General features: G+C 37.2%; 1 protein-coding gene, 1 long non-coding RNA gene, 1 other non-coding gene and 1 pseudogene across 5 annotated transcripts; 3 read left to right on the top strand and 1 right to left on the bottom strand.

Annotated features, from left to right (window-relative positions):
• The first annotated feature begins 58,783 nt into the window (after positions 1-58,783).
• Positions 58,784-58,890, top strand: LOC122234440. The gene has a single exon (XR_006212228.1). It is a non-coding gene; the product is annotated as a U6 spliceosomal RNA (small nuclear RNA).
• Positions 58,891-577,637: 518,747 nt separating this feature from the next.
• LOC122234133 lies at positions 577,638-580,875 on the bottom strand. The gene is made up of 3 exons (XR_006211886.1): positions 580,823-580,875; positions 580,218-580,256; positions 577,638-577,809 (listed from the first exon to the last, which is right to left on the bottom strand). It is a non-coding gene; the product is annotated as an uncharacterized LOC122234133 (long non-coding RNA).
• A 1,922-nt stretch (positions 580,876-582,797) lies between these two features.
• LOC122234000 lies at positions 582,798-583,025 on the top strand (annotated as a pseudogene).
• A 45,723-nt stretch (positions 583,026-628,748) lies between these two features.
• On the top strand, positions 628,749-1,147,174 carry CDH8 (cadherin 8). Of its 3 annotated transcripts, XM_042970108.1 has the most exons (14): positions 628,749-629,007; positions 682,942-682,992; positions 730,937-731,018; positions 802,028-802,475; positions 899,600-899,894; positions 943,950-944,069; positions 977,773-977,940; positions 982,214-982,401; positions 985,633-985,886; positions 1,007,597-1,007,733; positions 1,079,451-1,079,572; positions 1,093,339-1,093,456; positions 1,144,509-1,144,760; positions 1,146,169-1,147,174. In XM_042970108.1, the coding sequence occupies exons 4-14, from the start codon at positions 802,227-802,229 to the stop codon at positions 1,146,660-1,146,662; spliced, it is 2,397 nt and encodes a 798-aa protein (XP_042826042.1). In that variant the 5' UTR covers positions 628,749-629,007; positions 682,942-682,992; positions 730,937-731,018; positions 802,028-802,226; the 3' UTR covers positions 1,146,663-1,147,174. The 3 variants fall into 3 exon arrangements, with proteins under 3 accessions (XP_042826042.1, XP_042826043.1, XP_015396673.2); XM_042970109.1 differs by lacking the exons at positions 628,749-629,007; positions 682,942-682,992; positions 730,937-731,018 and adding an exon at positions 788,046-788,124; XM_015541187.2 differs by lacking the exons at positions 628,749-629,007; positions 682,942-682,992; positions 730,937-731,018 and adding an exon at positions 796,412-796,483.
• Positions 1,147,175-1,153,433: the final 6,259 nt, after the last annotated feature.

Raw genomic sequence — 1,153,433 nt, 5'->3', positions numbered from 1 at the left:
TGAAACTCTCAAAATGGAATGCTTTGAATGTCACCAAATCAGTATCGATTACCTACTGTATGTGCCAAAAGCAAATTAATCTCCTATAGCTTACTGTAAGTGTCTATGCAAATCCCAGATCAACTTAAAATATGCTCCCATAGGACGTGAGTTACTGTTTATTACAACATAATGTCTTAAGAGAGGCAATCACCATCAAATTTGCTCTCAGAACCTTGTCATGATTTGATACGTAGTCTCTACAAGAGCAAACACAAAAGCTATTTATCCTGTCTTACAATGGAGAGATCTGAGTCTCAGGAAAGATATTTGACTTTGAGTCACAAGCATTGTTGTTATTCCACGTCCATTTGCCTTCACTCCAAGAAATCCAACTTGGTGACTTGTCATAGGAAGAAAAATAATAATATTTTCAATATTCTTGAGCAAAGAATACTGCAAATCTGTATCCTTATTTAGGATACTCTGTCCAACTTTTTACCTTAAATCTGTGCTGTTATTTCCCACCCTGAATATCTCAATCTTTAAAGGTGGATGAGGACTTCTATTTCCAGGCAGGATGTATTAGCTTGTGGCAGAGTAGAACTTCCTTTGCGCTACTAGAAAATTCTGGGCATATTGCCAAAAAAAAAAAAAAAATCCATACTTTGAAGGCATCAAAAACTGGAAACTATAAGGATACCATAAACATAAATTCTGGTAAGGCAAGAGCCTCTACAAGTCCAAGTTCATCAGCTCTGCCCCTCCTGACTCTGAGGGCATGTGCCTATCCCCTCCTTTTTCCAGGCCCAGCCCGCTGGGAGAAACCAGCAGTCCTTCTACTAGTTCTGGAGACTAGAACACACACCTAGAAATTCAGGGATTGAGGCACAGGGCCAGCACTCCCCACAGGACATTTACTGCATCCTGGGATAACACAGGAGTCTTGGGAAGTAGCCTGAATGCATCTAAAAGGCAGAGTAAACCCATGAGCAGTCTTATAATGCTTAGGACATAAAGACCTATCTGGGAAGAAGACCTTCCCTCAAGCATGCTATATCTCCCCCTCAAGACAGTTGCTGAAAACCGAGGCTGGATGAAGCATGAAGCCAGAGAGCTCTCTGGGAAGCTTTGAAGGGGAGAGCTGGATCTTTGGCTATTTTGAGGAGACAGGCACTCACTCAATCAGAAGCCAGGAGGCTATAACAAGGGTAGTAGGCAGATGCCTACTAAAACTTGAAGCAGTTCACAAAACTCTTGAGAGGTGCCCTTTCTCTACCCAGGGGAATAGAACATCCTTATCTTGAAGACAAAGGTACACAGAGAGGAATCTGAATGAGCAGGCCTTACTAAGTTTCCTCTAGTTTATTTATTCCACTTACCCCATACATTTGGTCCTATCATATCTTTCTATGACTTTCCACTCTTCATAAAAACTAGCATACAGACACTTTTTCTTTTAACCGTTTCAACTTCCATGTCATGGACAACTTATATTAAATAAATCTGTATGTCTTTCTTTTTTCTTTTGTGAATCCGTCTTTTTTTATACAGATCCCAGCAGAGAGCTTAAAAGGGTAGAGGAAAAGATATTTTTCCTCCCTTACAATATAAAATAGTATTTCACTTTTGTTTTCTATCACCTTAAATAACATCTTTGGGGCACCTGGGTGTCTTAGTTGGTTAAGCGTCTGATCTTGATTTTGGCTCAGTTCATGATCTTGTGGTTCCTGAGTTTGAGCCCCATGTTGGGCTCTGCGCTGACAGCGTGGAGCCTGCATGGCATTCTCTCTCCCCCTCTCTCTCTCTGCCCCTCCCCTGCTTGTGCTCTCTCTCTCTCTTTCTTTCAAAATAACTAAATACACTTAAAAAATAGTATCTTCAACTCTGAGATAGCACTTTAAAAATTGATCCCCTCACTGAGTCTTTTCAGACACCCTTGTCCTGTGTCAGGCAATTTAGTTCTGTGTTCCTCTGGCCTACACCTTCTCAATTATTGCACTTTCTTTGTATGTTATACTTTAGTGTATACTTTAGTTTACAGTACAATGTGGAGTCATTTTATTCAAGCTGGAAACATGCAGGGTTGAAATAGAACAATATAAGATCACAACAGAGATACTCCTGTAAAGAACATTTGAAAGAATACAAATTACATGGTTTTATTTAGAATTGATTAAGAATCTCAGGTTATAATTACAAGCCCCCCCCAAAAAAAAAGACTGTAAACTGTGCCATTTCCCACACTGTGGTCCTTCTTCAGGTGCTAACTTGATAAATTTACCAAACTTGTTCAGTATTGTTTGACTTTTGTTAAGTACACACTTCTTACAGTGATTATGGTGCTTCTCCAAATCTTAATTTTATTCTCAATAACATTTTATTCTCTATAATGTTTTCACCAAGTGGAGGAGCCATTTTAAGTGTTGAAAAGTGGACTGAAATAGTAGTAAGTTAAGAAAGGAAATTATATATGATGCTATGAAATACCAAACAAATTATATAATGTACCTCACTGTTAGGTGAATCCACATTGGAAATCATTTAACAAAATCCAAGAAAATAAAAAATATTAATGCAAAAATAGATTATAGTTATTACAAAATTACTTCTTAAACCAGGCAAGATTTAAATTATATTTACAACTTCATGAATGCAACCTTTGCATGAAATCTTTGTAATAGCTATTATTTATACATGTATACTTTAAAATGGGTTATTATATTTGATGATAGTAATCACACATGTTTATTGGGCGGTTGGCACCTGCAATGCTATATGGCACATAGTAGGCTTTCCCCAATATTTTTGGGTAAATGAATTAAATTCAATATTTTTTTTTCCCAACTGTGATTCAGCCATGTTTATTCCACATTTACACATGCTTTGTGTTTTTTGCCCATTCCCGTTTTTTATCCTATTGGCAACTTAGGGATTCTCTTTTTTTGTTTTGTTTCTTTTAGAAACATTTTTATAATCCTAAATGCATTTCCTTTCAATTTGTTACAAATCTCTGTTTTCATCCATGTCGCTGTAGAGGAAGACCCGCTTGTCTTTGTGATTGTGTCAGTTAGCACAGATGATAGAACCACAGCCCTCCTTTCTGCCAGTATGGGGCTCCCCATATCCCTCTGGGACATTCAAACACAAGAAGAAAAATGATACCGGGTCATAGGAAGGATCTGGGGAACGGGAGAAATTAAAACAAACTAACTCACAAACTAAAGCATCTACTAAGGTTGGTCATTTAAATGCAATAATAACACTACCACAACAGATTTTTGTATTGTAACCCCCATCTTATTAATGAAGAAACTGAGGCTCAGAAAGTTTATTTCCCAAGGCCAAACAGTTAATAAGCAGCATAGCAACTATTCAGATTCACATCTGTCTGAATTCCCATTATTCCATGATAACTTTGAAATGGATTTTCACTCCGAGAAGCACAGCACATATTTAAAGATTAAAAAAAAATCTCAGCTCCTACGGGTCCCACTAAGTAGCTTCAAAATTATTAGAATAAAATGGTTCAGAGAGAGTCCTTTGTCTACATTCCATTTATCCTTAATGAAAGCCCAATATTGGACTCTGAAAGAGCTCTTGTTAAGTCTTTTAATTTATATGGCTGTGTTATCTAGAGAAAACCCATGTGGAGCTGACCACAATATGCCTCGTCTCTAGACTTCAACAACCCTGAAGTATGTTTAATCAATAAATGAAACTTTTATACATTTTCACATGGAAAAACTTGCTGAACTTTGGATAGAAAATTCTTGAGGAGAATGAGTTTATAGGGATCTTTATAATTTTAAATATATAATTAATGTATTGCTGGGATATATATTGAGAGAATTTTATATATATTGCAACCAGGATTTATTTAAAACCTAAATCTTGCAAGGTATTTTATTTTAGCTTGCTATTATACATGGAAAACAAAACAAGCCCTGCTTTGTTTAACAAACATAAGCTATTCTCTTTATCATTTTCTAACAACCATTCAACTATAAATAATGGAAATTATTATTGATTTCACGAAACTGCCTGTCAAAGGCTGTAATTGTTGTTATAATTTAGATGGTAAGTATATGTTATTCTGCAACCACAGATACTAATTCGTATCAACATCTGGAACCTTAGACTCATTTACATACAGTCACCATTCTAAATGAAAATTCAGGAGGTCTGAGCAACTTCTGTGTACACACACACACACACACACACGGAACAGAAGTTTATTGAGGACCTATTTTTTTTCCAAGTAATATACTTGTTGGTTTCCATAATGTTTTATTCTTAACATTAATATTATGAGGCAAGACTTTGTATCATCCATGTTGAAATGCAAGAATGGACAATTGTGTATGCAACCACAGTCTGAGCTCCAACACCATACTTTTAGGCTGGAAATTTTTAAACACATTAACATACTCCAGACACCCTCAGTTGCCCATGAGATTAGAAGCAAATACCAGATGAGTGGAAATACTTCCATTTCACAGTACTGAGACCTTCTCACTTAGGATTTTGGGAAAAGAAACAAGTATCTCCAAAGCATGTTGTGATTATGTCCTACTCATTTATCTCACCTAAGGTCACCCTTGAAAATTGTCATTACCTGAAACTACTGTCCTTTTAAAACTACTGCTAATTCAAGCCTTGTGTTTTCTAGTGATAACTTCCTTCCTTCAAGCTTATGCTTTCTTTGCAGAGTGTTACAGAGTATCAGTTCCCACCCAGAGTTCATGAAATAGAATCTTTATTTTAAAAAGATTCTCAGGTAATTTGTGTGCATATTACATTTGAGAAGCACTGTTTAGTGTTTCTATGTGGCCAGCTTTACTCACTGAGACCTTCATGAGACTGTTATTTAATGAATGATTCAGTATCTATTTTCTTCTATTCCAGTACCATTCTATCTGTCTTGTCTGTCTCTTTCTCATCCCGTTTGGAGGCTAGTGCCCATTTTTATTAAAAAGTGAACAAACAAAACAACAACAATAAACGTGATTCAACCCTAGACTAAGTAAATCAAAATATCGGGATGCAGGACTTAGGAACCAGCATTTAAAAAAAATCTGAGCAAATAATTTTAGTGTATACACATATTTGAGAACCAAAATTCACTTTCTCCTCTTTTTGATTGTACAGTTCTATCCAGCAAATCTAATTTTATGTCAATCCAGTTAGCCTTTCTCCGTCTTTAATATTTACATAATAACAAAGCTGAGCTGATACATAGGACATGAGGTAACTTTATTCTTATCATTAACTTTTTTTCTTTACATCCTGAATTCTCTGTAGTTAACATGTATGATTTTATAATTTGACAAATTAAATAATTTACTATTTATCATAGGCCATCTTACTATTTTCTTGTCTCCTAAGATGAATGGATATTACTTTATCATAAGGAAACTAAGCCTCTAAAATCATACTTCAGAAGACATTGACGTTCTTTTCAGAGACACTTTTGTTAATTTTAAAGAATGCATAATCATATATTTGGTGACCTCAGTCATTTAAAAAAAGATCCCAAAGTGAATTTCAGAACTGAGGAAATACTCTAAGTGCTAAATAATGATATTAATGATTTATAGGTAATAGTCTTTTTAAACTATATTAGTTTTCTATTGATGTGTAACTAGTTGCCACAAACCTATAAACTTAAAACAATGCTCGTTAATTATGTCAATTTCTATAGGTCTAAAGTCTCATCAACCTTGAGGGTCTCCCAAGGCTGCAGTCAAGCTGGTTCTGATTGGATGGACTCATTTTTTTATTTCTGGAGTTTGGGGTCTTTGCCCAAGCTCATGGGTTATTAGCAGAAATCAGTTTCGTTGTAGGTTATAGGTCCCCATTTGCTTGCTGGCTATGATCCAGGACCACTCTCAGCTGCTAGAAACCTCTCCAGGTTCCATGCCATACAACTCTTTTCTAGGCTCACAGGAAGTTTCCTGCTCTTTTCTGTGAGCCAAGAAGCTTTGCAGAAAAGTCCCAGTCCTGCTGTTATGGGCTTTCACCTAATTAAGTTAGGTTCACACAGGATAATCTGCCTTTCTGTGAACTCAAAATCAACTGATTTGGGATCTTAATTTTATCTGTGAAATCCCTTCACCTTGGGATGGGTGTGAAAGTAATCATAAGGTTGACATCCCATCAGATGCATAGATCCTGACTGTACTCAATGGATGGGAATTATACACAGTATATATACAAGGACACATGAATCTTTGGGTCATGTTAGAATTCTGATGACTCCAGTAACTTTTCATGTTTCTACATTTCTACCATTAACTCTATAAAATTTCAAAAATTAATAAAACTCAATTTTTAACAGTCTCTTTACAAATATGATACTTTTGGTGACATATCTTTACATATATATATAAATCTAGATCAGTAGATGTACATCTGTACATATATACAGATGTATAGATACAGATACACTTGTCAATTATATTTTTAAAAATAGAGTATGTGTTTAATCAATATTAAATAAAAGTGTGGTCAAAGCCACAGCTCATTTGTGTAAAACTCTTTATGTAGGTATGTATGTAAGAATGCATCTTGCATGCGTTTACTTAAAGTATTAGTGCAAGTTCTGCTGCAGGGCCACATAGGTACCACATATGCTTCCGTTGCCAAAGCAACAGCCCTGCAGAGCTATTACCTCCTCTTCGCAGGTGCTGGAGGTGTTACGACATCAATGAAGTGGCTCATATACTTCCATAGACATCATAACAGCCCCACAGAAGTCATTACCCTGTCAGTGCAGGTGCTTCTGTTGTTATGGTGTCAATGGAAATGCTATTTTAATGTCAGCGGAATGGCCCCACACACATTCTATTGCCTTCATAAAAATAAAGGAAATAAAACACACACAAAAAGCAGGTTGTTATCTGATAAGGGATCTAAATTAAACCCTGCAAAGCTGAGCAAGGCTTACCGGTGACTCACAGCTTGTGATTTGCTATTTTTCACTCAGTTCTTTCAGAACATGGGAAACGCAGCAGTTTCCAGTCAGAAAGTCCCAAGTGTGGCTACTTTAAAACAATTGCAAGGCTTAAGAGGCAGTCCTAGAAATTTAAAAAAAGTCCCGCTCTGACCAACTAACACATTAGTTGTTGTCACAGCCACACCCATGAAGAAGATTTACAGTTGTCTTCTCAAACTGACACGCTGCTCATCTGTGTAGTGTAAGGCTTGAAATTAAGATCCAGTACAATGTGCTGCTTTGATAGTTGCTAAAATAGGACAGCCTCACATGGCTGACCCACAAGCCCCCCTACCCACTGTGGTCCTGTGAATAAGGTCACATCGCCAAACAGTCCTCCTTATCATGGGGACCAGACACAGTGTCTGCTTATCTCTGAGTAGTGGGCCTTAGTTCCCTGCTAGCCTGCAGATTTATTCAAACAAGTCAACTCTCCTTTCTCAAGAACCAGGATTCACCTCCTCACTTGTAACTACAAAGCCTGCCACTCAAAGGCTCTAGCTTTTCATTCTGTTGCTCACCACAGCCTCTGTGGGGCCTGACATGGTGCAGCGAATCCTTCCCTCTGGGTTTTGAGTGTATGTGACTAAGAAGGTGCCCTTGATTTCATCTGCCCAGTGTCATGTGCCATACGATCAGCCAACTCCCTGCCATTCGTGGGCATCTGTCCCTTCACAATAGGCTGGAGGGGAGGTGACCAAAACAATCTGTCACCCAGGGAGTTTTTGAGTATAGCTGCTGCCACTTCTTCAGTTAGTTTCGTTTTAGATGTTTGCCAGCTTTTCATAGTTCAAAGAGATCCCCCTAACAGCCCTTATCATCTTAGTATTTTCCTCCTTAATAATAGGTCAGCATATGGACTGGAATATATTACCAACTATGCCATTTTTTTTTGTTTAATCATAGAGGATATTTCTAAAAAGGTGCTATGATTCTACAGGCATATTTCATAGAGTCCTGCTCCCCGTTACCTTTGTCCCTTTCCATCCTCACTACTGCTAGTGAAGATGTGTTTTAGCCCAGCAGTGCAACAAGGTCATGCTATGAGATGCAGTGGAGAGATCTGTGGCTCTTGTGGTATATTATGCAGAATATAGGAGGCACTGCATTCAAATACAACTAGACACCTGTCTCACTGGCTGGCAGAAAGAGGAAGCAGAGATCCTATGTGAAAGTGGGCACAAAAGTAAGGAATTAGGAAACCCAGTGAAGGAATATTGTCTGGCAGTCTTGTAAGGCAGACTTGGCATGGTCTGGAAGGCAACCTGAAGGGAAGTAAACTTCTTTTTAGACTCAAAGCATATTCATAATCATTCCTCTTTAGAAATCCAGAGAGCAATGTTGTTATTGCTACCCAAAGAGTTTTAAGTTTGGGTTGTTGGATGGGGTAGGTGTGAGGAACTAAAGAACTACTTAATTAATATGTGACAAAAGATTGTGAGGACAGAGGCTGACATTCTTCTAGGTGAGTGAAAATGATCAATTTCAAGGTCTCATGTAGATGCTAAATCAGAAAATGTTTTCATCATCATCATCATCTCTCTCTCTCTCTCTCTCTCTCTCTCTCTATATATATATATATATATATATATATGTGTGTGTATATATATATATGTATATATATATATCACCCAATTAATAAAGTTTATGAAATGGGTCATCTGTTTACAAAGTTCTCTCTATATTAATGTAGATCATTTCTCCTGAGGTTTTCTTTAAATTTTCTTCAGCAACATTTACTCTTTGAAATCTCTTTGAATGTAATGGCATTTCTTGCCTGACTTAATTTGGGACCTTAATTAATTGTTGTATCAGGTCTCTAATTGCTAAAATACTTAGTGTGCTGTGCATCAAACATTAACAAATTGTTGAGTAACCAGCTGGGTTGAACCTGCAATTATTCATTTGCAGAAACAACTAATTGCCAAAATGTCACCCATAGAGAAGCCAACATTTGGTTTTCTGCCTCCAGTGAGGTAGGGTTCTGGTGGCCAACCAGTCACAAAGACACAGAAACTAAGCTACCATTGGTAGGATATTAACCTTCCTTATATTCAAATTTCTATTTAATTGCTTGATAAATAGTAATACATTGTTGTTGTTTTGTGAAAATCGTATGTTTGTATTAATATACGTATTCTTCCTGGGCACAAATCTCTTCAGTGTGTAACTAGATTCCAGTGGTCAAAGAACAACTTACTTGCCTCATGCTTTTAGAAATCATGAAGATAAAATAAAACAGCAGGGCAGGGAAGTTTAAGTCTTCAAACTTGCTGAAAAGTGCCTAGCAGCAATATCTCAACTCTCAAACCGCTGAAACCATATAAAGAAGAAATTGACAAGTGGGGCAAAAATGTCACATAGAGGCCATTTTTAGAACATTTAAGACCTACCTACCAAGAACTTAACTTTGGGGACATATTTAGGTTTATACAGCTTTTATTATAAATTACTATTTTTCACGTTAAAAAAGAAAGAGAAAAGTGCATTTAACAGAACATTGTCTGCATTTCAACATGCTCAGCATTTTTGCTTGCCTTTACAGATACTTTTTTCTCAAAGATGACCATTTCTTCTTTTAGATTGAATCAAAAATTGAGAAGTTTATATAAAAGTTTTTAAAAAGTATGCACATAGACCTGCATACATGTTAAATCATATTGATTTTCCTTTAAAATTAAAAAAAAAAAAACCTTAAAAATGTCCATAAACCACAATCTCTGAAATTTTTAATCCAGCTTGTGGCCAAACCCTTGAAACTTGAAAATTAACTATTGTTCTCATCATTTGCCATTATTTTCTAAGTACTGCTTCAGTAGAAACAAATGGATTTTACTTGGGTGACTGAGAATTTACCAAGCATGTCTTTGTTTCCTGGAATTCCAATCAAATGGAAAAAAATAAAAATTATCTAACAATGGTAAGAATGAGGGTATCAGAAGAGATTTGCCCACGTGCAGCCCAACTATGAGTTAATGGAAATCTAGAGGTAGAATTAGACCAAAATCTGTATGGATTTATTTAGGTATATTCATTTTGAAATGAGGGCTGTAATGTCAAGAAAAAAAATGAAGTAACAGCAAGAGTGAAAAGGAACAAATGCCACTGAGCAGTCACTGTGTTTCAGGTACTGTGCTAAGCAATTTATCCGTATTTCCTCATATGATTAACCTATCAACCCTATAAATAAGACTCCATAATCCCAATTTAATATAGGATGAACTGGGGCTCTAAGATAATACAAGTAATATACACATAAGTTTAAGGCCACACATTTAATACATGTCAGAACCAGGGGTTTTCATAGTGACACAATAAACTAATTGGATTCCATAACGAATGGTAATCTAGTTTATTGATTCATTGATTTACATCCCTGAACCTGTTTTTTTTTTGTACTCTTTATTACTATAATTAGATATAGATGAACATATAAATGGACATGATACCTAGCCTATATACATTTTAGAGTTATTAAAAATAGTAAAGGAAACCATATATATTAGTATATATGAATAGTTATGTCCATATCTATATCCCATTCATATCTGTAGAACTATATCTTTATTTGTATTTCTCCAATTTGCATATTCACAGAGAATAAGTAATTTTCCCAGACTAAAGATCCAATGACTGTTCTACTGGGGAGCAAACACAGATATTTTCCTTTTGGGACATATGCTACAACATTCTAGAATAAAGAAGAGTTCTTGGCAATCACACATAAAAGTTAAAATCCCAGTTTCATTTGGTATCTCACTTTATAACATGGAGGCAATTATCTAAACTTTATTATCCTCAGCTTCTTTGTCTTGCAAGGTAGATCTACTTGAATCATGCAACAAACTTTTATTGAACATCTATTATGTTGCATGATAGTGTGGTAGGTGAATGGGGTACTTTGTTGTTTAAAACCCAGCAAAATAACTTCCCTTGTGGAGTTTGCATACACAAGTGAGAGAAACAGTCAATAAATATCAAATCCAGTAGATTAGTAAATAATTTACTCTGCTAGAAGGTTATAAGGAAAAAAAAATCACACCAATTCAACACATCATCAGAGTGAAAGATTAATTATGCAGCCTACCTAGAATAGAGTTAAGCACCTGATGATTATTCACTTGTGTGGTAGGATTATTTTCATCCTACTCAGTACACCCTGAGTCTCTTTCCATTTGCTAGACTCTTTTCCTGATGGCAAAATATGAGGTAAATACCGTCAGAAACACTCAGCTCTTTCACAACTGAAGTCACTCTTCCTCAAGAACCACTTTTGTTTTTCTTTTTTGAAACTGTAGTGTTGTAAGAAATAAGTGAACCAAGTACTTCAACTTTAGTTCTTCTTGTGAATAGTTTAGTTCTTACATGTGAATAATAAATAAAGAAGCAGAACAACAGAAGTCTAACAAGAAATCCCTGCTGAAGCCTCCTTTGTGCCAAAAAACAAAACTTTTAGAGAAGCAAAGATCAACACAAGGAAATTCATAATTGCTCTGATGTGGGATAATATACCATATGCCCTTCTATAACCGGGCACAACAGGACATTGCCTAAATGACTATCTTACTGCACCCTATTGGGTCTAGGTACAGAATTCAAAGCCATATGGTGCAATTCAGCCCTCCACATGAACTTCCGGGTTTTTATTGTGTGTTGTCACATTATTTCACTATCATTTTTGATTTGCATGTGCAGTCTGCTTTTGCAGTAACAATCAAAACCTCACTGAGAATGCTGCAGAGAGAGGTAACTTCTCTTTGCCTTGACAGAAGGTTTCACGGTCTCCTTCAGCCAGGCTTTTGATTTAGAAGGTCCACACATCTAGAGAGTGATTTGCAGACTGCTGTGTGGCCAGTAGGCCTTGAATGCATTGCAAAGGCTCCTTCTAAAAAGCAAATCAAAACAAATGCTATTTCAGGTTCTGGTTGAGAGACCCATTTGCACTCTGGTTGTGGAGACTCCCTCAAGCCCCTTTGTGATTCAGATTGGCTTTATCATGTCCTCACCCATCTATGCATTCATTCAAACCACCTTAGCTGGATAGACTCCAGGGTTTCACAAAGATGCAAAACCCTCTTCAGAGCCTCATGTGCTTAAAGTATAGTGGAAAGCATGTATGTGTTAAGAAGTGATTAAAGTTTGTGGAATGCTGATAGAATTGTTGGGGCAAGGGGACACACAAAAACCTAATGACCACTCGGATCTGAATGGAATTAAATAAATTGCTTCAAATCAGGGATACTGAGAGAACATAAGATACCACTAAATAGATGTTACCAACATAAAGAATAACTAGAATGGAATTTGGGGTTGACGAACATAACTGTAAAGATATGAGAGTGTGTACTGTGTTCAGTCTTTGGTTAATTATTGCTGAGAAGTTATTTAATGGCTGTAGTGTAAGTTAGGTCTGGAGATGGTTATAAAGGCATGACTAGTAGGGGTGCCTGGGTGGCTCAGTTGGGTAGGTGTCTGACTTTGGGTCAGGTCATGATCTCACAGTTTGTGAGCTCGAGCCCAGCATCGGGCTCTGTGCTGACAGCTCAGAGCCTGGAGCCTACTTCAGATTCTGTGTCTCCCTCTCTGTGTGCCCCTCCCTGGTTCATGCTCACTCGCTCACTCTCTCAAAAATAAATAATTTTTTTTAAAAAGGCATGCTTAGTAGATTGGGCAAGATTAAGAATACTGTGAGTGCCCGATATCAGAGCTTAAAACTCAGAGGTGATGTGGAGCTCCTAAATAAACAGGGAAAGGACTTGATGAAGGCCAAGTTTCTCTACTGGGATAGATACAGTTGTTGTTGAAGAAATGTCCACCCTGTTTATTGGAAATGAAAACGTCAGCACACCATCACCTCATTTACTTATTGAATGTAGTGTCCTCATTTCCTTACTGAAGCAGAAACATACATTTATAATCAATGCCTAGGAATTCAGAATGGCTAGTTTTAGAGATGCTGAAAGTTGATACCATTAGCTAATAAGAAAAGTTAGATGAAAGGGGAGGTGTGGGGCAGGGACTGCCAAGACAAGTCTGCTCAAGGATTGTATTAAATGGTATTGAAATGGCACTAGTCTCCACTGTGTCTCCAGAAATGTGCGAGTGGTGATTATAGATTTGGAGAAAAACTGAAAAATCCATTTAAGGTATAGATATTAGGGTTCAGACTTTCAGGACAGGATATGGAAAGAACAAGGCTGCATATAATAGAGTCTCTGTAGCCCCAATGAGATTATCCATTCTTAGGCTCTGCTGATTTAGTCTGTAGGAGGGACAGTCACTTGTGCTCAGTAATCCTCAGATACATAGTTTTGTTCCTGATGCTATGCCTTCACTAGGAATGTTCCTCTCCTATATATATATGAATGTATTTATTTTTAAGACACAGTTTCGAATGCCCTGATTGAGACTTAAAAGAAATTTGACCTTAAGAAACTTGACCTTAAAAAAATAAATAAAAGGAAAGGAAAGAAAGAAAAGAAATTTGACTTCCCATAACCTTTCCTTTGCTTTTCTGGATTCTTCTCATTTCACTCATCTTACTCTTTCCAAATCTTGAAAACCTTGTTGTTAGAAATAAAGTGTCTTCACTGTCTGTATCAGACTCAGGACTAACCCAGCCTACAAACTATTTTCAGAGCAGCCATGATCCATGTGACATCTCTAGTTTATTTTCAGGCTAGATTTGCTTCATGCCAGATTCTGGCCTGAGTTGGATAATTATGAGAACCAGGAGGAAAGGACAGGAGGAATATGGCCCTGCAGAGATCAGCCCCAAGTAGTTAAGAAGAGCTCATAGTTATTGAAATCACAGTGTAAGTCAGACAACAGCTTTTGCAGGGTCTGTGTGGAATCAGGAAGAGAAAGAACAGTGAGTAAGTTCCTTGAAAAGCGAAGGCTGATGTCATTGACAAGGGTAGTTTTGTAGAAGTGAATCATCATAGTGTGAGGAAATTGTTATATTCCAATCTGAGATCTCCCCCACTGATAAAGTAAAGAAATATTTGTACAAATGGCCAGAGAAGACAAGAGGACTTTCTGAGAGCTTTTTTATTTATTTCTCACTTCTAACTACTTCTCTTTACTCACAGTTCTGAAAAATAAAATAATGTGGCTTCTGAATGACTGCTCCCACGCGTTAACTTTTTATGAGCCAAACAGCCTGAACATTTTCATCACTTCTGCATATCCAAGAAGACATGTTTTGGAAGAAATGCTGCATCACCCAATGTGAGACCCAAATGTGGTTATCATCCCTGCCAGTGTCCACCAGATAAGTCAACTCCCAAATCATTCTCCTGCTATCATCCTCAATAGTTTCACCTTGGAATAGTTACAAATGTTTTCTTTGTCTTGCTCCTATGGAATTAAGAAGAAGAAAGGGGAATTCAGTAACCTCTCATGATAGGGACAGAGTAAGGCATTCTAGAGATGCACACAAATATTTTCATCACTAATTCTCTCAACAACCTGGCTAGATAAGAATTACTGCCTTCCTTTTATAGAAAAATAAATTTAGACTTTGAAAGATGAAGCATTTTGCACAGTAATAACCAACTAGCAGTAATGGAATGGGAATGAGAATAAGTTTATGAGACCGGAACCGATATTTTTCCCATATTGTCCTTCAATATATTAAGCAGATGTAAAAACAAAATCTGAATCTGATTCAAGATCTCAATGCAGATGTTTCAATTTTATGACCTGATTTCCAGCTAACTAAAAAGGAGGTGTGGCAGGGATGCTGGGGTAGACATCTAGCACAGCTGTTACACTGCCATTGATGTCGCTTCTGTTGGAGTAATTTTACCTATGAAATTCTGTCTTTCATCTTTGAATGCCCAAGCACTTCCCCTCAAGCACTAAAGGAATTTGAATTATGCAAGGGAATGTAAGAAGTTCAAAGAAGGACTGTTATTTTCATCCAGGTAAGGTTTTTTTTTTTTTTTTTTAAGTTCATTTGAATACAAATGTACATTTTTCTAGGGGACATGTAGTCCAGATTCACAGATCTTCCTCTTTGGGCACCATCATCATCACCACTCTGTCTTCCTGATGTTTATACATCATTGTTTATCTCCATACCTGCATCTAGAATGTTGATGTAGTACATCCTCAAGTTGCTGACTGGAATCATCTGGCAAGCTCCTACAATGCAGATTCTATGGGCCTAACTCAGGCAAGAATAAAGACAAGAATAATAACAAGAGCCTGGAAAGTGAATTTTAATACCTACAAAGGAATCTAGTGACATTTGGAAGTTAGAAAGCATGTTCACATGCATTGCCTTACCTTATCTTTCCTTTATGGGAAGGCCCATAGCCAGAATTTTAGAAAGTTGAGGTGAATTCTGGAAGGGAAATCATGTAGGAATAAATCTGCAGATCATCTACCCACAGGCTCAATACTCTCCATTCTTTTTCCACGGCATGGACTTGCAGAAAGGACACTTGATGGAAAATCATGATCCTCAACAAGATTTATCTAGAGGCATAGTTGTTGTTGCTTGGTTGTGAGCCCTGGAAGGCTATGTTGATAAAGATTGTGAAGCTACATTTGGGCTGAGATTGAGTGTGATGTTTTGCATCTGACATGCACGTGGAAACATTGCATAATGGCTTTCATGCTTGGTGTTTACAAACTGTAATATGCACATATACACTCCCAGTTTCTCTTTGGTAAGCATCTTCCGTTTTCTGCTTTCTTATATATCTTATCACAGTCTATTCTTTCAGACCAGTTCTCCGCCAAATACTTAGTTACCTCAAGCTGGTGTCCTTTTATAGTATTTTCAGAGCTCAAACTTAATATCAGTTTACTCTGTATCTACATCTGGCATTGTAAAGAAAATCGGACTACCATGCCGTATGGCTTCACTAGACAGTTATAGTATGGATCTTAAAGAGTAAAACAATCTTCCTTTCTTGTACAAATAAATCAAGCAGAAGAACTGCAAATAACTTTTGTATGAAAGTGTAGACAGGGCGCCTGGGTGGCTCAGTCGGTTAAGCGTCCGACTTCAGCCCAGGTCACGATCTCGCGGTCCGTGAGTTCGAGCCCCGCGTCGGGCTCTGGGCTGATGGCTCAGAGCCTGGAGCCTGCTTCCGATTCTGTGTCTCCCTCTCTCTCTGCCCCTCCCCCGTTCATGCTCTGTCTCTCTCTGTCTCAAAAATAAATAAACATTAAAAAAATTAAAAAAAAAAAAGAAAGTGTAGACATTAATTCTAGATATTTTCTTTTCTCCCTACATTTATAGAATTGTAATATTCCTTCAAATATTCTTTTGTTCAGAATACAGTTTCTATAACTGAACCAACTTCAACATGATCTTTTGTATTTTTATTTAAGAATCCAGAGGTGAATGCATCCATGTGACATTGGCACAGAGGGATGGACACATGCACGCAAACACAGACCTATGCACATATAAACACATATCCTAAAGACTAAAAAACAAAAACAGCAATAGCACTTGTCCTCTGAGCTCAATTTGTACCTTTGTGAGGCAGGAAGATGCTGTGTGGGACATAAATATTTTAAATATGTGGGTATCTTATTTCACACAGAGGCTCTGAGCCTAACTCACCTTTGTCTTTGTGGAAATCATAAATATGTACATATGTACATGCACACACTCAAATCCCTATCATTCTGTTGTGTGAATTTATTATCTACATGTCCTAAATAACAAAAAAAAAATGCCCAAGGGGGATTAAGTAATATGTTCAAGTTTATATATCTAGCAAGTGATAGATATGATTGGAATTCAAGCTGAAGATTTTTGTGCCCAAAGTGTACGCTTCTCTCACTATACAATGATGCAGAACTGCAAAAGATATATTTAAAGTCAAAGAGAGCTTGAAAAAGGCAAAGGAGTTCTTTATGATAAGGTGATTTTGCAGTTGTGTGAGTCCCAATTTTAGCAACACTAGCATCCCAACCACTTTGTATATGCTGATCTCCTCAGGGAAGTGATGGGATTTTCTGGGCATCCTAACAGAAGCATGTGCTATTTTGTGTATGGAAAAGCATATACAAAAGAAGAAGCATATATCAAAAAGAAAGAATAAAACCATATTCTGTTGTATGAGTAAAACTAAGGACAATCTTTATAATGAGAACTAACTGATCAGAGTACCTAGCATATATATTTGAGATTTTTTATGACATTTTATCCTCCATGCATTTGCTCACTGTATTTTGCATGTTAGGTGTTATCACTGTAGAATGTCATTTAGTCCCATTAATAATTTCAAGAAAGCAGGAAAAAGGAGAAATAAGGGAAGAGGAGAAAGAAGGATGGGGAGAAGCAAGACAACACATGAGTTTTCTTATATTATGATACCTTGAGGCAGAGAAATAAAGAACCCAAAATTTGATTTCAAATAGATGCCTTAGCTAAGAAAACAGACTAAGATTCAGCCACCCTCCCTTGGATTTGCAAAAGGATACTTAGCAGCCTCTGTTAGGTAACCTCAGAGACACTTGCTTTCCAGGTAGCTATAATTGGTCTGTGCTTAAAAGCAACTAAAAACAGTAAATACATGAGAAACAAGATATACCTGCTGAGTGACCTTGGAGAAAGTTGCCTTCAGCACCAGGCTGGGGACAGTCACATCATTATAAGGGACTAGGAGCACTAGCCTATTGGAATAATCAGACTTTGGAGGACATTTTCGCGGGTGGCAGCTCCTGGGTGCCAGTCTCTCACGCGCCCATCACGGCACCAGGTGCTTTTGATTATGTGAGAACAAGTGAGATCTACCTTGAGGTATATCAGCATTCCAGTTGGAGGTATTAAAATTCTGCATGAGGTAAAGCGGTGTATTAAGAGCTTTGCCACTTAGAAGCCTCTAAGCAGCTAAGATCCCACCACTGTTCCCAGCCCCTCTTGTTTCATTGGAAACATTAAATGACACTGCTCTTACCAGTTTGGCTGCAAAGTCATTAATTTTATGTTTGAAATAGAGAGCAAAAAAAAAATGCACATTTTCTTAGTTTTTGAGATGTCAAGTGGGTTTCACAGAACCCTGAAAGAAAAGTTCCTATTTTTTTTTTTTCTTTCAAGATTTAAGATGCTCTGAGAAGGATGACTGCCTGGCATTGTTCCATGAGTGTATCAATTATAGGAACTCTTCTATGTGTCATGGTCTAGAATCAGTGTAATCAAGGCATTTGTCAAAAAGTTCCCACTGCCGTAAAAGTCAAAAAGTAACGCTCCATAATACCATGGACAAAAGAAAGTATAATTCAGTCAAAAGGAACTCAATCAAGATTGATAAAATCCCATTCTTATGCAATTCTACCTAAATATGTGTGCCTTTAACAACAACAAGGGCAATGATAATATTTATAAGGGATCATGTTGTTAAGACATTATGCTAAATGCTTTGCCTGTGTTAGCTTATTTAATCCTTACAACCCTCTTCAAGTGGCTGTTATAATCATACCTATCACTTAAAATGATGTATTTGGGGCCTATGGAGATTGAGTAGTTTTCCTTGTGATCACATAGTTAAAAGGAAAGTTTAAGAATAGAACCAAGCTTCATTTGGCAGATTACAGAACCCATTTTTTTTTATTTTAATGATTGTTTATTTTTAAGAGAGAGAGAGAGCAGGGGAGGGGAAGAGAGAGAGACACAGAATAGGAGGAGGCAGGCTCCAGGCTCTGAGCTGTCAGTACAGACCCCGACCTGGGGCTCAAACCCACAAACCGTGAGGTCATGACCTGAGCTGAAGTTGGACCCTTAACCAAGTGAGCCACCCAGGTGCCCCATGTTTTATTTAAGTATTAGTTAGGTATTATTTATTATTTAATAACTTTTTGTGAGGACATAAACATATTTTCCTGAAACATAATGTTAAATCTGTTCTCTCTAGTGTCTTTGGTCATCTGCAACACCATCAGTGCTTTTCACTATGGGATCCTTTCTTTATAACATATATAATTTTAAATAACTGGAGTTTAAGAATTCCTGTGGTGTACATAAGCAGTACTTTCATCTGGCTCCTATTATGGATTTGGAATTCAAAGTCAGAAATTGAAGGAGCAGATAGAAACTATAACCACATTTGTTTTTTAAATATACTAGTTACATTTTTCCATGTGAGTTTAGTTATCCCAGTTACAGATGAAACAGACCAGATATTTCCCCCATCACCATTCCGTACTTAAAAAGCAAGAGTTAGAGCTGGAGATTACATGTTGGTTGTAAATAATTGATTGAAATTATAATTTAGTAGCTGGAAAAAATAAGGCAGGTGTCTTCTACAATAGGTTTTAAATCCCAAACTACTACTCTATATCTTTCAGTTAATTTGGGTGTGAGGCTGGAGCTATATTAAATACTCATCATCTCGTAAGTGATTTGTATATGCTAAACCACAAGGGAAACTCAAGAATTGTTGGATAGAATGAGAAGTGTGTTTCCTAGGAAAACTATGGTAGAAAAGTAGTGTAAAATACTGTAGGAAAACCTTAAAGAGATACGTACCAGAATCAAAACCAATACAAAACAAAACAAACAAACAAAAAGCAAGCTCAGCTCCCCCGGGCCAAATAGCGCTTCAGTCAGCGGACTTTTCTGGGAATTCCGAGTTCTGATGGAGAATGCAATGGAATGGCTTTGCTGAGTGATTGCCCCTGCACGCAGACACTGTTAGACTGCTATCCAGGGTCCAGATGTCAAAAAACGGCTGATCACGGGAGAAATTCATTGTTTGTTTTACTCTAACTTCTGCCTCCTGTTAGTGAGAAGGAAAACATTCTCTTCTTTTGTGCTAAAGATCAGGGGATTTCAAAAGTAAATGAGGTTGTAACAAATATCACCATTTTTTTTTTCTTTTGGATAGCAGTAGCAATTGTCAGGGAGGAAAAGCAAGCCAGACATATCATAGAGCTAATTAAAATTATGTCAGGAGATAAACTAATTAGGACACCAGCGTACAGAGATATGTCATTGTGTCAGTCTACAAAAAAAAGAAGAAAGCATTGAAATTCTCAAAAAAAAAAAAAGTTAAATGAAATAGAGAATTCCATACAATAGCAGGAAAGCAAATTAATTACTGCTTCACTCAACACTGACAGAGAGCATAATAGAAATAGGAACCTCTCGAGATGTGTTTAAAGATAAAAACTTGTTTTTTTTAGCTAGCAGCTGTTTGTCTCATCCTGACATCCTTTCACTTTGTCAAAGTGAGTCGTCCTTCTCTCTGAGCACCTGAAGGAAGTCACTTAAATTCTCAGGACTATGTAAGCGGGGGAAGCCACACCATGCAAGTGAAATCCTGACAGTGGGTATACCTCTAAAGGTCTGAGTCTGTAAAATTATGAGATGCATTTGCATGAGGTGCTGACAAGCTTCACTGTGAGAGGAGAAAACACAAGAAACATTACAGCTCTTCAATTTCTGAAATCCATTTTTGTACACGAGCTACTGGTCATGTCTTTGCAAATTTCTCGAGCTGCATCCCATAAAACAACAAAATTGGGCACTGTCAGCAGAAAAAGAGCATTTTGAATACATCAGTCAGAAAACAAGCACATTTGAAAAACAGACTTAAGAAAAGGTCAAACGGGAGGTTCTGGAAACCCACTAAAAGCTCTCACGTGAATGCCTCCATCTATCTATTTGGAAACTAATATACTGCTGACTACCACAAACTTTCATTTCACATGATTCATGCTCATTTCATCTCCCATAGCAAAACTTAATTAAATATTTCTACATCTGGCTTCTTGATATGCTTTTGAAACTTTTGAAATAATTCCCTTAAGCCTCGAGAACTCCTTGAAAAAATATATTTATGAGTACAAAGAACTCTGCTAGAAGTCACCATGGTTAATTACAATAAAACAATCTTTGTGATTGGTATCATGTATAAAGTTAATTGTCTCATTAACCTTAGCCATTATAATCTAATCCCATTATAGATGAGAATCAAAAGAAGGGCCAGAGATGAAATATAAATAATGACATCAAAATAGTGTATATTCCTCCATTGTGATCTTTAAGGTTTAAACGCATGTCTCCTTAGGCTAATAACTGATAAGTGTTGTAATGTCAAGATGATAGATTGATAGAAAACTGGCCATGCTGTGTCAGTGACATCTTAGGGTATCTTAGCACATTTCAGATTTACTGTTTTTACTTCTCTTTGACATTTTTATCTCCAGACAGCAGAAAATTAAATGATTACTTGAATGAATCATTTAATGAAATAAAATGAAATAAAACCAAGTCTGTTCAATGTTCAATAGATCTCTTGAGATAGATGATGAAAGAACATTTGCAAACTTCTAGTTGGTCCTTGTGTCCATGGGGTTAGAGCAAGGAAGAATCGAAGATTCTAGCTTGGTACCTGAAACACTGGATGAAGTGACAGGCTTTGACCAGCATTGAGGAAGCAGCATCAACTGTGAGCAATGGATCTTTCATTGTTCTAACAGAAGCTGAAAATCTGAAGTCTAGGGGCTGAAAGATAATTTAAGAATGCCAATGATTAGCCAGATATCAAAGTCACCTGGAAGAAGTAGATTATGACTTAGTCCTAGTTTGACTCAGATATTGCTAGCTAAATGTATTCCTGAATTGCTATCTGCGTTGCATTCAACTGACCCAGATATTATGTATCAAAATAAAAACAGTAAACTACAAAATAGGCAAGATCCACCACTAACTGAATACTTACCATAATAGTAAGGATTAAATCAGGTTTTACCTATACGTGTAAGCACTTAATTTGCTTTTTTATTCCCATTTAACCTTCATAGTACCCTTTTGGGTAACTAATTGTCTAATTAATTGTGCCCAGTTTATAGAAAAAGTCCAGACTGAAGTGCCTATTATGGCTTGGTGTCTTGTCATGTAAGGAATCGTACTGGCCATCGGTATCTCTCTGACTGCCTAGGGGGTGTGTGAAAGAGACTGTAATTTGATACTCGTGTGAAATCTCTGAGCCCTACAAACTAGAAATGTATGACTTGGCACACTAGGAAACATGGACAATTAATTTACTGGTCTTTGCCCAATAAAACATACACAGTTCCTTTAGGGGATGAATAAGGATACGTGTACAGAGAGAATGTAGGAGATGTGATAAGAAACAAGAAGCAACACTGGGGCGCCTGGGGGGCTCTGTTCAGTTGAGCATCATGACCTCATGGTTCCTGGGATTCAGCCCCGCCCCATCCTGTCTTGCTTCTCTCTGAAAGCACTGAGCCTGTTTGGGATGCTCTCTCTCTCCCTCTCTCTGCCCTCTCCACTAGCAGGCCACAAAACTTTCTCTCTCTCTCTCTCTCAAAATAACTAAACTTTAAAAGTTAAAAAAAAAAACAAAACAAGAACCAGAGAGATTGTCTTTTCTTTAGAGATTAGGCCATTGGATGTTAGTTGTACTTAGTTTTAGTTTCTTTGTATTTATTTTGTGGATTTTTGGTCATATGCTTTACCCAAAGAGAATAGTATGGAAGAGTATGGAAAAGTTCAATGTAAGAAGCTTTTGTTAATGCTCATAATCTTACGGTATCTTTTCATAAAAGGCAATTCCATATACTTTACACAGGCAATATAAAAAGAATATGTTTGAAAATCTTAATGGAAAATAAACTATAATCATTTCATAGTTAAAATAGAGTTATTTTTTATATTATTTCTTAGTAACCAGCTCTCTATTGTTTTCCTAAGGAAGAGAGAAAAAATATATAAGGAATCTGTGCTGGTTAAAAAGATAAAATGATGAAAACTTCAGTAACAGAATAAAGCCTTCACGGAAGGTTCAGGGGCAGATCTAAAGGGCTACTTTTTCTTTTAGTAGAGTTCATCCAATGGGGGTGGGCACAGAACCTTTTTGAATAAAGGTACTTGATAGAGTGCCTGGGTGGCTCACTAGGTTAAGCATCCAACTTTGGCTCAGGTCATGATCTCACAGCTCATGGGTTCATGGGTTCGAGTCCCACATAGTGCTCTATGCTTACAGTGTGGAACCTGGAGCACGCTTGGAGTTCTGTGTCTCCCTCTTTCTCTGCCCCTTCCCTACTCAGGCTCTGTCTCTCTCAGAAAATAAATAAATAAACAAATTAATTAATTAAAGAAAATACACGTTAAAGAAAATTTTAAAAAGAATAAAGGTACTTGAGGAATAAGGGCCCAACTGCTATGGAGATTGATTCTAAAATATGTCCATTACTCTTTGGGTTGCAAAAGAAGCAGGTGGCAAAAAACTCTGCAGCTGTTCTCCCGTTACCCTCTGATATTCTGCCCTGCTCCTTCTCTCAGGTCTTGGTCACTCTTGATCCCTATTGCCTTCTCTCACACCGATTGCTCTCTTTTTTTTGGGTCCTGATAATTTTCTTACTGTATTTAATTAGCTTATGCAATTTGCCACGTATCTTAGCTGAACTTGTGAGTACTGAACAGGAAATTTAATCCAGAAAGTACATCAATGAAGAAAGAACGACTTGTCTTCACGATGTGAAATGTTGGGGTCTGGGAGTAAAGACCAGTCAAGAAAGAAATCTTGAGACATCTTCAGTGCAAAAAAAAGGTGGTTGTAGGGACACCTGGGTGGCTCAGTTGGTTAAGCGTCGACTTTGACTCAGGTCATGATGTCCCAGTTGGGGAGTTTGAGCCCTGTATCAGGGGCTCTGTGCTCACAGCTCAGAGACTGGAGCCTGCTTAGGTTTCTGTGTCTCCCTCTCTCTCTGTACCTCCACACTCATGCTCTGTCTCTGTCTCTGTCTCTCTCTCAAAACTAAACATTGAAAACAAAGCAAAAAATTTTTTAAAGATGGTTTATTCAAGCATGAGGACAGGACCTGAGGGCAGAAAGAGCTGCATTGGGGTTGTGAGGAGTGGCTGATTGTATACTTTCAAGTTGGGAGGGGGTCAGGGATACCTTAAGTTTCTAAGGAATTTGGAAGTAAGGTTTCCAGGACCTTGAGGGTCATTTTACTGTCTTATGAAACTTTAGTCATGAGACGCTTCAGATACATATCATTGGACCATATGCTTGGAGGATGATTACTAACATGTATCTTGGTGGGGGGTAGAGATAAAGTTTACAAAGGCATTTTTATATGTTAAAGGAGACTTACAGAAGTCTGGAGGTCAGGCTAATGTCAAGCTAATGTTGCCTTTTGCCCTTAGCAAAGTATTAACATTGAGGCAGTTAAGCCCCTGGAATAAGGTCACTCTGCCTGTCCCAAGTATTTGTCAATGGGCTGCAAAGGAAATTTATTTATTTTTTTCTATATTTCTTTTGCCTTTGTTCTCCACATCATAAAGGGCTAGCCTACATGTCATCAGATATGCTAAAGGAGGGTGACCAGTAGTGAATCCTTGTGTGGAGAATTCTGGAAAGCTTTCAGGGAATAGGACCACAGGCTTGTAGAACATAATGCGTTTTTCAGGGAAATCGGCGTCTGTACTTTCCAGCCATGGGCTTTTGGCTGGTGGTTCTTTGAAGCTTATCATTTAAAATTTCAACATAATAGAAAGCAATCTTAGAAAGAATTCTGTAGTTTTGTCTTTTCTTTCTTCCTTTTCTTTCTTTCTCTTTCTTTCTTTCTTTCTTTCTTTCTTTCTTTCTTTCGTCCATCCTCTTCCCTGTGTCAGGGCTTGTGATTACAATGTAAAGAAAACTATGAAAAGTAGCATACAATAAGAGGGTAGTGATTGAGAACACAAAATTCAATTCCTTAGATATTCTTTAGCAAACAAACAAAAGGAAAAAAAAAAACATACCTCCTGGAGGCTGAAACTTGAATATAAAATTCAAAAACTCAAGTGGCTTCCTGGTTCTCTCCTAAGGATTTCATGGTCTAATTTTTCTTTGTGTATGTATGTATGTATGTGTGTGTGTGTGTGTTCATTTCTTGTGTGTGTATGTCTTCTTCCTGAATACTAAGTTCAGTATGCTTACAAATAGTTTCTCCTGCACCACCCTGTTGGTCAGCATGTTCTTTGGGCATTGTGGCCCTGACTCTTACCCGGTTCCAAAGATAATTCAGCTCAGAGATAATAATGCCTAAATGCAGACCCTATTTGTCTTATTTTCATTATTAAATAGTGAAATCAACTAACTCACTAGCTCAGTAGGTGGACCCTGCCCATTTTTGAGCCAATGTTTGTCAATATAAAAATATTATAACTTAGGCCTACCCTTTTAGCAGTTCCAGTGGGTATGGTGTATCTCAGAGCAGCTAGTGACAAATGGGTAAAGCAAGCATTAAATTATATGTCTATGGTATATTTTTGTATTTCTCTCATACATGCATGTGATCAATAATATTAGGATATCAAAGATCCTATAGAATTGTCTGGAGGTTTAGAATGATCTATTGTACATAGGTTTAAATATATTTTATGTTAATTTCCCCATTGTGAAGAGATTTTCGTATAGCTCTGTTGTGAAAGAGTATTAAATAAATCAGTAACTAGCCAAAATATCTCATTATTAACTGCAAATCATCTCCAATTCTCCATATGAGTAGTTGAAAAGAGGAAATATCTTTAAAATAAAACTAAGGGGGGGCACGTTGGTGGCTCAGTTGGTTGAGCATTCGACTCCGGGTCAGATCATGATCTCAGGTTTCTTGAGTTCCAGCCCCGCATTGGGTTCACTGCTGTCTGTGCAGAGCCCACTTCGGATCCTCTGTCTCCCTCTCTCTCTGCTTGGCACCTGCTTGCACCTGCCCTCTCTCTTTCTCAAACAAATAAGACTGATGAGCAAACAAACATAGTGGCTATCAAGCAGATTGTAAATATATAATGTGTAATTAAATTCTGCAGTGACATTCAGGTGTCTTGGGGTATTAACATTGTTATGTTCATCAAAAAGGGAAAGAAAATAACTAAGTGACAAACATAAATATTACTCAAATTACCAAACAAGTAGCACACGGTTTTAAAAAATGATTTTAATAAAAATTTGGCATTAGTAATTATTTACGACATATAACTAATTTATGTCTAATATTGATACATGCTTGGTTACATATTGTTTTCATATTTTATGGTTTGATGAAAGTATTCATAGGAAAACACCCATTGAGGTGTACTTTATAAACTGTATTTGATAGAAATACTAAAATCTAGTCATTTGGTATGTTTCAAAGCATATTGATTTTAATTTGGAAGATATCATGAGTAAAATGCTTAAAGTCTACAAAATGTCTTCAACATTTAGTAAAAAATAGCAGTAAATAGACAATTGTCAACGTAACTAAACTGCTCACCTACAGCGTATATACACACATACACATACGCACGTGCACACAAATACACAATAGTACCACAAAGCTTCCCACAAACTCTCTATTGTATTAAATGAGATGGAATAGCAAATGTGATATTTTATACCAGAGCCCTATTAAAAATTCTTTAATCTGAAATGTATTTGAAGTCTGCCCTTCTAAGTAATCAACATGGTAATTATTTCAGGAATCCAGCTTTTTTTTTTTTTGATGATTATCTTTAGAAAGATTGACACTTAAAATAAATGGATAGTATCAGCTATATAAATGCTTACAGTATATTATTATACTTTAAAATTTTATTCATGGCAGTTTTGTACAACCCAGTTGCTTATAATTTGCTGTAATTGCTCCTCAAATAGAGCATTAAGTTTTATGGCTTCATATTTTCCTTGACTAAAAGGCTTTATTACCATAACAATGCACAGAAAATGGAAATATTGATACCCATAACCTCTAAGTAATGTTTGCTTATTATTTAATGTACGGATATGCAGCTTAGTTCTAAATGAATCAGAAAGTACCAAGGAGTTTTGTTTTGTTTTGTTTTCTCCCCCTAACATATTATTTCTGTCCTAATGGTCTTAGAAGTCTTCGAGAGTAGCGACATTGTATTTTATTATGCATTTTCGTGTATAACAAGGAAGAGGTCTCTGCTAATACCTGAAATAAAAAGAACAGTGTTCTAATTTAAACCTTGGTTTCTTATTTTTCCACAGACCGATGCCCTTTGTGGGAGCATCGAAATTTATAGCCAAGCTCAGATCTATTAGGATCAAGACATAAAAGGAAAAAAAAAATGGTCTTTAGTGCAGAGGGAAATAACCTTTTACAATATTAATAAAGGCTCTCTATACTTACTATATTTCTTTGACCTATAATGTCAGAAATATAGATTGCACCCTTAAATCATGCACTTCTAGCTTCATACCAAATTTGCACAATTCGACTTTATCACAAATGTATCCAGATTTTTACAACATCTGGCACATTTATAGCAATTAGTTCTGGGCAGGCTGTAGTGCCGCCAGTCTAAATTGCACAGTCCAAGAACATACACAAATTATGATTAGTAATGATTTATTCAATGATGAAGTAATTCATCTTAGTCAGTTAAAGCCTACAACTATAAGAGTTGACAGTTGTGATTTGTGCTATGGTTTTCTTTGATATCATCAAGTTCTTTCTCAACGTTGAACCAAATGGATACAAAAAGTGAAAAGCAGTTGAAATAAATACTATGCCATGGTAAAACATTCTTTATACTCATGGGGTAAAATGATAAAATCTCACCAATTATACCAATTTCTTTTCAAAATAGATGAGTAAAGCACAGTGTTTGCAATACTCTGAGAGATCTTGTAAATCTTAATTAATTCAGTTTTATCACCAATTGGCTAAAAGCCTTCTGCCATTTATAAAGAGTTTCATATATAAAAACCTAATAAAATATTTGAATTATGATTAACAGTGTTGATTTTTTGAAACACTGAACTATAATTTGTGGGTTTTCTGTATCCCTTAAGTTGGAATTTCTTTCCCCTTTTTCTGTGCTTATCTGTACTCTGTTTATGTTCAAGTTCTGCAAGGTGCTTCCCTAGCAACGTTTTTTTGGTGAATTTTTTCCCAGATCACAGAATTTGGAATTAATTGCATTTATCTTGGTATACCTATTGCTATTTCATTTATTGATGATAATGCAACATTGTTAAGTATCCGATCCTGTATATTCTGTATTCCTCATAATGTTGACATAGTATGAGGTACACAGTAGGTATTTTTAAATTTTTGCTGCTCTGTTTTGGAAAAGACATGAGCATTATGGCTCATTTGAGTGCATCTTCAGGAGAGTAAGTTTTTTTTCTTTTTTATGACAAAATGTTAATAAAATTTGCAGTGTGATCTCAATCTTAAAAAAAAATTTAGACCTGTGCCCCTCCTCCATCCTGTATGTGAACAGGGACACGAGATTGATTATCACCAATGGAGGGAGATAATGTCTTCTCAATTCTCTCTTTCCATTTGCAGAGGACCTATCATTGGATCATGGCCCTGGGAGATGGCTGAACTACAGGGTACTAGGTAGTCATTTATCTCTAATTCTGTATTGGAAGAGAACACTCACTGATCATTAACACCCATTTTGAATTTATGTGGATAAGAATTCATTTTCCATTGTGTTAAGCTACTGAATTTGGGAGTTTTTGTGTTTGAAAAGCTGTTATTAATGTGTCTAAATAGGGATCGTCATTCTTATTTTTATCTTTAAATTGGATTGATTGTATTATTTCTATTACCCTAAATGGGCTTCTCTTATTTTTTCATGATTATGTATTACTGTGTTATTGTAAAATAAAACAAAACATACCTAGTGGCAGTCCCCTTCCATGTGCCAGTAGGAAGGCACATTTTTCATGTCAGTACACTTCTCGCTATGCATATATTTTGATAATCAACCTGATCTTAATGAAATTACACTGATTTCTTGGACCTTGGGCTAAGTCTGAACTATTGTTGGATGCCTCCAGATAATCTTCATTTCTCTAGCACTGACCCACAAACTCTCACTGAACCTATTCCATTCTCAGGGATAATAAACTCATTATTTTTTCTCTAGCTTCACTGAGGTAATAATAGACAAACTAAAATGAAATATATATGTATATTACATTAAAGATATATATCATATTAATATATAACATATATATGATAAATATATATGTGATATATATGATATATATGATAAATATATATATTATATATATGATAAATATATCATATATATTATATATATATTAAGGTATACATCGTGATGATTTAAGATATACATACCCATTGTGAAGTTATTACCACATTCAGGAATATTAAATTCATTACCTCACCTAGTTAGTATTTTTGTATGCGTGGGTGTTGAGAACACTTCAGATGTACTCTCCTAGCAAATTTCTGGTATACCATACTGTGTCCTTAAATATAATCACCATGTTGTATATTAGATCCTCAGAATTCATTCACCTTGTGCCTGAAACTTTGTACTTGAAAACCACCATTATATTCTGTTTCTATGTTTTTGGCTTTTTTAGTGTCTACATATGAATGAGGTCATATTGGATTTATCTTTGGGTGTTTGTTTTATTTCAGTTAGCATAATGCCCCCCCCCAGCTTAATCTACATTATTTCAAATGACAGAAGTTTCTGTCATAAAAGAATGGCTGAATAATACTCCATTGTATCACATATACCACATTTTCTTTTTCTATTCACCCATTGGTGGACACTGAGGTTGTTTTCATATCTTGACTGTTATGGATAGTGCTACAATGGTTGTAAGAGTGCAGACGTCTTTTAAAATACCAACTTCAATTCCTTTGGATATATGCCCGTAAGTGGGGCTGCTAGACCATATGGTAACTCTGTTTTGAATTTTTTAAAAATTTTTAAATGTTTTTATTTATTTTTGAGAGCGAGAGAGACAGAGAGAGACAGAGCACGAGCTGAGGAGGGGCAGAGAGGGAGGGAGACACGGGATGAGAAGCAGGCACCAGGCTCTCAGATGTCAGCAAAAAGCCCTACGTGGGGCTTAAAACTCACAAACCACGAGATCATGACCTGGACCAAAGTTGGACGCTCAACCAACTGAGCCACCAGGTGTGCCTCTATTTTTAATTTCTTGAGGAAATTGCATGCTGCCTTCCTTAAGAGCTGTACCAACTTACCTACCTGCCAGCAATGTACAAGGATTCCCTTTTCTTTACACCCTTGCTAATGCTTGTTTTGATAATAGCCATTCTAACAAATGTGAAGTGATATCTCATTGTAGTATTGATTTGCATTTTTCTCATTACTAGTGATGTTAAACATCGTTTTATGTGTGTGTGTGTGTGTGTGTGTGTGTGTGTGTGTATATATATATATTTGCCTTTTGTATATCTTTCTCAGAAGAAATACCTATTCAAGTCTTTTGTCCATTTTTAAAATTTAGACCATTTTTAGAGCAATTTTATGTTCACATCAAATGTGAAAGGTTCACATATTTCATTTATGTCCTTAGTCCCCATAAATTCCTTCATTATCAACATCTTCCAGCAGACCGATGCATTGTTGCAATTGACAAACCACATTGATACATCATAATCACCCAAAGTATAGTTTGCATAATGCTTCACTCTTTGGCTTGTGTATTCATCATTAAAGTATCATACACACCATCTTCACTGCTTTGCCTAAATGTGTCCCACCCCCCAGCCCGGGCAAACACTAATCTTTTCTTTTTTACTGTCTACATGGTTTTGCCTTTCACAGAATGTCATATGATTTGGATCATACAGTGTATAGCATTTTCAGATTGACTTCTATCCGTTAGTATTATGCATTTCAGTTTTTCCTCCATGTCTTTCAGAGCTTGATCACTCTTTTCTTTTTAGCACTGAATAATATTCCATTATGTGGAAGTACCACGATGTATTTATCCATTCACCTACTGAAGGACATCTTGGTTGCTTCCAGGTTTTGGAAATTACAATTAAAGAAGCTATAGACATCCATGTGCAGGTTTTTGTGAGGACATGGTTTTCAAGTCCTTTGGGTAAATAGTAAGGAGCATGATTTCTGGGTCACAAGAGTCTTTTTAGATTTGTAAGAAATTGACAAACTGTCTTCCAGAGTGGCTGTACCATTTTGCATTTCTGCCAGCAGGGAATGAGAATTCCTTTTGTCCACATCCTCACCAGCATTTAGCATTCTCATTGTTCTGGCTTTTAGCCATTTTAACAGCTGTGCAATAGCAACTCATTCTTTTAACTTGATGTTCCCCAGTGACATATGGTGTGGATCACCTGTTCATAAGCTTAATGTCATCTATATATTTTCTTCGGTAAGGTTTCTGTTCACATCTTTGGCCCGTTTTTTAATAAGGATGTTTATTTTTGTTTAATTTTATGACCTCTTTGTATATTTTGAATAACAGTTTTTATCAGATCTGCTCTTTACAAATATATTCTCCCAGTCTGTGGCTTGTCTTCTAATTCTCTTGACATTATCCTTTGTGGAGCAAATATTCTTAATGTAAATAAAGCCAAGCTTATCAATTATTTCTTTCATGCATTGTACCTTTGATGTTGTATTTTAAAAGTCATTGTCATCCTCAAGGTTATCTGGTCTTAGTCCTATGTTGTCTTCTAGGTATATTATAAATTTGTGTGTACATTTAGATGTACATTCTAGATGTGTGATCCATTTTGAGTTAATTTTTGTGACAGGTATAAGGTCTGTGTCTATATTCACTTTTTTTTTTTTTTTTTTTGCATGTGAATGTCCAAATGTTCTAGCACCATCTGTTGAAAAGTCATTTATCCATTGTATTGCCTTCACTTCCTTGTCAAAGGTCAGGTGACTGTTTATGTGTGTTCATTTCTGGGGTCTCTTATCTATTCCATTAATCTGTTTGTCCATTCTTTAACCAATAAAACACTGTTTTGACTACTATGGCTGTATAGTAAGTCTTCAAGTCAGATAGTGTCAGTCTTGCTACTTTGTTCTTTTCCTTCAATATTATGCTGGCTATTCTGAGTCTTTTGCCTCTCCATATAAAGAGTTTGTTGATGTCCACAAAATTACTTGTTTGGATTTTCATTTGAATTGCATCAAATCTGTACATCAAGTTGGAAAGAACTTGACCATAGTGTGTCTTGTTATCTGTGAATATGGAATCTGTCGCCATTTATGTAGTTCTTCTTTCATTTAATTTGTCGCATTTTGTAGTTCTCTTCATACAGATCTTTTATATATTTTGTTAGGTTTATTCCTAAGCATTTCATTTTGTTTTTGATGCTAATGTAACTGAATTGTGTTTTTAATTTGAAATTCCACCTAATCATTATAGGAAAACAATTGACTACTATACATTACCTTTGTATCTTACAACTTGCTACAGTTGCTTATTATAGGAGGGTTATTTTGTCACTTCTTGGGATTTTCTACATATATGATCAGATCATATCACCTACAAATGAAGAGTTTTATTTCTCTCCTTTCCAGTGTGCATACTTTTTCTTTTCTTTTCTTTTCTTTTTTTTTTTTTTTTTTTTTTTTTTTTTTTTTGTCTTCTTGCATTAGCTCTAACTTTCAGTGTCATCTTGAAAAGGAATGGTATGAGGGGACATCCTTGCATTGTGTTTAATCTTAATGAGAAAGCTTTACGTTTCTCACTTTTAAGTATGATGCTAGCTATAAGTTTTTCATAGATATTCTTTATCACAGTCAGGAATTTCCCTATCTATTCCTAGATTTACTTACAGTTTTTATCATAAACGGGTGTTGGATTTTGTTATATCCTTTATTTTCTATTTATTGATATGATCATGTGATCTTTCTGTTTTAGCCTATTAGTGTGGTGGATTACATAATTGATTTTGGAATGTTGAATCAGCTTTGCCTACCTCAGATAAATCCTACTGGGCTATATTTTATAATCCTTTTCATGCATTGTTGGAATTGAGTTACTAATTGTATTGTTGAGGATTCTTGTGTCTGTGTTCAGGAGAGATACTGGTCTGTAGTTTTTTTGTAATGTCTTTGTCTGGTTTTGGTGTTAGAGTAATGCTGGCCTCAAAGAATGAATTAAGAAGTATTCATCTCTTTCTATACCCCGAAAGTGATTGTAGAGAATTAATATAATTTCTTCCTTAAATGTTGTCTAGAATTCATCAGTGAACCCATCTGGGCCTGGTCATTCTTTTGGGGAAGTTATCAGTGATTTCTTTATTTCTTTAATAAATATTTTATTTATTTAATAAATATAGGCCTATTCAGATAATCTATTTCTTCTTATGTGAGTTTTGGCAGATTGTAATTTTCAAGGATTTGACCCATTTAATAATATTTGTGGGCATAGTTATTCATTGTATCCTTTGCCCTTTTTAAATTAGATTATTGATTCATTGATTTTTTTTATTGAGCTATACAAGTGCATCGTGTATTTTGGGTATTAAGTCCTTATTAAATACATGGTTTGCAAATATTTTCTTACATGGTGTAGGTTGATTTTTCATTTTGTTATTTTCTTTGATGTGCAGAAGCTTTTTAGTTTGATGTATTTCCACTTCTTTTTCTTTTCTTTCTTTCTTTCTTTCTTTCTTTCTTTCTTTCTTTCTTTTTTTTTTAATTTTTGCTTTGCTCAGTAAGTGTGATCCCTCTAGCTTTGTTCTTCCTTCTGATATTGCTTTGGTTATTTTGGGGTCTTTTTGGCTCCATACAAAATTTAGGATTTTTTTTTCTATTTCTGTACAAGATGGCATTGCAATTTTGACAGAGATTATATTGACTCTGTAGATCGCTTTGGTAGTATAGATATTTTAGCAATATTAATTCTTCCTGGACAAGATATCTTTCCATTTGTTTGTGTCTTCTTGAATTTCCTTCATCCATGTATTTTACTTTTCAGTATACAGATCTTTCACCTCTTCTAGTTAAATTTATTCCTGGGTATTTTATTGCTATTATAAATGGAATTATTTTCTTTATTTTTGTATAATTTGTTGTTAATGTATAGAAATGAAGATACTTTGTGTGAGTTCATTTTGTATCCTACAGCTTTACTTTATTTATTAGTTCTAACAGTTTTTTGGTGGTGTCTTTTGGGTTTTCTATATTTAAGATCATGTTATGTGCAGAGACAATTTTACTTATTCCTTTCCTATTTATTTTACTTATCCCTTTCCTATGTATTTTACTTTTATTTTATTTATTGTATTTTATTCATTTTTGTTCTAATTGCTCTGCCTAAAACTTCCTGTATTATATGGAATAGATACGGTGAGGGAGGGCACTGTTGACTTGTTTCTGATGTTAGAGGAAAAGCTTTCAGTTTTTCACCACTGAGTGTGAGCCCAACTGTGGGCTTCTTGTATAAGACCTTAATTATGTTGAGGTACATTCCTTCTAATTTGCTGAGATTTTTATCTTGAAATGATGTTGAAATTTATAAAATGTTTTTTTTCTGTATCTCTTGAGATAGTCATGTGATTTTATCCTTTATTCTGTGAATGTGGTATATCCTATTATTTGTGTATGTTGAACCATCCTTGCATCCCAAGGACAAATGATAATGGAAAATGGTGTATGATCCTTTGAATGTGCTGTTAAATTCAGTTTCCAAAACTTTGTTCAGTTTTTGCATGTGTGTTCACCAGGGATATTGGACTCTAGTTTTCATTCTTGTAGTGTTCTTATATGGCTTTAGCATGAAGACAGTGCTGGCTTTGCAAAATCAGATTGAAAGTGTCCCCTTCTCTTTAATTTTCCGGATGAGTTTGAGAAGGATTGGGGTTAATTCCTTAAATGTTTGGCAGCATTCATCCATGATGCCATCTGGTCTTGGGCTTTTTGGGGCGAGGGGGTAGTTTTTGATTACTGCTTCAATCTTCTTACTAGTAATTAATTGGTTTTGATTTTCTGTTTCTTCATGATTCACTCAGTAGGTTTTAAGGAATTGATCTATTTTTTTCCAGATTATCCACTTTGTTGGCTTATCACTGTTTATAGTAGTTTCTTATGATTCTTTGTATTTCTGTGGTACAAGTTGTAATATCCCTCCTTTTATTTATAATTTTATTATTTAAACCCTCTTATCTTTGGTCGGTATAGCTAAAGATTTGTCAATTTTGTTTATCTTTTCAAAAAGCCAGCTCTTATTTTCACTGGTCTTACTGTCTTTTGATTCTCTATTCCATTTACTTTCCTCTATTCTTCATTCTTTCCTTCATTCTGCTAACTTTGGGCATATTTTGTTCTTTTGCTAGTGCCTTGAGGTGTGAAGTTGGTTATTTATTTGAGGGTTTTTTTTTTTTTTAATGTATGCATTTGCCACAGCAAACTTCTCTCTTAGAACTGCTTTTGCTGTTTCCCATAAATTTTGGTATATTATGACTCCATTTTCATTTGTCTCAAGAAACTTTATGATTTCTTCTTTGACTCACTGCTTGTTCAAAAATGTGTTGTTTAGGTTCCACGTGTTTGTGAACTTTGTAGTGTTCCTTCTGTTATTGATTTTTAGTTACAGACCACCATGGTCGGAAAAGACACTTGGTATGATTTCACTCTTCCTGAATTTGTTAAGACTTCTTCTGTGACCTAACATATGATCTATTCCAGAGAATGTTCTATAAGCACTTGAAAAGAATGTATTATTGTTGGATGGAATGTTCTATAAATGTCCATTAAGTCTGTAATTGGTTATAGTGACTTTCAAGTTCACAGTTTCCATATTGGTATTCTTTATTGGATTATCTAATTGTTCTTGAAAGTGGGGTATTAAGGCCCTCTATTATTATTATATTCCTGACTATTAGTTCCTCCTGTTATGTTAATATCTGATTTATATACAAAAGTGCCCTAATACTGGGTGCACATGCAGTTATGATTTCTATCTACTGTAATTAAATGACTTTGTGTTTATGTAGTGACCTTAATTGTTTCTCATGGCAGATTTTAACTGAAAATTTGTTTGGTCTAGGTATAGCCACCCCTGCTCTCCTTTGGTTACTGTTTGCATAGAATAATTTTTTTCTGTCCATTCGCCTTCAGCCTACAGGTATCCTTAAAGCTAAAGTGAGTCTCTTGTAAGCAGCATAGTGTTATATCCTGTTTTTTTATCCATTTGGCCACTCTATGTCTTTTAATTGAATAATTTAATCTATTTATATTTAATTTCACTATTAGTAGGTAAGGACTTACTATTGCCATTTATTGTTTTTTTCATTGTTTTGTAGTTTCTTCCTGTCTTTCTGTCTCCCTTTTGATTTGTGTTGTTGTTATTATGTTATACTTTGATTCCTTTCTCTTCATCTTTTGTTTCTACTAGAATATTTTTTGTGACTATCCTGAGGCTTCCATAAAACATCTGATAGTTATAAAATACTATTTTAAGCTGAGAACAATTCAGTTCCATACAAAAACTCTACCCTGTTACTTCTCCCCAATTCCTCATATTATGCTATTGATGTCACACTTTAATATTTTCATATTGTGTATCTTTTAATGATTTATTATAGCTTTGGTTATTTTTAATACTCTTTTCCTATAACTTTTATAGTAGAGTTAAAGTGATTTACACATCACCATTGCAACACAGAGTATTCTGATTTGACTACATATTTTTTTATAGTTTGTTTATTTTGAGAAAGAGAGAAAGGGTGAGAGAGAGTGAGCACAAGTGGGGGAGAGGCAGAGAGAGGGAGAGAGAGAATCCCAAGCAGGCTCCACACTTAGTGCGGAGCCTGATGTGAGACCTGACCCCACCACCAGGAGACCAGGACTTCCTGAGCTGATATCAAGAGTTGGATGCTTAAACAACTGAGTCACACAGGTTCCCTACTACATATTTATGTTTTCCTATGTGTTTTATTCTTTTGTATGTTTTCATGTTATTATTTAGTGTCCTTTCATTTCAAATTGAATATTTTCTTTAGTATTTCTTACAGGTCAGGTCTAGTGGTGAGGGACTATTCGAGCTTTTGTCTGAGGGTGTCTTTGTCACTCCCTCATTTCTGAAGAGCAGCTTCACTGGGTATGGTATTCTTGTTTGGCAGGTTTTTCAAAGTATTGAAAAAAATTATTCCCACAAAGACACTTTTGTCCATGGATTGCTGCCAAATTTTTGTTTCTATGGAGAGATATGAATGGAAGACCTCTTACTTTGCCATCTTGCTGAAATATTCTTTTGGATTACATTTATCTGAATAATTGTGGTATTTATTTTATTGGCACAGATGTGATCACAAACTACTCTTGTGCTGATGAGAAAAATAACCTCACTCTGCAAGCACTGATTTTTTTTTTTAAATCATGATGAGATGATTCTGCCTATAGAAGAAAAACTTACTATATTTTCTTCCTTGGTTGGTAATTTTTTGAGATCATTCTTAGTAAGGCCAACAAAGGAGAATTCATCGATAATCTTAACTAAAGGCAAACAAGTGGGGAAATGTTTTTCAGCTGGTTTGTTCTACTAAGCATAAGGACCAAACATGATTGATATGTCCATCTTTCTCACAATTATGGAACAACAGGTAACTGAGTCTTCACAGACTTCAGTGGCCCAGAACTGCTCCCCTCCCATCTCTTCGTTTGCCCCTTGTTTCTGGTAATATTTTCAGCCATTTTTAGTTACCCAAAAATGTGATATAACTCTTTGTCCCTCCCTCTTGTGAGTTTACACCCTTAATGGTTTTCAAATCAGTGTCTCTCTCAATCTCTCTCTGTCCCTCCCCCTCCAACCCACAAACACATCTGACATCCTTAATTCTGCCTTCTCCACTCAAATGTATCACAAATCCATCCCATATAATTTCTGAGTGTTCCCAAGTGAAAAACAGGATTACATAAATCTCTTGCTAATAATAAGTTCTTTCCCATGAGACTCTTAACTCCTACATTGTACGTTTTTTTTTTTTTTCATAACTGATGATTCTATGTCCAGAACAGTGCTAGTACTCAGCACTTGTGAATAAAGAATCTCATTATAGGGAAATCTGAAAGCCTTATCTGAACTTGACTTTAGCTTTAGGGCCATTTTGGCTTATGTAATATCATTAATGAACTTACCACCTCCATTATAGAGTTTAACTGTGTCCACCTGCAAATTCTGCCATTGGCTGTAGCCAACTAGCATCTATATAAGAGTGTGTGGGCAAAGGGACAACTTGACTGTTTTTAAGGTCGTATTGCTGTCAGTGCTTTTCTGTTTATCTTTTTTTTTGTAGTTCACTTGGCTTTTGACAAACTACATTGATTTCTAATCTAACAGCTTCTACGATTTACTGTTTTGTTTTTATTTTCTCAACTCATCTTCAGCTATTTCTAGAGTTTCTGTTTTCTGATTCTTCCTTATTTCTGTGGGAATTTTATGTCTCTAGCTTTACTTCTTAGTTTCTCTCAATCCTCTGTTGCTGTAATGACCCTATTATTACCTGCTCTTAGTGATGCTGTCTAGATTTTTATGTAATGCTGTAGGACTTGTAAAAAGACCACACACTTGTCACCTGGCACTGTGATGTAGTAATAATGGCTAGTTCCTATTTTGGGAGTATCTGGTAAAGTTTTAAAAGTTAACAACAGCCAGAAATTCCAGAAGTTGCCACTGATAAGCATGCTTACAATAATGCTTGGGCATGGGATTTGTGAGGCAATGCTACTGAATTGAAAATGGGACAATTGAAATTGGAGTCACTGAATTCACGTTTATTACTAAGGTTGGGAAAGCTCAAGATCATAAACCAATTTAAAAGAAAGTCAGGCTTGTGTTCAAGAGCCATATTTAAAACAGGGCCAAATAAATAAATAAATAAATAGCAAGCAAACAGGGCCAAATTCAAGGTCATAGGTCAGGAAGAGTCATGAAGGATTCCTTGAGTTAACTTAGTATGAAAGAATCAGAGATTCTGTGACATAGAAAGAAGCTGAACCATGATTAACTTTACCCTCTCTTGCCTTTCATAGGAGCCTGTAAGTGATTACCGAGCCTTGAAAGGAAATTCTTAATCAGGGAGATAAGTAGTCCAAAAACAAGAGAAATTCCAGTATACTAATTGGAACTGCAACAAAAATGTGATCAGTTGGAGCCACATGTATCCTTAAAGGAGCATTGTCTTCTCTAGGAATATTTTCTTTTACCTTTTTTTTTTACCTTGATATTCCCGATGTTAATACATTACCACCATCTATAGCATCTTAGAGCCACCTTCAGCTACTTGCTACGTATGTTTTGCTCTCAGATACAAGGACAATGAGGAAAAGGAAGACGTTTCATCATGACAATGAAGCAGCATGGCATGTTTCTGTCATATAAGGGCCATTCTCCCCTTATGTGAAGTTCCCTAGAGAGTATTTCTTTTCCCAGGAAGGAAATTTTATGTACATCTTTGGATAATCAGTGTCAAGAAGAGCACAATGGTGCCAACATATTCTTTCTTTTCATGATTGTTCACAGTTCTCAGTCCCAGTTGAAAAGACCTTTCTTCCTGATTTTGTACAGCACTGAATATACTGTCAATAAGTCATAAAAATTTCTGCAACTTCCTTTGCTTTCTCCTCTTCTGCCAGGCATTACATGTCAACATAGTCAGTGAATGAGACAAGTTAGACATATTACATCAGGAGACTAAATCTCTAGGGTTGATGATATCCTTAGGGCAAGGTGCTCGATATTCTGACAGGTGCCTTTCTTAAATTAGACTTTTCCTGTGTGCCACATTCTCTGTAGCCACTCAAGAGCAGAGGCAGTGGTATCAGATTGATTTGGGGGCTGCTGTCAAATATAAATAACAATTAACTCTCATGTCACCTTCTAGCAGGCAATCACAGTTGCAGGATGCCTGCACTTCAAGAAAGAATAAAGACATCCTCCTTTGGGCTGAATGATATGAGAGCCATATGTCATGATCAGAAGAATATTTCTGCAACCTAACTGAAATCCTCCACCATTATACCAGACAGAACTCTAATTCTAATTGCCGGTTAGACTCTATTTATGACAGAGAGTTCTCTTTCAGGTCTAAACTCCTTAGCATGGATTGAAAGGAACTTACGGACCCAAAGATACCTTTGTAACCTCGTCCCCAGCTAGGCTCCACAATGCCATAAATTGTAGAAAAATGAATCATTGTTTTCTGATATGACTACATAGTTCCCACCCATAAGTCTTTCCTTATACTTGTTTTTATTCATTTATTTTTGGGGGGAATACTCTGGTCTCTATTTCACAATTAACTAGTCTATTAGATTTAGATTCAGCTTTAAGTTTAAAAAAGATAAAATATTAAAGTTTATTACCTTATTTAAAAAATTTTTGGTTTGAAATGCAGAAGGAACTTAAAGAATCTAGGACCAGTATGATGCAGTCATTAAGGGGCACCTGGGTGGCTCAGTAAAGTAAGTGTTTGACTCCAGATTTCGACTTAAGTCATGATCTCACAGTTTATGGGTTCAAGCCCCATGTCCAGCTCCACCCTGTCAGTGCTTGGGATTCTCTCTCTCTCTCTCTCTCTCTCTCTCTCTTTCTGCCCCTCCCCTGCTCATGAGCTGATGCACACTCTCTCTATACTTAAAAAAACAAGATGTATTCATTAATGTCAAAGTCCTAGATTTCTTCTTACTTGCAGTCATGCTATCTTCACCATATGCCTTCCTACCCTTTGCTTTAATACAGCCCTTCAGGCGTCAGCTACCAGAATTGGAAAGAGGAGAAGAATGGACACTCACTAAAGACACTTTCTGTAGCTCACACATTCCTCTTATATTCCGTCTGTCATTACTTATTTACATCACCACATATAAGCTATAACAAAAATATAACCTTCGTTTTGGGTGTTCATGTGACCGGCTAACATGGTGGTTTTATTTTGAGAAAATAGCAAAGAATGAGAATCAAGAAACAACTAGAATATTCTGCCCCAACTGGTTGGTGAACTTTTCTAGCTATTCCTGGCCCCTGGAGCAAAGCAGATTAATCTCTTACCCATTTTCAAATAGAAACTTGTTAAAACATTATTTTACCATAATAACAACTCATATTCACTTAAATCTTAATGACTCATAAAAAGAGAAGCTGGAACTATATATGAAGGAAATGAAGATTTTGTTTGTCAGCTTTGTGACCTTCTAATTTAGGAAGAAATATCTGTGTGTGTGTGTGTGTGTGTGTGTGTGTGTGTGTGTGTGTGTGTGTGTATCTGTCTGTCTGTCTGTCTCTCTCTCTCTCTCTCACACACACACACACACACACACACACACATATACAAGTATTTTGAAGTTCTAAAGTTCAGTTTCCTCATTAAAAAAAAAAATAGTAGTAGTTGCTTCTTGGTGTTTTAGAGAGTTTTAAAATGAGGTTCTGTATGAGAAAATGTTTTCTAAATTATAGGTTGTATTAACTTTTTTAAATGATGGCCAGGTAAAAAATTGACCCTAGCATACTCTAGCATTATGATTCTTTTAGGATATAAATGGAAAAAATGATCAAATTCTATTAATTCAACTATAGATCAAGAAGACTAGTATATATGAATTTAAGTTCCCCTTGTTTAGGCAGCAGATACTTTTTGAGTATCTTTTATGGTCTGAACACTAATTTGGGCCCTGGACTATAAGAGATAAGAGGACAGAATTTTCACTCACGGAGCTTATAATTGAAAGGAGAATATATATTCGAATAATGATGTAATATGACATAATTATACGTTGAAGGAGATGTATTATATGAATGTATAAAAATGGAACATGGGAATTTGTAGGGGTATTTAGGAAATGATGGCTTTCTGAGGCTGTGATGTTTAAATATTAATCTGAAGTCTAAGAAGAGTAACTATGCAAAGAGAAACATTTGTAGGAGAACAGAGAAAAGGCAAATTGCAGGTAGAGGAAAGAGTATGTGTTAGGACCTTGAAATCAGAAGGGTCATAGGAACATTTAAGGATATTGACATGTTCACTTAACTGTTGGGAGCCCTAGTTTCCTAGTTTATAAAATAGAAATAATTATGAGTCCAAATTTCTTCACAGAGAATAAAACATAAGGTTATTTATAAACAGTCAAATACTAAAAAAAAAGCGATTCTGTTTATCTATTATAAATGATAAAGCTATAGGTGTTACATGCTTACTATGTGGTTTTCAACGCCCCTGCTTTTTGCAGTTAGGACTTTACTTTGTGATGAATGGTCTAATTTATTTGGGTTTAATCAGAAGGAGAAACTAAAAGTTTAGATTTGGGAGGAAAAGTAGTAAAAACTACCAATCCTAGAAAGATACATGGATGCCCCGTTATTGGTGTCATCTGAGGGGAACCAGGGACTGGTTGGGGAACCAGTCCCTAAGCTTTATATAATCCTGGTTATTTATTTATCTGTAATTGTTAGTGGAAGAAGGAGAGTATGGAAGAGATGGCCCAGCAAATACATCTCTAAACACGACATCCTGATCTCACACCTAGATCCAATATTCCCAGCTAGTCTCCTGACGTTTATGTTTGAACTAACACAGTCAGATATTGCCAAGGCCTCTGCTCAAGAACCACATTCCACTGAAATCCACTCAGCATGACAGTCTTCATTCCACTGTAAGAAATACATTTGGTTGCCACTGTGTATTACAGTTGCTTGTAGACCACACAAAGGCAATGTGGTATGCCCCAAAGACCTTTAGCCTTCTTACTATAATTAACTGCTCCTAAATTTAACAAAAATCAGACAGAAAATTCCAATGTGTTACAGCATTCATTGCAAGGCAAAACTCAGTCTTTCTAACTAATTTTAAAATTCAGCATGTTATTTAGAAGCAATGATTATAGTGAGTGCCTACTATGCAGAAGGTGAACTTTTTGCTCCTTTCACCCAGCTTGCCTGATTTAAATATCCTTAACAAGCCATGTGATTTATCAGATAAAGCATTATTCTTTCATGTTGGCACTAAGGAAACATATTTTGACAAATAGTAAATTGCATAATCATATAGCTTAAAAGTAGGTGAGCTGGATTTTCAAATAAAGTCTACCTTACTCGACATCCAGTGTTTGTTCTCTTATAATTACCCCTCCCTTTGCAACTTTCCCCTCATGCCTCCACCCCCGCATACATTCTATAGCAAGTTATATAAAGATTGTTGAGAAGATGTAATGTACTTGACTGCTTTTGCTAAAACTGTCCTCATTAAAGCTATGACACCTTAGGTCAATACAGAGAAGAGAGAACCTGTTTGACTTGCAGAATCATAGATTCTGTTTAATTGACTTTCTGATACTTAAACTATATCTTCTACCTTAATTTCAAAATAAGATATGTACCTACTATCTTTAGTCCCCTCCTAATTCAGTCCCACTGATAAACCTTAATAATTCACAAACTGTATTAAACCATGAGAGCCTTGAGCAGTAGAACCAAACAGGGAGGTTTTTGATACCTGCTTCTTGGGAGTTATGATTCAAGAATACATTTTCTCAGACATTCTTGATTTTTAAAGATTTACAACATCACCAATTAAGTTATCCAAATAGCAAACAGCTCTGGCTATTTTAGTGTTCAAGGAACTCGTTTTAATTCTCTGCCTCCTTCTGTGGTATATAACATTGTACATCAAATGTCTAAAGTAAAACAGACTTTATGGATCTGATAGGGGAGATACCATTCCTCTTAATGCAGACTATTATAAAAGTAAACATAAGAGAGGTAAGAGATGTGATCTTAACAATTCCCACGATGCATAGTTCACATAATTCAAGATATATCCTAAAAACTATGGCTGACATTTTCTTTTTCCAACTAATATAGTAGTAACACAATATGCAATTCCTATGTCTTCCTGCTTGGATTTCTTTTCATTTATTTTTATTTGAGTGGTTATGTTCATGATTTTATATTATTTCCCTAAGTAAATAATTTATTGACAGCTCTTTCTCCCCCTTTAAAGTCACATAATACAAATTTATATGTAATGCTGTCATATTCTAGCTATATTTCTTGATAGGGAATAAATGGTATTATGGAGGAGCCCACTACATACATTGCATAAGATTTAACATCTCTGAACTTGCCCTTCAAATGTCAGTGGCATTCTCCATGCCAATCATTGTGGCAAATTAAACCCTTCTCACATACACTCTTTTGTTTTTTTAATTTTATTTGTTATTTTTTAAAATTTACATCCAAATTAGTTAGCATGTAGTGAAACAATGATTTCAGTAGTAGATTGCTTAATGCCCCTTACCCATTGAGCCAATCCCCCCTCCCATAAACCCTCCAGTAACCCTCAGTTCGTTCTCCATATTTATGAGTCTCTTCTGTTTTGTCCCCCTCCCTGTTTTTTATTATTTTTGCTTCCCTTCCCTTATGTTCATCTGTTTTGTCTCTTAAAGTCCTCATATGAGTGAAGTCATATGATTTTTGTCCTTCTTTGACTAATTTCACTTAGCATAATACCCTCCAGTTCCATCCACGTAGTTGCAAATGGCAAGATTTCATTCTTTTTGATTGCTGAGTAATACTCCATTGTATATATATACACCACATCTTCTTTATCCTTTCATCCATCGATGGACATTTGGGCTCTTTCCATACTTTGGCTATTGTTGATAGTGCTGCTATAAACATGGGGGTGCATGTGTCTCTTCGAAACAGCACACCTGTATCCCTTGGATAAATGCCTAGTAGTGCAATTTCTGGGTCGTAGGGTAGTTCTATTTTTACTTTTTTGAGGAACCTCTGTACTGTTTTCCAGAGTGGCTGCACCAGCTTCCATTCTCACTAGCAATGCAAAAGAGATCCTCTTTCTCTGCATCCTCACCAACATCTGTTGTTGCCTGAGTTGTTAATGTTAGCCATTCTGACAGGTGTAAGGTGATATCTCATTGTGGTTTTGATTTGTATTTCCCTGATGATGAGTGCTGTTGCACCTTTTTTCATATCAGTTGGCCATCTGGATGTCTTCCTTGGAGAAGTGTCTATTCATGTGTTTTGCCCATTTCTTCACTGGATTATTTGTTTTTTTTGGGTATTGAGTTTGATAAGTTCTTTATAGGTTTTGGATACTAACCCTTTATCTGACACGTTATTTGCAAATATCTTCTCCCATTCTGTCGGTTGCCTTTTAGTCTTGCTGATTGTTTCCTTCGCTGTGAAGAAGCTTTTTATGTTGATGAGGTCCCAGTAGTTCATTTTTGCCTTTGTTTCCCTTGCCTCTGGAGATGTGTTGACTAAGAAGTTGCTGCGGCCAAGATCAAAGAGGTTTTTGCCTGCTTTCTCCTCGAGGATTTTGATGACTTCCTGTCTTACATTGAGGTCTTTCATCCATTTTGAGTTGTTTTTGTGTATGATGTAAGAAAGTGGTCCAGGTTCATTCTTCTGCATGTCCCTGTCCAGTTTTCCCAGCACCACTTGCTAAAGAAACTATCTTTATTCCATTGGATATTCTTTCCTGCTTTGTCAAAGATGAGTTGGCCATATGTTTGTGGGTCTATTTCTGGGTTCTCTATTCTGTTCCATTGATCTGAGTGTCTGTTCTTGTGGCAGTACCATACCGTCTTGATGATTACAGCTTTGTAGCATAGCTTGAAGTCTGGGATCGTGATGCCTCCTGCTTTGGTTTTCTTTTCCAAGATTGCTTTGGCTATTCGGTGTCTTTTCTGGTTCCATACAAATTTTAGGATTATTTGTTCTAGCTCTGTGACAAATGCTGGTGTTACTTTGGTAGGGATTGCATTGAATATGTAGATTGCTTTGGGTAGAGTTGACATTTTAACAATATTTGTTCTTCCTATCCAGGAGCATGGAATCTTTTTCCATTTTTTAGGGTGAAATCTGGACACAGATTCCATTGTGTCTTCTTCAATTTCTTTCATAAGCTTTGTATACTTTTCAGGGTATAGATTTTTCACCTCTTTGGTTAGATTTATTCCTAGGTATTTTATGGTTTTTTGTGCAACTGTAAATGGAACTGATTCCCTGATTTCTCTTTCTGTCACTTCATTGTTGGTATATAGGAATGCAACCGATTTCTGTGCATTGATTTTATATCCTGCAACTTTACTGAATTCATGAATCAATTCTAGCAGTGTTTTTGTGGAATCTTTTGGGTTTTCCATATAGAGTATCATGTCATCTGCGAAGAGTGAAAGTTTGAACTCCTCCTGGCCAATTTGGATGCTTTTATTTCTTTGTGTTGTCTGATTGCAGAGGCTCAGACTTCTAATACTATGTTGCATAACAGTGGCGAGAGTGGACATCCCTGTCTTGTTCCTGACCTTAAGGGGATAGCTCTAAGTTTTTCCCCATTGAGTATTGTATTAGCGTTGGGACGTTCATATATGGCTTTTATGTTCTCGAGGTATGCTCCTTTTATCCCTACTTTCTTGAGGGTGTTTTTTCAAGATAGGATGCTGTATTTTGTCACATGCTTTCTCTGCATCTTTTGAGAGAATCATATGGCTCTTGTCCTTGCTTTTATTGATGTGATGAATCATGTTAATTGTTTTGCGGATATTGAACCAGCCCTGCATCCCAGGAATAAATCCTACTTGGTCGTGGTGAATATTTTTTTTAATGTATTGTTGGATCTGATTGGCTAATATCTTGTTGAGGATTTTTGCATCCATATTCATCAGGGAAATTGTCTATAGTTCTCCTTTTTAGTGGGGTCTCTGTCTGGTTTTGGAATCAAGGTAATGCTGGCTTCATAGAAAGAGTTTGAAAGTTTTCCTTCCATTTGCATTTTTTGAAACAGTTTCAAGAAAATAGGTGTTAACTCTTCCTTAAATGTTTGGTAGAATTCCCCTTGGAAAGCCATCTGGCCCTGGACTCTTGTTTTTTGGCACATTTTTTATTGCTAATTCAATTTCCTTACTGGTTATGGGTCTGTTCAAATTTTCTATATCTTCCTGTTTCAGTTTTGGTAGTGTATATATCTTTCTAGGAATTTGTCTATTTCTTCCAGATTACCCATTTTATTGGCATATAATTGCTCATAATATTCTCTTATTATTGTTTTTATTTCTGTTGTGTTGGTTGTGATCTCTCTTCTTTCATTCTCAATTTTATTTACTTGTGTCCTTTCCTTTTTCTTCTTGATCAAACTGGCTAGTGGTTTATCAATGTTGTTAATTCGTTCAAAGAACCAGTTTCTGGTTTCATTGATCTATTCTACTGTTTTTGTTTTTTGTTTTTTGTTTTTTTTTTCATTTCGATAGCATTAATTTCTGCTCTAATCTTTATTATTCCCTGTCTTCTGCTGGTTTGGGGTTTTATTTGCTGTTCTTTTTCCAGCTCCTTAAGGCGTAAGGTTAGGTTGTGTATCTGAGATCTTCCTTCTTTAGAAAGGCCTGGATTACTATATACTTTCCTCTTATGACTGCCTTTACTGCGTCCCAGAGGTTTTGGGTTGTGGTGTTATCATTTTCATTGACTTCCATATACTTTTTAATTTCCTCTTAACTGCTTGGTTAGCCCATTCGTTCTTTAGTAGGATGCTCTTCAGTCTCCAAGTATTTGTTAACTTTCCACATTTCTTCTTGTGGTTGATTTCAAGTTTCATAGTGTTGTGGTCTGAAAATATGCACGGTATGATCTTGATTTTTTTGTACTTACTTAGAGCTGATTTGTGTCCCAGTATATGGTCTATTCTGGAGAACGTTCCATGTGCACTGGAGAGGAATGTATATTCTGCTGCTTTAGGGTGAAATGTTCTGAATATATCTGTTAAATCCATCTGGTCCAGTGTGTCATTCAAAGCCATTGTTTCCTTGTTGATTTTTTGGTTAGATGATCTGTCCATTGCTGTGAGTGGGGTGTTAAAGTCTCGTACTATTAAGGTGCTACTTTCGATGAGTTTCTTTATGTTTGTGATTAATTGATTTATATATTTGGGTAATTTCCACATTTGGTATATAAATGTTTACAATTGTTAGGTCTTCTTGGTCTGTAGACCCCTTGATTATGATATAATGTCCTTCTGCATCCCTTGACACAGTCTTTATTTTAAAGTCTAGATTGTCTGATATAAGTATGGCTACTCAGACTTTCTTTTGTTAATCATTATCATAATAGACGGTTCTCCATCCCCTTATTTTCAATCCGAAGGTGTCCTTAGGTCTAAAGTGGGTCTCTTGTAAACAGCATATCAATGGATCTTGTTTTCTTATCCATTCTCTTACCCTGTGTCTTTTGATTGGAGCATTGAGTCCATTGATGGTTAGAGTGAGTGCTGAAAGATATGAATTTATTGCCATTATGATGCTTGCAGAGTTGGAGTTTCTGGTAATGTTCTCTGGTCCTTTCTAATCTTTCTAAACTCCTTTAATTTTTGTTTGTCTGGGAAACTTTTTATTTCTCCTTCTATTTTGAATGACCGCCTTGCTGGATAAAGAATTCTTGGCTGCATATTTTTCTGATTCAGCGCACTGAATATATCCTGCCACTCCTTTCTGGCCTGCCAAGTTTCTGTGGATAGGTCTGCTGCAAACCTGATCTGTCTTCCCTTGTATGTTATGGACTTTTTTTCACTTGCTGCTTTCATGATTCTCTCCTTGCCTGAGTATTTGTGAATTTGACTATGATATGCCTTGTTGATGGTCAGTTTTTGTTGAATCTAATGGGGGTCCTCTGTGCTTCCTGGATTTTGATGTCTGTGTCTTTCCCAGGTTAGGAAAGTTTTCCACTATGATTTGCTCACATCACCCTTCTATACCTGTTTCTCTCTCTTCCTCTTCTGGGACCCCTATGATTGTGATCTTATTCCTTTTTAATGAGTCATTGGTTTCTCTAATTCTTAAATCATGCTCTTTTGCCTTATTCTCCCTATTTTTTTCTGCTTCGTTTTTCTCTATAAGTTTGTCCTCTATGTCGCTGATGCTCTGTTCCGCTTCGTCCATCCTTGCTGCTGCTGCATCCTTCCGTGATTGCAGCTCAGTTATAGCATTTTTAATTTCATTCTGGATATTTTTTACTTCTTTTATCTCTGTAGAAAGGGATTCTAATCTATTTTCGACTCCAGCTAGTATTCTTATTATCGTGATTCTAAATCCTGGTTCAGACACCTTACTTGTATCTGTGTTGGTTAAATCCCTGGCTGTCGTTTCTTCGTGCTCTTTCTTTTGGGGTGAATTTCTTCGTTTTGTCATTTTGAAGGGAGAAGAGGAATTAATGAGGTAGAAAAATTGAAATTAAAAAAATTAAAAAAATATTAAAATTAAAAATTAAACACACACACGCAAATCGAATAGATGATGCTAGATCCTAGGTGTATTGGTCTGGGTACTGAAAGTGGTTTGACAGATTAAAGGGAAAAAAAAGAAGGGGGAAATCATTTGAGATTTTGAAAAAATGAATACACTGAAGTAGACTAAAATGAGATGATGGGGGTAAAATAGAATTTGAAAAAATATACACAAAACTAAAGAATATAGTAGGAAAAAAATTAAAAATATTTTTAATAAAAATTAAAAATAAATATGATTTTTTTTGTTTTCTGTATTTAATAAAAAAGAAAATAAATGAAAAAGAAAAAAAAAGATTAAAAAAGAAAAAAGATAACAAATCATTTGAAAATTTGAAAAAGTGAATATAGTGTAGTAGACTAAAATGATGGAAGTAAAATAGAATTTGAAAAAAATTACATAACAGCAAAAAATATAGTAATAAAAATTAAATAAAAATATTTTAATAGAAATTGAAAGTAAAAATTAAGTTCTTTTTCTGTATTCAAAAAAAAAAAGAAACAAAAAAGAAAAAAGAAAAAAAAAGAAAAAAAAAGGAAATTGTTTGAAAATTTGAAAAGGTGAGTACATTGAAGTAGACTAAAATAAAACGATGGAAGTAAAGTAGAATTTGAAAAAATTTACACAGAGCTAAAAAATATAGTAATAAAAATTAAAGAAAGATATTTTTAATAAAAATGAATATTTTTCTTTCTGTATTCAAGAAAAAGAAAAGAATTGTAAAAGAGAAAAAGGAAAAAGAATAAAACAAAAGAAAGAAAATTGAATAGATGAACCTGCTAGCAAATTGAAGTAGGACTGAAATTGCTTCATTTTCCCCTAGAAGTCAGTCTGTGTAGCTCTTTATAGTCCATAAATTAAGCCGGTGGTGAGACTTGTGTTCTTGAAGAGCGAAGTTGGCCCAGTTGGGCGGCACTCATTGTAACGGTTCTGCTCTCCACTAGATGGTGTTGCTAGCCTATGGGGGTGGATTGTTGTGGGGCTAGTAGGTCGTATGTGCATGCGCAGGAGCCGTGAAAATGGCGCCACCCAGCCACCCAGTCTGTTCTTCCAGATCAGCAATCATGCACCTGTCCTCTGTCTTCAGCTCTCATCCACTCCCTGCTTCTTCACTCTCTGTGACCAGGCCCCAGGCAGTACCTGTCTCCCAAGTTTTGTCTCAGATGCGGCTGTTTTCCCCGGCCCCTTACTTCCAAAGGACTGCAGCTTTGACCCGTTCCACCCCTCTGGAGGAGAGTCTCACTAAGCAATGGCCAAATGAGCAATGGCCTAATATTGGCTGCACCCAGGTACACCCGCTGGACCCTGTTGTTTCTGGTGCCCCAAGACTGCAGCCAGGTGCCAGCCCATTGCAGAAAATGTTTACAAGATAATGTTGCAGCAGCGTCTCAGGGATTATGGAAAATCACAACACACATCTGGCACCAGGCTTCACCCTTAATGACCTTGCCCCAGCACCAGGGAATGTGGCCGCCTTCTGGGGTCTCCTGGGACCAGGTGGCTTCAATAGTCTCTGCTAAATGTTCTTCCCACAGTGGACCCGCTTTTCCCTGTGTGACCCGAGAACCTCCTGGACCCCACTCTGTTCCTGGGGATTTGCCCTTCCCACCAGAGCACTGCCAGGTATCAAGCTGTGGAGTTGCAGCCTTTGTGCTCCCCTTGTTTACATTCTTAATGGAATTTAAACCCTCTTTTCTCCTTTCTCCCTTTTTAGTTTAGTCCCTGTGGCTATTTCCAATTTTCCACTTTCTTTCCAGCTGTTTTTTTTTTGGGGGGGGGGGTGATTTTCCCATATTCTACCCGCCTCCCCAGTCTCCATCCTCTCTCTGCCCGCAAAAGCAGTTCCCTACACCTTTCGTGGCTTCTTGCTCCCCAAGTTCAGCTCTCTGCACTGTGTACCTGCTGATTTCTGTGGTTCAGGTTGTGCAGATTGTTGTGTTAATGCTCCAATCAGTTTTCTAGGTGTGTAGGATGGTTTAGTGTTGGTCTGGCTTTATTTCATGGACGTGAGACACACAAAAACCTTCCATGCTGTTCTGCCATCTTGCCTCCTCCCTATTCTCATATACACTCTTAAACATTCCCTGGGTAAGATATACTACTCACATTTGAGAACCACTGCACCAAATTTTGAGGAACGTACCATGATATTCTTAAATACAGAAGAGAGGAACCCAAAGCCGGGGATTATATTAAGATGAGACTGGAAAAAGCTCATATTTTTTTCTCTTCAGGAGAAATGAATCTCATTGTACATGTCCCTATTTAATGAATATAGCAAAAGAGAGAAGGGAGAGATGTGAAAGTCTGTTCCCTTTTATTAATGGTTTGATTCTATAAGCTTCCTTTGACTCCGCTTCTTGAAAGCATTATGAGCATAGGATTTTATGACCTGAGTTTTCTAGCAAATTAGGCAGATATATTTTAATTACTCTTAAATGGGAGAAATTGTACACATTAAACATTTCCTCTATGAACAAGGAGAGGCAGAGGAAGTTGAAGTAAAAGCCAATGTGTAAAGTAGTGGGAAATCTACTGAACCCAGTTTATACCAACACACTAATATAGAAAGAGTAGGAAAGCCTGAGAATTTAAATAAAAGACCATAAGTAGTGGCAAGTCCTCCAAACTGAGAAAGGATAGAAAGGACCCAAACTGGCATAAATAAAAAAGAGCAGTAGTTGATGTCACTGAATCATCAGAGGTCGGTAGGGTTAGGACACGGTTACCGGGATAAAAGTGATTGGAATATTGGCAGCACAATTAAGAGACATGTGCTGTTGAAAAGGTATGAGTGAAAAAGGGCTAGCAAAGTGATTGGGAGCTGTTTTATGGGAGAGTAAACCTATTAGGTTGTTGCTGCAAGGAAACAAAATTAAGAGGCATGGAGGCTTTTGGCAAATGCTCAAGCTAGAACTGGGTTAGAATCTTACCGACAGAGTCTTTAGCTCATACCTGTTCTCTTCAGTTTGGTTTACTGTTCTACCCCGTGTGCTGAGTACCAGCAGTAGCATCTCTTATCCCTGGGCGCTTATTTGAAGTGCAGGCCCTCGTCTACATTTTAATAAGATCCTCAGGTGGTTTATATACACATTAAAGTTTAAGAAAAAAACTAAAATATTATATATTAATTTGGACAACGCTGTATCTCCTTCAAACATGTCCTTCCTCATTTATTCACAGCCTACTTATTCAAATGAAACCTAGGAATCCCTCCTATTCCTTTCTCCTCACCTTTTACAAGTATGCAGTCACTAAATTTGATATAATCAAAACTAGTTTTGTATGACCTTTTTCTATATGCCCAGTCTCGGCTTTGTTATCATTATTTTCATTTGGACCCTCATTGTCTCTCTACTGAACTCTTGCAAGAGTATCCCAACTGGTCTCCCCTCCCGTGTCTGCTCAGAGTGATTCTTGTCAAGCGCAAATTATATCATGCTCTCATCTGCATAAAAATATATATGATTGTTCCTTAAATGAAAGCAGAGTGAAAACTCCCTCATGCAGTAGATATACACCTTCATAACCCTGCCTCTCATTACCTTCTTTCTTTTGCCTCTGCTGTATCCACACCTAACTGCTTTAGTCCCTCAAAATTTTCACTTTCACAACTAAGGGTCTTTGCACAGGCCACTCTTTTGCCTACTTGCTCCTCTGTCTTTACTTGGAGTGCCCTAAAGCAGACTGTGAGTATGCAGATGGACCTTTGGATGTAGGTGGTTTATTTTGGAAGTGGTCCTGGTAACTCATGTAAGGGAGATGACAGTGGGAGATGGGGAAGGAAAAAGAAATAAGAAAAATAAAAACAATGGATGGTGTATCGATGAGTTTGTTAGCTCTGGTTGTCTTTTCAGAAGATAGACATTTAGACATGTATCCACTGACTCACAATTCCTGTTGTTGGAAAGCATTAGTTGCCTTACCTATGGTTTACTTCTAGGCATGGCCGACAGCCTTGCACAATTATAAGAAAGTAAAGCAAAAAGTTGAGACCATATAGCAGATGCTTTATGTGGAGATTGGGCAACACTGCATGGACTATGCATCTCAGCTGTCTTGAGACTAGATGGCCCAAAATAGTACTGTGAAGTGGATCGCAAAGAGCTGTTTTATCCTCCCAAAACATTGAGCAATTCTGTTATTCTCTTCTCCGAGGAAGTATACTTACTTAAAAATATAGCGCTAAAGTCATGGTATTGCAGTATGATCACCGAATATATCCCCCTACCCAATACAATGCAGTAGAGACTAAGACTGTGTACAAAGAATTACATGGTTTTGTTTTGCAGTTTATAACCAGATTATAGCTTAAAATAAAGAGACACAATATGATTTGGATTTCACAAAAGGAAATTTCTATGGGTTGAATTGTGTACCTCTAAAAGTATGTTGAAGTCTTCCTCAAAATTGCCTTATGTGGAATAGAGTTGTTTTAGATACAATTTGCTATGATGGAATAGGGTGGGCCATTATGGTTGATGTCCTTATAAGAAGAGGGGCACACAGAGACACAAAGGAAAGAGGGCCATGCAAAGACAAGTAGAGACTGAACTTATATTACCACAACCAAGGAAAGTGTTGCGCTCCCAGGAGCTAAAAGAGGCAAGGATGCATCATCCTTTAGAGGCTTCCAAAGGATCACTGCTCTGACAGCATCTTAGTTTTAGCCTTCTTATCTCCACAAGTATGAGAGAAAAATTTCCATGGTTTTTAGCTACCCAGTTTGTAGTACTTTTTAATCAGCCCTGGGACATTAATGCAGAAATTATATGCTATAAAGTGTGTAAAAATATATAGTGCTTATTACATCATAAAGATCTCATAGAATTGGAAAAGTCAAGGTTGAATTCCAGAACATCTGGTTCCATATTCAACCTTCTCATTTTACATGTGAGGAGTCTGCAGCTCAAAGTAAGCTCAAAGTAAGGAACACATAGCTAGTCAATAACAGAACCTCGACTAGCCTGAGACTTGATTCTTAGTCCATTAGACTTTCTACTTGGCTATAAGATTCCTTTATACCTGAGTAGTGCCCACTATTCTTGATCTAACTTTAGTTACATATCCCTACCCTCTTCTGGAAGGCTGGCAGAGGTTGACCTAAACACCCATAGTTTGTAATTGTCACAGAATAAGAATACCCTTTTCCCTACCAAAATGCTAAGGCACAGAGTCTAAGCATATTTAATGCAGTGGTTACCATGGCAGCCATGTAATTTAATTACCACTCTTTTGTGAATATTTTAAAATGAAATTGTTAAAAGATCAAACAGCACATTCAACATTGTATGGCTGTAGAAATGATAAGTAGCTTTTTAACTGAAAATGCTCTGTTCCTGTGGGGAGTTGATTATTTTTTATGAGTTAAAATTTAATTATGGCATTGGATATAGAAGTGTGTTACTTTAATATATTACTGTACTTCAAAAGTTAAATATGTCAGAAACATTTTACCTTTTAATTTACGGCTCTGACCAGTCACCTTACAAAGCTGAGCTACAATTTCACCACCGTATTTTATATATTTCTAATTATAGGAAGCCCCATGTACATACAGTATTCAAGGAAGTCTTGCAGAGAAAATAAAGACATCCAAGGAGTTTTGCAATTTGGTATTGGAGTTATATGAAAGGATAACAGCATGTGAATCAAACCATTTATACATAAACACTGATGTACCTATAAAGTGCCAAATTCCATGCCAGGAAGTTACAATCCAAACAGAATAAGTAACATTTAAAGCTTCACTATTCAAAGTATGGTTCAGGCATGAGAAGTATCAGACATTAAGGTCACCTGGCAGCTTGTTAGAAATTTAGAGTCACAGACCCCACCCACTGAAGTAGAATCTGTATTATAACACGTTTCTCTTGTAATTCTAAATTACACGTTAAACTTTGAGATGTCCTGATCTAGAGAATTCACAGTCCAGGGGCGCCTGGGTGGCTCAGTTGGTTAAGCGTCCGACTTCAGCTCAGGTCACGATCTCGCAATCTCACGGTCCATGAGTTCGAGCCCCGCGTCGGGCTCTGGGCTGATGGCTCAGAGCCTGGAGCCTGCTTCCGATTCTGTGTCTCCCTCTCTTTCTGCTCCTCCCCCATTCATGGTCTGTCTCTCTCTCTGTCTCAAAAATAAATAAACGTTAAAATAAATAAATAAATAAATAAATAAATAAAATAAAATAAATTAAATTAAATTAAATTAAAAAAAAGAATTCATAGTCCAATAATGAACAAAAGCTTATACTTGAGCTTTGGTGGCTCACTTGGTTAAGTGTCCAACTCTTGATCCCAAAGTCGTGAGACGGGGACCCATGTTGGGCTCTGTGCTGGGTGGGGAGCCTGCTTAAGATTCTCTGTCTTCCTCTCCCTCTTCCTTTGCCCTTTCCCCCCACTCACATGTGCTTTCTGTCTCAAAAAAAAAAAAAAAGCGTATACATAACTGCAAATGACCATTGCATATGCAGTGCTTAGATATGCCCTGAGCAATGTCATCAGAATTAGGGATGTGAAGGTGCTCAGAGGGCCTAGAGAATAGAACTATATATATGGGCAGTAATCGAGTAAGTAATTTTTGTTTGGGGTCTTGACAATTGAACAGTAATTTTCCAGGAAGACAGTAGTTGAAGGGAAGTCATTTAAACAGAAGGAATGGTAATTGTGAAGTACAGAGGCATAAAAGAGAAATTGTTCTAGGGCCTGGAATTGGTTCTTATTAGCTAGGGTATAGAGCTTAAGGGGATCATGTTCTTTGACAGGAGTTAGGTCATGACTGTATAACCTAATAAGGCATTTGATATTCAGTTAAGCTTAAAATTATATTAATTTAAACCAAATAATTTATATGTACCTTATTTATCAAAAGGATTGACAATAAAAAGACCTAGAGGATGTTTTATTTATCTTGAATACTGGTCATTTCATGCATTTTTAAAAAATCTTTTGTCTTAACTAGCTATAATAGTAAGTATCTGATAATGTTTATACCACTGAAATATAAGCTCTATCAATTGAGGGGCCTTGTCCACTTTCGTTGCTATCCCTCTCATGCACAAGTAGTGACTGACACATAGTAAATGCTCAATAAATACTTGATATAAGTAGTTGGAAACTATTTCAGATAGGGTTTAACCATGAAATGAGAAATTTTAAATAAATATAAGGAGGGGAACTTCAGATAGATCGATAGTTACTCCTCTACATAATTTTGATATAGGCATTATTATCAGAGGAATGATCAAAGGAATAAAGAGATGTTTATTACCAATAACTGGTTGAGTTCTTCTAGAATTTGGAGCCAGGAAAGTGCATGGAAGGACTTTCATGAGAGCCAGGCTTGTCCTATGTACATATCAAGAATGTCCAGTCCCAATCCACAGAGTGCTTATAATAGTGAGAAGGTCCTAATTCTATTATCCTTCCCGTTCTTCATCATGCATACAGAGGTACATGAACTCCCTTCAGGTGTCTTCAGATAGATCAAGCTACCATGTCCTCTTGGTGTGATGAATATGAGCTTACATGTGATGTTTGGCAAGTCTAGTGTTAAAAGCAAAAGCTAGGAAAAATCTTTCAATTCCATGACATTAAAAAATGTTAGATTAGTGTCTTCCCAGGTAGAAGCCTCTCCACTAGGTGGGCTTCCTACCCTCTTACTATCTGCCTTAAGCCAATGTGGTCTGGTCTGTCTCACTAGACTAACATTGTTTTAAAAGTTTAAGTTCCAGTTCATAGCAGTGGGTTGAACCCCCTGCTTTAGCCTCTGGAACCTTTCTTGCCAGTGTCCTGCAAAGAATGTTTACACTTGTTTTCCAAGCAATTTGATTTCCCCATTCTAAGTCCAATCAATAGGACTTCATTCCCTGACACGTCTGGGCCGTATATATGTATGGACATCATTACTTACCAGCCACTGCTCTATCAGGGTATTAATACAAAGCCATTTCTGAGGGTCCATTCTGGACCTCAGTAACAAGGACTCCTCCTTCATACAACCTAGAATTACCAGTGCTCCCTGTTTTTCCCTGGTGATTAAGAACCCACAAGCTTTAAAAATGATTATGAAGCATTTTAACCTCTGTTTTAGTTTAGATTGCCTCAGAAAGAGACCCTACAACAACAACAACAAAAAAGGACCTGAATGCAATTAGCATATTTAAAAGTAATTCCAAGAAACGTTGGTAGGAATGTAGGAAAATGAAAGAGAAAATGGAGGAAGCTAAAACCTGATTTACCAAGCATGCCACCCTCTAGATAACTAAAGTTTAATTCTATTATAGAACTCTCATAATGAGTATTGTCTTGCTTCAGAGTTTTCTAATTTAAGAACCAAAGGAGCCATGTGTCTACCAATTCTGGTCAGCCACAGGTTAAGGTTTTCCTGGGTAATGATTCATTCTCCCATGCATATGGTAGAACAGGCTCCCAGAGCCACCCAGGAAAGGAATTTCAGGTGCTGGTAGTTATAAGTTGGTTGCATGACCTGAAATGAGAATGTGACTACAGTATATGGACCCACAAACTGCCTGCTATTCCCATCAAATAATTCTTTCCTAACACCTGGGTTTGTTTTCTCTTTGTGAGACAAATGAAGCTATTATTCAATGTATTCTTTGCAGAAAAGGGGATATTTCTTTCAACCAGTTTTACATATATTCTGGGAATATTAGGCTTGCTAACATTATAGTTACACAACTACAATAAAAGACCATTTACATATTTCTTGAAAGAACAAGAAAGATATTTTTTAAAGGTCATATTCTGTCCCTGCCTTTGACTTGATACTGCTGATAATCTGTCTTGCTAAAAACAGTAAAGAAAAATGCAAATTAATTTCTGGTAGAATGCTCACGTTAGGGTACTTCTGCACATATTTCAACAATTGTTTGATTTTATTTGTGAAGTCATCATAAGGATGATACCTTGAATAGGAGTCTAAACTATTTACCCTTTCTCATTCAAATTGTCACCAATGGAAGGCAGATGGCAGATGCCATGTGAAGATTTATAAGTGTCAAAGATTGTAAAGTATCAATGTATAAGTTATTATTGGAAAATACGTAATAGAGGATATTAGTTGCATATGAAGCAAAAAGGTATTCTTTACTTTGTCTTCTTTGCTCTTTGTCTACTCAGTCTTCTCTAAAGAAAACCAGCTTCCCCTGATAAGTCAAGGCTAGTGTATAGTTAATTTTAGGGAAGAAAATTATCCATGAGAGAGAAGAGAAACTACAGACCTAGCTTGACTGCATGCAGCATGGAACCTGTAAGCCTAAGAACCCATGGCATCTGTGTGCAAATGGCCCCAAAGAATAAGTTAGGGGAGCTTCATTTGAGTAGAGATTTTTAACCAGTTCTCAAACTGGCACAGAAAATATGACCAATGAATGTTTTGTTGTCACCTTCTGTGTCTTTTGCCTTAGAGAGAGACATGATATAAAGGAGAATTAGGCGAATGCTTTCTTGCAGGGATAACTTATTTAGAATGGAAATGAAGGACGAAAAGGCTTGCTCAATGAAAGTACACAGCTCTCTAGGGTAGCAAATATGGAAGGAGGAGGAGAAAGTGATTTCACAGATTTACTGTAGAGATGAATGACTTTGTAGTGGATGGGTCAGTAGACTCTAAAAATATTCATATCCGACTTTGGTGAACTAGGAATGATATGAAAGTTAGTGTCTGAATATGTGGGTTTATCCTATGTCCATTATATACATATCCTCTGACCTTGAGAAATTTGTTTAATCTCTCTTAGTGTTATATTCAATGCATCAGATCTTTAAAGGCTTGTTACATTGCTCAATTCGACAGCACATAAACTAAAATTGGAACGATACAGAGAAGATTAGCATGGCCCCTGCCCAAGGATGACACTCAAATTCGTGAAGCATTCCATATTTTAATTAATAAATAAATAAATAAATAAATAAATAAATAAAGCCTTGTTACGTAGTTAATGCCATTTAAACTGGGTTCCACAGAGTGCTAGGGTTTACTGGAAGCATCTCAGAATTCACTGAAGGGGGTAGGAGCAAGGCCAAGTGATTGGGACTTCAGGATCTCCTGTCTTTTTCTGTCCATAATAACACCATTTTGACTCTGTTTTATTGTTGGAATCACAGAACAGACTCAAGAACAATAACATAATTTCATGAGGGAACATTTCTTTCTCCTAAAAATTATTTGAAAATCAATGAATAGTGTATGAGAAAACTGTTCTATAATCTCTGTATTATTATAGAAATGCTATTTATAATTCTTGGCATTTGAAGATAGGGTGTCACGCACATAAAACAACCCATTGTTCAAAATTAATGGCAAATTTTTTAAGTGCAGTAATGTCGTAGAGTTATTTGGAATTTCTGCCTCCTAGCATTTCCTATTCAATCATAAATACTTCTTTAAAAATAGGCTCTCTAATGTTCATGTATAACTACCAGGGTTTTAAATGTTAATACAGTAAATGTAAAAGGGAAACAGAGGGCTTTCAATGTCATTTTTTTTATCACAGTAAAGTAATTTTAGCCTTTGAAAGTATATTTTAAAAATTACTTAGAGAATATTGGAACACCAAATTTAAAGTTGGTGGTATATTTAGAAATTATCTGGTCTTTTCTTTAAATTTTTGATGATAAACAGAAACAAATACTAAGAGAAGGAAAATTCATTCATTTATTTTTCTACTTATTCGCAAAGATTTACTCAGCCCTTATAATGTTTTACTCCCAGTGTTATATGCACAGAAAGCAGATTATTACCAAACAGTTCCACTTTGAGAGTTCAGTCTAGAAAGGAAACACACACAGAAAAGTAATGTATTATAAGGCTTTTGAAGAGTTATAAAACAGATATGGCTGTCTAAGAAGTCATAAGGAAGGAACAACAAGTCTGGAGGACTCCTGGATGAAACTGTAAATTGTCTGCTTACCTAGTGATCTCATGATAACAATGAGGCTTTCTTATGTGGGGCATGAGAGCTGCGGAGACTTAAAGGCTCCCATGTTTAATTTCAGGGATTTTTTTTTTTTTTTCTGTAGTCCAGATTGTTTGAAGCTTTTTTCCTATGCTAAAGGCTTCCAAGATTCCAGCTCTTACTTGACCTCTGGAGAACTGACCTCCACCCCCACTACTCCCTGTGGATTATGAAACAATTTGCATAACAATGTTTCCTTCTTCAAAGGAACTCCTCACACCTCTGTGTAAAGACTGTTTCTGGTTTTGTTTTAGAATATACATACCATGAAAACATGGACTTTAGACACTTTTCCTTGATTCACTTTCTTAGATCGAACCCCCTTTGGAGCCTCTTCATTTATTCAGTCTAAGAAAAAGCTCCTAAAATGCATCCCATCTCTCTTCAACACTTTCTAGGTCTTATAAGATTTTTCCACTGTATATTCTTAACAGATATTTTTAGGTAGGAACACCTGTGCCTTTGAATGCCATAAAACTTCAGGTGGGAAATGCAGTTGAATCCATTGGGATCATCAGAATGGAGATATTCAGTTAATCCTTAATAATTTTTATTTGACAGGATCTGGAATTATGTGCTTTTCATTTCAATGTCCTCTCATGGATCATGCAAGACTGCTCCTAAGTCTTTCCTGTTCTGAGATATAGTTCTGTAAGAAATCAAAGGATCATATAGTATCAAATATTTATAATATATCAAGAGTTTTGGAGTTACAAGGACTAGAAACCCACTCAAATTAGCTTAAACACAAACTACTTAAGATTATACCTTTTATTGTATGAACTAGATTATAACTCTTGTTCCAGCATCCCATCTTAAAATGTCCTTTTTATTCTCATTAGTATCCTAATTTGGATGATAAATTATACATCATCCTACCAATCACAGTGGGATGGGAGATTTAGTACAAGGATATGGGGGTCATTCGTTCATTCATTCGTTCATTCATTTATTCATTATTTACTTGAATATATGGGATTAATTTAACAAGACTATGAGACATTAAAATTTCAGTCTCTTTCTTTCATTATATCTTTGTCTATCCTGCCATTATCTGTGTGTGCCTCCCTCTGCTTTATCTTCTTTCCATATAGACAGAGAGCTTTTCCAAGGTAGAGAGTTATGAACCTGATAGTAATTCGTTGCACAAAAACTTTATCATACCAAATATTTTGTAAGACACAGAATATGCCACCTAAAATAACACATCATCATTACCTGTAGGATACTTACAATTTGGTGGAGGACGCAGGTAAATAAACACAAATTTATAATACAAAATGCCACGCCTCTCAATAAACACAAGTCCAAAATAACAAGGAACAGAAAGGAGGAGGATCCAAATCAAACTTAAGGACATAGGAGGTCTGAAATTTTATTTGAGAAACTATTAGGTACAGTTTCAATTAGGATCAAAATTGGAACACTCCAAAAAGAAATGTATTGATGGTATTGGGTAAAGCATATTTTGAAGATTTTATTACACTGTGAAGTCGTTTTGTTTTTGTTTTAATTTTTTAAGTACAAAGTATGTAGTGTTGATTGAGTTTGTAATAATTGGGGGTGTTCAAAAGTAGTCAAGACTTTTACTTCTTTGGAAGCTATATTTAATTCATTCATGCATCTATGCCTGCATGCAAATAAAATCTACAGTGAGATGTCACTCACCCTCTACATAGTGGATAAAGTTGAAAAGACTGTCCGTAAGAAATGTTAGTGAGTATGTGAAAAAATTAGCACTCCCATACATCAGTTTTGAAAATAGAAATTGGTAATGATCATATGTATGTATTGGTATATAAAATCTGAACCAGTAATTTCACATTTAGGTATATACTCAGCAGAAATTAATACTTATGATCACATTGTGTACTTGTAAAGTACTATTTTAACAATGTTATACATAATAACAAAAAATTAGAAAAACAATGGAATAGATACATACATATTATAGTATATTTATAAAATAGAATCTTCACAGTTATATGCAAAAGGAAGGACTACTGTCACATATGACATTATAGATGACTCTCTCAGACATAATATTGAGGCAAGAAGCTAGACATACCATTTCATTTATATGAACTCAAACTTCTATGTTTAAAATGATTCTGTGGTGATAGTGGTAAGATTTTAGAGGCTGGTTTAGAGGTTGGTTGACTGAGTATGGATAAGAAAACTGTTACAATGATGGAAATCTTTTAGATCTTGTTCTGGGTGGTGGCTACCTGAGTACAAACATACATGAATATTTATAAAGCTGTACAATTAAAGTTTTGTGCAATTCACTATAAATAATACCTAATTAAAAAAGAATAGTCCAGAGGGGACCGGGTGGCTCAGTCAGTTGTCTGACTCTTGATTTTGGCTCAGGTCATGATCTCACGGTTCATGGGTTCAAGCCTTGTGTTGGGTTCCTTGCTGACAGTGCAGAGCCTGCTTTGGATTCTCTCTCTCTCTCTCTCTCTCTCTCTCTCTCTCTCTCTCTCTCTCCCTCTCTCTCTCTCTCTCCCCCTCAGTCTCAGCCCCTCCCCTGCTTACTCTCTCTCTCTCTCAAAAATAATTAAACATAAAAAAAAGAATAGTCTTCCATGTTGTTAGAATAATTTGTTCACCTAAGCATTCAAAAATGCTGAGAACAATTCTGATCTGTAGACGTAGGCATAAAAGAAGTAATTGATGTTTTCATGGAGAAATTTATGGAGGTCGGAAAATGTTACAGTTAAAGACAATTCAGTGTTGAAATGCTATGTTTCTACATGGGATGCCAAACCTACTTTCCATTTAAAATATAAATACATACTTATGGAGTACCTCATCAGTGCCAGGCACCGTATTTGGAATTTAGAGGTCAAAAATGGACAAGAATGGTCTGTTTTCTTATTTCAGGCAACCCCCAGTTCACTTACACCTGATGCTCCTGTCAAAACATCCACTTTGATTGAATTTGTATCCCCATTGATTGAAGAATGATAGTAATGGTCTTACCTGCCATGTTTAAGTACCTGTAGAAACAAAGATATATTCCCAACTCAATATTTCTCCTGTCTATTTTATTATGTTATCAATACCTCTTTTCTTACCCTGAGCATGAATGTTTAGGGGGAAAAATGCATCTTCAAAGCCAAAGATAAGTCCAGTGAACTAAAAGTGGCTTGATGAATAAATCTAGAAAAATAATACTGAATCTCTAATTAGCATGTCTTTGTTCTAAGTTAAAAATAATTTACACTGCTTAAGAACATACATTAATGGAACCAAATTCATAATTAAAATCGAAGAAATACTTCAGTAAAAATTTGATAGTTCTAACATTTTTCTCTAAAGTATGGATTTCAGTTTTACATTTGTAGTGATTAGTCTCTATCTGTGAGAAGAAATCTTTCCAAATAGTTTTAACATGCCCTTAAAAGATCTATGTAAAAGGAAAGAGACTTTCTATAAGTGCTTCTCCATACTGCACTGCCAGTATGGCACCTAGAATACCCTGTAAGCTGTCAAGAATTGCTAAATGATAAAAGGGAAAATGATGAAAAGAAGTGGAACCTTGGAGCTGACCGCCTAAAAGCCAAAATTTCTCCCGAGATTTCTGGATACAAAAGAGAGGTTTCTGTACTTCTAGAGAACACCGGATCACATTAACTTATTCAAATATGAGGTCAGATCTCAGTGTTTAGATTTAAAGCTGTCCTGTATGTGCCTTGATAAGGGGGGAAAAAAATGACAAATCACACCTTTGAATAAATTCATTTTAATCCCTTTCTTCCTTTTGATGTAATAAAAATAGTCTTGTCATGTAGCTGCGATTGCATTTAATGGTTGTCATTTACAGAAATGGAAAAATGATATCTGAGTATAATGCCTTCAAATATGGCTAATAGCATTTTTTACATACGGAGAAAAATGCTTTTATTTTACATGAGTAAGACCATTGCCTCATGATGATGATTATTGAAAATTCAGCAGCTTCTCTTATTATAGGGCAATGATAAGAACAGCTGCATATCTTCTCTGTCATTTATGCTAAAAAATGGTAATCCAAGCAAATCCATATTCCTCATGTTTGCTGCAACCCCATTAGTTCGCAAATTCTTATCAAAAGTCTCGCCTAATTATTACCACTTTACCTGATTTTAATCTCATATTTTAAATAATAAAGATGTCTCAATCTGTTATATTTTAAGATGACCTAGTAAATGCTGTTTTTCCCCCATTAAGCATTTCTTAAGCACATAACTTGTCACTTCTGTACTAATTTGCTGTAACACTCGTTGATAAGTGGACATTAATTAATGCTAAATTACAATGGAATTTTTATGGAATTACAGGTGACATCCGCATCAGCACCAAATGAGTTCATCATGATTAAACTTATTACCATTTCTAATTAACCTTGAGTGCCCCTGGATGTTAACTGCACACAAGGCAAGTGTATATGCAGGCTGCAGCTCCTACTGAAAACAAACCCCGCACATCACACAGCCATTAAGAGTTTAAGAAAGAACGGCTCCGACCACATGTGTACTCATTGTGTATGCAAAGGATCAGAAAATGAAAATATGAAAAATAATCGGAAGATTTTGAGCAGCAAAATTGTTGTTCTCAAAACAAAAATTAGAAAGAAGCCTTCCACAAATTGAATTCATGGACAGGCATATGAAGAATGTTTATTTTATTCCCTATAATCAAATTAAAGCCTGTTTCTTACTTACCCCTTGCCCACTCCTAGTAGCAAAATTTTTCTCTGATGAATGTTGCTAAACTGCAATATAAGCCTGACACCTAGAATCTGTTTATCACCTCCCCTGTGACCTGAAGGAAGTCAGGGACACTGAGCACTGGTGTGCATACCTGTTTCAGATTGGGCTCCTGGAGCAGGACAGCCCCATTGCCAGTGCGTAGTGGGAAGTGAAAGAAGGCAGTCACATATGGCTCCTGATTCCGGAAGCACCTTTTACTAAGCTGTCAATGTGCTACTCAGAGTGCCCACTGCAGGGGACATAGTGACTGACTGTCTCGGCCACCATCTCACTGGATCTGCCACTACATTTGCTCCAAAATCCAGCTGATGACTGAGGATGATCCAGCTGATGACTCAAGGCAGGATCATGCCAGCAAAATGTGGGATTCCTCCAAAGGGCAACTTCTACCTGAAGACTCCTCAGTGTTTCAGTGGAAACTTGGATAGAACTTTTTTTTTTTTTAAGTTTATTTATTTTGAGAGAGACAGTGACAGGGTGAGTGGGGGAGGGACAGAAAGAGAGGGGGAGAGAGAATCCCAAGCAAGCCCCACATTGCAGCTCAGAGCCCAACATGGCACTTGAACCCATGACGCCATGAGATGATGACCTGAGCCAAAATCAAGGGGCTGGCACTTAACCATCTGAACCACCCACAGGCACCCCTGTTGGAACTTCTGATGGCACTGCACTTTAAGACTTTTTCTACAGCCTACTCCTTCGTCTCTCTTCTCTTTCACAAGGGGTTGAGACATTATCCCAATTTAAAGGCTCCTTCTGCTTTTCTCTAGCATGTATCTTCTCACCTTGGTAACTGTTTCTCAGGAGATCCAAGCTAATCCATATAATCATTAGTAAACAGGACACAGAAAACATCTTAAGTTATGATAAATGAATGCAACAATGCCTGTTTCCAGAGTAAGCAGCTAGTAATGGTGAAATAGGAAATGAGTTGGGAATATGGTGGAAAAGAAGGCAAAAGTTCCTCAAAATACACTTAGTGGTTTGAAAGGAAATATGACCAACCTGGCAAGTAACAATTTGATCTTACTGGCAACTATTAAAATGCCTTAAACTATATTGCTCAGCATAACATGGGACGAGCCAATATGAAAAAAAAAAATAGCTCTTTACAAGTTGTCAAATCAGTTTAGGAGCAAATATTTGACTTTCTTCATCATATCAGAGTTATATCAATGTGCCAATGAAAAAGCAGATTTTACATATTTCTCCTATGTACCCAATATGAAAACTCAGTTACTCCATAAACTGAGTGATACCAATATTTAGAAGAATGGACATTTTTATTAAAATGTTAAAACACTTCATATAGTATTAAATAAAAATTTTATTGCTGGCATTTACATTTGCATATTGTGATTTTCAATTGCTTGTAGGCAGGAGTAAGTGCTACCTAGAAGGTTCCTTTTTTTTTTTTTTTTTTTGGAGGGATATGTTCTCTTGAGGGATATGTTGAAATCGGATCTTGAGTTCAGGTGACTCCATCCTCTACTTCGTGGTTGTTGTTGTTGCAAACTCCTCAGTCGAATCATTTTTCATGTGCTTTAGTGTATTGGATGTCAGAAACCATTCCTTGTTTCATGAAGATGGCTAAGATCCAATTTCGAGATATCTGATCTCAGTCATTACATTTTGATATACCCACACTCTCATCTAACACACTTACCTGGTGTGCCGATTCTCAACCTTTTCTGACCCATTATCCTTTTACTTTTTAAGTTTATTTATTTATTCTGAGGACATGTGTGCATGTGTCTACATACAAACACACACACATGAAGTCAGGGAGGGGCAGAAAGAGACGGAGAGAATGCCAAGCAGACTTTGTGCCATCAGTGTGGAGCCCGTTGTGGGGCTCGATCTCATGAACCGTGATATCATGACCTGACCTGAAATCAAGAGTTGGATACTTGACTGAGCCACCCAGGTGCCCTTTTTCTTTTAAATATAGATTTTATTTAGCTATCTAATTCCCTCTGCTCTCCTGAAATAATATTTATGTGTAATAAATCCTACCACACTAGTTAGCAAAGGAAGAAATGGAATGCCCTAAGTGTAATTTAAAGGAAAAATAAACAAAAATAGTATGAAATATTTGTGTATTTATATTCATTTATTTTGAGAGAGAGAGAGACAGACAGAGTGGGTGCACACACGAGCAGAGGGGGGCAGAGAGAGAGAGGGAGAGAGAGAATCCCAAGCAGGCTCCATGCTGTCAGCACAGAGACCCATGCAGGGCTCAAACCCAGGAACTGTGAGTTCATGACCTGAGCAGAAATCAAGAGTCAGATGCGTAACCAATTGAGGCCCCCGGTTTCCCCTAAAATATTTTTTTAGATAAAGAAATTACTGAGCCTGAGTATACTAGTAAGAATAAAGTAGCCGAATGCTTCCCTCTAACCACAGAAATATTATGAATGTTTCAGCTACAAAGCCAGACTGATACAGTTGTGTTATATTAATGACTGTAATATGACAGGCAACATTGCTATTAAAAAAAAAAAGAATTTTCTAAACTAGTTAATAACTCTTGCTAAATTTAAAGTCCAAACAGTGGGGCTCCTGGGTGGCTCAGTCACTTAAGCATCCGACTTTGGCTCAGATGATGATCTCGAGGTTCTTGAGTTCAATCCTCGCATCAGGCTCTATGCTGACAGTTCAGAGCCTGTAGCCTGCTTCAGATTCCACGTCTCCCTCTCTTTCTCTGCCCCTCCCAGGCTTGTGCTCTGTCTCTCTCTCAAAAATAAATAAACATTAACAACTTTTAAAAAATTAAAAAATAAAAAATAAAATCCAAACATAGTAAACATGTTCTTGATGTATATAGTAGTGTTCATCTAGAATTTCATGCATATTTAACTGCTACAAAAACTTTGTTTATATATAAAACAGAATTGCATTCTAGATCCAAATGGTTGTAAATTACATAGATATATATGATTTATAGATATATATGAATTATTTTTTCCTCAAATGAATGACAAGGGGATAATCACAAGGTGTTTTGAATTTGGAAAAAAAATTTTTTTTGATCTTTTCGAATTTATTTTTGAAAGAGAGCAAGTGGGGGGGCAGAGAGAGAGGGAGAGAATCCCAAACAGGTTCTGCACTGTCAGTGCAGAGCCAGATGTGGGGCTCTAACTCACAAATCATGAGATCATGACCTGAGCCAAAATCAAGAGTTAGGCACTCAACCAACTGAGACACCCAGGCACCCCAAAGCTGTAGTCATGTGATGATGAAAAATGCCTTCATGTATCTCTAAACAACTATCTCAGAATATGTTCCTTGTCCTATTAAGAATTCTTAACCTAGATTATATTTAGCCTTGGTTTCTTTTCTTTCCTTCTTTATTTAAATCCAAGTTAATTAACATATGGTGTAATAATGGTTTCAGGAGTACAATTTAATGGTTTCATCACTTACATATAACATCCAGTGCTCATCCCAACAAGGGCCTTCCTTAATATCCATTACGGTTGTATCCCATCCCCATCCCAGTACCCCTCAAGCACCCCTCAGTTTGTTTTCTGTATTGAAGAGTCTCTTACGGTTTGCCTTCCTCCTGGTTTCTAAAGCCTGAGTTAAATCCCCAGTATTCTTTAAGAAAACATGAGGCTGATAAAGTAGGATGCATATTTAGATGGATGGATGGCTTATGCTTGAATACTTGTATCATTTTAAAATAAATCAAAATCATAAGGTGTCTAAAGGAAACCAATATGGAGTTGTACAGACCTTATAATTTTCTAGCTAGCCAAATGTTACTTACACACACCTCATCGACTAAGCTTTTGGCAACATCTCACGCCCCACCCCTTCCATCCTTCACCTCTTCTTTCTTTACTTCATCTTACTTCATTGCTCTGAGTGGGAGACCAGAGACTTCCCACCTGGTTTTTTGCACTAATCTTATCCCAGCAGAATCTCTAGATAGGTATTGCAGAAAACCAATGGTATGTTATCCGGATACTCTAGCTATTGCAAAAAATACAGATGAAATTTCATCTGAAATTCTTCATGGAGAACATGACCAATGATCCCTTTCTCTTGGACATTGTCTTTCCTCTCAGAATCATTTATGTAGAGACTTATTTTTAAGTAATTCTTCTGATTGGATTATCATCAATTTCACACCACCGGGTCATGAGGGCACAAGAAACCTTCAGCCACAGTCTCATATTGTAATAGAGTCTGTACCTTTTCAGACTGCTGAAATAGGATAAAAGGATTTGCTTTTCATCATAGGACAAATTAAATTTTAATTGCCTGTTAAAACACAAATGTCAAAAGCAAATCTTAAAGGCAGGGTTGCAGTCCTCTTGTATATTATGTTTTAGTCCCATTTGCATGCAAATTAATTCTTTTCTTCATTTTAAATACGTATTTTCACAGAATGCATTAAAGATTTATTTCAAAACATTATATAGTGATATACCCTTGTATGTATATCTGAGTGTCTGTGCAGCAAAGACCTATAATCAACTTTTTACTTTAAAAAAATAAGACTTTTTCATATATGTATTGAGTTTAACAGCAAATAATCATCTCAGATAATTTTTTTAACGAAGAGTGTGTAAAATCATACACTATGTATTAATCAGATTTCATAATCACTTGGTCTTGAGTTATTGCCTTGTTTTACAATACATTAGTATGCTTCTGATATACTTTACTTCCCTTGCAGTTCCTATTTTTTGTCCCTATTTTGGAAATGACAGTAAGGTTTTGTTGGGAGCAAGATGTGTTCTGCTAGGACCTGTTTGGAAGGACATGAGGTAAAAAGTAAAGGATACATTCTTATACCTCAGCAATGCTGATGTGAACATAATTATTTAGTTTCATTCAATTATCATTCAAATATGGCATGTAATTGTGAAACTTATGGAACTATGAAAGTGGAAATTTATAATGATGCAGGCTTAATTTCATTAATTTAATGCATAAAGCACATATTACACAGAGACAGACGTCAAATTAAAAACTCTCAGACTCTAATTAGCTTTAGAAATCTCTTATGTCTAATTGATATGGCTGTCATAATTAATTTAAATAGTGATTTCACCCTAACTATGATGCAGAAAAATGCCTCATTCATTAATAATTTTTAAAGAGAAATAACATCAGATATGGACATATATATATATGTGTGTGTGTGTGTGTGTGTGTGTGTGTCTAGAGAGAAATAGATATAGATATAAATAGATATAGATACTTTTATTTAGTGTAGCCAATGGATCGCATAAAAAATATAATTCCAAAACCTTGATTTTTATGAGTAAATTATCATTGTATATTAAAAACTTCTATGATTAACCCAACTTCTTAAAATTCATAGAATATTCAGAACATTTATTTATTTTAATCACTACCTATGAATCCCTTCTACCAAAATTATGCAAGTGAAATATTTGACTGATTAGAGAATTTTTCATAAAAGTCTAGCTTTAGCAGATATGTTAGCAAAAATGATAGATGATGGATGAATGGATAAGATGTTAGTAAAAGATTAACAGGTTGATGAAGGAAAGATATAAATTCTAGAAGCAGTGATGATGAAGAATAATTAGTTATCAAAAGAAATAGTGTTAGTTTTCATTTTAAAAGATTGCAACACATGTTTGGTCAGTGGATCACATGGAAAATCTCAGTGTTCATGAAAATGCCCTTTGACTGCAGGGTGAATACCTTTCCATGAGTGTGCTTATGCTTATCCATCTACAAAGTGGCCCCAAATTGCATGGATGTTGATTAAAAGTATGTGTCCACATTGTGTCTACATTAGACATTAACTAAGAGTATCCATTTAGATTCAAAATTGCTGTTTAATAAAAAGGAATGGACAATAGGTAGCTTATTGCTTCCATAATAAAGAAATTTAGGAAAATCTTAAAGTTCCACCATATAGCTTTCTTGGACTATGGCTATATACCATAGGAGAAATGGCGATCTTTAAATGGAAGACAGCATCGTATAACTCAGAAAATTTACAAAAACATAGATGAAGCATTTTCTAACATGATGAAAATACCTAAGAACCTGCCAGTCTTTCATTTCTTCCTTTGGGTGCTAGCATCGGACCCGAACCTTCCAGAAAAGAGTGGGAGGAATCCGTGTCAACTTGAAAGAGGCATTATGTTTGCCTCTAGTGTCAGTCTTGGGCCAGTTTGTGCAGGTACACTCCACGTGTCCCACCTCCTCACTGTATCCACCAGAGTCTTCACTGTCCTGTTTCCTAATTGGTTCACAGTCACGAGTGCTGTGTCACTGAGCACTCAAGCCCAACCCTAAGCCAGATTTTGTCATAAGACTTTTAGAGTCGCACAACTCATTCCCTGTCATTTTTAATAAATTATCTGAATGAAATGACCTATGTTTTCTAATAATTTCTTGTAGTGTTTTTTTTTAGTCCTATTTATGTAACTTCGATTTCCATCATTATTTTTCCCTGGAAGGAATATATTTTCTGTTTGAATGCACATGGACCAAATACTGAAGAGTAATTCTGAGCTTTCTAAGCAGGTTTTGAGGGTTCTTCACTACATGTGTGTACTAGACTAAAAACTGGCCTTCCAAAGTTATATCTACTTTGTAATCCACGGAACCTGTGAATATTACCGGATGTGGCAAAAGAGTAAATATTAATTTATGTGGAAAAAATGAGATCAAGAATTTTGAGATACAACACTTATCCTGGATTATCTGGGTGGTACCTCTGTGCAATCGTACATATCCTCATAAGAGAGAGACAGAGGGATTTCTCATTTAGTCACACATGGTTGATGTGAAGACAAAGGTAGGGATGGGGATGGTATGGCCATATGCTAGGGAATACCCGCAGCCACCAGAAGGTCAAAGATGCAAGGAACAGATTGTTCTCTTGAGCCTCTGGAGGGCATGCTATCTTGCCAACACCTTGATTTCAGACTTCTTTTCTTTGCAACAGTGAGATATTAGTTTTGTTCTTTTGCTTTAAGCCACTGAATTTGTGGTAATTGGGGGGCGGGGCAGCCACGAGAAACTAATACAATGTGGTAAAGTATGAACTTTTGGTTCATCTGTACTTGTTAACAGCATGTAACTTTGAGTAATTTCTTACTGTCTTGGTTTCTCCATCCACAAAATCAGTGTTGAATAGTTCCTACCTCATGAAATAGTTGCAAAGTTTTCAAAAACTAAAGTACCACATAAAGACTATAAGCATGGTGACTGGCAATAAAATAAGGATGATCACCCAACATTAGCTACTGTGATTTTTATTATGGAACTTAAACCATAATAATGGAAGTCCCATACAGTTTAGTCTCCATCAATGCTCTAGCAGAATAAAACACTGACTCAAACATAATCCTTTACAGACATTTATTTAGCTGTTTAAACTAGCTACTACATGAGGTAATTTGCTTTACCCAGTGTTTGCATGTCAGTTAACAGAAATGTGTGTTGATATTTCTCTCAAAAGGTCTGCAAAGCTGAAGAAAGACCTGGCCTGAAATATTACCATTCCAATGACATTCTAAGATCTCTAACTTTAGGAGGAGATCTCATTTCAAGAAAAAATATTATGAGACACATTCATGCAGTGTCCCCTCAGACTACTGAAAACACTACAGTTATCATTACGGAAGATAACTATGTTAATTGTATTAAAGGACACAAGCAAACCTCTCATCCATGCCTCTATGCATCTTATGCTCTGTCTGTCTCTCTCTCTCACACACACAGGCACATGCAGGCAGACAGGCAGACAGACACATGCACACGCACACACACACCCCCTTGTCCTCTCTCCCTCAGGCCTTGAACAATGGACCAACTGACAGATAAATGTGTACCTTGAAAGGAAGACAGTAGGTGTCCCCCTTGTGGAACTGCTAGATATGAAATAACTTCCCAATGGAATTGTGTTCTGTTCATACTAAAAAAGATGCCTCTTGAAAATTTTGAGACACTAGAAATGGATCTTGAAGATCCAAGTAAAATTATGATTTTCCACTGAGTTTTGGTTCACAAATCCCATTTCCCATCACTCTTTCTGTTAGCTGCATTCACTTCAGAAGATGGAAAGGCTAAATATTCACTCTGGCCCTGTGATATAATTTTATCAATACTGGTATCAGATTCCTGCACTGACATTGCTTTCGGTCCCTGCTTTCTGTTCCAAATGTGGGATTGTGCATCCATCTTATAAATGATAAGTGGAAAACATGAAGCAAAGGTGCACACAATATATGAAATACAAAAATATTTCAGCAGAATATTACATCATGGACTGTCACACCACCAGCCTTGGCCACCTGGAATATTCAACACCTGTATATTAGTTTTACCCTTATTGGCTGTGAATGCATTCCCAACAGGTATGTCAGAGGAAGAAGGGACCTGAGAGAGTGTCCATCATTTACAAAGCACGTACTCAAAGTATATGCACATACGACGGGCATGCTTCCGACCTCAAGGATCTCATAGTTAAGGTGGGGTCAAAACATGCCTATGTGGAAATAGTAAAGTTTGATGATCTCTCTATTAGTAGTATCTAGAAGGCACAATAGCAATGTATAGGCATGAGGAGCTCAACTACTAAAGAATTCAAAGAAGGTTTCACATATAAGCAGTGTTCGTTCACACAGGACACCAAGTACAATCACAAGAATGTCATGTTCTGTTTAAGTACATGTGGTTCACTATTGCTTAAGAATGGAGCTCTTGGAAGGGCAGAAGAAGTATCAACAGTTAAACTGGATAGCCTGGCAAGTGTCAAATCAAGAAAGAGTATCAACAATATGCAAAATTGTTGAAAATTTATCCCACTGAAAACTTCAAAGTAGGAACTGAAATGCTCTTGTTTTACTGTTTTAAGTAAAAGTGCCAAAAACTCAGTTAAAATTATACCACAGAGGTTTAGGCAAGTCAAGCTTCAATACAGTTTCAGTGGAGTGCCCAAATATTCCTAATTATAGTGAATATTCTGATTTTAATTTCCTGGGTTCATATCCTGTCTCTGACATTTGTGAGCTCTGTGACAAAGTAAATAAACTCTCTTTGCTTTAGCTATTCATGTGTGAAGTTAGAGTAATGGTTACATTCCATGCAATTGTCATGAGGATTACATGAATCTATATTGGTTAGAGTTTATAACCTTATTTGACAAAGCATTGTATAAGCTTGATAAATAAGTAGGAAATCAAGGATGTAAATGAAACAGCATTATGAAGAATAAGAGTCAAAAATTATTTCAGATTTCCTGATATGCAGCTTACTTGTTCTTTACCTAATTCTTTAGTAATTAATTCTTTTCATTTAAGAAGGAAATTCTTTTTTAAAAAACTGACTATTTCTTTTCTGAAAATTAATAATTGTTCTAATGCACAATAGAAAATCATTTTAAAAATTCTCTATTTTCTACTATAGGAAATCATCATGGCATTCTTGTGTGAATTTTGAAGCAATGTTACAAGTTCATAGCACATACGTCACAAAGCTGGGTACACACACACACACACACACACACACACACACACACAGTGAGGAAATCAAAGCAGAAAATCATTTTCACAATTTTTCTTCATATTCAGAAAAGAAACTTTTAATTTTATTTTCTAGAAAGTTTGTAGTAACCAAGGAAATCAATTTTAACAAAAAGAAACAAAAGGAAAGAAACTCATGTGTGTCAGTGTATGTGTTTGTGTGTCCTTTTAGTCCTGACATTTGACCCAACCTATTGAAATTTTTCCTGTGTTCTTTTTCAAGGAAATAGCAATTGCATGTAAATTTCCATTTTGAAAGTAGCCTTCCAATGGTGAATTTGATAATTGTATGAAAATGAAGAGTTTTAATAAGCTGTGGCAACATAATAAACTGTCATAGAGGACTAATTATCACTTAAGGAACTTACAATAGCTGTCATCTTTTCATACTGAGAATGCAAACCCTAAACAACCATAGAAAAAGGAAAAACAATTAATTTCTACAGAAGCATGCAAAAGAGCTATTTTCTGCCTTGTAAGAGTAATAAAAGAAATAAATGTGAATAGTCATTCATCATGCAAATGAATGGAGTCATTTGTTAGATTTATATTTTATAGAATGAAAAGACACTCAAAAATCTCTTTATTAAATTTTAAAACAAAGGGTTTTTTTTTTGCTTTTCTTATTTTTAAAAAATTCTTTGCAAAGTGAAGTATGTTACAGTTGACCCTCGAACAATGTAGGGATCAGGTGCACTGACCTTGTGCACAGTCAGAAAAGCCATGTATAACTTTTACTTCCAAAACCTTAACCACTAATTGTCTCCTGTCACTGGAAGCCTTACTGATAACATAAGCAGTCGATTAACACACATTTTCTATATTATATGTATTATATACTGTGTTCTTACAATAAAATAAGCCAGGGAAAAGAAAACATTAAGAAAATCATAAGGAAAACATATTTAAGGTACTATACTGTAGTTATTGAAAAAAAATCCATATATAAGTGGACCCAACCAGTTCAAATCCACGTTGTCCCAGGGTCAATTGTACTTTGTAGAATATCATCCCAGGCATTTAGGTTCCCTTGGAAACATCATGATTTCTGTCACTTTTTGAAAATTTATTTCTTAAAACACCAGTAGCTTCTGTTTATTAGATAATCTGTCATTAAGAAATATCAGACTGTTTGTAAATGTGTAATAAGATTATATATTATAAGACACAGAGAACTGACAGTTTAAGTCTATCTGCCAGCAATGGCAGAATACTATTCCTGAATATTTAGGCTTCACCAGAAAACTTAGTAGTAAAAATTTGTACTCATCTCACATATTCTCAAATTAAACATATATTCCTTTCTAACTTCAGAGATTTGTATCTGTGAAAATTCCCCACAAGTTGGCCAGCCCAGTTCCTGGGTCCCAGTCCAGCTCTGATTATGTTCTTGCTCCAAGAAGCCTAGAAGCTAGAATCCTGCTGACGACAGACTGTAAAAACATTAGCTCTTCAGTAACACACACACACACACACACACACACACACACACACACACACACAAATCCAGAAAATATAAATATCAAACATATCTAATAGACAAAGAATACAGATAAACTAATTTCCAGAGACGTGAAATGATTTGTCTGCTTGTTGACAGGTAGAGAAGGTTTGTTCAACAAGATACTTTACTGGATAACAGCAAGAGGACAGAGAATTATTGCTGCTGATAGGACTGGCCAAATTATTGGAGTCTGAAAGAGTCTACATATTACAACAATAATTTTCTCAACATACTCATTCTCCTCCAAACCCTTCTTCCAACATTATTGGATAGCGAAGACTTGAATAGAAAAGCAGAAACAATTCATACACTCACGTCCATTTTCAAAAATTGTTGGCATCAAAGTCTTTGCTGAGACTAAATGGAATGATGAAACCCCTGTCTAATACCTTCCTGGCTGAAAGCTCAATCATGGATAAAATAAAAGGGAGAAATCCTGGGAGCACCAGCGCTGGACTTTGGAAATTGGGCTCATTCAAGTTTAGCTCAGTTTTAGTAAAAGTGTTTAACTCAACGCTTGGAGATATGTGGATATTTTCCTTCTAATTTCAGCCTCCAAACATAGAAAACAGATGGTGGGGAGGGGCAATTTCAACTGAGAATTTTATACCCCAAAAATATCTTTTAACCATTGACATGAAATAAAGATATTTTCAGATTTAAAAAATTCAGGTGTAGATGTGATACTATAAATGCAATAGGTGCATTTGGAAATAATGAAACAGAGGTGAGATCAGTGTTAAAAATCATTTCAAATATAAGTATAGTTTCTGGAATTCATCTGTGAGGAGAAATGGTCAGGAGTCATGACTATAAGAGACAGGTAATAAATAACAGGGAGCATAAAATGAGAATTTCGTGAGTTAAAAGGATTAAATAAAATAGTGTAAGTCAATCACATGGCATGGGATGTGGCGTATAATATCTCATAAATAATTTATAGTTATATTTTAGCTACTTTTCTTTCCTTCTTTCTTCCCCTCTTGTTTCCATACCCTTTATTCTTCCCTCTCAACCAGTATTGTTCCCTTTTTCTCCTTTTCTTTCTGGTTTGTCTTTTTTCACCATTCTACTCTCTGCATGTTTATTCTCTCCATTCTGTCTTCTCTCTCTACCATTTCCCCTCTTCATCTCCTCCTTGGTTACTGCCTCATCTTTTCTTTCTTTCCTCTCCCTTTCTTACCATTTCTGTTCACATTGAAGATGAATATTAGTTCAGTTAATATCTGTATCATTTTCTTTTATCTAGTCAGCATCTGGAGAGTAAAAGTAGAAAACATGAAGCACCGTATGTCTACAAGTTTAATTAGACTTTATTTAAAAGAATATCTACATGAGGAGCATGTAGGTGGTTCAGACAGTTAAACGACCAACTCTTGATTTTGGCACAGGTCATAACTCACTGTTCTTAAGTCCAAGCCCTACATTGGACTCTGTGCTGACAGCACAGAGCCTGGTTGGGATTCTCTCCCTGTCCCCACCCCCCCCCTTTCAAAATAAATTTTTTAGAAAAAGGAAAGAATATCTACTTGCATAGGAACTTTCCCATATCACAAGACAGGTGATATTAAATTTATATAACTGAAATACAAGCGTTGTACAATAGTTTCCCTAAAGAAATCTATAAACTATATAATAATGTTACATAATAACATTGGAGGAAACATGCTATAGGGTATATTGGAACTTTGTAATACTTTAACAATTTTTCTCTAACTTCAAAATTATTTAGGTTAGAAATATATAAAATACATATGCATATAGATGTATATATGCATATGTCACTATGAGACATACATTTGAGACATACATTGTCATATGACACATATAGAGAGATAGGCTAGAAAAATAAGCATATTTTAACAATGATTTGTTAGGTATACTGGAGATCTATGGTAATACCACTTACCACAAAGGACCTACAAATTAATGCAATAAAAGCATTATATGCTTAGACCATCTTTGTATTGAGTGCAGCCTGAGAGAGAAGAATTAAAGCGTAAGAATTAAGGTCTCCAACACCACAGCCAGAATTGGCTTAACTTTCTGACTTCGCTAGTTACTAGTCATGTGATTTGGGGCAAAAACCTTTGTTGTTATTGTTGTTATTGTATTGCCTGTTTCTCTTTTTTTATTCAGTTATAATTCCAATAAAACTTTGTTAGTTTCAGAAGTGTACAGCATAATGATTCAATATTTTGTATATATTGTGAAGTTATCACCACCTTAAGTCTAGCTAACATTCATCACCATACACAGTTACAAATTTTTAATGTTTATTTATTTATTTTGAGAGAGAGAGAAAGAGGGGCAGTGTACGTGTGCATAAGCAGGGAAGGCAGAGACTGAGGGAGAGAGAGAATCCCAAGCAGGCTGTGTACTGTCAGCACAAAACCCCACACAGCAATTGATCTCATGAACCATGAGGTCATGACCTGAGCTGAAATCAGGAGTTGAATGCTCAACCAACTGAGCCACCCAAGTGCCCCAATAGTTACGATTTTTTTTGTATGTGATAAGAACTGTTAAGGTTTACTCTTAGGAACTTTCAAATATACATTAGAGTATTATTAACTGTAGTCACCAGGCTCTACATTACATCCCCATGAGTTAGTTATTTTATAGCCAGAAGATTTTACTTTTTAATCTCCCTTTATCAATCCCCCCCCCCACACACACACACACACAAACTCTGGCAACCACCAATCTGTTGTTTGTATCCATGAACTCAGTCTTTGTTTTTGTTGTCTTAAATTCCACATATGAGTGAGATCAGTGTTTACCTTTCCTGTCTGACTTATTTCAGTTAGCATAATGCCCTCACGTTACCTCTCTGTTGTCAAATGGCAAGATCTTCTTTGTTATGATTGTATAGTATTTCATATATACATACATACCACATTCTCTTTACCCATTCATCCACTGATGAACACTGAAGTTGCTTCCATATCTTGGCTACTGCAAATAATGCTGCAGTGAACATGGGGTGCAGATTTTGTTTTGAGTTAGTGTTTTCCTTTTCTTCTGATAAATACCCAGAAGTGGAATTACTGGATCATATGGTAATTCTTTTTTTTTAATTTTTTTTCAATCTTTCATACTATTTTCCATAGTGGTTGCACCCAATTACATTCCCACCAACACTGCACAAGGGTTCTTTTTTTTCTCCATATCTTCTCCAAAACTTGCTATTTTTGTCTTTTGGATAATCGACATTTGAACAAGTATGAGGTGTGAAGTGATATCTCTATGTGGTTTTGATTTGTATTTTCCTAATGATTAGTCATGTTTAGCACCTTTTCATATACCTACTGGCCAGCTATATGTCTTTTTTTGGAAAAATGTTTACTCAGATATTCTGCTTGCTTTTTTATTGGATGATTTGCTTGTTTGGTTGGTTGCTTTTGCCATTGGGTTGTATGAGTTCTTTATATATTTTGGATATTAATTCCTTATCACATACATGATTTGCAAATATTTTCTCCCATTCAGTAGGTCTTCTTTTCATTTTGTTGATGGTTTCCTTTGCTGTGAAGACGCTTTTTAGTTAAATGTAGTCCCACTTTTAAATGTTTTGCTTCTCTGTTGCTTTTACTTTTGGTGTCAAATCCAAAAAAATCATCATCCAGACAAATGTCAAAGGGTTTATGCCCTACATTTTCTTCTAGGCGTTGTATGGTTTCAGGTCTTATATTCAAATCTTTTATGCATTATGAGTTAATTTTTGTACATGAAGTAAAATGGTGGTTCACTTTCTTTTTTTCTTTTTCTTTTTTTCTCTCTCTCTCTTTTTTTTTTTTTGCATTTGTCCAGTTTTCCCAGAACCATTTATTGCAGAGACGGTCCTTTTTCTTTTGTATAATCTTGGTACCTTTTTCATATATCTTTTTAACCATATATGTGTGGGTTTGTTTCTTGGATATCTATTCTGTTCCATTGGTTTATATTTCTGTTTTTATGTCAGTAACATGTAGTTTTGATTATTATAGCTTTCTAACGTGGCTTGAAATTAGGAAGTGTAATACCTCAGCTTTTTTCTTCTTTCCCAAGATTGCTTTGACTATGTGGGGCTTTTGTGGTTCCATGAACTTTAGGATTGTTTTTTTTCTATTTCTATGAAAAATGGCATTGGAACTTTAATACTGGTTGCATTGAATCTGTAGATTGCTTTAGGTTGTATAAGCATCTTAATGATAATTCTTACAATCCATGAACATGGGATATCTTTTCATTCATTTGTCTTTTTCAATTTGTTTCATCAATGTTTTATAGTTTTCATTATACAGATATTTTGCCTCCTTAGTTAAATTTATCCCTAAGTGTTTTATTACTTTTGATGCTATTATAAATGAAATTGTTTTCTTAATTTCTTAATTGTTTTGGATAGTTCACTTTTAGTATACAGAAACACAATAGGTTTTTGGGTATTGTTTTTGTATCCTGCAACTTTATTTGACTCAATGTGTCAATTCCAACAGGTTTTTGAGGGAATCTTTAGGGTTTCCTACATATAAAATCATGTCATCTGAAAACAGAGACAATTTTACTTCTTTCCCAATTTGGATGCTTTTTATTTCTTTTTCTTGCCTAATTTCTCTGCCTAGGAAATTTCACTATTACAGTGAACATAAGTGGCAAGAGTAGGCGTTCTCATGTTGTTTTTTTCCCTCATCTTAGATGAAAAGCTTCAGGTTTTCATTATTGAATATGATGCTATACATATTCTTTATTATGTTGTTTTATTACATTCCTTTTCTACCTAATTTATTGAGAGAGTTTTTAATCATGAAAAGATGTTCAAGTTTGCCAAATGCTTCTTCTTCAAATATCGACATGATAATATGATTTTTATTCTTAATTTTGTTAATGTGGTATATCACAATGATTAATTTGCATAATTTGAACTATCCTTGTATCCCAGGAATCAGTCTCATTCAGTCATGGTGGACAATCCTCTTAATGTGTTGTTGAATTCTGTTTGCCAGTATTTTGTTAAGGTTATTTGCATCTGTGTTCATCAGGGATATCAGACCATAGTTTGCTTTTATTGTAGTGTCCTTATTTGCCTTTGTTACCAGAGTAATGGTGGTCTTGTGAAATGAGTTTGGGGTATTTTCTCCTCTTCAGTTTTGGAAAAGTTTGAGAAGAACTGGTATTCTTTCTTTTCTTTTCTATTTTTTTTTTTTTTTTTTTAGAACTGGTATTCTTTCAATGTCTGGTAGAATTCATCAGTGAAACGTTCTCATCCTGGTCTTTTCTGAGCTATTAAGATATTGTGTTTTTTCATGATTAAAGTTTATGTTTCTAGGAAATTTTCCATTTCTTCTTATTATTTAATTTGTTGGTGTATAAATGTTCTTAGTAGTCTCTTATGATCCTTTCTATTTCTGTAATGTCAGTTGTAATTTTTCCTTTCATTTCTGATTTTACTTATTTTAGGTTTCTTTTTTTATTATAGTCTAGCTAAAGTTTGCCAATTTTGTTTAAATTTTATGTATTTTTTTCTGAAAACAACTGTCACTTCTTTGGTTTAAGTACAAAATTTTTTGATGTATTTTTGGTGCTAAAAGCTGAGAATGGTAATAATTAAACATCTTTTTAAGTGTAACTACTTCTATGAGAAGCTCAGCACTAACATTATTATTCAGCTCTGGTCTTAATCAGATATAAAATATTGGGGGGGGCATTGCTTTCTTTTCTTTGATATGTTTCATATTTTTCAAATTGACAGTTGATGTGAAGTTTGAATAGAGAATACTTTAGCTAACACATCCACATTCCAAAATGCTAGGATTATATGCCTCAAATAAGAAGATGAAATTAAGAAAGACGACTAGGATTTTCATGAATCTGAGTCTAGAGTGCAGTGACAAAATCACAAAGTAAGATTTGATGAATATTTTTTGACTTACCGTTATGCATTAAAATTGATCATCCAAATATATGTTAAAATGTTACTGGGTACAATAACTCTGAGTTCTTGTATAAAGTTCTGAGATGGAATGATTTGGTTCTGGGGTCACTCATAAATTTAATAAACATAGTAGAGTCTAAAACTGAATGGTCTAGCCCACTGAGCACCTAAATGACTTCAGTATATTGGGGGGAAAAGTTGGAATGAATTTATTTATGGGAGAAATTCAGCAATGTGAAATAGATAAGAAACTGGTGAAATATCTAAGTATACAAGTGTGTCAGAATTCCCTACATACTTTTATACAGTTTCCCAGACAGTTAGACACACAATGCATATGCATGTATACCTGCACATACACATGCTCCATTTATCTTTCATATTAAAAGAGAGATTTTTGGGTAGAGAATTGTAGCTGTATTCTTACTTGCTTCAAAATTTCAACCAAAAAGAAGTGCAGTCATGAAGTGTATGCCATATGTATGGAGCATGTATCAAGATTCCTGGGATCCTATCTGGTGACTTTCTGACTGGGATGAGTTTGACAGACTGCATTGTTACACTTGTCATGATATACACCAGAAATACTCTATGTGGGATCATCAGAGGTCATGGCATTTGTAATCTTCAGAAGAGGCAAGAAGAAAGAAATCTCACATTTAGAAAATTGTCAAAGAAAGGTGGCATTGAGAATAATACTTAGGGGAGTATAGGACTTTTGGAGAATTTTGAGGACAATTTGGAAAATGCAATTCAGAAGCAACACTAGCAGATGCATATATTTACTCTTGACTCTAATTTCATTTTATAAGGCAATGTTTACTTGTTTTAGATTGTAATTTTATATTGATGGAGAGACATGAAAATTTCACATATTCATGAGGATGAAGAATTTGATGAAGCTTTGGATAGACTTATCTGTAAAGATACAATCTAGGCTGAACTGATAGGAACACCTTGTTTCTTTGTCCTATGGGGCTAATAATGAGACAAAATAAGAAGAAAATGCCCAATTCCAAATTATATCCCAAAGATTGTATTTTGAAGGCAAGGAATGAGTATTATTTTTCCACCTCAAGCTCTCCTTCACAGAACTATCCAAGTTAGCTCCTAACATAACCATTGCAATTATGTTACTTTTCTTTGGTTCCCAGCTGTCTTTGAGATTAAGTCTAACTTTCTGTTTGTAGCCATCTGGCTTTTCTCATTGTGACCTAAGTTGCCTCCACGTGTCCTTCTTGGATCCATCTCCATTAGGTCATGCTGAACTTCTTCTTCTTGAGCTCTTTGATTTTAGGTATGTTGTTTCTTTGGAGAACAGTGGTTCTCAACTGGGGACAGTTGTGGCCCCTACCCAAGAGACATTTAGCAACGTCTAGAGACATTTTTGATTGTCACGACTAGGTAGCTGTTTTTGGCATCTAGTGGGCGAAGCCAGAGATGCTGCTAAATATACTACAGTGCAGAGAGGAGTCTCCCCCCACCAACACTTATTCATCCAAAATATCAATAGCACTGAGATTCGGAAACACTGATGTGGAATGAATACATCCTTCTTCTCTACCTGGTGAAGTTCTCCTCACCCTCCCAGATCAGCTTTCATGTTACATCCTCCATGAAGTCTCCCTGAATTTAATTGATCTCATATATGTGCCTCAAAAATTATTTGTTTTTATCTTTTGTATCATAATATGGTGTTGTGTTGTACTGAAATTGCTTACACATATAGCTATTTCTTACTAGACCGAACTGTTTAAAGATAAGACTCATGCCTTATTCTAGTGCTCAGTACATATCTGACACATGGTAGGAACTCAAACATTGTGGGTTATAGAATTAAAAAAAAAAAAACACCTGAGGCTGGTAGTGCTTTATCTCATAGTAGGTGCTCACCTTTTTGCCTGCTTTTGTTGAATTGTTTTACATTTTAGGATGATTTCCCTTATGTCTAAAATGAGAAGATAAAAGAACCTATGTAATGATTGAATTTGGTGAGTTATTACATGTAAATCATTTGAGCAATGCCTGCCATGGAGGAAACACTGCATAAACATCCATCTTACTATTTTATAATATGGATTTTACTAAGGATTTTTTTCTGTAAAATATAAAATCAAAAAATCATATCCCCATCTCGGACTTAATTCTTTAGTCATTCCTAAAATTTCACACTCAATATTTACATAACCTTCTCAGGAAAATATCTATTTATAAGTAGAAGCAGTGTTTTGTTATTGTCAGCCACATGTATCCTATTTAGATATAGTATAAATCCATTTTTATTAAAAACAAAATCTACCACAATATTCCTTATATTCAGATCTGAACTCTTAGGCTGTCAATATGCATGGGTAGTATATTTTTAATCTAATGGTAAATATTTCATTTGTCTGCTTTATGGTATTGGGAATGGGTTTGAGGCTGTTGAACAGCTTGGAATTATCTATCATTGCATAAATGTAAATACAAACTCATATTCATTTCTCTCTCTGGATTTTTGGGTAAATATTGAAAGAAATATAATTTGGATTTACTCCCACCTCAACCCAGATAAAACCATTAAAATTATCCATTTAGTAGCAAGCAGGGAGCTGCTGCATGCTGTGTGGAAACAAGGTCATGCACATCATTCTGCCCATAAACATTTAAGGCCACATGGTTAGGTGTGATTATAATAATGGGCTCTAGATGGTTAGGTAAATATTCCAGATCTGACATTAGTTTATTGAACTAATGGCTTATGACATGAGGATAGGGACTCCTTAAATGAGTTCATTTCTAGCAATCCTTTCAACCTCTCAAAAGCCCCCAACCTTATCAGAAATGTGAATTACTTGAGTCTAAAAATATTAGGCAAAAATGTAATAACCACTCTCTAGAGATGACTGCTTTTTCCTGGTTCAGTTATGAGAAAAGAAAATAAAACAGGTGAATCAAGTGAATAAGAGAGATAATCAAATTCAGTGTGTCAGTAAACTCTCAAATCCATTCTTATGTTATCATAATTGCATTATCCAGACTGTGTGAGTAACTGAGCAGAAATTCTCTATCCTTCAATCTTGTTGTCTAACACAAGAAAATAAAACAATGAGAAACAAAGTGAAAAGTAAATAGAAAATAATTAGTTAGATTTATTTCCAAGGTTGTAGCAGATAGGTTATGGGGTAGAAGAATGTGGACAGATGACTGAAATGGGGGTGTCATGGAACCCTCTTTCTTTTTACCTGTTCTCTCTCTCTCTCTCATACAAATATACACTGATGTGGCAAGACTAATATCCATTGAGAACCAGCCAGTGTAAGTGCATGATTCATAGAGGAACAGGAGATAGTTTATGATCTCCCAAAATTCAGATAAATACAGCTAATGCACATCAGTTGATTTGTCTTCTAGCACCCATTCTTACAGTAAATATAGCCTGATTTTGTTTTGAGGAAAAAATTCCTTTTGTATCTACAACAACCCATATATGCCATTCTTTAATAAAAGTGATTTGAGTGATGGACATGTGAGTGTAGTCAGTCCAAAGATTTGTGCTAAAGTGATCGAAAAAAAGGAGTTCACTTTCTGTAGAGTTTTTACTTATTAAGATATAAACCTAGAACCTCCAAAAGCCATTTTGCCAAACCCAAGGTTAACATCCCAACTGTGAATAAATAGAACATATAACAAATCAGAGATGGTATACATAGATAAATATATATCAGTGTATATCTGTACATTTCTGTTTGTAATTTGAGCATCAAAATTAGACACAATTAAAATTAGTTGACTACAGAACATTTATATATATCATCTTGAACAGTTAATTCCTGCTTTCTATTTTTCTTTATTTTGAGTTAGCCTATTAATCGGGATGATGCCTGACGACAAGTAACAAAAAAAGAGAAGATTCTGTTTTCTCATGTAACAGGAAGTGTGGGGACAAATAGCTCAGGAGTGGTGCTATAGGGACTGTTCTCTTTCTGACCCATTGCTCCTAACATAGACCTCTCAACCTAATGGTCACAAGATAGCTCCTATCTGTGAGGAATAAGTTTAGGAATTCCCTGAGCTTGCACCAATGGGTTGACAAGGCTTAGAGTGGAAAGCAGCCACAGGGCAAAAGCACACAACAATAGGTAAACAGGGTGAAATCTCCTCGAGTATAGAATAAAAGCATAGAGTGGAAAGCTGCTTCCACATGAGGAAAGCATCCCAGAATAGGAAAACAGATAAACAAGGCAATAGAACACTGTAGCAGGGTGAAATTGCCCAGAGCTAATTATTAGCAAAAAAAAAAAAAAAAAAAAAAAAAAAAAAAAGTGCCTTGTTGACCCTGAGGTAACATGCTCTATTTTTCTTTTCCCCTAGGCAAGTTAAGTTAAACAGACCCAGTGCCTAGTGCCTGCTATAAACAGCCATCTGTTCAGTGCTGGTATTTTGTTTTGTATTGACCAAAACCCCTAACACCGCGTATCTTCAAAACCCCTTTCTCTCACACACTTGAGTTAATGATCATTGTTTCATTATCTCTTTCTGCACGTCCATCGTCCATCACGTTTGTAAGCCTTCTGATCCTAATAAATATGGAACAAGGACCCTTACTTGGAGCTCTTCTCTCCTCCCAGAAGTATGCCTCTCTTGTATTCAATTCTGCATCCATTCTCTTCCTGGACAAGAGAGAACTCCAGACTCAAAGTCTGCAACACCTATCCATATTTATCTACCAACCCTCTAAAGTATCTTGATCATATTCCAGGTAGGAAGAATCAGGGAAAGATGAGGCAAAAGATTTGTTCATACTCATCAAATTAACTCTATGCACAAAATCTGGGTCCTGTTAGTAAGGAGGGAGAGGAGTATATTCCGTAAGCAACTGTGATCCGTATCTACCAGAGTCAGGTCACTGGTAAAAAAATAAATAAATAAAACAAAACAACAACAACAAAAAATCTTTACTAAAAAAGAATCCTTACCAAAAAAAAATCTTTACTAATTTATGGTATCAGAAACATTTGTATTCAAATATGACATATGTTTTAAAATAGATATTACTAAAGGGTTATAGACATATCGCGGAGAGGGAATATAATAGGAATATTTCAAATAGCACATGAACTGAATATGCCAAATGTTAAAGAACAGGAAGGTGTTAGCTTTGAGAATAAGAAAGATACTATATTGTAAACAAAACAAGCATCATCTGAAAAAATATTGTGGCAAGAAAAAACATGACATATTGAAAGGTGCACAATTTCCTTTGGAAGAGGTTGCAATAAATAAATGCTTTGGTATTACCTTGAAGTGTGAAGACAGCTGTGTGAATGGAATAGAGGAACAGAAAATATGTCTCTGATACATGTCTGTGGATGGCCTCAACAGTACACCACTGACTCTGTCAGGAGTCCAAGAAGGGCAGAAAAAGGAGTAAGGGAAATGGAACCCGCTTATGCATAGTAATGAGGAATGGACCCTGAAAATGTGAAAAAATCAGAGGATAAATTTGTGAATCCAGAAGAATGTGGTCACTTTAAATAGCATGCTGCTTTAAAAAAGGACATTAGGCGCCTGATCCCTTGGCAGTGAGAGAAAGAACACATTTGTACGTACTCACACATGTAGATATACAAATGATTGCTTTTTATAAAAGTCTGGATCTACTGTATCGTATATGTTATCATATAATCTATCATATGTGCCTTCAACAGTCACATTTGGGATTTCATCCAGCAGAGTTACAAATTGTACCACAACATGGAACACAAATGATTTACAGATCCTTTGTATAAAATATTTTCTTCTTGTTATTCCTAATTAGATAGAATACCTCTGCTTACCTAGCAAAATGGGTTAGGACTTGAATGTTTGAATTAGGTTTTAATAAATGGTGTATTAGAATATAGGAGCATAAGAAGTCCTAAGTGCCTAAATTTTAGTATTGTTCACCATCTCATTATTAGAACTGTTCTATTCCCATCCAAACATATTCTTTGTACATTCCTAAAGAAAGCTCTCCAATTCTCTCATTTGTGACTTACCTACACTGGCTTTCAAAGAGGAAGAAAACTCTCTTACTATTCTTACTTGATTTATTCATTGTTAATTTTTATGAAATCCTATTTTTCAGGAATAATGCCAAGCACTTACATACAGTGCAGTTAGATGCCAACTAGCACTCTACCTCCTTTATATAAGTCATCTTGCAATCTTCATAAGATTCTATGAAGTATTAAAGTATTCTGAAGTGCACTTATTTGACCCTAGATGACCAAAACCCTCAGAGGGTCAAAATTTGTAAAAATTCTCCTTTGTGTTGGAACTAATTTCATATCTTAATCTCAGCTGGGATACCATCTCTAACATTTCTAGAAGAGAGAGAGTGTGTGTGTGTGAGAGAGAGAGAGAGACAGAGTGAGAGATGTGTAAGATATAGGAAGATGCATATATAATTTTCTGAGATAGGTAATTTGGCTTTCTTCTTTAATTCCAAATTGAGAAAATTGAGAATCATCTGGACACTGAAAAATCTTAAGAAAATCTTCCTCTTATTTTTCCTCACACTTCTGCTCCAAGAGACTAGTGAATCATCTGCTTTCCTCCATGTCCTTCATAATTCTTTACTGGAAACATTTTCTCCAAATGCCAGTGGAAGGAAGAATTAACCACTCATACCATAATATTTCATTTCTTTCCATCTATGCTCCTCCTTGAATTGTGTAGATTAAATGAGTAAAGTTCATACTTCTATGAATACACATATAGTTATGCTAACTCCTAACTATTTAAGTGTCACATTTGTCAGAAGGGAATTCATTGTGTTACATGTATTCCATATGTATTGTGTACATGTGTGCGTGTGTGCGTATAACTATACATGCACACACATATATATTGCTATCAACAAACCAAAATAAATTGCTACTACAAAATCTATACCTAGTTTCTAAATTGAAATCTTCTGACTTCACCTTATAAAGATCACATGTGAAAATTTTATCTATTTAATAAGAACTTTCTTCATTAGTGGAAGAAAATATTAATAGTGTGTAATGTTTTATTTTATGTGTCAACTTGACTGGGCCATGGTTCCCAGATATTCAGTCACACATTATTCTGGATGTTTTTTAGATGAGATTAACATTTAAATCAGTGGACTTTAAGTAAAGCAGGTTGCCCTCCACAATGTGGGTTGATCTCATCCAATCAATTAAAAGGGTAAGGATGTAGGTTCTTTGGGCAAGCACAAATTCTGCCAGCTGACTTCCCTAAACACAAACTCTTCTCTCAGTCTCCTGGTAGCCCTGCTGACCTACTTTGCAGATTTGGGATTTACCAAGTCTCTGCAATAGTGTGAGCCAATTCCTTAAAAATTAATTTAATTTATGAGTGACTGGATGGTTAAATCAGTTAAGCATCCAGCTCTTGATTTCAGCTGAAGTCATGATGTTACAGTGTGTGGGTTCAAGCCCCACACTGGGCTCCATGCTGGCAACGCGTGGATTCTCTTTTACACTCTCTCTGCCCCTCCTCTCTTAAAGTAAATAAATAAAGTTTAAAAAATATAGAAATAATATATAGATATATATATTATATATATATAATATATATATAGATAAGACTAATTTCATTTAAAAATATACAAATAAGTATAGATTTGTATTTTATACAATATTTTAAATATTATACACACACACACACATACACACATGCTGTTGGTTTTGTCTGTTATGTTTCTCTGGAGAACCCTAATATGGATTTTGGTACCATGAAGTGCAATGCTATGTAACATACATCTAAAAATATGGAAGTAGCTTTGAAACTGGGTAATAAGTAGAAAGTGAAAGAGTTTGAGGTGCATGTTAGAAAAAGTGTAGATTGCCTCCAAGAGACTGTTTTGTAGGAATATGGACAGAAATGGAAAACATGTTATTGGAAACTGGAGGAAAACAAGCAAATATTTGTTATCAAGTGGCAAAGAAGTTGGTTGAATTGTGTGTTCCTGTGTTTGTGGAAAATTGAAATTGTAAGTGACAAACTTGGAAATTTACTTAAGATTTCTAAGCAAAATGTGGAAGGTACATCCTGGTTTCTCCTTGCTGCTTATGGGAATTGAAAAAGGGATTATTCGTTAGGAAGGAACCAGGACTTGACTTTTAGAAAATTCTCAGCCTATCCATGTTGCAAAAAGAAAAAAAAAAAAGTGTTTTGTGGGGAGAACACCAAGAATTTGGCTGGACATTCACCCCATAAAGAGATTACAGGCATGACTCATGAATCAAATCAACCACGTCAGCAGAAACCAGGAACGGACATGGGGTTACATCAGCAGAAATACTAGCAGCTTGGCCCCAGGGGGTTAGAGACAGGACACAATGAAGAAAAGATGTAAGGCTTCTGGGAGTCTAGAAAACAGAACACTAGAGCTGCAAACATTCATTATCTTTCAAGAAAAGGAAAAAAATGACCCCAACGATGATTCAGAAATCAGATACGCCACTCCCACCTTCACTCTGGCTTGGGGGTCACAGCTGTGTTCTCTTTAGTCTCAGAAGGCAGGTCCACATCTTGTTTCTGAGGGCCAGCCTGGTGCTGCCCAGTACCTCACAGGCAGGGCCGCCATGCCTGGCTTCAAGAATGGGTCTGCTGCGCAGGGCCAAGGTGGGTGAGGCTAACACCCTAGTGGAATTGGAAGGCGTGGCCACCACCCTGGTGAACCCAAAACACAGAGCATCAAGCCAAAGAGGATTATTCTCAAGCCCTAAAACCTAATGGAATGTGCCCTTGTCGGTTTGGAACTAATAGAGTCTGAAGCAGGCCTCTTCACCACCAGTACCATTGTGTTTGTAGGAGAGGAAATCATATTTGAGTTCACTCAGGGGTGCATCATAGACTTTAGAGAAACTGAGTCACCAAGACACTCCCAGAACTAACAATTGCACTCAACAACCAGGGATCTGAAAACACTATAGAAGATATGGCAGCTATCCCATGCAAATCAAGTGATGAAGATTAGTTACTTAAAGATTACATTCAAGTGAGCACATTCTGTGAGGTTCAATTCCCTCATCTCTTAGAACCTCACCCTTTTCCACACGGGTGGAAGGATATTGCCATTACTTGAGGAAAAGGAACTAGAGATGAGTATCGGGAACCACTGATGAGCCTTTATACTCCTCCGTGTCAATAAACAGTACAGTGAAGTATGCGGGTTTCTTTTTACAAAACATGGACTATTCATTCAAACTTTAAAAAAAAATTGTAAGATTTTGAATAAAAAAATACAATTCTGTTTTTATGCTGCCTTGTTTTATTTCAAATAAATTAATTGTTCCTGATAGATACTTCTACATTATTATGGTCAACTTCTGATTTCAAAGATGGTGGAACTGCATAATTCAATATCCTCAGTGCAGATCATTTTTTTATTAAATATGTTTCATGTTACAGAGCCAGTCATGGGACAATCCATTTACTTACACGGTAATCTACTTAACCTCCTTTCATAGCCGACAGGGTCTAGTTTTAAGTATGCTTTTAGCAAGTATCATTTTGTGAATTTCCACTACAAATATAAAGCAACACATTTCAAAGAGGAACATAGGTTAATACTTTGATAATTCACATTTTCACAAACACACAGGAATTCAATACATATCTGTTTAAAACTCAACCTAACTTTAAAATGATGAGGTTTGATAAACAAGTGATAAGATACTTATAAACTTAAGAGACAAGCTATAAATCAGTTTGCTTATCATAATGCCAAACAATACATATCTCTTGGCAATGAGTATGCATGGCCAAGTGTTCACCAATTATCTTTGGTGGGTTTAGAGGTATTAATTTTCCTTTACCTGTATTTTTGGATTTATGTGATTATTACATACATAATCATTATTACTTATTTAGGAAAAATAAAACCACCCTTTTCAGTTTTGTTATTTAAAAAACGCTTCATTTGTTGATGAAATCACTTTCTAGAGACGTATTTTTCTTCTTCAGTTCCAAATATGAATTTATGTTAATACCATTACCTATTTGCAGAACTAGACTATGTCCAAAAGTACTGAACTCCTCAGAAAACACTTTCTACTCTACAAGGTGGAAAATTATTTCTGAAAGTTCAGTTTGTCAAGCTCAGTTTGCTTCTCCATGGGTAATAGTATAAAGAGACGATTTCTAGCCACACATGTGCCAGAAGTAGACATGGCTTTATATAATCACTAGAAATATGCGCTTTCGAACTGAATAACAGAAGAAGAAAAAGAAATATTAGGTCACTAGATGGTGCCATAATGTTATTTTTTACTTTATTGTCAGGGATTCTGGAAAGATCTTACAATTACTTTTAAGAGGCATCATTTCAGGTACCATTCAGGACAAAAAGTAAACTTAATGTTTACATGTAATTTGGACATTTTAGGGAGGAAATGTTTAACCCCCCAAATTACATTAGATATTATTGAATTAAATTGGCTTAAGGTACACCAGTAAGCACTTTTGACAAATTTTCACAGTATCAAGTTAGAGTAATTTAATGTGAAGAAATAGTATTTTATGCTGGGTTTTTAGATTGAATTTAGTGGTTTTGTTTTTAAATCACTTGTGATAGCTCATATACATATGTGCATATGTAGAAAATAGAACTGTTTCGTAGTGTACTCAAAAAAGTTACAACTCATATATTTTTAAATAAGCAAATGTATTTTCCATATGAAATATATTTAATGGCTTCTGTTCAGTCACAGGTTGCTTTGATAAGTGGACCTGGGTCCCGTGCCTTTTGTTATTATTAAGCAAAGATGACAATGAATAATACACACCGATGTGACACTTCTCCACGTGGTTGATATTAGCCAGAAACTGCCACCAGTGGTAGTTTTTCAAACAAAAATATTTCACCGCACCTGAAACACATCGGGAGTAACGTTCTTGTCTTTGGAAATGTCAGAACTTGTTGCCAGGTTTATGGGTAAAATCACTGTGCATAGAGAAACAGCCAGTTAGAAGACTGAGAGAGGCTTATTTGCATTTCTAAACTTCCCCACTGGCATAATGACTCGGCAGAGAAAAAAGGACTTAATCTTTCTCCAATCCTCAACCACCATTCACAGGCACAATGTTCAAGAGATCTAACAATTTTAGGTACTTTGGAGATTTAATGGCGGAGGTGAGGGGAAAGACTTAGAAGTCCCAAAATACGTCTTTATTTCTCTCATTATTGGAAGCAGCTTAACAGTGTACTTTGAGGTCTCCCTTTCAACAGAGTTTGCTCTTTTCCACATTATTATTCAACATGAAAATGGATTTTTCAACCCAGATAGAACAACAAGGAACCTTTCAAAAAACGTGCAAACTTTAGTGTCGGATGTATTTAGATATATCTTTGATAATACATTTCATTGTTCCCCAAACACTGATCTGCGATGTTTCTGAGGCTAAGCCCATTCCTTCCAGGATCATTTGTATGTTGTTATCAAGATCACCATTTCTGACCACCACAATGCAAATTTCTGATGGATTTTGGATTGAAAGCAGGGAACAAAGAAGGAGGGGTAAGACTGTTTCTAAGGAATATTTCTTCATTTTAATTAGACAAGGTGACTGCTTTACTCATATTTAAATTATTACTTCACCCCGCACTTGACAAATTAATATCTAAAAATATATTAGTACATGGGAAGAGTTTATAGCTTTACTGTAACCTCATTCTGGGGAAGGGCTTTTTTGATGAAATTTACAGTAAGATTAGGCTTGTCTCTGATTTAGGTGACAATGGAGCTAACAGATTATTTAAAAAGCTGCCTGATACTCTTTTACAGTGTGTTTCTTAGGGGAAGTTAGTTTGTAACAACCTTTTTCTTCCTTGATGGCTATTAATGATATTTGGCACCGCTTTTCTTTAACAGGCCATGTACAATTAAACACAGACTGACATTTTGACTGTGCCTTGGCTAAAATGGTATGTGTAAGTGCTGATAGTCTTATCCAAATTCAGCAGAGTTTTATTTGATAGGCACAGGAGCCAGAAGAAATAAAATATTCTGAGTTTTTCCTTAAAACATTGATTCTCTGACCAAATCATTGCTTAATTTGGATCACTTTATTGATCCAAGGTTTCCCCAAGAATGAGTGCCTTGCTTTCTTTCTTCCAATTCAAAGAGTTTTACAAATAGCAGTGGGACATTATGGAACAGGCACGATGCCAAGTGCTTTACATACATTGTCTCCTCTGCCCACTACCACTATTATTGAGTAAAAAGGGCTATTATGGACCTCATTTTATGGAGGAGGGAATGGGGGGGCTTGGAGGTGGTTAAATGGTCTGCTCAAAGCACAGATTTAGCACACAATATAGTGAAGAGCAGTAACCCCATCGGAGATCCCTTGCAGCACAACAGACTGTGTTGGTCTTACAATGACAAAGTGAACAAACTGTTAAAACTTTTCTGCGGTTGGAAAAAGAATAGTTTTGATGACATAAAGGAGGCAACAACCTTACAGTTTATCCACTGCATCCGAAAGTTGCACCGAGTTTCATCTTAGATAAATGAACAGCTGTCCAGAGGGTCCCCGTTTGGGCTGTCAGCTTTACTTCCCCAGCAGGTGTTTCTCCTTGTGCTTTTCTTTTCCCCCCATTTGTTAACCGCCTATGGCTGTCCGTGAAGGTAGTGTAACCTACCTTGCCCAATGGTGGCAGGTGGCTCTAGTTAGTCATCAAAATATCTGAAGAATTTACACCCTTCCCAAGTGTGACCCAAAGATTCAAATCAAGTGGGAAGGGAGTTAATTATATTGCCGATGGTACCGCAAGGAAACGGCCATGAATTGACAGCTTGAGATGCCTCTGGGTCTCCCTGGTTCTGAGTCTATCTGCAGCCTCATGTTCTCCTTGAGGCCATGAATACTTCATATTCTTTATGAATCTAAACTCTCTTGTCAACAAGATGGTAATGGTAACAATAAAAACCTCTGATATTTCTAAGAATTAATGTAAATAATACAAATAAAGTGCTGGGCTCAATGTCTGACATATAATAGTGACTGTTAATAGAATCCCCCGCTGCAAATCTAACAAAAACTATTTATATCTTTCTGTCATAACTGTTTTTTTTTTTAATTCATTTAAGAGTATTCTGTTTAAATACTTAGGCTCTAAACACCATTTGGTTCTGTTGCATTATCTCCATGTTGCCCTGAAAGTTTCATCCCATAATGAGTCACTGTTTCAACTGCATAGAATTTTCCCTGGTTTTTCTGATTTGATTTTGCACAAAAAGATTATCAGATCTTTGAAAGTCAGAGAATTATCATGAGTCAAACAATAATGAAAATTGAGCGGGGGTAGAGGAGCAGAGAGGTATGGAGAAGTGGCTGGGTGTGTGAGGGATAAGGAGGTATTTAAACTTCATGGAAATTTAAATTGAAATGTTTCTGGAAAAGGTGTCGTTTCTGTTTATACAAGGCTCTTTAGAGAAGGATTTAAAGTTACAACATACAGATTAGCTGCAGACATTCTTTCTACCCAGCTCTGCACATGCTGATCAATGAGGCATAAAGATATAATTTGGTTTATAGACACATTTGTTGGAATTTATTTACCAGGCTGTTGAATATCATACTTATGTTTTGAGCCTAAATCATCAGCAAATGAATTTCAGCATTAAAAGGGGGAGTTTCTTTGAGATATTAATTAATTCATTTTTCTACTGACATTAAAAGTTGCCACCACCCCATTCTAAAGAATTCATTTAAAGAAATGCCAAGAAGGAATTAATTAAAATGCAATTTGGCAGTGAAATGTCTTTATGGAAATGCCCAGAGCCTCTCCTACAGAAATCATCAGATAGATATAGATACAGATATAGATGATATAGATATATAGATATAGAATTTTTTAAGTTATCTGTTTATGTTTCTGGTTCTAGTGAAAGTTGTAACTGCCCATTGGAAGTTGGACAGAGATTGAAATTTGGCAGTGGGTTGAGACCTCATTTTGTAGATGCCTCAGACTTACTCTTAACACGTTTCAAATCCTCTGGAGAGGTATACACAGAAAACAATGAATCAAATATAAGTTTTTCTCCTTGTGATAAGTCTTTGGACACAAATCATACCAGGCATTTATGACTTCCATTTGTATTGGCAGCCCTCCCATCATTTGTCATCTAAGAGCAACAAATAGAGACTCCTCATATAGCCATGTAAGGTTTAGTGACTCACAACAGTTTATTCACATGTGACCTCAGAGTCCTTAGAAACACAGCATTCCCAGGGAACTACTACCCATAGATTGGTTTTTGGCACATGGAATGAAATTTATCTGTCATTCTTACTGTAGAGCATTAGGGTAGGAAAATAACTCTAGATGTGAGATCACTGGACACAAAGCATTTAGACATTTTATGAAGACCAAAAGGGATATACTTCTCAGAAAAATAACAGCATAATAGAAATATAAAATACATTTCAAAAATCAAAATATATTTGCATTGAAGAAGTAGTTATTAGTACAACTTTTTTGATGGGGTTTACCAAGAATTTCCATTGCTATGATGTCATCTCATTTAAACCTCATAGCTACTCTTTTATGAAGATATGGTTACTATCTCATTTGCAGACCACAAAAATGAACCACAGATGGGATATATTTCTTGAGAGCACACAGTTGATAATGCAGTCAAAATTAGACCCCAAATCTTATGATGTTATGATACTTTTTAGATACACACTCAAATCTAAGAGTAAACAACAATGATGACATAAATACATCATTAAATTGACAACATGAATTCACTTTTCTAAGAATTATATATGGGAATGCTCTCAGTCCATTTATGTCATATTATGATGCATAAAATGTGTTCCAGAGGATTATGACATATTAATAGTAATAATAATATTTAAATCTTAAATTGTATTTTTATTTGCCAAGCACTGTGCCAAACCACTTTAGTGGTTGCCATGAATTCATATATTAAAATTCATAACAGCCCTAAGAGTGAGTGCTATTATTATCTCTGTTTTACAGATGAGGAAATTGAGACATGGACAGGTGACATAATTTTTTAAGCTCGCACACAGATAGTCAAAGGTAGAGTATCTGTGTCTGGATCAATAACTACTATACACACTGCTTCTCAAATATTCTTTATCTGCATATATAGGTAAATATGTATTTAAAAGGATCTGGTGTCAGGCTATTGCCATGCAAATGTTTTTTTCATAAGTAATGGTTGTGCTCCTATGCTAAGAATTCTGCTCATTCAATATTGAAATACAAATAATATTTAGAAATAATAAAATAGTATTCATGTATATAATATATATATATATTACATAAAGAAAACAAAAATAATGTTTACATCATATTATGGGTAAGGTGGCAAGAAATGTCTACCAAACTTTTTGAACATGCTAAAACAATTACATTTATAAGTGATCACATAGTGCATTTCTTAGAATACAAACAAAAAAAATCTTAAATGTAGTGAACCATCAGTGGAATTATAAATGGCTGACAAAAACCTATTATATAATGAGAAGACAACACTGCTTTAATCTGTTCACCTATGCATTTTAAACCATAGAGGTTATGTCAATGAATTCTGGCCATGATTACCCCAAGAAGTTGGTCAGCTGAAGAAATTATTTTTCATACTGTGTTTTTTTTAATTTAATGTTTATTTATTTTTGAGAGAGAGAGACAGAGTGCGAGTGGGGTAGGGACAGAATCTGAAACAGGCTTTAGGTTCTGTCAGCACAGAGCCTGACACAGGGCTTGAACTGGGGAATGGCGAGATCATGACTAGGCTGAAGTCGGATGCTTAACCGACTGAGCCACCAAAGTGCCCCAATTGTGTGTCTTCAGCATGAGTGAGTTTAAGGGTTAGTGTCTGTGTTTGTTACATGAGAAATTCACTCTCAAGCTTTTTGAGAAAAACTGATTTTAGTTTAGGTTAAAACAACTTCTACTAAGATATAAATAATGTAGGAAATACAAATTCTATTGAGATGACTGAAAATAAAATCTCTCATCTCTAGAGTCAAGGTATCTTGGATCCTTTTTTGAAGTGTTTGAAAAATAAATCATAACTAATCTGAAATGGTACAAAAAATAAGTAATATTTTATTGGGTATTGGTAATTGCTAACAGTTCTTAAGTGTTTTCTATGTACTAGGCATTATCTCACTGCTTTACATATGTTAATGCTCACTATCACATCATAAGTCAGATAGCTCCCCATTTTATCATTGAGTAAAAACCATAGTCATAAACATAGTGAGTAGCAGTTCTGACCTCCAGAATCACACAATCTAGGTCACTCCAGAGCTTATGTTCTTAAGAACTGAACTCTATTACCTGGTTAGTAAGAATTTTTTTTTTCAATATATGAAATTTATTGTCAAATTGGTTTCCATACAACATCCAGTGCTCATCCCAAAAGGTGCCCTCCTCAACACCCATCACCCACCCTCCCCTCTCCCATCCCGCATCAACCCTCAGTTTGTTCTCAGGTAAGAATGTTTTTAAGGGGGAAAAAACAATAGGAATTGAAAAGACAGAGGTTTAAGGAATGGCAGAGCAAGAACTATGTTTTTGCAATGAAACCTTACAGAAGAGAAAACACAGAGAAATAAGCAGGGCTATTGGAATTACTAGATGGAGCTGAGAATTTGAGGCAATGGCTCTTTCGTTCCACTGGAATATTTTCATTTAGCATATGAATTCCCTTACAGATTTCTCCAATAGTTATTTAGCAATGGTTACCTTAGAGATGGTGAGTAAGAGTTACTGCTCTCTCAGAGCTAAATGCTAGCAGAAAAAGAAAAGTAATTAAATATACACATAGACAGTGGCATTTGTAGATATGAACATGGATAAAGATATAGATTTAGATGTAGATACAGATAGCTATACATCCATGGGGTAAGGCCAGGTACTGAGAAGTGCCTCGAGAAAGTGAAACAATGATAGAGTAGGGCTTAAGGGAGAGTGTGGTTCTAAAGGAGAGAACGCTCCACGTGCTCCACGTGGTCCTCCCCAGCTTCAGTGCCCTTTTGCTTCTAATGAGCCACACCTGTGACACTTTCCCACACTTGATGTGGGGCTCATGGAACTGCTTTGCCTGCATTGTAACAAAGGAGAACCTGCCTGTAAACTTACTTTGCCTGCTGCCACCCCCAGGAGACCTTTTAGCCATTGATGGACAGGTATGAGATTGTGAAAGCCAAATCTTTTACTTCCATTGGAAAAAACTAAGAACCTAACTTAACACTCTAGGTTTCCATGTCAGATCTGTTTAAGTTATCTCCACTACACTTTGCCCTCCTTGACCTCTCTATTCCTCTCTGCTTCCCCCAAACCCTTAACAGAAACTCTTGGGGAGCAATGCTCTTTTAAATCTATGGTAAGTCACTGTCGCATTTGCCCAGTGCTGTGGGGTTACCTGGGACTGGAATATTATCAGCAGGTAGGAGAATACCTACAAACAAGGAGATAGTCGTGAGCAAACCAAGATGGTTGGTTAACCTATAGATTGGCTTCTGGGAAACCTGACTTAAGACATCAAGGAAAGCGTCTCTGAGAAGGTGGTGTTTATGCTGAAAAAGAGTCAGCCATTGGTAGAGGTGGCAGAAGTGTTTTCTAAGCAAAGAAAACAGCAAGTGCTAATGGCGGAAAAGATCGCATATTCAGAAAAATAGAAAACCAGTGTGGCTGGGACAATCTGAGTAAGAACACATGTGTAAGTAGCTGAAGTTATAAGAGGTAGGAAAATAAACAACTTGTGGGAACTTAGCACCAAAGATAAGAGCAGAAATTCATTACTATATTGAATTATCACATGAGATGTGGGCACACTATGCAGAATATTTAAGTATGGGTCTGTTTGTGTGCATTATTCCTATTTAAATTATTCTCTTCAAAAGGACAACTCATTTTTTGAATGGGTAGTCTTTCAATCTAAATGTAGGCCTAGGTGTTTGGAAGTTCCTAGATACATTTGTGGTTTTGAGAGCATGAACTCACCTGAGAACTGCAGTGACAGGGACATACAGGACCCTCATGCTTGAATTAACAGATACAAAAGAGAGCACAGAATGAATGATTGGTTATAGCTTCTACAATGAAACTGTGAATCTGGGTGTTTACACTTTTTGCTCGTATATTGAGACACCTTTTCATCAAATCCTCATTTTTAGCTTCCAGGGAGACACATCATGATTGAATTCCAAAAGTCTTTGAAAGTTTAATATTTTTTAAAGTTTATTTATTTATTTTGAGGAGGGAGAGGGGCAGAGAGACAGGGAGAGAGAGAACCCCAGGCAGGATCTGCACTGTCAGCTCAGAGCCAGACATGGGGCTCAAACTCACGAACCAGAAGATCATGACCTGAGCTGAAACCAAAGATTGGACACTCAATGGACTGAGCCACCCAAGTGCTCAAAGAGTTTAATAATTTTGGTTAGAATTTTTGTTGTACCATTTCTTTGACCTTTGCTTTTTCTTGAGTGATCTATTTTAAGTCTCTGAACCCCAGTTTCTTCATCTGTCCACGAATAGATACAAGTGTTGGTCTGAGGGATAGACCGTTTTATGCAAAGCACAGAGTATAGCCCCTGGGAAGCAGTCACTGATTGGTAGTTATGATTTTGATAGAGACAGAGCCTCTCTTTAGAGTACCACGCCCTTTCAGGCATAAGGTATTATAAAATGGGTGGCAGGAGGTAAAACCAGAATAGTGTGGAGGGCGAAAACCTAAAGCAGACTGAGTTTCAAGAAAGACAAAAAAATGCCTGAAGGATCCTCTAAGCTTCAGAATATTTTCCCAAGGGTACTTTTTCCAGTATTTGTAAGTTTTAAAAAGAGTTTACCTGAGAAAGTCCCTGGGGCTGAGAAGAGGGGAGGGGAACAGAAATCATTCCCTGTTTTTCAAAGAGCAAGTTAGAGAATCTAATCGGTCTTCTCTGTTTGCCAGGTTTAATGCTTTTGTTATAATCATAATTAACAAAATGGAATCTTGCAATTGAGGAAAGATAGAGTCAAATTATATTATTGATGCGTTCAAGTAGCCTCCATTGTCTTGACTAACAGTGTATTTGTGGAAAATTAACCCCTTGTACGCTAATAAAGAATAATGTTTCCATAATTTTCTAAAAACTTGTAATTATCTTCCTGAGAGGAAATAAACTTAGGTTAGATACTCCTGTGCTAAACAAAAAATATTTTATGTTAAAATATCCAAGTATACATTTATACTATGCGACTATCATACATATATATCTTAAAATTTTAATAGTTGTTATTAAAGAATGTTAACATGATTTGCATTGCAGTTAGTTTAACTGAACTTTTATAAAATTCATTTGTAAAATAGGGAATGATAATATGTAGGCAGATGATTGTATTTTACATAAAGAAATTAGACAGAATACTGAATTTTAAAAATGGTCGGTTGGGGGTGCCCCTGGGTGGCTCAGTCGGTTAAGCGTTCAACTTTGGCTCAGGTCATGATCTCACGGTTCATGAGTTTGAGTACTGCATCGGTCTCTGTGCTAACAGCTAAGAGTCTGGAGCCTGCTTCCAATTCTGTGTCTCCCTCTCTCTCTGCCCCAGCCCTGCTTGCCCTCTGTCTCTCAAAAATGAATAAATGTTAAAAAAAATTTTTTGAATGGTCAGTTGGAAAGGTCAATAACTGCTCCTATTATACAGAGAAAACACCAACAGTGTCATTTTCTAACCTCTATTCACTGGCAAATTTATTTGGGCGTTGATTGCTGGCATAATTAGATAATTTTACTTTCAAAGTAGAGGTTAGTAAGCTAATTAACTTACTTCATAAAGAAGGATTTTGTTAGGGGGAAAAATCATCATATGGAGATGTAGGGAGGGATTTTAAAATCCAGTTTGGTTTACATTTAGTTCTTCCTTTTTGTTTTATATGTCTAACATATGGTTGAATAAATACATAAATGAATGGACAAATACCTGATAGGTGATACCTGGTTAAATTCCTAGAATCAGATATTTAAATTCAAAGAGACATGTAGTTTATTTCTGTGAGTTCAGAATGGGGAACACTTAACTGACAGTGGAAAGTCCAATTTCCCCCAGAAGATAATGAATCTGAGACCTTGACAGACATCACACTGTATTATATGTCATATGGCTTCAGAGTGATGTTGTATTCTTTTCTCTGCTAGGGTAAGGGTTCAGGATTGAGTTAAACAAAGACAATTTTATGGGCTCCTGGGTGGCTCAGTTGGTTAAGCATCTGACTTCCGCTCAGGTCATGATCTCATGGTTCATGGGTTTGAGCCCCACTTTGGGCTCTGTGCTGACAGCTCAGAGCCTGAAGCCTGCTTCAGATTCTGTGTCTCCCTTTCTGTCTGCCCCTCCCCTGCTTATTCTCTGTCTTTGTCTCTCAAAAATAATCATTACAAAAATTTTTTAAAGACAATTTTAGGAAAATTATATCCACATAATATTGACAGAATTAAAGATAATGAGTATGTGGATATTGGCTCTCATTAATATCTTCCATTAATTCCCCTCCTCCCCTTATAACAGAATGCCATTCTGAATTTGTCTCCCACATGGACTTTCTTTTTTCTTTCTTTCTTTCTTTCTTTCTTTCTTTCTTTCTTTCTTTCTTTCTTTCCACAGGAGTTCTTAAAATTGCCTTTGGGGGTTGGGCAGCTGTTCTTAGATACCTTTAGGGGCTTTCTCTTACCCCACAGGATTTTCAATCTCATATGCTGCTCATAGTCCCAAGGCTTGCCAGTTTTCACCTAGATGAGTCATGGATGCCACCATCTCTCTGGTGCCCACTGCCATTGTGTTACCAAAGGGACAAATCCTCTTATTCCCAAAACACCAGGTAAAACTTCTTGGCTCCTCTGGCAATCAGCAGTCTCATGGGTGAACCACTCTAGATTCCACTCACTTTTCACACACTCTATTTTTCTCTTCTACACTTTCACACTTCTGTCTCTATCCTGCCTAAAGGTAGCTACCCCTTTTTTCTATTCCAAACAATGCCTCTCAAACAAATTTTCTTTTTGTATCTTGGTACAGATCTAGATGGTAAGGGGAGGGCTGGGAGCTTTTTGAATTTAATGCTTTGGTATTAGATATTTGAGTTCTTAGTTATAACCTTATGGGAGTCCAACTTACGTCATAAACTCTATCCTAAAAAGAAGACTTCATATGCATGTGGTCTCTTTTCAAGTGTATAATATGAAATTCACATTTGAGGTCAAGTATTTTGATCATGATGAACTGCTAGTAAATCAGCATCCTATCTAAATCTTTTATGGATTTTTGTATGTTTCCCCTCTCAATCCCTACTATGCTGACTCTAAGATAATTATTTTTCTTAGCCATTCATATATCTTATCATATTGGAAGGTGGTACTTAAATTCAGAAGTTTCAGAAAACAATGCAAGATGTACTGGATGCCATATATGTGGGCATCCACTTCTTGGTAATGAGAACATTCATTGTTCAGCAGATTTCTTAGAGAATATGGGACTTGAATTGAGTATAAAGATGTTTGGGAGTTGAACAAAACCTGTAAAGTTTCACTCCTAAGTTTTCATCCCAGGAAAATCACAAATACTTTGACCATGATGAAATTTAATCCTAACTAACTCATTTCCTCATCTGTATTCCCTCTGTTGACAGAATAGCCAGTCATGCTTAGGTCAAATGCCTAATGGATTATAGGTTTTCAGTAAAAATTTGTTGAATAAATACAAGCTTCGATACCTTTATAAGGCATTTGGCCTCATAGAAGATATGTTTGGCCCATGGAGAAGGGTCATACCCTTCATTTTTGAAGGAGTAGAAACTGAGGTCCAGTTTGAGGGTGTCAGTGAGTTAAAAGTTTGTATACCGGTGCTAAAAGACATATGTAAGGAAATGAGGTTAGGCAGTAAGCAGAGTCAGCTTACAAAGGTCTTTAGGTCTGAAATCAGAGGATTATCTTAGAAGGTCATTAAAAGCCACGTACAAAAAATTAAGCATAGGTGTAACAGGGCTCAAGAGAAGGCATATAGATGAAAAGGAACCTGTAAATTAGGAGTTACTCTAGTACTAATCAAACACTAATTTTTTTTCCCCTCCACATTTGCTTTTAAGATTTCCCCGTCAAATAAGCTTTCCGCTTAAGATCTGCTTACAAGCCTCCAGTATATGTATCCTCACTGAATTAACTAGAGAGCAAGGGTCATCTATGTGGTTCTTATTAAACAGGAAATTTAAACATATTGAACTGGCACCAAGTTGTACCAATTATAGGAGCACTGAGAAGACAAATTCTCTTCTACTAAAAACCATATGCTATGCTTTATTCATCCACCTATTAAGGCCTTTCAACTTTTACTACCTGCCTAAACCTCTTTTTTTGGCTCAGGGAATACAATGGGGACAAAACCAGATATAATGCCTCCTTACATGTAAGAACCTAAAGAGGGAGAGAGATGTTAATGAAATGAGCACAATAATAAATGTATAAGACAAACTGAGGTAAGTGCTAGGAATGGAAGGACAGTGACTCTTTAAATATATAAAGAAAAAACACACCTCACAGGTGCATTTTGGTAGTCACAACTAGAAAAGTGATACTGGCACTAAAACCTAAATTATGAGCAGCAACTAATCAGGTGAAAATGTATATGTATCTTGGGTGTAAGTTGTGTGTGTGTGTGTGTGTGTGTGTGTGTGTGTGTGTGTGGTGTGTGTGTGTGTATGTATGTATGCATGGTGTTTAGAATAACATAGAGAATGTATGATTTTCTTGCTTTGTATTCAGGGCAAGAGTGATTTTCTTTTTTCATAAGAAAGAATAGTGGCCATTTACCAGAAGGCATCCAAGTTCACGATCAACTTGCATACTGATTTAATGGAATTATTTGAGATTAATACTCTTTCAACTTCACATATATGTGTTTAGCAAGAGACACTCAAATTTGCTGTCTACTCCAACAAGATACAGTAGTAGCTAAATCTGCAGAAGGAAAGCACTTTTTTAAATGCAAGATAGAAACAAAATGAGATGTATATCACCTCCTAAGATACCATTCTGATTTCTGCAATGATAATTGAAGGCAGTATACCCCTTAATAAAAAGCAACTTCTGGATAACGTGAGCATCCCAAATGTCTGTATTTACACATATGAATTGCCTTACCTTTAAATCATTTGGAAATTTCTTAACCCTTAATGTAAAGGTCAAAACTACTGAACTGCACATTTCAGAGAAAAATGTACTTGCACATACCCTTGCAATCTGCCATGGTGAAAGTCTTTCTTGAAATCAGTATGTATTTCTTAAAATGCCTGCATATTAATCCTAAGAAATCCATAGTCTAGGTGAAGACAAAAGAAATGATTCTAAGTGAAAGCTATTGTTGTAAATTTGTGTTTGAAGGGAAAATTCGTATCTCGAAATGCTTGTCTCCAAAATAGAACCAATCACATAAATGACATCTGAATAGGACACTTATATTTGGTAAGCATAAATTCACACTGAAATACCATTTCCCTAATAACCACTTTAGTTGTTATATTTGTTTGCCCTAGAAATACTAATGATGTTTATAATAAGAAAGCATACTTAAATTTTCCACTAAATTTAGAATTTTAGTAATTAAAACACAGATGCCATGGCTTTGACAGGAAATTAATTTGCTGTTAAGTATCTTGCTAGTGTTAGATATGCATAGTTACTCAGCATGGACATATTACTTGTATCGATGGTAATATAACACAACATGATACACATGCACAGAAACCCAGAAATAAAACTGAAAACCTAAGATGAATGAGGGTTGATGAAAATGGAAATAATTTGAATTATATAAAATATTAACTCATTTTATTACCTGTTAGTATAATATTCTTCAATTTTTCTATATTTTTCAATAATCCTATAATATTTACCATGCTAGCAAATATCAAGTAAACATACTGTATTTTTACCAATATGCCTTTACTGTTTAAATGTTTTCACTGTAGATGAAAGAGGAAGAAAACATGGGTTGCAATCTCAGTTTTTCTTTATTTTACAGAACCTTAAATGTTGCTTTTCTCTTAAATGACTTCCTTCATTCCTTTCTTCTTCCTTCTTTCTTCCTTCCTTCTTCCTCCCTTTCCTTCCTCCTTTCCTTTCCTTTCCTTTCCTTTCCTTTCCTTTCCTTTCCTTTCCTTTCCTTCTTGCATCTTTCTTCAAAAAATACGTATTTGGAATCTGGTATAATCTAGGCATTACACCATGTATTGGAAAGCCAAATAAATGTCTACTGAGATAGATTTGTGCCCTCATAAGAGTTTATAGACTAGCAGTAAAACAAGTGTTAATAAATCACTTCACTGGGGTAACTATTTTCAAGAAAAATGAAAGATGATCCAGAATCAAGAGAAGTCATTGGCATAGTCTGATGGATTCAATATTTCAGAGAAGTCCCTCCTGACGAAGGGCTGAGATCTGAGGGAAAAGCAAATTAGAATATGTATTAATGAGGATAAGCTCTCCAGCAATAGCAAACAACTCCTAAATCTTATTGGCTTAACAATTTTATTTTATTGTTTTTAAAGTTTGTGTGTATGTATTTCATTTTACATATACTATGCAATATAGAGGAGTGAGGTGTTAAGTTCCATTTAGTTTCTGCAGACTTAGGCTAATGAAAGTTCTACCATCTTATAGCTCAGGCCAGTTTCCCCTCTAGAGGATATTTGCAGTGTCAGACTAATTTTTATTGTCATAACTGGAGAGAATGATGTTAGGAGCTAATGAGTATAAGCTAAAGATACTACTGAACATCCTACAATGTACAGGACCGACTCCTGTACCCCACACTGAGAATTACCTGGTCAAAACGTCCACAGTATTAATGCTAAGAACTCTCCTACCCCACACACCTTATATCTGCATTATCAGCACATTCTTGGATCTCACAGCAGAAAAAAAAGACTGCTCTTCAGTGCTTCATCCTGAAAATAATACACATTCCTTTTGTCCACAGAATGATATAAGTATGGTAACAGTAAGATGTCATATGTCCCTGATTAAGGGCTGGGAGGTTGGGCAATGTAGTGAAGCAAATGACAAATTTCCTAAGCACTGGGGGAACTTCCATGGTCTAAAGTGGGATCATGCTGTAAATATCTTGACTCATTGGAGTCACATTGAAGTTACAGTATTAGAACGGTGGGCATTGGGGATGAGTATGGCTGACATCTGATCCGGGTGTGAGAGGTTAAATGTGACTCTGCCACCAAGTTCAGACTGAAATCTGCTTGCATATTGAGGTATTCACTGAAACCCAGCAAAAGGCAACATATTAACTTTCCATTGTAATTTTCTCAGATATGTGTGAAAATGGAATTCATTATACTTGAGAATTGAATATTAAGGATAATTAACGAATTTGGCAGGTCTTTTATTCTCAGCATTAGTTGAGAAATTTCCAGGTATTCAAGAAATGAGGCAACTTTTCTAGTTTCCAAGTCATTTCTTCAAGTGAAAGAAGTGCCTGGGAAATTATCTGCATTTTTTTTTAATTCTAGAAAATTTTTTAACTTCTGAAATACGAGAATAAAATAATTTTGGAACACATCAGAATAGAATAAAATTCAATATTCAAGTATCTTCTTTCTCTAAGTAGATATTTCCTCAAAATTAATATCTTAATGATTACACTGCATGATTTTTTTTTAATATTAGAATAAGTTCTGAAGAGAACAAGTTTTAAAGCCTCTAGCCTAGAGTAGAGTTCTGGCTCTGCATGTCCCTTGGCCTTAGTTTCCTTATCTGTAAAATGACTACTCACTTCAAAAGAGAAATTTGAGGATGATTTATTTCATAATGGATCTTGACATATTCTTCACAGGTAATAAACACTCATTGCAGGTTATTACCATCATTAATACAACTATTGTTATTATTTTAATACAGGTTACACTCATTCATCCCCTGGCTTTTGATTCAGAATTTGAAGGATTGCTTCATTTAGGCCTTACGTATGCTGCTGGGAACGTTGGGGCCAAAGGTAAGAGATTTGAAACCTATTTTTCATTTGTTTTGTTGTTGTTGTTGTTTATTTTATTGAGTTCATGTACCAATCACAGTCCAAAAAGGAGATAAAAACCATGCCTGTAATTCAAATGGTATGATGAATTTAATAGATGACTATTAATGGTTAAAGAAGGCGCTTCAGTGGTCCAGAAATTTCAACTGCAGAAAGCAACAAATATGTCTAGGCTAAAGGAAAGTGAACCAGAGAAAAGCTAAGGATGAGATGTAATTCTTGCTGAAGAGTGTGGCAGCCGCAGAAACACCAACTGTCAGTAATAATGAAATGTCGCATAGTGAACGGGCCAGAGCCGATTCATAGGAAGCACTTACCAAGTGGCTGAGCAACTTTCTATCATGGTTGCTTATCTTTTCTTTAATAATCCATTGCCTCCTTTGCTGAAAGGGAGAATGGTGGAACCACTGAGGGAAGCCTGGTCTTTCTGCTCTGGTCTGCCAGTGCCCTTTTTGCAGAGCCAAGTGATGAAGGAGAAATGTTTGTAGGGTGCAGTTCCAGTCTCATTAAGAGGGAACCGAAAGACAATAAAAAAAAATAACTGGTACAGCCACTGATGTGCTGGAGCCAGCTGCATCAGCTTAAGAGAGCTGATTGTCTGCATCTCTCCACATTCTATGACTTCACATAGAAGTGGAAAGAACACAAAAATCAGCAAATAGTGCAATTCAATGCTTGTTGTTGTCATTATTATTGGAGAGCCATTTTATCAGTATACTACTGGACACAGCCACTTTACAGAGAACATACTATAAAAGACAGAATTCAATTTAAAAAACTCATTGAAATGCATAAATAAACAATATAGTATGCTTTCAAAAGAGATCAACTCTGCAGTCTGGCAACGTCGATTCCATTGTCTACCATTTCTTATCTGTGTGACAAGGAGTATAATCTCTCTAAACTAAGTATCCTCATCTGCAAAAAAGAGAAAATAATGAGACCTCTCTCAGAATTGTTCTGAAAATTGAACAAGATAAACTACATAAAGAGACAGGTACAGAATAAGCCCTAAGTGTGAGTGATGATGAGAATTAACACCACGTAACATCCCAAGGAAATTTGCTCAGTGTTTTAATATTAAAACTCAGCTAAATGTATCATGCATAGACTGACAGAGATACTAATTACAGTCTTCGAAAAGTTTGCATTACAATTCATTAAAATATGTTTAAAATAGTCTTAAAAGGTTATTAGTCATTTGAAAGTTAATTTTCATAGATTAAAAATCTTTTAAAATATTTATATTACTTAAGCCAATAGTTCAATTTCTGAAAAGTATCATAAGGAACCAACAAAAACATGGAGGAAAACATTTTTTGCCCAAAAATATATACTGTCTTATTTATAATGGTGAAAAATCACAAAGTAGAAAGTTGGTTGAGTAAATTATGGAATAGCAGGAAATACTTGGAATGTTGTGCAATGTTTTGAAATACATTTATTAAGTACTGGTATTAATATAGAAAATGCAATTAATAATACAAAGAAAGAGAAATATTATATGTATCATGACTACAACTGTGGGAAATATGACTTTTAAATGCTTAAAGAAATTGCTTTTTGAAATGATGGTGATAAATGCATTTTTGAGCATGAAATAAGAGAAATTATGTTAATTTTGTGCTAATAAAATACTGTTACCAAACGACTAAATAGTAGGTACTAAATAGACCCAGAAGCAAAGATCAGGGAAAATAAGTCCATATATGGATATCCATACTATTTATATCTATATCCACCTCTCTTTATATCTTTATTTTTTCTTTTCTTTTGTTTTCTTTCTTTCTTTCTTTCTTTCTTTCTTTCTTTCTTTCTTTCTTTCTTTCTTTCTTTCTACTTCTCTCTCTCTTTTTTTCTCTCTCTCTCCTTCCTTCCTTTTTTTTCCTTATCCTGTTTTTCTTCCTTTTCTTTCTTTCTTAGATGCAGCATAAGCCTTTATTGATGTCACATGAATTTCTTTGTGCTTCCAGAAATGTCATAGGGAAAATGGAGATAAAATTATCTTGAGATTCTTTCCTATGTATGTGCATTGAGTATTCACATTATAAGAGAAGCACATTGAGGGTTAAGAATTTAGTAATCTTTCAGTCCCATCTTTGAGCCCTGACCCTTTGTAACCTCCCTTCATAAAACAATTACTTATTTAATTTAATATATCCAGTAACATTGACCTTATTACTCACAGAAAGCCTATCCTGTTCAGGGCTTTCTTTTTCATGGAAGCTGTTGGTAGAAGTGTTATTTTCCTGTTCTTTCTAATCTAGACCAGTATCCTCCATTCTTTGTAGAATCCCTCACTCAGCATGGATTTCATATCCATTATATATTTTAATATTTTCTCTTGCTTACACTCCAGGTTGCCAGTGTTTATTGTATAATTTGTTAACAAGCATTAAACTAGAACTGTGGAAGTAAAGTGTAGACATGGTTACATATCCAGTTTTGGCAAGGAGAAACACATTCTAGCTCAGCTGTTTCAATCACATGAATATTCACATCCAATTCCATTCATATTTCTCCCTGTTAGTTCATGCTTTCAAGACATGAGATAAGGTAAGGAAAAATGGATACAGGTAGGAAAATTAGTCTTGGACCTTGTATATTGGGGATAATGTGCTTCCCCAGAACATATTAAGAGACATGGTGATTGATAATTGAAAGAAATAATGGAAAACATCTAGTGACATCTCAAAATGACCCTGGTAAATCTTTAATTCTTTGCTTATGTGTAATGTTCACTGTCATTTTTGAGTCTCTAGGCAGTAAGGTTTATGGTCTAAAGTGTGTGTGTTTTGTTGTTGTTTAGTGTTTAACATTCATACCCATTATGAGCACTGTGCTCTTATGATTTTAGAACTTTTCAAACCCATTACCCAAGTGCAAGGGAAATTTGTACAGTCAAAAAGCATGGATTAAATGCAAGATGAAATAATTCTGGCTCTTTAATATAAGACCACAGAAATAAGGATGTCTATTTGATTTATATATCCTAGTCTCATCTCAACCTTTAGTGCCTCTTTATCATGACTTTTCCATGATCTAAACCCTGGCTACCCTTAGAAATTTTTTTTTCTGTAATTTGTCTTTGTTCATTTTGATTCAGCTGTACCAGCTTTCCCACTGTTCTTTGATAACACCATGCATACCCCTACTTGATTGTCAATGTCACCTTCTCAGTGAGTTCTCTGAACCATTCTCCATAAATTGCATGAGTCATCACTTGTGCTTGCCTTTGTCTCTTCCTTGTCTCATAGTACTCTCACTACCTAATATTTTAGAATGTATTTGTAAGTCTTTCTGCCTCACTGGAATAGTAGGCAAATACACACACACACACACACACACACACACACATATATATATATCACCATATACCACCATGCCTGAAACACAATAGGTACTGAGTAAATATTGAATGAGTGAGTGAGTGAATGAAAGAATGAATATAAAATGCAGAGAGGTAGGTATTAGCACTAGGATTTCAGAATTACAGACTTTAGTTCTAGAGTGGTTAAATATTTTCTAAACATAATAAAACAAGAAAGTGACTGATCTAATTTATTGAGATGATTAGCTGTTCAAGATGTACCATTGTGACCTGTTCTTGATGCCCATTAAAATTTGACTTTTAGGGCAAAATCACAGATTCAAATGTGATTGAATGTATGAAAATTTCTGGTATGAAAACCAGAGTCCAAATTCCTCCTCCTATTAATAATTTGACAATTTTAAAATCTCTCTGTGATTTCTTAAATTAGTCCCCAACCAAATCAGGTAGAAATCTCAATCTCACTAGACAAAGTGATGGTAAAATGTGACATTGCCCTGATATATCTATAGTTTAATGTAGTGACCTTAAGGAGAATGGGTTTGATTTTGCCTGGGTTTCTCTTCTTGTGTTCTACTGATTATTTTACCTCATTCACAAACCTTCAAATACCATTTGAGTTGCATCAGGATTGATCACTTTTTTCAGAATTCTTATTAGTAATTTAAGTTTATTCATAGTTTTTGATAAGTGTAAGTCTCTGTTTTATGTTCCTTTCTAGGCATTTATTTATTTATTTATTTATTTATTTAGGTCAAAGAATTTTTATAAAACATTTTCCCTCTCACATGCTCTGTAAAATTGTTCTTTTATTTATTTATAAAACTTTAGAGTCTATCAACTTCATAATATTCTTTTTTTTTAATTTTTTAAAGTTTATTTACTTTTGAGAGAGAGAGAGAGAGAGATGGACAATGAGTGGGGGAGGGGCAGAGAGAGAGGAAGACACAGAATCCAAAGCTGGCTCCAGGCTCTGAGCTGTCACCACAGAGCCTGGCATGAGGCTCTAACTCACAAACTGTGAGATCATGACCTCAGCTGAAGCCAGACACTTAACTGACTGAACAACTCAAGTGCCTCCAACTTCAGCATTTTCTACACTATAATTCTTTATTGTGGTTTCCTAATGGAAGAAAGAGTTCTCCAGCCTCCCTCTCATCCTTCCTCTCTCTTGCCCAAGATGGGTTTTTTCTTGGTCAAGAAGAAGATGTCGGTAGAGTAGGAGGACCCTAGTCTTGTCTTTTCCCATGATCACAACTAGATAACTGTTAGCATATCTTAAATACCCCATAAATTGACCTAAAGACTGAGAGAACAAACTCCACAACTAAAGGGATATAGGAGGTGACATCAAAGAAAGTAGGAAGAACAGAGACATGGTTTAGGGGTGAAACAGGTAACAGGTGCTTTGGAGGGGAGGGAGCCATGATCATGGAGAAGGGTAAGAAATAGAGAGGGGAGCACACAGGGTAACACAAAGGAGAACATTTCCCCCAAAGCCATTGGCTTATAAAAGTGAGAGGGGCTGAATTTTGTAAGTTCTTAAAACCAGTGAGGCTTAAAGCCTTGAGTTTGAAAGCTCACCAAACTTGGCTGGTATAGAGGCCAGAGGACCCTGTCCTACTCCTGGAGAGAATACAGGCAAAAAACCTGGGGGCAAACTGTGGAAATAGCAATCTTAAGAACACTGGGGGTGGAGGGGGGCACATGGCAGAGAGATTATTCACTGATCTCAGAGCTCATCTCTAAGAGGCAGCATTCATGAAGATTCCTCTCTGGGAACAAAAGAGTTGGCTGTTGCCATTTCCCTCCCTCGCCCCTCAGCATAAACATAGAGCTACCTACAGGAAACAGTGCAGCACCAACACTGGCTGCATAACTTGCTTATACCAAGCCCCACTCCCCTATGCTCTAGTGGGATTACCATCTTACTCAAGCTTCCCTCACATCCGGTGTAGTGGGCCCCTCCCCCAGAAAATCAGCACAGGCCCCAGCCTACAACATGTCTCCTGACCAGAGAGTTCTGCAGGGCCTCAGTTCTGGTGGAAGTGATATCAGGTCTTATTTCACAAGCAAACCAAAGTACATCTTGTTAAAATGTGCCACATTCAGACCATAGATGAAACACTGCCCAGAGCAGTCAAGGAGAACCTCTTCAGATGATTGGTCTTAAGTACAGAGCAGCCAAAACACAACAGCAGAGCACACACAGCACACAATGCAAACACTTCCTGAAGGGTCATGCCCTGGGCACTACATGACCTTTTCTTCATAAGGCCATTACTTTCAGGGGCAGGAGACATAACTGACTTTTCTAACACAGAGAAGAAGGCAGAGACATAGACAAAATACTGAGAGAGGAAATTATCCCAAATGAAAGAACAAAATAAGTACATGGTCAAAGATCTAAGCAAAAGGATTATAAGTAACGTGCCTTATGGAGAATTTAAAGCAAGAATCATAAGGATACTCATTGGGATTGAGAAAAGAATATAAGACATCAGTGAGACCCTTACCACAGAGATAAAAGAGCTAATAAAGTATTCATCAGAGATGAGAATTCATTAAATGAAACTGGAAACAGGCTTGATGCAATGGACAGCAGGCTGGAAGATGCTGAGGAATGAATTAGTGACCTAGAAGATAAAAGAATGAAATATAATGAAGCTGAACAAAAGAGAGAAAAATTATGCAATGTGAGAATCGACTAGGGAACTCAGTGACTCTATCAAGCATAATAATCAAACATTTGTATTATAGGAATTTGAGAAGAAAAGAGAGAGGGTGGTGGGGCAGAACATTATTTGAAGAATTAATAGCTGAAAACTTCCCTAGTCTGGGAAAGGAAAAAGACATCCAGATCCTGGAGGCACAGAGCTCCCATCAAAATCAACAAAAGCAAGGCAAAACCAAGACACCTTGTAATCAAATTTCCAAAATATAGTGATAAAGAAAAAAATCTTCAAAGTAACCAGACAAAAGAAGTCCTTAACTTAAAAGGGAAAACCCATAAGGCTAGATAGAGATTTCTCAACAGGAACTTGGCAAGCCAGAAGGGAGTGGCATGATCTATTCAGAGTGCTGAATGGGAAAAATCTGCAGCCAAGAATCCTCTATCAAGCAAGGCCGTCATTCAGAATAGAAGAAGAGATAAAAAGTTTCCCAGACAAGCAAAATCTAGAATTTGTGACCACTTAACCAGCCCTGCAAGAAATATTAAAGGGAGACCAAAAGTAACAAAGATAAGGAAGGATCAGAGAAAATGTCCAGAAACAATGACAAAACAAGTAATGGCACTAATTCCTTTGAATTTAAATGGACTAAATGCTCTAATCAAAAGATGTAGAGTGTCAGAATGGAAAAAAACCAAAACCCATCTATATTCTGCCTACAAGAGACTCATATTTTAGACCTAAAGACACCTGCAGTTTGAAAGTGAGGGGGTGGAGAAACATTTATCATGCAAATGGATGTCAAAAGAAAGCCAGGATAGCAATGCTTATATTGGACAAACTAGTCTTTAAAACAGACTATCACAACAAAAAAGGGCACTGTATTGTAATAAAAGGAACAATCCACCAAGAAGATATAATAATTTTAAGTATTTATGCACCCAATATAGAAGCACCCAAATATATAAAACAATTTATAACCAACATAAAGGAACTAGTTCATAATAATACAATGATAGTAAGGAACTTTAACTCCCCACTTAAATCAATGGACAGATAATCTAAACAGAAAATACACAAGGAAACAATGTCTTTGAATGACACACTGGACCAGATAGACTTAACATATATTCAGAACATTCCATCCTAAAATATCAGAATACACATTCTTTTCAAGTGCACATGGGACATTGCCCAGAATAGATCACAAATTAGGTCATAAATCACACTTAACAAATAAAAAATATTGAAGTAATACCATGCACATTTTCTGACCACAATGCTATGAAACTGGAAGTCAACCACAAGAAAAAATATAGAAAGACCACAAACACATGGAGGTTAAACAAAATGCTACCAAACAATGAATGGCTCAACCAGGAAATCAAATAAGAAATTAAAAACTACATGTAAGCAAATGAAAATTAAAACACAATGGTCCAAAACCTCTGGGATGCAGCAAAAGCCATTCTAAGAGGGAAGAATATAGCAATACAAGCCCACTGTAAACAGTAAGGAAAATCTCGGAAAAACAACCTAAAGCAGTAGAAAAAGAACAACAAACAAAGCCTAAAGCCAGCAGAAGGAAGGACACAATAAAGATTAGAGCAGAAATAAATGATGTAGAAACTTTAAAAAGACATAGAACAGATCACTGAAACCAGAATATAGTTCTTTGAAAAAATAAATAAAACTGACAAACTACTAGCTAGAAATATCAAAAATAAAAGAGAAAGGAACCAAACAATAAAATCATTAATGGAAGAGGAGAAATAACAACACCACAGAAATAGAAACGATTATAAGAGACTATTATGAAAAACTACATGCCAACAAATTGGACAATGTGGGAGAAATGGGTAAATTGCTAGAAATGTATAAATTACTAACACTGAAACTGGAAGAAATAGTAAACTTGATAAGACTGATAAACAAAGAAAATTCAGCAAAGAAGCTGAATCAATAATTTAAAAAATTCTAGCAAATAAAAGTCCAGCACCAGATGGCTTCACAGGTTAATTCTACCAAATCTTTAAAGAAGAGTTAATACCCATTCATCTCAATCTACTTTAAAAAAATACAAGAGGAAGGGAAACTTCCAAATTTATTCTGAAGCCAGAATTACACTGATACAAAAACTAGATAAAGATTCCACTAAAAAAGATAAATATAGGCCAATATCACTAATGAACATGGATGCAAAAATTCCAATAATATACTAGCAAACCAAATCCAATAATACATTAAAAATTATTCATCATGATCAGTGGGATTAATTCCCGGTTTGCAAATGTTGTTCATTATTCACAATTGTGCAATGTGATACACCACACTAATAAAAGAAAGGTTGAGAACTATCTGATCCTTTCAATAGATGCATAAAAAGCATTTGACAAAGTACAGCATCCATTCTTGATAAAAAACAAAACAAAACAAAACTGGGTTTAGAGAGAACATATCTCTCTAAAATCCATATATATAAAATCCATATACAAAAAATCCACAGCTAATACTATTCTCATTGGAGTGAAACTGAGCACTTTTCCTCCATGGTCAGGAGTAAGACAGGCATTCCACTCTCACCACTGGTATTTAACATAGTACTGGAAGTGCTAGCCTCAGCATTCAAACAAAAAGAAATAAAAGGCATCCAAATCATCAAGGAAGAAGTAAAATATTCACTATTTGCACATGGCATGATACTCTCTCTATAAAACCCAAAAGACTCCACCAAAAATACTACTAGAACTGATACACAAGTTCAGCAATGTCGCAGGATACAAAACCAGTGTACAGAAATCTGTTACCTTTCTATATACCAATAATGAAGCTGCTGAAAGAAATAGTAAGGAATCACTTTCATTTACAGTTGCACCAAAAACAATAACTAGGAATAAACCTAACTAAAGAGGTGAAAAACCTGCGCTCTTTAAAAAATTTTAAAACATTGATGAAAGAAATCAAACATGACCCAAAGAAATGGAAAGACATTCCATGCTCATGGTTTGGAAGAAGAATATTGTGAAAGTGGTATATTACCCAAAGCAATCTACACATTTAATGTAATTCTATCACAATACCGCAGTAGCATTTTTCATAGAGCTAATGCAATTATAAAATTTGTATTTAACCACAAAAGATCTTGAATAGTCAAAGCAACCTTGAAAAAGCAAACCAAAGCTGAAGGCATCATAATTTTGGACTTCAAATTATGTTACAAAGCTGTAGTGATCAAACCAGTATGGTATTGGCACAAAAATAGATGCATAATGAAATGGAATAGAAATCCCAGAAGTGAACCCACAACTGTAGAGTCAATTAATATTTCAAAAAGCTGGAAAGAATATCCAAAGGGAGAAAGACAGTCTCTTTAGCAAATGGTGTTGGGAGAACTGGACAGCCACATCAAAAGAATGAAACTGGATCACTTTCTTATACCATACACAAAAATAAATTTAAAATGAATTGAAGACCTAAATATGAGACCTGAAACCACAAAAATCCTAGAGGAAAACACGGGCAGTAATGTCTTTAACTTCTACCATAGCAACTTCTTTCTAGATAGGTTTCCTGAAACAAAGGAAACAAAAATAACTATTGGGATTATAAAACAGCTTTTGCACAGCAAAGGAAACAATAAATTTAAAAGGCAATCTAGGGAATGGGAGAAGATATTTGCAAATGACATATCCAATAAAGGGTTATATCCAAAATATAGAGAGAACTTATAAAACTCAGCACCCCAAAAATAAATAATTCAATTAAAAATAGGCAGAAGACATGAATAGACATTTTTCCAAAGACATACAGATGGCCAACAGACACATGAAATGATGCTCAACATCACTCATCATCAGGGAACACAGTGAGATATTACATTACATTTGTCATAATGGCTAAAATCAACAACACAAGAAACAACAGGTTTTGGCAAGACTTTGTATAAAGGGTAATACTGTTGCATTGTTGGTGGGAATGCAAACTGATGCAGCCACTTGAAAAAAGTATGGAGGTTTTTCACAAAGTTTAAAATAGAAGTGCACTATGACTTAGCAATTGCACTACTAAGTATTTACCCAAAGAATACAAAAATACTAATTTACAGGTATACAGGCACCTTGATGTTTATAGCAACATTACCTACAATAGCCAGATTGTGGAAACAGCCAAGCATCCATTGACTGATGAATGGATAAAGAAGAAGTCGTGTGTGTGTGTGTGTGTGTGTGCGTGTGCGTGTGTGTGTGTGTGTGTGTGTGTCATGGATATATTTATATGGATATAAATCTTTGGATGTATTTATCCATATCTCTAGGTAGATATATACATACAATGGAATATTTTTCAGCCATAAAAAAGAATGAAATCTTGCCATTTGCAATAGCATGGATAGAGCTGGAGGTATAATGCTAAGCGAAGAGATCAGTCAGAGAAAGACAAATACCATATGATTTCACTCATGTGGAAATTATGAAATGAAACAAAAGAGCAAAGGGGGAAAAAGAGAAAAAGGCAAACCAAGAAACAGACTCTTAACTAAAGAACAAACTAATAGTTTCCAGAGTGAATGGAGGTGGGGGGATGGGTGGAATATGTGATGAGGATTAAAGAGTGCACTTGTGATGAGCGCGGGGTGTTGTATGGAATTGTTGAATCACTATATTGTGTACATCTGAAACTAATATTACACTGTAACGTTACTTGGAATTTAAATAAAATCTTTAAAAAAAGATGAATTTCTTATAGTCAAAAAAAAAGGTATGCTCCATCATTATCAAAATGAGGTAATTTCATTATTTAAAAAAGCATCTTATACACCTGAATATTTTAATTACAAAGCTTCTATTAGAATTTTCCAGATGATCTTGTTAATGCCATACTCCCTTTATAAAAGGTCAATACATGTTATAATAGAATATTTGCTTTGGAAAACTTGAACCATGTGTTTATTCCCATTCTGGGGACAAAATGCTTAAAATTTCTCACCCTCAGGCTCTTTATTCTAAGAACGCAGAAATATTTATCTCAAAGATTCTTACACAGCTTCTGTGAGATGAAGTAAACACCATTGCCTGGCAGAAGTGTTTTATGAACATTACTGAGTTTTTGCTTTAATGTGTCCCTGTTTGGAATTCTGGCTTATTTGTTCCACTTCCAATCTATTGTTTTACTTTTCCTCTTCTTTATAACGTTAGTATTGATCATAATAAAACAGCCTATTTCTTGCATACATTGGAGGAAAAAGATATTACAGGTAGCTATTAAATAATGGATAAATATCACCTTTCAAGCGCAAATGTGTAACAATACCATAGTCTTTTTCATGCAAGTATCAAAATGGTATCAGTAAAGCACAAGTTGACTAAATCAATATTATTAATGAGGCAGAGTGGAAAACACAGAAAATAACAAGGAGTGAATCTATAACTAAAAACATTATGTGTCTATATTTTATTAATAATTCTCATGAAAACTGCATTTTTTCTTATATATTTGAAATTGCCCTAATGGATCCAATTTTTATAGAACATTTTTGCATCAAACAGAAAGATAAAACAAACATCTTAGTTATTTGTTGTCTCTATATAAATTAAAAATTTTGAAATATGATCATCGTTAGGCCACCATTTGTCTTCACTTCCTTTCTGAACCTCCAATTGACTTTTGATTAGAAGGTAAGCCCCTAGAAGTCAGTGGTCATATCTTGTTCACTATTGTATCAAATGCACTTAAACGCACTCTGGCATATTTTAAATGATAAAAAAAATATGGCTAACCAATACTTGGTAGTACTAAAGATCACTTCAAACTCTACTACTAAATCACTATTTTGTGTTATTTATTTACCAACTTTGAAATAAATTGAAAATATATGGTTATGCAGCATTCACAATATTTGATCCAATTTTAGCTACACTAAGTACAAATTAAGTACATGTGATGTTTCTTCTAACGGTTCTGGAATATTTTTCAAACATTAATTAGCCAACAAAGGAGGAAGCGGTTTCATAAGTGGTGCAGGAAAGGGGCAATACATGAATCATATAGAAATGGATCCACTTTCTAATGACAGATTTGTTCAGAGAATGAAAAAGGCCAGAGGACTACATACTTGAATTATTCAGTTACTGCAAATCACGACTGGCTGACTATTTTAGGAATGATAATTTCTTTATTACCTTTTGCAAATTACAAATCTGTTTCACATTCACTGCCTCATTTGGTCCTTACCACTATCCAGAATTGTTGGAGGGACAGATATATTTTACTGATTTTAAAATTGCTCAGAATGGATATTAAATGCTTGCTTGTTCAGTATCTTCAATTAAAGGAAGAACCAATGTGATGTCTTCCTTCACTTCTTTGTGACTTCCTCTGTACCAAGCACCTATTGATAGAGCAGTAAGATAAAATCATGGCATCCTTGGTTTTAGCAGTGGAGAGGATTGGAAATATTTCACAATTAAATTCCCTAATAGTTGGCTTTTTCTTAAAGCCTGCAGCAAATTAGAGTGTTTTAAATGTGATTTCTGGTTTTATCATAAAACTCTAATCAGCAGAATTGGAAAACCATCACAGTAGGAATACATTAAGTGTATGAGGAATATAGCAACGACTGACGTATGACTGTGGATTCAACTAACCAACTTTGTCTATCAGATTCTGCATATTCCTCAAATGTTTATTTTATTTTGTCCTGTACATTAAAAGGGAACTCTGAACCATTTGGAAGAAAATACATATTTATTCATGAAGTATGTACTTCAAATCCAAGGAAGTTTGTCAAATCATTTTACTAGGAGAGCATAGGGTGCATTAGCAACTTTATAGTCCTGCCATATTTAAACCGCCATATTTATGGTGCACCTGCAGTTATGACATGAAGAAAAATAATAAGGAAGGAAATATATATTCCAATAATAATGCCATCACTTTAACAAATATAAGAACTCTACGTTTACATGTGTCCTCTCAGACCGTGTCAATACATGTGCATGATTTGAACACTGGTACACTCTTTGCATGGATGCAATTTTGTATTCTGATTTCTTTCTTTCTTTCTTTCTTTCTTTCTTTCTTTCTTTCTTTCTTTCTGTCTCTTTTTCTTTTTTTCTTTTTCTTTTTCTTTTTCTTTCTTTTTCTTTTGCCTAGCATGACCTAAGACTAAGACACATTTTTCAGTTACTATTTATCCTGCAAAATTCTACTTTTAATAGCTGAAAATTTGTATTTTGTTTTCTTTTCAATGCATTGACAATAAAGCAAGTGTCAAGCCTCAAGACCTAGAGATAAATTTTAGGCCTGAGTGGCTCAAGTCTCTTAAGTATCCAACTCTTGATTTTGGTTCAGGTCATGATCTCACAGTTTGTGAGTTCAAGCCCTGCGTCCACCTCTGTGCTGACAGTACAGTACCTGCTTATGATTCTCTCTCCCCCTTTCTCTGTCCCTCCCCAACCTCTCAAAAAAATAATAAACTTTAAAAAATGAGGCATTTGTCTTTGAAAACAAAACAAAACAAAACAAAACCTTTAAGCTTCTACATCAAATATAAGAAATGGTTATCACAGTCTGTAATGTGATTTCAAATTTTATTCCCCTACTCCCTCAAACTCATTTGTAGTTTTAATTTTTTTTTCTTTTCATATTCCACTTTTGTCACTTTATCCACTTTTTCCCTGTCTTTCAATTTTCCAAGTTGAGATGGTAAAACCAAACTGCAGTAAACTATACTACAGGAACATTTTTTCATGGGGGAGGGGAAGGGAGGAATGAAGAATACAGATCAGCCAAAGAAATCTGTAGAGGTAAAGGGATATCTTTGCAATGGTGCCTTGTCTATCCATCTTCACTGTGTCACAAGGAGCTGCTTTTTTCCTAAGTAGTTCTGTGCATCTTTGGGACAAATAGCAACTTTCTTCTGTTATCCTCCTTGCAGGGAATCAAATATTTGCTATGCTTACCTAAAATGGCTCTTGACAGACTATCCCTGATTGTTTCTGAATTCTTAATTATTTTTGTATCTATTTACTTCATAATTTTCTATCCAAATAACCTCTTGCTTTAGAGTAGTTTCTTATACTTCATTTTAATTTTAAAAAGATAATCCTTTCCTTCCTGTTTCAGGTTTCATTATGTAAAAACCACTAATTCAATTAGATCACAAAATGGCTTTTTCAGTGCCTGGGAAAAACTGGAAGTGATGGAAACTTCAGATAAAATCTTTGTTCGCTGACTAACTAGCAAAGTGGTCTTATCATGTTGATCTACTGTCATGGGTCTTAGCTTCTTGGTAAAATGTCTTCTTAATCACTGTTGATAGGAGTAAACACCTGAAGTGTTTAGCACAGTCTGACACTCATTGAGCATTCAGTAGATGTCATTTTTGTTCAGTTTTGCCTGTATTTATTGAACATCAACTTTGTATCATTTCAGCATGCCCCAGATAACTCATAGTGAATAAAATAATACAACATGCATATCCTAGAGAAGCTTCCATTTTAAGATTATAATTTATGGGTGGAAATTGGACATTAAATTAATGTACTTTTATTTGATTGAATAAGGTCAGGTATTAAAAGTGAGAGGGTAAAAGGACAGTATTCCATTTACAAATTGCACAAAAATAATTTTTGATGTACTTGTGGAGACTATTTTTTGTTTTGTTTTGTTTTCATCTAAAGTGTCTGGATAATCCTGACAAATGTTCATCCATGTGATGCATGCAGACTCAATACTTTCATTGCTGAGAGAGTTTGACCATTGCCAATCCACTCTTCTCCAATTAGACCTCCTTTACCTTCAATAACAGAAAGAACCAGGACTCAGCCACACCTTGGCAGAAACAGGTGCCAGTGCCATCATCAAGTAGCTCAATGTCAGTATATAGGAGAATGAACTCTGTAACACAGGAATGATGCTATTTTCCTTGTGCCATGTTTTGGAATACGTTTTCTATCAATTGTATGCTTTATTTGAAATCAAAATTGCCCATCACAACCTTACTCCTTTGCGTGCACATACTACTCACTCACATTCATTATACACAGTAACTAGAAAGAAAAGCCATTAAAAAAATCACCTCCATTTTGACAATAGCTTAAACCTCTTGTACTACTATCAACCACCTTCTGTAAATCCCTGACCCTTGTATTTGTACCCTGCTTTGAATCCTGTTTCTGTCTTCTTGGACTTATCACCAGATTATAATTTCCTTGAGACCACTCATCTCTTTCAGAGGATTTTGTTCAACTCATCTCCATAGATTCTCTTCTTTGTGGATGCCAAGATTGAAGCCTGTGCAGCCTCTTCAAGCTAACTCCAGCCTTACAAGGCTTATCCTGATTTATTTCCATGGTTGAGTTTCACATGACTGAATTAGTTCCTAGGTACAAGCTGTTACTCTCTGCGGAAGTGAAATGTTAAGCAGATTTAAGCAGTGTTTATATACGCCTTAACATGTGATAAAATGTCATACTCACATACACACAACAATACATATAAAAAATGGCTGAAATCCAAGTAAGTTCTATAGTCTAGTTAATAGTATTATGACAGTGTTAATCTCTTGGTTTTGATAACATATTATAGTTACAAAACACATTAGCCATGGGAAGTGGGGGCACCTGTGTGGCTCATTCAGTTAAGCATCTGACTCTTGATCTTGGCTTAGGTCATAATCTCATGGTTTGTGAATTTGAGCTTCATGTCGGCTCTGCACTGACAGCATGGAGCCTGCTTTGGATTCTGTCTCTCCCTCTCTATGCATCCTCACTCTCTCAAAAACAAATAAATAAATAAACTTAAAAAAAAGACATTAGCCAGGGGAGAATTTGGAAAGTTTAAGCAAACCACCACGTAATCATTAATAAAAAAGGATTATGATCAGATTACAAGCAGGATTCAAACCCAGCTCCACAATTTTAATAGCTATATAAACTTGAATAAGCTCTTGTATGTTCTGAAATCTGAGGTCCTCCCTTCTAAAACTAGGGTAAAAATAATGCCTACCTCTCAGGAAATCTGTGATAATTGGAAGAAATAGTGAATGCAAAGAATATAGAGTATCTCTGGCACAGAGATCGAGCCCAAATAATCTTTTCTCAGATTGTTTTGTATAATGATGATACTGGAAATAAAACTCAACTAACATATTCCCTGCAGATTTATTTGCAAAATTCAGCCAATACACACTATTTCAACTGAATCTCCAGATTATTTTTTAGAAAAAGTTACACAGACTCTGTGCTCTTTGAAATGACTTATGGGTGTTTGGTGTTATGATGTAGTAGTGAGAACATAGTTAAAATTATGGCATAAAGCCATCTGCCTGATTTATAGAGAAAAGTGGTTAGTGTCTCAATGCCTCTAAATAGTTCTTATTGGACTATTCCCATTGTTCTCTTGTACATATGGGCCCTGGTTTCATACTAGTACCCAAAGATAATTTTAATTTGATCTTCTGAGAATGATGAGGGAGGTCAGGTTCAAACTTTAAAACAAAGGCATCCAGTTCTCAAAAAACTTCTTGTACTTTGATTGGCATTCCATTCCTTACAAGGAAAAGTGACCTCGTTTGGTAATGGCCATGTGAAATGTTACAAAGGCTATATGATAAAGCTTCAGCACATTTAATATACTTCACAGGGAATAGGTGGTTGTCACACTATTTCTATTTATAATCTTGCCTCTGTCTCCTGACAGACTTGGAGGAAAACAAATTCAGGTCTCCAGAAAACATGACAAAAGAGTTGCTAAGGCAATTTCCTAGATGATTCTGTTAAAAGTGGGTTTGAGACTCACATGAAACTATGGAGACCTGGTTTAAGAATGCCACTTAGAGAAGCTCAGACATCAATGCCCTTTTAAAAACAATCAAATAATGTTACGAATATCTAGTGAAAAGTAGATTATGTGCTACTTCATGAATATTACATTGTATATGTAGGGAAAAATGTGTGCCTTCAATCTTTGGGATATCCGATTTTCAGTATTCCTTCTTGTTGTTTTTCTAAGTCTCATATGCTTCCAAAGACAAGCTTAACAACTGAGGTAGAAAAATACCAGTAAAACCAAAAGAATAATTAAACACAGTGAGTGAGAAAGTCAAATAACATTTCCAATGGTTGAATTATTATTTAGCAATTTAACTATAATGTTATGGACGTATTTAATTATGGTATAATACCAAAGAAAAATGACAGAAACGTTTAGGGGAAGGGGGGTGTGGTTGAGAATTATTTTAACTTTTTAGAGAAAAAGTAGATAGAAAGGGACATTATAAGTATGTTGAAAATGCTAATATTAGCTCCTAAGTGTTGAAGTTTTGGGAATTTGGGGGCTTTTCATATGTTTCTCAAGTCTTAACAATTTCATAGAAGGAGTACACATTGCATTGAAGATATGCACATACATATACACACATCCATCTACATGACATTTTAAATCAAAAAAGGTAGCTGTGCTATTGAAGAATTGCTGAAGATCAAGGAAAGGGAAATCAGTTCTTCCACATCCTACAAAATCTTTCTACCTGGACCAGCTACATAATTTGTAAAGCCCGGTGAAACATGAAAATGTGAGGTTTCTTGTTCAAAATGTATTAAGAATTTCAGGGTGGTGATGAGAGAACATTAAGCCATGCATGAAGCCCTGGGTGGCTCTCCAAGTCACATGCCCATTAACATTGGTCTCTTCCTACCTGTCATATTCATGTTTACATCTTTCCAGGTGTAGGACCTTTTTTGGCTAAAGATTCCTTTATTTTCAAACCAACCACCAAAACTTTCTAAGCCTTTGACCCTTTTTGTGCCTTTGATTACTCACCACCTTTCACTTGGAAATGACTTTCATATCTTTGGCTTTTAGCAAACTTCTTTTCAAACTCCGCTTTGCCATTTCAGTATGATACAGAGCTCTGTTTTTCTTGTTTTGTTTTGTTTGTGTTGGAGGTGATGTGGGTAGGGCTGGTGTATGGCACAATACACATTTATAGCCTGCCTCCAATATACCAAGTACTGAATCCTATATATCAGGTAGAAAACCATGAATAGATTATGGCCGCTGCCTTGAAGAGCCTATAAAACCAGGAGGAGACAGAGAACAAAACAGAAAATTTCAGTAGTAAGACATTCTCCTTTTCAGGATACAGGGAGGGCTGGAGGAAAAATAGTGGGTCCGGGTAGGGAAGAAAGGAGATCATCCTATACTGTTAGTGAGTACCCACTTTTCATCAAAAGCGGACTGTTGCCTATTAGAAATCTTGCAGTCTATCTCCACTTGCAACACTTCTGCTTCCTGATTACACAGGGCCTTCATGTTTCTCACATACTCGATTACCACCTCTTTCCATAATAGATGGGACACTAGAGTTCTCTGTAAGGCACCCCTAACAAGGAGAGCAGTCAGCAAACAGGGGCATGTCTCACTGAGAATAGCTCATGCCATGAGTATTACCTTGTGGATTTTATATTTTATTGTGCAGTGCTTCTGGCTAAGCAAAACTTGCAAATCACTTCAAATTATTTAGGAATTAATGTTTCTCTTTAGAGTAAACTTGCCATAGGCAATAGGAACAATAAAATTCTTCATAACAGGAGAGTGCAATTAAACACCAAGCCTTTAACTAGAGTCAGCGGAAATAAACTGCCCATCATAAAATAAGTGAGGTATTAGCAGAACTCAAATGTATATACAGCCCAAAGAGAATACCTGAATTTTTTTTTTGTTAGTAAATACCGGGTCTCAATGTACCCCTTCCTTCAAGATGTGCTGAAATATAAGGATATATTGTCTTCCACATACTAATATTATATAACTTTATTAATAGAGTGATTGATGCTTCCATTGTCCTAGATGAATAAGTTTTTCATGTTTGAGTTTTTAATTAATTTCTTCTAAAGGCATTAATATGCTTTGACTTACATGGGCTGTTATACTATTTGACATATAAAGTTTAAATATTGTTGTATTTTATTTTATCGTGAACTGCTTGTCGATATAAAATGGAATAAGGGTGGGAGAGGGTGAGGTTGACTGTAATGGGACGTGATGTTGTCGGGAATGTTCTAAATTTTAGCTTGAGTGGTGGTTATATGGAAGTATTCAATTGCCAAAACTCATCAAATTATACTTAGAATCTATGTACTTTATTGTATACAGATTATGCCTCAATAAAAAAATCATAAAATAGGAACTAAAGTAGATTCTTAGTTTTAAAAAAAAATTATAAATAAATAAATAAATAAATAAATAAATAAATAAATGTTAATAAAGAGCAACCATTTAGAAATTTAAAACATTTTAAAACAATTTCAAAATTCCTTACTGAAGTAGAAAATAATAATCAATGGATGTCTATTGTCAAATATGAAGGATATTTTATACTTAAAGGTTAAAGATATTTTATACTCAAAGTAGCCTTTTCAGGGAACAATGAATTGTTTGCTGTCTTACAGACTAGTTCTAGAAATTCATGTGAATTTCTTTATAACCTGCAGCAAATGAAAATGAATCATTTTAAACAAAAAATATACTGCAATAACTTGGAGGGTTCAGACACTTTTTTCCAAAGTAAGTTTGAGCACTAACTCTGATTCATTTAGGACCAGGTTATTTAATTTGATCCCTGAATTATTAAAGAAACACTTTCCCTGACCTGTCAGTGTCCAAATATGGACTTGTTGTCCACAAAACTATGGCCCGGGAAAGCCATCATGGCTTATACATCATAGAATCGAACCGCATGCCTGAACATTTTAAGTTTGAATATTTTCAAGGGGCCTAGAAATTTGTGGCTCGTCTTTCACATTCAATATGTTATAAAATCTGACTGAACATATTCTATTCCTCCTGGAGCTTCCCAATTTACTCCTTGCCCGTTCCCATGTGCACAGTTGTAATTACCTCCTAACGGCTGCTCTGCCTTCGACCTCGTCGCCTCCTCACAAGTGAGGAATCCATCCTGCTCACAGGTCAGTGACGTTCCTTCTCAAGCATGGATCTGAGTACACTGTTACCCAGTTTCTGACCACACATAGTCATCTTGGATAAAAGTGCAGTGTCTACCTACAGACGGATTTTGCTACCATACATTTTCTGATTCAAAAATCAGATCAGGGGCGCCTGGGTGGCTCAGTCGGTTGAACATCCGACTTCGGCTCAGGTCATGATCTCGCAGTTTGTGAGTTCGAGCCCCGCGTTGGGCTCTGTGCTGACGGCTCAGAGCCTGGAGCTGCTTGGGATTCTGTGTCTCCCTCTCTCTCTGACTCTCCCCCACTCAAACTCTGTCTCTGTCTGCCTCTTTCTCAAGAATAAACAAACATAAAAAAAATTTAAAAAAATTAGATCATATGTAGTTATACACAAATCAAGGGTCAGGCTCTGCTTCCCTTCTTTCTTATTAGATATTTAGGTGGGCAGGTAGGCAGATAGGCATATATAATATGAAACTATGGTTTTGAACTGGAAACCCCTTTTCTCTGATTTTCTAGCTTCAGAACTATATTTTTGACAAGAATTCCCAGAGGAGATGTCTAGTATAGGAACAATTTGTAAATTTTTTTAAATAAAGTATTAGAATATTAGGTGAATTTCTTTTGCACTGAAAAACACAGACTGTCTTAGATCTTTGTGTCTTTGTGTGTGCCTGTGTGTGTGTGTGTGTGTGTGTGTGTACAAATACACAACCTGCTTTTACTTCCTACAATCCATATGTATTTTACATTACAATTCTGTACTTTTGCGTGTGATACCCTTGTTTTAGAATGGCAGTTCCCAACCTTGCCTCTGAATTTGAGTATCCTAGAGACTTTTTAAAACTGATACCTGGATCCCACCTTCATAGAGTTTTATTTAATTGTTTTGGGTTGTGGCTTTGATGCTAGGAATTTTATAGTCTTTTCAGGTGGCATGATTATCTGGCTAAGTTTGGGAACCACTATTTTAGGGTTTCGCTTTTTGAAATACTTGAAATAAAGCGTGTAACTTTCTTGTAGATATTTACGTTGGCCTGCATTTCCTTATTCATTATTCATTAATAGTAAAAGTCATGACCAAGACGCCTCTAGATCCCAAAGTCAACTCTGGTGGATTGCATAAAGCAGATGAAGGTGCTACCCACAGGCTCTCTCCACAGTCTGTTTGCTTAATGGCATGCTCAGTTTTGCAGTGAAACCAACAGAGATTACATAAAGGGGAGGGAATCACTTTGGTGTCCTCAGGCATCTGAGAAGACTAAGTGAGGAAACCTACGTAAAATACCCTACAGAATAAATGCAGAAGAAATGTCAGTTCCTATCTTATCTTGTACCTCTAAAGCAGTGAATTCTACAAATTGTATACATTATACATATGTATTATATATGTATACAAATTGTATACATTAAATATGTGTTATATATATGTGTATATATATATGTATATATACACACACACACACACACACACATATATAAATTATACTTCAATAAAGCTATTTAAAAAGTTAAAAAGCATAGGCAATGTGCTCCTCTAGAAGTGTCCTTTTGGGTCTCACAAATGGATTTTCCTAAAACAGGGATTAGCAAACTAAAGCCCAGGGGCCAAACCTGACACACCACTTGTTTTAGGATAGCCCATGAGCTAAGGATGATTTTTATATTTTTTAAATTTGTGTAAAGAAAAGACGGTTAACTATATGCAAATCAGATTCCAGTGTTCATAAATAAATGTAATTGGAATGAAATCATTCCCACTTATTACCATCTTGTCTATGGCTCCCTGAGTATTACAGTGACAATGTCGAGTTTAGTACTATGACCAGACAATGTGGCCCTTAGAGCCTAAAATATTTCTGATGTGGTCTTCAAAGGAAAACTGGGACAACCCTGATCTAAAAGCAGTCGGGAAATAACAGGTTTATACCTTGGAAGTCACCATCTAAGACATTTAGCCCATTCTGCCCTCCCTGTACCAAGAAGAAATCAAGCAATTAGAGGGTAGCAAATGCCACTCTCAATTTGTAAAAGGTAAAGTTGATGAGCTAATAAGGACATTTCAAAGACAAAAAATCAGTGTAGCCTGACTTTCGAAATGAAACAAAACAAAGCAAGCAAAGAAATTTAAAACCTAGGAGCAGTTACCATCCCTGTTCAGATACAAGCAGCAGACTTCGGGTGTTAAGAGTTTCTGCTAGAAAACATACCGCTGTTTGGTGGTAGAGAGAGAAACTATCTGGAAAAACAAACTACAGTATAAAATAGCTGAGGTAGCAGCGCTTATCTATCATACCAATGAAGAAAACAAGTTTCTTTTAAAAAAAATCTTTATTTGTTATCACTGGACTTAGGTGTGTACTGCTTTATTGCAGAGAAACGTAATGGATTATCTAAATAAAAATCTAATGTCTAGAATTTATTTCACACTTTCCTCTCAGATAAATCTGTGACTAGGAGAGAGGTTTGGATGGTTAAATTCTGTATGTCAATATGGCTAGGCCATGGTGCTTGCTGGTGGGTCCAACATTACTCTAATGATTGCTGTGAAGGTATTTTGTAGATATGATTTGCATCTATATCACTTGACTTAAGTAAGGGAGATTAACCTCCATCTGTGGGTGGGCCTTGCCCAACCAGTTGAAGACTTTTGGAGCAAAAACTGAAATTTTTTGGAGAAGAAAGAATTCTGCCTCAGGACTAATGTAGAGATTGTGCCTGAGATTCCTGCCTGCCAGACTGCTCTACCCATTTCCAGCTCCCACAATCACATGAACCCATTAAAAAACAAATCTAAATAGATAGACTGATCTATAGATTAAATAAATAAATCTAAGTGGATAGATAGATTGAGTCTATTGGTTCTATTTTTCTGGAGAACTCTGGCTAATACAGTATTTTTTTTCCACTGGCTCTGGTTCTTTTGCAGGATCAGTATAAGCACTGGCATGTCTCCTTTGTCTTCTCAGCTTCAGTTACATAGCCTGCTGCACCCTCTTCTCTGTATGTGCTGTTATAATTACCACTTCCCCTCTTTGCCCTTTCTGTGCTGCTGGTGGTAACAGAACCCCTTTTTTCTACACCGGGAATATTGTGCTACATCTTTTGGCTTCCCTCTTTCTTAAGCACACATTTGAAGACAGTGCCTTGATTTATCTCTCCTCAAATTACCCTAATTTAAGCATCCTGAGTATTTTCTCCTTAGACCCTAACTGATAGAATACTTAAAGAACTATCAGAATCAAATAAAATCTTTGCAAAGAGCTGGAAGTGACGCCTGCCCTGTATTAAAGTCTTCGGTAAAATGTTAGCCATCATTAACCTGATTGTTCTAGTTTAATCTTCACAGTAGTGGCTTCTAAACATTCAGTTTCTACACTGATAAATATTTCTCAACATTTAAAAAAATTCTCCTCATCTTTCCAAGGTCCTGCTAAGTCTCTCTCTAGGGGACTTCAGACATGTCTTGACAGTTATTCAAAGGCTGCAGCAGCCTCAAGGTCAAAGATCCCACCTCTCCTGAGGCCAGGGTCACTTCACCTGTTCAAACAGGGCCAGTTCCCTCCAGGCCTTATGGAAAAAAAAAACATCTTTCTAGAAGCAGAAATGAGGAAGAAATCTTCTAATTTAATTGGAATGGGAATGGAGGTGATATATAAGGATCCACTCCTTTTGATTTAACAAACAAAATTGAGTGGCATTATTTTGGAGAAGATGATCAAATCACTTTTTTTAAAAATATGTGCTTATTTTTTACAGAGTGCAAGTGGGGAAGGAACTGAGAGAGGGAGACAGGGTGTGAAGCAGGCTCCACGTTGACAGCAGAGGGCCCAGTGTGGGGCTCGAACCCACAAACCGTAAAATCATGACCTGAGCTGAAGTCAAACACTCAACCGACTGAGCCACCTAGGAGCCTCTCATATCACATTTTTAATTGCCCCCCAAATTATTTTGCACTTAAACATGACAATAAAAATGTAAACACTTTAAAAGTATCTGTAGAAGGAACATCCTTTTATCCTTCCTCCTCATTCCTGATCCTATCACAACTACACCACTGTCCCACCCACCTTCCCAGGCTCTGGTAACCATTTTCCATGGTGAACCTACATCATTTTCCTAAAACAAATATACCGTCACGTTTCTCCCCAGTGTAATGTGCGTTACTTGGTCTCTTGTTCTTTACACAATAAAATAGAAGTTCCTCGGCATGACCTCCAAATACATTTCTAGCCTTATGTTCCATTCATCTCCACCCCTTGGAGTTCCCTAAGCATCCGGATATGCTTTATACTCTTACTCTGTGAGATATTTATTTATTTCTGTTTGCTTCTTCCTTATCTTGGCACACTGTCCCCACATCCATCCCTTGTTTATCTAGGCAGCTTCTGTTCTTTCAAGTTTCAGCTCAGTCAGGAGGTAGTCTTGTCTGTCCCCCATATCTAAGTAGATACCTGTTTCTGTGTGTGTGTGTGTGTGTGTGAGACCATAGCTTTCTGCAAAGACCTATCCCTGGCACTACAATGGCATCCTGAATGTATCTTCTTGCAATGTGCCCATTCATCCCTCATTTTTTTTGGCAGAGAGCAAGCACTGGATAAAGCCTTAGAAAGTTAATGGACAAATAAATGGATGAACACACTGAAGAGCCAAGAAATACAAACCCACATTGGCCCTTGCTATTGTCATTATAATTAGTATTAAGGTTTTTTTCTCAAGAGCTGTTCATGAATGTTTTTCTGGTAGCCTTTGTCAGCCTACTAACTTATCCAGCCCACCTCCCATCTTTCAATAAATATTTTACTCCTGGCCAGAGTACTCGGAATTCAACCAACACTTGCTAAAAGCCCTCATTTTTGTATCTTTGTTCATGATCTTCTTTTACCTAAACCTTTTTAACATTGAACTGTGCCTTTCAAAGTCTGGGTCAAATCAATTGATCATGAGCCTTTACCATATTCTCTGGTCACTCTCAAGTTTCTTATCCTATTATGTGGATATCCTATATTATCATATAATATCCTATTATATGATATGTATGATATATATTATATCATATAATATCATATAGTATCCTATTATTATGTGGTTACTATTTAAGAGAGGGCATATCATCTAAGGATAACTAGATTTGAGTGACGGCTCAAGAACTTTGAAACTTTAACCTGGGAAAGTAGTGTCTCTTCTCTGAACCTTTGTAATTTCATCTGAAATGCGGTTGATTGCAATCTAGTCATTTTGACTATGGGTTATTAGAACTACAAGCAAGTAGTTGTGTGAGAACAACTAGTACAGCCTTGGCATGTTGTGGAGGGTATTTATTGACATATACTCCTTGAAATCAAATGATTCTAGGAATTCATTTGTCAATCTATCATGACTTAAATTTTCAAAAGTATGCTTTTCATTTAAAAGAAAGTTCTTTATTTTATTTTTTAAAGTGCTTTGCATTATAAATAAACTTTACATTCATAATTCTTTTATAATGTGTTTTCTTTATAAGCAATGATGTGTAAATGCATTTTCTTTAAAAACAACTATATAGTAATTGTGTTGGCATCCCTTTATTTTGGAAGTACTAGTCTCTTTGAAATGCAATCACCATCCGCTTGCTGTTCACACTGGATTCCCGCTTGCTGCTTGACCTCTTTTAAATTGGCACATCCATTTTTATCTTCAGATTTATTCAGTTTATTCATTGGCTGCATTAGCAATGTGTCTGACCAGTGGGAAGTGCTCATGACTGAGATAAGCCAAACCAGGAAATAGTGGTTCAGCATCTTCAGGACCCTGATGGTGGGAAAAGGAAACAGAAAGACAGAAAAACAAAGAGTTGCTGGAAATAGGCCCTCAGCCAAGTCCACAAAGAAGAGATTGGACCAATTTGTCATGAAGCTGATCAAGTTGCAAAACCTTTAACTCTGAGAGCATATTCAGGGCAGAGTTTGATGCAAAATGACAAATTACTTTGCAAGCAAAAGCAACAGCTGTTGACAGGTTTTTTGTGGGTATTTCCCAGCCATCTTAATTAATGCAACATAAAATGATTGAACTACCAACTGTAATTTTTCTTTTTTTGACTTAACTTCTTCTTTTTTTTTGGATTCTAGTGAATGTGAACATCAGGAATCAAGTTCCCTTTCCATCTTTTGACTAACTACCTGGAATTTCAATAGGCCCAACAATAAAATCTTGCTTTTGCAGTTTTGGTAACAAAATGAAGGAAGCAGGGCTCTTCCTGGAAAAAAAAAAAACACAAAAACACAAAACAAAACAAAAAACGCAAACAAACAAACAAAAAAAAACCAAAGGAAATCTGGTTGAAAATAAATCTATTCTGTATTTCTATGCATGACAAGCTAAAAATGGTGATTGGGCAATTATCCGCTAAATAGAATTTGTAAAGAAAATTTATTGATTGTCCTCCAAATATTTTATTTTGGTCTAAGGTATTCTGAAAGATGGCCTGCATTAATCAAATTAATAAGGCAATTTCTAAAACCTGTATTTTTTTGAAACTTATATATTCCTGAAATTATCAAAGCTGTTTTGTTTTTGCATTTCAGGTCAATATTGGCATATTATGTTCAATAGCAGGAAACTTTTTTGGAAAAAAAAATCTTCTGTAAAACCTAAAGGTAAAAAAAAAAAAAGAAAAGAAAGAAAACCCTCTTGCAGTCAGAGCTATTTTAAATAAAATGCAACGGGGACCTTGGATTGCATCTATTTTGAAAATGATTGAAATTCTGTTTTCTTTCTTTCTGAGAAGAGAACCTTAACCATGAAATTCTATATGATTCTACACATTTGTTAAGCAATAGAGCAAATGTAGAAGCTTTAAACTTGGGGTTTAACGATCTACCCAAATGTGTTCAAAGGGAAGTTCCTAGAGCACATCCATCAGACTCACCCATAACACATGATAAACATACGCTAGAGTATCTGGAGGCACATCTTAGATTTACCGCTGAATCAAAATCATTTGGAGTAGGGCCCAGGATTTTGTATTTTATTAACTCCCTATATTCTTTTTAATAAACATTAAAAATAGGAAGTCTTGCTCTTTGTACTCCACAGAGTCTTCTTTAACTGTATTTTGTAGACATTGCCTTAAACTTGCTCTTGTCCACTTACTCATTTATTTCACAATTTTTAAAGTGCTTATTGTGTACTGGGTATTATACCAGGTACTGGCCCTATAATGTTAAGCAGAACATTCAAGGTCTCTTCCCTCATGGAGCATAAAATAAAGTGAACATTAATGAAGCTACTCAAACAATTTAACAGACAGCCAATAGGGTTCTTTGCAATATTGCTTCTCTGATAAAGGGACAGTTAGGACCAGTGTGATGAAATGAAGCATTTCCTTGATGGTGGTCCCCCTTCCCTAGATTTTCCCGAGATAATTGGCAGCCTTTTACATGGTGGTTCCTAAAAATGGCTCTGCATTTAAAGTAATTTTCATTGATTATTTTTTCCTTGTTTCTTCCCCTTTTTTGTTTTTGTTTTTTTTCCCCCTTTTTTGCCACCGGGAACTTCTGTCTCTTGGTAGCAGTGGCACTACATGAGTTACCATGGTAACAATGCATTTTGGGGGATAACAAAAGTAAATATGCATGTACTATGTCAGCATATCAGTTGCTAATTCCTGGTGGAGGTCTGAAATTGTGTATGGCAGGCTTTTGCTTTGAAAATGATCCAAGTTTTTGTTTTTAAATCTATTTTGTTAATTGAATAGTTGTAGCTTATTAATTAGAGTCAAGTAAGACAGTTTTTAACATTAATTTAAGAAGGGTCAGATAGAGAAGAAACAAGTATCCTTTAAAGACAAAAAATTGTTTAATGAATTTAATAGAAGGAGCTAAAATATGCATGGTAGAAAGATCAAAATGACATATAATTTTAAGTCATGTACTCAAAAGTCATATACTCAAAGCTTTTGCATTAATCTTTTAGATTCAAGGAGCAAAGAAGAAATACAGTAAATACTTGCCAAACAATAGCATTCTATATCAGAACAGTAGAGAATATGGGAGCAAAAAGGATCAGAGAGAGCCATGTAGGTCCATTTAACACGGTGAGTCAGTGACAAAGCCCTAGCTTGTGCTATTCCTTCTCACTCTAAGTCTATAATTTACCCCATGAGTGTTGGAGTGATAAACTTTAGCCATTAGGGCATGATGATCAGTGGTCTCATTCTTTATCTGTTCCTTATTCTGCTGCCGTGGCCATGACCTCATCACCTATTACCTCTAATGTTTCAATATGCTCTCAATTCTTTGCCCAGCCTTCTTGCTTGACCTCCTCGATCTATTTCCACACTTCCAGAGGAAAATGTTAGCTTCTCAAAACATGTGACACGGTCCAAGCTGCTTGCTTTGGTGTTTAAGGTCTTTCCTGAGGTGGACCCAGCCTTACTTTGTAGAATGATCTCCCACAGTATCTCTGCATAGCCTCTTGCCCCATAGCTACCAAATCACTTGCTGTCCAGTGGATATTCCAGTTCTTTTTCATGTTTCTGTACTTTTGCTTAATCAAGCCATGATTTGATGCATGCCACTTTTGCCTTGCTAGGAACACTAAGTATTATTTAGCACCGTGTCCAGAGAACGCTGTCCTTTTGGTATCTCTCCTGAATTAATCCCAAGTGCCAACATGGATAGCTGTTTTTGTTTTTCAAATGACAGGGCACTTTGTACACATCTCTCTTAAGTTTTCACCATGTTGCATTTATGGGGTTACAACTCTGTGTTCAGGAAGAAGTCCCATGTCTGATGCACTTTTATGTATCCAGAGACAAGGATGTGATGCAGAACAAAAGATGGTGAATGGCTAAATGAATAGTCAAATCTTCTGAGGTGTAAAGTGATTTATTTTTACACCTACCAAGCAGGAATTGTACACAAATACAAACAAAAATTCTTTTATTCTCTCCCTTGCTATAGACCTCCAGAGAGTATGCTGATGAGGAGAAAATAAACATTCCTTCATCTCCTTCCTTATCAACTGCTTGTTTGTAATAGATCTATTCTCTCAAGGTCAAAATTACTCTAGACCTGAATGAAATACATTCATAAAAGGAATGACTGACTGTTCCCTGTATAATTTGCATTACTAGACAACTGCATTGGTAAAGCCCTTTTCATACCTAGGTCTAACATTCTACTCTTTATGACTGTAAGTCCAAATTCTGCCATTTGGAACCATAAAATTTAAATTTCCTGTCTTTTCCACATGAGGGCCTTTACATGTTTGCTTATATTAATTACATGTAATGTCAAGACTACACACTCTTCATCCCATTAGTTTTTTATCTTTGGGCACAACAGCTACTTCCTTCACCATCCAGACTGCATCACCTATAAACAGTACCTTTGACAGAGTCTTCAGTAATCAGTTTTAGCTGAAATGATAAATCCTGGAAATAGTTGGTTTTATGAAAGAGAGATACAAAAGTATTATTATAATTTTTGTTGGCAACATTATTAAATAATGATTTCCACTTACTGATTTTCCCCCATAAACCAAGGACTGTGCTCATCACTTTACATATATTGTCTCATTCAAACTTTAAACAAAATAAACAACAAACTGAAGGAGATATGATAACCCTAATTTAAGAAATGAGAAAACTGAGCGTAATATTGAAATGTCTTGCCCAAGGCTATTACATCCTGATATCTCTAACTCTAAACGTTGTGCTGTCTTCACAAAAAATCAAAATCAACTCCTAGACCTTTCTTATTCTCTTTGTTCTACTTTAAAAAAGCTACAAAAGTGAAGTCAAACCCTATATGAAAATAATTAAATTACTACACTAATTCCATTGCATAGATTTGGACGTCCATTGGAATTCACTAAGGGCATGGACATATAGGAATACAAGGAAGACAAATATTATAAAACACCCAGAAAAATGAGTTCTGTTTCTCAGTAGAATTTTGACTAACAGAAGTTTGCACAATACAGTTTGTATATGGTGTTGTCTTCTGTGGCAAAGTCTGTTTCACAAGGCATATTAAAAAAAATTATCATTTTGATTGTACTGCAAATACATTTTTCATCTACAATGTACTATGTTTCAATGAAGACCAACGTATGAAAACTATTCTTGGAAGTCTGATTATTTTTTCAGATGAAACAGCTGAAAGATAATTTTGCAAACTGTAACTGCCATGGAATTTTAAAAGTTTTGAATCAACTTTGCCTTCCTAAGGTATTTCACACTGAAAGGCAAGAAAATGGTATCTATTAAAAATTTATCCTTCACTCAGACCCCACAACTTCCTTCATCTCATAAAAATAAAGCACATTACAAGTTTTTGTCCACTGAAAATATATCATTTCCTTTTGAAACTCCACCCTTTCACTGGGCAAGAAATGTGACTGAAGACAATAATAATAATAAAAATAATAATAATAATAATAATAACAATAATATAAATAAATAAACCAAAAGTATTAAAAAGCCTAGAAAACAATCACATATGCAGAAACTTCTGTGGTAAGGTAAAATAAGAGAGAGATTTAAGACTGCTGCCTTCCAGTGGAAACCTTTTTAGTAAGAAAGTTGTGGAAAATGGGTAAATTAGTGAAGGAAGGAAAAAAAAAAGCAGAGTACTAAAATAAACTGAGTGTTCTCCATTAGTCTCATTGAAACTAACGCCTAGGGAAAATTTCATAGATGTACTTGAACGCTGGTATACATGCAAAGTTTACATTCCATTTCAGCAGATTCACTGATTTTTCTAAGCTTTCCTATGTATTTTATGGAGTGTTTGCATACCTGCATGTGCTCCAAGCTATTTTTTGCAGTAAAATAGAAGTTTTATCTATTATTTTCCATATAAGGAAATTAAATGTCAGAAATGTTTCTTATACTCAAGGTCATCTAATCAATAGAATTGGAGATTTAAATTCCAGACTGTCTGAGGTGACTGCATGCCCCTCCATATATGATACTTTTATCTTGATTCTTGTAGACCTGGGTATGTTTGTGTGGTGTATTTGTGCACACACATGTGCATACATGTGTGTGTATGAAATGAGAAAAAGACGTGATACGTGGTTGGCAAAGTTTTTGTATTTTACTATTTTCAAAACACAAGTGAAAGGCCATCTTGCCACCAAAAAGATGGTAAGGTGTTAATTTTAAAATAAAAGTAGTTACAAGGGGCGCCTGAGTGGCTCAGTCAGTTTAGCATTGGGCCCTTGGTTTCTGCTCAGGTCATGATCTCACCGTTTGAGTTCAAGCCCTGCATTGGGCACCATGCTGGCAGTGCAGAGCCTGCTTGGCATTCTCTCTCTCTCTCTCTCTCTCATATAAATAATACAAAAAATTCAAATAAAAGTAGTTACTTAAGTTGAATAATGATATGTATTCATTATGACATTATAGTGGACACCTGTTTCATAGCAATTCATATTTCCATGGTGCCATCTCTTGCCCCAGTCACTGCTGTGGCAACCATCATGCACTAGCATCTCCCTGGCGTCTTTGTCTCCATCTCTTGTGTCCTGTTTCAGGGCTTCTCTGACACCACAGCATAGGAAGAAGTACAAACTCACTCGGCACTCAAGTCTGCCCAACCTGGAATCTTGGGGATTTTGAGTAAGGCCTGGAGCAACAAGGAGCTCTCCAGCAGGTCAGGATGGTGGTGCCAGCTGTGCTGCCACATGAGCCAGCACATTCAGTCATATACAGTTATCTAGGCTGGGAAGAGTGGTGTACGAAAAGCGCTAGGAAGGGAATCTCTGTTCAGATTCCTAGGGCCTAGAGAAAGCCATGCCTTCTATGGCAGAAAACTCCTTGGGATCTAAAAGGAAGCTCTTGCCATGCTACTAGGCACTTGTACAGATTGAAAGCCTGCAGTGTCCATGAAAGCCTGCAGTGTCCATATGTCCAGAGCTGCCCTTCAGGACTTCTTAAGAGGTCAGACTGGTGCAACAGAAATCCACCAGGGCAGGCAATGGGAATATTATGTCCAGAATGGGGCTGAGCTGGTTAAGAATATAAATCACGTGTACCTGTAGATTAGTCTTCACATCACCTATCTCTGTCTCATTATTGCCTTTCCCTCAACTCAAACTGCCTTAACAAACACAGTTTTGTTTGACAACCAACTGATGGGGAGGGAAACATGTGGGTCTTGTTCACAAATGAGCCAGTGTGATAAGTTGGTACAAGCCCCAAATGGACTGCTGCCTTACCAAGATCCATCCAGGGTATTTCCAAAGAAGAGTGGTGGAAATACTCCCAGTATGGTATGCCTGGTCATCAAAGTTTTGTGAAGGGGTAAGAAGCCTGAGGTGGTGGATATACAAGGAACCCTGGGAGAATGCCTGGTCTATTAATGGAAGACTCAGAAGGAGCAAGACTGAATGATTAGAACAAGGAGATCTGGGAAGGAGGTGCCTAACAAGACTCAGAGGAGACATGCAACTAATAAATGGATGTCTGATCTTGTTGATATAAGTTAGCATTGTTCTTCAGCCCAACCAGTGTTACATGAATGGAATGGCCATTGTGGCAATTATGAAGTCAAAAATGGGCCAAATAAAATGGGGTACTTTTCAAAAAGTATGACCTTGCCACTGTGAATACTCAATGGCTACCTAACCCACAAGCAACAGAACCCAAGACTGTGTGCTCAAAAAAGATCTATCTCTTAAATGGCCCAGCAGTCACTTGATTGTAGAGCAGATCCATTGGAAATCTTCTATCCTGAAGATGCAGTGATTTTTCACATAAAAGTGCTTTTTTTTTGCTTTCAGTGCCTATGGAACCACTACCATCCAATTCCTTGCAGAATTCCTTAGCTGTTTCCATCATACTCTGTACAATAATTCCTCAGACCGAAGGACTAATTTTTTGGCAGCAAATGTACAATAAACCTGTGACTATGACCTATTGGTCTTGCCATTGCCTTCATGATGTAAAAGTAAACAATCTCAAAGAATAGTGGAGTAGTCCACTAAAGGTTCAGCCACAGCACCAATTCAGAGATGAGTCTCTGCAGGATGTAGATGGTATACTCTCATATGTTAGATATTTGCTGAATTGACCACTCTTATATGGTGCTATGCCTACAGCAGTTACAATACATAAAAGTTCAGGAACTAGATTGTGGAATCAGTAACAATTCTTTTCATAATTATTCTATGTGACTTAATTTTACCTAACTGTATTAATTGTATCTAATTAGGGGAAATATCAAAGTATGCTTTCCATTCCCATGACCATAGGCAAACCTATTTTAATGGCTACTACTTTGGGCTGAGAGAGGGGATCGCTTCCACTAGAGAAAATCACTTCCACCAAAGCTAGTGGTACCAACTTGGAATCCTGCCACTGGCCCAGTAGACAAACAAGAGTTGCTATGCTAGCAGAGGTAATTGCCCCTGGTTAGGATGAAACCCAGTCATATTATTGGGTTGTCTTTTGGTGCTTCCATATCTCATCATATTGTTCAAAAGGGAATTATAGCTTATATCACTTATATCAATAAGGGGACAATCATCAAGGGCTCACATCCTCCTTGGGGATAAAAACTCTAAATCACCCAGCCCTAGACAACCATCCTAAAGCAGTAAAAGTGCTGACCAAAGGTGAGGGAAATATAAAATGAGTGTTGGAGTATAGGAGTCCCTCTTTATCCATGGGTGATACATTTCAAGATCCATCCATGGGGATGGATGCTTGAAACCACAGATAGAACCAAATCCTATACATACTGTTTTCTTCCTATGCATATGCATCTATGATAAAGTTCAATTTTTAAATTAAGCACAATTAGAGATTAGCAATAACTAATGATAAAATATAAAACTTATGCAAATGTGGTTTCTCTTTCAAAATACCTTATTGTACTGTATGCACTCTTCTTCTTGTGATGATGTGAGATGATAAGATGCCTATGTGATGAGGTATGGGGGATGAATGATGGAGGCACTGGAACATGGTCTTAGGCAACTGCTGAACTTCAGATGATCTGGTCTGTCAGAGGGTCATCTACTTCCAAACTGCGGTTCGCTCTGGGTAAGTGAAACTGTAAAAGGCAAAACCACAGATGAGCAATTACTGTATACAAATGATGGATTTCAGTTACTATTTCTGCACTAAGCATAGCAGTGGGTTTTTTCTCTTGTCCTACTAACTCTCTATAGTCAGATTTGCAAAGACTGCCAACTCTGAAGGGTATTCTCTGAGATGCTGAACTTAAATGATGCAAGCCAATCTGAGTGTTGAAATGAGAGCTGTAATGGACACTTCTTACTCTGGCCACTGTTGAGGTAACTGATTCCATGCAAGCTCCATGAGGTTTACCCAGGTACAACATTATTTTAGACCAATGGAAGAAAATTTTTCTTCCTGTCCAGGGCTTTCTTTGGACCACATGAGATGCTCAAGGAAACTCTATCGACATTCATGCAGGTGCAACCAAGAAGTGTATGGGAGGTAAAGCCTTGGAACTCCTTTGAGCAGTGCAGCATAGACATTCATGGATAAATGCCTTTCATTTTGGTGCCAAGTAGTCAGTTTTGTGATTAATTGTACCAGGCTCCTCAGAAGTCAAGACCAAGCAGTAGTGGCACAGATCAACAACCAGTAATGCACTTTATTGGTTTTCCTTCTTTCTTAATTGTATTCTTAGGTTAATCACTCGTGGTCTCTGAAGTGAATTCCCAAATAAATTACCAGTGTTCACAGCTTTTATATCAGGTTGTGGTTTCAGGGAACTTAGGTAAAACAAAAATTCAGGGGTTTCTTTTTTAAATGATATATGCATATATCAAAGTATGCTTTCCATTCCCAAAATAATGTATGTATTATTTTCATTTTCCTGCTGTCAGTGGAAACTCTACCATAGACTCCATTCTCTTGTACTCCTGGGCTAGATCAGGGTATTTCCACCAAGGACATGGCATTTGATATGGTTTGTGAAAATGTTTTGGCTTTCAGTAGGGTTTTGGAATTCTCCCCTCTTAAAGATTACATCATCTTTGAATGATATTCTCTGTCTTGCCTTAGATGGTACACAAAAATTTGTGGCTAATGAAGATTAAGCTTTGGGCAAAAGATGTTAGTTACTGTAGACTCAAGAAGGATAGTGTGGGTATAGTCACTAAAAGAATTGCATCAGAATCTATTTCATTAACTAATACTTGGGATCCTACCATGTACTTTGTGAGTGTGAATTCTGTCTCTCTTCAGCTTTGCAATACTTTGGGTTAGTCGTTATAATTGACATATCCAAGGTATACATTCAATTGCAGAATTGGGATTTGAACCCAGCCCTTTGGACTCCAAAGACTACATTTATCTTAATATAATACACTCTATAACTCTGTAATACTTTCTATTACCAGGGAAGAGTCTAGCTATGAGGTGTATTCAGGGATTTAGAGAAGGTCGCAGTCATGCCTGAAGGGTATAAAAAAGGCTCGTGAATCAGAAAAATTACATCACATTTCATTTGAATACCTTGCAGGTCGATATTTTATAGAGTATATAAAATGACAATAAAAGATAATGGAGAAAATAAAGATAATTCATTTTCTCAGAGGCATTGATCATCAGGAGAGGTCTATTTTCTTTCTCTCTTTTGTACCAAATAGGGAATTTGTTCAATATTCTTAATTTACATAAAATATACAACACAGTTCGACACTTTAAGTGCTCCTCGCATTTAGCTCATGACTATAAAATCGTTTCCAGAAAAAAGAAAGTTTTTGGTGTGTTTTATTTACATTTTTCCAAGTCCAACTTTGAAGCCATTAAATGAATAATTCATCAGGCTTGATGTTTAACGACTTCGTACAGCGCTTTTATTTCAACTTCTCACTTGGTGCACACATTTGCCATAGACTTGTCAACAGTCACTTGAGGATTCACCTCCTTTTCTCCATAAAGCAAAAGTTGAAGCTCAGAAGAGTTTTCCCTCATTACACACAGGCATTAGCCATCTCATGTCGTATTGAACGGACAACTAGTCACATTTGCCACCTTCCTTTAATATTTACCGTGGAAGTCAATTAAGTTTGAGTCACAATGATACTGCACCTGTAATCCACACAGAAGCAGCTCAGTGGAGTGGAACAGCACACGCAGACAGGCAAGAATGCTTAAATAATGGATTTAATAGAGAAGGGACTGAGAAAGTACAAGGATGTTTCAGAAAGGGGTGGCTCTTTGCTGTGTACAAGTGTTTAAACTGGGCGTGGCTCTGAGTTCCCAAATAATAGTCCAGTTGGACTCAACTTCAGATGACATTCAAGTAGACGATACTGTATTTCAGAAATGTAAATGTATACTAGATAGGGTCCCACAGAAAAGTATAATATAAAAATGTCTTTAGGTTTGGACAGAATCACATCCATTTGTAACACGAGGAGGCCACCTGCTATGGTAGGGAAAAGCCTGGACCAACCTCTACTCTACACTTTCTACTCAATAGCTCTGTGACTATAGAAAAGTATGTTGACATCTCTAATTATTTTCCTCATCCACAACACAGAGGCCATGAAGAATAATGTACTGAGTTCCTGTGTAAATACAATGACATATCTATGCAAAACACATAGGTAGTGCTTAAAAATAATAGCTATAAATCTGTAACTGTTATGTATTGTTTTTGTCAATAAGGTTTAAGGTAGGAAACTAACTTGGGAAAGAATTTGAGGAACACTGAATGAGCCCTCCTTTTAATTAGTTCTAGCAACTAGTGAAAATATGTCCACTTGCTGGCCACTTCTCTTTCAGAGCTACTGTGTTATGGAGTTTTAAGGTCATTTTTACAATTCTGGTAGTATCCTAGTTCTACAAAGAAATTGTCTAGAGTACTTTTAAAGATCATAGGTGTCCAAATTCCTTCTGCAGATACAGAGATCAAGTGGATTCCAGGAAAAGGCATAGGCATCTGAATTTGTACAAAAGCATTAAAGTAATTTTGACATGTACCCAGGGTTGAGAAAAGCAGATATAGTCAATAATAATAATTACTAGGGGTGCCTGGGTGGCTCAGGATGTGGTGTGTCAGACTCAGCTCAGGTCATGATCTCCCAGTTCACAAGTTAGGGCCCATGTTGGGCTCTGTGCTGTCAGCTCAGAGCCTGGAGCCTGTTTCAGGTTCTGTGTCACCCTCTCTCTCTGCCCCTCGCCTGCTTGTGTTTGTCTGTCTGTCTCTCTCAAGAATAAATAAACATTAACTTTTTAAAATAAATAAAATTAAAAAAATTATTATTAGCATAGTAATGCATATTATTTATTGACTGTAACATGCTAGAAATCACACAAAGAATTTTAAGTATGTTTTCTCATTGAAACTTTAAATGTTGCTTTCCACTTATAATCATCACTTTGTAAGTGGAGAAACTGAAACTCAGAAAGTTGAATGATTTGTTCCAGCCTTCAGAGCCAGTGAATGATGGTATTCCAACCCAAGTTTACTAAGTCCATAGATGATAGCCATTCCTAGTGAACACATCATGGCCCTGTTCCAAGCTGGGATTTATCCTGACAATAGAGTTATTTTCAAGCTCTCTAGCCTTGAGTACTGGGAATTAACACTATATCTTGTGCTTGAGCTCTGGCAGGTCAAATACACATTTTTATACCTAATGTGTGCTTTTCTCATTCAAAGTCATGGCCTGGGGGGTGCGGAGGAGCTAGAACAAAACTGCAGGAAGTCCTGCCCATCATGTCTTCTTAGTCCTTGAATCTGGAGCTCTTGAGTGAAACTGATTTATAAATAATATTTTTAAAAGCCTTTAAACATGTTAGTATCTCTTTTCTCAAAACAAAAACACAACATTCTATTAGCTCCTGCCTTATTATTTTCTATATTTCAAAACTCAGTTCACTAATTACCTTCTCCAACTAGTCTTTCCTAGGCCCCCAAACAACAGAGGTCTCCCATATTTTCAGTGTATCCTACACACAACTCGGTGTGTGTAGGCAACATAATTGACTATTTCCCATGAGAATTTTGAATAGTTGATTCCTAGATACTTGAACAAGGAAATTTTTGGAAGGAAGGGAGGAAGGAAGGAAGGCTGGTTGTCAGGAAGGAAGGGAGGAAAGGAGTGAGGGAGGGAGCATGGGAGGGTAGGAATAGAATCATGAGATGGTAAAAAAACATACTATTTCAAAGAAAGACCTGTAAGTCTTAAGGATGATAGTTTCTAAGCAACTTTGGAGATCAGGGTTTGAAGATGGAATATATCATATATTAAAATACCAATGGACAATGATGGAGTTTTGGTATCTTTCTAATTTTATTTTGAGGTGATTTCTTGGAAACATTCATCTCCACGCATTCCACATACTTGTGACAATATGCTAGATGCTACTAGAACAAGTTGTGAACGTGTATAAGTCAATCAAATTTCCTTCAGAAGCCAACGGTCTTTGCAGAACAGTCACATAAGCAACTAAGCAGGACCTCTGACAGAATTAAATGGAAGCATTACATACATTACATAGTCCTGTTTAGAAGATCATAGATGCTCAGGCATAGAAGGGAACTGAAGGGGAATACTGCAGTGTTCTCTAGGAGCAGGAAGTAAAAGAGGCCCTCAGAATGGAAAAGGTAATGATTTTGGAATAAGACCCACATCAAGGGGTGCCTGGGTGGCTCAGTTAGTTGAGCGTCCAACTTCGGCTCAGGTCATTGTCTCGTGGTTCGTGAGTTCAAGCCCCAAGCTGGGCTCTGTGCTGACCGCTCGGAGCCTGGAACCTGCTTCAGATTCTGTGTCTCCCTCTCTTTGCCCTTCCGCTGCTTGCTCTCTCTCTCTCAAAATAAATAAATAAACATTAAAAAATTAAAAAAAAAAAAAGAGACCAGCTTGGTCTCAACTTTATAAATCTCAAAAGTCTATAAATCTCAAAAGTTATAAATCTCAACTTTTCTTCTTTATAAGCCATATGACTTCTAGAATGTTCCCTAATTTCTTTTGGCTACAGTTTGTCTTGCTGAAAATTAAGGGCAATAAAACAACCCAAAAAACTTTTGTGAGGACTTTAGATCATATTTGTGAAGTGTCAGCCACTTAGTAGACCATTAGTAAATGATGTCATTCTCTGTTAGTTGCTATATTAAATAATATTATCAGTCGACCTCAGATGGTATCCACTGTTCCCCCCTCCCCAATAATGGGTGTGTGTATATGGAGAGAGAGAGAAAGAATGAGAATGAGTTGGTCTAGTGTGTTTCTAACTGCATTCATATTTAATGATAGTTCCATTTCATTTTCTCTGCCTAACTGCTACATATTTTGAGAAAGAGAGAGAGTGAGTGTGTGTGCCTGTGTGTGTGTTATGTGTAAACTAAATGAGACTGATGGAGAAGATGGATTCCTGAATCATTGCTAATGGTCTAGACATTTCACTGTTTTGTCAACAAAGCTCTATTGTTGAGAGCAATGTTTTCTCACTATGTCAATATTTCTGCCATGTTGTGTTGATATTAATGGAACTGCCAGGAAAGAGATTTAATTAATCACTTCCCAGAATAACTACTGTCAGCATTCATTTCCCAGCTGAAGGCATTTGGGCCAGCAGGGAGGTTCTCCCAGCACACATCCAGGCACCTTAGTTACGTAGTGAAAGCATTTTTGTGTAAGTCTTGCTGATATGCTGAGATGGATGTTTGGTCTCACTTACCAATGAACAGGTTATGGTTTGTTCCCAAACCAGCTATTCAGAGTAATTCATTGTGCTTCTACTTTGCAGGAAAAGTACTTTGTAGCACCAGTTCTGTTCTGTAATGAACCAGAGAATAATTACTTAAATCTAATACAAGTACAGTATTTAATAGAACCCTGTTTCTCTAACTAAAATAAACAAAACAAACAACAGAAACAAAAACAGAAAACAATATGGTGCTTGAATCTTTGGTATATTTTATATTTGGGGGTTTCAAATACGGGGCTTAATGAGAAGTGTGGCATTAAAATCCATCACTTCCCCCATTTATTCTTAAATTTTTCCAAGAGAAACTGACTGACTTCCTTTCTAGAGTCCTGGTTGGTCCACATTTATTACTGAGTCTTGCTCTCCCTTTAGTGAGATAGGCAAATAACTAAAAAAAAAAAAAAAAAGAACAGAGTCTGCTTTGTTTGGGTCAGGGCCCTTTGCATTCCATTTCTGGGCATTCTCTTTGGTCTTTTGTTCCTGGAACAAACCAGAAGCTGTCTGTATCCAAAGTTTTAAAATAGAGCTTAGGGAGACTAGGTTTTCTTTAGGGCTGAGATTACGTAAAGAACCACATGCCCCAGCTCAGTCTACCAGAACTCTGTATGAAGGCTTTGGGCAGAAGAAGCCCACCTAATAACAAAGCAGCATGCCGATTTGATATTTTCCTTCTGTGTTTCTTCCCCAGAATGTCATGTGAAGGGTGACTAGGCTAAGACTAAGTTAGAGTTTCCTAAATCTACTGAATTCCATTGACTAGCATCCCCAAACTTACTTTGCTGCTCAAAAGGAGCCAAAAGAACTAACTCTTTAAGTGATTGCTCCCTCCCCCATGCTAGGAGATATTTCTTTCTGATTAAAGGTTATTTTGTCTTAGTGTACATTTCTTTATAAACTAAGCCCTTCATAAAACCCAAATATATTTCCCAGAAGAAGACTATTTGTTACATGCAAAGAGATTTATTAATTTTTGAGGGAACACTGAGAACTCTACTTTTATTGTTTTTCATTTAAATCATTAAATATGGTCACAGTTTAGTCATCCAGTGACTAGCACTAGGATGTAACAGGAAAATTTCCTATGCCATCGGTGAAAATAAATGCAAACCCAGGTCCCACAATAAATATATGTGTCTTTGACTATAACTAAAATATACCCTATAAAAATAGATAAATGAGAGTAACAATTGTTTCTGTGGTCACTGTTTCACCAAAGCTATGTTAATTTTTCTCTGTTTTCAGATATTCTGAAATAATAATAATAATAACTAATTCTCTGAGGAACCAAATTCCATATGTTCCTGCTAGAGCTAAACTCTTCATGGAGATGATATGAAAGCTTGCCATTATATGTTAGAATTTACTTAGTACGAGGAGGAAAAGAAAGATGAAAACGTCCGTTTAGTGTTGCTAATTATCTGTGGAGCTGAAGTTTGAAGTTTGTAGGAAAAAAATAGGTACCGGGCACAAGAAGGCAAAGACACTGGATGAGAGAAATTTGTAGTAAATCAACTTCATCTTCATTTAAGTCAACTTTAAAGCTAGTATGGAGCTCTCTCTGCAGGAATTGACTTATATGTGATCTCATTGTAGGAAAATTATTGACTACGTTCACTGAAGGAAATAACTTCCTTGAATTGTTGTGGTTCCACACAACGCTTTGGTGGGAAACATGGGACACCACTGATGGGGTAGTACCGGTACACACCAGAGGCCTTTGTCACCAACATATTAGGTAGCCATCCCTATAGTCACACCACAAAAAAAGGAACATCCAGGCAATGATTTGAGCGTACCACCCAAATAAATACTTATTCTTCATGTGTTCGTACGTGGGGAAGAATTTTTTTTAACTTGTATTGTCTATCCATGCGATACTTCTTAAAAACCAAAAGTCATACTCAAATTTAAAACTAAAGTTATGCCTACAAACTTGGGCCACTCAACTTTTGTAGCCACTTTATAACTCTACTTTTGCCGATTCTGCATCCAGTAGTAAGAACCAGCATTAGAGATCATGCTTAATGAGTTTAGTAGGCATTATTCCAGATAATGACTATACCTTGATGAATGAAGCATTGTCCTTGATCTCTCAGAGTTGTTAATCCAATGAAAGAAGCAAACAATGAACAAATAGCCCCCAAATACACATAGAATTACAATTTAGGTTACATGCTAAAAAGGAGATGCATAGGATGCAGTGAAGGAGAAAAATGGTGAGTGGCAAAAGGAGAATATGGTTGCAATGACAGAAAATGATTCTCTGAAGAGGTGTCTTTTAGACTGAAGGTTCATTGGGGAATGACTGAGGGGTCAATAGGTGCCCAGCCTATGAAAGAAGTAAAAGAAAGCCGAGGTAGGGAAGAATGACATGAAGTGAAAATTGACATCAGGATCTGGATCTTGCAGGATATGAGAGACCCTCATAGGTAGTCTGTTTTGTATTGTAAATGCAATGGGAAGTAAATAAAGGAGTGACATGATTAAATAGATATTTTAGTAACAAAGGGAAGGAAGGAAAGAGAAGTGAGGGGAAGGATGGAAGGAGGGAAAGAGGGAGGGAGGGAAGGAGGGAGGGAAGGATGGAAGCTGGGAGAAAGAAGTCACTCCCAACTGTTTTATGGGAAATAGTTTGAACAATGCTAAAACAGATTCGGGGCACAGACAGAATGTATTGAAGACTTTCGTATAAGTTGTGATGCTGGGTTAAACAAGGACAGGGAGAAGGGAATGGGTGCCTTTGAGATGTATTTTGGAGATGAAAATGGATGGACTTGTGATTGGGATAGGCACGGATATAAATGGAGAGTTGCAAGAAAGAATTGACTTGTTCAAAAGCAAGTGATTGGGGCTCTTAAGCATTTCTGATTAACATTTATTAAGTCCCTTATTATGACAAACACTGCCAAAGCAAGTTTACTTACTGGTAGAACCAAAACTCTTCTAGGATTATATATTATCAGTGTATCTAATTTACAAGTTAGAAGGTGGCTGGGCTCATCTAAGACTTCAAAGATAGCATGTGGGAGACACAGATTGGATTCTAGGTTGGTGTTTCAGCAACTTCAGTGATTTTTCTCCTACTAAATTTACTGTGGAACTAAATCTTTATTCCTAAATGTCTCTCTGACCCCTCACTCATTTACCCATCCATTCATTCCTCTAGTTCCATGCCAGGGAATTTCATAAATATTGTTTTCTCAGTATGTGACAATGGGCAAATATGCTATATTTCCATTATGTCTCTTATTATAGCTTGATCACTTGGCTAAGCCAATAGCAAGTACAAATTTATATATGGCTATGATAAACTTATGGTAACATAAGAAACATATGATAAAACACTCTTCTTTGGAATTCAGAGTCCTTATTGGCAAAATGGGTAGGTTGAACTTAGATACATTTCCATGTAACTTGAGACTTTAGGATTATATATGAATATACATATATTTATATATATGTATATTTCCATATTTCCATTGTCAGACTCTTCTGGGAATAACTGAAAAAATTCTAGAATATTATAAATGTACACTGGACCTTGAATCATGGAAATAATTAGAATGGATGAAGCTAAGAAAAAGGAGCATTTCCATCCTAGAAATGTTCCATGTAAAAGGCAGAATTGAAATACTTTTCTGGAGGCACCTGGGTGGCTCAGTTGGTTAAGCGTCTGACTTCAGCTCAGGTCATGACCTCACGGTCTGTAAGTCCAAGCCCTGCTTTGGGTTCTGTGCTGACAGCTCAGAGCCTGGAGCCTGCTTCAGATTCTCTGTCTCCCTCTCTCTCTGACCCTCACCTGCTCACACTCTGTCTCTCAAAAATGAATAAATGTTTAAAAAAATTAAAAAAAATACTTTTCTGAATATGGAATTAAAATGTGTGTTTAAAGTACAACTCTAAAACTTACTTCTTATAGTTATCTTTCATATTTGTATGATTTACCACCTAGAAAGCACTTTGCTGTTGATCTCATTTCATATTTGTTACAGTCTGAGGAAGTGGCTATTAGTTTCCCCATTCTGTAAATGCAGATCATAGAATTAGGTCACTTGCAAAGTATGGCTTGAACATAGCAGAAATATGACCCAGAGCTGAGCCTCTTGATGGCAAATGCAGTGCGCTATTGTTTGCAACATAATGCTTTGTACCTGGAAATATCTTGGGACCTACAATTCTTCTTTCTAAGGTGCTTTTAAAATCAGTCCAATACACATATGTAACACATACTCATTCTACATGAGTAACTTCATGGAAGGAAATATAAAATCTTGGTGCGTAACAGGTGTACCTCACACTATAGCCAACCTTGTATTCCCATAATATATTCTCATCAGGAAAAGCAACACCTGCAATGTTATATTTGCATACATAATTTTATTCTTGCTCACTATGTATCAAATCCATCTACAGAGCTCATCAATATGCCAATTTAAATTATAGACTACTCTAGTCTTTGTTTTTACAGAAGCATTTCCCTGAACATAACCATCAGTCAAAAGTTAATTTAAGGCCCAAATTCATTTTTAAAAGGCACAGCCAGCATATGATTTTACTGAATATCTTTTTATGATGAGTCTGGATATACTATGTAGGAATGATTTATAAATAAAAATAAGGATGAATTACACAGACACACGTCAATATGTAAACCAAATTGCAATGAGCATATATACATTTCTATTATTGGCACTTGAAGAATTTTTCATTTTTCATTTCATTTTAATAGAACTTGTTCTCAGAGCTGGAGGCCAAAAATCACTGGTGTTTTATAAGCAAGATGAATATATTCACTATTTTACAGAAGTTTTATAAAAGAAGGCAATTTATTAACTACGTTTTTTGATGATCAATGCTTCCTTAATTCTTTTAATATTGTAATCATGAGAAACGTTACCTCTGAGTACTAAAATATTTGGTGAGTTTGAAATTAAGTGTGAAGCAAAGTGGAGAACAAAAACTAAAAATGACATATTAGTCTTTACTCATAATACTTATATTCAAAGACCCATGTATGTACACACACTTTTATGCTTTTTTTTCCTTTCTTGTAGTTTGCTATTTCATGAAACTACTATTCTTGTGGATTAAAAAAACAAAAAACAAAAAAACACTGAGGGGCACCTTGTTGGCTCGATTGGTTAAGTGTCTGACTTCAGCTCAGGTCATGATCTCACAGTTCATGAGTTCAGTCCCTGCATTGGGCTCTCTGCTGTCAGCATAGAGCCTGGTTCAGATCCTCTGTCCCCCTTTCTTCCCCTCCCTGCCTCAAAAATAAATAAATACTAAAAAAAAAAAAAAGACAGAAAAGCCTTTCCAAGGTAGCATCTTGTCCTTACCTTATTGTACCTACACTGTAGTATAATTGTCTATTTACCCTACAAGGTTCAGCACAGCACCCCAAAAAAGATTACATACTTATTAAGGATAAAGACCAGACTTATTTGGAGTGTCTGGGTGGCTCAGTACGTCAAGCCTCTGGCTCTTGATTTCGGCTCAAGTCATGATCTCACAGTTTGTGAGTTCAAGTACTGAGTCAGGCTCTGCACTGACACTGCAGAGCCTGTGTGGGATTCTCTCTCTCCCTCTGCCTCTCTTTCTCTCAAAATAAATAAATAAATAAACTTAAATAAAAACTTTATATATAAGAAAACACCAGACCTGTTCATCCATTTATCATCAACACTGTTAGACTGCCTGACACACAATTAACATTTAATCAACAAATTTGTGTTGAGTGAAGAAAAAAACAAACTATGCAAAATGGTATGAGGGTGATTTATGGCATGGACAAAAATATATTAACTTTAGAGTTAGACAGACCTGGATTTTGTACGGAACCCTTATTTAACAGTCTCTGTGTTATCGAAATGTATAAATAAGTAACTTAATGATCAGAGTATGTAGCTTCAAGTACATATCATTGCACAGAAATATTGAAAAACAGTCTCTGTTAGAAGCAAATTTGTCAGAATTCTGAAAAACAGTCAAATGTTTACAACAACCAAGAGGATTCTGGATTTTAAAAAATGCTGGGTGACTAGATGGCCCAGTGGGTTTAGTTACCAACTCTTGATTTTGGCTCAGGTCATGATCTGACGGTGGTGAGATCTGAGATCTAGCCCTGTTTTGTGTTCCCCACTGAGCCTAAAGCCTGCTTGGGATTCTCTGTCTGCCCCTCTCCCACTTGCACTCTGTCTTTCTCAAAATAAATAAACATCTGTTCAAAAAATGCAACTTAAATGTAGTAAAAGCCTTTGGGCATTTTTACTTGCCCTTGCCCCACCCCCTCCTCTTATCAGCTTCAGTCTTAAAGACTATAGCCTCTGTCCCCAGTGTGGGACTCTGGTCCATTTTTTCAGAGAAAGCAGAGCAGACTTACATGCAAATTGTTGTCTGTGTAAATTATAGTCTGTCTAGAGTTTTTCTGAAGGAGTAATGTAAAATGCTGGTCTCTGTTTGCCTTACCCAGAACTCACTCAGAGTGGAAAATAGTAGGCATTGCTCAAAAAACATTGCAAGGCACATGAAATAGCCACAGCTTTCTGGGGTGAAAGATTATGGTTGAGGCATACAGTAGACCTCCTAAAGGCTGGAGGAAAAGTTGGGGAGAGAGTTTCTTTGGGTTTTAGGGAACTCAAAAATGTCTGTATATAATGAGGAATTTAGAAAACCATATACATGCCCAGGACAGGACACATGCTTAGGAATAATCTGAGAAGATATGAAGCTTTCACTTGTGTCTGACTTTTAGGTTTACTACAAGCAGGGAGAGAAGGCTATTGCAGATTTTTAAGTGGTATGGTTAAGTGTTAAAGGGGTATTCCAGCATAATGCCCCCTCTGTAGACCCTGGAAAGGTTGCTTTTGTCATTTGTTGTTTTATTTCACTTTCTTAGACCTTAGCATTCTAGGAGGTCTACATGAAAACACTAGTTGAACGTGAGCTAAAAGAAAAGAGATTTTAACAACCACCCATGACAAAAATACAGCTGTTGCAAAAGTATTGGAAAATCACTAAACACATGAGCAACTATAGCCTTCAGCAATCAAAACAGCAAAACCTAGAGAGGGCAGAGAATCTGATTTCCAGAGTAACCACATTCTAATATTTGAACATCCTGTTTTCAACCCAAACCCACAAATTATACAATGAAATAAGAAAGTAAGGACCCTCTGGAGGAAAGAATGAATTGATGGAAACCATCCCTGAGAAAGTCAAGACATTGGATTTAATAGACAAAGCTGAACCATCTGTCTTAAATATGTCAAAAGAGTCAAAACCATAGACAAAGATATAAATGAAACAAGAACAACTATGTATGAATAAAATGAGAGTATCAAAAATAACAAAATCATAAAAAGGAACCAAAGAGAAATCCTACAGCTGAAAAGGTAAGGGGTAGAATGAAAATTCACTAAAAGGATTCAACAGTAGGTTAGAATAGGCAGAAGAAAGGATTGGTGAACTTTAGGATGTGGCAATTTAAACTGTCCAGTCTAGGAGTCAGAAGTTTGAATGAGAGAGACAGAGAATGAGCAGAAAGGAGGGGCAGAGAAAGAGGGAGAGAGAAAATCCCAATTAGGCTCTGGGCTGACAGCCCGATGCAGGGCTCAATCCTATGAACCATGAGATCATGACCTGAGCTCAAATCAAGAGTCACTCAACCAACTGAGCCACCCATGTGTCCCAAACAGGAGAAAATATTTACAAATCCTATATCTAGTAGGAGTCTACTGTGCAGATTATGTAAAAACGACTCCAGAGTCAGTTAACAAATAGGCAAAGAACTTGAAGAGACGCTTATCCAAAGGAGATAGACAAATGGCTACCAAACACACAAAATATCCTGTTTCATTTATCACTAAGGAAATGTAAATAAAAAGTATAATGATGGCTATGATTGAAAAAAATTGTCAGTTAATGAGGATGTTGTTTGTTTATTGATTTATTTTCTGGCTAGACCATTATAGGAAAGAGATTCATTGTCACTTAACACTTTTATATACAGGATAAAGAGGCCAACGAATGCTGTGTTGCCCTCTTTACTTTCCTATTTATTGCCCAAAATATGAAGTTTAGGAATGAATGACACATCATTTTTATTGCCTTCTTTACTTCAGGAGGCCATGCTGACACTCGATTTCTAGGGCTACACTTCTTTTATATATAGTTTCCTGATTCTTACATACTCTGTAACAGGAAGAAACCATAAAGCTATAATGAAATAATTTCTGGTGGGCATTTTTGCGTTTGCCCAGGCAGAATCAATCATGATACACTTACAAGCGGCAGTCAGTCTAGGGCATATACAGCATTGTTCATTTCTCACTCATATGTCCCAATGTTCACTGTTCATTGAGGGAACCATATTTGCCACCGTACTTGTAATACTGTAGGAGCATCGTGTCTCTAATCCCTGAATTGGCTTTTGGAGACAGCTTTTGTGAAATCTATCAATTGTACTTTTTTCATGAGGTCCTATTTCAATATTTTTGAAACTTTTTATAATGCTCATTTAACATGAACTATGCCAGCAGAACACTTTGCTTTGCATTTTCACATTATAAGAATTTTGTACATCATTTATGCTTTTACTTCAGCTTAAAGAACTTGTATTTACATGTATGTGCATGTTTAATTGTATTAATATATTTATGTATGCAGACCTGCATGTAGTTATATTAGTTAATTAATGTATATGCATGGATACACGTCCTTTTTCAAGTATAGACTATTTTAAGTATCCAGGAATACAAATAATAATGTAACAGATGGCCATTACACAAATGATTTAACAAACAATCCCATTTCATGTATTTATTTCACTTTTTTAAAAAGTTAGTTACATGCTACAAATAGAATTTAATGCCCTTCCATGTACACCTCATTTTCCTTTCTCACTAAATGTAATTAATATCAACAAAATTACTATGTGTACTTCCATCCATATCTTCATGCTTTTAATACATATTCATGATATGTACTATATGTTTCCATAAATAATATGTATTTCAGTGTATGTTTTTATGAATTATATCAGTGGTATCTTACAGAGTTTATCTTGTTAGTACTTTATGTTTCACTCAATGTTATATTTTAAAGACCCAGCAATGTTTAGACATGCATGAAGCTAATTCATGCATCTTTGTTGCTGTATCACATAGTATTGTATGAGTATGCTTCAATTTATTTATTCTCCCTATGTATGAATTATATTTTCGTTATTGCAAGCTACCAATAATACTGTAGAAGCAGACAGGTTTTACCCTAATAACCACTTCATGACTTATTGATTCAATATCCTGGGGATAGAATTTGTCTCCATTGTACATAAATAAGAATATTATCTCATTGTTCTCTAGTTGAAATTCAGATTAATATCTTCTGTATTTTGAATGCTACAAAACCCAACAACTGAAATAATTACTTACCTGGAAAATCATGTGTATGGTTACTCTAAGATAGCAAATCAATCAGCATTTTCTGTATCCAATCAAAGGCCCAGAGGTGTATTAGGAACTTGGGATATGGATTGAAGAGGGAAGAAAAAAAAAACATATCTCCATTTTCTAGGAACTCATTGTCTGCTTGATATGGCTAATACAAGGAACAACGAAAACAGGAGGGAATAAACGTGGGTGTACAAAATTTGCAACCGGTAGAAGTTAGCATGTGATGGAGTAGTTCCAAGAAGGCTTTGTAGAAATAGTTTTTCCTGTGTTTTGTAGGAATCAGGAAACTATCTGATGGCACTCTCTCTGTGAGAGGCACTGAAAATAAAATTGAATGACAAGGGAATGAGAAATAAGAAAATCCTATGGAAAGAATAGATTAATATGTGTATTTTCTTAAAAATCATTTGATTATATGTATTTTCTCCTATATGGTACATATTGAACTCTAAGGATTCAGTTATGACACCTGACACTCAACTTCTTTCACAGCCACAAGTAGAAGGCCTAAAATGTTGTAGGTATTCTCTAAACAGCTGGTGAGTAAATAAAAGATGAAACATCATCGTTTTCATCATCATCATCATCACAAAACTGAAATAAATACGAGGAAAAACAAGTGAGTGGAAAAAAGCCTGGAGGGCACTACTTTTCAAAAGCCATTTTCCAACTTCCCCTATTCAGTTCATATAACAGGAGACATAGCTGTGTTCACAAAATGTTGATTAATCCTGATGAAGGAAAAATAATGCTTTCTTGTGGATATTTAAGATGATCACGCATTCAACAAGAAAAATAGAAGGTGGGGGGAAAAACATCTTAGAAAAAGTTAGTAGTAAAGATGCACTTTTAAAAACCTACAAACTATCAAAAATAAAATAATCCCCAAAAAGAACATCAAAATTATAAGGCCCTTCCAAATTTGGCCTCGGTGCTCTATTTCAAAGTGAGATTGAAAGGAATTGGTGAAAAAATGCTCACCTTGCAGCATGATAATAAAATCAACTGATACACACAATTGTCTCAAAAGAAAAAAACTGACCATAATTGCATTTTAACTGACATATTTTAACAGCATAGAGAATATCTGCAAGTTTCAGCGAATAAAACCAGCATTCATGGATATGTACTTATTACTATAATTTCATCATGTTTTCTACTACCTCAGTAATCTGAAATGACTTCCTTTGCCTGTACTTCAAGTTCCAACCTTTATTCTAGGTTTTTGACATTGTTCATGACTTGATCATGGTCAGCCTTTCTGACTTTCTTTTAGGTGTGATTCCTCCACTGCACTTCATTTCACAGGAATACCCAAATTTTCATGGGTTTGTATTGTATATGCCGATGCTATTTTCAACCTGCCCTCTTTCTCTAGCCAGTGAGAACCTAGCTGCTTTCTACAGACCTCTAAGATCAAAGTCACCTCCTGCATGGGGCCTTCCTTAATCCCATTCCTTTATGCTCATTGCAATCCAAATTAACTCCCCTCTTCCCTGTGTGCTTTTGAAGCATTTGACATAGATCCCTAATGATGAATTGTATGCATCAGTCTCAGATCCAATAGACAAAATAATTTCTTGAATATGGGGAAGCACTGAAATATTATATAAGTCTAAGCCATTATGTTAAAAAAAAAAACAAAAGAAAAATTGCATAAAATGTACACTTAGAAAAAGTTGCAAAAATTGTACAGATAAATCCTATACAACCTTCACCTAAGCTTCCTCTAATATTAACACTTTATATAACCACAGAACAATCGTCAAAATTAAGGAAGTAACTTTGGCATGATACTATTAACTGAAATAATTTGTTTGGATTTCACCTATTTTTTTTACAAAAAAAATTTTTTTTTCTGTTCCAGTATCTGATTTAGGGCCCCATGCTGCTGCATTTGATTGTCAGGTCTCTTTTGTTTCCTCCAATCTGTGATATTTTCTCACTTTTTCCTTGTCTCCTAAGATCTTGACGCTTATGACAAATACTAGTCACTTACCTTATGCATGTCTCTCAGATTGAGTTTGATGTTTTCTTATGATTAGACTGAGTTTATACATTTGTCTCAAAAACACCAAAGAGACAATGATGTATCATCATATGGGGCGCTTGATGTTTATACGGATTGCTGATAATGTTAAACTTGATTATTTGAGTAAGGTAGTCTCTGGCAGGAGACTTTATGTAAAATTACTTTCTACCTCTCTGATTACTAAATATTCTCTTGGAGAAATTTTGAGAATATGAAGATATACCAATTTTGCTTACAACCCTGCCCACTCATTTTAGTATTCATCACTATATCTCACCTGTAGAGTTTATTACAGTGGTATAGTTTTATGAAATTACTTTTTAAATAAAAATTGTTAAGTTTTATTACATGATGCTACTATGATTTTATATTTTCTTCATTTTTTAAAAAAATTATCAGTTATAAATCTTCCACGAGAAGAGTTATTTTTCTTTTCCTCCATTTATTTTACTTAGTTATTTAGTTACTTATGTCAGTATGGATTCATTAGTGTTTATTTTATTCCCTGGCTAATAATGCAATATTAGTATTACTTATTTCCTTGGCCATTCTTGTAATCCCGCCTTGGCCATTGGGAACACCTTCAGTAGACTTCTGTGTTTTTCAGGCATGTCGTGCCCACTCCGTTTTCTGTAGCGCTTATTTGCCATCACCCACCACAAAATGCTCTGGCGTCACTGTGTTTTGAACAATGGCAAGAGCACAATTTGGGAACAGGTACATCAAAGTTAAAATATGGCTTCTTCTAACTCACTGTTCTTCCATATATTATCTTTTTTTTTTTCTGAGCTCCAATTTTCATATTTGTGAAATGGGCCTGAATGCACTGAGAAAAATGACAGTTGTCAGTAAATTGTCCATTGTATGTATTTGATAATTTGCATTTTATTAAATGCTCAATATTGAAAAGCTGACCTCTGAGATCATTGAAAATGAAACACGAAACATAAAAACTCCGCAGACCTGCTGCCCAATGAAACAACATAACTAGTGAAAATTATTTTAAAAAATAAAGGAAGAATCTGGGAATTGTTCTAAGAGCATACAGCACATGAAGAAACTGTTATTCAAGAAATATATTAGTATCTCACTCATCTTTAATTTTTTTAATGTTTATTTCTGAGAGAGAGTGAGACAGAACATGAGCAGGGGAGGGGCAGAGAGAGAGGAAGACACAGAATCCAAAGCAGCTCCAGGCTCTGAGCTGTCAGCACAGAGCCTGACATGCGGTTTGAACCCATGGACCATGAGATCATGACCTGACCTGAAGTGAAATGCTCAACTGACTGAGCCACCCAGGCGCCCCAGCATCTCATTCATCTTGTAAGAGTAGTGAGAATCTGTGTCATTGAGACAAACCCACTCTCCCACTTCACAGCTCAGCTTGACTGTAGCTCCAGTCTGTGTGGATACAGTCAAGAAGACAGGGATCCCTCTTTGCTCAGCCCTTAATCAAGGTTTATCATATCTTACTTGGAGGGGCAATTTCCAGCATTTCTTATTCACCCAATCTGTAAGTTGAAGAGGCTAAGTTACCAGTAGGTACACCCAAGAAGCCAGGAACTCCCTTCCTCTACCTATTCCTACCTATAAGTGAGCAGACTGGCACCCCAATCATCCTTTTCCTATCTTGTTACTATCGTCCAGTTCCCTATATGGTTCTAAACTGGCAGTCCCCAGCCAAAAAAATATAGATGCTGTCATCTTAACCCAGAGCCCACAGTAGTGGCTTAGGGAATTTGCCTCTGGTTAGAGGTAGTTCATAAGAAAAGGGAGCTCTGAGCTCTCCCCAAAAATATGGACATTATTTAAGCAAATTGAAGCAAATTGTGGGTGAATTTCAAGCTAGGAGTGCTCTTAAAAACAGTACCTCCTCTTAATTAAGAGCAACAAGTTAAACTGTAGTCCAATTAATTCACCAAAGAGAACAAGAAAAATAGAGAGCCAGGAAGAACACTACTGGGATCAGAATTAAGCACAAAGATTGACCCCAAAATTTATCCTTGCCTTAATTTAATTGGATCGGAACACTCAGCAATTTATGTCCCAGGTCATTGTAACAAACAGTAGAACAGTCTGTCCATAATTAGTGGAGCCCAACAGGCTGAGTGTACTGTCAAATTATATGGTTTAACAGAGAAATCAGGCCAAGAGAGCAAAACAGAGACTACCATCTTAACTTGACTGTGCATATGTCTAAAATGGTACCTTTGAAACGCGAAATCAGAGGCTTCAGGCCACAAGCTATGGAGGAAATACACATTACTAAAATAGTCTACGCAAGTCACACATACACACATACCAAAACCACTAAGCAAACAATAACACGCTGGAAGGAAGGTAGAAGTGCCAGTATCCAGAGTTGCTAAAATATAATACTTAAAATATCCACCTTTCACCAAAAAAAGAAAAATACAAAACGAGATCTGTAAGAAACTTGAACATGTGAACTATGCACAGGGTAAAAGTAGGCAACAGAAGCTGCTGAGAAAAACCAAATGTCAGATTTAAGAGACTCCAAAGTAGACCCTATAAATATGTTCAAAAAACTACAGCAAATCAAGGCTAAAGATGTAAGGAAAGCATGAAAGCAATATTACATCATATAGAGAATATCAATAAAGAGATAGAAATTATGCAAAAGAACCATGAAATATGTGGGAATGGAATGACCAACAAACAAGATGAAGAGGATCTACATAAAACTTGATCTGGCAGAAGAACAAATTGGTGAGATAGAAGGCAGGTCAATAGACATTGTGCAATCTGGAAAACAGATTTTAAAATAAAGGAAATTCATCAGAGCCTGAGCAATGTTTTACACTTTTAAGCCCACTAACATATGCAGAATGGGAGTAATAGAAGGGGAAGAGGGAAAAAAATAGAAGAAAAAATGATATTTGAAGAAATAATGACTGAAAACTTCCCCAAATTACTAAAAGTGTGAATATTCACATCCAGGTTCAACTAACTTTAAGTTAATGCAAAGAGATCCTTTCTGAGAGAAATAATAGTAAAAATGTTGAAAGATAAAGAAAAGAGAAAATCTTGAAAGCAGCAAGAGAAAAAAGACTAGTCATGTATAAAGGATCCTTTGATAAGATTAACAGTTGACTTCTCTTTAGAAACAATGGAATCTAGAGGTAATGGGATAGAATATTCAAAGGGCTCAGGAGGATGGGGAGACTGTCAACCAAGACTCCTATATCCAACAAAGCTAACTTTAGGAAATGAAGGTGGATTACATACATCCTTAGAATAAAACAAACAAGTAAAATAATTTATTGCAAAGCAACTCCCGTTACAAGAAGTGGTAAAGGAAGTTCTTCATACTTAAATCAAGTAAACCCAGATAGAAATATAAGTCCACATGAAAAACAACAATAAAGGTAATTATGTAATTATAAAAGACAGTATAACTACATATTTTTTCTTAACTTCTTTAAAACTGAATTGTATAAAACAATATGTATATAATTGTATTGTTGGGCTTATATAGAAATGACACAAAGGAGGTGAGGGAGAGCAGAGTTGTATTGGAGTAAAGAAATGACTCCTTAAATTGAACCCAATGAACAAATGAAGAGAATCAGAAATAGTAAGTAAGAATATAAATATAAACTCTATAAATGTATTTCGGTTCTCCTTTCTTTTCTCAGTTGTTTAATAGATATAAACTGTGTAAACACTACTTATAATGGTGCCACATATGTGTGTGTGTGTGTGTGTGTGTGTGTGTGTGTGTGTATAACAACAATAGCCTAAAAAGGGTAGAGAATTCCAGAATTCTCACTGGAATTAATTCATGATAAATTTAAAGCATATTCTGGTAAGTTAGATATATATAAGTTCCAGAGCAACAACTAAGAAAATAAAAACAACAACAGCAACAACAAAAACAACAAAAATAGTGAAAAAAGTAGGTAAAGGAATTTAAATGTTAAACTAGAAAAACATTACTTACTGCAAAGGAAAACATTAAACAGAAAACCAGGAACAAAAAGAGCTTATGTAAATAAGAAACAAAAATTAAAATGACAAAAGTAAACCCAGCTACACCAATAAAAATTAAATATGAATGGATAAAAAAATCAAGTCAAAAAGTGGGGGTCTACAAGATGATGTGGCCACTTTGGAAAATTGTTTGTCAGTTCCTTAAATGGCTAAGCATAGTTACCATATGATTTGGCAGTCTCATATCTACAAATACAACCAAGAGAAATGAAAAAAACTATGTACACACAATAAATTTGTTTATGGGTATTCAGAGCAGCATTATTCATAATAGCCAAAACTGGATGCAAGTCAAATATCCATCAACTGAAAGAGGGACAAATAAAGTTTAATATATCCATACAACGTAATATCATTCTGCAATAAAAAGAAATGACATAGTGATACTTTTTGTAGCATGGATGAGACTTGAAGACATTATGCTGCCTGAAACAAGTCAGTAACAAAGGACCACATATTGTATGATTCCTTTATATGAAATGTTCACACTAAGCAAGTCTAGAGACAGAAAGAAGATTAATGGTTCCTGTGGGCTGGGGAGGGTCAGGGAGGGGGGCTTGGAAAATAATGACTAAATGGTACAGGGTTTCTTTTTAGGGTAATTAAAATATAAAAATTGTGGTTATAGATGCAAGCTCTGTGAATATACTACTGTATTCATTAAGTGTATGAGTTGTACATTATGTGAATTATATCTTAATAAAATTAAAAATTATTTTTAAAATAACTTTGAAATACATAAGTACCTATTTTAATATAAAAGTTGATTATTTATGAAAGTTATTTTTTTCTGACTTGTACTCAGTGCCCATATAAGGCTACAAGATGCTGAAAGACTCAGCTAAGTAACTATTGATAGTATTAATAAGGCTATTTGAAAAATTGAAGGATTGGCTGCAAGAGTGTAAATGTTAATTCCCTGATTATGTTTATAAAATAAAAATAAAAAGGTGCATAACACTGAGAATGGATTCCTGAACAAAAAATGGATTCAGAGTGTTTTTAGAAGAAATTGAAGGTTGTAAGGAAATTTTAGGCCCTCCCTTTTTTCTTTCTTTTCGCAAGTTATTTGATTATTTAAGTGATAATTTTCAGGAAAAAGAATATTTGCACCATTTCTATAAAAGATACCTTGCAAACTAAGGAAAAAATACTCTTACAACAAATACTGAAAAGATAAATGACAACATATGGCATAGGAAACTGAACATAATAGGACTTAACATTAGGTTCCTGAATGATCTTTAAAGACTTTAAAAAGTCTTTCCTTGACCTTGATATTTATATAATTTTTAGGGACAAAGTGTACAGTTGATGCAACTTAAAACATAGCTAAAAATAATTACAAACATTACTGACAAACTTTTATGAATGATCAAACCTATTTAAAGGAATATAAATGATAAGAACATGGATTCTTATACTGATCATAATACTGAGATTTGAATCCGACTTTATACCTGATTATTGGCAATATTGAACTTGTCAGAGCTTCAATTTCCTTACCTGTATAGTGGGAAATAATGGGGAAAACAACCTGCCTCCCTGGAATGCTATGATCTTAAATGAGATAATGCGTATGAGGCATTTAATAGTGTTAATGGCCATTATTCTTTTGATAGATACTATTTGAAGTGTAGACTACTTTCATAGACTCTTTTACATGTTTTGATCCAATTCATTCAGGAGAAACATCTTAATTAATCTTATTTATCCCTTGAAACATACCTATTATTTAATTGAAATAACCTTTAAAAATTGATGTGTATATGTATGTATGATGTGCATGTGTGTGTATTTTTGTGTGTGATGTGTATGTGTGTGCTGTGTGTGATGTTTGGGTGGTTGGATGAGTGTGTGTGTGTAAGTAAATATTATCAGCTAATCATGTATGAGTCAATCAAGAAGTCACAGACCTCTCAGATATCATGGAACCAATGTTGTCATGGTATTATTTTACTGTTCATCATATTGATCTTTCAGGTAGGAAACAATAATAGATGGTTCTGCCATACATATATCTATAGATGTCTATAGATATAGATATAGATATAGATATAGATATAGATATAGACAGATATAGGTATAGAGAAAGACATTCATACCCATTTGAGATCTCTCCTTGAATTCCTACTGTGCTACTTATGAGCTGAATTATATCATAAAAATATAGTCATTGAAACTGTCTGCACTCACCTTCCTCATATTTGATTTTATGGTAATGTAGTGATTTATGCAGTGATTTAGTACAAGAATTGAATGAGGCAATATAAATAAGTATAGTGCTTTGCCCAGTATATAAGTGACATTAAACAAAAGTCCCATTTGCCATTCCCCAATCCCTCTCTTTCTGTGACAAAATACTATCACACCAGGTATACAAGGAAATGAAGCTAGGCTGTCAGAATTTGTTCTTGGTTGAACTAATGCTGTTTCCTAGAAACCATTGATTCCTTTTCTAGGTCATTATATATTATACTCTAAATAGGCACTGTTCAGATTTTTCTCTCGATGATTTGAAGTATGTGGATGTTAAAATTTACCTTCTCTTCAGCCCAAAAGAACCCACTAACATGTCTCTGTGATCCTCAAAACTGGCAGGTAAATTGTCACAGTAGCTTGAGTTGTGTTTTCCAAAACCAAGAAATCTAACTTATATCCCTGATGCCTCCTTATCTATCCACAGTTAATTCTAAGGAAACATGTCAATCCTTTACCATTCTGAGTACCATTTAGGGCAGGAGAAATGAAAATCCAACGAAGTTATGTAGGTATGGTTATTATGCCTTTTTCTTTTCTTAACATTTGAATTTCCAAATCCATTTCAGGGCAATAGCAGCTTCCATTGTGTATAATGGTGTAACGTGTATTGATTTCTAACGTCATGGAGTTCACTTAAGTAGTGAGAAGAAGCAGGTGTAAGCAGTTATAATAGAACATAATGAGAACAATGATTGATAAGCCCTTGGTCCAACTGTGGTATAAAAGCTTGGAGGTTGGGAAACTTTAGAAACACTGCCTTTGAGACATGTATCAAAGAAATGATTTTAAATTTTCCAGATGGACAGAAAGAGGAGGGTACTTCTGGCAGAGCAGTGGCTTGTGCAAGAAAAGACATTGAGGAATATGGTACATTTAAAGAACCACAGATAGTTCAGTATGAATGAGAAGTTAGGACCATTTTGGAAGAAGCCTGCAAATCTTAACAGTCATCCATGTATACAGGCTTGCAATATACATTTAGTTTGGACAACATAACTCAGAATTACTTTGAAACACAGAAAAGGAAGGAAATCACAGAATATAGAGAGACACAAATAGTACGTTCTCCCTTCATCAACCATGATTAGTCAGGGAATAGTCAATCAGTGATATCAAGCAGATGGTCTCTGTAGTCAATACAGTATGTACAATATGTGCTTGGTACCAAAATGCTGTAATTTCTGGCTCCTGTAAATTGAAAGGCTGCCCTAAACATCTGTGATCTGTCACTTGAAAGGTACAGTGTATCCAAAGGTTTGACTCATTTTTTCTCTGATATTCAATGACTTGTTTAGCAACCAGCATAGGATCTACTTGAGCTAAGAAGCTTTCTCTCTTGTTTGACCCCTGATTCAGCAAACCAACAGCTTATACAGAGTGGAGTAAAGATTGCTCTTAAGATACGAAAGGTTTTTTTTTAATGTTTATTTATTTTTTGAGAGACAGAGAGAGAGACTGGGGGAGCGGCAGAGAGAGAGGGAGACACAGAATCTGAAGTAGGCTTCAGGCTCTGAGCTGTCAGCACAGAGCCTGACATGGGGCTCAAACTCGAGAACTGTGAGAACATGACCTGAGCCGAAGTCAGAGGCTTAGCTGACTGAGCCACCCAGGTCCCCAAGATATGAAAATCTTTTAAAAACAATCTATGTAATAAACATATGCTTTCCATGATTATAAACTTGTGGATGGGCTATAATTGATCAATAAAGTTAAAATGTGGTTGGCTTCTGAGAAATAGAAAATTCTTTCTCAGCACAAATGACTCCATCCAAACTTCTACGCTAAGAGATCTGACCACACTCTAGTATGGTTTCTATCAGACCAATACCACGATCCCTAGGATGATCCTATGTTTTTGTTTTTGTTTTTTTTTTAATGCCCGAGAAAGCTCAATGCTGCTGAAAGAATTTACTGTTTTGTTTTGGTTTTGGTTTTGTTTTTTTTCAGCCCAAACCTAACTCTAGGATCCTGACCTCTCTTTTCTTAGGTCGTTTATTTCAGACAGCTTACAATTATGAATACTTTATCTGCCAATTTAAGATATAAATCTCCTACCACTCTGAAATGTCTCCCCTGGGACCTGGGAGCTATCTCTTAGAAATGCAAACAAGCAGGGCTATAGCTCTTGATGAGCCCTTGATCATTTCCCTTCCTATGGGAAGGTAAGAGATTAATTTTGATGGATACCTTGCTTCAATTTGGAAAACTACCTGCTGTCCTAAAGGTAGGAAAATTTGTTTCTCTCCCATATAAGGGCAATTAACAAACTCACATGGCCTAATCTCATTGACTGACAACTCTTAACGCCTTTCAACACTGAGCCTTTGGCACATCCCAGCATTTAAAAAAGTTACAGTGGAGTGGAGTTGAGTTCTGTGGTAGTCTGAATAAAATCTCTCTGGAGGCAGAATAATGCTGGTTTTCTCCAATTATCATCTAGGGTTTAAAGGAACCATCTCTTAAAATAGGGGTTAAGGCTTGTAAGTGCCTCAGAAGTCCTTTATAAAATTATCTATTTTGTTATTCTTTTAATTTTACGTTTATTTATTTTGAGAGAGAGAAACAAAAAGCAAGTAGGGGAGGGACAAATAGAGAGGGAAAGAGAGAATCCCAAGCAGGCTTCACACTGTCAGCACAGAGCCCCAGGTGGGGCTGATCCCACAAACTGGGAGATCAGGACCAGAGCTGAAACCAAGAGTCCAACACTTAACTAACTGAGCCACCCAGGTGCCCTCAGCAGTTCTTTATAGATTTTGGTAGAGAATGTTTCAGATTTCTGGTCACTTGGTGGCAGTGATAGCATTCATGCTTCTCAGGGTTCTGGGACTTCCCTATGTAGCATTGTGTCTCCCTGATGTCTTTGTCTCCAGCAGAGAAAAGCAAAGAAGAGAACTTCAGTTTGGAGTAAGATTGAAATTGACTTTGTTGTGTGACCTTTGGCAAGTCATTCAACCTGGCTAAGCCGTTATTTGTTTCTATGGTAAATAAGAGCAATAATAATACTTTCCTCACAGAATAAAATAATATTGTAAAGTGATTATCCTAGTACCTGCGAAATTGAGGATACACAGTAAATAAATACCACTCCCTCCAAGTGGCCAAAAACTTTTGGTTATGAAAAGCAGGTTTTAAGTGAGGAAGCTTAGAAAAGACAAAAAGAGGGGAAGAGGGATGGTGTCACATTTGGAGCATTAGCTATAAAATGCAAGGGTAAATGAAATGCCCAACAAGCACTTAAAAAATTTTGTTTGCTCAGGAATGCATTCCTCCATGATGCAGATCTTGGAGAGAGGATTAAGTCTGGACTGGGCCAGTGACTAAGAAGCCCAATCACATTCTGTCTTAAATAGAACCGGGTTGACATTACCACAGATGAGAAAGTCAAGTTATAAATAGCAAGGCGGTGAAATAAAAACCTTCAAATTTAACTTCTAGCCATTAAGAGGTGACCTATGATTTGTTTCCCAGCCAAACGAGGACTTGTGAGAAGGATTATGAGATACTCATGGAACAGCAGGATTGAATGCCCTCAGGTCCCATGTGCACTTCTCACATGTTCTTCTTTAACTTGATAGTAAACTGAGAGGAACATAAAAAAAAAAAAAAACAAAAAAAAAACAGCTCTCTCTTCCCATCACTACAGCTGCATAGCTCAGCTACAGAGGCTTTCTAAAAGGAGCTGATGTCCCTAGAACCTGGGCACATTGGTAATCATAATAAGGAGATTGTGAAATGATATCTAGTGGTTCCATAAAATCTTGGTTTCTCGAGACACAGAATGGTGTAATCATTCCTGCCCTACTTCGACAATAACATGCAATACTATTACAGTGTAAGGTGCAATATGACTTATAGAACAGAGGTCTGTATTTTATATATTTTTTTATTAAACCAGCTAAGATGGTCAGCAAAAAGTATTTTCTGTGCACCTGTGTGCTTGTGTATGAAGGGGATCTCCTTCTCCATGCACAGTCATAGAGGTCAAAATAGCCTGATATGATTCACCATTTTTAATGATGATGATATTAAAAAATGGCCAACAAAAGCAGATTACTTTTTTTAAATATATCATTTGTGTATTTCAAAGGAATATTAATCTGAGTTTTGAAATCTCTTGAGGATATTTTAGAATGAAAACCTGGGTACTATTTGCATAATCCAAATTCTTCTGGAACTGATAATAATGGTCCATTGTTGTTAGTCTGTGTATGAGAAAAAAAATAGTTATTTAGTGTAATAGACATGGTTTCCAATGTTTTTTCTACAAGAACCTAATCCTTAGAGATACACTAGGGGGAAAAGATCAATAACTTTGTGATCAAATGTATCATAGTCTATTGCCTATTAATGGGAAGACCATAGTACAAGTTCTAGAAGTTCTAAAATAAAGTACCTCTATAATATTTTTAGCCCAGATTGTCCCTAACACATTAGTTTATAATATTTTTTAATAAGAATAATAAAAGAGACATTCAAAAAATAATTTGAATATTAGTTTTCTGGAAATCCTCCCTCAATATATTTATTATCATTAAACTGTACTGATCACTTTTTACTGCTGAAAGTTTAGTAACTAAGTGATTATGCTCTCATGCACTAAAATAAGTTATAAATGACACTAACGAAATTGGTAATGATGCAAGCATATACACATGCAAGGATCATTACAGAAAGCACTGGCAATTGCTTTTTAAATAAATTTATAGTCAAAATTGAGCATGATATAGAAAACAAAATAAAGGATAGGAAATATTCTATGTATCATTGTAGGGTAATTAATTAGTTACTTATTAAAAATAATTAGTGTTATGTTTATTTCATACCACTATACCAAATACAGGTTCAACTAACTTGGTAATTACATTTAATCACAAATAGAAAAAAAAATGCTTAATTATATCTCTTTTGGGGAAATCGTTGATCATTCTGAATCTATACATATTATTATCTTCTCTGGAACTTTTCTAGTAGTGGAATTATTAGTTGAAAGGTTGCAGCAATATTTTATATTTTAAATGTGATTTATCATTTATATAAGGATGTTCATTTTATACCATCCTTTGGCATCCTTTTTGTCACCAAGATAATGTTCCAAATATTTGCTATCTTGTAAATTCAACTATCATGCATCCATTCTTATATTCACTCATTCATGCACGCATTTTTCCACTTAGGTCAGTATTGCAATAATTATTGTGATGCTGCTGTTTCATGATAGTCATGTACATGGACTTTGGAAACAAATTATCTGGGATCAAGTTTATTCTACCCCATGATTTATCTGTGGGCAAGCCACTTATGCTCTCTAAGCCTCATATTTAAATGGAGGAATGAAGATAGTACCTACATGGAATTTTGGAGGATGTATTATCTTTATCCATTAAAAGGACTAAGGACAAAATGTGTTACACAGTGAGCACTCAGTTAATCCTATGTTCAATAATAATTATAAGGACTGATATCTATTGAGCCCTTGGTACGAGTCAAACTTTATGTTAAAAGGTTTGCATAACTTAACTCATGAACTTCTATATCTAAGCAAAGCTTATTTATGTATTATTTGACAAGTTTTACATATAAATACACACACAAGTTTGATTTTCGCAGTGATTTTACAGATGATAAAATAGGGAATCTGAGGATTTAAGTAAATTATTTAAAGCCATGTATTCAGAAGATGATCAGACCATAATTAAAACCACACAATTTAAATCCAAAGCATGTACTTTCTGTGGTTTCAGTCTACTTCCTGATTTGGATTTGGTAATCAGATTCACCGAATTTAAAAATATTTGTAGGTATGAATATATATCACATTCGTGGGAATCTATTAGAAGAAATTGTTGATAGAAACATTTCTATTCCTTTTACATATTCTTTCCATAAACAGTTCAAAACAAATTAAACATTGAAGTAAAGTGCAAGCATTTATTCAATCCTAACACTCATTTATTGCTGCTTATACTACAAAGCAACAGAGATTATCCCTTTAATATTTAATACACTAATAAATATGCTCCAGAAAATCTATCCCTTTTTGTGTCGGTATTCTTCCCCTATGGTTTACGGCTTTCCAGAAGTTTGTTATGTGAAAGTTCTATAAGAATAAATCATTGTTGAGCAAAAGAAAGAGCAGCCATGTATAATTGCAAAAGAACCAGATATAACATGGTATTGACCTTTGAGGGTCAACCTGAACCATTACTATTAACACATATCTATGGTGGGTCTACATTTCTCTACATTTCTTCAATCATTGTCTAATGCTGGCAAATTTTACCTTCATTGAGCACACAGACTACTGTGGAAGAGACAAACACTTTATACTACAACAGATATATGTGATTGCTAAATCATGTGAGTCAGTGCTTTACTAGAAGGATGCATATGAGACTATAAACTTCATGAGCATACACATTTTGTTGTTGCTTCCCATAATGTGCCTCAGTACTTAGAATGGATGCTTGGCATATTACAGGTGCTCAAAAATTTTTGGCCAATGAATTCATAAGTTAATGGATGAATCAACAAAAATGGTGGAAGGGTGTAGGGGGAATGACCCAGTTTGCTGTACAGGCTCAGGATGGACTTCAGAAAGGCTTGAGGTAGGTTTGGCTCTTACAGATGGAAAAAGAGGAGAAAAAAACAGTGCCACTTATGCCCATTTAATGCTGGTGGAAGCAATATCATTTTGTTAACGAAATCACTGTACCTCATTTTGATGTGTTCCCTGACGTTTTATAGACGGAGACTTGGTGAATGCCATTATAAATCTTGAGTCATGAGTTTACCATGTCCCTTCCCAAGAGGTAGCAAGATGAAGCTGAAACACAGATGGACCTCAGGCATTTGATTTCTGTTTTTTTTAATCATATTTTGGTTCAGACCTCACTTATTTGTCAACCTCCTTATATCAATTGTCTACTAAAAGGAGCTATAAATATGTGTGTGTCTGTGTTTAATAAAACACACTCACTGTCCCCCTACCAAAAATCATTTATTTCCCATTGCTTTCAAGATGAAAGTTAACAGAATTATTGTATTTCTGAATAATTTGGTGTAAGCCCATCTTCCTAATCTCAGTTTGGCCCATCTCTTCTCACTACTGTCTGGCCACATTCACCTGTTCCTAGAACAGGCTGTCTTCAGTCTGGCTCCCTAGAAACAGAGGCTGAGATGGTTTTATTCTAGATTTATTGGGTATATGCTTACCAAAGAAAGATCTGAGGAAAGTAGCCAGGTCACAGGGGAAATGCTAAATAATAAGGTGGTCTCAGAAGAAGACTATCTTCTGAATAATCCTGCATGGAAATTCTGGACACAAATCGCACACCAGAGTTAGACCCCTCTCCGGGTAATGGTGCTAACTTTTGATACTTAGACATACATCTTTGCTCTTGGGTGAGAGAGAGAGAGATTTCCCAGATGACTTTGAGGGCTGTTCTCCAAAGAAAGGAACAATTACGATCTGTTAGCAGTGAACAATCATAGCATCTTGGCTATGGATAGACCAGCCCCATAAAGAGGGTTTGAGTGGCATAACAATGTGTAATGTATAGGTTACTTCTTGTACTGCTCATATCCACTTCTCTTATTAAGTTTATTCCACCCAGTCACAGCTTCTCCGGGCTTCCAGTTAGTTACAATCTGGGGAAATTTCCAAGAGGAGGGTTAGTGAGATGAGCTGCAGCCCTATGCTGCATTACTCTGGATGTCATTACTATGTGTGGCAATCCAGGACTTATCCTAGATCATTGTTCTCCTAGAATAGAATTTATGTAGGTTCGAATCTTCATCCCTAAGGAGTATGAGGTGCTGGTCACCATGTTCAAATCAGGTATGATTGCTGTGTTTGTCCATTTTCCATTAAATGGGAGTATCAAGTGGTGTTCTAGTAGGGTCATTTAAATATCCATTGGGTCTCTTCTTTTGGCAAGGGTAATCATCTGAAGAAGGGGGAAACTGAATCATTAGCAAATATCACAAAAGCTAGGGAATGGGTACACCAGCATGTGAAGGAGATCTGGGCAGGGCACTTAAAACATGCACACTAAACCCTTTACCACCTCAGAACCTTTACACTTCTGATCCTTTCATTTGGGACATTTGTCCTATTATTTGAACGGCCAATCTTATTCACTGAGAACTGCACATGCTTCTTCTTCATAGGTACCGTCACCCACATTGCCACCTAGGTGTCATTGTCCTTATTTTCCATATTCCTTATGGAAAATTTCCAGGTCTGTGTTTTCCTCTTTTCAATACTTAGCTAGATTTATATTAACATTTTTGTTTGACAACTTAGTCTTTTTTTCTATCTTACTGTTAAAATATATGCTTAGTGAGGGGAAAAGTTAATTTGTTTTTTCAATTCTGTATCACTATCCCCTAGGATAGAGACAGAATTAGAGGAACAAAGTAGATGTACACAAAAATATTTGATGTGTGCTTATATTTGAATGCATCAATTGTGTATAAAGGCCCTAATGGGCTACCACACTCACCTTTTGTAGGCACTATAAATATCTCCATTACACTAGTACCCAAGGATCACTTTATATTTACCTGCTTTACCCCCCCCCCCATATGATGTATGCCCTTTGTAACACCTTTCATGCCCTCCACAGAATCATCTACACCCTTAACTCCTCAGCCATGTTTTTTTTTTCTTTTTTTCTCTTTGGTTTGCAACCTCATAAAAGACACATTTAGTTGCAGTAGATTGACCTAGTCCTACCTGTCTTTTTTTCCTGAAAAAGTCAATCCACTTCTGATCATGATCCTGGAGCCCAGTGCATTAGGTCTAACTCTAGACCAAAAGATGGGTCTTAACCCTTGGCTCTCCAAAGATGTATCTGATTCCTTTTATCTATTGTGAGTATTGTATTTGATTTCTGTAGTTTCAGTATGTCTACTTATCTTTATAAATACATTCAAGAGACTTTTTATACTGTTTGTGATTAATTCTCAATTATTAGTTTTGGAAGCTAAATGTAAGATAACGTGAATCCCTTATTTTTAAAGTAGTGAAGTGTAAGAAAGTTTAGAAATGTCATAAATGAGACTTTAAGTATTGTGGTTTATTCTGTGTAATAAGAAACCTACATAATTTATTTGGGGAGAAAAATTAGAGTTTTTTATATGCACGCATGTGTGTTTGTGTATGTGTGTGTACATATATATGTGTATTATTAACTCATAAATAAGATATGGTCTTTATTAGATGATAGAGTGATATACTTGGCTAAGATGTGATGTTGTTAATATCACATTCCCATCGGTGCTACCCTTTAATAATTTTTTCCTCTAATGAAAATACAAAAGTCAGCTCAAACTGTTTGCTTTCATATCCTTAGTGTAATCGATTTTGAACACTCCATATGCTGTTTTTTGTACCTTTGAAGATAAGATGTAATTATTGAAAGAAAATGGATCAATAAAATAAGAGATCTGGGTGCTTATTAGTTTATCTCACTCTGCCTCAAGCTCAATTTTCAAAGAAAACAAGCTGTTTGAATGTACTTTTCTTGGGAAAGAAAATTAACTGGAGTGAGTGTTCTGGGAAAATTCTTGAAATGCATTTTAAGAAATGTATAATCCCCAATGATCAAAATTGCTCTGAGAGTCACCCCTTGCATGAGTGAATCCTGAAGGAAATTTTGAGTAGAGCTGCCATTCTGTAACATCTTAGATGTAAGGGACATTTCCATAGATTCATCTTGGAATCTGTTGTAGGCATACCAATAATAAGATATGTAACAGAACTCATACTTGTCCAAACTTGACTGTGTTCATCTAGGCTTATTCTGTGTGGATATAATTCAGCTCATCAGTTATGTGGCAATCCATTCAATTTTTTCAAGTGACCAAGAGATCAACCTCCTTGTTGGACAGTATGTATAGTCACATTTTATCTGCTCAGCTCTTACAGAAATAACAAAAGTGATGCTTCCTGTCAGACCCAGGCTTTGAGGCTTAAGATGTATTAATTTCAAACACGCATATTCATGAGTTTCCTTTCTTTTAGTTATCTGCCCCTGCCTTTACTTTCCTAAATCTAATTTTAGCGTGTGTATAATACTCCAATATTTTGAGTACACCCTTGGAAAAGACTAATGAATAAATTAACATAAATAATCCTTTAGATACAGTTGTATCCTAAGCCATCTGTCTATCTGAAATATGAAGGCTTCCATTTGATTGGTTAGAAAAATCCCATGATTTTGGATAATTCTAGACATGACCCAAGTGAAAACAAATAACAACTTGTAAGATAGAAAGTTAGAGTAGAAAAATATCCCTTGGGATTTTCTCAATAGCCTAGCATCACACACTCATGAAACTTTGAGAATAAGATCAAACAAAAGCGTACCTAAGGATTTTATGAACACTGACAGACTTCTTATCTATTCCTTGAACTCTTTACATCTCTGTTTTACGTCTTTATTTTATATTCTCTTATTTTCCATACATTCTATCAATGACTCACACCTCTGTACAAGGGAATCTAGGTGGTTTACATATTGCCAACATAAATGGGACCAGGGACACTAATCTTGCCCTATCAAGCACTTAATGCTTGAGTTCTTTTGTAAATGATTCCAACAAACATCTATCCTCTGTTATTTCCTGTATCATTGTGAATGGCAAAATTACTAGGAATAAAAATAATGATAGCTGATTAAAAGAATATTGTCATTTACACTTTATTTAGTGCTATGATGTTCTAGGCATACATATATAACCTCTGATACTTACATGTACTATCCAAAGAAGATGTTGTTGTCATTTTTTCAGATAAAGTAACTTAGATTTAAGGAAACAAAGTGACCTGCACACAGCCATACAAATAAGTTCTGGACTAGGTATCTGAGACCTGTCTGCATCCACTAAAGCACCTTCCTTGAACAACTACACTGATAAAGGCTCACCAAATGTTGAAGCCATCTTTTTCCCACTCTTAGTGGAAAAATATTTTCTTTGGAAAGGTCTTTTGTTTATATGAAGGTGAATTCAAAACTGCATTCTGCTAGGCAATTCATTACTAAGAGTGATCATAATCTGTTACACTTATTTTCATATTTTTAGTGTTCATACATATACATATATACATATATATAATAGATTATTCATTAGCATGATGGTATTCTCAAGAATATTGCCATACATACACAGAATGGTATCATCAAGTTTAGAGGTTAACTGAGTACATTATAATATATACAAGTATTTCTCATTTATTCATTTAGCTTGGTAAAGATATCAGTTCACATAAAAATGAGTACTTGCAGGGCGCCTGGATGGCTCAGTCTGTTAAACGTCATACTTCAGCTCAGGTCATGATCTTGCAGTCCATGGGTTCAAGCCCTGCATCAGGCTTTGTGCTGACAGCTCAGAGCCTGGAGCCTGCTTCGGATTCTATGTCTCCCTCTCTCTCTCTGTCCCTCTCCCACTCACGCTTTGTCACTCTCGGTCTCTCAAAAATGAATAAATGTTTAAAAATTTTTTTAAAAAATGAGTACTTGCTCCAGCAGCTTTTTGTTTTTTAATTTAGTGTATAAAATGCAACCCAGTTCACTCAGCCAATGCCATGCCACAACAGCCAAAGCAGTATCAAGTTTTTATTCTGTTCCTGTGAACACACAGATTAGTACATTAACTACCAGCAAACTCTAAGTAGTCATACCCTCTGAGCTCACATTTGTGAATTGTACAGAACTTATTAAGGCATGAAAAATTAGGAATCACATAAAAAATGCATGGCATAAAGGATAATTATTCTATTTCATTTACTTTAAGTTTTTATTCAGTATATATTATTGACACCTACTCTGATGACAGACTTAGTGCCAGAACCAGCAGGTGCACATGGAAATAATATGTAGTCCTGAGTCAGACAGTTTGTGGTCTAATGGGGAGAGAGATGGATTTGTCATAATGTACCTACCATGTACCAACGTACATGGGCTGGTGGAACCAAGAGGATATCAAAACAAGCTGGGTCTGATTTTGGAGAGGACATGACATTTGCACTTTGGTTTGAATTGAGATCAGGCAATACTGGGAAGAGAAGCAGGCACTGAGCTAGAGGCTGGCAAAGACGTTGTAAGTTTGTTATAAACCTTGCAAAGATGTAATTTTTTTTTCTAGGGAGAATAAGGATAATTCTAAAGAACTATAAGCAAAATGTCAATAATTATAATGATCATAATGTCACTATTAGTTTTTAACTATTCTGGAGATGATGTGGTGACTAGGTGGGAATTGGTTAAATCAGAGAGAACATTAAAAGATTCTATACAAAAAAAATGATATGAACTAATTAAAGTAGTCATAGTAATAGAAGGGATACAATGGCTACTCAAGGGTTGGCATAGGAAAAGGACCCATTAACCAAGTTATTTGGACACTCCCTGTGCACCATTTCAAAATCCTGTTGGTGCAGACGATGCCTCATCTTGGCCTATGCTATAAACCTCTTCTTTCCTGATCTGAAGTTCTTCTGACCCTGTGGCAAGGGATACCCACACAGTGTGTTCTTTATAAATGTTATGTGCAGCTCAGAAGTGTGGGAAGTTAATGACCATAGAGCCTTCAAGAGCCAGGGGACAGTGATGGATAAATGCTCCTTCCCTTCATCCCTAAAACAGTTAGTTCTGACACACATTCCATAAAGCAACTCAGAAGATCCCAGCTGATAGTGCATTCACTCACTCAGAGCAGTAACCAACATCATAGCACATATTTACATTGGCATTTCTTTCTTCTCTGTGTCACTTGCCTTGTCTCACACTCTGACTTTCTGTACGTTATTCCCCAAATAAGCAGTATGCATGTCAGCTGTCGTCTCGGGTTCTGCTATGAGGGTAAAGTAGGACAAGGTAGTGGTTGATCAGGAATATTGAGGGAGACATATCATGTTTAAAGGCTTCTTGTTTATATCCCTAATTCAGGGGAAACTCTACAAAGACCTTATGGCTCTCTGTCTATGGATTCGGCAAGTGAATGGTTTGACATTTCATAGTGAAGATGAGAGCAGCCACTTAATATGCTTACCAACACCCTAAGGTGTATTCTAGCATGCCAGAATTAGCTGGGCAAGTTTCTCTGTGAGATCTTACATGAGAAGAAAAAGCCACTAGAAGCCTGAACAGAAATGGAAGGGGTGGATAGAGAAAAGCCATTAAGCAGATCTGTTTAAGTATGAGTCTGCGAGCCAGTCATGAGGAAGTAGAAACCATGAATAAATAGATGGCATAGAGTAGTAAAAAGATACACAAAATACAACAAAAGTATCAACTGGTAGTGTGAAAAGGGAGCAGGTGGCAGAGCCACAGGTGGTAAAAAAAAAGAACAGAATTTCCTTAGTTCCTAACTTACTTTCCATTTCTTGTTTCAGTTCTTCACCACAAATATTTCTTCCTAATTACAATGAATTTCACTTTTTGAAAGTGTTTTGTGCCATCATCTGAGTCTTAGGACTAGAAGAACAACAGTAAAACTTTGCCCATGCTGCTTTCTTTGGTTAATATACAGCAAAATCTTCCCACAGTCCAGAACAAAAGGAAGTTCTGCCCAGACCTCCCCCATACTTCTTTGAAAACCTCCCCTTTAATTTCAGCACGTTTTCATTAATTCTGGTATCAGGAGCAGAACCAGACTAAATCATCTAAGACTCATGACATTATGCAATAACTTGGAAATACCAAGCACTTTAATGTAATTATCTTGTCTAAAACAGTTTAGCAAACAGAAAGTCAAGCTTCTGATGGTTTATGCTAATAGGTCTCAGAAGCAATCACACTGGTTATTGTATTATTTTTCCTGCCCCTGTGTCTCTCTGTTAGTATATTTCACTTGGTACAAGGCTGAGACAGACAGACAGCATTTTTTCTTTGTTTCTTAAAAGTTGATGTTAAATCAATATTATTATGCAAAAGCACAATTAATAACAGGAATAATTTCAGTGCCTTGGACTTGGAAAAATTGAAGTGTCTGATGTATCATTTTAATTTGAATATAGAACCAGAGACATAAAAACTCATAGTAGAACAAAATAAAACAAAAATATAAGGTTAAACTGAAACCTTCAATCTTTGGATGTATTGGTAAACTCTGGGAAGGGCATCATCTACATCAGGGATTGAACAATTTTTCTGTAAAGGACCAGATAGTAGATATTTTTGGCTTCTGAGCCATATAGCTTCTGCCATAACTAATGTAATCAGCAGAGTAGTAGTGTTTGCCAAAAGAGAAGATAGACACATTTAAATTTAAAGTTGAAAGAAATCAAAGACACTGTGTCGCTAAGAACGTGGCCTATTTTGGGGGTAGTGATTTTGTGCAATAGAGAGGGGACATTGCAGATTGAGTTCCCTAGGAAGCAGAATGCAAAGTACAGATGATCATGCTGGATGTTGATAGGGGAGCACTCTTTGTGTTGACCACCTATGGAAGGAAAAAGAAGATACAAGGATCGGATAGAAGGAGATGCTAGACGGCAATGCAGTCCAAGACCTTAGACAATCCTATGAGGAGCTCTGAAGCTGGAAAGAGTCATCGTCCCAAGTTGAATCATGGGATGAAGCATTACTGTTTCCACATTGGTTAATCCTTAATTAAAGAATGTCTTGGAATGTCACATGTCATTGAAGAAAACTTCCTGCAGCCAAAGTGAACCCACAAATGGGTGAGAGCAGAGGCCTAACAGCATCACTCCCAGATGCTTCTTCATTCCTGAAAGTAGCATATCCCAGTGTTCAGTATAGTCTACCCTTTACCTTGATCTTGTCTACTATAAATTTTATGTATATATATATATATATATATATATATATATATATATATATTACTTTTTTTGAATAAAATTTTAGAAGCAAGTACTCTAGTGTTCCTAGGAAAAGCAACAGGAATTCTAAACCCCTCTGCAACAGCTGGTGTCCAAACTGTGACTGCTATTTTTTTTCTTTCTCCTCCATCCACATCCTAGATTTCTGACCTCAGCTAACTGGTTTAACTGGCTGACCTGGTGGCATGGCCCCGTTCTGTGTCTCTGGGAGATGTGAGCTCATGTTCACCATACCTTTCTCAGGCAGGGGTTACCGAGCTTGTGCAATTATAATAAAAGGTGGGCAAGGGGATCAAAGAGGCACTCAAGTGAATCTGTGTGTGTGCCAAATTCACTTATTCTCCCATTTGCACAATTGCCCTGATAACAACAGCCTCACCTCCTGCTGATGAAGAAGACTCAAGACCCCTGTCAACACGATTGCTCTGCTTGTTGAGTGCTGGTCACTTTTCATGAACCCTGAAGTCCCAAAGGCAAAGTTCTAGCTTATATTTCAGTAGGACTCTAGTGTTCCCTAGTGGAAGTGTTCTCCCTGTGGAAATCAGGATCTTTGAATTCTGAGCCCAAAGTTGCAAGGATGTAAGAATAAATCAGAAATTGTGGTGTTTTGTTGGTTTGTTTGTTTGTTTGTTGTTTTACATTGAGTAGAATAATGCTAATTGGGACTATCCTGAGTTTTTGGACCTACACTTTAAAGTGAACACCATGAGCTAGATGGAAGATGACTGTCCGTCTTCTTATGGTATTTTCCTCAGGCTGGTGCCTTAAATTGGATATTCTACCCCTCTGTCTTTCTGGCATCTTCTGGGCAGTGGGCTATATTATATGATCTGTGTGGAACCCATAACCAAGGACCAATTTCTATCCCATTTTTGCTGTCACATAGGTCCCTTGGATTGAAGTGTTGTCAAGTGGGATTCCATGTTGGTGAATTACATACTCTGTAAGATAGTGATGATGACAGAAGTCCTATTGACACAGAGTGCAAACACATAACTAAAAATATTTTAAAAAAAGATTCTTCCTAATTGTTTTGTGTCTTTTCAGTGGTGGGTACTCTTTAGTGGGTATTAAAATATGATTTGGAGAGCTTTACACTTTATGTATACTCCTTTGTTCCTTTTATTTTCCACATGTCTCTATGCCAAGTTTTCTTGTCCTTGACCTTCTAAACATTATTCATATTCATGCAAATTCTAACTGATGACTACTAATTTTTCCAAACAGTAAATGACACTTAGCCTGTAATCATTGATTTATCAATCACCATGTGTGTTGTCTGTTTCTAAAGCAATCAAGATTATCAATGATTACCCAGTTCTACTGTTCTTGTAGTTACTAGTTCTCACCTTCCTGATATGTGGAAGCAGCTAATACATTTGCTTAAGCCGGTGTAGTAGCTCCATTCATTATTGGTGAAAGGTTTGGAAATTGCACTGATACCTTGTGCCAGGAACAGTCTGTGCTCCACCTATCATCAGTGATTGGTCTCTTCTTGCCATCTGGGTGGCAAGTGATCCAGCTAAAATACCATTCTAGAATCTCCCTCCTCAAACTATTCTGGCACCAAAAAAGTCAGAGTTCTCCAAAAAGCAAACTCTGATATGGAGATTCACGTGCCAGAGATTGATTAAGGAACCTTGGAGTACTATACCTATGAAATGGGAGGGAGGAAAGTAGGATTGACTAGAAGGAGAAGATGGGCTGTGATACAAATGCAAAAGAAGACTGAAATATATTTCTAGTGAAGTCTGAAACAGAGTGGTCCCAAGAACTGGCGGGGGTCCCAAGAACTATTCATATTACCATGTTGACCAGTCATGGATAGAGTCTGCCCAGGGAAACTTGTTACATGAATAGTATTGTTAAACAATTTAAAAAGAAGAATCGGTATATTATTAAGCAATATATATAATTAAGTTTTTTTTATAAAAGATAATTCTCTATCTCTGATTTATATGACCGTAAGTGTATTATAAAAACCATTGACTTCATCATTCTTTTAAAGATATATAACCACAGATATTTAACTACTAGATATGTGGCAGGTACCATGCTAGATGCTAAAGAAACAATATTGTGCAAAATGTATGGGGACTACCCTCCCAGACCTACTGAAAAAGATTAGACAGTTTAGCATGTAACTTTTATTTCCCTAGAAAATTTGAAAACTCCCTTAGATCTTACCCTGTTCACTCTATGACAATATGGTTTCTTTGGATTTTAAGTTATATTGGTGGCTGTTTGGGGATAGCAAACAAACACAACTTTTAAAATATATTAATGAATGATAAAAAATCAGATGAGTTAGAATTTGTAGAGAATTACAAAATTGGCCTACATTAAGTGCTGCAAATAAAACAATTAACTATGGTAAGTAGTAAGGAGTTAAATAGAAAGCTGATAGGAACTGAGTAGAAGTGGCTTCTATTTAAGAGAAGATGGCCAAGGAAATGATTTAGGGGAAAGAGAATGGCATTTAGAAAAACTCTAAGAAAGCCAATGCTACCGCCTTTAAGGAATAACTGAATCTAAGATTCCTGGTTTTCTTTTAAACACTGTTTACACTTTCTGAGAATATTTGGTTCATACTAACATGTTATTCTTTGAAGACAAGCCCACACACAATTCTTTGTAGCTCCCATGGCATTTGGTGGGAGGTTAGTCACACCATTGGAATTCATTGGGCTTTTGATTAAATCACTGTAAAAATTCACTAATTTTAAATACAAGAGAGTGGTTCTCTTTATAGTCGTTGAGAATATTATATAATCAAACTAGCATTATTCTTTTATTCAAATTTAAAATAAAGTAGATTGGGTACTTTTCATGTTGTTGTCTTTAAACAGCATGAACCCTGGCCCAAAGTACTGCAAGGAACTAATCTGAGTGGTTCTCCTCCATTTCCTAGTGAAATTCTAAATTTCAGCATTGATAAAAAAAAAAAAAAAAATGAAACCTCAAGATATTAATTAACCTGCTAAAAGTAACATGTAGGTAAATAGCAGAACTTAGAACCCTCTTAGAAAAATCTGACTTTCTCTAACCATAAAACATCAAAATGAAGGTAACAATAGTTTTCTGAGTCATTTTTTTTCTGAATCTTTAATACCCTATCACTGTTGGCAGGTGATAAATTGTTATTGATAATAATGAGATCATGTAGGGGAAGCCTCAGCTCTTTAAATAAAAAAAAAATTCTTTGGGGATGCCAGGGTGGCTCAGTCAGTTGGGCATCCAACTTCGGCTCAGGTCATGATCTCACAGTCCGTGAATTGGAGCCCCACATCGGGCTCTGCACTGACAAACTCAGAGCCTGGAGCCTGCTTTGGATTCTGTGTGCTCCTCCCCTGCTCATGCTCTGTCTTTCTCTGTCTCAAAAATAAATAAAAACATTTAAAAAATTAAAAAAAATTTCTTTGTATCTCCTTTTAAAAAAGGCTTGGTATCACATTTATTAGAACATATTACTGGTAAATTCTGATTTCTTTAGGTACTCTTACTCTATTTGATCATTATTCCTATGGGGGGAAAGCAGAACTTACCAGGAGGCTTTTGTTATTGTTTTACCATGAGTTATTTCTACCCAAAGCCAAATATCATTCAGAAGTATGCAGTTCTAAGTTTGTTTCTTCCTCTACTGGTAGTGGGTTGTGGTTTTTTTCCCCCCAATCAGAGAATTCAGTTTCCCAACAGTAACGAGAGAGGTAGATAGATTAATCTTTGAGTCCTTTCTACTCTGTCTTCTGTATACACTAAAAGTCAACTGCATCTTCTTACATCTCCTTTCTATTTTAACCTATTGTTCAAAGTCAAATACGCCATATCCTATCAAATCAAGAAAGACAAAGGTAGCAAAGCTTTTTGATAGCCATCAGTGCAATCAAATGCCTCTAGCAGAAAATATTCCCGTTCTTTGATTCTGAGAAGCCAGATAATGCTGGACATGTTGTAGATGACAGAAATATGACTTCATGCTCATTTTATTACTTTCTTTGCACAGAAGATGACTGTACGAGGCATTGGGTATGTAAAGATGTGACACTGGATGGATGAATGAGCAGTTCAGGCCTGTTTGGACTTATGCATCAACAAATCCCCAGCCAGGGACAGACAAAAACATGGCTTGTTTTGCTTCCTAAACCAATAACCTCCCAAGAATTCTCACATTAGAAGGCTTCCTCTTGGACCTCTTTCTCTCATCAAACAAAAATAGGTGCTCTAGGAGACTTATAGTGGTCCCCAAAAATGTCCTGCCCTAATCCCTGGAACTTGTATATAGTTTACTTTGTATGGCAAAAGCCACTTTACAGATATCATTAAAGTAGGGATCTTGATATAGGAAGGTTCTCCTGGATTAAAGAATATAATGTAATCACAAGGGACCTTATAAGAGAGGTATGAGGGTCAGAGTCATAACAGTAGATGGGATGATGGAAGTAGAAATCGCAGAGACAGACAGATTTAAAGCTACCCTGCTGGCTTTGAGATGTCGAATAAACTGTGAGCCAAGGAGAGCATGAGGCCTCTTGAGGCTGGAAAAGTCAAGGAAGTGGATCCATCACCAGAACCTGTAGAGAGAGCACAGTTCTGCAAACCCATTTTTGTCTTCAACAGTTTGTGTTGTTTTAAGCTCCTAAATTTGTGGTATTTTGTTAGAGTGGAAATAGAAGTTTCATGCAGGTCCCAACTTCCATCTCTCAAGAAAGAATATCCCTTCTTAAATTGGTCTAAGAGTGAATACAAGACAAAGATTCAGATTATCAACTCTCCATGGATTATAAAGATTAAATGTTATTAAAATAATACATTGAGGTTTATGTTTTGGTTGTCATAGTGATTATTAGTTCTGCACATAAGGTATTATTTTGAGCAACATAAGCCACTTTGTATAAAACAAAATAATATAATACATTCCTATGGTCCATTACATATATACAGCCATCTGAAATAAGCATTTCATAATCACTTTCAATATATAAATACACACTCACGTGCACACACACGCACACACACACAAAGTCCTGGGTCTGCACGAATAAGTGTGTGTGTGCACGTGTCTGTGCGCATGTGTGTGTGTGTGTGTGTGTGTGTTTCTAATACTATGTAGAAAGCACCATTCCCAAATTTCTCTCCTGTGGAAGTAATTCATATTTATTAATTCATATTGACATTTCTGAATATTTATGGCCTAATTTAACAAGATTCACAACCATAAAATATTTGGAAATGTTACTTGCCTTTCACTAGTAGGTGAGATATGGCTTAGGTTTTTCTAAACCTTTTCAATCTTTACTTCCCTTTATCCTTATTTCATAAAATATCACCCCTGTTATTCTTTATCTGCCTTTTCTCCCCTTCAAATGAACTCTTTCCTTAATACTGAGATGCCAGGAATTGACGGAATTAAAAGTAATGCATTTCTCTGAGAAATTTGCATTATCAAAGGTTTCAGAGTGTTACATTCTAAACATCAAGCTCTGTTGGTAGAATGTCTAATGTCTGTAATCTTTGGCATTTTTAACTTTCATTTATAATAACGTTTACAGTTTGCAAAATACTTTCCTTTGAGAAGAACACAAGGTTCAGAGTTATCAGTTAGGGTTCTGACACCGACTTTGCCACTTACAAGCAGTGTAAACAGAGGCAACCTACTTAATATTTTTAAGTCTCTGTTTTCTTATCCTAAGAAAACAAAAGTGGTATATTTATCTTCTATGTTTATTTTGAAGATCAAATTATATACTGATGCAATACACATAGAAAAAGGTTAAGCTATAAACCACTATGCAAAGAAAGGTAACAATTTCACATTGTTACAATTGTAAGCATCTCTACAATAGTAACAATATTGCTGTTATTGCAGAGACTACATTGATGACTGAAAAATGATTTTTAAAGTTTATTTATTTATCTTGAGAGTGAGAGAGAAGAGAGTGTGTGTGTGTGCACGCATATACAAGTGGGGGAGGGGCAGAGAGCGAAGGAGACAGAGAACCCCAAGCAGGCTCCACACTGTCAGTGCAGAGACTGATGTCAGGCTCGAACTCACCAACCTGAACCATGAGAAAATGACCTGAGCTGCAATCAAGAGTCAGATATTTAAACGACTGAGCCACCTAGGCGCCCCTGAGTGAAAATTTATCTTAAGACATAGTGGCTTAAAATGATAAACATGTATGACCTCACAGTTTCTGGAAACCAGGAATCTGGGTGTGGCTTAGCTGGGTTCTCTGACTTCAAGTGTCTTAGAAGGCTGCCATCTCCACCCTCTGTTCCAGCAGATCCACTTCCCAGCTCATGCACATTGTCTCTGGCAGGATTCAGTTCCTTGAGGGCAGTTGGAATGGGATCAGTGCCTGCTAGCTGTTATCCCCGGGACCATCCTCAGTTCTTTGCCATGTGGATATCTCCATAGGGCAGCTTACAACATGGCAGCCAGCTTCCTTCAGAGCAAGGAAGCAAGTGTGCCAGAGAGGGTATCCAAGATAGAAGCCACAGCCTCTCCGTAACTTGATCTTGGAAATGGCATGCCATCATTTTTCTTGTATTTCATTCATTGGAAGCCTTCATTAAGCATGACCCACACTCCAGTAGAGGATATTGTATAAAGGTTGTGAATCCTGAGAAGTGGACATTGTCAGAGGCCATCTTGGAGACTGCCTCTCATAGTGGTCAATATGCAGTCCTTAAAACTGTCCTTCCCTAAAATCCAGCCCTTGGTCAAAACATTTTCCTTTAAAAGGAGTCTCAGACATTTGGCTGAAGGCAAAATAAACATTCAACTCCAGTTTTAAAGCTCCATTTCCTCATTTATTTGAGTGTGTATTTTCCTGACTGTATTAAAGTATAAGGAATATTTTATAACTTCACTCACATGAAGCTCTTATCTAGCACTGGGCCTGGGTAACGCAGTATGCCAAGTTACAAAGTTCTGCAGAACACTTGGTTGCCGAGGGAAAACAGATTAATGCTCTCTTAACTATGACTGCACTAGTAGGTACAGCATACAATCACAATTTTCAAAACAATTATTTTGAATGTAATAGCTCTCCAATTCCTTTTCTGGTGCTGTGACAAGACTACTGATTTAATGGTGCACCAAGCTGCTAGAAACCAGAGGTTAGAACCCATGGTGAAAAGATTCGGGTGAGTGGTATTGAAAACTATCACCACCACGTGGACAGTTCTCAGGCTCCAGGAAGGGAGGAAGGGGAGGGAGGTCTGGAGAAGGGGATAATGAGGAAAACAGAACAAAACAGGAAAAGCCAACAGGCAGCTGAGGGTTTCAAAGGCACTCAGATACTGCCAATTTTTCTTTTTCCTTTTCTTTTTCTTTCTTTCTTTCTTTCTTTCTTTCTTTCTTTCTTTCTTTCTTTCTTTCTTTCTTTCTTTCTTTTTTTTTCCCCGTCACTCCAAATGTTCAATTGAGGTGATTATAAACCTCTTGTTTGTTTTGTTTTGCTTTCAGTTAAAAAGTGAAAATTAAAAGACTGTGGGAATAAAGTGTGGGGAGAGCTTTTGACAGCTCAAGGATGGAAAGCCCGTTACCCGTAATCATAATAATACAAACCCAGCTGGACAATGCTGAGGGAGGGAACCTCTCACAGGAGAGGAGCTGGAAATGACCCAGGCCTGGCAGGCCCTGGGGCCATCACAGGAATGAGATTGCAAAACCCCAGGGAGAAGCATTGAAGGCTGCCAACATGGCGGGGCCCTGAAAGCTTCACTCTGCCATGACAATGGGAGGCTGGAGAATTGACAGTGTGGTGATTGGCAGTGGGTGGGAAAATGCAGGAATAGGCTGCCTGCCCAGAGGGCTAGAGACCTGTTAGGAGAGCGGTGTGAGGGGCAGACAGAGCTACAAAGGAAACCTGAATGCCAGAGAAAAATATATCTAATCAGAAATCAGCTGATGGGAATGGATTGCAGCTTTAAATCCAGAGCACGAAATACAAAAAATGGGAGAGAGAAACAAAACAAACATTTCTCTATAATAATAAAAATTAAAGAACTCTCTGTAAAGAACTCTCTATAAAGAAACAAAAGAAAACATTTCTCTATAATAATAAAAATTAAACTTCATTTTGCCTAAATGAGGGAGGGGGGACTATTTTATTTTTACAAATTTCCTTGGCCTACAGAGAAGAACAAATCATAATTTCATAGCTCATTGAATTTTCACATAGTAAAAACACCTTTTATTCAGCACCCCAAACTAAAAAAAAAACAAACAAAAGAGAGAGTTTTTACTTGTAGTCAGAAAGCTCTTTATACCCTCTTCGGTTTGCTAGTCACCCCATATCCTCAAGGATAATTACCCTACTGTCATCTAATAACATAGATTAATGTTTATGTTTGAGCTGCTTATGAATGAAGCCTTCTGGTATGCTCTTTTGTCTGGCCTCTTTTGCTCAACATTGTTTCTGAAACTCATCCACATTGTATGTCAAGGATTTTTCATTTTCTTCACTATATAGAATTCCAATATGCGAGTCTATCATAAACTATTTGTTCTGCCTCTGAAAGGTATGTGAGTAGTTTCTACTTGAGGGCTCTTACCAGTCATCTTGTGAACATTCTAGCGTTAGCTTTTGCTGTCATTTCTTTTGGCTTTATAGCTACAGAGGCAATTGAGAGTCATACAGGTTACAGTCATTCCACTCTCCTAGGTATTATCAAATGCTTTCCTAAAGTGATTGTACACTGTGTATTCCCGCCGGCCATGTATAAGAGTTTCTTTTATTCTGTACACTTATCAGCATGTGGTATTGTTTATCCTTATGATAATACTTTAAAATATTAACTAATGTATGTTTCCTCCTCTCCTGAGTCTTTTTTTTTTTTTTTTTTTTTTTTTTAAATTTTTTTTTTTTCAACGTTTTTTATTTATTTTTGGGACAGAGAGAGACAGAGCATGAACGGGGGAGGGGCAGAGAGAGAGGGAGACACAGAATCGGAAACAGGATCCAGGCTCCGAGCCATCAGCCCAGAGCCTGACGCGGGGCTCGAACTCACAGACCGCGAGATCGTGACCTGGCTGAAGTCGGACGCTTAACCGACTGCGCCACCCAGGCGCCCCTCTCCTGAGTCTTAAAGTGCAAACACCATACCTTCACCTGGGCAACTAGCCATGTCCCACAACAACCACATAGTGACCTGAATGTGTTGGTGGAGGTGGGTGGAGTAGAAGAGCCCCTTTGTCCAAGGAAGGACCACATGGGCTAAGTTGAGCTGGGACAATGGCAAGAGTGCCCTACCCCAGGAAAAGATTATCTCCAGTGGCAGCACTCCTTCCTTCCCCTCCCTGGATCCGTGGAGAACTCATCTTTCATTAAATACTAGAAATCAGTAAATAGTAGTATGGTGACAGGGTGGAGACAAATTAAAATACCTTAGAGATAGACTAGGAAACAGAAGTGAAACCCAGCTGTGGTGTAAAGAATTGAATGACATTTAACAATTCACTGGACTTCTCTGAGCCCCAAATTTCTAATCTGTGAATTCCAGAAACTTCTTTATGACGTGTAGCATACTCAACTGTCTCCCTAAAAGATTCCTTCTGTGCTTTTTATTTTTCATCTAGTGAAATATTTCAAAACCTGTTTTCTCTCTGGATGACATAATTCAGCTCAACTTTTATTCTCTAGCTTTCATTGTCAATTGGCCATCAGAGTTGGAATTTGGGTATTAGAGACATACAAATTGGGAAGAGTTAGAGTTTCAGATTTACACTTCTCTAATGAAAAGGAAATTTTAAAGTCTAAATGTTTTACATTCTTTATGTTTTTTAAAGAACATTTCAAGTTTTATGTGCAAAATGTAAAAAGTGATTCTAAAGTGAAAAACTCTTATGTTTCCTAATTATCTTTAAAATATTCTTCAAAATGTCCTTTAAAATGTTGATATACCATTGCATTTGAGGTGAAATATTAGCCAAATGTTCCATTAATTAACCTTCAGTATAATTAGAAAAAAAAGTGGTTAGGATTTTCTTTCAGCATTTCCCTGTTTTCTTCTCCAATTCATTTCAGATACACAGATAGCTGTGCTTAGATCACAACTATACAGTGCAGATATTGTATATTCATATTTGCTGAATTGTGAAAAACGAATGAATTGATTCCTCCTCAAAGAAAACCAGTTTGGTTTCCAAGCCATAGGTCTTATCTGGATCCATAAAACAAACAAACAAACACAAACAAAACCCACCAAAAAAGAGTTAACCAGAAAGAATCTCCAAGGGGAGAAAAAAGAAAACAACAACAAATTTTCTCTAAGCCAGAGTCAGAGAAGAAGCAAAGTTTGGTAATGTTGGTGTAAGAAAATACTCTTTCCAGAGATAGCTTATGAATGTGGTCTCTGCCCAAGCTCCCCTTCAGTAAGTCAGAAAATCAGGAAATGTTTTCATCTTTAGGGGTCAAAAGTTAACGTTGCACTGAGTGGAAGGCTGGTAAAATTCGTAAGTAAAAAATCGAGGTTTAGCAGTAATGGAAGTTACTAATAATTCTATTTTAGGGTCCATAAACAAATGGAAAGAATGAGTCTGATTCTTGAGTCATCGTCAGACTGACTTGTATCTCTGTTAAACACCTAAAGCAGGAATAAACCCAAAGGCAGAAAAGATGCTTATACAGGGGTCCCTGACTAAGGTATATCACAAGGTTTTCTTGGACTTTTTTAGCCTGGAAATAAATGCTAGAAAGTTGACAACTATTTTTTTTTTCACTGTTGTATTTTATATTTGTTTCCACTCAAACCTGTTCCATTTCTTTCGGGTAACTATTAAAAATTAAGCATTTATGTAGAGGAATATGTAGAGATGGAAAAGATGTTCAGATACATTAAGCATATGTGTATTGATAGAAGTATCTATCGATAGGTGTACCTGTCAAAAATGATTTTGAGGAATGGTATCAGCTTATTTTTCTCTAAAGTGCTAACTTGACATAGATGTCATTTTTCATAAGAAGAAATAGTTAAACAATGAATAGCCCAACTTACATGTTTTCAATAAATATTTTAAATTTCATTTAAAAATTATTGCCTTGCTTTCCTGAATTAGCTATATTCCTAGCAGTATGACTCATTCAACTAGTTCATGGTTTAAATGCTCTAAGATTATCATCTAATGTTGAACTCAGCAACCTATGTGAGAGCTCTTAGATTTTACAGATGTATTAACAACAACACATCCGTAATGAACAGTACTTAACAACAACATACGCCAAGTGTTGACCGCATGCAAACATTATACTGAGTGATTTTCATATGATGACACATTTAATTTTCCCCACAACCCTATTAGATGGGCATAATTATTTTCTTCCACTTTGTACATGAGGAAAACTAAGACCAAAGAAGTTAAAGAGTCTTGTTCAAAGTCTTAAGACAAGTGATGAAGTTCAGGACAGTTGGATGCAAATATGCTCTATAAAATGATGCCATTCTTCCTTAGAAAAGAAAACAAAAATAGGTTCTGATTCCGTAACCCAAATAACAAGGCAATGAGGACCACAGATGGTATCCCAGCTGTGTCTAATATACACCTGGGAAAGCAGTGTCACCTGAAACCATTTCACATCACACAAACAGAAACAAACTTTTGCCAATTATCTGGTTAATCCTGTTAATTTCAGTGAAGCAGTAAGGTTTCAAAATAAATTTTATTTGGCCTGAAACTTTGATTTGGTTGTCTGCATCTATTGAAGGAACTGGATAATCACAAATTCTTTACTGAGTCCTGCTTAGCCACATCCAACTATGTATCATTAAATTACCTCTTATTCAACCTGGTGTGCCATTTGGATAGTCTGTCTTACATATTATATTTGCTTGTTATCATGTATCGCTTTGGATCATACATAGACTGATACTCAACCACTTTCAAAGAGCATGTGCTATGTATTTGAGCATATGGTAGAATTAGAACTTCACATATTAGAGTAGCAGGTTAGAGGAAGGGGGAAGTGGGAAGAGGAAGAGGTCAGAGGGCTGGAAAGTAGGTTGCTTCTGCTGTAATTTAGCACCTCTTTTCTCTCAATCTAGAGATATCTTAAATGATGTGTGTGTGTGTGTGTGTGTGTGTGTGTGTGTGTGTGTGTGTGTATTTTAGAGACCTCTTGGGGAGAGGCTGTTAACTGTCATCAAATAAATTTCACATGATCATTCTTACATCCATTTATCTCCCATGCATTCTGAAATAGAAAAGAAAGCTTCATGTTGTCATTCTCTGTACTAGATATTAATTCCTAGATGAGTTTGATTTTTTTTGCAGTTGAATGGTAATAAAATGAAGCTATTTTGAAGCACATTAAATCTGCAAATTTGAACACTTTGATGCCAATGTTCATTTTATTGCAAGGTATCCTATTTTCACCTTCATAAAATTGAATGCTTGCATGTACCATATAATTAAATTTAGCCATACCAAAAGCTCAAGTCTATGCGTTTATTAACTCTTGACTGCATCACTACCTAGGAACTTTGATAAAGTTTACTACAATTTTCTTAATCTCTGCTGTAACTTATCTAGTAGGTAGCACATTTCTGGAGTTCAGGGGATTGCAAAGCATCACTTTCTTACTTCCATGGCCCATATCACAATGACATAGACCTTTTGTTCTGGCAAAGACACTCATGATTGGCGAAGAATTCTTTTCTGCTGGGATACCAGGCTCCCCTCAATGTTGGCTGTCACATCTGTCCTAAGGAGCAGAGCTCCCCTTCTTAGGTAAGTGGAAATTCATTGTTGCTCTTCAGGATTAAGACTTGTAAAATACATTCTGGCTGGTCACCAGAAAATGAAAATTTTTCACGTCTTGGAAAGTTTGAAGCTGCTAAAGGTGGCTTTTGCAATCTGTTCCTTCAGCAGGATTTTATTCAGATCAGTTCTACAGGAAACCTAGAGGATATAATAAGAAAAAGGAGAGAGGAACAAACTCACTGGAATAGAAACTCACAAAGAAACCAATATAGAATTTTTAAAAGATAGATGTGCTTTTCAAGGCAAAGGGCCACAGCTCCATGTAATCTATTAAACTGATTGATGATAGATATGTGTTTGCTTCCCCTAGCATTGCCAAATATATGCTAGTAGTCTTCACTGCTTTATCTCCACTCACTATCCACCACAAGCCGACTCTGATCAAAATAGAGGATTCTCCGATCAAAATCAGAATTTTCCCAAAGGCCCTGCTGGTTTACCCTCCTGCTTCCTTACTCTGTTTTCTCTGTTTAGATTGCCTATTATATGTTCCTGGTTAAATACAGTCCAGAAGTTAAAGCTTAGATGTCATTCATTTTGTGAGTACCCACTGCTGTTGTATTCAATCTTCTCAAAAGTACTTGCATACACGTGTTCTCTCCATTTGTTTCCACCCTTGTCACTCAGGGGTGTCAAACCACTCAGATCTACTTGGGCCATATTCTTCCACTGACACTGCTGTTACTTACAAAGTCACTAAACTCTTCCATACTGCCAAAGGAGTGGCTTTCTCGGGCAATCTCATCATACTAGATTGTTCATTATCTTTCAAAGGGGTAAACCATTACTTTCTTCTTGAAAGTCTTCTATCTTGACTTTTGGAACTCCCCTCTCTACCTTTCCTGTTAACTCTTTGGCTTTTGTCTTTCTCATTTTCCTTTGTTGTCTCTACTCTATCTCAAATCTTTATGTTGAGTTTCCCCAAGGCTTAGTTTTATAACTTCTTCAGACTATATTCTCCCTACTCCCAATAATTCCATTCATTACCAAAGATTCAAATACTGTCACTAACGCTAATCAGTTCTAGATTTATAAATTCAGTCCATACCTCTCTATGATTTTCATATTTTCCTATATAAATTGCTTACTCTATATATTCCCTGGAAACACCACACAAGTATCTTAAACTTAACTATCCAGAATTTATCTCTATTTTTAAAAATATTTTAAAGATTTATTCACTTTGGAGAGAGAGAGAGAGAGACTGTGAGCAATGGAGGGATGGAGGGAGAGGGAGACACAGAATCTGAAACAGGCTCCAGGTTCTGAGCTGTCAGCACAGAGCCCGACGCGGGGCTTGAACCCACAGACCACAAGATCATGACCTGAGCCTGAGTCAGACACTGAACAGACTGAGCCACTCAGGTGCTCCCAGATTTATCTTTCAACTTGCATTCCCACTACCTATCTTGCACTGTCTTATCTAGTTATCCAAGCTGAGTATCAAGGAGACATTCTGTTTACTCTCTTTATTTTACACACTTCATATAATATACTCCAAGTAGGTTAGGAATACTTTGATACAAAAGAGATCTCCTATCCATCTGGTCCTCTTAATCTGCTCTAGTACCATCTTAATTTAGTGTGTGTGTGTGTGTGTATGTGTGTGCATACACACAGATTTATACATACATGGCACAGATTTTAAGTTTTTTATACATATATATAATATATAATAAGTTATATAAGTTATATATTATATATATAAGTTAATATATATTAAATATATATATTATGCATATATAATATATATTATAGTAATTATATATGATATATATATAATTTTAAATCTGTGCAGTTGGCATTATATCCTGAATAGTATACTCACTTCCTATGTTTTATGGAATTGCATACTTACAACATCAAGTGCAATATTTTAAGCTTTAAAAATTATATCATGCCACATTTTGTATTATTCCATTTATTTTAAATCCAAATACAAACAAAAATGGTTATAATATACAAAATCAGAGTTGTGTTGGCCATGATGTTTGTTCATTGGTGAGAAGGAAACTGGTTGGAATGGTGTCACAGGGAACTTTCTGAGAGAGTCATAATTTTCTATATCTTGTTTGGATAGTGGTTACACAGGTTTTTATAACTGTTAAAATTCATGTAACTGACTGTTTAAGGCCACTTTGTACTAATTGTGTATCAATTAAAATGAAGCAAGCCATAATGGCTTCACAATGAACATGGAACAAAATCTTTACCCCTGATGTCTGCAAACAGCCTACCCTCTCCAACCTCATGCTGTACACTATCTTTTGCTAGTATTAGTCAGACTTGCCCGGCTTCTTTTATTTTCTTGCATATATGAGGTCCTGTTCTGCATGTAGATTGCCTCCACCATCATGTATCTGCACTTCATTTTCTAGTCCCTGAGTCTCAACTGTAGTGTTTATTGCTACACTATCGAAAACAGATGATCCTTTTTGTTTTTCAGATGCATCATTTTTCATTTCCTTCTGAATACTACAACCTGCTATCGTTTTATTCTTGTGTGTGTGTGTGTGTGTGTGTGTGTGTGTTATCCATCTCGTCTATTAAAGAATAAGATCATTGGAGCAAACCCTGAATCTGTCTTGATCACTGTTATGCCCTTAGGTAGACCAACACATTGCCTGGAATATAAATTTATATTTATTTATCTATGTATCTGCTTAATTTATGTGTATGTTTTGCTGTTCAATGAATACAGTGAGGCAATATTAGAGTTCTAAAAGGTGAGTGCACCTTCATTTAGTTGACTACCTGGGAAGGGTATTTTACACAATAAGAATGGGTGGGAAAAAGACACAGAAACAAAATAACCACATGTATAGTGTAATTGGCTGTTGATGGAAATGATGCCGTATGAAGGAAGGATGGGGAAAGGGGATAAGGAAAATAAAGGAGAAAAACATATAAACAATAGTTTTTCTTACTAAAATTGATTTTCATAGGTGTTCTCTCCTACCTTTTTTGTTCTAATGAGTTGTAGATGTTGGTGTCTCTATGTGTAGTGCAATACCTAGACAGTTGTTTATCCAAGTTTTGCCTTCTCTATACATAACATCAGTTCTTTATTTCAGTCTCTAAGTACAGAACTTTGCAGGACAGTCTCCCCACAATGTATATAGACTGGCCAGCTAGCATTCTTCTTATAATCACCCATCTTTATTAGTCAGGGTTCTCCAGGAAAAACAAACAAGATACATTCAAAAGAGAGGGGGGGGGCGGGAAATGAACGCCATTATAAGAAATTGGCTCACACAACTATGGAAGCCAGTAAGTCTCACAATCTGCCATCTGTAATTTGGAGACCAAGAAAGTTGTTGGTGTGGTTGGAGCTGCTGGTGGAGATTCCTGTCTGAGTCTGAAGGTCTGAGAACCAGCAGTAGCAGGGACAGGAGATGGGTGCCCCATATCAACAGTGAAGCAGATGAAACATGAATCTTTCCCACCCCTGCGTTGTGTTCTAGTCAAGCCTTCAATAGACTGGAGGCCAATATTAGGGAGGGCAATCCATTTTACTCAGTTTTCCAATTCAAATGTTAATCTCATGCAGAAACACTTTTACAGACACATATGGAAATAATGTTTAACAAGATATCTGGGCATCCCTTGATCTATTCAAGTTTCACATAAAATTTACTATCACATCATGCAAAGGATTAAGAACGTAGCCACGGTTTATCTAACCTTATCCACAGGATTATCAGAGGACATCATGATGCCATGCACTAATATCTTGGTAGACGAATCAGCAGCATTGCACAGCCATAACAGCTATAACACAATAAGAAACATTTATGCCCTGAGATTTAAATAGGAAAAAAATGACCAGATAAAACTTCTCTGAAGCTAACTCAGGGAAAAATTTTTAACAATAGCACAGAGAAGCAAATAGCCAGGTGGTTTTGACCTACCAGGCTAGGAAGAGGACATACAATATTTCAAAATTATCATCATTCTGAAGCCTGACTGTTTCTACCTTATGAAATGTTGTCATCTGAATCTCCAAAGGGTAAAGAGTCATCTTTATGCTTGAGACAAAAAGCTGCTTCAAGACTCCAGAGCCACACAGGTCACACAATCTTCAACATTGTCAGACAAACAGCTGTTACCAGTATCTCTGGAAAAGCAACAGCTGATGTTTCCTGACATGGTGTTATGTTTACATATCATGGAGTAATGAGTTTGTTCCATGTTGAAAATGAAGCCATGTCAAGGGCCACTAGAGTGACACTATTGGTCTTGTCATGGAATCACAGAAATCAGAACTGGAAAGGTTTTTGGACTGTAAAGGACAAGCATTCATCAAATCCTGGAATCAAACTTAAATGTGCAGTTGCAATTTTATTGGGTTCAGAGCATCCCACTTTAAAGGGGATACATATTACAATATGTCCATAACAGAAGAATTCGAATCATGAGAGATTTGGAAAGGAAAGTTCAATAGGATAGGTGAAGTCACTGGGGGGTATGTAGATAGTAGTAGATAATGAGATAGAGTATGGGGTTCATGAAAAATAGACTCAACTAGTATAGTTTAAAAACCTATCATTTGCATTATAGATATAATTTTAATATAGGATTATTCATAATTTTCAGGAAGAATAATTTTTCCAGCATTTTGCAGAAATACTGATTTAGGTCCAATAGAAAGAAAATTGTTCTGAGTCAGGACTGCCTGGAGCTAGAGTGAACTTCTTGGGGATACAATAATTTAACATGCCTCTGGTCACTTGTACCACAAAGGTATTCTCAAGGGGCCTACTATCAGATTGGATATGTATCAATAAGTTTAGGGTCTTGACATTTATAACTTGGCAATTAGAATAGTTGCCTGGAGGGACGCCTGGGTGGCTCAGCTGGTTAAGCATCTGACTTTGGCACAGGTCATGACCTCACAGTCTGTGAGTTCCAGCCCCGCGTCGGGCTCTGTGCTGACAGCTCAGAACCTGGAGCCTGCTTCAGATTCTGTGTCTCCCTTTCTCTGACCCTCCCTCATTCATGCTCTGTCTTTCTTTGTCTCAAAAATAAATAAACATTAAAAAAAATTTAGAATAGTTGCCTTGAATAAACAAGGAAAGGCCATTATGTTTAAAAATATTGTGAACTTGTGACTTAGAAAAAAATATCAAGTTTCATATAGGTGTAGTAAATCCAAATGTAGCTTCTTAGAAGTTAATTTTTATTGTTTCAGTTTGTTATGAAACATACTTTCCCATTACCTATATTTTGACAAGGAAATAAGCCAGTTCAAATTCAAGGAGGAATAACCAAGGTTTATAACCAGCAAGGTGAATATTCATTCCAGTTATTCACATAATCAGCCTAATAACTCACATTGTTTGTATCTAAGTTTTTAGATTAAAAGGCTCAGTGTCAGTATTTTACTTTTCATCTTGTAGGTTTTCAAGACCTGAATGAGCCAGGTCACTGTGCTATTATGAGAGAAGTCAGGCCAAATGGGTACCAGTCATTAGCACCAAGCTAACCTGAGAGATTGAAAACTATTCTGTTGAGGATGAGACTTTGTTTCCATCCCAGCATTTTACATGCTCTGTATTTCTCAGTTTCTAGATTCTCTGTTCCATTTTCCAAGCTCCTACACATGCCATTTCTCTGCCTTGGAATCTTTTCTAAAATCAAGTATTCTTTTACCTGAGTTAGGTGGTGGGTGGCTAAAACCAAGATCTTTAATGAGTTTATTTCTGTTCCTTGTTTGAATCACACTTACTGTTACTTCACACCTGCACTTCTGAGTATATCCTCAAAGAATTTGCCCTCACACATACCAAACAGGTAGGGAACTATGTTTCCCTCTCTGAGCCCCTCTAGTCTCTTCAACTAGGAATGAGCCCTTGACCCAAACCGAGCACACCTGAGTTTCAAAAATTTAGAATTGATACTCAGGAATTATTTTCTTCCCTGTTATATGTTTGTCTTGGAGAATCTCTAAGACTTATGGGATGTTACTCTGCAAAAAGAAGCAAGGGAAAACAATCATGGCAGGGAAACCAATGAAATAGAGAAAGATCAGTTAATATGAGACATCATATGGTGAGAGAGTGGGGGGAAAGGGAAAAAGACAGAAAGAGAGAGAGAGAGAGAGATGGTTTTATTCCCTGATTCAGCCCCTGCTCCTGACCATAGGAAACCTTCCTTTGTATACCAACCATGGCTATGTAGAATTACCCTCTCTCCTTACAAAAGAAAAAAAAAAAAAAGCCACTTCTTGCTGTAGCTTGTTTGAATAGGTTTGAGTTGCTTGAAGCTGAAAAATTCCTGAATAATACAACCCTCTCCAAGCCATTCCTTCTCTTATGGTCATTTAACATTGTCCTTCATCCTTCAAAATCCCCTTTTCATGTAGCCCTCTGTGGCCCTTTTTTGGGTAGAGCTGTCTCTCTTTCATGCTCACATAACAAATCCTTTTTTGTGTTTCCCTACTTTTTTTTGGAATTTATCTCTTGCTAATGGAATCTACATGATCAGTTTTTTTCAGGTAACATTTCATATATATGTGAATATATTGCATATTATTTTTGGTTTCGGAATAAATGCTACATGATTACATTTAGTTCACATGTATTTATATGCACAAATATTAACATGTGTACATACATATGTACATAAATATAAGTAAATCATGTTGGGTTGTTTGTGTCTTCCACATCTTATTTTCTTATTCAATTATTGTTCTGTCTGAACTATTGAATTTTTAGAGAGGTATGTTAAGAAGAAATACACATTTTTAAAATTGTTTCTGATGTGTTGAAGCCATTAAATTTAAATGAAGTCAGTGATATTATATCTTCTTTGTGGATTGAATTTTTATCAATTTAAAATATTCTCCACATTACCATTTAATGCGTTTTACATTTTTTCTGTGTCTGATACTAATATTATCTATAATAGTTATTTTTTAAGATATTTCTAATATTCTTTCTCTAATCCCTCTCTTTTTTTCAAGGATATTCATTGAAAATATCCTTTTATAAGTTATTTGCTGTGTTCTAATAAGTGGTGTCTGTCTTGTGATTGTAGAGTTTTCTGCTTCTTCTTTGTGAAAAGATTCACTGTGCCTTGGAATCATTATTTCTCTGGGACACTTTGCTGGCCGTCTGGACCTGGGGCCGTCACTCACCACCCAAGTTATAGGAAAATGCTCTGGTGACTGTTCTGACTGAGGCCCTCTTTTAATAATGCAGGAGATGTCCCATTACCTCTGTCAAAGAACAAATAAATTAACTGAATAAGTCTCAAAGATCTTATTGGCTTTATTCACTGATTCATGAATCAGGCAACATCTAACCTAGCACATAAAAGGGAGATTCAAAGAACTATGTAAGGCAAGAGATTTTATAGGCAGAAGGGAGCAGAAACAAGGATGTTGTACTAGGCAAAAACAAAAACAAAAAACAAAAACAAACAAACAAAAACCAAAAACAGATTTTATTAATACAAGTTTACTTTCTTTATAACAGATGATAAAAATTTATCAGGCAGATTACCTAACTAATGCTTAACAGGTGATTCCTGATTGACTGGTTTAAGATGCCATTTCTGGAAGAACCAAACATTGTAATTTAACTTAAGTCTCAGTTTGGTGACATGGGACTGAGCACAAATGACTCCATTTTGGACCTATTATCTTTAACAACTCCTAATTTTCAATCTGTCAGTTGTAGGCTCAGACTTACTTCACACAGCTCTCCATTCTGCACCAGGTTTGTCTGGTAAATATTGGAGACTATGATTTCTTCACTTTCATCAGTTCCCGTCTACTCTTTATCATTCAGAGATACTCCCTAAGTTTCTGATCACCTTTCTTTCTGGCCAGTATTCTTCTGTCTCCATCTACATACATCTATTTCAGTACCTACCTCACCAAGTTGTAGCTATGGGTCTACATATCTGTTTCTCAACTACCTGCTGAAAGGAGGAATGGTTTCATATTCTCTGATTTCAATGCCCATTACTGTTCCTGCCACTGGAATGCTTAACAAATATACTTTGAATGAAAAAATGAATAAATGTTTCCTTCAAAAAACTGCAAGACATTTTCTTTCATTCTCATTTGACAATCAACATTTCCCCTAAAGATATTATTCCTCACCTCTCCTGAAGAAAGATAGGTTCATCATGAGACAATCCTCATTAGAATTTAGCCTTAGAAGATTTTACTTGATGAAGAACATAAAACCTAAAAATGTGGTTTTCATAATGGAACACCTTTCATGACCTTAGCAATAGCTTTGTGATTGTGGCATTATAATGAGCATAAACAGGTAGCAAAATAGCATTGTGGCAATAATAAAAATAGCTCTCACTTTCCCAAAGGCCTCAGTAGCTCACCCAGCATCCCAGAACTCATTGGCAGATATTTCCTCCAAGAGTACAAAGACCACAGAAGACTAAATAGAAGATTAAATAGATTTTGTGAAATCAAAATGTAATGAAAGTACATTTCAATTAGGAAGGAATGAGGAGAGGAAGTGACAAGGGAGAAAATGTGTGCACGGCATCAGCCTCTCTAATCTCGGAAAACAGAGCCTCTCCTTGGGGCTGAGCTCATATTGACTAATCACAGAAATCACAGAACAAGGATGAGAGAAACTCCTGAGGAAGCAGGGATCTGACAAACTTTTCTGATAACCTTGACTGCCTGGACACAAGGATTGGGCTGGGCTTTGAAAGGGAAAGGAAACCTGCCTGGCAAACAAGCTGAAACTACAGAAAGTTTAATTAAAGCCAGTGGGGGGATATTAAAAGTAGGGAATAATTAGGACTGAAGGGAAAAAAAAAAAAAAAAAAGAAACCGGAAGATGATTAAAGGAAGGATCTGGAGGCATAGCGTTACCTGGCCAGTATTTCATTGACAACTATGAAAAATGAAATTGATATTTTGCCTATTTCCAATTTGTGTTTTGGTTTGCAGTGTGTGTGTGTGTGTGTGTATGGATGTGCGTATTATCTCCTGTTCTCTGCGTTTTTTTTTTTGTTTTTTTTTTTTTTGGCTACCAGCTGGGTGGGAATGAAAAAGTGCCATGATCCAAACTGGATTTTAATGAGGACAGCTCACTGCCTGCCAAGTCCTTGGGCATGAAGTTGGCGGACTAGACCCACTGGTCCTTGAGGGTCCCTGCTCTGGATCTGAAAGCCCCTCTGTTGCAAACTTGGCAGCCCTTCCACAGTCTCCTCCTGCCTCTGTCAAACAGATGAAGGCAGCGTTGGGCTCTGAACATGCAATGCTGAAAGTTTCCCTGCCTGTCAAAGGCCCAAGGAAGGCACAGTTCCCTTTCTTGACATCAGTCAGCTTCAAAACCAACCCGGGGACCCTCAGCTGTTATCACCTTTCCTGAGAGAAAGCAACTTTTTTATTCTTCATAAACACCAAAGCTGCCACTTTCTGCATTTAGTTTGGTAAGGACCCAAGAAGAAAAATTCAGTTTAAGAAGTCATCCTCGGGAAACGTGGTATTGCTTGCTAGTATGTCTAGAGACAAGCATTTTCATGGAAGAGTATCAGGAAATGAAGCAAAAGTTTTAAGAAAGATTTTTAAATTCTTGTATACAAATTTAAGAAAAGGTTTGAATTTTTTATTGAAATGCTATGGGAAATGAGCAAAGCTCTCTAAGCAAGAGGGCAATGTGAATTATTATCATTATTATTTTGTGTTAGAAAAATGATATTTGCAGAATCTCAGAGAAGATTTAAGATAGATGTATCGGATAGGAAGGTGGTATAGATGCTGTTTCAGTTGTAGATAGAATGAGAATAAAGCCTTGCCTGTAATTTTCCTTACACCCACATCTTTTAACTCAAAAGTCCATACGTTATGAGATGCCTGGCTAATGGTGAAATGGCCGAGGGTGAGAAAAGCAATTAAAATTATGGAAATGATCTTATGATGTCAGTCTTATTCTTCATTAACTCTGGACCTGTTCACTTGGCTCTCTAGTCAGAGGGACTGATGGCCAATGGGTAGCCTTTTCTGTATTGAGATTTTAAAAGATTAAGAAAGAGTAATTGGCATCTTGACGTATATCCTTTTATTTATAGTAAATAACTAAGACTTTCACCTTTAGATAAAGTTTTTCTTGATGTCTGAATACCTTAATGGAAATTTAATTTTTTAACTTCACTTTGGCTTTCTGAAATGGAGACTTCTGATGCCTTACTGCCCTTAGAGCAAATCAACATGTATCTGAATCACACTTAAACCAACGCCATGATTTTCTTTGAAAAGAGGATTGACTTGGGGCGCCTGGGTGGCTCAGTCAGTTAAGTGTCCAACTTCGGCTCAGGTCATGATCTCGCGGTCCGTGAGTTTGAGCCCCGCGTCGGGCTCTGTGCTGACAGCTCAGAGCCTGGAGCCTGTTTCAGATTCTGTGTCTCCCTCTCTCTCTGACCCTCCCCCGTTCATGCTCTGTCTCTCCCTGTCTCAAAAATAAACGTTAAATAAATAAATAAATAAATAAATAAGAAAGAAAAGAGGATTGACTTAACAAGTTGTTCATTCAAGTGAAATTATTCTGTTTTTTAGTTGTTACAGGCCTGTTTTGGTTATTCATATGAAATTACTTTGAGTCATTTATAAAGTGAATGGAAAATACTTCTTACCATGAAAATATTCTAATAAGTAGTTCAGATGAGAGGCTATTTAGCTTAATTGAAGGACCATTGAACAGAGTTAAAATGTGGATTTAATCTTAATGCCACATAATACGTACTATGTAACCAGGGTCAAGTCTCTGCGTCTCTGCAACTTACTTTTCAGATGTGTAAACTGAAAAAGTAAGTCTAAACAGTAGTGGAAACATGCATGGGTGACAATTCATATAAAAATTAAGGTTAGAAGTTATATTACTTTTTCATTCACAATTAAAATGCATGTATGTAGAATAGTAGGAAAAAGGTATATTTGTTGCTAATAGATTACCTACTTTACTTAATACAAGAATGCTACCATCTAAACAAGGTGTCGTGCTAGGCATTGGGTTAAATGTATTTTCCAAAGATGGATGCAACAGACATCGTCCATCCTACACACTCTTCTGCAATGTCAGCTTGACATTCTTCCCACTCAAAGACTGGATATATATGTCATTTTCCCTTTTATCTGTTTGGGCTTGGGTCTGCTTTGGCCCATACAGTATGTTGGAAATGACACTAGGTAACCTCTGTGCTTTGGTTATAAAAGTCAATGCAGCTTCCAGAACACTTTCTTTTAGAGCCAGCTAAGAAGTCCAGCTTTCCTGAGGTTCCATGACACACAGAGAATCCCTTTGTAGGTGCTGTGGTTAATAGGTTTGGCTGAGATCCCAGCCAACAGCCAAACATGTGAATCAAGACACCCCAAACATCGAATCTTACCAGCTGAGGGTCAAGATATCACAAAGCAAAAATAAGACACACCATTGTGCTGAGTTCAGATTCCTGGCCTGCAGAATCCATGATTGTAGTAAAGTGGTTGTTTTCTATCATTAAATACTGAGGTGGGGTGTTAAACAGCAAGAACAAACAAATATAAAATTTTGAACTTGGAAGGAAAGTCCTAGAAAAATACTGTGATTGTCTATAGCATTATACTGTAGCAAACTGTACTATACATAATAAATATGTAAAACATGTGGCATTTGCTTTGGGACCAAGACAGAAGGAGGCAAAACCTTGAGGAAACTGAAGGGAAAAGCTAGAAAGATAGTGATTGGTCAAGACTTTGAAGACTGGGAAGACAATGTTATGAAAAGCTGTAGGAAAGGAGCCACTTTATAAAAATGAGCAAAATTTAGTTTAAAAATCGTCACCTTGAGTAATGTGGAAATTATGAAATGTACTTAATTAACTTGATGCGATAGTGATGGGTATTTCCAGATGGAATATAGAAGGTACCATCTGCCTTCTTCTGTAATAAAATAAGACGAGACAAAGATGGACTAAGGGACAAACTATTTATTTCTCAACTATAATTTGAAGGATTTATAAAGTGCCCAGACCAATCTTTCAGACAGCAGTGGGTTCTCAAATTAAGAAAGGTCTTCTGGACCAAAATCAATTCCAGGTTGGAAATGTGTAAGATCCATGCTTAAGACCTCAGAAAGATCTAAGGTGATGTTTCATAGAACATTTCAGAAAAACAAAGCCCCTTGTAAGGATTTTAAGAGCTTACACTGAATATCCATTTCATTAAATAAACAGGGTTTTTTTTTTTATTTTAAGAGCACAATAATACTTACCTTAAGCTTATACTTTACCTTTATAGCCAGAGACTATAACATTCCCTGTTTCTTAATTCCAAATAGCAAGACATAATGGTTATAAGCTAATGGTTAGTTGAATATGAATTGCATGGCTATTTTTGTAATAATTGGATCAAATAGTATAACATACTCAACAATTACACTCCAGAGTACTCGGGCTGGGGATTGGGCACACCCAATACAATCCTTCTCATCAGGAAAGTACTTTTGTTGAAGAGACTCAAGTGCTTAGTATCTGGAGAAAAGAAATGACCTCAGCTTTCAGACTGGTCAGACCTCACCAAAAGCATGCTTACAAAGCCATCTACAAAAGAATCAGGACAATTGAGAGAATGTTGCATTTTGGAATGAGTTCTGTTTGCACCATCATTTTTTTTTAGTAGCGTATAGTCCTATTTCCCATTGTCACTCAGAGTCTTTACCTAGCATATAGCTCTGCCTAACATCTACAATAGCTTACTTTATCAGGCGGTGTTCTATCTAAATCACTGTAACATTAACAATCTTACAAATATATGCTCGTGTGTTGTAGGGCCACACACTGGGCGACTTCAGCAGGTCTCAGCTGTGAGGAGATCAGTGGAAAATAAATGAGTTTGTTTCCATAAACACAGTAGTGCTTCTTAGTAAATATCGGGAGAGATTATTAAAAAGCATAATGAAGTACCTGCAAGCTGGTAGAAATGCATAAAGGACACTTCAGAAAAGATGCTCCTTAAATATCCAAGATACACAGCCTGACTTTGGTTGTCCCAAAGATAGAGCACCAAACCTCATATTTGAACCAAGTGTTAGGATCCTGTCTACATATAGAAAAATAACATTTACTATTTACTTGGTAGCATTTCACTGAAATAATGCATTTCAAAAAGAAAGTGAGCCTTTCATTTTCAAATGTAATATGAAATTATAAGCTTCTATACATCTTAAACCACTGCCAGAGAATCACAGTTGTCTCTAGTGCAATTTTCCAAGGAAATCTAGCGTCTGTCCCTGAACATAGAAGCAGTGTAAAACTGTCAGACAGGAGACCCTCCCTTGAGGAAAGAGACATTTATGGTATGACCCGGCAGCTGTTGGGGGAGTCTCCCAGCGGTGATATTTACAGCACTTCATTTCAGGTATTGTCAGTGCCAGTCACGCTTCAAATTCAGTGCCGTCACTGTTATTGAAGCTAATGGCTAACTGAATATGAATTAAATTGCTGTTTTTGTCATAATTGGATCAAGTGGCATAACACACTCATCCACTCAGGGAGAGGGCAGCTTCCTCCTCAGGGCAACAGTGCGGAAAGCATTTTGTCTCTTAGGAAGTTCTGTTGTTCCTGTTTTGGGCAACACTAGGGAATGTTGCTTTCCCATGAGATGTGAGACACAGCATCACATTGCCCTGGGAAATGAGGAGCGTCACCCTCGGTATGAGAAGTCCAAATGCCACAGCTGTTAAGTCTTTCAAATGCAGGTGCATTTCCACTTGCATTACAGTGTACAAGTTTGCAAAACTCACACATGCAAGTAAGAGCAAAAGTTCAAGAAAGGAAGGAGGCAAGAAAGGAGGGAGGAAGGAAGAAAAGAAGGAAAGAAGGAAGTAAATAGGAGGGAAGGAAGGAAGGTAGGAAGGAAGGAAGGAAAGAAGGAAGGACAAACAGATGAACCCTTTACCTACTGACCTGTGTTTCTAATCTTGATGGAATGTATGTGTTTAGAGTTTAACATTAGCAAAATACGAGGTAAGTAAGACCCACCTATGCCAGTTTGCAATCGCAAAGCTAGCTCTTAGAAGATTTGTGTTGGAATTCTGACCCATTGAATCTTGATGCTGTGTTGTGCTATGTCCAGCATTTAACATCTTTCTCTCTCCTTCATGTATTTTTCATGGCTTCATCGTCATATTATTTTCTGTAAATGTATGGTCTTTCCTTGATCTTCTGTACTCTTAGCAAGTCATATGCACATTAACAACCCTATTGTGATTTGGTAGAGATCTTTGTGTCCTCCTGGAATCTAGATTCTTTGTGCCTTCACAGTGCTGAGACTAGAGCCATATTGAAAATAACCAACTAAATGAATTGTGTATGTGTATGACTACATGTTTCTATGTGTGTCATGTATGTTACTAAACATTTTTGTCTTGTCTTGTTTAATCTTTTTAACATCCCTCCAAGTAGATGGTATTAAAATTCCCCAGATAAGGAAATTATGGATCCTAGGATTATATAATATTGCTCAGGTCACCCATTAGTGAGGGGAATAGACAAAATGTGTATCTTATAATACAATCCCAGTACCCCTCCCTTAATCCCATCACTATTCTGCCTTTTATAGGTATAATTAATCTTTGACAGTTGGAGTTAACAAAGAGGCATAAAAAAACAGAGAACATGGATAGAATACATGAGAATTTCTGCTAACTTACTTTTAGGATAATTCTGATAGAGTTGGCCCATAGAGAGTTACTTTTGGAATCTTGTCGAACTCTGAATACAGCTTACCTAGGATTCCCTGATTGATAGTGGAGACATAGCTGTATGTGCAGCAAGAGACAATGTGGAAGCTTGTGGCATGTGATCCACTCTTTAATTTCCTGCATTAAGTAGTGCAGTGATTAGACAGAAAAGGCACTTTCCCGTTCGGTACAAGGAAAGCTGCTTGATTTTATTTCCAGAGAAATTAGTCCCTTCTTTCTCCTTTTTTTATCTTTAGAAAATACAAGGGGAGGAAAACACCATATTGATAGGCTTTGTAAGAAGTCAATGGCATAAGAGAACACAAGAACGAAGTTTTAAATCCTGCATAACATTTTCTTGTTCTTGTGCCATTTTTAATGGAAACAACAACTAACATTCAACACATATTTGCGTTATTTGTAAAAAGCCTTACCTGCACCATCTTATTCACTCCTGGCTACCACCTGCTGAGACACCTGTGATTATATGAGGAAATAGGGGCGCCTATGATTAAACAAGCACCCAAAGTCATACCATTATTGTGGAAGGTGAGATGTGTATCCAGACAATTTAATCCCTATTGACCCCTATAATCTACCAACAGAAATGTATGACTGGAATGGGGGGGGGGGTAGAGGGAAGCAGAAAGAGCATTATCATTGCAGGGGTTTGGAAAATTTGGAGATAGGAGTTGGAGCAAAAGAGTGTCATCTGTTCCTTTATAGACCCTCCATGTAGATTAGGAGACTTCAACTGATTTTGGTTTCATATAAGTAAGCCTTTTATAACACAAAGTACTTATTAAATTGTATTACATTAATACAGTCATCTTAGAACTATTCAAAATGGCTTACTTATAAGGTAGTAGGCCCTTTCCTTACACATTTTCTCGGTAGTGCATGACCCTGAATGGTCTGTTCCAAATATCAATCCATTCATAGATAATGTTGTTATTTATTACTCTCTGGCATGCCTATAATCTGTCAGCCATTCAGGTTGCAGTAACAGAACACCATGGCCTATAAACAACAGAAATTTATTTCTCACAATTCTGGAAGCTGGAACTACAAGATCAAGGTTCTGGAAGATCCATGACCAGTGTGAACCTGCTTCCGGGTTCATGGATTGCCATCTTCTTGCTGTGTCCTCACATGGCAGAAGGAGTGAGGGAGTTCTCCGGAACCTCTTTTATAAGGGCACTGGTTCCATTCGTGACATAATCCTCTCCCAAAGGCCCTACCTCCAAATACCATCCCTTGAGAATTAGGTTTCAGCATTCTGTATATAAACAAACACTGTCAATCTCTACTTCTATTCTCTCTATCCAAGAGAAGACTTTCCTAGAGAAACCTAGAGAAAATGCTCTTTGGTAAGAAAATTGGGTTCTTAGAACCAGAAACTTTCCTTTCCTACCCTATCTCTAACCCACACTTTCAAGGCCTGGGTCAAGTCTCACCTCCTTCAGCCTTTCCTCAGCAAGCCTCCTCACTGACCTCTTTGAGCTACACAGGATCCCATGTCACCCTAACGCAACATTTATTGCAGTTTTTAGTATTCTCAGGGGCTTGTTTTTTCCATCCTGATGGGACTACAAACTCATAAAGAAGAGGGGTGGACAGATAAGTGCAGGGGGGTCCAAACTTCTTTTCAAACACAGAAGTCTGCACAGAATTCTGATGTTAAAAATAAGGAAGCGGGAAATGTCAAGGAGAAGCAGAAGCATTGACCTTTAAGGCTGTTTATCCAGTTTTCCTACCCTCTCCTGTTCTTTCTTTCTGTAAGATATCCTACTGTGAGATATGAGCAGGCAAGCTAGCTCCTAATCAGGACTGCATTCAAATTCAAATGGACTGTGTCACCACAGAGGACTTGCCACTTCTCTGGGAAGAGTCCTATCTATGCATTGGCAATACTATGACAACCTCAAGGGTTGTATTAAGGCTTCATGGAGACAGGCTCAGAAATATTGTCCTTCCTTCTTTTAGTTCTTTCCTGTCCTTTCTTCAGCGCTGTTTTTTTTTGTTTGTTTGTTTGTTTTTTGTTTTCCCTTTCTCCTGTTTTTCCCACTCACCCCTTTGGATAATGACTTTCATAATGCAATGTCAATGGTAGGCTCCTAGTGTTCATTTCTTCATTTATTGTTTCATTTCATGAATAGCAAAGATTTATTTTGAATACTTCATAATTACAGGTATATGCAGTATGAGGTATGCTAAGAAAATAATATAATGGCCACCATGTTGGTGTTGCTGGACATATATATTTATAGAGCTATTTTTTTTATGTATGGAAATAGAGTTTACATATTCATGGAGTATGTTTTCCATTCCACAATACCACATTAGGCAATATATTACATCTCCTGGCCTGCTTGATATTCATTGCTAATAAAGTCTCATAGAAATAAAGCTATGTGGTAATAGAATGGCAGCTTTTTATTACAGAGATGTTTCTATTATGCTAATTTATTATTTAGATGATTTACGCTAATAAGTGTAATTTCTTAATATAAACAAAACTATAGTCAAATTTCAAAATGCTTCTACCTCTGGCTGGCAAATTTACATACCTCACAGTTTTATTAAATATATTCTGTGGAGATAAAACACATTTTTACATAACAATCACCTCCAGCTTTTCCATGGAGAATTTGATGCCATAAAACAGCTGCACATCTGTAATTGTTCTGCCACCTGTTCTATAGAAGTGAAGGTTCTGTTCCCTACAGTAGTGGTTGAATGATGCTTTGCTCACATTTCAAGGTCATGAATTACTCTACCTTCATCTTTTGATACTCTTTGAAGTGGGGGGGTGGGGGTGGGAGTGCTTGATATTTGACGGAGTTGATTTTCCAAGGTTTGATTAGAAATTTTCCAGAAGAAAGGAATTAAATAGAGCTCTGTTCAAAATCAGCCAGGTGACTGGATAAGAGGAGACACCCACCATCTGTGATGAGCTTTAATTTTTAATTTCCGAAGGGCAGTTATTTCAGTTTTATTTCAATTCAAAAAATAAATAAATAAACAAAGTGCCTCAGTTAAAAAAATAAAAGAGGCTTTTTATGTAGGGGAAAATTATGAGGATGTGACAATATTGTTTAACTAATGATTGGTGCCCCCCCCCCTCCCCATCCCTCTGCCCCTCTCGCAAACATGCACACACACGCACACACACACATGAACATCCAGAAATCACCCATGTTAATACATGAATTTTAATTGTGTCATATTAAAGCATTTTGACCAATCTATCTCATTTAAGGAAAATCATAAAGGTGATATCTTTTGATCTCATTCTGAGCAATTGCCACCAGCTTAGTCAGATCACTAAAGGACCTATATCTGCCTGTTGTAAGACTAATGCGCTGACCCATGTGTTTTTTAGCAGCAACACTACTTTGAGATATCATGAAGAGATATTAGTGCAGTCACTCACTATGATGAGACATGGTATTGAATTCTGGTGGCAGAGATGACAGAGAAGATAAGGAGAAGAAATTTTTTTTTTAATTCTTATAATTTTCTTATACAACATTTTACTTATGAACAGTCTTTGGAAATATTCTTGGTGCCTCAGGACTTAAAGTATAATTTTTGCTTATTCAATGTGTATGTTCGTAGGACAAACTAAAGGTAATACACGATAAATGTAATCTTCATCCTGTAACTGTTTCTTTACAAAGGAAGGATCAGAGGCAAAAAGGAGGGGATTGATTTAAGACAGGTTTGTTTTTTTGTTTTGTTTTGTTTTTAGTATACATAAAATAAAGTATCAAAAATACAGCCAAGGATGTATTTTAAATTTGTGTCTAGACTGATCCCTGGAGAACTGTGGCAAGAGTAGGAATCAGAAACGAAGGGACTGGAACAGTTTAGAGAGACAGGAAGAAGGTGCATCCAGTTTGAGCTGCACTGGGTTTGAGGTTCTTGCAGGACATCCAAAAGGAGCTTCTTGGCATAGAGCTGGTAAGCTTTGCATCCTGAGCTGCCCTGTGCTAGATCCCTTGTTCTTTCCCAGGAGCAATTTTGCCCCCACCCAGGGAACATTCTGCAAAGTTTGGAAACTTTTTTTTTTTTTTTTTTTTTTGGTTATTCAACTGGGAGAGTGGGGGTGGGGGGGGTGGTTGGGGCTGCTAATATCATCTAAATGAGAGTCCAAGAATGGTGCTAAGGACAGAACCCCCAATGCACAATTCAGCCCCCCACACAGCAACAAAGACTTATCCACCCCCAAATATCAATAGAATCAAGTTTGAGAAATTAGATAATGGAGGAAGGTATTAGATAATACCTTAGAGTTAGATAATGGAGGAAGGTTATGTGGATAAGGTTATGTGGATAAGGATAATAAGCTTATGTGCTTCTACATATAGAACTACTATGCAGTCGAGGGGAAACAAAAGTGTGGGTAATGAAAAGTACGTGGAAAATAAACAGTATAAAACTTCATAGCAGTTCAGAGACTGTGTAAGGATGGCAGAAAAACAAAATACAGCAATGCATTTGCAGTAACCCAGTGGCATAGAATTATTATCCCCATTTTACATGTAAAGTGATAAAGGCTTAAAAAGTCACTTTCCAAGCTTACATAGTTAGTAAGCAGCAGTGGAAAATTTCAAACTTACTTCTTTTGATTTCATAGCCAATTCATTGTCCTGCCTACCATACTAAGAACTTAAAGCTATTACAATTGAGTGATAAATGATCTTTCCAACAATGACTGAGGGCTTCCTGCTGTCCTCGAATGCTTAATGTTGAAAATTTTGCTGGGCTGATCTACAGCCCATATTTAGGGATCAGCAGAGACCTGCTGTAAATATTATAATTGTAACAATGCTTCTAGCCTCCCACATACTTACCACTTAACACTAGCAGCAACAACCTGCGCTGGGTGAGATATTTACACAGTCAAAAGCATGCAGCATCCCTTAAAAAAGAAAACGTTGAGATTTCTTCCAGAAACCTAAATCTGTGTGTCCACTCTCCACACAGATGACTTAGGGGATCAAGACAAGAGTGGTTGGTTAGTGGGCTGGCATCTGAATGAGAAGGTTTCAAAGTGGAACACCACTCTCAAACGTAGGAAGGTGTACTGCTGAGGCCTCCCCCCACCCCCAGATGTGAAGTAAAAGAGATCCACCTCTCTAGATGGGGTAAGGCCTTCTCTATATTCATTTCCAAAAGATTTGCATTGTGCCATTATGGCGAAAAATGCTGGCTTATGTGTCTATCATCATTGCTGAGCATCTAGTTTCGAACTGAACGTTTGGTACAGAGTGGGGGCTTCACTATACTGTTTCACAAATAGTTATAAAGTACTCCATTCAGTACTTCAGTAGAGCTAGGTCCTGGGTATGTTTCAAATAGATGATAAAAAATCTTCATTAACTAGCACAGTTTTATAATATATTTATCTGGTGAAGAGAAGCTTTGGTAGTGAGTGCACATTTACCATGCTTGTATCCACACCTGTTTTTTAAAATCAAGACAAAGAAAAAGCTAATAATTTTTTTAATGTTAATGTTTATTTATCTTGAAAGAGAGAAAGCATGAGCAGGGGAGGGGCAGAGGGAGGAAGACAGAGAGAGAGAGAGAGAGAGATAGAGAGAGAGAGAGAGAGAATCCCAAGCAGGTTCCATGCTGCCAGCGCAGAGCCCAATGAAGGGCTCAGACCCACAAATTGTGAGATCAATACCTAAGCTGAAATCAAGAGCCAGACACTCAACCGACTGAGCCACCCAGGCACCTGAAAGTCCCACAATTTAGATTCTATTAGCATCTGTCACACTGAGATTCCTTTAAGGTTATATGATTTACTGTGATAACTTCTGTGAAACACAAAGGTTTATTCTAAGGCTTAAATTATCTTATAACATGAATTCATGCAAACTGGAAAAACTCCATCAAAATGTGTCTTCCCCATTTTATCTCTAAATTTATTGTGTCCACTGCAACAGTCCTATAGCCTGAGCTGCCTCTCTGAAAAGATTCAGGACATTGCTGGAAAAATACATGACAATGGAACCAGCTCTTAAATGGAGGCCCATAGATCCGTGGGGAAATAGCTGCCTCTAGGGCTGGGACAGGAAATACATAAGTTGAGCCTGGAGCATCTTCTAGTGCCTGAAATAAGGAAGTACTAAAAAAAAATCACAATCTTGAAGATATGCCAGAAGGACATAGGAACCAACTGAAGTGGTTTCTTATGGTCAAAGCTAGAAGAATTTGAGCAAAAATATACAGTGATATTGGATTACTAAGCAAAGTGTAAAATAACTATCCATGAGACCATACTGATATAAATAAATGCTTGAGTGAATATATTGGGAAAGACAGACAAATATCTCATGCAGAAGGATTTAAGTAATTTACCAAGACAATCCACTCTCAATGAGGTGGAATATAATTCCCCACTCCTTAAGTGTGGGCTGCACATAGTAATTTTCTTCCAAGGAGTACGGTGTAGAAAGGGGGACAAAAAGAGTAGCTTTATGCTGGAGAAATTTGTGAAATTCTGCCTCAGGCAGGCAACCAAGATTCACACCAGTAGGGAGGTTCATAGTATATACCCTTTATATGGCCTGATGAAAATAGCATTTCACCTCTGTAGTCTTCCCATGAAAGACCAGACTGCCGTCTAATCATAAGGTAACATCAGACAAATTGCAGTGGAGGCACAGTCTACAAAATACCTGCAATGCTGCTCAAAACTGTCAAGATCATCAAAAACAAGGAAAGTCTGGGAAACTGTCACAGCAAGTGGAGCCATAGGATACATAATGACTAAATGCACTTGGTGCCATGGGTGGGATCCTGGAACAGAGAAGGGACATGAGGTAAAAACTAAAGAAATCTGAGCAAGGTAGGAAATTTAATTAATAATAATGTATGAGTATGGTTCATTATTTGTAATAAACATACATAAACTCAATAATTCCATAAATATTACAAGTATTACTCCCTGATCATAATTTAGGAAGAACAAAAATTATTAGAATAAAGAACAACCCTAAAAATCAAGTCCGTTTTTCATTTTCCAAAAGGTTCTGTCAATTATTTTACATACTATGTACAACTCTTTGCGGTCATATGATTCCTGGCTCAAATTCAGCCTGAGATTTTTGGTCAGATGCTACCTTAAGTGAAAGCCATAGCTCTACTAGATTTCCTTTACAATGCTGTGAGTCTACCTTTAGATGATTCAACCTCTTTTAGTTGGGTTTTGTTAGATCCCTAGCATAGATAGCACACAACAGCCTGGTCATCAGTTTTCCAACCCTACACTGAGATTTAAAAAAAAAATGTTAATAATAAGGAAAGAGGCACAGAGTAAGTATATGGGAACTCTATGCACTATTATCTTTGCAACTCTTCTGTAAATCTCATACTCTTCTTAAATTAAAAGGTCATTTTTTTTTAAACGGAGGCCCATAAACAATTTAAAAAATATTTATTGGAGTCTCCCATCTTCTGCTGACCCAGAGGTCCTTTTCTGTTTCTAACCAACCCATTTGGTTCTACAAGTTCTTGACCTGGACTCACATCCATTTCTTTCTCTCCTACAGTTTTCTTCCTTAACTCTGGGTCTCTGGCCATTGGCCACACTTTACTCTCCACAAGAGATCTGATATTTGACCATGGAATGATGCTCTTTTCCCCTGAGATCTGTCTCACGCTTAATGGCTTCAGCCTACGCAGGCTCCCTTTGACACTGATGTGTTCTTGATCCTCATGGTACTTATTCTGCCTTTTGAAATTATTGATAAGTACCTGAAGTTTCACTGCATTTTTAACTAGGGGCACAGATGAAAATATCAGCCTATCCCTTTATTGCTTCTTTGATGTCATTTTAAGTAGTGGTAAGGAGGAAAATAATGTTCAAAGCATTAACTTCCACAATTTTCATACATAACACTTTTTGTCCAAGGCTTCTTCCTCAAAGATAAAGCCCTTAGCTTGGTGTTTCATTATATTGAAATAAGCAAAGAACAGGCAAAGCAAACAAACAAAAACTTTAAATGCTACATTGAAGTGATCAACTCTGTAATAGTTAAAACAGGACCTCTTTGAAAACAATTAAAGCTATATACATACCTATGCTTCCTCTCCCTCTACATTGATATATTTCTTTTTTTTTTTTCATTTTTTTAATGTTTATTTTTGAGAGAGAGCAAGTCCAAGTGGGGTAGGAACAGAGAGAGAGAGAGAGGGGAACAGAGGATCTGAAGCAGGTTCTGTGCTGGCAGAGAGAGCCTGATGTGGGGCTTGAACTCAAAAACCCATGAGATCATGACCTGAGCTGAAGTTGAGTGCTTAACAAATTAAGCCACCCAGGTGCCCTTCACACTGATATATTTCTTATGAGAAACTTCCCACTGCTTTTCTCCACTGATTGTCATGAATTAGAAATAGGAAATAAGCTTATTGGACAAAGTAATATATGTGCGAGGGTAATTATGATCAGAAGGCACAGAAACCCATCTCAGAGAGGGAAGTTTATTTTCTAAAGAGCCAAAGATAAAAAATGGTTACAGGTCTACCTTCATGCAGAAACTCACATGGTGTCATCTGGACACTTTCCACAGGTGCCTTCTTTTGGTTTTTATTCTAAGCAAGGTCTTAATTTGGGATTTGCATTGATGGTGATCAAGTACTCTTAACATATAGTGATGTTATTGATATCTATCGGTTCAAAAAGAAAGCATACGTTGTTTGATGGGACTAATAAAAGTCCCAGAGAGGACTCTTACTGGCTTGATCTGGATTGTTTGCCTGTGTCAGGAAACAATTATGGTAGACAAGAATGGCCAGGGTGACCAGTCATCCTAGTTTTCTATGGCTATCCCAGTTTTAACACTGAAAGTCTGGTGCCCTGGGCCTTGATTACCTCTGAATGGAGAGTGAATGATAAAACAGCACCCCTGAAACACGTGAAGGAGAGGTGTTCCACGAAAAGAATTGACAGCCCCCAAATTAATACATACAAAGCACTTTGAGTAGTGTTTAGAATGATAAACACTCAATAAGTATTAACGTACACATTGGTTCCCCCAAATTCGTCAAATGTAAGGTTAATATCCATTGTAAAAGCATTGACTTTTTTTTTTTTACTTACCTCTAAGGAGCATATGCTACAAATTTAACTTTGACATACTAGCAATTTTAAAACATTTGGATTTCAGTGATAGTAAAACATGAATAATATATGCATATTAGATTCAAAAGTGTTTAAATATATACCCTTATGTATGTCTCCACCACAAAGAACTAACCCATATATACAGTTCTCCCTCTATAATATGCATTTTTTTCATTCTCAAATAATCATTTATATTGTCCTCATGTATGCCGGATTTAAATGTTTCCAGAAATTATGAGACCTCTATTGAAAACTGAATGAAATCTTTTGAAAACATAAATGATATTATGTCCCTCAACTTCTTAAATCCCTCCCAGGGATTTCTGCTGCACATAAGATTAGATCAGCTGCTTTAAATAGCTCACCAGTGCCTGCATGGTTTGGTCCATGCTTCCTTGACTTCCTCTTTCCAACACAAGACTGTGAATCCTTCCTTAGGGCCTTTGCACTTGTGCTTTCTCTGCTTGGGGTGTTTGTGGTTAGTTACATCTTTCTGCCTTTTAGGTGATGCTCTAACCTCTTAATAAGGCATTTCTTAACCACCCAAAGCACTCTTGGCCCCCCATCCTGATCATCCTCTGTGGACCAAGGCCCCCTTTTTAGTCATTGTTCTCACAATCCTCATCAATGTGTGAAAACTATCTCATATCTCTCTTTGCCTGTTGTCTCCTCTCTTCTAGAAAACACTCTCCATGAGAAGAGGAATAATACCTAGCACACAAAGTTGCTTTATAACCTAATGTTGACTAAATAAATTAGTATGTATATTTTTAATGTGTGGTGATGATTTGCTGAGCCATGTACTAGATGCCCAAAAGGAGAAAAGGTGGATACTGGCAAGTCCTTTTACAATGATGACTTAGGTAGGCTTGTTTCCCCAGACCTGCTACATGTTATACTCATGCCTACTGAGAGTAAAAACAGTGTGTGTATGAGAAAGAATGAGATTTTGTAAAAAGGTTAAGAAGAAGAAGGAAGATACAATATTGTTTCCAACTTTCCCAGTTGACAAAAGAAAGGCCCTGGAAGGTTTTTTAATGTTATTTATTTGGTTTGTATTGTTTCACTGTTGTATTTGGCTGGAGTGTTGCAAACAAAATATAGAACAACACACATCACAAGTGCACTTGGCTGTGAGAAAGTGATAAATTCGCTTACATCTGGAAAGTCTATCTGACTTCCTAAGCAAAATTTAGGAAGCTTTCCAAATTTGCAGTCATTTGGACTTTCTCTTTTGCTGTAAGCATTTGGACACATTTCCATGAAAACTTAGAATTATTCCTGAAGAATTAGTCCCTGTGCTGATAAGCACCAAGACAAGCAAACTAACATAAAACAAATGGAAAAACAAATTGCACACATACATAGGAGGACGAGGTCATGATTTAAAAGCCTGTCTAAAAGAAAGTTATACAGGAAGGAAAGAGGAAATGAAGAAGGAGAAAGAAGAGGAAAAAAAGAAGAAAAGGAGAAAGCAAAAGAAAATGTTAGAATGATCAACATGACTACATTAGTAGAAATAAGAAAGGAAGCCCCTTCCTGGTAGAGTATGGACAGTCCCTGTCCCACTCCCAGAAAGGGATTTATATTGAGATAAGCCTTTATCTAAAATTGAAGACTTCTTCTCTCCAAATGGTATAGGGACCCTCCTAAAAATCTTAGTACCTCTTTCTAACTCAACAACTGTCTGCCTGAGAGTAAAGTAGGAAAAGCGATTTTTTAGGGTAATTAGAACCTGAGAAGAGTTTCTATATCAAATCTTTTTTTTAAGCTTATTTATTTATTTTGAGAGAGAGAGAGAGAGCATGCGAGAGTGGGAGAGTGGCAGAGACAGAGGGAGAAAAAGAATCCTAAGCAGGCTGCACACTGACAGCACAGAGCCTGACATTGGGCTGGATCTTGCAAACTGTGAAATCATGACCTGAGACACAATCAAGAATCACATGCTTAACCGACCAATCCACTCAGATGCCCCCCTATATCAAACTTGAATTGTTCTCATTATTGCTCTATAAGCAAAGTTTGAAATCATCATATTCTGCCCTCTCCTTAAACTTTGGTCATAGCCAGTATCCTGTCTGTCCCCTTTCTGTGTCTCATTGCAGCTTCAAGCTCTTAGCTCTGCCAAATCACTCTTGTTTTTAATCTTACTGTCCTGAATTTGGCATTTGTATTAGTGATCAACAGGGCATTCTTTCAGTTTGTCCTCCACCACAACCCTCAAGACCTTGGGTTGACTGAGTCATTACAGTATGATCTTTATGTCTCATGTCTGATGTTCTTCTTAAGAACACAAGTTTGTTTTGTATACTGCATGTTCCCCATCCTCCCACGTATGCATCCCTTAGCCGGCATGTAGTGTTTTATTATCTGTAAATTGGGTTAGATAAAATCAGCCTTTTCCTAGATGCCTTCCAGAAAACACTGGTCCCATGAAATGCTTCATAAAAAGTAAAAATAGGTGGAAGAAGGAAGAGAGAGAAGAAGGTAAACTTCCGCATCACTGAATACGATGTACTCACTCAAATCTGCACAGGGACCTTGACCATCCTATAAACACTGAGAGATTCTACACTGAAGAAAGAGATTCAACTGTGCTTAAATATCCCTAACTTACTTGGTCACATAGTGTCTTGTGTTTCTTTATGGAACCATCTATTAATAAGCGAAGAAGATAGTCTGTGGTGTGGCAAACACTTTGGCATAATCCTGACTAGATGTGTTCGTAGTCCATTCCAGCCCTGACAAAATCCTGGGATTGTAGAATTTCAATCAGTTGAATTCTGTTTACAATTGGACCTGTGTAATTCGGCATTTATCAATGCCATTCCAATAAAGCCCACAGACCAATAAAGACCCTGCTACTCAAAGTGTAGCAGATGACAGCTACTCGATCACTAGGGGAAATTAAATCTCTCTAGGTCACGGAAGGTGGCATTCCCTTAAACAAACTAACAAAAGAACTACTTAGTTTTTATTAATACCTTACATATGACATATATAGATTGTCATCACTGACATTAATCTTTGTAATATAAACCATGTAATTTTTCATGTTACTTCAATTAGTTTGCATTAACTTGCCAGAAAAGAGCACTTAAGTTCATATTTACAAAGCATCTGTTTCACTACACATTCATTTTAGGGGATTTTTATAGTACTGCTATTCATGAAACAAAATAATATTTATATCTTAAAGAATAAAGTTGTACTTTTGCAACTGTTTATATTACCAAGTTTATAAATCTGGTTAAAGATGCTGAACAGAAGCATTATATTATTTAAGTATATTAAAAAAACAATTTATGAATAAAATAAATATATCCCTCTTAGCAAATATCATTACCAGTGATTAAGAAATAAGGAGTTCATCACATGAGGAGGTCATACAATATCTCATATTTGAAACTATGGCATTAGACAGGAAAAGGAAACACACAGAAACATCTAATTTAGTGATCTAATTATAAAAGACCTGACATGTGTTAACACCAAAATGATCAGTGCCTCATGATTGGATCACAGCCCTGACTACCTGGCCTAAACTTACTTGATAGACTGATTGTCATTATGTATCCTCTCCCCAACCAACCCTAAATTCAGTCCATTACTGAAAACACTGAAGCAATGACAGTTTCCCTAAAACCATTTAATTAACTCTTTCTCATTTCCTCCAGTGGTCCACCACTCAAACCCAAGCTACTTAAACTTATAACAATCAACAGTGAAGATTTCCAGTCTCCTGGCTTCATTACCCATTCATATCTCTCAAATTATGAACATCACATTATGTTTGAGCCCTTCCTTTGTGAACTGATAGATCTGACCATGCAATAACTTTCATTTTTAAATCCTACTTTGGACCTCTTCTCTCTGGCATGTGCTGTTAAAAAAAATAGCATTTCATATATAAGGGAAATCTCACATCTATGTACAGCTGTGATATTTCCTTAAAGCATGACTTCAAAAAAACCATCTTTCCAGGAAGATAGCATCTTAGGAAAGGCCTTCTACCAGAGGAACAAATATTGTGAAGCAATCAAATACTTTTAATTAAAAAAAAATCCCAAACACCTTAAAATATTTTCCCTTCTGACCTCAATTCCTGGGAGGCTTTTATTTTCATCTATTATTTCTGTATTGCTTTGACATAATTAGAGCAAAGTATCACAGATGTTGGGTAGAATTTTTTTTTTTTAATATGGGATGAGGTTTACCAGATGTCTAAATTACCCACTGTGAATTGTTAGGTTTCTTTTTTTTTAATTATTAAGGGAACATATATCTGCCTCATGAATTCTACCAACTAATTGAGTCCCTATTTTTGAGTGTATATGAATCCAAAAATGGTTGAGTTTTGGCTTATAAATACATGCCATGGGTAAACCCCCTATTATTTCAGGAAATCTTAAAAATATATACACCATAAACATTATACACCATTGGCCTAAGATGCACAGTGTGTGGTTTATTGGGAATAATAAATGTCAGAGTAATTTCAACCTACAAGAGTGTAAACTTTCATAAAACTGGCATCCGTCTCTTATGATACCTTGTTGGCTAATTAGTTATGTTTGAGAAATAAATGGTTTTTATGAGGAAAAGCAAAAATGCTTTAATTTTAAATATCCAGATTTGAAAAGAGATTAAGCAGCCTGTTTTGCATCAAACAATGTAGATTAAAAGCTCAATTAATTTAATCAGTTATCCGAGTGTCAAATAATTTGCCAATGAAATTTAATGTACATATAACTTGCCCTGAATATACCATTTTCCAATAGGAGATAAAAAGCCATGCACACCATCTGGAATTCTGGACAGGGACAGGTTTCACTGCCTGCATCAGCAATGTGGTGCCAGTTTTAGAGACAAGCGTTTTGAAGGGAATAGAGGGAAAAAGCAAATTTGTAAGATTTGTGCATATCACCTCATGCTCTTGGTCGTAAGAGCTAAAAATTTGTTTAACGCTATGAAATAACATGGTGAGCATGAGGCCAAGATAAATTGGCATCTGTGCCCTCTTCTACCCTTGGCAAAGACTTATAGAGGAGATGGTTTGAGGATGGGAGTGGTAGAAGGAGAATGGATGGAAGAAAAAAAAAAACACAAGACAAATGAATTAAGTCTAACAGAGCAACACATTGCTCTGAAAGACTCCTGAAATTATACAATGAGTTCACCCACAATCAAATTTGTGATGCTAATCAGATAGACTGTTGTACTCAAGCCCTCTTCATTCCTGGCCTGGTCTCTCTCAACAGCCTCTCACCTATTCTCTGCACCTGCACTCACTCTTTCATTAATTTCTTCTTCAAACTTTTTAAGAATTATTATTTTAAAATTTAATCTGTCTGTATCACCCCAAGTCCTCAGATAAAGAGTAGCCTGAATTTCTCAGATCCTCTAGAACTTCACATGCACACTCCATGCAGGTAGCACTTGTCTCCCTGAAGCCTCACTTCCCAAATGATTATGCAATTGCTCTGTTTATCCCCTTCTTTCAGTCTTTCTAACCCCAGTTCACCCTGCAAGACTCAACACAAATGGTTCTGATTTACTAAAATATTCCCAGACTCAACCAGGCAAAGGCTGTTATTCCTTTCTCTGTAATTTCCAATGGCACCTTTGAGATTGCTTTAATAGTATTTATTAACCTTGCACTTAAACATGGTCAATTGAATACTACATTTAAATTGACATCCTCATCCCTGACATAGATGTGAAACCCAAAAGACAAACAATCAGGGAAGAAAAACAGCAAACAGAAGATGACACCTTTTGAGAAAACGGAAATTAAATGGGAGATTAGTAACTTAGCAAAGCAGAGATAGCTGAGTCTAAGTTGCATGGAGAAGAAGGTAGATACTAAAAAGAAATTTCAACTTTGCTTACATACTTGTCTCTCCTGAAATGGAGTTTCAAATCTTTACGTTTCCCATGCCTAGAACAAAGCCTGTCCTAATATGTGCTCAAGCAATGCTTTTTCTAAAATGAATAAATGCTTGGATAGTTATTATCATTATGGTTAGTAAGTATGGAATTTATAAGATCTACCAATTATTCTGCAAATCACTTTTTTGAAATGTTTCATTTAATTCATATAACAGCTTCCTGAAGCAGGTATCATGTGGTCTCACTTAACAGACAGGAGAACGGATGCTAAGAGGTTATGTAGCATGGACAAGATCATAACTCAGCTCTGAGCGGGGGTACAATTTGAACTCAGGATTCTGAATTCAAAGTCATTGCTTTTCATTCATGTGTTATATGGCGTTCATGTTAAACTATATTAATCTATTTGTTTTGTTTCAGGAAATATTTATTTGAAAAAATAAGTGTTCTGGGAAGGTGAGGAAAGGATGAGTTTCAAAAATATTTTTAGGGAACAATTCAAGTATCAAAAATAAGTGAAAACCTAGTGTGAGAACCAGCTTAGAACCTACATTCATGGAAAGATCCCTCACCCTCTTTCCAGAATCTTGTGTCTGACAACAGAAGCCAGAATTCATATGGTTCCTCTTTGGCAGTAACATTCTGATTCTGACATTATCTAACTTTTAAAACTTGTCAATCTTGTTTATTTGGTTTCCCCATTCAATAGAATCCCAACAAATTAATTGGAAGGAAAATGTAGGGCTTTATGGAAGTGAGAAGTGTCAAATTAACAGCCAAAAAAAAAAAATAGATGCAATGAAAGACTAATAAGTAACTTTATATTTATTTTAACACAGAATAAAAATTATGTCTATGTCCCAGGAGTAGTTGTGCCTATTTTCAAAGTTACATTCCTCTAAATGTAATTTTTATATTTAACAGTCAAATCTCTTTAATTATCCTAGACAGCAGTGGCTCTGAAGACTCTTTGGGGGGCAAGAGGGCTATTTTTTAGATTTTCAATTTTTTAGCCTTCTACCTGCAAACTTTCAAGCACACACAAGACAAGGCCAAGGGCTGACTAATTTGACCAGGAAAGTTACAAGGAACCACTCTTGGTTTATCATTATTTGCATAAACAGTGGAAGGAGAAAACAGCAAATGAGCCAGCTCCTCATGGTCCATGTGCCACATGCCAAAAAAGAACATCAAAGCAAAAAGGACTAGGGGACGGCAAGACAATTAGTAGGACACCAAGTTGTTGAGGAGCTGATAGTAGTCCGCATCTAAGCAGTTTTATATTCTGCAGACTGTTATTAGGGGGGTGGGCAAGACAGAAACCCTCATACTTTGCCAGTGCCCAGGAGACAATGAGAAACTCTTATGAGAGCCTTGTAGGGGAGATATGGAGGCAAAGGGGCAATGACATCATCGCAGCTTCTCACAGACCTCCCATCCTCTAAATGTTCTCAAAGAATCACAAAATGTTATTCTAAGACCTGCATTAGTAGTGGTTCAAGCATTTGTCTGCATGGCCTATGTGGAAATGTTCAAGATCACCAGGGCACCATAGTAGAGCCGTTTCCTTATATTAACAATCGAGAAATGAGGTAGAATTTTGAGTAGAAACTTTTTCTGATAGCATTTTAGAGGTACTTGTTCTGTTGAGAACAGAGGAGCATATATATATATATACACATATATATGTATATGTGTATATATATGTATGTATATACATACACATATACATATATAAATATAAACATATATGTATATATGCATATATATGTGTATATATATATACACACACACACGTGTGTGTGTGTGTGTGTGTGTGTGTATATATATATATATATATGCTCTTGCTTGATCAAATAAAAGAAAATGATCTTTAATGTATCCTGGTTAAGAATAAAGAGAATTACCTGTATTTAAAATCTACTGTGCCCCACGCTCTCTTGCTAGGCAATTTGAATAGGCTGTTTCCTGTACTTTATACCACAACCCCATGAATCAATTCTATACATTTATATATAGATGATAGATCTTAGACTCAGAGTACTTACAACTTTTAACCGAGGCTGCATAGGTTGCCAGCAGTAGGAGAGAACACAATGTAAACCTATGCCTTTCTTAGAACTTAGTTGCTTCCTTTTTCTAAAAAAAAAATGTTTATTTATGTGTATTGAGAGAGAGAGAGAGAGAGAGAGCACGCATGAGTGGGGGAAGGGCAGAGAGAGAGGCAGAGAGAGAATCCCAAGCATGCTCCAGGCCCAGTGGACCCATCACAGGGCTCTATCCCATGACTGTGAGATCACAACCTGAACTCACATCAAAAGTAAAACACCTAACCGACAGCCACTCAGGGTCCCCTTGTTGCCTCTTAAGAAGACACAAATGTCTCTAATTTACTTCAGGAATACTTTGGTATATGTTGTGCTCTTTTACTAGTGTATAATGGTTTTAAAAAAGCAAAATTAGTGTGTTTAGAAAAATTCACTTATTAGGGAAAAATGATTCTAGTGTATCTCTAGATGGCCAAGAGGACCACGGAAGCTGAAGGAAAACTGAAGATGAAATGACTGGATTTCATGTTGATCTGATGGGTTAAAAAGGTCTCTACATTTCACTTCCTGGAAATGCCTATACACACACCCAAGGAACCAAATTATTTTCTTAATATTTTCCAAAATAATTTGATTCTACAATAATAAGAGAGAATGTTCTCAACTGGAGAATATTCAGGGAAGAATGAACATGGTGGTGGATGTTCCCATCAGTGTGATGTTAAATGTTGGCAGATGGAATTAGGGGCACTTAGTTTGAGAGAAGAGGCACAAAAAGAAACAGAAATATTTTTGAAGATCCGAAAGATAATTTTGAGAAAGGTGGATAATATATGTGTTCAGATGCTCTAGTTAGTCATATCAAAGCCAGTGGCTAGAGATTAGAATAGGGCTTATTTCAGTTAATACTAAGGAAGATGTTAATAGTTATATGAACTGCTGGACAATAGAACCAGCTGTCTTGAGAGTGTCCTCTCACTCTCAAACATTTTTATTTATTTAACATAAATCTTTTATTTAGTTAAACATATTTTATTAATATTTATTTAAACATAAATCTTTCATTGATGTTGATGTAATTTAGACATGGATATAGCTAAATCATTGGTAGAGGTCTGCACATTCCAAGGTCAATGTCATAGTTCATTTATTCTTACTCCTTAGTACACTTTTTTAACCTAAGTCTATATGATAAAATACTAGTAATTCTCCAATATTCATCTAAAAGCCACCTGATTGGGGCACCTGGGTGGCTCAGTCAATTAAGCATCTGACTTCGGCTCAGGTCATGATCTCACGGTTAGTGAGTTTGAGTCCCTCATCAGGATCTGTGCTAACAGCTCAGAGCCTGGAGCAGCTTCAGATTCTTTGTCTTCTCCTTTCTCTGCCAACCACCCCCACCCCCCCGCATCCCGCCCATGCTCATGCTCTGTCTCTCTCTGTCTTTCAATAATAAATAAACGTTAAAAAATTTTTTTAAGCCATCCAAGTAATCAAGGACTCCTGATAATCCAAACAGAAACCTCCTTTCCTCTTCCTTGTTACTATTTCCCTAGTAGGAATTGGTTTAGCTACTTTGCACTGGAGATGTGGTATGACCACAGGTCTACTGTCAAACTCTGTATCCCAAATGCTAGTATTGTTTTAACACCTCTGAGGTCTTTAAACCTTGGTGATAGTCAACAAACATTTGCTGAATAAACAGAAAAAATAGGTCTTTGAACTAGAAGGCATTCTTTTAACCTATAAAAGAAGACTTCAAATAAGCAAAAAGTTTTCTTTCACCTCATTTTTAGAAATTTCATGAGATTTGTATATAGTGATACAATCTTATTAATCTCTAGTTTATACTAATACTGATATAAACTAGTACTGTTTCCATTTTATTTTACCACAAATGTATTAGGTTAAATAACATAAATCTGTAATCTTAAATTTCTATGGGTTAGGAGTCTCTTCTGGGTCTCACAGTACTAAACCCAGTATATCAGCTGGCTGGTTACATTCTTTCCCAAAAACTATACAAGAATGTTTTCTACTCATTCAGGTTGTTAGCACAATTCAGATCCTTTTTGTTGTGGGGCTGAAGTCTCCTTTTCTTGCTGGCTATAAATTAAGGGCTGTTTCCAGCCTCTAGAGGTTGTATTTCTTGATGAGTGGCCCTCTTCTTTTGTCTCCAAAGCCAGCAATAACATATCTGATAGGTTGGACCTTTTTCAAGTCACATCTTTCTGATTCAATCTTCTAACTCCCGCTTCCTCTTTAAAGAATTTATATGATTAAATTGAGGCCATTCAGATATTCCAGGATAATGTCCCTGTTCTTAAAGTCAGGTGGTTAGCAACCTTAATTCCATGGGCATCTCTAATTTTCTTTTGACATACAAAGTAGTATAGTCACATGCTCCAGGGTCAGGACATGGACATCTTAGGGAGACCATTATTCCACCTTTCAAAAAAAAAAATACTTTTCTTTCCTCATTTTCAGAAATTTCAAAAGATTATTATTCAGGGGCATCTGGCTGGCTCAGTCAGTAGAGCATGTGACTCTTGATCTTGGGGTTGTAGGCTGAAACTCTATGTTGGGTGTAGGAATTAATTAAAAATAAAGTATCAAAAAAAGATTGTTTTTTGTGATACAATTTTATAAATCTCTGGAGTTTGTACCTTAGGTATCAAACCTACACATTATTCATTAAAATATAAAATTATTACAAGTTTTGTTATCTCCTAAAATATATTTGGAATTATTATAATATTATAAATGATACAAAAGGATTTGGAATTAATGTAATTTTCTAAATATAAGCCAGCTTATTTGAAGGTTTAATGGGAAACCTCAATATGCTAGCTATTTCTTCTAACACAATTCAGTTTTACTTCAAAAAATGTATAATGTTTGCAAAATGAACAGCATTTATTATCAGTTAATATTTAATATTAAGTCAGTAGGCTTTAAACTGTGTTCATGAGAGTGATTCCAATACTTTGCTTTAGAATCAAGTATATGGGATTTGTGTCTACTGTTGTGCTTGATGTTTTGATGTTGTATGTGTTTATTTAGACCATATGTTATTAACTAGATGATTAAATTTGCTGTTTTGTTTGTAGTTACAACATATTTCATTTATCTGTGTATCGTGTACAAAAAGTGAAATGAGCCTAGAGATAATACACATTTTATAGGATGGTCAGAAACTAATCAATTTAAACAAGAAGGCATTAGGAGGGAGGAGAGACAAATAGCTCAACAAAGTATATTAAGTAGTTGCTTTTTTTTTCTTCCAAGTTTTTATCTAAATTCCAGTTAATTAACATATAGTGTAATATTAGTTTCAGGTGATATTAGGTAGTTTCTTAATAATTCTTCAGGTTAGGTGATAGCCTAACTTTAAAGTTGTTATTCTGTTTTGTTTTTCTGTTGTTAATCTTCAGGGGTTTTTGTTTGAACTTATTTCTGTATTTATTATGCACAACTTCTTGCAAAATATCTTTCTAATTTCTATGTTCACAAAGTTGAGAATGACAAATTTGGTGTTGTCAGGGGAGGAAAATTAATAAACTACTATCAGCCAGACGTCCAACGAGGCATTACTATCTCACTAAAATCTTCACATTTTTTAAGCATTTGCTAATCTCCAATGTTCTAGACATATTTTTAAGCATGTTGTCTGCACTAACTACTGAATCCTCATCACAGCCAAAGGAGATAGATTTTAATATACTTCCGTTTTATACATGGGCAACAAGTTACAGAGATTTTCAGAACTTCATCAAAAGTCACACAGCTTTTAAATGTCAGATTGAAGATTTTAACAATGGAGTATGAATCCTAACCTCTATCACCAAAGTCTTTTACCATATAATCTCTGTCTTTTAACTGTTTCATAAATCTTGTCAACGATTAACAATGGCTCAGTAAAGTTAAAAAAAAAAAAAAAGATGACAAAAATTACCAGTATCTTATGACTGGAGGGTGGCAGAACCTGGAATCAAACTGAAGCCTGTTTGTCTCCAAAGACAATGTTTTCTTTCCATTAGGTTGCCATATATCTAGTAGAGTAGAGATAGACAAATACTTCAGCAACAATAAAACAAGGAAAGAGAATTATGTCATGAAAGGAGCCCAAACTACCTCTCAGCTACAGGAATTACTACAGAATCATTGCAGAATGTCTTCAACCAAAAATGTGGGTCATATCGAGCATCGTGGTGTCTAGACGATTCCTTTTGTCATTTTGGATTGCATCCATAAACCATGTAGACAGATGGTATGGATATGTTTGACTGAGTCTGAGCTGATGGATTTTGAAATGTTTGCTGAATGTTTCCCCATCACAACCATACTCACAGCCCATGACTTAAGGTTTGGTTTCTCAAGATATTGTTCCTCCACTGATTGCATATTTAAAATTAGAACAAGATAACGTTCCCAATACAAATTTGAACTATATGTCTATTTTTTTCTGCTTCAATGATCAAATTTGATTGATTTAACAAAGAAGAATTGGATCTGAAAAGCAATTTTGTATCCTAGGAAGAAGGAAACAGGAATATAGCTTACCTTTCTCTGAAAAGTAAAATTAGAATTAATATAAAATGATCTGTGGCTTCATATACTTTGAAAGGATGACAAAGAAATAAACAAGAATGTCTATAATCTAAAAATCTACATAACAGAAGAATCATTCAAAATGAGATCTGGGGGGATAAAGACAATGTTAAAACATAGTCCCACAAATGACATCCCATATCCACTAATATTATTATCATCTTGGTGTGAAACCTCCTTATGTTCAAAATACTAAGACACAATTAAAAGCTTGGACATTAAAGAGATTATATTATAATTGTTTTCTTTGTATACTTAGGTTAACCACATGGATTTTAGTTTAATTAATTAAAATACTATGAAAACCAAACATTTAAAATCCATCTAACTCACTTCCCTAATCTGCATCATAAAAGAATTAGTATGAATAAGAATTCTAAAGTCATTTGTGAAGTCATTTATAACCTTTATGTATTTCCTATTCTCCTGATTAAATTACATGTCTGAGTGATTCTTAATTATATTTTGCCAGATGATTTGAAAGCTTTCTATCTTAAGGTCTGTTAGTAAACAAATGAATGTGAAAAAATAGAATATGTCCAATATAATTCATATAATGTAAAAGCCTTATCATTGTCACAGGCTTCCTAGTGCAAATGGTTGCTACTAATAAAGTCAACTCCAGCAAGAGGTATCTTGGCAAGCGGAGGCTCACAAAAGATATATTGTAGACATCTCCTTGAAATTTATGCTCCATACAGATTATCTTCTATTAACTGGTGAGCTTGAACCTTGAAAGGAGTTTCAAGTTTCAGATAAGTAACACACATCACTGAACATTACGTCTGCCACCTGGTAATGGATAATATAAATACAGCACATTTATTCAGCAGGGAAGGGAAACTGCTTCTATAGCCAATTCTCAATTATTCGGGGTAATGGGGGAAAACCTCCAAGTGGTTATCCATAAATACAGATAATTGGCAGAATATGTAAATTAGGTACCATCTCACAATGTTTATGAACATTTTGGCTGAATAGTGATAAAAGCAGAAATGAAGAATTATTAAAGCACCATAATTATTATGAAGTATTTGACGGATTCACTCTTGCCTGGTTTCCCTCCCATCTCTCTGACTTTGCCTCCCCCATTGCTGCCTTTGTCCACTCTGAAAAAGCATATCTTCCTCTGGGTTCTGCGTTCCGTTTTCTTCTCTTTTTCATATACGAATTATTTCTGGTTCATCTCACCCACTATCATAGCTACAGATAGCAAGAGAGCAGATGCTTAATACATGCTGGTTGAATGAGCAAACTGCTAAGTTACCCTCCTTCATGTTATTTCAATTTAATTACATGCTTAATGTATAGTGGGTGAGGCTGACAAACCTATATGGGTGTCACAGTTATCTGGGGAGTTTTGTTTTAATGCAGATACTGAAGCCATTCCCACATCTCTAAAATCAAAATCTTGAGGATGATTGGGACAGAGAAGCAAAAAGTCTTCATTAAAAAGAAATAACCAACTACATAAACAAACAGAAAAACAGGGAAACTGTTTAAGAGACAATGTAGAATACTATGATTTCTATGCAAGTAGATGATTCTCTGATTGCCTTAAAGTGGCTTATGTGTGAATATATTCAATCTCTGTACTTGAAAGTTCTTACTCAAAATGCAGCTCCAGCTGTGATAGAACCAGCTCCAGCCTTGTCCTCGCACTTGACTGGCTGTAATCAATCACCTAGCCATGGCCTGGATCTCAAGATGGGTGAATTCACTGAACCATAAGGAGTTGGCAAGGTCAATGTGGGTATCATCGGATCTGCATCAGTCAGTATAAGCTTAACAAATATTTTCTCAGTGAAACTCATGCTCTGTCAGGGAATATGATATCAGATTGATTGTTGAGTACTCCTGGTTGGATGATAGAATTTTCCAGAGGACTTTTGACACATGAAAATGACTAAGACAGTTTTCCATACAGCGGTAGTCTTATCCACCCATGGAATTAGTTGTTGGTTTTTGTTTGTTCCTTCACCCAGTGATCTTTCAAAAATCTTTCTTAAGATATCTTTTTTTTTTTTTTTTTTTTTTTTTTTTTTTTTTAGCGTTTATTTTTGAGACAGAGAGAGACAGAGCATGAACGCGGGAGGGTCAGTGAGAGGGAGACACAGAATCTGAAACAGGATCCAGGCTCTGAGCTGTCAGCACAGAGCCCGACGCGGGGCTCAAACTGACGGACCACGAGATCATGACCTGAGCCGAAGTCGGACGCTTAACCGACTGAGCCACCCAGGGGCCCCTCTTAAGATATCTTAATAGAGCTTAGAATAAAGGCTATGCCCTTAAAATCTTTTCATTGGTTCCTCTGGAATCTGGCTGAGGCTTTATCATCCACCCACTATCCCTCCTTTTAAGTTCAGTTCTCCAGCAATAATGGATTCTCTTTGCTTTTCTCAAAATGATCACACTCTCCTGTTTAGCTTGGTTCCTTCCATCCAGGCTGCTTCCACTGCTCTTCATCCAACTTTCCCACTTCTCTTTCCAGCCTAAAGTCTCTTCCCTCAGCCTTCACGTGGATGACTGCCACAGCTAATGGCTGTGCCCTTGTCCTCCACACTTGCAAAGTGGTCTCTGAACTGCAGCCACTGGGACGTGTTTCCAAAAACAGATCCCATCATGCACGTTGGGCCTCAAAACCTCCAAGTATCCTCCATTGTTCTCAGGATAGAACCACAACCTGGACCTGGCCTTCAGGGCCCTTTAGTGCTCTGCTTTCTGCCAGCCCTCTTCATATTATGTTCCCTGCCTTGCTTGCTCTGCTCCAGCTACATCTTTGAAGATTTAGGGCCACCCTTGCTTGCTTCTCCTGCAAGGTGATTGCACACGCTCTTCCCCCTGCTTGAACCACTCTTCACTCTGATCGTGCCTGGAAAGTCCCCTTGCCCCTTGAACACCTAGCTCTGTCATGATTTCTGCAGCAATGCTGTTTTTTCTAACATTTTCCTAGACTGATCTCTCATTGTGTCATTTACTACAGCCTAAAGTTCATCCTTTTTCCCCTCAGGAGTATTCCATTGCCTGGTACAGTGTCTGACACACATTAGGTGCTGAACAAATATTTATGGGAAGAACTAATTAAGATGACTGCATGTTTTCCCTAGGTGTGCTATCTTGGTTCTCTGCCTCTCGGTGTTTTGTCCTTCTTTTTTTCGTTCCTGTAATCACTGGTGCATTGTTTGTTTCGAACCACTACAATGTAAGTTTTTTGAGGCCAGAGTATCCTGCTGTATTCACAGTGCCCTCCATAATAGCCAGTTCATGAGAGACAATTAAAAAACAGGTGTCATGGGAGTAATTACATATAGAGCTAAGATGAATATGTTTCCTCATCTACAGTTTTGAATCAGTCCAACTTTAAATATTCCATTTAATTCCTCTGGTTATTAAGTCAATTGTTCTGACTTTCAAAAAATGTCCCTCATCTTTGTCTGTCCCGAATATCATCAGGGGTCTGCTGAGTACACTGAGTGAGTACACTGGCTGGTTCTCTCCTGCAAATTATTTGTGCAAACCATCCAGTGGGCCAATGGAGGTCTGGGCAACCTCAGAACTAAAACAGTTGTTTCTAGTTGATCATATCAGTCTTGTGACTAAGTTTGGATATACCAGGGCATGCTTAATAACATTAATAATTGCTAACATTACTGAGTACCTACCCAACACCAGGTACAGTGCTAATCATTTTCTATAATTTGCTTTATTTAATTCTCTCCATAATCTATATAAAAGGTGACAACTTCCCCAAGGTTACAGAAAGTAAATGTTGGAGGTGGGATTCAAATCCAAGCAGGCTGATGCCTTACCCCAAATGCTTAACCACTTCTGAATTTCCTGCTGATAGTCAGGTTTGTGTTTGCTGCTTTTTAATAGTCATAATTCATACATACATTTAACTGATTCATTGTGTGCTCACACTATTCCATCTCCTTCCAATGCACTCATGAGAAAACCCTATCTGTGATAATTCTCTTCACTCCCTCTTATTTGTATGAACCTGTTCCTTGATCCCACCAAACTCATGGAAAAATCCAATTTTGTAATTTCCAGTTGCCTCACTGCAAAACAAGCTGTTGGTACACTGCACGTGTTTCCTTGGCGCATGTGTTTGGAATTTGAAATCTAAACAGCCCAGCTTCCTTACCTCACCCTTGGATGAGCTGTGATTCATGTTCTAAACTGCCTCCTAGAGTCCTCTGCTGAGAGTGAACCAAATTCCCCACAGCAGTAACCAGCTCAATAAAAGACTTTTACTGACCCCATGCAAATTTCCCCATTCCTGTCATGGTCCTTCCTAGGATCACCTCTCAAATCCAGTATTTGCATTCAAATCCTTGTTTCAGAGTCTACTTTTGGGGCAACTGCTCCTAAAATCTCCTTGCATTCATGGGGTGCCACTCTTTATTTACCTTCAACTCCAGCAGTCTAATTTGGACCTGGCTTGGATGGAATTTACGATTTCTGTTCAGCAGGTTCCTGTAGTGGGCTCCAGCTTTACTTGCATTTAAAAAAAAAAAAACAAAAACAAAAAAAACTGCTCTTAACTGACTCTCCCCTGGCTTCTATTTTGATTTTGCATCCATGATGCTAGGCAGCCGAGATGGCTAAGAGGTCTGTACCAGACCTCTTGTAGAAGCAGTCCTGACTTTTAAGTTGAATACCCCATTACCCAGCATCACTGACCAGGTAACTGTTAGTCATGCTTTAAGTCCTTTGAGTCATTTGTGATTTCCAGAAAATTGGCCCAAGGGAAAGACTCTCTGTAAGTAAAGATTATACCCATGTGTTCCCAACCACTCATCAGAGGATGAGATTTAATGCTATTTCTGACTCCCATTTCAAATTCGTGTTTCCAGCCTGTCAAAAAAGACATTAAAAAAAAAAAAAATCTGTGGCTCTTGGGAGCTGATCACAGCTAAAAAGAAAAAAAAACATTTTTAACATAGTTTCTAAATCTTTGATCTCCATTTCATATATATACATATATATGTATATGTATATATATGTATATGTGTATATGTATATATATGTGTGTGTGGATAAGTATGTATATATGTGTGTATATGTGTGTGTGTATATATATATATATATATACATATATATATATACGTATATATATATATATATATATATATATATATATATATAAACAGTGCCTCAAACTAAGTCCAATTCATTTAGTTTAATTTGGCATCTAGATAAGATGCCTGAAAATAATGGTTTTTTTTATGGCTTAATATTGCTTCTTCAGTCTTTCATGCTGAATCTTTGTCCTTTTACAAATTAGATTTCTCACTTTCTTTTCATGGGATTCCTGTTGGGCAAATATAATCTTTTCAGTAAGAGATAAACATTTCACATTTTTTTTACAATAACTCTTTATAATAATAATACTCTCATTTTCACATTCTCCAAGACACTTAAACAGTACCCATTTATTAGCCAAGCAATTTATCAATATTTATTCATGATGCCAATGGCAGACTTCTTGTCATAAATAATTATTGAAGTAATAAATAGTTTTATTATTAAAAACTGATGACAAGAGCAGAGTGATTACCCTGATAAAGACTGATGGCAGGTCTTAGTATCTGATGCGACACTCAGAACACTGTGCAGATTGAATCTAAGGCCTCCTGCATGGATAATAAATTGTTATTTCAGAGAATAAAATGATTGATACATTTGCTTGCTGTGGAAAAAGCATTGGGGAGAAGATTCTACTCCCTAACTTATTTAAACAGGCTATGGTGAAATTTTCTTTCCTTGTGACAAATTTAACTTTTCAAGAGAGTGACAGCTCTTTGGCAGAGAGATGAGCAGAGATGCATTCCTTTTTAGAAGCTCCTAAAAGTCAAATTCATTTTAGAAATTCTCTGAATATTTTCTGGCCTCAGTGGTGCCCCCAGCAGGCGGCACCCAAAACAGCAGTTCCAAGGCAATAACATGGTGGGAGCATGGTAGGAAGTCATGACAAGTGATATTGTGAGTAGCTCAACAAGGAGACAAATGAAGTCTGTCAGAATGCTTTGGAGAAACTGCCAGTGACTCTTGCACTGCCTGGCTCAGTGAACAAGCTCATTGTAATTTTTTCTTCTCTTCCTTTTTTTTTTCCCCATTGGTTTGATCTTACCTTTTATGACAAACTAGCCCTGGAGACCATCTATCTTTTGACAACCTAGAAAATGACTGTATTGGGAGGAGGAAAAGGAGGGTGGTAGATGTGGAATTGGAAATGTATGTCCTATGCATTTTTTGCAAATGTTTTATTCTGCTATTACTACAAATTAAAATGCAGTGACAAATATTATGAAAATCCTCTCAAAGGGAATACCTAAAATTTAAAATATATTCTCTTTACTTTGCTCAATCTATTTGTGCTACAAAAGGCAAGGAAAAGAATGACAAATATATAATTTGAAATGTCACCCAGTAATAGCAGGGGTGAACTTAAGTCAGAGAATTATTATATTTTCCAATTTTTATTTTAAGGGAACAATTGAAACATCAAATATGATGTATATTCAGTGATTTCAGATCAATTCTAAATGAACTGCTTGTATGTGAAACACAAGTATCCACCTTTGAGATCTGAATGTATTATACGTCTTCATTCTTCTCTGTGTGTGCTTAACAATGTGAGACTAAAGCAATTTCTGAAAATTATTTCTGTGAAAATGATTTCTTTTCAGCTTTCCTTTGTTGAAACTTTCTTAGGATATGTGAAAACATAAGTTATATTATCTTATATAATCATAAGTGTTTTTTTTTAATTGGTAATTTTATTTTCGGGAATGTGGGCTTGATAAGAAAAATGACAAAACTTCACAACTCAATTCCTTTAAATGTCTGCTTAAAATTATGTTGAACATATTTGTAAAAATCTATCGTATCTATTCCTCTTTTTTCCTCTCAACTTAGTGTGGTGTCTTCTTGCAGATGCTCATTTTAAAAGTAATTTTAAGCATTTCAGTAGTGATAAGACATTTGCATTAGGGGAGGAAAAAAAAGGACCCTGCAACAGTGTGATGCCTTGTAATTGCCAAATCTTACATTTACAGTACAAGGCAGGAACTATGGGATCACAATGCAGAGCTTTAATTTCTTCTGTAGTATATGTTTAATTCCCTAAATTAGAATATACATGATGTTCAAATTCTGACAGTTTATCAAATTAGAGTCAATTAACATTTATAGCAATGCCACAGGATGTGTTATGCCTTTCAGGGTAGAATCATAGCTTAAAATGTATTCTCTGTCTTCCAGAACTATAGAAGTTTATGAAGACGTAACAGATGAACAAACACATATTATAGTCAGCTAGATAAAGAAATGCTTTGCAAATACCTATGCATGTTCTTTCTGTGTAGAAAGGTGAGGATGACTGTCAACTTAAGTAAGCAGAGTTTTCTCCCTTTCAGTCCAGGGCTCAGTCATTAACAGAGCTTAGACACTAAGCACCACACTGGGCACCAGTGACATAGACATTCATAGCCTTGCAGTGGTTCAGCAAGCATTTATTGACTTCCAATTCACCAAACCCTAGGCTAGGTGTTAAGAAAAAAAAAAAAAAAAAAGGTCAGAATGAGTTTCTGCCCTCAGAGAGCTCAGAGATGGAATAGGTATATAAATAAATGGAGTGCAAAGAGGTATTAAAGTTATTGTGACAGATATTTGAATAAGACACAAAGCAAACAAATGTGAGATCTTGATAACTGTATCTGAAAGAGAAGGGAGCTCACAGAAAAGATATAACTAAGCCGTCTTCAGAGATGGTTTGCTCTACAGTAGTAAATGAGAAGGGTAGGGTACATTGGTTTTGGTAGCTTGATTGCAGATAAGCAAAAACAGAAGCCAATTTTGGTTGACTTTAAGTAGGGAAGAAATTTGTTGTAAGGATATGACATGGACCACAGAACTGAAAATAAAACTAAGGAACCACAATAACAGATTGCAAATCTGAAGGAGGTGATATACAGGAACAGGGGACTGTTCATAAATAATTCTGAAAGAGGTAGAAATAGCCTCACGTTTCAGTGGCAGTGGGTTCAGTAACAGCACGCTGGCCCTGGAGGTGATGACGAGGAGTCTACTCCTGAAAACATGATTCTGGCTGTTATCTGATTATCAAGCCCTTTTTGACTCTGGCACAATTTCCCAAGCCTTGCTCACTGGCTTTCTAGATTACATGATCTATCCTGTACCCACCTCTTAAATTTCATTTCCTCCTAGGTTAATCAGAATCAACTATTTCCAAGCAAAACCCTAACTAGCAAAGTGGATTTTATAATTCAAAAAATGTCTCCTTAGTTTTCTTACTCCACAATCAGCTTGTTTTTCTTCTGTGATAAAAATGGTTTCAGGAAACTTGTATACAGGAAATGCCAAGTGTATTGTGTCTTCAAAAACAGTGTTATTACGGCAAAGGAGAGAGAAGCCCTTTTGTTTTCTACTGGTTCATTCAACTTATATGAGCTCAGCGCCTGCCCTGCTAGTGTTACAAGGAATATGGGAATATGACTCACAGACTCTGTGTTTATGAAGCTGTTGACCAAAGGCTCAAAATCCAGTGTTCTAGCCAATACTTATTCCAAGGCTATCATCACACATTTGTCATCTTTTACTTCTTAAAAGCATAGTTGTAAGCTCATCTGTAAAAAGTTCTGTCGTACGAAACATGTGGCTGCATTCAAATACGGTGGTGTTACTGAAAACTTGCTTTTGAAGTGGACTGCTTATCCTGTTTTCATGGCCCTTCCAACACTATGATCTGGAGAAGAATAGGAAAAAGATAGGCATTTAAGTTTTCTTGATGTTTTCAGCAAACCTTCTTCTACAAACATCACCTGTATGTAGATCTTCCTCTTTTATGCAGAACCTTAGATGCATAGTCTCTTTAAATATTCAAAGCTAGGGAAAATGACTCATTCTTGACACACTCCTCACTTCTCTCTCTCTCTCTTTTTTCCAATAAATAAGACAGACATTAGACTGTTTCTTTCTTTGCCCTTGTTACTAGGAAGATGGGAATAAATCATATCCCCTCTTACTTACTTACTAAGTCAGACTTATTACCAATAAGGAAAAATGTAAAGAAATCTAAATGTCTAGAGCAATAGCAAAAAATTATGGTTACTACTTATTTCATTAAATGAAGTTAAGTGACTAAAAACATATTTATGGAGGGAAACCTTGTTTCCCTTAGAATATGCTGTTGTTATGCCCTCAAGCATTTTAAATTTTGTTGACCCAGTCAGAATGTATTTTATCATTATTTTAAGTGCCTCAAAAACAATAACCACATGCAGGTGTTTTATGGTGGTGTGGTTTTGCTTTCTACTTACCATCACCCCTGTAGTCAGAAACCTGTTTCTCTTCTCCAGTTTCTTATCCTCAATGTGTCAGGGTCTTGCTCTCAATAAATATTCGTTGACTGAGTGGAGAAAAATAGACACAAGGTACACTGTCAAAAGAGGAAACAATTGTAACAATTATGGCACCATCATGCCAGAAAAACTATATAGCTATTAAAAAATATGATTAACAACAAAACTAAAAGGCAAACGATGGAATGGGAAAAGATATTTGCAAATGACATATCAAAGGGCTAGTATCCAAAATCTATAAAGAACTCACCAAACTCCACACCGAAAAAACAAATAATCCAGTAAAGAAATGGGCAGAAGACATGATTAGACACTTTTTTAAAGAAGACATCCAGATGGCCAGTAGACACATGAAAAGATGCTCAACGTCACTCCTCATCAGGGAAATACAAATCAAAATCACACTGAGATACCACCTCATGACAATCAGAGTGGCTAAAATGAACAAATCAGGAGACTATAGTTGCTGGAGAGGATGTGGAGAAATGGGAACCCTCTTGCACTCTTGGTGGGAATGCAAACTGGTGCAGTCTTTTTGGAAAACAGTATAGAGGTTCCTCAAAAAATTAAAAATAGATCTACCCTATGACCCAGCAATAGCACTACTAGGAATTTACCCAAGGGATACAGGAGGGCTGATGCATAGGGCACTTGTACCCCAATGTTTATAGCAGCACTTTCAACAATAGCCAAATTATGGAAAGGGCCTCAATGTCCATCAACTGACGAATGGATAAAGAAGATGCGGTTTATATATACAATGGCAATGAGGAAGAATGAAATCTGGCCATTTGTAGCAATGTGGATGGAACTGGAGGGTATTATGCTAAGTGAAATAAGCCAGGCAGAGAAACACAGTTACCATATGTTTTCACTCATATGTTGATCCTGAGAAACTTAACAGAGAACCATGGGGGAGCAGAAAGGGGGAGGGAAAGTTACAGAGAGGGAAGAAGGCAAACCATGAGACTTAAATACTGAGAACAAACTGAGGGTTGACAGGGGGTGGGGGAGAGGGGAAATTGGGTGATGGGCATTGAAGAGAGCACCTGTTGGGATGAGCACTGAGTGTTGTATGGAAACCAATCTGACAATACATTATATTTAATATAAAAAATAAAAAAATAAAAATAAATTTAGGGAAGATCAGAAAAAAAATATGATTGAGACCTATAGTAATATGGAAAAAAATCACAATATATTCTCAAGTTATTTGTAACCAGGTTATAGAATAGTGTGAATAGTATAATGTGACTATTATTAACTTAGATTATATTTTTGTGTTAGAGATTCCTTCATTAATGTTTGCAAAGTGTGGAATATAAATCATATGTTCTCAGCCAACCCGGAGGGCCAAGCTCAGGATCCATCTTGTAATTATAATTGAAATCCAGTATAACCCTATTTATGTCTCCAAACCCTTCTTGTGATTTCAAAGAATTTCTGCTTTGTTGCTCTTGTCTGTGAGGAGGGAAGGAATCCATTTTTCTTACGTGATTACATTTATCAGAGTGTGCAGGCTACGGATATAAGCATCCTGAAGCTAGGATAGGTGCTAAAGAGTCAGATTGTCTCTCTCTCTCTCTCTCTCTCTTTCTCTTTCTTATATTTATATATTTCCATGATGTTAAAGAGTCAGAATAGGTGCTAAAGAGTCAGATTCTTTCTCTCTCTCTCTCTTTCTCTTTCTTCTATTTCTATATTTCCATGGCCCAAGACCACTGTTATGGTCATAATAGATTTTGAAGCTTTGAAGATTTCAAGATTTATGGATGTCCAGCAAAGGAGAGATGGGTCTTAGATTTATGTGCAGAAATCCAAAATAAAAGCAGAGGGAAGAGCGTAGAAATTAGCATGAGCTGTCTACTATTAATAATTGTAGAGTGAGTGGGCCAAGTGCCCCGGTTCCAGGACAAAAAGGTAGCATCTTCTGCCATCTTAGTTTTTTAATAACTTAGTATGTCACTCTGAGTTAAATTTGTGCACTGTCTTTTTTGGTACCTCTTTTATATATAAGCATTACTTCTATTAGAGACCAATCCTTTCATTCTACACACACAGCCACCTCTGAGAGAGCTAGTTGTTAGTAGAAAGAGTACTTTGCCCATATCCTACTCATTGGCTCAGAATAATATAGTCCCTTTATATATCTAATGGCTGGCTCCAGTGCCCTGGTGCCGTCTTTTTCTACCAGGAGAGCAAGAATATCCTGCCCCCAAGGTCCTTCTAGCTGGACTAAGAATCAAATTCATATGGGACAGATAAACAGAATATTAAGTTTAATATCATGCATATGGGGAATCCACACAGACATGGAAATCCCAAAGACAGTCAGGCAAAATGAGGTACATATGCCATTTTGAACTAAGGAGAATGGGATAGGGGGTTGGATCTTCAAAGGGAAAGAATATAATTTTCAGGGGAAGTGAAGAGGAGTAAATGGTTGGGCGATTCAAAAACAAAGGGGCAAAGAGAGGATGTTGATCAAACAGGACTTGCTAGGTTCCCTCCTGTTCACCATACATCCTAGTTCATATCATTATGTAGTTATCTATGGTGATAGCTCTCTTCCTGGAGCAGGTCCTCTATCTAAATTCTTTTAGGCTGGTGTGGGGAAGGTAAGGAACTTTTCCTGAATCATGCCAAAGTGGCCCATGTTGGGGCAGCCTGCCCTTAGCCTATTTGCAAGGCCAAATGTAAAATAAAAAGGTAGAGCTGCTTGTTTAGAAATAATTAAGAATTCCAAGAGGACAACAGCTGAGCATTAAAGTAAGTGTTGGTCCCTTATGGGAGCGGTCCCTGTGTGAATGTTGTGGTCATCGGCCCATGAAGCCAGCCCTGTTCTGTACAACTCATGGTGACCATTTTAGGAGCCTTTTGGCCTTAACCTGCTAACTGGGCCTTGTTTGGGATTATACTTGCCTCCTTGATCTATTATTTCCTTAACTGAGAGAGGGTTGGATATTTACTGTCCACCTCTCTGAAAAAGAAACAAACAAAAACCTCCTTAATTCTTATGCAAATTGTTCTCTCTTCTCAGATTTCAATGATCCACAAAGGGGGAGGCTGGACTTTGATAAGCCAAACAAAGGTTTCCTTTAGACACTTTTTCTAAGGCAGAGGTCTGCCTAGCATAAATCTGCATAAATAAGTAGGACCCTCAAGATATGCTCCGGGGTGAATTTCTAAGCCTATTTCTTCAAAGAAGGGCTGGTGATCTTTGTTGAAAGGTCAAAGGAATAGTGTCAATAAATCTTTTTATCTCTTGTAGAATAAGTTTAAGTTTATTTTTCTCTGTATTTATTTATTTGCATGGGAAAGATCCAAAAAACTAACTACATTTATCTCTGGATAAAATTTTGGAATAATAATAAAAAAGTTTAGTGTTATTTGCTTATCTTTTTTTAAATGTTTATTTATTTTTGAGAGAGAGAGAGGGAGAGAGAGAGACAGGAAGTAAGCTGGGAAGGGCAGAGAGAGAAGGGACAGAGGATTCAAAGCTGGCTCTGTGCTGACAGCAGTGAGCCTGATGTGGGACTGGAACTGAGATCATGACCAAAGCTGAAGTCCAATGCTCAACTAACTAAGCCACTCAGGCACGCTTAGTTATCTTTATTATATTTTTTTTTCTATATGGTCCATACTTGTCATTTTTTTTACCAGAAAAAACAACTTCTAACATTAAATATAAGAAAAACATTTTTATCCCGTTAAACAAAGAATTCTTTGGGTGATAAATTTCTTTGTAAGTTTGGGATATGTAAAAACCCTAATTTTATGATACTGATAAGTTTACCCAATGTTGGGATGGAAATCATTAAATTGTAAGAAATATGGCTCAGTTATTTATAGGTGCCCAGATGTCCTAACATGCAAGACCGGTAGCTATCATTACTTTAGTGGAAATTGTTCCAGATGGCTCAATCAATGGGGACTATTATTTCGTGGTTTATGAATGGTCTAAGTTTTGTTTGGTCATCATCCCAAGATTATGTGAAGTTGTCTATGCAAGACAGTATCTTTCAAAAGCTTCTCTTCTCTAGGCTAAGCATTACTTTTGGTTATAAGAGGGGCTGAATCCCTTATATAATGAGAAATCTAGATGAAGATGAACAGTTGTCAATATCACAAAACAGAGATAAGTATCTATAATGAGTCTTTGGATGGAAGTATATACCACTACTTATAATAATGTAGTCTTGCCTGTCTATCTATCATCTATCTATCTATCTATCTATCTATCTATCTATCTATCTATCTATTTCTATCATCAGGCCTCTCTTTCTAACTACTGGTGTGTTAAATATCAACACAGAAAGAGAATTAGCAAATATTTTAAGGGTAAGACCAAATGTGTGTGTGTGTGTGTGTGTGTGTGTGTGTGTGTGTGTGTAGATCTGTATCTGTATCTGCATCTATATGTATCTATCTGTCTTTCAAAGTAATTAAAGAAAAATGCTTTTAGGCTGAGATGGCTCTAATGCCTTGGCAGCCTATGTAAGCAAACCAAAAATTAGGACAAACTCAAGGCGTGCAAATGCCTCAAGGTTAAGACATCAAAATTTAAGAACAACCAATCACAAATAGTCAACTAGGCATTTCCATGTAAAGCTTAAGCTATACCCAAATGAATTCTTTTGCTTTGCTTCCAGTCTGCTTTCTAGAGCCTTTTGCTTCGCTCCTTCCATTGGAGTTCCCTTAACAATTTTTGATTTAGGTCTGCCTGATTCAAATCAATGTTTGCTCAAATAAACTCTTAAAAATTTTAATATGCTTCAGTATATCGTTTAACACTATCTAGCTATATATATAGCTATAAATAATATCTTTCATCATCTTTATGATCATAAATAATGACTTATCGAGCATTTCCTCTGTGCTGGTCCCTGTAGGAAATATTTTACTGGCATCATCTTATATAGTCCAATCAGCACTCCTACAAGGTTGATGTTAGTTTATGTCCTTCCATATTGTAGATGAGATTTACACAGATAAAGTAACTTCTTATTGCATTGCTAGTAAAGGTTAGACCTGTTTCTACCTAGGAATTTATTAATAAAACACTTGACTTTTCATAAGGTCTTGTGAATAAAAAGCCTGAAGTAGAGAGCTCCTGTCTTTCTGTCCTGGGATTGAATATAAACTCTCTAACCTTCCTTCCCCCCACCCCCGTCTGCCCTTGGGCAATGCTACAGACTATGGATTCTCTATTTTATTTTTATGGGCACAATAATGCCTACCTCATATGTTGCCATCACTGTGTTTCTAATGAAAGGAAATAATGCTTATAACTAGTTTGCTACAGATTGAACCACAGGAGAAGAGGGATATATCCCTTTCCCTTTTTAGCTTTCTTCCTTTTTTCTTATCCTTTCTTCTTTCTTTTTGTTAATTAAGTGGTGAGTTTGTATGTATGTGTGTATGTCTTTTTGGTTCTTGCTAAAAAAAAAAAAAAAAATCAGGGCTTTTGAGAGGACTACTTTCCCTAAGTTACTTTAAAGGCAAGAAGTTGAAATTACAATCCAGGCAATGTGGTAAAATCTTGTTGACAGACAGAATTTCTGCTGACCGATTCTTGCCCTGGAACCCAGGGGGTGAGAGAGCACTTGAGAACAGCAATCAGCAGCCCATTTCCTCACTTCTCAGTGGACTGGAGATACTAATTGCCTGACAGTCCTTCCCACTCTGCCTAGATCGTCTCTCCAAAGGCTCTTTTCATTATACCTGTTGTTTATGACCAAAACGATGTGCCATATTTAGAAATTTTAAAAGAAGAGCCACCCCCCACCCCGATATTTTGAAGCTTTGTCGAGTGGCTAAACAATGAACAAGATAAATTATCACTGTTAAAAATGAAAAAATAAAATCAGTGGCATGGTATTTCAAGACAGCATTTCCATTTGAAGCCATGAATAATGTAGTTATGGTAATATAGCCGCTATTCATAATTATGAACACTTCATTCCTCCACATGTTCTCATGTCACACAGAGCAAGCTGGTGAGATCTGGTCTGCCTCTGATTGTATTTGCTGCCTTTTGCATTATAAATGATACTCTACTCTACCCTGACTACCCCAACTATATGGCAGCCACTGGTGACATTATAGTCAACAGCAGCATGTCTTTTAACCTCCCCTGTGGGACTGAATGTGCCTCTTTAGTTGGAACTTGGAGTTTAGTCCCAATCAAGAGTTAGAACTAGTACACAATGTGTCCCTCCATCAATTGTTTTAAAGACAAAAAGAAATGTTACTGTGAAATTGTGCATCATGGCCCTTTACTTACATGGGCACTTCTAAACCCCCTGAGAGAGATCCTAGCTATTTTGAAGTCAGGATGTTTGCTGAATTTTTATAACATAATAGCAATGATCATGGATCTTGACATTACCACATTTTGCTATTAATCTGCCACTTAGTAGATCTGTCACTTAGTAGAACTTGATATAATATTATTGATATTTTATAATGGCTGTGATAATTAAATGCCACAGTTCTTCAGTGTCCTTAGCATGTACCTAGCACTAAATACTCAATAAGTAATAGTGTTTGTAAAAAAAAACAAAACTAAAAACAAAAACAAAAAACAAAAAACCCACAAAAAACAAAAATAAAAACTAAAAAATATTATGATTAACAATAATAGCTATCTCACAACTCTGTGTGTTTGATCCTAACATTTTCTTAAATCTAAAACTCAGAAGAGTTTACATTTTAATGTGTCTACAATTACTATGTTTTAAGGTCAATATGTACTTTGGACATCATTGTTTCCTTTTGCCCCTGATAATGTCTCAATTGACAACATATCTTTAAAAAATAATAATAATGATAATGCTGTATTTGAATCTCCAGTCTTTCATGAGAATACGGTTTCTACTGATGAGAGTAATGCATGCCTTTGATTCTTGTTTTTTTTAATGTTGATTTATTTATTTTGAGAGAGAGAGCGAGACAGAGAGAGAGAGAGAGTGAGCGAGTGAGCGGGGGAGGGACAGAGAAAGAGAATCCCAAGCAGGTTCTAGGACAGCACAAAGCCTGAAAAGGGCTCAGAGATCTCACAGTTCATGACCTGACCTGAAGTCAAAAATTGGATGCTAACCGACTGAGCCACCCAGGTGCCCCAGTATGCCTTTGTTTCTAAGTGGTTAACTGACATTCATAAATTCATACATCCAGTTGGTCATAGAAATTAGACAGTGGTTGGATAGGTTATTCCACTAAATCAGCAGATCTGGCATTACTTCCAAAAACTTTTGTACTTCTTAGACAGATAGAAATTTGGAAGAAAAAAAAAAGTAAAAAGGGCACGGGATACTGCCATGGGATTTTTCAAAAAGGAAAATAAAGGAAAGAGGGGGAAAGGAAGGGAAGAGGAAGGAAGAAAGAAAAGCAGACAGGCAGACAGGAAGGAAGGAATAGAAAAGATAAGAATGAAGAGCATTACCAATGCCATCAATTAACCCATGATCGCATGAGCTAATGCTAAAATTTAAGAAGTGCATTATATTTGAAAATATATATGCAATTGCATTTTGCTTGTCACAAACTCAGAGTATTTTACTTATTTCCTCTTTTCCCCTGTTACTGCCATAGTAAAACACACTCAAATAAATAAGTTTCATCAAAAACCCTGTCCAATTACTCTCCGGTCATTTCAGTGAAATACCAAATAGGATAATTTAGAATTTGACATTAAGTGATCTAATTATATGTCTGGGTTTAGATGATATTAGGCTAAAATTTCCTAATTTCCCCTCCCTTCTTGGCAGTCCTCACTTCTCCTTTCTCCCCCTCCTCCCTCACTAAGCAAAGTAAGTCTTTTGCCCTCAAGCATATAAACCATTAAAACAGAAACACTAGGTCTCTCAAAGGTACGGAATGAATGATGAAGTAGAATTCTATTCAACCACACTCAGAAACATTACTATAACTCTTGGTTATTGATTGCCTACTGAGTAAAAGACACTATGCTGGGCTTTCTGAGTGAATTAATATTTGAAGAGTTTAAGTCACAATGTAGTAAGCCAAGGCTGGAGAATATGTAAACACTACCCACCCTGTATGCAAAATTGTGCTTTTGCTAAGTTTTCAATGAAAATAAAAAAGAGTTTTGAATCTTAACATGCTGTATGGTTACGAGCTGGGTAACTTGGAAGGAACTTTTTAACCTCTTTGAGCTTCACTTTGATTAAATGTAAAATGGATGCTAATGATGCTTATCTCTTTGCTTTAGTGTGAGAATTAAGTGAGAAAAAAATTGTAAAGTGCTTGGGACTAAATAAATGTTAATTTACTCACCCCTGCTGAACACCCTAGCCGCTGGCCTTATCTTCCTTTCTCAAATTTCTTGCCTAGAGTCCTAAATTCAAACTTCCTTTCACTTTTTCTAAACTCAATACCAGATTCCTTGATGCACACCAAATTGCAAGTGAGTGATACAGACTGTAAGTGTTACCCTGGGGATTAAGATTACATTTCAAATGCACTCTTAACTTTATTTAATGAATGAATAATTAATAGGCACTTTTTTCTAGTCTTTAGTGCAGTATTTTTCAAAAACAAAACTCTCTACACTGACCACAAGAGCATTATGTGGAAAAGCTCACTTGAAGAAAGAAAGAAAGAAAGAAAGAAAGAAAGAAAGAAAGAAAGAAAGAGAAAGAAAATCAAACCAACAAAAGAAAAAAGAAAGAAAAAATTGAGATTATAAATGTGAACTAGTGAATCAAACTAAGCCCAGAGAACAGATTGTTCATAAGAATTATCTTTGTACCCACTTAAATTGGAGACCCATCTTAACATCTACATCTGAAAAGTATCCTCTTTTTTCCTTAAGTTTGTATATTTATTTTGAGAAAGACAGAGATAGCTCAAGTGGGGGAGGGGCAGAGAGAGAAGAGAGAGAGCAAGCTGACTCCACACTGTCAGCACCGAGCCTGACATGGCGCTCAAACTCATGAAACCGTGAGATCATTATGTGAATCGAAACCGTGAGTCAGACACTTAACCCACTGAGCCACTCAGGTGCCTGAGAAGTATCTTCTGAAGATGAAGGACAAGAAAAGCTGAGTTAAATGATAACATCCCTCAAGAATTCCATCAATTTTTCTCTTTACAGAGGCACTGTTTCTAGATATCACCACTAAGGAACTCACCATTGCCAAATCAAAAGGAATTCTCAATCTTTCAAGATGGTACTCATCATATCTTCCTGTGAAAACAATACTAGAAATCGGGATATTTGTGTATAAAAGGGAATCCTTGCTATGTGCCCTTAGTATGTTTGTATTCAATAGGCTTTTTGGAAACAGCATCCTTACAGAAGCTTGGCTTCTCAAGGGACACAGATTCGGAACACCTCTCACCTAAACTCTGGAGACACATGTAGCTTCTCCATTTTATCTGTGGCCAGGTTGTCTGGTTCACTATATTGACATAAGGGAGAACCTAGTTACCTTACCCAAGGAGTAACCTACATGAAGGAAAGCTGTTAAGAGAAAAGTGTAAGCCTCATCATCTACCTGACTGAATGCTCTATTTCAAATGCTTATGATGACTATGTGTTTCAGTAACTTACCTTTTGCTTGTTTTACCGAGAAAGGGAAAATTAGGTTATGAGTGACTTCCTAAAAAGAACAGGCATTGATGAATTGCTGGCCAGATTTTTAGCTAGGAACATTTTTCTTCTTTCCTTTCCTTACCTTTCCTTTCCTTTCCTTTCCTTTCCTTTCCTTTCCTTTCCTTTCCTTTCCTTTCCTTTCCTTTCCTTCCCTTCCCTTCCCTTCCCTTCCCTTCCCTTCCCTTCCCTTCCCTTCCCTTCCCTTCCCTTCCCCTCCCTTCCCTTCCCTTCCCTTTCCTTCCTTCCTTCCTTCCTTCCTTCCTTCCTTCCTTCCTTCCTTTCTTTTCTTTCTTTCATTCTCACAACTTCACTACCATAGTAGATGTTTTTAATCCCACTTTCAAATTAAGAATCTGATATTCAGCAGTCATATTCAGAGAAATAAAGTAACTTGTTTGAGGTCACACAGCTGGAGAGTGATGAGACTTTGAAATCCAGGTCATAAGCCAAAACAGAAGAGGACACATTGGGATCACAGACCCGAATTTGTATCTGATTTTGCACTTGACTAAGTGACCCTCTTTCTCAAGATCCTGTAAAGTCATGATAAAAATCATACCTGCTCCAGGATGTTATGAGATTATAGGAAGCTAAAGTATTCAGCACGCTTCCTGGTACACAGTCAATAAATAGCATCTACAGTTACTATGATAATATTATTGCCACGAGTATTTTCCACCTAAGTATAAGATCCTAGCAGATAAGGAACTTAATTTTCCTCCTTATTGCTCTACTCCTAGTGTCTACTAAGTGGCAAATAATACATGCTAAATAGATACAGCATCTGTGAAATAACAGAGCTAAAGGATCCTGGCCACTCTTGTGCATCATCTTACTATAGTGACTTCTCATACAGTAGACTAAAATCAGAAAGTCATTAAAGCTAACAATTAAGTAATGTTAAATATTCAAACTCCACCTTCTTTTGGTTCAGCAAGAAGAGCAGAATCAAGTGATTTCCCTAGGTAATTGACCAGAGACTCAACAGGGCATCAATAGTCAGTGTAAACCCCAATAGGCCTGGTGCCATTCATGCTCTACCTGGTGGGCTGCTCTTCCCCTTCCTGGGAACTCTCCCAGACAGGTTCTGTTGCATGGCAAAGGGATTCTCTTACTCAAAATGCACTCTTTGGGAAGGCCGCCGTAGGAAGAAACTTGAATTTGAGAGATGGAGCATTAATTTTCTGGTCCTGAAAAAGAATGATACCTACAGGATGGAAAAGGTACTGAGAATCTGGTAGTACATGTCACCAGGATAGCCATTACCTCTTCTTCCTTGTCAGATCATCTTTCCTCTTTTTTTGCCTCTAAGATTTTTGTTGGGATGCACACAGTTGAGGCATGAAATCATCTCATCACCACTGTTAAAAGAGGAACTGATGCATAGTAAAAATTTTGAGTTTGAGCAAAAATCAGTTTGAACTGGGTAGCACCATACCAGGAGTAATTAGGAGTGCTCCACCAACAGCAGCTGGAGGAAAGGGTGAAAGCAAAACAAGGGAATTATTTGATTGGCTATAACTTCAGTGTTTGCCATATTTGGAAAAAACTAGTTGGTTATGATTGGTTACTCTTACGTTTTGATTTCTTAACCTTGAGGCATTTACAGGTTTAGGTTTTTGATTGCTTATGTGGGCTACTAAGGTATTAGAATCACCTTTAATGGCCTCCTTGTCAATTAATTTAACACCACTGTAAAACACTTTTAAGATTCATAGCATGATAGTGATTTTGATGAGTAAAATAATCTAAAAACTGGGAGGACTATCAGTTGTAATCTATTCTGAAAGACGAGCCCTATTAGATTCACTTGGAGAAGCTGTAAAATAAATGAATACTTACCTACCTCCTTACCTATCTACATTCATACACACGTACATATCCTAAGACACATCATTATCTCAGCTATGCTGGAAAGTGGGACCAGGAGACTATTTTTAACAAGTCTCTCTGGTGATTTGATGCCCTGACAGGTTATAGAACTACTGATATAATCAAAGATACTCATTTTACAGATGGGATGAGTGAAACCCAGAATAAGATAACTCCCTAATTATTGGCAAAGACTATATTCTGTGTATTATTCTGGTAATATTTCTATGACACAAAGCAATATCTATATACTTGTGTCAGCCTTCTTTCATTTTTTTTGGCATGGTTAAGTTTTAAAGACCCCAAGTCCCTCATCTTCTCGTGAAACTTTACTTTCCAACAAGTTATGGTATTTAAATTTCTACACAATTCATACAGCAATAATTTTAGGGATATGTATGCTTTATCTAAAACAACATATTTCAAACAAGAAATGATCAGAGGATGGGTAGAAATAGGATTTAGAGACAATCGGGAAGATGGAATGAATATAAATGGTTCTTAGTAGTATAAACCATGACAATATAATTTTTCCTTGAAGTGATGCTATTCAGAAGCAATAAATTACTGCATAGTATTCTTATGGTTCATACAATATTTAAAATTAACAAAGTCCCATTGAACATGGGGGTCATTGCTACTTAAAATTTGTGAAGTACTATGTGCATTTAAGTGAAACAATAGAGAATCCACATAAAACTTTCATTAATAGGTGTTTTTGGTACATTTTGGCAAGAAGCAGATACCATTGGGGGGTTGGTAGCAATAGCTGATGGGTGCCCTGACTATTCTGTGCATCTGGAGAGATGTCCGAGAGTCAAAGTCCAAGGGGAAGTTTTAGATATGTTATATGGAGTTCAGATGTTCCTTCATTTGTAATTTCAGGTTCCTCTTTACTAGTTCAGAGATCTTAAGGAGACTATTGAACACTGATAACCCTACCTTTTCCATTCTGTACTATTTCACATTGGTGTTACAAAGTTTGAGGTGCTACATGCAAAATGTTTTAGCATGATGTTTACCACCCAGTAAATGCTTGTTAATGTCATTACTATTGCTGTTATTGTCATTAGATTAAGTTAAACTGAAAGAGCAAATCCGTCTAGTTGAAGAAACTTGAGCATCTGTTCCTAGTGATTGATTTACAAAGTTGGCAAATTCTCCTGCCATTTTCATCATTGGACTTTAATCTTACCAGCATTTCTCAGCTTGAAGATGTGTGGATGGGTGTCCATCTGATGGATCAGCCTTTTCGATGCTTTCAAATAGAGTCACATGTGTATACATGTGTATATTCCTTCATTTATCTATTTTTCTTAGTTGAGACCAGATTCTACATATTATGCTGACAGGTTTTTATTTAAATTATACATATATAGTTCAGGATCAGCCCCCAATTCATCATTTTCAACCCTCAATAAAACTAAATTTATGTATATATTAATATATGTTAATATATATTATATTATATATTATATGTTATATATAGATAGAGAGAGAGAGAGACTATACTCTTTATAAAATTAGCTCAAAATGGATAACAGACCTAAATGTAATGCATGAAAATATAAGGCTCCTTTAAAATAGCATAGGAGAAAATATAGATGACTTTGAGTTTGACAATGATATTTTAGATGCAACACTGAGACACGATACATGAAAGAAAGAATTAATAAGCTGGACTTCCTTAAAATTAAACATTTTTGTTTCACAAAAATACTCTCTGGGAATGAAAAAACCAAGCCACAAAATAAGAGAAAATATTTGTGAAAGATATCTGAGATAGGACTTTTATCCAAAATATACAAAGAACTCTTAAAACTCAGCAATAAAGGGGCACCTAGGTGGCTCAGTCGGTTGAGTGTCCAACTTTTGCTCAGGTTACAATCTCGTGAGTTTATGCCCCACATAAGGCTCTCTGCTGTCAGTGCAAAGCTTGCTTTGGATCCTCTATCCCCGCCTCTCTCTGCTCCTCCCCTGCTTCCACTCTCTCTCTCTCTCAAAATCAATAAACATAACAACAACAAAAAAACCCTCAACAATAAAAAGTCAACGAACACCTGTGATATTGTGATATAATAAATTAGCAAAGCCTCTGTAATTTCCTAAGCAATAAAGGGGCTAGGAACATTTTCTGTTCTAATATTTGAATTTTGACCCTAGCTCCTGACCCAGAACTCTGTGTCAGGAGCTCTTAAATCCCTTGGAATTTCTTGAGCAATAGGAGCATCTTTTGTTCCAGTAAGGCAGTTCTCTAGTGGCCTTCTAGATAGCTTCATTCAGGATGGGGCTATTTACCAGAAAGACCAATCATGATTAGAGGCTTGAGCTGTTAGCACCACCCTTCATCCTCCAGAGAAAGGAGAGAAGCTGGAGATTGAGTGAGTAACTGACCATGCCTGCATGATGAAACCTCTATAAAAATTTCTGAACCAAGGGATTTGGATCACTTCCAGGTTGGTGAGCACTTGGAGTGCTGGAGAGGGCATGGAAGCTCTGCTGTCTTCTCACATCCTTTGCCTCAGGCATCTCTTTCATCTAGCTGTTCTTTTCATAATAAACCCCTATCTGGTAAGTAAACTGTTTTCCTGAGTTCTGTGAATTATTCTAGCAAGTTATCAAACATAAGAAGTGGGTTGTGGGAATCTAATTTGTAGCCACGTTGGACAGAAGGTTGTAGCTAACCTGGGGACCCACTACTTGTGTTTGATGTCTGAAGTGGGGAGCAGTCTTGTTGGAGTGCACCCTTAGTCTGTGGGGTCTGTCTTAACTCTAGTTACTGTCAGAATTGAATCGAATTGAACTGAACTGAATTGAAGCGAAGTGAAGTGCACTCACTACTGTCAGAGAATTGGTTGGTGTGTGAAAAACATCCACACATCTCATGTCAGCATATTGTGAGTGTGAGTGAAGGAGAAACAAAAGTTTTTGTTTTTGTTTTTGTTTTTCTCTTACACCAACTAAAAATTGGGCCAAAGACTATAACAGACACCTCACCAAATAAGATATACAGATGGCAAATAAACATACGAAAAGATATTACACATCTTAGGTCATCGGGGAAATGCAAATTAAAACAACAATGGGATACCACTACCCCCTGATTGGAATGGCCAAAATGCAGAACACCAATTACTGATGAATATGTATATCAACAAGAATTTACATTCTTTGCTGGTGGGAATGCAAAATGGTACAGCTACTTTGGAATACAGTTTAGCAGTTTCCTACAAAACTAAGTACAGTCTTACTCTATAATCCAGCAACCATGCTGGTATTTACCTAAAGGAGTTATAAACTTATATGCATACAAATAAATGCACACAGATGCTTATAACAGCTTTATTCATAATAACCAAAACTTGGAAGCAGCCAAGATGTCCTTTAGTAAGTGAATGGATAAATAATATATGTTATATCCAGGCAATGGACTACTATTCAGTGCTAAAAAGAAATGAGCTATCAAATCGTGAAAAGACATGGAGGAAACTTAAATGCATATTGCTAAGTGAAAGAAGCCAATCTGGAAAGTCTACATATTGTATGATTCCAACTGCATCACATTCTGGAAAAGGCAAACCTATGGAGACAGGAAAAAGATCAGTGGTTGCCAGGCTTTAGGGGGAAGGGAAATGGAAGGATGAAAAAATAGAGCACACAGACCATTTTCAGGGCAGTGAAACTAATCTGTATAATACTATAATGGTGGATACAGGTCATATCATATATGTCATGTCATATGTCCAAACCCATAGAACATACAACACCAAGACTGAACTCTGATGTGAACTATGGACTTTGGATGAATAATAACATGTTAATATAGGTTCATTAAGTGTAACAAACATACAACTCTGATGAGGCATGTTGATACTGGGGGAATCAATGTGCATGTTGGGGCAGTGGGTATATAGGAAACTCCTGTACACTCTTTTTTAATATTTATTTATTTATTTTGAGAGAGGGAATGCAAACAGGGAGGAGGAGCAGAGAGAGGGAAAGAGAGAAATCCCAAGTAGGCTCCACGCTGTCAGCACAGAGCTGGACACGGGGCTTGAACCCACAAACTGTGAGATAATGACCTGAGCCCAAATCAAGAGTCGGACAATTAACTGACTGAGCCACCTAGGTGCCCCAGAAACTTCTTCTCAGTTTTGTTGTAAATCTAAAATTGCGCTGAAAAATACAGTACATTAAAAAAAAAAAAAGCACTAAATTTCCTCTTGCTGTCAGTCACTGTCTTTTATCTCTTCAGTCATAAGAAGGATCTATCATCTTTTTGTTTTTCTTACTCATCTTTTCTTTGAAGGCAATAACTCCAAGCTTTGGAAGGACAACAGAAACCCAAACTTGAATACCCTAGATAGTTAAAAAACTGCTGTCACAGTTCTCTTGGGAGGAAAGGAGATCACAAGGGGTACAGTGTTTTCTTTCAATATCAGACAATTAAAATTAGACATGATACAACGGTGAAAGCTATAAAATGAGAAAGGTATGCCTTTCAAGAAATAGCCAGAGTCCAAAATGTAGACCACGATGTTCAGAAACTGAATTCTTCATTTCTGTGAAATTTCAAGAAAGCCTAGCATTAACATGATTACTTCTGGGTGATGGAAAGTGAGAGCAGCTATTTCTTTCCTTCCTTTCTCCTTCATTTCTCTCTTCCCCTGTTTCTTTCTTCCTTTCTCCTTTTCTTTCTTTTTCTTTCTTTCTTCTCTCATTCTTTCTTCTCTCTCTTCTCTCTCTCTCTTTTCTTATTTGTTCCAGTTTTTTATAGTCAAAAAAGCTATTTAACATAATTTCTAAAAATCTAAAATGTGCATGAGTTACTGAGGGGAATGATGGAAGACAGTGCCAGCATCTTGAGCTGTTGGAGCAGATGACATCAATGTCCCTGCCAATCCTGTGATTTTAAAGACCTCCTGACTCCCAGCCCCAACTCTCTCCTCTGTATCTCCCTGCTTCTTCAGATGACACAGGGAAGTTAAAATCTATTCTTGGCCCTATTTGGACTTCAATAAAGCAGGTTGGACTAGAAAAAGAGACAACTGTGCAACTATTCAAAAAGTGTGATGTCAGATTCCTTAAATAGGTGGGAAACAGACATAGTATTCAGATAGAAGTGATCAAATATAACCAAAAAAAATCTTTTCATTTTTAAGTTTTGTGGCTGAAAGTCAAGCTGTGTCTCTAAAATGAAATGGCTTCAAATGTAGTGTACAGCACCATTAACCTAACCTCCTAAAATGAAAACCAGGGTCCTCTGATCAAGGGCATTATTCTTTTATTCAGAAAGTCACCATGGGAACAATCAGTAAGCAAAATATAATGCTATCAGAAATTTGGAACTGTGATTTGAGAAGCAGTAAAGTCCTGTCAGCTGTACTGATGAAGGAGATAAGACAGAAAAATCTTCTAAGCTAACTTAAATTATGACAGATGAGACAAGATACATCTTGCATTTGGAAGTGATAAATATATTGGTCAGTGGCATTTGAAGATAGCAATTGATAATCATTTTGATTCTATAACAGTTAAACATAATTCATGTATGCTCAATTTATTCAAATCCTCTTGGCTAAGGAAGATATAATTTGTAATATACTAGACTTTGTATGAAATCTGACTTTTATGGATTATTTTTTATTATCTTAATATGAATTTAGGCCAAGGGTCCCTGTTAGATAACCTTACTTTGGAGACCAAATGACTGGCTTTTAATCTTGTAGTTAGAAATCCAATCCTCTCATTGCTCTAGAGTTGACTGGGTCTGAGGACGTCATGTCAAGGTAACAAAAGTCACTACAGATTGACCTATACAAACAGAAATGCAAATATATCCATTCAATTTTTATTCAAGTAACAGCTACTGAGCACCTATCCTATTCTCTATAATGAAGCATAAGATACTCTTCGTATGCAGTGTGTTTGCCAATCATGTAAGTCTCACCTCAGGGAAAGTATGTGGGAAGCAAATTATCAAAGTTGCTTGGTGAGCATAAAATTTGCATGCAAAAATAGTTATATGATTTTAATGTTTAAAGAGAACAGGTTAGGATAACCTGAAGCTTTCATTCTCTAAACAGTCACAGTTTTACTGGTCAAACCAGCGATTGCAATCGTGGCTCCTTCTGTCTTGTTCATGTGCCATATTCTCAAGGCAATAATACCTCGTATATCTTTTAGTCTCATCATGGTGTGAGCCAGAGATGTGTGAATAATGCCTTCAGGTTGACAATTTTGCCATAACATCCAATGATTAGGTTGTTCTATGTGTTTTTACTGAATTTTTCTAGATGAAAGATGGACTGGAAAATGATGATAGTCTTGAGAAATTCATTTCTGTTCCATTCTCACAGCCTCTGTGTCTGGGCACTTGACTGGGTTCTGCCTCTAACACAAAGAATAGAGGCATTTGTATAACAATGTGGGCCTTTGAAATGCCTATTCCAGCTGCATTTCAGAGAAAGCTTGCCCCAGCTGTAGAATGAATGCCTCAATCAAAGCTACAGCTGGGGTCCTCTAGTGAAGAATGGAGTCTTTCTGGAAAAAGGAAGGCCAGGAGGAAGGTGCTTCATGGGACCAAGAAAGACTCTTGCATTTTGTTAACAGTGAGGACAAATGGCCAAGAATCTACCAAAAGTCACTGAGGAAAACATGTATTAAGGTACAGTTCATTTTCACATGAATTATAGAAGCATTCTGTTAACATCCAAGTAAATAACAGAAATTCCTGCTGGCAATTTGTTTTGAAACAAAGGGGAGTTTTCATTTTCCATAAATTTATGTATTTATAGACAAAAATCAGTAGGTTCATTCATTTTGATGAAATTATGGTCTCTTCTGTAGGTTTAATCCCAGGTGGTGTATATCTCCTTTTGTTTATGAGATAATAGAAACTAGATTCAAGTCAGAACATAAAACAGGAATAACACTTAGGCACATAGGAAGCAAAAGATAAAAAAAGTAATTGATTAAGAAAACATATGACAATATATAGATTCAGAAATATACACCAAGTATACATTTTCATTAAATGAGAGAATGATGGGACTTGGAACACCTTCACCTGAAAACTTGAATTTAAACACTAGCTTGGCACACACAGCTTCTCTTCTGCTGTCCTGTCTGCTGCTCCTGTGTGGTATATTCAATTAACTTCCGTCTCCTTTGAATGAATGAATGAATGAATGAATGAATGAATGAATACTAGCTTAATAAAAATAAAACCTATTTTCATTTGAGATGAGTACTGAGTTCTCTTAACCTGCCAACATTTAGGCATTAATTTCTGAATTGCTATTGAGGGAAGGGTCAGATTCATGATGTCATAGATGACATAGCAAAGACTCTTGAGTTGACTGAACTAATTTTCTATTTTAATTAACTAGAAAAGCACTTCTCAGATTTTAATGTGCAAAGGATTATGTGAGAATCTTGTTAAAACAGATTCTGACTTATCATCAGGCCTGAAGTAAGACCTGAGTTACTGCATTTCTAGCAAGCACCCAAGTAAGGTTGACTGTGCTGACCTACAAACCATACTTTGAATTGCAAGGAACTAGAAGACGCCTCTCTCCTTTAAATTATAATATAAACATAAAATAATTCAACTTTCAGAAATAAATCTATAAAATATTAGAAAAAGATATATGTAAAACTTATCAGCCTCAAATCATATACTTAGAAGAAAAGTTATGTTTGTGGACATAAATTAAGATGTATTGATGTTGAATAAAGTCAAATTCAAAGTTTTTAATTTCCACTTACATTAGAATTTGTAGCTACTAAGGATGTTTTTTTTTTCCTTTCCAAATTTAAAAATGTATCAACTTGTGTGTCAGAATGTAATGAGTGTGCTTAAAATATCAAGCTAATTAAATTAGTGAGGATTTTTATTTATTATTTATGTATCTGAGGCTTTGTACATGCTCTACCCTTGCTTCTCATCATTGTTGCATGCAGCATATCCAAATTTTTCTAAGCTAAAATCAAGTAAACTCTTCCCTTATGTTCCCTGGCAGAGTCATAATCATCTCTACCCTGCTTCTTTAATTCCCTATCATGGCGTAGCTATTTCTCTAGTTATCTGGTATCTCCCTAATTTTTTTTTTTTTTTTTACATATTCCTTTGACACAGATTTCCTCATTGGCCAAACTCTACTCAGGCATTCCTGGACTCTTTCCATTATGCCTGACTTTTTAACTTTGTGTGTGTCTCTGCATTTTTCAATTTTTGCACGGATCCTGCAAAGTCTATTGAACGTGCCTGTCCCACCTCCACCCCCGACTTTGATATCTCATTAGCTTTGGTATCTGATCAGGTACCTTAACCTGCACCACTCCCTGGGTGATGTCTGATCACTCTGGCCTATCTTCAGTGAGAATATTCTTAACAATCTTTGATCCACTGATCCCCAGCCTATTTTTTGACTATAAATCCCCACTTGCTCATTCAGAGTTGAGTCTGATTTCTCTCTCCCACCTCAAGACCCCATTGAAGTGGTCCCTACAGTGTATTGCCATGTCCCCTTTGAATAAAGTCTCCCTTACCATTTTCAAGAAGTGTCGTGAATACACACACACACACACACACACACACACACACACATATATGTATATATACCTATATATTCAATATGTATATATGTATTCATATATAATGTATTCAATATATATATATATGTATGTATATACATGTATGTACATACATATATATATTCCTACATTCTTTCTGACTGGATAGTAAGCTCTGGATGTCAGAATATGTGGAATGGTTAAGAAGTCATCTGTTGTCCTAGGTTTACATTCTGTTTCTATGTTGCCATGATGTCTAGTCTTAAAAATGTATCATCTTGGACAATACTTTGTGATGTGGATTCTGGTACTGTAACTCTATTGGTGAATTCTGCAACTACTGGAAAGGGCAAAGAAGCTCAGACCTTTACCACTCAAAGCCAAATGCTCACTCATCAATAAGAAGATAGAATAGAGGAAAACAGGGGCGCCTGGGTGGCTCAGTCGGTTGAGCGGCCGACTTCGGCTCAGGTCATAATCTCGTGGTCCATGAGTTCGAGCCCCGCGTCGGGCTCTGTGCTGACAGCTCAGAGCCTGGAGCCTGTTTTGGATTCTGTGTCTCCCTCTCTCTGACCCTCCCCTGTTCATGCTCTGTCTCTCCCTGTCTCAAAAAAAAAAAAAAAAAAAAAAAAACACCCAAAAAAAACCATTAAAAAAATTAAAAAAAAAGAATGGAGGAAAACAGCATAAATATTTCTTTGCTGTTCCCCTGTGATGGTTTGCAGTGCCAATTTTACATCCACTGGAGGCCAGAAATCATTCCTGGCATATTTAAATAATTCACATTTAATTTAAACATTGGTATCTTAGGCTTAGGTATGCTTCTTTTTTGGTTTCTGTTTGTTCTCTTGATTTTTTATTTTTTATTTTTTTTGTCCTGCCTTTCTTTAGATGACTTAAACATTTTTACAATGTCTTTTTATTTTTCTATAGTGTTTATGAGTTTATCTCTTTATATAGTCATTTTCTTTATACACACACACATATACTCACACACATGTACACACACATATGTGTGTGTGTATGTGTGTGTATACATAATCTCAAGGCTACTGGAGTCATCCTTTACCACTTCACATCATTTTGCCTTGTTTACATTTCTTAACTCTCCAGCGTTTATAACATAATTATCCTGAATATTTCTTTTACATACATTGTGAACCATATCAGACAGTATTATAACTCTTAAGTTGACCATCAGACATAATGTAGAAACTCAAGAGAAAGATAATTTTGCTGTGTATATAGAATTCTGGGTTAATGGTTCTTTTCTTTCAGCATCAAAAATGTGCTACTCCCTTCTGGCTTCCATTGTTTCTGATAGTACATCTGTTGTCATTCAAATTGTTTTCCCACCATTTTTCTGTTATCATGTTTTTTCTTTGTCTTTGGTTTTCTTCCTTTTTTTTTATTTTTCCTTTTCTTTCTTTCTTTCTTTCTTTCTTTCTTTCTTTCTTTCTTTCTTTCTTTCTTTTATGTTTCTTTATTTTTGAGAGAGACACACACACACACAGAGTGCAAGCAGGGGAGGGGCAGAGAGAGAGGGAGACACAGAATCTGAAGCAGATTCCAGGCTCTGAGCTGTCAGCACAGAGCCCGACGTGAGGCTCAAACTCAGGAACAGTGAGATCATGACCTGAGCTTAAAGTCAGGTGCTTAACTGACTGAGTCACTCAGGCATCTCTATTTATTTATTTATTTTTTTAATTTATATCCATGTTAGTTAACATATAGTGCAATAATGATTTCAGGAGTAGAATTCAATGATTCATCACCTAGATATAACACCCAATTCTCATCCCAACAAATGTCCTCTTTAATGGCCCTTACTCATTTAACCCATCCCCCAACTCAAAACCCCTCCAGTAACCCTCTTTTTGTTCTCTGTATTTAAGAGTCTCTTATGTTTTGTCCCCTTTCCTGTTCTTATATTATTTTTGCTTCCCTTCACTTATGGTCATCTGTTTTGTATCTTAAATTCCACATATGAGTGAAGTCATATTTGTCTTTCTCTGACTAATTTTGCTTAGCTTAATACACTCTAGTTCCATCCATGTTGTTGCAAATGGCAAGATTTCATTCTTTCTGAAACTGCCAAGTAATGTTCCGTTTTATATGTATACCACATCTTTATTTATTCATTAGTCAATGGACATTTGGGTTCTTTCCATATTTTGGCTATTGTTGATAGTGTTGCTATAAACATTGGTGTGCATATGCCCCTTTGAAACAGCACACCTGTATCCCTTGGATAAATACCTAGTAGTGCAATTGCTGGGTCGTAAGGTAATTCTATTTTTAATTTTTTGAGGAACCTCCATCCTGTTTTTCAGAGTAGCTGTACCAGTTTGCGTTCCCACCAGCAGTGTAAAAGGGTTCTCCTTTCTCTGAATCCTCACTAACATCTGTAGTTGCTTGAGTTGTTAATTTCAGCCATTCTTACTGGTGTGAGGTGGTATCTCATTGTGGTTTTGATTTGTATTTCCCTAATGATGAGTGATGTTGAGCATTTTTTCATGGTTCTGTTAGCCATCTGGGTGTCTTCTTTGGAGAAGTGTCTATTCATGTCTCTTGCCCATTTCTTCACTGGATTATTTGTTTTTTGGGTATTGAGTTTGATAAGTTCTTTATAGATTTTGGATACTAACCCTTTATCAGCTATGTCATTTGTAAATATCTTCTCCCATTCTGTCGGTTGCCTTTTGGTGTGCTGATTTTTTCCTTTGCTGTGCAGAAGCTTTTTATCTTGATGATAGTTCATTTTTGCTTTTGTTTCCCTTGCCTCTGGAGATGTGTTGAGTAAGAAGTTGCTGTGGCCAAGGTCAAAAAGGTTTTTGCTTGCTTTCTTCTCTAGGATTTTGATGGCTTCCTGTCTAGTTCTTTCATTCATTTTGAGTTTATTTTTGTGTATTGTGTAAGAAAGTGGTCCAGGTTCATTTTTCTGCATGTCACTGTCCAATTTTCTCAACACTATTTGCTGAAGAGACTGTCTTTGTTCCATTGGATATTCTTTCCTGCTTTGTCAAAAATTAGTTGTCCATATGTTTGTGGGTCCATTTCTGGGTTCTCTCTTCTGTTCCATTGATCAGAGTGTCTCTTTCTGTGCCAGTACTATACTGTCTTAATGATTACAGCTTTGTAATACAGCTTGAAGTCCGGGATTGTGATGCCTCTAGCTTTAGTTTTCTTTTTCTTGATTGCTTTGGCTAATTGGGATCTTCTCTCATTCCACATAAAATTTTGGGTTGTTTATTCCAGTTCTGTGAAGAATCTTGCTGTAATTTTGATAGGGACTGCATTGAATATGTAGATTGCTTTAGGTAGTATTGACATTTTAACAATATTTGTTGTTCCAGTCCATGAGCATGGAATGTTTTTCCATTTTCTTGTGTCTTCTTCAATTTCTTTCATAAGCTTTTTATCATTTTCAGTGTAAAGATTTTTCACTCCTTTAGTTAGGTTTATTCCTAGGTATTTTATGGTTTGGGGTACAATTGTAAATGGGATCGCTTCTTTGATTTCTCTTTCTGCTGCTTCTTTATTAGTATATAGAAATTTAACCAATTTCTGTACATTGATTTTATGTCCTGTGACTGCTGAATTCATGGATGACTCTAACAGTTTCTTGCTGGAATCTTTTGGGTTTTCCACATAGAGTATCATGTTGTCTGCAAATAGTGAAAGTTTGACTTCCTCCTTGCTGATTTGGATGTCTTTTATTTCTTTGTTCTCCTCTGATGCCTGAGGCTGGGGCTTCCAACACTATGTTGAATAATAGTTGTGAGAGCGGACATCTTGTCGTGTTCCTGACCTTAGGGAGAAAGCTGTCAGTTTTCCCCATTGAGTATGATATTAGCATTGGATCTTTCATATATGGCTTTTATGATCTTGAGGTATGAGCCTTCTATCTGTACTCTCTTAAGGGTTTTTGTTTTTTGTTTTTTGTTTTATCAAGAAAGGATGCTGTAGTCAGATGCTCTTTATGTATCTATTGAAAGGATTATGTGGTTCTTATTCTTTCTTTTATCAAGGTGATGCATCACATTTATTGAACCAGCCCTGCATCCCAGGAATAAATTGCATTTGATCATGGTGATAATTCTTTTAATGTATTGTTGGATCCAGTTGGCTAGTATCTTGTTGAGAATTTTTGCATGCATGTTCATCAGCAAAATTGATCTCTAGTTCTACTTTTTAGTGGGATCTTTGTCTGGTTTTGGAACCAAGGTAATGCTGGCCTCATAGAATAAGTTTGGAAGTTTTCCTTCCATTTATATTGTTTGGAACAGCTTCAAAAGAATAGGTGTCAATTCTTCTTTAAATGTTTGGTAGATCACGCCAGTCAGAGTGGCCAAAATGAACAAATCAGGAGACTATAGATGCTGGAGAGGATGCGGAGAAATGGGAACCCTCTTGCACTGTTGGTGGGACTGCAAACTGGTCCAGCCACTCTGGAAAACAGTGTGGAGGTTCCTCAAAAAATTAAAAATAGACCTACCCTATGACCCAGCAATAGCACTGCTAGGAATTTACCCAAGGGATACAGGAGTACTGATGCATAGGCGCACTTGTACCCTAATGTTTATAGCAGCACTCTCAACAATAGCCAAATTATGTAAAGAGCCTAAATGTCCATCAACTGATGAATGGATAAAGAAATTGTGGTTTATATACACAATGGAGTACTATGTGGCAATGAGAAAGAATGAAATATGGCCCTTTGTAGCAACACGGATGGAACTGGAGAGTGTTATGCTAAGTGAAACAAGCCATACAGAGAAAGACAGACACCATATGGTTTCACTCTTATGTGGATCCTGAGAAACTTAACAGAAACCCATGGCGGGGGGTGGGGGGGAGAAAAAAAAAAGGTTAGAGTGGAAGACAGCCAAAGCATAAGAGACTGTTAAAAACTGAGAACAAACTGAGGGTTGATGGGGGGTGGGAGGGAGGGGAGGGTGGGTGATGGGTATTGAGGAGGGCACCTTTTGGGATGAGCACTGGGTGTTGTATGGAAACCAATTTGACAACACTTCATATATTGAAAAAAAAAAAATGGTAGAATTCCCCTGGAAAGCCATCTGACCCTGGACTCTTGTTTTTGAGGAGATTTTTTATTACTGAATCAATTTCTTTGCTGGTTATGGGTCTGTTCAAATTTTCCATTTCTTCCTATTTTATTTTGGTAGTTTATATGTTTCTAGGAATTTGTTCATTTCTTCCAGATTGCCCAATTTATTGACTTATAATTGCTCATAATATTCTCTTACTATGATTTGTATTTCTACAGTGTTGGTTGTGATCTCTCCTCTTTCATTGTGTATTTTATTAATTTGGGTCCTTTCCTTTTTAATTTTGATCAAACTGGCCAAGGGTTTATCAATTTTGTTAATTCCTTCAAAGAACCAGGCCCTGGTTTCATTGATCTGTTCTACTTTTTTTTTTAATGTATTTTGATAGCATTGATTTCTGCTCTAATCTTTATTATTTCCCATCTTCTGCTGGTTTTGCATTATATTTCATGTTCTTTTTCCAGCGCTTTAAGATATGAGGTTAGCTTGTGCATCTGAGACCTTTCTTCCTTCCTTAGGAAGGCCTAGAGTGCTATATATTTCCCTCTTATGACTGCCTTTGCTGCATTCCAGAGTTTTTAACTGTTGTGTTGTTATTTTCATTGGCTTCCATGTACTTTTTAATTTCCTTAATTTCTTGGTTAACCCAATCATTCTTTAGTAGGATGTTCTTTAATCTCCAAGTTTTTGTTATCTTTCCAAATTTTTTCTTGTGTTTGATTTCGTGTTTCATAATGTTGTAGTCTGAAAATATGCACGATATGTTCTCGATCTTTTTGTACTTGTTGAGGACTGATTTGTTTCCTAATATGTGATCTATTCTGGAGAATGTTCCCTGTGCACTCAAGAAGAATGTGCATTCTGCTGCTTTAGGATGAAATGTTCTGAATATATCTGTTAAGTCCATCTGATCTAGTGTGTCATTCAAAGCCACTGCTTCCTTGTCTGCTTAAATGTATGTCTATTTCTGTAAGTGGGGTGTTAAAGTCTCCTACTATTATGGTATTATTATCAGTGATTTTCTGTATGTTTGTGATTAATTGATTTATATATTTGGGTACTTCCACGTTTGGAGAATAAATGTTTACAATTGTTAGATCTTCTTGGTGGATAGACCCCTTAATAATGATATAATGACCTTCTTCATATCTTGTTGCAGTCTTTATATTAAAATCTAGATTGTCTGATATAAGTATGGCTACTCTGTCTTCCTTTTGATGATCATTAGCATGATAGATGGTTTTCCATCCCCTCACTTGCAATCTGAAGGTAACTTGAAGTCTAAAATGGGTCTCTTGTAAAGATCATATAGATGGATTTTGTTTTCTTGTCCATTCTGTTACCCTGTGTCTTTTGATTGGAGAGTTTAGTCCATTGACCTTTAGAATGAGTACTGAAAGATATGAGTTTATTGCCATTGTGTTGCCTATAGAGTTGGTGTTTCTGGTGATGTTCTCTGGTCCTTTCTAGTCTTTGTTGCTTCTGTTTTTGTTTGTTTTGTTTGTTTTTTTGATTGTTTGTTTTGTTTTGTCTTTTCTTCCCTCAGAGAGTCCCCCTTAAAATTTCTTGGAGTGCTGGTTCAGTGGTCACAAACTCCTTTAGTTTCTGTTTGTCTGGGAAACTCTTTATCTTTCCTTCTATTTTGAATGAAAGACTTGCTGGATAAAGAATTCTTGGCTGCATATTTTTACAATTCAGCATATTGAATATATCCTGCCACTCCTTTCTGGCCTGCCAAGTTTCTGTGGATAGGTCTGCTGTGAGCCTGATTTGTCTTCCCTTGTTGGTTAAGGACTTTTTTTCCTTTGCTGCTTTCATAATTCTTTTCTTGTCTGTGTATTTTGTGAGTTTGAATATGATACACCTTGTTGATGGTCGGTTTTTATTGAATCTAATGGAAGTACTCTGTGCTTCTTGGATTTTGATGTCTTTATCTTTCCCCAAATTAGGTAAATTTTCTGCTATAATTTGCTCACATAAACCTTCTGCTCATTTTTCTCTCTCTTCATCTTCTGGGACTCCTATGATTTGGATGTTATTCCTTTTTAATAAGTCACTGAGTTCTCTAATGCTTGTATCATGCTCTTTTGCCTTAGTTTCCCTCTTTCTTCTGCTTCATTTTTCTCCATAATTTTTTCTTCTCTATTGCTGATTCTCTGCTATGCTTCGTCCATCCTTGTCACCTTGGCATCCTTTTGAGATTACATCTCAGTTATAACATTTTTAATTTTGTCCTGACTAGATTTTACTTCTTTTCTTCCCTGCAGAAAGGGATTCTATGCTTTTTTCAACCACAGCTAGTTTTCCTATTATTGTGGTTCTAAATTCTAGTTCAGACATCTTGCTTATAACTGTGTTGATTAAGCCCCTGGCTGTCATTTCTTCTACTTCTATCTTTTGGGGTGAATTCCTTCATTTTTTCATTTTGGAAGAAGAAAGAGAGTTAATAAAATAAAAAATTAAAATTCAAAAATTTAAAACAAAACAAAAAGTCAAATAAAGGAAGTTAGATCCTAGATGTGTTTTGGTCTGGTTGTTGAAAGAAACTTAATACAATAGAGAAAAAAAGGGAAAGAAAAGAAAGAAATGAAGAAAAAGAAAAAATCTAAAAATTAAAAAGTATGTAATAAAATAGAATAAAATCAAATTTAAAAATGAAATAGAATTAAAAAATTACAAAAAATAAAAAACATAGTAAAAAGATTTTAAAATGTTTTTTTTTAAAGCTAATGAAAATAAAGTTTTCTCTTTCTGTATCTACGAAAAAGGGGGAAAAAAGGAGAAAAAAAACCACACAAAATGAATAGATGAACCAACCAGCAGGCAGAATGAAACCTGAATGAAGTTACATGGTTTCCCCTAGAAATCAAACTATGAAGCACTGTATAGTTTTACACTAATTAGGTGGAGTGACTTGTGCTGTTATTCCAGAGGGATGTGCTTGGAGGGAGCAGCTGGGCAGGCCTTGGTGTATGGGCTCTTTTCTCCACTAGGTGGTACTGCTTAAGTCCCTGGGGTGGATGCCTGTGGTGCGGTGTGGTGTGCATGTATGTGCTTGGGAGAAGTGGAAATGGCTTTAACCAGCTTCCTAGTCTCTGGAACAGGAACTTTGCACTCTCACCAACCTTCGATCAAACATCCTTCCTTTGTCTCAGGCTTCTGTCCACTCCCCACTTCTACCCTGTCCTTTTCCAAGCCATCAGGCTTCCAGGCAACACCTCCCTCCCGATTTTATCTTAGATGAGTCATTGTTTCCACACCCCTCACATTAGAGAATCCTGCAGCTTTGACCCAATTTGACCCTCTGGGTGAGGGTCTCACCGAGCAATTGCTGGGTGCCAGCTTGCCCCAGAAAATGTTCATGCAACTGAACAGTGGCAAAGGTTCAGAGATTATGGCAAATAATAACAAAACACATAGCTGGCTTCAGGTTTCACTGCACACTGGTGTCTTTGTCCCACTAGTAGCAAACGTGGCTGCTCTCTAGGGTCTTCTGGGACCTTTGCCTGTGGGGAGGCCGTATGGCCTCTACCAAATATATTCCAAGCAGGGGAACGGCTCTCCCCATGTGGCCCACAGACCCCTCGGTCATGCTGCCTGCTCCTCACCAGAGCAATGCTAGGTATGGAGCTCTGAAATTTCTGACTCTACACTCACTGTTTATAGTATCCTAATGGTATTGAAACCCTCTCCTTTGTCCCCATCACTGGTTTTGGGGAACAGATTTCTTGTTCAATGCCTTGTGAGTATTTCCACTCTTGTTCTTTCTCTCCAGCTACTTTCTGTGTGAGTACTTTTCCTGCATGATCCCAGTGTGTTGCACTCTCCCCCTTTTTCTTTTTCTGTCCTCTCTCTGCAGAAACAGCTTCCTACCCTCCATAGCTTTTTCTCCCCTAGTTCACCTCTCCACATCATGTACCTGCTGAATTCTATGTGTTAAGTATGCAGCTTGTTGTGTTAATCCTCTGATCAATTTCCTAGGTGTGCAAGATGGTTTGGTGCTGATCTAGCTGTGTTTCAGGGACAAGACAAGTTGAGAACTTCTATGCTGTTCCACCATCTTGGAAAAACCTGTCTTTAGTTTTCAAAAGTTTGATTACAATATTCTTGGTCTCAAGCTTTTGAGGTGTATCCAGTTTGGAGTTTATTCACTCTCTTGAATCTATAGATTTATGTCCTTTAGAAAACTTCAGAAGTTTTCAGACATTATTTTTCTGAGTACTTTTTTAGCTTCGTTCTATTTCTTCTTTCTTTCTAGAACGCTGATAACATAAATGTCAGATCTCTTGTTGTGTTGTTATTTGTCTCCAAGTCTGCTATTATTTTCTTTTCTTTTTAATCTTAAATCTCTTTGTTTTTTCAGATTAGTTGTTCTGTCTCCCAATTTGCCAAATCTTTCCTCTGTCCCTTTAATTCTGCTTTTGAGCTCATTCATTGTGTTTTTATATTCTTTTATTAGTTGTTTTTTTTCCTTCAGTTATGGAATTTCCATTTAATTCTTCCATATACTTTGTGGTTTTTTTCCTGAGTTAGTCTATTTCTCTGATGAGACAGTGTATTTTTTTCAATTTTTTAAGTGGCATAATTACCTTTGAAGTACTTTTATTTCTAGATAGTTTTAATATTCTGTTCTCATTTGTGTTGATCTCTAGAGATTATCTTTTTCATTTAGATTGAGACTTTTTTGGTTTTTGGAATAATGAATGGTTTTGTATTGAAATATTCACTGAAATATTCACTTTTGGGGTACTAAGTTATCAGACTGTTGGGGCCCCTCAGTGGCTCAGTTGGTTAAGCATCAAACTCTCGGTTTTGCCTCAGATCGTGATCTCACAGCGCTGTGAGTTTGAGCCACACATCCAGCTCAGCACTGACAGTGCAGAGCCTGCTTGGGATTTTCTGTCTCCTTCTCTCTCTGCCCCTCCCCAACTTGTGTTGTCTCTGTCTCTATCAAAATAAATAAATAAACTTAAAAATGAAAAAATTAAATTATTAGACACTGAAATTTATTAAACCTTTTTAGCTGGTTTTGTCTGATGCCACTATGGCTTCAGAAGAGGGGACACGCCCGGTAGAAGTAAAAGTCCAGATTCCTTCTTCAGCTTCTGTTGATTCCACAGGAAGGATGTGATTCCATATACTTATGTCAAGTTAGACAAAAATTTTGACCACATTTAAGTCATATGCATGTGTGTATGTGTGTCTGTGTGTGTGTGTATGTAAATGTGCACACACATACCTTCATATGCAGGATAAGCATGGGTAAGAGAGTTGATCTGGTAAGCACATATTATGCCAAACCTATTTGAAGTGCTGTGCCTAATTAATGTTCTACATATCTTTTGTGACACATAGTTTAGAATTCATTTGGCTTCTTATGTTTTAAACAAATCTAGCTCTATCCCTCAAATGGCCTATGTAGGCACCTTTCCCAAATCCTTGCCCCCTTCAGAATTTAGAGCAGATTGGATTACCACAATAAATTTTGATGATAAACTAAATATACTTTATAATTTTGTCTACCTGAAAGTTTAACAGCATGCACCTTTTATTTTGGTTATTTAGTAATAGCTTATTCCAATATATTTTACATAACAAGGCTTTATAAGTAGAGCCTCCTATAAGGTCAACTATTGAAGGCTAATTAAGAATAACTCACATTCCAAAAGGGCCTTCCAAGTGTAAGACACTATGCTCAGTGATTTCACATAGGAATACATCATTGTCATGTCTCACAGCATCCTTAAACTACATATATTCCCCTCCTATATAGTTGATTCTTTCCAAACCATCAACAAAAACTGTTGACTCTATTTTGAAAACTTACGTGTATGAAATTTTTCCTTCCCTCACTACAGCTAATGCCATAGTTCACTGCACTCAAATGCATATAAGATCTGGAGAGTTTTGCACTTTGGAGAGAGCTAGCTTTTCAGTTATTTAGTGGAAAGTCACAAAAGACCATCACTGTCTCGATTTCATCAATGGAAAAATAGATAAAGAAACAATCATACTTTTTTTACAAAGCTATCTAAGAAGAGTGGATGCAAAGAACTCTTAATGGAATAAATTCCAGAGAGGGACGGGCCATTCATAGACCTTTGCAACAAGAAATGCTAAAGCAAGAACTTTACTTGAAAGGGAACTGATACCAGATATAAACTCAATTTCCCCAGGAAAAAACGAAGAGTGGACATTTTAAATATGTGGGTAAATATCTAAAAATATGTCTTTTTTCTTATTTTGCTTTAAGGAAAATTACTTGGTTGATGCAAAAATAAATGCAATGTATTTTGGAGTTTATAATGTATATAAAATAGACATATATGAATAATAATAGCATAAAGGAGATAGTGCATATAAGAATACCATCATAAATTTTTTACTTCACACATGAAATAATGTAGTTTAACTCAGATTTTACTGTGTTATCTTAGGGGGGTCATTTTGTAATTCCTGTAGCAAAGCACTAAAAACAATAACTAAACAAATTTTTAAAAAGACTTATAGCTAAAAAGTCAAAAATAGAAAACAGAAAAATTAAAAAAATGTCAAATGCTGGCCATTTTGTCAAGAATTGAGACTCATATTTCTGCTGGGAATTTAGACTAGTACTATGACCCAGAAAACTGGCAATTTCTTGTGAAGTTAAACATACTATTATACTATGGCCTAGCATTCTGAATCCAAGAATTGAATACGTTTGTCCAAAAGACTCATACATGAATGTTCACAAAAGCCTTAGCTCAAAATTAGAACAGCCCTAAATTGTCATTAATAGGGTGATAAACTTTTTAAAAGTTATGATTTTTTTTACTTAATAGACTATTATTCAACAATAAAAATAAATACACCACATGGATAAATCTGGAAACATCACTTTGAGCAAGAGAAGCTAGACACAAATGTATACATATAGTGGAATACTTGTGTATTTTAGCAATAGACAAAGTTCCTCTAGGCTGATTTGTATCCGTAGAAACCAGAAGAGTGTTTGCCTCCTAGTGGGCAAGGAGGAAGGCGTAGGAGTGTTACTTGAAAAGAACCGGATATGAAGGAATATTCTTGGATGATAGAAATGTTTTATATCTTTACATACTAATTTGGGGTTTAATTACATGGGTATAAACATTTCTCAAAACTTATTAAGATTTATATATCTTTGCTATGGATAGATTATAATTCTCCATATAGACTATATATAGATTAATATATACCTATATATTTTTTAATAAGTAGTTAAAAGTAGGAAACCTTTCCTTGACTCTCAGTCTCATCTCAATCCACTCCCCCCTTCAACTCCTGTATTCTAGCCGCTACTCTTTCAGGACTTTTACACATGCTCATGTTTCTTTTGGATACTCTTAGGACAACTGTTCACATGGCTGGCTCTTTTTCATTCTTCAAACTTTAGATTAATTTTCACTATTCCATAGAGTTCTTTTCCAATCAGAAAAAAATAGCATTATGGAATTCTGTATGAATTCTTCAATAAACCTATACATTTTAAAATTGTGTGTGTGTGTGTGTGTGTGTGTGTGTGTGTGTGTATGCGCACACATGTGCACATATTGCTGGATTTTTAATTCAGTTCTGCAGTGATCATGTCTGTTTTGTTCTCCATCATAGAGCACACTCCTTGTTCAATACCTTTCACCTCAGAAAGACTCAAACAAGCTTAAAAGCTAAGAGGACTACATTCATCAACTTTGAATGGTTTACTCTAATCTACAGGCAGTGGAAACATACTCCCTAACATTTTAGATCTCCTGGTAAGAACGTTGGATATAGACTTTTACCAAATTGAGAGCTTTGGATAACAGGTTTTAGTGTGTGTTTCTTTTTACACTGAGGTAGTTGCAAGGTAAATGAAATCATATGTCCACATAAAGACCTGTAAAGGAATGTTCATAACAACTTTATTCACAATAGCTGAAAACTGGGGGTGGGGGGGACAAACAAACAGAAGGTCATGCACAGGTAACTGAATAAACTATGAAATAACCATACAGTAGAAATGCTACTCCAAAATGAAAAGCTAATGAGCATTTTTAAACAAAAATATTTTGTTTTTAAGTAATCTCTATACTCATGTGGGGCTCCAACTCACAACCTGTAAATCAGGGGTTGCATGCTCTACTGACTGAGCCAGCCAGGTTCCCCAAAGCTATTGAGCTTTTAATACAGTCAAGAACATGAATGAATCTCAAAAATATTATGTTAAACAAAATAAGTCAAATACAATAGAAAATGTAGTGCAAGGTACTATTTATATGAAACTTTAGAAAAGACCGATCTAATTTAAAGTGAAAAGAAAAAAAAAAATAGTCGTTGGTTCTTTTGGCCAGGAGTGGGTGGTATTTGGCCAGGAGTGGGGAAGGGACACAAGGAACACTGATGTAGTGATGGTAATATCCTATAGCATGATTTTGATGCTTACACAGTGTATACTTTTGTCAAAATTCATACAACTCTTACCATACTAAAATTGAACGCATGTATATTATATGTAAATTATACCTCAATAGAATTGATTTTTAAAAAATGAAAAGATTGTAGTCTATGAGCTCTAGATAGCTTTCAACTCCATCATTTGGTTCTATTACACAAGGCAATAATGTGTGGGAAAGCACTTAAAGAGCTTAAAATGCTGAATACATATTAAGGATAATTATTAGCAATCATGGTGGTATTCATTCAGTAGTTTTGAAATGAATGTATTTATTAAGAGGAACAACACACTTTCCCAAAGTTCAAACCTCTGTTTAACTTTGGATAGATTAAGGACAAAGATATATTTGTATGTTGGAATACTATGTGAGAATTTGTGCATATTCTTGTTTGTTTTGGCACACACTGGGAATCTGGGGTATTGATAAGATGTACAACATTGGTGGCTTTCTGTAAATATGAATGAATCGGAATCTTCTGCAATTTCTCTTAACATTCAAATCGTTTTCCTAATTAGAGAAGAAAAATGTTTGACAAACTGTATTTGGGGCTTCATGAAATTTGCAATGTTTGAAGAACAGATCAAGATGTTTGATGAAAATAAAAAGCAGCTGGATTTGCCCTTCCCTGCCATACTCATAGAATTTGCTGGGAATAGCTCGTAAATCCTTGCTGCTAACTGGTTCTAAGAACAGATGGCTCTTGGAGGCCACATTGATGGCCAAGAACTCATTGGATCTTCCACTCTTCATTTATGTGAATGGTGTAGTGGAATTTCAATCGAAAAAGGTGCAAATTAAAATGGAAAGTCTTTTTTTTTTTTTTAATTGAATCTTGATGAGAATCAAAGCATCAACCAGACTCTAAGATTTCCAATTCCCCCTTTGGAGACACTTGATTTTTATCTCCAATTTTAAATTCTTAATCTGAAACTAGACATGTTGGCCCCCATCTGTCATCTGACCTTCCAAACATCCATCACCAACCATATCACAGATGCTAGAGAAAAAATGGGAGAGGAACTAGTTCTATTGAGTGCAAGATGATTTATATGCATTATTACATCTTTTTTTACATAAAGATGGAAATGCTTTGGCAATCGTGAGTGTATGCAAGCTTTAAGATGAGTTTCAAACTAATTTAAAACTAGTTCTGAAAATTTACTTTGCTTTAAAAATAACCAAGACAATCTGGCTTAATGGAATATAAATGGACTTTGGAATCCAACTGACCTGGGTTCAATTCATGATTCCACCCTTACTACTTTGTTTTTAACCATGGGAAAAGCCCTTATCTTTTGAAACATCAACTTTTTTATCTTTACAGTGAGGAAAATAATATATTTCTAGTGTTATAAAACTTTAATGAGCAAGCATGTATGTAAATGTGTAACACAAATTTTTCGTACACATAACTGGTGTTTATTGATACTTTGTATCCTTTTGTTTAAGACCTTGTCACTAATCGAATCAACTAGCAAAGTAGCAAGTTATAATATTAACAGGTTGATTTGAAATCCCAGTTATGTTGGCTAATTTCAGCAAGTTCATAAAGGATTGCACGGGGAAAAAGAATATGATTTGAGAAATTCTGTGTGACAAAAGTCTTGGGTTCAAGAGGCACATTACAGGGTAATGATGCTAAAATGATAAATGGAGGTAAGACTGTGAAGAGCTCTGTGTAGCACATTAACACTTAGACTGTATGTATAATGAGATCAGTATTAATAATCTTCATAATTGCCTTATTAATTATATAGAAGGTAGTATTTTATTGGGCAGATGTTATCAAAACCAAACACACAGTCATCATTTTTGTAGATTGAGGACAATAAAGTTATAAACTCTCTTACCATTAATTCCAGGCTTGGCGTAATCCAAACATTTCTCTAAAACTCAGTTGTTAATATCATTAACTTTGAAACTGGATACACAGGTTCAAAATTCAACACTTAAATAGTTTATAAACATGAACAAGTTGCTTATCCCTGATAAGTTTTTTAAGATCATTTTTTTGTATTTGTACAAAATACAAAATGATATATTTACCTACTATCATTGATATAAATTTTAATAGTTCAGTAAAGTATCTAGAATCAAGCAAGCTCTTTTTTTTAAATCACTTTACAAAGTATCATTATATTCCAAATCGGTTCTTGAAAGCAGTATTTGAATGTGATAACTTGAATTCAGATTTTATAACTTAGAGCTTGGTCAGGCTAGCTCATCCAAGCTGTAGCCTCCTTCCACTTAAAAACAGGGAAGATTAACAGTCTCTCTAGAGAATTATGTACTTTTTCTATTATGTAATGTTCTCTTTTATATTATTTAAATTTTATTTAGTTAACATACAGTGCAATATTGGTTTCAGGAGTAGAATTCAGTGATTCATTACTTAGATACAACACCCAGTGCTCATCACAGTGCCTTCTTTAGTACCCATCACCCATCTAGCCCATCTCCATCTGTCAACCAGGAATATATTCTCTATTATTAAGGGTCTCTTGTGGTTTGTTTCTCTCTCTTCTGTTCCCCACCCCTTACCGTGTGTTCATCTTTTTTGTTTCTTAAATTAATTCCACATATGAGTGAAATCATATGGTCTTTGTCTTTCACTGGTTAACTTATTTCACTTAGCATAACATATTCTAACTCCATCCATATCCCTGCACATGGCAAGATTTCCTTCTTTTTGATAGCTGAATAATATACCATTGCATATATATATGTATGTATGTATATATATGTATGTATACATATGTGTGTATATATATATATATATATATATACACACACACACACACACACACACACAGTGGATGGAAATTTGGGCTCTCCATAGTTTGGCTATTGTTGATAATTCTGCTATAGACATTGGGGTGCATGTACCTCTTAGAATCTGTATTTTTGTATTCTTTGACTAAATACCTAATAGTGCAATTGCTGGATCATAGGGTAGTTCTATTTTTAGTGTTTTGAGGAACCTCCATACTGTTCTCCAGAGTGCCGGCACCAATTTGCATCCCCACCAACAGTTCAAGAGAGTGCCCCTTTCTCTGTATCCTCGCCAACAGCTGTTTCTTGTGTTGTTAAGTTTAGCCATTCTGACAGGTATGAAGTGATGTCTCATCATGGTTCTGATTTGTATTTCCAGATGATGTTGAGCATCTTTTCATGTGTCTGGTAGCCATCTGGATGTTTTCTCTGGGATGGTGTCTATTCATATATTTTGCCCATTTCTTAACTGGGTTGTTTTTGGGTGTTGAGTCTGATAAGTTCTTTATAGATTTTGGATACTAACCCTTTATCAAATATGTCATTTGCATATATCTTCTCCCATTCCATAGGCTGCCTTTTAGTTTTGTTGATTGTTTTCTTCACTGTGCAGAAGCTTTTTATCTTGATGAAGTCCCAGTAGTTCAGCTTTCCTGTTGTTTCCCTTGTCTCTGGAGACCCGTCTAGTAAAAAGTTGTTCCAGCAAAGGCCAGAGATTGCTGCCTGTGTTCTCCTCTAGGATTTTGATGATTTCTTATCTCAAATTCAGATATTTCATCTGTTTTGAATTTATTTTTGTGTATGGAAGAAGAAAGTGGTCTAGTTTTATTCTTCTGTATGTCGCCATCCAGTTTCACCAATGCCATTTGTTGAAGAGACTGCATTTTTTTTTCCATCAGAGATTCTTTTATGCTTTGTCAAAGATTAGTTGACCATATAGTTATGTGCCTTGTTTTCTTAAAGGCATTCTGTTAGCACATGTTCTTCAGTCTGGAACACTCTTAATTCCATGCTTTGCTTGTTTAATTCAATTCCCAATTCTTCAAATTTCAGTTTAAAAGCAATTAGGTTCTTAAGAAATATTGTCTGAGAACTTGCAGAATTGATTCAGCACTCATCATGCCGCTGTCTCATGTCTTATCATTGTTTGTAACTTCCAGTGGGACAATTATTATCCTCATTTTTGTCTCCTTGTATCCTATAAACCTAGGACTAGTGTGCCCATGGAAACAAATTGCTGTTTTATTCTTTGGATATATAAATATAAAGAAAGGAATAGTCTAAATCTACACTTTAAATATATGACAATTTATTTGTTAATTGTATCTCCATAAAGCTTAAAAAAGGGAGAAAAGTAGTGAAAAATAAGTATATATTGATAAAACAATTAAGAGTTAAAAATAATAGGCAGACAAAAATGAATGAGAAACAGATGTGAGACTTTGAAATATTTAGTGGTTCTATGTCTTAGAGAAGCTATCAGTTTATCTAATATGTAGTTTAATTATTTTATATGTGTGATATATGATATTAAAATTAAAGGCATCATCATCTTTACCTCCACCAACTGATATTGGTTCATTCATCTATCCACCCATGGATCAATATAACAAATCTTACTTCCTATAAATGTGCCTGGCACTGGGATGAGCTACAGAGCTACAGAGAAAAATGAGATGACTTTTTTTTTGTTGAAAGATGAGATGAAGTTTTAACCTATGTAATAACGATCACAGTATATTAGAACACCCTACATTCTCCCATTGAAATACTTTGAGGGCTAGAGGTAAAGGAAAGAATTCCTCATGCTTATTTGCTATTTTTTAAAAATCCTTGGGTCTTATCTTAAATAAGTGGATGCCCATCTCTGTCATAAAATATCAATATATGTTTTATTATAAAATGTTTCTAATTATCATCAGCAAAGTGTTGTTATCAGATGCCGAAATGTTTTTGGTTTTCTTTTTCCTGTTTATTCAAGTTCTCTGAGGAGACATGACAGACAATGGCCACATTTGGAGAAGTTCTTGTTGTACCGTAACTATCATGCTCTTAGGTCATGATTTTCCGCACTTCTCTATATAGCTGTCTGCTTCAGTAGATTTTAATTTAAATTTAATTTAGTTCAGTTTGCCAAACAGTTATTGTGCCCTGCTTATGAACCAGGCACTATTTGGGGGGGAAATAGTAAAATTAATGGGACACACTTCTTGCCCTAAATGAATGTACAGCAAAATGATGGAGATAAATATAAACATGAATAAATAAATTATCCGAGCTGATTTGTGCTATCTGATAGAAATGTCAAATAAGTCAAACACAGGAACACTAGAACATATGTTCTTTCTTTTTTCTCATGTCTTATAAGCTTCCACAAATATTTAAAATATATAATAAAAAGATGATAACAAACATACTCCTTAACAAAACAAAGCAAAGCATTCACAGATGAGGCGGTTTTCAAGTCCCCAAGTCAATACGTTCCCAAATTATAATTTTCATTAATTCATTTATCTCTTTTTACTTTAAACATGCTGCCTTTATGACTTCCTAGTATCTTATATCACTTAAGAATTGGAAGGATTACTTACTCCTAATTGGTTTTCAAATATAGATGTTTTTGAAAATATAGGTCAGGGAGTTTGTCTTTAATCTATTTCCACATAAGAAAACATCAAAACTAAAAATTCTAATCTCAACAGAATATTTTTAGTCAGAAGCTGACTGCCTAACTGACATGATGATTTTGTAGTGTATCACATGACATAGTAATATTTATGTCAACTACACTTCAATTAAGAAGAAAGTCACGGCGTGCCTGGCTGGCTCTTTGCAATACATCTTTCCTGTTCTATCAGTCAGGAGCTGCTGTGTAACAAGCCTCTCCAAATATTCAGTGGCACGCACCTTTTTTTTCTTCTCATTCATCTTTGAGGTTCAGCTGGAACAGCCATGGGGCACTCAGCATTTCCTAGTCTCACTTAAATTTCTGTGCATCTGTTAAGCTGCACATGCACCTGTGGGCTGACTGATTGCTGTGCTTCACATGTCTCTCATTTTCTTTCTCAGACCAGCAGGTCAGCCTTCGGTATGTTCTTCTTATGGTGGTGGCAGTGTCCTCACAATAAGAGCGAGAGCTAAAGTGGGGCCATTTGAAGCCTTTGCTATGCCACATCTATTAACATCTATTGGCCAAAGTATGTCACATGGCCAGGCCCAGAGCCAGATTGGACTGCAAAGTGATAAGTCAAAGTGACTGCATATAAGAAGTAATGAAAAATTAGAACGTTTTTACAATCTGTCAAACTCTTTCTCCCAGTAAACTCACTGACAGATGATTTCAGGTGGCCACAGTCCTGAAGTAACAATGCAGTATAATTTATAATGTATAAAATTGAATAAAAGACTAATATTGAAACTGAAATAAAATAATAAAGTATTTTAGATTTAGGGGGCCTCACATTATCAACACACCTATCTTCTCATTTTATGGGTGGGTTACCCATTGAGATTGTACTTTCCTGAGTATTGTAGAAGGGTGGGCAAGTCCAAACCACAAGTGCATCTCCAATTAAGGTGTGATGAATCATACATCCACTCATTCATTCTTTCACTCGGCTATAATTAACCACTTCTGCCTCAATACCAGTGTTAGACCTTTCTAATTCCACTTTCATAAAAAAGCAAAATACAAACATAAGCAAAATCAAACATGAACAAAATATCTTTTCAAACATGACTAACCCTGTGTATTATTAAAGAATTATGACTTCTAAAGTACAAAGAAAAATTTCATATCTTCTATATATTGATGTATTGGCCTAAATGCTTTTGGTACTCGTATGGATCTTGAAATTGATCCCATACCTATGCTAACTGGCTTTCTCCCTCTCCTCCTTTGTCTATTCCTCCCACAAAAGAGTTTATTCCTTCCCATGCTTGTTCCAGACACTATGCTAGGCTGCTGGGGAAGAGAGAATGAATATAAAGGACACAGTCCCTGATTTTTGGAGTTTATATTCTATTGGTTAGGAAAGATAAAAACAGTGAATAGTGTAAATTGTGAATAATCTACACAGGAAAAAGGAAAAGCATGGACGTAGAAAAGAAAGAATTCATTTTGAAGGGTACTTTTAGAAGGTGATAATTAATCTCACGAATAGGAGAAAAGGACCAGAATGTGGAGTGGAGTAGAAGGGCCATTCTAGGCAAAAGAAACCTCAAGGACAAGAACCCTGTGTAAAGAAAGACATGATCTATTTAAGTAACAGGAAGAAGACAAACATGGCTAGACTGTAATGGATAAGCAGAAGGTAGAGCATATATGTGATACAAAATGACTTTTTAAAAGTTTGTTTGTTTCTTTCTTTCTCTATATTTAATTAGTCTCTATACCCATTGTGAGGCTTGAACTCACAACCCTGATATCAAAAGTCACATGCTTTTCCAACTGAGACAGCCAGGTACCCTGTGACTTTCTTCTTAATTGAAGTATAGTTGACATAAATATTAAATTAGCTTCACATGTACACCATAGTGATTTGACATTTATATACGCTACAGAATGCTCACCATGAGAAGTGTATTACCATCTGCCATCTACATGCTTACAAAACTATTACAATATTATTGACCAAATCCCTACACTGAATTTTTCATCCCTGTGATTTACTTATTTTATAACTGGAAGTTTGTGTCTCTTAATCCTCTTTACCTATTTTGCCCATTTTTCCACCCCTTCTCCTCTGGAAAACACAGCTTGTTCTGCTTTGTTTCTATTTTTGTTTTGTTTGTCCATTTGTTTGTTTTGTTTTTCAGATTCTATATATAAGTGAAACCATATGGCAGTTGACTTTTTCTGTCTGACTTATTTCACTTAGCATAATACACTGTAGGCCCAACCATATTGTTGCAAATAGCAAGATTTCATTAAAATACTTTTTTTAATGTTTTTATTTTATTTTTGAGAGAAAGAGACAAAGTGTGAGCAGGAAAAGGGAAGAGAGAGAGGGAGACACAGAATCCGAAGCATGCTATAGGCTCTGAGCTGTCAGCATAGAGCCCAAGCCAGGGCTCAAACTCACGAGCTGTGAGATCATGGCCTGAGCTAAAGTCGAAACCTTAACTGACTGAGCTACCCAGGTGCCCCCTCAAGATTTCATTGTTTTAATGGCTGAGTAATATTCCGGTGTGTGTGTGTGTGTGTGTGTGTGTGTGTGTGTGTGTACCACATCTTCATGTGTTCGTCTATTGATGGACACTTAGGTTGCTTCCATTTCTTGGCTGTTGTAAATAATGTTGCAATAAACATAGAGGTACATATATTGTTTTTCATATTAGTGTCTTTGTTTTATTCGGATAAACACCCAGAAGTGGAATTACTAGGTCATGTGGTATTTTCATTTTTAATTTTTGAAGGAAATTCCATACTCTTTTCTATAGTTGCTGCAACAATTTACATTCTTACCAGGAATGCACAAGGGATTCCTTTTCTCCATATCCTCACCAACAGTTGTTATTTCTTGCGTTTTTTATACTAGCCATTCTTCTGACTGGTGGTAGGGGCTGATATCTTCTTGTAGTTTTGATATGCATTTCTCTGATTAGTGGAGTTGGGCATCTTTTCATATGTGTCTTGACAATCTGTATATCTTATCTGGGGAAATGGCTCCTTGGGTCCTCTGTCCATTTTCAATTGGATTATATGGGGTTTTTTTGGTGTTGAGTTGTATGACTTTTTTAAAATATATTTTGCTCATTAATCCCTTAAAAGGGGTTATATCCTTTGCAAATATCATCTCCCATTTGATAGGTTGTCTTTCCATTTTGTTGATGGTTTCCTTTGCTGTGTAAAAGATGACTTTTGACAGAGAATTAAGGACCTATGCAAAACTTACTCACTTATTGTTCTAATTCCAGAGCTTCTGAGCTTGTTTTTTTCTGTTTTTGTTTTGTTTTGTTTTGTTTTGTTTTGTCTTGCTTTTCCAGTTAGGAACCCAAGCTTCCTAGGAGAATAAGAACTTAGTATCTCACTTGCAATCTTTGCTTGGGTCTTTTACTACTTCTCTCTTCCCCCTAAAAGTAGGCTCTTAGCCACACCCTACATTGGCAGTCACTCTTCATACTGAAGAGAAAGCATATTATCTATTGCCATGTAACAAATTATCCTGATGTTTCATGACTTAAGTAACAGTATTTATTTTCTCAGTTTCCATAGTTTAGAGATTCTAAACTCTAGCTCAGTGGGGCAGAGCCAGGGCCACTGATTTAAGGTTCTTATAGGCTATAGTCAAGGTGTTGATGGAAGTGAAGTTATCTCAGTGCTCATCTGGGGAAGGATCTGCTTCCATGATCATTGACATGGTTATTAGGAGGATTCAGGGGCTGCTGAACTGACATCTTGGGGGTTTGTAGGCTATTGGTTTGGATATTAGTTTGTTACATGGGCCTCTCCATAGAGTGGCTCACAGTATAAATGCATGCTCCATCAGTGCTAGCAAGACAGAGTGGGTGAACCAGATGGAAGACAAAATCTTTTATATCTTAATTTTGGAAGTGACAGCCTATCACTTTTCATATATTCTGTTTATTAAAAGCAAGCCACTAGACTTTGCCTAGATACAAAGGGAAAAGATTACATAAGAACATGAATACCAGAAGGTAGGAATAACTGGGAGCCATTTTAGAAGCTGTCTACCATAGAATAGTTTTCAAATGCTTCTAATATTAGATACGTCTCAGTTGCTTTAAAATAAATTAAAACAAGTTACAAAGGCTTTGAAATTACAGAGACCATTAAGAATAACACAAACCAGTGTTGTATTTGTGTTGACCACATATATAGCCACTCTAGAAAGCTAGTGGAAAATGTGTTTGCCCTCTATGGATATTCAGGTTTCAAGCAACTTATGTTATATAAATAATAATCTATGGCACATAACATGCTATGTTTTCCCTAGAGTTCTATATATCATAAAATCACACATTGACAGAACTGAAAAGAAGCAAGATGTAATTTAGAAAAATGCCCATATTCCTTATATGTGAGAAACAAATGGGTATCCTCAGAGAGAATTTTAAAATTTGAGGCAGAACCAGCACTAGAACCCAGGTCTGTGTCGCTTCCAATGGCCTTTTCTTTCTGCCACATTACAGTACTTTATTATGATATAAAGACAAAAATGGGGGCACCTGGGTGGCTCAGTCAGTTAAACGTCCGACTTTGGCTCAGGTCATGATCTTGCAGTTTGTGAGTTTGATCCCTGAATCAGGCTCTGTGCTGACAGCTTAGAGCCTGGAGCCTGTTTCAGATTCTGTGTCTCCCTCTCTCTCTGCCCCTCCCCTGCTCACTCTCTGTCTTTCTCTGTCTCAAAAATAAATTTAAAAAACATTGAAAAATAATAAAGACAAAAATGGACACTGAAATCCCAAGAATTTATTTTTATCAGTGCCTACCTATGAAAGAACAGGCAAATACGTAACTTCAAATTCTATGAATAAACAGACTATTTCATTTGCTAGTGTTGTTATTCTGGTATTTTTGTTAGAAATTACTTTCAGTCAGATTACATTCATATTATCTATTCTAAGAAATGCATTAAAGTGAAATGAAAATTTGTGGACCCTTAAGCTGGAATAATGAACTAATTTGGTCTATGCCTAAGAAAACTATACCATGAATTCTCAAGGTTACTCTCAAGTAGACTTCAGTGTCTTGTCATTTAGACCGAAGATTTCTACACTAAGGAATACTGATAAAACTGTAGGAAAACATGCATATCCACAGACACACAGACCCATGTGATGCACATATGTGTACATGCACCTACACTTTCAGAGCAGCTAAAGTGACCACAATTCTAAATTGCTTTGTCCTAACAAAGATGGCAAACCCAACTGGGTAATCTTCCTCACTTGTAAGTTACTCTTGGCATTTATTTCTTAAATGTTGAAACTGGTGTTTATGTAGGGTGAAGACAAGGCAAGCGAGATTATGTGTGAAGTGCTAAGGAAAGGAGGCAAACAGGGATTTGTGTTAGCCTATCCATTCCAGTCCCTGCTTTCCAAAGCACCTTAACATGACTTTGGGTGAATGATGGTAATGTTATACTTTAAAGCAGGTACAGATCTCCTTATCATCATTGAACAACGGATTTGGAGTGACAACGCAATATATGGTGTTATATTTTATTTATAATTCACAAATGACTTTGAAATTTTTACTTCACCCTCTCTACCAGTTCCTGTCAGTTTGTATTACAGCCGATGTCTGAAGGACCTAGTGGGTTTCTCACTAAAAAAAAAAAAAAATAATAACAGTTTGCTATGACTCGTTTTGATGATGTCACCAGCTGACTGACAAATATGTACTTTTTTGATTATTTTTTTTTTTTTAGTTCTAAAGGTCAAATCACAGAGCTCTGTCCTGTTTGATATTAATGGTGGCTTTATTTGACACCTCTAATTAGCTCTTAATCTATCCTTCTCTTTACCTTTTTACTTTTATTTTTTGAAAATTCTCGGGGCGCCTGGGTGGCGCAGTCGGTTAAGCGTCCGACTTCAACCAGGTCACGATCTCGCGGTCCGTGAGTTCGAGCCCCACATCAGGCTCTGGGCTGATGGCTCGGAGCCTGGAGCCTGTTTCCGATTCTGTGTCTCCCTCTCTCTCTGCCCCTCCCCCGTTCATGCTCTGTCTCTCTCTGTCCCAAAAAAAAAAAAAAAAAAAAAAAAAAAAAGTTGAAAATTCTTCTCAGACCTCCAAAATTTGGACACATTCAGTTCTGGCCAAATTTAATAAATACTACTATGAGTTTTGGGAAGATAGGGGCAGCAGTTTAACGTGATGAGGGTTCTTATAGGAAACAGCACACTTGAGAGAAATAACCAAGAGAGTTGAATGAAAGCAGTATATGCAGAGGCATAGACAGAGTTAATGGAAACCAATAAGATGATGAACACAATGTGTGTAAGCAACAGGAGGTATCTCTTAGCATTTCTAGGCATAAAGGGGCAAGGGGAGGGCTGTGTTATGCACTGAATTGCATCCCTCCAAAAGTGGATATGTTGGAGTCCTAACCTCCATATGTCACAATATGACCTTATTTGGAAATAGGGTCATTGCAGATATAACTAGTTAAGATGAAGTTATACTGGAGTAGGGTAAGCTCCTAATCCACTATGACCGAAGTCCTTAGAATCACATGGCTATGTGAAGGCAGAGACACAGGAAGAACGCCATGTGGTGATGTAGGCGGTTTGCTGTGGTGCATCTGCAAGCCAAAGTCAGTGATTAGACTAATGTATCTACAAGGCAAGGAATAATATTGGGCCACTAGAGCTGGAAGAGGCAAGAAGGATTCTTTCCTTCTGGTTTCAGAGGTAGCATAGCGTTGCTGATGTCTTGATTTCAGATTTCTAGACTCCAGAGCTGTGAGATGATAAATTTCTGTTTTAAGTAGCCCAAATGTTGGTATTTTGTTACGGTAGCCCTAAGGCATGGATACAGTTTGGTTATTGTAACTGAGTTTGTTGTACTTCTGTGAGGTAGGGAGGTTTTTGACAGGAACAGTGGCTTTTCATATTGGAACACATGGCCTACTGGGCAAGAAGAGAGCGGAATAAATACTCTGACTAATCTCTCTATCACTTTCACATTACCAGTCAGTGGCTCCCCTTGGCTGAATCTCACGGGAAGCCAGGGGGAAGAATACTGAGTCAGTATAGTCTAACAAGTTAGCCTCCTCATTGTTCAAAGATGGTTGGAGAAGGACTGAAGAGGGTCTGGAAAAAGTGGGGTTAAGTGTATAAAAAGTAGATGGCTCCTAAATGGGTCAATGGTATCAGTAATACCAAAAACAAACAAAGTCCCTTGAATATTTTAGAAAATTTTTTTCATATACACATTGCTTCTTTTAAACTATGTGAAGATAAACTAAATGTCAGCTATTGCTTTTGGTACTGGAATGCAAACATATACATGGTGGTCCAGGTACTTGTCGTCATGAAACTTACAGGCTAGTGAGAAACAAATTAAAAAAGATATCAATAAATACTTATACTGGCAACTAATTAAAATTATCATGAGTGCCACAAAAGAGGAGTTCAGCAAAGTATGCAGACTTGTGGATAGGCCTGTAGATTTAAGAATCAGTGACATTGCCTACAATAGTTTTCTTGAACATGACTTCACTGGAGACATAAACAAGAACAGAGTAGAAGCATAAACTTTGAGCTGTAGGAGCATAGGATTTAAGTCAGAGAGACATGGATTTGCATCCAGGCTTCACCACTTTGTGACTTTGTGGCTTTTCACTTTGTGAAAGCTTTGTGACTTCCTCCAACCATTTCACCTTATTTATTTTTCTTCAATGGAAGTGGGGGAAAATCTCTACACTAAAATTTAGTTGAAAAGAATATATGAAATAATAAATTTTAAAAGTTCAGCACAATTGTTGTTTTATAGGAAGTGCAGACGAGAAGTAGCCATTTAGTGTATTTCCCAGAAAAGTTGGTTGCTCTGGAGTCTAGAGATGATGGCCATGGCCCAGAGCTAAAGGTAAGTCCCAGAGGAAGGAATCAGATGGAGTACAGGAAATAAAATGAGAGAAAAGAACATAAACACGTTTCAGAGGTTAAAACTCATGAGAAACTCAGCTGAGAATTCTCAAATCATTATCATTTTTCTGATTAATTGTGTGTAGAACAGAAAAGGGATTGGAGTGAGGAAAACTTGATTTTAAAATTGTTTTTAATTTAAGTTAATTTATTTTATTATTTTTTTTAGAGAGCAAGAGAGCATGGGCAGGGGAGAGGGGCAGAGGGAGATACAGAGAGAGAGACAGAGACAGAGAGAGACAGAGACAGAGAGACAGAGAGACAGAGAGAGAAAGAGAATCTTAAGTAGGCTCCAAGCTTAGCATGGAGCCCTATGCCAGGGCTCGGTCCCACAACCCTGGCGTCATGATGTGAGCCAAAACCAAGAGTCAGATGGTCAACCAACTGAACCACCCAGGTGCCCCTATTTTTAATGTTTGTTTATTTTTGAGAGAGAAAGAGACAGAACATGAGCAGGGGAGGGGCAGAAAGAGAGGGAAACACAGGGTCTGAAGTCTCCAAGCTCTGAGCTGTCAGCACAGAGCCCGTCTTGAGGCTTGAATCCACGAGCTGTGAGTTCATGACCTGAGCCAAAGTCGAACACTTAACCGACTGAGACACCCAGGTGCCCCAGGAGCCCCATTTTTAAATCTGAATTCACAGATTATGCCTAAGTGAACTTGGGCTATCATGAACTCTGTGAGCCTCAGTATCCTCAAGTGTAGAACATGGCAGTCTTACTTGGGTGAATTATCCTGCTGGAGCACTGAAACTTTGAGCTGTGGTAGTGAGGGAACGCATGAAGCCTCATCATGTTAAACAGTGAGAGGAAGTGACTCATATTAGCCTTAAGTACAGGGAGCCTGTTTTCCCCTCTCAGCTAAAAAGGAAGTTAGTCTTGGGGCAACAGAAATGCAGCTAAGTGCAATGGTCAGAGAATACCCCATCTGGCTTTCACTGCTCAGCTCACCTGTCTATTCTGTCCTTTTGTTACTGCAGCCCAGAATCTTTCCCCAATTCTCTCAGCACACTGACTCCACTTATCATCATTCCAGATTATTTTTTTTTTTTGCCCCAATCTTGTGCCATGTGGCTGTGCATTGGGTTTGGTCTGACTGGTCTCTTCTTTCTTGGTAGTCCCAAAGGAAAACCTATGTGTTACTTTACTGCTGTTTCCTCCCTTCTTTATGATAGTGGAAAAACTGGAAAGACGAAAACAAACTTGGGAAAGTTCTTTATAAAATCTGAAATGTGACATGTTACAAAGTACATTAATGTTTGGTTCTCAGTACATTTGTACCAAGTCTGTTCTCAGGATGTTCTCTGGTGATACTGTTCTCTCTTTTAATTTTGAAGTTCATACTTATTCAACCTCTCTCATCACTCTGCCCTTACCAAAATGAAAACGACATGGAGCCTAGCTTCATGGGTCCTCTCATCTAGACGAAAGAGGAAGATGAAGACAATTCAGATTACAAATAAAAATTATGTGCTTTTAAGGCCCTCAAGATTGTCTAAGTATTTTATGGGGAGAAGGATTATTTTTGGCATGTTATAAAAGAAAGATTCTATAGATTTTTGAAGTACTTATGAAGAGAAAAATATCATTGGTAATTTCATTGGTAAAATTTTTTTGTTTGTTTTTTGTTTTGTTTGTTTTCGTTTATTGATTGGTTTGTTTTGCCTTTACAATTTGGAGTTGTGGCAATCAGACTGTATTATTTTGTTTTCTCTTTTCTTTTTTTCCCTTTCTCCCTCCCTCCATTCCTTCTTTCTTTCTTTCTTTCTTTCTTTCTTTCTTTCTCTCTCTCTCTCTTTCTTTCTTTCTTTCTTTGTTTCTTTCAATTGTGATATAATTGGTGTATAACATTATATTAGTCTGAGGTGTACAACATAATGATTCAATATTTGTATATGTAAGTTTTTTTAATGAATTTAAATTTGTTTAAATAGCCTGACTATGACATTTCCATAAATAATGACAATAATATGTGCACACACACACACACACACACACACACACACAAATGAAAGAAAAGAGTAGAATCAAAGAGATTAAAGATCAGAAGGAACTAAATACCACAAGAAGTGAATACATATATTAAACACAGAGATATTTCCTTTTCAGCAAGTGTTACTGACAATGTCCATCAATCCTATTGAGGAAATTATAAGTTCATGTCAGCACCTCACAGTAGTATTGGGTAGCTTGCAGTACATGATGATGTTGAGGGTAGAAACCGATCTTCATAGTGTGTGTGAGTGCAGTTACTTTCAACTTACCCTTCATTGGCTCATAACCCTGACCTGGATTTACTATCCTCACAATTGTTCCCTCAAAAATTGTTGATTTCAGGGGCACCTGGATGGCTCAGTTGGGTAAGCATCTGACTTTGGCTCAGGTCATGATCTTGCTGTTGGTGAGTTGGAGCCCCGCATCGGGCTCTGTGCTGACACCTCGGAGCTGGGAGCCTGCTTCAGATTCTATGTCTCCCTCTCTCTCTGCCCCTCCCCTGCTTGCACGCTGTGTGTGTGTCTCTCTCTCTAAAAAATAAACAAAAACATACTAAAAAATTAAAAAAAAAACAACTATTGATTTCAAATTCCTTGTTAGTGGACCAGTTTCAGCAGCTCCTTTATTGAATTTTTGGTTTTGAATTATTTATTTTGAAAGGTGTATTTCTGTCTGAGCATGCCCCTGTTACAAAAGCACAGAGTAGGTTCTCAGCTAATGTTGTGTGACAGTGGGTCTGATAAAAGAAAATACAAGAATCTACATGGAACATAAGAAAAATATATGTTTTTAGCTTTTGTCAACAGCTGTTTCCCTTTTCATCTAGTTTCGAAGAACTAATTTAAGGCCCCTTTGTGCATAATCCGTGATAAAATAATGCCAACAGTCAAGAAAAAAGTTCACAAAAAGAATGTGGTATAATAAAAATAAAGCCAATTACATAACTACAAGAAATGGAATAAATATGTCAATTCGACCAGTAACCAGTGTAAGTAATGCACAGCTTCAATAACCTAATACAAATAAGACAAAATCGATACTGCTGAAATCAACATATATTATAAAAATAATCAGATTTTATTACTAATGCTAATAACTACTATATATTTATTTGGAATTTTAGTGCACTGTGTTTAATAAAATATTGGGCTTCATGAACTTTATGAAGCATTCCATCGTGTTAATATTATACCCCTTTCATATAATTTGAAATAATTACCAAATATATCCAAACTACATTTATGTGAATATATCCATCAGCTTTGTGGGTCTGAAAGCTTTGCCACATTTTCTACCACATTTGAAATGTTAGCTCTCTTATTTAATTTGTTAATTCATTGGAAAAACATCATAGGATATGAAAGGTGAAACAGACAGTTTTTCCTGTTCTTTTGATAACTGTATTTTATCCAGTCCATTTACTTGCAAAACACTCCATGTAGTCATTTTTCTTTTTCTTGACCACCAATCCCACCTTAAGGCAGATTCTTTTTTTCCAGACATCTGAATTACTTCAATAGTCTCCTAACTTCATTTTCTGGGTTCAGGAAATAGCTACTAAAATCGTCTTCATATGGTCACCAGATTTATCTTTGACTATGTCACTCCATTTTCAAACAGTATAAAAAAAATATCTCATTACCTGGAGAATGGAATCAAATCCCATTAGAATGCAGTCAAGAACATAATTTGATACTGATCTCTGTTGTCATTAAGGTTTTTATAATCACTGTACCAAACCCTTAGTTAAGGTGAAACATGTCTGGCAAGATTGTCCAGTGTTGTGTCAAAACCCTAGACTGGACACTTATTTGCTGGTCAGTCTTATCAAATACCATTGTTTCATTCATAAAGTATAGACGACCATTTCCGTTTTCCCTTTTTGTGAATATTAATGGAGATAAACGTGATACATATCCAATAAATCTTACTTCCTTTTCTTATTTTTATCTTCACGCTCCTATTCTTGGTGTTTTATCTAGTTTAGTGTCTTTCAATATTCCTTCTTGCTACAATATTGCCCACTTTTTAAGTCTTACATATGGTTCTTTCTTCTCAAAGAAGAATATCCTGACAAAACTATGAATTCATTATTTGAATTTTTTTTGTAAATTTTGTTCATGCTCTTAGTCCCCAAATATATTTGTATCACAGTAACTCTTAAGGAGGTGATTTACTTTTCTTTAATATACTTTCGTGTTGCTTTATATGTCATAAGGAAACATTACTTGGTAATTTAAGATAAATATGCAAATAAAGTACATATATTAGTAAACATAAATTATATATACATGGAAAATTAACTAATTTCTCTCAGTCTTAGTTTTCTTATATGTGAGAAGGGGATAAAAGACTACATTCTAAGGCTAATTTCAAGGATGATAAAAGGGAATATGCTCTGTGTAGGGGCAATCTCTGTGCTCTGTTTATAGTATGTATTCAGCAAACAGCAGTTCACTCTTTTTCCTCTGTTGGGAACACAACTATCATAAAAAAAAAAATTAAATCTTTATCGATTCACTATTTCTTCAGTTACCTATTGTGTAGCAAATGTTGTCTTAAACAAAGCCAAATATCTGTAAATGATACCACAGAGACACTTAGCCCCTGTTGTTGACAAGACTGCCCATTGAGTTCAGGGTTATAGCTGACACTTCTTTTTTCACTTTATGTTAGATAATTTCTGTCAACATGGGGACATTAGAAAATGATGGAGTTTAGACTCCCCCTCACTGAAACCTGGGTTATGTGCTGCACATTTGTCATTCACAAGCTATTAGTGCTCAGACTCTTCAGTGGTGGAATAAAGTATGTGGGGTCTGCTATTAAATTATTTCTGATAACATGAAAGGCAAAGTGGGGAATGGAAGAAGTGGTCTCTGGATGCAACTAAAAATAAAGAAAGGCATTATCCAGTGACAAATTTTAAAGTAAGACATGGTAGGATGGGCCTATATTCATCATGTTAATTTTAGCTTACAGAAGAATGATCAAAACGATACATAAAAATGCCATCAAATAAAATTGAATGATTTCTGAAGTACTTATTTTATAGAAAAATAAGTGACTGCATTTTAACAAATTGATAAATATATATAACACAGCCTATTTCACCTTGTAAAAATCCTCTGAACTAAAGGTTTCTTCTGAGTGGAGACTCCTGTTAAAATTTGATATTCTTTTTCCAGCAAGATGCATATGTGTGTTTGTGTGTGTGTGTATGTGTGTGTGTGTGTAAAATGATAGTTTACAACAAGATGTCACAAAAACTTGAACTTGTTATCATTCTTATCACTGCATTTTTCTTCTTTTAAAATAAAATTAAGCAAAAAACAATAAAAACAAAATCTTGGCTGGGTCACCATCCATCTTAAACTTTATTTCAACTATGGTTATTACAGCTAATTTTCTTCTACTTGATTCTAGAAATCAATATTCCAAATGCAACTTCCAATAAATTCAAATCCAGATTTCATTTGTGTCTACATGTGTGTACTTGGAGAGGAAGGAAGTGGTTCTTGTTCAGTTATATAGACTACAGGGCTTATCAGATACAAGCTACATCCATTAAGTTCTTTAAAAGATTGGCTGATGCATCAGACCTTTATCATTATATTAGTTCAGCTCACCCGGGAATTAAAAAAAATGTCTCCTTAAATCCACAGCTTGCTGTTTTCATATTCAAGAGTAAGGAACAAAATTGTGATATGATTTCTCAAAAGCCTACTTTCTTCTTATTTCAGAGGATTACAGGGGGAAATAAAGATTAACCCTTATCCATCAGAGATTCTGGCTTAGTACAATTCAGGTGATGTTCTTTACTCAAAGAACCTAATCAAGTATAAGACTGAGGCCAAAAAGAATCAGTGCATATGAAGAAATGATACCAACAAGTCAAAACATATGGCTGCTAAACTTAGAGTTTTTCTACAAAAGCAATGACATGGATAGAGTAGTTATGCTTCCTGGTAGATTAGCTAAACATTCTTTTCCCTATTCTTTCCACTAAATGCAACTAAAAACTCTGGACATTATAGATAAACAGAGTAACACATTGAAAGGTGGAGAGAGGAAGGCAAACCAGTTAGGGGTCTTCAAGACCCAACAATGATGTGGTGATGAATTCCCTGGATTTTGACTTGCTGTTTGGTTAATGTATCCAAGATTTGGAGCTGAAGAAGCCAGGCATCTAAAATGCCAACATATGGAGATGACAAAAACAAGCAAAAATAAACAAAACAAAAATCCAGTTCATTCTAGACAAAGGATCAGGAGGGACGGAGCCTGGAAAGAAAAGAAAACTTAAGGAAAATAATTGCTGTACTGTAACCGCATAGCACAGAAAAATCTGTAGCCCTAATCTCCACCCACTTCAGAAAAGAATAAGTAGAAAGCTAAACTTTCATCCTCTCCAGGGTGTAATGAAGTGCTCTCATCTTTTCACCCACCAAAGTGATGTCAGAAATGGCCAAGGGAGGCATCAGGACTTTTAACCTTGCTGGGTACTAGTGAGGAATTCAAGGAAATGAGGAAAATGAGAATAGATAAAAAAAAAATAGAAAGTTTCTGCCAAGAAAGAGAAGATATAAAGTAAAACCAAATGAAGAACTTGAAGCAAGTGCAATAATCACAACAAAGTAAAACAAAACCCTGAAGATGGGCCCAAAGTCCCTGAGGATGGGACAGAGAATCAGTAAAGTTGAAGGTAAAAAAAAAAAAAAAAAAAAAAAGAAAAGAAATTATCCAATATAAACAGCAGGGAAACTGTGGATTAAAATACAACAGTGTGTGTGTGTGTGTGTGTGTGTGTGTACACATATATATATTGAGTACAGGACATCATCAGTGGCTTGTGAGATGATAGTAAAAAACTAATGTTCTTGTCATTGAAGTCACAGAAGGAGAGGAAAAAAGAATGGGATTAAAAATACTCAAATAAATAGTCTCTGAAACTTTACAAATTTGACAAAAGATATAAGCTTAAAGAATCAAGAGGGTGAGCAGATCCTATGGAGTATAAACACAAAGAAATCCACAGTAAGAAACACCACAGTCAAACTTATGAATAATAAGAAGAAAATGGAAGGGAAAGGGAAGGAAAGGAAATTGTGAAAATAACAAGAAACACCTGACCCTTTACCATAGAGGGGAGAAACCGTTCAAATGATGGAGGATTTTTCATTACAAACGATGGAGGCCAGAAGGAAGAGGCACAATGCTTTTGCAACTATCAACCCAGAAGCCTATGTGTAGCCAAAGTGTCCTCCTAGAATTAAGGCAAGTTGAGACCTTAGCAGCTGTTGGAAAGCTAAAAGTGTTTGTTACTAGCAGACACTAAAAGAATGCATGAAGTTCTCTTAATAAGAGGGAAATAAAGAAGAAACCTCAGAACATCAATAAGGAAGAAGAATTTGATAAGCAGAAATACCTATAAATAGAAGAGATACTTCTTAACATCTTGAATTTTCTAGATTATTTTTGGAAATTGAAGTAAAATTTATAACACATTCTGGTGTGGTTCTAAATGTATGTGAAGAAATATTTAAGAAAATTGCATTACAAACAAGAAGGGTAAAGAGGCATAAAGGAAGGTAAAGTTTGTACACTTCACTTGAATTGATAAAATTGTGACAATAACAGGCTATGATAAAATGTCTGTGTATATGTAAGACCTTCAGCAACCACTTAAAAGACTTTACTAAGTAACTCATAAACACTATAGAAAAATCAAAGTGGATTTCCAAAATTCATCCAAATAACCATAAAAAAAACAGGAAAAAAGAAAACAGAAAAACAGAACAAACAGAACACACAGAATTCAAAAGTAAAATGGCAGACTTAGGCCCTCTAGATCAATAATTAGATTAAATGAAAATCGTCTAAATATGCTAATTAGAAGACAAAGATTGGCACAGTGGATAAAAATACAAGACCCAACTACCTGCCGTGTACAAGAAACTCGCTTCACATGTATCATACTAGGCATCTGAAAGTGAAAGGATGGAAAGAGATATATCATGCAGATATTAATCCAGTGGAAGTTGGAGTAGGTATATTAATGTCTGATAAAATGGACTTAACAGCAAAGATAATTACCAGAGCAGACAGTGATATTACGTAATGACAGTGGGGCAACCTATCAAGAAGACATAGCAATTCTAAATTTGGATGCACCAAACAACAGAGCAGCAAAATAGGTTAAGCAAAGACTGATAGATCTGAAGGGAAAAATAGGCAAATCCATAACTATATTTTGAGATTTCAGTAGCCCTAACTCAGCAACTAATGAAGTAACTAGACAGAGAAGCAACACGGTTGTAAAAAAAAATTCCATATTATCAACTAACAGAATCTGATTGACGTTTACAAAACATACCACTCAATAACAGGAGAACACACATTCTTTTCAAGTTCTCAGAGAGTACATACCAAGCTAAACCATATTCCAAGCCATAAAATAAATCACAGATCTAAAAGAATAGAAATCCTGAAGAGTGTGTTCTTGAATTACAGTGGAATCAGACTAGAAGTCAATAACATAAAAATAACAGGAAAATATCCAAATATTTGGATACTAAATAACAAACTTTTAAACTATTCTTGGGTCAAAGTGGATTAAAGGAAATGCAAACACATACAAATAAATTGTAAAAGTTGGACTGAATTAATAGGAAAACACAACATATTAAAATATGTGGGATACAGCTAAAGCATCGTGGAGAGCGGTATTTATAGGATTAAATTCATACATTATGAAGAGAAAGAATCTTAAATTAATAATCTGGCTCACATCTTAAGATCCAAGAAAAAGAAGAGCAAACAAAACCAAAACCTAGTAGAGGACCATGCTCTCTTGTATTTACCCAAATGAATTGAAAACTTCTGTCCACATAAAGCCTGTACACATATGCTTATAGCTGCTTTATTCATAATTACCCCAAAGTAGGAATACTCAAGATGTTCTTGAATAGGTGACTAGATAAACATACTGTGGTACATCTGGAAAATAGAATATTATTCAATAATAAAAAGAAAGGAGCTCTTAAACCATGAAGACATGAAGGAACCTTAAATAAATATTGTCATACATAAAATAAATCAGTAAAAAATAAACCAGTCTAGAAACACCAGATAATGTATGATCCCAACTATATGAGCCTCTGCAAAGGGCAAAACCATAGACAGTAAAAAGATTGGTGTTTTCTGGGATTTGGTGGAAATGAAGGATGAATAAGTGGAGCACAGGGGATTTTTAGGGGAATGAGGAATCCTGTATTGATGGATACATATCCTTATATAAATAGATGATAGATAGATAGATAGATAGATAGATAGATAGATAGATAACTCAATACAATAGAATGCATAACACAAAGAATGAACCCTGATATAAACTAGGCACTTTAGTTAATAATAATATATTGATATTGGCTTATCAGTTTTAACAAATGTACCACACTAATGTAAGATGTTAGTAATGGTGTAAACTTTATGGAAGGTGAGGTATATGGGAACTATCCACTCAATTGTTTTGTAACATCTTCTAGATGTTAAATATTAAATATTATTTCAATTAATAAAATGCAAGTCACATTAGTTAGCATTGTATTCCTGAGAAGCACTGAATGAAAGGTAGGAGAGTTGCTGGGTAAATCTTCCCCCATAGTAAGAGCTAGGCTGCAGCAAGGAACAGTCAATATTATGTAAGGGAGGGGAGGGGACACGGAGCGGGATTTTGAAGTCAAGATATTGAATACTTGTCAGGGGCACTCTGTTACTTTGCTAATTTGTAAAAAAATATATAGCACAAATGGAAAAAGGCTCCTTGTTTCAGATATTAACTAAAAATTAATTAACTTCTCTGACTAGCTCATAAACAATGACCTGCACATAAGCAATTAATTTAGGAACTTGGGGGAAAAAAAAAGACCATAAATGCTGGAGGTGCAAATTAGCAGATAGAAGACTTGGATGCTAAAAAACTCAAGAGTCTAAAATCAAGTTCACCTATGAGGCCTCTTAAGTCATTTAAAGTTTTGGGATCATAAAATAAAAACTTCATATAGACTTTGCGTTTTGCAAATGTTTCACCCCTAAAGATCTTTTACTACCTTTTTAAACTTATGCTTTATTTTTGTCTCACAAATGCGCTGTATTTTAAATCGATGTCTATTTTTCTCCATTCTTATTTTTTCAAAAGCATGTACATATATCATTCAGAACACTTAATTGCCATGAGATAGATAACCAGAATTTCCATATTGCATTGATTTAATTTCTTCCCCTAAATTTGAAAGATGCTATTTTATTTAACCCAGGTAACTATATTGAGGTTCTCCTCTAGGCTTTTAGAAATACTGACAATTTGTCCTGGGAATTGCATTTCCTTTATTGGATTTTTATGAAGATTAATGAACAGTGAGTAGCCTTGCAAACCGTCTAACACAGTCATTGAAGCCAATGGGAATTTTAGATGTTGGGAATTTTGTTAACATCATCCTCATCATCATCCTCATCATCATTCTCATCATCATTTATTATTTTCCTCTAGTTCTGTTTCATACATACTTAGCCGTAGAACAAGTTTCACACAGCTATACATGCTGCTCTCTCTTTTGGAACCAGATCACCTTTCCTTCTACATGCAGTTACTATTTAGTTAATGCTCAAGACTGAGCTAAGAGTCACCATCGTTGAATAATGTCATGTTATTGTGCGCAAATCACTCCAAGATTGTCATTCTCATATCTTTTAGTGATTGAGTTCAAGGAATATGTGTGAGTACTCTCAAGCTTGTGCTAGGCACTGAGACAACAATGATGCCATTATGGTTGTATACATGCTTTAAAGAGTTCATGGGCCAATATTAATATCTCATGCATGTGAACGTTTTGTCGGTCCCCAAATGATCTGTTTTTGCAACCGGAATTAGAACATTACCTTCTGTCTGTGCCTTGCTGTCTTCCTCCTGTGTTTACCATGTAGTAGACACTCAGACATGCTATGGCCTTTCCTTCATAAACATAGTTCCCTTAATGAAGGTAAAAGAAAGTATTTTCTTATGCTCGGAATGTCGGTACAATCCCTGCCTCTCCCGTATGTAATCTGTTACAGAAAGTAATATCCTGGGGATCATCCTATGTTGAGTGTGTGTCCTCAAGCCCTCACTAAAGAGGGCTCTGCCATTTGTTTCTATTTCCTCTATTTTTGCTATTAAAAGTACAACCTCTGGAGTCACCATGAGATTAGCAGGGGCTCCTTGTCCAACTTTTGATTGTGAAAAGCAGCTTTGTTTCCAGCCTTCCCTCCTCTGATTTCCTCCTGTGTTTTTTCCTCTTGGCTTTTTAAATTAAAGTGCTGATCCCTGGGGTTGTATCTCCTTCCTGAAGCTGTCATCCTGTCCAGAGATAACAACACTGTATTTACCATCACAAAAAATGAGAAAATAACATGAGAATGAGAGTGTTTGACCTATTAGTGATAATGTCTTTTCATTACAAAATAATAAATTGTTTAACTGATAGATTGTGCCACAGATTTTACAGTTTATAAGCCCATCTCAGCTTTCAGTTCATTTTGCTGAAGTTTCAAAAATAAAAGGACATTTTAATCAACATGAAGAGATTAAGTCTTGGTTAAATGGAAGCTCCATACTGACCACAAAAAAGTGTATGTATGGTCGGATCTATATTTTTAGAGAGAAATAGTTTAAAAAAACAGATGACAAAAATGCATGTTATTTTTTTAAACTCTGTTTGCCAAAGCTCTAATATGTTAAATTAAAGGGCATATTTTATGAACTGTGACAATATATAGAAACTATTTGTAATTGTAGACCCTCAGGGGGTAAAAAAACTAAATGAATACCTAATTGTAGGCAATAAAAATTCTACCAGTTACATTTCTTTTCTTTTTTTTAATTGGATGCAAAAGTGTGCTAGGTATATTTAGAATTATTTTAATTGCAAACAAAGTGCCAAAGACATTTTTACATGTAGTCATTTGATATCTGCATGCTTCTTTTGTTTAATTTCACATTCCAAATATTTCTGAATGCATAACAAGCCACATTGCCAACTGCCAGCTTAGAAGATAGAGCTGTAATCTATATTATACATTAGGATAATAATGTCTAAGAATATATATTGCAATGAGATACTAGAAGCATAGAGAGATAGTACTAATAGGGCTTATAATGAAGAAAGAAAAGTTGCAAATAACCTGGCAGATATATTATCTTTCATACATGAGATAAATACTTAGAAAAGAATACCTTTACTAAATGTCTCTGAAACCACTCTTATCTCTGCATTTTGTCTCATCTCTATACTGGGTTAATATTGGGTTACTTAACAAAGGTCCTACTTAACAATATTAAGTAGCACTGTAACAATATAATGGTATACTTAACCATAGTACAGTAAAGAACATTTTGGATATAGGATGAAAAAACCATGACACTTTTGAGAGTGAAAAGCTTTCATACTGATGAACAGGAATAATTATTTAGGGATAAAAAAAAAAAAAACACCTAGAATATTCCAGGCAAGAGTGAATGGTAATGTCTGGCTATGATGATAGCTAACAGGAGTAAAATATTTGTCTAAAATTAGTAATAAGTTAGCATTACCTGGAACCTTGAAGCATTATGTATCTGTGCTTCTTTATTGGGCACAATTTCAGTTATTTGCCCAACATGTAACATTAGGCAAAAACACCTGGGCAATATTATCCTTGGCTAATTGGACTTAACAAAAGAATAAGCAGAAGAAATGACCTTGTCCATGAATGGTGAGAGAGGGGTGTGTGTGTGTGTGTGTGTGTGTGTGTGTGTGTTCCATGACACCTGAGTTGGGGAAAAATGGAAGAACATTATTTCTCCAACCCTATTTCAACAGAAAATTAGAAAATATAGAAACACATAGTCATTTTTTCTTATTGCCACCAAAACAGCACCAGACTTGAAGACATTCAACTTTCTAAGCAGACTAATTTAAACCTGTCAACAGCAACAGCATAGCCGCCATTACCACCATCATCTTCAAAAATAACTATTTGTGCCACAGTTCTATATGTTCACACTGTATTGATGATTGCAGTAGTATGCCACATTGATTGAAATAATTCTGTGTTCCTTAGAATCTTGTCATTTCATAAGACAATTATGGTGCAAGTGCCAAACAAAAGGAGTCCATGAGGTATGACTCAGTGCTGGTATCACATGAAGTTTGGAGAACTGGTTTTAAGTATCAACTTTATTCCATATTAGTTGTGTGAATTTGGAAAATCCACTTAACCTCCTTGGGATACAGTGGTCCCTCTAAAATGGAGATGATAATAACTAGCCTCACCAGACTGTCCAGTGGATGACATGAGATAAGATATGTAGCTTAGAGTATGTTGAATCTGGTGAGTTCCCATACATCTTAGTGTAAATACCATTTTATGAGTGGATTTATGGCCAGGGTAGTAATTAGCCATTCTGTATTCCTCCAGAGTATCCAACAACCTCATGGGTACCCACACAAGAAATACAATGTAACAACATAACTTCAAGAAATCAGTTAACATGGCAATGTGGAGGGACCTGGATTGAAGTCAGCAGCTGTGGATTGGAATCTTTGCTAGGTTTTCCTATGATATATATTCATCTGTCTACTCTCATACCAGCCTTCTCACCTATAGCCAGCAGCTAATCAGAGCAAACTCTAGGCAATACAATCTTATTCATGACCTAATTCTTATATACTCTGGAATACTCTGAAATTGCATTTGTCTTTATACTTTGGTGCTGTGTCACTAGGATTCTGTGACAGCATTCCCCCCTCTTAAATAGTGTAGGTAATAAGCGCAGCAAATTAAGAGCTGACATTATATATGAAAAAAACAGAATACTGTACAGGGTGCTACAGTGTTTTTATCATTTGCTTGTTTTGAATTAGTTGATATGCGTAGAGTTCAAAGCAACATTGTAACACTACCTGTCTGCTAAAAATAAGAATCAAGTTGGAGGTGATGTTTGAAAGACAGATGTTGACAAGATGTTTACTTTCTTGCTTTTTCACTTTGTCATCCCAGTTTCAGTCAGTTGGGAGTCAGTCTCTCTCTCTTCCCTGCCCTACAATGGTCAGTGAAACTGGTAGGATAGGTAAGGTTTTAACAAAAATAGTTTTCTATCTCTTTTAGACTAAATATGGATATTGACTTAGTATGAAGAGCTTATTGGTGACATGATCACAAAGAATTCTAACCTCAGCCAACACCCACTCCCTGCCTGATGGTGCCCCATTGATCATGAGTTTATTACTTGTGTTTCGGTGTAATTTCCCACATTATCATTTTTGCCTTGCCACCATGAAATGCACAACCTTAAAAGTTACATGGACCTATATCTGATTTCCAGGTATGCCACTTTATGCAACAATATTCCCTAGATGCTTGATGTGTCATTCTTTTAAGATAGATACTCGGTTTGTCATATACGATAAGGCATTTTTCCTGCCTTCAATGGATTGGTGTCTAGTGGATTAAATCAGGAAATAAACTATTATTTTTTACAAATTTGAGGATGAGCATGCAAAGTGTTATAGAAATACAGAGGCCATACATCTATGTCATACTGAATGTGGTGGTTATGGATGTCTATCCTAAGAAGTTCTATTTAAATTCCATTTGGAAGGATAAATAAAAAGAACCTATAAGGATAAAGAATTGGAAAAAAACTCATTCTAGGCACAGAGAATGATGCTTTCTACACAGATGACCTTAGGCATGTGCTCTAATTTCCTTTGTTTTTTTTTCACATGGTAAATAGAACATCTAACTCACACTATTTTCTTAGATTTGAGTAGAACATAGAGTTCCCTGGTTCTGTGAATGAAATCTGTGATTGAATCAAAGAATACCAGATGTCTTCCTTCTCTCTCTCTCTCTCTCTCTCTCTCTCTCTGGTAACAAATTATTTTTGCATTATGTCTTACCATTGATCATTACTAACCCTTATAATGTCTACATTAGACTCTTAAATCATATGCCAACATATTTTCCCCAGGACAAGAGAGACACATTTAAAGCTAGATTTAAGAAACTTTATCTGAGAATTAACTAAGAGTGATAGATGTAAAGCAAATGTCTATTACAATTTCATTGCTGAGATTTGGAATTTAATATGCTTGAAAATTTCTCAAAGATGTCAAATAGCCACCATTTTCAGAGACAAATCCATTTTTTACTTCTTTCTACATTCAATGAAAGCTATGGCCTTGTACTTTCCTTAGATCATAATTTAGATGTCAATCTTTACTACTCTAAAATAGTGGCCCTGGAGTTTTAGCTCTACTTAAGACCAGCTTCCAAATATAATAAAAAATAGCTATGAAATCAGAAACCTCTTAGTAATTCTACTGGCTCACGGCAGGACCACTTGAAAAGTCACTCAATATGGGAAAGAAATAAAATGTGCAAGGTTCAGAAGGCAGTGCCAGAAATGAAGTTGAAATGGTTGGAAATATTGTTTTATACCACTTCATCCTTAACCCTTTTGTGACATTTCAAAGAAAAGTTGTATTTTAAGCTCTGGATAATACTACACAGAATATTGCAATTAACTTTCAGAATATTTCTCTTAAATGAGCAACTTTTCTATGGATTTGTAGGCCATGAGCTAGAACAGAGATTTGCCCACACAAGTGTGATTGATTTGATGTAATGGGGCTCTTCCCGTTTTGAATCTTGAGCGTTGAAGAATGAGATAGTTTCATCTCCTCATTTTAATCACAAGAAGCAGTGATACAGTACATCCATCAAGCCAATACTATGTCCAGCACTATCCTGCCACTTTGAAAGTGGAGAGAAGATGGAGACTATGAGTCAGAGCAAGAGAATACTTACCCAACCCCTCCTGCAGTTAAGGGCAGAGTCTAAATAAGAATAAAGTCCAGTACCTTTTCCTTCACAACTTGAAAATTTTAGCATAATTAAACAGACAATGTCAGTTACGGTAACATTAAATGATTAATGTACTGGAAAATAAATACTGTTAATAAAGGTATTTTAAGATATTTCAGTCATAATTATGACAATTAATTGTATGTTATTATATAGTAAGCTCATAGCCTGTGATGGTCATTTTTTTTTTTTTATTTATTTAACGTTTGTTTATTTTTTTGAGACAGAGAGAGACAGAGCATGAACAGGGGAGGGTCAGAGAGAGGGAGACACAGAATCTGAAACAGGCTCCAGGCTCTGAGCGGTCAGCACAGAGCCCGACGCAGGGCTCGAACTCACGGACCGCGAGATCATGACCTGAGCCGAAGTCGGCCGCTCAACCGACTGAGCCACCCAGGTGCCCCTGTGATGGTCAATTTTTACCTAGACCATTTAAGTCCAAATAAAGAAGTAGACATATTGAATTTTCTTGGGATTCTTTTTTTTTTTTTTTTTTTTTTTTTTTTTTTTTTTTTTTTTTTTTCGGGTAGGGAGTCTTTGTTTATTTACTTATTTACTTGGTTTTGTTCTGTCTTCTTTATGGCCAGTTTGCGTCATGTCATGTCTTGATCCTGAGCCCAGTGTTTCTCCTTTTGAAATCTTTCTGGTTTTGAAATCTTTTTTCCTTCTTCTAATAGCCTTCTCATTAAAAATCAATAAATCTTTTTATACATTTCTGAAGTAGGACTAAGTAGCTTCTAAGTAAAATCCTGGATGTGTTTCTTATTAGTAATTGATGAAGTTGGTTGCATTTATAGCTATTTAGGTAAGTCATAGATCTTGATTTTGGATTTTTTATGATCCTTCAACATATAAAAGTGGCCAGTAGAATTGAGTACTAGAAATTATGAAATGAATAATTTGTAGTTTTTATCTTAGGAAGCTCACAATCAACTGAAGGAGAAAGGCAATTGTGTTTAGTTGCTAAGGAATACAATATAGTAAGCATTCAAGACTCTGGGTCCTGAGAGGAGGAATATCTAACACTTAGAGAGGTTACAGGGAATGATTTAGGAGAGGCAATATCTAAGCTGATATGTAATGGAAGAAAAGGGATTGATCAAAAAGCGAAAGAGAAAAGCGCTTCTTAGGTAGACAGAGTAACATAGAAATATGGTCCTTCCTGTACCATGAGCTGCTTGATGGGTGTAGAGGGCTCATTGCAAGAAAGGGCCATTTTTGGTAATGGCCGGAAAGTAAACTGGATAACTTAACTAGGTCCATATCCTGAAGGGCTTTGTAAAATATGGTGAAAAATTTGCTCTTATCCTAAGGATAATCTGCCAGGTCCTTCACCTTCAGGAAAGTGCAGAGTTCTTGGTTTTGTTCTACCTCTTCCCTCCGTCTGGATTGTTGTGTGAGTTCATGTTGATCTATCATTAATAAAATAGTAATTGAGAACATAGATGAGGCTGAAGTGAGTGTGTGTGTGTGTGTGTGTGTGTGTGTGTGTGTGTGTAGTGATAGGAGTGAAAACATATTCCATGGGGACTCAGTAGAAAAACAACATGTTGAGTGTTGCAACAAAGGCTCAAAACATTATATTAATGTAGCAAGAAACTAATCTATCAAGGTTTGGGATATAAAGTGGATGCATTTAGTCTATGAGCTTGAGAATTTTTTAGGCACAGAGTACCTGTCTATTTTTTTTTTCTTTTGGAATAACCCCCCACACACTTTCTTTTGGAGAATAAGAGAATTTACGATCATTCTGTCTTGCATGCCCTCCATATTTGTATCACTGAATGATGTCACTCAGTCACTCTCTTGACAAATTAATATACAGACTCACTATTAAATGTGAAAGTTTGAATTATCAGTAGATTTCTCTGCTCTTTGTTGTTTCCACAAAGGCTCTCAGCCATCCAGAGGGAAGAGATATAAGAGTTCATAGATAAAGGGACAAACGTGGGACAGTATATTCTTAATCAGAGAGCCTTAAGCATAGGCTGTCACTAAAGTAATTATGGAAGGCTATATTGGCAGACACATGTTAGCAATTACTTCAAACATTCATGGTATACACGGATGGCAAACAAAACAAAAATGGAAGAACTTGGCATGGGAAAAAGGAGAATTTACTGTCAAATGTTTTTAAGTTTTCTAGAACAAGCAAAAATAAGCATATATTTTTCTCTTACAATATTGCTTTTGCATACAAGACTTTTCTGAACAAAGTAGTCATGTAGCCCTATATTCAGATTGTAGTTTGGTTGCTAAATTGTGATTGACACTTTTGGCAGGGGGTTGGAGATTACATTTTAAGCTATCCTGGTTTTGAGATATAACAGAGCTAGGATCCTAAGATAATACAGTTTAACCAATGGATTTATCATGTACTGTAGATATACCTTTTAAAGAAAGAAAATAAAATCTGTAGCTATTAATACCAGCCAGATTGAAGTTACTCCAAGATGGGAATCAAATTTGTCTACTATAAGTGGTTCAGATCATTGTTGAAACATTGCTAAAAGTTTATTAAATATGAAGTTTTATGTACATTAGGTGGTGTACAGTTAAATTAAAACATAAAAAAATCAAACACAACAGTATTTAATTTGAAAATTGCTTTTTCTGAGGATACACACACACACACACACACACACACACACACACACGCATGACATAGTACCTCTCCTCAAAGATTCACTCAAGACATAAGGCATAGATATATGGCATGTTAAGTATTAATACTTAAATAATAATGTCACACACACCAACACCATCTCAGCCCGGAAGAGAAATCCAATATAAGTTGCCTCAACATGATATACAGATTTAAACATTTATAGGTCTCACCTAACTGTAAATGTGTCCTCAGAGATTTCCAGAGGATTTTCACATTTTTTGTAATTATGTATTAATCAATTAATCTTTCTACTGGATTTTGGCTCCTGAGGGTAAGGTTTGTGACTTAACTTCTCTTGGTGTTTCAAATTCCTAACCATGTGCTTGACATATAAAAGGCCTTAAGCAGAAGATCTGAGAAGTGAATGAATGACACACAAGCAGAGGGAGGTGGACCATATTATATTAATTACCCATTGCCTTTGTCTAAGACCAGGCAAAATGGGACATCAAGTATTGACAGTGGCCTGGGTAACAGGCTAATCTTGCAGTTCTCTCTCAAAAGGAAATGAGAAGGGCATTTCAGGTAAGGAAAATAGTGTGAAGAAAACATGGCTCTGAAAAAGACTGGCTAAGTATTATGGTGTGAAGAATGGTAGATATCATAGTTCCCCAGAGTATATGGTTAAACATGGAATTACCTGGAGCCCTGGAATATCTCAGATTTTTGTGCACATTGTAAAGAATCCTGATCTTCTTTTTTTTAATGTTTATTTATTTTTGAGAGAGCACAGGCGGGGGAGCGGCAGCACAAGGGGGACAAAGGATCCGAAGCAGGCTCTGTGCTGACATCAGCAAGCCTGATTGATGTGGGGCTTGAGCTCATGAATCACGAGATCATGACCTGAGCCAAGGTCAGATGTTCAAGTGGCTGAGCCACTCAGGTGCCCCAAGAATACTGATCTTCTTAGCACATCAAAGGGTGGCGGGTGGTGTGAGTGTTGGTGATTCCACTGTGGAATCAGTAAACCAGTTTCAAGGTCTCCATCAGGTTCCTGGCAATCCTTAGCTCTGGATATGTCAGAGATGGAGAGCCAAAGGCAGAGCTCATTTCCAGGAAAGCCAGAGGCAGCCTAGTTTGTGAAAAAAGAGCACTCGATGAAGAGTGAGGAGGTTCGATTTCTAGCCTTAATTCTGCCTTTAGCAAACTGTGTTTGTGACTCTGTTTCCTTGTATGTAGAAAGGGAGGTGGTGGGTCCCATTGTCCCTTTTAGATATAGATATATCACAATCCCTCCATGATTCTGGACTGAAGTGATCCCTATGTCCTGGGGAAGGACAGAAATGAAAGTCGCTGAGGTGGACTGGTCAATCTGCTCTGTCCCAGATGCACCGTCATGTCATTAAACTGTAGAAGGAAATAACTGGCAGATGAAATGTGGGGAACTGGTTAATAGCATTGATTTTGGAATAAAAAGAATCTGGGTTCTGGGCACTAATGCTCCATCCACTCTTATTCGCTGCCAAATCCGTAAAACGAAGGTAGAAAAATCTACCTCTCCGGATTGAGTGTTAAAGGGGACCCTAGTGTAAAGTGCCTATCACAGCAGGGGAGACACAGTGAGGGCACTGACATCACTGGTCTCTTTATTCTCCCCTGAGATGACCGCTTTTCTCTCATTCTTCATCTTCCTAACCATCTCCTGGCTGTTTCGGGATGGAAAAATATCTAATTCTGATCCTCTTAAAATATGGAAAGAAAATATTGCAAAGTGTGTGGGTTAGAGACAGAAGAGTTATTTTCTTGCTGGAAACAGTTATATTAAGAACTCAGAAAAGGGACTGATTACTTGGAATGCATGTTTTGGGATTCCCTCTTATGCTTTTTGTCTCTCAAGGAACTATTAGAGGGAATAGATAGGGCAGAAAAAGGTGACTTTCCGATTATGTTGTAAAATAACAACTAAAACCAAATCCCTGAAGATCAGACACAAACTCTTAAGATTATAACCATCTCTTTCTCTGTTATTACTGGGAAGTGTGAATCCACCCCTTAGAGTCTCTTTCTCTTACCTCTGTTCAAAGTTGTTATGATGTCTTCCTCTAAATCAAAACCTGAAACCATTTCTCGTTAAAAACTAGGACAAAATTCAGACACCTACCATAACTGAAAAGGCTTTGCTGTATGTGCCTCCGGATTTTGCTTGGTTCTGTCTTCCCCACTTTCCCCTCTGCTGCCTGACTCCAGCCTCACTAATCTGTGAAGTTCTGTCTGTAATATATTAAGACAGATCTTATTTCAGGTATATTTAGTTGTGTCTCCAGCAAGGAAGATTTCTCTCAGATCTTTGATCGATAGGCTCCTGCGCATCATTAAGGTTGCAGCTTTAATGTTGTTCTGCTAAGGTACCAACTTGATTCTCTTCTCTATAGCAGCCCCACATTCTGGATATTCCCCATGGTCACAAACCTGTTGTATTCCATTCACGGCACTTTCCACTTTCTGAAGGTGATTTGACCGATTGATTCCTCAGTTTGTTTGTTGACTAGTTTACTTTCTGTCTTTCCCACCAGATGGCGAGCTCTCTGAAAACAGGATCCTTGTCTACTCAGTTCACTGCTGTGTTGCCTAGAACAGTACAGGGTACCTGGTATGTATTCGATTAATATTTCCTAAACAAACACATGAGTGGATGGATGGATGGATGGATGGATTTTATTTTAGCACTGTCCTACCTTGTTTCAGAAGTGAAGAACCCATCCCTCTTTAGCATAGCCTTACACCCACTTAGGTACATATGGAAATTAATCCCTTTGCTTAAAAATGTTTGTCTCCACCTGTCTGCAAAATAACATTATTTGTGGAGTTTTTAGATGCCAGTGCTCCATTCGCTAATTAAATCAGAATCTCTGTGGGTGGGGCTTGAGCACTGATGAAAACAAACACAATCAACAAGCACAGTAAATCCCCTGGGTGTTGCTAATGTGCAGATAGATTTTGACACACTGCTGGAATACCTTACTCATCCCAAAGAGAGCTGTCAAGTAATCTGCTTTTCAGATTCTATGAACCGATGTTTGGAAATAAAGTTTTAAAGTTTACAATTTGTATCATATGGGAATCTACAAAGAATAACAGCGTGGAAAAGACACTATCCTTAACCAAAACGAGAGAAGTTTTCAGAAAAGTGAGTCTGAAATCCGACCTCCATTGGATCGGATTGTTGACTATAGAGATTAGTCTTGATATCTTGATTTTGGTACACCATTCAGTAAGCATTCCATATTTTGGTAGCTGGTCCTTGTCCTGTTTGTTCTGGTTCCATCTTCCTCAAAGGATTGCTAGGGATTCCTTTACGAAGCACGGTATGATAATCAGAGCTCCTTGGATGACAGTGGCATGGCACTGATGGCGTTGCCACATATTTCAGGCAGATAAATATTGATACGATTTGAATGTGGTTGTGTGACATCACTGAAAGAGTTGAGATGTTCGGAGCTGCTTCAGCAGAGACTAATGGAGGAGTAAAGTGCAGTTGAATGAAAGAAGCCCATTTATGCAGAGATTGAAAGATACGTGTTTATTATCTCAATATCAGGTTCTCCCTTAAAGTTCCCAAACACATGAATCCTGTTCCACGTGAATGTATGCATGTTGCTTTATATTGACTTTTGAAGACAGGATCAGTTGCATTTACATTTTAATCAATCCAGATGCAATGGGCCCACTGTAATTACCAAACATTGGGAATCCAAATTTTGCTGATTAGAATTCTGAAATGACAATTTATTAGAAGAGCATAACGATTCCAAACGATTTCCTCAGGAGAATCCTCCCATTATTAATTATTAGCAAGAGCTGCTCCCTAAGAGTTCCCCAAAGGAGGTTAGAAAGAAAAAAAAAGTCAAAAACTGCATAAAGAGCCAGAGAAAGATATATTGATGTAATTGTAGCTAATGTGCTATGCATCATGACCAAAGAGTGCTTTTTATATCTCTTATTAAAAACGAAAAGTGCTAATTTAATTTTAAATATCTGTGAGAAAAATTACAGAGCCGAAAACTGCAAACAGACACTGCTAGGCCCGAAACTTTGTATGTTTTGTGACATGAACCTGTTTAGAGGCTGGCTTTCTGCAGGCCCCTGCTATGACTTTTCCCCAATGGTTCCTTGACCATGCTACTTAAAACTAGACAGATAGGATTAATTTGTCTCTTCCCTGCTCTGAAAAGACACACTGCATAGGAGCTTTGATCTGATCACACAGGGAGGTCTCCTTATGGTCCAGCCATACTGGGTTGGAATCAGAGCAAAGGCTCATATGATTATATGTGTCATTGTTAATTGAGCGCTAATGTCAGTGTTCATTAGGAACAAAGGAACATGTGGCATTGCAGCTAGAGCTTAATTTTCTCATTAACTCCGTAACATTAAGTGGTACCTCTGATACCCAAATCACTGTGTAACTTCATGGAAAGGAGCATATTGTGTTTTCATGTGGTTATGTTCTTTCAAAGGGCTGGAAAAATTACTATAAATCCATCTGGTATTATTAGGTAGTCATTTGAATATAATTGGTTTACGATCATGCCTTTTGTAAGAAGGACACCTGCAATAGACACGATTCACATCATACTTAGTGATTTCCTTTTCCTCCCACAGATGATCATGGACTGGTTTTCTTGGCCTTTGTGACTGTCACTCTTACATACATGAGCCTCCCCCACCCCAATTCGCCTCCCAGAGGTTTTGTGACAGATTTCTAAGCCTTTCTCTTCCAACTGTACCTATCCCTGCTACTTACCCTCATCCTTAGTATTAATGGCAGCAATGCACTATCAGCTGCTTTGAAGTGTTGCCCAGCAAGCCTATGATCTGGCAAATTTGAAGGAAGTCCTCTTTCTAATGACAGCAGTGAGTGATATAGGCACCTAAGTACAGGGATATGCCAGAGCTCTCAGGTGAAATCTATCTTCCCTGGAACAACTCGGAGCAGGACTGTGCTGAGCTCCTTGTAAGATGCTTTTATGTTGAATGATCTAGTATGGGTTATAAAAATAAAAACAAATATCACATTCAGTTGTGACCTCAACTTGAAGTCTCAGCAATGAAATGAATAGGTTCTTGGGTGGTAGGAGGAGATGGGACATAAAGATCCATTGCTCTGGAGGGGAAAAATGTCAAGAAATATTTTGTCTATGAAGAGACATGAAGCTAGATGTTTTTAAAATTGTCTTGGAATGCCTGAATATTAAAAACGGAAAAAGAAAGGGTAAAAGAAAGGCTTTCTTGTAAGTCAGATTAAATAATGATTAGAAGTAGATAACCTTTGTACAGTTTTGTCCCTTTGTACAGGGACAAATTAAGATGGCTGAAGCTTGGGGTGAGGTTTGGGAGTGAAAAGGGTGAAGCATGATACATCAAGTAAAGAGATAGGAATGGGTGACTGTGCTGAATATCTAAGCTGACAGAAGTAGTTTTAGGAATGGTTGCCTACCCCCATCCCCAAAAGGAAGGAGAGAAATTAGATGTAGAAAAATAGCAGGTAGTCTATGGATTACTAATTTCTGGTTTGCTTGAAGGAATAGAAGAGAGGGTGGATTCATTGGAATTAGAGAAGAGAATGGAAGGAATAAGAGAGGAAAGGAGAGAAAATTAAAAAAGAGGGGATGGGAGGAGAGGAGAAGGGAGGGGAGTGAGGGGAGGAGAGGGGAGGGGACGAGAGGAGGGGAGGGGAGGAGAAGGGAAGGGAGGAGAGGAGGGAAGGGGAGGAAAAGAGGGGGGAGGGGAGGAGAAGGGAGGGGAGGGGAGGGGAGGAGAAGAGGGGGGAGGGGAGGAGAAGGGAAGGGAGGGGAGGAGAGGAGAGGGGAGGGGAGGGGAGGATAGGCGAGGGGAGGGGAGGAGAGGAGGGGAGGGGAAGAGAGGAGAGGAGAGGAGGGGAGGGGAGGAGTGGAGGGGAGCAGAGGAGAGGGAGAGGAGGAGAGGAGAGGGGAAGGGAGGGGAGGGGAGGAGAGGAGAGGGGAGGGGAGGGAGGGAAGGGGAGGGGAGGAGAGGGGAAGGGAGGGGAGGAGAGGGGAGGGGAGAAGAGAAGAAGGGAGGAGAGGGGAGGGGAAGGGAGGAGAGGAGAGGGGAGGAGAGGACATGAGAGGAGAGGAGAGGAGAGGAGAGGAGAGGAGAGGAGAGGAGAGGGGAGGAGAGGGGAGGAGAGAAGAGATGAGAGGAGATGGGAGGGGAGGAGAGGAGAGGAGAGGAGAGGAGAGGAGAGGAGAGGAGAAGAGAGGGGAGGAGAGAAGAGGGGAGGAGAGGGGAGGAGAGGAGAGGAGAAAACAGTCCAGGTTCTCCAGCTTACCTTGAAGTAGAGTTGCTCACTGTCTTAGTAAATCTTTCTATCTCCAGATCCACACATTTAGGTGGTACTGTTTTGGCTGCCATGCACCCTGCACAATGTGTTCAGTCCACCATATTGAAGGGACAACTGGTCAAGTGTGGCTAGGTATGAATGCAGATCTCAGAGATGAGATATGGGTTAGAATCCTCAGTGGGAGTGTGGAGGCTATTTGATGAGTAAGAGTTTGAAAGAGTGAAATTGAAAGGGTGGGTGTCACACTGAACACTGAGAGATGAGTTGTATGAGGTGTGTGAGGAGATGATCTGGAAGGGAAACAGAGACGGAGAAGGTGGGGATGCAGAAGGAAAACCAGAAGCAAATAGTATACAAAAGGCGGAAAATAGTAGTTACCTATTTGAGAGATTATTGAGAGGTTAACTATATTGAGGTTTGTCAAATACTAACTGTATTTTATAATATGGTGTATCATTGTGGATTTCTTGTTTTTGGACCTTAGTTTACCTCTGTGGAAAAAAAAAAAGAATTGACTGTTTTCAAGATGGTGGAATGGAATAAAAATGTAGGACTTCAGTGAAGTCAACATCAATGTAATTTCATCACTTTGAATAGTTTTTTGGAAACAACATTGAATTAGGATGTTTAAATATGTGCCTGTTTGAAATATAATGATATCAGTGATATCAATAATAACGATATAAGTTACTACTATTTGCCATGTTTTATTTGGCATAAAATGGATGTTGACAGGATTTGCACCTACTCAGAATAGTCCTAGATGCTGGGCTCTGTATTTATGCCACTCAGTATTGGCCTAGAAGCTGTTGGCTAACAGTGAGGGGTCTGGGGAAGAATTGCTATGGTTTGAATGCTGACTCTACCTAGCACTAACTGTGTTACCTTATGGTATTCTCTCAGGAATGACAAAGAGAGGACGATCTGGTAATGTAGACAAAAAGGGAGCAAGTCATACTAAAGTGACTCCCCCATAGAGTTTTTGTGAGGATTAAAGTAGATATTACTCAGAAAATAGTTCTTGACACGCAGTAAGCCCTCAATATATGTTGGCTGTCATTATTAAGACTACTCAGTTATTATAACAATTCTGTGAAACAAACAAACAAATAGAAAACAACTCTCCCTATTCATGTAAAGAAGATAAAGAAGACCTTGGATTTTAGAGAGAAAAAGATACTCATGTAAAGTAAACATGTTTTGGGGGATGGTGGCAGGTCTGCAGTTCTAATCACTTAGACTCTGAAATCCATGCTTCTCCCAACATACTGGACATTTCCACACTCTGCTCCAAGGTGCCTTGTTAGAGCATGCACCCAAGGGGTCCTCCGTGTTTGGATTCAGGAGCAGGGAGGTGAGAGAATTTAAGAGAGCTGAGACAAAGAGCCTCTTGTTTCACTGATGGGAAGCTTCCATTTTCTCTGTTAGGTAAATTAGGTCTCCAGGCAAGACATCCTATGAAAAACACTCTGCTGCTGAGAATAATAACAGTGTGACTTGAGAAACACACTAAACTATAATCCCAAAGCCTTTCCCTGTCTCCCACTATCATAATCCAGAGTTCAAGTTGAACATACTGACAGTGTTTCAAGAAGCTGATGAACAGTGTCAAGGTTCTTAGATTTAAAAACATGTAAGACTTTCTACAATTCCATATTCTCTGGGCCACTTGAGGACTTCTCTTAAGAAAAAAGGCAACTCTCAGCTCTTCAGAGTCTTGTTTTCAAGTATATGCTATGTCCTAGGTTAGACCCTGGAGGTCTAAACAAAGAAACCTTTTTGAAAATTTGGCCAAACAGTAGCATCACCAGTTTATCTCAGATACTAATTAGCCAGTCTGGAAATGATATTGCGTTGTTTTTGCAAAGCTTCTGAGAAAAAACAATCAAGCTAGATATATCGTTTTCATTTCAATCCCTGTCCACAGGAAGTTAGCAACTGTTATACAGATTAGTATGGTGCTCCTTTGTTCTCTTGAGCATAGTAGTCCTTTCATAATAAGCCTCTTTGTGATAACTTTTATTTGCCAGGTCCTCTGCTGCCCAATGAGGTAGGTATTTTAATCCATATTTTGCAAGATCGGAAAATTTAAGTAACTTGCATTAAACATCAAAGGGCTGATATGTGAGAGACGTGGCATTCAAAACCAGATCTTCCCTATCTGAAGGTCATGGCTAATAACCTCTATACTGTTCCAGCACTTCTTTCCAGAGCTCTCTCTGCTTTCCCTCTGTAACATTGCATGTAGTGAAAGTAGGAAAACAGTATGTTTAAGCGCTTCTCAATTTGAACTATTAAGTTTTGAGAGTGTGTAGGTTCATGCAAGTTATCCTACATATTTTTTTAAGTTCATTTTTGAGACAGAGAGAAAGAGAGCATATGCATGTGTGTGGGGGTAGGGGCAGAGAGAGAGAGAGGGAGGCAGAGGATCCCAAGCAGGCTCTGCGCTATCAGTGTGGAGCCCAATTTAGGGCTCAAACTCACGAACCATGGCATCATGACCTGAGTCGAGATCCAGAGTCAGACACTTAAATGACTGAGACACCCAGGCACCCCCAAGGTTTCCTATATTTTAAGCCTCTCTATCAATCCCAAGTGTTTATGTGATGTTTATGCATTGGGTGATACGACTGGCAACATAAGTTATGATGAGAAAGCTACGTATGTGCAGCTCTGTGCTGCCACTTTGCTTGTATTGATTCTGTATCCCTGTTAAAAACAAGCAAACCACAACAAAAGTAGAATCTTAACCTGTATCTGTTGTATCTTCCTCAAATTCTATAGCCCGCCTAAAAGCATTTTAGGAAGACAGATAAGTAAAGAGGCTGTCACAAAATACCATGATGGAGATGATAGAAATATTTACAAAGCTTTTTTGAAATAGGAGAAAAAGGAGTAACTATGTGGGTACTCAGGAAGGCTCTTTGGGAAAAGTGACACTTGAAACAGGTCTTCAACCGTAAACAAGTATTTTCCAGAAAAGAATAAAAAGGAAGGGATTCCAGATGAAGGGAATAGCATATGCAAAACCAAGGAGGTATGCGTTAGCATGTTTTGCTGGGGAGCCCCATGAGCAATTCTGGAAGGAGAGCTTAGTGGGCCTGAAGGGTGGGGGTTATGGCAGGAGACAGCACTGAAAACATAGCTGTGAACCAGACTTTGAAGAGTCTTTAGTGCCAAGCTAAAATGTTTGCTCCATTCTGTAGGAAGTGGACACCCATTCTATGATTTCAAGCATGAGCCTGCCATGGTTGGAATGATTTGAAAAGGTAAATCCAGTTCCATGTAGAGGAAAGCCAGGAATAGAAAGAGACAAGAAGGGAGTGAAAAATGATCAAGTTCTCCTCTTGAGAGCAAAGTGCCATATTTATTGGGTGAAATGTTGATTTATCTCTTTGAGTTCTGTAGCTCTCAACACCCCTCATGTTAGTTTATGGGTGACTGCTGCTTTCAAAATGAAAGGCTTTTAGCTAGCTTGTTATGTGCCTTAATGAAATAAAACCTAATCTATAAGAACAAACAATCTTTAAAATACTTGAAAATGCAAGCACTTTGATGAGCCTGATGGATAAATTCATAAGTAATATACAGGAAACAAAAATTATTAATATCCATAGAGGGATTTTATAAACATGCTCTTTCATCCTTTAAGGAATGATGTGTGCAGGGCCCCAGTTTTACAGCAAGGCCATTACCTATGCAGTATGATGGGTCAGGCTATTCCTAAATTAGTGGCTAAAGACAGGACAAAGAGTATCAGGAACAGAGTTCATATTTCTAAATAAAAGGATCCATTATAAAATAGCTAACCTTGATTCTGAAAAAGAAGGAAACTTTAAGAAATCCACATGCTATGAGGACATATGAACATATTTTTGTTGTGGATCAGGAAGAAAAAAATGATGAATATTACCCCTCTCTAAGGCTGATTATCTGTCTGATCCACGATCTCCTGTCTCTTTCGGCTTTATGAGTATGCGGCTTTATTAGCTTTGCTTTCTTTTCCCTTCTAGTGTTGTTTGTCTCCTGCAGTAGAATTTGTGCTGGCCCCAACCAAAGTGTCAGTAAAATCATCCAATGGCATATTGATAATTTTCAACTCTTCATAATTTTTTTAATGCTTATTTTATTTTTGAGAGTGAGAGATAGAAAGAGAGAGAGAGAGAGAGAGAGAGCTGGGAAGGGGCAGAGAGAGGTAGACACAGAATCTGAAGCAGGCTCCAGGCTCTGAGGTGTCAGCTCAGAGCCCAAGGCGGGGCATGAACCCGTGAACCATGAGATCATTACCTGATCCAAAGTGGGACGCTTAACCAACCAAGCCACCCAGGCACCCCGATAACTTTTACATATCACATTTCATGTATGGCTCGACATATTCCAGTTCCTTGGTGTTGACCCCTTTGGCTGTCTATTCCATCGGCTCTCTCCATCTTAAGCTCTTGACATCTCTGGATCTCTGGCTTGGACTTCTAGATTGCCTCTTAGGTTGATTCTCACCCTCTCCAATGGCTATGCCTTGTCCTGAAGAAAAGTGATCTCTTCAAAATGCAAAGGTAACTTTTGAAATTATTGGATATCTCATCATTATTCATAGAATAAAGATAAAACCTCTTATTTTAGGTAGGCTTCCTTATCCTTCATCTGTATCTCTCAGGTCTCATTTCAGATCACTTTATCCCTTCCCTGTGATTCCAGTTCTAGAGATCTTCCTTTTTTTTTTTTTTTTTTTTTTTTTTTTTTTTTTTTTAACATGCTACCTTCTGTCACAGGGCCTTTGTGCATCTTATTTTGTGTCTTAAATATTCTTTTCTTTCTTATTTGCCTAGATACGTCTTGCTCATCCTTGAGATGTCAGATTGGATGTTATCTTTTTTTCATTAGAAGCCCTGTATAATCTCCTGCAGTTGTTCGAATGTCCCCTGTCCATATGTGCGTCTTAGATACGAGTTGTAATTTCTTGAAATGTTATTATTTACGAAATGTCTGCCTTCCCCAATGGACTGTAAGTTTCACAGAGGTGGCAAGAGGAGTACCTATTTCTGTTCTCATTATTTACCCACCCAAGAGCTAGCACAGTGTCTGGCATAAATTAAACACTCATTAAATCATTTTTGAGGGTTTTGTTTTAATGAATACAATAATGAGTGCTGGGCTACTGGAGGTGAAGTCTTGACTTCATTCTGGCTTTACACCTTATCCGTTGTGTGACTTTGATTAAGTAAGTGGGTTTCTCTGATTTTCACTAGCCCTAAATGTAAAATGGGAATGCAATACCCTCTGTAGTGCAAAAAGACTGCTAGAGAATCAGAGGAAACAAACTAACTGTAGGAGAAAAAAATAGCAACCTAGCACCTGCATCACAGCAGTTACTCAAGATCACAGCTTGGGCTCCCCAGAAGCAGATGATGAGATGCGGCTTGGGGCGCAGGATGTCTCTTAACACATCATTACATGTAAAAAGAAGGCAAAGGACACAGGGTTGGGCAGAGGGACAGGTTGAGTTGTAAAGCAAGCCCACGAGAAACGTCCACCAACCCAGTGCTCTCCTGCAACAAATTTCAATGGTTTGAATTTCATACCCTGGTCCATTCAATCCTTGCCTTGGACAAAAGTCTGCCCATTTACACATCTACACTCATACTCAGTGCTTTTCTTCATGGGGGAAGTTAGTCCATCCTTCAGTCACCTTTTTTTTTCCAGTTTATTTATTTATTTATTTTGAGAAAGAGGGAGAGAGAGGAGGAGAGAGAATCCCAAGCAGGTTGTGTGCCACTGGAGCCCCCAACATGGGGCTCAATCTCACAAACTGTGAGGGCATGACCTGAGCCCAAATCGAGAGTTGGACACTTAACCAACTGAGCCACCCAGGCATCCCCATCAATCACCCTTTTATGAAATGCCCAAATGGGCTCCCACAGTCCCTGCCTTTCATAAGGGTTCAAAACGAGCAGTCAAGAATATTGGTATTAAACCTTTCCTGATCAATGACACAAGCACACAGGAGACACGGAAGGAGATGAGGGGTGCTGAGAAGAGGGAATTAGAGAGAAAAGTGTCAATTAATCGCAGGCTGGTGATCACACAGCATAGTGTGAAGTGAATGGGTCTGTTTTGAAGAGACTGGGAAGTAAACTTGACTTTACCACTTCAAGTGATTATTTACATTTACCAAGTACTTTTTACTTGCCTGTGTTTCAGAAATTTGAATAATGTGTAAATGAACTTGTTTAAAATGAAGGGAAAAAAACATAACCCATGCTGATATACATTAATTTTGCTCTAAGATTATTTATGCAATAAACATAAAACTAGTTAGAAAATCCATGGGTTTATCACTAATAAATAGCCATAAAACCACAAATTTATAATTAAATACAAAAAATATGAACATTAATAAAAATCACATTAAACAAGCATGGATTTTTCTTGACAGGTGATATTGTTTTGCTGAGATTAAGTCCCTGATTGTCATGTGATTGCCATGATGCAGGTTGTTTTGCAATTGAAATGTCAATTCTGTCATACACAATGGGGGAGTCAAACCTGTGATCATTTTTCTCTTTTCAAATCAGTGTAAAACTGTTGTTCCTATTGTGTGGTGTAATGTGACTTGACCTTCATTTGGCATGCGTTTATCATTCATGTAGTAGAATTGCCACAATTCTTTCATTACTTCCCAGCAATTAAAATGGTGCTATTTGTGACTGACATTTTTTAAAGTCCTTAGTTTATTCATCCTCTCTTGAAAAATCTGTACAATCACCACAGATAAAGTCACTGCAGGATCTTTACTCCTTCTGTTATCCAATCTCTAGCTGAATTTTTGCTAGCACTAGTAATGACTTTTGCAGTTCCCTTGACTTTCTTCATTCTGTTCTTATGTTCCTTTCACTGTTTTGTTGAATCCCTTCCTTCTTTCTTAAAAAAATTTCAGTGTTTATTTATTTTTGAGAGAGAGAGATAGAGTGGGGGAGGGGCAGAGAGGGAGACACAGAATCTGAAGCAGACTCCAGGCTCTGAGCTGCCAGCGCAGAGCCCGATGTGGGGTTAGAACCCATAAACCGTGAGATCATGACCTAAGCCAAAGTCAGATGATTAATCAACTGAGCCACCCAGGGGCCCCTCTTGAATCTTTTTTTCCTCATACATGCCATGTCTTGCAAGTCTCTGTTTGGCTTCATTTTTCTTTACATAATCCAAGGAATCATAAATCAGGCCAAAGTCAATTGTCTTGCCACCACCAAAATGGTTCTGAACCCAAATACAAAGATGATATTTGGTGCCGTCTGCTACATTTTGGCTAGTTTTTTCCAAATATCTGCTTAGGTCCTCTTGCCTTTCCAGGGTGAAGAACATCAGTGACCATTTGTTGCCACTGAAGTATTTGGTTGGTTGTGAACTTCCTGGTTGGGATAGTTACTGTGTCATTCATGATGGTGGCTGAGCTTCAAGAAGCCAGTGAGGAAAAGCTGTAACTAACGATTTTTTAAATGGGAATACAACTGTGAGCCCTGAAATTTTTTGGAAATATTTTTTGTACACAAAGTGGTTATCCAGATTATCCCTCATACAGAAACATTAATATTTTCTGTTATTTTTTAAAATGAAAAATTTGGATTATTTTTGGAGGATTTAGATTTTGTGGTATCTATTGCTGAGAGTTTCCAATATCCATTCTCCTTCTCATCTTTAGTTACATAATCATATTTTCCTACTGGGAACATTGCTGCCCACATAATAGGGAATATTCCCCAATGTTTCTTGAAGCTAGATGAGGACACGTGCCACCAAGAAAGACATCACTGGAAGTTTTATGAGGTGCAGCCATCAAAGATATTACAAAAGATGATGTTTCCTTCTTTGCCTTTTGCTCCACCCTGACACCTTAAGTATGGATCTACTGGCTGGAGTGCTCAAATTATGTTGGGTTGTAAGGACAAGAGGACTAAATTAGGGATGTTGGAGTAGAAAGCCAAGATTCTCATGATGTCTTTTGACCATGCAGCCACCATACAAGTCTTGGCTTTGATTTACATGAAAGACAAATGCAATCTTATTTCTGAAGTTCTGTAAGATTAGTTATTCTGATACAAAACTATGATATAGACTTATTCAACTTTGACAATATTATCCATAAAATTTCTCAAAATGTGCATTCTCTTCGCTTATTCACATGAGATATAGACAAGAACCTATGCTACAGAGTCAGGATCAAAAACCAGTCTCCTACATCTATTAGCTGTGTGACTTGAGGAAGCTACTTAATCTCTGTAACCTTCTGACCTGTGTGATAGGGATAGAAACATGGTGGAGCTGTGAAGATTAAATAGCATCATGCACCTAACAGGGTTACCAAGCCAGATGGCATAAATTAAGTAATTCATGACTTGACATTGATGATGATGGTGATGATATCTGCATAAACACGGACAGTAACCTCTCCTCACACTTCCTCCTAACCCAAGGATGGGCAAAATGTGAAAGGAACAAAGTTGATGATCTTTCTGAAGATATCTAAAGAGATGCCTGAAAAACTCTACATGCAGCTCAAGAAGAAGCTGTGTATCTTAAACTACAATCCTTCCAATTGTGTGAGAGAGGATGCGGTTCCCTCTCTCAGACTATGATTTTTCACGTATATTCCCCCTTGAGCGCACATGTGCTATGAAGCCATCCAACACATATGTTGCTGATAGCCTGGCATGTCCTTAACAAGCACGTGAGCCCCTCTCACTGTGCCTTGTGGAATTTAGCATATGGTCATCAGCATCTCTGGATTGTCCAGAGTGCAATTCAACATGAATCTCTGTTAAAATGCCACTGATGAAATGGTACATGGCCTAATATTGCATCCTAATGGAATTAAATTTTTTTTTAATTTTATGGACTTGCATCTGTCCATAGTCACCAGATGAGGTTTTTCTGAAAACAAAACAAACAAATAAAAAACCTGGAAAAAAACAAACAATCAAAAAAAATCTGTCATTCATTCCTGATGATATGGCAGGTTTAGGAAGACAATCAGACTTGCGACAGACCTCATTAGGCTTTCGGTACGCATCTGAAAGGGAAAACACATTGTAAACATTATTGAATTTCAGCATTTTGCTGGTCTTTTAGCAAATGTGTATTATAGCATAAGCTTACTCAAGGTGTTTACAGGTTAACATATAGAGATGAGGTGACTCCGCTTATTACCACAAAATATGCTTGTGACAAACTCATCGTTTTTGTGGTTGTAAAATTTTTTAATTGGAGGTAAAGAGAGCTACCAGTTTTTACATGTGTTAATGTGCCAGATGCAGTGCTAAGTGATTTACAAATAAAACGTTGCTCCTTTTACTATTTAAAATAATTATGAGAAAGGCACTATTTTGCCAGCTTTGGAAGAAAGTTTCTTCAAGGCTTATTGCTATTAATTGACCATGGTCTCACATGCAGTAGATGATGCAGGTAGAATTCTAATATGTGTTTATTTGAATTCAAAGATTTTATTTCATGTGTACCATGCTGTGAGTAGCAACTGAGAGATAACAAGAGATTACACTGAAGTTTTGTATTTGTTACATCGAATGCAAAACTGTTATTAAAGTAATAGAGAGGTAGATGGCTTAGTCTAAGGCATTTCCACAGGTGATTCCCAAAACAGTCCTCCAGTGACATTATTGGTGAAGAAACTGAGATGACATTGGGTGGTACCTAGCACGCCTATTAGCAGATATGTCAGCCTTCTAAAAATTGTGGGACTAAGTATTCCCCGTGCTAGGAAATTTATCTTTTTGTATATTGTCAGACAGCCCATTGCCATCTCTTGTCTTCTTATGCCTCTGCCATCATCATGAAGAGCCTATGCCCCAGGTAGCCCACCGTCCCAGAGACACAAAGCCCAAACTATAGTCAAACTTCATCTTGGGACTGACTCAGGCAAACTTAGTGTAGATATGCGGACCCTCAGCTGGTCAGCTGGCCTCAACTAGGTTAGATTACAACAGAAAAGTGAAAAGTAGGAAAGGATTGTAATGAGTATGCTTACAGTTGGGTGTGTGTATGTGTGTGTGTGTGTATGTGTGTGTTTACATTTCTGGCATTGGGCTAGAATTCCCCACTTCAAAGAAATTTTAGTAATTTAGTGTTTAAAAGTTTGGAAGAAGATACGGTATTTAATATTGCTTCTTTCTAGAGGACATGCCTTTCTGGAGATAGAGAAGGATTTAGTCTTATGAGAGAGAACAAATTGCATCTTGAAACCAAGGCATTGAGTTGTCAAGAGGAGTCTAGAGAAATCTTTCATTGTTTCATTTACTAAGGAGAAAGCCAAAGGCTACAGAGTTCAGGCCACAATGATCAACTTATTGAAAGTAATGTAATCACTTTTTTCTTAGAAAATATATTCAATCCCTTTGTGAACCAAGTAAACTCAAAAATTGTTTTGTTGTTATGTTGCCAAATTACCTGTTCTTTTGCTGCTTGTGTTTTTAAAATACATACTTATACACATAGCTGAAATAATCAATAATAATAAAAAAAAAAAGCCTTATCCTCTGTAGTAGTCAAAAAGACTTGATGAAACACAGCAGTATTTTAAAAGTCTCCTGCCAGCTTTTGTTGTTAAAAAGCTTTAAGAAAATGGTATTTAATTTTTGCCCTCTCAGGAAAGCAGTTACATGCTGAGTGCCTCTTTGGTCGGGTCACTGTTTCTTGTGCTGGCAAAGGTGTAGAGACTATTAGACTTTGTTTTGTAGTTTTGTGTGTGAAGTTATCAACAGTAGTAATCCAAGTTTTGGATTCTAGTACTTCAAAGGACCAGTTGATGTAGTACATGGGGAAAAGGAAATTGGGCACATTATGTGTGCTTGGATCAGTGGAAATGAGTGTCCAGTCATTCTGCATCCCAAGCACAGAGAATGAGACCTCTGTAAATTTCTGGAGATGTGTCAATTGGTTAACTGGTTGGTTTTTATATTTGTTAAGTCATTCTTTCTCAAGCATGGCTTATGTATTACTGGAAGATCTTATTAAAAATGCCAATTTTGGGGTACCTGGGAGGTTCAGGTGGTTAAATGCCTGACTCTTGATTTTGGCTTAGGTCATGATCCCAGGGCCGTGGAATCAAGCCCCAAGTCAGACTCAGCACTAAGTGTGGCATCTGCTTGGGATTCTCTCTCTCCCTCTGCTTCTCTCCCCCACTCATACTCCCTCTGTATTTCTAAAATAGGAAGGGAAAAAAATTTAATATGTGAAAAAAATGCCAATCAATGGGTGTTGGGGGAGGGGCTGAGGTTCTGCATTTCTGACACTTTTTGAGATGATATCACTGTGGCCTGCCCACGGTCCAAACTTTGACAACAGGGCATTAGGCAACCCTGCCAGTGAGAATTCAATAGTTAGTTTACATCTTAGAGTTTCTGCCTCTTGCTCCTGTTATTTGCTATCTTGTTTATCCAACAAATATTTGTTGGGCTGCTAATATAAACCAAGAACAGTCCAGCTGTCCAGAAGGGCAGTCGGGAAACACAATCTGTGTCCTCCCAACACTGAGAAACTTTGGAGGCCAGGAAGAAAGAAAATAAACAAGTATCATAGACAGAATAATGCCCCCCCTCTTTTCAGTTATGCCAACATTCCAACCCTGGAGACTGTGAACACATCAAGTTATATGGCAAAGGGGAATTAAGGTTAAAAATGGAAGTAAGTTGGTTGATCAACTGACCTAAGATTGGGAGACCATCTTGGATTATCACAAGGGTCCTTTAATGTGGAATAAGGAGGCAGAACTTCCAGAGTCAGAACTGTGTGATGTGTGAACATCTCAAGCAGACATTACTGGCTTTGAAAATGATAGCAGGCCACGAGCCAAGGAATACAGGCAGCCTTGAGAAGCTGGAAAAAGTAAGGAAACAGATTTTCCCTTAAAGACTCCAGAAGAAAATTCTAGCCCTGCCAACATCTTGATTTCAGCATAAACCCCATGTCAGATTTCTGACCTACAGAATTGTCAGATAATAAATTTGTGTTTTGAAGCCACTAAGTGCGGTAATTTGTTACAGCAACTGTAGAAAATCAAGACATCAAGCAAACAACCAATTAAATCATATGTTCTTTGATGATAACTGTTATAAGGAAAAAAAAATTTAAGTATCATAGAGGAGAGAGAAGTTTGTGGGTTACAATTTTATATAGGGCTTTCTAGAGAGTCATTGTAAGATATGCTTTGATGGTAAATAGAATGAGGGAAAATAATTAATCAGAGTAAAACAGAACAAAAACCCAGATTTGTGTAGAGGATGGCTATAATTTTATATAGGATTTTTGAGATCCCATCTTTAAGAGGATGACATTTCAGCCAAGACCTCAAGGGTTGGAGAGAGCCATGCAGATATGTGGGAGAAGAGCTATCCAAGCAGAGAGAAAAGTGAATCTCAAGTCCTTGAGGTGGAATCTGGCTTTACATGTTTGAAAGACTAACTAGCAGATTGACCACAGGCAGGGTGGAATTACTTAAGGGGCAATGATAGAAGATGAGGTTGAAGAAGCAGGGAAGGGCCAGAACATGTGGCCTGAGGTCATTTTAAGGCTGTGGGCTGTGGGCTGTGCAATGTGGGGAAACATTAGAGAGGTTTTTTAAAGGAGCAATATATGCTAAACTAAGGTTAACTAGGATTACTTTGAATAGTTTGTTGAAAATAAATAGCAAAGGTGTAAATTTAGACAAATCAGTGAAGAGGTCATTACACTAATCTAGGTGAGAGACATAGTGGTGAACTAAGTGGTGGGAGAGGACTCAGATTTACAACCTAACTCAAAGTTGAAGAATGAGTACTTGGGGTGGAGAGAGAGAGAGAGAGAGAGAGAGAGAGAGAGATTGAGAGAGAGAGAGAGAGAGGAGGGGAGGAGAGGGGGAGGCAGGAGAGGAGAGGACGAGAGGAGAGGAGAGGAGAGAAGAGGTAGTTTCCTGGAACTTTCTAAGATTGGCCCTAAGTCAATGATAGTTGCCATTGACGGAGCTGAAACATGACAGAGGACCAGGTTTGGGGACCGGGCCAATCATTAGTCACATTTCCACAAGCTATGTTTAAAATGGCTACGAGGCAGCTAAGTGAAGATGTTCAAGAGACAGTCTGATGTATCCTTCTGGACTTCAGGGCAGATTCTGGTGCTGGAGAAGGAAACTTGTCCATCATTAATACAGTTTTCTTGTGTTTTGTTTTATTTATAAATACAAGATTGGCAGGACCAGCAGCTAGTTACAGGGAATTGAATACAGCCAGAGAGGGGAAGAGGAGGGGAAAGGGAGGAGAGAGTAGAAGGAAGAAGAGAGAAGAAAGGAGAGACAAGAAAGGGAGAGGAGAAGGAAGAGAAAGTGTCTGAGGACACAGGTTGTATAATGAAAAAAATGCTATTTTTGCTCATACTGTAACAATTTCTTCCACTGCACTTAGGACCACTAAAGTTTTCCAGTCTCCCTTGTAGTTAATATGGACCACTTGACTAAATACGGCTAATGAAATGTGACTGGAAGTGTTTTAGGCTACTTACCCTCTGAGCCATAAAACTCCAGTGTGAACTTCCAGACTTCTGTCCTTCTGGGTTGATCACATTCAGGTTCATTGGACCATGATGTGCACTGCTTTTATTTCATGAAACTTTTATGTTTTGACACACGTGTACTTTTAATCTTCACCTATTCCACCCATCCCCCTGCCCCCTCCTCTCTGGTAATCATCAGTTTCTTTTCTATAGTTAAGAGTCTATTTTTGGATTTGTGTCTTTTTTTTTTCCTTTGTTTGTTCCTTAAATTCTACACATGAGTGAAATCATATCGTAGTTGCCTTTCTCTGACTGATTTATTTCACTTAGCATTATGCCCTCTAGGTTCACCCTAGAGGTGAACATTGCAACATTGTTGTTGCAAATGGCAAAATTTCATTTTTTTTTTTTGTGGATGAGTAGTATTCCATTATGTATATATATTTCATTATATATATATATATTTCATTATATATATATTCCATTATATATATAACCATTTTATATATATATATCCATTATATATATATATCCATTATATATATATATATATCCATTTTATATATATATATACATATATCCATTATATGTATATATATATACATAAAACCTCTTATATATATATAAAACCTCTTCTTTATCCATTCATCTATTGCTGGACACTTGGGTTGCTTCTATAATTAGGCTATTGTAAATAACACTACAATAAACATTGGTGTGTATGTTTCAAATTTGTGTTTTTGTATTCTTGGGGTAATACCCCAATTACTGGGGTAATTACTGGATCACATGGTAATTCTATTTTTATTTTTCTGAGAAACCTCTATACTCTTTCCACTGTGGCTCAACCAGTTTGTATTTCCAACAAAGAGAGCACAAGGGTTCCTTTTCCTGCACATAGCTGTTGAAATTTCTCATTGTACAGTTTATTTCCTTGCAAGGCTATTGTTGATTTTGAATAGTAGTTATGACTCATGTGAACTTCATCATGTCTGAAAAGGCAGAAATGATTATTAAAAATCTCTGTTAAAGCATAATTTTCCTCTGTCTCAGAAATCTACATTCCTATAAGTGAAGTGCCTTTATCAGCTTCATAAACCTTATTTTATTCCTCTGAGGTTTTAACCTTTAAGTTTTGCCTAAAAGGACAGAAAAACAGAGAATCAAAAGAAGATAAGTGAGGGACCTTATTTTTCAAGAGAAAAGGTTTTGTTTGGAAGTTTTTCTCCTTCAGAAAGTAGCGTAACATCAGAAATTAGGATAACGCGGAAGATGGCGGCGTAGGAGGACGCGGGGCTCACAGCGCGTCCTGCCGATCACTTAGATTCCACCTACACCTGCCTAAAGAACCCAGAAAACCGCCAGAGGATTAGCAGAAGGGAGTCTCCGGAGTCAAGCGCAGACCAGAGGCCCACGGAAGAGGGTAGGAAGGGCGGCGAGGCGGTGCGCGCTCCACGGACTGGCGGGAGGGAGCCGGGGCGGAGGGGCGGCTCGCCGGCCAAGCAGAGCCCCCGAGTCTGGCTGGCAAAAGCGGAGGGGCCGGACGGACTGTGTTCCGACAGCAAGCACGACTTAGCGTCTGGGAGGTCGTAAGTTAACAGCTCTGCTCGGAAAGCGGGAAGGCTGGAGGACAAAGGGAGGGAGAGCTGCTGAGCCCCCGGACGGCAGAGCTCAGCTTGGCGGGGAACAAAGGCGCCAGCGCCATCTCCCCCGCCCATCCCCCAGCCAAAATCCCAAAGGGAACCAGTTCCTGCCAGGGAACTTGCTCGCTCCGCGCAAACACCCAACTCTGTGCTTCTGCGGAGCCAAACCTCCGGCAGCGGATCTGACTCCCTCCCGCTGCCACAGGGCCCCTCCTGAAGTGGATCACCTAAGGAGAAGCGAGCTAAGCCTGCCCCTCCAGCCCCCGTGCACCTTGCCTACCCACCCCAGCTAATACGCCAGATCCCCAGCAACACAAGCCTGGCAGTGTGCAAGTAGTCCAGATGGGACACGCCACCCCACAGTGAATCCCGCCCCTAGGAGAGGGGAAGAGAAGGCACACACCAGTCTGACTGTGGCCCCAGCAGTGGGCTGGGGGCAGACATCGGGTCGGACTGCGGCCCCGCCCACTAACTCCAGTTATACACCACAGCACAGGGGAAGTGCACTGCAGGTCCTCACCACGCCAGGGACTCTCCAAAATGACCAAACGGAAGAATTCCCCTCAGAAGAATCTCCAGGAAATAACAACAGCTAATGAACTGATCAAAAAGGATTTAAATAATATAACAGAAAGTGAATTTAGAATAATAGTCATAAAATTAATCGCTGGGCTTGAAAACAGTATACAGGACAGCAGAGAATCTCTTGCCACAAAGATCGAGGGACTAAGGAACAGTCACGAGGAGTTGAAAAACGCTTTAAACGAATTGCAAAACAAAATGGAATCCACGATGGCTCGGCTTGAAGAGGCAGAGGAGAGAATAGGTGAACTAGAAGATAAAGTTATGGAGAAAGAGGAAGCTGAAAGAAAGAGAGATAAAAAAATCCAGGAGTATGAGGGGAAAATTAGAGAACTAAGTGATACACTAAAAAAAAATAATATACGCATAATTGGTATCCCAGAGGAGGAAGAGAGAGGGAAGGGTGCTGAAGGGGTACTTGAACAAATTATAGCTGAGAACTTCCCTGAACTGGGGAAGGAAAAAGGCATTGAAATCCAAGAGGCACAGAGAACTCCCTTCAGACGTAACTTGAATCGATCTTCTGCACGACATATCATAGTGAAACTGGCAAAATACAAGGATAAAGAGAAAATTCTGAAAGCAGCAAGGGATAAACGTGCCCTCACATATAAAGGGAGACCTATAAGACTCGTGACTGATCTCTCCTTTGAAACTTGGCAGGCCAGAAAGGCTTGGCACGATATCTACAGTGTGCTAAACAGAAAAAATATGCAGCCGAGAATCCTTTATCCAGCAAGTCTGTCATTTAGAATAGAAGGAGAGATAAAGGTCTTCCCAAACAAACAAAAACTGAAGGAATTTGTCACCACGAAACCAGCCCTACAAGAGATCCTAAGGGGGATCCTGTGAGACAAAGTACCAGAGACATCACTACAAGCATAAAACATACAGACATCACAATGACTCTAAACCCATATCTTTCTATAATAACACTGAATGTAAATGGATTAAATGCGCCAACCAAAAGACATAGGGTATCAGAATGGATAAAAAAACAAGACCCATCTATTTGCTGTCTACAAGAGACTCATTTTAGATCTGAGGACACCTTTAGATTGAGAGTGAGGGGATGGAGAACTATTTATCATGCTCCTGGAAGCCAAAAGAAAGCTGGAGTAGCCATACTTATATCAGACAAACTAGACTTTAAATTAAAGGCTGTAACAAGAGATGAAGAAGGGCATTATATAATAATCACAGGGTCTATCCACCAGGAAGAGCTAACTATTATAAATGTCTATGCGCCAAATACCCGAACCCCCAGATATATAAAACAATTACTCATAAACATAAGCAACCTTATTGATAAGAATGTGGTCATTGCAGGGGACTTTAACACCCCACTTACAGAAATGGATAGATCATCTAGACACACAGTCAATAAAGAAACAAGGGCCCTGAATGATACATTGGATCAGATGGACTTGACAGATATATTTAGAACTCTGCATCCCAAAGCAACAGAATATACTTTCTTCTCGAGTGCACACGGAACATTCTCCAAGATAGATCATATACTGGGTCACAAAACAGCCCTTCATAAGTTTACAAGAATTGAAATTATACCATGCATACTTTCAGACCACAATGCTATGAAGCTTGAAATCAACCACAGGAAAAAGTCTGGAAAACCTCCAAAAGCATGGAGGTTAAAGAACACCCTACTAACGAATGAGTGGGTCAACCAGGCAATTAGAGAAGAAATTAAAACATATATGGAAACAAACGAAAATGAAAATACAACAATCCAAACGCTGTGGGATGCAGCGAAGGCAGTCCTGAGAGGAAAATACATTGCAATCCAGGCCTATCTCAAGAAACAAGAAAAATCCCAAATACAAAATCTAACAGCACACCTAAAGGAAATAGAAGCAGAACAGCAAAGGCAGCCTAAACCCAGCAGAAGAAGAGAAATAATAAAGATCAGAGCAGAAATAAACAATATAGAATCTAAAAAAACTGTAGAGCAGATCAACGTAACCAAGAGTTGGTTTTTTGAAAAAATAAACAAAATTGACAAACCTCTAGCCAGGCTTCTCAAAAAGAAAAGGGAGATGACCCAAATAGATAAACATGAATGAAAATGGAATGATTACAACCAATCCCTCAGAGATACAAACAATTATCAGGGAATACTATGAAAAATTATATGCCAGCAAATTGGACAACCTGGAAGAAATGGACAAATTTCTAAACACCCACACTCTTCCAAAACTCAATCAGGAGGAAATAGAAAGCTTGAACAGACCCATAACCAGCGAAGAAATTGAATCGGTTATCAAAAATCTCCCAACAAGTAAGAGTCCAGGACCAGATGGCTTCCCAGGGGAGTTCTACCAGACATTTAAAGCAGAGATAATACCTATCCTTCTCAAGCTATTCCAAGAAATAGAAAGGGAAGGAAAACTTCCAGACTCATTCTATGAAGCCAGTATTACTTTGATTCCTAAACCAGACAGAGACCCAGTAAAAAAAGAGAACTACAGGCCAATATCCCTGATGAATATGGATGCAAAAATTCTTAATAAGATACTAGCAAATCGAATTCAACAGCATATAAAAAGAATTATTCACCATGATCAAGTGGGATTCATTCCTGGGATGCAGGGCTGGTTCAACATTCGCAAATCGATCAACGTGATACATCACATTAACAAAAAAAAAGAGAAGAACCATATGATCCTGTCAATCGATGCAGAAAAGGCCTTTGACAAAATCCAGCACCCTTTCTTAATAAAAACCCTTGAGAAAGTCGGGATAGAAGGAACATACTTAAAGATCATAAAGGCCATTTATGAAAAGCCCACAGCTAACATCATCCTCAACGGGGAAAAACTGAGAGCTTTTTCCCTGAGATCAGGAACACGACAGGGATGCCCACTGTCACCGCTGCTGTTTAATATAGTGCTGGAAGTTCTAGCATCAGCAATCAGACAACAAAAGGAAATCAAAGGCATCAAAATTGGCAAAGATGAAGTCAAGCTTTCGCTTTTTGCAGATGACATGATATTATACATGGAAAATCCGATAGACTCCACCAAAAGTCTGCTAGAACTGATACATGAATTCAGCAAAGTTGCAGGATACAAAATCAACGTGCAGAAATCAGTTGCATTCTTATACACTAACAATGAAGCAACAGAAAGACAAATGAAGAAACTGATCCCATTCACAATTGCACCAAGAAGCATAAAATACCTAGGAATAAATCTAACCAAAGATGTAAAAGATCTGTATGCTGAAAACTATAGAAAGCTTATGCAGGTAATTGAAGAAGATATAAAGAAATGGAAAGACATTCCCTGCTCATGGATTGGAAGAATAAATATTGTCAAAATGTCGATACTACCCAAAGCTATCTACACATTCAATGCAATCCCAATCAAAATTGCACCAGCATTCTTCTCGAAACTAGAACAAGCAATCCTAAAATTCATATGGAACCACAAAAGGCCCCGAATAGCCAAAGTAATTTTGAAGAAGAAGACCAAAGCAGGAGGCATCACAATCCCAGACTTTAGCCTCTACTACAAAGCTGTCATCATCAAGACAGCATGGTATTGGCATAAAAACAGACACATAGACCAATGGAATAGAATAGAAACCCCAGAACTAGACCCACAAACGTATGGCCAACTCATCTTTGACAAAGCAGGAAAGAACATCCAATGGAAAAAAGACAGTCTCTTTAACAAATGGTGCTGGGAGAACTGGACAGCAACATGCAGAAGGTTGAAACTAGACCACTTTCTCACACCATTCACAAAAATAAACTCAAAATGGATAAAGGACCTGAGTGTGAGACAGGAAACCATCAAAACCTTAGAGGAGAAAGCAGGAAAAGACCTCTCTGACCTCAGCCGTAGCAATCTCTTACTCAGCACATCCCCAAAGGCAAGGGAATTAAAAGCAAAAGTGAATTACTGGGACCTTATGAAGATAAAAAGCTTCTGCACAGCAAAGGAAACAACCAACAAAACTAAAAGGCAACCAACGGAATGGGAAAAGATATTTGCAAATGACACATCGGACAAAGGGCTAGTATCCAAAATCTATAAAGAGCTCATCAAACTCCACACCCGAAAAACAAATAACCCAGTGAAGAAATGGGCAGAAAACATGAATAGACACTTCTCTAAAGAAGACATCCGGATGGCCAACAGGCACATGAAAAGATGTTCAACGTCGCTCCTTATCAGGGAAATACAAATCAAAACCACACTCAGATACCACCTCACGCCAGTCAGAGTGGCCAAAATGAACAAATCAGGAGACTATAGATGCTGGAGAGGATGTGGAGAAACAGGAACCCTCTTGCACTGTTGGTGGGAATGCAAATTGGTGCAGCCGCTCTGGAAAGCAGTGTGGAGGTTCCTCAGAAAATTAAAAATAGACCTACCCTATGACCCAGCAATAGCACTGCTAGGAATTTATCCAAGGGATACAGGAGTACTGATGCATAGGGGCACCTGTACCCCAATGTTTATAGCGGCACTCTCAACAATAGCCAAATTATGGAAAGAGCCTAAATGTCCATCAACTGATGAATGGATAAAGAAATTGTGGTTTATATACACAATGGAATACTACGTGGCAATGAGAAAAAATGAAATATGGCCTTTTGTAGCAACATGGATGGAACTGGAGAGTGTGATGCTAAGTGAAATAAGCCATACAGAGAAAGACAGATACCATATGGTTTCACTCTTATGTGGATCCTGAGAAACATAACAGAAACCCATGGGGGAGGGGAAGGAAAAAAAAAAAAAAAAAAAGAGGTTAGAGTGGGAGAGAGCCAAAGCATTAGAGACTGTTAAAAACTGAAAACACACTGAGGGTTGTTGGGGGGTGGGAGGGAGGGCAGGGTGGGTGATGGGTATTGAGGAGGGCACCTTTTGGGATGAGCACTGGGTGTTGTATGGAAACCAATTTGACAGTAAATTTCATATATTAAAAAATAAAAAAAATAAAAAATAAATAAAAACAAAATAGACTACAAAAAAAAAATAAAAAAAAAATAAAAAAAAAAAAAAAGAAATTAGGATAACAAAGATTTCGGAAGATGGTCCAGTGTATTTCAAGATCAATATCCTATTTTGAAGACAGGGGTTAGTGTGCCTTTATTTTCAATCCTTAAATAAGGCTATACAGATCATTCATGACAAACCACCCTGTCTTATTTTACATTTCAACACTTTCGTATTGTCTTCCATGATTCTGTCTTCCGATTTTCTTTGAGTTAGGACAGGCTTCCCATGGAACCGTCTTCAAGGCCAAAGATGACAGCTTACTGCATTTCTGTTTCTCTACTGCAATACTGATTGGGCGTCCAGTTCCTCTTAATTAATACACCCCTCTTTCTTCATGGGGTCTTGAAGTCCTCAAGCTTAACCCCAGTTTGCATAGTCAACGGCACACCCTCTGTCACTGGTCATAGACTTAATTTTTTTCTGATTCCATTAATACTCTGTACTTTACTTCCCTAATTACCTTCCCCCACCCCAAGCTTACCATAATTCCTTTTCTTCCTAGGTATGTGTGGCTTTTCATTGATCTTGGTTGGGTTTTGTTCTTTGCACCTGATGCTCTGCCCATGATTTGTTTCTCCTTGTAGTTAGTAGGACTCAGCCCAGTTCCTCCTTCACACCTATCTCACCATAACATCGCTAGGATTGGCATTGCAACTCAACATGCTTTCATGCCGGATGTAACTCCCAGGTACTAGTTGCTGGCAATTAAAAATAAAATACTTATTCATTAATCAATGCATATACTTAGCACTACTTTTTGTCAAGCACCCATACTTTAATAGCAGCAGGTTCCCTACTCATCTTTAATTGCAAATTCTCTTCTCAACTCTCAAAAACCTCATGTCAACTTCAGATCAACTCTAAAGTCCTAAAAACATGCCTTTTCCCTTATGTATTTTAGACATTAATACCTAAGGTGTCAGTGTGCATGAATGCCCCGAGGGCATTAGTGTTTTTCCTGTTGGTCTAAACTTGACACTAAAACTTAGCGATGTCTTGTTTATGATCGTGCCTGGTTTTGACACAAGACTTATTATATGTTCAATACAGTTATGGATGTACAAATTATGGGGGCTTATGAAAAATCAATTTACACAAATTGACTGTACACAGTAGAAAACCCTCTTTTTCACTACATGAGTTATTCTGTAATGCATATGCATGTACAAAGACATCTAAAGTTTTTTTTTTTCCAACCCCACTTTTCAAGGCACTCAACCATTACACTCTGAGACAGCTAAGCTCCTGGCTTCTTGGGTCTACACAGGTATCGTATTTGTAACCATTAATATGCAGACAGGAGATGATTAAATGCAGGCGTGATAAAATGTGACACCCCATAATAAATGAGAATGAAAAAAAGAATTTGTAACCATAAATCATGTATTAAAATTTATGTCACAGGCTTACATTGATGAAGACAATGTAGAAATATGAAAATATGAGATAGACCTATTTAAAAAATTATAATGAAAGACATTTGAATTTTATGATTTTTTTCAGCTCTTTATCTTACGTAGAAAATTTGACTTCTTGCCCCTGACCATAGAATGCTTGAACTTTGCAGTTTAGAATAAGACATTGGACAGTTACCAGTTTCATTATAATGCAAATTTTTAACTTTAGCATTTTAAACACGACTGCTCTTATGCATCCAAGACAATGAGCTACTACCATCTTTGCAGAAAAGAAGGAATAAAAAGTATATTTTAAAAGACACAAAATTATTGAAGTTTAGTCTTACCACATACGTTAAAAAGAATTTGACTATACTATTGTATCCTGTTGTGTAAAGTTTTACAATAGTCATAAAACTTTAATCATAAAACTTTAACTTTCAACTTGAAGAGCAGAACCTCAGAGGGTCACCCGGTTGGCTCAGTCGGTTAAGTGTCTGGCTCTTGGTTTCGGTTCAGGTCATGATCTCACGGTTCTGTAAGTCCAAGCCTTGCATGGGGCTCTGCACTGACAGTGGGGAGCCTGTTTGGGATTCTCTCTCTCCCTCTCTGTCTCTCCATCTCTCCCGTACTCACACACTCTCTCAAGAAATAAATAAACTTAAAAAACAAATCCTTAGAAAAAAGAGCAGAATCTCAGAAATTAAATGGTATAATCTTTGATTAGAAAAACTAAATGCAAAACTGAAAATTCCTAGGAATTTAAAATATAGTCAGAAATCTCATTTAGAAAGGTACTACATCCAGGGCATCATTATAAAATAACAGGACTTATATTTCAGTAAACCAGCCATAATCTGAATTTCGGATGGATGTTGTCTCTTCAAATGTATCCCATTTGGTAGAATGTAAAATGATTTCAGTGCTATTGAAACAGTTTTGGAAGTCAGTACATGCAATACTTGGGCTGTGTTACATTTCAGGAAAAATGATTGCCTTGCAATTTTGGGAAAGTAAAGAAATTACTCCTACCATCCATTAATACCTTGCTACATTGTCATTTTTTTCTCTATATTTCCCACATTCACAGGCTGTCTTGTACAATGGAATTAATTTGTGGTCCTTCCAAGGAGTTTTCTTAATACAGGATGTTTTTCTGAAGTTGTATTTATTATCTCCCGTTATGAGTAGAACTGTGTCCCCTCTTAATTATGTTGGAGTCCTACCACCCAGTAGTACTTCAGGATGTGACCTTATTTGGAGATAAGGTATTTACAGAAGTAACCAAATTAAAATGAGGTCATTAAAATAGGCATATTCCAAGATGACTGATGTCCTTTTTAAGGGGAATTTTGGACACAAAGATACACATAGAAGGAAGATGAGGTGAAAACACAGAGAGAAGAAAGCAATCTTTGCCTCATATACAAGATATCTACACACCAAGCATAGAGGCCTGGAGTAGATTCCTCCATCACAGCTCTCAGAAGGAACCAACACTGCGGACATCTTGATTTTGCACCTCTAGCCTCCACAACTGAGACGATACATTTCTGTTATTTAAGCCATATGTGGTACTTTGCTATGACAGTGCTAGCAAACTAATACTCCCATTATAATGAAATTATAAACTCCGTTGTCCTTATTTTGCTTAAATAGTCACAAGGTTAAATGGTATCTTTGCTTAGTTGAGATCTCTCTGTGTTATGAAAGCTCCTTGAAAGGTCCCCAGATTTGCCCAGTCAGTCTAATGTCACTGTGCTAGGGAAATAGTAGTATTCAAGAAACATCCGTTAAACTCAAATGTCAACTAAGTGCCATGCCTTTAGAAAGTGAAATTAATTCTATGGAACACAGAGTATAAACTGCAAGTCCTCTTACAAACCCCCAAAGATTTAGGGGTTAGGGAAAAGGAGAATGGAACCAATTCTAATTCTCCTTCTATTCCTGAGCTCCTGCTTCTGCTAAGTGGATGCGTAGTTTGCCTTGTTGTCTCCACAGTTAGATCTTATCATGCTTGACATTGCCAACAACATAACCCCTTTCCCTAGAGTATTCCCCATGATATCACTAGATAAGGCAATCTTCAAGTTTGAGGCAAAAGAAAAGAATTATAACACCCACCATAAAAAGTCAGGAGTCTCAAACTCAGGCATCCCATCTTTAATAGACTTCTGTTCATTTCAGCCAAGGGAATTTTCTTAATTTGCCCCTCCCATTTTAAAAAATAGAGGGGCGCCTGGGTGGCTCAGTCATTTAAGTGTCCGACTTCGGCTCAGGTCATGATCTCGCAGTCCCTTAGTTCGAGCCCCATGTTAGGCTCTGTGCTGACAGCTCAGAGCCTGGAGCCTGTTTCAGATTCTGTGTTTCCTTCTCTCTCTGAACCCCCACTCCCGTTCATGCTCTGTCTTTTTCTGTCTCAAAAATAAATAAACATTAAAAAAAATTTTAAATGGATTTGTTTCCCACCATCTTGTTTCTCTCTCTAATTTTCCCTATAATTCTATGATCCCTCTGTATTTTTCCCTTTGGTCCTTCTTGCTGTGGACTGAATTTTGTTCCCCTCACAAATCAATACATTGAAGCCCTAACCCCAATGTGATGGTGTTTGGAGATGGGGCTTTAGTGAGATAATCAGTTTTGGCTGAGTTAATGGAGGTGGGGCCCTCATGATGGGGTTGGTGACCTTAGAAGGAGAGACACCAGACAGTTTGTTCTCTCTCTTTCTTCCTCCTTGCATGCACTCATCTAAGAAAAGCCCCACCCAGAGAGAGATGCCAGCTGTCCACAGCCAGGGAGAGAGCTCTTACCTATACCTAACCATATTGCTGCTGTGATCTGGGATGTTCACCCTCAAGAACTGTGAGCAAAAAAATGCCTATTATTTACATCACCCCGTCTATTGTATTTTGTTAGGGCAGCTCAAGCTGAGACAACTCTCTTCTGGGTTTCCTGGAAATTCCATTCCTTTTACTGCATTTTGCTAAGAAACTTAGTTCTGGACTTGTCATTATACCTGCCTGTGCAAATTCAAAGGCCCAATAAGGAGCTATACTAAACAATGGTCATCTATATATATATTTCTCAGCCAAATAGGGAAAAAAAAAGACTTCCAACTTTCTGTATTCATTTATTTTGTTTTTAAGTTTATTTACTTATTTTTGAGGTGGGGGAAGGGCAGAAAAAGAGGGGGATGGGGGAGAGAGAGAGAGAGAGAGAGAGAGAGAGAGAGAAAGAGAGAGAGAATCCCAAGCAGACTCCTCACCGTCAGCACAGAGCCTGATGTGGGGCTCATACTCACAAATTGTGAGATCATAACTTGAGCCAAAACCAAGCACAGATGCTTAACTGACTGATCCAACCAGGTGCTCCTCACTTCTTCTAATTCTCTGCAGGGAACATAACTTGGGACCATCATTTTTTTAATGTAAATTATGCCACTCTGCTTAGAAGTCATGAGTGACTAGAGTTAATTTGGGTTTTAAATAAAAACACTTCATATGTCTGTTTAACAGATACACAGTGCACTACCTGAATAAATGAATTAGCAAATAAATATAAATAATGATAAAAAATGTAGATAACTGATGCAGACAGACCTGAATTCAAATTTGAAACATGCTATTTATCCATTATGTAACTTGTGAGTAACTTTCATTAACCATTATTCTCGTTTATAAAATTAAGTTAAAAATGTTCCTCTAAAAGTGTTGCTGGGAGTTAAATAAGATGTCATGCTTACTGCTATTGTCTGACTAGTTATAGATGCTCAAAAACAAACACAAAAGAATTGTTACTTGTCATGGAAAGTCTAATTCTTACCTTCCTCATTTAGTTTAACTTTTAGTGCTTATGATTTAAAATAGCATAAATGTGTATATATATACAAATATATAATATAATATACATGTATGTGTATATGTACATATACACTTATATATGCATACAAGTATACATATATATCTATACATCCACACTATTGTCTGTCGCTGTTTTTATTTATGTTGGACAATATTAAGAGAGATGAAAATTTTTATTCTATTTATTTTTTAATGTTTTTATGTATTTTTGAGAGAGAGAGAGAGAGACAGAGACAGAGACAGAGCATGAGTGGGGGAAGGGCAGAGAAAGAGGGAGACACAGAATCCAAAGCAGGCTCCAGGTTCTGAGCTGTCAGCACAGAGCCCAGTGGGGGCTTGAACCCACAAACCATGAGATCAGGACCTGAGCTAAAGTTGGACACTTAACCAACTGAGCCACCCAGGTGCCCTGAGATGAAGAAAAATTTTTAAATAATTCAGAACCATGGGCTCATGCGTCAGACTTGTGTGACGGTGTAGGTGTGCACACATGCGTGGGGTGGGGGTGTAAAATAAAAAAAAAGAAAAAAAGAAAGAGATGGCGTCCTTGGTCTACTGTGTTTACATTTATACTTTCAAAAACATGATGCTAAAGGTGATATTAGTTGAGCAGAACACTGTTATTTCAGCTACTCTGAAAGCTAGTTGACAATAACTAGTCCCTTGAGGCAAGATTCTTCCCAGCAGCATTGTTCACTACAATATTTGTTCAAAACTGAGGAGTGATTTGTAAGATCTGTCCCTTCAGGAAAAAAGTGATATTGATGCCATGTAGCTATCAGAGAATCAAACGCAAACAAACAAAAAAACCCAAACCCTCAAACCAGCAAACTGATGAACATATCACCACTCTCCGTTTTTCCTTTGAGTGAAAGATTTATGTGGCAACATGTGAAGCAATCCCCAGTTGAAATATATAGGAAAAAAAAAAAGTAGATTTTCATAGAAAGAGGTCTAGAGTCTTCATGTGCTTTAATTACCATTTCAGCATTTTGAATGTCAGACAACGAAGGAGTCCTGTCCAACATTGCTTTCTGGGCATCCACTATAAGCCGTTTTCCCTGCTACCCACAAGTAGAGCATTCCCATGAAACCTTTTGTAAGATAAAATAGTGTCGCGTGAAGAAGCAATTACCATTAATTTATATGGAAGATTTTTTTAGCATTCCCAGACCCCCCAAAATAACCCATCTTTGGCTTTACTGATAATATCTTGGGATGCATCTTCCTAAGGGATGCGCTAAAGCAATCGAGATAAAGCTCAGATGCTTACAGACATAGTTCCCAGGTAAGATGCTGAGTGTGATTCCTGGAGGAGCTTGGAGGTGCCCCTCTGGCTCCCAGAGGTGGGTTCTGCCTCTGAAATAGCTCGCTGCGGTACCAACACTGAACACTAGTTTTGCTTTTGCTTTTTTTTTTATAAGGGTGAAAATCCCCTTTGGAATTCTTTTGGTTAGCAAAAAGAGGTCTTTTGTAAAAGTGGAGGGGTGAAACTCCAACTTTTGAAAAGCTGGGAATACCTCTACTATACCTCTCAATCACCTTGTTATTGTTGTCATTGTTCCTACGTTAAAGAGGAGAAACCAAGGGTCAGATAGATAATTGAAATGATGTCCCCATGGTAAAACCTCTCATTAGGTAAAGGCCTGCAGCTTCCTGAGTGACTCTGAAGATCCCAGGGAAATAATTCCACACATGTCCTACCTACCTTTTCTTAACCGTCTAGTAGCACTGATACTCTTTTTCTTTGTTTTTTTTTTTCTACTTAAAGGAGTCAACTATTTAATTGCATAACTTAGGAAACGAAATTGATAGTAATAACCAAGGCAAGCTGTATGATTTGATTATGAGCAGTTTCAAAGTGGCATTAAATTTTTTAAAGTGATTTAAACAAAAAGTGATTTGTGTGTGTGATTTAACAAGAAGTCTGTTGGTAGATAATTGGTGACAGCAGTTGAGTTGTTTATTGATGTACAGGCTGGCAATTCTTATACTCTTGGACTTCCTTTGTGTTTGTACTTCACAGAGTCATAATATGACTGTTAGAGTTGATGTTCGACGCTAAAAACACTGAGGAGATGTGTTAGTGAAAGAAGATGGCCTTCCAGAAACCCTCATGGGCTTCTCTTTACATCTCATTGGCCAGGACTGTGTCCTGTGGCCTCTCTCATTTCTATGAGGGAACCTGGAAACTTAATCTCTCTTCTGGGGCTTCATATATCATTTTTTGAACTAAAGAGATTTCTCTTTTCAAGAAAGAAGGCAGTAGTGGTAGGTGATTAGGCACCTGACTATGTCTATTATGATAGTAGAATTTTGTGTAAGAACTTACATTTGGCATAAGTTTACAGCTCAAGTGGTCAAATTTGCAATAACGACCAAAAACATGATAGAACTTTCAGAAGGAATTCATTTGTGATAACTGAATTGTACAGAAAAAGCTGTAGTTTAAGACTCTTAAAAACTGAGAACAAACTGAGGGTTGATGGGGGGTGGAAGGGAGGGAAAAGTGGGTGATGGGCATTGAGGAGGGCACCTGTTGGGATGAGTACCGGGTATTGTATGGAAACCAATTTGACAATAAATTTCATATTTAAAAAAAAGCTGTACTTTAAAAGTTAAACTTACATGAATCTATACAAGTAATAGAGTTGTATAGAAAATGTATGTGTGTGCATGTACACACACACGCACATACACACACACCCCTTATGTGCCATTACTCATCAATGTTTTCATGTGTATTCTGAGGCTTTCCTTAGACTCAGAGAGAAAGAGTATTGTGATTCATTACTGATGGCAATCATTGGTGAGGGAGTGATGAGGGATAGATGTTGGTATTATATATATGTAACTAGGGGGTTTTACCTCTTGTTCAACTGGGACTCTATTGGCAATGCACTGACACAATACTTAGAGCAATTTGACCTCCAAGGACCGCTATGAAAAATATGAGGCAATGCAATATAACATAATACAATACAATTATTTTGCTCTGGATTCATCTTCTTGATTTTGAAAATACTGAAAATTTTATCTTCAGACACATATTCAAAGAAAACTGCTTTATTCCTGACTGTGGACATGACAGAAAAGGGACTAGTAGCATTAGCAACTAAAATTTGCTATGTGTAGCCTCATAAATGGTTTGGGAAGACACACCCTGGCATTCTAAGAAGAGGAGAGAAAGAAGAAATTAGTGTAGTAACTTGAGTAATTGCAGTTCTCAAATGCTTCTCCTCCGAATTCCACCATCAAATTTGGACAGATGCTAACTAACCAAGTGCTTCTCTCTTTGCTGCAGTGATGCTGCAGCCCCAAAGTCCTGTTGCATAATATTGTTCTTTACCAGATATGTTAGCTGTGGTTGTCACTAGGTCTGTCCATTGCAGTCACACAGGCTTCCTCCAAGGCAGGGACACTGCAGAAACAGCCACAAAACTTGGGTTATGCTGCTGCTATTTTCAGTTTGAGGAAATTTTTATTTAGCATCCAAGAGGTCTTAGTCCATTCAGGCTGCTCTAGCAGAATATCAGAGTCTAGATGCCTTAAAAGCAACAGACATTTATTCTTACAGTTCTGGGGGTTGAGATGTCCAAGATCAAGTCTGTAGCAGAAATGATGTTACCTGAGGGCCCACCTCCTGATTCATAGATGGCCATCTTCTTTCTGTGTCCTCACAGAACAGAGGGGCGAGGTTGCTCTCTGAGATCTCTTTTATATGGGCACGAGAACCCCATTCATAAAGCTTTGTGCTTGTGACAATCATCTCCTGAAGGTCCCACCTCCTAATGTAATCACACTGGGGATTAGGTTTCAACATATGAATTTTAGGGGGATGCATTCAGTCCGTAGCACAAGGTACGCCAAGCTCTGTGCTGCACACTTCCGAAGGTTTCACAGGATGATATACTCAAGTAGCAATTTCAGTCTGGAATTCTCTGAATCCAAAGCATGTTCTCTTTCTATTTGATGTGAGATTTCAAAACTACACTTTACATCACACACACACACACACACACACACACACACACACACACACACATTACTTAACTATTTATATCTAAGTCTTATCTTCATCTCAATTGTAAACTTTTTGATGTCACACAAGAGTTTTGTTCATGTTTTTATGTCTCAAAATGCCTAACAACATGCTCAATAAACGAGCAGTCTCAATAAATAATTCAGTTCTAGTGTGTTCCAATGTGCAGTGTAAAAAATCCACATTCTATCTGGTTACATAAGTATGTTCAATTTGTAAAAATTCATGATACTATGCAACTCATGGGCTGTGTATATAGAGTATGTTTATTAAATGTTGATCAGTAATTTTAAAGGTATTCACTTTCTGAAGTAATTTGCATATTAACAATAAGCGTATAACACACCACACAAAAAGACCAAATTCAGGTTAAGAAACAAACTTCATATCTACAATGACATGTGTGGAGAAAATGACATTAACTGTGGAGTTCTTAAAATAACAAGCTATGAAGCATAACCAAATCTGTAAAGTTAGGGGAAATTTACATTCTATAAAAACTGTTGGAGTTGTTTTTGCCATAAATATCTATGAATATCTTCAGTAAGACTGATATAAATGTGTCAATTTGTCTATTTTGGATTTATATGCCATATACTGCCTTGGAGAACTTGAAACAGTTTACACTATTAACGATGCATCTCTGAGAATCTTCATTGTACTTAGCTTGCGCATTAAATCAGCATATTTCAATTTTTTTTACTATGACCCACAGTAAGAAAATATTCTGTATTTGAACCCAACACACACACATGCATGCGCACACACACGCACACACATACACACCACTCTCAATGGAAACAAATGTTTTACAAAAATAATAACTATTATTATCTCATCTCTTCTATTTGTTTCATGTCTTTTCCCATTTCTCTTTAATTCTTTTCTCCATTTTGTAAGAATGCTGGTCCAACCCCTCAAAATTAATTTCATGGCTCACAGAATCAATAGTTGGCAAACATTATTCTCTAAATGGCCAGTGAGTAAATATTACAGGTTTTGCAAGCCATACTAATTTTTGTCATAACTACTCAACTTTGCTGGAACTATTCAACTCTACTATTGTAATGTGGAAGCAGTCATAAGCAATATGTGAATAGTTGAACATATTTGTGTTCCAATAAAACTTTATTTACAAAAGCAGACTGTTGCTTAGATCTGGCCAGCAAACATTTTTCCCACTGTGGGATGAGAGTGATTAAGGGATCATGGGGCTCAGTTTGAAAAATATTGCTCAAAAAGAAGCTATTCTTAAACATTTGGTCTCAGGACCTCTTTGTGCTCTTAAAATTATTGAAGTGAACAGATTTTTCTGTGGGTTATATCCATTACTATTTATCATATTAGAAATTAAAACTGAGAAATGTAAAAATATATGAATTCATTTAAAAATAATTAAATTTAGTGTTCATGTAGTGACAGATTTGTGAATAAATAATTGTTTCACAAAATGAGAAAATTGCAGATAAGAGCATTTTGCTTTTATGTTTCAACAAAGCTCTTTAATGTCTGTATTAAAAGAATAGAGCTGAATTCTTATTGCTATCTTTGTATTCAATATGGTGAAGCACAGAATATTATTTTGGTTAAATTATGTGAAGAGTTGCAAACCTCACACTGATAGGTACTGAAAAAGGGAAGAATATTTTAATAGACTTATCAGACAATTATTGATATTCTTTTATGATATTATACCAAAACTTGGTAAGTGGTAGTTTCTTAAATGTTAGTTGTAAGATTCTGAAAACTGTATCAATGAACATTCATTAAATTCATTACTGATCTCTCCTGAAAGGTCTCTAAATATTGGGAAACTGTCAAACTCTTGGTAGTAGATCCATATTTTCAAAAGTCTAATGTTTCCTTGAAACTGGTAGTTTTCTTCGGTAACACATGGAGTCAGTTAGTTTCCTTGAAGTGACAGGATGGCTTTATTCATGCTTGAGAAAAGATCTGGCAAATAACCAAGCCAGAAATACCATAGTTTATTTATGTGTATGAGAAATTTTAGCGTTGCCCCAAAAGAGGTTTGACCTGCATCCTTAAGTTCTTGGAGGTAATATCCAATCCCTTGGAATGTCATGTCTATAGGAGTGCCTTTGCTTATCTTTGGGCCTTAAAGACTGCCATATATTAGCAATGTGCTTTAGAGTTGGGGCTTTGGACTACACAAACAATGTGGTTTAGGGGGATTTGAGTCATACCATGTAAGATTGACCTTCAGAGGGCTGGAGGTTGAGTTTATCCATGTGAACAGTCAACCATGTTTGTGTGACCAAGGCCAAATAAAGACTGGATGTTAAGGCTAGGGTGAGTTTCCCTGGTTGGAAATATTCCATTCATGTCACCACAAATTGATTTCAGAAAGGATTGCTGTTCCTGACTTTGCAGAGAGAAGCTTTGTATATGGAATTTTCCTGAACTCTGCTATAAAGCCTCTTCTCTTGGATGATTTTAATCTGTACACCTTAGCTCTAACAAACTTTAACCATGAGCATAACAGCTTTCAGTGAGTTATTTGAGTTTGTCTATAGCAAATTATTGTACCTAAGAGTGGTCTTGGGGACCTTTGAATGTGAAACTTGTCTCAGAAGTTGTGTGGTCTTGGGAACATTGTTCTTTCTAACATGGCAATTTATTAGTCATTCTTTCAAGTGAAAACAATGTTCCATGACAAAAACTACTGCTAGCACAACTCACAGACAATTGCCCAAGAGTTTTTCTTTGGGGCAATCATCATACTTCAGGATGCAGTAGAAGTGCTTTATGTATCACACAATATATTTTAAAAGACCTATGTCTGGTGCTATTCTTAGGTGAAACTAGCTTTTTAAACACTGGGTGACTGGCAATAAAGGATACATTGGCTGCTGGTAAAGCTTGATATCACCGCCTTTGTTTGTGCTAAGGTTCTAGTAGTGCTACCCATTATTGCTTTTGTACCATGAATGCAAGTGTCAAGACAGTAAAAATAGAGACTAATGTCTTAATTTTATTAGGAATAGAAGTGTCAATTCGCAGACCCCTTTTAGTAAGGTCAGCACCCCCCAAAATCTGTGTACCTTACTTTGAAAACTATTTCTATAAAAACAATGCTACATATATCACACATATATCTTAAGAATTCTCTTCTTACTAGCCAGGACTCCACTTAATTACAAATAAGAGAGAAGACTAATTGGAAGCACTTCCATTAATTTCATGTTTCTGAACTTCTGTCGGTCTGGGTCTTTCATTTTCTGAAATTTTCTTAACCTGCCTCAACACTTTGCACCTCTGCCTGCAATGTTCTTCTCTTACCTCCTACAACACTGTATATTCACTCGTGCATGTATGACCTCATGTGTATACACACCCAGTCATTCCCCAACACACTTCACATGACTCCTTTCCATTCATTCTTCACATCTCTTCATCCTTCAAGTCACTTTTTAAATACCTCCTCCTGAAGGAGGACTTCTATGATTATTCTACTCTCTTTGTCTTTGTTTCTTGCTCTGTTCCCCAGTTCTGAGCATGGTGCCTGGTTATAGGCTGCATAACATGTAAGGAGCTGAGAAAAACTAGTGATTGATATGAAGAACACAGTAAATTTGGTCGTCACCTATCATTTTGCAGCCAAGTGAAGTGTTCTAAAATCCAGCATACCACACTCTGATTGAAGCTGTATGTCTTCAGTTATTTATGCGTAGATAGATAGATAGATACAGACAGACAGACATAGAGACATACATACATACATACATATACCTACTCGTGGGCACAAAGTCAACATTTATTACAAAATCGCTAAATGTATTCATAAAGAAATCATGGTCATATATTAAAGCATATTCAACTTTATGCCTCAACAGAGTCATCAAATATACATCTAGAAGATTCTCAGGTGTTTCTTGATCTTCTGCCTTATAGAATTACACTATTCTTAATACATTTTTCCCTTTAAAATAATTAAACAATTAGGTCCCACCTTCTTGGATGGGCTGCAGACTTCTTTGAACTTGAGAATTAATTCTTAGTTAGTCAAATTCTTGCCTCCAGTCTTTCTTTCTTGGAATGGGTCTGAAGGGGAGGAGGTATGGGAAAGCATGGACTATTGGAGTTGAAGGCGCAAGTGGATAGAGTGGTCAAACATCAGACATCATCAAGTCTGTGAAAATGAAAGGCAAAATCAAAAGGGGGAATCACAGAACATATAAAGGTGGGGATACCGTTTCAGATGATCTAATCCAAGTCCATAATTTTATAGCTGAGGATATTGAGGCTGAAGAGAAAGTAAGTCCACCCAGGAAGAGCTAAAGCCAATTTTCTTTCTTTTTTTATTTTTTTCTGTATTTTATTTTTTTATTATATGTAGTTTTTAATTTAAATCCAAGTTAGTTAACATATAGTGTAACAATGATTCCAGGAATAGAATTCAGTGATTCATCACTTACGTATAATACCCAGTGCTTATCCCAACAAGTGTCCTCCTTAATGCCCCTCGCACATCTAACCCATGCTCCCACCCAACATCCCTCTAGCAATCCTCAGTTTGTTCTCTATATTTAAAGTTTCTTATGGTTGGTCTCCCTCTCTGTTTTGATCTTATTTTTGCTTCCCTTCCCCTACATTCATTCGTTGTTTCTTAAATTACACATATGAGTGAAATTGTATGATACTTGTTTTTCTCTGACTGACTTATTTTGCTTTCCATAATACACTCTACCTCCATCCACACCATGGCAAATGTCAAGATTTCATTCTTTTTGATTGCTGAGTAATATTCCATTGTATAAATATTCCAATGTATAAATATTCCATTGTATAAATATTCCATTGTAAAAATATATATATATCTTCTTTATCCATTCATCAGTTGTTGGAAATTTGGGCTCTTTCCATACTTTGGCTATTGTCGATAGTGCTGCTATAAATATTGGGGTGGATGTGCTCCTTCAATTCAGTAATTTTGTATCCTTTGGATAAATACCTAGTAGTGCAATTGCTGGGCCGTAGGGTAGTTCTAGTTTTAGCATTCTGAGGAAATGTCATACTGTTTTCCAGAGTGGCTGCACCAGTTTGCATTCCCACCAACAGTGCAAAATAGATCCTCTTTCTCCGCATCCTTGCCAACATCTGTTGTTGCCTGAGTTGTTAATGTTAGTAAAACCAATTTTCTTTTTTTCTTCAATGTTTTTATTATTTTTGAGAGAGAAAGAGAGAGAGAGAGAGAGAGAGAGAGAGAGAGAGAGGGAGGGAGAGAACAAGTGGGGGAGGGGCAGAGAGAGAGAGGGAGACAGAATCTGAAGCGGGCTCCAGGCCCTGAGCTGTCAGCACAGAGCCAGATGCATGGCTCAAACTCGTGAACCACAAGATCATGACCTGAGCTGATGCTCAACTGACTGAGCCCCCCTGGTGCCGCAGTAAAGCCAATTTTCTTGATGTCTTGTCAGAGCTAGTATTTAGTACTAATGGTCTGTGCTGCATTTGTTATACTAACTGCATTTCTACATTAATTTTGTACCTTTATGTGATTTTTTTTTTCTGATGCTCTGAGTCCTGGATACCTTAGAGGAAGTTACAGTGCAGGAGGTAAAGACATGTGCTATCCATCCTCTAAACTTCCCCTTCAGCTGACTGTAGTGGAGAGAACCATCTCTCAGCATGCCTAGCATGAGATATAAGGTTACCATTGGCCCTTTATTTTTCCATGTGAGGAAGATACCAGGGAGTCAGGTTGGGATGAGACACAAGACACAAAATAATTAAAATGTGAAGGCTAGGTACTTCTGACTCTCGATTTACCCTTGGGATGTCTTGCCATTAAAAGAAAATAGAGATCACCTGTTACAAAGTAGCAGGAAAGAGGGACACCTGGGTGGCTCAATCCATTGAGCCTGTGACTCTGGCTGAGGTCATGATCTCACTGTTCATGAGTTCAAGCCCCTCACTGGGCTTGCTACCCGCAGCACAGAGCCTGCTTTGGATCCTCCTTCCCCCCCACCTCTGCCCCTCCCCCACTCACATTTTCTCAAAAATAAATTAAAAGAAAACATTAAAAAAACCAAAATGGCAGGAAAGAGGGAACGGTGGGAGGAATTTCCAAGAATCTTGTATACAGTTAGAAAGCTTTTTTGTTGTCCAGTTTTTTTTATCTGCTGGCAGATAAGTAACCTAAAGCCCACTATTATACAGCCAAACGAGCACCCAGATTTTTTTTATTCCTAGAAGAGTGCTCTTTTCACATCCCCCAACACACCATTATCTGTCGGTATTTGGTCAAAGACTTGAACTTTCTTCTGCTGAAGAAGGGTATTCCTCAAGTTCTTTTCTTTGTAATCTCTCAATGCTTTTCTTAGCCAGAAAGGCAGAACCCTACATTTTGGATAAGAATATTTTAACTCTCAGTAAAGTTTTTGGGGGCACCTAGGTGGCTCAGTTACCTAAGTGTCCAACTCTTGATTTCAGCTCATGTCACGATCTTATGGTCCTGAGATTGAGCCGTGTATCAGGCTGCATGCTGAGGAGGGAGCCTGCTTAAGGTTCTCTCCCTCTTCCTCTCCCTCTGCCTTTCCCCTACTTGTTCTCTCTCTCTCAAAAAACAAAGTAAAGTTTTGATTCCCATCTCAATTTAAAAATCAAAAAAGTCAAAATGTTTAAATTATAATCTACACACTTTTGCTTTGAAATTTTATTTATTTATTTACTTATTTTGCTTTGAATATTATTATCCTGATTAAATTTGTTATTGTATGTTATGGAACTTAGTTATGGACAAATAAGGAAAATACATGGACATGTTTGCAACATTTTTTTCATATTTTGTATCATGATTTCCTCATCATTTTACTCGTTTGTGACACTTCCCTTTCAATATACTTTCCCAGTAGCACCTACATATCCTGAGTTTCACCCCTCAAAAACAAAAAACCTAGTACAACTTTAAATCCCGCTTCTTGACTGTTCTATAAACTCAAAAGGAGTCTCAAAGTTTATTTGTCTCTTCTAAGAAAGAATAATGCAAATGATCCTCAGGTCTAGGGAAACCAGTGCTACAAGTAGATATTCTGCTTTGATATAGGAAGTCTCCCTCTCATTTTAGTTAGCTCTATTCTTGTAAAATGACCTCTTATGTAATTTCTTCTTGGGTGATAAGCACTCTTTCTATGAATTGTGAGAAGTGGGATTTTTCAGCTTAAATATCTGCAAATACCTTTTTAAGACTAATGTCTGGAAAGATAGTTATTTTATTTATGCCCTCTATTATACAGCTCAGCCAGGTTATCAGATGTGAATGAATCAAATGGTCTTGCTAACATTTAACAGGATTTTATTTTTCCCTCTGTTGGCACATTTGTGAATTATCCTTATAAATTTGCTGTTACAACATATAACTTATTAAGGATTTAAAGAAGGTTGTGATTCCAGCCAAATATATCTATAATTCATTACTGTAAATATTCTTAAGTTTATATTACATGACTATTCATGTCTGGTGGTTATTGCCAAAATTGTGTGGTCAATAGGGGTGCTGTCCGTGGTGCTCTGGTTGAGATGTCCGAGGTCTCAAGACCTGAAGAGAATAATGTAGAGTGTGTGTATATGAGCGTGTGTGTATATCAGTGTGTATGTATGTATGGGTGTGTGTTTGCATGTGTCTGTATGATATATGTGTATATATCCCCAAGAAAGCCTGATGTAGCAGGAAAGCCTAGGTTATAGATAAAGAAGTATAAAGAATATTTGCAAGAAGACATTCTAAACACCATGCTTCCTTTCAATCCAGTTGCAGGATTTACTGAGAAGCAGGAGAGCATGAGGTAGAAGAAATCATATAGGGACAGTGGTTCAGAACTAAATGGAGGGCTGGTGTTTCCCTTTTTATTTACTGCCTGAAAAGAGGCCCAGAGTATTATGTAGGACAACTGAAAACCACCCAATCTGCCTGGACAAGTATATCTGTGAAGCAGTGTTTGTGACAAATTGTCAAGAAAATTTTAAAAGGATCTCTGGTTTCTATGAACTTGCAGTTATCAATACAGAAAAGAATAAAAGTGTATCATCTTGGTACCTCTGTTCCTTGCTGAGTGGCTTCACCTTTATTTATTTTATTTTTCCAACATTGAGCAGCAGTTTCACGTGGGCTCCATTTGGCTTAAGATCATTTCCTTGGCTGTTGGCCCATGGATGGACTATGTCACCGGAACAGCTTCTAAACTCGTCATTTCTAAGTGCTGCCCCACTCTGGTGGGATATAATTCTCATCATTCCTGTTAGGGTACTTCAGGGCCTCCCCAAAGATGTCTACCAATGTGAGCTCTGTGTATCATGGTTTTAGATTGCTGGGAAAGGATAGCTCCTTCAGCAGGCAGACAATAATGTAATATACTGAAATGGAGCTTTGGGGTAGAGAAATTTCCATAACTGTTGAAGTGATCAGACAGGGAACAATAAACTGAGCTGTTTAAGCTGTATGGTGTGCTGTATTGGATGATCTATTCCCTGTTCTCACACCATGCCTGCCCCATTAGCTGCGGCCATGAAAGGGTAGGGAGCCCTCAGGAGTTTTATGGTTTTGCATTTATTGCAGCTTGTCTTTATGAATTGTATTTTGTTTGTTAAAAGTGAAAAGAAACAAAATAGATCCTACATGTAAACAAGGCTTACAGTGATTGATTCTGGCCGGTAGTGTTATCATTATTTTTATATTTATATGTTATCTGCTTTCCAAGGTTTCTAAAATGAAAATGCATTACTCTTGTGCCCAAGAGTAAAATGAATAAAATTAAAAACAAAATTATACAGGACAAAACTTCAAAACAGAATTTTGGTGTTTGAGTAGTTGTCATTGTTGTCTTGTTCCCCACTCCCAAAATGAATATACCCATGCAGAACACTGGTCTGTTAAACTGATTTTCAGTCATTAACTGAAACAGTGTCTGAAACTTTTGTTGGGGGGGGGGGGTAAGTTTTGTTGTGTTGACGTTTATCTATTAGATAAATGCTTCCTTATTTTTGAGAGAGATGACTCCCCTTTTCAATGATGTTTAAAAGAATACTCTACAGCAGTCTAGGGTGCATTAAGATCAGGCTGGTTAGTGGATGGCAAGGCAATGTCTAAAGGGCTGTACATCAGCACACTATCCTTTGTCTTGAACTTCTCTTTCTAGACTCATCCCTTCATTTTACTTGTTAACCCTGTGATTTTTAGAAAGCTTCTTAATATCCATCTCAAATGTATTATTTAAAATGATAAAAAGTATTTGTAATATGTATAGCAAAGCATTAACACATTATCATATGCATGTATGTACATGTGTGTGCATGTGTGAATATATTTGGATACGTAATTATTTTTTTAAATATAACATTCATTACCAGACAAAAGTGCAAAAACTTTGCATAAGCAATTTATAGGAAAAAAAAGCAAAGATCAGTAAAATGAAAGGGTGTTGACTTTCCTGGTATCATAGATTTGCACATCGAAAGAGTCCCCTTTGCTTTGCTGAGATGTTGAGTAGATTGCAAATTTGTGGTAACATTTGGATGATTCATTTCTACGATAGGCGTAAAAGAATACCTAACACAAGAAAGTGTTTTGAGAAATTTCTGCCTTTCACAAGCATTTGGGAAGAGGAGATATATGGTCCAATCAGTATTTATGGGCCAAGAGCTGGGGTCTGACTCCTGCGAAGAAGAGAATTGGTTGTTGGCAAGGGAATGAGGGAGGGGGATGTGACATATTCTGGTTTTCAGTACAAGCCCGGTGGGGGCTACTAATACTCTTAAACCAAGACAGAAGGGTAGTTTATACAATGATTTATCAGAGTATAAGTTCACCTTCTAGTACATTGATAGTCATCTTTTTTTTAATTTTTTTTTTTTTTTTGAGAGAGAGAGGTAGGGGAGGGGCAGAGAGAGTGTGAGACAGAGGATCCGAAGTGGGCTCTGTGCTGACAGCGGCAAGCCTGGTGTGGGACTCGAACTCATGAACCTTGAGATCATGACCTGAGCCAAAGTCAGATGCTTAACTTACTGAGCTGCCCAGGCACCCCAATATTCATCTTTTTCCCCACCTCCTTTCTTTTCCTCCTTTCCTTCGTTCCTCCCTCCTCCCTTCCTCTCATTATCATCAATATATTTTCTTTATAATTACCTTTAATTGTGTACTTTATTCTTTGACTTGTACTGCATTAGATCCTAGTTAGTCTAGCTAGCTAGCTATATCAGCTATCTTGCAAGAAATATAATATCCTAATTTGGGGTGGATAATAACATTACAGTCCAGAGTGGTTAATCAGGCTTGTTGAAGTCACCCAGTAAAAACATAGTAAGGCCGTGATTAAAACCTTAATACTTCTGGTACCAAAACAGTTCATTTTAGGTTGGAGAAAAAATGTGGCTCACCCCAGGGGCCCCACATTGCTATGATATAACAGTGGGACTCATTGCAGAAACCAGCCATAGGTGAGAAGGGACATTTTGATTGCACAGCAAGCTTATTTCGGGAGTACGATACATCAAGGGCAGTCTCGGGGCCAGAGGCAAGGAGTGATGTGGCCTCTTCCGTCACGCTAGAAATCTCAGTCCTCTGCCAGCTGCGGACTCTCTAGACTTCTGGGGGGAAGGTGCTATTTTATTATGTTCTTTCCAGGAATTTACCAAATCTTTGTATTCTTCCTTGGACATGTGTAAACCAGTTCTTCAAACCTGTAAGCGAGCTGGGTAAATACTGACAGAGTAGCAAGCAGAAAGTAAAGAAAAGGGGAAAATGTCAATCCCTTACATATGAAAAATAAATTTTAAAAAAGCTTTTAAGACATTCTAAAATGTTGCCATATTAGCAGCTCTCAAAACTGGAGTTCTGTTAACCTATCTATGCACGCAGTACCAAAAACATATTTCCTGTGGTGCCTCCCTGCTGTTCAATGGCAAGAGGAAAGGGGAGAAAGCATCTCACTTACAAGTTTGCAGTGGGAATTATTTTTAACTTAAAAAAGTATGCTATTGATAAAATTCTAAATTTTCTTTCATTTTTATGCACGTCCCCCACGTACCCTCTGCTCGAGCCACAGACTATTTCTTACCATTCCCCAAACATGCCAGACTCTTTCATATTCCATGATTTTGCACATGTTGTTTTTTTTTTCTAACAGAGATACCCTTAAAGTTCTGCCTACTCCAAATTTAAAAGGCAGATAAAATGTCACTTCCTCTGTCAGACCTTCCCAAATGGCCTCAGGACGTTGGGCATCCTCACTTTACTTTGTTTCCTACCTCTGTGACAGCACATATCTGTTCATCTTCATGCCAGACATAGTTCCATTAAATTGCATTCATTAGTCTGTGTTTCCCAAGCCTAAGGATCTGTCTCCTACAGTATCTGTCTTCTGGGATTGACATTCGTGTAAACTCAGTATATGTGTACACACATACACATACACACAGATATATCCTGACAAATGAATCTCATCTCCCCCCCCACCCACCCCGCCCGGACCTTCCTTGCTTTCTATTCAGGAAACAATCACATTTTATAAGGTTTTCATTGTGACATAAGCTTCTTTATAGAAAGTGGGTGGACCTCAAAGTAAAGAAAGGAAAAAAAAAAGTCCTTCCAGTTTGTCTGAAATCCCAGAAAGAGGGGGCCATTTGACACGCATGAAATATGATGATTCCACGCTGATTCTATACATTATTTTTATTACTCATAGCTGTGAGTTCCAATCCTATCTCTGGTCTTAGAAGCTATAATAACATGGCTGATTTACCTCCATACTCTCACATCTAAGAGCTTCATCTATAAATTGGGAATGATTATACTTATATTGTAGAGGTTTTGTGAGGAGAAGTGAGTGCTTGATACACGGAAGTAGCTGAATACATTGCAGCCAACAGTTGCATATGCAACCCTTGATTTCACCAGTACGTCCTGGAATTGGACATTTGCTGAGGAATTCACTGATTAGTGCTCCTGGAGAAGAGCCGTACTGCCAACCAAGTCGCACAGTGCTATAATCTAAGGAGCCCTGGATTCAAGGTAGGTGCCTCCTCTGACAACAAGTGAGAAAGGGTCTTACACGAAGCTTTGCTCATATGAACATTTAGATTCTGGACCAGCCTCTTCAGAAATTATACTGTGATCTTGTGCAAATGATCTCTTTTTAACGGGCCTATTTCCCCACTTGTTAAATGAGAATCATAATATGTAACTCCCAGCAATTTTTTTTGGTCATTAGATAATATTATAATAGTTCTGTTTACTGATTGTTTTCTGCATGTCAGGCGCTGGGTTAAGCACTGGGCGTGAATCATCGTATTTAATAGTATAAAAATTCTCTGAAGCAGATGCTACTATCTATTTACCATGAGGAAATTAGGCTTTCAAGGGATGTCAGTGACATGTTCAAGGAAACATGGCCAGGGTACCTGCATGCAAAGCTGATGCTTGAAGCTGCTAAGCTGTATTGTTTCCTCTTAAATTTCATTTACTCCAGGCTTACTCAGGGCAGGATTTGGAAGTTAACAGGACAAGCAAAGTCTCTGCTCTCATGAAAGTTGCATTCTAATGGAAAGAAACAGATAAGGGGTGCCTGGGTGGCTCAGTTGGTTGAGTGTCCAACTTTAGCTCAGGTCATGATCTCATGGTTCCTAAGTTCAAGCCCCACATCAGACTCAACAGCTGTCAGCACAGAGCCTGTTTCAGATCCTCTGTCCATCTCTCTCTGTCTCTGTCTCTGCCCCTTCTCTGCTTGTGCTCTCTAAAAAATAAACAAAACATTAAAAAAAGAGAGAAACAAATGAAATAACATTTCAATTAGTGATAATATATTTGGAAAAAAAAAGAAAAACACAGCGGGAGGATATGATGGCCAGATAAGACAGGAGGAGCCCTTTAGATATCCTGGACAAGGAAGTCCTTTCTGGTTAGTAACATTTACTACTGGACCTAAATACTGAGAGGACTGTGTGTGCTAAAGAGACTTGGTAACATCTGGGGCACAGCTCAACAAATGTATGCTCAGTGTAAGCAGAAATCAATCAATGAATCAATACACTCGTCTGCCAATCAGCCGGCCTACACCTAGACTCAGCCACTCTGCTAATTGACGATGAGATCTAGCGGTGATTCATGACTCTCCCTGCATGAGAGAACGTGTAAAAGCAGTGATGTCCCAGGAGTTCTGATTCAGTTGGTCTGGGATGGGGCTTGGATATCTTGAGGTCCAAAAACTCCTCAGGGGATTCTAATCAACAGCCCTGGTTAAGAATCCCTCATCTAAGGAAACATGTTTCCTATATTTGGACCTCATTTTCCTCATCTGAAATATGAGAAGGAAAAAAAAAAAAAGAGCAGTCTCCAGTAGAGTGGAGTCCCTGGCTATTTCTAGAATAAGTAATGTCCACATCATTTGTCAGAAATTCAGACTGTGGGACTCACACCAGACTTTGTGAACCACAGTCTGGATTTTGACTTGAATCCCAAGTGATTTCTCAGCAAAGTGAGGTTTGAGATGTGCTGGACTAGATTATGCCATGAATTAAAGCTGTCAGATCACCAATGAAAGAGGGAAAGTCCACAAATCTCGGCCTTAAACTGAGGATAAGCATGGACCACCTCTTTATTATTAACATGGAGTTCCCCCGTAATAAAGCAAGGATGGTTTCTCCGAGTTGTTCTGAGACTAGAAAAGTCCTTTTTGGGTTTCAGAATTTATTCTAAAATGTCTCCAAGAAAAGCATGGTATAGATTTTATTTTCATGCTTCAAGATACCACTTTGAACTTTAACCAAAACTTTCCTAACTTAAAGAATAAATTATGAATAAGGTCATAAATCTCATTAAAATCTAATATTCAGCAAAGCTGCCTGGTGTGTATACTATGGAAAATTGGATTCTACTGTAACTGGAGCCCTATGTATAATATTGCAAGTTAATTACAGAGGTTAGTTTTTCACCGTGTAATGATAGCTTATACAGGCTCAGTCTCTGTGCTACCATCAGAATTTAAGTACTCTTAAGAGACCAAATTTAATAATTGTTCACCTATTCAGGTTCACAAGACTAAATATTTCCTGAGTAAATAGCAATTTACATCTTTTTGGTACAGATAAAATTAACAGATTAATAAAGTCTTTATACACACGCACGCACAAAAGAAACCGTTCTTCTTACAACATATGTTGAGTTTCACTCTGTTTAAATTCTCTCACATTATGCTTAGCCATTTATCTAAAGGGTTGGAAAAATTGCTGCTATTTGTTACTCAGGTGGTCCCTTAGGGTGTTTGTACACCTTTGACTTGTAAATGGTTACTAAATCTGTATTATTTGAATTGATGGCATAATCACAATAATTTTATTGTTTATGTAGAGTACAATCAGAATGTAAAGAGCCATGTAGCAAGCATTAACTGAATGTGCTTCTTTAGTCTGTTTCTGAAGGGAACTGAATGGTGTTTTCCTCTTAAAAAAAAACAGCACCTGTAATGCCATGAACTTGCAGAGAAATGCCCTCACACATGTACGTATGCTCACTCACACACATACATGTTCCTCAACTCCTACATTCTTTCCTCAGTAGCAAAAGAGTACCAAAACGACAGAGTGCTGTATCTATGTTTTGTTTCCTTAGCTAAATAAGTTTTTGGTTCCTGCTAAATCAATATAGTAAAGGATAATTTAATGAAAAGAAGACACAAATTACGTTTTCTTGTTTCTCTGAAATAAATTAATTCACAGGGTGCTTTATCTTGTTTAGAAGTTGTCTTAACCCAGGAGATATCGCTGAATAATCTTTAATGTAGAAAAATAAACTCGGCACAGTGCAGATATACATTTAAATAGCATTGATAAATCAAATTTAAACATCAATACTTGTTAGCATTTCTTTAAATGTGCTCTCCTTCCAGCTAATGAAAACCGAGGAGAGATTCAGCATGCCCCACCATTATTGATTACTGAGAGTTCTAATTTCCCTCCTGAGATTGCACTTGGGCCAAAACTTTCACATTCATATTTTCCAACTAAAGAAAGTAATAATTATAAATTAATGATATCAATTCTATTGAAATGCAATTACTCCAGTCTCACCGAGGGGAGGTTAAAAAAAAAAAAATCTCAGCATTAGCAAAGTTTCAGTCAACATCTTGATTCCACAAAGCCATTTGTATGCATGGCAAAATGGACTGGGAGCTATCGGAAATGTGCACCTGGCTTTTCCAGTTCATCCCACTAGCTTCGCTTACCAGTGGTAGAAATAGTAATGGGTTCCTTCTGAAGTCATAATGAGAGATTAGGCAGTCGCTGGTTTAAATAATAAATAAAGAGGCTAATTTAATATCATGTCCTTAGGCAATTGTGCAAAAAGGCGCCATTAACGTGTGTGTGAGTGTGCGTGTTTTCTAAGATAAGAGGCAGCCGGTTTTGACATGAGTCCAGCATCACTTAGTTTTCTGTTGGAATCCTGGCTCTGCACATTCTGACTCTGTCCATGCAAGATGTCCTTTCACGGAAAACTGTATGCAGTTCTCCAGTGTTTCTAGATCTTTCACACGTGCATTCTAAACGGACATTCTGAAAAGTCAAAACTATTATTTTCAAATCCAAAAATTCATCTGCTGTGCTCTTCAGGTACAATCAAAGTTCCCTCAAGCATTTTCAATCTACAAAGACATTCAGCCTTATTTAGCCTCAAATCCAATTTTTAAGGATCCTCTAAAGTCAATATGAATATGTTAATTTAGTTTTATCATCATAACCACATAAGTGCTTATAAATATCTGCAGGATCCACGTGTAAGCATACATATTTTAACATTATCGAAAGCCTTCTGAAGTTGTTGAGTTTTTAGAATTGATTATAGTTTCCAAAGAACTCTGAATTATGCACAGAAAAAAACACAATCTATTAGAATCCAACATTCTCCAAACTATATTTATTATGCTATTAGTAGCAGCTTATGTATTTAATGTGAAACTAATAAGTCTATTAAGACAATGCCATAGATTATTATAGTATTGCAGATTGCAAATGTTTTATTTGGTAGCATTTTTTTTTTCCTGAGCATCACCAATTCTGTGAGCCCATTTAAAAATAATTTAGATTTTTGGATGTATCCATCATTCCAAGTTTATCTTCTAACAACTTTCCTCATGGAAATAATCAATGCTTTTAAAAATTAAAAGATACGTTAAAAACCATCCCAGAATCCCTTTGCTTTTAAGCAACCCTAACGAAAATTGAACTAAGAAAGCCCAACTTTTGTATTCCACTTACACTTTAAAGCAGTATGACTTTTCATAACATATGTTTACACTTTAAGACTCCATAGCATATCAATTAGCAAACATGCTTATGAAAATGTGCATTTAAAGGAACATTCTTACAATGTACATAGTCTTGTAAAGCCCAAGATGCTGACAACATGATATGCCAGCTGCAGACAGAGAAACTGATGAAATGCAGTAATTCTGAATTTTAATATAATATAAACCATGTCAGCAACATTTTGAAAAGCAGCTGCCAAGATTTCAATCCAACTGAATGGATAATGTTATTTTTATATTCTGTTCTCTTCTGGCAAATTAGACTCCCCCCCCCCTTTTCCTTATGATAAGCTTCAACTTATCAACAACAACAAAACTTCCGACTGAATATCAGGCAAGGAATTATCACTGTGTTTAAGATGAAAGACTAATTATAGGGATGAAAAAGAGAGAGACCACAACACTGCCAAGGAGAAAAACTGCAACAAAATATTATTTGTTATTTGGAATTTGATATATTCCATTGCAAGGATGAGTAACATTTACTAAAAAAAAATCTGTTTTCTGTTCAAATTCAAATTGCAATGCATGGCATCTTGCTTACTAACTCAGTTTCTTGTAAACCCAAGTGAAAAATAAATTTGACAGAATTTGTGTTGAGTCAGATTTCCCCAGTGTTAAGCCGATCTCCTGGGAATGTCTAAAAATGAAAAATAAATGGACTGTGGCACCACAGAGCTGGCCCAAGTGATTTGCCCCAGCTATCAGGATATCAGGGGGTGCTGTGGCTCAGGGACTCCACCCACAAGCTGACCTGGACTTCAGCCATTCAGTACCCTTCCTCTACCTGCAAGGGGAGCCCACAAGCCCTGCTGGGTGGTGATCACAACGACTTTGTTCATCCTCACCCCTCCACTTTGGACCTCCACAGAGCTGCTGCCGTGATCTTCCCAAATCACAGGCAGGTGCAACATACCTGTTTAAAGCCATTCAATAAACTTCATAGACTTTGTAAAAAAAAAAAAAAAAAAAATCAAAATCCCTTAGTTCTTCGTAACCTGGCCTCTGCCTACCTTTCATCTCATTTCTGGTTGCTCTCCCCTGAATTAGCAACAGCTATACTCTTACCATAAGGAACACTTTTCAATTTCTAAAATTCACTTTTTTCTCCTGCATCTCTACATCCTTCTGCAAACCTCTTTTGTGAAAAAAAAAATCCTTCTATATTGTAAATTTTTAAAACTTTGTATTTTCCTGATGCAACATCCCCACAAACAAGCTGTGAGTATGAAGCCCAGGGGGCCAGGTGCACCAGTGTGATAAAGCTGGCCCTTACCACAAGTGTTTCTTGCCCTCCCGTGACTATGATGCAGTGACATTCAAAAACACCAGTGAAATCCCCACATGCCTTGGGCTTGTGTATTCTACCCTGATCTTCAATAAATGCACTTGCCTCGGGCTACCCATCTGCTTGGTTGATTGGGTTTCCTTGGTGCTCCTCCATTATGGTCCCCTGCATGGAGTGTCATGCCTCCCTTTTCTAGGACTCGTGCGTGTAAACACCCTGTAATTCCATATGCCTCTCTGAGTATAACTTCCAAGGTCACATTGGAGTGATTCTTAGAGACACCACAAGGGAATTTACTCTCCCATTTATAACGTACTTTCCCTTGACTTCCTAGAATCCGCTCCTCAAGTAAGCCTCTCTGGAATCCAAAGCTGGATCCATTCTGTGTACCAAAGAATCCAACTGTCTCCTCTGTTAAGGTACCTTTCACATTCCGCTGCTCATATTGATTACTATGTGGGAGTTCTGTGGTTAAGAGCATAGGGTAGAGCTCCAATGTCTTTGCCATTTACCAGCCTGGTAGCCTTGGAAAAACCATTTAAGCTCTCTAAACTACGGTTTTCATATCAGATATATATAAAAAAAGAGGTTAAAACTAATTTCCTATTTAATATAGTTATTGGAAACAAAGATTGAGACAGTCCCTATAAAGCCCATGCCAACTGGCATAATAAATTATTCCATAATTTGGGCTCAAGCTATTACCCATTTCAATAAACCCTGAAATTCTGTCTAACAAATGTATTCAGGGAACCTGGGTGGCTCAGTTGGTTGAGTGTCCGACTTCGGCTCGGGTCATGATCTCGCGGTCTGTGAGTTCAAGGCCTGTGTCAGGCTCTGTGCTGACAGCTCAGAGCCTGGAGCCTGCTTCAGATTCTGTGTCTCCCTCTCTCTCTGCTCCTCCCCTGCTCACATGTTCTCTCTCTCAAAAATAAATAAAAATTTAAAAAATTCTTTTAAATAAATAAAAAATGTGTTCAGAGCGCCTGGGTGGCTCAGTCGGTTGAGCGTCTGACTCTTGACTTTCACTCAGGTTGTGATCTCACACCTGTCAGATCGAGCTCTGCATTGGGCTCTGTGCTGGGCACAGAGCCTGCTTAAGATTCTTTCTCTCCCTCTCCCCCTACCCAATTCTGCTCACACTCTCTCTTTCTAAACAATAAAATAAAATTTAATAATTAAAAAAATAAAATAAAATAAAATGTGTTCATGCTTTTTAAAAAATCAGATTGTTCCAAGGGACTGCTTTTCCAGAAACTGGCATGAGTTGATAAAAGAAAGCATAATTACATGTGGTGGACGTAGATGTATACATACTTACTCAAACACATGAACAAAAACAAAACTAACATGGAGTCCCAGTAATGACAAATAGAGAGTCATGTTGAGCAAATTACTTTATGGACTTTAATTTCCTACTCTATAAAGTAATGGTCAGTCTAAAGATAACTTGTCTATGGTTCAACTCTGTCATGAGACCAGAATCATGAATTCAGTATCAAAGTATAGGCCTTCCAATTACTAATCTGGAAAACTTTCAATTCCTTCCTATTTAGTTTATGATAATTTGCAGAGGGTAACAATCACTGCTCTTTTTTATTTTTGCCATGGGAAATTTTGATTTAACAAAAAATATAGCATTATTTTCATCCTTTAGAAGGGTATATTTTAGTAGAGTGGCAAAATCTGTTCAAGTTTCCTCATGTTGAGAATAGCAATGTGTTGGGTCTGGAGGTGGGCAGTTTTAAGAATCATAGAATCGTGTATCTCGACAGCTTTCATTCTGACTCTTTTGCCCTTCAGCCAGAAGGGCAGAAGAAAACTGGTTTCAAATGTAATTTAAGACAACTTAGAATAACAGATTGGCGGTTTTGAAGGACATTTATTGTGCTTGTAGCACTGAGCAAGAAAGCCAGTCACAAAGAGCCTGTATGATGCTCCGTTACTAAGTGCTCTTAAAGAGACAGAGCCTCCTCTCTGTGTCCCCACATTAAACCTAAGAAATGAATCATTCCAAATTGCATTTTAAAATGCAGAAGGGCTTCTGCTGATAGATGCTTTTCCTTTGGAGCCCACAGTCTCTAATTTCACTCTCAGATGTTCACTCATACATCAATCACTTACAACAAGCGACTTCCGCAAGACTGGCCTTGAGTCTCCTTCAACCTGTGGGGTTGCCTCTGTGTCTATTCCAAGTTCAGACGCAGCCTTTCAATTAGTGGGTTAGGTAGATATTCAAAGTTCTTGAGTTGAGATATTTTTATTTGATTAATAAAACGAAGGGACAGATTGTATGGCACTTCCCTCTCTTTGCAGAACTGGATGGTCATTTCCCTGGTTTGGTTCAATTTGAATTGAGTGAACTCTGATTTGTTAGGATCAGCTAGTCTGGTATCAACTACAAATAATTGAGGAAATACACACCACCCACAAACAAAACAAAATATAAACACATTTTGATCACAATATCATATCTCTGTATATAGTTTATGTAATTAGTGCTACAAGAAGACATAGAGATGAGTTTTTGATGTAAACTGACAGTGTCACATATTCAGATCGGGATTAAAGAATGTGGAGTTTACTTTGGTAAAGATGTTACTACATGGGTCCTGACTACCTCCTTATCCCCCTCTTCACCTTCCCTTGCACTCTGTGCTATAGTCGCAGTGAACATTTAGAGTTCCCTGAAATTGCCATATTTTTAATGTCATTAAGTCTTTATATGTGTCCCTCTTTTACTGGATTACACATTCTTAGTCATCCGTTAGACACACTCCTACCCAAACTCTAAAATCCTGGTTTAAATACTGTTTTTGCTTTTAAATGTTTATTTATTTTTGAGAGGGAGAGAGAGTGCAAGCAGGGGAGGGGCAGCGAGAGAGGGAGACATAAAATCTGAAGCAGGCTCCAGGCTCCTAGCTGTCAGCACAGAGCCCGAAGCAGGGCTCAAATCCATGAACTGTGGGCTCATGACCTGAGCTGAAGTCAGACACTCAACTGACTAAGCCACCCAGGTGCCCCAAATACTTTCTTAATTCACGTAGAGATCTGCTTCCCATTAAACATGAGAATGAGAGTCATATTATATTCATTAATATGAGTCTACCACCATGTTACTGCCTAGGAGAAAGTATGCATGCAATGATAACTTTTTTAAATGAATAAGTAGATGAATGGATGATTGAATAAATGAAGGGCGTTGATTGAAGGGAAGAAGGCAAGGACACTCAGGAGTGGGAGAGTGGGGGGAAATGATGTGAGGACCCTCTGACCTCTTGTACAGAAATGTATGGGGGCATAACTGACAGAATTAGCGTGCAAGGCTGACACACAGAGGGAGACAAGTTTGTATGGGTCTTGGAGGCAATGAAATTGCATTTAGGATTAATGTATTACATTCTAGATAGTCAAAGAAGATTCTTGAGCAGATAAAAGAAAATAAACGAAACATTATTTGGGGGGATCTCCTTTTTCTGCTTTAATAAAGACTTTGAAACTACAAAGAAAATCAGACTTGTTTAATAAAATCTGAAATGGGACAATAAGAAAATAGTAGGGTTGATATCACATGACACTCACCTCAGTCCTGTTGCATATAGATGGTGACTCCTGCTTTGAAGTGGTAATTTATAAAATGTTAACCTTAAGACCTGGATAAGTGAATGTCATTTGCAGGGCATAGAGGCTGCACTCTGAAACTCTGTCTCATTATGGCAAATAACAGAGCAATGAAGGAAGTACAGAAATGTTCGACTACTGGAAGTCAGAGTTCATAAGCAAAGAGCCTTCATGAGTTTGTCACTGCACATTTGCATTTTATATATCATTTTATTTTCTACTGTGCTTTAATAATCATTTTAGTTATTTACCTTCACACATGCAAAATTCACAATTTGCATCTGCAAATATCTGCTCCTAGATACATCTGCCCACCTGCAGCATAATTAACTAACTGAAATTCTTTGACATTCTGAGATGTAAACAGTTTCCTAGCCCTGATGTTGGTGAGTCTGCAAATATTAAAAGTTGATGCTTGATCCTTTCCCTTCCTTTGTTACTTCTGTTTGGTCCATCCTTCCTTCCTTCTTCCTTCTTTCCTTCCTTCTTTCCTTCCTTCCTTCCTTCCTTCCTCCCCTCCCATAGTTCCTTTTTTCTTTCTCTCCTCCTTCTCCTTCTCTCCCTCTCTTAAAGCATTACCTCTGCCACTTGGACATTTAAGAACAAGTCTTCTGGTTGTGGTTGCAAATCTGAAAATATTTTGAAAGCGCAATAGGTATTCTAACTTACAGTCTAGACCTTTCCCCTATCATTGAAGCTCTCATTCCACCAGCTGATGGCAATGTTGCTGACTGACAGCCTGTAGCTAAATCTCTTCAAAAAATCACTCCCAAGGGCACCTGGGTGGCTTAACAGGTTTAGTGTCCGACCTCAGCTCAAGTCATGATCTCAGGGTTTGATTCATGGGTTTGGGCCCCACATCAAGCTCGCTGCTGTCAGCACAGAACCCCCTTTGGATCCACTATCCCCCTCTCTGCCCCTCCCTGGCTTGTGATCTCTCTCTCTCTCTCTCTCTCTCTCTCTCTCTCTCTTTCTCTCAAAAATAAGCATTAAAAAATCGCTCCCAGATGACTTACCCAAGTTTATGGGATCTTCCCAAAGTCACACTTTTCCTCCAGGGTCACCCAGTATCTAATGACTGGGGATGCAGTATATTAAATGTTTGCTCCCTGTCTTAGCTCGTGTTGCTATAACAGAATACTATAGTGGATGGCTCAAACACAGACATTTGTTTCTCACAGCTTTCAAGACTGGGAAATCCAAGATGAAGGTGTAGGCAGATTGGGCATCTGGTGAAGGCCTGCTTCCTGGCTCACAGAACGCGTCTTCTCTGTGTGTCCTCACATGGCAGCAAGAGAGCTGGAGAGCTTTCTGGGGTCTCTTTCATAAGGGCACCAGTCCCATTCATGAGGGCTTTACCCTTATGACTCAATGACCTCCGAAGGGCCCCATCTCCTGTACTCTGATTACATTGGGAGTTAGGATTTCAACATATGGGTTTTATAGGGACACATTCAGTCCACTGTGCTCCTTTTACCCCCATTCAGGAAAATTCTGCAGGAATACCCCAGCACCACAGCTTTTCACAGAACAAAGACCTTTTCTAAGTTGGTGTTGCCACCCAACTTCTTGTTCTGCCCCCTACTCCTGGTTACTTTACTTTCCACATTTGTGGGGAAGTGAGAAAACACTACCTTACATGTCTTGCATACTAATCTCCATGTCAGAGTCTGGCTCCAGGGGACCTTGACCTTCTATAGGAAATAAGTAAGGATATGTCAAATCAAACCTAAGGGCTTTGAATTTTTAGAAAGCCTGCATGCTAACTTAATACATTAAAAGTCTCACATAAAGGCTGTCCGTCCCTCCACAGGGGTAATCAAAGTAAGTCAAATTGTCATTGTTAGCGGCTTTAAAAGAACTCTGAGGAATGCCTTATGGCACAGCCTTAATGGTCATATTTTTTTGTCCCTATTCCCACTTGGGGCATTTATTTTAGGAGACACTGAACAGTGTGACAAGTTTTATCACCCCTGGGTTTTGCATCACAGTGCAATCAAAACTGTTAAAAATTACACAACTATCTTTTAAAAAAATTTTTAATGTATATATGTTTTTAAGAGAGAGAGAGAGAGAGAGAGAGAGACAAAGCAAGAGCGGGTGAAGGGCAGAGAGAGAGGGAGACACAGAATTTGAAGCAGGCTGCAGGCTCTGAGCTGTCAGCACAGAGCCCGACAGGCGGCCTGAGCCCATGAAACATGCGAGATCATGACCTGAGCCGAAGTCATGTTTAACTGACTGAGCCACCCAGGCGCTCACACAAGTATCTTTTTAAAGATTGATAGACATTTTGACAGGTTAGACAACTAACTAGATTATCTTTTTTCACATCTGTATGCCAGTTTATTTTTCAAAATACCTTCTTATGTGACATCCCACTTGATCCGTAACTGTGAGATGTAGGCAAAATGAATGTCCCTCTCCATTGTACTGATTCGCAGAAACATTCACAAAAATAAATGATTTCCCCCAGGTGACTGGGTGAGTAAATGCTAAGCTGTGGTAATTCAAACCTGTAGTGATATGAGTTGATATATAAATAGATCAGTTATAATTCAAGGAACATAACAAGTCTCAAATGAAAGACTTCTGTTTCCTGCCTCGGTGATATCATTTACCTATCTTCCCATATTTGAAATAATCCCTTTTTTTTTTAAGGTGGTGCTCTGCACACCAAAAACTGAGAGCCAGAAAAGGGCCATTTCTAATCCCACAGCCAGGGACTAAAGAGTACAGCAGAACCCAAGATGCCCTTCTTTGTGAATGCGAGTATCTCATTAAAATGCAGAAGGGAAGCTGACTAATTTCTTTTAAATTTTTTTTTAATGTTTCTTTTTGAGAGAGACAGACACAGAATGCAAGTGGATTAGGGGCAGAGAGAGGGAGACACAGAATCCGAAGCAGGCTCCAGGCTCCGAGCTGTCAGCACAGAGTCTGGCGTGGGGCTTGAACTCACAAGCTGTGAGATCATGACCTGAGCCGAAGTCGGACACTCAACCGACTGAGCCACCCAGGCACTCCAGAAACTGACTAATTTTAAAATGAGTTTTATAAAGACTGAGCATCGCCCTCATCTATAACTATTTTTGCCTCCAAGACCTCCAAACCTATTTAGCTAACTGGAAGGATAAACTGTTTCTGGATCAAATGTCTCAGTGGTTAGAATGGCTAGAATCTGATCTGGGTAAACCTCACTTCACTCACAGGCAGGGAGAAATCTATGTATTCTTTTTTCTCTAAATTTAGAGACATCACAGTTAGGCTAATTCCCTCCTGTAGTGATCATCAGCGTATCTAGTATTGCTTTTTTTTAAAAGGCATTTCTTCACAGAGGTATCAGTATTCACATATCATACAAAGAAGAGTAGAGAAAGAAAGAAAAAGAAAGCAAGGAGAGAAAAAGGAAAGGAAAGGAAAGGAAAGGAAAGGAAAGGAAAGGAAAGGAAAGGAAAGGAAAGGAAAGGAAGAGAAAAGAAAAGAAAAGAAAGAAAAGGAAGCTGGTTAAGCGTGAGGTGGAGAACTTTATTCTGATTTAACTGCTCTTTCCCAAAGACCAAGAAGGCGTCCCACATCTTTGAAAACTATTCATCTCCAAATCAGGAAATATAATAGACTGACTCTGTCTTCCCACTTACTAGCTTTCCTTTTCCTGATTTGGTTAATGATCAAATTGTTTTTCTATAACGTGGGATAATAATAGTACATATTAGTTCAGTCAGGCAGGGTCAGTCAGGAAGAGACAAACCATTCTAAGTGTTTCAAATAGAGGAACTTAATCCCAAAACAAGAGTAACAAAAGAAAGCCCAGGACTGTGAGAAACCCACACTTGCGGAGCTTTGGATGACCCTCCTCACCCGCTGCACCCCCGCCTTTTTCCCCTTCTATATAGTGTGTTATTATGTATGTGTGAGTTCATAAAATATGTTTCCTTCCTTTTGGACTTGTTAGTTAAACCCTAAACAAGTGTTATTTAGGGTTTTTTTTACATTGTAAATTACACTGTGAATTTTTGCTGCCATGGCAAACAATAACAACGTCTCAATGGCGTACAACAATAACCACTTCCTTCTCACTCTAGTGTGTGGATTGGCCAGGTCTCTGACTCAGGCCAAAGGTCCAGACTGAGTCCGTGCACCTGTCCCATTCTGAGGCTTACCTTGGAGAGGAAGCAGCTACATGGAGGCACATTATTCTCATGACAGGGGTGAGTGGCACCCAGCAGTGCAAATAAAAACACAGGATGCCTCTTAATATCTCAATGTGAACCCAGCATCCCATTGCTTCCACCTTCATTTTGCTGGCAAAACTCACCTGCTTAGTCCCAGCTAACCAGGAGAAGTACACTCTGCCCACAGGGGGAGTGAAAGTTTGTGGAAAAGTAATCTAGTCTACTACAAAAGACACAGAACGAACACAGATGTTTAAAAAAGGTTGCCCATAGAGAAAGAGAAAAAAGAAATGAGATAAAAGTAATTATGGCACCTGGGTGGCTGACTCGGTTAAGCTTCGGACTCTTGATCTCCGCTCGGGTCATGCATGATCTGACAGTTCTTGAGATCGAGCCCTGCATTGGGTTCTGCACTGACAGTGTGGAGCCTGCTTGGGATTCTCTCTCTCCCTCTCTCTGTCCTCCCCCGCTTACGCTCTCTCTCTCAAAGTAAATAAACATTAAAAAAAGTAATCATAAAAAGTGGAATGTATTTTAATGATAGAAATTTTGTTCAAGATGCACTGCAGCTAAAGTATTTGTAGGCACTCTTTGGCAGCTGGCGTTCAGACAACCGTGCTCTGCTGTCTGGCCGACACCACGAGAGAGCTCATTGTTGTCTGGCTTATGCAGTGTTGCCACTACACATTGCTTCTTATCCTCCTGGTCTCCATCCCATCATTCCTGTGCATCCGTGGCTTCTACCTGCTAATGACTTGTGCTGTCTCAGACTTTACTACCACATGGCTTCTATTCACTGCTTTCCCTCTGTAGGTCATTTTATTCATTCTCTTGATTGACTTCCTTGGAGATATATATATATATATATATATATATATATATATATATATATATATATATTTGTGGAAACTCCCTAGAAAGGAGAATACTATTGGTTCAGCTTATTGTCACTATCATCACTCTTGGGCAAAAATCAGAGACTGCTAACCAACTGAGAATAATCTGTCCTTACGTCATATGCTTTTTTCTGGTCCAGTCAGCTGTGCCCTGAAGGACATGATCTGAAGGACATTTACAATGCCTCACTCATCGTCATAGGTGACTCACGTTTTGTAGAAGTTTCAGATGTGACACTTTCTTTGAGAAGGGGGCTGTGGGCTTGTTGAGGAATTCTCAGACATCTCAGAAAGGAGTGCTTTAACTGACAAATCCTTGGCTTGGTCTTAACGGTGGAGACAGGGTACTGCTAGAAGGAAAGAGGAAAGGAAGGAATGGAGGGAGAGTGTAAGTCTTGAATGGGGGCTGAAAATGTCTCCCATGGTTTATTTTCCTTACTTGTGTGTCACTTCACTCTTTCTCCTTCTCCCTCTTTCTCTCTCTTTCTCCCTGTTCCCCTTTCTCCTCTCCCTCTCTCTCCTTTTCTCTTGAACACTTATGAACATAAAGTACATTTATTTGGGGGGCCCTTCCTATATTTGAGCGACCTCAAGGAGAGAAAGGCTCGAACCTCAAAATATCCAATGTGTTTACACAAAACATCATCAATGGAACATCTGGAATCCTCAGTCTGGAACTTTCTCCAGACAATGGCTGCCTGTTAGCTCTCTGATGTTTCCAACAATTCCTTTTGGTTCTGAACTGACAACACACTTACTGCTTCTCTCAGTGACTGTTTGACTCTGTAATTTTGATTCCTGGTCCAACATTGGTCTCTCTTTTTATCTATATTTTCATAATACTGTAGCTGCTTTTCAGAACTACCCAGATGTCACAGAAGCAACTAGTAGTCTCCAGATGCTACCTTGTAGGACTTAAGATGAACACCGTAAACGAAAATAAACAAAACCAAAATTATTGCTATTGAACAATAAGCAAAACGTTTGTGAATTCCGTATCTCATTTATTTGAAAATTCTAAGAGAATTATCTGCAATAAAGAAATTGCCAAATTTCAAAGTGCTGAAATATAAGCTATTTAAACACATCTTGCTTGTAAAATAATAAGATTATGCTCAATTGCAATAATAAAGACAGTAAGGACTCTGCATTCTTGGGAGATTTATATGTGCCAGGAACTATGCTTACCTTCTGGTACCTGATCCTATGTAGTCCTCACAGGACAGGTGGTGGTAACCATAATTCTCATTGTAAAGATACTGTAACTGAAACAAAGTTAAGTTAAAAAGTATGTCCTGTCTTCTAGGTTTCAAAGCTAGGAACATATGGGTGTTTAATTATCACTTTTATTTAATAGATGATTGAATAAGTGAAATTCTTGAGTATGCCTGAAATAAACGGTTTGAAGGGGCAAGTGTTAGCGTGTATCCCTGAGAAAATTCTGGGGGTCCTGAATGCTACACGATTGAATCTTTTCTAATCGTCAGATGGTGTACTTACAAGGTTTTCAAGCAATAAAGTGACACTCTCAACAGTGTTTAATGGATAACTGGAGAGCATCATAGTGTATATCCTGAAACAAAGAGAAACTTAAGACAGGGGAGTCAACTGGGAAAGTTTTGCAAAAATCAACATGACAGTAAAAGGTCTGAACGGCACTGGCAGCAGCAAGACTAGAAAGGGTAAGATTAATGTGAGAATCTTGCACAGTGGTGTTCATTTCCAGAGCTGGATAACCCTTTAGACACATCAACTAAGGGAGACGAAGGGGTTAACAGCACTAAAGCTGCCTTTTGTGTAAAACGCATTTCAAGATATTCCTTTGCTTTAGGGCCACAGTTTTGAATATTAATTGTATTTGTTCTACTGTAAGGCATTTGCTTATCTGGCAAGAAAATACTCAAATGCCTGTAAACTCTTGATTTGGCTGGGGCCAACTTACTTTTTTACATTAACTTATAATTTAAAATATTATCTTTTGCAGAAATAAGTCTTTATAATTATAGTGCTACACAGATATTAGCTATTACTTTTGCCACAATATAGTCCTGGCCCGTTGAATATTCTGACAAAATTCACTCAATAAAGAACCGTTAAAATGAACAAGAGAGGGAATCTCATCAGGTATGCAAAAGTAACTCTCTGAGAAAGGCAGACGCTTGAGTTTTCTTTTATTCCTGGGAAGCAGTTTGAAAAAGTCGCTTCCATTTTCCTGCTCAGCATGTGACCCACCAGAAGTGCATTATGTTGTTTGGGTAATATGAAGGATATTTGCACCAACCCACTAATAGACGTTAACTATATTTGAAAATTGAGTCGGGTAAAATGGGGAAGGAAGGAAAAAAAAGAGGCAGTTCTTTAGTGGCTCAAGATTGCAAGGATTTGTCTTATGTAGGTGCAAAATCTGCTTTATCTCACTCTCTTTCGTTGGAATGAGAACAGTAGGAGATGCGTCCCCCTCCGCTCTGACATATCGTGGCAGATGTTCACCTGAGTGCACTCCAGGTGAGAAACTTAACCACCTGCAGCCTGGGTAAGTGGCAGAACACCCAGCTGAGAATTACAACTGCTTCTCTGTCTGAGCGGACCACTGCCTACATATCAATTCTGAAGTAGATTAGCAAAACAGACGCCTGAGTCTAAACAGAAGCCTGTGTCTAATAGGTAGCTATCCAAATTAAAGAATCTTTTTTTTTCCTGGAAATAATAAAATTCTGTAATCCACAGCCTGAACTCAGATTCTTTGTGTTTAAGTGCTGTGCTTTTTTTTTTATTAAAAACAAAAAAAAAAATCTGTGTTTCTAGACCCATGGTGATGCTGTGGGGCAGGAAGAGGATGCAAGGCTTCTAGAGCTGATTGCTTCTGGAGCTGATTGTTCCTAGAGTGAATTGCTCCTTAGAGCTAATTGTTTTTGCCTTCCATCGACAGCTCTGTGCTTTTAGTTGTACCTTAATATTTGTGAGCTGTAAACTGAGGAAAGCAAAACAAGATTATTTATAGTCATTTTGTTTGTAAGATGCTCTGATTCTGACTTATGTATTAACTAATTATTTGCTGTTATCTTATTGAGGGCTTGGCACTTAATGCAAGATGGAAAAGGATGCTAGACACAGAAAAGGTGCTAATTATATAATTGTGGAATTACAACAATTGAATGAGTATTATACAAGGTTAGCAAGGGATTAAAAAGGTGTTACTTCCTGAAATATCCCGTTTTCTCCCTGCCCCTACCCAGTAGTCACACACAGACACACACTCACTTGCCATGGCTCTATCTTGATCAGAAGAGGAATAAGTCTTTTTTTTTTTATTTTTTTTTTTATTTTTTTTTTATTTATTTTTTTTTTACTTTTATTGTCCACAGATGTTTTATTTTTTTTATTTTTTTTATTTTTTTTTATTTTTTAATATATGAAATTTACTGTCAAATTGGTTTCCATACAACACCCAGTGCTCATCCCAAAAGGTGCCCTCCTCAATACCCATCACCCACCCTGCCCTCCCTCCCACCCCCCATCAACCCTCAGTTTGTTCTCAGTTTTTAACAGTCTCTAATGCTTTGGCTCTCTCCCACTCTAACCTCTTTTTTTTTTTTTTTTTTTTTCCTTCCCCCTCCCCCATGGGTTTCTGTTATGTTTCTCAGGATCCACATAAGAGTGAAACCATATGGTATCTGTCTTTCTCTGTATGGCTTATTTCACTTAGCATCACACTCTCCAGTTCCATCCATGTTGCTACAAAAGGCCATATTTCATTTTTTCTCATTGCCACGTAGTATTCCATTGTGTATATAAACCACAATTTCTTTATCCATTCATCAGTTGATGGACATTTAGACTCTTTCCATAATTTGGCTATTGTTGAGAGTGCCGCTATAAACATTGGGGTACAGGTGCCCCTATGCATCAGTACTCCTGTATCCCTTGGGTAAATTCCTAGCAGTGCTATTGCTGGGTCATAGGGTAGGTCTATTTTTAATTTTCTGAGGAACCTCCATACTGTTTTCCAGAGCGGCTGCACCAATTTGCATTCCCACCAACAGTGCAAGAGGGTTCCTGTTTCTCCACATCCTCTCCAGCATCTATAGTCTCCTGATTTCTTCATTTTGGCCACTCTGACTGGCGTGAGGTGGTATCTGAGTGTGGTTTTGATTTGTATTTCCCTGATAAGGAGCGACGTTGAACATCTTTTCATGTGCCTGTTGGCCATCCGGATGTCTTCTTTAGAGAAGTGTCTATTCATGTTTTCTGCCCATTTCTTCACTGGGTTATTTGTTTTTCTGGTGTGGAGTTTGATGAGCTCTTTATAGATTTTGGATACTAGCCCTTTGTCCGATGTGTCATTTGCAAATATCTTTTCCCATTCCGTTGGTTGCCTTTTAGTTTTGTTGGTTGTTTCCTTTGCTGTGCAGAAGCTTTTTATCTTCATAAGGTCCCAGTAATTCACTTTTGCTTTTAATTCCCTTGCCTTTGGGGATGTGCCGAGTAAGAGATTGCTACGGCTGAGGTCAGAGAGGTCTTTTCCTGCTTTCTCCTCTAAGGTTTTGATGGTTTCCTGTCTCACATTCAGGTCCTTTATCCATTTTGAGTTTATTTTTGTGAATGGTGTGAGAAAGTGGTCTAGTTTCAACCTTCTGCATGTTGCTGTCCAGTTCTCCCAGCACCATTTGTTAAAGAGACTGTCTTTTTTCCATTGGATGTTCTTTCCTGCTTTGTCAAAGATGAGTTGGCCATACGTTTGTGGGTCTAGTTCTGGGGTTTCTATTCTATTCCATTGGTCTATGTGTCTGTTTTTATGCCAATACCATGCTGTCTTGATGATGACAGCTTTGTAGTAGAGGCTAAAGTCTGGGATTGTGATGCCTCCTGCTTTGGTCTTCTTCTTCAAAATTACTTTGGCTATTCGGGGCCTTTTGTGGTTCCATATGAATTTTAGGATTGCTTGTTCTAGTTTCGAGAAGAATGCTGGTGCAATTTTGATTGGGATTGCATTGAATGTGTAGATAGCTTTGGGTAGTATTGACATTTTGACAATCTTTATTCTTCCAATCCATGAGCAGGGAATGTCTTTCCATTTCTTTATATCTTCTTCAATTACCTGCATAAGCTTTCTATAGTTTTCAGCATACAGATCTTTTACATCTTTGGTTAGATTTATTCCTAGGTATTTTATGCTTCTTGGTGCAATTGTGAATGGGATCAGTTTCTTCATTTGTCTTTCTGTTGCTTCATTGTTAGTGTATAAGAATGCAACTGATTTCTGCACGTTGATTTTGTATCCTGCAACTTTGCTGAATTCATGTATCAGTTCTAGCAGACTTTTGGTGGAGTCTATCGGATTTTCCATGTATAATATCATGTCATCTGCAAAAAGCGAAAGCTTGACTTCATCTTTGCCAATTTTGATGCCTTTGATTTCCTTTTGTTGTCTGATTGCTGATGCTAGAACTTCCAGCACTATATTAAACAGCAGCGGTGACAGTGGGCATCCCTGTCGTGTTCCTGATCTCAGGGAAAAAGCTCTCAGTTTTTCCCCGTTGAGGATGATGTTAGCTGTGGGCTTTTCATAAATGGCCTTTATGATCTTTAAGTATGTTCCTTCTATCCCGACTTTCTCAAGGGTTTTTATTAAGAAAGGGTGCTGGATTTTGTCAAAGGCCTTTTCTGCATCGATTGACAGGATCATATGGTTCTTCTCTTTTTTTTTGTTAATGTGATGTATCACGTTGATCGATTTGCGAATGTTGAACCAGCCCTGCATCCCAGGAATGAATCCCACTTGATCATGGTGAATAATTCTTTTTATATGCTGTTGAATTCGATTTGCTAGTATCTTATTAAGAATTTTTGCATCCATATTCATCAGGGATATTGGCCTGTAGTTCTCTTTTTTTACTGGGTCTCTGTCTGGTTTAGGAATCAAAGTAATACTGGCTTCATAGAATGAGTCTGGAAGTTTTCCTTCCCTTTCTATTTCTTGGAATAGCTTGAGAAGGATAGGTATTATCTCTGCTTTAAATGTCTGGTAGAACTCCCCTGGGAAGCCATCTGGTCCTGGACTCTTACTTGTTGGGAGATTTTTGATAACCGATTCAATTTCTTCGCTGGTTATGGGTCTGTTCAAGCTTTCTATTTCCTCCTGATTGAGTTTTGGAAGAGTGTGGGTGTTTAGAAATTTGTCCATTTCTTCCAGGTTGTCCAATTTGCTGGCATATAATTTTTCATAGTATTCCCTGATAATTGTTTGTATCTCTGAGGGATTGGTTGTAATCATTCCATTTTCATTCATGATTTTATCTATTTGGGTCATCTCCCTTTTCTTTTTGAGAAGCCTGGCTAGAGGTTTGTCAATTTTGTTTATTTTTTCAAAAAACCAACTCTTGGTTTCGTTGATCTGCTCTACAGTTTTTTTAGATTCTATATTGTTTATTTCTGCTCTGATCTTTATTATTTCTCTTCTTCTGCTGGGTTTAGGCTGCCTTTGCTGTTCTGCTTCTATTTCCTTTAGGTGTGCTGTTAGATTTTGTATTTGGGATTTTTCTTGTTTCTTGAGATAGGCCTGGATTGCAATGTATTTTCCTCTCAGGACTGCCTTCGCTGCATCCCAAAGCGTTTGGATTGTTGTATTTTCATTTTCGTTTGTTTCCATATATGTTTTAATTTCTTCTCTAATTGCCTGGTTGACCCACTCATTCGTAGTAGGGTGTTCTTTAACCTCCATGCTTTTGGAGGTTTTCCAGACTTTTTCCTGTGGTTGATTTCAAGCTTCATAGCATTGTGGTCTGAAAGTATGCATGGTATAATTTCAATTCTTGTAAACTTATGAAGGGCTGTTTTGTGACCCAGTATATGATCTATCTTGGAGAATGTTCCATGTGCACTCGAGAAGAAAGTATATTCTGTTGCTTTGGGATGCAGAGTTCTAAATATATCTGTCAAGTCCATCTGATCCAATGTATCCTTCAGGGCCCTTGTTTCTTTATTGACTGTGTGTCTAGATGATCTATCCATTTCTGTAAGTGGGGTGTTAAAGTCCCCTGCAATGACCACATTCTTATCAATAAGGTTGCTTATGTTTATGAGTAATTGTTTTATATATCTGGGGGCTCGGGTATTTGGCGCATAGACATTTATAATAGTTAGCTCTTCCTGGTGGATAGACCCTGTGATTATTATATAATGCCCTTCTTCATCTCTTGTTACAGCCTTTAATTTAAAGTCTAGTTTGTCTGATATAAGTATGGCTACTCCAGCTTTCTTTTGGCTTCCAGGAGCATGATAAACAGTTCTCCATCCCCTCACTCTCAATCTAAAGGTGTCCTCAGATCTAAAATGAGTCTCTTGTAGACAGCAAATAGATGGGTCTTGTTTTTTTATCCATTCTGATACCCTATGTCTTTTAGTTGGCGCATTTAATCCATTTACATTCAGTGTTATTATAGAAAGATATGGGTTTAGAGTCATTGTGATGTCTGTATGTTTTATGCTTGTAGTGATGTCTCTGGTACTTTGTCTCACAGGATCCCCCTTAGGATCTCTTGTAGGGCTGGTTTCGTGGTGACAAATTCCTTCAGTTTTTGTTTGTTTGGGAAGACCTTTATCTCTCCTTCTATTCTAAATGACAGACTTGCTGGATAAAGGATTCTCGGCTGCATATTTTTTCTGTTTAGCACACTGTAGATATCGTGCCAAGCCTTTCTGGCCTGCCAAGTTTCAAAGGAGAGATCAGTCACGAGTCTTATAGGTCTCCCTTTATATGTGAGGGCACGTTTATCCCTTGCTGCTTTCAGAATTTTCTCTTTATCCTTGTATTTTGCCAGTTTCACTATGATATGTCGTGCAGAAGATCGATTCAAGTTACGTCTGAAGGGAGTTCTCTGTGCCTCTTGGATTTCAATGCCTTTTTCCTTCCCCAGTTCAGGGAAGTTCTCAGCTATAATTTGTTCAAGTACCCCTTCAGCACCCTTCCCTCTCTCTTCCTCCTCTGGGATACCAATTATGCGTATATTATTTTTTTTTAGTGTATCACTTAGTTCTCTAATTTTCCCCTCATACTCCTGGATTTTTTTATCTCTCTTTCTTTCAGCTTCCTCTTTCTCCATAACTTTATCTTCTAGTTCACCTATTCTCTCCTCTGCCTCTTCAAGCCGAGCCATCGTGGATTCCATTTTGTTTTGCAATTCGTTTAAAGCGTTTTTCAACTCCTCGTGACTGTTCCTTAGTCCCTCGATCTTTGTGGCAAGAGATTCTCTGCTGTCCTGTATACTGTTTTCAAGCCCAGCGATTAATTTTATGACTATTATTCTAAATTCACTTTCTGTTATATTATTTAAATCCTTTTTGATCAGTTCATTAGCTGTTGTTATTTCCTGGAGATTCTTCTGAGGGGAATTCTTCCATTTGGTCATTTTGGAGAGTCCCTGGCGTGGTGAGGACCTGCAGTGCACTTCCCCTGTGCTGTGGTGTATAACTGGAGTTAGTGGGCGGGGCCGCAGTCCGACCCGATGTCTGCCCCCAGCCCACCGCTGGGGCCACAGTCAGACTGGTGTGTGCCTTCTCTTCCCCTCTCCTAGGGGCGGGATTCACTGTGGGGTGGCGTGGCCCGTCTGGGCTACTTGCACACTGCCAGGCTTGTGGTGCTGGGGATCTGGCGTATTAGCTGGGGTGGGTAGGCAAGGTGCACGGGGGCTGGAGGGGCAGGCTTAGCTCGCTTCTCCTTAGGTGATCCACTTCAGGAGGGGCCCTGTGGCAGCGGGAGGGAGTCAGATCCGCTGCCGGAGGTTTGGCTCCGCAGAAGCACAGAGTTGGGTGTTTGCGCGGAGCGAGCAAGTTCCCTGGCAGGAACTGGTTCCCTTTGGGATTTTGGCTGGGGGATGGGCGGGGGAGATGGCGCTGGCGCCTTTGTTCCCCGCCAAGCTGAGCTCTGCCGTCTGGGGGCTCAGCAGCTCTCCCTCCCTTTGTCCTCCAGCCTTCCCGCTTTCCGCGCAGAGCTGTTAACTTATGACCTCCCAGACGCTAAGTCGCGCTTGCTGTTGGAACACAGTCTGTCCGGCCCCTCCGCTTTTGCCAGCCCGACTCGGGGGCTCTGCTTGGCCGGCGAGCCGCCCCTCCGCCCCGGCTCCCTCCCGCCAGTCCGTGGAGCGCGCACCGCCTCGCCGCCCTTCCTACCCTCTTCCGTGGGCCTCTGGTCTGCGCTTGACTCCGGAGACTCCCTTCTGCTAATCCTCTGGCGGTTTTCTGGGTTCTTTAGGCAGGTGTAGGTGGAATCTAAGTGATCGCCAGGACGCGCTGTGAGCCCCGCGTCCTCCTACGCCGCCATCTTCCGGAACCAAAAAGAGGAATAAGTCTTAAGAGCAACAATACCACTATAAAGCCATAAAATCATCTTATTCTAAGGTATGAACAATTAATTATTTATTGCACAGCCTGGAGGAATACCAACAGAATCCAGACACAATTACTACCCTCAAGGTGCTTCCAGACCAGAAAGATAAAAATATGTGAATAGTGCCAGAGAGGATAAGTCATGCCATGAAATCATGTGTTTTAAAAAATCTATTTCATTATGTTACAGTATCAGAATAAATGAGTTCCATTGCCTTGTCAAATACAATTGTTCTTTTGTAGTTAGTTGGTATTCAGTGGATTCTAATTTACTTGCAAATGAGTCAACGTGGCCATATTTGCCAGAAGAAGGAATAGAAGAAATCAGAGAATTTTGGTTACTTGTGCAGTTTATAAGTGACTGAGCCCAACTTTAAACTCTATGCCTGTAACCCCTCCACACGTGGTCTCAGACCCAGCTGTACCAAGAGTTAGCATATATCACAGAGCATATCTGCCATTACTACTTTCAAATACTTCCAATTACTACTCCACATATTCAAACATGAAAACAACATGGCATTTGCTGAAATCTTTTTTTTTTAATTTTTTTAATGTTTATTTATTTTTGAGACAGAGAGAGACAGAGCATGAATGGGGGAGGGTCAGAGAGAAGGAGACACAGAATCTGAAGCAGGCTCCAGGCTCTGAGCTGTCAGCACAGAGCCCGACGCGGGGCTTGAACTCACGGACCGTGAGATCATGACCTGAGCCGAAGTCAGATGCCTAACCGACTGAGACACCCAGGCGCCCCAAAATCTTCTAATAGAATACCAGCAATACTTACTTAGATTGTTGTTCCTTTAGAAAATGTAGTGCAATTAAGGCCATTAAGCAGACAGACTAGTCCAAGTAGCCAACCACCCTGAGTGCTTCTCCTATTGAGTTTATAATAAAATCAGAATCACTTAACTAAACTCCAACATGCTTGGACATTTTTACATAAAGAAAATGTAATTAGGACAGACTTCCTAACAGCCTGTTAGATAAAAGATTTGAGAGTATAGACCTTCTATACAATCTTTAGTGCATATCAATTTTTTTTTCTTATTTACCATCTGGTGAACTGTAAAGAAGAGGAAAAAAAATGAAAATTTTAATGAACCCAACAAGCGCTGGACTTCTGTAATGTTGCATAGGTGGAATATATCGGTTGGTATTAAGCTGGGACACTTTCTGAAACATAATCCTTTGAATATGCATGAGTTTCACAAAGGAGGATAAAGGCTTTGTTAGAAACAATACACCTTGAAAATTTATCTAATTGTGATTTTAATAAACACAAAAGAGTTTAAGCAATTAATTTAGGTATAATAGTGAGTCTGCTGTAAGAAAATAACTGGTAGTTTAAAAGACTTTACCTAAGGTTACCCGGTTCTAAGCATTGCATAATGAATCAAACACCTTTAAAGGAAAACTGTGATTTCCAAACTAAAAACTAAGGCATCTTCAGCTTGGACTGAAACTATAATAAAGAAAATTTGGAATAAAATTTAACAGAAGATCGAGGGATAAAAGTATAGAATATTATAGGACAAACAAATATTCAGACTGCTAACTTCATTATCAATATATATATATATATATATATGTATATATATATACATATACATATATACACATATATATACATATACATATATATACATACACATACACATACATATATATGATATAGGCAGCACAGCTATCTTCTCAGGAGTTCCAATGGACTGTTTTTCAAATACTGTAAAAATAACTGTACTGTAAAAATAACACTATTTTTGGCATTAATAATGCTAAATGCTACTTTCTGCACTTATTGAGCATTTACTATATGTCAAGCAATTGTGCTCAGAGATGTGAGCACATTAAATCTAAATGACACCATAGAGTGGATATTCTGATTTTATAGCTTTATAGGTTTCAGAGATTTAATTTCTCAAAGTATTAAACCAGTAGATGGTGACACCAGTAACTGAGATTGGTTCTGACCTACTCCAAATAACATGCTGTTATTCACAGTACTGCCTATCACAGCCTTATTATTAGATTGTGTTTTGGGTTTCCCTGCTGGAAGGAATTATTTGGTGTTGGCCTCTACCATCAGGAGAAGCTCAACTTCTTTTTCTGACCTACTAAATCACCTTGTACATGGAGGAATGAGGGAGATAAAGATCCACCCAAATCCCCCAGTGTATCTTCAGGCCATTCTTGAACTCCCTGGGGCTCTGAGATAAAGACCTCCTTGTCCACTCTGCCCTTGTATCCGCTTGGCCAACACTTAGACTTTCTTTAACGGGGTAATGTAAAGAATGAGACTGAAAATACAAACCTTCTGTGTGGAATAGGCTCTGGTTTAAAATTCAGGTCACCGGAGTTCTAATCCCAGACTAATAAATATGTGATCTTGAATATGTCAGTGCTTTCTCAGTCTTCAGTGGTGTTCTGCAGAAGGCTTTCCGGAGCTCTTTTGTGTGGTTTGTGTCATCTGTTCCCAACTCTGCATCATTGATTCATGTGGGTGGCTCAGGATCTTCCATCTTGGGAGTGTTTGCATTGCAGAAATTGCCGAGTGATACAAATCAGAGTCTACCTTCCCCTGTTCAACCAGTTGATAAATGTTTGTAGGCAGGTCTCTTGTCCATGTCCTTGTTAGAAAGGGATTTGCATATTAGAGGTGGTAATCAATTTACAAGTCTAAGGTAAACTCCGTTTTCTTGGTATTGGCCACCAGATTCAAATAAGAAATGCAATTAAATTATAAAATCTGCTAAAAGAGGAGATGTGTCTTCTCCATCTCCCACGATTGAGGTTTGCTTTAGAGGCCTTCATTGCTCTTATAGCCGGGAGGTAGTTATCATAAAGCTAATGATACAACCACAGTTCTATGGTAAAAACATTTTCTGCATATTGTTCTGTTGCTGCTAAAATCATTGGCATGATTTTCTGCTGATGTGTAACCAAAATGAGGTTCCTTCCCTTCTTCTTCTCAAGAGTATAAGAAGCTGACCCGAATTACCATTTAAACATCTACATGTATTCTGTACTTAAACAAATTTGTCAAATGGTAAAAGTGTCCATTATCTACCCCCTGTAGTCTGTAAACTGCTACCCAAACACAGTCCCATCACGGCAACATCAGAGAAACTTTAGTTCAGATTCTGACTCATACCACTTACTATTGGTTTGGTTTTGGAGAAGTTAATTAACATCTATAAACCTCAGTTTATTACTTATCCACAGCATAAAAATGGTGATATCGACTCCCCATGTATTTGGGGAATATTAAGTAAGTCATTTCTTAAAGATACTTAGCAAAATCTGCTATGCTAAAACTGTTTATTATTATTACCATTGCTATTATTATTAATTTATTTGTTAGAAAATGCTTCTTTTTAACATTTCATCAAAATATATTTATAGTAAAGGAGGATTTATGGGGGTGGAAATGGCCAAGGGAGTTTACAACATACATGGTTAATATCCAATGTCAGATTTTTACCTGGTTTTATTTTCTCTTCTAATCTCAATATTATACCAAACCTTCAGTAAAAAAATTTAATCTACAACAATTTGTATTAATACTGCCTTGGAAAATAAGGGAAGATGTTTTTGTTTGTGTGGTTTTGTTCGTGTGTGTGTGTGTGTGTGTGTGTGTGTGTGTGTATGGTGTTGTGGGCAGAAAGTGGATAGCAGCCACTACAAGGTGAGCCAATGATCATGGTCATATAAGAAGATACTTTGAAAATACACTATCCGCATGGAGCGATCCTTAGAAACCTTCGTTACCAGGTAGACTTCTAACTGTAAACAGCATGGAATTTTGAGTCATTTTAATCGAACATTAAAGCAAATAATGATTCCAGAGAGCTGGAATACTTGGGGTTACCGATGCAAGGCCACATTGGTTAAAAATCTGTCCATACACAAATATGTTAGAATCTTACAGTCAATACAGCTGACACCCCACCTCATGTGAATAAGACAGCATAGATTCTTTTCAGATTATAGACTTCAAACTGGGGAAAGAAGGAAGGGAAGTTAGAGCAATCAAGGACTGACTTCATAATTTTGCTGAGTTCATTCACCCTGTTCTTTTTCTTAATATTGTTTGACCATTTGCTATTTTCTTTTTTCTCCCAGTCCTGAAGTGGGGCAACATTTCTTGATTATTTATTTCTCTGGCAAATGTCAAAGGGACATAATGACCTAGATGACCACAGTGGGCCTAGGTAGGAGGTTGGGTGCTTTTGGGTAAGGCAAAGATAATTATAGAAGCTTAATGATTTGTTCAGGTTGTAAATGTGGGGGATGCACTTCGTTGACCTTGCTATTTTATTTTGGATTTGAAAATAATGAATAATTTGTTTTAGGCCATTCAAAGGGTTTAAATGTCAGATCCAAGACTTTGACCCTGTCATTTTTAAGTGCCTGGTTAGATAGAATAATCATTGCTAAGGCCAATGGACACTTTTCTTAAATTAAAAGGTTTCAAAATATGTTCAAACTTGATAATATTTCCATAATTGTTGTGTGAAAAAAGTTTAAATAATTATTGCTTTAATAAATGTTAAAGATGAAATTGACATGTGTATTCTTATGCAAAATGAACACTATGGCAAATTTTGTCTTATGTCACTTTTAATGGAGTCCTCTGTTGAAAAAAATGTAATTGTGATTACATAAATACTCTGGTTGCAAAGGTATTGCATTTATCCATATTTGTTTCATGTCATTGGATTAAAATATTTCCTTACTGTTAATTTTTTTTTTTTATTCATTCAGTCCACTTAAAGAAAGGATTTGAAGTGACTCAAAATGTAAAAGAAAAAAAAAAAAAGTAAAATCAGGCCTTTGAAATAATGATAAAAGAGGTTAAAGAACACGATTGGAAAGCAGGGAAACTGAGGGCCATAATTATACCAGAAACTTTTTCTAAGGATGATTACAGCTAAGAAATTAACACAATATTTATGACAGCCAAAGCAAAAAGGGAAATGGGATGATTCTTGTATTTTATTCTTGTATTAAGCAAAACAAAACAAAGACCAGCTTTTCAAATAAGATTTCCATGTTCTGAGCTCTAAGACTTTATATTACACATATTCTTATATAAGGTATATGGCAGTTAATGTTAACATCCCATCAAGATCCCTTTTATCAAGCTGGCACACCCATCCCAGAGCTTCTGATACCTGCATTTGTCTGAGAGACTTCCTTTGGCTGATAAGAATCATGTAGCCCAGAAAGTCATGGGAGGTGTTATGGTAACTTCTTCTTGGAATCTTCCATAAAAAATAACAGGCTGATATAATATGTAATATTCCAGCCCCCTGCTTCTTAGTGGGGATTTTGTGGAAAAATTCATGACCCAGGATCCCCTGTGAGACCAGTCTGAGGCTCACCTTATGCTGAAACTCCATGTTTGCCCACCTTTTTCCCCTTGCCCAGTCCTATTTCCCTTACTTTCCCGACAGGTTCCTCTTGAGAATATTCCCTCAACAAGTCATTTGTTAAAGAACCCTCCTAAGACAAGGCAAAATAAATTAAAAAAAAAAATAGAGGTAAGTCATTTTCAATAAAATGTTGCTTACAAAATTGAGAGAAGGATTTTCTTTCAATTGTTATTTCTCAAGTCTTCCCTTAATAAAACCTGAGGAAATAATATTAATTCATAATTTATCAAAGTCCTGGTACCAAATATCCTTCATCTTGTTTGTAATGCTTTCTTAGATTTGCTTTACTTGCATTTATTTATTTATTTATTTATTCATTCATTCATTCACTTATTTATTGTAGTCCTCACATGATATTTTCTGGCTTTGACCAAAGAGAAGATTGATTAGCATTTAATCAGAATGAAGATAGTCTGAATATAGAAATCCAATAAACCTGAAAAAAGAACCAGGGTAAGACAGTTTATTAGTCAGAGTTTGAAGCAGACAGGGGATTTTGAGGGAAAATAAGTACAAGGAGATCTCTAAACCTGTGTTTAATATCAGGAATCCCCTCCAGATGGCACATGACTTTCAGCAAGGAAAATAATCTCGGTGTATTTCATTTTCTCCATCATTAAACCAGGTGATAATAACACTTGCCTGCTTGTATTGTAGGAAAGATTAAAATATAACATATTTAGGGTCTTTCCTAGTGGTAAAGTGGTAAATGGCTGATTAATAGATATCAGTTTAATTATTTCCTCAAATGCCACGTCTTCAACTAAAGACATGTAATATTCAAGAACATAGGGGCCATCACTAAAAGGGTTTCTGAGATAGAAAAAAATCTATATGTGTCTCAGAGAAAAGAAAAATAACACACGGGGAGGGGAGGGAGAGGGAGAGAGAGAGAAAGAGACATTAGGTAGAGAATGAGTTTGTAATGGTTCTTGATTATATTTAAGGATTCAGAAATAATAGAAGAACTAAACCAATAAGGTAACTATTATCTGGTAAACACGTTCCACACAAAGAGAAGCAACAGTAGGGATGAAGGGAGAAAATCATGTTTTCTACCAATAAAACATAGCACAGGGAACATAGAAACTTCACTCATGTGGCCCTGTAAAATGCATGCTTGTGGTCTTAACAATTAGCTGTTTCCTAAGTTAACAATTAAAACAATTCTCTGATGAGCTATTTTGAGTGAGAGAGTTGGTAAGGTATTTGTTTAACAAATGAAAATACTTATATCTAGTTCTGAGTAAAAAGGTTAGAATAAAGGAACCTGAGTAGTTTGATATTGAAGGGAAAGCCATTCATTGTCTGGCTTTGAATTTAAGCCATAGCAGTGGCCCAGACAGTGATGTGGGTAAAAAGAACTTCACCAGTAGCTTATCAGGAGCTCAGAAAGAATTAGGGATTCAACACTTCCCAGAGTGTGTCTCTTGAGATGTTTTTTTTAAGAAAAGAGGACTCCCTGATGAAACCCTTGGAAATACACAACACTGTTGATTTGGAGGTTTGCAATACATGTTCAAATGCATGTTAGCATTTTTAAGGCTTTGAAAAAAAAAACAAACCTGTATTAAAGATAAATTTTAATTGGAGTTTTTTGTGTGTTTTAGTTTGTAGTTTGGGGTGAAAATGCATATAACCATCAGTCTCAGAATGATAGTGATAACAGGTTACTTCTTTCTTCACTGCCTTCTTCATTATGTGCCCAAGATTTTTGAGAACTTAGAAAGAATTCAGCCTGGCTCATTTCACTGTTAGGATAGAGTGTGTAGGTACATAGGTGCTGAACGGAGCCTTCATGGAAAGTAGAGCTTGAAGGAGGGAAATGGGTAAATCCCCATCTCCCACATCAGCCTGAGTGTTTGTTAGATGTTGGCAGCTACTGTTATAAAGGCTGGTAGTTCTCTTCACTAAAGTTCAAAAGCTTGGTAACTGACTAGTTAGGCTCTTTCAGTTTCCTCCCTCCACACTAAAGGTGTGTTTGCTGCCTTAGCATAATGACAGTGTCAGGTTTTATATCCATTGTCCTCAAAATTATGCTAAGGGGATGCTTGTTGCCCCGGATCCATAATTATGAGTGCTGGAACTCTCACTGTAGGATCAGTCCGAGAACCACTGGCAGTGACTTGAATGTCTCTGGTGGAACATAGAGGACTCCTCAGTCACATGGTGAGGGTTACACTCCCCAGTGGAAGTCATGGTCTGTCTACCAAGCTCAGAAGAGCTGAGCATGCCAACAGGGTGACTCCTGAATGGTAGGCTGAAGGTGGTGGCAGAAGCTAAGAGCTTCTTTGCCCTGCCATATTGAAGACCTTTGAGTGACAGTTGAAGGGAAATGTTACCATTGCTCAGAAGGGCTTCATGCACAAAAGGCTAAACTCTAAATATTATAGCTCTTCTTCCTCAGCAATTGGGGTTTGCATATAAAGCTACTTTTTTTTAGATTAAAAAAATTTTTAATGTTTATTTTTGAGACAGAGACAGAGTGCAAGCAGGGCAGGGGCAGAGAGAGAGAGGGAGACACAGAATCCAAAGCAGGCTCCAGGCTCTGAGCTATCAGCACAGAGCCCAACGGGGGCTCGAACTCACGAACCGTGAGATCATGACCAGAGATGAAGTGAGACACTTAACCAACTGAGCCTCCCAGGTGCCCCTAACGCTACTTTTTTTTAAGTGCCACCTAGCCTGGAGAGCCCTACCTCAGTCCTCATTTGAAAATCAACTATCTCCCAGACCCCAAACACCCCCTTCCCAAACACCACACACATGTCCACACCCCTTTATTGCTCCCTGATGACCAGGTTCTGCAAGGTTAGAATCATCCTTTTGTTTTGTTCTTTGCTTATCACCTAAATATTTTTTTTGACACTGTTGTCTTAGGTGGGTGAAGACAACTAAACTTGTACTTAAATATCTAAGAAAAGCCAATTACCTTTTTATTTGCAAAAACAGGAAATCTATTTCAAGGTTATTTTCTGTCCGTGCCCATCTGTGAAGCCTCAACAACTCCTCTAGCTAAAAGAGAGAGAGAGAAAAAAAACACAATTTAATCTAGCATATCTTCTATTAGGACCCCCCCAGATTAGGGTTTGATTATATATAAACTACAGTTTTCCAAACTTATTTTGGACCTTTTAATATCCCCTCAAAATGGGGTTCTGCAGAGCATAATCTTTCAAGTGCTTGACTGCAATATGCATTATTTGGTATTTGCATCTTATAAAGCTATGTAAAGTAGAAAAATGAGTAGCAGATAACTAAACTTTCCCATGCCTCATTTCCTCCATCTCCTAAATTGAATTAATAGAACCTGTCATTTTTCTTTCCGTCTGTGACCTTGGGGAGTTTCAAGTAGAAAAGGCCTTTAAAAAAGTTTTCATATTTTGTATATTTTGTTAGTCTTTCAGACAGGCAAGTAAGGTAAAAGAAACAATGTATTTTATGTATAAAGCTTTCTTTAATCCTTATTGAATCCTGAATGATTGTTCAGACAGCTTTCCATAAGCATGATTTTGTCAGGGAAACTGAGGCAGAGGGTATTTGTATGCTCAATCCAAACTCGCAGTCATTAGAGAGTGAGTTGATACAAAAAAATGTGATAATCTCCTGCCTACTGTTGAATGCCAAGTGTCAGTGTAATTTGAAGTGTCTAAAAATAAAAACAAAAATGAAATAAAACACATTTGTTAAGGAAATGTTTTAAAAAATTGTGTTGCTTATCTAGTTTTACCCATTCAAATAGCAGGATTGTGACAACAAAACATTTCTTTCTCCACATACCTACAAATCTTAGTGAATCTGAATCTTAAAATCACTCTCTTATTACCTCAGGTATGAAGGCTTACATCGTGGATCTGTGTTGCCTCAGTACACAATCTGTCTCTCTGAGTTTCTGGAGGTTTGTAACTACACTCTCCCTAATTCCCTCTCCTTACAGATTCATCAAGTTCTACTCAGAACAGTTGTAACCCAGGCGTTAAAGGAAAGGCATGGGTAGACTGGGCTGAATAGATGACCCAGGCTATAGCACTGACTTATTAAGTTTTAGGAATATGCAAACAGTCTGATCCATTTCATTATTTTTTTTTAATTTTTTTTTTACATTTATTTATTTTTGATAGAGAGACAAAGCGCAAGTCAGGGAGGGGCACAGAGAGAAGGAGACACAGAATCTGAATCAAGCTCCAGGCTCCGAGCTGTCAGCACAGAGCCCAATGTGGGGCTCAAACTCACAAACTGCAAGATCATGACCAGAGCCGAAGTGAGATGCTTAATCGACTGAGCCACCCAGGCACCCTCCCCCCTTTTTAAATGTGTTTACTTATTTTTGAGAGACAGAGTATGAGTAGGGTAAGGTCAGAGAGAGAGCGAGAGGGAGACACAGAATCCAAAGCAGGCTCCAGGCCCTGAGCTGTCAGAACAGAGCCTGACATGGGGCTGGAACACATGAGCCATGAGATCATGACCTGAGCTAATGTTGGATCGTTAACTGACTGAGCCACCCAGACGCCCCCATTTCGTTGTCTTTAATATGGTGATATTGGATTCCTTTCTCGCATGTCTCTATGTATGTGCTCTATTGATCTTGGGAGAACCATGGGAGATATAAGCAGGGCTCCTCTTCTTGCTTAAGTGTTCAGCAGTAACATGTTTGGGAGACTTTGATTTGGTCAAAAAAAAAAAAAAAGACCATAGTTTTGTTAGCTATTAAATTAAACAATAATACGAGATCATAGTAAAGAGGTTGGGGTTCAAGTCAGTGCCTGGAGGAGAGAAGGACAAAATGGGTTTCCTGGATTGTGATGAATAAACCAAGGCAAATAAAACTACAGAAGGAGGAAGGTGATGGAGGGTAGGTAGCTGTTTATTTTGCAAACACTCTTTTCAACCAGGAATGTTTTATCTCATCATTAAGATAGGGATCCAACCTACTGATTGTCTGGTCTTGATAAAAAAAAAATATTCAAGTGCTGGGTTGAGGTGAAGTTCGTGGTACCTATAATTATGTAGAATTTAAGCAGTTAGACATTTATTCTTATCGTTATTAGCAGTGAGTTTTGTACTTGCATTCATTGCAATATGTACAATTATCAAAATAGGGTTTGTGAATAAAAGAACTATTTCTTTTCATATTGGATTTTTGCTACTCGATTTTTTAATACTCTGTAAGGCTGTGTTGTTGATAAGGAATAAAGGGTAAGATATTCAAATGATTGATTAAACTGAAGTTTCATTATTGCAAAAGCTTTTTACTTTTTTTTTTTTCATTGTCTTTCTTGGCTCTTTTGTATTGAGGAGCACAAGTTAGTCTGTGTAATCGAAATGAGGAGCTAGGGTGCTTGGCAGCTCAGTTGGTTAAGCGACTGACTTCAGCTCAGGTCATGATCTCATGGCTTGTGGGTTTGAGCCCCATGTCGGGCTGTGTGCTGACAGCTTGGAACCTGGAGCCTGCTTCAGATTCTGTGTCTCCCTCTGTCTCTGCCCCTCCCCTGCTTGTGCTCTGTCTCTCTCTGTCTCTCAGAAATAAATAGACGTTAAAATTTTTTAAGTAATAATAAAAAAAACAATAAATGAGGAGCACAAGTAGTTTCCTGTGTCTATTCAAGATATAGTGACTACCTTATAGGTAGCTCATGCATTCCAGTTAATAAAGGTCCTAGGACAATACAAGTATCATGTCTTTGGAATTATTAATTTTTAGTCTGTATTTTATTTTTTCTTGTGATGTAAGCTTAAGCACTTATAACTCTCTAGTATTCAAGGCACCCATGTTAAAGACCTTTGTTTTCCAACATCTCCAAAATGAAGTTCCTATTATCACCCACAGTTTACACTTTTCTATTAAAACACAGACATGAGGAGTGCCTGGGTGCTTTAGTCAGTTAAACATCCAACATGGTTTCAGCTCAGGTCATGACCTAGCAGTTCATGGGATAGAGCCCCTCATTGGGCTCTGTGTTGACAGTGCAGAGCCTGATTGGGATTCTCTCTCTCTCTCTCTCTCTCTCTCTCTCCCCCTCCCTCTGCCCTCCACTGCTCACAATCTCTCTCTAAAATAAGTAAGTGTTTTAAAAAATAATAAAGTTAAAAAAAACAACAGAGATATGAAAGCCTATACATCAGTATATCTCGCTCTGAAATAAGCCTTGCCATTGGGATGTAGGGCCAGGTGGAATAGGAGAAATCCTTAAACAGCTGTTTTCATTCCAATTATTACTTTCCTTTTTATTCCCAACATCATGTTGATTAAATCTAACATAACACTTCTTGGTTGAACTTGCTTTATTCTGGTCTATCCTCAGCTATTTTGAACCTGAATCTAAATTTGGACTCATTCCCACAAACTTGACATTAAAAGTGTCTGGAATGAACTCTACATGTCTCCTTTTACCATTCTTTAGTTGAGATTTTACAAATCTACCTAGATCTTATCCTTTACAAATGAGCCTTACTCTACAGGGCATGAGCAGGAGAAATAAGTAGGGACAAGACTCAGAACATCTTCATACATCTTCCTAATGGAGCATCTCATAAAAAAGTGGTCACAGGGTTTGGATGTCACAATAGACCAAACTGCTACTGTGATGAATAAGGGTTTCCCGCTGTGAAAACAGTTTCAGGAGACATCTGTGTTCCTGCACCCTCAGTGTTCCTCCTAAATGTAGCATGCTTGACGCGATATCCCCTTTCCCACCCACTTTTGAGAATCGAGAGGCTTAATCTTAGAATAATTATCTAGACTTATTTTTCAACAAGTGGAATCCTGGTTCCATGAATGGAATAGAGGGATGCTTACTCATCCTTTTTTTAAGTTGTTTTTTTCCTCTCATCAAAGAATCAAGGTCTGTGTCCACTGAGTTTTCCAAGGACACTTCCAAACATGGTCCCAATCTACCACCTTTACCCCAAAACACACCTCTATTCACACTGTTTTGCAAGGCATATAAATGCGTGTTCCTTGGGCCTAGATCTCTAATGAAATGGAAGAATGTTTGAGAGGAAAGACCACAGGAGGCATATCTTTCTAATTTTCTGCAGCATTATATACATAGTAAACCCTCATCACATTATTATCCAAATGAATTTAAGAAAAAAAAAATCACTTTTACTTTAGGTTTCCAAATTAGATTTGCAATTGTCACCTAAACTATACTTCCTACTGGAAAACGTTACACTTTCTTTTCTTTTTCAGAAAACAATTAGTCATTAAGAATATCAAACTCCCAAGGGCAGGAAAAAATTATTTAAACCTCACCACATGTGGTTTGAAACAGGATTTTCTAACTGGGGAGACTAATCAAGCACATTGAATGCTCTAAATGTATTTTCTATTAAACAGGGACTGCTGTAAGGCCAACTGCTTCACACCCGTGTCTTTAGACTCATTAATTAACTAGCTGCTGTGAGAAATTCACTCTAAAGAAATAAGTTAACTCAACATAATCCAGAAATGAATCCTGTTAGGACCACAGTCGTGTATTCTCACCACATTTCCACATTGTGAAATGGCCATAGAAGTGTAAAACTAGTGTTTTGTGAAATTAAAAAAAAAAAAAAAAAAAAAAATATATATATATATATATATATATATATATATATATGTAAGTATGAGTATCTTTTGTGATGCTTACTTCATCTAACATGGAGTTTACCTTTTTGATTTAATTCAATTCAGTTCTTGGTTCAATCAAATTTTGCAAGTTGTTTTCCTTACTTAAGCAGATGATTAAGTCATTTAAAACGTTGGAACCAACTAGGCAATATGAATTTCAGTGAGTGATGTGAAAGAAAAATACTGATTGTGCCTGAGATTGCCTGTATATTTCTTCTTGTGGAATATTTCAGTCCTTGCCTTGTTTCCCTACCTTATAGATCTTACAGATTCATAATTAGCATACGAAATGAACATACCTTCTCACATAACATACACGTGAAAACCAATTCTTGTGTCAAATAGGATCAGAATAGAATATTCAGCAATAGTCTCTGCCTTACCATCTAGAACTGGAAACTAAGTCGCTATGCCACGTGCTTGCAGACAGCACTGGGAGACATTGCCTCCGGGGTGGGTGTTCGTGCTTCTCTCTCAAGTCAATAGCACCTTTTTTCTCTCTTTCCTCGTCGTCCATATGATTATAATCTGTACTGTTCTTGACCCTGGCACCACTCTAACCCAGAGTTCTCTTACCTATAACTTTGGTAGCTGAGATTTTGGTAGCTTTTATTACAACGAGTTTAATCACACTACAGTGTGTGTGGGTGGGGTGGGGAGATGAGTATGGGTGGGTACACATGTAGGTGAGGAGATCAGAGATTTAAATGGACTCTTCTTTGTCTAGCCATTTCTGGATTCCCCCTGTAAGGGAATCGGAGACTATGTCCTAGAAGTTTTTTTAAATGTTTATTTATTTTTGACAGAGAGAGAGAAAGAGAGAGAGAGAGCATGAGCAGGGGAGGGGCAGAGAGAGAGGGAGACACAGAATCCGAAGCAGGCTCCAGGCTCTGAGCTGTCAGCACAGAGCCTGACGCGGGGCTTGAACTCACGAGCTGTGAGATCATGACCTGAGCCGAAGTCGGACGCTCAACCGACTGAGCCACCCAGGTGCCCCTGTCCTAGAAGTTTCTATTGGCGTATTCAGATGAGACCTCATGGCAATGTAGTATGCTCGATACTATATCCAGAAACTTGCACAGCTGCCAGTTGCATAGCTGCTTTTACTAGGTTTCCACCTTAGAATTTGCGTAGGATATATCCATGAGAATAAATGTTGTAGCTAGTCTTGATATCCTGTTTCCTTTCCTTGGATCACTATTTCCAATACCGGGGCTTTTTAAAATCTTACTATTCAAGATGAAGAAAAATAGAGTCATAGCAGAACATATATATGCAATACCAGATGGGATGCACTTTCCAATATGGTAACTTTCTTTTCATTCTTTGTCCTCACACTGGCATTTAAGTCTCCTAGACACAGAGGTGTGAATCACCATCACCATGTGCTAACTGCCTGAGAAAAGTGTAAGCTGCTTCTACATACATTAACTCATTTACAGGAGACTGTACAAAGCATTATGCTAGGTGTTTTTGCATGGATTATCTCATTCATATGTAGACTACAAAGCACTTCTATAAGCAAGATGTCCCTAACTGTAGGAAATCTTGTTGTTCTGCCTCATCCATTCGTATTACATATGTCTGCATCACTCAGATGCCCCTCTTCTAAGATCAGGAAATGCTTCTTTGGAAGAATGGAGACTAAGGAATAGGAGTTGGAATGACAGAAGGACAGAAAGTATCTGGGACAGAGCAAAGAGTCAGAAAGCTTGAAAATAAATAGGGCCATAGAGGTGAGTGTTTTTGGCACTAGTATCTGATTTTATCTTAACGCTTTCCCAAATGTGATTTGCAAACTTGAGACTAATGCACTTATCACAATAAAATGTCTCATTTATATGAGCAAGTCATGACAATTTATTCTTCATTATTGCTCATCTAAGAAGAGAGTATCACAGTCATATGATACATTCCACATGAATATCAGTATAACTCCTGATTTGATAGACATCTATACATACATGTGCATGCATGTACACACACACACACACACACACACACATTTTCTTATTCAGGGATTTTTTTTAAGTTTATCAAAGAAATATTTTTTTAAGTTTATTTATTTTGAGACATAGAGAGAGCATGAGCAGGGGAGGGGGAGAGAGAGAGAGAGAGAGAGAGAGAGAGAGAGAGAGAGAGAGAGAGAGAGGATTCCAGGCAGGCTCTGTACTGTTGGTGTAGAGCTGATGTGGGGCTTGAACTTACAAACATGTGATTGTAACCTGAGCTGAAATCAAGAACCAGTCACTTAACCAACTAAGCCACCCTGGCACCCCTTTTATGGAAATATTTTGATAGTAGGTTTTCTATAATTGAAGAGTGATAATGTTCCTTTTATTTGCCCCACATTCTTCAATGGTTCCCAATTGAAAATAGTATTCGAATTTCAAAATCAGGCCTACAGATCCTTCATGATCTCCTACCTTTCATTCATCCAGCCTTTTCTCCTGATTCTACTCCTTTGTCCACATCTCATTTCAAACATGTGTATCAGGCAATGCTGAATACATTTCTATATAATTGAACATGTGAAGGTTTACTCCCTACCTCTACACTTTTTAATAATCTTCCCTGTACCTAAAATAATTTTTCCTTTCTCATCCAAGAAGAAAATTTCTACCTATCCTTCAAAATTCCATTCAAATGCTACATCTACTTTAAATCTAGTGGATACTTTCAAGAAGATCACATGCTCCCATTTTGCAATAGGTCTATTTTAACTAATTACCTAGTATATGCAGTGCTTTTAACATTTGCATATCTGCCTTCCCATTAAAACCTAATCCTGCATAATGGACACTGACTTTTAATCTTTGCATCTCTAGTGTCTGATACTATCTCTGTAATATCATAAGTGATTTATAATTTATTTGTTGTCTAAACAAATGAAGAATGATTGAAAGGATGAGTGGATAGATGGGTGGATGGATGGATGGATGGATAGATGGATGGGTAGATCATGGCTTTATACATATAAAACAGTGGGCTGGGGCACTTGGATGGCTCAGTAGGCTAAGCATCTGACTAGGCCTCAGGTCATGATATTATGGTTCATGAGTTCAAGCCCTGCTTCGGGCTCTGCACTGACAGTATGGAGCCTGCCTGGGATTCCCTCTCTCCCTCTCTCTCTGCCTCTCTCTCTCTTTCTCAAAATAAATTAATAAACTTTAAAACAGAACAATCAAACAAACAAACAAAAAAAAAACAAGTGGGCTTGTTTACCAGAAGAGTTTTGTAGATAGAATATGAGACTATTGCATTCATTACCAGGAATGGATAGACCTGTGGTATAGTTATAAATTTCTAAACTTGATCAGATTGTAAAAAATATAGATTTCAACATTATGGGAAAGAAGAAAAGACAGGGATAAGAAGTATGTTCTCTGTCATAGCAATCTCTTGCAACTAAATTTAATGCTAGACAATTCTATTATCCTAAAAAAGAAAGCTATTGGGCACTTATATTTTAACTTAAATTATATTAAACTATTATTGTTTTTTTCTATATTGGAACTGACAGCATATCTCTTCACTAAAAGTATTTTTTAAACAGCATGTAAGAAGTGTGAAATAATATGTGTCTCTTTTCTTGGAATTGGTAATCTATCTGAAAATGTAATTAATACTGAAAATTATGGTAGGGATGTTCATGTTAAATAATGATAATGTACACTGCAATCAAGATTTTCTTCTTTTGTTTTTTTCTCTCAACAACAAAATTTTGTCTCATTGCCTCCTTGGGAAAAAAAAAACAGTGCACAGTGTTCATTTTCCTACAATTCTTAATTAATTTGCTTTGAAAAACCTTTTTAAAAAAAAACATTCTTGCTGTTTGCAATAATTATACACAGAAAATGCATGCGAAGGTCATTCTCCAACATCTGGAGATGGAAACAGAGATTCTTGTTAATTAGGATAACTTATATATGAAACAAAATGTACTTTGTAAGCAGGTATTTATTTGATGATAGTGTGGGAGCAGAGGAGGGGTAGAGAGGAGAAATGGGCAGGGTGTAAAAGCATGAGAGAAAAGGGGATGAAGAGGTCCTTAATCTGAATGGCTTACCAAAAAAGGCAATCTTCAATACCGTGGCTATGGACAGAGTGGGGAATGCTTTTTGAAAATGCTATCCTCCCAATGACTTTCCTCCAAGAGAGATGTGCTATGTCTGTGATAATAAGGCAGGTCCAGGAGATTTTTGGTCTGTTGTGGACTGTTGTGTTGACGTACAGAGCATCAGTCATTCCTTTTGCAGAAGATTCAAGGTATAACCTGAACCCACTAGTCCTCCTTCCTCAGTCAGTGAATTTGCTTGAAGGGCCTGAGGCAAGCCCAGATTCCCAGTCACTAACAGAAGTGTTTGTCACTCCGGGGGGTGCACTCTGCCTCCAGCCCAGCAGCTGTTGTTTAGTGATAGATCAGTGAAGCAAAACATTATGCAGTGATGAAAAATAGATCTTCAGCCACCGTTCTCATTTTTACCCCTTTGTTCTACATTAGCAGCCAACCTCTGGGATTCATTTAGCTGTAATCATTTGTTACTGAGGGGCAACTGTCTTTCAGACAATGATGGTGGAGTCACCTTTGAAAAAAGTGCAAATGAGGAGAAATCATTTTCCGATATACCCTCTCAGGACTGCTTTTGATAAACCGGTGCTTGCTCAGAGAGGCTGCCCAGAATGTAGATTATATTCATCAATAACAAATGAGAAATTTTGACTTGTTTGCCTTTTTTTTTTTTTTTTTAATTCTCTCTCCCCAGGAAGTTAATTGGTTTATCTTCTGGAATTTCTAATGAGATTTAATTCAGGAGATAAGGGATCTGGAATAAGACACAAGTGCCTGAAATTTCAAGGGGTTCTCTGTTAGGGAAGTACTAATATATTTTATGACATCTTATTTTATTTTGCTTTACTATATTTACTTCAGGGGGGAAATCTTGGTTAAAGCTTATGCAGTCTATTGAGAATACAAGCTTTGACTATAGTGTCTTAATTCCCTCAGGTGACTTGTTCGCAAATTTAATAGGAATATTTTCCCTTTGCTCATGCAACTCCCTAAAAAGTCCAAGATTTTGGTACCGTCTTTTAGATCTCAGTATGAGTAATTTCCAACTCAGCCTTGGAATGACGATCAATATTTTGTGATTTCTTTCACATAATTTAATCCATTAGATTTATTGGCAATGCCAATGCCAAACATCAACCCTTTAATAAAAATAAAGATTAATATTTAGGCAAGTAACCTCAAATCAACATATGTCTGAAGTACTTGTGTTGCCTGCATTGAACATTGATTTCTTTCTCCTGAAAAACTATCTTGCACAGTGGGGAACACTTACCCAAATCATAACTCCTTTTCCACATGAGTAGGAGGAAGTGCTTTGAAACAGGCATCAGGGAGCAGGGTCTCTTTGGATCTCAGCTCTGCCTCCACCTAACAATGCAAGCCTGGGTTATGAGGATCCTTTATATCTCACAAATGTGATCCATTTTTTACTCAAAACATCTCATGGAGTTAGTTAGAGCAGATGTTATTTTGTCCTAACTTGCTTTATTGTGTTTAAACATAAATATATATGGGTATATGTTTATTTATTAAATATCATTATATTTAATAATTTAATAAATATATTATATATTATATAACATTATTTATTATTAAATAATATATATACACATAGACAATTTTAAGTGTACAATTGGATGACCTTTAACAAATGTATACAGTGGTGTAACGACCACAGCAACCATGATATAGACATTATTTCCATCACCCCGAAACATCTCATCCTCCCCATTTGCATGATGTCTCATTCTTTCCCCCACCCTCCTGGGCCCTGACAAAGAGTGATCTTCTTTATGTCACTATAGTGTCACCCTCTTTAGAATTTCATGTAAGTGTAATCGTGCAGTGTGTAGTATTTGTGTCTGGCTTCGTCCACTTAGTATAAATATCTTTGAGATTCATCCATCTCAGTAGTTTCTTTGTTTTATTGCTAATATACTTTTACGTGGATATTCCACTATGTTTTTGTCCATTCATCACTTGATTATACTTTGAGTGGTACCCAGGTTTTAGCAATTACAAGGAAAGCTGTTATTAATATAAGTATTCATAGGTTTTTGTGTCTTTGGGGTAACTACCTAGGCAACGGCACTGCTGGGTCATATGATAAGTAAATATTTCTAACTTCGCAATGAACAACCATACCATATTCTAAAGTTGCTGCACTGTTTTTGTTTTTATTCCTTCCAGTGATGTATGAGAGGCTCAGTTGTTCTGTGGTCTTGCCAAAACTCGATATAACTCTTTCATTTTAGACCTTCTAATGGCTATACATTATTGCTTCACCTTACCTTTTTTTTTGCATTTCACACATGACTAATGATACTTTTCCTCTTTAATGGGTATATTTGCCCTTTAATATATTATGCTTTGATGAAACATTTTTTCAAACCATTTGCCCATTTTTTTAAAAAAATCAGGTGTTTTACTGTTATTGAGTTGTAAGAGTTTTTGTGTATTCTAAATACAAGTTCTTTATAGATATATGTCCTGTACTTTTTTCCTTCCTGTTTATGGTTTCAATTTTCATCTTTACTTTAGGTTTTTTTGAAGAACTACACTTTAAAATTTTAATAAAATCAATTGAAGAATGAAGATGGTAGAGAAATAAGAGGACCCTAGGCTTTCTTTGTCCCCAGAACACAGCTGTATTGAGGTCAGGTCACTTGGAACACCCAGGAAATCAATCTGCAGAGTAGCAGAAGGATCTCTATGGTTGGAGGGAGACATTGTGACAGGTGCAAGGTATGTGGAAGTGAATTGTGGGAGAGAAAAATGGTGGTGCCATGGAGGGGAGGGAACTGGTTCCATGGAGAGACAAAAGGAAGAGAAAGAGAGAGGGGTTGAGAGAGTGTAGCATCAGGTTCACACAAGAGGAAAACCTCTCTGGACCATGGAGTGGGGAGTGAGAAGTACTGAGTGTCACAGGGTTTTCTGCAAACAGCCTGTGTAGGTCACACTCTGAGGTTTGTATGTGTGTGACTTTCTCCAGAGAAGAGCTGTGTCATGTGCTCCTGGTGAGGAGGGAGCTAGACCCAGAGTGCATAGTGTGGTGTAGGGATCTCAGGGGCACAATGGGAGAGAACATTTCCCTTCCTGTACTACTTTTGGAATACGGTATATTCCCTCCCCAAGGACAAAAGACCCTGTAGGCACCAGTAAAAGGCCTTTCATCAGTAGGGGACAAAGGTGCACCCAGAGGGCATATAACCATGTTACTGCTTTTAGCGGTGCTACTTAGCAAAATAGATTCCGTGCATCACGCTGGTGTCAGACTATTTTTCTGGGACAAAGGACATCGGATCCAGTGTGGAGAGGCTCTACTGTGGAGGAAGAGGGCAGGTCCACATGGTGCAGAGTTCTTTAAGGCTTCAAGTTTTGAATCCCAGCTGCACACCAAGGAAAAACACAGGAGAGCCGTGGTGCAAGCCGGGCTGCCTGTCCTTGCTATTCTGTGAGGGCTACATACACAGTGGGGATATGAGATCCCTTGTCCAGGGAGGAGAGATTGGGGTGGCACCATTTTCCCTCAATCACTGAAATGGTGGGACTTCAGAGACCAATACTGCAACCCCCAGTGGAGGCAGGACCTGTTACACCAAACCCTGCCTCCCTGTGCCTGGCAACTGCTTATTTACTGAGCAAGACTGACTTTGAGCCAATGCAACAGGCCTCTCCTGCAGAAGAACAGCACAGCCAACATCCCACATGCACCAAGTATACTGAAGATCAAGTGCTTCAAAACAACACCTGCAGTTCTGGTGGAAATAGGACTAAGCTTACCTTTAGGGTTTTTTCTTTTCTTTTCTTTTCTTTTTTTCCTTTTGGAATCAGGCTCATAGTTTCTTGCTTATTTGTTTCATTTCCTTTTCTCTCTCTCTCTCTTTCTCTCTCTCTCTCTTTTGGATCAGGCTTCTTTTTTTTTCCCCCTTTTTCCTCCCTTTGGAATCAACCTTATAGTTTTTTGATTATCTGTTTGTTTTTCTCATTCCCTTTTCTTTTCTCCTTTTTGGGAATCAGGCTCCCCCCCACTTTTATATTTGGGGGGAAGAAAGAAAGCCCGCACCTTTCTTCGAGGCTAATTTTAACAAACAAATCAAAGCACACCTAATTAAAGTCCCAAACAGTCCCCACTGCAAGCAAGGAGGAGCTCTCTAAACTGAGCACTGGGAAAGAGCAGCCAAAATGCCAACAGCAGAGTGCACACAGCATACACCAGAAACACTTTCTGAAGAACGAGGCCATAGACAGTGTATGCCCCCCCCTTTCTTTTTAAAATTTTTTAACATTTATTTCTTTTTGACAGACAGAGACAGAGCATGAGTGGGGGAGGGGCAGAGAGTGAGGGGGACACAGAATCCGCAGCAGGCTCCAGGCTCTGAGCTGTCAGCACAGAGTCTGATGCAGGACTCAAACTCACAAACCGTGAGATCATGACCTGAGCCAAAGTTGGATGCTTAACTGACTGAACCACCCAGGTGTCCCATGACCCCTTTTTAATATAGCATTACTTTCAGGTGAAGAAACATAACAAGTTTTTAAAACATGCAAAAGACAAAAACTTAGCCAAAATGACAAGATGGAGGAATTCTCCCCAAAAGAAACGCCAAGAAGAAATCACAGCCAGAGACTTGCTCAAAACAGATATAAGAAATATAGCTGAACAAGAATTTAGAACAACAATCATTGGAGTACTAGCTGGGATTGAGGAAAGCATACAAGACACTAGAGAAACCCTTTCTGCAGAGATCAAAGACCTAAAGACTAGTCAGGCTGAAATAAAAATATACTATAACTGAGATGCAAAACTGACTGATTACAGTCACAATGAGGATTGAAGAAGGAGAGAAGAGAATAAGTGATATAGAAGATGAAATTATGGAAAATAATGAAGTCTAAAAGAAGAGGGAAAGAAAACTATTAGATCACAATGAGAGACTTAAGGAATTTTGTGATTCCATTAAAACAATATCCATATCATAGGAGTCCCAGAAGAAGAGTGGAAAAAGGGGGAAGAATGTTTATTTTAACAAATTATAGCTGAGAACTTCCCTAATCTGGGGAAGGAAGCAGACATTCAAGTGGAGGCACAGAGATCTCCCCTCAAAATCAACAAAAAGAGGTCAATGCCATGACATATCATAATGAAACTCGCAAAATAAGATAGAGAGGATTCTGAAAGCTGATAGGAACAAAAGGTCCTTAACCTACAATGGTAGACACATAAGGTTAGCAGCAGATCTGTCCACTGAAACTTGTCAGGCCAGAAGGGAGTGGCAGGAAATATTCAGTATGCTGAATGGGAAAATTATGTAGCCAAGAATTCTTTATCCAGCAAAGTTGTCACTCAGGATAGAAGGGGAGAGATAGAGTTTCCTAAACAGACAGAAACTAAAGGAGTCCATGATGACTAAACCAGCCCTGCAAGAAATTTTAAGGGGAGAAAAGAAGAAGAAGAAGAAGAAGAAGAAGAAGAAGAAGACCAAAACAACGAAGACTACAAAGGATGAGAGAACATCACCAGAAACACCAACTCTCCAGGTAACATAATGCCACTAAATTCATATCTTTCAATAATCACTCTGAATGTAAATGGACTAAATACTCTAATCAAAAGACATAGGATATCAGAATGGATAAAAAAACAAAATCCATCCACATGCTGCCTACAAGAGATTCATTTTAGACCTGAAGACACCAGCAGATTGAAAGTGAGGGGATGGAGAACCATCTATTATGCTAATGGATGTCAAAAAAAAAAAAAAAAAGAAAGAAAGAAAACAAGCCAGAGTAGCCATACTTATATCAGACAAATTAAGTTTTAAAACAAAGACTGTAAGGAAAGATAAAGAAGGGCATTATATCATAATTAATGGGTCTATCTATCAAGAAGACCTAACAGTTACAAATATTTATGCCCCCAACTTGAAAGAACCCAAATATAAATATCAATTAATTTCAAATAAAGAAAGTCATTCATAATAATACAATAATAATAGGGGACTTTTATATCACACTTACAACAATGGACAGATCATCTAAGCAGAAAATCAACAAGGAAACAAAGGCTATGAATGACACACTGGACTGGATGGACTTAACAGATATATTCAGAACATTTCATCCTAAAGCAGCAGAATACATATTCTTCTCGAGTGCATAAGGAACATTCTCCAGAATAGATCAGGTACTGGGTCACAAATCAGCCCTCGATAGGTACAAAATGATCAAAATCATATCATGTATATTTTCAGATTACAATGCTATAAAACTTGAAATCAAACACAAGAACAAAATTTGGAAAGCCCTCAATACATGGAGGTTAAAGAACATCCTACTAAATAATGAATAGGTCAACCAAGGAATTAAAGAATAAATAAAAAAAAAATACATGCAATAAAATTAAAATGAAAACACAACAGTCCAAAACCTTGGGACAGCAAAGGCAGTCCCAAGAGGAAGGTATATTGTAATTCAGGTCGATCTTAAGAAGCAAGAAAGGTCCCAATTACACAAACTAACTTTACACCTAAAGAAGCTAGAAAGGAAACAGCAAATAGAGCCTAAAGCCAGCAGAAGAAGGGAAATAATAAAGATCAGAGCAAAAATAAACAATAGAGAAACAAACAAAGTAAGAAAAAGCAGAACAGATCAACGAAACTAAGAGCTAGTTCTTTAAAAGAAAAAAACAAAATGGATAACACCCTAGCCAGACTTATAAAAAAGAAAAGAGGAGAGATCACAACAAACATCGCAGAACAATTATAAGAGAACACCATGAAAAAGTATATACCAACAAATGGGCCAATCTGGAAGATATGGACAAATTCAAAAAAAACCACAAACTACCAAAACTGAAACACGAAGAAATAAAAATTTGAATAGACCCATAACCAGCAAAGAAATTGAATCAGCAATCAAAAAATCTCCCAATAAACAAGAGTCCTGGGCCAGATGGCTTTCTAGGGTTATTCTATCAGACATTTAAAGAAAAGTTAATATCTATTCAGCTCAAACTGTTCCAAAAAATAGAAATGGAAGGAAAGTTTCCAGGCTCAATCTATGAAGCCAGCATTGTCTTGATTCCAAAACCAAAGACCCCACTGAAAAGGAGAATTACAGGCCAATATCCCTGATGAATCTGGATGCAAAAATTTTCAACTAGATACGAGCAATTGAATTGAATTGAATTCAACAGTACATTAAAAAAATTATTCAACAGTACATTGAATTCAACAGTACATTAAAAAAATTATTTACCATGATCAAGTGGGATTTATTCCTGGGCTGCAGGGAAGTTCCAATATTTGCAAATCAATCAACCTGATACACCACATTAATAAAAAAAAGGATAAGAACCATATGATCCTGTCAATAGATGCAGAAAAAGCCTTTGACAAAATACAACATCCATTCTTGATAAAAACCCTCAATAAAGTAGGAATAGATGGAACATATCTCAACATCATAAAGGCCATGTATGAAAGACCCACCGCTAACGGGTCTTTTCCCCCTCAATGGGGAAAAACTGAGAGCGTTTCCCGTATAGTCAAGAAAAAGACAAAGATTCCCATTCTCATCATTACTATTTAACGTAGTATTGGAAGTCTTAGCCTCGGCGTTCAGACAACAAAAAGAAATAAAGGGCATCCAAAAAGGTAGGAAGAAGTCAAACTTTCACTATTTGCCGATGACATGACTTTTAATGAAGTCTTTATTAATACTTCATGCTTTATTTTCTTATTTTAAAATGTTTTCCCTGACCCAGGGTCACTTATGTTTTTTCTCCTGTTTTCATGTTCAAGTTCTGTAGTTCTGACACTAACAGGTTTAAGATTCACTTTCAGATAATTTTCACATGGAGGAGGTAAGGGCTGAGGTTAACATTTTGGCCTATGATGTCCAAATGGGTACAGCACCACTGTCGGAAGTATCCTTTCCCCTTGAATTCTCTTTGCACCCCTGTTGAAAATTAGTTGCCTATAAATGTGAGTCTTTTTTTTTTAACTCTGTTGGCACTTCATCTCTGTGTTTACTTTAATATTAATAGCATGATGCCTACACTGCTTTAGCTTTATATTATGTCAGAAGTGAGATAGTGAAAGTCTAGAAATATTAGAATAAACCTGTTAATTTCTATATAAAATATTTTTTTGGGTTCTTGATTGTGATTCAGTTGAATCTATCACTGAATTTAGGAAAAATATACATCTCAAGTATTAAATCTTCTAATCATGAACCTTCTTTTTTTTATGTTCATTTTTGAGAAGGAGAGAGACACACAGTATGAGCGGGGGAAGGGCAGAGAGAGAAGGAGACACAGAATCTGAAGCAGGCTCCAGGCTCTGAGCTATCAGGACAGAGCCGGATGCAGGGCTCGAACCCACAAACTGTGAGATCATGACCTGAGCCGAAGTCGGACACTTAACCAACTGAGCCACCCAGGAGCCCCAATGATCATGAACCTTCTGATTTATTTAGTTCTACTTTCATGTTTCTCAGGGACATTTTCTAGTTGTCACTGCACATGTCTTGTATTTTTTTTTTTTTTTGTAAATTTTCCCCTCACATTTCATAAATTTTGAAGCCACTGTAAATGGAATTATTTTCATTTTACTTTCCATTTGTTCACTAGTAGTGTAATAAAATAGAATTAACTTTTTGTATTACTTTTTCATCTTTCTTTATGTAGCCTTACTAAATTTATAAGTTCTAGTACAAGTTTTGGATTCTCTAGGATTTTCTACATAAACAAACGTCATTTATGAATAAGACAATTTTTATCCTTGATTTCAAATTTTTGTGCTCTTTATGTTTTTTATTTTTTCCTTATGTTTGGTAGGGTGTTTAGTACAATGTTGAAGAGAAGAGGTAAGAAGGGGTACCCACTAAGGTTCTTGGTTACAGGAGGAACTAATGAAATCTTCCACCATTAAAATGATGTTGGCAGTTGATTTTTCATGATTATCCTTAATCAAGTTGAAGAATTTATCTTTTATTCCTTTGGTAAATTATGTCAGGTTTTTTTTAACATTAATTGAGATAATCATATTTTTTGAACATGAATGTGTGAATTACATTGATTTTGAATACTAATTTGTTCTTCTTAGAATAAACTCACCTGTTTATTATTTGTCTTTTTTTGTATATTGCTGGATTTTGTTTGTTTATATTTTGTTAAATAATTTTTCTTTTGTATTCTCGAGGAATATTGATCTCAAATTTTCTTGAAATTATTTTTCCTCGCGTTGGTATCAGAATGATAGTGTCATAAAAGGGTTAAGCAATGTATCTTCTGTATTCTGGAAGAGTTTCTGTACAGTTGATACAATTATTCCTTATATTTGTAGGAGAATTTGCTAATCATGCTATCTTGGCAACAAGTTTGATCTCTGGGAAAGTTGTGGGTAGAAATTTAACTTATTTAACAGATAAAGAACTATTTAGGTTATTTCTTCTTTAAACAGGTTTTCTAGTTTGTGTCTTTCAAGAAATTTTCCATTTCTTCTAAATTGTTGACTGTATTAATATGCATTTATTCATAGTATTCCCGTGCCAGCCTTTTAATGTCTGTGGGATCTGTCGTCATGTTTTTGTTTTTATTTCACATGGTGGTAATTTGTGTCTTCCTTCTTTTATTGTTTTGAATTATGGTTCAAAATACAGTCTATCCTGGTGAATGTTCTATGCACAATTGAGAACAATGTGTATTTTTCTTTTTTGAGGTGCTATGTTTTGAAAATGTCAGTTAGGTCAATTTGACCAATGCAGTTGGTCAGTGGTCTTTGAGATACTGATTTTCTGTTTATTTCCTTTACCAACTGTTGCCAGAAGAGCACTGAGATCTCCACTTAAAGTAATGGATTTTTCTGCATCTCTTTTCAGCTCCCTCATACTCTGCTTCCTGCCTTTGATGCTCCACTATTAGATGCATACATATTTAGGTTTGTCCTGTTCTCTTGATGAATAAAATCTTTATTTTATCAGTATGAAATATCATTATTTATACTTGATACTATTTCTTGTTCTGAAAAGTATTCTGTCTGATATTAACATAGATACTCCAGCTTGCTCTTATTCATATTTGTATGGTACAGCTTGTTCATCCTTTTATTTTAACCTATTTGTGTTTAAAGTAGCTTAAAGGAGGTGTTTTTGCAGATATCATATGATATCAAATCAGATATCAAATCTGATCATCTCTGTCTTCATGTGACAGTTTATGTTTCATATTCTTACCAGTGTATTTTTATATCTGTCATTTTGCTTGTTTTCTATCCGTTCTCTCTCTTCTTTCATGTATCCTCCTTCTTCTGTGTGTCTCCTTTCTCCATTGTTTTCAAAAGCAGGAAAGAAATCATCAGGTGACTCCTTCCCTTCCTTTTGTGGGTTCATAGAATATTGTTTATTCTATTTTATCTCTGCTATTGAGTTTTTAGGTATGAAAACTATTTTGTTTTGTTTTTAACTGTTTCTCTAGAGTTCACAACATACCTCTTAATTTCCTGCCATTTTCCTTTACAAAAGATTGTACCACTTGTTATACAGAATAAAAACCCGACAGAGCATGCTCCGCTGTTAACTCACAAGCTTGCAAAGATTAGTACTCAGCCAAATCCTCCATTCTCATGGCTTTCATGAACTCTCGTTCTGGACAGTGGTCTACTTTTCCATGCTTTGCCTTTCCATGCTTCTGCCTCCTCCACTCAATGAAACCTCTGGACTTTGTATAGGTTTATACTCTCTGAGCTGTAGCCTATAAATTCTCTCCCAGGTTAGGGCTTGCCTCTTTGTTTCCCTTCCCTGAGGGTTATTCATTATGCTCCATATTATTTAATATCTAAAAATACTTGCTTCGTATATTATATTAACCATGTTTCAACCTTCCATAAATTTGATGCTTTAACATCTGCCCCACATGCGTAGATTGCATATGCCTTTTTATGAACAACCATAATAATTTGCCTTGTTCACCTTGCCTTGACCTCCTGCCTACCTTGTTACCTCCTGCCCCTCTTGAGAGAAGTCCTCTTCCTAGGGATTCTTTTTTCAGTTAGAAACCACCCAATCCAGAGGTCACATTCCAGCCACCTCCATCTTTCTCTCTGGACCAATACCCACCTGTCCTGATTACCCAGAGCCACTTACCAGACAACCAGGACAAATTTCAGGCCCTAGAGCACAGAGAAGTTATCTAAATCAGCCAATTCTAAGTCTTCTTACCCCCACTTCACCTGTTTCTTTCTGAAGAAACCACAATAAAGGCTCTGACTTATAGCTCCTCCTCTAGCTGCCACCTGACTGACTCTGGTGCATCCCCGTCTCCCCCAAACAACACAGACCGTGTGGCATGACCCCTCTTCTTGGGAACTTTGAGTAACAAACTATCTTTCCAGTGATGCTTAGATATTGTTCTGTTGGTCTTGCTATCCCTTAAAATTTCCATTTACTAATTATATTTCAAAACATATTTTTCAAGTTTTCTGGTTTTTAAGATGTGTGTGTTGGGGGGCAAATCCAGTTACACCATCATGGCTGGATTTGCCACCATTTTAGAGTTAAAGAAAATTCTCTTCAGAGAATTTGTTACCTTCTGAAACCACACAATGAATTCAGAGAACTCAATATATTTGTTCAGTGTTCTTATTAAAAACATTTATCTGCCATAGGTTAGGTTGTGTTATCATATTAGTCTCCTGAAGGCACTGTAACAAATTACTACAAACTTGTGGCTTAAAATAATACACACTTATTCTCTTATAGTTCTGGAGGACAGGAGCCTGTGATTAGTATCACTGGGCCAAAGTCAAGGTGTGGGCAGAGATACAGTCCCAGTGGAGGCTCCAGAAGACAATACTTTCTTGTCTCCCCCAGGTTTGGTGGTTGATGACATTCCTGGGTTTGTGGTTGAATCATCCCAATAGTCAAGGTTCGCTTTTTCACTTGTCTCTACTCTGTCTGCTCATAGCCTTCACCTTTGTGTGTATATTCACAAGGTGAATCTGTCTTGTGTGTATATTTACAAGGTCCCTCTGCCTCTGTCTTACAAAGACACTTCTGATTGCACTTAGAGCTCACCCTGCTAATTCAGGATAATATATTAACTTCTTTAATACATCTAAAAAAGACCTTGTTTCATCAAACATTCACAGGTTTCAGGTATTATGGCATGAGATTCTAGAGGAATCATTTTTTAGCCTAGCACAACTGCTTTGCTTTTATGTTTTGTTTACTTCTGGCAATGTTTTGTCTTGCCCACATTCATCATTAGATACAGAATAAAGCTTATTGTCCCCCTGAAGAGGTATACTGCTCAGTCGATCAATCTCTGGAGGTTTGAAAAGAACAAAGTAACAGCTGAAAATGGTAACAGTTCCTCAACAGATTAGAATAAAACAAAATTCAAATGTCTTCATCTTGCATTTCTTAGTGTTCTAAGTTTCAAGCTTTCTGCTTTTGGTGTGTGACTGTGTTGGGGGGAGTAGGGTACAAAGTAAGTTGTTCAGTTTAATAACAATGATAATAAAACTTAGAGTTCCTTCTCAAATGTGGGAGACTACATGAAGGATAAGATCCTTGAGTAACAAGACTATATGCAACAATCTGTGATAATTTCATAAGTTTTGAGTAAAATGAGAGCATAATACAAAGTAAGCACTTAATAAATATATACTTAAAGGAATGCATGAATGAATGAATGTGTAATGGCTTCCTATAAAGAATATGTCCTATATATCTATCATTCACAGGCACATGTGAGTAATTACATAATAAATATTTTCCTGGGCTCTGCTCTGAGCATAGAGCCTATTTAAAATTATCTCTTTTTCTCCCTCTGCCCCTCTTCCCCATCTGTGTACACAATTTCTCTCCCTTAAATTTTTTTTTAAAAAATGCAGTGTCTGGTTTGCTCAATCAATTGAGCATCTGACCCTTGATTTCAGCTCCGGTCATGATCCCAGGGTCCAGGGACTGAGTTCCTCATCAGGTTCATGCTAATTGTGGATCCTGCTAAAGATTTTATCTCTTTCTCTGTCTTTCTCTCTCTCTCACCTCTCCTCTCTCTCCCTCTCCCTTTCCCTCTGTCCTCTCCCCTGCTCCTACTTTCTCTTTTTCTAAATAAAATTAAAACTTACTAAATGAATGAATTAAATAAATAAATAAATAAATAAATAAATAAAATATTTCTGTAATGCTGTGATTCTAGAATGTGATTGTAGAGTTTTCATAGTAAACACGATTTATTTGCAAAGTTTTCAAGGTATTTGCAAATAGATTTGTGATTTACTTTTTTTTAAAAAAAGTGAACATTCTTGAGAATGCAAATGCTTTCCAATTAGCATTCACTTTTCTTTCTGCAAAATTATAGCTGTATACAAAAGTGTATAGCATTGAGAAATTTAATCATTCTCACCAAATTGCTTGTATAGGCATATAACTAATTGTGCATTTTGACATTCACAGTTTCTAGGAAACAGAAAAGATGAACCCAAATATGATGTAACTAGTCAATTCATGCTCACAATTACAGTGTGCTGGCAACATCTCCCTTGACTTAGTGGTTTGGAGATAAGACTTTGTGGTGGGGTCTAGGACCTGACCACTGGCCCCACAGAGCCACTTGTTGGACTTATGACCCTACCGCATGGCTTAACTTTTTCTTTTTTTTTAAATCAATCTAGATCATGGTGAAAATCCAAGTCTTAATATCTCAGACGATTGTTTCTGAAACAAGTGGAGAATAATGCATTATCAGTTTTTCAAGAACTAACCATTGGTATTTCTATATGCTGGGAATATTGTACAGTGCTTGAAAAAATAGTTAAATATATGTTAAATAGGGATATTCTTAAGTGATTATACAAATATGAGTTGTGATTCTCACCTATTCTAAAGCAGGTTGGAAAAAAAAATCATCTTTCTGACTTTCTTCCACCTTCGGCAAATATGGCAGCAAGGCTTCAAAACCAGAACCAAACAATGGATTTCTTAGTGTGGAAAGCCATTCAGTGATAAGCAGAGAGGAGCGCAAAATGCCTAGGTCTTTGATGAGGAAACAGGAGTGAGAACATAGGTGAAACAGATACACATATTAATTGAAAAATGTAGTAGCTTATGCTATAAATGGCATTTGGATGCAAAAGCCAGAAATCAGACGAAAGCTAGCTGAGACAGAGGAGATTAAAACAATTAAGGATGGACATTGAAAACTGATAAAGAATTTAGAGGTTGGCTATGGCTAATCTGTAAGGGCTGGTAGGTGTGCTGTTCCTGCAGTTCTGTGGGGCTGGACTGAAAACATGGCAGCAAAATGGCTGATAGTATAGATTAACAACAACCATGAAAATCTATTGAGCCAAATTAGTCTTTGAAAGATTAGAGTGATTAGGGTTTTAGAGAGAATTGAAGTATGGTATTCCTTTCAAAGCTCAAGAAGCCAAAGGATAAAATGCTTGACAGAGTGAAATTGTAATAGAAGGTAGTACTTCTCTTAAGAGAAATTTTTCCCTTCCCCCCCAATACAATCTCCTTTACAACTTGAAATAGATAACCCCTTGTAGAGACATTTTGAGTGGCAGGTTTTGTGGTGCTATTGTAGATGTAGGGGGAAAAAAAGAAAAAAAAAACATGTCAATTCATGTAATGTTTGGTTAGCACATAATGGCCTTGCAGGTGAGCAAAGAGTGAGAGATCAATAAGATACCCTGTCATTGCAAAAACTCCGATAGAGGGTAAATTTATTTTCTCCACCACATGGATTTCAGGTTCATTTCTCTGTATGATGTATTAAAAAAAAATCCTGGTGCAGTAACTTGCATTGTATGTACACCCAGAAAGGAAGAAACTTACCAAGAAAATGAATAGTTTCCAAATTTAACAAATGACTGGTTGTGAATGGGCTGTATTTCTAAAGATGAAAATGTCAGAAATTTTAATACTCAATTACTGAAATAGCAGAGCATATTTCATAATTAAAAAAAAAAACAACTACCTCATTCCTAGGAAGCATCAAAAACTCATAGAAATGTATATGTGGATATGTATTTATGTGCATATATGTATTTGGGTGCATGTATGTATGGGTAAACATTTTATTTAGTTTTCTGTGGTTAGATGACCTCAGCTATGGGGAAGCTTGTTTATTTTTTCTTATAGATTAAGTGAGGAAGAAAAATATTATCACTATGTTCATTAATATACTTAGGAGAGGAGTTATTATAACACCCAAACACTTTTATTAGGGTTATTTATATTTTAATTCACTCCGGGGAAAGCCATCGGTGTTTTGAAAGTCACTTGAAGAACTACAAAATGACCAAGATACAATAATAAATTTGTGGGCTTATTATCTTAGTGGAGTGCTCATGTATGTATGCAAATCCTTTTGTGTGAAACAAACACAGGCTAGGATTTCATAGTTCATCCAGAATCGGGTCACTTATAGAATGAGCAAAACGAAATGGTTTCCAATGCAAATATGGAACTGAGTCTTCAGAAATTGGAAGGATTTTTTTCTGATGTGATTTCTGATGTGATTAATACCACTTATGTAGTGTTTAACCTTAAATAATCATGAAGAAGAAATTAGGTAAATCCAGACTGTGAGACATTCAACAGGAAAACTGGTGCCAGATATTTAAAATTCTCAATGCCATGACAGAAACAAACAAATGATGGAGATGGGGTGACTTCGCTTAAAGACAGATAAATAGAATAAGTGATCCTTGATTGGATCCTGAATTGGGGAAAAACATTTTTGGACAATTAAAGAAATTTGCATATAAATTTAATATTCAATAATAATATTAAATCTGTGTGAATTTTGTCTGGTATAAGGTTTATTTTGATTCTCTAAAGATGGGAGGTTCAGATAACAATTTGTATGTGGGTAGTTTATTTTATTTTTTATTTTTTATAATTTTTTGATGTTTAGTTTTGAGAGAGAGAGAGAGAGAAATAGAGAGAGAGAGCATGAGTGGAGAAGGGGCAAAGAGAGAGGGAGACACACAGTTCGAAACAGGCTGCAGGTTCTGAGCTGTCAGCACACACAGAGCTGGATGTGGGGCTCGAACCCACATGCTGTGAGATCACCACCTGAGCTAAGTTGGATGCTTAACCAACTAAGCTACTCAGGTGCCTCTGGGTAGTTTATTTTAAAGGTGACCCCAGGAAGAGAAATGGAGTGGACACAGTGAAAGAGGGAAGTCGTGTCCTCATATGTATGGTGCAGCATTAATGCAGCTGTTCACACATTGGGGTAATTATTCCTCCAAGAATTTTCTGATGAGCAGCTGTGTAGAATGCACTCCAGAAACATAACCGAAAGACAAAGGGCTGGGATAGTTATCCACTGCTTCAAGACTTCATTGGTTGAGAGAAGCTTACTATGGGTGTTTTGTCACATACATTTCCAAGTACATAGGCTAAGGTACATTCTGAAGGAGGAAAGCATCAAGATATGTGGCCAGGTGAATAAAACAGTAAACTCTCAGTGTTATCAAGAACTATCTACCATAGTAGTGACTAATATTAAAACTGGATTGGCAGGTGTAATGATATTATTGTGGTAATATAAGATAATGCCCTTGTTTTTATGAAACAAATATTGAATTATTTAAGGGTGAAGTGTCAAAATGTCTGTCACTCAATATCAAGTGGATCTTCAGGGTATGTGCACATGTGACTGTATGCGAGTTTGTGTGTGTGGGGAGGGTGAGAGAAAAGAACGTTAAAGCCAATGTAATAAAGTCCTTTGTACCATTCTATCATTTTTAATGTAGGTTTAGAATTTTTCAAAATTAAAAGTTGGAGGAGAAAAGAAAAGATGGGATTTTAACAGATGAATTTAGAATAGGAAAGAGGTTTCCTTGTTTGAGAAAACCTAAGAGTAAAAGGTGGGAACTCTCAAGGTAGAAAAACACATAAGTGGGTGTATATAGTGTTTGGAATTAGCAGTTTAGAGTTATAAGAGAATTTCAAATTTATTTTATAATCGATATTAAATACTTGGAGTTATAAAGGACAGATGAAATGTATGTATATGATATAGGATGCCTTCTCTCTCTCTTCCTCTCCTTCTCTCTCTGTATGAGTGTTGGTGAAGGTCAGAGGTTCATTTATAGTACTAAAACAAAGTGGAGGCTACTGGAATATTAAAGAAGTGAAGAATTAAAGCCCTGAGCCTGGATAGTATTAGTAGTTTTTAAAAAAACGAGATGAATGCTAATGAAAAGATATCATACATAGAGAATTGATATCTTCTAATTAAACTCCACGATGGTAAAGGTGAAGCATCTATGTGAATACTTAGCAATATTTTAATCTTTGTGTCCTCCTTTGCCACTGTGTAACTGGTGATCAAAATTTATAAATAAAGAATTAAGGTATACCTTAGATGACAAGGAAGAGTTTTATGGCCTCAAAAGAAACATAAAAAATAAGGAAAGAGGACTTTTGGGGAGAGGGAGAAGTCAATGAAGTGTTGAATTTTATACCATTTTTCAGGGGATGTCCATTCCTTTGAATTTATTTTAGGATTAGTGTTTTTATAAAACCTTTTGAAAGGAGAACTTTGTATAAGAATAGGAAGGTGCTATTTAAACAGTATTTTAAATGGGCCAAGAGCTTTGGTGGTAACCCATTCAGGAACCTATTTGATGGCTGGGCTAATGACATAGCAGACTCCAAAGGTGTAAGATGCAAACACTTATTAATACTCACACAGCAGAGGTTACTGGATTGAAGAGGTTATTTCCACACCTGGAGACTGAGGCAAAAAGGGAATCAAGCCAGATGCACAAGCAAAAGCATTCCTGTGGCTAAGGAGAAGGGAGGACAAGATGGGCAAGGTTGCAGTTTGATTAGTTGATGTGAATCTCAGTTGTGTAGACAGGTTTGTGATGGTTACTACATGTCGTACGTGCATCTATCACAGGATACCATCATACCATCTCCAGTTAACACACTACAGGGTTAAGGAGCACAGGAGATCAGGAAGAGCTTGGGAGAGAGGCAATTGGAAAGGCTTTTGTGAGGCTTAAGGCTCTTGTGTCTGTGTTAACCCAAATAAAATGGAGTTCATTTAAAACTGAAATGGACTGTCTTGGGCATCATGGATAGATGGCACCTCTCATTACAAACAGGACTGAGCTTTTCCTTATCATGGTAGCAAACTGTCAGTAGTGCAAGAGTAGAAAAGCAAAGGAGATTAGCATGATCACACAAGGATCCAACAGGAAAGAGAGAGCATTTGGCACTGTGGAAGATGCCAAAGAGAACAATTTCTTCACCACACCCCCTGTCATGAATAAGAGACAGACTCTGGAAGATTTTATGCCATCAATCCCATTCTTTACTTTAGAAGGTTTCATCTTCCCCCATGGAGTAGTGATTAAGTGAGTGGAATTTGCAGTCACTAGGTTTTTGTTTGAATTTTAGATCATCCACTTATGACTGTTCCAGTGATAAGTCATACATGCTATAAACCTCTGTTTACCAGTCTGTACAATGGGAATAATAACAGTACCACAATAGAGGTCAAACGTGATTTTACTTTAAAAAAAAAAAAAACAAGCTGTGAAGCAGGCACTATTGTTAAAGATATTTTCCATGTAAGTGGCGCCTGGGTGGTTCAGTCAGTTAAGCGTCTGACTTCAGCTCAGGTCATGATCTCACAGCTTGTGAGTTCCAGCCCCGCATCAGGCTCTGTGCCGACAGCCCAGAGCCAGGAGCCTCTTCAGATTCTGTGTCTTTCTCTCTCTCTCTGCCCCTCATCCGCTCACACTCTGTCTCTCTCTGTCTCTCAAAAATAAATAAACATTAAAAAAAAAAGAAGATATTTTCCATGTAAGATGCTCAGATAGGAAGAGTTAAGTCGCTTCTCCAAAGTTACAAACTTGTAGTTAGCAGAACTGGGATGTGAAACTAGGTTTGCCTTATTTCAAGTGTCACTTTTTAAATTAATATATGATACAATGTCCTCTTTTACATAATGCCAATCAGTGGGGGATTGCTTAGGAAAAAGAACAAAAAAATAAGGAAGAGTCAAGGATATCAAGGTAGACAGTACCCATTCAAAGACTACTCTGGGAATACAGTGCCTTGGACAATGAGAGGGAAACATAATAGTCCCATTTCAAGGCAATTTCTATGCAGAAGCAGCTGAACTGGGTTTTCTTAGCCAGATCTCATGAGAATAGAAACATGTAACCCGTCCTTCTCTGCCCCTAATTTCTTATCCACCAAACTCTTTTCTGATCGTAATACGGCTTCTTAAATTAAGGTTGCCAATGCAGAGTGGTTTTGAGTTATCTAGGTAATTATATGTCACAGGATATAAAAAACCATCGGTATTCAGTTCCATATATTCATCTGAGAGTTCTTGTAAGAGGGAAACACAGTCTGTCCATTCTGACACACTGCTAGAATAATGTTTCTGAGCCAGAAAGGCTTCGCGTCAGGCTCTGGAGGCAGCAAAACCCACAAGTTCACTGTGGTTTGGGAGGCTTCTAGTCAGCCACACGCCGACCAAACACACTTCTCCTCATTTACTTTTTTTTTCTTTTTCTTTTTCTTTTTTAAAAATTTCCTTAAATCCAAGTTAGTTAACATATAGTGTAATAATGGTTTCAGGAGTAGACTTTAGTGATTCATCACTTACATGTAACACCCGATGCTCATCCCAACAAGGGCCTCATTTACTTTTAACAAAAGTCATCCCATTCTGCAGATGAATAAATTATAGCAAAAATGGATAAAGGAACTTGCTCAGTATCACAGGGCTGTTCCGTGGGAAGAATTGTGTTTTGGCCACTCCTCTTTGGACCCCAAAGTCCATCTTCCTATTACTGCATCACAAGAGTACTTAGAGGAAAATACAAGTTCTCAAGGTAACTTTGGAGAGAACACTTTCCACTTTCTCTTTTTCATAGCACCAATAATAGCAGATGGAAAGGGCTTGAGATATGGTATAATTATTCTGTCATAATTAGAGAAGATTCATATGAAATGTAAATTCTAGCTGTTATGTTGTCTCTTTGGGTTACCAACTCTCTAACTTGGGCACTGGAGGGGACCAAGGCCGTTCACGTGATGATGCTGTGTCCACATTGATGCTAACTAATCCAATTACACATGCAGCCACTGGCTGGCTATGATCGTAGTGAAATGTCAGGGCTTAGAGCTTTCATGCTAATTACGCTCACCTTCTCACTTGCTTCCCTTCTCAGTCTCTTTCCTCTTGATGTATTCATTTCTCTTGAGTCTGTCTCCCTCTGCCACCTCCGTCAACACAGTTGCCTCTTAGAACAATGATTCCATTAGGTTCTCCACTTTTGGATTCTTCTGACTAGACTGACATGCTCTGGGTACAATTGTAAAGGAGAAATGTACAAAATAACTTTATTTACCTTCCTCCCTTCGTTTCTCTTCCTTTCTTCCTCCCTCTATTCATTTTTTCCTTCTTCTTTCTCTCTCTTTTCCCCCCTTCCTTCCTATTGTCCCTATGTTTATAACCCCCAACATAGGAATATATAATCCCCTAAGGTAAATATTAGTTTGTTGGATTGGGGCTATAGTTTCTACCTGGCACTGTGTGTATCGTTTCTAATTAAGGATTACTGTGTATGCTTATTCTTTTGTTTTATGATCATACCCACCTGCCCCAGTTTAGTGCATCTGCCTGCATTCTCCGAGGTCCTAATGCCCCCATGAAGAAGGCCTAAAGCTCAGGTGGTAACAATATAATTGGATTGAGGACGAAAGGCTGGTTAAAGTGGGAGACTTGGATACCCTAATGGGTCTCATCAGTATCACCTGGAGAGTTTGTGAAAGCCAAATTGCTGTGCTCTGCCCCCTAGAAATTCTGGTTCTGGTATGGGATGACAATTTCCATAGAATTTCCACACCCAACAAATTCCCACAGGGTGTTGATTTACCAATATAGGCAGAAGGATACCAGTTCTGAGAAAGTAATTGCATTCTAGGAGGTGAGTCCAGGGTCTTAAGATTCAGGATCAGTCCCCACAGCCGATAAAGATTATAGGCCGGAACTAGAGGTGAATGCAAGAGTTCGAAGGTCTGGTAGTGGAGTGCAGAGTGGGCTAGGTGGCTAGAGAAGTAAATCTTCAGGACTTGTGTTATTAGTGCTAATTCTCACTTTTAGCTGATTAATTAGAAATGATCTACAGTATTCAAAAAATGTAGTTAAGTCAGTTAGCAAATATGCAATATAACCAGGCAGAAGAAATTAAAATCAACTCAGAGAAAATCAATGATAGAAACAACAGCGGAAGCCTGGAGCAGGTGAATCAACTAGCTCTTATTGATGCTGAACATGCTTGCCTGGGAGGGTCACGGGCAGCCGCCAGCCCAGCAGGAGCAAGGACCGCTCTCCTGGTTTGCTGTTGCTGATGGATGCACTGAAGACACACGTGGCGTCGCCTCCCTGTGGCGTCTGGAGCCGTGGCAGTCCCTGGAACGTGAGTATGCATGATATTCGTGAGCAAGCGGGAGCTCACACTGAGTGTGTTAGCCTCACTTTTATAACTCCTGCCGAAAAGCCGTCACAGACTGTTCTGTTCTGTGACAGAAACTATTATCTCCGTATCTCTTTCTCAGTGCCTGTGGCAGTGAGGGTTCTTTGGGCCACGTCTTTTTCTTAAGTTTCTTGGAGGTTCTGGAAAATGAGAGAAAAAAGGCCTGACTGCCCCTTGCAGAGTAGTTTCAAGAAGGATTGTCTTCCAATTTCCTTGGGTCTCACTTTCCAGAAAGATTGTCAAACCTCTTGGTGCCCATTTTCAGTAGCTTATTCAGTGTGAGGAGTCACAGGGTGTCCTCAATTCGGAGGAAATTGGTGATATGACTCAGAATGATATCACAGAGTGTGGAGGGGCAGTGATCATGAAAGTAATGTAAAATTCACAATTTTCAAAGTTTATAGAAATCATTTCTCATGTGTCCTCAAAACCAAAATTTTCCTTTTCCCCGGATAAACAATGGAAATAGGAGAAAGGCCTGCGGAAGAATTCTCTCTGGTAGTAGGGATGAAAACAAAACCTACCTAAGTCAACACCCCACTTTGGAATCTTAGATTTTCCTGGCTGAGGAACACGTATTTTAAGAACACTGTACCTGCATGGCTTCTTGGGACTTTCAGTGTTTATGATCTAATGTACTGGACTTCTCTGTGCTCAGAATGACGTTTCCCTCCTTAGTGTTAATCTCTACGTATACCAAATGACAACCTCTCAGGTGCAAAGGTAAATACATTGGCATATTTGATTTTGAAATGATGCCTTTTTATAGGAACGATAAGGTACAAAATTTCAGGCTGTGAAAGAATATCCTTTGTTCTATGTTTTTGCATGGTACGTGTGACCTAAATTGAACTGTCTAGTCTTCCTGCAGGCATTTCACATATACAGGTGACTATTAGAGTAACTGCTTATTTCTCTCTAACTTTACCTTGTAAAATTGGAAAATAAAGTCACCAATCCAGGCATATGTTGAGGAACCATTAGTATTCCTAAAACTGAGATCTTAAGAAAAAAAGTAAATTATAACATGATGGTAAAATATTTAAGATGTTTTAAACTGAGAACCAATTGTTAATTTGAGTGTTGAGTTAGCATGATTTATTGTTTAAATTCATGTATTCTGAGAGAGCGAGAAAGGGAGGGCACGAGTGGAGGAGGGGCACAGAGGGAGGGAGGGAGAGAGAGAGAATCCCAAGCAGGCTCCCTGCTGTCAACACAGAGCCCCATGCAGGGCTCCAACCCATGAATTGTGAGATCGTGACTTGAGCTGAAATCAAGAGTCGGACACTTAAACGACTGAGCCACCCGGGCACCCCCTTGAGTTAGCATGATTTTTTTTAAGTTTGTTTATTTTGAGAGAGAGAGACAGAGAGCACAAGTGAAGTAGGGGCAAAGAGAGAGGGAGACAGAGAATCCCAAGCAGGCTCCACACTATCAGCACAGAGCCCTAAGCAGGGCTCTGTATTGTGAACTGTGAGATCATGACCTGAACCAAAATGAAGAGTTGGATGCTTAAAAGACTGAGCCACCCAGGCACCCCTTGAGTTGGCATGATTATTAAAAACAACTGTTGAATTCTGAGCTAAAGAATGTCATTACATAAATTACTAACAACACTAAAACTAAGCAAAAAAAAAAGTGTACAACTTATGTAATAGCTTTAGGATTTATGTTTAATCTCTTTCTTCTGAAGAAGCTGCATCAAGAACCTGCTATAAAATCTCAACAGACTTCTGTCTTCTTTGTGACCATGAGTTTGCAGACAGTGTCTGAACACTTGGGATGGTATTCAGTGAGTTTTCTGAGAGTGTTTTGCTCCTACCTAGTAAGAACTGTGATGTAACATTAGCATATATTCCAGCTAAGGCTTACATTGCTTTGGTGTGCACATGTAACATTAATGGGCTTCAGAGGAAAGAACACATTCTGTTGTCCTCACAAAGATTTCAGGGCCTCGTGAATGTTTTTGTCAACTGCTGGAATGTTAGGTGTCTCAGCAATTGTATGGCTCAGCAAGAGTTGAATGTGAAGTTCTGTGAAAAAGAAATGTGATAAATATTCTTTTAATGGTTTCTACTCTTCATAGACTGGATTAGAATGGTGGCCAGGGGCACCCAAGTGACTCAGTCATTTAACATCCAGCTTCAGCTCAGGTCATGATCTTGTGGCTCTTGGGTATGAGTCTCTCGACGGGCTCTGTGCTGACAGCTCAGAGCCTGGAGCCTGCTTCCCATTCTGTGTCTCCCTTGCTCTCTGTCCACTCCTTCTCTCAAAAATAAATGAAAACACTTGAAAATTAAAAAAAAAAATGTTGGCCATGTGCAGTGCCTCTTAATGCTGAGAACATGAATTGATCACCTAGAAATATCAAGCACAGTATTCTGAAAACTCTGGAAAACATCAGAACAAGAGACATTTGGGTTTTACAATTAGCGGAGGAAAAGAAAGAAAGAAAGAAAGAAAGAAAGAAAGAAAGAAAGAAAGAACCATTGGTTAAGAATCTAATATGCAACATATACTTTCTGTAGATTCTTTCCATGTCTCAGGTCACACATTGATGTTGGCTTCACCAGAATTTAGGGGCCTGTTCCCAAGTTCAAACTTGATGAATGAGGAATTATTGAGGCTCTGAAGGGAATGTTATAGTCACACATCCAGCATAACTCGAGCTGGTAATTATTACTGCTTTTAAACAGTTTTCTCGTCTTATTGAGGTACTGTAATGATCTCTGTGAATTGGTTGATTAATTGGTACTTGGCAAGTTAGACAAGATGTATGTCATAGGGTGTGTTTTGTTTTGTGTTTTGTCCCTCTCCTTTGTGAACAATAATAGGAAGATTACTTCTATCACCAGTGCTCTGATACCAACTAGGGGCCCCACAATTTATTCCATTTCTGACACTAACTAACCATAGTTAGCAATAACCCTGCAGGTCAGGGCCACCACCTCACAAGACTCTGTGCCCACTTCACACACCAGCATCAAGTCTTGGGTGACTGCAAGCCACCTACACTCTTGCCTAGCTAGGCTTCAAATTCAGGGGTTCCTGCAGTGTTTCTTCGGGTGTGATAATTTGTTGGAATAACTCCTAGAATTCAGGTAACTGCTGCAGAGTTGATCCTTGAGCAACATGGGAGTTAGAGGTGCCGACCCCCTGTGCAGTCACAAACCCGTATGTAACTTTTGATACTGTGAAAATTTAACTATGAAGAGCCTGTTGACCAGAAGCCTCACCAATAACCTAAGCAGTCGAATAGCAGGTGTTTTGAATGTAATACATATTATATATTGTATTCTTAGAATAAAGCAAGCTAGAAAAAATGTTAAGAGAAAATCATAAGAGAATATACATTTATAGTACTTTACTGTATTTATAGAAAAATTGTATGAGTGGACTCATGCAGTTCAAACCCATGTTTTTATAGGACCAACTGTACTTAGAACTTTCCATTTTATTATAATAAATTCAAATGAATAGAGGAAGAGACACACAGTGGCAAGGCCTGGAAGGGCCTGAGAGCAGGGCTTTCTTTACTTGTGGAGTAGGGGTGTGCCCATGTCCCCATGCCTGTACATCAGTGTGGTTACCAAACAGGAAGCTTTCTGAGCCACATTGCTCAGTTTTTATCAAGGTTTCATTGCATAGCGATAGTTGATTAAATCATTGGGCGCATGATTGAACTCAGTCTCCAATACCTTATTCTGAATGCTGTAACTCTCAAATCACTTGCTGGGTTTTTCTTTCTGCCAGCCTTCATTGTGATGCTATCTCTGGGCCCTGGAAGGATCGCCTCATTAACATAACAAAAACCTACCATCACTCTGAAAGTTCCAAAGGTTTGTGAAGCTCTGTGCCAGGAACAGGGGGGACAAAGACTATATATATATATATATATATATATATCTCCATTTCTAGATCTACACACACTTTTATTATACTACAGAGGATAATGAAATATTGTAGTGCTAATTCTTTCTTATTCAGAGAAATGTTTTTTTTTAATGAAGTTTGGATTTGTCTGTTCATGTTTTTGTGATATCAAAAAGGAAAAATCTGTCTGTCTATCTATCTATCTATCTATGGATTCTCTCAGCAAAAGAAGTCTTTCCTTCTTGGGAATCTGTGAACTTAAATGGACATAACTATGGTGAAGGTTCTTCTGGCAGTTTCAGATATTTTTATAAACGAGGAGACAAGCTTAAGATGGTTAAGTGGCATTCCCAGAATTCTACAACTGGGGGCTATATGGAAATTTAAGCTCTGAAACTGTAAAGCCCATGCTGTCTACTAATCATGCAGACTTCCAGCACAGAATTAGCCCGGGATTGATTTACTTAAGGTTAAAGTTTCTGGTAGACCACCCAAAAGGAGAGCAAACATTAACAGGTATTAGAATTATTGGTCCCACGCAGAATTGAGTGTAATTCAAACTCAGAAGACCTGCAAAGGCCACAGATATCCAATAAATCATTTATTTTGATGAAGAAAAATCAAGTTAAAACAAAGCTGACATCATACTTCAAATTACACAGTCTTTAAAGTTTCTGTACTCACTACATATCATTGGTGTCTATTATGCTGTCTTATTTAAGTGTTTACGAAGTATCAGTTGAGAGGAATAAATATGCCATCAGGAATCCATGGAGAAAAATGCATATTTTTGTACAGATAGATTATCTAGAGAAAATTCTTAACATATTGTTTCCCTATTATTTAAATTCCGACTTTAAAAATCCATATTGGAGTTCCATTAACCTGCCAATTAATATAATAATTAACTCATCACCTTAATGGTGCTATAATTATCTATTAGCTATAATTGTATTTTAATTTTTCTGAAGTCAAAGCTTAATGGTCTTATCTGTGCTCCCATGCACAATTTTCTCTCTATGTCCTTTCCCCTGCAGGTTATAAGTAAGACACAGAGAATCCCTATGATGAGTTATCTAATCCCTACCACACGTAGGATCATCATTTTCCCAGAGCTAGCATATCTTTTTATATATATTTTTAAAAATACAGGAGAGTTTGAAAGACGAAGCCCCATTCTTTGTCTGAATATATATCTTTCCTGACCTGGGCTAGAACTGCGTACTTTCTCTGGGGAGACCTCTGCTTCCCAGGTGGTGCTGCCAGGCAGTCTATTGAGCCAGATCAGGAAGAAGATATGATGGGCTAATGAGTTCTGTCAGCTTCCTGGATGCATCTCTTACTTGCTTTTCTGGTGTCCTAAGCATGCTTATTTGACTGGTTTGGTAATCCAGCCCCAGGTTTTAGACAAGAAGGGGAAAAAAATAATGTTGAAGGTTGATTCAGCACAGCTTAACATAAGTAGAGACTTCACGGTAGAACTTAGGGGACAAGGCTAAATACTCAGCAAAAGGTCGTTCTGCTGTGTCCTAAGAATAGTTGACCTACTCATAGCAATTACTTAATGTGTTTTAAATTCTAGCTGCTGATTTCTTTTAGATGATTCCTCTGGTCTTGTAATAACTCTATAAATTAGTTGTGATTATTGTCTCAGTATTACAGGTGGGTCTTGGAAAGGTAATAGAATTTCTCCCAAATCCTAGAGCTAGATGATGATAGACATCTACATATGGCTCCAGATTGTTAGGCTTCTGTTTCTATGAATATCTTTGTTCTGTCAAGTTGACAATGAGGATAACTCAGGTCTATATAATTTCAAAGTCCACATGAATTATTGTTTTCAGAAATCACCTTCATTTCCTTTTTTCTTCTTTAATCACCTCCCCGCATGCCCCGCCCCCCACCACAATGAATGACATAAAAGATCAGTAACATAGAGGAACCATTTTCCTTTTTTGTCAAGAGGGTAACAGTGCCATTAGAAAAAAAGGTTATATTTGACAGCTGAGTCATAAATACACAGTTGGTCTGAAGAGTGCAGGGATTATAAGGAATAGCTGAACTACTTCATTTGGTATTTCACAGACCTAATGATAAAGTTTTATAGGGTTTGATCCACAGCAGTAAATTGACACATTCTTTAGCTGTGCCCTGATGGAAGTCTTGGTTGTAAAAATAAGAGGGTATTAGCTAGTCCAGTTGGCTGCCTATTAGTGAGTGTATCCACCTCCTATTTGGCCACTGCTACAGGCTACATTGTTGAAAACTCAAGGACATTCATTTGAGGTGGAGATGATTGTTGGAACAGGCTGTGAGAGACAGTATCTGGAGGACAAATTGAGAATTCCTTGGCTCATCTGAGCTCCCCTTCTTTCGCGTCCAACTTGGTTCCAGATTTATATCTTGGTGAGGAGTATGACATACAAAAACTACCATTCCTTTTGTCTGTATCTTCTTGTCCTGCAACCTCACTCTTAGTTTCTTAGAACCAAAGCTCAAAAAACAATTAGAAAGTATATTTTAATGACAGTGAGCAGCAAAAGCAGACTATGTCTTTATTGGAAGAGCTAGTGACTTCTTCAGGGAATTAACTAGTGGCAGTCTTACTAACACCACTGTCTGTGACTCCAGGCATCAGCCGTTGTGACAACATTGATGGGTCTCAGCTGCAGTGGAGCCTTCAAATTGCATTGGAGGCATAGCTTCTGTGTCTGGCATTGACAGTGACAAAAAAATGTCACTGAAAGTAATCAGAACACAAATTAGAAACAGGTTAGCCAAAAGGAACAGTGTATGCACACAGAGAGAAAATGCAGAGCTGAGATCCACCCTTACATGTATTTGACTTTAAAGCTCATCATGTCCTAACCAGGGGCTTTAGAAAAGTTACTAAACAACTCTGTCTCTGAGTTTTCTCAGCTCTCCATTGTCAAATGCAAAAGATTTGAAATGCCATTCTGGATGCTGTGTGCTTCATATGCTAGTGGCCAAACATATTAGCTGATATTTGTAATCTTGGAATAGTATGTCTTACAGGCTTTTGGATAAACTAGAGAAAGGTAAAAAATCCCCCAGCATAGAGGGAACCACAGAATACCAATCTGTGAGTATAATTGAGTTGATATCATTTATTCCAACATCTAGGAGTTAAGACTGTCCTTTATATAAATTGGTCTTTTCCTGCTCAAATAAGGGTTTAATTCTTTGGGCTTCTTCCTAAATGTATTTTCTCTCCCCTCTGTCAGGTCTGTGTCCCAGGTCTTCTTATGTGACTGGACATTTCTCATGACTCAAACAAGATATCTTCGTGCCAGTTAGGAACAATTAGGGTCTAACAGCAGTTAAGTGTTGGTGTTTTGATGATGTGAAGCTGTTTCTCCTTTGCATTAAGTGATCTATGAAATGATGGTTGGCTAACCTAAAGTAAATGAAGAAATTCCACATTATCACCTATGTGCTTATAAAATAGGCAGGTCAGTGAAAAATAGAAAAGTTGTAAGCTAGTATAGAATGCCATGGATAAGTTAGGTTGAATGGATGCCTCCTTTGGAATTGAATTTCACATAAAGCGGGAGGTTGTAACGCTCATGCGGCCCAACTGTTTGTAAAGATAAGTTTGTGAGGAGAACTTGCATTAGAAAGCGTTTTTGGACGCTTATCTTCTGCAAACCACAAGTTGACAGGACTTTTATATCGTCTGTTACAGGATCATTTGGAAGAAAAATAAGACATCAAGAAGTAGTTAAGTCAACACCAGAACAAATTTGTGCAGTTGCCCTTGAATAAAAACGTAGACTGTTGTTCAAACCTTTCTAAAAATGGTCCTATTTGGTATTTATCAATGACCTCTGTGTGTGTCCATGAGCTAATGGACACTTCTTTCAGAATACACCTCACTCTTGAAAAGTCTAAATGGTGTCAGAGAAACAATACAGATCTATCATAAAAGGCTATCATCCTATCAGGTGAAATTACCTCTTCAAGAGAGAAAAGGTAGCCAAATGTAACACTTCATCTCTGAGCCCTCTCTTCTGTATTAAGCAGTATGAGATCAAATATATAAAATGTCTACTTTTCAGGGTGTTCATTCTGTGTGTGCATGTGTGTAAATAGAAGTTTCAGAGTTTATCAAGTCTAAGACAAAATCCAAATATCCCCTCTTCTGGGTAGGCTTTTCCAATACCTCTTCCCTAACCACAACACTGAAACACCTTCCCTTCTCTGATGCACAGGTCTCCAGTCTAGAATTGAGAAGTATTCTCCCATCTTATAGGAGCACCTGGTTAAGATGTCTGTCAGCTTTCAGCACTCACTGAGGGACTGTGTTAGTTCAAATTCATGCTTCGTTTCAGAGGCAGCCTGAATCAAAAGACAGGTCAACGTGGAAATCTAAAAACTGTCCCCTTCACCCCAGCTCTGAAAGAGCGTTGCAGCTCCAGGGTTTCATATGGGCTTGGTCTACGCTGGGGATGCATTGCAGCTCAGGGACTTCTGCCTGATCCTGTGTCTGCTCTTGCACTTCCACAGGTGTAAATTCTCAAATCCCCCTTGAGTAAATATGTTGAGTGCTTATCTCCATTGTGTAGGCTGCCTCTAGGGGAACTCGATTGGCAACACCTTTGTACTCCCACAAAATGCTGGTGTACTTGTGTTTCAGTGACAACAATCCACTGTGTTTTTATAATGGCTTTCTGTTTTCCTACATGCTAGCTCATTGAATTTTCCTGATGTCCCTATAAGGTATACATTATTTTTCTCATCTGCCAAGTGAAGCTTGGAAGAGGTTAAGAGCTTATACCCAGGTAGAATTAAAACCTAAAGAAAATTTATTTTCTGTGCACAATGAAATCACTCATTCTCAAAATATTCATTGTTATGTATGTCAATTTCTTCCATTAGGAAAGAGACCACAGTTTCTCCCACTGATGAGCTCAGTGCTTTACCCAAAATTCCTTGTGTGTTTTGTGAACTTGGAAAAATTAACAACTTTGTTTATCTGTACTTGGTTCATCTTTAAAACTGATGAATATAGCTATTAGGCTAAAACCAGGTACATTATGTAAAAGGTGTAGCATTCAATTGAACTGTGGTTTATAAGCTTTCAATTCAGCTAGCTAATACCGTGGGAAGTATAAGGTTGGTATTGTGTAGGAATTACCAGCATAAGTATTAGGGTCAGGTAAGTATAGTATTCCTAGTTAAAACTCAGAGACTGACTCCATCCCTGACCTGGGGTAGTTTTCATGATGTATCTGAAACTAAAATTGTTCAGCCATAAAGTTGTTTAATTATCATAATCCTGTAAGATCATCCATGTAAAAACATTAGCAGGATGCCTGAACTATCATTAGCCCTGAATAAACAGAAGCTACCTTGTGTAGATATTCCTCCCCCCCCCACACACACACACATACACACATGCATGTGCTTGTGTCAAATGTACAAGCACAAAAGAGGCATCAGGGTAGGGAAGAGATGGGAAAGGCAGCTAATAGGTCTTGGGCACTAGTTGGTTTTGATAAATTATCAAATTCAATTGCAAAGTCCAGTATTAAAAAAAAGGAAACTAAGTTTCAAGAAGATTAAATAACTCCCTCAAGGTCACAAATTTGGTAATTGATGGAGCACCTGTCCAAAGCCAGATCTATTGACTATAGAGATTGAGAAGAAGAAAAAAGGGATAGAAAATATAAAGGTAATAAACAAGAGGGGTGACAATATAATTTCTCAAAAATATGTATGTCTGATAAATATAACAAATGAATCCCTAAATTTTTGTAAAAAGTAGAATCTTAACTCTTTAGTTGATTATCAGGTTCATAGAATCTGCACAGCTGTTACTTATCTCTCCACTGATAATGTCCATCAGTATGGAGAATATGTGCCATCTCAGATTTCAAGATACAAATGTGGTCTCCATTGATTGATTGAAGATACCAGAGTCCAATTTGCAGGAGAATTCTTACTTCCTTATTAAGCACACATCACCATTAAATGTTCACTGTCAAGGTTTCTCATCAGGCTTTTAGAGGTTTTCTGTATTCCCTGTAAGATACTCACAATATTGGAGCTTACCAGTAAAGGCATTTTCATGTCTGCAAGAGTGGTTGTGGCCAACAGTAGAAATGTACTTTCTGGGATAATTGAGAACAGTAGAAACGTACTTTCTGGCATAATTAAAACAATTATCCTTGAGGTCAGTTCTAGGTAATGTGAAGATCATTCCTGCTACAGATTATTTTTATTGAGATACAATCCTCTATTACTGCCACCCCTCAAGAAAAAAAGGCTGATGAAAAATTACATATCAAATCTAAAGTAACTTTTATTGATACAGCCTTGCCAGATGTGATAGAAGTTGGTCATTCAGTAGAGATTTAGTTTGTAAATATTTCTAATCTCTCTACAATGTCATCCATTCTTATTCTAAACACAGCTTGTAAGACATGCTTACGTGATCAAGTTAATAACTAAGATGATAACTGAAATTTGTATTATACTTTTGCTATTCTGAAAGAGTATTTGTTTCAATAATTTTACTGTCAAAATAAAGGAAATGGTATAATTGACCTCACTAGGGGTTTTTAGCAAACCAAGAATAAGGCTTCCTAAAGAGAAATATTACATTTAGTATGTGGATATTCATGTTTAAACCCTAAATATGCCAAAGTATTATAATTGAGAGCATGGAAAATTTTTAAGAATTCTATAATGCCTTTTCAAAAGCTACAATAGTCTACTATATCAAGAGAGTCAACCCTGTATGACTACTTTGAATGGATTACTACTAGCAAAGAAATTCATTGTGGGTACACATAAGAAAAGCTCCATGAGTAAACAGATGTATATCTTCAATACCAAGCTTTACATATAGTACAGGATTCATAAATTCATTTTGTTTTTGAGCAAGGATTAATTGTAAGTCTATAAAATAACAGATACTGGGCTAACTCTCAGGAATTGACAAATAATAAGATAGAAACTCATACCTTACACACACTCATTCACATACTCATATATTAATTTATTAATACTTACAAAGAAATCTGACAACTCTGAGGCAAACACTGTCTTGTTGGACAAGACAAAGTACTTGTGCAAATGGATTTTATATTATTAAGAAGGTGGGTGTAAATAGATTAAAAATAAATACAGAAAGTAAAGACATGTACACAGTGAATGATAATAGGTATTTCATTTTAGTAATAATAATTATAATATGAAATAATTATTAGAGTATATATGTGATATTTAAAACAAATTTTTTAAAGATTTTTTAGTGTTTATTTAAAAAAATTTTAATGTTTATTTGTTTTTGAGAGAGAGAGACACACACACAGAGCATGAGCAGGGGACGGGTCAGAGACAAGGAGACACAGAATCTGAAGGAGGCTCCAGGCTCCGAGCTGTCAGCACAGAGCCTGATTTAGTGTTTACTTTTGAGAGAGAGAGCATGAGTGTGAGTGGGGAAGGGTCAGAGGGAGAGTGGGACAAAGGATCCGAAGTGGGCTCTGTGCTGACAGCAGAGAGCCCAGTGTGGGACTCGAACTCAAGAACTATGAGATCACGATCTGAGCTGAAGTCGGACGCTTAACTGACTGAGTCACCCAAGCACTCCAACAATGAATTATTATTTTAAATGATAGAGTGATAGAAGGAAACACAGATCTCCTTGGGAATATAGAAAAAGAAGCAAAAAGATTGTGACATTAAACCTTCACTCATGACTTTCCCAAAGAAATAATTATTTTAGGGAGAAGAAGACTTTTAACTTTTCTAAAGTTTTAGAAAAGATGGTGTGTTGTGGACTTGCACATAGTTCAATAAGACCTGTTATTCTATACACATCTTCACATAGATTCAGGACCCTTTGTTCCCCTCTCCCTCTACCATGTTTAGCTGGTAAATATCCCTGCCAAGGAGAAACTTGGTGACTGCGTTAAGCAGGTGAGCTCTGCTGCAGAAAAGCACAAAATTGTGCTAAGTAATCTTACTTTCAATTTGTGATCACAATTGCCAAATGACTATAGTATTGCTCAGCAGTCCAACCTTCTTATTTTTTTCTTCCCTCTCCAAAATCACTTCTTCATACCCCCTCATCTCTCCTCAAAACTCCTATACCAGTCTTGTCTTCCTTACTCTCAACTAATGGCCTGAATCATGATAGGAGAAAATAGAAACCAACAGAAATTCCCTCTTTTTGGCATCCTATAGGAACTAAAATGTCTTCACCTGTACCTGCACTCATTGCCTCCCCTTCTTTCTTTGAATGGAAGATTTTCATTAAAATTTTATCAAAAACCAATCCTTCTACTATGTTTGAATTCCATGGTCTCATGGATTTAAGGAGAAATTCTGATTATCCCAAGTCAGGTGATAAGACAGCGAATATGTGCTAAATATCAGGAGGTAGGCAGTCAATCATTGTCTACATTAATTTATAATGAAAACAATTAGGTGTGTCTAACCATGTGTATGTGTGAATAGAGGGAGACCAATAAAAAGTAGACACCAATCATTTTCTCTAATAATAATCTTTTTACTCTCATGCTTTTGTATAGATCTCTGTTAGATCAGTTTTACCTGCAGAGGTATATGAATGAAGTTGAAACTTCAGGACCATTCACTTGTATGGCCTTATTAAGACATTAAGTTGGACCCGAACTTATGCCCATACTCATATTCAAATGTGTATTAACTTTGCATTCTTCTCTTCAAAGCGAATCCTCCAAAGGCATAAGCCTCAGATCCCACAAAACCAAGATCCACATGCCTATGTGTCCACAAAATTATGACTTTGATTGAAAATAGATTGTACCATAACCCAGAATGCTTCAGTCAGATTTCTGAATAGAGACACAGTGATTGAAGTATTAGGCACTGTATTAGACACAGTGATCTGTAAGTACTGGACACTGGACGTTTTTTATTTTTATTTTTAAGTTTATTCATTTATTTGGAAAGAGCGCAAGTGAGGGAAGGACAGAGAGAGAGGTTGAGAGAGAGAATCCCAAGCGGGCTCCATACTGCCAGCACAGAGCCTGATGCAGGGGTCCAATCCACAAAGCCATGAAATCATGACCTGAGCCCAAACCAAGAGTCAGACACTTGACTGACTGAGCCACTCAGGTGCCTCAGGGCACTAGACTTTTTTTTAAACAAAATTTAATTTTTAGAACTGATTACATTTACATAAAAATAGCAGATAGTATAAAGAGTTCCATAGAACTGACACCCAGTTTTCCCTATTAGTATTATTTTATATTAATGTGTTTTAAATTTGGTACAGTGAACCAATATTGTTACATCAGTATAACTAAGGTTCATAGTTTTCAAATTTCCTTTGTTTTCCCCTAATGTCTTTTTTTTCTCTCAGGATTCCATCCAGGACACCATATTCTATTCGTTGTCATGTGTCCTTAGGCTTCTCTTGGCTGTGACAGTTTCTCATACTTCTATTGTTTATGATAAGCTTGACAGTTTGAGGAATGCTGGTCAGGTATTTTGTACATTGTCCCTCTGCTGGGATTTGTCTGATTTTTTTCTCACAATGAAACTGGGGTTATGGTTTATTAGAGGGGAAAAGAGATAAGTTACTATTCTCATCACATAAGGTCAAGGGTACATACTATCAATGTGACTTACGGATGATGCTATTGATGTTAAACTTGAGCATTGGTTTATATTGGTATGGACGCATGTACATTTATTTTATACTTGGGGATATAATCTACTTTATTTTGTTGTTTAAAATGTTCTAGCTTTGCCCTTTGGGAGTTCTTTCACTTGACTCTTGTGTCCTTAGACATACCCCCATCATTGTGGTTTTGATATTGTTTTGTTTGTGAGCACTTTCTTACTTTCTGGCACCATAGATGTCCTATGGGGTTTGTACTATTATGATCCCAGTTCTCATGTGAAGATTCTGAAAGACTCATGTTAAGAAATTTGCTCATAACCGTATAGTTATCATAAAGAGTGGAGGGAGGTTTCAGACTCAAGCTCTGTTCTGGGATCTTACCCTTTATACTTTATTAAAGGGATTTAGAAAAGAGGGAAGATGAACATATAACCAACCTCATTGAAATATGAAAAATAAAAGAATATGATAAAAGAAATGTATTTCAAAGAACTGTAAAGTCACAGATGACTAATTATGGGTATCAGCTTTTTAGAAGTTGCTGTGTTTTTGCCTTTCTCAAGTCTAAACTTGGCATATTTGAAGGCAACTTCCTAGAGATAGAAAAATTGATATTTTTGGAGTGCCTGGGTGGCTCATTTGGTTGAGCGTCCAAATTTGGCTCAGATCATGATATCACAACTCATGCATTGAAGCCCCACATTGGGCTCTGTGCTGACAGCTCAGAGCCTGGAATCTGCTTTGGATCTTGTGTCTCCCTCTCTCTGCCCCTCCCCCTCTCATGCTCTGTCTCTTCTCTCTCTCTCTCTCTCTCTCTCTCTCTCTCTGGGAAAAATAAATAAGCATTAGAAATTTTTTTAAAAATCCATATTTTTAAAGGCAACTTCTTATATGATGGGAACTCTGAAAATATTGCTAAGAGAGACAAACTTGTGTCACAAAGGGAGAGTTTACATTATGTGGTACATGGATGATAGATCCTAAAATAGCAATAGTGTCCTTGGCTTCCAAATTCAATACTGTTCCCAATTCATCAGTCCTGAATGACTCTTCAAAGTGTTTTACACTTGAACCCCAATCACATATCTAAGGGCACCTGATCTTAGGCCTGTTTCCATTCCTTCCTCTGCCTTGATGACCATGGAACTGGATTCTGGAATATCATTTTAGGTTTTCATATGTTCATCCTACAACTGGTCTTATCTAGTTTCCTATTTTTTGCTCAGATACTACCTTGAAGAGTAAAAGGGCATTATCAAAATTTATTAACAAAGGAAATATCTTATTATGCTGTTGTTTATATTCTAAAAATTAGGAAATTGATATTAAAGAACAACCAATCTCTCCTGCATCTGAGGACAGTTAATAATGTCACATTGCCAATTATAAGGGACTACATTTGAGAGCCCACAATTAATTGCATTCTTGTAAGTCATTTGAAATAAATAGAAATAACAAATGGGTTTAGTCGCCACTTTTATACCAAACAAATTCCATTATTTATACCTACTAAAAGATTAATTATCAACTGAGAGCTACATAAACCATGTTTATTTTAGTAATATATCTATATTACAAGCTTACCAAATTCTCCTTTGCTCACTAATTTATTTGCATAAACTTCAGATTATTGTCAAAGAAAAAAATATTCAGACTTACAAGCATCTAATAAAATGAATAAAAGGCTTTTTTCTCTGTTTTTTCTCTTGAGTTGAAGTAAAATTCATTTTTTTTAGCAAAATTAGCTTCCAGTGCAGTTAGAAATGTCTAATTGGAAATCTGAATGTGATTAATATAGAGATTGAAAATGTTATGCACTGCTTCTCTAAAATTCTCTTTTTTAATGGCCATTCATCTTTATTTGACTCTTTCACTATTGACCATATGTAAATTATACATAAAATTTAAATATATTAATTACATGTAAATTAAAAAATATAACTTTCTAAGTGTTCTAAGAGGACCAACCTTTGCCTAAGGAAAACAGTGGTATTTGCTACTGTTCAAAGATCAGGAAAAGTTACTTGAAGCTGTCAATCACTAATGTTTTTATATTAACTATAGTTGCAGGATTTTTTTTTTCAATTTTTTTGTACTATCAGTTTCACCTTTCCATAGTCTTCTAAGCCACTCCATCTATATCTGGGATTTACAGCACAAACAGAATTTCTTTTGTCTTCTGGAGGACCATATGTGAATAAATTAAGAATTTCTTTCAACAAAATATTCCAGGAAATAAATAATTTAGGAGCATAGCCTGACTTATGGCTTGGTGCTTTGAAGAGTATATAGTAGGAAAATGTTCAACTGTTTCCACTAAGCAGTTGAGTGATCTTCCTTTTTTTTCCCCCCTTTTTCCGACTATTATTTACAACTGGGAAATTCTCTGCTTAAGTATTATAATAGAAAATTATTTGACCAAGACTATATTACATACATATATAGATGTCTGGATAATATAGTTGGTCAACAGACATAGCTCATAGGGGCACTTTCCTTAGGGGTATATATGTTTGAGCTGAAAGCAAGCAGATCTTGACAATGATTCATACTTGGGTCTATGTGCACATATGAGAGTGACCTCGCATTAGAGATTTTACCTTGCTTTTAATTTAATGATTTAAAGACGCACACACACACATACATACACACACACGCGTGCGCGCACCCCTACATTGTGTAATAAGAACCAGTGGAGGGTGTGAATGTTAACACATTGATACTTAAATGTGAGAATCATCTCCTCTCATATACAAATTTCCATTTAATCCTCACCTATTATTCTTTCTATTAAGATCGGCTAATTAATATGCATATTATTAAGGATTTAATTCTTAGTCATATTTATTGTTTTTGGTTATATTTTGAGACATTTCTCTGGGATAATGTATTTATCCAACTGGCCACTGACTATGCAGTGTTTTCTTCATAGAGTTAAATAGAAAATCATATAATGACCTACAAACTCAGAATCAAGAATTATCATGTCTCAATATCCTGCCTAGCCTTGTTTTTAAAGGGTCTTTTTCAGGAGTCATTTTTATGATCCTCTGGGCTTTCTGGGCCTTCATTCAACATTGATTACATATGAGTTGATGATGAGATCTTGTTATTAGGCTTTCATGAAAAATGCATCTGAACTACCATGCAAGGGCATTGCTAAAACTCATTTGACTTAGCAGGATCCTACACCTACGGGATGCAGAGGGACAGACCACTGTTTTCCAGGGGTTATATATTCAAGGCAAGGATTGATTTCTCATGAACCCAAACAAAATTTCCTTTAAGAAATGTTACCAGTTTTGCAATTTTCACACTTATGTTACCAACATACAAGATTTATGGATCAATTTAAATGCTAAAACCTTCCTAATGAAAAGGAATTGAGAGATACTTGAGTATGTTAATTTAAAAAACTGAAGTCAAGCAATGGAAAGTTATTCTAGGCATCACATTCTTAGGATTGCATTAACTTCCTATTTATATCCACAATCCAAATACTTCTATCCAAATTCCTTTGTAAAATAATTGTGTTATAGCATAATAGCCCTATAAAATAACTTTGTTGTCATGCCTCTAGTTTCTCTTTGAAATCAAAGTTTTAATTTGCTTCGGTTGTATTTTAATTCCTGCTTGACTTTTGAAGGTACTGATAGTGTAGAAAAGGAAGGCAACATGTTAAAATGTCATCAAAGCAGCATTCTATTTTAAAACAAAGATATATATTCTAATTCCAATGACAGCAATAAAGCACTCCAGGGTGTGCTTTAATGGGCCATTAGTTTTCTTCTCGGGTGGTTGAAATTCTTTGGCCTATAGCCTTCTGCTCCCCTGAGTCTCTGGGCCTCTATTACAACCATTAAAAACTCCCTGGAATGTGGTTTTTGTCTAATGTAATTATTATAAAAATGTTCAAGTTACACATTTATTCCCCCATTTGCAATGTCACTGGCATTTCTCTTGCCTAAATGTTGACATGAGGGTCTTGAGAAAAAAAGTTGTGCAGATTATCAATTAGAAAGTAAAAAAGATTGTTCAGGGACATGGCAGTGAAGGCAAGAGGAAAGAAGAGAAATGTCTGTGTAATCTGAGTAATTTTCACACACCCCAAGTGCATAATGTTTTGAACGATGTTGGCAAATCTTTATATATCACAAGTTTGATACATTACCCCCAGCTTAGTTTTTCAAATGATCATCATTTCACCTCTGTTGGGGACAGAGATACCTTTCTGTGTTTCCTTGGACCTTCAAACACATTTCATTTTGTAACACTAGTGAGAAAACAGATTCCCCTAATGAGACAAAATGGACTAGGTCCCAGGACCAAAGGCAGAAAAGGCAGGAGTGGTTATGATTTATTTTCCAGCAAACTTGCTTTGGGAGAAGCGTCCTTCCCTATTAAAAATGGTTCTGGTAGAGGTAGCAGTAAAGCCTCCTATCCCCTTTTAACAAGAGTTTAACCCACCTAATCCGTGACCTAATTTACTTGAATACAATGATCGGTGTTAAGGTGCTCTAAAATAGGACAGATAGCCTTTCCTGCAATTTGATACCTGGAAATTTGGACAGAGAAATGATGACTCTTCTTTTGCATGACAAACTGAAAGGTAGCCTCAGAACTCTCAGGGACGACTGTTCTTGCCTTTGTTCTGTTGCCTTTATTGGGGTCAGTGTTCTTATCCTTGTTTAATTAGATTAAATTGGATGGTTGGATAGATAGGTGATAGATAAATACCAATCAATCTGAGAGACAAGGAGGAGGAGGAGAGAAAAAGAGGAAAGAAAGGTGGGGGAGACTTGATAAATTTGAATTACTGGATTCAGCTATACCCGAAGAAAGACCTGCCTTTGGACACCTCAGTTACAAGAACTGATAAATTACTTTTGCTTGAGTTTGGCTGTTTTTCCCCCTTGCTTGAATTGAATTAATTTTGGCTATTATATTAGACCTAGGTCCACATCCACCTTAGAATTGTCTATATTTTAGTGTGCGTTCTCCAGAGAAACAGAAAATAAGAACAAAAAATCTGTATGTATATACAATTTTTAGTTTATAAATATATTTACTATAAAGAATTGGTTCATGTTGGGGTGCCTGGGTAGCTCAGTCAGTTAGGAGTCCGACTTTGGATCAAGTCATGATCTCGTGGTCCATAGGTTCAAGCCCTTGCTTCAGGCTCTGGGCTGACAGCTCAGAGCCTGCTTTGGATTCTGTGTCTCCCTCTCTTTCTCCCTGCCCCTCCCCACTCATTCACTCTCTCTCTCTCAAAAATAATTTTTTTTTATAAAAAAGAATTGACTCATGCAATTTTTCTGGAGGTGGAGAAATCCAAGAACTATAGTCAGCGAGCTGGAAATTTAGGAGAACTAAGGATATAGTTCTAATCTAAATATTTAGGACTCAGAATTAGGGGAGCTTGTATTATAGGGTTCAGTCTGACTACAAGTCCAAGCTTGAATCTGAGTCCACAGGCAGGAGAAGACTGATGTCTCAGCTCAAAGACAGTCAGGCAAAGAGAAAAAATTATTTTTTATTGAGGCTTTCGTTCTATTCAGCCTTTCAATAAATGATGTTCACCTACCTTGGGGAGGACAATCTCCTTCACTAAATCTACCTATTCCAGTGTTAATCTCATCCAGAAACGTCCTCACAGTTACACCTGGAAGTAATGTTTAACCAGTATTTAGCCAAATATCTTGGCACTTATGGTCCAGTCAAGTTGATACATACATTTAACCATCACAACTAACATGTGACCTTTTTCCTGGCTCCTGGCTCTCCCATGAAATTTCACACCCATATTTATTGCCAGTATTTTTAACTCTCTTTCAGGTTAACCACTTATGTCTGTTCAATTAAGATCAGTTTCTGGAGGTTTATCTTGGGTTCTTGTGTCTGAAATACATTCCTCTGTTTCTTCTTTTTCTTTGATTCTCTGTGGTGGTTTCTGTGCTTTAGATGGAACAGCCACCACTCCAGCTCTTGACAGAATGGTCTCCTATGGGACATGAGCCTTGTCAGTCAGCACACCCTGAGCTCCTGGATGTCTTTGCAACCTTTGTTGCTGTTCAAGATACCTTCTTTGTTCTTAGTGGCTCACAGCAGTTGCAGGTATGCCAAAACTTGACAGCGTGCCGGTGGGGAGGATCTCGTTCAGTGCCTAAATACAGGCTGATTTGAAGTGATCCTCAGACAGCAACTGGGAAAGCGTTGAGTTAAGCATCTTCCACGTAGAAAATGGGAGATGGGAGTTTTGCCCACACTATCTGTGCTGCACCTGGGTGTATAGCTACGAGGAGATGTTCTTGTACCCATTAGAAGTTGCTGCTTTGTTTGCTACAGTCCTAAATGATGTGTTAGTTTAAGCCCCCATCCACTATAAGAACCAGACAGCCTGGGTCCTGTCCCTCACTCAAGCAGCAGTCACAACTATGAGGTGCTTTTTCCAGGGAGACACTGGCAACTTGGAGCAGGCTGGAGAGTTGGACAGGTGTCTTACAGTTTCCCTAATCTCCTTGGAAAATGATAGAGAGCTCCTAGATTTGTGATAAATTAGAAGCTTGACCTTCAGGTGACTGATTTTAAAGTATGCATGTAGACCTCTTTCAGGGAAAAACTGGAACACAAATGGTCTTGCCTGCTTCCTCTGCTCTGAGTCCTGTGGGGATACCTGATGAAGAACTGTTGCTTTGTAGACTATAGACTTGTGGAACTTGTAGATGGAAGTCCTACTAGCTATCAGAACCAGGTATTCTGGGGACTTGTCCCTCAGGCAGCTGCCAAGAGCCAGGATGCAGACATTTATACAAGCTCCTTATAGGGAGATTTTGGTAACTTGGAACAGGCCATGGGGAGATGGCAGGGGAATTGTCTGCTTGTTTTCCCAGACTCTGGGAAGGATCGTAGCCAACACCTAGATGCATGTTAAATTAGAAGCCTGACCCACAGGCAGCAGTTTTTAAAGTATGTAGTAGACACTACTCAGGGAAAGACTGGGAGATGGACAATTTTGCCTGCTCTCTCTCTTGGTGAGTACTCATGTGCCTATTAATAACTACTCCTTTGTTATGGTCTGTGGTTCTCCTTGATACAAGACTCATTGGTCTTAAGAGCTAAGTGTTTTGGGGTCCCATCCCTGGGTTAGTAGTTGTAAAAGTTAGGGCACTAAATATAAGATTCAAACTCCTCCTTAAGGAGTAGCTGGCAGTGGAAAGTCCCTTCCTGATTGTAAGGTGCAATGCTGGGGGTAAGGTACATGGTCAGAGTATTTCATTCTTTCTTGCCAGTTCCATGATAGGTATTCCTCATTTGCCCCATGTATAGGAGTCACTCAGTTAATTTCTGGTTTTCTTTCAGAGATAATTTCTCCATGTTTAGCTATACATTCAAAGTGTCTGTGGAAGGAAGAAAGTTCAGGGGCCTCCTGTGTCACCATCTTGACCAACCCCCACTCTGGAAAGTTTGTTAATAGTGTAATTTGCAAAGCCTAACCACCAGGTTGGTTGGTTGGTTCCTTCCTTCCTTCCTTCCTTCCTTCCTTCCTTCCTTCCTTCCTTCCTTCGTTTCTTTCTTAGTTTCTTTCTTAGTTTCTTTCTTAGTTTCTTTCTTTCTTTCTTTCTTTCTTTCTTTCTTTCTTTCTTTCTTTCTTTCTTTCTTTCATCTGTCTATCTATCTATCTTTACACCAGGTTTTTAGATAAAAAATGATGTCAATTGTCAACAGAAATAATTGTACTTCTTCCTTTCCAAATCTGGAAGCCTTTCTTACTTTCCTAATGTCTCTGGCTAGCACTTCCAGTAGTATGTTGAGTAAGGTGATGAGAGTGGGCACTCTTATTCTTGATCTTAGAGTAAAAGCTTTTAGTCTCTCCCTATTTGAGTATGATGTTAGCTATGGGCTTTTCCTTTGTGGCTTTTATTATGTTGTGGCTGTTCCCTTCTATTCCAAACGTGTTAAGTGTTTTGTTTCTGTTTCCATGAAAGGGTGTTCAATTTTTTTTCAAATACTTTTTCTACAACAATTGAAATGATCAAGTAGTTTTTCTTTTTTATTCAGTTTATGTGGTATATTACATTGATTGATTTTGCGTATTGAACCATCCTTGCTTCCCAGGAATAAATCCCATTTGGGCATGGTGTATAAGTATTTTAATGTGCTGTTGAACTTGTCTTGCTAGTATTTTGTTGATGATTTTTGCATCAGTATTCATCAGGGATATTTGTCCCTAGTTTTCTTTTGTCTGGCTTCGGTATTAGGGCAATGCTGGTCTCATAAAATGAGTTTGGAAGTACACCCTTCTCTTCAGATTTTAGAAGCATTTGAGAATTAATGGTGTAATTTTTTTTAAAAGTGTGTTAGAATTATCCAGTGAAGCCAGTTGTGCTTTTTTGTTGTTGTTGTTGTTGTTGTTGAAAAGTTTTTGATTATTGTTTCAAACTCCTTAGAAATTGTGTTTGTTTAGATTTTTTAACTTTTTTAAAAAATTTAAATCTTGGTAAATTTTGGGTTCCTAGAAATTTGTCCATTTCACCTAGCATCCAATTTATTTAGTCTCTTGTTATCCTTTTGATTTCTGTGGCATCATTTGTAATGTCTCTCTTTTATCTCTGATTTTAGTTGTTTTTTTTTCTTAATCTAATTAAGGGTTCATCAATTTTGTCGATCTTTTCACAAAACCAATTCTAAGTTTTGTTGATTTTTTCTACTGTTCCGTATTATTCTCTATTTCTGCTCTAATCTTCATTATTATTTTTTTTTTACTTTTCTCACTTTGGATTTAATTTTTCTTTTTCAAATTCCTTGCGTAAATTTAGGTTGACTATTTGAAGACTTTGTTTCTTAAATTTTGAAAAAATATAAGTGTTTATTCGCATAATTTTCCCTCTTAGTACTGTTTTACTACCTCCTGTAGTTTTTGGTAGGTTGTGTTTCTGTTTTCTTCTGTCTTAATATATTTTCTAATTTCCCTTGTGTGTGCTTCTTTGACCCATTGGTTGCTTAAGAGTGTGTGTTCAACTCTCACATATTTATGAATTTTCCAGTTTTCCTTTGGCTATTGATTTCTAGTTTTATTCCATTGTAGTAAGAAAAAAAACACTTTGTATGTTTTCAATCTTATCCTATTTCCCATATGCACTTGAGAAGATTGTATATCGTGTTGTAGGGCATAATGTTTTGCATATGTCTGTTAGGTCTGATAGGTCTGTAGTATTGTTGCAATTCAGCATACTTTGGTTTCAGCTTGAAGGACTCCCTTCATCATTTCTTGTAGCGCTGATCTATTGGTAATGGACTCCCTTACCTTCTGTTTATGTAAGAATGTCTTAATTTCTTCACCATTTTTGAAGGATAGCTTTGTCAGATATAATATTCTGGGTTGGAAGGTTTTATTTTCATTTTATAGCTCTTTGAATATATCATCCCACTCCCTTATGGCCTCCAATGTTTCTGCTAAGAAACTCATGGATAATCTTATCCTCTTAATTCTTTCCATGTGATGAATCTCTTTTTTTTTTTTTTTTTTTTTTCCTCCTGCTTTCAGGATTCTCTCTGTGACTTTTGGCTATTTGGTTATAATGTATCCCAGTGTGAGTGTCTTTGGGCTTTTCCTAGTTGGAGTTCATTGAGGTTTTTGAAATTGTATATCCACTTCCTTCCACAAATTTGGGATATTTGGGGCATTATTTTTTTTCAAATGGGCTCTCTGCAATCTCCTGTCTTTGTTCCTGAGACTCCTGTAATGCATATATTGGCCTACTGGTTATTTTGTAAATCCCTTTGACTCTCTTCACCTATCTGTGTTCATAATTCTTTTTGCTCATTTGCCTCAATTTCAAATGACCACTCTTCAAGTTTGCTAGTTTGCTTGATCAAGTCTGATTTGAACTCTTGCAGAGAGTTTTTCAATTCAATTATTGTATTCTGCAGCTCCAAATTTTATCTTTTTTTTTTTATAGTTCCTACATGCTTGTTAATACTCTAATTTTGTTCATGCACAGCTTTCTTCATTTTGGTAGTGATCTGTGTTCTCCTTTAGCTCATTGAGCGTCTTTGAGATTAATTTTGAATTCTTTCTCAAGGAGTTCATAGAGCTCTGAATCTTTAGGGTCAATTCCTAGAGACTTGTTTTGTTCTTTTGATTGGGTTGTATTTCCTTATTTCTTTGTATGCCTTATCATTTATTGAAACGTGGGTAGTTGAAAGTTAGCCACATATCCTAGTCTTTAGTAACTGGCTTTGTATCAGGGAAAATCCTCACCAGTCAGCCTGTCTAGAGATTCTAGGGACCTTTCAAACCTTTTTTAGGGATACATCTTCCTTCAGCTCGTGTGTGTAATTTCCCAGCCAAACTGTTCTGCCATTTATTTTTCAGGAGTTCATAATCCTTTACTCCTCCCAGTATCTTTCTACATTGTAGTCTCTCTTGTTCTTCTATAATAAACTGTACTCAATTTGTTTTCAGTAGCCTCCAGGCATCCAAACTTTGTCAGTTTCCATTAGTGCTCCCAATCAGGAGAGACAGAAACCAGACCCTTGTGAAGCCCTTCAGAGTGCTAAATTTTATGTGCACATTCCACTCTTCTCCTTCACTTCTAAGGGAGTAGCCAGGACTTGGGAGTTTTCTTGTGATTATGCTATGGTAAATGCTTTGAGGAAGGACTATGGCAAGTAAATATAGTGAAGTGTTTTACCCACTTCAGTGCAGTAATTCTTGGCTTTGTACTGACAATGAGTACTGCAAACTCTTAAATGTTCTCTGGAATTCCCACAGAGATAATTGGTCCATCTTTCAAATTTGGTATCTCCATAGGGTATGAGCGTCTGGGGGGGTTCCTATTCTATCATCTTAGTGACATCACTCTGGACCATCGAATTGTGATTTAGTGTATTAGGATGGCATCAGTACAGTAGAGGATGTTGATGAAGAATATACATAGAACATCTGTTTAGAACTACTGTTCTATACCAATGGTTCTCAAAACATATGGCATATTAGAAACCCTGGATATACACTGATGCATAGAGTCCACTCCCAAACATGCTGATTTATATGATGTGTGGTGGAGTTCAATATCAGAAGTTTAAAATGCTCCCCAGGTGATTGTAATATGCAGCCAGTGTTGAGAACCAGTGTTTTCATGCTCCTTATAGATTAATTGATTAATTCTGGGAGTCCATCAGGGAGTCAGCTCATCACTCCAAGTAGTTAACTATTGACTTAGGTATAGTTTCAACATCAATGAAAACTGCATTTAGTGTCATAGCCTTCTTCAGCCCAGATCTGTATCCCTATGTTATTAACTAGTGTCAAAACACTTGAAGATGACATGTGCATTTCAAAAGGGCTATATAAATCTAATACCACTAGTAAAGGAAGCTGTGACTCAAACTGACCAAAAGGTGAAGCAATTCAGCCTAAAATTTTTTAGTAGAAACAACTGATTCTTCTGTCAACAATGAAAGGCATTCACAACTCTCAGTACACACATTTAGGTTTATTAGATTACATAATTAAGACAGATAGTGTAGGAAGAGGGACTCCTTTTCTGATGCATTTTCAGAAGATTTCCAAGTGATGTTTGACTGGACCTCCACACCTACACTCCTACCAAATCCAGAGTTCCTGTGAGATTTTTTATAACTCCCTCTAACTGAGACTTTGGCCAAGAGATTTCAAAACGCGTAATTTGCAGTTTTTGAAAAACTTCTTTTCCCCTGATAAATAAAGAAATATAAGTATTAATTTAGATGTCGTTTTTAACTTAGAAAAAATTCAACAATATTGAAAGAGAAGATAGATGCCTATTCATACAAGAGTGAGTTCTTTAATCAAACAAATTAATCTTTAGTTTTTTTCCTTTCTTACCATACTAATGAATAAATTATCTAGATTGTCTGTCTCCCAAATTAACAATGGGAAAGCAGAAGAGAGAGCAAGAAATCTTCCAAGGTTTCCAAGTATAAACTCTTTGAGATGTTTTATGTTAGTAGAAGTATCAAGAGTGCTGTAATCATCTGGCATGTAGAAGAGATTGAGTAAACATTTCACCAATTATGAACTGTATGTGGATATAGATGTAACTGTAAAGACATTTGCAAAAATCAACCAGGACATCTTCCTTTATTTCCAAACTGTTTTTAATCCATGTGTGGCTTTCAGGACACTCTGGTCTTTTTAACTCCATCTCTTCTCTTATGTATAACCCCCCAACCACAACTCAACTACAAAACTTCAGACTCCATCCCCCAGATCCAGTTAACCCCAGCAAGTGTTTTTGGAAAAACACCATAAACTGTAGGTAGTTTTGCTTTGAATTTAATAAGAATGAGTGGCCCGTTTTTTCTCCTTAATTGGAAGATTAAATGAAAACTTACATAAAATTTTGTTGGTGCTAATATCTTAGAAATATTATTCAGACATAAATTTCTGGGGTTTTTTTTCATGGAGTTCATTCAAGATCATATAACAGTCTCAGCGAATTTCTTAGTAAATTCTCAAAGATCTAATCTTGTTCTGTGCTTCATTGCCTAACAGTATTACCCAAACAAATTTTCCAGAAGTCCTCTTAAGTTATTTGACTGGAAATATTTTTCTGTGACTAGATCGGAAATCTTTTCTGCTGCCCATACCTTTCAGGGATTCATTGAAAAAGTGGATGAGGGGAGAGATAAAGACGTGGAGTACAGTTATTTTTCACTATTTTTATTTCTTCATTTTTCCAAATTTTGTCTTTGTCTTCTATCCCTGCTTCTAACTAGGTTGTAGTTTTCCTGTCAAAAAAGTCCAGAACCTAACCTGGCCAAGAAGTCTGCAGTTATTCCTATATAAGTAAACCTTGACATCTGCAAAATTAACAAGCAAACAAACCTAGAGCCAAACCCAACAAAACTTAGACTTCCTCTATCCCTTTGCCATTCTATCACGTTTGCAGTTTTTATTCATTCAGCTGCCATAATATGATTGTTATGCTTACCAACAGTGATTTTTTTTAAGGCTTAAAAGCAGTATAAATTGCAACAGATTATACAGCTCCCTGACGATTATTGAAACTTCAATTCAAATCAAACTGACAGTTGAAAGAAAGCAATCTTTTACATGAGCCTACAAAAACTCATCTAAAATGACCTTACTGGATAATTCATGAGGACTTTTTGTTTTTGTTTTGATTTTATAAGGTGTGCACACCACACTCTAGCCAGATGACTCCAACAGTCTTTGCAAAGCCTAAATTACAACCATTCCTGTCATCTTTTCTACGAGTGGTGACATCCATTAGGCAACTTCACTACAGCCTGGACAGATGAGGTAGTATTAGGACACATTCTATCTGTTTCACTTACTTTCAAATTAAGCCCTTTGCTTGAACAGTGGTCACTATGCTGTATAACTAATGATGGAAGTCAATATATACTGTTCAATTTTCCTGTTCCCACAGCTTAGAAGAATACTAATCAAAGGCAAATTATCAAAGGTCAGAATTTTTATAATCCTTCATATTTGAAGACAGTGTGCATTCATAGAATCTCTTAGTGATAAAATACTTTAGTTCTAAGGAATGAATACAATTGCTAGTACATTCTATGATCTGTGTTCATTGTACTGTATACAACAAACCGGAAAGTAGCAAAGTAAGTCATTTATGGTCACCTAAACTAATCTGAAAACTGTGCATGTAATGTCTAGTCATATGTTTGTAACTTACTTTGTTAATCACATTTCTGATAAAATATAAAAATGAAAGGGGATAATGAGAATCACACATAATTATTTGACCCTGCTCAAGGAGATTCTTTAATAATAAAAGTACCAGTGGATAATGATAATCTATATCTATGCCATTTCTTCTATAATCATATAAACTGTCAAATATGCCTTCACAAAACAGGGATCATAATACATTTGTAGTTTTATATCATTAAAATTATTTTGTGAAATATTTTAAATATACAGATACTCAGTTTCTAGCTCCACTGAATCTTAATATTACACTTTGTTGACTGCTTTTTTATTGCTTTGGAAAAATCAGATATTTGAGACACAGTTGAAGCTCCCTTGGAAAAACTCTGTGATTCTGTTACCCTCTACCAAGGTAATCACAAACATGAATTTATGTTTTTTATTCCCATGCATGTTTTAATATTTAATACATATTTGTATATCCCTTAATGTAACATCTTGTGTTGGAGGATTTAAAAGTTTAAATAAATTACATCATACTTGATAGGGCACTCTGCAGCTTGCTACTCCTGCCTAACATTAGGTATGGAAATTTATCTCTGCTGACACATATACCTCTAATGCAGGGTTCTCATACGTGGGTATCAGAATCACCTGGAGAACTTGGAAAAATTACAAACGCCCAAGTCCTATTCTACTTCAATAAGCCTGGGTCTCTGTGCTCTTTATTATAGGTGCTCGATAGGTGATTCTGATACACTCACCAAAATTCATTCTCCTTTTGCTGAACATAATTTTCCCTTACTCCTCCCCAACTCTCCTTTCCTTCCTCCCTTTTTCCTACTCTTCATCCTGCAGGTTGCAAGTTGTCTCCCTCTTCCTCTGACCCTCAAACACTCATGCTTTCTCTCTCTCTCTCTCTCTCTCAAAAAAAAAGAACAGTTAAAAAAATTAAAAAACAATACAATAAAATCTTAGTTGTTTAAAAAAATTGTTTTTAATGTTTATTTTTGAGAGAGAGAGGGAGAACATGAGCAAGAGAGGGACAGAGAGAGAGGCACAGAATCTGAAGAAGGCTCCAGGCTCTGAGCTGTCAGCCCAGAGCCCGATGAGGGGCTTGAACTCAGGAGAAGTGAGATCATGACCCAAGTTGAAGTCAGACACTTAACTGACTGAGCCACCCAGGCACCCCTAAAATTATACTTTAGATATTACACCTTTATTATACCTAGAATTATCTGTGAGGTAAGAGCTAACTTTACTTTTTCCTATATAAATAATACATTATTTCAACACTGTTACAAACAGTCTGTATTGTAGTCATTTATATTTGGTACTATTTATGTCCCAGATCTAGTTTTTAATATGTCTTCTGCTTTAACATAAGGTTTCCATACTAGGGTCTGTTAGTCTATGTTTTGACCTCTATTGCTGTCTTCCTCAACTAATTTATCTTAATTACCATAGTTTTAAATTAGTCATAGTATTTGTTAGAAAGAATGATTTCACATTGTCCTTTTTCAGTAGTCTTGCATACTGACTCTGGTCTTCCACTTACATTTTATGGTAAACTCAAGTCCATTAAAATGTAATTTTTATTGAAATCACATTGAATTTATAGGATAATTGAAAAAACTGGCATCTTAACAATTGAATCCTCTCATCCATGAGCATTGTATGTCTCTTCATTCACTCAATTCTTTTTTTAATCCTTCAATATCTTTTATTTCTCCTAGAAGCTTTACTTATATGCTGTTGCATCATGAGTGGAAATTTTCTTTTTTCCTTTTATATTTTCTAATTTGTTAATACTAATGTCCACGACAGTATTTTACATGCATGTTATATTTTTAGTATAAAGCAAAATGTCTGAAGATATGTAGACAATCATACATTCTAAAAATTAAAAGCATTTTTAATTTCCTTTCCAATTCATATAGCTATGATTTATTTTACTTATTATATTGCCCAGCATATTTCATAAATGTGGAATAGAAATAATGATGGAAGCCAGACTTGCTGTGTTTTTTACTTAGAATGCTTTTAAAGTTTCCCCATTAAGCAGCAGATGGGCTTACATGTATATATGCCTTTAATGGTTTAAAAACTCTTCTTTCTACTTCAGATTTTCAGAAAGTAAAATTCTCTTTGTAAATCATAAGTGAATATAGCATTTTGAGTATTTTGGAACATGCATTGAAATGATTTGCCTTTTAGCTGCTCTTGTGGGCCGCTGCAAAAATGGGCAGCCCCCAATGATTCCCACCTCATAATATCCATGGACTTATATGAGCTATTCCCTTGAGTGTGGGTTCCACCCAATGACTCTCTTCAACCAAGTAGAATGATAAAAGTAATGGCATATTACTTCTGGGTTTGTGTTGCTCACAATTTCTCTCTGGTTCTTCTTTCTTCTACATTCTGGTGAAACTGTTGTCCTAGGGAAATGTCCATGTGCTAAGGAAATGAGGGCTGTCTCTGGACAATTCTAGTTAAGAACTAATTTCTGTCTGTTGATAAGTGTTTGTAGCACTGTTCGCAATTTTCAGTATACAAATCTTGCCCTTATTTATTAAATAATTCTCGACTGATTATTCTGAATTCTTTGTTACTGTTACTTTTAATTACTTGTTTATTTTTATTTACTCTTTTTATGCTGACTTTTTATCCTGAGACCTTGTTAAAAATTATTATCAGTTCTAGTAACATCTTTTTAGGTCTTATTAATGTGTAAAGACACAATATTGTTTCCATTAAATGATTTGTTTCCAATAAATTATTTATTTCTTCTTTTCCAATCTAAATGCCTTTTGTTTCCTGCCTTGTTGGTTGCTCCAGCTAATTAAACCAATATAGTGATGAATAGAACTGGAGAAAGTTATATTCATGCCACGTTCTCAATCTTGATCAGAAGACATTTAAGTTTTTTACTATTGATTATAATAGGTATGCATTTTGTAGATGCCAATTGTAAATAATAAGGAAATTTCATTATATTCCATGTTTACTGAGATATTTAATAAATTATATACATGTTATACATTTATATATATAAATTTATATTATATTTGTAAAATAAAAGGTCACTAAGTTTTGCCAACATGTTTTCTTTATATGTTGAGATGATACGTTCTTCCCATATATTCCGTTAACATTGTGAATTACCTTAGTAAATGGTAAATGTTAATCTAACCTATGTTCCTGGACAAAATCCCACTTGATCATGATGTGTTAAACTTTCAATATAATGACAGATTGTTTTTACAGTTTTAAAGGGATTTTGGACCTATGCTCATGAAGAAGATTGGTTTGTAATATGCTTTCCTTGTAAGGACTTACCCTGGCTTGTGAGTGTAATGTGGGCATCATAAAATGAGCTGGGTAGTGTTCCTACTTCTGTATTTGGAAGGAGTTTCATTGCTTGATACCATTTCTTCTTTAAATGTTTGATATTATGCTCCATGGAAGATATTTGGGCATTTTGTTTGTTTTTATCATGAGCAATTATATATTTATTATAATTAAGAATTGATTAAATGTCTTTGCTCACTATTTCTAGCTCTCTCATGCTTTCCATTTGAGTTTACTCCCATTTATGTTGAAATACATCTTTCATGTTTTTTTTTCCTTTTGATTTTCTCCAGTTAGAAACTTTTTTGTGTGTCCATACCCGCAAATGTCTTTATTTTGCGCTTTCCCACAGTTACTGATACCGAGGCTGTGTTGATAAATTTCATGAAAATACTGGTTCCTTTCTTTTTGCCTTATCTCTCTGGAATCAGGAAACTCCTGTCTTAGATCACGACTTAAAGAAAATGGAGCTATTTTCTTTTCCCTTTACCCTGTAGAGCCCAAACTATCCAGTACTACATGGTTGTAGACACAGAGAAAAATTAATGTTTTATTTTTCTTATTTGTTTTTACTCAGTGCCTGGTACAAAAATATACTTGGAGTGCAATTATATCATTTTTCCCTCATTTGAAATGTCATCCATCATTGCTAGGTGTTTGGATCAGGGAGTCTGTATATATACTCTGTTTACCATTTAGACCCAATGGCAGATCATATAATTTAACATTGCTCTGCAAAAACTCATTATCTGCATGTCACTTCTATTAGTTGTTTCTAGGTATCTAGGTATTACTAGTAACTAGCTTATGTCTTTAAAATTTTTTTTTAAATGTTTATTCACTTGAGAGAGAACACGCGCGCATATGTGGGGGGAGGGGCAGAGAGAGAGAGAGAGAGAGAGAGAGGTGCGCAGAATCCAAAGCAGTCTCCAGGCTTTGAACTGTCAGCACAGAACCCGATGCAGGGCTTGAACTCTAACTGCACAGCCATGACTCAAGCTGAAGTCAGACGCTCAAACCGACTGAGCCTCCCAGGTGCCCCTCCAGGTTATGTCTTTTATTATAAATGTTTTTGTAATTGCTACTGACAGTAAGGTACAAGATACTTGCTGAATGCTTAGTATCCAGTAAGCACTCTGCTGAGGTTTTCTTTTACATGTATTAACTCATTTAATTCTAACAAAGACCACATGAAATAGCTGCCAGTGTTTTCTCTGTTCGAAAGGTGAAACACTGAAGTACAAGGAGAGGTATGTTTCCAAGACCAAGGAGGACTAAGTTGCCTAGTTTGTATTCAACCCTAACTTGTCTGACTTAAATGTTTGATGAGTAGGAACCAACAGATGAACATTGCTGATGACAACTGTCCATCCTGGTCTGTCAGGCATGTGTCACCCTGTAGTGCTGCCTGAGTGTTGCAGGTTCTTGAAAGCAATGACATACTTTGTCTTATTATTCCAGCACCTAGCACTGAACATAGAAGTCTCTACGTACTGGAAATGGTTGTCATGGTTAAATCAGATCTGAGTGGGATTCTTCTCTGAGAATTCGATCTTTATTTTGGTTAAGTGGAGACGATGACTTTCATTATTTTCTCAAGAGGCTTATCCATAGTTTTGAAGCAATCTGGTAAAAAATGTATTTTAAAAAGACTGGCCTCTGGGGAAACTGTAAGGAGATAGTTTTCTTTATTTTGTTTTTGTTTTTGTTTTTGTTTTTTGGTTTTTAGTTTTAGTTTTTGGTTTTTGTCAGTGCTTTATGAAGTACTATGGGAAGAAGCTTTGGAAGGACAATAAGTGAAAAACATTCATTGATATCAAAGTCTCTTTGTGAACAAATGTGCAAGAAAATGAAACATGTTGCTATTTCTCCCCAGAGTGGCCATTTCTCAGCATGAGCTCTATAATTTTATACATAAGACCCTCAGGAAAAAGGGGACAGGCAATTTGATAAAACCTTTGTCTTTAAAATATAGTTCCATTCTGGTTATTTATTTAACAAAAGAGAAATATTAAAAAATATTTCATTGTTTCCAGGATGAGGGGACACTTTCAAAATAGCTTTTCCCAAGTGGAAATAAAGTCGTTGGGAACTTCCTGAGGGACAGCAAGGAAAACCTATGGCAAAGGGACAGGATGTACATCTGTGTGAAGCTCTGTCAACATCTTTTTTTAAGGAAGGAAAGGATGCTTATAGAACAGAGCAATTAGCAGCTGCTTCTGCAGTTTCCCTGCTGAGAAGGTAGTGTGTCCACTGTCTTATTACTGCAGAGATACTCCATCTTGATGGTCAGCACTCGTCTCCTGGGCTGCTTTTGTCTGCAGATTGATATGTTGTTCTGCCGTAAATGATACAGCCCTGAGAACTCCTTGGGTTCTGAACTCTGATGCTGGCTTATCAGCATGGGAACGAGGGAGACTCGCGGCATGGAGAGGGCCGTCTGCCTCGCAAGTGAAGCTGCACTTTGGAGGCAAATTGTGTAAAGAAAGCTGAATATTTGGACGGCTAGCACAAAGTCACCATGCTGTCAGGGACGCCGTGTGTAGGAATTACAGTCATCTTTCTCATTTTGGCAAATTCCAGCCCAGCCCAGGGAATTGAATAGTTGCGCCCTCTCAACTGTGTTCTGAAAGAATCTGAGGCTCAGATCAGCTGGGTGTTTGTCTATCTGCCAGTAAGTGGATGTGTTTGTAAGAAGAGCTGTGCAAAATCAAATATACTTCTCTGACCTGTAATTTGGGCAGATGGTGGAGATTCATGCAAAATTCTGTAGACTGAGCCCAGTGGGAAATCTTGCCTCCTTCATTTCTGGAGACTTTTTTTATTCTATACGATCAGCTGGTCCTCCGTAAGATCAAGTTGTAACCTAGAAAGAGGTTTATCACTGATATATTTAATAAATTGAATTCCAAAGCCCTTAACATATGACATAATTGATAAAAATTTATCAGATACCAAATGGAAAAAAAGGCTTTACAGACCTTTGCCAGTGAGGCACATTAGGTTAATACCCAAGATTAGTATAACCTTTAGAGACGTTGTATATCAAAATATCTTCTTATCTTGAAAACCTAAAACAACAAAACTGGTTAATACAAAAATTTCAACTATAATATTAGGATAACCTAAGTAATATGAACTTAACAAAAATGAACACATAGAAACATTTTCTTGAAGCATACCTTTTGTGCCCTGCCTCCTTCATTTTTCTGTCATAAAGCAGATGCTGAAGTGTAACGTGATACTCTGATGCATAATGCATAATGGTTAACAAATTTAAATGGCCAAATTACCAATCTGGAGGATGTGGAACAAACATTATGATTCCCATAACACTTCAGATATTGATTTATGTCCATAGAAAAAAGCAAATTTAACATGGGATAGATGTAATCAGGCTGTACTTAATCTCTGTATTTTTGGATGGCACTAGACTAGTTTGGGGAAAAAAGAAGGAAGAAAAAGAGGGGCAAAAGAAGAAAGCTCATCTTCCCTAGCTAAAAAGCACAGAAGGAAATGGAAGGATGTAAGGCAAATAATATAATGCTTTACTTGTCAAAAGGTTCTTTGAGGAATTACTATTCACTGGATCCCTCAAAGGCAATGTGAGATAGCTGTGGACAGGTGGCATTATTTACATGTTATTTGTAAGGTTACCAATGTTCATAGGAAGGGGAATAGGGCCCGAACCAAAGAGTAAGTGGTAATCCCAGAATGAAAACCCGAGACATGTGAATTGTAGTTCAAGGATAGTCATGTGATGCCTCACAAAACATGTTGTATGTGAGGATCAAATTTATAATTTATAGGAAACATTTATAATTGTAGGAAACAAGCTCAATACTATGAGGTTATCAAAGCAGTTAACTCATATCACTTTGTCTCTTGTAACTGGGATAGATGCCCAAGAAGAGAGGGAGTTTTGTCTACTTTGTTTAGTGTAGGTGATGAATAGTGTCTAGAAGTCTTGAAGTAAATACATTTTGAATGAACATTTGACTAAGAAATGTTAACCCTTTCTCTGCAGCAGAAATGTTGAAGCACCAAGGAGTGCTTGGTACATACCATCGCATGATATTAAGACTTCAGAATAGACAGTTTGGTACCAAGATGTTGCTCCTAGCTCACCTTGACCTTGGGTAAATCACTTAGACTTTCCAGGCCCCAGCTGAGGGAACAGCAATAATAAAATACTTGATCTGATTCCTTAAATGTTTTCAAGGTGAAATGAAGTTTGATTTCTAAAATTATTTTTATTACTTTTACTATTTGAAGCTTTTAACTACGACTACACTATTTAATCTGAATAGATAAACATAAATATTACATATCCTAACCATCAGTGATGATGTATTCATGCGTTTGCTCTAAACCAAACCTTTCTGAATTGTATTGTGGCATATCTTCACGGTAGTAAAACAATTGGAAATGTATTACCAAATAAGACCAGACAGTGATGTCTTCAGAGTTAGGCACTGTGTCATTCATTCTTCTATCCCAAGCACCTGAAGTCCTTAGATGATGTTCACTAAACTATATTGACAATTATCATAGTGGTGATGATGTGTTTGCATACACACACACGCGTACACTCACACACACTTTTACACTTCTAGAGAAGTTACTACTTGGTGTTGTCTAATTTTGGACAATTCAGATTCTGTGTTTATGATACCCAATATATTAATGGAATTCCTGCATGTGAAACACATGTGCTGTCCATATTTTAATTATTCATAACCTAATATAAACTTGAGTATTTGATACTTTCTCTTTGGTCTTAGGTTGTGAAGTTTTCCCTATTTAGCATGGATGGAGCCAAGAACTAGTTTAAGGCACAAGCTGTTTTATTTTAAAGCTTTTTATTTTTACCATTTGAAAGTAATATTTTATTTTCCTTTTATTTGGGAAGAAAGTGTACATTTTCATGATGAGTAAAATGTGTCTGAAACTTCTCAAATAATTTACTCATGGTCGAGAATAAGCAGGAGTGATTAGAGCTTCAAATCAGAAACTTCAGAGAGCCAGAAGCTATCAAAATGTGCAGCTTTAATGAACGATTTCTCACTCATTGCTGTATAGCAATCACCACCGATACACTCTAGTTTTTTTCCCAAAGCATATATAATTGGACAAATCATCTAAACCCCCACAAGCAGGCAATTATTCAACTACATTGACGCAGAATCACTGGGTCCAATGTTTCATTAGAGTATACCATAATCCCTTGTTCTTGTCTTAACCTTCTCTGTGAAAAATCTAATTCATCCAAAGCTGACACAGTGTCCTGTTGGTTATGCAAATAGTGGCTGTGCAGGAGACGGAGTTTCAAGCCACTTTTCTATCTTCAGTCCCATGTGTAGGGCTCTTATCCAAATCTTTAAATAGAGCCTATGAGTTCTAATAATTATTCAACTAACATATATAAGCTCCCTCTGTGCTCCTTTTTGAAAATGTGCTTATCTTTTTCTCTTATAGAAAAGAGAGAGACATTGACAGAGAGATTGAATGGCATTGCCAACACCAGAGGAATAGCTAGGGAGGGGAGCAGGAGGGCACTGCGGTGCAAGGGAGATGATAAGAAAAGTATAAAGCTGCCGGGAGGAGGATGTTACCACCATCCCTCTCCTCTCTATTTTTGTAGCCCAACTGTCCTTTTTTCTGACCCTGTCTTTGTGTTACATTGGGAAGAGTAGAATTTTGGGTCATTTGTTCCTGGGCTCAGATGTCCTATCTGCCGGTGACTAGAGCCCATCCTTGACCATGTTATTTACTGTCTCTGAGCCCAGGAAAGATGAGGATTGCGTGGTCTGGAAGTCTGGGACAACTACTGCAATGGCAGGCATGTAGGTGCAGCCACATAGACCATCTAATTGGATTAAAAAAAACACCTTCTCTTTCTGAAAGGATATGATTTGAGAAGCATGACAGGAAGAAAATTTGATAGAAAATGGACTGTTACATGGGGCCTAGGATGGCATACTTCTGGGAAAGCACGCTCGTTTGCCCCTGAATCATTATTTCATCCTGCTTTTTCCCAACATGCCAGCTTGTGATTCAAGGTCAGTGAAAGCTTCATAACATTAAGTAAACATTGCTTCTTTACGTGTTTACTCAGTTTTCATGTGATCTCAGGAACAAGATTGGGAGGCGAAGTGGTAAACTGTTCTCCACTTTCTTAATAATAAGGAGAAGAATGACAATTGTACATTTTAATGTATACATACTATATGTATACACATCGAGCATACTATATGACTTAGGTTAACTAATATGTATTAATTATTTCATATAATCTTCAAAACACACTTGTGACCTCATTGCTATATTTATCCTCTCTTTAAAAAATGGGGGATTGAAGCTTACACTCATTAAATAACTTGACCACAGGACATGATTATTACATGGCTGAGCAAAGAATCTAGCTTAGGCACTTTAAATATGTCTTAACCAACCTTCACTCCCAGATAGTCTTCTAGTTTCTTCCTTCTCTTGAATGGTCAACTCTCTGACCTTGTTCTTTGTTATGCTGAGCAAACTGCCACAGTTAAGACAACTCTCAACTTCCTTCTAGCTACAACTAACATTCTTTCTGGCTGTGTATAGAATGGTGATTCTCAATCTTTGCTGCAGAGTGGAATCACCTAGGGAACTTTAATACTAATGTTTGTGCCCCACCCTCAGACTTGAGTGTACTTGGTGAGAATGTAAAATATGAAACCACATGCTAAAGCTTGGATTTTTTTTGATAGATAAGAGTCAGTATCCAACATTTTAGCCTTTTAAGGCCTGATATTTATAAGCAAATCTTGCAGGAAAAAAATATTAGTAAAAAAGGATGCAGTAACAAATAAATGATCTGAGAAAAGTGCAAGTTTAATATTAGTACTGATAGATTGATCTTAATTCAATTCTCATTATTTCTTTTATCCCTTTGTGATTTTGGTGTCTGACCTAGAACCTTCCTAGATTTGCCTTGCGGTATTATGCCCTGTATATTTGCAGGTGCCTATTATGCATCTGTTAATACTGTTGCTATAAGTGAGGAAGAACTTGACATTAAGATTGATGTCTAGACTGTAAAGTCTAACTATGCCATCTCTACCTCTTTCTTTCTTTCCTCCCTTCCCGGACACTAGCATAAGAAACAGTCACGGTCCCCAAACTCTGAGTGAGTTCGGTCCAAATGGGTTTATATTCTGTTCAGATTTCCCCATTGTCTTCATTAAATTCTTGATCTTTGCCATCAAAGAATGAAGCTACAAAATGTCAGTAAAGGTCTCTTTCAGATTTTGCAGTATATGTCTTTATAAATACAGAATTGACTGTTAATCTTATTGATATGCTAAATAGCGAAAACACTGATGCAGTTAGTAATATACAATGTGAACTAATCATTTTAAGAGTCGGATATTTCATACTGGAGGAGAAAGGGACTTCATCTTTCCATGAATTTGCAAGAAGTTATTAATTTCTTTTTAATACCCAGAAAATTTTCCACTGAGGCACCTGACCAAAGGAGGACACTCTTAAAAGTAGAATGGGTGTTTTTTTTTTCCTTTTCTTTTCTTTTTCTTTTTTTTTTTTTTTTTTCTTTACCTGGTAGAAGGTCATGAAATGTCACAGGATCTTAAGTGCTGATTGTGCCCTGGAGGAAACAATGACTTGGATTCTTTTCTGGGTTTACAAATGGGGGCTGGAGAAATTGAGCGACCTGTCCAAGGTAGCATAGCAAGTAAGTGTCAGGTTCATAGCTAGAATCCATGTCTCCTGATTCCCATTTTCGTATATAGGCACTCCATGTGTTACATTACTGGATAATTATTGTAACTGAAGGAGCTGAGTATTATTATTACGTCTGCTTTAAAGATAGAAATATAGGTCTCAAAAAGTTAAGTAAATTGTTCAACATGTTAGGGGTGGTATATGAAGCAGGACCCTTTTTCACTCCAAAATGTATTCACTTATACACATTTCTGTATCTCCTATATTCTGTGAAAAATAGGAAATGATAAATCAAACAGTTGTCTGAAGATGTCCAATGATTCCCCACCTGGATAAATTTCAAGAAGACACAGACATGTAAAAGTAAAGTATTACTTTATTTTTTCTTCATGACAGATTCTCTAAATTGAAATTAATTTAAATCCATTCACCTAGAAATTTTCCTCAATTCTACATTTTGCACTTGCTTTGAATTCTGTACTTGCATTGAAATATTTATGAGCAGCATCTTTTCCCGTCACTAACATACTCACAAGCTGCTTCAGCTTTCCAAGCCTCTGTTTCCTCACCAGTAACAAATGCTATTGGGTTACGTGGGTGGCTTTCTAACTGTGACATACGGAGTTTGGGCATTCCTGGAAGCTACTTCAGGAGCCAGTGTGAGGTAATCCCAGTAATGTGGGTCTGGGTCCACTCTGTAGTTCTGAGCACATCATCCGCTTCATTTAGCTTCAGTGTAATATGTTATTTACAGCATTCACTGTTACAAAAAATTTGAAAGCCACATGAATTTATTCTTAGGATCACCCCAGTCATAAGTGATTTTTCAGTATTACCCTTTAAGCCACCCATTATATCTGCCATAGAGAATACGTGTAATACCTTGAACTGGAGACACATTTCGTGAACACTCCCTATGCTCTCAGGGATACACATTTTTTATTTCCCTGTAGGAAACTGCCTGCTTCATTAGGACAACAGTAACTCCTTGGTTTTTTTAGCTTTATTATAGTATAATTGACAAACAGAAATGTTATACATTAATATATACAACTTAAAGTTTTGGTAAATGTACACATTACGAAATGATCAGCACAATCAACCTAATTAACACGTACCCCTTACCTCGCATGGTTATAATTTTCTTCCTTTTTCCTGTGGTAAGAATATGTAAGATCTACCATTTTAGCAAATTTCAAGTATACAATACAATATTGTTAACTATCCTTACCATGCCGTATGTTAGATTTCCCCAGAGTTTACTCATCTTGCATAACTGAAACTCTGTACCCTTTGACCAACATCTCCTGACTTCCTCTTCACCTGGCTTCTGGTCACCACTGTTTTGCTCTCTGCTTCAATGAGTCTCACTACCTGAGATCCCATTTGATTCTCTGTTTCAGCATATTCACAATCTTCCTTGAATTGTAGAATATTAGAAGAAAGATAAATAGTTTGGAATCAACTTAGACCTGGTGTTGAACTGTGATGCTACCCCGTACTAGTTGTGAATGTCTGTACCAGTCCCCTAAACTCTTAGAACTTCTGTTTCCTTATTTGAGCAGAGTAAAAATGATTGCATAGGTCATAGGAATTATATAATGTATTTTAAAAATTCAGTGAATGGCTGACCTAGAGTGGACCAGCAGGATCTTCTAAGTTGTTCTCAAGAGCAAGCATTAAGCTAATAATGAAGGTAACTAACCAATAAAACATCAAAGGTTATTTGTCAGTAGTTACCAAAATTTGGCAGGTACTTGACACTCATGCTGATGGCTGTGTCCCGAGTCATAAACTCCTGTGTCTCTGATCCAGGTGGCCCGTACCTTGTGCCACCACCCATAAATCTATGATAGGCTAAACTGTTAGCTGTTAAGTAAGGTAAAAATTTCAGACCCTTCAGTATTCTTGGGACACCCTAATACGACTACATTAACTAAAGTGAGTTAGAGAAAACAGCCTAAATTTCCATCAGCTGATGAATGGATTAACAAAAGGGTAATATATCCATACAATGAACTATTATTCAGCCATAAAAGGAAATGAATTAATGTTATATGTTACAACAGGGATAAACCTTGAAAATGGCTAAGTTAAGTAAAGGAAACAGACACATATTTTATGATTCCACTTACGTGAAATGTTCAGAATAATCAAATCCATAAGTACAGGAAGTAGACTACTTGTTATTAGTAGATTAGATGAGAGAAGATTGAGACTGAAGGATGATAGGTACTGAGTTTTATTTTGGGGGTGATGGAAACGTTCTGGAATTAGTGGTGATAGTTGCAAAATATAGTCAATATGTTAAAACCACTGAATTGTACACTTTAAAATAGTGAATTTTACATTACATCATCTTTATTACAACAAAAGTGATTTAAAAGTGAGAGGAAAGATGGAGAGAAAGAGGGAGAGAGAGGTTTTTCTGTTCCTGAAAGGGCCTGGACTAGGGCCAGCAGGCGTGGGTTTGAATCCCAGCTCTTTTACCATGAGCACCCACCGCATCACCTCTCTGCCTTATTCTGCACATGTACGTGTTCAATAGGATACTCATAGGCTTATCGTGGAGATTAAATGACAGGTGTGGGTACCATAATGGCTAACCCAAAGATGATGTTTATTATTTGGTAACTATAAATAAGACAGTGACAACAATTTTTTTCAGAAAAGAAATTAATTAACAAAAAAGAAGCACTTCTTCTAGAATGTGCCATTGTGTGGTTACAAACACTTTGCCATGGCTACAGTAAGGCTGTCATGGTTATTATAGACACATTCTCCTACCAACACTTAAATAAATACATTTTTAAAATATTATTGCTTATGTTTCTGCAAGCAATTGGAAGTGTCCTTCCTTCAGCACAATACTATAGTAAGAATAATACACTGTCAACAGAATTTACATGCTAATAACTTCTTACTATGGTTTAGCGGGGAGATGTGGATAATTAAATCATACTGAGAATACATTTCTAATAGCTCCTCTGGCTCTGGACCATGCTCATTTTTAAGAAGTGGTATAGCATTTTGCAATCAAGATGGCAATATTGGAGAGGCTTGTTTTATAAACAGTTTTCATTGTGTTTCCCTAAAGTGATGAAATTTTTTTCAGACAGGACGGCAGTTCTTTGATGGAACGTATTTCGTGATGCTTAAGTATTACTGCAAGGAAATGACAGCCAAAAGTAGTGTAGGGAGTGTGGGCAGGTGGGTCGTTTTGATAAAGAATTCTTGAAGACATTAAGATGCTGATGTGGCATATGCCATCCTATGAAGTGAAGCCAGCCTCACCCACCTTCATTCAAACTGAAGCACATTTTTGTATAGTTGGGCCAATCCTAAATGGGCTTTAGGCAATCAGTACTTTTAACATGTTTAGATATTATTTAAGGGTATCATAAATGATAGTTAGTCCTCCTGGCATTAGAATGGGGCCGTTAGAATCCACTCCTCTTTTTGTTCGTAACATCAGAATGAAGAGTGAGGCAGGAGCAAGGGAGAAAAAAGAGTAAGAACCTGGCATGTGCCCGGTTAACAGAAGTTGAGAGAAAGGGCATCAGTGGAGTTTCAAAGGTGCAGAGGCCAAGAAAGATCAGCATATGAAAGAGAAGTTGTGGGATAAAAAAAATAATAAAGGTAGAGAATATGTGTCTATTTTTTTCCCCTTTTGGCTATTCTCATTCAAATCCCATTTTTCAAGATAGCTTTTTTCTATTCATCTTCTGTACTTTAGCTATTCAGTTTTCTCTCCTCTCAGTGCCTCCCGTGTTACCACCTGCTGTCCTTGTTTCTCTACATATCATTTTTCACCATCCCATCTTTTCTTTCTGTTCCGTGGTTCTTGCCTCAAGCCAATTTCCCAAATTGGATCCAGGGGCCCAGTTTGTCAACATGTCACTTGGGAGCATCCAGGCAGGGACCCAGGCTGGAGGCAGACACAAGTGAGGGGTGTGGGCAGGGACTCCATACCTACGTCAGCTCAGTGCTTCTTGGATGCAAGCAGCCCACGGGGCTGTAGGCAAAGTCCTTGGAGAGAGTCGTGCCAGTTTTTACTGTGCCAGTTATAAATGCTGTCTAGGCCTTGGCATTTCAGTCCCTCATACGATGAATGCAGACCCTGACACAGTTCCAAGTACACTGAGTTGAATGAATGCAATGTCAAAGGAAGAAACAGCTGCTTGAGAAAAGGCATCGTGGCCTCGATGCAGGTCTCCAGCTGTGTGTAAATACTTACTTTCATAGATGATGCTCCAAAGCCCTATTACTCAGTGTGCACTGTAGAAGTCTGAGAGGCAAGAATATTTTAAGTCCTTCAAGGTACTAATTTCAGTTTTAGTAGATTTATATTTATTTTTATTAACCGTTTTCTCTATTGCAAGTAGAAGTGATTTCACAATTATGGTAGTGTATTTATTTTCTAGAGCTGTTGTAACAGAGTCCTGTGGACTTGGTGACTTAAACAACAGAAATTTACTTCCTCATGGTTCCGGAGGCTCAAAGTCCAGGATTAAGGTGTCGGCAGGTGGGAACCTTCTGACAGCCACAGGGAAGGATCTATTCTAGGCCTCTCTCCTCAGCTTGTAGATAACTGTCTTTTCCCTGTGTCTTTGTATTGTTTCTCTCTGTACATGTCTATGTTTACATTTCTTTTTCTTCTAAGGACAACAGTAATTGGATTGGAGCTCTCCCTAATGATCACAATAGGTCACATTCTGAGGTACTGGGGGTTAGGATTTCAGCATGAAAAATTGGGGGAGGAGATGTAACTGCCCATAGCAGTTAGTGATGTCAAATTTCTTTTAAATTTAAATACATTTTATTTAAAAGTCAAGTAAACATTAAGCATATGTAAAACACCTTTACTCCTACCTATCAGAAAAGGGCTAAATAAGGATTAGCTTCTCCCTTTAATATTTGAAACATTGTATCAGTAATGCAGCAGAAGAGAAATAATGGAAGTTTTGGGACGTGATCTAACGAACTATGTTTAGAGTCACCTCAGCACCTAAAACGGTGCCTAGCACACAGTTGGTGATCAAACATACGCGTTGAGTCAATAAAGAGATCTGTTGGGGTGGGAAGAAAAGAGTGAGGATAGTGAAATTAGGAAAAAGTGCTCTGGAATAATCAGACAGAAAAAGTCAGCTTCGAAGTTCCTCAACTTGAGTGGTGGAGGAGACGTCATGTGTGTTCGTAACATATGCATCCCCTTCCCTGGACAAGATGTTAGCAATAAGGACAAGGTTTTAAAAAAAATGTAAAAAACAATTTCCAGTCCTTGAAGGCTTTGCGATCTGGTGCAAGAGAAATGGGCTCTGATACAAGTCAATTCACGACTGCTTAGGAAGACAAGCATGGCATTCACGGAGTTCACTCTTTAAAAGTAAGATGTTTATCCCACTAAATGCAAGACCCCCCGCCTCCTAGAAACAGCCATTTCATTTTATTGTAGTTCGTTTTAAAAATAGGATTGATGACAAGAGACACCGAGGGAATTTATTCCTCAGGATGCCAGCCTCTCTTTATCTGCTTTGGTAAATGCCTTCTTACCCGTCTCTTGCTTTTTCATGCTTCTTCCAGATAATAACTAGAGATGACATCTCACAACTGCATTTTTACTCTTCCCTCCCCAAGATTGAACTAGGCTCGTAAGAAAACGTTTCTGATTGTTATTGTATGACTTACATTAACTAATATTCTCTTGCATATATAACATATCATATAGCCTATATGATATATAAATACATATACATATGTGATTTATAAGTTGTGTGTGCACATAGATACAGTAAAACCTTGCTTTGTGAGCATAATTTGTTCTGGAAACATGCATGTAATCTAAAGCACTTGTATATCAAAGTGAATTTTGAGAACTATTGGCTCAGTTGTGATCATGTGACATTCAGGGTCACGGACTACTTGTATTGCAAGACATGACTTGTTTATCAAGTTAAAATTTATTGGAAATTTTTGCTTATCTTGTAGAACAGTTGCAGACAAAGTTACAATCCAAGGTTTTACTGTCTATGAGATCCAGGTAAGTTTAAGAAAAAGTGTTCCTCCACTCTACATGTTGGTAACAAATTTGGAATCTCTCATTTTCTATTTCAAAATAATAAAACAGCTAACCATTTATGGAAGGAGAGAGTGTAATAATGCAGTGGGTAAATAAATACATTAATTATTTTTAACGGGTATTTATTTTTGAGACAGAGACAGAGCAGGAGCGGGGAAGGGTCAGAGAGAGAGGGAAACAGAATCCGAAGCAGGCTCCAGGCTCTGAGCTGTCAGCACAGAGCTTGATGCAGGGCTCAAACTCATGGACCGTGAGATCATGACCTGAGCCGAAGTCGGACGCTTAATTGACTAAGCCACCCAGGCACCCCAGTAAATAAATACATTATAAAGGCAATGAGAGCTAGAGTTCACAGAACTCAATCTGCTAGTTTTTCATGTGGAAAGAAATGGAATTTAATAGCTACAGAGAAAAGTGATTTGGCTTTCCACCATAAAGTAGAAGCTAACGAAAACTAGTTACTACGACAAAAAATTGTGTTATAAGTTATGTGTACTATATTTTTAGGGCTTCCTGATACAAATTACATCGCATCCTGTTAAATTATTTGTATTTTTCATGACAGTGAACAGGAACTCTTGTATTTTGCTGGTGCAAGTATAAGTTAGGATCACTCTTTGGGATAACATCTCTATAATATATATATAAAACATTTAAAAATGTGATGTGTTTTAATGAATTGATACCAATTCTCATATATGTCTCACCTGTGAAGAATGCATGCATTTGGGGGATATGTGCACAAAGATGTACACTTCAGTTTTATATATAATACCAAACATTATAATAACATAAATAGCATAAAATTAATGAAGAGTAAATAAATATTTTTTAAATTCAGAATTCTTCCTCCCACCAGGTCCTAAAATGAATCTCAAGATAATTCCGGTCTCTCTTACGCCTTTTGGGGTTTCCTAGATTTGGGAATTCCTATATTTCTCCACAACTCCTTTTCCCCTCATTTATTTTTTATGTTTATTATTTTAATTCCAGTATAGTCAACATATAGTGTTGTATTAGCTGCAGATGTATGATGTAGTCATTCAACAGCCCTATAATTTATTCAGTGCTCATCATGATAAGGGCAATCTTTAATCTCCTCCACAAATTTCACCCATCCCCCAACCTATCTCCTCTCTGGTAACTATCAGTTCGCTATAGTTAAGAGTCTGTTTCTTGGTTTATCTTTCTCTCTCTTTTTTTCTTTGTTTGTTTGATTTACTAGATTTTACATATGAGTGAGATCATATGGTATTGGTCTTTCTCTGATTGACTGACTTTGCTTAGCTTTATACTCTCTAGCTCTATTTTGTTACAGATGGCAAGATTTCATTTTTTATGGCTGAATAATATCCCATTTTATATGCATATATCTTCTTTAAATATTCATTGATCAGTGGAAATTTGGGCTGCTTGCCTGGTTTGCCTATTGTAAATAATGTTGCTATAACATAGGCATGCATGTATCCCTTGGAAATGGTGTTTTTGAATTTTTTGGGTAAATATCCAATAGTGCAATTCATCATAGGGTCGTTCTGTTTTTAAGTTTTTGAGGAATCTCCATACTGTGTTCCACAGTGGTTGTACCAGTTTGCATTCACACCAACAGTGCATGAAGATTCCTTTTTCTCCACATCTTGGCCAACACTTGTTTCTTGTGTTGTTTGTAACAATTCTGACAGGTGTGAGGTGGTATCTCATGGTAGTTTCAATTTGGATTTCCCTGATGATGAATGATGTTGAGCATATTTTCATGTGTCTGTTAGCCATCTGGATGTCGTCTAGAAAAATGTCTGTTTCTGTCTTGGCCCATTTTTAATTGGACTGTTTTTCAGCGGGATGTTGTGTTGTATAAGTTCTTTATATATTTTGGATACTAACCCTTTATAAGCTATGTCATTTGCAAATATTTTCTCCCATTCCTCAGTTGCCTTTTGGTTTTGTTGATTGTTTGCTTTGATGTTCAGAAGCTTTTCATTTTGATATAGTCCCAGTAGTTTATTTTTGCTTTTATTTTCCTTGTCTCTAGAGACCTATCTGGGATAATGTTGCTGTGGCCCATGTCAGAGAAATTACTGCCTGTGCTCTCTTCAGTATTATTATGGTTTCTCATCTCACATTCAGGTCTTGATGAGGTCCCAGTAGTTCATTTTTGCTTTTGTTTCCCTTGCCTCTGGAGACATGTCTAGTAAGAAGATACTGGTGGCTGAGGTCAAAGAGGTTGCTGCCTGCATTCTCCTCTAGGATCGTGATGATTCCCTGCCTCACATTTAGGTCTTTAATCCATTTTGAATTTATTTTTGTATGATGAAAGAAAGTGGTCCTCTTTCATTCTTTTGCATGTGGCTGTTGGTTTTCTCAGCATCATTTGTTGAAAAGACTGCTTTTTTCCCCCATTGTTTATTCATTCTTTTTTTGTTGAAGATTAATTGATTATATAATCATGGGTTTATCTCTGGATTTTCTATTCTGTTCCATTGATCTGTGTGTCTATTTTTATGCCAGTACCATACTGTTTTGATGAGTACCGCTTTGTAGTATAACTTGAAGTCTGGAACTGGGATGCCTCTAGCTTTGCATTTCTTTTTCACGATTGCTTTGGCTATTCTGGGTTGTTGTTGTGGGGGGTTTTTTTGTTTGTTTGTTTGTTTTGTTGTTTTGTTTTGTTTGTTTGTTTTGTGGTCCCATACAAATTTTAGGATTGTTAGTTCTAGCTATGTGAAAAGTGCTGTTGGTGTTTTCATAAGGATTGAATTAAATCTGTGAATTGCTTTTGGTAGTATATGCATTTTAACATTTGTTCTTCAAACCATGACCATGGAATGTCTTTCCATTTCTTTGTGTCATCTTTAATTTCTCTTATCAGTATTTTCTAGTTTTCAGAATACAGATTTTTCAAGTTTTTGGTTAGGTTTATTCCTGGGTATTTTACAATTTTGGGTGCAATTGCAAATGATATTGTTTTCTTAGTTTCTCTTTCTGTATCTTCATTATTGGTTTATAGAAACAAAATAGATTTCCTTAGATTGATTTTTGTCTCCTGAAACTTTACTGAATTCATTTGTTAGTTCTGGTAGTTTTTCAGTGGAGTCTTCAGGGTTTTCTATATACAACATAATGTCATTTGCAAATTGTGAGGATTTTACTTTTTCCTTACCAATTTGGATGCATTTATGCATTTTATTTCTTTGTGTTGTCTAATTGTTGTATCTAGGACTTATAGTATTATTTTGGATAAAAATGGTGACAGTTGACATCCTTGTCTTGCTCCAGACCTTAGGGGAAAATCTCTCAGTTTTTCACCATTGAGTATGATAGTGGCTGTGAGTTTTTCATATAGCACCTTTATTATGTTGAGGTATATTCCCTCTATATCTACTTTGCTGAGGGTTTTTTTTATCATGAATGATGTTGTACTTTTTCAAATGCCTTTTATGCATCCCTTGAAATGATCATATGGTTTTTATCCTTTCTCTTATTGATATGACATATCATGTTGATGGTTTTACAAATATTGAACTATCCTTGCATCCTGGGAATAAATCCCACTTGATCACGGTGTATGATTTCCTAATGCATTGTTGGATTCAGTTTGCCAGTATTTTGTTAAGGATTTTTGCATCTATATCCATCAGACATACTGGTTTATAGCCCTCCTCTTTGTGTGTGATCTCTTTATCTGGTTTTGGCATCAGGGTTTTACAGAACTCATAGAATAAATTAAGAAGTTTTCCTTCCTCTTCTATTTTTTGGAATAGTTTAAAAGGACTAGGTATTAATTCCTCTTTAACTGTTTGGTAGAATTCACCAAATTTGGGAGTTTTCTGGTTACTGATTCAATTTCAATGCTTGTAGTCAGTTCGATTTTTCTATTTCTTCCTGCTTTAATTTTGGTGGGTTATATGTTTGTAGAAATTTATCTATTTATTCTCATTTGTCCAATTTGTTGGCATATAGGAAGACTAAATAAATTTTGATACATACAGTAAATAGGAGATTATATACCAGTAAAACTTAATTGTCTTTATGTCACCAAAGATAGTCACTTTTTTATTTCGCATAGAAGATCAATAGATTTTACTAGCCAAAAGTGTATTTATCATAATCAAAATTAAATTAAAATGATAGACTAGGAGCCATCCTGATAGCACACATGGCAATAAAGAATTGTGTCCATACTTATAAAAAATATATCTGGGTCAATATTTGAAAATCAATTAAAATTTACCTGTGAATAGCCCCCCAGAAAAAACAATTTGGCAAAATCTGTTCATGATAAACTAAATAAATTTGCACTAACATACAGATTAAATGTTCTCAACCTAGTAATGAGCACCTACAAAAAATCCATAGGTAATATCATATTTAATGATGAAAGACTCTACGCACTTTCTTAAAGACTGGGAAGAAAGTAAGAATGTCTGATCTCCTCACCCTTCATCATAATATAGAATATACTGGCCAGTACAATGATGCAAAGGGGAAAAAAAGGCATTGAAGTGTGGAAAAGAAGAAATAAAGCAAAACCTCTATACTCGTGGAGAAAATAGTCTTGTATGTAGAAAATCAAATGGAATCTGTAGAAAAGCTACTAGAACTATTGAGTTTAGCAAGGTGGCAGGATATAAAAGAAATATGTAAAAATCAGTGTCTATATTTGTATATTTGCCATGAGCAATTGAAATTTAGATTACAATAGTGGTGCCATTAACAATAACACTAAACATGTGAAAATAGTCTAAGACTTATTAGTCATTAAGGAAATGCTAGTTAAAATTGTGATGATAGATAATTAACCTCTTAGAATGGCTTAAACAACTACAACAAAATAAACCTGAAAATACCAAGTACTGGTAAGGATGCTGAACAACTTGAACTCTTCTATATTGCTGGTGGCAATTCAAAATTGTAGAGTCACTTTGGGAAAAAAAAATGGTAATTTCTTTCACAGTTAAGCATACACTTACCATATAACTGAGCAATCCCATCCCTAGTTGTTTAGCCAAGTGAAATGAAAACATATGTTCACATTAAAACCTGCATGTGAATATTTCTCAAGTTTTATTCATAATTACCATAAACTGGAAATAACCCAAGTGTCTGTCAACTGGTGAAAGTATAAAAATAAAATCTGTAGAACCTCATTTAATGGAATACTACTGAGCGATCAATCAGCCAATCAATAAAGATAGTACTGATGCACACAATAGCATAGATGAACTTCAACTGCATTATGTCAAGGGAAACAAAAAAAGGTAAACTCTAAAGACAAAATTTAATGTATGGCCCCATGTATATGACCCTTGTATAAGGGTGAAACTATACGGACAGCAAATAAATCTGTGTTTGTAGGGCTTAGGGATGGGAAGAAGTGTTGATCACAAAGGGGCATGAGGATTTTTTTCTTTTTTTAATGATGGGACTATTCTATATCTGGATTATGGTAGAATTTACAGATCAGAACTGTATGTATTTGTCAGAGTTCATAGAACTGTATAAATAGAATGCAGTTCACTGAGTAAAATATACCAAAAAATAAAAAGTGACTTAAAACAGTTGAAGAATAACAACTATTTGGAAAATTAGGAAAAAACCAAAAAACAAAAAAACAAGCCCTTCGCATGTCAAAGGACATAAACACGCATTTCACAAAAGAATAAAATTAAAAGATCAAATAAAAGTTTTTCACCTTCATTTTTAACTGGATAAACTCAAAACTTAAAATGATAGTCTGATTTAGCTCACCATAATGTCTGGTTCATGTTCTGGAAAATCTACATTTTCATACTTCTATAATGAAGATGAAATTTGTTAAAACACTTGAATAGGGTAATACAGCAATATGCATCATAATTCTAAACATCTATAAATAATTATTTAGCTCCACTCAAAGAAAAGGCAGCTATAAATACTAAAAAATGTATTAATAATGATATTCATTCTAATATGAAGAACAGGAAACACATTGAAAGTCCAAAAATAAAGAATGAGCAATATTAGTTGAATGTTTATAAAATGGAATAAAATATCAGAAACTAAAATGAGAGTATAGATACATATTTCTTTCGATATGGAAAGATTTGTCAGGATATATTGCAAGCAAAATTTCAAAAAACAAAACAATTCATACAATATCATTTTTAAAGCATGTGTGTATGTGTGTATATGTATCTATAATATATATACAACTTTTTTTACCACAATGTATATCTTCTCATAAACTTTCAGTATGTAAAAGGTGTTTAAATGGTACACATTGTGTTGTTTTCTCAATTTTAACTTCTAGTATTTCTGAATACTTTATAATATTATCCTACATATAAGGTAGAAAATTGGATCCCGATATATAATTATATCTATGTAAGTTAAGTAAATAAAATATGCCTACAAAGAAACTAGGAAAAATTTCTCCAATTACTTCTGTCTGGATGATGGAGTAAAAAAAATGTTGGTCACATACTCCATTGTTGACGTGTAATATGTGAACACGCATACACATACCAACAGGATCTACAGGGGGAGTAAAACATAACGTGGCAATTAGGTCTTTGCCAGTTTAATTTTAATAGATATGTTGAACATGTTTACCGCAGGCTGCTGGATTTCAGAACAAAGCCCATATAGCACTCTTTAATAGCATGTAATCTCAGATAAACTACAGCTCTCCTCATTATTTATTTGCACATTCCATATTTGCAAGTTTGCTTGCTCATGACTCATGCAAGTTTGTCTGCTCATGACTCATATTTTCGTGGTCATTGACAGATATGCACAAAGCAGTAAAAAATTAGAGTTGTCTTACACATTTATTTCCAGCTAAGGTTAAACAAGGAGAAGACTGGCCTTCTTGTTTCAGCTTCTGTAAACAAGTGTCTTTTTTATGGTTTCTTTAATGCCGTATTTTTCTTTTTTGCATTTTTCACTTTTTGTTGATGATTTCACTGTTTAAAATGACTCCCAAGTATAGTGCTGAATCACTGTTTAGTGTTCTAAGGGCATGAAAGTTATGATGTACCTTAGGGAGAAAATGCAGTTGACCCTTAAACAACATATGTTTTGTTTTGTTTTGTTTTGTTTTTAATTTTTTTTTTTTTACGTTTATTTTTGAGACAGAGAGAGACAGAGCATGAACGGGGGAGGGCCAGAGAGAGAGGGAGACACAGAATCTGAAACAGGCTCCAGGCTCTGAGCTGTCAGCACAGAGCCTGATGCGGGGCTCGAACTCACGGACTACGAGATCATGACCTGAGCCGAAGTCGGTCGCCCGACTGACTGAGCCACCCAGGCGCCCCAAACAACATATGTTTAAACCACACAGATTCACTTATATGGGGTAAAAAAAAAAAAAAAAAAAAAAAAAAAAATATATATATATATATATATATATATATATATATATATATATATATATATATACACACACACACACACACACACACACACACAGAAAAATACTATACATTTATTTTATCTTAATGGCACTTATTTTTTCTAGATTTATTGTAAGAATACAGCGATGATTCATATAGCATACAAGTGTTAACTCTTTATGTTATTGGTAAGGATTCTGGTGAACAGTAGGCTATTAGTAGTTAGGTTTGGGGGAAGTCAGAGTTGTAGATAGATTTTTAACTGGCATGGAACTATGGGTGTGAGAACCCAACATAAAATTACTTAGGTAATTGTCATAATTTACCAAACACATAGGTATTGAGTGCTTAGAATATGCCCAGTACTGTGTTAGATCATGACACAAAGGCAGGATATCACCTCTGTCCTCACGGAAGGATGCTGTTGTTAAAGGAAACAAAATACAGATATCTGTAATGCTGTGACTGAAACAAGTGGGGTTCATGATAGAAAGTACAAAGGGTCACATGACAAACCAAGAGCAAAAAGCAGCACAAAAGCCTATGGAATGACAAGGTCAAGGTTTGATATTCTTCTAGGCTAAAATGGAAGACATCAAGCTTAGAATACGGAGGAAGGGCAAGAGTTGGAAGAAAATAGATCATGCAGGTCCTTGTTATCCTAGGCTATATTCTAGCTAAATATTTTTATTCAACACAATACAATAAAAGCATTTTATAAAATCAGAAAAGCTTTGTATCATCCAAGGCACCCAAGGAAGTCATTTGTTCCCTTTTAACATGGTGTCATGGTAGTTGGGGAAGCTTGAAAGATGTCAAATCCTGGTTTTCCATATGAGAAAAAGCTTCATAAAAATAAATTGCTGTTTGTCATAAGAGACCTAATCTCCACTTATCTCTTCATATCTCTGAAGTACAATAGGTAACATACCTCGCAGGGATTTCAATGGTAAATACACATTTTTCATAGAATAAAAGAGTAAACTGATAATTCTAGCAAGGGTTATATAATTGGGATGGAGGGGTATGGTTTTATCTTTTCTTAACTTCATTCTTACAGAGCCTATTCTTCCAGTCTCTAGATTTCTGATTGGTTGTTTTTTTTTTCATCTGCTCAACTGGTTTCATTAAGTTTTTGAGCAGGTTCCTTTTCCTCTGTATTTGAAATAAGAAATTCTTCAGTTGATATCTTTGTAGCTCAAATTAGTAATGTTGAAGCAGGATTTGATGGTTACACAAGATTTCACTGGCAAAAAAAAAAAAATTACTGTATCTAGAGAGAAAATTTTTGTTTTCAGTAATAAGCCCATTCTATCCATAATATAAGTGAATAGTTTTGCAAGGTATACTTTGTTCCCAAAAGTATACTTTTGCAAGAGATACTTGAAGGAACTTAGAGTCCTCCAGCCCCTCCAGGCCATAGTCCGCAGCTAGCAAATCCAGGGATCCAGTGGGAGATAATTCTGTCTTCATCTAAGAAAATCCATGTGGCCCTGTATGCAATTTATACCCCTCAGGCTGCAGTCAGGGAGCACTCTATCCTGACCAGGGTCCTACCAGGATACATGCTCGTCCGTGTCTCCAGAGCCAGAATTGCAGAGCTGAATCTTGCCTATACTTGATGAAATAGCCCTGGGACTTGGCTCCAGCCCTGCTCAGATATGGGCAAGGCCAATGTTGCCCACCCAGGGACCCATCCACTGACCTGATGGTAGCCCTCCAAGATACCTGGAGAAAGCCACATTCATTTGTGTATCTAGTAACAGACTCCACTGTCTGAGGGCCCAGCTGTGGACCTCAAGGTTCCACCTTATTCTAGTACCTTCCTTTAAATGAACTCAAAGACAAGTCATTCAAAATCAGCCAGTAAGAGGAACCAAAAAGAAAAAAATAATGAAAAACAGTGAAGAAAGTCTATGTGAATTATGGGACAATATCAAGTGAACTAACATAACATCATGGCAATCCAAGAAGGAGAAAGAGGCAGAAGTTGTATTTCATGAAATAACAGCTAAAAACTTCCCAAATCACAGAAGAGATACCGATATTCAAGTACTGAAAGCTCAATGGACTCCAACCAAGATCCACCCAAAGAAAAATACAGTAAAGCCTTGGTTTGCAAGCATAATTTGTTCCAGAAATATGCTTGTAATCCAAAGCACTTGTATATACAAGTGAATTTGAAGAACTCTTGGCTCAGTTGTGATCATGTGACATTTGGCATCACATACTACCTGTATTGCAAGACTTCGCTCGTTTGTCAAATTAATATTTATTAGAAATGTTTGCTTGTCTTGTGGAGTACTCACAGAGCAAGTTCCTTACAATCTAAGGTTTTACTGTACTTGAAGACACATTTTAATGAAAATGTTAAGTCAGAGACCAAGAGAATGTTGAAAGTAGCAGGAGAAAAATGCTTCATCACATGCAGAAACCTTGCAATTCAGTAGGGAGTGAAATGATAAAAACACAGCAACACCATAACAGTAGAGGACTTCAGTATCCCACTTTTAACACTGAGACATCACTAAGGAAACAGTGGCCCCAAACAGGATAAAAATCATATGATCCTCTTGGGGTGCCTGGGTGGCTTAGTCGGTTGAGCATTTGACTTTGCTTCAGGTCATGATCTCGTGGTTTGTGAATTTGTGCCCCCCCCCCCATCACACTCTGTGCTGACAGCTCAGAGACTGGAGCTTCCTTCGGATTCTCTGTCTTCCTCTCTCTCTGACCCTTCCCTGCTCACACGCTATCTCTCTCAAAAATAAATAAACATTAAAAAAAATCATATGATCCTCTCACAAAATGCTGAAAAAGTATTTGACAAAATTCAACCCCTTTCATGACAACAAATTGGGCATATGAGGAATATATCTCAACCTGATAAAGGCCATATATGAGAAACCCCCAATTAATGACATATTCCATGGCAAAAATTTGAAACCATTTCTTCTAAGATCAGAATAAGACAAGAGTGTTTGTTCTCACTACTCATGTTTAACATACTACTGGATGTCCTAACCAGAGCAATTGGTCATGAAAAAGAAGTCCAACAAAAACATCAAAATTGGAAAGGAAGATGGTGTCTTTTTGCAGATAACATGATCTTATATGTAGACAGCCCTCAAGACACCACCAAAAAACTATAATAACTAATAAACAAATTTAGTAAAGTTAAAGGATACAAAATGAACATACAAAAATGTGTTGTATTTCTATACACTAACAGCAAACTATCTGAAAAAGAAAAAATAATCTCGTTTACAAAAGCAAAGAAAAAAGAATAAGATACTTAGAAATAAATTTAACCAAGGAGCTGAAAGATCTTTACATTGAAAACTACAAGACTTTTGAGGAAATAGTTTGAAGACAAACAAGTGCAAAGACATCCTATATTCATAGATTGGGAGAATTGGTATGGTTTGAATGTCCATAATATGCAAAGACATAGATTCATTACAATGCTTATCAAAATTCTAATGGCATTTTCACAGAAATGGAAAAAAAAATACAAAATTTGTATGGTACCACAAATGACTGAATAGCCAAAACAGTTGTGAAAGAACAAAGCTGTGGGCATCACGTTTCCTGATTTTATATATATTTTTAATGTTTATTTACCTTAGAGAGAGAGAGAGAGTGTGAGGGGGTGGGAGGGGAGGGAGGGGGCAAGAGTGGAAGACACAGAATCCAAAGCAGACTCTAGGCTCTGAGCTGTCAGCGCAGAGCCCGACACGGTCTCAAACTCATGCCATGAGATCATGACCTGAGCCAAAGGCAGATGCTCAACCGACTGAGCCATCCAGACGTCCTACATTTCCTGATTTTCAACACTACACAAAGCTGTAGCATTCAAAAACGTATGGCAATAGCATAAAAATGGGCATATAGGGCAATGGAACAGAATTGAGAACTGAGAAGTAAATTTTTGCATGTAGAGTCAACTACCCTGTAAGTGACTTTCAAATCAGCCGTTATGTACAGAAGAGCATCTCTACTCACTCTGCTGTGCGGGGCACTTTTAGCTTTGAGTGATACAAGCATGAATTGTTTTCTGTCTTTTGTAAAGTTGACCGCCCTTCCTCCCTCCCTCCTCTCTTCTCCTTCCTCCTTCCCCCTTCCCCCTTCCTTCTTCTCCTACCTCCTTCCCTCTTCTCCTTCCTCCTTGTCCTTGTCCTCCTCTGCCCTTTTTCTCTTTTTGTTCTTCTTCTTCTCTCACTCTCTTTTTTCCCCCACCCGCCCCCCATGGCGGAAGAGACACATGGTGGATAAAGTGAGGAGAATGAAAATGGACTCAGACTAACTTTATTATTATATACACACATTTATACATACATATACTAATATATATAATATAAAAGGGATACAAACTGTGAACAGCAACTAGGAGCTTTGCAGACAGGGGATCAGGCTGTCTCATCTGCAAGACTTCATGATCAGAAAAGGTTTTGCTAATTATGCCAACTGAGAAGAGCCTTTAGTAAAAAATGAAGAAAAGGCTTTCCAGGTAGCAGGGAATGGAGGAGAGTGATAGTGATATCACAGTCTTTAGAATTACTGGCCTCCTAGGAGCCCAGTTCTGTCACTATCTCAGAAAATTTACATAATATCTTTTTGTGCTTTTTCATCTAAAAAATAAAAGTAGTTTTTTAACTATAAGTACATATTGCATAAGTTATGAGAATCATATTACCCGATTGAAAATTATATTACCTATTTGAAAGCTCAGCATAAACATCATTTACTCAAATCTTTTCTGACCAAGCAAAGCTTGGTTAGGGTGTTCCCTATAAATATCTCTGTCGAAAAATTTTGCATGCTAGAAATGACATATTTATTGTCTTCTTTGCTGATTTGACAATGAAACTCAACTCTATCAAGGGAGGTTCATGCCTGTCTTCATATTGGATGTTGGTCCCTAGCACAGTGCCTGGCCCTTGAATCTTTTGTTGCTGACTAGCTGTTCTCAGGGACCATTTGGTAGGCATGGCACATTGTCAAAAGGGAAGAATAACTCCCTTTAGGCAGTGCTGGCATGAAGTCCATGATAAATCAGTCTAGAATATAAATCTATCTGACTTTTCCAGTGAAAGAGCAATAAAGCATCATCTTATGGAAATTTTTAAGTGACACCAAATGGTAGCAAAAGAAAGCCAAATGAAGGATTGTTCCAGAACTGTGACAGAAGACCCTCCGTTGCTTTTTCAAGCAGCCTCAGAGAATTAGAAATAACAAGTCAACATGCAACACTATTGGAAAACAAACATACAAACTCGTGTCCCCATAAAGTGAAGTACCTTAAGAGTCACGCTGTCTATAAACTAGATTACAGTCTGTGAGCTATAAGCTATATATATTCTATAAGCTAGATTATACAATGTCTAACACCTCAAGCTAGTACAGGGGGAAGAAAAGAAATGTGACGTGTATCTTTTTTCAGGTGTGTCTTATGATGTATAGCAGTGAGGCAATCATATCTATCTCAATATATCAGTGGCTGGAGCTTGGTGACATTTTTCTGTTGGAGGCTACTCACTCTTCTTGCGGAAAGCATTGCATGATTGGCATTAGAGGTGTTTTAAGGACTTGAGAGGTTGATTTATAGTGAGATATCACAGCAATTAAATCTGTGCTATAAAAAAATCTTAGGTGCATAACTGTCTATCTAATACTGAGGGTTTCAAATACTAAGTGGACAAAAAGGAATTTTTGAGATGATAAAAAAGGTGTGATGAAGAAGAATAAGATGAAATTGAGAGATTAGAGGTGCTTTTGCCTGGGAACATATTCCAGCAGCTGTCTTCTTGCACGTACTAATTTCCTGGAGGTACTATAACAAAGTACAAGAAACTAGGTGCCTGAAAACAATAGAAATTTAGTGTCTCACATTTCTGGAGTCTAGAGTTTCAAAATCAAGTTGTCATCGTGGCCACAGTCAATAGGGCCAGGCTCTGGAAAAGACTTTGCCCCACACCTTTCTCTTAACTTCTGGTGTCACCAAAAGCCCTTGGAATTATTTTACCTTGTGGGTATGTAATTCCAATCCTCACATCTGCCTTGACATCAAATTTTCTTTCTCAGTCTTCATGCCATCGTCTTATAAGGACACTGATAATATTATATTAAGACCCCACTTTACTCCAGTATGACCACATCTTAACTAATCTGCAATGACCCTATTTCTTAAAAATAAATAAATAAACGTTTATTTATTTATTGTTGAGGTAAACAGATAGAGTGCAAGCAGGAGAGGCGAAGACAGAGAGGGAGACACAGAATCCAAAGCAGGCTCCAGGCTCTGAGCTGTCAGCACAGGGCTTGACATCGGGCTTGAACCCACGAACCGTGAGATCATGACCTGAGCCAAAGTCAGATGCTTAATCAACTGAGCCACCCAGGCACCCCTGTTTATGTGTGTCTTTAAGGCCAGAAGGAGTCTCTTGTAGGGAGCATACTCTTGCATATTGTTCTTTTAATCCATTCAGCCATCCTATTTTTTTTTTTTTAAACTGGAGAATGTAATCTATTTACCTTTAAAGTAAATATTGATACATAGACTTACCATTGCCACCTTGTTATTTTTTTCTAGTTGTTGTGTAGATCTATTTTTCCTTGTTTCTTATCCCGCTACCTTTTTTGTGTGTGTTTTGATGTCTTTTGGTATCAGTGTGCTTTGACTTCTTTATCATGTTCTTTGTGTAATTACTGTAAGGGTTTCCCCTGTGCTTACCATGAGGCTCATAGAAAACTTACAGCACCCTATTTTAAACTGAGAAAATTTAACTTCAATAGAATTTTGTAAACTTGACACTTTTACTTATCCTCCCCCTCAGATTTTAGTTTATTGCTGTTACAATTTATATGCTTTTTATATTGTGTAACTAATAACAGATTGTTGTAGTTATGGCTAATTTTATTCCTTTTTTTAAAACCTTTGGACTGGAGTTGTAAGTGAATTATGCACCACTATTCCCAAATTGCATAATCTGACTATGACCGTATATTTACCATTACCAATGAGATTTATACTACCTCTTTATGTTTTTATGATGTTAATTAGCATTATTGAATGTTACTTTTCATTTCGTTCCAAACCTAATAGGAAGCTGCATTTAAACACCGAGGAAAGATGCTATCAACTGTTGCCATATTTTTAAGAAAGATGCTCTTTCCTCTAAGACACACTTCTCTTTAAATAAACTTAGCCTACCTTCCATAAGGTATTTATCATCAGTTATCATACTTCTCATGTATGTGCACATGCAACATAAAATCAAATCCTTATTTGAACAAACACGATCAGCTTTCTTTGAGCCAGAAGAAGCTTGGCGTTTCTGAATTTCTTGTAATCTCCCAGGGTAAGCTTAGATAAGCTTTTACTTCCTCCCTGTATATTCCATCAAGAACTCCCTATGGTCCTATCAGACAGTCCCATAAACAGATTTCTAAGCACATCATCCACCAAGAGGCTCAGCAAGAATCTCCCCCAAACTCATTATACCATTCTAAAGGGAGACAAACATGTAACAAAACAAAACAAAACAAAATTAAACTGGCAAGAGTTAATATATTTAAAAAAAAAAAAGAGAGAGAGAGAGACAGAAGAGGAGATGAAACTGGTCCCAAATTTCTTAGCTGGAGAGAAGATAGATACACATATATATCTTTGTATTTTGCACATTAAGTTTTAAACATAATAGTTATTGCTCATTCCTCATTTTAGTCAGTATTAATCCCTCTCTCACTTCTGCATATATTAGTAACATTCCACGGAGAGTTGCCCTCCCTACCTTAAACTCGAGCTTTGATTCCAGAAAATGTCTGTGGCTGTTGCCTATCAGGTTTTCAGAGAAGAAAACTCAAGGATATCGGTCAAATCCCTGTATGAGAAAAAAAAATCTATTTCTGTCGAGTTTTTTTTTTTTTTTTCTGTCTAAATGCTGAGAACATAGTGAAAGCAGATTTCCCTTGTGAATGTATAAAGCTTGCCTGTTCATAAGTAACCAAAGCAGGGCACTGAGAACTGGTGAGTTGTCCATGGCCTTCAGAAGCTCCTCATGGTTTCTTCTGTAGATAACACGCCTAACCTTTTTCATTGTGTTTTGGAATTTTTAATATAAATTGCTACCAAAATTGAATTTTCAAATTGTGGATTTGGGATACACTGTTTCTTGGATAAAGATAGCCCCTACCGTCCTGGCCTATGAAGAGTTACTTTCTATTTCTTTTCTTGTTTTAGTAACAAGTGAAATATTCATAGTCAGTAATGTCGACTGTGATAATACAGATTCTTCATAATAAATATGCTGACAAAAAAAAATGTGTTTTGTACTCCATTCCTGTGTTCAGCCCATAGTGACCTCTGACAATACTAATGGCTGAGCACTGAGTATGAATACACTATATTCATACTGTGATAAGTAATGATCTTTCTTTAGTAATGTTAAAGTTCTATTATTTGTTTTGCATTCTTAAACCACATGTATTCCTTCTTTATAGATTCATAAGTGCCTCTCTGCCCAGAAGTATCTAGGGTTATCTCTTCTTCAATTCCTTATTAAGGATATGCAGTTAATTTTATCTCGTCTTCACAGTTCTAAAGAAGCAGATGACCATTGTGAATAAATGCTTTCTTCCTTTATAGGAAGGAGTAGCACTCTCACCAAGGTTTCTGTTTCATCAACTATGATTGGAAATCAGAGTTGAAGAGTTACATTTATATACTCTACTATGTTATTGTTTACAGAAAATGAGAGGAGGTGGGGAAAGAGAGAGACAGAGCCAGACACAGTTCATCATTTTATGTGCAATGTTATATTTGAAGTCACTTGCCATGCAAATTTAGATTTCCATTTTTCATAATCTAATTGGATCCATCTGAAGACAGAGCCCTCCTTCACTCATGGAAGGAAAGAAGGCTTTTTGTAGGTGGTTGTTAGATGAAACATGTAGACGAATGGCAAGACCCCTGCTAGGAACTACACAATGCCGTTCATGTTTAAATATATTACCATAATGTAGGTCAAATGCTGCTTAAACCTATGTCTTTGTCACAATATCTCTTTCTATCCAAGTATCCGCAGACCTTGTCTGATGGATCACGGGTTCTCAGAAACTCTTAGTGTTTCAAAATTCCTTAACATGACAATAGCAATAATCAGTCCTGTCCAGTATTTGCTACTGAATTGAACCTGTTCTCAAATTAGTGTACATTTTACAGCTTTTTGCTGTTGTTGTTTTGCCAGTAACATTTTCAGATATACAGAAATCCTTTCAACATTTGAAATTTAAATGGAGAGGAAAATTATTAGTTTGAGTTTGTAGCAAAAGTTAAGAAGTGAAAGAGAGGAACAAAAGGAAGAAGACATTTCACTTACTATGTGATAGGTCATCAGTTTCTCTATATCAAATCAAAATTCAACTAGAAAAGTAATTTGAGGGATGCCTGGGTGGCTGAGTCAATTAATCGTTCAACTCTTGATTTTGGCTCAGGTTATGATACCAGGGTCACGAGATTGAGCTCCTGGCTGGGCTTGAGATTCTCGCTCTTCTTGTCTCTGCCCCTCCCCCACTCACGTGTGCACGTGGGCCCGCGCCCTCTCTCTCTCTCTCTCTCAAAATAAACATTTTAAAAAAATGATAAGATCATTAAAAAAAAGGAAATTTGATTGTGATTCTGCATCTAAGATCCTCAATTTATTTTTTACCATGTATGTTTCCATAATCTTATGTCTTTGATTCTGAAAATACACTCCATAAAAATTTACATGTCCACAATATGCTTCTTTATATCTTGTGGAAGCTGATGCACAGTTTTCAACAGATTGGCAGAAATCTTTTGTAAAGAAGGCTAAGGATCCTGGCAAGAGGACATATGTCAGAACCCTTTGTGGTAAAGGCTATTTAAAATAGTGAATTATGTGACCTGTGTGTCATATTTCATGAGTTTATATACCACTTGTGGCATTCATAAAACATAGTGTCAAGTAACTCATTATTGTTGTTGTTATTATTATTATTACCTTTTGCTGTTTATCCAAAGTGAGGCAACCATAGTATATACCTTTTAGAGTTATTTTGAAGAATAAGTGTGTTAAAGTAAGAAAAGTTGTTAGAGCCATAGCTGACAAATAGAAAGTGACATGTAGATGTTAGCTCTTATTTTATTTTATTTCATTTCATGTCATTTCATTTCATTTCATTCGAGCAAGAAAGAGAGAGAGGAGGAGGGTTAGAAGGAGAGAATCCTAAGCAGGCATCATGTTCAGTGTGGAGACCAACACAGAGCTTGATCCCATGACCCTGGAATCATGATTGCAGCTGAAATCAAATGTCACCCACTTAACCAATTGAGATATCCAGGTGCTCTTCTCATTATTTCTACAAACATCTTAGTTTTATCTAGTTTACCCTTCGAAGAATGCCAAATATATATATTTTTTTCCATATCATTTGTAACCTTTTCTACTTCTAAGAGGGAGGAGGACTTTAGCTATTATCACTTGCAAGAATTTGGAGGATGCACAACTAACTAAAACCAAACTTTTAAAAGATCTGTTTAGGACGTTAAGTGACAATTAAAGAAATCAGGGATATTTTTATGACCATAGGCCTTAGCCTGACAGACAAGCTGTGATTTGAATTTTTAATTTATGTCATAGTTGTGTGGCCTAAACTAATACTTTACCTGAATGAACTTCAATATTCTCATCAGTGAGCAATGTTCTTATTACAGTAGCTATGTGAAATCACTGACACCTAGTAGGTTGTCAATTAATATTTATTGATTAAAAAGTAATCGTTGAGCTGCTTTTAAGCAACAGACACTGACACGTACTATGAATACAACCTTGAACAAGCCCCTCATGGTTCTTTCACTAAAGGAGCTTTTTTTTTCCCCCTAAATTCCTATTTGCATCCATTTTCTATTGTTGCTGTAACAAATTACTACAAATTTCATGTGTAAAATAACACAGAATTTTAATCTTCTAGCTCTTTACATCACAAACCCAACATGGGATTGCACTGAGCTGAAATTAAGGTGCTAGCCTCACTATATTCCTCCTAGAGGTTTTTGGAAAGAAGCTGTGTTCTTACCTTTTCTACCTTCTAGAGTTCGATGCATTTCTTGTCTCTTGGCCCCTTTTCTCCATTTTCAAAACCAGCCAGTTAGCATGTCTCTGACTATTCTTCTGATATCATGGCTCTCCCCGACAACAACCTTTAAGATTCTTGCAATTGCTTTTGGCTTATCCAGACATTCCAAGATAATCTCCTCATCTCAAGGTCCAAAAGCTTAATGGCATCCACAGTCCCTTTGGCAACATAAGGTAACGTATTCACACGTCCCAGAGATTAGGGTGTGGACATCGTTGGGAAGGGGTCATTGTTCTGCCCTCCACATATCATCCCTCAAGTTTAAACATTTCTGTAAATGGTTTTTGTTCTGAATTCAGGAGGCCAGGAGAGTACTTAACTGTTTAGTCACCAATAGGTAAAGCACTTTCATTAAGTCTGCTTAAGCTTTATAGAGATGTCTGCTTGGCCAGGGCAAGGTATATTTTTTTTTGTTCCAGTTTGTCCTTAACCCCCACTGTGAAAAAATTATCTCTACCGTTGATGTGCTTAATTACCCAAGTTAAAGGGCATTAGGCAATGGTACTCTATAATGCTTGCCATAAGGAAGGCCATCCTTTATCATTAGCAAACTGCTTAGTGGTGAGCTTACAATTGTACATCTTACCTAGCAGATACTAGTAGCCCACTTAACAGTTTTCCTAATGAGATGAATCATGTGGTACGGTAGCGATGGGAGGCTGGAGCTGGGGTAATGATCCAAGGGGATTAATTAGAATTAGGTGAGAGCCAAAGAAAGCATCAAAGGTGATTTCATTCAGAACTCACGTGAAAGCTCTAATTAACAGGAGTGATGGACTTTGCTTTAAGACCACTGGAGAATACATGATGCTCAATTTAACTTTCCTGACCTGGTGGCCAGATAATGTCAAGTCTCAATGTGTAATTTTTTTAAAAAGAAGGTAGAAAAACGCCCCATTTTTGTGGTGCATTAACCATCAAACTGTGTAAAAACCAGTAACCTTAAAGAGATATCCTCAGCAGACACGGAGGTCAATGAGAAGAAGGCAGTTATATCCAAGGTATTAATTTCATTGGACTAGATGACACTCCGTGAGCCTAACAAAGAGCGTGCTAGGGCCAGAGGACTCTGGGAGATAGAGGAAGCTGGGGACGCTGCTTGTTCATTGTAACATCTGTGTCTCTCAATATACAACCCACTTCAGGAATAATTTAGCTGAGGTGCCATCCTAAAACCACATAAGCTTTAAATTTATCACTTCAGCAAAGTTATTGTTCCTTCAAAAAAAGGTATACAAGGTATTTTAGCTGCAGGGAGCATAACTAGAGAAAGTGTTTCCTGCAGCGATTGTCTGCCTTTCTACTAAATTAACTGCACAAGAGCCGACCATGTTACTGTATGACATTTAGTTTTTCTAATCTGTTTAATGCCATGGTTTGCACATGATGTATTCTGATGTGCTTTTATGTTTCAGATACTAAAAAAGCACATTAGAAGTGCAGTAGGGATTCTTTTACAGACAATATAACTTGTTACAAATTGCATTTTCAGAAAAATTATACCGAAAAATCCAATCTTATCTTACGATTTTTTTTCCCCCTCAAAATTACATTTTACCTCCTGTATGTCTTCTGTCTCTGGGGTCTGAGTATCTTCACTTTGAGATCTTCCTGATTCATTCTTCTTTCCTCTGTGCCCTGTGGTAAATGAATTCAAATCTATTTTTAAGGTAAAATCGACAGCACTTGGAGATGCAGTCAGCATTTATGTGATGCTAACTTGCATGAATGCTGGGGGAGAACTTTTGAACACATTTTTCACCCAGGCCTAGATTTCAGCTCTGTAATCTCTTTGTTTCTGGTAAAAGTAGACTTTTCTTCACCACTCTGCACTCAGCGTGTGTTTATAAAATGTCACATTAGTAGGAAAGCAGTTCATGTCTATTTGCCTATATTTTCAATGTGCTCATATATGAAATTATGATAAAAGAAAATGAAACCTCCCAGAAAAGCTTTATCATCCAAGCTGTATGCCCCGCTGGGTATGTATCTACGGGCTCCATGCACTGTTGACCCTTGAACAACATAGATTGAGTTTACCGAGTCCATGTATATGCAAAATTTTGATAAATATAGTACAGCACTGTAAATGTAGTTTCTAGTCTTTATGGCTTTTTTAATAACAGTTTCTTTTTTCTAGCTTATGCTATTGTGAGAGTACAGTATAATACGTATAACATACAAAGTTTGTATTAATTAACTGGTTATATTATCAATAAGGCTTCTGGCCAACAGTATGCTCTTTATTGATAAGTTTCTTGGAGAGTCAAAAGTTATACATGGATTTTTGGCTGTGCAGGAGGTTGGCATCCCTAAGCCCCGCCTTATTAATGGGACAACTGTATACACATTTTCCATTTGACAATACAGATTTACACACAGAAAAATGTGGAGTACTTACACTTGATTTTTGTTTATTGGTTCTGCCATCTTCTGGAAATCATACCTGGTTTAGGAGTCTCCAAGACCTTAGGTTTTGGATTTTAATAATAGCTATTTCCCTTTTAATTCTGAGAAATATTTCTTTTGTTTACTTTTATTTTTTCTTACTTTTTTTTCTTCTCTCATATTCTCATTCTCTCCTACCTCTGAGAGATAGGGTTAGTATTCAGCTATCACTTTTAGTAATTTGGAGGATACACAAATAAAAAATTCAAATTAAAGTCCTATATAATTGGCTACTTGACAGGACACTGCATGGTAGAAATCTCTTTTTTTCTTTTTTTCTTTCTTAACGAAAGTCTGTACATCCCTGAAGTGGAGATACCTTGAATAGTTAGAAATCTTTCTTGGCCATTTTTTTTTTTTTTTTTTTTTTTTTTTTTTTTTTTTTTTTTTTTTTTTTTTTTTTTTAAATCAAAGCCCTGCTTTAGGCTGAAATGATTTTCGGCTACTCTCTTGAGTGATGTCTGATCATCCCGGCCTGCCTTCAGCAAGAATCCTGTTAGGTTAGATTAGCAAGAATCCCTTCTTACCCCTTGGGATTTTCTCTAAGTAGTTTTGTGTCTGTGGACCCTCAGTCTTGTTCCTTGGCTATAAATTACCACCTGCCCCTGCTGTGTTCAGAGTTGAGCCCAAACTGTCTCCCCACGGTAAGACTCCATTGTGGCAGTTCTTACTGCTACCTAGTGCGATGGCCCCTTGAATAAAGTCTTGCAGTCTGCAGCAAGTATCATGAATAATGTTTTCTTTACTCGTCTGCAGATGCCAAACTGCCTTTATCACACTTGTCATGGTACCTGAAAACAAGAGGTTAGGCCACATTCAGGCCACAAAACAGCTATGATTTTTGAACTCAGTCCCCGGGTCTTCTGGATCAAGTTTCTTTCCAAGAAATTGCACTGAGTGGGAAATCAGCCAGAGAAAAAGATGACTAGAAATAATTCTAAAGGTGTATCAGTAAACGGAGGTAATACAAACTTAGTATGCAGGAATAAGAATCACCTCCTCCTGTGCTTATTTTTAGGGTAAAAAATGGTTGACATGAGTAGCAATGTATCCAATTTCTTCAAGAGGAAAAACACTAGAACCAATTGTATGGGGTTGGGGGGAGTCCATGATGCCAGGAACGGAGTCTGTCTTGCTCGCGCTCACAACCTCAAGAGCTACACTCGTGCCAGTTTCCAGACAGACTTTAGCAATAACTTAGTGATACTTACTGGAATTACAAATATTCCAAAAGCCAAGAAAACCCTTAAATCTTATAATACAAACTGACCTTTTTGTTTTTGTATGCTTACAAAGCTCAGCTTCTCCAAAGTGAAATTTCTCTGCTTGATGTTTAGAGGTGGTGTGCATATTTAAAACCATCACCATGAAAAGGGTTCTGTAGGTCAGAAATTAATTACAAATGTGATATTCAATTAGCCATGTGGCACAAATACTCCAGTTCCATCATCAATGCCCATTGCTTTACTATCAAACATTTTCATAAAGGTTAAGATTCAATAAATAACAGGGATACAATTTTTAATTCTGAATCAGCATGTAAGTTCAGGCGATGTAAATGCCAGAGGCATTAAAGCACCTGTGATTACTCACTCTACCTAGATACTAAAGCTTTAGAATAATATTCTTCCTCTCTGCTGCAAGTACAAACCTTGCCATGCTAAATTCCTCTCTGGTATTTCTTTGAAATGCAAGGAAGTATTGCTTGGTGATCAAAGTTTTCTGGTTCCCAGGTGTTGGGGTCAGTGAGGAGAGTCCCCTGCTTAGATAAATGATTTCGCCAAGTTGAAAACATTTTAAAGGAAAATGCCTCATTTGCAACTTGTCATCTGAGGATAAAGCACTAATCACATGAGAGGTTTCTTTGAAAGAGAATGCAAATGTATTAGAAAGTTCTTTTGGGAAGGCTTTGAAATTCTCAGGGTGTTTGGAAACTGTGACAATTAAACTTCCTACCAGCGTAAACATCTTAGCACCCTTCATGAATGACTAGGATTAGGTGTTCAGAACACGAATTTCAGAGAGGAATAATTATTCCCTGACAACAACACTAAAAATAGTGATTCAGAATGATCAGTCTTAGCAGAAAAAAATTACCTCCCGGGTCAGTATCTTTTTCTGACTTGTTATTAGTGATGTCACTTGGGAAACTAGTCCCTCTGAAATGTTGCTTCCTTATAGGTAATATTAATCACAGATAGTTCATAAGATTATTGTAAATATTAAAGAAGAGAAGGACTGTGACATCCCTTACCAGAGAGACATTGTGATGTGGTGTGAGATTCTTGTGTTTTGATTCTTGTGTTTTTCCAAAGACCTAGTTAGTGTATGTCTTGGGTAAATTAATGATTTTCTATATACTTTAGTTTTCCTTTCTATAAAGTGGATATGATATAGGCACTTTTTGCATAGCAATGTTTTGAAAATGGCGTTAGAAAAGTTATAAATAAGCAGGATCTATTATCAATAAATTTTAGCTCATTGTACCATCTGATGCATTGTTTGTCCTCAACCAATTTTCATTGTCATCTCCTTTGCTCACATTTAATACCCCTAACTTGAAATAAGGACTATGTACTTAGTGTCGGAAACACTGCTTTGCCGATTCACTTCCATACTTGCCAAAGGCATTCTAATTCATAATTCTAAGTGATGTATTTGTCACATATTTTCTCATTTAAGGTGAGATGGTTTTTGCCACTGGCTTCCCAACCCTCATTTTCCTAGTCACTGGTTCTGATTTCTTTTGAAATCAGTTTTAAAAACTTTGATAACCAGAGGAAGACAGCTAGTAGCTTTGTTTTAACACTGAAAAGCTTTCTGCCTACCATGTCTACAGAGACAGCCTTGCAAGTGCACAATTAGTTGAATGGAAAGCAATCATCTGTGTCTGAACAGGGTCAACAAAATAACGGCATGTCCACCAAATTGCTTTGTTTAATTTTTTCTCCAACTGCTTAAGTTAGATCAGCTCTTGGAAACTGGAAAGTACTTGGAAGACCATCAACATTTTATATTTCCATTTATCACAGTGGCTGACAAATCATAGTGTATAGTGTATTTTCCTTAGATACAACATTTGATGGGTAGGAAATAATCAGTATGGCATGTTGCAAAAAAAAATTGACTCAGTAAACTAAAGTCTTGGTAATGTCAAAGTTGGTGTGATATCAAAGGCAACTCCTCTCATCATTACATTATTCTGACTTTCTGATTGGAATAGGCAATTTAAGACAGTGACCTTATTTAACATTCTGAATTTGCCACTTGGGTTAATGTAACCTCACTATAGTTCAATATCTTCTAATGTTAGATGGAGGAAATAATGGTACTTATCTGAAATTTTTTACGAGGATCGAGGTAGTGCATAGTGGCAGGAGGATGGCGAGAATTCATCCTTCTAGAGTAATGGAGGAAACTGAGACATGCTACATTTCAGTATATTATCCACAATGCACACACACACACACATGTACAGACAAATGGAGCAAAATTTTTGAAACTTTAAATATGAATTGTTTTTATCTACCCTTGAGTTGTTTGCCATCTCATTTTTCTGCTATCATCTCTAGAGTCACTGTCAGGATTATATTCCTAAAAAGCAAAGAGGGAGGGAGGGAGGGAGGAAGGATGGAAGAAGGAATTAAAAGATTGCAAAGATATTTATGTAACCGATAATTTTTAGATTCCACATGGATGAGGCTGCTCACAAATTCGTATTTAAAGAAAACAAATATGAAACTTCAGGTCCCGTTGATTGAATTGATTGTCAATTGATTGAAGACGAATATCCACATGAATTATAGGTGTGTTTGTTTTGTTTTCCTTAAAAAAAAAAAGCACCCAAGGTTTATGTCTACAGCCTTCAGCAAGATCTCTGGACATCTTCACTACTCTATGAATCTGTATATGCATAGTTTATATACCATTCTCTGAACATCCTGTACAGACATACTAGTTAATGAAAATAGTTCTCACTCTTTTAAACATATTTCTGTCACTGCTCCAATACACTTTTTGTTCACCTTCCTTTCACACTCATCTTCCTGGAGAGCCATGCCCTGAGTTTAAGTAAAGGGGGCTAAAACCCATGATGTTTGAACTTACTTGGCGGGAAATATGGAGAATCTATTATAAATTCTATTATAAATTCAATAAATTCTCTTACTGGCCTGTTGTTCTCACAAGAATGTCATGATGAAATGAATATTCCACTGTTCTTCCTCATTCTTACTTGAAGAGGAGCAGGAGTGGGGGTATAAGCAAAACTTTCTGCACATCTAGCCTCCAGGCTAAAGTTAATTACGGGTTAGTTTCAAAATGCCACACCTCCTCTCATAAACACTAATCAATTTTATACTCAGGCAAATTGGATTGTTCTCTCTTCCTATCTGCCCTAGATGCACAATTTATTTCTGTGTTCTGTTCCTCATTTTCCCCAACTTAGACTATTTCCTTTTGACAACCCACAGAAAACTCAGTTAATCTTACAGAGGCTTTATTAAGTCCACAATACAATCTCTTTGATCTCTCCAGCATGGAACAATAGCTTAGGTGAGCACATTAGGGGGTAGGAGGGGGTGGGGGGAGGGAGGGAGAGAGAGAAGGAGGGAGAGGGATGAAGAACTGAATAAAGGAAGAAAATAGATTATTTGTAAGATATTCTGGAATTAGAATCTTGGCTTTGAATTTCAGAACAAGTCACTTAAAATAAATAAGATTTTAAATCTTAAGATTTAAGAAAATATATATCTTATTATATATTCATATCTTGTTATATGACATAATATAGTTCTTTTACCACAATGGTGGTTATAGGTTTGGTGATCAACAAATTGTAGTTATTTTTATCATTACTGTTAATAATAAATAAGGATAAAAATACCTTTTGCAGTGCATGGAATTCTCTATGCTATGCTCTATCTTAAACTGTTATCACAGAAATACTCCTTAGCCCATGTGGAATTAAAGAAATAGAAAAGAACCAAGGCTACATCATGTAATCAGAGAATCAGGGGAACATTAGTGCTTATACACATGCACTTTTAAAATATCCAATAATGATTCTAACTTCTCTAGGTGCTTCAGTTTTACTTCTGGGAATAAGATGTTGTGTACCTAAGTCTCTAACTAAACATGGAACATGCACATAGTGCAAATTTCAACCAATGAACATAAAACGAAGAAACCAATAATGATTCAATAACGGTCTTGTTATTTTTTACAATTATATTAGTGCCACCTAAATGTCAAAGCACTGCAGAAGACAGTGATGATCATTCTTATCATGTGTCTTTTTAAAATTCCCTACCTGCATTCAAGATTCAAGAGAATGAGGGGGACTTTTTTTTAATGTGAGTATTTGATTGTGTGTTTGCATGTGTGTGAATACAGGAACATGTATTCTTTCACTAATATATACTGTTTTAGGGTATAGATAAATTGAAAAAAGAAAGAATAAGTCTTAATTTCTACCTTAAGGAACTCACAGTAAAAAAAGGAGAGAAATGTTAAAACATGAGAAATTTTTAAACTGTAAAAATTTTGGAGTGCCTGGGTAGCTCAGTTGGTTAAGCAACCAATCTTAATTTCTGCTCAGATCATGTTCTCACCATACATGAGTTGGAACCTTGTGTTGGGCTCCGTGCTTAGAGCATGGAGCCTGCTTGGGACTCTATCTCTTCTCTCTCTCTGCCCCTCCCCTGCTCGAGTTCTCTGTCTCTGAAATAAATAAACACTTTAAAAAATGTAAAAATGTTTAAGATAATTAAACATTAAAAGTTTAAGATAATGCATGGGAACATAAATTTTAAAGTAGCATAAGTAGAGAGCACTAAACATTTTTAGACCATTTGCAATGAGGACATAGGTAGTTATAACAACAGTAATAATGACACATTGCATTCATTGGCTCTAAACTAGAATGGCATTTGCAGCATTTAGGGTTTTGGTTATTAAAGATAAAGCTGTTGCAGTCACCATGAATAAGAATTTTTATGAACATACATCCTCTTTTATCTTTGCTAAATATACATTGTGAGAGTCATGTTGTGACTGCATGCCTAACTTTTTAAAGAAGCTGCAAAAGAGTTTTCAAAAGTGGTATTGCCAGAAAGCCTGAAAGGTTCAGTTGGTTAAGTGACCACCTCTTGATTTTGGCTCGGTCATGACCTCACAGTTGGTGGGATGGAGCCCCACGCTGGGATCTGTGCTAATAGCATGGGGCCTGCTTGGGATTCTCTCTGCCCCTCCTGTACTTGATTGCACTCTCTTTCTGTGTCTCTCAAAACAAATAGACATTTAAAATCCTCCCCCCACAAAAAGTGGTATTGGCATTTCATCTTTCTGCCAACACATGTGAGAGCTCTTGTCAGTGTTCTTGCTAACACTGGGTACCATCAGCTCATTTAATTTGAGCCCTTTTCATTCGGTATGTAGTGGCATACCACAGTGGTTTCAGTTTGTATTTCCCAGATCCCTAATAGTGTTGAACATAGTTCTTTTGCCCTTATGGTCCGATCATTTTTCTTTACTTGTGGGTTGTCTGGAAGGAACCTGTCTTTTTCCTTTACTCTTCTCAGTTTTTGGCTGGGGTCCTTGTGACACAGGACATAAAGAAATGCATGCAAATGTATTTAATGTCAGCGTTATATGACACAGAACCTTCATAAGGAAACAAAGACTCAAGAAAGCAGTTAGACCTGAGTGTTCTAATGCTAAACTTGCTGAAAAGTGGAGTGATAGAAGATGCCATTGGGTGAAAAGGACATGAGCTAAGTAGTAAACTGGGGGAAAGAGCATGCCTTGCTCTGATTGCCCTACTTTAGGTGTCTTGGAGATAAGGATGTTCCTTTTCTCTGGGTTTAGGGAAGGCCTGTCTCACATGAGGGTTTATTCCTCTGTTTCAGAGGAATGTGAGAAATTTCTTCGTGCACATAGTATTTCCCTAATTACTTTAGCTGAAAGTATTTAGTATGCCAAGGTGGCATATGTTGAGGTAGAGTATCTTGAACCCCTTTTTACATCATTTCCCCATTTTCAAAATGGGGTTTTTGGTCCATTCTGGATAAGACTCCTTTATCAGAAATGTTTTATGAGGGGCACCTAGGTGGATTAGTCAGTTAAATGTCCGACTTTAGCTCAGGTCATAATCTCATGGTTCATGGGTTCGAGCCCCGTGTCTGGCTCTGTGCTGACAGTTCAGAGCCTGGAGGCTGCTTTGGATTCTGTGTCTCCTGTCTCTCTTCCCCTCTCCTGTTCATGCTCTGTCTCTCTTTCTGTCTTAAAAATAAACATTTAAAAAAAATTTTTTTAAATGTTTTATGAATAGTGTTGAAGAGGTAACATCAAAAAAAATTTTGTTTAGTTCCAAATTGCACTTTTTTAAAGTGTATACTGTCCAAAAATGCCTTTTCTTTGTTCATGAGATTTTCTTCAATGTTTCCTTCTAGAAGATTTATGAGTTTAACTTTTATATGTAGAGACATGATCTATTTTTAGTTTTTTTGTGTATATGGTATGAGGTAAAGGCCAGATGTATTATTTTTTGTTCCATATGGATATCCAAATCTTCCATCCAGAGTTTGTTGAAAAAACTTTTTCTCTGATGAATTACCCTGGCAACTTTGTTGAAAACACATTGTGTGCACAGATGCACACACACATACACACACACACACACACACACACACACATTCTGTTACACACATCCTTGTAGACATCTTTGCCTTGTTTCCAATATTATTGGAAGTATTCAGTGCCAACTCTGATATTAGCTCTAAGTTTTTTGTACACGTTCCTTTATCCAAAGACTAAATTATTTCTGTCCCTGATTTTCTGAAAGTTTGTATTTTCAATGGGTTTTGGGGGGTTTGACCCTATCAAATAATTTTTCTGCAATGTTGTCATGATTCTCTGGTTCTTCTTTTGTTAATATAGTGAATTATTTTAATTGATTTTGAAATACTTTTCCAACTTTGCTTTTCCGGGACAACTCTATTTGATCATGACATGCTATCATAATATATTGTTGGATTTAATTTGCAATTGTTTTCTTAAAGATGTTTCCCATGTGTTCTTGGAGAAAATAGTCTGTAATTTGCTCTTATAAAAATGTTTTTATCAAGTTTTTGATACTAGTTTTATGTGAGCTTCATCAAATTAGTTTGGAATTTCCTTCTCTTCTGTATTCTGAAAGTTTATATGTTAAGACTCAGGTTATTTATTCCTTGAATGCTTGATGGAATTCACCAATAGAAGCATCTGGGGCTCACATTTTCTTGGCAACACTTTTTTTATAGCAAATTCAATTTTCTTCAATACAGATAGGACTATTCAGATTTTCTCTTTTATCTTGTATCAGTTTTGTACATTAACTTTCTAAAGGAATTTGTCCATGTCATCTAAGTTGTCAAGATTGTTGATGTGAATTTGTTCAAAATATTTCCTTAAAAATTATCTTAATGTTTGAAGAATCTATAGGGATAATTTCATCAATTTTGATACATGTGAGGATATTTTAATTTGGTTGACCTTTTCAAATTATCAGAAAATTATTCACTAGACAAAGGGAGATTTGGGCAGAGTTATACACAGAATTTGGAATCCTATTTTATACGTATCTCTCTCATTTCTGGGATTCCCCCCTTAGTCCAAAACATAATACATTTTCAAACAGAGATTCAGCTGTTATGCCCTGCACTGGGATAGTGGCCTACCCTTAACCCAAACCTGCAATGACAGAGTACATTCCTTATGTTGGACTCTTATTTCAAGTTTTGGCTTACTCCAAAATACATACCTTGTTCACTCTGCAATGACTAGAGATGGTTCTTGTCTGTCTGTAGGTCTCTATCTCTGTCTTTCTGTCTGTCTCTCTTTCCCTCTCTCCCTCCCTGTATCTTTTTTCTCTCCTGCCCCTCTCTCTTTGTATTTTGTCTAGAATTCTAGTTGTTATCTGTAGGAGGTACATTCCTTGGAGAATTTATTCTGCCATACAAAAAGTGAAATTCCAAGGAAAGTTCTTGAAAAATGTAAACAAGAGAAGACTCAAGCAAGTATTTACTGCACACCTATTATGCACAGATCTCGGATTTTTACATGTTATGCTGTGTAATCAGTGCAGTGTTGCTGCTCTCAGCATTCTTGTTTTATTAATTAAGAAAATAAGAATCAGTGCTATGGAATAATATCCTAAGTTTCCAAATCAAGTTAAGTAAGAATATCTAGCACTCTCACAGACTATAAAATTCCATGGATCATGTGACTTTTTTTTTAGTCTGTAACGCCAAGAATGAAGGTTTCTAGTGGGAGAGATAAGTCACATGTAAACAAAAGTACTATCAGTCAATATTTATGAATTCCATAGTATCAGTATTAATACTATATTCTATAATATTATAGACTTATTCTCTATTCTATTATACTCTATAATATATTCAATATTATTTTGCAGAAATAAAATATTATTTCTGGCTATGGACATTGAAGGATTTCTGGCTTTCTCCCCACATTAACAATATCGGATATAGTACATCTCTACCCAGTATATATCAGGATCCTTAATCAGTCATTTGCCAAATGGCTGATTGAATGAGTGAGACAATTGTAATTTAGAAAACAAATCAAATTCTATTCAAATTATTTAGCATTTACTATGTGTCATGTACTACCATAATTTCTGGGATCATAAGGCACAGAAAATAAGTGTAGTCACTGGTTTTTGTAGAGTTTACCATCTAATTAGTGGATAAGACCTTAAAAAAATAAACCATAAAAATACAAATGGAATTGCAAAATACAGTGCATTCCCAAAAGAATTATACGGAGCACCCGGACATTATGGAAAGTTGTTAATATTGCTTAGAAAGGGGAGTCAAAAAACATATTTTGCATCTCCAACATCTTGGCTCTACCAAGAAATCCAGTGATGACTTCCTATCCTCTTTCTCTGCATTTTCTACTTGGAGTTCATATTTTTCAGCCTCTATTCTAAACACAAGACTGAACACATACTGTTTACTGATACAGGGAATATTCTGATTGCTGGAATTCTCTCTTCTTCAAGAAGAAGCAACGTTGACAGATGTGAGCCTTCTGGGGTCAGGTGGGAGCCTGAGAATCTTAGAGAACTTCATGTGCTCAATAAAAGCAGGTCTATGCAGTTCATCAAAAGATGGAATAGCACTGATGTGAACATTTAACAGACAAGACACAAGGAACTACACAATTATTTTTACGTGTTTTTTTTTTTTACTTTAAAAGATTATCAGAGTACAAATTCTATATACTCTTTTATAACAGGCCATAATATGCAAGTGTATATGCACACATCAACATCATCATCAGTGCCAATCTGATAGTAAAACAATTTGTTTCTAGGGCATACAGCAAGTATTTTGAGGTAGATGATTGACTGTAATTTTTTTATTGCAGAGTTCATCCAGAGAATTGACACCATTTGTCAGAAAGAGTTGGGTCCTGAGAGAAGATTGCTAACTTCTGTGGCAGGTATGGATCCCAGTTCACAAACTCACATTTTTCTTTGTGTGTCTTTACGAATCAAATCAAGATTATTTCCATTGTAAATCTTCATTTTAACACCATGGTGGCAGAAACTTAATCTCAGTCTATTTGAGGCTTTTTAAAAAGAATTTTGGCCAGAAGCTGGATGTCTGAGTTTCATTTCTGACGGGCTGGACATAACTTAAATTTAGGGTTGGGAAGGCAGATGGCTCTTATTCTCCGATTTGCGCACATAGATCGTCATTGAGACATGCCAGGATCTTTAATTCCCGTCTTTCAGTTCTGAATGCTTTATTTACTACATCAATTGACCACGTGGAGGCACTAGAATACTATATTGATTCTGTGCCCTGCTGGGACAGGAGCATTTCCACCTGGGTAACTTTGTTCCAATTTGCCTACCTTGGCCATGCATGCTTTCCCTTAATGATGCCTTACTGTCATCAAAAGACTCTGCTCTGGGAGAGGGAAATAGCCCTTTACTTTGCATCTCCATGCGGGACTTCTTGAGGACTCTGCTGTGATCTTTTTTTCCATCCTGCCATCACTGAAACATAACGTTTTCCACAATCCAGACAAGGGGTGGGGTGGGGTGGGGTGTAGGGAAAGGAGAGTTGCTCATTTTCTCTGTGTCCGTTTATTTATTTTCTTCCATTTTTTTTCCCATGTCCTGGTGTTTATGGATTTCTTGAGGACTATAGCTTTGAAATACAAAAACCTAGAAACTTATTTTTTTCCGTCTCTTTCCTGCCTTATTTGCTTTTTATATTTTAACTTAAGAGGGAAGAGACAACATAGTGTCTGAAAGAGAATAAAGAGAGAAAAGGGAGATTTTTATATCAGAAACAATGAAAAGGGGCATAAGTTACTTATGAATTATAAGTATCCTGCCACTTTGGAGAGATGTTCGAATCATACATTGGCCTAAGCATAGCCCAGAGGGACATTCAGCCACGATTCTTACAAAAGTAAATTAAAATTATTGGTCTCTTTCACTACCTTTTAAGCTCATACATTTTGATTGCAATTAATTGGAGAAAGTCATGGAAGTAAAACAGTGTGCATGTGCTACCAGAGGGATGAAACACAATAAATCAAACACATTGAATTGGAAGTAGCTTGATACTGTGAACATATGAAATAAAAAAAAGAAAAATCTGGGATTCAGTTCACCTATGTTATAGACCATCTTGGCCATTAACTGAGGTGTGTGATCATAATAATTCAATTCAATCTTCCTTATCCTCATATTTTGTACATATAAAAATGATAGCTTGGTAAAATTGTGCTTGTTAATGCTTTATCAACTATACCTTTTATGAAAACCTCCAAGGTTCTTGCCAGCACTTAACAAGACTTTCCATTCCACAAACCAAAATGACGACCACAGGCAATCATCAGGGCATACTGAGTGTACATCACTTTTATTGTAGAAAAAGGCAGTCATACTGCCTAAACTATCAGATTGAATGCGGGCTCTAATTACTTGCTCAATTCAATAATTTCATCTCATATGGCCAATGATTTCTTTTTTAATACCACTATTTGATTTTGAGTTTCCAGAAGGGAGAGACCCTGTGAAATTTGTATGTGGCATACCAAAACACAGTGTTGCATATAGACATACAGGAAGAATAGGGTTTGATGCAAATTTTATGTGCTGATATCTTTTATTTTGGTCTCCAGAACCAGCCCCTCCTTTTATCCTTTCTCCATGTAAGAGCAATAAGCCAGAGGAAATCCCTCGCCTATAGGTTTTTGGTTCAGGATTAATAAGGGAAGATCATAGGAAGAGATGACCAAAATATCCTCTCCTTTGCACAAGATAGATAGGCCCATTGAGTCCTTTATGAACTTCCCCTTCTATCCTTATCCTCTAAGAAACATATTGGTGATAAGACAGGACAGAACATATTAGAATTTGGCCACAGTTAATAATGAGTGGAATTATTGTCTCAAAAGGGGAAAAAACAAACAAACTCAGACTCTTCCTTAATTCTTTCATGCACATCCTCTGTTTTTTCCATCCATTTGGTAAACAATCATTTAAGGTCCTGGATCCAACAGAGGACAGTGGCCAAACTGTCTTTTCCACCATCTAAATGAGAGATTATATTTGAGCTCAGGCTTATTCTTGAGGTAAGCCAGGGTCTCCTCCTTCTGGTCCTCCTGTTCCTTATTGTGCTCCATTTACATCCAAGCATATTGCTCTCAATTATTTAGATTGAGGAGAGAAAAAAAACAGTTCTAATTAGGCGTTATTTCTGATCAGGGTCTCCACTCACCCCTTTCAATCGGGATCTAAATTAGAATGTTACCCAGTCAGACACCTCTGGATAAAGTGGAACTTTCTTATTCTGCTCTTGTTAGTTGCATGTCTTCCTTTTTATGTGAAAGAGAACTGAATTTCATGACAGGATCCAGGTATTCTAATTCTTGCAATGATAGCATCATGAGGACAAGAACAATTCCTAATTCATGGCGTTGTGAATAAAGTAGGCTTAAAAATCATACAGACCTAGGTTCAGTTCTTTCCTCTGACACTGTATGTGTACACACAGGCAAACACACACGTACGTTATGTTTTTATAATCCACAGAGAGACAATTGCTGTTTTAGTCACAGCTGGTATAGAGGCAAATCAAGCAGCAAAAACCTGACTTTATTGTACTTATATTTTACTAAAAAGATAAATACGTATTTGAAAATTAATTCCTTGGTAGTAATAAATTCTAGGAAGAAAATAAAGCACTTACTACCTATAGTAATTTACACAAGTTATGTAACCACTTAGAGCCTTGGTGTTCTCATTTGTTAAAAAATAATGTTTGAAAATGACATCTGGGTTGACTTTTTATATGGTAATGTTGGGATAAAACTAGCTAATAGACATAAAAAGTTATCTGAAAACTCTCATGTAATGTTCGGTTGGGGGGAGAGAAAAAGTATCTTACCTCCTCTCTTTTATTCACATAAACATTGTAATTGTCCAGGAATGTCACATTGCTTGTTTTTAACCATCTGTTCCATTTCTCTCAATATGGGCTCCACTTTGTCTCCCTTTTGAATAGGTAGCTTGTAACAAATCCCAACAAATGTTCACACAGATTTTTTAATAATTTTAGCAATTCATTTGGAAAACCTTTGTGTTACAGGCACAGACCTCAGGTGCTCCGAGTTGGCAAAGTCTGGGGTGGGGGGGGGGCGGGAAACAAAGAAAAGATGCACAGGATGGGCTTATTGGTCAGAATGAAACCCCGGCTCAGGCCATGGGACTAGGTTTGAATGTGTGGGAGGTTTTGGCAGATGCTTAACTACTTTCATATTCAACAGATTTTGTGCTTTTTGGTCCTATATCAAGAAAGATGCCTAGAAATCTCAAAGCTGATGACACCTTAAATACTTCCATCTCAACATAAAGTTCTTTTAAAAGTTATTGCATATGAGAATTTTAGAGTCCTCCCCAAACAAATTTCCCATAGGTTTCCATGGACATGGCTTTGAATATTAACTAGTGCCACTTCTTCCACAGAATTCTGAGTGTAAGCATCTACATGAAGTTCCCCAAGTTTTCTGATGATACTGTCAATGTATCATAGACTTGGACACCGCTTTTGAGAATTTTCTTGATCAGATCATCATAATACTCAAAAATACAGAATCCTTTTGAATTCAACTGTTTTTATTGCTACTTGGAGTCATCTGTTTTTATTGTTCTTAGAAATAATAGCTACAAATATTAAGTGCCTAATAGGTATCAGAAATTAAACTTTCCATTTTATGAATACAGTTTGTGAGTCCCAATATATATCTTCAATGTAACATTTGAAACTTGAAACTTTTAAAATATTGGATTAACAATATATGAATTTATTTTTCTTACACATAACTAATAACACAGGGGTAGGTTGTCCAAACCTGATATTGTCTGTTGCTAGTGTCACTGGGACAAGTCTTAAATTTTTTTTTTTTAACGTTTATTTATTTTTGAGACAGAGACAGAGCATGAATGGGGGAGGGTCAGAGAGAGGGAGACACAGAATCTGAAGCAGTCTCCAGGCTCCGAGCTGTCAGCACAGAGCCTGACGCAGGGCTCGAACTCATGACTGCGAGATCATGACCTGAGCCGAAGTCGGCTGCTCAACCGACTGAGCCACCCAGGCGCCCCGGGACAAGTCTTAAACTCTCTTATTCTTAAGATGTGACCTTGGTTTCTCGTACTGAAATATGGTTGCTGGAACACCAATCATCCAATTAATATTTAAAGCAGGAAGGAGGAGGGAAGGGCAAAAGAAGCCTGCCAGTTGAATTCCCTTTAAAGAGAGTTTGTGGAAGTGGTAGTTGATGACTTCCTATTCCATCTCATCAGTCATGCCAATCAGCTAGTATGTCTCAAAATTGAAATAGTCTCATGTGGCCATATTACCACCCATTGCATATAGGTGCTCTTTTATTATTCAAAGAAGGGATATTCATTCTGTGCTATGGCACAAATATCCCCATTTCTCCCACAAAGAAACTCGTATGTCATGAGTTAATTAACTGTGTTTTTCACCATCATCATAGCCTATATTTTCATATGTCCCCAAACCTGATCAGGCTATTTCTTCATTTGTTCCAAGAATACCTATTCTTACATTCTTACATGAATACATCGTATTCATCCAGTAAGATGTTCTCAGGTATTTGTTTTAGGAAGTATACACATTATCCATGCCTGAATGAATTAATCATGCCTCAGTTGTTATAAAATTATTTGAAGCTATACGCTGGTGTTTATCCTGTGTCTTCTAATTACTGAGTAGATATTTTTTTCTCATTCACCTTGGGGAAGCTACTTGAAGTCCAGTTGTTGTCTTATCCATCATCGCCATCATCATTGTCATCATCATCCTTCTGTCTTGCCTAGTACCCTCTATTTTTATATTGAATAATATTTATTTTCCTATTGTCATTGAATATCACAACTGATTTGTAAGCCATGTAAAGAAATCTAATTTGCCAGAAAGTAATGTACGGTGAAAGAAAATAATAGAATGTTCAATGAGTTGACCTTCATAGTTCTAATGATAATTTTTTTCATTGTCTTCTAAAATCTAATTCACTACTAAGAAGTAAATATGTGACTGCAGTCAGTATAATCCTTAGTAAGCACGGGAGATATGCCTTATTGTCTTTATTTATAAAACATTATATATTGCATATCTATATTATCTAAAAGTTCTGCTAGAGTCTAAGAAAACAAAGTTTCTGATTTTATTTTCTTTCTTTGGTTCTCCAATACCAGGATTGACAATCCTGGTGGCCAGCTTAACTGCTTTTCCCTAAATGGTTTTATTAGTCCTGGAGAGAATGGTGTGCCCAGTTTTGTCTAGTAAAAAATACTTCGCATTTTTGTTACTCATTGTGGATGCCAGCAACTGCTAGTTGCTACTGGACACATGTTCTTTGTCATTGTGTTGCTTTCATAATTAACATACTTTAAAATCTGGCTTTTGATTATTTTCCCCTTGTAAGCTGTTATTAATTCCTAATTTGACATATCGGTTTGAGTAACGTCAGATGTACTTTCTATCCTCTATATGACACTAGATTTCAAAAGATGCTTAAATCTAGCCTCTTTTCTGTTAAGAGATAACTACTAGCACCAACGGCAGTGCAAAGGAAAATAAATAAATGATTTTGAAGGAGTACATAAGTTAGCTTATTTATCATCATAATTGTATGATACAATTTCTTATTTTTTTTTCAAAAATTACTTTGGACAACAGCCTTATTGAAGTAAGTTTGGATATTGTCAAAGACCCAACTGAAGGTAATGACACATTCTCGAATATTTGCTAAGCATTTTGTTTAATTATCTTATAGTCATTCCTGCAGGCCCAGGGATAGTCACATTTTGGGGGAATTAACTTATTTTTCATGGCTGAATTTGGCTCTGTGTACATTCAAAGATATTTATGACATAATGTCAATGAGCAAATATGTATGAATGTTCAGCCCTTATTAGATACATATGAGAATCAACAACTATGAAGGCAGTATGCTTCTAATAGCATCTTCAAAATATGCCCAAGGCACCTTTGCTAAAACTATTATGCTTCTTTAAAAAGTTGCTGTGCATACACTATGTTAGTATAGTCAGCAAGACTCGGGTCTCCTTATAGTATTTAAATGCTAAAGAGTCCCAGTAGTTAATGTAAACAAGAAAAACCAAGCAAGGAAAACTGCATGTAATTTTTGATTATAATTTGTCCTAGGAGAAGATATCTACTGAGACCTGTCAAACTAGGATCTATTTACAACCAGCGCTGTTTACAATTTTTTGCTTGATCTTCAGTTTACAAATTTGATTCTAAAACTTTCTCTTTTCTTGAGTATTTGGACAACTCATGTTTTTGGCCAGACTACTTCATTATCTTGCTCATCTACCAAAAAAGTGAAATATTAATAATAATAATAATATCCCTCCATAATGTTAATTCTATTTGCAAACTTATGCATGCAGTTGTGTTTTTCTTTTGGGTTTTTTTTTTTAACTCAGACTTGTTCTTTTTATAATCTCTATGTTTGTTTTGTTTTGTTTTTACCTCTCAAACAGGCTTAGAGTGATTTCCTCCTCTCTCTGTCCTTGTTATAACATTTTGGGATTTATTGCAGACGCTTGTATTTGGAATGTTAGTATTCTACCTTCCTAATTTCTCACATGCTTCTTTTTGCTTTCTTTCATCCTTGAGTTTCTTTCATTTATAAAAGAGTTAATGATTCTGTATTCCTTATGGAATTTCAAAGGAATAGACATGGCATCGCTTGTCAAGTGCTTAAGGCTGCTCTGATCACTTATCAGCTCTCCATTAATGTTAGTTTCTATCATTCTGTATGGAAACATATTTGTGTCTCTGGGTGTGTTTGTGGAAATGGATTGTGTATGTATGAGTAGGGACAAATAAGGGAAATATAAACAGCCATACAAACTTGGAGAAAACCTGGCTTCCCTTGGATAGTTCAGTATTTAGTTGCATGATTTCATTCCCCATTTTAATAATTAATCACAATAGCTATATGAGGGTAAAACAGATTTTTGTTATGTTAGCTAATAAATAATACAGTATGGAATAAATTAAGTGCAATCAGGAACGGATGAAAGGAATGCCTTCCTTTAGCTATTACTTTCTTGGAAAAAGCTGAAGCCAGTTGTAAGGCAGATGTAAGCACAGTCACATCAATATATGTTGTGAAACTCTAGATATTTCATTGAGTTTATTTTTCTCAAGTACTTTTCATTTAAAAATTTTGTAGGAAAAAATTTTATGGCCATTTGCTCTTTTAAAATAATTGCTTTCATATTTTGGGGGGTTGATTCACGTTTGGTATTTTAGTGGTATTACCTTGTTTATAAAAATTATACTAAATAAAAATCAGAAAAAAATGAAATCTAGTTCAAGTTCTGTCACTAACTGTGCAGCTGAGCAATGACTCACATCGTCAAGTTGGGTTACATTCTACAGTGTGGCCGTAGTAAAAGGCTTCCTATTGTTGATTTATTTTTTTAATATGCCTAGTGGTACTCTGTCACTCCATTTAAAATCCCATGGTCTTTGCCACCTGAAAGCTGATCTTGACATACCTCTGCTGTTTGCCTACATCATTCCCTGTGCCTGAAATGCTCAATCCTCTCCTTTTTTCCTGGTTCCTTCCCATGCTTTTTTCAGATCTCAGCCCCTGCCTCACTTTCTTGGCAGCTGTCTGTGGACTTGCTGACTTCCTTGACCACCTAAATCTCTTCCAGAGCACATATCCATCTGAATGTTTACATTTCCTCTACACATTTTTATTCATTCTTTTTTCTGACAGTCATTGAAGTCAAGGACTTTGTCTGTTTTGCTTCCCCAGAGTCACATAAGGAGGGAGCAGGAAGTAAAATGGAATAGATGGTTTGTTTCAAGAATCTTTTAGTTTTATGATATTTTTCAGATAACCAACCTGTTATTTGCGAGTTATTAAAAAGTTAGTGAAGAGAAGTAAATAAGTTTATCAGGGAGCAAAGCTGAATATGCAGAAAGAACCACGACATAGATGCTGCTGTGGAAAAGGTAGTGCTTTCTGAAAGGGGAATCTAAAAGACCAGCAGAGATAAAAATTTTAAGACCCCATAACGATGTGTGGAATCAGCTCAACTGGTACATAAAGTCAATTGTTAAATTTTTAAGTCTTTTATGAAGTGATTATGAAATTAATGGTAGCTTTCAGTTGGTCACGTTGGGAGTATTTACACCACAGAAATTGGCAGGAATTATATAGCAAGTCCCTTTTCCACTCACCTAGGATAGGTTGTCCAACATTCACTAGCACACCACTTTCTGTCACATGAAATAGGAAGTAGTCACCTGAACAATGACTAGAGACTAATGGGACTGGGAGGGATCCAAAAAGTTATCTGAGGTTAAAATAAAAAAAAAAAATTAAAGTAAAATATAAAAATAAAATAAAATATAAAATAAATTGATACAAAATAAAACATAAAAGGTTTATTTGCCAGAAGATGGTACCAGATATCGCAGGATGATGTTAGTTGATTATTATTTCCTTTTTTTTTTAGTAGTACATTTTACTTTTAAGAAAAAAGATTGATAATGGCCGCTGATGTCTTTACCATCATCATCATTGCTAATTATCATAGCAAACACATATTCAGGGTAGCTCTCTCATTTTAGAGATCATTAATCTGAAACATAGAGATTAAATCACTTAACACTGTCAGGAACATAGATGGCACAGTTTCAAACTACCTGACTATTTTGCCTTCAAAAATAATCACACAGTCAAGGTATATAGGCTTTATTTGGCTAATTATTCCATACTCAACCTCCAAGGCTTCAATTCTATAGTTAGAATTAGAGTTTATTTTTCCTTTGTATTTGTTATACATTTTCCAAAGACATTTGACTGCATTTTCTTTCCTTCCCGCCAGGCCATCCATGACTGAACACCACACTTTAGGCTATTTGGATTCTCCAAGCCCTCACTATGAAGCAAGCTGCTACTGCCTTTTTTTTTTTTTAATGTTTATTTGTTTTGAGAGAGAGAGAGTAGGGGGCAGGCGCAGAGAGAGAGGGAGAGAGAGAATCCCAAGCAGGTTCCACATTGCCAGCACAGAGCCCAATTGGGGCTCCATCTCACAAATGATGCAATCATGACCTGAGCCATAATCAAGAGTTTGTCGCTTAACTGAGCCACCCAGGTGCCCCAAGAAAGCTCCTTCTTTGTTTGAATAAGCTACATTATACCTTCTAGAAGTTTTAGCATTGGGGAAAAATAAGTCAAGAGTGCTACTAGATATCTACCCCAATACTACTTAATACCACAGTTGTCTAAAAATTTCTTTTCCCCTAGTTTTTTGTTTTGTTTTGTTTTGTTTTGTTTTTAGGAATGACTAAATAAAACCTTTCGGAAAATAACTGAGATAATGATAGCATCCATCCAGAAGTACACTGGAAACAAGCTTTCATTACTTTTCCTGTCACTCTTCATGGCAGAGATTTCTTAAAATTTGGATTGCAGTCCTAAGGAAACATGACAAATGCCATCATCACAAATCAAATAAATGGGAAGATCAATTCATTTACTGCAGAAAATTGTATAAACAACTCATCTTAATAGCATTTTTTCCTGCAACCCACTATCAACATATTATGAGCTGAAATGAAAATGGATTACAGAATCTCCAAAATTAAAAATGGATCTGTATACATATTTCCCAAGACACTCTCCTGTCATGGAGTATCTAATCATTCCTCCTCACTCACCTTTTATTGCTATCGATGCAAGAGAACATTATCTCAAAACAACTGATCAATATTATCATAATCTCCTAAAATTTTATCTCTGACTCTTGGCTTTTGAAAACACATCTTTGGTCACCAGGTTTCATAATTGCTTTTTCTTTTCCAGTTTAAACATCCCTTGGAGGACTCATGATACATTTCAAGAAAAGTTTCCATAAATCTAACAGTTCCCTAAAAACCAACACCATTTCATTTTAATGTACAAAACTGCCAATAAAATTGAAATATTCTAGTATTTCTTGTATCTCTAAGTTAACTTGAAATAAGATAATACTATCAGTAATAATTGTTATAGTATATGTCTTACATCCCTGTAGATATACTTGCCAGCTTGACATTGTGTGTCCAAAAGTTTGCAAAGCAGTTTTTTAAACATATCCCATTTATCTTAGAAATACAAATTTATATCTCCTGTGACAAGGGAAATATCTTTTGATAATACTTTAGAGATGGACAAAGGATCATTGCTGATATAAATGCAATATTTTATTCAAAGGGGCATAAGTCCAGACCTGTGTCATTTCAGTAATGCCATTCCAAAGCCATAAATTAATGTGTTTAATCATCAGTATCTATCTTGAATTGTTCTTTTTTCTTTTTAAGTTTATTTATTTTTGAGAGAGACAGAAAGCATGCGCGCACGCAGGGGGCAGGGGGGCACAGAGAGAGGAAGAGAGAAAGAATCCTAAGCAGGCTGTATACTGTCAGCATGGAGCCCAATATGGGGCTTGAACTCACACATCAGGAGATTGTGACCTAAGTGGACGTCAGATGCTTAGCCAACTGAGCCACCCAGGCACCCCTCTATTTTGAATTGTTCTCATTGAAAGAACATAGGTATAAATTTATTATCCCATACATAGTAAATAGTACCATACATATGTACATATATATACCTTGTCCAAATACATATACATATATAAAATATATGTGTGTATATATACGTGTATAAAATCATGTTTGTATATATACACATCTCATATATATACATATATTTTAATTATTTAAGTATTAAATAATTATTTAAATATTCATATTTAATTACCTCTATATCTTATATGTGAAACATAGGGCTAATTGAACCCCTTGATTGTAGTCCAGAAACCTTGAAGCGGGTATTTTTCTAAATTGTGAGAGTTGCTTCAGTTTCCCAGAGGTCAACTTTCTAGATTATCATCCTGAAAACAAAATTGGATAATATACATAAAGAACCAGGCATAATTCCTATAAGCTTCCAGATGAGCCAGGTATTAGACTGTCCTTCTCCTACAGTATTTTCATTTATAAAATGAATTTCTTGCAAATTGTTCTCTCAGTTAAATGAGATTTTGAATTGTATCTCATGTAAATAATTGTCTGCCTTCTGTTTGTCTATGACTGAAACCAGGTTTACCTGTTGCAAAATACGTTTCGTTCCCTTTCACTTTGTATAAATATATTTCTATCTGTTTCACCCATTGATGTTCATTATAACAACAGAGCTACATTTTCATGCTCGCCCGTGGGTATTTGGGGGTGGAGAGGGGATGGTAGTCATAGGACATTCCCTTTAAGATGAAAAGTTTGGGGCACCTGGGTGACTCAGTCAGCTAAGTGTTTGAATTCAGTTCAGGTCATGATCTCACAGTTTGTGGGTTCGAGCCCCATGTCAGGCTCTGTGCTGACAGCTTGGGGCCTGCTTTGGATTTTGTGTCTGACTCTCTCTCTCTGTTCCCACCCCCTGCCTCAAAAACAAATAAAGATTTAAAAAAAAATTATTTTAAAAAGGTGAAAACTGGGGCGCCTGGGTGGCTCAGTCGGTTAAGCGTCCGACTTCAACTCAGGTCACGATCTCACAGTCCATGAGTTCAAGCCCCGCGTCGGGCTCTGGGCTGACGGCTCAGAGCCTGGAGCCTGCTTCCGATTCTGTGTCTCCCTCTCTCTCTCTGCCCCTCCCCCATTCATGCTCTGTCTCTCTCTGTCTCAAAAATAAATAAACGTTAAAAAAAAATTTTTAAAAAGATGAGAACTTTTAGAAAATAGATCCAACTATTATTATTTATTACTGATCAGAATACTATTTAGTGTTTTGAGAAGTGGCACCACCAAAGAAGTGAACCATTATTTTGGCTCGTGACAGTTCTGAAGAATGTTAAAAAAATTTAATAGGCCAGCTTGCACATTACATTTACACGTAGATAATATGTCATTTGTAATAACATTATTTTTTCCTTATTGTGATAATTTTTTTATTTGCTGAAATTCCAGAAACAATATATTCATCATGTTCTCTATTATTTGCTTGTTATTATAGATCATTGACCAGAAAACTTTGAGCCAGAAACATTTGGGAAAAAATTAGATTATCTTTCCTTGACTGGTCTTGAAAGCTACATAATTTGTGAATTTTCCCCCTCAAAAATGTATACCAATTTTCTATTAATATATTATTGATTGTAGTTATTTTTAGTGCAACAGAAAATATTATTTTGAACAAAATGAGACATTACTCTGTGTGTTCACTCACTTTGACTTATACAGTTTTTAAAATCAGATATTTGTTTCTTACTGACAACAGTACTCTTTTGGGTATATTTTGTTTCATTTTTTTTTTTTTTAATTTTTTAACTGATGCCATGCATCCTGCTGGCCAGTCTCCCATACCACACCCAGAGGCTTAATCTGTGGTGACAGCTACCCTGTTGGGTGCTTGATCTATCTCTTCTTTACTGTTCCCACCAGTGGACACACAATCAGAACAAGGCTTTGGATTGCTAGTTGGATAGGAAGAGATTCAGTTTCTCTGGTTGTGTGATGAGTGGGGTGCTGAAATAGTGAACGTAGGTAACCTGCGACCGTCCTTTAGAATACAATTTGTGCATAACTGCACTGCTGCTAATAGAAGTGAAAGCATTTTTTTTCTTTTAGCATTTTTCATTATATTTGATGAACTGGAAATCTATAGACAAATCAGGGGGGGAGTAATTGACTCAATTCCATAGTCCAAGTGTTTTAATGGAGTTGAAGATTTGTAGTTCTAAACAGAGCACTGTAAGTCATTATCTAGGAACTTGTTAGAAATATGTTATCAGGCCCCACTCCGGACCTACTGAACCAAAATTTCTGGAGGTAGGACTTAAGAATCTTTGTTTTAACAGAATCTTCAGGTGAATTCTTGTGTTCGCTTTAGTTTGAAAAGCATTCTTGTGGAGCAGAGGTTCTTTGGTTAGTAGCATTAGTCTCACCTGAGAATTTGTTAGACATGCTCTCTCCCAAATTGCACTTCATATATGACAAATTAGAAACTGGGTGGGACCAGCAATCTGTATTCTAACAAGTCCTGGAGTAATTCTGGTGCATGGTAAAGTTTGAGAACCATTGGTAGTAAGTAGACTATTGCACATTCTTAGTGACTAGCTAGCAAAATCACCAGGGAAGCTAGTTAAAATTATAACTATTTGGGCCACTTCGCAGAGATTGTGAGTCATTACTTTTAATCATGTGGCCAGGGAATCTGCATTTTAATTAGCTTTTCAAATCATCGTTACATAGATTTTTGTTGAAAACCAATTTGATATAAGCTGATGTATGTCTGTAGCTCAGATTGAGCCTCCATTGTCAACCTGACACAGCAGACTAAGCTATTTTAAGAGGAAAGAAAAGGGTTACTTACATAGGTAGTATTTCATTTTAAAAAGTTTCCAGGTGTCTGAATTAGATTAATTACCCACATTCTTCTCATTTTCCCAAATTCAATCCTTCCAGCCCAGAAGAGATAACCCCCTGCTAGTACATTAGTATTCTGGATGCTGGGAATAATGCCGTAGATACAGTTTTTAACCTCGTTCATGACACCAGGAATACAATCATAGTATTATGAGTACACTAGTTCCAGTGCCTCTGGGAGAAAATATAATTTCTGCCTCATCAAGTTTTATTGATAAAACACAGATGTAGTTATATTATTCATATGACTTTCTGAATTTGTTTTTTGTCTTTTCCAACTTTTTAAACATAATTTTTATGTTCTTATGGGATAAGTAATCATTTGAGATACATTTAAATGAGCAAAGACTCAGTTTTTAAAATTTATTTTCAGCATGTGATGGAAAAGTAGAAAACAACAAGAAAATACTCGGTAGTATCTCGGGCAGTTACTTGAAGAATCATTTATTTTCTCCATAGTGACAGACAGAATGTCATCCAGAGTGTATCATTGACATATCCCAGGTTACCCATATAGGTAAGGCTTTTAAAATACAATCCCTATAAGATGACTTGAGTAACAGCCTTAAGAATTCTAGTGAATTAGCAGAATGCCTTCCAATAATTAAAGAATTCTGACCTGCTATAAATCAACTAAAAATAGTAGAGACCCAAATTGATTGTTATAAATATCCAGTGCACCTATATTCTTTGTTTTCTTCACTGAGCAATTTCGATAGAAACTGCTGAAATTTTTGTGAAGGGTATTAATCTTGTAAATTTAATCTAAAAGATATATTTAGTATGAGCACTGATAAACATCATTTTAATTAACTGCATATTGGGGCGCCTTGGTGACTCAGTCACTCGAACGTCTGACTTGATTTCAGTTCAGGTCGCGATCTCATGGTTTGTGCGATCAAGCCTCGTGTGAGGCTCTGTGCTGACATCGCCGAGCCTGCCTGGGATTCTTTCTCTGCCTCTCTGTCTGCTCCTACTCCAGCTTATACTCTCTGTCTCTCTCAAAATAAAAATAAACATTTAAAAAATAATAATTAACAGCATATTCACTAACTCCATGACATTTTCAAGTTGCTGGATGCATTTCTGTGCCGTGGTTCTCAAACTCCTCTTTGATTATGATTTTTGAGAAGAAAGACTGTGTCAGAAATACTAGAGCTGAGGTTTCAATACCGAGTGGTTAGATTAAATTAATCAATTTACTTGTCAATAATGACCAAATGTCTCTCTGTGGTGGGCATCTTGCTTTGTCAGTGGCAATAGAAGGTCATAGAATTTCTCTCCATGAGTTCATACTTGACCTTGCTTGTTTTTTCTTTGTTTTTAGTTATTTTTGGCCCAATGTAATAAACAACCTATATTTATATTTTTATGCCCATATAATATTAATGAAGCCAAATTACATAATTGACTATCTCAACTACATTTGGACATTTTAAAAGAGAACTAGGTGTTCTAGGGTTCCCAAATAGTCCAGCTGGGTACTCATTGTATGTTAGTGGTTAACTTACTACCGTCTCGATGAATTTCCAGAATGTCAATTGGAAACAATATATTTGACTTAGGTTTAACCACAGGAATAAATGGACTATCTGATTTTAAACAATTCTTCCAACTCAATTTGTTTGTATTAAGAAATTATTTACTCTTACCGCTTCATAAATATAAGGACCTACTCTGTGTCAGGCACTGTTCCATCCTTTAAGAATAAAACAATGAAGGGGCGCCTGGGTGGCTCAGTCGGTTGAGCGTGCGACTACGGCTCAGGTCATGATCTCACAGCTCGTGAGTTCGAGCCCCGCGTCGGGCTCTGGGCTGACAGCTCGGAGCCTGGAGCCTGCTTCGGATTCTGTGTCTCCCTCTCTCTCTGCCCCTAACCCACTCGCATTCTGTCTCTGTCTCTCTCAAAAATAAATAAACATTAAAAAAAAAAAAACTAACATCTTTAAAAAAAAAGAATAAAACAATGAATATAGTATATAAAAAAAAGTCACACTGTTGTTGAGATAGTAGTGGAGCAAAGTCAGAAGCAGATAGTCAGGTCATTAAAACAATAATCTGTCCAGATAGAACTTCATTTTTTTCAAAAGATATTTGGTTTTAATTTGCATGTCCTGGATGATTAATGAGTTTGGACATCGTTTCAAATATTTCTCTGTACCGTGAATACCTCTTAGTTATCCTAGGATAGTTCCAGCTTACACCAGTAACCTTGTGTGGTTTAACATTTGCTCCAGATTTTTAAAAGTGGTAATAGTATTTATAATTAGTTAAAGTATCTTCGGATGGATTTAAAGCCCTGTATTTTGTGCTTCCATTTTCTGCCATGTTCTTGTTCAGTAGTGCATGAGATACATGTCTCAAAAACAAAGTTATCTCAATGTAGTTAAATTGAAAATCAACCAGTGACAATCCTTTTCCTTTTTTCCTATACTTTCCCAGTTGCGCTTTAAATCAACATCTTCCTTTCAAAAACGTCATGTGTAAAATGTGTTGGGGAATTAAAGGCTACAAATGAACTGCTCTAAAGCCTGCATATAATAGTGAACATACTTTGCATAGTGGGTGAGTGACACCATCTGTCACAAACTATATGAAATTGTTTTTTTGGGGGAAGTCAAAGTTGTTGATTATCAGCAGGTTTGTAAATTTAAAATCACCTACAAATATTTGTTTATATGAATGATGAATCACAGGTTTAGAATTTTTTTTAACGAACTGTCTTGGAACTACTGACCTAGAAAATAGAATATATTTCTAGTGAAATGTCACTTATTGAATTTCCATTTCACAAGAGAGATGATGAAATTTTAAGATGTACAAGGAGTTTGTCAACATTTACTTTATGATATTGGAACTACAATGATATTACTGACAATAGGAAAACTAGAAATCCAGAATCTACTGAAAATCTTCAGCCCCTACTTTAAAAATTAGCTGTTATTTCATAAGTTTGAGCACAAAACTAAGAATTTAGTGCATACACCAATGTGTGTTGATATATTCCTATGTGAGTCATGACTCTTTATTTAGATCAAATGATTATTTTTCTAAATCAGTTTTTCTTATTTCCTTTTTCAAATTTTTCTCTGGATGTACATAATTAGCACCTCCCTTTAAAGCACATCATATATAACAGGTGAGGAGTCCTAAGAAAAGTCTTTTTGTAACACTGAAGCCATAGCTGAATGTTTCCATTTGTCAACTCTGCTGGAGAACTTTGGCAAACATACAAATGTTACTGATCAAGCAGGACTTCCAGAATGGTGGAGTTAGATCCTTGATGTATCTGCTACCAAAAGAAAGCAATGAGATAATAGCAACACTGTCAAAATCTACTCTTTGAGAGCTCTGGAAATGAATCACAGGCATTTACTGTATTTATTCCAGAAAAACTACTGGCTCTCAATATGAATGGCAGCATCTATTGTATTCTAACTTGGGACTAATGCCATCCCCCTGGTATCCAGCTTGATGGAGTGGTGGTAACAAAAAGCCTATGGTGTCATATCCAACAGAGTGCCTGATTTCTTTTGGAGCCCTAAAAAAGCCCCATTCCAGAATACAGTTTATATTTAGATGAGTCTCACTGCTCAAATGGAAAAGCCCCATTTACAGAGAGTTGCCAAGAAATGAGAAATTGACTCAATGATTAACATTGCAGCTACCTAAGGCTGTGATTTCAGTTGAGGTCCATAAGAGTTTGGTGAAAAATCAGAAGGGAAGACCCAGGAAAGTGGATGACCTAGGACACTTTGAAAAACTTGCACATACTTCTGGGGATCTAGAAGTCCGTGCACATGTGCAGGACTGTTCACATGCCCAAGAATGAGCGAGGAAAAGAGGTGAGCCTATAGTAGTTCACCTCTGGCTGATCTTGAAGTAAAGTGAAAGCTAGGGCTGAATTGTAAATTTCCTGAAATGTGACAGCTCACCTTCAGAGTTCCCCTTGGCAAAAGGTAGGGGGCTTACTGGCTAAAGGTATTTAGAGAAAAATTCTTATTCATTGACTAAACACTAAGTTGTGGTGACTTAGGTAACCTTTTGGAAGCTAGGCTTAGAAATACAAACAGGAACCTAAAAAAAAAAAAAAAAGAGGAAAGGAAACAGAGGACTCAGTGGCTTTATAATGCTGGGAATGCAGAATCTCCAGAAGTCCAGGAGAGTAAAATAATAATAATAATAATCACAACAAGAAAACAAAAGCTCAGCAAATGAAACTCTATGTGGGTGAGACCTGATTTCAAAATTACTAGGATATATTACCTAAAATCGTTCATTTTCAACAACAAAAATATTTGAGGCCTGATAAAAAATTAAGTATGGTTCTTACACAGAAAATAGAGAGTTAAACTATGTTCAAAGAATTAAAGAAATGTATAGTGACCAAGTCTCAACAAGTAGAGAACATCGACAAAGATACATTAATAATAATGATCATAATAACAATAGCAACAATCATAATAAAAGAACCAAATTGAAATTCTAGTGTTGAAAAAATGCAATGACAGAAAAGAAGGAAACTTAACTACAGGGTGTCAAACACAGATTTGTGCTGGCAGAAAACTATTAGTGAACTTGAAAATAAGTAAATAAATGATACTGGTCCTATATTAATGAGGCCATATGCTTCATTTAGAAAATCAATTAAGTTAATTTCAATATAGTTTTCAATTTATTATCTAACAGGTGAAATTAAAATATTTGGGAGTTAATTTTAATGAAATAAATATACCTGACATTATTTTACAGATATTATAAATTTGCTACAATTATTCACTATTAAAGAGAATTTTTGTTTAGTGAGAGAGATAATAAAATTATAATGTTTATGTCCTTGTCACAGTAAAATCAGTATCTTACTAAATAAGGGAACCCTCAGAGAAGAAATGTAGTTGGAATTGTTTTTGTTTTGTTCTAAATATTTTATTTACTTTTGTTTGATGCACTCAATCCATAATTAAATTTGAAGATGCTAAAAATTCTTTTCATTGAAATAGCCATTGAAATTACCAAATCTTATAAATACACAAGAGTTTGTCCTTCACTGTTTTTTCTTAACCTTATGCAATTTTTTTTTTTTTTTAATTTTAGACAGACTGCAAGTGGGGGAGAAGAGCAGAGGGAGAAAGAATCTTAAGCATTCTCCACACTCAGTGTTGGGCCCTATAGGGGGTCAATCCCATGACCCTGGGATCATGACCTGAGCTGAAATCAGGAATCAGTTACTCAACTGACAGCCACCCAGGTGCTCCTGTCATTGTTAAATGCCCAGTAGTCAAGACTTTTTCTCATTTTAATATTAGATTGTCTGTCCTACTTATTCATTTCTGGAAGATATTTATATATTATGGGCACTCATCTATTAATGTTTCTATATGTTGCAAACATTTTTTTTTCCTCTGGCTTCTCTTTTCAATATCTTAAAACAATTTTTTTTTCAATATTTAAAAAAAAATTTTAATGTCTATTTTTAAGAGAGAGAGACAGACTGTGAACAAAGGAGGGGCACACAGAGAGGAAGACACAGAATCTGAATTAAGCTCCAGGCTCTGAGCTGTCAGCACAAAGTCCGATGTGGGGCTCGAACTCATGAACTGTGAGATTATGAACTAAACCACCCAGGCACTCCTCTTTTCAGTATCTTAATGAGGATTTTAAATACACAGAAATTCCTAATTTTAAAGCAGTGTAACTTTTGCACCTTCTCCTTTATAACTAGATATTTAAAACATCTTTGCCAACTCTGATTTTTACGTGTATGTTTGCTTTTAGAAGCGCTCTTATTTTAACGTTTAGATCTATAATCTACCTGAAATTACTTTTTTCATAAGGTTTAAACCCTAGTTCATAGTTAATATTTTTTTCCAAATTGTTATCTGATTGATTAGCATCACTTGTTCAAAATTCTGCCCTTTAATATCACCTTTGTCATAATCCAAGTGTCCACATATCAAGCTCTTGACCTTTCCTACTTATCTATCTTTGTATCCAAACTGTACTGACCTAATTATAATACCATGATTACTATACATGCCACCATTCTTTCATACACATTCTTCTTAGTCAGTATTGTAAGTCCTCCAAGTTTGTTCTGTTTTTGGCCTTTGCCTTTCTGTATAATTGTAGAATCACTGATCACAAAAATCTATTTATATTTAGTTGAGGTTTGATGAAGATTGTAATGTTGAGACTCCTGGGTTTTTATAAGGCTGAGACTAACAAAGAACATGTTACTTGTTTTTGTTTTTGTTTTAATTGTGGTAAAATATACATAACATAAAATTTACCATTGTAACCATTTTTCAGGATACAGTTCAGTGACATCAAATGCATACACACTGTTGTGCAATCATCACCACCATCCACTCTTTAATTTAGTTAAAGTTTTTTTTCCTCAAAAATAGCTTCTTTCTACATAGGAGTCTTACTTGCTTTCGTTTGATATATGATGAAGTAGTTGATGTTTTGATTTTCATAGTAAATTCTATTTTTAAATTGCATTTTACAGGTTTTTCTTTATTGAAGGGCAGTTGACACACAATATTACGTTAGTTTCAGCTCTACAACAGTGATTCTGTAACTTGATATGTTATGCTACAGTTGTTTGTTATCCCTTGATCTTTTACCTACCAATCTTGTTAAATTCACTAATTCTAATAATGGTGTGGATGCTTTGGAATATATTCTGTGTATAATGCCCTCATCTGAAAACAATGCTTTTCATTATGTGATTTCAATGAAATTCCTTTAATTCTACCACCATTCAAGTGGGTAACAGTGAAAACAATAATAATAAAAGGACAATGCCTAATGTTGGCAAGAACATGGAGCACCTGAAATGCCCATGCGGTGATAGAATATAAGTGGATATATACCTGTGGGAAAACTGCTTGGCAGTTTGTAATAAGGTGGGTTGTAAGTGGACCCTATCACCCTGTAATATAATTACAGTTGTATTCCCACCAGAGAAGCATATATATGATCCCTAAAAGGAATAGGTGAGAGTTTTGTACAGAAGAAGAGGACATATACAGTCGTCCCCCTTATCTACGGGGGTACAGTTCCAGATCCCCGGCGTATGCCTGAAGCCACAGAGAGTACCAAACCCTGTACATAATGTTTTTTTCTATATATATCAATCTGTGATTAAGTTTAGCCGATAAATTAGGCACTGTAAGAGATTAACAACAATGACTAGTAATAAAAGGGAACACTTTTGGCAATATACTGTAATAAAAGTTACATGACTATGCACACTCTCTCTCTCAGAATATCTTACTGTACTCCCGCTTCTTGTGATGATGTGAAATGATAAAATGCTTGTGTGATGAGATGAAGCAAGGGGAATGAGGAGGCATTGTGATGTCCTGTTAAGCTAGCATTGACCTTCTGACTTTACATCAGAAGGAGCATCTTCCACTTTCAGACTGTAGAACTGAAAGTGCAGAAAGCAAAACTGTGGAAAAGGGGGGTATGCTGTATAATAAGATTCATTAAATCCCCAAACTGCCAATAACCTAACTATTCATTAGCAGTAGGATAGATAAATCAATCGAGATATATCCATGTAATTTAATTCGAATAAATGAACTTCAGCATTACGTGACAAGAAGGGTGATTCTCACACTTACAATGTTAAGTACAAAGTAACACATACACCACACACACACACACACACACACACACACACACATTGGGTAGTTTCACTTATATTATGTTAAATAAAAAAACATGGAGCAGATAATCTATTTTTTTATTGCAATACTAGTTTCCCTTTGGGGGCTATTTTTGTGAGGATGGACATTTGGATGGGGGAATTCGTAGTTGTAGCAAGCTGTTTCCATGACCGTATATATTTTGTGAAAATGTTTTGAGAGGTACACTTTTTATTTGTTACTCTTTCTGTATGTTTTATATTTTTTCAAGAATATATTAGAAACAAAAGAGAGATCATGGTTCCCAAACCAGTTCATTTTCTCTTTTTGTTATATTATCAACCAGTATACCCCATCTTACGGCTTAATCTTGGCAGCAATAGTAAGGACCAGAAGCAGACTTGAATCGCAGGAACCTAGATCACTGAGCCTTTAGGGATAGTTGTGTGGGTGTCAACAGGTGTGGGAGACGCCCTTTTCCCCAGTCACTTGGGAGTTGTTGCCAGACCTGATACCAGTGAGTAGAGCAGATTGATAGAAGGTTCCTGGAATTTCTTAAAATAACTTGACAAGAGTTATCAAAAGAAGCAAAAGACTTATAATTCACAAAAGCTCAGGCAAACCCCTTTGTATTTCTTGCGAAGGACCTTTCTCAGGAGCTCAGCCCCTGGATGTGTAAGCACTTCGCAAGATCTTTCTGAAATCTCTAACAATGGCCAAAGCCAGCATGCACTGGCCCTGCTCTGATGAGCTTTATTTACTTCCTTTGTGTTTATTTTTCTCATCAAAATGGGGTCTTCTATGCTGTGTGTCTTCGAGTGGCTTGAGCAGTTCCATTACCACCTGTATTAAAACCTAAGCCCTATTCTGATGTACCTTCCTCTGTGTTCTTGGCCACCTGCCCTTTTGTGGGAAACTAAATGTAAATATGCTAAAGCGTCTGCCTGTTTTTCTGCTCGTTCTGTACCTCTTTCCCCCTAAAACTCTAACTTCCAGAATTTCTCTTTTTTCACTAACTTAACTCTTTCCTTCCACTGTTTAAACACAACGCTTTTGTCCCCTCTGTAGAAAGTGGATCTTCCGAATTGTCACAGATTCATTTTAATAAACCATAAAATATTGGCTATTTTTGACATGAGAACAACAGCATATCATTCTGAAGTGGGAGGGTTTGGGGAAGTAAACAAACGTTTAAAACAAATACTTGGTGCTAAATAATGAGTTAAAGCAGAGTGATGATCTGAGGTAAAACTTAACCAAGCAAGAGACATTAAACCAGGGTTTCTTCAGGATGTCTCTCTCAAGCCAGTGCGGATTCACACCCCGCTGAAACATCATTATCTCTTCTCTGTCTTCTCTCTGTCCCCTTTGGGGCATAATTTATAGTAACTCTCATGATTACGAGTTGACATCTCTGTTGGGGCATAGAGTAGAGAAGGTCATTAGCAATCATCTTTTCTCCACTCTTATTAAAAAGCAGTTGGGAGGTGATGTCAAATTTAGTGAAGTGAATTTAACCTGAGTTAGACAGCTCAAAGTAGCAATACCAAAGCCAGACTTTACTATCCTGAAAATCAGCAACATTCCCATAACGTGATGCTGTTATGTCTCATCTCCTGAGGAGGTAAAATGTATCTCGAGCAGTGCCTGGCACTCAATAAGTATTAAGATATTCTAAATTATTTTTATATTATTATTCTTATCATTGTCCTAAGTTTCACTAGGAAAAGTCAGCTGAGTGTTTTGCTTGTATTGTCTCATGGACTATTTAGAAATCTATGAGGTAGCCATTATTAGGATCCCTCTGTTATAGAAGAGGAAGCAGACTCAGAGGTGGGTTATGCAACTTAAGAAAATTTTACTAAGGTCATGCAGGCACCAAGAAGCCAAGCTAGAATTTGAACCCAAGCGATATGGCAGTATTAAGTGAAGTAAATCCGCACTTTTATGTATAACATCTCAAAAATACAAACCTGCACAGCATAAGGAAACAGAATAGATAACTAAAATATTAATAATGGTTAAATTTATAGGGTAGGGCTAAGAGTGTATATGTTTTACTTAGTTTTATCTGTACTGCCAATTGTATTTAATAAGCCTGTGCTAGTTTTATTGTGTAACCACAATATTTCTATTTAAATGGTTCATATACCAAATGAAAATTTTAGCTCCAGTACAACCAAGGAAATAGAGTCCAAGTTATAGACATCCTGGGGCTGTTTACTACAGAAAACATGTGAAAATATGGGTCTGCCACATGTACGTTATTGAAGCAAAACCTGGTCACTTTTCAGGGGAAAAATTATGGCAAGAAGAAAAAACATTGTCAGAACCATTTTTATATTTGTCTTGATCATGAGGGAAAGAGAGGTGGACAAACAAAGGGGTAGCAATGCTTTCTAAAACATGGAATCAAGAACGTACTCCCTATACCAAATGGTGTCCCTAGTCTCCAACTAAATTATAGACCTCGAATACCCCCAGCTAGAAATATCCATGATAATTCAGCACTGAAACTTTCAAGGGAGAAGTAAATCAAAAACTTAAATTGAGTAAAATCTGCTAAGGACATCTGGTTCCTAAAAGCCGGATTTTATAATCAGAATATTCATGGGCAATGTCAGAGTCCAATTCAGGTGCCTCTGCCAACAAGGGTGTCGCTGTGTACAGGAAGTGTACGGAGCTCTGTGCACGCACAGGCACACTTTTAGAAGTTTCATTTGCATCGCTGCTGTTTTCGTATTCAGAATTAGAGTTTGCTTTATCAGATTGGAGTCCTGTACTGTTTCCGAGTAAATCAGAAAGATCACGGGGATCAGTTTCCCTTGTGCTTTGCCTGCTCTGCTCATTTCATTCATTGGCCATTTACTCAATAAATACTGAGGATTTGCTGTGTACCAAGTGGAGAAAAGGAGAAAAAATTGTTAATTGTGAGAAACACTGTGAGTCAAGTAATTACAAGTGATTATAGGCAGGGTGCTCTGTTGGAAGGGAAACCAGAGAGCTAGAAGGACTTAGAGCAGATCGTAGAAGCTGGTCTTTGCACAGGTCTGAGAATATTCCTGGAGGACTGTATCAAGGCAACTGCCTTGAGGAGATGCCCCCTGAATTGAGCTCGTTTGTTGGAGGGGTAAAAGGTGACCAACTGAAAAGAAGGAGGGGGTCATGTGGGGCAAGATTTACCAGACAAGTGGAATAGCACGTCTTTCTTTAAACAGTAGGGTTCCAAAGTGGAAAGGACAGGATTCCTGAGGTTTGCTAAAGTGTTACAACCCATCGGAACGTGCTATTTTCCATCTCAGGGAAAGGAAAGCATTGGGGCAAGATTTACAATTGGAGCTGTCAGTTTATCAGGCTGGAGCAGGTGTCAGAGCAGCAAGAAATCAAGTCCAGGAGGAATAAAATCAGAAATAGAGAGATGAGTAAAAGTGGTAAGTAATGGCCATGGCAAAAGGCCACCCGAGACGGCACCACAAAACTCCAGCATGAAAATGAAACTCAAACCCTGTATGAGAGGAAGGTTGTGAAAAACTCAAGAGCAATTAAAGTTTCCTGCAGGTGAGACGCCGCTATGATATTAATATAAAAATAACAATGGACTTCAGAAAACAGACAGCAATTTCTGACACTGTTAAGTGCACAATCTACCCATTCTAGTAAACAATCTTTAATATGACAAAAACAACCAAGACAAAATAGTACTTATCTTACACCTGATTATGATAAGGCAAAGAGATAACAGATCTTTTTGGAATTCGAGTCTGGGAAAAATAATGGTGACAGTTTTGTCAAATCATGTTCAATCTATAGGACCCCAAGATTCCACCACTTGGAGTTTCATTTGTCTGTAATAGAGAAGCTTCTCTTTTTCATACTCTACCTTCTCTAAGATGACATCATAGAAAAAAAAATAAATTCATTTCAATATGTTCATTAAACACCTAACCAGTCAGGGTCATTAAAATGTTTATTTTTCTTATGGTAAATAAACTCTTGCTAGAAAATACCAAAAAAAATGCATGAAAATTAATACCAACCATAACCATATATTTAAAAATCACAATCACAGTTAATATTATAGTGTCTGTTTCTTTAATATTTTTCCTGCATACTCATAATGGCATATACAGTATAATTGACACTACATAAAATTTACATCTTGCTTTTTTTACTTCATTATATCATAAAGGCTTTTCCAAATTGTTAAAATAAAATTAAAAAAAAAAATTAGTGTTGAGAGTGTTATGCTAAGTGAAATAAGTCATACAGAGAAAGACAGATACCATATGTTTTGACTCTTATGTGGATCCTGAGAAACTTAACAGAAGTCCATGGGGGAGGGGAAGGAAAAAAAAGTTAGGGAGGAAGCCAAACCATAAGAGACTCTTAAAAACTGAGAAGAATATGAGGGTTGATGGGTAGTGGGAGGGAGGGGAGGGTGGGTGATAGGTATTGAGGAAGGCACCTGTTGGGATGAGCACTGAGTGTTGTTTGGAAACCAATTTGAAAAACAAAAACAAAAACGTGTTTTAACATGTTCATCAAAAATAAATTTAAAATGAGAAAATAAATAAATAAATGGCCCAGTGAATAAACAGTGCCTTTGGACCTCCAAGAAAAAAAAAAAAATAAAATTTTTTCAGTGTTTATTTTTTAGAGAGAAAGAGAGACTGAGTGCAAGTCGGGGAGAGGTAGAGTGTCAGACACAGAATCTGAAACATGCTCCAGGCTCTGGGGGGTCAGCACAGAGCCCGATGTAGGGCTCAAACTCAGGAAGGGCGGGATGGTGACCCGAGCCAAAGTCAGAAGCTTAGCCGAGTGAGCCACCCAGGCACCCCTTAAAATAATATTTACAAACAAATTTAAATTGTTGTTTACTTATTAGCACTGTGAAGAAACAGATGGAAATGTTTTATGGAAGAAATGGATACAACCATGAAGCATTTACAAAGAACAATTTTGAATACAAATCTTGCATGCATCTCTAATATTTTTCTTACGATCGGTTCTTAGATATGAGATTATTGAATTAGATGATATCAATATTTTAAAATGGAAAATAAGCAGAATTGTCTAAATAAATCACCTGACCTGATTTGATTTTATAATTATCCAAGCCAGAGAGATAATATTTTCAAAAAGTTTGAAAGATAAAAGAAATGGTGTAAATAACCTTAATTAAATTAAATACTTGTGTTTGGAAGGAGATCTGAGAAAGCAATAAGTTGCAGTTTTCTTTTTACTCTGAAGTATTAATGTGGAGACATGAAGCAAAGGTGTAATTGGAAATATCTTGCGTGTTTGTTCATGTGTATTTTTGAGTTGTTAGGTTTCAAATTTCTAAATTCCTTAAAATGGAAATGGAGTTTAAAAGAGTTCACCTTCCTGTATTTATGGATTTTAGACCTTGTGAACTTTTGAAAGAATGGATGGATGGACCTTTTTGTGGCCAAGCCTTTGGTGCAGAGTTTTACAGGCTTATATATAAGGCATATTTTAAGTACTTGATCCTTTCTGAGACCAAGTCATTAATGCTATTTTAGAAACATCTACATTGGTCAGTGAGTTTACTGTATCAGCAGTAGACTTTAACAATTAAGTAGTTAGGATGAATAGAGTATATGTATAAATTTAATAAATGTGATGTATTGGCTTAAAAAATTAAATTTAATAGAATATAACAATTGAGTTCCAGAAACCGTGTTTCAAATTTTGTAGATATTTAAAAAAATTTAGCCCTCACAACAGTACTATGGGACTTTTATTTGTATTTGTATTTGTTTATACATGAATAAGTAGAGGCTTCATGTATTATTGTTAGTAGAATATTTGCGAATAGGATATTTATGTTCTATCAAACAGCCATTCATGGAACAGCCACAATGTAGCAGACATTATGTAAAATGCTTTGGGTAAATAATGGGCCTGTGGAAGGCTCAATGCCTTGTTTGGAGACAAAAACACAAAGTTATTTTTAAGTGCAGGTGCAAATAGCTCCACGGGAAGCCAAGGAATGCTTTCTGTGGAATGTGGTGGAAGATTTAAATCTTTGAGCCTGAGTAGGATGTATCCAGGTGAAACAAACTTGAGTGGATGAAAGTTTTTGCATATGTGACTTGCTATATGACTTCTGAGGGAGTTGTTCACTTTTTCTTATGAGGAGTGTGTTTAGAACCCAGTCTGTGTTAAGCATCGTGATAGATACTTCACAGGTCATGGTGTATTTATAATTCACAACAGTCCTTGATGGGAGGGACTATTTGTTCCATTTTACAGATACAGAAATGGCACATCAGAGAGATTCAGTAAATTTACCTGACTTCACATGGGTTTGCCTTGAATTGAAACTCACATTAGTCAACTCTGGAAGACCATGTGCTAAAATTAACACTATAGGAAGCTGCCTGGACCACAAAGAATATATGGCAATTGAATAGTCACTAACCGCTATAAACTGAATATTGGTTTTCCTTCAAAATTCATATGTTGAAACCTAATCTCTAATGTGATGGTAATTGGAGGTGAGGTCTTTAGGATGTGATTAAGTAATAAGGGTAGAATCTTTTTAAATGCAAAAAGACACCCCAGAGAGCTCCCTTGCCCTTTCTTTCATGTGAAGTCATATGGAGAATAAGGCCATCTATCAACCAAAAGTGGGCCGTCAACAGACACCAAATATGCTGGCACTTTGACCTTGGACTTCCCAGCCTTCAGAACTCTGGGAAATAAATTTCTGTTGTGTATGAGTTATGTAGTTTATGGTATTTTGTTATGACAGCCTGAGTTGACTAAGACCTGAACTTACTAAAGAAATATTAGCAGGCTATTGGAGTAGTATGTATATGCCACCAGTGGGAGGCTATCCAGTTTCTAGTCAATATAATTCCTTTTTAAAAAAAATGTTTATTTATTTATTTATGAGTGAAAGAGCGCATTAGCAGGGGAGGGACAGAGAGGGGGGAGACAGAGAATCCCAAGCAGGCTCCACACACAGCACAGAGTGGAGCACAAACTATTAGATCATGACCTGGGCCGAAACCAAGAATGAAATGTTTAACCAACGGAACCACCCAGGTGCCCCTAGTTGGCTTAATTCCTGACCTAATTTTTGTGGCCACTGAATAGTCAATGCAAGAATGAAAATCACAAGAGGTCCTGAAAGGAAATGTAGGGGGGTAGAATTTGGGAGTGTCAGAGCTATGCCAAGAAAGGATTTCTTAAGACTATCACTGCATAAATAGAATAGGATGTGGTAGAATTACCAGTCAGAAACTGTAGAGGACAGACCCACTGTCACCATCTTCTAATTTACGTAAACTTTTTTTTTTTCAAGACAGTGATATTCCCTGGTTAAAATTCCTTCTCACTCCAATGTAACTGGGAGCCATTTTTCCCCCTTCTTCCCATCTTTAAATTGAGCAGGATGACTAAAGGGATATTAGTTAACCAATAAACGCTGCAGGGGAAGACATTCTAAGGATATGCAACAAAAGAGAAGTAATTTAGGTCTTGTTGACATCATTGAATCACCATATAACCTGGAGATTTTTGACCTAGGATTTGTTGTTGCTGGCAATGAATAAATACCTTACTTGTTTAAGCCATTAGAGTAGGGCTTTGTTTTCTTGTTGCCAAATGGAATCCCAGCTGATGGGGACTCAGATCAGTGGAAGCAGCGTGTGGGATTAAGTTGGGAACATACTCACCATGTCTAAAGAATCAGAACTGATGGCAAGAGAAGTAAATAGGCAAGTGAGGTATTAAATAAAAAAACGAATGTGTCTCGAGGCTGTTTCGGCAATGGTCTTGGTCAGGCGTACCTAAAAGGAACAGGGATGAGTATGAGAACCATAATTCAGGAGCAAAAATATTAGCTTTAAGCTGAGATATAGATGAAGAAGAAAAACAGAGCTGAAGGATACAGGTAGCAGCAACACGTTCAAAGTTAGGAGGACATCCTGGTCCAAGCTTCTATAGTCGATGAAATGAATACACCTTTAAACTCCCGTTTGACTCTTGCTCAAGATTCAGGGTCCTAATAAGATACTATCTAATGTGCTGGGTGGGTATCGACTACTCCACCCTGGATGCACATATGTAATTTCAGGGGGAGCATGACATCCAGAGATTTTGAGGTAGGACATTGAAAATTCCTCCCACCAACTTTGGATTCAAGGTTGTGGTTGTGCCAAAGGGAGACTGCAGTAGTCTAGGGAGAAGAAAATGGATTCTGAAGGACCAAATAACACAGAAAATGTCCAAGCATTCCCCTGGCCCTGCTTCTGGAGGTTTCAACCCTGAATTGTTCATAAACCCTTTTGTTTTAGGTTAAAAATCTAAATTTTTGTCCCAGTTTTTCCGATGATACTATAAGTGCAATAGGTCTGATAGAGGCGATGAAAAAGGAAGAATTAGTATTCTAGACTTATGGCTGAGGAACTTGGCTCCTAGACTTAAATTCTGTTACAAATAATCCCCATGCATCCATGCATGCTGACAGATACGGCACAACACTTTAATCGCCATTGGCTATGGGCCTAATAAAAGGGGGAGGGTAATAAAATCAAATTCTGCTGGGCTCCATTTTTACAGGCAATATCAAGCCCTGTGAACTTTAATGCCCACTGTCTATTTAGATAGTCATGGCTCAGAGCTGGTATTAAAAGTAGCTAGAAATACTTGTTCTGAAGTGTTGAAATATATTGCAAATTACACTGGAGTATGGGCTTAGTCCAAACTAATCGTATATTGCACTGACCTTTGCAAAATCAGTTCTGTTTTCCTTGGCAGCTTCATTTCCACTCCTTCTCTTTGTCTTATTCCCATGAAGTTCCATCTTTATTTCATTTTGGTGTCAGGAATCGGTATGAAGTGGCTGCCTGCTTTTAGGTGAGTTCGTGTGGATGTGTGTGATAGGTTTTGCTTCTGGGTGACCAAACAAACCTATTTTTCATTCCATTTCCTTTGCAGGCTTATTTTCATTTCAGCTCTCTGTATTCCTCAGACACCATCAAATACTTTTCCTTTGTAAAACAATGAATGTATTATTCTGGGCTATGCTTTTTCTAGGGCTCAAAAGAGAGCTCGGGGTTTTCTTGTTTCCCTACACATTACAAAGAAAATATTATATTCTAGACACCCAAACTTTTGTGTCAAGTCGCACAAAATTAATCATAGGAGAGGGATAAAAACTACATCTGGCACATGTTCACAGGGGTGTTGTTTCCAAATTCTTAAGTAGGAAGGATGATGTCTGAGTGAAATGATAATGTGGAACATGAGCATTATGTGCAAGAAGATGAAGGACAGACATCTGAAGAGAATTGCATTCACTTAAACAGAGAAGTGGTTTTTGACCTTTAGAATTTAGCCAAAAGCTTGAATAACTTCACTTCTGCATCTTTGTGTATAGACAAGCCACTAATCTCAGCCCTGCTTTAATGAAGTTTTATCAAATATTTTCTGTGGAGTTTTACTGGAGCATCACTCAGACTGCAGACACCCAGCTGTGGCCTGTGGCATGGTCAAATACCAGCCCGGCTTCAGATTTTTATGTGCAAGTTCAAAAGAGAATATGTTGTACTGGCCACCAAAGAATTGTATGTTCACTCAGTTCAGATTTCACCCAAATTAATGGACGGCAAAGTATAACGTTTGGCCAAGTTCCTACTTTGCTAGAGCACCTTGCTCTGATTTTGACTTCCACATATGACTTTCTATCTATAGTTGTGGTTCTTATACTTGTGTGTTGTTGGTAATCATCCTAGAAACTTGAAAATAGGTATTTTCAGAAGATAGTCCGTACTTTCTGAAGCAGAGTATTTTTATGGTGGTGCTGGAATCTGAGTTTTTTTACAGAGCACTCTAAGTGATACTGAAGTCAAATGTCCTTGAACTATACTTTGAGAAACACTGCTTATTTGGCTTATATTTGTAACATTAATTGGATAAAAACCACACTCTTTCATGTCTTCTTATGTGCTCATATTCCAGTGACTTCACAATTTATACAGGTTTGCAGACTTTTATCTTTCCAATGATTGTTTTAACCATCCAATTGTGCTGTATCTTCTTGGGTATAAATTGTTTATCTTTTGAAGACTTTAACCATTAAATAAAATAGGTTTTCTTGTATGGTGAGGGTTTTGATGGGGAAGAGTTTTTTTCACTTGTGGCTGTCACCATAAAAATAGCAAGGGCGCTCAAGGGTTAATCCTGCTGAATGACATACTGGGTAGCCAGGCTTTTGTGTTTCATGCCATGGAAGGGCCTCTGGACTAATTGCTTGTCCTATCTCATCAGCTTCAATGGAGAAAGGAGAGGGACATAACACCTATGCTGTGAGATTTTTTCCTCCTTTCTTTGTCCTCCTCTTAATGATAAGGACACAGAAGTAGTTAAAGGAAGGGAGGGGAAATCATGGGAGGAATTAAAAGAACATGACTGGAAAAGAACATCTCTCTGTAGCTCTTACCTCTCTATATGGAGAAATCAGACAGATTTGATCTCAGATTACTATCTCAGTTGCCCTGGACAAGTACCTACGTCTTCCTGACACCAAATACTGTTATTAGTACAACACACACAAGACATACTTTTTGTTTGTGTTCGCCGGAATGGCTTGAGGACATTTTCACAATCAGGAATGGATGTTAACATTGGACAGCACTTTGGGTAGCAATTTATTTTTTGTAAGTACTAATGACTTTGACCTTACTAGTTTGATTTTCAAATGATAATGCAATCTCATGTGTTGAGTACTAGTAGCAATATATATTTCCAATTATAGAACAAAGGTAGTTTGGTAATTAGACCTTTTCTTTGGTTTTCAGCTTAATTGTGTGGCCCAAAATAGTGTGAAGAAACATTTAAGGTGAACTCTCTTGCCACAGCTTAGTTCAGTTTGCCTGCCTCTTCTGATTATATCAATGAGATTAATGAACAGATCTGTAGTTAATGATATTCTAGGTGCATGAGATAAGTTACAATCCTTCCTCTATTGCAGTATCCTTCACATAAGTTTATTTTTGGCCATGCACACAAATTTAGTTAAAGTGAACACTCTGTGTTCACACTTTAGCTCCTTTCACTCTGTGCCATGTTGTCGATTCCTAAGAAATATGTAACGCTCCGTAAGAGAGAAAAAGCCACTAGTTCACAGCTGAGCCTCCAATCCTGTCTACTTTAGACTCAGCTAGAATGTCATTCTCTTTGGAATGCTTCTCTGATATTCTTCCCTTTCCTCCATTCAAGCCAAGCCACCAGTTACAATCAATGGGTTCTATTCTTGAGTGCTCACAGAAATCTTCCCAAACATCTATCAGATTATTTATCATCATAGTTGGGCACCAAGTACTATACAAGATGTGCTGGATTCAAAGATGGTTAAGAAAAAGACCATGCCTTCTATGAGTTTATTATCTATTAGGGAAGTCTGATGATTAATAACATCGCATGTAATAATCAGTCAGTGAGAATGAATGAATAAGTGAAGTAACTTGGTAAAAGTTCCAAAATCAAATAATTCCTTTTGCATTGCTTGGCAATGGAAAGCTGATACATATTTTCTGCTTTTTAGTTATCAAATAGAGTATTTAGCACTTTCCAGAACATTATCTAACTTATTTTTTTTAATAAATGTAAAGTGAAAAAAATAATAGGTCGTTCTTCAATATTTTGGGAAAAACTGAGACCCAGAGAGGTAACGCAGCTTTTTTTCATTTTCACAAAGCAGGATTTAACACAGATTTGCCTCATAATGAAGCCTAAGCTCTTAAACAAGGTGTGACCTTAAATGCAATATAACATAAGATCTGTTTGGGTTTTCACAATGACAGTTTTTGTGGAGATACATAAGAAAATCATGGAATATATCTTGGCATCATTTATTAGTATGGAAATGAGATATGTGATCTTAATTAAAGAGTTTATTCTTCATTAACCTTATCGTTCTCCCTTTTAAAATAAATCACATGATAGACGTTAAACAGAAAAGAGAAGAAGTACACATCAGTGTACCTTTTTTGCTCTCTATTCATTGTCCCTGCAAAATGTTACATCAATAAACAAACTTAAAAATAGAAAAAAAGAAAGCCTCCTCCCAAATTGTTTCTTTGGACACTGTGACACCTTATACAGATTGTGAAGTACAAATTGTATACATATGTGTATATATATATATATATATACACACACACACAGACATACACACACATTTGTATATGTATATATGTATATATTTATCTATAGATTATATATGTTATATATAATAGATGTCTTTATTAATAACCCATTTTGTTATAGTTTCCTAGATCTGAACAAATCCTCCTCTGTCCCTTGCTGTGTACTCTTTCTTGCACTGGAAATAACATAAGCTCAAGAAAGCAGTTTATCTTTTGTTTCTAGTGAGCTTTTCTTTGTCAGCCAACATCATCATGGGTCTATCCACTCCATTTTCACGACATCAGCATATCAAGGTGCCATCTTATTTTAAAATCCCACATGGTTCAGGGAAGAAACAGAAGATTCTAGAATTTTGAAGAATTTGAGAACCATGTCCTTTTTCTACAAGGAGGAAAGGAATAAAGGAAGGATGGAATTAAATAAGGCAGTAAGAAAGGAAAATTGGAGAAATGAAAAATAATTAAGGTTGGATTTTTTTATGGATGATCAAAAGCCAAAATTTGGTAAGAATACACTTATCTGATGAGCAGTAAGTAACATATGGAGCTATTGAATCACTATATTGTACACTTGCAGTATAATATAACACTTAATGTTAACTATAGTGGAATTTTCAAAATGAAATAGAAAAAAAGTGCAAAGTTTGGTTTTGTGATTGTGTAAGTTACCTATTGCTGTATAATAAATCATGCCTAAACTCAGTAGGTTACAACCACAAATATTTATTATCTCATTTCATTTATGAAGCTCTAGAATCTTCTGGGATTTGTTTACCTGAGTGGGTATGGCTAAGCATCTCTCATGAGGTTGTCATGAAAATGTCAGATAGGGCTGTAGTACTAGCTTAAAGTGACAGTCTCTTTACCTGGGTTGTTGTCACTTCACCTGGGTTCAAATAACAGCTCCATATTTTACTAATTTTGCGAAACTGAGATACTTATTTTCTTAAGGTCTCAGAAAGTAATAGATGTTGTCACATAACAGACTGGGAAATTAACTCATTGAAATATTGTGAATACTAAGTGAAGTAATGCAGAAAAAAACAGATAGCTTAGTGTCTGGGATATAAGAAATACTCAACAAGAATTAGTTTTTACTATTCATAATGATGTTTTCTCAAGGGCAGATAGGAAAAGAGTTGTAGGAGCAAGGAGTTTCCTATTCACTTCAGTAGATGTGTACAAGGTATCCTTACACTGTGACAAAAACTGTGCTGTGTACTGTGGAGAGAGTCGTAAATGAAGCGTGTGTCCTCTTTGACTTAATGTTCATCTTACCTGAAATATAACTCCAGGAAGAGAGCAGCAGTGAGGATTATTGTAAAGAACGAAGGACATCACGCTCTACAAGTAAACAAAAAAGAATCTAACCTAGCCTGAAGGCTTTAAAAACAATCTCCCTGAAAAAAAAAAAAAAGTTTAAGTTGAATGTCAAAGTATGGGAAAGCACATTGTTATGGGTAAAGCACGTGGGGCAGTGGTTTCATGGTGTTCAAAGGCCCAGGAGGAAAAGATAGCATGTCCTGAAAGAGGAGGGATTAATGGGGTGAGAGAAATTATCTAGTGGTCACGGAGACTGAATGGGTTCTCCAAGTTGACACAAATGACTATGTGTGTATTTGTGTGTGCACACGCATGGCTGTGTGAAAAGATTTCTGGGGGCACCTGGGTGACTCAGTCAGTTAAGCATCCAACTTTGGCTCAGGTCATGATCTCAGCATTCGGGAGTTGGAGCTCCGCTTGGGGCTCTGTGCTGACAGCTCAGAGCCTGGAGCCTGCTTAGGATTCTGCCTCCCGCTCTCTCTGCCCCTCCCACAAGTGTGCTCTCTCGCGCTCTCTCTCTCCCTCCCCCCGCCTCCTTCCTTCTCCCTCTCTCTCTCAAAAATACATAAACATTTAAAAACATTTTAAAAAGATTTCTGAATTCAAGCATGCATTTTGTATGGCTAGGAAATAAAGAATATAGCATAAATATGGAGGGAATATAGTAGACGATTTTGCTAGATTTTGGTCACAGGCCAAATTGCCAAGGGACAATGCTGCCATGAGACGAAATCTGCACCTAGAAAAGACCATAACTTCTTCAACATGTCTAAACACATAACTCTGCAAATGACAGTTACCATTCTGCGGCCAGGAAGAGCCACAAGGATACACTATGTCTCTACTTTGTGCTGGGTTTTACCAACAGGAAGCAAGACAATCAATAGGAAGAAACCAGGGAACCCCACTTCCCATGTGCCTCACTGATAGCACCCCTTAGCACCCAGGAGAAAACACTGGGCAGCTGATAAATAGATTAAGTCTTTCTTTTAAGTTTAACCCCACATTTTGTATCTCCTATTTAGCCCTGCTTCCGATTAAAACACCCTTGTACCTTACAAGGGGACATACTCTTAAAATTACAGAAACATAGCAGTGGCAGTTGGTAATACCGTCTACAGAAATCAGCTCAATTTATACACAAACAATCCCAACTCCTATCCTTAGTACCTCATATTATGTAAGAATATTAACCAAGTTAAATGTTCCTTCTGAGATAAATTATATACATATAGATAGATAGATAGAGATATATAGATATATATATAACATGTATGTCTGTGTGTGTGTATGTGTGTATATATATATGTGTGTTTATATATATATATATACATATATATGTGTGTGTGTGTGTATATATATATATATATATGTATATATATATATATATATATATATATAATTGTGCCAAAGTTTGGTAAGGCACATTACTAAATATACTACTATATAAAAACATATATATTTATACTTATATATACTATACATACACTACAGTATATATATATATATATATATATATATACACATATACATATATATATATACACACTATGGTATATGTATATATATATATATATATGCTTCTCTCTATATGTGTATTTAAATGTTTTTTCATTTGTGAATTTGGAGACATACGTCCAACTTTACAAATGAAGAAACAAAATAACAAAATTTAAGAGTATCACCCAGAATCATATCATTGGGCAGTGGTACATTCTGGTTTAAATTAAGGTCATTACATTTCTGCAGTCTGTGATCTTTTGCTGCTTGATGCTCCCTCTGTCATGCCAAAAAATCCTCTTGTCCTGACAAATCAACTTTACACCGCATATACATTGTGCCACCATCCTCCTGGTTGGAAAGGACTGAATATAATAAAGGCTTTAAAAAAATGACTAGTAATATCTTAATGTGCAATCCCTCTGGGAAAGCTTTGTCTTCCTTTTGGGATGGAATTTGTTTTGATCTAACTCCTTGTGACAGGACATTGTATATTTGCCATTGTGTAGCTCTTTCTGGTAACTTGTGGACTGGTTAAACCAAATTATTAGATCAGGTTTTCAGCAGACACCTCTCTCTCTCTCAAGATTGTATCTCTTAGTATATTTTGTAGCAAATATTGTAATTTTACTATAAATAAAATTGTAAAAATTGTGATTTAGATACCTGAATCTGAGCTTAATTTTGAAAAGCAAAAATTGAAGAGAAACATCTTTAAGGCACAATGCAGGTAAAATGGTTCGAACATTGCAAATGCACAGAATGTGTTAAATAATTTATATTGTCTTATTGTATATTTTTTATATCCCAGAAAATACAACCTGGTTTTTTCCCCTAGTTTTAAAGTTATGGTAACTGACACTTAGATAGTAGCTTAGTAGATGATATGTCTAGTTTTCATATTCATGGCATGACACCTCTAAATTCCATGCAGTCTCCCCAATCTAGAACATACATAATTCATAGAACAAGAATAAACAAACTTGCATTGTAATGTCTTACATGTATGAGACAGTGTGTTGTTTTACTTACACATCACAACAGTCTTAATAGAATGTAGAATTTTCTATTCAATTTTATAGATGAAGAAACCTAGAAAGTAGTTTAGCTCACTTGTCCAAATGCCCGTAGTCAGAAAACGGCAGCAGGACATAAACCCACGTATGCCTACCTGCAAAGCTTAAGCCTGCTACCTTTCTTCTTGTGAACTGAGCTTCTGACTTTTTTTTTTCAAAATTAAGATGCAAATTTGTAATAGCATTGTCTTCTTGAGGTCAGAAATGTCTTCTTCACTAGTAATTTATATCTAGTCTTAGAAATGACTGAAGGGAAGAGGCCTTAATACAAACTTGAGACAGAACACATGCAATTCTTCTCAAATATGTTCTTCTGCACTTGGATACTTAAGACCAACTGTAGAGCAAACTCCCGGTCACTCGTTAGGCTCATTTGGCTTTGGTTGGCTGCTTGGAAAAGTTTAGCCTACCTATTTTCTCTGACTTGTAAGTGTTTTGTCTCAGGTTTGCACTAAGGCTTCTTCCCTCTTTTTCTTTTAGTTGAGGACTAGATAGAAAAGCAAAATGTTAGAGTGGCCAGAGCCTATACCTGCCAAGGACTATCCATTTTAGTAAAGTATTCTTGTAAGCCACTGGAGGTTTTCCAAAGAATTAAGGTTGTCTTTGGATGATGCTACGTTTGCTAAATATGTTGCCAGACCACCAGAAGGTAGAGGGCAAATTTAAGCTGAGAATAGTTATGGCTGGTTTTCAAGGCCAAATTGAGAATTTTGCTGGGAAGCGTAGAGCCACTCAGCAGTGTTTGACGGAAGTTTGTGTTCCGTACCATGGGATTATCAGATAGATGGGGGACAGGGGAATGTTTCCAATACAAAGATGATAACATATTTCTATTTAAACACTCATATCTATGAAAATGCCTGACTCATAGTAGGTCCTTGTAGAAGATGTCTTTGATTGAATACTATACAAATATTCTTCAGGCAATACTACATAGTGAATTTCAAGGAGGAGGGCTTTGGTTACCTTCAACCTTTTCTTACCTATACTGTATGTTGGATTCTCCTCACTCTTCATTGATGAAAAGGCAAGATATAACAAGAAAAGAACAGCAAAGACTGTTTCCTTGATTGAAAACTACAGGCAGTAGAGAATGTGTTATTTGCTCTCATAATCTTTATTGCAGGAAGAGATAGTTTGGTTTCAGTGATGTGCACATGTGTGTGCATGAATCTCACAACCGCGTTATCTAACCTTTTCACATTACAGGTAAGTGCAGGACTCAAAACTTGCATTCTCTAAGTCTCAGATCACATATAGTTCTTTTTTCAACTCCTTACACATACAGAACTAAGTATGCATAAGAATTTCTCTGCCTCCTTGAAACTCATCCCATAAAGAATTGCTTGCCTGGGTTGACCCACAAAATAGGCATCAGTTTAAGTAAAAGCCCCTGGTGAAATAATGTATGTTATACATTGTGAAAGAGTAGAAGATAATTTACATCATCAATGTCTGTCTAATCATGCAGGCACTTAAACTATTTTAAAACAAAGTATTTTTGGTCTTTCATGATAATATGCCTGGTTGTGTAATACTCTGGACTGTGAGCGGCTAATCAGTGGTTTCGTATTGGCCTGTCCCACACATAAGAACAGGGGTGTGCAGATTATCTTTAGACAGACATGCCCTTTCAGAAACCAATGCTTGTTATGAAAATTTAGTTTATTTCAATAGAAAAGAGTTGACTTGCTCCAATGACATCTCAGTTCAACTTTTAGAGAGAAATTTAGAAAGAAGAATAAATGAAATTAACAAGCTTATTCAACAAACAGAATCACAATTCTGCCCTTTAAGTTATCTGATATTATTTTCACAAATATTGAGGCTTTTCCCATTAGCTTCTCAGATTTATAAGTATTTTTCAATAATATTTAGAAATTCATTAAAATTGCTACATCATGCACTTTATAAAATAATTTAGAGACATGTTGGTGAATGCTAAATTCTAGGTGTAACTATGAGGCCTGAGGTATATGTGTGATGCTCAATATTTAAGGTGTATATAATGATACAGACACAGATACAGATACAGATATAGATAATTTTTTCTCATCTTCAGGTAAACCCATTTTTAAATTTTATAGAAGTATAATATATATGCAGAAAAGTACACATATTATCAATGTATAATATCATACATTTTCACTGACTAAGCATACTCATGTAATTAGTATTAAGATCAATGACCAAACATTACCTGCGCCCCATAATCTCCCCCTCTGTGCTTGCTGTCAGCCTTTAAATCCTCCAAAAGGCTACCCCCATTCTGCGTTCTATCATATTTTATAAAAATAGAATCATCGTATGATTAAACATAATCTTATGTTTAGTGCATGATTGTTTGTGTCTCGCTTCACTAAGCATCATGTTTGTGACATTCATCTATATTTCTCTGCCTTGTTGTCTATTGTTGATTTTCATTGTTATACTTTCTATCATGTCATTTGATATAGCCATAGAAAGTTTTTTAAAAACTTTATGCAAAATAAAATATTTGACAAATGTGGTTATTTCCTGTAAGTTATAACCAATACAGTGGCAACTAAAAAACACTTCTTGGGATCATTGTACTCTTAAAGAGTTAACCTATCTAAATTTTAGAACTATTAACCTATAGGCAGACCCCCTGTATGTTCAGTAAGTCATGTTCTGGTAAATCCATTTTCATATTCGGATGTTACTTTTCCTCCTCAATTTGCAGATTTCTTAGGTACAGCAAAACTTATTATAGATCATGAAATAACTTTACAACCAAAACATGTTTCATCGGTTTTTAGATAAGTGAGTAAAGTGGATGGGGAACATAAATTGTGCAAGGGCATCATTTGGTGAAAATAAGGCAAAACCCAAGACTCTTTTTCCAGTGACATTCAATCTCCCATATTCTCATACTTCACATTGGAGCTTGTGATAAATTCAATTCATTGAATTTAAATTCAATAACGGATGGTAAACAAATTTTTTCCCCTGTGCAACACCTGCTTTGGAGCACAGCACTGGGCACACCATTGACTACACTCATTGTACATGGACTAAACTGAAATCCAGGAACTTTGGTTGATGAGTATGATAGACTGAATAATGTGTCCTAATCTCCAGAGGCTGTGAAGATGTTATATTACATGACATGGGGAAATTAAGGTTGCACAAGAAATTATGGTTGCTCATAAGCTGACCTTGAACTAGGAAGATGATCCTAAATTGTTCAAATAGGCCAAACATAATTACAATGACCCTTATAAATGGAAGAGGGAAGTGGAAGATGAGGTCGGAATCAGAGATCGATTTGGAGATGCTATTCTTCTGACTTTCAAGATGGAGAAAAGGAATAAGATAGATATTTCCTCCAGGGCTATGAGAAAGAACACATTCCTGCTGACACATTGATTTTAGCCTAGTATGACCCATTTTAGATTTTTGAGTTCCGTAACTATAAGATAGTAAGCTTGCGCTACTAATATAATGGCAATTTGTTTCAGTAAGAATAGGAAGTTAATAGGTGTGGATCTAGAAGAAATGAGTAGAGGGGATGAGCAATGGATAAATCTTGTCTTTTCTTTCTCAGAATCTGATGACTATTTTACCTTCTTCCACAAAGCAAGTAGCAGATGATTCTTTAGCAAATTCTTTGCTTTAATTCCTGAGTAAGATGGCATTTTTGTAAATGAATGCAAATCTACTTCTGTCTCAGTGGGGAAAATGTATGCATTGCTTGAAAGTCAAATGTGGACATGGGCAAAATGAAGGGCCTCATTTCTTTGTCCTTAACCAAGATAAGCATTTTTTTTGTTTTACTTAATAAGATAGGAGATCAGGCTAATGGGGGATGGGAGAGGTACCTCTCTGACTCTGGGCCTCCCAGGTGCCTGCTAATGCAGAATTTGCCTTCAAGGCCACTTCTCCAGAATATATCCCAGAGAGTATGTTAAATATAGTTTCTCTACTTAAGTTTAATTATAACTGTTTTCTCATGTTCCCATAAGAAACATTTCAGAATGTGAAAATCTGGTGCATATGGAAATAGGAAATTCATAGGGGCTTCTGGGTACCTTGCTTCACAGTAATATAAGGAGCCCATTTCATTTTCAATGCCAAAATTGTTCCAACAAATCTGGAGTTTTGTCACTGAGTGAGAAATTAGAGTTAAATACTCAGAGCTGGGAATGACATTGAAACACATAGATGGAAGTAACCAAAGAGAAAAGGTAGCTCTACTTATTATTCTTAAATTTTAATAAACCAAAAAGCCTTAGGCTTTTAAAACCCAACTACAAAAATGGCTTGGGATTTTTAGACTTCTCTCAAGGGCTAGCTGAGATTTGCAAAATGGCTTAATACCATTTTCTAATTCCAGCAATCCAAGATAAAGACGCTTGTGGCAGAGCATGGATGCTAACACCTGGAAGAGAGGCAGGCAAAGGGTTCAGTAGTGTTCCTGTGCACACTGGTCATCACATTGTCCCTAACTTATCATTAGTACAGTTGCACACATTCTGTTCCTTTCCTATCCACTTTGACCTTTGCAAATAAGGTTCTAAGTAGTGCCTTGCCAGATCCCAGGTGAATATCCCAGAAAGGGAAGTTTAATGGGGAAGGATATAAAATACCTTATAGAAATAACAAATTCCCAATTTGAAAATCACATGAGATCCCATTTCCTTTTTTTTCCCACAAGGGAAGAACTATCTCTTCAAAAATTTAAGGAAGTTAGGGGTGCCTGGGTATCTTAGTTGGTTGAGCATCTTACTCTTGATTTCAGCTCAGGTCATGATTTCAATTCGAACCTGTGAGTTCGAGCCCTGCATTGGACTCTGTGCTAAGTGTGGAGCCTGCTTTGGATTCTCTCTCTCCCTCTCTCCCTCTCTCCCTCTCTCCCTCTCTCCCTCTCTCCCTCTCTCCCTCTCTCCCTCTCTCCCTCTCTCCCTCTCTCCCTCTCTCCCTCTCTCCCTCTCTCCCTCTCTCCCTCTCTCCCTCTCCCTCTCCCTCCCTCCTTCCCTCCCGTCTCCTCTCAAAGTAAATTTTAAAAAGTTAAGAAGGTTAACCAAGCAAAATTAGTATTCACTGAGCACTTACTATGTGTCAGTATTGATGCTTTGTAAATTTATACTTAATCTCTTTACTCAAGGGTAAGAGTTAGTATTATTACCCATTTTCCCCATGAGAACATAGGTGCAGAAGAGTTTACCTACCTGCTCAGTGACTGCATAGTGAACTGTAGAGATTGATAAGGAACCAAAGAATACCAAAACCCAAAGCATGAATAATTACCCAGGTTTATCATACTGATTTGAGTATGTCCTGTGATGTTATTACGACAACCTATAACTTCGGTCCTTTCTTGTTATTTCTACATTCTGATGATTTCCTGCATACTATTCCTTTATGTATTTATATTATGTATGTATTTAAATATATGTTGAAACTCATGTGGCATCACGAGTAGTGTCTGTTACAAAAGAAGTATCTGATAGCATCAACCAACCAGGACAAAAGTAATCTAATTTATAAATGTCAGCTCTTAAAGACCTTAAGCTGTGGCTACTTTACTGTACTTATTGGCTTTGTTGTGTTCCATTCAGTCTATGATCAAACATTGTTGGTAAGAGCCCTGGACCTGGGATTCTTTAGGCTAGATGACATTCTCTTTCTGACACCAGTTGGATGGCCATGGACAATATCCACAATGCCTCTGTGTCTCAGTTGCCTCATACATAAAGTAGGGTTAATAACAGTACTTGTATAATAAGGTTGCTGTGGAGATTAAGTTAGTAAGCATGTGCAATGTGCTTGGTAGGATGCCTGGCACATGAGAAACACCCAGTTAAATTAGAGGATGCATAAACACTGCCAAATGAACATGCTTTTTCTTTTTCTTTTGATGTGATTTAAAACTTGAAGAATTATGGCCAAAATAGTACATTTTTTTTGAATGACCTTATTTCAGGCAGAACTCTACTACCCTCCATACTGTAATGTGCGTCTCTCACAAACAAGGTTTCCCTGATGCATAACCACATCACAAATAGCAAGTCAGTAAGTTAATATATTACTCATATATTACTCATAAATTACTCATTTATTACTGTTTTCCAATCCACATCTCGTTCATTTTCACCAGTGACCTCGCCATGTTCTTTTTTTCTTATTATTTTATTTTATTTTTTTTAATATATGAAATTTATTGTCAAATTGGTTTCCATACAACACCCAGTGCTCATCCCAAAAGGTGCCCTCCTCAATACCCATCACCCACCCTCCCCTCCCGCCCACCCCCCATCAACCCTCAGTTTGTTCTCAGTTTTTAACAGTCTCTTATGCTTTGGCTCTCTCCCACTCTAACCTCTTTTTTTTTTCCTTCCCCTCCCCCATGGGTTTCTGTTACGTTTCTCAGGATCCACATAAGAGTGAAACCATATGGTATCTGTCTTTCTCTGTATGGCTTATTTCACTTAGCATCACACTAACCAGTTCCATCCACGTTGCTACAAAAGGCCATATTTCATTTTTTCTTATTGCCACGTAGTATTCCATTGTGTATATAAACCACAATTTCTTTATCCATTCATCAGTTGATGGACATTTAGGCTCTTTCCATAATTTGGCTATTGTTCAGAGTGCTGCTATAAACATTGGGGTACATGTGCCCCTATGCATCAGTACTCCTGTATCCCTTGGATAAATTCCTAGCAGTGCTATTGCTGGGTCATAGGGTGGGTCTATTTTTAATTTTTTGAGGAACCTCCACACTGCTTTCCAGAGCGGCTGCACCAATTTGCATTCCCACCAACAGTGCAAGAGGGTTCCCGTTTCTCCACATCCTCTCCAGCATCTATAGTCTCCTGATTAACCTCGCCATGTTCTTTATGACAAAAGGATACAATGTAAGATCGCACACTGTACCTAGCTTTCGTGCCTGGCCAGTCTCCTTGAAGGTGGAATAGTTTCAAAAGAAGATGTTATAGATTTAGTGCCACATATCTAATGAATCTAACTTACTATTCTACGCTCTGCTTTCTCTCTCTCTTTTTTTTTTAACCTTGAAGGATGGCAGACCCTGGAGGGTTTTATGCTGCTCAGTGTATGATAAAGCAAAGGTGCATGGAATGTAGGCATGAGCCTGATTGTAGCCTCACAGTCCCCATATCTTCCACAGACAGGATGAACAAGCAAGTGTTTTCTGGTGAGACCAAGAGTGTCCCAAATGTTACACTGAGCATTGGAGATTCATATTTGATCGTGTTAATCAAGTTACATATTTATCTGTTAATAATCCTCAAAGTGGCCATTGAAAAATATGCACTTATTCGATTAATCCTGAGTAGTCTTTTGATCCCCATGGAATTTTGCCTGAGATTGCCCACACTATCTATCATCTATCTATCATCTCTATCTATCTATCTATCTATCTATCTATCTATCTATCTAATCTATCTAATCTATCATCTGTCTGTATCTGTATATACTTATATTTCCAAATCCATGGTTTTTTTTTTATTACTTTCTTCATCTATCAGTGAATCAGGGTTGGAAAATTCATTACTTATCTATTACTGCCCAACTTTATTACTACAAACTTAGCTTAAAGCATACACACTTTTTTGTGGGCCAGGGGACAAGGCACACATCTGAGGTAGGTTCTCTATTTAGTCATTCACAGAGATACCATCGAGGTTTGAGCCATGGCTGCAGCCTTATCTGAGGCCGAACTGGAGAAGTATCCATATCCAAGCTCTTGTGGCTGCTAGTAGTATTCAGTATCTTGTGAATTATGAGATTGACAGTCTCCATTTCTTGCATGTACCCTCACTGACTGGTATGTGTCCTTATCTCTTGCCATCGGATCTTCCCAACATGGGTTCTTGCTTTCTCAAGGCTAACAGGAGAATCTCTTAGCAATACAGAGTAAAATCTTAGATGTTACCACAGAAGTACTATCCCATTACCTTTGTTGTATTTTTTAGTTGTTATTGGAAGCAAGTTACAGGCCCTGCCCACATTCTCGTGATGGGATTATACGAACCTTAAATTCAAGGACACAGAGGTCACAGGAGCCGCCCTAGTGTCTGTTTGCCACAGAAGGCAAGAAGAAAAGCATTGAAAATATGTATATATTAGAATGTTAGACATTGATAATGGTGGAAGAAGATTTCTTTTGAATCAGACTCTAATATGCTATGTATTGTTTTGTGACTCTCTTATTTAGCTGATGAGCACAATAATTCAAGATTCATCAAATCCTATAGCACAAATCCATTTAATGCATGACTGAATGAAGGGAAAAAATAAGGAAGATATTGTTTATTCTTCCTGAATTCAAAAGAGAAGATGATGTAATACAGACATTGCAGTGAGACCTTTCTACAGTTTAACCTCATGTCTGTTAATTATTTTGGTAGCCTTATTATATTTATACACATTATACAGATGTGAAAGTAAAGACTCAAATAAGGTTTAAAAAGGTTACAACTATGGGCCAAGCATTATTATTGGGAAATTTGATTGTGATATCCCTCAGTACTAAACAGTATTAATTATTTGATACCACTAGGAATAAGGATTGGAGGTAACAGTATGGCTTTAGATTAAAGCTCTCTCAGGAATCTCCTAACTGCAACTGCTAAGATATTTTTGATGGTTTGGGACTATGTTTTGGAAGAATTTTTGAAGAGTACCATCACTATATAAAAAGACTCATTTTATTTTCTTCAGTTGTACAACAACAATGGTGATACGGGGCTTATTTCGCTTGTCTTAGAATATAAAATTGAAGTGGGAGACTTTAGTGAAAATGGGAACAGTTTTGGACATCAGAAATATCTTTGTCAGACAAGAGGCATATCCATGTGTTGTACTTAGCTGTCACATCAGAGTCTAAGCTTGAAAATTAGATATGATTAATCATGATACTGATACTTGGCATGAAGAGTAGATACAGGAATTCTACTCTGGACAGGAGGCAAGACCTCTCTTTTTGCAACCTCAGGCAGAACACAATTAGATGAAACAATTTTGAAAAGAAAAGAAATAGGATCGTTCAGCCCATTCTGGTTTCAGTATGTTATCCTTATAAAACTGCCTCTCCTCCAAAACATATTTTCTGCCTGACATGCTTCATTTTTGCGGCTCTCCATGGCAGTGAGCTGAGGATGAATTATGGGATAGAAGAGGGATCGAGAAATTCCAGAACCAGGATCCAGCTTTTGGAGTCACCTAGACCTAGGTGACTCACTGCCAGGATCCAGCTTTTGTGCCTGCCAGAGTCGCTTAGAATGGCTACTTCGACCTTTCTAGATGTCAATGAGAACAGTAGGCAAATAGGATCACGTGAAGTACATTTAGAGTAGCAAAAAAGGACAGATGTTGTATGTCTTTTCTAGCAGTTGATAGTGCCTGTCTAGCAACCCATGTTGTGACAGAGTTGGAGCTCACGCAGAGATTCAGTGAGGAAGATGACAGGGCTCAGTCAGTGATGTCTGCCATGGGCATTGTGGGAGTAAGTCGCAACTTGCCTGGTGGATGTTTGCCATCCCAGGATTTCACTATCTTCTAGATTTAACATTCTCAATGACTGTGACTCACTTTCCCTTACTCTTGAATAAAACAACTTATATTAAGAGAGAGAGTTTGGCCAAAGAAGGAGCAATGTGTGTGCATTGCCTTTTTATACATTAGACCACGTATTCCATGCCAGCAAGGAATATGTCTTTTTTGGGTCCACATTATATCTACAGAGATTAGCCAATTATTGGCACATAATAGGTGTTTAATAAATGTATTGTGGAACCACTGAACTATTCAGCACTGCTTTTGAAGGAACCATGTCCAATATTCTATCTCACACTGGCTTCCTGTAACAGAGGCAGCTGTTAGACAAGTTTATGAGACTGGAGTGTATTTAAGACAAACCAGCAAAACAGGACATAAAACATGCTTTATAGAGTTCATGCATCTGGAGTAAATCATGTATAAATCAATAAGGGATGAAAGGAACAGAGTTCAGGGATATATTTCTATTTTAACGTTGTGACTGTTTTTAAAATCTAGGGAGTTTTCTAAAGACCTCTCTTACGAGTCCATCCATTGAACACCCTAACTTCGTAACAGAGAGTGTCTTCCATCACCAGTTCATTTTAGTCCCTTCCCCGTAGCTCAGGGTCACAAAGTCGGTGCCTCTGGCAGATAAGCTTATAGAGGTAGAGAAAAAGACATAGTGTAATCATGTCAGCCTGTCAAATGTCTGGCTCAAAAGAACAAAAGACAGACTGGCCAGCTTTAATTGACCCAGGAATAGTTTGTTTTTTTCCTCTCTCAAATCACCCTCAGGAAAAATAAATAAATAAATAAATCAAGTCCTGTTTGTTGGCTGCTAGTATTAAAACACTAAAAAAATGAGCATTTCCAGTTTATTGAGGACTCATGATGTGCACAGCACCTTGCATTTTCACTCTTAACAACAGTTCTTTCTGACTCCGTTTCTTTGAAGCTTATAGGTTCTTAACTGTCTTTGTCTATATTTAAAGGGACCCTCCAGTTCCTTATATGATGTTTGGACATCTATTAGAGGGCATCATTTTTTTTTTACATTAAAGACTATTAGGATCCTGTGGATGGCCACATCATAACCAGCTTCTGCCACTCATGCCAGTACCTGCAGGAGACAGATGTGAACACTGGTAGAGAATATCTGGCTTTAGCATCAAATAAAGTATCTTTCACACCAAGTGAGTTTGGCATCTGAGGTATTTATCCATATCTTCTGATTCCCATGTTTTCCAACTTGAAAACTTTAATTGTAAAGATCACTGTCTTTGGAGACAAATAGATCACGATTTTTATCCACCTAGTCTTAAGTAAGTTATTTAAACTGTTTATCTCTATTTTGTCATCTAGCAAATGGAGGCAGTAATAATTATCTTAAAATATTATACTGAAATATTAAATATAATAATTTCCACCAACAGTGTGCAAGACTTCCACTTTCTCCACATCCTTACCAACACTTGTAGTTTGGTATTTTGATGATAGCTGTCCTCATAGGTATGTGGCAATATCTCAGTGTAATTTTGATTTGAATTTTCCTGGTGATTAGCGATGAATATTTTTTCATATATTGTTGTTCATTTTTATGTCTTCTTTGGAAAAACTAGTTATTTAAGTCCTAGCTCACTCTTAATCAGGGTATTAGTTTTTGTTTCTTTATTTTTGATAGTGAGTTGTAGGTGTTCCTTTAATATTTTGGATATTAATCCCTTATCAGATAGATGTTTCACAAGTATTTTCTCCCATTCCATATGTTGCCTTTTCACTCTGTTGATTATTTCATTTGCTATGCAGTAGAAATGGTGTAATGGCTATGGAAAATAGTATGGAGATTCCTCACAAATTGAAAATGGAGCTACTATATGATCCAGCAATCACACTTCTAAATACTTAGCCAAAAGATTTGAACTCAGTATCTCAAGAAGATATTAGCACTCCCATGTTCTTTGCAGCACTATTCACAATGGCCAGAATATAGAAATGACCTAACTGTCCATCAACAGGTGAATAGATAAAGAAAATGTTGTATGTACATACAGTGGATATTTCCAGGCTTAAAAAAGAAAGTCAGCAGTATGCAACAACAGGGATGAACCTTGAAAACATCCTGCTGAGTAAAAGAAGGCATTTACAAAAGGACAAATATTACATGATGCCACTTAATATGAGGTGTCTAAAATAGTCATATTTATAGACTCAAAGTGTGGAATAGTGGTTGCCAGCAGCCAGAGGGATGGACAAATGGGAAGTGATTAATCAATGAGCATAAAGTTACTGTTAAGGAAGATGGATAAACTCTAGAGAGCTATTGTACAACCTGGTATCTATATTCAATAATTCTGTAAAGTCACTTAATTTTTTTAAGAGCACATCTCATGTTAAGTGTTTTCACTGCAACAAGATAATTTTTAAAAATTGAATATAATAAGATACAGCATATACCTAGAATGCTGTCTATATTGTCATTAAATAATAACCATAAGAATATGCATTATTCCTATCATTACAGTACAATGCATCCTTTATACTACGTGGGAAGAAGCAGTTTATGGATAAAAAACCCCCCAGTGACAATCACTTTAATGTATGAAATTACTAGCATATAAAAAGGCCCATTGAATTTTCATTTGCTAAAATTAAGGTAGAGATAAAGAAATAAGTAGGAAAAGATTGCATGAATGACCTCTGATTTCCAGCCATTTATATTCAGTAACCCTAATGAAGGTGATTGCAGACTCCATGTATTTAGGTTGATTCTACTTTGGTAACCTGTGCTACATCTATAGTTAAGAAAGAAAAAAAAAAACTTCTATCTTTTCATTGAGGTGCTATACTAATTCTTATGCAGGTTTTTCACATGCTTAAATAGCATCAATGGTGATAGCTCATAAAATATTTATTAAGAAATATGGAAGTATCCAACACATTAAAATATTGGCTTTAAACATTAAAATGTATTTATGGGACCTTGATGGCCAGGATTTTAGTAAAAAGATTTCAAAGTTTCATACTGGGAAAATCCCTAGGCAGTAATTTTATTGTTGGAAGTCACTTAAACCACCATTTGATATTTTATAATCTTTTCATGATCCTACCATGATTTGTAGGCTTTGAAATTGTTACCATATAAACTCCATCCTCATTAGCAGAATCATAACTACTGCAATTCCAAAACACGATTTTATTAATTTGGAAAAATAGTCTGCAGTAACACACACTAAAAGTATTTACAGCAAATATTCCTTATTATGTTAAGACAAAGTATTGGCTCATGAGAATAAATTCAACCAAATGGAGAGGTTTTTGAAAATAAGTCTATATATACCAGAAGCAATACATGGGAATGTCTCAGGAGGGTCACTATGATGAACCATAGAACGTGGGGATAATTTTTGATCGATATTATGTTTTTTAAATTTTTTAATGTTTATTTATTTTTGAGACTGAGCATGAGTAGGGGAGGGGCAGAGAGAGAGGGAGACAGAATCCGAAGAAGGCTCCAGGCTCTGAGCCATCAGCACAGAGACCGCCTCGGGGCTTGAACCCATGAGCTGTGAGATCATGACCTGAGCCAAAGTTGGAGGATTAAGCAAGTGAGCCACCCAGGTGCCCCTCAATATTCTTAATTATTCATTAAAATAGATTTAATTATTCTAAATATTATTAATTATTTCTAGGAACATGTGAGGAAAGGCAGAAAACAATTGAATAACAAAGAATTGTGTACAACTATTAATTTAAATATTCATGCCATTTAAAAAACTCATTGTGCAGAGGCTCCTAGGTGGCTCAGTTGGTTGAGCATTCAACTCTTGGTTTCGACTCAGGTCATGATCTCACAGTTTGTGGGATCAGGCCCTGTGTCGGACTCTGTGCTGACAGCGCTGAGCCTGCTTAGGATTCTCTCTCTCCCTCTCTCTCTGCCCCTCCCCACCTTGTGCTCTTTCTCGCTCTCTCAAAATAAGTAAACTTAAAAAATTGTTTTAAAAAGACAAAAATAACCTCATTGTGCAAAAAACTCATAATGATGTCATTTACATCAAACTGACTTAAAGCAAAAGGGGGATTTATTGAGTAATATAACCAAAATTCCATCCGAAGTTCTGCTTTTTCATCATAGATACAGGGCTCTGGAAGTTTTATCAAAGTTGTATTTGTGTCTTAGTTTGATGTGCATCAAAATTTTTAGCAGATTGGTGAGTGGAGAGAGAGATGACAAGATAGGTATATGAAAAAGCAGCTATTTTAACTTTATAATCTATATAATGTTAACTTTAGAATCTAAATTTAGGTTGTGGGCTATTTAGATTATTGTAAAATAGCTCCATTTTTCTGTATATATGAAAAATTTCATGATAAAATGTTGTGGAAAATGTTATCAGCCCCTGGTTTTTCTCCGTTGGTTCCCCTTAGTGCGTCTATAGATAGATCGATCGATCAATCGATCGATCAGTACTCGCCTTAATGCTTTCAGGTAATTGTGGCAGAAACTCTAGGAATGGTTCCTATAAAATTCAAGGAAAACGTTTTGGTGAATTTCATTGGCTGTCTTTGGGTCACATGCCCATATCTGAAACAATCTTTGTGGTTGGTAGTTGCAGTGCTGATTGGCTAGGAGTGAATTACCTGTTATACTCCTACAAATAGGGGGAGTCCTATCTTAGAATGCAGGATTGGGAGTTGACATGGGTGGCAGGTAGGGGAGGGTGCACATCTATGTTACTACCAAAACTGGGGGACTTTGGTGGCTTAAAATTCAATTGCTGGAAAATCACTGATTAGATGTGTAGACCATTACACTTATGACATGTAATTTCTGATGTTAAATGAAAACAGCTGCCTAGTCACCAAAAACTGTCCTATCAATAGGTTACATAATGTAATGCAAATTAATATAACCTTAAGCATTTCACTTGTTTTTGGAAAGCAGTGGTGCTCCTAGAAAAGCTGCAACAGATGAAATGAAAACAAGAGTATTCCAAGATTTTTGTGTATAAACACGGGCTCTGAAAAGGAAAAAAAAATAAACAAAACAAAAAAAAAAAACAACAGTGCTGAGTTCACTGCATTTCACATAACAGCTAAGAAAATTATTCCTAAACATCTTTGTCTCTGATCTGCTCTTCAGTGAACACTCATCCTGCAGTTTTGTTTTAGGAAGAAGACATGGCTGCTGGTATTAATCAGATGGGTAAAAAAACGTTTTTGACAAGACCATTAGTACACAAATATAAATTGAATGATGGTAAGTGTATAATTCCTGTTGCACTGGAGAAGTAACTCTCAACCTGTGATATCCTGTTGCATTGGAGAAGTAACTCTCAACACAGCAAATACACTCACTATAAGCTGGATTCCAGTAAGAAGTGTGGCCAGCTTTGTGTTGGAAGATAGGGGTTCAGATTCCAAATTAACCTTGGGCAAATAACTAAAAGTAGGCACCCTGATTTTAATGAAAATTGATTATTAGAGGACTGTGCAAATGTTTGTGTGTTGAGTTTATAGAGCCTGGTATGAATTAGGGGTGCATTAGACGTAGATGATATAAATATAGATGCAGATAGGCATCTGTCTTGAAATTGTAAGCCTCAAACTATGAAGAATTATTTAGCTGCTTCCTTTATATTGGGTTTTATGGTCCACAGATTATTTTTTTCATGCATCGTCTCATATCCCTCTGCGAAAGTTCTGTGAATGAGTCATGGCAAATAATGTTAAGCACATTTTACAAATGAGGAAACTGAAGCTTTGCAAGTCAAAGTGTCTGCATTCTGCTACAGCTCCTATATAGTAGAGCTAGGTTTAAGCTAAAATCCAAATAATTTTGAAGATCAAGAGAGTGTAGATACAGATTGTGGATATTTTAATTTTTAATATGTGCATTGCATAAATGCAGTTTTTAATTGCATTTTCTCTGAGGCCAAAGGGAAACAAGTTTAGGAAGAGCCCAATCATGTGTTTCGTATCTTCCTGTGATATTTAGCACCTGGACCGAGCAAACTGTTTAACCTTATACCATCAACAGCCTCAGGAATAAATTGCTCTATTGATAATAGATTTCTTTTTCCAAATTCGTATAGTCAATTTATCACCATGACTGAGAATATTAAATGTGCTATCCTATGCAGAAAATGAGCCCTACACATGATCAGAGTGGAACAAGCAAGGAGGAAGGCCACACTCTTAGTCACCTCGGCTGACACAGTGCAGGCTTCAGCATCTTCAGAGTGTATTTGCTGCCATGGTTGTACGATGGTTTAGGTGTATCCGCACCAAAGCATTTCCTTTCTTTATGCTCAGCTTAGTTCTTCAGCTAGACTTTTTTTTTCCCAGTGGGTTTGCTTCCAGATTTTAAGTCTCAGAAGCATACACAGAATACTTTGTCAGTGAAACTAGAAGAAAAAGCAATATTCATAGCCAGTAACAGATTTCTCCAAATTGCCCATGTTGTCTGGCTGTGACCATACTCTTTGTAGTCAGGCTTAGTCACTTAGGTTTCGGACGCTACCTCAGGCAGAATTCCGAGAAGCAGCTGAGGGTTTTTGTTCTCCTCGATTTTGTCCTGCTCTATGGCAACGCACCTCCTCAGCTGTTCCATTTCAGATGAATTTTAACTGAAGTCCCTTTTCGATATGCAGACAATGGAAGAGCAGGTGGCACTTTTTCCAGCATATTTTAGCCACGATTCCACTCTTGAAACATAGGCGGTTCTTGCTCAATAACCCTGAAAAGAAAAGAGGAAAAAAATTGGTACAGTTCATCTCACTTGATTTCATGTCATTGATGTTTCTCTGACTTGGAAAGTCCTTATAGCAACAGTTGGTTTTTCATTTTTGATAATAGTGACCAATGAATTCTAACTTTACACCAGGTTTTTTACATTCATTATGTCCAGTGTTACTCCTGATCTGCTAAGTAGGCACTTAGTATCTCCATTTTCTTTCTCTCTTGACCTCATTCATTAGCCTGAGGGAGAAAGAGTGAAACAAAACAAATAAAAAAAAAGTCTAGATTCCAATTGCTGCTCTTAATGATTATCTTCCAGATCTCATATTTTAGGTTCAAAAGCACGCCTGGTCCCTAGATTTTGGTTTTTATCAGTGTAAATCTGTTATTGTGTATATAGCTAATTATATTAGATATCTTTCTGGTGTCAATCACTGTGTTGGGTATTTAAAATGTGAAATTCATAAAATAGTCTCTTGCCTCGAGTGCATATCCACTTACGGCTTTTGTTGGTTTAAACCATTTATTTTCTTTAAGATAGGAGCATGTGTAAATTTACTCTTAGTTAAGTTTCTGTGAGGTGCAAAGTCATTGATTACCTGAATTTTAAAGAGTATATTTACTCACTGAAAGGTTTTCGTGAAGACAGGCATAGCACACAGAGACAGCAGATAATCTTGTACTCACCTCTGATTTCAGCCTTGACTGAGGGGGACACTTACATGCTCACTGCTACATTTCCCATGCTAATAGGGTTTCATCTCAAGTACTCTGACTGCATATTTCCATTTCCTGTCCTGAGTCTTATGTGATACTGCAGATCCCTGAAAGATTTGGAAAGTGGCCATCTGTCCCTCTGCCACTTTCTGCATTGACTCTGCCCTCAATCCTACCACTGAACTTGATCAATTTATAATAGAACTACCTATAATCCCAGCTCAAAGATAGTCATAACAATGGAATGTAAAAAACTAAGTTAGTTCACCTCTTGTCTCTCTCTTTGGCTTAAACTGAAAAGTTCTCTGGGTGCCCAAAATCTCAGAAATAAAGCCACCAAACTGAAACTCAGTCCATGGCCAGCTCTTAGCAAAAGTATGAAGTTGCCAAAGCTTGGTTCTGGCTTAGCAAAAGCTGTCAAGACAGAGGTCATTTGGAAGAGTTGGGGATGAGAGACAAAGAACTTTTTTGAAAGTGGGACAGATGCTTTAGAGTAGTTCAAGCAGTAGGTGATGGGAAGAAATCCAGCCAGACATACAAAATAGGAAGTGGATGGCATCAGAGAATATAGCAGTAGAAGCCAACATGGTAAGCAAAAGTAAAAGCTTTTTTAACTCACTTACAATATTTACTGGGCTTTTATGCTTTCATTTTTTTCCTACAACATGGCAATCTCCTTGAGGGCAATAGATAGGTCAAATCCACGTCTAAATCCTATCACTTATGACCCAGATCATAGTAAATGCTTGATAAATTCACATAGGAAATAAATGAATGGTAGGACTCCACCACTAAACATTTCAATCTCTTATGTGCATTGAGATTATATATCTTTTCAATGGTTTCAGAATTTCCTTTTTATAAAGATGATTTTACTCATTTAAAGATTATTTTACTCCTTAAAATTTATTCAAAACAGTCATTTTTATTCAAGGAAAATTAACATAGGTCATGTATTAGAGTAACCTAAAGATGGCCAAAGGAATATTTCAAGATGAAAACCAACAAAGCAAATGGGAAATTATGAAAGATAAATGGTTGCAAATGTTTGCTTAAAAATTACAGCATTATGTTATCAAAGTATCTCAGACTTGTAACTTATTACTGAACACTGAGTGTCGACTGTTGGAAAAATGCCAGAGCATTTAGAAAATATAGCATATTAAAATGACATTCCTATCTATCTATCTCTCTATATGTGTGTGTGTGTGTGTGTGTGTGTGTGTGTGTGTGTGTGTGTATATATATAATTTTTATAAGCTATTTTCAAAAGTCCAAAGACCATTAAATACATTTAACCATGCTTTAAAATGGTGTCATGGTGCAGTGACTTTGACACTAAAAAAGATGTATTACCTTGAGCATGATAGGTTTTTTGAGCCTTAGAACTTATAGTTATAACTGGGGATATATAATTTTGTAATATATAATTAATATACACAATAGCCTTCAAATAAATTCTTACCTATTGGATAAGTAGTAGTGGAACACATAAGTACATACGTACTGGAACACAGCAGAAGCCCAATCACATTTTTCCCTAATCATCTTCTCTGTCCCTGTTCATCTTTGTAGATATTCAAGAAAATGTGTGTCATTAGGTAGTTGCGGGTGGATGTCCTGAAAAGTGAACAGAACATTTAAACATCAGCACTGGATCAGGTCTGTTGTTCAAAAGCAGACCTCAACTCTGAGGAAAATGGGCCGAAGAATTACATAGAAATAGAGTCCTGTCTTAGCATTTGAGGGAATTAAGAGCCTCTCATTTGGGCTCTAGGGTGAGGGTGGGGATAACGTGAGTGTACCTCATATTTTTGGGTATTGACACTGGAATATTAGGTTAGAAGAACAGGATCAGCATCAGGCTTCATTTGGTACCAACTTGATAAAATACAGTGTCCTGTTATTAGGTTCCTAGAAATAATTAGGGGTAAGGCTTGTCACCATGTAAGTGGCCAAGTGGAAGGATTTGTGAATGAGAGAATCACCAGCAACTCTAATTACACAAAAGGTGAGCTCTATTGATTCCTCCAGATTTCCCTTCAGGAGAATAAATATTACATCTAATTAAGTCTTGACAATAATTCTGTGAGTTCCTCACCATCAGCTAAAGAAATCACAGGCCATGCCTTTGAAAACATAAGAGGCAACATGGTGGAAGAATTCCATCATTCCAGTGAGTGGTTATGTAAACTTAGTTATGTCAATTCCTCTCTCTGAGTTTCATTATTCCCATCTATAAATGGAAGACAATAAAAACTCATCTCTCTCAAAAGCACTCGTCTTGATCTATCACTAAATGATATATGTGACTAAGAACACATACAGGAAAGGGAGAAAAATGGATGATTCAAGTTAATAATTTTATCCATCTTTTAATTGCTTATAAATGCAAATTATCTATTGTGTAACAGTTTTATCATTGGAATTATGAGCACCAAACTCCTGTTTCCTTTTTTTTTTTTTCTTGAAGTAAATCCACACACTGAAGCTTGGGATTTAGGAAAGACTGTATAACATATATGGTTTTTTTCTGTTGTTTTCTTTTTGTTTTTTTGCCCCCTGCTGAAATTTGCTTCATTCCTGATCTTGTCCTCAATCTACACCATTTGTCTCCATGACAGCAAAAGAAACTTGGGATTAGCCATTAACCAGTAAATATTACAGCCCCGCCCCCCAAAAGCTCTTGGCAATGCCACCCGGACATACAAATAATCACAAAGAAGCTACTCCCTAGAGTAGGAGATCATTGCCTTGGTCAATGAGGTGAGGCTAGGACAAAGGGTAATGAGCACAAGACCTAGCCTCCTCCTCATTTTACTTCCCTGCTGTTCTAATGTTAATGACATAGGACATGTTTAGAGATTATAGTTAAAATTATAACATATAATAATATGTTACATAAAAATAAATTCTATATAGAGTATAACACAGCCAATAAGGTTTATTGTTTAAATTATATCTGTCTCATTAATGAATGCATCAATCCATTTTTTAAAAAAATATCTACTGGGTACCTTCTTTGTGTCGAATTCAGTTAAAGTCATCAAGGATGCATACACAGATGTGGTTTCTGACCCCAAGGAGCCCCTAGCATGGAAGGGGAGATAAAAACACTATTGATGTATTCTGTGTTTTTCCCCAAACATTTTTATGTTCCTAATAAATTGTAGGCTGTCAGGCTACTAAGGATCTAAAGCCCTAAACAGAACAGAGCCACATGGAGCTGATGAATTCCTACATAATTTGGAAACTCTGATAGTTTGTGGCATGTCAGCAGAAGGAGCCTATGCTGGATTTCTGATAAGTGCCTTTAGCTTGTCAATTCATTGTGATCTCAGGGCCTTTGCACTTGTTGGCCCTCTATCTGGAACACTATTCCTCATGTCTTCACGTGGCAGGCTCTTTTCTCCTGTTTAGATTGCAATGCAAATCTTATCCCCTCAGAGGTAAGATTCCTGGCCACCCATTATAAGGCAAACTTTGCCTCTTCCTCGATTATTTTTTCTTATTGCTTTGTTTTATAATTTTCAAAACACGATGTAAAAAGTGTCATGTTTATGTATCTCTTTGTCCACTTGAGTAGGGAATATATGTCTTAATGACCACTAAAATACCAACATACAGAACAGTGACTGGTATACAGTGAGTGCCCTATAAATATTAATTGACTGGTTACATCAATGAATGACACTTTGAGGGCATAGGAAAGAATCTTAGACTACTTATGAAAGAAAGGAAGGCTCGTGCAAAAGAGATTGAGTGATATGGTGTAAAAGAGACATTTCACCAGAAATTGGGCAAAGGAAAGGTATTCCCAGCTTCAGGAAGAAGTCTTCATGGCATACACATCGGAAGGACAGTATCACACCTTTGGGGAGTTGCAGGTATGTCCAAGTTGTGAGTGCTTGTTTTGGAGGTGACAGAGGAGGAGCCTGAACAGGAAATGATGGGAATACCCTGATCACACTGATTTGCTAAGGAGCTTGGAATGGATCCTGAGTACACAGAGACTTTGAATCATTTGAAACAAGATAGCACAAACGCGAGACTTGGATTTTACAATAATTAATTTGCTAGAAGGCAGAGGTAGATTGGGAAAGAATAAACCTGGAAGCTGAAAAGCTGACCTTAGGTGTCTTTCAATAGTCTGAGCCCTCAATGCTGAGGGAATTAATTCAACCTCTAGAATGGGGGGAATGCAAGAATGTGGTCTCAGTCAATCAAGAAGGTAGAAATGAGGTCACATGAGGCCCCTGTGACATGTCACATGGGTCTCAGTTGGTTAAGCGACTGACTCTCAATTTTGGTTCAGGTCACGATCTCAAGATTTGTGAGGTCAGGCCCCAGATGGGGCTCTGCTCTGACAGCACAGAGCCTCCTTAGGACTCTCTCTCTGCCCCTCCCCTGCTTGTACACACATGCTCGCTCACTCTCAAAATAAACTTAAGAAAAAAAATGATGTCACATGGTAACTGATGGATTGTTGGCATGGGAGAATACGGTCATGAGGATTCCACCTTGAGCATCTATGTGGTCGGTGAGAGAGGTGAGGTCATTAACCAAGAGATTAGAATAAAAGTAGTGAGTACTGGACTGAGCCAAGGAAACAATTTTTAGGAGCCTGCCATCCTTGCAGCGGTCTTAGAAAGAATCTAACTAGCACATTACTATCAAACCAGGCCCTCTAGATAGTTAGTACTTGAAACTGAATATTTGGAGAAATTAGCATGAATGTGATAATTCAGCTCATCTATCTAAGAGTAAAATAGATTCCGTGGGTTCTGCAAGCCTCAAAGTATCCTTAAAGTCTGGCAGTAGAACATTCTTATTTCGTAAGGATGCTCTGAAGTTAATGCTTCACTATTTCAGGAGAGATCTACTGATTAGGTCAATTTACGTCTAGTTTTGAAAGTCAGTAACTAAGTAGGAATTTTATCTCCATGTCAGTAATTATCATTTGGAGAACTGAGTAAATATGCTCTCAGAAGTGGAAATTAAAAGGGTTCTGGCAACAGGCACACCTGGATTTATATTGTGCTTCTCTCTCTGTCACTAGAAGTATCTACTCAGATAAGTTTTTGAACTCTTCTGAGGATATTCATCTCCACCGAAGAGGGATAATAATGAATTCACAGGGTTGTTATGAGGATCTTTGATAGCATACACCGGGCCTGAGGAAGGGTGAGAGAAAGTCAATAATGGTACTTAGTTAATGCCGTGACTGTGATGATGTCATTTTGTGGTCAAGGCTGAAATTTTCCTTGAGGTGAATAATAGAAGTCGGTTCTTCTGGCTTTTAACAACAGTGCTGAACTGCATTTCTGTGCCCCCGTCCGTATTCATCTGGAGGGGGACCCTTTGCCTTTTGCAAAGGGAATGCCAGAACGAAAGGGCTGGAATGAGTTTTGTTTTCCTATTTCTGTGCCATAGGAATGGTGTAATGTTGTCAGAGGAGACAATACTGCCTGTAAATAGCTCTGAGTGAATTTGGTTGGGAAAAATCGCAGAAGAAGATTGACACGATCTTAAACAGCAGTAGTCAGGGAGGCCGTGGCTGGAGTATTGACAGCGAGTGATTTCGTGAGTAATGAAGAAGGTTATATGATTAAGTTTCCCAAAGCGTGCAGTGCCTGCCTTGTGCACTTGATGCTGATCGCCACCCTTCTGCGTTGCCGACCAGCCTCACAGCTTTTCAGGCAGGATCAATAGGATTAGAGGATTTGCACAGAAAGCTTGCCTGTGGCTTCTTGTTAAGGGTGTAGGGTGCCTTATAGCTCTTCTCTTTGGCGGTTTGCACCATCCCGTGTATTAATCACATAAAAAGCCATCCCTTGGTTCTATTTTATGACTATTTTACTCTTAATTTTTTTTTCTCAAACCTCAGATTGAGATTTTCTTTTTAAACAGAGACTTGCAGAAATCAGCTCATGCCCAGGATTGCATCCAATATGCCCAAATCCTATACATTCTTTAAGGTGCATCTGAAACGTCCCCTCCACCAGGGAGCCGAGATTAGGTCACAGGCTTGGTTAGGATAGCACTCTGTGTTCCCAACTCTTGGTACAGTTACCATCTGGCACATTGTCTGCCTGTACTTGTTCTTCTCACTAGAGTGTTAGCTTCTCTAGGACAGAAACTGTATATTATTAATCTCTGTAACCCCTCTACCTAATTTTATATTTATATCTATACCTATATATCTATATATACATCTATATGTATATGAGATCGATCTATCTATCCTATATATATATATATATATATATATGTATATATATATATCCTATAATATGTGTGCAATGAGTATTTGCTGAATTTTTTTGGAAATCACATGCTAGGTAATCTAAATGCAATTGGTTTAATTAATTTATTTGGAAAATAGGGGCAGGCTCAGTACCAACCACATGAGGTGGTTGGAGGATTAAGTAAGTTGCAAAGAGGTTTAAGAACAGGAGCCAAGGGCAGAGGTAGTTGGTGAGGCTACTATGCAAGTATGTGTCTGTCTGATTTCAGAGCCTGTGCAATGGACCATATCTTTCTACTCCTTCTGGAACTGACACATTGCATTAGTTAGAAACATTACATTTATATATTATTTATAAACTGTATATATAATATATATATATCTATTTATACACATGCATACACATATACACATACATACAGATATATTTTAAATATTCTTTTAAAAAAATATTTAGATCCTCGCTGCACATATTTGAGACTTAATTTACCTACCTCTCAATACAGTAAATAGCTGCTGTTTTCCATACCTATAAAATTCAAAGACATGTCCAGGGTCAAGTGAACCAGGTAGACAAGGCAGTTCAAGAAAAGATGAATACATTTGAATCCATCCAATCATGACTCTATCTCACTCCTCCCCAACCTGGGAAAATGCCTTCTTCTTGTCTTTCATGCTATCAATGGGAGCCATTGCCATCCTTGCAAATTCCCGGCCACTAATATTCTTATGCTTAAGCATGCAAAGCCAGGCCTAATTATTCTCACAATATCACCTCCCCAGGTATTTATTCAGAATAGTGCAACCCAGCTGCCTCTACTTGCTCTGGATGCTAGCTGAGGCTTCTACTGTCTTTTGAAGTGCCTGGCAGGTAATCACAGGTGGAGAGAGACTGAAATTATTTTTTAAACTCATACAGCTGCATTAAGTTATCTTAAAACTTCAGTCTCAGGAGCAGGGGGGAGAAATATATTTAAGCATTTGTAATTCAGCCTGCAACTCTTATTACGCAGTCTAGTCTATTTTATATTTTGGATTTCCTACATTTGTTCCAAGTATGAGTTTCTGCATTGCTCTGCCCAATAATTGAGTCAGAATGATCAGTTAATTAACAATGGCAAACAATTACTATGAGACAGATTAAATGAAATTTTCAAGAAAATCCCCCATATTAATATATTGTGTTCATATCGAATACATAACCAAACCTGTATCCTATGAAATTATTTTGGCTTAATGAAACAATATCTGTCATGATTTTAAAATTCTGTAATATCCAAATTAATGTGTAAACAAGTCTCACTGTTTTTATTTTGCAGTCAAATGATAAAAACCATATTTAAATTACAGAAACATTTAGAAAATTACTCTCACTTCATTGTAGTCTGTGTATACATTTGAGTATCCCCAAGGCAAGGTCTATAAAATGCCTAATATTTGTTTGCATGTAACATTTGTATGTATGCATGTTTGATACTTGCATTCTTGTGGGACTGACAAGTAATGAATAAATAATACATGACATAAATAAGCATGTACATAACGTTTCAGATTTTGGAAACGAATACAAAATAATGGCTAGGAAGTTGATATAAACATATGATGGTCTAGAAGGGAGTCCAACCTAATAGTGTGATGTTTGAACAGACATCTGAGTGAATTGACGGATGTGGTCTGTGGAATTATTTAGAGAAATATTCCCTGCAAATTGGTGCAGCCACTCTGGAAAACAGTGTGGAGGTTCCTCAAAAAATTAAAAATAGACCTACCCTATGACCCAGCAATAGCACTGCTAGGAATTTACCCAAGGGATACAGGAGTACTGATGTATAGGGGCACATGTACCCCAATGTTTATAGCAGCACTCTCAACAATAGCCAAATTATGGAAAGAGCCTAAATGTCCATCAACTGATGAATGGATTAAAAAAATGTGGTTTATATACACAATGGAATACTACGTGGCAATGAGAAAGAATGAAATATGGCCCTTTGTAGCAACGTGGATGGAACTGGAGAGTGTGGTGCTAAGTGAAATAAGCCATACAGAGAAAGACAGATACCATATGGTTTCACTCTTATGTGGATTCTGAGAAACTTAACAGAAACCCATGGGGGAGGGGAAGGAAAAAAAAAAAAAAGAGGTTAGAGTGGAAGAGAGCCAAAGCATAAGAGACTCTTGAAAACTGAGAACAAACTGAGGGTTAATGGGGGGTGGGAGGGAGGGGAGGGTGGGTGACGGGTATTGAGGAGGGCACCTTTTGGGATGAGCACTGGGTGTTGTATGGAAACCAATTTGACAATAAACTTCATATATTGGGGAAAAAAAAGATAAAAAAAAAAATACTGCCAGGAGAACTTGCACATGAAAAAAAATATATATTCCCTGTGACAAATGGTTAAATAAATAAAGATTGAGATGGATATTTGGGGAGGTAGAAGAGTGAGTCTAAAGTGATATTCTTTAATTTTCTCTAACATTTAAGATAACAAAATTGTAGGGGTGCCTGGGTGACTTGATCAGTTAAGTGTTCAACTTTGGCTCAGGTCATGATCTCACGGTTCGTGGGTTCCAGCCCCACATCGGGCTCTGTGCTGACAACTTAGAACCTGGAACCTGCATCAGATTATGTGTCTTCCTCTCTCTGTGCCCCATCCCCTGCTCATGCTCTGTCTCTCTGTGTCTCTCATAAACAAAAAATGTTAAAAAAAAATTAAGATAGCAAAATTGTCAGTATTGGGGGGAAAATCTCTTGCTCTTAAAAGGTATATATAATAACCTGTTATTCTCCTATCCTCTCCCCATTCCTTGAAACAGAAAGACAAACATTGCTCTTAGATAACTTAGAGCTGGTAGGATTGACCAAATGAGATGATCTTTCTTGGTCTGTTACAGAGAAGAAAGTCTCTGGCCTAGACTGCAAATGTATCCATTTCTAAAGCACTTCAGGCAAATGAAAATACTGAACTTTTCCAGAAGTCACAGATACAGAACCCAGCAAGACTGAAGACTCATGTTGAATTTTATTATTCACATTTGTTCTGTAGAGCTACATATAAAGCGTGATGTCTATCAATTCAGTACATGATCATGTTTTCTTTTAATGAACATGCATTTAATTACTTGTGAGTGAAGTTGTCTGTTGACCATCTCCTACACTGAGTTAAATAGATCTGTCCAAAATTCATGTCCTTTCCCAAAACTTACTTGGAAGTAGTTGTTGTTGCAGATGGAATTAGTTAAGGTGATGCCTCCCTGGTGTTAAGATGGGCCTTTAATCCAACCTGACTAGTGCGCACACAAAGGCACAGGCATGCTTGTTGTGGAGGGAGAGATCGGGGTTATGCAAGGAAGAGAAGCTAGGAGATAGACATAGACAGAATCTCCTTCTGAGCCCTAAAGAAGGCTCCAGTGTTGCCAATACCTTGATTTTGGACTTTTGTCCTGCTGAAGTATGAAACGATACATCTTTGCTGTGCTATACCACACAAGTTTATGATTCTTTGTAACAGTAGCATTAGGAAACTAATATATATTCTATGTCCCAGGTCTTAGGCTAGCTGTATATACTAGGTTTATCTCATTTGGTCTTTTGGCCCCACTCAAATCTGAGTACCATAAAGTTATATCTATGTATGCTGTTTTTTTTAACAAATGCTGGGCACCTACAATGGTCTTGGCACTCAGCTGTGTGTTAGGAATAGAGATATGAATGAGAGATATGAGTTACTGTCCTTATGAAGACTGATTATACGGTAATGTTTACCCATTCCTGTTACATATTGCAGACTGTTTGCAGAGTTTTTGACCTTGCAACTTAGAAATGCATAAGACAAGAAAGATATTGGCAAGAATTATTAAAACCACACTGCAGTATCAGAATTATAGAGAAAGCAATAGTTTTCTGTATGAATAGATATTCATAATTAAATATAAAAAACCATAACCAAAATACAGGAGAACTCTGATACAAAATTCTATGTCCTCCTCACTAACAAACTGAGAAAACACTAATGTTGCAACAAAGTAATCCTCTGTCGTCTGATCTGGTGTTAGAGGTTATGGTGGTTATTAATATTCTTCTAGGTACCAGGTTGCTGTTATTTCATCTAATGTGTGTACACGTTTTTAAAGTAAAAGATAAACATTAGATCTGTGTTGACATGGTGTGCATAGAACAATGACCTTGGATGTGTTTTCTCACAGTACTGTTTCCTTGGAATCTACAAAGTTATGATAAATGTGGAATCATGTGTTTGTCTTGCTTCTTGCAACCCCCCTGCCCCCTCTCCCCTGGGTGTATTGGACAGAATCTGTAATGACACAGCTGTGAATTACCCTGCAGGCCTTGGTCTTTTATACCTACAACATGAAACACTGGTGGGATATCAAGGCTATGACTTTTGGGTGCCAAAGCGATCCACATACATTTTGAGTTGAGTCTGTAACAGCCCATATACCCACTGCGTGGGTAACACAGCATTCATGAATAATTGCTTCGCCTCTCAATGGGATTACAATACTTGATTTACTTTCTGTCCTTTATCATACAAATATCTAACCTAAAAGATTGCCTAAAATTAGTTATCAACAGAGCTAGACTCACAACCTAATGTGCATTCTTTTTCTCTGTATACCTTCTTCTGACCCTCTAGCTACTCCTAAAAATCCGCATTTACAGTCTCACTTTTGTTTCCACCTGTTCTGGATTCCTGACTTCCATAGCATCTCTCTTTCTGCCCATATGATAACGAGGTTTTCACAAAGGCACTTTTCTCCATAGATGGGATATAAAATGTTGTAGAGAAAAGATACAAACCAGAGAAGTCTTCTTATTCAGCCATCCCTCTCCCACCTCTTCCCATCTTTCGGTTTCTGCCAGATAGTTTGGTCATTATGAGAAAGCGTACCCTATTTCCCATGTCTCCACATGGCTTGATCTAAACAGACATAGGATACCTAGAACTTATGGATATATTTAATATTTTTATCAGATGAAATAAGGTTAGAATATAATTATTAATATCTGAGAAGATACCTGGATGATACAGAAATTCCACTTTTTATATGCTTCATACATTACTTTAAAAAATAAATATACACAAGGGAATTAAAAGCAAAAATGAACTATTGGGACCTCATGAAGATAAAAATCTTCTGCACAACAAAGGAAACAATCAACAAAACTAAAAGGCATCCGGTGGAATGGGAAAAGATATTTGCAAATGACATATCAGACAAAGGGCTAGTATCCAAAATCTATAAAGAACTCACCAAACTCCACACCTGAAAAACAAATAATCCAGTGAAGAAATGGGCAGAAAACATGAGTAGACACTTCTTCAAAGAAGACAACCAGAAGGCCAACAGACACATGAAAAGATGGTCAACGTCACTCCTCATCAGGGAAATACAAATCAAAAAAACACTGAGGTATTACCTCACACCAGTCAGAGTGGCTAAAATGAACAAATCAGGAGATTATAGATGCTGGAGAGGATGTGGAGAAACGGGAACCCTCTTGCACTGTTGGTGAGAATGCAAACTGGTGCAGCCACTCTGGAAAACTGTGTGAAGAGTCCTCAAAAAATTAAAAATAGATCTACCCTATGACCCAGCAATAGCACTGCTGGGAATTTACCCAAGGGATACAAGAGCACTGATGCATCAGGGCACATGTACCCCAATGTTTATAGCACCACTTTCAACAACAGCCAAATTATGGAAAGAGCCTAAATGTCCATCAACTGATGAATGGATAAAGAAATTGTGGTTTATATACACAATGGAATACTACTTGGCAAAAAGAAAGCATGAAATATGGCCTTTTGTAGCAACATGGATGGAACGGGAGAGTGTTATGCTAAGTGAAATAAGTCAGGCAGAGAAAGACAGATACCATATGGTTTCACTCTTATGTGGATCCTGAGAAACTTAACAGAAGACCATGAGGGAGGGGAAGGAAAGAAAAAAGAGAGGGAGGGAGGCAAACCATAAGAGACTCTTAAAAACTGATAATAAACTGAGGGTTGATGGGGGGTGGGAGGGAGGGGAGGGTGGGTGATGGGCATTGAGGAGGGCATCTGTTTGGATGAGCACTGGGTGTTGTATGGAAGCCAATTTGACAATAAATTTCATATTACATTTTTTAAATAAAAATAAATATGAAATAAAAATAATACAACATACACCCATGTAACTGTTGACCAGTATGATTGATGATCACACTTGTGCTTTATTTTTATTGGGTCTTATTGCTTCTCCCATCCCCTATCTTCTAACTTTTCTTTCCATTTTCTTGAAGTAATTCCTTCAGTGTATTTTTCAACAAAGATGTATGAATGCTAAACTTTTCATTCATTGCCTTAAAAAGATATCATTTTACCCTTACTGTTGTATCAGAGTTTACCTGGTGTACAGATTTACAGGTGGGAAGCCTATGTTGTCGTTAACTTTGAAAATGAAAGTCCGTTGTATGTTACTTCATTGAGAAGATATTTCTTCTTTCTAATTTCTTGTTCTTTCTAGTTCTTCTTAGGTAATCTTAAAAGGAGCCAAAGAGAAAGGATATATGTTTACCTGTGTCCCTGACATCTTGCAGTTTTACCATGATGTACCTTGTGATATTCCTTTTAAATTCTGATTAGGATCTGTGATATTTCTACACATGAAAATTCATATATTTCATTAGTGCTAGAAAATTATAAATTTAAGAGTCATTATACTTATTGATGTGATGTATTACATTGATTGCTTTGAGGATATGGAACCAGCCCTGAATCCCAAGTATAAATCACACTTGGCTGTCCTGAATAATTTTTGTAATGTATTGTTGGATCCGGTTGGTTAATATCTTGTTGAGGATTTTTGCATCCATGTTCATCAGGAAACTGGTTTATAGTTCTCCCTTTTTAGTGGGGTCTTTGTCTAGTTTTGGAATCAAGGTAATGCTGACTTCATAGAAAGAGTTTGGAAGTTTTCCTTCCATTTCCATTTTTTGGAACAGCTTCAAGAGAAAAGGCGTTAACTTTTTTTAGATGTTTGTTAGAATTCCCCTGGAAAGCCATCTGGCCTTGGACTCTTGTTTTTTGGGAGATTTTCGATTACTAATTCAATTTCTTTACTGGTTATGGGTCTGTTCAAAATTTCTATTTCTTCCTGTTTCAGTTTTCGTTGTTTATATGTTTCTAGGAATTTGTCATTTCTACCAGATTGCCCATTTTATTGGTGTACAATTGCTCATAATATTCTCTTATTGTTTGTATTTCCGCTGTGTTGGTTGTGATCTCTTTCATTCTTGATTTTATTCATTTGTTTTTTTTTTCTTTTTCTTTTTGATCACACTGGCTAGAGTTTTATCACTTGTGTTAATTCTTTCAAAGAATCAGCTTCTGGTTTCATTGATCTGTTCTACTGTTTTTGTTTGTTTGTTTTGTTTTTGTTTTTGTTTTTGTTTTTTTGGTTTCTGTAGCATTCATTTCTGCTCTAATCCTTATTATTTCCTTCTTTTTCTGGTTTGGGGTTTTATTTTCTGTTCTTTTTCCAGCTCTAAGTAACCTCTAGGTGAGGTTAGGTTGTGTATCTGTGACCTTTCTTCCTTGATTAGGAAGGCATGGATGGCTATATACTTCCCTCTTATGACTGCCTTTGCTGCATCCCAGAGGTTTTGGGCTGTGGTGATAGGAACCACATGATTCTCTCAATAGACGCAGACACTATTTGACACAATACACCATCTTTTCTTGATAAAAACCCTCAAGAAAGTAGAGATAAAGGGATCATATCTCAAGATCATAAAAGCCATATATGAAAGACCCACTAGTAATACATCCTCAATGGGGAAAAACTGAGAGCTTTCCCCCTAAGGTCAGGAACAAGACAGGGATGTCCACTCTCACCACTGTTAGTCAACACAGTGTTGGAAGTCTTAGCCTCAGCAATCAAACAACACAAAGAAATAAAAGGCATCCACATCAGCCAGGAGGAGGTGAAACTTTCACTCTTCACAGACAACATGATACTCTATCTGGAAAACCCAAAAGATTCCACCAAAAAAACTGCTGCAGCTGACCCATGAATTCAGCAAAGTTGCAGGGTATACAATCTGTGCACAGAAATCAGTTGCATTCCTATACACCAAGAATGGAGCAACACAAAGAGAAATCAAGGAATCAATCCCATTTACAATTGCACCAAAAACCATAAAATACCTAGGAATAAATCTAACCAAAGAGGTGAAAAATATATACACTGAAAACTATCGAAAGCCTATGAAAGAAATTGAAGAAGACACAAAAAAATGGAAAAAGACTCCATGCTCCCGGATAGGAAGAAAAATTTTGTTAAAATGTCAATACTACTCAAAGCAATCTGCATATTCCGTGCAATTCCTATCCAGTTAACATCAGCTTTCTTCACAGAGATAGGACACACAATCCTAAAATTTGTATGGAACCAGAAAAGACCCCGAGTAGCCAAAGCAATCTTGAAGAAGAAAACTGAACCTGGAGGCATCGCAATCCCAGACTTCAAGTTATACTACAAAGCTGTAATCATGAAGACAGTATGGCACGGGCACAAAAACAGACACTCAGATCAATGTAACAGAACAGAGAACCCAGAAATGGACCCACAAATGTATGACTAATCCTTGACAAAGCGGGACAGAATATCCTATGGAATAAAGACATTCTCTTCAACAAGTGGTGCTGGGAAAACTGGACAGTGACATGCAGAAAAATGAACCTGGACCACTTTCTTACACCACACACAAAAATAAACTCAAAATGGATGAAAGACCTCAATGTAAGATAGGAAGCCAACAAAATCCTTGAGGAGAAAGCAGGCAGAAACCTCTTTGACCTCAGCCACTGCAACTTCTTACTTGACACATCTCTGGAGGCAAGGGAAATGAAGGCAAAAATGAACTACTGGGACCTCACCAAAATAAAAAGCTTCTGCACAGCGAAGCAAAGAATCAGGAAAACTAAAAGGCAGCTAACAGAATGGGATATCTTTGCAAATGACATATCAGATAAAGGGTTAGTATACAAAATCTGTAAAGAACTTATCAAACTCAACACTCAAAAAACAAATAATCCAGTAAAGAAATGGGCAAAAGACATGAATAGACACTTCTCCAAAGAAGACATCCAGATGACCAACCAACACATGAAAAAATGCTCAACATCACTCATCATCAGGGAAATACAAATCAAAACCACAGTGAGATATCACCTTACACCTGTCAGAATGACTAACATTAACAACTCAGGCAACAACGAATGTGGGCGAGGATGCGGAGAAAGAGAATTTCTTTTGCACTGCTGGTGGGAATGGAAGCCGATGCAGCCACTCTGGAAAACAGTATGGAGGTTTCTCAAAAAATTAAAAATAAAACTACCCTACAACCCAGCAGTTGCACTACTAGGTATTTATCCAAGGGATATAGGTATGCTGTTTTGAAGGGACACATGCACCCCCATGTTTATAGCAGCACTGTCAACAATAGCCAAAGTATGGAAAGAGCCCAAATTTCCATCAATGGATGAATGGATAAAGAAGATATGGTATATATATATACAATGGAGTATTACCCAGCAATGAAAAAGAATAAAATCTTGGCATTTGCAACTATGTGGATGGACCTGGAGGGTATTATGCTAAGTGAAATCGGTCAGTCAGAGAAAGACAAATACCATATGGCTTCTCTCATATGAGAACTTTAAGAGACAAAATAGATAAACATAAGGGAAGGGACACAAAAATAATATAAAAACAGGGAGGGGGACAAAACAGAAGAGACTCATAACTATGGAGAACAAACAGAGAGTTGCTGGAGGGGTTGTAGGAGGGGGATGTGCTAAATGGGTAAGGAGCATTAAACAATCTACTCCTGAAATCATTGTTGAACCATGTGCTATCAACTTGGATGTAAATTATAAAAAATAAATTATAGAAAATAAAAAAGAATTATTGTACTTAGAATAATACTATTTATGCCATCCTGTCTATTCATGCCTTCTGTAACTTTGTTTCACATGTATGTTGGACCCTTTATTTCTCATATCTTTTAATAATATTTTTAATCTTCCCTTTATTTCATTGTTTTATATTGAGTATAATTTATTCAAATATATCCTATTTTGTTATTCTTCTCTTCTGCTGGCTCTATCCTGTGGCTTAATTTATGCATCTCATTTTTTTTGGTGACTTATTTGCTTCTTCTTCTCATAGAATTTTTTAATGATTTTTATTCTTTTACTTTTAAAAGTTTAAGTTAAACATATTATTTTATAGTCTTTGTTGTTACACATAGTTTTATTATCTGCTCTTCCTGAGGTTCGAATCTTCCAATATGTTGTGTCTGTTTATCCTCATTTATGGCAGATGGTTATCTCATCTGTTTCGTAATAAGAGATTGTATGAGATTGTGTGGCTTCTTTCTGTGAGAACAACGTAACTTTCTTTGAAAGACTGAACTTTAAGGGAGGTTTACATTTATTTTATCAGGCAACCTAAAATTATCACCGATCTCAGACCATGTTTTATGTTAATTCCTTAACTTCTGCATCCTGTACCATATGGGGAGTGTACATTAAAACATAAGCCTACTCTCTCCAGTGTGGGAATGGGGTGTGTGTGTGTGTGTGTGTGTGTGTGTGTGTGTGTGTGTGTACGTGTGCGTATGCACGTACGATGTGTTTTTCTGGAGCCCAAGTACAAACACACAAGGTGCTTTGCCATCGTCCTGTATGTTAGATGAAATTTTTCCCTTTTACTAAGTGAAGCAATTGAAAAATCTCAGCATTGTATATAAAGACAGTTATAATTTCTTCAAGCTTCCCAGTCCAAGATGTTGTCATTGTTGCTGCCACTGCCTACTCCCCCTCCCCCTCCTCCTTCTCCTGCTCCCATCTTCTTGTCCTGGCCCCTACCTCAGGACAGCCACAATGCCAACTCAGGGGGTTAATGCTGTTACTTCATCTTAACTTCTTACTTCCTCAGGATTTATTTCATGATTGAACTGAGATACGCATTCACATTTTTTATTGTTGTTACATATCAGCCATATTTATTTCTGGAGGAATTTAGGATAACTTAGTCTGCTTTTTTGCCCAATTCCTGTGATATTCATTTGACATATTATTTTCCATTTAACCCTTTCAATAAATTTAGGATATATATAAATTGCCCCCACTTGAATTTAAAATTTTTAATCTACAAATAAATCTGGTAATTTGCTCTAAATTTTACAACTAGACAGTGGCAAAAAAAGAAAAGTGGCAAATTTGGGATCGGGACTCTAATCCACCAGATTATAGTTTTTATGGTTTTACTTGCATATCAATGTTTCTTCCACTGGAATGGGCCAGAATCATAGGCATAGATTATTAGATTATAAACCTAGTAATCTCTGTGGAGATTCCCGGTATTATTTTATACAAATAAGGACATTGATATCCAGTAAGGAGAAGTTATCTGCCCTGTGTCCAAAATGTATTATTTTAGAACCCACAATAGGACAGATTTCTTTTTACATCAAGGCTATGATTCTCCCTCCTGTGTCTTATTTACAATTGACAAAGTATGGATTGCTATGAAATACATTTTAGACACTGTTTATGCCATCTGCCTCTGCAGAGTCTCAGGAGCAGGACTGAAAGACATTGCCACAGCCTCCCTAAGTACACGTTTCAGCTCTCAGATGTCAACACTTGAAGCTCCCAATAGACAACAAAGGGGGAATTGTAGGCAATAGATGTCTTTTCTTAGAAGGTGCCCACTCTGTGTCATTCCAAGAGGTCCTAAAATGATATCTATTGGTGTGGTTGGAAATACCAGTAAAAGAGACTGGCAGTGTAGAAATTGAAAATAATAGTGTATTCACAGTACACACCTCAAAATGTGTGGTTTATGCTTTTTGAGAAAACAAATGTATTTTTACTTTTCTATGGATGGGCCTGTCATTAATGGTGGAGTTTTCATAATAGCTTATGAACAGAGATTGGACAGTGTCTGAACTAGAATGTTAAAGCTTTGGAATAACAATGCAGTCACATAAAATATTGCTTAAAAATAACATTAATATTAGTAATTTTTATAGTAATCCCATTATTTATTATGATTTAATTGGAACAGAAATTAGAAAAATTGTAACTATGTGACTTAATCCCTAAAATGATCCAGTTGGAGGACAGAGCATGGATTGACATTTCCATGTCTCCAATGAAAGAACTAAGGTTACTAGAGGTTACATTATCTCCTCTAGATAGTGGTTGGACTAGGCATGGAATGCAGGACTTTCAGCTACCTTGTGCATAAATTTATTCCCAGTTCACAATTGCTGTTCTAACAGGCTCGCAGAAACTTGCACTTACATCTGCTAGACCACACGCACACCACCCATCCATCCATCCATCCATTCATTCATTCATTCTTTTATTAATTCAATAGGTGATTCAACAGGTGATTTCTTCTTTGTCAGATTGCTAAGTAAATTACATATATTTGGCAAATATGAACTTATTCCATTCTTACCCCCACTATAGAAGCTACGGTTAACATTATTATTTAACTTAGGGGAAAACCAGAGTCAGAGAGCCCTGAGCTTCCATCACAGAGCTAGGAATATCTGGTGAGAATTTAAGATGATGCCCTAGAAATGTAGACTTTCTCAGACATACCCCACTTCATAGAGAAGTTGTGAGGATTTAATGACCGTATGCATGTTGAGTTTGTTGTTGCCATGACATTATATTCCCAGAACTTATGAGCCATATAGACCAAAATAAACTCAGTATATAATTCATACTTTATACTATGTCCATATTCCCTTTATTCCATCAGTAAACTTGCATAAACATGCCATGTTCAAACTAAAACAGAGAACATAAATTCTGTTTAGCAAATTTTATTTAATACATTTTGGTGAGTTCCAGATATGGGCCATCTGAGATACAGGGTTTGCCTTCACAGTGTTTACTGGGTAGTGAAGATGACAGAGAAGTACACTGATATTGGAAGGAGGGCTGGTGAGTCAGTACCTGTGCTTGATTTTTTCCTGATTCTCTATATCTTCAGCTACCATGTCCTAACCTAGCAGTCAGCAAATATTTTGTCAGTGATTGAATTGACAAATGCATTGCATTCAGACCAAATTTGGAGTTTTTGCATCTTCGTGAATTGCTAATAGATTCAATGGTCTTAAGTAAATCATATTTTCATTCATTAACTGAGGTTTTAAAATAGATGGCTTCTAAAGCCTTGTACAGTTTTAACACTGTTATTTCCCTTTTGTCCCCGATTTCTGTGCTTCAGTACTATCAACTCTCTTTCAATTCCTCAAATATACAAAGCTCATCACAAAGAGATCCCTTTCTGTGAACATTTCCCTGCCTTTTAGAAGTCATTTGCATTAGCTTTTTTATTGTTGCTATCACAAATTACCATAAACCTGTTGGCTTCAAACAGCAGAAATGTACTATCTTCTAGTTCTGGAGGTCATAAGTCCTAAGAATCAAGGTATTGGGAAGGCATTTCTTCTGGTACCTCTACAGAAGAATCTTATTCCTTGTCTTTTCCAGTTTCTAGAGGCTTCCTGAATTCCTTGGCCTATGGCTGTCTTCCCTCCTAAAAGCTAATAGTCTCATCATTATGCTTCATCACTCATCACATGGCCTTGTCTGTGTCTGCTTCTGTCATCACAACCCTATGAGTCTAACTCCAAACTTCCTACCCCCTCTTATAAGAACCATTGTAATTACATTGGACCCATTCTAAAAATCCAGGAAAATCTCTCAAGACCTTTAACTTAATCACCCTGACAAAGTCTTCCTTGCCAACTTTAGTAACATTCATTTACAGGTTCAAAGGAATTACTGTGTGACCACCCCTGGGGCATTCATTCAGTGTTCCATACCATCCTGAACTATCTCCCTTCTTCAGGTTAACTCTTGCATAGTTGGCAGGTCCCAGCCCAGGTCACATATATGAAGATGCTTTCCTCGACCCCTAGTATCAAGAAGGTATTGTCACAAGTGCTTATAAAACTGCCTTCCTCTCATTTATAGCAGTACTCCCAGTATTTTTAGACATTGCTATGTGTGAACACTTAACCAAATGTCTTTTCCATGCTGGAGTATAAGCTTTGTGAAATCAAGGAATGTCTTCACTCTTACTCATCCAATCCCAAATTTCATGTGTACTACCTAGAACGTGATAGGTACTCAATAAATATTCCTTCACTGAACGAACCATGAACAACTGGACTCTTTAGGAAAGTGTCCTTCCTATTCACTCAACCCAGGACCAAATTGTTTATCAAGAACTTACTCAGGGGTGCCTGGGTGGTTGAATGGGTTAAGTGCTCGACTCTTGATTTCAGCTCAGGTCATGATCTCACAGTTCATGAGTTCATCCCCTGTATTGGGCTGGCGGGGGTCTGCACTGACAGCAAAGAGCATGTTTGGGATTCTCTCCCCCTCTCTCTTTCTGCTCCTCCCTTGCTCAGGCAGGCATTCTTTCTCTCTCTCTCAAAAAATAAATAAACTTAAAAAAAAAAGAACTTACTCTGATCAACTAATTTCATTGAGATAAGTATTTTTTCCACTTTACATTTTCAGAAAAAAATCATATTAACCAAGAGCCCGTTAAATTGATTATTCTTCTAAAACTTTAACTTGCCCTCCATACAGACATGAATTAAGTGAGTTAAATGAAATAAATACAGCCTCTAGCTATATGTAAGCCTACATTAAAAATGCACATTTTTTAAATCTTAGCTTTTAAAAAACATGCAGCTGCTTTTTACTTCAAGTTGTCCTTCCCCTTTCCCTTGTATGTGATGATGGCTGTAGCAAGTGGGGAACCAGATTCCTGTAAGCATTATGCATTATTTAGTGTGAATTTACATACTGTTTCATTTTAAGTGCTTTACAAGTATCCTATAAATACAGGGAATTATTTGACTATCTAGGCAGAGAGGAAAAGCAAGTTCGGAAAAGGAGTTTGCAGGAATATATGAGGTCCAGTTCCAAAATGCAATATTCCTTTCCTTTTCTTCTGACAGTTCTGAATTCTATTCTTTTCATATGTGAGAATCTGAAATGGATTAAAACTGTACACTATACACCTATTTTATGAGTATTCAGGGTTTCATACAACTGTAATATTTATATTGAGATATTTCATATAACCTTATAGACTGTCAACCCTCTCTCTAATTTACATCTTTAGCACTTTGAGTTCATGGTAAGTTAATCTGCTTGGAAATTATCTTTCAAAAGTAGCCCACAGAAAGGAGGAAGGATGCAACCATATTAAGAATGTTTTTGGGTGCCTGGGTGGCTCAGCCAGTTGAGCATCTGACTCTAGATTTCGGCTCAGATCATAGACTCATGGTTCATAGGATCAAGCCCCACATTGGGATCTATACAGATAATGCAGAGCCTACCTGGGATTCTCTCTCTCCCTCTCTCTACACCCACCTCCACCCACTCATGCATGCACACACTCTCTCAAAATAAATAAACATTTTTAAAAAGCAAGTAAAATATCGCTACTGTTTGGCAGTGAAGACTACCACATTCAGGGTAAAAAGTTACACATAACACCACTGTAGTCTCAAACCCTTCTCTTGTCTTAATGCCCTAAAAGTGCCATTTTTCTATCCAAGGCTGAATGTAAAGGCTGGCATGTGATTCACATAATGGTAGCTAGCGTTTTGTTCTCACTATGAGCCGAGATGAAGTGATTATTTTTATGTCTAATTCATAAATCATATATTTTATGAAATGAACTTGGAAGTCTAATGGAAAATTCAAATCTTGCTCTCACAAATTCTTGAAAGAAAAAAATTAATATTTCCCTAGGTCTCCTACATACCTTTAGATAATTAAAATTGCTCATTTTAGAATGACTGTGTGTCGTGTTGGTTTTTAATTCGTTAATTTAAAATTCCCTTGATGGAATTTGTATGACTGCAGGCACAGTAAAGATAGGAAAATAGTGATTGCAAATGTAGGAAGGTGTCAAGCTTCCAACTTGGTGTATTTAACATTCATTGCAGAATTTTCCTAGCACAACAAAATGCCCAATAATGAAGGTCCAACAGAGGGTAACCTCCTGGGTTGATGAGAGGGGAAAGGGAATCCTTTTTCAAACCCACTGCCACCTTAGGATTCATTCTTAAAGAGCTTGGGCTATAAGAAGTTTTAAACATTTAGTGGAAAAAATTAATATATTGTGTTTTTTTTTTATTTGGTCAAAACCAGAATAAAAGTATACAGTGGAGAATATCCCAAGCACAACCTGAATAAGATATAGGATATGTTTTTTCTTCTTCATCAAGAAAAGAATATCCCAGGGGTTCAAGGACTTCCATAGGAGTAGACCACGTTAGTCTGAGAAGAAGACTGGAACTGCAGCTGTTGAGAATAGAGAAATGTCAACAGTAGTAGCAACAGCAGTAGCAAAAGGCATGAATCATAATTGGTGTGGAATGTGAAGCTCCAGCCAAAGCTAGAGGGATGCAGAATCACACGCTTATTTCTAGAGACGAGAATAATAGCCAGAAGAACTTAGTGCTCAGTTACATATTATACATTTCCTGAAATCAACCAGCTGCAATTTCAGGAGTGAGAGAGTTTCCACAATTTGGGGAAGGGAGGAGGGAACCAGAAATAAAGAATGACCTTATTATACTTTTCCTAAATCTTTTGCATACTTTGGGTTCCTGTTAATAAGAAAATGTATTATGTTCCTTTGATTTAATTCACCTCAGTTGTTTGCACATACAAATAATTTAAAGAGGAAGGTAATTATAGGGGTTTGAGGGCAAAATCTATTCCCCAAATATAAGAGCTCTCTTTGAGGGTATCATTTGTGCATTTTATTCAACCCTGAAAGACCAAGGCTTAGCTCAAACCCTGTGAAAAAGAACTTTCCATCTAAGACAGAAGCCAGTACCTGCATTGGCCATCCAAAAGTGAAAGTGAAATGGAGATTAATCCCTCTCTCACCCTTGCTTCTATGGTATTTTATTTGAAATTTGGAACTTGTTAGGTTCCTTTCTAGCGTCCAACCCTGTCATCATTTCTTCCCATTCTTCCTCAATCTGTCTGCCACGATGTGTGCACCTACTGTTTGTTAAATCCATAATTTGTTCACTAATCCACTCAATAAACAAATGGAGGAATTAAATGGTCTTGAATATTAAGTAGGATTTTCTTGGTCATAGAATGCTTAGTATTTAACCAAACAAATGCTGCTGGAAAATCTAACTCTGAGGACATGGATTGTGCCAACCCTTTTTGCTCTACTTTCCTTGACTCTTCCAGTATGTGGTATACAGTGGTCACCCAAATGGCTGCTGCAATACATCAAACCCAGCTCAGTTGAATGAAAGAGTGGGTGGATTGTAGGAACAATCTGAACTTCTGGTAGTAGTCTTGCTGATGTGTATTACTGGCATTTCTGGGTGTATAAAATTTAGAGAGCAATAAAAATAGTTTAAGAGACCCTAAAGAGATATGTGCTTTGGTTTAAAGCCCTCTGGGCTTCTAAGTGAATAGATTTGTTTGGGTAATTGTGAGTGAGGATTTTCTTGTAAGCACTAGGGACTGTTCAGTTTAATTGTATTGCATCTGGTGCTGATTCTGTTTTTTTTTTCCCCAAAATATTTTCCTCTTTTGTATTGTATGCCTTGGATAAGGCCAAAGGATTCATGGCTGTTGTTCATCTTTCTTTTACATAGGCTATGTTCCCTGTATAACTCCATTATCTATGTGTTGTCAACTATATTGACTTTTACTACGATTTGATTATAAGATGGACATATATAAACCTCTTACTAGACCCATGAGGTTAGAATCATTATAATTCCCATAATAGAGAATTGGAAATTGAGACTCAGGCTAAATCATTTGCCCTGGGTCACACAATTAGTGAAATCATGAAATTATGTTAAAAATTTCAAAGGTTATATTCCTTATCTATGAAAACAAATCCTTCTCAAACTTCATCACCTCTTTACCTCTTCAGCCATAGCTGCTGATCATATATATCATTTATCTAAAATATTTAATAGAATTGAGGAGGGCACCTTTTGGGATGAGCACTGGGTGTTGTATGGAAACCAATTTGACAATAAATTTCATATATTAAAAAAAAATTAAAAAAACAAGAAATAAAATATTTAATAGAATTGTTTTAACTTAATTTAATTATTTTATTCATTTTAAAAATTTTATTTTACTTTATATCTATGTAACTACCATAAATGCAAAACCAATATTTTTTTCACCACAAATAGGAAGACACCATAAAGATTGATGTAATAAAAGGAAACCATGTGATTATATTCTCATGGGACATTGTTGTCCATGAGAATGCTTTCAACTTGACACCTGTTATCAACATAGAAATTTGTATAAAAGTAGCTTAGGAAATACTAGGTGATAGAGATATGTTTTCATCATTGACATGATCTTTTAAAAATATTTTAATGTATATTTATTTTTGAGAGAGGTGGTAGGAGGGAAAGAGAGACAGGGAGACACAGAATCTGAAACAGGCTCCAGGTTCTGAACTGTCAACACACAGCCCAACGTGGGGCTTGAACTCATGAACTGAGAGATCATGACTTGAGCCCAAGTCAGATACTTAACTGACTGAAACCACCCATGTGCCCCTGACATGATCTTTTAATCAAGAGTAGAATATAATTGAAATGGGAATACTTTACTGTATGATTTCATATTACTTAAATGCTGTGTCAATGAGCCAAAGATGTCTTCCATGTAAATCATGACTGGCACCATGCTTTGGAAAACATGGGAGTTTTACATCCAACTTTCAGATGAAGGTCATTTAGGGGAGTCAGTGATAAGCTGGTTCAAATGAGGAATATACCATGACACCTTCACTTAGGAAAACAGTTGCTAATTCTGCCATGCATATTGCTGACGTTTTTGTACTACTCGCTAACCTCTGGACATAGCATCCACTAAAAGTGGAAAGGCATGGTAGGAACATTGATGGAGTTCAACTAGCTCATGAAGAAGTTGCAAGAATCATAAACTCTCTTCTCGTATTTGTTTTGAGTGGCAGATGTATTTTCGTAGATAAAGCACCCTATCTCCCCAGTAAGTTTGACTCCCTTGAGTATTACAACAGCCTGTATTATAGTCTACAATTTGACTTGTTACCTTATCTGATAAACTTGGAAATGTTCCCTGATGCAATTAGTTTTAAAAAAACATCATACAGAGAAAATTCCTCAAATCTACCCATTTTAAATCCTCAAATGTTGGTGCTCTTCGAACAGCCCACTCTGGGTTCATTTTCTATCACATAAGACACAGAGCCTCTCTTGTCCAGTTAGCAGCCTTCTCTGAGTCAAGTCATGCACTTTTGCTTTAAAATACTTCATTTTAGAATATTTGGAAAGAATCCAACTGTCAATAGGATTTGAGGTCCTTTAGCAGGCTTTTTGAGGTCCTTTCACTCTCCAGTCTCACATGAGCATTGTGATCTACTGTTCTGAGTTCCAGTCACACAAACCTTGCAGCAGAATTTTTTATTTCCTTGGGCTGGAATTCATGTGCCTACCTTTTTTCTATTTTGTCTCTTGATCCAATCAGCCCTTCCTGCCTTATTAAAGCAGTCTTTTATGGAATATATTAGATTAAATTTCGTGTTTACATATTTTTGTACCACCCTATACATTTCCTCGACTGGGGACATTAAAATGGAAATCACCTAATTATATAGTGTTTAATTAATGACTTTCTCTTCTAATAGACCGTAAGTCCATAAAAGCCAAACCAGGACTTTTTTTTCTACTACCATATCCCTAACCGCCAGGCACAGTGAGTGGATGCTCATTACATAGTTACTGCATGGGAATGAGTGTCCACGTGAAGGCAAAAATAATGGATAGATGGACAGTTGTTTGGGTATTTACCTTTAGGGGAGAAAGAGCATTTTCCAGATAACCACAATGGTTTTCATAAATAACACGTCAGACACTAAAAAGAGCACAGTTAAAAGTGGCATATTTGAGGACATGTAGGTGAGATCCACGCAGCTATGGTGAAGCTGCATTTTATTTTTCTTATTCTTGTCGGGTAACATCTGTGAACTGTTCATGCTAATTAGCATCACCTGGTGGTGATTGCTTAAGGAGAGCCTATGAATTAAGATCTTGATTGGATGACTGTTCAAGATCCTTTTTTTCAAACGTTTTCTTTTTCCTTTGTAAATAATCTGTGATTTTTTTTTCCCTCTCATTTATGGAACTTGACGACTTTATGTATTTCCTTTGAATCAGCACTAAGGATGCTATCAGTCAAAATCGTTTGGCAAAACAAGATGTTGGCCATGGAACAGCAAGAAAGGTTTCAAGGTGAAGAAAGGCGGTCATGGGGTTCCCAGGCCCCCACCCTTGTCATTACTGTGCCCTTCACCCTCTCTCCTGCTCCTGCACTATACCTCTCCCCTTACTAACTTGCAACTTGCTCACCCGCTTAGCTCACATACCCATGTGTTTTGGACATGAGGTGAGGAGGTGGAGGAGGGGGAATGGGGATATAATAGCGGTTCGGGGAGTGCAGGGGATTGCAGAGCAAGAAAATAGATGAGAGCAGCAGGAGGCAGTGGGAAGACCCGCTGAGAGTGGAGACAGGCAGCATTTATATCCCAACCTTATGTCTCCCAGGCCAGTTTTGGCTCCGTGTTCTTCTTTACCATGCTGGTGTTCCCTCTGTTTGGAATGTCCTTGTCACTTGGAATATTCATAGTGTCCTCCAAGGCCCTGTTGACATACCACCTAAAACCCTCACATTAATCAGCCCTGCCCCTATGTGCCAATTTGTTTTTACGTCACTTTTAATGTTTGTGTTTATGTGTCTTGTTCCTAGTAAGATTGTGAGTGCCAAGAAATAAGGGTTTGGGGTTTATTCGCGTACATATTCTAGGAAAGTGTCTGGCTCAGGGTAGATGTTGAATAAATATTTATTGAAAGAAGGAAGGAAGGAAGGAAGGAAAGAAAAAGAAAGAGGGAGGGAGGGAGGGATGGAGAAAGAAAAGAAGAGGAAAAAGAAAAGAAAGCCATTTATGACATATTAAAAAAAAAAAAAAAAAAGCCTGCTACAACCCCATTGAGCAGTAGAAAGTGCCTGTGTTTTGGAGTCAGACCAAAGTCCCAGTTCTTCTGTTATTATTACCTTAGGTTTTATAACATTTCTGTAAATATCAAATCCTTAGTTTTGTTTTGTTTTTTTTTAACTCTGGAGGAAATCAAACAGGCAATCCATGTATGAAGAGCCCACCTAGTACGTAGGGCACATTTAGGACTCCCCACCTCCTGTTTCCATCCTTTCTCCCACAAGTACACAGACATGAAATACTGCATCTACCTCTTGTTTAGGATTCAGATAACATGAAATGCATTTGTTTAATGCTTTTCATTATTTATTTTTCACAAATGAAACCTGTGTTAACTTGTTGCAAAGTTACCGGTGAAAGAAAAGCAATCCATGCCTATCGCCATTTAAATTGGTAGTGCGTTTTGAGAATTTGGGTAGTTGTTTCCAAAACAGCCTCGCATTTAGAAGACCTAAGGAATACCCTACCCTCTTGAATGAGATTTGCATGAGGCTCCTTACCCAGTAGTCCACAGGTTCTGTATGCACTGTTTAAATATTCCCAAACCACCCCAGATTCTCCCACTCTGACTTCCCCACTGTCTCTGAACTTCAGGAATGACTGTATGGAAGCTGGTCACAGTGCCAAGTGCAAATGGGAAGCTCTCCCCACCGTCTCTGACTTCTGCTTCTACACTTAGGCTTGTGATCAGTAAAGCCTAGTTCTAAGCCCCACTTTCCTCATCATTTAAACTAGGGTAAAAATAATACCCTTGTATACTTATAATGAGAAATAAATACAGTACAAACCCCAGGTCCTGGCCTATGGTAGCGACTCAGTAAATATAATTTCTTTGACATAACCTATGATAATATCTGCTCTGAGCCTTGCCACCATCATGTGGTCACAAATTCATCTCATGCTGTCCTTCAACCCTCTGAAAATCATTTTCCCCTACATATTTAAAGAGGCCAGATGATTTGTTTTTTAAGTTTTGAAAGAGCAACACCTGGGTGGCTCATTGGCTAAGTGCCCGACCCTTGGTGTCAGCACAGGTCTTGATCTCACATGAGTCTGAGCCCAACATTGGGCTCTGTGCTGACACTGTAGAGCATGCTTGGGATTCTTTCTCTCTCCCTCTCTCTCTGCCCCTCCCGCACTCGCTGTCTCAAAATAAATAAATAAACTTTAAAAAAATTAAGAAAGAAGCATGGGCATTTACTAAGGGTAAGAAGTTATTGAGAATGGTTGTAATGAAGCTGTTTAATCACAGATTTCATAAAGAGCCTAAAATAATTCCTGGTCTTAAGGTCATAAGTGGGGCAGCTATAGGAAAATACTGATTTGAGGGGGTGGTGGTTAAAACCACATAAAGATTTAAAAAAACACAAGAAAACTGCAGCATTCTGAAAATATGGCAAGGATTATTTTGATATGAAAACAAGTATTACTTGTTGAACATTTCCTGTAAAATTGAATATCTCCATCTCTAAGGGAAGCAGTCTTGCCACCTACTAAATATGTGGGACAGAGAAAAATTATAATTTATTGATGGTGCCTCTTCCAGGCATTCAATTAAGTACTTTTGATATAGTAACTCATCGAATTCTTACAAAACCCTGTAAGATATATATGATCATCTACATTTTAATTATTAGGAGACATACTAGGCTAAATACATGCTCAAATAAAATAAGGTAGGAATAAAGCATTACCCGTATTTGAATGCAATTTTTTTGTTAAAGTGTGCAGCCTAACCAAATATTCAGAAGTTCGGCTATAGTAAACTCAAAGTGCATCTGCCTATATCATTTGTAAATTATTTGCCTGTTTTTGGAGAAAACTTTTTACTGGTCACAGAAATAGGAACAATTTCACTTGTTATTTCTTGAAGATTTCACTACCTCTCTCTTTCAAGCAGACAAACTCTTTGCAAAATTGAAAGTCCTTTTATATGAAACTTCCCAAATCTACCCTCATCCCAGATAGATTTCATCTATTCCATCCCTGTATTTCCATAGTATGCTTTACTGTATTACAACGTTTTACTACCTAGTTATTAATAATTTATTTCTCTGTGAATGCTGCTCTCAATTCCATTAGATTTTCAGCTCCGGGAGGGTAGATTTTCGGTCAGACTATACGAAACTGACATTTTTAGGTCAGAATTATGAAATAAAAATCTCAGTGGTTCATATTTACTATATCCTACTTAATTTTATATCTATCAGAGGCCCTAGAAGGATGGCTAATTTTTTTTTATAAAAACCTGTTTATTTAATGCATATTCTGTGCCAAGAAACCCACTTGACATTTTAAACATTGTAATTTATCACCAGAGCAACTACCTGGCATTTTTATTGTAACAGTTTTATAGATAATAACTGTGCAGCTCAAAATATTTTAGTAAAAATTAAAATTTGTCTTTAGATATTGAGTCTATTAGTTTGTGTCTCATTCTCAAATGTATTCAGTTTCCATCATTGAAGATTACTAGATATATACTTATTGAATGAAACCAAGTACTTCTAAGGTGAAACAAAAGTAGGAATTATTTTGCAAATTTCAGAATCAATTTTAAATGGTTTTTTTTTGCTAAAATCTGAGACATAAGTATAAATTCATATAAAATTTAGTTTCCATTATAGGAGTTTCAGGTAAAAATGGCTGTTGTTGCTTATCCTTCAAGTTAGAAAATCTTGTTTTAACATTATCTTAATTTTACTCACTGAGGACCTCTGATGCTTGTTAATACATGCCTGTTTGATCAAATTTTAATCAGAATGGGTAGCATAATTCTGTCTTCAGGTCCCACGATGAACTGTGTGTTTATTATGCAAGGGACATGGCCATTGCCCTCACACATCTATTGCAACTGTCTGAGTGTGTGTCTCCAAAGGCTGTTTCAAGGGTTAGAGAAAGGTGTTTGATAAAAGATAATCTCCATAAAGATACAACCTGGTCTTCCTCCCCATTGACTGCATCTCACACAAAATGTGACCTCGACAGATCTTTCTCTTCTCTCATGTCTTTTAAAATATATGTGCTGATCAGAAGCAATTGAGAAAGGGTGAGAGAGAGAGAGAGAGACAGACAGACAGACAGACAGACAAAGGTGTACTGATCAGAAACAATTGAGAGAGGGTGAAAGAGAGAGAGAGACAGACAGACAGACCAAGGTGTACTGACTTAAGGATGGAGGACGGTCAGAACTGATAATCCATCAAATTGTATTTGCCCTCTAGATTCCTCATCCTAACCCAACCTTGAGCGTTCCAACTATGAGATAGTAACCAGCTATGTAAAAATAATATGTGACAAAAGAACTATCAAAATATATGAATACTAAAACTGTGCGCACTGAACACTTTCAGCTCTAATTATGCGGGTATACAAATCAGCAAAAGCAGCTGTTTTGGGGACTGCATTTCATTGACTTCAGATTAGCAAAGATTTGAAAAGGCATTCATCGACTGTGACATTGTGCCTGTCTTTTTCATCCCTGAAAGACCATTCTGTGAGACACTGTTATGATTCAAATGTCATTCACACTGGAGTAGCAGGAACAAAGCAGGATTTCCAGTAGAAGAAGATCTAATTAAGAGAATAATATTTACTTATTGTCTGTGTCTAATTAGTTTCCCCTGTATTCGTGTTTATAAAGGTGGCTCTGTTATAATTACAGTTCAACAAGAAGTAGTTATGTAATGTGTCCTATTGTAAAAAATATAGCTCAGATACTCTAAGGTCTTTTCCCCTCTTCCTTTACACTTACCAACACACACACACACACACACACACACACACACACAAACAATAGAGCTATCAAATGGTTACATTTCACTCATTACTTTTTCTTCACAGTGTGCGACACACAGTAATAAGTTCAGTGGGGGGAAAAAGTACTGTTATTTCACCATCCGATGAATCCAACCTCTGCAGCACATAAGCCTCTGAATATGGGGGGTGATTAGAAGCTCACTGTATGTTTTCTTGCATTTTAAAAATTCTACTTCTCTCTCCCTCTCCCTCGCATGTGCATTTTCTGCAAAAGGATAATAAAATAGAGTAAGATGAAAATGACGTAGACGTGGGTTGCCAATGTGGGCAAATAGACTCCAATTATTGATACCCTGTGTTCATGGAGGAGGTAAATTTGGGATGAAAAGCAATCACATGATTTTCTGTGCTTACTAAGATCTCAAAAGATAATTTTGATCATGCCAATATATTGTTACTTGTCTTTAAGAAACTGTGTTAAATACAATCAGGAACATGTAAGATCGTATACATCTCAGCCCTGCAAAAACTCTCATGCTCTCTTGTCCACATTCCCTAATACCCTAACCTAAAACAGTTTAGGATAGCTACAGAAGAAGGTGATGTCGGATGCTGTTACAAGTCACAAAATATCAGTGGCTTAACAAAATAGAATTTTATTTGTATTCATGAAACTGTAAAATGAGGGTGTTCCTGGACACCAGGTGATGTATCTCCACGTGGCAGTTCAGGCCCCAGGCTGATTCCATTTACTGGGGTTCTCAGATTTTTCTTCTAACCAAGATAGAAACAATGGGAAAAAAACTTTTTAAAATTCTGGCCCAGAAGGAACAGACATCCCTTAAGCTCACTTCCCATTGGTAAGAATAAAGTCACAAGATATGTATCTGGGAACTACAGTTTGTTGCTGGGCAACCTTCTCCCAGTGACAATTCCAGATTTTGAAAGAGGAGCACACATTCTGATGCAGAGCCAACCAGCTTTTCTGCATTGTTCCTGCAGGAATATGGGGCAGGCTGCTCCATTCCTCTTTGCCATTTCGTTTGGTGAATCCTCACTCAAACCTCAAACTACGTTCAAGCATAATTTCTCTTTACAGTCGTCTGTGATCTGCCCAGACAAGATAAGAAATCGCCTCTTTCTTGCAGCTCTAACATCTGTAAATCTTTCTAGTAGAGTAGGTAAAGTGTTTGTGCACAACTATTTAATTGTCTGTCTCTTATGATCATTTCTAGTATCGTTTCCACTACTTTCACTCACTCTCCTTGAGTTATTTCATCTGCCTTCATTGCTTCAGTTGTCATTTATACTATGATGGATTCCACATCTGTATCTCTAGCGTAATGCATTCTCTAGATCTTGAGGCTGGTAATGTGAATTAGTCAGGATTCTCAGAGAAACAGAATAGTAGAAAGAGAACAATATATGAAGAGATTTATTCTAATATTGGCTTGTGGAGTATAGAGTATAGAGAGAACTGAGGTGTCCCATACTCTGCTTTCTGCAATGGAGAGACCCAGGAAAGCATTTGGCATAGTTTGAAGACTTGAGAGTCAAAGAGCCAATGTTATTTTCCAGTCAGAGTCTGAAGGCCTGAGATCCAGGAGCACCTAGGTCAGGAGAAGATGGACGTCACAACTCCTTCAATCAAGCAGAGGACAAATCAACCTTCTTGTTGTATTCAGGCCTGAAGATTGAGTGATGATTATGGACATTGGTGAGGAACATCAGCTTTCCTCAGTCCATTAATTCAAATGCTAATCTCTTTCAGAAACACCCTCACAGACACATCCAGGAATGATATTTAGCCCGATTCTCTGGGCGTTCCTTGGCCCAGACAAGTTGTTACATAAAATTAACCATCACACAACCACGCACCTACTTGGGAATATTTAATGGCAATATATTTATATATGTTGCTGCATTTCAAACCATCCCAAACTTTAGTGGCATAAAGGAACCATTATATTAAAAAAATTTTTTTGAAGTTTATTTATTTTGAGAGAGACAGAGACAGTGTGTGTGTGAGGGGGTGGGGGTGGAGAGAGAGAGAGAGAGAGAGAGAGAGAGAGAGAATATGAATATCAAGTAGGCTCCATGTTGCCAGCACAGAGCCCAACACAGGGCTTGAATCCATGAAACTATGAGATCATGACCTGAGCCGAAACCAAGGGTTGGATGCTTAACCATCTGAGCCACCCAGGTATCCCATAAAGCAACCATCTTAGCGTGCTTATGATTTTGTGGTTTAGGACCCAGGCAGAGCATGGGGGAGGTGTCTTATCTGTGCTCCATAGTGACTGGAATCCTCAACTAGGGTGACGCAAATTTCCAGAGACAGCTTGCTTTGATAAACTGAGTCTATGTTTGGGACTTCATTTCTGACTGTCAGCTGGATTACTTGGTTATTTTTATTATCTTTGCTGTGTTTGGAATACACAAGTCGGCTTCTTTGCTCACCTATCCAGTACATACAAAAGGATGCCTGTAACAGTCGCTCAACTACATTTTTCTTTAACTTTGTGAATATTTTGCTGGGGGTTAAAAGTTTTATTTTAGAACACAAGTTCTTATTGCTTTATGATTCCTCTCAATTGTCCTAAAAAAATCAACAGTCTTTCTTTAGTTCATTTTTCTCTTGTCATATTTTAACATAGTGAGCTTGAAGAAGCCAATTGCCATGTTTTAATGTTTTGCCTATAAATTTCCTAGCCAGATCCGTGAGTCAATTGGGCACTCTTTCTCTTTTCCATATTTTCTCAGGCTACAGTGTTGCCAAACATTCTGCTATTACATAGGTAGTGTCTCTCGTTTTTCTTTTTCTTTCTTCCTTTTTTTTCCCTCCAGTCTCCAGAAACTTTTCCCTCATTGTCTTTCAGGACCTCCTCAACAGGCTTCTTAAGAAAATTCTGGCCTCCATCCACCATTTTAAAGTCAGTGCCACAAGTTGTAAATTTTTATTGTAGTGTCCTATCACTCCCAGATAACTGAGTTTTGTTACAGTTAACTATTGCTGTGTTACAAGATATTCCACATTTAGTGCATAAAGGAATGACTGTTTTGTTACACTGGTTACTTTGTTTTGATTAAGAATTTGGGTAGTACACCATAGGGATGGATTTTCTCTGTTGTGCTCTTACTTGGACCCTAAGCTGGAATAGCTCAATTAGTTGGAAGTGGGTAAGACAACTTGATAAAATTCTCAATCCTTTAAAGTTACAACTTCAGCACATTCTTTGGTCTCCATTTATATTCTCTCTAACTAGTTAGAGATCCCCTTCCATCTCATTATATATGCATAGATTTTCCCCTGATATCCTGGAATTCCTTTTAATAGCATTACTTATTTTATGGGAGAGAAAGAAAAAAAAAGACAACTTTGACTTGCTTCTCTATCTCATAAAACTAAATTCTCTGTGAAAGGAGAGAGAATGTCATTCTTGTTTACCATCATATCTTCACCACAATACATTGTTACATGTCAGGTACTCAATAAATACTTAATGAATTTTGAAGCCATCAATTGTTTTTTAGTTCCCACTGGAAAACAGAATTATCTTAGTGGCAGTTCATCTCAGTGACATAGTTGTATGTTTGTCCAGATCTAAACATACACAGAATTTATCCAGGATACATTAAGACAAGTTAGCTAGAGGGAAAGCCAAGTCATGATTTATAGTGAGGAGACAAATGTTTTAATGAGTAAGACAGTACTCAGAATATAATCTGAAAGGCATTGCAAAGCCAGAGAGAATGAATCACAATTTCAAAAGGTGGGATGAAAGTGACATTGCCAAAAAACAGAAACAGAACAAAACACTGAAGCTAATGGGTTGGTTTGGATAGATGCATTACGCCATCTGGTTTTACTTGAGGAAAGGAGCTTCACAGATATGACAACTTAAAGGAGTGTTTTAGACTATGAATTAATTGGAGGCTATGATGAACAACCTAGCATTTCCAGTATCCTCTCTTCCATGCAAAAATCTTGGTAAGTGAGCACCTAGGAAGTTACCCATTGGTCTCTGAGAGCACTTACTAAAACTCACCTGGGATTTATACTGGTGTTGGGATATAGTTGGAAATGGCTAGGAGGAAAGACATTAAAAGAAGTCAAAGAAGGCCATCAGCGAGGAAAAATAATGAACAATGATATTTAGGTAAAGTCTCAGCCATTGCTATTTTCCCATAATTATTAAGACATTTATATTTAATCAGTACTAAATTTCAAGAAAAGGGTATCTGATAATTATAAAATTGGACTCGGGTCTGCTGGACACAGAAAGTTCCTTTGTCAACAGTGATATGAAAGGAAAACTGTATAATCTCTTGGTTTTAGATTCTGTGTCTTTTGCTCAAATACTTTAACATGCACTCTAATGTAGTAGACACCCTTAAACCTGAGTCCTTATGTGGAAAAGCTCTCCTGATTCACCTATGGCACCTCTGCTCATTTTAAACCTTGTGTTAGAACTTATGCAGTGGTCAGTCTCTACACCATGAGTGAGGTGGGCTCATTTCCCTAGGCATAGACTAAACTACTGAATTAACATATATTCTGTCATTATGTTGACTAAAAAATGGTGTCATCCTCAATATTCTAGCTCATTACTTAGGCTGTCTATAGTAAAAATTAAGTGAAAAAGGGACTTACTGGAAACTGTGGGATAGCAGAGATTTCTTCAATCAGAATCTCTTCATATTTCCTCCAAAAAAACATACCATTGACAGGAAAGATCAAATAAAATAATACATCACCCATACTTGACACATAACTACAGTACAGAGAATTCTACAGTCCTCAAGTGATAATAATTAAGAAAATACATATAAAACACCAGCAAATTTAGCTCCACACTTCATACTGAAACAGAGCCAGTTAGAGACTATAAAATAGGAGAAGCTAGCCTATGTCCGCCACTATAGAACACTGACATAAGTCACCTTAAGAGTTAAAAAGGGGGGCGGGGAAGAGTTCTACACTGAAAGGGGAAATAAGAACACACCTGATCAGTGGGTCGTGATACTTGATATTGTGAAGTTAAAAGAAAGTAGCTATAAAATGTGTCCAAAGAACAGAAGAACAGTATCAGGAAGAATTGGGTTTGGGAGCCAGAGGCTTATTTGCAAACTTGGTGGTGAGGAGAGAGAGAAAGAAAGAGAGAGAGGGAAAAGGGCAGAAGGAGAGAGGAAACCACAAAATCAGAAGAAATACTAGCTTCTCCTCCAAAGAGTGTTATTTCTTAATGGTCCATACTTCACTGTGCCAAAAGAGACACTTTTAAACTGAGAAACCTAGTGAGTTACTCAAACTCCACTCTGTGAGTATAAAATCACCTGTTATTACTTGTGCAGGATAATATAAAACACTTGAAAATGAATAAAGGCTGTCTAATCAGATATACTGTGTAAATTTAGTATAAGAACATTGACTACTAGAAAATATTTCAGTTGATGATAAATCACCTCCCTAAAAATATTCCACCTCAAAACAGAAGTAAACTATACCATAATATGTCAAATTGAACTAAATATCTTTCAGTATGTCTTTACAGTAGAAAGAAAACAACCTCAAGTCACAGATTTATAGACTCAGAAATGGACAAAAAAAGAAAGATGCAAAATGAAAATTAACCAAATGTAGAAAACAAAAATTAAAGACAGAGAAAAATACGTAACAATTTATAACTAAAGAAAAATCACAATCATGCCTGTTTTCCAATAGAAACAACTGAAAATTTCACAAAAGAAATTAGATGAAATTAGCTAAAGCAACCAAATAGTGATGGAGGTAAAAGATTGTTGGGATGGGGTGCTTGGGTGGCTCAGTCAGTCGAGCAACCTACTTTGGCTCAGGTCATGATCTCACCACTCTTGGGTTCAAGCCCTGCATCAGGCTCTCTGCTCACAGCTCAGAGCCTGGAACCTGCTTCAGATTTTGTGTCTCTGTGTCTCCCTCTCTCTCTGCCCCTCCCCCTCTTGCACTCTGTCTCTTTCTTTCTCTCTCAAAAATGAATAAAAACACAAAAAAGATTGCTGAGGATGATCCATCCTTGAAGAAGAAAAAACAAAACTGTAGATGAGAACTAATATTTAAAGCTGTAATCCAAGAAAATTTGGGAGTTGCAAAAGCAGATCTGAATATGTATATTTAAAAGTATACTGTGTATGTGGAAAAATTGATCTGGAATTATCAACTCTGAGAGATAACCTAGCAAAACTATCAGACTCAAGAAATTCTAAGTAGCTGAGGTAATGGGAACCATAAAAGAAATTTGAAATTCCAGAAGTTATATTCTCATTAAAAAAAGGTAGAAAAAAGGCAAAAAAGCAAACACAGCCCCACAAAACTCATCCCTTTAGCATAATTAGAGCACAGAGAACTTCAGTTACCTAGAATATATAGAAAAAACAAGGACATAGAGATTGGTATGAGAGGCTACTACTGTCCAAATCTTGGACAACTTGTCATCAACAATAATATATAGCAATGTTCAAAATTACTTACCCAAAATGTTCAGTTCTTTCAAGGGAAGGTTTAACTGCCAGGAGACAAATATTGGCAGTCTCTTTCATTTCCATCCCTTTGCTTCCTGCAGGTCACATGCTCTCCTGCAGGCTTTGTAGTTATGCCTCATAACCTTGAGGAAATCAAGAACTTTCTGCTCACAGCCAGGAGAAAGGATGCCAAATCTGTCAAGGTCAAGTAAATAGGATAATGTGAAATTTAAAGCTTGATGCAGTAGAAATTTTATATTGTGTTTATCACAGACAAAAAGAAAGCAGAGAATCTGAGGCACTCTCTGCTCCAAGTTTTGGCAGTGAAGGAGCAAGGAGCAGAAATGAACCAGACATAGTGATTTGAACTGTGTTAATTTTTTAAATAGAAGGAAGGAAGGGAGGGAGGGAGGGAGGAAGAAAGGAAGAAAGAGGGAAGAGAAGGAGGAAGGGAGGTGAAAATGAGTAAACTTTTCTCAGGGATAAGAATGCGAGCTAGTAACTGTATAAGGGATGATAAAATTTTTAAAATCATCATTGTGCAATTGCCAATGTAATAATTATGTAGGCAATGATTATCAGTGTTATATGCTTAAATGAAATCTTTTTGGGAAAGAGAATATTTATAATCTTCCACTGTATAGCCTCATACTAAACCCCCTTAATTGTAAACTCTTCAAACTATCACACCATAGTATAACCTTTAATTGTGAAAGATATCTTTCCGTATCTTTGAAGGGAAAGATCTGTCAGACACCACCTGAATCACGTGATTTGTAAAACTAATAGTGAGAAAAGTTGATGTCATCTTGTACATTTTTGGCCAAAATTTGGGGCTCTACGTTTTGAAAATGATGAAACCAGCACAAGAATTTCAAAAATAAAGAAAACAAGTCTTAGTTGAGATCTCAAAGACAAACTTAAGCTCTTCTAGTTATGAAACTATTAAGCATTGGCCAGACCAATGTAAAGACTTTGAGAAGGTCTCTACTAGGAAGTTGTCTACTACTGATCCTCAGATGGTCTCCCATGGGCTATAATGTAGATACTTGAAAATCTTCGTGACCATCATTCCTAATTAGCTTAAGTAGCATAAACCTCTGTCTAGACAAAGATTACAAGAAAATATTACTTAAAAAAAGTAATGTTTATTTATTTTCGAAAGAGAGAGAGACAGAGACAAGCAGGGAAGGAGCAGAGAGAGTGGGAGACACAGAATCCAAAGCAGGTTTCAGGCTCTGAGCTGTCAGTACAGAGCCTGACATGGGGCTTGAGCCCACAGATGGCGAGATCATGACCTGAGCCAAAGTTAGACATTTAGCCATCTGAGCCATCCAGGTGCTCCTAAGAAAATATCACTTAACTAATATTTATGCCTAGTGGATTTCCCCTGCCTCCCCTCAGATCCCGAGCCTCAAGAAAACAAGGGTGATGGTTTTATTCTCTATCTTTTACCATTATCACTGACTAAATTCCCTGGATCCATGCATTTACTCAATCACTGTGGATATGAATTGAATTCTAATTAATAGATAACACACACACACACCCTAACAGAATTAGGAGATACTAAGCACAGATCACATATTTAATCTCCCTCCAATTTTATTTTCTCCAAAGTACTTCTGGAGAAGTATTTTCTCTGCACTTCATCTTTAATCTCAGTCAATATATAAGTAATTTCTTAATCTTCTTTAAGACATGACAATTCTATGTGGTAAAGAATTTCTTTTTTTTTCCTTTTTTTAAATTAAATCTATTTTTTATAATTTACATCCAAGTTAGTTAGCACATGGTGCAACAATGATTTCAGGAATAGATTCCTTAAGCCCCTTACCCATTTAGCCCATCCCCCCTCCAACAACCCCTCCAAAAACCCTCTATTTGTTCTCCATATTTAAGAGTCTCTTATGTTTTGTCCCCCTCCCTGTTTTTATATTATTTTTGCTTCCCTTCACTTATATTCATCTGTTTTGTATCTTAAAGTGCTCATATGAGTGAAGTCCTATGATATTTGTCTTTCTCTAATTTCACTTAGCATAATACCCTCTAGTTCCATCCACGTAGCTCCAAATGGCAAGTTTTGCTGATTGTTTCCTTTGCTGTGCAGAGGCCTTTTATTTTGATGAGGTCCCAGTAGTTCATTTTTGCCTTTGTTTCCCTTGCGTCTGGAGACATGTCAAGTAAGAATTTGCTGCGGCCAAGGTCAAAGAGGTTTTTGCCTGCTTTGTCCTCAAGGATTTTGATGGCTTCCTGTGTTACATTGAGGTCTTTCATCCGTTTTGAGTTTATTTTTGTGTATGGTATAAGAAAGTGGTCCAGGTTCATTCTTCTGCATGTCGCTGTCCAGTTTTCCCAGCACCATTTGCTGAAGAGGCCGTCTTTATTCCATTGGATATTCTCTCCTGTTTTGTCAAAGATGAGTTGGCCATACGTTTGTGGGTCCATTTCTGGGTTCTCTGTTCTGTTCCATTGATCTGAGTGTCTGCTTTTGTGCCAGTACCATATTGTCTTGATGATTACAGCTTTGTAACACAGCTTGAAGTCCGGGATTGTGATGCCTCCAGCTTCGGTTTTCTTTTTAAAGATTTCTTTGGCTATTCGGGGTCTTTTCTGGTTCCATACAAAATTCAGGATTGTTAATTCTAGCTCTGTGAAGAATTCTGGTGCTATTTTGATAGGTATTGCATTGAATATGTAGATTGCTTTGGGTAGTATTGACATTTTAACAATATTTGTTCTTCCTATCCAGGGGCATGGAATCTTTTTCCATTTTTTTTGTGTCTTCTTCAATTTCTTTCATACACTTTCTATACTTTTCAGGGTATAGATTTTTCACCTCTTTGGTTAGATTTATTCCTAGGTATTTTATGGGTTTTGGTGCAATTATAAATGGGATCAATTCCTTGATTTCATTTCTGTTGCTTCATTGTTGGTGTGTAGGCATACAACCAATTTGTGTGCATTGATTTTATATCCTGCAACTTTGCTGAATTCATGGGTCAGTTCTAGCAGTTTTTTTGGTGGAATCTTTCGTGTTTTCCATATAGAATATTGTGTCATCTGCAAAGAGTGAAAATTTGACCTCCTCCTGGCTGACTTGGATGCCTTTTATTGCTGTGTGTTGTCTGATTGCTGAGACTAAGATTTCCAATACTGTGTTGACTAACAGTGGCAAGAGGGGACGTCCCTATCTTGTTCCTGACCTTAGGGAGAAAGCTCTCATTTTTTCCCCATTGAGGATGTTATTAGCATTGTGTCATTAGTATATGGCTTTTATAATCTCGAGGTATGATCCTTCTATCCCTACTTTATTGAGGGCTTTTATCAAGAAAGGATGCTGTATTTTGTCAAATGCTTTATCTGCATCTATTGAGAGGATCATGTGGTTCTTGTCCTTTCTTTTATTGATGTGATGAATCACATTAATTGTTTTGCAGATATTGAACCAGCCCTTCATCCCAGGTATAAATCCCACTGGGTCGTGGTGTATAATTTTTTTAATGTATGGTTGGATCTGGTTGGCTCTTATCCTCTTGAGGATTTTTGCATCCATGTTCATCAGGGAAATTGGTCTATTGTTCTCCTTTTTAGTGGGGTCTCTGTCTGGTTTTGGAATCAAGGTAATGCTGGGTTCATAGAAAGAGTCTGGAAGTTTTCCTTCCATTTCTATTTTTTGGAACAGCTTCAAGAGAAAAGGTATTAACTTTTCTTTAGATGTTTGGTAGAATTCCCCTGGAAAGCCATCCAGCCTTGGAATCTTGTTTTTTGGGAGATTTTCGATTACTAATTCAATTTCTTTACTGGTTATGTGTCTGTTCAAATTTTCTATTTCTTCCTGTTTCAGTTTTAGTAGTTTATATGTTTCTGGGAATTTGTCCATTTCTTCCAGATTGCCCATTTTATTGGCATATAATTGCCCATAATATTCTCTTATTATTGCTTTTATTTCTGCTGTGTTGGTTGTGATCTCTTCTCTTTCATTCTTGATTTTGTTTATTTGGGTCTTTTCCTTTTTCTTTTTGATAAAACTGGCTACAGGTTTATCAATTTTGTTAACTCTTTCGAAGAACCAGCTTCTGGTTTCATTGATCTACTCTTTTTTGGTTTCAACAGCATTAATTTCTGCTCTCATCTTTATTATTTCCTGTCTTCTGGTTTGGGGTTTTATTTGCTGTTCTTTTTCCAGTTCTTTAAGGTGTGAGGTTAGGTTGTGTATCTGAGATCTTTCTTCCTTCTTTAGGAAGGCCTGGATTGCTATGTACTTCCCTCTTATGACTGCCTTTGCTTCATCCCAGAGGTTTTGGGCTGTGGTGTTATTATTTTCATTGGCTTCCATGTACTTTTTAATTTCTTCTTTAAGTTATTGGTTAGTCCATTCATTCTTTAATAGGATGTTCTTTAGTTTCCAAGTATTTGTTATCTTTCCAAATTTTTCTCTTGTGGTTGATTTTGAGTTTATAGCATTGTGGTCTGAAAATATGATCTCGATCTTTTGTACTTGTTGAAGGCTGATTTGTGTCCCAGTATGTGATCTATTCTGGAGAACGTTCCATCTTTACTGGAGAAGAACGTATATTACACTGCTTTAGGATGAAATGTTCTGAATATATCTGTTAAGTCCATCTGGTCCAATGTGTCATTCAAAGCCATTGTTTCCTTGTTGATTTTTTGATTAGATGATCTGTCTGTTTCTGTGAGTAGGGATTTGGAATCTACTATTATGGTATTACTATCGATGAGTTTCTTTATGTTTGTAATCAATTTTTCTATATATTTGGGTGCTACCACATTTGGACCATAAATGTTTACAATTGTTAGGTCTTCTTGGTGGATAGACCTCTTTATTATGATATAATGCCCTTCTTCATCTCTTGTTGTAGTTTTTATTTTATAATCTAGATTATCTGACATAAGAATGGCTACTCCAGCATTCTTTTGTCAATGATTAGCATGATAGTTTTTCATCCCTTTACTTTCAATCTGAAGGTGTCTTTAGATCTAAAGTGGGTCTCTGGTAAATAACATATAGTTGGATTGTGTTTTTGTCCATTCTGTTACCCTATGTCTTTTGATTGGAGCATTTAGTCCATTGACAATTAGAATGAGTACTGAAAGATGAATGTATTGCTAATATGTTTCTTATAGAGTTGCAGTTTCTGGTGGTATTCTCTGGTCCTTTCTTGTCTTTGTTGCTTTTGGTCTTTTTTTTTTTCTTTTTTCTTTTTTCTTTTTCATTTTTGTTTCATCTTTTCTCCCCTCAGAGAGTCCCCCTTAAAACTTCTTGCAGGGCTGGTTTGGTGGTCATGAACTCCTTTAATTTTTGTTTGTCTGGGAAACTTTTAATCTCTCCTTCTATTTTGAATGACAGCTTTGCTGGATAAAGAATTCTTGGCTGCATATTTTTCATTTTAATTTTTTTAATGTTTACGAGAACAAAGGGGAGGGGCAGAGAGAGAGGGACACACAGAATCCGAAGCAGGCTCCAGGCTCTGAGCTGTCAGCACAGAGCCCGATGTGGGGCTCGAACCCATGACCCATGAAATCATGACCTGAGCCGAAGCCGGACACTCAACTGACTGAGCCACCCAGGTGCCCTGGCTGCATGTTTTTCTGATTTAGCCCATTGAATATAGCCTGCCACTCCTTTCTGGCCTGTCATGTTTCTGTGGATAGGTCTGCTGCAAACCTGATCTGTCTTCCCTTGTAGATTAAGGACTTTTTTTTTCCATTGCTGCTTTCATGATTCTTTCCTTGCCTGAGTATTTTGTGAATTTGACTATGATATGCCTTGTTGATAGTCGGTTTTTGTTGAATCTAATGGGAGTCCTCTGTGCTTCCTGGATTTTGCTGTGTCTTTTCCCAGATTAGGAGAGTTTTCTACTATGATTTGCTCATATAACCCTCTACCCCTTTTTATCTCCCTCATCTTCTGGGACCCCTATGATTCTGATTTGTTCTTTTTTAATGAGTCATTGATTAAATCATGCTCTTTTGCCTTAGTCTCCCTCTTTTTTCTGCTTCATTAGTCTCCATATGTTTGTCCTCTATATTGCTGATTTGTTGCTCTGCCTCATCCATCTTTGCCGCCATGGCATCCATTCAAGATTGCAGCTCAGTTATACCATTTTTTTTTTCATCCTGAGTAGCTTTTACTTCCTTATCTACATACAAAGGGATTCTAATCTATTTTCGACCCCAGCTAGTATTCTTAATTTCATGATTCTAAATTCTGGTTCAGGCATCTTGCTTGTATCTGTGTGGATTAAGTCCCTGGTTGTCATTTCTTCCTGCTCACTCTTTTGAGGTGAATTCCTCCTTTTCATCATTTTGAAGGAAGGAAATGAATTAATAAAGTAAAGAAAAATTAAAATGAAAAACTGAAATTAAATAAAAACTTAAAATTAAAACAAAACATACAAAAACGAAATCAAATAAGTGATGCTAGATCCTAGGTGTGTTTTGGTCTGGTTGTTGAAAGGAGCTTGATAGATTAGAGTAAAAAAGGGAAAAAGAGAAGAAAGAAAAAGAAAGAAAACAAAAGGAAAACATTTGAAATTTGAAAAAATGAATACAATGAAATAGAATAAAATTAAATGATGGAAGAAAAATAGAATTTCAAAAAATTTACAGAAAAGTAAGAAATATAGTAGAAGAAAAATTAAAAAATATTTTTAATAAAAATTAAAAATAAAGATAATTTTTTCTCTTTCTGCATTTAACAAAAAGAAAACAAAAAAGAAAAAGAAAAAAATAAAATTGAATACATAGACCAGCAAACAGACTGAAATACGATTGAAATTACATCAGTTTCCCCTACAAGTCAAACTATGAAACACTTTATAGTCCATAAACTCAGCAGAGAGATTTGTGGTGTTTTTGAAGAGCGAGGTTGGCCCAGTTCAGCGGGTCTTAGTGTAATGGCTCCATTGTCCACTAGATGGTGCTGCTTAGTTTAGTGGAGTGAATTGTCGTTGGGCTTGTAGGTGTATATGCACATGCACGGGAGGGGTGAAAATGGTGTCACCCAGCTACCCAGTCTCTAGTATTGGAACTCTCTGCTCTCCCCAACCAGCACTTGTGCACCCGTCCTTTGTCTCCGGCTTCTGTCCACTCCCTGTTTTTACACTGTCCGTGACCCAGGCATCAGGTTACCAGGCGGCACTTCCGTCCTGAGTTTTACCTCAGATGCGGCTGTGTTTCCTGACCCCTCACTTCTGAAGGACTACGGCTTTGACCTGCTCAGATCCTCTGGGGGAGGGTCTCACCAAGCAGTGGCTGGGTGCTGGCCCCACCCAGGAATATTCACAGAATCATGCTGCTGCTGATGCCCAGAGACTGTGGCTGGGTGCCAGCCCACCCCAGAAAATGTTCACACCATCGCATAGCAGCAGTATTTCAGGGATTATGAAAAATCACAACACACACCTGGCACCAGGCTTCACCCTTAAGGACCTTGTTCCAGTGCCAGAAGATGTGGTTGTTGTCCGTGGTCTGCTGGCACCTTTGCCTGTTGGGGCGGGCGGGGGGGGGGGGCACACAGCCTCTACCTCATGTCCTCCCAGCGGAGGAACCGCCATTCCCCATATGGCCCGAGGACTGCCCCGACATCACTGTGCTCCTGGGGATTCGCCCTTTCCACCAGAGCACTGTGAGGTATCAGCTGCAGAGTTTCAGACTCTGTGCTCCCCCTCTTTATAGCCTTAATGGAATTGAAACCCTCTCCTTTCTCCTTTACCTTTTTAGTTTAGTCCCTGTGGCTGTTTCCACTTGGCCACTTTCTCTCCAGCTGCTTTTAGGGGGGGGTGCTTTTCCCTTATTCTTCCCCCCCCCCATCTCCATCCTCTCTCCACAAGCAAAAACAGCTCTGTGGCTTCTCTCTCCCCCAGTTTACCTCTCCACGCCATGTACCTGCTGAGTTCTGTGGTTCAGGTTGTGTGGATTGTTGTGTTAATCCTCAGATCAGTATTCTAGGTGTTCAGGATGGTTTAGTGTTGATCTGACTGTATTTCATGGATGCGACATGCAAAAAAAAACCTTCCATGTTGTTCTGCCATCTTGGCTCCCTCTTTTTTTTCTATATTAACTATATACTACAATACGAATGTTTTATTTTTTAGATTTAAAAAAAATGTAAAAATAAATAAATGTAGCTGAGGAGGGACTCCTGGGTGGCCCAGTCAGTTAAATGTTCGACTCTTGATCTTAGCTCTGGTCTTGATCTCAGGGTCATGAGTTCAAGCCCTGCATTGGGCTCCATGCTGGGTGTGAAACCTGCTTAAAAAAAATGTAGCTGAAGAGAAAAACATGAATTTCTCTATGGTATCTAGCACTACCATGCATAAATAGTATGTCCACTTGAAATTTCTGGATCTTATATTTAACTCAGATTTAAGACTGTAAGTCTTTTTTTTTCTTTTTAAAATTTTTCTTTTGAGAGAGAGATAGTAAAATGGAGAGGTAGGGAGAGCGACAGAGAGAGAACTCAAAGCAGGCTCTACACCCAGTGTGGAGGCCAAGGCAGGGCCCACTCTCACAACCCTAAGCTGAAATCAGGAGTTGGATGCTTAACAGAATACGCCACCCAGGCATCCCAAGGTTATAAATCCTAATGATCAAATTGGAGAGGTATTAAGCTCATCTTAGTGGCTAGGAAAGGAAACTATATAAGAAAATGAGAGCAAATTTGACATCTCTGCTGTAAAAATGCTTTGCATAATCATAGCACCTCAGTGAAGGAGATACCACAACTCTAATTTTCTAGATAAGGAAACAGCAATTGTGAAAGATTTAGTAATTCCTTCATGATCACATAAGGATAACTGAAAATTTTAAGTTCACATTCTGGTATAGTTTCTTATCTTACTGCCATACCATGGCATGTTGGTAAGGTACTAATTGGGAAGTTGGAATTCTACTCATGTTTTTTGTTTATTTGGGTTTTTTTTTTTAGTTTTCTTTTAAAATTTACTTACTCTAAAGAGAGAATGCAAGAGTATGTGAGATGAAGAGAGACAGGAGGACAGAGGATCCAAAGCTGTCTCTGCACTGACAGCACAGAGCCCGACATGGGGCTCGAACTCACAAACCTGGAGATGGTGACCTGAGTCAAAGTTGGAAGCTCAACCAACTGAGCTACCCAGGCACTCCTCTACTTTTGTTCTGTGTGTATGCTCTTACCATGGACTGGCACTTGCACGGTCACATACACACTTTAAGGGTACTTAAGTTCCTTGATACACGTATATTTGTATATTTTTATTTGTTGAATAAATGAAATGCTTGGAGCCCATACTCTACCATTATTAGATGTTATAATTGTATATTGTACTGGAGGATAGTTCAGGTATCTTTGTTCTGTTGCAAACAGTTCTAGCCCCCGTCTTGCAAGAAATGACCCTTCTTCCTCATCCTCAGCTGGGAAGACAGCTGTGTTCCCTGGGTAATCGATCTCCTCCAAATTGTTACAATCTCACATTTGCAACTGCATCTCTAACTGCCTGAGTGGCAGTGAGAAGCACCTGATACAGATAAATTACCAAGATAACCTTTTGCTGACGTTGTTAACATGATTGATAGGAGTCATTATGTAAGTTAGAGAATCATTATTTTTTATTGGCAAAGTGGGATTTTCCCAACAAGCCACAAGCAGGCTCTGAGATGGAGAGAAGTTTCCTTTAGAGACCATGTGTCCTCCAGCATCTGGACTCCTGAAAGTGAAGACTTCACACCTAAGAGCCAAGGAACAATGCCATACAAAAGGGGTTCTCAGACTTCAGTGTACATCAGAATGATCTGGAGCCTTCTTAAATCACTTTGCTAGAATTACTGACTCAGCAGGTCTGCAGTTGGGGGTGAGAATTTGCATTTCTAATAAATTCCCAGATCATGCTGATGCTGCTGATTCTGGACCTACATTCTGAAAACTGCTACATAGTGGAGAATAATATTTGGTTTAGCGTACAGAATCTAGAGTCACAGCACCTAGGATTGAAACATCTCTCTTTCCCTGGGGGGTTTAGGTAATTTTATTAACCACTTGAACCATAGTTTCTTCATCTGTTACATAGCAATAAAAATATGATAAGTGATGAAAGCACACAGCCCCATGCCAGACCATATGAAGAGGTTTTTTTTTTTTTTTTAATTTTTTAATGTTTACTTATTTTTGAGAGAAAGAGAGAGAGAGAGTGTGAGCTGGGAAGGGGCAGAGAGAGAGACACACAGAATCTGAAGCAAGCTCCAGGCTCTGAGCTGTCTGCACAGAGCCCAATGCAGGGCTTGAACTCATAGACCGTGAGATCGTGACCTGAACCGAAGTCAGACACTTAACTGACTGAGCCACCCAGGTGCGCCATGAAGAGTTTAATAAGCAATAATTGCTACTCTTACCTCCTTTAGGAATTGGGGATATTTCTTGCTTCCCGCTCTCAAGAATGCAATGAGATGGCTCTGAAAATCTACAGGGTCTATCCCAGTGGCGTTGGCCGGAGAAATAGCTTCAGGGAACGCTTACCAATACAATCACCAAATTCTAGAGCTGAAAGAGATGTTACTTTTCAGTCTTCATTTCAACAATGAGGAAGTTAAAACTCAGGAAAATAAAGTCACAGCATGACCCAGCTGGTCCTCAGATATTTCCCCACCCAGAGAATCAGTTGGTTGCTTGGGCTATTCAGTAAAACATGTGTGAATGTGCCAGATTGGCTGTAAGTCAGGAACACTGATTTCTTTTCCTCTTGTATAATTAAATCTCTAAGGCTTTTCTTTCCATTTGTCTGGCTGTAGAGGAAAGGACACCTCAACTCACACTGTCTTGGTGGTGGCACAAATTAGCCTGTGGCCGTTTCCGCTTAAGGAATGTACGTCTTACTATTAGGGAAGAGTAAGGGATAAAACCCTACAATTGTGGGCGATTGCCAAAGGATCTGAATGCTTACATTTCCTAAGTTATTTTGTTTGCCCTTTCTGAGTTGGCATTTGTAAACCCTGCTTTTGGTCACTCTTTTGTTTTTGTATCCAAGTTCTTCTCCCCCTTGTAAACCATATCCATCCCTCTGCCTTCCTTTACCAAGCACCCTGTGAAAATCTGATTTAAGGGAGAAGTTCTGAGAAATGCCAGGCTTTCCCTAAGCATTGAACACATTTTCTGTGTGTGGAAAAGGAGAACTATGTAATCAATCTCTTTTTTTTTAATTTTTTTAATGTTTATTTATTTTTGAGAGAGAGAGAGAGATAACGGGGTGGGGGGCAGAGAAAGAGGGTGACATGGAACTGAAGCAGGCTCCAGGCTCCGAGCTGTCAGCACAGAACCCGATGCGGGGCTCAAACCCATGAACTGTGAGATCATGACCTGTCCAAAGTTGGACATTTAACCAACTGAGCCACCTAGGTGCTCCTGTAATCAGTCTTATTTACAGTTTCACTGGAGCTACCAGGAAGATCGGGACCAAATGTGCACCCCAGTTATAGTAGTTCCTTAAGACGTCATGATTTATGTCTTATTTTGTCATTTCATTTGATCTCCCATCTCTCATCAAACTTGTCATTTGTCAGGCTTTAGTCAGAACTCTTCATTTCATGTTAAACATCCAATATCCTGTTGGAAAGTCATAAGGAAATTGATTTTGTCAAATTAAGACCTCAATATTTCCCGAAGTTCCATTCCACTGGAAAAGTTACAGAATACTAAGGAGAATCAGCATATAAAAAATCCGTATAGTGTAATGGAATGTTTATACACATTCCATGGAGGTTTCTTTCCTTACAATGATGAATAATATCCAAGTGCTAGCTACCATGTGTGTATACACTTGTGTGTGTATGAGAGAGAAAGAGACAGAGACAGACAGAGAGAGAGAACCTCAACTGAGCTGCCAGGTGTTGGAATAGTTGATCAAACAAGACAAAAAAAATGAGGGTAACAGTCAACCCTTTCCTCTCTTATTACAGTAGTATAAACAAGAAGCTAAAGTGGAGACAGGGCTGGCTCCTCTCCTGTCCTATTTCCTTTTGTGGAACAGCATATAGATAGAGGATCACAGGAATCATCACATAGGAGTTGTCTCACTACTGAGGCAGCCCCAGACTAAAAGCTTCAACAGTGTTAGAGACTCATAGGCTGGGTAGAAGGTGGAAGAGTAAGTGCTAGGAGGAGAAAAGTATTAAGATCGAGTGGGGGAGGGGGATATCTTCATATTTCCACTGATGAGGAGGCCTCAGCAGAGGTACCTGAGGAAGACCTTGGCCAAACACCCAGATAGAGGGATCTAAGAATGCTGCAGTTGCCTGGGCTAACCATGGAAATACCTGTAAGAACATGGTTGACCAAAGGGTGTTGTGTCCTTGTCTCCAGGTCCTCTTAGAGACTGTGACTCACTGACTATACACCAAGTGAGATAAGGGGATTGGAGATTTATTTTTGTGGGAACAAGTAAAGTTTTTATAATTGCCTCTTGTTCGGTCTGAAAGATCACACAGAAGTTTTCAGTCAGGATCAGTGTGTGTGGGTGTGTGTGGGTGGGTGTGTGCGTGCACGTGTGTGTGCATTTGTGATTTACATTAATAAAACTATTTTTCCTTCAGAGCATCATGATGTATTTTATAGATAGATTGGGAAGAAAATGTTACTTGCACTTTTTAGTTGGAAAAAGCTGTATGACATAATCTAGGGGAAACTACCCATTTAATTTCTCAAAGTAGCATAGCTGGTTGAACCGAAGGATATCTGACTGCTCCAGGGATATTTTTTTAGCCATACCACATGACTCAACATTTAGCCTCCCTTTGCTTTGAAAAGAGAATGTGATGGTTATCTAAGTGCAGTTTGTCTAAGTGGAATGTTGCAAGCTCTAATTTCCTGCTTATTGGTTATAATTGATGTCCCTTATTTATGCTTGTCCAGTAGCCATCCACACTTACGGGAGCTACCCAGCCTCATTCTTGTAATTTGTGATGAATCTACACACAGCTGGAGAGGTGGTCATGTGACTGAGGTCGATAGAATCAGAATTGCATTCCTTGTTCCTAATGATTCATTAAGGAATCACCCAATCACAGCTAAACAAAGATCATCAAAGTTAACCGTAGGACTCTTTCTGGAACCACGGAAAAAATACTACATTTTCCTGCCAAACCTGGAATGATCTAAGCACGGCTCTCAGAGGAGCGGTAGTGGGGCATCATTTTGAGACATTATTCTTATTTTCTTGAGAATGAAAACAACAAAAGAAAGGCAGTGGTTGGGAAGGAAAGTAATAGACACAGAGACAGAAATGGGTTTTGGGTATAATGAATGATACAAGCCCATCTTAACTTTAATAAATAAATTTTTGAAGCAAAGAACATAAGTTTGTTTGAAACCAGAAAGTGGATTTTTCTTTTTTGCTTCCTATAATTGATAAACTATTGACTAATATACTTGTTATATTCCTTAACCAAGCTAATTAGGAAATTTCTCAATGTCAGTTTTGCTTGGCATCACATAGAAACTGAAATCAGTGTCTCATTGCAGTAAAAGTTATTTCAAATAATGCTTTATTTATTTTTGATAGTGTTATTTGCCACTTAGTTCTTTTTAGAAGATATAATTGTATGATATTCCTACTTTTATATTTTCTTCTTTGTTAGTGATACATTTTCTCTCAATTAATCAAACTGCAACATTATCAAAATTTTCACATACAGAATGGGAAATTTCCACACATCTCAATAACTATTTTGGACATTTGCAGTTAAGCACATTAAGATGCTTATTAGTGGAGAGTTGTGGAATGAGCCTCAATTAGTGAATTAGACTGTATTCATTACACTTCACCAAATGCTCATTAACAGATTGTTTGATATTTTTTTCCTGCCCATGCTAAATAAAAGGGGGTGGGGGAGCTAGCTCGCCTCAGCAGCAATATGGAAATGGTAGCACATGATAGCTTGTTTGCTTACAGCTGCCTGGAGTAAAGAATGCTTACAGTCTTTATCAGTAAGACTGTCTTGAACTAGGTATTAGAAAGAATAGCTTATTCTCCCATGTCACTAGGGAGACCACTGGGCATATTTTTTTTTATAATTTTTTTTCTATTTTAAAAATGGCAGGTCTGTTTTTGGGAAAAACAGAACTCCTCTGACAGTTCATTTTGGCTCAAGGATACCATGATTCCTTGCCAAACCTTTTTTTAGGATACATAACAATCTAGGATGCTTCCATCCAACTAACTATCCCTAGCTTTCCTCTTCACTCAGGGACAGAATTCTACATGGTCTGCTGTCTGTCTAAGCCTTTCCAACCCCCTCTCCATTTGGTCTCATACAGGTCTTTCCCCTAAAATCTTTGCATGTTTAATTTCATGTTGGCGTCTGCTTCCTAGAAGATCTGGACTACTACAATAAGCAAGGGAGTTTATCAAACAAACACAAAACACCTAGAAAGTTTCTGCAGTTAAAGTCACACAACAGTTCTTAAAGATGGGACTAAAATAAGAGGGAAGTTTGCAAGTGTGTTATGGAAAATTAGATCTCCAGGGTGGCCTCTGCTTACCCCAAAGCCAGGAAGTACCCTCACCCCACACCCAGCAGAAAACCTGAAGCATATTTGTGCATCGGTACAATTGAGAATAGGAGTAAATCGATCTGGTAAAAATAGGGAAATCAAGTACAAGTCTACCTAATGATACAGGATATTTATAAACCTCTCCTAATTAACTCACCAAGTGGAGGTTTTTTCTCTTTGGCCAAATAACCAGTACAAGAGAAGTAACTTTGAATACAGAGTCAGAATTTCTGCTTTTAAAGGGCCAGTTGTGCTCTTTAAATACCTTGACAGTGAAGCCTTTCAGCTATAAAGCTCTGTCTAGGTATCAACTTTCTGGTGTCTCACTTTTAAGAGAACTAAATAGCAAATCCTCACTGGAAATTTGAGAAAATACTTTAAAATTAAAGTCACCACGTTAAAATTTTTTTTAAAAAACGGGGTGCGTGTGGGTGGCTCAGTTAGTTAAGCATCCAACTTCGGCTCAGGTCATGATCTCGCCATTCACAAATTCGGGATCCGCGTCAGGCTCTGTGCTGACAGCTCGGAGCCTGGACCCTTCCTGAGATTCTGTGTCTCCCTCTATCTCTGCCCATCCCCCACTCATGCTCTGTCTCTCAAAAATGAATAAACATAAAAAAAATTAAAGTCACCAATATAACAAAAAAAGGGCAATATAGAGACAATAGGAAATGGCTTATGGAATTACATGGAGAAAATAGAAAATAGGGAAAAAAATAGAAAAATGGAAATTAATGAAATCATCAAAAATTACACTTGGTATCTTCAAAATGGTAAGGAGAAGATACAAGTAAGCCTATGTTTCACAAAGTGGAACAAAAAGAAAAAGCAGTGAATGTTGTAACTTATAGATTGGTTATATTTTTTATTCATTAAACTTTCTCAGCCATTAAGAATCTCATCATAAAAGACAAAAGATAAAATAGAAGGCTATACGGATGCCTGGGTAACTCACTTGGTTAAGCGTCCAACTTCGGCTCAGGTCATGATCTCACAGTTTGTGAGTTTGAGCCCCATGTTGGGCTGTGTGCTGACAGCTCAGAACCTGGTGCCTGCTTTGGATTCTGTGTCTCCCTCTCTCTCTGCTCCTCTCCCACTTGCACTCTATCTCAAAACTAAATAAACATTTAAAAATTTTAATTAAAAAATAGAAGGGAATAAATTATTGGTGAAATAATGTAACGATATTTACCATAACTAAAGAACATGACTTTCAAGACAAAAGGGACCTCTGAGTGGCAAATTAATAGTAAATATAGTAATGTAAGTAGCTCTGAGACCTTTGCATAAAATGAAATAAGTCACATACAAACACTTAGAGTTTCAGGCCTCCATTCTGCTGTGTAAAAATATTTCCAACTGAATTCCCATACCCAACAAAATTAACTCTCGGTTATATTATTTTTCTTATTTTAGAGTTTTCCCCAGAAATTGTCATAAATTCTAGCACTTCTTAAAAATAAATTTCCAAAAGGGAATTTTCTATAAAAAATTCTGTGAAGAATATAAGAAATATTTTATATGACTTTATAGAGATTATGTGAATTGAATTCATTGTTTCAAAATAAAGTTTCTCAGGCCCCATGAGTAAGCACATTCTGTGACTTTGAGACGATGCTGGTAGTGGTGGTAAGGGTCATTCGGGCTTCATTTTGCCCTTTCCTGGGAACCTGGAACAGTGACTCTACAGTGATTCTACTTTCCGGGGGGAAGATCAAAGATGACGCATGGTGATGCTGGACAGTGAAAAGTCATAGAGCCCTCAGCTGTTCCTTGTCCCTGTAAGGATGTGCTTCTCCCCCCCCCCCTAAGATAAAACAAAACAACAAATCCTTGAGAGAGTTTAGCTTCCGATGAAGATTGCTCAGATTATTTAAACTTAAACAGTTTAGTCCATATCAAATAAATATTCACAAATTTGTTAATGCTGTAAATACTAAAAAGTGATGACTTAATTTGGTAGTTTGGAAGTTGCAAATCATCTTTAATCCTAGATATTATGTATACGTTTTCTTATATTTAATATTATGAAAGTAAAATTTTAGCAGTTATGAATGGCATAGGAATATAGAACAAAAGATATTGTGAAAAAAATTTTTAAAAATGTAACAATAGGGGCACCGGAGGGTCTCAGTCGGTTAAGCGTCCATCTTCAGCTCAGATCATGATCTTGCGGTTTTTAGGTTTGAGTCCCACATCAGGCTCTGTGATGACAGCTCAAAGCCTGGAGCCTGCTTCAGATTCTCTGTCTCCCTCTCTCTCTGCGTCTCCCCCACTAGTGCTCTGTCTCTATCAGAAATAAACATTAAAAATGTTAATGAAATATAAAAATGTAACACTATATAATGTAAAATATAATAATATGGGTAATATAAAATATACCTAATTGTTGGCCCCCATGCCCAGTATAGTTATAATTGCCCGATCGTTAAAATCATTTAAACTTTTATTTATTTATTTTTGTTTTTTTGTTAGAGAGAGAGAGAGAGTGTGTAAGTGGGGGAAGGGCAGAGGGAGAGAGAAAGAACTAATCTTAAGCAGGCTCCACATCCAGTGCCGAGCCTGACACATGGCTCAGTCTCAAGATGTGAGGATCATGACCTGAGCCAAAATCAAGCATTGGACGCTCAATGGACTGAACCATCCAGGTGCCTTCATTTAACCTTTTTAAAATTCCCCCAAAAAAGAAAGAAAGAAAAATAGGCAGCCTTTTTAGATCCATATAAGCATAACCAGTGTTGGAATTCACAGATAACCCTAGGCACCATTCTGTATACACTTTCATAATTGCCATTTTGAACATCATGCACTTATAAAACTTGATATCCTATTTATATAAGTAACTGAATATATGGAATGTATCTATATTGGAAACAAGTTTAAATAGTTTTAGCTGCCATTAATATGTAAATATTAGTCATTATTTAGCAAAAACCTCTGGAGTTATTTCTAGTGAATTCCCATCCGCATGTCCTTCTCTATCATACAGCCTATATTCCCAGCCCTCAGCTAATTGGACTTACAAAAACCATACCTGGGCAGGGGCCACCTGCCCAGGGTGGGTAATAAGAAGTATAAGGTGTGGATGGATTGATAGAAAACTTTTGAACCTGGGATAAACTGGCCTGATCAGATTTTATCTGAGAAAATTGAATTAAAAGACACAGAAGAGGGGGCACCTAGGTGGCTCAGTCCATTAAGTGACTGGCTCTCGATTTCGACTCAGGTCACACATGATCTCATGGTTTGTGAGTTTCTGCCTCGTGTTAGGCTCTCCGCTGGTAGTGAGGAGTCTGCTTGGGGTTCTCTGTCTCTCTCTCCCTCTCTCAAAATAAATAAATAAACTTTAAAAAAGAGAGAGACACAGAAGTTGATGGCAGGAGCAGCAACAGCATAACAGCACAGTGTTAACAACAATAATGATGGCAGAGAACAGCAGAGATAAATTTATGCTTATTTCCAAAGTAGCATGGCCCAAGTTTCAATAAGATTCCAGTTTCAAGTTGCCTCCGGGCCTTGCCCTCCAGGCCCTGGCTGTGCACAAGCTCTTCCTGGGATAGTGCAGTTCAGTCTCTATGGCCATACACAGCAGCCTTGTTCATGAGAAGAGACTCTACTATGGGGTGCTGGTATCACTTGAGTAACTTTGGATATGCTGATGTTTCTGGAAACAAGAAAGTCCCTGAATAGAATGCTAACTATGTCAAGTTTACCAAGTTATTTATCCTGCTTTGCTCATCTACATAGGATAGTAAAGCCTACCTTGATATTCTTGTCAAATATTGAATGTGATAAAGCATATTACTTATCTTGGTATTGGACGAGTGGTAATTCTCTTTCCTACCGTGGACCACAGAATTCCTTTAGGTAAACCTCCCTGATTCTACCTCCTTACCTGAAGTCATGCCTCATCTCAAGGCACCCTGGATCCAGTGAACAGGTAACACACATACAGGAAGTCCCTGTCTCCTGAAGCCAAAATCAACTCTGAAAGCCCTTCCTGCTGAAGAAGTGTTTGATATGTTGGCTGGTGACCTCGATAAGATTTCATCAGAGCCAACTTTTTGTCTCCGCACAATTCTGTGTGTCCCCTTATCTTCCACAGGTGGGAATCCCAAGAGCACTCCCTAATATGCACCCTCATGTCAGTTTGTGTGTCACTGTCAACTTCTTAGGGCACCCAACATGTGATCATGGGATCTTAACAGATTTATAAAGCCAAAATGGAAGGTTTGAAGCTTTGTCAGTTGACAGGTACAGTTTCAATCCTTTAACTTTTAATAACCTAGGCTGAAGATAAAATTAACTAGCATAGAGGTGGACATTATGTTGTGCACAGGGTTTTTATATTCTTGTCCTGGGAAGATGGAAGTTTTCCTTCAACCCTCACAACTGGAGGTACAAGAGGCAGAACTGGTGAAGTGGATGAGTTAGAAGTAATTTTGTACCCACATTTTACTCCTTTTCTGTGTTTTTTGAAAAAGTGTTCAGTCCTCATAATCATTCTATGAGGTACACCCCACAGCCTGCTGCCTATTCCACATACCTATCAGAGAAGGCAAGAAGCTTATTTGTGCAGTTGTTAATAACATCCTCAGTGCCTACCATTGTCCCTGACACAAAACTGGTGGTCAGTGACTAGAGAATGAAAGAATAAATGCAAAAATAAATGCATAAATAAGTAAATGCATAAATGCATAAATAAATAAATAATACATGTCAAATAACACATCAAATATGTTATTTGTATTTAGATACAGTACACATTTTGTAACACAGACCATTATGTTCTCCTTATAAACCTAATCTTCCATAGTCTCTCCTTATAAACCTAACCTTCCATAGTCTCTCCTATGTTCTCCTTATAAACCTAACCTTCCATAGTCTCTCCACCATCCCTCCAAAAGTTACCCTAGGTTATCCCTTTCACTCATAGTTCTTCACTCACCACTTTCACTGTGTGCACAGCATATGTTTGTTCTACTTATAAATGCTTCAGTGGGACTTTCATTCATTTTAAGAAAATGTGCAGATTCAATAGAAAACATTTCTCTGTCCACTCAGTCTATCCAGACTCATCTCTCACTACTGGTGAGATGGTCTTTTACATATCACATGCCAATAGTATCAAATATAGATACTGTAGAACCCACACTTGAGAAAAAAAAATATTCCAATAGAAAACCTAACTGCCAGACACTGGATCAGTATTGTATATGAATTTTCTGATGTTATCTTCACAACTCTATCTTATAAGTGAGGTAAGTTAGCACTAAGTAGGTAAATAACTTGTCCAAGCAAGGAAAGCTGGTAACTATATTGGCTGATGCTCAACATCAGACAGTGTAACCCCAGATCTCATCCTTTGTTCATTTTTATCTCCAGAATGGTCCGGCCCACATTACCTTCATTTCCTACTAAAAAAATACACATATTACTCTTTTATTAAAATGGATCTCAACTGACAACTCCTTTGTGAAATTGTTCCTTCGTCTCAAGGAAAATCCTCTTTTGTTCCACTTATGTTCCATATATGCCTGCACACACCTGCCTTAGTAGTCACACTTTCATTGCGTGTGTGCTTGTCTATCAACGGATCAGCATTATCCAAAGTAGGCTTCATAAGGGGTTCCTGGATAGCTCATTTGGAAGAGCATGCAACTCTTGATCTCTAGGGTCATGAGTTTGAGCCCCACCTTGGGTAGAGAGATTACTTAAATAAATAAAACTTAAAAAAAAATCATTGCTGCAAAGCAAGCTTCATAGAGGTGTTGTTTCCCTTTTTTAAGGGATATACTTGTCACTGCATTGATCATGTCCATGAGTTTTAGGGTACCTACTTTCAGTGAACCAATGACCTAGTATATACTTTACAAATTACTTATCCACCACTAACTCAATTCCTGTAACTTCAAAGTTATTCTATTAATCATTCAACATTAATAAACACTTTGCAATAAAGTTGTGTTGACTGGAATTTATTTCCAGAGATTTGCAATCTTTAAGAATGTCTTGAAGAACTCTCTTGTCTTCTTCTCATCCTTCCACCTGTGAATAAACTAGGTATTTGAGGAGAATATTTTATTAATGGAAGTCACATGGATCTGGAAATTCCATTTCAGAGTAGCAGTAATTAACTGTCCTTAATACTCCTGAAGTTTTCTGCTGTGCAATGCAGCTACTTCACATGAAATCCACAAGACTGATATTTAAATATCATGCTTTTTATTATTATTTACTTATGTCTAATTTATTAGCTGGATGCATCTCTGTAGCCTTGGGGTATGAATATATTTAAGCTTAATTAAGAAGCCAATTTTGAGTATTATCATTTCCAGTCAAACATAGAAGACAGGCAGGCACATTAAACACAGACAATACACATGTGCACAAAGATGTGCATCTTCAAGAGATAATAGATGCACCCACCAGCAAGGGGGTGAAACCCTAGGAAGTAGGAAAAGGCACATGAGAGGAGGCATCTAATTAGAATCCTAAGGCTTTTAATTTTTAAATTTATTTTAAATTGTAAAGTAGAACCACATATAAGACATACTCTACTGCGTCAAGTGATTTGTACATATTCATGCCATTTCTTCTGCAGGCTATAGTAGAATCCCCAAAGTAGCAAAAACATAACTCCCCTCCTTACACACCCTGTGACATTTTTCCCAATGTAGGAATCAGCTCTGGCATTATGCCAAATCCTTTCATCCAAGCATTGGCAACAGAAAAGTAATCCTAAAGTTGAAAACAGATAAGTGACTCTTCTTTCAAGTAGGCTGGAATAAAATTAAATTAATAAGTGATCATTGTCAAGGTCATGGAGAGTGGTAAAGCAAGGCTCATGTCTTAATGCATGTCCATTTTGGGGTTTCACTGAAAATAATAGTCATCATATCAGCAACACCATCACCATCATCATCAAAGGCTGCCTTGATTTATACCATGCATTATTGTTTAAAAGAACCTGGATATCTGCTATCTTACTTGGCAGCAATAGAATATTTATATATTTTTAGATGTGCTTTTAAATGTGAGTTGGAGGAAAGTGATATGTGTATAGTTTGAATTTATAAACTGCCTTTAATACATAGGATAATGTCAAGGTCACTTATACCTTTTAAAAGTCATCTTTAACTGCTATTTTCTAATCTCTCATTTCATTATTCTAAACTGGGAATATAAGTTTTGCTTAAATAGCTTTGATACAGTAATAGAGGTGGACATAGGTCTGATCTTAGAGTTGACACCGTTATATTTTTTCAAGGGTATCATCAATCCACGTTTGATTTTTTAACTAGTTTGTATGTTTGATTTCTTGCCTTACTCTAACCCATTGTGACCTTCCAAAGCTTTCTGTATTTAAGTAGTGGCAATGAGTTGGGATGTATGTTGGAAACATGTATTTTTATATTTTATTTATAGTCCATCTTCAGGTTTTTTTACATATCAGGAATCATAACAACAAAGTGCCAATAGACTAAAAAAAAAAAAAAAAAAAGAACATCTGTTTCATGTGTTTTCCATCATGAGGACATTTGAAGTGTGAGATTCTTTTTCTAAAAGATCAACACTTTAAAAATCCTTCTGATGACAAACTGTGCCTACTTCCAGATCATGTGGCAGTAAAACACTATTACATAGCTCATCACACCCAGGATGAAGTGTCAGCTGTGAAACATTATGATTTATGTGTGTATTCAACATTTGTTTTTGGAGCCAAACTGACTTCTCCCTTAATTCGTTGTGACTAAAATGATCTCTACTTAATTCTCTGTAATTAGCAATCCTTAATTCCATCTCATAACGCGGTTATACACAAAGCATTTGCCGCGCCTTTTTTTCCTCTGCAAAAATGCTCATCAGTGTCCTTAATTACCTACTGACATCACTGTGTTGTGGTTGTGGACTTGCACACGTTACTGTGTACAGCACGGCTCATAAAGCCTAATGAGAATAAGTTCATTAAATTAATCCCAATAATTAACAAACTTGCTGCTGCTTCTCAGATGTCTAATTTGTGACACAAACTTGGCAAATGTTTTCAACTGTGAAAACAGAATTGAATGCAAAAAACCTTGTGAAGTTGAAATTCATCTTTATTAGAATTTCTTCAACAAGTACACAAGTCCTGATTATATATATCAAGACAGAGACATAACTGCCGTGAAAATACAAAAATAAATAAAATAGTAGAAAATGTTGACCAAATGAGACAGGGTTAATGATGGTGATTTTCCCTCTCAGGGAGGATTCTTAAAGTGGAAAGAAATGGTTTTGTTTTCATATGTCAGTAATTCCACTTTTGTGTGAAGAGTTTAATTCTTTCCATTCCCAACTACCACTTACTTCCCAAATGGCTGGTTCAAATACTTGCCGAAAACGTTCCATTTCTCCATGTTATGTGTTGATATGACCAAAGTATCATGACTGTAACTATAATAACAGGTCATTGGTAGTTTCTGTGTTCATAAATCAGAGGATGAATTCACTCCTCAAATGACCCTAAAATTATATGTGTTATATCCATATCCCACTCAAATGTAAAGCACCAGTAAAAGGATAGAATAAAATTTAACCCTTTGCATTCCTTACTCTAATGCCTTATTTTAAAATCCTTGGGATATGGAACATATTCTGGAATATAATAGGTGCTCAGCCAAGTCAGTTGAATAAATCAGAAAGTAAATCCATAATATTTTTTAAATGAAGTTACTGTTTTTTTATAAGTGATTTTTTTTCTTTAAATTTTATATGCAACTTATATGTATTATCATCCCCAGAAACATACTATTTAAATGCTTACTAGGCTGATAGGAAAATATATTCAAATCTCTCCTGTTCAGCTTCTCCTCAAGAGTCCTCCTCTGAACCACTGGTCTTTGGGGTCATAATTGTAATTGTGTTTGTTGGCAATCCTGTGGAGCCTCTTGCTGTCTGTTTTGTATTATTTTCATTTTTTTATACTCAGCAGGGATATGTATTAGACTTGCTTACATCAAGGAATACTTAGTGGGGCTCTGACTCAAGGAAGAGCCCTGTGATATAAATAAGAGTTACCAACTACTAGAGCAAAATACAAAATTAGATTACAGGGTCATATCTGTTTTAGTCCCTTTTAAAAATAAAGTTATTGCCTTTGTTTATTTATTTCCATCCAGAAGTCCAGTTTTGCATAGCTATTATGAACTTGAGAATGCCCAGGGCTCTTGGCCTCTATTTTTGTGGACAGGTTTTGTATAAAAATTAGTATATATGCTTAAGAATATGGCCATCAAACAGGTCTCAGTTTGAATCCTGGTTCCTGTATGTGAGCTGTGTGACCTGTACTTAACTCAGCATCTCATATCATGCCACAATAAAATCAGGACACAAAGAATACTTTGCTTGTGAGGTGGTTGAAGTTATTACAATGAATATTTATAAGCAAGTGCTCAGTAAATGTAACCATTTTAATATAACTAACAGAGAATCCTGGCCTATCTTAAAATAATGAGGATGAGAAACAAGAATAGTGGAGGTACTGCAATCCTATGCTTTGCCCACATTTGAAAAGGGGAAGGAGGGGGAATGTGGAATGTAAAAACAAATCAAGGTGCAAATCCTACTTTCATACTGAACAAGAAGTCCGCAATTAAACCCCAACTCACAAAGCCCCTGTATTTTATTACATACAATGTAGACAAAAAGAAACTTGCTTAAATATAAGATTTAAGAAAACTGGTGAGAGAATCAGCTTAATTCATTCATGAAACATAGACTGTGTCAACCAAGGGATATAGTGCAGCTGTATAAAACATGGTCTTTGAAGTCCCTGTAACCTGGATTAATATTCCAGATCCGCACTTAGAAGTCCATGGCCTTGGGCAAATTATTTGACATCTGAAAGCCCCAGATGTCTCATCCACGGAATCAGAGTAGAATATGCCTATTCCATTGAAATATTTGAAAACGGAAAATAAAAAAGACCTCCAAACAGAAGGAAAACACTTATTTGGTAAGTGAGATTCATGCTTTATTTCTGAATTAAAGTCAAATAACTAATTCTCAAAGTTGGGAAACGGTAAGATTGTAAGCAAAGTGTTTCCAAATATACCTTACCTCATTTTATTTAAACAAAATTCTTGAAACTGGCATAGTGGTTCTCCACTGGGGGAACTTTGCCCCCTCCTCCCCCACCCCCCCCCCCAGGACACCTGGAAATTTCTGGAGAGATTTTTGGCTGTCACACTGGGGGATACTATTGGCATCTAGTATGTAGAAGCCAAGGATGCTGTTACATATCCTACAATGAATAGACAGCACCCCCCCACGCACAACAAAAATTATCCAGCCCAGAATGTCAGTATTGCTGAAGTTGAGAAACCCTGATCTAGAAGAACAGGCATCTTCTAAATATGGTCTGTTTGCAATAAAAATATGTTTTCCTATTTCATGTTTCACCTTTTGTTTTTGAACTAGTATCAATTTAGCAGTGAAACAGAAACAATACTTATTTCTTTGGGTCAGCTGTCTGAACTAGTTCCATCGCTTCTGTAGGGACATTTTTCAATTGGATTACTCTGTGTCCACAGACAAATAACTGGAGGGGTAGCACTGATTTGAATTCGTTATGGAATTCAAATTCAAATTCGTTATAGAATATTCATAATCAAGGGCTAGTGGTTGTATTCTTCAGAATATTGACTAGTCATAAAAAGTATAATAGTACTTATTAATTGGCAGAAACTATCTTCTTTATACACTTAATTCCAGCATCTTTGTTACAGTAGCTCCTGGCCAAAAAAAGGGGATAAGGAGTAGGAGGTTGAAGATAATAAAATTTCAAATCCTATAATATGTGGAAGACTGTCTAGTGAGTATTCTGGACATCCAGGATACTACTACCTGGGGCACTGTCGTAAAATGGGCAGATCCCCCCGACCCCCTATCAGGTCCAGTGGATAATTTTTGACCCTTTATTTTGTTTGCATGGCTGTCAATCAGTTTGAGAATCCATCACTACCCCCACCCAAGTCTCTGTCCATGAGAAGGTGCTTTCTAACTTTAATTCAAACTAGGGCTCACATTTTACTCCATCCTTCAGTGATTGTCTACAGTAGGAATGTAACCTAGAACTTGCTAGGCTCAAGGCTCTAAATCCTGGGGCTGGGTTGTGACTGTCCACATTCTGCTATACTTTACCATGTAACCAGCTGATAGCTCTCTTTATACAAAGTCTGCATATCACATCATGGCACAAGTGGTTTTTATAAGATGAACACACCTCCTTCCCCTCCCTGAGTTGTATTCTTTGGAGAAATGTTGAAATGTTACAGAATTACGATGTACATGTGGTTGTGATTTATGACAGCAATCGTATCAAAAGGAAAATAAGAGGTAAATTACCCCTCTTTAAAAAAAACTTAATATTTATTTATTTTTGAGAGAGAGACACAGCACAAGAAGGGGAGGGGCAGAGAGAGAGGGAGTCACATCTGTAGGCTCTGAGCTCCTGTCACAGAATGTGATGGGGTTCAAACCCCACAAACCACGAGATCATGACCTGAGCCAAAGTTGGATGCTTTACTAACTGAGCACCCAGGCTCCCCTTACCCCTCTTTTTAAAGCCCAGTTTTGGGAGAAGAATACAAAGGAAATTGTTGTGAGCTCTTTCCGGAGAGTCAGAAAAGGCCGAGCTGAGTAAAGAGGGTAAGATGTGGATCTCCAGGCAGAACACGGCAGATGAAGTAGCCTGTGTGCAAATGCACAAAACTTAAAAAAAAGGAAAAAGCACAGACAGGCAAAATATTTAAAATTTTTAGAGGGCAAACATATGCCAGCTAGTTCAGAAAAAAATGAGACTGGAAATATAGGAGGAAGAACCAAGTCTGAATGATTTGGTTTCATTCTAAAGGGGGAGTTATGGCATGAGATAGCATTTTCTCCTTTTTAAAGGAGAGTTTGTGGCATGAGATCACATTTTCAAAAAATCTGTCTGACACTTATGTGAAGAAGAATGGATTAGAGGAAGGTAAAGCTAGATACTGGAACCAGTTATTAAGGGGAAAGCAAAAACAAAAATGCAAACTTTTAATCAAGGATTCTTGTCAGAAAAAAGAGAAAGTTAAAATAAATATGGAATAAATTAGTTTAAAATAAATCATTGAATACTCCTACTTTCTTAGTGTACCTGAGGGATTGGACTTGGCCTTGGATGTTTAACTTTTGTTGTGTTTTTTTTTTTTTTCTAGTAATCTCTGTTGACATTGTTGCTAAATCCTCTAATACCCAATATGACATTTCCCCAATATTCTGTCTTTGTGTCGAACTATTAACAGACGTTTCTCATAAAGATAGCTAAGTCTCACTAGGTCTACCCTTCACAGATGGTCTGAGATACCAGTAGTGACCATAGAAAGGGGAAAATAAGACGATGTAACAGTATTTTGGCAAAGAAAAACCAGCATTGATTAAATTCTTGCAGTTGAACAGAATATTAACAAAGATTTCCTGCCTCATTTGGAGAGGGTGGGATTAATTCATGAAAGAGAGGGTAGCTATAGGCAAGATTCCACGGACACAGAGAGAAAGACAAAATGCAGATTATGGTTTAAAAAAAATTAACTAGTGAATGGGATGTTAACCTCCAACTGGGGAAGTAATTGTATTATAATGGTGATGGAAAAAACTATCAACCAAAGAAATGAACCTGAACTGAAATGTTTCTAAATGGCAAGTAACTTTGGTTACCTTTTTGGCTTGTGCATGTTTCATTTTGTATACCACTACCCTATGCTCTAAAATCTCTGTGGAGAGGAATTCTGTAAGGTTTTTTGTTCTAATACCTAATAAAGCTTTGTCCCCACACATCTGACTTGAGCTCAAAACAGGATTCTACAGACAGCAAAATTCCTGCATTCCGTGGTGGTTTGCAACAAAAGTACCTCAGTCAATGGATGAAAAGATCAGATAGCACTTTGAAATACCGTGTGTACTGCCTGGCACAGTGCAAGTTTTTCCAAGTCTGGTCCTTTTTCTACCGTTCTGAGCTAGTACAAGATTACCATAAGTGATGAATCTGAGAGAAACAAGGAAATTTTTGAAACTCTGCCAGCTGAAGAACGTTCTGGGCTCTGGAGCTCTGTGACTCCACATGGTTGTGATAAGAAATAACTAATGTCACTTCCTCATAGGTTTCTGTCCTGATTGAGGCACATGAAAAATTGAGTGGTAGGGGTTCTGGTAAAACACACCCATGAATACCACTATTTAGGGGGTGTTCCCATGCCTTGAATTGCAGGATGATTTACTAAGATCATAAACTGTATTTTGTGTTTAAATGTACTTTCCCATTACATGAAGGCAGCTATGTCCTTTGTCTTCTTGCCTAGCAGGATTTGTGTTTGAGGACTTAAAGTAGAAGGAATCTTCATACATGACTATTCCTCGTTTATGGTTTTGTTCTGAGGAAATTATGCTGGTGTGTGCTGCATAGTAAGGTCAAATAGGTAAATGTTTTAAAGGACTTTATTTTTTACAGTGTTTTAGGTTTACAGCAAAATTGAGTCAGGAGTAGTTTTGCCATGTACTTCTGGCCCCACATAGGCATAACCTTCCCAACTATCAATATCCTGCCTTATAGCAGAAACTTTGTTTACAATAAATGAACCTACATTGATTGATACATCATTTTATTAATGAAATAGAATTTTTAACTGTGTTTTATTTTGGTGTATAGCTCTATGAATTTTAATGCATGTATACATTCATGTAATCAACATTCAGATACAGGGTAGTTCCTAAAGACCCCTTTCATGCTCCCCCCTTACATTCACACCCTTCCCTTATTCCTACCCCTTGACAGCCACTGATTTGTTCTCTGTCACTATAGTTTGTCTTTTCAAGAATGTCACATAAATGGAATCATAAAGTATGGAATCTTTTGTGACTGGCTTCTTTGATTCATCAATGATGTCTTTGAGAGTCATACACATTTTTATGTGCATCAATAATTTGTTCTATTTAATTGCTGTATGGGGTTTCATTTTACAGATGTACCACAGTTTGTTTACTTACCCAAAGAAGAACATTAGAATTGTTTCCAGTTTGGGCATTTATGAATAGAGCTGTGGTAGGCATTCATCTACAAGCTTCTATGTGAACATGTATTCATTTTTCTAGGTAAATACTCTGGGGTAAAGATTGCTAGACCATGTGATAAGGATAAGTTTAACTCTATAAGAAACTACTGAAGCATTTTCCAGAGTGGCATTTCTATTTTGCATTCCTGAGAGCCAGAGATGAGAATTGCTAGTACTTGGTCTTTTCAGTCTTTTCTTGGTATGTTTGTTTGTTTCCAGCCACTCTGATGAATATATAGTGGTATCTTTTGTGCTTTTAATTTGTATTTCTTTTTTTAAAATGTTTCTTTATGAGAGCGAGAGAGAGAGAGGGAGAGAGAGAGAGAAGACAAGAGGGGGAGGGGAAGAGAGAGAGGGAGACACAGAATCCGAAGCAGTCTCCAGGCTTTGAGCTGTCAGCACAGAGCCCAGTGCAGGGCTTGAACGCACAAACTGTGAGAACATGACCTGAGCTGAAGTCAGACGCTTAACCAACTGAGCTACCCAGTCTCAGTTAATTTGTATTCCTTTAATGGAGAATGATATTGAACATTTCTTCATATGCTTATTTGTCATCTGTATGTGTCATTGCTGAAGTCTATTGAAGGTTTTTATCCATTTTTCATTTGTGTTCTTGGTGACCTGACTCTCTTATCCTTATGCCGTGTCCCTGTCTACTCTTCTATTATTCTCTGACTTTCAGCAGGAATGTTGGACCATTTGCATGTGATTAGTAATATGTTTGGATTTAGCTTTAATGCTTTAGTATTGTTTTCTGTATGTTATTTCTGTTTTCCTTTTCTTGTCTTCTTGGAGGTTTCTCCTTGTGTTCATTATTGGGATAGTGGTTTGGGATTCAGCAAAATGTGAGTACTCATGGCCTTCTCCCATTTATCACCTCTGGGAGAGTGAAAATTTCAGAGAGTAATGTCTTTAGGTACATTTTGAGAGGTTGAATTTTAGGTCATTGGTGTCACAGAATCAGTATGATTTCTATTATTTAAGTTAGCAAAATCTGAAGAAACCTTGACCATCAGAAAATATGCTTTCTTCACTTATGAGCCTCTATCAGGGGTGGCTGGATATTCCCCGAATGTTCTGTATGAGACCAACTAGCCATTCCAATGACCCCGAGAAAACACATCAATCACTGCCAACCAGATAAATTTCTGGTATAAATTGAGTATAGATTAAATCCCATACCTACTCTTCTTGCCCAGTAAAAAGAAAAAAAGTGGGGGTCTGAGCAAAGCATTTAAAGAGGATGCTACCTTTTTGCCTCTTCTCTTTCTGGAAATAGTTGTTCTACTAATAAATTCTACCACTGATATGTGACTATTTGTTAAGGGATATTACCATATTTTAACAGTGGTGGGGAAGTGCGTCTAAGATAGGGGAGGTTTTGTTTGCTTGTTCCTCCCATTCAATTTCATGATTTAGTTCAATTAAGAAAACATTTACAAACCTTCTGTATACCGGAGGTTTTGTCAAATACTGGAAGACAGACATAAATATGATATTTTTTGTTTTATTTTTTATTTAAAAAATTTAATGCTTATTTTTTTTTTAGAAACAGAGTGAGACAGAGTGTGAGTAGGGCAGGGGCAAAGAGAGAGAGGGAGACACAGACTCCAAAGCAGGCTCCAGGCTCTGAGCTGTCAGCACAGAGCCCGATGCAGGGCTCAAACTCAAGAACCTGGAGATCATGACCTAAGCCAAAATCAGATGCGTAACTGACTGAGCCACCCAGGTGCTCCAATATCTTTATGCATTTCGAGCAGTTAATAACTGAGAAACACATACTCACCCACTGTATTGTTTTATGATCACCTGAAGCAAAAACCTCTGACCATTTCAAGTGGGTGTAGGTAAAAGTGGAATTCATGGCTCACAGCCATGGAGAACTTTGATGTAACTGTGTTTAAAGCTCTGTTGGTTTAGGAGGAATGAGAAGGTCACACTTCTTTGTGGCCCCAATTCTCAATGCCTTTTGCTCTGCAGTGCCTCAGTATCAAACACACATGTCTCCTCTTGGGAGCAGTTACAGACAGTGGCAGTTTTAGCATCACATGGTACTTTAAGTGGTAGTTGATTAAAGAAAAAAAAAAGTCTTGCCCAAAAGGTACTCAGAAGAACCAAAGTGATCTGAAATACGTCAGATAGCCATCCTTGGAATTAGAGGAAATTGAGTGAAGAAGGCATACTTCCCCAGTGAAAGAAATGCTTGCCATCAACTAGTAGAAACACAATGCATTACAGATTTAAAGATTTGAGGGCATTATGGTCATGGTCATAAATAATCCTATACAAATTTGTAAGATAAGTTTCCACCTACATATAATACTCTCACCAAAGAAAAGGAGACATTCGTTATATGTTATAATGGGCTCAAATGAATATTCCTTCCAGAATTACAGTTTTATTGCTTTCTTCAATTTCAAATTAGGGCAAATATATCTTTAAACATATAAGCTCCATATGTTCTATTCCAATATACTAAGCTATAAGATATATCTGCACCTAGTGAGAAACACCAATACTTATTTCGGCTTTAGACAGTTACTGCTTTTGCCTTGTTTATTTGACATTTAAAAAAAAATCTAAACCAGAGAACTTTATTTAGCAACATGATTATTCTCAAAATTATATCAGAGCAGTAACAGTGATTCACCAGGTGCTATAAATTATTCCAAGAAGAACTACCTTCCAAATATAAGCCTGTATTACAAGGTGCAATCGTGAATCATGTGTGAATGTCAAAAGGGCAGTGATATTTTAATACGTCACAGGTGCACTGGATTAACGCCATGTATTATGTGGAGATTGTAGAGCCATTCCTTACTAGACTGCTTGTTCATGTGACAATGTGTATTTCACATGGTTAATATATGAATTTTTATATCGGATGTGTAAAATATTCAGAAGCTCTGGGCTTTTTTATATGATACTAACTGCCTAAATGAAAATAATGTAACTCCTTCCCAGGTATCTATGGAACATGGGACACACACACACGCATATACACGCACACACACTTCTAACCAGAAGAGAGAGAAATGTAGGAATTAAGTGAATGCCTTAAAATCTATGAGCAATCAAAAGAAAAAGAAAATGAATTAATTTCCTGATATGAAACAGATGCCTTAGAGTAATTGGTGGGAAGTTATCAAATATTATCTTACTATCAACACAATATGGATTAAGTACCTTTATGAACTAACCAATTGGCCCATGGTTTTCCAAAAACATGGCTAGCAGAGAAGAGCGAGAACAAGGCATAAAAAACAGTTGTTAATAGTTAAGCACATGAAAAAGGAGTTGACATTATTGTATACTTTGAAAGATTTGCTTAGAATATTTTACTTATGTGTAAGCCATGTGTTTGTTTTTGTTTACTTACAAATATTTAAGCGTCTCTTACCTGCCAGGCACTGTGCTAATTGTAGAAAAACAACAGAGATAAGAGTCTTGCCCTCAAAAAACTTACCACACAGTACACCAATAAATTAAAGTTAGTTTTGTAAGTTAAAAAAAAAACTTTGTTTTTATTGATGTGTAATTGACATGCAGTATTATATTAGTTTCAGTTGTACAGCATAGTGATTTGACATTTATATATATCACACAATGTTTACAATAAGTCTAGTTAATGTCTGTCATGTTAGGAAATTAATACAGTGTTATTGACTATATTACCCACCCTGTGCACTGTGTTCCTGTGATTTATTTATTTAAAACTTGGAGGTTTGTATGTCTTTAGTCCCTTCACCCATTTCACAACCCCCAATCCATCTCCCCTTTGGCAGTCACCAATCTTTTCTCTGTATCTATGATTCCGGGTTTTGTTTTGTTTTGTTGTTTTGTTGTGTTTTGTTGAAATTCCACATAGAAGAGAAATCATATGGCGTATGTCTTTCTTTGTCTGACTTATTTCACTTTGCATAATACCCTCACGGTCCATCCATGTTGTCACAAATGGCAAGATCTCATTGTTTTTTATGACTGAGCACTATCCCATTGTATTATTATATATATTGTATCTCTTCTTTATCCACTCATCCGTCGATAAACACTTAGATTATTTCCATATCTCGGCTCTTTTGTATTTTGCTTTCATAGCAAGAGGATGTGAAGGATTCTGCATGATGCATCCTTGATATGTGTTCTTCATTCTGTATCTGAAGCCACTGAAATGTAATCTCTCATAAATAGCTACTATTCATTACCTGATGGTAGTTAATTAGTTTTAATAGAGTATTCTAGGAAAGCATTCAAAACTGACAAGTCCTCCTAGGACTGAAACCTCTTGTGAAATAATGGTTGCATCATATTCTTGTAGGGTGTTCATTTACTTCCATGCCTGTTATGACCTGAACATCCTAGCCTGTAAATTTACATTATTGTACTTTGTCTTTTCTGTTGTATGAATGTTTCAGGATATTTCTAAACCTCTTGTGCTTTGTTAAATTCAAGGACAATGAAACAAGTTAGTTCTAATTTAAGTAACAAGCCTTAGTATGTGTCTATATATATATAGCCATGAATATGAATATCTCTCCCTCTTTCCCTATCTCTTTCCTATTTATGTGTATCTATGAGGAAGAAAGGGAGGAACTGTTGTCTTTTCACTAGATACTTTACATGCAGTGGTTAATTTTCATATACTTAAATCCATGATTCCAATAATAGCCTGACAGTGTTCCTGTGAGCATTGAATGTCATTCAAAATTTCACCCAAGTTCACTTGGCTAGAGAGTTGTAGAACAGGGATTGAACTCCAGCTTTGGCTTAGCATGACTCCCCGTGATTGAATCTCCTGCCATACTATTCTGAAACACTTTGAATGAAGCAATTAAATGGTAAGATTTACCATGAGCCCCAGGAACTAGACACCCATATGGCAAACATTATGTCCAGAGCAGACCACTCCCGGCTCTTCCTGAGCCTCTCTTGGCCAAGATTCTGACTTTTTTCCACTGAAATACGACATAGCATAAGATATTTTCTCTTCTTCTCCAGCAACCTTAGATGTGAATAATAATTTAATGTTATGTTGAAGTTTATGTAATATTTATATAGAAAAATATACCTGTCAGACATCTACAGATTGATATAGCTTCACAAACTTAACACACTTGTGTATCCAACACCCTGATCAAAGAACAAAACCTTGCTAGACCTCCAAAGACCTCCTCATGCTCTCTTCCATCATTTCCCCCCACCCCAACAATAAGCTTTTTTTCTAAATTCTAACAGCATAGGCGAGCTCTCCCAACTTTTGTGTTTCATGAAATTGGAGCCGTACAGTGACTCCTTTTGCCTAACAATATATTTCCAAGAATCATCCTATCACTGTGTAGTTGTACCAGGTTTATACTAATTGTTATGTTGTATTTAATTAGGCATCGATATCAATTTAGTTCATCAATATATAGATGATGGGCATTTTGGTAATTTCCAACTTTTAGCTATTATGGAATGGTATTATGAACATTCTAGAACCTGTTTTTAAATGAACAGTTCACATTTCCACTGGGTATATACCAAGAATTGGAACTGCTATATCACAAAGTGAGTGTATGTTACATTTAAGTAAATACATAAATGACTTTCTTTAGAAGTGACTTTTGTTGTGTAAAGATGACATATTTTTTCAATTCTTCCTTCTTGCTTTCAATATAATGCCTTTTTCTAACATACTGCCTCTCAATAACATGCAGTTCATTTCCTGCTTGGCCAAGCTTATAGTTCTAGGGTCTTACACAGATTTTAGTCTCATTACATCCCACTCCACCAAGTAGCTTGCTGATGTTGCTTTGGTTTTATGTATGCATAAAGAATTTGACTGCTCTCCCAATAGTGGAGTGTGTATGGAAGGCACTGAATGGCTGAGCAAGAGGAATAAGACTGGAAAAAGCTCGCTTGTTGAATTTTATATCCTACTTACTTTCAAAAATCACACTAATTTAGTTTTACATTCTACTTATTTTCCAAAATTTCCTTTGCACCTTAATTCTTTGCTGGTAGGCAGTGACTAAGCCTTAGAGGGAATACAGCTTGCTAGGTAAACCACAAAATTGCTTGCCGGGTTGTGTATCTACAGACTGGGAAAAACTCTGTAAATATCAGCTCCTTGAGTCTTCCTGCAATTGAACTTGAAAAAAAAAATGTGCTTGAAAACATGCAGTGAGGGGCAGCTGGTTGGAAGTCACCTTTCATCATGTTCAAGGAAAGGCTATATCACGGCATCCAGGTAAAAGCATTGTAGACTAAAATTTAAACCTGTGAATTGCAAATATACAGGAAATTGTACCTTGCATTCCTTCTCATTCTCGTGTCCTTCTACTCATATGCTAAGAATTAAAGGCATATATCATTATGTAGCTATAGCAATTATAATTTAAATAATCTTTAAATTGACTTGAAGCTATACTTTTTCCTAGATAAAATTACTTACTCAATTACATATGTTTTTGAAGAAGATGGAGATTAATGAAAACTGTGCCCTCATGTAACTTCTAATCTAGCTCTGGTAGATCGAAATTCTAGTGTCTATGTAAAAGGACTGTTTGAATTAAAGATGGGTTGTCAATAGATGTTAGAAGGTAAAGTAGTGTGGTGTGAGTAGGACTCTCTTTCCATATAATTTCTATAACCCTTTATATGAAACCCTTTATCTGAAACAATACATGTTGTCATTTAATTCAAGAGATGATATATGTATACCTTGTGTGTTGATGTCAACTCTTGGGGTTGTAAATTCAATTCCTTTAATTGTTTAGCCTCTCTACTCTCAGCTTCCATAATTGTTCTTAAGTATTAAGTGAGATAATGCAGGTGAGCACTTTGGCATAGAGCCTTGCATATAATACTACTTCAACTATTAGTGACAACAGCGGCAGAGATAATAACTATCCAAATATAGTGGGAGCCTTTTTTTAAAAGGCTTAGCCTGTACTTAGCATGGAGTAAGTGCTATATAAGAGTGTGACATTTGTTTCTAGTATTGTTTTGATGTTGTGTTGTCATTATTATTTCTGTTATAATTTTTGAAGCACAATAACTATAGCCATATGAAGAGACCCTTGGGCTATGGAGACTGTCTTTCCTCCACAGGAGTGAGCCAGGGAAATCCCATTCATAGCCTGAATTTTATACCATTCCTTCCTTCCATACCAAGGTTTCTGGCCATCACACTGCTAGGATGACTTTGATTGGAGTTGTATTCCTTTTTGTTCACCACTATTGTCTATTCCTCTCAATTAATCAAATCACCTCCCAGATAAATTATAACACCAGTGCCAAAAAATGTTTTGAGCAACTTCCATGAGCTGAATATAATACAAGGTGCTTCACATTATATATTCCATCTCTCCACATAAACTTGCAATATTGTCATTACCTTCATATCTAGATAAGAAGTCTGAGGATCACAAAGATTAAGAACTTGCCAAAGTATATGAGATGAATTCACATTGTTAACTGAGTATTTTTCCATTAGGTATACTAGAGTTAGCTTACCTGTCCACCAGTTGACATTTAACTTGTTCCCAGTTTTTTAGCAATTATGAATGACATGGCTACAAACGTTCAAACACAGGTGTTTGTGTGAACATGAGTTTTCATTTTTTCTTGGGTATGCCCTTTAATATGTGAAAGAAGCCAAACTCAAAAGGCAATGTACGATTTAATTTAAATGACATTTTGGAAAAAAGAAAAACTACAGAGATGAATGAAAAACAGATCATTGGTGGCCAGGGCATGAGAGAGACATTGACTACAAAGACGGCAGGATAGTATTTTGGGTGATGGAAATTTGATACAACTTATTTGGATTGTGGTGGTGGTTCAGCCACACTAAGCATTTGTCAAAACTCACTCACAGATCTGAACACAAAGAAGGTGAATTTTACAGCATATAAATTTACAGATCAATGAAGAAATAAGTAAAAAGCCAGCCAAAAGACACATCACATGGAAATGGCAGAACCAACAAGTAAACTCAGGAAGATTGTTCTCCATAACCCATGCACATTCTTGTTTTTTAAATTTTTTTAAGTGTCTTATTATTTTTGACAGAGACAGAGCATGACAAGGGGAGGGGCAGAGAGAGAGGGAGACACAGAATCTGAAGCAGGCTCTGGGATCCCAGCTGTCAGCACAGAGCCCAACATGGGGCATGGACCCACAAACCGTGAGATCATGACTTGAGCTGAAGTCAGATGCTTAACCGACTGAGCCACCGGTTCAGTGCCCCAACCCTTGTGTATTCTACTACACAAACAGTCTTTCGGTCACATTCTCATTGCCTTATCAAGGATTATTACCAAATGAGTTATTAGAAGGTCCCTTGTCTGTATTATAACTTCCGAAAGGGAATATTTTATATATCATCAGATAGAATATGTCTTAATAAAAACACTGTATCCACTGGGCACCTGGGTGGCTCAGTCGGTTAAGCACAAGACTCATGGATTCCACTCAGATCATGATCTCACAGTTGGTGAGTTTGAGTCCCGTGTCAGGCTCTGCACTGACCTCGTGGAGCCTGCTTTGGATTCTCTGTCTCCCTCTCTCTCTCTCTCTGCCCCTCCCCTACTTGCTCTCTCTCAAAAATAAATAAATGTTAAAAAACCAAAAAAACCCCCCATATCCGTATTCCCTTGCATAAATCTACTTTCAGGAGCATCTGGAGTACTACTTGTTTTCAACAGGGAATTGAATAAATTAATGCCTTGGATTTGTTATTTTTTTTTTTAGAATCAGAACTTTTTTAACATTTAAAAATATTAATCAAATCTATTTCAGTATTCCCATCTGTTCCCCAAATCAGACTCTCTTTAAGATGGCAATTATGACTTTAACTCTATAAAGCTTTTCTCTCCAAGAATACAGGTTGATGTATGCACCATGACTTCTTCTAGTCCATTAATCAATAAGCATGCACAGACACTTAAAGTAATAGTGATGGGGAGTCCTGTTAATACGAAAAAAGTTAATGGTCCTTTTCATCAAGTGCAGGCTAATCAGGAAATTATGTCTCCTCTCATAATTGATAACTCTTATAATTCTCTAGAGATTTACTGTCATCAACAGGTTGAAATACCCCTATTATATTGAACAGCAATTTAGAAATCTAAATAGTAGGAAAAAACAAGGGATTGGAATGTAGCAGTGTTTTCTATCATAAATTGTTTAGTAAATGAACATGCAGATTATTCCAGGCTCACATTGCTTACTTGGATGTTTGAAACCACTTAGAAATTCAGTACTTAAAATTTATCTATAAATACATTAAACTCTCAAAGAACCTGCAGTATTAATTGTTGACTGGGGATTTCATCAAGCAAACAAATTATTCAGACAGAATAATGTGTGTCCTTGTTTGCTGGATTTCCCCAGGAGGTAAAACAATAAATCTCAAACCTTAAAGCCACCAAATTTATTTATCTTCTGGAATAAGTACTTTTTTTCCCCCTTCTGCAATGAACCCTGCAAAAAATAAAATGCCTTGAAATTTATTGTTTTAAAAAGAGAAAATCCTTTCCTAACTAGAATTTGAGTACTATATTTCAAAGATTACTGAAAGGGCTTTTTATCAATGACATATTCTATATGCCAAAATATTTGAGCATGAACACACTGGAATCGGGGGGGGGGAGTATTGTCATCTTTTGAAGATCTTCTGTGGAAAATACCATGAGTTTGTAATCAAGTCACTTATTTATTCTTTTTTTTTAATTAATTTATTTTTTTAATATATGAAATTTACTGTCACATTGGTTTCCATACAACACCCAGTGCTCATCCCAAAAGGTGCCCTCCTCAATACCCATCACCCACCCTGCCCTCCCTCCCACCCCCCATCAACCCTCAGTTTGTTCTCAGTTTTTAACAGTCTCTTATGCTTTGACTCTCTCCCACTCTAACCTCTTTTTTTTTTTCCTTCCCCTCCCCCATGGGTTTCTGTTACGTTTCTCAGGATCCACATAAGAGTGAAACCATATGGTATCTGTCTTTCTCTGTATGGCTTATTTCACTTAGCATCACACTCTCCAGTTCCATCCACGTTGCTACAAAAGGCCATATTTCATTATTTCTCAATGCCACGTAGTATTCCATTGTGTATATAAACCACAATTTCTTTATCCATTCATCAGTTGATGGACATTTAGGCTCTTTCCATCATTTGGCTATTGTTGAGAGTGCTGCTATAAACATTGGAGTACAAGTGCCCCTATGCATCAGTACTCCTGTATCCCTTGGGTAAATTCCTAGCAGCGCTATTGCTGGGTCATAGGGTGGGTCTATTTTTAATTTTCTGAGGAACCTCCACACTGCTTTCCAGAGCGGCTGCACCAATTTGCATTCCCACCAACAGTGCAAGAGGGTTCCCGTTTCTCCACATCCTCTCCAGCATCTATAGTCTCCTGATTTCTTCATTTTGGCCACTCTGACTGGCGTGAGGTGATATCTGAGTGTGGTTTTGATTTGTATTTCCCTGATAAGGAGCGACGTTGAACATCTTTTCATGTGCCTGTTGGCCATCCGGATGTCTTCTTTAGAGAAGTGTCTATTCATGTTTTCTGCCCATTTCTTCACTGGGTTATTTGTTTTTCGGGTGTGGAGTTTGGTGAGCTCTTTATAGATTTTGGATACTAGCCCTTTGTCCGATATGTCATTTGCAAATATCTTTTCCCATTCTGTTGGTTGCCTTTTAGTTTTGTTGGTTGTTTCCTTTGCTGTGCAGAAGCTTTTTATCTTCATAAGGTCCCAGTAATTCACTTTTGCTTTTAATTCCCTTGCCTTTGGGGATGTGCCGAGTAAGAGATTGCTACGGCTGAGGTCAGAGAGGTCTTTTCCTGCTTTCTCCTCTAAGGTTTTGATGGTTTCCTGTCTCACATTCAGGTCCTTTATCCATTTTGAGTTTATTTTTGTGAATGGTGTGAGAAAGTGGTCTAGTTTCAACCTTCTGCATGTTGCTGTCCAGTTCTCCCAGCACCATTTGTTAAAGAGACTGTCTTTTTTCCATTGGATGTTCTTTCCTGCTTTGTCAAAGATGAGTTGGCCATACGTTTGTGGGTCTAGTTCTGGGGTTTCTATTCTATTCCATTGGTCTATGTGTCTGTTTTTATGCCAATACCATGCTGTCTTGATGATGACAGCTTTGTAGTAGAGGCTAAAGTCTGGGATTGTGATGCCTCCTGCTTTGGTCTTCTTCTTCAAAATTACTTTGGCTATTCGGGGCCTTTTGTGGTTCCATATGAATTTTAGGATTGCTTGTTCTAGTTTCGAGAAGAATGCTGGTGCAATTTTGATTGGGATTGCATTGAATGTGTAGATAGCTTTGGGTAGTATTGACATTTTGACAATCTTTATTCTTCCAATCCATGAGCAGGGAATGTCTTTCCATTTCTTTATATCTTCTTCAATTACCTGCATAAGCTTTCTATAGTTTTCAGCATACAGATCTTTTACATCTTTGGTTAGATTTATTCCTAGGTATTTTATGCTTCTTGGTGCAATTGTGAATGGGATCAGTTTCTTTATTTGTCTTTCTGTTGCTTCATTGTTAGTGTATAAGAATGCAACTGATTTCTGTACATTGATTTTGTATCCTGCAACTTTGCTGAATTCATGTATCAGTTCTAGCAGACTTTTGGTGGAGTCTATCGGATTTTCCATGTATAATATCATGTCATCTGCAAAAAGCGAAAGCTTGACTTCATCTTTGCCAATTTTGATGCCTTTGATTTCCTTTTGTTGTCTGATTGCTGAAGCTAGAACTTCCAGCACTATGTTAAACAACAGCAGTGAGAGTGGGCATCCCTGTCATGTTCCTGATCTCAGGGAAAAAGCTCTCAGTTTTTCCCCGTTGAGGATGATGTTAGCTGTGGGCTTTTCATAAATGGCTTTTATGATCTTTAAGTATGTTCCTTCTATCCCGACTTTCTCAAGGGTTTTTATTAAGAAAGGGTGCTGGATTTTGTCAAAGGCCTTTTCTGCATCGATTGACAGGATCATATGGTTCTTCTCTTTTTTTTTGTTAATGTGATGTATCACGTTGATCGATTTGCGAATGTTGAACCAGCCCTGCATCCCAGGAATGAATCCCACTTGATCATGGTGAATAATTCTTTTTATATGCCATTGAATTCGATTTGCTAGTATCTTATTGAGAATTTTTGCATCCATATTCATCAGGGATATTGGCCTGTAGTTCTCTTTTTTTACTGGGTCTCTGTCTGGTTTAGGAATCAAAGTAATACTGGCTTCATAGAATGAGTCTGGAAGTTTTCCTTCCCTTTCCATTTCTTGGAATAGCTTGAGAAGGATAGGTATTATCTCTGCTTTAAACGTCTGGTAGAACTCCCCTGGGAAGCCATCTGGTCCTGGACTCTTATTTGTTGGGAGATTTTTGATAACCGATTCAATTTCTTCGCTGGTTATGGGTCTGTTCAAGCTTTCTATTTCCTCCTGATTGAGTTTTGGAAGGGTGTGGGTGTTTAGGAATTTGTCCATTTCTTCCAGGTTGTCCAATTTGTTGGCATATAATTTTTCATAGTATTCCCTGATAATTGTTTGTATCTCTGAGGGATTGGTTGTAATCATTCCATTTTCATTCATGATTTTATCTATTTGGGTCATCTCCCTTTTCTTTTTGAGAAGCCTGGCTAGAGGTTTGTCAATTTTGTTTATTTTTTCAAAAAACCAACTCTTGGTTTCGTTGATCTGCTCTACAGTTTTTTTAGATTCTATATTGTTTATTTCTGCTCTGATCTTTATTATTTCTCTTCTTCTGCTGGGTTTAGGCTGCCTTTGCTGTTCTGCTTCTATTTCCTTTAGGTGTGCTGTTAGATTTTGTATTTGGGATTTTTCTTGTTTCTTGAGATAGGCCTGGATTGCAATGTATTTTCCTCTCAGGACTGCCTTCGCTGCATCCCAAAGCGTTTGGATTGTTGTATTTTCATTTTCGTTTGTTTCCATATATGTTTTAATTTCTTCTCTAATTGCCTGGTTGACCCACTCATTCGTTAGTAGGGTGTTCTTTAACCTCCATGCTTTTGGAGGTTTTCCAGACTTTTTCCTGTGGTTGATTTCAAGCTTCATAGCATTGTGGTCTGAAAGTATGCATGGTATAATTTCAATTCTTGTAAACTTATGAAGGGCTGTTTTGTGACCCAGTATGTGATCTATCTTGGAGAATGTTCCATGTGCACTCGAGAAGAAAGTATATTCTGTTGCTTTGGGATGCAGAGTTCTAAATATATCTGTCAAGTCCATCTGATCCAGTGTATCATTCAGGGCCCTTGTTTCTTTATTGACTGTGTGTCTAGATGATCTATCCATTTCTGTAAGTGGGGTGTTAAAGTCCCCTGCAATGACCACATTCTTATCAATAAGGTTGCTTATGTTTATGAGTAATTGTTTTATATATTTGGGGGCTCCGGTATTCGGCGCATAGACATTTATAATTGTTAGCTCTTCCTGATGGATAGATCCTGTGATTATTATATAATGCCCTTCTTCATCTCTTGTGACAGCCTTTAATTTAAAGTCTAGTTTGTCTGATATAAGTATGGCTACTCCAGCTTTCTTTTGACTTCCAGTAGCATGATAAATAGTTCTCCATCCCCTCACTTTCAATCTGAAGGTGTCCTCAGGTCTAAAATGAGTCTCTTGTAGACAGAAAATAGATGGGTCTTGTTTTTTTTATCCATTCTGAAAGCCTATGTCTTTTGGTTGGCGCATTTAATCCATTTACATTCAGTGTTATTATAGAAAGATACGGGTTTAGAGTCATTGTGATGTCTTTATGTTTTATGCTTGTAGTGATGTCTCTGGTACTTTGTCTCACAGGATCCCCCTTAGGATCTCTTGTAGGGCTGGTTTAGTGGTGACAAATTCCTTCAGTTTTTGTTTGTTTGGGAAGACCTTTATCTCTCCTTCTATTCTAAATGACAGACTTGCTGGATAAAGGATTCTCGGCTGCATATTTTTTCTGTTTAGCACACTGAAGATATCGTGCCAATCCTTTCTGGCCTGCCAAGTTTCAAAAGAGAGATCAGTCACGAGTCTTATAGGTCTCCCTTTATATGTGATGGCACGTTTATCCCTTGCTGCTTTCAGAATTTTCTCTTTATCCTTGTATTTTGCCAGTTTCACTATGATATGTCGTGCAGAAGATCGATTCAAGTTACGTCTGAAGGGAGTTCTCTGTGCCTCTTGGATTTCAATGCCTTTTTCCTTCCCCAGGTCAGGGAAGTTCTCAGCTATAATTTCTTCAAGTACCCCTTCAGCACCTTTCCCTCTCTCTTCCTCCTCTGGGATACCAATTATGCGTATATTATTTCTTTTTAGTGTATCACTTAGTTCTCTAATTTTCCCCTCATACTCCTGGATTTTTTTATCTCTCTTTCTCTCAGCTTCCTCTTTTTCCATAACTTTATCTTCTAGTTCACCTATTCTCTCCTCTGCCTCTTCAATCCGAGCTGTCGTCGTTTCCATTTTGTGTTGCATTTCGTTTAAAGCGCTTTTCAGCTCCTCGTGACTGTTCCTTAGTCCCTTGATCTCTGTGGCAAGAGATTCTCTGCTGTCCTCTATACTGTTTTCAAGCCCAGTGATTAATTTTATGACTATTATTCTAAATTCACTTTCTGTTATATTATTTAAATCCTTTTTGATCAGTTCATTAGCTGTTGTTATTTCCTGGAGATTCTTCTGAGGGGAATTCTTCCGTTTGGTCATTTTGGATAGTCCCTGGAGTGGTGAGGACCTGCAGGGCACTTTCCCTGTGCTGTCGTGTATAACTGGAGTTGGTGGGCGGGGCCGCAGTCCGACCTGATGTCTGCCCCCAGCCCACCGCTGGGGCCACAGTCAGACTGGTGTGTGCCTTCTCTTCCCCTCTCCTAGGGGCGGGATTCACTGTGGGGTGGCGTGGCCCGTCTGGGCTACTTGCACACTGCCAGGCTTGTGTTGCTGGGGATCTGGTGTATTAGCTGGGGTGGGTAGGCAAGGTGCACGGGGGCAGGAGGGGCAGGCTTAGCTCGCTTCTCCTTAGGTGATCCACTTCAGGAGGGGCCCTGTGGCAGCGGGAGGGAGTCAGATCCGCTGCCGGAGGTTTGGCTGCGCAGAAGCACAGAATTGGGTGTTTGCGCAGAGCGAGCAAGTTCCCTGGCAGGAACTGGTTCCCTTTGGGATTTTGGCTGGGGGATGGGAGAGGGAGATGGCGCTGGCGAGCGCTTTTGTTCCCCACCAAACTGAGCTCTGTCATCCGGGGGCTCAGCAGCTCTCCCTCCCTTTGTCCTCCAGCCTTCCCGCTTTCTGAGCAGAGCTGTTAACTTATGACCTCCCAGACGCTAAGTCGCGCTTGCTGTCGGAACACAGTCCGTCTGGCCCCTCTGCTTTTGCCAGCCAGACTCGGGGGCTCTGCTTGGCCAGCGAGCCGCCCCTCCGCCCCGGCTCCCTCCTGCCAGTCTGTGGAGCGTGCACCGCCTTGCCGCCCTTCCTACCCTCTTCCGTGGGCCTCTCGTCTGCGCTTGGCTCTGGAGACTCAGTTCTGCTAATCCTCTGGCGGTTTTCTGGGTTCTTTAGGCAGGTGTAGGTGGAATCTAAGTGATCAGCAGGACGTGCGGTGAGCCCAGTGTCCTCCTACGCCGCCATCTTCCCTCCCAAAAGTCACTTATTTATTCTTTCAAATCCTCTGTATTGAGCACACAGTATATGAAGAGTCTAGAGTCACCAAGACAGTATAGGATAGAACATGCCAAAAGAGACTGAGAATTTCAACAAGTTGTCTCCAAATATCTGGGGCTCAAAGGTGGTTAATATCCAAGCCTAGCCTGGAACCCATTTTTCTAGCACTTTTCCAGAAATTTCCCATAGTACCTTGATGCCACAAAAGGATCAATTTATTTCATTAAACAAATGGCAGTTTCCACTAGAATTTAATGTCTTTACTGGTTAATTTGTTAAGTACTGTATATCTGAGTTGTTTTAAATATCCAAGCCAGCAACATCAGTCTTGACCAGACTAGAGAACCATTATTAACAAGGGTAAGGGATTGAAGATTTGCAAGGAATACAATTTACAAAGGATCTTGTGAAGGACACTGTCATGCCGTCTAGCAATTTAGGCAGTATTGTGTTGGGAAAAGTGATAAGGCACTTGAATTAGACAATTCTTAATTTGAATCAAAGCTGTGATATTTTGTACAGCTGTGACTACAAGCAAATTAATCCATGCATATGTTCCCGTTTCTTTTTCTGTAAAGTGGGATTAATATAAGAGGAAGAGTTCAATAAATAGCTCTTTGTATTAGCCACAAGTAAAAACAACTTCTATGCAATGTACACATCTATCTTTAAGGTAGATATTATTACCTTTTTACTTTTTTGTTACTTTTTTTCCTTTATTATCTTTTCACTTCATTACCTTTTTGTTGTCCTTGTTGTTGTTCAAACTGAGGCTTAGTGAAGTTCTCAAGATTATGTCGTTGTAAAGTGATAGGGACAGGATTGGAAGCTAAGCAGTCTGGGGCACCAGCCTGCACTGCTAATGTTGCACTACACTGCAGAACAGAGAGAATAAAATGACATAATTCACATGACAACCTAGCAACCCTGCTGACATATGGCAGACATGCCATCCGTTGTCTAGTACTATTAATGAAGGGAGTAATCTATAGGTGCGATGAATAAGAGACTGAAAAATTGGTTTGGGGAAGAACCATTATGATACAAAACTGGTCTGAACATTTAGGAGCACCACAGATCCCACTTTTTATTTATGCCAATGGCTCTGAATGGGGAACAATTCTGCCTTCCCCTCCGGGGGATGTCCAGAGATGTTTTTGATTGTCATGATTAGAGAGAGGCTGTTAAATCTCTAATGGGCAGAAGCCAGTGACACCACAAATCGTCCTACAGTGCACACACAGTAGCCATTAACCCTCATGGCAAAAGATTGTCCAGTCCAAAAATAGCATTGTATCACTGTTGAGAAACTCTGATATATGTCGTCTGACAATTTTAATTTATCATGCTAGGTTAGATGCAGGCCCTGTGTAAAGAAAAGTGTATCAACTTCTTATATTTGCCAGAACTCTCTCAAGATTGGATTCACACAGGAATCCATCAGGGATTCTGATTTTAAAGACTTGAGCTCATTCTAGAAATTTACACTTTCAACACTTCACACCTTCAGGTAATTCTGATGTAGGTGGCTTAATTGGCCCTGTTTTAAACAGAAGAGCCTCCAGTTGTAACTCTGCTCTACCTGATACTATGGGCTAGGAAGTGTAGAGGTGCCAGAAGCAGTCAGCTTAATAATAGCTGTCGTCATAAACCCCATGCTGATGTTCTGCCACTCCTCTGGTTCTTCCCAGCCAGCTTCCGTATCAGGCTAGCACCCTGTAGTTGAGGAGCAAAAGACATATTACAGGCAAGGAAGTGTGAGTTATGGTCTGACAAGGAGGTGCTAATAACTCCACTGAAACTTAGAAATATTCCTTTCTCTCTGTGCCAAATGGGTAGGGGAGAGAGTGGAAACAGGTGTTAAAAGAATTCAGCGTGAAGCCAAAGTCTATAGTAAAGCCAAGACAATATGTGCTGGAGAAAGAAGGGACAGCAGCTGGTGCAGTGAAGAGAAGAAGGGGTTAGAATCACAGAGAGTTGAAGAGTTTATAAGTGGTAAGTATGGAGGATTCCAGTTCAAAATGCATTTGAAAAAATTTCAACAGGTTGCTTAAACTCTCTGAGGCAGTAGTTTTCTATGCTGGATGTAAGTTGGAATCACCTGGGGGGCTCTAAAATAAATACCAATATCTGGGCCCCACTGTAGACCAATTAGATCATGATCTCTGGAGATGGGCACAGAGTATCAATATTCTTTTACTGTTCCCATAGTAATTCTAATATGCAAGCCAGAGTTGAAAACCACTGCTCTAAACATTATCTTTCTCTTGTCAGGAAACAACTACACAATCAGACCATGAACATAAAGATTTCAGCAAGAGATCTGGGGCTAAGCACACCAAATGTTCGTTGTTGTTGCTATTTTTATGATTGCTATTGTTGCTGCTGATGCTATTGTTATCCTAGTTATATTTCTCACTTTATGATGTTGAGTACCTTATTCATGTCTATATCCTCATCTGGAAGAGGGAAATAAGTAAGATTTATAACCCAACATTGCTATAAAAATAATAAGGGGATATACATTTTTGATATATAATTTTCATAAATATTAGTTTTTTTCTTAGAAACTACTGCATTAACTTGCATTAAGAGGGAATTTGAAAATCTCCCTGATAAAGATGATATTCTTAAGGGTCAAATGTACAATAACACCCTATGAGAAAGAAATATTTCATAAAATAAACTATTACTGCTATTATTACCTGTACGAGGAACTGTGTATGTTTGTTTTTAACTTATTAAATTTCCAAGCGCTCTTAGGAGGTATTATGTTTCCATTTAACAGATGAAGAGGAGTGTACACACAGTGATAGGATCAGAATTTGAACATAGGACTTTCATGCTGAATTATTTCCCGTCACCAATATTCTTAGTACTCAGGAGAATAATGGCCCATAAGTGGGATGGGCCACTAAATGCATTGTCATCATTTTTAAGTCATTTGGCTTGGGCCCCAGCAATCCCACCCTGCTGGGTGGAGTTCTGGGATTTTATGCACACAGCTATCAGGAAATGGCTGCGAACAATGCCCTGAAGTATCAGAGAACATAGGGTCGGAAATTGGAAAGCAAATCACCTGGAGAAATTCCCAAGGCCATGTGCAGGCACACTTGGCAATCTTCTGCTGCTGACAGGGCTGCATATGCCAAATTGAGTTAATGGAACAGAAAAGAACAGGTGATAGAATTTAGCTAGCTTTATTTTTCTCAAACATGACATCTCTGCTTTTTATATGTCATGGTCACTGGCATGGCCCTTGGTTAATGGATTATATCAGGAACTTCTGGTTCAGAGAAGCTCTGAGTCTTATCTAAGATCTTTTAGTCAGCTGGCATTCAAGAAACCTAGTATGACCTTCTTTTCACTCTGACATGGAAAGTCCCAGGCTCTTGCTTACTGAACCCTTGCATTTACTTTGAAATGTTATTTATGACAGCTAGGCAATATGCTATGTATTATAACTATCATGAATATTAATTTTAACTTGATTGAAATGGCAGGAGGTAGCCCTGCAGCTTTTTTTGTTTGTTTGTTTGTTTAAGCAAAAATCATAGTATTGGTGTCGAATATTCAGAATATCGTCACCCAGATGCATCAAAATTTAACAAAATTTGAGAAGAGACTATACTTCTGCACGGTAATGTTTCTGAGGTCTAGAATAGTACTCATATATGTAATATTAAAAGTGCTTTGATCCTTGAAATCACTGTTAGAGAAGGACAAAATCCCGATCCCCATTTTGCAGATGAAGGAAATTGAGGCTTCAAGAAGCTAAGTGACTTGTTTGAGGTTACTGAGCTCAGTTAGACGGAAGATACGATGAAAACAATAGCGTTTACTCCATGTCTGGAAGGCGTGTCTTAGAAGCATACCTGGAAGTGATAGAGCAATGTCTTCTTAGTCATATAATAAGGTTTTGTGTGATATCTGATAAAAAAATAAGTACTGGCAACCAGGGTGTGTGTGTGTGTGTGTGTGTGTGTGTGTGTGTGTGTGTTTCTATTTAGCAGGAAGGCTAGGGAGGTTACCCTGTTACATGTATACCAATTATTCATCTATTCTTGCTTTCAAAAAATAGGATGGCACATTAGCCAAACTAAATAATAGTATGGTGCCCAGACATGAGGAAGAGATAGTAAGATATGGTACTGCTGTTTTGCAGTTTTTCTCTTTCCATGTTTTACCTGCCCTTCATTGGTATACAGATGCTGGCATCTCTCTTTTTGATTACCACAATGAGTTAATTAACATTCCCTTCATCACATGCTTACAAACTTTTTTTTTTCCTTTTGATGAGAACTTTTTTTAAGTTCATTTATTAATTTTGAGAAAGAGAGCACAAGCAGAGGAGAGGCAGAGAGAAGAAGAGACAGAATCCGAGCAGCCTCTATGTGTTCAGCCTAGAGCCCCATGTAGGGCTCGAACTCATGACTGTGAGATCGTGAACGCTTCACTGACTGGGCCACCCAGGCGCCCCATGAGGAGAACTTTTAAAATCTCTTGGCAACTTTCATATACAATGTAGTATTGTTAATTATAGTCACCATGCTGTACATTATATTCCCAGAATTTAACTTTTTTTTTGTAATTGAAGTATAGTTGACATACAATAGTATATGTTTCAGGTATATGGCAGTGATTTGACAATTATATACATTATGAAATACGCAGCATGATAAGCATAGTCACCATCTGTCATCACACTGTTATTACAGTATTATTGACTATATTCCCTGATGCTGTGCTTTTCATCTTTGTGACTTTTTTTTTTTTTTTTATGACTGGCAGTTTGTACCTCTTAATCTCCGTCACCTATTTCACCCATCCCCTCCACCTACCTCCTATTTGGCAATTACCAGTTTGTCCTCTGTATTTATGAATCTGGTTTTGTTTTGTGATTGTTTCTTCATTTGGGTTTTTTTTTTAATTTGTTTTGTTTTTGTTTTAGATACCACATTTAGGTGAAATCATATAGTATTTGTCTTTCTATTTCTGACTGACTTAGCATAATGTCCTCTGAGTTCATCCATGGTGGTGCAAAAGGTAAGATTTCATTCTTTTTTATGGCTAAGTAATCACTGTGTATATATGCCAGATCTTTTTTAGCCATTCATCTATCAATGGCCATTTAGGTCTTGACAATTGTCAGTAATACTGTGATGCACATAGGGATGCAAATGTCTTTTCAAATTAGTGTTTTAGTTTTTTTAGGTGCATACCTATAAGTGGAATTAGTGGATTGCATGGTATGTCTATTTTTTAATTTATTGAGGAACTTCCACGCTGTTTTTTCCATAGTGGCTTCACCAGTTTACATTCCCACCAATAGTGCATGAGGTTTCCCTTTTCTCCACATCCTCAGATGCTTGCATTTTTAATCTTTTATGTTTTGGAAATGTTAGAACATAATAGCGATTTTAAACTGCCATAAGCAGACTTTTAAAAATATATATCAAACCCAATTCTCTTATCTCTCACGCTAGACCCAAGAAACACTTATACGCTTAATGGTGTCGATTTGCAAGGATGATAAATGGGCCCATCTGTCCACACCAACTGGTTCACACAATTAAAGTGGGGAGTAAGAAAAATATAAAAGGAACACAGAAGGCAATTGTTTCTACTTTTTGAGCTTGGCAGACATTTTCGAGAGGGAGTCCCATATTACAAAATCTGACCCCTATTAAGTATAATATAAATGCTATATCCTTTATGTGAGTCTTACCGCCCCATCTCCCAAATCTCAGAGAGTTCTCTTAGTACTTTGGATAAGTTATCTCTCTTAACCTCTACAACAAACCTCCAAAGCTGTTGTTGTCATCCATAATTTACAGAGGTTTTCATAGTAGAATTCCAGAGCAGTAAGCAGACTCTGAAATCTAATATAAATGGACTTTGACCCTTAAGAGATAGCAACAGCTAACACACTTCATGTTGGTATTTTCCATATGAAAATACCACATGGTATTTTACTTTATTTTACTTTTTAAGCTGGTTTATAATTTTTATTTCTCTCACACAGCTTTCTGAGGATATGTGTCTGAAGCATGTGTGTAGGAGGGGGGATCACACCCTACTTCAAAGATCTTTTGAAAGGACAGAAAGTATTTGAAGATGAGTCTTTATGGCCCTTCATTTGTCTATCCACCATAAAATATTCCCTGAATGTTCTTTACATTCCAATCAATATGCTGAGTCATAATAAAAACTCACCAGATATAGTTTTTAATGTGCCTATTATAGTATAAAATATGATAATTCAAGGAAGTCATTTATTTAACCCACAAACATTGAGTGAATTCTTCATAGGTGAGTTCTAGGATGATACAGGATTATATTGGTTACACAGGGTAATCAGGTATGTTTGCTTCCCCTGAGGAGCTAGAGATATATTTTGTGTGTGTGTGTGTGTGTGTGTGTGTGTGTGTGTGTGTGTGTGTGTGTTGGGAAAAGGGATTGAGTTGTTCATAGCTAAAACATTATATTGTACTATTATTTTTGGGTTCCTGGACCTAATTCCAGCAAGGGGGGGGGGGCTTCCCCACACACCACCAAGCAGTTCTCAGACTCCAGCAGTGTGTCTGGAGACAGCATCAGATCCCACAGGTTAAAGCTTAGTCCCACAAGGATGCCCTCCACCCTACTCCAGATGCCATCTGCAAGCCCAGAGTGTCACCTACAATTCTGACCTCCTGGCTACAAATTGGCGGTTTCAATAACCCTCTCTGACTCAGGATGCCAATTGAAAGTTCAAGTTGGTACCTGTACTTCCGACCAACTGGCTATCAGAGATTCCCATGACCCCCTTCTCTGTTGGTTTAATTTGCTAGAGCAGCTCACACAACTCAGAGAAACATTTTACTGACTACTGGTTTATTATAAGAAGATACAACTCAGCAACAGCCAGATGGAAAAGTCATATAGAGCAAGATATGAAGGACCACAGAGATTCCTTGTCTTCTCCAGGCACCATTCTCCCCAAATCATGTGTTCACCAACCTGGAAGCTCCCCAAACACAGTCCTTTTGAGTTTTTATGGAGGCTTCATTACAAAGGCATGGTTGATTAAGTAATTGTCCCTTAGTTGAATTCAGTGTTTAACCCCTCTCTCCTCCCAGAAGATTGAGGGTGGGGCTGAAATTTCCAATCTTCTAATCACAGGGTAGATTCCACTGGTGACCAGTCCCCATCCTTAGGTTCTTTTCAAAAGCACTGAATTAACATAATAAACGGCACCTTTTTCATGCTCTTCACCTAGGAAGTTCCAAGGGTTTTTTTAGAAGCTCTGTGCTAGAAATGAGGGCAAAGACCAAATATATTTTTCTTGTTATAAATCACAATATTACTATTGTAATTATCTCTTTCTTAAAATATGATATGGAAATGTGGAAAGGGCATTTCAAGCAAATCAAACAGGAAAAATAGAGGTACAGATATATTGAGGAGCACAGAAGACCTTGGGGGAGAAAATGACTCTGAGCTGAGTCTTGGAATTCAAATGATATGAATCTCACAGGGTGGCCCAGCAGCAGCGCTGACTTCAACTGGGAACTCACTAGAAAGGTGAAGTCTTGGGTTCTACCCTAGACCTGTTGATTCAGAGAATTCTGGGACTGGGTACCAGCATTCTGTGCATTGACATATTCTCCTGGTGATGGTAAAACAGGGTAACATTTGAGAGTTCGTGGATGTTAAAGAGGCATGGAATATATGACTACACATTTGGTGTCCCCTCAGGTTCCCCATCTGCAAAATAATACCACCTTATTTGGCATTTTGTCAGAGTGGGAGCAGATATTGTAAACAGAAGTCCTTAATTCAGGCCTCTCTAAATGATACTTCCATAAATACTGTGTGGAGAAATTATTCCAGATATATATGTATATATATATCATGTTTTATTATGTAAAGAAATACCCAAGAAAGTATAGCTATAGATAAATGAGCTTATATGTGTGAAAATAGATATATTTGTATGTATACATATCTATTATAGATTACAAAACAATCACTCAAATGAATATTACCTCCTTCAAAGAGTAAACACTTAGAAGGCTGCACATGTCCCTACTATAATTCTATTGTCTAAAAGCCTAGATACATACATAGCTATTTAGGTAGGAAAGCAATAGGTACATAGGTAGATAAATAGGTAGGTAGGTTGGTAGGTAGATAGGTAGGTAGATAAGAGAAGCACATAAAATATTACAACTTTTGAATTTCGTTGGTGGGTTGTGGGTATTTTCTCACTATTCTTTCTTTATTCCTGTATGTGTGATGATTTTCATAATAAAGTTTTAGAGAGAAAAAAAGCCTGTTAGCTTCATCTTTGGAAGCTATCCCCAGAGCATTTTTGTATGATACAGAAATCAAATTCATTACCTCACTTCTTTTTTTTTTTTTTTTTTTTTTTTTACTTCTTCATCACTACTGACTCTGAAATCCTTTTAGGTGTTGTCTCGTAGCAAAATATCCACACAAGTTAAACATCCCAACTACTTGGGATTTGCAGAGGATACATCATGAACTACTTATAAAACAGTGATTCTCAAAGTTGACTTCACATTAAACCACCAACACTAAAAGTTATCAATGCTCAAATCCCACCCATAGAGATTGTAACGTACTCAGTTCAATGTGAAACTCAAGCATTCCCCCTTTTAACTTCCTCACGTTAGTCCAAAGTGTACTCACAGGGGTTGAAACTCCAGGTCAGAATGTGAGGTCTCAGTCTGTGATTTAAGGTGTTGCATGTGGAATCTTGAACTTATAGTTTCCAGTGAAAGAATCAATGCTCTGATTATGTTATTTTTAGTATGAAAATGTGATTTCTGTTTGTAACTCATCGTAGAAACATTGTGGTGGGAGGAGAGGGGATAGCCTGACTGCTAATAAGGGAAATGCTAAAGATCTACATCATAAAAATGATGACATGGCCCTCAAAAAACAAAATTGGTCTTAATACCCTTCAGAGGCTATTAAAGGATTTAAAAATAGAATAATTTGATGAAAAACTAGCTTCTAGAGATAAAGACTTTGGGGCAGCTCGGTGGCCCAGTCATTTAAGGGTCTGATTTAAGGCCTGGCACAGGGCTTGATCTCATGAACCATGAGATCATGACCTGAGCCAAAATAAAGCGTCAGACCCTTAACCAACTGAGACACCTCGGTGTCCCCAAACACCACGATTTTGTAACTATTCCCTAACGTAGCTCAAAGACCAAAGAAAAACTGCACACAGTCAATCTCAAGGTCCCCTTCTTTCTCCCTTTCTTCTGTCTTTCACACAAGCACATTCATACAGGCGCATATACATTTTCTCTCTGTTTCTGTCTTTCGTATGCATACATACACACAAACACACTTGTGTACACCCCATCCCACTGCCACAAGCACACACACACACAAACTTCCATACGTGTATAGAATAATAAATATTTCCTCTTATTCTTTCATATACTACTTTTGGTTCATTCTTGGCTCCCATATGCATTTTTATCATGAAAACATTATTTTTTAATTTTTTAAACATTTATTTTTGCAGGGCAGAGACAGAGTGTGAGCAGGGGAGGGACAGAGAGAGAAGGAGCCACAGAATCTGAAGCAGGCTCTAGACTCTGAGCTGTCAGCACAGAGCCTGATGTGGGGCTTGAACCCATGAACCATGAGATCATGACCTGAACTGAAGTTGGATACTTAATCAACTGAGCCACTTAGGGGCCCCAACATGAAAACGGTGTTTATTTATATAGTTTTGATTCAAGATTCTTTGAAGCAAGACCTTATTTGTTAGTTCTTCTGGTTCAAAAATATTAACAGCATGCTAAAAGGACACACATCTGATTTTAATTCACTATTCAGCATATAATTTGACATTGGTTGTACACATGCATTCTTTGTTCTTCTTATGTTTTTTTGTTAAATCATTTCCCCTGAATCTGAAGATTCTGCACAATATTCAGCTGAAGCAGACTTTAGGACTTGTAGCAACATATTTTACCAAAATTATTAATATTTCATCAGAAATTAGCAAAAAGGTACAGCTTTGGGTCATTTTATACCAGCCATTCACACCTTCTCTTGAAGTATAACACTCCTGTAAGTTTTGTTGATATTTAAGATGCCCAATTATGTTAAAAACTACTTCCTGTCATGCAGAATGATGTAAGAAAGTATTAAAGAGAACAGAGAGATCAATTCCAAAATATGAGCCTAGGGAGCCATTCTCAACAATGCTTTCAGCTATTTTAGAAGAGAGAGAGTTTGGGAAACTAAGAGGGAAGGAGAGAGGATAATGTGGTGTAGACAAAGCAGGGGAGAATGTCATCGTTTTAAAAAGCAACAAAAAATTTCATCTACTTATTCATAAATTCATTCAAGATTATTGAGGACAGGGGCGCCTGGCTGGCTCAGTTGGTTAAGCGTCCAACTTCAGCACAGGTCATGATCTCGTGGTTCACAAGTTCAAGCCCCGCGTCAGGCTCTGTGCTGACAGCTCAGAGCCTGGAGCCTGCTTCGAATTCTGTGTCTCCTTCTCTCTGCTCCTCCCCAAATCGTGCTCTGTCTCTTAAAAATAAATAAACAAAAAAATTTAAAAAGATTATCGAGGACATTCTTTGTTAGACATTAAATTAGGTGGTCTTAAAATTGCCAAATTGTGTCTAATGTCAGCCACAGGTCACATTCTTTTCATAAATATTTACTGAGCACTGACTACATCTTAGGCCTAAGAAGGAAGGATATATTGAAGCCATGCTTGATAACTTAGAATTTTTGCTTGGATTAGGTATGCTATGGATCACCCCCAATTTTAAAGGGCATGGATATTTTCAAAAGAGAAATGCAACATAAAATTCTGATATCACACATTGCCCCAATCAATTCAGGACTGGATACATGAAAAATGATTCCAGAAATGTATTGATGAACTCCTCCCCTAATCATCTTTAGGAGCAGGGTGTCTTGAGTGACTCACTTATCCTAGGGATAGTTTACTTCCCTTTTTTCATAATCCTTCCCACCGTCTTGATGTTCTTGCCACTGTAAAGTATCTATTTTTAATCTCCGCCTTCAGCAAGTGAAGAGGAAAAAAGAATATGAGACTATTTCAGGGTAATTTTGCCTGTTGGAAGAATTTTAGCACCAAACTTTCAATCTTGATTCACTGAACAAATATTTAATTATAATAATAGCTAACATTTAATATGTAGTTACTAAGTGTCACACAATTTACATGCTATATTAGTTTGCTATTGCAGTGTAAAAAATTACCATAAACTTAGTGGCTTAAAGAACACCCATATATCAGCTCACAGTTCTGTAGGTCAGAAGTCTGGGCTGACTAGGCTGATGTCTCCATTCGGGATTTTCATGGGCTGATATCAAACCCTAGGGATGGATCTACTTCCAGTTTCATTCAGGCTGTTGGCCGAGCCTGATTCTTTCCATGTGGCTATAGATTTGAGATCAGCATTTTTCTTATACTGGGTTAGGGCTGAAGGCTATTCACAGCTCCTAGAGGGCTCCTGAGTTCCTTCCGATGGGACCCTGTTCATCTTACTGTCTTCAAAACCTGCAGTAGGAGGGGCACCTGGGTGGCTCAGCCGGTTAAGCCTCTTGATGCTCAGGTCATGATCTTGCAGTTCTTGAGTCTGAGCCCCACATCCGGCTCTGTGCTGATGGCTCAGAGCCTGGAGCCTACTTCAGATTTTGTGTCTCTCTCTCTCTCTCTCTCTCTCTCTGCCCTTTGCCTGCTTGCACTCTGTCTCTCTGTCTCTCAAAAAATAAATGTTAAAAAATAAATAAATAAATAAATAAACCTGCAATAGGATGTCAAACTCCTCCCACGCCTCAATTTTGTCTGATTTCTCCTGCACCAGTAGGAGAAAACTCTGCTTTTTAAAGAGCTCATGTGAGTAGGTTAGACCCTCCTTCCCACTTGCCAATCATCTTCCTATTTTAAGAACAACTCATTAGTAACCTTAATTACATCTGCAAAATCCTTTTGTCATGTAAGGTAACATAATCACAGGGATAACACCAGTGGGAAAAGCCATATAGATTACTGACTACCACAGTATTTTACCTTCAGTCTTTATCAGTACACCATTAAATTAAGTATCAGTATTCCCAATTTTCAGAAAGATCCAAGGTCACACAATTATTAAGTACCATAGCAGTAGTTTGACCCCAGGTCTTTGCAATTCTACAGCTACTGCTTTTTTCACAATTGTACAAGCAACAAAACCTTTATGAATACCTATGCTGTACTATAGTGTAGAACTAAAGAAAGGAATAATGCTTTTTCTTGGCCTTCAGGAGCAAAAAATTAGCAGATTCCTCTTCACTGAATCAGTTAGTAATTAATCCCTAATACTTACCATGTGCTCTTTTAAGAGCTTTGTGTATGTTAATTTATTTAATCCTAACAATAACTTTATGAAATAACTCTGTTAAAATCCCCAAGGTCAACCCACTTGACCTGGAAAAGTTTAAATTCCATCATAGACACTTGGTCTCCAGAGTTCATGTTTTTAACTACAATATATATTGCCTTTGAAGGATCCATTTTTAAGTTCTATATTTAGATGCCAATCAGATAATGCAGTGGAGGTTCTCTATATACACCATGCTATATTTTGTTTGCATCGTAAAAATCCATTTTTATATTTCTTTCTAAAAAAATGTTTTAATGTTTTTATTTTTGAGAGAGAGAGACAGACAGACAGACAGAGCAAGAGCTGGGAAGGGGCAGAGAGAGAGGAAGACACAGAATCCAAAGCAGGCTCCACGCTTTGAGCTGTCAGCACAGAGCCCAATGTAGGCCTCAAAGTCGTGAATCGTGAGATCATGACCTGAGCCGAAGTCAGACACTTAGCCGACTGAGCCACACGGGCACCCCTTTTTTATTTATATTATATTTCACTGTAAAAGTTCCTTATTCTCAATGTGTACTTACACTTAAGATATATCAATATTTGACATAGCTGAAGCTTTAGCAACACTGTGCTCATATACTTTCATAGCTACAATCCACGGGAGCTGAATAGTATCCTCCCTACCTATCCTGAGATAGAAATCCTACTTTGCCATACTCCTTTCCACTCTCTGTTGTCTCCCATAGATTAAAAGAGTTTATTACTATTACCATTATATCCCATCAATACTGTTGTGTTTTCTTATAGTAGAGATTTTTTTTTTTTTTCTGTACTTACAAGAAGTGGGAAATCAGAATGTAAACTGGAAATTGCCCACAACAAATATTAAGTTCTCCTCCTTGGATTTTGTTAATTGTCTGATAGCCTTAGACATTTACTTTGGTTGGGGAGCTTTTGTTTTACCTAGAGACCATTCTTTAATTAGATTTAAGAACTTTGTACCTTCATCAAGTTAAAGAAAACATTGGAGTAAGCTGTGTAATTGTAGGGTGTGAGTGAGACAAAGGAGATATTTTAGTCTTCAGTTTAGCCACTAGGAGGAGGAAACATGCTTTCCAAATGTATTTATTTGTTACTCTAATTTTAAAGTTAACTTTATGTTTTAAATGTTGATTTTAAATTAATGGGTACTTACTTCACCGGAGTCTGTGGTGATGTTTAGCATTTGTCTCTGCAATGTGTTTTTGTGAATTAGTCAATTCCCTTATATATCTTCCTTTATTTCTAATACTTATGTTTAATAATCTTTGCATTGCTTTCTAGAAAGCATTTTGTCCATGAAATTTGAGCCACATTCAGGGAAAACAGAGGTAGTAACCCACTGGCAGAATCAGTAGGCTTTATGGCTGAGAAGCCCACGCGTTTGTGTTAGATAAATGTCTCCCTACCTGGTTTTTGTTCAGCCCGTCCACCGATATAAAACCTCACAGCAGCCATATCTGTATTCAGCCACAACTCTTTGTGAAAGGGACAGCTTGAGAACCTATTAAAAATACATTGTTACTATGAGTATTTTGTTCTTCTTTGCTATATAATAAGCTGAAAGCTACAGTAGGTGAGCATTCTGTGGGGAAGACCGCTGTTCCTTTTATTGACTTTATAGCCACACAAACTAATAGAAAATGCATTTTATATCACACAGCTGAACTCAATCATGCTGAACTCAACAGGATGGAATATTTTCCCTACATTTAAGTTGTAAATGGCAGGCTGGTTTACAATAAATACCTGGGACAATAAAATGTCACTTCTTTATAGAGTTTTATTATTGAAAATACCTGTATTGCAAATAATATTTAGAATTTTTGACTGTGAAGCTAATGTTCATTAGAGAAAACTTGAAAATTCTTAGAAGTCATTACATACAAAATGTGAAATTATTTTTTATATTGACTTTGCAGGAGCAAAAATAGTTGTCATTACTATTTTTTCAGTAATTTTCACTATTCATAAATATAAGATTGAATGATTTACCAGCATAAATTTATTCAGTAATATTCCTCCTTGAGACATTTAAAGTTTCTTTTATTTAATATTATATTTTATTTAACCAATATATCCAAAACATTCTGCCATGTAATAAATATAAAAGTATTAAGGATATGTTTACATTCTTTATTTTACTGAGTCTGCACAATTAAATGGTCTTGAAAATTGCAAAAAGATCTGCTAAAACGTGGGAGATAGGATGTTAAGAAAAAAATACAGACACAGATATAAATGTAGACTATGAGTATAACTGTCAGTCTGTTTTTTTATACCTAAGTTAAAGGACTAAAATAGAAAATGAGCACAAGAAGCAGTGATTTGTTGGGGTGCTAAGGTTGTAAGGAATTTAGTCTCCCCATTTATTAATGTGATGAGAAAAACCCACATACCATAAATTTACTGCCTTAGCAGGCTCACTGTATCAACTATATGTACCTTGTTATGTAACAGATCTTCAGAACTTTTTTCATCTCGCAAAACTGAAACTCTCTACCCATTGAACAAAATCTGCCCATCCCCATCCCGAACTTGGTAACCACCGTTGTATTTTACGTCTTTGATTTTGCCTTACTCTAGGTACCTCGTAGAAGCAGAATCATGCAGTATTGAGACACTTAAAGTTTTTATTAAGTATCCCAATACATTCACTTTTTTCTCTCCCTCTTCTTTCCTGTCATTTTCCAATCTTTTATTTTGTTCCTTTTAGAAAATATTCACTGCGATTCACAATTCCTCAGAAAATGCTCAGTGTGCTACCTGCTTTGGTCCTTCAGTTGAAATTCTAGACACAGAACTATATGTCACAGCCTGTTATTGTTTATGTTGCTGTTGTTTTATTAGCAAGAGCAGTATTATGATTTGTAAATTGGTATTTATAATCCTTCCAAAGGAAATAGGATCATTCCAAAGATAAATGGTGAAAGTGGAAGGTGACTGTGACCTGAAAATTTCTTCTGAATTAGATCTCCAAATATGTCTTCATATAGTTCTTTCTCTTATTTGGAGGTTTAATATTTATCTAAATAAATACTCCTATATGCAGTTTTTTTTACACCACATTTTTAGAGTCTATATCAAAACACTCCTGAAAAATCATTAAGATAGTTTTGTTAGAGTGACTGTATAATTTACAGTCTGGATCTTCTAAGTGAAAGGAGACTCTGTCATTCACTACCCCAGGAAAATAGACATAAATCAGAACTATCCCAGGCAAACCATGAAAAATGATTTCCTCAACACTTGCCAAAAAAACCCCAAACAAAACAAAACAAAAACAAAAACAAAAACAAAAGACACACCTATCAAGATCTTTGCTTTCTGGCGCCACTATTTTTCAATGTAAGAAAGCAAATAACTAAAAAGTCATAAAGGGTAACTTTGGCTACCCTTTTGTTCATTTTGTTTCAAAAATACAGGCTTTTTTTTTTTTTTTCATTAAAAGGACGCCTTTTAAGAAGGGAGGATTTATAGAATTTTACATTCACCGCAGCAGCTGTTCTCAACTGCATTGCCATCAAATATGTCAAGATTAGCTGTGGGAAGGAAAAGGGGGGGGAGTCACAGATAGTAGACACTGAAATGAGAATAACTGCATCTGTTATAATATTTATTTCCTTTAAAAATCTATCATTATATGTTCATAGATGTGAATGAAACATTTGGACACTATACAGTGCATGTGTTGCCAGAGTGGAGGAGGGGAGTCTTGTTGGCGAACATTGACATAGAATTGATACAAATCCACATTCAGTACCTTTTACCTGAAGTCCTTAGAACTCCAGGGGTGCCCGGGGGGCTCAGTCAGATAAGCATCCAACTCTTGGTTTCGGCTCAGGTCACGATCTCATGATTACTGAGCTCGAGGCCCGTGTCGGGCTCTGCACTGCTAGTGTGGAGACTGTTTGAAATTCTCTCTCTCCCTCTCTCTCTGCTCTTCCTCTGCTCTCTGTCTCTCAAAATAAATAAACTTAAAAAAAAAAATTAAATTCCTTAGAACTCCACCCCCATTTATGTTCCTCAATTTGTCTCTCATTTCTCCAAACATAAGCTCTAAAGTGTGTATACATTTCCCTGCTTCTCTCTTTTTTTAAATGTTTATGTTTGTATACATGTTTATTTTAATTTAAATACAACTTATTTAACAAAGTGTAATAACGATTTCAAGAATAAAATTTAGTGATTCATCACTTATATATGACACCCACTGCTCATCCCAGCAAGTGTCCTCCTTAATGCCCTTCACCCATTTAGCCCATCCCTCCACCCACCTCCCCTCCAGCAACCCTCAGTTTGTTTTCTGTATTTAAGAGTCTCTTATGGTTTGCCTCCCTCCCTGTTTTTATCCTGTTTTTCCTTCACTTCCCCTATGTGTATCTGTTGTGTTTCTTAAATTCCACATATAAGTGAAATCATATGATATATGTCTTTCTCTGACTGACTTATTTCACTTAGCATAATACATTCTAATTCCATCCAGGTTGTTGCAAATGGCAAGATTTCATTCTTTTTGATTGCCAAGTAACGTTCCATTGTTACTCACTGATCAAAAAGAATGGAATCTTGCCATTCCCTGCTTCTCTTTTTATCCCTACTTCCCTTTTTATTTTATTTTTGTATTTGGCAAATCTAAGTTTTGGAGGTAGTCCACTTTCTCAGCAGAACTTTACCCAGCTTCTTCCATTTCTTTTTGCTGCACTCCCTGCCTCCCCCTCTTGTCCCACCACACATACACTCTGATCATGTGAGAGGCCCAAGATACATTGTTTAGATACTAATGCAACTTTCAGTAGAGATTAAGTATTGACATATGTATACAGAAAAATTCTATAATAATAATTATCCTACTTGGAATTTAGGCTACTTCCATTCCATTTCTGTTAGAAAATGTGGAGTGCCTGGGTGGCTCAGTTGGTTAAACATCCAGCTTCAGCTCAGGTCATGATCTCACAGTTCATGAGTTCAAGCCCCACATCAGACTCTTTGCTGACAGCTCAGAGCCTGGAGCCTGCTTCAGAATCTGTGTCTCCTTCTTCTCTCTCTGACCCTCCCCTGCTTGTACTCTGTGTCTCTCTCCACCCCACCCCCCACCTCAAAAATGAATAAAACATTAAAAAAGTATATGTTCTCTTAGAAAATGTGTCTTAATGAAAAGAAGAATGGAGTTTCTTAGGCCACAACCGCAGAAGCTTTACAATTTCTCCCATAAAAAAACTGAGCTATGATCTGTATTTTAGACAATTACTTAAAAGTTCTGGCTTTGGTTTAAGGTCACATCTTCCATTGACTTAAAGTAACTTTTTATGTCTTTGTTACTTTTAGCTGTAAATATTCTCTGATAGGGACCTAGAACCAGATACAAAAACCTTTAGAGCCAAGATTAGCATCTTGATTTCAAAGAGCATATGTTTCCTGAAATGGTGTTTAGAGGTTGGTGTTGCACATTGATGTAATTAAGATAGGGCCCCAGGAAAGATGAACTATAAAAGCATCCTGCATACGATCTTCTCCCCATAGATTTGTTATAATTTTTATGATATGAAAGAAAAAAAAGAAATGATTGCTATAATTATTATATTATTATTATTATTATTCAAGAATAAATTATTCTTGAAATATAATAAATAATATATTATTATTATGTAAAAGTGTATTTTTCAAAGCATTATATCTGTATCCCTCCTTTAAATAACATTCAGTGATACAATTAAATAGTCATTATTACTCTTACCTTCATTCTGGATTGTCACTTTCTCATTCAGAAGTTCCCTCCCCTATTTTGGGAGTCTAGAATTTGACTCATTCATCATTTCACTGGGTTAAATATTTCAACTATTTGTTGGTTTGTCAGTTTCTTCTTGTTTGTTTGTTTTCTGGAAAGTACATATTGATTAAGTCTTCTGAGTTACTGCAGGGCTTAGAAGTATCTTTGTACCACCACTGTATGTGAACTGGAAATTTAGCTATGACAAAATTTGGGGTCCCTAACTTTTGCACCACAATAATCAAAAAAGTTATGCCACCATATTATGGCATGTTGTAGTGCAGATGAAAAATCTGAGACAAGATTATTTTTTTTTTATTTTTACGTCTAATATTTTCTACATAGTTGACTTCAGATGATTTCTGCTACAAATTGGCAATTTTCCTTAAGACATATACAATTACCAGTAACGTTGTCCAGTATCCCTTGGGATCTTTCTGTCTACCTTTTTAAGTCTGCGTTAACAAAGGACCAATATTCTGTAAATACCGACTGGCCACTAACGACCCTTCCCAACAGTGAGGTGTTTTTTTCTTTTTCCTTTTTTAAAAAATTGTTTTCATTTTTTTCAGTTTGAGTATAATTAATATACAATGTTACATTAGTTTCAGGTGTACAACAGTGAGTCCACTTCTTTATACTTTAGGCTCACAGTTTAGCTACCGTGTGTTCAACCAATGAGTTTTACTGAGTAAGTGAAATAAACTAATAGTTGGTTTTTTTCTTTTCATTTCTGATTATTTTTACTCCGAAATATTTTCTTGAACTTTTTCTTCCCAAATCAATTATGTACAGAATTTGTGCTACCTGTAAACAGGTTAATGTACAGTAGATATAACAGTTAATTCCTTGATGTCTTTGTAATACTGTATACCTCTCATCAGCACTTTTTATCTCTAAGCTGTTTCACTGTGTATTATCTTTTCATTCAGTTAAACCATGTTTTCTTTATATTTTATGGAGTAAACAAAACAGACGTGGCTGCAGTACATTTCTATTCCCTGAAGTCTTTTTTTATGATTATATTTTTCTTTCACTTCTTGAACTTTGCACTCATTTTTATGTTAAACATTTCTTTTCCTTTTTTATGTGGAAGTAAATCTTAGATCTTAGTAATCTAGATCTTAGTGATATAGAATGGTTAAGAAATAGAGAAATCTGATCTATTTTTAAGTTTATTTTTTATTTTGAAATAGAGGGGCTGGGAGGCAAAAGCAAGAACAAGTAGGGGAGAGGCAAATGGAGAGAGAGAATCCCAAGCAGGCTCCAAGCTTAGTGCAAAGCCTGACACAGGGCTCAGTTCCATCAACTGTGAGATCATGGCTGAACCTAAATCAATAATCAGACACTTAACCACCTGAAGTACCCAGGCACCTCTGATCTATTTTTTAATCATTTCATCTCAAGTGTATGCTGTTGGAACATGTTGAAGAATTCTCTTAGTTCTCAGAATAGAGATCTTATAAAGATGCCACGGATCTTGGAAAGCCACCATGGCTTGTTATTTCTTTGTGTGTGACCATTTTTTAATATGTCTGTTTATCATCATTATCATCATCATCATTTTCATATTATCTGTGCATAATTGAACAGCAACCGTTAACAACTATCTAGTTTGCATCCAAAATGAAACTGTATACTGATATCCTATCAAAGAAGAATCTCTCTCTCTCTCTTTTTTTTTTTTTTTTTTTAACCTTTGCCAATGCTGTGATCAAGCGTGAACTTTTGGGAACTCTGTGTCAATTGCCTACTAATGTGGCTTGTCTTCTTTCCTAGTATTAGGGTAAGACTGCTCTTACATTAAAATTTTAAAAATAGTTGCAGACTTTCCAAGTTGTTTCTTCTAAAGCCACAGTCACCATGGCCATCATTCTAGCCTTGGTGGCAACTATATCTCATTGAGAAACCACCTTTCAGGAGCTCTTGTCACCAAAGATGGCCTTCTTTTCTAAGTGGCACACAAATGTCAGCATTTTCTGGCTCAGCTCACTCAGGCACCGCTGCTCAGGTAAATGACACGCTGTCACAAGCCATTCGCAGAGGTAAGTACCATGATCTAGCTCACTGTGGTCAGCTCACAGATTCCAAAGAACCATAATGACCAAAGGAAATTCAACACACTTTAATTTTAAAACCTTCCCACACCGGTGGACGCCCTTATCCATGGGTGGGTGCTCACAGCTTTCAGAAATTCTTCCATTTATGTGTCAGCTGTCCAAGACTCTCTCCTCTCTCTCTCTCTCTCTTAATTGAAATCTATTTGACATATAACATTGTATAAGGTAAATAACATGTTGATTTAATATATTTTATGTTGCAGTATGATTGTCCTGTTAGCTGGCACGTCTTATCAAATCACACAGTTGAGGGTAATTTCTGAGTTGGTCTTTAATGGATTGATTCAATCTGAATGAAGCTGAGTTGTATATAGGTAGATGAGTAAACCACTTGAGTTAGAAGTGGTGACTGGAAAGGAGAGAAAATTAAACCATTAGTGATTTAGGGATTATTTTTTTTAATCCACTAGTATATGTATGTGTATATCTATCTGAGTATTTGTGCTTTCCTTCTGCTAGTTTGAAATTTCTCAAGCTATTATATTTTGCGGGGGGGAGGGGAATGGGGGGCAGATATTCTATGCTGGTCATATTTTCTTTGTTGTTTAACTTCCAAGAAAATAAAAGCCATATTTGTATCTTGGTATGATACACTCTGACATCCATTTCTTCTGCCGTTTCTTAACTGAATTGTGTTTGGGTGTTGAGTTTGATAAGTTCCTTATAGATTTTGGATACTAACCCTTTATCTGATAGGTCATTTGCAAATATTTTCTCCCATTCCATCAGTTGTCTTTTAGTTTTGTTGATTGTTTTCTTTGCTGTGCAGAAGCTTTTTATCTCCATAAGGTCCCAGTAGTTCATTTTGCTTTTGCTTCTCTTGCCTCTTGGAGACACGTCTAGTAAGAAGTTTCTGTGACCAAGTTCAAAGAGATTTCTGCTCGTTTTCTCTTAAGGAATTTTGATGTTTTTATGTCCCACATTTAGGTCTTTCATCCATTGTGAATTTATTTTTGTGTATGCTGTAAGACAGTGGAACAGTTTCATTCTTTTGCTTGTCGCTTCCAGTTTCCCCAGAAAAAGTTGCTAAAAAAAACCTATCTTTTCCCCATTGGTTATTCTTTCCTGCTTTGTCGAAGATTGTGATTGGCCATACACTTGTGGGTGATTTTCTGGGTTCTCTATTATATTCTATTGACCTATGTGTCTTTTTTTTGTGCCAGTACCATGCTGTCTTGATGATTATAGCTTTGTAATACAGCTTGAAGTCCAGGACTGCAATTCCTCCATTCTTGTTTTTCTTTTTCAGGATTACTTTGACTATTCAGGGTCTTTTCTGGTTCCACACAAATTTTAGAATTGTTTGTTCTAGCTCTTTGAAGAATGCCGCTGGTGTTATTTTGATAGAGATCGGATTGAATGTATAGATTGTTTTTGGTAGTATAGACATTTTAGCAAATTTGTTCTTCCAATCATGATCCTGCGATGTTTTTCCATTTCTTTGTGTCTTCTTCAATTTCTTTCCTAGAACTGATACATGCATGAATTTAGCAAAGATGTGGGATATAAAATCAGCATACAGAAATCAGTTGCATTTCTATACACCAATAACAAAGCAGCAGAAAGAGAAATCAAGGAATTGATCCTATTTACAACTGCACCAAAACCCATGAGATACCTAGGAATAAACCTAACCAAAAAGGTAAAAGATCTGTATGCTGAAAACTATAGAAAGCTTATGAAAGAAATCTGGCATGCATTCTTGAAATCTGATATTCTAGGGTTTTACCATGCATCCAAATAATTTGTATTTCCTTTTCATGAATTTTAAATTTAGTAAATATAGATGTGGAATAGACTGTAACTATCCTTAGACATCTTCAAATAACTTATGTAAAAAAAGGGTCACAATTAAATAAAAATATTACAAATAAATTGAAATGTATTTTTATTAAAAGGATAATCTGTCCCTTAGATTCATAGATTGTTCCAACAAGAGGATGCTTAAGTCATTTCTTCCAATATCACCATAGATACCATTAAATAAATCAGAAACCTAAAGCCCAAAGAAGAGAAATACCTCCTGCATGTCTACCACCTTATAAATTGAAACACATTAATCTTCGCTTCTGATTTATTATTCATTTTTATACCTGACATTAAAATGACTGTAGGAATTACAACAGCCAAATAAACTGCAGGGTATATTATTGAAATGTATGTGGTCATTAGTAGGGGACTCAATAAACTCTTGTACATAAATCCAAGGGAATGTTATGCAAATAAAAATAAATGCTATAACTAGTTACACCCTGATAATTTAAATTCAATCTATATTGCAGATTATATATATAAGGTATAAAATAGTACATTATTATAACCCCATTTATGAGAATCACATGTATTTTACACACACATACATAGACTTAAATTCTGACATTTTTATCATTAATGTTAGTTACTCTATAGTAGAATATAAAAGAGATAATAGTTTACTCTCTGCTTTATTACTTAATTATTTTTGTTTTCCTTTCTTTTTAAAACCCTTCTGGGATTGTCTTTCTTAGTTGTCCCTAAGTCACTACTGCTTGTGTATGGTATCATTTCATTTCTTTGTTGTTGCATTGACTATATGTAACAGTTGAAAATAAAGTGTATATTTGGGAATTCTATGTGCATATACACTCTATCATCCAATTTCCTGATTCCAGGTTAGATTTTATAATGAACCTCATTTTGGAAGGGAACATTAGGTTTTGCATAAAAAAGTAATGTATAATGTTTGTAGGGAGAGATCATTTATAGGGGAGATATGCTTATCTCTATACTTCTGCAGTTTAAGAAAAACAAAAAAGAAGCAAGTGAGCTGAGTCATTTTAAGTTTTATGTCATAAGCCATGCATTGGATTTACCCTGGAGATTAGCACTTGCCACTAGCTATCAGTTTAACTTAATAAATCCGTAGAATTACTGGCTTGGTTTGTAGCAGGAGAAAACTCAATTTCCCCTCAATTGTGTCATCTTGTGCTGTAGTGAGTAATGCAAGAACCAACTAAGCACTACTGACAATAGAAAATCCTGGGAAGTACCAGCTCTACTTTCTGTGTGTGTGTGTGTGTGTGTGTGTGTGTGTGTGTGTGTGTGTGCGCTGCGTGCGTGCGTATGTGTTCATCTTATTCTTACATTTAATTCAATTCAAAGGGGTTGTAAAATACCTGTAATGAATTGCACTGTGTGGATATTCAACAGTAATCATTTTTGCTATTACATTGGCCTTTTTGGTAATTTCCATTGCTGTACATGTTTCTCTCCTATTTTATGCCAGTTTTTAATCTGTTAGATATCACCGACCTTATCATCAGAAAACATTGACAGTTACACAGAACATTCACCCAAATATCAGCTCATGACATCATTTCTTCTTTTTTCTTAATTGTCTTCTATTTTCTATTGATCCTTGTACTAAAATATTATTTCCATATAATACTTTCTGTTTTTATAGAGCTTTACAGATTAGAAAGCATTTTCTTATATGGCATCATGTTTAATCCTCAGAAATTCTGTAAGCTTAATAAGTTAGTACTATTGTTGAATTAATGAGGTTATAAGAGCTCAGAGTATGACCCGATGAAAGTCATTCAACTTACACACTAGCAAAACTGAGACCACAGTCTGTGGTTTTTCATAATTAATAACCACCATTGCTTATGCAGTACTTAACAAAGTCCTTGGCAAAGATCATTTCATTTAGTTCAAAACTACTCTTTGAGGAAGGAATTATTAGTATTCCAATTTTACAGTAAATGAGGCCAGAGAAATTTGCCTGCCATCACCAATGTAATAGTTGAAGGAGCCAGTGCTCAATCCCAGGAACCCTGCTTTCAGAGCCCACTTGGCATTAACAGTAAACTATACCTTTAATTGGTGTACTTTTCAGTACTCATGATTGGTTACAACAATAAATAAACCTGTGGTGGCACACTACTCTAATTATACTGTCACTTAAGAAATAAATCAGTTACCAAAGTGAAGTGTAAATTTACAGAAAAGTTCAAAAATCTTGTGTATACCTTGAGAAATTTTTGCAGAGGGATAACACCTGCACAAATATCACCCTGAGCAAAATTTACAACATTACCATGCTCCACATCTCTCCTTCCCACCCATGGTCATCGCTACCTCTCTTACAGGGTGACTGGGTGGCTCACTAGGTTAAGTGTAGGACTCGGTTTTGGCTAAGGTCATGAGCTCGTGGTTGTGTAAGTTCAAGGCCAGCATCGGGCTCTGCACTGGTAGCACAGAGCCTGGTTAGGATTCTCTCCCTCCCTCTCTCTCTGCCATTCCCCCACTCATGCCATTTCTGTCTCTTTCAAAATAAATAAATACACCTCAAATTTTTAACAATAATAATAATATAATAATAATAATAAAAGAATATCTTTCTGACTATGTAACTACTAACACCATAAATTATCTTGACTTGATATCCATGGGCTACTAGAGTATGTAATTTTTTTGGCTTTTGCTTCTTTTCAGTTTTTTATCTGTGATTCATTTATATTATTACAGAAAGCCATACTTTGTTCATTATCCTTCTTCTATAGTGTACCAGCATGTGAATATTCCAGAATTTATATTTCTATTGCTGATGGGCATTTTAGTCACTTTTAGTTTAGGACTATTTATGAATGGTGTGCTATATAAGTTTTGTAATAATATTGTGGGTGCACGTGTATACACATTTCTGTTAGTTATATTCCTGGGAATGGAACCACTGGGTTATAGTGGATGTCTACATTCAGCACCAATAAATATTATTGAAGGGTTTTCTAAAGAAGCAGTACCATTTTATACTCCTACCCATATTGTATAATATGCTTTTTCACAGTATCACCAACCCTTGGTATCTTATGATTTTTATTGTTGTGGCCATTCTTGTTGACACATAGTGTTATATTATAGATGTTAATGTGCACTCCTTTTTTCAAATATTTGTGGTTATTGGATATTATTTGGGGGAACTTGACTACTGAAGTCATTTGCTAATCTTTTTTTTGTTTTTGTTTTTTGTTTTTATTTTTGTTTTTTTTTTTTACTGAATTATCTATTTTGTTTTATTGAAATGTGGTTCTTTAGTATTGATTTAAGAAGAATAAAAGTCCTATGTGTGTTTGTGTGTGTTGTGTGTTGTCTTACTCTTTGGGCTGTCTTCTTAGTCTCTTAGTAGTGTCTTTTGATAAGGTGGTGCTATTAATGTAAATTTTGTAGTTTACCAATCTTTACATTTTAGTTCCTTCTTTTCGTGTCTTATTTAAGAAAATATAAATCTTAGAATTGATATTATGCACATATAGAAACATATAGTGAAATCTAAAGTACTATTGACTATAATAGTAATAACTATATTATTATAATTATTTTTATAGATAAGTCATGTAGATTTCACCGTATACTTACTCTTTCTTTCTCCACTCTCCCTGCATTCACATGTGTCCCCATTTCTTTTTTTTAATATGAAATTTATTGTCAAATTGGTTTCTTTTTTTAAAATTTTTTTTCAATATATGAAATTTATTGTCAAGTTGGTTTCCATACAACACCCAGTGCTCATCCCAAAAGGTGCCCTCCTCAATACCCATCACCCACCCTCCCCTCCCTCCCACCCCCCATTAACCCTCAGTTTGTTCTCAGTTTTTAAGGGTCTCTTATGCTTTGGCTCTCTCCCTCTCTAACCTCCTTTTTTTTTTTCTTCCCCTCCCCCATGGACTTCTGTTAAGTTTCTCAGGATCCACATAGGAGTGAAAACATATGGAATCTGTCCTTCTCTGTATGACTTATTTCACTTAGCATCACACTCTCCAGTTCCATCCATGTTGCTACAAAAGGCCATATTTCATTCTTTCTCATTGCCACATAGTACTCCATTGTGTATATAAACCACAATTTCTTTATCCATTCATCAGTTGATGGACATTTAGGCTCTTTCGATAATTTGGCTATTGTTGAGAGTGCTGCTGTAAACTTTGGGGTACAAGTGCCCCTATGCATCAGCACTCCTGTATCCCTTGGGTAAATTCCTAGCAGTGCTATTGCTGTGTGTCCCCATTTCTGACCAAAGAACATCTGTTGGTATGTCTTTCAATTCTCTGACAATAAAATAAATTCTTTGTTTTTATATGTTGAGGAATTTTTTAAAATTTTTTCTTTTAATTTTTTCTTTTTTGTTAAATTTTTTTAACTTTAATTTTTTTTCTTTAAGACATTTCCTCTCTGTATAAAATTCTAGTTTGCCAGTTATTTTCCTTCAGCACTTAAAATATAGCATCTGATAGGGGCACCTGGGTGGCTCAGTTGGTTAAGCGTCCGACTTGGGCTCAGGTCATGATCTCACGTTTTGTGAGTTTGAGCCCCACGTCAGGCTCTGTGCTGACTGCTTGCTCAGAGCCTGGAGCCTTCTTCAGATACTGTGTCTCCCCCTCTCTCTGCCCCTCCTCTGCTCATGCTCTGTCTCCTCTGTCTCTCAAAAATCAATAAAGATTTTTAAAAAATTAAAAATATATATAGCATCTGATAAAATTGTAGTTCTCATTTTCCTATTTAGAAATCAAATGTCAATCTTTTTATTGCTCTATACATCTCTTTTGCCCCCCTTTTATACTTTTAAGATTTCCTCTTTTTCAGGGAGCCTAGGTGGCTGTCAGTTGAGTGTCCAACTCTTGATTTCAGCTCAGGTCTTGATACCATGGTTCGTGGGATAGAGCTCCACATCAGTGTGGAGCCTGCTTGAGATTCTCTCTCTCTCTCCCTTTCTCTGTCTCTGCCCTTCCCCTGCTCTTTCTCACTCACATGTACTCTATCTCTAAAATAAACTTTAAAAAATAAAAAAATAAAGTTAAAATTAAAAAAAAAATAAAAGATTTCCTCTTTGTCTTTGGTGCTCAGCAGTAGGGCTGTGTTATGATGATGGAGAGTGTTTCTTTTCCTGTTTATTCTGCTTAGATTGTCTGAGTTTCTTGAACCTGTAAGGTGATGTCTTTAATCACTTTTAGAAAATAACATGACCTTTACTTCTTTGAATAAAGCTTATGGTACATTTTTTTATACCTTAGATGTGCCTCCAGTGACACAACATATATTAAAAATTTTCACCATGTGTCAGGGCGTCTGGGTGACTCAGTCAGTTGAGCGTCAGATTTCTTCCACTCAGATCATGATGTCACAATTTATGAGTTCAAGCCCCATGTTGGGCTCTGCACTGACAGCTCAGAGCCTGGAACCTGCTTCTGATTCTGTGTCTCCCTCTCTCTCTGCCCCTCCCCACTAGTGTTCACTCTCTCTCTCTGTCTCTCTCTCTCTCAAAAGTAAATAAACATAGAAATTAAAAACAAAATACTAAAAAAACTTTTCACCATGTGCCAATGCTATCTTACACATTTCTGGATATTTGTGTTTCCCCTTTTATTCTCCCTTTCTCTCCGTCTCTCTCTTTCTGATCTTTAGTATGTTTCTATTCTACTAGTTTTCCTTGAGTCCACTCATCCACTCTTCACCTAGGTCCAATATGCTGTAACAGATTTTGTTCAGGTGGTTCTTCTTCCCAGTAATTGTTTGTTTAGTTCTAGAAATTCAATTTGAGTCTTTGGTTTTGTGGAGATTCCAGTATGTTGGCAAAATTCTCTATCTTAACTTTTCCTTATCTTTCATATATTAATGAATCTTTTTTAAAGTTCATGTGATCAATTCATTATCTGGACCACCTAGCCATCCATCTTTTGTTGTTGTTGTTGTTGTTGTTGTTGTTGTTAAATTTTGATTGTGTTTTCTTAAGCTGTGTTTTCTTTAACTTTTATTCATTTTTGAGAGACAGAGACAAAGCTCCAGCAGGGGAGGGGCAGAGAGAGGGAGATACAGAATCCAAAGCAGACTCCAGGCTCTGAGCTGTCAGCACACAGCCCAAAAAGGGGCTCAAACCCACAAACAGTGAGATCATGACCTGAGCCAAAGTCAGATGCTCAACCGACTGAGCCACCCAGGTGCCCCAAGCTTCATAAGTTTTGATTGAATGCCAGACATTATATTTAAAATGTTGTACAGGGTTTGAATGTCGTCTTTCCACAGAGGATTTTATTATCCTTGACTATCCTCTGGCAAGTAGTAAAGGGGAAAATTCATATAATCTAATGAGGGACCTAGCAGTTGCAAGGCAGTAATTCAGACTTGTAAAGAAACCATGTCTGTCAACCACTGGTTTGCTCCCACTTGCAATACATTTCTCTGGATGCCCCTTCATTGGCAGGACTTACACTCCAGTGACTGTCACAGCACACTGAAACCACCAAAACCAACACGGCCTATTTCAGCTCTCCTTGGCTTGGTTTCCAATCCTACCGTTCAGTGCAGCTAAAGAATAAACAAACGTCTCCAGGTGGAACCTGAGACAGAATGAATGGCAGCAATGTATCTGTTCTCTCTGTGAGGCTTCCTTCTTTCTTAGATCTTCACCTTTCAAATCATGGGTGTCCCCAGCGTTTTCACTTTTCTTTAATCTGGTCTTTCAGATTTTCCCAGTAAAAGTGCTGATCTTACCAGGTATTTCAGAATAGACAAAGTCCATGGTAGAGCTTTTTCTCTTTTTTTACTGAAATATCACTGATGTAACATTATGTTAGTTTCAAGGGTACAACGTAATGATTCAACACCTGTGTTTGTTCCAAAATGATCACAGTCAGTTTCGTTAATATTTGTCATATGGCATAGCTCTAATTGCAAATTTTGTACAATTCATGTATTTGATTTCACATAATAAATTAGATATCTATTATATATACAAGGGACTGTCTTTACAGTTTGTATTTATATTATTTTCCATACAAAAGTAAATTTCACACAAATGTGTTTTGCAATGTAAAAGCCTATGATCTGTGAAATATTGCATGCAGACAAAAAAGACCTATTAAGTTCTAAAGGAGGACTGCATTGGGGATTTTTGAATGTAACTCCTACCTTTAGTTAAGCTCTAAGACACTGCCACTCTGTGGTAACTCTCAGACACAGCAGCATCCTCTGTATTTCTAGAGATGAGGATGCCCCAGCAACTTGCTTCTAAATTCCCTTCCTTTGTTGTTCAGGAAAGTAAAATTCCCCCATTCAGTGAGCATTTCAGCTACTCTGTACTCCATTCCCTCCCATTCCAGTTCTTCCAAGCCTGAAGTCTAGCCATTGAGTCCTCTTCTTTGCAGGAACTTGAGCAGCAGCAGAATGTTAAGTTGCCTGAGTCACATGAGTCCACAATTTAGGCTTTGGCTCCTGTAAGTGGTATGGTCTTAGGCTCATTACTTACTTGCTCTTATCATCAGTGTTGTCATGTAAAAATAAGAATTTTAGCAGGCATATTCACTTTATGAGAATTCATTGAGCTGGGTACTTTTTGTGTGTGCTAGATTTTAGTGGAATTAATTTTTTTAAAGGTCAATAATACATATGTAAATACATCCTTTAAAGGATTGGTCTCTGTATTTAAATGTGTAATGTCACCTCGTCAATGGAATCTATACGGACTTTCCTTTTCAAAGTTATCATTTTCCCTCCCTTCAGCTATCCACACATATCCACACATCCATCCATCTCCTTTACTCTGTTCTGATTTCTATTATTTTTCTACAACACTTAGCTTTGTCTGAAAAGTTTAATTGACATACTATGCATCTTCCCTCACCCCTTTGTGGACTTACAAAAACATGATTTCTTTTTGCTTCACTCACTGATTTAAAGCAAGAGCCTAAAACAGGGCCTTTCACATGGGCAGGTGCTCAAATGTATTTGTTTAATGCATGATGAGGAACTTAATATAGTTATTGGTACCTAATGATAGCTCATATTTAAATATGGTATTATGATCCAGGCTTCTGCTGGAGGCCATTGTTCTCAGATTATAAATATAGCTTGTGGGAGTGCCTGGGTAGCTCAGTCACTTAAGTGTCAGAGTCTTGATTTTTCACTCACGTCATGATCTCATGGTTTGTGAGTTCAAGCCCTACATCGGGCTCTGTGCTGGCAGTGCAGAGCCTGCTTGGGATTCTCTGTTTCCCTCTCTCTCTCTCTGCCATTCCCCTTGCTCAAACTTGCACATGCTTGCTTTCTCTCTCTCTCTCTCTCTCTGTGTCTCAAAATAAATAAATAAACTTAAGAAATTAAATATAGCTTCTGGATAAGAAAGGTGCTGATAAGCAGGTGTCGCATATGACTAGGAAGAGACAGTTAAAACTAGTGAATTGCTTAAAGGGTAAATTTTATGGTTAGTAAATTATATCTTAATAAAGCTGTTATTTTTTTAAGTAGTAGTTCACTATTCAAAGGGAGAAACATTAGCTCCTGGTTCTGAAACTCCCTTTTTGACCTGATGTAGACCAGTTCGCTCCAGTTTTTAATCTTCTTTATACAAATTGAGTGTGTCCATGAGCTGAAATTCTGAAATCCCCTCCAACTCCAACATCCTGCCTTTTAAAACATGCAGACCTCTGCAGAGATGGAGAGAGAGGAAGGTGATCCTGTGCCACTATCACATTGCTTTGTAACCAGAAGCATACACGTTTTAGAAAGCATTGGGTTAATTTTTTTTTAATTTTTATTTAAATTTTAGTTACTTACAGTGCAATATTTTTTAGTGTTTATTTATTTTTGAGAGAGAGACAGAACATAAATGGGGGAGGGGCAGAGAGAGAGGAAGACACAGAATCTGAAGCAGGCTCCAGGCTCTGAGCTGTCAGCACAAAGCCCGATGTGGGGCTCGAACTCACAAGCTGTGAGATCATGACCTGAGCCAAAGTCAGAAGCTTAACCAACTCTGAGCCACCCAGGCACCCTGAACCTACAGTGTAATATTGGTTTCAGGAGTAGAATTCAGTGATTCATCCCTCACCCAGTTACAAAGCATCGAGTTTAGAGACTGAGCTCATTTCAGCATTCCTTAAGTATCATATAGACATAGAAATGTGTTTCCACATGTGCATGTAAATATCTTACTATCTAATTTTTGTGGGACAGAAAATAAGACAATGACTACCAGTTTCTTGGTTTCCAAAAGACTTCCCCAGAAGCTGTTTCCTAGCCCCGCGAAGTAGATCATGGATCACCAAGGCACAGATTCTTCTGTCTGCAAACCAGAGTGTACCTTGGGGGCCATCTGCTATCTCCACACAACCAAATTAGCTTGGTTTAATTTGAGTGAGTTAGAAAACTCTGTTGTCACAATGAGAGAATGTTCCTATTACCTAATTAGCGGGGCTTATTACGAGAGTGGTGACTACTGAAGTCCACTGAACACCCAGCCATATGGGCATATGAAGTGTGGATCAAACAGGTCTTTTTGTAATTACGTTAATAGTTACTCTTTTAGCTTTCTCTCATTTTCATCTAAGCCCAGTGCAAAGCACATTTCCTGGATTTTCAACAGAGTGTCAAATAATAGGCACTGTAAATGGATTTGAGTTATCAAGGCCACCATTTACTGGACACATGTCTGCTGCCCGGTGGCTAACCCCTTTTGCCACTTTGCAGAATGTCCTTCTCTGTGCCTCGTCTGAGACACCACAGGTCATCTGCTCTATTGCTGTGGCCTTTTCCCTGCCATATGGCTATGCTGCACCCAAACCTTCATGGTGATGTGCTCCTTTGATATACCTTCAGCACAAAAACCTTTGCTAAATAGGAAAGTACAGCATGTATAATTTCCTCATTAAATCAATAGACAAGGTCACACTGTGTTAAATGGAAAAGGAGGCGCGTCCCCATGTGCTGCGTACTGGCAGGAAAATATGATGCAATGACCTTTCAAAATCATCCAAAAGTCACTTCTTTAGACATTTTGACCAAAATAATACATGGGTGAATTTTAAATTTTACCCTCACATATATTAAGGGACACTGTATTTATTCAGGTTCCCATGGTCTAAGGACGAAATGGTTTCAAAAGAGGCACAGAGCCTTGATTTTGCACACAATGAGAGAATGCTTCCTGGATACCAAGTCCCACAACACCAATTGTCGATAAAAAGTGTTTAATAACATTATCACGTATTTGCCCCTAACTAGATCGTGTACAAAATGGTATGCATACTCTCAACAACCTGGAAGTGCGTCCCGTCTTTTTTCCCAATCTTAAAAGTGAGAAAACTGAGTCTTCTAGAGAGCATGGAATTGATCTCAAGTCAGATGCACTTTGATGTCTTTTCAGGACTTTCAGCATCTCCCAATCTAAGAGTCATCTCCGCTCCTGGAAAACAGTAGAGATTCAATGAATCTGTTTTGTTTTGTTTTGCTTTTTCAACGAGTGTCTGTACAACAGTTTCACATAGGTTAATCATTTATTCAGTGGGTTGATTTAACAAATAAATGTCTGATGAAGTCAGAGGAAGGGAAATCCTAATAGCTGAAAAGAAGATGAACTTATAATATAGATTTGTAATTAGAAAACAGATCCTCCTGCCCAATGTGTACATGAATGAGCTGTCAGTAAACTGAAAGAAGCAAAGAAAACAAGTATTTACAGTCCCTCAGGGGCTATTGCTGTACACAAAAGAGAAAAAGATTGACTGATGGATACTTATCTGTAAAATTCAGATCCAAATATACTCTTTTCTGCAGTATCCAAAAATTAGGGAGATTGAGGAAAGAAGTTCTGATTTTACGTGCAATATATAAAATACATTTGCACATCTCCAGAAAATTGGATCCAAGAAGAGGTTAAAAATAAAGTTCAGATTTCCAATTTGAAAATCACTTTATTAAATGCCAAATTTAAATGTATGAGTGTATCTTGACCTGGGGAATCCTCTCTCACGTTTTCTCCATCCTGAGGCCCATTTGGAACCAATAAATCTCATGAATCTACTTTTATACTGAAGCTGCTTTAAGTTTGAGCAGTTGTAATGAGACTATCTTTTACAGTTAATGCAGTATTAGCCATCAATCAGGTTCTGCCTTCAGTCAAGCAGTCTGTGTAACTAAAGTCTTCTTTCCAGTTTGTTGTTGGCACATATTCCAACTATGGGAGGCATTGAGTGTAAGAAAATATTTAGGACCACATTTACAATTTGGATCATTGAATATCATATTTGTAGAATTGCATCATTTAATATTCCTCTTGAGAAGAGAAAATCTACTTCTTGAATATGAAGTATCCTGACTTATCTATTAGTACTTTGGTCTTTAAAAAATGTTTTTAAAAGGACTGAGAATGAGAGACGAGAGGCTTTCTGGATGTCCAGATGGACCCTAATGGGCAAATAGTACTGCTTCTTATGATTGGGATCACCATGTGTGATGTGTGGACTTCTCTAGTCTAGTGGTCCCTGTCTATAGAATTGTACATTTATTACAACAGTTTTTTAACAGGTGATTGTATGAAAACTTGAGGAATAGTGTAAGTTTTTTTTATAAATTTCCATGAAGGGGGTGGCTCAGTTACCATCAGAACTATTTTAAACAGTAATTTTCCTCCTAAGCTGGTATTTCTGGATCACTCTTCTGTTATCTCCTATCATTCCTCACATAGAATTTCTCACACTTTTCTGTAATTATTTGCTTAAGGATGTATCTCCTGGGGAGTTTGTTAACATCAAAGACTATGTCCGATGCATCTCTGTATCTTTAATTCCTACCACTGATGAACACTGATACATGTTGAATGATTGGATAGGTTTTAATGTATTAACTCTCCTTGAAATTTACTTGAATAGAAAATCACCTGATGGTCGCTTTATAAAAAGAAATGAGTCACAAGAAAATATAATTTAGATGAACAAAGTAAGCCTTCATTTGTTCATACCCATATCTCAGCAAAACTCCTATCCTCCAATCAGCCAATAATCAGGCATATCTCTCATCAAAATTGTAACTTATTTAAGAATGTGATGCCTCATTGCTCACCAGTTTCACATGGCCCGTACCCTTCAAAATACAGGAAGGAAGGGCAATGTTATTACATTTATTTTAAATTATGTATACTTATTTTGGGAATAAATTTAGATGGTCCAATATCTGAAATGTACAAAGAGATGTACTGTAAAAGTCACCCATCCACATCTGTCTCCTGCCACTCATTACTTGCTCCACAGAAAGCAGTGTTCCAAAATGTTTTGTATATTTATAGAGGTAGTCTGTGCAAATAAAGGCAAATATATACATGCATTTTTTATGCGGTTTATTCATTTTCTATCACTGCTGTAACAAATAACAACAAGGATAAAACAACATGTATTTATTATCATATATTTCCTTAGGTCTAAGTTTAACATGAGGTGTACTGGGCTAAACAAAATAAAGGTATCTGTAGGGCTTTTTTCCTTTATTTAAAAAAAAAGTTTATGCATTTTGAGAGGGGTGGAGAGAGAGAGAGAGAGAGAGAGAGAGAGAGAGAGAGAGAAAGAAAACGAGCAGGGAAGGGGCAGAGAGAGAGGAAGAGAGAGAATCCAAAGCAGGTTCTGTGCTGACAGCAGGGATTGATCTCGCCAACCATGAATCATGATCTGAGCCAAAATTAAGAGTCCAACACTTAAAGTAGTGAGCCACCCAGACACCCCAGACTCTGTTCCATTCTAAAGTCTCTGGGAAGCAGCCATTTCATTGACTTCTCAAGCTATTAGAGTTCATCCGCATTCCTAGACTTGTGGTCTCATTTTCAAAGCCAGTAATGCTTGCTCAAGTCTTTCTCCTGCTGACATTTCTTTAGTTCTACAGCCAAGGAAGTTCCTCCTTTTAAGAATTTCTGTAGTTTGATGTGGCACATCTGGATAATCCAAGATAATCTCCCCATCTTAAGGCCCTGCATATTACTTATCTGAAAGTTTATTTTACCGTGTAAGGTAACATATGCACCAGTTACAAGAATGATTAGAACATGAACCACCTTGGGGACTATTATACCACTTATCGTGTGTTTCATGCACACACACAAGCATGCGCACAAACACACACACAACTTTACTTCTATAACGAAGCAGCACACTATAATGCAATTCTGTGCTTTGCCTTTTTTTTTTTTAATTTTTTAACGTTTATTTATTTTTGAGACAGAGAGAGACAGAACATGAATGGGGGAGGGTCAGAGAAAGAGGGAGACATAGAATCCGAAACAGGCTCCAGGCTCTGAGCAGTCAGCACAGAGCCCCGACGCGGGGCTCGAACTCACGGACCGCGAGATCATGACCTGAGCTGAAGTCGGACGCTTAGCCGACTGAGGCACACAGGCGCCCCTGTGCTTTGCCTTTTTATGCAGTATTGGATACTTTGGATATTTTTCCATACTTGTATACAAAAAATTCTCATTCTTTTTCACAGCTGCATAGTTTTTTTTCTTTTATTTTTTTTTAAATTTACATCCCAATTAGTTAGCATATAGTGCAGCAATGATTCCAGGAGTAGATTCCTTAGTGCCCCTTACCCATTTAGCCCATCCCCCCTCCCACAACACCTCCAGTAAGTCTCAGTTTGTTCTGCATATTTATGAGTCTCTTATATATTGTCCCCCTCCCTGTTTTTATATTATTTTTGTTTCCTTTCTCTTATGTTCATCTGTTTTTTCTCTTAAAATCCTCATATGAGTGAAGTTCTATGATATTTGTCTTTCTCTGACTAATTTCACTTAGCATAATATCTTTCAGTTCCATCCACGCAGTTGCAATTGGCAAGATTTCATTCTTTTTCATTGCCTAGTGATACTCCATTGTATATATATACCACATCTTCTTTATCAGCCATCGAGGGACATTTGGGCTCTTTCCATACTTCGGCTGTTGTTGATAGTGCTGCTATAAACATGGGGGTGCATGTGCACCTTCAAAACAGCACACCTGTATCCCTTGGATAAATGCCTAGTAGTACAATTACTGGGTCATAGGGTAGTTCTATTTTTAGTTTTCTGAGGAACCTCCATACTGTTTTCCAGAGTGGCTGCATCAGCTTGAATTCCCAGCAGCAATGCAAAAGAGATCCTCTTTCTCTGCATCCTCTCCAACATCTGTTGTTGCCTGAGTTGTTAACATTAGCCATTCTGACATGTGTAAGGTGGTATCTCATTGTGCTTTTAATTTGTATTTCCCTGATGATGAGTGATGTTGAGCATATTTTCATATGTCAGTTAGCCATCTGGATGTCTGCTTTGGAGAAGTGTCTATTCATGTCTTTTGCCCATTTCTTCACTGGATTATTTGTTTTTTGGGTGTTGAGTTTGATAAGTTATAGATTTTGGATACTAACCCTCTATCTGATATGTCGTTTGCAAATATCTTCTCCCATTCTGTCAGTTACGTTTTAGTTTTGCTGATTCTTTGCTTCGCTGTGCAGAAGCTTTTTATTTTGATGAGGTCCCAGTAGTTCATTTTTGCTTTTGTTTCCCTTGCCTCTGGAGATGTGCTGAGTAAGAAGTTGCTATGGCCAAAATCAAAGAGGTTTTTTCCTGCTTTCTCCTCAAGGATTTTGATGGCTTCCTGTCTTACATTGAGGTCTTTCATCCATTTTGAGTTTATTTTTGTGTATAGTGTAAGAAAGTGGTCCAGGTTCATTCTTCTGCATGTCGCTGTCCAGTTTTCCCAGCATCACTTACTGAAGACACTGTCTTTATTCCATTGGATATTCTTTCCTGCTCTGTCAGAGATGAGTTGGCCATACATTTGTGGGTCCATTTCTGGGTTCTGTGTTCTGTTCCATTGATCTGAGTGTCTGCTTTTGTGCCAGTACCATAGTGTAGTGATGATTACAGCTTTGTAGTATAGCTTGAAGTCCAGGATTTTGACACCTCCTGCTTTGGTTTTCTTTTTTAAGATTGCTTTGGCTATTTGGGGTCTTTTCCGGTTCCATACAAATTTTAGGATTATTTGTTCTAGCTCTGTGAAGAATGCTGGTGTTATTTTGCTAGGGGTTGCATTTAGCATGTAGATTGTTTTGGATAGTAGTGACATTTTAACAACATTTTTTCTTCCTATCCAGGATCATGGAATCTTTTTCCATTTTTTTTGTGTCTTCTTCAATTTCTTTCATAAGCTTTCTATAGTTTTCAGTGTATAGATTTTCCACCTCTTTTGTTAGATTTATTCCTAGGTATTTTATGGTTTTTGGTGTAATTGTAAATGGGATCAATTCCTTGATTTCTGTTTCTGTCACTTCATTGTTGGTGTATAAGAATGCAACCTATTTCTGGGCATTGATTTGATATCCTGCAACTTTGCTGAATTCATGAATCAATTCTAGCAGTTTTTTGGTGGAATCTTTTGGGTTTTCCATATAGACTATCATGTCATCTGCAAAGAGTGAAAATTTGACCTCCTCCTGGATGATTTGGATGCCTTTTATTTCTTTGTGTGGTCTGATTGCAGAGGCTAAGACTTCCAATACTGTGTTGAATAACAGTGGTGAGAGTGGACATCCCTGTCTTCTTCCTGACCTTAGGGAGAAAACTCTCAGTTTTTCCCCATCGAGTATGATATTAGCATTGGGTCGTTCATATATGGCTTTTATGATCTCGAGGAATGCTCCTTGTGTCCCTACTTTCTTGAAGGCTTTTATCAAGACAGGATGCTGTATTTTGTCAAATGCTTTCTCTGCATCAGTTGAGAGGATCATGTGGTTCTTGTCCTTTCTTTTATTGATGTGCTGAATCATGTTGATTGTTTTGCGGATATTGAACCAGCCCTGAATCCCAGGTATAAATCTCACTTGGTCATGGTAAATAATTTTTTTAATGTATTGTTGGATCCGGTTGGCTAATATCTTGTTGAGGATTTTTGCATTCATGTTCATCAGGAAAATTGGTCTATAGGTCTCCTTTTTAATGGGGTCTTTGGTTTTGGAATCAAGGTAATGTTGGCTTCATAGAAAGAGTTTGAAGTTTTCCTTCCATTTCTACTTTTTGGAACAGCTTCAAGAGAATAGGAGTTAACTCTTCCTTAAATGTTTCGTAGAATTCCCCTGGAAAGCCATCTGGCCCTGGACTCTTGTTTTTTGGGAGATTTTTGATTACTAATTCAATTTCCTTACTCGTTATGGATCTGTTCAAATTTTCTATTTCTTTCTGTTTCAGGTTTGGTAGTGTATATGTTTCTAGGGATTTGTCCATTTCTTCCAGATTGCTCATTTTATTGGCATATAATTGCCCATAATATTCTCTTATTATTGCTTTTATTTCTGCTGTGTTGGTTGTGATCTCTTCTCTTTTATTCTTGATTTATTTTGGTCCTTTCCTTTGTCTTTTTGATCAAACTGGCTAGGGGTTTATCAATTTTGTTAATTCAAAGAACCAGCTTCTGGTTTCATTGATCTGTTCTGGTTTTTTTTTTTGGGGGGGGGGGTTTATAGCATTAACTTCTGCTCTAATTTCCTGTCTTCTTCTGGTTTGGGTTTTTATTTGCTGTTCTTTTTCCAGCTCCTTACGGTGTAAGATTAGGTTGTATACTGAGATCTTTCTTCCTTCTTTAGGAAGGTCTGGATTGCTATATACTTTCCTCTTACGACTGCCTTTGCTGCATCCCAGAGGTTTTGGGTTGTTGTGTTATAATTTTCATTGGCTTCCATATACTTTTTAATTTCCTCTTTCACTTCTTGGTTAGCCCATTCATTCTTTAATAGGACGTTCTTCAGTCTCCAAGTGTTTGTTACCTTTCCAAATTTTTTTCTTGTGGTTGATTTCGAGTTTCATAGCATTGTGGTCTGAAAATATGCACCGTATGATCTCGATCTGTTTGTACTTAGGGCTGAATTATGTCCCAGTATATGGTCTATTCTTGAGAACTTTCCATGTGCACTGGAGAAGAATGTATATTCTGCTGCTTTAGGATAAAATGTTCTGAACATATCTGTTAAGTCCATCTGGTCCAGTGTATCATTCAAAGCCAGTGTTTCCTTGTTGATTTTTTGATTAGATGATCTGTCTGTTGCTGTGAGTAGGGATTTGAAGTCTCCTATTATGGTATTACTATTGATGAGTTTCTTTATGTTTGTGATGAATTGATTTATATATTTCAGTGCTTCACATTTGGTGCACAAATGTTTACAACTGTTAGGTGTTCTTGGTGGATAGGCCCCTTGATTAAGATATAATGTCATTCTGCATCTCTTGATACAGTCTTTATTTTAAAGTCTAGATTTTCTGATATAACTGTGACTACTCCAGCTTAATTCTGTTGACCATTAACATGATAGATGGTTCTCCTTCCCCTTACGTTCAATCTGAAGGTGTCTTTAGGTCTAAAGTGGGTCTCTTGTAAACAGCATATTGATGGATCTTGTTTTCTTATCCATTCTGTTACCCTGTGTCTTTTGATTGGAGCATTGAGTCCATTGACGTTTAGAGTGAGTACTGAAAGAAATGAGTTTATTGCCATTTTGATGCTTGTAGAGTTGGAGTTTCTGGTGGTATTCTCCGGTCCTTTCTAATCTTTATTGCTTTCAGTATGTATGTATGTATTTATTCCTTCCTTCCTTCCTTCCTTCCTTCCTTCCTTCCTTCCTTCCTTCCTTCCTTCCTTCCTTCATCTTTTTTCCCCCTCAGAGAGTCCCCCTTAAAATTTCTTGCAGGGGGGCACCTGGGTGGCTCAGTCGGTTGAGCGTCCGACTTCAGCTCAGGTCACGATCTCGCGGTCCGTGAGTTCGAGCCCCGCGTCGGGCTCTGGGCTGATGGCTCAGAGCCAGGAGCCTGCTTCCAATTCTGTGTCCCCCTCTCTCTCTGCCCCTCCCCCATTCATGCTCTGTCTCTCTCTGTCTCAAAAATAAACATTAAAAAAAAATTAAAAAAAAATTTCTTGCAGGGCTGAAATTTAGTTTAGTGGTCACAAACTCCTTTAATTTTTGTTTGTTCGGGAAACTTTTTATCTCTCCTTCTATTTTGAATGACAGCCTTGCTGGATAAAGAGTTCTTGGCTGCATATTTTTCTGATTAAGCACATTGAATATATCTTGCCACTCCTTTCTAGCCTGCCAAGTTTCTGTGCATAGGTCTGCTGAAAACCTGATCTGTCTTCCCTTGTAGGTTAGGGACTTTTTTTTTCCCTTGCTGCTTTCATGATTCTCTCCTTGCCTGAGTATTTTGTGAATTTGACTATGATATGCCTTGTTGATGGTCAGTTTTTGTTGAATCTAATGGGGGTGCTCTGTGCTTCCTGGATTTTCATGTCTGTGTCTTTCCCCAGGTTAGGAAAATTTTCTGCTATGATTTGCTCACCTACCCCTTCTACCCCTATTTCTCTCTCTTCCTCTTTTGGGACCCTTATGATTCTGATGTTGTTTCTTTTTAATGAGTCACTGATTTCTCTAATTCTTAAATCGTGCTCTTTTACCTTCATCTCCCTCTTTTTTTCTGCTTCATTTTCCATAAGTTTGTCCTCTGTATCCCTGATACTCTGTTCTGCCTCATTCATTCTTGACGCTGTGGCATCCATCATGATTGCAGCTCAGTTATAGTATTTTTTATTTCATCCTGACTAGTTTTTACTTCTTTTATCTCTGCAGAAAGGGATTCTAGTCTATTTTCGGCTCCAGCTAGTATTCTTATTATTGTGATTCTAAGTTCTGGTTCAGACATCTTGCTTGTATCTATGTTGGTTAAATCCCTGGCTGTCGTTTCTTCATGCTCTTTCTTTTGGGGTGAATTCTTTTGTTTCATCATTTTGAAGAGAGAAAAGGAATTAATGAGGTGGGAATATTAAAATTAAAAAAATTAAAATTAAAAAAGTTTTAAAGTAAAAAATTTAAAAAGCACGCACAAAATTGAATAAATGATGCTAGATCCTAGGTGTGTTTTGGTCTGGGTGTTTGTTGAAAGTGATTTGACAGATGAGAGAAAAAAGGGGGAAAAAAAGGAAATCGTTTGAGAATTTGAAAAAATGACTACACTGAAGTAGACTAAAATGAAATGATGGAAGTAAAATACAATTTGAAAAAAATTACACAAAAATAAAGAATATAGGAGAAAAAAATAAAGAAAAATATTTTTAATAAAAATTAAAAAAATGAATTTTTCTCCTCTGTATTCAAGAAAAAGAAAAGAAACAAAAACAGAAAAAAGAAAAAAAAGGAAATCATTTGAAAATTTGAAAAAGTGAATTCACTCTAGTAGACTAAAATAAAATGATGGCAGTAAAGTAGAATTTGAAAAAAAAAAGTATGTAAAATAACAAATATAGTAAAACAATTAAAGAAACATTTTTAATAAAAATTGAAAATGAAAATGATTTTTTCTCTTTCTGTATTCAAGAAAAAGAAAAGAAACCAAAAGGAGAAAAATGAAAAAAAAAAGGAAATTGTTTGAAAATTTGAAAATATGAGTACACTGAAGCAGACTAAAATAAAATGATGGAAGTAAAATAGAATTTGAAAAAATTTGCACAAAAGTAAAAAATTTGGTAAAAAATTAAAGACAAATATTTTTAATAAAAATTGAAAATAAAAATGAATTTTTTCTGTTTCTGTATTCAAGAACAAGAAAAGAAATGAAAAAGAGAAAAAAAATGAATAGATGGACCTGCTAACAGATTGAAATATTACTGAAATTATTTCGTTTTCTCCTAGAAGTCAGGCTATAAAGTGCTTTATAGTCCATAAACTAAGCAGGCGGTGAGACTTGTGTTCTTGAAGAGTGTGGTTGGCCCAGTTGGGAGGGGCTCAGTGTAAAGGCTCAATTCTCCACTAGATGGCGCTGCTAGCCTACTGAGGTGGATTGTTGTGGTGCTCATAGGTGTGTATGCGCATGCGCGGGAGCAGTGAAAATGGTGTCACGCAGCTACCGAGTCTCTAGTATTGGAACTCCGTTCTCTCTGATCAGCAATCGCGCGCTTGTCCTCTGTCCAACTTTCGTCCACTCCCCACTTCCTCACTGTATGTGACCAAGCCCCAGGCAGTACCTCTCTCCCGAGTTTTGTCTCACATGAGGCTGTGTTCCCAGACCCTTATTTCCGAAGGACTTCAGCTTTGACCCATTCCGCCCCTCTCCAGGAAGGTCTCCCCGATCAATGGCCAAATGTTGACTGCATCCAGGATCCTGGGTCTACTTGCTGGACCCTGTTGCTGCCGGTTTCCAAGACTGCGACCAGGTTCCAGCCCACCCCCAAAAAAGATCGTGAGACAGTGTAGCATCAGTGTTTCAGGGATTATGGAAAATCACAACATGCATCTGGCACCTGGCTTCACCCTTAAAGACTTTCTTCCAGCACCAGCGAATGTGGTTGTTCTCTGGGATCTGCTGGGACCAGGTAGCCTCACAGTCTCTACCAAATATTCTTCCGGCAGTGGAACCGCTTTTCCCCGTGTGGCCCAAGAAACTCCCAGACCCTGCTCTGCTCCTGGGGATTTGCCCTTCCTACCACAGCACCTCCAGGTATCAAGCTGCAGACTTTCAGATTTTGCGCTCCCCCTGTTTACAGTCTTAATGGAATTTAAACCCTCTCTTTTCTCCTTTCTCCCTTTTTAGTTTAGTCCCTGCGCTGTTTCCAATTTCCCACTTTCTCTCCAGCTGCTTTTGGGGAGGGGTGCTTTTCCCATATTCTACCCCCCCCCCGTCTCTGTCCTTTCTCCTCATGCAAAAGTAGCTCCCTGTCCTCCGCAGCTTCACTCTCCCCAGGTTCACCTCTCCGCGCCACATGCCTGCTGAATTCTGTAGTTCAGGTTGTGTAGATTGTTGTGTTAATCCTCTAATCAGTTTTCTAGGTGTGCAGGATGGTTTAGTGTTGGTCTGGCTGTATTTCATGGATGTGAGATGCACAAAAACTTCCATGCTGCTCTGCCATCTTGGCTCCCCCTCCCATAGTTTTTTTTTTTTTAATTAAATGAATATACCATAATTTATTCCACGAGTCACATATCAAATTTCTGTGTGTTTTAAAGTTCATGTTTCTTTAAATAGGCCTCCCTGGCTAGACATTCATATCTGTGCAATAATTATGGTGCTTACTACCATTTCACTTATTAGAAATATCACCCTGATAAATGCCTATGTGCTTTTATTAATTATCATTATTCTTTTCCTTTTTAAAAAATGTTTATTTCTAAGAGAGAAAGAGAGAATGTGCATGAGAGAGGGACAGAGAGAGAGAGGGAAACAGAGGATCTGAAGCAGACTGTGCTAACAGTGCAAAGCCTAATGGGGGGCTCCAACCCATGAATGTCAAGATCATGATTGGAGCTGAAGTCAGATGCCTTACTGACTGAGCCACCAAGGCACCCCTCAATATTCTTTTCTTAAACGTATCATGCCCTGTGATTTAACTCCTTGAAAAGATACCACCTATCTTTTGCTGTTGCATTCAGACCTTCGTTTGTTTTCATTTTTTAGTTCTTTTCGCCCCAGAAACAATCTTATTGGTTTCGAGGAAGTATGCTTAGTATACAATCATATTCCTTTCTCCTTTCTCTTCTCATTTCTGGTTCCATTGGTCCCATCACACTCTTAAGATCATTTACTTTATCATTTTCCTCTTACAGGCTGCTGTGGAAGCCTGAATTTATTTGACATTACTTCCTTTCTGAAGTAGTGGGTGTGGCCTAGCTACATAAATTTAACTCTGTCTAGTGTGTTGGGATCAAGGCTGCTGATCACTACCCACAAATAATATGATTGATTTCCTGTCACTTACCTTGATGTAATTTTTCTTTTTTAAAATATGAAACTATATAAGAGCACAAAAGAAATTCTTCCTGTCATTGTGTAAAAAACCTTGGACTTTAGTCACCAGATTTAATTGCCTGATGAAATGTTATCATCTGGCATTCCTAGACATTTTCCAACATATTGTTTTTCAAACCTTCTTGATCTTTGCTAGATTTGACTTTTGATTATTATTTATGAGAATTATATTTTCTGCTGTTGCTTTTTTTTCTTGTCATTTGTTCCCTGCATGAGACTGTTAGAATGGTGCCTGGATGGCTCAGTCAGTAAAGTGTCTGACTATTTTTTTTTCACATTATTTTTGAGAGACAGAACAGAGCATGAAGGGGGAAAGGGCAGAGAGAGAAAGAGACAGAATCCAAAGCAGGCTCCAGGCTGTGAGCTGTCAGCATAGAGCCTGACGCAGGGCTCCAACTCACCATGAGATCATGATCATGACCTGAGTCAAAGTTGGACACTCAACCAACTGAGCCACCCAGGCGCCCTTGCGTCTTTGACTCTTGATGTCAGCCCAGGTCTTCATCTCAGTTCTAAGTTCAAGCCCCATGTTGGGCTCCATGCTGGCTTACAAGTAAGTAAGTAAGTAAGTAAGTAAATAAATATATAAATATATAAATAAATAAATAGTTATAGGGCATCTGGGTTCTTTTTTAAGTAATTCAATAAAAATAACACCTTCTCTGTATACAAACTGTAACAAGAATAGAAGAGACTTAAATTTGAGGAGAAAAGAGGGTATTCAATTATTTCAAAAGCCCTTCTTAAACCACTTATTTGATATCCGTAAAGAGGTACCAAAAGAGTTAGACATTATTTGAAATTTCATTTAAGAAATATTGTATCAAATTGAGTAAACACTATATATTGTATATTGAGTAAACTGTAAATGTTTCACTTAAGAAACATTGTCTACTGAGTAAATACTATAAATCGAAGAAGACAGACTCCCTCTCTGGAAAAGAAAAATGGAATCCGACTAGAACATTAGCTGCTCCATAGGACACTGAGGTAAAGCTGGAGTAAAGGAATTTGTTTAAAAGCCAACAACTGAACATATAGCTGCAGTATCTCTTTGCCATAGATACAGAGCTCATATTGTTTTCCTTTAACTGTGTTTGTTTTTAAACTGCATGTAGTCTGAAAAGACCCAGTCTTCAAATCCAAAACACATATTTCTATAAATATTGCTTCAGGTCGACTGTATTTTGTTACCAGCAGGAAAAAAGCTTCCATTTCCATGTGCAGCAAAATTGTGCCACAGGGGTTGGCACGATACAATTAAGGAAGCTAATGTCAGTTGAAAACAAGAACTGAGGTGTCTCAACCACCAGATAGCTGGAAATGGATTTACATAATATGAAGGAAGTTGCAGGATCTCTGCTTCCATTATAATCCTGCTCACGGATCTGCGTCTGTGTCACCTGGCACTTTCATGAATACACCATGCAGGGTATGCAAGAGGGCATTTTGGGATGAGATGGCAGCTTTCTTTCTTTGAAACAACGAGCCCTGCTTGGAAATACCCATAGAGTTTGGTTCCATGAAGTATGAAACATCCCAAATGAGGGAGATTGTCTGTGAGTTGTGCACTTGCTGCCTTCAGCATCTGTAAGCCGTTTTCTACTAAAAGTCTGACTATTTAGAATTCAAGCCTTATGCAACTAAGAAACTCCAAAAGAGGTAATGAACCATAAATTATTGCCGTTAGATATTTAATACTCAATCAGTATGTGCTCTCTCAGGCATATCCCACCGGCATTGCATTCATTCTGACAGTGTGGTACTGGTTCAATTACTTTGCTCATTTACAATAAAAGATTAATAAAAAGAGGTATATTTTAGTTCACAGAGATTAATTGCATCCCATACTTTCCCTACACTAGAAATATTCAACCCATAATCCTGATAGCTTTTGCATCAACAAGTGCATGGAAAATTAATAGACTTTCTGCTGCTGGAAATCTCAGAGGGTTTTCAGATAGAAATATCCAGGGAAAACAAGATTGAAAGTTGGCTTTGGGCTGCAAATGAATTAATTTACCTGCTTCTTTAAATTTACTTTTATGACATTTTGAATTAACCAGCATAAAGATATGTGTACTGTAAGTATTTTATATCTGCACATTTTCTGTCAAGTATTTGCAAAGCACATTCCCCTTTGAGATCTAATTCTACCACATAGAGCCAGGTATGTATGCCCATGCTTGGTAGATGTTCCAACATTTGGGGAGATGTCTATTAACATTTGATAGTTTTTTTTTTCTTCAGAGAAAATAGATGCCAAGTATACTAGTGTATTTATTTTGAATATTTTTTAACATAAAGGTGTTCACCATGGGGAAATCTAGGTTTAAAATTTCAAAGTACGTCCCTGATAAAGAATTCTTAAGTTTTTATAAACTTTGTGAATGTGACACTCTATTTTCCAGTGCCTTGAAGATAAACAAACATCTTTAGCTGGTGGTTAGCTAGAATAGAAAAGAAATTTAAATTTACTAAGTCTTACCTACTTTAAAGTAGGGTTTTGTTTCCAGATTTTATTTTACTTGATCCTTACAACAATTTGGTTATATTAATGTTTTCACTTCTCAGAGAATAAACTCAGGCTCAAAGAAGTAAAGTTACTTGCCTCTGGTCACACAGTGACCCAGTAGCTAAACCTGTAGTCAAGCCACTGTCTTTCTGTCTCCAAAGTCCATTATATGTTGTATAAATCAGATTAAAGGTAAGAAAGCTTCTGTGGCTTTCTTGAAAGCCTTTTCTTGAAAGCCTTTCTTGAAAGACTTTCTGTGGGAGTCATCTCTTCTCTAAGCTTGCTTCTGTTTGTCAAATGGTGAACGTCACATTTACTTGATACAAATATTCTGATGATGGAGTAAGACAACCATTGCACATGAAAACTAGGAAAGTAGCGGCACTCTGTGTGCATGGAAATAAAATATAGACGGATTGGGGTGCAAGTGTACAAACCTGACCCTTCCGTCCTGGGGAAATCACTGTCAAGGGCATTGACAGGACTGTGTCTCAGATGTTTGTCCCAGTCCAAATGGACGCTGGGAGGGCTCCTCTCCTCCTGTTTGCAATGCAGTGTTTTAATCTACTTCTCAGTCACGGTATTCAGGAAACTTTTAGCTGCAGAAGTATCTAACCTGTGTTCTCTGCACATTGTTATCTTGTTTTTTGACAAGAGAGATGTGTTCCCTTCCACATATCCTTAAATTTCTTTGTAGAGAGCAAAGGAGTCAGCCTAATTTCTGTTCCCATCTCTCTTGTACTTTCCAGGAGCTTCACCCCAGTGTTCGGTGATATCAGCCCCTGAAAACTTAACTATTCAGTGACCCTCCAATTTATTGAGTGGTCTGTAAGGAGGAAACACATGAATCAGAGATAAATCCACTACTTCTGAAAACATACATAGACATCATAAACATTAAAGATGAGCAAGGCCGAATTAAAGCAATGATACATCCTCTTTTTTTTTTTTATAAACAAACTATTGCTTTTGTAGGACAAACTAACCTATTTTTCTGATTTATTTCACTGAATTTATTTTATTCCACGGTAGTGGTTTTATTGTGTCAAAAGGAACACAGCTCATCCCTGTGTTTCCATAAAGTCGACTATTTTGTAGCACTTTTAAGCTGAATTTATTTTGTGATCTCCTAGTGAGCTCACTGGGAAAAATGCATTTCAATTTAAGAAGACAGTCTAGAAGCAGTGACCACAGAACAGGTGTTTTTATGTTTGTTTTCATACTTATGGGAGTTTTGGATGAGAAAGAACTGGTTGCTTCCCAGTGATTTTGTTGCTGCTTTACAAATGATGATAATGTTTCTATTCCACATAGAAGCCACTGATATTTCAAATTCTTTACATGTCTTGCACCTGTACAAATAATTTATCTTAATACAGACCTGTGTGTTGTCTTTTAGAACTTTCTGTTTAACAGCGATTAGGTATAATAACCCATCTGTGTAACCCTGGGCAAGTCTTTTCACCCTCTTAGGCCTTAATTTCTTCATTTGTGGAATAATGGAGTTTGGACAGAGCATGAGCCAACAAACACTATACATCTATTAGGATGTGTTCCAAAGGGCCTAGAGCTTAATACTTCATAAAATACAGACTGTGCCTTCAATAACTTCACTGTGTAATGGGAAATGGAGTCAAGCAAAGAAGCAAGAACAAAATAATCATCATCACCACACTAGAGAGACGCATAGTTCCCATTAGAATAGGAGGGACAATACTCAGGTGTGGGAGGTGCGAAAAGCCCCGAAAAGTGTCACCAAAAAAGGTAACACTTGACCTGCATGTAGAAGAACGCCTCGTACTTTGTGGGTAGAAATGAGGATATGGGTAGTCTAGAAAAGGAAAGAACAACAGTAAAGAAATGTATTTTTATTTTATTTTTTTAAAAATGTTGATTTATTTATTTTTGAGAGAGAAAAAGAGAGAGACAGAGACAGAGAATCCCAAGCAGGCTCCACAGCATCAGCACAGAACCTGATGTGGGGCTTGAATTCATGAACCTCAAGATCATGACCTGAGCCTAAACCAAGAGTCCGTGCCTAACTGACTGAGCCATCCAGGTGCCCCAGGAATTCATTACTTTTAGAAATTGTGAAGGACGGCATAAGGCTATTAAGGGGTGGCAATAGACAGTAAGATGTGTAGGAGCAGTTAGAGAATCCAGAACAGGCCCCGTCCCATACAAGCCATAGGCCTCCTGAGGTTTCTGTCAAAACTATAAGGAAATCATTGATGCATATTAAGCAGCATTAGGCAACATCACAATGTAGTTAACACAGGTTAAATCTAAAGATTTCTATGATATGTTTGTGAACTACTGGATAAAAGACAATCAGAAGCAGGACAGGTGTCTAGTAAACATCCTTCAAAATGAGAGTCACACTCCAAATGTCTTGAATAGCATGTAGATGTATAGTGACTGCACATCTTTTGAAATCTGCATCAGGTAACTTTATGTCTGACTTATAACAAGTCCCTCGGTTGATGCTTGAAATGTTTAATGAAAACATTAAAAATTACTTGTATTGGCCTGAAATCTTCCAAATCTTTGTGACAGTATACAAAGAATATTTACATAAATTGTGTGTTGTGGTTTTTTTTTTTTTTTCATTATCACCTCTAGCCCTTGAGAGACATAAATTCTAAATATAAATCCACTCAGTTTTGCCAGGTCATCTCTTTCCTGTGAATCCTGAGGGTGAATTATTTATTTCATCTTTTAAGGAAGACGACTTGCCTTCTTTCATTGTCTGAAGTTCAGTTGGCCTCAGGCTCCGAAGCGCTCGCTGTTCGGTCGAGAGAAGAAGGGTTTCCCAGCCACAGTATTGCAGGCAGTATGTGGCACTTGATGCCTCGAATTTGCCGTCATAATCTTTCTCTTGTCGTTTCAACTGCTTTTGTCTCCTGAAAATCTTTCCGTTCTGGTATTTAACATGTTTTCCTGTTGATAAGCATCCTTGTCTTATGTCTCTGGTCTTCAGGAGCCTTGCCATGCTTTTTATTTCCCCAATCTGATACTTAACAGGGACCACTAAATGCGGGCTCATACATTGTAGACATATTCTTTTCCCTTTCATTTCCAATGAGTATTTGTTCTACAGTCTTCACTCAAGGGATTCATTGTGAATTATAGTTACTTTCTTTTAAAAGGAAACACAATCCTCTCTTCTTGTTGGAAATACATTGGGAAAATTGTTTTTAAATATATACAAATTCCTATGGTAAACTGAACGGGGTACCACAAGACATGAGTGTTAAGTATGGACAGCAAGAAATGCCAATTTTCTTAGGGAAAGTTGTAAAGTTATAAAGAGTGTGGGAGATCAACCCCAATTCTTTAATTTCTAATGACTGTATAACCTTGGAAAATCCAGATAATCTTTTAACATAAGTATCATTAAGTTCATTTGATAAACAGGTAAATAAAGATCTTTTTTGAAAGAATATGTTTAAAAGGCTGAAATAATATTTACAGGGCCTCTCGTGCCCTGTCCATGACACGTGTTAGGGGCTTGATAATTGGAAGTTATAATTAGTTATGTATTCTCTCATTAGTTAAGTATCAATGGACATCCTTAACTCTATGAAAGGAGCAAGGATATTTTTACGTGATCAAACCCTCAAACTGGAAAGTAAACACCAGGTAGAAGGTTGAGGATTAAAATCAGAGAAGTGCTCTTTTAAAATTGTTAATGGTTCTCTGGTTCATAAAAGGAAAAGAACAGTTCACATAGACTTCAATTTGCTAAGCTCTTTTTTTTTTAAGTTTATTTTGAGAGAGGGTGTGTGTGAGACAGAGCAGGGGAGGGGCAGAAAGAAAGTGGGGGAGAGGGGAGAGAGACAGAGAGAGAGAGAGAGAGAGAGGGAATGAGTCAATCCCTAGCAGGCTCCACCCTGTCAGTGCAGAGGCCCTATGTGGGGCTCCATATCACCAACCATGAGATCATGACCTGAGCCAAAATCAAGAGTTGAATGAATGCTTAACCAACTGGACCACCCAGGCACCCTGCTAAGCTCTTTTTAAAATTCTCCAGGATCTTTAGAGGTGCCTGGGTGGCTCGGTCAGTTGAGCGTCCAACTTCGGCTGAGGTCATGATCTCACAGTTTGTGGGTTAGAGCCCTGTGTCGGGCTCTGTGCTGACAGCTCAGAGCCTGGAGCCTGCTCTGCTCTGTGTCTCCCTCCTCTCTGCTCCTCCCCTACTCATGCGCTTGCTCTCTCTCTCTCTCTCTCAAAAATAAACAAAAAAAAAATTTTTTTAAACCTCCCCAGAATCTTGCTATAAATGAAGAAAAAAAAGAGAGAGAACTCAGAAGTTTGATAACTTGAAAAGATTAATGTCTGCCCACCCGTGTGGTTCAAGTTCAAATATACTATTCCATGTGCTCATTAAGCTCAGTGCCAACATTTGTCCTCCAATCCTCTTCTGATTGTTCATATATGATGTAATAGTGAATCCAAGTCTGAGTTGTAGTTAATAACAATATTTTAATGCCACCCAGCATTTTAGTATGCTATGGTCTCTAGAAGAAAATGAACCTTCATTATAATATAAATGTCTTTTATACACAGCCTCAACCAGATTCTTGACTACTATTTCAATACATTTATTTCAAGCATAATCAAATTCTAAGAAAATTGGTTGGTAGAGTGAGCAATGACTGAGTTATCCATCCTGTTGAATTTTAATTCATTGTCCTAAGTAAACCTGAAATTGGCGATATGATTTGAGTGCAAAGTCAACCACTGAAATGAACATGTATAATTTGGAATTATTTCTATCACAGTGTCTGCCCAAGAACATTATGGACAAAGCAGTTCCCAAAGGATTCCACTTTTAGAAGCTTATGAGTGTTAAGAGGACTGTTGAATGCAGTTGATATATGTATATCTGTGTCAGGACATTGATCCAGTGTTTCATTTTTATCATATAGTGGGATACAAAAATTAAATAATTGTTATTTTGTTATTAGTATCTGTTTGGCAGTAATTTCTTATCCTTAATTATTCACAATATGCTTGCAGATACATTATACCATTATAAAAATCCATGAGAAGAACAAATATGCTTGCCTATTCACAGATAAGGAAATAGATACAGAGTAGTGATGACTTATCTACCTTCTCAAAGGGATTATTAAACTGGGTAAAGCACGCCCCAGAGGTAGGTAAATACAGTTTTCTTTTTCTTTACTTGATGTGTAGTTGACTCAGAGTGTTACAATAGTTTCAGGTAACACAGCGATCCAAGTCTATATGTTATGCTGTGCTCAGCCAAGTTTAGCTACCATCTGTCACCATACAATGAACACTATTACAATATCACTGACTGTATTCTCTATTCTGTACCTTTCATCCTGTGACTTACTCATTTTATAACTGGAAGACTGTATATCTCACTCCCCTTCACCCATTTTGCCCATCCTCTCCTTCCCTCTGACAACCCCCAAATTGTTCTCTGAAATACTAACATTCTAGTAGGAAGCACTTGGATCAAATCACTCTTATTTGACCAAGACATTACTTGCAAATAATCATACTTGACTTGTCATTAGTACTATAAAGAAAATAAAGCAACATATCACTGAGAAATGACTTTAATTTAGATTGCATAGTCCTCCATCTCCAGGAAATAAAAATCAGGGCAATAAAAGTGAAGTTGTAATATTTCTGGAAAAAAAAGGGAGAAAACGATACATAATAACAAATTGTTCCCACAACAGCCACAAGAATAATACAGATTAGAATACACAATGTGACCTGTTACACACCACAGAAGTCCCCCGTTATTGACTTAGGCATGCACTGTGTCTGCCAGAGAGGTGACATATTCATAGTTAGTGCATTCACCTTAACTCTTTGTAAGTGCATGGCTTGTGACAGGATAATTATCCATCTATCAGTTTTGATGTTAGGTAGTTACGTTAAATGACTCAGTTCAGGACAATGAGAATCAGAGCTTTGTCACTTTCCACACTGGCCAGACAAGGGAAAAGGGAAAACCACCTTGTAAACTGCAGGGTCGTGGCGGGGAGGAGTGATGGTGTGAGGCAAGCCCAAGATTGAATCACATGATTCCAGAAATGTGAAGTCCTTTCTCCTGAGTCCTTTCACAAGAAATAAGAGATCTTAACAGGTTGTGTGTTCTCACAGACTCTTTTGTTTCATTTATTTTAGAACAATAAAGAAATAAAAAACTTTGTGGAGAATTCTCAAACTTGAGAACATTATGAAGAAGAAAAGAGCAGTCCCATGTTACTGCTATAGTGCACTATCTCTAGGAGAGCCTGAAAGGCATAGATCCTAGAGTCAGTGTACCTAGGCTAGAGTCGATGCTCAGTCACTTACAAACTTATTAACCTTGGGAAACTTGACTAAACCTCACTGTGTCAGAATTTTCTTATCTGGAAACCACAGATAATTAACAGCACTCCCCTCATAAGACTGTTAGGAAGGCTAAGTAAGCTAATATATTTGAAACTTAGAACAGTGAAAAGCATATTGTAAGAACAATAAAAATGTTTGCTAAATGCAATTGAAAAATAAAAATAATAGTAAACATAGTAGATTACAGTATTGCTTCCACTTTTTCACTCCTGATTCTGATAAAAGCATTATTCATTCCCTCTCCCTGCAATGGCCTTTCATATCTCCTAATGGAAGGCACTGTGGCCCCACCCATCAGAACATGCTTTGGCCAATGAAATGTGAACATGACCTTGAAAATCATTCTGTGTTTATTCCAATTCGTCCATACCTACTCTTTGCTTAGCCATACCTAAAACAGGGATGGCTTCTTTGGCCCAAGTCCATTTGAGACAAAATAAAAAAAAAAAGTATGAAATAAATATCTATTATTACACAATAAGATTTTTTTAAAGACCTCCATTACTCCAGCAAAGTTGACTAATACAACAACTAAACAAATAAATAAATGAATCAATAAATAATAAGCTCTATTAGCATTTAGGTAATGTTTTAAATGTTACCCTTGATTATTTACATATTCAACTTCTGTAGTAATCTTTAATTACATATATGTATAATTTTTAAACTTGCTTTTTACTTAGCTTATAAGTGTACTTTGTATCTTTAAATACCCTTGCAAACCTTAGAACTGATAGATTAATTGAAATAGCCACCTATAAGTGAAAAAATGATAATTGTAGCAATAGATTATTCTCAAATAATGAAACATATAATCAAACATAATTTGATTATAATGAAATAAAATTTATTAACACATCTAAATAAACTAGGACAAGGAACGACACAGAGGCTGAAATAATCAGTGCCCAGCCAAGAAGTGCTCAAGGCTTATCCAGTAGATACGAGTATGATACTTTGTTTGGCATTTTATGCACAGGATGAACTGTGTGCATTCTAAGACTGGTTTACTTAACGTATAAAGTAGCCACGTATTTATGCTATCAGTTAACATGGGTATACAAAAAAATAACTTGATGATTTTACAAAGTTAATAATCCATCATGGCATATTCATAAATTCATTAGATGTGTTTATTATTTAACCTATGTCAAAGTGGACAATATTAGCATCATTCAGTGTGTTCATCTGCTAAATATAATACTGACTGTAAGCATGGCATTAAGTATACCTGTTGCTATTAAATCAATGTTTTTGAAGCATATTCCATGAAATACTTGTCTATAACTATGTATACATATAACTATATATTAAATTATATAGAGTCACATATATAACTATATATAACTATGTATCTATATAACTATATTTATATATAAAGCTATATATATAATCATATATAACACTATATATATATGGGGGAAAGCAACAAAAACTGAAAGCACATAACAACTTATTGAGCTCCTACTGTACGACAGGCGCTGGACATAATTACTTCATCTTGTGCCACCATCTCTGGAGTCAGAATTATCTTCACTGGCAAATATATTAACTGAATCTCAGGCAGGTTAAACACCTTGACCAAAATGCATCAGATAACTGTGGTGCCATCAAGATTTGGACCTGTGTTTCAAAATACCCATAGCTTTTCCACTACACCGATAAACATGAGATTTATACGTAATGGCAACCTGAGAGGCACGTGTTTTCAGATCATCAGATCTGGTACATTTAGTGTAGAACCACTTCCTAATAGGAAAGAGTGTGAGATGCTGTGATCAGAAAGTGTACACATCCATTACCATCTGACTGTCACCTGCTTCTCCTGGTAAAACCATTTTATTAAAGTGAGTCACATTTCTAAGCATGTGTATCCCCATCATTGAAGGTAGGCAAGGAAATACTGAGCAGATGACCCAGGAAAACATTAAACAAAAAGACAAAGAAGCCGATACCAAGATGGGGGACATGTATCCATTCTTCTATTTTTAATCTATCTGGCTTAAAAAAAATGTTCCAAGAAATAATTGTCATGAAAAGACATGCTGAAAATGTGTTGGTGTGAATGTGTTTCATGCACAATGCATTTTTATTTAGAGGAAGAATATTCCTAGCTTCTCTTCTGAGGTATAACATAAGTACCATGAAATTCATTTGTTAGGGGCGCCTGGCTGGCTCAGTCAGTTGAGTGTCCGACTTCAGCTCAGGCCATGATCTCACGGTCTGTGAGTTCGAGCCCCGAGTCAGGCTCTGTGCTGACAGCTCAGAGCCTCCAGCCTGCTTAGGATTCTGTGTCTCTCTCTCTCTCTCTGCCCCTCCCCGCTCATGCGCGCGCTCTCTCTCTCTGTCTCTCTCTCTCTCTGTCAAAAATAAATAAACATTAAAAAAATTAAAAAAAAAAAGAAATTCATTTGTTGGAAGTGTATTATTCATTGAAGTTTAAATATTTATATTATCCCACAAGTTTTCCATGCCTCTTTACAGTCTATATCCATTCATTTCTCCAAACCCAGCTAACCCCTGATGTGCTCTCTGTATATTTATTTATAAACTAAATCATACAGTATATGTTCTTTTACTGTCTGACTTTTTCACTTACCGTGTTCTTGAAGTTAATTCATTTGTAGAATGTATCAGCCATTTATTGATTTGAGCAGGCAAATAATATTCTGTTGTATGAATATACCACATTTTGTCTATCTAGTCTCTAGTTTGTGGACATGTTTTGACTCTTACGAATGATACTGCTATGAATACTTGCATACAAGTCTTTGTGTGGACTTGTGTTTTTATTTCTTTTGGTTACTTATTTGGTTATTTATTTCTTCATTTTGAAGAAAATGCCAAACTCTTCTTCCAAGGGTCTAAACCATTTTCCATTCTCAATAGCAATGTGTGAAGGTTCCCCTCTCTATGTCCTTACCAACATTTGTTATTATTTGTACAATATGTAGTAAAGATTTTTTCATCTGTGTCATTAGAAATATCAGTTTGCAATTTAGTTGTGGTGGCTTTGTCTGAATTTGCTATCAGGGTAATACTAGCCTCAATGAGTGAGTAGAGAAATGTTATTAGCTAAAAGATTAAGTGAAAGGCTCTTATTGTTTATTTTTTAGATGTTTTTGGAAGACCCCACCGGTGAAGCCATCTGACCTGCACTTTTCTCTGTAAGTAGATACTGAATTCCTAATTCAGTTTCTTTACTTGATGTAGGTCTATTCTGAAGTTGAAGTAGATGGAGGCATGAGAAGTTCAAGAAGGGCTTTCAAAATAGGGAGAAAAACATGTGCACATGTATACAGGAAAGCAAGCACTTGACCTGAATTTATTACTCCAAGTGGTTGGGTAGCCCATAAATGGGATGCCACAGTCAGAATAAAGTAAACTTGTCTTGTTCATCACCTAAATTAAAGGCATTAACAAGATGTATTTAAGTATCTCCAGTCAGTCAAATATGTCACTTAGTGATAAGAAATTTATAAGCAGACCGTGATATCTGAAAAATCCAAACAAGGAGTAAGATTATAAATTAATGAGTAACCATGTTATTGATTAATTTTTGTGTAATCAGAATATTGAATGGTGAAAATATGAATGGTATCCCAAACATTGAGTCATATTTTATCAACTGTGGTAGGCAGAATAATGGCCTATAAAAGACACTTCTGACCTAATCTCTAGAACCTCTGGCTATGCCATTTTATGTGGCATCAGTAATTTACAGATGTCACTGAAGTTAGAGAATGTGAATTGGGAAGATTGCTATGGATTATCATAATATATACGGTGTACTCACATGAATCCTTAAACCAGAAACTTGTCCCAGCTTTGGTCACAGAGTGATGTCACCACAGAAGAGTAAGAAAGATGCAATTTTTCTGGTTTTCAACATGGAAGACAAGGGCAGGGGGCCAAGGAAGGTAGGAAGCCTCTAGAAGGTAATAAGCAGAGAAGCAGAGACTCTTCTAGAACCTCCAGAAAGGAATACAGCCCTGCAGACATCTTGAGTTTAGCCCACTGAGTCCCGTGTCACATTTCTGACCTTCCCAACTGTAAGATCATAAATTTGTGCTGTTTTAAGCCTCTGAGTTTCTAGCAATTTGTTACATTAGCAATAGAAAACTAATGCAGTAGCTATTCTAAAGATTATAAAAATCCATCAAGATGCTTCCAGATTATTGCTGAGAGTGATATAAAATACATAGAGGGGTGCCTGGGTGGTTCAGCCACTTGAGCGTCCAACTCTTGTTTTCAGCTCAGGTCATGTTCCTGGGGTTGTGGGATTGAGTTCTCCTTTGGGCTCATGCTGAGCTTGGAGCATGCTTGAGATTCATTCATTCTGTCTGTCTGTCTGTCTCTCTCTCTCTCTCTCTCTCCCCCTCTCCCTCCCTCCCTTTCTCTCTCTCTTTCTCTTCCCCTCTCTCTCTGTTCCTCCCTCCCCTCCCTCCCTCCCTCCCTCTACCCCTCTCCCACTCACATGCTCTCTCTAAAATAAAATAATATGTATATATTTAAATGAATATATATATATATATATATATATATATATATATATTCATTTATTTATTTATAACCTGTGGTTTTAGGCCACTCAAAATATCCAACACCATCAGTAGAATTTATATGATGTAGTTACAGACAGTGAAGTCTCTGCCAACCACTGCCAGGAACATCCAGCAACAAAACTATCAGTACACACATGTCTATGTTTGTCTTTTCTGCTTTCAGCAATATTTTTTTAAGTTTATTTATTTTGAGAGAGAGAGCAAGCACATGAGCAGAAGAGGGGCAGAGAGAGAGAGGAAGAAAGATTATCCCAAGCAGGCTCTGCAGTGTCAGCCCACAGCCCTCCTTGGGGCTCATGACCTGAGCTGAGATCAAGAGTTGGACGTTTAACCGACTGAGCCAGCCAGGCGCCCCATGCTTCAAGCAACATTTTAGGTCACTCGTTGCACAGACACTCCATGCCTCATTTTTGAAAAAAAGACCCATTTTTTTTTCTCTCTCTCTGTAGCTTGGACTCCAGAGTGGATTGTGTATTTGTAACCTGACTCTAGAAATATATGTTAAGATCAGTTATCAGGTGTACATCTCATTTCAGTGTTTCTTAGTGTCCATCCTAAGATAAAGCTTCTTTTGCCAAATCTGAGATACTGCCAAAACTTTCAATGATTCTCCTAATTCTCAATCCCTCTACTGTTTTCTCAGACCTCCCTCTAGTCTTCTTCTTTTTTTTTTAATGCAAAAATCTTCCTTGGGTATCTCTTTCTTATTTTTCTCTTGCTTCATCTTGACCCTACTACAGTCAACTTAACCTTTAGTCATTTACCTCTGCATCGTGTCTAATGATATAACCCAAGATAACTTGTTTTAATTTTACAAAATACTTACATTTTTAGGTGAGAGATGGGACCTTCCATTCAAGCAGCACGACCAATTTGTTGCCTATAATTCGCATGTCAAATGAATTTCTCAAAACTGCCAAATCCTTTCTGAACTCCTGTCAAAAAATACTTGGCATAGTTTTTGCCACCACTTTCCTACCTAGTATGCACATGTCTGATACTGTTATCAGATCAGTAATCTCTCGTGTTAGTTTCTTCAGGCTGTCCTACCAAATTGCCACAGATTTGGGCAGCTGAAAACAACAGAAATTCTGGAGGCTGGCAGTCTGAAATCAAGGTGTCACCAGGGCATACTTCCTCTGAAGGCTTTGGGCTTTAGCTTCTGCTTTTTGCCAACATTTCTTGGTATGCTGTGTCATGTAGTTGCAATGCTCCAGCCTCTGTGTCTGTCATCATATGACCTTCTTCCCGCTGTCTTTCCTGTGTCTGTAAGTCTCTTTTCTTACACGAAGACCAGTCATTGGATTTAGGGCCCACACTTGTCCAGTATGCCCTCATCTTGACACTGCAAAAACTCTATTTCCAAATAAAATCACATACATAAATACCAGGGATTAGGGTTTTAATGTATCTTTTGGGAAGAAACAACTCAACCCAAAACATCCCTATGCGAGGGCTTTAGAATATTTAATACACTATCCCAAACAACCACTTGCAACCAGTAAGCGATAGGATGTAGAATCAAGTGTGTTTGGGGAGGCAATCTTGAGGAGGGTTTAAAGCATGGATTCTGGAATGAGACTGCCTTGTTTGGAAGGCGGGTGGGACATAACAGGTGTCTGACTTTGTGAAAGTTGCTTAGCCTTTCAGTTTTTAGATGTTGAATGTGCAAAATGAGAATCGTTATAAGACCTATCCCGTTATAAGACCTATCGTTAATTTATAAAAAACTAAAATTATTAATTTTACTGAAAATATTTTAATTTATTATTAGAAACACTATTTAAGCTGTTATATGTAATTAGCATTGTGAAAAATATCAGAGTAACAAAAACAGCTATGCCTTTATCTCCTAAAAATATATCTAGTCCATATTACATACAAATTTAAAATTTACAAAATTTGAATTGTAGTGGCTTTTATTATTAAAGTAATAATCACTCCTTGGGGCGCCTGGGTGGCTTAGTTGGTTAAGCGTCTGATTTCAGCTCAGATCATGATCTCAGTGTTCATGGGTTCACGGCCCACATTGGGCTCTGTGCTGACAGCTCAGAGCCCAGAGCCTGCTTCAGATTCTGTGTCTCCCTCTCTCTCTGCCCCACCCCCACTCGTGCTCTCTCTCTCTCTCAAAAATAAGTAAACAGGGGCGCCTGGGTGGCTCAGTCAGTTAACCATCTGACTTCTGCTCAGGTCATGATCTCAGTGTTCATGGGTTCACAGCCCGCATTGGGCTCTGTGCTGACAGCTCAGAGCCCGGAGCCTGCTTCAGATTCTGTGTCTCTCTTTCCCTCTGCCCTTCCCGTGCTCATGCTCTGTCTCTTTCTGTTTCTCAATAATTAAAAAAAAAAAAAAATTAATTTTTTTAAAAGTAATAATTGCTCCAAAATGTCAAGCACAAAAATTTTTGGTGATTTCTTTTTATTTTATCTAAAGTATTTTCTGTCTTTCTGTCACTGTCTCTCTCTCTGTTGGTCTCTCTTTCTTTCTCTCCCTCTCTTTGTCTCTTAATATAGAATTGTGTGTGTGTGTGTATATATATTTATATAATCATTATTTTATTATATTGAGATCTATAATATGCAGAGTATAATATATAAGCATTTTTTCAAGTCTTTACAAACCTGTGGAAACATAATTGTTAGAATTGTGTAATATTCTACTAAGGGCACTTATTAAAATTCATTTAATTTTATAAGATATTTAGCATTGTGTTTGCTCCCATTTGAACACAGTTTTAATATTAAAATATCTAACACCTTAAGAGAAAGAAAACTGGTATGTTTTTAAGATTAAGTAAAAAATAGGGCATAAAACTGAGTGAATAGTTAAGGGGAAAAGTACTACTTAAGTACAATCGAAGAAACAGAAGTAATGACCGCTAATGCTAGGGGCTTTGCACAGCAGATAAAGATCACATTTCACATGTAATAAGCAGTTAGGCTAAAGTTAAGCTCGTATAAGAATTTCTTTATATAGGTTTTTAAATTTGTGAATCCATATTTTTTCTATTGGTATTGGCTATGATATATTAAGTAAAAGAATAATGTTGATTTTATTTTTGCTGTTACATTAAATCAACTTGCATTTGTGCTTCCAGATTATTTTACTAAGTTGTGGGTTTATGGAAGCATACTATTCCTTTGGGTAACAGTAGAACAGACAAGAGATAGATCTGCAAATTATTAGGGTTTTTTTTCCAATTTTTAAGTTACTTAAGCACTTTTATTCTAAAATGAGGGGAAATGGCACTGGTATTTACTTATTACCAAATTAAATGTGAGGGTGCACAAAAAGAACTTGAAGCAGAGAAGGATCCTTTGTCTTTTTTTTACTTTCTTGCTTTGGTTTGCATTTTCCCCCTATAACACGGAACCAGCTTTGGATATCAACATAAGGAAGGACTTGGACATAACAAGAGACATATTACATTTAGATGCAAATTATTAATCATGCAAGGGGAAAAAAAACCTATTGTACCATGACAGACAGAATGAGTTTTATGACTAACTTGATAGTTTGCTCAGCTGTCAGTGCCATTGGGCATTAAAACTTTACACTGACATTAAAACTTTACATGAATTATTACTCAAGATTATTTTCCCAAGAAGAATGTTTTGTGAAGTCTTGTATGTGTTGTAAAATACCGCACATGTAATTTTTCTAAGCATCACGAGAATGAGTAAGGAGGAAATGCACCCATTTATTGACTTAAACTTTTCAGAGGAACCTGTGTCTTAAAGAGTCAAAGACACTTTTGTCCCTGGGTTGGGATTGGGAAGTTATTTTTATTTCTCCTTAACAGAAGTGTAGTGTCTGAAAGCAGCTGAGTATTTCTTGTCACCTGTTCCAGGTATTTAAATTTATGTTGCTCTTTTTTCCACATGCATAATATATATTTATCCACCCCAGGTGAAAACAACATCAGAAGAAGGGGGGGAACCACCAAACCAAATTAAACCAGCAGGATTAAGCCAAAATGTAGTTGCAGCCAGCTTGATCAGTGATGTTTTATTCATCAATCACCTGCACTCACCTCGAATTGTTTACGCACAGATTTCAAGCATAAATAGCAAATGCACCACTTCCTTTTACTTGTGTAATATCATGGATTAATGTGGTGCCCATTAGTCTGTTAGATCCCCCTTCAGTGTTCAGGTGCTGCATAAAATGACTTCCTATTAGTTGTATTAAACTTCCTTTTTTTTCACATGAAATGAAAAGAACTTTCAGGTGTTTCACATAATGAGGCAGATTATTTAAGCACTTAGGCCACTTTAGAAAAGCAAGTAGGCATGACTAGAAGCGGCATTAATGCCTTTATGTCACAGAAAAATTACTGATGCAGTTTATGCGTTTTTCCAAAGCTTATGCGTCTTGTAACCTAATATTTTCCAGTATGTGTCCAATTTTGTTATGGAGGGTGTCAGAATTTACAGGATAGACTGAAAGTATGTGAGCAGCCTCCTTTAAAGAGGATGATCTGATAAGACCTCCATGAAGAAGGAATATTTAAGCAGAACATCTGCAAAAGAGTCAAGACCGCAAAAGTTGTAGGGAAGAACATACCAAATACCAATTGAGCCATTGTCACCATTATCAAGTGCAAAGACTGTGAGTAGGGGACAAGTGTGGTGTGTTCGTGGAACAGGAAGAATACTGGAGTGTCATTTAACATACTCAGTCCTGCCACATTCCAAAACCGTGGTCTTTACACCAAGCTGCCTTGGGGGGGAAACAAAAATACGGAGAAAGTGAGTGTGCTTCCTTTTCCTCAGCAATGGCTATATACGGTATATAAATGTCTCTTTATAAGCTGTCAAACTGTTTGATTGTTTATTTAAACAGAATTAAATAAAATCTCTTACATTGACATTAGAGTAGTTTCACACTTTGAAATGATAATAATAAGACTGTAGGTAAATTCTAGCCCAGAAATAAACCACAAATGGGACAAACACTTTTATATTGAAAGTACTGAGAGGAAATGAACCTTGGATTAGAAGATCCATACATTATTCATGAATAAGTAGAATCCATTGTTGAAATCATGTAGATTTCATTTTTGCTCACTGTACATAATAATTTGATCCCCCCATAATTTAAAAGGCACGATACCATTCCAGTAATTTGAGATGGAAAAAGAACATCTTTGTGTTCTCTATACCAGACATAATCTTCTAATTAAGGAAATGAGTGTTGTAAATAGGAGATCTCTGAGAGCCTTCCAATTCTGACATCCTCAGATTCTGTACAAAGTTAGCCTCTCCAAGAAACTGTCCTAAAGAATGATATCATGGTTTTGCTTTGAGCTTCTAATTGTTAATTATCCCTACCATATGATGTTTAAAATTGGGTTAGAGCAGGGGCTCCTGGGTGGCTCGGTAAGTTAAGCATCAGACCTCAGGTCAAGTCATGATCTCTCGGTTTGTGGGTTCAAGCCCTGCCTGGGGCTCTGTGCTGACAGCTCAGATCCTGGAGCCTGCTTCGAATTCTTTGTCTCCCCCTTTCTCTGTCCCTCCCCTATTCGTATTCTCTCTCTTAAAAATAAATAAACATTTTAAAACATTAATAAAGAAAAAGGAGGGGGATAGAGTAAAATGGCTTGCAAAGGTGTTTACACTCTAGGGTCCTTCGCTCTGCCACCAACAAGCCTCCTTATGTTGAATAGCTCATGTAATTCCGCCAGTCATCATTGAAAAACTGAGATGACATCATACTGTCTTTCTCATAATAAATGATAAATTGCAACAAGAGATACGTTGCTCTTAAAATGAATCTTTAACAATAATTATAGCCAACACAGAATGAAAACATTCTCAGCAAACAAAAGACTCTATAAAGTCTTCAAATCTTGATTTGTTTTTTTTTTTTCTTTTTGAAATGTGGAGTGAGTTATGATGGCCATTTGGCATACTTCAAGTCCTTCAAATTGTCAATTCTTTGCTCTTTCTAAAGCTCTGGAGGTCTGTTTTCTCTGAAATGTTTGTTTCTCTCAATTTGTAGCTCTCTGTAGGGTCCCACACTCAGAGCATAAACTAAAAAAATACAAAGAAAAGTGAATAATCTTACCCTAAATTTATTACAAATAGCAATTTAGAAGACTCATTATCACAGTATGAAACATTAAAAAAAAGAAGAATCATAATCAAAGAATGTGAAAAAATGTAGAAAATGTGTGGGTACGTATCTATCTAGTTATCTCAACAACATCTGAATGCATGATGTTGTGCTGTTATGCGTGAATCAATAAATACATTTCTGTACTCATTTAACAGTGTGTTATTGAAATTAGACTATAGTTATAAATACTAATTAGAATTAAATCATTAGAAATGAAATGTGCCCAGCATCTCCTGACAGGCTGCTGTAAATGAAAACACTTAAACTTGTTGAAATTCATCAATTTTTGTTTCATACTTTTGTCAGGGTTTTATAAGACAAAAGTTTGGGGCGGGGGAAGTCCCCAGGCTTCAAGAGACTATAAAATCTCATTGAAGTCAGTTTCCTGCAAGTCAAATAAAAAGGGAAAAAAGCCCCTTGGTACTCATCCACTGCTGAGTTGGTCGAATCGAGCCAATTCTAATTTTTCAGGGTTGTTGAACTCACCAGGGAGGACATGAGCAGACAGAAGAAGTAGACTATACTCTATGCCCCAGCTTCAGCAAAATCCAAGTGATTTCTCAGCCTATACTTTTGAACCCTCACATCATGGGTCTCAGTGTTCTCTAGTGCTCTTCAGTGAGTACCTGGGGTGCCTCACTCAAGTAGCCCTGTTTCCTTGATAATGTAAGAGAGACATCAGCTCTCTCCAGGTCTGAGCTGTAAAATCTCAGGCCAGAGCAAGACTGACCTTGGCAGCTTCTTCAAGGAAGATAGGAAGCTTTGGAGTTCAGAAATTCCATGGAAGACTTCAGTGTGTTCCAGGATGGATGTAGCCACACAGGGAAACCAAAGAAGCAGGGAGTGCAGACCAAGAAGAGGTATCCATTGAAGACTGGGGAGGTGGTAGAATGTTGCTGAGAAATGTTCACCAGGCTATGCCAGGGTTCCTCAGCCTCAGCACTATTGAAATTTGGGGGCAAGTAATTCTTTTCTGTCAGTATGCAGTGTTGTTGCGGGTGTGTGTTTATAATAGGATATTTAGGAGCATCCCTGGCCTCTACCCACTAGATGCCAGTAGCACTCCTCCCGAGTAGAACACATCAAAAAATGTATCCAGACACAGCCAAACATTCCATGCTGGTGGGGTGGGGGGTGGTAGGGGGGGTGGAGGGAGAGGTGGCAAACTCTCCCATGGTTTAGAAATCTCCTGTGGTACATTATCCACTCCTGTGGTTTGGATTAATGACTTTCTACTTTAACTTTTAATAATCATGCTTCTTCCCCCAGAAAGCTTTCCCTTCCTCTCTGTGAAATTTCAATGCTCACCGACATGCACTTTTAATACCCTATTCTTGGATCATTCAACAAAAATGCATTAGACACCTACTATGTACTGTGTATGTCCCAGAGATATGGTAGTCAATAAAATTGACACAGCTCCTATCTTTATAAACCTTGCGTGTTTGAAGAGGAAGTAGGTCTTAAAATGCTTACCTACAAATGAGTGAGATATTTGTGGTTGCTAGGAAGGATATTAAACAGTGTTGTGATGAGATTGCTACTTAGGAATTAAGGAAATAATTTAACTTGAGTGGTCATGAAAGCTGATAATTGAACAGACACATGTGTAAAGAAGGCATCCTAACAACCAGGCTGAGGAAGTAGCAAGAGCAAGAGCCCTGACATGGGAGCAAGATGGATTTATTTGAGGAACTGTAAGAAGCCAATGGCTATAGTGTTGAGAGCAAAGGGAAAGGCAGACCTGAGGTGAGTGAAAAAAGGAAGGTCATGGCCAGGTGATACAGAGCCTAGTAAACCGTGGTGGAGTGTTAGCTTGTATATCAGTGGTGTATCATAGCTCTTAATACACTATCCCTACTTGTGGAGAGAGATTGTTCTCTCTCTCTTATTGTTCATGTGGCCTTAAACCATGTATTTTTTTAAAGCTATAAAATGGATAACACTATATGCCTCAAGTAATGTTGTAGGATTAAATAAAATATTGTGAAACTGATGAGTGTTAGTGAAATTTTAGTTACAGCATTTACCTGCATTGCATCTCTTAACCCTCACAACAGTATGCTTTACTCCTATCGTAAGCATGGAACAAAAACACTAGAATTCAACGTTGAAGGCAGGAAAGGAGTTTGGCAGGCAAAAAAAACGTGATGGAGAAAAGGCACTTCAGGGAAAATGGGAGCAACATATGTGCCAGGCACAGTTATTGAAACTCCTGAAGTAGAGAGTGACTGTGAGCAGTTAGATGTGGCTGGAGGGTCAGGAGCAAGGAACAGGAGGAGAAAAGCCTAAAGAAATACATTCTTAATATATTTAGGTTATGTGATCTTGCTGAAAGTAACTTTCTTCTTTAGTCCTCAATTTCCTTGTGCAACGGTGTTTCTTTCATAGCATTGTTGTGAGGAAGTATAATCTTTTATCAGAGACCAACATAAAGTTTTAAAAATGTTAGGTGTGTATCCAAATATTGAAGGGATGCTTATTAGTCCGCCAGTGCCTTTGTTAGCTCATTTCCAGAGATAGGCTAGTACTCTGTTCTCAGATCTTTCTCATTCTACATTTTGATGAAAGATTTGATTGCTAACACAGATCAGATTTTTTACATTATCAAAGTTGGAATGGATAGTTAATATACCAAGTGACAAAAATCATATCTTGACAGGCTGAAGTGATTAAATTTAACACAGATAAATGTATAGTCCTAAACTCACATTCAGGAAAAAAAAAATGTATCTATTGAGATGAGACAGATGTCGGTGTACAGCCATTCATCTAAAATATCAAAGGGCATTTTTGGGTGAATGCACTCTTATATGAGGTAAGAATGCGATATATTTGCCCAAAAAGGCAGATGCAATGGCATTTTAGTAGCATTCATAGAGGTAGGTGTCCATTATAAGGAAGTAATTATCTCACTTCACTAAAGCCAAAGAAACTTATGGTAATGACAGAACGTGGCTGGCACGTATTGATTGTTCGAATGATTGCGTCTTTGAAACTAATGAATGAAGTGGTTAGTATATTAATGCTATAAATCTATCTCTAGTTAGTGTCCATTTAGAATGGAAAGTATGAAAGATTCTCTGAAAGATGTGAAAAGCAGTGTCCTGAAAGGAAATGGAGCCCATGATATTGACCTTCATCCTCTCTTTTGATTCCTGTAATTCCACTGCTGTTAAGGAGGCCAGTAGACCAGTTGGCAGATCTTTTCAAGGAAACTGACCCTGAATAGCTCGCTTTTGACATATGGCCAATGGAAAGTCAGGCTGTAATTCATCTGGGGAGTCTGGTTGAAATGTGTAATGATGGGCATGACATGTACTCAGCAAGAGTGGCATGAACCATACAAGGGCACTGGAATGCTTGCAAAGAGGATGCTCCAAAAAGAGGGTGCAGAGAAAAGCACAGCCCTCATTTGAAATATACTCTTAGTGAATTTCAAGAGACTGGAACATGTTTTAAGGAAATCTGGGCTTGCTTTCAAAAACAGGATCCATTTATAGTCTGAGGGGAAAGCCACAGGAGGCTAAGGGATGCTGGCTGAGATTTACTTTGAATTCCTTGATTTTCCAAATCTGAAGCTCAAAGTCAAGTTCAGGCTCTGCCAACTACTTGAACCATGACAGGAGTTAAAAGGTTTTTATAAGTCCTTGAAAAATGTAGCTATAGCTTGATGACTTCAATTCTGCAACATCAATAATGGTAACCGGGTTGGGTAATCCTTGTGATACTACTCAGTTTCACTCCCTAGTACAAACTGCATTTATTTCTTGTTTTGGAAAGGTATTACTCATACGGGAATGACTGTGAAGTGATTTGTGTAAGACGATTCTCTTGAAGCCCTGACAGTCCTGACTTGCTTGTATTCTTGGGTTGGATTTTGCCTTCTGCAGCCATGAAATTTTGTAAGAGCACATTAAAACTCTTGTTAGAAGCAGGTGCCGAGAATTCTACAGGGAAATGGTGAGCACAGATTAGGCACAGGTGCACCATTGGCAGTATCATCTGGATTCAAGAGATGATAGATGACAGGTAGAGTAGATAGATACAATTTTTAAACTGGATAGTGATTTTAGTCACCAGCCCTTTTTTTCTGTAAAATTCCCTCTTACATCACTCATCACTCATTTTCAGCTAATTGGCACTTGCTCTCAATTTCAGAAAGACTGCTCCTAACTAAATTGGTCTTACCAAAATATTACTTTTCAATTATTTTCCACATGTGAAGGCTCCCTATTCATGTTGACTCTTACCCTGTTTATAAAACTCCCTGTAATAAACTATATGGTGTGGATTAAGGTCCTAACTCCAAATCTTGTTTGCACAACACTGTAAAATATATTTCAGAGATATACCATGTTATAGACTCACCATCTGTGACACTAGTAATTGTGGCAGGGGAAGAGAAAGAACAGACACTTGTGCAAAGGTTGATTAAGACCTCCTTCTAGAAGTGTTATAAATCAGTTGTATTCATATCTCATGGCTTGGAACCCAGCCACCAGCCTGCTGTTGAGGAGTCATTGTTCAAACTTCACCTGTGATGAACTGAGATGTGATACCAGCAGGTGGGAGGCACTAACAAGAACAATTACCCAGACAGTTGGAGAAGTTGGAGTAAAGTAGTAAAGATAAGGACTATAGGAATGAATGGCCATTTTTATAAAAAATGATACACTCTGGGGCCCCTGGGTGGCTCAGTTGGTTGAGCGTCCAACTTCAGCTCGGGTCATGATCTCACAGTCTATGAGTTTGACCCCCGCGTCAGGCTCTGTGCTGACAGCTCAGAACCTGGAGCCTGTTTCAGATTCTGTGTCTCCCTCTCTCTCTCTGACCCTCCCCCGTTCATGCTCTGTCTCTCTCTGTCTCAAAAATAAATAAACGTTAAAAAAAATTTTTTTTAAGTTTTTTAAAAAAAAGGAAAATAAATAAATGTTAAAAAAATGATACACTGAATAAGATAACAATAGGTTGAGGATGGGTAATCAACAATTAAAGGCTAAGTGTGAAAGCCAATGAATTGGTACAAACAAAACAAAACAAAAACAGCCTTCCTTACTGTGTTTCTCCTTTACTCTCCTGTTACTATCACACTTAGAACACTGATACCAGATGTGTGTTGTTGTAGGTCCCCCCCCACACACACACAAAGCAATTCTCTGAAACACCAGTTGGGTACTCTACAATTTCACCCTGTTCTAATGCTATCTACCTGGAGATATCACCAGATACCATAGATTAAGGGCTCAGTCCCATAAGACTGTCCCCCATTTCAGATTCAGTAGCAAGTAGTGAGTCCCCAAGTTACCCACAATTTCTGTCTGATTTGGCTATTAATAGGAGGTTCCCATGGCCTTCTACCCCTTAGATTCAATTATTTCCTAGAACAGGTCACAGAACTCAGGCAAACACTTATTTATATTTACTAGTTTATTATTAAAGGATATGACAAAGGATACTGAAGAACAGCTAAATGAAAAGATACATCAGGTGAGTTCTGGGAGGGACCTGCACACAGGAGCTTCTTTCTCTGTGGAGTTTGGATATGTCACTTGTTCATAGGTGGATAGATTCACTAACCTGGAAGCTCTCCAAATCTCAGACTACTGGGATTTTATAGAGGCTTCATCACTTAAATGTGATCACTTATTAACTCCATTTATAGCCCCTCTCCCTCTTCTAGAAAATGGCAGGTGAGACTGAAGATTCTAAACTTCTTTCTTTCTTTCTTTCTTTCTTTCTTTCTTTCTTTCTTTCTTTCTTTCTTTCTTTCTTTCTTTCTTTCCTTCTTTCTGTTTGAAAGAAAAAGCACAATGGGGAGGCGGGGCAGGCAGAGAATATGGGAAGAGAGAGAATCCCATGCAGGCTCTCCACCATCAGTGGAGAGTCGGATGCAAGGCCTGAACTCACAAACTATAAGATCATGATCTAAGCCAAAGTTGGATGCTTAACCTGAGCCATGAATGTGCCCCAAGATTCTAAGCTTCTAATCATAGTTTGATATTTTTGGAGACCAACCCCTATCCAGAAGTCATCCAGGAGCCCTCCAGAGTGACTTCATTAGAACAAAAGATGCTCCTAGTGCTCTTATCACATAAGAAGTTACAGTGGTTTTAGGACCTCTGTGCCAGGAACTTGGGAGAAAGACTACAGATATGTAGATATAGATACAGATTTTTTTTCTATTATCACACAGTCAGTGAACTTCCATGGCAGCATGTAAAGAGACTTTCAAGTCCTAAATTCTGCAGGCATAAAATTTTGAAGTCCAGGGCCAAATCTTGTTTATAAGACTATCTCAATTCCATAGGAAGTTGAATTCTCCATTGCAGCTATACTAATGTCTGGCCCTAATTGAGAAGGAATAAAACCAGAAGATGACATGTAAACTTCCGAGTCATTCATATACAAATCTTGAATTCCAGATCCTTTTAGTATCCCTGGAACTAGAGAAGTGACCCACTTTTTGTTAAAGGCTGGTACTTCTGGGGCACCTGGGTGGCTCAGTTGGTTAAGCATCTGACTTCGGCTCAGGTCATCATCTCATGATTCGTGGGTTCAAGCCCTCTGTGCTGATAGCTTGGAGCCTGGAGCCTGCTTCAGATTCTGTGTCTCCCTCTCTCTCTATGCCCCTCCCCTGCTCATATTCTGTCTTTCTCTCTCAGAAATAGCATAAACATTAAGAAATATATATTTAAAGGGTGCCTGAGTGGCTCATTCGGTTAAGCATCGAACTTCAGCTCAGGTCATGATCTCACAGTTTGTGAGTTCAAGCCCTGCATCCAGCTCTGTGCTGACAGCATGGAACCTGGATCCTGCTTCGGATTCTGTGTCTCCCTCTCTCTTTGCCCCACGCCCACTCATGCTCGCTCACTCTTTATCTTGAAAATATATAAACATTAAAACATTTTTTTTGATTTAAAAAAGGCCAGTTTTTATTTCTCTTTACTTAAAAATGACTCAAAAGACTTGCCTCACAAGCAGAGGCATACCGTTAAGAATCCTCACCTACTTCCCACCTTTCACCATCCATTAATCAGGGCTGAGTCACAGATGACCTGGTTCAATGTATGTGTGTGTGGGGGGGCACTAAATACCAATGGACATATGGAAAGAGCAGTCAAAATTTAGCAGGCTAATGGATTAGCCTTCATATAGAGCAATATTTGGGCAACTGAGAAAAAAATGATGGGAATATCAGAGAAATCCAAGATATACATACGTAGACGGGTTTATGGAGAGCACAAATGAGAATATCATTATATCACATGTTAGTGCCCAATAGAACATGTCCACTTTTGTGGTAGGCAGGATAGTGCCCCCTACTCCAAGATGCCTGCCTCCTAACCCCTAGAATGTGTGAATACGTTATCTTATATGTCAAGAGGGACTTTGCTCATGCCATTAAGTTAAGGATCTTGAGACAGGGAGATTATCTTTATCTCGCTTGACCCAGTGTAATCGCAAGCCTCCTTACAATTGAAAGAGTAAGGCAGGAAGGTCACCATCAGAGGACCCGAATGATTGAAACAGAAATTGGGAGTAATATGGTTGGTGCCAGGTGATCTTGAGTCAAAAAATTCTGGTATCTTGTAGAAACTGAAAAAGGCTAAGAAGTAGATTCCTAAATCTTCCAAAGGAAACCTTGCTGACACCTTGATTTTAACCCCACAATACACATTTCAGACTTTTGACTTCTAAAACTATAATTTACTAAATTTGTATTATTTTAAGACAATAAGTTTGTAGCAATTTGTTAGAGTAGCAGTAGGAAACCGATACAACCAGGGAAGAGGGACTAAACAACAAAGTAGACAGCATTACTCACCTAGCTGACCTTGGCATGTTTCTATCAAAAGTACTAGAATAATGGTCTTATGAATTTAGACATATTGGCAGAGATAGAAGTAACACATGGGCTCATTGATGCCCACACACCAAAGCTGACCTAATTATCACCACCAAATATCTTTATTGCCATTAACTAAGACCAGTGCTAAGCCCTTTGTGTGGCATTCATCACTCAGAACACCAACCAGCCACTTAGTCACAAGTGTTTATATTACATCCTTCCTAACACAGAAGAGGTTCATCTTTCCTGAAGTTGGCAAATACTCTTGGTATGGGTTTCCCTTTCATGCCTGCAGAGCCCCAACCAGCCCCATTGCCTAGAATTTACAGAGGATCTGAACCATTGACATGGGATTTGTATAACATTGCATCCCATCAAGGAACCCATTTAAGAGCAAAAGTTATGGCAGAAGGCAAATACCTTGGAATCCACTGTTTATGTTACATATGCACCATACAAACTGTCAGACTGACACAGCAGTGAGAACAGTAATTGAAATACAGCTTGGAGATGATCCTGAGTATATAGAATAACATCCATCAGTATACCATATACACCCCAAATCAATGACCATTGTCTTTTCCACTGTACTTGGTAGGTATAATATGTGGGCTTGAGAAATATTGGTTGCAAGTAGGAGTGGCCACATGTATCACTCCCAGTGATCCCCTTGGGGAGTTTGTGCTTCCCATACCACATCTCTGGACTTGATAGGTCTGGAAGTCCTGATCTTTGCCAGAGAACACAGACGTAATCTCATTAATTGTTTAGTTATAGCTGACATCTGGTTATTTCAGAATATGTATGCCAATAAATGAATAATTACAAAAAGGAATTACCAACCTTGCTATGGTGATTGACTCTGATTATCAGGAGAAGACAGGATACTTTCAGTCCACAAGGTAGCAGAGAATATATTTGGCATCCAAGAGATCCACGGCCACATCTCTCATTATCCCCTGGCCCAAATTTAATAGGAAATTGACAAGCAAAGCGCCTGTGGCCTGAGAAGGGCATGGTGACTACAGGGTAAGACTCCCTCAGAATAACAGTCTGGGTTACTTGACTAGGTAAGCTACCTAAGACAAGCACAGATGCTAGCCAAGGCTAAGCAGAATCTAAAATGGGTAGTAAAGGAAGGAGATGGTGAGCATCAGTTGCAGATTCAAGATCAGCCACGGTAGTGAGGCCATAGTGCATCCACTAGCATTGTTCTTGTAAATTTCCCCAGGAAGATAGAGCAACCAGAATCCCGGAGGAGGTGCTTCCAGAGCACATCGTATGACAAAAGTAGATTTACTGGTGTAAGATGTGCCACTCAGGTGTGTCACCATCCCTCCAGTCTCTAATTCCCACTTTTCAGAGCTGAGTCATACATCCTTGAAGCTGCTGGAATTGTTGGTGTCTGAAGGTTCTCAGGTGAATCATTGTCCAGGAATTCCCTCAAAAGAAGAGAGCTGAATTACACAAACACATTACCTTTCCCTGGGATATGCCACATATAGTAGATGGTCAAGAAAGAGGTGTAAATGTCTCAAAATAGAACAGTTATAAAGACCTGTCCCATCTCCAGTGACACCCTTGGATTGTAGCGACTACATGCATAGGTCAACGTCTCTTTCTGTTTAGGCTTTTTTCACTCACCCATAAGTTTTAATCTAAAGCATATTCCCCAATAAATTTCTTACATGCAGATCTCCATCTCAGACTCTTTTTGGATGAAAATATGACAATCTTTATTATAAGATCAAAGAGGCAACTATTGTTTTTTGTAATGCAGTTTTTGTGAAGCGGAAGCAAGAAGTGTGATATGATCAGATTCTCATTGTGAATGGACCTTTCTGCCTTTGGTATAGAAGCAAAAGGTGCATACAGAATATGGGAGGAATGGACACATAACTATGAGGGTATAGGTAGAAGTCAATGAGGACATGAGAAGGGACATCTAAACCAAACCAAGATGGTCCTTAGCATCATGTAAGGCTTCTCAGTAGAAATCACAACTAAACAGAGTGGGAAAAGCTGTACAGGCAGAGAAGAGAAAAAAAGGTTTTTTCTAACAGAAAATGTGTGAAAACCTCTGATCAGGAGAGGACAAGCCTATCACTAGCACTATAACTTGATAGTTATGTATCACTGAGAACAAAAACACATTAGCCTCAGAGCTAAGAGGCCATTTCCTAAATGAACTTCTAGGGCAGAGTTTAGACTTTACAGTAAAGGTCAAGTGGAACTATTGCACAAAATTAGCAGCAGAGGGGCCTGATCATGATTCCACTTTAGAAAGATCTCACTAAAAGCAACTTAGAGGACAAAGTGGAAGAACTGAAGAAACATAGCAAGATTCTTACATAGGTAGGGGCTGTCTGTCATCTGATTATAGTTTCACATCAGAAAGATTACTCTCTCAGCTGTGTTTATAGTGGAATAGGACAGGGAGACTTACCACCAGAAGCAGATAAAAGATAACACAAAGATACTTTTATACATTATCAAAAGATAAAGACTTCAATGCACATGGTTGTAAGATGTACATGAAATCCTTGCCTCATCTGTCCATGGAATTTCCAAAGACAATAACAAATGTATCATTAAGGTACAATGAGGTACAGAGGAGGCTTCAGCTTGTCCTAAAAAGAGCTCTAGAATTGGGCTGGCCCTTCAAAGTTGTTCCATATTGAGGCATGGTGGCTGGGTATCTATACTCCTACATAGATCACTCTTTGGATTTCAAGTTGTCCCCAGAGAGGGAGCATACACTTGGGGATGGTCATGGTTAATTTCTGGTAGGGACTCAGTCTTAAACCATCAGCAGTCTATCCTCAGATTCTCAGCAGCTGGAGAAATGAGTATCTTGGCCCTTAATTGTAGAACTTAGTCATGCAATAGAGCATCCACTAGAGAAAGCAATTCCCGGGATAATCCCGGGGAAACTGCCTCCAGTTCTGCATAGGTTTTTGTTGCAACTTGCTCTCTGTGAGGGCTTACAAAGCTTTCAGTAAGTCAGCTTCCTTTCCTGTATTCTTTCGCAGTTTATTTTGGATCCTGTAAATCAGCTGCTTAGGCACACTATAGTAAACACTTTTCCAGCTCCTAGGAAGAGTAGCCCATACTAGGTCTTGAATACATGTGCTGTTCACTTCTTAGCCCTGGAAACTGAAGCTACCCCTTTATTTACCTGCCTTTTTTCTTCTGGCTCTCCCACTAAGGGAGAAAGTTTTGCCAAAATCAAAGAGCACTCTAACTGTAGAGAGCTGACTTAGCCATCAAGATTTCTCATTGATGTGATACATGTGACCTTCTCTCTTTTGCTGTCACTGAATTCTACACCCTACACTTTTTTTCTAAGATGCAGAGAGAAAACCAACTCTCTCCACCTTGAGGAGAATGCCTTTCTCCTCAAATTATCACTTGAGGAGATAGAATGATCCCTCTCAGACTTCAAGTTACCCTATGGGCTTCCAAATATGAGAGAAGGCACAGAATATACCTTCCCAGGTTTTTGGTACCTATGTGCAAAAATGACTGGAAGAGAAATGTAAAAACTCATTTGAAATGTGTTGAGGCAAATGATCATTGATATTATTTTAAGTTCAAAAGATTCTATCTGTAAGACATTTTATTGAATATAGACTAAAAGCTTCAACTTTGGAGTCAGACAGTTGTGTCTCCAGTTGGACCTCCTTCATCCCCTACTTGTGTTATTTGAGCAGATTAGTCAAACACACTTAACCTCAAAGACATCACTTGTGCGAGGGTATTTATAATAGGTAGCACGTTGTTGGTGTCCTACTCAACTTCCTCTTTTCTGACAGTGATCCCTCCCCCTGCTGCAGGTGTTGACCGCTTCCAATACACATCTGAACTTTTCTTGAGAGGATTCTCCTTGATTTATGAGGTCTACCAAAGTGCCTAGGAGGTTACCCACCCTCAAGTCAAGCCAGTAATTGATTATGAGGTGGGTCTACATCCCATTCTGACTAAACGATTATGAAAAATGTTCTACTCGGAAGATCTTCCTCATTAGGAAGATACAGTCTATTTTTTTTATCCTCTGTGTGTTGTTGTGCTTCCATGCACCTCACAAAACATCTGCAGTTACCAGCACACTATACTGAACATGAAACAAACATTGAAGTTGTCAGAGCAGACAGGTGAAAAAGAGCTAAAGTTCTTGGAAAGATTGGTGAGTATTCAAGCAAACATTCTGGAGACTTTTCTACCACTGGACTTTCTACTATGTTAGTCAATATATGTCATCACTATTTAGTGAGTTGTTGCAAGATTTATCTTACTTGAAATCAAAAGCAAGTTAACAGATAAACAGTGTAGGAGAGAGAGAGAGAGAGAGAGAGAGAGAGAGAGAGAAGAAAGAGGAAAGAAGAGAGAAGATGTGTGTCCTGGCATCCACATTGATTCCCTAGTCTTGGTCCCTGAAGAAGCCATACATCCTTCCCCTAAACCCTGCTCAGCTTTCTCTTTTACTTGAACTAGATTGAATTGAGTTTCATTAAAGGGGACCTGAAAGACTAATATTGATTAATTCATATTTCAAAGTGCTTTGAACAGTTACAGTACAATAAAGACTCAGTGACTACTAGCTATTTATAGCATCCTTAATTATCAAGATAATCATTATATTCTTTCATCTTATCACTCCTTGTGAAACCAAAGTAGTGATTCTTAAACCTGGTTTCACATTAGTATCACCGATAAGGCTTTTAAAACTTAACAACACTCAAATTTTCCACTTCTATAATAGAGTGACTTATTCAGGTCTTCAATGTAAATAAGAAACTATACAAAATATATAAAGCAACTTTTGCCAGTACAATAAGTTCATCTTTGGTCTTTGCCCGTAGTTGCTGGCATGCAGCTCCCAGAACACTTGGAATCTCCAGAGTAATAGGAACATGTTTTGTTCTACTAAGACTGCTCTTGACAGGGTCCTAGATCACTTCAGCTTGGGGTCTGGTTGCCCAAAAGACCAAGGCATGATTAGAGAGTTGGAGTTTTCATCCCTATCCACTTACCTTTAAGGAGAGAAGAAGAACTAGATATTGAGCTAATAACCAATGGTCATTGACTTAATCAGTCATACATACTTAACTAAACCTCCACAGAAACCCCTAAAGGACTAGGTCCAGCGAGATTATGGTTTGCTGAATACATGGAAGTGCAAGTGTCAGATGGGTGGTGTGCCCGCAAAGAGCATGGATGTTCGCATGCCTCCCTCTATACCTTTCCCTATGCATCTTTCCTTCCCATTTGGCTATTCCTGAGTTGAATATTTTATAATAAACTCATAAGTAAGATGCTTTCTGAAGTTCTGTGAACCTTTTAAAATGATCAGACTTGAGGAGAGGATTGCGGCTAGCTGGTCAGAAGTACGGTGACAACCTGGGACTTACAAATGATGTCTCAAGTTGTGTGGGGACTCTGATAACTCCAAGCTGTTAGTATCAGAATTGAACTGAATTATATGACATTCAGTTGGTATCCATAGAGTTGGAGAATTGGTTGGTGTGGAGAAAAAAAGCAGCCCACACATTTGGTGTCATAAATGCTGTGAGTAACAACAGTTCAGTTGACATTATACAGCAGGCAGCAAAGGCTGGCACCTGAGAGAAAAGAAATAAATGAGGTGAACCTTACAATTTCCCCAGCTATTGTCTGGAGGAACTTTCTAGACCTCATACAAGTAAAAGGAACCCTACAAATGCAAGGAGTATTTTTGAGATTAGGAAGCAGATATCAGAGTTAAGATAGTCTAAGGTAGCTGCAAAACTCAGAGTACTAATGGGATGCGGCCATGCAGAAAAAGAGCTGCAGACATCTGCAAGAAGCCCTATGGGTCTGTTATTGAATACAAAATTGTGTATGTGTAGGGGACGATGTCATAAACCCAAAAGTACACTACCAGAAAAGCTATTAGCTAAATTATTATGAGAGGTCACCTAAGTCTGGCAATATATTTATTTCTGACCAGTTAGATTGAAGACTGTTCACTGAACACCCAGAATATCTGGTAGTAGTAGATGAGTCATGACTTAGTTGTAGAGCAAACCTACCTCTAGGATAAGAACTGCTATAGATCAACACTAGTAAAGTTTAAAAGGAAGCAAGCCTGGGAAGTCTCAAACTGGTCCACAGGTAACTTACCTGCCAAACAAGATAAAATTCAGCATTTGTGAAAGAAGGCAAGAGAATCCAGATACTAATGTGATATTAACAATGCCTAATGCCTACTAAAAATTAGGCAGATAATTTTGGGTAGTCAAGACAATGTCAGCTATGTGAATTTGATTACTCCCCCCCCCCACACATTTCTCCAACAAATAAACAATAAAGGACAAGAAAAAATACAATGACAAAAACTCAATCTGTCAGCATCACATGAAGATTGAGAACAACTAAAATTACATTGCCTGTAACTAGAAAAATGTACACCAAATTCTGGCCAGCTTTCTCTGTGCATCCTCGCACAAAAATTTGGAAATGCAAATAGAGTTTGGAGAATACTCTGGTGTAGAGAAATTAGAGAATTTATGTCTGGGTCTTTTTATTTTTCTAAAACTACATCAGAAAGAGATAGCCTACTTTCTGTTGAAAATGCTTAAAAAACATGCAGGTAGATCAAAGCAGGGAAAAGGCAAAAATCTTTGTGTGAAGGGTGGGAGAGAGCGAAAGGAAGAGACACTCTTTAAAAGGACATGGGAAAGGAAGAAAAAGCAAGAGGAGAGAATTCAGGATTCAGCAAGATAAAGTAAAAGATATCAAAGATATCCTCTGCTTTCCAAAAATAAATAAATAAAAGGAAAGACATACACTTTTGTACTCTGACAGGAGAGGGCACTCTTGAACTACCAATCTTCTAGCCTTTACAAGCTGGCAGACTTGATCATCTGTGTGTGTGCGTGTGTGTATCTCAAAAAACAAAGAAAAACCTATGTAGCACAATGTTCAAAATTGAATTAATTATACTCACACAGCATTTAGGGATATGAAAAACAATCTGAATCAGAAATTTTAAGAATGCAAATAGAAATAGATTTTAAAAATGAAAGAATGAAATGAAAACGAATGAATGATATTTGGAAAGAAATAGGAAAAAAAGACAAAGACATATTACAAATTACAACTAAATTACAAAGCACTCAAAGAGGAAGCTATTTGAGTGAAAGCATTAAAAAGGCAAAAACCAGTGTGCCTGGATGGCTCAGTCAGTTAAGCCTCTGACTCTTGATTTTGGCTCAGGTCATGATCTCAAGGTTCATGAGTTTGAGCCCTGTGTTGGGCTCCGCACTCACAGCATGGAGTCTACTTGGGATTCTCTCTCCCCGCCTCTATTTCTGCCCTTTCCCACCCCAAAATAAATAAATGAACTTTCACAAAAGGCAAAAATCAATGCCATGAACAAGTTAAATAAGTAAAATTGTGTGGAAAAAAAAATAAGTGTTTGAAATTGAATAAAATCAAAGAAAAAAATAACATCTGTATAATTGGAGTATCCAAGGAAGCTAAGATAATGCAACAAAATTCATCTGAAAACTGCAGTACAAAAATAATTCCAAAAACATAAATAAATAAAACCTGTATCAACATATGCAAAGGGCCCATTGCATACCTGGAAAAAATATCCTGTGATTATCAACCAACTCTTTGATATATACTAGTAAAAGTTATAGTCTGTAAAATTTAAAAACAATCCTTAGGACTTCCAGCAAAAGGATACAGTATCTCACAAATGAAAAAGAATGAGGCTGACTTTAGACTTGTCCAAAATAACATACAAAAAAAAAAGAGCAAAATGGAGTATTTTCAATAAATTGAATGGTAAAAATCATGAAACACAATTTGCTCTGTATTCCTTTTTCTTCCATTATTATCAACAAAGCTGTCTTTCAAATATCAAGGCTATTAAAAATAAGAGTTACAAGAATTCTAAAACTATGAGACTTTCTTCGGAAATCTGCTAGAACATGAACTTTTTCCAATGAAAATATGTCTAGGGAAATTAAAACAAAGGATTAATAATAAGCATTTAATGTATTAATATATTAATTAGAATTGTATTAGATATAATTAGTTAGATATTGTAAGACTAACGTCAGCTGAGGGTGGAAGAATAATATGCTATATGATATATAAATTATCTTGTGGGTTCTGACAAGTAGAAATAATGCCGCTTAAAACATGGAAAGAGAAGAGGAGTAGAAAGTGAAATAAAGTGATTCTTTTATGGGGCGCCTGGGTGGCACAGTCGGTTAAGCGTCCGACTTCAGCCAGGTCACGATCTCGCGGTCTGTGAGTTCGAGCCCCGCGTCAGGCTCTGGGCTGATGGCTCGGAGCCTGGAGCCTGTTTCCGGTTCTGTGTCTCCCTCTCTCTCTGCCCCTCCCCCGTTCATGCTCTGTCTCTCTCTGTCCCAAAAATAAATTAAAAAAAAAAACGTTGAAAAAAAAAATTAAAGTGATTCTTTTATAAGAAATGAGTGTGGGGGCGACTAGGTGGCTCAGTCAGTTAAGCATCTAACTCTTGGTTTCTGCTCAGGTCATGATCTCATGGTTAATGGGATCAAGCCTCACTGAAGCCTGCTTGGGATTCTCTCTCTCCCTCTCTCTCCCTCTGGCTCTCTCTGCCCCTCTCCCACCCATGCCCATTCTCTCTCTCTCTCTCTCTCTCTCTCTCTTTCTGTCTCTCACAATAAATAAACTTTAAAAAAAAATGAATGTGAATTAAAGGATATCATTAACAAATGAAAAACCAAATAAAAAATTACCTAAGTGTAAAAACTTGAGATAAAGGGCATTTTAAAAAGTATAAGTAAATAGGTATCCACTAAAACAAAACTATAAAACTTCCTAAATATTGTAATAAATTAAAACATAAAGAGCCAAGAAAAAATATCATGTAGAGAAAGAGGTATAAGTTATAGATACAAGTACTAATTTTAGGATAAAATAATATGGCAGAGGTGAGACCAAACTATCAGTCTTATCAATAAATGTGAATGGGCTTAACTCACCTATTCAAAAACAAATCTCAGTCAGACTCACAGAGACCCAAATATATGCTTTTTACAAAAGGCATACTTAAACTGAATACTAGGATAGGAAAACCCTAAGAAGAAAGGATTAAGAAATACCAGGCAGAACAATCAAACAAAACAGCAAGACAGTAAGAATGCGGCTGCAGAAACACTGATACTAGTTAAGGAAGAATACAAACCTAAACATAATATACATGACAAAGAACATATTTTGATGCTAAATATCACAATTCACAATGATTAATTACAAATATGTATGTGTCTGTACCCCAATGATTATAGCATTACTATCAATAATAACCAAATTATGGAAAGAGCCCAAATGTCCATCAACTGATGAATGAATAAAGAAGATACGCTTTATATATACAATGGAATACTATTTGGCAACGAGAAAGAATAAAATCCTGCCATTTGCAACAACATGGAGGAACTGGAGGGTATTATTCTAGGTGAAATAAGTCAGTCAGAGAAAGACAGGTGTCATATGTTTTCACTCATATGTGGAATTTGAGAAACTTAACAGAAGACCATGGGGGAAGGGAAGTGGAAAAATTGTTTCAAACAGAGAGGGAGGCAAACCATAAGAGACTCTTAAATACACAGAACAAACTCATGGTTGATGGGGGAGGCGGGGGTAGGGGGAAATGGCGATGGGCATTGAGGAGGGGACTTGTTGGGATGAGCACTGGGTATTGTATATAAGCGATGAATCACAGGAATCTACTCCCCGAGCCAAGAGCACACAGTATATACACTAAATGTTAGTTAACTTTACAATAAATTCTATTTAAAAAAATTATATGTGCCACATAACAGAGAAACCACCTTTATATACCCCAAATTATAAGAGTTATGTAAGGATTCATAGTTATAAGACACTAATAATGAGTCTTAAATAAGCTTTTCTCAGTGGAAGACCTATCAAACCAAAAAAATGAAGGAAAAACAGAGATGAACTGTATTAGCACAATCAGTATGGATAAACGTCTTTATACCCTAACAATAAAGAATATGATTTCTCAAGCATACATGGGCCATTCATGAAAATTTAACATATTTTATAATACAAAGCAATCAATAATTCCATAAATATTACAAATATTACCCTCTGATCATAATTTAGTAAAGACTAAAAATTATTGAAAAACAAAACCCTAGAAATCAATTAACTTTTTGGTTTTCCAAAAGACTCCTTCAACTATTTACAATCTCTACTTTGAATCAGATGTGCCCTGGCTGAAATTCAGCCTGAAATCTTTGGTCAGATGCTACATTCAGTGAAAGCCACAACTCTCCTAGTTTTCCTTTACAATGCTGTTAGTCAAAATTTAGATGATTCAACCTCTTTAATTGGTTTTGTTATATTGCTAGCATGTATAGCACACAGCAGCATGGTCATCAGTTTTCCAACCCTACACTGAGATTCAAAATCATAATGTTACAAGTATTAAGTGATTTCTCTGAATATGTACTTTTTGAAACACCAGTACATTGCAAGTCATTAAAAACGAATGCTTTTCAGTTCACTTCATTGTGTTTGGGGGTGGGAGGAGGAGAAGAGATTTCTTCTGGAATTAACTAAGAGGATACTCTAAATCACGCTTCCGTTGTTGATAAGACGCTGACATTACTACCTATTTTTGAGTAGGTTAGATATTCTCACCTTCCTTCTAAGGAGGAATCTTGCCAGAGAAGCATAGAGCACATTGAATACCCAGATGGAAAAATCATACCAAATGAACAGAAAATACATTCATCTAGCAAGGCATTCCATCATTCAGAAAAGTGTATTTAACACTAGCTACATGTGAGGCACTCTGACAGGTAGTGACCCCCCAACTTTGTAAGATAAAATCCTTGCCTTTCAGTGACTTATCATCTGAGAGAAACAAATTCACAGAGAAGATATTTCACTAAAATGTAATGGATATTATAGTAGACATGACAAACTCAGAAAAATGATGCTTGACATGGAGAAGGAGTGCCTCCCAAAGCAGAGGAAATTAAGTGTGCACCTTTGCAAATTAAAAGATAATTTATTCAAGTATAAAAATGGGGTGGGTATCTGTTGGCTATTTCTGCAACACTGCTGCATAATATGGAACCACAAGGTCTAAGTGGCACACAACAAGCGTCTATTACTTCATGAGTACTTGGTTGGACTGGGTCAACTCTGATGATCTCAACTGGACTCATCTATACCTCTTCAGGTTTGCTGTGGGTGCTCTAATCCTGACTGCTCCTGGATGGGTGGCTTGGCTTCAAGCTCTAGGGCTGGCCCTTGTGTTTACACTTCACCCAGGTCCTCACCCTGGGACTCATGCTGAAGGACCCTTGAAGGGGAGCATTTCTCTTAACATGAACAAAAGGGTAAAAGACGGAGCAGCTTACACAGTACCTCATGGGCTGAAATGAGAGCCCAGAAATGGCAGAGTGTCACTTCCCCCTACATTCCACTATCCACAGGAAGTCATAGGGACAATCTACTCTCAATAGCATGGTAAAGTAAATTCATCATCTCTGCTGGAAGTTTTTAAAAAGGGAACAGAGAGAGAAAATATATAAGTCTTATATAGGAAGGAAATGAATAATTGGGAATAAATGATTTAATCGATAAGCGTTATTCATAGCTGACATAATAGCCTGAGCCAGAATTATTTTTAAAAACATAGAATATATTAAAATGCATTAAATATACAAATTATAAAAATATATTAAAAAGACTACCTCTGCATATGTTATTTTAGGGAACTTTTAGTGGTTCCGTTAGGTTAAATGACATGGCGGGGGTGGGGGGGAGGCACTGGCAAATGGTAAAGAGGGAATCTGGGCTCTTGTAGCCTAAAACAAAGATTTAATTTTCCTTTGAATCAATGTTTGTTTAGTTATCAAATATGTTTTCTTTTTTTATTTATTATCTGTCATCTTTCACCCAAAATTACAAATAGGTCCTTGTGTCTTATTCATCAGTTTGACATGAAGGAAACACAGACTATATGGTATGTTTTCATCAGATGGTGAATCCTTGCTACATCCTAGTTAGCACTGAAATTATTATTAACAAAAAAGGCTGCATATCAATTGGTACCTTATGAGATGCCATGGGGAAGACACGAACATAAATTGGAAATGGAATGAAGCACAATATTTAGGGTTTCTAGTATTGCAAACACTGCACAGTTTTCTGTGAAATGAAAAATTCTGACATCTATACCTTTCATCAGTTGGTTAAAAATGACACATGAGGAATGCTGAAATATTTAAAACCAGCATAAATATCCTTTTCATTCCATTTCCAATTTGCACCAATATCTCTCCCTCTGTATCTCTCAAAATGAAACTTCGTGTTTACTAACCTGTGGAGAAAAATTTTATTAACAGCACTGTTAACAGGAAGGAAAGGAAATATTAACTATTTGAATCTGTGGTTTAGGGAGCACATGTGACCCTGTAAGAGTTTCCTTTTTATTGTTTTTATGTCAAAATATTTTTGTGCAAATGGAATTCCTGTTCAAAATAGAATCTTACATTGCTATTGTTGCAAAGGCTCTTAATTTATAATAATCACTGAAAGCCTTCATATTTGGAAACCTTGCACTATGTTATATTTGGAAGCTGCTAACACATTTTTAATCATATGATTTATATCAGAAGTCTTCAAAAATTTAGCAAAGGGAGTTTCTGGCCTCCTTCATTTTCAAAGCTAGTGACAGGTGGTCAATCCTTTCTGATGCCTTGAATCTCTCTTATCTCCCCTTGGTCTCATCTTTTCTGCATTCCTCTTCTGGTTCTAAGGATTTATGTGATTACATTAGGCCCACCCAGATAATCCAAGATAATCTCCCTTTCTTGAAGTCAACTGACTAGTGACCTTAATTTCATATACAATTAGTAACTTTAATTCTATTTACAAAGCCCCTCCATGACAGTATCAAGATTAATGTCTAAGACTGTTTTTTATAGTGAAGAAGAAAGTATCTTTAGATTCTGTCTACCATACTGCCTCACTGAGTTCCTCCAGGGATTAAATAAAGGAATATATATCCTATGTATAGTGGCTGACACATAAGAAAATTTCTATGAATAATAGCTTTTATCATTGCTGATGAATCAATAGAAGTCTGACATTTGGGTACATTTGACATCAGTCATCTTATAAAGGCTGGAAAAAGGAAGTTCAAATTTTGAGGGAATGTTATGTAGACTAAAATCATTAGGATGATCAGAGTTGTTAATTCACATCAAAAATTGGAGTCAAGTTCTTATTTTAGACTTTGAAGTTCAGATATGTCACGTAAACAAAATGTTTCAATAAATAAAGAAGATTACCACTACCGATAGAGGCTATGCCATTCTATTACCATGTGACCCTGGGCTCTTTACCTTCCCCATATCAGCACTCAGGGATTTCAGCTGTAAGATGGTGTGATAATACCTACCAACATTAAAAAAAAAAAAAAAAAAAAAAAAAAAAGAAAAGTGTGATGATACCTCCTAAGTAATAAGTGCTCAATAAATGTGAGTTTCCTGTAGTACCCTTATACCCACGTGTTAGTTTTGGAGTTAAGACAAAGAAGTGTTATTTTTGGTTTAGTCATTTATGAGCTTTTATTTGCATAGTCTATAAAAATGGACATAATTGTTCTTACCTGTAGGACATTGGTAAATAAAATTAGAAACCTCCATGATTTAGTTATTACTGAAGTTTCCCTTTTAAAAGATTGAAGAATTTTAGAGGTGCTCGTTGGCTTAGCTGGTTAAACATCGGATTTCAGCTCAGGTCATGATTTCATGGTTCGTGAGTTTGAGCCCACAGTTGGGCTCTAGGCTCTCAGGTCTCAGCACAGAGCCTGCTTCAGATCCTCTATCTCCCTCTCTCTGTCTCTGCCCCTCCCCTGTTCGTGCTCTCTCTCTGTCTCTTTCAAAAATAAACAGACAATTAAAAATATATAAAAATAAATAAATAAAAGATTGAAGAATTTTAAAGCATTTCAAAGCCTTTGATTGGCACATGTCCACCTGTCAGGTCACCCCTTAATTAATATTAATGTTCCAGTTACTATAAGACTGATTGTAAAACACAATGCTCTTTGGGAAATGTTCACTTGTTACCACTGGGGATTCACCTCCTGTGCCTCTGCTAGAGCACAGTCACCTGTAAGCCTTTAGTTGGCCAATCTGAAAAGGCACTGGCTTGCTCCTACTATTTATTAATATGTGTTATCTATATTCTCAAAGGAATCTTCTATATCCATGTACTTAGTGATCACTAACAATGTGTATGCAAGGTCATGGAAGATTAGCTAGGATTTAATGTAATTTGATGTTTGACAATGATAATGAAATGTGTACTGTATTGGAACTTTGCTTGTTAAACAGGGATAGTTTTTAATCTGAAAAGTTGCATTCAAAAAATAATTACAATGCCAGACCCTAAAACCAGAACACTGAAAGAGAAAAAACACCTGGTTACTTGATTTATTGAAACATTTTACAACTTTGGAGAATATATTTATTCTCTCAATCGACCCAACTACCAGTGTGTTCATGTGTGTGTATGCACATAATAATGCATATAAATTATATACCTATAAGTAGTACTATATATATATGTGTGCATATGATTATTAATGTTACATAAATTATATAGTATATATAAGAAAAGTAACATAAAACATAAATACATATAGTTATATATACACATATATACACACACAACAAATATGTGTGTGCACACATAAATGGTTGCTATTACTATAACATAATGCCTTGTTAACATGCTATTTCTAAGGCTGAAAGTTCTTTGAAGGAGAGAACTATCGGAAAGCTATAGATATAACTGATCTGTTTGATTACACTAATAGTTTCCATACTAAACTTACTGGGTCAATGTATATGAACATGTCTTTGGTTCTTATGTGCAATAATTTAATTTTAGTAACTCCCATAAAGAAAAAAAAAACAAAGTAGTATATCTAATGTGAATTAGATTATCCAGTGCTCTTCATTTCAGTGTTATTTCCTATAAAATCCTGTTGGGTAATATTGATTCACTTCTGGATAGCAAGGGGTCTTTTCCAAAGCATTTGATTAAAAAAAAAAAGTTAGTTATTAGTCATTCCTCTTTTACTAGTAGATTTTGTCAAGGTAATTGGGTTTTATTGTACTTGGAGACACCTGTGGGTAATGGTTAGGATAGTATACCTTACACAGATCAGCAGGCAATAAACTGGCTTCTGCCTGGGCTTTCAATCCAAGGGCGTCCCCATTTAATCTAACAACCTGCTGTGTAGAAACTGTTTCCTGAGGTATTCTCACTTATATGCAGCATCCAAGAAATGTCTTTTTGAAGTACAACACAGTTGTGTTTTCTTAAAATACTTCCCACAAGGGATGTGAATATCAATAAATGAGAATATCCTAAGAAAAAGAAAAGGGGGTCTTATTTTAGAAAAAAAAAATTCATGCATTCAAAAAGCATTGTATTCTCAACCACTGCTGAAACCAGGGGTACAGGAATGAAGAAAATGTGGTTCCTTCCCTCAAGGAACTTGAAGTCTTATAAAAGAAATAGCATGTTAACAAGTCATTATCTTATGGTGCCCATCAGTATTTATCACAGTGATCTGTGTTGTTTGGTAGTCGTAAAAAAAAAGAGCAGTCATTTACTAAGCACATCATGTTTGCCACACCTTGAATAAAATATTTACAAAACTTATGTCACTGGATGCTCACAACAGCGTATGTAGTGGGCATACTTTGATCATTCTTGTTCTGAGGATGAACTGTGGTTGGAGAGATTGACTTGCCTGCCTGAAGTAATATGGAGAGGACATCACTCAGTCAGGATGCATGCCTGTCTAACTAGCATCAGGGCATCTCATCACTATGCTGTGTGGCCTGAAGGAGGGTGGGATTGTCTCTTTATTTAGTGGGGTGGCAGGGGGTAGGGATGTGGGAGGTTATTAGTGGTGGTGGCAAGTGATGACGTTGAAGGATTCACAAAAGAGTAAGGTATCAAACATACACTAAAAAATGTATATGTTGGGACACCTGGCTGGCTTAGTCAGAAGAGCATGCAACTCTTGATCTTGGGGGTTTGAGCCCCACATTGGAGGTAGAGATTACTAAAAAAAATAATTAGCTTAAAAATAGATATGTTTTCTAAGCAGACTTACACATGGGGAATTCCAGGTGAAGGATACAGCATGGGCACAGACGGAGAATCCTGAGAAATCATGGCTAGAAAAAGACAGACAATTCTGCATGGCTGGGAATAGGCTGCAAAAGGAGTAGGTGGCCCTCTAAGATTCTGGAAAGGCAGTCATGTGACATAGCTAAAGCTCTTACATTATGAATTGTCATTCACTACCATAGAAAAGAATCAAGCAAGAGTTCTGGGGTGATTAAGGTTTCAGAAAGATAGCTCTTCAGAGTGATTGAGGTATCAGTGGAACAGAACCTGAAAATGGCCATCCCAAGAAAAATGCCATTGAAAACATCTAAGACAAAACTTACAAACTGAGGCAGTGGCAATGGGAGATCAGGTGAGATGAAGGAATGCCAGATTGGATGTGGGTCCATGAAGCGGAAGAAGGATTAGGAGTTTACATTTCTAACTCAGGTGTCTGGTTGAGAGAGAGGCTTGACCATTGGTGCAGGATGGTCGGAAGGAAGGAAGAAGAATAATGATGAGGGCGTTTTGTTTATGTCTGACCTTAGTTATGGCAAATTATGGGGTTACTTCACCAGAATGAAAAATGAGAGCTATCAAGCCATTTTATTTCCAAATACACAGTAATAAATGCCACAGCATAGTAACTTAGCAACCTTCCAAATTATTGAACTATAACTGATAAGGAACATTTTATCTAAGACCTCTCTCCCAATCAGTAGGTTGAAGAGCTACACCTAAATGTATGTTTGTTTACCACATTAGATGCTCAGGAGAAACAACAAAACAAACATCAGCAACAAAAATACTGCAGGAGCACATTTGTATCTTCACACCAAGATCTTATTGGTGAATGAAGTTCATTTCTTAATATGACCTCCATTGTTGAGAAAGCTCCCCATCCACTCCTAGTATCCTATGTTAGCTACTTCTGTTCCTGGATCCCATTCATGTTAATTCTCTTGGTATTCTCACTGCCATCAAAAACTTCACATACAAAAATTTTCTCAAGTTTATTAGGCTTTAGTCGGCATATTGTCAGGCATTCTATTTACTGGCTGACACATTAGCTATGTAAAATATATATTACTTTGTTTCCTCACTCAAAGACACTTTCTTAAGAAGTTTTGAGAGTAGAAACCACAAGCTTCATTAGGAATTAAAGATACAGATAAAGGAGAAGAGTTATCGAGAATCCACTCTGCCAGGTGCTGTGTTTCTGTGACCTTTTATTTTCCTAACTCACAGTACGAGATTAGTATTATTATCCACAGTTTTAAGAAGGGTATAATGTTTAATGAGACTGAGTACCTGTTAAACATGCCACATCTTGCTAAGATTCAACTCAGTCTCTTTGAGGAGATAAAACACTGCTGTCTTCATTTGCTTCCCTCTGGAGAGATGCTTGGAAATTACTATGTTTCTTACCTGCTTCATTCAGCCCACAACTTCTAGGGGTTAGAGATGAACAGATTAGAGAACTGCCCAGGATGAAATAATGACTTTAGGACAAACAAATATTGTCGCAAATTGTTTTACTAATATATACCAAAGCTATCATTTCTCTTCCTATGGAAAAATGAGGCAGGTATTCACGATGTCCTTTTTCATGGATCCTCAGTCAGAATGCAAATTTTTGTGGAAGAATTTTTAAGATAAGTTAAAAATTTCTGAAATATCTCCTCCCTCATGTCTAAAGAATGATCTTTTCATCATATATCACATGTCAACTACCTTGATCTTTTTGATTGTATATAATTCAGATATTGATGCATGCATGGGGGCAGAAAGGTTGAAATACATATAGCAACTCAAGTAGTCCTCATAATAAAATGTTGAGTCAAAAGTGAAGGAAAAGACACAAGAACTCTGTGTGGTTTGGTTTAATGACATTTTAGATATTGGGGTTAAAGGAAGGGAAAGGTTTCAGTGTGAGGAAAATACTGTGGGGAAATGGGGAAAGCAAATTCTCCCTAAGTGTTGAGAATCAGAGATCACTGTAGATCATTTAATTGTCTTTTAGCTGTTTTTAATGCCAGATTAATATTTTTTGGTTAGCATCTTATGAAAAGGTGTTGATTTATTTAGTAGGTTTTATTAATCACATTCATACAAGATAGAATAAAGAAAAAAAGAAGGAAAAATGATAATGAAACCCTTAGATCCTAAATGTTAATTTATTTTTTTGAGTTTTAATAGTCTTTATTATTTTTTTATGAAATTTATTGTCAAATTGGTTTCCATACAACACCCAGTGCTCATCCCAAAAAATGCCCTCTTCAATACCCATCACCCACCCTCCCCTCTCTCCCACCCCCCATCAACCCTCAGTTTGTTCTCAGTTTTTAAGAGTCTCTTATGCTTTGGCTCTCTCCCACTCTAACCTCTTTTTTTTTCCTTCCCCTCCCCCATGGGTTTCTGTTAGGTTTCTCAGGATCCACATAAGAGTGAAAACATATGGTATCTGTCTTTCTCTGTATGGCTTATTTCACTTAGCATCACACTCTCCAGTCCCATCCACGTTGCTACAAAGGGCCATATTTCATTCTTTCTCATTGCCTCATAGTACTCCATTGGTATATAAACCACAATTTCTTTATCCAGTCATCAGTTGATGGACACCTAAATGTGAATTTAGATTCTACCATGTTTATTTCTGTGATAAAAAAGAAGATACCTTATCCTCAGAGCTTTAATTTTCACCAAAAGAGTGAGAGATAGAGGGGAAGGAGAAGGAGAAGAAGAAGGAGAAGAAGAAGGAGAAGGAGAAGATGAGGAGGAGGAGGAGGAGGAGGAGGAGGAGGAGGAGGAGGAGGAGAGGAAGGAGGGAAGGGAAGTGGGGGAGGAGAAGAAGGAGAAATCCTAGCAAGGAGAAGCTATCATAATGTTCATCAACTCAACAAAGTCATATAATAAGTTGCCCACCTTGCAAATAATACTTTTATTAAAAGTTAACCAAAATTCAAAAATACAAATTATAAATATTAGAATTGCAAATTATTGTGCCAATTCTATCTCCAAAGAAGTAAAACGTGATATTATATCACTGATTTTACCTTTCATTTTAGATACAATTTTCAATAATGTAGTACTAGCATTTCTTATAATTTCCTTAATTTTGTTTCTTTGTTTCAAAATCAAAGATTGATAACTGGCTTAAGGTCACTGAGGGTCCAGCTAACCCTAGGCATGTATTGTTTTTGATAGGCATTTGAACATTTTCCATTTGTTTTTAATTTCGTCACACTTTTATGATACTCCATGTATCAGTGCTACAGGCACTTTTTTCTGTTGTACACTGTTTTCATATATCAGGCAGATTCAATAATATTCAAGTAGTTTCACAAACTGGCATGCTACTGATAATGGACGATGACAGCAGGTAGAAACATTGTGTTGGAAAATGAAATGTCGGTTACTCACCTGATGAGCAACAGCCAAAATCTGGCATAGGAGAGTTCAAAGTGCCCACATATAATATGCACATGGCAAGTGTTTTGGAAGTGAAATCTATAAAAATTAAAGATTAGTTGATACTTGTGTATGCAAAGAAAACAAAGATTAGAGGAAGAGGTGACAGCTCTTCATGACAAGCTTTCCAAAAGAAGCAGCAAGTACAGTCAGGAAAGCTTTCTAGGACAAAGAGAATATACAAAAGAATTTCAGAGTTTTAGAATTTAAGAGCTGGAACAATTTCAACATGAAGGAAATGATCAATAAGGAGATGCAAGGGGAAAGTTCTGGAATACATTTCAAGAGAGTATCTGTCAGCATCTGGATAAAACATCATTTGAGAGAACTGAGGATATCTATAGAAATAGTAGAAACTGAGATGTGGCTTGTAGAAGATTCAGATAGATAGTTTGGGGACAGAGAAGAAACACTTCTGTGTGTCTTAGGACAGTCTTCCTTTCCTTTTCATTCGAGTCTGTATGATCCATAAGTTTCTTATTAGTGGAAACTTTGAATTACTTTTCAATACATGAATATTCTAGTATCTCCTGGAATCAAAAAGCAATATGAAATGATTCTAAGATAAAACCAAAAAAAAAAGCACTCTTTATTTAAGCCGACTTTGGATAGTATCCCTTATAATAACCATAAGCTCTTTCCTTCAAACTAAAGGCTCTGTCTCTGCCCCCACTCTACCTGTCTATTGTGGCTAAAGTTTTGATGATTGGCTCAGCCATCGCGGGGTCTCATTTTCCTTTTTTCCTGAACTAGTGATGTGATAAATTTCAAGTCTCAAGTTGCCTGCAAAAAAAAAAAAAAAAATGATATAGCCCATTCCAAGTGTTTTTAAAAAATCATGAAAATATCAGTGTCTTACTGTTACAAAGGGAATTAAAAAAAAAAAAAAAAAGAGGAACAAAAATGAGAATTCTTTTTTCTGTGTTCAATTTTGAGACAACCAAACATGGACACAATGGGAAATGCAATAAAAAATTACATAAACTGTTTTGAGTTTTGAAAGATTAAATTTTTCAATAAACCATCAATTGGACATGTTTAGATTATTGTCCCTGAACTCCCTATTGTATTTTTTTTTCCAAACAGGAAATTTTTTCTTTGTTGGCATTTTGTTTTTAATTTTTAGATGATGTGCATAAAGGGAAAAGCATTAGGAAGAAAATCTGCAAAACTCAGTCACAGTTTTGAACTATCTAAACTAATCTTGAAATTTTAAATAAGCCACCCAAATTGTTGATCAGTTTTATCATCTGTAATAAAAAAGAATTGATCAATATAGTTGTACATAATTTTAAGGTTGGCAATAGCCTTATCTACCTTTATTTAGTTAAATATTGAAGTAAAAAAGTATTTGTTTCTCGGCTAGCTACGTCCACAAGTTGTAAAACTCTCTCAAATATACCTCTCCAATATACTGAGGAATCTCACTTTTCCCAAACCAAATTCTTAGATTTTTCTCCACTGGCTATGGAGTTTTCCATATGAGCACACCAACAGGTTGTATGTCCAAGCAAGCTATGTCCAAGAATCAGATACAGGGTGCTAATTAGGTATAGTGGGTCCAGTGTATCTTCACTTGACTTTCAGGATGGCCTTTCTCTCTGGTGCACAGTAAATGTGTCCTTTTTTTCCCCCTACCTCAACCTGGGAGCTTAAGGTCTCTGTTCAATTACCTTGAGTCAACAGTGCTGATATGTGTCTGTTAACTGTATTCATTCTATCATTGCTTTCCCTTGACTGTTTCCAACTCCCTCATCTCAGGAATGAGCCTCTTGAGCAAGCCCACACATCACCACCAACAGGAGAGTATTCAAAGTTGAATGAAACTTTACTTTGGTAGAAGAAATGGGCATTTATCAGAGATGGTTAGCAGTGGACACTGGAGAATGGAAGGGATTCTACTGTCTCCAGAAAGCCAGAGACTTTAGCACTTATTTTGTCTGTTTAACCAAGCATTACTGAGTAATACACAAAGAAGCAAATCACCTAGCTGTTTAAGGTCTAAAATAGTGTAGCACCAGCTACATTATCCATTGTTTATGCCTTGCTATAAACTTGCTTTCACTGATAAGCTGACTAATACTTGGTGTGAATAGTTCCATCTTTCTCCATCTTTAAGAATGGTTCTTAAAGCTATTTTTTGTAGAATATCTTGAAATGGCACAGTTGACTCAATGAGCACAAGTTCCTAGAAAATCTATACAACTTCATGGCTCCCCCGAATTATTGTCATAGTCTGTGATCTTCAGAAGAGAAAACTAAGCTCTCCAAAACATACAAAGTGTCATCTGAGACAATGATCTCATTTGCTATTCTGGACAATTAATACATGTCTGAAATTCTGAGATCTAGCTCTTCTCCTCCTCCTGAATTTATTGGAATCTAATGAACAGAGAGACAGTTTGTAAACAATTTAGGGGGTGAGGTAGAGGGCTGACCCCACTCATTCTGCTTTGAACTGGTCAGCAACACAGAACACGTATGGTAGGGTGATTCAAGGATAACCTAAATACCACCTGATCCTTTTATAACTCTATCCACCTTAATCATAGCTGATGGAACTAAAAGATTAATATATAGGCAAAGCTAAAGTAAAATATTTTTTAAGTTTATGTATTTATTTTGAAAGAGAGAGAGAGAGCATCCAAGTTGGGGAGAGGCAGAGAGAGAAGAGAGAATCCCAAGCAGGCTCTATGCTGTCAGCACAGAGTCCCACGAGGGGCTTGATCTCGTGAACTGTGAGATCATGACCTGATCCAAAATCAATAGTCAGACGTTTAACTGGCTGAACCACCCAGGTGCCCCTAAAACATTTCTTTCATTATTTCTTTTCTGACAAAGTGAGGTTTGGTCCTTGGGAAACATGTTAATACATTAATGTATTTCACCATGGTTTTTTACTGAAAACTTCACAGTATTAATGAAAGAAATCAAAGAAGATATAAATAAGTGAAAGGACATGCTGTGCTCATCAGTTGAAAGACATACTTAGTAAAGATGTCAATTAAAACACAGGTTTAACACAGTACCTTTCAAAATTCCATCAATTTTTTGTGGACATACACAAGATTGTTCTAAAATTGATATATATAAAGGCACAGGATCTACAATAGTGAATGCAGTTTTGAAAAGGAAGAATAAAAGACAAATCAGTCTGTTCAATTTCAAGGATTATTATATAGCTATATTAATCAAGACTATGGGAACGGTGGAGGGTTGAATACATAGGCCAATAGAGTAGAGAATCCAGAAATATATGTACATTCTCTTAATAATTTGAACTGAAAGAAAAATTTTCCTGAATCACTCTGATGATGGTGGTCAGTTGAAGGAGGAAAATCAGGCATGGAACAGCATTGGAAGCCAGGATTATAGAAAGTATAAAGAAGCATAGGTCAGAGATTTAGGGAGGTTAGGGGAGAGAAAGAGAGTAAGATTGATTTTTAGTTTCTGGAAATTCCACATGCTTCTAGAGACTCCTCATTCCTTCTGATTAATCGATTTTATCCTCAAGGTAATTAGAAAGGTGTCTTACTGTTATTGCTGTTGTCCCAACATTGTCCCAAGCTACCAGCTTAGACAGATGTGCAACTTGGAAACAGTTCAACAAACTAAAGAGTGAAGGCTGTAATATGAACAGAAGTGTGCTGAGTTCAGGTTTCCAGGACAGGCCTTCGTGTTTCTGTGTAGAGAGTGACAGAACAGCAATCTCCCAGCCACTATCAGGAAGCAAAGACACACGACTTTCAGATTTAGGATGAGATTTAGAATTCTAAGATGGCATATATGAGGCAATAAAACCAGTGCTTTATGGACAGAAGCAAGAGTGAGAGTTGTACTTTCATTAGAGTCTCCCTGACCAGGGCTGGACTAAATCACCCTGAGCAAGTTACTTAACCTCTCCAACCTTTAGTGAGTTCAATGGAGAAATGGAGATAATAACAATAGCTCTTCCACAGGATAGCTGTAACAATTAACATACAGCATAGCACTCTGCATGATGTACTGAATATTTAAAAGTGCTTTAGTGATATTAACATTGGCTCTGTCTTAATTTTGTTATCTGTCATTTGGACAGGTTTTAGAGAAAGTCTATAGATGGAGACATTAAAGTATCATTTGTTAAAATTTCACAAAGGTATGTCCACATGTACAAGATTTTCTTTGTTACTTGAGACACTTGACATCCCATGAACTAGGGGAACAAAGCCCAAGTTTAAAATATCTCACGTTCACATTTGAACAGTTTCAGCAATGTGCTCAGTGCCAGCTTTTCTGAATATGAAGTTATTAATGTAGAAAAAGAAAGTAGTGAATTGGCCCTCAGAGATAGATCATTGGGATGAACAAATAAAATGTGTATTCACTGATTTACAAAGTTTTAAAATACTTTAAATAAGAAATGAGTTTGAAAGAAATTTTATTCTGGCAAACTGATACCTTTCTTCCACATTTGTTTGCAAAATAAGACTTCTCAGCGATCGTTTGGTTTATAACATATAATTTGCACTAGTAGAAGTAAGAACACAAATGATTTATGTTTATCAAATAGCTGTTTGCTAACTGGCCTAAGGAAACCTATGGAATATCAGAGTTTGAGGTAAGGAATCCAAATGCACTGGCTCTTTTTAAAGGATATAATTGTTTAAAATATATAACTATTGATCGATATTCTTTTAAGTGTTGTTAGACAATAGGATATATGCAACTGATTGTGAAATAGTTAATTAAATTAAGCATAGCCATTTAACTCACCTACCATGAGTCCCAAGAATGTGATGCAATTGAAATCAAGGTTTCCATTTGTCACAGTTCACTGCAATGAGCTTTCTTAAACTCTCTGCCAAACAAAATGAAATGAATAGAGGTTACACATTCAAGACCCCTATCTTTTATTCCTTAAAGCTCATCAATATGTAAACCCCTGGGGAGTTAGCTTTCTCAGTTTGTACACCAGGCCTTCACTCATGTGGGGATCACAGTTCAGTGAGTTATGTAAAAGATCCCTGCCATCACTCTTTATGTACTGTTCCCTCCAAAAAAGATAATCTGATAAAATGCTTAGGCTATAAACAGGGGAGGCAGTAAGGACAAAAAAGGGCAGAATGCTTAAGATGTGGGAGAAAGAGATGATAGACAAATAGGGAGGGAGGGAGGGAGGGAGGGAGGGAGATAGATAGATAGATAGATAGATAGATAGATAGATAGATAGATAGATAGGATATTGGAAATATTTTATTTTGGATATATAATTTTATACCTTGGAAAACAGATAACATTGCCGTGGACTAAAACTGCCTTGCGGGGAGAGAACTGCAGAAAGATTTTACATAAAATTCTAAATTGCAATAACTTTGTAGTCTCTTCTGACTGATTCAAGCTACCTCCCAACCACTTATAATCATCCAAGTCAACACCTCGGCTTGTGTGTCAGCTCCTTTTGTACCTTACATCTCATCCTAATGTTCTTCCCATCTGTAGCTATTGCTGGTCTACTTTGCTCTTGCAGTGCGTTCAGCCTGTAGAGATGGTAGCATTCTGAGATGTTAACTTATTCCATGTTAATATTCAGCATTTATTAAAGGGTTTAGGATTTTGTAGATACTCAATAAATGTTTTGAAATAAATGAATGATTGAATAAACAAATTAATGGATGAATGAATGGGTAGATAAATAGGACAAATGGATGGATAGATGGATGGATGGATGGATGGATGGATGGATGGATGGATGAATGGATGGATGGATGAGTGGTTAGATGGATGAGTGGATGGATGGATAAGTAAATGGTTGTCTGAGTTTGGGTCAAACAGAGCTATTTAATTGTCATAAAATCAAAGCATAAATCATTAAAAATAAATAACCAGTACTCTAATTTTATTAAAGTCTTCTTCACCATCTACTTTGTTGTTCTTCACATTTGGGATACTCAGTTAAAACTTCTTTCTCCTTAAAATTATCAAACAAGGAATTTTGGGGAAAACACTTTTTTTTTTTAATTCAGGAAATATTGAACAACTTCCAAAACCCCTACACAAAGAAAAAAGAAATCAATTGATGTTATCATCAGTGCATTTAAACATAGCTTCTAAAAATGAGACACTGATGAAAAGGAGTTTAAAAGCTGTTCCCTTTACACTATTCTAAAATAGTTGATGTTATTTCATTTTTTCTCCTCTGAGCTTTCAAAATACTCATGCTGAGATACTGAGATTGTATTCAGTTTCTGAAATTAGTGACATAAAGCTTCTCCAGCCACCCCTATTATCTAGCACAAAGATGCTAAAGCAGAATTGAAATCCTATTATATATATTGCATTAAATTGGTTCCCAGCGGGGCGTCTTAATTAAGATGTGCTTATTACCTGGGTCCAGATTAAGTGGCATGGACTGTATCACAGTCTTTATAATCAGACAGAAAGCAGGGTTAGCCAGGCCCTGATTTGCTAATGAAGGCTAATGACCCGTCGACTTCAATGGTACCATTGTGGTGGGGGCTTTTAATACCACACCAGACACTGTTTTAATTTAACGCTAAGAATGCACATAACCCTATTGCCCTTTCTTAAGTAAATACTCGTAGGTCTTTAAGCATTACTCTCTTAAAGAGAGATTTGCATCAGAACCTCACTTTATGCTTTAGGGCGATAATACAGTTCCTCTACAGAACCTGCAGAAAATGGAAACTCTTTACTAGTTTGATTCCTCTTCTCTCATTTCTATTATACCCCCAACTCCAACACCCATGGCATCATACTCCTCCTCATCCCATGTATACACCCTTCTGACAAGTCTTCATCTTCCCTGTTAATCTATCCAGAATCCCCAGAGCATCAAATCTAGGATAGATCAAGAAGCTCTTTATGATGTTATAGCACAAGTCAGGGTTCAGTTTCCAAGGTCCAAACTGGCTAAGAGATTGAGCTCCAAACTACTAAGTATATTTTTGTGTGTTCTTTGTGAAATCATAGATATATCTATCTGGACCATCCATACAAGTATGTATTTTCGCATCTTTTTCCCTTTCATTGAATTAGAATATCCTATCTTTCTATTCTTATATGAATCTGGATGCAAATCAGGGGAGAAGCTATCCTACCTGATTATAGAAAGTAGGAAATGTAAATGTGATCAAAGTAGCAGGAAGTATTCTCATCCAGGTGAACACCCTCTGGTTCATCCCCATCAACCTGGGAGTAAAATCTTATTGAGTGCCCTAGGTTTCTTTACTCTTAAGTGCCTAGGAAACCCACATATGAATTAAATATTCAGCTGGGTAATAAAGATCCTATGACACAGTCCACCAAACACCTTTAAAATCAGCATTGCTGAAGGAGCCAGCAAAGTTACATAAATATTTGATGAAGGGGACTTAGTTATTGGTGCTGCAATAATTATACAGATTGTAATGGTAATCCTCACTATCAATAATACCTTTGGAGGTAATGGCATTATATACTTCTCTCAGAGAGAATAATAACAATATTAACACCGTACTGACACTTGGCAAGCCAATATCTCCCAAGCTGGGCTCACTTGGCAATCAGGACAGCAAGGAACCTTAGCAAACACATATTTTTTTGGCTGTCGTTCAGTTACTGGAGTGTCAGAGAATATTTGGCATTTAATGCTATGCAAAGTGTTGTTCCCGTTTGATTGTTGTATACTATATAAGCCTTGGAGCATGACGTGAAGTAATTTAACAACTGGAAAAACAGACATTTGGGACAAAACTAATTTCATAGAAAGGCTGATCACAGACATTTAACTTGTTCATAAAAATGTTACCTTGTCATATAATACAGAGCTGAAGATCAAGCTTTGGGGGCAAAAAAAGCCAGTTGTGGGAATGTGACGTGAAGTCTGTTTTTCACTATAATGTTATCTAAGCTCTAAGTACCAAGATGTGCCTTGGTCTTTCTTGCTGTGTCTCTCTTCGGTTTGCAACAAATGGGCAATTGAGTCAGTAGGTTTGTGTTTTAATGAGCTCTATTACTCATATCAGCATATTGATATGCTCTCATATCAGCTGTTTACTTCACCTGGCTCCTGTAAAAGATGCTGAAACAGTCTCATCAGTGTATCAGAGAATGCACAAAGACCCAAGAGAAACATAAGGAAACAAGGCAGACTGTGAGCCACATCTGAGGACTGGAGTCTCCTTTCTTTTCCTGGATAATTTATACACGTATAGTCTTAGGAGCCAATCTCCTTACATTTTCACATATCCAAAGTCACCTCACTTTAGTACCTGATGGGGAAGAGGAGGGTTCATCCTATGACCTCCCGGATTCACCCACTCTGCAGCTGCTCTTCAGCATCATGCTGTCTCTCTGTCAACTGTGATGCTTGTCACTGCCAGGGACTTTTCAGCATTGATAGAACTGTGACATTGATAGAATCCTACATTTTCTGCCCAGAATGGAGCAGGGGATTGAGAGTAAGAAAAAGCAACACTTCCTTTTACTGCCTATCTTTCTTTTTTCTTCAAAGACCTGCCTAGTGTTTTAGAATTTACTGAATCCTTACAGTATAAAATCTGCAAGTTCCAACATCCAAAAATATTCTCTATATACCCACTGATTACCACACCCACTCACAACAACCCAATTCATACCACTATCATCTTTTACCTGGATTATTGTGATAGAGCTTCTCTTGGTGTTCTATTTCTCCTGTTGCATCGCTACTGTCAATGGTCCATCCAACAGCCAACATGTTCTATAAAAAAATAATGAAATACATTCAAAACATTAACACATGTAGAATAAACGCACATTTAAAATAAAACAGACCAATGATACATAATGTATAGATAGGTACAGAACATATCTCTCCCTCTCCTAGTACAACATATACATGGACAGACAGAGACCAGGGTGTCTTTGTGTAGCTTATTCATTTTAATAATCCCTAGTAACTGGATCAGCTCCTAGAATATTGTAGAGCTGAATATAAACTTGTTGAATTAATTAATTATGAAGTATTCAACATCCCTGGGTCCTCTGACTTCATAGAAAGTTCTACATATAATCCTCTGTATTTGGTCTTGCCACATATCTTTCCTCCTACTAATGCTTCTCCCCGATGTGAATCTGTCCTCAGGACAATTCATTCTCAGTTTTAGTAACACATGCTCCTTAGAAAACTGGGTGTGAGTGTTGTAGGTCTCCCACTTCCCAGTGAGTAGTTGAATCACACACAGACACACTTGTGTGTACATAACCACATTATGCTTACTTTGGGTCTGCAGAGAATCAGAAACACCTATGGAACTGAAACATTCAGCACCCTTTCCTTGTTTTATTCATAGATGGAAGAAGGCCCACTGAAACTCTGAAACCATGGATTGGAAGAACCTTCTATTTTTTTTTTAATTTTTTGATGTTTATTTATTTTTTAGAAACAGAAACAGAGCATGAGCCAGGGAGGGGCAGAGAGAGAGAGACACACACATAATCCGAAGCAGGCTCCAGGCTCCGACCTATCACCACAGAGCCCATTGCAGGGCTTGAACGGACAAACCATGAAATCGTTACCTGAGCCAAAGTTGGATGCTTAACCAACTGAGCAACCCAGGTGCCCCAAGAACCTTCTATTTTTGACCAGGGGCCATCTTCCTTCCCAAATTCAGTGAGGGAAAGAGGATGTTTATTTCAGTACCAAGTAGAATGTCAGCATTATATTGTCCATTGTTACCATGTTTTAAGAGATGTGCTGTGCTTAAATCATTGGAAAGAAATGGTTCTTTGGGGGGTTATTAATTATATTTTGTTCAATTTTCTATGTGTCTTATGATGTTTTGACATCTCTCTTTGGGCCATACAGACCTGGGGAGAGACCACCCATCCCAGGGCTAGCTAATTGCTGGGAGAGGTGGACAGCTTGCCTGGGACATGCCCTTCCTGTACACATTGGGCATACCAAGCCAACATTTCCCCTGCCCTAACTCACACCAAGGCCAGGTACCAGACTACTAGGGACTGTCTCTATACCCTAGAGCCCACCAGAATAATTCAAACTAGCCAATCCTAAACTCTTAACCTTGCCATGCCCTGCCTTGCCTTTCCTGCAGAAGCCTCAGAAAAGCCCCTGGCCTTGCCTTCCCCTTGCCCCTACTACTGCTTGGCCAAAATGGTCAGTAATACTTTTTTCTTCCCCTTTCCATGACACTTACCTCTCTGTATTGGCACTCAGTCATCTCCATAAAAATGAGTCACCTCCATTAAAATCCCATTGGTATAATTTTTCCCAATGGTAAAATCCCATTGGTCAATCTGGACAATAGTACCCCATTCAGAACACATTTGAAGGAGTTCTTTTTTTTTTTTTTTTTAATTTTTTTTTCAACGTTTTTTATTTATTTTTGGGACAGAGAGAGACAGAGCATGAACGGGGGAGGGGCAGAGAGAGAGGGAGACACAGAATCGGAAACAGGCTCCAGGCTCCGAGCAATCGGCCCAGAGCCTGACACGGGGCTCGAACTCAGGGACCGCGAGATCGTGACCTGGCTGAAGTCGGACGCTTAACCGACTGCGCCACCCAGGCGCCCCTGAAGGAGTTCTTTAATGAATTAGACCATGTACATACAAGACTCGTCCATGAGTGGACCAGGAATTGAAAACAGACTTGGCTCTGTTTGAATTGGGATATTCAGTCCTTCCGTTGTGACCATTAGGAAAACCACCTTTCAAGAGAGGAAACAGGCATGTAATATTCATGCGTAATTCATAACATTGGTTTTCAGGTCTCTTTTTCCAGTACACCTTTATCAGGTACATTGAGAGTAAATTCGTCGTCTCTGGATCATGCACTTCATTTACTAGGTCTACTATTTTCTTTTAATAGCACCTTTCCTTGGCCCATTAATTCCACTTTTGACACCTTAAAATAAGATAAGAAAAAAAGCAAGAACTTAGTTCTCCTGCCTAGTCATTGAGTGTTTCAAATGATTGATGGAAGGGCAGAACTATTCATATGTGCCTGGCAGGAATCAGGTTTGTGCTCCAAGAATCAGAAGATTGAAAGGCAGGAAGGGCCTTATGATTCATGACAGAGGGTGGTAGGTGTTTGGATGAGTGGTTTAAAAAGTGGGGAAACATGGAGGCAGGGGATGGGGGGACTGGCGCTGTAATGACGGTAAGGATTCACCACTTACAAGAACATTATATGCATTTGTTTAAAGTCATTGTAAATAAAATACATTGCTAATATTGTAGAACTTCTGTCAACCAGAATATTATTCATTTTTCGTTTGTAAAAGAAATGGAATTTAATTATACAAAGGGAGCCACGTCTGGATAGCACTAAGCATTTTCTTGTATTGCTGATGCTTCCTCCTAGCTTTAAAAAAACTGCATGGCAATTTAGCTTGACAGATGTGCTAACAGAGATGGATGTGACATTACATTCTGGGTTTTGTTGGAGTTGCTGTTTTGGATGAATACAAACGCAGTTCTATGTGACTGATATCCTAAACTTTTGGTGTTTAGTGATTTCATAGATTTCATAGTAAGAAAGACCCCAATTTTATTTAACACTTTCAAGCAGTTTGTCTTACTCTTTTCACCATGAATACAGCCTGCAGAGATGCAAGTTGGAACATGGTCTTGTTGATAATGGGGCAAGAATAGCAAAGTTAGAATTTGGCCACTGGGCCTGAAAACAAGTAGAACCTCAGGCCAGACCCTCAGGCAACTTAGAATCAATTCTCCAGAGTGAGACTGTGATGGAGAATTGCAGGCCAAAGGTTTATTGGGGATTGTTCCCAGGCCAGAACACCTATAGGAAAGCGATTGAAGCAGAATTGAGCAGGGAGAGAAGCTGACTGATAACTAAGTTGCAATGGAAGCCTCAGAAGATCCTATGAGGAGCTCTGAAGTTGGACTGGCCCTTTAGAACTGTCACACATTGATTCAAGGTGTCTGGACCTTTGCACCTCTGAGTCAGCCAAGCATCACCTGTGGCTGAGACAATGTCCAGTGAGAAACAGCTGTAGGCTGCTGGCAGCCATACTGAGGTGATGAGGAGGAGATATGGAATGGCCGCTTCTACCCTGAAGAAGGATCTGGGCAGAACACCATAGTATCTCTAACACTCGGCCTGGAAATTTAGAGCCAGAGGAGTAAGTGAAATTAGAAATGCATGTAGAACAATTAATTTTTAAATGTAGGGTATATAAACTGAATAAGTGAATAATGAATCCCAGATAGACCTCCAGAGGGGACAAGCCAAGGTTTGGGAATGAGGAAGATAGTACTAATGAAATCTTTACCAGGATGAAGGGAAGTGATTTACAAGGGGTGATAGCCTGACTGCAAGACTTTAAATTATCAATTTCCTAAAGCTATTTTACAGGGCAAATAGCGGATGCTGGTTTAATGGATCAAAGCTGGGGTAAAAAATAGATGTTTCACTCCTAAAACACCGAAGGCTGATTTCATTTGTGGTGATGCCAAAAAGCAAAAGATTTTTTTTTTTCCCTCACCAATAAGTATTCCCATCTTGAAACTGAAATGTTTAAAAGAGGGGAAAAAAAATGAAAGGAGATAAACTTTGATCAAGGAAACACAAAACCTTCCAGAGCATCAAAGCAGCATTTTAAGGATTCACATCAAGTCTTCTCAAAAGTGGCACTGATTGGCATTTTGGACCAGACACTTCTTTCTTGTGAGGGCCTGTGCTGTGCATTGTAGGATGTTCAGCAACATTTCTGGCCACTACCTCACAGATACCAGTAGCAACCACCCCTCCCCAAAAGTCATGGCAACCAAAAATGTCTCCAGGAATTAACAAGAGTCCACTGGGTGTGAGGGGTGGGGAGAGGCAAAACCACCCCAGTCTAAATACACTTATATTCTTTTATTTTCATTAAGGGTTACCAATGGTCTGTTGGCCCAGAGCTGAGAGGTTTCTCCTGATGCGGGAATTTCAGTGCTACAACCAGGCAAGTCACAGGTAAACCATTCAAGTTGGTCACACTAATTGGGCTCTGTTTTGGAGAGCAGTGTGTTGGAAGAAATACATTGACATTGAAGAAATACATACCTGAAGAAATACATTGTAATATCAATTTTAATGAAAATAATAGGCAGCCGAATTGCCCAGCAAGAATTGTCTTTCGCACCTAAAAGAGCTTCTGATTTCTTCAGGACAGTATTGGGGTGACATACTGCAATTAGCAAAGGTGAATTCAGTGTAATTTTACCTAATCAGATAGAAGCTATTTCACTCAAACTTGATCATATGTAAAAATGGGTATATTTTTTTACTGACAAGGAAACAATGAAATCCATCTAAGTAAAAGGATATTTTGTTTATTTTTAAGTTTTTGAGTAGACTTCGCACACGATGTTACATTAGTTTCAGGTGGACAACATGGTGATTCAACATCTCTATGTTTTGCCAGCTCAGAACAAGTGAAGCCACCACCTACGACCATTCAGTGCTATTCCGCATCGCTGACTATATTCTCTATGCTGTACCTTTCCTCCTGTGACTTATTCATTCCATACCTGGAAGCTTGTATCTCTCACTCCCCTTTGCCCACCTTGCCCACTCCCTACCCCCTTCCCTCTGACAACCATTTGTTCTCTGTATTTATCGGTCTGATTTTGCTTTTTGTTTGTTTCTTTATGTTTTATTTTTCTTAAGATTCCACATATGAGTCAGATCATATGGTATTTGACAATGACATTGTATTTACAAGTTCTTTTAAAAACAATTTTTTTAATGTTGACTTATTTTTGAGAGAGAGAGAGAGAGAGACAAAGAGTGAGTAGGGGAGGAGCAGAGAGAGAGGGAGACACAGAATCCAAAGCAGGCTCCTGGCTCTGAGCTGTCAGCACAGAGCCGGATGCAGGGCTCAAACCCATGAACTGTGAGATTCTGACCTGAGCCGAAGTCGGACACTTAACTGACTGAGCCACCCAGGGGCCCCTGTATTTACAAGTTCTTAAGAAAGAATGGTTGTCCCAAATAGGTTTTATTGTTCAAAATTCAAACTTTTAGGCAAAGACAAAGACCAGTGATTTGTTTTTTCTTTTGTTTTGTTTAAAGTTTACTCATTTGCAGTCACATATATTGTTCTTTTCTAATAACATGAGATGTGGAGGGAAGAATTTGAGGATCGTACAACTAGTTCTTTCTTTTTTTTTTTTTTTTTTTTTTAGATTTAATTTACAGTGAGGGAGAGCATGAGTGGGAGAGAGGAGCAGAGGGGGAGAGAGAGAGAGAGTGAGAGTGAGAGTCAGAGAGAGAGAGAGAGAGAGAGAGAGAGAATCTTAGGCAGGCTCCAAACTCAGCACAGAGGCTGACGTGGGGCTTGATCCCGTGACCCTGGGATCATGACCTGAGCTGAAATCAGGAGTGGTATGCCCAACTGATGAAGCCACCCAGGTGCCCCAAAGCCCAGTGATTTGTAACTGACTTTGCAGCAGAGATTTCTCAAATAAATCACATATTTATCCACTGCATCCATTGGTCTCAGTAAATTGAGGAAGTTGAAGAGCAAATGATTTACTCATAGGCACACAACTAGCATTGTTCTCTCAATATGTAAATGAAAACTAACTGGAAATTTACTAGTGAGAGTAAAACTAAGGTTAAATATTATTTCTGCTTTTGAAAATTCATTGTTTAATCATTAAACAAATATTGAGATCCTATTATTTGCTAAGGACACTGTTAGATGTTGAGGTGGAATAACTCAATAATACCCCATAAGATAGCAAATTTGATGAACACCAATAAATCACTGATTGCTGTGCTTTTGCTTATGAGCAAAGATTATTAACAATAATAACTTTTATTGATCACTATATGTCAAGCATTGTGTTCAATACATTTGTATTTTTATTAATAATCAAGACAATCTTCTAAAGTAGGTATGAGCACTATTTGGATTTCAAATATTAAATGTTATATATATATATATATGTATGTATATAACATTATTGGGCAACTAATCATATTATATGTATATACACATATATGCAGTATATGTACAGTATATATACATATACATATATACAGTATACATATATACTGACCTTAAGATTTGGCATGTAACAAGGTCACATGGTTTGCAAATGATGGGTCTAGACTCTCACTCTAGAAACTATGCTTTTAACTTCCACTCTGATTTTTGACAAAATATGTTACCTCTATGATTTTTAATTCTGTACTAATTATAATCTTGATATTTAAATGGACAACTATGTATTATTGCTTTCAGAAGTAATATAGCAGCGTGAGGTAGATGTGCATTAACTTTTCTTAGATTTTCAAAATTAGCCTTAATTTCAAATATTTTGTAATGTTCTCAGGCCATATATCTTTATGATTCAAAAAATATATATGGGTACTCTAAAAAGCATCAGTATGATTATTTGTAAGCTAATGAAAGAAATCCAGAGCACTTAGTTGCCCAAGATCTCAGAGCTGGTAATTAGGAAACATGGAATTGGAACCAGGACATCTGATTCCAATGTCCATTTAATCAAGTCCTCTGACTCATAAAAGTTGTGAGAGGGAAAAAGGAAAGATGGTTTAAAAAGAGAGCTCAAGCTCATGTTTGCCTAAGATTTTTCTTTTCTGGGTTTATTAAAGACTAATTGTCTTTTTTATGCTGTCAATGGGAATGGTGTTGGACAGCAAGCAAAAAAAAAAAAACAAAAAAACAAAAAACAAAAAAACAAACAAAAAAAACTTCTTTGAGCACTAAAATCCCTCTAACCCTCTACCTTACTAATCAGAGAAAGACGTGTCCAGGGTGTGAAAGCCTGAAAGCCTTTCTAGGGTTTCCCTTACTTCCCTGGACTCTCACTACTGAATATCTCACTACTGAGTGTAAGACCCTATATTTGGAAAACCCATTTGTTGCTTGGTCTTTTTCTATGTTCCACTACAGATACTCTCTTAAGTATCTTATAAAGTGAGCTGGAATCTCTTTTGCTTCTTGCAGTTCCTCAGCCAGCCAAGTCGTCATAAGGAAGGGAGGAAAATAGATCCTCCTTCGTGTTTCATGAGTTCATGGTTCACAGAACATCTCTTCAGAATAGATTATTGGATGTAGAGGTGAATGAGATACTGTTTATCTTGTTTGACCACCCCTTGACCTGGCAACTCACTATTACATAGAAGAAATCCTAGTGTCAGACATCTTCTGTGTTTTTTTTTTATTTTTTTTTTATAGTACATTTTTAAAGCTAAATGAAGGTAACTATCAAGGTTCTAGAAAATGTAATTATAAGACAAGCACATGTATTGTTGGAAAAAGGCCCTCTGAAGAGGTCAGGAGTTTGACTTATTCTTTGTGCCCTGAGGTCCAGAATAATTGGCACATGATGAGTGCTCAAACTTCAGCCCTATTGGATTGAAATGGGTTTCATGTATCACACCAGAATCCCCTAAATTATATGCAGTAAGAACACTATTGTTATACGTATTGTATAATTACTATAGTTATGGTACTTTAAACTCTATGTAAGTATATATATTACCACATATCTACACATTACTATTATGTTACTATATATAGTGCTATCACTTAGCTCAGACAGTGATCAGAGGAACGTTGCATCTCAATCGGAATCCATACTCCCTTTAAAGAGTGACAGTGATGTGAAGCAAAACAGACAGGGGCTTGAGGTTCAGTCCAAGTTCTGACATTTACTGGCTGAGTGAAGGTGGCAGATCTTTTTGCCCAACTGTGCTCCAGGTTTCATGCTTGTAAAATTTACCAGCAGAAGTTTCTTTCCAGATCTAAGGGCTCAATATTATCTGGCCACAAGCTAATCTATGCTCATTTAGTTTTATGATGAGAAACCAGTCCAAAACATTCTCACTTGAGAGCTTTCAAGAAAATACTCTAAGCTCTTTATTTTGAGCCTGTTGTAGATGTGAAAAATGTAGTCACCTCCCTATTTCCCCAAATTCTCAGCACTATTCTGCAGATGGCACCATATGTTCTGTTTTATAAACTCTGTTTTATTTAGTAAGGTGTTTTTGTTTAAATGCAAAGTACTAATTGCTATCTGAGATCTTAAAAGATAAATACAAAGGAGAGACTTTGTATTTTAAAAATTAGGAAAAGGCATATATTGACATGTATATCTAAAAATATAGAAAGAGAAAGAATGGGAAGAAAACAATCCCTCATTATGCATATCCACCACTGGATTTTTTTTCCTTCTTAAGACATTCCAGTCCTGTCAACCTCCATTGAAGTGGCTGTCCCTGTCAATTGTCTGTCACTGCTTAATGTCATTCTTAAAAAGACTCGCAAACTTTATGAGTGACACTGTAACTTCAATCAATTTGCATTTCTGCCACGGTGGAAATTATTTTTGAAAACGTATGCATCCTCCCTAGGCTCTTTGAGGCCTTAATTGCCTAGAATGTCACTTAATCTATAAACTTTCTGCAAGAGGTTTGTCTGAAGGGAAGTCTGTATGAGCATGAGGAGTATCTTCTTTCATAGAACATTTTTAAACAAGTGCTAAAATCTTGCCTGGTATACACTGTTATGAGATCCTGAGGACGACCTATTGCCACAATATGTTGAATTATTTTCTGATATTCCAGACTTGGCAGGTGCAGCACAGAACCCAATGGTAGTCAGTTACACAGACTTGAAAGCTAGACTGGTTCACAGGCATAGATTTCCTTTTTACCAATCTTGTGACCCCACATACCTCACATCAACTTGTTAACCTTGGGTTCCACTTTGCAAAATTGAAGATCGAAAGTGCCTAACTCATAAGGTTACTGTGTTAAGTGCAATTGTACTTTATACTTGGAACATCAGCACTCAGTCACTGGCTGCTTTCCTTCTTTTGATGCCTGTCTCTGGGAAAACTTGAAGGGATACCTCCTAGGAAGCCCAAACATGAAACTGTGAGAACAAGTCATAGGTGGAGTGATGAAAAAACTGTGGCTATTGCTACCAAGTCTTGAATTAAAAGATTCTGTTTTTTGTCTTTACGCAACATGCATCTTTGTCAAACTGCAGAGGCTTCTTTGTCTGTCTGTCTTTCTGTTGCTTCCCACCCTCTTCCTTCTTTCCTTCCTGTCTTTCACGTGTGTGCTTCAGAAAATAGGTACAGGGAATTGATGTAAAGCAGTATATGGATTGGTATTTACATTTTGCAGATGAAAAAACTGAGAGAGAGGGTTAAGAACTTACCCAAGACCCTCAGCTAGAAGGTGTCAGATCTGGGCAGGCCGGTTCTGTCTGGTCTTTGTCGTGCATGAGGCAGCTCTGTCATGGCATTTCACAGCCATCCTATTAGTTTCTCTGATCGAATGACACTAAACCTGCACTTTTGTTTCCCTCTTAGGGAAGGGCTGATTCCAAGCCTAATAGCAGCTATTAACATCCTCATACAAGGTCCTTTTAAAGTGTGGGAATAGCTTTGAGATTAATTTCTTTTAAAGCAAACTTGAACTAGCTTTTCTATTGATGCTATGAAGAGGAAAATAGTCTTGCCCAAGGTCGATAAAGAATTGAAAAGTGAGGTTAATAATAAAAGCAGAATTAGAAGCAGTTTCAGCGGTGATATGTCATGTACAAGCCTATAAAATAAATAGCAATTATCACATTAGAAAAATGAGTCTCTTGGAATGGGAGCTGTTTCTGACAACTCTATCTATGTACCACTCTCCTCTGCCTTGCTCACTTTGTGACTCTTATTGACTAAATCAAAGCATGATACTGCCCACCCCGTGCTTAAGATGAAAGCTATTTTCTTCCATAAAAACTCAATAACTAGAGACAAAACCATGCCATTCCGAAAGCAACCCCTTACGTATTAGCTTATTGTATTAACAAATACTATTTGTATTATGCTTTATTTGTATATGAAAAAAGAGTACTTGCTTTATATATATCTATAACATATAACAATAAATTCTTACTAAATGGTAGCACATCTTGCCTACAAAATAATACATGTAAGTGCTTGTTTTGTGTTACATCTCTGAATCCTTACAACATCCCAGTTATTAATTATCCTTATTGCATTTTACAGAGCAGAAATCAGAGTTTGGAGAGGTGTAATGACATGTTCGGTTTTATGGTGCTATAGAGTAGTGGAGATAGAATTTAAACTTAGTTGTGCAGGCATACCTGGACTTAATACTAAGTGTGGATCACCTCCCTAAATTTATCATGTAAAATGTCCATATATACATTATATGTCATTCACTGCCAATAGCAGAAAGTCATGATTCGTTTTGCCAAAGCTTGGAGATAGTATCTCCTCATTTTTAACCAAGTAAGGTAAGTGTATATCTTAGTATAACTCCACGATCTCCATTTCTAACTCATTCCCACCAAACACAAAAGTCCTGATTGCTTCTTGAGCCCTTCATGATGGAGCTGCTTATTTGTTTCAGAGATCACATGGCAGTGGTAAACTTCATATCTGTAGCAAAACTGTAGCCTCCTCTTGAAGGAAGACCTCCACCCAAGTTCTTTTTCCACTGGATGTCCTGGTGTCTTAATGGGCACCACTAGACAGACCCCTGTGAGCCTGTCTTACAAATGTAAGCCTTCTTGTGAATAATATGACTCCAACAATGTCTCAAGGACAGAGAAAAGTTACCTCATCAGTAAAGACAAAATGTTTTCAATGCTCAGAGATAACTTTTCCCAAAATGTATTCGCTTAATTGAATACTTTCTACAGAGCAACGGGTTTGGCAGATGGTTAGTTGAGAACAGCGAAAGCAAAGTTTGGCAAAATTGCAATTGTCGTTGTAGGCTTTATGTCCACCCAGGCATGTCTCAAGACCATTTGAGCAGTCATACCTGGGACTTAGTTATATGGTGGGTCAAAAAGCATTTCTGGGAAAACTCATCCTAGTCGGAGCAGTAGAGTCTAGAGCAATGGTCTCAAAGTGCAGTTCCCAGATCAACCAGGATGCCCTATGTACTTGTTCATGCCAACTTCTCAGGTTCCAGTTAAAACCTACGGAGTCATAAATCTGCGGAGATAGGCCTAGAAATCTGTTATTTAATAAGATTTCCTAGTAATATTGCTAGGTGCTAATTTTTTTTTGACATTTTTAATTCATTTTTGAGAGACAGAGAGAGGTAGAGTGCGAGCAGGGGATGGACAGAGAGAGAGGGAAACACAAAATCGGAAACAGGCTCCAGGCTCTGAGCTGTCAACCCAGAGCCCAACACGGGGCTGGAACCCACAAGCTGTGAGATAATGATCTGAGCCAAAATCAAGAGTCGGATGCTTAACTGACTGTGCCACCCAGGCACCCCTCGGTGCTAAATTTTAACTGCTAAGCTTAGTGCATTTCTTTTCAAATATACCTGTATTCTTAAATCACGTGGGGAGGCTTGACGGTAATTACAATTAAGTGAAAATAGCTGGATATAGAGCGTAAGGATTTGTTTGGTTTTGTTTGTTTGTCTGAGACTTTAATTCTGAACTTCTCTCAGCCACTGTCTTCTTTGTAAAATACTTAATGTTTTCCAATACATGCTATGAGTCAGACATGGAATAATTGTTTTGCAAGACTATCGTGCCTTTATGACATAGATACTAACCCTATTTTGCAGATGAGGAAACTTAGGTGCAGACAAGTTAAGCAGCTTTCTCATAATCACTATGTAAGTGGTAGAGCCAGTATTTGAACCTGCCTTCTCAGGCTCAGAGCCTGCACTCTGATCCACTCTTTGATGTCAGTCTAGACGAACAGCAGATAACCAACACATTTTGGTTCTTTTCCTCCCTGCCAACACATTCAGGTACATTTCTCTTCCTATTTTCTTGTTCTTTAGTAGAAAAACATTAAGCTGATGGATTTCCTTTGTAACTCTGCTTTATATGAACTAATCACTTCTCTTTCTTTTTTTATCCCCCCCCCCAAAAAAAAAGTAAGAGATTCCTTTTAGAAAGAAAAGAGGGAGAAGAAGGGACCATGTGATTTCGTGCAAGACCTTAGGGTCTCTAGATCTCAAATGTGAATGTAATTTAAAAAAAGAAACTTTTGGGGCGCCTGGGTGGCTCAGTCGGTTGAGCATCCGACTTCGGCTCTGGTCACGATCTCGCAGTCCGTGAGTTCGAGCCCCATGTCGGGCTCTGGGCTGATGGCTCAGAGCTTGGAGCCTGCTTCTGATTCTGTGTCTCCCTCTCTCTCTGCCCTTCCCCCGTTCATGCTCTGTCTCTCTCTGTCTCAAAAATAAATAAACGTTAAAAAAAATTAAAAAAAAAAAAAAAAGAAACTTTGTTAGCATTCTGTTCATTATATATTGCCCTGTAATCTATTCTAGGTTTTATCCCCCATCCTCACTAAACTTTAAAAAAATATATTATGGGTTACAACCATCATACTTTGCAACTGGGAAACAGGTTTAATGTGAGCAGATAGATATTAGTCTATTTGAAAATACCTCTTTGGTAACATTTTTAGCTAAGTAATTGGCAGCAGTGATAGCACAAGGAACAGGGTGGTATTTCCATCCTTGTGCTGATGAAAACCTATTTTACCTGTAGCCTACAGATGACTTTTGGGACTCTGTCGCTGAAGGGATGGGATTGGGCTCAATAGATTAACCAATGAGGCTGATCTAAAAGAGCAGTATAAGAAAGAGGCAGTCCTCTTTACGTGCATCCTAGCAAAACAAAATTTATTGAGTGTTTACAATGTGTCATATACTCTCCTCTGCCTCTGCCACATACCATCTAATTTGATCCCTCTGAAACACCATGAGGAATCGCCATTATATTCCCATTCTAAAGAAAGTTAAATAATTTCCCCAGGGTCACTCAGTAAGTGGCACCGGTAGATGAACTAAACACAAAGAGTTTGCCTTCAGAAACTGGGTTTGCGTCTTCTGTATTGTTTTGGCTTCTTGACTATCGTTTTCTAGAAAACTCTATGTTACTTCTAATCTTTTCCTTAGTTTAATTAACAACAGTTTTTGAATGTGTATCTTGTGCTAGAGACTGCTGAAGACACTGGGGATTTAAGGGAAATTCATGGTTATACATATTTTGAAGGAATTCCTAGCATTTCATTTAACCTACTGAAATTTGTCCATCTCTACCACAGTGCAAATGAACGGTAAGTTATAGTCAGTATTGATACACATTTTTTTCAATGAATAAATGTACAAATGAATACATGAATCCAACCTGGGAGCAATGGACTTATAAACATATGCTCCTAACACATATGCTAATGATTTGGGCACAGACTAATGGATTTTTTCCCCCAAATCCATTCCTCCTTTCTTCCTCAGTAAAGGAACCCCTGATATTTACCTAGACTAGTGGTAACCATGAATTCAATTACATTTCCTACTCATTTGTGTAGTAAGGTATAACCATGTAACTCCTTTCTCTTTAATTAATACTAAATGTAGCTGTACGTACAATTTCCAAGAGTTGTCCTTGTAGAGAGGTAGCCTGCTTTTCTTTATGTCTTCCTCCTTAATTCAGACATGATGGTTAGAGTTTGAGGGGCCATGTTGGACTGCGAGGTGACATATTAAAAATTGCAAAGCAGCAACTTATAAAAATACCGATGGTCACGAAACTCTCTAATCTCGTCTATGTAAGATTATGTGAGAGAAATAAATTTCCATCTTGTTCAAGCCGTGGTTATCTGTGTTTTCCTGTCATAAGCAGTTCATCTAACCTTGTTGATTCAGTGTTTTTTTTTTTTTTTTTTTTTTTGCTTTTTTCACTTTTTATTTACAAAGTTCTAAATTCAATACAAGTTGCAAAGTAATACATAAATATTCCATATACCCCTCCCTTAGTTTCCCCTAATGGGTACATCTCACATCATTATAATTTTTTTTTTTTATTTTTTTATTTTTTAATATATGAAATTTACTGTCAAATTGGTTTCCATACAACACCCAGTGCTCATCCCAAAAGGTGCCCTCCTCAATACCCATCACCCACCCTGCCCTCCCTCCCACCCTGCCCTCCCTCCCACCCCCCATCAACCCTCAGTTTGTTCTCAGTTTTTAACAGTCTCTAATGCTTTGGCTCTCTCCCACTCTAACCTCTTTTTTTTTTTTTTTCCTTCCCCTCCCCCATGGCTTTCTGTTATGTTTCTCAGGATCCACATAAGAGTGAAACCATATGGTATCTGTCTTTCTCTGTATGGCTTATTTCACTTAGCATCACACTCTCCAGTTCCATCCATGTTGCTACAAAAGGCCATATTTCATTTTTTCTCATTGCCACGTAGTATTCCATTGTGTATATAAACCACAATTTCTTTATCCATTCATCAGTTGATGGACATTTAGGCTCTTTCCATAATTTGGCTATTGTTGAGAGTGCCGCTATAAACATTGGGGTACAGGTGCCCCTATGCATCAGTACTCCTGTATCCCTTGGATAAATTCCTAGCAGTGCTATTGCTGGGTCATAGGGTAGGTCTATTTTTAATTTTCTGAGGAACCTCCATACTGTTTTCCAGAGCGGCTGCGCCAATTTGCATTCCCACCAACAGTGCAAGAGGGTTCCTGTTTCTCCACATCCTCTCCAGCATCTATAGTCTCCTGATTTCTTCATTTTGGCCACTCTGACTGGCGTGAGGTGGTATCTGAGTGTGGTTTTGATTTGTATTTCCCTGATAAGGAGCGACGTTGAGCATCTTTTCATGTGCCTGTTGGCCATCCGGATGTCTTCTTTAGAGAAGTGTCTATTCATGTTTTCTGCCCATTTCTTCACTGGGTTATTTGTTTTTCTGGTGTGGAGTTTGATGAGCTCTTTATAGATTTTGGATACTGGCCCTTTGTCCGATGTGTCATTTGCAAATATCTTTTCCCATTCCGTTGGTTGCCTTTTAGTTTTGTTGGTTGTTTCCTTTGCTGTGCAGAAGCTTTTTATCTTCATAAGGTCCCAGTAATTCACTTTTGCTTTTAATTCCCTTGCCTTTGGGGATGTGCCGAGTAAGAGATTGCTACGGCTGAGGTCAGAGAGGTCTTTTCCTGCTTTCTCCTCTAAGGTTTTGATGGTTTCCTGTCTCACATTCAGGTCCTTTATCCATTTTGAGTTTATTTTTGTGAATGGTGTGAGAAAGTGGTCTAGTTTCAACCTTCTGCATGTTGCTGTCCAGTTCTCCCAGCACCATTTGTTAAAGAGACTGTCTTTTTTCCATTGGATGTTCTTTCCTGCTTTGTCAAAGATGAGTTGGCCATACGTTTGTGGGTCTAGTTCTGGGGTTTCTATTCTATTCCATTGGTCTATGTGTCTGTTTTTATGCCAATACCATGCTATCTTGATGATGACAGCTTTGTAGTAGAGGCTAAAGTCTGGGATTGTGATGCCTCCTGCTTTGGTCTTCTTCTTCAAAATGACTTTGGCTATTCGGGGCCTTTTGTGGTTCCATATGAATTTTAGGATTGCTTGTTCTAGTTTCGAGAAGAATGCTGATGCAATTTTGATTGGGATTGCATTGAATGTGTAGATAGCTTTGGGTAGTATTGACATTTTGACAATCTTTATTCTTCCAATCCATGAGCAGGGAATGTCTTTCCATTTCTTTATATCTTCTTCAATTACCTGCATAAGCTTTCTATAGTTTTCAGCATACAGATCTTTTACATCTTTGGTTAGATTTATTCCTAGGTATTTTATGCTTCTTGGTGCAATTGTGAATGGGATCAGTTTCTTCATTTGTCTTTCTGTTGCTTCATTGTTAGTGTATAAGAATGCAACTGATTTCTGCACATTGATTTTGTATCCTGCAACTTTGCTGAATTCATGTATCAGTTCTAGCAGACTTTTGGTGGAGTCTATCGGATTTTCCATGTATAATATCATGTCATCTGCAAAAAGCGAAAGCTTGACTTCATCTTTGCCAATTTTGATGCCTTTGATTTCCTTTTGTTGTCTGATTGCTGATGCTAGAACTTCCAGCACTATATTAAACAGCAGCGGTGACAGTGGGCATCCCTGTCGTGTTCCTGATCTCAGGGAAAAAGCTCTCAGTTTTTCCCCGTTGAGGATGATGTTAGCTGTGGGCTTTTCATAAATGGCCTTTATGATCTTTAAGTATGTTCCTTCTATCCCGACTTTCTCAAGGGTTTTTATTAAGAAAGGGTGCTGGATTTTGTCAAAGGCCTTTTCTGCATCGATTGACAGGATCATATGGTTCTTCTCTTTTTTTTTGTTAATGTGATGTATCACGTTGATCGATTTGCGAATGTTGAACCAGCCCTGCATCCCAGGAATGAATCCCACTTGATCATGGTGAATAATTCTTTTTATATGTGATTCAGTGTTAAGATACAAATGTGCATAGTGTTGCAGGAAGACAGATCAGGGAGCGTCTACCTTAAAAGATGGCTGAGAATTAGGAAAGATTCCCAAGAAACTTGAAGAATGAGTAGGAGTTTACCAGCATCCAAGGTGAGGATATTCTTTCAGGAACCAAAAATCGTATTTCTAGGAGTCTGTAGTTCTAGCTTTCTCCAGGTTGTTCCCCAGTGGTGATTTTGAATGCGTAATATCCATTAAAGATTCATTCATTAAATATTTACTGGGCATCCAATGAAGCAGACACAGACTCTGTGTTCAGCAGAAGCTCCCTGTTCTTCACACTCTGGGATCAGTCTACCTCTCTAGGCTTGCATCCTGCCACTGAGCTGGCTTGCATTTTACAAGTATTTAATGAATTAGGAGAATGTCTTTTAATACACCATGCTTGTTTTGCATCCATGCTGTGACAGTTATCCAGAATTCTTCTTTCCAGTTGCAAGGTCTGCCAAAACTCTTTGCACCCACCTTCTTTCCCTCTTATCCTTCCCTCCTCTTCTCTTGCCAGATAATTCAAGTGAGACTGAGGAAGGTAGGTATGCACGCCAGGTCCAAGAACTCTGTGTGGTCCAGAGCAGTTTGTTAGAATCCAGTCAGGTAGAGAATGGCATAAAACTGTGTCTGGAGCATCTTAAATCAGAAAGTAGAGATGTAGTAATGGACGGTGGGGAATTTCAAAAGGAGACGGAAATCTCATTGAAGGGGCTCTGGTCAGTTTAGGGAAACTTGAGACTCAGAATAGGTAACAGGAGTAACAAATTGCAATCCCTTGAATAAAATATGAAATCACTATTCTACACTCTTATATAATGAATGAATATATTGAAAGTTTTATCAGAATTGGATTATGTATATAGTTTCAAAGTAGCTCCCCATAAACTAGTTGTAAATTGTAAAGGAAAACTGGCTCATTTACAATGGAAAAGCCTGCTGGACACTGTTTATACCAAGAGATCCAAGTGTGAACCTCAACCTACAATGGGAGAGAGAGAATCTGGGCATCGTGGGATGAGATGCAACGAGAACAACGCAGCACTGATTTTGCAGAATTCTTGCCACACATACATAGCCTGAATCTGCTCATAAGAAATTTTCAGATAAGCTCTAATTGAGAAACATTCTCCAATGTAAGTGGCTTATAATCTTCAAGAGGAATAAGGCCATCAGAGGGCGAGGAAATATAGAAGAATGCTCTCAGGTTAAAGGGAAATAAAGAGATACTAAATTCTAGACTGCTTCCCTTTGTTGTAAAAGGGCACCTTTGCATCTACTAGCAAAACTTGAAGGAAGTCTCAGAATTCAACGTTACTCATGTATTGGTGTTAAATTTCTCATGGACAGGATTGTACTGTGGCCATGTAGAAGAATGTATTTATTGTAGAAAATGCACAGTAAGGTGGGCGAGGGTTTGTGGGCACCATCTCAGCAATTTATTCACACACAGTTTTAGGAAACAAAAAACAATCCACAGAGTATGCGTGCATTTTTTCTTCAGGTTCAACAATTATTTTAAAATACACTAAATAAGTACACCAAAAAATTAAGTGGTTGCAGGTTTTCCTCTGATTCTTCTTCACATACCCTGATGTGGAACACCCCTCCTGCCTCAATTTTCTGAACAAGAGAAGAGCACGAGATTTAAATTAAGGCCGATATGGGTTTTAATCTCAGATCCACTGTCTGTTTTATTTTCTATGTGACTCTTGGCAACTTATTTACTTTCTTATCCTCAGTAACCACCTCTGCAAAAGAGAAAACATAGTAGTGTTTGCATTTTAGGCTCATTCTGAGAATCAAATTAGCTAGACTATGACAAGAGAAACACAGTGTCTGGTGCAGAGCAAGCACTGAATATCTGTTAACCCCTTTAACTGACCTCTTCTGTCCTCACATGTACATCAGTAACTCCAGCTACCTCACTATTGTCTCACACCCCTAGGGGCCAGTAAGGCACTCCTCAGAAATGTGACATCACTCATCCTCTGATGTGACTCCTTTCATCTACCTCAGGCTTTGAAAGTTCACAGTCTCTCGAAGAAGCATAGGCCAGTAGCCAGAGTGCCTTTTTTCATCCCTGAACTCATTTGATCCTTACAACCCCCACCCTGGGTTATACCACTGTGTCCATTTTACAGAAGAGAAAGCCTCAGGTTCTTCAAGATGTTACCTGTAGTTCTGACTGACTATAAACCCTCCCCCTGTCCGCTGCCACCCCCATCCATCCATTTTGCCCTGACCCCGCAGGAGCCAGAAAAGTAAATTAAGTAGGACAGGAGCAGAGAGGAGGGGAGAGACAATCATCCCCAGTTTCTGAAGGCAAATTCTGATCGTCTCTGTTTCTACCTAAACAAAGATGGCCTAAATAATTATAGAGACTGAGCTGGGTAGAGGGAGCAGTAATAGTTATAGCCGGTGAAAGACTGAAGTTTTTATATTCTACTGAATTGCACATGTACGTATCTATGAATGAAGCTGTTTTCATACAGAAAAGTGAGAGGAAAAATAGTGGACTCTTCTTGACTCAGTGTCCATGATTGAGTGAGGGGAATAGAAAAGCATACTGGAAGAGCTATGGTAGGAAAGAATACATGTGTTTCTTCCTTATAACCATCCCCCATCGTTCGTTCCTTTCCTTTAGTTATTCTATGTATTAGTTTGCTGGGGCTGCCATATAACAACATACCACAGACCGGTTGACCAAACAACACACATTGATTTGCCCACAGTTCTGGAGGCTCAAAGTTGAAGATCAAAGTGTCTGCAGGTTTGGTCTCTTCTAAGAATTCACTCCTCAGGTTGCAAGTGACTGCCTTCTCCCTATATCCTCATATGGTCTTTCCTCTGTCTTACACACATTCCTGGAATCTCTTTCTGTGTCTCAATTTCTTCGAACAATGACACCAGTCAGATTGGATTAAGATCCAGTTTAAGGGCCTCATTTTAAAAATGTAATCACCTCTTTCAAGGCCGTACCTCCACATACAATCAGATTCTGGAGTACTGAAAGGTAAGACTTTAGTATATGAATTTTGTGGGGACACAGTATAGCCCATGACACATATTATTAAGCACTGCTTCTATACCAAGGAGTTGACACAGTGCTTTCCTAATAATAGCAGAGTGCCTGGCATATCTGATGTCTTCAGTGAAATTTAGGCAAGTACTTTACAGGCATTATATCATTTAGATCCCATACGATGTTTGGGTATAGCAATCATTACCCCATCTATAGAGTGGAAAACAGCTACAGAGATTTAGGTAAATTTCCCAAGGTCTCACAATTAAGAAGTAATTCAGCAGGAATTGTAGCACAGATATTTGTGTCTAAGCCAGATTTCTATATTTATGATCTAATTCATCATTGCATATCTATATAACTGCATGATTATCTATCTCAAAACCTGGGGTTTGCAAATATCTCATTGATGAGAGATTTCTAGTTAATGTCAAATGTTTGTAACTCTGCTCTTTTTATATTTGATAAAAAATATGTGTAAAACTAATGAAGAATAAATTACATATGGTTGTGTGTATGTAAATTATGAATGCATATATATCTTCAAACATATGGTGATATAATATGCATGTATTTATTCATAAGAATTAGCTGTTTGGTAACATGACCAAATCCTTTTCACAGTACAGTATTTGTTCTTTTCGTGAATCTTATTGTTGCTTTTTAGTTAAGGAATTAAAGAGCAATTGCATTTATTATAAAAGAAGCCTATTACTAACATTTATTGAGGGTTTTCTATGTGCCCAGGTCTTTGAACATTTATTTGGTTTCATCCTCCCTGAAAGCCTTAGAGGATTAACACCTAACAGAATATAGGTGGGTTCCTGGAGAAATTAAGTCACGAGTATCTGTATCGGGGAACTAGACTGAAATTTACAGAATACCCCAACAGATCCAGAGTAAGGAGATGCAGGAAGTTGGTCCCTGACAGAAGTTAGCTGGCCACAGACTTCCAACTCCCCTGAAAAACTAACTTCTGGCACCTTCCCTGAAGACAGCAGGACAGACTCCAGAATTACAAGGGAGCTCTACACCAAGTAAACAACCAGTCAGAGGTGTTAAGATGTCAGTAGTCACAGTAGAGGTTGCAATTTCAGAACCTTTAGATTGCTGACTACCAAGCTTCCTGGTCCATAGGCATCAACGAAGATGCTTATTAAAAAAATATTTGTCCCCTGAGTATCCACTCTCAGAAATTCTGTTGCATTCTGTTTTTCTAGTGCCCAGGAATTAATGCACTTTATGAATTCCCCCAGGTAATTACTGGGGCAGTTAGCCCAATTCTATTTCATATTGCCAACATAGTACATTTTGAGAAACATATATTTATATTAGTGGTTCTTTAACCTGGCTTCCTATTAGAATCAACTAAGGAGTTTTGTGTTTTCTATTTTTAATTATTTATTTATTTTAACTATCATTGCTGTTGCCCATACTCCAATTCTCAGTTAATTGGTCGAGGATGAGGCTTAGGAATTAGGCCATTTTAAAGTTCCCAGAATGTTTCTAAAGGTTACCCAAGAAGCAGGGGCTGACAGTGGTTTCCCAGATACAATGTAATAGAGTCAGGAAGATCTCACAGACCAAACTGATTCTTGCAAAGAAGGCATTCCCATTAAAACACTGCCATTGAAAATTATTTTCTCCAGGTTAGGTGTTTTCTCCAACCTCCAAAATATGATAGTGTTATACTTAAAAGTATCAATTTAAAATTATTATAATGCAAAAAGTTACAGAAATATAGACAGTTTTTTCTTTTTTTAACTAAAAGGGAACTTGGTGAAAAGGGGCTTCAAAGAAATTGAAATTGTCCAGAGGAGATTATCACAGAAAATCACAGAACATGACAAGAATTTGTAACATTTGGAAAGTTCTTATGTTGTGCCTGGCTCTATGCTGAACAGTTAATGTACATAACATTATTTAATCTTTACAATAATACCAAGATATGTGCATCATTATTGAACACATCTTTATAGCTAAGAAAAAATGACAAAATTCACAGAGAATATAAAATGACCAAATGGGACTAGACCTCAAGGTTCATGATGTCGGATCAATGGTCTACTTATTGTAAGACACTATCACTGCACACTATTCCCAGATAAATGTGTAGAATTTTTCCTTGGGAAATAACAGTTGAGCTGTGAGATTCCAGGTGTGATGAAAAAAATTGATAGGAATCAAAGTGACAGAAAAGAAGTGATCATGGGACGTGAACGCCATGAAACAAGACTCTTGTAGCCCAAATGAGAAACCCACATCCCTTACCATAAACTCCTGGAAAGAACCCATCTCCCTGGAATCCAGATTCCTGCAGGGCATGTAAGAGACATACCGGTTTCCTGATTCTTGCTTTATTTTTTTTTTCTTCCACTACTTTATTTAAATTCAAGTTAGTTAACATATAGTGTAGTATTGGTTTCAGGAGTAGAATTTAGTGGTTCATAACTTACATATGATACCCAGTGCTTATCCCAACAGGTGCCTTTCTTAATGCCCATCACCCATTTAACCCATCCCCTCACCGACCCTCCCTCCATCAACCCTCAGTTCTCTATAGTTAAGAGTCTCTTATGCTTTGCACCCCTCTCTGTTTTTATCTTATTTTTCCTTCCATTTCCCTGTGTTTTGTTTCTTAAGTTTTGTTTGTTTTGTTTCTTAAATTCCATATTGACTGAAATCATATGGTATTTGTCTTTCTTCTGACTTATTTCACTTATAATATGCACTCCAGTTGCATCCAGGTCATTACAAATAGCAAGATTCCACTTTTTTTTTTTTTTTTTTTTTTTGGTGGCTGAGTAATATTCGATTGTATATACATACCACATCTTCTTTATCGATTCATCAGTCAATGGACATTAGGACTCTTTCCATAATTTGGCTATTGTTGAGAATACTGCTGTAAACATTGGGGTACATGTGTCCCTTCAAATCAGTATTTTTTATCCTTTGTATAAATACCTAATAGTACAATTTCTGGGTCATAGGGTAGTTCTTTTTTTAACTTTTTGAGGAACCTCCATATTGTTTTCCAGAGTGGCTGCACCAGGTTGCATTCCCACCAAAAATGTAAGAGTATTCCCCTTTCTCCGCATCCTCACTAACTTCTCTTGTTTCCTGAGTTCTTCAATTTAGCCATTCTGACAGGTATGAGGTACCTCATTGTGGTTTTCATTTGTGCTTTTCTGATGATGAGTGTTAAGCATATTTTATGTGTCTGTTAGCCATTGGTATGTATTCTTTGTAGAAATGTCTATTCATGTCTTCTGCCCATTTCTTAACTGCATTATTTCTTTTTGTGGTGTTGACCTTGACAAGTTCTTTACAGATTTTCGATACTAGCCCTATATCCCATATGTCACTTACACCTTTTCCCATTCTGTCATTTGCCTTTTATTTTTGTTCATTGTTTTCTTCACTGTGCAGAAACTTGTTATCTTGATGAAGTCCCTGTACTTCATTTTTGCTTTTGTTTCCTTTGCCTCTGGAGACATGTCTAGCAAGAAGGTGCTCTGGTTGAGGTCAAAGAGTTTGCTGCCTGTGTTCTCCTCTAGAATCTTGATGGTTTCCTGTCTCACATTTAGGTCTTTCATCCATTTCGAGTTTATTTTTGTGTTCAATTGTAAGTAAGTGGTCCAGGTTCATTCTTCTGCATGTCATCATCCAGTTTTCCAATCACCATCTGTTGAAGAGACTTTTTTTCATTGGATATTCTTCACCACTTTTTCAAAGATTAGACAAACATATGGTTGTGGGTCTATTTCTGGGTTCTCTGTTATGTTCCATTGATCTATGTGTCTGTTTTTGTGTCAGTACCCTACTGTCTTGATGATTACAACTTTGTAACACAGCTTGAAGTCCGAAACTGTGATGCGTCCCACCTTGCTTTTCTTTTTCAACATTACTTTGGCGATTCAAGGTCTTTTCTGGTTCCATATATATATATTTAATTTTTTTAATGTTTATTTTTGTTTGAGAGAGAGACAGAACATGAGCAAGGGAGGAGCAGAGAGAGAGAATTCAAAGTAGGCTCCAGGCTCTGAGCTGTCAGCACAGAGCCCAATGCAGGGCTCTAACTCAGGAACTAGGAGATCATGACCTGAGCCGAAACTGGACGCTTAAACAACTGAGCCACCCAGGTGCCCTGGGTTCCATACAAAATTTAACATTGTTTGTTCTATCTCTGTGAAGAATACCAGTGTTATTTTGATACAGATGACACTGAATGTGTAGATTGCTTTGGGTAGTATAGACATTTTAATAATACTTACTTCCAACCCATGAGCATGGAATGTTTTTCCATTTCTTTGTGTCTTCTTCAATTTCTTTCATAAGTATTCTATAGTTTTCAGAATACAGATCTTTTATATCTTTGGTTATATTTATTCCTACGTATCTTATGTTTTTTGGTGCAAATGTAATTGGGATTGATTCCTTCATTTCTTTTTCAGCTGCTTCATTATTGGTGTATAAAAATGCAACAGATTTCTGTATGTTGATTTTATATCCTGCAACATTGCTAAATTCATTTATCAGTTCTAGCGATTTTGGGATGGAGTCTTTTGGTCATTCTACATAGAGTATCTTGTCCACAAAGAGTGAAATTTTGACTTCTTCCTTCCTGATATGGTTGTCTTTTACTCTTTTTTATTGTCTGATTGCTGGAAATCCAGGAATCCAGTGCAATGTTGAACAACAGTGGTGAGAGTGGACATCTCTGTTGTGTTCCTGACCTTAGGGGGAAAGCTGTCAGTTTTTCCCTATTAAAGATGAAATTAGGTGTGGATTTTTTGTATATGGCCTTAATGATGTTGAGGTATCTTCCTTCTATCCCTACTTTCTTGAGGATTTTTATCAAGAAAGGATGCTGTATTTTGTCAAGTGCTTTTTCTGCATCTATTGAGAGGATCATATAGTTCTCATACTTTCTTTTATTAATGTGGTGTATCACATTGATTGATTTGCACATAGTGAACCAACCCTGTAGCCCAGGAATAAATCCCACTTGATTGTGGTGAATAATTCTTTTTTTTTATTTTAATGTCTATTTATATTTGAGAGAGAAACAGAATGCAAGTAGGGGAAGGGCAGGGAGAGAGGGAGACACAGAACCCAAAGCAAGCTCCAGGCTCTGAGCTGTCAGCAGAGTCTGATACAGGGCTCAAATCCACTAACTGTGAGATCCTGACCTGAGGGGCAGTCAGCTGCTTAACCAACTGAGCCACCCAGGCGCCCCTGAATAATTCTTTTAACGTACCATTGGATTACATTTGCTTGTATCTTGTTGAGAATTTTTGCATCCATGTTCATCAGGATTATTGATCTGTAATTCTTTTTAGTGGGGTCTTTGTCTGGTTTTAGAATTAAGGTGATTCTGGCCTCATAGAATGAGTTTTGAAGTTTTTCTTCCATTTCTATTTTTCGGTACAGTTTTAGAAGAATATGTATTAACTCTTCTTTAAATGTTTGCTAGAACTCCCCTGGGAAGCCATCCTATCTTGGACTCCTGTTTGCTGGGAGATTTTTGATTACTGATTCAGTTTATTTGCTGGTTTGGGGTCTGTTCAAATTTTCTATTTCTTTCTGTTTCACTGTTGGTAGTTTATATATTTCTAGGAATTTATCCATTTATTCCAAATTGCCCAATTTGTTGGCATATAGTTGCTCATAAAATTCTTTTATAATTGTTAGTATTTCTGTGGTGTTGCTGGTGATGTCTCCTCTTTCATTCATGATTTTATTTGTTTGGGTCCTTTCTCTTTTCTTTTTGATAAGTCTGGCTAGGGGGTTATCTGTTTTGTTAATTTATTCAAAGAACCAGCCTCTAGTTTCATTGATCTATTGTACTGTTTTTCTTTAATTTCTATGTTATTTATTTCTCTCTAATCTTTATTATTTCCCTTCTTCTGCCGGTTTTAGGCTTTATTTGCTGTTCTTTTTCCAGCTTCTGTAGGTGTAACATTAGGTTGTATAGTTGAGAATTTTCCTGCTTCTTTAAGAAGGCCTGTATTACTATACACTTCCCTCTTATGACCGCTACATCCCAAGGGTTTTGAACTCCCATGTTTTCATTTCCACTTACTTCCATGTATTTTTTTTTATTTGATCATTAATTTTCTGGTTAATCATTAATTTTCTAGTAGGATGTTCTTTAACCTCCATATATTTGTGGCCTATCCTAATTTTTTCTTGTGGTTGACATCCAGTTTCATAGCATTGTGGTCTAAAAATATGATCTCAGTCTTTTTGTACTGGTTGAGGCCTGATTTGTGACCCAGTATGTGATCTATTCTGGAGAATGTCCCATGTACACTCAAAAAGAATGTGAATCCTGATGCTTTAAGATGAAAGGCTCTGAAAATACATCTGTTAATTTCATCTGGTCCAGTGTGTCATTCAAAGCCATTGTTTCCTTGTTGATCTTCTGCTGAGATGATCTGTCCATTGCTTTAAGTAGGCTGTTAAAGTTCCCTACTCTTATTGTATTATTACCAATGAGTTTCTTTAAGTTTATTAACTGACTATATTTGGCTTCTTTCATGTTGGGGGCATTAATATTCTAAATGTTAGATTTATTGTTGGATGATCCTTGCTTTATTTTTGTTCTAGATTCATCTTTTGCTTTGCCACAGTTTAGGTGTGCCAAACACTATAGCCAGTACTGAGAACATACATTGCAATCACTATCCATATAGTCACCTACATAACCAAGAGTAATTGACATATACATGAAAGCAATGGAGTGTTTATATTAAGTGCTATGAGCAAAGTAATTTTTGCTCAGGAGGGATGACAAAATTGGAGAGTTTAAGGGAAGAAGGTAGGAAAAAATAAATGAAGCAAAGAAAGAGAGAAAATTATTTCAGAAACATAAAAGAGCTATAGGGGAAAAACCTTGAGTACTGAAAACAGGTGACTGAAATATACTTCCACAGAGAATCCACCCACCCCCTGCCATTTCCTCTTGACTCTTTGTCCTGAAAAGATAAAGAACCAATCACTTGTTAAGCCTTACTGATGACATATAGTGAACCTTCCCTTCCTCGTACATCCACTCAATCCTTCAGAAAATTCCCAATGGGCAAGGAGTGCTTTTTAAACCACCTATTTTCCTCTGAGTGCTATTATCATGGGCCAATTTCTTTGAAAGTGTTTCCGAAAAAACATTATCTACTAACTAATAGGGACCTGTTGGTGAGTAACAGAAGTCCTGTCGCAGCTGTTGACCAGTCCTGCAAGTACACAATGCATATGCATGTGTTTTTCTCTTTTAGTCTGAATGTTATTTTCTGGGGAAAAAATGTATTTATATAGACTTTTTTTTCTCCCCCAGATCAGTTGAGTAGCTCTCTTCTTCTATTCTAGGGAAACATTTCACTAGTTATTCCTGTTAGGTTGAGGTATTAGAAGAGATAGGAAAAGTAGAAATTCTATTCTCCTTTAATCCATCCCAAGACTTCTGCCATGGGGCACAAAGCCCCAAAGTGTTTGCTATTCAGCTGTGAATGGTTCAGCGAATCTACTCAGAAAACATACATCTCTTTATACATCTTCTATTTCACTATATTTTCATTTTGATTGATTTTTATATTTCTTTCTGAACTTTATAACTTGGAGATAAAACAAGCTTGGCACTGACCACTTGATATTAAGGAATGTACTGAACACTTGCTCTTAACAGAAAATTGGATCCGTGATGTGACTATTTCTATTTAATGTCAGGTAGTCACAACTTGTTAAGACCTGCTTTTCTTAAAGCTCTGAAATTGCACTTATAATGAAAATTCATTTTCAATGTTTGGTGTATGCTTACAGCAGGGCTTCATCTGTAAATTACCTGTAATTTTCTTTTACTAGACTGGTTTCTAATATAAAATACTGATACTTTAATATAGTTTGCTTGAATTTACATCTATATGAATTAATAAAAAATAACAGTAACTGAATGATGTCTGTAGTCTAGTCAACAGTATCATACCAATGTCACCCTCCTGGCTTTGATATTGATAAGTTACCTTAGATGTTACCATTGGGGAAGCTGAGGGAAGGGTACATGGGACTCTGAATTAGATGTAAAAATTTCTGTGAATCTATACTAATTTCAAATTCAAATTTAAAACAGCAGTAAAAGGAGGAAACAGAGTACTACAGAGTATCAAATATGCTTAAAAAATTAAATTTGGGTTCCTGGCTCCACCACAAGAGCTGACTTTGGGATAATTATTTGATTACTCAAACCCTCATTTTATTCATCTTTAAAATGGTAGCAATAGTCTCCAATGTACAATTAAAAAAGAAAAATTCGGGGCGCCTGGGTGGCTCAGTCGGTTAAGCATCCGACTTTGGCTCAGGTCATGATCTCGCAGTTCGTGAGTTCAAGCCCCGCGTCAGGCTCTGTGCTGACAGCTCAGAGCCTGGAGCCTGTTTCGGGTTCTGTGTCTCCCTCTCTCTCTCTGACCCTCCACCATTCATGCTCTGTCTCTCTCTGTCTCAAAAATAAATAAACATTAAAATAAATAATAAATAAATAAGAAAAATTCTCCAATGAACCTTTGCTTGAAGAAGCTACTCAAAGTGTGATAAGCTATTAGTGATACAAGATAAAATCAACAATAATAACAAGAAAATCTGTGCTGAATTACTTGTGTTTAAGTGTTTATACTACACATCTTGGGTCTTAGGCAAAAACAAAACAAAACAAAACAAAACAAGTTTTAAGGTAACCTGACCCTTAGTCCCTCTACATCTCTGAAATCCCTCCCCATCTGTGTCCCTTTTCTATGGCTTTGGGGTGACTGGAGCATACATAATTTATGCCAGGAAAAGGAATTTAATTTTCCTTGGCTTTCTCTCCTCATCATAATACCTCCCTGTTAACCACAGGGTTAAGATCTGGACTTGTTGGCTAAAAAGATTACCTTTCCAAGGCCCTTTGATATGGTACAGGATGATCCTTCAAATGCCCTCTTTTACAATTAAGGCAGATAACCCATTGTAATTAAAGTAAACAATCTACTGGATATAATCTTTTGCAATGAAAGCAAGCTTTCATAATCCTGAAGAGTTGGGAAGCCACAATTCTTTTTTCCTTGTAATGGTAGAATATTGCACTTTCAATCACCAGTTGGAGGACATTGAAGTTTCCTGATTGTTTTTTTTTTTTTAACTTGTTTCTTATCTGATATTGAGTATGCCAGTGCATTCCTAACGAGTATCATCATTATAGACAGATTTCTCTGAAAAGTACTTCTGAAGCTGTATTGCATGCTAACAAGGAACACCAGCCTCAATAAATGGTCTAACATCTATCCTATAAATGACATTTTTAAAAATTTTATGTGCTAATGCAAACATGTATAGCATCCTTAATTTCTGTTTTAAAGAAGTCATCCCTTACAGAAGAATGGATCCCTGCTCTTCATTGTCTCAGTGGAATTTTATGTCTCTGGGTAGAATTTCCATGTCATTGTTTTCCTCTTATCAAATTCTCAGTGAAGTGTTCACAATCAGGTATGGGCCAGTGGTTGGAAGTTGAAATTGATGTGACTCCGAGATGCATATGTTCTTGTCAGTTATGTGCAGATCAATTCTAAATGCATATTTTGGGCCTTGATTTCTGTAAGTGTTCTACACACTTTGACAACTATATCCTGAAGTTTTAACTGCGAGGAATGTTGATGAATAAAATGATAGCTCCCACATGAACAAAAGAATGCTGATGACATAATGTATGACCTGATGAACACTTATGATCTTCTCAGAGGCCTCGTAGAAAGGCTGAGGTTCCTGGAAAAAAAGACTTATCGGGTACAAGAGGCTGGTGCACAAGTCTTATACAGTGATAAGGGAAAATAAATCTTTTTTCTGGAAACTAACAACTTTAACAATATAACAGAATCACATTTTCAAGACTGTGCATAACTTTGATTGATTTTGAATGAAGCCAGCCAAGTCACTAAGATGTAGAAATGTATGCAAAATTGAAACCTAGACATTCGTGCCTGTTTCCTGACTGGTCTCAAATAAGATATTTAGCGCCTAAGTCCACAATTCCACTGGTGAAATGAGGGAAATTAAAAAAAGCTGTGCCAGCTTTTGTGTGGATGAAAGGTTGCCATGCTTCAAAACTGTTCCACATCACTTATGGTATGACTGAAGCTACACTACTTTTCCCCAAAATTATATTGAATTGGCTACCTACCAAATTGATTAGACTGTAATTGTCAGTGTCTTTTTCCTTTACCATCCCTTCTTTGTCTTTAGAGCCAAAGGATCATATAAGAACTGGAAGGTCCTTCAAGAGTTCGAATATCAGGCAGGCTCCTCTTATGTGTCAACTTGGCTGGTCCACAGTGCCCAGATATTTGGTTGAACATTATTCTGGATGGTTCTGTGAGGTTTTTTGTTTTTGTTTGTGATGAGATTAACATTTAAATGAGTAGGCATTGAGTAAAGCAGATTGTCCTTAGAATGTGGATGAGCCTTATCCAATCAGTTGAAGGCCTTACTAGAACAAAGACTTACCTCCCCTGAACAAGAAGGAATTTTGCCAGAAGACTGCCTTTAGATGCAAACCACAACTCTTCCCTGAGTCTTGAGCCTGCAGATTTTAATTCACTAAGTCTTCAAAATTATGTGAACTAGGTCCTTAAAGTCAACCTCTCTCTTTCTCATTCTTTTCCCCCTCCTCTCAATAGATAGATAGATAGATGGATAGATACATACATACATACATACATACATACATCATATTAGTTTTGTTTCTTTGGAGAACCCACACTGATAGAGAATGCTTCAAAGCTCTGTATCCACTACAGCAGAAATTAAAGGAATTGTTTACCTGGCACACTGCTAAAGATGAGAATACATGTTATAACCCAAACACTTGGCCTAATATACATCTTAGTATTTCTCCTTTCAGAGCACAATTCAAACTCCTTAATAAATATATGGTCTCATTACAACCTAGTCTCACATTGTCTTTGCAAACTTATTTCCCAAGGACCTCCATATTATAGATGATGCTTCTGCCTGTCTTCTCAGCCCCAAATATTCTGCTAGGTGCCCTAGGTTTTATTTTCAAACTCTACAGGTGTGGGGACTAGGTGAATGGGTGAAGCTAACTTTAACTAGAGAAGGCCTATTTTCATATGCCTTGATTTTTTTTTTTTTTATATGCCTGTCATTTGTGAAGAAAGATTCCTGCCATCTTTCATGTGGGTGCTGTGGAAAACCTATCTACACTGAACTGAAGTTCACAAAGTAAATCCAGCTTCATGACTTTCTTCATTTGTTTACAAATTCATTTTCTGTTATCTCCCAGTTTAACTCAGTCTTTGCCTGCAAAGTATTTGTTGGGTAAATAATGTCTCACAGTCTCTCAGAATTGAAGTGGATTATAGCGCCTGACTGGCTCAGTCATTTGAGTGTCCATTCTTTTTTTTTTTTTTTTTTTTTTTTAATTTTTTTTCAACGTTTTTTATTTATTTTTGGGACAGAGAGAGACAGAGCATGAACTGGGGAGGGGCAGAGAGAGAGGGAGACACAGAATCGGAAACAGGCTCCAGGCTCCGAGCCATCAGCCCAGAGCCTGACGCGGGGCTCGAACTCACGGACCGCGAGATCGTGACCTGGCTGAAGTCGGACGCTTAACCGACTGCGCCACCCAGGCGCCCCGTTGAGTGTCCATTCTTGATTTCAGCTCAGGTCATGATCTCAGGGTCATGAGTTGGGGCCCCATGTTGGGGTCCTTGCTGAGCATGGGGCCTGCTTAGGATTCTCTCTCTCCCTGTCTCTGTGCCCCTTCCCTGCTCAATCTCTCTTTCTCTCTCTCTCTCTCTTTAAATAAATAAGTGAACTTAAAACAAGAAAGTATTTGCTGACTTTTCATGAGGAAAATAAGTGCCTCACAAGGCCACTTAATAGGGCATTTTGTTCTAAACTAATTTTTGTGTGTTGTGCAAGCAACTCGATAGTGATGTTTTTTTGTGTAACAACATGTGTGCTGTTTTTCAAAGAAGGGCTGAAGATGAGAAGGGTGGTTTCTCAATTCCAAAATACATGAAAGTTCGGATTTTATATTTATTTTATTGAAAATGCAAGTGAACATTTACATGTTTGCAATAAAAAATGTCCGTGGGTTAAATTACAGCTGGCAATGTACAATTGAAGTAGATAATAACATTCTTTCTTGTAAACTGATATGATACATAGATTTGGGGATGAGCAAGGATGGCAACTCTTATGTAAGATCCCTGACATTAAGAAATATGAAGGGGGGCATTTTTTGTCAGGTTGTCAGTCCATGTAGACAAATCACCACACAAATTTATTTACTTTCTTTCTTTGGCCAAAAATAATAAACAGGAATATTGACCACTGTCTTCATCATTTAGCTAACGAAAAAAGTTAAGAACGCCAAATTTCATGAAAAATATGTAACATTGTACTGTTTTTGAGTACTAATTGTGTATGCGGTGCTCTGTAGCGAGCTCTCTGTTGATATTTCTTTATAATTTATCTGCACAGTAGCTCTGCAAGAGACAAATATTCTTCAAAGAGACAATTGTCATAGAAGTATTATAATGGGACTTCATTGAGTAAGTGCCCCTTCCTTGAAAATGCTTGGCTTCATTTGATTCACTGAAAACCCTGGCAGGTATGTAGCAATATGCCATTTTACAAATCAATAAATCAAGGTTCAGAGAAGTTTAAAAGCACTGCTCATTCACAGCTTCATTTAAAAATAATATTTAGAAACTTTTTGTTTATTTATTTTCTTTTGCCTGGTAGTTTACCAAGCTTTGTCTTACAAAGAACAGAAAGTATGGAGAATCCATGATCTTTAGAATCAAGCAAGGGAGACAAGTGTTGATCAAGTATCCCTGTAACAAAAGAAAATTGAAAAGTTGACAAATTTGCTATGAAGGAAAGGAACAGTACTGTATGAGAGCAGGTAAACGTGATCTTAATGAAACTTAACCAAACCCCCTGGGCCATGGGAAGGCTTTCCCCCACAATAGTGTCACTAAAATGAGGCATAAAAAATAAAAATCCAGGGGTGCCTGTCTGGTTCAGTCAGTTAAGCATCTGACGCTTGACTTTAGCTCAGGTCACGATCTCATGGCCTGTGAGTTCAAGCCCACTTGGGGCTCCATGCTCACAGTGTAGGATTCTTTTTCTCCTTTCTCTGCCTCTCTCTCTCTCTCGTTCAAAATAAATAAATAAACTTAAAAATAAATCCAAATGTTAGGATGGGAGCCAAGAAAATTTAGACAGGTTAGAACCATGCCAAAAGTTTACTGTAAGTCATTAGAGATTTATTTTATGGTTTGGAAAATAAACAAAGTAAAGCAAGCAAACAAAAAACTTAGCAGACCTTAATGGTCCACTTCAGTGGACCATTTTTTTTTTTTTTTTTTTTTTTTTGAGAGAGAGAGAGCATAAGTGGGGGAGAGGCAGACTGAGGGAGACAGAGGATCTGAAGCAGCCTCAACACTGACAGCAGAGAGCCCAATGCAGGGCTTGAACTCATGAACTGTGAGACCATGACCTGAGCCAAAGTCAGACACTACACCGAGTCACCCAGGTGCCCCTCCACTTTAGTTCTGATAGAGATTATACATACTTTTAGATAGAGCAGCAAAAAACGTAAAATATTCAAAGGTTGAAGGCCAGAATTCTTTTCTCATCACATGTGAGAACTCATGGGCTGCCCGCTCCACTCCCCATCAGTGAAGACGTCTGGGCAGTGACAAAGTTCACCAATTTCACCAATGCACATTTTTCATTTTCACTCATGCCTTTTTTTCCCCCTCTGCTGAGAATCTTATAGCTCATCTCAATCTTGGTAAGTAAATATCTGGCACTCCATCCCCAAGTCTAGAACAAAGGAGATGCATGTTGACATTTTGATGCTGGTCAATAGTTTCACAAAAAAATAGTCAAGATATCTCTTCAAAAAACCCTATGCCATAAACTTCCCTTAAATGAAAATGCCAGCTGAACTTGTTTCATTCTTTCTAAGCAAAGCTATTCAAAAGGTGCAGGGCATCAGAATGGACCACCTGGGCTGAGCTGTTAAAAAACAGCAGGAAATATAGGAGGTCAGAAAGAATAAAAGCAAGGTATTCACCATTGCCATAACCAGCAACATGCCCCCGTGGGTTAACCTTTCCCGAGGTTCTGACCCCACTCTGCCTGGAGAAGTTTCCCTTGCAAATGAAAGCTACCTCTGATCCTGACTGTAGCAATAGAGATATATCTTTGGGTAAGATCCAGGAGGTAATGAAATAAGGAATCATAAATTCCATGGGTGCTTATGCCTGCTAACAGAGAAAAATACTGGAGCCTCTGAGTGTTGCAACTGTTTCCATCTGTTCTCTTTATGTGTAACTGATGTAAGAAATTAGTGACTGCCAGAAGTCACTTGGTTTGCAATTACAGTGTTTCATGATATTAGTATAAAGTAGGAAAATGAGATACTCTATTCTAGAATGGAAAGCACAAATGAAGGTGAAAGCTACTTTTGAGATCCTATATCACTTCTGGCATCCTTTGTCATTACCTAAAGAACGGGATATTCTCACTTTACTTGCAGAGCATATGGAAAATCCCAGAGAACCTGCTGATAAAATCTGAAGGAAACTTACACAAAAACTCCTGAATTCTCACAATGGGTCATAGGAGTAGCTTTATTTGTCTCCTATGGGTCAAGTGGTTAGGTGAAATAGAGCTTAAAAATTACAAAGCCAGTCCTGTTACAAATTAAACTTTGACCCCCTAGTGCTTGTTCTGTGTCAAAATGAGGCACTCAAATATTCATCCTTGTTTTTAGTCTGGCTCTGGTAGGTCACACATTCTGAAGTTCTGACTTTCATTAAGCCTCCCAGCCAGCAATATAACCTTCATGTTAATTCAGTGCAACCCTGGGTAAGGTGTTTCAGTAAAATGAGAGTCAGAAAAATGATCTGCAGAATGGGTTGATGAATCAGTGCCCTGGATAATGCACAAAAACAATGGTATGGTAAGAAGACACAGAAGCTGAGAATACTCTTGGTAAAACAAACACTTGCAAATATAACTAGTCAAAAAACAAATACTGTGTCTCTTAAAGCACAAGTGTAATACAGAGTTCTCTGTACAGAATATTCTTTAGTCAACAATGAAAGAAAAATAAAAATCCACAAGACAAGCAACCGTTTTAAATAAATATCTTATCTGTGGGTGGCAGTAGATTTTAGCAGAAAATGTATGCATCTTGGAGAAAGATGGATATGAGTTTGAATGCCCAATCTGTCACTTACTAGCTGGATGACTAAACAAATCCCCTAACTTCTCAAAGTCTAAAATTCCCAATTATAAACTAGAAGTCATTCCAACTATCTCATTATACCACAGTGAAAATTATATGAATTAATGAATGTAAAATGCTGGCATGCAATAGTTGATTAATAAATGCTAGTCCATTCTTCAAACCATCCACACCTTATATTTTAGTAGGATTTATTGTTTGGAGGGTCACTGGAAATCTAATGAAAGCTATCTTATAAAAATTGTAGACACATACAACTTGCCTTACCTTTCTGAAGGTTCACAGATGACATCCATGAGTTTCCCATGAGCCCCTGGCTTATATACAGTTAAAAGACCCAAAGAAGGTGAAGGGCAGGATGTCCATTTAGGTAGGGTGTTCTAAAAATTCTTGAGACAAATTAAACAAAAACTAACAGAATGTATTCCATTAAAATACTCAGCAAAGAATATTTCTTGGGAGTCTAGTTGTATGGCAACTATCACTTCCTTTCTGAAACGAACTACTAGGAAGTAAGATTACAACAAAAGAAACCAGATGCATGTATTTGCAACAAAACATTTTGTTCTGCTGCACTTAGATTAGTGTTATCAAAGTTATGATTATTGGCTTGCATTCTTGAATGTAGCACCCCCCCTGCTTCTGAATGCACAGAGCATCTGGAAATGATAGAGAACTGTGGGACCATAAAATCAGACACTTGGGAAATTCGTACCCTTGAACTCCTACACCAATATATGGTGTTTTGTTAGTTTCTGAAGAAATATTCACCTCTGAGGCCTTTAGACATTAAAAAACATTTTGTTGAGTATGGTTCCTTATCTAGGGCATCTAGTAATGTAAAAATCCCTTCAATCATTTTCTTTTGAGTTATTATGAAAACAAGTATGGGAAAAAATAAGCCCATATTTATATACAACCTCGTTTCACATTTATTACAATGAGTAACTATATTGTTAATAGCTAGAATTACTGTAGTTTTGCAAAAGGTACTAACTTGAGACTTCATAGAGGATTATTTGTAACCATCCTTTTGAATCAAATGTTTCCTATTTATCTTAAAATATGAAAACGTTTTCTTTTAGAGTTCCTGTTTTTAACAAAGCTTTGACATTCCTTAAAATCTCATAAATTTAGTTGTGCATTTTAACATATGGTGGAACTAAAACAACCATAAAGAAGTCTTTGGAAAAGAAAGACATGAATTCACTTCATATTAGGTAAACTGGGGTCATGCATATCAAGTGTAGGGAAAATATGTAATGTAAATCAGTGACATAAAATAAAACACTTTGTCTTTACTCATAAGGAAAATATAAAAGTTGAAATAATTTCACTCTCAATTTTTTGGTCAGGTTGGTTATAAAAGATGAGATGTGGGGCACCGGCCTGCCTCAGTCAGTCAAGCATGCATCTCTTGATCTCAGGGATGTGAGTCTGAGCCCCACGTTGGGCATAGAGACTACTTTAAAAAGAAAAAAGGAAGCTAAGATGTTCATGATTCTATTGCGTCTTTAAGAATTGGTAGTAGGGGCACCTGGGTGGCTCAGTCGGTTAGGCAGCCAGCTTCGGCTCAGGTCATGATCTCACGGTTTGTGAGTTCGAGCCCCACATCAGGCTCTGTGCTGACAGCTCGGAGCCTGGAGCCTGCTTCGGAATCTGTGACTCCCCCTCTCTGTCCCCTTCCCAGCTCATGCTCTGTCTCTGTCTCTCAAAAAATAAATAAACATTAGAAAAATTAAAAAAAAAAAGAGTTGGTAGTAATGCTGTGTGGGGACAGACTATAACTACACCTATATGGTGAGCATTGTGTAATGCATAGAATTGTCTAATCACTACATTGGACACCTGAAACTAATAACATTTTATGTCAACTATACTTCCATAATAAAAATAGTTTAAAAAAGGAGTTCATGTCGCATATAGAATGGCAGAAATCATGACATTCGTAGTCCATAGATATTTTGACAAAGAAGTGTTTTGAACATAGTCATTTTTAATATGTGCTCCTCGCAGTGATGACGGTATCGTGCTACAAAGGGTCACTGAATGGAAAAAGCCAATTCTTACTGGAAAACCCAGTTTCCCATTGAGAAATGAAGCCCCTCACCACACCTTTTATCTCCCATGTTGTGGGTGGCGGATTTTGTTCTGCACTGATCTCTTAATTTGCAAATTAAATTTAAATGTGCATCTCTCTAAGGGTGCAGAAACATTTGTAGATAGGAGCTGAGTATTCCTTCTAAGGGCATGCATATGCTCTCCAACAGGTATGGTCACAGACAGCAGGTATTAAAAGCAATACAAAAATCCACCCACGTGTGCTCCCCTCCTGAAAAAGTTCTGAAGAATTTGAAGTCTCAGAATATTTCAGATGCGGGGGTTGGTGTGATGGAAGCTCTAAGCCCACTATGTCAACTATCTCTGCTTTTCCTTCAGCTTCAGCTGTATTCTTCATCTATTCATATTGATTTCGGCACATAGCATATATATGGAACACTTATTATACGGTAGGGCCTTTGGTAAGAACCATGGACTCAAGGATGGATAAGAGATAACTTACATTCCCCATAGGAAGTTACAACTTTGTGTCAGAGGACTTACAAACAGATGTTCAGAGTCTGGGATGGTAACAGTTCTGATGGAGGCGGGCGAATTGCATTGTGAACTCAAGAAAGGGGCTAAATAACTCAGCTAGGGAAGGATTCGGGTTTGGAAGACTTGCAGTGGAAGTGAAATAATTAAATGTCAGGACTTCTCTGGAGGTTCCCCTGGAAGACCCAGCTAACATTGTCTACTCTGGAGAAATTTATTATCTCCACTGCCACCCCACCATCATTCTATAGACAATGTTATCGCAGTTTTGCCAAGTTGATGGTAGCCTCTCTAATGACTAGCACAAAACGAATAATATGCACTCCCTCCTGGGGATGGGGGGGGGTGGGGGGTGGGAAGAGGGGAGGTTAGGGAGACCATCCTGTAATAGAATACATCTGAGTTAAATACTTAAGAATAGGAATTGGCCAGATAAGAAAACAAGGGAAGTGTGTTTCAGAAAGAGGCTCTAGTGAACTGAGCATGTCCTGTCTTTTTGGCTCAAAAAATGTGGCTAAAGTCGTGTTTCTCTGTAGGGAAATGTTGATTCTCATTGAGCAGGATTTATTAAAGGTCAAGACTGGGAAATATCTCAAAGATAACAGCAACCTGTTTTGGAAAAATGAAGGGATGTAACAGGAAAAACCCAACGGGATGAGGATGATGTTTTCCTTTGAGAAAGGGGGAAATAATACATGATTTCCATCTCTGCTATAAGGGAAAGGTGAATCTTCTATAGCTCACAGGGTTGCTCACAGCATTTTCAGAAGATATGAATTAGATAAACTGCTTATCCTCATGTCTGGGAACTTGTCAGCACTTGATAAAAATAGTTTCTCCTCTCCCTCACTCCTCTCCCACTCATTTTTTTCAGTGAATATGGTTTGAAGACCTCATTTATATGTCTGTAAACATCCTGAAAAAAACATACACAAACTTTATCAGAAGAAAAATATCGAATAGACAAGTAGGATGTTGCTTGGTGTAATATATTAGTTTCATCACACCCATGGCCCTAAAAGCTGACTTATTACAGACAAGAAAAAAAAAAAAACAAAACATGAATTTCTTCACTCTTGCCTAACTTTCATACTCATGAAACATAAATAATGTAAAAAGGTGACTTCTTTGCTGGCTTGTTTTCTCTTTCACTCGTTTCCTCATACCTTTTTAGAATTCTAAGAGTCTTGTCATTGTATTATGAAAAGAAACCCGTGTTAATTGTGTTTTCAAGGTAGGCAAAATCTTAACGGTAATGCTAGCTGGCACTCTCACTGTGTTTACCCTATCTGGGCACTATTACAATGTATTAATTTAATCTTCACTACAATGCTATGAGTTAAGTTTTGTTATTATTGCCATTTTAAAGAGGAGTCACAACAAATGAGCAGTATAAGGTTACATTTCAAGGAGGGACTTGAACCCAGGCAGTCTGCACTTGAACCCAGGCAGTTATGCCAAAGCGTCTCTGTTTCTTTCAACTATTCTAAAGGAAGAAACACATGGTAGAAGAATCAACAGAGTGAATTTTTCTAATGCCTCCCTTCTTCTCTTCAAACTCAGATGGTTGAGGTTGGGTTTGAAAAGAAGTTGTGCAACACTCCCTAGTCATATACTCTGGAAAAGTAAGAGACTAGGGTGTGTGTGTGTGTGTGTGTGTGTGTGTGTGTGTGTGTGTGTGTTGATGCTTGCCTGTGCATTGGAGATGCAAATTCGCTGAAGGTAGAAAAGCAAACACATGCTCAGCATTTTCTCCATTATCTCCTTTGAGTCCCCACACACATCTGCAATGTAGATATCATCCTTCCCACTTTAGGGAGACTTCTCCCATGTGACAGAGTTGCAAGTGACCGAGCCAAGATTTCAGTGCAGGGTGCTTCCACAAAAGGTGAGACAGTATTATAAGAGCATTGAACAGAAATCATTACATTTGCTGGAAACAGGGTGAGATTCAGGAAAGGCTTTCTTGAAGAAAGAGTATGTACATCGAGATCTGAAGAATGAATACAATTAGAATGGAGGAGTAGTACTCCAGAGAGAAGAGTACCCGCAAAGATAGCCTCGCTTGCATGAGGAACCGAGGAAAGTCCAGTATTCCTCAACACAAAGAAGCAGGGCAGTGGTGTGGGACGAGGAAGATGTAGGTGGGAACCAGAAATTTGGGATCTTGAAAACATGACCAGGATGGGCATCTGTATACTAAGAGCAAGGGGCAACCGCACACAGTTCTACAGTGTGTCATGAGCAGAGAGGGGAATGCTGAGATGAACAGCTGTGCAATTAACATGAGCATGTTTGCATTTCTGAAGGTTGATTCAATAGGTAGAATATTTGGCACAGTGGAGTTATGTAGAGCAGTTAGGGAGCCCTTGCAGTAATGTAGCCAAAAGATGGTAGATCATTAGCATAGAGCAATGGTGGGTGATACGGATGGATACATTTGAGAAATTATAAAAACTAGCTGAACTTACTGAAAGATGAGATGGGTGGTTAGAGGGATCAAGAGGTCCAGGCTTGACTTCTGGTTGGATGGACTGTAGCTGCACTCCCTGAAAAGCGAAGCATGGCTTAGAACCAACCACAGAGCAGGAAATGTGGAAAGGAGGAATTCTAGAGTGTCTTGAGCAATATGTATTGAATCATAGTCACACATTTTGCCACACCCACCTATAGGCATTCAAGGAGAGAAAAAGCATCACAAAATAAGCACAGTAAAATCTGGGTAACCTATACCCACTGTAGTCATACCCTGGAGGTAAAAGAAATATTCACGGATACTAGACTCTCAGCAGCTGATTCACTAACTACCCTAAAACTGAGGTTCAGGAAGCATGAGTGCTCAAATTCCTCTAAGAAGTCAGGGTTTTGTTTCTCCCTTTGTGACACTTTAACTTTTGAGATGGAAGAACAGGTTAGAGATGCCAGCAATGACAGATGCCATTCAAAATTATTCCTTCATTTTACAACTGAGAAACTGAGGTGCAGGGAGCAGACCCACACACAACCAAGGCCACAGAGCATCATTCTATGTCATAATTCTATTGAAGTGTTGGGGATCACGCAATGCAATGACAGGATGTGAAGAGAATATCCTTTATACTTTCCTATACTATTCATCCCAGGGCCAAGACACCCCTATGAATCAAATACAGTATACTCAAGCACTGACATCCACATGAGATATTTACATGAATGGTGTTTGGCTTCCTTATGGAGTATTTAATACATTCAGTAATGCCATGGATATGAGCCAATGCCAAGTCCAAAATCCCATAATTTAACTTGCTCAAATTCATTATATTCTGTTCTTTAAACTATTATTTTTTTAGACTTCCTCCTATTTTTTTTTCATTTTTATTACAAATAACAGCAATTGGATTGCGCTTAAGGTTAAGATTCATATCAAAAGGAAGATCCCTTTATTTATTCATCTGTGTGTGTGTGTGTGTGTGTGTGTGTGTGTGTGTGTGTGTAAATTTCACTTTAGGAAATTTAAAACACTTGCACATGATTAGGAGTAGCAACTAGCATAGATCATAGATACTGGGTGATCTAGTAGTCAAGTGACAAACAACTTGATATGAGTTGTCTGCTTCATCACTCGTTTTGGAGAGTCTACAAAATGGAAAACTAAAAAGTATGCAGCAACAAAATGGTATACTCTTAGAACATATAACTTTAAGGTTTCTTTCAAATCGTTGAAGGAGAAAAACTAGATACGCAGATAACAAAACCCATTCAACATATTGCCCAGAGAGTTTGGTACTGAGTGGGACCTTAGATTAGGTTTGGGATAGCTGCCAAACCTCCTGCATTCCAATCCTCATTATTCATGCCGATGCTGTGTGACTTAGGGTAAAAAGCTTAAAGTCTCTGAACTTCAGTTTCATCTTCTGTAAAAGGGGAATAATAGTTGTTCCTACTTTGTGGTAGTCTTCCAAGGATTAAATGAACAAATGTAGTGAAGGATTCAATGTGGTTCCTGGCGTAAATGTTAGCTATGCTGAGGATGATGATGAATATATACAGTAAAAGTTGGGAAATACTGGAAGGCTTAGTTAATGCTCCACAGACAGAGATAATTTGTCATCATGCTATTGGAAAATAAAATTTCTTCATATGTCTGGGCTAAGGAAAACCGGATTTGTAATGGTATTCTGAATACAACCTAGTCTGTTTTCTCAAAGAATATACAATTTCTTTTTAGGCAGAGATTCTCTTCTGTATCTTTCTCTCTTTAGTTCTAGGTTACTATTCAACTGATTAATCTCAGAAAAAAGTATACAATAAAATATGTTTAGTCAATCAAATAATTATATATATTTGCATATGATATATCATATGTATTTAAATTTTTTATTATCATCATGAACATTAGGTACTAGTCATTAATATTAGGTAAATTGGCATAAGATGACTAATTTTGTGTTGGGCATTATAATGACCCTGCTTGTAAGATTTAGGTGGAAGAACACGTTGGTGAAAATTATGTGGGTTGTCAACAAAAAACAGGACAACTCATATTCCAGGATGTGCTGTTTCCTTGGGGTGTTTATTTAACTTCTGTTACCCTCTGTTACCTTTTTGTAACAACTAGAGTCATACAATCTTACAGCTTTTGCAATATATGATAAAATACATAATATACATCAAGTACCAGGTATCCAGGAAGAGCTCAGTGTTGATATAGAACACATTGGAGTAAATACACAACATAAGTGATGCAAAAACACTTGTCTTTTCTTTTTAACTAAATAATTAAACGAACATTAAATGAACCATCTCTGAACTGGAAGTCAGGAGCCCTGGATTTTCATTTTGGCTCTGAGTTGTCATGGTTCCAAGCAGCCATCAACCTTACTGAGGAGAAAGCATATGACACAAAACTTTTGTGCCAAAGCGCATCTAGAACCAGTATTTCCAAATCCCTTGTGTACTCCCGCAGATCTCAGCTTGCATATCTATAAAACAAACCAGTGACCTAAATTATCTTTAAGTGCTCTTCTAGCTCTGAAATGGTATCATTACTAGCATCTCATGTTTAAAAGTATTTACAAATGGATCTCAATCTCACCTTGTTTTTTTCCTGAAAATTGATTTAAAACTGGTGCATAAAGTGGGTAGTTGGGAGAAACAAAGTATGAGGGAAGGCAGCTCCTTTAGTTTCAATCTGCCTAGTCAGAGACAGATTTTCTGTTAGAAAGAGTTAACTCACAAGAACCTGTGGTAGTTGTGCATCTTTTAAAAACAGATCTCTTTTTCTGTCCTCAATGAAAACAACTATATGTCCAGTCAATGGCTATCAACTACTGTCAGGAGATTTGTTGATGGCTCACTGTCCCTTTTACATTTGCAGCATCATGCATTTTAATTAGAAGCCCATACAACTGGGTGCCCTCTCTACCTGCCACATATAAATGAATGCTAGCATGTTGCAGAGACAGTTGTCCCAGATGAAAAGAACCAAACAGGTCTCAGAAAAGACTGATATTCATAGAATGAGTTAAAAACCCAAGGAATGATAAATGAAGGGTCCAATTTTCACTGAGCCAGTATAGATGTGCCAAGGTCAGTGGCTCGGTTTCCATATGCAATACTGACCAAAGTGGTCATTGTTACCATTGAAGAGTGTTCCTATGTGCCAGTTACACAGTACACATGTTATGAGACAGATGTGGAAATTTAGGTTCAGAGAAGTAAAGACATTTTACCTAAAATAATGGGGACTAAAACCTAAGTCCCATTGTAACTTGACTTGGTGGGTTACCTCTTCATCACATTGTGTAGTGCTTGTTGTTGGGCTGGCCACATCATCTGTTGGAGGAGGAAAATCTCTCTGAACAAGGAGAAAAGGAGTGAATTAAGGGAGAAAGGGAACACAAAAAGTATAGCAGAAAAAAAAAAAAGAAGTCAAAGAAAAGAAAGGTCTTGTCACAAAAGATGAAAAGGAAGACAGAAAGAAGGAAACAAAGACGATAGAACAAAAGGCAAAGAAAATGATTGCAGAAGAGCTATAAGCCAAAAGGAAAGGAACAGAGATGGGATTTTGTGTGACAATGCACAAGACGAACAACGAAGCAAGGGGATTTGTTAGGGTGCATGTTAAAATCTAACTGTTTCCCTTCAGGAGTGTGTATTAGTGTCTCTTTTGATCAGTAAGTCAATGTTTCAACTATGTTATCACTGCCTTCCTTGTGGCTTTTAATCATCATTCTTGAAAAAGAAGTGTTTTTGTCAACATATTGGAAGATGCTCTTCTCACTTGACTGATTATTTAATCCACCCTGAAGCTGTCTGTCTGTCGGTAGGACAAGGTGTTCATCCAGGAAAGCTAAGAACGGCACTGATGTCTTAGAGCAAATTAACTTCCATAATGGCCCTGTCAATCCACCCTCCCATCACATTCTATTTTGTTAGTTTATACTAAACTCAATCAGTCTCACACTCGGTTTGCTTTCTTTCCCGTGCATCAGTTAGTTATCCCAGCTCCCTTGAAATGTACCAAGTGCTAGGCATAGATGAGTGGCCTAAGGAATATAAGGAACATTTCCACCCCTACCACAGGAAGTATCCAAGTGTTTTAGACTGAATGTTTCTGTCCTGCCCAAATCCATATGTTGAAGCTCAAACTCCCAGTGTGATGGTCTGTGGAGATGGGGGTCTTTGGGAGGCCATAGATGAAGTCATGAGGGTGATGCCCTGATGGTAGGAGTACTGTCCTTACACAAAGAGGTAGAGACCCGAGAGCGCTCACTTGCTCACACTGTCTCTCTTCAGCTTTCACGGGCCGACATCGGGAAGGGCCACGTGAACACGCAGAGGGATGGGAGCCACTTGCAAGCCAGGAAGAGAGCCCTCACCAAGGACTAAATCTGCCAGCACCTTGATCTTGGACTTGGATAAATGTCTTTTCTTTAAGCCACTCAGTCTAAGGTATTTTGTTATAGCAGACCTAGCTGACTAAGACGACACATGGTGTTAGACAAAAAGGTAGCTGTAACAGCCCAGGAGCTAGACAGCAAACAACAAGGTTTTTCTAAGTGCTGTAGGCCTGTGCCACCTTAGAGGGGAGGGGACTATCCACCTTGGTTTGAGGAAATCAAGGAAGCGTTGTCGAGGAAGTGAACTGGCCAGATTCCTGAAGATGAGCCTGATGAAGCAGGGCATTTCAAACCGAAGGAAGCATGTAAGCTTATTTGGCAAAGGAACTTAATCTAATTGTCCAATTCTGAATGATTCTCGGTGACTCTCTTAAGTGCAACCCTGAAGATAAATCTTAGAAATGAGTCCGTGCTCCGCTGTGATTAATTAGACATGTCTGCTACGGTTACAGGATTGAAGAGGTGCCTGTGTTAACTGCCATATTCAAAGAATTCAGAGAATCTAGGGAGCGCAAGCACTAAGTTTAGGGTGGGTGGAGGGGAAGGTTTATACAGCAGGTATAAGAGATTGGTTAGTAAAGGGAATTTGGGGAGGATATAAAAGGCTGTGGATGTCAGGCTGAGGAAATTATACACTGTGAGAAAAATTATACACTCATATATTTGGTACTCACTATATTATGTGTGAAAATCCAGTAGGACCAACTTCATTTGACTTAAGCCTCTATCTCTTCCATCCATCCAATTTAGACACTGTCAGTCATTTACCATTTCCCAAATGTTAACGGTCCTTTCGCACAATTTATTTTCCGTACTGCATATTGCCTTACGTGCAGTCCATATCGGTTACATAACATGTGCCCCGATTTCCCAGATCTTTAGTAGGTGTGACAGGACAGACATCAGGAATCGGTACGACACTGCAGTGGGCTCCAAGTACAGGAGTCGTGGTAGAGAGACTGTTGGGGGGCAGCATAGGGGCAGTGATAGCACAGGCTTCTTACCCTAGTTGGGTGTCATCTAGTTAGATCTTGGAGTTCAGGCAAGATTTCCGTATGTATAAACCGTAAGGGAAAGTGAAGAGGAAATTCTAGACTAAGGAAACAAGCAATGATTCAGAGAAAGGAAAGACAATGGTGGCCGCTGCTGCCTGCCTGACAATATGTAGTCACATGTTACAGTAGAATTGGACCCTTAGAATTGTATACAGAGCCTACAGCAGCCTCTGACCCCCAGGACCCCATCGTGGTGCGTTTGGTAACAGTTATGGGGACCTGGTACTTGCTGAGTACTAAAGTGGGCTGCGTTAAAACATAATAAAAAAATAATAATGCATGGAATTTAGAGTGCTTGTCCTGGAGACTATGGCTCTAAGAAAAAAAAAAAAAGAAAGAAATTACCAATTTAATAAGCAGAAGGACAGCAAATCCAAAATGAGGGGGAGTTCACCACCCCCATTGGGCTTCGCACTGATGGTGCCGAGCCTGCTTGGGATTCTGTCTCCCTTTCTCTCTGCCCTTCCCTGCTTGCTCTCTATCTCTCTCTCTCTCTCAAAATAAGTAAATAAGCATGAAAAAATGTACAGTGAAATAAAAGGAAAATGTTTACAGTGCTTTAGCTTGGTTCAATCCCTTCAATGTTCTTGCCTAGAGTACTGCAGTAGAATATAATGGTTAAGGGTAGGATTGCTGAAGGCACACTATCTGTGTGATCATGCACAATTACTTAATCTCTGTACCTCCCCCTTCTGTGAAATATGGATAATAAGATTACCTATATCATAGAGTTTTATGGGCAGTGAATGAGTTAAACACTCTTGGAACAATGCTATCTTATATTTGCTATTGTTTTGTTAGTATTGTGGTTACTTTTTAACCAGTATTCCTACTTCCCATTGCCCATAACCCAGTCTATACCCACTCAATTCCCAGGGTTATATTTTACAGGGCTACCATAGAGGTGATATATCTATACCTGCTGGGTCTTTTTAAACATGAGAGAAGTTTGCTAGATTAATGCTCAGATTTCTTAGTCAAACTGAGATAAGGCCCTCTGAGTAGGTGAATTTAACTTTTGGAGCATGTGACCCTCTAACTCTCACCTTACGCTCCTCCATGTATCCTCCTCTCCAGTCACACCTGAATACTTATCAGAGGAGTTAAGTGGCTCCCAAGGTTAGAAGGTGACAAGGATCTTCAGAGAGGTTAAGTGACATTTCCAAGGATACGCTGATTCCTAAGCCTTTCACTGTTCCCATCAATCCATTGCGCTGTAGCTCTAGAGAGCTGTCGTTGTACCAAGATCATGTGTTGGTGTCATCTGTCTGTGCCACTTGGCTGAGCTTTTGAGGACATCTTGTCTCATTCACCTCTGAGTTATCTGCATCTGGTACTAAACAGGGTAACAACATGAGAATTAATGCATGTTGATGAAACCACATAGTCATGTAGACATTTTCATATGTGAACATATTTTTATCTTAAGACACTGCTAGTGCGTTCATTAAACTAAATACTGCTTCTGCTAAGCACTCATGTAATGCCTTACCATTAATGACCAGTGTTCATGGTGAAATTTTTAAAGGGAATGGAAGGACTCACAAGGGTGTCTGCTGATCAGGGAGATTTTGGCCCCACACATAACAGTGTGGACTCTGGCCTCTCTATTTGTCATTATGGAAAAGCACAGATAACACGTCAGACTTAAAATTTCAGTAAAATGGGGATTTCTTCAACTTCATTTCTTGCTTTTGATCTCACACATTAACATCAAAGATCATAACGTGTGTGTGTGTGTGTGTGTAATACCATTCTGTCAAAAACTTTCATATTACTATATTTTTACTACAACCCAATAAGAAAGAGGAAGCAAGAGTTATTTCTCTCACATTACCGATGAAGAGCCTGAGGTTCAGGGAGGTAAATGAGGGCTAGTGGAGGGTGACTGTGGAATAAAAAAAAAAGGAGAAAGTCTATATAGACGTCAAAGTGGCATTGATAAGACCACCATAATCAATTAGTAGTCTCGTCCTGCCTGACTTAATCAGCGTGACTAAATTCACAGGGCACATAGAAAAGAGAATGGGGAGGATCTTCTTACAATTTATCAAGTAATCATTACAAGAACATCATTTTAATGGTTTTATTATTATTGAGGTTTATTTATCTTTGAGAGACAGAGCATGGATGAAGGAGGGGCAGAGAGAGAGGGAGAGAAGAGCCTGACATGAGGCTCGAACTTAGGAAACATGAGATCATGACCTGAGTTGAAGCAAGACACTTAACTGACTGAGCCACCTAGGTGCCCCTCAGAACATCATTTTTAAAAGACAAACATATGAAAAAAAAAAAAGCAATAGCTGTTTTACTCTTTCAAGGTCCTATACCTAGTGAATGACAGAGCCCAGAATATGTCCCAGATTTTCTGACTCCATATTTGTGCATTCCCAGAATGCTTTCTAGATTTGTGTATTTTGCGTCTGACCTTGAAAAGAGATGTGTGTGTGTGTGTGGTTTAAAATTGTGAATATCCTATAGGAGTACCCCAAACCCCAAGGATCTGGCTATACCAGGCAAACTCAAGGATCAAAGGGGAACCAGACAGTAATTACTATGTATTTCCTTTTCTGTTTTTCTCAATTTCTGCTTTTTTGTCTTTTTTCTCTCCACTTTGCTTTGTCAAGTGTTTTATTTTCTTTTTCTTCCTCCTTCACACAGTAGAGTGCTAGTCAGTAATTCAAACTAAAGGAAAACATAAATGGTACTTCAGTATTAAGTCCTAGGGGACGTAAGTGATTTATATTCTCTTTCTTCAGCAATATTTGCTATAAAGCTATTGAAGGTGATATTTAGAGGAAGTGGATATTTTGCCACAATTTCACATCTTAATCCTTAGAGCATTTCCTTGATATCCATCAGCAGTTCATAAAGACTTTAACACTTTATGAGCAATATGTTGACTTCCCTTTACAATGGCAAGGAAAAAAAAATAAAAATAAGCTCTCATTGAAGAAGACTACAATGTCTCCTCAAATGAAATTGGGTGATAAACCAAATAAAATAGGCACAAAAAATGGAAGTAAATTTTCGCTTGTTTTCACACACTCTGCTCCAAATCTGCACACTGGGAAGATTTATTTGATTTATTTACTTCAGTCTTTTCTGAAAAAAGAAATTACAGGGGAATTTTTATCAACCTATGGCGAGGATGTTAACCGAAGATGATGATTATTGTTTCACAATATTAGTAGGGGGAGACAAAGAGAGATACAACAATACAAAATACTGTTTGTACCTAAAGACTAAAAGCATTTCTGCAGTGTCCATTGGAATAGGTTATACTGTTCCCATTCCTTATAACTCTCAGAACTGACATTTTTATTTTTAAGAGTCGATTTTATAGGAAATCAAAGTAGAGAAATATGGAACATTTGATATTGCATAAAAACTTTAAGCTCAGGAATAGTACTTTAAATGTGTATACTTCTAAGTTTAAGAGGACAATTTGCTTGATAATAGTACTTTGAAAGACTGCTGATTTAATACAGTTTTTTTTTCTTCAAGCTTCAGTCATTTATGTAGTTCTGTGTCATTATTTTCTAATGTGTGTACACCATCTGTGTCATATAGTTTTTTAATCAACTCACTTCTTTAAGAATGTAAACATTGGTTTTGAAAGGAAACTTTATATCTACACTTAAGAATAAGAAAATTATTTTCACTTGCCATAAATACAAGGTAAACTTAGAAATAAAATAAATGAAGGCAAAACAATGTTCTTACATTCTAACAAGGCACTCGGAGTCTGCTTAGGGCTCTGAGCCTCAGGCCAGCATTTTGCTTGTTAGAGGCCAGCAGTGGCAGGGAACTGAAGTGTTCCCTCTGGACATAATGAGACAGTTGAAAGAGAAGTGGAAAGCAAGTAACTCTCCCACCATGTGATTCAGTGTTATTTATTTTCCACGTCTGTGTCCCATGAGAATCACCACGGGGGTGGACCACCTGCAGCATCGGAAATGCTGGGGTCTCCTAACAAGTCTGGGATGGACAGCCAAAGGTGCAAGTCGTTCTGGAGTCTCACATTTTGCAAATGAAAAATGGAGGTAATATCTGCATTTCTGAAGAGTAAGTTCCAATATGGACTGATGGCTCAATTAATTCCATCAGCCCTCAATATATGCTATCTTTCCTTCTCTCCTACAAGCATGAAGACTCCATTTATTCCAAGTCCCTGTCTTCTCCCTTTACATATCCTTCCTTCATATGGAAATCCTAAACTTGTGTAATTCACCCCTTATTTTTGCTAGAATAGTCTGAGGTGTTTGTAGTTCTGAGGAAATTGCATCCAATATTCAGACAGATTCCATAAGGTTATCTGCCTGTTCTAGTGAAAGCTACACTGCCAAAATAAATAGAGAAACGGGAAAAAAAAATACTAGTAATGTAATAAAATACAGGTTAACCACCTCTGTGTAGGGCAAAGTGGAAAGATTTTGAGAGCAAATGAGACTTTGAAATCACATCATTTGGGTGTAAGATCATGAGAAAAAAAATAAGTTCCTCTTCTTAAGGCAAAAACAGCTTTAAAGTCCCATTAGGTCCTTTTAAAAAGGCTTCTTGAACATCAAATATCTTTTCCAAAACACTTCATTGATTTAAGTGTAAATTAATCAGTAATGCATGGTTTCCATTTCCCTCAGAATACACATGGATTTTTACATCAGATGCAAAGTATCTTTCCTGTTTTCCATCTCTTCAGAATTTGCAAGGGTGCTTTAGGTACTCCAGACTGACTCAAAAGTGCAAAGCCTTGCCCTTGATTCTTGCGAAACACAAGTGGTGATTTTGGCATGAGATTTGTTTGGTCCTTTATATGAATACTAAGGGAACATGCTTTCTCAGAATTCCAAACAGAAAAGGAGTAATTAAGAAGCATTGTGACCTTGGAAATATTTCTAGACAATAGCAGGGCCTAATAAGAAAAGCCAATATGTTTAAAGATCTCAGATTGGTTTCCCTGACTTCAACTCTGACTACATATTTCTGGTTTCCTCATCTGAAAAATGGGGATACTGGACAGTGTCTCTTTATCTTGCAGCTTGCTGGGGGAGAGATTTGAGATGATAAATCCACAAAAATTTATAGAGCATCTCTTCTGTGCTACTGGGGATTCAAAGATAAATGGACAAAATACTTTTCTGTGGTCTTCAAGGAAACTCCTAGCTCTGTAGGAAGAAAGCAGTCTGGGAATCTATTTTAGAGTGCTATCTTTGGGATGGGATGAGATGTGTGTCCGGAAGCTACAGAGACAGTGCACCTGCCCAAGGCATCCCAAACTTCCTTAATGGAAACTTGTTTTGTAAACACCCAGGTACTAAATTATGAGGCACTAAGGAGCAGGTGGATTCTCAGGAATACTTGATGTCATTATAATCATTATTACTACTGGTATTACCACTACTATTATGCAAATCACCAGTAGGGATCTGAATTATTTCCTGATGTTCACTCTTAATTTTGTCAGTTGGAAGAATTAATTTTTCCCCCAGTTATTCAGCCTTAGTCTGCTATCTTCACTGTTCTATTTCTGCTCTAAAAGATTGAGTTTCCTGGTTTTGTTTCTTTTCACTTTGTTTTGCCATCCCTTTTTCTCCCTCTCTCTTTTCCAGTGAAATCTGTTATCCTTGTTGAGTCCCACACACCAATCTGCTGAGCCATCTGATTTTTCTAACTCCAAATCTGGGTCTATTTCTAGCTAACTGTTGACAATAATACCTTAGTTATCTTTGCAGTCATATTCCTTTATTCGTTATCTCAAATAACACAGTACCTGAACACTGACTATGTGTCAGGCTTTGAGCTAGGTTTGGATACACGGATACGAATAGTGGAGTCTCTGCTTTGAAGGAGCTCAGAATTAATCTGGTGAGGGGGCCAGACAAATGAACATAAAATGATAGGAGAGTGTGGGCCAGGAAGAACAAAGGTATATAAATGGGCACATGAGTGAAGACTTAAGACTAGAATTCCTATCTGTGAGCCATCTAGAAAGAAAAGATGGCCAGTACTTATTGAAAAGTATCCTAAGAGAGGAAGAAAGCCATCTCTCTACGCTTAGGGTCTGTTCAACAGGCCGATCCCAACCGCATCCCCAGAGTATGGTGCCCAGCCTAGTGGCAAATCCAAGGAGTGTCTCTGAGGAGCTTGAACTCTCTTGTAATTAGTGGCAGCACCACAAGAACGCATCTCCAAATAGACATACAATGTATGTAGGAACAGTGCTCTCGCTATGCAAATTCAGGTTCTAGGCAAGTTCCCCAAGGAACTACACTGTCTTAGGCTGACCCGGACATTTTTGAGTCCAGATCTCTTACCTGAGACCTTCCCATGTATCAGGATCTTCAGGCTCTAGTCTCTAAGGTACATGGCTTCCGGATAATTGGATTGAGGAAGAATCCCCAGCAGAGTTCAGCCATGAAGAAATGGGTATGGGCGTGGCCCACTGTTTGCAGGGTGCTTCTCCTCTGAAGTCCTCATGTGGCCAAGGACTCAACTACAAAATGTCTGAACACTGGTATGAAGCCTAGTGGGCTGTCATTTTACCTGTCTGTAAATTTCAACACCTCCCTGATTAGAAACTGACCTTGTTTCACTAGAGATTTAGGAGAGCCCTCCTTCCATTACAGCATGGGCCCTTTCTTGCCTCAAGATCCCATTATTTCTCCTTTAGGTCATCAAATGCAAAATATCCATCCATATTTCTTTACCAGATCATGAGATTGAAGTGGGCCTCTTTCAAACATCAGCAGCCTTTCAACTCTTCTTAACAAAAGTAGGAGGGGGTTTGGAAGGCCTAGTGAAATAAGAAAAAACAACAACAAAAAAAAACCCCAAATTTTAATTTTCAAGAAGGAATGCAATTAAATGAACAAGGTATAAACTGTTTAAAAAATGATTTGAAGATGAAAGGCTGGTTTGTCTGGAGCTGAGAATGTGTTGGAGAACAGCGGATGGTACTAGTTAAAGGGCTGATTGAGGTCTGACTGAATGCCCTGTGTAGCCACAAGACAGAATTTTACAATTAAGAGGAGTAGCCTCACTGTAGGGAGCTTGGAAGGATCTGTTTTCTGGCCATCTGATCTTTTTTAGGTAGGTGTTGATAGGTTTGCTTGAGAGGAAACTAACATATATACTGAAAACTAGATACCTTTTTTTTTTCTTTCATTGCATCCTTTAATGGAACGACGCTATGAGTTAAACATTTCATAAAGCATAAAAAGGCTTATGCACAGAGGCCCAAGAGCCTCAGAGTGGTTATCTAACTAGTTAACCAGTTAGCTGGTCTAATTTACAGAACCAGTAGTGTGTTCAGCCAGCCTTTGAAACGAGACGTAGGACTCCAAATGTCTGGCTCTTTCTTGCAGGCCTCATGCCTCCAAACTCCGGAGTAAGGGAGTTAGCATTTTCAAAGGAAAAAGAATTAGTTTAGCTGGTGCATACAGGACAAATAGATTGTGCTATAAAAGGATAGTGGAAAGATGAGCAAGGCCACTTGGGATTTAGAGAAGTAAAATACATTTCCCTTCACATTTTCATCATCTGAAAAACTAGGAGGTTATTGTAGAGAGTAAATGACACAACATATGTCCATCAATCCCTAGAGTGACCAGCAAGATTTTAAACACTCAATGTAAGAACACTTACCACAACTCCTAATACCATTTATTATCACTTTCTCTTCCTGAAAAGTGATTATATGCATTATGTAATTTTGGAGGAGAAAACAACCCAGTGAAAAATAAAGGTGTTCTGTGCTCAGGCACAATGAGATAGTTTGGGGGAAGACAGAATATCATTATATTTAAAAAAAAAAAGAATGACTAAAAATTTAATAGGCTCCTTCATTTTGGCAAGTCATGTGCATTTGTTGTCTCTGCTTTGGGAGAATGCAACAGTCTTGTACACCTGCATTTGAAATGAGTTGTTACTTTGTGAGGATACATCAGAATGTATGAGAGCACATTTATGTATTTTTTTTCTTATGTTGATGTTTTTCTCTGATTCCCCAACAATCCTTACTCCAAAAATCTGCATCACACAAATTTTTCTTTGAAGGAGCCTCTGGGGCTGCATCAGTGAGCTTAACTCCAGGATACTAAAATAATTCAACCAAGACAAGACACATTATTAGACTGAGCAGATACTAGGTGAAGGGAGTAAATGTAATCTCACCAGAAAATGAAAATACTTTACTGGACTACATTAATTTAGATCTAAGTGCCTGAACTATTTTTTTCCCCAGTCTTCTAACTTCATATCTTGAAGATTATTGAGTGTTAGCTTAATGGTTTTTGCTTGGGCCATATTTACAGAGATAAGTGACAAGCTGACATATGACCAAGGACTTATGACCTGATGACCAAGGACTTAGCATCTTGTGGGGTTCCCTCCCCCAAGAATGAGTTATATAACCTTAGGCTCAGAAGTCAAAAGCCTTATCCCATTCTTTTCCTATAAAATGAATAACTTGAACTAGATAGTCTCTAAAGGGCCCTTTTGGTTCTGATAACATGTTAACTCTATAAAACTGAGGAAATAATATATCTTCTCCCCTCATAAGATTATTGTTGCAAGGATCAAATAAAAGAGCTGCTGTTTTTGGAAATATATGAAGGGCTATACAAATCTAAATAGTAATAGAAGAGTGCCTGAACCGTGGACTCCAGTACTGAGGAGTAAGCATCACCTTGGAGGCCATTTGGTTTCATTATTTTCCAAATGGTCTTCAGAATGGTGTTTGTTATGCTGAATCATAATCGCCTTATTAGCTTTCAAAAAATACACATTCTTGGGGCGCTGGGCTTGGGCTTGCTCAGATCGTACAGCTCTCGATCTCAGGGTGGTAAGGTTGAGCCCTATGTTGAGCATAGAGATTACTTAAATGAATAAAACTTAAAAACAATACACATTCTCCTTGGAAAGCCTGATTTAGTTGGTTAACCATGGAATCTGGGATCTATATTTACAAAACCACATGCAATTAAAGATTCCGATTTGGTTTGGGAACACATAATGTTTAGTTCATCTTGTATTGCAATGTGTGGGTCCCTGCCATAAAGAGGTAATACATTATTTAAAAGTAGGTGATGATAGTTACTTATTAGTATTTTAATGCTGAGAGGTAGTACTCAACTGTATTTAATGTTGAAAACCCTAGGTTGAAATTGTGCTCTTTAACTCATTGTGTAACCTTAAGGAAATCATTTAACTTTCTGAGCCTCAGTTTCCCCATACTTTAAAGGATACCAACCATGCCCTTTCCATTCTTAGTGCCTTAATAATAAAACAGACATTGACTGTAAAGAAATGAATGGGCATGTTATGATGTTATCTTGCCTCCCTCTTTAATTACTTTTTAAAGTATCATCGTTTTAAGGGGAATGGTAAAACACAATGCTGCATAATAATATTATTAAAAAATGCATCTCTGAGTTACATAACAGGTGTTTAGATATTCTACCCTCTGAATGGATGCCAAAGGAGAAGTTTGTTTACAGGTATCTTCTCTCTCAGAGACTGTTTAGTGGGTGGTGTTTGGGTGAGTAAAATTACCTTCTGTTCTTGTTAGCTTATTTTCAAATTTAGGGAGATACACCCAAATGTACGTCTTGAAGGAATTTCGCCTTACCAGTTAGCTGTATTTATTCACACGCAGGCATGTTTGCAAAAGCAAGTACATATTTCTTCCCCAGATATTCTTTCCCATTTCCTACCATTCCAAGTCTCTTGAGCAAATCCACTATTTACAATAGAGTTGTTTTAACGACATGTTTATGAAAATACAGATCCTGATCACAGTTTCCCTCTGGAGACCAAAGAGAATTTGAAACCCTGTTAGTAGATGGGAGATGAAAGGCGGGTTCAACTGTATATCAAATTGTATCTGAGGACCTGAAATTGTTTTATAAACCTCAATTAGGCCTCATACCACCCCCCTGAGGCAAGAAAGAAGTATTATGCACTTTTATGGAGACACAAACCGAAAACCCACAGAGAGGTTAATCAATTTGCATCACATGTCTTATAGCTGGGCTGCAGTGAGTTAGGAACAAAACGGAATTTCTTCCTAGGGAGCAACTTACCTTCTTTTATTTGCCTGATTACTACAGTGTGTGAAACTTCTGGAAAATTATGATGAATGTTCAAAAGAGACCCCTGAGAAAGGATTAGCATTTGTTTCCCAGTTTAGTAAATGAGTGATTTGTTTTTCACGCAAAAGCAACAGCACCTTTTTTGTTTTGCCAAACACTTTGGTAGAAATGACCCCTTGGAGGAAGGAGAAAAGGAAAAGCAGGGCAATTCAGGAATTAGGGAAGCAATTGGTAGGATATTTCTTTTTCTTTTTTCTTTCCACCTCCTTCTACATAGCAACCTGCACAGATATCGCACGCTAGAGGGCACTTGAGGTAGAAGGAAAAAAGTCTTGACGTCTCTCCGACAGGACCAGTTGCCTTTGCAAACAGGAGCCGGCAACCTAAAAGCACTGCTTTCTGTTTTCTACATGGCAGCCGAGCTCTGATGAACGAACAAACAAAAAACCCTTCGATAGCACTATGCAGCTTGGACTAATAAGGAAACTGCGTTCAGATTCTCGGAAACGCAATTTCCTTTCAACTTCTTGGAACCTTTGTCGAATGTAAATATAACATTCTTCCAATACCCAACTTGATAACAACTAATCAGAACTATAGGCTCCATTTTAGGCATAATAAGAGATGCTGATGTGCTGTCCCACCCCCTACTACTGAACCCCCCATACATGTGTAGTGATACGTTAGTGTTAGTGTGCACATTGCAGATGACAGTGATCTAAACCAGTCTTAAGATTAAATTTAACTATTATATTTTAATACCAAATACAATCTGATATACCAAACTAATTTTACCTCATGCGTGTGTGTGTGGGGGGGGGGGTTCTTTTCCTTTTCTTTTCTTTCTTCTTCTTTTTTAAAAACACAATGTGAATCCCCCCCCCCCCCACCCTCCGCCCCTTCGTGGCTTCCACGTTAACAAGAGGGGTCTGGCATCTTAATCCAGTGGCCACTCTGTTCCAGAAAACAAAAATAAAAACACAACACAATCAAACCAAACCAAAAATGCTAAGTGTATCATCTACAAAATCCGGGCTGGCTTATTTGATAGCTTTGTACCAGTCCCCTTAAATCTATCTAACTGGCCCCTCACCCCCAGTTTCTGTGTAGAAGCTGAATTGGAGCTTATCTCTTTTCTAGCACCTGGGAAGATAGGAGATAATGCCATTTTGAAAACCTTCTCCAAAACGCTCTCAGCACAGATGTGGTTTTCAGAAAGTGTTTACACCTCCATTTACTGAAAATATAATGGCAAGCTCAAGATTAGTAATTACAGTCAATATTAAGAGATCCAGGCCTAATTTCAGGGACAGCTAAAACCAGCAGCCAAGAAACGTAACCATCACAAGTCTGAATAACAAGCTCAATGATGATTTTACGCCAAGAACCCATCACCACTTCTAAAGAAATCAGTCTAGTTTTTCAAAACCTGTAATAAACATTGGTGAAGTAATTCCATTATTTAGTGTGCATACACTTTTCTTTTTATTTTACCTTATTTGTTAAGATAATAGTCTGCCCTAGAACATCCCAGGACAAAAACAATAAGTATTCATACAATGCACTGCTTTATTTTTATTCTTCTCATCTTTATATATATCACCTGAGAAAAGAATAGCCTAAGGCAGTGGTTCTCAAAATATAGCAAGCAACACAGTCCCTTGGAGCATTTGCTAAAACCCAGGTTGCTAAGCCCCACCCAGATTCAAGGTCTGAGAATTTGCATTTCTAACAAGCCTCCTGGGATGGGGAAGCAGGATCTGGACCAGAGATCGGTGTGAGAACCACACTAATTGCTCACATTCACTCCATTTGAGCACCCATTACATCTTTTCATGACTGTAATAAAGAGGATGATTTAAAACAAACTCTTAAAGAAATCTTTCCTAAATGTACCTAACATTTGCAAACTTCTTAAAATGCCTTCCTAATTTTTTGCCTTCTCATGATATATGCTCCAATATCGGAAATTCAATCAAATTTCAAAGTCTCTTCTGCCTAATGCTACAGTTGTTATATATTACTTATTACAACCCCCACCCCCTCAAAAAAAGGACATGGTAGTTTTGAGATTTCTGCATCACGATTTCATAACATGAAATCTGGGAAAAGTACTCTGCATTCCTGGAAAGTATTATATGTTAATTGGTATTACACTTACGTTTTGGCCTTCTTCATATTTCAGAGTCTTAAAGTTTTTACTTAAAATATTATGTTTAAAATATCCCAGGCAGGGGGCACCTGGCTGGCTCAGTCAGTGGAGTATGAGACTCTTGATCTTGGGGTTGTAAATTTGAGCCCCATGTTGGGTGTAGTGATTACTTAAAAATAAAATCTTAAAAAATTAATAAAAAATGAAATAAAATAAAATAAAATAAAATACCCTGGGCAGGAATTACATCGTGAAATATTTTCATTCACCGAATCCACACTTCTCAACCCCTCCTTTAGGAGAAAGTCCACAAATTCATTAATTGATCTAAATTTAAAAGCAAGCGAAGAAACCTGAAAGTTCTCACCATTATACTGTGGTAAACACATGTTTTTTAGTGTTTGTTTTTATATTATTTTAGTTTTTAATTGTGTACCGGAGAATGAGAAGAAGAAAAGTTTACATTTTGATGCAGCAAATAGTAGCTATGTTCCATTCTGCCATTTCCTGCTCCAGTGGGACAAAGTGGAGTGTCCCTATCTCTCCCACCTCCTGCCAGGGCTCTGCTTCCTATAAGCCAGAGGGTTCTTCACTATCCAACTAACCAGTCACTTGGTTTAGTTTCTTCTTTAGTCCAAATTACAGCACAAGATCTACCTGTAGTGAAAAAGAAACATAGAGTTTCTTTCCATGTCATTCAACTGCAGTAGAGTCCTCCTCTGCCTGTCACAGAAACCCAGGCTGGAGACACCCTGCCTCATCCCAGTCTGCAACTCAGTCAGCCAAGGTTATTTTGAAGGCATCTCCCCACCCCCCAGCTCTTTTCTGATTATACTTCAGCCCTATCAGATAATCCCTCACCCTTCCTCCCCTGCCAGGCACCACCACACAGGCAATTTCAGTCGCCATTCTGAAAAGCCCATGTAGCACAGTCCTCTTCCTGTGGACTGGAAGCTGGAAGGCTGTAACCCTGGAGAGGATGTTGAAAAGAAAACACTTTCTTAAGGAGTTAGGCTCTCACCATTGTGACATTACACTGCATCCTATTAAGTGTGGGTGGAATTGTTAAAGAGGCAAATGCCTTGTCTTTCAGCAACCCTGATTATTTTAGAAATATCCTTATAGGGCTTTTTAACATTATCCTAATCCTCTTTCACACTGCTTAATCACCCAGACCTCTCCTAAGAATTAGGAGAAAATTAGTAGGAAATTCCTACTGCAGTGCTTTGAGCAGAGATTAGCACATGGAGAGAGGGCTACCTTGAAATCTAGTTGCCAAAATTCAATGAAGACAATGCATGTAACTGCTCTGAGAGTACATGTAGAGGTGAGTCAAAACAACGCATCCTAACCATGGGATCCAAAGCCATTGGATCCTGACTCTCTTCCCTTTGTCAAAAGAGTTGCTGTTGTTGCTTTCCTTTAAGAAAATGAGATTTGGGGATGTTTTCTAATTCTACCATTCTGGCTTTCTTTTGAGATGAGTTTGTTACTTGTGATGATTCGCAGCCTTCAGTAACACAAAACTTTTTCTGTGGTTCTCATAGATTTAAGAAAAGTACCCCCCAGGAAAGGAGCAGACCATGTGATCAAACTGAAAATGAATGTCTGAAAATTAAGCACAACACAAATATCATGTATTTCTTTGTCCACTTGGGACTTACTTCCTGGTCTAGCAGGAGTTATGATTTGATTGAGGTATGACTTCTGTTCCTTTTTCCTAGATAGAATTAGCCAACTCCTGAATACCCTGCAAGCTTACACAGTCTGAGAAAAGAAGGAACAGTTACTATGTACTGTCGTGTGTGTGTGTGTGTGTGTGTGTGTGTGTGTGTGTGTGTTTGGGGGTGGGTGGGGGTGGAGGGAAGATAGCTCCTGGTTCTCCTCACCTCTCCGTGTCTGAAATAATTCACTAAGTTTTTTGCCCGTAAGAAGCTAGAATGTGCAACAGATATTATACCTATAGGCTGTATTCTTTTAAACATTTCATAATGGGACACACACACACACACAAATATCAAATCTGCATAAAACATTACAAGCATATTGTGCCTATTTTCTCATTCTGCTCACTGTGTCTCATTAATTTGCGACAGTCAGTACAAGCTCTACAGACCTTGTGTCTGGTTGTCTGCGCCCTTTCCCCCTTCTGTTTCGGCTGTGCCCCCCGCCCCCCCCAGATGGTAAAACCCTTCCTGAGAACTCCCCTCTGGTGCACAGGGCATGGACCAAATCAGGGTGGCCTGTGGAGGGAAGTTAAACAAAAAAGTAATGCTTAGTGCATCTAACGTTTCACTGATTGTATCAAAAGATGATCACGGTGGCTCAATATTTCTGTGTTAGCCTTGGAAGTGAGAAGAAAACAAGCCTGGACCTCTTAATTTATCTGTACTGGCTCTACCCCAGGGCGGGGGGGGGGGGGCACGTTTCTCAGGACCTGCATGGCGTCCATCAGAGCAGCTGAACGGGCCACAGCCAGGGCATCTCTTGGCGGAGGTAAAGGAGCTGCAAAAATGGTGTCTGCGAGTAGATCTGGAGGCCAAGGGACACTGACAAGACAGGGCAATCTCCCCCTGGGTTTCCCACGCAAGTTCTGCTGTTCTTTTCGTGCCTACTTACTGCGCGCCCCTGCCGGCTGCCCCGGTGCCCGCCCCGATCCCATCTCCCTGAAGGAGTAGAGGCAGGGGGGTGCTAGGAATGTGCTCCACCCACAAGACCGCAACACACCGCCTGCCTCCGAGCTGTAGCTTCTGAGTCGTAGGTAGCGGTCTGACAAGCACCCCACTCTGTCCGCAAGAGGCTCTCGGAATTGCGAGGTAAGCCGCCCACGCGCACCCCTCGGCCCTGCCGCGTCCTCTTCCGCCCACGGAGAACAGCTGTGGGTCGTTGAGACGCTTTTCAAGACCACGCTGGCCCCAGGGCGCAGGTGAGAGCCGACCGAGGAAGCTCGCGGGGACCGCCTCCGCCTGCCTTGATCCTCCGCCGGCCCCCTTCTCCGGGAGGCTGGCCTTCCGCGGGCTGCGTGCTCCGCACGGAAGGGCGCATCTTCAGCCGGGGCTCTGGCTGCGGAGACGCGCGGGGGGTGCTCGGGAGCCAGGAGCGAAAAGTTGGGCGCCCACTTGGAGCTGGGAAGAGCGAGCGAGCGAGCGACAGCCGAGGGGGAAGGCAGGGAGGGGGCGGGGAGGGGGACTGCTTACATGAATTTCCAAGTGGTAGACCTGCCTCTGCGCTCTGCCCAATGAGATCCGTCAGGGGAGGCACCCGGCTCACTTTTCCACATCACTTCACAGTTACATTTGGCAGGCAGGCGGGCTCGCACGCCGGAGCGCTCAGCCCGGAATTCGTGGATTTATTCGGAATCTCCTTGCTTCCCCGAGTCCCCTCCGCCGGCGCCGGTCTGGGCACGGACGGTCCCGCGCACCCGCCCGCTCGCTGCACTTTGGGCTGCGGACACCCGGACTCGGCGCGCCCGCCCCGCGTCTCCACGGCGAGCCCCGCAGCTCCGAGAGGCATGAACGGAATCCGGAGGCGCCTGCCCTGCGCGCGGGAACCTCTCGGTGCTCGCCGCCCTCGGGAGCCGACCCAGAGTCCCTGCAGCCGTGTGTGAACCAGGAAGCTTGAAATTCGCCAGCGCCGAGCTCGTCAAGAGTAAGTGCTCTCCCCCTGTCCCCTTTTCCCTCCAAGCCCCGAGGACCCCGAAAGGACCGTTTCCTTTAAGAATCCCTATCCCCCTTCGGACACCTTGCGCGTCTCCTCCCCCCCCCCTCCCCCGCAGATGGTGGACGCGGGTTCCTAGCCCAGGCTTGGGGCTGAGCTGCGTCTTTCATGATGCGCACAGCCGACGGGGCCACCTCAGGGCTCTGACGATTTGGCAAACTGTTGTGACAGTAGGTCCTGGGGAGTAGCAAGCAGCCTGTGCCCCTTTAGTCTTCCTGCCAGTCTCCATCTCCGCGGTCGCCTGGCGATTTCGCCGCCTCGCCAGGCCGGCAGGCAGGCGACGCTGCAGCCGCGCGCCTTCACTGCGGGGTCCGTGCGGAGAATGGGCAACACCCGCGGCGGGGGTGAGGAGGGTGCGAGCCCGAGAGGAAAGAAGGCGCAGGGACCGGGGCTGCCCCTTTGCTGCACCTTCCCCCCACCCACCCTGGGGACAGGGAGGGAGACCCCTGCCTTGGGGCCGCGGGCCGCGACCCAGCAGCGGAGAGCCCCCCGCCCCGGCGCAGGGCTTTCCTACAAGTGGCTGCTCCAGCCTACGAGGCGTGGTGCCCGCTGCAAACTTGCTGGCTCTCGGGCCGCCCCGCGGCTCTGCAGCGGCCAAGCCCCTGTACCGAACCCCGGCAGGACGCCCAGAGGCACTGTCCTTGGCGAGCCCACGCTCACAGAGGCCCCCCGAGCCGAGGACTCCGAACCCTCTCCCCATCGCCCGGCAGGGCAGGCGGCTGCGCTTTGTGCCTTCTCCCTGCTCCCCATCCGCCGACACTCGGGGGGCGGGCCGCCTTGCTCGCTGGCCTAGAGGGCTCTCGCCTGGCTTCTGCCAGCGCGTAACAGGTTCGTAAGGGACCTCCTCCCCTCCTACCGGGTTCCAGCCTGGGCTGGGGGACACCGAACACCTGCTGATGCCAACAGGTATCCGCAGTTCTCTCCGCTTCCCTTCTCTCCCAGACCAAAGCTCTCCCCACACAATGTGGCAGGAACCTCAAAGTTTTGTTACCGTTGACCCTTCCCCGCGGGCACTGAGCCGGCCGCTCGTCAAGGGCCAGCCCCGTTGGCCTCCGCGAGTGGAGATGGCAGCTGTTTGCTTGGGTTGCTAAATCTTGGAAATCAAACAACATGAATTGTTTATTGTTGCGAACGCACAGCATCAGTCCGTCATGGCAAATCAGGCTGTCAGCTGCTCACTTCAGCTCCAGTTAGAGAACGGGGCTTGTAACCGAGGCAGCGGGAGGCAGGAAAGGTCCTTGCAACTTTACCACCCTTTCCTGAAGATTCCACAAGAGTTTCCTCTTCAAGAGGCATGATCCGACAATGCCTTAGCGCACCGAAGCTGCTAATCAGATCAGCCGGCTGCTGGGTTTCACCTGGCTTCACGCAGCTTGCGGGCTGACAATGGGAAGGAGGGGGCTTCGGAGAAGGTACGCCAGCACTGCCCTCTCGGGTCGGGTACCATTGCGGAGCGGGTAGGAGGGACCCGGGTGGGTTGGGGCGGTTGTGAAGCGCCTGTCCGCCCTACAGTTCTCCTGACAGCCGTCTCAATGGTTAACAACGCTCCCTGGGCTGTCACCTCTGCTTCATTATGGGAGCTTTTCAACTGGAAAACTATGTGGGAAAGAGATATTTATGTAAGATTCGAGAGTGGGATTTTCCATCCATTCAACCTCGCCGCTGTACTTGACTGCATGCAAAATGAGCCCCGTCTTTTAGGCTAAACACAACTGAAATTTCTGCCCGGCTGTTGCCTTTCATCAGCTGTGTCCAGTTTTGCAGGGATTTTATCTGGGTGTGTGTGTAACAAAGAGCGAGGGAGAGAGAGATTCTTTTACAGACAGGCCTGATACCTTTGAAGGATGTTCTCTAAGGGCTGCATTTTTCTCCCCTCAAAGGGAGTTCCCCATAATCATCCTGTCCAGACATGTTTTCCACTTCCCTGAGCTCTGTGGCTGAAAGAAATTCAAGGATTAACCCTCTTATTAAATAATAACACTAATAATATTCTATAATTCTTTAGCAGATTGGAAGCTCCCCATCACATACTCATTTCATGCTGGAGCAGTTGCAGCATTTTAAACCATCCCCTTTGATAGATTTTTTTTTTTTTTTTTTTTCCCCTGGACTCTGAAGAGGGCTTGGAGTTGAGAAAAATCTCCGAAAACAGAGAAGAGCTTTCCCAGCAACTCTGGGATTGCTTCATTCAGGGCTATTGAGTGGCATTTCGTCTTCCTCATTGTTTGTTCCCCTTGCCACCCAGATGAGTGTCAAGGTATCCCATGTCCATCACGAATGGGCTATATATTTTAGAGATGCTGGCTAACGTTCGCCAAAATTTGTGCTGTAATGCTGTCACTTAAACTTTGAATCTTTCTCCCCTGCAACCTAGATCTTGTATTTCTAGTTATTATTACTGTTAAGAATCACTTCGGCTTTAAAATCCCCAGATTCCCAAAACTCTCGAGATTCTTGATAGGTAAATCTCTACATGCAAGACTCAACATTTTTTGGCTGCATTTTTGCTGTGCAGGATGCATTTTTGAGTTCTTGAAGGTGCTCTGAATTTCACTGAAGAGCAATTTTATAGCAGCCTTCCCTAGAATAGCAGCAGCATTTGCTGCTCTAAAGAATATTCTCTCTAAAGGAGAGGAGGTCTTTAACCTGAAAATAACTTTCTTTGGGTATTGTGTAGAACTCTGGTCCAGACCGAATTCATCTAAGGCAGCCCCTTAGTTTAGCACTGAACACACTTAAGTAGCCAATGGTGGTATGCTCAATGTAAAAACAAACAGCCCATAAAACATGCTCAGCAGGCTGGAATAGACCACGTGAGAAGGCATTTGTAAAGGCTGTTGTATGAGCTTATTCGTGATACAACATTTCCGTGTACACTGTGCACAGATTTAAGGTCTTAGGATGCTGGTTAGCCGGGAGCATCAGATTTTGGAGCAAAGCATGGGAACTCCAAAGAATCAGGGTATAATGATTCTATTCAAGAAGTTGTACTTCAAGGTTTTGCTTTCCAGTTTCCTTTCATTGTTCATTAGTGAGGAGAAAGGCACAATCATCCAGAAGTTAGAATCCATACTTAGCAACTGTCCAGAAAACCATATTATAAGTAAATTAATGCTTTAAGAAAAAAAAAATCTTTATTTTTCTACTCAAGGTGGCACACCTCACAGCTTTATCAACATTCCAATCTGAGCAAAATTTCCATGCAAAGCCAGAAGCTTTTCAGGGGTAAAATGATATTCAATTTATATTTCCAATCACACTTTTCTGGTTTATCAGCCAAGTTTTGTGTTTGACAAATCAAGGAGCAAGCATGATCAGAGTAGCCTTTTAATTATAGATGGAGTCTAAAGTCTCAAGACTTTGTTTTGGAAGTAGCGTGCTCAGTGATGCTGTGGATAGTGGTGTCAGTCATTTTATATTGCCTAAAAAGTTACTTGGAGAAGAGGAAAAAGATGAAGTTTTCTTCCCCCGTTGTTATCAGCATTGTTGCACTCACAGCTGAAATGATCATATTTTGCTTTTTAGTTTAGGAAAAGGCTCCTAACTTTGGTGTATTAAACACCACCTGCAGAGTGTAAGAATTCAACCCTGGCCGGTCCTGGCTGCTCTGTATTAGGTGTGGTACACACATACACAAAATTTACTTGTAGAAAACTTCAAAATGTGCCCAGATAACTAACTTATGTATTGGTTCAAGTATGAGGATTTTTATCATGTTCCCTTTGCCATTTCATCTGCCTTGGATGGTTTGATTTGCACCCCCCACCCTGGCTTCCTGAATTTGTATATTGACCAGTCTTTTTTTTTTTTTAATATCTTTTTGCAGTGCTGGAATTTTTTTTTCCTCCAGAATCCCACAGATGTGTATTTGTGAAATAAAATATTATTTTGATGGAATAAGGCTGTCATCTGAATTAGTGGGGCTTAATTAACCAAAGAGCGATTAGGCTTTTCTCATTTAATTCCCATAGAAAGTTGTGATGAGCAATCTATTTCTGCTGAACCGTTGGTTCTTGCCTCTGGAACATGCTTCAGATATAACCATGAGGAGAAAATTAGTTGAACCTGGCAACTTCGAAAGGTCAGAAAGGAAATAAGTTCAAGGGATGCCATTCAGCTGCTGCTCCCATATGCTGCCTCTAGCTAAGTCTCCAGAGTTACTTCATGGCAAAGCACCAGGGCCAATACTGTTTCCTTTTTCTATCATGTCCCAAGCTTTTATTTCCCAAGTTTTAAATGTCATATGCTTTTCCTTATGATAAATATCATCTACCTTCTTGCCTTTAGAAGTCTTGTTTTTAAGTTATATTAATAGTTGAAATAGATGCGGTTTTCTGTCTTTCTTTAGAAAACATCATAAAAGAATAACACTTGTACTTAGAACCTTCAAACTTTCCTTTCCTATTCTCTCTGCCAAAGACAGTTGCAAATGTTGAAATGATGGTTAGTTGAGGGCAAGCACAGAGTTAGTGCTCTGCAAACATTTATTTAATGCATCGACAATGAACAAAGACTGCCCTCTCTTCCTTTACTAGGAGATTCTCAGTAAAGGATGGGGTGGGATATAATCCTACCCAAAATCCAGTATTATGATTATAAACCTCACTTGGAAAATCAAGACCAGACTTATATCAAGAATGCTGCTAACCTACATGGGATGCAAAGTAGTGTTTTATTGGGGAAAACACACTAAATTCTGAAGGGTTGCATGTGTAACTCAGTGTCCATACCTTTCCCTTGGTGGGGGAATGTATAAAATAATGAAGGGAAGAACTTTCCCTCTTTTGCTCCTTCCTTCCCCTCCCTCCTTTGCTTCTCTTTAGTATATTTTGTATTTGAATGGAACAGTTCATATTAACCTTATGTGAATTGCAAGTCAGAACGTCTTAGAAGACCATTCTATACTCTTCTATATTGCGTTAATCAGCAGGATACTTGGCACTCACATGAACACAATGGAAAAAAATACTGTGTTTGCCATGATAAGGTATTTCTGTGAATAGATTTATTTACATTTTAAGCATGTTGAATATACTGCAAAGGAATATTAAGTGGAGTTGTATTCTATGTATGTCATTAAGTGAAAATGTTACAGTACCTTCATGTTCTATTACCGATAACATTTTCCATGCATTGTTTCTTTCTAGATAGATTAATGCATAAAATATGACTATTTGATTTCCGATGTGATACAAATAACATGAAATAAGTAGGTGAGGGAGTGATATGAATATCTTAAGGGAATACTTTTCTTATACATGCAACCTCATCTTCTGAACTTGTTATAAAAATTACAAGGACACATTCCATTCTTTATTTCTCTATTGCTGTTTCAGCTTGACAAACAATTTAATTTTCTGTGTTGAAGTATTTCCATCTTCCTACTGGGGGTGCTCAAAAATGAAACACCATTAATTTATACTTATTTTTATTAAAGTGGTAGGGCATATTTGTGTTTGTCTGAGTTTGACTCAAATATAGTCGGTGAAGATAGTACTGATTTTAGAACTCATATAAATACTTTAATTGTCATGACCTATGTATTCTGTTGTATCTCAGTATTACTTTTGTCAAATGATTGCTTGTTATCTGTCTACCCATCTATCAACTGTGTTCGTAGTTCATGGTAACCGTGTCAGTTGGTGGTTTTTAAGCTATAAAGTCTTTGAAACATGAAAGAATGACAGTAAGGTGCACTTGTAAGGATGGTTACTACACAGTATAATCTAATTGGCAGAATCTTGACTTAATATGCTGGGATACTTGGCTGCATTTCAGTTTTAGTATTACAGACTCTGTAGCCTTGGTTATGTGGTATAACTGATTTTAACCATTTCCGCATGACTTAAGCAAGAAGCGAGAGCTTGTAATTTTCAGCTATCACCAGTAGTGCTGAAATGAATGGAAACCAGTTGTTGAATACTTTTGAAAGAAGATACTACCTGACAATCTCGTAGCATTATCTTCTCTCAGCAGCCTTCTGAGTAGTGTTGAGAGATCATTTTGGCCTCATTTCTGAGTTAGTGGGGACTCCTCACTTTGACCATTCTCATAGGAAGGTAGATGATGATGAAATGGTAGCAGTACCCGGCCAATGAAATGTTTGTCATCGAGTAGTTAAAGTTTGGCTGTAGTGCAATTGTACAATAGGATGTAGCAGCCCATGTTTTTCATTGAGTGGTTACAAAGGGAGGGAATAGGTCCCTTGCGGATGTTTAGTGCTTGTGTGTTGTCCTGTCTGCAGAAAATAGTGAAGGGACAATGCTATGTCTTCAATGGAAAGAGACATGGTTGGCTCTTGGGAGGGGACTAAAAATCCTGCCCTTTAGCAGCTTAATAAAACTATTTGAAGTCATTAGTTGTGTGTTAGCTGTGGGCAGGGAAAGCTATTTATAAAATGCTATTTTATTCGTATCCAACATGGTTCCTGCCATTTAAAAAAAAAAACAAACAAGAGTTGGAAAAGGTTATTTTATTACCTGTTCTAAATAGAACACTGGGATATTCCCCAGTGAGGTACACAGCAAGAAATTGAAATAAAATAATTTTTTAAAATATCAATCAAAAGTCTTTGTTAAGTACATGGAATTTTCAGTAAATAGTAGCTATCGTTGCTTCATTGATAGAGTTTTATGTACATTCACTTATTTTTTTCCACTGTCCCTCAAGTTAGAGAGTATGAAACAGAGCATCAGTTCCCTTATTTGTCATCATTGAGATACATCTCCCCGTACCTTATGAGTGATAGAACAGTAATTCAAACTATTTCCAACTCCAAACTTGATGTTTCATCCACTGTGCCATGGAGCTTTTCACAGCTCAGCTACACTACAATTGGGCAATAAAATTGATTTCTATTGGTTACTGTGATTTAAAGGGTCTTGGTTCACAACCTTGGGAGTTCCCAGAGTGAACTTTGAAATTGGCCTCCGTATACAGAGGGCACGGAGTTGCCAAAGAAAGATGTGAGACATGCCTGACTGGTAGGTGGCAGTGTTAATAAACAAGGGAACTCAGATATGAGGCTTTCTCTCAGGTGGTCGCACGATGAGATCTCCGCATCTGTGCACTAGAATCTTAAGGTGTTAAATAGAGGCCTCCATGGGGTTCAGTCACGTATTTAGTCCAGATGGACTCACCAACATCTTAATCCCTCAAAGCTGAGTCCTTGAAATGACTCTTAGTGAGAGAACAGTGGGTAGAATGTAGGTCCAGGAATAGGGATGGGATAAAAATTCCTGCGCCAGCTCTCTGATCCACTGGTGGTCACATCTTCACAATGACCTCCTCCAACAAAAGGTGAACACATTGTTTTCACTCCTAGGTTTCTATTAAATTTTCAGCACGTTACTTAAAGACAGCAATAGATGGGGCTTTCAAATGGAGAAGGAGGTATTTAGAAGAGCCCTGAGAAATCACTGCCTGACACTACTGTGTCTATAATTAGCAAGGGATACATGGAACTTGTGTTCATTTTTTTGAGATGATCTCAGTACACTTCTGTCTTAAGAGTCTGACAGAATAGATTCATCTTCAATATCTTAACCTTATGATTTCAGGAAAGTTTTCCTAAATGAAGGTCTGGGTCTGTAACACTAGAAAAGGGCCTTATTTTGACCTTGTCTTTGTCACAGACCTAGTCACCCCATGCTGAAATTTCCCTAACAAATAGAAATGTTTCTGTGCTCTGTGTGTAGAACAAAGTTCTGACTCCTTGGGAAAGGAGAAGGCATTTATTTTTGCCAAGGTAACCAATAATGATTAAACTTCATGAAACCTAAAGAAAAAGAGTCACGTGCCAATGGCAGCAGAATGGATTTGGCAGGTGTTCTGGGTGGCAAAATAAGCGAAAGATACGTGCTTTTGAATAGAATAATAGCTGGATTAAGGATATGGTAGGAGACCAAGGAAAGATGATTAGAGGGTTGTGGCTGATGGGGAGATAAATAGGGTGTGTGTGTGTGTGTGTGTGTGTGTGTGTGTGTGTGTGTGTGTTTAAAACAAAAACAAAATTAGAATCTTGTTATGCGATGGGAATCTGGTCAGGGAATTCTGAAGGCTTTAGGAAAGATGACTCTCCTGAATTGTATTTGGATGCATGCAAGTACCATCCCTCTCTAAACCCCAAATATATCTGTGCCTGTTCCATTCCAGTCATCCAGCGTTTGGCGTGAATTGCACTGGGCCACAAGCTGAATCTCATACCCCATCTGTGTTTCTGAAACACCACTTTGAATTCAATGTGCATTTACCTGTTTTGAAGCAGCCTGCTAATGGTTCTAAATTCAAGGTCAGAAACATTTTTAATAGAAATTCTCTGGTCTTATGTGTCATTTTTGCTTCTATGAAATATTGTGGCTACTAAGCCTGGTGGATAATAAAAGCATAATTTCCTGTCAACCACAATAATCTGCTGGATTGAATCCTAAAGTGTCTGTAAAAGCCCATTTTTATTTTAGACTTCACCTATTGGTGTGCGGCTTATTGTTTAGAACTTTAATCTACCTTGTTCACAAAATTGATGGTGGAGTATATTTTTGCATAATGACTTAACATACTCGAGAATTGACCACCTTAAAAAAGTTCACCATAATAAAATGTTGGGGTCAGCAGAGTAACATCCAGGCTGTAATTAGAAAGGTGTCTAAAATATGTGTATGAATGAAAAGTCAGATTGTAAGTATGTTACCCAAGAGAAGATATTTTCTTATGGGGAAAATTCTAAAGACTTTCTTACTTGTAAGAATTCCAGAGAGACTGTAAAATCTCTTCATCTCACTATCTGGGTGTAAATCAATGCAACAGCATTATAATAAAGTGGATTGCTTGGCCAGACATACGTACTGTGGTTGGAAAATCTAAAAATAAATTGATTTTTTACCCAAGCTTTACAACCTTGCTCAATTTCTTCTTCCTTGCATAGACTTAAGCAGTTTGTGTATGAGTTACTCTTCACGATGTTTATTAATTCTGATAACAGTGACATCACATTTGGTTGCATCTCAAGAATTCCTATAAAGCTATTTTCTAATCATCAAAGAGACATTACCTCTGCTTGTGGCAGAGGTGAAAGCAATATAAATAGTATGGTTCTAATTGTCACAGTAGAAGCTCATTTGTCTCTAAGTGAAGACTCTCTAAGGCAGACTTCGCTGAATGGAAGGCCAAGTCTCACCACCCCCTGATAGCACATTTGTGCCTGTGAATACTCCAGTTAGTGGCACAGTTTTACCAGAGCCTTGCATAAAGTAGTGTGTGTGTGTGTGTGTGTGTGTGTGTGTGTGTGTGTGTGTGTGTGTGTTGGGGGGGGCGGCGGTATTATGACATCATACAAATCTCATATATTCACACCAGTGCAGGGATTCCCAAAGTCTGATGTGTGTATGTACTCCTGTAGGCACGGTGAGGATGAGCCCTGCGTGGGCCTGGGAGGAAAAGACCTTCTCACCACGCTGCTAAATCCTTTGTTATTTTAAGGAGAAGGTCTGAGTTGGGAAGTGGTCTTATTTGCTCCAACCCCAGGCTTCTCAGACTCTGTTCCTCAAATCCATACAAAGTCCCAGGCCCCCACCCTCCATTTACTGGGTTATTATCTGCATTTTGGCCAGGTTTCCTGAGGATTTGTATGCATATGAAGGTTTGAGAAGCACCCCCAGGGGTGTTGTGGAGAGGACTTACTACATTTACCAGAGCCCATTGTTAAATTTTCAGGAAATGCCAGAACTTGTTAGTGGCCACAGCGAGAGCTTGAAATTGGTGGAAGTATTTACATTATGGAAATCATAAATCAAGGATTCTTTCTTTTGAGAGCCACTTAAATATTTAACAGCATATCCTTGCCTCTAACTGTTGATTTTCCTTTTTATCGGAGACAGATGACCTCAGGCTTTGCCAGTGTCTAGTTAAGAGAAAATAAAACATTACTTAAAATACCAGTCTCACTGTGCTTCAGTTTGCTTATCCATAAAATGGGAATGATGATAATAAAGTGATAATATTTACATTAGGGTTATTTTGAAGAGTAGATGTAAATACATAGCTGTGTGTGTACATATAATATGTATATATATGTATGTAGTCATGATTTACCATATACATACACATATGTGTGTATGAGTTGATGATTTAATATTACCCAAACACTAAGTGTTTACTGTTAATCTCTTTGTAACAAATAACATTGGTTTGCCATTTTAAAATAGATATTAGAAAAAACTCACATTTTAAATTTAATAGTACAAGTAATTTAAGAATTTGGCTGCCTGAGGGAGGGGTATATGACTGTGCTAGAAATTCTGTGCAGGGGAGGGTAGTAGAAATGACCAATGTGGATGAAGGAGAGTTTCCCTTCATCCCAATAGAGTTAGGATAATTTCTCTCCAGAGCTCTGCCACCAGCTATTGGCCACTGACCAAATCATTCCTCCTTTCTCTGAAAAATGAGGAGTCAGATTGGAATAGCACTCATATGTTTCCCATACCCTGTCTGTAGGATGGAAAATATTTCTATTCCTCAAAGCCTTGGAGAAATCCAACATGCTCTTTGCTTCACAGAGAACTGGCAGAGTAGAGGGTACCCTATTTGACAGGTACTCTGTGGAGACCATGTGTAGGATGAATTTGGTGGGTGGAGAGCAGATCATGGATTGAATGATCTGGTAAGTAATGATTTGCAGACTACCTAAGATGCTGGATTAATCGGTGGTCTAGTTCCTGTGCATTGCCTGACTTAAATGCCCTTTCACCCCTAACTCCTCCCCAGTTAGGAAATTGCTTGCTTCTCCATGCTTAGATGTCACTTCCTCCAGGTAGCCTTTTTTTTTTTTTTTTAATGCTGTGAAGATGAGTGGCATACCGTCGCTCTGTATTTCTGTAACCCTTCTCAGCCTGCATTTCACTAAATATTGTAAGTATATCTTTGTTAGTCTGTACCCATTGGACTCTTTGCTTCCTGATGAGAAGAGCATTGACCTGATTGCCTGTTGACCATCAGAATACACTCATCAGTGTTTATATAACGAGAGACGTGGTTAAGAACGAGAATTTTGGAAGTAGATTACCTAGATTCAAATAATGATCTGCTCCCTACTGGAGGTATTTTTCGGGGCATGCTGTTTAACTTTTCTGTGCCTCAGTTTTGAATGAAACAGTGTGAGACACAGTAAGATTTATCCAGCCCTAAGATACTGCGTTAATGGGTGGTATTTTGGGCTATGCATCTATTCCTTTATTAATGCGTCCTTTCTAACTAACAAAGGTGTGCCATGGTGTACAATTACTTCAGGGTTTGTTATCACTTTTTACCTGATTTTGGTAAGTTTGGGTGCAGTACCGCTCATGTCACATTTCATCCTGGCTGCCAGTGGATGGCTTCCATGAAGGAAGTGTCTATTATGAGTATCGGATTAAACTTTCTTATCCCAGAATCATCAACAACAGAACAGATGCCAGAATATACTTGCAGAGTTATTTGGCACAGTTTAAAAATAACTGTACGCTCTAGCCTTTTCTAATTGCGTTAACAAGACTACCTCTTCTAATCCTCAAAATAAACCATTTAGGTATTCTTATAATTGTTGTTATTGTTGGTAGTTGGCCCCCACTAGTAAATGCAGTTTTTTAAACTAGAATTCAATCCCCAGACAGGCTGATGCTGGAGGAAAATCACAACCCACTTTGAGAACTTTGTAGTTCTCTGGCCAAGAGAAGGGCATGCATGGGTTTTGAGCATTCAGAGATGTTCTGTCCTATAGAAGGTGAATTTGGAGAGAATATACACTTTTTCCCGAGAAGAATTTAGGGTGAGGCTATGTGGACAGGATAGGTCTCAACTACTTTGTGATAAGGTCCAGCCCTTCCTCCCCGGCAACACCTTTGCCTTCTCCCATCCCACCTTCTGGAAGATTTTTGAGTGCTTTGTGTCACTCTTGGACCTTACCTACTCCTGCCATAGAGGTCATGTGGCTTAAGTCTCTGCTCTTTCGTTTGACTTTTTAACCAAAGCCTCCCAAAGGGATGGACCATGTCAACACCACCCTCACAGTCTGGTTTAGGAAAAACAGTTTAGTGAGTGCTTTGCATGTTCCTGCTGCTTTATCAGAATCTTGATTCTGACACCCCCTACTGACTGGAGGAAAGTGGGAATTATTTTTATTGCCATTTTGCAGAAGAGAAAACTGAAGTTCAGGAACTTACGTATCTGATGCATCATGAGAGAGACCTCAAGTGGTGTGAACTGGGATTCAAACCCAGGCTTCTCTGCCTCCACGGCGGACCCTGTAGCACACTACTGTGCCCCTTTAGCACTGTTCAGGCCCCCTGTCTAGGAGAGGGCAGGGTGTGTGATGGTCGTGCTCTAAATGTTGGTTAAATAGGCCAGTGGATGGGCAATTTAGAAAGAGATTAATACTTGGGGATGTTTTTCTTGAGAACTTTTAAATTCCGTCTTGTTTTAAATTTGAAGCCTGCAAAGGTCTGCTTCTCACACTGGAATAAGAGAAGGTCATGATGGAAATGTGCTTTAAAGAAAGGCTTCTCTTCCTTTTGTGTGCTGCGGTTCCAGGGGAAGCAGAGGATATTGTTCTGGGTTCTGTTTTCTCTGAGCTGGTTTCCTATTGAAAGCTTTTCTTCCCTTCCATTTACAGACTACTGCCGTTTGCAGTGCTTTCCCTAGGCACTCATGGGGCGGGGCCACCTGAGGTACCATCCTAGTCCGGGAGATTGAGCTGAGCCCGGGCAAAAGGTGACAAGTGGGGTGATTCCACTGGCCATCTTGTTAGATCAGATACAGCCTGTATTTGCGGCAGAATCTGGGTCTGCCATTTCAGCTGGCATCACTAAGGCCACTCACTAGCCCAGCCAATGTTAATGACTTTCTTGCTTTCCCATTCTGAGCCAGAATGGGACCAAGGACCTAGAGGTGAAAGGTTCCCTACCCCATTATGAATTCCCTGAGCCAAACTGATCCCCATGGTGTCCTGAGGAATTATTTTCCCATTTAATCTAATTCAGCAAGGCTTCTCTCTGGGTTCTGCAGTGAACATTCTTTCTTTAAAAATAATTTTTTTGAGAGGGAAGAAACACATTTTTCCACACTGAAGGTAAGCAAAAAAATGTATTTGACACCTCAGGTAATGGGGGATTTTTTTTGCCCATCCCTTTCTGAATCTCCTCAATTGAAAATTGTATTTTTACCATATTTCATTCCCAAAGGAGCTTTTCATAATTTAAATCTCCTGTTCAACTGTACATTTAGAATGGGAGCTCTGACACCAGCCTGATTATAGCATACATGCTGGACATTACAGAATTTCTCTCTGGGAGACTTCTAATTTTATTCATTCATTATTAGCATCCTGGCAGAGAATAGCATTCTGCACCCTGAATTGGACCATCCCTTCTGATGCTTTGTGGCAGCTAAGACTGTAAAATGGGAAATTTCCTTTCCCAGTCTCATGTGTAAATTAAAAAAAAAAATACCCATTAAAGGCTATTTATATTGCTCAACATAGAGTGAAATAGAACCCATGTTTAAATCAGAAGAGAGGGAGGGAGGGAGGAAGAATGGGTGGAAGGAAGGAAGGAAGTAGGTAGGGGAAAGAACTTGTGTTACTTAAGCGGTTTGTGATAACTAACATAGGTACAAATAAAAAAATCTAAATAAAGCTTAACAAATAAAAGGACCCACTCATTCTAACTCCTCAGATCTACTTTTTTAACTGGAGAGTTGGGGAAATGCCTGCTGTTGTTCATTTAGGTGCTTCTAAAAGGCAGCAGTTTTGTTGGAAGACCTGGTGGAGTGAACCTTTACTCTTTCTCTCTCCTTGTGTTTGCAGGCGATTTCAGTGAGAAGGAATGCCAGTGGATCGTGGTCTCAGAAAAGCGGCTTAGATGATGTCTGTTTCCTGTGCTAGAAACACGTGGCAGAGCTGTAAGTAAACGCTCTACACTGCATGATGAATTGGATGGCTGCAGACCGGAGGCAAAAAAAATAATTGTCTCATTTTCGTGGTGATTTGCTTAACTGGTGGGACCATGCCAGAACGGCTAGCGGAAATGCTCTTGGATCTCTGGACTCCATTAATAATATTATGGATTACTCTTCCCCCTTGCATTTACACGGCTCCGATGAATCAGTCTCAAGTTGTAATGAGTGGATCCCCTTTGGAACTAAGTAGGCTGAGTGAACAGCGGATTTTGAACCGCTCCAAAAGAGGCTGGGTTTGGAATCAAATGTTTGTCCTGGAAGAGTTTTCTGGACCTGAACCGATTCTTGTTGGCCGGGTAAGCTACACTTTTAAGATCCCCATTTCGGGATCTGTTTCTCTTCTTTAGATCTTTAACATCCGACTTGTCAGAATTGTTGGCACGCTTAGCTGTAGTACTTTAGGCCAGATGGTTAGTTTAGTTACCTATTGGTTTCTTTAGGAATATGACTAATCCCACTGTAACAGTCTTAAATGTAGACAGACTGCTCTTCTGGTGAAGGCTCGTCTCCCCCACCACTTGCCTCCCTTCAGATACAAAACACTTGTGTAATGTGTGTACCTACAGACTTTTCTTTCCCATTTTGTGCAAGAAATCTGCATGGCAAACTTTTTCTCTAGCTTAAGTATTTGGAAGAGGGATACATTTTTGTTGGGTTTGAATTTCCTACGACCTTGATTCCTAAGATGTTTAGTTGTTTCATTTTGTTTTGAGGTCGTGTGTCTCCAGTTGCAGGTAGATTCCCCCCTCCCCCCTTTTTTTTTCTGTGGTTTGTTTGTGGTTTTAGTCATTAACCTGGTTTGGAGAAAAAGAAATTCTTGGATTGGATGTTTAACAGTGCTTTGTACTGTAATCCAATAAAATTTGCGATAGGAAACTAGTTCATTCATTGTCAGATGGAATCAAATGTATACAATCAAAATTTCACTTAGTGGCGTGTGTGTGCATGTGTGTGTGGGTATTTACATTTGTTTTGTTGTTGACAGGTTAAACAAATGTTCTTTCTGTAGATAAGTTTTTTTTTTTTTTTCCAAAATCATACCATGGGTACTGAAGACTGTATACATTTATTCCTCAGAACTGTTCATAGGCTTCTATTAAATTTGATACATCATGGTAGAATTCTAATTATAAGCCTACCAATGGCTGATTTTCCTGATAAGGGAGATTAAGATGTGAGTCATGCCAATATTACTCATTTCCCAAAAGCAGTGATTAAGAAAAATAGGAGGAGAATTAAATATTGATCTCTAAGACCTGAGTTAACTCTTTGTGTTTGACTAGGAACTTCTGAATACATTCCTGCTTCTACCTTATTGTCTTGCAAAGCAAATTGAGACTCTCCAAGGGTTATGTTTTCTCATTTTGTATAGTTAGTCTACTTGGACAAACGATATCTGGATGAGGAGATCTCATGAGTAAATCAAATAATACTTATTAAGCCCTTTCTATGTGTCTGTCACTGTTCTAGGGATACTGGAGCATATCCGTTTTCAAAACCATGATCTCTTTCTTGAAGAAGCTCATACTGTAGCCGGTATTGAGTGTTTATTATGTATTGACCACTCATACAAAAGCACTTTGTGGGCACAATCCTGTTTGTGTCTAAAAATAGCTTTTCCCCTCTTTCTGTGTATATATGTGTATGTGTTTATGTGTGTATATATACACATATAAAAATATGCGTGCAAAACAGCTCTACACTACTTTTTCAGATGTAAAAATGCAAAAATTTCTGAAAGATGTTTTTTTGTATGTTTAATACAAACTCAGGTAGCAGAACTGACTTGAGGCTATTTATAGTCATAATGCATCCTATTACTGTGACTATTCATATAATTCCCAGCAGAAATGTTAATGTGCTTGAATACAGGGTACTGCCCCAGACCCTGCTAAGGGTGTTACTTACTATACAGTTTATGTACCTTAATATGTTTCCAAATGTGGAAATTCCTGAATTTTGAAACACATCTGGCCCAGTGGGGTTTGAATATGGGCTTCTTGACCAGCATTATGTTTTTTGGTTTGTTTTTTAAGTACAGAAACTGAGACTTAGAAGGATTGGTAAAGCAAACCAAGATCATTGAGCTAGTAAAAGTTCTGAGTTTGAATCAAGTTGGGGATTCCCAAGGCCATAATTTTACCCACCATATCCTATTACATTTTAGTAGCTAGTTGCCACGTGTTGAAACCATAATTTGCACTTAAATGTTGAATACAAGGGTGACTGGCTGGCTCAGTCAGTACAGCGTGAGACTCTTGATGTCAAGGTTGTGAGTTTGAGCCCCATGATGGTTGTAGAGATTACTAAAAAATAAAATCTTTGGGATGCCTGGGTGGCTCAGTCTGTTAAAGCGTCCAGTTTCAGCTCAGGTCATGTTCTCAGGGTTCGTGAGTTCGAGTTCCACGTTGGGCTCTGTGCTGACAGCTCAGAGCCTGGAGCCTGCTTCAGATTCTGTGTTCCCCGCTTCTCTCTGCTCCTCCCCCACTCGTGCACTGTCTTTGTCTCAAAAATAAACATTAAAAACATTAAAAATAAAATCTTTAAAGAATAAAAAAAATTAAAAATCCTTGATCTTAATGAAAACTGAGTTAATGAATACAGAATGCAGAGCCTGTAAAGTCCAGAAAAGTATTCTGGGTATTGAGAACTTACCCCAACCCTCAGGCAATTTGTTTTCCTACTATAGGAAATTCTGGATCTGTGCACACATGCATCCATGCATAATTGGTGAATTATGTGAATTCTATTAACTTTTTATGGAGGCCTATCACTGTGATGGCATTTTGTATAATATAAATAACCAAACATGCTATACCCAGGATGTCTCACTTTTGTCTGCATAGAAAAAGTATTTAAATTGGGGTTTGCTTTGGATTCGTAAGAGTCTGATGACTAATTTTAACGCTGTTCCTTACATTAATAGAGATAGAAGCAAACAGGCAGACTTCAGCATTGATTTGTGACTTAGTAATATTTGAGAAATTCATGCTTCTTTGAAGGACAGAAATCTTGTCAGAGAACCCTAAGATTTTCAAATGACCAAAATGCTCCCAAGTCTTTATGACCGTTTTAATGAATTAGTTCTTTGCTTTCCTGTCTACCCCAGCCAGTTCACAAACAATTGTTAAATCAGAGTTAAACTTATTTTCTGAAGAAATTTCTACAAACAGTTCCAATCCTCCATATTTCCCCGTAAAGAAAATTGCTCCTGAATTATTATAGCTTAGCCATGGAGGACCTTGGGTTGTAGTGAAGCCAAAAATACCTTTCAGGTGACTGCTTCAAATTACAAGTCAGGCTGAGTGTGGGGATGATCCCTATCAAGGTGCCCACCGGTGCTTTACGGTGTTTTATCTCTATGTACACTCTTCCACGTCGGACTCTAAACCACTTGTCACTGAGCTTCTCCCTAGGAAGGGCTGGGAGCGTTAGTCACTCAGGAGCATACCTACTCTTTAAAAGGCACTCCTATTGGTGCATCTGGGTGGCTCAGGTGGTTGAGCGTCTGACTTTGGCTGACTTTGGCTTGGGTTATGATCTCACGGTTTGTGAGTTTGAGCCCTGCATTGGGCTCTCTGCTGCCTGCTTTGGATCTTCTGTCCCCCCTTCCTCTTTCTATCCCTACCCCTCTCTCACTGTCTATCTCTCAAAAGTAAATAAACATTAAAACAACAACAAAAAAAGACTTTCCTGTGAATCACCATGGTGGGGCCCTTGACACTGCAGGCTGAGTTCAATCTCAAAGGCAGATTCAGTTTTTGAGTGACTGGCTTTTCAGAGCTTCACATATACCCTCCATCATCCATTGTGCTTTTACTGTATTTGTAGACAGTGGGGTGCAGAGAAGGAACAAGCCCTTGAGATGTACTTTCCAGAAGTTTGAACTTTGCTTTGGCTACCTTCTGAGTGTTAACCCTGGAGAAGTTACTAAAACTCTTTTAAAGTTTTCCAAGTAAGAGCAGTAACACTGGCTGTTGTTCTATGTGAGTGATGAATCACTAAATTCTATTCTTGAAATCATTATTACATTATATCTTAACTCACTTGGATTTAAGTAAAATTAAATAATTTTAAATAAAGAAAAATAAGAGTATATAACAGCCAATAAAATAATATATGCATAGTGCCTGCATATAGTTATTGTAGTCATGATTGTATTCTTTAATTTTTTTTAATGTTTATTTATTTTTGAGAGGCAGACAGAGCATGAGGGGGTGTTTGGGCAGAAAGAGGGAGACACAGAATCTGAAGCAGGCTCTAGGCTCTGAGCTGTCAACACAGAGCCCTATGTGTGACTCAACTCACCAGCTATCATGACCCCAGATATCACGACCTGAGCCAAAGTTGGATGCTTAGCCGACTGAGCCACCCAGGCACCCCTAGTCATGATTGTATTCTTAATTGTGTGTGTGTGTGTGTGTGTGTGTGTGTGTGTGTGTAGTTGCAGTGGTGGCTAAACAGACAATTATATCACCAGGTGAGCACAAGACACCTGGAGCCTGAGCAAGAGCCCTTGCTGTTAGTTATCCCAGGCTGCTTAAGGTGGAGGTGATACTTAGATGTGTTTTGAAGGACGACTTGTTGCCTAGACTGAGGTTGGGTGGAGTAGGAACTTAGGTATCCCAGCTGGACAGAGGGTTTTTGCAATGTCAGTGGGATAGGGTAGGACTACTGAGGATCCCTTCTGTCAAAAGTAATGCTGCCTGTATATTTCTTGTTGAATTCGAATGAGGTTGAAAGTCATATTCACAAGAAGTCTTCCCTGTCCCATTCTGTCTAAAATATAACTGTCCTCTCTCTAATATTTCATATCCTTTGTGCTTTATGTTTTCTTGTTCCTGATGATCGTTGTCTCAGCCATTCTCTATCTTATTTAGGATTTTTCTCCTACTACAATGCAAGTTCTACAAAGAAAAAGGATTTTTGGGGCGCCTGGGTGGCGCAGTCGGTTAAGCGTCCGACTTCAGCCAGGTCACGATCTCACGGTCCGGGAGTTCGAGCCCCGCGTCAGGCTCTGGGCTGATGGCTCGGAGCCTGGAGCCTGTTTCCGATTCTGTGTCTCCCTCTCTCTCTGCCCCTCCCCCGTTCATGCTCTGTCTCTCTCTGTCCCAAAAATAAATAAAAAACGTTGAAAAAAAAAAATTAAAAAAAAAAAAAAAAGAAAAAGGATTTTTGTTTCCTTTGCTTTTTACTTGACATCCCTAGAACCTAGAACACTGCGTGCATATAAGAAGTGCTCAGTAAATATTTTGCATAGATAAATGAATGAATAATTCACCTAAATAAGGGAAGAATTTATTAAAAAGTAATATAAATTCAATATGACTTAATACAAGTGGCATTTTTCAATAAAGAGGGCAATGTATTACTTTCATGTTCCATTTTCATATTGGTACCTTATAGACAGCTGGGTAGTTTAAACACGGTCTCTACTTACTGATTTTATTTTTATTTTTCTAAATATTTATTTATTTTTGAGAGAGAGAGAGAGAGTGCGTGAGCAGGGGAGGAGCAGAGAGCGAAGAAGACACAGAATCGTTAAGCAGGCTCCAGGCTCTGAGATGTCCGCACAGAGCCCGACGTATGACTCGAACCCACAAACCATGAGATCATGGCCTGAGCCGAAGTTGGAGGCTTAACTGACTCAGCCACCCAGGCGCCCCACTACTTTCTGATTTTAAAAGTCTTTCTTTGAGGTAGTCATAGTGTGCAAGTTAACTTGTTAAAACAACTCTTTTTTGAGGAGGCTGCATGATCCTCTCTAAGCCCCTTACCCGTGGTATGAATCACTACATAGAGATGATGATTTCATTGTCTCCAATCCATCTGCAAACTTATGTTTGTGCTTATGGCACAAGGTACCTCAGAACTCTTCTTTCTGAATTTCTCAGAAACAGGTATCAGCCAAAGAGACTCCAGTTCTTTGTGGAACAGGTGGTTCAGAACCTGCTCTACATATAAATACTTAGCATTCCACATACTTAGGAGCTCCAGGGGTGACTTACTCTGCCAATTCTGGAAGAGAATAAGGTGGTGCAAGGACTCTTCATCCTATATACTTATGTGTTCTTGTCTTAGAAAGAGAGAGAGAGAGAGAGAGAGAGAGAGAGAGACATGGTGGTTTTCATAAATCGTGCAACTAAGACAGGAAAAAAAAAGTCATGTCCTTGTGATGAAATGGACATGACATGAACAGCTTGATAACATCATGGGAGCCCTTCCCTGTGAAACACAAGGATGATTGATCAAGTCATTCTGCAAATATGTATTGAGCACTTATTGTCTCCTAAGCATTGTGGCCAGTAGATTCTCTGCTCGAAACAAATACAAATGCAAACCCTCTGTCATGGAATTAATGGGCTACCATGGGGAGAGAGACATTAGGAAAATAGTCATGAGAACAAATGTCACATTAAAACGGAGGTAAGTGCTACAGGATAAAGAGATAGGGTTCTATGCAAACAAATACCCAGGAAGCTTGTCTATTTGGTAGGATGTAGAACCTTCTTGAAAGAAATAGCCTGTGAGCTGAGACGCTATAGCCAGCATCCTGGCTATAGAGTGGCATCCCAGAGTGCAGGGATGGAAAGGGGAGAGCATTCCCAGCAGAGGCGATCACAGATGCCAGACTGTTGAAAGAGCCGAGAGGGTCAAGGTGACTGAAAGAGAACTAAGGTTGGAATCTGAGAGTCACAGAGAAAGGATGGGAAGGCTCTCTTGGAGATCTGACTTCTTCCTTTTTCATTTCTGCTACAAAGCAGCTGGAAGAGCAAGTCAGACAGCCTCTCTGGGGCACTTTCCTCTCTTGTAGTGGTATCGTGGATTATGAAATTATATTTAACATACAAATCCCCATGGAACAGGAAAAGCAAGCAATATAAGAAAAATGAGTGTAGCGTCTATTGATTTTCTGCCCAAGTTCTTTTGGCTCTTGTTCTCTGGTTTTGTGATCCTGGTTCCTCATATTGGTTTATTTTGGGAAAAACCGGTTTGCTCTCCAGGTGGTCAGAGATCTATCCTAAATCCTCTCTCTTACATAAACTCCTCTGCTCTCTTTCTTCCCTTTTCCCCTCCTACCTGGGCTTCTGAGCAGTTCCTTATTTGGATATAACTCCACTGCTGGTGATGCCACATCTATTTATAATTCTCTCCCTCCAAGGCACTGACTCATTTTCTCTCTTTAAATTTGACCTTCTAACCTTCCCTCTTCTCTGCAACTTGGAAGTCGTTTGGGTGGTGCTTAGTATGAAGGACACGGGATGCCAAATAATTACACTATATTATAGTTTACGGTGTCAACGGCTGGGGAGAAAATTGCACTTGACATGCCATTATTTTTGCTGGCCGTTTGCATGTAAAGAGCACTGGGCTACGCAGCCGCAGCCAAATTGTATCCTCGGCCTTGCGAGAACGATTCACTGTCAGTTCCGTGGAGCCTCTGCCTACTCAGACAAAGCCTGTGCACCAATAATTTGGCAGGAATGCAAGTCAGCATCGTGTGTCTCAATCTGGCAAAACGAGAGTTGTCGGCTTCTTGCCCCATGCCCCGACCTAGGAATAACAGGCATCCCAGAGTTTTGGGAAATCTCTGATGCTGATATCAATAAAGGAAATAATATTCATCATGGAAATCAGCAGAAACCCTAAACACACACACACGCACAAATGCACACATATGAGCGATCTACTAGCTGAGTTTGTGCATGAGTAAAATCCCAGATCATCTCCTACTCCTTTGTCTCTGGAGCCCCACCCCCCACCCTGTTTGCCTCATTCCTTACCAAGGGACCAGGTGAGAGTATGGATAGTCTGTGCTCATCTTTGCAGATACCCTCAGTCACACTTCTTAAAAGTCTTTCATATGTTCTTAATCTGCTTAGGGTCATCTCATTAAGGCAGGTCTCATTTTCCCACTTGAAGAAAATGATAGTGGTCATATGTTTGTGGGTGAAAAGCCCGATAACATAACCCTATTTTATAAATGACAACAAGGTAATCAGTATTAAAAAAAAAAAAAACTTTCTTTGCAAATTCACATGGCAGACTAGCCTGAATCATTAAAACTTACTAAGATTTATAACATGGGGACACGATTGCAACCGAGGAAATACCAGAAACAAGATATGAGGTGTGGATAGACTATAATAAAAAAAATGCATGTGTGAGATGAGCAGAGTATGTGGCACACATGTGTTAAGATATGCATGTGCACATGTGAAAATACATATATTTAATCATCTGCAAAATAATGAACCCCTGTGTACTCATCACCCTGATCCTCCATATTCAAAAATTTTCACCATTTTGCTGCTTTGTTTCCTTTAGTTACTTCCCCTTCACCCCTGATAGTGCCAATACTCTTTATTTTTCTTTATTTATTTTGAGATAGTGAGCAAGGGAGGGGAAGAGAGCGAGAAAGGGAGGGAGGAAGACAGAGAGAGAAAATCCCAAGTAGGCTCCGCACTGTCAGCCCAGAGCCCAGGATGCGGCTTGATCCCACAAACTGTGAGATCATGACCAGAGCCAAAACCAAGAGTCTGACGCTTAACCAACTGAGCCACCCAGGTGCCTGTAATACTCTTGACTTTAAATATTAATGTAGGAAGAATCCTAATCATATTTATAATAACAACCCATTGTTTCTGATAATAAAATTCCCTAATAGAAAAAATGAAACATAAGTTATCAAAATTCCCAAATATATTATTGTATCTAATGAATAAATGATAGATATGTGACCCACATTAAAAACAAAATAAGGAGTTCATTCCTGATGTTGACTCATATTAATAATTGTACCAGGTATCAATAAAGAGGAATCTTTAAGGAAATAGACCAATATATTCGTTTTTTCCCCATTCATGTGATTGGATTACCATTTTCTTTTCTTTATAATTTTTCCCCATTTTACTTTCTAGGATATGCTATTATTATATTATAAAACATTAAAAAATAAAATTAGAGAAAATTAAATGGCAATGTTATATCATTTAATTTTCTTAAAACCAGTGCTACATATTTATAGCATATTCTTGGAGACCACTGTTTAGTTTGAATCTCATTTCGTAAACGTAATCTTATTTTTTAAAAAAAGTACATTTATGTTAAATTCTTGAAAGGATAATCTCAGTAAATTAAAGAGTTAGAAATATTTAGTCATTTTTACACAATGATGAAGAGATAAAGAACAGCCATAGCTCGGCTTTACTGCTGAATGTACTTTAATGACTTTTATTACCTTGGGATAGACCAAATACTAACCAGAAATAGTTTATATTTGGCTTTGAAATGGGAAACTATATTTTTAATGTTTAAGTATTATAGTCAGCCTGCATGTTGCAAGTAACTTTTCAATAAATAAGAATAACCTAGAAAAGATATTTATGGAATCATGTTATTTAAGAAAAAGTGTTCCCGCATTTATAGAGTTTCCTTTGGCCTGGCTCTGCGTGTTTGCTAGACAGTAGTTTCTGTAATATTTTAGCATTTTCCTTCCATGCATATCATTAACCTTAAAAATAAAACCACCAGTTCCATTACCAGCAAAAGATGGGTTTATTCGGGAATGAAAGGGAATTGCAATCTGGGATAAGCAAGAGGTGGCGACACTTAAGTAAGTCCAGAGAACAGAGTAGAGATCGCTCTTTTACCCAGGGGAGAGGGGAGTTGGGAAGGCTGTTATAAACAGTCCACTGGAGTAAACTGGGAGTAAAAGTATGGTGGCTTCTCATTGAGTTGTGACACACTCTAATTGGCTGGGCTGTTGCTGGGAGAGGAGGTAAGCTTTTCTTCCTTCTGAGGGGGTTGTGAAGTAGTGTCCATGTGCAAGGAGCATCTCTTTTATTTGGGTCTTCAACTGATCTTGAGTCTAAGGGCTCTCCCTGCCATCCCCTTGACTTCATTTTCGTGAGGTATCCTTTCATTAATTTTCGCCGTATCATTTCCATTATAGCTAACTTAAACTCCCCCCCCCCCCACACACACTCCCCTTCCCCTTCCCTTCCTGGCATAATTTGGTCATGTACGTTCCTGTTCCTAACTAAGTCTTTGAATATTTTGAAATATAGTAAAGACAGCCTTGTCAGTATTCAAATATTGGAATGTTTTGTTATGATATGGGTGTGCTTTCTCATTAGCTACGGCTACCTTACCTCACATTTTAATACATTTAGGAGTCCTTTTAGATGTTCTGTCTGTAAAGAGAAATATAATTCACTACATTGTTATTACTAAAAGTGAGGGTCTGCAGACCAGCACCAGTTTCTGGGAGCTAGTTAGAAATGTGGAATTTCATTCACCACCTGTATGCCTGACTTATGAATCAGAATCTTCATTGTAACAATTTCTCCAGGTAATTTGTGTGCAAGTTAAAGTACACATACATAAATATAAGTATATGAATATAAATAAATACAAATCATCAGTCAATCCCAGGATAGCTTGAATCATGACTTTGGTGCTCTGTATCTGGCCTGAGTAAATGTGGAATACCACTTAATTAAAGAAACAGGTCATGGGGGTTGATGTTTTGAAGAACTTTAGGCAAGGTATTGGGTAGGAACCGCAGCTTATTTCATTCGAACCTATGTGATAGGTACCGGACACTATAGGCTGTGACATCAATTTGCACATGGGACTCCTCTATACTGCAGGTGATGGCAGAGGCAACAGCCTGTGGACCCCCACAAGCTGGATTAGTTAACAGGAACCATCCTCTGCTCAGCTCCATGGAATCCTTTTTTTTTTTTTTCCTGCATGTATTTACCACAACGTGGCAGATGTGCTCTGAAATCTGCAGAGTATCAAATGTCACTGGGCTTCCATGGGAGACAATAGCAGAATCCAAATGAGCCTGATCAGAAGGGCTGAGGGATATTGGGAAACAGCAGGGAATAAAACACTAGATGCATATTTCTGTTTCTCTGTAATCCTAAAAAAGCCCAGCTGTGTTGCATAGATCTCTTTTTGTTGTGAATATATGTCAGAGACTATGAGATTGATGACGTGGTACAGGGACATTAAAGAAAAGAAGGATTTTAAGTCACCAAAACAAACTGATCATGCGTATTGAGTGTTGACTGCATGGCAGGCATCTTATAAGGTTTGCTGGTTCAGTCCTCACAGATACCCCTGATGAAGGCATCATTATCCCCATTGCCAGATTGAGAGAGCTCAAGGGAAGAGTTATTTCCATTAGTGGTTACAGGTTAGACAAACAGTGAGTGTACAATGAAGCCAGGAGTCAAGCCTGGGCACAGGGACCCCAGAGCCTGTTCCTGTACCCATGGCCACACATCGTCTCTTTTGAACCCCATGTGGGAGGTGCTCAATGAGCTTAGCTGCCACCCCAATTTGGAGATGAGAAAAGTGAGTCTCGCTGAAGTTACTCAAGTTATAGTTTCATGACTAGAATGTAAAGAGTTAGTAAGATTTGAATATGCATTTAGAGATGTCTAGCTAATTGCAAAACCACTGTAACTATTTGCATGCTTCTCTTTGTGCTTTGCTGGTTGAAGACCGGGGTGGATATAAAGCCCTTGAGAGAAGAAAAATATCCTTGAGGCTTATGAGTATGGTAGCGCTGTTTTATTTCCTTTATGGAGACATGAAACTGCCACAGTGTGGGTCTGGGCAGGGCTGGTGCCACCTACAGAGTGACATGTGGGTTAGTCTCCAAATAGAGAGTAGAGAAATAACTGTCTTTTTTGCTTTCTCATTTTTAAATATACATTTAAACTAATTATGATAAGGAAGCAAGAGAAGAACCATGTGGAAGGAGTAGCAGAAGAATATTTCTATTGAACAACTTCAGGCATCTTGCTCAGTGCTTTAGATACACTTACAGATGTCATTCTCTGCATTTTGCAGATGAGACCATTGAGGCCTTTGCATCGAATCAAACTTTCATTGGTTAGGTGACTACACTGCAATGATTCTAGCTCTTCTTCTGAGCTGGGCAGAATTCTGCGGACTCATGAGCTATAGCGTTACCTTGGAGTACTCACCGGGACCTTTGACCATGACTGGGCAATTTTGTAGGCTCCTCTTAAACTGAGAATCACCAGACAGCAGCAAGAAGAGTAGAATGGTTGAGTGGAATAAAAAATAAAATCCTGTACACATAGGCAGGAACTAAAAGAAGACAAAAAGCTTGTACCCTCCAGCTGCTTGAACTAATTGTGTTAATGCTGAATAATTTATTAACAGTTCCCTGTACACTTGGAAACTGAGCTGGACAATATTACAGAGGCTCCAGAGGTGGGATCAATGATTTGCTTAGCTCCCCGCAGTGACTTCCCTGATTCCTCTTGCAACTCCAAGGGTCTTTTTCCAGAGGGATATGGGCTTCTCTGTTTCATCTCTTCCTTCCTGACTCTTACAATAGTGACCTTCCTCTGGCCAGCTCCAGTCATGTCCTTTGCTACTGGTGCACTTTGGCCTCTGAGAATAATTCCCTCGTGCCTTTAGCAGATTCTCTGGGGAGAAGTGATTTGGTGAGAAGGCAAACATGGCTATTAAAAATGACCAAATCCTAGATCTCTTTGAAGTAAGTCAGACTCCCTAGCCACTCAAGGGCTTTATTTAGAATGTGGCAGGGTTATTTATAGTAGAGTTTTCTTTGCTTTTATTTTTTATGTGCTTCTGGGAATCTAAAAGTCTAAATGAATTTCTCATTGCAGTTTGTTTTTTGTCATACTCGTGTGTGTGTGTTCACGTGTGTGTGTGTGTGCACGCATGCCTTAGAGCAGTGATGCTTTGGCAGAGCTCAGCCTCCGATTATGTCCCTGCCTGCCTTTGCAGGAACATTTACAATCAGCCTTGTGAGGTGTTTTCAGAAATCATTAGACATTTGCAGTGGCTTGTCCTATTGATCACAGCCACTATTTCTCTCCTCTTCTCTGCTTTGCCTGTCATTAAACTCATATGTAAAGTTCTTAGATTTTTAGAGCTGAAACCAAGTTCCACATCACAACTAGACTATGGGGAATGCGTTTCAGTGTTTGTGGCTTTTTCTTCATCCAACAAGTTGGGTGAGAGATACAATTTGAAGCCAAAAGACCAGGCAGTAAACATGGAGACCAACCACCCCCCCCCCCGCCCCGCTATTGCCCCTCAGAAACACAGACAAACAGATAAGATGATCGGGTGGGGTCACAGAATACAAATGATCCAGCCAAGCAGAAAATGGAGTAGAAGACCAGAATTCTGAATTACAGAGAGAAAGTCACATTTTAAATGTTACAACCTAAGAAAAGAGGGTAGACACAGAAAAAAACAACTGAGAGACTTTCACAGGAGCCAAAAATTTAAAACTACACAGGATCAGGAAACAATGAGATAGAAGGAAGTGAAGAGTTAGAGAGCAAGAGAAGAAAGATAATGGAGAGGAAAAGAGAAGGAGAGAGAGAGGGAGGGAGAGAGATGAAGAAAGAGAAAGAGAAAAGCCGGAGTGAGTTTTGAATCCACTCAGTGATTTTCACTAGGAAGAATCTAATTTCTTTCAGCCTTTACACAGATGGGCTTATGCACACTTCTTTGGCACTTCTGATCACACATAGGTTTGCTTTTTTTTTTTTTTTTTTTTTGAACAAGGAGTGTGTTTTGTTTCTGACACATGGCATTTGCTGAGTAACCGTGGCTGGCAGGACCCGGCATGAAGTCAGAACAATTTGAGAGAACCAGCAAGCATGATGATCTTTCTCCTAAACTTTCCCAGAAACAGAATTTTGGCTTTTAAATTTAAATACTTTGTAGCAACTGGTGCTAGAAACTGAATGATGGGCATTGTACCTCAAATGAGATATAATAAGTGAATAATGTCTTTAAATGAAATCATCACATAGTTCATTCTAAGGGTTCATTCTGATAGGCACTAGTTTACAAGAGAAGTAGAGAAGTTGGAGAGGATTATGGGTAAACCCTTGCACCATTTATATCTTCTAAAACTCTCTAAAATTATGGATTGGGCTTTTGAAACAGTGGAAGAGAAAAACACATTTTATTAGAATTTCTATTTCTAGTAGAGAAGCAATTTAACTTATGTATTTAATTTTAAATAATCCAAAATGTGCATAGAGGAGGCTAAGACTGTTTTCTGTGTCTGCTACTTGACAAAGACATTTCAATGAATATATTCTTTTGAAAATAATTTTTTAAATGTTTATTTTTGAGAGAGGGAGAGGGAGGGAGGGAGAGGGGGAGAGAGAGAGAAGGAGAGAAGGAGAGAGAGGGATTGTGAGCAGGGGAGAGGCAGAGAGAGGGAGAGAGAGAGGGAGACACAGAATCTGAAACAGGATCCAGGCTCTGAGTTGTCAGCACAGAGCCTGATGCAGGACTCAAACTCAAGAACCGTGAGATCATGACCTGAGCTGAAGTCCAATGTTGAACCAACTGAGCCTCCCGGGTGCCCCTTCAATAAATGTATTCTTAATGGCTTAAGAAAAAGTAGACAAAGTGAAATTTGAAGGGTGTGTATAAGTAGGACAAAGGGAAATAACACTTGGCACATACCTCATGCCTTCTAGGGTATACAAAATCTTATTTAGCATTCATTGAACCTTGTGAGAAAGAACTCTTGACACCGGTACCCCCCCACCCCCACCCCAACAACCCTTCACATGTAAAGAAACATAGGTTCTAAGAGATGTAGCCACTGTCCCAGAATGGCCAACAAAGTGTGGGAATGGGTACTGGAATGCAGAGCTAGCTGATTTCAAAACCCATGCTTCTTCCTGCCTACACTCCACCACCTCCACCCTCCCTTTATTTGGTTCTTCCTTATGTTTCTTTGCACATGGATATGCTCTTATGGAATATGGAAACGTTCTTATTTTTAAACAACACCATTTGCTCTTCCAAATATTTCTTTTGATCATTGCAACAACCCTGAGGCCCAAGTAGGATGTCTGTGACGGCATGAGACCCACAGGAGCCACCAGGGCTTCTGAGTCTCTGCTCAGTGTTTAATGTCACACTGCCTGATCAGGGTCCTCTGTGAATTCCTTGGAATTGCAGAAGGTGGGCATGTTTCTGTGATCACTCTTCTCCACTGGGAAGTGTGTTGAGATTCCTACTACAATTCCAGGTTGCACTACAGAGCAGGCTTCTTCGGACATGGACCCCTTATTCTTGCAACATTTTGCTGCCATGAAATGGGAGAAGTCTGGTTGAGGTTACTTGTTTTAAGTATACTAGCCAATCGTGTGTTTGATGTGGTCTCTGCCATCGAAGGACTACACTACTTCCCTTCTCACGCTGGCAAATGAAGAGTGAGAACTTGGATTAGTAATAGTCATCATCCCTGGAGGTGTTAAGGAAGGAGGCTCTCAAAAACCTTCACTGCCTCGTAACCTCTTAGCTTCACATTGTTCAAGATTGTGTTCCCTAATGCAGCCTAGCACCCAACTTCTGAATGACGTATAGTCCAGGCCAGGAAACCGTATGTACAAAAATGTTGGATTCTTTTGTTAATGTTTGAGGAAGTCCCGGGCAGTTGAAGTTTTCTGTAGGAATATTCACCAGGCTTGGATTTGGGTGGGAAAAGGTGGAGCATTTCTATGTCACTTGGCATCGCAAGCCCTGGGTACAGTTTGATCCTATGACCTGGCAAAAAAGCTTTGCTCTATTTACAAAGGAAATCAGCATGTCTGGGAACTGCTCACTGAAATGTAATAAGGAAGGAAAAGTCTGTCTGAAGGCTCTGCTCTCCTGAGAGAACTTTTGAGGTAGCTGAAGAAAGGCTGCCTCATTGGAATTGGAGACATTGAACAATTCTTGCAAATGCAAAGTTCTTGCGTCTGTTCCTCTGAAAGCTCCACAAGGTTCTGGCCTTTTCTTTTAGATTTCATAAATGTGTCGGCTCGAGCAACACTTGTCTGTCTCATCAAATAAGAAGCTAAGTGTTGGCTCTTCCTCCCTAAAACTGAGCATTAATGCACCACGTGCAGATTTTCAATTTGAACCTCAGTCGTCTTAAAGCGCTAGTATTTTCTAGTTTACAATTTACTTTTTAAGGTGCATTGTTTTACCTAAGGCATCCTGTTTATGGAGTTATAGGCTTGGGTTTGCAGCTCCAAGAGGAATAAACACTCACTCGAACACAGAAACACACAGCACAAAATTAGGAAACAGTGTTGAGCACCAATTTCTGAAACCTTTAGCAGATGTTCAACACAACTTTTTTGTTATAGCCACAGTGGCTAGCCTGTTTTCCTCCCATATTTATTCCTGAGGCAATGAGCTTATATGGACCACCACACCCTGGACTACCTGTATTGACCTCTGCTGGTCAAAAGTTTAGGCTGTTTATTTTGTTTTTTTTTTTGTTTTTTTTTTTTTCTAAATGAGAAGTATGCTAGCCCAGAGTATTGTGGTAAGGAACTCCTGTGCTGAAGTTAGACAAACTTGAGTTTCAAATTCTGTCATAACTGACATATTCTGTGGCTTGTAACCTCTTTTAATTTTGTTAAGCCTCAGGTTCCTCATCTAGAAAATTAGCTTGTAGGATTTTTTTTTCTCTAGGGATTCCTTAAGCTATGGATGTGATATCTTAGTATCTACTAAGTATAATAGTATATCTGCTAAAGATAATAGTAGTTTTTATCCTAACCATTTCACACCTTGGAATTTTTTGTCATTAAAGCCCTAATTGCCATTACCTTGAATTTTTTTTAAGTCCTGCCATTTTGTGCCCGTATGCTGCTTATCTGTAAAATGACATGGATGAATGCAGTCTTCTCTGGGACCCTCAGAAATCCAACTTGTCATTTCTCTAGAATTCTGTTACCTATACTGGTAAAACACTGAGCTTGAGGAAGGAATGAATCTCACACAGTAGAAGGAATAGTGGTTCTTTAATATGAGTGTTTTGTATTCTAAAGTCATAGGTGAAAGTATGTGCTTAACTGTTACTTGCTATTCAATACTTAAGAACAAGAAGAACATTCAGAATGACATATGGATACCCACATTCCATAGTCATAGGCAATCGAGTGCAGTGCTTCAAAATGTCACAGTACCAACAAGATAATTACTCTGAAGATCAAGTGAAGGGACAGGTTGAAGATGTTCCCCAACTTTCAACACTCAGGAGCCCATGTAACTGGAGAGCGATGTGGGTGCAACACAATGATGTTGAGTTCTGCCGTGCTGTGGACTGCTGTGCGATAAGCATGGGTAGGAAGGACTATTTTCCTCTGAGCTTTGTAGGCTTAAAAATGATCCTATGAGAAAAAATACAGTCAGCCCTTACAAAGTGTTCCTCACTTATAAGTATAGAATCATCACCATCATAATAATATCAATGGCAATGAAATACTCGATCTGTAACACCTGGAAAGCAGGTTGCATGAAAAGAACATTATTAAACATATGTAATAAAAGCTATTATGTTGAAATAAGTTAGTGTTATTCCATGGCTATATTATTTCATGCAAAACTTCAAAAAAAAAATCTTAAAACTCCCGAACAGGTAAAAAAAAAAATCTGTATTAATAATACTATCTGGAATTTATTGAAATAGAAGGTAACCTTCAATGGCACATTTTATATATATATATTAAAAGGAAGGAACCTTTAGATTCATAAGTAAGTATTATGTATCCTTCCATACATGCATACCACCAAAACCCCATACCTATTCGAATTATTAACTTTTCTTACTAATGGATAATTACCGTGCTGAATATGTCCAATAAATAGGTTTTTAGACAAGTGATGGGTACATCTATTATCTAAGTTGTATTATCTTATAAATTCACCTAAGATTTGTACCAAGTGTCATTTTTAGGAAAATGAGGTGTTTTATAAGAAGAATGTCATTTTTAGGGTAACACTGTATCACATGTATTGCGATTTCCATTCTGTATTTCTCTCTTAAGGAAAATAGATCTGACTGCTGTTAATAACACTAATAGCTAACATTTTGAACACTTTCATGCTAACAGTAGAATGAACACTCTTCAGTGCTCACAAAATCTGTATAAGGTGCACACTGCAATATATTTCAATTTGTAGGCATACACAGACTTAATGAACTTGTATAATTTGCCTACAGCCAGCCAGCTGAAAGTCGCTGAATCAGATTTCAAACATAAATATATTTGCCATCAAATTTTGCTCCTAAACATTTCTGATATATAATGTCTTAAAAAATGTTGAGGTTCTTAGATGAAGTACACACATTATGTCATGTCATCACACACACACACACACACACACACACACACACGGAAGCTAGAAACTAATAGGACATTCCACAGGTTTATTTACGTGTTATTTTCAAAATCAATACAGTTGATTAATGTGTTATTCTGAAGTGCTAACACATTATTGGGTCAAAGTAGATTAAAATATTTATTCTGCAGTATTTATTGGGGACATACTATGTGCTAGGGCCTTTGCTGAAATGATTAAGACAAAAGCCAAGACTCTGGATGACTTAAACATTCACTTTGAAGAAATGAGGTAGAAATATTCTAAATAAATTTAGAAGAAATGAGGGCTATTCACTCTTTAAAACAACTTTCTATTTTACCTTTAATATCCATACATTTTCTTCGCAATACTGCTACCAGTTCACCTAAATTATCTGGATTTCACATCACCTCTGGAAAAGAATTAGCAATCAAACCAGCTTGAAATAGGAAGGATTTCTCTCTTCCTCTTAACAGAGCACATAGCTTGAAGCTAGTGCAACTTTCTAGTCAGTGAGAGAGAGGATCACTATGTAAATCATTATCACTGACAAGTTAAGCCTCCAGTCAAAAGCAGAATGTATAGTTTGTGTATTCACCTCAGGCTATTTGTCTCCACAGGGTAACTTTTTGAAAAGAAATACTTAGAGCAGGTTGATATCCACACATATCCACACAAACATACACACATACGGTATTACTCTCATGTCGTCTTAGGTTAACTGAATTCCAAGATTTAAATTACTCTCAGGACTCTTGATATTCACCTCTCCATCCTAACCCAGAAATTCCAAGCCAACAAGATGAATTGAAACTTCCATTCAGAATGAGTTGGAATTTATCTGACTCATTCTGCATGTAGGTGGTCAAATATGCTGTCCCAGCCTCATCTTCTCTGTTTCGTTCAACTTGATTTTCTAAATTTCAAAACCAGATCTGTTATTATCCTGCCTGTAAAATTTCTGCTTCTCTGTTACCTATGTGGATGAGTATAGAATCCTTCCCTACCTCAGTGAATAGCAGTTACTATTATGTGATCTTAGGGGAATCATTTAACCTTCTAGAGTTATTGAAAACATTAAATGAGTTGATAGGAAATTGATAACACTTAGAATAGTGCCTAGAGGTACTATGTAATGGTTAAGCATACTAATGATAATAAAACTAATTATAATTGTTCACCAACAAATAACTGTTACTGCAGCTACTACTAGAATTACTACTTCTGCTACTAAAAATACTTCAGAATTTGTATCTACAGGTATTACATGAGAAAAAAATATATTAACTTTGCTCAGCAACCATGTGTGGATCTGAGCTCAGAGAAACATTGTAGCCAACTAATTCAAGTAGGATTTTGCTTTTTAAAACTTTTTTATTTGCTTTTATTTTTTATCTCTTTTCTTTACCATGATATCTGTAGCAACCTACATCTGTTCTGTTGTTGGCACATTGAGAGTACACAGTAAAAGTTTATTAATAGAGCTATTGTGGATCGTTTTTGTTAGACCATAAAAAAAATACCTAACACTAGTAAATGCTAAATAAATGTGTGTTCTCTTTTCTTCTAGCACTTTCCCACAACATTTTGAAAATCAGTCTACTCTAAAAAGGTGAAACATGAACTGTCTTAAGCCGTGTGTTTCCAAGATAAGAAGGGGATTCATTATGACTTTATTTTTTGGAAAACATATTGAACTCCTGTCCTTAAAGTATGCTGATGATCCCAATATGGACATCAGAAACACATGCAGAGCTAAGTATATGTACCTTAGCTTTTTCCAGGGTCCTGTGATAAAACAAAATTCAGCTGAGTAAATTTTAAAGATGTTATTGGTTTCATGAATGGGTCAGCGTCCCATTTAGCAGATAGAAAGTAGCTCCAAGGAACCATACAGAATGGGCAGGAGGGAGTGGGACAAAGAAGTCATATCAGTAAAAAGTAGATTGGTCATGGCAAGGCCAGTTTCCTTTAGGGGATGGCAGGGGACCTAGAGGGCAAATTACCTCACTAGTGCTGACCAGGGGATTCCTGATTGACTGGTTTAAGAGCCCATTTTTTGGAGAAGCTGAAACTGTAAGTCTCTGTTTGGTGACATGAGGCTTAGCCTAAGTGACTCCATTTCGAATCTGTTATTATTTTAATATATTCTCAATGATGAGAAACCCATATACCCCCAGAGGTTAGGTAAATCCTCCATTGAAGTGATGACAGATCTGGATCTGCTGATATCTGATAGGCATGTAGCTAGCTGTAGAGCTTTGGTTCAATCATCATACTGTTTATGCAAGAAATAGCCAATAGCTTCCATGATTTTCATGATCCTCTTACTCTGAGAGTTTTTACTTCCAGATTTCAACCCTCCAGTCTTTTATACTTTTTTTTAAAAAATTTTTTAATCTTTATTTTTGAGAGAGAGAGAGCAAGCGAGCAAATGGGGGGGGGGGTGACAGAGAGAGAGGGAGGGAGACACAGAATCCAAAGCAGGCTCCAGGTTCTGAGCTATCAGCACAGAGGCTGACGCAGGGCTTGAAATCATAAACCATGAGTTCATGACCTGAGCTGAAGTCAGACACTTAACTGACTGAGTCACCCAGGTGCCCCTCAACCCTCCATTCTAATAATTCCCCGTTATTAGATGTAATAACCTAGCAAGACTATGGTGGAGTTGTGTCAAACACCCGGATACACGTGACTGGGAAAAAGCTTGTCCAACTTTTCTGAGCTCATTTGGGTTTTGTTTGTTTCTCTGTGTTTTTCCATCTATAAAATATTTGCTCAGCTTACATTTTGGATTAAATGAAAATGCATATGAGAAATACTGGTCCCACACTTTTTATACAGTAGGAACTCAGTAAATGGTAGCTATTCCTTTTATTTTTCTTACTCTTCTTCTTATTAATAATCAGGCCATGTAGAGGCATCACTAATCATTACGAGTTTCATCCTTCTAAGGCTGTGTATTGGTTCTGTTTGCTAATGAGACTCTCAGACTTAACTGAAGTTATCTGCTTTGTCATGCCCCAGTGTCTTAGTTTTACCTTCCATGTAATATCCTACTGATTTCTTAGAACTGAATCTTTGCACCCCCATTGTATTGATTTCATTAAGTCTTTGAGCACAATGAGTCATTAGGTTGAAAGATGTGGTCTTAGAGAAAAGTCTTTGGAACCAGGAACTGAAAGTTTCAGTCCTAAGACAAGTAGGTGACTGCAGAAAGCAGAGACTTGAATTTCTTTTCCAGATGACAGGTAGCTTCTTTGTGGGTGTCAGTGCTGCTATCCATCCCACGTGTCCTTTGATTCATGAACTAAGGTTGAGTAACTCAGTCTTCTCAGTAATGCTGAACAGATGATGGGCTTGATTCATTTATTTACAAGATGAGAACTTAGGCATGGCTCAGAGGAAGCAAGAAAGGGCAACACTGAAGTTTGTATCAACTTCCTGTGTTTAGGAATAAGACGGGCTGGTTGAAGACAGCATGATAGACTGGGATGTTTTAGATTTAGACAGTTATGGGTTAAAATTTTGATTCTGCCACTCTATTACTCAGGGGTTTCCAGAGAAACAGAACCAATAGGTTGCATAGACATAGAAAGGGATTTACTCTAAGGTGTTGGCTAATGTGATTATAGAAGCTGAGAAGTCCCACCATCTGCTGTCTCCAAGTTGGATGCAGGGGAGCCACTGGTGCATTTCTATTCCAAGCCCGAAAGCCTGAGAACCAGGAGAGTCAGTCACGTAAATTCAAGTTCAAGTCTGAAGGCCAGGAATGCTGATATCTAAGGGCAGGAGGAGATGAGCGCCCCAACAAATCTGCACAGAACAAATCTGCCTCTTGTCTACCTTGTTCTCTTCCAGCCTTCATTGGATTGGGTGGTACCCGGCTATTTCTTTACTCAGTCTCTCCCGGAAACATCCTCATAGACACACCCAGAAATAACATGTTTTTTTGTTTTTTTTTTTTTCTTTAAGTAAGCTGTATACGCCCAATGTGGGGCTTGAACTCAAGATCCCAAGATCAGGAGTCATAGGTTCTACTGACTGCTCTAGCCATACACCCCCAGAAATAACATTTTATCGGGTCTCTGGGCATCCCTTAGCCCAGTCAAGTTCTCAAATAAAATTAACCATCACAGCCCCTGAGTAGTCCTACATTCTTAGGCAAATAATCTGGTCTCCTTAAGCTTCAATGTAATTGCCTGTAAAATGAGAAAAATTGCACCTTGTAGAAATTTGATGAACAACTGTGGTTATTATTTGCCATAGAGGGCCACATTGTGATAGAATTTCAACTTTTAGGAAAGTTGGAAGAATAATATGAAGATCTCCCCATATTTATCAGTTGTTTACATTTTGATCCATTTGTTTTATCATTTGCTATCTATCTACCTGTGAATATTATATTTTTCTTCAAAGTCATTTGGGAACAAGTTAGGGACATTTTAGGGATATTTTCTAATCACAAGGTAATTATCATTATCAGGAAATTTAACATTGGTACACTACTATTATCCTATCCATAACTGTCTAAAATTCTGTCAGTTGTCCCAACAATGTTCTTTATACATATTATATTTCTTGGTCCGGGTCAAGATGACAGACTGCTGGTAGTTGTAATGTCTTTTTTGATTCCTTTCATTTAGAACCAGTTTTCAGTTTATCTTTAAATTTATATTGTTGAAGAATTATAGGCCATGTATTTTGTACAATGTTTTTTTTAAATTTTTGAATCTGATATCCCCTTGTGAATACATACATGTTATGGTTTTTGGATGAAAAACCAGAAGAAGTGATGATGTATTCTTAATATTACACATGTTGTCCCAATGTTGATGATGCCACTTTGATCATCTGGTGGTCTTCGAAGTCTCTCTACTAGAAAGCTGCTGTTGTCCTCTTAGTAAATAGTAATTGGTGTAGAGCTACTGCATGAAATTTTGTTTCTCATCAGACTTTTGTCTAATAGTTTTAGCATCATTGGTAATTTTGTATCTCCATTATTATATCCATGTTTGTCAATTGACATTCTACTCTAAAGAAGTCTATGAGCATTCAACCACTGTTCTCTATTAGAAGAAAAGCACAGTAGGAACATGAGACAGTCTAGGGGTATAATAGTGTAAAGACCTTAAGTGCCTATATAAATAACTGGTATATGCCTTCCTGACCAATTATTTTGGTGCCATGTGCAACATAATACAGATAGGGCCTTAAAGAAATATGCATTATATTCTCATTCCAATAGAATGTCTTAATTTTACTTCATATAGCATACCATAAGGTGGGATGGTGGAATAATGGGGGAATCCTTGGTAATCCACACCCTAAACTCGAGGAGACTCTAGATTGGAGAGGGTTGGATGTTATATTAGAATTATGAATGTTTTGGAAAATCTAGACCTTGAGAACAAAGAGACTAGAATATTAGAGAAAGATTACTCTTAAAAATATAAAACACCTCTACTTATGAAATGCTTGTTTGAAGACTATTAACTTCACATATGAAAGAAAGCAAAGTGGAGATTACCTAACGTTTCAGGATTGTTTAAATTGTAGAACCCATCAGGGATCTAATAAACTGCCTTTATTGCCATTATATAAATCAATTTGTCTTTTTAAAATTACTTCATAAATTACTACCATATTATGGGTTTAGGTGAAATTGTTCTGTACATTTTGGAAAAGATCTTATCTGGGTCTGTGTTTGTGGGAAACTTTCAGATTTTAGAATGAAAACTGTTACAGCTTTGGGAAATGTTATTATATGACTTCATACCTTCCCAATGAAAAAATATTATAGATGAGCATCCTTAAATGTTCTGTGTTATGTCTCCTAAGAATGTACTAATGCTCTCTTAAGAAGGGAGATGTGAGAGCACACCTTCCCTTCATCTGGGTACAGGTTGGCATGAATCTTTAAGTGTGGTCATTCTGGAAGAAAGCAAAATTTTCCTCCCTACCCCCGACCCCAGGCAGTGTTTCCCTGTGGTGTCAATGAAAGAAGTGTGTTGTTCAATTAGAAAGCCTGATTCTTCCATTCTGGGTTCAACCTCAACCCTGATGCTGTTATTTTTAACCCTGCTTCTGGGGATTGGGCTTGGATGATCTGTCAGCTCCCTTCTAGCTCAGATATCCCAAACTAAGAAATAGAGAACACACTAGTAAACATTTCCACAGGCCTTGAGTTTTGATGAATTTATCTGCAAGGATGGATTAGGTTTATTTTTCTTTGTCTTGAGGCAAAGGAGACATATGTCTTTAAAGCTGCTTGGCTGGACTGTCTTTTCAGCATGATTTAAGAACACAGGAAACTTTCACATAGGATTAGGATCAGTATGAGCCATTGGAAGAGTTCATAAATTCTTTTTGGAGGGTGAGTAGCTAAGAAGACCAAGGGCGGATGGATTATGTCTGCTGAATTGGGCAGGTAGGATGAGAGCTTGTGAGATTGAAAGCATGTTTTCTTCTACCTTTCTAATATATCTGTTAATTTTGATTGCATAATAATGAGAAAACATATTATTAAATGTAATTGTAGGCACTCAGTCTGCACCGTAGCAGCTGTTCTGTTCCAATTTATCCAAATGAAGAATGAGACCTGTAAAAAAGTAAAAGAGAACTCCAACATGCCTGCCCCCAGCACAAGCCCATCTTTGTCCTTAGAATCTGAGAATTAGATGACCTTTTGTGGGAAAACAAGAATTACTTTCAGTAACCTCTAAACAATTGGTTTTAGTTTTCCTCTTAATTTTTTTTCCTTTTTTCTTTATTGTAGCTTTAGGTAAGTTCAAACCTGAAACATTATCTCATTCATAATCATCTATCACAAGAAGTGTTTTCTCTGTCTTACACAGCAGAATGTTTCCTTTGTATGTATACTAGACCTATTCCCTCTTTAATAAAACTTTACCTTGCAAGTGTCTTGTCTGGGAACAAGAGAGTTACCATGATTTCACATAGTAATCACTTTTATTTGAAACTTGGTTCATTTTTCTTAATCTCCTTGGGGCTTAGAGTTTATCTTCAGACAGCTCTGTTTGGTGGAAGTAGGTATTGGGGACACAATTAGGACTTCAGTGAGATTACCAAAGGAAACAGGGCAGAGGTGAGGGGTGCCTGGGTGGCTCAGTCAGTTAAGCATCCAACTTTGATTTTAGCTCAGGTCATGATATCATGGTTTGGGTTCATGAGTTCGAGCCCTGCATCAAGCTCTGCACCATCAGTTCAGGATTCTCTCTCTCTCTCTCTCTCTCTCTCTCTCTCTCCCTCTCCCTCTCCCTCTCCCTCTCCCTCTCCCTCTCCCTCTCTCCCCCTCTCCCTCTCCCCCTCTCCCCCTCTCCCCCCTCCCCCCTCCCCCCCTCCCTCCCCCCTCTTAAAATAAACTTTAAAAAGGGTGAGAGGTGATATTTTCCTAATTTTCTAATGGGTGGTTCCAATGTGAGGAACAAAATGGTTGTAGGAGGGTAGATGATGTGAAAAAATTGAGACCTGAGGAAAATACTCTAACATAGTGTGGTTCTGAAAGTAGAGTGATCATCAGAATCACATAGAGGGCTTGCTAAAGCTGGATGGTAGGTCCCACCTTCAGAGCATCTAAAGGGGGGGCATGAGAAACTGCATTTTGGACAAGTTCCTGCATGATCCTGATGGTGCTAGTCTGGGGACCACACTTTCAGGATTGGGGCTCTAATACATCTGTAAAATACAGTCATTTCAGTAGCTTTTGTCTGTAATAGAGCAATAGATTGGTGTCAAAGCTTTGTGCATTTTATTGGTTATTTGACAGATTTCCCTTGTCCCATAATAGGTAGATTGTGGGTTATGCCCTGTTGACACAGAGGTTACTAAAGCACAATCTTTGTGTTCTGGAAATTGATAGTCAACTAGGGGAGGCAGTGAAGGAAATCCACAATCTCAATACAGCGTAATAAACAGTCTAATGGAAGTTAGTACTGGTTGATATGGAAACATAGGTGTGCCTGAATCACTTTGCATCCAGGGCCTGCAATCAGTGTAAGATCTTTGGGGGCAGACATCTACAATGAGTTTTGAACACCATATAGGATCTGTTAGATTGAGGGACAATATTACATGCATAATGAAAAGGGTTAAAGGCACACATGAGTGAAATGGTAATGCAATTTAAAAATAGTAACAGTTGGGTAAAAGTAGAACATGTAACAATGAGGTACTTTTTTCCTCCTTGGCTTATTAGTAGTAGTATTCACTTCCCAGGCATGAGTTTTGCCTGCTATTATTAGGGCTTTGCACTTTATTATGTATGTGATGGGCTTGGAGAGTGAACTCTGTCATTGATGATATTAAGCAAAGAGGTAACAAGATTTAATTTCTATTACGAATGCCTGAATAAATTGTGATAATCTCCCCTTTGGAATATGATGCAACTGTGCAAAAGGGGGTGGCAGTACTCTTATATGTTAAGGACTAGTCTCTGAAACAGGGTACAGGATAATGTTCATAAAATGCTTTTATTCATGTACAAAGCAGATGGAGGAGAGTAGCTGCACTCACATATTCTTGTGTGTGCTTTGAATACTTCCTTGTGTATGGACACATGTATATGCACAAATGTGCAAAGTATAACTTGATAGCCGTGGTTGCCTCTGGAGGGAGAAACCGGAGGACAGCGATCTGCATTGGGAAGGAGAGTTGATGCTCCGTGCGCTATTTTGTGCTACTTACGTGACGTAATTTTAACATGCACATTTTGTTTTTGATATTATCACATATATTTACTACTACAACTACTAACAAATCATTTTAGAGTAAAAAGGTTGCTATTATAAATGTTTTTATAAAGGAGGCCAGAAGGAAAGGCTGAAGAAGGAGGAACAGTTACCTTCTCTTTCAGTTCATGCCTTGAGTGTGTTTAAAGTTAGAAATATGGTGCTGGGGCACTTGGGTGGTTCATTCCTTTGAGCTCCTTGATTTTGGCTCAGGTCATGATCCCAGGGCAGTGGGATCGAGCTCTGTGTTGGGCTCCTCACTGAGCATGGAGTCTGATTGTGATTCTGTCTCTCTCCCTCCCTCCCTCTCTCCCTCCCTCCTCTACCCAACCCCCCATCTCTCTCTGTTTGTCTTTCCCCCCCCCCCTCCCTCTCCCTTTCCCACTCCCTCACTTGTACTTTCTTTCACAAAATAAATAAACATAAAAAAAAAAGAAATTGGTGACAGGGTGTATTGAAAGGAAGAAATTGATTGATCTGAGAGAGTTATAAAACCCAGGTGTTTTCTGGAGTCACTGTATACACATAAAAGTTTGTTTTTGAACCATGTGTATGCACATTAAAAATATCAGTTTTCCCCATCAGAAGGTATGCAAACTGAAGGCAAGGGATTTATTTTTCTTGTTTACTGCTGTATCCCCAGTACCTTCTGGGTAGGTGCTCAGTAAATATTGTTAGATGAATGAATCCCAGAGCTTTAATTCCTTGCCTCTGTTGAATTTTTATTCTCTCAGCCACATATTAAATATATCCCCCCCACTTTGGTGTAGAATCCAAAACTTAATATATTTCTTTTTATTGCAGAACTCTAAATAGGGTATATTGCCTTATATAGTAGTCTCCCCTTATCCATGGGGAATATGTTCCCAGGCTCCCAGCCAATGCCTGGTACTGCAGATAGTACTAAACCCTATATAAATTATGTTTTTTCTTATATATGTGTTCCAATTATAAAGTTAATGTATAAATCAGGTACAGTAAGAGATCAACAACCATAACTAATAATAAAATAGAGCAATTATAACAGTTTACTGTAATAAAAGTTTTGTGAATGTGGGCTTTCTCTCTCCTTATTATACCATATGCACCCTTCTTCTTGTGATGATGTAAGATGATGTAAGATACTTGATGAGATCAAGTTTGGTGAATGACGTAGGCGCTGTGACACAGCATTAGATTACTACTGACCTGACGATATATATTGTCAAGAAGGAGGATTATATACTTTGGACCTTGGTTGACTCTGGCTAACTGAAACCATGGATAAGGGGGGGGGGTACTACTGTATTTTGTTTCCTGCAAAGATGACCCCCTACAGAAAAAGGGTTTACATGTATTTTGCTGGAAGCAGGGGGTTGCAGACATGCATTCAATATATTGACTGGCCAAAAAGTTAGAAAAGCAAAGCATCAGGCAGTCCATTGTTTCTTAAGGGAGGCTTGTGTCTCCAAAGTAGTGAATAAATTTTGTGTTTGCTAGTTTTAGGAATCAGATTACAGGAGAGAGAGAGAGAGAGGGAGAGGGAGGGAGGGAAGGAGGGGGATGGATTCTTGGATAACTCCGAATTTTCTGATTTAGCTAAAATGATTGAAAGGCTTGAGCAGCACCTTTGTCCCTTACTTGTGTTGCTTTGGGCAAAACTCTCATTCTCTTGGAAACTCTCTTGTCCTTCCCTATAAAATACCCTTCATCTGGCTCCAAATGTGGTTTTAAGTACCCAGCAACGTGAAGAATGTGAAAGCATTGGGTACACTTCCCCACTGCTGCAGTAATTTAAGTCATGTCATTGTCTGCCTAAATGGAGTCTTGACACATTTGCATTAGCTGTTAAGAGCAACTAAAGGTTATGATCACTTACACTCCTGCTACATTGGGTTTCTGCGGGGAAATGAGAGCAGGAGTTTACAAAAAGGAATATCTGTAGTACAGACGGAGCGCACAAAAGTGCCTTACACTCCGCCTGGCAGATGGTAGTGTCTTAATAGATGTGTTTCCTTCCCTTCCGCCCCTGCTTACCTAAAATGTCTTAGAGATGCTAACTCTGGCAGTTTGTAGAAAATTGGATTCCTGAACTTGCCAAGTTGGTTTAGGGTATGAATCTATGATTTTTTATCTGAGTATTGTTAGTGAAGACATATTGCTAGTGAAGTCACAGAGGCAAGGAGTCAAGTCCTGACTCTTTTTAAGATTATTTGGCTAGGGGTGCCCGGGTGGCTCTGCCAGTTAAGTGTCCGACTTCATCTCAGGGCATGATTTCACGGTCTGTGAGTTCGAGCCCCGCATCTGGCTCTGTGTTGACAGCTCAGAGCCTCGAGCCTGCTTCAAATTCTGTGTCTCCCTCTCTCTCTGCTCCTCCACCGCTCACACTCTGTCTCTCAAAAGTAAATAAAGATTTTAAAAAATCTTTAAAAAATATTATTTGGCTAATGTGCACCTTTATACTCGACTCTCAGCTTTTCCTTTCTGTAAAATGAGAGTACCTTCCACTTTATCGGCGTGTTAAGATTTTAGCTAAAATATGCAAATTACTTGTTAAAGGATGTAGCAAATAATGGCAAACAATGCATGGAATTAACTAATATAACCTGGTTTAGAGGCCCCTTCTCTGATCTGTTATAATATCAGCTAATGATAACACCCATATAGTAAGAACTTAATGATTACTGTTTCATCATGCCAACCATTAAATTTTTGTTTCTGTATCTTAGGATGGAAAAAATGATAGTACCTGTTAGTTAATGTTGCAATTTAAAGAGATTATATACACTTCTCATAGTAGAAAATCCAGTAATTTGAAGTATAGCAATTGGACCTATTCTTGTCCATCTCTAGAGTCTTAGCTGGCTTCTAACTAACATGTGATATTTACTTTTCTAAGAGCATTAGAAGAACAAAGAAGGCTCATCCTGGGGTTTTCTCAAAGACAAAATTCATTGCCTTGGACAAATCATGTACTATCATAAGATTCTAAGTTTGACACAGACAGCAAAAAAAGCATATCCTTAGCACAATCTCAACAGATTATGGGAAGGACTTAATTAATGTTTATAGAGTGTTCCCTTGTTTGAACAGGAATACAAAAGAAGGAATAGAAACAAGCATATGCTTTTCATTCCCTGAGCTCTAATGCAATTCAGTACAATTAATTTATTTCACCATCTCCCTGATCAATCATAGGAGCTAAGGATGGCAGTCTGAGCACACTCCTGATTTGTAGCTGCAGGGAGTGGGGCTTTTGGCTGCACGACAAATCACTGAGAAAGATTTTCCTGGAGATTTGAGAGGGGACCCTTGGCACTGGTTTTATCTCGGCATGTGTGTATTGTTCTCCCAGGACGTAGACGCTCTGCCTTCTTTAGGACATGGAGTTGAAGTTGCTGTGAATCTCAGTATTTCCCCACATCATAGGAGTTCACCATTCCATCAAAGCTGGACATCAACACGTTGACAAACTCTAACATCAGCACGTTGCCACTCACCAACCTCCCTGTGTGAGGAAACTCATTTCGGTCAATCATGGTACTGATTTATCTGCAATATTTTGAATCACTCTCTTTGTCTAAAAATAACAATGTATCAACTGCATGGGGCCTCCCTTGCCAGAAGTGTATGGATGTGTGAAATTATAATTTTGGCCTCCCTTTTCTTTTTCTTCTATTTCATCTCTCTCTGTCTGACTTTAGGTGTTAGAACTAGTCCCTAAGCCAATTCACTTCCGAGGGTTTGCAGAAATCTCCGGTTACTTTTGGATCTCACATAATTGAAGGACCTTTCCCTGTCTGTGAGCTGAAATACAGACCAAAGGAAAAAATGCTAGAGTGTTTTTAGAAAATCTATTCAAGTCTTATCTGTACCCTGACCCTTTTATTCTTTTTTCTTACCAAAAAAGCCAATTCTTTTTGGAATGAAATTATATTGATGCCATGATCTCATGTGTGAATATTTCTGGTCTCAGCAGCTTTCTTTACGTCTCCTCAGCCTAACGTTGGGATTTCCTGGGTCACATTTCACATATTTGAAGAGATTTGAAATTGCGGAGTTAAAAATTGCTGACAAATGATCAGCTGCCAGCCTTTATTATTTAAGTTAATAACAAAATATCACTTAAAAACTTCTCATTCAAACTAAAAACTTCCCATCAAATTGTGTTATAACAAACTCTAAATTTTTTAAAGATTGTTTTAATTATTTGACAGCATCAGAGAGTGAGCAGGGAAGGGGCAGAGAGAGAGGGAGGGAGGGAGAAAGAATCCCAAGCAGACTCTGCACTGTTAGTGCAGAGGCCGATGTGGGGCTCGAACTCATGAACCATGAGATCATGACCTGAGCTGAAGTCAGACACTTGACTGACTGAGCCATCCAGGTGCCCCCACAAACTCTGTAAATTTTTTTTTCCATATGTAGTTCATTATATTTTGTGTTTAACAGAAGAATCCTCCGTCATCTGAAGATGATGGGTTTTTCTTTTTATTTTCTTCCATTATCATCATCATCATCATCATCCTTTAGGTATTTGTAGTTCATGAAGATGGGCCAGGGGTGGATGCTGGATTGTTACTGCTGCATGCTTTTAGGATGGCTTTATACTGCTATTTCAAAAATATTTACAGCTAAAATGTAGAACTTGGTTTAAAGAGCACCTGTGTAATCAAGGATAGAAAGTCATCTTTTGTATGTGCCACTAGGTGAATAGCTGCCTTGCATGCCACTTCTGTCCCTGACGATGGCCCTGTTCTTGTGGAGTTTTCTCTCATTAGAAGATAATTCTTTTTAGAACCAGTGATTAAAATTTTAGGACAGATATTTCTGTACTGAGCACTGCTTGGGCACCAAGTTAGATATTTGTTTGTTTTAGTATAACTTTTTATGTTCATGTTCCTTTCTGCCTTTAGAAGTAATTTCCTATAGGAAGTTTGGTGTAGATCTTACCCAGAGGAGGAAGAAGCAGATACCAGCAGTGTCCTGAGTCTTCTGAGCATTGTGATGATGGAATATTTTTGTTAATTGAGCAGTATTATTTTCTAAGAATAAATACAGGGTAAATTGATCACAGCTTGGGTCCTTAATGTTATGAAGTTAGAGAGACTTGGGCCATTTAGTAGCAATGTAAACTTAGGAAATTTACTAACTTAGATTTTCCGTATTTGGAAAGTTATGAAAATTATATTACATACCTCATAGTGTTATTGAGAAAATTAAATGAGGCAATTCATACAAAGTGCCTGAAATGAAGTTAACACTTAGTAAATGCTAACTATTAGTGCTATGATTAATACCCAAACAAAAACTAAAAAAGGGGAACGATTTTTAGAGACTGAGTATTTTTGCCAGTCTAAAACACCAGAGTGATTAGAATGTGAGTAATGGGGAGATTCATGTTTTTGACATCATATTGTAATAAACAGAAAACTGTAAAATCAGCCAGATATATCTGAGTCTGAACTCTACTTCTTACTAGCTAAGCTTTAAGTTTCCTACCCTGCCCAATGGATATAATAATCCTGTCTCTAAGGGTTATCGTAAGGCATAAGTGACATGATGTCTCCAAATTGTATGACCCATAGTGAAAACCCAGTATATTTTCAACCCCGTATGCATTCTCCTTTGAACTCTTCATTATTAATTAGCACCACAGAATAGATTAATACAGTGGAAACACAGTTTTTAAACCCCCCTCTCTTATGTAACATGGCTTTCATTCCCTGGGAGTTGGGAACAGGTTGTATTTGTTTAAAAGCCCAATCTTAGGTCATAATTTCTCAGTACTTTTCCATTGTTGTGAATGATGTGCAGTCCAGCCTGCCTGAGATTTGTATCTGAATGAAGAGTCTGTCACAAAATAGAAATTACAGAAACTACATTAAAGTGCTTAGACAAATTCCATATCCTGATGTCTCTTTTTCATCCTTTGAATTGTAAATGGCTTTTCCAGACAAAAATCATTCAAGGTGTGCTTGAAACTTCTCTTTCAGCCACTAGCCCATAGAATCCATGGCTGGGTTAGAGCACCTCCTCCATTACCTATCTCATTTTTTAATCTGTCTTCACATAGTCCTGGACTCCCTGCCTCCAGCATACATAGAAACTTTACCCCTCCTTTACATAATCACCTCAAAGCCCATTACTATGGTGACTCAGTTTGGACACGTTTCCAGTTTTTAGTGATTCAGTTCTCATAATTTCAGCTTTGGGTCATACAACATTTTGAATTAAGCCTCTGTTAACACAATTTAACTGAGTAAGTTGTTATGACCTTATGGGCTTTGTTCAGCGATTTATGAATCAAGCAGCATCCAATCTAGCAGACAGAAAGGAGTTCAAAGGACTTGTATGGTTCAAGGTTTTAAAGCCCAAAGTGAGCTGAAATAAGACAGTTATACTGAGCATTTGTTGATGGGTTAGAACTGAATTACTTCCCTTGTATGGAAAGGGAAGGGGAAGTCTTAGAGCCAGGTTAGGTAGTTTGTGATAAGCAGGCAAGTGCTCATTGGTTGACCTAGATTTCCTTTTCTGGGAGAGCAGAACATTAAAACGTAGTAAAGCTTTTGCCTGGTGAAGTGGGACTTAGCATGGGGGGCTCCATCTTGGGCCCAATATGACTATTTTAACACCTGAAATAGCACATGTTCTTTCTTTTGTTTTCTACTCTATGCATGTAATAGCCCTTCTTGCCTTTCATAGCGATTGCAAGGTGAATAGAGAACCCAGGAAAATAATGAGTTTCTTATCACTAGGCATGTACAAGCAGAGATCACTTATCCTGCAAGTTGCCCAGGGATTTGAATATCAAAAGGTTTGTAAAAAGGGTTGAGAAAGTTGCTTACAGAATCTTTGAGGTGCAACTTACCCTTGAGGCTATTATGATTTTTCCTACTCAGTACACCTTAATTTCTCAACTGTTCATCTATTGGAATGAGGATACCTATATTTAGCAACAAAGACATTACATGTAGAGATTTTAAAGAAATCCAAATGTAGAGAATAAGAAAAAAGAATGAATCAGAAGACTTTATTAGTTTGTTGTTGCAATGTTTTGTTCAAAAGTCAATAAATCAGCTGTCTTTTACCATTCCATCTTAAGGGTCTGAAACAACATTATCTGATAAAGTTTTCTGTGATGACAGGAAAGTACTATATTTCTGTTTTCCGAGATGATGGCATTAGCCACTAAATGTAGGTAGAATAACTGAGTAACTGAATATTTGTATTTAATTTTAATTAACATAAAATTGTGCACATGTATCTTGTGGCTACAGTGTGGGTTGATTGCAGGTACAGAATGTAAAATGGCTTTCTTGGAAGCTTGCCATTTACAGGGGATAGAGCAGAGATCATTACAACTTTCCACATTCACAAAATAATTCTTCTTGGAGAAGAAAACAAGGTATGGGTGGTTACACTAACATAGACAAAGACTCAGTATAAAAGAAATATAAATTGTGGCTTTGGCTCCGTGATAGCCAAGTAGATAGTAGGACTGAATTAAAGGGGCCAGAAGGAGACTGTGCATACACCAAAACTTGCTGCAAAACAGAAATGGCATTATAAGTCAGTGATCAAAGACTGGTCCATAGTTGGTAAACAGCTCAGAGACAATTCATTGTCCATATGGAAAAAAAAATGGTTTTCTATTTTAAACCATCCTCCCCAAATTAATTCCAGTTGGATAAAGGCCTTAAGGATGAAAGGTATAAGTTTTGAAAGGCATATGAGAAAATTATTTTATGTCCTTTTGATAGGGAAGAATTTATAAAGCAACAAACAAATAATGCAGACATTGAAGGGAAAAATGAAAAGTTTCACTGCATCAAAATTAAGAACTTTGGCTTAGGCGTCAGGTTAGAAAAAAAGTGAAAAGGGAAGAGAAAAGCCGTCTGTTACATGTAACTGACAAGGATTTTCATCAGAATATGTGACAAGTAAGATTAATAAATAAGAGACAAAAATGAGACAAAGATGCAGACAAATAAAAATGAGACAAAGATACAAGTTACCCTTAAGCATCTTAAAAAGTGTTCAGCCTACTAATAATCATGCTAATTAAAAATTATAGTTAAGTAGCATTATGTACCCAACAAATTGCAGAAATGAGATGTAGATGGAGATGTAGAGCAGAATGAGTTCTTATAACTGGTAGGTAGTGTGTGAGCTCATAAAATTGTTACATACAACAATGTGGTATTGTCTTATATATATTTTAAAGTAGGAAAATTGAAGCTATGGATGTATTGTATTACCTAGCAATTCTCTGGGTAAATGCCCTAGAAACCTTCTCTTAGGCATACACACTAGAGTCCAAGGAAAAACTATAAATCAGCAATGTTTATAATGCTAAAAAATATGGGAATAACTTACATTTTCATCTGTTGTAGAATAGCTAGATTTTTATTGTCTTTCCATAATTTGCTGAAAATGAACTACAAGTGAAAGCATCAGCATGAGTCAATTTCAAAAACAGGTGAACAAAAAGCAAGTCACAGAAGCATTTATGAGGTTGAACTTAAAAGAAAGGCATGTTAAATACAGCATTCAGGGTATTGACGGCCTTTACTGATGAGAGAAGGGGATGCTGCATTATAGGGTCATATTTAAGGTCAAATATATTAGGATTGTTCTATTTTTTTGTTAGATTTATTGGTAAGTGTTCCTTTTAGTAGTATTCTTCAACCTGATTTTTATATGATATATATAAAATATATAAATATATAAATTTATATTTATTATACTTATTTAAATATATTTATTATATTTATATTAATATATTAAACAATATATTATATTATTTAATATATTAATATTACATTTTATTAATATATCAATATATATGAACTAATATATAAATTAATATATTAAATAATATATAAATTAATGTATTAAATAATATATAAATTAATATATTATAATATATTAAATATGTTTATATTTATATTTATAAAAATATATAAATATAAAAATATATATACATTTATATCATATATATATATAATTTGCATGTGGAGAATCTATTTCATAATATAAGTATTTAAAAAACCAGGAAATACTTTTATGACAGCATACAAATTGTTTCATACACATGTACTTTACCAGCTACAGAAGAGTTCAGGGCTCACTCATAAGCTAAGAGTGTTTGATGGTTTCATTTTTATGTTTTGTTTTTATTTTTGTTTTTTTCCAGGCTCAGACTCAGAGTTCCTGGCACTCACATGTCTGTCTTAGTAAATTCATTAATTCTTATATGTTATAAAACTTCAGGATCACTTATGGTTAACTAAAATTACTAGTATTATATCTAGAAATAAGAATGGCATGTGTTTATTGACTAGTTACTATGGATGTGGCACTTTTTAAAGAGCTTAGTACACATTAACTTACTGAGTTTTTACAACAACTGAAAAGAGAGAACATTATTATTATCCCAACTCCTTTCTACTGGTTAGGGAGCTAAAACTCAGAATTTATTTTTTTAGTGTTTATTTGTTTTGAGAGAGAGAGGGAGAGAGGGAGGGAGGGAGAGAGAGAGAGAGAAAGAATCCCAAGCAGGCTCCACACTGTCAGTGCAGAGCCGGATGCGAGGCTTGATCCCAGGAACAGTGAGGTCATGACCTCAGGTGAAATCAAAAGTCAGACACTTAACTGACTGAGCCACCCAGGTGCCCCTAAAACTCAGAGTTTAAGAAGCTTGTTCAACTTCCCAGAACTGGTGAGAGAAAAGACTGTTTCTTATGCAGGTAATAGGACTTCAGGGGAAAGGCTTCTGACATTTACATTGTAAGGACTTACTATACATACACCTTGTGATTTTTTTTTTTTGTATAAGGAATGCATTTGGGAATTTATTTATTCAATAAATATTATTGAGCATTTTCCATGTACCAGAAATTATTCTAGGATATGAGGATACAGTGATAAGAAAATTAAAAATAAGATAATGCCTTTCTTTCCTGAAAGCCATCAGTAAACTCACACAAAAGTAAGGGGCAAGAGAGGGGGCGATGGAGTGAGGGAGGGGAAGAGGAAGAGGAGAAAGAAAGAAAGCAAAACAAAGGATCAGGAAGCAATTTTACGTTCTTGTCACCAGTCCAGGGTAATTAAACAACCTTAATAGGACAAACAAGGCCTTTTATTTTCTGCTTCCTAATTACTCTATAACCTGAGAGTCTTAATTTAGTACATTACTTTTCAATTCCTGACTCAGACATTCTTTCTGCTGTCACTTCTGCCCGGAGTACCTTTTTTATTTACCTTTCTGTGCCCAGTGCGCGCACGCACACCCACCCACACACGTGTGCACACACCCTTCTACTGCCACCCCCACGATACCACACATCCTTTTAAATTTTCAGCTCAAAATTTATGCTTTTTTTAAAAGACTTTCTGGGCTCCCCTTAATGTCTGAGGTGAGTGGATGATTTACTCTGTGTTTATTACATTTAGAGTTAGGGAGAGAGACATACTGGTTCCCTGTGTTATTCTAGAGGCTCTTTCTTTGTATGCCCTAATTGATGCCTTAGAAAAACCCCATGTTCAACTTTAGATTCCTGCAGACCACCAGATGGAAGCCCATGGAACTAAGAAATTTAAGCCTTTTTGAGAAGTATGGGGAGGAAAGCAATATTGAATACATTTGTTATAGTTCTAGGAACATGATGAGGCAGCCAGTCGACTCACCATTATCTCATGTTGAGGTGATGGCACTGGCCATGCTACTATTGGTTACTGCTCATTCCTCACTAGGAAGTTTTCCAAATTTGCTTCTTTCACTGTTGAAATGATTATAGGTCTGTTGTCAAGAGATATAAATCATAACAGCTACAGCTAATGCTTCCTTAGTACTTCCCATGTGCTAGGCACTCTGCTAAGTATTTTTGAGATACACTCTCATTTAATCTTTGGCACAGGTACTGTTGTTATCCCTACTTACCGTATAGATGAGGAGCTGAGCCACAGACAGATGCAGAAGATTGTTCAAGGTCACCCAGCTGGGAAATGGCAGCGCTGGGGTTCAAACCCGTTCTTCCAAAGTCTAGCTTAGTTTTGTTCTTTCAGACTTTTTATATCTGCATGGAGAGTACATTTGCCCTGTATAATTTTCTGGTCTGATGTTTTAATAAAAACATGAGTTAGGTAGTGTTCTAGGGCAGGACTTCAGGAATTGGCAAACATTTCTAGAAAGGGTTAAGTAGTAAATCTCATAGGTTCTGTGGGCCATGCAGGCTCTGTTGCAACTATTCAACTGTGTCATTGTAGAGTGAAAGCAACCATAGACCTAATGCAAGGGAATGCATGTGTCTGAGTTCCAACAAATCTTTATTAACAATAGGATTGACCATAATTGGCCTGAGACTAATAGAATGTGGACCTTGGTTTTAAGGGCTTTGTAAATACTCCCATAGTCCTTCAAAACAAAACAAAACAAAACAAAACATAGAAAACGTGAAAGTACCATGACTCTTGGATAACATGGGTTTGATTTGTGCAGGGCCACTTAGTTACATTTTTTTCCCCCACTAAATATAGTACAGTACTGAAAATGGGTTTTCTCTTTCTTGTGGCTTTCTAAATAACATTTTTTTCTCTAGATTCCTTTATTTTAAGAATGCAGTATTTTATACATCTAATGTACACAATATGTTTATTGATTATTTGTGTTAATGGTAAGGTTTCCTATCAACAGTAGGCTATTAGTAGTTGAGTTTTTGGGGAGTCAGAAGTTATGCGTGCGTTTTTTAGTGCATGGGGGGTGGTTGGTGCCTCAGTCTCCAGTTGTTTGGAGTCAGCTGTGTTACTATTAGGATGGCAACAGTTTAACCTAAGAGGAATCTGAGGTAAATGGAGTGCTAGTGACTTTCACCCAAAGTAACAGTTTGGTAAACAATAGAAGAAGGGTGTGAGGTCAGTAGGACCCTGTTCTTCCACATTTACATGATGTTATCTGCATTCTGACCCAGAGATTCCCTGAATGTGAGGGACGGTAAGAGCAACTCACTGCCTCTCCAGTCCCAGCTACTTGCTTGGTTAGCTGTATGAAATCCCCATGCTGTGAGCCCCTTTAACATGTATCCTTGTCCCCGTTCCTGCCCTTCTCTCTTCCCTGGAGACCCATGCACTCTCCCTCTAGTTTCTACAAGACTGCAGTGCCTCATTATGCAAACTTGAATGCCTTCTGCCACCTTTTTAGGCTCCTCTTTCTCCTTCTACTCTCTAGTTCCTATTTTTGGGTTGTCTCTGGGTGGAGTGGATCAAATGTTGCACATCCTCTAAGTTAAATCTTTATAGGGCTTGAAAGGAGAAGAAAGGCACATGTCTGTGCTAGAGTTTTAAAAGAGGGAAGTATAAATGGATAAATTATTCTGTCTTGAGGGTGGAGTTCAACAAGATGCATCTTGATTTCTCCAGCAGGTATCACAGGACCTGACATAAAATAGATGCTTAATAAGTGCTTGTGGAATAACCTAATGGCTGAATGACATCTATTATTTGATAGTCTTAAAGCATTTCTAAAACCGTGGGAGTAGTCACTGATTAGAACAGTGGCTGACTCTGTGAGTACCTGTAATTAAATATTGGGGACCCTTGAGAAAGCCCCTTTTGTTTCCTCTATATAGCAGATGACTTCATGTGTCTCTCTTTGGCTTTCATTTTTAACAAATCTGTTGAGGTATAATTAATATTTAAAAACTACATATTTGGTGTATACAGTTGAATGAGTTTGGACATATGGACATATGTATACACTTGTGAAACCATTACCATAATCATGATAATAAAAATAACAATCCACTCCCAAAACAAAACAAAACAAAACAGAAACAAACACAAAACAGAAACAAAAACCAGTGACTAATGTTATAGAAAAACCTGAGGGTAAATAAAACAAGCAAACAAAAATATTACAGAGTCATCCATATTCCCTGTCTTCTGTGTTTGGGTTGGCCCAATTTTTTTTTTCTTTTTTGCCTGTTCCAGTTTATTGATAGAAGCTGCTTGGAATGTGATGTTTAGAAGGACGTTTAGGCTAATTCTGGCCCCATGAACACAAGTGCCTTCATCAGTTAGTGATGTTTGCCCTGTGTGCATGATCACAGAGTTGAGGCACCCTTCCAAAGTATCTGTTGATCTTTACCTAAGATTTATGTTGCTCTCTAAATAAAGGATTTTATTTTACTCATCAATGAGAAACCTTTAATTTAATGACATACTCTATCTGGAACTGGGCCTTACTAGTGTTTGTCAACTTCTTTCTTCACTCTGCTTATGCCCCTTGATCTCCAGGTGATGAAGGAAGCCTTTTACCGTCATTCCAGAAGTCCTATATGATGTCCCATCTTGAATATCTCAAATGTGTGTTGTTGATAGCCAAGATTTATTGCAGTGCCTACCTTAGGCAAGACACATTTACTCTGGGCCCATTGTTCCTGGCTCTGACTTTGGGCTGGATTCTTTATTTCTCTTGGCTTTTTTTTCAGTCGAGGTGCAAATTGCTTTTCAAAAGTTTGAGTGGAAACTAGAGCAGTTTTGGATGGGTTAGAAATGGGGAAAATGGCTCATTTCATGAATAAATATTTGCCTGCGGTTCTCCACTTTGCAGACTCAAACAGGGATTAAAAGGTAAAGATTGGCAGGAGGGAGGTGAGGAGGCTTTTAGGCAAAAACCAGCATGTGTGCCACAGCCCCACACACAGAGAATGCAATTTTCCCTTTGTAATAAGTAAAATCAGCTATAAGTAACCCTTTGTAGCTGCCACTACAGAGGGTCAGTCTCGTGGAAAAAGCACAGGCTTTGAGCCAAAAATATCTGAATTGGTATCACTTACAAGAGGTGTGAGCTTGTGCAGGTGGTTAACTGTCTCAGAGTGTCAGTTTCCTCATCTGTAAAATGGGAACCAATACAGGCAAAGTGCCATGTCCAGAGCCTGATAGGCAGTAGATAATGAGCAGTAAAGCTTGGTTTTCTTATTTTTGCCATAAAGAAAAGATTATAAACTAATCAGAATTACCTGATTTCACAAGACTATTGAAGCAAACCTCTTCAAGCATTTTATTTGGATAGTCTGTTTGCCATACAAAAACCCTACCATCACCATCACCACCACAACAAAGCAGCAGCAGCAACAGAACAGTGAGTGGGTAACTTCCTGAGCAGGTATAATCAGGGAGATGGGTCATAGCCTTTTTGTTAAATTGGTCAAGGAACACATGATTTGTGCAGAGAGAAATTTATGCACACGTGCGCGCGCGCACACACACAATCACTCATGCACACAAGACATAATGAGAATATTGTGTTTCAGAACTGCTAGGCTGGTATGCTCTCTAAAGTCCTGGCATAGCTTTTGAAGTTGCATAAAGATTTCAATAGAAGAGCAGAAGAAAATTTTGCAGTGGGCAAAGATAGTATGGCTTCCTTGCCAAAAGAGAAAGAGATTATAAATCAATAGATTCCGGACTTAAACTGAGCATGGATGTAGGTGGAAAAGCTGTTTAATGTATTGGCACATTTTACATGATTCTGTGCCACAGTAACAAAGCAACAACAAAGATAGCAATAATAAAAATAACAATCACTAAAGCTAAAGCCAGTATGTCCCGAATGCTTACTAAGACCAGGCATGTGCCAAGCCCTCTAATAAACCTGTCAGAACCTATGTGTTGTTGTTATGCAGGAAAAAAATGAGTTAAGTTAATAAATATAGTTTGTCCGTGGACACATATTTCAGACATGGCGGATCCAGTATTGGAAATGAAGTGTTCAGATGTCACGTGACAGTGGAAAGGGCAGGCGTAATCATAAACGTTCTTCTCCACTTCTGTACCTTTAACCTTAGATATGACGAAAATTACCTTGATCCATTCACTTTACCTCCCCAAATTTCCTATGGAGATTCTAGGGTATTTTTCTTCCAACCTACAAATGGGTATCACATTTGAACTGATTTAAGTTTTCCTTTATCCCAGACTCCCCTTTCTCAGGTAAAACTTTATCATAGAGGCAATTTAGCCATCATGTTTTTTGGGAGACAAGGCTAGGGGAAGAGGCACTTTTCTTTGAAGTTGTTGGGAAGAAGTCTTTGAGCTAAGTGCCTTGGAGAAATGTAGAATAATACCTCTTTATTATGGTATTTTTTTCCCCAGTGTTTTTCAAGGTTTGGCCTCCCTGACTTCCTGCCTCTTGCTTTCTTTTGTGACTTAGACATTATTGAGCATTTATTATGCTCTAGACTGCTTGGGGCTGGAGACTCAAAAACAAATAAAGTGTTCTTTATGCCCTGAAGGAGCTGCCATTCTAGCATTTCTCAGAAGGTTAACTGTTGCATGAGTGGAGAAGATAGTAGAACCCTTGAGAAGAATTTAAGTGACTTTATCTTAACCCCTCAGCAGTGAGAGATCACCTTTATTTTAAAGATACATGTTGCCTGAATCCCATGGCTGTGTGCTTTTTGTTAAAATTTGGCTTCTTGTATTATGCAGTTCAAGGGTCCATTGATTGCATGTGCTGGTAGGTATTTTGGAAACTGATATTGATACTGGATGTCTGTATTCCAGACTTTTCCCATATGAATTAGTGTGCATTTTTTGGGTTTTTTTTTTGTTTGTTTTTTTTATATGTATTTGAATTGTTTGCGGAGTGAAACCCCCAATGAAAAAGTTCCCACTGGCTTGGAAAATAAGGAATTATGCTTATGCGCCATTCAGCTGCTTATACTCGTCTAACTTTGATTTGCAATTAAAGTCTCCATCAATGTCCATTATGCCGTAGTTACACGCTATTGTGTTCTTAGTGTAACTATCACCAAATTATAAAGCTCTCATTCTCAGCATTGTTTCTATCCTAGAATTTTGATTGATAACAAAGTAAAACACTCTCCATCGGCTTAAGCAGAAATAATAGCAGAATATCAGGAAATTCACAGAATCCAGAAGAAATCCATTGAATCTGTCTCAGAAAACATACTTGGATTCTGCAATGGTAGGCTTTATGAGAGCCCTGCTGCTGCCCCCTTCAACACTCATTCCTGGAAGTCTGCAATTCCTACTTAAATTCACGAGTGGTGGTGGATTTCCAAGATATCGGGAGAAGGCTCAGAAACCGTGCAGCCTGAGAGAGAGAGAAAGAGAGAGAGACAGACACAGAAGGACAGAGAAGAGTGGATCCTCTACAAAAGCAATCTGGCCTGTTCAACTATATACTACTGAAATAGAGCTATGAAGCACAGAGGGTCTGCTGCATATATATTGCTGCAGGAATATTTGCAGAATGATTTTTATCCCTGTTTTGCAAACTAAGAAGCAGAGAATTTAAGCAATTTCCCCAAGTTTGCACAGTTAATAAAGGCTGAACTAGGTTTTAAATGTAGTACATTTTAGGGGCACCTGGATGGCTTAGTTGGTTAAGTGCCTGACTCTTAATATCCTCTCAGGTCATGATCTCCTGGTTCTCAAGCTCTAGTTCTGCATCAGGCTCTGTGCTGAGAGGGCAGGGCTTGCTTGGGATTCTCTCTCATCCTCTTGCTCTGTGCCTCCCCTGCTCACACGTGTTTGCCCTCTCTCAAAAAGAAATCAACAACAACAACAACAACAACAACAAAGTAAGTGTAGTATGTTTTTGTATGACATTCTCCCTGATGAACTTTCAGTCATGTTTTAAGGGATTGAGGGTGCAGCCTTAGGGGGCTAGATATTAGGTGGAGCTAGAATTTAAGCCTATCTTCTACATTCATGGCCACTTTTATTTTTTCCTATTCCAGCATTCCATGTTTGACAGTAAATGCCATAGCAGTATGGATTTTCTACTTTGGGTTTCCAGTGTCAAAATGCTGAGCAGCCTTTTTCTTGGCAGGAGGATGATCACATTTGTTTCTTCTTCTTCTTCTTCTTCTTTTCTTTAATGTCAGTGACACTTTCTCCCCAACCACATAGACCATCACAGAACCTTTATGATCTAAAGGAAGACAAAGAGATTTATGGCTTCTTGAGATTGTCTCCTGCTTCCCTGAGAATAAAATGAAATTCTTTGTACCACACTTCAATATACTTGACATCTTTTATTATTTTCAGGTCATACACATCTTTCTTCCTATAAAGAGAGTCATCCTACAAGCATTCATTCATTACTCTTAAGGTCATGTCACAAAGAATCATAGACTTATTGTCAACACACTCTGTAGAAATACAAAACCTTTTTCCCCCAAAATCTTCTGTATGTTCTTATCAGGAAATCAATGTGCTGATGGGGCACTGAGGAGTGGGAGAGTTGGAGAAATTCAGTGCACTTTGCCATCTGCCCAAGCAGATGGAATTGGGATTGAGTGCACTCACTCCGATCTAGGATCTGTTGGGTATTAGCATCTGGAATGTCATAAGTACTAGAATTACTGCCCATGAAAAGGTACCAGTTAAGATGCTGAAAAAGATGTGCAGAGCATACTTTGCTGTGATATGGTTTCTATGTTTTTGTACTATTTAATTCATTGTGTGCTTTGGAAGGTTTTTAAAAAACTGGGAATATCTACAGTTTCTTTCTTTCGAGTCTGCTTTTAGACTTCCCCAAAGCTGTGATAACCAACAGTAATAGTGTCACATATGGGTCTGAATGGTTCAAAACTTTTAGAACTGGGCATCTTTGATTTCACAGTACTTATTACATCTTTTATTAGTTCTTGAGTTTGTGAGTCAACTGTACTCTGCATTGTCTAGGCACAACAGAATGAAGCATATGCCGTTACATATCCAGACCCTCATCCCTGACACAGGTTGGTACCTACCCCTATTCTCATGGTAACACCAGCCTGGTTCAGAGAGGGATGTCTATGCACTTAATACAAAATTCCACTGTCTCATGGGTGGCTATTGTAAATCCAGTAGATGCCTCATCCTTTTCCAAGACTCTGCTTTATTGAAAGCCAACTATATTTTCTCATCTCATGAATGCATTTCTTTATATAGTTCTGCTGTTCCTAGCCTTTTGAATTATTATGTAGAAGCGTCAGCTAGGCCCATTACTAGCTGCATTAGTCAAGTTATTTACCCTCTCTAAACCTCAGATTGTTTAATTCAAAACAGGACTAATTATACCTACACCATAAAACTCTTATGATGGTTAATACATGCAAATTGTTTATTGTATTTTAGGCACTGGGTTGGTGACTCACTGATGATGAGTCTGAGGATTAGGCAAACCTGGTAGATGAGACTAAGGAGAAATGTGGCAACTATGTCCATTTCAAATATTTGTGACAGGGGCATTAGGATATATGGGCTTCTTAGTACAAACATCTAGGAAAAGTGTTAGGTATGCATAGAATGTTTGGATATCAATTTCCAAATTGTAAATCTGAGGGGTAAGACATTCTGCACCTTGAGACTGAGAAGCTGTGGATATTTTCTCTAGCTCATCATTCAGGAAATTATATCTCTGGATTTATTTAGTTTCATGACATCATTTTCATGGACTACACTCCAGGTTTCTTAGCAACCTGGATGCCTCTGTATTTTTGTGCATGTTGCTGTGTGGCACCATGGGCTCTGTGGTGTGAAGGAGAGGTGGGTCGGTCTCTAGGGAATCATATGACTATACATTATTCAGGACTCTGAAGGGTCGTATGCTTATTTCAGCCTCAGTCACCTTTTTGGTGTGACCTAGTGTGAGCAACTTCTGAATTTCGATCCACCTCCTTGCCAAATTTCATAGAATCTTGACTGAGTGTATCTCTTCTCCATGTCTCCCCTTCTGCTTTCCTCTCTGAGTGGAAATCATTATGTAGACCTCTTCTGCCAGGTACCTGGGTGAGACAGTTGCTGACACCTACAGGCTTAACAGTTCCTTCAACCTCAAAAGCCACTAGGTCAAGTGAGGTCCATTATCACCTAGCACTCATGTCATTCCATGGAAGGATTTGGGTCAGCTTTGATGGGATGATATTTCTGCTCTCAGTTAAATCTCATTGTCATAGGAAAGGATATTCTGAACATTCTAGGAACTAAGCCCAATTAAAAAAACATAAAACATAGAATAAAACACTCAAGCACACACACACACACACACACACACATGCAAAATATGTTCTCAGAAAAAGTACAATTTTTCTTGCTAAGAGAGTAGGGGAGGCACATGACTATAGATACAGAGCTTACCTTGGTATCACTCTCTACCTCTTCACCAACCCTTGCTTTGTCTGCAGGAATCATACATGATGCTTATACTGTCCCACCTCAAACCAAATTGCTACAAAAATAGACTCTTTTTTTAGACTCCTTGCTCCTCAGGGAGGTGAACAAGTTGTCTTTATTCTCTTCTTATGTTGATCCACTCCATTCCTCATTTCTTTCTTGATTTTGGAATGTCTGCATTTTTCCAGTTGTTGCTGCTTTGTTCTTCATTTTTCTGTGACTTTGGCAATCTTTTTTCAACTTCCTTCAACTTCCATTTATGAAAAGAGACATTCTCCAATATTTCCTGCTTGACTTTATTTTCTCATCCTTCTCTTGAGTTTGGATTTCACTTAGATCATACACATCATCTAAGTGATACACATACTCTCTTTTGGAGATCATACACATCTCTAAACCATGTCTCACTTTTAAGTTTCTAAACTGCATGGCTAATGGCTCCACCTAAACTTCCACGTTAGCACATTAAGCTCAAATTATCTAGATGTAGTTAAAAGTACCGGGATTATGATGATTTATGGACTTACGTAAAAAGTCCAGCATCCTAAATTTAGTAATGGGGTGACCTCGTAGAAAATACTATGTATCGTGTAACATGCATAATATGGTGATGATAATACATGCCTTTAAGAAACACTTTGAAGATCAGAGATATTACATGTAAAATATTAAGCAGATGACTTGGCATATAATATTAAAGGAGGTCACCATTCTAAGAAAGAATGCCTTTCTTACCCTTTCAGTACTCATGGATCAGTCCTGGGGAAGCACCTTAATTTGAAGGCTTTGAATCACGTAGCTCTATCTCTGGGTCAAAACAGTGTTGTGTAGAAGGCAGGCCCAAACCTGATTTATATTCTCATATCAGAGACCAGCAAGGTACTTCTATACGCTAGATTTATACTCACGCCGTCCCACTTAAAGAGAATGCAACATATAGTAATGGCATCAGGAGCAGTACTATACATATTTTACCCCACTAGTGTCCTGGTACACATTATATGTTCAGTCAAGCTTTGTTCATAAATGCATTAGAAAATATATGTATCTGGGGGCACCTGGGTGGCTCAGTCAGTTGAACATCTAACTTTTTTTTAAATCAATTTTTAATGTTTATTTTTGAGAGAGAGAGAGAATGCATGAGTGAAGGAGAGGCTGAGAGAGAGGGAGACACAGAATCTGAAACAGGCTCCAGGCTCTGAGCTGTCAGCACAGATGCAGGGCTCAAACTCACAAGCCGTGAGATCATGACCTGAACCAAAGTCCGACACTTGACTGACTGAGCCACCTAGGCTCCCCTGAACATCTGACTCTTGATTTCAGATCAGCTCGTGATCCCAGAGTTGTGGGATTGAGCCCCACATCAGGCTCTGTCCTGGGCATGGAGGCTGCTTAACATTCTCTCTCTCTCTCCTTCTTTTTCTGCGCCCCCCTCCCGCACTCTCAGTCTCTTAAATAAAGAATAAAAAATATGTCTTTGGATCACTGTATAACTGACAGAATTTTGGTCCTATTAGAGCTAGGAGAGAAATCAGAGTTTGTTCAGTACATTCTGCAGATAAACCCACGTAGGTCCTCTCTGTGCTCTGGGTATTCTTTGATGGATTTCAAAATAAAATGCACACAATATTTAAGGGACGTGCTACCCGCTAAGACAGTATCTCCATTACCCCAAACAGTATATGATGACATGTCTCATTTAGCAGTGACTCAGAGTAATAGGTAAAGCAAGCAAAAGCATGCAGCCAGGAAGTGTCAGACTTAGGATTCAAACCTGTGCCTCTGTGATTTTAACAGAGGAACACCCTGTCCTATGAAATCTACTCTCCAGATTCACAGTTTGTGTTTTAGCCTACCACCTCACACACGTGGAAATCCATTTTAACATTTCAAGGTTTCAAGGGAGGATACAGTCTACCCAGATATCCATTCAATGATGGTGCTGCCCCGGGAGCTCACTTTTTGTAGTGATTTTCCGTGTTTGTGTCTGGGTTGTGTTCTATGGGTTCCTAGAACTTTCATGTCACATGCCAATCCTCACTTCGTACCATTCACTCTGCCAATGGGAAGTCTATTTATTGTGAGTCATTTGTATCGTTACTGCACACTTGAGGGCGAGGGAAATGAGGCCCTTAACACCGAGGAACACAATCGCCTTCATTTTTCTTTCTCCTTAAATATATAACCCTGCGTGAGAAGGTTAGTTCAGCTCCTTTTTGTGTAAATCCAAAGCCGAGCTCAGTGTTTCTCAACAGTCTTGGACTCTTAGCATTCTGTGGTCTTCTGCCAGGAAAAATAGTCAATTTGTGGTGTGGGGATACAGGGAGACGTCCCTCACGGTTTCTGGGAGCAGAGCTTGTTTTCGATGAGCAGCCTGCCCCCTGTCAGGCTCCATGCCGCTTTCTCAAGCAGCACTAAAGGAAATGAACTAATGATAGCTGATGCTTGGGATGGGCGAACTCCCTCCTGCTGCTCAGAATGGGAATGTGAGGGAAAGCTGTGGGGGCCTGGGCCAACCCCGGCAGAAACAGGTTTTTAACAGCATGAATTTATGAATCCAGTCAATGCAAATGAGAGTTTATTATGCTTGGAGTCTAAAAAACGATGCCTCATTTATTAAATTAAGCTGCAGAAATTCTGTTCGGATAATGTTAAATGATAGTTTTTACTCTCAAAGCTAGGCTTTTCTTTGAGTGCTTCTGCTTTTCATAGTATTATTTTAATGCTGTGCTTGAGACGGAAGGGAGAGGAAAGATAAGGGGATGGAGGGCATTATGATGATGGCCAGATAAGACTGGATCTGAATCACAGTTCTGCTCTTCCCTGTTCTGGGTCCCACAGATTTGGAGGTAACCTTTGTCTTCTTTTAAATGGGCCTAGTTACCTAAACTGTAAAGTGTGGCGAAGGAGACAATGAAGGGAGATCACGACATTTAACTAACAACTCAGTGCAAGCAAGAGGAGGAGAGAAAACAACTTTCAGATACATATATAATCTAGATAAGTGTTTTTCACTGAGAGGCTGTGGACCCTGTGTAAGAATTCCTAGTCATTCATTCATTCATTCATTCATTTACATATTTATTTACCTGTTGAGGAGCTATTAGAGGACTCTGCATCAAACTAACCCTTATTCTAGTTAAAGAACCACTGACCTTAAAGTCACGGTCTCTGTTTAAATCCAGCTGTGATGTAAGTAATATGAGTATTTTAACCCCAGCGTGAGAGTGCTCACTAGGTTACTAATGATCAGTATCAACATGTTAGGAGCAAATGTGATGATGTTGGAAACAGAAAACTAGCCTGTACACGCTCTTTGGGATCTTTTGGCGTGTTTATTTTTCACTGACTATATGACTCGGGCTAGTATTTAATTTCCTGTGAGACTAGTTTCTACCTCTCCAACTTGAAAAAGTCTTCATGTATTTGCATGATTGTTTTGATTAGTAAATGAGATAATGCATGTAAAGGTTTTAGTGCGAAGCTTTGTATGTCGTGGTTGCTTTACAATGCTAGTGTTTTCTCTACCTACGTCCTAAAAATAAGTAATTGCTCATTGTTTATATCTATAGTTTGGAACATAATTGATTTGATTGATTTAATTTTAATGGTGTGACTCAGTGTCTTTTTAGTGTTCTTGCTTGTACATGGATTTTATGATGATAAGTTAATTATATAGTTGAATATTTAGGTACTCTGTGTGTGTGTGTGTGTGTGTTTGAATAATCACACTGTACTTTTTTTTCTTTTCTCTTTGCTAAATTATGTCAGTATACAAGTTGGTTTGCTCTCAAGTTATTACCACGCCAACTTTCTATAAAATAATCACAAGACATATGTGGACTAGGGGACTGTTTTATACTCTTCTTTTCAAAGCAATATTTTCAACAAAGAGGTTCAGCCCAATAAAGCCCTTTGTGATAAAGCCAATGAACATGTGTTTTAATTGACAATTCTTCCTGAACCTTGCAAACATGATTTTTCATCCTAGGAAGCCAATTTTGCTAACCTTTTAATAGTGTCACATATGTGATCAAGGCATAAGGTGTTCCAAGAACAATTAGCTGTTAGGATTCAGGTGTAAACAGAAGGATAATTCACAAATGCATTCTCCATGCATGTTATGCTAAAGAGCCACTGCAAATGAAAAGAATTAACATACGTTATGGCCCATTTTCATGAAAGTGCCCGCTTGCAAATTAGTGTACCTAGTTGGAAATGTACAGTCACAGTGCTCCCCAAAGTGCAGTAATACTCCCTCTTCTCCTTGTCAGCATGTTTTATCAGGAAATCAAATGGCTGTGAGGTCATCTTGTGTATATATTTGTTTTATTCTTAGTTTTGTTCTTTTGATTTTCTTTTACTTGAAATTAAGTATGTTTGTTAGCAGGGATGAGTTCCTTTGTGAGGCTTTCACCTTATGTGAGCTCATTTTAGAATTTCACGTTTGGGTTTCTGAGAGCCATGACTTAGAGGAAATTGGGTAGCCAAATACTCAGTTTAGGTTACTTTGCTGTTATAAACCTTGAGAGCTATGAATGGGTCTTTCGTTGGAGACATTTAATAAATATGGAGGGAAAAATGAGACATTCAGGTCTTGTGCTGCCTCTGGGGTTTCAACAGTTACCATACTGAAATGATTCTAGCGTTTACAGAAAGGTAACTTGTTTTTGCTCCTACTCCCCCACGTGAGCACGTTAATAAATTAAGCACCAGGATGGGAAGTCAGCTGAGAAGAAAAGAAACTGGGTGCTGATCAAAAATAGCACATGGGTACGGAAAGTCTATTTGAGGTGAGTTGGTCATAAATTGACCACTTTCGACATTTAATTAAACAGTGATTCCCACTTGAGGGAATTTGCACATGTTGTTTCTTGTATTTTGAACACTCTTGTCCCCAACCTCAACTCTAAAAGCCAGGGAAAGAGTAGCAGATGAGGGGAATGGAAATCGTTTCATACACAGGGAACAACATGCATCAAAGGCCTTGAGGAGGATAGAGGTGGGAAAGAACCAGGTATATATGAGGTCCTAAGTAGAAGACTACTGTAGTAGAGGTCAGGTTTACGTAGACCAACTATATCCCTATAAGGAGTTTGCATTTTATACTTCGTACCCAGGAAAGCCCTTAAAGCATTTTAAGCCAAAAGGGATGCAAACTAACTTACAATAAGGAAAATCCATCTTTTACAGAGCATCAACATAGTATGAGAAAAGTGTAGCCAGTAGACCATCTAGAAGGTCAATATTTAATGCAGGAGAGAGCAGTGGTGGTATTTTATAAAGAGGGTAGGGGGCAGACAGGGGGTTCACTATTTTGGGGAAGACTGAATCCCTTAGAGGCAGTGATTTACCCAAGGCCGCAGACCTAGTCAAAAGTTGATTTAGGATTGCAGCCAACTATCTCCCCCGTGCTCATTGTAAATAGGTGAGGTTTGAAGAACTTTTTAGAGAGAAATGCCCAAGCGTTTTATTTTATTGCCGTTGCCTACCTCTTGTTTGCTAGAGATAAGCAAGACAGAAAGGCAAGCTTAAAAGTGGGTTTCTGAGTATTTGCTTACATACGGTTTGTTACAAGATTCTCAATTAAAGAAAACAACAAAAAGTCAATGAACATGACTGGTGTATTTGGTTCCTTGAATTTCAGAAACCGTGGGAGCTTGGAAAATACTTAAGACATTGGGCAGTCTGTTATTTCCCAAGGCATTCCCAAGGCATTCCCAGTTATTTTTGTTTGTTTGTTTGTTTGTATTTGTTTTTATTTTTTCCCCCAATCCTTATCACATTGGAGAAGAAAGTCTCAGTTTATTAGTCTTCAGTAGCGTTAAAAAGAGAGGTTAACATTTCCCTGGGCCTGAGGCCCCTTCTCTCTTTCTTAGTGCCTTTGGCAGGCAACAGCATTTAGACAGAATTTAATAACGTTGCTTTGTTTTCATTGAATTTATTTTTATGATTACATTTATTTATGGCCTGTGATAGAGGTTTTGTGTTAGAGTTGTGATGTACAGTTTTCTTTTGAAATATATTTGAGTAAAAAGTCAATTTAAAGGCAAAAGTGGAAAACGTTAATAGATGGTATGTTACAAACAATGAAACATTTTACATCCCTCCTGTCAGTTACCTCACTGATGGTTATGGTGAGGTAGTGGGGGCCGTGGAGAGGGGTGCACTGGGGGCCAGCTTCCTTTGTCTTATGCCTTTCCCTTGCCCCCATTCCTTTCCTGCTCCCTACTTTGCTTTTAACTCTGGGAAAGAATCAGTAAGGTAGTGAGTGCAAGATACACAACACCCCTAACCTTCAGAAACCTATCTCATTAAGGGAGCGGGGATGGGGAGAGAAGAAGAGGCTTAGTTTTGATTTTACACGATTCTCTACCAGTGTACCACTTTGCTGTGTTAGCCCATACTTTTTCTCATACACACACAGGTGACAACCACGCATTGAGTTTTGGAAGGAAAGGAGAAAGTACCAATTTTAAGTCAAAGCCCTTTGAGTCCAGCAGTATTGGAAGCAATGCTTTAGTCCAGCAGCCCCAGATGAACCAGGCTTTTGGCACATGTGCTCAGCACTGTCCTGGAACAACAGATCCTGCGGATCTCGTGATGGTAACAGGAAATGCTTGTGTGGCACGGTCTTGGGACATCGTCAAGTTTGTTCTGCTCCCACCTCCACTGAGGATTCAAGGCTAAGCCATTCTTAGGGAGACTTGCTGACTTAGTATTTGTATTTTTCCCACTTTTAACAGTTACATACCGAGATGCTGCTCTTTGCTAGGCACTGTTCCAGGTATAGGGATTCAGAAGGGGAGAAGGTTGTCTTACCTAACTTGATTTTGGTGTGAAAAAAAAAAACATTCAAATGGAAGGGAACTATATTTATTTACATAAGTGTTATGTATCAGGCAGCATCGAGAGACAAAGAGGAATACATTTGGGGGATCCTCTGTGAAGCAGTAACATCAGCACAGGGACTGGAATGAGAGAGCTGTGAAAATTCTTTACCTGAAGTGGGAGGAGCTGGCAGACTTAAGGAGAAGGAAGAGTTGGGATCTTTGTGATGGAGACCAAGGGGGGGGGGGGCGGCGATGAAAACCTCAGGGGCAGAACCTCACACTCCCTGGAAAGAGACCGAACTTGGAAATGCATGATAGGGATTTGCTGCCAGATTTGGAGATTTTGAATGGGAGAGTAACATGATCCAATTCATGTTTTTTAAAGAGGTTATTATGTTTTTTTTTTTTTTTTGAGGGGGATAGACTGTGGGGAGGCAGCGGTAGAAGCAGAGAGCCGATGTAGGACCCTACTCTAACCTTTGAATTTTCATGTTAGAACTTTTTGGAATGCAAGTCCTCAGAGAATGTGGGTAAGGAAAAGAGAGCAAAGTGAAATGAATGCTGTTAAACCTAGCACAGAGCTCTGGCAAAATATATATATATATATATATATATATATATATATATATATATATATATATATATATATATATGTGTGTGTGTGTGTGTGTGTGTGTATGTGTATATGTGTATATATATGTATATATATTTAATGGGAAGTGTTTTTGCTCAGCTCGACTGTAAGGATTCAGTCAACCAAGGCTAGGGTGGATGATGGATAGTAAAGAAAGGAAAGAAAAAGGAGGGAGGGACAGAGGGAAACGGGCAAGCAGACTGGATAAAACAAAAGGGGCACCAGTCTGAAGTAGCACTTACCCATTTCTTCAGTTATTTGTGTTGTGTTTCTTTCAACATTAGTGTAGTTTTGAGCCCTAGGTTGTGGATTCAATGTGCCATGCTGCACTATACAGAAAAATCTTCATGACACATTCTTTTAAAGAATTTTTTTGTTTATTTTTGACAGAGAAAGAGTGCGAGTGGGGGAGGGGCAGAGAGAGGGAGACGCAGAATCCCAAGCAGGCTCCATGTTGTCAGCACAGAGCCAGATGCAGGGCCCGAACCCACGAACCGTGAGATCATGACCTGAGCTGAAGTTGGATGCTTAATCCAGTGAGCCACCCAGGCGCCCCTTCACTGAACATTTACTCTGTACTGCAGTGTGATAGAGTCTGTGGTGAAGACAGAAAATAAAGTGAAGGGCACCTGGGTGGCTTATTCAGTTTAGCATCCAGCTCTTGATTTCAGCTCAGGTCATGATCTCTTGGTTCCAGGCTGCATTGGGTGCTGCACTCATGGTGTGTAACCTACTTGGGATCCTTTCTCTCCCTCTCTCTCTGCCCCTCCCCTGGGCATGCTCTCCCTCCCTCTATCTCTCTGTTAAAAAAAATAAACTTTAAGGAAGAAAAAAGTGATAAGGCCATGATGCCCTAGGAATTCATATTCTAAAGACACCAGCCTGGCTCCTTATGCATGCAGCTTAGGGAATTGCATGGGTCTCTGTGGCTCAGAAGAGCCCATGGCTGGATTCTTGTTCTGCTGTTGCTGTCTTGAAATTCTCAATTTTTGGACATGAAATCCAATGAGACAAAAGAGCATGCGCATAAGTGGGAGAGATACATGGAAGAGAGGAAAATACTTTATACTTTAATACCTAAATGATGCTTTATTCTTGTCCCTTTGTCTACATTTTCATTTCGCACTGGGAGCCACAAATTAAATTAGCTGGTTTTGCAGCCAGGACATATAAACCAGTAGTTCTAGTAGACCACGACTTTTCTTGTGTGAGAGATGCTTGTGTCCAGCCACAGAGTAGAGGCACTCAAGTCAGACGTAGGTGGGAGGTGCCAGTGGTAAAAGAAGAATATCAGGAACAAGTGAGAAGGTAATTGATTTTTAAAGGAAAATCAGGCCAGTGAGAGAAAGGACTTCAGACAGAGCAAACAATATGTGTGAATGCTGAGAGTTGTGAAGAGGTTGTGCCTGGGGATTTACAGTTGTCATTCAGGCTGTAGTCCAGGGAATGGTCTGGGGGTTATATCCACTGGGGATGCAGCTGGACAGACATGGTCAGACTCAGGTCAGGTAGGGCCTTCTGTGTCACACTGTTGAGCAGGGAAGCAAATTGTTGATGGAATACTGGTCTTAGTAAATAATCTCACATGTCCACAGAGTACTGAAGGTTTTAGGAGAGTCATGATGAAGTATTATACGGCACTCCTTGTGCAAATCTTTCCGTGTGCATTACTTTCCTTCACAAGATTATTTGGAAGTTCCTATTAATTGCTATTCTGGCTGCAGGAACTGAAGTTGAGTCTGAGTTACTGTTCAGACATGTGATCTTAGAAAGATAAGTGAGAAACAGATTCATCTAAAGTATTTTGACTTTAGAGTCCATGCTTTTAACTTTTTTTTTTTTTTTTTTGTGGCATCCCTATGGAATGGTAGGTAAACAGCAGTGGTGGGAAAAGGCTTTGACAGATGGACAAAGCTTGACCTAAATTGTATGGATCTTAGAATATTATTGTGTCACTGTTATGGATGAATGTGACAGTATTGCTTTCTTATATTGATATAGCTCTGCTTTGTTCAGCTTCTTTCCCACATATCACCACACTCATACACGGAAATTCAACTTTCAGATAGATCAAGAATTCTCATAACTTCAGACCTACGTACCCGCTTTTCTTTTGACTGGAGAACAGTTTCAAGCACGCTTTTCCTTGACTCATTGTCGGGGGGCCCACCTGAGCTGTCTCCAGCCTTTGGAATCTTCTCTGCCTCATGCAGACAGGCTTGGCCTCCCTTTTCCAAATTCCTGAATCTTCCATCTTTTTCTGTCTCTTACCATCCACACATTTTGCTTAGTTTTCTTATTCTGTCGCACTACACAGGAGGTTCTTGAGGACCGAATCTGTTTTCTTTCTGTATACTACACCCATTGCCTAGAGCAACCTGTAATGCAGTCAGTGCATAATTTCATCCTGGCCTGGGTTACCACCACTTACCCCAGCAGAGTTCTTTATCGAGTAGAACACCTGATATGAACAGGATATTGTATTGAGTGCCTACTGTAAATAAGGCAGACACTGTGCTAGGTTCTGAAACTAGAAAGGTAGAGTAAAAGACATGATAAAATTAGGGGGAAAAGAAATAAGAAATGATTTTAAATATGGTGGTGAGCAGAAGTGGGCTGATGGTTAAGCTGTAGCTTGAATGGCAAGAAACCATCCATGTAAAGGTTCGCATAGAAAGTGTTTCATGCACCGAGAAAAGTCCAAAGGATCTGAGTAAAAAGAAAATTTGCTGTGCTCAGAAAGCCTCTGTGGCTAGAACAGAGCATATGAATGTGTGTGCATGTGTGAATGTATGTGTGTTTGTGTTCAGATACCTACATACTGTCCTTCACATGTATTTAAGTAGCTCTGTTCATTTCCATCCTGAAATCCTATGCTCTCCTCTTTAGTACCAGAGCTGAATGGCTACTTAAATAGTTTGGAGTCTCCTGAAGTCACATTAACTGGTGTTCTTTTTCACAGAAATGGTGAACCTGACAGATAGGGAGGGTTTCCAATGTGTTCCTTTTAAACTACACTTAGCTGCTGCTAGTGGCTCTTAAATCGACATTCTTTCTGGCTTCCTTGAAGGGAACAATCAGATAGTCTGTAGGTGGTCTTGCTTAGACATTTGAAGCTTTATTCTTAGACAAATTCTGCCAGGATATGCTTTGATTCCTGAGAACAGCTAGAACCTATCAAGGTGTGTGTGTGTGTGTGTGTGTGTGTGTGTGTCTAAGGGGAGGAGACTTAGACTTGGATCTCTGGAGTCTCTGATTGTGTAATTAAGAATCAATTGGCCAAAACCTAATTTTGAATATTTAACTACTGCCACTGACTTGCTTCTGCTCAAATGAGTTGCCAGGCAATATTACATTAACACCTAATCTACTCTGAAAGACGGTTAGAAATACTAAATTACCCAGATACACCTAATGTTTTCCATGGAATGTCCATGTTGCATTAAACGCATGCATTGACTACTTCACACTTACTAGCATGAGGAATGATGTCGGAACATGGACTCTTTTGACCGCAGGTAGAATGAAAGTGGATTGGAGAGAAATGCAGGCAATCCTGTAACATGCAGCTTTAAGGGCCCTCCAACCCACTTGCAGGCTGGACCCCCTGCCTCAAGTACTGAAGTCCATTCCTATGGGGCAGGTGAGAAAAATCAGTCCCAGTAAAAACACTGTTGAAATCAGAATGAGTTGTACAGAACCGAGCATTTAGCTTAGCTTTTTATTCTTTTTTTTTCTTCTGTTTTTTACTTGAGAAGTAAAATAACTTCTTCTTGCCGAAGAAGTACAAACTTGTTAAGCGGCATCATAAAAATGCTGTTCAGGAACTTGGTACTTTTACTGTAAAAATAGATACTGCTTTGTGCTTATGCAAACTAGGCTTAATTTGCCCTCATGAAATAGAATTGCATTACCTTGGGTCTGCTGTTTGGAAATTAGATAACATTAAAGGATATAACAAAACACAATGTAAATTTACCTCCTCTCCTTCCTTTATACAAGATGAATTTTATTGGAGTCTAGTGATTATTTGAGTCAGTTCCAGGCATTTTCTCTAAGTTTACCTTAAGATTTTACTGTGTGTGGCTTCTGCGTTTTCAAAGACTGTCTTGCCTGCTTTAGAACAAAATAAACAAACACTTCTGTTGTGCAAGGCAGACTTTCAAGGAATAGGATCAAATTAGATGTACTGTTTTTAACTTTCAGAGTGTAGATATTTATAGTTAAAGGGCATGTGCATGTGTGTGAGTGTGTGTTTGCATGTATGTTCATGTATACATACTTTTTTGGGCAATTAATTTACCGGATTGAAACATAGTCTAATTATTAAAATACACATTTGGACATTTATATTAGAGAAAGTTAAACACATTTCATTTATTTAAAATGTGTTAGTGTTTACATATTTACGTGAGCACTACTAAATTAAAAAAACATTTAAAAATTTTTATTTATTTTTGAAAGAGAGACAGAGCACAAGCTGGAGAGGGGCAGAGAGAGAGGGAGACACAGAATCTGAAGCAGGCTCTAAGTTCTGAGCTGTCAGCACAGAGCCTGACGTGGGGCTCAAACTCAAGAACCGTGAGTTCGTGACCTGATCCAAAGTCCCACACTTAACCAGCTGAGCCACCCAGGCACCCCTGAACACTACTAAATTTAACTTAAGTGATCAGGTATGATTATACTTAAGCTTCATGGTGTCAATGTCAAGAAAGGGGTTTACATTCTCAATATAGGGCTCATTTCTACTTGTTGGTTTAAATGTGGGAGAACTTTTGGTCTGTCTCACATGGCAATGCTGTTAACAGCATTATGTATATTGGGGCATTTATAGGTCAAATGCTACTTCTGGTATTTGAGCATTTGCTAGGGAGTCAAATAGTTTTGAATTTTTCAGGAGCCTTGTGAGACACATCATTACAAGATGTTAGGCATTGTAATGGAGATGGTGTTATTTCCTACAGAATATCAAGAAACCCTTCCTTTTTTTTAATTTTAATTTTTATTTATTTTTTATATGAAATTTATTGTCAAATTGGTTTCCATACAACACCCAGTGCTTATCCCAACAGGTGCCTTCCTCAATGCCCATCACCCACTCCCCCCTCCCACCCCATCATCTTCCTGCAAGGAATTTCCTTTGTCCAAAGTTATACCCAGGTCTTTGCAGTCATTTTCCAATCACCTTATAGTTAAATCTTTCTCCCAAGTTGTCAGTCAAAAAACAGAGAAAAAAACCACAAAACCTAGAGTAACAGCAAAATAAAACAAGACAAAATGAGAAAGTAGATGAAAGCTCTATTTATGAAATATTTGAACATCTGAATGAAAATCAAGAAACCACTTGGTTCTCTGAATGTTCATATTCTGCAGTGGAGGGTGGCATGGTCTTTATTAGGAGGAATGCCATTTCTTCTTCACTCACTGTATCTATAGGCTCAGGTAAGTAATTTCCCTAATTCTCTTTCACTTCCTCATCCATGAAAGGGAGCCAAAAACTAGTTGAGAAAGTTACTGTTGAAATACAGTGATAGTGCTAGTTCCTGATGTGTTAGCTCTTAATACTGTTACCGCCAAGCAGAGTTCATATTTATAAATGTGTGCATTTTTGTTTAGATGTCTCATTTCCCACATAGTTAAAGACTGGGACTCAGTTCATTATGGGAGTTTAAACTCATTCTCAAAAGTATTTTTGTTCTGCAAGTTTGGTTAGAGTATTATCATGACACAAGTTTAGTCTTGAGGACTAGGGATATAAAGGTGTTTAAAGCCTTCCTTTAGTCTTTGTAGGAAGCATAGTATTAAAATCAAAGTTGGCACTGGAACTGGTGGAATTGTGTTGACGTGAACTCCTTAGTAGAGAAGAGGATGTGTAACCAAGAAGGACAAACACCGTATCTTTTTTAAATTTTTCTTTTAATTTTAATCCCAGTATAGTTAACATACAGCATTATATTAGTTTCAGGTATGCAAAGTGATTCAACACATCCATACATCAGCGGGTTCTCTTCATGACAAGTGCACTCCCTAATTCCCATCACTTGTTTCACCCCCCAACTCACTCCACTCTGGAAACCAGCAGTTTGTTCTATAGAGTTAAGAGTCTGTTTCTTGCTTTGTCTCTGTCTCTCTTTTTTTCCTTTGCTTGTTTTGTTTCTTAAATTCCATATATGAGTGAAATCATATGATATTTATCTTTCTCTGAGTGACTTATTTTGCTTAACACTATACTCTTTAGTTGCATTAATGTCATGGCAAATGGTAAGACTTCATTCATTGTGATAGCTGAATAATACTATATTAGGTCTATATATCACATCTTCTTCATCCATTTGTCTATTAATGGACACTTCAGACTGCTTCCATAATTTGTCTATTGTAGGTAATGCTGCTAGAAACATACAGGTGCATGTATCCCTTTGAATTAGTGTTTTTGTACTTTTGGATAAATATCCACTAGTGTGTTTATAGGGTCATATGATAATTGTATTTTTAACCTTTTGAGAAGCCTCCATATTGTTTTCCAGAGCGGCTGCGCCAGTTTGCATTCCCACCAACCATGCAAGAGGTTTCTCTACATCTTTGCCAACGCTTGTAGTTCCTTGATAAACATCATATCTTGTTTTTTTATACCCCTTTTCTCCATAGTGGATAGATGAGAGGTGGACAACCAACTTAAAAACGTGCTCCCGAGTTATGGGAAACTCTGCAATGAAAAGATGTCACCTTAGTGGAGTCGTTGAAAATTCCAGATTACTTCCTTGCGTCCATTTGTCCCACCTCCAATCTATACGTTATGCTTAATCATAGAGTTGATAAGATTTGATTTGCATTTTGGGAAGACCACACAGGACACTACACATCATTTATTTTTCAGTGCTCATAGAAGATTAAATCCTGAGGATCCAGTAGACATTGCGTATGTTGCCCCTGCCTAATTCCATGATCAACCTTCTGTAGACCACGCACTCTCCTCATTGGTATCTGTGTCCCCCTGCTCTGGCCTCCTTTCATTTCTTAATGTGTGTGTGGGTTGTTTCTTCTGGGTTTTTACATAGGCTATTTCTTCTATCTGGAGTTCACCTCCTGTGTCATCCCAACTCCAGATTTTTAACCCCTAGTTGTTTTTTTTTTTTTTTTGAAAATCTCAATTCAATATTTATTTCACTTGAGAAGCCTTTCCTAACACCCCTCCATAAAGCCAACTGTCTTTATTCATTTTCACATGATATCCCAGGTAACAACACAAATATCAAAAATAAACACAAAGCATATGTAAAACCATAAGTCTGTCCCCCAAGTCAAGCTGTGCATTATTATTTTCTTGGTGTTCACCATTAAATCCTCAGTACATAACACTGTGAGGGAGCTCAAAATATATTTATTTTTGAATTAATTATTGAATGGAATTCCCCTGTGGTATTCTTCAGCTGTTGTAGTGGTATTTTATTTCTGTGTAATAAACTCATACAAGAAATTATAGTTTATTGGCTTCTTCTCATATTAATGAGAATAATTTTCACAGATTTCAAAAAAGGCATTTTATTTTACCAGACACGTATTGAACATCAGCTCTAAAGAACTCTGCTTTGGAAGCCACACAGATGAACAAGACATGGTCACTGCCTTCAGGGTGTCTAATAATATTCAGTAACTGATTTGGGGTTTATTCAGTTTCTCTCTACATCAAAGGTTTCTACTAGGTTATGCAATGAATGAATTCCAGCAAAGTTGGCAAATTCCTGTGAAGCAAATCCCATTTCCCATCGACTTCCATTATTAAATTGGAAATGCATTTCCTCTTGTGAGGGACCCGCAGTATTCTATTGCTTAGCACAGTGGCTCATTGGGAAATCATATCCCTTCAAAGGAGTAAAGAGAAAAGGAGGAGTTACAGGCATGGTAGGAATTGTTAATATCCTATAAAGGTGCTGCCGTTAAAGGATAATGGTGGTGTAGAAGCTCGCTCTGGCTTTTAGCTTCACTATAGTAAAATGTGAGGCTCAGTGGAGAGTATGAGCAGGATCTTTTGATTTTGAATCCCCGTTTTCCCACACTAGTTGAATGATCTAAGGCGGTTTACTTAACTTCTTTGAGTTCCGTATTCCTCAAATATGAAAAGAAGATAATATGGGGTCTCTCATAGGTGTATTGAGAGGATTATAAGTGCTAAGAATATGTGTATTGCTTAGCATAGCGCCTGGTACAAAGGAAGCACTCATTCAAGTGTATCTTCTGTTTATGATGATGATGATAATAATTAGCCAAAGACCGGAGTGTGGAGTGTTAGCAGCATAAAGATTGAAAGAACAAAAAAATTATAGTTGAACTGGTGTTGGGGAAGAAAATAAGAAAAAAAAATACTGTTACCTCTTGATGCTCTATTTCTTTATATTATCATTGTTGGCACTGAGCCACTTGAATCAAAAGCAGTAGGAGGGAATAGACACCCAGTCACGTGGTACTCTGCACTCGTGTCATTTAATCTTTTCAACATCAGTTCACTCAACAAACAAGTATTGAACTGCAATGCACATTTGCTAAATAGAGTAAATCTAGCTCCTGCCTGCAATATTTCCCTAAAGGTGTCTTTCTTATGAAGAGCTGCTTCTCAGCTAAAAATATCCTATACCCTGTCTTATCTCTACCACCTTCTCTCAACACAAAAGTCAAAGAAGAAAAAAAAATCCATTTGGGATCAAAAGGTCTTGCCTTCTGTATTACAACTTGTATCACTTACCAGGAAGTATGCTGTGCTCATCCTGTATAGACAGTGCTTTATCAATAATTTTGCTGTACAACCTCATTTACAGGTCCCTGGCTGTCTTGATTTCAGGATTATTCAGGCTGTACATCCTGTACAAAACCAGAGAGCAGGAAGCACCAGTGTGATGTTTTGGTTCACAGAGCTTAAGATGCCTTAACTCTAACATGTACCCGAGTGCATCCTGTGAGGTATTAATAGGTGTCATGTGAAATAGTCCCAATGTTAACCACAAAATCTATGAGTTAATTAGATCCTAACATGTGTCTCTGCTGAAGGAGTAATCAGAACTTTTAACATGCTGACTTGGGTATCTGCAAATTAGGAATATAGTGTGTAAGTTCAAAATATCAGGTATTATTTTTCCAAAATTTATTGGATTACTTTTTATATATAAGATTACTTTAAAAAATATCTGCTGTCTCCATGGAAGGAGAATACTTTCTTGCTTTCCCATTTTTTGTCAAAATATTAAGAAGGGCTGTATGCCTGTGTGGCTCAGTCAATTAAGCATCTGACTCTTGATTTTGGCTCAGGTCATGATCTCAAGGTTTGTGAGATTGAGCCCCACATTGGGCTCTGTGCTGACAGTGTGGAGCCTGTTTGGGATTCATTCATTCTCTCTCTCTCTCTCTCTCTCTCTCTCTCTCTCTCTGCCCCTCCACTCCCCTGCCTGCTTGTGCACATGTACACACTATCAAAATAATAAACTTAAAAATTGTTTTAAAAATATATTAAGGGAAAGTGAAGTTTTTATAAAAAGATACTATATTGAACAATTAGAACATACTCTCATCTGTAGCATATTCTTTAGAGGGATGAAAAGCATACATTTAGAGGCACCTGGGTGGCTCAGTTGGTTAAGAGTCCAACTTTTGATTTTGTCTCAGGTCATGGTTTCATGGTCCTGAGATCAAGCCCCATGCCAAACTCTATGCTGACAGTGCAGAGCCTGCTTGGGATTCTGTCTCCCTCTCTCTGGCCATCCCTTACACACACACACACACACACACACACACACACACACACACACACTCTCTCTCTCTCTCTCTCTCTCTCTCTCAAATAAACATTTAAACAAAATAAATAAAAGTATGTATTTAATATGTGTTGTTGGGCGGCACATTGTTTCAGCACTAGACAAGTTCTCTACAACTTGGAACCTCGGTTGTGATCTGGTTACATATTGGTAATATTTGTTGACTAAAGAATGAATAGCATGTCCACTATTACAGAGGCACTTTGCTAGATGTTAAGTCCTGACTGTGTTCTAAACCCCTTTTGGATGTTTCTTCCAATGTTGTGAATTTTCTAAACCTAAAATGATTTCATCAAAATAATCAGAAAACTAAGAGATCAGAAATTTGGGGGAGCTAATTCTTATAGGAAGACTTAATTCTTTTGTACATATCTTAATGTCTCCCTGTTTTATTATGTTCTTTACAGTGTCAGCTCTACCCAAATGTCTTTGCCAATCTGCCCCCAATGTAGTGTCATGAAGTCTTATAGCTCAGTTGGTAATTACTGATTTCCAGTAATTATCATGTGGATTTCTCATGATGTTGCTGCTATCAAAGTGGGGTTCTTAATGACTTCATAACCAGGGCGAAAGTAGGGACAGGGAAGACTTAATGGGGACTCTTAACTTCCTGTGATCAGGAGCCTCTGTGTTTTCAACCATGTGGTCCTCCTGGGTGCCTCACTGTAATACAGATTCCATCAGATGAACATGTCCTTGGATTATTTTCATTTCCTTGTGGCATCTATTATTTGAGAACAGAAGCACAACAGCCTTGTAAGTTGACCAATAGCAATACCACACTGAAATTTCAATGCATTTTAACCCCATTTGACATTTATTTTCATCATAGATGTAACTTGCAAGACCCCAGAGTAATGAGTAAAGCTTTTTAAAGAATGAACTGAAATAAATATGTAGAATGAGGAAAAAAAAAAGCATATCCATATCTTAAGTCTGAAAAGGAGTATGTTACTTCATTTAGAGGAAAAATGTGCTATATTTTCTTTCCGATTTATAATACCTGAAACTCAAATTCTATTCCATTTTTATTTTCTACTTACTCATATATTCCGGGGGGAGAAAACTCAACCCAGAATGAGAACTCCTTGAAGGCAGGGGCCTTGTTTTATTCATCATCCCTGTATGTAACTCCTCTGGAAAATAATAGGGGCTCTGTTTGTTGAATCTGTATGACTGAAAAGCAGCTGAATCTATCCCTGAATGGTACAGTTAGAAAATATGTGCTTGGGGAATGATCAGCATTTTCTGTGACACATTCAATACACTTTTTAATTCATACTGTTTAAATTAAAAAAAAAAAGCCCTCAGTGTCTTATAGAAACGTCATATTTGCCGGTTTCCTCATAATCATTGTAATAATAATCATACTCTACTCAGCCTAAAGTCACATATACTTCAATTTAAAAATAATGTCTACAATACTATTCCTGCATGGAAAATAAATAACAGTTTAGAGTTGTTTTGATACTGTTTGTGATACTGTTTTTGAGCAGTCTTGAAATTTATGGCTTTAAGAAACAGAGCTATTTTAACCTCCCGCCCCCACCCCTGCCAGCAAGAGAATACTCTGGCAAGCTATTGGAAAGACTCTGCTTTGATCACTATGAAATATTTCACCCACTAAATATAGTCAAGCACTTATCTTGGAAATAGATGACTGGATTTGGTCAATCTTACCCTACTGTCCGATTCCAGATTTCACCAGTTGTCTTCTCTCTGAATTCTGCACATAAGATTGTTGTGCACCATCCAAGAGAAGAAGAGAAGTTTTGCCATTCAGTTCAGCTCATGTATATTAAGAGACCAAATTGTCAAGATCTAGAGTCTGCAGATAGCTTTACAGGCTGTGCCTCCTTGGGCAAGTTACTTAGTGGCATTGAACTTCGGAATCAATCCTTGTTCTCCCTACATGATATCTTGTCTTCAGCACAAACAGGGCTAATGTGTGAGTGGTAATGGTGGAAGAAAACTAGTAAGCTGTACACGCTTACTGTGTACTGGAGAGTGTCCCTTTCCAAGCTCAGCTTCCTAATCCATTAAGTAAGTATACTGGTACCTACCTACTTCAGAGGAGAAAATAGACCCTTGAACGGGCACCAGCTGCTGTAGCTCCTGTAATCTTATCCACAATGGTGGGGCAGCCTTTGTGCTGAAGGATGTTTCAGCTTTCCTGTGTGTATGTGCACACACGCGAGCACGCACAGACCTGGGTATTAGGGGTGCAGCTTAGGTGGTAGGAGCTTCAGAGTAATTAAATGGACTGAAGTTTTTGAGAATCACGGGCAGTGATTTTGAAGATGCTGAAATCCATTCTGCCTGTGACTTATTAAAATGAGGGAAAATCACAAAGCATCCTTTGGTTCAGTCACGTGTCTTTTCACATTTTACAGCATTCATTCTACAAGCTTTTAAATCCAAATGATTTAAAAGAAAAATAGGAGGGAATAATAAAACAAAACAAAACATCACCATGCCTGAGAAAGCTATTAAAAGAAAAAAAAAAGCCCAGTTCTCTGTAAACAGGTAGCTCCATCACCTTTTAGCAAGAGTCTTCTTAATTCACACCAGCTGGTCATTTCTGGTTTCCCCTTACTTTCTTGGAATAGCTACTTTTCTTTGAAGCAAATTGCTCAGCTTCTGCAGCTGACTCCCCGAGTTTGGAATTCGTGAAGAAGGTAGTAGACTTCCTCCACCGTCTGCTCTTCTCTGTTCTTCCTCCTCAATTTCTTAACCCTTGAACAAATTTAGCTTTCATGGGTAACCTTTGAGGAGGGGCGCTCCCCGAGATGGACGCCGCCTATGAGTTTGGGGGACCTTTGCGAGTAAGTGCGATGGTGTAAGGGGGCAGATAAACTAGAATCCCTGACTTTTACCTTGCACCTAAGCACACAGTGAAATTGACTTTTCAGCAGGACCGGTGGAGGCTGGACTACCATGCCCCCCTATCACCTTTCTCTGAGCATTGATAGCAGTTTTAGTGGAGAAACTGACTTCGTGACTGTTGAGATGCAAATTCTGTTAACAAAGTAGAGCACATTTCTCCTGTACTGTTTCATTTAATCTCTGCAAGGATCCTGTCAGGTGGGCATTTTCATGTCTTCTTTAAAAATAATTTGGAAAATGCTGAGAAAGCTTAAGAAGCTGCTAATATCGCCTAGTTCATAGGAATAAAACCTTATTCAAACCCAGACTGTTAGACTCAAAAGCCAGATATTCTCCCTAGTGAACAATAGTGTCCCATCCTCTGTTGTAATAAATCTGATGAACTTCATGTTTTTTGAACCTATTTTTGTTTTGGAACTTTTGTCTTCCTTTACCATTGGTAAAACTGTAGTTGTATATGTATGTATAATTATAGTTATATGTATGTATAATTCCATATACATATGGAATTAAATAAAAAATACAAATACATAATATATAAATATATAACTACATGTTTATATACATATAAAATATGTGTGTATATATGTATATACAGGCTATTTAAGTTTTGTTTTTGTATTATTGAAAGGCTTCTGGATTTTGAGAAGCCTTCTTTAGGAAATGAGGCAGTAAGAAACAGGCCTGGCATATTTCTCGTATTGTGTATTTAGAGAGAGCATTAACTTTTAAAATGTAAATGCCTGATATATACTACTTAATATAATTAATGTGTTTAATATATTTAATCCTCACAACCTAATAAATTAGCCACCCACATCATTTTTGTTTTTAAAACAAAAAGAAAGAAAACTTAAATAGGGTGACACAACTAACAAGGTAGTAGTCAAACCAGCTTACTATGTACCAAATGGACAGTGGCCCCTCCTCCAGCAGTGTTTAGGAAGGAAAAACTGAGAACCCGTAGAATACAGGTTTATTTTTGTTGTTGTTGTTAACAATTTCTTCATCCAAAATCAGCAAGAACTACAGATTCTATGCTAATCAACATTCAACCTCTATAGCTCATTTCCTGACACCCTGTGCATTCCATTTGACTGTTGAACCTATTTACTGGTCACTCTTAATGCTTGGAAATGTGACATGACATGCTTTGCACCTGTTATTGTCACAGTGGTCTTCTGAGGTAATGAGAAGTGTTCTCAAAGCCTGCCTTGTTCCTTGTAAAAGGATATACTAAGTAACTTTAAAGACATGGGACTCATGTGTAGTAATGTTGCAATAGGAACCTTGTTCTGAACCTTGTTCCGCCTGATCTTAGAGCACCTGCTCTTCCCCTTACACTGTGCTGCTTATGCTCTGTCTACTATTTTAGAGGGTTCCTTCACAGGATTTGGTAACTTAACTCTCTCCTTTGGTTGACACTATCCATGATGTAATTTGTCTGGCTTCTCACCTAACTTTTATGTTGCTCTGAGAATTAGATCAGGCATTCACTTTTTCAAAAGAGACCTTCTATGATGGTTGACCTGTGGGCTCCATAACATTTCCCATCGTATAATATCACTTACTGTGCTGTAATATTAATATTCTGTTTTTATTCTGCCACTCCCATTGGACTATGAGATCTGAGAAAGGGGGCTATGTTTTAATCATATTTCAGTTTTCCCAACTCAACACAGTACACAATAAACAACTATAGAGTGCCTTGTATGTCCAAGTAAATCTACTTCTGACCCAGATAATGTGTGGAAGTACTTGGAAATCATGTGAGCAACTAGGTTTTGACTCAGAGTAGAATGACCACTCTGTAAAAAGTTCTGTACTATTTTGACATGAAATTGATCTGCAAACACTCATCTTGAACCCTAAAGTAATCGAAAGGACAGAATATATCCTCTGGACTTTATTTTTCTGAAGTATCTGGAATCTAGAAGATGGAAATCCATTGTACTACCATCATGTTTGTTTCCAATCACCTGTTCTCTCATTCATCAATCTATTACATGGCACCTAATGTTGGTAAGACATTCTTAGATATGCTGAAATACAGACTGATAAAGACAGATAAGTCTTCTATCCTCATGAAGCTCTTACTGTAGTATTTGAGTCTATGGAGCAAGAAAATAAGATAAAACAGTGATGTAGTATGGAGTGACTGGATGATTATATTTGTTTGGATTTTCTGGAAAATAATTTCTGATTGGTGATTTAAAAAATATTGAAATATAATCGATAGGCAGTGTTATATTCGTTTCAAGTGCACGACATACTCAGCAATTGTATACATATTCGTGTTCACAGTGGTGAATACAGTCACCTCTGTCACTGAATTGGTGATTTCGTGTTCACCATGCTAAATAGAGTTACCTCTGTCATTGAGTTGGTGATTTATTTTCAAGCTATGAATGACAAGAAGAGACCAGCCTTGGAAAGATAAGAGGAATTAATGCAAATACCTTAGCAGAGAATAAGGCGAATTTGCTAGAGGAACAGAAAGGAATGTAGAGTGGCTACAGAGTGGTGAACTAGGAGTACAGTGGTATGAGATGAAGTTGGAATGTAAGACCAAGGTTAGGTAACAGGTTTTTATGGACTGAGATGAGGAACTTAGCTTATGTTCTAAATGTGACAGGTGGGGATTGAAGAGTTTTTGTTGTTGTTTTGGGGGTATTGAAGACTTTTAAGTGAGGGGCAACAACGTGTGTGTGTGTGTGTGTGTGTGTGTGTGTGTGTGTGTGTTGCGCAGTTTACAATATGCCGAATGGACATTAAGGAGGGAAGAGTAGAAGAGTGGAGACCATCTGGGTGACTCTTATGTCGTCCAAACAAGGGGTAGTATTTCATTGGTCTGAGGATGTGAGCCACAATGGAGATGAGAAAACAGGATAGTTTAGGGATATTGTTGAGAGAATGAGCCAGTGCTACTTTCTTTTTGTACATAGAACTTATGAGAAAAGGGGTCAAGGAAGTCTTGTAGATTTTTGCTTTGAAAAATGGGTAGATGCTATTACCATTTACCAAAATGAGGATCAGGTTATGGGCAGAGGAGAGGTCAAGGTATTCAGAATTCTGCTTAGCTCATGCTTAGCTCATGTTAACATTGAGGTTCTTTGAAATATTCATGCGGGAATGTCACACACAATGTCGGATATTGGAGTTTGAGAACCTCAAGATCATTCATTAAACATGCACATTATTGTGTCACTGACATTGACGTTAGGATGAGATTGCCTAAGGAAAGTGTGTAAATAGAAACAGGAGATCAAGGAGACGACTGTGGGAACTTCAGCCTTTTGAGTTCTGGAAAAGGAGGGCACATCAGCAGAGGAGAGGAAGAGTGTGCACCTGGAAAGTGAAATGCTTTGGACACCAAGAAAAACAAAGTGTTTCAAGGAGAATATGACTCTTTGTTTTACCTGCTGTTATCATTATTTTAATTAAAATAATTTTGAGTCAAAGATGGAGCTATTTGAAAACACTCTTTAAAGAAATCTTAACTTTCCAGAAAAGGGAAAAAAATGGCATTAGTCACATTTATAGGCCACCTCTGGAAATTTCACCATACAACCCAAACTGTCTTTTCAGTCTGTACATGAATAAAATGAGAACCAAAGATGAATGTGGTCTGCCTCAGGTGCTTATTTTTCTTGTGGATTATGGCATAATTATTTGAAAACGGTGTTGTAGTGCTGTCAAATTATTGTGTCTTTTTCTCTGTTTCAAGTTCACCTTGAGTGAATTTCGTATGCCTTTAAAATGATACAAGAGTAACATGCTCACTTAAGAGTCCCATATCTTCCAACATTTTATCATTATTAGCATTATTGTTACCTTTATGGTAATTGTTATGCATGTGTTTTGCTTGTCTTCAAGATCTGGGACTCCCCAAAACTTGAATTTGTAATTCTTGAGAGATCGACAAAGACAGGGAAGAAAGCATCTTTTGGGGTGTTACATATGGCCTCTTCCTGCCAGGAAGTTGTTGTTGAATCAGCCATGGTTACCTCAGACCCAGGGAGACTTAAGGGATTCCAGCAGCCTGTGTTCTGGGCCTTTTTTAAGGTAAAAGAACCCATTAGCACGGTTTTCCCCTGCAAGGCTGTAAACTCTGGCCCTGGTGAGGAGCACACATATTCAGAAGCCAATTTGGGCCAGTAATGAGATCTTTAATGTGCAAATAAATATTAGATAGGGCAAAGAGCACACTATGATTAGATGCTGTGGTCACTCATTTATGTTGATGTGCAATGTTTGACGTAACAAAGATGTAAAAGGAGATAAGAGGGGCATATATTATTTTTAATACATTCTTCATTTTTGTAAAAAAAATCCGTGAACTATCCAAGAAATATAACTGAAAGACTGATTTTTGTTTTCTCCTTGGTGTTTATTATTTTGGATGTGGAAAAACTGGTAAAGAAGGAGCTAGGCTGAGTAAGGGAATGCACCTTTGTTTATGTGATGTTGGAAGGGAAGTGTTGGGAGGAGGGTGATGGTTTGTGAGCCAGACATTTCTGGCTTGACTCCTGGCCCCATCACTTAAAGTCTGTGTGCTCTTCCATAAGTTTCTTAATCTCTTTGGGTCTCAGCTTCTTATCGATGCAGTGTGACAAATAATGTTTATGTCCCTGGACATGGCAGATATTTAGTTAGTGATAGCTATTTACAATATTGTTTTATATCTTTCTCCAAATTACGAGCCTGTTAGTCTTTTCCTCTAACTTTATGTGTAGCTAGAGAGGCAGATCTATTTGCATAGCCCATCATTTTCAGATTATAGTAGGGCTTGGTATTTAGCTTTTTGGTATTAAAGTCAATTACAATTGATTTATTAGCTACTAGGAAGGTGCAATATAAATAATAAACTTGAAGGTTATAGATAAATTATGTTTTTAATTGGCATGCTAATAAATTATAATGTCATGGTATGAAGTAAGTAGCTGAATTCTTCAAACATCAGAGAAGTCACCTGATGAAAATGTTTAATAAAATTAAACTTAGCTGTCAGAATAAAATATCCCAAGGAAGAAAAATAATCCCCCCATCTTTCTAGTTAATTTGAATTTAGAATTATGTCTACAGATCTATACTTTAATAAATCTGGAAGATCCAGAAATCATTTTTTTTCCTGATTATGTAACAATAAACTTTTCCCAAAAACTTTTTTCTCCTTGAGATAGGTAAGCCATATTTTGTTTGCAAATATCCCTTGAAATTGGAATGTGCGGCTTAACTCTTAGTAGAAACAACTTGAATTGTTATGATAAATGGAAGAATTTTTTTCATACCTCTTCATCTTTCTGGATTCAATACCGATATCCATATTTGAAGCAAGTTCTAAAAAGTGTTTGGTATTTGATAAATAGCATTACCTCTGGGAACTGAGAAACTCGGAAGAATAGATGAGGCCCTCATCCTAGATGAGACATTGGCTTCTTGCTTAATTTTCCTTGGCTTCCTTTTTTTGTTTGTTTGTTTTTCTGAGTGACAGAAGGAAATGTTTATATCGTACAGCTACTTATAATAGTATAATGACTAACATTTATTAGATGCTTACTAAATAGCTTGTACAAATGCTAAACATTTTACATATATTATTCAGTTTTAACAAACAACCCTAGGAGATCTAAACTAGCATCATCCCATTTTTGGATGAACAAATTGCTCACGGTCATGTGGTATATAGATAACAGAGCCAAGGACACAGGCAGTCTATTGCATGCTTAACCTCAATTCAGAACTTCCACTTTTGATGAAAACCCCTTGGAGATAATGATCTTTGGACATTGGAGTGATTTTGCTCACCTGTGATTGTTAAAAAGGGGTTACCAGGTAGATGCCCTTGATGTTTTCATTGTCAATTTAACTATTTGCTATTACCTTACATTTAAATATTACTCTTCAGCTGTTTTATTTACTGATAGCAACCTTTAGGAATTTTATTTACAATTCTCAGAGATGTGGCCAAAGCACAGAGCCTTCAGTTCTGTTTCATGCAGAACAAAACAGAAAACAGGGATATATATCTTCTGCAGTCAGAGAGAGATGCCAACAGGGGTGGTAGGGAGGGGAAAGGGGGCTCCTCATTAATATCTAACTGCAAGGAGTGAATACTTCGAATTTTATGTATTCTTCTCCCTGAATGAACTACCGCAATTCTGAGATGACTGGTAAGAACATGGAAATCATGTATATTGTAAAATAAGTGTCATTTGGGATAACGGGGTAATTAATTCATTCCTCATCAACTTGTCTGTAGCTACTGATGTATTACATAGATCTGTGCTTTAGTAGGAATTGGTGAGATAAACACTCAGTGAAATCATTTTATATATGATTGGGGAATTTTTTTTTTTTTTTTCGGAATGACTTTATCTTGATGATGCAGTGTGAGGTGGTGTACTTTTCCAGGGCATCAATGAAATACGGAATTGTACCATTTGTCTCTTAAACCAATTTAATTCCATTACATTTAATAATATTTAGTACTTATGGAGCATCATCTCCTTTCAAATGGAAACATTAACTGTTGTAATTAATTCTCTGAGCACTTCTCCAGGCTTAAAATATAAATAGACATAAAGGAAGCAATTAGAAACAGGTGTGCCCTTGATAAAGGAAGGGAACACAATCAGATGTTCAGCCTCTGACTCAGGACTCCTGGGTTCAGTTAGTGCATGTAGAAGGTTTTTTCTTCAGGGAGGCAAGCAGTTCACTAAATAGAAATTGCAGCATATATCTGAAGCTGGACTCATTGGAAGATTTCTGGGTCCCTTTATAAGATGTTGTGAATAAAGTTCTATCATTAGTAAAGGTTTGAAAATAGATAACATTATGGGCGCCTCTCCATGCTGAAATGCTAGGATTGTTTTTTTGTTTTGTTTTGTTTTGTTTTGTTTTAATTCTATGAGGAAATTGGATTACTGGGTCTCTGCTGTTCACTGTCTCTGGCTTATGCCAATTTGTCAAGGTCTTAAGAAAAGGTGTGTGTAGGGGGGATGGGTGGTGGGCAGGGGATAATGGAAGCCACAGATGGTTAAAAAAAAAAAACAAAAACGTTGTTACTTTGGTCACTTGATAGCCCACTTGGAGAATCATCATCTCCCCGTTGAACGATAACTCAATAGGTCAGTTTGATTCCTTCTAAAACATGGACCTTAGCATTCCCCATTGTCCTTTCACTGAAGGACAATTTCCTTCTGTCCTCAGGAGAAAACATCCAGGCTCCCACTCATGGCACAAGACATGCTGTGATAAACAGCTCCTTGTTCTTCATTGCCACGTCTTTGAGAACCATAAGACCAGAACCATGGTTTAAAGTCTCACACATATAGTAGTTACAAATTCACATTTCATGAAGACCACCCACTAACACTTGGACAAGCAGTGCTTCACCCAAAAGCAGGGTCACATGGTTTTCAACCCTGAGTAAACATCAAAATTACCTTGGAGGCTTAAAAATATCATTTCTTGCGTCCCACCACAATCTACTAATTCAGAGTATACAGAAAGGGGAGGCTCCTCGGCGTTGGGTGTTTTACAGATCCCGTAGAGACAGGTGACTTCAGTTTGCCTCCAAATTTTAAAACCACTTCAGTATAACAAAAAGTAATATTACTAAGAAGTTAAGAATAAGGGCTAGAGAATTAGACAACTCGGGGGTTCTTTATGTGTTCCTAAATGAATTTTTAATTCAGTATTTATATAGAGACAGAGCAGGACATTGAAAATGATCAGAAAAGTAGGACCCCTGGTGGCAGACCTTAGGTTTGTCTCTTGTGCAGAGCAGTCAAGCTAGTAACCTCCACTCTAAGGGTATCCCACTCCACAAGACAGAAGCCTTCTGATTACCTGGATCTATTGTCCTTAGATACTAGTAGGGAGATAATTCATCAATACTTGAACATTCCTCTTCGGGAAGCGGGTCTCGTGTGACGTCTCACGTTACTCTTGCCAGCCACATGCATCCTCTTCCTGATGGAATTGTGATAAATCTAGTGTTTTTAATCTTTTTAGAAAGCCGTTGATATTTTGTCAGTCCTTATCTACTAGCCTTAGTTGTGCGGATTAAATGAAGCAACAGTAATAAAGCACCGTGTCTGACATTGTTAAATGTTAAATACATGTTGGCTGTTGTTATTATTTTTATTTTCAGCACTATGTATCTAATTACCTTAGTGCCTCAAAACTGTGATGCTCTCATTACTCATTATTTCTGAAATGCCTTGTTCATCTCTTACCAGGAAATTTACAGTTAGAGCTAACACGGTGTAAGTATTTATAATGTAATGGGCACTGCCTTAAGTCCTTTATATATATTTAGCTTATTTAATATTTATACCTATGAGGTAAGTCTTGCTATTGCCCCCATTTTGGAGAGAAAGACACTGAGTCACTAAGAGGCTATGTACCTTTTTTAGGATACAGCTAATCTGTGGTGGGTTTAGGATTTGAACTCAGGAGCTTTGTTTCCAGAGTTTGTGCTGTGAATCTTTACAAAACTGATTCTCTCATGCTCCTAAGATTTAGCTCCCAAGTATTATGACCATGTGAATCCATCATAGACATCTTCCTGCCTAAGAAAAATGACCTATTTTCTCCATTGTTTCCTATACAGATGAAAACTGTATATATAATACTATACTGTGTGCATTCCTTTTTCAAGGAACACATAGTCCAGTGCAAGAGCACACATGTGTCTAATTGAGTTGAGTGTCTTTAGTCCATGGTAGAGTTTTGGGCATATACTGGAAGCTCAGCAAGTGTTAACAATAGAACCAAAGAAGAGAGTGAAATAGTGAACTCACAGGAAATAGAAAATTGTATCAGTGTCCAAGAAATAAGAGATTTCTTCCTTCCTGTCTAATCAAGGGTATGTAAGTATGAGTTGCCAGCCATGGTGGCGATGGTGGTGAGGACATTTAATTGTATATTTTCATTTTTTTGAAGTTAAAGAACAGTTAATACACAATGTTACATATGTTTCAGGTGTATAATAGCGTAGCGATTGGACACCTCTATATTTTATGCTGTGCTCTCCACAAGTGTAGCTACCATCTGTCACCATACTATATTTTCATTCTTGATGATGTATTATTGAAGTCCAGAAACAGTTGTAGTTATGTATTTTCAATGATATGCCACTGTCATTCATCACTTCTAAATCCCCCAGAATTCATCTACATAAAGTTGTTTTTGCGCCTAATGGAAATTTAATGAAAATGAATAGGTTACTTCATTTCATCAAAAGTAATATGATGACTGTATTTTTCTGGTTATGCATCATACATGCACATCTTCAAGTTTACTGATGCATTCCAAATAGAACAATTATATCCTACTTTTACATTTATCATGCTAGCTTAAAGCATATAGACTGTAGCTGTCTTACTTTTGGCTCTTCTGAAGTTAGCCTGCAGGATTTTGGTACATTCTCATCGACAACATCATCTAATGGGGAATCCATAGGTAATTCATCTCCGCTCTGATGTAAAGATAGCATTCCCTGTGGCCGTGGGATTTAATGCAAAAGATGATAGTTAACATTAGTGTTAACAAATTCAGCTTGTTCCCAGTAGTCAATCCTCTCGGCGGTTTCCTATCTGGATGGCATACTGTGGACGTGGTGTGGGACCTATGCCGGAATCACATCCTGTAGTTGCTGAAGCTTGCATTTTTTTCCCTGTAAAGCTTCAGGTGACAATCAGACTTAAATTCTCTGAGGATTTTAGTGCTGGTGATCATCTGATAATTCTACAAGCATGTCTTGAATACCAACCATACATGAAGTCTTGTATTCAGTACCAGGTATACAAAGATGAGTGGGATGTGGATAGGAGTTCAAATCCATTTTGAGGGAGGAAGACAGTCGCAGTACTCATAATCAAGTAATAACAACCGTAGCTTCCGCTGGGTAATGTAAGGCCATGTGCTGGACATGTACCTCTCAAGAGGGTTTTCTTTTTTTTTAATTGACTTTATATTTTCCTGTCTGAAAAACTGTGATAGAAGTAAATTCTTTAAAGCGAAATAAATACCATATGTACTGGATCACACATGGGTTGTCCACAAGTCATATTCTTCTTTAACTCTATTTTTTTTAATGTTTATGTATTTATTTTTGAGAGAGAGAGAGAGAGAGAGAGAGACAGCACAGTGAGGCAGTGGCAGAGAGAGAGGGAGACAGAGAATCCAAAGCAGGCTCTAGGCTCTGAGCTGTCAGTGCAGAGTCTGATGTGGGGCTTAACTCAAGAACTGTGAGATCATGACTTGAACTGAAGTTGGACGCTTAACCAACTGAGCCACTCAGGTCCCCGTATAAGTCATATTCTTAAGTGCTAGGATACAAAAGAGTAAAGTGTCCTTACTGAATCCTGACTTTAAGCTTCCTCTTATTTTTATCCTTCAGTTTATACTAACTAGTGTAGAGTCACCACTTACTCAAGGGGTCAGGGAGGCCCTTTATTGAGCCAGGACTTGAAGGATATCTGGTAGTTCGTTTAGATTCCCAGATACATCCTATGTACCCGCACTAAACCTACCTTCTGACATACGTTGCCCCTATGTCCACTGGGCAGGCTGGCATGCCTCGGGTATTTCACAGGCAGGGCTTTAGTGTTCTGGAATTTAGATAGGCTGTTTGGCTCACTCTGGGCACCACTCAGTACTTCTGGACCATATGGGCTGAAGCAACTTCATTCATTCAGGTACTGTCTCCTTACTTTGTGGCATATGCCAGCACCATCCAGAAACACCTCTGTCACTGATCCAATCTGAGCACTGTAGATGATTTCTGCCCTCACTCAAGCAATGTTATCTCTACAATCACAGGTTTTGATGTGCTCATTGCCCTTTCCATTCAGAGAAAAAATAATCCATACATTTAAAATTGTTCTGTCTGTACCACTTAAAATTAATTAGGGTATCTCTCTTCAGGAAATACAGATGTAATCCAAAATAGACTAGACCATATAAAATCTTAAAGTAGGAGAAAAAAATTCCTAGAACTCTGTTCCTTTTGCTACATGTGAAAGTTGAAAAAAATAAAAAGCAAAAACCCAGGCTTGTAGAGTTAATTAATTTCCCCAATATTTATCCCAGTGAATATTTCTCAAATTTTACCATGCCTTTCCATTTTTGCTGAAACCACCTTAAGCTATATTTCCATATTTCATTGCCTGATTTATTTCACCATGTATTTTTAAAATTTTTTTTAATGTTTATTTATTTTTGATAGAGAGAGAGAGACAGAGCATGAGCGGGGGAGGGGCAGAGAGAGACGGAGTCAACAGAATCCAAAGCAGGCTCTAGGCCTCGAGCTGTCAGCACAGAGCCCAACCTGGGGCTTGAACTTACAGACCGCGAGATCATGATCTGAGCCGAAGTTGGACGCTCAACCGACTGAGCCACCCAGGCACCCCTTCACCATGTATTTTTTAAAAAAAGTATTTTTGATGTTTATTTTTAAGAGACAGAGTGCAAGCGGGGGAGGGGCAGGGAGACAGGGAGACACAGAATCCGCATCAGGCTCCAGGCTCTGAGCTGTCAGCACTGAGCTGTCAGCATAGAGCCCGATGTGAGGCCCGAACTCACAAACCCCAAGATCATGACCTTAGCCAAAGTCGGAAGCTTAACAGACTGAGCCACACAGGAGCCCCATCACCATGTATTTTTTTAAATTTAATTTCTAAAAATTTCTTTCCTGATTTCAAGATGATACTCTTTCAATCAGTTTTCCACAGTGCAGTCTGAGTGATATTTTTAAAACACGTATCTGGACATGTATTCTCCTGCTCTAAATCCCTCATTAACTTATCCAAACACCTTTGGGTAAAAGTCTAGTATACTTAATATGTCTATAGGATGCCCACAAACATACCACTACCTAAAAAATCATCCTCTCCTCTTTACACACTGCTCAATATCCTCTGCTCCCCAACCATACTGGACCTATTGTGGTTTCTTGAAACTGTTCAATTGATGCTGATCCTCTCAGTTTGGTACACAGTGGGGTTGATTGTAAAGGAAAAGGGCTTTAGACCTAGATTTAAAGTTGGCTGTCCATTTTCCCTTTGTCTGTATTGGTGTATATTTCAAATGAAGAGGGTCTTACTCTCAGGTCATTATGAATAAGAAAGAGGACAACTTCTTCAGTAGATGGAACTTCTTTTTTTTTTTTAAGTTTATTTTTATTGATTTTGCTAGAGACCTAGTAAGTGGGAGGGGCAGAGAGAGAGGGAGACAGAATTGCAAGAGCCCGATGTGGGGCTCAAACTCAGGAACCCTGAGATCATGACTTGAGCCCAAATCAAGAGTCAAATTCTTAACCAACTGAGCCACCCAGGCGCCCCTGGAACTTCCTTTTTCGCATGGCGTTTTCATCTCATCTTCACCTTCCAAAGAATGGATTCCTGTCTTGTTCTGAGTGGGTTTTATGGGGTTCCTAGGTCACACCAGTGTCACCTGGGAGCTTTTTAGAAATGCAGATGCTCAGGCTCCATCACAGACCTGCTGAATCAAAATTTGCATTTTAATAAGGTTCCCTAGATAGTATGGGTACACATTGGAATCTTAGTTCCCTGTTGGGGATTGTATTTCCTAACTACTGTGTTTTCTTTTGTAAAATTCAAGTCCAGCCATCATGTCAAATAAAATATATGTCACTGAGGGCAGGAGATATCTCTGATTTATTATTACATCCCCAGGGTTTGGAATGGTACAATCAATGACAGTTAAAAAAAAAAAAGCGGGTCCCAGAAATTAGGACTCAGTTTTCACCACTCTGAACCTACTGTTATATCTTAATCCTGATAGCACTTAGTTATTACCTGACAGTGGCATAATAATCAAGGACACTGTATATAGCAAAACTCATATAATTCCAGATTAATTTTCCCCAGGCCACAGATATATTCCTGTGTGGAGAATGTTTTCAGAAGTACATATGCATACTGCAAAATGTATTTTTGGAGCACAAAAGTCCAAAACCCTTGAACTGGGTTCTTTGACTTCATAATGCTATTTTTTTGTTTGTTTGTTTCTGGCATTATCTCTCCTAGGTGTCCAGTGTTGTCTTCACAGTTAATAACACAGTATGTCATGGAGATGATTTGTAATTTTTCAATACATTTTAGAACATCTCACTTCTAGTCCAGTTATTCATTAGATGTGTATGTGTTAATCCAGTTATCGATTACTAGGCCTATGTATGCGTGTGTGTATGTTTAGCTCAAATCCCAGAACCGCACATTTAATACCACTGATTTTTTTTTAAAGTAGATTTTATCATTGCAAGTTTCATTTATGTGCTATTTTTGTTTGTTCGTTTAACATTTACTTATTATAGTTAGTAAAACCCCACGTGGACTTTCTGTTGGACCCACATGACATCGTGGTTCACAATTGCTGACAGTGGAAAGTAAGTGTTCCTAGTAACCAGAAAAAGTGTCACAGTGGTGTGATGAGAGTCTAATACAGTTTATATTTGCCTCCACCACCACACCCGCAAACCGAGGGATTCTTAATGAACGTCAGACATACTCATTATTTCAACTTTTATATTCATTTTAAGTGAGATTGTGTGTGTGTGTGTGTGTGTACACACACACACACACACACACACACACACACACACACATATATATATATATATATATATATATATATATATATATATATATATATATATAGTTCAATGCAGAGAAAATGCTGCAGTAAGTACTGTCTTTGATGTGAGTCCCAGCAACTTTTAAATTCAAGGGTGTGGTTAGATGTGCATTTATTAGCTAGTCAGACCCAGCAGGTAGCAAGTCAGGCTCTTTTGAAAGCTGCATTTTTGTCTCTTGGACTCTTCAAGCCAAGTAATGGAGAATAACATCAGGAATTTCATTGAGGTTGACATTTAAGGCCCTTTGTTTTGTTTTGTTGCAGTCAAATACCCAGAGACCACTTTTCTTAACTAGACAAAATTGTAGCTAGAAAATCCTTAATGGTCCATGGAGAAAGGAATGATACAGTACAAACTCTTGCTTCAGTTGTTATTTTAAATATGGACATTATTTCTACCAGGACTGAGAAAGAGTTTATGGTTTATTTTTATGGAATAAAAAGGTCCACACAGTTCTAAGCCCAAAGCAATTGTCTCCTAAGGTTTGTGAGTGATGAATCCAGAACTCCAAAGGTCAATGCAGGATTGTAAACTTACATTCCTTTTGGCATTAAAGAAATAAGCTAGTTTTAAACATTTTTCAAAAGTGCATTGAGGAATAGGCAATCTAATTGTAGTATAAGCAAAGGTCAGCGACCTGTGCTAATTACAAAGCATTTTAACCCTATTCTCAAGTTGGAATGTGTCCCCGCAGTAGTTGGTTAACCTGTTTCTAAAGGTTATATGCATTTGTGTGCAAGAAAATGGAACTTCTCATTAAAAAAGAATATAGATACATGTGTGTGTGTCTTCTCTCATTTTAGCTACTTAATCCACATCACTGATGTTTAGTTTTACTGTTCACATTTTTTTGTTGTTGTTACTTTAAACATTTATCTTTCTTCTTGGTTCAGCATAATGCAGATTTCAGTAAGCACTTGTTTTTAAGCACTTATTTCTAATCTGTGATATAAAATGATTCATGACTGCACTTCTGTTTAAAAACTGTCCCCATAGTATATAGGGCTATAGTGATAGGCATGTATTTGTTATGCAACAGAGTCATTGAGCAAAAGGCTCTACAGATATTAAGCTGACCTATAATTATGTTTGATTGCATTTTAGTTTTTCTCTGAGGCATGTAATTGACATAAGTTTTGTATGTATTAATCAATTGATTAATTAATTGATTTCCTTCTTATTAAATAAGGCATGCTTTTGTTTACATCTTTACAGTGGTGCACTTATTAGAAATCTTTCCTGGCAAGCGCAATATAATAGGTTTCTTCCCAAGAATCTTCAATCTATATGGGGAACAACCAGCTGGTGAGATAGCTGGGAATGAAAATACCTAGCTCAGAAAGTTTTTGTTGTAGTCACTTGGTTAAGAGCGGGAGTTCTGGAGTCAGGGTGGCCGGCTTGATACCAAGTCAGCCAGATATGTAACCTTAGCCCCACTATACCCATTTGGAAACTAAGGCTCAAGATGCTTGTATGGTTTATACATGGTACATGGTACACAGTACAGTAAATCAGAACAGGTGAAAATCTAAAGACAAATAGGCAAAGCAAATTGAAAAAGCCAAACTGTAAGCTCTGTTAAAGAAATATCTAATGTATATAGCTCCAGACACTGTTCTGCTTCTTCACAGTTGTCCCTTTCCTAAAACACAAGTTCCTATCTAAGCCCCAGATATGTCTGCCTCTTATAATATAGACAAAGAAAAGCTATTTTAATGAAGTGGCTTCTACAACAGCACCTGTACCTTGAACATCTTTGGAAAAGTTCTCAGATCACTGACTTTCATAGAGTTTCTAAAGTATAATGTTATTTTCATTTGCTCATTTGATAGGATGATAAACATTTCCTATGAACTGTTATTAGGTTCATTAATATTGGTCTTTATTGGTCTTAAAGTTGGTCTTAAAGTTGGTCTTTATTAGAAGTGGACAAGAGATAACAGGAAGGAATGGAGGAGGAGAGCTGTGTGGGCACACAACAGATGCAGTTACCCGGGGCAGTCAAGAGTCACAGTAAGAACAAGCTTTCAAAAGCTCAACAAGTTTTTGAACTGACGAGGTTCCTTGATGAAAGAGAGAGAATTATAAATAGAACATTTCTACGCTGCAATAGCCTGTGCATAGGGTAGGTAGGCATTTGGATATCTCAAAAGCAAGTTTACTGTATTCACCTAAGCATATCAAAGCTTACCATAGATGAAAATACAAATATAAAGAAATAAAACCAAAAAATAACATAAAAGCAAGGACAGGCCTTCATAACCTAGTGATAATTGACAAGTTACAAAAACGGAAAACAAATGGGAGCGAAATAGTTTAGCTAATCCACAAAATTGCACAATAGAATTCCTATGTATTTGTTAGTGGTGGGGCCAACAGGTTGACTCTCAGCTTGCTAGTATCCATTGTGAAGTATAAAAGTTGATTACCAGTACAAATTAGAGTATCCATAAGATAAACCAATTCACCTCAAGAAATTTGGTCACTGGCTTGGTGTTGGGAATATTTATTTATCCTTCACCATTTTCCCCCGAAGGACACTAGGCAATGGAATGAGCAAAATCCCCAATGTGAGCTGTGTAATATCACAGTGAGGTATTTCATAAGACTTTTAATTTCTAACATTCCTTAATGTAGGTCACAGAAGTGCAACTATTGCATGTAAAGTACAATTCATTGGAACTAACTTTACTAACCTGTTGAAGGGAAGGACTGGTCATTATGATGATACTGCCCTTGGAACCTCTCAGGTGTTCCTATATAGTTGAATCATATGATTAGAGTATTCAGAGCAATGGTTTCAAATACAGTAAAATCTTGGTTTGCAAGCATAGTTCATTCTGGAAACATACTTGTAAATCAAAGCACTTGTGTATCAAAATGAACTTCCCTGACTTAGTTGGGATCATGTGACATTTGGCATCATGTACTACTTGTATCACAACACATCGCTCGTTTATCAAGTTAAAATTTATTAGAAATGTTTGCTTGTCTTGTGGAACACACACAGAACAAGTTACTCTCAATCCCAGGTTTTACTAGGTATTTTTTTTGAATTGCCTCACCTTCTTGTCAACTAATGTCTTATATAAAAGCAACAAAAGCAAACAAACAAACAAAAAAACCCAAACATTTAAAGTTGATTAAATATAAGGCTTCATCATTATGCTTCGGGCCAGGTAGGTCCACACGGCTCCTCATGCTCCATTTTCTGAAGCATCTCCTGAGGTATCACCATAGACCCTGCCCTGGGCACAGAGTTGTGTCATATATTTACTTGTATATAATGTCTATGATTTAGCATTGGTGTGTGTGTGTGTGTGTGTGTGTGTGTGTATGAACGCACGTGTGTGTGTGTGTGTGTGTTTAATGAAAGATATGTACAAGTAGAAATAAAAGAATGTTTGGTGAATCCAGACCCCCACCTATTCTGTACCTTACACACATAATATTGTCAGTTAACAGGTATACTTCGTTTTAATATAAATGTCACATTGACTCTGTAAGACGTTCTTGTTCGTACTGTGATGTAGAAATTGAAGATAAGTAAAACGATTTGTTGAAAGTCACGTGATGTTTGAATCACAAAGCCACTGTTGGGATTCAGGACTGAGTGACTCCAAAATCCATCTTCTTTCTGCTATACCAGGTTGTTGAATTACATGGCAAGGCTAAATGGTGAGGCACTCAGACCACAGGTGATATAGCTCATGCAATGCCTTCTAATGCATCTCTTGGTTTTTTTTTTTTCTCTTTATCCTTGAAATTGTCATAAAAGGTATTAATGGCGGAGTTCAATGGCAGTGATTAGCCACTTGAAATAAAAAGTGTATAACAAATGAGACCTTGTGTAGCCATTTTCCTCTCCAGTCTCACCATTAACTCAACACAGCCTGGATGCCAATTTTCAGTATGTGTCTATGTATAGTTGCTATCACTATTAATGAGACTTATGTGAGCTCACAAAAGAAATAGTGGAATCTATTAAATCAAAATTATGACTCCTTTACCAGTTCTTCCTTGTGAGTGAGTACACCGCATCCTGATGATTCCTATTGCTTAGCCAACAATTGTTTAAATGCTGGGTCATTTGTGGGCATATGCTCCATCTGTCAGGTGTCACAGAAACCTAAGGACATAAAAAGTCCTTCTACCACCTAATGGTTTTCATCTGTTTGGTGAATTCAAGAGTTGACCCTTTAGAAGAAATAGCTAACAAGGACACAGACCAGGGTGTTAATTTGGAAGGTGTTACAGAGACAGGAAGCAACACTGTCTATAAATAAGTATGAAGACTTTGGAAAGTGATGTGAAGCACTGGAAATTAATGGGCTGCTGTCAGGCATACTTGGGTTCAAATAGCTGTTTTCCTGTTTGTTGTCTTCTGACTTAAGTAATCTAGTAAATGATCAGTTTTCAATAAGTGTTCAATCTATTCCCTTCTTTTCATATTTAGGGAATAGATTATTTTTCTATTTCCAAAGAAGTGTCAACAGAATCCTGGAGAAAACAAATAGAATATTTATTTCAAGTGGAGAAAAAAAAAATGGTTGTAAAGACGTGTACACACACACACACACACAAGCACATGTAGCTTTGTAATTTGAGACCAAAACTCCATGATTCTTATTTATTAACTTTGTCTTGGAGTCAGTGATTTAACTACTCTGTGTGTCAGATTTCTCATCTATGAAATGTGAATAATAAAAACTACCATGGAGAGTAAGGCTGAAACACACACACATTAATCAATTAGAATGGTACATGGTAGGTTCTATGTATTCAACTTATCCTGCCATGACCTGACCTGATCCTGATAACAGTTATCTTTGAAATAATAATGGTAGAGAGTTTGTGTTGCTTTGCGACAGCACACATCCCCCCACCCCATTAAGAATTAACTTCAGAAACCAACCAAGTCGTTTAGCCGGTAAACAGTTATTTACTGCGAGTCTTAATTTTCATTTCATGACATACATTTACACTAAGGAACTGTATATTGTACTTTTGTAGAAGAAAACCCTTTTAAAATTTATGTTTCTTGATGCTTTGAAATAGATGTGGGATAATTCCTCTATAATTAGGCAAGATGCATTAATTATTTCCTAATGAGGCCAAATGGAAAAAAAAATAAAAATGAAAGGTAATGTACTATCACTATTTTATTTCTCTAAAATCATGAAAAGCCTATGTCTGACAAGTAGAAATAATTATTCATTCTCCAGATGGTGGCTTGGATTGGTGAAAGGGGAGCCTTTTGATTTGGGGATATTCAGTATTATCTCTACTAATCAATTTTTCCATTGAGATTTAGTTTTTACTGGGATAAGGAAAAACTGTGAGTCTCCCGACTTTGCTTAGCTTCCTGAGGTTCTATTAAAACAACAAGAACAACAAAAACTTCTTTGCTTTTTTTATTGTGTTGTCTTGTTATTTAATCAGGCTGGCCATGTCTGATAGGCATTTGCACTGTTGCTACCCCATGGTCTCACCTGCGTTAATTGGACAGTGGCAGTTTTCAATTAGTGTAAGCTCAGCTTCTTGGACTGCCTTTGCGATTTCTCTCACACATACGTTGTAATTATGTGTGTACCTCAATGTGTGAGACTATAAACATATGCTATATATTTGAATAAGAGTGCTGTCAACACTTTATTTTCAAAGTATATTAATTATGACTGAATAATAATGTGGATGCTAATGCAGTGAGAGCAGTATCCTGTGCCTGGTTGATATTTACATTACCAAATGCATCTCATTCTCAGAAGAGCGAATTTTAAAGTAAGGAACAATTAGCAACTCTATGGAAATTGTATATTAAGGGTATCTTACAAACAATCCTCAAGACAGCCAACCACTCTTTATTTTAAATTGTTTCTTTGCTACAACAGACAGAGATGTTAAAAATAGAAGGGTTGAATTGTATTTAGAGTTGCAACAACTGAAGAAGACTGCATGGCTAGATAAGATTTTTAAGTGTTTATGGCTTGTTTTTTTTTAATTTTTTTTTTAACGTTTATTTATTTTTGAGACAGAGAGAGACAAAGCATGAATGGGGGACGGTCAGAGAGAGGGAGATACAGAATCTGAAACAGGCTCCAGGCTCTGAGCTGTCAGCACAGAGCCCAACGCGGGGCTCGAACTCACGGACCGCGAGATCATGACCTGAGCCGAAGTTGGCCGCTTAACCGACTGAGCCACCCAGGCGCCCCATGGCTTTTTTTTTTTTTTTTTAATAGAAACTAATATCCATTTATCTTGATTATATCACTCTATCAATCACCAAGATCCTGTATATTTATGAGTGCAATTTTTGAGTATGATGCTCTTTGACCTTCACATGAGTACACACTGATGATGCCTGGGAAGGTGAATATTTTCAGCAACTTTCAGTAGTTAGGGTAGATGTTAGGAGTGTGAAAAGGATTCTGCTATTAAACATCCCAGGTACTTGTGGATTTGGTTAAGCAGGTAAATTTGACCTGATATTTAACTCTTATAGAACAGTATGAATCTGCTATGTGCCATAGCAAGAGGATGGGATGAGAATCTGTTTTCTGGGCACATAGTAGAAACAGTATTAATATTTGTTGACTATATTTTACAATAGACTACAGGGACAAATATGAATCTCTATTACTACATAAATTAAGAGTTTTAGTATTCAGGACATGAATGTCAGAATCTTTGTAAAAAATGTTTTGGAACCTAACATTGACTATTTCTGGCAGAAACAACTGGAACCATTTATTAAAATTAGCATTTGTTACCAGATAAAATAATTTCACTTACAATTTTTCAAGATTAAAAAAAATCACAGAAGTAAATTCCTTTTTGATTTCTTAGTCAGTGGTTTTCAAAGGTTTCCTGGACCAATAATATTAGTATCACTTAGAAGCTTTTTAGAAATGCAATTGTTTGGGTGCCCAACCCCAAATTTCTACATAGGGTCCAGAAGTCTGTGTTTTTATTTAGGATTCTGATACTTATTAATGTTTACACTGCTCCAGTATATAGATGAAAATGTGTTTGTACTTTTTCCTTCTAGCCATCTAGATGGTTTACCAGGGCTTTGGAATAACCTGAGATAATATTCACCTGAGATTTCAGATGAGTGCCCAGTGTCTAAGAAGAATTGCTTTAATGTGCAAATAGTGTTAAGTTAGCTTCAAAGAAGGAGGGAACTTGGGCGGGAACTTGATTTATAGTATGTCATTTAACATTTAACATTAACAAAGTTTCAAAGTGTTAATTTTCCCATTTGTAAAACTTGCCTCAGATTGAAACAAGATAAGTTCAACTTTCTTGTGGTCATACATTGAAACTTCCAAACCTAGGTTTGGAATAAGCCTACAATTTTTCTGTTTTTTTAAATTTCAGCAACCTTTGTTTACATTACATTTAGCCTATGTTTAATGAAAATTTAAATTATATTAGTTTTTTTCAAAATAAACTTTATTAAGGTATAATTGTTATAAATTTGAATAAGTGGTTCTCAAATTTCTTTTGGTCACAGGACATCTTTATAACTTAAAAAAACTTATTAAGGACTCCATAAAGCCTTGATTTATGTGAACTGTATTATACTTACATGTTTTCCATTTTAGAAATTCACACTGAGAAAGTTTAAAGATTTAAGTCATTTAAAGGTAAAAATGATAAACTTATGACATAAATCATTTATAAATGATAAACTCATAAAAGTTGAATGAAAACTACTTTCCAAAGCAAAAAATGAGAAGAATGTTATTGTTTTACATTAAAAAAAAAAACTCTTTAATTTCTGAGTTAATAGAAGATGGCTAGATTCTTCTATCTACTTCTGCATCCAGTCTGTCATAGTATGTTGTTTTCATTAAAATATAAGAAGAAAATCCAGCCTCAAATCTGTAGTTGGGAAGGCATGGATATTTTTATAATCTTTCTAGATAATTGTGGATATTTTTCTTTGGTATCACACCCAAATCTCCACAAGTGGAAGTGCCTGAAAAGCTAGTATCAATGTGAATCGGAAACCATATCAATAAGTTTTTGTATTCTTCTACATTAAGTCTGTTGGTTTCCCTTTTGTTTGGAATAGATCTTTGCCATTTTATAGTTTTTTTAGCATCGCTCATTTGGAAAACACTGTTTCACTGAGTTATATAGATCTTTAAAATTTTATTATAATAAAAATTCATGTTTAGTAGTGTCATCAGATTAATCTCACACAATTTACACTGGAACATTCAGTCGAACTGTGGAAAAAGGAAAAAATTTAAGAGAATGTTTTGTCAGTGTTCTTTATGTTTCAAAAGAATTTGATTAACCAGAGAACTAAGAGGAGTTGAAAATATGAGTTAGATTTCTGATGTGCTAATCACAATTACTTGCTAAACAGGATGTATCTTGTTATCCAAATAACTGACAAGAGCACAGTGGGAAAGAACACAGTGGATAACCAAATGACAGTTATCTCCTCTCTGAAATTCTGTATTTAAAAAGAGACTGGGAAAATCAAAATGCCATGACCTTGAAAGAACATTGCAACTGAAGTTTAAAAAGAGCTACATAAACCTAGATTGTAGTCTGGGTCATCAAATGGGGTGTGATATTGGTAAATCATTTTTTTTCTGTGATCAAGATGCCTAATAATAACTTAGCTGTGTTGCCTCATACTACCCCTTGGGCTCTGCAAACCATCTCATTCAAAGTCTTGTAAAAAGCAGACGGTCACAGCCAAAGCTCAGATTTAACAGAAGAAATCACAATTTCAAGTTTCATCCACCACTACTCAATGGGTGGATGGATGGGTTGATGGGTGGATGAGTGAATGGACAAATGTGTGGATAAGAGAATTAAGGGGAGAAAGGTAGGTAGATAAATGGTTTTATTCAACAGCATATGGGTGCATGAAAGAGTGGTGAGAAGAGTGGTGACTGAATAGATTCACAAATATCCTTCCTTTTAGACAGATGAGAATCAAAAACCCTAGTTTGGAGTACAAATACAGTAATTTCCCATTATCCCAGTTGCCCTTTCCATGGTTTGTTACCCTTAGTCAACTGCAATCCTGAAGCAGAAGATCCTCGTTCTAATCTATTATCAGTCAATAGTAGCTTCACACATGACATCACAGTGCCTACACATCATTCATTTCACTTCATGTAGGCATTTTATCATTGTGCATCATCACAAGAAAAAGGGTGAGCACAATACAAGAAGATATTTTAAGACAGACCACATTCACAGAACTTGTATTATGGTATATTGTTATAATTGCTCCATTTTATTATTAGTTACTATTGTTAATAGGGTGCCTAATTTATTTATTTTTATTGTCACTTTTTTTATTTGTGATAGCACGCACACAAGCAGGGGATGGGAAGAGAGAAGGAGAGACAGAATCCCAAGTAGACTCTGCAACGTCAGCACAAAAGTCCAGGGAGGGGCTCAGACTCATGGGTCTGACACATCATGTTTCTAAATCTGTAAAGCCACAGTCCAGACTGAAGGTGATAAATTTGCCCAGGTCATGAATGTTGGCTTGGGTAGTCTCTTGGCAAACAGTATGCTGGCCTCCTGTTAATATTCTCCTTTCACATTCCTATTAGTTGAGCATTCTTCCTATGTCTGTGTCTATTCCATTTCAAACTTGTATAGGATAAATTAGTTCACAAAATATGCCTGTTCTCTATGGTTTTATACTCATGGCTTGTAAATGTGTCTATTAAATATTGTCATTCAGGAATAAACTGGAGAAGCTTTTATATCCTGTCTCCTCATCTAGGGAAATGAGAGATCCCTAGACTAACTACTTATGTACTCCTGAGGGTCTCTCTAGAATTATGCTAAAATGTATATGCTCTGGAATCCAATTTACTAGGTTTATATCTGGTTCTGTCATTGTTAATTGTATGTGTCAAAAAGTCATTATATTTGCTGAACCTGAGTCCTTCATCCATGTAAAATCATTGACAAGGTACGGGACATTAAAATAGGTCCTGTGCAGATGAAAAAATAAATAGACTTTAATGAGTGTTGACTATATGCCAAGTATGATGTTTGTTGCTGGGTATAATGTTTAATATTGTACATAGAGGTCCTTCCCTTGTGGAACGAACTTTCCTTCCTTCCTTCCTTCCTTCCTTCCTTCCTTCCTTCCTTCCTTCCTTTATATCTGTCTATCATCTATCCATCCATCCACCATCCATCCATCTATCTTTAAAAGAGTAGTGAAGACAATGTATTTTTTTTCTGACTATATTTTCAGGTCCCTGCAGCCAAAAACAGCAGTTCACTGGGGCTTGTTTCTAACTTTCTATTTCTCTGGACACCAGTTCCCATGGTCAGGTCAAGCTGTTCAATGCTCACACCAGTAATTGACAGAGAATGCAAAGAACGAGTCTGAGATATCAAGATGCTGTCCCTTTGCCAGTGGTGATGCTTTAGGAAAACTATATTTTAGTGAAGCAGGAGTCATTTTCAGTATGGGATGCTGTGTTCTGTTATTTTAACCAGGGAGTGTTTCTTCTTTAGCCTTTTTACCTCTTCAGACAAACTGAAGAGTAACTCGGTTTATAGGAGAGTTAATTTGAGAACTGTTGTTTCACTGAATTTTTTTTTTTCCTTAGAGTGTGTGATCACAAGAGCAATTGCATATCCCAAGCTTTGTCTTACAAAATGTTGGGATGATGCTATGCCTTTTACATGGCTTTAATCCCTGCTCCTTATTGGTAGAGAGCAGTTTAGAAACATGAAAAGAATCTTTATGCCCTTGTGCTCTTTTTCTTCACCTGACCTTTCAATCTCCTAGCAGCCTATAAATGTTTTTTTTTAATGTTTATTTATTTATTTATTTATTTATTTTTTAAACTTTTTTTTAACGTTTATTTATTTTTGAGACAGAGAGACAGAGCATGAACAGGGGAGGGTCAGAGAGAGGGAGACACAGAATCTGAAACAGGCTCCAGGCTCTGAGCTGTCAGCCCAGAGCCTGACGCGGGGCTCAAACTCACAAACTGAGAGATCATGACCTGAGCTGCAGTTGGACGCTTAGCCAACTGAGCCACCCAGGCGCCCCAAATGTTTATTTATTTTTGAGAGAGAGAGAGAGAGAGAGAGAGAGAGAGAGAGAGAGAGAGCGCGCGAGCATGAGTGGGAGAGGGGCAGAGAGAAAGGGAGACACAGAATCCGAAGCAGGCTCCAGGCTTTGAGCTGTCAGCTCAGAGCCTGACATGGGGCTCGAACTCATGGACCGCGAGATCATGACCTGAGCCAAAGTCAGACGCTCAACCACCTGAGCCACCTAGGTGCCCCAATATGTTTTTGATTTAGATTGAAGTGCCGTATTCTTGAGATTTAGACCAAAATTGTACATTGTGTCAAAGTCCCTACTGCCATCTTTGGTAGTAAATGGTTGTAAGGATGAGATTATCAGTCTACTCACTGATAGTTTCACAGACCATGGTATTGTTTCTCCCTGACAGGCACAGTACTAGATACTGAGAATAAGGTGCTAGGATACAATTTGATTCAAGAGTGCTAAGCTTGCTGTCTTCTCCAAAGGGGAGCAGATTCTTGAAAAACGGATCAGTAAGTGACAGTTTTATGCCACAACGATCTCTGTTAATTTCTCTGGGTCCCAAAAGATGATTCTTTCCTAGCAACTTGGATACTTCTCTAGAGCAGGATAGGGAATGAGACACTCTTTGGTGATGTCTTTGCAGATAGAGTGGAACTTCCAAATAAGTTCTGATGCCAGAGCTATCCAGTTGTCAGTTGATAAGGAAGTGATGAGGAAGTAATTTCACCTGTGGGTTACTGGATGTCATCCCTCAAAACTCACTCCAGAGGGAAAGGTGGCAGAGTGGTAATTAAATCATTCTTTGGCATTAAAATAGCCATTAAGGGAGGAATTCATCCTCTCAGACTCTGTTGTCCTAGGAGTACTTTAGTGTCCTCAGAGATCCTGTGTGAGAAGGTTGAAAAGTAGTCTGAACTTGTTTTTGACAGTCACAAAGAGATGTGGGTGACATTGGAGACTGGGGTGGGGCGGGGGCTCTTGTTCTGAGAGCAGTGATTTCTAATTATCACATAATTGTTATTTTCCGTCTATTACCCTTCCACTAGCCATCCATTTATCCATCCATCTACTCATCCTTCCATCAACATTCCCATGTCTCCATTCTTACATTGGGTGTTAAAGTTGAATACACAGTTGGGGGACTTCCAGGGCTTTGGATTTACAGTCGATTAGACTTTAGATCACTGTGCCTAATTATTCTAAATTCCTTTCTCTCCTCTTTAAATCATTGTTTTGAAAATGGAATGGGAAGATCTTAATTCCCTCCTTTCCTTCACATTCACTTTATTCCATGAAAACATTTAGAGCTTCCAACACCATGACAGACACCTTACTAGGCAGTGGGAATACAAGGGGAAATGTAAATGCAGATCCCTCTTCCCACGACTTTTGTAGTCTAAACTCATTTTAATTGGGGGGTATTATGCAAATAGATGGAAGATGGCGAGGGTGCAATTGTACTGATACTCACATTTCAGCTCAGATATGTAGCAGTCCTGTTAGGATCCCTGAAATTGAAGACTTCATCTAAGAAACTGGGTTCACCCTTTGCACACCTGACACTCTGCTTCTCCAGCCAGGCTGCAGTGAGTGACCAGAGGGATTGAAGATTCGTCTGGTGGTAGATGTGACAGATCATGGGCGTCAAGCTGAACTTGAGCACCAAAATTGAGGCAGCTTTGCGAATTGGTGTCTGTTTTCTCTCTGACCTCCTCTCCCTCTTTTGCCCACAAGACCTTTCTTGTAGGCACACACCAACCTCTGTGATGTTATGAAAACAAAATTATGATAATGTCAGGCTCCTTACTGAAACCTTGTGTAGATGGACTCTTGTTACTTTCATAGTCAAATCTAAATTCCACTTGTTGTTTTCCAAACTCTTCATAATCTGACCCCTGGCTGGCCTGCCTTTTTCTTTCTTTCTCTTTCTTTCTTTCTTTCTTTCTTTCTTTCTTTCTTTCTTTCTTTCTTTCTTTCTTTCTGCTACATTTTCCCTCCTTGACTCAGTGCTCTAGCCATATTAAATCATCTTTACTTCCTCTAACACAGTATGCTTTGTTTTTTTCTCTGGATCATTATCCATACTATTACCTGTGGCTGGCATGTGCTTCCTCCTTTCTTTGAGATCTGAGGTTTTAATCATCGCTTCTTTGGAGAGGCCATTTCTGTCCCTCCACACTTCACGTTCTGACTTAAGTAAAATTTCTGTATGCTCCCATACCCCTCCATATCATAGCCTGTAGAGCATGCATTTGAATCCAGGAAATTGACTCTAAAGCTTACACTCTGAAGATTGCCACTTGCTGATAGTGCATTCTGTGGAAGAGTTCCCGAAAACTCTCTGAATTGCATTAGTTGCGTTGGTGAAGTGGAGAAATGTTATCTAGTTTGCTGTGGGAATAACATTGCATTTATACATGTAAAAATGTATACCAGATGATAAGTAGCCAACACATGTAATAATAATTAATAATAATAATAAGTCTGCTTACCCTGAATTTTCTGTGTATTTATCTCTCACTAGCCTTTGGGTCTTGGAGAGCAGCAACCATGTGTATGTTGTTTGTAAACATTCTCTGTTCATATTTAATAAATGAATGGGTGTACTGTACTGTAGCCAGGCCTTGAGAGTTGTACCTCTCAAGGAGAATTTGCAGGTGTCCCTTACCCAGCCTGCTTCGTGTCACAGAAGCAGCCCTTGGGAGAGGTGGTCCTCACCCTTGCACGTGATGCATGGTGTGTGAAAATTCAGTGTCTTGGGGACATCTTTTGCACCATAATCTCACAGAGAGGGTCTTGGTGACAGGATCAGTGAAGTTGTATTGAAGTGAGCAGGTGTTGGCTGACTTGTGTGATGCACAACAAAGAGAACAGCTTGTCTTTCTGCACCCCACGTCCTTTTGAAGTCCACACCTGGAGTCTTACAGCGTTTGTTGCCTGTAAATTGCCAGTCTTACATATCCACAGATCTTTTGTTTGTAATGCCAAGTGGGTTACTTGAATAACCATGTGAGTGTGTGTTTGTATGTGTGACACAGACAGTAGGATGAGCCAAATATATATAGAAACACAATTCTCTGTGTTTCAAGAGTACCGTTAGCCAGGTGATCTGGATTTTACTGAGATTTGCTAAAAATGAATTTCTGGAAGAAAGACGGAGCATACAATGTTTACTTAGGGTTTTTGTTTGGTGTTTTGTTTTGTTGTGTTTTTTTTTTTTTTTCCATTTTTTCCAGGATCTAGTTTTGGGAAGTTGCTTTCACTTATGTTGCAGTGTTTCAGATAGTTGCAAATGGTTGAGTATGATACTGATATAAAAACAGTTTTAGTTACTATATCCTTACTATGTCCACTCCCCTTTTCCTCTATTTCTCAGATGATCTCAGATTCCAAAATCACATCTGCAGAGTAGATGGTTTATCCCTGTGTTCTAGGCAAGGTATCTGAAGCTCAAATAAATGCGTTCACCTCTCCAGTTCATATGGTTAGAGACCTAAATATTAGCTTTGTGTTTTATGACTTCAAAAACCTATGCTTTCCCCTTCTGCTTCCGTTACTTTTAATAGAAGGGGCCATCAAAACCCAAGTTAGGATTATAATGCAATTTACTTATCAGAGGCTATGGGTAAATGTAAAGAAAAGTATGGCAGAAATAATTTCCAGCATAAATGAGAATAACACCATTTGGATGGCTTGAGATTTTTTAGCAAAAATGCTGTGTCCAAGAGTGACGCATACCAATACCTCTGTGTCTCAGGAATGCCTTGTATGTGGATGGAAACCTCCAAGAAGGATATATTATTCAAATTTTCTTTTTTTAATAAAAATGCTAATGAAAATGTTAAAATGCACATAAATTAAAATGATCATAAATTAGGATTAATATCACATTAATGAATTATAATCCCATACTCATTAAGATAAAGTGGCATTTCAATATTTGCTCTTGTTAATAAATTTAATACAATAAATGAAAGGGATACATTTTGAGATTCAATAAATATTTGATGTAATCTTATGCTTTAACTTTTTAAAATATGCAAAAGTAAAGTAGGATATCTAGATGCATTTGGATTCTTTGTTGCTATTTTATGTCTTTTTTTTTTATATTCTTTTCTTTTCATTTATTGAAGCGCTAAATACAATTTAAATTGGCAAAGAAAGCGATAGAGCCTGTTCTGAATAAAAGTGATCCCAAGAGAACACAGTATCTTTGAGTCTAGGAGTTTCTTTCCATGCAGCAGCATTTTTTTTTAAGGAACAAGTATTTGAAATTTGAAATCTTACAGTGAAATACCTGGAAAATAGATACACGCACAGACACACATACATACATACATACATACATACATACATACATATATACATACTGAAGATATGTACATTTAAGCACTATTTTCAGCCATAATTCAGTGAGTTTTCCTTTAAAAATGCAAACTAAAATATATACAGTTTTGTTTTTAGTTTTTTTTAACAGGAGTCAACATAGTATAAAGAAGATGTACCATGTGTCAGAACACTCCTGTCTCACTCTTGAGAGTAAGCTGAAAATTTTAAAAGAGGGGTTCTGTTTTCCCTAGTACTTACCAGAATGTTTCAGGTAGGGTAGGTATTCAGTAAATTTTTGCCCTTGTAACCAAACTAACATGAGTTCAGTCCTTGGTGAGTCACAGATAGAAACTATACCAGGTGGTGTTGTCACACAAAGTAAACTTTTTTGCAACAAATAAGGAGACCATGGGGAGTAATTTCAAAAGCTGTGACTTTTGAACAAGGGTAACTTTGTTTTCTTTTCTTTTTTTTTTTTTAGGATTAGGATGAATATTTAGAAAGGGGAGCCTTGTCATTGGATGTAGAGGTGGGCATTAAGGTCCCACATGTACCTTAAGGAAACATGCATATTCATATTATATTTGTATGTTATGTAAATGAGGCTTGTGCTCCTCCCATGGTGGAGATTTTAGTATTGTAATAAGGTAAAGGTAACTGTCAGTCACTCTGTGGTCCATCTGCGCAGGTGTGAGTCAGAAGTTTAGTTCAAACTGGTCTGGGTGGTCTGGGTCCATGGAACTCGTCCTCTAAGCAGTTCGTTATTGCTTGAAGGATAATTTTGGTTTCCATCATGGGATATTGTACCTATAGGGTCTTTTGCTTGAATAAAGAGATAAGCTGGAAAGAAGAGCTTACAGAAAGGTGTGGAACAAAGGTCAGTGGGTACAAGCAGGTAAGAGTAGTAAAGGTCAGGCCTTGGGGGTCTAGCTAGTGATGACACCCTGACCTGAGATGAATTTGTATTTCTCCTGCAAAGTTCTGATTTTGCAAAGGGGACCCTTTTCTGGCCCCGCTGTTCTTTATCAAATGGGAATAATTTTCCAGGACCAGAAAAATTGTACAAATCAAAGAAGAGAAGGTCATAGAAAATATAAGATCTTGCTATACTTCAGGTTGGATTATTTTTGTTTTTCTAACAGGTAGACCTGAGTTGAATTATGGGTCTACTGCACTTGATCCCATCAAATAGAAACATTGGAGAGGTTATGATGGGCCTTGTCACACCTCACTTTTCTCATGTTTCATGTGAAATAGTCTAACTTATTGACTTCTGGAAAAGTTAAGAGAATTATCATATAAGCAAATCCCATAGTTGTTGACACTATGATCCATTAAATGACCCATTAAAGGTAGCTAAGAATAACTTTAAATAAATGTATTAATAAATGGAAAAGAATATATGATTTTTGTGTTTTGTTCTTGATATTTTTATCATTCTAAATGTATGGTTGAGTGTCTGACTTTGGCTAAGGTCATGATCTCGCCATTACTGAGTTCTGGCCCCACGTGGGGCTCTGTGCTGACAGCTCAGAGCCTAGAGTCTATTTCAGGTTCTGTGTCTTCCTCCCTCTGTACCTTATCCACTCATGCTCTGTCTCTCTTTCTCTCAAAAATAAATAAACATTAAAAAAAACTGTTCGAACTGATTTGTATACATTTTATTGTATTTCATTTTGTTTTATAATATTTTTTAATTTTGTGTTTAATGTTTTATTTATTTTTGAGAGAGAGAGATAGAACACAAGTGGGGAAAGGGCAGAGAGAGGGGACACAAAATCTGAAATAGTCTCCAGGGTCCAAGCTGTCAGCACAGAGCCCGATGTGCGGCTCAAACTCACAAGCTGTGAGATCATGTCCTGGGCCGAAGTCAGACGCTTAACCGACAGAGCCACCCAGGTGCCCCTATATTTCATTTTGATTGATATGCATACAGTGCCTAAACTCTTTGTACAACTACTGTTAGAATAAATTGATGATGTTAGAATGAATGTCGAAAGAACCAACTTGATACTCAAACAGAAGGTGGTTAAAAAATAACTTTGCAAATTGCCTCATTGCTAACCCATGTCACTTTGCATTTTAGCTACACACAGACCTGGATCCTGGAAGCAAAAAAATCAAGTATATCCTGTCAGGTGATGGAGCTGGGACAATATTTCAAATAAATGATATAACAGGAGATATCCATGCTATAAAAAGACTTGACCGTGAGGAAAAGGCTGAATATACTCTAACAGCTCAGGCAGTGGACTGGGAGACAAACAAGCCTCTGGAACCTCCTTCTGAATTTATTATTAAAGTTCAAGACATCAACGACAATGCGCCGGAGTTTCTTAATGGACCCTATCATGCTACAGTGCCAGAGATGTCCATTTTGGGTAAGTATGCTTCCAATTTCACAGAAATATTAAGAGTCCTCTTTAAAATAGTTCCTGGCATCTGGGCTGGTGTGTTGCTGAATGAAAGACATTTATTACCGTCTTCTCTCTGATTTGCATTTCCAAATCCCCTTTTTTGGCCTAAGTTCCACAGCTCAATAGCTTTAGTCCCTTAGTAATAGGAACTGACGAAGCAGTTTTATTAAAATATCTCTCCTTACAACGATAGTACTTCAATAGGCTGAATTTGTATTCCTCTCACAAACTTGTAGTTTGAGTATTGTTACTGAGATGGATTTATCAAGATTTGTTCCAACATGCCAGACTAATCCTATTGATATTTGCTTGATGTTTAATTATTTGTTTGTGTATATTCACATGCAGATGCCACGCATAGAGAAAGAGAAAACGGTCTAAATCTGTAGTCAGCCAGATATTGGATTGAGCTGGTGGGTCAAGTCAAGAGTGAATTAGGAAATCACAGTTGCTAGAGACTTCTTTGTAACTGAGCTTTCTGTAGGAGCACTGCATTCACCAGTGTCCTGCTCATACTTGTTTGCAGGCATTCAAGTATCCATTATATTTTATTGAGCAGTATATATTTCAAAACATGATTTTCTCCCTTTTCTTTTACTGTTTTTGGATATCCTTATCTATCCTCCACCCCTGGCCTTGGTCTAGGAAACACCTGTTTCTAGACTTTATACTATTAGAGGAAAGGTGTTAGACCTCTTCCGTACCTGACAAGATAAGGCGGGATCCAAAATTCACAGTCTGAGATTACAAAAGTCATTCTTATGTATGTAATAAGTACCCCAGCTTATTTCAAATTGCATTTAAGACAACCTACAAGGATACGTGCAGTGCAGCAAAGTCACGTAAATTAAAGCAGGTGAAATGATGAGACAACTAGAAGACACAAGTAAACGTATAAATTGAAGGCCACAGTTAGGTAAATAGCTTGGCTTCATTTGATTTTTTTGCTCTTAACCTACATTATAACTTTGGTAAATAGACCCACTGCAACAGTGAATGAGCATTTTAGGTCTTCCTATCTTACCCATGTTATCTCTTGCCAGGACTCCACTCTACCCATCTCTTGTGCAAGGAATTCTACTTTCTTCTTGTTCTTGTTCTTGTTCTTGTTCTTGTTCTTGTTCTTGTTCTTCTCCTTCTCCTTCTCCTTCTCCTTCTCCTCCTCCTTCTCCTCCTCCTTCTCCTCCTCCCCCTCCCCCTCCCCCTCCCCCTCCCCCTCCCCCTCCCTCTCCCCCCCTCCCCCTCCCCCTCCCCCTCCCCCTCCTCCTACTCCTCCTCCTCCTCCTCCTCCTCCTCCTCCTCAAAATCCAGTTGCTCTTCTACACCTGGTTGAAATGACCTGTTTTCTAGGGAAACTTTTATGGCTTTCTAGCAAGCAATTAGCTTTCTACCATCACCACAAGGAGACACCCACAAATGAGCAAAAGCATCTCCATGTTTATACTTCTTTAAGAATCTGACATGCAGGGGCAACTGGGTGGCTCAGTTGGTTAAGCTTCTGACTTTGGCTCAGGTCATGATCTCACACTTGTTGAGTTTGAGCTCCCCATTGGGCTCTGTGCTGACAGTTCAAACTCTGAAGCCTACTTCAGATTCTGTGTCTTCCTCTCTCTGCCCCTCCCCTGTTTGCACGCTCGCTCTCTCTCTCTCTCTCTCTCTCAAAAATAAACATTAAAAGAATTAAAAATCTGACATGAAAACAGGAACTCAGAAACTATTTTTTCTTTTTTTCCCCTCCTCTTTTTCTTTGATCAACTCATTTAGAGCAAAGAATTTCTCTAATTTGTCTTTTTATTTTTTATCTAAATTATAGTAAGATGGTTTTAAAGGACTCCTGATACCTACAATACATACAGAACACTTTGTCTTAATTGCTAATAAGTGATGAACTGTTGACTGCAATTCATGATTACGATTCCTGCATCATAATGACCAAATCTATATCTATTTATTGTAAATATGTCAGAGGCTTCCTTTACTGTGTATATGAGTCATGTACTTGATAAATACATTGGGAAAGAAAACCCCCAAAACTTCTGAAGACTTCAAGATCATTCAGCTAAGAAAAGCATATTAAACATAATATTAGCTACATAATATAGTGTATAAATGTATACTTATGTATGCATTTTTTCCTCTATTTAAAATATTTTTCTTGATAATTACGTAGAGACTAAAGGAAATAACATAATATTAGCTACATAATAGTGTATAAATATACACCTATGTATTCATTTTCTTGATAATTAAGTAGAGACTAAAAGAAATCATCTATAGTAACATATACACAGTTATTTTTTAAAAGATGTATAGCCTTTGACATCTCTTCCAAAAACCTGTGGTTTTTGCTGCGATTGAAAGTGTGGTTTTTGAAGTTAGATGGAGTTTTGAATCCTAGTTCCATCCCTTATTATCTGGTTGACTTTGAAGTTCAGGGAGGTTAAATTATTGCTTATTTTCCCAAGCTATAATGCAAAGATAATAATTTCCATCTTGCTTTCATTGTGTGAGAATCGCATGAGGAAACACAAGGTAAAGGTATGCTGTAAAGTAAGTAATTGTGCAGAATTGGCTGTTGCAGTTTTTAAAATCATTTTTATTAATCTGTTTCCCACGTTACCTTTGGACCTTTGCTCAAGTATTGATTTTACGCATTGGGTGTCTGGTTTCTGCTTGACTCCAGCCTCTCTGGTTAAAGGAAGCAGAAGCAGCTGCACTATTTTATTGTCAACTGTGAATTATTCCCTTCATTTCTCATGAAGGTGAATATCAGGATGAAGGTCAGCTACTATCTCCTTTCTCTCCCCATTACCACTGTTCTCTCTCAGCCTGGCTCTTCCCTCCCCTCCTTAGTTCTTTCATTTTTCTTCCTTTGCTACTGCAGAAATGCCAGCACTTGCACCTGCACACCCTGAGGAATGCCAGCAAGGACTGGGGGTTTCATTGTGCAGAAAGTGAAAAATAAAATTCTAATTGAGAAATTTACCAATATTAAATTGAAATGAATGTGATGTTCAAGAACTGTCTGCCAGCTGACAGGCTGTCAAGACAAAACACACATATATATTTGCCCAAATGGCAGCCAAATTATTTTAGAAATATCTTACTTGGAAGCTGGAGACACAGCTCTTTTATATTCTGTGAATTTCAGAACTTGATGAGAATTCTCTTTTATAGCAATACCACATAAAGAGTGGCATGTGAGCTTGTCTGATTTTAACTGTGAATCCCAAACTAGCATTGTTGAGGTGGGTTTTTCAATGCAGATTTGCCTATACCTATTGAGTTTCAGACAACATAAATATTTTTAATGCTGTGGTACATTGGGGTGAAGGGTGTTTAACCCTGACCATATGCCTGAACCTGTGTTCAGATAAAATAAACTTTTTATTTGGGTTGAAAATAGAATCTCAGATTAGTGGCCTGCAAATCTGCCTTCTATTTGTGTGACAAAATCTGTAGAAGCCTTACTTTATAGTGTGCACAGTGATCTCTACCTAAATAAATATGTTGGGAAGAATTTAGTGATTATATGTAAAGTACTTGGCAGAGCAAAGAGTTAGTGACGAGGGTGTATGAGTTTCTTTACAGCCATCCATTCGTGAGTTACTTCTACTAGTAAGTTTCAGTAACCTATATGAATGCCTTGGTCAGTGAAAAACTTCTCAGCAAGCCTTACCTTTTTATTTCAAAAAAATACATATGTTGGAATGAACCCTGTTTCATTCAAAAGGCCATATTAGTGAAAGTAGTGGTGAACGAATGAGAAGTCAAATAGCGCTTAAGCTGCTAGATGTTACTGCATTGGAGAGTACACAATTATATGATATATAACACTAGAGGTTTTCTTAGTTTTCTTTGTGATTCCGGGCTTCTCTAAGGATGATCAACGTGTATTGAAAAGTTGCTATATGCCAGAAGCTGTGTTAAATGCTTTTAATATCTGCGACAGCCCTCCACCACCAGTACTGATATTAACTCCTTATTTCTCATATTTTTAATCAGAAAAACAGGGAAAATAATAGCTAATCCAAATCCAGATATTAAGTGAAGGAGCTGGGATTTAAATCCAGACATCTGGCTCTAGCTCTCATGGGTTTAACCAGTATGCTGTACTCATCTTTGATAATATCTCTAGAGAATTTTGTTTATATGAGCACTATGTTTCTGCTGCATATTTATAATAGTTAATGTTTTTCCAAGGTAGATGATCGCTTGAGGTCAATATACTTTGAAAATTAAATAAAAAACGAAGACAGGATTTGGAAAGGAAAAGTTTGGGTAGAGAGTTGCACAATTTTCAACCTAGACACAGAAGCACTTTACAAATTTAAGAACAATGCATCACATACATATTCAGATAACAATAAAATTAATTAGGAGCCATGTGGTGAAGACTGACCCTGAAGTGCTGCTAATATAATAAAGATTAAAGAGAGTAACTGAGATTGACTCTGAATTTCCTGGTTGTGAATGCAAAAGGAGAATGTACTATCCACCAAAAATATCCACCAAAATATCGGGAGAAAGTTAAGAGATGACTTAGTATGATATATTTTATTTTGTTTTATTTTTTAATGTTTCTGTTTTGAGAGAAAGAAAGAGTGTGGGTTGGGAAGGGGGAGAGAGGGGGACAGAGGATCCAAAGCAGGCTCTATGCTGACAAGCAGTGAGCCCCAAGCAAGGCTTGAACTCGTGAACTGAACTGTGATCATGATCTGAACTGAAGTCAGACGCTCAACTGGCTGAGCCATCCAGATGCCCCAGTAAGATCTATTTTAAAAAGGCAATTCTTACTGCTTTCCAAAGACTCACAACTGAAGCGGTTATGGAAGTCAATACGCAATACACACATAAACTCATTCTCTATGAACACTAACTCACACAAAGGAAAATGTTAAAATTTGAAAATAATTTCCGTCATTTTCTATCTATCTTCTCTTGCCATTAATATTAAGCCTTTTTGTTATAAATATGTCCTTTTATGATAAACATCCTCAAATCTTCTTATGAGGAAGGCCCACATAAAATACTTATTATTTATTTGGTGTTTTTTATCATCTTTGATTTGGAATATATTTAATATTAGAGAAAAGGAGTAAATGTAGTTCAAGTGTATTTTCCTTGAACCATTTGAGAGTGAGTTGCTGACTTGATGCCCCATCACCATGGAAAACCTCAGTAAGTCCTTCCCACAATGCACAATGCAGCCATCACCATCAGGAAATTTATATTGATGTACCATTGCTATTGAAAGCACAGAACTCAGTCACATGTCTCCAATCATGGCAGTAATGTTCTTTTGTATTAAAAGTATCAAATCCAGGACTGTAGGTACATTACCAGTATGTGTCCTTAGAGTGCTTCAATCTGGAATGGTTCTTAAGTCTTTCCTTTGCTTTTATGACCCTTCTAGTTGGACATTATAGAAGAGTTAATCTATAGAATTCCTTAGTTAGGATTTGTCTGAGGTTTCCTTGAGATTAGATCCAGAATATGCATCTTGGAAAGTGATATCACAAATGATATCTTATTGATTTGTATCACGTGGTACAAGATTTTGACATTATTGGTGATAATAACTTTTGATGACTTCATTAAGGCAGTGTCCACCATGTGCCTCCATTGTAAAGTTATTTTATTTTTACTCTTTGTACTTAATAACAACTTTGTGGGCAGATGCTTTGAGCCTAAGTAAATATCTTATTCTTCATCAAATTACTACACCCCCAGTTTTAGCATTCATTGAAGTTTCTTGGCTGAATTATTACCATGACAGCTGCCAAATGGTGGTTGTACTAATTCCCTCATTCAGTCTGCATTGATTACTTGATATTCTTCTTTAAGGAAAAACATTCTTTTCTTCCCATTTATTTGCTTGTGTATTTATGTGAATTTGGACTTCAAGATTTCTGTTTTATTTAGTGAGTTATATACTGTTATTATCATTATTTATCTTAATGCCATGATAATAGTTATGAATCATATTTGTATCAGGCTTGGTCATGACATGCTCTTGAAACTTTTTCTGTGTCCTATTGACATGCCTCATCATTCTTTGGGTACAGTCTTATCTCTGGCGAGAGTGTTCTAGGTTTTTTTTTGTATTTTCCATGCCCCGGCCCTGGAATTTGCCATTTATACAAAGACACTTGGTTCCATTTAAAACAGACTTGTATTTGGCGCCAAATGCAGGGTATTGGTTGTATGCATTGCTACCAGGGTGTTGCTCCTCCCATATCTTCTCAGTGGACAGGGCAGAACGAAGTAACATATGAGAGCGTGTGTACACACACATACACACACACACACACACACACTTATCTGTATTGAGTTGAACAGTGTTCCCCTCAAGTTTTGTCTGCCAGGACTTTAGATTTTACCTTTATTTGGAAATAGAGTCTTTACAGATGTAAGTAGTTAAGTCCAGGCCATGAGTTAGATAGAGGCCTCTAGAGATTAGAATACTGCCCTAAGAAATGTCAAGAGCTACTAGTAGCTGGAAGGGGCAAGGGAACATTCTTCAGAAGAAATGTGGGCCAGTCAACACTGATTTTGGACTCCACCACTGTGAGACAATAAATTCCTACTGTTCTCAGCAATCCAATTTGTGATCATTTGTTATGGTAGCCTTCAGAAACTAATGCACAATCGATCTATTGAAAACCATAAGTTTGGCTCTAAACCTCCAGTTCTAATGCAACAACAGAGGGTTCATTGTATATTTTTTTCCCTTCTCCAGCTGTAAGAAACTGGAGTTTCCTTATCCTCAATATATTTATTATTTGGATCACCCTTCACATCCATTTCCATTTGCTCCTTCTGACCAACCCCAGATCTCTCACATAAATGTTTATCTGCTGTCATACTCTCCCTTCATCTTTCTATTCTTACACAGATTAGTATCTTGCCCAGTCACACTTAATGGCTTTTGCACGAAATTGTTCAGATGGCAGGAAAACAGGAATGGAGGCAGAAAACTTATACTACTCTCTACTTTTGTTCTCCTCTATTCCTCAGTTGTTTCTTGTTGTATACTGGACCTATAGCAACATTTTCCAATCTCTATTCAAAATAGGTTTACTAAAAAAATCAAATTCAATTGATAAACACTGAATTTTGGAAAATGCAATGTTTTTTGTACTTCTGAGTCTTTATTATTATGTCATAATTTGATAAATTTGTATTACATGCTCTTTCAGAGGTTCAGACATTTATATGATCCCAGAAGCTATTTTTTAAATAAATATTTTGCAGCACTGCATAATTTTATACTATACAAGCTTTACAAACACATGTCCAAAGAGAAGAGATTTTTGATTCTATGCAAGGCCACATATTAGTTTAGCATGTAGCTAAATAGTAAAATCTGCAGTTTCTAAAGAGTGAATTAAAAATTATGACAACTGTAGCTTACATGGATTAACTTGTCATTCTTGTCACTTCCTGGTACTTATTTCAGTCATATGAACAAGATTCCCAAAGTAATAAAGAGTTCATTCCCATATTCTTTTTTTATTATTATTAAAGAAACATTTTTTGTCACATAAGCTTAAAATATCAAAGAATGTTCATACTAACAAACAGTCTTAAGCTTCACATTCTCCTTTCTTATAATGTAGAGGTTGTAGATTTCTTGTCTGGATTTAAAAAAAAATGGTACTTTTCTCTATTTTAATGGAAAGATGCAAAATGAAGAAAGGGAAATACATATCTTGATGGATTTGATTATATTTTTTTGTCTTGTTTGATTCAGAGTGATGAGCAAAACTGCAATTCTTTAGGAAAACATGGGTAGGAAATCATGGGGATTGAAATAAATACTCTCAAAAGAAATCCAGCTGCTCTACCTGATATGAATGCCTATAACAGCTGTGGTTCCAAAACTCAAAGATGACGTGAGGATTGTGTAGTTTCTATTTTGCATAAAGAAGCTAACCTTCATTAGGGATACATATTTGAAATACTGGAAGTATTCTCTGATCAGCAAATCTGTACTTATCATAAGGAAAATTAAAATACCTCCAGAAAAACTTTGTATTATAGGTTGAGGTTTGAGAAACCAAGGTAGTATTCTACCTAGACAATCCAATGATCTGCTGTCTTCCTTGTCTTTTTGCCCTCATAAGAGAATTAATATTTTAGGACTCACCATATTTATTGATTCCAGAAGCAAAAGGGCAAGTCTTCTGTAAGTTATTCAAGCCATGCTTGTGTCCAGAGCTCTGTGAATTAGTATCAACACCCACAGTGTTAGGAGTTTTTCTGTTATGTTGTCATTCCAGGAAATCATGAATTAAAAGGAACCAAAGAGTAAAAGCTTATAGAGTTCAATCTTTGCCCACATTCGCCTGCTAGAGACATGAATCAACTGCATGTCAGGGCAGCTCCAAAACATGCATTTGTGAAATTCTGAAGTCTTGGCTGAAAATGAATGCAGGACACCTTTGTCAATATATTTTTGATATCAGCATGCTCTTCTCAGAACCTTGCCTCTTGGAGCTGGTGGGAATTCCTTAGAATGTCTATGCATTTATTAATATTATTTCTTTAACTTTGATATTTGTGTATGATGTGCTTAATAATAGTACTTCCTGGATTCATTGGACTTTAAAAATTACCATTTGATTTTTTTAGAACCAAGCGCTTTATTCCTTGGTTGTTTTATGAGGTATGTGTTGTTGTTATTCCTATTCTGCTTACCAATAACTTCACATAGAGAAAAACAATGAGATTTATATGGCGAGATAGCTGTATGTGTAGATAAGCACATAGATTAATAGATAAAAAGTGATAGAGCTGTTAAAAGGGGAAAAATAAAGATAAACAGATATGTAAAATGTAGACCTATGGATAAAAGAGCTGTGTGTGTGTGTGTGTGTGTGTGTGTGTACTTGATATATAATTCGATATCCTAAAAAAAGACAAAAAAATAGTTATATAGGAGGCTGTAGATGAGAATACATGGATTGCTTCAAATACATCTCCCATTGTAAGGGAACAGGTTTTCATCCCTTGTGCCTGCATTTGAAGAGTTTAAAGTCAGTATAACCATATTTGTTGCCAAGAAGATTTCATTCATTTTCTTTTTGTCAGTGAGCATGACACCAAAGAGTCTTCCCTATATAACCATGTCACATTTTTCAGATCTCATCATTATCGAACAATTATGAATCTTTGCAAGCCACAGGAGCCATCTGAGTTCAAGAAATATATTCAATGTGGGAGAAGGGGAGAAGGTGTCTGGGGAGGAAGACCACAGAAGTAAAAGTGACATTTTCATCACATTATATCAAGGGTACCTACTGTCCGTAGGATTTATTCTTGTTGATGTTAATCTTGATCACTTGGCTGCGGTATTATTTTATTAGATTCCTCTACCATAAAGTTACTCTCTCCCTCCTTTTCCATACTGTACCCTTTGGAAGGAAGTGTCAGTGTGCAGTATATATTTAAAGAGTGGAAGGTCGGGGCCCCTGGGTGGCTCAGTTGGTTAAGCGGCCGACTTCAGCTCGGGTCATGATCTCGCGGTCCGTGAGTTTGAGCCCCGCGTCGGGCTCTGTGCTGACAGCTCAGAGCCTGGAGCCTGTTTCAGATTCTGTGTCTCCCTCTCTCTGACCCTCCCCCGTTCATGCTCTGTCTCTCTGTGTCTCAGAAATAAATAAACGTTAAAAAAAAATTAAAAAAAAAATAAAGAGTGGAAGGTTATGCTTTCCTCCCACACCACATAATAGCATTGCTCATGTGATTTCTCATACATATGAGATTTTTCTCTTCTGTATTTTTCCTTTCTTTTTTTTTCTTTTCTTTTTTCTTTTCTTTCCTTTCCTTTCCTTTCCTTTCCTTTCCTTTCCTTTCCTTTCCTTTCACCAATATGTGTACTCAAGTGTTATTTCTTTTGTATCTTGGCTTATAATCCAATACAACTTTATTTTCTTGCTCAATTTCTTTGTCAGCTTTGGCCGCTGGAAGGCATTTTAGTTGTTTCCTGTGTCCCTTTAACATCCATCTGTCCATCATCATCATCATCATCATCATCATCATCAGTACTTTGGTTTAGATTTTAGCACTTACTTTCTTACTTTCTTGTACTTCATGATGCTCCAGGCTCATCTTGTATAATTATTACTCCAATTCTAGAATAAACTATTGTTCCAAGGAACCCCAGTTCCTTTTATTGGAGTGTTACAAACCAAGATGAGTATTGGGTGTATTTGTTCCTACTGAGTTGCCTTTGCTTCTAGGCCCTCTCAGCTGATACAGGGAGGACAAATATATGTGGATATACTAAATTATACACACACACACCACATATATATTGTACAAATATATATGGATAGTAGTATATGTACTAATAATCTAATCCATGTATTAGTATATACGTTAGTATGTTAGTGTATTATTATGTTAATGTGTATCTATACAAACACAGTATACTTATATACACACATATACAAACATATACAAACACTCACACACTTAGGTCCCCCTTTTTCCCCCATCGCCCTCAGTAAGTTCTAAAATACATATGTAATATAGTGGCATTATTTTCTCACAGGTTATATTTTATCCTGGGAAACTCTATTATCCATTTTTTTAATTTGCATATATTAAGATTTACTCATTGTGCTATAAATTTTAATAGTTTTGATAAGTATGTTGTGCCATGATTCCATCATTACAGTATCATACAGAATATTTTACTGCTTTAAAAATATCTCTTGAGCTTTACCTATTAAACTTTCTCATATCCTTAACTCCCAGTAAGCACTGATCTGTTTATTGATTCTTTCCTAGAATGTCCTACAAAGAAATAATATAGTATGTAGACCTTTCACTTAGTAGTATGCTCTTAAGATTCATTCATCCATGTTTTTGCATGGCTTAATAGTTCATTCCTTTTAACCAATAGGTAGTATTGAGTCATATGGATTACCATAGTTTGTTTATCCATTCACCTATTGAAGGATATTTTTATTGCTTCCAGTATTGTGTGATGATAAATAAAGCTGCTCTAAACATTCATGTATAAGTTTTTGTTTAGAAATTAGTTTTTTTAATGTTTATTATTATTTTTCTTTCTTTTTTTTTTTGAGAGAGAGAGAGAGAGAGTGAGTGAGCATGAGCAAGGGAGGGGCAGAGAGAGAGGAAGACACAGAATCTGAAGCAGGCTCCAGGATCCAGGCTGTCAGCACAGAGCCTGATGCAGGGTTCAAATCCATTAACTGTGAGATCATGACCTGAGCTGAAGTAGGACCCTTAACTGACTGAGCCACCCAGGTGCCCCTAGAAGTTAGTTTTAAATTTAGTTGGATAAATATCTAGGGGTATGACTGCTTATATTTAATTTTATAAGAAATTTTAATTGGCTCAATGGAAGTACTAACCACAAAGCCCTATCTATAATCTACAAAACACTATAAAGATATCCCTCTTTGATCATCAGGTCATCAAAAACCTAGAATAGAAAACAATCAGTTAATATAGAGATGGGCATAACTACTTGAATGAGTTCCAGTCATCACATTACAAACAGGAACTATCTTAAAATACTGTCAGACCTTTGGAAATGCAACCCAAGAGGATTTTTTAAAATTTTTTTAAATGGTTATTTATTTTTGAGAGAGAGAACGAGAGAGAGAGAGAGAGAGAGAGAGAAAGCATGAGCAGGAGAGGGGCAGAGAGAGAGAGGGAGACAGAGAATCCGAAGCAGGCTCCGGGATGTCAGGACAGAGCCCGACGCGGGGCTCGAACTCACAAACTGTGAGATCGTGACCTGAGCCGAAGTCGGATGCTCAACTGACTGAGCCACCCAGGCGCCCCCATTTTTTTAATCTTTCCTTTATTCTGGTCAAAATGAGTCCTCTTTATTCTATTCTTTGTGTGTTGTTCATAGGCACTGTTCACCAGCTTGCCACTAACAACATTACTCTGCCCATTCCTGCTTTTTGAAAGTTTGTGTGAAAAAAGGGAATGAGTGAAAAAATGAGTATCTTCTAGTCCATAACCACCTATGGAGAACCTACCTCTTTCAGGCTGTAGTGAACATCCATTGAGTGTCTGCTTAACTCATGCTGTGTTTAATCTCTGCTAACTGTCCATCTCCCTGTTGACAGTATGGATAATTAACAGTCAGTTTATATAAGGTTGCTTCTGTTCTGGAACACAGGTAGACGTTTGATCACATCGAATTTACTTAGTCTCAACCCCAGGAATTTGCCATGAAGACTCAGAAGATTTTGAAATAGTATCTTTCTAAGCAGCTCAACATGTAAATATGTGAACATGTAAATCACTATGTAGACATCATCTTTTCACGGTGTCTATTAGAGAAATCAAAAAGGTACACTTGACCGAGAGAGGTAGGGAGATGAACTAAGTAACAAAGAAAAGAAAATGATGAATAAGTAACAAAGAAAAGACTCTGCAAGTTCTTACTGGATTTTTTAGTCTCTGGTTTTCTAGAAACATACTGAGTCTTAGGTAATTCCCATCACTGGCTTCCCATGATACTCCATCTGTACATGACAACTCCACAAGGGGAGGGACATACTATGTTTCTTAAAAACAAAAATTTCATAAGAAATATATAATTGTCTTTTGTGTGTTGTCGGTGCCAGTGGAAAGAAATTATTCACAGGAAGTTTGGTCTATTAGAGAAGGGATATAGAAGCATTTTTCTTCCTGGATATGTTAACCCTGTATAAAGATAATCAATATTTATGCACACTGAAATTATATGAAGTTCTTTTTTCATTATATAAACCTAGAGAATAGACTATCACTCTTGTGTCTTCCTTCTGAAACATCTTGGCTCTTCAGGGCAAGGTGTGGCATTAGTAATATGTCGTGCTTATCTTCATAATATAATATGAGTAAAAGAGGAAGTTTTGTCTTCATCTGCCATCAACTGCTGCTCATTTAAACACAATGAACTGAAATATTGCATTCTTGGGAATGTTTAAACTGGAATTGGGGATGGGATATCCCTTCTCCCAGGCTTTTGAAAAGGTCATGTATCTCCTTGACCTGGGAAAGAAAGAGAAAATGAGTGAAGGAATATTCTCAGTTCAGTATGAAAAAAGACCCTTCATGCCAAATGCAATGTCACTCTTCCACCCATTTATATTCATAGATGCTTTTAATGGATGTCAGATAACATGCCATCTTCTGTGCTTTGTTCTTTTAAAAATTACTATTAAAGAAAAGTTGGATGATCAAGACTGAAAACAAAGGACAAAATTCATTCCTGAGTATGTCTTTAGTGTCCTTTTTCTCACCTTGACAAAACCATCTGAATAATGATAATCACCCCAGGATCCTTTTTTTTTTTTTTTTTTTGGTGTTGTTATTCCTTTGTAATTTTTAGGGCTGCTGATACCATTAGGTAACAATGAAATAATATTAAACAGTCCCCACACATTTATGTATATGTAACAAGTTACAATGTCAAAATTAAACGAAAGGAGAAGTGCCAGGATCTGCCTTAAGAGTGGCTCTTGCAGTGTCTTGCAGCTCCAGGAAATGCTGTGTATGTGCACTCTGAGCACGCTTTTTTTAAAAAATAATTTATTGTCAAATCAGCTTCCATACAACGCCCAGTGCTCATCTCAACAAGTGCCCTCCTCCATGCCCATCACCCGGTTTCCCCTCTCCCCAACCTTCATCAACCATCAGTTCTTTCTCTGTATTTAAGAGTCCCTTGTGGTTTGCCTGCCTCCCTCGCTGTAACTCGCCCCCCCCTCCCCTATGGTCTTCTGTTAATTTTCTCAAGATTCACATATGAGTGAAAACATATGGTATCTGTCTTTCTCTGACTGATTCCACTCAGTATAATACCCTCTGGTTCCATCCATGTCGCTACAAATGGCCAGATATCATTCTTTCTCATTGCTGAGTAGTATTCCATTGTATATATAAACAGCATCTTCTTTATCCATTCATCAGTTGATACACATTTAGGCTCTTTCCATAATTTGGCTATTGTTGAAAGTGCTGCTATAAACATTGGGGTCCCATTGCCCCTATGCATCAGCACTCCTGTATCCCTTGGGTAAATTCCTAGCAGTGCTATTGCTGGGTCATAGGGTGGTTCTATTTTTAATTTTTTGAGGAACCTCTGCATTGTTTTCCAGAGCGGCTGCACGAGTTTGCATTCCCACCAATGGTGCAAGAGCAAGTGCAACAGTGCAAGTCCCTCTGAGCACCTGTTAGGGGGACCCTACAGCAAGGAAAGTAAGACCATGTGTTGTGAAGCCAGCATTGTCTCCCTGCTTCATGTAGCACTAAGGGCATTGGTGACTTAGAATTTTCATAAGCACAGAAGGCAATTCTTGTTCTTATTCAGGCTTTTCTGCATGTTTGCCTTCTCTTGTCCCTGGTACATATTTTTGAATTATGCATTAAAGTATAATATCCACACAGTAAGTGCATATGTCATAAGAGCACATGCTCACAAACTGAACAGTTTCATGTAATTAGCACCCAAATAGAAAAAAAATCAGTATAGTATTTGCCTTGCAAAATTCATTCTTGGGCTTCTTCCTGACACTATTTCCACAAGAGTAACCTGTATCCTCACTTCTAAAAGTATAATGTTTTGCCTGCTTTGTGCTTGACACAATTGGACTCATGCACTCCTTTTGGCTTTTGTGTCTCATTTCTTTCTCTCAATGCTCCAGACAAGCTTGAAACCAGTTCAACCATATTTACGAGACACGTGAATGAATCAGTGAATATGGTGCTTTTTAAATTCCTTTATCCTGTTGATTCCTCCCACACTTCTCCTCTTTTCTTTTTGGTTTTGGTGTTAGAAGGTGACTTTACCATTAGATATGTTATTTCGCATGTCCTTTCACCACGTACCCAGCTCAAGGCAGACAGTGGGAACTTCCACATCAAGGCCAGAATTGGTTTGGTAAGTCTGCATCCATGGGACACAGAAGTGGTTTCTAATCTGCCTGAAACAGTTTGATTGATTGATTGACAGAGAGAGAGGGTGAGCGAGGATGAGCCTGGGGAGAGGGGCAGAAGGAGACAGGAGAGAGAATCTCTAGCAGGCTCTATCCTCTGCTCTGTGTGGATCTTATCGTGGAGCTCCATCCCATGACCTTGGGATCATGACCTGAGCCCAAATCAAGAGTAGGATGCTTGTCTCAGCCACTCGGATGCTCCAAATCTCACTTTTTTGTAAAAGAAATTTACATATTAGAATTACTTTTACCCCAAAGGGGAAAAACACCCAAACTGCAGTTCTGCCTTTTCTTTTTGTTTTTGTGAGAGGGAGGGAGGGAGAGAGAGAGAGAGAGAGAGAGAGCGAGCAAGTGCACATGAGCATGAGCAGGGGAGGGGCAGAGAAAGAGGAGAGAGTCCCAAGCAGGCTCCACACCCAGCACAGGGCTTGATCCCACAAACCATGAGATCATGATTTGAGCCAAAATCAAGAGTCAGACACTTAACCATATGAGCCACTGAGGAGCCTTCTACCTTTTATTTTTTTTTAAACATTTCACTCCCTGTTTCTCCATTGTCTCTAATGTTATCATCAAACCACCTACATTTTTGTACAGTAAAGTCACAGAGATGAAAACTCAACTCTGTGTGCAGAAAGAAGGACCTAGTGGTTAAGAATTCATTCTCTAGAGTCTGTAGGCCATATTGCAAACCCCTAGTAGTTTCCTTAGAGCCCCAAACTGACCTTTAGTCCTTTGAGATTTGCCGCTGGGATTTTTGTCCTATATCAAGTATGACATTAATTACATGGAACATGTCATGTTAGAGAAAACTATTATAATTTTGTTTACTGATATAAATTATCATTTAAAAAGGAAACTTTAGGGGGTACCTGTGTGGCTCAGTCGGTTAAGTGTCCGACTTCAGCTCAGGTCATGATCTCACAGTTCTTGGGTTCGAGTCCCATATCTGGCTCTGTGCTGACAGCCCAGAGCCTGGAGCCTGCTTCGGATTCTGTGTCTCCCTCTCTCTCTGCTCCTCTCCTGCCCATACTCTTGTTTTTCTCCCTCTAAAAAATAAATACAAATAAAAAGGAAACTTTATTTCATCACTAGTATCATTTGCCTTAAATAGATAAATGTCAAATGTAACATTAGATATAATGAAACATATACATAACATTAGGTAGACATCATGTGAGATATAGGTAAATATATAAAAGTCATTGACTTTTGTATAGACACTGTTGCCTGATGAAGGCTTTTATTTGTAGGCCTTCATGTGCCTTGGTATATTAAAGCATATTGGCAAATATCAGCTGTTAAACTCACATAGGCATAAAACTGAGATTATGCCTTTAGTATAAAAGGAGAATGGAATGGGTATATGTCTGTCACTGTGGATTGGAAACTAATTAATGCTGATTCCTTGCATACCTAGAGTACCCTGCTGGAATGCTGCTCCTATTTTAGAGAGCAACATGTTATGCAAAGTGCATGTTTACATTTTGGTGTATGCCATGCAAGGACACACACAGCCCATGTTCTCTCTTAGCCATACCTACCACCAGGGGGCACATAGTTTGGCAGGGAGGGTCACCAGCTACTTACATCTTGCCAAAGATGTGGAAGGACCATCACAGCAGAAACCAAGACTGCCTGGAGGACCCAGAGATGCCTGGAGATATCCCTGGGAATTTTGCTCACCTAAGATTTGCATGGCAGGGGATCCATTAAAATTTCATGTTTCCTGTGACTAGAGGAGCTGTGGCCATTTCTTAAGATCTTTGGAACAGATGAGGAATAGGCACACACTATCATCTGCTCAGAAGTCAAGTCCTGTGCATTGGTCAGAGGCTGTGCTAGTAGGACTGTGTGGGCTCTGCTAAATGATCCATTTCTGCAAAATGGAAAACATTTCAGCATCATCTTTCCATTCCTAGGCCTTAGCCATCCAGAGCGTACGAACAGTTAACATTGTATTCAGTGAGCAAGCAGGTGGATGAAAAGAAAAGTGTGTGATTGTTTCAAATATTTGGTGGGAGCCTTTACCTCATATCCATCAAGTGAAACACATCTGATCAGAAGATATTTCAAGATGTCATGATAAAAGTGAGTTATTGCTGTGCTATCATCCTCGGTGAAAAAGGCAGTTTTGAAGCTTCCTTATCCCCACGCCTCAGACACAAGAGCCATGTTGGGTTTTGAAGGGACATTCGAACACATTAGACTTGGCATTTGCTTTGAACAGAAAAGACATTCCTGATTAATTTTAAGATTTGCCTGACTCGTTAGATATATCTGTAGCTCTTTAACTTCTTTAGAGCTTCTGGTACTATAGAAACCAATTTGAGCAGGGTGGGGAATGCTTAGATATGTAAGATCCAAGGTTAGGCATAGGACTGCGTGGAGAATATAAAAATTTGCTTCCCTGTGTCTGATGTAATGCTTCCTTGAAATATTCAAAGGTAAATGCTTAGGCTTTGAAGCCAGACTGTGTTTGAATTGTGATCTCTTCCTAACTATTGGGTGACCCTAGGAAGGGAATTTACCTCTCTGAATCTGAGATTCTTTGTCTTTAAAATGGGGCTTAAAAAGGAAAATTATGTGAAAGGATAAAATACTCTGGTATGTAATATTCCAAACAATGTCATTTGGCCCAGGCTCTGAGGCATAACTACCTGTTCCAAAGGTCTGCCTCATTGGCTTTCTTTGCATGCTCCTTCTGAATTCTCTGAGCATCAGTGTATGTAAATTTGAGTCTTCCTGCATGGTGGTTTTTGTTTAGGATACATTTTCAGAATTAAGCTAGTTAGTTTGTTCAAATAATCAATTATTTTATTACCTTTACTTAAGACTATACCTTTACTCTTTGTTTCTGTGATCTTACCTACTCTATGAAAGAATTTTTTTTTTAATTTTTAATTTCTATTTATTTTTGAGAAAGAGAGAGACAAAGCCTTAGTAGGAGAGAGGCAGAGAGAGAAGGAGACACAGAATCTGAAGCGGGCTCCAGGCTCTAAGCTGTCAGCACAGAGCCTGACACAGGATTTGAACTCAGGAGCCTTCAAGTCATGAGATCATGACCTGAGCTGAAGTTGGCCGCTCAACCAACTGAGCCACCCAGGCACCCCAATGAAAGAATTTTTAATATCTCATTTCTTTACTTTGTGCTGAGTTCCTGGCCTATAACTCCCAACTGCCCGCATGACATGTATATGTGAGATTGGGAAGCGTTTTTAACAACTAGCACATCCAAAACTGAATCTCATACAACCTGTGGGACAGGATCCAAGCAAGGAGAGCCATGGGTCTTCTGCATTTAAGCATCTTGGAAAGCTGCAGTCAACGTGTCAGCCAGGACTGAGATCTCATCTGAAGCTCTACTGGGCAAGAATCCTAATTCCAAAGTCTCATGGTTATTGACAGTGTTCAGATTCTTGAGGGCCTTCAATTCTTTTTCGTATTTTTTTTTTATTTTTTAATGTTTATTTTTGAGAGGGAGAGGGAGAGAGGAGAGAGAAAAAGCAGGGGAGGGGCAGAGAGAGAGGGAGACACAGAATTCGAAGCAGGCTCCAGGCTCTGAGCTGTCAGCACAAGAGCCCGATGTGGGGCTTGAACTCATGAGATCATGACCTGAGCTTAAGTCAGATGCTTAATCGACCAAGCCACCCAGGCGCCCCAGAGGGCGTCTGTTTCTTTCCTGTGTGGTGACCATCTTCCCTTCCTCGCTGCATGGCCTTTCCCTGTGACAGCTCAGAACATGGCAACCTCCTCCTTCATAGTCACCAAGAGAGAGTCTCTGGCATAACAGTCATAGCAGTCTCGTGTGACATAATCCCTTCGCCCCATCACTTTGGCCGTATTGTATTGCTCAGAAGCAAGTCACAGGTCATAGTTATCATTGATCCCCTCCTCTGTGGTTTTATAATAGCAAGAGTGATTATTTCTAAAACAGGGTTTTGAGCATGGCATTCCCTTGCCAAACACCCTTGTGTGTCTTCCCTTTGCTCTTAGAAATAAATGTAGTCAGATTTGAACCATTTTACAGTAGAGAAGGGTCACCTTCTCCTTTTCAACTGCTGTGTCTTCCCTCCCCATCCTAGTCCAAGAGACCATTATATTTCACTCAGACTTCTGGCTGGCCTCCATGCTGGCTGTCTGGATTCGCTATTCTGTGAATTCTAGTGCATTCTCTGATTATGGCATGTTCCTGCTTACTGGTCGTCAGTGTTTCTCCATTGCATTGTAGAGATCGTTCAAAATTTACAACACGGCTGCTAATGCTCCGCTCAATTTGTGCCAACATCCCTGTGTTTTCAAGCTGTTTACTGTCCCTCACAGGCCTACTTCTTGTCCCTCGTGTGTGATGGCCTCAGAGACTCCACATGTGGCATTGATTTTGCCTAGGAGAGTCTAATTCCTCGTCATCCTTCTAGTTTGGATTTTTATCCTTTCTTCCGAGTGTGTTCAAGCCTTCCTATCATTCTGTCTTTTCCTTCATACAAATTATAATTAATTAGTTACTTGTGTAGTTATCTGTGCTTATCATTCCTGAAGATGGAGCCTCTGCTTACATTGTTCCCCATTGTTTTCTGTACCTCGCAAGAGGCTAACATAGGTATATCTCAGAAAACAAACAGGCACACAACAAACAGAAAAGGACGATAGGACTAAAATAACGAACGGTGTTCTCTTTACATATTTCAGTTGCAGTTAGGGAAACAGACAAAAGATCTTTCTGCCTTGAGGCCAGGTGTGAAGGACATCTGCATTCTCATGATCTGTGCTCCTGAGAGGTCAGGAGAGGAGCCCAGGAGAGGTTCGGTCATGGCCAGACACAGAACAGTTCGTGAGGTGGTAAGTATCAGGTACAACTGACAGCACTCCAGGAATCCCATGGTGAAGCAAACTTCAGTGTCTTGGGGAAACATGAGGCGTTTTGGTGCTGGAACGTTATCAAGATCTGTGCTGCCTCGCAGAGTGACAAGGCAGCTGATCTTGAAACGTGACAAACGGTAAACTCCTTTTACATGATGCTGTGTCTTCAGTCTTCCTGTACACACCAGACTGATAGGGAAATGAGGAAAGTGCTCTCTGTTTAAGAGAGAAGATGCTCAGGCCTTCTTCACTTGTTTTTTTTTTTTTTTGATATTCACGTTTCTCCCTCCTGTTTAAGAGAAATCAGTCTTAATAACATTCTTCCCCTTTATGATTCAATATAAAGTTGACTTACGTATTACTTCCTTTTAATTTTTGGTTGTCCTAGGTAAGAGCATCATGGAAAGCTGGGGAATAACAATGTATCAGTCTACCTTCCAGGAAACTCATTTCTGTAGGATTTAGACAATGAAATGTAAGATTCACTGTATCATCTTTTATTTTTCAGTGGCTTTAGAAACTTAGGCAAGACATGGAGGTGAATACATTAATTTTATTCAGATACAGGGGATCAAAATATTCAGGTGGCAACTTAGATAACCTTTTATAGAATAGGGTTTAATGTACAACATGAGATGCTAGAGTCTCAAATGAGCAGCAGAGAACAGGTAGACTCTGGAGAGGAAGCTGTGGATCTGGGAGGCTGCTCGTTAAACATGCAAATTTGGATATATTGTTTCTCTTCTCTACACATCCAGTTTGTAATTTTTATTTTTATTTTATTGTATTTCAATTTTTGAGAGAGAGAGAACATGCATGTACAAGGGAAGGGGCGGAGAGAGAGAGGGAGAGAGAGAGGGAGAGAGAGGGAGAGAGAGGGAGAGAGAGGGAGAGAGAGAGAGAGAGAGGGAGAGAGAGAGAGAGAGAGAGAGAGAGAGAGAGAGAGAGAGAGAGAGAGAGAGAGAGAGAGAGAATCTTGAACAGGCTCCATGCTCAGTGCATAGTTCGGCACCGTGCTCTATCTTAAAGCCATGAGCTTGTGTCCTGATCCAAAGTCAGGACTCAGATACTTAACCGACTGAGCTGCCCAGATGCCCTAGTTTGTAATTTTTAAAACAATTTTCTTTTACTATTATTTAGGGAACTAATTTACATTCAGTGCCATTTAGTAGGGCTTCAATACCTGTTAATTAAGAAATAAAAATAACATCACCTACAAAATTCCTGGGCTAGTGTCTTACACACAGTAGGTGCTCACTAAATCTACACCGTTGTTATCTCATTATCAACATCATTATCATTACTACTGTAGACCAACACTACACTGAGCAATTTCACCTGATTGGATGGGCACACATATCTATGAGGCCTTTTGTTCCTTTGTTTGGATTAAGAAAAGCCAACAGTTGTCTAAGAGTCTTACAGCAAATATGCAGTGAATCCGGGGTTTTATTCTTTCCAGTCTTACCACAAACACTTTAACTAAATCATGATTCTGTACATCCCAGTGGAGCACATCATTGTATGTTAAATACCTGTATATTGTTATGAAAATCACAGCTGCTTTCAAGGTACTTAGGGTTCACTCACTTTCCATTGTCCCCAGACTAAACCCTGGGCAATTATGTTGAAATACTTAAAATTAGGTGAGGAAGTGTAAAGTATTTCTGCCATTTGGGCATCGTTTATTCAGGGTTGCTCCTTGGGCAGCTTTTAAAGGATACTCTTTCTAGGAATAGAAAAAGAAACTCGTTACTTGGTTTTCCATCCTTCTTTAATAAACATAGAAAAGTATTCAAAGAAAGATTAAAATTCTTCTAATATCTGACTCGATGATAAGCTCCGTGAAGGCAAGACCATTGCTAACACACTTTGGCATGGTGTTTGCAAGTATTTTTTTTCTTAACTGTGACAAAAACTTCATTCTTAATCCCCCTTCTTGGTTTTTAACTTACTGTTTATGAATTGCAGGTTAATGCAGTTTCTAAAAAAATTTTCTCTTAAGCCTTGCAGGAACCAAAATTTTCCAATATTTTGTCTTTTTTGCACCTATTCTCTCCTTCTCTCTGTCTGTCTCTCTACCACACACACACACACACACACACACACACACACTCCTTTGCCTTCCACTCTCTCTATATGTTGCAGTGTGTGTGTTTGTGTGTGGATTTGTGTGATACATACTGTCTGAGTTGGAGGGAAAATGCTGCTTTCTTTCCAAATCAAAGAGAAAATTGCGTCGAGCCTGGAATGGCAACAAAAATAGCTGGCTTGACTCACAGTCTCTCTACTCTGAAATATAAATTCTATCCTGAAGGGAATTCTCTTTTCTGTCTCGTTCAGTCTACTCTTCATACATACACACGTGGTGAAATATGCACAGATTCTAAAGTCTTCATAGGAACATGAGAGATCATTAATTTTGTCCTATCTTGGCAAAAATGGGGGGTGAGAAATTATTTACATTGTGGGCTGTAATTCAAGGCAGTTCAAGTTCCAAAGAATTGAGTTTCAGCAAATGCCTAGGAAGCCTCTTGTTTGAAGAATTCCACATTACCCCCATATACTTGTTTATGAGCTTGCCAGTTCCAACTGCAATGTACAGCGTTGGGTAGTCTTGTTCTGAGAAGATGATGAAATTATTTCTTTCTAGTGGTGCGTAAAGTAATTGTGTTTGATTTCATGGGTTTTATAAATGGAGTAAAGAAGGTATCTGAAATGGCACATCATGCTGGTGACAGAGGAGATAGAGGGTTAGATGTAAGAGAACTGACATCGAATATGTAAATAGGTATTATAGTTATCTCTGTGGATTCTTTATTGTTTGTATGAAGTTTTCGTATATTGTGCAATAGTGTTGTATATCTTTGTGATCCCTTTGGTTGTCCGTGATAGTACGGTCATGTGAGTAAAGCAGAAAAGTATATTGGACTCAGAGATTTATGATTTGCTTTAAGTCTGTCTGTTCCAGCTCTTATTATTTATAAGCCCCACAGAGACAGATCCCCTGTGCCAAATGTGCTTTCCGTAGACTTTCTACCAAATCTAGGATAATGCTTGGATCAGAAATAAGGGAGAAGGGGCCAGACACAAATGGAAAGTTGAGGCTGTTCTCGGTGGTTGATCACCTTCATTCATTTAGTCAAGAGAGAGAGAACATCTTTTCTATAAGAATATACGTGCAAGAGGATTCTTTTTTATTATCAACAGTCCGTAGTCTTTGCTTCTGCTTTTGTTGCCTGAACAAGCATGTGCAGAATCAACAACAGAAGTGGTCTAAGCTCAGGCAAGCAGAGGCCATTTCGCTGACAATGGATTAAAACAATGCTTAGACCTAGTTTTGAAGGTTTTTTGAAAACTGCTCATATAAACACAATGTCCAGGATTCTCTTTTTTTTAATAATAATTTTTTTTTAATTTTTATTTAGTGGGGAGAGAGCAAGCAGGAGAGGGAGAGAGGGAGAAAAACTCCCAAGTAGGCTCTGCACCATCATTGCAGAGCCTGATGCAGGGCTTAAACTCAGGACTGTGTGATCATGACCTGAGCAGAAATCAAGAGTCAGATGCTTAACCAACTAAGCCACCCAGGCACCCCAATGTCCAGGATTCTTAATCATTCTAGAGCTGTAAAGTATCTCGGTGCCTTGTATAATAAATGAGGACCAGGAAGGTGTCATCACAACCCTGATGTCTTTTAATGTAATGTGGGAGCTAGGAGTGCAGCATTTTCATTTCTTAGGGGATTTGTGAAATTATGCGCCTGGAAATTTATGTTATTTAATTCTTATTCAAATTTTCACAAAGTATATAATTTTAATGGCTGTGGTTATCTCTGTTATATTAATGTGGTAGAAAAAATTATAATTAACATGAAAACTATACTGCATTCCATATTTCTTAATTTATTATCCTAAAAAAATGTAGCTATTCTGATGATCAGGACACCATACCATTTGGTGGAAAGATACTTTAATTACTGGAAAGCATTGCATGAAAACAGAGAGATTTATGAATTATATCCTTACTGACACTAAACCCAAAACATATCACATATTGAAAGACTGAAAAGCATACTTAGATGTACTCCCAAATCCCCAGTATTGGTACTTTCCGGACAACCTTTGAATACAAGGAGGCTAGGGGGATTTTTGAGTCTACTCTTCTATACAATTAGAAACTTGATAGTTTTCTTATCTTACTCAGAAGATTGTAAAGTTATACAAATAAGCTAAAACACTGTGTAACATAAGTTATTATGGGGCGCCTGGGTGGCTCAGTCGGTTAAGCGTCCGACTTCGGCTCAGGTCATGATCTCGCGGTATGTGAGTTCGAGCCCCGCGTCGGGCTCTGTGCTGACTGCTCAGAGCCTGGAGCCTGTTTCAGATTCTGTGTCTCCCTCTCTCTGACCCTCCCCCGTTCATGCTCTGTCTCTCTCTGTCTCAAAAATAAATAAATGTTAAAAAAAAAAATTAAAAAAAAATAAGTTATTAGTGGCTTATTTCTTAGATTGTAGATACCTATGTTGATCTGGTGTAAATAGTCCTGCAATTGGTCAGGTGATACGTGGGCTCCTTAATCTGAGTGTGCATGGGAAGATCTCGGGAACTGGTTAAAATAGTTTCACACCTTCACCCTCACAATCTGTGACTCAATAGGTTTGGAGTGAAGCTGAAAATTTACATGTCTAACAAGTTCTAGAGGAAGCTAATGCTGCTGGTCTAGAGACCAGGCTTTGAATCCACTTGCTCAGTGGGTGATTAATACCATATTTCGTTACTTGGAGTCCAAGGCAGTGTGCCAGGAGATTCTGAAAACAAAATAAGAGAGGTGTGACACATCTTTTTGAGGTGTTACCAGAATATGGGCAAAGCTATTTCATTTTTTTTAAAGAAATAATGTTGATAGATTAAGGAATGAAATGCAGAAACAGCATGACATATCCTGAAAAAAACACAAGACCTCAGAGTTGTGCCAAGTTTATAATTGTCTGCTTCTACCTGTGAAAGCTATCACCTAATATGACTGCCTGCCTAACTTGCTAGAGCTTTTCAAACACGTCCACCCAAACGTTGTAAAATTAGGGGTTCCACAGGGCAAGTGCTGTTATGCCTGTATAGCTAATCTTGAATCCCCAGGTTTTAGCTTCAGGTCTGGCAAAAATAGAGGCTCAATAATCTGTGTGGTGTTAGGCAAGATTTCTTTTATTGTAACCTCTCTTGTGTCTAGTTGCCCCCAAAGGAAAATAAGAACAATGATAGAATCACTTCATTGGGAAGATAATGTTTTAGGTTGGGCCTGTCATATTGATTGAAGACAATATTTGATACTATTTATCAAATATAGTAAATGTACTGAGAGCTTACTGCGTGCCGCGCCACTGTTTAATAACAGTGAATAGACAAGGCGATATATACCATTCCATATGAAATTCTTTGTTGGTAGTGGGTGGGCTGAAAATTTCAGGTAAACCAGTTCATGGTGCACTTCTTAATTAACTGCATGGGTCACAGTTCAGAAAACACGGCTACAGAGGTTTTTATTCCTTTCAGAGACAATGCCTGCCCTGGAGGATATGGCAGCAAACAAAGATAGGGGGAAGAATTGAGCCTCCTTCAGGCTTATTTGTGTAAATTAGGAGTCTGGTGTATGCCTATGATTGTCTAAATAACTCTTTATTATTTATATATCAGCAACTGTATTCATCATTGATTTCCGTTAACAAAAACACACATCTATACAAGCTATGCTCTAATTAGAGAGCAAATTAGAAGTGTCTAATGCCTTAGTACTATAGAAAAATGACAATACATAGGTTTATGTATTTACAAAAGTAAAGTTTAAGCTCTTATCTTTCGCAATTCTTCAGGCTCTCATGGATGCTCTCCACAGGGTTTGACCCCCTAATCCGTCCTACATTATACTTGCTGCTTGTTAGAATGCAGGTGCTAATTAACTAGTTAACACCTTTTGTACAGTACTAAAAGCCCCGCCTCTGTGCCTTCTAAGGTGTCTCTTTGAGTTACCCACTAAAAAGAGATGTGCTTCCCACGGCAAGTATGTATTACTTTTGTAATTAAAAACTCAAAATAACATATAACTTTTCAAAGGGCATAAAGCACCCTTTCCTCTACCTAGCTCACAAATAGCATTTTTCCATGTGGCCAGTTTGTGGTGACTTGGATTCTTTGCTCCCTCCTCTGATTTTGAATTGATTTTCCAAGGGGTAGCACCTAGGGATCTCTCTGCATTTTAAATACCACTTATCTGGAGATTCTGGTCTTGGTGAAGCAATCATTCACCCAGAGCGGAGTTCTTTTCAAACTGGACACAGTGCTCTGTTTTCTGACATATCATGCTTTGTTTGATAGTTTCAAAATAGGTCCATTAAGTGTCTCTACATTCTGATTCTCAAGTAGCTGCTAAATTCTTTTTTGTTTCATCATACGGGAATAATATAGTATAGTACATATTACACAGTACATAGGGCATAGCGTAGTACGACATAGTGAGACACAGAATAGTGCATGCCATTTGCTCCTAATCAGAGTCAGCCTCTGATTATGGGTCCCACATCTGTCGGTTATGGCAACCCATGATAGTGTTCTAAACATTTTAGTTTTTTCTTTTCTCTTCTCTTCTTTTCTTTTCTTTTCTTTTCTCTCTTCTCTCTTCTCTCTTCTCTCTTCTCTTTTTCCTTTCCTTTCCTTTCCTTTCCTTTCCTTTCCTTTCCTTTCCTTTCCTTTCCTTTCCTTTCCTTTCCTTTCCTTCTTCCTTTCATTCTCTTCTCTTCTCTTCTCTTCTCTTCTCTTCTCTTCTCCCTTTCTTTTCTTATCTTCCCTTCCCCTCCCTTCTTTCTTTTTATAAACAGTCATTGTTTTCCTTTGTTTTCATTTTGTATATATTATTTTATCTTCAGGGTTTTTTTTTTTTTTTTTTTACTATTTTAATGTTTGCTATTATTGTAACTATTACCAATAGTATTTTACATTTTTTTAGGTTTACTTATTTATTTTGAGAGAGCAAGAAAGAGGGAGGGGCAGAGAGAGGAGGAGAGAGAAAATCCCAAGCAGGCTCTATGTTGTCAGCACAGAGCCCAGCCTGGGACTTGATCTCATGATCCATGACATCATGACCTGAGCTGAAATCAAGAGTTGGATGCTTAACTGACAGAGCCACCCAGATGCTCCTAAATGTTTTTAAATAGGTATTCATTTGTTCTACCATCGTGTAAGGAAAAAAAAAAAAAAGCTTGCTCATATTTTGGATTCTTTAGGATAACTTGAAAGCGATAGAATTACTAAGTCAAATGTTTTGACTCTATCTATATATCTACATGTACATATCTATGTATCCATCATACCTATGTATGTAGGTATGTATGTATGTATCTATCCTTTGTTTTGTATCCCTGACTGTACTAACTACTTGGGTACTTGCTATTATTATTATGCGACAAATACCCAAATGGAAAACATCTGTAATTGAGCACATGAATGAATTGAAAATATGCATTTCTTGGGTATCTATTTCTTCCTATTTTTTTTTTCAAGAAGCTAAAAGTGATTAAGTTTTAGGGTTTATGTGAAGTCTAAATGAGGTAATCCCTCAAGTAAATACTTGGGCCGTGTGTGTGTGTGTGTGTGTGTGTGTGTGTGTATAGCGTTTCCTCTATTTTTGATGGTAATGATCAGTATAATTAAAACAAAAGACTGATATTTGAAAGTAAGAAAAGGCAATTGACAATGAGTTGGAAATATAACAGTTAAAATGATTTGGGATTCTTTAGGAATTTGTGGATTTTCCCTTCATGCTTTTCCTTTGAAAGAATGTCATGAGTGAAGTTTGTATTTAATGACCATCCCGATTCCTAATTATTTTCCTCGGGAATCGGGAGAGCTGCTAAGGTAGCTACATATCCTGTATGAAATACTGTTTTGAAAATATTTCTCTGGAGAATTTAAAAACAAGAAGAGCTCAGATTCCACCTTTTTTAGACATATCCCGGTACTCCTCATTTCACACATTTATACTCAAACATGTACAAAATCCTTGCTGCCACATTTTTCTTTCTGCCTGGAGAACAGCTGTAAAGATATTAATTGTGCTTCAGTTATAAATGGATTGCCAAAAGGGACAGAACGGGTTGTGTATCTCATCAGCATGCCCTGTCTGGTATAAATAATGAGACAGGAACTTGGTAAATTGGAAATTTGTGATAAAAACGAGATGTGATATTATAAAGTCCCATCAGTTCCTTCTTTGAACACATTGATTTGTAAGGCATTCTGCAGGACTGCTAAATCAATGATTGTCTGTCACAAAATGTTGGTTAAAAGGGTTCTATTACTGGGGTCAACTACAAATTAGCCCAAAGGGTAAACACAAAGGTAGTATAAATGTTAAAAGGAAAAAAAAAGTCACAGATGTTGTGAAATAGAGTTGGAAAGGCACAATTGTAAGAAAATGTATACACTCACTGTCCCTCCTACGGTTCTTAACTGTGGTAACTAGGAAGACTTGAAGAGTGGAAGTACAACTTAATTGAACAAGGTACTTGATCATTTCACTTATTTTTAAAGCAAAGTTGGGCGTTTCTTTGATGTTTCTCCAAATTCTCTGTGTGTCTTTCAAATCTGCCGATGTTCACATGTACCTTTTGTGAGCACCTAGCAAAGCTCTTTCCCACCACATCATGCTTAAATTTTAAACAAACCTAAGAAAATATTGATAGTTCCAAATGTTTCGTACAAATAAATTGATACATTTTGACTTGTTTCTTAAATAAAACCCAATTTTGGAAGAGGTCTTACCTTAATGTGATAAACATTGGTGGATGGAATTTAAAAAAAAATCACGTAACTATACAGAGACATTGAATACTTTCATTTCTTATGACCAAGTCAGTATTCTGAAATCACAGAATACCCTTGAAGTTGAGCTGTCATTTCACATCATCAGGAGAGGTTGCATTTCCGTACCTCCAGTCTGCCTTCCACTTTTCCCTAGGCACCAGTCTCCTCTGCACACATACACAACTCCTTGAACAAAACTAAGTTATAGACTGTGTGGTGATGTTTCTTTCCATAACTCTCCCCGTGTTCGTCTGTGAGCCCTCCTCTCAGGCCATGAAGGACCTATATTCATTTTTAAAACCCCAGGGCCAAGCACGGTTTGATGGTGTCCAACAATTGATAAATGTCTGTAGGATGAGAGGAAGGAACTAAGGAAAGGAGAATAAAGAGAGAAAAGGATACACACAAACAGATACAGAAGAATAAGATGAAGAGATGAAAAATTAATTCAACTTCCTCGTGCTGTTTTGTTGAACTCTTTAAAGGTATGGTCCCTTCAGATTCAGCTTTATGTCTTCAGGACCAGAAACATCATTGTTCTGTTTCTCTCTGTCTCACCCTCTCTCCCTCTTTGTTCCCCTTTCCATCCTCTCCATTTGAAAACCACTCAAGATGTTGGCAGATCCTTAGTCACTTTTTGTAAACGCAATGCCTCCCTAGCCTTTCACATATTCTTTTGTTTTTGTCAAGATTTGAAGTAAGGCAGAGTTTTCAATACATTTCTCCCAAACTCTGTACAGGTATACAGGTATCAAGGTCTCACTTCATTCTTCTAGTAATTTTGTTTTCATGCTACAGTCTGCTTATTTAATGTGACTGCATAAAACTTCTCAAGTATAATTGTAGAAGACTTTTTTTCTCACATATATGTTAATATGAACTGGGGGAAAGAAAAGAGGCTGTTAACTGCAGTCCCAGAATTCCTACATGTAGGAATGAGAGGTTAGCACTAGAGTTACCAAGGATGGGGTTAGGAATTGACCTCAATAGACTTGATTTCAAATCTTTTCAATAACTTTCTTTAAGGTGAAATTTTCTTGCCAAGGCTGGTTATTTGTAAGGATTATATATGTGTGGATTTCTGAGTTGTATGGTCAGGTTTTAGACACGCATCTAAACTTGACTGTTTATGGTAAGGTGCTGGAACTTTAGAGTTGAATTATCTGGGTTTGAGGAAAGAAGAAAAGTGAGTTAGAATAGCATTTCTTCACTTACTATATGCCTCACTACATGTATTTAGCTTCGTTGCACGTGGTTTTCCATACTTTTGAGTGTGTTGGGAGACAACAGTATCAGGTTAATAGGTATATTTAGTGTAAAAATGAGTAAGGGAAGGTAAAGGATACTGCATAGTGAGTATGTAGCACATAGTTGGAGATAATTGTTCCAACTAGAATTTGAAATTAGGATAGGTGGTATATCTGTAACTCTATTCAGATTGGAAGTCAATGTGTTTATCAGAAGTAAAATTTGATATAAAATATACTAATACCAGAATACAGATACTGTATATCTCTGTGGTTTTTTTGTTTGTTTAATACAGTAGAAGTGTTGATTTTGGGTCAGGTGGAACTAGAATTGAATGACAGCTTCTTAAATTATAATCTAGACCCTGGTAATAAGAGATGGCAATATACTGTGTCTTAGGACTGTGATCAAAAACTACCACAGCCTGGGTGACTTAAACAACAAGTATTTATTTCTCACAGTTATGGAAGCTGGGAAGTCCAAGATCAGAAGATCCAGTATCTGATAGAACCTACTTCCTACTTTGCAGGTGGCTGTCTTCTTGCCATGTTTTCACATGATACAGAGCAGGGGGGGGGAGAGAGAGAGGCACATTCTTTTGCCTCTTCTTATAAGGTCACTAATCCCACTACCCAAAGCAATCTACACATTCAGTGCAATACCTATAAAAAAAACACGAGCATTTTTCACAGAGCTATAACAAACAATTATAAAATTTTCATGGAGCCAGAAAAGACTCCAAATAGCCAGGGTAATGTTGAAAAAGAAAACTAAAGCTGGAGGCATCACAATTCTGGACTTCAAGCTGTATTACTAAGCTGTAATCATTAAGACAGTATGGTACTGGCACAAAGAGAGACACAGATCAGTAGAACAGAATAAAGAACCAAGAAATGGACCCAAAAATGTATGGCCAACTAATCTTTGACAAGGCAGGAAAGAATATCCACTGGAAAAAAAGATAGTCTCTTTAGCAAGTGGTGTTGAGAAAACTGGACCATTTTCTTAACGATACACAAAACCAAAATGGAGGAAATACCTAAAAGTAAGACAGGAAACCTTCAAAATCCTAGAGGGTAAAAGAGGCAAAAACCTCTTTGACCTCAGCTGCAGTAATTTCTTACTAAGCATGTTGACTGAAGCAAAGGAAATAAAAGCAAAAATGAACTATTAGAGCTTCACCAAGGTGAAAAGCTTCTACATAGGGAAGGAAACAATCAACAAAATGAAAAGGCAATGGGAGAAGATATTTGCAAATGACATATCAGATAAAGGGTTAGTATCCAAAATCTCTAAAGAACTTACCAAACTCAACACCCAAAAAACAAATACTCCAGTGATGAAATGGGCAAAAGACATGAACAGACACTTTTACAAAGAAGACATCCAGATGGCTAACAGACACATGAAAAGATGCTCAACATCACTCATTGTCAGGGAAATACAAGTCAAAACCACACTGAGAGATACCACCTCACGCCAGTCAGAATGGCTTACATTAACAACTCAGGCAACAACAGATGTTGGTGAGGATGCTGAGAAAGAAGAACTCTTTTACACTGCTGGTAGGAATACAAACTGGTGCAGCCACTCTGGAGAAGAGTATGGAGGTTCCTCAAAAAATTAAAAATAGAGGTACCCTATGACCTAGCAATTGCACTACTAGGTATTTATACAAAGGATACAAAAATGCTGATTTGAAGGGGCATATACACCCCAATGTTTATAACAGCACTACTAATAGTAGCCAAAAGATAGGGGCATCCCAAATGTCCAGCAACTGATGAATGGATAAAGAAGATCTATCTATTTATCTATCTATCTCTATCTCTATCTCTGTCTATATCTCTGTCTATATCTCTGTCTATATCTATATCTATATCTATATCTATATCTATATCTATGTCTATATCTATATAGATACACACACACACACACACACACACACACACACTAGAATATTACATGACAATCAGAAAGAATGAAATCTTGCCATTTGCAACAACGTGGGTGGAACTAGAATTTATTATGCTATGTGAAGTAAGTCATTCATAGAAAGACAAATATCATATGACTTAACTCATGTGGAATTTAAGAGACAAAACAGATGAACATAAGGGAAAGGAAGGAAAACTAAGATAAACACAGGCAAAATGTAAGAGATGCTTAAATATGGAGAACAAACTGAGCGTTGCTGGAGGGGTTTTGAATACAGGGTTGGGCTAAATGGGTAATGGGCATTAAGGAGGACCCTTGTGGGATGAGCACTGAGTGTTATATGTAAGTGATGAATCACTAAATTCTATTCCTGAAAACATTATTATACCATATGTTAGCTAACTTGGATTTAAAAAAAGAAATAGTCACTAATCCCATTATAAAGACCTTACCCTCATGACCTAGTTATTTCCCCCACAGTCCCATCTCCTAAAATTATCCCATTCGGGGTAAATATTTCAACATATAAATTTGGGGGGAACACAAAATGCAGTCCATAGTATCCTGTTAGTGATTTTTTTTTTAATAATAGGCATTAAAGGACTTCCCTATATAATACTAGTGGAACATCTAGCAGGGAGTGACTCAGGTTCAAGAAATGTGGTCTTTATTTTCTCCAGTTTAAGTAGAATTTCCTTAAGCACATTCTAGCAAGATAGGCAGAAGGTCCTTGTTTTTTCACCAAACATAGGAAAATCCCAAAAGATTTATTCATGCAGGAAAGGGCCTACCACATTTCCTCAGTAGGGAAGGAGAGATTAATCTTCCTCCACTCTCCTCCATCCTGTCCCCTCTCCTAGGACTCCATCCCTGACCATTGCTACTGCTCTTCAGTATCAGATGATTTTGTTGATTCACACTTGAATAGAATCTCCTAGTCCAGTTCTTTGCCAGAACCATGCTTGCCTTGCCTGGAAGGAAGCTTTGGGGCTGTTCTTTCACACAATGATAAGGTAACCTGTGATGCCCAATTTTCAGACTTGGGCTCTTACAGATTCGCCTTCACAGATGTGGCTGCAGCCTTCCTAGATGCAGGATTGTAAAACCTAGAGAGGCTTCACTTTGTCACCCATGGAACTTAACATCATTGCCCTTCTTCCCAGTTTCTGGTAAAGACACTTTACCCCTGGTAAAGACACTTTCTACCTTCTCAGACCCCAAATAAAATCTTCAGGCTGTCAATTCTTCTACAGGAAGTTTTCATGAGCTCATATAAGGAACTGGTATTATACTAGGTTTTATTTATAGCCACAAGAGTGGGCCCATCTTTAGGGAGTCAAGACTCCCCTCTTAAGAGGAGGAAAAATTCCTATTGTTTATTTTCTAATGAATTTATAAAATATGAAAATAAGACAAAACAGTAGAAACAAATAATTCAAAAGATCAATGGACCAGACTCCTCTTAATCATTGAATGTGTCTTCCTATAGAAAAGAACCATTCATTCATTCATTCATTCACTCATCTATTTAACAAATATTTATTTCGCTTTCTCAGTTGCTGGAGAGAAAAATAAAAATATTAGGCCAAGTTCTCTGTACTTGAAGATAGAAAATTCAGAACCAGTATCATAGTTATAAAGGCTGGGAACCTCTGTAACTGGTTTTGAATATAGGTTTTACCCTTTTCTGTTTGAATGGAGATCATCTTAACAGATGTTCCAAGGCTTGTTGCAAAGATTCAAAGAATAAATATTTTATAACAGGCATTGTTCTTAGTGCTTGTACCCCTAGGATGATGTAGAGCTGTACCTCTTATATAAATAAAGGATGAGGCCACCTTGCAGAGGAGTGGGCTAATTCTGCAGAGGAGGGTCAGATGGGAAAGTTTGAGAGAATAAGAAAGAATATTGTTTTCAAGAAGCTTTCAGGGGCACCTAGGAGGCTCAGTCGGTTAAGCGTCCGACTTCGGCTCAGGTCATGATCTGAGAGTTCATGAGTTCGAGGCCCACATCCAACTCTGTGCTGATAGCTCAGACCCTGGAGCCCGCTTCAGATTCTGCGTCTCCCTTTCTCTGCCCCTACCCTGCTTGCTTACTCTCACTTGCTCTCTCTCTCAAAAATAAATATTAAAAAAAAAAACAAAAACAACTTTCAGTCTGGAAGGAAAAAATCTGTGCATGCTGCAATGTAAATATAAAAGGAAAAGATGTTCCCAGGGACAGTCGAATGAAGTATTTTTAGAGTTCAGAAGAGGGGACAGTTCAGCTTGGGGACAACTAAATCTTGAATCTGGGTCTCCATGAGTTAGGCAGATGTGTTGGGCAATCATAGGAATGTACTTCAGCAAGTCTGTGGGTTAAAAACAATAATAATTGGGAAGATTAGAAACCTCTGGTGTAAAAGAATGTTGAAAACCCTTTTCTGACTTTCTGTTTTCCTGAGATAAGTTCCAAACTTATCAACCTCCTTCATGGGGATTCTTCCTGATTTGCAACCCCACCTCTGAACTTTGACTCAAGAGCATCCTTGTTCTTAAATGTAACCTCAGTATCATTGCTCCCTCCTTCCGGAAACCTTGCCTTTGCTGTTTAGCTGCCCCTTCAATGTGACTCACACTGTCTTTGTCTCCCCTACAGCACTTTATCACATCACTGGTTAGTCCTGTTATTTTCTGGTCACCCCCTGGTGTGCCCTTCAAGACAGCAAAACTCTTCTAACTATAAAGCCTCTTAGGTGCCTAACATAAGGCTCAGCACATAGTAGGAGCTCACTGAAAATATAGTGTGATAGCGAAGGGCCCAAATAAGCCCAACTCCCCTCCTTTTCCGCTACGGGCATCATGGATGCCAGCAAGTATAGGATGGCATATTCGGGGTGAGTTAAAGAAAAGTCCCTGAAGCCATTTCTCTAGAATGATATTTCAATTAAGCCTGTTTTTGTCTAAGACTTTGCCTTCTCAGTAGCTCAGTGGTTCAGTGGTTTTTCACTTGGGCGCATGTGAAATTTGATAGGAGAGTTCCTCATTTTGTCTTTGAGTTGAGGGGGTGGGGATGGGGGGGTAGAAAGTAACCATGTGAGGTGGTTGGTGGATGTGTTCATTAATTTGATTGTGGTAATCATTTCACAATGTCTACATATATCAAACCATTACATTGTAGACTGCTTTAAATATATTACAATTTTTTTTTGTCAGTTATATGTCAGCAAAGGTGGATGGGGGAGATGTAAAGGAAGAGATTATAGTCACAACTACACTGTCAGTTTTAAAACTGCCAGCTTTTAACTAGAGAATTAAGCTCATTCTAAAAAGAATAAAAAAAGAACAGCCACTTGAGTGGTTATAATTTTGTTCTCATGCCTCTTAAGCTCAAATTCATCTTTCAGCAAATGTGCACATGTCCAGGTAGGATGCCACAGAGAGCCATGGGTCAGCTCCAGATAGTGTCCCCTCATCCAGGGAATCCTGATTGTTTATCCATATGGAGCAGAATAAGACTATGAAGTAGTCATATCATAAAAATGATACTCCCATTTTTAAATTAGGAAACTGAGTCTCCTAGATGTAAAAGAACAATCCTGGTTGCAGGAGAGTGACAAGTCATTGATAGAGAATGTGACCTCAGTCCAATAATAAGAGGATGTGAGCAAAACTTCTGACACTATAATTGTAGCATATGCCTGTGTTCCACGACATCGTGCTGATGCCTTCTAGAAATAAATTTTACAAAGATTTGCAGTTTCCTGTTACGGTGAAACCCTGTGAAAACATTGCTAAAATAATCGTCAAACCCTCTCGGGACAGAAATTCTGACTGCTGCACATTCTTTTGCCCTCCACGTCTAACTCAGAGCTCAGCATACAGCACCTACCATGCAAATAGCCTTTGTGTGAGGGAATGAATGAGTTCATATACTAAAATATAATGAAGGAAGCTTCCACCGACTGCAACCCTGACACATTGTAGAAGGTACCCACAGAGCCCCTGGTAGCATAATTTTGCAAGGTCAGGATGGAAGTAGCTGCCAGTCTAAAGCATAAATGATGCTAGTTTACTTCTTAGGTATTTGTAGGATTTCATTCCATAGGTAACAGATTAGCGAAGGCTTGATAGCTGGGAATAGGCAGCCTAAGAAAAGAAAGCATACTTTTTTGTCCCATTGTACTATAAGAGTCATTCTGATTCTGAAAGAGTTTATTTATGCACACGGAACCGTAAAACAGACAGCTTATTAGTTTTCACAACCAGGCTTCCAATCGTCCTCATTATCTGTTTGCAAAAGCAGTGGGTAGGCCACCGTTCTGGCGCTGTTTGTGAGAAACACGGAAGGTACTTTTCTCCTGTGCATAGTAAACATGGCTGAGACTTTACAGTTACACATTTTCGTCCAATATTTTTCACTTCTCTCACCCAATGCACATTACAGATGTTCGCGGGAATGATGCATGGGTGGATACGAGACATCTGTGTGCTTGAATGCGTTTCCTGAAGTGTTTAATTGTTCCAGAAAGTTTTGAGCTCATTTTATAAACACAATGTTGAGTGTGTATGGATGTTGCATTAAGTTACAAAACTGTTTATACCTCTAAATGCTCCAGAATAAAATATGGAAATGGAATTTTATTTCCCCAGTTTATGTCCCAAATCATAGAGCCAGAGAAATGACAGGATGCATTTCGGTGCTGTCCATCCGCCTGACTGCAGTTAAGAATCTGTCCCTGTTCCCATAATAAAATCAATTTGGAGCATATAGTATCTGGCAGCAACATTTTACTACAGGCTGAGAGTTGGCACGTGAGAAGAACACCCAGTGAGCAATGGTTAGACCTTTGCAAAAGATGATAGAGGAGGAAGTGACTGTTCAGGATTTCGTTGTGTGGTGTATGTTTTAAAGACCGTTTTCTGAAATGAAATGGCAAACCCGTGCTGCCCTTGCCTCCTGTTTAATTGGCTCTTATAAATTGCAAGATGGATCACCAAAAAAGAAGAAAAGGGTTTGATCTTCTCTTCTCACCCTGACTGTAACTTCCCTAGTTTAACCAGTGGTTGTTCAGAGCAGAACTTCCTAGAAGGAAGTAAAATCTGTCTTCTTGCTTCCAGGTGGCACATCTCACTATTTATTTCCCTCAGAGCTTGGTTGAGAAAGAATTTTCCATGTGTAGGTTTAAAAAAAACAAGCCATAAATTTTACTGATCCATGTTAATCCTCCTCATCCTCCAAAGATCCCCTAAGGCGGCCCTTGGAGGTTTGGATATTTGGCATATGTCTTCTATAATTAAATAGCAAAACTGGGGGGGAAAAAAAGCTCCTGGTAGGATTTAGGCCATCTTCGCACTGGGAGGATTTGCTTGAGGCCCTTCAGGAGAAAGTAATGTTGAAGACTATGGTGTCAGTTGGAGGGACGTGAAGAAAACTGCATCGGCTGCCTGCATTTACTCTCAGCTTTTCTGTAAGCATATTAGGTCTGGGTTCTCTTGTAACTTGGGGGGTGGGAGGAACAAAATAAACAATGAAAAACGCTCTAGAATTACACAGCCATCATGCACAGAGGTATCCCAAAGCACATTTCCATAAAAGTGAAAAAATAATGGATTTGGCATCACACGTTTAAAACATCCAGGGCCGATGCTTCAGCTTCTAGTAAGGGATAATTTAAACGTCAACAAGTTACACAGGCCTTAAGAAATTATTGCTCTGCTATTCAACAACAACCAAAAAACGTTGCCATGGCAACACCTGTGCCTCACTACCTCTTGTATTGCCTAGTACTTGGGAGAATTAACAAGGAGGATGAGGGAAGATGGGCTGAGGGTTTCATTTTATTAAAATAACCAATGCCTGCTGCATCATTGCTGTGACCCGTTAGGCCTCTGATCTTCGGAATGTGTGAATGTTTAAGGAAGACGTTTTCAGATGATAACGCGGGGCACTCTATCCATGGACTTTACGTACTGAGCTTGCATCTGGGTAGCCAGAAGGTCAAAGCAAAAGTTTGAAGATGGTAGCAGGAAGGCCAGGAACATACACCTTTCTGAATTTCAGTAATTGCAGGGGTTCTGCTGCTTTATTTTCCCACCTGCTATCAGAATGCTTATTCTCTGAAAATGGATTGCAAATGACTCTTTGCAAATGGGGTTTATGTTCTTCTCATCATAAGAGTTTTCGCTTTTCCAGTGTGCGCATTTTCACGCTGCACCAAACCTTTGTTTTCCTGCTCAGGGTGTCAGCACCAGCATTTTTCTTTCTGAATAATGTGCAGAATTGGTGTGCTGACTTGCTCATAAAAAAGTATAGTCTAGCTAACAGAGCTGCACTACCCAAACCCAACATCTTATTTTCCCGAAGGCCTTTCATCTTAGTTTGTCAGCAAACTGGAACCTCTAACCTGACAGTGTAAAATTTTTGATGGTTAATTTTGCTTGTAGTGTTTGCTGTCATTATAGGGGGAAGACTTGTGGGCCCTGCTGCTAACGGGAGGGAACTTTCAGGTGTGGCAGGAGGCAAATGATACCGTGAGCCTTCTGTTAATTAAAATCCAAGTGCATGTTGGCAAATATCACTTATACAAGAAACTAAATGCAGAAAAATGGGCTTATTAAAAGCAGAATGCACCTTGGAATTGACGTATTCATACTTGAATTGATACAGCAGGATGCATTGTGGTGACAGGGATCATTTTTGTTGACAACAGCTGGAAATACAACGGCTATATTATTATAATTAGGATCGGCATCAAGTTGGATTATAATAGGGGCTTTCTTGGAGAAATGGCACAGTGTCAAATTTATAGTCACCAGCTAAATGAGTCTCTTGTATCCTCGACAAAGGGACAGAAACAGTTCCAAATGAAAACACAAACAGAGAATCCTGTTGTTATATTTCCTGGGTATTACGCAGGGTCCTATTTATCACACACCAACACTTGCCGCTTTGAAGAAACATTATCCTGCAAGGTTTACACTTTTCAATTTGCCTCTGTGGTCTGCATTCTGCATGCATTTCCATGGAGAAGCCGACACCACAGCTTGACTAGAAATCTTTTCTGCTGCAAGATTAACCTCAAAGCATCCATTTTCCCCCCTCTGGGTAATCACTTGACAAATGCATCCACAAAACCTCTACACACATCTATTCCAGTGTACAGGTGCATCAACAGTCTTGAATCACTATTAGGAGAAATATTATCCTTGACGGGAAGTAGAGCTGCCTTTTCATTTCCAGATGTCTAAAGTTGAAGGATGTGGATTTCCCGGGAAGCCAGACATCAGGCAGAAATATCATGGATGAGGATGTGGGTAAAATCTTGCCTTAGCTACGTCGCATTGCTCGGGACAGTAGTTCATCTTCAAAAGAGTATGGGATTTGCATGGGCCGAGAGATAGGGCATTGATTTGAATGCCACCCATTCACATAACAGTGAGAAACTTGTGCTGATGATGTGCCCACTGCCTGGCCCTTGTGCTTGCTACATCCAAACACAGTTTACTTTTGAGTCCACAGCAGTTTTATACTGCAGAGGAAACTGACGTGAGATAAACTAGATGGGAGCAAGTGAGATGGAGTGAGTGTGTATGTATATTTTCTAAGTTAGTTTCTTATTAAGGGCATGAACATATTGTTACATTTGGGAAAGTCTTTCTGTGTTTTCCCCTCAAATTTAAGGAAATATACTACTATTAATTAGGCACAACACTTAGAAATGACAGCACCCACCACCACTTAAAATGATAAAAGATGAGTTTGTTTTTCAGTCTCTCATGCACATATACATAATGTACATATAATAACAGTGACAGCAAGGTCTCAGAAATATAAAATGTCAATGACTCTTCATTACTGTTTGCATAACTTATTACATTTAATTATCTTAACAAGCCTAGGCCATAGCAGTTATTTTACCTTCCTTTTTGCAGATTAAGAAATCAAAGCTTAGAAAAGTTTTGTTTCTTTGGCCAAGGACACAGGACTCCTAGAAGTTGAACATGGGTATAAAACAAGTGTTCCGGTTCAACATAGTATGACTCCAAATTTATCTTCTTAGTCTCTTTTCTCTACTTAATATCATCCCATTTGATTCTCTCACAGAACTTTAAGGTGTGCAGAATGAAAAATGATTGTCTTCAGATATGCAAAAAACTAAATCACAGAACATGGAAATTATGGAAATCTGTTCCCTTCCTCCTGCCTCAGTGTTTGGTAATGTGATGGGACAATAAAAGAACATCAGGTTACAGTAATCAATGAAAACAAATAGAATCATCATCAGTCTGGCATTAGTGAAGTTCCCAGGAAAGATCCCTAAATTCCATTTAAGGAAAAATCATCTCCGTGGGCCTTTATGCACTATGAATGGATAAAAAAAACCTTCAATATATAAACAAATCTGAGTGAGAATTCTTCAGAATAATCATGATAGAAATTAATGTTTCTTTGTAGGGGAGTGAAGTCAAATTATAAAAAAGTCCGGGACCCACTACAGTCATTCTGAACAATGACTTTACTTAAGAATTGCCTGAGAAGACTTTTAAAAATACTCCACCACCATCCCCATATTGCCATGCCATAGATCTGAAAGGTACCCCAAAGATCTAAATGTTTTTCAACCCAGATTCTAAAATGTAGGCAGAGTTGGTGCTCATAGGCTTAGCATGTGGTCATTTCTGTGCTCAGCGCCTATATAGATTATTTAGTGTGACTCACAATAATTCTGATGTGTATTGTAGATTTGAGATTGGTGGGTGAGGCAGGTTAAATGATTTGCCCAAAGAGACAAGTAATTGTTTCAGCGTAGATTGGAAGTATCCCATCTGCAAAACCGTGACCCACATACTTCTCCACCCAAACATACCCACTGCACACATATATGCAGTGATTCTGTCATTGTTCACAAATGTGTTTGATTGATTGATTTTTCTGCATAAAGGTGTTTCTCAATTTAAGTCACCTACTAGCAGGTAATTTTAGTGATGATAGGAATTTTTGACTATTTGTTCACTTCTTTGTTTCCTGTGCCTAGGCAGTGGTTAGAACAGAATTAGCTTAACATCATATTTGAGTTCATTTTTCTAAACAATGATAATGTGTTACTTCATAATGGTGGGGGGGAGCATTTCTCCTAAAAAAAAAAAAATAAGACAACTCAACAAAGCAAAACAAACAATTATTTCACAGTCTTCTGCTTGGAAGAGTTCACCCTTTCTTATGAATCTCTGGACTATTAGCTCTCAGTAACTCCTGAGTCTTTTTCTTGCTATTCATTCTTTTTTTTTTTTTCTTTAACTTTTTCCGAACTATTCTTAGACTTAGAGAAAAGGGACAGAAAGAGTTCTGCATACCCCTCACTCAGTTTACCCTCATTTGAACATCTTATGGAAACTTAGTACAAGGGTGAAATCAAGAAAATGAGCATCAAGATCCATATTTATTGTTAATGTTTTATCACCCCCCTAACTGGACTACTGCTGTAACCGCATATCTAGTCTGATCTCCTAATCTTGTATATCGCTTGCTCCAGTTAAATCTGGGGGCACTAATCCAGGAGAACAGCATAGGATTGGTCTCTCACTGAAATACCTTCTCTGTTTCCTACAGGAAGAGCCAATACTCCCCATCTGGGCACTCAAATGACCTCTGCATTTTGCACTCCAGCTTGCCTCTCCAAAGTTAGCTTGATGACTGATTTTTCCAATCAAATCTCCTCCTAAAATGTATTTATTTCACTTTCTTCCTCTTACCTGGAAGGTTTTTCCTCCATTTCTTTTCCATCCCACACAATATTCAAATAACTACAAATATTGTACTTTCACGTGCTCATCTTTACCAGCTAGTTGATGAGTTATTTTCGAAAGTGAGTCTTATTTTTTTCTTTGATATTGTTCCCAGTGTCTGATGGAATGTATTACAAGACCAACATGAGGTGTTTTTTTTTTTTTATCACTGTAGATTTTGTAGCACCTCTGAATCATAATGCTGAGTAGAAATTCCAATTTTACAGGACTATCAACCGCTCAATGAATAGTATTACTACATTTTCATGTATAGTGACCGTAATTCAAAACCCTTAATAACATTTTGATTGGCAAGATCTTGCAAAAGCTCTATCCTATTTCAGTAAACATGGAGGTATGCTACTCAGATCCGCCCTTCAAATTGAAACATTCTTCCCCCATGCCGCTTGAGAGTGTTGATGACTGGCATCTCAGAGCTGAAGGTCATCCAGCTGAAGAGAGCTGCATGACCCAAGACCAAGCCTCCATTCTCAGAGGGGTTCCCACATCCAATAACTGGACAGTGCTGGAGTCTAAAGGTCTGGCCCCATTTCCTCAATGACCATGTCAGGTATAGAGTGGCCACTGGAGTCTGTGAGTGCATCACAGACCAAGGGCTGGTTCCACCCAATATTGTCCTGTTCATTTCCCCACAGGTATCAGTTGAAGAGAACTCCCTGGTAAAAATTCTGCAATTAGGAGCATCTGGGTGGCTCAGTCAGTTGAGCGGCCAACTTCAGCTCGTGCTGTGATCTCACAGCTTGTGAGTTTGAGCCCCGCATTGGGCTCTATGCTGACAGCTCAGAGGCTGGAGCCTGCCTCGGATTCTGTGTCTCCCTCTCTCTCTGCTCCTAACCCACTCGCATTCTGTCTCTGTCTCTCTCAAAAGTAAATAAACATTAAAAAAAATTCTGCCATTAATCTGAGAGTCTACTTGCTAGGGAGCTTCTCTGTGACACTTAGATACCATTTGTCGTTAAATCATCAGATGATTTATTCATTTGCCCATTCATTCAATTATCAGTGTTTGATAATTACAGTAAAACCTTGGTTGGCAAGCATAATTCCCTTCCAGAACCATTCTTGTAATCCAAAGCACTTGTATATCAAAGCAAATTTCAAGAACCATTGGCTCAGTTGTGATCATGTGAAATTCAGCATCACACACTTCTTGTATTGCAAGACATTGCTCGTTAATCGAGTTAAAATTTATTAGAAATGTTTGCTCGTCTTGTGGAACACTCACAGAACAAGTTACTTACCATCCAGGGTTTTACTGTATTATGTGTCCAACCCTTACTGGATTAAGGACATTGACCCTGTCCTCACAGAACTTGAAGCCTGTCACCACACCAGACATCTCCAATTGCTCCCAGTTTTAGCAGTTTCCAGAATTTCACACAGTCTTTCAGACTACTTTGCCTTTACTTATGCTTGACTTATTGCTTGGAATTCCTTCCCTGCCATTCTCATGATTAAACTCTACCTGTCTTTAATAATGTAAGTCAAATGCAACGTCTCGCAGAAAGCTGTCCTGTCCCTGCCCGCCCTTTCTGTGGAGTGAGAGTTCCAGACATGGTGCTATTGCATTCAGCTGAATTTTTATGTGTGTGTGCACCAGTCCCCTCTTCTTCCCTTCCACCACCAAACTGTATACTCCTTCAGTGTAGATCTTATCTTAGTATCTTTACTTCATATCAGGCAAGCTGTATGTGCTGAATTGCTGAAGGAATGAGTGAATAACACAAAGAAAATGAATCCGAAAAAAAAAAAGTTTTGATTCTATTATCCATAAGGCGTAATTACCTAAACATGCTAATTAATTGGTGGTTCCAATCTAATTTTATATTGTAAAGAATTAGATAAAATGAATGAAATATTCCTCTGATATTTCTGTGCAGTTTTTCTAGCAGCCATTTTATTCAGGTGTCTTCAGTTTTAGTTTTGCAAAACTTAAATGTTACATGTGATATGATTAATTTTGTGTTTCATGTTTCTTTGATATTTTTCCTTTCCATATCCTCCAAGCCCACATGAATCTGATAGGTGTCTTTAAAATGAAAACAAAAAAAGAATCTTAAATAATATTTATTCTAAAAGGGTTATCTTTATATAGTGCTCCAGCCCAGCAGTACTCGTTCTTTTAAAAGACTTGGATAGTTTTGAAGTTATGACAGAGTAGTTTTTGAAGAGATTTCTTATTTTCCTTATTCCCACACATGGATTTCTGTATGATATGCTTGGCAAAATTTAGCTCTTGGCAAAGGATAATGTGTTAATTATTATCTTTTCTCTCCCTCTTTTTCTTCTTTTTTTCCTCTTTCTTTCATTCTTCCTTTCTTCCTTTCTTTCTTTCTTTCTTTCTTTCTTTCTTTTTTTTAGGTACGTCTGTCACTAATGTAACAGCTACTGATGCTGATGACCCAGTTTATGGAAACAGTGCAAAGTTGGTTTATAGTATCTTGGAAGGGCAGCCTTATTTTTCCATTGAGCCTGAGACAGGTTTGTGGCCTAAATTTTGAATTCTATTTACCATGTTATTGCTTCAGGGAAACACTTTTCTTGGGATTTGGATTATGAAATGTCATGGTTAAGTACTTCACTGCCTGTATCAATAATATTTGAATGTGTTATTCCTGTGCAATGTGTGCTACATGGCAAGCCCAACAATCATTTTGATACTGATTAAAACAAATTGCAGACCCATTATAGAATATCACCTATTTAACAGATGGCCTGGCACCATTTTTCATCCTGGGGGAAAAATGTGTTTATACATCAGGCACACTTAAATATCAGATTTAAGAATAAAGCCAGTTGCTTATTGGCTCTGTGATTCTTTGTGAGTAATACTTACAAATCTTTTTTAAGTTTCAATTCCCCTATCTATAAATTGGGTATGGAATCTATTTAATAGTGTTAGAATGAACATCAAATCAGGTAATAAATATCGACCATATAGTGCATGACATGTGGTAATCATCCAATGGGTGGGTATTATTATGTTTGCTATTAGGTTGCTTATTTATAAATCAGGATACTGATATCTACCCGTTAGAGATCTTTATGACCTACTGGTGGTGGTAGTAATAAGAGTATTGCCAGTATTCGACCCAACCAGTATCCTGAATCTGGTGGTACAGATTTTAGAAATCATTAAGTTAGTTTCAACAACAAAACAAAACTTTTATAGTACACTTAAAAATTATTAATAACAGTGTCTTTTGCATGAATTTTTATTCTGTGTCTTGTGGTTCGGTCTGCAAATTTTCCAAATTGACAAATTCAATACATAGCTATGTATAGTATAGGTATAATATATTTTCTCTGATTCATGAGTTTTCAGTATTATTGAGATAAATTTCCATGTCTTACCAGTAAGTCAATTATTAATAAATTAAAATTTTAAAGCCTCTCTTTGCTTTTTTTTTAAACTCAAAGAGTAAAATCCTCATGCATTTAAAAGTGAGAAAAAGTACAATTTATATATAAATAGGTCATGTCTTAAAATTGAATTTAGATTTAGGAACAGGAAGGAACTCTTGTAAAAGACATTAATTAGGGGCATAATTACATACTCTTCCTCAGAGAAGAGAGAAGTCTGTTATAAACTTCATCTCATTTGGGCTCCTTGATGACCCTAGGGGAAGTGTCAGAGAAGGCAGTCAGCTGAAAGAGAGAGAAAAAAAGAGGGAGGGAGGGAGGAAGGGAGGGAGGGAGAGAGAGAGAAGTCTGGAGATGTCCTGTTGGCCAAAGTCACAGTGACAGAGTTGGGAGTAAAACTGGGACTCATCCTCAGGTCCTTAATTTCAAAACCATCTTTGAACTTTACTTTCCTAGGGAATAATTATGGAACAGAGGCTTCTGTAAAACAAAACTGTGTTGATGGCTTAAGTGGAGTTGAATCGTCTTTTCCTTTGCTCCTTGACTATTTGTCCACTTGGATCGTTTTGTTCACCAGGCCCAGCATAATCCAGCAAAAATGTATTCAGCATTCACTGTGTGCCAGACATTGAATTAAATGTAAGGAGAAAAATTCACAAAGGCTAATGTCAGCCTTTGAGTATCACACAATCCATTTTGGAAGACAGATTTTTGCTTTCAACATAAATACGAGGGAGTATGGTGCTAACATTTAAATAATTCATATATCAAGAATAAATTACTATGAGGTATAGATGATAAAAGTCCCCTAGTAAGTCAGAGGATTTGGGTACTTTTAAGTCTCATTGACATCTATTGCCATTTGCTTAATCAAATGTCAGCAACATTTAATATTTACATTTTTACCCAGCATAATGAGTGTCTTTCTCAACATAGATTTATTTTAGCTTTATCGTTTCTAATTTGAAAGATACAAAATTATCTGGTTTTATATTTTAGAAAGTTTATTCAGAACCCATTGTGGGAAATAAAATGGAGAGAACGGACACTTTGAGAATGTATATAGAAGTTGCTTAATCGATATTGGTTGAGTGAAGTTGAGATTTCAAACTAAAACAGACACAATGCAGAAGGAAATAGAGGCTAAATTCAGTAATCAGTAGTCAGCCTAAGTTCTTTTGCTGCAACACAAATATGTACAAGTGAAATATAAACACTTTTGTGTGAATACCTGCATAATTACACTTAGGGGTGTTCAAATGAAAGCAGAGTGTAAGTTGTTCCCATACAAGCTAAAGTTGCTTTGTGAGTCCCTTTCTCTGTGTTTTTAAAAATATTTTTGAAACTGGTATGAATTTTTTTGAGTGTTTGTGGTAGAAAAGGGCATGTTATGCATAAATTGATTAAGAAGACTTTTTAGAACTTTTATGTCAGAAAAATAGAGAAAAAAAGGGCAAAGACCATTGAGCACTTGGGCTTTTTATTTTATAAGCAAATGGAAAGTAAATACACTTTCTGGCAACCAAAATATGTGTACCAGTTATGTCCTCTGGAAAAGACATTGAGACAGAATGAGGAGAAGAAGTGGCTTGGTGGGGAAGGGCTATGAAAGATCAAAAAAGCACTGTCTTAGTTCTGGCTGCTATAACAAAATACCTTAAACTAGGTGGCTTATAAGAAACAAATTTATTTCTCACAGTTCTTGAGGCTGGAAGTCTCAGATCAGGATGCCTGCATGGTAGCATTCCAGTGAGGGCCCACTTCAGGTTGCAGGTGGCAGACTTCTTGTATTCTTGTAAAAATAGAGCTAGCTAGCTCCCTCGTCTCTTTGTATATGAGCATTAATACAGTGATCACATTGCCTCTTTTTTTTTCTTTCTTTTTAGTTTTTTAAATGTTTATTTAGTTTTGAAAGAGGCAGAGGCAGCATGAGCTGGGGAGGGGCAGAGAGAGAGGGAGACACAGAATCCGAAGAAGGCTCCAGGCTCTGAGCTGTTAGCACAGGGCCTGACGTGGCACTTGAACTCACGAACTGTGGGATCATGACCTGAGCCGAAGTTGGCCACTTAACTGACTGAGGCACCTAGGCGCCCCTGATCGCAATGCGTCTTAAAGTCCCTGCCCCCAAATGTCATCACATTGGGGATGACATTTCAACATAAGAATTTTGGGAGGGAGATTAACATCCAGCCCATAAGAGGCCTGAAACAGGATTAGGCAGGGCAGCCCGTCATACTGCAGTGCAGATCTGATACCCATGCAAGTTAAACAGAGAGGAACAGGAAAGGCAGTGCAGATTTGACAGCATCTTGGCCAAACCCATGGGCGTCCCTGGAGCAAAAATGGCTCTTAAAAGAAACCCATAATTTACAAACATGGGTAGGCTTTAATACAGTCTGGCCATGCTCAGTCTTTGGCTCTGATGTGTCTGGGAAGAAGAGTCCTCAACTTGCAAACTAACACTAACCCTAAAGGTGCTTCAGCTGGAAGATGTCAGCTAAGTATACTCTTAGGCAAATTCTTTGTTAAAGAGAAATCCAAGCAGTGGTTCTCTGTGGCTGTCACAACATGTTGCAAACACAAAAGAGTAAATAAATTTACCCTATCAAGTCAGCAAATGTGATGTTTAAAACAGTAATGTGCAGGATTGGATGAGCACTGGGTGTTGTATGGAAACCAATTTGACAATAAATTTAATATATTAAAAAAAATAAAAATAAAAAAATAAAAAAAATAAAACAGTAATGTGCAGGATTAATATGTGCTTGGTAAATTACTTAGTCAAAACCTAATAGTAAAAGTATTAATAATTACATTTATTGAAAAAAATTGAAGGCTATGTATCAAAACCATTAAGAATGTCCACTAATTTTAGGGGCGCCATAGTGGCTTAGCCAGTTAACCATCTGATTTTGGCTGAGGTCATCTCACAACTCGTGAGTTTGGGCCCTGCGTTGGGCTCTGTGCTGACAGCTCAGAGCCTGGAGCCTGTTTCGGATTCTGTGTCTCCCTCTGTCTCTGCCCCACCCCTACTTTGTGCTAGTGTGCTCTCTATCTCTCTCTCAAAATTAAATAAACAAAAAAAAAAAAAAAAGAAAAAAAAAGGAATGTTCACTAATTTTGACCTAGGGATCTAAATTCTAGAAAAATAAAGAAATATTCAGGGATGAGCCCAAATTCATTACAAAAGACCTGTATACCCCTACAACTCTCATAGATGCCAACCCTGTACATAGTTGGTCTGTCCATGACTTCAGGAAGAGATGCAAAATAACTGAGACAGAATATGTTGGTTTAAATACCAATACACATTTCTACTGTGGAATTGTTCAGTTCCTTTTTTTTTTTTTAATGTTTCTGTATTTTTGAGAGAGAGTGTGTGGGGGGGGGGAGGGTGGGTGGCTGGGTGAGTATGAGCAGGGTGAGCAGGGAAGGGGCAGAGAGACAGGGAGACACAGAATCCAAATCAGGCTCCAGGCTCTGAGCTGTCAGCACAGAGCCCTACATGGGGTTTGAACCCATGAACGTTGAGATCGTGACTTTAGCCAAAGTCCAATGCTCATCCAACTGAGCCACCTGGGTGTTCCTTTTTTATTGTTATTATTGTTGTTAAAGAACCAGGATAGTGAAATTTGTATTTTGGTAATAATTTTGAAAAAATTGTTTCTCCTTAATTTAAAAAGAAATTTAAAGACTTAAAATGTTTAGAGCAGTATTTGATTTAGAATATAATTGACAGAGAGGGACAGAGATATCTCATATATCCTTTGCCCCACAAATGCATAGTCTTGCCCATTACCAGTATCTTTCACCAGCACAGTACACTTTTACCAAGGATAAACCTACAATGACACATAATAATCACTCAAATCCATAGTTTGCCTTCAAGTTTATTTTTGGTATTGTACATTATATAGCTCTAGACAAATATATAAGGATATATATCATTGTAAGGATATATATCAGTATAAGGATATATATTACTGTAATACCATACATATTTTCACTGCCCTAAAAATCCTCTGAGCTCTTTCTGTTCATCCCTCCCCTAATAACCCTTGGCAACTACTCATCTTTTTATTGTGTCCATAGTTTTGCTTCAGAATGTCATATAGAGTATGTAGTTTTCTTTGATTGCCTTCTTTCACTTAGTAACATGCATTTGAGTTTCCACCATGTCTTTTCATGACTTGATCACTCATTTTTAAAAGTTTAGTATTTTTATTTTTTACCATTTAATTTATTTTTTTTAAATTTACATCCAAGTTAGTTAGCATATAGTGCAACAATGATTTCAGGAGTAGAATCCTTAATGCCCCTTACCCATTTAGCTCATCCCCCTCCTACAACCCCTCCAGTAACACTCTGCTTTTCACCATATTTGAGAGCCTGTTATATATTGTCCCCCTCCCTGTTTTTATTTTATTTTTGCTTTCCTTCCCTTATGTTCATCTGTTTTGTATCTTAAAGGCCTCAGATGAGTGAAGTTATATGATATTTGTCTTTCTCTGACTAATTTTGCTTAGCATAATACCCTCCAGTTCCATCTACTGTTGGATTGGTAAGTTGCAAATGGCAAGATTTCATTATTTTTGATTGCCATCGATCACTCATTTTTTTAAGAGTTAAATAATATTCCTTCTCTGGGTAGATCACAGTGTATTTATCCATTCATTGGCTCTCAGACTTCTGAGTCCTTCCATGTTTTGCAAATTATGAATTAAGCTGCTTTAAACATCGATGTGCAGGTTTTCATGATGATGTAAGCTTTCAACTCCTTGGAGTAAATACCACAGAGTGCAATTGCAGAATTGTCTGGTGAGAGCATATTTAATTTTGTAAGAAACCTCCACATTGTCTCCTAAAGTGTCTGTACCATTTTGCATTCCAGCCAGTATGAGTGCAAGTTCCTGTTGCTGCCATTTCCTCACCTAAATTTGATATTGCCAGTGTTCCAGATTTGGGCCATTATAATAGATGTGTAGTGGTATTTCATTACTTTAATTTACATTTCCCTGAAGACATGTGATGTGGTAAATCTTTTTGTAAGTGTATTTGACACCTCTATGTGTTCTTTTGGTGTCTGTTAAGGTCTTTGACATATATTTTGAAATTTTTAAATTAAAAAAAATTTTTTAACGTTTATTTATTTTTGAGACAGAGAAAGAGAGAGAGCATGAACGGGGGAGGGTCAGAGAGAGAGGGAGACACAGAATCTGAAAGAGGCTCCAGGCTCTGAGCTGTCAGCACAGAGCCCGACACGGAGCTTGAACTCACAGACCTGAGATCATGACCGGAGCAGAAGTCAGACGCCCAACTGACTGAGCCACCCAGGCACCCCCGTCTTTGACATATATTTTTAAAAGCTAGTCCCTTTGTTTTCTTATTGTTTAGTTTTAAGAGTTATTTGTGTATTTTAGATAGCAGTCCTTTATCAGATATGTTTTTTGCAAACATATCCAAATTTGTGACTTGCCTTTCATTCAGTGAAATACAGTACCTTTTACAGACCAGGGATTTTAAGTTTTAATCAAGTCTAGCTTACCACTTCTTTCTTGGTTTGTGCCTCTGGTGTTATATCTAAAAAGTCATGGTCGGGGCGCCTGGGTGGCTCAGTCGGTTAAGCGTCCGACTTCGGCTCAGGTCATGATCTCACGGTTCATGAGTTCAAGCCCCGCGTCAGGCTCTGTGCTGATGGCTCAGAGCCTGGAGCCTGTTTCAGATTCTGTGTCTCCCTCTCTCTCTGACCCTCCCCCGTTCATGCTCTGTCTCTCTCTGTCTCAAAAATAAATAAACGTTAAAAAAAAAAAAGTCATGGTCATATGCAAGGTCATCTAGATTTTCTCCTATTGTCTAGGAGTTTTATAGTTTTGTGTTTTACATTTAGGACTGTGATCCATTTTGAGTTAATATTTGTGAAGGGTGTAAGGTCTGTATTTGGATTCTGTTTTGTTTTTGCATGTGGCTATCCAGCATCATTTGTTGAAGAGATTATCTCTGCTCCACTGCATTGCCTTTGCTCCTTTGTCAAAGTTGAGTTGATGTTGTTTATGTAATCCCATTATGGGCTTTCTATTCTATTTTGTTGACCTATTTGTCTGTCCTGTCACCTATACCACACTGTCTTGATTACGGCAGCTCTGTGGTAAGTCTTGAAGTCAGGAAGCATCAGTCTTTCTAATTTGTTCTCCCTTACTATTTTGTTGGCTGTTCTGGGTCTTTTACCTCTCTATATAAACTTCAGAATCAGTTTGTTGATATCCATAAAATAATTTGCTGATATTTTGATTAGTATTGCATTGAATCTCTACATCAAGCTAGGAAGAACTGACATCCAGATGTTTCTGAGTCTTTCTGTTGATGAACATGGAATATCTTTCCATTTTTTAGTTATTCTTTTATTTCATTCATTGGAAGTTTGCTGTTTTTCCTCATATAGATCTTGTACATATTTGTTGGGTTTATATTTAAGTACTTTAGTTTTGGGGGTGCTAACATAAAACGTATGGTGTTTTTAATTTCACATTTATTGTTTTTATATAGGAAAACATTGGCTTTGTATCCTGCAGCCTTGCTCTAGTTTATTATGAGTTCCCGAAGGTTTTGTTGTTTTTATTTCTGTCGATTCTTTTGGACTTTCTGCATAGATGATCATGCCATATGTGAACAATGAACATTTTATGTCTTCTTTCCCAATCTGTGTATCTTTTATTCCTTTCCTTGTCTTATTGTATTAGTAAGGACTTACCAGCATGATGTTGAAAAGAAGTGGTGAGAAGGAACATCCTTGTCTTGGACCTGATTTTAGTAGGAAATCTTCAAGGTTTTCACCTTTATGTATGCTATTAGTTGTAGGGTTTTTGCAGATAGTCTTTACTGAGTTGAAAAGTTCCCTTATGTTCCTATTTTACTAAGAGTTTTAAATCATGAATGAGAGTTAGATTTTGTCAAATACTGTTTCTTCACCTACTGATATGATCATCTGATTGTTCTTTTTTTAATCTGTTGATGTGATAGATTTTATTAATTGATCTTTGGGTATTGACTCAGTTTGGCATATCTTGGATAAATCTCATTTGGCCATGACATATAACTCATACTACTTTGGATTCAATTTATTAATATTTTGCTGAAGATTTTGTATCTATGTTTTTTATAGATATTTGTTTATAGTTATCATTTCTTAGAATGTCATATGATTTTGGTATTAGGGTAGTGGTGGCCTCATAGAATGAATTAAGAAGTATTTCCTCTGCTTCTGTCCTCTGGAAGAGATTGTAGAGAATTACTATAATTTCGTTATTAAGCGTTTAGTAGAATTAGAATAACCCGCAAACACATCTGGGCCTGTCCTCAGTTCATTTTTATATCAGGATTCTGGCCTTACCAGCAAGACCCAGACTTGTAGCTATAATCAGTATTGTGACAGTGAGCATCCTCTCAGCAGGCTATGGGACTTGAACATATTTATGAAATTTATAAAGAAGATTTCCCATTGGCAACTGTTATCAAGTTATTGATACTAGAGTATTTTTAATAATAATAAAAAAAACAGAGCACAGGAGACAAAAAATCCCCTATGTGTCTTATTTTATCCTCACAAGAATGCTAAGAACAGAACTCTGGACTTTGGAAAAGAGAAGTTCTGCTATCCCCTTATTTGTTACATACAATTTAATGGAATTATTTTCTGTTGCCATAACACCTCAATCTCTCTACCTCAGGGAGCACTCCTTCTCTTGTTTCAGGAATAAATTTGAGATTACAGAAAGATTTGCCATTTGTTTTGCTTTTTATATTATTTCAGCTTATAATCAGTAATTATCTTACATATTGATTTTTTTTTTTTTTATATTTTGAAGTTAGTTCTAATGCTAGAATGTATAATCCATGAAGGAATGGAGCTTGCCAGATTTGTTCCTTATACGTCCCTATGCCCAGCAGAATGTATGGCACCTAGAAGTCCTTCAGCAAGGATTTTAAATAGGAAGACAAGGAAAAGAAAAGCAAAGGATGGATGGAATGGGGTAGAAGGCAGGAATGGATTAATAGAAAGAGAAAAGCTTGCTATAACTCATAGAGAAGATGTGTGATAAACCAGGTAGGGAATGCAGCTTGGTTTTTAGTCTATATTCCTTCTATTTGTTCCTATGGTGGGAGTAGCCCTACTGTAACCCCAGATGTAGTTTTGTTGTGGTTGTTGTTGAGATTCACTTAGAGCTAAAATTCATGCCATTTCCAAGTCTCATACCATGTCCTAAGTGTCTAGCCAACACAGTGCTATTCTTGTACTTGCAAAAATGAGCCTTGAGACTGTGATAAACTCTTGCTCAGATTTAATTCAAGATCACATGTTGAGATAGAAAAGGGCCATCACACAAGGAAGGAATGGTTATTAATATATTCTCTTATTCGAGAGGTCACTGTGATAATAATGATAACAACAACAACAACAACAACAACAACATGCAAAGGAAAGTATTGGTGTGTTTCCAGTTTTCTGGGTGGACAGAGCAATAAGCCAGACTGTAGAGGGAATAATTTCTGTCTCCATGCTACAAATGACAGAATTATATTTCAGAGAGAAAGGTAAAATGCTTTCCACATCTATCAATAAAATTCCCTGTCAAATTATAACAAAAACAGGAAGAATGACAAGAATATAAACCAAAAGTCTTCTTTATTGAACACCTATTATGTTCTTGGCATTGTGCTAAATGGGTTTGCATGCATTATCAAATTTATTTTAATTTATTGCACACAGTATTTTGAGATAGTTTCTCATGTCATCTCAGTTTTACTTATGAGAGAATGGAATGAGGGTTAAAATTGATATTTTTTTACACAAGGAGCTTGAAGAAAGATTCTAAGTCAGTCTGTCTGATATCAGTCTCCAGTTTTTCAACAGTCTCCTATATTCCCATATGACTTCCAAGCAGTGTAGCTGAGCCCTAGGGCTATCATTGGTGTAGAGGAAAGGGACCTATAGAACTTGCAAAGTCCAGATATACTTCATACCTAGACATAGGAGGCAGTTCGGTGTCAAAGAAGATGTAAGCAGTAGTAATTGTAAAATGAATTATCATTTTTTATGAATAGCTTCAAAAGGCTGAAAATAGCTTATTTGTATTCTATAAGTACCTTCTTTTTTTGTTTTCCCCTTCATGCTACCCTCAATACCATATGTTTGCTTACAACATTGTGAGCAAAGACAGGGAGAAATGTGGCATCTATTTAAAAAGCACCAGTTTAAGGACAGCAGTGAGAAAACAGCTGCAGTCTATCCTAAGTGATTGAAGATGGAAAGTCTAAATGAAATGCAAGGCAAGTGAATGATAAATGCTTAATTATCCACAGAAACCAAGGTAAAGTTGCAGGACAGTTTAAATGTTGCTCTAGGCAAGAAAGAGTGTGAAAAATGACCTGCTTAAAAATAAGCTAACTTAAATCATTGACCTTTTTTTTTTGAAACTCAGAACATCGTTATTCGTTGGATACAAATAACATTTGTCTCAGTAGAACTTGTAAAAAATGCGCTAAGGAAAAAAATACTCTTTGGGAAAAAAAAATCCATGTAATGAATGGTTCTCTTTTAGAAAAATCAAGATAACACATGGAGTCTTTATGAAATGCCTTCATGGAATTGAGTCATTTTTATGCATTCTGAGTCAAAGTGATAAATTGCAAACACACGGGGTCTCTTTTTAAAACATCAGGATTGGGTGGATTATCATTTTCATTGCCAAAGGGACCAGCCAAAGAATGTTCTTAGTGCAGATCTTTGAGAAGAAATATTCAGATAAATTCAGGCAGACCAGCAATGCTAAGATATAAGTGAGAATGTCTTTGTAATTCACATCAATCAATATTTACTGTCAACACTCTGATAGGTCATGTTCTGGGCATCAAGAGTGCAATGTTGTGTATGGTAAATCCTAAAAAGAGATGTATATCGACAACTTCAGTGGTGTGATAACATAGAACACGTGCCAGAATTCATGATACAGGGATGGAGCAAAATGCCACCTAAGCAAACGGTAGAAAGAGAAGAACAAGGGAACCTTTTAAAAGGCTGTGTTCTGAGAAAATGGTGGCACTTTAACCAGTGATTAATAGGGTAAACTGTTAAATAAAGCCTTACAGCAAGAGGAAATCAAAGGTATATGTGGTCACGGGAAAAAAAAATTGGATACTGAGAAATTAAATAGTTTTCACTTAGAGGTATCAGAAGTTTTTTTTGTTTTTGTTTTGTTTTTCCCTTAAGAGATTGTTCTGTATGAAATAAATTTATACCAGAATTTAAAAATCCAAGCTCCCACTAATTTTCTGCATGATTTTGCACGAGTACCATCACCTCTTGGGACTAAATATCCAATATTAAAAAACACTGATATCATTGCCATTTCCAGCATCCATAATATTGGGGTTAAGGAAGCACATATTCCATACTTTGCTTTTGATCTCTGCAAACTGAGAGTTCCTTTAATATTATTAATTTTTATTTTTATTGAATCAAGAAAAATGATTTTGGGTAGGATATCTCCAGTTACAGCAACCCAAAGATTTTGTTTGCGTTAATGGTAGATAGAAAAGTATTTCTGCAATGAAATTGAAGAACTACTATTTCTATTGAAACTACTGGATTTGGAGTGGAAAGTTTGACTGAAAGGTAAGAATGCCATGGAAATGAGGAAGGTGGCATTTCCAATTGCCTAAGGAAGTTACATCATAGGGGATAAAAACCCTTTCCTACATGCTGGCCAAAAGCTGAGGCATCTCCACCTATCACACAGCTGACTTGCTTTTAAAAATTACAGAATACTCTACATCAGGTCTTCCTATGAAGTGGGTAGCTAGTAATGGGGAAGGGACGGGGATGGCTTCTTATATAACATGTGGAGTCTCTTTTAAGTCTCCTGGAAGGAAGGACAGGGGCTCTCCATGAAGAAGTCAGGCTTGAAGTCAATAGACAGGAGGATTTGGAAGGGAGCCAAAGAGTAATTTTCTCACCTGTGAGGATATCCTCCTGTTGTATTCTTCATCCTATTTGTGTTTCCTTAATAGTGAAGTTCATCGATTTCTATAATTTTACAGGAAAGAATACAAGCAGAGAGACATACTTTTCAAACATAATGGCGCACGCATGCGTGTGCGTGCACACACACACACACACACACACACACAGTCACACATATGTTCAGAGCAACTAAACAGGGGAGGAAAGTATCAGTGTGTGAGTTTGCTTGTTTTAGGCCAAATGGGAAGATAGAGAAGAACAGTTGCCTTTTTTATGTTGCTTATATTTCAGGTAGAAGAGCCAGCAGTGGATATTGAGTAAAAATCGTAGGCATTAACAAACTATGTGCCAGTGTCTTTATTTCTTATTTAATTCATATATCATGTAAAGTAGCTATTTTAAGATAAATTCTTAGAAGATGAGGATTATGAGGATCTTTGAGGTTTAATGATACGACAAAGTCAAACAGGTAACAAGTGTTTGGTACATATAGATCACAATAAATATTTGTGGAACTAATGAATGAATGAATAATTTAATGAATGAGTAATGAGAATCTAAAGCATGTAATTCTACCTGTACCTAAGTCTAAACTCCACTGTGTTGATGATAATGATGACAAAATTTAATTTTAAATATCTAATAGATCATTATCCTAATCTACTCAACGTTTATAGATAGTATTCCCAACAAATTCTACCCCTCCCCAGTTTTGCTGATGATTAAATCCTCATATCCCCAATGAGCATGACAGCTGTCTGCATGCACACACTAACTTAACAATCATTTATTTTCTTGCTTGGAATCTCCTATGGGAGGTGAAGTAGGTTGAGTAAGTTTTGTGGTCAGATTAATTGCTTTATGATTACTAAAAACAATGTCTCTACCCCAAGAACATAGAATAATTAAATATATTTGGGTAAATAAAAATAGTGTCACTTACACCTTTGGACAAACACTTTTTAAGTCCAGAGGGAGCTGTCCAGTGCTGACTGTAACTGAGGTTGAAAAGATGAATTTTTAGAGAAACCAAGGTCTTTAGATGTGCACAGTGAACAGAAAGACTATGAACCACCCAGACTCCTCAACTGTCACACTGGGGTGCTTTGGGATGGATTTAAGTGGAAGCAAAAGCAAATACTTATTCGCAATGACATCCATTCAACCTGAGCAGACCAGCTAGGATCAAGGATTTTTTCCAGCTTACTATGTATCATGTCCCTGCAGAATTAAACTGTAATTTCTATCTCTATGGTGATATTCTTTCTCTCCTTTGAAATATAGCTTTGAGTTTTATTTGGACTAGTTCAAAATGACTTCATGAAGAAGGACAAAACTGTATTTGCATTGATTTTATGGGAAAACATGGTTTATCTAAGAATGTCAAAGATTAATCAGTATCCAAGATACGTACATTTTGACAACTCTTACATCAAAAATGCATATGTATAATATCTGGTGTTTTTTGTGTTAGTATAGCAGGTTTTATATAGTTGGAGGATATAATTCTACCCTCCATCCTTTAGGTCTAACTCCATAACCCAGCATTTAAGATTACCTAAAATTATACTAAACATATCATGGAAATTCAATAATTGTTTTTAAATATTGTGGTAAGTCTGACTTTAGATATACCTCCCCCAAAAAGAATTATCTAATGTTCAAATTTCCTTGTCTGGAAAACAGAGTTAAACATCATAAAATTTTGTCTATGACTGTATATGTAATTATTGGAAGCTCAGAGAGGGGATTAGTTAATATTGGACACCCCTCTCACTTAAGGTAAAAGTAGTCTCTGTGATAGGTTCTGATGTGTGAATAGGAATTCACTAAGTGGCTGTAGGAGGAGAAATGCACAAATACTTCATCTGTTTCCTTGTAAGTCATATTCCAGAAACATCTCTGTGAAATTATTTCCTCTGGGCTAAAACATGAAATATCATAATTTTTTTTGAGAAAGAGAGTTAAAAAAGGAAAAATTTCTTTTTTTTCCACTGTATGAAGTTTATTGTCAAATTGGTTTCCATACAACACCCAGTGCTCATCCCAAAAGGTGCCCTCCTCAATACCCATCACCCACCCTCCCCTCCCTCCCACCCCCCATCAACCCTCAGTTTGTTCTTAGTTTTTATTTAAGAGTCTCCTATTCTTTGGCTCTCTTCCACTCTAACCTCTTTTTTTTTTTTTTTCCTTCCCCTCCCAGTGGGTCTCTGTTAAGTTTCTCAGGATCCACCTAAGAGTGAAACCATATGGTATCTCTCTTTCTCTGTATGGTTTATTTCACTTAGCATAACACTCTCCAGTTCCATCCATGTTGCTACAAAGGGCCATATTTCATTCTTTCTCATTGCCGCGTAGTACTCCATTGTGTATATAAACCACAATTTTTTTTATCCAATCATCAGTTGATGGACATCTAGGCTCCTTCCATAATTTGGCTATTGTTGAGAGTGCTGCTATAAACATTGGGGTACAAGTGTCCCTATGCATCAGTACTCCTGTATCCCTTGGATAAATTCCTAGCAGTGCTATTGCTGGGTCATAGGGTAGGTCCATTTTTAATTTTTTGAGGAACCTCCACACTGTTTTCCAGAGTGGCTGCACCAATTTGCATTCCCACCAACAGTGCAAGAGGGTTCCCGTTTCTCCACATCCTCTCCAGCATCTATAGTTTCCTGATTTGTTCATTTTGGCCACTCTGACTGGTGTGAGGTGATATCTGAGTGTGGTTTTGATTTGTATTTCCCTGATGAGGAACGATGTTGAGCATCTTTTCATGTGCCTGTTGGCCATCCGGATGTCTTCTTTAGAGAAGTGTCTATTCATGTTTTCTGCCCATTTCTTCACTGGGTTATTTATTTTTTGGGTGTGGAGTTTGGTGAGCTCTTTATAGATTTTGGATACTAGCCCAAAAAAGGAAGAATTTCAGCCGTAAGTGTGGGGATCTTGTCTAATACTCACCATACACCCTAGTGCCTGGCACTTTGCCTGTCTCATGAGAGTTGTTCAAGAACATACGATAAATCAACCAGTAAACATAGACAACAAAGTCAAGGATGAGCGTGCCTAGAAAATGGTCATCTTCAGAAGGATTTGGGTATGGTCAACTTTAGATCACAGGATGTTGGGGGTTTGAAAAATGGAAACTTTTAAGAAGCTTATAGCTTTGTGCTCTGTTCTCATATTTAACATATATCAGCATCTAATCATCTGATTATTTAAGAACAGAAGGTATGACATTGCTGATAATAGACTAGAGACACAAGGATGTGCCCACATTTCAGGTCATTTGTATCTCTTCTTCCAGAAGCAGGGGTCTTTAACTCATTACAGTAGCATATAACTCTGGACATTATAGTCTGTTCAGAAAATCAAAAGAAGGTACCATTTATTGATTATCTAGTATATGCCATTTGTCATCATTGTCTTAGTAACCATGTGCAGTGGGTGCTATGATCCTCACTTTACATAAAGAAAATAAAAGCTCTGGGCAAATTGATTTCTGGAAGATACCCAGGTAGTAAAAGAGCTGATTTCCCTACCTCATCTGTTTGATTTCAAGCTCTGCTACATTAGGCTTTCTGTCTCTTAACAGAGAGGATTAAGGTTGCGGGGTGGGGTGAGGAATGGTAAAAAGCAAATGTAATTAGAAAAAAAAGAAAAAGGAAAAGAAGAAAGAGATTGTAAACTATTTAATGGCCTCTGTTAGATTAACATTTATTTTAAATTCAGTAAATAAATATTTATTGATTACCTCCACTTTCAGGGACAAAATGATGGATGAGGTAGACATGGCCCTGACTTCATGGAGCTTATGGAACAACTAGAGAGATGTCAACATAAATAATTACATTATAAATACATCAATTGGATATTTCTTATTTATTGTCCGAAATGTCATGAAAAAAAACTTGTAAGGGAATGAGATAATTGATTTATTGTTGTTGTTGTTGTTGTAGTAATTTGAAAGATTGGGCTGAATTTCATGAAAGGAAAGTGGAAAAAACATTTTGGATAATGAGAATAATTGGTTTAGATGAATATGAATATGGATGGTACTAGAATATTGGATAAGGAAGTCTAAAATAGAGATACTTGCAAAAATTAATTAGTCTCAAGAGAATGTCTTTCTTTTAAAAAAAAAATACCAGGAGGACTTTCTACTTGGGGTGAAACCCTGATTCAGAAGGAATTTTGAGTATCAGGACTGGTCTTTGTCCCCTTCTAGTTAGAACATTTTGTGGTTATAATTTGGAAATAAATGGATATTTCTACTAGGTTTAATCAACATTTATAGAATAAACAGATTTTTCAAATTTGTATGTGCCTGGTACTGTGCTTAGATCAAGTGAAAGAGACAGTAGTTTTGACTTCCCATAGGCAGGGACTAAGGAACATGTGGCTATATAAAAATAAAGCAAAAATAATTTTTTTTAATGGTTTAAGAGTTAGACTAGAGTCACTTCACAATTTGTGATTATGTATAATTTTCCATTCAAAATCTTATATGTGATTGTTTTATTACAAGGTAGGATGTTATATATGACCACAAGGAGCAGAAATATGGAATTCAGTAAATTAGTAATCTTAGTGTTCATAAGGTTAACAGGGTTGGACTGGTTGGTAAATGTAAACATAGCCATAATTAGATAGATCTATCTATCTATCTATATATCTGGAGAGTTTCTTTAAAAGTAGTTTCCATGAGCGGTAAAATTTTATTGTGTGTGACAGAGTACTATTAGAACTTTCTTTTCCGTCCCATTAACTTTAATAATGTTGCTGTGGTATTATCTATCTTAACAGTTACCTTTGCACTCTGACACCTGTGGATCTCTTAAAGACAGGAATTGAGATTGCCTAATTTTGCTATTTAATAACAAATCCATTCATGGACTATAAATGGAACTGATAATAATGACTGTATTTACATGATGAAACAAAATGCAAATTGGGTTCCCTTGCTCTTATTCTCAGCAGTGTATAGATTAGCAATCCTGTACACAAATAGTAATAACAGAAAAAAACTTAGTATGTAGCAGACCTTGGATAGTAAGAGCTAGAACATTAAGCAGTTGAAGGAGTTGGGGGTCACTCACTGGTCCTCAGTTCCTTTTTTTTTTTTTTTTTTTTTTTGCAAAAATGAGGTCAAGGAAAGAAGTAGTCCCATAAATTTCTCGTAAGAACTTATCAGAACTTAAGGAACTTCTATGTTTTTACAGGAACACTCTGTAACTTCAGTCAAGTCATTTATGTTTAGATGACTCCACATCAAAGTAGCAATCTTAGAAGAATGACCTTCTAATAACTTCAGAAAGTCATATTTTAAAAAATCTTTTTTTTCTTTTGAGGAAATGGTCTGAACAGGATTTGTTAATAATTGAGTAACAAGAAAATGTTTAGAAATGTAGTACTGGTTGTGTGCTTTTTCTCACTATGTGTATACATATCTGTAGTTACTTTATGATAATCAGAAGGAAGCAGCCTCACCACCATGTTCCATTTTCTTTCCATCAGGTATATCACATTGCAGCAATAAAATATTAGAATTGTCACAATAGAATCTATTCTGAGATGACATCATTTTATATTTAAAAATAGATACAGGGGAAAACACATTTGAAAACAGCATTTGTCTTATTTACATTTCATATGAACTCTAAAGTAATGTGCCTCCTACACTCTGGAAAATAGTTATTGAAGGCTGTCATCTAAAGTAACTGAAAAATATGCTAAAAGGAAGCCAAAAGACAAACAAGAGCTCTGTGTTACATATAAACACTTATTTATAACAGAGATAAATCTCTGAATGGTCACTGTGTTTAAGATTCGAGGTGGTGACGATCTAGTTTAGAATTTCAAGGGAGACAATATAGTGCATGAAGTTCTGAATGTGGACTTTGGAGTCAGAGTTAGATTCAACTTCTGTCTCCCACATTTACTACTTTACGACCATCACTAAGATATTTCACAACCTCAAGATCCTATTCTTTATGTCTTAAGGGTGGATGATCAAAGCTACATTTAGAGCTCTTAAAAGATTCTGACTGAGTTAATATTTTTCGTGTGCACAGCAGATAATATCCGTTGAGCTCTTCAAGTTCCCTGACTTGACGTATTTAGAATTTTCAGACATGTGTTAACCCAAATACTTCCCCCTTGAATCTTGCATTTACCAATATTGGGTTACACCAAGTAAAAATTTTTGGTAACATAGGCCATTGAGTTGAGAATGAATTTGGGTGGAAACGTGAGGTTTGTTCATATTTAACAGACACATACAAAACCGTCCCTTATTATCTTGGTGGGATGGCCCTAGAGTGTAGGACCAGAAGGCCCAGATGTATGTTCAAATCCCTGAGCAACTGACTAGGAAATGGCATCTTCGGAAGCAGCTTCCATTCCACCCACACGAAATTCTGGCTTCTGCATTTTTTTCTACCACTTTTGGTTGTTGCATTTACCAAGGACTGTCTTCCTCTGTGTTGACTACCAACATCTGTCTCTGAGTCAATTTGTCTCATTCTTCCATGCGACCATTTCAATAAATGTCAGGGTGCTGAATTTTTTCCTTTGCAAATATTTATGTATGAGTGAGAATAAGCACAACAGTAATTTGATCCTAAGGTATTCAGAATGTTTCACAGATGTAAATTAATTATACCATGCATCTCCCTGTTAAGTAGAACAGTACTTCTCTGGCTCTTGAGCTTTCTGTGGCCAGAATTTTCCACTATAGAAAGGGAGAAGTGGAGAAAATCAGCTCTCACTAGACCTCCACACATCTTCAAAAGAGCACTTTAGATAGTCATGTACTGCATGTGTTTACTTTTATATGGGATCCCTCACAAGTTTGCATGGGGAAAGATCATTCGTGCCTTGACTCGTTGAAAAATATTAAAATATATTGAGAGACTGCTACCTGTCAGATGCTGGGTAAACATGAATAAACAAGAAAAGTCCATTTTTTTATTGTCTGCTCCTGCTGGCTTCCATATGGGCAGAGACTTTGATGGCTCAGTAACAGAGAAGTGGAGTGTGGACAGGGAATCCTCACTGATAATTTGACATTTGAGTGGAGATATCACAATAATGTTCTTACTAACAAAGAGAGGGTCAAAGAGATAAAGTAACTCACCCATGGTCATGCTATCTATGGCAAGCACCTGGAACATAATAGGTGTGATGGAAATGGCTTCTATCTGGTCTTATGGTATTTATGACAGTGTTTAGGGAACTAAACAAGGGGCTAGTCATATATATTTTGGAGTGAATAAGGATAAGAATACTTTTGATGAATAGAGGATGCTTAAAGCCTCAAGTAAACTTTGACACAGGAGCTGAACAGTTAGATGCTAAAATAATAACAAAAACACATTGAAAACAAAATGGTGCAGTAAATGTTACAATAGAGGGATGCATAAAATGATAGCAACATTCAAAATAGGAAAGGATGAAGTTGCATTTTATAGGCAATTGCTCACACCTGCCTCATCTTTTGACTTGTGAACCATTCCAGTCCAGAGAACTGTACCTCCTTTATCTTTCTATCTTCAAACCTTAGGACAGTGCGTGCCTCTTTCCTCCGAGATGCTCTCTCAGTGGTCATTGATTTAAATGATACTATCCAAGATTTTGCAAAGATGAGGAATTAAAGGTGGTGGAAGTTTGGTAGCGTGGCTTCTTTACTCTTAACTTGCTATGGGTGTAGTAAGAAGTTAGAGTTAAATTTGGAGTATTTGGCAAGATTTAGCCTAAGTATGGAAGACTAGTCAGGAAGAAAGAAAGGTTGGTTTTATTTATCATCTTCCTGATTCCTTCACCTGAGACTTCTTTGGCTATTAATTTCACTCACACCAGAAATGGACCCCTATAATGTCTTCCTAATAACAGATTATTTTCATGTATGAAGCTAGTAAGGTTAGTGAAATTTTATTTGCCTTTAAATATAGAAAGTATTTGGGAACTTTCGAACATGAAATGATTAGGCAAGTAGCTATTGAAAGAATGCTGAGTTGAGAAAGAATCAACAGCATCCTCTTATCTTTGGACCCCTTTGGGGCGATCACTTGGCAACAGTTTCTAGAAAAAGAGAAGGAAGAATAATTAAAGATCTTGGGAATGATCATTAGAATATGCCTCTAACTATAATGCAGTATGTTTGGATGTTTTCTATAGGTTTTCAGGAAATACATGTTTTTAACAAGGATGGATGAAAGAACACACTATTGCTTAGATACATTCATGCTTGTGAAGAGAAATATTGGAACTGGAGGTAAAAAATTCTGGATTCTAACATCATTTCCTGGTAGTGTGACCTTAAGTAAATCACTGATCATGCTGTACATACTTTTAAAGAGTAGGAAAAACGTGTCTTTTGGGCAACCTCACACATGTTCCCCTGATTCAATCCTTTGACCTTGTTAGAAACAAAAAGTTAGTGGTCTTCTTTTAATACAGGATATTCGTGATGAGAGAAGGGTAGGTGACTTACTTGAAGTCACCGAAAACACAAATGTGAGATTTGAAGACAAATTTATTCTTTTGTCCTAGTCCAAAAAGGTTTTCTGTATCACATGATTTCTTTTAACTGTGCTGCATTCATGTACACCCAGAGGTTACTTCTAGAGATGGTTTGATTCATCATCACACTGCATAAAGTGATACTATGCAAGTAGTGGTGGCAAATTTCTCAGAATCAGTGGCTTGCATTCTTGGTATTTTTGGAAGGTCAAAAACAGATAAATATATAAAGCCCAGTTTCTATAATTACCACAATCAACTGGTTGAGAGTTTGAAGGAGGCAGTCTTTCACCTACTGTGGGTACGTCTTCTACAGAGAATCTCAGTGCAGACCCCTCGACCTAGCTTAATGCATAGCGAGTAGGAGGTAGTCAGTGAGAATCTATTGAACTGAATTGTGGCAAGCGGCCATATAGAGAAGGTAGAATTTCAGTATTCATTCATTCATGCATTCACACAAAGTATGTATTCCCATAATATGTGTCTTCATTTAGATTTTTTGGAGCAAAACCATTAAAAAGAATATATATTGCCACAAAAGTGGAAAAAATGGAAAACAAGTAGTGATTGATAGGAACCAGGAAGAGGAAGAAAAAAGGACTGTTATGTAATTATTAAAAATCCAGAGCAGGAAAAAGAAGATGTACTTATTTCTTGCAGTTTTTTATTTTAATATAGAGAGTAAAAATCATGAGCCACTTAATGTATTTGAAGAAACAGCTCTGATGTATTGTGACAACTGTCTTGAAGGGAACAATAGAGCCATAAAAATCTGCTCTTACTAACCCTCTGTATGGTAACTCCTTTAACTAGAACATCTACCTCACTTTTACATTCTGACTGGTTTTGCCTCTGGCTTGTCTTCTAGGGAAGTGAGATGGCCTCCTGTTAACATAAGTCTAATTATCTCTGTCCTGGAGGGACATAGAGATCCATTTCGCTATGCTTGCTGCTCTATGATGGGGCATAATCATACCTGGATTTCAATATTCAGAAATGTCCTGGGCTAATCATAGTTAAATGTGGCCTATGTATATGAGAACCACTGGTAATGAATAGCTCCTGCAGGTGACTTGTGTCTGTCTCATTTGTTTTTTTTTTTCTGCAAAGTAAGTTTCACTGTCCCAGCATTACAAATTAAAAGACTGGGGCCCGGAAAGCCAATGAGTTGTGAGCCTGGTTGCCCTGTGTAATGTAGCTCTGCACATTACAATACATTCCCCAGCTTTTATACTTAGAATGCAAGAACTGTGAAGTTAGCCTCCTTATCTGTCTTCTCCACTATACCTATAGTACCTGAAACAGTGTATGATATATAGTAGTCCTCCACAAACATTTGTGTAATGACAGATTTATTACTTGTCTGTTATTTTGCTATGCTACTACTTCTCCTTATCCAGTGCGAAATAGAGCATAGGGCATTTTTGTGCCACTGCCTTCTTAGGTCCATGAATGGGAGCTGAAAGGCATTAGCTGCCTGAGTGCAAATAATTTTGAGTGGGGAAAAGTTTTTTTGAATAAAAATAATAAAATAGATAATGATAATAGATCACGATAATAAGAGTGAAAAGGAGGGGTGAGTATTGTGCCAAAGGAAGGGAGCTGATGGTGCTTCTTGCACAGACACTGACCTGATTAAGTGGGAATCACGTAGCAATATTGTTTGAGAAGACACATGAGGGGTGGAGGAGGAGAATTCTATTTTGAGAGAGAATGTGAAGGCAAAGAGAGAAGTCACTCTGCTGGGAAGAAAGAGCCTGCATCCCCAAAGAAGAATGTAGGAGGATTTCAAAAGCAGAACTTGCAGAATGCAACAAAGCGGTCAAGGAGAGTATTGGATTAAAAGGTACAAAAGGTATCGTGGGAAGATTATCCAGGGATAGTAGTGAGATCTGTGCCCCTCAGATGATTTTAAACAAATCAAGTTGTCAGAATTTTCAGTGATTCTAATATGTAACCCCTCTAGGTACTTCAACACTTTTCACATTTGTACATCTCTATGTTTTATGAGTCTTTGGCTGACAAGGAAAATGTAGCAGAAGCATGTCAATGGTAGGAAATTCTAGAATATTTCTTTTGAGCCCAATCTTGTTTCTGATTCTTATTTTGAAGGGAATTGAGGCAAGATCTCGGCATGATGATGTCTGATGTCCATTGTGGCACATTTCATTGAAGCTGCTGTGCCCCTCTGCCCTGGGTTAAAGCAATGGAAGAAAATTGTTGCCCCACATTTATGAAGTCCTGGGTTCTGATTACATGAGTAGGAAACTTAGTCACACCTAGAAATCACGCAGTGATCATTTGATGCTGAACATGCAGTGACCTCATGGGGCAAAGGCATGGTTGATTATTAGTGAAAAACTTCTCTAGAAATTTGAGGTTGAGTGTTTAGCTAATTGGGACATTTTATTAGCAAAGGCCGGTGTCTTACTCTCTATATTGCATAGATCCTTCAAATCAGGGTTAATGGGTCACTGTAAATTCCCTGAGGGAGGTCACTGAGTTGATTTAGCATCTCTGAGTTAGAGATTACTAAAGGAGAAACAGCACTGACTGCCATTTGAAGCTAACAGGCAGACTTACCAAGCAGATTACTCTCAAGTTTGCAATTAGTGATCGTCTAAAGCCTCCAGAGTATAGGAGAGACACGTTGATATAATGGGAAGTGCTGAGAGATGCATTAGATCTATTACTGTCTCAGCCATGTTGAAACTCACAGAATACAAATAATTTAACCAAGACCACAAAAGTTCACGTTTCTTCATGTTTTCATGGGAACTGTAATAGTTATGGTCATGAAATATAGAGATGAGGTGATGATGAAAATTATTATAAGAGCTATGTGGGTGACTATCTACTCTTTGTCAGCCACTGCATTAAACACCTTACCTGTGCATGGACTGTGTACCTGTGTAGGACCTTGAACAAAGAAGGCTCAGTAGGATATGAAGTATTGCTATTTTATTGTGAGTGATCTTCACAGTCATCCAGCAACAAAGTAGTATTACTGGGAGTTAGAGTAGGAGTAGTATTAGTGATCAGCAAATTACGATTTTGTTATTGCCTAAATATGTTACATGCCCTGTCTTCTTTAATAATATCGTGCGGAAATAAAACAACAACAAAAAAACTATGGGGTAAATACTATCTCTGTGTAACAAAAGAGGAAACAGGAGCTCAAAGATGTTGAGAAATTGCTCAGGTTACTTACAACAGTTGGAAGCGAAGGAGTCAGAAATCTCATTGTCCAATATCAAATCCAGAGCTCTTAAAATGGCACATTCTGCTTGTCTGTGTTGCCAAGCCTTGATCCATATGACACGCTGTGTCTGACTGATATCTGGGGCCAGAAAGTTTCAATGGTGCATGAGAGGAATCAGGACTATTTAAGGATCATATCGATTCAATTAAAATTTGAGTGTCTTTTATGCTCTGTGAACAATGTTAGATGCTACTTCATATAATGTCTGGTAGGGGATACCATCTCCGTTTTCTAGATGAGGAGACTGAGGTTCTGGGTTGAAAAGAGTGGCTTCAGTCTATTTAGATGCAGGTCTCAATCCTGGCTCCGTTTTGTAGTAGGCAACTGTAAAGCCTGTGCTTTATCCGCTCTACAACCCTGTTATTCTCATCTGCTTAAGTTCTCAATTGCTAGGAGAAAGCATCCAATTTTTTAGCGACTTTCACGTTGCTTTTTTAAACCACCCATACTTTTTATACATATAATTAGTTATTGGAATTATGGCTTAAGGAAAGAATAGTGCCATCATGCTCTTCGCAGAAATAATTCCACTTGATTGAGGAGTCCCTGGAAGTGTTTTCATTTAGGGGAAAAGAAATTTCACCTTAATTCTGAATAGGAATAATTGCAAGTATTGCAGTGTAACAGAATTGGCAATTTGAGCAGCATCATTTATTGGCTAGCCATGTGTTGATGCTGCAAATGGTGGCCTGTGCAGAATTATTTAATAGAAGAGCTACAGAACAAACAGTCCATGCACTAAAGTCACCATGCACAGGGTGTGTAAAAATATTGAGACAGGATATCATTGTTAATTCGCTTACAATCTATGATATATGCTCTCCCATAAGGAAATGGGTGTAGACATGTCTGTGATCCACAGAGTGGGATAGTTAAGAAGTTATAATTATTTAGTCAAAGAATACGCTGCTTTACAAGACAGGAAATTCACATATAAGGAAGCAATTTGTACATATTGAGATACTTGAATGATTCTCAGTGTTCTGATTTAAAGCTCTCAAATTTGCTGTTCTCTAGTAAGAGCTTTCAAACACAAATGTGAAAGGTCAGGTAGAGGTTAATATATAAAATCTATGTGAAGAAGTCATGTCTGTCAAACAGATTCACGTTAAGATGCTGTAATAGCATCGGAGATGATTGTTAGACAAATGTCTCACTAAGCACTACATAGACATTTTTTTTAGCAAAAAAGAGTATGTTATTTTATTAACACATCATAACTAAGATTCTAGAGACCCAGGTTTGAGCCTTTGTTCTGCCACAGTCTGTTATGAACTGGCCTAAAACATTTTCCATTGCTGAGCCACATTCAAAATCCATAATATTCATGTGGCAATAGATTTCCAACTAAGTTTTCCTATGAATTAATTTAGGAAAAATCAGATGTCATCTATATATGAAAAATATATATATATATATATACACATACAAACACACAAATGTATATGAAATGTTACAGGATGCAGAACTCATCAGCATCACCCCTTTTTCTGAGTAATCCTGAGGCTATCTGAAATAGTAGAACACTATACACAAGTTTATTCTGAGGCATTTAATAAATACAAGTGTCAATTACGAAACAGTTAAAATACCTAGAGGAGCAGTGAGAACACTTAGGTTCTTTAATATGAAAAACACACTCTCCTCACCAGCATTCACTGAAGTGTTAGGTCCTTTCTCCTGGCAAACTGATCATGACCCTTGGGATGGAATGGAGTAGTCCTTGAGCCTCCCTTGAGCCTTGGAGGTGGCAAGACTTAAAAAAATGCATCTGGTCCCTGAGACATGACAAGTATTAATATTGCATGCTTCCATAGTCTAGCTCGGAGCTCCCAGAGCAACTGGAAAAGCCCCCAATTAACGTTTTATTTTGTTTGTCTTTTTTCCTCCCTCTTCACTTTCTTCTACCTTCTCTTCTTCTCCCTTGTATTGTCTTTTTCTCTCCTATAATTGTCCATACTTATTATGTGCAGGAATTGTGTTTGGTTCTGGGCATGGGAATGAATGAGGCATGCTTTCTGTCTACAGTGATTTACTATCAGCACAGGTTGAAATCCTAGGGGAAGTGATGAAGAGGAGAAGAGACTTGAAAGTTAATGCTATGAGAAAGTGGCTAGCAAAGGTGCAGAAGACCAAAAGGAAGAGAGTAATTAGCACTACCTGGGAAGCCTTCTTAGCCTCTGAAACACCAGAGCTGGGCCTGAATGGATGGATGGAATTTTAAGAGGCCTAGTAAAGGGTAAGGGTGGTCTAGACTGCATTGTCCACACAGAATAGTGAAGGTGCTAAAGTCTGTTGGAAAAATCTGAAGAAAGGTAAGTATCTGGGGAATCAAGGGCATATGCTGTGTAGAATGTTATAGTAAAAGTTGAGTTTGGGTACAAATCATGCAGTAGAGATTTGAATGCAAAAAAAAAAATTTTGTCTGTCACCTGGAAAGCACTGTGGGGACATTACTATTTTGAAGTTGATAAGAGATGTTCATACATTGTAGCATCACTGAATATAGTCTTTGTTTCTAATTTTTTAAGTTAAGGTAAGTTTATTATCACTAAACTGATACCTAATTTTTATTTACATACATATATATGTATATGTATATATTTATAAAATGTATATACAAAATGATGTATATATAACTTTGAGTATACTTATGTGTGTGTGTGTATATACATATATATATACACATTAGACGTGTTATGTAAAAATAAATATAAAAACGTACATTTACATATATCTTTGTGAGGATGTCATATATCTCTGTACGTATAAAGGAAGACATTGGATTTTTATTTTTCATGTAATAATATCAAATTTAAATTCTTATATAACAGTTAATAACCTTTTACATATAATATTGGTAAGTCTCAGGGAGTTTTAGTGATTTACCCAAGATCACTACATTACATTGTTGGTAATCTCATATCAAAATAAATTCTCATCTGTATAACCCCAGAACTCATTTTCTAATACCTATAGTCCTGTGCTTTCCATTACAAAGAACTGGGAGATTTGGGGGAGGGGAAAAGCTTCAATTTCTTCATAAAAACATGTCACATTATCTTTGTTTGTATTTTTTGCCAAATTTTATAAGCACATTATAATATAGAATCATTTCATATATTATTTTTAAAATTTGAGAATTGTTATAAATGTTTTATGTTGCTATGGAATTATAGAACATAATTTTAAAACATCCGCTTAACTTTGTATATGTTTGATTTCTATAACCTTCACCACTAATTTAATATTTCCCTACTGTTGCATATTTAAATTGCTTGACAGTTTTCAAAATATCATGTAAAAAAGTGAACATCTTACTCTAAACATTTGAGATATCTGGAGAAAGGAAAATTTATAATTTCCTTGAAATAAATTCTTAGTTTTAAAAATACCAGATGAGAGTATATAAATAAGCTTTTGATTCCTGATACATTTAACTCATTAGCTTCACAATTATGTTTTGATATTTTACAAAAGCACCAGAAATATATGAGAAATATAGTTTCTCTAAATCCAGACCGTTGTATCTATCTGCCTGTCCATCTATTATCTATCATCTATCTTTACATCTACCTATCTATCATCCATCTATCTAACATTACCTTTCTAGCTAATTCATAAGTTGTAGTCAAAGGGAAAATGAACCCTATCGAGTTCTTTTAAAAATTTTTTTTTATGTTTATTTATTTTTTTATTTTATTTATTTATTTTTTGGACAGAGAGAGACAGAGCATGAACGGGGGAGGGGCAGAGAGAGAGGGTGACACAGAATCGGAAACAGGCTCCAGGCTCCGAGCCATCAGCCCAGAGCCTGACGCAGGGCTCGAACTCACGGACCGCGAGATCGTGACCTGGCTGAAGTCGGACGCTTAACCGACTGCGCCACCCAGGCGCCCCTTTTTATGTTTATTTTTGAGAGAGAGACAGCATGAGTGGGGGAGGGACAGAGAGAGAGGGAGACACAGAATCCGAAGCAGTCTCCAGGCTCTGAGCTGTCAGCACAGAGCCCGACATGGGACTCGAACTCACAAACAGCGAGATCATGACCTGAGCTGAAGCTGGACACTTAACCAACTGAGCTACCCAGGTGCCCCCTTATAGAGTTCATTTTTGAACACTATGGAAGCTAAAGAGTTTTCTAATGATTTGTTTTCTCCTTTGTGGTATATCTGTGCAAGTTTGACATTATTGCACTTATTATATTGTAGCTATAATTCAGTGATAAGGTGGATATATATCTGGTTGTATATCCTTTACCCCTCATACATGGCAGCATAGAGTACAAATCACATGGCAGAACAGAAAGTTGTGGGTACAATATATGGTCCCCAAAAGGAACTTTTCCCTGGTGGATTTGTACCACTTAATCTCATAAATGAGAGATTTTTTGTTCCACAGATAGTAAAATGATAATTGCACATTGAATTGGCAAGAGTTTTGGGAATAACAAAGCTAGTGGTTTCATAACCAGGATAATGTGTTCAACAAGTCTTATTCAAAAGAGGAGTCTAGCACAGCATTTTATATCAACTGCAATCTTTGTACAGCACAATCTGGGAAACCCGCAAAGAGTGAATTACAGTAATCAGGCTTCAGAATGACAAAGGAGTTAATCAGCATCTCCTTGCCTTTCTCGTGAAGCCTCTCAATCTGGTGATATCACAGAAATTATAAAAAGAAGTCTTCGTGACGGATACAAAATGCTTCTCAAATGATAACATTAAAGACAATGGGAAACACACACACACACAGACACACACACACGTTTTAAATTTTTGAGATGACTGACACTAGATTCTAATCAGAAATACTCCCTGGATAATGAGACAGAAGGAACAGCTGTTTAGCACTTAGGACGAACTTAAGGCCAACCTAGGACTTAAATTTTTAAACTACTGCAACAGGGAAATCTCCATATGATTGAATAAGGTTAAGATAAAAATATTGTCTTTTAAATATAGGAAAATCTATTCACAGTAGGGTAATATATACCAGTTGCAGGGCAAGGTGACTCCCCTTCTCCCTTCTTAATTCTGTTACCAGGGTTCACCTCCCATCCCAAACCTTCCCACCCAGCTCTCCAGTGTCAGATTCAAAACCTCCAATGAATTAAATTCATGGAGAATAGATTGTTCTCATTAATTCTCATGAATTTTCTGATTAGATTAGATTTTCAAAATGAAGTTTGAGGGAAATTCTTCTAAAATGTGATGATTCATGTTCCTTTTTCTGAATTTATTTCATAGTTAATGCTATTGAGACTCCAGCAGGACAGGCTCATTCTCCTTAACACCAATTTGTGTATGTGTGTTTTTTCTTCTCAAAATCTTAGAGCTTCTTATTTTCAAGAAAAAGAAAAGGTTTCTCCCAAGGATGTTCCATGATTTATCCTAGAGTAACTAGGTAAAGGGTTTAAGTATAAATACTAGAACCGTTACTGAGTTGGAAATTTACAAAAGTCAAAGAAATAAGATTTTTTTTTTTTAGTTTTATTTATTTTCAGAGGGAGACAGTGCAAGCAAGGGAGAGGAGCAGAAGGAGAGAGAGAGAAAATCCCAAGCAGGCTCCAGAGTCAGCATGGAGCCTGACATGGGGCTCGATCCTATGACCCTGGGATCATGACCTGAGTTGAATCAAGAGCCAGACACTGAGCCACCCAAGCACCCCAAAAGATGTAATGTTTTTAATTGTATCAGCTGCAAGTCAATCCTGGTATTACCATATTTAATTAAGTTGATTTTCTTTTTCTTTGTGAGACTATTTATCAAACGCCTACGTCCATGAGTTTCACTACCCCAGAAGAAAGCATTTTGTGATACTGCTTGCCATAAAATTGAAAACTCTGATTTGTTGTCAGACTGATATTATGGAAGTTTAAGTATAATATTTAATCTTCTGAACACTGCTGGACATCAAAAATGTGTGACTATGAACATGTAGAAAGACATGAGCACTAATTTTGCTTGACTACTTTGGTGAAAAAGGAGGGACACAATTCTTGTCTTTGGGAATGGGAAGTTATTTGAAATTAACACCATCAAAGGTGTTTTAAATTGGTTTATTTCAGCAGAAAGGATGTAGGAATCTCCTGTATGTTGTTTGAAAATCAAAGTTGAAACTGGATAAAAATGCCATTTAACTGAGGCTTTCGGTAACTTTTTAGTATCATAGGTCAAAATTTTTGACTTCTTAAATCTGAGAGGAAAAAGAACTTACTATATTTTCTGCTCTTTGCAAGGTGGTTATTTGATAACAAACAATACTTTTTAAAATAAAGAAGTTATCTCTTTGTCGATAAAAGAAAAAGCCTGAAGTGTGGGAGAACATGTGAACCAAAGGATATAATTTAGAGGAGAGATAGAGGGAACTTTTAACGCAACTTTAAGCTTCTATTTTAGGAGTTTATCAATATCTTACAACATCTACGTAGGTGACATGATCTCCCTTTTGAATAAGAATTTTAAAAAAGGTTCAGTGACAAGTGTAGAGATGCCCCAACTCAAGGAGAAAAATGGGAGGGTTGAGGTCACTTGGGGTTTTTCCTAGCCTGCCTTTTTGGCCACCAGGTAGCAGGAAAAATGCTCCAGAAATTCTTTCTTGAATTTTCTAATGAGTCATTGTTAATTATGAGTTTGAGACTAGCGGCAGCTCAGAAAACAAGAGCTATTCATTATACAGTTTTGCACTGAAGTCCATGAAGTGTGCTGCATGCCCTAGAAAACTTGTGGAGACTCCTTGCTTGTCTTAGAAATTAGAAAACCCACTCCAACTATTGTCTAAGAAAAGAGAAAGTGTGAAGACGTCCAGGTACAGCTTTCTGGCTGGGTCATCTTGAGCAACTCACTTAACTGAATAGCTCTTACTCGCTTTTTACTGATGGGGAAACAAAGAGCCTGCCCTGCCGTCTCAAAGAATAGCCCTTTGGACAGCAATGTGTTCTTATATTGAAGTACTCTTTGAACTGTAGATGTGTGTTTAACAATGATGTGCTGGAAACATCTTTGACACCTGGGTAATGAACCAGTATGCTGACCATATTTTATAGGGTCTTGGCAGGAATGGGGTAATTGAGGAGAGTTTAATAAGTAACTATTGACAAAACCTTGGCCAGGTTAAGAGAGACTATCACAGGATAACAAAGCACCTCAAGCCTAGCAGTAGAAGAGCGATCATTACCCCTAGACCCAAGAGAACAAGGGATTGGGGCATCTATTGGATACTAGAGTTTTGTTCTAGTAATACCTGAAAAGACTAACCATAGAGTGGGCCAAATATGTGACTGGGATATTTGGGGAGTCTGGAACTTCACCCTGCTACATCCTCGCAGTCTCCTTGGGTAATGTGTGTTGGTTGAATCTAATGCAGAGTCAGAAAGTAAGGAAGTTCGTTGAAGCAATCCATAAAGGTCACTGTCCCATGCCAAGAATAGGTAGGAAATGCTGGAAAGTGGATCTGGGGGGGCAATTGGAGAATGTTCAGCATTCTAACCACCATCCAAAGAGGCATTTAAATAAATTTTGGTTGGGAAGGAAAACGGGGAAAGGGAGTAGCATAGTTGGATAACTAGTGTGTGTGAAGAACTTTACATGAATTATCTCACATAATCTTAGTATAACCACAATGGAAGGCTGATTTATTTTCACCATTTGACAGGGCAAGATACTGAATCCTGATGAGTTTAATAATTTGTTCATGGTAATAAAAGTAGTTAAGTGTGAGAATAACTTAAGAAACCAAACTTGCTTGACTTCAATATGAAGGAGCATCTGTAAAGGGACTCCAGCTTCTCAGTAGATAAGCCTATAAGGTAGTGTGAGGCTGCTTGCTTTTATAGAGGAAGGCATAAACATAGGTGGAGACCCATGGAGCTCTTTTTGTCCCATTTAAGCAAGGCTCTCATCATGATGCTTCACATATATTTTGATATAACTCATACACATTAGCCCAGGTATGCTATTTTTAACTGAGCCTCAATATTATTTTAATTCCGAATGTCTGAGAGACATTACAGTCTTTTTTTTTTTATTTACACTCTCATGATGTATTTTAAAAAATGATGAGAATAATACATACCAAACTTCTCTGACTCTGAGGAAATTATCAAAATTATTCCACTGAAGTAACCTGAAAGGACTCTTGCATAGACTTCAACCTATCCACTTCTTTGGGGGAAAAAAATGATGCCTTCCTTGGGTAATTATATCAGTTACCTCCGATTATTAGATGTTATATATTAAATTCCAAAGTCCAAAGGATGGCTTTAATTTATGATGAACTTAGAATGTGATGGTACCTAAACTTGACACACACTTCTGTAAATATCATGGGAGTAAAACAATTTTCTAATGGTTCCTACTGGAATTGGGCCCATAATGAAAGTATTCTGTGTTATGAAATATATATCCATACCATAGCACAATAGCCATATTGGCATCCCATCATGCTAATGATGAAGCTTTATTTGTTATTGTTGTTGCCTTAGCTCACAAGTTATATTTTGATATGATCAAATCTTGAAACAAGCCATTATATTGAAAAATATTATGTTACTATCAATATTTCCAAATAAGCAATATTTCCAAATAATTACCTTAGAAATGCAGGGGAAATTCTCTTTAATCCAGAAAGTTTTATTTTACTTGGGCCAGAGACATAACTCACACTTACTCAACAAGAATGTTTTGGGCTAGTCACAATAATTTTTATTATGGGCTTTTACCAATATGGTAGGGGGGCGTATTTTTTGACACAGAATTAAATAAAACTGCATAACACAGAAAAAATATAGTGTCACCAGTGTAAAGGATCTCATTGTTCTTTGAAATGGGAAAAACTGGAAATAACTGGAATATCCACTGATAATATGTTCATAAATGAACAATCATGCAGTTAAAAGAAGTAATGAGTTGGACCTCTAGATGCTAGTGAGCAAACAAAAGACATCTCAAAGATATCTATTCTGTGATAAAAGAAAGTCCCAAAACAGTGCCTGTATCATGACCACATTTGTGGTTAAATGTTTATATGCATATACACATTTGTATGCATATACATATAATGGCTTTGAAATTGTACACATCAAAATGTTAGCAATATTTATCTATAAAAAGAGGTATGAGAGTAAGGAGAGGGCTAAATAAAGATTTTCAAAATAACTTCAGAAGCATCTACCCAAATTTTGTATCTTTAACAAGAATATTAAATTACTGGTGAAACACATAAAGAAGCAGATGGATGAAACCCTGAAAATATATCACAAAGGAAAAAGCTAACATTTTAGCACTGACGATGTTGTTATTTTGTATGATCTTATGTTTTACCTCCTTTCTCTTTTCTTTTTAATTTTTTTCTAAATTTTGTATTACTTTTACAATGGAGAAAATGTAGCTAACTAATTAAAATATAAATGTTGAATAGTACCTTTGGATTTAGACACTCGCCTACATTAATTCTGATTGGTGTTTTATTCATCTGAGTTGATTCTAATAATGCATTTATTTCTTTCATCTCTCTGATGTATTTGTGAGCTTCAGAATAATTTATCTTTGACCTCAGAGCCTTCAAGCTATTTATGTATTTACTCCTCTCGTAGGGGAACTGGAGTCTGTGATAAATTGTAAGATTCTTTCACTTCCAGGGTTTTCCTGGGTAGATGAGGCCATGTTTTGATTTATACTTTAATTTGGTAGGCAACAGTATGCCATTCAGTTTACTTTCTAATGTATATTTTTTCAAGTTCTCTTTTTTATACACTATAAAATGTATTTTTGCAAGTTAGCCACTAATGTCTGTGACTGAAATCTTTCAGTGTTGGCATCAATGATGCACACCAGTTAAAAGGCAAAAGAAAACAGAAGATTATCTGAGTGGGGACTTGATGTAGGTGTGTGTGTGTGTGTGTGTGTGTGTGTGTGTGTGTGTGTGAGAGAGAGAGAGAGAGAGAGAGAGAGAGATGCACACATTCATTTTGAATGAGCTGTCTTCCTGAAAGTCATTCTCCCATTTTTCCCCCTCAGCAATTATAAAAACTGCCCTTCCCAACATGGACAGAGAAGCCAAGGAGGAATACCTGGTTGTTATTCAAGCCAAAGATATGGGTGGACACTCTGGTGGCCTGTCTGGGACCACAACACTTACAGTGACCCTTACCGACGTAAATGACAATCCTCCGAAATTTGCCCAAAGTAAGTTTGTTCCCTACACTGGGTGAATATCTAATTACAATGTTTTCGTATTAATTTATTTTCTAATTTTTAGCAATATCCAAAAACCTGACAGCAATCATTGAATGTTTATTATATGTAAGGTATGCCAATATGTGTGTGTCTGTGTGTATACACACACATATACACATACACACACACATAGATATGAAACAACCAACTCTCCTGTCATTTTGGTAATAAATATATTCTCATTTTACAGATTTTAAAGAAGCTGAGAAAATTTCCAAATATTTAGGGTATAGTAAATAGTGTAGCTAAGAGTTAGAACCAGTCAGTTACAGAACATCTGACTGCAAGACGTGTGCTTAGTTCTCCATTCCCTGGTACCTCCCTTTGTGAACTTGAGAGAGTAATTACAATGCACCTCAGATAGTGCTCTATCAATAGTCCCACTTTGTTGTATAAGAGGAACCACATCTGTAGTGCCTTAGGAGGGGAAAGCAGATAGGCCGTGTACGGTATACTGGCTGCAAAAATAAACACTCTTTCCTGTGACTTCCTGTGGCTCCTTCAGCCATCAGTGATCACTGACCCTACTCATCCTTACTAAAGCCAGGCTCTGCCTCAGAAGCATCTCAACAAAATTCGAGGCAGCCACCATCCATGAATCAGGGAGACAATCATTGTTTTCCAATTTTATGTACGCTCACAGAACCGTTTCTTTTTTTTTTCTTTTGTTTTTAAATTTTTAATTTATTTTGAGAGAGAGAGATTGAGCATGAGCAGGGGAAGGGCAGAGAGAGGGGAAGAGAGGGAATCCCAAGCAGGCTCCATGCTGCCTGATGCAATGTGGGGCTGGGTGTCATGAAGCCGTGAGATCATGACCTGAGCCAAAATCAAGAGTCGGATGCTTAAGCAACTGAATCACCCAGGTGCTCCACAGAACCATTTTCTTGTGAGCACTTATCCAAATACTCTGACAAACTGCATTGTGAAGACCTTTTGATGTGGAGACTCTTGAGTTGAGACATGAGTGATGACTAGGAATTAGCTGGAACAAGATGAAACTAGGGAAGTGGGGATGTGGTCATGGCAATGGGAGGAAGAAGATATCCCAAAGTCCTGTGAAAGAAGGGTATATGGCCCTAGGTGAGAATTAAAAGAATCTTATAATAGGGGCCCCAGGATAGCTCAGTCGGTTGAGCATCTGACTCTTGATTTTTGTTCAAGTCATTATCTCATGGTTCATGAGATCGAGCTCTGTGAAGGGGTCTATACTAACAGTGAAGAGCCTGCTTGGGATTCTCTCTCTCCCTCTCTCTCTGCCCCTCCCCACTGTCTTTCACAGTAAATAAATAACCTTGCAATAATCCTACTACAATTGGAACACAGAGTCTAAAGAGTTAGGTTAGGCAAGAGTTAGCCATAGTTGGATTTGGAGGCCATTCTGAGTATCATGATCTTTATTCTAAGATCGCTGGGAAGCCATTAAAAGGTTTTACATTATAGGTAAAGTAATAGAATTGGAATCCAGGGAAATAAGAGAAAATGAAATCTGGCCTCCTTCCAATGTGTTCTCCACACTGCAGCCACTTGAAGGGTGTGCATAAGCATTCATGTAAAAAGTGATGGCAGAGCTAGCAAGCCAGGGTGGTCTCTGTGGAACTGGAGAAAGGTGTATAGGTGTGACAGATACTAAAGAGGTAATGATAACAAAACTTTAAGGATATGTTGTATTCTCAGTTGAAGAAGTGAGTTTTCACATTTTTGCAATGAGGGATTACATGCATGCTGGTGCTATTTGCTATGGTAGGGAATACCATAGGAGAACCTGTTGTGTTTTTTTTTAGGAGAATTTTTTTAAAGTTTATTTATTTATTTTTTAAAAGAGAGAGAGAGAGATTGAGAATGTGAGCAAGCATGAGCAGGGGAGGGGCAGAGACAGAAGGAGAGAGAGAGAGAATCCCAAGCAGGCTCCGCACTGTCAGCCTCTAGAGCCTGATGTGGAGGTCAGTCTCACAAACTGTGAGATCATGACCTGAACCACAACCAGGAGTTGGATGCTCAATCAGCTGAGCCAACCAGATGCCACTGAACGGAGAGAAGAGCAAGGAGAGGGATGAAGAGGGAGGGAGGGGGAGAGGGAGAGAGACAGATGGAGGGGGTGTTGAAAATGATACATTTAAGGTATTTTTGAGAATTTACCTGCAGAAAAAAAATCAAAGGTAAAAAGAACAGAAAGGATGAATTTTCATTAGGAATTTCAGCATTTTCACTTCTGGCTATGCATAAATCTGATAACAATGCAACCCTTTTTAACCAAATTATTGAAATGGAGAATACCATCTCTCCTATCCTTTCCCCAGCTCTCTTCTTTCCTTTTCAGTTGCCATTATAGTTAAGGATCTAATATGCAACTCTTCTTTCTCAGAAAATGATTGTTTCAATTCAGCAGTGGCAGGTGAGTTTCAAAAGTGTTCCCTTTCTTAGGAGTAATAACTATTAACTATGATCACACTAATAGAGATGAGTGAGCAGAATAGGAATGGATAAATGTTCCATTTGCTTGGCTTCCCAAAGCTCCCTGATGTAGGACTAGCAGCAAGGTGAAGCCCCTTGCTGGCTTATTGCCTTAACAAGCATACCTAGAGGGATCATCTCAAACCTTAACTGGAATATAAAGTTTGAAGGAAATGGAATCATTACACTAATTATGAGAGAATTGGGAGGCTTGTATTGGATGTGTGGATTTTCAGTGCCTACCTTATGGCAAAACTATTTGGAAAACATTTTTGTTCCCCAGTCCCATAATTTCATGATTCGAGGAGACATTTTTATTTCATCTTTAAATAAAAGTGTGCTAGTGCTAGAAGAAAACCTTACTCATCATAGGAAATAATCTTGTTAGATTGCGTAGAATGAGCCTAGTTTATCCAAGGGACTCAGTGATTGAGTTCCAACTAGAATTGGGTAATGTTCTCTAGATTTAATTTTTCCTTTTGTTTTATAGCTCATCGAATATTTATTTATTCCCTTGTTTTGGTTCCAGCGGGAGTAAAACTTCCTGATTGCCTTGACTTTGGGTTCCCCACAAACAGGCATTGAGACAGGAATTTGATTAGAAGTAGTTTATCTTGGAGATGATCCCAAGAAACGCCAGTGGGGAAGTGAGGATGTGTGCGAGAGAAGGATAGAGAGCCAATAATGTGCATTATCAAGCCGGCTACGACTGTGGAGGAACTGGAGCTTTATCCCATCGGGGAAACTCTGCAACACTGTAAATAGACAAAAGAAAAGAAATAGCTCAAGGTTACCCTACCAGAAAGGGGAGGAGCCTGGGATTCTGTATCCTAAGTTGTGTGAGTCTTTGAGGACTGCTTCTCAGAGGGCATTAATTTTCTGGTAGTTAAGGCCTGACAGGCAGTGGGCAAAATGGGTTCTGAAGGCCAGAAAAAAAGCCTCAGGCAAGAAATGCGGGAGTTGGCAGTTAGATGTGGGGCCGGTGTGTACTGAAGTGGTAATGGCCAGGGGTTATGGTCTCTTCACTCTACCAATGAAATGAGTGACACCAATACAACAGCTAAAGTGATTTGAGTAAAAATGGGACTGATACCACTAATCAGACACATTTTACTGGCCCCACAGGAGAATGAACATACACTATGATTGTATTTTGCCTAGAGAGTCTTGGAAGTAGGATTTCTGGTCTTCAGAGCAATGAGGACTTTAGTAACAGGAGGACTGTTTCATGTGTCTGAACAGCTTGCTGCAGGGCACAGCAGAAGTTTAGTAATTGGATGTTATCAAAAATGGTCTACAGGTCTGTAAATATAAAGGTAACTTCAAAAGTGACTTTCAGTGTGTTACACATTACATCTTTCTGTGCTGAAATTAGCGTAATATTTTATGTTGGGCAACAATGAATATCCCCATGGGCAGCCGGTGTGATTTTACAGCAAATTGGAAAGAACATTCACATAGACTCCTTCATATCCCGATGTAAATTTGCTCCAAATATATGCTTGGTAAACATACAGTTGAATAAGTTTTATATCTCAGAAGAGTCTCAAAGAGGGATCACTTCTTCTTCTGGGAACTCTTTGACTCATTTAAAAGATTGTACATTTCGCAGCAAAATGGATATTTTTCTCTTTTCCATCACTGTCCTGTTAATATCTGTAGGTGTGCTCGGAACAAAGAAAGTACCCAATAAATATTTGCTGAATAGGTCAGTAAATGAATGGAAGTTGTGCAGTGCTCAGTGTCTTGTTTTGTTTTGTTTTTTCCTAAGGTCTCTATCACTTCTCAGTACCAGAAGATGTGGTTCTTGGCACTGCGATAGGAAGGGTAAAGGCCAACGATCAAGATATTGGTGAAAATGCACAGTCATCCTACGACATCATTGATGGAGATGGAACAGCGCTCTTTGAGATCACTTCTGATGCCCAGGCCCAGGATGGCATTATAAGGCTGAGAAAGGTAAGCTAAGGAAGATTTTGTTCGTCTTCCAAAGACGTCTTTGAAACTTGAGTTTTGAAGTTGACAGGGGTTGAGCGGACTTCCTGACATAATCTTAGGATTGGTAAAGGTTTAGCTTCTTCAGCTGTGAAAAAGCAGAGTCCTTTTTGCACCTCATAACCTTGGCCCCAGTTTCCCTTTCAGCTAACTGGGGGGCAACCATTTATCATGGTGTTGGTAGCATCCCATCCTACCCATTATTTCCCTTCATCTATGCCTCAGTGTTCTTCCCTAAGCTAAAGGAATTGGCTCACTTCCTTTGCAGAGCACCCTCGTCACAAAGGGAAGTCAACACTCAAAAGATCACCCTCAAGCAATGAAGGACATAGATTGGTAGACAGTTCTTATTCATTGAAGACATTATTCTGAGGCATATTGTCTATGGTTCTTAAGAGGATTCCCAGTAGGAAAAAGATTCAGATGCCCAGAGAGGTGGCAAGTTCAGTGGCCTTTAATCCTTCCCTATAGAACTCTCCCCATTTCCACACTCCTGCTTCCTGGAATATCTGCACAAAATATATTGAAGATTCCCAAGTTTTTATTGCAGGCTCTACTTTCAGAGAAACTCCAGGACAGACAAAACAGTCAGCCTGAGTTGTTCTGGTCAGCTCTAGCACTAGAAGGGCAGGGCCAACCCTCCTACCATTGGTTACTCCAAACCATGCATCAAAGGTCCAAGCATTATGGTAAACGAAGCTCCTCTTGGCCTTGCTTCCGGGTATGGGGCTACCATGAGAGAAAGAAACATCTAGATGAGTAGTACAGATAATGTATGGCTATTGTATCTGCATTTGCCAGCAGCCATTTCTTTTGTGATAGATGTGAAAAATTCTGTACAGTAGCTTCTGAATTTATTTATCATCATGACACCTACATTCATAAAAAAAATATGTAGAATGCATTTCATTATCTTATGGGCATGGACCTTTGCAAGGGAAAATATCCTTTTATCCTCATCATGAGTATTTTTTTCAATACTGTTTTTCGAATCTTTTTCACAAAACAGTACAAATTAATTTTAATTAGATGTGTGTGTTCATGAATAAGAATATAAATGGCAGAGCACACTGTTGGGACCCTGTCTTGATCAGCATTATATTCATGTGACTCCAAGCTTACTCTCTAATTCTCTCCATCATGTTACACAAGAACGTGATTCCAACGGCCATGCTCTAAAAATCCCGCCTTGGAGAGATAGTAAGATTATGAACCTGGAGTTTCCTGGACATACTTTTTATACAAAATCAGTGAATTTTTTAAAATTAATTTCAAGCGAGAGGAAAAAAAAAAAAGGCTGCATTTATTTTAACTCTGTTCGGAACAACACTAGCTTTCTACCTGGCTTGAGTTTAGGTTAAGAGTTGGAAAGTATTTAAAAACTCATGTTTAAAATAGAATACAGTAAAATTATGCTTGAGTCAATTATTGAATAACCCAGAGCCACATTTTCTTTAGCTAATGATTCCTAATGTCATTTTTATTGTTATTATTAACTGCCATCCTCTGCTACCATAAGGTGCTTTTATAAACTGAAGCAGTTAGCCATGTGTTATAGTTTTATTCACTGTTATTCATAAACGTGGAACTATATACTACATGTTTTGACACTGAGAAACCCATGTATTTTCATGTAGAGAGCAATATGTAGGGTGTCATATTTCTACAATTCGTGGGTCTCCTGTTTGATAAGATCCTAAGGACACTAGGGATGTGTTTGGATACATTGTCATTATGTTGAACTAAGAAATAAACAGAACATAATCTGCTACACTTAACAGTGTTTGTGAGGAATTTGAAATTGCAAAATGGTTACAGTAGGGGTGATTGGCAAATTTTTGCAAATGCTGATGTTGAATCGTCTATTCGTGGCTACGTGTGCCTAGGAATTTCAGAATAGACAGGGAAGTGACTACATGCCTTTTTACTAGAAAATATTTCCCCCAAAAGCCGAGTCCCATTAGAACTGATATGCCTTTTTACTAGAAAATATTTCCCCCAAAAGCCGAGTCCCATTAGAACTGAATTCAAGTAGAAAGATCGACCCCAATTCTGAAATAAAGATACATATTTAAGCTTATACAGGAGTTCTGAAAGAGTTCCCTAATGCCAGCTTGTCTTCTGGTTTATTTTTTTTAAAATCTGCATTGCAGATTGTGAAGAATTGCACCTCACACCTAAATTGTCTCTCTGAACTTTGACAGACGTTTATTCATGAAATCTGAAATATTACGAGTTGACAAGAATTGCAATGTAAGGAATCTGACACAGATTGGCTTCTGAGTATTTAGGGGAACTAAATATTTTACCTAACTCTCTTCACCTAGGTCATTAGCTGAAGTCGTAGGGGCTTTTAAGGAATGAGATATTAATATGTCAGAAGTATTGTCAGTAATGGAGCAGTGAGGTAATTTCAAATTGCTTTTAAGTGGTTGGTGGAGGCACAGCCAGACCTAGATATCTATATATATACTGCTCTCACCCTTCCTTCTTCTAAATATAAACACTGATAAATATGTATCTGCATACATATTTCTTTATATGCCCACCTGCTTCAGAGCCCAGAACTTATAATAGAGACCTTCTAAGAATACCCTAAAAAGTAATAAACCTTATTTTAGCCACATGATCAGTAGAGCAGCGGTGATTTTAGAAGCGAAATCAGAAAACACTCTTTGTTGGGATTAGTGCTAAATTATGCTTTATAATGTCTCCTTGGACTAAACAATGATTATTTCTAGTTCTTTACATTTCACACACTGTTGCAGAAATGATAAAATATTCTTCCCAGATAGAGATTGTGTTCGATGCCGCCTTATCTCCTACCAGCAGAGGCCCGATTAACTGGCTGATTGGTATTCAGGTCGTGCCACCACTAGTAAAATTTTATTATGACTCTGAAGTGAAATTTTGATGGCACAATTCATGACTGTGAATATTTTGTGAATTCCAAGTGAAATGAGCAAAACAAAACAAAACAATAGGAGATTAGATTCACTGAGCTTGTATAATAAACAGATATCAATAAATGCCTGTAAAATTTACAGGTTGAATCTGAGGGAATGGAGAGTGATCCCATTAAGGCTCGCAAATGGGCTTAAATGCACATAACTATCATCCATCAGCATTATACTCATTTGTTCTTGCTGCTGTGGTCATTAGCGGGAAACATTCATCTTTGTCATTTCTTAACAGCCTCTGGACTTTGAGACCAAAAAATCCTATACGCTGAAGGTAGAGGCAGCCAATGTCCATATTGACCCACGTTTCAGCGGCAGGGGGCCCTTTAAAGACACGGCGACAGTCAAAATTGTTGTTGAAGATGCTGACGAGCCTCCTGTCTTCTCTTCACCTACTTACCTCCTCGAAGTTCATGAAAATGCTGCTCTAAACTCTGTGATTGGGCAAGTGACTGCTCGTGACCCTGATATCACCTCTAGTCCTATAAGGTATTCCTTTTATAATTTTTTTTAATGTTTATTTTTGAGACAAAGAGAGAAAGGGTGTGAGCTGGGGAGGGACAGAGAGAGAGAGGGAGACACAGAATCCAAGGCAGGATCCAGCATCTGAGCTGTCAGCACAGAGACCGGTGCAGGGCTCGGACTCACAAGGGGTGAGATCATGACCTGAGCGGAAGTCGGATGCTTAACCGACTGAGCCACCCAGGCGCCCCAGGTATTTCCTTTTTAAAAGGCTTAGGGGCTACATCAAAGGACAAGCACATCAGTACAGAATGCAATTATGTGTACATTCTTTGTGGCTGCCTTTGGTAATTAGCTCACGTGACTGAGGGATTTTGGTCAGCACAATGTCTGCATGTGTGTGTGCACGTACGTGCCCAGGCACACATGTTCACACACACCTACTAAGAGCTACATGCAATACCCAGAGCCAGGAATATCAAGATGAATGAAGCCATTGCAGCTTTCTGAGTTCTCTGAAAGCGAAATACAAAATTGCATTTTTTTTTCTAGTATTGGGCAAGTATTGCTGGTTTGTCTTCTTTCTCTTCTGACAGTTACAGTGAACTATATATATAATAACTTGAGAGACATGAGACCACTGCCTCATTCAGTTCATTAAGAGGCCCTTATCTTATTTGTGTCATTAGTGTTTGGCTTTGAAATTATCTTCATATCACTTCATGGGCATTTCTGATAGGTCAGCATATCTGGATTGGCCCCTTTTAGACAAAATCTTTCTTTGCCATTAAACAAAAAAAAAATCTTTTGTTTATATTTTCCCTGCTCAGAATTTTTTCCCAAGATGAAACAATTCATTTGTTTTTTAATGTTTATTCATTTTTGGAAGAGAGAGCGAGAGGGAGAGAGAGAGAGAGAGAGACAGACAGAGAGACCATGAGTGAGGGAGGAGCAGAGAGAAAGGGAGACACAGAATTGGAAGCAGACTCCAGGCTCTATGCTGTCAGCACAGAGCCCGACATGGGGCTCGAACCTACAAACCATGAGATCATGACCTGAGCTGAAGTCGGATGTTTAACCAACTGAGCCACCCAGGTGCCCCAAGATGAAACGATTCTTTATTAAAGTTTTTCTGCTTTTTTTAGAAATGAGGCTCAATTCCATTTTTTTGTTATTGTTGTTGAACTGTGTACATCTTTTCTCTTTTGCCATTCATCTACATGACACTACAGGTGCTGAAGCTACATAACATGAACACTGAAAACCTATAACATGTAAACTGGCTAATGATGTGCTTGAGTATAGATTTCAAATATTGTCTTAGAAATGCTTGTTGGAAAAGAGAGAGAGAAAGAGAGGTGTAGGGAGAGACAAGCAGGGAGAGAGGGAGAGGTGGGGAGAGGGAGGAATACAGTCTTAAAGAATTGTCCTTTTAATCTGGGAGTTAGATGTCAGTTCATCCCATCTCATTGAATGGATATATTTTCAACTAATCACAGAAACTCTGGATAAGTGAGCTTTCTGCAAGTTTTATCTATTCACTTTTTTTTTTTTTTATGTATTAAATTTCCATTACTCCCAAGGGCATTGAAACTGTGAGGCTACAAGTGAAACTCACAGAATAGTCGGTGCCCCAAATAGTTTGGGCAAAAAATAATTCTTTTCAGATCCAGAAAAGCTGGTTTTAATACAAGCCACTTCAAAACTCAGGATAATGAAGAGGGTTTCCCAAAAGGATACAAAAAAAAGAAAATTCCCTCAAAAGAGCCCAATCTCTGAGAAGATAAAATCCCACCTGGGGATTTGAAAAATGGTCAGGTGTCCATTCTCAGTTCTGAAGAAGTTCACCAAGCTATAGCCATACAGGATGTCCATAGTTGCCTAAGAGAATTGTATCTCTCAAAGGGCCAAGTGTTGAAAACAAGGGAAAAATGTATCCCGAGAAATAAATGTGCATGGTCATTCATTTTCTGACTGCATATTGAAGTTATGAAATGGCTCTGTATTGCGATGCCAATATATAAATACAGGCAATATTTGTCAAATATTCTGTCCTGTTTCATGTTTTTACTACTTGTCCTCCGAAAGAACACAGAAAGGAGCAGTTGCCTCTTGCCTCACATCTCCAAGCATGACACAGAATGAAGGGAGAACTGAATGATGGGGCCAGTTTTAACCCTTGATTTTACACGATTTCTACACTTTTTAGCAAGGAACATACAAGGGCTCAGGAGTATGCCAAGTCAGGGGCCCTTACAGACAAGGGGGTTTCAGATATTGGGGCAATCACATATAAACCCCAAACATGGAATCCATAGTGGCAGTGGGAACACACTTCCAATGCAGAGATATGGTCTTAATCAGCTAGGAGAAGGTCTGAAGAACTGTTCATGCCACAGTGACAGGAACCCCAAATTGGCAGAACTGATTAAAAATCCAGGTTTATGGTTGCCCACATATTTTTGCACATTCTGTTATCTATCCATATACTGATGCAAACGTGGAGATTTACCGATACCAACTCCCGGTTCCCAGTGAATCAAATGATGATTATCACTGTAGTTAACTGTTACTGTTATTGCTGTTGTTATTTTTATTATTACCACTGCTTTGAAAGGCAGGTGTAGAGGACGCTTGAAGCTGGTTAGCAACAACTGTCCAGTTAGAAGTGTTTTGTTTTCAGGCAAGCTAAAGGGGATTAGAGGCCATGTTACCTGGAGAGATGGACAGATAAGATACCACCTGATGACACTGACATCTGTGCCTCTGATAGATTTCAGGCAAGCGCTTATTCCTTGGCATCTATGGTCCCACCCAAAGAAGGGGCGAATACTGTTTCAAAGCATTTTGCAACAGGGCTTTGATGAGTGATTCAGAAGGCAAGCCCCCCTCAGTGTGCATGGAGGTGGATTGGATGCATGGGATGGGAACGTAAGAATCATCAACTGCATTTTTCAGCACTTCTGCTTTTCTGTACTTGTTCCCCTCCCCCCCGCCCATTTCATTGTGTTATGGAGAGCAGCTCTCCTCTCTCTTTGCACAATTGGTTAATTTGAGTAGAAAATTAAATTTTCTGACTAGCCAGAGCAATGCATGGTTCCTTATAAGTCTAGCAGACAGATTTAGACCCATTTAACCTTTTTAAACAGAACTAGAGGACATGGATATTCAGGGAATTACTGAGTGACAAATAGCTATGGATTATTGTCTCTTTAGAACTGTTGTATTTTATATGCTGACAAGAAGGTACCCATCTTTTAGAGGAATGTTTACTTTGACATGCAGTAAGAAAGAGGCCTTTTTATGGCATTTGCTGTGTTTAAAAACTCAGTTGTTTATTGGTTGGTCAACTTCCCGTAAGACTCAACTTCTTTCTAGAGCACATCATCAAGTTGGAAATATCATGTATTTTAAAATTCTTATACCTAAACCTGTACTTTTTTTTAATTTATTTTTTTAATTTAAATCCAAATTAGTTAACATGTAGTTTAATAATGATTTCAGGAATAGAATTTAGTGTTTTATCACTTACATATAACACCCAGTGCTCATCCCAGCAAGTGCCCTCCTTAATGCCCATTGCCCATTTAGCCCATCCCCTGACCCAACACCCTACCAACAACCCTCAAGTTCTCTGTATTTAAGAGTCTCTGTGGTTTGTCTCCCTCTATATTTTTATTTTTGTTTCCTTTCGTCTATCTTCATCCGTTGTGTTTTTTAACTTCCACATATGAATGCAATCATGATATTTGTGTTTCTCTCACTGACTTATTTTTCTTAGTATAATATACTCTAGTTCCATCCACATTGTTGCAAATGGCAATATTTTTGATCTTTGATCTTTGAGTACAGTTCCATTGAATGTATATACCACATCTTCTTTATCCATTAATCAGTCTATTTGGGCTCTTTCCATACTTTGGCTATTGTCAATAGTGCTGCTATATAAATATTGGGGTGCATGTGCCCCTTCAAATCAGCATTTTTTTTATTCTTTGGATAAATACCTAGTAGTGCAGTTGCTGGGTCATAGAGTAGTTCTAGTTTTATTTTTTTTTTAGAGTTTATTTTTAAGAGAGAGAGACAGAACATGAGCAGAGGAGGGGCAGAGAGAGAGAAGGAGACACAGAATCTTAAGCAGGCTCCAGGCTCTGAGCTGTCAGCACAGAGCCTGACATGGGGCTCGAACTCGGGAACGGCCAGATCATGGCCAAGGCCAAAGTCAGATGCTTAACCAACTGAGCCACCCAGGCGCCCCACTAGTTTTAATTTTTTGAGGAACATCCATACTGTTTTCCAGAGTGGCTGCACCAGTACCTAAACCTGTGTCTGTAACTACATTCGTACCTGTATCTTTGTCTATACCCTTTCAGGGGAAAGAAGACAGTGGCATGGAGGGTCTTACCTTGTCCCTGCCAGGAACATTCATTAAATACTTGCTACTCTTTTCAATACTAAATGTCTCTGAGTAATATTGAATGAAGTCGGGTAAATTATTTATATTTAAAAAGGTGATACATTTTGAGCTTACATTTTGAGCAATCCTATCATTGCTACTTCCTCCAGCAGCTGGTCTCTGGAATTCTCTTAGACTCAGTTTCCTCATATGTATTTTGGGTTAATATCCTGTCCCTCACAGGGTAACTGAAATAATTAAGTTATTAAATTTAAAAAATATAGTAGCTACTAGCATTGCCAGTTAATAAAGCCACCATCAATTTCATGTCCTAAACACAAATTAAAAATCCAGTATTTGTGCTCTTGGGTGGCTCAGTCGGTTAAGCGTCTGACTTCAGCTCATGTCATGGTCTCCTCGTTAGTGAGTTGGAGACCCTCACTGGGGTCTGCACTAACACACAGAGCTTGCTTCAGATCCTCTGTCTCCCTTTCTCTCTTCCCCTGTGCCCCATGTGTGCCTGCTCTCTCTCTCTCTCTCTCTCTCTCTCTCAAGAATAAACATTTTTTTTTAACTCTGGTACTTATGTAAGCAGAGTTTCCTCTACAAATGGTTGCTTCGCTGTGCAGAATTACCTGTTTTTCCTTTAACAGTTAGCTGCTAAATAGTCTAACCTCAGTTAGTGTAAAACGCCCCTGCTACTGCAGTGAGTATTGTTACTGGTGAGTGCTTAATATGTGACAAGGATGTGCTAAGTATACTCATTTCATTCCCTAACACCTCTGTGATAGAACATGTATTCTCATTATCGCAAACTGATGAGGAAACTGCAGATAAAAAGCCTCAATTGCTGAGTATCACACAAATACTGTAGTGGAACCATGAAGCATACCTGGGTTTTCCTGACAACGCAGTGCCTATCCTCTGTCCCTCTGCCTCACTCTATCCCTGAGATCTCTGTGGCTTCACCCATGTCTCTGCCTGCTGGAACAGCCGAGCAGGACCAATTTTAATTGAAATAATAAACTGTGCATTCTCTAAATGGCCTCATTCCATTCAGGATGCATACCAACAAGGAAGGAAGATAGACCAGGTCTGTGACATTAATCAGAGCATGGGTGGAATGCTCTTTGCTCCTCAGCCCTACCCCTTTGTATGAGTTTTGTTACTATTGGCTGTAAACACAATCGTGATGATGGAGGTAAAAGAAGAAATGATGTTCTAACAATAACATAAATGAAACATGGTGTAAGTTACTATTATGTACCAATTCACTTTAATTCTCACAAAAGTTGCTGTGAAGTCATCAGTGTGATTCTAGTTTTATGGAGAAGGAAGCTGAGTCTCTGAAAAAAGTTCCCTGTGTGTGTGTTAGGGATTGCAGGGCCAGGATTTAGACCTAAATTTATTCTTACCATTGACTACTATGTCTGTGCATGCTTCTGGCATCTTGCATGAGGAGTAGGCTGATGACAACTCATATTTACTGAGCCCATACTTAGTGACAGACACTCTGAAATGCTGTTATGTGCAGTAAACTGTTTATGTAAGGTAGAAATTCTTAGCACAGGGTAGGTGTGAAATTCTAAGTCAGTGCCTTCATGTAAATCCTCTATGGTTCGTTTTTCCCTTTAAATAAATTTATGAGAAGTGTGTATTTGATGTTACCACTGTGTTGAGATGACATGTGTCTGGGGTTTTTTAGTAGTTGCTTCCTGTTTCTTTCAGAGCCTTCACCTTGGGTAAGACTACATGAACTGCTTAAATTAGAAGTAGGGATAATGGCCATTCAGCAGGCAGAGTAGACGGACACCTGATCATGGTAGGCACAGTGCTCTGTTGTCACAATTCCTCTCCTGAAAGTAAGTGCCCACTCAACACAAGAGATTACATTTTTAGTTCCTACTTGTACTTGGGCATTTTTATAATTCACTGTGGTTATCCAGCTTGCTGTTAATGAGCTCTTTTCCTGAAAACACTCCTTACAGTCCTGATGCCCAGTGATGCAAAAGTGGAAATATTTCATTCAGTAGAGAACCTGGCATTAATTTGGAGAGTAGACTGTGTGTTGATTGACTCCTCAGTCTTGCAATAACTTCCATTTTAGGGAAGGACCTATTTTTTGTTTGTTTTTATTTATTATTATTACTCTTATTTTTTTGGTGATAAGAACACTTTACATGATTTCTGTCTTTTAACAGATTTTTAAGTGTACAATACAGTATTGTTAACTGTAAGTACAGTATTGTAGAGCTTATCTCCGGAATTTATTCATCCTGTGTAACTGAAAGTTTATATCCATTAATTAGAGACTCCCCATTTCCCCCCCTCCGCCAGCCCCTGGCAACCACCATTTGATGCTTCTATGAATTTGACTATTTCGGATTGTCTCCCATAAGTGGAATCATGCGGTACTTAACGTTTCTGTGATTAGCTTATTTCACTTAGCATAATGGCCTCCATGTTCACCTATGACATGGCATATTACACAATTCCCTTTCTTTTTTTTCAATATTTATTCTTGAGAGAGAGAGAGAGACAGAGAGAGGGAGTGAGAGAGTGCTCGAGGGAGGAGGGGCAGAGACAGAGAGGGAGACACAGAATCCGAAGCAGGCTCCAGGCTCTGAGCAATCAGCACAGAGCCCGACATGGGGCTTGAACCCACGAACGGTGAGATGATGACCCGGGCCAAAGTCGGATGAGCAACAGACTGAGCCACCCAGGCATCCCTACACAATTTCCTTTTTTAAGGCTGAATATTACTCCGTTCTATCAACATACCATGTTTTCTTTATTCATTCATCTGTTGATGGTCATTTAGGTTGTTTCTATATCTTGGCTATTATAAAGAGTGCTACAGTGAACATAGGAGTACTAATATCTTTTGAGATCCTGGTTTCAATTGTTTTGGACAAATGCCCAGAAGTGAGATTGCTGGATCATATGGTAATTCTATTTTAAATTATTTTTTAAAACTCCCATTCTGTTTTCCATAGAGGCTGCACTTCTTTGCATTTTAACCACCTGTGTGCAAGGATCTAGTACAAGGACCGAGTTTTCTTAAAATAATTAAAATTTGGCCATTTCATTCCTGCACACTCTTAGCCAGGTAAAAGCTTGATTGTGTCCCAAATCAAAAATACCAACCCTTCCAAATCATTGTTCCAAAACAAATCTCACTATACTTGCTAATTCAACTAATACTACTTAATGCATCTATTAAGTCATATTTTCATTTAGTCAGTCATTTATCCATTCAGTCACACACAGACTATATATACATTTTCGTATACATACACGTATATGTATATATATGTGTCATATATAGAATTTATTTATTTTACTAGGGGATTTCTGTAAAGACAGAGCCCCTGCCCCATGAACCTTATTCTGTAGTAGGGAGGCTGGCTAAATAGCCATGAAAAACCCAACTCTCACATTTATCTAATTAGATACATGTTTTCTAAAAATGATAAATAAGGATGGATTCTGGAATGTTAGGGTCATATGAAGGAAGAAGTGTCCTCATTTCATAATGGATTTGAATAGAAACAGCCATATACATCCAATGATGCTAAAGTGGAAATATCTCACACTGTAGAAAACCCTATATTAATTTGAATGTTTTCTTTTTCTTTTATCCTCTCTCTCTCTCTGTAAAGAAATGCTTTGGGTAAAAAAGGAATCCTTTTTTCTCCTTAGAGGAGTAATAAATAATATGTGATGCAGAGGCCTTAGAATCCTGGGACCAGCAGCACCAGATAATATTATTTATCAAAGCAGTTAGACCAACCAGTGGAGCAATTAGAGGCAAAAAGCTGAAAACTTGTAGATGGAATTTTTGATACTCAAAATGCATGCGAGAAAATGTTAAAATGGTTTCTTTAGGCATAATAACAAAAGCTAGAATGAAATTAAGCAGTGAGAAAGAAACAGTTGGAGTTCACCGAAATATAATAACTGATTCATAACTAAGGGGTTTATTTCATTATAAGTGGCTCTAAATAGCATCTTCACTTGCAGTTGGCTCAAAATTGCATCTTCCTATAAATTTTCCATATAGAGGCTGCAAACCAGTGTTTAGCAAAACATGTTTTAGAATAGAAAAGTACCTGTATGCCTGTTAACTTGAAAAATAGACATACACTGCCTTTCTCTGACAACAGCATCTCCCTAACTGTGCCCTAAGGGACACTATCGGGATCAAAGACATTGTGGCCACATTGATTTGAACTCAAGTTCCTTTGCACTAGGATTCCACAGGTATGTTAATTAGCCAAAGCTCATTGCACTTTTTAAGAAGGAGAAAATGTAAGCAGCACATTCAGTCTTTGAACTTTGTGTAGTTTTGCAGAGTATCCGGAGCATATGATGGAAGACAGGACCCTGAAGCTCCTGTACTGGTCTGTGCTCTAGATTCTAATGCACTGAGCATTGCGAGTTTCACGATACTTATCCTTCTGGGTGTAACAGGCGGTTTATCTTCTTATTACTGTATGAGTCTCCCTCCTCCCAACAGCTGCCTTTTTTTTTTTTTCTTTAGGACCTACTTAAAGGAGGACTCATGACTTTTAGTGAATACTTTTACTCTATTACGGTAGACCTGCAGTCAATAAACTATAACCTGTGCGCTAAATCTGGTCTACCACCCTTTTTTGAAGTTTTATTAGAACACAACCACCCTTATTCTTTTATGCCCTATGACTGCAGAGTTGAGTAGCTGTGACAGAGATAGTATGGCCAACAGAGCCTAAAATACTTACTTTACAGAATTTTTTTTTTTTTTTTTTTTTTTGCCAAACCCTACCCTGGACTGATAGCAGTTTGGATTTTCATCAGTGATTTGAACAGTTGGCTCCCGTATAATTCTGGGATCTTACTCTGTCTCCGAAAGTCCCTAAAGATAAAATATATATATATAATTTTTTTAAACCTGTAGCAGCCAAAGAAATTCTTTATGTTAGACTATGTGATAGGAGTTGACTTTGTCCATTTTTATCTGAGAGCCCTCAGGACATTGGTTTTCATGGGATCCATGACAGTGTATTCTCATGTTGACTCTGCCAGAAAAGACTAGTTTTGTTTAGTGTAGCTTTGGAGCCAATCCCCATAACTACCATACAAGCTGTGAAAGGGCATCCTGAGAAATGGTGTGATGCTTACATGCTTGGAGCGGGGAATTTACTTGTTTTTTGCATGAGTTTATTAAAAAAACAGATTTTTTCCTCCATTCTCCACACCTCAGTAATAAGTATAATATAGGGTTTTTAGAAGTGTGACTGGTGACTGCCTTAGCCAAACACTGGTCTCTTCATTTCAGTGTCTTGGTAAATTCTCCGATTTCAGCAGTATTTTTCTGTTTAAAAGCATGAAATCCCCTAAAAAGAGAAATTAACTTGTAATAGACTTGCTACTATAGTGTGCTAACAGACTCTAACATGTATTCTCCAATATGAGACTAGATAGTCACCAAGTGATACTGGAAATAATCTGTGGATCTTTATTCGTGACTATTTAGCATATTAGTATAGTGCCCTTCACATGTATCTCGTTCACACTTCATTACGTTAACTCTATGAGTGACACGTATCCTATTTCCATTAAACAACTTGTTGCAGGTTGTTTTCCCTGGGAGTAGATGCATTGGAAGTACAAGATGTTTATTAGGGATCAGCACCTGTGAATGGAAGGAGACAAAAGCAGGATGAGCAGGGGGAGAAATCAAATGGCATTGCAGTCCTGGCAAAAGACCCAATCCAGGGGGTCTTTCTGGGATGAGTGTTAACCATCAGAGGAATGCATCATCCCTCTGCTTGTTTCGTCTCCAGATGAACTCCGGAGTGTAGGTTCTCTGCAAAGGATCCAGATTCTAAGGAGTGGATAGCTGAAGGGTGTCTACTGACCCCTCCCCACACAGCCCAGGCTTCCTTCCTCGAAGAGATATCTGCACAGAATATCTTCATGTCAACTGTGGATAAGAGCACTAACCATCTTTATTCGTGAAGTGATTTGACTAAATTCATACTGCTAGCCATGTAGCTCCCAAATCCATGTTGCCACCACACTACAGTGTCTTCCTTTAGGCAAATGTGTATTTGTTCTGCATTTTGAGATGCAAACACTGAAGTGGCAGATTGGTTAGCTGAAATGTTATCGGTGTAGTATGGCAATAGTTATCCAAAACTATGAAGCTGCATGTATTTATAAAATATTTTATAAAATATGGGTGATCTAAGTGGTAAAAATAGCTTAAGAATCTAGAGACAGGAAAAAAAAATTGGAAAATGCTGATCTTGGGTTTAAAAAGTTTGTGTTTTTTTGTTTTTGTTTTTGTTTTCTGATGGGTGAAGTCTTTGTCTTCTCTAGGGAACAAATTTGATAATAACGTTTATATTCTGAGAGAAACAAAGATGCCTGTGTAGGCTGAGCAATGTTATCTAATATTGTTACTCTCATAAAGCAAAATAAATCCTCTATTTTGCATCCCAACAAAGGGAGATTGACATGCTTATCTGATGTTCAAATATTTATGGGAGTCATTTCAACCAAGCCTTTAGTTTTCCTTATATTTCTACATTCTGATTTGACACAAGGTATTATACAACCTTGCTTTTGATAAAGGACAATCAGATTTGACTTAGTGTTGCAGGGGGAAACATAATATTGCATATTTTATAAGAGAACACGTTAAAAATGGAGAAATGTCATCTCCATCCATCTATCAAAAGTTTACTGGTTCTATTCTATGTGTCTGGAGCCAGCTTGCTGGGGAGCAGAGTGGTTCAAGTTGAAGTGCCTTCCAAATGGGCTTCTAGATTCAAATCAAGTTTTGGGATAGTCTGCTGAGGGGTGTAGCTTCACAGTAAATAAGATTTAGGAAAGTCCTTAAGAAGGATCAGAGTTAGGGAAAATATATTTAATGGTGCAAAAGACAGCAATAGATCTAAATGTCCCTGTGAAGACAGTAGGACAGAGCAGGTATGGAAAGGGAGCAGGCCCCAAAGTATGGTGAAGTGTGGGAGATGTGCTCACTGGAAAAAGAAGAAGCCTGTCTAGATCACCCGTATTAAATATCACGTGCATGATATTGGGCTTTGCACTTGCTTAAATGTACAAGATTAAGTTAGACAATGCGGGCAGGCATTGTGCTTAAAGATGGGTATTTTTAGTGGAAAATATTTTTCCCCCTAGACAAATTACATCTGCCTGACACTGGAATGGTGTGCTTCTATTAGTACTATTGTATATCACATAGGTAAACAGGCTATTTCAATGTAAATTCATTTCCAGCCCTTAAGATTTAACAGGCCACATCTTGTCCACCTATTAATTCCTATCATTTAGCATAAATCCTTAGCATTTATTAAATGATCCAGAATTTGCTAAATGTCTAATTAAAATTTCAATATATATACAATTTTATGCATTAAAAACACCTGCTTTAACAGTTAATATTTAAAATATATTTGTATTATTTCTTGGGTGTGCATGTTTTTAATAAATACTTTTTTCTTTTGTACAGTAAGTGATTTTGACCAAAATTGGACAGATATATAATCAAACACCACCATCCTTATAGCTTTCCAACATTTAGTGTCAGATACTATGGTCAGGATTTTATACTTACTATCTCAGTAACTTTATGACCGAGGAAGAATGTGTATTATCTTAATTTTACAACCATAGACATTGAGAGTCAGGACAATTTATATGGGCTACTCCAGTCATTTATATAGAGGATTAAGTAAGAATTTAATACACGGGGTTAGCAGAGAAGCTGAAAATTAGGAAGACCACAATAAATACATTAAATATATTACTCAATCTTAATTCTGGGTATGGTCCTATGGTCTAGACTGATACATAATGAGTACTTTTTTTTTTTTTTTTAATTTCACGCCATCTCTGTTTTATTGCTAATGTAGCCTCATTAACTTTCAGTATTCTTTCATATAAAGAAAAGTCATTATTGGCATGATTGGAAGCCCCCAGAAGACATTTAACAGAGTTAAAGAATGTTCTCCACTTTTAGATTTCCCCTGAGAAGAGGAAAAGGCTGTGAGCCTTTCATAAGGGTATTTCTTCAATATTCTTCCACCTCCTTTAGTTCCCACATCCAAACAATTACCCTGTTATGTTTATTTTACTTTCTAAGCTCAAGCACCATCATCTCTAATGTGAGTAGTTGCAAAAGTCCCATTTGCCAGTCTCTTATGCCTTGATATTCACACAGCTGCCAAAATGATCATTAACTCAGTTTAGAGCTGTGTGTTGACCAGTAGGTTAGCCACTGGTCACACGTGGATCTTTGAATTGGAATAGAATTACTTTAAACTTCATAAAATACACATTTCTATTCCTCAGTTATACTTGCAGGATTTCACAGGCTAAACAGCCACATGTAGCTAGGGGTCACCATATTGGATGGCTCAGAGCATATTTCTACATCACAAAAAGATCTACGAAATTCAGCTGTGTTTTAGATCATATCACTCTCCGTCTATATTTTTTCAAGTGGCTTCCCATTTCCTACAGGTGAAAAAAAAAATCCTTCATACAGTTTCCAAGGTCTTTCATGATGTATTCCCTGAGGCCCTTCCCCTATTGAGTCTTGAACTTCAACCACACCATCCTCTGTTAAGGTCTTCAAGCACACTATTCCTAACTCAGACTTTTCATATTTGCTGCTTCTTTTGATGTGAAGATTTTTGTAATATTTTATGTATCTCAGCCCTTTTCTTTTTTTCTTCATGAATCTATGACTGTAAGCTTTGAAAAAACTTATTTACTTTCATTGTCTTTCTTTACCTATAGACTCAGTGACATGAGATCGAGGCCATGTAAGGGCCAAGATGGAAGAAAGGATGGGAAAGAAAAGACAGAATTCTCATCTGTCAGACCTGAGCTCTCCCCACACTAATCTAGTCCTTTAATTTTATAGTTTCCTAAACAAATCCAAACTCTCAAGATTTTCTATGTGCATTTTTTTTTTTATGCTGAGGATGCTGTCCTTACATATTTCACCTGGAAAAAGCCTGCTTATTCTTCCTGTCCTTAAAGAGATACTATATCCTCTTAGTGTCATCTCTGGCCACCCCTCCCCCTTTCCCAGGCACATTTGGACTTAATGCAATGTGATTTCATTACGGAGCTTGCTACTTTTCATTGTAAACAATGCAAAGTTCACACCAGTACATCTAAGAGGAGAGTCTCTATTCAAACATTTAGCTTCTTCCCTAAAAGAAGTAGCCACTAAAACTTTACAGAAATTAAAAAACATAAAAATAAAAACTTATATTTAATACCTTCATATTGTGTAAAAATGTATTCTACTTTTTTCATATATTTGCTATAATATCATATTTAGAATTTTCAGTTATGAATGATTATTTCGATGACTCAGGGATAAAATTAGAATTTCTCCAAAGACATTATGTAAATATGGAAGAATTAACCATGAATCAAATTTACCTGAGATTTACTCTAAGTAATTCTCTTTTTTGTTGTTGTTTGTGTTTTGGTTCTGCAGCTACAGAAAGTTACACATGAGACTATGGCTTTAGGCTGCTATTTTCCCAAGGTATAAGTGGGATAAACTATAAAACAAAACACATGCTCAAAAAATGGAACCTCATATGAACTGACAGAATTGAAATCTGAGATTTCTATACTTGACCCTAAATAAAGTAAAAGATACCTGAGATTGATTGGGTTGGGTGGATCCGCTTCACTCTTTAGGTGAAAACAGTAAGTCGAAATACTACAACATTATGTCTATCTCCATATGGACACCAAAAAATCAGAATCTTTCAAATATTCTGTTGTTGTTACTTAAAAATACCAAGATATTTGGCAGAGTGTATTCTAGAAATAATGATAAATACTCAGTATAAAACCATTTTTAAAAAGTGTGAGGAAATTTAAAATTTTTATGTTTTTATATATTTTTGAGAGAGAGAGAGAGAGAGAGAGAGAAAATGAGTAGGGGAAAGGGAGAGAGGGAGGGAGGGAGGGGAACATACAGAATCTGAAGCAGGCTCCAGGCTTTGAGCTGTCAGAACAGAGCCCGTGAGGGGCTGGAACTCACAAGCCGTGAGATCATGACCTGAGCCAAAGTCATATGCTTAACCAACTGAGCCACCCAGGTGCCCCAAAAAGTGTGAGGAAATTTAGAATGTGTTATCTAATTTCAGATTCACCTAATCTTTAAAAGAAGGCAATCATATTGTTCTCATTTTTAGATGAAGAAAGTGAGTATTGGTTATATAAATTGGCTTAGAGAAGTTAAGAACGGGAGGGCCATTCCCTGGAAAAATCATCACACGTTTCACAAATATTATAGTGGCAGGTTGCCTGGGTATCTCAGTGGGTTGAGTGTCTGACTTTGGCTCAGGTCATGATCTCTCAGTACGCGAGTTCGAGCCCCACGTCAGGCTCTGTGCTGACAGCTCAGAGCCTGGAGCCTGCTTCAGATTCTCTGTCTTCCTCTCTCTGCCCCTCACCCGCTCACACTCTTTTTCTCTCTCTCTCTCTCTCAAAAATAAACATTTAAAAAATAATTAAAAACCTAAATATTATAGTGAAAGAATATAGTCCAGAATAACTTTTTTAAGAAACTTCTTATCAGTTTATCTGATTGCTAAGATAATCAGTGTAGCTGGTTTTGCACACTGCACAATTAAACCTGCACATTTGGCTCATGTTGCACTGAAGTCATTGGGAGTGAAAAGAAAAGTCTCCTTGACTTTAGGAACTTAGTTCTAAAAGTCCTGAAAATGTTCTTAACATTGTTATAGACCAAGAAGCGGTAAACTGAATAGGGGATAGAGGTTCACTGTACATAGTGTTAGGGGTGGGATGGGGAAGAGGAGGTGGGAGATGCTTTAAATGGATATGCACCTATAATACTTGCATATTGAAAACAAAATACACATACACATGTGGAATTTTGCGCCACAAGCTGGTATGAAATATAAATAGTTGAGCTGTGTTAATTGAGGAGACATATTACATGTTTCAGGTAAACATTGTTATTTAATATCAGTGGTGGCAGCAATGCAGAATAGGGTGCCTTGTCCCAGCGCAGTGATATCCAGTGGTCTATCTGGATCTACTCTCAGCTGCTGCACCAATGGTATCTTCCTATATTTACTTCTCTCTGTAAGCTACTCTTCATTGGGTAAACTGGTGACATCAATTTGTGTTCATGGTCAGAATGATGTATGTTAAAGTGGAGTCTCCAAACAAGGTGCTATGCATCTAGGTAGGAATTTTCTTGCCTCTATAGCTTTAATTTCACAAAGTAAGATGATGAAGCTTTCACCATTTACTTCTAAGACATACTACTATAGGTTACAGAAACAGTAGTATTGAAGCAAACCAGGAAATTTGTTAGAATAAAATGAGAAAGTTTAAACAGGGCTTCCAAAACATATTCATTGTACTCGATGGAGAATGTGTATTTCCAAAACTTCCGTCATTAGAATTGATGTTAACATGACCCAAGGAGCCCATTTTGTCACATGCCACTTCCCACTGTGTTAATAAGAATTCTTTTCCTTCTTACTGTGGCAGGAAGATGGCTCTCCAAAGTATATTCTGTTCTTCTCAGAACGAGATCTTTTCTCTAACACATTTTAAGTAATTCTGCATAGGAACAGCAAATCCAATACATGCAAACTTTTAAGAAATTAGAGCGGAGACTTGAATACTGGAGATACAGATCCTATGACTTTTAAGATACAAATTAGAAGGCATTGAACTTTTCGGTAGATTTAAGAACCAAAATAATTCTTCCTTATTTTTTATTTCTTTCCTGTCCCATTGATTGCTTTCCCTTGTATTTATTTCTTTAGCACCCTATTACACATATAATCATAACCTATGCTTGATACATGTTTGTGCATCTTGCCTACAACCAGTCATTGAGTAACTACAGTGCAAAATCTAACCAATGTGATATTGTAATATATGAATCAAAAATGTCCCCTTGTCCTAAAAAAGTGAAAGTCTGGCAAATGTTTAGCTACAGAAAATGGAACATCCGTAAGGAAAAGAATGACTCAGAAGCCTTGAAGAGGGATCTGTATGGATGAGGTGTGTGCTGAGAAACCCAGTATAGCCTTTTATGTCATCACTCAGAGTCTGTGCTCCATGGAGGTACTCAGACTAGCAGGTAGTTTGAAAGAGGTGAAGATGGGAATAGACAAATATTAACAAGGGTTTTGCAATATCTTTCTGGTGTCATTTGTGAAGTTCTGTCATTCCCAAGACTACTAAAAGATGTGAATGATAGCCCTTATTTATATATTTCCATTTCTAGAAATTTATGTCCACAGTTACTCTAGGCTTGAAGGCATCTCTTACAGATTGAAAAACTGGCTCATCATTTATTTTATTACTCATTTATTTATTTGCCTAATGTGAGTCATGTATCAACTCATTTACTGCAAAGCACCACTCTGTGAAGAAGATATTCTCTCCTATTTATAGACAAGACTGTGAGATTATGAATAGTACATGATTTCAGGGAGATTCCACTGAAGGTTCTCTGGTTTCTCTGATTATACTTCTCTGTGCTGCTATTCAGAAAGACACTGGGAATCCCAGAAGACAGAGTGGCTTATGGATCTACTTCCCAGGTATCTAGCCCCAATCATGACATTCTGAGAATTTACACAGTAGACTGGATCCTAATATTTCAGTCGTTACTCCAGGTTTGTTTTCTTAACCCATTCTGTTTTTCTTTGAAATGATTTTCTGTTAACTGACTTAAGGAAAGAGCCTATAGTAGAGTTTCGTGTTTAAGTATTGCCCTTTATTGCTGCTGTTGTAGCTGTATGACAGAGTGGAATGAGAGGGAGGGGAGGGGAGGATGCGAGGCAACGCAGTGGATGGTGGCAGCTTAGAGGACTGGAGGAAAGCAAGGTGAGCCTTTGCAGCTAGAGATGCAGTGCTGTGGCTCTCGTGTGTGTGCTTGGGGTGGGGGTGGATGGTGGACTGAGTGTCTTCTGAGAACATTCCTAAACATGGCATGCTTTCAGTTTTTAAATGTAATCTTTAGTTGTGGAATAAGTCTTAAAAATATGTTAAAATGCAATCAGTTTTAACTATGGTTAAGAACGATCATGTTACTCAACAATAATACAAAATTGAATGTGTCCACTAAATCTGTGGACCCGCAGTGGTGACTTCACGAGACAGAGATTTTGGTCAGAAAAGTTGGTGGAAAAATAAACATCTGAAATGGTGCCAGACGTGCAGGTTTCGTTCCCCATTCCCCCACACTTGCTTTTCCTTCTCAGCTTTATTTTTAATCACTCAAACTGGCATCTTCTATGTTTCCTTCTACGGATAGGAAAATCCAGATGAACTTGTTGAGGGACAGAGAACCAAGGAGTGAAATGGATGCTACCTTGGGCCTGAGAGGGGACTAGGGAATCATCAGGAGAAACTTATTATCATGTCCAGATAAGTAATGATAAGATTACAGATTTTTAAATAATAGATTTACTGAGCAATTATCATGTGTCAGGCATGGTAGTAAGTGCTTTATATGCAGTACCTCATTTAAAACTCACAAAACCCATTATAATTCCCAATTTACAGATTAAGTAACAAAGACCCAGATAGACTAATAGCATGAGTAAGTCACATCTATGTAAATGGTGAAATTAAGGCAGTCAGGCAGTCTGAGGCAGTCAGACTGGGACCCGTGTTCTTTACGATGAGATTATTATTTTTTTAAGTTTTTTCATTTATTTTGAGACAGCATGAGCAGGGGAGGGGCAGAGAGAGAGGGAGAGAGAGAATCCCAGGCAGGCTCTGTGCCATCAGCAGGTAGAGCCTGATGTGGGGCTTGATCTCACGAACAGCAAGATTATGACCTGAGCCTAGATCAAGAGTCAGATGCTTAACCGACTGAGCCACCCAGGTGCCCCACGATGAGATTATTAATGCATATGGAGCCTATGGTCTGGGACTCTCCTGGTAGTCTTAATGTAAACAACCAGAAACTCAGGCCATGCCCTTAACAGAGCAGAAAAAAGTTTGCTAGAATATAAAGGTGGATTAAAAACCTATCAGGAGGTCTATAAAGAAGATGGGAGATGGAGAATTCTTATTCCCTGGCTTTCCAGCGAGGTCTAACTCCTTGTCATCTGATTTAATAAATCATATTTCTTTAGATATATTTCAATATATGGAATTATATATATTATAATACTATATACTATAAAATACTATATGTTATATAATATATAATAGTATATATTATATTAGGATGTATATATACACACATATGTATGTATATATATGTATATATATACACACACACATATACACACACACGTATATATAGGCATTTGTAAGATGTTAAATCAGTGTGTTCTAAAATAAGAAAAATAATCACAATTTTGGGTTCAGAAAATTGAGTGCAAAGGTGGCATTCAATGATGTCACTATCATACAAATGATAGTAGAGTCTTGACCCCTGATACTTAGTGGGCAGCACACACGTATTGACAAAGTATGCCATGCTTATCATCTACTCTAGTCCTCTCAAGAATCCTATTATCCAGTATTAATATCACCCCTACTTTATATATGAATAAGGTAAGCCCTTCCTGTAGCTGGTGCACACATAGACTTCAGAGTGAATCAAACATGAATATTAATTCTGGTTCTGCTGTTCACTAGTTATGTTGCTTAAAATGTCCTCTAAGGGTTTCATTTTTCCCTTCTTCATTCTATAAGAAACCAAAGAGAAGGGACACCTGAGTGGCTCCATAGGTTAAGCATCCAACTCTTGATTTCAGCTCAGGTCATGATCTCATGGTTCGTGAGTTTGAGTCCCATGTTGGTCTCTGTGCTGACCATACGCAACATACTGGGATTCTCTCTCTCTTCTCTGTTTGCTCCTCCCCTGCACTTGCTGGCTGTGCTCTCTCTCTCTCTCTCTCTCTCTCTCTCTCTCAAACAAACAAACAAACAAACAAACAAACAAACAAAAAGAAACTGAAGATTAGAGGACAGAAGAAGGAAGGAGCATCTAGCACTGTGCTTGGTCCACATTTGGTGTTTAATGCATGCTTGTTGACTATGTTGAATCAGGACTTCTAGGATGTTTAGCAATTCTTGGGAGCCTTTATCATAAAGTCAACCAGGCAGATGTGTGAAATATCTACATAGGCAGCAAGGGGCATCTTTAAATAGTTGAGGTAGACTTTAAACTGAATTTAAACAAAGTCATTTTTTCCCCCATCAAGTTCCTCCCATTGTGTAATCTTGTAATATTATGACATTCTCACCTGTGATCGTACTAAAGGGCTGTATTTATAGCCTATTTTATAAATTCTTATGACTCACCCCATAAAGTCTGTCATGAACTGGAACTTTAAAAAATGAGAAAAATATCTCTGCCTCTGTTAGAGTTAAGAAACTTAAATGACACCCAAAAGTTTTTCCAGTTTTATGCTATTTATAAACTGCTAAGAAAGGGGCGTTCTCTACCACCTTCTAAGTAGGAAAGTTTATTAAATTTTTGTGCAATCAGACATGGTGATTACGGTGAGGAGGATGATGATAATGATAAACATATCTCTAGCACTTTTAGAACATATCTTTAGAGACTGATTGATGCTTTATTTTTAGTCTGCAACCATATTTGACCAGTGAAAAAAATCAAGGCTCAGTGAAGATGAAGTATCCTAGAAACAGCAATACATAAATAATAGAGACAGAATAGCCATCTTCTCATTGCACCCTCATTGGTGGAGAACAGAGAGAGATCCTGTGTCTACTCTGTTTTGTATAAAGTCATTAATCCCATCAGACCTAATCTAACCCTATTTACCCCTCAATGTCCTCATTTCCAAATGCTATCATATTGGGAGTTAGGATGTTAACCTCTGAATTTGGGGGCAGCACAAACATTCAGTCTACAACACCCTCTTTTCAGTCTCCATTCCATCCTGTTTTAGTTTATTTCACTCTTTATTTATGGGTTAATTTTTCTAACTATGTCTTATGTTCCTTAAGACTTTTATCTTATTGAATTCAACATTCTATAACCAAAACACAGATCTTGGTGTATAAAGAGGATAGCAATAAATGTTGTAAAAATCATAATTACTATATTATCTTGATGCCTAGTATCCCTTAGAAGCAGTTGGTTCTAGATACAAAATACCTTAGCGGCACCTGCATGGTTGAGTCGGTTAAGCTTACAGCTCTTGATCTTGGCTCAGGTCATGATCTCACAGTTCATGGGTTCAAGCCTCACATCGGGATCTGCACTGAGAGCACGGGGCCTGCTTGGGATTCTGTCTCTTCCTCTCTCTATCCCTCTCCCACTCATTCTCTTTCTCTCTCTCAAAATAAATAAACTTTAAACATAATACCTTAATAATGTCTTCTCTGAAGGAGTTTTCTCAAAAGAGGAGCTACTGGGGCGCCTGGGTGGCTCAGTCGGTTGAGCGTCCGACTTCAGCTCAGGTCACGATCTCACGGTTCGTGAGTTCGAGCCCCGCGTCGGGCTCTGGGCTGATGGCTCAGAGGCTGGAGCCTGCTTCCAATTCTGTGTCTCCCTCTCTCTCTGCCCCTCCCCCATTCATGCTCTGTCTCTCTCTGTCTCAAAAATAAATAAACATTAAAAAAAATATTAAAAAAAAAAAAGAGGAGCTACTAACCTGTGCATTTAAAATTGTGAATTTTGGAGACTCGAGTGTTATAAAGCTGCTGAAATATCTTTTCTGACTCAAAAATGATTACTAGATAATCAGCCACCATCTTATTTCTATGGAAAGAAACTAACAGGAATCCTAAATATACACTTTACTTGTCAAGAAAACAAAACAACCCAACAGCAACAATAATAATAACACATACATGTTGTCTAGTGAAATATGGGTTTAACATAAATACACATTTCCTTTGAACTGCCGTAAATGACATGCTGCCTAGCACCATCCTGATTTGGGCTTGAGTTTATTGTTTTATGTGATATTTTGTGGCAACTGCTAATTATCATAAGCTGTCCAATAAATGTGATGGATTGTGCAATTAACTCTTCATCAGCATCCGTTTTTGAAGATGCTACCTATTGAAACTGATGGCAGTTTATGACCTCCATGTTGCATAGGTAGCTAATTACTCCTTGGACAATAATTATTAAGTTTCTTGTGCCTCATTCAGTCATTTTATTTTACAAATTATGATGCCACCGAGTTTCCCAATCCATTTGACTTCACAACTATGACTCTCACAGGATTACTAAAGGTCTGCTGTGGAATATATGGATCATATAAACATTGAAGTGATTACAGATGTATCTCTTTTGTAGGTTTTCCATCGACCGGCACACTGACCTGGAGAGACAATTCAACATTAATGCGGATGATGGAAAAATAACGCTGGCAACACCACTTGACAGAGAATTAAGTGTATGGCACAACATAACAATCATTGCTACCGAAATTAGTAAGTGCCTGGGTTTAATTTCTTCCTTGTGTGACTGGGTTCAATTTATGCCTAGTGATCACATGACAAACGGTCCCTGTTTGCATCAGGTATTTTGGCATTGGAACTTATATTATTGCTCCCAAGGAGCCTTTGAATGAATTGTCTCAACAAGAAATAACTTGCCCAGTGGTAAATTACCAAAGGTTGCAATATATATGGGAAGGAAATACTCTCATATCCAAATATTCTTATATATCTATTATTCAGCCACTAAATAATGATTTGCATATTAAAATATGGAGAAAGAGTGTGAAAGGGTAGGTAAAAAATAGAACTCAAGTATTGCACACTATAATTTAAATAAATGGACCGAACATATATACTATTATTCACATATTTAAACCACACACATACATATTCACATATGCAGACAAAATATAGACGGAAACTTCATACTGTCAATGCATATTATTTTGGAGTGATAAAATTATAGATGATATTTGTTTTTTTTAAGAGTTTAATGTATCTTACTTGGTACCATAGATTATTTAAAACTGTAACTTCAATATAATTGTTTTCATAAATTACATGTGAAAATGTAAGCTTTTTTTTTGTTTAGAGGATGTTCCAGGGTTGTTAAAATAACATGTTAGTCTTTCAGTCAGTTTTTAGTGAGCACAGCTTCTTTGATTGCACATACTGCCGCTATTACTGGGTCTCTAAGCAGCAGCTCTCTGGTGGAATTTTGTGCTACACTGTCTCAGAGAATTTGCACTCTGCCTCACCAATTTTTATTACACAAAAATATGCAAAAGAACATAATATTCATCTTATTTCCAAACAAAATACCTTTTGCATATTATCTGATGTCCTTCTTTCGATCAAGGACCTGATAAGGCCTTTAGAGTTCACACAGATTCAAGGGAGACAAATTCTTGAATGAGTTGGGAATCTGGGTAAGGAAATAAAAATCTACATTAAGAAAAATTCCTGGGCGTACATACAATATAGAGTTTATAGATGACAGTTAATGGATGTGGGACCTAAAATCTTCTCTGTACTCTCTCTAAAATTTCCTCTATGGTTTCTTGTGAAGACAGGGCAAACATCTCTGAGACACACGATTAATTTGTTTGTGCAAATGAGCCATCCATGACATCAGGATGGCACCACTTTTCCTTGTTCTGGGTTATGGGGGAAATGTTCCCCACGGAACTTTGTTAAAAGACAAACAGAACAAAAGTAAACCAACAATAACACTGTGTGGAAAAAGTGAAGATGTAAGAGTGCGGCGTATCTGTTTTTTTTATAGACTCCTTGAATGCAAGCAGAGGACATTCAGTCAGGTTGATACGTAACTTCAGCCCTACCAAGTGGAGGGTTCTGGAGAGAGCATAAACTCTGGAAACTCTGGTGTTTTACTGGCTAAGGAGTAGTATTCTCTTCCTCAGTGTGCTATTCTGGTAGCAGTTACCCTTCGCTAACATTAAGGGATAAAGCAAACCAAGGATACTACTTGGTAACTGGTTCATCAGAAATGTTAACCCCATCTACGCCTGGGTGGCCCAGTTGGTTAAGCCTCTGACTTCAGCTCAGGTCATGATCTCATGGTTCATGGGTTCGAGCCCCGCCTCGGGCTTTGTGCTGACAGCTCGGAGCCTGGAGCCTGCTTCAGATTCTTTCTCCCTCTCTGCCCCTACCTGGCTGGCTCGCGCGCTCCCTCCCTCTCTCTCTCTCTCTCTCTCTCTCTCTCTCTTAAAAGTAAATAAACATTAAAAAAAATAAATAAATGTTAACCCCATCTAGAGAAAGAAGTACAAACATGAAATTTTCATAATTTACAATGTTGAAGCCACATTATTACCTTAAGCCTCAGAGAAAAACTGTATACAGTTTATATTGCTTTAGGGCTTTATAAAAATTCTCTAAAGGATCACAGTTTTCTTTATGCAGGCAGTAATTACTTTTTAAAGAACCTTCTCATATTGAATACAACCAAGTTGAGTTAGCCTTAATTCGTGACACTTTTTTTTTTTTATGAGATGGATGCCTTTACTTAATATTCATCAAGGAGGTCCTAATTATAAGGATCTATGTTACTCATTCTAAGGAGTAAAAATAAACGAATATACAGAGCGGGTAGTTAAGAAACATTTCAGGGACAATCACGAAACAAAAGACTCGTTTGCAAGGAATTACAGACAAGTAAGAAGACAGACACAAAAGCAGTTGCTGCAAGGAAATAAGCTGTTAACTCTAGGGTGACCAAGTCTGAGATGGCATTAATTTGTTCATTTACTCAATAACTATTTATTGAGTCTATCCTACTTGCCAACCACTCTACTGGTGGCTGGGGGTATAGCAGTCAGCAAAAGAGACAAAATCCCTAGTGATCTTGGGGTTTTCCTTCTCGTGGCTCCTCGAAGCACCTGGATATGAAAGGGTAAGTTGAAATCTGCTGAGATATCCATACAGAAAGACTGAGGGGTAAGGAAGAAGATGGTGAGTGTTGGGAATTACAAGCAGTTCCCTGTTGATGGTGTGGAAAAGTGCAATGATGGAACTCCTTTAATGAACATATGATTATATTAAAAAAGGGATCATGATAAATATGAAAAAGAATAAGTTGTTATGTGTACCAGTAAGATAATTAGTTAAGATCATTTTTAAAGCAATATAGTTTATTTTTTAATAAATACAGTATACTCTAATTATAAAAGTATATCAAAGTTTAGACCAGATAAAACTTTCTTCATGGCTTGAGATAAACCACTCAAACATGTCCCAGATTCAGGTTTACAGTTGGTTCCATGTAGGGAACAAATACAGAATGGCTGTGCCCGTATAAAGACCATTGCCTTGTCTGTGAACATTATACAATTTAAAATATATAACCCCAACTTACATCACTCTATTGAAATAATGAGAGATATCACTCTCTTTTACTTAATTAAATCTTACCTGGAGATTGAAAACTAAACAAACTACATAGGCATATTTTGACCTATAAGGAAGTTTAATTCAGGAGGTCAAACATCTCAAGAAATGTGAAACTGTTAACTTAGATATCAGTCTGCTTTTCTTGGAATGTTTGCCTGTAACCTTCTTAGCACCAGCAAGAAAGAAAGTACAAAGAGAACTTTAATTTTGGCTGAAAGATAAAAGCTGAGATGGGCATAAATTTAGGAACTTTAAAGTACAATTAAGCCTTTTATTTCCTAAAACATAAAAAGAAGTATAAATAATAAGATCACAGAAGGCTTCAGAAAAATTAGAATTACATGAAAATGGCTTAAAAACTTGTTTGACTTGGTTTTATTACTTAGCCCATCATGTAATGTTTATCTTCCGAAGCCACAGACCATGTCTTGGGGAAAAAAAGAAAATTAGAGATTTATTGTATTTGGATGAGTTGAAGATTAAAACCACCCAGAAAAACAGAACCTTAAAAGTTGAGGTTTTAATAAAGATAAAGAAATACTCTTTCCAGGGAGAACAATTTAAAATTATTCTCAGAATGCCATCTCATCAAAGATTTAAACAAATGAAATTAAGCTAAAAAAAAAAAAAAATGGATCTTAGGGAAGTCCTTCTCTTATCTCTTAATGAGAATGGAGATGTTGTCCTTTATCCTCTGTCAGATTCACTTAACCAAGGCTGAGATGCTTCATTATGTATAGTACACAAGTATTTCTGTGGTGATAGATCTAGCTTGCCATCACAATCAACAGGCACCTCTCATTACACAAGCTGGCAGTTAGATGCCCATGTGCTAACAAGAGATTAGACTGGTAGAGCGTGTTTCTGCTACTAGCAATGCCATCGTCTGCAACTATAGCGCACGGCTGCTATTTACCACAGTGGTGAAGGTTTAAGGTAAATTTAGCTGACTAATTAAACACTGAAAAAGTATTAGGTAAGCCCTATCATGCATTAAATTCTCACAGCACTCTGAGAAAGTAGGTACTGTTAATATAATTGAGCCCTGAACCACACAGCTTTGTACTGCACAGGTCCACTTAGATGCAGATTTTTTTCCAGTAAATACACTTACAGTACTGTAAATGTATTTTGTCTTCCTTATTTTCTTAATAACATTTTCTTTTCTCTAGCTTACTTTAACGTAAGACTATGGTATATAATACATATAACATAGTAACTACATGTTAATAAACTGTTTATGTTATCAGTAAGACCTCTGGTCAATAGTAGGCTAAATTAATATAGCCTATAGTATATAAATATAATTAAGTTTTTGGAGAGTCAAAAGTTATACACGGAGTTTCAACTGTGCAGATTTGGGGGATTGTTGGCACCCCAAACCCCAGAATTGTTTAAGGGTCATCTGTATGCATTTTTCAGACAAGGAAACTCAACACAGTTAAGTAACTTACCCAAAATTTCATAGAGGTCAAGGGTTGGGGTACGAAGGCGAGAATGGTGCCCATGCCATTCAACTGCAGATGATATGTTCTTAGGTGCCTTCCATGGAAGAAACCTCTGTTAAATCTTCCTTCATCGTCCGGCTTAAATTGAGCTTCTGACATTGCCTAGCATTTGCCAAAGCAAGTGAGTGAAGTATTTCCTCTCGGCCAAGCAGAAGGGTGCCCAGACAGGGGTTCAGTGGAGGAAAGAACAAGATCAGGTCCTGCTCTTGTAGCGCTTCTAAGCGAAGGTAGGAGTATTGTCTAACGCACAAAGCAGAGCTCTGAGACTGTTCAGACTGCAAGTGTATAACCATTTTACAGATGAGGAAACTGAGGAAGGCACACAATTGTACATTTTAGGGGACAGTGTTTTTCAATGAAGACCACATGGTACTCAACTGACCCGAATCACCTACATGAAAGAGCCCTGGTGTCTGGCCGGGACGTGCTGTGTCACAATTTCCAGGCAGTTCAGGAACCCCCCCCCCCCCCGCCCCCGTCCTGTCTACCCCCCAATCAGAGGTGCCTTAGGCTCTAAAAATGCCTTGAATGAAGGCACAGAAAGCTGAGGTGTTCCCTTGTTTGTTTCTGTCTTTGTTGTCATTCATCTGGTGACTAGGTGATACTTCCCTGAGCTGTGATTTGGCCTAAGGCCCATCAGATGACGCACGGGGTTCCTCTGGGTTGGACAGAATGCTAAGATCTGCCTACGAGGACAGTGTGATTAACAACACAGCTGTAGGAGACATAAAGGACATTGGGGGACAGCGGGGGAATCCACTTGCATAGAATAGTCTCTGCAGAGGCATTTCAGAGGCACTGAATGACGGTTTTAGAGCAGAGAAACTGGTTGTGTGAGGTGGTTAAGTAGGGAAACCCGCTGACCCTGGGTGCCTGGGTGCTGGCAGTTGGCATTTACAGAAGCACACTACTGTTGGTTACCTGAAAGTATTTTAAAGCAGGAAGCATATAATTGCCCATTAAATTAATCTCTTTGAGTTAGTGATAATGCATTGCTCTGGCCCACTACCGTGGGCTGCACACAATATTGCAAATGAAGCTTTTCACTAATGACGGCTAAATCTCCCAGGGAAAACACTAGTTTGATAGCACTTAAGAAATGTTTCTTCCTGGCATAGGGCCCAATTGCCAGAATAATTGCTTTGTCCAACCCAGGATACTTAGAAAAAATATATCTTTGTAGCTCATGGTGCAGAGAAATCTTGAGTCCTGGTGCTGGCTGTGTCTTGGCCATATAACCTTGGGCAAACTCTTTCTCCTTGTCCATTCTCAGTGTTTTCATCTGTGGAATGGGAGTCATAATTGTCTCTTGCAATCTTGGGTGTAGTGAGAATTGAATTAAAAGTGATAGTACTGTACCTCTTAGCTCAAAATCCATCTACAGCCTCTAGAAATTAATAAATTATATACAATATTGCTAATATAGTTGTAATCCTGGGCTTTGAATCACAGCTTAATTTAAAACTATGTATTAGGTTTATATTGTGTGTTACTCTATCTCCTCCCCGCAGCAACAGAATTGGTAGTCATGGTCTGCGTATTACCGCTAGGTGTGGTTATGTTTCTTCATCGCACAACTGATAGGATAAGTTTGTTCACTGACCTTTATCTTGTCCTTGGTTCAGGCACGGTAGACTGGCCAGTGGCTAAGGGAAGGTACTCACAAGAAAGCAGGCACATTTTTGCAGAGCCTGCTTGAACTAAAGACTTCAAATTTTATATCAAGGTCCTGTTCAATATATATCATCTCTTTCTTTTTTCCCTGTGGCATAATAGAAACTAGAGTTTCATTGAGATCAATGCCATTCCCTAGTGTAGGATTAGATGGAAGCAGATGAAGGGATGCCATATTTTTCAGTTAGATAACGCTCACAGAAGGGAAAGGGTGCTGGAACCTGAGGTGGACAGTGAAATTCACATGCACGGGTGGTTAAAGAGCTCCCAAATATCAGGGAGGCCATAACAATATAACCATCTGAGAATATAGTCCCCTGACCTCAGACAAGCATACAGGTGCTGTAAGGTGAAGATCACCATTATTGTTAACAACAAGATTGATAATGAAGGGATTTGGGAAATAACATATTTGAAAGTCATGGGGAAACTACAGGTTCCTGGTAAAGGGGTCATCCTCCAGTCAATCATTATCCAGAGGGATGGACTGGAGTCAGCATCATTCTGCATCCAAGGAGATGCTGATTCAGGCCCAAATGAGTATCATTCGGTGGGTAGCCTGCATCAGCTTTCTTTCAACTGCTATAGTGCCCACGTTCTATATAGCTACTCTGGTTCTTTGCAGATTGACCTGGCAATTTCTCCCTATATCCTCTGTGTTCTGCTTCCATTCTGCCAACATCTTGCCACAACATCTCCATCTTTTTCATCTCTGCCCTCCTTTTGCTTTCATGTACTTAGAAAAGCATGCAGATTGAGACTAGAGATATGGGTTTTAACCAGGAGCTTCTTTAGGATGTCACTATGACTAACAGCCCCTTAGTCCTAACTTAAACAAAAACTGAGGGGTTTCCATCCCTGTCTTGTCCTGGTTTCTCTTTATAAACCACCTACCCAAGCCTCAGCAATAACTCTTCCTATAGACAAAGGGTAGAAAGAAGGTAAGCAGCGAGCAGCAATTCAAGCTTTTTAGGTGCACGTGACAAAAAATTAGCCACTTCGGGCAAATAAGTGGTCATTTGCAGCTTTGAGGATAGCAGATAGAGTGGTGTGAAATGGAGAAGGCCTTAGATATAAATATATGAACAGATTATAAAGATAAGATAGTATTAGATTGATTTGTCTTCAGGCTTTGGTTTCTCTGGGACAGATGTTGTAAGGACTTGGGGAGGAAGTGCAGTTATCGGTCTGGAAGTCAAAGAGAAAGGGGGAAGTTAAGTGATTGGTTTTCTAAGTCCTGCTGCTTGGATTACTTTTTCACTTAGCCACACTCATTCTGTTGGCAAGGTACTTCTCTCTGTGGCTCACTGTCCCTACATATAAAATGGAGACTGCATTGGTGCACCTTTAGAGATATATGATGAGGAGTAAACATATTTCAGTGCTAACATTCTGCCCAACATAGTGTAAAATTGTTGAGGACCGGTTCTGAACCCAGGTTCAGCTGCTTGCTGCCTTAAAGGCAAATTCGAAAGACAGGTGATGGTGAGAAAGGCAAGGTGGGAGGCCAGCAACTGGGGAGGATGGCGGACTAAAGTCCCAAAGACCATCCTCCCAGTCCAGGCCAAGCATGGGGTTTTCAACAGGGAAGATGAAAATCGTGAGGATGGCTACGTGCAGGAGAAGCTAGTGCAGCAGTTAATCATTTGTCCTTGCAAGTCTTCCAGATTCCGCTACTCTGCTGGTAATCAAGGCTCGCAGGTGTCTCGCAGTAAAGGATGCCCCCACGAGTGCAACAGGTGCCTCCTGATAAGGCAGTTCAGACTCCTCCCCTGTACCAGTAATTAAAACTACAAGTTGTCTCTTGAGGAGACTGGTCCATGGTTGCTGTCTTTGAATGCAGTCAGGCCTTATCTTCTGGAAAGTCTGGTCCTTTGTCCCTCACGGCCAGAGGACTTCGGGATCTCCTGGGAAGCAGGTTAGTTCTCCTGCAAACCATGAAGTTAAGGTCAGCAAGCAAGGAGTGAATAAGCTTGAAGCAAGGGAACCTTTAAGGACTGGTTGGAGGGCGGTTGTCAAGTGTTGATAATTATGACAATGCAGTATTGATTATTATAGCAATAATTATAAAGCAAACTTACTTTTATCATTATTATACAAGTAAAGAGGATATGCCCAAGACAGGTCTTCTTGTCATGAGCAGAACCACCTAGCTTCATTGTGAGGATCTACCAAATTGTGAGTTTTTTCCAGAAGTGTCATCTTGGGATTATTTGGGGAATATAATTTTTCACAATGATGTGTACCTAGTAGGAGTGTTGCCTTTTCTCTCTCAGCTCAAAGTGTCCTGGCCAGGTTCCCAACTTGCAAAGCTCCCTAGTTCTAACTCCAGACTGAGGTCAAGGGTATTGCTATCACCCTTTTCACAGCAGGTGGTAGTGGTTATTAGTTAAAAATGTGAACTTTGAGTCAAATCGTCATGGCCAAAATATTGGGGCATTGTATGCTTTACGTGTGACTTGAGTAAGTTATATAATCTCTTTAAGCTTCAGTTGCTATATTTTAAGTTTGTTATGAGAGTTAAATGAGATAATACAGAAAAAGGACGTCAGAAACCAGTGTATAGTAAGTCCTCAATAGTGTTGTCTTCCCTCCCTCAGGCTTTCCCCTTCCTTCTCCCTGCTCTTCTTTCACTTCCTCCACACTAAACGTGTTGCTTACCCCTCTCACATCCCCTGGCATCTCCTTTGTCCTGTAGCTAAACATTCTGTTGGTCACTCATCTTCCCCCACTTTGTTCCCCAGCCACTTGGGCTTAGGGGAAAAGGGTTGATCAAAGCGGTTATATGAACCCTCTGATTTGTATCCACTCACCTCTGTGGAATAAGCCGTGCCTAAACTCTGCAGCTTAAAATAATAAACATGTATTTCTCCTGGTTTGATGGGGCCAGATGGGTAGTTCTTTGGGTTTGAACTGACTTTGCTAGTCTTTCTGGTCAGCTGCTGGCTTGTCTGGGGGTAGAGGGTCTGTGTGGATCTCACCTGTCTATATAGAAGGTTGGTTAGACCAGGTGCCATAGAGGGCACCGCTGTACCATGCTACGCATGTGTCTGATCCGCTGATAGGCTAGCTCAGCATCTCCAGAGCTGCTCTCAGGGCTCCAAGGAGCAGCAGCAGATTGGTGAAGACGCACTTTTCAAGTCTCTGTATCAAGTTTGCTATTACCACACTGGCCAGAACAGGTCACATACCAAGAGCAGGTTCAAGGAGCAGGTTCAAAAGTTTCAAGGTTCAAGAGGTTCAAGAATGTCACCTCTTAATGGGAGGAGTTGGAAATATTATGGCCATTTGTTTTTTATTCTTTTTAAAATGTATTTCATGCTTGGATGCCGAATCTCAATAGGTGTGACCAGCAAGCAATAATGATCTGCAGCCTAGGCATAGGTACTTACCTTCCTTTCTTCCAGAATCCTCACTATACTACATGTGAGTCAGAATTTTTTGCTCCCACACCTTTCTTATTTGGGAGAAACAATAAGACACAACATTTCTGACAGCCATCAACTGGTTAACTGCAGGGTCTTTAGAATTTCAACTTAAATAGCAATTTGTATTACGCATACTAAATCTATTAGTGCATTTATAATGCTACAAGAACTTCTATGTGAGTGTTCATGCAAGCATTAACTATTATTATTACTATTTCCTGATACTCAAACTGGGTCAGGTTTCTTTGTTCTAAGTTCTCACAGATCCATTCTCTTTTACTTCAAATGACAGGTTAAGGATTATAAATAACCACCGATTTGCTTATGGCTTTGAGAATACATCTCGAAAGGAAGAAATGGGTGAAGCCCTTGCTCTTGTGAAACATGTTATTATTGTTTTATTATTGATCACTGTTTTGTCCTGGGATCCTACCATAATGCTTGGTGCTTCCAATAAATATTTGCTAAATTAATGAATGACTAAAGGAAACAATGTGTTAATACTACTGGAGAGTACCCTGATGAGTTCTGACTCCAAACAGCCACTATTAATGGATTGGTGAAAAGGATCTTTGCTTTAATATATCCCACTGGGCTCCTGGTTACGGGTCTCAGACAGGCCTATGGCTTTCTGGATTTTCTAAAGTTATGCTTTCCTCAGTGACTGAAGCTAAGACACAGAGGGCAAGAAGAACTGTGCTCCCCTTATATGAAAATTGTGAGCCATTGACTGTGCTCACAGAGAAGGATTCCCGTAGAATATTAATCAATCTCAGGAGTCAGAAACCATGAGAAAGGTGCTGGCAGAGAGGAGCGTCGGATCCCCTCTCCTTCCCCAAGGAGCCAGGCTTCTGATCTAAGAAACTTTATTTCTCTTCCCTTCTGAGAGCCTTGAGGCAAGCCCTGAATAATGCCAGCCCACACTTCATTACCCAACAAGCCCGTTTATCATTTAATCTGATCTGTATTGAACAACTGGAAGCAGGTTACAAAGCAGTAAAGCCAAGAATGAAAATGCAGCGCTTTTTCTGATTACAGGAATCCCTAATCCAAAGCTTAGAAACTGGGGCTAAAAATAGGCACCAATTCCATCTTTATCCACCCCCCACCCACCTAGCATTTCAGTTAGGTTCAGGTGACCCTTCAGCCAAACAGTAGACATTTAAATTCTGATAGCTTGCTTACATATCATTTGGGGTGGCAAGGCATTAATCACGCTGTACCCTTATACTAGTGATGATTTCTGGTTCCTGGAGTCTCTAGTACAAGGATCCACCACATGTGATGGCCAAGGTCAGAGGTTATGCTGTTCGTAACAAGGATGTGTTATGCTTGCTCCTTTTATGACTATCCGTTCTATGTACCCACAAACTCAAATCAACTAAAAGCAAAGAAACATCATTTTAGCACCAAAGTTGGGGCCAGGTATTGTGTTGAATGTTTCACAAGAGTTGTTTTGTTTGAGCCCTACAGAACCCCATTAAAGAATGAAGAGGAGGTGGTGCCTGGGTGGCTCAGTCAGTTAAGTGTCTGACTCTTGATTTCAGCTTAGGTCACGCATGATCTCAACGGTTTGTGGGATCGAGCCCTGTGTCGAGCACTGACAGCAGAGAACCTGCTTGGGACTCTCTCTCTCCTGTCTCTCTCTGCCCCTCCCCAGCTTGCACAATCTATCTCAAAATTAAAAAAATAAACTTAAAAAGAAAGAGTGGAGAGGATATCCTCTGAGATGTGAAATGACCACTCCAGGACTACATAGCCAGAATTCACAAAGTCATGCCAAAACATAATGCTTTCATATCCTCAAGACAATCGGTAGTATTTTTATAATGTTTCAAAAGTAAACAAATACCTAGAGCAGATAGGGCCCAGCTCATTTCAGCAAGGATTCCATGGGCACCTACTGTGTTAAGAATTGGGCACTTGGAACGCAGTAAGACGTGACTCATTTCTCTTTGAGCCTTAATAGTGCATCTAAAGCAAAGAACTTTTCCCTCAGGCATGCATTTGAAACTCTTACATATCATTTACTAAAAAGCTTGTAATTGGGAGCAGGGTGAGATTTCTCCATTGGACAGGAAAGACCATGTTCTCTGGGAGGATTCCTTGGAGGAGGTATATTTTCATCAGGCTTTTTGTGAGAGATCTCACAATTAACAAACATCTTGATCAAGCGGAGAAGAGCTTAGAATATCTTCTGGTGATGAGGGAAATCAAGAGAGAAAAGAAGATATGGTTGGAAAATTAAATGAATCAAATTTTGGTTGCCTTTTGATGACAGAGCAAGGGAATTACCTTATTCTGTGTCAGAGAGCCCATCATATACATTAAAATATTGAAATAAGAGATAGGGTGCAGAATATTAGGATTCAGGTTTAGGAGGTTAGGCGATTGGAATGGAGAGCCTGAGATGGAGAGAATGAAGGGGGAAGAATAGGGCTATGATGGAGTTTTTGTTTTTAATACCAGTATAGTTAACATACAGTGTTATATTAGTTTCAGGTATACAATATAAAGATTCAACAATTATATACATAGTGCTTATCGAGATATGTGGACTCTTTAATCCCATTCATCTATTTCACCCATCCTCCCACACACCTCCCCTCTGGTAGCCATGTTTGTCCTCTATAATTAAGAGTCTGGTTTTTTTTTTTTTTGGATTGTGCATGTGTGTTTTTTTCCCTTTGTTCATTTGTTTGGTTTCTTCAATTACACATATGGGTGAAATCATATTTCGTCTTTCTCTGACCTATTTCACTTAGCATTATACTCTCTAGACCCATGCATGTTGTTGCAAGTGGCAACATTGCAACATATAAAAAATCTTTTTTATAACAGATTATAGATATAAATTACTAATATTCCATTGCACATATTTACCCCATCTTCTTTATCCATCCATCAATGAACATTTGTGCTGCTTCCATAATTTGGCAATCATAAATAATAATGCTATAAACATAGGGTTGCATGTATCTTTTTGAATTAATGTTTTTGTATTCCTTGGCTAAATAGCAAGCAGTGGAATTACTGGATCATATTGTAGTTCTATTTGTAATTTTTTGAGGAACTTCCATACTCTTTTCTACAGTGGCCGAACCAGCTTACATTCCCACCAGCAATACACGGGGATTACTTTTCTCCATGGCCTTGCTAATGCTTGTTGTTTCTTGTGCTTTTGATTTTAGTCATTCTGGCAGGTGTGAGGGGAGACTGGTTTTGATTTGCATCTTTCTGATGATGAGTGATGCTGAACATCTTTTCATGAGTCTGTAAAGCATCTGTATGTCTTCTTTGGAGAAATGTCTGTGGCTGTTTTCTTCCCATTTTTTAATCAGATTGTTTGGGGTTTTTTGTGTGTTGATTTGTATCCGCTCTTTGTATATTTTGCATACTTAGGTTTACAGGATATGTCCTTTGCAAATATATTCTTCCATACACTAGGTTGCCTTTTAGTAGTCTTGGTTATTTCCTCTGCTGTACAGAAGCTTTTTATTTTGATGGAGTCCCAGTAGTTTATTTTTCCTATTGTGTTCCTTACTTTGGGTGACATCTCCAAAAAGGTTACTAAGCTCATGTCAGAGCAGTTACTGCCTTTGCTCTTTTTATGGTTTCAGGTCTCACATTAGGGCCTTAATCCATTTTGAGCTAATTTTTGTGTATGGTGTAAAAAGTGGTCTGGTTTCATTCTTTTGCATGTGACTGTCCAGTTTTTTGTTGTATTTTTTTTTAACATCATTTGTTGAAGAGATTGTCATTTTCCCATTGCATATTCTTGCTCCTTTATTGAAGATTAATTGGCAATATAATGAGGAGTTTATTTCTGGGTTTTCTCTTCTGTTCTATTGATACATGTGTCTATTTTTGTACCAGTACCATAGTGTTTTGATTACTACACCTTTGTAGTATATCTTGAAATCTGGGATTGTGATACTTCGTGTTTTGTTCTTTTTCAAGACTGCTTTGGCTCTTTGGTGTCTTGTGTGGTTCCATACAAACTTAAGGATTATTTGTCCTAGTTCTATGAAAAATGTTGGTATCTTGATAGGAAATGCATTAAATCTGTAGACTGCTTTGTGCAGTATGGACATTGTAACATATTTGTTGTTCCTGTCCATGAGCATGGATATCTTCCTAATTTCTTATGTGTTGTTTTCAATGTCTTCCTTCAATGTTTTCTAGTTTTAAGGGCACAGATCTTCCAACTCCTTGGTTAACTTAATTCTTAAGTATTTTATTTTCTTTAAATGGGATTTTTCTCTTGATTTCTATTTTTTCTCCTTCATTATTAGAGTATAAAAATGCAGAAGCCCTTCTGTATATTGATTTTTGTATCCTGCAACCTTAGTGAATTAATCAGTTCTAGTGGTTTTTGATGTAGTCTTTAAGAATTTTCTGTATCTAGTATCATGTCTGCTGCAAAGAGTGGAAGTTTTGCTTCTTCCTTACCAATTCAGATGCCTTTTCTTTCTTGGTTGCCATAAGTAGGACTTCCAGTAAATGTGGTGAGAGTGGACATTCTTCTCTTGTTCCTAATCTTAGGGGGATATCTGTTTTTTACCATTGAGTATGATATTGGCTGCGGGTTTTTCATAATGTTAAGATAGGTTCCCTCTAACCCCACTATATGTTGATGGTTTCCATCATGAATGGATGTACTTGGTCACGTTCTTTTTCTGCATCTATTGAAATGATCGTATGGTTTTACTTTTTCACTTGCTGATGTGATATTCCATGTTGACTGACCTGCAAATACTGATCCACCCTTGCATCCCAGGTATAAATCCCACTTGATGGTGGTGAATGAGTTTTTTATGTATTATTGGATATAGTTGGCTAATATTTTGTTGAGGGATTTTGCATCTATGTTCATCAGAGATACTGTCCTGTAGTTATCTTTTTTTAGTATTGTCTCTCTCTGGTTTTGGTATCAGGGTAATTCTGGCCTCATAGAATGAACTTAGAAACTTTTATGTTTTTCAGAATAGTTTGAGAAAAATAGGTAGTAACTCTTTAGATGTTTGGTAGCTTTTACCTGTGAAGTCATCTGGTCCTGGACTTCTGTTTATTGGGAGTTGTTTTGATTACTGATTAAATTTCATTGCTGCTAATCAGCCAGCTCATATTTACTATTTCTTCCTGATTGATTTTTGGGAGGTGATAGGTATTGATCATTTATTCTCTTCCATTTCAGATTTTTTATTTTGGGTCTCCTCTCCCCCTTGTTTTTATGAGTCTAACTAAATATTTATCAATTTTGTTGTTTTCAAAGAACCAGTTGCTGAATTCACTGATGCTGTTTTTTTGTTTTGTTTTTTTAGTTTCTATTTGGTTATTTCTGCTCTAATTTCGTTATTCCCTTCCTTCTACTGGTCTTCAGTTTTCTTTTTCTAGCTCCTTCAGGTGTAAGGTTAGGTTGTTTGAAATTTTTCTTTCTTCTTGGGGTAGGCCTGTATTGCTATGAACTTCCTTCTTAAAATAGGTTTCCTTCATCCCAAAGATTTGGACCATTATGTTCTCATTTTCATTTGTCTCTGTGTATTTTTTTATTTCCTCTATGATTCCTTGGTTGGCCCATCCACTGTTTAGTAGCATGTTATTTAACCTCCATGAATTTGTGTTCTCTCTAGATTTTTTTCTTGCGGTTCATTTCTAGTTTCTTATCATTGTGGTCAGAAAAGATGGTATGACTTCAGTCTTTTTGAATTTGTTGAAACTGTTTGGTGGCCTAATAGGTGATCTATTCTGGAGAAAATTCCATGTGCATCTGAAATAAATATGTATTAAGGGCGCCTGGGTGGCTCAGTCGGTTGAAATAAATATGTATTCTGCTATTTGATGATAGAAGTTTCGGAATATATCTGTTTAATCATCTCCTCCAATATGTCATTCAAAGACACTGTTTCCCTGTTGATTTTCTGCTTGGATGATCTATCCATTGATGTAAGTGGTGGCATTAAAGTTCTCTACTATTATTGTATTACTAATGATTACTTCCTTTATGTTTGTTACTGCTTTATGTATTTGGTGCTCTCATGTTGGGTGCATAAATATTTACAAGAGTTATATCTTCTTACTGGATTGTTCCCTTTATGATTATATAGCATGTTGTAAAGTGTTTTGTCTAATATAAGCATTGCTAAACGCAGATTTCCCTTTACTTTCCTTTGGAAAATAAATGTTTTCCATCCCTTCACTTTCTATATGCATGTGTCTTTATGTTTGAAATGAGTCTCTTGTAGGCAACATATAGATGAGTTTGCTTTTTTTTTTAATCCATTCTGTTACCATATTTCTGTTGGAACATTTAATCCATTTACATTAAAAGTAATAATTGATAGGTATATACTTATTGCCCCCTTGTTACTTGTTTTATGGTTGTTTTTGTAGTTTGAACCCATTCTTTACCCCTCTTCCACTCCGCATGTTTTAGGTATATGGAAGCATACATTATAGCCTTTTATTTTGTCAATCTCTTGAGTGATTTTTATAGATACACTTAAACTTTTTTTGTGTTCCTACATTTCTTACTCCTGCTTATGGTTTTTCCTTTCCACTCAATATATCCACTGTAACATTTCATGTAGGGCTAGGTTAGTGGTCATAAATTTTTTAATTTCTTTAACTTGTGTTTGGGAAACTCTTTATCTTTCCTTCTGATCTGCAAGATAGCTAGTATTCTTGGCTGCAGTTGTTTGTTTGTTTGTTTGTTTTGTTTCAGTACTTTGAATATATCATGCCACCCCTTCTGGCCTGAAGAGTTTTGCTGAAAAATCAGCTGTTAGCCTTATGGGATTTCCTTTGTATGTAACTTTTCTTTTCTCTTGGTGCTACTTTATCACTACTTTTTGTCATTTTAATTACCATGTGTCTTGGTGTATACCTCCTTGGGTTGATTTTTGTTGGGACTCTCTGTGACTACTGCATCTGGATTTCTGTTTGCTTCCCCAAATTAGGAAAGTTTTCAACTACTGTTTTTTTCCAGTAAGTTTGCTGTACCCTTTTCCCTGTCTTCTCCTTCTGGGATCCCTATAACGTGAATGCTTTTATGCTTCATGGTGTTGCTGAATTCCCTAAATCTATTTTCATTTTTATTAACTTTTTTCTTCTTTCCTGTTCAGCTTGATTGCTTTCCATTAGTCTGTCTTCAAGGTTGTTGACCTCTTCTGCTGCTTCCTCTAGTCTTTTTTTTTAATTTTAGCTTGTATAGTTTTATGAACCCTTCTTAAGTTTATTTATGTATTTTTAGAGAAAGAGATAGTGTGGGGGAAGGGCAGAGAGAGAATATGCCAAGCAGGCTCCATGTTGTCAGCACAGAGCCCAGTGCAGGGCTTGAATTCACAAATTGTGCGATCATGACCTGAGCCAAGATCCAGAATCAGATACTTAACCGACTGAGCCACCCAGGCACCCCTATTTTAGCTTGCATATTTTTAATATCAGTTACAGAGTTCTTCATCTGATTGGTTGTTTTCTATGTTTTATAGCTCTTTGTTAAAGGTCTCAGTAATGTGTCCTCCATTCTTGTCTCAACCTTTATGACCACTAATTTAAACTCTCTATGAGTGATATTACTTACCTCTATTTCATTTAACTCCCTTGCTATGATTTCGTGCTGCTCTTTCATTTGGAATATATCCCTGCTGTGCTCATTTTTTTTTTTTTTCTAATTCTCTGTGTTTGTAAGTGATAGGGAAGTCCCCTATGTCTCCTGGTCTTCAAACTAATGGCTTTATGAAGAAGGTGTTCCTGTTGTGCAATGTCCCCTGTTCACCAGAACCTGGCACTTTAGGGGTGTTTCCTATGTGTGTTTTGTGCACTGTATTGTGGTGGCTGAGCTGATTTTCCCTTCTGTCTGGTCATCTCCAATGGTTCTTTTTGCCTGTTGTGGGCAGGGTTTTGTCTCTGTGGTGTTAGTGGTCCATTCTGAGCTGCCTTTGTCTTGCGTCAGACCAGGTGCATGCCAGAGATGTAGTAGCACCAAACTGCAGAGCACTTTCCCTGTGTTACCGCCTGTAAAGCTTTGGTTGGTGGTTGGGGTCTGTAGTCAGACCCAGTGCCTTCCTCCAGCCCACTGCTAGTTTTGAAGCCAGACTGCTATGTCTAGTTACCTTCCCTTATCCTTAGGGCAAGAGTCACCTGGGAGTAGTGCTGGCACTGGTCAGTGCTTCTTGAACACTGCCAGGCTTGTGGCTTGTGGCACTGCTTTGAATAACCTCAGGCCAAGGGAGTATTGGAGGAGTCAGGTCTGCATGAGAACAAGACAGCCGGGGCAGGCTGTCAGCAAGTTGGGTAGTGGGTGTTGGTGTTGTCTAGTTCTCACGGGAGTTCCTGTATCTAGGCTAGGGGTGAGAGAGGAAAATGGTGCCTGCCAGCTCCTTGTTCCTGGAGAAGTCTCCCAAAGATCCCTTCCCCTCCAGCATTTTCTGAGATGAGTAAACGAATCTCCTTTCCATGTACCTCACGTGTTTTTCAAACTGCTGCTTCTCTGCTGAGTCCCTATGGGGCTCCTTGTTGTGGTATCCCTTTAAGCATGTGTACTTAGTTTTCTGTGGCCCTCAGGTTCTTCCAGAGCCATGCACACTGATTTTTCACATTCCAGGTGTTAAGCCCCATTGACTGTAAGAACTCTAAAAATTTGGCCCTTTGGTTTTCAAAGCCAAATGTTAAGGGGATTCGTCTTCCCCATGCAGGTTCCCTGTGCCTGATGACCTGGTGTGAGTGTCTGTGTTTTTGCTCTCTCTGTGCCAGTGGTATCTCTCCTTGCTGTGGACAGTCCCTTTGTCTACCTCCTGACTATGCTCTGCCCTCCCTACCCTCTTTCATAGGGTCTCTTCTTCACATTTAGCTGTTCTGCCAGTCTGGCTCATTTTCTAGGTTATTTAAACTTATGGGAGTGTTACCTAGTTTTATCTGTGGGACGAGGTGAGTTTAGGATCCTCCTACCAAGCCATCTGCCTTGGGAGTTTACAATAATGGGTGTTCCTGAAACTTTACGGTGGATCAGAATCACCTGGAGGTTTGTGAAAACAGATTTCTTGGACAAGAATTTGTATTTCTAACAAGTGCCCATGTGAGGGATGCTGCTGGGCCAGGTACCACTTTGACAACCATTGCTATAATCCCTGCAGTCCTAATTCAGAATATAACTAAAGCTGTATTAGATATGGGGTTTGAAAGAACAGAATTTGGCATCTGATTAAAACTAATGAGCAGAGAGGAGAAGCAAATACTCTTGGTGGTTGCAAGCCTTGATGATGAGTATGAAACTAAGGATATAATTAAGTATTGTGCTTACTGTATTCTAGGCAGTATTCTAGCTCTTTGTATGCCCTTTATCACATTTAATTTGCACAAAAACTCCTTAAGTTGGTATCATCAATTCCTTCCTCTAATAAAGAAGAGATTCAAAATTCAAGCTCACTAGATTGAGGTGGCTGACTTTGGATTTGATCCTAGGTTTGTCTGTCTCTTTACCCCCGATCTCTGAACATAGAACCACTTTCTTCTTTTGATAACCTAGATGCTATTAAGATATACCATGATTCCCATGAACAAGCCAAGAAAAAGAGAAGATGGTCCATCCCTTCCAAAGTTGAAGCACCCACAGTTAAAGTCTTCCTTTAACCAGATTTTCGTAAGAGGTTCCAACACAATAGGATATTATTGGTAGACTTTCACCCCCACTAAAATAACTAAATGGGGTGCATGTGAGGAGGTCCAGATGGGGGCAATTAATTTAAAATTTACATCTGTGAACTATCTGTTCTAAAGGAATTTATATTTTTAGGAACCTCCAGTTCCTAACTTTAGAAAAAATTAAAGTCTAAATGAGGGGCTAATATTAAAATCTGAATGCTCTGCAAACCCACAGAGGTAAGCTTGGAATGATGCTGAAGTCTGTTCCACACACCTGCTGTTGCAATTTGATAATTAATGCTTAATAATAGGCTGAGGAAGGGGGATGTGGAATAAAACCAGGGATGACAAGCAAGGAATGAAAAGGCTTTGACTCTGCAGTCAAACCAATAGGATTCCAATGTAGTTTCCAATAACAACAGTGTACTTGAACATAATTTCCTTGACCAATCTAACGTATTTGCTTATTGATTAAAAGGAAACTATAATATTCAGAGAGCTAAAACTTATTTGGCTGGCATAGAAAATAGATACATCTATATCACATTATTATATTTTTATATTTACTATAATAGATTATATTAACATAAAATTGTTACATTTTATTATATGTAATTCTATTATAATGCAATATGATACATAGTTATACAGTGTAAATATATTCTCTATATCTGTATTTAACAACAGTGATAGTGATAGTTTTACCACTTTTTCTTTCCAGTGGACTGCTGTGAGTGTGATGTTTAAGAGCCACTGATTTTTTTTTTTTTAAGAACCTTTTCTTTCAGCCTTATTTACTTGTTTATCAAACACAAAGGAACAACTCTAAAGCACTGTAAAGAAACAATCTGTGTTTGGAAAAAAAATATTCTATTTGAGCTTTTTTTTTTTTTTTTTTTTTTTTTCTGGCTTTTAAATAAGGCCTGTCGTTAGATTGCATGTTAGGCACAGTATCCAAATTTCTTTGCCGGTTCATATTTGAGTATCTTTGGATATAAAAATACCCATACTGAGCCAGCATTTGATTTCCTGCTGAACTGTTTTCCACATTTCCAATATAATTATGTAGCAGTTACAAAGAAACAAAAACTGAACTCCAAAGAATACCATAGAAACCCACACTTGTTTATTTAAGAAAAGATATAAAAAGCATCTAAGACAGAAACTGATGTGTCAGATGACATGTCAGGGAAACTGATACCTAAAAATAAGTCTGAACGTATCTGGACATTTATCAGAAGTGGTTGGTTAGACGTGGTTTAAAAAGGCAGTTAGTCTATAGATGACTTCTGGTGTGTAAATAGGAGATCTTAGTGAAACTGGGAAGTGTTGAATTATATATTTCTTTTGTCTTTTTTCTCTGATTGATTTTTGATCCCTATAGTATCCTTCTTAAAGAGGTTTAAAATATAATAAAATAATCACTGAGTATCCCAAATAGTTGTGGATTGAACACACAAAACATTAATGAGTCAAATATATTTCTGCACAACACTGCTAGGCACTGTGGTCCCAGGTTGTTGAAGCTGTAGTCCCCAGCCTGGAGGTGGGGCTTCTCTAGTTGGGAGACTACTCCTGGATTACAGTCAAGTTGTCTATGGAAGGAGACAGAAAGCATCCAAACAACACCTAGAGGAAGAGATGAGTTCTATATGATACCTTCCTCAGTGTGCTTCCAGTCAAGCTCAATGCCACTTTAGGACAAGTGAAGAAGGAAAGCAAGGATGTTACAGGCAGAGGAATTGGCATGAATCCACCCAGGATGCTTCGGGAATTTGGAGATACAAAGCAGGGATTGTTAATATTGGCCTATTTCAGTCTTGGTTATGGTGGCTTCCATAGCATGTGCATCTTACTTCCATCTGATCTTTCTGTTGTGCTTTAGGATTGCATGATAGGTCAATAGGAAAATATAAATTAATGCCCAAGGTTTATTTTCTGGCTGCAAAAATGCTAGAGCTGCTCACTTGGTTTTGGACATCAGAAGAATTAGGATTTAGGAAAGTAGCATGGATGCAAAGAAAGCAGTGGTACTGTGAGAACTCTCCTATGATCTCTATTGACTCCATGTTTAGATCCACAAGAGTGAATGATACCTGAATGTGACAAGGGGATAAACTGGAATTTGGGATGCTATAGAACGCCAAGCAGAATGCTACTCACTGTATGCAAATGCTTCTTTCATTAACTCCTCATAAAAAACAAAAACAAAAAAAAACAAAAAAAAACCATTGAGATGGATGTAGTCTGAGGATTGTTTCAGAAATGGAGAAAGAAGATGTAGGGAAGTCAAGGAATGTGTATATATGGTCATGTACCAGGTTTGATACCAAAGCCTGGATTCTTCATGCTACTAAGGAAGTGTGGCCTTTGCGCAAACATCCTTTGAAAAATATTAATATTTGCACAATTTTTCAAATATCTCCATAATGACAGGTGTAGTGTACTAGATATTATACATAGAGGAACAAAAAAATTAGGGAATTGCTTACAGTCTATGTGGGATTAAGAATCCTAAAAATAAGTCAGAGGGTAGTATGCTTATTTTATTCAGTGTAGTTTTAGCTTGGAATTTGGCTCATCATTATCTTCACATGGTCCGTTTTTTTTATATACACATAGAAAATTACTTTATCTGCAAAAGGAACATCTGCTTTTAAGAGGCCTGTTAAAACCATATGGGGAATATAGGTTCAATTATTGGGCCCTTTGTAATTTTAAAACTGGACTTCAGAGTTCTCTGTAGTATCTGAGTGAAATGAGAGCTCTAATTCATCTCTAGTCGATGTATCTTGGGTGGCTGCAGCATAACATGATAATGAAGAGTACATATGTGGAGACAGAAAGAGAAGATGTAAACTGATGACAGAACTTCTAAGTCATGTGATGTTGAGCAAAGTACCCATCCTTTCTATGACTCAGTTTAATGATTTGTAAGGTGTGGATAATAACACCTTATCTTTCTAGATAATCTTTCTATATGGTTGGACAATACACCTAGCATCGTGTGTAGTCTTAAAAATACTATAATGGTTGAATATATGGAGGAAGGTTAGGGCAGGAAAATTTTATTCTTTAAGACAGCATAGTCAAAGTGTAGTCCAGTGACACTGGAAGTCTTTGAAACATTTTTAAGACATCTGCAAGGTCAAAATGTGTTTATAATACTAAGACACTATTTGGCTGAGTGGGGAGTGGAGTTGTCTAGCGGCTGCATAACATATGATATGTTGATATTGCTCAATGGCCAATGAAATGTGTGCTTGTGTGTCACTGTGTTTTCAAGAAAAAATTAGTTGTAACTTCTAATTGATAAATATTGAGAGATAGCCCAGTAACATACATCTTTAAATGTAAAAGTTTTTTTTTATTTCTTCAATAATTTTTAAGTATACAACGAGGACTTGAGACCAAATTGCTTGAGAACTGTCACCTTAGAAAGGCATTCATTTTTGCAATTGGTGTGACATATAGTAACAACAAAAATTGTTATTACATATTGGATATCATGTTGGTGAAGTAATTTATCACTATAAAATTGAGGTTGGCTATTGAAAGCAGCAATGCATTCAGGAGAATTCTTGGTATAGAGTATACAGTAAGAACTCCATAAATGCTAGTCCCTGTTAAGAGCAGAATGAAAATCAAGGTTGCCCTGATGGAAATAGGTTAGGATTATAATTTACATTTCTAGGTTCTCATCAAATAAGGTTGCCTTCTGAAGAGGCAAAATTGTTTCAGGCCAGATCAAAACTTGACTGCTGCTAAATCCCTGGTCTTACTATTGCAAAGAGATATGTGAGCCAGGGGAAGGAATTAAGAGAGTCATAGAAATAGAGCCTGTGGGTACTCATCCTGGTTCTGCCAGAAAGAGATGCCCTGGTCTAAGGATCAAGACTGAAGTGATCTTCCCGGGACCAGCCCTGTCTCTGGAAACAGACGCATTGTCAGAGCATTTGGCCACCAAGATTTAAATTATACATCTTCCCCAGTGCTCTCACTCTGTGTTTTTCAGGCCACCTTTTTTTTGTGATTATTTTGCTCAATTTTGGAAATAGCTGCAATAAAATACACTGACCCAGATAATCTTTATCATAACTACTATCCCATCGTTTCATGAGATTTCCTTAGTGCTTGACTCCAGCATTTGGACAAGATTGCCCATGTACTTTATAAAACTTCCCTATGTGGTTATCAATCATACGATTAACACTGTAAATAAAAAAATCAGACAGGTGTTGTATGTCTCTAAGCTTCAAAGAGGACTTCACAAGTAGTGTTTGGTAGAGCCAGACTTTGATCCTGCATTTTGCCTGACTACCTAACATGTGCCTTAACCAGTAGACTACACTGGAAGACCTTGGACAGACATTTTATTTTTCATTGTAAACTAACATAATCATTGTCTTGTTAGACAGGTGTCTTCTAAGAGTTTGGGTAATGCATGTCTGTGCTGAAGCAACATTCACTTCAAGGATGCGCAGATAGACTAAAGTTTCTGTTTCTGCGAAGTTGAGGATAAAACCCTAAATCTCTGTGAACCTAGAAAGGTGAATGGTATTTTAAAAACTATAGTCAAAAATTGAAGCCCTTGCCAGGTAAAGATAACTTTGGCCTCCAGACTTCATTTATGCTAGTAATGGGAGTTCCTTACATTACTCTTATGATATTATATATTTCATAAATGGATACTTTATTCTTTACTACACTGAAAACTTAAATATATGAAAATAGGCCAGGGCGGATAATATTATCCTGCATTTTAGGTGATGTTCCCAAAGGTCAGAAAGCTTAGGTTGTTTTGTCAAGATCATTCAGCTAGACAGTGCAAAGTCATTGTGCAACCCTAAGACTTTTCATGAATTCATAATTAGAGTGTGTGCCACTCATAATCATTTTATGAGAACAGATACTAACCAGATCGATTCTAGGAATACAGACTGTAACAGTGGTAACAGTAATGGCATCTGTGACCACAGTGGTCCATAAAATTGTGTAGTAGTTGTACCTAGGAACCGTAGGAAGAGTGGCAGAGACACTTAACAAATCATGCAGAATACCTTGAAGGGTGTCATCATTTCAGAAGAGATATAGTTGAGAATATGCAGGTCTCAGTTCTCTTCAGTGAAAGCAGATGCCTGCTGGCTTGCTCCTTCCAGAGTGCCCATCCTCTCATCTTCTTGCTGATCGTCTTCTCCAAAGTACACAAGTGCATCTCTGGAGTTGTATATGCTTTGCAGCTCAAAGGGATGGTCCTGTTCTTAAAAGGGCCAATATAAGCTTGGCCTGAGGTTCTTCTTCATACGTAATTGTCACAAATGACTACTTAACTTGTTTAGCACCATTTCTGTACATATAATATTGAGATAAGAGACCGTGAAGTAAATAGGTTACATTATCCTCAATTTATAAAGCTGAGCTCTAGAGAGGTTAAGTGATTTCTTTAAGATCACAGACTTGGCAACTTAGGTACATCAAATGTCCACCAAGTCTGTCTTTCTACATCAGCAGACTATTTCTGAGTCAGTATCACATGGACTTCTTGCAGATTTGAAGATTTATTCTGGATATCTTCTGGAAATGGAGTCTCTCCTTTCTCTCTAACTCCTTTCTGTCATCCCATGGGATCAGGCTGGAGTTTCTCAGGGAAATAAAATGTATGCAGGCCCATTGTTGAAATGCTGGGTCAAGATAGATATGAATTTCAGATCCAAGTTCATATTTTAAAACAATAAAATTACTTTTTATTATTTTGATTAAAGCCTAGAAGGCAGGGAACAGAACTCTCTTGAATTAATCTTGCATTTTGAAGCAATTATATGCCTATAAACTATGTGATGCCAAAACATCTGGAAGGAAAAATGAAAAATTAAATCAACTGGCGTTTACCCATACACAACCAAGCAACTGATGTGGGGAAAGGCTGCATGAGTACCTCAACTAATTTTGATGAATTGCCAGAGAAATAAACCCTAATTGTCCATTTAGTAAGTGGCTGGGATTGTGGATCTAATGACAATAATCTTAACACTGAAGTGTCAGCCTGCGACATTGGAAGATCATACCTTTCTTGGTTTCTCAATTCTCAGATGCGTTTTTTTTTTTTTTGTTTTGTTTTTTTTTAGAAATCTCAGATCTTGATATTTAGACATTTAATTGAAGTCCTTCTGTTAAAGAACAAAGATTTCTTTAAAAATTACATTATTGCTACATTCTTTTTTTAAATTTTTTTTAACGTTTATTTATTTTTGAGACAGAGAGAGACAGAGCATGAATGGGGGAGGGGCAGAGAGAGAGGGAGACACAGAATCGGAAGCAGGCTCCAGGCTCTGAGCCATCAGCCCAGAACCCGACGCGGGGCTCGAACTCACCCACCGCGAGATCGTGACCTGAGCCCAAGTCGGACGCTTAACCGACTGAGCCACCCAGGTGCCCCATTATTGCTACATTCTTACATCTGCCTTATTTGCAAAGGTTGAGGGTTATGGTTCTGCAAATTCTATTGGAAGAATATAACAGAATCACGATGATCTCCGAATTTATCCAGCTTACAAGTCTTAACAAATATTTCATTAATCTTTGCAGCTTTTTCTCTGAGGTATGTAAAGGGCAAGTATTATACCCATTTTTCAAGTGTAGAAAACAAGGTGAAATGACAGAAAATAATTTTCCCATGACAGCAGCAAGAGTCTTGCCCATACTACTCCATGTTTGTCATCGCTGTGTTGTTTTAAAAACATTACACATGTTAGCTAATTAGTTCACGTGTAAATTATTTTTTGAACTTTTATCATGTTGAATATTTGTGTATATATACATCTTTAAATCTGTATCTATATTTATACACCAAGTGAAAGAGGGAAGAAAATTGTTTCTACACATGAAGAGGAGCATTAGAGAACTGAGGACTAATTTAGTCAATGTCTGTCTATATCATGCCATCTGTTACATTCACCCTAAATGTGTCCGTTTCCTCTATTTTCCCCCCAATAGCTCATGAAACCAGAGACTATGAGGACAGAGGATCTCTGGTTTACTTCAGTGTTGAGACAAAAAGAAACATACAGCAACATTAATCTGACATGTTTATGGACATGCATAGTGGCACTTAGGATGTGTCAGTAATTGGATGTGAATGGTTAGCGATTCATGTAGATGGTAGTAATTAGTCTTAAGTTTTCCAAAGATAAGCACATTTGGAGCCGTCTGTGAAGGAAAGAGAAGTACTGAAGTTGGGTAGCCCTCTTTGATCTGAGTCTAAGACCCTTCCTATCTCAAAGGATTCTACCTCCTTTCGATGCCTTTTCTGACTTCTCATCAAAGAAAGGAGTTTCAAGGGGATAGGCTTTTGTTTGAATTCTACCAGCCACCTACTTGCTGTGTGACTCTGGAAAAGTCACCTCATGTTCCTGAACTTCAGTTTCTTTGTGAAATATGAATGTTAATATGATAGGCACGCTGTGTGATCTGCAGTAGAAAAGCCACCTGTCTAGCACCCAGCCCCAAGCTTGGCACATTGAAACTGACAGTTAAATTAGATATATTAAATTCATTTGATTATTATGTTTTCACCTTTGAATCTCCAGAGGCAATCAGGAATTAGAACAGGATAGTCAATAATATTAGTTATTAGCTATTAATGAAGGTCTCCCTTGTTCCATTAGCTGTTTGTTTTGCTGTTAGACATGTAAACTTATTTCACTTCTCAGGATTCTTCAAAATACACAGAATCTTAATATGTTCTCTAACAGCTTTGAAGCATTTTCCATCCATGCCTCCCTACTTATTCGGCAAAAGGATTAAGAGCAACTACCCCTCCCCCTGAAATCCCAAACCATTTACTCCATGTGAATTTTGCTATTTTCTTGAAGTTAAACCCTAGACATAAAAATGGTAAATGATTTTTTACGCTGTCAGTTGTGCATTCAGATAACACTTGGTTCTGCCCGCACTCTTCCACGGAATTGAAGTGTGGAAGATAAATATGCAGGAAATCCAGTCAGAGACAATCAGAGACTTCCGTTTCAACTCCAGCTCCCAACAGTATTATTTTACAGCTAATGTGCACTCTGTCGACTTGGAGTCTGTGCCCTGTGATATGCGTGGAAAGATCGATGGAGGGCCTTAGGGAGGAGGAGGAGGAGGATGTGCAGATGCTCTGCAGTCCTGAAGCTGGAGCATCCTGGGTGGTGTATCTGAGGTTCCTGTTGTGAGCTTAGTGTTCAGATGGTAATATAGTCAGAGCTGCCTGAGTGAATAATGATATCTCTTCTGACCCTGGCTTGTATGTATGCAGTTCAGGACATTCCCTGTTGTAACAGGTTGGAAATCAGAACTGGCCCACAAGGGGTGGCCTAACACATGAAGAAAGACTGGACACTTTAGCATATTGCTTATGAACATCGGCTGTGGAGGGATCCAGCCCAGAAGGCTGTTTCCTGTTCTTTTTTGTATTGTGCAAGCCCGGATCCTTGGTTACTTCTGAGATGTGCAATTTAGGGCAACTTGTTTAACATCTCTGCCCCAGCAGGAACATGGTGCCCAAATGTTCTCACTTTCATTGGAAACAGAGCTGCATTTTGATGGAAAACACATGCCAGTTCAGAAAATACTCTAATGTACTGCTTCTGAAGCTCTATTTTTTTAAACATTTTTAAAAAGTTTTATTTATTCTGAGAGAATGCACAAGTCGGCAAGGGGCAGAGAGAGAAAACCAAACGGGCTCTGCACCTGTCAGCCCAGAGCCTAATGCGGGGCTCGAACCCATGAACCTTGAGACCACAACCTGAGCCAAAATCGGATGCCTGACTGAGCCATCTGGGCATTCCATGGAGCTTTAATGTATCTTTGAATTACCTGGAGATCTTTTAAAAATGGAGGTTTGGATTATCTAAGTCTGTAGTACAGATTCTCCATTTCTTCTAAGCTTCCATGTGATACTGATGTTGGTCAGTGAACTCACCTTGAGTACTAAGGATGTATTCACCATATATTTAACAATTATCACAAGACCCTAGGTTGAGTGTTTCTCAAAGTTCAGCTTGCATTATCCTCACCTTGAGAGCTTGTGGAAGCCCAGATTGCTAAGCCCCACACTCAGAGTCTCTGATTTGTTGGGTCTGGACTGGAGCCTTACTTAGAATGTTCATTTTTAGCAAGTCACCAAGTGATATTCAAACTCTGCTATAGATCATAAACTGAAAAAAAAGACTGATCTAGATCAGCTCCTCCTCTATCTGAAAACTTTGGTTAATACTTCTGAAGATCATATGTGTGTTTTTCAATCTTAGATGACGATCATCAGGAAGTTGATGTACTTAAATTGTTATTTTTATATAATTATATATTTGCATGCAATTTTAAGAAAAAATACAAAGAATTCCTCTGTACTCTTTATACAGTTTCTGATAGTGGTAACATCTTACAGAACTGTAGTATGATACCACAACCAGGATATTCACTCTGATATAATCTACCTGAGGTCCTGAGATATCCCCAGGTTTATTGAGTAAAACTATACTCATGGTGTTTGTGTGTGTGTCTATAATTAGTTCTGTTCAGTTTTAACATGTGTCAATTCATGTATACACCCCCACAGTCAAGATCTAGGGCAGTTTCATCACACCCTGAAAGGATTTATCTTAATACACTTTTATAACCAACCACTTCCTTCCCAAGCCACATTTTCCCATCCCTCATTTATGGCAATCAGGAATCTCCTCTCCAGGTTTATTGTTTTGTCATTTCAACAATGCCGAATAAATTGAATCACACAGTATGTAAGCAGAAGGAAGTGTTTAAAGCTAAGTGCCTGGGTCTTACCATTATATTTATTATTTTAGTATGAGACCCAATATCTGTATTTTCTGAAGCATCACAAGTAAGCCTAATATTCACAGAATTAATAATATCTCACTCCCAATAAAGGAGGTCTTTAATTTCAGGGGTTGCTTACAACTGACTCATACAGATCTAATCTCCTTTTCAGTGGCCAAAAACATACACATGACAGATTTAATATTGAAGCCTTTTAAAATCAGAAATCTTCTTGGAAGTGCGTTTTTATTCCTTAAATTTTTAATTTGTTGTAACTAAAGACTCTGTGGGCACTTTGGCTGCTTCCATAACTTAACTATTGTAAATTATGTTGCCGTAATCATTGGGGTGCATGTATCCCCTTGAATTAGTGTTTTTGTGGGTTTTTTTGGACAAATCTCCAGTAGTATAGTCACTGGATTGTAGGGTAGTTGTATTTTTTAATTATTTTGAGGAACCTCCATACTCTTTTCCACAGTGGCTGCATCAGTTTGCATTCTCACTAACAGTGCAAGGGTTTCCTTTTTTTTCCATATTGTTTATATTTTTGATTTTAGCCATTATGATAGGTATGAGGTGGTATCTCATTGTGGTTTTGATTTGCATTTCCTTGATGAGTGATATAGAGCATCTATTCGTGTGTCCTTCGGCCATGTGTATGTCTCCTCTGGAGAAATGTCTGCTCTTCTGCCAATTTTTAATTGGATCATTTGTGGGTTTTTTTGTGTTGAGTTGTGTAAGTTCATTATATATTTTTAATATATTTATATATTTTATTGGATATGTCATTTGCAAGTATCTTCTCCCATTCAGTAGGTTGCCTTTTATTTAGTTTTTAATAATTAAAAAAAATTTTTTTTTGAGAGAGAGCCAGTGCATGAGCAAGGGAGGGGCAGAGAGGGAGAGAGAATCCCCAACAAGCTCCTTACTGTCAGCACAGAGCCCCATGCAGGGCTCCATCCCACAAACCTGTGAGATCATGACCTGATCTGAAATCAAGAGTTTGAGGCCCAATCGACTGAGCCACCCAGGCACCCCAGTTACCTTTTAGTTTTGTTGGTTGTTTCCTCTGCTATGCAGAAGCTTTTCATTTTGATTGAATCCCAATAGTTTATTTTTGCCTTTGTTTCCCTTACTTTGGGTGACATATACAGAAAAATGTTGCTATAGCTGATGTCAGAGCAATTATTGCCTGGGCTCTCTTCCAGGATTTTTATGGTTTCAGGTCTCAAATTAAGTTCTTAATCCATTTTTGAGTTAATTTTTGTGGATGGTGTAACATTCTTTTGCATGTAGCTGTCCAGTTGAAGATACTGTCATTTGGCCATTGCATATTCTTACCTCCTTTGTTGAAGGTCAGTTGACCATATAATCATGGGTTTATTCCTGGGCTCACTAGTGTTGTCCATTGATCTATGTATTTTTTTTTTTAACCAGTACTATGTTTGTGTTATCTTCAATTTCTTCAGTGTTGTCTAGTTTTCAGAATTTGGGAGTTTAACCTCCTTGGTTTATTCCTAGGTATTCTTTTTGATGCAATTGTAAATGAGATTTCCTTAAAGTCTCTTTCTGCTCCTTCATGGTTAGTGTGTAGAGATTCCATGGGTTTCTGTACATAGATTTTGCATCCTGCAATCTTACTAAATCCATTTATTCAAGTAGCTTTTCAGTGGAGTCTTTAGGGTTTCCTATATATAGTATTATGCCCTCTGCAAATAGTGAGTTTTATTTCTTCCTACTGATTTGGATGTCTTTTATTTATTTTTGTTGTGTGCTGTGGCTAGGACTTCTAGTATTGTGTTACATAATCGTGGTGAGAGTGGACATCCTTGTCATGTTCCTGACCTCAGGGGAAAGGTCTCCGCTTTTTGCCAATTTTTCATATATGGCTTTTATTATGTTGAGGTCGGTTTCCTCTAAACCTACTTTGCTGAGGGTTTTTATCAGCAATGGATATTTACTTTATCAACTGCTTTTTTTTTGCATCAATTGAAATAACCATATGGTTTGTATCCTTTCTCTTATTGATGTGATATATCACATTGATTTGTGAATATTGAGCCACTCTTGCACCCTGCAATAAATCCCACCTGACCCTGGTGAATGATTTTTTTTTTTTTTAATGTATTGCTGGGTTCACTTTGACACTATTTTGTTGAGGATTTTTTTGTATCCATGTTCATCAGAGATATTGGCCTGTAGTTCTCTTTTCTAGTACTGTCTTTCTCTGGTTTATCAGAGTAATGCTGGCCTCATAGAAGGAATTTGGAAATGTTCCTTGTATTTTTTTTGGAATAATTTGAGAAGAAATTTTGAGCAGAATTAGCCTGTGAAGCCATCTAGTCCTGGACATTTGAGTTTTTAATTGACTCAATTTTGTTGCTAACCTTTGTTCAAATTTCCTGAGCAGGAAGTAATAGGTTTCTAGAAATGTGTTCATTTGTTTTCATAATATTCTTTGGTGGCAGTAGTTAACTTCTTTCAATTTTTATTTTGTTAGAGTCCTTTATTTCTTTGTAATGAGTTTATCCATTTTACTGATACTTTCAAAGATTGAGCTCTTGGTTTCATAGATATATTGTAATTTTTGGATTCTATTATTTCCTTCTTTCTGGTTTGTGTGTGTGTTCCCCTAGCTCCTTTAGGTGTAAGGTTAGGTGGGGTTTGGGATTTTTCCTGTTTCTCGATTTGCCCTGTGTTGCTGTGAAGTTCCTTCTTAAAACAGATTTTGCTATATTGCAAAGGTTTTGGACCAAAGGTTTTGTGTTTTCATTTGTCTCCATGTAATTTTTTTTATTTCCTATTTGATTTCTTGATTGACCCATTCATTGTTTAGTAGCACGTTAATTAACTTACATGTATTTGTGTTCTTTCCAGATTTTTGTCTTGTGGTTACTTTCTAGTTATTTTCCAATTTCATAGTGTTGTGATATGAAAAGATACATGGTATGGCTTGGAGGCTTATTTTGTGGCTTAATATGTGATCTATTCTGGAGAATGTTGCAAGTGCACTAGGGAAGGATGTATTTTGTTGTGAGGATGAAATATTCTGAATATATATGTTAGATCCATCTAGTCCAATGTGTCATTTCAAGCGACTCTTTTCTTGATTTTCTGTTGGGATGATCTACCCATTAATATAAGGGAGGCGTTAAAGGTGTTATTGCATTACTATTGATTATGTTTGTGATTAGCTGCTTTATGTATTTGGGTTGTCCCATGTTGGGTGCATAAATATTTACGATTGTCGTATAACATTGATTTTATTTAGGAAAAGCAGCATGGGTAAATTATAAATTTGCAATATGAGACTTTTTCTAGAAAGGGCTATAACCTCATGTTTTTGTTTTTCCCCACTCCTTTCTCTTTTTAAACCTTATTAATGAAATGTGAGTTCTATCTTTTCCGTATTTAATACTAACACACATTTACTATTAAATATGGAGAATGCTTTAACAGGTATTTCTTATGTTCCCTGAGGTAATTATGTTTACATTAATGGTGAATAACATGGCAAATATTCAATGTTACCTACTAACACTAAAATAGACATCTTTAATATTTTCACAAGTTTTAAATTCAGAAGGCAGTATCTAGGAGTGGTGGATCAACTGGGGCTGGAAGATCCACATCACTTCTCTAAATGGCTGGGAAACTGATGTTGATCTCAATGTGGGTTTTTTCAGAGAGTGGTTTGATGCCTAGCATCCATGGTGTCTGGATTCCAAGAGCAACCATCCCTAGAGTGTTGGAGAGTGAAGTCTAGAAGTTGTTGTTATATATTTTTTTCTTTTTTAATGCCTATGGAACTCTACTACTGGCTAAGCTTTACTTCTGTCATTTTCTATTGCTTAAGCATAAACCAAGACCAGATTTACAGGCAGACAGAGAAGAATGCTAAATAATTTCTGATCAAAGGTGGTTTGTGGTAGTTTTAAAACATGGCATAAAATTACTTAACTCCTGTTTTTAAAAGTTCCAGTATCAGCCTCAGGCTTCAAGTCCAGGAGCTCATCATGGATGTTAGAAACAGGTGTGCTTCTGTGAGTCAAATTTCTAGAGTGTGGTTCTTCTGTATTGGAAGACCTAGAGACAAAGAATAGAAAATTTGCACATATTTACAATATAATGGTGGAAGGTGATAAGGATAATTTCTCCAGACAACTATTTTTCTATAGACAACTATTGAAAAGGAAAGAAGATGAATTCAAGTGAACATCTAACACAGGTTCATGTATACAGTACTTCTCTGAAGGGCTGATTCTTCTAGATTCTAGTCTCTACCCTACAGCTCTTGGTTGTGCTCTAGGAATCATTCTTTTTTCTTCATAAACTATTTGTGTTTGTAGCTGAGATTTCTTCTCATCTCCTTCCTGTCTAGAAAGGTTTGAGACTCCACTAGCCTCTTTTCATCATTTACTGTCTTTTAGTCAAAGCCAGTACATTTCCTTTAAAGACTTTCTAAATTTCAAATAAGTTTATAAATCGATTTCATTAAGACAGTGGTATCTCTTCATTATGAGCCCTTACTGACCTTGGCAGCCTAGGTAGACTGCTATAGTCGATGCCCTTAATCGCCTTAACAGAGCCAGTCTGTGAAATGAGCTCTGTTTTTAAATTGTCAAAGGGACTTGTAGCTCTCTGGAAATTCCCATGAGGAACCTCCTACTTCTGACATATTAACAACAAAGGATCATATTGTCCCATTCTGTATTTGACCTGTGGGCTGAGATATTTCTTAACTTTTTTCTCTGGAGAAGACAGAAATGAAAAGTAGTTTTGTTTTCACACCCAACCAACTTGGTGGAAAAGTTCCTTCTTTAGCTAATTTTTCTCCATTCCTATTTATTTCGGCATTGAAAAGCCATGTGGCAGTAAAAAAACCGTATGCCTCTACCTAGCATCTCTTAATTAGATCATCAAATGCATTAAGTACCTTTCCTTTTTTCATATCAAGCTACTACATACCTGAGTTCCTTTCCTCCAACTTCCAATAATGCATGCCTTATTTTTATGACTAGAAGATCTCGTTGCCAGTGCTCCCCCCGCCCCATTCTTTAGTCTTTGAACACTCTCTCTGGGGCCCTTTAGGCTTTCACTAACAGTCATCTAAAATCCCCCTACCTCTTGTTTTCCACTTGGTCCCAACGCCACCTGTTTTAAATTTTCTTTACAAATCTATCCAGATTATATGTTCTTACATTAAAAAAACTACTCCTGCAACACTTAATGACCTAAAACAACAATTAGCATTTATTTTGCTCACAAATCTGAAATTCAGCAAGGTTGGTCACACTCAGCTGGTCTCTGCAAAAATGTAGTGCTAGCTGGGATAGCTTGAAGGTAGCTGTCCATCTGGTTCCAAAATGGCTCCCTTACCTGACTGGCAAATCTTTCCAAAAGGCAATTTAGGTTTCTTCATTGTCTGGAGTCTATATTCATATCTCCCTTGGGATACTAGCTGATGGGAGTGGAAACTGCTAGGTGTTTCAGACTTGAGTCTAGAAAGTGCCGCAGTGTCACTTGTTTCACATACTATTGATTAGTAATGGATTATACCTTCAAGAGAAGGGAACGTAAACCCCACTTCACTATGGGAGGCATGTCAAAGCATTTTGGGGCCATGTTTAAAAATCACACTGAGTCGGATTACACAGCATATTACAAAAGACAGTTAAAATAGTCTCAAATTACGTTTGTAAAATATGAAACGAGAAATACTTCACACTCTTAGATTACTAAAATTTTTGGAATTGAAATGTAAAAGTTAAGCATTGATGTAGATGGCATGTTCTTCACAGACCCCTTAGATACATTGTTTTTGTTTTATCTTTGGCAAAAACGAGTCATTTTTTTAAGGCTCACCTTTGCAATCTGAGCAGCTATGTAACCTGAGATTGTTTCTTATATCCACTGAACCTTTATTTTTTTATAAATGAAGAATAACATTTGTCCTACTTAAATCAGTGGCAGTAGAGGTCATCTATTGGGACACTAATGCAAGGCCTGTATTTTCATATAGTAATGGCATTTTAATTTAGATATCTGAATAATAAGAGAGCCTGAATAATGAGGGGGTCTGCAGAGGACTGATAATTGCAAATACTGATAACTCAAGATTTGTCAAGGTGAGATGAATTTGTGCAGATGATAAGCTCGAGATAGGTTTGTCAAAATTTCAAGAAACTCAGAGTCCTGAGCCCATAGATTTTCTTACTCACTAGGACATTTTTGCATTCAATTTTATAAGCTTTTTACAGACACCTCAAATAATGTCAATATGAATGATTTGTGGAGCAAACTGTGGCAAACATGTAGAGGGGGGAAAGGGGAAGAGAAACTAGAGATTCATGAAAAATACGTTTTCCCTTCAGCTGAGAATACAGTACATTATGTTAAATATGACACTACCATATAATTGCTATCTTTAGATAAGAATTTTGATCTTGATATTACATATGTAATGCACAACTGCAATAATTTGGTATTGAGTAATTATACATTAGGAAGCAACACAGACACTGTAAAGCCTAGCAAAGAAATTATCCTCTTACAGTGATAGTTTTCTAATGATTTTCTATGTAATGTTTTAATACAGGTGATTTCTTGAAAAGGTTTTCAGTGGTTATGGGAAGTAAGTTTGCAAGGAGAGGGGATGACAGATGAGCTCAGACTTACCTTAGACATTTGGCAATAGAAATCTTTCTGGTTGTAGGAAAATGGAGGAGAGGCACAATAAGGATTCAAATGTACAAAACATCATGGTTTTCAGGGTGGAAATAACTTGGGTTAAAAAAACTTAATATAATATGCGTAGATAACACAGACAATATGAAAGAAAAATCATTAAACTCCAGATGATTTTGTTCACAACCTGGAGACAACCACTATTAACATTCCATATATTTCTATTTGGTGTTTTTACTGTAATTTTAACCCCGCTTATATGCTGTCTCTATTGCCATAGTCGCCACACTATGCCATAAAAAATCTTTACATACACGTTATTAATTACTACATACTACTTTGTATGACTAGATTATAAGTAAATTTCTTCAATATGAAAATTCAAATAGTTTAGGTCATTATCTGTGAATGTGAAATCTTTACAAAAAAATAGCATAAAATATGCCACTACTATGAATACACACAGAAAGAAATACTAAGAATCACAGGGAAAAGTCAACTAATTGTTGTTAATTGTTCTGGCTTATCTTAATTGTGACCCTTCATGATAATTTTAAGTTTAAAGCCAATATGCACCCACTGACCAATAGTAGGTTCTCTACCTGTAAGTTGCACTCTTTGTCGGGCTTGAGTTTATTTGGAGACCGTATCCTAACTCTTATGAAATGAGACCTCCAGGAAACTTTACTTGTGAGGACAATTTTTGTTTGCTTGGATCTCTCACCTTCACCTGAGCTTCTGAATTACTTTACTTTTCTTAAGGAAATATTCTACTGATAATACTTGTCCTTTGACTCATCTTTTTATCCATGTAACTATTCATTCCTATGTTAATTACATTTTTATTCATTATTGATTTTATAGACCTTCACTGACTAACGGTTATGTACAAAACACGGTCATGTTTTCTGGGAGGTATGAAAGCAGTAAAACAATTTCATCTTTAAGAAACCTGATACTTTTCAAGGAGGAGGAAGGGTTTTATATTTGGAGAGAACTAAGTTTGAGAACATACAATTGGGAGTCCTGCCTTTATTTTGTGTAAGTTCTATTTATAGTTTCTACATCATAAATACAGTTATACTAATTTATCATAATATCCAATAGGATACCTGATAGGTTCAGACATGAAAGTTGTTTTTGTTGTTTTCCTTATTGTTACACTTTCTATCCCTACTCATGTAAGTAAGTGCCTTACAAACTCTGACATTGTACATTTACATCCTATTGCTCTTTTTTGGTTCCACTAGCTGAGTTGGAACCTGTAAGTGTAGTGTTTATTTACTGATCATAATTTGAAGATCAAAAATAGACTTGTTATAAAATCCAAACTTGAAATTTCTTATCATTTTGTATATGAACATATCCTCCAAAAGCTTCTTTATGAATAAAGTAGTTTAAATTTTTTTTCATGTTTATTTTTGAGAGAGAGAGAGAGGCAGACACTGCAATCAGAGCAGGCTCCAGGCTCTGAGCTGTCAGCACAGTGCCTGACACAGGGCTTGAACCCATGAACTGTGAGATGATGCCCTGGTGCTGAAGTCAGATGCTTAACCAACTGAGCTACCCAGGTACCCTAAAAAAACAGTTTAAATGAGGAATTATTCCTTTAGCAATACCAATAAGAATATGTGGCTATGACTTGAAAACTAAGGAAATACTTTGATATTAAAGAGTAAAATTTTTCCTCCACCCCAAAGCTGCATAGATGCCTTGTACCTATAATTTTTCATGTAACACCTTGTTTCTTACTACATGTCCATCAGACACAGTGTGCACTGCCTTAACTCTGGTTCTTTAGTCATAACGTTATTGCTATTATTGTCTCAAAAGTAATTTGCCTTCGGGGTGCCTGGGTAGCTCAGTCGGTTAAGCGGCCGACTTCGGCTCAGGTCATGATCTCGCGGTCCGTGAGTTCGAGCCCCGCGTCGGGCTCTGTGCTGACCGCTCGGAGCCTGTTTCAGATTCTGTGTCTACCTCTCTCTGACCCTCCCCCGTTCATGTGCTGTCTCTGTCTCAAAAATAAATAAATGTTAAAAAAAGTAATTTGCCTTCAAAATTCAGATCAAATATGACCTCCTTTTGGAAGCTATAGATGTTGCTCCATCTACATGGGAGTTCAGAGAAGACGGCATGATATCCTTTGTAAATATACTTCTTTGTGTATATGTCTACCATTTGTAATCCTTGTAGCATACAAGATATCACATTATAAATGACTGGCAACTATTTGGATGCAATAACAAGGTGTTTAACCACATGCTTATAAGATGCTAAATACTATTCAGATAGAGAAAATACATCTGCCTATCGAGATAGGGGGAAGGAAAGGTGGCATAGGATTCTTAAAAATATTCTGAGGTGGTGGGGATAGATCAGAAGAGAGGTTTCCTAAGGAAATGAAATACCCTCCACAAACACAGCAGTTGGTTGTATACTTTAAAGTTAATAACCCAAGCTTAATTCTTTGTTAAAACCTAGAGTCATTGTGCCTTGCTTTATCTCAATTCAGTAATCAAGAAAAGATTGTTGTTTAATTTTCTTTGCAGTCTGTCACTGTTATGTGCAATTCTGTTACTACCCCTAAGAAAATAATTTTGTGTGCTAACCATCCAGAAATCTGTGATTGAATACTTCCAGACGTTAGCTATGCTCTCCCTTAAGAATCTTTGCAGTAACTGTTTCCTCTGCCTGATCTATGCATCCTCTTGATATTGTCAGGACTGCCTTCATCTTTAAGTCTTTGCTCTAATAAATCCTACCCTCAACCAGTACGAAATCTTGCTTACCCTACTTGATTTGTTTTGATCAGCATTTTATCCTATTGTTCACAAACTCTTTCCCAGGAGAACTTATGCTGTAAATTGTTACCTCCCCAAAAGCAAAGAAGTATCTGATAATACTAAGCCTTTAGTAAATAGTTACTGAATAAAGGAATAGTTGACTGAATAAATGAAAACATATAAACCAGGACTAGACTATTAACATTTATCACTTGGCTTAAAGAGGATTGTCTAATACCTAATTCCATTAGATAATTAATTGCTGGTATAGTAACATAGTTTTCATGGGCATCTACCAATATTTAGACTGGAAAGTTTACCACAACTTAGTGTAATTTTATAAAGTGTGGTGTGAATCAAGCACAGAAAGATGTTTCCTGCTACAAACAACAAAACGTATTAACGGAGGCTGAAACTGCATTCTTGTCCAGATTTATTGTCACCACACTCCTTTTATGCAGCTACCCTATAAACCTACATTTTATTCTTATTCACTGTGTTAATGCACTATGCCAATTTGGACCTTTTTAGGACATCATAATGGCTCAAAATATGATTGGATAATCCTTTATCTTACAAATAGGAGTATCACATTTCCTTTAAGCCAATGGTTTTACTTCTCAGACTTCTCTCTTTTTTAATGGAGAGAATGTAGAATGGTGTATGTGGCAAATTATTTTGCCCCAGGTAATAAAGGAAAATGCTCTCTGCTAGTGTATGGGTTTCTAACTTCTCTTCTAATGGGGTCTCTAGCAAGCTAACATTTAAGGCAGATATTGTATAACTGCATGAGATAGGTACTTTGGAGTGAGGCAAACATGAATTTTAAACCCTGTATTGTATCAGCATTTAATTGTTTGACTTCAGAAAAGTGAGATAGTTTCTCTAAACCTTTGTGTTGCCATCTGTACAATGGATACTGACATCCACTGAACATTTATCATTAGCTTCCTTTTTTCCTTCCCTTTCTTAGCCTTCATTTTCCATGTTACATCGGAACTATACTCATTGTTATTCATAGGATGAAATGATTTGTTTAACTGCCTTAATACATTAGGCAATTAATTCTTTTTAGTGTTGAGCAAATTCCAACAATTTCCTGAGAAGAAATTATAATGAAGGTTTATGTGCAAGAAATGAAAAGTTATATTTTTTATTCTCATAGTTATAAAAAATCACCTGGATAGGCATTATTTCAAATTACAAAATTCTGAATTGCTCTTATGCACTTAATTAGAAATAAATATGGATGTTGGGATGAGAAACCACATTGTGGAACACATTAGTATAGATTTTTTTTCCAGTATGGAATTATGGGAGCAACATCATCACCACTCTAAGAATTTAGTTGGGGGAAAGTGCTGAAAGGATGTATAATAAACCGGAGTCAATGTGCTTACCGGCAAAACAGTAATTTGTAATGGTGTGAATGAATGACCTGTAAGAGCAAGGTAAGGTCAAAAATTAACAGTTCCTAATTGAGTTCACTGAGTCAAGTTTTCTATGGGAAACTATGAGTCAGAATACACAGAAATATTTTGATAATCAGAGCAGATATTAAATCCTAACTCCATATATACCATCGAGTACTCCATTTGTCTCTACCACAGTCCTATACTGTTATTCTATGCTTGAAGAGGTCAGAAATACACTGCTTTGGGAGATTATTTTTTTTTTCTTGAGTAACTGTTAGAAATAGCATTTTCCTAAAGTGAGTCAAAACGTGCCTCAAGGTATGAACAAGTCTTATTTGCTCCTCTTTGGCATAGTGAAATACAAAGTTTCTTCAAAAAGTTCATGGGACCTCGTTTCAGTCCCCTGGAATAATGGATATAAAAACTGTGTGTGGATTTAGGTCCTAATGTGCCTGGACCTCAGAGGAAATTGAGTCAGTAAGGAGGTACCTTTTGAGTTTCGAGCAAAATGCAACACAGGACAAAAATGAGACCTAATTCTTTTAAAATCCTGCAATTTGCTCTGTGTTTTCATGTATGATTTCATCCAATCCTCTCAAACTCCTCAGATAAGATACTATGTATCAGGTAGTATTCTCTATGCTAAATATAACAGTGAATAAAAAAGACCTAAAATTCCTACCCAGATGGAATTTACACTCTTGGCAAACCCTCATTACTGCTGATAAAAACCATAATACCTGCTTCCTGGTTGGTGTAAAGTCTAAATTACTAACAACAGAGGGGAGAGAAGGACAGAGTCTTTTTTCCTAGAAGCAGAGCTTTGCAGAGAATGTAAAAATAGGGCAAGCATGAATATGGTCTTCCAAATCCTCACAAGATTTATGGTATATACAGAGGGAGATTCTTAGTGAAGAGATTTTTTTTTTTTCACTATGGTTCTTAATGTATTAGTCTGCTCAAAACTCTGGAGTCCTCTTTTTTTTTTCTTTCCAGTAAAAGCTTCTGGGATCCAAACCTAAGTCAGATTTTACCAAATTTTTGATCAGCACAAGATTTCAAGAAAAACGTCCTAAGTTTTTATTGTAGATGTTTCAAATGAAGTGAATATATGATTTACCCTATCTCAGGGTTGTAGATTTCAGCTTACATAGCCAGAATTCAATAAAATTATTTGTTCTTTTCAAAAAATGGAAAGAGAAAGACAATGACATGTTTCTCTATAATAGACTATGCCTTGGTCATAGCATCAGTTGGCAGAAGTACCTAAAGACCTCTCGGACCTCTGGAAGCCATTACTTTGATGTTCACTGGTTGCCAACAGACCTCTGCTGAGAGTAGATACAGTTTTCCAACAGTCATGAAGAAAAAGGAGCCAATGTCATTTCATTTCCATACTTGGGATGAATGCTTGGGTTCAAATTGTTAACTTCTTTAGATGGAGAAAGGAGAGGATTGAGATAAGAAAATAGAGAAAGAAGGTCAACATACCTATAACTTGATACCACAATCAGCTATAGGTGGTTTGTAAGCATTATTTTCTATTTGGTATCTCCAGTGCCTAGAAGAATACCTGGCATCCAGTAGGTACATACTTAAGGTTTCTTGAATGAATACAAGTTGGGAGAGTTACTTTTTAAATTACAATGATCATGTTCAGTATTTGAGAATAATTCTGTTACTTTCTTAAGACTGCATAAGAATAAAACCATGATACCTGAGAATAAGTATGCACTAAACATGACATCATTTAAGATGATGATGATGATGGTGTGGTGGTGATGACATTCTAATGTGACAGGGATTATCACTGGAGTAGGGATTGGGTTTACAAATAAGATTTCACTATCAGATGGTACGAGGTAAGTCTTATGTAAGGAATACTCAGAGCTTAGACTTCAAGTGTACAATTTTTTCTAACATAATGGAGTTCAGAAGAGGAAGTAAAGTTGTTCTTCTCTACTGATTGATTCAAGTACTTTGACGGAGAAAATCTACATCCCAACTAATTTATGCTCTAAGAGGGTATGTATCAATATATAGTGATACATTGGCCACTTTTTACCCACCTATTTTTGCTCAAAGGCCTGCCCCAGTCATGCCAGGCCATACCTGGAAGGAAACCACCACAAGCAAGTGGATTATCTGCAATAGCAAAAATGTAGATGTCAACAGTACAATTTAGCATTTTGCTTGCAGTGCATTTCTCTTGCATCTTTGTTTCTTTTGCTGGTGTGTTAAAGAAAAAAAAAAACACTTTTCATTTTTGTCTTTGACCTAATTTGTAAAAAATTGAGGCATTTCTGTAGTATCCAAGGCTTTTTGCCATTCTTCATAAATTGAGAAAAAATATAGTACCTCTGGCAGTTTTTCTTTTGTACTGTTATTGGTTATTATTTTGCTAACAACCTGGAAGACTCCAGTACTGGCCTGTGTGCTCTCACTTTGTCCTAATGTTTTCAATTAAGCTTGACATTTTGTGTCCCTGTCAGCATCTCTGTTCTATAGGTTGCAAATTTGCATGATAGATTTACTGAGCCCACAAAACATTTATTAATCTTTGTTTAATATGGTAGGCATTTTAAAAGTGAGGTTTGTGCAACTGACATCTAAATTTTACTGATAACCTCTCCCTCCAAAAAAACCCCCCAAATTTACAGATATCCTGTGCTGTATAATGCCATTATGTACAGGTGCTTCACCTTACCTCTGCAAACCCAATTATAAAACACAATGTGTATTACTTACAGGATTTCATATTTCACCCAAGGTATGGTTTTAAGTTTTAAAAGAAGAAAAGATAGCATTTTTGTGTCTAGTTACCTTTCTGATATACCTTGATAGACAGATGGTTTTGCATCTGTAAACACAGTTGGGCGAAGTAGTGATGTATAGATCTATGTATATCTACATTTATGTTTACATATATTCACACTACTCAGTGTTAACATCTGGGAATGTCAGCATCATCCATTTTATTATCATTTACATGACACTGGTGCTAAGTTGTACTGCAATCATTTAAGCCACCTTTGCTAATCATTTGTTGTTGTTGTTGTTGTTTTTTAAACTCAGTATGGCATACATTATATCTTGGTCCACTGTTAGAATATATGCAGAATTTACTGTGGCCAAAGCAGAGACTGAGCAAAGGCAGACTCAAGATCAGTTTGGCTTTCTAGTCAGAGGATTCATTAAAGATAACACAATCTTAATTAAACTCTATGAACTCTACTGGGAACCAACTCACAGAGGGTTAGGGTCTTCTTACAGTAATATTTTGTCCATTGTTCAACAAGTACAGAGTGACTTACAGTTAAATTTGTAGGGGGAAGGGAAGATAATATACATAGTATACCACTATGTTATGGGGAGAAATACCTCTTTTTCTTAGGTTTATGATAATGGCTTATGTATGACTAACTCTCCCAATGAGAAGAACTATAAAGTTAGGGGGAATACTATTTGAAGACAGCCAGTACTTAAGAAGCCAAGATACCAGAGAAAAAACAAACAGATTGAAATGACTCCTAAATTTCTCTCTACTTATTTCCTTAGGGGCTTTAACTTATTCAACTCACAAGGCATAGAAACCAAGCAGGAGTCAGTGACCTGGAGTTTCTGATGATTTCTTAGGATTGTGGAGATAAAAGTTGAAGTTCAGGGTTAGCAAGGTGTCTGGAAAGTGAAAGGCCAACTCTATGGTGAGAAGGTACTTGAAAAGAATCAGAGCATTATGGGTGACTTTTTACCACAATGCATTTGTCAAATCTTAAAATGTACAGGAATAAGATGATTGCAACCTATCAGAAGGCAACCTATCAGAAGCTAAATAAATATTTTAAACAAGTAGAAAGGATGGGTTCTAGAAGTAAGAGAAAACCAGAAATAAATTATCCCCCACAAATTCTGAAATCTAATCTTGATAGTTTCAAGATCTATATGTCTCCTCCTATGAGGAAAAAATCAAACCCTGTCTATATGAACAGCTTTTCGTGTCTTCATATTTTCAGTTTTCAAAATGCAATGTTCATTTTCAGTCCACATTATAAAATTCAATTAAATCAGCAGGCATGCCATAAAAGAAAATAAAACCACCAAAACTCCAGAAACAGATATAATTCTAATACCACTTTAGTATTTTTCTATAAGTACCCAACAATAAACACAGCTAATACATTAAAAACTACAACAAAGGGTGCCTGGGTGGCTTAGTCAGCTAAGCATCTGACTCTGTATTTCAGCTCAGGTCATGATCTCCTGGTCATGACATTGAGCCTTACATCAGGGGTGGGGGAGGATTCTCTCTCTCTCTCTCTCCCTAGGATCCTCCCTTCTGGGGATTCTCTTCTCCTCTCCCCACCTCAAAATAAACTTTAAAAAAACAACACAGGAGATGGATACTTTGACCGATGAGCTGGAATCTAAAAGTATAAAACTAAAAAAAATTTACTGATTAAGTAACAGTATAATCTGAATTTAAACAGAGCATGAGACCAACAGCAATTTTTAGAATGGTAAAACAATGACAACATTCAGGAAAAATCACAGAAAATATGAATAAAAATAGAGAGGGGCCTGCTAAGATACAAGTAATAGAAGTCTAACATATTAGTAATTAATGTTCTAGAAAGAGAGGAGGAAGACTAGGGAAGAAGTAATGTTTAAAGAGGTAATAGTCCCATAGCTTTTAATTGGGTAGAAGACCTCAAGCCATGGATTCAAGAAGTTAACCAAACTCGGGGCACCTGGGTGGCTTGGTGGGTTAAGCGTCTGACGTCAGCTCAGGTCATGATCTCACAGTCCGTGAGTTCGGGCTCTGTGCTGACAGCTCAGAGCCTGGAGCCTGTTTCAGATTCTGTGTCTCCCTCTCTGTCCCTTCCCTGTTCATGCTCTGTCTCTGTCTCAAAAATAAATAAACGTTAAAAAAATTTAAAAAAAAAGAAGTTAACCAAACTCTATCAACTAGATACATAATAGTAACATGGCTGAAAAATAGACCATGAGAATCTGAAAATCAGCACCCCTCACCCCATTATATTTAGAAATCGACAATTGACAGCTGATTTTATAGCAGAGATTATGAAAGTCAGAAGGGAAAAAATAAGCAGAATAAAGATCAAACCAAAATTTTATATCAAGAAAAAACTTCACATAAAAATGTTTGTTTTGTTTTTTTGTAAAGTACTTGGTGTAATTTATCCTCACTAGTTCATTACTAACAGGAATAAACAACAAACACCAAAAAAGGTCATGAGACGAAAAGAAAAACAACCTAACTGGCAATATGGTAATGTTGAAATGTGGGGAGAGAAGAAGGAATATTTACTATTAGAATGTTTCCCGTGTATAAATTACATGGGTATTTAAAATATATAACAAAAATGATCCAGAAAGAAGAAAGCTAAAAAATGAATTGGTATAAAAAAATCCATTGCAAATGTCTTCACATTCTACATAAAATTTGTAAAAGATTACCATAGACTCTGTTAGGTCAAGGACACATACATACATGTATTACCTGACTTCCTGGGAAGATGAGAGAGTAGGAGCACCCCAAGCTCCTCCTGTCCCATGGGTACAAAAAGGAACCCTCACATCAATGTATGTAAAAAAGAAAATGACCCAAAGACTGACAGGATGAACTCCACAACTGTCTGTAGAAAAGAGGCTACATTTTGAAGAAAGTAGGAAGATCACAGACATGGTAGGGAGTGACCTGCAAGACAGTATACATGAAGGGAAGGAGCCACAGGTATAGAGATGGGAGAGAGGGAGCCCATACAAGGAAGAAAAATTCCCGTAATATTTGGATTTTGAGTAATTCAAAAAAATTGGTCCCTTTGGTTTTCCACTAGTGGGACTTAAAACCTAGAATTTTAAAAATCAGTGGGATCATGGACATGCTGCTTCATTCAGTCTTGGTGTGGCAAGGCCCCTCCAGTGACATGAAAAGCTTGCTAGTACTACCATCCTTTGCTTTGGGGAATCTACCTTCTCTAGTATGCTGTTGGCCAGAGCCCATACAGGGCAAGGCTGCAGGCCTGACCATGTCCAAGGAGCCCCATACTGGTCAGCACCACTCCAAAGTGACACATGCCCCACAGAGAGGGAAAGATAACCACATACACCAGTCAGAGGCTACAGTAGTAGGCTGGAGAGAGACAGCTGTCTGACTGCATGCCATGTCCACTAACAAAAGCTTCTCAGGGGACAACACAGGAAAAGCACCATGCAGGAGATAGCTACTGTATCTCAGGCAACTATCTGGTATGACTGAACTGACATGCAGGACATCCCCAGACAGGCACATTAACACCACAAGAACCAAACACTGCCCATACCAGGTGAAGAGAGCCATTGGAGACAACTAGATTGAAGGAACAAGTGGCTCATCCAAAATAGCAGGGCACATGCACCACATATAGAAGATATCCCTGAAACACTGGGTTCTGATAAACAAGGGGCACTACATGGTCTCTTCTTCGTAAGGCCACTACTTGCCAGTGCGGGAGATGTAGCTGTCTCTCCTAACACAGAGAAACAGACACAGAGTTAGGCAAAATGGAGAAACAGAGAATATGTCCCAAATGAAAGAACTGGACAAAACCGCAAGAGACATAAATGAAATAGATACAAGTGATGGAGAAGTTAAAGTAATGATCATAAAGATACAGGACCTAAGGAAAGAGTGGAGGATATCAGTGAGACAACAAAGAGATGGAAAACATAAAAGAGCCAATCAGAGATGAAGAACAAGATAAATGAAATTAAAAATACATTTGATGGGCGGCACCTGGGTGGTTCAGTCACTTAGTTGTCCAACTTTTGATTTCAGCTCAGATCATGATCTCATGGGCCATGAGATCGAGCCCCATGTCAGGCTCTGTGTTGATGGCATGGAACCTGCTTGGGATTCTCTCTCCCTTTGCCCCTACCCCACTCACTTGCACTTTCTCTCTTACTCCAAATAAACTTTTAAAAATACAGGTGGCTGAATACATACCAGACTAAAGGAAGCAGAGGGATCAATTAGACAAGTGGAAATTAAGCTGAACAGATGAGAGAAGAAAGAATTAGTCAAAATGAGATTAGACTTAGTAAACTCAGTAACTCCATCAAGCATAATTCCATTTGCATTATAGGGAATCCGAGAAAAAGAGACAGAAAAGGGGGCAGAAAATTTATTTTAAGAAATAATAGCTGAAAACTTCCCTAATGTGGAGAAGGTAACAAATATCCAGATCCAGGAGGAAGAGCACCTTCAACAAATTCATCCCAATGAGGTCTATACCAAGACATGTAATCATTTAAATGGCAAAAATTAGTGATGAAGAGCTAATTTTATAAACAACAAGAAAAAAACAATTACCTACCAGGGAAACCCTCTAACACTATCAGATGCTTTTTCAGAAAGAACTGTGCAGTGCAGAAGGGAGTGACATGATATACTCAAAGGGCTAAAAGGGAAAAATCTGCAGCCAAGAATATTCTATCCATCAAGGTTATAATTCAAAATAGAAGGAGAGATAAAGACTTTCCTACACAAACCTGAAAAAGTTCATGACCACTATACCAGCACTACAAGTAATATTGAAGGGCGCTTCAATAGGACTTTGAGAGGAAAGGAAAGACCATAAGTGAGAGTATGAAAAGTAAGTGTATCTACAAAAATCACTCAAAGGATTGACAAAGAATGTAAAATATGAGAACATATAGATAAAATGTGGTAGAGAGGAGAGTAAAGAATGGGCTAAAACTTAAGTGACCATAAACTTATAGAATGCTTTACGCAGAAGATGATATATACAAATATGATGGTAATCACAGATCAAAACCAATAAAAGATGTGTAAAAACTGAAGAGAAGGAATCCAAGTAGATCACTGAAAAAAGCCAACTAATTGTGAGAGAAGACAGAAACAGAAGAATGTATCAGAAAAACTATAAAAACAACCATAAAACAAGTAACAAAGTGGCAGTAAATATATATCTTTCAATTATAACTTTGAAAATGGACTAAACACCACAGTCAAAATATACAGGGTGACAGAGTGGATGTAAACACACACACACACACACACACACACACACACACACACACACACACACACACATCTGCTGCATAGAAAAGACTCATTTTAGACCTAAATCCACCTGCAGATGGAAAGTGAGGGGATGGGAAAACATTTATGATTCAAGTGGACATCAAAAGAAAGGGTAGAAATACTTACATCACTAAAAATAGAATTTAAAACAGAGACAAAGAACATTATATAATAAAATACAACCTAAGAAGAACATATAACAATAGTATATATTTATGCACCCAACATGGAAGCACCCAAATATATTTAAAAGTTAATAACAAACATAAAGGAACTAATTGATAGTAATAGGAGACTTTAAAAGCAATGTGCCATCAATAGATCATCCCCAAAACAAAAAATCAACAAACAGTGCCTTTGAATGACAAACTGGACCAGATGGATCTAACAGATACATTCAGAACATTCCAAACCAAGAAAGTTGAATACACATTCTTTTCAATTACATATGCAACATTCTCTAAAAATAGATCACGTTAGGACACAAAACCAGTGAAAACAAATTCAAAAAGATCCAAGTCATTTCATGCATATTTTCTATCCACAAAGCTATGAAACTAGAATTCAGCCACAAGAAAATATCTGGAAAAAGCACAAATATGTGGAGGTTAAATACATGGTACAAAACAATGAATGGGTCAACATAGAAATCAATAATTACATGAGAACCAATGAAAATAAAAACAGCCCCAAGTCTTTGGGGTACAACAAAAATAGTTCTCAGGGAAGTTTATAGCAATACAGGCCTACCTCAAAAAGAAAAATCTCAAACAACTTAATCCTACACCTGAAGGAGGTCAGGAAAAAAAAAAGATCAAAACCCAAAACCAGCAGAAGGCAGGCCACAATAAAGGTTAAAGCAGAAATAATTGAAATAAAACCTTAAAAAAAAACATTAGATCAATGAAACCATGAGCTGGTTTTTTGTGGAAAAAAAAATAATAAACCTAGGCAGACTCAAAAAATATTTCTCAAATAAATTAAAAATAAAAGGAGACATAACAACACAGAAATACAAAGGATTATAAAAGAATATTATGAAAAATTATATCAACAAATTGGACAATCTAGAAGAAATAGATGCATTCCTATAAACATATCATCTACCAAAACTGAAGCAGGAAGAAATAGAAAATTTGAACAGACTAGTTATTAGTAAAGAAATTGAATCTGTAATCAGTAAACTCTCAACAAACCAAAGTCTAGAACCAGACTGCTTCACAGGTAACTTCTACCAAACATTTAAAGAATAGAAATAGGAAAGGAAGTAAAACTTCTAAAATCATTCTATTATGCCACAATTACCCTGACACCAAAACCAGACAAAGACACCACAAAAAGAGAATTACAGGCCAGTATCTCTGATGAATATAGATGTAAAAATCCTCAACAAAATACATCAAAGTGACCCCAGCAATACATTAAAAATAATCATTCACCATGATCATGTGGATTTATTCCCAGGATGCAAGGATGATGGCTCAATATTTGTAAATCAATCAATGTGAGACATTACATCATTAAGAGAAAGAATAAAACCCATATGATTATTTCAGTAGATTCAGAAGAAGCAGTTGAGGAAGTACCACATCCATTCATGATAAAAATATATCAACAAAGCACGTTTAGAGGGAATAGATCTCAACATATTAAAGACCATATATGAAAACCCCACAACCAACATATACTTAATCTGGAAAAATTGAGAGCTTTTTCCCTGAGGTCAGGAAAAAGACAAGGGTGTCCATTCTCACCATTTATATTCAACAAAGTATTGGAAGTCTTAGCCACAGGAATCAGACAACAAAAAGAAAAGGCATCCAAATCAGTAGGAGGGAAAAACTTTCACTATTTGCAGATGACATTATATAGAGAAAACCCCCAAACTCCATCAAAAAACTATAACTGATAAATGAATTCAGTAAATTTGCAAGATACAAAATCAACACAAAAGAAATGTGTTGCATGTCTATGTACAAATAATGAAGCAGAAGAAAAAAAATTAAGACAATTCCATTTACAATTGTACTGAAAATAAAAAAATACCTAGGTATGAACTTAACCAATGAGGTAAAAGACCTGTAATCTGAAAACCACAAAACACTGATGAAAGAAATTGAAGGAGATAAATGGAAATACAGTCCATTCTCATGGATTAGAAGAACAAATATTGTTAAAATGTCCATACAACCCAAAGCAGTCTGCAGAGTTAATGCATCCCTATCAAACACCACAAGTATTTTTCATACAATTGGAACAAATAACTCTAAGTTTTTTGTTTTTTTTTTTTTTTGTTTTTTTTTTTTTTTGATAACTCTAAGTTTTTATGGAACCACAAAAGATCCTAAATAGCCAAAGCAATCTGGGGGGAAAAAAAAAAAAAGAAAACTGGAGGGATCACAATTCTGGACTTCAAGTTACACTACAGACCTGTAGTAATCAAAAGAGTATTGTACTGGCAATAAATAGACACTGAGACCCATGGAACAGAATAGAAAATCCAGAAATAAAGCCACAATTATATGGCCAATTAATCTTTGACTAATGAGGCAAGAATATGCAATGAGAAAAGGACATTCTTCTTTAACAAAGGTGTTGAAAAAACTGGACCACTTTCTTACATAACACATAAAAATAATTTCTAACTTATGATCTAAAAGCATTAAAATCCTAGAAGAGAGAGTAAGCAATAATTTCTCTGACACTGGCCATAGCAACATTTTGCTAGATAGGTCTCCTAAGGAAAGAGAAAGAAAAGCAAAGGTAAACTATATGGACTACATAAAAAGCTTCTGCACAGCCAAGGAAACAATCAACAAAACTAAAAGGCAACCTATGAAATAGGAGAAGACATTTTCAAATGACATATCTGATAGAGGGTTAGATATACAACACTCAAAAAACAAATAATTAAAAATAAGCACATGAATAGATCTTTCTCCAAAGACAACATACAAATGGCTAATTAACACATGAAAAGATGCTCAACATCACTCATAATCAGGGAAATACAGATCAAAACCACAATGAGATACCACCTCACACATGTCAGAATAGCAAAAATCAAAAGCAGGAAGCAAGAAGTTTTGGCCAGGATGTGCAACAAAAGGAACCCTTGTATATATTCTGTTGGGAATGCAAACTGGTGCAGTCACTATGGAAAACAGTATAGGAGTTCCTCAAAAAGTTAAAAATAGAACTACCCTGTGATCCAGTAATCACACTACTGGGTATTTACTTTAAAATACAAAATCACTAATTCAGAGGGATACATGCACCCCCATGTTTATGGCAGCATTATTTGTAATAGCTAAATTATGGAAGCAGCTCAAGTGTCCATCAATTGATGAGTGGATAAGGAAGAACTGACATATATATGCAAAGCAATATTATTCAGCCATAAAGAATGAAATCTTGCCATTTGCAATGATATGGACGAAACTAGAATGCTAAGTTAAATCTGTCAAAAGACAAATACTGTGTGACTTCACTCATACATGGAATTTAAGCATCAAAACAATGAGCAAAAAAAAAAAAAAAGACACAAAGCAAGAAACATTCAACTATAGAGAATAAACTGATCATTACCAGAGGAGGGGTGGGTGGGCAAGAGGGTGAAATAAATGATGAGCACCGGGTGATGTGTGGATTTGTCAAATAACTGTATTGTACACCTGGAACTAATATGCCACCGTATGTTAACTTTACTGAAATTAAAATAGTAACTTAATTTTAAAAATCAGCAGGCTCAGCTCTGGGAGAGCCAGGCTGGCTTGAAGAGGCTGAATCCCTGTCCATAAGGAGACAGCACAGAAAGAGAAGTTTCTTGGGCATAGGGATCTGAGATTTATTTACTAATCTTGGAGCATATCCTGGTGGGGCAGAGATCCTTCTAAGACTTCTCCAAGAACAAAGACTTGTCCAGGCATCATTTCCTTCCCCCACCCCTGAGCATTAACACAGGATCACCTGGGATAACCAGCACAGAGCAGACACTTGCTAATATTGTGCCTCCACTGTCCCCACTACTATGGACATACCCCCTTCAGCCAGGCCTACCTTGGTCCCCAGGCTGCAGGCCCCTTCTGCAGAGGACCAGCACAAATCTGGCTAACATTGTGCTCCCTACCTGCTCCTCCCTGCCCACTTTGTGGATCTATACCCACCAACATGTCTGGCCTAGATCAGGATGGCAGCAGGTCCCCTTTTGCAGAGTACCGGTATGCTAACAATGCTACAACTGTGTGCCCCATCCACATGCACCTGGTGGATTCACAACTTCCACCACCAATATGCTTGTGGCCAGAACCTACACAATGTGGTGCCACAAGACTGGCAATTTGCAAACTGCCCCAAGAGGGGCTGGTACCAACCTAGAGTGACACCTGCCCTGGGAAAAGGGGAAGATAACACCAGATCAAACTGTAACCCCAGCATTGGGCTGGGGTCAGACAGTATGTCTAACTGCAGGCCCTGTCAACCAATGAACACTTCTCAGGACAACACAGGAAAAGCACTCTGCATTATTGTGCTACTTAATCTCTGGCCAATACCTGGTGTCACTCACCAAAGCCCAAGGCATCCTCAGAGTAGCCCACTACCATCATAGGGAAAAATCCTGTCTACAATGGACAAAAATCCAATTTGGACACCTGTCTGAAGGAAAGGCACCTTGTCCACAATACAAGGGCACACAAAACACACATGGGAGATACCACTGAACTGTCAGATCCTCGTAAATGCAGAACACTGTGTTACAGGGCAGTACAGGATCTATTCTTCAGAAGGTCACTACTTTCAAGAGCACAAAATATAGCTGTCTTTGCTAACACACGGAAACAGACCCAGTGAGTTAGATAAGATGAGGAGAATAAGGACTATGTCCTAAATGAAAGAACAGGACAAAATCACAGCAGGAGATCTAAGCATATAGTGATAAGTAATATACCGGATAGATAACATAAAGTAACAGTGATACAGGTACTCAGTGGATTTGAGAAAAGACTAAAGGACATCAGGGACGTCATTAACAAAGATTAAAAACAGGACAAATCAGAGATGAAGAACACAATAAATGAAATTTAAAATACGCTTGGTGGAATAAATGGCAAGGTAGAAGAAGCAGAGAACAGATTAGTGCCCTGGAGGACAGAATAATGGAAAAAAATTGAGCAGAGCAGGTGAGAGAACAAAATCATGCAAAATGACAATAGACATAGGGAACTCAGTGACTCCAACAAGCCTAAGAACACTCACATTATAGGGATTCTCAGAAGAAAGAGAAAATGAGAAAAATTCTTTTGAAGAAATAGAAAACTTCCCCAATCTGTGGAAGCAAACAGATACCCAGATCCAGTAGGCACAGAGAACCACCACCAAATTCAACCCAATAAAGTCCACCCCAAGACATGTAGTAAATAAAATAGCCAAAAATAGTGATAAAGAGAAAATTTAAAACCAGTAAGAGGAAACACTTACTTACCAGGGAAATCCCATAAGGCTATCAAGCTGCTTTTTCAGCAGCAACTTTGCAGGCCAGAAGGGAGTGGCATGATATATTCAAAGTACTGAAAGGTAAAAATCTGCAGCCAAGAATTCTCTATCCAGTAAGGCTATGATTGAGAACAGGAGAGAGAGAAATTCTCAATAAAAAAAGCTAAGGGAGTTCAGGACCATTACACCAGCCCTATATGAAATGTCAAAGGGGACTCTGAATGGAAAGGAAAGACCATGAGTAAGAAAAGTAGGAAACAAAAAAGCAGTAAAAAAAAATTTTATCTAGAAAATCAGTCAAAGGGCTCACAAAGTAAAAGGGTATAAAGTATGATACATTCACCTAAAACGTGCGTCAGGAGGAGATGAGTGAAGTATGGTTCAGTATGCATACAAGGTTACATGTAATCCTACGGGTAATAAAAATTCAAGAGCAAGGAATAGATAATAAGAAATGAAGAGAAAGGAATGCAACTATATCACTAAAGAAAGTCAACTAATTGTGAGAGAAGACAGCAAGAGAAGAACTACAAGAACAAGCTTAAAACAAGTAACAAAATGGCAATAAATACCTTTCAACAATTTCTTTGAATGCAGATCAACTAAATGCTCCAATCAAAGTGCACTGGTGGCAGAATAGATTAAGAGAAACAAGACCCATCTATATGCTGCCTACATGAGACTCACTTGAGACCTAAAGACACATGCAGATTGAAAGTGAAGGAAGAAAATCATTTATCATGCACATAGATGTCAAACGAAAACCTGGATTGCAATCCTAATATCAGACCAAGCAGATATTAAACAAAGACTGTAGCAGAGATTTAAAAAAAGGACACTATATTATCATAAAGGAACAGTCCAACAAGTTAACATAGCAATTGTAAACATTTATGAACCTAACATGAAAGCACTCAAATACATAAAGGAGTCAATAACAAACATAAAATAAGTGATTGAGAGCAATACAAATAATAGTAAGGTACTTTAACACCCCACATTCATCAATGGATGCATCATCCAAGCAGAAAATTAACAAGGAAACAGTGACTTTGGATGACACATTGGACCAGATGGATCTAATATACATATATTGAGAACATTCCACTGGAAAACAGAATACACATTCTTTTCAAGTACACATGGAATATTCTCCAGAATAGATCACCTATTAGGCCAAAAACAAGTCAACACAAGGTCAAAAATATCTAAATCATACTGTGCATCTTTCCTGACCACAATGGTACGAAGCTAGAAATCAACCACAAGAAATAATTTGAAAAAAGCACAAGTATGTGGCGGTTAAATAAGATACTACTAAAAAATGAATGTGCCAACCTAGAAATCAAAAAAGAAATCACAAATTAGATGACAACAAATGAAAATAAAAACACATCAGGGGCGCCTAGGTGGCTCAGTTGGTTGAGCATCCAACTTTGGCTCAGGTCATAATGTCACAGTTGGTGGGTTCGAGCCCTGTATTGGCTCTGTGCTGACAGCTCAGAGCCTGGAGACTGCTTTGGATTCTGTGTCTCCCTGTCTCTCTGCCCACCCCCCCCCCCACTTGTGTGTTCTCTCTCTCTCTTTGCAAAATAAATAAAATCTAAAAAAACAAAAAACAAAAAAAACACATTGGTCCAAAATCTTTGGGATGCATCAAAAATTGTTCTCAGAAGGAAGTGTATAACAATACAAGCCTACCTCAAGAAGTCAGAAAAATCTCAACCTAACCTTATACCTAAAGGAGTCTGAAAAAGAAGAACAAAACCTCAAACCAGCAGGAGGAAGGAAATAATAATGATTACAGCAGAAACAGATAGAAACTAAAAGGATAATATATCAATGACTCTAGGAGCTGGTTCTTTGAAAAGATCAACAGATTCATGAACTTTTACCCAGACTCATTAGAGAGAGAGAGGGGGGGAGGGAGAGAAAGAGAGAGAGAGAGGGAGAGAGGGAGGGAGGTGACTCAAATTCAAAAGCAAGGAGGAGACATACCAATCAACACCAAAAAAATACAAAGATTTTACAGAATATTATGAAAAATTATATGCCAACAAATTGGACAACCAAGAAGAAATAAATTGCAAGAAACATATTACCTACCAAAACTTAAGTAGGAACAGAAAATTTGAACAGACCAGTTGCCAGAAATGAAATTGAATCAGTAATCAAAAAATTCCCAATAAACCAAAGTCCAGGAGCAGATGACTTCACAGGTAATTTCTAATATATTTAAAGGAGAGTGGATACCTTCTCAAACTATTCCAAAAAAATAGAAAAGGAAGGAAAACTTACAAATTCATCCTATGAGGCCAGCGTCAGCCAGATACCAAAACCAGATAATGACTCTACTAAAAAAGAGAACTTTATCTCTAATGAACACAAATGCAAATACCTTATTAAAAACACTATCAATGTGAACACAGCAATACATTAAAAAAATCATTCACCATGATCAATTGGGATGTATTCAATATTTATCAATATTTACAAATTTATCAATGTGATACACATTAATAAAAGAAAGTATAACAACCATATGGTCATTTCCAAAGATGCAGAAAAAGCATTTGACAAAGTCCAACATCCATTCATGATAAAAACATTCAACAAAGTACAAAGTAGGATTAGAGAGAAGAGACCTCAACATAAAAAAGGCCATATATGGGGGCACCTGGGTGGCTCAGTCGGTTAAGCGTCCGACTTCGGCTCAGGTTACGATCTCACTGTCCGTGGGTTCGAGCCCTGCGTCGGGCTCTGTGCTGACTGCTCAGAGCCTGGAGCCTGTTTCAGATTCTGTGTCTCCCTCTCTCTCTGACCCTCCCCTGTTCATGCTCTGTCTCTCTCTGTCTCAAAAATAAATAAATGTTAAAAAAAATTAAAAAAAAAAAAGGCCATATATGAAAAACCTACAGAAACATGGCCAACGGGGAAAACTGAGAGCTTTTTCTCTTATGTGAGGAGCAAGAGAAGGATGTCTACTCTCACCACTTTTATTCAATATAGTATTGGAAGTCCTAGCCACCTAATCAGATAACAAAAATAAATTAAAAGCATCTAAACTGGTAAGGAAGAAGTAAAATGTTCACTATTTGCAGTTGATATGATACTGTATTAAGAAAACCCTAAAGACTCCACCAAAAAACTAGAACTGATAAATGAATTCAGTAAGGTCACAGGATACCAAATGAATGTATGCAAATCAATTGCATTTCTATAAACTAATAATGAAGCAGTAGAAAGAGAAATGAAGAAAACAGTCCCATTTACAATTGCACCAAAAATAATAAAATACCTAGGAATAAACTTAACCCAAGATGTGAGAGACCTATACTCTGGAAACTATAAAACACTGATGAAAGAATTTGAAGAAGACACAAATATAGAAAGACATTCCTTGCTTAGGGATTGTAACAACAAATATTGTTAAGATGTCCACAGTACCTGAAGCAATCTACAGATTTAATGAAATCCCTATAAAAATACCATCAGCATTTTTCAGAGAACTGTAACAAACAATCCTAAAGTTTGTATGGGACCTTAAAAGACCCCTAATAGCCAAAGCAATCTTGAAAAATAATAAAACTGTATGTTATCACAATTCCAGATTTCAAGTTATACCACAAAGCTGTAATCATAAAAACAGCGTGCTATTGGCAAACACGCACAAAAATTCCTACATGGAAAGACCAATGGAACAGAATAGGAAACCCAGAAATAAACCCACTATTATATGGTCTGTTAATCTTTAACAAACAAGGCAAGAATATGCAATGGGAAAAAGACAGTTTCTTTCACAAATGGTTCTGAGAAAACTGGACAGCTACATGCATAGAATGAAACTGGACCACTTTCTTACATTGTATACCAACAAACAAACAAAAAAAACCACCTCAAGATGGATTACGGATCTATATGTGATACCTGAAACTATGAAAATCCTGCAAGAGAACACAGACAATAATTTCTCTGAATTTGGTCATAGCAACATTTTCCTAGCTAGGTCTCCTACAGCAAGGGAAATAAAAAGCAAAATTAAGCTGTTAGGACTATATATAAATAATGAGATTCTGCATAGCAAAAGACACTACCAACAAAACTAAAAGACAACCCATTGAGGGGTGCCTGGGTGGCCCAGTTAGTTGAGCATCAGACTTCAGCTCAGGTTGTGATCTCACAGTTCCTGGGCTCAAGCCCCACATCAGGCTCTGTGCTAACAGGTTACACAGAGCCTTGACCCTGCTTTGGAATCTGTGTCTCATTCTCTCTCTGCCCCTTCCTTGTTTGCACTCTGTCTTCCTCAAAAATAAATAAATGTAAAAAAAAAAATTAAAAAGATATGTGCAAAAAAAAAATGCACTGAATGGGAGAAGATATTTTCAAATGACATAGCCAATGAAGAGTTAGAATCCAAAATATATAAAGAATTTATACAAAGGAACATCCAAAATCAAATAATCCAATGAAAAATGGGCAGAAGACATAAAGAGCTATTTCTCCAAAGAAGAAGTAAAGATGGCAAACAGACACATGAAAAGATGCTCAACATCATTCATCATCAGGGAAATGCAAATCAAACTACTATGAGATATCACTTCACACCTGTCAAAATGGCTAAAATGAAAAGAAACAAAATTTGTTGAGAATGTGGAGAAAAACGAACTCTGGTGCACTGTGGGTGGGAGTGCAAACTGGTGCAGCCACTGTGGAAAAAGAATATGGAGGCTCCTCAAAAAGTTAAAAATAGACCTGCCCTATGATGCATCAATCACACTCTTGGGTATTTAAGTAAAGAATACAAAAACACTAATTTGAAAAGATATATGCACTCCTATGTTTATTGAAGCATTATTTACAATAGACAAATATGAAAGCAACCCAAGTGTCCACTGATAGATGAATAAAGAAGTGGTGTGTGTGTGGTTGTGTGTGTGTGTTTACAAAGGAATGCTATTGAGCCATAATAAAGAATGAAATCTTGCCATTTGCAACAACATAGATGGATCTAGTGAATTAAATCAGAGAAAGACAATTACCATATGATTTCACTCATACGTGGGATTTAAGAAACAAATTATTAAAGGAAAGAAAAAAAAGACAACCAAAACCAAGACTCTTAACTATACAGAACAAACTGATGGTTATCAAAAGCAAGATGGGTGAGGGGATGGGTGAATTAGGTGAAGGGGATTGAGAGTACACTTATCATGATGAGCACTGAGTAATATATAAAATTGTTGAGTTATTATATTGTAAAACTGAAACTAATACAACACTGTGTTAACTATACCGGCATCAAAATTAAAAAACAAACAATAAGTAAATATGATATTTAAGGTTCCAGCTAAGATAATATGAATAAAAGTCTATGTAACTAATTAGTTAACGGGGAAATGGATGAACTGAAATTTATCAGTACAAAAGAATATAAATAGGAAAAATAGTAAAGAATTGATGAGGAAGAAAAAGTACAGTAAGAAATTAACACCCAAATATATAACCAATCACACTGAATGTAAGTAAACTACATACTTCAATTAATATTTATCAATTTTCAAACCAAAATAAAAAGGAATAATTTTTGAATCCTGTTTCTATTCAGAGTAAACCTAAAATCAAGGACACATAAGGACTCTAAGGATTAAAGAAGATCAATCATGCAAATTCAAAGCAAAGTAGTACAGAATAAGGAGAAAGAAAGATTACAAAAAAAAAGAGAAAATTTTCTTGATAAATGATTAAATTCAGCAGGAAAATATAAAAATCTTATATGTTGCCAATAATATATTTGCCAACTACATAAGGTAAAAAAGATGACAGAAACAGGGAAAATAAATCAACAGCTACAAATAAAAATTTTAACCCCCAACTCTCTACTAATCAAACAAGTAAACAAAAACAAAACAGCAACAAAAACACCTATGTGTCCTTACAAGGATAGATAGTATTTGAATATTGTGATTCGTAATCTTTTCTAATTGAATGTCTAAAGTACTGCACTCAAAATTACAGAAATCGTTCGTATCAAGTGGACTTGAAATATTTACCCAGGGTGGCTCAGTCCCTTAAGCATCTAACTTAGGCTCAGGTCATGATCTCATGGTTTGTGGGTTTGAGCCCCGTGTCAGGCTCTGTGGTTACAGCTAAGAGCCTGGAGCCTGCTTCAGACTCTGTGTCTCCCTCTCTCACTGATCCTCCCTGCTCGCTCATTCATTCATTCATTCATTCATTCCTATTCTCTTTCTCTCTCTCTCCTTCTCTCTCAAAAATAAATAAATATTAAAAAAAAATTACCCAAAATGTCCAAAGGCTAGGCCATAAAGCAAATCTCAACACATGCAGAGTATGACTTCCTAACACAATGGAATTCAACCATGGGGGGAAAAATAGTCAACTAAAATCATCCCTATGTATTGGAAATGAAGCCATACATTTCTAATTAGTCCATGGGAAAAAGAATAAAATCACAAAGGCAATTAGCACATTTTTAAAATGGATGATACTAAAATCCTGACATGGCAAACCTTGTGCTAACACAGTGTCCACAGGAAAAAGAACCTTAAACGTCTGTGTTGAAAAAACACAAATGCTAAAAATCAGTCATCTAAGCACCCACTTCAAAGAAGCTACAAGCGAATAGAAATCTAAAAACTAGCCGAAAGGTCAAAATATAGTATAGAATATAATGCAATTGAAAACAGGTACGATAGTGAAATTCAACTAAACAAAAGCTGTTTGTAAAGATGAATAAAGTTTCTTTGTAAAGATGAAATGGTGCAAGGAGGTGCAAGTTACCAATATCAGAAATGAGGAAGGGGACATTATTACAGACTCTATAGATGTTAAAAACATAATAATTGCACATTATGAATGTATTTATGCCGATAAAGTTTAAGCTACCTTATGAAATAAGCTAGTAAGTTAAAAATGTAGTCTTTACAAACTGGCATAATTATGTCTATCACTTTCTCTACTGAATAAATTGAATCCATAGTTACTAACTTCTAACACATAAACCGTCATGCCCAAATGAACCAGACACAAACTTTATCAGAGAGAAGTAAAAAAGGGAGCATTTTCTACTTCATGTCACAAAGGCAGCCTAATCTGAATGCTAAAAGCTGATGAGCATATTACAAGATAAGAGATTTAACAATCTGCTTCTCATAAACAAAATCCTAGGTAATATACTAGCAAATCAATACCACCAATGTAAAAATATAATACTCCAGGGAATAGAAGGACAGGTTATAACTTTCAAAAAATCTATTAATGTGAATTAAAATATTGAGAGAAAAAAAACCTAAAAACCTATCATCAATCTCAGTAGATGCAGAAAAGTGTATACATCCATCTCTTGATCATGAGAAAAAGCCCTTTGCGCACTAGAAATAGCAGGGAATTTAGCCTGATAAAGGATAGCCACACACACACACAAAAAAAAAAAAACCCAAAAAAACAAATATGAGACTTAATGGTATAAAAGAATGAATGCTTTCTCCCTGAAATTGGAAATGAGATAAGTGTGTCTACTGTTGCTACTTTATTCAATTATACTGAAGCTTTTAGCCAGTACAGTAAGATACAAGTAAGAAACAAAAGTGAAAATATTGGAAAGGGAGAAATAAAGTTGTTACTCTTCATAGACATCATGATTGAGTGCATAAAAATGAAAAAAAAATAAGTTTACATCATCAATAGTTATAATCAGATATTTTAGTAATAGAGAAAATAAAGATACTACTTATACTAGTAAAAAGACTTCAACTAAATAGTAACAGGATATAAAGAATGATGTGTAAGACCTCTAAACAGAAAACTACAAAATTTTAGTGAGAGAAAGTAAAGAATTTGTGTCTACTAAAAAAGTGAAAAATCAAGCCACACAGTGTGAGAAGGTATTGTGATACACTGTCTAGCAAAGGACTCATAGTCATAACATATAATGTGCCTATTAATCAGGAAACCTAAATAACCCATTACAAAATCTTCATAAAAGAAGATATACGGGTAGTCGGGTTAGCATAATAGATTCTTAGCACCAAATCATCAGGATATTGCAAATTAAGATCTAAGTGAAATAAAATTACACACCTCTACATTGGCTAAAATTAAAAATTAGTAATGAATTGCTGACTTTGCCAAGTATCTTTCAACATTTGAAGAAGCCTGAACTTTTTACTCATTGCTGGTCAAAGTATAAAGTGGTACATCTCATTAGAAAAATATTTGAACACACACTCGTACTGAAAGGATGTGTGTCCTATCACCTTTCACTCTATTTCTAAGTATGCCGTGAATTCATGTATTTGTGCACCAAAAGATATACAGAACTGATTTATAGTACTTTCAAATAGCCTGAAACTGAAATATCCCACATTTTTACCAGAAAGAGAATAAATAAAATTGTGGTATATTTATACAATGAAATCATTTTCCATGTAATAGGAAAAATAAACTACAGCTACATGCAACTACGGAAGCTAAAGAAGCCTATTATACATTAATTTAATTTTTATAAAGTTGTGAAGAAGGCAAATTAATGTAGTATTAAGTTACAGAAGAGGTTACCCAAGGATCATAATGACTGACATGGGGCACCTGAGAGGCTTTGGGGGAGCTGGTTATACTGGATGTCTTGGTCTGGATGGTGGTTATATGGGTTTGTTAATTTTATAAAATTCTACTGGAATAAAACCTTAAGAGTTATATGCTTTATTGTTTGCATAGCTGACTTCCAACTACCAAAGTTGTCCCTACACAAAAAATGTAATGGAGCCATCCCAGGAACTTTGAAAAAAAAATATATGACTATTAGGTTTCTATATATAAATTCACTAATAGAAAATTTCATGATAATGGAAACGTCAAACCTTTTTTTTTTAATATATTGTTGATTGGCTTATTATGGTCTTGTATTCTGTGGGGAGTGATTCATACTGAAATTGATATGATGTTTTAAGATTATGTTTTATAAGTACTATATTTTAAAAAGCCTGTGGGGAATAATTAGTTTTGTTCCTATTTGTTTCTTTACTTGTTAGTCAGACTGCCCTGCATTCACATTTTAGCTTTACCACTTCCTGGCTTTGAGTAAATATGAACGAGATGACTAAAGTCCATATAATATACCCTTTTTTAAGACTCCTTGGATGTTCAAGAATTGATACTTCTTTACTACATACTATATTTCACTCATATAGGTGGATTTCAGACCTTACATACCCAGAGACTAGATTCATATTTGAGACATAATATTCTTCACAGTAACCCAACAAACACCAAATATATGGTATATACCAGATCATGCAATAAATGCTGGGCAGTTTACAGTATCAGTTTTCTTCTCTAATAAAGTGTGTTGTTTTGTGTGCATGCATGTATGAACGCATGTCTATGTATTAAGGCATAATTGTTATTGTAAGCTGGTACTGAATGTTCATTTAAACTGAATATTGGATACATCTATGTATCAGTCCCTCTGAAAGTGTGTCTCCTTAATTAAGATTTGAATATATAAGGGATTTAAACTCAACTGCATTGTAAAAGTAACTTCAAGAAATTCAGTTCCAATAATCTTGAATCAATCCTATTTGAAATAATTAGAAGGAAAAGAAAAACCACTGAGGATTTGGTAATAGAGGCATAATGCAATTTTGTTGGCAAAGTAAAATGAGAGATTTTTGCAAAGACTTAGATTATCAAAGAGGACATGGGAGTTATAAACTCAACACAAAATTTTATTTCCTTATCTGTTACAGTTGGTAGAAAGAGGAGATGGGTGAGAAGGCTAGAAAGATGTATTTAGGACCGTACAAAGAGAAAGTCATTATTTGGGTCATAAATTGAGCAAAAGTGATACACAAATCTAAAACAAAACAAACAGAAAACCACATATGCATGTACACATGTGTACAACAACAAAACGAAAAGAATGTAGACAACAGAAGAAAACAAATTTGTAAGCCTGCACAATTAAAAGTAGGTAATAGTTACAATCAGATACCACCTCACACTGGTTAGAGTGGCTAAAATTACCAGCTCAGGAAACAACAGATACTGGCGAGGATATGGAGAAATGGGAACCCTCTTACACTGTTGGTGGGAATGCAAACTAGTGCAGCTGCTCTGGAAAACAGTGTGGAGGTTCCTCAAAAACTAAAGATAGAACTACCCTACAACCCAGCAATAGCACTACTAGGAATTTATCCAAAGGTTATAGGAGGGCTGATGCATAGGGACACATAGACCCCAATGTTTATAGCAGCACTTCCAACAATAGCCAAATTATGGAAAGAACCTAAATGCCCATCAACTGATGAATGGATAAAGAAGATGTGATTTGTATGTACAATGGATTACTACTTGGCAATGAGAAGGAATGAAATCATGCTATTTGCAGCAATGTGGAAGGAACTGCAAGGTATTATGCCTTGTGATATCAATCAGTCAGAGAAGGACAGATATATGTTGTCACTCATGTGGATTTGAGAAACTTAACAGAAGACCATGGGGGAAGGGAAGGGAAGGGAGAAAAATAGTTACAAACGGAGAGGGGGGGAGGCAAACCATGGGACTCGTAAACACAGAGAACAATCTGAGGGTTGAAGGTGGGTGTGGGGATGGGGGAGAGGGGAAAATGGGTGATGGGCATTGAGGAGGGCACTTGGGATGAGCCCTGGGTGTTGTATGTAAGCAATGAACCACAGGAATCTACCCCCAAAAACCAAAAGCACACTTTACACACTGTGTTAGCGAATTTGACAATAAATTATGTTAAAAAAATAAAAAACAAAAAGTAGGTAATAATTTATAGCAGATATTGAGAAAAATGGACAATAGCTCATTCTCATTAGTATTTACTTTTCACTTATAAATGGACATAGATGTCTTCACTTAGAATGTGACTATCAAAGTTTTACACTTAATAAAAATATAGAATGCAAGAACTTCACAAGTTAGTTCTCACCTCAATGGTTTGAAAACTTTTTCCTAGGAGATCATAATTTTACAAGCATAAATTACTTAGTTTTAAGGACCTCAACCCTTGATCGGAGTAAACAGATAATGAAGGTTAATGCAGATAGACAGGAAAAGGGTGTAGTGGAGTACCTGCCACATGTTTAGGCAGGACTCTGTAATTTCTAGGTTCACGTAAGATGCATCTAATAAATAAGAGGGCTACACATTTTCTGCCCCTTTGGAGAGTGTCTGAAAATGGTGTAGCCAGGTAGCCTGCTTTCTAGCAGGTAGAAAAACAGACAGGGTCAGTGATGACTTGAGCCAAAGTCACCCTTTGGAGTTATTTTCTCCAGAGAGTTTAAGCCATTTCAAAATGTCTAAGTCCACAACTCCATCAGCAGAGAGCATTTCTCTCCCTTTACCGCGAACGCTCCTATTTAGGTAATAGAAAAGTAGAACTTACAAACTTTGTTTATTTGATACTAAAGCCTCCATCTGATTTAAGTTCTATTTAATTCTAAACTATTCTGTAAATATGCCAGATTTTTAAGGAGTAAAACAGAGTGTCTCCTCTTTATAGTCTGCCTTGCTGAAATTTTCACAATCGTACAATAAAAAATTATGAAAGTTCTGGTGGTCAACTCCTCCCTCGATACATTCTAGAAGGCAGAAATTTCTTGGTGTGTATTGGAGGGAGTCAAAAGACTGAACCAACAATCAGTGCTGTTGCCCTGATAGTGAAAGGGTAACACATAAAAATAATATCGTCAAGAGAATCACCTAACAAAAATATCCCCAGTAGCATTTCTCCCATGCTGGTATCCACTGGTTTATTATATCCTAAGTTGCTCCTACTTAATAACCTATTGATTGGTAGACCATCCACTAGCAATTTAGAAATTATGTCATCAATGGGCATAATAGACCTCAAAAAGTTTTATATTTAGTCACTAGGCAGCCTAAGTCTGCTCCTGAAATTATTTACCAAGACTTCCTTAAACCTTCTTATCAGTTTTGTTTTACATTTCCCAACTTGCTATATTTTTCTATCACATATTCAGTTCACATCTTCCTATTTTATAAACTTCCACTGTTCCTCTCATCCCTATTCAATTATAAATTCTCTTACTTTGCATTCCCCTGTTGACTGTAATTTACCGCTCATGGCTTCCACCCTTCTACTTGTAGAAGGCTCAAGAATTATTTATTGAGACCCACCAGTATATCTAAATTTGTCAAATCATTTTTTTATCTCTTATAGTCTGAAAATGAGAGGCTGTTTATTTCAATCGATGTCTGCAAAAACAGCTCATGGAAACTAGTTAGAAGCAAATTCCCAAGTAACTTAGACTTGGCAGGATTCCATTACCTTTGATTATAAAAGGGCAAAATTAATGGGCAATTCATGAGGCTCTGTGACAGAGAGATGACAGGAAGTCACTACGATTCAAATGGTAGAAGTCAAGGAGTTGTTTACACTAGGTGCCATTTCACTTGTTTCTTCCATGGTATGTGAAAACAGTCTGACTTTTGTGGCCAATTCAAACAGGCTTTTCCTTCCAGACCACTTTGTCATATCTCTTGTGTTTAGAAAATTAATCTTTAATGAATGCTAATCAAGTTTCTAATTATAATATCTTTATATTTAATGTTTGTGTATCAGATGAAAGGCAAACATTTTGGGGCCAGTCACAAAGGACATGAATTATTTCCTCAGAAGCTTATCTAATTAATTTTATTGCTCTATAGTATCTTTAAAATTTGAATTGCCATCATTTCATTAATTTAGATAAAAGTGAATCTTCAGCATTTAAATATGACACTTGCAATAATTTCAATCACGCATGTTCATCTAATGTAGATAGTGGAAACACATTTTGGGAATATTTTGGGGACGTGAGGCACTAGTTTTCTTATTTTATTTTATTGTGTTTCTTCCTATTTTAACAGTTTCAAGAAATAATCAGTAAATTTCTGGGACAGCCATATACTTAGAAAAACAAAATAAACCAATGGTAACTTTGCTTGCCTCTCTGCTTTATGGTAACATTTTAAAATTGTAAATTTCATCAAGAAATAGTTCAACGGCTTCACACTAATCACATGATACAGCTCATACTCATCAACATACACCAGAAGACTTCCTGATATGGCCTGAATTCTGTGTCCTGGCATCACCACCAGCTACTTCTCTGGATGCACTCAAAATTTGGGCTACTGATGTACTGGTGATGGCATGGTCTCTAGGCTTCTGGGCCTTTTCATATGTGGCTGATTCTATCTAAAATATCTGTACATCTTTGTTTACCTAGGGTACATCTACTCATTTAAAGCTAATTCAAAGTTTATTTCCTTGTTTAAATCGTTCCTATGACTATAGCACAAGGTCTCTGCCTCCTGTGTTCTTCTGCAGCATTTTGTAAAGGAATATTTTGTAGAATAGATGAAGGTATAAAACCATTATAATGTATCTCCTAGATTACTGTGGTCTCCTTGATTGTAAGAGCTTTGTCTTAGTAACTGGCAAAAGAGAGGACACTATTTATTGGATAGCTAAAGAGAAGAAAATGAAAGAATAAATGAATGACTGACAAAAGGGTGTTATCGAAAATCTCAGGAGGGAGTTATGAGCTTTTTAAGCCTCTTCAAGTTTATATGTTATGTTGAAGAATAAATTCAAAGAAGCAGCTAAAAACAACTGAATTATTTTCATTTATGTTTGCTTTCTAGGACAGGAGCAGGTTTGTGATAGTATCATCCTATTTAGTCACAAATATCCTAGCTTTTGAGAAAATGGAATATAGGGGCTTATATGGTGGTCCACAAAAAGATATATCTCGGTCCTAACCCCAGGAACCTATGAATGTGCTATTTGGAAAAAGGGGATTTGGAGATGTGATGAAGTTATAGATTTTAAGATGAGATCATCCTTAATTAGCTGGGTAGGCCCTAAATATAGTAATAAGTGTTCTTATTAGAGACAGAAAAGTAGAAAACATGGCATGATAAAAAATAGCCCTGTGAACATCGAGGCAGACATTGGAGTTCTTCAACTACAGCCGAAGAATGCCATGGCTGATCTGTCTCCAGCAAGTAGCAACAACTTCCAGTATCTTGAGATAATCATTGGGCTTGATCTTTTCCACATTCCTTTACAAATGACATCCATTCTTCCTGAAAGATTCAGAGCTCTCTGCTTTATGTTTCATCTTCCTGCCCATCCCAAGACAAAATGATTCAGCCATGGCTTGCCAAGTGACACTCTGCTTTAGGAGTGGAGTGCCCTGTGTGGGTGGAGTATGGTAGAGAAGAGTAATAGCCTTCAGTCTTCTTGGTTCATTTCTCTCAGCATGAAATTTCCCCTCATGAGACTTGGCCAGGAAGATCAGGGCCCAGGATTCTCAATGACATTGTTTCAAATGTGTAAGTGTGTCCCATGAGTAGGGACTTGGTGGAAAAAGGCAGCCCCCAACCAGCAATTGCCCCAAACTTAGTGTAAGCAACAGGTATATGAGCAGGATAAGAAACACTCATGTCCTGGGTATATATCCCTTGACTAGTAGCTTGGGGGAGAAGGACCCCTGTGTTCTTGGTTGTGTTTGTCCAGAGTAGATTTCTCATCTTCCTGAACTACAAGGGTAAGAGGAGTAAGTAGGTATTGGTTCAAATGCCACAGGATTCTCTTACCAACATTTCTGTTTTCTTGAATAAGTATTTTTACTTGTTGTATGCACTTAGGATGGTTAAGCATCCAACTTGATTTCAGGTCAGGACATGATCCCAGGATCATGGGATCAAGCCAAACATTGGGCTCTGCACTGAGCCTGTAGCTTGGTTAAGATTCTCTCTCTTTAAATTAAAATAATAAATATATGGGGGCACTCGGGTGGGTACCATTCATGGGTTCAAGCTTTGAGTCAGTCTCTGTGGTGAAAACTCAGAGCCTGGAGCCTACTTCAGATCCTGTGTCTCCCTCTCTTTCTGCCCCTCCCCCACTCATACTCTGTCTATCAAAAATAAAGAAAAAATTTTAAATTAAATGTATGTTTTTTTATTTTTTTATTTTTTACCAGTTTTTATGGGCAATGGGATAGTGGTATTCCTCATGTTGGCATGCCACAAGTAAAACAGTAGAAAACAAAAAACAACAAACAAACAGAAACAACCTGAATTGTGTGTTTAAAAGACTTTTGGGAAGAGATGTAGTTTGGTGTGAATCTTAAAGGATAACAAGGAATTCCACAGTTATAAAGAGAAGAGATTATATTATTTTGTTAGTGCTTACATAATAGGTAATGGACAGTTAACCCTAAGTCTACAGAAATTCTAAACATCCAGTAGCATATCATTTTTCAGTGCCAGGGGGGTACAGTTTAGATTTTCTTTTAATAAGGTATACTGTAAACTACAAAGTCAAAAGCAAACACCTAAAAATATATTAAATTCAACTATATAATAAAACGTGAATTTAGTGAATTTGGGAGAAGAGAACATCGGCTTTAGCATAATTATCCTTTGCCAAAATTCTGAGAGGAAAAAAATCTATGTATGCATGTTTGCCTGTTAGGTGTGTGTGTGCAGTCTAAGAGAGAAAACAGAGTATCGGTTGGTAGACTTGACCAATCAGCCATTGCCCATGAACCTGACTCAAGGTTAACATTTCCTCACTTTCCAAGAAGCAAAATCATACTAAAAGGAATCAGATAGTTTTTCCTTATACTTAAGTTTCCCAAGACTGTGCACTTATATTTCAGTCTATTCTGTATGTGCTATTTATTAAACATATATGGATCACTCATTGTTAGGTCAAGAGAGGTAGATGACAAAAATCTAATAGAAGTCTTTTGTCATCATTTATGTACACAAGAGTTGGTCTCTGATGGGGAACAGAGAAAATGAATGTTATGTAAGTAAATAACTGATCAATAGTTCATAAAGTTGGGATCCAGAGAATTACAAAATAAAATTAATCAGTTTAAGGGGTTCAACTTGGGTGCAATAGCACCTTGAACAAAAATACGGAATTTAAACTGTTCCGACTCTCAGGGAGGTTTGAAAATTATTATACAAGTCTGAGAATGTTCATGATAGATCCCTTTTGGTATGTGGTATTTGTACTTAACCTTCAAATAGTGGTCACTCATGAGATAAAGATTTAGAATAAGCCTGTAAGTATTCTTGAAGAAATGGCAGTGATTAGTTACCTTGATATACTTTGTTTTTGAAGTTCATCAGTACTATACTATGCAAAGGTTTCATGTTTGGGAGACCGCAACTACATCTTCGAGTTAAGTTTTAACTGAATAATCTTGGTAAAAGCTTATTATCCTTTGAAGGGCAGTCTCCCATCAAAGTATGGGAATATCATTGAATTTAATGTAACTCCTACTTAGATTCGATACAGTTATAATTTACTTAGGACTGAAGAGATCTACTTATGCGAAATATCTCTTATTGCATATACTAAACAGTATGCATGGTACTGATCATGCTGACAATTACAAAGCACAAAGGCTAAAATGCCCTTGACTACGTGCCTAATAGTATCTGAGCACTTCCTGTTTTCTCTTATTTCTAACAATTCAGAAAATAAAGTGTTCAGTTTTTCAGTTTTGATTTTATCAGGAATAAAAGAAAGTTAAGTAATTTTTTCAGGATCATGTAGGTGGTACAAGGCAAAGCTGGGGCCCCACACATTGCTGTGTAGTACAAACACTATATGCCCTTTTCTCTCTAGCAGCTGCTATCTAGCTCACGGTCCAGCTAGAAGAGAGGTGGTGTATTTCAAATACCTTACACCTTATTTATTCACCTTACATAAGTAGACAAAACATAAAATGTAAGTTCCTTGCCTTAGGGTCATGTAATGTTTTTAAAAAAACTTCTCTTTCCATTCAAACTAGAGAGATCCATAGTTCCTCTCTCAATGAACCAATTCATTCATTAGACCTAAAATAGGAAAAGAAAAGGGATTCATCAGGTGAGACATTTAAGGCCATTGGCTTGATTTTGGGGAATGAGGTTATGTTCCATGACTGAGGCGGTGGGGATTCCACAGGATAATATTCATCCATCCACAGTTAATCAAATTAGAATATTGGAGAGTAGCCATCCTAGTTAACTAAATTTAAATCTTGCAACACTGCCAGTGGATTTAACCAACTATAAATTTGTAACATGGCTATGATTATTGGTTGTGTGCTTTACAAGTATTTTCATAATAGAAGTATTTTCTTACTTCACACACAAAAAAGAGTGAAGGTTTTAGAGATCTGAATTTAATCAATTATCACCAAGAAGGCTTTGAAGTATCAAATCCAAGTCTGTTTCTTCATATTCAAAAGCCTTACATGTCCCCCCTCTTGCTTTACATATAAATAGTGCCATAGAAACACAAATACTTGGCCATCACCAATGTATTCTGTATAATTTACAAGAGATCAAAATATTATTACATGGTACAAACTGTATGGCATTTATTACAAGTGAAAAATCATCACATAGCCGAAGTCAGCAATATATTAGACCAGATTTCTGTGCATATGTGTGTGCGTATGTAACTTTTTAAATTTAAGGACTGAGGATTAAGGATTATGTATTAAATTCTCTGCTGTTGGAATTGACCTGAAAAGATTACAAGATTATTATCTGTTTACACTGATGAAAATCTTTATGAAAATGACAATATTAAAATGACTTAGCCTTAGCTTATCCGAAAAGATCCCAAGGTCAGTTTTTAATAAAAAAAATTCATAAAAAGTAGGCTTCCCCATCTTTAATGTTATCTTGTTTACCATTGTTAAAGACATTCTCTTAACAATTGACTTGGTTCTGGCCTTTTCCTGGGTTTTTGATGTTCACCTTTAGTATATAGCCAGTCAAATATGGTAATAGCACAAAAATGGCTTGTGTTCTACCCAGGAGAAACAAAGAGATAAATCTTTGTTCCACACAGCGCTTTTTTCTTTTGTATAATGGATTTTATCATTAACATAAAGCTTTCTTCATCAAGGAAACCTCTTTTAAGTTTTTCAGACATGGTCATTGTAAAGCGAAGCTCCAGCAAATGGTGTTTGAAGTAATAATTTCTCCTTTTTTTAAGCAGTCAAGCACGTGCTATTTTTCCTTATTGAATGGTCAGATTCCATAATCACTATGTTGAAAACACCCTAATTAAGGGAAGTAGAAACAGACACACATGCTTTCAAGAAGAAAGTTGAGTTGCACGGTAAAAATGAAATACCCTCAATGCTGATGTTATTTTTTCCTTCCCATAGGGAACCACAGTCAGATATCACGAGTGCCTGTTGCTATTAAAGTGCTGGATGTCAATGACAACGCCCCTGAATTCGCATCCGAATATGAGGCATTTTTATGTGAAAATGGAAAACCCGGCCAAGTAAATATCTCCATGTTGTTAATGCTGAATATGTTTGTATACAACTGTCTCATATTTAATTAACCTGCATTATAGTGAGCATCTCATCATTTATGGTTTTCAAAGTCACAGGCAGGAAACACCCAAATGGGAACAGAAAAGGAGCATTTTTCTTTCTCAGATGTTTGTTAAATCTCCCTACTTATGACCACATTGGCTCCTGAAGTCGAACAACCTACTGGGCCATGAACCCAGAGCCAAACAACCATCTTAAAATATCTCAGGCTAAGATCTTAGAGAGGTGGGGACAGAATTTTAACCTTCCAATGACAGGAAGCAGGAGAAAAAGTTCATGGGGAGGGCCTTTCAGTTTCATATCAATCATAGGAATACTACTCAAGGGTGAAACCCAGCAAGACCAGTTGTAGAAAGCTAATTTTGAAATCTATAAATAGTGTAGATTTATTTAGATCAACATAGGATGAACTATATGTTTTAGACGTGCAAGGAAAGCAACTGAATATTTTGTGGATTAATCAAAACTTTTTTTTTTAAACCTGTCTTCTGTAGCAGAGATAGGGACAATGGAGACAGACAAAAACAGAGAGGAAGGAAAAAAAAAAGGGAAGGAGGGAGGGAGGGAAGGAGGGAGGAAGAGTGAACAACACAAAGAGAAACAAAACCTGCTCTACTCTGAATGTCAAAATGGAAATAGTCTATGTAAAGTTCTAAAAAACACAAATGTAATAGATTTATTTTAACAAGGTGCCAAAGTACTGTATGTTTAAGAAATTTATCGTTTTTCAACTTCCTAATTTATTTCTGGATGGTGACATTTTAATTTAAATAAACAGCAGCTGACAGCATGACACTGGAGTTGTTAATCCAACTATTCTTGTGCCTCATGTGGGTGTTAGGAATTAAACTTACTACTTGCCGAGTAGCTTACCTGACAAGAGTTAGATATTTTTTTCCACCTAAAGAGAGGACTAACACTGTAGCCCTATACTTTTATTTCATTATTTCACAATGCTCCTGTACAATAGGGGACATTTTCCCCTCGACTACTCTCATGTATCTGAAGGATTAGCCTCATTTCCATCTCCCAAAAAGAGACACAAATACATGCGTGCACACACACACCAAGTACAGCTAAAATTCTAGCAATAAAACTGATTAATTTCAAACATCTACGGGTCATAAATATGGTTATCAAAATATTCATTTTTAGCAGCGATACACTTTTTTAAAAATATTCTAACATTAACTTAAATGTTTCCTAATTTCATCATGTGGAATTGCCCTTTAGCCTATCTTTTGAACATTTTCATCTGTTATCATTTGAAGGTGGAATGTGTGTGTGTGTGTGTGTCTGTGTATACACGGACACACACACACACACATATATATACACACACATATATATAGTAGTAAATATCATTTAGCTAAGTTAGGATTGAGCTGGCAAAGAAAGTTTGATCAAAATTTATGCAGGTTAGTTTCAAGGATATGGTTGTGTGGGCCAGATCGTTGCTGGGGTAATATAGCCAATCACAGACTTCTACACCAGACATTGTTGATCACACAGAATGTATCTAATGCTTTAGAATTTAAATAAAACCCCATTTTCATGCAAAACTCACCACACAAGTTCAGAGAGTCAATGGCATTGAGATTTCAAAAATTCCACATTGGCTTCACTTGTGATACTGACCTTTGGACCTCTAGGAATCTGGAGATTTATCCTATGGATTTTGACTATTTCTAAGGTTTTAATGATTCCTCAGCAGTTTTTATACTCAGGAAAAAAAATGCATTGTTTCATCATCTTTCCTATGCAAGATCAAAATAAAAAAAAGTTGATTCTTTGTTTTATGATTTTTGCATATCAAAATGAATGACTCATTCTGTGAAGAAATGCTTATGTTGTGTATCTGTCCACTGCCACTAAATTATCCTCAAGTGAACGTGTTTAGGTACGTTTATTAGAGCTCATATTAACATGAAGAAATCAGATTTTTGACTGTTCACCTAAGTTTTGGACATAGGACTGGTCGATACACATGAAGTTGTTCAAACAACTCCTGAATTCCTTGAATCCTCTGTGCTAGTCACAACTCATGTAATTCATTACACCATTAGTAGGCCACTTTTAATGGCTCAAGTATCTTATTTTTATACTTAACATTTTCCAAAATTAATTGTTATCAACATAAATTTGTTATCAACATAAACACTAGTGTGTTTATGTAACTTCAACATACACATTTTCAGTCATTTCTCATAATGCTACACAACCTCTGACTTTGAAATCAGAATATTCATTATGAGGTGATAACACACTCATGAAAAACAAATGCCAATAGCTGAATGAGCACTAAATTCATAGTTCTATCAATATTTTCAACCATTAATGTCTGCTTTACAACAGCCTGAGAAAAAGGAATGTGGAGGACTCTGAAATGTCTGGTTTGTCCGGAAGGTATGGACTTAAGGCTAAAATCAAAGAGGATCTACTTCCTGGGAAATGAGGCAGCTGGGGATCATTGGGAATAATTAAGAGCAAGCCACTGCAACACTCAGTCTGTAAAAACCTCCTGGACTGAGAGAGCCTCTACAAAGAGGTTTTTAAAACATCTCACAAAATGAGAACCAGTATCAACAAAACACAGACAACTCTACTGTACTTGACCACTCTTTTCCACTAATTGGACTCCTTAAAGAATAAAAAAAAAAAAAAAAAAAAAAAAAAAAGACTAAATAAAAACTTTCACCAAGGAAGGAGGGACAACACTTTCCTCCTCTCTGGAAGTACATCTCCAATACATGATACATCTATGCTGAAACTGTTATAGGTTCTTTGAAAGTAGAATTGGAAATCATGTCTGCTTCTAAAACCTTTTCATTATTATTAAGTGACAGATGACATTTTCTTCAATTTATTTCCTAAAGAGAGGAACCACCACCCATAACAGGAAAAGTCCATAGTCCATATTATACAAAATCATGGTGCATCCCTTTTCATTAGAATCATCTGAAATAATTGCTCCATTAGATAATTAATAAAGTATTTTCTGTTGCTCATTACTTCTATTTTAGAAAAATTTCCCCAATAGTTCTAGGTAATTTATCTCAAGTCACAAGTTTTAAGATGACAAATATGTATCCTTAGTCTCCAACTCAATCATATCACGATACAATCATTTACAAATTACTTGGCTCTCAGTTTAACAGTAAGAATAAAAAAAATTCCTTCCACTGCCTCCTCTCTAATGGCCAAAACAGAAATGATGGTATGGTTTAAAGAGTTCAAAATTAGAAAATATATAACTGATAGTTCATGTGTATAATAGGATGATGGTAGGTTTGGGTCAGTCAGTAAATACTTATTAAACAGACAGAAACTATGTACCAGGACTTGGTGAGGTACTGGGGATTTAGTGGCAAACAATGCCCTAAACAACAGTCTTTTTCCCTTCTAGAGTTTTCTCTCTGGCAAACACGTAATAAAATTAGAAATGATAGAATTGCAAGAACATACCTCAAATCCTCTGGGCAGAAAGGAGGCTGAAGAGCTGAAGGGAAATGAAGCTATCTTACTGAAAAGACCTCTTAATATAGGACCTGTTCCACCAGAGACAGGAAACATCTATCAAGAGCTGAAAAGGAGTCAGCTGGGGATAAACCAGGTTCTCTCTGAAGAGAATGGTAATCTGGCTGGACGGGTGGAGGAACAGGTAACAGCTGTGGAGAAACCAGTATCTTCCTTCATTATGCTTGACAACAGCACACTCAGAACCAAACATGAAAAGAGAAATAGAGAGCTTTAGTGACCAGTGTTGGCTAGAGGGCCTTCCATAACTCTGTTCTACATCCTATCCCCTTGATAGGGTCTTTCTAGGATTTTATTTCAGATGCTAACCCCTTGCTTATCATACATACATAATTAGGATAATTTGCTCCAGATGGTTCATTGATGCAAGGACTACATTGAAAATGTTGTATTTCCAGGTATGAGTCAAGGTCTCTTATTTAGTCCCAGAGAATATTTTACTGTTTGAGGACTAGATGACAGACTGCTTCAGTTCTTTTTTCCTTCAGGGAGGAGCTTCCCTTTTTTACTGTAAATAAATCTAGTGGCATATAATTAAAGCTTCATCACCCTCTATAGAAGCTGAGGCAAGCTATTTGGCATCAATTATGTCTGGGATGAAAAAAAATGCTTTGGTTTACTTCTTCTAATCCCCTTTGTCTCTGACCAATACTGTAGCAATATGAAGTTGGCTTATCCTAGGAATGTCATAGGTCAAAAAATAAATAAATAAAAACTACAAAGAAAGGAAGAAAATAATATCCTATATTTCTAGATATGTATCTAGCTAATGCTTTGCATGTAATGAATATTCACGAAATTTTAGAATCATAGTTCTAATTCATTTCATTCAGCAGTGACAAATATTTCAATAACTAGCTTCTCAGATATTACCATGGAAACACTTGTTTTACTCACACAGTGCACAAACTAACCTCTTCAAATGAAAAATCACTTATTTATTTATTTACTGAACAACATTTTGTATTGCATCTACAAGATACTCTTGTAATATGACCCAGGGAAACAATGTAAAAAGGGCAAAAAAAGAATGTCCTGTCTAATGGAACTTAATGAGGAAGAGGACTTATTAAAAAAAAAAAAGTGGAATGAATACATAATATAATTTCAATTTTGAAAACTGGATTGAAGGAAACATTGGCACAACTAGGCAGAGGGGAAAAAAGAAAAAGCAGACCCTACTTTGTATAGTGTTGTCAGAGAAAGTTACTTTTTAAGTGAGTATCCTTTAAGCTGAATCTGAAAAAAAAAAAATTAGAAAGGGCTAGACATTCAAGCAGTGGAAGCAAGAGACTTCTAGCCAGCACGATAAGCTTGGGCAAAGACCCTCAAGGGAGAAAGACCTTGGTTTGTTTGAAGAATTGAAGACCTCTGTGGCTAAGTGTAAGATTAAGAAGAATGTAATAAGCAACACTGAAACTGGACAAAACGCATTTTGAATAAAATGTACACACACATGCACAACACACACACACACATGCATACATGCAATTAAGCAGGAAGAACATTTAATAGGCTGTAATTGCAAAAGATGTTGGTAAAAGATATTTATTAAACATAAACTATATACCAGGACTTGGTGAGGTACTTGGTGATCTAAGGTGGTAGCAGTTGAGATGCAGACAAGGAATTGTGAAAGCCGCATGCTTTCATGAATACCATAATATAGACAGACATCCAACATACAATCAAAATCACTACTTTGGAGATTGGTGTTGGCAGCCACATTTTACTGATAAGGAGGCTGAGGCTGAAAAAGGGTGAGGGGCTTCCCCAAGGCCATGAAAAGTGGCATACATGGGTTTCAAGGTCTGTTCTTGAAGCGTCCAAAGTCCTTGCACCTTCTATGATCTTGCAGTGCTTCCCAAGGAAGCGGACTTTGAGATTCCATTGCCTGTGCAACAAACTTCTTAGAAATAAGATTGTGGTCAAGAGTGAGCATTTTTCAAAAGCGAAAAATGTCAACTCCTGTGACCCATAAGACACATTATCCAAAAAGCATTCCACAAAATCTTAAGAAAGAAAGCTTAGGGAGAAAAGTAAAAATAATTATCTGTTGATAAACACCAGAAATGAATGTGTTTGCTACTTTATTTATTTCTTTTAAAAATTTCTGTTGGCTTTTTTCTAATAAATATAAAACAGTGAGTCAAAAATATGGCATTTTATAACACTCATGAAACAATAAATTTAGGAGATTTAATTTTAACTCCCCTGCCAGCAGGCATTTTTCAGGATCTATCTGCATGCACAAGAGGGAGACAGGATTGATTTTGAAACAGGTGAAATTGATAGCCTCAACAAAAGGCATACAGTACTATTTTCATTTTGGGGGGTGTAGCTAGGAGATGGTAAATTAATAGAATCCGTAAAACAATATTTGAAGAAATCATACTTAACAAAATATATTTCAAAACCATCATTAACAGAAGTATGACTTTTAGAGCTCACTTTTGACAGAGGGGAGCACATAAGTAAAAAATACAGTGGAAGGATTTGAAACCAGAATAATCTTAGTGTGAATCACAGCTCTGCCATTTACTAATTTTGTGACCTTCAGTCTTAACCTCTACTAAACTCCGATATTTCAGAAATATCTAGTGCAATATCAAGTGCTTAATAAATAATTATAATTATTATTAGTATATATTTTAACTAATGTCATAGTCTAAAAAGCAAAATATAGGATTAAATCATTAGGATTGCTTTATTTTGTTGTTAGAGCTACATGACTTTGATTTGGAGCAAAACATTATAAATAGTCCCTTAATGGGTCCCTATAACAGAAGACAATCTAGTTCCCTGTATTGGAATAACTCCTCCTCTGGTAATTTCCAAGTATTTTATTCATTCAGGGTAAAGGAAAGGCTTGTACTTTATTCCTCCTCATTTAAATGTGTGGGCCAATATCATTATTTTTCAAATATACTGGGATCAACCTGCAGGACACATTCAATCTCCATCTTTTTTGGAGTCATGTTTTCAGCCAACATACACATTGGCTGAACCTCTTGTGCGATCCCCAATTCCATATTCTAGCACCTCACCTAAATGAGATTGATGATCCACAGAGAACATGCTGTCAGGGATTGTTTGAGAATCTTGGCCTATTTCATACAAATATATTTTGTTTTGTTTTCAACCTATAAGTTACTGAGTAAGAATTTAGGACTGAAGCAAGGTGGGCACATGTGTATGCTTCTTTCCATTTGTTCTTAGAAGCCAAGTTGATACCCTTGTGAAGAAAGTAAAATTGACACTGGATAGTAAAAGGCCTTAGGCCTAGGCTTTGTGCTAGTGGGTAATATGTGGTACCACGAGGAGCTGACATTTTTTTGGAAGGGCAGAGACATGGTAACCACCAAGCTAGATAGACACAATGCCTCCACACAGAGGTGGAAGTCTCCCAGGCCTTTAAGATTCAGTAGGAATTTTGGAGGACAGCATTTCTCAAAGAGTGCCTGAGAAAAACTTGTAGGGCATAGCACATCACCTATATGGTGTGGCGTTTGTGGTGTGTGTGTGTGTGTGTGTGTGTGTGTGTGTGTGTGTGTGTGCGCGTGTGTGTGTGGTTTACTTAATAGGGTCATGGAGCACTGACACTGAATTAAACCAAGTTCAACAACATTCCTTTCTTCTTCTTTTGTTTAACTCTAAGATTCCCTTACATTTATAAATACATATGAATCATGAGAAGGCTATATGGTCTTTGCCATTTAGCAAACATAGCTGATTATAAAATCTTTCAAATTTCCTTCAGAGAAAACTATACAACTAGTGGTAAAGGGAACCCAGTCAGGAAACAAACCTGCTCCAGGAGGATAAATAATGCCACACAGGTTCAGCTTAGGAAGTGATGCTTGCAATGCCAAGGAGGCATCAGGAAGTATTCCTGTGGAGTAGTATCATGGAAGATGGAGAGAAGAGATTGAAAAGGGACCTGAGACTTCTCAGCTATGTTAGAAACTTTGGGGTTTACCCTGCTAATGAGGTTTTCAAAGCAGAGCAAGTGATGGAATATTTTGTTAGTATTAATTCAGAGGTGCACAAAATACACATGAAATATGCAGAGTCTAGGAAAAAAGGTATGAGACACTGAAAACTCCAGACTTTGTATAAACATACTATTCAGAAGTCCTTGCTTTGTATCATTTTATTTCAAATTGGTTTCAGGAAGGGAAAGGGGAGTGAAGGAAACAGAAATGGAGGAAAATATTGAAAGTTTCGCAAATGGGTTTATAAAGGTACAGCCCCCAAATGTTGACCCAGAGGACTGACGACTTCACTTAGTGTTTAAAAGAGACATAGAAAATCAAATCTATATCCTCCTGTTGTATTTTCCATAGGTCAGACTTCCAAGGTATATGTTCTGAACAGTAACCTAATGGTTTTTAAAGACAAAGATACACACACACACACACACACACACACACACATACACACACTGGCATGGCAAAACACTCTAGATAGGAGAAGTCTTGGTAGAGATTGGATTACCATGCAAATTATAAAACAAATATCCAGTAACTATCCATTAAATATCTATGAACAGTGCTTATATTTGAACCTTAATATATACAGTTTTGAAATTATGGAGGATAATTGGGTCATTGTGCGGATTTTAATATAATTTCCCAAATTCCAATATTTCCTCTTTTTTCAATTTATCATCATTGTTATAACTTGAGTTCTCTTGTGTGCATAATTTTTATTTCCAAGGACCCGTCTTTTAGGGGCTGGTTTTTAAGCTATTTTGTTTTCTTTCAGTTATAAAAAACATTGATACTCTGATAAAAGCTATGGACTTTCCCCTCCTTTATGTGCATATATAAGTAATTTCATTCAACTTTACTTTCAAGTTGAGAAGATTGAAGCACGTGATGCTTATTCATGGTTCATCCTTTCCTTTCCCAAGTTTAAAACTCATGCTCTAATAAACAGAAGTTAGTATTTCAGGAAAGCTAATAGGCAGAGGAATGAATAGAAAACCAAAAATGATGCTGTGCTTTCCGCAGCACCTTTGATTTCGTCCCATTCAACTCACTTTCCATCACCTTCCAATTCACACCACCACAGAAAGACTTGCCAAGAAAAAAGAAAATTAAGTTTTGCCTGACAAAGTGACAGTGTGCTGTGATGGTAGATAGTATCTTTGCTATCAATGTTGAGTGTTCCTGGAACATAGATGTATATTCCAGAAGCTTTTGAAAGCATTCCAAAAGATGCAAGAGAATGCAATCCTCTCTCATCTTGTCCACACTTACAAGGAACTATGATTTCTAAGTCTTCATTTTGTTGTGTGATGTGTCAGAATAAAAGGGGACCTTTATCTCAGTAAAGCAAAGTACCTGAGCAATGAGAACAAGAATATTGAAGGCGTAAGCCCCAACTTAACTGAAATACATGTGCAAAATGTATGAATGTCAACAAGATTTTGAGGCAGCCTGATGTATTGGAGCAGGAAGACACAAGTGGTTTGTTATCAGATATATCTGGGATCAAATATTATATATCACATCTTTGATGTACTAGGGTTCCAATACATTTCTTCATACATACTTCTCAAGGTTATGTGAGAATTAGTGATGAGGCTAAAATATGCTGACATTATCAATTCATTCATTCATTTTTTCATTTAGGCAATATGTATTAAATAGTTATCATGTGGTGTTCTTACAACAGTGAAGGGGATAAAAATCCAACTCATTGTATATAATCATGCTTGGTACCTAAGAACAAATCAATGAATAATATCTATAGAATCTTACATTGCATTTCTAATAGATCCCTTGACAGTTTTATGGTTGCAAACAGATCAGATCATCCAAAATGTATCTGTTGGATGCTTGCTTTTCAAAAATTAATAATGACAGTGATACCTCACTGTCATTCAATATTTTTGAAGTAAGGTAAAATAGTCTTACATAAAGTTTAATCAACTCTGCTAATAAAAACAATATAAGTTGGGTTAAGTGTTGATAAACAACAAATTGTTTTTTAATAAAACAGAAATATGATATGGCCCCATAATTCTCAAAATTTTTCTTTTTTTAGTTTCATTTCTTAGAAAGGTTATTTCATTTCAAATTAGTAATCTCAAGAAATAGAACAAAGTCTGCTCCCATAGAATTCCAAGTATGGCCTTGAAATTCATCTCCTTATCCCAACATTCCAGATATACTTTGTTTTTCTAATAAATCTATCCATTTATCTATCCATCTCCTATATATAGATATTACCTATCTACCTATATACACCTATATAGATATATAAAATTTCAGCTTCCTTTAAAATTAATCCACAATAAGTCATCAAACATTAGATTTTTTCAATTGCATCTTTACTGGTAGAAAGGAAAAATATTTAAACCGAATGTTATATATGTACTCCTAAAAATCTGTGACCTCTCCAGAAATTTTCAATTATCTAAAAGGTAATTGACATCATAGTAGCACACTGGGGGAACGTGTGTGGTTTTCATTCTCCAGCTAGTCAGTGTGCCTATAAAATCTGCTTATGTGGAGTTGCACTGCCTTGAATAAATCTATTCTTTTCTTTCTATTGTTTAAAGCTGAGTGTATTCAGATGTTATTACATCAGTGAAAATTTCAGCCTTTTAGATAGGGGTATCTTAACGCATTTTAATAGTATAAAGTCCTTCAAGTGATTTACCGGTGTCTACTTTTAGAGAAAATGTCTAGACAGTAGCTATCTACATTAAGATAAAATGAAGTGTCAAAAATGGTTTAAACCAAATTCTTAAGTGTAGTCAGTTCATGGGATATTTGGAAGTTGATTTAAAGATTCACCATTTCTGGGGCACTTGGGTGGCTCAGTCCACTGAGCATCTGACTTTTGATTTCAGCTAAGGTCATGAATCCAGGTCATAGGATTGAGACCCTGTCTGGCTCTGCCTGAGCATGGGGCCTGCTTAAGATTCTCTCTCTCTCTCTCTCTCTCTCTCTGCCCCTCTCCCCTGCTTTGTGCTTTCTCTCTCGCTCTCAAATGAAATTTAAAAATAAAAAATATAGGGGCGCCTGGGTGGCGCAGTCGGTTAAGCGTCCGACTTCAGCCAGGTCACGATCTCGCGGTCCGTGAGTTCGAGCCCCGCGTCAGGCTCTGGGCTGATGGCTCGGAGCCTGGAGCCTGTTTCCGATTCTGTGTCTCCCTCTCTCTCTGCCCCTCCCCTGTTCATGCTCTGTCTCTCTCTGTCCCAAAAATAAATAAAAAACGTTGAAAAAAAAAATAAAAAAAATAAATAAAAAATATAAAGATTCACCATTTCATCACTATTTCCCCAACATATCAAGCACTGAGCTTGATGTTAGCTTAATAATACAAACTCCCCTAGGGGCGCCTGGATGGCTTGATCGGTTAAGCGTCCAACTTCGGCTCAGGTCATGATCTAATGGTCCGTGAGTTCGAGCCCCACGTCGGGCTCTGTGCTGACAGCTCAGAGCCTGGAGCCTGTTTCGGATTCTGTGTCTCCCTCTCTGTCTGCCCCTCCCCTGTTCATGCTCTGTCTCTGTCTCAAAAATAAATAAACGTTAAAAAAAATAATAATAATACAAACTCCCCTAATGAGTAATAATAAGAGAATTGTAAACACCAATCTTCTCCCTTGGCTGAAAACAGTCCATCTCAGACTTAAGCATGCATCAGAATCACCTGGAAGACTGTTTAAAATGCCTCACCCCAAGCCTTTCTGGTTCAGTAGGCTCAAGAAATTGTATGTCTAGTTTCTGGCTTAAATACATCGTGGAAAAAAACATATTCATTGCAGGTATAATGTTTAGACCAAACTTCTGAGATACGGCATGACAGGTAATTATATTCCTTTACTTCAGGTAAGCTAAATTATTGCATCTTTTATTTTGGTCGTGGCGGCTTAACTAATGAAATAACTCATGTAGATCTACTTGCCAGCATGTATGAGTCTTTTTCATGCAGATTACTTAGAAATATTAGGAAGGGTATTATTACAGGAGCTCTATCCACTAACTACACTACAGAATGCATTTAGTCGTGAATGATTTTCACCACAGGATATCAAAAAGTCTTTTCATTTGCTCTTCTTCACTTATGCTCACACACGTTAAAAGTTAGTTTTTCAACTGGTGCACCTGGACATAGGAATACTTTTGAAACAAAATTGGGTAAATGGAGAAGGGAATACTACCTATGCTCACGGATAACTTTCCCCCTCACTGTTCTTTATAACTGCTTAGAAGAAGGTTCTTGTCAAATTCTTCCCTTAAATATGTGTACATGTAGGCTAGTCATAAAAGACTTACTTGTGTTCCCCAGATTTTCCCCTTGGATTTCCATTCTTTCATTTTTTATAAAACTGGAGGCTCAGGGCATCTCTCTGCACTTAAATGTCAGGGAAAACATGCTAGGTGTTCAAATAGAGTGAATATAATTATATTCCCATCTAATCTGATGAGGTTAGGGAACTGTTGTGGTAACATCAAAGCCATTACATTTATCATGGGGCTATGTCATGAATAAATGGTACTGACCCTAATAAAAAAAATGATAATGACAATAAGGATGATGACTGACATTCACTGAACAGTTACTAGGAACCAGATACTATATTAAGAGATTCTCATGAATTTATATCAATTGCCAAAACAGCCCTATGAGAAAGGCACTTTTTATTTGTCATTTTAGAATACATGGAAACTGAGTTTCAGAAAGACTAAAGTAACTCCCTCAGTGTCACAATGACGAGAAGGTAAAACTATGGCTTCTATCAAGGCTGCTCAATTTCAGAGTCCATCACTTTGATGACTACCTCACTGTCTTAATCCTGAGTTATATTTTGTGCTATTTTTTTGTTATCTTATTACTCAAACTAAGTACACTGATAAGACATTTTACAAGATCCTTAACAAAAGTAAAACCCCTACCAGGTAAGAATATGTCCCATTTTTAAAATGGAGAAATGAAAGCTGAGAGGGGTTATTTCCTTTATGTCTTAACCTTAACGTACTGTTCATCATATAGTATGCACAAAAGTCATAGATTCTCACAGTTGTGGTTCTCACACTCATTTAGGCGGTAAGTCACTAGGCAAGGATATCCTTTTCTCAGAAAGAAATGATCCATTTTTTCATCTATAATGAAAGTGGTAAAGTTGAATGGGACCTAAATTCAGACAGACCTAATATATTAGGCATCATCATTATATTCTCTAAATTTCACAAACCTTACAGCATTTCCCTGTTAATTCTTCTTATGGTAAATCTGATGTCGCCTTGACTGTCATGCTTTACAGGCATTTTTTTTTTTTTTTTGTAGAAATTATGTCGTAGTTATTTACAATGGTAGTGTAAGCTATCATTTTTACTACATTAACTACTGCCTGGTGTTTCATATTGAAGTGATTAATATCACAGAATCATTAATATGAATTATTAAGCTGATTCTCTGACATCCTAAGAAACAACTTAGCACTAAGTTAATGCAGCTTTGCAAATGAAATAAGCACATTCAACCGGCACCAATTCCAAGTGTGTGTATCTATCCAAACAGCTCTGCACAGTGGTAATTCTCCTAATCCCTATAATTTATTCATCTCAGGAAACACTCCAAAGCATTGTTTGCATGTGTTATCCACTAGCTTTAAAAACAGTATTCATTATTGGGAGGGAACAGATGCGACTCTTCAGAAAGGTTTGTTGCAGTGATGTTTGTGCCGAGGAACATTCTATTTGGCAAACATATGTAACCTGATAAGCAAAATAAAAGAGGAGTTTTGAGGATTCAAGATTTAAGTTCTTTACTTCCACGATCCTCCCAAGAGCCATACTACAATCACTGTAACAATTCCAAATCTCATTCTAGATGCCCGTGTATATTCAAATTGGAAAGAAACCTGTAATTACCCAGTGGAATTTTCAAATACCCTTAAATTTGCTACTTTGAGCCACAGACACCAAATGGACACAAATGAACATTAATGTTCATCAATTTATCAAAGCTGAGGTTTTAAAGTGATAAATGTTTCTCCTTGTTCTTGGCACAAACCATCCACAGCAACTCAGAAAAGTGAAAAAAAATCGTTGGACCAAATATCAGTTAACTAAAGAGATGTCACTCAGCTTTTAAAGGCAGTATAAGCCCTCTGATGTCATCAAAAATGCTGACGTCGAGTTTTATGTTACAGGTCATTCAAACAGTGAGTGCCATGGACAAAGATGATCCCAAAAATGGACATTATTTCTTATACAGTCTTCTTCCAGAAATGGTCAACAATCCGAATTTTACCATCAAGAAAAATGAAGGTAAATCTATTAGCCTTATGAAACAGGGTGGAACATAAATTGGAAAATAGGATGTGATTTCATAATTTGACTGAAAATATCAATAAAATAATTTTTGCTCACCCATGAGCAATTGAAACTTAGCTTATCAGCCTAATGGCTTGGTAATTACATCACTTCCTCCTTCCAATATTGAAACAATAGATAAGAAAGCTGTTAATGTGAAAGTTAATTTTATCCCAGGGAATACCTCAATCACCTTACTTTGAAGAATGAACAGTAAGATTTAACCCCTGGGAAAGTTCCAGGAATTTTGAGATACTGAGATATCTGTTAGAGAAGGAACTGGCTTATACTTCACAGTTGCTAAGTTTTAATTGAATGTTTACCAAGTCTTTAGGGAAAGCCTATCCTAATTTTGCCTGGTTTGTGGGTACACATTAGAGGTATTTGTTTAAGCCTGTACCAACTTTGATAATAGCAATTGGATCAGGAAATCCTTCTTGAAGGACACTCCTTATCAGTATTATTGTGGAGGTAATATAAACTGATTTTATTGTTAAGTCTTTCACTCATGGACAACATTTAATCCATTTCATTATTTCTTGAGAACTAAGTTTGGGTTACTGTTTTCCCTAACTATTATCTATTACCTACGAAGGTTATAGATCTATTTTTTTAAGTCCATCTCATCTGTACATTTTTGTTTCCTAATCTGCTGTATATGTAACAAGCATTTTTTGCTGTTGATTTTGGCTCAGGTATATTTAAAACTTAGTTTTGGCTGTTTTGGAATGATTAGCAAAATAAATGTATTGTCTTAAGCTGTTTTCTGTAGGCATTTGTTTGGATTTCTGAATGGTCTCTATAAAAACTATACTCAGAAGAGTCAAATTTAGTTCATGACATTTGGGTAATTTGCTATGTTGTGTTTCAAGGAGGGAGTGAATTTTGACATTTCTTTCATGAAATAAAACATTTTATGGCTCTTGTTAAGTATATTATGGCCCTACCTTTTAACATGATGCTCCTTACTTAGTTCTTTGGGGATGCTTTGATAAATGTAAGTGCAACACCAAAAATGAAATGGAGAAGTCCTTATACAGATATTCCTCGTTTAGCTGGCCTTCACTATTATAAACACGAAGGAGACGAAATCCTGTTCTTTCTCCTTAGTAATGGAGTACTCCTTTGTTAACCTTCCCTAATTAGGAACTGTAATCCATGTACATTGTCTTTGTTTTTCAGTTATCAAGATTTCTTTTTTATGAAAGTCACATGAATATGGCTAAGATGAAAGCCAAACAGAAATCCCAAGCTGAGCTAAAAGTCTGTGTATACGTGTGGTCCATGCTCACTTTGATTGTGAGCTAATAGGTATCAGTCATTATTTTTGCATATGAAATGCCCTCCATTTAAAAATTCTCTGTGAAGAAATATTTTCCCATCCCAAAGGTTTTGAGCTTTTTGGCATATTCTGGGCATGCAATTTCAATATATGCCTGTCATATAAGTACAGCCCGTCAAAGGCACCACATAAACATATTGCAAAGGAATGAGAGGCTGTTTGGGGTGCCAAGGAAAGTGCAGTTTCGTATTGTATTTGTTTGTACCCTAAATCTTTTAAAGAGGGGATTTTGGTCTGACAGTGAATGAATTTCATGTGTTTTCTCTGTATTTTGGAAGCAGTAAGAAGTCAAATTTGCACAATTAAGTAACCTCTTTCACCCTATCACACATTTCAATAAGCCCTTTAACAGAATATTTTAAAAGCATGTATATTATATGTCTTACTTTGAAACTAGAACATGGAAGTTACACTTTTTATTTATGTCACAGAATTGTGTGTGTGTGAAAAAAACTGAAAAAAGTTTTACAAAGATTCCAGGTGTTATGAATATTTTGTGCAAAGACCACTCTGTGCCACAATTGTTCCATTTAAATTGTGCGTTTATTTTGCCAAAAGTGACCATATAATTTATTTTTCCAATTGGGGCATTTTTTAAAGTGAAAGGGGTTGCTATTTATATTTGTTCCTGAAAAAAACAAAACAAAACAAAACAAAACAAAACAAACAAAAAAAACACATAAACCAGGATTGTATTGTGGAAATCAGAATATATGTTCACTGTGATTTTGGATTTAGGATCCAAATATTCAATTTCTCCGTAGAGTAAATCATGAGCTCACTAGTTTTTCGAATAGATATGTATAATTTATACTCTATCTTCCTTTTCCTAGATCAGAAATTCACAAGTTTTGCTACATAGACCACTACCTTATTGGCATCTGGATAGTTACTATAAAAATAGGGTTGGGGGAGATGGTCCCTTCTTCACATGTAGAAACAATCAAAGTAATGGGAAAAAAGTTGTCAGATTTAAAATTATGGAAATAAATAAGTAAATAGATAAATCAGTATTTTGTTAGCCTATTACCCATTCCCTGTTAATGATAAGACAATACAAGCACAATTGAAAAATCCAAATACTAGACATTATTTATTTTAAAACTATGGTATATTTTATGTTTTAAGATGGAGAAAATCAAATGGTATAATCATATTTAGGATTGTTTTTTTTCTTCATAAAATGGACTTTAAAATGGTCATTAACTGATGTTTCTCCACTGAGAGTGTCATGATTTATGAGTCCCAGCTCAACAGATGAAGGTTAATATTTTGAGAGATCTAGTATATCCAAATTTATAATTGATGGCCAGATGATTTCCTTATTTAATTAGATATTTATGGGTGATGGTTTTAGTATTTCGCATTTTCTAAGGAAATTGTAGCCACGTCTTTCAACTTGAAGTTAATGTGACCTTTCACCTCCCTTGTATAGATTGGTCCTTCTGCAATTTTCAGCTGACTAATTCATAATCAAAGACAAAAAAAGATCAAAATTAGCTGTCTCCTATCTCCTACACAGTTCGGTGATTCCACAAATAATTCTCTTTCTGAATATATGAGATTCATATTTCATCCAGATTAGGAAAACAACTTTAAATACCCATAAAGGTGAAAGCAAATGTCAAAAATATGATGAGTCACATCATATATGTATCACATATATACACCGATCATAGCACCTCACATTGTCTAAATAATATGGCCCAGACGTTGGTTTCTCCATCTTCCAGTTGGGTGAATTTAGAAACAAATTGAGTTTTTTGCTGACGCATTGCAGTATTGGCCTCCATTCTAACCATGAAAATGGAAGATACTCAACAATTCAATATAACAAGACATGGAAGATAAATGGACCTTTCACAGATACAGAAATATCTTGGTTGCAGAAAATTTCAGGTCTGCCAGGATCATGGTCTTCTCCAGCCTGCACATTGTAGTCAAAAGATTTGATTGGAATTGCCAGAAAGCAGTCTGGAAAAATGGGAGTCTTCATGTTTTGTACTGAAATATTTGAATCATGTGTATACAGAAATGAGGAAAACCACAAACAGGACAGTATAAAATGGAAAGAAGCAGACAATAAACTTGGCCTTAATTACACTTTGGTTAGGCTTCAGAAAAGACAGCAGGGGAACCAGAGTACCTGATGATACTAACATTTGTTTCTCTTCTTGGTATTTCCTTTTGACCAAAATCCTACTGATAAGCACCTCACTCCCCAGGTATAATTGTGATAATTAATTTGGATAATGTTGATGCTGACTGGAGCTTTGGATAAATGCACCTGGTAATCTCAATGTCCAAAACATGGTTCCCTGTTTAGAATGCATTTCATGCTTTGTTTTGTGGGGTTTCCATCTCAACTGATTGACTGGTTTCAAGCAATATGTGTTTTATGTCTTTTTATCCTCTAGAGGCACCCCTTGTACGAATACAGACTACAGGCTGATAATTTTAAGCCATACTTTCCTCATCTGTAATACCAGGATAACAATACCTATTCACCCCACAGGTGTGCTGTGATAGATATGTGTAACCAAGGTCTTAGACAGCTCTTAGCACAATGTCTGGTGCATAAAACAAAAAAAAACAAAAAACAAACAAAAAAAAACCTTCATCAGTAAATGGGACAAGATCGTCATAAGATTAATCTATTAATTCTTAAATTCCTATGCTATGTCCCATCTCCTCTGGCTTATCATTCTCATCCAGCCCCTTGGCAGCTTTAACTCTGTTAATTTTCGAGTATTGTACAGTAATTGTGAAAGTGGCCTCATTGGTAGTTGTGAAAACCTTCATCCTTACTAGAACACATTACGAGAAATCTGCTTAGTAATGTATTGCAATCTAAATGATATAATACAAAGATAAAAGAAAAAAAAAGGAGGAGGAGGAGGAGAAGGTAGAGAAATAATTAAAATATTTACCAGCCTTGGAAATAGCTGCAGGGTTCTTGGAACTGTTTTTGAATAGAAAGGCTTTTCTTTCTTTCTCTTGTGCGAAAATGAAACTCAGCTTTCTCCACACAATAGCTGACCCCATCTTCCAACTTGATGGGATTACTTTTCATTTTAGCATATCAAGTTGTTTTAAATACCCACAACCTCCTAACACAAATGCCCTGTGGAATCATTTTGCACAGGCTGGAAGATTAAAGGCAACATTCCTTTGCTTTTTTGAAGAATGTCAATTTATCTCACGTTCCTCTCACCACAAAACTGAAATTTGCTGCCTAACGGTGTAAATGGATTTCCCTGATCCCAGGCCAGCCAGAGCTGGCCCTCTGTCCTCCATCTTTACTCAGGCCGAATCCTCACACATGCCTCTGCTGTATTCAGAATGGAGGCGTTGAGGCAAACAGAGGCCCTCCTCTTTCTCCTCAAGCCACTTGTACCCCCATCCAGGCAGAACTGGACTTGAAAGGTCTTCCTGAAGATCCAGAGCAAAGAGGGCCCTTTTGTAATACAGGTGTCCTTTTCTGGCCACCTCAGGCCCTCATGGAATTCTTCCATTACCTCAGGCTGCTTTGAAGCTAAGAAAGGACTTTCCAAAATAACATCTTTCCTCATGTGGCCTTTACGAAAGCCTCCGTCCCTCAGCCACTGCAGATCCATTCTTAACGGGTTTCCCAGGCAACCATACCTAAGCAACAAGTGAAAACCCTGTGCTTGTATGAGTGCGATAATGAATACCTATATATGCATGTTTGCAGTATGGGGACCCTGTCTATTCTGCTCACAGAGAGGAATTTTCCACAGCACTTACACAGCACCAAACATTGACAGAGGTCTTTTCCATATAAGGTATCGGTTCTGATCCACATGAAGCATGGTACTTCTTGTCAATGTTGAATGGTAAAAGGTAGTACTCAATTTGCATGAAACAGGAGGCCCAACTGGGATCCCAAATATGCAGAACAGCATAATGCATACATGATCCAAAAGGCTTCTGCTTCAGTAATTCATAATTTATTGTTTATGCTTCTAGCAATGTTCCGTTGATAAAAAGCCATTTATGTTTCATTTTGTCGTCTAAACTGTAATTAAGGATGATGTGCAAGCTAAGAAAAATAGATAACAGATCTGTACTTCCACTTTCCAAGTTGCATATGATTGTAGAGTTGGGTTCAGAAAACTAGATTTTCTTTTCTTAAGTAGTTTTAATAAAATTCTTGTTATTTTGTATAGTCTCCATATCTTTTTGGTTTGTTTTTCTCTTTTAAATCATAATACAAGAGTGCTTTCAGAAATTGAGAATTTCTTCTGCATATACTGAAAATCCTAAAAGTATTGCTCTACTCAGAGATAGCACTGCTCCATATCTGTTCTTTAGTGTATATTGTGGAAGACAATTGAATTCTAAGATTACTGACTACCAGGGATATAATTTAGATATACGGCATAGACTCACATGTGTGGTTGTCCACATGCTATTCAAAGTTATAAATTGATTAAGAGTGTCATAATTTGCTAAATCATATCTGATCTGGATAGAGCATTCTAATTCAGAAAAAAATAATTTTAATGTTTATGTATTTTATTTATTTTGAGAGACAGCATAAGCTGGGGAGGGGCAGAGACAGGGGGATAGAGAGAGAATCCCAGGCTCGTACCCACAAACTGTGAGATCATGACCTGAGCCGAAATCAAGAGTCAGACATTTAACCTGCTAAACCACCCAGGCATCCCTCTAATTCTGAAAATTTTTGAAAGAGAAAAACCAAGAGATAAATTGTACATGCTTAGTTATCTTAAAGCTATTGTAGTTACCTTAAAGATCCCTTAGGACAAATAATCTTTTTATTGAGAATTCGCTTTCTGAAACTTTTACTTCAAAAGAAAAAATAGAAAATAAGGAAATCAGTCGAACATCAAGAGGAGTAGAGAGAATTACTCAGAGAAATGTTTTTTATTTATCAAATCTTGTTTGGACCACTTTCTTGTTTGTGCCATTAAAAAATAATGCTATTTACTGATTTAGAATCTGTTTACAAGCATAAAAATAGGTCTTGGGATTTTGTGGGTGCCAAATAAACATGACTGTCCTTTTGGTAAGCACAAGCAAATATTAAAATTGAATGTGGAAACAAAATGAGCTGTCAGTCGATGCAAATTCTCCTTTTTTAAAAAAGTATTAAATGTAGCTGACAATCATTTTATCTCCCTTCAGCATAGAAGTTTGAATTAATTTTGAGCACTTTATAGATACAACATTAGGTATACGTGACATTCTATCTAGGGATGTGACCTGAATAACACATATCATGTGCTTTGCATCCCTTGGTTTATTAAAGTGGATACAGAAAGCAGAGAAAAAATTTGGAAACAGTAAAGGGGGCACTCATGTAAACATTTTTAAAGTTGACTTGGGGTGAAGTAGAATGAATAGTAAAAGAGAGACCCTGTGGAATATATAAAGCACGAGCTTCATAGTTAAGAGTATTTAGCTTTGAATCCTAGCTTTTTGATTATGATCTGTGAGAACTTCCACAAATAGATGAATAATCTCGAACCTTTATCTATAAAATGGAAATAATTATTACCCATATGTTGTTTTGAATAAGAAAATATTGATTTAATTGTTAAAAATGTGCAAAGTTCAGTGTCTGATAAATTGAAGGTACTCACTCAATAAATATTAATTTCCTTTCCTTATTTCCCTTCTTTTTCTACAATTGTATGAGCCTCCTGAATCTCTCAGCCCACCGCAACAAACCCGCACCCACACCCAATGGAACAAACAAATATATGAATAAGGAAACTAAAATAAGGCATTTGGATGGTAACTAATGATAAGCTATTTAACTGCCCCTTATTTGAGTGGCCAGTGATTGACCATGTCTGTAAACATCGGCCATAAGTAAAGCAAAGGGAGAGGAGAAATGGTAAAGACAAATTTTGGGGTAACTGAAATTTTTCTTTGAATACAATCCTCATTACCATAACATAATAGATAAAAAAAAAAAGAGTACTTACAAATTGTAGGTATCCATAGAGCTGAGTTTTCTCTCTTTAGATCCAACTGCATACAACTCTGTATACTGCCAAATGGAACATTTGAGAGTTGATAGAATGATAGATTGTTTTATCTTGGAGCACCTTAGTAAAAAAGAAAAAGAAAAAGAAAAAAGAAAAGAAAATACAGATTAGGAAGATCTTAAATGTTAAATATGGAATGTCAAATATATTTTAAAAACTCAGTGATAGTGTACATTTAAAAAAGGCAATGATGAAGAATGTCTCTCTCCCCAATTTTATTATCCACCACTCTCTCCCTTCTACCTTGTTCTTATCCTCTATATTCCTTATGCATCCTTGAACATGCAAAACCAATGATGCTTTTTAAATGCACTCTCCCTTCCCTTTATCTGGAATACACATCTACTGCTCCCTCCATTTTCTATCTAGCTAATTTCCAATCATTCATAAGAATTCAGGTTACCCCCATCTGTGAGCAGAACAAGGGAATGTTTAACAGTTGCTGTAAGTTTTTTTTTTTTTTTTCCTTTGCTTTTCTCTGCAGGACAGTGTGGTAACTGCTAGGGCAGGCACATGAGTCAAAGAATGTCTCCCCCATTATCCTCTGAGGTTATTAATAAGAGAGTATATCTTTTTATTCACTCATTCATTCAATACCTATTTATTTAGTGTCTACCATGTGCTAGGCACTGCCTTGGAATTGAAAACAAACCAGGGAATTAAATAGGCATTGTTTTGGTCCTCCTGTACAGTGTATTTTTGTTCTCACAACTCAATCTTATACTAATTTGAATTCACAGAAAGGAAGGCTATAATCTAACATGGATTTTTGTCATATAGTGGAGAAATTCACATGCTAGGCTGCAAAATACTATGATTTGGGAAGGAAAGATCACACATTCTAACTTCTATACTGTCATAAACAAAGGTCCCTCTTAGACCTCACCCAACTTGTAAAACTGGCCCTACATAAAAAAGAGTTTTCATCTTTACAAAGCATTGTGATGATCAAGGTGGTGATATACATCCATAGTCATGGATAGTGAATTCTCCCTGTGAGTTTCAGATTTGTGCCCTCACTATGTCTGCACTCAGACAAGTGGAACCACATTACTCAATGTGCTTCTGACTACATTCAGATCATGTTGTGGAGTTCTTTTCAAATTTAAGGTGATCCCTAGGCATCACTGTAATTTATGCGTCAGCACTGCCACTGAATGGGGGCTGATGATTCCATTTTTGCATGTTTATTAGAATCCATTATAGTTTTGATCCAAGCCTCGTTAGATATAGTTTATGTCTTTTCCAGTTCCTATGCATCGTTGATTCAAATACCTGTCAGTGACCAGGTTTTAGCTAACTTTCAGTGTTTAATGTTTACTGAGGTCTTCTGGCAACTACAGGATGGTATTGTGCTGATTTTTGGACACGGCATTGGGTTCATTTTTCTGTGTGTTCCCTAAAGAGCCACCAGAATGAATGTACTGATGCACTTCATAGAGAAATATAGTAATTGTTGTTCTTGGACCTTTATGGGTCACCCATTGCCTTTCCTTTCAGCCTAGTAGATAGCTTACTCGAATTTTCTCCGTCTATTGTTTGAGTAGATCATTCTCAGCCTTTTGATGGCTGTTTATCTTAGGGCAGTCTGAGAAAAAAGCGATATTTCCCTGGTATGCTGAGCACAATCTTCTTTCTCTGAGTTTCATGCTTTCACTTGGCTAGACTGTCATTTCTCATTCCATCAAGGTCACACTGTGATGTACTTTTCCGGGGACTTCAGTTTCTTCTCCTACAAAATGAATGGGTTAGTGCTGAGGAGCTAAGAATTCACGTACCCTAATATACTGACAGTGCAAACATGTGCTATTTGGAGAAATATCACAGACTTGAAAATCAGACAAATTCCACATCCACCAATTAATGAAGATGTGACTTTGGATAGAGCTTTTAATTTTCTGTAATAGACTGTGTTTGATAATGTTAAAATAAAATTGCTGTGATGAACAAATGAAAGGATATATGATAAGTGCCAAGGGCAGTACCTAGAACTTATGTGATGTTCTGTGTACTTTGTCTTCTTCATTAACCTTCAAAAGAAATAATGCACATGCAAGTCATCTTTATACCAGAAATTATTATACCAAATCTCATTCATACTAAAATACTAGATAGTATTATTAAAAGATATGCCTCTGCAATATTACAGGTTCTCTTTCTCAGTATGTTAGGGCAGAATTCTGGACATATTAAAGAATTAAACCATTCCCATATATCAAAAGAACTCAATAAACATATGACACATGGTTCTAATAGCTCAGAATTTGGTAGTCTTGCTTATCTTCTAAGGGTGGAGAAAGAAAATATAAGAGTTCTATGAAGATATTTAATTACTGGATTGGTATTGATTTATCAGGAAGGTCTCTCAAAAAAGTAGAGCTTAAATAAAGTTTTGCAGAAATGAATACACTGTTATGTGCAGAGGGTGCTAATCACAGTTAAGGGAGAATGGTCAGATATAGAAGGAATTTACTTTAAGGAACAATAAGGAAAGGCCAAAAATGTGTTTAAAGATAGATGCAATGAAACATTTTGTGGAGATCCATGAACTCTATCCTCAGAAGACTTTGCATGGTTCACAAAAGGACATTAATGGTGTGGCTCTTAGTATTTTAAGTATGTCTGCATAGATTCTTGATGTTTTTCATAGAATAACAAATGTGTCCTACACATCTGGGAGGTTTTAAGACAGACAGACACACACGCACATGCACACACATGCGCGCGCACACACACACACACACACACACACACACACACGTTTCTAGTGGGGCTGGGAAATGAATTGATATAAACACACACGATATATACCAGTAATATATATATGAAAAAGGTCCCTCAGTGCATATTTTCCTATCTTAAAAATTAAAAAAATAATATCTTGGCTCATGTTCTGAAACATGAAGTTGACATCAGTTGATAAGAAACTTCCCTTTCTTCTAAATGTCATTGGGCAAATGTTCAACAAAGAAGGTTTTAGAGTGGTTAGGAGAAAATTATCTAAAATTATTTTTTCCGAAAGTAAAATGGATAAAATGTACACAAGTTCACATTTTGATTGCTTAGGGAGAAACAAGAAGAAAATCTATGCCCCTATATTAATTCTGGTATAGCCTTTCTGTCTTTCTAAAATATGTATGTATTCCAAAGCTGATGCTTAATTTTACAAGAAGTTATTTTTGAGAAACAATCTAACATTGCATAGAAATATGATTGCTTATAAAATATATTTAATTGGGAAACATAAAAAAAGATTATACACATTAGATTATAATTCTACACATTAGATGCTTACATCTCTGGTGAGAATTTTATTTAAAAGTCCTGCAGTTATTTTAAGATAAATCTGTACTCTATTACTCTGCATGGGTTATATATCAAATTGCAAGAAAAAAACAATGGTAAAGTTTTTTGAGTTTTTTGAGTTGTTTCATATCATTTACACGATATATGTATCTATCCATCGATCTCTAAACGTACATATTCAAGTTGAGCATTATCATTGCCATTTTACAGATGGGAAACTGAAGCTCAGCTATGTTAATTGAATAGGCACAGAATGAGGCTACCAAGCTGGGAAATCTAGAGTCTTACAAGGAGCACTTACTGCCTCTCAAAGCCTTGCACTTTTACTCCTAGAACATTTGCTCAGCAAAACTGCTGATATTTTATTTATAGTTTTCAAACACTTGTGGTTCTTTTTCTCAAAATATAGAAGGCTAGAAACTATCAGCTAAGCCTTAGAGAAGACCATCACAGTATTAGTTGGGTAAAACTTGGCAACTCTAATCTGATGCCTTAAAAACTTTAATATCACCAAATATACAATATTGTTAAAGAGATACACCATTAATTTATGTCCAATTAAGAAAAATAGCATTCCATTAAAAATCTGACAATACAACATGCCCTTAACTAAAAGACATATCCTTATTTCATAGGTATTAAAACATATATATGTATATATGTGTGTGTATATGTGTATATATATATATATATATATGTATGTCATATACACACACATATATGTTAGAATCAATAAAATACAGTATTTCAAATAACAAGTCTGAAGGAGAACTGGAGGGAAAAAAAACAAGAACTTAGGTATAAAAATAGTGCTGGGTGCAACGTTTAGGTAATCTAGATCAACATTCCACTGAAATTAGAGTATAGACAAACTGTGAGGGCTATTTTAAAGAAGCACATTTCTAAAGGCAGTCATTGTTTTTATTATATCACTCACTTGCTTAATCCCTTCATAGAATGCCTCTCAAAATAAGCCAAGGGCCATTAAAGGAATTGTGTATTCATTTCTCTCAAAAGCACAATTTCCAAGGTTGGAATTGCAGTGTGAGAATTTAAAATCCAAGTCTTGGCTATTCAACCTGTTCCTGGAAATGCATTATTGGGGTACATGCTGGGTCTTGTTTATAAATATAGAACATGGAGCTTTTGCATCATAAATTTCTCTTATCAGGGCCCTTCCTCTTTAGAAAGGTGATGGTAACATAAAAGTGTCAGAGAACAGAAAATGGCAAGAGTTTTTATATCATAATTCAAGGAGACCAAATAGCAAAATTGGTGGGACCTTAAAGAAAAAAGAAGGAAGCAGACATCCATTGAGGATGGGCTTTAAGGGATTAAGCTAGCTATATAAAACCTACCCTGAAATGCATTCTAGACCTCAATATGCTAACTGCAAAGAGGAATAGGGATAGTCAAATTAGTAAGGCTGGTATAGCAGCAGGAATTTCAAAAAAAGTTAAAATAAAAAAAAAAGAAAAAGAAAAAAAATCTCACTGCTAGGGACAGAGATGTTCCTTAAGGAGAGTCCAGGACTCTCCTTAAGAGTAATAGCCAGGGAAGGTGCTTATTACATGACCTACATATGGCTCTGTCAAAGGGCAACAATGACAACAAAGTAAGATTCAGGGAAGTTATCAGTATTTTTAGGAGATCTAGTGAAACAGGAAACCAAGGCCAAGAACAGATAAAGTTCATTATGTGCTAAGTAATCCCTGGATCCCTGCAAACTCCACTCTTTAAGGTCCATGAATGTTGGGCTCACTGAAGCCCATTCACATTGCAGGGGATCTGAGCCTCCTGTACAACATGCATCAGTTTGTTCTCCTAGAGGACAGAGAGGGGGAACAAAGTTACAATGTGTAGAAAATTATGGGGGAGGAGGAAGCATGGGCTCTCACAACTGTGATTCTGTTATGCTTGATCCCACACGATTCTTGTCCTCCTCCAGCTACTAAAATATAATATATATAAAACATAAAATATATAAAATACAAAATATTCTTAGAGGTAACAGTGATGAAAGTGAGCAATGACAAAGACAATCACACACAGTGGGAAGCCAACTCCCACAGGTTGAGTACAGACTAGGCTCCATCACTTGCAAGCTGATCTTTGATGAGCTATTGCATTTCTCAGCCTGAATCTTCTCTTAAAATGGATACATCCAGGCGTTACTTACAGCACTGTGAGGAGTTTTTAAAGATTATGCAAACTTAGAGTACAATACATGGGATCAAAGGGAGGATCAATAAATGGTGGCTGTGGTTAAAGAACATATGAGGCTGGTGAATGAATGTATTCATTTAAGGTACCTTCACACAAAGGAGTTCATGAAAAGCTTACCTGTCAAGTCTTAGACAGAAAAAACTAGGTGGAGAGAGTACAGGTACTTATTAAGACTTATTTGCTTGCAGACAACCCCACTCAAACTACCCTCGCTATAAAGGTAAATTGGCCCAAATAATAGAAAGTCTAGAGTTTATATGGCTTTTCTTTTTTTTTTTTTTTTTTTTTTTTTAAATTTTTTTTTTTCAACGTTTTTTTTTATTTATTTTTGGGACAGAGAGAGACAGAGCATGAACGGGGGAGGGGCAGAGAGAGAGGGAGACACAGAATCGGAAACAGGCTCCAGGCTCCGAGCCATCAGCCCAGAGCCTGACGCGGGGCTCGAACTCAGCCCAGAGCCTGACGCGGGGCTCGAACTCAGCCCAGAGCCTGACGCGGGGCTCGAACTCACGGACCGCGAGATCGTGACCTGGCTGAAGTCGGACGCTCAACCGACTGCGCCACCCAGGCGCCCCTTATATGGCTTTTCTAATGATGAGACCCAGGTGCCCCAAAGTCTGTCTTTCCCTACAACTTCCTCTACTTTCTTTCTCTGTGTTATCTTGCCTTCCCTGCACAGTCTCTTTAAAGAGAAGGAAACAAAACTTGCTGAAGGATCAGGGCTATAGATATCTCACAGCCTGGTATTTCTGGAGGAGAGATCCTCTTTTTCCTGGGTTCCCTATCTATCAACTCCTGGTTAAAACGTCCGTGTATGGCCTAAGAGATGCTCATGTGACTCAACTGAGCCATTCTCTGTATTCATGGACATGAAATATCCTCAGGGCTGTTGTGAACAGTTTTGTGAGCTCTTCCCTGTCCAACGCCCTTGGCCCTGGGGTAAGCAGCAATTGAAAACCAGCCCATTTTCCCCATGAGAAATTATGACCCCCGGGAGTCTTCTTTCTCTATTCTCAGAAAGGCGTGATTTCATTTCAAGCCCTTGAACCCTTTAAGGTTGTAGCTGCCCAAAGGTGAATCCATCCCTTAATTCACACAAATTCAACCGTACGCTGGCAGCAGCCTGAGATCTCTGATGGGTCAGCCTGGGTAAGTCCCCACTTTCATGGAGGCAAGCCACTTGATTGACAGCTTCGTCACACTCCAAAGAAATACTGGAAGGTCAGTTTTAAAAAAAGAGATAGGTTGGAAGAATAAAGAGTACAGATGGCATAAGAAGGTACAAGTCATAAATAGGCCAGTAGCATCAATGCTGTGAATGACCTCAGCACAGGGATTCCTTCACTTCCCTTGGGAAGCTTCTTGGTAGAGCATGACTCTCCCTGTTCAGAAAGTTATGAATTGCAGCTGTCTCTTATGTGACTTACATTGCATTACATTGCAATATGTCATTGTGAGATGTGACATAATATAATGTAAGTGACAGGCAGCTAAAATTTTACAGCAAGAAAACTTTTTTTTTATATATATATCCAGGATCTGCTATCAAATTTGATAGCAGCTATCAATCCATTTTTTTTTTCTGCAGATAGATCAAAAATTTGACGTTCATGAAAAGCAGGTCATTTTGAAACATCCACAAACACTTCAGTGCCTGCACAACTCAGTTACCATAAATCAGTTAAAAAAAATCCTAAAAGCTGCATTAGTCTTGACTCAAGTTCTGTTTTTGCCTTCCATGACTAGTGTAGATATTGTTTTAGATTTCTTTGGGATATCACTAAGAAGTTTAGTGAGTTTAGTTTTCTTTGGGATGTCACTAAGAAGTGACGATCTAATAAATTATTTTAGTGCCCACATCAGACCACGTGTTTCACAAATGAGGGTGGCTTTGCAGTCCAGGAGACATTTGGCAGTGCCTGGAGCCGTCACAACTAGGGAAGTGGTGGGAGATTACTGGCATCTAGTGGGTAAAGGTCAGACATGCTGCTAAACATCCTATGATACATAGGGCAGTTTCCATAAGATCATTCCATCTAATGTTTTGGCAATTCCTCTGATCCCAGAGGTCACTGTTTAAGAAAATTGGCCTAAATATGGTCATGACCTAGTCCAAAGATGGCCGAAGAGTAATTCTGATGACTCTAGAACTAGTTTTTTCCGATGGCCCCATCCTCAAGACAGGCCATGGTAATGCATTAATTAAATATTCAGCTAAACCTTTTGGGCCTAAGGGGCACTTAAGAGAATCTCCTTGCACATCAAAATTGACTGGAAACCTCATCTAGTAACAGCCTCACAGAAGGTTCTACAGGGAGAGGAAAGCCAGATTTTTGAGGTCTAATCCTACCTCTATCAGAAGTCTGTCTTTGGGGGTCTTTGTAAAATAGTTTCCACTTTGGGCCCCAGGGGTCTCCTCTACACTATGGACATTTGCATGAAACTGAAGTCCTTGACTTTGTTACTGTTGTTGTTTTAATGGAGGAATCCTTTTGTTAAGTTATATTTTTCAATATACCCTAATTATGTAGAACACACAGATATGAAGATTCTATGACTGAAACATAGGTGAGGGACAGGACCAGATAGCCTGTCCATTCCCTATCGCCCTCTCTTCTAATATGACAGAACCCAAGATACAATTTGAAAACCAATGATGCAAGGAGAGTCCTTCTAGGAGTAAATTCATTTGGTATTATGAGTCATGCCAGGAAAAGACCCTGGAGAGTCAATTGTGCCCATGTTAATACTCAACTGTAGAGTGTGGATAGCTTCACCAACCTTCCCCTGTGCTTTCTTTCTGAGAACAAAGCAGACAATAATCCACTGCCAGTGTTTATGTGAACCTGACAAAGAACTCTCACTTTGTAGGATTTCTATCTGCCAAGATGCAGAATGACACCAGCAAAAAAAAACATAGGTTTTAGATTATGACAGCTCCAAATAGGAATCCCTGCTCTGCCATTCACTAACTCTGTGTGTTTGGGTCCTTTATTTAAGGTCTGTGCGCTTCTGTTGCTTTATTTGTTAGGTTGGGTTAATAATGCCTATCATAGAAGTGATTTTAAGGATTAAATGTGATAATGATATAAAGCATTTACACAGAATGTGATGCATAATAATAGCTATCATTTATCGACTGCTTCGTAGTATAATTGTAAGAATTAGAGATAATGTGTGTAAAGTGCCTGACATGTAGAAGATGCCCCATATATAATAGCTACTGTTATTATTCAGCTCGAATGCACAACCAGGAAAGTCCCAGAAACGTTTATAAAATGGAGATAGTTTAATGTCACTTCCTTGAATCATACCTCATTTACCTTTTCCCCTTCTTTATGGCAGAGAATCTCTAGGCTGCCCCTGGGATTTCAGTGTTCAACTTTGACACTCAACAAAGTTAACTTACACATAACTCGTATCAACAACAATATATGAGTGTCTACCATTGCTTTTTGGAGTATATCTCCATTTTGCAGATGAAGAGGCAGAAACAGGGGGCTGTGAAGTGCCTTAGCCAAGGTCAATTAAACAGGTGAAAAGTAGTGAAACCAAGATTCAGGTTAAGGCAGTCTGCTCCAGAACTCTGTGTAAATCATATAGCTTAGTGTTGCCAAATCAAGTCTCTCTTAATAATGATACCCTGTGAGGCATAAAAACAATCGCCCTTTAATTTCATCCCAATTCTGTGAATCAGCAAATTTGCTGCTATGCTTGTCTTCCTGGTTCTTCTGGTCAGAGCCAGGCTGAGCTATTCTCTCACCTTGGTTCGCACAGCTGCCTGAGGCTTTGTATCAGACAACTGGGAACCCATTCCACATGGTTTCTTCTCCTCTAGAAGGTTAATTTGGACTCTGGGGGTAGATAGTTTCCCAGACTGAGAACAGATTCTTCAGGATCTCTTAATCCCTAGGCTCAGAACTGGCACAATGTCACATTCACCAAATGCTTTTAGTCAAAGCAAATCACAAGGCAACCCACATTTGGGGCTGGGAAGAGAGACTCCACTGCATGAAAAAGAAATATATATTCTGTGGGCATTTTCTGTAGTCTACAATGTGTACCTTCTATCCATAAATCCTTCATATTCTTCTCACATTTGATACATGCTCACCCCTTTCCCAGGATTCCCCAAAATCTCTTAACAATTTTAGAATCAGTTTGTCATGATCTGTAACAGATATGAGTGCAGATGACATTTTGAGTTTCAGCTTCTCTCAGTCAGGAGACTATGAATTGAAAAGGCACATTATCTGTAGCCCATATACCTAACGAATAGAGTTAAGCTCAAAATAATTGGACTAGAGATTGACATTTTAATAGAGGATGAATGTTAGATGTATAGAAGGCACTGGTCCATAGCTATTGTACAATCCACCTGGTGACTTGTTGCCATCCTCTTACTCTAAAGGTAGGGAATAAGCCAGGTTCTGCTTCTGGGCATGGCTCCCAGGTCATTGTTTACTGCTCTTGCCTGTGCCCTCTAGATTCTTAGGTCATCCCTGAGAAGTATTTCATTTTCTACAAGAAACACTTCATGTTTTCAGCTGAAAGTCTTTCTTATCTGCTAGGTGTCCGAGGCTTCTTTTTGAATTACAACTGTTTTAGTTCATGCTGAAGATGATTTAAGTTGTAAAATTCTCTTCTAATACTTTATAGGTTTCCTATAAGTTTAATCAGTAGCCTCCACTAAGAAGATAATAGTATCCTTTCTGATTTTCTAGCATTTGCTAACCGTTTCCTGACCTCTTTCCACACCTCTGCACCTACCTTGTCCCAAAGCTGTTGCTACATGTTTTAATTTTTTTTTACAACAACCCCTTTATAAGGTACCTCTTTCTTTATCAGTTTGCTTTTCTCTGTAACAAACTAACTCAAAACTTAGCAGCTTAGGGCCGCCTGGGTGGCTCAGTGGGTTGAGAGTCCAACTACTGATTTTGTCTCTGGTTATGATCTCTTGGTTCATGAGATAGAGCCCCATGTCAGCACAGAGCCTGCTTGGGATTCTCTCTCTCTCTCTCTCTCTCTCCCTCTCTCTCTGATCCCCTCCTCTCTCTCTCTCAAAATAAACAAACATAAAAAAAAAAAAACTTAGCTGCTTAAACAATAAACTTTTAAAGTTTCTTATGACTCCTTCTATCACCTGGATGATTCTTCTTACTTAAGCTAATTCAGCTGGGACTCAGCCTAACTTGGCTTTACAACATACTAGATGATTGGCTTAATATTAGGCGGGCTAGGGATGATTTAACATTGTGTGTCGCATCATCCAGAAGGCCAGTCCACACTTGTTCACATGGTATTGGTTATAGGATACTAAAGCATAGGAAAATATACCAAATACCAAATCCAAATACTAAGCCACATTTCCTGTTGCCCCTTGGCCAAAATAAGACACATGATTAATTCCAGAGTGAGTCTGGGAGGGGAATATCCAGAGGCATAATTATGGAAAGAAGACTTATTGCAGACATTTTTGCAAAAAAAAAAAAAAAAAAATCTATAACCAACCTACTCATTATTCAGCACCCATTTCCTCCAGAGAGAAACAGATAAAATTATTCTATAGAGCAATACAAGTGCACCATTTATTCTATTTTCTGGGGGAAGGTGGAAGGGCTTCTAACAACTTTTTGTTATAATTGTTTAGTCTGTGACTGTGGCCAAAATCTCAGGGAAGCAGGACCTATTCTCCTTCAGTCAACAAAGAACAGTTGTTCCTCTTCTTAGCAACATTAGGACACAACCCAACACATGTGTGCACATGCATACACACACACACACACACACACACACACACACACACACAACCACCTGGGAGAATTCCAGCATAGCCAACAAGGTATATGCATACTCTTCCCTTACTCTCTGAAAGGGGAACTGCAGAAGAGCAGTAAAACAGTATATATGTTTTTTATTCAGAGAGGTCTGGAGGAAGAAATCCATCAAACCTCACTAATAATGCATAGCAGGATTGAGTGACTAAGAAAAATATCTAATGGTTAGGTTTACAGGCAACTTCAGACACTTAGATAAAAATCTCTGATGGGGAGGATTTTCATAGAGTTAGCCATCACATTTGCCTTTGGACACTGAAATTCAAATGAACAGACTGACATTCATAAAATCATTGCCTTTTCCCTCTAGATAGGGTAAACTTTCACCACTGTTTTCCTGGTTAATTCCAGGTTTAAGCCTGCTAGCATTTCTAGCTAAGCAGTTCTAGCATGCTAGCTGTTAACAATGGCCTCTTTTGTTTCCAAAGCATTTGGATGATAAATTATATGGCCACCTAACCTCTGAACTACATTTTTATCCCTATGATAAAAAAATCACTGATGTTACTACATATAATAATTTCCAAGTGGATAACAATGTACTTCCCCTGAACACCACTGAATCATCCGCTGCATAGCAAAAATATTCAGTGATTGTACTGTCTGGCAAGGTAGTCAAGAAGGTGGTCAAGGTGGTTAGAAGTGTTGATTGATGGTTAATTGGATATAAGCTGTGCATGTTTACTCTTATTCAGTATGTTTTCAAAGAGTGTTAAGACCAAATACTACAGAAGCAATCTTTCATACATTTTCCTTTTATTCATCCATTCATGCACATTTACCGAATGTTGACTGAGTTCCTAAAACTTATCAGGAACAGGTACTGTGACAAATATAGGAAATACAGAGATCAATGTCATGATCCATATCCTCAACAATGCTATTGGAGTTCTTACTCTGTCCTAGTCATTGGTTTGCTTGTCTTAAGTCTGGAGTTTTCAGAGGGCACAACAAGATTACAGACAAGGGGATCTAAATAGATGAGGTAAGAAAAGCAGGCAATCTGGATTTCTAGAAGAAGAAGACACCTGAGCTAAGTCTTAGAAGAAGTACCAGATGGAGAAAATAAAGACTTGGTGGTGCTTCCATCCAAGGGAAGAAAACTGGGAAAGAAAAGATTACATAGAAGTATGTGCCAACCATGGTGCCTGTAATGTAAACAGATAAGTTGCATTCAGCAATGGCCCAGGCATACCAAAAATAAATGAGGGCTTTTGCCTTACTAAAGGTCTCAAGATTAGAAAACCAATGATCCAGGCAATGAGAGGAATAGGCACAGAGAACTTAAACACAGAAAAGAAGTCCTGATGCTCAATTCTGAAAGAGGTAAATCTGGGCTGATTCTTCAAGGAAAATGTACTTATCAAAGGTGTATGACTTACCAAGGTAAATGAAAGTGGGGGTCATCCAAGACAAAGGGAATAGCTTGGCTAGATAGGGGAGATTACAGGGGAACTATAATCTCACTGGCACTACTAGACTATATACTGAGGGGGCACGCAGGCATTAGTAACTAAAAATGAGGCTACAAGGAGACCAGAGATATTTTGAGGAATTACAAGGTGGAGGTGGTAAAATAAGAAAAAATGGAGGCAATCCTTATAATGACTTTGTGTACTACAATGAGCCTTGAAGAAGGAGTCACTCACATATAATAAACTAGCCCTACTGAGGAAAGAAAATTCCAGAGGATCCAAATATGAATTATACTGATATATTCATTCTACTTCTTCATTTTCTTAGATTGAACAGTGTTCTTAGAATAAACATATGGTGCTGTTAATGGACATGTTACTTGGTACAGGAGAAAAATAAACCAAATAAAAAGACCAAAAGTTGAGAGATTTATTTCAAATGTTTAATCGATAGCAACTCGAAAGGTATGTGTGCTTATCGAAAGAGCATAAATATTTTACAATTCCCATTCTTGCAAACACTGATCAAACTCTGTAGATCATATCATGCATATTGATGAGAATTGTATTGTTCCAAACCTCATTTTGTTCACGTGAAATAGGAGAGCTTATATAGATGAGAAAGACCATTTTAGAATCATCTATGTGTGAGAAAACTCACTTAGCAAGGGGGTTTATAACTTGCCACCACTGTGCCAAACTGTTCCAAGGTTTCAGAAAGCCAATAATGACAGAATTGCAACAAAGATCAATAAAGAATCCAACATTTTAGACAAGAGGGAGAAACGTGATTAACCTTCAGAATCTATCTTTATACCTTCTCTCAACAATGCTCCCAAGAGTTAGATTGCTACTTCAGAGACCCTCTTGACCCAGGAAACTTGATCATCCTTAAAATATGGATACTGAGCTGCCAAAATGCCAGTGTAAATCCCCCATGGCCCATTATTCAGCATATGTCCAACATACTTCCTTGCTCCTATACATCCTGAAAAATGTCAGCTTAGTGAAATGGTCCTGAGAATATAGTCCTAGTTTAAACACAGCTTAACATTGGATAACTAACAAAGTTAAAATTCCTAGACACTGATTCAGATGGCAGTCTATATTAGTGGTTTTTAGGGCATGGTTAGATTGTTGTATCTCAACTATAACATATATTAGTGGAGTGAGCTTGGGCAAATTAGTTAAACTCTCTTAAAACCCCATCTTTATCCAAAAAATAAATAAATAAAAATAAAACACATTAGTAAAACTATCTTCATAGAATTTTGTCATTAATGTTTATAAAATTCTTCAGGGGCACCTTGGTGGCTCCGTCTGTTAAGCATCCGGCTTCAGCTTAGGTTGTGAACTCACAGTTCGTGGGTTCAGGCCCGTGTCAGGCTCTGTTCTGACAGCTCAGAGTCTGGAGCCTGCTTAGGATTCTGTATCTCCCTCTCTCTCTGCCCCTCTCCAGCTGGCACTCTGTCTCTGTCTCCCTCTCAAAAATAAACAAACATTTAAAAAAATAAAAATAAATGAATAAATAAATAAAAATCTTCAGAAGGACTCAATAAACATTTTTTCTGTCTCAAATTTCTGGCTATTACCATCATCATAGAAGCAAAAATAAAATCTGTAATCATAATAAACACTAGTAAGTATTGCTTCCTGTCTTACAAAGGAGTGGCTTCAGTTCCCTTACAAAGATCCTTGAGGAGATATTATTAACCTCACTTTAAAGCTGTAGAATCTAAGGCTCACTGAGGTTGAGATTAAGTGATTCCCTTAAGTCACAAAGCAAATAAGTGGTAATACCATGGAGAAAGTAGGATTCCATGTCAGTGTGCTGGGCATAGGGGGTATTTCCAGGGAGGAAGTGGGGCTTGACTAACATTAATGTGTACCTCTTACCAGCCAGGAACTTTATATATCTTATCTACTTTTAACTTTACAACCATCCTAAAAAGGAGTTGTTACTTGCTCTACCTTATATTTACAAAAACTTGAGTGGTAAAGAGACTTTTCCAAGATCACAGAAGACCTAAAATTCAATCATCATTCACTTGGATTCTAAAGCCCTTAGCAGTTCATTGAGAAATGGTTGGTTAACAGTGACAATTCTAGTTTCTTAAACTGTCAAATGAAGAGGGGGACCATACCTTCGCATTTTGGAGCAATCTGCCAGCCCATGTGTCAACAAAGCTCCCTCTGCCCTATCCCCCTCTTATGTTTTTTGCCCCTGGGATGCTATACGTTAGACTGTTAGATACTGAAGACATCAAAGTGGGTGGCATGGGGGAGATGAGGTAGGCAATACTCGGACTTAAAAGTAACTTAAGATAACAGAAGGTAATGCTTCGATCCACTCAGACCCCCCAAACCTACTGCAGGGGCTTTGATGGAAAAAATTTTTTCTTTTTCTTTTTTTTTTTAATGTTTATTTATTTTTGAGAGACATTGAGAGAGAACACAAGCCAGGTAGGGACAAAGAGAGGGAGACACAGAACTTGAAGCAGTCTCCAGGCTCTGTGAGATGTCCGCACAGAGCTCGATGCAGGGCTTGAACTCACAAACTGCAAGAGCCAAAGTTGGACGTTTAACTGACTAAGCCACCCAGGCACCCCTGAAAAATTGATTCTAAGTATAGAATGGGTTTGGGACATCTTAGGCTTATGAAAATTTCACTTTCAAGATGATAAGAACCATTGGAAATGATGCTAAGGGTGGCCCATCCACTAAAGGCAAAAAGAAGTAAAATGCTCTCTTTAAATGGGTTTCATTTTCTCTGTCAATCAACTTGAGGTCCCTCAGTATGGAGTATTCCCTAGCTGGGGAGAGAGTAGAAGGGAATTCACGCTGTTCAAATCCAATATCCCCACTGCCACCTCAATGGGATCATTCTGCAGAATCCCAAATCACAAGGGAATACTAACAGTTACTTTCAGACCTCAGGACTGCTGTGTTTGGGGTTATCCCAGACAGCTGAGTGCATTGCATTCCCCCCCACTGCTTGATGGCCCAACAACAACACGAAAAAAGAAGCACTCAAAAAAAGAGCAAAACTCTTCCTTTTTAAACTCCTTTGAAAACAAACTGCTTTGCAGGCAAGTTTGGGCCCTGCAGGAGGTTAGGGGCACAGAGAGAATTGCTACATGTCTTGAGTCCTTATAAAGCTGAGGTCGTTCAGTAGAGTTTCCAAGGGCACATATGCACTAATTACATGCTTGGCTTTCATCTGACCTTAACGAACGGGATGTAAATTAGTTGCTCTGGCAGAGAGGTTGGCATGATGGAGGTGATGCTGGCATGTGACACATGAAAGGAATAAGTAAACACAAGTAGGCAGGTCTCCTCCTTGCTTTTCCTTCCCTGTTCCAGCAGGTTAGAAGTTCCTTCTGCTAAGAGATTTCAAACTGTTTGGAACACCATTTTTGGGACAGAGAGACATGAATGTAATGCCCTCTGTACCCATTTAACAAGCTGTCAGTAGCCCCATTTGCCAAAAGGGACTGATGATTTTCCTCACTGTAACATATGGGAACGGCTTGCGATGTTGCATGATAAAAACAAATATGATATAGCCAAGTGAGATGAAGGTTAGAAAGAACCCACTAAAGTTCCTAGCTTATTGGTTATACACACTCAGTAAAAATCACTAGAATTCACTTATGCTAGGGCTGTTATTTCTCCGTTCAACAGATGAGAAAACTGACTCACGTAAAGGTTAAGCAACTTACCCGAAGCACTTGGTTGATATATGCAAAGCCAGGGTCAAACCCAAATGGTCTGGCTCCAGAATACACAAGGAAACCATTCTGTTAATAAGTATTTTTTACACCGTAGAATTAGAATAACAACCCCTGGTGGGAAGGTCTGTGTGAGAACTAATGGGGTTGTAAGTATGAAATCATCTTGTAGGGAGTTTAAAGTGAGAGTCTCCTCTTCATGACAATCATCAAAGCCTTCATAATGTCCTTTAAATTCAGGAGAACCATGACAAAGCTAAGGGAATCCCAGCTGCTCAGTGCTACTGCCAAAGAACAGAAGAACTTTTAGGAAGTTATTTAGACTGTCTGAGACTGAATCCTGATCTATAAAATGGGCATATGTGATGATCACAGCTTCATTTATAGTGAAGAAGGCTGGATACAATCTATATATGTACTGTGCGTATTAAATAAGGAAATGACCTTTATGAACGCTATGAAATTTGTGACTGACTTTTTTTGGCTTTAAAATGGGATGAGGACTGAGAATTGCCAAATTTCACTTGCAATCAGGCTTCATTGCTTTTTTGTTGTGGCATGAAAGGAAGAGGGAAAGTAAGCCAGACTAAAATGAGTCCATTATAAGCCAGGTACACTATTACATGGTTCATTTAAACTACCCCAATATTTAAGGAACGTATCAATATCATTTTAATGTGTAAGGTACTGAGGGGGAAAAGATTGTAATTTGCATCCAACTATGTGGTTAGGAAACTGAGGAGTTGCTCTATAGGATCCTACCTAAACCCCCAGGTAACTGCCTTCTTCAAAACTGCCTTGTCACAAACATTTCATTCCCCCTTATTTCAAAAGCTATCTGGTTAAACATAGATTCCACTTTCAAACCTCAAAAGGACACATACGCATATGTAGAAATGTCCTTGTAATTTCCGAGCACACTCTGCCTAACCTACAATGCATTAACGCTAGTAAATATAAAGAAACACAAAACCCCAGCCTTGTGGAGGTTTCCAGCTGCAAGACTTCCAATTAAAAATTTCTCCCTTTCTTTACTCACGTAACATTTCCAGCATAGATAACAATTTTACTGCGACATCTTTAATACCATTAATGATTTGATCTTTCTGCAAAGAGCTTAAAAGCCCATAGAAGACAGAGATAGACTCGAGGTAGGTAGGTGGAAGGTTACACAGCAGGAGTATCTAGTGATGTGAACATAATAAAGAGAGTGCCCCAGAATTAAAGGAACCAGATGAGGGGCATTTACAAAGTAACACTTGAACACAAACCAACTGCTGATTTTTTTAAAATAAGAACTTTGGAATGGGAAAGTAGATTTCCAGTATCTCTTTGGTTTTATTTTCACAGGCAAAATCAAATGGAGAGTTGAGGCAATCAGTACTGGGAACAGTGCCCCGTACAGAGTAGATGACTAATAAATTTGTAAAATGAGTGATTCGGGCAAACAAAAAATCCTGCTGTCCTAAGAATGGAGTGCAAAGAATGGATGCATTCCTGCATGAATAGCGATCATTATTTGAATAATTATCTAAACATTCAGATCATCCTGGTGTTGATAGATGTGCTTTACATTGGCTTTGAGGAATCAGATTCACAGACACAGAAATATCCCAATGTGAATAAGACTTCTTTGCTTCAGTGATGCATAAGCAAAGGCTGGCATCTTCATGTTCATTGCCCCAAGTTAGATTATCTGGGAGGATGAGAACATTCATCTTTCATTCCGCAAACATTAAAGCTTTACTACAGCCTCAGTGTTAGACTATTCAGATACGAAGTCATTTAAGACATAACCCCTTCCCTCAAAGGAATTTACCATTTGACTCCACTGAACACAGTAGAAATTAATGAAGCTAGCTTCTTTCTCAGGTGAGAGAGCAACTTCTGCTTTTGGTTTAGAGCAACTGATTCTAAAAGCCAAAAATCATCCTCTAAGGGAAATGTGTGCGGAGCAAGGGAGACAGACTCATCATCTCCGCTGAAGGAAGAGAAAACACAGGGAAGGTAAGTAATAGAAACAACACAGCAATAGTAATAATGATAGACCTCTTTATATGTGTCTGGTCCCTGGTAAGCACTTCGTACACCTTATGTAATGTCATCCTCACTATTAGAATGTAAAGTTAATTATATTATTACCACATTATATATAAGGAAACAAATTTCAGGGTTCTAAAAATTCTGATAGAAACTATGTAAAAAATGTAAGTGCCCTTCTTTATCTCTTTGACTTGATCTTATACTCTGATTCACATCACTCCAGCGAACCCCCAGCCACACTGACATCCTTCCTTTTGAGCTCATTGAACTTATCACAGGCATGCCCGCCTGAGGGTCATTGAATTTACTATCCCCTCTCTGGACACATTGTCCTCTCCCCCCTCCTGACTCAGCTATCTAAGTGATTGACTCCCTCATCATCTGCCTCAACTCGCTCAAATGTTGCCTTCACTGAGCATGCTCTTCTCTACTGAGCTCCTCAGTTCTCCAGACCTGCTTTGTTTTCTTCCATAGCAATTCACCTTCTGTAATACCTCACTGGCCAAGCCCTTGCACCCGGTTCTACTCTCCAAACTAAGCTGATAAGGGTTGCCCTTGTTTTGTGTTTTTTTTTTTCCCCAGATAGACCCTTTTTAGACGCTAGACAAAATAAGTCCTTTGTTTTCAAGTTCTGTTTCCAACTCAAAACTGTATATTGACCACGTATCACCAAAACAGAAGCTACTCTCAGTATTTAAAACAGGAAATTTAACACAAGGCAATGGTGACAGAGATGATGGGAGACAACTTAAATATTGGCAACAGGAGAAAGTTATTGCAACCAAGAAGCTGAGAGACAAAGGGAAGATGCAGAATTACTGGAACTCAGTGTCTAGTGTTTCCCAGAAAAGTTAGAAATGCAAAAGGAGCCATAGGAAGGGAGGGAAGACTGAAGCCACTGAGGAGGTTCAGCTGTTGCTAGAAATGCCACCTTGAGCTAGCGAAGAGAGATGAATAACTTGGAGTTCTTTTCTCCAACCCTCCCGTCACCAGCTACTGACTCCCCATTAGCTGAACCCAGCCAAATTCTGGATGACACAGGATCTGTTAGGTCAGCACCTCCTGAGGCAAAGAACAGAGCAATTGACTGTCAGGAAATCAATGTAAATGCAAGCAGTCAGATAACTGCCCCTGTCTGACTGATGCATTAGATTTCACATAGGTTTTAAGGCCTGTTGCTATAGCCCCTCAATGTAACCTGGCTCCCTTATTACCTAACACATGGAACAATTATAATTAAAGAAATGCGTGCGATTTCTGCATTTGTCATTATGGTTGTTGTTTCACTGTGTCTGCCTCTAGATTAGAAGTTCCATGAAAGCATCTGAACCTTTTTATTGTTCTATCTATAATGCCTAGACCATGGAAACACTTTCACAGAGTTCTTCACAATAAACACCTGGAAAATGGAGGAGAGTGAATCACCTGAGATTTAGCAACATCATGATATACACACTTTATTATCACATTGCAATAATCTGTTACTGGTTTTAGTTCCATTTTAAACCTGAAAGGCAAGAATGTATAACTGATCTCAAGTTCTGAAGGTGTTATTGCTTAGTCTCCCAGCACTGTCATGTATTTGTGGGGAAGTAGGAGGAATGGACAACAGAAAAGATAACAATTCCATGATGACAGGCACTGTCTCTGCTGAACACCAATGGTGCGGTGGTGATCTAGTCCTGGAGGGAAGGTATCCTCAAAGATCACTTGACTCTGTGCTTTACTGGCTTTTCTAGAATTACCAATTGCAGGGTCTATCCTACCTCATGGTGGAGGAGGGTGACTGAAATAATGCCTTTTGCAGAGAAATTGCACCTATGCAGCAAGATCAAGTGGATTTCCAAACCTTTCTATCTCTAAGATCCTTAATGCGAGCACAGCCAGAAGTTTGGGACTGAACACAACAAAGATATGAATGAATGCATGATGAAATGAATAATATCTAGAGCCAATACCTCTGAAAAAACAATGTCCCCAGTGTCCATTAATACTTTTAAAGAACCCAACTAGTGAATCTTCTAAGGGCCCATGTCTTTTAAAATGCTGCTCAGACAATGTTTGATTGTCTGGTTAGAGCATGCCAAAGAGAGATGGAAATCCAAATTATGTACATGTATATACATGAGGATATACAAACATTATATCATCTGATTCTCATTTAAAAGTATAAATGACTCCTTCCAAAGGTCCATGAATTAAATCATGGGTACCATTCAGTGACTTTAGGTTTTGTCCTGTGCTCTATTTTTTACATCTATAGTATGATCTCTAATCTTTGTAATAGTCCAACAGGTTGTGTGTTATTATTCCATCATTCAATTAAGAGAATAAAGACTCAAGGTAGTAGAAAATCTTGTCTAAGTCCACAGAGCTAATAAACAAAGATGTAATTAGAAAATGCCTAGGTTATTTTTCAATGTTTCATTATGGAAAATATTAAAAGTTTATAAAATAAATCATCTTATTGCTCTCTGCATACCCATATCTTAAATTTCAATAATTGCCGCCTTATGCCCAAGCTTATTTCATTTATTTCCTTACCACTTTCCCCACTTCTATTTCTTTGAAGCAAGTCCCATGTATGATAGCATTCGTCAATAATATATATATTTTTAAATGCTTATTTAATTTTGAGAGACAGCATGTGAGCAGGGAAGGTATAGAGAGGGAAGAGGACAGAGGATCCGAAGGGGGCTCTTTGCTGACAGCAGAGAGCCTGATACAGGGCTCGAACTCATGAACTGTGAGATCGTGACCTGAGCTAAAGTCAGACGCTCAACTGACTGACCCACCCAAGAGCCCCCATAAATATTTTAGTATACGCTATGTAGGCTGTTTTTTAATGTAACAGCTTTTTGTATACTGTATATAGATTGAATAGCTTAATATAGACTAGTTATTACTGGCAAATGTTAACTTACTTTCACTTTTAATTGTCACTGGGCAAAACTCCCATTTCAGCCTGTACAGGGATAGGCAATTATTGTTCCAAAAGTTAAGTAGGATAATTACAGATGTTCTATTGGCTTATTGGACAGGAATGAGAATTTACATTGAAAGAAATGTACATGAAAAACATATCTGTTGTATTTTTCTTTCAATGCCGTTGTCTTTAATATAAGCATTGCAGGAAAAGAGAAGAATAATCAAGGAAAAAAATACCACGATTGTGATGAACTGGAGGATTTAATTGGAGATACTGTAAGAGGAAATTTTTAAAATGTGAAAAATGTTCAAATGTAAAAACGTGGTAACAAAAGCAACACAAGAATTTAAGTATCACTTCTACCTTCTGTGGTGGGTATGGAGATCCTGGCAAATGCATGTTTAAAAGTAAGAATGCAGAGCAATTACCAGCAAATCCACATATGACATCTCTTGGGAGTCTTTTGGAACCAGTTTCACTTATCCTTAGGTTTTTAATATTTTCCATCTCAAATTAAAAAATAAAGTTACTTTTTCCTAATAAATAAACTCTCATTGCTTCAGATCACTAAAAACTAATGAGCTGTTAAACATCCACAGAAATTGTTTTTGGTCTTAAATGGCTTCTTCTAAAAGGAAAATGCTCGAACTCTTCAGAAGATTGGCTTAGATTTCACTTTTCACAAGCTTAAAAAAAAAAAGACTGAATAAGCTCCTTTTTGTTATAGAAGGGCAAGTTAAACAGCAGAATCTACTTATTGAATTCTGTGAATATCAATTTTTTTTAATATGGAATATTTTAGGAGCTTATCCTTTACTTGGAGAGATTATGTTCCCAGAGATTCAGCGGAGGTTTCTACAGTTTTTGCAAGACATGACGCATACTGGTAGATCATCCAGGTTACCACCTGGAATTTTCCTAATTTTAGGAGCCAAATATTGTCAGCTATCAATCTATGTGCAGTGTTACTCAAAGGAACATTTTGTAGATAGGCATTAGGGTCACAAATGACTTTGCGACTATTCATCAATCTTCAAAGAGATAGCACATGCGGCTCTCCTATGTGAATGCTAATACAAATGTGAGCATATTCTTTTTCTTTTTCACAATTTTAAATAGATTTTTGAAATACAACATACATTTCATATAACCCACCTATTTTATAGTACAATTCAATAATTTTTAGTAAATCTACAGAGGTACACAACAGTCACCCCCATCTAATTTTAAATCAGTTCTATCACCTCAAAGTAATAGACAGATGTAATGATATAGAGGCTTAAATGCCATCCCAAACTACATTTCGAAAACCAAAAACATTTTAATATTCCAGGATTGGGGGTGTTTTCAATTTATCCACTGATATCTGGTCCCATTTTCCAAATTGTATGAAGTGGCAGGTAAATGTGGGATCATCTTAAAAGAACTCCAAGTCCTGGGTGGACAGAAGGAACCAAATAGGGTAATTCTAAGAGTTCAGTTTGGGAATTTCAGAAGAAGGCAACATTTTCATCACATGAGTTCAAGTCAGAGGGGCTGCCAGTGCTAGAGTCTATGAGGAACACATGAAAAATCCCAATAAACAAAAGTACCAGCACTTTCTATCTCCCTCTCATAGGGCACCAGTAACAGATTATAGCTGTAACAGATTATAGCCATGTGAAATTTTACCCTTTCCCTTGACCCATGTGTCCGTGGACAGATCATGGAGCTGTCACAATCAGATACAGCAGATATGTGACTAGAAAAGGAATTAGAAGGACAGAGAGAGAAGAGAACTAAATACTTTGGGAAGGCTACCTTCCACTCCTGAAGCAAAACTAAGTGCAGGGGAGGCAGATGTAAATCAAATGAATTGGGAAATTCTTAAATCTTTCTTGAGATATAATTGACCTGCAACAAATACTCGTTTTAAGTGCACAGGTGAAAAGTTTCACAAATGCATGCACCTATATCACTATCACATTTCCATCACCCCACAAAGTCCCTTCATCTCTCTTTACAGTCAATCCCTTGCACACACATGCCACCAGACAATAAGGGCACTTTGTGGGGCTATGAAAATATTCTACATACCAATTAGAGTTTTTTTGTGTTCAGTATTATGTTGTTAGTGAATAAAGCAGGTTTCTTCTTCTTTTACAATCTTTAATTTCTTTCTCGTGCCTTATTTTTTTCTGTTTAGAGCCCGTAGCAGAATGTTGAAAACAAAAGAATACAACCTTGCTTGTTGCTGATGGTTGGGAAAAAGTATTCATATTTTTCAACATTATGTAAGGTGTTAATTCCAAGTTTTTATAAGATAGCCTTCATTAGGTTGAGGAGAATCTCCTACTCACCGTTAGCTGAGTTTTTTTTATCATGAACGAGTGCTGAATTTTATCAAATTCATCTACTGAAATGATCATGTGGTTTTTCTCCTTTATCCTATCAATCTGGCAACTGACTTTCAAAGTTAAGAGAAAAACAAAACCATATTCTTAGGAGTAATACCACTAGGTAGTGTCAGAATCATTTTTTCGTATTGCTGTATTCAAATTGCTAAAATGTTCTTAAGAATTTTCCCCCATAGGTTAATTAAAAGATATTTGGTGCTCTGCTGCTCCTCTTTGTAAGTAGTTCATGAGACCTGATTTTTAAGATTTCAGGAATTTGGGTAGCTGGTTAATACTAGGTTGTTAGCTTGAAATCAACCATGTTGAGGTATCGTATCTACAACACAAAAATTGGCAAATGCTACCTATCAGTGTCTTTCTCCCTGTCTCAGAAAAGCTGGTTGTAAGACATTTAACTTCATACCCCTGGGGACATTGATGTGTGAAATGCCTGCATATGTTTGCAATAGTTTTGCCTGGTTTAAGTATCAGGATAATGCTAGTCTCATAAAATGAACTGGGAAATATTTCCTCCTTTTCTATTTTATGGAAGACTTGTGTAGAATTGGCATAATATCTTCCTAAAGAGTATGGTAGAATTCACTAGTGAAGCCATCTGGGATTGTGGTTTTCTTTACAGTAAGCTTTTTAATTATTAGTATAGTTTCTTTAATTGATATAAGGCTATTCCAAATTTCTGTTCCTTCTTGAGGTGGTTTAGGCACTTTTGCATGTCAGGAAACTTGTACAATTCACCTCAGTTAAGGAAAGCATTGTTATTAAATTCTTCATATCACTGCCTCTCTTCATACCTCTAATATGTAATTTGTGTTTTCTTTTACTTCCTAATTAGTCTAGTTAAAGTTTTATAAGTTTCATTGCTCTTTAGCAGTAAACAATATTTCATTTTATGAATGCCTTGTATATTTTTTTAATTTACTCTTTCATTGATACTTACCTTTGTTAAACTCTTTCATTTATATATTTGGACTTAACTTGCTCTTTTTCAAGTTTCTTAAGGTGGAAGTTTAAGTCACGGATTTTAAGACTTTGTTTATGTCTAATACAAGTATTTAACATTTTATATTTCTCTTAAATAGCTCTTTAGCTCCATCCCACAAAATTTTAATGGGTTGTGTTTACATTCTCATTCAGTTCCAAATACAGTTTCTAATGACCCTTGTGATTTCTTCTTTGACTCATGGCATAATTTTCTTGTTAAGGTATTCTAATTTAATTATTTTGAATCAGGGAACATAACTTGTTCATTTCAACTTTTTTGCATTGGAACTTTTTATGGCCCAGAATGTAGTCTATCGTGGTGAACAGTCCTTGTACCTTCGAGGAAAAAAAAAAACAAAAACAAACCAAAAAAACCCATATATATATATATATATATGGTTTGGTTTGTTTGTTTATATATATATGTATACACACACACACACATATATATGGTTTTGTTTGTATATATATATACACACATATATATTTATATTTATATATGTATGTTTTCTCCTATTGTTGAGTGGAATTTTCCGACAAATAATTTAAATGACAAATAATTTACATCAGTTTATAGACTAAAACCATCACGTTCAGCTATTCTGTCACCTTACTGTTTTCTTCCTATTTGTTGTATCGATAACTTGAGAAAGGAGTGTTGAAATTGCAAAGTATTATGGAATTGTCTGTTGCTACTTTCAATTCCGTCACTTTTTGTCTTAGGTATTTTTTTTTTTCCCAGTGGTACAAGTAGGAAAGTTTATTAAAGTGAAAGTACTCTCTGGGGATGTGAGAGCAGGGGAGTTCAACTGACAGCTGCCTACCTCAGGGGGTGGGTCTCTGTCTGTCTTATGTATTTTTGAAAGGTATATTTGATCATCACATATTAAACCTTCTTACTGAATTGACATATTCATTACTATGAAATAGCCCTCGTTATAACTGATAATTTTCATTGTTCTAAAATTTATTTTGATTGATACTAATATGCATTCCACTTTGCTTAGTATATTAATATAGCTAATATTAATTAGCTAATACAGCTTTCTTAAATGAAAAGTTTTCATAATATTTTTTTTCCAAAATTTTCCCCTTTTTATCACTTTCCTTACCTCTCTCTTTGCATACATTCTTTTTCTCTGGTACTTACTCCTACAAATCCAAAACCCATCTTTGTGTCTTCAGTTCAGTGAGACTATTAGTCTCTCCTTGGACTTTTCTCAAGTTGGGAGCTTTCAAATGACACTGAATAGTACTTTTTAAATATTAAAATGAGATGTCTCATCATTAAGACTCACCAATAATGTTGTAGAATGTGCACCAAATTTTTTCCAAGGACAATGATCCAGGTGAGTTAAATATTCCTAGGTAAGAAAGAGTAAAATTTTTATATAAATGAGTTATACTTGTCAAAGTTGTTCATTTGGTACAATAACAACAAGAATAGATAGCAATGCAAGGTGAGCACCATCAAAGAAATGTATAATAAAAATATTCCATTTGAAAGTAGGGGATATGTTGTATATTCTTAGAACAATCTTGATTCACAGTTGGAGAGAGAAAATTTGCAAGAACCAGACCATTTTAAACAAAGAAGTGAGCTATTTACTGATGGATAAAATGCATCCTAAAATGACATGGACCAAGCATCCTAGAGAACTCTCAAATTTTCCCCTTAATTGTTGAAATATTTGTGTTCCCAGTCAGTAGAAACACATACAGGAGAAAATACTCTAAGGAAGGAAGAGGCCTCAAGACAAAAATAGAGATAGAAATCTTTCAAATGGTACCAATGATCTTGGGCTAAAAAAGTTAAAGATAGAAGAACTATGCAATTTAACATCACCTACTGTGTACACGATCTAATACTAGACACGGGCGATGTAAGATATAAACTTTTTTTTTTTTTTTTTAATTTTTTTTTCAACATTTTTTATTTTTTTATTTTTGGGACAGAGAGAGACAGAGCATGAACGGGGGAGGGGCAGAGAGAGAGGGAGACACAGAATCGGAAACAGGCTCCAGGCTCCGAGCCATCAGCCCAGAGCCTGACGCGGGGCTCGAACTCACGGACCCCGAGATCGTGACCTGGCTGAAGTGGGACACTTAACTGACTGCGCCACCCAGGCGCCCCAGATATAAACTTTCATTGGGCAGTCTTCTCTTTAGGAATTGTCATCAATGGATTTTCTGAACCTAGCTCTGAACTGTAGCAATTTCCTAGTGGTTTTTGGCTTTTTTGGATTTTTCTGTGAGTTCAGTGGGCTTCCTTTTGATTAAGATTAAGTTTTAAATCGAAATCTGGATTACTAAAACCGATGACTGATTTTTTATAGTAATTAAGTGGAAGTTTTCCTTAGAAATCACTTCATACTGCATCTGGATTCTATAAGAACCTCATCATATTCCATTCTGGAAACTCTTCCTCAATGTGCATCCTGAAGTCTTACTCCTTAACCTTTGTTTTCTCAGTTCTTTACTTTATATTCCAACTTTGAGGTTTTCAAACAGAAATTCCTTATAAAGTATAAAACTCTGAAATCCAAATATTCTTAAAAGATTACAGGTCTTCACTTAATTTCAAAGTTAAGGTAACTGATAGCTTTACATATACTAATGAAAACCACTGTTATTTTAAGTTTTATTATACACCTCAGGAAGAAAAACACATTTGCTCCTCAAAGACCTTCTGACTCTTGGTTTTGTAATTAGTAATTTGGGTACAATAAAAGTATTTGCTCTGACCATGGGGAAATTATTTTAAAATGCAACCAGGTAAGTAATGAAATTGGTGTGCAAACACAATGAGGAATGATTCCAGAGCCTGAATATTATCTAATAAGATATTCAGAAAAATTCTGAAATACACACCCTAAAGGAATTATACCTTAAGATAAGCTATTGAGGATTTAGAATGTTGAAAATGGAAGAACTCCCCTAAATTTCTATTTGTTAAGCACAGCTCTATGGTGCCAGAATGTGGAATATTTGATAGTAGGGATCTTTATATCACTGCCCAGTACCAGAAAATACTACGCATCCATTGTCAACGGGGGTTGGCAAGCTTGGAAAATCAAATAACATCTTGAGAATATTTTAAAAGACTCATCAAAAAAATCCCTTTTATTTTCAAAGAAAGTATTAAAATGAAATCATGCATGACTTCAAAATGTATTCAGATTTCTCTATAGTGTATAACAATAGGGAATTTTATCAGATTACATTTTCAATAAAAAGAGTTTGAATGAGCTTGATGTGATTTCTATTTCAGTCATAAGGGTGACCTACACAGGTATCTTCTTCTTCAATCATTTTATTTCTGCTCCTTCCATCGTATTTTAACCTGTTAATATGTGGGTGAATTTGAGGAAAAGCAAATCAGTTTGACCTTTAATGTAAAGTCATTTTTGTATGATCAAAACAGTACTATTTCCAATACTATACAGGATGTGGATTTTAAGATTCAAAAGCACGTGCCATTCTCAGCAACCTGGGAGGAATGATAATGTGACCACTGCTTGAATGATAATTTTATCTACATAACTGCCTTCCGTACTCTTGCCTTCACTATATATTAAGACTTCTGCCCAAAGATATATGTTTAGCCAAGCTGTTTTAATATAACATATTAAACTTTAAAGTGATTCAAGGACAAACACTGGACTTCAGCTCGCTGTAGGATGCCACATTTTCTTGCATCTTTCCCTCCTTTTTTTTAGCAGTTATTTTACCACTAAGCCAGAAAAGAAGGAATTATGCAGGAAAATTGCTATCAGCTGCTACCCCTGCTGGATTACAGAACCCAGAGCATAATAGCTTCCCCAGTGGAGCCTCTAAGGGTTTGGGCCAAGCCATTAACCACTGCAAACACCTAAGGGAAGAAATGGAATAGAGTAGAATGGCTCTCAGGCATCCCAGGAGATTTTTATGCAAACAAAATTTATTTGAAATGCAGATGTCCAGGGCCTATCCCGGGAAATTCTTATTCAGTTGATTTGGGGTAAAATCCAAGAATAGGCATTTTTAACACATGCAAATATTTATATCTGAATTACTGCCTGAATTTTAGAGTTGGCTTCTGTTTGTGTGAATATTTGCTCAGATTTAAGTTGATAATTAAATGGGCTTAAGATTGGAATGTCAAGATGGACCAGGTATGTCAGACCCTAGGAGATAATGGACACTTTATTTTAATTAGTGTAATAATAAATATAAGACTGCTGACATATGTCTCTCTCCTTGCATTCTAGTTTTGTAGGGCTAGGAATATTTTGGACTTCTCAAGGTTCTGTTTTGTATTTTGAGACTCGTTACAAAGTGACTAACTCATATTCACTGTATTCACTATCATGTATTTAAGAGAACAATTAAAACCACTATATTTACTTTACATTTCTTTATAATCCAATCTCCATTTCATCTCTGAATTAGATACTCCCAAATCCCTAGGCTGTTCCTACAGCCTTCTTCATAAATGAAGTAATAAATTTTCAGCTAGTTACTGAAGGATGGACAGAACTTTCTTACATGAAAAGAAAGAAGTGAGGTTATTGGATGCAAGGGGAGAGACATATAAAGTCATAAAGCCACACAGATGATGCAAGGAACGGAACCAAGAAAGGGATTTTTAAAAATGGGGAAGAATATGGATGAAATATTATTAGTTCCATTATTTGAAAGGTTGAATTTGTGCTACTGAACATTCAGGTACATATGGTCAGTAGGTAAGTAGAAGAGATGTAGGGTAACATTTTAGAAAGAAATATTGTCTGGTATTTGAAATCAAGTAAGTGAATCACATTCAAATAGTTCATAAAGAGGTGGTAAAGAATGAAAATTCAACTAAGGATATTTGAAGCTCCAACTGACTTTATTCAAGAATAAATGAATCAGACAGCATCCCATGTAGCAAAGAGAAAGGAGCACCAATGACGTCCAGTATAGAAAGTTTTTTAAAGTCAGAGAGGACCAGAAAAAAGGACATTATTAGCAAAGAATGCACTGGTGGGCATTCTAAGGCAACATAAGGGTTCTTATTATGGACTGTGTCCTAGTGCTGACCACACAACTCCAGGTTGGTTGGTTGAAGTTCACATTCCTTGCAGGTGGTGGGTCAGGGGGGCAGCTGAAACTGCATTTAGCTTAGGTATCAAGTCTTGATTTGCTGATGTGGGCTTTAATATAGTGACTCCATTTTGAGCCCGTGGTTTTCTTGTTGTCAGAGGTTAGATGAAAACGCTGAGGGCAGAATGCTATTGAACAAAACAGGGAAGCAGAAAAGATGGAATGCCATTCTCTGTATTTCCCCATTTCACAACCAGCTGTTTTTAAACCCAGCCCACAGGCCTCACCTTCCTTAAGGCTTCCTTTCATCTGTATCTATGATGATGGAACTTTAAGTCAAGGTACATATGGCATAGTGGACCACAGGGTATGAGAGCTAAGGCAGGACAAAGGTCCCAATTAGAGAATAGACCACCAAGTCGCCTATGTTTTGGCTAGTTACGTGCCATTTTTCTCTCCCCTTCTGTGTCAGAAGTTCTTTGGGATCAGTGATCACATCCTCACTTAACCTGGCCACCCATTTGCTCATTCAACAAGGATTAACATCTCGCCATGAAGCCTTCTATATAGTGACACACATGACAAATGAAATGATGCATTTGCATTTGCTAAAGAAGACAGTATCTCTGCATCCAAGGATCTTTCACTTTGCAAGACAGAAAACCATCGTATGTGACCATATTGCAGCATGCTAGGGGAAAGTATGCAGAGGATCTTTCCTCTGACAGTGATGTCTTGTTGACAATAGGCACTGAATAACTGAGGGCAGAATGCAGTGAAGGTATCGGTGTAGATTTGAAAGAAGTTAAGATAGAGACGTGGGTGATAGCAAGGGAATGTGCATTTGTACCATTTTTGGTGGCTTTCACCTTATGTCTTATTTGTATATGTGCAAATTCAAAACATTCAGGGAGAGGATGGTATCTAACAAAATGATGATTTGCAGGGATACTTGACCTCCTTCAAATGGAAGCAGGTTAACTAGATAACAAACTACTTTTGGTAATTCCTTTCTTTCATATCCGCAGTTGTCCATTCACTATATTTAATGATTTCAGTAAGTTATATGCAATGTATACCTCACTTGAACTGCTGCTGTAAAACAGCCTTACTCTCTGGTCCAGCTACCCTATACATCAAGTGTGTTAATAAGCACAAATTTATCATCTCCAGTGCAAAATGAATTAATCAGCTCCAGTGCAAAAAGAATTAATCTCTGACACCCAGTTTCTTAAATATTTAGAGAGGTCTACTCAATCAATAGCGATGTGGTGGAAAAGTCACTCTCTTGACAACACTAGCTTTCCAATGTCTTGATTTTTAATGACTATGAGGTTATTTTCTGGAATTTTCACAAGAAATTCCAATAAGAGCCTTAGTATTTCTTTGTTTGGCTTGGTTTGTATTTAAATAGCTTGCACACTCTAAAAAATGTTGTTGTTGTTTTTTTTTTTTTTACTTCTGCATAAATAGGTAAAAATACTCTTTGTCATACATGTTGATATTTATAAAAGGTTTAAATTTTCCATTTGAACAGAAACTGACTGTTGGTATAGTTTTCACTTTCTGGGGTTAGTTAATATAGGTATTCCTGAAATAAAATGAAGGTCATATTAGTCTTCATCCCTCATTCCCCAGTGCCTGGAGTAAGATAAATCTTTTCATCTAAGCATTAAGCGATCTGCATAAGGTTCATGGAACATTTTGTGTAAGAGCAAGTATGCAAATTAAATACAGGGAAAAAATAATCAAACTCAGAAGACCTTGGGCAATATGATTGTATCTAGCATAGAATTTGTACCTGTAATACTTGTGTTTCTCTCTGGCACTAAAAATAATCACTTCTTGATAATTAATTCATGGTTATGTTATGCTATGATATGTTGTGCTATGTTAGGCAGACTCTCAGGATATGGGATTTAGATCTATGGAGTACTGTACTGAATACCTTTTGATCCTTCTAAAATACTGAATTATCATCTACAGTGGCAATGACCATTTAGTTTTTCCTTGTTTGTGATAAAGGTGCCATAGAATGGAAAAACCTCCCTCCACACACTTTCTGTTTTGTATCTTATCCTTAAGCTTTAATTTAACCTTCTTAGAGCTCATTTTCCCTTGTTTTCTGAGATGAATTTTGTTAAGATGACAGAAAGTGTAGAAAATGCATTGGATTTAGTTGTAATTCTTAGCTACCAGCTGAGAAACCTTGAGCAAGTCACTGTTTGTCAAAAACTCCATTCCTCATATGTAAAATGGGAATAAGTATGCCCTTCCCTGACTCTGTAAATCACATTTAATCAGATTCACTGATTAACTTAGTTTATTAGGGATCCCAGAACAAATTACCACAAACTGAGGGGCTTAAAATAACCAGAGATATATTATCTCAGAGTTCTGGAGGCCAGAAATCCAAAATCAATTTGCTTATAGGGCCATACTCCTCTCCAGAGATTCTGGAGGAAAATTCATCCTTTTTGTCTTCCAGCTTCTCTGTTGGCTGTAGACATTCCATGGCTTGATGGTTACATCATACCAATGTCTGCCTCTGTGGTCACATTACTTCTTCCTTTACTCTGTGTCCAATCTACCTCTGCCACACTCTCACAAGGATACATGTTTTGAATGTAGTACCCAGCGGTTCAGCCCCAGATGAACTCATCTCCAAACACTTAATTTAATTACATATGCAAAGACTCTTTTCCAACGAAGGTAACATTCACAGATTTCCAAAAAAAAGGACTTGGATATGTCTTTTTGGACATCACTATTCATACCACTATATTCTACACCAACTTCATATAATCTAATTTTTTGCTTTTATATTAACAATTTAAGAATAGTTTATGTAGCTTCTTATGGAATTTTAGAAGATGTTTAACTTTCACAGGCTACTTGCTGAGTCCTAAGCACAGCCCAGCTTCTGTATATTTCCTCCGCAAAATGAAAACAATGCAGATATTTATAGAACTGTAGTATTGCATGCTTATAGCAGAGTTTTTCTGTTAAAAAAGTGTTAATTCATTTAATGTGTACTTGCAAATTTTTGACTAAACATTATTTGGTGTTAGTCTAGGAACTTCCAAAAGAATTCACAATGATGTTTTTTTTCTAAAGGCAGAATAAACATTGATCATTACTTTATGGCTAGATATACTTTATTATTAAATATTTGGAAATTTGGTAATGAGTTAATGCTTGACAAACATTGATATTATTGACATCAGGTGGTATTGTGGACAACCTAATGAGGAAAAAAAAAGGAAACAAGTAACAAATGATCTAATTAGGTAGCTCAGAATATCCAGTTGCTTGTTGCAGATTTAGTATGTTGGTACACTTTCAATGAATTATGTAGGAAGTTATAATGGTACTAGAGGAGATTGGCTTCACAGAGTCTTAGTTTTTATTAATTCATTACAGCCTGATTGTTTCCAACAAGACTTAGTGTTTGGAGTAAAAATGTATAAATGAAATATAAATGGTAGGATCTTCACTCCATATTCCCAAATATTAGGTGTTGTATATACATATATTTATATCTAATTTGCTAAAAGGTAATAGATTTGGTATCTCTATTGCTTTGCTAGGCTCTTAGAAATAAACAGCAGACACAACACCATAAGGACTTAATTAAATCTCTTGTCCATACCTACTGAACAGAGTGCCATTTTCCCTTTGTTTTGACCTCCTTGCCATTTTTATTCCATTTTACTTGACCGAGAAAATGTGAAATAAATTTGCAAGTCAAATGCCAGGAGATATTTTTTCAAAAAGAGAGAAAGCCAGTGATCTTCTCTTCATCTACTCCTTTTGTCATAAACATTTGTCTGGCAAGTGCCTTCATTAACTCTGGCTCCTTGTTGCTTTTGCTTGCATGTAAAACAATGAACAAAAGCCATAGCTCCATGATTTCAAATAAATGGGACTTGGGGAAAGTAAAATTTCTGCATCAGGGCAACAATAATAGATGAACGACGGTAAAACAATAGAGAATTTAATTTGCCTGCCTTATTTTATCTGGGGGAACAAACAAGGACAATGTGGGAAGAACGTGGGATATTTAAATAATAACAAGAATAATGACCTTTCTTTTTCTATTAAAAATACATAGAAAATAAATGGAAGGAAGGAAATTAGTGAGGACTGTGGGAAAATTACACAAATAAAGTTAAAGAATTATCCAGGTAGACACAGTCTATCTCTTTAGATAGATTTGGATATTTCATGGAGTATGTATACAGAAATAATTAGTGCCTACAAGATTTTAGTTTGCTCAGGCTGCTATAACAAACACTGCAAACTGGTGGCTTAAACAACATTTGTTTCTCACAGTTTGGGAGGTTAGGAAGTCTAAGATCAAGGGGCAGGCAAGGTATGTTTCATTCTGAAGCCTCTTCTCCTGGCTGCTTGTAAGAGGCCACCATGTTTCTTTGTGTTCACATGACCTTTTCTTTGTGCACCCATGGGTAGAGAAAGAGAAGCATTCTTGTGTCTCTTCTTATAAGGGCACAAATTCTATAGGACCAGGACCCCACCCTATGACCTCATTTACCCTTAATTAATTTCCTTAAAAGATCTATCTCCATAGACAGCCACACTGGGGGTTGGAGCTTACAAATGTCAACTGCAGGTGGAAGGAGAGGCACAAACATTTAGTCTGTCACCAATGCTTACTGGCTTATTTATACAAAGAAACTTTTCTTCTAAGAGTATTAATGTTCTATGAAAGAAGGCCCTTGATTGCCAACTCTAAATGATATAAAGACTGAATATTAACAATCAAAGAGGACATTCCTCCTAAACCAGCTACAGGAGATTCTAATTCCGATTATGTGCCCCCCTCTGAATACAGGACTAAGTTATCGAATTTCAGCTCAGTAAAAGGGAATTCTGGTGTGCACTCTTTAACATGATGATAGTTCACATATTTTAGATATCTGAGATGGTATTTCAAATATTCTTCTCCTCTCAGTCTTCTCTATTTGAATCTAAGCACCCTGAGTTTATTGTTCATGATACATGGTATTAGTTATGCCCAGAGTAAGACTGAGAAACCATGAATATATCTCTTAAATTTCCATATAGGACCTTGGGCTATAAATCCTTTCCAATAGCCTAAACTGAACTTTCTCACTGACTTATTCTGAATCACATATAATTCCCTATGACAAAATAACATGAAGGGAAATAAATGTGAGACCCATAAAATGCAGCTAATGATTATTCATTCACTTAACAAATATTTGCTGAGTACTCATTATGCATTTTAAATTGGTTATTCATTACTTAAAAGTGTTTCAGTTTATTTTGGCATCCCCTGTATCGATCACATCCCTATTACTATATTATTTCTTTGTAATAAGTTCTTTGATAAAAATATAAAGATTATCTTATTAGATTGCATAAACACTCTGTCTGGGAAGGCTGGGGATGGTTAGTAAAGGAATTATCCCCCCAAAATTACATTTAAGTACAGACATAAAGAATGCATAAATGTTAATTCAAATGAGGGCTAAGGAAAGGTAGAGAGATTATGAGGTAGAAGAAAGAGCAATTATGAAAGCACGAAGGAAAGAAGATCCTTGACTCAGAAAAGGCCAGGATGGCTAGAACACAGAGGAGTGGTAGGACGGGAAGCTGGAGGATGAGGCTGGGGCTCGACCATGTAAGTCACATAGGAAGAAAAACTCTCAGATGCAGCAGAAATTTTGAAAAGACTTAGCAAGCTTCTATCATATCAGTTAGTTGATCACTTCCTTAGAACTGAAACATTCCAAATAAAAGTGGATAAAACAACCCCACCAGTGTTGCTGTTTTTTATGAGGATCTTCACTCTGTGTCAAGTCCTGTGCTGAAGACTTGGAATAGAGCCATGACTAAGGCTAGACTCCCTCAAGGGGGTTAGACTTTACTGAGATAATACACACACTTTACTGAGTATTATCTATTTGTCTCCTCAGTGTTAAAACCATTGTGTTAAAATTCTGAGACTTTAATTTTAAGATGGCTGTATTTGATACAATATCAAACAACCTCCAATAATGCACTAATAGGTATATCTGGAGGAAAAAAATGGCAAACTAAGCATATAAGTAAATATTTTTATTTACAATGAATATGTTATCAGAATCTGAAAGGAATCTCATACATAATGGCATAATGTAATGTGCTGTCTGAAAAAAGCAAGCATATACCCCTACTGTTTATCTGTTCCCTACTTTACTATTTATTTGGTGTAGACCTTGTATTACTCAGCCAAGGAGTAAGAAACCCAACGATTCCACTATTTTTGGAATATTGTCAATTTTGAGAACTATGTCTGGTGTTACTGGTCCACTTTAACTTTCCACCAAGATCTTTCTTTCACAAATCAGTCATAAGCAAAAACGAATGGGTTTAGAGTATGAAGCAAGATTCTGGAATGGAATCATTCATCCTCCTTGGTATAATGCTCATAAGCAAAATATTCCAGGAAGATGAGAAAATAGGAGAAATCTTTAACTTATAGAAATAATAAGGAATACTGATATTTGACTATTTCACCTATTAAGAGTATCAGGCAACCAGGTGATAAGCTGAAGAGATTTGTTTCTATCTCAGTGTAACACAAATGCATGAAGTGGACAGCAAGTGGACATTGCTCTCCACCTGGATATCAGTCCTCCCTAGAGAATACCAAACTCTCTTGCTCCATCCTCTTCTTACATAGATCTTGACAAAACACCCTTCTCCCCTTTCTCAAACTGTGTTATTTTATACTCAATTTCAAAAGATTTAAATTTAAAAATAAATCATGACATATATGTTGATGGGCTTTCAGTGACCACTCTTTTTTTCTCATAATTTTTTCAGTTTTAGAAAATGTATTTTCTCTAGTAAGTCACCAGGATATGTTCTTCTATTTGCTCCAAGGGAAAAAAAAAAAGTAAATGCAATAAATACAAAACCCAGGAGCAGAAGCCATGAGGATGGAATAGATTATGATGCAAAGGCAACATGATAGAAATTGGAAATGCATTAAAACAAAAAGGTATGAAAAAAAAGTTTTTAAATAATACAGTAACCCAATTGAATCCAACTTTAGAGGTATTGAACAGCTGTCTTTTATATGGCTGCCTTTTCCCTTTGCATCATTGCAAAGAGAACAAAAAAGAAAGAAAAATTAAGGAGGAAAAAAGAGTACAAGTAAACAAACTTGAACAAAAACTGCCTTCCAATAAAATCAGTCATCTTAATGTTGAAAGTCAAAACCTATTTTCTCTTTTGTAGTATCAAGAACAAGGTACAGGTATCACCATAACTTCTTATGTTCAAAATTCTGTTAGAAGGTCTAGCTAGTATAGTACAATAAGAAAAAAACTAATAACGTAGGCATTTAAAACTATAACTTTCCCTCTAAACATTGCTTTAGCTGCATCCCTTACATTTTGATATGCTGTATTTTCATTTGCATTGTCTCACAATATTTTCCAATCTCCCTTTTGACCTTGCCTTTGACCCAATGATTATTGAATAATGCATTGTTTAATTTCCACAGATTTGTTAGTTTCCCAAATTTCTATTATTCATGTTTCTTCATTCCATTATAGTCAGAAAAAAAATTTTGCATTATTATCTTTTTAAATTTTACTCAAGTTTATTTTACACCCTCACATATTGTCTACACTGCAGAATGTTCAATGTGTACTTGAGAAGAGTATTTATTCTACTGTTGTTGAGTGGAGTGTTCTATAGATATCACTTAGATATCATTGATTTATACTGTTTTTCAAGTCTTCTATTTCCTATTTCCTTGTTTATTTCTGCCTAGTTGTTTTATCCATTATTAAAAGTGGGATACTGGAATATCCAACTATTACTTTTGAATATCTAGATATTACATGCCAACAATATATTATGTACTTACTGTTTTATACAATTGCTTTATAAAACAGTGAAGAAAAAAGGAGAAAGTTGTGTATTCCATCTTTCATGATGACATAATTACTTTTCCTGGTCCTCTTTTTTTTTTTTTTTTAAATGTGAATCTGAATTACCATCTGAGGTTATTAGCTTTCAGTCTGAAAGAGTTCCTTTGGTATTTCTTACAAGGCATGTCTGCTGCTGATGAATTTCCTCAGCTTGATGTTTACTTTCCAAGCTTCTATTTCATATTTTTTTTGTTTGTTTTGGAAAGAAGGCTTTGCTGAATATATGATCCTTGGTTGAAAGTGTTTGCTCTAAACACTTTGAAAATGCTATCTCATGTCCTTCTGGCCTCCATTATTTCTTTTCTTTCCTTTTTTAAAAAAAATTTTAACATTTATTTATTTTTTTTACCATTTATTTATTTTTGAGACAGAGAGAGACAGAGCATGAATGGGGGAGGGTCAGAGAGAGGGAGACACAGAATCCGAAACAGGCTCCAGGCTCTGAGCTGTCAGCACAGAGCCCGAAGCGGGGCTCGAACTCACACACCATGAGATCACGACCTGAGACGAAGTCGGACGCTTAACCGACTGAGCCACCAAGGCGCCCCAACATTTATTTATTTTTGAGAGAGAGAGAGAGAGCACAAGCAGGGGAGGAGCAGAAAGAGAGGGAGACACAGAATCCGAAGCAGGCTCCAGGCTCTGAGCTGCCAGCACAGAGCCCAATGTGGGGCTCAAACTCACGGACCGCGAGATCATGACCTGAGCTGAAGTCGACCATTCAGTCAACTGAGCCACCCAGGCGCCCTGTGGCCTCCATTATTTCTATAAAAATTCAGTTAATCTTATTGGAGTCCCTTGGAAGGGATGAGTCAATTTTGTCTTGCTTTCAAGTTGTTCTCCTTGTCTTTGGCTTTGAGTATTTTTACTAGGATACACTGTGAAACTCTTTGCATTTGTCTTCTTAGAGTTTGTTGAGGTTTCTGAATGTATAGGTTAATGTCTTCAAAATTGTTTGAAGTTGTCAGCTTTATTATTTTTCTTTTCCTTTCTTCTTTTCTGGTATTTTTCATCCACATATTTTGGAGCCACATTTTTATGAGGCTCTGTTCATTATTCTTTATTCTCTTTTTTCCTCTCTATTCTTCAGCTTGCATATTTCCTATGCATCTATCTTCAACTACATGAACACTTTCTTTTGCCAATTCAAATCTACATTTTAGTCAGCCTAATTAGTATTTTATTTCAGTTATTGTGCTTCTTAACTCCAGAATTTCCATGTTCTTTTTTAAATGTTATTTTTAAAAATAATTTCTATTTATCTATTTATATTATTTGATGTGATATTATTATCAGACCTTTCTTTCTTTAATCATAGTTTAGTTTATTGAACACTTTTATAATGGCTTCTTAGAAGTCTGTTTAATCTGATATCTGGTTGCTTTCATGAATAGTTTCTTTTGCCTCCTTTTTTTCCCCCTTGCTATATGGGTTTCCTATTTCTTTGTATATCTTGTAATTTTTTGTTGGAAACTGGACGTGTTAGATATTAAAGCAGTTTTGGATATTGACACCCCCCCTACACACACTGAGAGCTTAATATTGCTGTTTTTGCTTAATTTGTTTAATGACTGGCTAGAATGTTTTTGTTAAGTCTATTTCCTATCTGCAATTTTAAACCACTGATATTTCACCTCAAAGGATCCCAGCCTTGGGTATGCCTACAGTCACCCTAGAATGACAGTGATTTGGGCAGGATTCTCTGCCCCTGACCATGTTCCAATTGTTAAACTCCACTAACTGCCAGATGATTTCTGTATTGTTTTCAGATTGGGGGCAAGATTGCTCTACAGACTAAGCCAATCAAGTTTGGGCTCCTAGAATATTTCTCTAAGTCAGTGTTTCAGATGTGTTCTCCCCAGGCATGTTGCTCCCCTAGTCTCTGTCTCAGGTTCTCTGTGTCTCCACTGAGGCCAAACTGTAAGCCACTCTCTCCAGAGTTGAGTTGGAAACTATGATGTGTTTCTCTGAATGAAGCCTCTGTTTTAGATGATGAGCACTTGGTGCTGGGTGGGGGTGGGGAGTGGATGTGGAGTAATGTCAAGTTTTTTGGCTTGTCCTTCCCAGTGTGTAACCAGTGCCTGATAGGCTAGGGCAAGGGTAACTGAGGCCCTATATCCCCAGGGGAACCCTTCCCAGGGAGAGTTTCTGTCTCACAAGCAAGGGCTGTGAGAAAGAAAGGAACCCTCTTTTGGCTGCACTCACTTGAAATTTAGTTTCAATAATATAGTAGGATGAGACTGCTCACACCCTGTATCTCCTGCTAAGACAGTTCTTTAACTGTCTTAGCTGAGGGGACAGGGAGCCCTATGTTCTTGGCTGAACCAGTATAGAGTGGATTTTCCATCTCACAGAGCTGGGAGAAAGTGGGTTCTACCTCACACATGAGTCTCGTCATTCTTACCAACCTTTGATAGATTGTCCTGGATAAATGTTTCTTCATTTGCTGCTTGCCTCCAGGACCATTTCCAGAGATGTTAAATGGTTTTTCTTTTATAATCACCATTTTCACTAGGGAACAGTTCTGTGGAGCTCCTCACATCATTGTCTTGCTGAAGTGGAACTCTGTGATGAGAATATTACTTTTATAAATAAAGAAAAGTTTACAAGATTGCTAGAATTAAAATCAATGCATAAAACAATTACACTTTACACACTAGCAACAATGATCAGAAAGTGCACTTTTAAAATATTAATATCACTTTGCAGTTTGATAATATTACCAAAGCAACAAAAGATATACTATTAAATCTAACAAAATATTAAATCTAACAAAAGATGTGAAATTCTCTTGTAGCTAAAAGTTAAAAATTACATGTTTAGTGATATATATTAAAGAAAATAAGGAAACTATGATCTTGAAATGGAAGACTAAAGACAGTAAAGGTGATGCCAATTCTCTCAAAGTTGATTTATATTTTAACATAATTTCTACTAAAGTTCTTATAGGGATTTTCATACAATTTGCTAATCTGATTCTATAATTGTCAGAGATTAGCAAATGAACAATAATAGCCATGATACTCGTAAAGAAGAACATGAAAGGGAAATTAATCTAATAAACATCAGGATTTATTATGAAGTTTCCATACATAAAAGTGTATTACTGATGCAGATTTATAAAAACAGAGCATTGGGAACATAATAGAGAGCTCCTAAAAGGGTGAGGGTGCACAAAAGTTTGATTTGTGAGAAACAGAGTTGAAGAGCAGTGAGTAAAGGATAAGTTACTCAATAATTAACCTTGGGGAAATCAATTACCAGTAAAGAAAGAAACACACACACACACACACACACACACACACACACACACACACACACAATTCCATACAATCACCTAAATGTGACAGATGGCATTATAAATATATTTCATGTAATTTACTTTTAAAAACTCAGTTTAGAAGCACAAACCTAAAAGAGATTGATAAAACTGACTATATTAAATTAAAACTTTCATGAAATTAAAAGGCACCATAAGTCTTAAAGAAACTAACCATAGCTTCATAAAAGATATTTGCCACATGTAGATTTTTTTTAATGTATTTCAAATGCAGGAATTTGAACTGTGTGAAACTGCTGATACTTGTTTTTTTTTAAAGTGTACAATAATGACAATTTCATTTGGCATAATAAAATAAATCCATAATAAATATAAACACCAATTAGAAATAGTTGTTGTTTTTTGTTTTTTGCTTTTTTTTTTAAAGGAGAAAAATGAATAGGCAAATAGGGAATTGACTTGCCTGGAGGTAGCAGGTAAAATTTGCCAAAAATGACTCATAGACTTCCTTTACTCAGATAATAATTTTCATTATCTAGGACGGGAATAACAAATGCAAATGCAAGGAATAGTAAACACTAAGTTTAGTGGTGGACTCACTAATGCTTTATACGTATTAAAGAGCATAGTTTTTTTCGACACTGAGCAATATTCCTGCTGCGGTTTCTAAATTATCATTATAGATTGTTTTAAAGAGAGAATATGCAAAAATAGTTTCCCATATAAATAATGTCAACCACAAAAAGGCAAAAGTCTCATTGTAATTTTATTAATTGCATCTTGAAGAACAATTCCCATCTTCTGTTTTGAACTATGGTATATGAAATCATCCACAAATGTTCCTTGCACTAATTAACTGTACTCCAACTTGTCACACATTTTCTGAAAATATAACATAACTATATATTCTGTATCTGTTTTGAGATAATGTTCTCCCATTTTTTAGCTTAGTGGTATTTCCCTCCATGTCTTGGAAATAAAGATAACTGGATCATTTGGTACACCACTACTTAACTCTATTAGAGAACTCTTTTCAGTCTTCCAACTACTAATGAGGCACAACGAAAAGAAATTTACAAAAAATAATGTTACTCAATTTGAGTGTTTTCCTATTTGCTTACTAGCAAGGCATTAGAGATCCATTTATATCTTAAAACAAAAATAAATATAATTTATACATCTATTTTGGGGAACGGCCATCTTTTTTTTTTAATTCTGGAATAGCACTATATGGTACAGAAAATTTAACACATTCATTTAAAGTCATTTGAGTAGAATATGTGTTCATGTATTTGAGTGTTCTGGAAGCCAGAAGGACATTAATGACCAAGAATTGGACAACAATGGTTTGGAATCCCTGCTTATTATGCAACAATGAGGTAGCCAGGTATTCTAGGGTCTACAAACTTGCCAATATGTGAAAAAAATCTGAACTGAAATAATCCTTTTGCTCAAATAATATTATACATGTTATCTGAGATTGTTTATTTGCTTCCATGTAGAATATAAAAAGGAAAGTATGTTCCCATTTTGAATAGATATATGTCTTTCATTAATCAAAAGGAGAAAACAATAGTTAATATATACAATATGACTATAGTTCATGAGCTGGGCATGAATGACTACGAAGTTTTATTTTGAGGGGTGAAATTTTGAGAACCATAGGGCTAGCATGGGTTCAATTACTCTTCGCTGACAAGTTTTACCCTGAACTGAAATGAACCCTTCCGTACGGCTTAATTGTCTTGAAATGTTGCTCTAGATAACCAATATATCTCTCTGTATAATCGACTGATACATGCAAAATGGAGCATTTGCTCCAGGGACTTTTCCATTTATTCTTTTTTGCATAACCAGTATAGGTCTTCTCTACAGAATTTTAATATATGTGGCATATCTCCTTCAATTGGCAGTAAATGGGACTTTTGTTAGTTTAAATGCTCAAGGGTGTGAATGACTCTTTTTAGATACCTGTGGGAGACAACAGAGTGCATTGTTTTGTATGCCATATCGTCATATAGTCTATCTTTCAATGCAGAATTTCTCAAACATGCCTTTCAAATGTGGTCCAATTCTGTTCAGTCAATTTTGCATTATCAGGATAAATGAGGGAAAAAATAAACTTATTTGTGGAAACGTGGGTTAATTTGTGTCTTCTGAAAGGACACTTGAAGATTATTTTTATAAAAGAAATATTTTGCATTTACAAAGTGATGGTAAAATTTCATTAATTCATGGTGGGGGCCCATTTATTAAATTTGCAGGGCATGGATGTTTTGGTCCATGTCAATTGGGGAGGTAGGGAGGGGGGAAGAATCTAACTGGTCTAGTGGAGTTGGGATTCTCTTGAGTTTTCCAGAGGATTTATGAACTAGAAAAACAAGTGTTGTTTGGGCAGCCATTTGGAAATGATGCAAACTATTGTAATTTTCACTTTTTCCAGATAATTCCCTCAGCATTTTGGCAAAGCATAACGGATTCAACCGCCAGAAGCAAGAAGTCTATCTTTTACCAATCATAATCAGTGATAGTGGGAATCCTCCTCTGAGCAGCACCAGCACCCTGACCATCCGGGTCTGTGGCTGTAGCAGTGATGGTGTTGTCCAGTCTTGTAATGTTGAAGCTTATGTCCTTCCGATTGGACTCAGTATGGGCGCCTTAATTGCTATATTAGCATGCATCATTTTGCTGCTAGGTACGTATTTCCTTCACAGCTTAATGGTCACCATTTTTCTGGTTCATAAATGACTTAAATAAGGACAGCAAACCTGAACCCCAGTCAGGTATCAGCATTCTTCTGGGGAAAAGGAACTTTCTTGCACTTCTCCAAGCTTTGAAGTTACCAAATAGGGGTGAAGGAAGAAAAGTGCCACGATAGCCAATGTCCAATTGGAGAGGACAATTCAGTGCCTTTTTCAATCCCATTACCAGTGAAAAGACAAACTAATTCTAATGGTGGTGGAAGTGGGGACAGACCTTTATGTGGTTACAACAGCATCTACCATATAAGAAGGCCTGCAGATCTGATGTACACCAGTTTACTGTAATGGGAGGCTCTCGTGTGTCCATAATACTCTTTTCTCTAAACGATGTATACATTGCGTTGCTGAGTTCATCCAAACACACAGTTTGGTCAGACTAAAAGACAACAAACAAGCAAACAACAAAAAAAATATTTTTCAAAATTACACTGTGTTCTTCAGCTATTTTTCTGGATATTAAAATCAACTTAAAATGAAGATTGAAAATGAAGGAAAGTTTTTTTTTTTGGTAACTTTTCCATTAAAAATTTCTAATTATAAAAACAACATTAGAGACTAGAAAGATATATAAGAAGAAAATTATGTCTTATCCTGTCCTTAAGTAAAGGATATGGCAGTTACTACCTTTCCAGTCACATCCGTTCTATTCACCCACTGCCTGGATTAACATTTCTAGACATATTTTACCCTGTGAACCCTAGTTTGGTTTGGCTGGCTTTGCCTGTTGGGTATGTATTCCTTTCCTTTTGCCTACCTTTAGGCGTACCTTCCCAGATGGGGAAGCCCCAGCTTCCTTATAAGGCAAGAAATTGCGTATGCCAATTTGACATTCATCTTGATATATCACTTCATCTGTGAATGAACATTATTTGATTGGAGAGAGTCTTGAAGAGCCGATAAAACACAAGATATTCTAGATATGATTTACTCTGCTACTTTTTCTTTATCGAAGAAGGACATGGAATCAAAGATATTAAATAACTTGCCCAAGAGCCACAGCAAGTTAATTATTTTTATCTTTGCTGTTTTCTATTGTGTGCCATTTATTCTAGAGCTCGTAACAGTCTTACATGCAGCTTTCACCATGGATAGATGCAAATTAATTCTTTTAACCCAACTTCATCACCATTTAATAAACAGAAGCAACCTGGAATAATACTCACTCAGAATTCAATAACCCATCTTTCAGAAAGGTGTTTAATTTAATTCCCAAGTGAATTGTAGTAAGGCTATATGCTGGCAAGTTTCTACACAACGCCACTCTCTTGTAACATACATGATATGTTGCTTGTGAAATTATTTGCAAATTGAGCTAATTGTTATTTCACATTTTTCCTACAGTAATTGTGGTGCTGTTTGTAACTCTGCGGCGACATAAAAACGAGCCATTAATTATTAAAGATGATGAAGACGTACGAGAAAACATCATTCGTTATGATGATGAGGGAGGAGGAGAGGAAGATACAGAGGCTTTTGATATTGCAACTTTACAAAACCCAGATGGAATTAATGGATTTTTACCTCGTAAGGATATTAAACCAGATTTGCAGTTCATGCCAAGGCAAGGGCTTGCTCCTGTTCCGAATGGTGTTGATGTTGATGAATTCATAAATGTGCGGCTACACGAGGCAGATAATGACCCAACTGCCCCGCCATATGACTCCATTCAGATTTATGGCTATGAAGGCCGAGGGTCTGTGGCTGGGTCCCTCAGCTCCCTGGAGTCCAGCACCTCAGACTCAGACCAGAATTTTGACTACCTCAGTGACTGGGGTCCCCGCTTTAAGAGACTGGGAGAACTCTACTCTGTTGGTGAAAGTGACAAAGAAACTTGACAGCGGATTATGAATTAATCAGTGGAACTGAGCATTCTGTAATATTCTAGGGTCACACCCCTTAGATACAACCAATGTGGCTATTTGTTTTAGAGGCAAGTTTAGCACCAATCATCTATAAACTCAACTACATTTCAATGTTGAACCAAAAATTAATAATAAAAAGCATATGTTAGGAGGTTATAAATCTTGTGGAGTGTGAATTCAAGTATGTGGAATCTCTAGAAGTCTTTGGATATTTGATATTTACTTAGCCACCACAGACAAAGATTGGGATCCTGGCTAATCCTTAGAGAGATGGTTAAAAAGAGGAAAAAATCAAAATTAAAAGGTGCTTTCTTAGAAAAATGGACCTGCAAGAAATGTGCTGCTGATATGTGTCTTCTGCAAGGATTTTTATAAATGCAAATGGTTTTTTCCCCTTCACCAATAAGGATTCCGCCACAAACGATAAAGCAATACTTGGTCTGCTGTACGTTATGACTTTCTGGAGTTTTGGGAGGCCTCCTAGATTATACGGTACGGTGACCGCACATTGTACATAACTGTTGGCCCCACTCATCAGAGACCGAATAGCATCTTTAAATATTGTGTCGAGCCTTAAAATATTCACATGTTCGTAATCCATTCCTGGGTGGGGATTGCCAACTCAGTGGTGGGAGGAGAGAAATCCCATTCAAACAGGCTTGTTTTCTGGAAGCAGGATTACTCGTTCCCTCCACTTCATCTTCTTCCACAAGGACAGAAAGATAAACCGTATCACACAGCGGACTACATATGAGACAGATGGTTTTATTGCTAGCGCGTGAATTTATTTGTTTAATCCTCGAAATAAATATTTTATTGATGTCCATTAATGCTTTTATTTATTAAGGTTGGTAATCTATATAGATTAAGGGACTATATGGAAAAAAAAACTAAATTATATCCATTAATAATCCTTTAGATTGTTTTATATAAATATATATATATATATATACACACAATGAATGTTTAATACATGTACATTTTGATGAGATGAGTATGGCAGGCAATATTATCAAAAGGGGAGCTAAGAGTCTCTTTAGAGTAGAAAGTGTTATTGTGGCTGGTGATGGCAGGAGCAGCATTTTCCCAGAGAAACTTTTGGACTGTTTTCTATTTTGTTCATAATCCTAGTATTTGGTGTTTTTACTACAAGCACAAACATCTGAAAGCATATTGATTCATGTGACTATTTAAACTCTAGACTTTTAGATACCTACATAATGCCCTGCCCAGTAAACATGCTTCAAGTTGCCCCCACTGTTTTAAAGCAGGAAGTGGTTTGTACATAATTTTACTGCTTTTGTTTTTAGCACTTCTCTCCCTGATCTTCATGGTGATGCACAGAATGTCGTAGACTCCAAAAAAGGACAGCACTAGAAGATGTGAGCATATTCAATTTGTAACACAATCCTGCCATTTAGGAGTAGAAAATGTATGATAAAAATCAAGTACTACACGCAGATCATTTTAATTTTCTACTTTGCTTTAATGCAATATTGTTTATTTACTTCACGTATTGTATTCAGAGAAACTCCTGTATTGTTTCCTACTTTGTGAAATATATTTTTATAAATACCTTTGTTGTCATCACTTTTTTTCCCCTAATCAGATGAAGATCTGTTTAACAGAGACATCAACTCTAATTAGAGTTCTACAATGTTCAACTAAATCATCCCGAGGATCACTTATATTTCTAAGAGTCATTATTATAAAGCAGAGGAAAGAAATAACCTGGCAATGAACACAAAGCAAAAGGGACATTAAAGGAACATGGTGTACAGAAAGTCTAGTCCAGCTGTGCTTGTTGGGTCCTCCTGGCAGCAGAAGCTGTAATAGAGTTAAGAGTAAAAAGAAAAGAAACAAGAATAAGGAGGGAAAGATTTCAGCTAGGAGTACAGGTCTAAAACCTTTAGAAGGAACGTTATCAGTATGCAGGATTTAGCAAAAAAGATCTAAACCGCAATACAGACCTGACCAACTTCTGCCAAATGGGTTCTGAGTGAAAGACTGCCTGATGAGGGGTCTGTCATTGGGGAAAAAGTAGTTGAGGTCTACTTCCCCTGCCATCTCAGTCCCTGGTGTGGGGTTGCCTGGGAAGAGCAGGACTTTGGCTAGAAAACCAAAGATATCAAATCCTGGAGACTGCCTCCACTGTGACAGACATAAAATGTATGAATATTGGAAGTTACAACTATCCAGGGACTTAGTTGACTCATTGAGTGTCTGTTGCCTGAGAATAGTTCATGTTTTATGCTCTGGCTACTGGACACTTTTTCTTGAGGTAAAAGTAATGGTCCAGAGTGACTTTATGCCACAGCTTGGCACAGTACCTAAGACAAGTACTTAGTGAATGTAGATTAGTAATAGTAGTTGCAAGAGTAACCAGTGGTAATATTCTGACTAAACCAAGGTGAAATCATTACCTTTTTACTTATTTCTTGCATATCAGATGCATCTCTAATGTACTTCTCAGTGAAGCCCTTAGACTACTGACATACAAACATGTTTGACGGAAAAAGTACACTTTTTCAGGAATACAAAATCTATATCCTCCAGTCTTGGTAATCCATAGGGTAATATTTATATGGTGGTTTGGGGGGGGGTAGGAGATGGTGTCTATCATACTAGTTCCCTAAATCTTACCTCAAAATTTATTTTGACCAGGAAGGGAGAATGAAAGTGTTTTAGCCTCTTGGTGATTTACTTTGCCACCACCTACTAGCATTTTGTGCTTTCAAAGTCCATTTAAAGTTTTATAATATGGAATGAAGTAATTAACACCATGTTCAATGGTACTTTTAGAGTACCCTGAATCTACATAAAGATCCGAGAAACACCCGCCCCCCACTCAGCTTAAGTACTTTGTATTTTAGCAAGAGACTTGTTAGGACTTCCTCAACCAAGACAGGTTGATGGGGTTCCCAACCTTTTTCAGACTTTGAGTACTCCATGCTCAACTCTTTAAATAATACATTTTTTGAATTTTATCAGAATGAGTATTTTTACTTCTGCATTGTTTTCTGTTGCAGTAATACATATGTCTTACATATACATGTGTGGTTAGTTTTCAAATAAAATGCTGATTCAGTTCACAGGCATTTTAATGTGACTGTAGGTTTTTATTGTGTCCTAAGCATTAGTTGTTTTCCATTCTTAAAACTCACTCCTGCACAAGGTTTCTCTGCCTAACAGCAAATGACTAATAAGTGGGAGTCAGGTGAGACAAAATTATTTCCCTCTGTCCACCTCACAATTCAAGTTCCTGTCTGGGAAAACTGATACATTCTTGGGTGACTGGACACCACCTGGAAACAGTTCAGCCCCAACCCTGTCTACTATTTCAGCAAATCATATTACAAAAATGTCCCTTAAACATCCATGCATGGTTACCACAGAGTATTCAGAACACAACCTTCCAATAATATTTTATGATACAGTTATAAGATTAAGAATAGTTTATAATAGGATGATTAAAATATGCTAGAAATTATATGCAAGTATTAACATTGCCGCACAGAATTGTGATTTCTGAAATATAAACTTGACAGTGAAAATGCTTTGGGAAAATGTGCGGGTGTTTGTATGTATGGAAAATAAAACTTGGATCTAGGGGCATCACCAGTGAAAGCAGGATGCTTAAAAAGAGTCACATGTGCTTCGACAGAGTTTCCTTAATCAGATGCTTAAAGTGAGACAAGTCTCTGCATGAGATGTGGAAACCACCTAGGAGCAGCCAAATTCCATACCGAGTCTCTTCTGGGCTGTGCTGTATTTTGGAGAAGGAAAAGCGGGTGCTGGGAGCTAAGTAACCAATTACTCTTTATAGCCACATAAGGACCAGGGGCAAGTAGGCCCTTCCAACAAGTTATGTTATGCGATCACTGGCTTTGCAGGGAATCTCACGAATATATAACATTCTGATTGCCTTTTTGATTGAAAGTTCCATCTGAGATCAGGACAGTGCAACTAGTAATAAGATTTCAAAAAATCCCATCACTGGCACTGTTGGAAAGGCTGAGCATGACTGAAATCACATCATTGTCAGTCAAAAAGATAAGGTAACAGTGGGCATCACTATAAAAGCTATATAAATGCACAATTTAAACATGAATATCAACATGGAAAAACTATATATATATGTGTGTGTATGTATATATATATATATATATATATACATACACACACATATATACACATATACATATATATACACACATACATATATATATGCACGCATACATAGATATATACACATATGCCAAATTAATTTATTGGGGTTAATCTTCTATTTATAATTTTCATCCCATAATCCTATGCTACTAAAACCCCGGAAGGGTAGCTCCTTGTTTTTCTGAAACTAACCTTGAATTGGAAAGAAATTGGATTGAAGATAAACAGTTTTAAATGCAGGTTTTTGTTTGAGAACAAAATAATGGTTCATAATACCTGGGACGAGAAGGAAATACATCACATTGTATTTGAGAGGTTTTTATATTATTGTGTTTTTGTGGAGAAAATAATTGTGGAATGTACTCTGCAGGTAATAGTTTTCAATATATTTTTATTTTCCCCATTCTGGTACTATTTTATTTGCTATACAAAGTTTTTTTGCAGAGTAACTCAGTTGGCCAGTGTTAAACATATTGTTGCCACTGTGGTCATTGCCCTCTTGATGACTGTAGAAGACAGAAATGCTGTCATTAAAGTAGATGTTTATTTGTATTATTTTCTTCTTAGTCAACACACATTTATGTATTCCATGGTATATTATTTTGTTTTTTATTTACATGATACACTCTTTAGAGTAAAGATATTCTAGTCCTAGTATTTCTGACCCAATCCTAGTATTAATGGGTCCATGCAACTTAAAATCCCCCTGACTGGATGGACTATCTGCAAGGAAAGAATGTGTTTCCTACATGTATTGAGCATCAATCATCTCAGGAAATAGGCTATATATTTGATAAAGAAAGATTAAATGAGATGGCATCTCTAAACTAATTCCCTTATTTATAAAGTAGAACCAATTAATCGCATCTAACCTAATTGTTGAGACATTCTTTCTCTATCATCTTGAAATAGTACTTTGAGTCTAGGTTTAAACTTAGGTTGGTCTGACATTAAAGCCCATAACTTTCAATTAAACAAAACTCTGTAATTATAATGGAAAGCTTGTAATGATAAGAAATAGAATCTAAGTTATGAACAGTGATATGGAAGAACTGAGGAAAAACTAAGTGACTCTAAGTGGGAACACTCAGGAAGTCTTCATGGAGAAGTTTTCAAAAAAGATGGGAATGAAAGAATTGGCAGAACAGAAATCACAGCTTTTCAAACACCCAAAACTAAGAGGGGGGGCATTATAAAAAGATCACACTTACAGATTAATGACAACTTTTTGGACCTTCAGAAAGATCCAAAACATTGGTGCTCATAGGACACTTTAGGTTTGCCTAAATTGTAGCATGTTTGGTGGATGAGAAAAATGAGGTTCAGAGATGTCTTTGGGAATTTTTTGGAGTTACATTAATCATCTAAGAAGTAAGAGAATTGAACTCTGGTCTTCTAATTCATTACCAGGATTGTAAAGTTGTGTTTTTGTGTATATACATACCTCCCCCCCGCCCACCCCCCCACACACACTTTATGTCAGTTTCATCTAGATCACAAGGCTAATAGGCATTTGCTGGAAGAATCAATGTCTGGGGCATTCCTCTTCCAGCTTGAGTTACCTGTCATCATCTGACATACATCCTGAGTTTAAGCACCATCTCTTGCAGGTACCATTATTAATAGATAACAGCTATCTATTACTATGCACAAATGAGAGAAGGATAATTGTTAGAAGGAATAGCACAGGAAACTGTCTGAGAAGAAAAACTGTAGAAAACAAAGGCTTCAATTAACCTAGAGACCAAATAAAAGAAAATGAGAAATCACCGAAGGTAAATTTTAATTTCTTTGGATCCCCTCTGTATAGGCAAAGATATCCAGGGCCATCCTATGACTCTTCACAAATATGACCTAGATTCTAACAATTATGTTCCAAGTGAATACAAAAATTTAGGAGTCATTGGAATAATTCTCTCTTCCTAATATATGCATTCCTAACTACAACTTTACTTAATGTTTTTCTATTTTTCTCCCTTAATTCAACCTCTAAATTTTGAGAGCAATTCCGTATTTATGAAGTCTAATTTTTGCAAAAGTGAATGGATTATCTAGGCTCAAGGAGAGAGCTATAATCATACTGCAAATAAACTTTTAAAAAAAGATACCTTTCTAAATTTTTCTAAATTTATTTTCTACAAAATATGTGATATGATAAGAAAACTCTTGTCTTATCTTTCCAAGACACATGGTCTAATTGGATAAATTATAGAAGCAAATAAGTGATAAAACATTAGATTTCGCTCTGCTATGGAAAAGGGGAACAGATGGTTTTATGAAAAGACAGAAAATTAATAACCTAACCCTGCCAAGGCACAGTATTCTGCTAGAAACTGTGTTATAGTGAATCTTAGAGAGAGCGAGCATCAATAAGCAGTGTCTGCTGGGGTAGAATCTCTCTCAACGGACTTTACAGTTAGTGCTTTTTACCATATGAAATCTCCACGTGACAAAATTTCCAATACCCTTACTTATTTCATAAGTATTTGCTTAGGATCTCCCAGAAATCTGGGTGCTGGGAATATAGCACTCAACAGGACAGGGAGGTCTATTTCTTCACAGACTTGGTGGTAT

Source organism: Panthera tigris, chromosome E2 (genome assembly GCF_018350195.1).
Source record: "Panthera tigris isolate Pti1 chromosome E2, P.tigris_Pti1_mat1.1, whole genome shotgun sequence".
NCBI classification, from domain to species: domain Eukaryota; kingdom Metazoa; phylum Chordata; class Mammalia; order Carnivora; family Felidae; genus Panthera; species Panthera tigris.
The sequence above is the reverse complement of the archived record's forward strand: the minus strand, read 5'-3'. Positions and strand labels throughout refer to the sequence as shown.

Coding starts and splice junctions, on each gene's coding strand:
- CDH8 (XM_042970108.1), top strand. CDS start 802,227: ATGCCAGAACGGCTAGCGGAAATGCTCTTGGATCTCTGGACTCCATTA. Junction 977,941..982,213: donor TCCTCCGAAATTTGCCCAAA/GTAAGTTTGTTC, acceptor TTTTTTCCTAAG/GTCTCTATCACTTCTCAGTA. Junction 1,093,457..1,144,508: donor TACCATCAAGAAAAATGAAG/GTAAATCTATTA, acceptor CACTTTTTCCAG/ATAATTCCCTCAGCATTTTG.